This window comes from Ambystoma mexicanum, chromosome 3p (genome assembly GCF_040938575.1).
Source record: "Ambystoma mexicanum isolate Mex_15411 chromosome 3p, UKY_AmexF1_1, whole genome shotgun sequence".
Taxonomy (NCBI): Eukaryota; Metazoa; Chordata; class Amphibia; order Caudata; family Ambystomatidae; genus Ambystoma; species Ambystoma mexicanum.
In genome coordinates this window covers 816785408-817912454 of record NC_090925.1, presented here as the reverse complement: position 1 = coordinate 817912454, position 1127047 = coordinate 816785408, and the positions used below count along the sequence as shown (strand labels likewise).

General features: G+C 47.2%; 2 protein-coding genes and 2 long non-coding RNA genes across 6 annotated transcripts; 3 read left to right on the top strand and 1 right to left on the bottom strand.

Moving 5' to 3' along the window:
* Positions 1-175472: 175472 nt before the first annotated feature.
* Positions 175473-692560, bottom strand: MAPK7 (mitogen-activated protein kinase 7). Of its 3 annotated transcripts, none has more exons than XM_069651868.1 (8): positions 692481-692560; positions 576754-576814; positions 545035-545238; positions 499786-499951; positions 387793-389036; positions 348288-349564; positions 287614-287741; positions 175473-176710 (listed from the first exon to the last, which is right to left on the bottom strand). In XM_069651868.1, the coding sequence occupies exons 1-8, from the start codon at positions 692538-692540 to the stop codon at positions 176557-176559; spliced, it is 3294 nt and encodes a 1097-aa protein (XP_069507969.1). In that variant the 5' UTR covers positions 692541-692560; the 3' UTR covers positions 175473-176556. The 3 variants fall into 3 exon arrangements, with proteins under 3 accessions (XP_069507969.1, XP_069507970.1, XP_069507971.1); XM_069651869.1 differs by having other exon boundaries at positions 499786-499946; positions 692481-692499; XM_069651870.1 differs by lacking the exons at positions 499786-499951; positions 576754-576814; positions 692481-692560 and having other exon boundaries at positions 545035-545164.
* Positions 692561-692608: 48 nt separating this feature from the next.
* Positions 692609-715786, top strand: LOC138580936 (uncharacterized). Its single transcript, XR_011304378.1, has 4 exons — positions 692609-692740; positions 706813-706911; positions 713982-714164; positions 715186-715786. It is a non-coding gene; the product is annotated as an uncharacterized lncRNA (long non-coding RNA).
* A 93014-nt stretch (positions 715787-808800) lies between these two features.
* LOC138579617 (uncharacterized) lies at positions 808801-842194 on the top strand. The gene is made up of 3 exons (XR_011304097.1): positions 808801-808887; positions 822344-822435; positions 842109-842194. It is a non-coding gene; the product is annotated as an uncharacterized lncRNA (long non-coding RNA).
* A 78941-nt stretch (positions 842195-921135) lies between these two features.
* Positions 921136-1124982, top strand: LOC138580933 (zinc-binding protein A33-like). Its single transcript, XM_069651865.1, has 6 exons — positions 921136-921698; positions 1000371-1000466; positions 1001916-1002152; positions 1027106-1027128; positions 1029402-1029544; positions 1119805-1124982. The coding sequence occupies exons 1-6, from the start codon at positions 921282-921284 to the stop codon at positions 1120344-1120346; spliced, it is 1458 nt and encodes a 485-aa protein (XP_069507966.1). The 5' UTR covers positions 921136-921281; the 3' UTR covers positions 1120347-1124982.
* Positions 1124983-1127047: the final 2065 nt, after the last annotated feature.

Below are 1127047 nucleotides of genomic sequence, written 5' to 3'. Positions count from 1 at the left end.
ATTGTGAGTCCTTCATTTTTTGATAACCAACCAAGTTCTTCTATGTGGTTAAAACAACCGGGGGGTTTTCATAAATGTGGTAATTGTAACCAATGCCCTTGGGCTGTTGCTAAATGCAAAACCTTTTGTGACCATTTTGGAACTCAAATTCAAATACGTGATTTTATTAATTGCAAGACTACTCATGTGGTCTATGCTATCATTTGTACCTGTGAGAAATTGTATGTGGGTAGCACCATTCGTCAACTCCGTATCCGAATCCGGGAACACTTGTCTAGCCTTAAAATGCTTGAACCAAAGTCACCCTTGGCCGTTCATTGGCAATTGGAACATCAGCTAGATGACATTGCTGACTTGCGCTTTATTGGTCTGATGAAGGCTCATAAGGGGAAAAGGGGTGGCAACCTTGAGCTGAAATTGCGCCAAATGGAGGCGAAAATTATTTGCTTATTTCGTTGTACCACACGGGGTCTCAACACAGACCACGAGATGTCTGTATTTCTATAATAATTCTGATTAATGAATCAAAATGGATTGTATGTTTTTTTGAATAGGACATGGAGACGCACTTTGCCGGAGCCGCTACATCATGCTCGTGTGCACTGGCACCCTTAGTTTTAATAAAAAATGTTTTTCCATTTCAATTTAAATATTTGATATGCCCTACCATTGGAATAGGTTGTTTGAATATACTTACGTCATCAGGGCGACGCTAACAGCGTTCTACGCAACGGACGTCACCGCTGTGACGTCTGCTGCTTCTTTTCTACTATTTCCTTCTCTTTTTTAATTAGTATTTGGTTACCGGCCACATATTAGTAGTTTTCTCTATACTATCCCTACTTGACGGCTTAGTCCTATTTTTATTTTCACTTTTACTGTTTGTTTACATCTGACGTCACTCACGCGACGCCAGATGCATGCGACGCAACCTACGTCACCGCTGTGACGTCGGTTGCCTTTTCTTTATCTTTTTCCAATGTTTGGTACAGATGACTGCTCTGGGGAATTCCTCTGTAACTGTGACTGCTCGATCCAACGAGTGAGTTTGATCTTTTGCTGCTGAATAGTCAGTGATTTGATTCCATACTATCTGGCTGAAGTACTTAGATATTCTACTGATTGGTTTTCAGGTTATATATTGGTTACGGCCATCACGGCTTGGACTTGACACCAGCGTAATACTTATAACGCGCTGCTTCTTGTGGTATGTAGACTCGAATATTTTGGGTTATATCTTGTATTTTCTTAAAATTATCAGCAATCCTTTGTTTTGAGTTGTCCAACTGACATTCATGCTTGTTCTACACAGGGATTTCCCATTTATTGATTTCTTCGATATACTCTGTGTTCTTGTGGTAAGCTCAATTTATTACTTTGATCTTGTATCTTTTGCATTAGCTATTGGTTTCTACTCAACGTGTGTCCATTAACTTTTGGTGCCGATCAGTTCACAATTTCATTATTTGCATGGGTGAAGTGTGCACACCATGCTTGATTGAGGGCTCCGGTATTGTAGCGCATAGGTCAAGGAAATCCCCCTTTTTATGTGTTTCTTTTGTTCTTCCATTTAAGGAAGGATGTATTCCTCAAATGTTTAAGCTTGTTTCTTACTGTATATTTTCTGTTTTTGTTTCATTATTTTCAACTACCGTTTGCTTCTGTTTACTCCACCCTCCAACCATGGTTTACGGTATGCCAATGATTCTTATTCATATAATATTATGATATTTGCTATATGTCACTATCTTTTTTGCTATATGTCACTACTATTTTTTAACTTTATGTGATATGGTCTGTATTTACTTTTTTCAAATTCAATGTGATTGTTACAATTTTTTGTATCCTCTTTTCTGTCATGAATAATATGATAAATCAAATGTTGTATGTGACTACTCAGCCTTGAAAACGACCTGCGTGTCGAAACACGTGTCGGCTGTTTCTACAACAATTAAAGCATCAATTTTATAATTAGTGCTCCTTATTCATATGGTGTTCAGCGCATCTCCACCTCAACTCCCCTCTTGTACATAACATTAGTAGATGGCTGCTCATTATCAGGCCCACTGTCTATGTCTGAGCTTAGAGGCAACGTGTTAGGTGTGCGTTCTCGTGATTGTGGTTTTGGAGGGGTTATCGTATTTATGCAGGAAAGTAAAGACACAGTCGTCCCTGTAATCTCTTTCATCACAAAATAACTTTCTATCTTTTCTAAGCTTGCCCTGTTCTTGGTGATTTCTCAGAATCTCATGCATAGTACATTATTTTCTTTGGTAGTAGCTACTGCATCACATTTGTCAAATTCCTGCATAAGCGTTTCAATTTGTACAATGAGCCTCTTGTGTTCTCTATCAGCATGCTCGATCAGGAGTTGGATCATAACTTTTGATCCGGCCTTAAGATTAGCTTTGCACTGTTGTGCTAAATCAATATCCTCCAGGTTATTAAATTCGGGGAAGCTAATAATGCGCAAGCCCCTTGGTATTTTGTCTTGTTCTAAATATTTTTGCATGGTGATTTTTTCCCAAAATGTATTTATTTCTTTTATTGATAGTTTCTCTAATTTGGTACGTTATTGTCTAAGGGTTTCTGTAGAAGTGATGCTTGTTCTAAATGCATGATCTGTAGATCCTCTGGGTGCAAATAATGCCTCAAGATCTTGATCCCATGTAAGTAAAGAATCTGCCATGATAGGACGATTGCTAAGGAAGCAAGGGCTCTCTTGGAAATTTGAAGTAAAGGTTAGGGCACAAGAAAAGGGAGTCCACCTGTGCGCTGTAATTTATAATCCAAGAATTCATATAAAAAAGGGGGACCTGCAGTGAGTAGCGTGGCTGAGGGAGGCACCGCCCAATGGTGTCTCAAAAATCATAGAACACTGGAGGCCAAGACTAGCTTGCACAGTTCGCAAAAACAGTAGAATGGGGTTACAAAAGATAAGAGTTGGGGAGTACATGTGGTACTAATAAGGATGCATTAATTAAGTGTTGAGCCAACACGTGTTTCACCCCCTACGGATCTTTATCAAGGCTGAATATTTAACGTAAAACTGTAAATGACACAAAAACATGAGACAAAAATGGTACAATAAAGAAAACCAATAACACACAAAAAGAAATTGCGATAGGAGCATTAAATGGTTAAGTCAAACCGTAACATACATTTCATTGTGTGCCCAGATACCTTTTGGTTAGGAGCGCTATATAAATAAATAAATAGAATGACCTTCCAATATAGGTTGCCTTATCAGCACCATGATATGAGACATGCAGGAGGACTGGTGGAGAGGAAGAGAAAACAGAAAGGATATCATTAGATATCATTATCTTGTAAATAATATACACCCAAATGCATGGTTGCAACAGTGGCGAATGAAGATAGGTACTGCAGGGCTTACTGAGCAGTAATGATATCCAAGTGGATTATTCGTAGGGGAAACGAGGTATATGGACTGGTGTAAGTAAGTGAGTGCATGAGAATGCGGTAGCCTGGTTGGTGCCAGCAATGCAAATAAGTAAAGTCTGTCTTTGGAGAGGAAACAAGGTCACAGTCGGCCAGACAGATGAAATAAAAGGCGAGAACAATGTCCAAGGGGAAGAAAACACATACCTGTCCAAGGGACAAAGCTTTTCAGCAGCACGTACGGTGGAGACCCTCAGTGGGCTGATGGGCTCCACGTGTGTATCTTGGTTTGAAAAAGAAGGAATGGTAAGGAGGGAGCTGGAGAATATTCTGTGACGCTCATAGGTTTATGGTAATGTTTCTCCGGATGTGCACTGAGGCATGTTGGTTGTGGCCTCAGAGAATATTCTGGAAAATACCACCTAGCAGAGTCTTTCTTCAAATGATAAAACATTGTAAAAATCAGTCTATCGATGGAGTGGCAGCATTCTTGATTGGCACCCTGAGTACAACGTGGCTTATGCGACTGCCATTCAGCGTCCTTGGAATGAGGAAAATAACTCCTTTACTTGCATTTCCTAGGAAATTGTCGGCTTTTCGCACTCACCCAATACCTTTGCAAGACTCTGTCCTGTTTTAAACTCTTCCAGCCGTTTGATACTTGCTTTTTCTTCAGTGTTCATTCACCACAGAATGCATGCTTAGTTCCTGGGATGCCCCCTGGAGCTGAGATAAAGAACTGCAGCAGCAAAAGCTGAAAGAAACAATTTCCGGTTTGGCTGGGGAAACAGGATGACGTCACACTGGATTATCCAACAGAGTTTGAACATTCCAGCGCATGCTATCATTTCCTTTCCACAATGCTAGAATGATGTCCTAGAAAGATGACTGATATACATAAAAATATGAAACCATCTGAGCTAAATTTCAGGTTGATCATATAAGATTGCAACCAGATGGCTTAATGAATATGGCAGATCCATTAAAAAGCCCTCAGTATTACAGCACATGCCCTTTTTGCTGCTGATGTGATAGAGCAGACTATAGTCTTGAAAGTGAGCCCAGTCACGCTTCATGCCACCTCTCTCCCACGTCTATGAAGTCTAATAATTAAACAATAGAGTGTAGCATTTAACGAGGGCCCAGAAATCTTAACACCTGTTAAAGGCACGAGCAGGGGGGCATTATTCGTATGATTGTAATTGGGATATTCCAGCCAATGCTAACGAGGCGAGCTAAAGGAGAAACATTGGAATGTTGGATCAAATGACTGATGCCAGTAATAATTACCCTCTGCCAGCGTATTATCTGCAATAGAACTGCTAATATTTTAATAGCCTTACCACCGGAGAATAGGCGAGGGGTTTCCTGGTCATTAGCTTCCAGGAATACCCGACTTAACGTCTCGATCGAAGCAAGGACCTTAAGGAGGCCTTTCGGAACCTAATGCCTGAGAAATTCACTCCCTCCTGGGCGCTAACGTCTTTAACACCCGGGAGCGTCCTATTTTCCTCCCCTTCCCACACATCTGCTCTTGGTTGGGCTGTGGCATCTCCGCTGCATGGCGCAGCCATGGCATCATGGCCACGATGGGGGACGCCACGTTGTAAGGTCTGATCATGCAACCGTGTACAGGACTGTTGCACTCACGAAGCAGCCCAGCTGCAGAAGAGCAGCCCTCCCACTTCAGCTCTGGTGGAACAAGGTGGGCGGGAGAGCAGAGCAGAGGAGCAAGTGGACAGTAAGGCAGAGTGGGGGCGCAGGCAACAAAGACATTCTGATCAGCCCACTCGGGTGAGTTATGAGAATTTCCAAGCAAATGTGTGCCAAAAGGTGCTGCTGGGTGTTACTATCAGCCAATCTAATGGTATTTCTATTTATGTACATTTGTTATGGTGCTCAGTTTATTGGCCTGAGAAGGAAGTGAGATATTTTATTGAGAAAAGACAAAAACTCATACCCTGCTCTATGATTAAGAAGAAATTACCAGAAATCCCAGCAAACAATCTTCTGAAACAGGAAACTGCAGATGGAAGCACATTGACTGTAATAAAACGAGCATTGTTTTGACTTTTGCGGTTTATTTCTTTTTATATTCATCCAACAAAATTATCTCGCCGCCATAAAGAACGTGTCCAGCTCCAAAAACATGCAAGCCGAAGAGCTGGTCATCACATGACTATTATTATGTGAGATGGTAGCTCTGCTAGCTGATTAAAAATGTTTAATATTCATAATCTCCAGCTGAGGCACGAAGCCTGTATCTTACACAGCCTTCTACAAAGGCTTATAAAATGCTTGTGGTCTCCATACCATCTGGCAAAGCATTTTCAATAATGTTAAAAAAACACATCAAGCCCCAATTACCCAGGGCCATAAACGATGTCCAACAAGTGACACAGAAGACTTTAACAATCTCAAGAGTCCGCTACATGGTTCAAGGGTTTTTATTAGGGACACTTTAAAAGTGCCTTCACGATGCTCTTGAGACTGGAGGTATACTGGACCATGAGATGTTTCAAACTGGTTCCTGAAACCCCGGTGGGCTCCCTCAACCCTAACCCAGGCTTTCCTATCATCCAGGACTAACGTAAGTCCAAAAGATTGATGACCTCTTCTGTCTAGACTATCCTCTCTACAATGGGATTCAGCATACCAGCAAAATTCCCATAGAGCACTGCCCCCTCACAAACTCTCCATGTAGTTTGTAAGGGGTAGAATTAAAGAGAAGGACTCCGGGAGGATAGCTCAGCGGCAACGTGTTCGCCTTGGAACCAAGACGACACGAAGCAACACAGGTTCGATCCCCGGGTCCGCGTTTCGAAACCTCTGGGTATTTAAGCGCGTTATAAATACGCAACTAAGGCAAAAAAAACGAATTATGCAAGTAGAACAATGGAGGACTAGAACAAAGAAGTAGGTCTACGACTAAAATGACGGACCAGAATGAAGGAGCTGGACTAGGACAAAGCATTAGGATGAAGAAGGCCATGCAGGTAGGCGAAAGGAGGGGGACTAGAAAAAAGAAGGGTGAAGGGCTAAGACAAAGGACGTGGATGAATAAGAAGGACTAGGACTAAAGGAGGAGGAATAGGATGAAAGATAAAGACACATTCAGTAACCCTCAAGGACAAATCCTGCTTCTCTGAAGAAGACTAATACAATCTGCTTTTATTGGTGTACATCTTCCAGCAAAGGTTTCCTAGATGGATGCAGAAGATTGCACTACTGAATCAGCCATGGTTGCATGGTTACAATTAAAACTGGCTTGCAGCTCATATTTGCAGGATCACTCCTGACAAAACGGTAGGTGAAGGGAGGGAAACCCGGGACAATGCAAAGCTTTGTCCTCCTGCAGACTGCTCCCAGAGACGTCATTCCTAGCCCCACTGTGAGGAACTCATGGTGACAACAAGGAAGGCAGACACAAGTGATCACAGTTCAAGGGTGTTTATTGAACAGTGAAAGACACTAGCAGTCCTAGTGGCGTTGTGTCTAAATAAAGAAGGCCTATACTAAGAAACCTATTGTCAAACCTCACAACTAATACAGAAAAGGGTGTGGGATAGTTCTCAAGAAATAAAAAAGTGTTCTCAAATAATATGGTGCGATGCGGTAGCCTGGGTCTCCCTTCCCCACGTTTTGGACACAGGGTAAGATGGGAGCTTGGAGCACAGCACAGTCTCTGGCTTCTCCAGCACGAGATGACAGTTCCAATGGTAGTTCTCAGGACCGTTGATGGCCAAGTCTCGTAACCTAGAAAGTCTCTTGCCTTCGAGGACTTGACTTACTCCACTAAAAAAATCAAATACACAGTCTCTTTTACAGGGGCTTTGGGTGACGACTTTCACCCAGGTATTCCCCTCTTCTGGGTGCAAATCCCTAGAATGTTCTTAAATGATATCAAGACCCAGATAGCTATGTTTTCTCGCTTTCGAGGGCCTTTCTTGTTCCCAAAAATAAAGTTCCTTTAACAAATGAAAGTCTGTTCCCAATGTTCGCTGGGTGATGGGTTAACCCCTGAATTCCCCTCTGCTGGGCGCTGACCCTTCTCAATTGTTTTCACATTTCAAATAGGGTGATGGGTTCAGCCCAGGGTCCCCCTCTTCTGGGCGTTGACCCTTCACGTAGCTAATTCCTTAATTGTATATGTTAGTTCTTTTCTTGAAGTGTGGGTGATAGCTTCATCCCTGGATCTCCCGCTGCCGGGCTCGGACCTCTGCCAACTGTCAGTACTCGGGTGATGGCTTCACCCCTGGATCGCCCTCTGCCGGGCTCGGACCCCTCTTGACTGCTAGCACTTGGGTGATAGATTCATCTCTGGCATCCCTCCTTTGGGTTCACCTCTGCCAACTTCACATTTCTCATATGGCGGGATTCGTCTCCCTTGCTTTCACAGTCACTGCAGGATTCACTTCCCTTTCATTCACTTAACAGATTATAGATCAAAGTCTTTCGATTGTATGGGGATTTTGCTTGACCTCAGGTTTCACCACTTTGACCTAACTTGGCGGCCTTCCTACGGCCTTCTGACATCTGTAGTTTCCTTCATATGGGGATATCGATCAGAGTCTATTGAGTTTAGCACCCACGTGGTGCTGGTCTCCCCTTAACACTTTCCAGTTCTTTTAAAGTTTGTTGCACATGCTTCAAACTTGCCACTTCTGCGATTATCATTCAACACTGCCCAGTTCTTATCGGCTCTCCCCTCGACTCACCGGCTGTGATGAACCGCTTGGCTTTTCGGCTTCTCTGGAGTCAAGGCCAGTACCATGGGCACGGGAGCTTCCCTCGCTCCTGCTTATCGACATAGGCTTGCCCTGTGTACGTTTGACATCTGCTGCAAGACAGTTGTGCTATTGTTCACGGTCTTAGGCTCTTTCCCACGAAGATTCAGCGGGTCTGGGACAAAAAGGGCACACTCACTTCTCTCCTCACCACCCTCTTGCTTCCTGCCGCCTTTCTCCTTCTCTTGAACTGCTACGTCTAGTCGTCTCGTCGTGCTGTCTGCTGTACTCGTCATGCTTGTACTGTGCTCTCTGGCTTCACCTTTTATCCCTGTGTGTGATTCTGATCAATTGCCTGACTTTGCCTGACACTTGTATTGGGAAATGACAGGTAAACGGCTCTAGTGTTAGTCTGTTGTCCTTTGTGTTGTGCGAAAGTGTTCGTGTTAGAAAGGATGGGGGCAGTGGTTTGAAATGTCCTATGTGAGAGGATGGGGAAATGGTGTTAAAGAAAGGGGGATACCGCGTTTTACCCATCGGTATCTCGCTCCCACTCCCCGAGGAACCCCTACCAGGGGATCCTCCCTCACTGGTCCACCCCCAGGAACTGGATCCAATATCGATGGCTGTGTCCTGGCCACATGGATGACAGATCCCCAGGGACTTTGGATGGCAAAGAGACTTTGGGCAGAAGGCCCTGATATTTGTGTTTAGAACTGCATCCTCGTGGCCAAGAAGCCAGAGTGTGTGCGGACCTCAAACGGGCTGCCTTTGCCACGTCCTGAAAACGTGGGGAACGGAAGCCAACTGCTCAACTATCCACTAGGACTACGTTATTATTATTATTTGATGGTCATAGCTTGCTCCCATCTTTAGAGTTAGAATTAGATAGGTGTTTAACCAACCCATTTAAAGTTCAATAAACAACCTTGAACTGTGATCACTAGTGTCTGCCTTCACTGTGTGATACCATGCCTTCCTTACAGACCTATCAGCCCCTCCAAGAATGGAAATAAGTACATTCTAGTCGTGGTAGATGATGCCACCAGCTATCTCAATGTCTTCCCTATCAGAATCAACATAGACACATTTTTTTAAATCTAGTGCCATACATCTTACAGATGGGATTTCCTTAAGACATCTGGAATGTCTAGGGAACCACACTTACGTCGAATTTTATGGTTACCCTAAAGAGCCTCCTCCACTTAGATACCTTATGTATTGTGCCCCAACTGATGGCTTAGTGGAAAGATTAAACAAACCTTCTGCAGAGGTTCATCGAAAAATACATCCAAAACAATATAAGCTTGTACCATGGGCTCTCTTCGGAGTGGAGAAGACTTCCCATCCGTCAACTAGATTCTCCTAATTTGACCTAGTGTATGGGAGGCAGTCCTGAGACATCATGGGCATGCCAAAGAATTGGAAACAAGGTATTGAACCTCCCTATGGGAGTTCCTGTATCAACTATTCGGTACGAGTTTGGTTTAAGTTGATTGGAAATCATGGCACTTTGGAAGGTGTTGGCCTTCTGTAGCAAGGTCTGGATGGCTGACACATATATCTTCCTTGAACAACTACAAAAAGAGCTATCAGCCAAGAAGAACATCTCTATGAACATCTGGTGGACTAGATATGATAAAATGTTAGCGGAAATAAATCTAACGCTTAAAGAGCTTATTGAAAATGGTGGCAGCTGGATTGGATCACTACTATTGATGAATGTGCAAAATATAAACTTTTCCAATATGTAATCTTGGATGTTAAACCTGTGAATACAATTCCAAAATAACTTCTTAGGTTTCCTAACAGAACCATGAGAATGCAGTACTTTTGTTTGAATTTATACCCTACCGGAGAGATTGTTGGTACTCGTAATGGAGTTCTTCGTCAACTTAGAAGATGCTGCTTTTGTGAAGTGCAGGCGCAAATTGAAACCTTAAAACATGTCACAGTGGAATATGTGTCACTATTGCAACTCCAAGAGCTATTTTTTGATCGATTCTTACATAATTCTAGGGTCTTAATTGCGGACGATTGGTGGGTGGAATTACAAGTCGGAGCACAGACCTCATTGGCCTTGACAGTTGTTACATTTTTTAAATCTGTTTTTTTATCAGGAGCTTTAAGTTATATTGATGGTAATTGTATTACCTTATTTGAAATGAATTAACTGTTACACTTGTATTACTTTGATGAATAAGGACAGGGTTTTTACTATGATAATAATAGAAAATGAAATTGATGAAGTTAACTGTTATTTTTGTTTGTTTATGGGACGTAAAAGGCTCTTAGACATAACACATTAAAGAAATACAAATAATAAAGAATAGGAGAACCAAGAAGATATTGGATAGAAAGAAGCCCAATTTGTGCAAGACACTCAGGCACTAATCTATCTGGTCCATTCCCTGGTGTGCCAACATTTGCAGGAGTCACAGAAAGGGAAGAAACAACTACAACAGACAAACCCGATTACGTAAGTAGAGGATCAGATGATTGTAATTTTGCCAAGATTGCAGAACAAACTTCTGTCTAGGTGGCATGGACCATACAAAATCACAGAAATTCTGGCGGATCACAACTATGAGGTTCAAGAGGAGGATCACCTCAAGCTAACCCCAGTGTATTATGTACACTGTTTGAAGGCATGGAACGAGTCTGCTGGGAGTCCATTCGATCCATCCTGAGAAGTACTATTTACCACCAACCTTCCTAATACTCTGGGAGAAATGATACCTGAAAATCTGAAAACCTCCCAAGAATCAGACCTATGAGATTTTTGACATCACAACCATGCTATTGTCATCAGTAAACACAGCGGGCCTCATTTAGAGTTTGGCAGTACATAAAATCAGCTAGTTTCCGCTGGCAGAAACATACCTATTTAAAGATAGCATTTCACCAGCTTTACACTGGAATTCTGCTGTTGGAAAGCTGGCAGAAAATCTGCCAGTCCTCGTTGCCAAACAAGGAAACTGGCAGATTTTCCACCAGCTTTCTGCCGGCGATACACCAGAGTAGAGCTGGTTTAGTGCATACTTGAAATAAAGCATTTTCTGCAAGCAGATCTGACCTTCTACCAAATTGTAAATGAGGTCCAGTGGAGCTAAAGGCTTTGCACACTGACTAGAGACACTACCCAGCAAGACGTTAGATCTTGGCATGACCAAATCCCCACAGACCTAGTGGCTCTCACTAATTGTCCTTGTGGGGAAACCAGATGGAAACTGGAGGGTTTGCATAGACTTCAGAAAAGTAAATGAGATCTTGAAGCTTGGCACGTACTGTACCTTATGCCAAGCATTGATTACATGTTTGAACACATTAGACCCACCCAGTACATTTCCATGGTGGATCTTATTAAAGGTTATTAGCAGATCTCCTTAGCACCAGAAGACCAAGAGAAAACAGCTTTCTGAATGCTTATTGGACTGTACCAATGCACTTTATTATCTTTCAGACGTCATGGGGACCCAGCAACTTCTCAATGAGTCATGAACATGATCATGCAGCCCCATTGTGAGTATGCTGGATCCTACATAAATAGCACTACCAAAAGTGATATGCATCATCTTAACCACTTTGCCAAAGTGTGAATCAGTCAGGCCTCCAAGACCATTACCATTAAGTGTCATCTGGCCAGGAAGTGTCATCAATCCCAGAAAGATAAATTGGGTGTTGTGCAGCACATTCCACCCTCCATCACAAAAGTACATCTGCAAGCCTTGCTTGGATTAGTTGACTGTTATATGTTATGTAACGTTTACTTCTAAAGTGCAACATACACCAACAAGGAATCTTGGCACTTTGTATAAACCCATGCAGAAACCGCCGTTACAGCAGCTCCCTCAATCTAAAAAAGGTATATTTTTAAGTTACGTCTGAAGATTGAGTGGTTTTCAATAACCCGAAGTGAACGTGGAAGTTGTTACCACAAAGCGGCCCCGCTGCAACTGAAAAAGTGCATCTTTCAATCCGGAAGCCCCTAGACCAAGGAACTTGAACAAGACAAGCACCTAGAGAGCGCAGGGCTCGACAGGGGCTATAGGGACAAAACTTAGATTGAAGGTATTCAGCACCAGATCGTAAAAGCGACAGCTCAACCCACAGAGCTATGCGATAGACTGGGGGACAATTTTGCAACTGAAACACCTTGCATTCTTCCATGGCCTTGTCTCACCACCTCACAATGATACCGAACTGTACTATGCCATCTTGGTATTGCCCCCCACATGGACCACACCTCCCCCGGACCTCAACCGACATTTGCTTTATATCACTTGCACCGGACCTGGATTGCAGTGCACCACTCTGTTGCTAGCAACCGCTGCCCTACACTTTTCTAGTACTAAGCCATTACTGCACAAACTGCACAACCCATCCTTCATACTTCACCTAAATTGTAGTACACCGCTCTTATGCTAGGTAACCCTGCCCTACAAAATTCTAGTTCTAAACCATCACTTCACAAACTGTACAACACCTTCCATGTACTGCACCTGCATTGTAGTGCACCACTCCTGTGCAAACCACCTCATGTGCCACAAGTTTCTAGAACTAAACCATTGCTTCACAAATTGCACAACACCTCCCTTTACTGCAACTGCATTGTAGTACACAACTCTTGTAGTAACCACCCCTGCGATACAATTTTTAAGTACTAAACAACCACTGCACCTCGCTTGTACTGCACCACTCTTGTGCTAACCATCACTGTGCTCCACCTTTCTAGTACTAAGCCATCACTGCACAACAACTCCCTTGTACTGCATCTGCACTGCACCACTTTTGTGCTAAACGTCCCTGCATACACCTACCATGGCGTGAATCAGTCCTTCATTGCACCCCCATTCATTATCTGCACCTGCCCTGAAGTGCACCTCTCTTGTGCTAAACGTCCCTGCATAAACCTGCTGCCATGGCCTGAAACTGCCCTTCATTGTACCCCATTCTTTGTTTGCATGTGGGAAAAATGGCTCTGTTTGGAACTTTATCAACACATTTTTCGCCCGCAGTAAGTCTGCAGTGCTTCTGCAGGAACATGGTGACACTCCATACCCAGGTGTAGTAAAGTTGTCAACTGGCAGCATACAGAACCATCAGAAGCTGCAGCAAATTTATCGGAGTGCAAGAAAATGCATGTATGCTGAAAAGTCAATTCTAAGCAACGGGGTGTAACCGAACACTACAGGCGAAACGAAATACACCACTTCAGACCAGTGCAAAAATTAGCCTGAGCATTATAAACACTCATTTTAGCCTTAGCTGTAAAAAAAGAGTGTCAGTTATCTGCTGCTTCAAGCTCACAGGCATTGTGCAACATGTGTTCTTCACTGCCCTATGTGTACTATGCATTAGAGCATGCCGTCACCTTCTTGCTAATGCCACCTCACAGAATGGTCGACATACCTGTTACATTCCAATTGGCAGATGTTAGTCCCGTCATGTGTTTTCACGTGCATTCTTTGACTGATAGTCTTGGATTTCTCCATTCTAAACAAAGGCCTACAATTCCCAGAATGCACTGCAAGGAATACTAACAGGGTTATTCTACTATCTTCCAAATGGAATGGAGCATATTCTCCTGAATGAACTGCGGTACTCAATTCCACTGGGCAGAAACACACATTGGCACAAACAGTGAGACGTGACCCTCGCAATTTCTGCATTCTATGCCTTCTGATCGCATCGGATTTCCTCCTTGCCCTTTTTTTAGATTAAAGTAGCAGTCACCTCCACCATTTTGCATGGCAAGATCATCAAGAAATCTTTTTCTAGCGCATATAAGTGTTGAATTGGGAAAGTCTTTTAACTTATCCCAAGACAGACTGAGATGTTGTTGGACAACAGGAAGATTCCCTCAGACTATTTTTACTGTAGAATTATGTTAAATTACAGTAGTGCAGGAAATGGCCTCTTTTTGTTGGAGACTCCCGCAAGTTGCGGGAGACTTGGTTGGCAGGTCTGTTGCCAGCAGATGGTTAAGCCTAGCAACACGGGCGTCCTAATCTGGAATCAACTTCTGTATTCTCTTTGGGCAGAAGCTGAGTTTACAGGTTGTAAAAAGCTTTTTAAAACTGTTTTGTTCTGGGCATATATTGATCTCAGTGTTTCTCACTATATTGGTTGTTCATACACTGTTTTCCCTTCCAGCAGCAACAGTTTGTCTCCGGCAGATTGACAGTGCTTTATTGCCTTATGATTGTTGGCGCTGTACACACTGATATTAATGTTACACATGGTGATCCATTCTTGTTTGACATGTATATGTTATTACAGTGATCTCGTAACCATATTTTTCTTAATGTACTGGAACAATGCCATTTGATGTCATTTCCTGTTTTGTCAAGGGGAGAAAGGGTGTGTATCATCACTTCCTGCGATGTCACTTGGGGCGGGGCAAATTACATTACTTCCTGTGATGTCATCAGAGGCCAAGGCTCCTATGATGCCACTTCCGCTACCACTGGCATTTTGATGACATGACATCCCTGCCTGTGTCACCTACAAAGAAGTCAGAACAAAATATCATTCTACCTTGCTGAGAAACTAACCATCTCTGTATGCCAGTTTACCACCAGAAGCCACAACATTGCTAGGCAGGAAACAAAGAAGTGAAAGAGGAACAATTACAGGCAACTGGACTTTTCCTGTTACACACCATGCCTCTGGAATAAAGAACCAATGCAGAAAGGACTGCCCCTCAATTGTACCCCTCGGGAAGGATCTAAGGACCCTACTTCAAAAAACAGCTTGCTGATAGTTACACTCAACCCTATTTCTCCACTCCCCATGCTCCCACTACCCATCCCAGCTTCTCTGCTACCCCTGCACATTATATCTCACCCCCTAGTGTGTCTAGTTTGTCGGGCACTCTGTTGCTTCCCATCTAGGTCTGTGCCTTATAAATCCCATACATACATACAAAATGTAGAAAGTATCACCCACTGTCCATTCACAAATAAATAACCATACAAAATATACATACAAAGGGGAAAATGGAATTAGGAAACTATACCAGATCACCCATGCAGAAGGCCCTGTCCAACTGGGCTTGCATTTCCCAGAACTTCCCTTTTCTCTTCTTCCACAGTGCCTGTGTGGTGTGCTGGCAGCAGTGGGTCTTGCAGGTTGGTGTGGGCAGCAGGTGGGCTTTTCTTTCTCCTTCTCAGCGGGCACTGCAGGCTGCTGTCCCTTCCTGAGGTACAATTCACGCAGTCATGCAAACTTCCATAGGTGCAATGGTATCCCAGTGTTACTGGAAAATTCCAGCTCTAATATTTAGAATTTAAAGTTTAGAGTTGAGTTTTAAAACTTAAGCTAAATGAGACAAATATTTCACGATTATCTGTTCTAATTTACCAATAAATTCTGCTGCTGGTGCATGCCTGGGTATCACAGTCTCCCGTACCTGCACGCTCAGGCTCTCAATTATGTCTGGCTCATGGTGCAGCATATTGTCTCAGCGATGACCGCCCTGTTTGAGAGTGTTTCATGCCAGTCCTCTGTTCCATTTCACAAAAACACTGAAGAGCAAGGATCCCATACACCACAGACCATAGGGACATAGAAATATATGCAGAAGAGGGAGGTCTATGGCAAATGTCATTATTTTTTGTTTTAAATATGCTTTTTTATTTATGCAAAAATGGAATTTTTCTTTACATTTTTTTTAAAGAAAACATTCATGATATAGACAGCACAATAGGTATATAAACACACAAGTAGAAATACAACATTGTCACATGATTAAAGTGCAAACATTTCCCACAACTCCCTGAATACATCATTTCTTTGCCACAATACAGATAATTAGATTATGAAAACTGCAGTAAAGCCTAAAATTGAACACACATGAAATGTGTGCAGTTATTGAAGTGCAACAACAGATTTCAATTGGCTAACAGTCTGAGGTATAATACAGATGCACAAAGATGATATTCCTTAACAAATTTCAAGATGTGAAAGTGAACAAAGGAATCATTATTTCCAGTTTACAAGGCTAGGCACGGAAACCTAATTGAAGTTTGTTTCATACTTCCATTAACTAGTCAAACAATTTGTGTTCATTCACTGGTGGTGAGGAGATAATTGGTTTAGGTGAACACTTTATTCACTACTAGTGTAAATGCCTGTGTACACGGGCTAGATTCCCAAAAAGGAAGACATTTTCCAAGTGTTAACATACTATGTGGTATACTTTAATGTAATTTATGTTAGTAGAAAAATAATTTTTAAGGATGTTGCTCCTTTTACCTGGAGGAGTAGGTACCTCAAACAAAATCTCTCAGAATCCGATGAAAGATTAACATAGTACATACGGCCAATTGTTGTATCTGCTCCTCTTTGTCTTGGATTCCACTTCTGGGATTTGGAATCAAATATATAATGATGAGTAATGTCAGAGTAATACAATTCAATTGCAGCATGATTCTCTTCATTCAACTTGAATTATGCTGTTAAGGTGGTATCCCTTTCTTGGTCTTTTTCTGTATCTAATTGTATGTTATCATCATTAAAATACACATTGTGTTCGCCTGAAAGATGAATTTTAAGTCTTATTATTGTATGCGTAAGGCAACAGCTCCCTCTAGTTGTGACAACAGGTGAAGCAACTGCATCGGACAAACATACAGGGACAAACATACATCTGGCCTTTTATTATATTGTTAGATGGTTTCCCCTTCTTTTGAATTTTAGGCCACAAATAATTGATGGTGCTGTCTCACTGTGAGCAACTAAGCATATATAGGCACTAGTGGAATTTTTAAGTTTGGTATTTTTATTTTGTTCCCTTTTTGTATACCCTGATGAAGACATGCATTACTATGCAAGAAACTAGTTCATGCAAGCATTAAACAAACTTCAGTCTGGTCTTGTGTCTAGCCGTGTACATTGCAAATAATTATTTATTTGTTGTTCACTTTCATTGTTTGGAATTTGTTAACGAGTAGAGTCTGTGCGCATCTGTATTGTATCTTGGACTGTTAGCCAACTGAAATCTGTTGATGAACTTGAATAACTGTACACATTTCATGTGTGAGCATTTTCATGCTTTACTTCAATTTGCATAATCTAATTGTCTTTATTGTGGTGAGGAAATGATGTATACGGGGAACTGTGGGTATTGTTATGACTGTTTGCACTTTAATCTTGTGACAATGTTGTGTTTCTAATTGTGGCCCTCATTACGGATCTGACACAGAATCAGCAGTAATTCCTCTTCGACAGAATTAACGCTATCACTGTGGAGTGTAGCGGAATTACTGTGGTATCACAACAGGGTGGGGACGTGCAACCACCATTGGCAGTAACTGTAATTCCACCTAGTGGAATTTCTGCTGAAAGGCGAGCTTGCATCCGTAATTCTGCCAATAATCAACAGAATTACCATTACGGCCAGGTAAATCCATAGAATTTCTGCCGGTGGAAATTCGTCATTGCGTGAAAAGGAAGCACTGCAGTGGACATTTGGAAAAATGCAATCTGTTAAAAATCAGGCCGTAGGAGTGCCATCCGGACCCACAGACAAGTGCAAACATTTTAGCAGCAGGGAAGGGAAAATCCAGGGGACCAGATATGATATGAATGTGAGAAAGCCATAGTTTACATAGCAGGAACTCACCGTATTGGCTGAACAAGTGGTGGCCAACTCAGAAGAATTATATGGGGCACAACACAGGAAAACCAGTCATCAGCATAAAAATGCAATCTGGTCTGAAACCCAGGACAAGGTGGTGGCCGTAGGACATGTCCAACATGATGTGGAGGACATGAAAAAACTGAACGATTTGAAGTCCAGAGTCTATAGCCTGATTGCAAACCACTGTAGGGAGATGGCTGCCACTGGTGGAGGAAGCGTAAGACCACTCCAGCTGACCCAATGGGAGCAGATGGTCAGTGGCATCATCCACATGGTGGGCATAGAGGGTGTGGGATCGACAAAGATTAGAGCCAGCAGCCAGGGGGAATCTGGTGTGTACCTAAGGGAATGATGGGCCCATTGCAGAACAACCATGAAGGCATGAGACCCCTTACGTGACAACCAGGAAGGATGGGGAGGTCATGACATAGCTAAGTCCCATCATTGCACTGCAAGTTAGAAGGACCAATGCACATCTACCATGCACATCACAACCACCCTTTGCCACACACCAGTCACCCATGATATGCTATTTATAACGCGCCTGTACAGAAGTGTTGCTTGCACAGTCAACATGGCAAGCATTGAATGAAAGAAGGAGCGCATGTCCATCAACGAACATCAGGGGACGTGAGTGTCAGACCAACAACCATAGCAACTGAAAAGCAATTTCTCCCTTATTTAGGTTTTCATAGACACCAAAAAAAAAGGGATTCCCACTGCTTCTTTAGTAGAATCAGAATCATCCTGTATAAAATGATGGTATTTTTGTGGCGATTGGAATCATTACATGGAGTTTTGTCTCCTAAATAAAGAGGAGGAGTTAATGGAGAAATAGATAAAAAAAGAGAGTAGAAATCTTAGACTTAAGTGAATTACATGCCTGGGACATCATCTTCTAAATCTGCTTCTCTTATTGACACCGACAACAATTCTTTTGAAGAAGGACTGGAAACCTCTTTAGGATACTTTCCTTCAAAGCAGGACGAGGAAGATATATCAAGCCCAGAAAACTGTCAGCAAATGTTCTTTGGGCAGAAAGCCAGGTGTTTTGGGGAAGGGTACCTGAGGGTTTTCTAACATGTATACCGCATAAATCCCCAATTCTGGTGGCCATGGAAGGGCCTTGGGAGTGGACGAGCGAGGGAGGATCACCTGGGTAGGGGAACTTGGGTCGCGCCCATTGGAAGACCCCATGTGAGATGCAGTATCCCAATGGGACGATGGTCAAGAAGGAAGAAGTCCCTGAAGCATTCATGGGCTATTTTCATTCAAGGCCCATTTCATCCCATAACTTTTCATCGATAAAATGGAGAACTAAACTTCTAAAATACCAAGGGAAGCGAAAACTAACATCCAAGGATTACTTTTACTACAAAACATCGGATAATAGAAAGCCAAATATACGAAACCCTTTTCTTATTAAATCCCAGCAGGTCCCCACATCAAGCACTGGGGCCATGAAGAGGCAGCCAAGAGTAGTGAGGATTACCTGTGAAAACCACCTTAAGAAACGGAGGGAAGACTACTACCAACTCACACTTGGTTGTCTCACAAATAGAGTTAGGCAAGGTCAGGCATTTAACATTGACTGTTCACACCTGATTCCACTTGACTCTCCTTTCCACTGAAAAAGGTGTGGCTTGATACACAGAGGGAAGCAAGCTGGGGGTGCAGACTGGACCGGGAGAGCCAAAGAGCAAGGAGTTGCAGAGGAAGGCGCCTGGAGAGTCCGGAGGAGAGCATTGGCTCGGTACTCAGTTCAATGTCCACACAGTTCCAATCCTACCAGGCTGGTCTGGGTGGGCCAATATACAGTTCAATATCAGCTTCTCAATGTCCTCCTCTCTCAGGCTTCCCTTTGCCCGAGGCAATACTCACAACACGGTCTTCCTTCCTCCACAACTTCAACACTTGTAGTTTGACTTGTCAATGGGGTTCCCTTCCCCAACAATCCTTTTAGACTTGTCTGGCAGAGACCTTTGCAAAAGCAAAGTTCTTGCCAGCCCTGTGAGGCACGACTCCGACAGTGAGGCTAACACATCATTTAATTACGGTAACAGAGACTTTTGCAAATGCACAGTATCTTCACTGGCCCTGTGCGGGACCACTCTGTTACCAAGCCACGTTGCAGTTCACCACAGTTCACTTTGACATGCCCTTGGCACTATTTCACAACTTGAAGGGTCCTCAATCCCGTTCCTTCATTCCCAATTCTGAGTCCCAGGCTCCACTTCACAATGTTCCTTTGGCCCGACTCTCGAGACCAGCCCAGCTTTCCCTCCTCTCTGAAAATCTGCCTTCGTATTTCTTTACCAACAAGTCCTTTGATCATGTACACACACACACGACCTTGCCGCAGACCTGTTCCTTGTTACAATCTCTTCTCACTGCACAATTGCTGCTCTCATCTTTACCATGTCTCTCATCACATGTACCTTGCTGTCTGGCATCTCTGTGGTCTAGTCACGCCTTGCGCCTGTCATCAACCTGTCTCCTTTCCCTCTGGACTCACCAGTGATGTTTCAGTCTTTCTCTCACTGCGTGCCGAGGTCAGGGTTCCGCTCGCTATACCTCTAACACTACCGGGCCTTCCCATGCACCCAGGAAGGCGAACACCTGCAGCAGAGTCTCTCAGTCTGGCTTGCGGCTACCAGCTACTCTCCTCTGGCCTTCTGGAGACACGACTGCCCTCCCATGCTGTCTGCGGCCCCTCTGCTTTTTGGGCACTAAGCGTCTTGGCAGTTTTTCCTCTGGCCACACGGCTCGGCCACCCTGTCTTCTTTGTACTGTTCAGACTTCTGCTTCCTGTAGGCCTCCTACTCGCTCTGCCTCTCCAGCTCGCTCTGCCTTCTTGTGTCTTCATTTTCAATCTTCTTGGTCTTAAAACTAAAAGTCCATAATACAACATTCTTATTTTTTTCCCACTTCGCCAGCTACCCTCGGCAGAATCGTTTACCTTTTAGTGATCTTGGGAGTTTCAATTTGACACAATATTTCCCTCTCTGGCCTCTTGGCACTCTGGCAATATGCTTATCCTGCTTCAGCCAAATGCATGCCATTGGGTCTCTGACTCTTACTCTGAGCAGTGCGGCGCTGGCAGGTCCTTCACTTGGATCAGGCTGAGGTCAGGGTCTCACCACCTGCCCCTCAGCCACTTGGGTTTCAGTAACTTGCCCAGGGATACAGGCATTTGGCTGGACATAGCCAGAAGCCTGCAATCTGCCCTTCTCTCACTCTCCGGAGGCACTGCTCCCTAGCAATGCTGCACCCCCTCTTAGACACCGGGCCAGTGCTTTGCCCTGCTGCTCTCCTCTGGACTCTCCAGGCACCTTCCTCAGCAACTCCTTGCTCCTTTGCTCTCCCGGTCCAGTCGGCATCCCCAGCTTGCTTCCCTCTGTGTGTCAAACCACACCTTTTATAGCGGAAAGAAAAGTCAAGTGGAATCAGGTGTCAACAGTCAATGTTAAATGCCTGACCTTGCCTGACTCCCTCTCTCGTCCATCCCCAGGGTTGGGATCCTAAAGGACGGCCCTTCCCAGGCCACCTGAATAGGGGATTCTCGGGATCTACATAGGAGAAACCCCACAGGTTTCTCACAGGTGGGTGATGGTGTTGGAGCTGAGTGTTATTTGATCTGATAATTAAACACATATGAATCATGTATATGTGTACAGTGTTTATTCCATGTTGTTGATAAATGTGCATTCAGTGCATGTACAGTGACGTATAGCGTACATGTGTGCCAAGTCAGAAGAAACTGTCCAGGAGGTCCTGGGAGACCATTTGTCCTTCCCTCACTCCCCACGTATGTCCTGTGGTGCCCTGCATTCACCTGCAGCATCTTCCGCATCTGAGCTAGGGGGGGGGGGGAAATGGTCCTCATCTGGTGGCATTTCTATGTTCCTTCGAATGCACAAGTTGTGCACCATTGCACATATGGTAACTATTTTGCCTACTTTCTCTTGGCTGTACACGAGGGCACCGCCTGTGTGGTGAAGGCACCTGAATCATGATTTCAGCAATCTGAATGTGCGCTCAATGCATGACCTGGTCCCCCTCTGGGTCTCATTATAGGCAGCCTCCGGTGTTGTACCAAGGTTCCTGACAGGTGGCATCAGCCATGGTAGCTGTGGATAGCCTGCGTCACCAGCAAAATATGAATGGACTGTGTGAGACATGGCAGTGTGTGGGCTGGGGAAAGTGTAAATGGTCCGTATGCGATGTTGGCCAATGTGTGCACCACAGTGCATGTGGATGGTGCACCTTGGCTACATTGCGGTAGCTGGTAATAGGGCTACATGGTCATCCACAGTGTTTGATACGTCATTCATTAAGAATGTGCCTATGCAATGTCATCAACAATGCAGTTGTCGCTATTGATGTGGCTGTAGACCATGTACGGCCCATGACCATGCTTTGTCTGGGGATGTGTTTGACGGGTGCCCTGATTATGTTCTACTGCCTTGCATGCCAGGGTGTCCTGTGTAGTCACATGAGAACAGTTTGTGTACTGGGGTGGTTGAGTCATGTTTCACTTGTTTTGTGTTTTCTTGTTGATGCATCATGGGACTTGTAGTTGTGTCAAATTACTCCTCATTCCGTTCCCCATGTGCGTCACAGTGATATGTCTAATTAGAATTGTTTATTACTTACCCATAAGCCAGGTGAGCTGTCCTCTGTGTGTGTCCATGTATGCTGGTAGGGTGCTGTTCCTCACTATCATGGCATCATGCATGTGTAGCCCCACAGTATCGGGCACAGCAGTGGCTGATTGTGAGGTCTGCGTCACATGTCATTTGGACGTTGCCTGGGGGGGGCACCAATGCCACATGTGTGCAATCCAATGCTGCTATAGTGTTGGAGAAATGGGCAATGGTGTACAAACATGCCTTTGCTGCGTACACCTGCGCCTGTGTGAGGGGCATGGAGATGTGCTAGTGGGCATGCCTAATGAGTGCATCCAGGACTTGGTCCAGCACCTGTGAGAATGTGGGCTGCGACCTCCACAGCAGTGTCCAAACAGTGTGCTGGAATCCACCTGTGGCACATAAGTGTAGGGCAGACACAAGCTTCAGCAGGGTGGCAATGGCAGTTTGGATTGCAATGGCACTCTGGAGATCGGCCTGGATCAGGGTGTGCAGGTTTCTGATGGTGAGACGGTCCAAATGATAGAGGGTCACTAATTGACTGTCCATCAGTGCCCATAAGGATGGGCTGACACGTTGTATGGGTGCCCTCTGGGTGACATGTCTCCTGCGCCTTTGTGGTGCCTGTCTCCTTCCCTGCTGCGGTCTTGCATGCTGCTGTAGCTGAATGTATAGTAGGAAGTTGTGGATCCCATAATCATCGTCTTGTGGCTGTATGTTGCTTGGATGTGTGTTGGGGTTAGGTGTGGCCCTTTTGTACTCCTGAGTGGTTCTGGTGGACCTGTGCCTTGATTTCAGTCACCTGTGTGCATTTACCTCCACCGTTTTGGTGGAGGTAACTGCGCTGTGATTTTTGCTGAATTACTGCCGATTATTGGCGGTAATTCTGTTGATTTCCGTCTTATAATTTGGCGGAAATAGGTCTTTTGTTTTTGGCGGTAATTCCACGGACAGAATTTGCCCCAGTGCTAATTCCACCAATTCTTCGAGAAATTACCACTGGAGATATTTCCGCCTGAGGTCATTCCGCCGGAGAAATGAATGGCAATTTTCTGTGAGTCCGAATTTGCTGTAGTGGTAAAGTTAGCAGTAACGGATTTATGAGGCCCAGTATGTGCTGTCTATATCATGGATGTGTTTAAAAAAATATATATATCTATATATTTTTTGTATAAATAAAAAAAGAATATTTTAAAAATAATGGAATGACTTTTGCCATAGATCTCCCTCTTCTGCATTGGGGAGGGAGGATATCTCAGGGGCAACGCGTTTATCTTGGAAGCAAGACAACGCAGCGCAACACAGGTTCGAATCCCGATCCCGTGTTTAGAAACCACTCGCTGGTATTAAGCGTGTTACAAAAGAACAGGATTGCTCTTCCACCCCACTCCAGCATTTGGGGCACGTTACATGCCATGTAGCATATGGGGCAAGCCACCTCCACCTCACTAAATGTTGTGCTCTTTGCTGTGGCCATCTCCCAAAAAAATATAAAACTGCCAAGGGCAATCACTGAGAGAGCAAAAGTAACCAGACTTCTCTGTAGCCGGTGTGTGTTGTGTACATACTTGGTCTAACACTTACTCCCTTGCCATGCGCTCTAAGTATGAACTGTGCCTTTTCTTTTCACTGAGTGCTTTACAAAGTAATAAAGTTGGCAAATATCGTTATACATGTTTTATTTCCCACTCAATCTACTTTAGAAAGGAGAACACATTGCAAATGGGTTATGCTTCTCAATTCTTTAGCACATTATTGTGTGGACTATTTCATGTACATACATGGGTGCATTCAGTGGTCGAAGTGAGTCGGAGTGGTGCTCCTATACTTTTTTTTATTAGTACCCAGCGAGGGCGCAATCAAAATGAAAGAACCATTCTGATTAGCCCTCACCGAGGCATTATCTGGCCGGGAATCTCTCAGTTGGGATTCCACTGCCATTGTCCCCAGCAGGGGGCGTGGCAGCCCCTCAGCCAATGAGGAGGCTCGAAGCTGGGCCATTCCCGCTCCAAGCCTCCCGACGGCTAAGAGGCTGCCTTTGCTCCCCGCCGGGGACTCAGGTAAGGCTTTATTTTTTATCCCTTCCCCTTTCCTCCCTCCTCCCTGCCCTCCCCACCCCACTTACCTTCTTGCTCCTTTGTCCCCGGTGGGGGACGATGGCAGCCTCCAGCCGCGTGGAGACTCGGACCGGGGTTATCCATGCTCCGCACCTCCACACGGCTGGAGACGTCCATCATCCCCCGCCGAAGACCCAGGTACATTTTTTTTCCTCTCCCTCCCTTCCGCCCTCTCAACCCCACTTACCTTCTTCTCTGTCTTCTTTTGGGAACGGACATGCTGGGAACACTTCTGTTCCCAGCACGTCCTCTCCCAATGGCCGCCAGGGAAAGGGAAAACGGACTCCGTTTTCCCTTTCCCGGCGGGCCATTTTCTTGGTCGTTTCTTTTGGGACAAAGAAAATGCTTTTAGTCCCCCGGTCACGCAGATATTGCGGGCCGGGGTACTAATAGCTATATGCCCCTCACGGCGGGGCATTACCGACTCTCTTAATGCCGCTCGGGGCATATTGCTTAATTATTTCGACCATTCCTATACTTCTATTTGAAAAGGGAACTTTTCCGGAACAGTTTCTTTTTAAAAACAAAAGTATAGGAATTCTGAATGTACTTTTTAAAGAAATCTGTATCGATTGTGTGGGCACTGCAGAAGTCACTCAAGAGAAGATCTGCCACTGAAGCATTGTGCATTTTGCAGACTATGGAAAAGGCATATTTGTTTTCTATACTAAGCATGGACCCAAGCAAAGCGCTTTCCAAAAGCTACCATGTCTTCGTATCAGACCAAGAGAGAGCAGAGGACACTGTAGACTCTGCCTGCACTGAGCCATTATGATGTCATAGCGAAGCAGAGACGTCTTTATGGGAAGGCAAAATGGGCACTTGCCCCGGGTCCCCACCTTGGTGGGAGGCCCACAAGACTGGCTGATCTAAAGAAGTCAGTTTCCTTTGTTCACCAAACATAAATCACACACATGAGGATATTTTATGGCACGATGATGACGAGAAACCTATTGCCTGTCTCTTGTTGACAAGAACATTTTGCTCTGATGAATTCATCCTGCAAGCTTTCTGTGCTCACAGTGGTATGCATGGTTTGTGCATTCACTACAGCACAAGTCCTGTAGCATTCTCGCCTTTCCGCGTGGCTCATTTTATCTTGTGCAATAAGCAAAGTTGAAATGCATATTTATACATTTGAGTGCTGTGATTGTTCAGAAGATAGCTCAGTGTCTTATGAGTCTTGCAGAGATCTGTGTTCATATGCAAGATTACAAAACCAAATTCCAGTAAGGCTTACTCCGCCTTTCCTATGTCTGAAGTTAATAAACCTGCATGAATATGTACTTTGTTTTGTAGCACATCAGGTGCTATTATCAGCAATGTAGCTGCACATGATAGTGATTTCTCTAAAAACAAACATAGCATTAGTATGGTGAAGGTCTATAAATCGGTTTCTGTAGACAGGTGCTTGTAAAACCTAGGCATCCGGCCCTAGTCATGAGCATAAAGTGTTAGTCTTGAGCGGTGATATGGTAACCTAATTGAAGATTGTGAAACCAAAGCATGAATTCTCCTATCCTGAGTGATCCTGGACAAGTCATTGTATATAACTGACAGTACTGTGTTGTCTTCTGTCAGAAGGTTAGCCTTCTCCCATGCTGATGGCATGGTTTAGACCATTACATTATTTTTCTTTTTATGTAGGCCATTTGAGTGGAAGGGGCTTCTAGACAGATGAAAGCAGACCAGATATCACAGGCATCTTGCAAGCAGATTTTAAGGTCTGCTCATTTGACACAGAGCACAGTTTGCTTTTTTTTAGAATTCAAATGTTTATCTGCATGTTTATAAATAACAATTTCAAAAGCCTTTGTTTGAGCATATTTAAAGCTTTAAATCACAAAAGAGAAACCGAGATACACATTTTGTAATATCACATCGGATAGAATGCTGGTACTTTCCTTGATGATGGAGACAATGAAGCTAGACTCATTCCCATTTAACATAAGATGATTCTGTAAGAGTTTGTTAGTAAAAATGATCATGTTGGTTATGTGATTAGTGTCCTTTCCAAGTCAGTTTTGATTATTTTAGTACATTTTTCGAACTGGAAAATAAAGTGGTCAAGTCCAGAAATGTATGAGTGGGAGCAAATCCCAGTGTCACCTCCTAACCAATGTGTGATCCTCATCTCATTTAATCTCGTATTGCCTAACCTGTAAACATTACCAGTACCTGAACTTTTCAAAATTGTCATCCTTCAGAGTGTTTTCGTTCTCAGGGCATGATCGTTAAAGCAGCATCACTCATGGTTTCCCCGACTACAGTGTTGCTTCCTCTATAATAGACAAATTGCACACCAAAGCCACTTGTTTCCTTGCTCTCGAATGGCATCTCTACTGGAAAACGATAACCCTCCTCTAATCTCAGTCTGTCTGGATATGGACACCTTCCTGGTAAGTTCTAATCTTCATCCACTACATATGCTATGGTAGGTATAGCTTTCTCCTTGTTCCCAATTGCTCTACTGTATCCATGGGTTTATAGTCATAAAGTCGAATTAAATGATGTTGAAAGTCTTAAATACGAGAAAATAATGTCGAAAAAAAAAATTCGAATGCCTTTTTTACTACGTTTTTTATTCGAAATGGGGGGTTGCCTCCCAAACCCCCCCTTTTTTTTAACCTTTTTTTTTTTACATGCGGAACCCCAAAAAAAGATATAAATAAAAAAATAAAGCATTCTAATTTTTTTTTTTGACATTACGTTTTCGACTTTTTTGTAATTCGACATTATTTTTTCGACATTATGACTGCACACCGTATCCATGCGTGAACACCTTTGCATTCTATGAGGCAGCTGATCGGAGTTGTCTATCTATTCTGGATTATTATCCCCTTTTTCATACAATATGTATCCTGCATTTATACTATGGCTGGTATACCTTGTTCGTGGCTTCTATTGAGGGCAAGTGTCTTGTACCCATGCTAGAGCACCAGTACTTGGACTACTAATGTTGCCCTTGAAATGCTACTTGTTTATCATACTTATTACAGTAAGAATAAAGAGGGTAATGGGACTGAAAGGGAGGACCAATGCTTATTTTGATTGCTGTGAGGAAGCATAAAAAGCTGCGGGCGGTCATTGTGATGAGGGGGGCGGTGCAACCAGATATTTGGATTCCTTAATTCCTTCAGTTCAGTATAGGGGGACTCCAAACGTGCTTAAGATGGCCCTGTAGTGAAGCAGTGACAGTTCAAAGCAGAGGCAGGCTGCAGCCTCGTGAACTCATTTCTTCCTGACATTTTTGGTGACATGGAATGCCATGGAAGTCATGCAAGTGTTTTTAAGTTCTAAACTAACTTGCCAATGACAGAACTACTCCCGTCTGCCATCAATGTGGTAGTCCCAGCCAAGGCACACAGCTTGGCGCAATGTCTAACTTAAAAGTGGAGGTAACAGTGACTACGCAGCCTTATGCTCTATTATTTTAAGAGGATATTTTTCACGGTTCAATGTAATATTTCTGCATATTGAAGGCAGAAGACAAAAAAGACAGATTTATTTTAGCCGATTTTGTGTGGCCGCCATTTGCAGAAATAGGACACATCAGGGGGGGGGAGGATTACCCCCTCCAAGCCGTCCACGGAAGCTAACCCTCTCCTCTGCTAGCAGGACATTTTACAGCCCCTAAATCCTTTTTCCTTCCCTGTCGTCTCTCTTCCTAGCCCAATGCATTCCCTGTAATACCCACTACAGACACACAAACATTTACTCAATCCTCCAGCCCCTCTCTTCCCCACTATGCTAATAGCGCCATGGTTTAGCGCCGGTATCGTAATGAGGCCCATTGACCGAACCGCCTACTCCCAACTAAATGTCTTTGTCGAAGCCAACAATCTCCTAGACCCCGCTCAATCAGGTTTCAGAGCCTGTCACGGAACTGAAACCACCCTAACCTCAATTTGGGATGAGCTTAAAATGACAGCAGACTCCGTGGGATGCGCGGCACTAATCCTTCTTGAACTATCCGCCGCCTTTGACACAATCAATCACTCAATCCTCCTAGACCGCCTCCACTCCCTAGGAATTTGTGGAACCGCTCTTAAATGGATAGCTTCATTCCTCAAAGATCGGTACCAAATAACTATACTCTCCACCTATACCTCCCAAGCCCCACCAGTCGACACGGGAGTCCCACAAGGAGCATGCCTATCGCCTCCTGTTCAATCTCTACTTGCTCAGCCTCCCACCAATAATTCGTTCGCACAACATCCTGTGCTACAACTACGCCGACGACACTCAACTAATTCTAAAACTCCTGAACTCAAAACCCAACTGCCGACCTGACCTGGCCTCCTGCCTCCTTGACATAGAACTCTGGATGACCCAAAGCCACCTCCTGTTAAACCCCTCCAAAACAGAAATCATGGTATGTGGCAACACAGAACTTCTTCCACAACCACTACCCTGGCCATCCGCCATGGGCAACTCACTGATCCCCTCCAACTCAGTGAAACAACTTGGATGCACCCTTGACTCTGACCTAACACTCTCGCGCCAAGTCAACAACGTCTCAAAGTCCTGCCACTACCACCTTAAAACCCTTAGGCGCATCTTTCCATATCTCTCGTTTCCCAACAGACTCTTCACGTTCCAATCAATCGTTATATCGAGACTGGACTACACAAACCCCCTATACCTCGGAGTCCAGGCGTACCAACTGAATAAACTCCAAAGGACACAAAACGCGGCAGCCAAATTGCTTCTTGCGCTCGGCCCAAGAGGCCACATCTCCCCAGCCCTTAAGACGCTGCACTGGCTTCCAGTAGCCCGAAGGGTGACTTTCAAAACCTTGTGCATCTCCCATCGAGCACTGCATAAAACCGGACCTCAATATCTTCAAGACAAGCTAAAACCCTACCACCCCCCACGCACCTTAAGATCAAGCTCAGCCGGCCTCCTAGTCATACCAAATACAAACTCAATCAGGTTAGGCGGATCATCATTCTCAGCCTTGGCCCCCATGCTATGGAACTCACTCCCACCTCACATTCGCTCAAGATTTAATGTCTTTCCGCAAACTGCTGAAAACCTGGCTCTTCCCCTAAATCCAACCCGTACCAAACTAACCCAAACAGACCAACAGCAACTCAAGGACACCAATCGATCAAACAACCTGATGTGAGAAAGTGACAGCTAACAACCCCTAATATAAAATAGAAGGACAAACAGAATTAAACGAATAAAATAGATCAAAGCAGTGAAATGGTTAATAAGAGTAAATCATACGGAAACAGTAAAGAGATTGAAAACTCCTGTAATCGACAGAAAGCATGCAGAGTGGTCGAAGTGAATGGTGTGGATGAATTACTTAGAACAGATAACTATATAGTTCGAATGAATGTGGAAATCAAATTAATATGTAGATCGGATGAGTGTATGGAATGGATGAACATGTTGAGTGGATGAGTGTGTAGAACGGCTGGGTGTATAGAACGGACGAGCGTGTAGCGCGGATGAGTGTCTAAATACAGAGAAGCGAGTAGAACGCAGGAGTGCGTAAAACAGATGAATGTCCAGAACAAATGAGCGTTAACGGGATAAGTGTGTAGAACAGATGAGTATGTGGAGTAGATGAGTATGTAGAGCACATCAGTATGGATAACGGATGAATATGGAAGTGCAGAGAATGTGTAGATCGCTGGAGTAGATGAATGTACAGACATAGCGAATGTACAGAATGGATGAGTGTATAGAGCGAAGGAGTGGATAGAGCGGATGATTGGATAGAGCGGATGAGTTGATAGAGCGAATGAGTTGATAATTGTACAGAGAGAATGAGTGTACAGAACGGATGAAGATATAGAACAGATGAGTGTAGAGATGAATATATAGAACAGGATATTGCTGTTGAATGTGTGAAAAGCACGAGTGCTTAAAGCAGAAGAGCGCAGGGAGCGGATGAGCGCGGGGAGCAGATGAGTGCGTAAAGGTGATGAGTACGTAGAGGGGATGAGTGCGCAGAGGGGATGAGTGCGCAGAGGGGATGAGTGCACAGAGGGGATGAGTGCGCAGAGGGGGTGAGTGTGCAGAGGGGGTGAGTGCACAGAGGGGGTGAGTGCATAGAGGGGGTGAGTGCGTAGAGGGGATAAGTGCGTAAAACAGGTGAATGCTTAGTACATGTGAGGGCATAAAGCGGATGAATGCCGGAACGAACGAGTGCCTGGATCGAACGAGTACCCAGAGTGAACGGACATGTTGCGTAGAGCGGACGAGTACGTAGAACGAACAAGCACAGATTGCATCCAATACTGATGAGTGCTTAGAACGGATGAATACGTAGAGCTGCCGAATGCGTAGAGCATGGGGCAGACAGGAGTGCATGCGTGGGGCAGACAGGAGTGCATGCGTGAGGCAGACAGGTGTGCATGCATGGGAGCGCATAGAATTTGCGTGATGTATATAGTATGGTTTGGCATGCAGAGAACATCTGAAAGGGAATACAACCCATCATATCTCACCACCACGCTTACTCTCTCCTTACATCACCGCTCAACTAGAACACAGAGATACTATAACACCATTCGGTATAACTGTTCTCATACCAACTTCCGCCGCTCACTCCACATCACTCTAAGTAATCACTGCTGGTTACACATCCCCCAGCCAGGCGTTCTCCTCAGGCCTAACGCAGCCACATCCGGTCTGGATAAATCCTGCAAGAACGAACACATACTCCTGATCTCCCAACATTCACACCTACCGCTAGTAAGCAGCTATTACACGGATACAGCACGAGCTGCACACATACCCAGTGCTCACACGCACCTTTTGACTCTCTCTACTCTCTCTACTGATCTGAACTTCGGTTCCCAAGGGCGTTCAACCTACCAGCACCTTCAGACCATACCAATGGTATATAAGGCGCTATATAAATGCAAAAGAACAATAACAATAACAATAACTATAATCATTCCCCTTCCTCCCTCAAACAGCCACACAAACATACATGCATACATATGGACAACTTTCCTTGAGCAACAGCTACTTCCTGCTTCTGCTCTTCCGTTCCTGTCAGCCCCTGCACACACTCTTGTGCGCGCAGAGGCATGACAGTTTGATTTAGAAAGACTGCTCGGAGTGGTCTCCCAGCAGTCTTCCAAAATCAATGTTCTTTTCGTCAGAAAAAATAAATGTGAGTTTTTCCCTCCACACTTACTATGCAGCTTTGCTTTCTAAGTAGCTGCTGTGATCATCCGTCTTTTCATGGGCTCGTCCATTTAATTTCCAAAACAACAAATTAAGAAATTTCAAATCATATGTGTTCCAATTTCCCCACCAGCACATTTGAACCCCCAAAACGTTAAATTATATTGGAATAAGGATCAATGAATAGACAAGCACTGTGCTGAACTCTTCTAGGCACAATTGCTTATTTACCTTGCCCTTAAACCTGTAACAATTGCTAGTCTTTCCTTGGGCATCTGCCATTTTGTGGAAACTCCAGCCTGTGCCTTTTTTATAGGTTATTTGGGAAAAGTTTGGGAGTTGAAAATTTTATATACTCCTTTTGCATATCACTGCATTATAATATTAAGCAGGCACTGCCATGTGTAAACAACAGTTTCTTGCTTGTGCGAAGCAAGACTTTCGACTTTAGTGCACATGTCTTTGCATTGAAGGCTATTCGCTTAGTGTGTGGAGATGCTCACCTTCACATCGCTCGCTTCTGATGGATTTCCCTTTTGGCATTTGTAAGTGTGTTTTAGGCTCCCGCTTTCTTCGGAAAAGCAGTGTTAGCAGAAGGAAGTCATCATATTGGAGTCTTTTTTGACTCTCATCTCTCCTTTAAAAAACATGTTTTCCATCAGAAATCTTCATGTTTGTATTGTGTTCACTTGCCGTGGCAGATTTCTCCTTACTTATCGGAAGCTAATAGGGCTCTGATTGCAGCAGCTATAGTGAATGCAAAGTTGGACTATTGTAATAGTCTCTTGATGGGTACATCTCAAGCCAATATCAAGAAGCTTCAGGTGTCACATAACGGAGCAGTGCGTGCTGCTTGTGGACTTGACTGTCAGGAAACTGCAGTGGCTTCCAGTTGAGCAGCATATTTACCTCAAGCGTTCTGTTTTAGTGTTTAAATGTCTGGCGAGCGAAGCCCCACACTATCTTTCCTCTAGATTGGAAAGAACCCCTGTTAGCCGGACTCTCCATACTAATAATATGGTAACTTTGAATCAACTACACGTAATTTAAAAAAAGATTGGTGGGGCCATCTTTAATGCCTGGGCTCCTTTTCTGTGGAATTCGCTTCCGCCAGACATTAGAGGCTGTGCATCCATATCACACTTTAAAAAACGTCTAAAAACATTTCTTTTTGATAAGAAATCTGACTAAAATAATCATATGATCACAGGCTTCTGATAGGGGTTTCCCCTCCCCTCTTCTGCGTGTGTTAACTCACACACTTTCCTATTATGTTTTATGTCTGAATCCCGTGAGCGCCGCAAGGCCTTCGGGCGAATGGCACAATATAATTTTTTTTTAGATAGATAGATAGATAAATAGATAGATAGATATTACAAGCGTTCCAGGCCGCCTCAGAGCATGTGTGAATACTTAAGGAGTATATTCACCTTTACTACATGTATTTGCAATATGCCGTCCTTCCTGATAACACTGACTAACATGAAAGAGCATAGCTGGTTTCAAAGGCTTGTATAGTTGGCTTTGTTCCCTGATCAATTGTTTCATTATGATTCCTCGCCCTGTCTGGACACCCCTTCCATTGAAATGCATGTGTTCCTTTGGGTATAAGTGAATGGTGTGAGGAGGGAATGGTATTGCACTTGCACCAAAATCTCATGCTGTCGTTGGTTTTGTTCTTGTTATTGCTTTTTACTAATAAATTGTTCACCAATCCTCCAGGAATCGTGAGTGGTATTTCTTTCCACTCCAAGTTTGGTGTTTTAGATGTAGGATGTCCTGCTGCTTTGCGGCCAGGTCCAAGGGCTGCTGGGTGCAGTTCCTGGTGATCCCTGTGGGCATAGGAGAGACAATTTCTAGGGGCGAACTGGCCGGAGTGCCTGGAGACTCGAGGATGGCAGGCAGAGTGGATGCAGAAGAAATAGCTGACGGAAAATTGTGGGTTGGTGAACACAGATAGTTGTGTCAGTGTATTATTATGTCTTGTATTGTCTGAAACGGCTTGGGGTAAATGTGTGTCTCTGAAACGTGGAATTGAAACCTGAAGTCTGAAATCTGTTGTGATTATCCAAGGATACAGGAGGGAAAGTACCCTGTCTTTAGAACTGTTTATCTGAATAAGAAAAAGTAAAAGCGGTTGGTCACTGCAATTTAAAAGCAGCGCTTCCATGCTCACTTCTGATTTAAGACAGCATGAGACTCCTGTGTCGGTCAGGGAAGTGTAGTATTGAATAGGTATTAGGAAGAATGGGTTCTGTATGAGGGTGAAGAAAATATTTCGGATGAGAGCACCATGATTGTTTTGTCCAATCAAAACCTGTACCTCGATGCTCAAAACGCTAAATGTGCATCTTAGTTGCGGCCCTGCTTTATATTTCACACTCTACTGTATCTTAATATAAGCTGTAATATAAGCTGTAAGCCAGCAGTCATATGAATTTGACCGGGTGTTTCTGAAATTTCTCTAGTGGGGGAGGAACGGAGGCTGGGTGTTGATACCTGAACATCCAGACAGACATAGCAAAGCGGTCAGTTGAAGAGCCATACCCATGACGCCAGCCACGGGACTCAATGGTGTCCTGATGCAGACAGAGTTAGGAACAGACCTGGATCCATAATAAGTCATAACCTGTACTATCCTGTGAGAATGGGTTTAGGGTAGTATAGACAAATGCCATTTCCTTCTATCAGAAGTCCAGAACACTTAATGTTTACTTAGTTAACGCCCAAAGCATAGAAGTACCTGGATAAATGGCACGGATAAGCACAGAGTGAGTCACCTAGACACCTCTCACAGGAAAGCACATTTGAATTAGACAAAATAATGAATTTACAGAAGGCATTAAAAAAGAAAAGTGCACATGTACACCAACACCAATGGGACAGTTGTCTAGATTGGTATACCGAAGCTACTAAGAGGCAGACTGAATCCAAGACCAGGGCACTGAAAGACACTCAAGAAAAGCTCCAGGAGAAAGTAAGATCCCTGAAAATGAGTACTCTAACCTGCAGCTACCAGTTCATAAAGCTGGGTACAAACAATTATATCCTGTAATCCAAGGGGAGTCCCCCTTAAAGGAAAGTCCTGAAGATATTTTAGACATAGACAACCCTGCCATTTTAAATGTTACACCTAATTAACAACCGGCTAGCCCAGACTCTAGTCAAACTTCGAACTCATCATCAGTCTACCCCAGTAAATCTTATGGTCGGCCCTTTTATTCCTGAAATACGAACTCACATCTCTAAAAAATGTACAAAGTCTTCAGGCATGTTTGAAGTTTTCCTGAATTTGACAGCAAATACCAGTACTGATGCATTCTCGCTTAGGCAACTCCCGGGAGGAAGCAATTCCCTAGTTAAGGTACATGCCCCAAGGAGCGCTACTGATTTGTTTAGTATTGTTCAAAGATTTCCAAAAATATGAGAAAACCCATTTAAGTTACAGGAGGGACTTCAGGTCATCACAGACTGTTATCACTCCACCTTTACCTTGCTTAAAGTGTATGGCAATTGGCCAGCTGAAGAACCTGCTACTGCCAGGGATGTGAAAATATTTACTGACAGATTGTTGCAAAGTAGTATTGAAATTTGTCCTAAAAAACGGTTGGTCCAAGATAAAGGCATGTAAGCAAGTCAAGGGAGAAAATCTGATGGAATATCTTTGCTTTGAGCAACATTCTGGGATTGCTGATGCAGCACTTTTAGTGCCTCAACCAGGGGTGTCTCAGTTTGCTATGGGTTTACAACCTAAGGTATATGAAGGAATTAAGGCAGGACTGATCGGATGGGAAAGAAAGGTTTTGGTTGAGATTTTATTAGCTGCACAGCATTTCCCCGAAAAAGTTGAAAGACAAAAAGAAACTACTGAAGCAACTCATGGCTTTGCAAATAGAGTTTACAACCTCCCCAGGGGAGGGGACGGTTTTGCCCATGCACCAGGTGGGTGAGGACAGGGAAGAAGGAAAGGAGCACCCCAGTCATTTGACCCAGGATAAACAACTGAGAGGTATTACACAAATACATATAGAAAGCAATGCAACTATTGGACACTAGAAAGCAGAGTGTCCACATCGTCCTCAGTATGACGGTCGAGGTCTGACAGCCAACCGCACCAAGTGGAATGACAATGTCCTTGCCTCCACCTCCAACGCCACCGCCACTACTTCACACCGATGGGTAGGATTGCCACAGGGTCTCAGAACTTGTTGCAGCACTTATATTGATTGTACCTACTGCCCGTCTGTTGATTGTGTTGTTGTTCATCAAAAGATGTCATGTTTGGTTGACACTGGAGCATTAGGCTCCACACTAAAAGCCTCTGAGTTTTCACAAACATTGGATTCTGATGGTGTTGTAAATGCTGTAGTTAGGGGGTACTCCAATACCTCATTCTGTGTCTACTCCGCTTTTGGTCACGATAGGTCCAATTTCTGATCAACATGCATTCTTGCCGAGTCCCTGTTCTCCTGTGAATTTACATGGATTAGATTTATTGTGCAAGCTAAGCTGCTCGATTTACTGTTCCCCAATTGTATATACCGTGATATTCCCGCTCAGAGAGAGCACAAAGTGTTTGCAGTATGACAGGAAATTACCCACTCCAACCCTGGGCACTGGGTTGATAATCCCTGTTTGCGGCAGGAACTGTTGGACCAAATTCCAGTCAAATTATGTTCAACCTATGCAAATGACTCTGGTTATATGGTTAATACCGAGCCAGTCAAAATGACTCTAAATCCTGCAAAATCCCTGCCATGTGTATCTCAGTACCCTATTTCGCGACAAGCTAAAGAAGGTATCTGCCCTGTAATAGAATCCCGTCGCCAACAAGGAAATATTGTACCAATTTGCAGCCCCTGTAATACTCCTTTTTGCCCGCTAAGAAACCAGGTCAAGAGGGTTATTGGTTAATTCAGGATTTTCACACAGTCAATGCCGCAGTTTTCCCAGCTTTTATGGCTGTCCCCAATCCAGCTACAATTTTGTCATGTATTCCCTACTCAGCCCTACTGTTATAGATTTGTGTTCAGCATTTTTCTCTATACCCAGACATCCTGACAATCAGTACCTCTTGGCGTTTACGCATACATCCACTCTATAAACATTCATTAGGTGTTCAATGGGATATGTAGAAAGCCCTACCCTGTTTTCTCAAATTTTAAAGAAAGACTTTGATTCGGTTCAGTTTCCAGGAGGGTCAACACTGGTGAAGTAGGTAGATGATCTGCTCCTAGCCTCCCCTCCATGGAAGCGTGTGAGGAAAAATCACCTAATCTGTTGAAAGTGCCTGCTGAAAAGGGTTACAAGGCATCTAAAGACAAATTACAGTTGTGCCTGCCTCGTGTGCGATACCTGGGCCATGGGATTTCTGCTGGGGAAAGACATTTGTCCCAGGATCGGATTGCAGTGATCCAGAAAGTCCCTAAGCCTCAGACCAAGAAGCAGATGAGTGATTTCCTCAGGATGGTAAGTTACTCTAGGCAATGTGTCCCAGGGGTATGTATCCATATGCATAATTCGAATTCGGAGCCCCTGCCGTGGTCCCAGGAAGCAGATGATGCCTTTGTCACCATTAAGCAAGCACTCGCAATGGCTCTGGCTTTCGGTCTGCCAGATTTCAGTAACCCCTTTGTGCTGTTATGCGATGAGCACAATGGGTTTGCTAAAGGAATGTTCACTCAGTTGCACGGTGATAAGCACCAGCCTTCATATCACAAGTGTAGCTTTAGATCCAGTAGCTGCTGGACTCCCATCTTGTCTGCGAGCTGTTGCTGCTGCTTACCTGTCGATAGAAAATACAGAGTCCCTGGCACAAGGGCATCCTGTCACAATTGCAGTTCCCCATGATATATCATTATTATTGCTTAAAGGGAAGTCACAGTATGTGTCAAATTCCTGTCTCACCCGATATGAAAAGATGCTTATTTCCACTGCTAATGTAACATTGCATTGATGCTCAGCTCTGAATCCTGCCTCTTTGTTACCAACTCCTGAAGATGGGGAGCTGCATGACTGTCAGGTTGTCGTAGAGGCACTGGTCACCCCGTGTTGATTTGTCTGATGTGCCTTTGTTGACTCCTGACCCGATTATTTATTTTGACAGATCTTGTATCTCTGTACCAGAAACTGGGGAATTGGTTTCTGGGTATTCTTGATGTGCCCCCGATGCTGTTTTAGAAGCATATTGATAACCTATGGCAAAATCAGCTCAAGTCACTGAAATTGTGGCTCACCCCTGTGTGTACTCTGGCCCAAGATAGATTGGCTACGATCTATACTGACTCCAGGTATGGCCACGCAGTGGCCTACGACTTCACAATTCTCTGGAAGCAACAATAACATCTAACTTCCACGGGCACCTCAATAGTAAATGGAAAATATGTATCCGCTTTATTGAATGCATTGTTACTTCCTGCAGCTGTGGCCATAGTGAAATGCAAGGGGCATGGTCCCTCGCAGTCATTTACAGCCCAATGAAATTCTTTAGTCAATGGTGTAGCTCACTCAGCTGCCTTAAAGGAGCCCCAGGCTCCTAATTTATTTCTTGTTTGTGTTGCAGTTCCACAGTCTCCTATCCCCAACCCTCTCCAGTCTGGCAATTCTCCAAGATCCAGCACCAGAAACTGAAAAGGTGACCTGGACTCCACGTTAGTGTAAACTGGGAGTAGACTCATTCCTTAGACGTCTTCCTGGTGGCACCACAGGTACTTCTCCCCTACCTGGTCCATGAAGCTCACGGCTTGGCTCATTCAGATAAAAATGCTATGACTTCTTTGTTGCATCGAGATTAGATGGTTCCTGCTCAGCGTTTGTGAAAACTGTGTCATATGTCTAACATACACTGGGCCTCATTACGTGTTTGCCAGTATCCTGCTGGTAAATCCGATGAGATACCAGCAAACGCTAAAACCATTACCAGCACTTGGAATGCCCTAATTACCAGCATTTTCCAAGTGCTGGCAAAGGTAGTATTTCCCCATTACATGGAGTCCCATAGTACTCCATGGGTAATACCGGTGCCGGTAATATTGGCGTATTCTGGTGGTGGGGTATCAGAGTTACCGGCAGCTCAGAGCTACAAGTAAATCCAGCTACCCCACCAAGAAACATGTAGTATGGCAGTCCAGAAACACGCTGGTAAACAAAATTACGGGCAAGTTAATTCCAGACTGCCATACTTATAATGAGGCCCAATGTTAGGAGAGCGGTCCCCACGAAGCTGTCTTCACGACCAGTACCCAAAGGTCAATTTTTACACGAGCAGACAGACTTCATACAGCTCACTACCTGCATGACCTTCATTTACTGTTCGGTCCCTGTGGATGTATTTTCTGAGTGGGTGGAGGCATATCCCTGTAGAAAAGCAGATGCTGACATAGGGGCCAAGACGCTGCTAGCAGATTTGCCTCGGTTCGGATTGCTCCTCAGTATAGGCAGTGACCGAGGTATCCATTTTACTGGTCAGGTTATTAGAGAAGTGTGCAAAGCCTTAGGAATAATTCAACAGTTTCATTTCACTCATCACCTGTGCTCTAGCGTGCATGTAGAATGCCAGAATGGGGACCTTGAGTTCAGACTGTTCAAAGTGCGTAAAGTGTGATGAATCCTGAGATGTCGTGACTTCTCCCTGAAGGGAGCCCCATCCCATGAGGCCAGAGTGGTGAGGCTGCTACCCGATAGTCTCCCTGGGGGTTATACTCAGAGGAGGATCTCATTGGAAGAGACCTCCCCTCTGGGAACAAAGGAGAACATATCAGGAGAATGCGGTATACCCATCCTGCAACCATGCCTTATACACCCCTACAGTCCTTCAACACCTCTTCCAACACAGACTCCGAGAGAGAGAATAAACCCATGTACTTCTGTAACATCTGTGTGGTTAACCTAGCCAAAATTACTGGGATGAAGAACATCATTGAGAGCCCTGAGGGTTTGTCTGACCCATGTACTGGGATGAGTTGGCCCATGGGAGGAATAAAGAGTGACATAACAGCCACTCCTGCAGGTGTGTCACGACCCTCGCCCAAAACCCCCTATGGCAAACCCATTGGCCAGGTGGAGTCAGGACTCGGGCCTCTAAAGCCTGGCATCCTCTTCAAAAGCCCTCATGGGGCCAGTCCTGGCGCCTATGGCGCCAGTTCTCATACACCATGAACAACAATGTGCTTGGGAACTACTTTATTGTATTGTCAGCCAACATGGAGGCATCCACATAGCTTGGTTTCCTAAGAACCAAGCTATGCGGTCTAGTGTTTTGGGTGTGGCAGGCCTGGAACTACTTTCCCTGGTACTACTTTACCTGGGCTATATAAACCACACCCTGACTGCAGAACATGCTTCGTGTTACTTTGCAGCTTGCAACGTGACGCTCACCATGTCCAGCTATTCCCTCGAACCTCAGAGAAGCAGAACCTGCAAGGAGATAAAATGAACATCATTAGCAGCAGCATCTTACCTGCAGTCTTCATCTTTAAACACTCGCAGCTACTGAGAAGAGCTTCCTCGAATCTGCACGCCTCCCGGACAGAACGACCTGAAAGAGGAAGTTAGAGGCAACATTAAAGAAAGCTGTAGACACATTTACAAATTACAAACTGCTCAAAAGGCTTACCTGGCTGGTCGCCTCTCGGCTGGCACCACTCCGGACATTCCACTCGCGCTGAAGAACACTGCGACCTACAAGGAAGGAAAACACAGGTTAGCAAAGGCAAGTCTTCGCAGCGCTGCGCATAGCACTTACTTACCACATCATGCGCCATCATTTACCAGCGGGGCCCAACCAAGCCAGTTCGCTGCGCTGAATCGCTGCATACTTAAGGGAGAAAAAAGAGACATTTTAAACAAACAAAGGCATGCAGGATAGCAACAAAACTAAAGAACAGCAATAAGACCTACCTGAACAATATCAAACAGGCCAGCGTCAGTGAAGTAACTGGACCGCACTCGCCCATGAAAGACAACGCGCCGCTGCAAAGAAGGCAGGACGGAGAGCATGCCTAATTCTACCACAAGGTGAGGAAAGGGCGCCATAGGGACTGAAAGCATACGGGGGTGGAGGGAGGATACTTACCCCAGTCAGTCAGTCTTGAACACAGTCCTCCTGTATTTTCAGGCAGAACCTTCCCCGCAGACCACATCAGGGCAAAGCTTAGAAGCATACCAGCGAGTAACCCGGCTGGGTGGCGTCCCTGTGGATACCAGGTGAGCGTAACAGAACACGAAGCCTACCATAACAAAATCAACCTGGGCGCCATGTAGACATCAGAAATGGACCAATTAGACCAATTACTAGGAGAGCTTCGTGCTGAGGTTCATTCTGCCCGACAAGAGACTAATGCCCTCCGGAGAGACCTAATAGTGACCAAAGAACGCACTGAATACTTGCAATCACAGGCAGGACAGACACCTCTACCTGGAAGCAATCCAACAATGCAAAACCCCGCCATACCATCCACTACCTCCACTCTGGTACAGGTCACGTTACCTGGAACAGTTCCCTTGGCACCACCAGAAAGGTTCTCAGGCGACCCAGAGAAGTATGCGCCATTCATCAATCAGTGTCGCCTTCATTTTCTTTGTAGGCCTGGAGCATTTCCAAATGACCAAACGAGCTCGGGTAGCTTTTGTCTTATCATACCTGAGTGGTAGCGCAGCAGATTGGTCGGTGCCATTGGTAACCCATGACGATCCTCTATTACATGACTTTGGGGGGTTCCAGAGACAAATGGAAAAACTTTTTGCTCGCCATACCCAGGAACAAGCAGTAGACAATGAACTCTTGTCCCTCCGACAGGGGAATCAGGACTTGTTAACGTACATTGCTACCTTCAACAGACTGGTTGCCGAAGCTAGGTGGCCAGAAAACAAAAGAACCACATTATTCCATCGAGGCTTATGAGGCGAATTAAAGGACGTCTTAGCTCAGGTGGTTGATCCACCCAGAGACTGTGCAGAATTCATAAATCTGGTCATGCAGCTAGACCACCGGTGGCAGGACCGAAAGGCAGACCGGTCTAAGACGGACCCTCGGACCGTCTATGTTCGACAAAGGGGAAAACACACCCTGTGTACCTGAAAATGCTGTAGAACCCATGCAGATTGGAGGGATACGGCCTCCATTAACAAAACAAGAGCGGGACAAAAGAGGACAACAACAGCTTTGTTTTTATTGTGGGAAACCAGGACATTTCGGAATCGGGAATCAGGAAACTACCAAGCTCAACAAACGTAGAGGTCAGTTTGTCGAGTGAGAAGAAAGAGTTGCTGACCTCGCACTTTGCAATACCAGTGATCTTAATGTCATGATGCCTACCCCCGGGGACCCAGACCAAGTCCAGCAACCCCGGAAGCAGGCATAAAGTTACCCCAAGCAAGCCCAACAACCCCCGCTAGGGGCTATTTGGGTGCAGTCCTGGTGCCTATGGCGCCAGGCTTATAGATTAAAACTTACCTGATGCAGACCATGCTGTGAACCTACCTGATGCAGACTATGCTGCAAGAGCTCCAAGCCAAACGAGGCTTGGAAGGGACTATTTTACCTAGGGACTATTTTTAACTCGGGTGGGGCTGGGGAGGAATACTTACCTGGGACTACTTTGGGGCTATTTAAACCACGCCGGCTTCGCGTTATTCTGCATCCAGCAGCGTAACGCTCACCGTGCCTGCAAGTCTGCATCCAGTCTTCTGCCACGCCCGCCTCGAGTTTGGAGCTCCTAGAAAAACGGAGAAAGAAGGAGAAAAAGTTAGAACAAGAGCAATAGCTGTGATCCTTACCTGAATTCCCGATCCATCGCGCCTTCGAGCTGGAAGAAAGAAGTTATTTTATGCGCGTTGCCTTGCCTGCTGCAGCGCCACGCTGAACTCACCGGCCTTCGCAGCATCTTCACATTTCACCGCATCCTCCTGCATGTTCCCGCCGCACTCCGGCACCTAAGGAGAAGACAAGAACAGCAAGGTGAGCCAAGGGAATACACAGAGGAATACCCCCCATAGACTTACCTGATTTTACCACCGGGATACTATTCTTCTTCATGGGCCGGCACAGCTTCCACTGCATCCTAGCCGAACCCCGGCCCCTAAGGGGAAACAAAAGGACATACTTTCTCTCAGCGCCTGAATAAGGGAGAAAGCAACAGGTTACATATGGACATTATTTTATCGAACTGTGTTGGATAATAACGGAAGTCTGGGTTTGCTCTCACACTGCGCACACAAAATCAAAATAGAAGCATAATTTGCTGATTATATTGAGTGATTTTAACCAACAACGTTGCAGCCTGATACGTGTTTCGAGCTTCATGCTCTTCTACTGAGGATGTTTACAAAGTGTAGGTGAAAATAAATATTGCACATTTACAAAAACAATAGTAAAAATCAAACACAAACACCCAGAGCCAAAACACATGGAGCAAATAGGGTGTGCCAACCACAAGTAAAATAAAATGAGAGGCCGAAACAACCACAATGCCGTAGTAATTGAATAGAAAGTTAACAGATAGTACATTTGGATTAAACATGAGGTAAAAAACATATTACCAATGAAGTGCGGCATTGTTTGTCAAAGGATATCAATTTGATGAAGAGAAATGAGAAAATAAATAAAGAACATTAATTGGGGAAAAAGGGTTGCAATGGTGATCAGCCAAAAAGCACATGGGTAAAACCCAAATTAAATAGGGGCACCTTAATCTTGGTCAATCTGCAAATCTCGTGCTAATGGAAATAATTACGCAGTGAATTAAATTGAATTAAAGATGAGTCAAAGGATAACGAAATTTAAAAGTCAATAAAAATGGGCTTACCAGGTATTGAACCTTTAATAGATTTAAATAGTATTACGTGGGCTCCCTATAAGGCAAGAAGAATATATGAAAAGGTATTTTATTTTGAATAAAAAGTTGAACTAATTTTAACAAAAGCCAAATTGGCAGACATAACGAGCAAAAGTAACACATAATTAAATCTGAGAAAATATATAATGGCAACTGTGTTGGATAATACAAATCCTTACCAGAACATTACCGGTTGCCACAAGGAACTCTTCAGTAGAGTCAAGCTGCAACCTGCAAGGAATCGGACAAGAGTGAAAGTCAGGCATTTGAACTCTTACGAACTACATACTTACGGCGTCTTGCCGGGAATATCGGAGTCAAAATTGCCCTGGAACTCACCAATTCCTTCGAGCCAGTGAAGCAACTGGTTATCTACGCGCTCCTGCGCTCAATGCAGGTTGGAGAGCTCATCTTTTCAGATCATCAGGTGAGACTAGAAGAGGGGACATTCAAGGTGATCAGTGGGGAGAACAGCGGGGTGGGGGGATTTACGCTCAACTCCACGGGTGGTTAATTCCCTTTCTCCATTTGCAGAAGAATATTCCTACAGGCCAAGCAAACGAAGCTAGGTGGGCCAGTCCAGTCCGTCATCTCGGCCCTATGCGTCACATTGGTGGAGACCGCAGCAGTCCAGTCAAGATCGACGCCTCTGTGGGAGCCAGGTGAGCGTAACAGAATGCGAAGCCTACCTACAAATTCCCACCGGGGCGTTATGGATACCTCAGAGACTGACCAATTGGCCCAATTGCTAGGGGAACTTAGGGCCAAAGTGCATTCCGCCCATCAAGAAACCAATGCCCTTAGGAGGGAACTGACTTTGTCAAAGTAGCGAACTGATGACCTTGCTAGGCAACTATTGCAAAGCCAGGCTGGACAAGCACCCCTACCGGGTTCCGGGGGAAATCCAGCTCCTGTGTTATCGAGTAACCCAGTGCAAATAAACCTACCTGGAAATATTCCATTAGCTCCACCCGAACGCTTTGCTGGAGATCCCAAAAGGTTCGTCGTGTTTATGAACCAATGCGCTTGCACTTTTTATGCAGACCTGGAGCCTTCCCAAACGATCAAGCCAAGGTAGCCTTTGTATTGTCATATCTCAGCGGCAGTGCAGCTGATTGGTCAATTCCACTAGTTACTCAGGATGACCCAATTCTTCAGGATTTTCAGGGCTTTCAAACGAGCATGGGAAGACTATTTGCCCGGCACTCCCAAGAACAGGCCCTGGATAACAAACTTTTGTCCCTACGACAGGGTAACCAGGACCTTCTATCTTACATCGCAACCTTTAATAGGTTGATAGTGGAAACTGGATGGCCTGAGGTAAAACGAATCATGTTATTTCATCAAGGGCTTCGAGGAGAACTCAAGGATGTCTTGGCTCAAGTCGTGAACCCACCTCAAGACTGTGCTGAAATATAGACTTAGTGGTCCAGTTAGATCACAGACTTCAGAACAGAAAGGCTGATCGAGCCAAGTTTGAGAACAGGGTGTTGGTCAAAACCCACGCTAACCCCAAAGGAGCAGAGGCTTCAGAACCCATGCAAATCGGAGGGGTTAAAGGATCCTTAACCCAGAAGGAAAGAGAAAGAAGATGGCAAATGCAATTGTGTCTATATTGTGGAACTTCTGGGAATTTTCTACGGGATTGCCCTGTAAAACCACCAAGAAGGTGGTAGGAGCTGCTGATAAAAGCCATATGGAGTCAGACTCGGGAAACAACCACGTCCGACAAGCGTGGAGGTCCGCTTCCCGAGCTTGAAGAAAGATACTCAGACCTTGCATTTCATCATACCAATGGTCCTCGTAGATCCAGGGCAGCCATCGCGTATGCACGCAGTAAGGGCATACATTGATAGCTGGACCATAGGAAACTATGTGGGCTACGAATTGGCTTCCAGGATGAATCTGCCTCTCTGCCGAAAAACCACCTCAGATGTCATCACCACAGTTGATGGAACTGAAATTGCCTCTGGGCCTGTAACTCATTCCACCGCAGAGATGACATTATTTGGTCCGGATGGGCATCGAGAGGCTATTGTGTTTGATCTAATCAAGGCCCCACAGTTCCAAATAATACTGGGGATACCTTGGTTGGAAACACATAATCCTTGTATTGATTGGCGAGAGAAGAGAATAACCTTCCCGGATTGTGCGCAAACCTGTTACCCAAAAAGAAATCTGAGCGCAGGCCTGGCCACAGTAACCACAGCAGTCATGAAACTATCTCCTGAATACTAAGAATTCCAGGATGTCTTCCAAAAGAACAGGCAAACACCTTACCTCCTCACAGATCGTACAATTGCCAAATCGATCTCATACCCGGTGCACAACCCCCTCGTAGCAGGATCTAGGCCCTTACGGAACCTGAGAACCTTCACCTACGACAATACTTAGACAGGTACCTTGCCAATGTCTTTATTCGCCCATCTAAGTCCTCTGCATCTTCAGCTTTGTTCTTCGTGCCCAAAAAGGAAGGTGATCTCAGAACATGCATAGACTACCGCGCATTGAACCAGATAACTGTTAAGAACTGATACCCATTGCCTTTGATCCCTGAACTACTAGACCAAGTGAAGGACGCTTGCATATACACTAAATTAGATCTCCGGGGGGCATACCATCTGGTACGTGTAAAAGAGGGCGACGAATGGAAGACTGCTTTCCGCACTAAATATGGGTTATTTGAATACCAGGTGATGCCTTTCGGGTTGTGCAATGCACCTGCAGCCTTCCAATACTTCATGAACGATGTCCTTTGTGAACTCATTGACGTTTGTGTTGTTGTATATATCGATGATATTCTAGTATACTCCTCTTCAGAATCTGACCATGTGAAGCACGTTCAAGCAGTCCTTGAGAAATTGCGCCAGCACAAAGTATATGCAAAACTGGAAAAATGCGTTTTTCATGCCACAGCAGTTGAATTCCTTGGGTTTATCCTGACCCCAAAGGGAGTCCGAATGGACTCACGAAAGGTGGACGCAATCCTTAAGTGGCCATCACCAGGTTCAGTTAAAGGAGTACAAAGTATGCTCGGCTTTGCCAATTTCTACCGCAGATTCATGCCGGATTTTTCACATGTTGTACATCCCATCACAACACTCTTGCGAAACAATAAACGCTTTATGTGGACTGAAGAAGCTGAAAATGCCTTCCAAGAGCTGAAAGCGAAATTCACGTCTGCACCTGTATTAAAGCACCCGCGCCCTGAACTTCCATACATAGTGGAAACTGATGCATCCAGTCTAGCCATGGGAGCTGTCCTGTCTCAAAGGGACCCTGAAACTGGCCAGCTTTACCCAGTAACGTTTTGGTCCAGAAAGTTCTCGGCACCTGAGTTAAACTATGCGGTTACCGATAAGGAGTTATTAGCCATTAAATCCGCCTTCAAGACTTGGCGGCACTATCTTCTCGGTGCCAGGCATACCATTACTGTGATCACAGATCACCGGAACTTACAGTATTTTAAGACAGCCAAGGCCCAATCATCACGTCAAATCCGATGGGCATTGTTCTTTGCCGAGTTCGATTTCGTGATAACCTATCGACCAGGTTGTAAGAATGGTAAAGCAGACGCCTTATCCCGAATAGGGATGGAAGAGGCAGAAGTGAACCCTGAACCAGTACCTATAATTCCCGAACAAAGGATTCTTGTCATGACTGCTCTACAGACTTTAGAGGACTTTCAGGTAAAGATCGAGCAACTCTTTGATTCTACAGCCTTGCAGGACTGGGTAAAGAAAGGCCCGGACTACTCTGTCACCAATGATGTGCCTTATTACCAAGGATGGCTATTTCTGCCACACAAGGAACTACAAGAGCTAGTCATTTCCCGTTATCATGATACCCTAATGGAGGGGCACCCAGGTATTGCAAAAACTGAAGCTAAAATTAAAAGACAATTCTGGTGGCCCACCTGGCGAAAGGATATTAAATCATTTGTGATGTCTTGTGGCATTTGCACCCAAAACAAAAGTCAAAAGAAAAAACCAGCTGGACTCTTACAACCTTTAGACATTCCGCCTACACCATGGCACACCTTATCATTAGACTTTATTACTGATCTACCCCCATCCAATGGATTTAACACCATTCTAGTTATTGTGGATTTTTTTCCAAGATGGCCCACTTTATTCCTTTAAAGGGATTACCTTGTGCTTCAATCCTGGCCAAGGAGTTCCTCGAAAACATTGTTCGCATACACGGATTTCCGTCCGTATTGGTCTCTGACCGAGGCAGTCAATTCATTTCACATTTTTGGAAAAAATGCTGTCAATTGGCGTAAATCGATGTGAGGTTATCGACCAGTCACCACCCCCAGACCGATGGTCAAACGGAGAGGACCAACCAGACTCTTGGACAATACCTGCGTTGTATGTTACATCAGATGGAGAGTAATTGGATAGACATTCTTTGGATCGCCGAATATGCATACAATAATTAAGTACACTCTGGAACTGGACAAAGCCCCTTTTATACCTTATATGGGCACCATCCTCGAACCTCAGACCTTGACTCACCCCAAGACTTAGAAATGCTCGCAATGGACCATCTGCACGCTACGATTACACAAGCCTTTAAGGAAGCAACTACACATTTAAAACAGGCGAAAGAAAAATACAAGAAAGATGCTGATCGGCATAGAAGTGATTCTCCACAATACCAAATAGGGGACCAAGTATGGTTAGCCACAAAACATATACCTCTAAAGGGAACACAGACCTTTAACCCCAGATATTTGGGACCTTACTCTATTAAGGCCATTATCAACCCGGTGGCTGTCAAGTTGGACTTACCCGCTAATATGCAAATTCATCCCGTCTTTCATGTGTCACTTTTGAAGCCAGTACAACCAAGGACAAGACTAACCAAGCCACCAGACCCTATCCTTGTAGACGGAGAACCCAAATTTGAAGTTAAGAACATCCTGGACTCCGATTGGTGAAAAAATACCACCGAAATTTCCCAGACAAACCAAAACCACAGGGAAGAACAACTTTAGGAGGGGCCTTGGGGTGAGTGCTGTCATGATGCCTACCCCCGGGGACCCAGACCAAGTCCAGCAACCCCGGAAGCAGTCATCAAGTTACCCAAGCAAGCCCAACAACCCCCGCTAGGGGCTATTTGGGTGCAGTCCTGGCGCCTATGGCGCCAGGCTCATATGGAGAGTCAGTCCTGGCACCATAGGCGCCAGGCTCATAGATTAAAAGTTACCTGATGCAGACCATGCTGCAAACCTACCTGATGCAGACCATGCTGCAAGAGCTCTAAGCCAAATGAGGCTTGGATGGGACTATTTTACCTAGGGACTATTTTTTACTCGGGTGGGGCTGGGGAGGAATACTTACCTGGGACTACTTTGGAGGCTATTTAAACCACGCCTGAAGAGCAGCACACGCTTCACGTTATTCTGCATCCAGCAGCTCAACGCTCACCGTGCCTGCAAATCTGCATCCAGTCTTCTGCCACGCCCGCCTCGAGTTTGGAGCTCCTAGAAAAAGGGAGAAAGAAGGAGAAAAGGTTAGAACAAAGAGCAATACCTTTGATCCTTACCTGAATTCACGATCCATCGCGCCTTCGAGCTGGAAGAAAGAAGTTATTTTATGCGCGTCGCCTCGCCTGCTGCAGCGCCACGCTGAACTCACCGGCCTTCGCAGCATCTTCACATTTCACCGCATCCTCCTGCATGTTCCTGCCGCACTACGGCACCTAAGGAGAAGACAAGAACAGCAAAGTGAGCCAAGTGAATACACAGAGGCAATATAGTTACCCCCCATAGACTTACCTGATTTTACCACCGGGGGTATTATTCTTCTTCACAGGTCAGCGCAGCTTCCACTGCATCCTAGCCGAACCCTGGCCCCTAAGAGGAAACAAAAGGACATACTTTCTTTCAGCGCCTGAATAAGGGAGAAAGCAACAGGTTACATATGGACATTATTTTATCGAACTGTGTTGGATAATACAAATCCTTACCAGAACATTACCGGTTGCCACGAGGAACTCTTCAGTAGGGTCAAGCTGCAACCTGCAAGGAATCGGACAAGAGTGAAAGTCAGGCATTTGAACTCTTACGAACTACATACTTACGGCGTCTTGCCGGGAATATCGGAGTCAAACTCACCAATTCCTTCGAGCCAGTGAAGCAACTGGTTATCTACGTGCCCCTGTGCTCAATGCAGGATGGAGAGCTCATCTTTTCAAATCATCAGGTGAGACTATAAGAGGGGACATCCAAGGTGATCAGTGGGGAGAACAGCGGGGTGGGGGAATTTACGCTCAACTCCACGGGTGGGGGAATTTACGCTCAATTCCCTTTCTCCATTTGCAGAAGAATATTCCTACGGGCCAAGCAAACGAAGCTAGGTGGGCCAGTTTAGTCCGCCATCTCGGCCCTTCGCGTCACATTGGTGGAGACCACAGCAGTCCAGTCAAGATCGACGCCTCTGTGGGAGCCAGGTGAGCGTAACACTTAATTAACCACCAAGAGTCGTCAAGAATGCATGCCGTTGAAGCATACATCGATAGCGGAGCAGTTGGAAATTATATTGATCGAGAACTGGCAGCAGAGATGGGGTTCCTTTGTGTTCTAAGCCAACTATGGACAAGGTAACCACCATGGATGGGACAGAAATCGCTTCCGGACCAGTAACCCAGTGCACAGCCAGGGTAACCTTGCTGAGCCAGGACGGACATCGGGAGTCTATTTCATTCGATCTCATCCAGGCACCTCAGTTCAGACTAATACTTGGGATGCCATGGTTGGTTTCTCACAACCCTTTGATAGACTGGCGGGCATGAAAATTAACCTTCCCCGGTGACTGCTCCCCTGCCTGCTATTACCAAGAGGAGAAACCCGACGTCTGTATCCCCATGACTCCCGGAGTGACAGTATCAACTCTGGGAGCAACTAATACCTTGCCAAGTGAATACCATGATTTCCAGGATGTTTTCCAAAAGGACCAAGCCAATACATTGCCGGCGCACAGGCCCTATGACTGTCAGATCGACCTTGTTCCTGGTGCACAAATCCCTTGCGGCAGGATCTAAGCTCTCACAGAACCAGAAAACCTTCATTTGAAATCCTATTTAGACCAGTACCTTGCAAACAGATTTATCTGTCCTTCGAAGTCCCCCGCAGCCAGCCCTTTGTTCTTCGTACCGAAAAAGGAAGGAGACTTGAGAACCCCTGTATTGACTACCGCGCATTGAATCAGATCACTGTGAAGAACCGCTACCCCTTGCCACTTATCCCTGAGATGCTAGACCTGAGATGCTAGACCAAGTTAAAGACGCCCAGATTTGCAGATTTGTACCAAAATGGACCTTCGAGGAGCGTACCACCTGGTCCGAGTCAGAAAAGGAGATGAATGTAAAACTGCCTTCCGTACAAGTACGGCTTGTTTGAATATCAAGTCATGCCCTTCGGGCTATGCAATGCTCCTGCGGCATTCCAATATTTCATGAATGATGTCTTAAGGGAGTTAATTGATGTGTGCGCCTTAGTGTACATAGACAACATCTTAGTATACTCAGCCTCGGAACAAGATAATGTCAGGCACGTTCGTTCAGTCCTCACCAAACTCGGTCAACATCGCTTGTTTGCAAAGCTTGAAAAATGCTTTTTTCACGTCACCGAAGTAGAATTTCTTGGCTTTATCCTTACTCCTGGAGGCATCAGAATGGACGTGCACAAGGTAGATGCCATTCTGAAATGGCCTTCACCGACGTCTCTGAAAGGGGTACAAAGCATGCTCGGCTTTGCAAACTTCTACCGCTGGTTCATCCCAGACTTCTCTCAGGTTGTGCACCCAATCACAGTACTATTATGAAAAAAACAATAAAAAGTTTGCTTGGACCGAAGAAGCAGAAGAAGCCTTTCAGGAACTTAAACAAAGTTTTACCTCCGCTCCAATCCTGCGACATCCTCGTCCAGACCTCCCTTATGTCATTGAAACTGATGCGTCCAGTCTCGCAATGGGGGCTGTCCTTTCACAGAGAGACCCGAAAACCGGCCAGCTACATCCTGTGACCTTCTGGTCAAAAAAGTTCACACCTCCAGAGATGAATTATGCCATCGTGGACAAGGAACTCCTGGCTATCAAATCCGCCTTTAAAGCCTGGAGGCACTACCTTTTGGGGCCAGACACACCATTACAGTCATCACAGACCACCGAAACCTGCAATATCTCAAAACAGCCAAGGCCCAGTCCTCGCGCCAATTTACGGTGGGCCCTTTTCTTCGCCGAATATGATTATGTAATCACATTTCGACCAGGAGTCAGAAACGGAAAGGCGGATGCCTTATCTTGCATGGGCATAGATGAAATAGTATATACAACTCCAGACCCAGTACCTATTATACCTGAAGACAAACTCTTGGTATCACGACAGCCTTAACAACAAGCAGAACTACGAAAAGAAATCCAACGGACAATGAATCCTGATGCCTACCTCGCATGGCAAACTCAAGGAGAACAATATACCATCAAGGACCACCTACCCTTTTTTAGGGATCGCCTATATGTAACCAAGAAGGAATTACAACAGCATATTATTTGAAACTATCACGATTCACTGATCGAAGGGCATCCTGGAATCACCAAAACCCTAGCTAAGGTGAAAGAGACCTTTTGGTGGCCTACCTGGAATAAGGACATTATTCAGTATATTCAGTCCTGCAGAGTCTGCGCACAAAATAAATTACAGAAACAAAAACCATCTGGTCTCCTACAACCATTGGACATTCCTCCAGTTCCATGGCGCACTCTTTCCCTTGACTTCATCACTGATCTACCTCCAAGCCAAGGGTTCAACACCATCCTTGTAGTTGTGGACTTATTCTCAAAGATGGCCCATTTTATTCCTCTCAAAGGCCACCCAGAAGCAGCGACTTTAGCAAAAGTGTTCCTGGAGGGCGTGGTTAAGCTAAATGGCTTCCCTTCGGTTCTGGTCTCTGATCGAGGCAGCCAGTTTGTTTGAAACTTCTGGAAGAAATGCTGTGCAATGGCGCAGATCGACGTTCGGCTATCTACCAGTCACCATCCCCAAACGGACGGCCAAACCGAGAGAACCAATTAGACACTCGAGCAATATTTACGGTGTATGCTGCACCGCGAACAAAGGAATTGGAAAGACCTACTATGGATAGCCGAATATGTATATGACAATTCTTTGCCTTCAAGCACGGCACAAATGCCCTTCTATACCCTTCATGGCAGGCATCCACGTACCTCTGAACTAGACCTTCCAGCCAGCTTGGAAATGCCAGCGGTAAAGACTCTATACACAACCATTACTCAGGCTTTCAAAAGGGCAAAGGAACACCGTATTTCATGCCAAAGAAAAACAAAAGAGATTCGCTGGCCTACACCGGAAAAAGGCCCCTGATTATCAAGTAGGAGACAAAGTTTGATTAGCTGCTAAATTCGCACCCATCAAGGGAACCCGGACCTTTCATCCCAGATTCTTAGGACCCTATACCATTAAGGCAATTATCAACCCATCAGCCGTGAAACTGGATTTACCACCTAATCTAAACATCCACCCGGTATTTCATGTGTCCCTCCTGAAACCAATGCAACCCGGCACATGGATTGGGACACCAGCTAAGCCCATACTTGTTGACGGAGAACCAGAATTCGAAGTCAAAGATATCTTGGATTCTAAATACTCCAAGCTATATTATCTCGTCGATTGGAAAGGATTTGGACCACAAGATAGATCCTGGGAGCCCAGTGAGAATATCCACGCACCACGTCTAATCCGGAAATCCCATCGTAACTTCCCAACCAAACCTGGGCCAGACAGAAGGAACACCATGGGAGGGGCCTTAGGGAGGAGTGCTGTCCCGACCCTTGCCCAAAACCCCCTCTGGCAAACCCATTGGCCAGGTGGAGTCAGGACTCAGGCCTCTAGAGCCAGGCATCCTCTTCAAAAGCCCTCATGGGGCCAGTCCTGGCGCCTATGGCGCCAGGCTCATACACCATGAACAACAATGTGCTTGGGAACTACTTTATTGTATTGTCAGCCAACATGCAGACATCCACATAGTTTCGTTCTCTAAGAACCAAGCTATGCGGTCTAGTGTTTTGGGTGTGGCAGGCCTGGAACTACTTTCCCTGGTACTACTTTACCTTGGCTATATAAACCACACCCTGACTGCAGAACATGCTTCATGTTACTTTGCAGCTTGCAACGTGACGCTCACCGTGTCCAGCTAGTCCCTCGAACTTCGGAGAAGCAGAACCTGCAAGCAGATAAAAGGAACATCATTAGCAGCAGCATCTTACACGCAGTCTTCATCTTTAAACACTTGCAGCTACTGAGAACAGCTTCCTCGAATCTGCACGCCTCCCGGACAGAACGACCTGAAAGAGGAAGATAGAGGCAATATTAAAGAAAGCTGTAGAGACATTTACAAATTACAAACTGCTCAAAAGGCTTACCTGGCTGGTCGCCTCTCAGCTGGCATGCAGGATAGCAACAATACTAAAGAACAGCAATAAGACCTACCTGAACAATATCAAACGGGCCGGCGTCAGTGAAGTAACTTGGACCGCACTCGCCCATGAAAGACAACGCGCCCCTGCAAAGAAGGCAGGACGGAGAGCACGCCTAATTCTACCACAAGGTGAGGAGAGGGCGCCAGAGGGACTGAAAGCATACGAGGTGGAGGGCGGATACTTACCCCAGTCGGTCAGTCTTGAACACAGTCCTCCGGTATTTTCAGGCAGAAACTTCCCCGCAGACCACATCAGGGCAAAGCTGAGAAGCATACCAGCAAGTAACCCGACTGGGTGGCGTCCCTGTGGATACGATTTGAGCGTAACAGGTGTGGATGTTGCGCCAGGGCGTAGCCTGCATAACACAAGGGAAACTGAAGAAGGACTTAGTATCTTCAGACTGCGACGAACCCAGGGGTTTTGACTCGAGTCCAGAGAAGAACCAGTCAGAGCTGCGGATGCAGGGGAGCAGCCGTAGAAGTCCTGAGGAGGCCAAACAGGAACAACATCCCCACCAGTTATGAAGAACCATGTGTGGGCGAGGTTGTGAGAAGAAGACCACAGACCCAAGCAGCCAACAAGCCAAGGGATAAGGGACACTGGTGCTGCTGCAAGGATGCCTGATCCAGGAAGAACCAGAGAGCTGCCCGATCCCAACAGCAGGTATGGGGACATTCAGAGGCCCGGTAGGGACACAGGGCAGGCGGCAAAGTGGTCCTGCATCAGCGGAACACTTCCTCGGCCCATGTCAAGGAGCGAGGCATCTTCCTTGCATCTGTTCTTGGAGAGAGTGTGAGCCAAGAGAGCTGAACAGAAGAGTGAGAGAAACAAGGGTCTGAGACCCAAACCAGGAAGTGAGAGACTTTCCTCAGGGTCCTACTTGGCAGATTGTACTAAGTGGACCCAACCGAGCATAGCGAGAAGCCACGGCCAGGGGACCCTTCCAACGTTTGAGAACTGTGTATTTGAAGCTACATGAGACGCGGAGCAGAAGAAAGAAGTCATTCCCCCTGGTGATCTGGAACTGTCCTAACGAGGGAAAAGATACCAAGAGACCGCAGTCATTCTCCTGGTAAACAAAACCAGGGCAAGGAAGTCATTCCCCCAGGTTGTGTGGAACTGTCAAGCCAGAGAAAATGCTTAGGGAAGGGAGACAGTCCCCCTGGTATTGTGAACTGTGAAATAAGCCTGAGCGAAGGGCAGGGATAGGGAAACATTCACCCTGATGTTGAGAAGTGTGAGAAAGGACATGGGGAAGGGGGTCATAAACCCTGGTTGAGTGGCACTGCCAAGATACTAGGGAAAGGGAGGCATTCTCCTAGTAACCAAAGTTGTGCGAACTCTAAAGCTAATATACCAGGAGAAGGGAGTCATTCTCCTGGTAACCAAGATCAGGAGAAGGAAGTCATTCAAACTGGTGGTGTTGAACTGTTAGAAAATAGGCAGGGTTTCTGCCAAGGAGAACTGTTTTAAATCTTGGTGTGCTGACCTGGGGACGGGAGCCATTCCCCTAGGAAGGAGCCAATACTTGGTAGCAAACTTCAACTCACAGTCCAGAAGAAGGGAGTCATTCTCCTGGACCAAGAAGATCTACTTTATCTTTAGTTTAGTTTTAAGTGTAAGGGACAGCAATAGAGTTTTTGACACAGGGTAGTGGACTATTGATTTACACTGACATTCTGACAGAGCCATTAGTCTTTTAGTTGAGGTATGGGAAACCCCTCTTATTTTTATAGAAAGTTAGGTTTTTTCTTTAGTTTCTTAAGCAATAAAAGTTTATTACAACCACTATGTCACATGTGTGTCAGTATCCTTCTTCTGCACTCTTGCGTGTTAAAGAGATGAGGTTGAAATGTCCCCAAGCCTGGCTCCTGATTCTGTTAGCCATATGCAACTACTCACAGTGTAAACACAAACAGTCTGCCCATTAAATCCTTACAGGTCGCTCCATGAGAATGGGAACTGCACCATCAGCAGTTCTCCACATTCAAAGTCTGTCATTAGAGGATGATAGCCTGATTAAATAATGTTGCATGCTGATTAAAACTGTCCGATCTCTTCTTGTTCATGGCCAGATCCGTGAAGCTCTGCCGATCCAGCTACTTAACCTTGTCACCCTCTATAGCCAGGACACTGGGTCCTGGTAAAGGTCTACAAGCGGCGGTCTGTGCTCCAGCCTCTGTGGCGTGGTCCATTCCAGGTCCTTCTAACAGCAAATTCTGCCGTCAAGTGTTCGGGTATCTCAGCCTGGATCCATGTGGCGAATTGCTACAAAGTCGTAACCCCAGCTGATGACATCACCCCTGCAGCGACCAATCCTCCTCGGCATGGCTGTAGCTCCACCGCAGCCACCAACGCAACCACCAGTGATGTCTCCAATTGTTTGCCCATGTCAGACTCTTCCAGTGTTTCTGGAACAGAGCGGCAAGTACCAGAAGAAGAGTGCATGGCCCTCAATCAGTCAATATTTATTTTTATGTGCTGAACCAGGATCTGCAGCTTCTAAACCTCTGCAACACAGTGAGGTCCCTGTGGGAGCTTTTGCAAAAACGCTCCTTTGTCAGGCGGTCAAAGTCCTGGAAGAAATGCCCCAAAAAGACCTCACTGCTGGCATACCATCTTCAGTTTCTGACCCCTCAGGACCTCACAACGCAACCTGCAAATGGTAAGCTTTGTGATCCCGTGGAAGAGTACCTGAAAGTCAGTAGCTCTGAACCAAGTTGCAACTGGCCAAGTCACTCGGCCCTGGATTTGTCCCCTCAACAACGATGAATCCTCCTGAGGTGACAGTGCACTGGCAAATAGTAGAAGGCACTACTATTTATTCACCTATACATGCCAGTTATGACGCTTGCTGGAATCGTCTGTTGGTCATTCTGTTTGTTATAATGACCCTCATAGGCTCGTGGCTATGGTACCTGGGATATTTGTAGTTTGGACTTTTAGGTGGAACTCTTGATCATAAAACATTCACACTCTCTGATGCCAAACTCAACCAAAACCGAGGTGCTCTTCTTCCCTGCTAAATACTCTCTTTCATCTCTTCCCCTGCCTATCCAGTTCCCACCTGACACTCTCTGCTGCTCTTCTTCAGCTAGAAACCTCAGTGTCATCTATGACCCTTCTCCTACCTTCTCTACTTTCAGCTCCAAAACTGAAACAGTGGTGCACCTCAACCTCCTAAATATTAGGAAAACAGACACCTCCTTCCTTTCAACACCAACAAGCATATCTTAACCACTCCTGTATTCTCTAAACTGGGCTACTGCCAGCATTCCTTTTGGTCTCCAAAACTATCCTTTCTGTCATCTCAAAAAGATAATTAACTTTGCTACCAGAACTCTCTTTGAACTTCCTCACTTCACACCTACTTCCTCGTACTGTCATCAGAGGGAATGACTGATGATGAAAAACAGAGCTAGATTTAAATGTCTGCTCCTGGTTCACAAGTCTATCCATGGAAAGACATCACTGTATCTTTCCTCATCTATCCAACTCTATAACCCTTCTCGTGATTCCCGCTCTGCCTACTAGATTACCCTTGTGGCACCTCACCCTCCCTGTGCTTCCTCTCGCTTCTTCTCTTTCTCTCTTCTTGCTCCACTTGCATGGAATTCTATCCCTCGGGACATCCGAGAGACAGTCGACACCGATTTGTTCAAAACAAAACTAGAAGCCTATTTCCTCGCCTCTGAATTACCCTTGTAACCTACCTCTCATCTGCCTTCTAGCTAACATTTTTCCCACGCTTCTACCCTTCCTCTGTCACTCACATTCTACTGCCTCCACTCTAGCACGTCATCCATCCCGGTCAAATCCCTAACATAGCTAACCGTACCACCTATCTGCACTTATAAATGTCTAATGTTGGTTGTCCTTATATATGTTCACCCATGTATTGTCCCAGGTGACTGTTCCATTTACTCACTCCCACCACAGCCTGGACAGAATATCACTCAAACTCACCCCATTGTTGGAAGTTTACTGCATAAATAAAAAAAGAAAAATTAAATAAACTGTGGAGCACGGATTTCTTTGCCCAGTACACGAGTTTTGGTGGAGCATTTGAGCACTCATATGTACTTTGCTGCATCTTCACGGAGCCTTTAAACTGGAAGTTTGATTTGGCAGACATATTTTGCCCGAGTCCTGCATTCTACCTGCTTTGATTAACTAAATTAAACTTTGTCTGCAAGTTTCAAAGATATGTGCTGGTGGTAAGACCTATTTCTTTAACTTGGACTTTCAAGGAGTGCACATGATGTCTGGATATATTTCTGTTATCGTAGTGCTCATAAGGGTAGTGATATGTTGTTGCTTTACTGTGACTTTTGCCTTTCACACTACACATCATGAAGATGACTGTCCTTCTGCACATCCCTGGGTTCACAGGTAAAACACTTACTTGCACCTTTACTGATATGCCTGCATTTTTAATCTTATCGATTGCTGGGTTTCTGCCCATATACCACATTGCCTTTCCTCCAGGTTTCCTATTGTTATGTTAAGTTGACTTATACCACACACCGTTACCATTAGCATGGTTTCCAGGCACTCATGTGGCTCTCTAAGAAAGAGGACGGGTAGGTTAATGAGGGAAGTGGGATAGGATATACGTTGTGCTACTTTGTTCTCTTCTGTTGCTGCTTGCGTAAGCAGCAGAAACTGGAGTCTGTGCGTGTTGGCTTTCTAAGTGAATTTTGATTGTGTGCACTGGCCTGTTGTATCCGCAGGGCTAAGGCCCAGTGTCTGGGATTGTTTGTTGTATGTGAATGTTTATTATGTTAGATCTGTGTTTCGTGTGTAGTTAGACTGGCCCTTAGGGCATGTGTGACACTTGGTAGGCATGCGGGAGGGAGCAGGAGTAGGGGTGGTTACCCTTGAAACTATCCTCTTTAAGTGGGGGGATGTCTGTTTGGATTTCAAGTTGGTTAACCAGTCCCAAGGTCCAGGATCATATAGGGATGCTCATTCCCACTTGGGTTTTACCGGTCCTGTGAATGTTCCCACCCCAGATCTTCTTCTTAATTATCGGAAGCGTGGGCGGACCCACGCAGTATGCACTAAGCCTGCAGCATTCCACCTTTCATCCCCAGCTATTGGTCTTAAATGTTATACTAACCCAGGTCCTCTGTTCATGGGAACTAGCAATTGTAATTATTACAGATCCACCAATTCTAGTGTAGTGATCAATATTATTACATGTGCCTTTGAATGTAATTTTTTGTTCTCCCAGTACGGGTAGGCTACGTATTCCAAAACCTATGCCATCAGTGGTGACAACGCTTATCCCTGGCTACCCATCAATTGAGAAGGGAGTTGGTGCATAGGGTAGATTCTGCCCGCAATTCATTATACTTCTACTTTTCCAGCCCAGTCCCGCCTCAGAAGAAGTACTGCATGGGAAAATATTGGTGCAGGGGTGGGATATCTTATACCAGCCTTTGGGATTAAGATAAATAGAGACCGACTGCCCCAATTGCTACGGTTAATATAGGATATTTTAAATGTTTCTGCGTCCTCCTTGACTCTACTGTCCCAAGAACAAGTAGCCATCCGAACCACAATGCTTCAGAATCATTTGGCTCTAGTTATTGTTCTGGACTCCCGAGGAGGCATCTGTGCAGTCATGAAGAGCAAGTGCTGTACTTTCATACCAAGTTACTTAAGAAATATATTGACATTGTCACCCATATAAGTCACACTGTAAGCCTCCTCCACACCCGTCCAGAGGCTTCCTGGACCTTTGGGTCTTAGATTGCAGGTATTTTGGGACACAATGGTGTGTCTATTGGTCAGATTTCAGTTGCAGCACTAGTCATAATTCTAAGTCTGTCCTGTCTGTCGATGGTTTGTAAGTGCCTCTAATATCAGTTATGCAATACTTGTTCTGATGTTTCTCACACTGCCCAAGTGCTTTACTGTCATGCTACTGAAGATATAATTTGCTACGATATGCTGAGATGTGCCTTTTGTTCCCCTAAAGATGTTTGTAATGGGACTAGAGTGAAGGTCTCATAGGAGGGGACTTAGGGGAAAAGTTTGGGAATTTGAAAATGCATGTACTCCTCCTGCATAGTACTGCATTATAATATTGAGCAGGTACTGCAAACTGCCATGTTTAAACAACTGTTTCTTGCTTGTGCAAGGTGAGGCTTTAGACTTTACTCTGCATGTCTTTGCAATTAAGTCTCTTTGCTTAGTGTGTAGCGATGCTCACCTTCACATCTCTCTTCTGACGTGTTTCCCTTTTGTCATATGTAAACCTGTTTTAGGCTCTTGCTTTCCTAGGAAAAGCAGCGTTAGCAGACCGACGTCATCATATTATAAGTGTTCTTGCTTGCTTCAGAGCATGTGTGAATCTTTAAGGAGTATATTCACCTTCACTAAATGTATTACGATTGGCTGTCCTCCCTGATAACACTGACTAATATGAAAGAATGCAGATTGTATATTCGGGCTTTGATCCCTGATGGCAACATTGTTTCAGTATGATTCCTCACCTTGTTTGGATCACCCCTTCCATTGAAATGTACGTGTTCCTTTCAGTATAAGAGAACAGTGCACGGAGGGAGGGGATACACGCTTGCGCTGAATTCTCGTGCTGCCGTTAGTTTTGTTCTTGTTATTGCTTTTTACTAATAAATGTCTTCCACCACAGGCTTAATATAGCTTTATAGACATGCAGCGAGGGCGGTACCGGGCATTATGGGTCCTGAAGACTGAGTGTATGAAAGTGTTCATATGTACCACGGGTGTATATGAACAGTTTCATATACACCAAAGCAAGCAGCTTCAATGTTGCAGAACACAACGTTGAAGCTGCTTGCTTTGCGAACATCCGATTTGCGGGCTGTAGTCAATCTGCGGGCTATACCAGTTCGTATAGCCCACAGATTGGCCAATCAAGATCTCTTTTATTTTCATTACCAAAGAGTCACCTGTCCTAGTACAACTACACCAGTACTAGCCAGACCATAAAGCAACCATGACATTTCATTGCAATGTTATGTTATTGGGATTTATCTAACATAACATTCACACATTTAAGTAGTGTACCCTTGTATTGTTCATATTTTCTTTACCCCTTGCTCTCTTTTGTGGACTGTCAAAGAAAGGCCTCGATCAACATATCAATAATCCTGGTTAAGGGTGTTCCACTGAAATGGAATTCCTTGAGAGCATTCTGCAGCTGTCCAGGATTGTCTTACATACGGGACGGTGCTGACCACGGTCTTGGAGGGGCTTACTCTCTCCCCTTTAAACTTTGACAAATGGCAGAGCTGTTCAACATGTCTAAAGTGTCTCTCCTGAATTCATCAGATGGCAGCGAGGACTGTCTTTCCACATAGTCTCTATTTTAAGCAGTGTGCTATGCTAAAGGCTACTGCAGGCACTTCGATTGGTGAGGAATGAAGGTTGGGCAGGCCCCATCCTCTGACAAGTAGATGTGTCCTCACCGGTATTAGAATTTGGTAAGTACCATTGAGATGCCGTTTATGTATTCCCAAGCAGACCCGCCCAACGTCTCAATGTGTCACTACTGTAAAGTAAACTGAATCTTGATGTCATGCAAACTTTTTTCCTAAATTTGACTGGCCCGTTATTTCTAGTGGTTTAACATGTTAATTATTTTATCTGAATGGAAACTTGTATTTATTTATTTTTATTTATACTATTTATAGTCAATTAGACTTTTTATATCATAATAAAAGTGTACAAATTATACACTCAATTCATCCATATATCATTCAGTTAGAGCAGGTCAAAAGACATCAGCCCAAGTTAATTACACGTCTAATCCACCCCCACCATGTAACACATTTACATTAGCAAGATCATATAAAATATTTTTAATGACAATCTAATATTTGGTAAAAGGATGAACCAAGTTGATGTCCCTGCTATTCATGTACAGATCCCATTTTGCCCTAGTTGAGGAAGTATAGTAATAGGAATTACTGAAAGCAATATGTTTTTTTCGTAGATTCTCCAAACTATTACATTGACCCAGTAAGTGTTTGACATTTTCAAGGGCGGTGTCTCGCCATAAGCTGCAAGTACATTCATTTCTAAGCATTTTAGATCTAGCCCCACAAAACCTCATATGCATGAACAAGATTGATTTGAATTCTCAAGTAGCTGCAGAGTATATAGTTGCAGGGAAAAGAGGTTTAGGTAGGTACTAACTTCCAAGGTAGCAAGCCTAGACTGCACAAATAAAGTGCTATTGGATTTAGCTGCCAAATCAATCAAGTTTTGCTCTTTGTCAATGGGAAAGATCATACGCCCAGAGGCGTAGCTATGGGGGCAGGGGGAGGCTATAGCTCCAGGTCTTTTGGTTGTAGCCCCGGGCAGAAGCTCAGGGGCTACAACCAAAAGGCTAGCTAGCCCCCAGTCCCACCAGTCCTGACATTAGCGTAGCCCCGGATCTTTTCCAGACCTAGCAACACCCCTGCATACGTGCCAACAACCTATATTGTTTATAACAATTATCATTGGTTAATATGCAAAAGCAATTAGAGCAAGAATTATGTTGGTTATGTAAATTTCCTAGGTAGCGCCACTTAAAGAAAAAATCTTTGAGCAAGTAATCATCTAAAAATGTTGCCCAAAAATGGCTCTGGGGCACTATGGGAGTATTTCCAATAATAATTCAAGCTCCTTGCCAATAGTACAGAACTAAGTCTAGGCAAGCTAAATTCAGAGGAAAGATATTCTGATGGCGCATTAGAAGGGAGCTTCAGGAGAGCTTTCAAGCTTTTGCTCTCGGTGTCACCAAGCTGTCTGATGTATCAAGTGGCCCAAATCCCTGCACCATATGTAACGATAGGGAGGATGCTAGCGCCAAGAAACTTGTCATTGGTGCAAGCCATAAGCAGTTAACCAAGATCTCAACATTTCTCATGTCAGTCAGGTGGGAAGTAATTAGCCGGTCCTGACTTTTAGGCTTACGCCATATTGAATTGTGGTACTTGTATTTTATCACCTCACATCACTAAAATGTAAAAGGGCATGCTCTGAAAGAGCCAGAACGTGCAGGGCAATTCTTGAGAGCGCTCTTTCTGCATAGTTTTGAGAACAATATCTGATAGCTGAGATAAGTGGGTAATACTAGTGTGTGCGCTCAACACTCTAGAGCCATTTTCTTTTGAAAACATTTGCTCTGTCAATAAAATGGGTTCATATGTTAGAAGTGACACATTCATGATATGTAGCTCTCCAGAGATCAGTGGTGACCTATGTGCAACCTAGATTGTGGCAGGGCAGTCTTCATGCGTCACGCTTCCAAAGGAGCATTACGTCACACAGGAAATGGGTTACTGTTTGCTTTCAAGAAAACTGAGGAGGTGACAGAGGGCATAGCAGAACAACTTAAGGACAGTAATGAATATTTCTACCTATGCTATACATGTTAGTATGATATGATAGGTTATTTATAAATTGCTTAATACCCAGTGGTTTCTAAGCGCGGACCAGGGGATCGAACCTGTGTTGTGCCGTGTTGTCTTGCTTCCAAGGCGAGCGCATTGCCCCTGAGCTATCCTACCGAGACAAGGCGCCGCAAGCCTTCTTTACTGCAGGAAAGTTCCACCTCGTGTTGGAAGAGGTTTGCACTTTTGCTGCCCGTGTTGGACCGGCTGTAGGAGGGACTCCTATACAGCTCGGATCTCTGCTGGGCTGGTGTTTTAATGTTATGTTAAAGGTTCTTATACTGCTGCCACCTGCGTGGTTTCTTGGCGCTCTTTTGCAATGAGTCTTGTACTGATGCCTGTGCTGTAAAGTGTACCTGCGGTGTGGAAGTGATTCTTGTACTGCTGCACACCCTGCTGGACATGTTGTGCATGAAAAGCCTTACTCAATATGTTGGACATGAAAACCACGACGTTTAGGGTACCTTGCACTATTGCTCAAAATGCTGGATCTATTGCGTAGGAAAAACCTTTCTCTATAGCCTTTTTTGCATAAAAGGTCCTTCTATAAAATTCTATGCGTTATAGTCTAGTACATGTAGTTAAGTCAAAGGTCAACAGAATTACACCAGGGGCAGATTACAGAAACTTTGCACTGGTGCAAGTGCAAAGTTTGCCCGGTATTAGCACTAGGGCAAAGTTTGCCCTATATTTAAAAACACGGGGACACATTCAAAAACCATTGCACCTCGACAAGTGCAGTTTTGCATATTAGTGCTAAAATTGCCCTAATGGTAAAAAGATGCATTTTGATGCATTTTTGCACCAGGACAAAGTTTGGCCTAGTGCTAATACCAGAATCAAAAAATAGGGCTCCTGGTGTGGAACCTATTCTACCCAGGAGGGTTAACTAGGAAAACAAAAGATACAAATGAATAGGTCCAAGGGTGCTAGGCTCAGAACAACACCTCCACATGTATTATCAAACTCTGCATTGCTAAGGAAGGAATCACTCTTCAATAGTATGTTATAGAGATAAATCTCATTTTTTTTATATTAGAGTTGTGTGCAAAAAGGCATAAATCCAACATTTAGAGAAATTAAAACATCAAAATGGTTTGCTAAAACAGAACGATCAGACAAAACAATAGAAAGATATTTACAACACGCAGTGCCAAAGAAACATTTTTTGGGACAATCTCCAAATTGTGTGTGTGCAACAAACCCGACTCCTATTAGGGTTTGCCAAGAAATTCACATATTACAGTGTACATATTAAAGTCAACATTTGTGGAAAACACATAGAACAATGGTGGGTACAGAAAATTATTTTTCTTGCGTGAACAGCATTAATGTGCTGTAATTTTGGGGGGAGTAGTGCGTCTACACCAGGTGTTTCAGCCGTTTCTAGGTGGACTAGGTGTGCCTCATCTTTAACACGGCCTTCATCAGGATGGAGTTCTGTGTAGATTGATGTCTATGCTATGGGTTAATAGATTTCACAGGCGCTAAATTTGAGATCTGCTAGCCGCATGGGCTGGTCTCTGTATGATCCTCTCACTGGAGGTCGAAAAATGCTGATCCAGGGTGGTATCAGTGGGAAAACAGACCCGGCTTGCACAGCTGTGAGGGTTGCAGCATGGGCAGCCTGTCTGCAAAAAAGTACGAGCTGGAGCTCCTCAGGCTGCTGAGTCACAGATGAGACTGCAGGGGCCTGACTGCAAAGTGTGGTTACATCTGTGACTCAGCAGCCTGAGGAGCTCCAGCTCGTACTTTTTTGCAGACAGGCTGCCCATGCTGCAACCCTCACAGCTGTGCAAGCCGGGTCTGTTTTCCCACTGATACCACCCTGGATCAGCATTTTTCGACCTCCAGTGAGAGGATCATACAGAGACCAGCCCATGCGGCTAGCAGATCTCAAATTTAGCGCCTGTGAAATCTATTAACCCATAGCATAGACATCAATCTACACAGAACTCCATCCTGATGAAGGCCGTGTTAAAGATGAGGCACACCTAGTCCACCTAGAAACGGCTGAAACACCTGGTGTAGACGCACTACTCCCCCCAAAATTACAGCACATTAATGCTGTTCACGCAAGAAAAATAATTTTCTGTACCCACCATTGTTCTATGTGTTTTCCACAAATGTTGACTTGAATATGTACACTGTAATATGTGAATTTCTTGGCAAACCCTAATAGGAGTCGGGTTTGTTGCACACACACAATTTGGAGATTGTCCCAAAAAATGTTTCTTTGGCACTGCGTGTTGTAAATATCTTTCTATTGTTTTGTCTGATCGTTCTGTTTTAGCAAACCATTTTGATGTTTTAATTTCTCTAAATGTTGGATTTATGCCTTTTTGCACACAACTCTAATATAAAAAATGAGATTTATCTCTATAACATACTATTGAAGAGTGATTCCTTCCTTAGCAATGCAGAGTTTGATAATACACGTGGAGGTGTTGTTCTGAGCCTAGCACCCTTGGACCTATTCATTTGTATCTTTTTTTTTCCTAGTGCGAATACCATTCTGTATAAGCACTAGGGCAAACTTTGCCCTGGGGCAAAAATGTAGTGAAAATGCATCTTTTTTGCACTAGAGCAATTTTAGTCCTGGTGCTTTTAATTTGTCAAGCTGCACTTGTCAAGGTGCAATGGTTTTTTAAGTAAGGTAGATTGTGAAGAGCCGTGGCCGTTGGTGTTGCGGAAATCTGAGGAGCCTTTGGTGGTGTGAGGGCCCGGTGCGATGGTCGTGCGCATGCGCTGGCATCATATAAATTGCGGATGGGCACAGGCGGGCACTGGCGTCATATAAGTTGCAGATGGGCACAGGTGAGGCACAGCATTTAGTGCAAACATTGTAACAGGGGCAGTCCCCAACTAATTTCTGGTGTCATACACATCACAGATGGGCGCAACGCAAAAGTGGGGCGCAGGATTTTGTGCAAACATTTTAACAGGGGCAGTCCCCAACTCATTACCGGTGTCAAATATATCACAGAAGGGCACAAGGCATCCTAGATGCCTACTAAAAAATCTCTTTCCTTATACTGCCCCACACAAATTAGCACCTTAGGAGGCGCAAGCTTACACACATTCACTCGCTCACTCAGACATTCGCACAGCATCCCCTTGCTCATTCAAGCAGACTTTCACATTAGGATTCACTTGGCCATTCTGTGATGAATTGACTTCAGCCCTACAGGAGTACAAGGATGAGAAGAGGCTACTCAGCCCTCACACCTCTACAAACCAAGAGCCGACACAATCATAAAGGTAGAACAGCACAAGCAAGAGAGATACCTCCTTTGCCTTTTGTGGTAACTTGGGCCGAGGGAAGGCTATGCTCGAGGGGTGTGAATGTGCTTTATTAGCAACCCAAACAGCGAAGTTAACAGTCCAAAATGAGGGAATGTCCAATTAAGTGTCTATAAAAATATAGACTTTAATTAAGCCCACCATATGCAAGAATAACGAAATAGAAAACAATATACAAAACACACCCCCAAGGAAAGAACACAGAATCAGCAATGATTGCAAGATGCATCAATTTGAGTAATAAATCAGGGGTGAAAGGCAAGTAAAAGCCACAATGTTTTTTAAAAGTATATGTTCTTGGTTGCAAAAGGGATCAAAGTGACAACCAATGGGCAGTTAGGAGTCACTGCTACCTTTTTACGGTTATTGGCGTTTCAGGCACCAAGCTGTGCTGCAAGTGGTTCTAGCCAGGTTCGGGGACAGCGAGTTGTGTTGATCCAAGCGTCAAGCTGAGGTGAATCTAGGGGTACAGAGCGGTTTTGAAGGCAGCATTCAAGTGTTAAAGATTTGCACATCCACTAGGATCGATTAGGGGTCCAGCAGGTACGAGTCAAGCTGTGACCTCTGAGTAGGGCCGCCAAGTGACACTCCCGTAGTTCGAGTCGAGGGTCAGAAATGGTTCGAAGCGGTGATCCTTATTTATGCTGCGGTGTGTGGTTCAACGAAGCACAAGGTCAAACTGGGTCGAGTTACTTGTTTAACTGCTAGTTCGGAGACTGCGAGTGACACTCCAGCGGTTCAAGTCTGTGACGAACCTGAATTGATTGGAACGGAAAGAGAACCTTCTCCGGAGTCCTGAAAGTAACACACCTCCAACCCACAGGGAACAATATACATGGCTGTTATAAATCCTACCCTGTGGACCCTTCAGTATAGGTAGGAGTGCTACGTGACCCCCACTTCCCTTTAATTCAAATATACAGGAGCTGCACAGGGTGAGAATAAGGAGAACATTTAGTATATGGAACAAAATAAAGTACGCACTCTACTTATAGAAGATAGATTACCTGAGGTCTGCTCAGCAATCACCTTGTAACCTAGACAGACTGGAACAACCAGCAAGCCAAGAAAAGGATAGTCACACACCAGCTAAAAGAAGCTAAATACCTAAGAAACAAAAAGTCAAAGCAGGCTAATAAATCTTTGGAATTCGAAAAGGGCCCTTTGCAGGAAAACTACTGTTGCAAGAACGGTGTGTAGAGGGAATGATCCCTCTTTATACCTCTCTCAGGAAGTCTAGCACGGTGTGTGACCATCCGATTAGAGAAAAGGACCTTACTGCATGATTACACACCACGCAGTTTTCATCCTTCTTGATGGACGATTCAAAATCTCGGTGTCCGTGACCCCGTCAGGGTATTGCGGTCGGCCCCCAGTCTCATTGGGAGCCGGTAAGCTCTGATAAAGAGAGGTGTCCCAGAGGTGCAGCTGCGGACCGGTAATTGGGTCCGGAGGGTATGGGGCCTAACATAGCTGGGGTTCAGTTATAAACAGTTGATTCGAGCCAAGGAGGCGAAGAGCTTTGCGAGGCACAACGCAGCGTTGAGCTGGTTCGAGATGCAAGCACACTGGTTTGAAGAGTACAGATGAATTTCAAAGGCAACACTGGTGTGTCCTGTGTAACAAAATGCAGTGAACTCAGTTTAAAACAAAAGAAATAGGATCCTTGCCATTTTGGCTCCCAGGGTGCTGTGAATCCCAATCCAGGAATTCAAGGAGCAGATTGGTCCTTGTTCTTAGGGTCCCAAACATGGGGAGGGGGCTGGCACACAACGGCAGGAGTCCTTTACCACAGTGAGGTCCTGCTACCATGGTAGCTGGCAGAGGGGAAGGTCTTGTCCCAAAAGCAGTTCACCCCCACTGGTCCCCGGGAATGGTTAGGGGACAGAGCTGCCTTGGACACTCAGTCTTCACTTCACTGATGGAAAGCTTTGGAAAGATCAACTCTTCCCAACAGAGGTCCAATTAATTCTTCCATATTTTTTAAGTGAATTCAAGAAGGTTTTGGAGACACCTTGTTTTAAAGGCAAACTCCACAGGTGATTGGACTGAAGTTAGCCTGCTTTAGGGGTCCAATCCCTGTTCTTGGAACAAGTGGACTTTGCCTTCTCACAACACTCCCAAAGCCTGTTATGCCAAAGGAAGTAGAGAGGACAGGAAGGAAAGATATTGACTGAGAGAAACAATATGGTGGAACCTTCCTCTATCTGTAACGAGCTCCCCCTGTCACACCAACCCTTCCCCCTTCCCTTCTCAACAGACTCAAAGGCCTTTAGATATGCAGCACAGTGGTGGGAGGCTACTCCTGTTGTTGAATGGGTGTGCCTTTTGATTGCTGTTACCAAGACAGCTTCCTGTGGAGCGCTGTCTCTTTGGGGAGGGAGTTAGCTGCCCTCACAAAGGAACAACGAGAGGCAATCCCTAAAGCTACAGTGCAGCTAGCAGTAGCAAGGACAGCCTGTCTGGGGAGAATCCACAGAATCTTTTATTGCCTGAACTGGGCTTGCTGGGTTGATGTGTGATATTGGAACGCTGTGGCTGTAAGAAGTATGGGAAATACTATCCACCAGGGGCGTTGCTAGGGGGGGCTAAGGGGGCTATAGCCCCAGATCTTTTGGTTGTAGCCCCGGATAGAATCTCAGGAGCTACAGCCAAAAGACTAGCTAGCCCCCAGTCCCAACAGTTCCGACATCAGTTTAGCCCCGGGTCTTTTCCAGACCTAGCAACTCCTCTGCTATCCACCATACCATAAGTAAGGCATGGCTTGTATTTAACGATTTATCTGCTACCAGGACGGTAAACTCATAATTATAGAGTTTTGGTACAGGGGTTATGTAGCCTCTGTGATGCAGACACGTTGCTGTCACTGCTGCTGTAAAATGGGCCCTTGTGTCCTCTGAACCCGATTTGTGCCACTGCTAGAGCAGGCACCATATATCAGAATACTGATGCAGCAGGGCACAGATACACACTGTGCTTTTGTCACTGAGGTTATGAAAAGGGAATCTGATCACCAAATTTCTCTTTCAGGCATGGAATTAGCTGCATCAGTTTATTAATTAATTCAAATAAAGAAGCCTGGGATTCTACACCCTTGCCAGATGGCGTTTCCACAAACACAGCATTCACTTGCTAATTCACATGTGCACCTAACCACCCATCTATCATACACTCTGCCAATCACATATGCATACATAAACACATAGCATACACAATCATACATACAAAATACACTTTATTGTCTGCTGTTACCTTTAAACCCGATCAGATTCTGCTGCCCGCCACAACGCCACCCCTCTCCCCCATGATAATGGTCCTCTGGCTCCCATGCACAATAACAGGAACCAAGAAGCACAGGGTGCCTCTTGACTCCTGCACATGCAATGGCAACAGTTATCTCTCCTTTGCTGTAGGTCAGGCGGGCTCTCCTGTTTCCAAGGCTTGTGTTGCACGATGCATATAAGAAAACTATGATTTGTACATAACCCTCCGATGTTCGACATGAAAGCGCACAAATGAGGAACTGGCCCAACTCTGGCATTCACAGCAAATTAACCTTTAGGCACCATTTGCAGAGCAGCAACATGGAGCCTGTTCACACTTTCACACATGACTATCTAAACACATGAATGCAAACAGCTTCTCAGGTGTGACAAGGAGTACTTACACACTCATGTTCCACAGTCAGTACCAGCAGCTCGCCCGCCTCCTACCTCCGTGGTACTACTTGCTAGTCTGTGCAAAGCATGAGACTGAACAGATCGTGTGTTGCATATTCTGCCAACTAGTGGTTGGTGTGGCGTTTTACAAGCTGTTTGCTTCCAAAGTCAAAAGGGTGTTGATAGAGACGTCCCTGGCAGAGTGATCTACACTTCCTGCACAGGTACCCAGGATGCTCCATGTGCACTAACCTGAGCTCCCATGCCAGGAGGGTGGCCTGGCACATTTGACTCTTACAAAATAAAAGCCACAGAAAGACTTGTTTTTTAAATGTATTTTTATTTTATTAAACAATATAACTGTAAAATCATTGCATGGTCAATTAAAGGATCGCACATAACTCCCACCATCCCTCCCTCCCAACCCTCCAAGACCATTCAGTTCTGCGCTATGTTCCAGGTGTACCGATGTTTATCGCGGGCTGTTTGCGTCTTCATGGGAGGAACTGTCTTCGTTCGGGCATAACAGAGTCACTGTGAGAGCCACCCATTGCAGAAGATCATTGGAAGTGTCTAGTTTTTGCTGCCGTTGCGCGATCTCCCAAGCGCCGGTTTCAGCAGCCGACCATCTCCAGAGGTCCTCCCACCACAGTGATACGCTAGGGGCTTTGGGGCATTTCCACCCCATGGCGATGGGTCTTTTAGCTAGAATGTACATTAGGTCCTTGAGTTTGTTCAAGGGTTTGTTTTTTTTTTGCTTTTAGGGAATCTGCCCAGGATACATGCTATAGGTGTCTGCACATCCAATGTGATGCCCGCCTCGGCTACCTTAGCTTTGATTTGTGTCCAGAAGGTTTGTATTGCCGGACATCCCCAGAACATATGGGTCATCCCCACACAGGGTTCTCTGCATTTGGGGGACTCCGTGGTTCCGGTTCTGCCGACTCTAGAGATGACGTCTGGGGTGAGGTATGCTCTATTGATAATGTAGAATTGGATAAGTTGCAGGCGGGCATTTCTGGATACTTTTTTGTGGTAGTGTATTATGGCCTCCCAGTCTTTGTCTTCAAACTGCAGGCCAAGTTCCAGTTCCCATTTTTCCTTACTTTTAAGATTGTGCTGGGTGGTACAGTTGAGCAATGTTTCATAGAGTCTAGAGGTTTTGTGTCCCCCCTCTGCAGCACTCAGCAAGTTCTCTATGCCCTCGTGTCCGGTTTCAAGGTTCTCTGTTGCCGGCCATCGGCTTGCGAGTTTCCGTACTACGGCGCCGTGTAGGAGGAACTGTCCTGTTGGTATCGCCGAGGTCTCCTGCAGTTCGGCGAACGTGAGGATACCTTTATCATCCACCAGATCTCCTAGGGTAGCAACGCCGAGGGGTTCCCATGTGTCCCTTATCGCCTTCAGGCTCCCTGGTCTGGTTGTCATGATTGCCGCTATTGGGATCTTCGGGGAGTAAGGGTCAGGTAATTTAGCGGTTTTACAAGCTCTTTTCCACATCTGGGTTCCGAGGTGGATTAAGTATGTGTATCGCTGTTTTACTCCTGGTACAATCCAAAGCAGGTCTCTGAGTAGCAATTGGGGGACCCCGGGCAGTAGGAGGTGAGTGTCAGTTGAGGCGTCATCAGCCATCCATTGGATCACGTGTTTCAGTTGTCCTGCCAAATAGTATAGTTCGAAATTGGGGCCCTTAAGGCCACCTTTGTCGTACGGTCTCTCTAGTGTTTCCAAGGCGACTCTGTGTCTTCCTTCTTGCCACAGGAATTTCCTGCAGTGCTTATCTAGGTCCTTGAAGAATTGTTGCGGGATATTGTATGGGACGTTGGTGAAAAAGTATAGGAGTCTAGGTAGTGCAACCATTTTGAGAAGCCCCGCTCTGCCTGCCGCCGAGACGGTAGTTTGCTCCAAAAGTCCATTGATTTCACCAGGCCTTCCTTCGCTCTCACTGTGTTTAGCATTTATTCGGTCCTGGGGTCCCTGTGAATCGTGATGCCCAGGTATTTAAAGGAGGTGGGTTCCCATTTGAGGGCTAGAGTAGGGAGGTGTTCCGTGCTGGTTTTGCTCAGGGCTGCTAGGGGATACAGGCAAGATTTATCGTGGTTGATCTGAATACCAGTATATCTGTGAAACACCTGTAAGGTCTGAAGTATGTAAGGTAATAGGTGTTCAGGGTCTTTTAGGTATAGGAGCATGCCATCTGCATACATAGAGACCAAGTGGGTCACCCTGTTTATTACTATGCCCCCGTCTCCATACTCCTGCCTAAGGTATGCAGCCACTGGCTCGATTGCTATGATGTATAGCATGGGGGAGAGGGGCATCCTTGCCTAGTGCCCCGGGATAGGCTCCATTTGTCGGAGAAGGTGTTATTGGTGCACACTCTAGCAGTGGGGTCTGTATAGGTGAGTTTAACCCATTTAAGGAAGGCTGGCCCTATTCCCATCTTGGTCAAAGTGGCATAAAGCCATTTCCACCGGACCAAATCAAATGCCTTAGAGGCATCTAGGGACACTACTGCGCATTCTTCCGGCCTGCTGTCAGTATTGTATATGACCTGGTGCAGTTTACGTAAGTTTCCAGTGATGGATCGGCCAGGCACGTACCCTGTCTGGTCATGGTGGATTAGGAGCGGTATGGCCTTCCGCAGCCTCATCGCTAGTAGTGCTGTTAGAGTCTTGTTATCCACATTTAGAAAGGACAAGGGTCTATATGAGCCGCACTCCGTGCTGTCTTTGTTGGGTTTTAGTAATGGGATGATAACGGCTTGTCTCATGGAGTCTGGGAGGTAACCTATTTCATATGCCTCGTTGTAAACTTGGGCTAACAGTGGGGCTAGTATGTCTTCATACGTCTTATAGTACTCGCCAGGCAGTCCATCTGGTCCAGGTGCTTTCCCAGAAGGTAATGATCTAATGGTGGCCATGACCTCTTCGGGGGTGATGGGACCGTCAAGGGTCTCAGCTACTTGTGTATCAAGATGCGGTAGTCTGATGTCGTCCAGGACGTCATCAATTTCGGTGTCTGTGGGTGGTGACGGGTCAGTGTAGAGGGCCTGATAATACTCTGTGAACGCCAGGTTTATTTCAGCTTGTGTGTGTGCGTACAGGCCATCTGTACGCCAGACTTGGCAGATGGGTTTTCTTGGGCTTTCTCGTTTGTAAAGCCACACTAATAGTTTCCCAGGTTTTTCACCTATGGCATGTCTTCTTTCGTGTGTTTTGCGTAGCTAAGTTTCCCCAGTGTCTCCCAGTGAGTCAAGCAAGCCTGTTTCAGTTCTATTATTTTATTTATGTGGGCTGGGTCTGAAGAGGCTTTAGTTTCTCATTTTTTCAGCTCTTCCTCAGTGCGCACCAGCGAGGACATGACTGATCTTTGGGATCCCCCAGTGGCAGCTATCATTTCCCCTCTTATCACCACTTTGTATGCCTCCCATGCCGTGCTAATGCGTTGGACACTGTCTATATTTGTCTGCCAATAGTCTGTCGTGCCTTGTCTGATTTATTCGCAGAAGGCTTTGTCTAACAATGCCTCACTTCTGAGTCTCCATGTGGGCACAGGGGATTTAGGTGCCATTATTGTCCAGGTGGTTACCAGGGGGGAGTGGTCTGACAGCACTCTGGCTAGGTATTGTGCATCTTCAAATGAGTCTAGGTGTTCCTCACTCACAAAGATGCAATCTATTCTAGTGTGTATGGCGTGTGGGGGTGAGCAAAAGGAGTAACCTCTGTTTCCGGGGTGTTGTGTCCTCCAGAGGTCCTTCAGGGCAAATTGTTTTGTGAGAGCATTTAGTATTTTGGCGGGAGGGGACGGACGGTTATGCTTATTGTCCGATCTTTCCATACAGGGATCTAGGGTGCAATCGCCCCCCCATATTAGTATGCCGTCTCTGCATGCACTTAAATGGGTGTAAAATTAGCAGAAAAAGACTGTGGCGTCGTGGTTGGGGGAGTGATGGGGATGGATGGGGCAATCCAGATTAGAACACCCCTAGCGTAAATCGAATACGTGGAGCCTATTAAGGTTCCCCTCCAGACTTTGGCCAGTGACGATAACTTTTTTGCATTTAGGTGGGTCTCTTGCAATAGGGCGATTCCGACTTTGTGGCGTTTCATGAAAGAGTGGATTCGGTGTTGCTTGACGTAGCTGTTCAAGCCTCTAACGTTCCAGGATATATTTTGATTTTATCAGCCATGAGCTTGGTATGGTTGCAAGCTTATGAGGGGCCCACGGGGCGGCCTGGGTTTCTGGTCTAGTAGCTTACGGTGCACTGGATGGTCTTGGTTTACCCTTTGTAAAACTCTGATCAGGAACCTAACATGTGGATTCCCTTCCCCATAAACTTTGAACTTTAAACTTCCCAAAAACAAAACAAGTCTAGCGGGATAGCCCCCGATCTGAGTATCCCGTTTCTGCTCCATTCGACCTTGGGTCTCCTGGTGCCCTTCGGGCGGGTTATTTACCCAAACTAATTCCAAGGGTAGGAGAAAGGCTGCTTCAGTGGGTGTCGTTACTCAAGCAGGTCGTGTTCAGATTGGCTCCGGTTAGCTCAGTGTTGCGGTATTCCATCTGTGGTGCAGTGTCCCCCTAATACTTTTGTTGGGGGTTGTGTGGGTTGCTTACTAGGGTGCTGTTTGTCACAGCCTACGGTGCTTCACCTCAACGTCGGGGATGGTGTCCGGACATTTCGTCGAAAGACATTTGGTCAAAAGACAAATGGTCGACGGAATCTGGTCGAAAACCAAATGGTCGAATTTTTTTTTATTTATATATATATATTTTAGGGTTTCGTTTAGGGAAAAAAAGGGTTTTTTTAGAAAAAAAAGGGGTTGGGGAAACCCCCCCCCAAAAATAAAAAAAAGGTGAAAATTAAAAAAAATTAAAATTCGACCATTTGTCTTTCGACCAAATGTCCTGTCGACCATTTTTTTTCGACGAAATGTCTGGTAACCGTCGGGGATCTGTTGCCTGTTCATCCACTCGCTGACTTCGGCAGGTGTATCGAATATGTGAGCTTTGTTGTTGAGGAGGACTTTCAGCCTTGCTGGGTAGAGAAGCATGTACTGCAGGCCCGCATTTTTCAGTCTGACTTTGGTGTGGATAAACTGTGCTCTGCTTCTTTGGACCTGGAGGGTATAGTCCGGGTATATGGAGATTTTAGCAGAGTCTCTTTGTATGCAGCTGCCCGATCTTGAGTAGGGCAGAATCATCTCCCTATCTCTATAATTGAGGACTTTAGCTATTATCGGCCTGGGCGGCCTGGGCCGGTTTCCTGGGGGCGGTCTCTTGGTGAGGAATCGATGAGCCCTTTCAATGGTGAAGCCTTGCAATAGTTTCCCGGCTCCTATTTCTCACAACAAGAGGTCTTCAACATAGTTTGTGGGATTGTTTCTTTCGGTTCCCTCTGGTAAGCCTATGATTCTAATATTATTTCGGCGCGCACGCCCTTCTGCTTCGTCAGCCCTGTCTTCCAGATTTCTTACTTTCTGGGTTAAGACGTCTACTTCCTTCAGGAGTTGAGTTTTTGCTTCAGAGTTTTCTCGCACCTGGGTCTCCAGGACCTCCATTCTGCTTGCTATGGAGCGTACATCTTGCCGCAGCAAATTTAGGTGATAGCGACAGCGACTATTTTGCTTTCCATAGTCTTTTGCAGTGTCATGATTGCCTCTAAGAGCTGTGAGTTTGCTGGTTCAGGAGGCGCAGCACCAGAGTCCGTCGTGGAGGCACTGGTGGCGTCCGGCCTGGCAGCGCCCGTGGCCGCGTAGGTCTCCATGGTTGTTTGCTTAAGCCACAGAAAGACTTACCTGGTAAGTAGCATCTGTAATATGCATTAGCTGAGGGCTCTGCAACCTTTGTTTCTCCTTATGTTTTGTACAACTTCCAAATTAGCATAGTTAATGTTGAGGGATTGTGTTGAGGGATTGTGGGAGTCCTAGTCAATAACGTTCAGAGAGCCGCAGGTTGCAGACTCCTGCAGCTTGCTTAGCTGCAAGAAAAAAGACACCGATTTTTAGTTCACTTGCTGCGAGTACTCTGACATCTAGTGGCTGGTCAGGAGTATTACATGTTTTTCGGCAGCAGACTTTCCGTCTTTTTCTCCAATCATGCATACATACGGACAATGCTCCTCCAAGTCGGCTTCTTCCACCATCACTTAGGTCATGGAGTGGAGAGAAAGTGATGAGAGTACCTACATTTGGCAGGGTTGTCCAACTCCGGTCCTCGAGTGCCGGATCCATGTTTGGTTTTCAGGATATCCCTGATTAAAATTCATGATATAAGATTGCATACAATTATTTTTCATGAATATTAATGAGGGATATCCTGAAAACCTGTCACCATCCCGGCCCCTGGAGGTGAAACGTTGCATGAAAGTGAGTGAAATTTACAATTTGTTACAAATGTATGGACGGTCTCGAGTCCCAGGTGCCCACTGTCCCCAAAAAACTTCCAAATTAAATTCTGCCAAATTTAAAAAATAAACAAAATGATGTTTAAAAAAATATATATATATGTTACACGGCCACTTTAGTGGCCGTGTAGTTATGGTTAAGTTGCTGTTTCGATAGGAAGAGCACTTTTTGGGTGGCTTATAACTTCGCTCCCCCTGGTCGAATCCTCGCCAAACTTTGCAAAAAAAGTATATGGGCCACTCTGATTTTTTTTGCAAAGTTTGGAGATGTTTGGTCCAGGGGGGCAAAAGTTATAGGGGGGTCCCAAAACGTCTTTTTTTCCCACAGACTGAATGGGGGAAAAACTTTGCGCACTGCTACAGTTCAAACCGCTGGACGGATTTTCACTAAATATGCGGCAGGTACAGGGGCTTGGTCCACAAAGCGTGCTTTTGTAAATTTGGTGACCTTCCGTGCAATACTTTTCATTAAAATTATCAAAAAGTAGGTCTGAAAAACTGAGTGATATCTATGTCCACTTTGCGGTCACACTTCCCTGTTCGGTCCACGGACAATATACCGATTGGCTAAGGGGCTGGCGTCATGACCGCAGACACGCAACGTCTCTGCCCATTGGCTGCTGCGAGACGTGTTCTGCGTCAGATTGTTTGGATGCGCCCAACATCTTGGATCCGCCAAAAGCGGAGCAACAACCAGCGTACATATGCTCTGTTTATAAAACTCTTTTGCTGTGTCACAGACCGTTGGGAAAGGTTTAGACAGTAAGACATGGGTGATCAATGCATTTGTTCGGGGGGTCGGTCTTCATGATGTGCTTTCCATGGACAGCTTGCACGCACAGAAAATGAGAAAACATCATTAAAATGGTTGTGGGGAGGGCCTAGCGTTTTGGGAGCATGGCCAAAGGCCATGCCCCAAAACCAAGTTTGTACATAGTAAAATGACATGGCACAATGGTTCTGATATGCTGTGGTGTTTCTAGCCAGGACCCAGACTCTTGACTGCATGCCGAAAGGCCATGCACCCAAGACTGAAGTCATAAACAGTGGAGTTACAAGTGAATATGAGTGTGGTGTAATGTGCTAGTTGTGTGGACGCCCTAGTGACTTGCCTGCATGACTTTAGACGATGGTCCGAAAAGTAAATTTATAAGTAGCTAATTTACAAGGACCATGGTTTTGATATGCAATGATGGTTGTGGCTAGGACCTATACTCCTTGTACCTTGGTCGTAAGGCGTAGCTGGTAGGTTACACACCGAAGGTGCAAGGGCCAGCCTACAGGCACTGCAGCATATTAGTACCATAGATTAGACGTTTAGATTCGCAAGTGTAGAAAATGACTGCCAATATACTTACTCCTTACTTTGTTCCGAATCCACATACAATTTGTAAATGGTTATCGTACTTGGCGGAATTATCTCTTTTTCCATTTCTGTGATAAAAGAAACAGGTATGTTAGTCTTTGCATTTTTTGAAAATGTACTACATTGCTTAATAGACAGTTTACCTTTTATTTTACCCTCATATTTAGTTTACAAACCAGTGTACTGTGCATTGCGCTCAGTTTCTGTGTTTGCTTTTCTAATCCGTGGGTCTGGGAAAAAAAAATCCTTGTCAGATTAAAAAAAACCTTCATTTACTATGGTACTACCTACTTCCTTGTTTCCTCTGAGTGTTTCCTTCATCTTCCTGATTAATGTTATGTTTGTTGCCTTCCTGCCGATTTTTGCCAACAGTTAGATACCTGTATTCTAACTGTGCATTTGTTCCTACAGCTTTGTGATATTCATTCATTTGTATCGTTGTTATATCCTGTTTCCTTTATCTTTCCCATTAATGTTATTTTTGTTGCCTTCCTGCCACTTTTTAACAACAGTTAGATACCTGTAGGCGTATTCTACCTGTGCATTTGGTCCCAACAATCTGTGATATTCATTTATTTGTGTCATTCTTACATCCTCTTGGGTAGTTAGATACCCGTTGGTGTATTCTAACTGTTTGTAGTCTTTCACATAATTATTTTAAAAAATCTTGAAGTACACATTATTTCGTAAATTTTGGCTTTAAGAACATTAAATTCGCATTTGTAAGATTAGCTGGCAATCTCTGCTTTAGAGCAATGGTGCTATCATTACATTCGAACCATCCACAATTCTTTTTAATGTATGCAGTGTAGTGACCTGCATTGGTTGTAGCTCCTGCATGGTAGAATATACCTATTGTTGTAAAGGTTCTCTTTCCAAGTGACACTTGACTGTGTGTGAATCCAGTCAGTTTGCAGTTGTTTTTAGTGCCATTTGCATTATAATGTAGAAGCATAAGTATTATGTAGGCACTATGTGATTGTATCAGTAAGGTGGAGCGATTGTCTGAATTGCAAATAGTACATATCTGCCATGGTTTGCATTTTGTACAAGTTGCTGAAATGGAATGCTCTCACAATTTGGTATGGAAACATACACAAATCACTAATTTGGGATTTCTTCCTGTATCACTTTGTTACAGAGAGTGCATGTACTTTTCCACATGTACGAAATCTGGAAGATTTCATTTACAGGTATGCTTTTGTTTTCCAATACTAATAGTATGTACATTAGAAATTCTTGTGGATCTTCTTGTGAGTTCATAGTGAATCTCACCATTCCAGCACAGTCGTCCAATTGTTGCCTTACTCCATGAACACTGTATGTGTTGTCAGGATTAATTGTTGCATTTCTATGCAGCACTAACATTTGTAAACACAATTGGTCTATACTGTTCAGGTAAATATTGTTAACAATTGGTGGCAATTGAAATAGAATATTCATTGCTACATTTGCATAGCAACCTACCCCACTTTCATTTGCAAATTTGAATGGTCCAGCAAGTTCTGTATGCGAGTGCATTTTTCGGAATTTCTGTTGCTTCTTTGCTGACGACCCTGGTTTACATTCCCTAATAGGTTCTTCTATGTTTGCGGTAATTGATGAAACTTTACCTTCTTTTCTATTCTTTACGGCATTTTCTGTTGGATTCTGTTGCATTTCTGTTTCATTTAGTTTTCTTTTACCACGTTTTACTTTATCTGGAACAGGGTATTGTTTCAGATGAGGGGTGTACAGTGAACGCAATCTATTGTATTCTAGAATGCAAGGAATCTCAGCTTTGACATTCCTTGCATCAAAGTTCATTAGCAATAGACAGTTAAGTGTACATAAGAGTGATAATGCTATGTAGCGCATGCCTTCCTTAAAGACTGTGTTTCGTATATCTATGAATGCTTTGTCTAGAGTAAGACCTTGGGATTTATGAATGGTAACTGCATATGCAAGAGTTAGAGAAAATTTCTCTCTACGTACATACATGTCTTTGAAGAGAAGGAATCGAGCAATTGAGCGCCCTATCCTTTTCACTTCTGAAACTTTATCAAAGCGAATATTGACAAACTGAATGTTGCTATCACGTGGGTATGATTGAAAGCCAACAACTGTGCCCAGTGCTCCCTTAACTAGCCCTTGCTCTACGTCAAGGTTACGTTTAAGCATTACTCTACAATTTAAGGATAATTTCAATATTTTTTCCAACCCAGCTGTGTTGGAGATTGAATTTTCTAAACTATTTAATCTTGTTGTGGCTTGCTCACACATGGGTACTGTCATACCATGTACATCTAGTTTGTCTGTGGCGCTAATTTCCAGTATTGGTTGCATTTCTTTATTTAACATTGTTTCATTGAATTTGAAACAGCTTGCAAGAGTTGGCATTAAAGCCATACAATTGACATTTTTGTGCGCTATTTGTAACATAACATCAGTTGCACATGCATTGTCCCCATAAAGTGCATGTATGTGCCAGTTTTTCAATACAACTTGTGCTTCTTGCGATAATACACCAACTCTAATACTTTTTAAGATGTTGGCATAAGTGAGATCTGCAGATTGCTGCATGTTCTCAGTTAATTTTCTATAATGGAAATGTTGCCAAAGGTTAACATTACTTATGCTACCAACAGTTCTCCGGCAGAGTTTGTGGCCTAAGGTTTTAAAAATCGTTTCACCTTTCACTGGTGTCAATTGTAGAAGATCTCCGAAAATGATAATGTGTTTCCCTGCAAAGAGTTCTTCGTTGTTACTTTTAAGTACTTCTTGCAATCTGAGATGAATCAAAGCCAACATTAGGTTGGAGACCATGCTCACTTCATCTATTAGTAGCATTTTCATTTGTTTCAATACTCTGCGTAATTCCATTGCAGCTTCTGCAAGTTTGTGGTAGTCTAATTTATTTTGATGCTCTACTGGAAGCAGTAGTAATCGGTGTAAAGTGACACCGGCTATGTTGTAGGCAGCTAAACCTGTGGGGGCCATTACAACAGCTGACAGTTTGTTGTTTGTCAATTGTTGAAGGAACTTGCTGATGATTTTGATTAAGAATGTTTTCCCTGATCCAGCTTTACCACTGACGTATAGCAGTATAGGTTTGTAATTTTGACAGGTACATTCTTTATTTTCGTGTGGTACACCATGTACAATTTGTTTTGTTACGTCTTCAAAAATGGTGTGCTGATCGTTGTTAAGTTTTGCTTGTTGGACAGTTAACTCTTCTGTATCTTCTTGATACTGAAACATGGTGTTTTCTACTTCTGCCATAGCAACTTCAGCCTCATTTGCTATTAGTGGCTGTCCTTGATTCTTGACTTCGTGTTACAGAAGGTTGACTACTGTCAGAAGAGTCCTTATCTAGTTGGGCCTGAAGTTCTTCTTCCTGTTGCTGCTCATTGTGTAACATTGTTTTGTACTGGTTAAAGTTCACATCGGTGATAGCGCTTTCATTTGCTTTGAAATCATCTTCTTAGCAGTCATAGTTATGTAGTATGTCTTCCTCTTTTCTCCATGGTTTGAAAAGTTGTAACAGAGACATGTAATATAGTTCTTTCTGTTGAGGAGTTTTTAATGGCAATTTTACATGATTAATTAAGCTTCATATAAGTAAGTTTAACTAAGCTCCCTTCACAATCGGTCACTCTATATCTACGTTTGCTTTCATCGGGTTTTACATCATTTTTGTATGCAAAGTTTTGAGCTATGTGGTATAGACACATGCTTTCCAGAGTGCTACTCCTGTTAGGATAGTATGTGTCCAGTAAATTGTTTTTTAGAATGTCTTGGCTGTTGGGATCATTTCTGCCAATTGTTCTCAAATGATTTTAGCACTCTTTTTCTAGATTTTGCTGGACCAAGACTGAGCCATACTATGTTGTCTGATTTTCCATACAAAGGAGTATCGGTGAAAAGATCTGCTGCTTCATAGGCGCCACATTCTCTACGAGAGAGCATTTTTATGCCTAGGCTGTACAATTTCTGTGATAATGTTTTGTCTGATGCTAGGTCATCCCAGAGGTCTCGAAACTCTGTTTTTTCTGCTTTTGTTAAGTAGGCTGTAACATATCGTGCAACAGCAGTTAAATTGTCTGCAATGTACTGCACATCTATGTTTGCAATCCATAAGAGGGCAATGATTGCATTGTAATCATTGATATATTTTGATTCTTCCCTTCTTTTTATGTAATATGTGTTCTTAGGTGATTTGCCTTTAACACTATGTCGAACTGAAGACATGACGTTGTTTACTTCACCTGTTTCTGTAACTGGTCTAGGGAAACCAAAGCGGCATTTGGTGTACTATTTACCTTTGTTTGAAATTGTAAAATCTGCCCATGCAGCTCACTATGTGTCTGTTTAGAAGGGATTTCACAAGTGACATATTTTTGGATAAACTGCAAAACAGTGCTGTCACTGCCGTGACCAAATTTCAGTGCACCTTTGATCCATAACAGCATGTGAATATGTGGTGCTCCTCTCGCTTGATATTATTTTCTCCAAAAGAAGTGTTGTACTTCTCCAAGGGGAGGAACAGTTTTATTGCAAATAAAGTGTAGCATGGCAATGAAACAATGATGGAAATTTCTTGACACATTAACTGGATCTAGAGAGCAAAGTTCTCCAGGTGTTAATATATCTATGTTGTTTTTGTTGCTGTTTGCTATGCGTAGGAACTCATGTAAATCTTCCCATGCATATTCGGCACAACTTAGCTTAACAAACCAAGTCGGTGGTCCAAGGTTTCTGATCATACAACGCACGTCTCCGTGCCGTCGGAACCAGTATTTCTTTGTACCACGCATGTTTGCATACAAATTTGTTATACTGCTTGTAAAACCTCATCTTTTTCCTTTACTTTTTGTATTAACTGTGTAGCTGACATATTTTGAAAGTGAGTACCAGATTTAAGAATGTGTGCAACTCCGTAACATAGTGTTGCTAATTCACTTTCATAGAGTAGGTGGAATATGTATTCCACATTTTGTCTAAATCTGGGATCTTGCGAATACATTCGTAATGAACGGTATTCTGATGCCCCAATCTGAGTGGGTCTATCATCGTATCTTCCACCTTTGCCAGTAGGAAATAGTAGTGGAAAATCACGTGCTTCTATACTTTTTTCCCATATACCCATTGGTGACCCTTTGGCTTGTCGCATTTGGTAAGTTTATATTGCATCATCTATGCTTTCATTGGAATGCAATGGATGAATTGTGTAATGGTCTAAAAGAGTGGATACTGTAGCAGGATCCAGAAGTTCGAATCGTCCAGTTTCTGATGGATCTTGAATTATTTCAGCTGAATTATTTAATTGAATTGAATTATTTAAGCTTTCATCAATATTTATTTCCTTGTAGTACTCATTATTGTCTTTTAGATATTGCAATGCTTGTCTAACTTTGTGTAGGTCCACTAATTGTTGCCAAATTTTGTTTTCCTTTGTTGGTACTCCATTTACCAAGACTATTAAAGAATGCTCTATTGAACATTCCACTCCTAGAGTGTGTACATTTTCCATTAGATCTAATGGCAAATAAACTACTTTGCCACAAATGCCTTTCGCCAATTCAGCGGTAGGTCATTTTGCTGTTTTTGGATGAAGGCATATAATTGCTTGAAATGGGTGAACTGTTTGAATTATTATGCTCTCATACAAATTGAGCTGTTGCAGGATTTTTGGTAATGGAAACAATTCCAAATTATTTGTAATAGCACGTGAAGGAGTGTGGTTGTTGTCTAATTTTGTAGTACAGTAACTGCAACATATTAGGCGTTCAGTTAGTTCATATTTGTTTTCTGCTAGGTAGAGAGCTAATTCAAACCATTTAGAATCTTCATTGTCTTCTATTTTGTATGCTATGTCCACATTTTTTGTGTTCCTTTTGTAAAACGTTCAGCGGCAACACACACACATGGTTTGGTACTTCAGCCGATGACCTTTTAAATGTTACTATTTCTTTTCTGTATGTGTGTAATAGAAGGTTGCTATGTGCAGAATTGTTGCTACTATGTTCTAAAACTGTTGCATTTTGTAAGTGGCTCTCACTTCCAAAATACTTTCTCTGAATACGGTCAATTTCTTCTTGTAAGTATTTCGGTGTACCATGCAGAAGAGTGGTATTTAAGTTGCCTAATTCTGAAGCTGGACTTTTTGCATAGTATATTTTATACACTAGATTTCTTACATTGGAATGATGTATTGATATCCTTTTGATATCATGGAAGGTGCTTTTGCAAATAGGCCCAGAAATGCAGGCTAATGAATGTCCTTTTAGACCTGTGTATTTCCGCACTGGACAAATATCCATATTTTGCAGCACTTTCATTTTACTTTTCTCTTTACCTTTTACATATTGATTGAGGAACTGACGTAAAGATTTGAACGCTTTGTTTGGAATGGTACACATTGATTTGCACAGCCATTTGTATACTGGACGGCGTGGTTCTGCTGAATCGAGAGGTAATTCTGTGTTTTCAGGGAATACATTTGTAAGCAGTGTGTTCCATGATGGTAGCATTTATTTTCTCATACCCTCGTCCACTGCTATGGATGGCAATTGTGTTTGTTTGATTTTGTTTGTATGCTTCTTCATTAAAATATGGTTCTGTGGTTGTTGTGTGACTCCATTCACCACCACAAACATGTAAGAAATTATTTTTGTTCACATTCTGTTTATTACTGAGTTTCTTTTGTAGTTTAGTACTTAGTTTTGTTAGTGCTTTATCCTATTTAACACTATTATAAACAACTTCCTTTTGAGAAGGATTGCACTGTCCACGAGAGCTTGTAGGATTAACTTTCTACGGTAGGTTTTAAGGGGTGAGGATAATTTCAGTCCTCTTCTTAGTAGATTCTGAAGGACTCTGTGACGAAACATTTTTGATAAAATACTTTTTTTACTATGCGTTCTTGTTATACTATCAGGATTATTAGGAGCATTGTAAGCTGTACTGGTAGTCGTTTTCTTTACAACATTTTTGTGTTTTGTGACACATTTTGATGGAGGAGGTAAAGTTTCGGTAGTTGTGACTTCCTTTGATTTGCTAACCAACTGCATTAGCTGGTTTGTTCCAACATTCTCTACAAACTCTACAACAGGTGGATGCTTACATTGGGCACATTTATTTTTATTTACTCTACTTTTGCGTTCCTTTCTACGGAGTTGCTTTTTGGTAGGCATTCTTTGGTGTCTCTTGAAAAAACAGGTATACTTTGATCTGTTGTCCAATGTCTGTGTGCTGTGTGCATGTGTGCATGAGTCTGATGGGGAAGCTCTTTGTCATGGTGTGTCGATGTGCATTGGACTCTTGCAATCATTTGGTAAGGCTACTTTATTGTTTGTATACTACTACAATGTGCTTCAGATGAGAGTACAAAGTGGCCTACTTGTGACGAGAACCATTATTAATAAACGAAATGCCATAAACTTTCAACAGCAACTTCTTTTCTAAATCTAACCTTCTAAGGATTACGTATGTGATTTGAGTTCCAAACAGACAGGGATTTGTGAGCAATTCGGCCTGTTATTCTTTGTTCAATAAATGAATATTTGTAGGTAGAATGGTTTAGAAATCAATATTTGCTCTGGCACCCAAAATAAACAAATAACCCACAAAGCCTCTTTGAGGAGTAGTTACAATATAAAGGTAGTACTTTACTTACTTTTTTTTGCAAAATAACCAGGTTTCTTCGGATATGTCGTCTGCAGTGTAGATGCTGTTGATTCTCAGGGGAGTAGTCTTCACTGCGGTGCAAAAAAACAAAATCAATTACTTTTTGTGTTTACAGCAGTGATGATACTGCACACATTAATTGTGCATCTTTCGTCACAGCATTCTACTTTCATAATTCAACCCAGTGCATGCGTGCATTTCACTTCACTCTGTGCAGTCTTTGCATGATATTTGCAATATGGTACTTGAAAGTCCTTCAAAATTGCTAACAATTTTAGGTTTATGGAAATGCCTTGTTTTTTTACACGGTGTACTATGTATAGGAGAGAGGTTTATAAGCCATAGGGCACAGTAGTAGATGGGGAAACATTTTCTACTTGCAAATTAAAAGCACGATGCCAAGAAATCGGGAGACCCTCAGAGGGAGATGTCACAACAGCAATCGGGAGCGCTTACTTTTCTCATACGATTACATTGCAAGTACCATTACTGTAGCCGGTACACAGTACACAACTCCGACATTTTAACATACAAAATTGAGTTCCGCCCTAAATAGGCATGCTTGCAACGTATGTATAGGTTATGCGGAAGACAGTAAGCAGTCATGCGGTTTGTCAATGATAAATCGGACATCTTGCACTTAAAAGGGGGAGCGTTGGTATGTATTGCCTATGCACATTTAGCGGCATTATTTTTCTCTAAATTAAATTAAATTATAAGGGTTGCACATGTTCTCTGATTACAATTTACATACCTGTATTCTATACTCATGCATGTGCGCATGCATGGAGCTGTACGTAGAAATTCACAATACTTGCACAGTAGCTTGGGAAGTAGGTGCTTTGCAATGATATGCGACTTCCATTCAGATTCATCGACAGTAATTTTGAAGTGCGCAATGTTGATGACGGAGTTAGAATTAGCGATGTTCAATGTGATTGGTGGATGGTGGTGTGACTGCTTAGTTGTGTCCAATGAGGGACTCGACTTGCTACCGCTGTGGAAAGGGTGGAAGGTAAGAGTTACGTGCCGCACGTAGGCAACGCTTGTCCGCAGGTAGGGCGTGTCACATACGGGTTTCTACAGCAAATCCTGCATGGAAAGGGGACTGTAGGCATCAGCCAATCAGATGTTCATATTACTCTTTTGTGTCGAAAGACGGTGCGTACACTGAAGATGGCAGAGGTGGAGAGGGTCAGGGTTTTGGTGCTTGGAGACATTTTTGTGCATGGCTTAAACACTATGCAGAGAGTAGGCATGTGGCACACCATTTCGATGTGAGAGGAGTGGAGGTGGTGTGGAGCGCTGACACTGATGCCAATGCTGCGGCAATTCTGCAAGTTTGCAGAGACATGCGTACAATGACCACTCCTCATGTGGTAAATTTGCACTACGGTGCTTCCCATTTGGGATACGCGAGTTCACGTACTTTGTTTGCAGATTTGGCACAGTTGGTTGAAGCACTCATGACCATCTTCCCAACAACGAAAGTAATTTTTTCTGCTTTACTCCCAAGAGTAAAACGGGACAACAATTCTGTTTTCTGTCCAGATCAAAGTATTGGGAGGTGTATCATCAATCGCGGCATGCGTGCATTCATGTTACGAGCTGGTATGTTTTTCTGCAGCCACGATAACATTGCTTCAAGCAATGCGGATTATTTTGAAGCAAATGGTGTTGCTCTATCTTCTTTGGGAAATGTGATGTTCTTTTGGAACTTAAGGCTTGATTTAGAGAAGGTTCTGTAATGGTTGTAGGAGTAAAGCAAGGACAAAAAATACAAAAAAATAAATAAAATACCAGATGTCTGTACGGTATCTGGCCAAAAATAAAAAGAAACAGCACTTTTCAGAGCCCACCTTAAAGGGGAAAAAGGGGAATAACACTTTAATGTACCGTCGTCACGCTCTGATCCTATACATGTCCGCGAACATGGCGGTACTTTGCAGCCAGCGCATATCACCAACAGGGATTCAGGGGTGGAGACGCATGCAAATGAGAATGAGCGGAGCTAGGGATTGGTCCATAAAGTTCAGTAGGTGTGTTCTGAACGTCGCACTTTAGTAAGATCGTCTTCTCCCTGACAGGAGACCACACAGCCATGTCATTCCATGCTCGAAAACAGATTATCTGGATTTTGGGAGACTCATGGATACATTGGTTGAAGGTGCATGCAGAAAGCTGCAGTTTATCTGCAGATCTCGGATTTCCTCATGTGGAAGTGCACGGGCATGGCGTGCGCGGCATGAGGTGGCTGGACCTGGTACCTCTCTGTGTTACTTTACTGACAGAGCGTCCTCCAGATATACTTATCATTCATTGCGGAGGAAACCGTTTAGGCCATGTCTCTGGAATTTCTTTGCAATTTGCAATGAAGGAAGGATTCGCAAAGCTCATGGACATGTTTCCAAATTGTCAAATACTTTTTTCCTGTATTGCACAAAGACAAATATGGCTGCGTTCTTCTGCTTTTGGTCCACAAACGGAGAAAGCGAGACGCAATGTGAATCAGGCTGTTTGTGCCTTTTTAAGAGATTTTGGCGTGTCCTCCTTCCACAATGAAAACATTTTGTTTTGCAGCTCTTTCATTTTCCGCAGAGATGGAGTCCACCTCACATATGCTGGCAATCAGACTTTTCTTCGCAATGTACAAAATGCATTGCGACCTCTTTTGAATTCACACTAACCGATCTGACAATCCGTTTTCTCCAATCCACAGTTTTTAACCCACACAACACACCACCAAAAGGCTCTTTTCAGAGCCACCACTTACTCCCAGCGAACACTTCATTGTGTTTGCTCCGCTTGCACCCTCCCTTTTTTCCCCTACGACTGTCCGCAAACTGTTCCACCACTCCGCGGGGTCTACGACCGTTCCTTCATAGTTCTATCTTTAAACTGAGGAAGGCGGCTCTGAAAAGAGCCTTTTCAGTAATTTCTGTTGTTTTCACATTTATTGCTTCACAGCACACAACACACTAGGAGAAGAGGCCAAAGGAGGGTAAGGAAGGGACACCAGCCACAGGGATAAGAAAGGCCAAGTGAACAGAGAGAGATATAGGGTGAGCTTTATTTAGGTAAGGAGCAGATCTTCTGGTGCTCTGTGACCGTAGCGTCAAAAGCACTTCGAAAACTCTCCCCCCTGCAGAGTACTGCGTCACAATACTTACACACTATTGTCACCTTTGAAAGGTAAGGGTCAACAGCATTGCAAATGGCTTGTGAGGCAGCTGGAGGGAGGCACTCCCCCACAGGAGTGTCTCTTGTGGTGGGAGGATCAGACACGGAGGATGCTGTGGAGGAACTCAATCGACTACACTCTTCACATGGCACCAACTTGCGAATGTCCACAGTGTGGAACGAAGTGAGGTATTGCTTCATGGTTGTTGTACCAAAGCTGTACGAACCAAGTCTCCCACATCTCAGCACCACATCGCACTGGTTACACTTCACCAGGTTCGCACGTGCTTTTGGTATGTTCCCATAAACGGAAAACAACCGCCACACCCACGACTCCCGGCGAATGCTCCTAGTGCTGAGTTCCTCCACTTCATTATCTTCCTCCTCTTCTTCCTCGCTCTCTACATCCTTACTCATATATCTCTCTGCAGGCCCTTGGGGAAGTGGTGGTGGTGGCAGGTTTGGGGGTGGTGCAGAGGCTAATGAACCAACAACAGCCATGGAAGCCATACCGATTAGTTTCCTTTTGGTCACTACAGCATAAAGGCAGCACACCTCAATCTGCTATAGCTAGAAAGACAAGGTGTGGCTATTTTTAGGGGTGGAGGGGTGTGCCTCGTGACCGTCTTCATCACTGCAAAGCGGTATGAAAATGTTACACAACAAGTCCTCAAGTCAGCTATTGTCTGGGATATGTGAAATTATATTTTTACACTCTACAATACTTTGCCTTGTGTCTACAAGTTCTTTTGGACTGTTGCGGAAGCACACAAACTGCGCAAATTAGTCCACGCGCTCTGCGTGGGTACGGTCACATGATTACGTCCTGAACACATCCGCGCCAGAAGTGGGAGTCCGCTGGGCAGCAAATGCAGAGTACCAAACGTGTGCATGCGTGCAAGTGTCCTACGGAGAGTGTTCGGTTTTCAAACTAATTCAAAGTGCGACACAAGTGAGAAGACAGTTAGGGACAGGCGCGATGTTCGCTATACTTACGGTTGTACTGCGCATGTGCATACATGATATGTTCACTGTACGGACAGTTCCAGTGTCCTTAGGACAACTCCATTTTGTTTGCCTACGAACTTGCCGGCCACCGCGCCTGTTCTATGGACGACACCATTTTGGCTGCACCCGATACGGACAAGTATACACTCCCATTTTGCTCATTTACAGCCATCCGTGACATCTGGTGTGTTCTACGAACATGTTTCATCTCGTTTACAAGTGGTACGGCGAGGTACAATGTCCTTAGGACGCCCCTTTCTGTTTATTTACACACAACTTCAACAGATGGTGAGGTCAAAAATCAAGTCCATCTTACTTGACATTAGTAAGGGTAGGTGTACTGCCTTTACAGGACCCACATTCCATTCCTTACGGATAGGTCGAACAGGCGCGCTGTTCGCGAACATTGTACGTCTTTTTAAAAACAATTTTGTTTACTCTTACTCTTTCACTACTACTACTGTACAAAAACATACCAAACACACACACACACATACTTCAATCCAAAGACATAGCGGGGGAAGCGGACACTGACACAAATATGGGGGAATTAGGATTCAACACGGGCTGGTTATGAGGAGAAGATTTGTGAGGGAAAGAAGGGATGGATATTTCGTCAAAACATCTATTTTCCTCTTCAAGGTTTGGGGAAGGTTCACTACGGAATGGAGAAGCGGGGAAGGTACAAGTGGGGCAATGGTAACAAACTTTTCCTCTCACACAGTCATCCACAAACTCCCGTACACTTTTAAAATTCTCGTTCAATATGTCCATTTTCTGCTCAATCCTTTTTATCCTAATCTTCTTCTGTCTCGTTTGTTGCCCTTTCTTCTTTTCTTTCCTGGTCTGTTCACAAAAAATATGCATATGTTAAATGCCTATAAAATACTGGTCATTATTTTGCATATGCAGAGCAATGTGTACCATTATTGTCGCTGTCTTCAGACATTTCCCCCTGCGGAAAATACTCCTCCAGCCACTCCAAAGTACTAGCTATTTCTGAGTCAAAACAAAAGAAAGAAATTATTATTTCTGCACCACATACCAAAAAGAAAACACACATATACAAAAAAATGACCTCCACTCACTCTTTTGATGTAATCTCCCTTCTTCCTACTGCGTCCCTCCACTGTCGTTCCAGGCTGCTGAGTTTCTGTGAAGTGATTACGATAGAGGCATCCTTTTTTTTTTTAAAATGGTACCATCCATTTCATTCTACATGCTTATTAAATGTGTCCTTTTCTTTTCACATCTTCAGGTTTCCATAATTACTTATTACTACTTATAATATCTTTATGTCCTTCTTCTACGTTGCACACTTTTTGTGTAAGACAATAGTACATTTTCAGATACCCCCCCGCCTCTTTGGGTAATGTTGATCCTCTCCACCCCCGTCCGCAAACAGGCACTCAGTCCGTCCCTTTCTATTATCAATAGGGAGGGGGTTCTGTATATTCTATGTTAAATGTATATCAAGTAGGTACATTACACTATATATCTCCCAAAATCACATCATCACAGTGTATATTCCAGACAACACCTTCATTGACAAACTGTCATGATTAAGTTCCCCTTCCAAAAACCTGTACAATTCACTACAAAAAAACTTTGTTAAGGGGATGTTATGGTTAAGTTGCCCTCCCAAAAACCTGTAAAATTCACTACAAAAAAAATGTTGTTGAGGGGACATTATGGTTAAGTTGCCCTACTAAAAACCTGTGCAGTTCACTAAAAAAATAATTTCAACCTCTCCTTTATGGTTGAAATTAAAACCGAAAAATCCCTGCCAACATTAACACCCAGACCATGAAAGATGTAATCTCAAATGTCACTGATGACATCACTGACGACATCACATGTTCAGTCCCTTTGTTTTCGTTCCCTGCCACAGGTTTGGGGGCTCAGGTTACCATAACTGTCGAATTTCAGAGGTTTTTCGGTTTTAATTTCAACCATAAAGGGGAGGTTGAAGTAATTTTTTTAGTGAACTGCACAGGTTTTTGGTAGGGTATATATATATATATATATATATATATATATATTTATTCAGTGAAAAAAACTTTGTTAAAGGGACGTTATGGTTAAGTTGCGCTACTAAAAACCCATGAAATTCAGTGAAAAAACTTTGTTAAAGGGACGTTATGGTTCAAAGTAAAACCGAAAAACCCCTGAAATTCAGCAGTTATGGTAAGATAAGCAACCATAACTCGCGCCACCGTGCACTGCTAACACTAACACCCAGGACATCAAAGATGACATCACAGTGCTTATTCTCATTTGCATGACTTCTGAACCCAAAAATCCCCGGATGTAACTCCCGATGTCCTGGAACTACCGCCATGTCCGCGGACATATCGTAACATGAACAGCCTTTCTACCATTTCCACTACACTCTCTCTCTGCCATTCCCCTCATTGGATTTACCTCAAAAATCACATGACCATGCACCAATCACATTCAAGACCTCTACATTTAACTGCATCATCATAGATCAGCACTGCAAATGTACTCTGAATCTCTCTGAGTACAAGTGTCATATCATTGGCAAGCAGCATCTACCACAAATACTGTACAAGTCTTCAAGATTTCTACTTGCAGCTCCATGCATATCCATATGCATGAACACAAACTTCAGGTATGCATATTTTCTGTATAGTACATGACATAGCTCTCAACCATTTTTGTTTTACAGGCGGGTGAAATCACCCGATTTTGTTTTTAGCGGGTGAGACACCCATTGGAATGAATGGGCGTGCAGGAGGCTTGGCGGGTGAGTCTGCCCTTTACAAGACGTGTGACACCCGCCAAAAGCGTGTGAGTTGAGAGCTATGGTAGATTAACACATTTTCAAACAGACTTTTACCTTGTAAAATCTGTAAAATGAATTTACTGTACTTTTTTCAATTTCCTAAAATCAACTACCACTTATACACCTTTATACTTTATACTTTCTTTATACACACACACTCAAATCATGTTAAACTAACATTTTTTAAATGAAATATATACACTACATATATTCAAACAAAATTGCATGCAAACACAATCTATGTTTAAACCGTTATAAAAATACTTATACAATTTCATATTTTTTGTTTTTATTTATTTATTTACTTAATTACTTTAAATTAGACATGACATTGAGGCGCTATTACCTAGAACAGTTTACTTACAGAAATAGTGGTATTCACTAATATATTATAAATTTCACAAGACATAGTAAAGATATTTTATTTTTGCTACAGTAAGTCATTCAATACAATTTGTTCATTAAGAACATATCATATGCACTGAACTGATGCAATGTATCTTATGTAAATAAATTAGTTTAATGGTTTTACAGAAGGCACTGAGGATTTCAATTAAAAAAATCAATATCTAAATTAAAAACAGTGCTATATACAAACAAAGTTACTAATTTGAAGCTTTCACAGTTGCAGTGAAGACCAGTTTCCTGAAAAGAAGCAGCCGAATTCGAAGAAGAAAGAAAAACTAAGAAGTTACCTGTTAATTTAAAAAAAAAGTAAGTAAAATATCACCATATTATTTATATTATTAATCAAATATACTATAACATTAATACCAGCTATTTTGGTTTCTTAAAATAGAGATTTTGTACCATTTTGTCCAAAAATTTCCATGTCGTAAACAGCGATTTACAACCAGAATGGCCCACAAATTTCTATTTTTGGACACACAAATTAGCCAACTGAACCACTACAATTTTCATATTATAGAACAAACAACTGTTTTAATTGTATACATTACATTTACTATTTGTACTTTTCCACACCACTAGCTTACTTTTTTTTTGTCATCTGAACCCCAGTTTAGTGACACATAAATTCAAGAATACCTACCCCTACTAGTTTTAGTTCCCAATGCACAATCACACACCATTACATACATCTTTATCATCTTACTCAAACACTCATGCACACATACATTCCAGAAAACCCCAATTCATATCTTATTTATTTTTTCAACAGACCCTAAAGAATGCCTACCAAAAGAAAACTCTGTAGAAAGCAACGCAAAATTAGAGCAAATGAAAATAAAGGTGTCCAACATAAGCATCCATCTCTAGCAGAATTTGTAAAAAAAGTTGAAACAAAACAGCTTATACAATCATTTAGTGAAACACAAGATGTTTCAAGTACAACAACTTCGCTTCCGCTATCAAAATGTAAAACAAACCAAAAAACAATTAACAGAAAATCACCTATCAGTACAGATAAAACTACTTCTTCAAATTTTAATATAGTGCAAAGTAAGCATACCAAGAAAAGTATTTTAGCCAAAATATACCGTCACAAAGTCCTTCAAAATCTTATAAAAACAGGAGAGAAATCAGGTTCAAAGCTTAAAACCTATCGTAGGAAATTAATCTTAGAAGCATTGATGGACAGTGCAATTCTTCTCAAAAGAAATGTATTTATTTTATTGTTAAACAAAATGAAACCACTAACAAAACTAATAACTAAATTACAAAAAAGACTTCTCAATAAGCGAAATGTCAACAGAAAGAACTTCTAAAGTATCTGCGGAGGTGAATGGAATCACACTACGAGCACAGAACCATATTTTAATGAAGAAGCGTACAAACAAAAGCAAACAAATACAATTGCCATAAATAGCAGTGGTCGAGGTTATGAAAAAGTGAATAATACCATAATGGAACAAGAAGTACTCCTTACAAAAATATGCCCTGAAAACTTAGAATTACCCCTCCATTCAACTGAATCAGAACGTCTAGTGTACAAATGGCCATGCACGTCAATGTGTAACATTCCCAAACAATGTTTCACATCTTTACACCAATTCCTCAATAAATATGTAAAAAGCAAAGACAAAATCAAAATTAAATTAAATTACTGCAAAATATAGATACCTTTCCAGTGCGCAAGTATACAGGACTACAAGGACATTCATTGGCCTGCATTACAGGACCTACTTGTAAAACCACTTTCCATGATATCAAAAGGATATCAACACATCATTCAACTATAAGAAATCTAGTCTATAAACTGTACTATGCTAAAAGTCCTGCTTTAGCACTAGCAAAGTTAAATAACATCCTTCTACATGGTACAGCAAAAAACCTACTTGAAGAAATTCACTATATCCAGAAAAAATATTTTGGAAGTGAAAGCCATTTACAGAATGAAATAGCTTTAAACCAATTAAGCAACAATTCTACACATGGCAACCTTTTGCTAAACACATACAAAAAAGAAATACTAAAATTTAAAAGTACATCAGCTGAATACCAAACCATGTATGTGTATGTTGCCGTAGAATTTTTTATAAAAGTAACACAAAAACTGTAGACCTATCATACAAAATAGAAGACAATGAAGATTCTAAATAGTTTGAATTAGCTCTCTACCTTCTAGCAGAAAACAAATATGAAATAACTGAGCCCTTAATACTTTGCAGTTATTGCACTACAAAACTTTACAACAACCAAAATCCTTCACGTTCTATCACAAATAATTTGGAATTATACCCAGTACCAAACCCTCTACAACAACTTAATTTATATGAGAGCATCATAATTCAAACAGTACACCCATTTCAAGCAATAATATGCCTTCAACCAAAAACAGCAAAATTACCTCCCTCTGAATTGGTAAAAGGCATTCGTGGAAAAGTAGTTTATTTACCATTAAATCTAAAAGAAAATGTGCATACTCTAGGAGTGCAACGTCCAATGCAGCGATCTTTAATTATATTAGTAAATGGAGTACCTACAAAAGACAAAAAAATATGGCAACAGCTTGTAGATTTATATAAAGTTAGACAAGCCTTCCAATATCTTAAAGAGAATAATGAATATTACAAAGAAATTAATATTGAAGAAAACTTGAAAGATACAACTGAAATAATTCAAGAAACACAAGAAGCTGGTCAATTTGAGCTACTAGATCCTGCTACAATATCAAATACTTTAGACCAGTATACAATTCATCCTTTGCACTGTAATGACACTGTACAAGATGTACTGGAAACTTACCAAATGCGTCAAACAAAAGGATCGCCAATCAGTATATGGGAAAAAAGTATAGAAGCACGTGCTTTTCCTCTACTCTTTACAACTGGCAAAGGAGGAAGGTATGATGATAGACCTATTCAAATATCAGCTTCAGAATACCGCTCATTACGGATATATTCTGAAGATCCCAGATTTAGACAAAATGTGGAATACATATTCCACCTACTCTTTGAAAGTGAATTAGCAACTTTATGTTACGGAGTTGCACACATATTAAAATCAGGATCACACTTTCAAAATATGACAGCTACACAATTATTAGAGAAAGTGCAACAAAAGGATGAGGTTTTACAATCAAATATTACAAATCTATTAGCAAATATGCGTGGTACTAAAGAGTACTGGTTTCGACGTCATGGAGATGTACGTTGTATGATCAGAAACCTTGGCCCACCCACTTGGTTTGTTACATTAAGTTGTGCAGAATATGCATGGGAAGATTTACATGATTTCCTACGCATATCAAATAAAAACAAAACAAACATAGATATTCTAACACCTGGAGAACTTTGTTCTTTGGATCCTGTTAATGTTTCAAGATATTTTCACCATCGCTTCATTGCTATGCTACATTTTATTTGTAATAAAACTGTTCCCCCCCTTGGAGAAGTGCAACACTTCTTTTGGAGAAAAGAATACCAAGCCAGAGGAGCACCACATATCCACATGCTTTTATGGATTAAAGATGCTCCTAAATTTGGTCAAGACAGTGATGCCACTGTTTTACAGTTTATTGAAAAATATGTCACTTGTCAAATTCCATCAGAAGCCACAAATAGTGATCTTTGTGCACAAATTGTACAATTTCAAAGACACAAATGTGGAAAATATTGTCGTCGCAAAAACAAAAACAAAGGCAAATACTACACCAAATGCCGATTTGGTTTCCCTAGACCAGTTACAAATACAGGTTAAGTAAACAACCTCATGTCTTCAGTTAGACATACTGTTAAAGGAAAGTCACCTAAAAATACATATTACATAAAAAGAAAAGAAGAAGAAAAATATATCAATGATTATAATGCAATCATTGCCCACTTATGGAATGCAAACATAGATGTGCAGTACATTGCAGACAATTCTACTGCAGTTGCACGATATGTCACAGCATACTTAACTAAAGCAGAAAAGACAGAGCTCCAAGACCTCTGGAATGACCTGTCATCAGATAAAACAGTATCTCAGAAATTATACAGCTTGGGCATAAAAATGCTCACCCATAGAGAATGTGGATCTTATGAAGCAGCTGATCATTTAACTGGTACTTCATTGTATGGTAAATCTGAAAATATAGTATGGCTAAGTCTTGGTCCAGCTAAATCTAGAAAAAGAGTTCTAAAATCATATGAAGATATAGAAACAATAGCCAAACATGATCCCAACAGCCAGGGCATTTTAAAAAACAATTTATTGGACACATACTACCCAAACAGAAGTAATACTTTGGAAAACATGTGTCTATACCAAATAGCCCAAAACTACACATACAAAAATAATATGAAACCCGATGAAAAAAAAGGTAAATATAGAGTGACAGACTGTGAAGGCAGCTTAGTTAAACTCACTAAACCAAATTTAATTAATCATATCAAATTGTCATTGAAGACTCCTCAACATAAAGAAGTATATTACATGTCCCTGCTACAACTCTTCAAACCATGGAGAAAAGAAGAACAATTACTAGATAACGATGACTCATATGAGGATGCTTTCAAAGCAAATGAAAGCACTATAACTGATGTAAACTTTACACAGTACAAAACAATGTTGCACAATGAACAGCAACATGAAGAAGAACTCCAAGCTCAACTAGATAAGGATACTCCTGACAGTAGTCAACCTTCTGTAACAGGAAGCCAAGAACCACTGGGAGAACCACATATAACAAATGAGGCAGAATTAGCTATGATAGAAGTAGAAAACACCATGTGTCAGTATGAAGATAAGGAAGACTTAACTATACTACAATCAAAACTAAACAATGAGCAAAGTAGCATTTTTTAAGAAGTAACAAAACAAATTGCACATGGTGTAAAACATGAAAATAAAGAATGTTCCTGCCATAATTATAAACCTATACTACTGTACGTCAGTGGTGAAGCTGGTTCTGGCAAAACATTCCTAATCAAAATCATTAGTAAGTTCCTTCAACAATTGACAAACAACAAACTGTCAGCTGTTGTCACTGCCCCCACCGGTTTAGCTGCCTACAACATAGGTGGTGTTACATTACACCGATTACTACTATTACCAGTAGAACACCAGAACAAATTAGACTATTACAAACTTTCTGCAGAAGCTGCAATGGAATTACGCAGAGTATTGAAACAAATGAAAATGCTACTAATAGATGAAGTGAGCATGGTCTCCAACCTGATGTTAGCTTTGATTCACCTCAGATTACAAGAAGTACTCAAAACAAACTATGAAGAGCTCTTTGCAGGAAAACACATTATTGTTTTTGGAGATCTGCTTCAATTAACACCAGTAAAAGGTGAACCTATTTTTAAAACATTAGGGCACAAACTCTGCCGTAAAACTGTTGGCAGCATTGGAAATGTCAACCTTTGGCAACATTTCCAATACAGAGAATTAACAGAAAACATGCGCCAATCTGCAGATCTAACTTATGCCAACATTTTAAAAAGTTTGAGAGTTGGTATACTTTGTAAAGAAGCAGAAGCAACATTGAAAACCCGTCACATTAATGCACTTTATGGCGATAATGCATGTGCTACAGATGTTATGGAACAATTAGCCCACAAAAATGTCAATTGTATGGCCTTAATGCCAACTCTTGCAAGCTGTTTCAAATTCAATCAAATCATGCTAAGTAAATAAATGCAACCAATAATGGAAATTAGCGCCACAGACAAACTAGATGTACATGGTATGACACTACCCATGTTTGACCAAGCCACAACAAGACTAAATAATTTAGAAAAATCAATCTCAAACACAGCAGGCTTAGAAAAGATGTTAAAATTATCCTTAAATTGCAGAGTAATGCTTAAACGTAACCTTGACGTGGACCAAGGACTAGTTAATGGAGCACTGGGTACAGTTGTTGGCTTTCAAACATACCCACGTGACAACAAAATTCAGTTTGTCAATATACTCTTTGACAAACTTTCAGAAGTAAAACGGATAGGACGCTCAACAGCTAGATTCCTTCTCTTCAAAGATATGTATGTACGCAGAGAACAATTTTCTCTAACTCTTGCATACACAGTCACAATTCATAAATCACAAGGTTTACCCTAGACAAAGCAATGATAGATATTGGTAACACAGTCTTTAAAGAAGGCATGAGCTACGTAGCACTATCACGCTTACGTACACTTGACGGTCTATTTCTAATCAACTTTGATGCAAGTAAAGTAAACGCTGATATTCCTTGCATTTTAGAATATAATAGACTTCCCTCACTATACACTCCCCATCTAAACACATATTCTGTTCCACAAAAACTAAAACGTTGTAAAAGAAAACTAAATCAAACAGAAATGCAACAGGACGTCACTGCAAATCCTCCAAAGAGAGTAAAAGAAACTAATACTTCATCAAGTACCACAAACAAAAAAGAATCAATTAGAGAAAGTAAACCAGGAACTTCTTTAAAGAAGGAAGACAAACTCCAAAAAAAGCAGTTAGATACAGACCTACCTGCACCATTTAAATTCTCAAATATAGTTGGTGTAAGTTGCTATGCAAATGTAGCAATGAATATTCTATTTCAATTACCACCAATTGTTGACAACATTTACTCACACAGTACAGACCCATTGTGTTTGCAAATGTTAGTACTTCACAGAAATGCAGCAAACAATCCTGACAACACATATAGTGTTTTTGGAATAAGACGACAATTGGACTACTGTGCTGGAATGGTGAAATTCACTATAAACTCACAGGAAGATCCACAAGAATTTGTAATGTACTTACTACAAGTACTGGAAAACAAAAACATAACTATAAATGAAATCTTTTAGATTTCATACATGTGGAAACATACATGCACTCTCTGCAACAATGTGACACAAGAAGAAATCCCCAATGAACGCTTCATATATATATCAATACCAAATTGTGAATCCATTCCATTTCAGCAACTTGTACAAAATGCAAACCATGGTAGATTATGCTCTACCTGCAATTCAGATAATCGCTCCACGTTAGTAATACAAACACATAGTAAATATGTAATACTAATGCTTCTACGTTACAATGCAGATAGTACCAAAAACAACTGCAAGCTGACTGGATTCACACATGGTCAAATATCACTTGGTAAGAAAACCTTCACAACAATAGGTATAATCTACCACGCAGGAGCCACAACCAATTCAGGGCACTACACTGCATACATAAAAAAGAAATGTGGATGGTTTGAATGTAATGATAGTACCATTACTCTAAAGCAGAGATTACCAGCAAATCTTACAAACGCTTATTTGATGTTCTTAAAACCAAAATTTGATAAATAAACTGTATTTAAACCTTTAAGTAAATTTGTGTTACAAAAATATAAACTGTTAGAATACTCCAAAAGCTATCTAACTGCTCAAAGATTCTACAACAACAAATCAGATAAATGAATACCACTAAATTAGACAAAAAAATACACAGTTAGAATACGCCAATTGGTATCTAACTGTCCCAAAATTATAAATGTGTGTTAAAATAATATAAAGTGTTAGAATACTCCAAAAGTTATCTAACAGCTCAAAGATTCTACAACAACTAATCAGATAAATGAATACCACTAAATTAGGCCAAAAAATACACAGTTAGAATACGCCAATTGGTATCTAACTGTCCCAAAATTTAACAATATCCAAATAGGTAAATGAAAACCACTAAAATATATTTAAAAAATAGACAGTTAGAATACGCCAATTGGTATCTAACTGCTCCAAAATTTTATAATATCAAAACAAATGAAGAATCTGTTACTGTTCCAAGAAAAATACAACAAAGCAAAGTATAAAGCATTAGCCAGAAACAACAAGTGAGCACTGAAAACAAACAAACAAATAAACTGTAGCATAACAGAAAAAGGGTTTTTTTTAAATCCAACATGGATTTTTTTTTTCTCCCACAGACCCAATGATTTTAGCAACAAATACAGAAACTGAGCAAATTGCACAGTACTCTGATTTGTACTCTACTAAATATGAGGGTCGAAAAAAAATAAAAGTATATTGCTTATACAATGTAATAAGTCATTACAAAATACTAATACTAACATGCTATTTTCTTTTATCACAGAAATGAAGAAGAAAAACATGGACTCCCATTACTAGACCAAACAGTAAGTATACAATAATAAGCACAACCATAGCAGCACATCACATCCATAGTATCTAATACCTTTGTTCCTTATACATTTGTTTTTCACCCAAAGTTATAAACAAATATGAATGTGATATGCTGCGGTGGTTGTTGCCAGGGCATAGAGTCTTGGATGAATGGCCAAATGGCCATGCACCCAAGACTTTATGCCCTGGCAACAACCACCGCAGCATATCACATCCATAGAGTCAAACATTTCAACTATGATCTATGGGAAACTTTTAATGTCCGCGAACAATGTGAGTGTTCTTAGAACACTTTGAACTTGCCAGCGAACAATACGGACACCGTTTTCAGGACACCCCCTACGAACATTTCAGAACAACGCGATAGTTCTTAGAACACTTTCAACTTAACAACGAACAATACGGACAGCGTCCTAAGGACACCCTCTACGAACATTTCAGGACACCGGGAGTGTTCTCAAAAACGTCTTCAGAACACCCCCATCTTGTTTATTTGCGAACATTTCAGGACACCGCGAGTGTTCCTAGGACACATTCAACTTGACAAAGAACAATACGGACAGCGTCCTCAGGACACCCCCTACGAACACTCCCCGGACACCGGGAGTGTTCTTAGAAGCGTCTTCAGGACACCACCATCTTGTTTTTTTGCGAACATTTCAGGACACCGCGAGTGTTCTTAGGACAGACTCAACTTGACAGAGAACAATACGGACAGCGTCCTCAGGACACCCCCTACGAACACTCCCCGGACACCGCGAGTGTTCTTAGAAGCATCTTCAGAACACCTCCATTTTGTTTATTTGCGAACATTTCAGGACACCGCGCGTGTTCTTAGAACACATTCAACTTGACAGAGAACAATACGGACAGCGTCCTCAGGACACCACCTACGAACACTCCCCGGACACTGCGAGTGTTCGTAGAACAGTTTCACTTTGCTTGCGAACAAAACGGACACATATTGACTCCTTAGAACACCCCCTAGTCAGTTTATTTAGAAAATTTCAGAACACCCGTGATGTCCACAAACAAATCGAACACAAAAAGAACGTCTAACACATAAAAAACACAACTTTCATCCTATCTCACACACTCCCACCCTCCCCAAACACTCCTACACACCAACACATTCTACAAAATACACATTTTGAACTAAGTTTCACCGCGCTGTCCGGGGACGTCCGCGAATCCAATATGGCGGGCTCTACCGAAAAATCTGACGCGCTTCACGCTCCACGCCGTCCAATCAGCGAACACTTTGCATGTCCGCGAACATCACGCAAGACGATTGTCCAATCAGGACACTTTCCGCGGAGCGAACAGGGAAGTGTATCCGCAAACCGAACACAGATATCACAAATTTTTTTTTACCTACTTTTTGGTCATTTTAAAAAAAAACTACTGGACGAATTTTCACCAAATTTACAAAAGCACGCTTTCGGGACCAAGCCGCTGCTCCTGGTCCAAATTTGGTGGAAATCCGTCCAGCGGTTTGGGCTGTAGACGCGAGCAAATTTTTTTTCCCGTTCACTCTATGGAGAGTGAGTATAATGTACACAAATATGAGCATATAGAGGGAAGGTAGAGTAATAAAAATAAAACAATGACAAAGTGCTGATACCATAATGATTATCTTCATGCACAGAAAGGATTGCTCTCTTTCAAGCCTATATCTTCCGCTATGTACATGTTTCATATGATGTGACAGGACCCCAAGTCTACAAATATAGTACCTTTTCAATTTTTACTTCCTGACTGTTACTGTAGAAAACTATGTGGCTTCGATATGTCAGTAAAGGATAAAAAGGGAGAGCCAGCCATGTGATGTCATCAGTTATGTCATCAATGACATTTGTGATGTCATCTTTGATGTCCTGGGTGTTAGTGTTAGCAGTGCACGGTGGCGCGAGTTATGGTTGCTTATGTTACCATAACTGGCGAATTTCAATGGTTTTTCGGTTTTACTTGGAACCATAACGTCCCTTTAACAAAGTTTTTTCACTGAATTTCATAGGTTTTTAGTAGCACAACTTAACCATAATATCCCTGACATGTAACATAGAACATACTAACCCCCTCGTAGTGATTTTCATGTCCGCGGACTACCACCATGTCCGCGGATACATCGAAAATCTGAGCGTGGTGAATGTAAATTTAAATAGTGTGCCCCATTTCCCCTTTGAAGTTGGCTCTGAAAAGAGCCGTTTTTTTTTTTACAGATGCTTGACAGACACCTGTTATTTTATATTTTTTTTCTTGTTTTTTTTCTTACTTTACTCCTAAAATCTTCACATAACCTTCTCCAAAGCAACCCTTACATTCCAAAATAGAAAGGCATTTCCGGTAAAAGATAATGCCATCTTCTTTAAAATTAACAGCATTACTGGCATCAATATTCTCATTGTTACAGAAGAACATACCAGCTCTAAGCATGAAGGCACACATGCCTCGGTTGATGACACACCTAGCAATGTTTTGCTGAGGACAAAAAACTGAACTATTGTCCCATATTGCCCTAGGTAGTAATCCAGAAAAAATTACTTTCGCATTTGGAAGGATCTTCATTATGGCTTGAACCAAGCGTTCCAAATCAGCCAACAAAGTAGGGGCACTGACGTTGCCCAAATGGAAAGCACCATAGTGCAAAACTACCACATGCGGACTGTTCATCGTGGCCATATCCGCACAAACTTGTACAATTCCCTGTACATTGCAATCAGACACAGTGCTCCACACCACCTCCACTCCTTTCACATCAAAGTTCTTTGCAACATGCCTGCATTCAGCGTACTGCTGTAAACCATGCACAAACATATCTCCGAGCACCAACACCCTGACTTTCTCCACTTCTGCCATCTTCACCACACACAGTCTCTTTCAACACAAATCCACAACCTCGACATCTGATTGGCTGATCCGTACAGTCTTCTTTCCATGTTGGATTTCCTGGAAAAACCCGGATTTACCACGCCCTGTCCACGAACAGCCGCGGTGTCCGCGGACGGCGTCCACTTTACTCTCTGTACCATTCCCTCATGCATACAGCTAAGCAATCACACAATACGAATAACGTCCTCAGAACACCCCCATTTTGTGAATTTTCGAACATTTCAGGACAATTATCATTTCATTATTCCACATATTAACATTACAAATATACTTTTATCTTGTACTCTGCACACAATGCTATCTTTCTCCATTAGTAGCTCAGTATACTACATAGAATCCCATAATACAATGCTATTTATTGATATAAATGCATCGTTCAAAGCACTAATAATGGTATGATATTTATTGCAATATCCTTGACACTTTTTTCGGAACATTATAATAAAAATCCCTAGTACACAAATTCCATGAAAAGTACATACACATGTGATGTCATCAGTGATTTCATCAATGACATTGCGATGTCATCTTTGATGTCCTGGGTGTTAGTCTTAGTAGTGCATGGTGTTGGCGCAAGTTATTTTTCATAGCTTACCATAACTTGCTATTTTCAGGGGTCTTTCGGCTGTACTTAGAACCATAACGTCCTTTAAACAAACTTTTTTTAATATCACGCAAACAATATACAAACATGGCGTGCAAAAACCAACTTCTACAGATGGCTTTACACAGAATGTTGCAAAGTAAGAATTTATGCTCGTTCAGAGTGAAGGTCAGCTGCTTCCATTTTTTTCTCGGGCCCCGGAGAGGCTCACGAAGCAGACTATAAGGTTGTATTGTGTTTTGACCTTGACAGACAGAGATTGTGATGAAAGACTTCTCTTGAAGGAGTGTTGCTAAAACGTAAGAGAAGCTAAAGATGAAATTTCTGAAACGAAACCACTTTTACATATTATATCACTATGCGTAAGATCGTTGGCACACGCGGAGTCGTATTTTGGGACTGCACCACTCGTAGACAATGGAAATTGCAATTGTACTGTAAGTAACCCTTTAGATTACTTTATACCAAATATAATTACAATAGCGTAGCATTAAAGACCGCTGAAGTTGAACTTGTTCGTTGAAAGTGGCATAATGTTTTCTACCGCGCACTATCACCGCCGAATTGATCCCCTGTCGTTTAGAGGGCTCTGAAAAAGGCAGACGACACAGAGTGGGTTAATATAAATAATTTAACCGGTCTATAGGCGGTCAAGCGCTCTACTCGCTGTGCCACTTCACTGTAGCCTGTCAAGTGGCACAGCCAGTACAGCGCTCGCTTTGACATCCGTGCACAGCTTGCTTACGCAAGTTCGAATCCCGGCAAGGCGAAACTCAGCCTTTCATCCTTCCGTGGTCGATAAATGAGCACCACACACTGTGGTTAATAATAAGCACCGCTTACACACCTCACAGTTCTTAGCGCTATGTGAATGGGAAAATATTATTATTTTATTATTAACATACTCTGTTGCACTATCTTCGATAGCAAATAGTTTCACGCCCTAATAAATAAAATGATGATTTTTAATGAAGATCGGCTGGTGAGACTAATTTATGTTTTTTAAAATAGGTACGTGGCCCCATTTTGTCTATGTCACGATTTACAGACTCCAGCGGATGGGGTCTTCAACTGCCAGGTGCAAGTCCAAATATGCAACTTCATGACCCTCACCATTTTATGGGACAATCGCCAAGGATCAATATGCCCTTATGCAGTACTAGCGGCTACAAACAACATACCAACCAATACGGTGGTCTAATGGCTCGTTGTTGGAGCAACCTTCCGATTATCAGAGAGACCATTTACTGCTTTTATCATAAACCAACAGCCTATCTACCGCAAAGGAACAACGCGTGGCTCCAAATAAACTTTTGCTGATCGACAGCAGAGACAATAGCAAATCGCTGAATATTCACTAAACATTTCATGTGAAATAAATGTACTTTACCAAATGTACAATCCTGCTGTTTACTTTTAAACCACAGTTTCATATTCCGAATTGTGGCGCACTGAGTTGTAACCTGATCTAACACTCTCTGTACCGCAAAGGAACATCGTGTGTCTCAACATGAACTTTTGCGGATCGTCAACAAAGACAAATGCAAATTGCTGAATATTCTCTAAACATTTGATGTCAAATAAATGTACTTTACAACATTTACAATCTTGCTCTTTGCTTTTAAATCACAGTTTCATATTCTGAATTGTGGTGCGCTGTGTTGTGACATAATGTGTGTTGTCTTCCGGGTTCTGTGTAAAGTCGCGTAGTACTGGAGATGACTGGGCGCGTTTCATTACGCACCCTGTAACGTCACGGAGAAAGGCGGGGAATATGAATGCTTTGATAATATCAGGCTTAGGGGCGGGAGATATGATTTAGTGTCGCAAAAGCAAGTCAGCCAGGTCAATAGCGCCAGTCATAGGATTATCACATAATGTCGATGCACACCAGCCGGATTTATCGTTTCTTTAGTGGACAAAAATTCGGTTGACGCCCCTAGGAAATTGTACTATTAGCGAACAAAAGGAGTGCTCTTAAAACACTTTCACCCTGACAACGAACAATACAAACAACGTTCTCAGAACACCCCCATTTTGTGTAATTGCAACCATTTCGGGACACTGCGAGTGTTCTTAGAACACATTCAACTAGACAGATTACAATACGGACAGCGTCCTGAGGACACCCCCAGTTTGTGTATTTACAAACAATTAAGTACACCACAAGTGTTCATAGCTCATTTTTACCTTCCTTGCGAACAAAAATGACACATACTCCGTTAAACACCCCACCATTTAGTTTATTTACAAAATGTCAGAACAGCCGTGTTCTCCGCGGACAAATCGAACGCAACAAAAAGGTCTAGCACATAAAAAAAACAAAGCATTGAACCTATCTCATACTCCCCAACCCTCCCCAAACACTCTTACACACCAACACACGGCACTAAATACAATTTTTTATCCACGTTTCACTGCGCTGTACGCGGTCGACTGCGAATACAAGATGGCGGGCGCCACAGAAAATCTGATGCGCTCCAGGCCCCTCGCCGTCCAATCAGCGAACACGTTGCATGTCCGCGGACATGACGCAAGCCCATGGGCCAATCGGGGTGCTGTCCGCGGAGCGAACAGGGAAGTCCGTCCGCGAAGCGAACGCAGATATCACTAATTTTTTTGCCTTACATTTTGGTCATTTTTAAAAAAACTACTGGACAGATTTACACCAAATTTACAAAAGCACGCTTTTGGGACCAGGCCGCCGCTCCTGCCGCAAATTTGGTGTAAATCCGTCCAGCGGTTCGGGCTGTAGCCATGCGCAAAGTTTTTTCCCATTCAGTCTATGGGAAAAAAAAAAGTTTTGGGACCCCCCTATAACTTTTCCCCCCCTGGACGAATCCTCACCAAACTTTGCAAAGAAATTCAGAGTGACCCAACTACTTTTTTTGCAAAGTTTGGTGAGGATCCGTCCAGGGAGAGCGAAGTTATAAGCCACCCAAAAAGTGCTCTTCCTATGGAAACAGCAACTTAACCATAACTACATGGCCACTACCTTGGCCATGTAATATATATATATATATATATATATATATATATATATATATCCATCTCCACTGGGCACTGTGTGTGCAACCATTGTTTACTCAGCAGCTAAAATGAGAACATTTAGAAGGCTCGCCTACTGCAAGACCCTGAAAAGCCGAGCGCATCAGTGCTGTGCTGCTTACCTACGGCTGCAGCTAGAGCAGTTCCCTCTGATTTAGGAACTGAGGGAATCATCGGAGTAGACTCCCCATGGGTGGGGCAGGTTGGGTAGGGAGGACTCCAACATTAAAGGGAACACACAAGTCTAGACCATACTTGACGTGCCTGTGTGGGGAGATCAGGATTATTAGTTTCTCCTGAAGCAGTTCTTTTATCACCACCTGAAGGTGGGGGTGGAGTATGGCAATTTTCCTGACCAACTCATCCATTGAGCATTGACTGTTGAACAAGGTACTATGGCATTTAACATTTGTATTTCTCGCAAATAAGTATGTCTGTATGCCCCACTTGTGGAAAATCTGTGAGTGTGTCTAGTTCCAACTCGTGTTGTTGAGCCATTAACTGCTGAGGCTATCTGCTAGACAACTGTCCACCCCTGGAACATGCTGCACTTTTAACCAGATGTTCCACTGGATGCACCATGGCCAGACCTGCTGTGCAATCCTTGACAGAGTTGACGAGTGTGTTTCTCCTTGCATGTTTATGCAAAAATATGACAGTTGCACTGTCACTTTGACTAGAACATTCTTGCCTAGAATCCGTATTTGGATACTGTACAATGCTTATTGTACTGCTAGAAGCTACAGCACTTTCATGTGGAAGTGTGTCTACTGTGGTGTTCCTCTTCCATGCATTGTTAAGAAATTACTCTGAGCACCCCAACCTAATACAGAGACGGCTGGTGATGGCCTCTTTTATGGGCAGATTCACAAATAGTGACCCTGCAGCATATTTGATGGTGTCCATCATTGCAGAGCCTTTAGAACCTCTTGTTATATGACCACTAGATCTTCCCACTTGCCTGTAGTTTGGGAACATTGACCCGTGAGACATCCTTGAAATGGCTGCATGTGGGGGCGTGTACAAGTTATGGGGTAAATACACAATGGCATCATCCCCAATAACTTCATCAAAGTTGTGACTGATACCAACTGATTTGGCTGATAAAGATTAACTAGTGCCATGAATATGTGGATTCCATCATTGGATGCAAAGGCTACTGCAAGTTTTGTATCTAGGTTGGCACCTAGGATTTTTTCTGACTTGGCTGGGCACAACTCTTTATTTCTGAATGTTTTTGGAGAACACTAGTTCATGAAGGAGGGTGAGCACAGGTTACGGGTTTTGCTAATGTTGTTAGTCCCTGATCACAGTTATGAGCCAATCGTCCAGGAAGGGTTATTCCAGAACGCCTTGTCTCTATAAGTGTATGGCAACCACTGAAAGCCCAATGCATGTGGTACTGATGCCATATTAAAAAGGAAGCACTTTTAACTCGTAATGGCAAATGCCTACTCTGAAGAAAAGGTACTGGTGTTGGCCATGGAACAAGAAAATAGAAAAAGTATGAAAAAATGCCAGTGTCGCCTTGGATTCACCTTCTTTCAGTAATGGGATGACCTCTTGCAACTTCTGCAGCTTGACAAATTTGTTTGGCGGGTCACATCCAAGACCAATTTCATGGTCTTTCTTTTTTTGGGCACAAGGAAGAAGTGGATGCTCTTCCAGTGGCACTTCCTCAATAGTCCCCCTTTTTTTGTTTTAAACAAGGTTGCCCAGGGGGCACTGTTGCGCTTGACGGAACATGGTCGCCTAAAAAGGAGCTCTGTGCTGGGCGACGACATCCACACTGATATTTGCTACTGCACGTCGGATTTCGGAAAAAGACGACTGGGGGCACCTTCCATTAGACCTCCCCCGACTGCCACCTGAATATTGGCCCGGGATTCAAGCCTGTCTTGAAGATATTTTGGCGAGCCGGGAGGCTGCGTTACCCCAATCCCCTCGCTACATCCGGTGAGGCCCGCCTTCCCTGCTCGGAATTGCTGAGGCTTCGAGGCCTGTTGTGAGGGAGGGGCGTGCAACTGCAGCCATACGACCACTAGCGCCATGGAAGGCGGACATCCGGCGCCCACCCCAGGGGGCTACTGGCATCCAGCCCCCTGCCCGCCAACACTCCTGGCTGCAGTCCCCCCCCACGACTGCCACCGACGTGGTGGCTCATTTACCTTGTCCCGAGCTGGAGCCCGTGCCCCCTAGCCTGACTTGCGATCCAGTGGGGGTCTCCCCTGTTTGCATCGGGGCGAGCGAAACCCCAAAAATGGCACACTCTCCACGACGAGGGACCCAGCCCCGCGGGGCATGTGGAGGCCCTGGCTGAACCGAGCGTTGGGGGTGACAGCTCCGCGATCACACAGTTAGTGTCATCATCAGTGCTGCAGCCCTTGATGGTGGTGGTGGATCTCCCTCTGCGCTCGACTTCTCGCTGGGAGTGACTGGGGTCTCCCCGCAGCCTACTGCTCCTTGTTCCCCACGGACCTCATCCTCCTCCTTCCCTTGTCTACTGGCGCAATCGCCTGATGTCACCTTCGGGCCTCCACCCTCAGCGCCGCGGATCCTGGCTTCTCTTCCCCCCCCCCACAGTGCAACTGATTCATCCGTCCCGTGGCTACAACGGACATTTGATGTGGCACGCACCCAGTGCCTAACGTCTGACCGGTGCCGGGGGGGGTGAGAGTCCTCTGCTCTTCCCCTGATAGCTGGGGAGACACAATACACTCGATCACAGCAGGACCCGACTGAACTTACCAGTGAAGCCCATTCTGCCACCATTTACAGTACCTCTTGCTAATCAACACCTGCTCCTCAAGTGGGAACTCAGGCATACAAACTGCATCACACTACTTGCTGCATGGACTGAATCCTGTGGCCCCACTCAAGTTCATTGTGATCCCGACCTAGATGGGCGGTCTGGGGCTCCACCTGCATATCTGCAGCCCTACCACCTGCAACCCGCCCTGACTACTGCAGCTGCCACACCACCATCGCTCCTCTGCGCCTTTACATAGGCTGCTGCATACCTATCTGAATCTACAAGTGCATTGGATACACTGCCCTCCCCGGCGCTCTGGTGACTGCATATAAGCTTGATTGTCTCTACACCATCATTTGTGGAGATTAAATTTGTTTTTGGACTATCCCTTTACACGCCTAGACGTGCCGTGCACCGCAGCACCTACTACCCGGCCGGAGCCCCTGAGTCAGGCTCCTCACTTAGGATCCGTGCTCGAATCTCTCGGATTCCTCATATTACTCCCAAGAGCCTGCTCTGATGCGCACGACTGCTCCAGGTCCAGACCCGCTCCTCCAGACCATCCTGACGTTCAGCAATACACCTTGATCCTGGTGATCCTTACCCGTTAGCCCCAGATCACGAGATTGTAATTAGTTCTGCAACCTAAGAGTGAAGCGCGCTTCGTGGGGTCGCCCTAGCTATCTCAGTGCAGAACGTTCATTAACCGTGGACCCAGGCGGAACCATGACCAAGGGGGCTGGCAAAAAACAAAGTTCTACCAATATGTTTGCAAAAGCCCCAGCAAAATCGCCTGAACCCGACTTGGAGCCGGATGCTACCACATCCACACCTCTGGACCCTGCAGAATCCCAGACGATGTTTGAATTCATGTGGGGTGGGTTCACTGCTCTCCATTCTAAGCTCGACGACATGAATGAGACCATATCATCAATCAAGGCCCACATGGAAAAAACTGATGGCCGGGTTACAGAGGTCGAGTCCAGGGTGGGTACTGCAGAAGATGACATAGCGGCCCTTCGCTCTGAGGTCACCACATTATCCAGACAGGTTTTGGAGGTTGCCAAAAAAAACGAGGACCTTGAATCTCGCTCGAGGCGCAATAACCTCTTGCATTATCGGAATTCCCAAAGACAGGCCGAAGGCCCTATGAAGGACTACATTGAACACACCCTGCTCCAACTGCTGGACTCTCCCAAGCTGTCCCCACAATTTGCTATAGAGAGGGCCCATCGCACTCTTACAGCAAAACCCAAACCTGGAGCACCCCCACGCCTCATCATTGCAAGAGTTCTGAACTACCGCGATCGGGACGCACTACTTAGGGCAGCGAGAGCCAAGGGTGAACTCCTACTGGGATTTGCCAGAATCCATCTATACCCTAATTTCTCAATCTCCATCCAACAAGAACGCAAAACCTTTCTGGCGGCCAAGAGGAGACTGCGAGAATTGGGGGTTAAATACACTATGCTGTACCCAGCCAAGCTCCGGATCGAACACTCGAATCAGGTGTCTTTCTTTACTATTCCAGAAGAGGCTTCCAAATTTATACATGAGCATTTCCCTGGATGAACATATCTATCCCAGTAGCTGCGATGACACTATGATTCTCACCGCAAAATATACGTCCCGAACCGGGGCGCCCCAACCGCTCTTTAGTGGCGAATTCTCTGTTCTTATCACTACGTTGAACAAGTATCTTTGGTCATTCGTAGTTTGATCCTAATGTTGACTTTGAACCACCAGTCTTGATCACTATTTGCAGTAGTACCACGTTAATCCGCATCATGTCCCCAGCTAGGAAGCGATGCCGACCAACCGGCACAAAAGCTCCCAGGCGATGATGCCACTGTTTTTGGTTTTGTTAGATGGGTGTTGGGTTTTTACCCCTCTGATTGGGAGAGGGCTGTGGGTGGGTGTGGGTAGGTTGAGGTGTTAAAAAATGCTTGACATGTACGATTGAGGAAGAGCGTGAGCTTCAGCTATGGAGGATGCACCTCATTGATAGACACATCCACGGGTCTCTGGACTTGGTCCCCCGTATACTGCTGTATCACCTGGTCATACCCCTGTCTTTTACGCATTTCAATGGTCGATCATAACCTGGTTTGTATGAGTTGGAATGTGAGGGGACTTGGTAATTGCAGAAAGATGCGGAATATACAACTATATGCAGAGTGACATGGGGTTAAAATCCTTTTCCTACAGGAAACACATGCTTGATCTGAGGGCTGTTTGAGGTTTGCAAGGATATGGGGCCTCCAGAGGTACTAGACTGATTATTCCACTCAAAACAGAGGTGTCATGGTTCTGATCCATAAGAGTGTTAAGTTTCAGCACATTGTGTCCCACATTGACCCCCTCGGGAGGTATGTTCTACTCTATGGCAGGCTTCACAACAAAGAGATTGTACTCCTTAATGTCTACGGACCCAACGTTGACAACCCTGAGTTCTATTCACACCTCACTACTATACTGGCCGGGTTCCCCCTTGTTCCTATCCTCTGGGGTGGGGATTTCAATAAAATCCTTGACATAGATTGGGATAGATCGAGCAAAAGTAATTCTGGGGGCCCTTTCACAACTGGAAGTCTTGGACGCATGGAGACTGGTGCAACCCGGTTCCTGAATGTACTCTTTCTAATCTTCCGTACATGGCTCACATTCCAGGATAGACAGATGGCTTACGTCTGATATACTCATTAGGAGCATTACACATATGGCAATCCTCCCCAGGACATACTCGGACCACTCCCCAGTGACTATCTCCCTCAATTGGGGTACTGATCACAATAAAACGCGCTCTTGGAAACTGAAACCACAATCGCTATCGGATGTGGCCTTCAATGCCGACCTGGAATCTGCCGTTGACGATTATTTTGCACTGAACACCGGATCGCTCCGCACACAAGCCACTCTGTGGGAGACGTTTAAGGCCTCCATTAGGGGCATAGCTATTTCCAAGGAGTCTGGGATCCTCAAGGCTATTCTCAGAAACATATCGAAGAGCGAAGCAGCACTCTCCTCCCTTGAGGCCCAATATGCCCAGACCCATTCATCGGAAGTTCTCTTCAATATCGGTATCAAATTATACACATTTCGTGCCCACGCGGAAAGAGAGAGGAAGTTCATTGATAATCCCGGACTGGCCCGGCAGTACGGGGAGGGTGAGCAGCCTTGCCGTGTGTTGGCCAGACTTCTTCGCCAGGAAACGGGATCTCTGCATATTCCAGCCATAGAAAGGCCCGATGGCTCCTTGGCCCTTCTTCCACAGAAAATCAACACGTAATTCCAATCATTCTATGAATCCTTATATACTAACGTCGGCAATGTTCCTAGGTCAGAGGTTGACACGTACTTGGACAACCTACCCCCTCTGTTCTTTCTGATAAAACTAGCACTTGCCTAGACACACCTTTTACAGCCAAAGAAATATCAAAGGCCATTGATACCCTCGATTCAGGTAAAGCCTCCGGGTCCGATGGCTTTCCGATTGAATTTTATAAACAATATAAAACCCGGCTGGTCCCCCAACTCCTGGCATTATGGGAAGAATCCTGCATGGTGGACACACTCCCCCCCCTCCCTTCGTGAAGCCATTATAACTGTCCTACTCAAACCGGGCAAACCTTCCACTCAATGCAGATCATATAGTCCTCTTTCCTTCACCAACTGTGATGTTAAGATTTACGCTAAGGTTCTGGCACTGTGATTGCCTCCTTACATGCCCGACATCATTCACCCGGATCAGTCGGGGTTTATCCCAGGTAGGCCTGCATCCCTCAACCTCTGACGCCTCTTTAATATTATCAGTCGAATTGAACCTAACACCCAGGCAGTGGCGGCGGCCCTCGACACGCAGAAGGTTTTGACTCCATTTCATGGAACTACTTTTGGCGAGTGCTTGAAAAATGTAACTTTGGGCCTGCTTTCTTTTATGGGTCAAACTGTTATATTCGAATCCGGTGGCCAAGGTCCATACTGAGCACAGATGCTCGCCCCCCTTCCATATAGCCAGGGGCACGAGACAGGGCTGCCCCTTCTCTCCCCTGATTTTTGCCATAACTATTGAACCCTTGAACCCTTAGCAGATAAGATTTGGCAGGCACACAGGCACACTCAAACACAGACGATTCCTTACTCTTCATACGTTCACCAGAACGCAACCATGCTCCGATCCTAGAAGATGTCATCCACTTTGGGCTGCTATCGGGCCTCAGGGTTAACTGTTCAAAATCAACTCTCATTCCACTCACAGATGCCACCCCGCCTCCCCCCCGACCTCATGGTGTTCACTTGGTCATAGTCAGAACTTACCTACCTCGGCGCGCCAACCCGACTTAGTGTATGAGACCAATTACCGGAATTATTTAACCACGCTTACCAAGAAATGTTTGGTCTGGGCCAAGCTTCCACTATCCCTTGCTGGCAAGATTGGTATCTTGAAAATGGTTGTGCTCCACCGGCAGGGAATTTTTCCAGTCCCTAAACCACACGCTCAACACCTTTTTATGGCACTCTGGTGCAGTTCGTCTCAAATTTAACACACTGGCTGCTCCCATGGATGGCGGCGGCCTCGGAGCTCTCAACTTCGTAAAGTACTGGCTAGTTGCCCAAGCACAATTTGCATAATACGGGTTCACTGACTCGAATCCCCCCTCCGCATTTAAAACTTGAGTGTCGGCCAGTTGGTGAACGGGATATTCATTCCTTAGTTCTTTCAACTCCTACCCTTACATGTAGCCCTCTGGATCCGGTAGGCACCACATTCTTCGCTTTGACTAAGATGTGGATGTTGTCCGGGGACGTACGCCCTTTTCACAGTTGTCTATCTCTCTGGAACTTCCTCTTAGGAGACCCCTCCTTTCCCCTGATGGAGGTACGCCTCTGGGCGGAGGCGGGATTCAAAACCATTCAAGATGTCTTCGATCAAGGTAGCTTTCTAGAATGGTTAGATTACCAGAGGCCCTACGACGAAGATCACCCATTTGGCTCCAATACTCCGGCCTCTGCCGATTCCTTAAGAGAAATTATACGAGTTTCCGCAGTATGCCCCCGACTACCCTATTTTGGCTGAAATCATGAACGCCACAACCACAGGAGGGAAGGTTTCCAGGCTGTACACCTTATTACAATCCAGGGCTTTGCTGTCATTTGATAAGCTTAGACACGCTTGGGCTGGAGATCTAGGGTTCGACATAACTATCCAATGCTGGAAGCGTATGTGTGCTCGCACTCACAATGTATCATTTAACTCCTGTTTCTAACTCATTCCATTTAAAATCTTACGCAGATTCCATTACACATGGGCGTAGGACATAGAGGGGACAGGGTGGACAAATCCCCCCACAATTTTAAGTTGGGGGGATATAATGACATTTATCCCCTCCAGAATATGTAAGTGTTTGTTGTTTCCTACACAGTGCAGTGTCTCTAAAAATACATCGGCAAGCTGCAACCATCAGTGTGCAAAAGTAAAAGTTCTTCTGCAGACTGTCTGCAGGCTAAAAGTACATCTGCTCGCAGCTCGCTCATACAATAGTTGTTTCCTAACTTCCCTTTTTGAGAAGCATGTGCGTGTCACACACATGCTTCTCAAACAGGAAAGTTGGGAAATGACGGTTGTATCTGCTCAGCAGGGCCCGACACCTGTTGTGGGGCTAGGGAGGAAGATGGCACTTACTGGGTTGTTGTCAGGGGTTGAGGAGGCGGAGGGGTGAGTATAGGTTTTCTGTTTGAGGATGCAGAGGCAGACAGCAAGATTTTGCTCAATCAGTACGCATTTTGTTCTTTCTAAGCAAAGCCTCATGGCTCGGCTCTTCCAATGGAATCTGTGGCTTCCCACCTCTATTTAAAAAAGTAACATTTGTAAATAAAACATTTATGAAACTGAACAAATAGCAATAAAATAACCAGAAACATGGTTGGCATATGTTTGATATGAAATAGGTAAAGCAATACAGACAGGGGGGGAAAGGAAAAAGAGGACACTGGGGATTACGCACCCCCAGCACCCTTAAAACTTTTTTTGTATCATTGACCCATTTCAATGTAAGTGTTCACTACAAAGTGTACATTTGTTTGTCCCTTTCCTAGAAAGCAATACAGCTGTGAACAAATTATTGTGTCATGTGCTTTAAAACATTTAGCTTTTTTAGCAAAATCTTTTGACCGTTTCATCAAGATTTACATTTCATTTGGGGCCACTGCAGCCACATGCTGTTACCTCTCATTACTAATAATAACAACAGTGCTGATATATTGGCTTTGAGGACCATTGAAAAGGTCTGGCAAAGACCGAAATTATGCTATCAGAGCAGCATGTATGTTGTGCATGCCTGAATTGCAGCATTAAATGGAAAACATGCTTTTCACACATTGAGTTGATTCATAAAGTAGTGGAACTACTATGAAAACAGGGTTAGCATTTCATCACACAGACAGAAAAATAAATAATGATAGTGCTGCTGTAACACAGCTATCCATGCCACCACAGAACATAGAACCCATGTTTGGGTCCCTACAGATTCATTTGCCCAAGTGTTTATTGACCCTGATGAAGGATGCCATGATTTCTGTAGGAAGCTGAAAGAATTATTGCCATCCCTTCGCCCCTCTCAGATATAGAAACCACTGCATACACTGTGTGTGTCTCTTGTATATAATAAATTGCTGGGTACCACTGGCATCCATAGATGATAATCCTTGTCCTCGACTCGACATCACACTCACAGAGTGTGTGTGTTGTCGTGTCGGGCCCTGCTGGGCAGATACAGTTGTTTCCTGACTTTCCCGTTTGAGAAGCAGATAGGGTGACACACTCAATTTACAGCATCATAATGTTTGGGATTTCCAAGGGTCTGATACACTGACAAACAAGGAATGCATGGGTTTGTGTTTTGGCAGCTGCAGGTCCCACGCAGAACTCTCGCTGCTGCAGACAGGTCACGTGCACATGGGAGGGGAGGGCATGAGCCTGTGCAATCATCTGTTTATGACACAGGTAGTTCATGATATATTGTGTGCGGGCGGTGCCGTGCATGGGGAGGATTACCTGCCCATAGCGACAGAGCCATGCCCTCAGGGTTATGCAAGTCCATTAAAAGTGGTAAGACCCAAATCGGAGGACAACAAATCGGAGCTGCATTGTGGTATTGAAATACAGTGCCCCGATGAGGTCTAGCAGAGTTCTATCAATGTGCATATTTGCCAATTTGACCCAATCCTACCATCTCCTTTCACACCTGAGCATTTCCCTCATCCCTTCACGCATGAATACCTTACAGCGCGCCGCTGACACCCAAAATAAAAGGTAGACAGGCCCAATTATACAATTTTCTGCCCAACAAGTTATCAAGCCGGAAATCACAGCAACAAGAGTGCAGGCGAAGGGAAAATACCCCTTCCAGCCGTGAAATCCAAGAGAGCCTTGAGTCACTGGCAGGTGTTTCTTCTCCTAGGCCTAATATACATTACAAATACAGGGATTCTGACATCCCTCAGCATGTACCTCACACATGGGCAGCCACAGGCATACAAGTATGCCATGCACCTTCCAGTCTATCCTTCCCAATCAAGAACCACACAGAGAAGGGGAGTGCATCCAAGGCTCGCTCTCCTGTCCTTAACTGGCATGCTACCAAGCATAGAGAGCCCTGACCACCCAGCATGGCCGTTCTAGACAGACTATCTTACAGATTCAGTGAGTCAACGGAACAGATAGGCTATCTTTATTTATTTCATATGCATACAGCCATCATGCCTTTACATATAAACATCATTACATTATGAATATTTTCTCATAAAACAAAAAGATGTATATCAAATTAATTCAATCAGTATAAAGTACCATCAGACAGTTCTTTTAAAACAAATAAAACAACTACATGAAATGTCATCAAATGGAACATCAAGTTCAAATCATTTCCAGACAGCAATAATTTCCATGTATTAACCATGTTAACATCACTATTATCTATTGTCTATTATCATACGACTTCAGATATTTCTCTCTTAGGACACTAAGGGCCTCATTCTGAGGTGGGCGGCAAGGGATACTGAGCATCGGTAAGGAGACCGGTGCCGGTAATCCCTTACCACCCAATTCCGAGGTCCCTTAGCGGGAACCGTAAAAGACATGTGGTCTGACCACACGTCCTTAACGGGACCCGTTAACGGACCTTGGAGCTAATAACGGGCCCGCAATTAGCAGGCCCGTTATTAGCACCTTCCCATTGAGCCCTACAGGGGCTCAAATGGGAATGGGGAATGGCATTTGGAATGGGGACTTACCGGGCCCGCCTAGGGCGGAATGTCCCGGTAAGTCCCCTTTCCACCAGACCGAACCCGGACACGATTTTGGAGGCAGCCAATAGCGCCATGGCTACCTCCAAAGTCGTAATGAGGCCCTAAGACTTTTGCAATGACATAATAAGTGTTCGGCTGATTCTGTGATTAGTATCCCACACAATCTACAATATCTCAATTGCCGAACTATTTTTAATTTTGCTCCTAAAACCTCCAGCGTATCACACATTGAATTTAAATAGTATGTACTGCCGTACAGTTCTACTATCTGGATAGGCGCTAAGTATGTAGGTTTTAGTGTCTCAATAGCCCAAAATGATTTGCTTTAGTTGCCAGATTGGTCATATCATGTTCTTGCGCATAGTTAAAAATTGCTGATTTCAATAGGCATTTCGTCTTAGCATAAGTATTCTGTAACCACATATTTACATTTTCTTTGGCCCACTTATAATACACTTTATTTGCCGCTGCTATGATACCCACGTCCATCATGATAGATTTTGTTTCATAGCCATTCATTAGTTCCACAATGAACGTGTTGTTAGATGAAAGACATAATCTCCCATAAAACATAGCCATTTTATATTCTAAAATGTCTGTGGCACGCATAAAACGACACTCTAAAAACAAATATTCGTCAGGCATTGATTGAGGCATTCTAAACGAGCTTGAGCAGTTTTACTTCAAAGCGATTTATTTCACTAACAAATCCACCGCCCCATAGTTCTGCCGCATGTAGTAAGCACGATAGGACTTTTGAAGAATATAACAACAAAACCTCCTTGTCGACCAATAAAATAGTTAAGTCACATAACAATCTTCAAGCTTTTCAGTTTTAATTCTTCCCAATTTTGCTGCCAGTTGAGTTTCTGATCTACTATTACACCCAAATAGCAGTCAACTACTTCAATATATTGGTTCATAATCATCCACCTATGAGAAATGGACAGAGAGAACTTAGTTTTACCTTTGAAGGGTAACATTTTAGTTTTACTAAGATTTATACTTAATCCATTCAATCTTGCAAAGTTCTCTAAGGCTATCAATTTATTTTGAAGGTCTTTAACCTACCAGTAGCAGTGTGATGCTGGAAATGCATCGGAGGGACAGGGCCTCCGTATCCTTGTCCTTTACTGCTTTTTATTGTGTGTTCTGTCGTGTTTTCTGCACAGGAGTTAATGTGGGACTCCTGGCGGTGCAGCTCTCTCTTTTGGTTTTGGTGAACAGACCCATGAGATACCCTTATGGCACCCATGGGTGGGGGTACAGCCCTGTGCCACTAGTGTATGTTTTTGGGCACCTGTGTGTGGCCCACAGAGCAGGGTATGGGCTGATGGCAGCTCCATGCTGAATTTGGTGCTCTGAGTGTCCTCCATTTTGGGATGCCCAGGCCCTGCCATTGGAATCAGTTGATTCCTGATAGAAAACAAGATGGCCCCTGTGGCCTCTTGCTTTCTATTGTGTGTTACCTTGTTTTCCGAAAGTCCTGGGAAGTCCTGACTCTGTCCCTTCCCCATGACCGGCTGTTGGGGGGAAGTTCCATATATGGTGTTGTTGTGTTGTGAAGTCCAGGCCAGACTGGCTGGAGCCTTCCCAATAACTGTATGTTGTGGGTACGCCTGTGGGTGGGACCTGGGTGAATGGAGTGTGTGACGAATACGCATTCTGTGTTGTGGGTGTCTAGTATCTGGTGTTTGACACAATGACTGAGACAGCCATGCCTGAAACTGGTATGAATGCAGTGTGGAGTGTTGAAAGGCTGGGTACTTTTCCCAATACACATAACTTGTTGTGAGTGTCTGGAGAGGAGTGAATGGCCTGAATGCACTATGCACCTGATTGGATGCCTGCATGCATGAATGTCCTTCTGACCGATTGGTTGCCTGAGTGTGACCCAGCAGAATGAATGGGAGATCAACTAGTACATCTGGGGGCCTCTCACTGCTAGAATTCGTGTTCAGAAGCTGAAGAGTAACTGGAGTGAAACTGAAGTTTAACCTTGAAGCCCTGCTGGAAGAGAAGAATTGCTGTTGCTCTCCTTCATCAAATCTGAAAGCTGCTGTGTCTCCAAGGACTGACCCAGAGAGGTCCTGGTAAGGCGCCCTCTTCCCGAGCTACCAGGGAACATCGTGCACCAGCTGATCTTTGCCAAAGCTCCCTGGTAGACAGACCTATGACAGGCTGCCGAACGGGGACGGGGACTGCCGCGGAATCCCAAAGAGAAGCACCCGGACTATTGTCCGCCACTGACGACGACCGCCGTTTCCGACTGGAGCCGCCGTGATCCCGTTTTCCTAAGAACTTAATTTGAGCCAAGGAAGCTCTCGTCTGCATCGCTGCCCGTTTTATCCTGCTGGAGAAGGCCCGACCGTCGACGCGCCGAGGAGCATCCGCCGGTGGGTTTCCCGCCACCCAAAGTCCACAGAGACGCTGACGACCCAACGCCCTTGCTGGGCCACAGTTCTTCAAACTCTTTGCGGTCCAGAACTATCGACACTGAGGTCCCCCGCATGCCTCTTCCTTGCAGGACATTTACGCTTCCCCGTCAACTAGCACCGCTAAGAGCGAAGCTGCCACTTCACCGTCATAGCTCACCCTGTTCTCCATCGGACGTTCGACGACCCGTGACTCCTGCCTTAGAGGGAGGGCACTCAAGAAGGGCCGTCGATTCCCCGCTGAGGAACGCTACAATGCCAGGTACTTTGGGGTTGCAGAACTATTGGGAAGTCTATTGTGAACAATATATGGACTGGGCTTGTGCCTTTATTCTACAGGTTGCCCAGGTGGGGGAGATCTCCACAAAGAGCTGTGTTTAACGGTAATGACCAGTATTCTGCCAATTGTTCAACCATCTTGCTTTCCTTCTTCTCTCTACTGCTGGTTTCCTCTTTATTGATCTGTGTGACATTTTGACAGTATAGTTAATGCACTTTAATGAGATGTGGTAATATTTGTGGTACCACTGTAGAACTGTATATATTTACCATTGTTGATTCTCGGAGCACAAAGTGAGTTATTGTGATAGTGTACATAACCTTGAATATTAATTATATAAAGACTGTGTTTTAAATAATACAGTGTGTGGACATTCCTTTGTGGGTGCTTGGGGACTACACTGTACTTAAGAACCAGCCTGCATCACCTCCTGAGAAGCTAGGACTTGATTGCCTGACTACGTTACCAATAATAGAGAATCTTGGCTGGGGTCCTCTGTGCCTCTCCTCTACCATATAGAGAGCAGAAGTACAGACACCCCCTCCAGTCTTTACAAGCAGGTCGTCTGCAGAGCCCAGCCAACCCAGCCTCGTAAAACCTATTTTAATATCATCTACTATTGTTGTCTGTTATTCAACCATAAAGTCAGCCAAGTATAAATTAAATAGAGTAGCTGCAAGAATGCAGCCTTGTTTGACTCCTCGCCTGAACTTTATTGAGGTGGATAACTACCCTTCATTATCAAGGCGCATTCTTACAGTTGTATCACTATATAACAGTTGTATCATACTTAATAGAACTGCTGGAATGCCCCAATGTTTCAATTTCATCCATAATCGTTCCCTTATAACAGTATTGAAAGCTGCAGTGAAATCTATAAAAGCAGCATATACGGGAAGATTACAGACTATCTATCACCAAATTAGCTATATTATGTGTGGTAGACGATTGCTTTCTAAACCCAGATTGATTGGGAGGCAGTATGTTTGATTCTTCTATCCACTGATTTAAATCGACCTAAAGAATTTTTGCAAATATCAGATAGGCTTTCCTTGCATGTACCATGGGGCCCACTGCATCCTGATTCAAGAGTACAGAGATCTGCAAGGCTGTCCCTCCCAGGCATGCTCCTATACAGGAAAGAACACATTTTTCTTCCATTCATTCACTTGTGGAAACGTTACCTAGGTGATGTTATTCTAATTTGGACTGGTACACAAGATTTACTTTCTGAATGTGTTGTCTTCTTGAACAATAATAACTGGGGCTTACAATTTACTTCCACTGCGAGCCAAACGCATATTGATTTTTTGGATCTATCAACTGATTTAACACCTAATGGTTTAGTCACTAAAACTTATCCGAAATCTACTTCTGTCAATTCAACATTGCATGCAGAAAGTTGTCATAAAAATCATGTAAAGGCTAACATTCCGAAAGGTGAGTTCATCCGTGCTAAGAGGAATTGCTCTAATCCCAAGGATTTTGACAATCAAAGTATTGCCATTAAATCACGCTTCCTTGAGAGAGGCTACCATCATAGCTATCTCGATAAAGCATTAACTTCAGTACGCCAGCTAAAGAGAGCGGACCTGCTTGTTCCTAAAACTCATGACAAGTCACTCAGAAAATTAGGTTAATCACAAGGTTCAATTCGGACAGTCACAAGATCCATAATGTGCTGAGAAAACGCTGACACCTGTTACACCTTGATTCTGACATCGTCAACTGGTTAGATCCGACTGCTAGTATAACATTTAGCAAAGGCAAATCGCTCCAAAATAAACCTTGTCCTTCATTTATGAGTATGCCCTCTCCTAAATTGACTTGGCTGCATTCAGCTCAGGCCACTGGGTTTCATAAATGTGACTTTTGCAATATGTGTGAATTTACTTTGGAAACAACACAGGTCTCCTTTGGAACTAGAGGAGATCACACAATTGACTCTTTCATCAACTGTAATTCTAAATTTGTTGTGTATTGTATAATCTGTACCTGTGGTCTGAAATATATGGGGAGCACTATTCGCCCCTTGAAGATTCGCATCCGCGAGCACTTGGCCACAATTGGTAGTCAAGAGTCCAAATATCCTTTAGCCAACCACTGGCAAAAAACTCATCAACTAGACTGTAAGGATGACATACGTTTCGTTGGCCTGTGCAAAGTGTCCTTACCTCCGAGAGGGGGCAACCTAACCATGAAATTACGACAATTGGAAGTAAGACTAATCTGTAAATACCGTACTGTCTTTAATGGATTAAATTCGGACCATGAATTTAATACTTTCCTGTAACAGCAGGCTGTCCCTATTTTTGTCTCTGCCAATTGGTGCCACTGCCCTCACTGTATTATGGAATTTTTGTTTCTTATATGCCTAACCTCTTATTTTTTGGCACACATTTTTATTAACCTCTTTACCCATGGGGCCATTATTGTAAATTGGTCTCCTTGTGCAACCTGTACATGTTCTGGCAGCAGCGCACCCACAGACAGTATCCTGTTCCTCTCAATTCAAGATGTTCCCTCCGTGCAGTTATCCAAAATTCTCCAATTCGCTTAATGGTACTCTCGTGATTTTGTACGCACTCGCAATTAATTTAGTAATTACCCACTTTGCCCTTACTTTTGCTTTCCACCTACTATTTTCGCTTTTGTTAAAAAAATAAAATATATTTTCCTTTTCATTCTTTAGTGGCTTTCTTTTTCGCAATTTTCTCTTGTGTGTGCACTGAGCAATTTTCAGGCAATTTCATTTAATATCCTTTACTTACCCATTGAATTGCCTTGTATTTTTAGGCAGTTCAAACATGGTGCACTGTTGGTTCCTTCCTTCTGCCATGTTTTTCTGACCTGATGCATTTCTCTAGTCCTCTTTCTAGCTTCGCGACCAGTGCATTGATTTTTCAGTCCGTCTAAACAGCCGACCAGGTAAGACTGTTTCACATGGCCCCCTGTTCACTTTGGAATTGTAATCCAGTGTTATTGCTCACTCTAGATGGAAGATTTAACCTCTTTAAGCCCGCTCAGTTTAGTGCTACTAATGGGTACCTCTTTTTGATTGCGTGCGCTCTTTTTGTTGCATTAACCAGTTGCTTTTCAATACCTGGTAAATATTTACTTAAATTCGTTTCAATTAATTGATACAGTTTGTTTCTTTTCTTTCCTTTCCTTTCCTTTATTTTGCAGCTTTAACCGCAATTCAGGTACTTTTATTACCCTTTTTTTCTCAATTTGCAACAATTTGGCCATTTCTCCATAGATTGTTTGTTTCTTTCTCCTCCTTTTGGGCATTGTCCCTTCAGCTTAAATTTCAGGCTCTATCCCTATCAAGGTAATACTGCCTCAGATTAATTGGTGTCTGGTTTATAAGGTTTAAATTTACACTAGATTATTTTTTTGGCATTATAGTTTTTGATTGCGCTGCTACAGTCATTCCATTGAATAAATTGTAACCCTAGCACACATTTGTTTTTCTCTCTATTTTGAATATTCCAACATCCACCTCCTAATGGACTTACACCACTTTTGGTATGGATTTAAATTTATTACGTTTATAATTTTTTCTTTTGTCAAATAAGCTTTCGATTTTCGTTTTTTGCCTTGCATTAACCCTATTGCAAATTGCATACATTTAATTTTGGCTCATTCATCCCCTGCTTTTCCCCTGGATGATATGCCTTTATTTGTCCTGCTTATGTTACTGTATGGTGTGACTATATTATTGAATGTTGCACATCCATTTTTGTTATTGTATCCTATGTTTAATAATAGCCTCAGATGAAGAGCCGTGGAAGGCTCGAAACACGTGTTAGGCTGTTGCTTGTACTAAACCTTGGACTTTAAAGGCTGTTCTTTCATACAAATCACTTGGACTCCTGATTTTTATTTTGCTATACTTGGCGCAGTGAAACTGGGACTGGTTTGTGTTGAATATGCTCCTATACAGATTGAGGGACACCAGGGGCAAACCAGGCATCTGATAGTACAGATTTGGGGCATACAATGACCATCAAGGCTGTTCCTCCCAGGCCTGATCCCATACAGACTCTGGAAGGCCAGGGGCAAACCAATCAAGGGGTTCCAGGCATGCTCCACTACATAATTAGGGAGTCAATCCGCCTGCTAGCCTCTTCCGTCCAGGGTATGCTATTGTACAGATTCAGGGAGCCTGTGGGCCCAGCGGGCTGTCCCTCAACAGCATTCTACTAGACAGATGCAGACATTCAAGGGTCCAAGCACAACACTGTGAATCAGACAATTGATTACCCTATCCACCGGTCTGTCTCTATCATGTGTCACACAAGCAGTGCAGGTTTATCATTTCTTATTTCCTTGTGACAGTTATTGTTTTGACTTGGCCTCTTTGGGAGAGAATGTATGAAGGAATGCATGGATGAAAAAATGAATGAACGAACGAACGAACGAACGAACGAACGAACGAACGAACAAACGAAACAACTTATCAGCACCACCCTACTGCTCTTTCTGACCGGAGGGGTGGCAGGTCAGATCATGGGTAGTGTTGAGCTTGTTGTTGAAGGTAAGGAGGTTTCCTTCAGTGGGGATGCATGTGTGAAGGTACTCCTCTAGCGTCCCGAAAACCCAATAAAACTCCTCCACCACCCCACCTATCGATGTTGAGCCTATTCTAAGATTCTGGGGCAGATTTTGATGGGTTAAGGAAAGGAAGTGCCTCTAAAGGTGCCCTGTGTTTTCTTAAAGTGTTGAGTTGTTTTGAGGCTATTCTCTGTCTGCATTGGTTAACCAAGCAGATTGCCAGAGACGGATGACCTAGTTTCCCTCCAGCTTCCAGTCTGGCTGTGGCATTTTGAATGACCAAGTGATGGTAGATTTAAAATGTCCGCATCGATGGGTGGAGTGGGGCTAATGCACTGAAGTTCGGAGTTTGCGGCCCTCCCAGTGCCATCTATTATTCATGTATTTTCCATACTTTGGAAGAGGTTAAGGTATCCTTGACAGGCACTGACCATTGATCCTTACTAGGCGCTGAGGGCACGATTCAGGAATCTTTTCAATGGAGAAAATCTGAAGATGTGCTAGGCATCACAGGTGTGCTCCTGCTACCTTATAACTTATTCACAAAACCTAAAATTGGAGCCAATCGGGAGCTGCCTGGAACATCTTTGACATGCTCACATCCAAGTGAAACTTTGCTAAAAGGCATCTAAGAGGTGCTGCTGGCAGCTGGGGATTTGCTCCAGCTATAGGCGTTGTGAATCAGGTAGGAAGTAGCAGGATGAATTCAAAGATGCTCAGGGTATTTCCTAATTTGCTCGAGTGCAACGTTTTGTGAAACAGGCCCCGAGTAGCATGGCTGTATTGAACGCGGCTTGGAGTCTTTTGGCTTTGTAGATAGGCATAATAGCCCTCCTAGTCTGGTGGCCTGTTGGTGCAATAAGAGTTTTTAAAAAACAAGACTTCTATCCTATAGCCATCAAGTTCGATGAAGATTGTGGCCTCCCAGGCTTCAATAAAGGACAGTCAAAGCAGTAACATCACACACCTGGTCTCTCTACTCTCATAACAGGACTTACTCAGAAGTACAAGCAAGATTTCCTCTTTCTTTAAAAACCCCCATCATTCCATTCCAAGACACACACACACGTCTCCTTGCCCCACACAAAAAAGTAGCAACTTTCAGTTGGGAAAGTGGGACGTCACTGGGGGGGGGGGGACTTCCCTTTAGGGGACAAGCACTCCCATTCCCATGGGGCACTCCCTATATCTCAAGTATTATCTGCCTACATGGGAGTGAGAGACACTGACATCACATCTACGTGTTGGACTCAAGGTAACACCGACATTGCCTCTATGTGATTGGCACAAGGTAGTGCTGCACTTTCTATGGGCTTGACAGCCGGTGGTGAACAGTTCAACCCTTTTGAATCTCGGAGCGAGAATAAAGGGCCAACAACCCTTGAATGGAGGGAGGAAAATAAATCCTACCTCGGGGTAAGCCTCTGGCATGAGAACGTCGGCAAGGGGCAGAGCTGTGCAGAACAGCAAAGCCGGCTGTAATGTGGAAGAAAGCGGATGCCCGAGGGAGACCCCATGAGCCTAGCAAAGCAGAGCGTGTGGCCTGAGAAAGAGAGGCTGCACCAAGAGGACCGTACCTGGAGGCGCAACCACATACAAGGCGTGCAAACAGGCGCTGAATCCGGGAACGAAGGGAAGGCCGTTCCATGTGATAATGTCCCCACAAAAAGGCTGTGTGGCAAAAAAGTTGCAGCAAAAAGGCTGTGGTTTGCAGCAACATTATCACTGTGAACCTGCGGGGGACACCCCTGCAACCCCTGTTTTTAAAAACTATTTTTTTGTTTTTTCCCCCAAGGCGAGCGGGGAACAGCCCTCACAAATGGTCACCATACATAATGTTGCCAGAGCCTTTTCCCAGCGACTATATGTATGGCGACCATTTGTGTGGGGGTAATATTACCAGATACCGGGAAGACAGGGTCCTCTGCTCTCAACTTGAGAGCCAACCAGCGAGAGAATGCAGAGATGTGCAGCATGTGAAAACCTCTAATCTCCAGTGCAGAAGAGCAGCAACCCATGGAAAACGCTACCACTCCTGGGGAGGCGGTCCCTAATTGGAGGAAACAGCAGTAACGCAGGTTGCCCAGATCGGAGGGAGGAGAGGAACAAACAAGGGGGGGAGAAGGATTATCCCAACCCCCATCCATGGGTCACAGGGACCCAAGAAAGAGAGAGAACGAGATAAGGCAAAGGACTTCAGGAGCCAGAGAAACAAGAGCAAAACAAACCACCAGAAGGGTTACAGGGACTCACACGAACTAGAAGAGCTAGAGAGTGGTCTCAGATACCTCGAGAAGGGTAACAGGGGCCCAATAGAACTACAGGAGCAAGAGAGGGGCTCAGGTATCTCCATACTGGTTGCACGGGCCCACAAGAACTAAGAAAGAGAAGGAGAGAAAGGTCACAGGAAGCTCCAGAGGGATCACAGGGACCCAGAAGAACTAAGAGCCAGACAGAAAGAGGGGTCATAGAAACAAAAGAGGAAAGTGAGACATTGGAACAGGGAATCCCAAAGGAGCAATAGGGCCCAATAATCCAAGCAAAGAACAGATACTCGGCGAGCACAGAGGCTACCAACAATTGATCAAAGTGGGGAAAGATCCATCAAAGTGGTGGAGGGGGATCAGGGAAATATCCCTCCACCTAAAGAAATCTTTTTGTTTTTGTAATTTAAGACTTTTTGTAGGAACGTTGGGGAAACATTTCAGGAACCTTTATAGACTGCCTATACCTGTTTCTTTGAGAGGAACTGTTATTAACGGATGCCCATTGGATCAAGACACAGGAGGGATTCCTGGGATGCCGAGAGAGATTGTGGTGAAAAACCCAGAGTGCAGGCCACTCAACCTATTTTTCTTTTACATTTTTCTAAGTGGTAGGACCAGTTTAGTGAATAATTTTCAACCAGGGACTAGTTTTATTTTGTCTATCGACAAGCAGCCGAGTTTACTTTTGTAAGGAAGGGTACTCCATTTTAGCAATATGGCTAGTCGGGAGTTTTCTTTTTTAATTTTAAATAAAACTAAGTGTAAATCTTGTCCTCTGGTCCGCGTATTCCTCCTAGCTTGCCACAGAGACCATAGGTTATTCCTGTGATTCCTTCAGACTGTTCGTTTCCAAGGCTTAGTGTCTGTTTCAACTAAATAATTGGGTTGTGAATAGCCAACCCTTGTATTATTTGGAGGCGTCTTTCGTTCTTCGGACTCTATTATATGTAGGGCGCAAGACAGAGGCTGTTAAACCAGGTAAAAGGCAGTGAGGTGTAATGCTGGCTTAGAAACCAAATAAAACACTGTTGAGGATGCAGGTAAAGAACTCTGTACATGCAATTGAACTACCCTAGTTGTACAGATGTGGAGGCGGGGTATGTGTTTCCTGCATTGCTTGCCGGATTGCTCTGTGTTTTCCAGCACCTAAAGCCTTAGATGTTCCCTCTTGAGATACGTTTTGTCATTTTCCCCATATGGGACCTACCAGCATTTTAGTATCCTCTGGCATGCTAGACAGGGGCCAAACATGTCTAGGAGCCGGATTAGCCCCCCGTGCCATGGCAGCAAAGAACCTGTTTTTCAGTGCACTCACTGTGCCCATGTCTGGGTGGTGCTTTTGCCTCAAACAGGTTTAGAACTATGTTCCTCCTGGGCATCATGTTTGGATGGTGTCAAAACATGTGGTACCTTGTTTGGATATATACGAGGAAACATTAGACCCATGTTTTGGTTCCAAAACATGTTAGTGTCAAACGTGTCCCCTTTGTCAGACGATGTGGGGGTCTTAAGATGGGTGACATGTTTTTGCAAGGTTTTACCAATCTTTTTAGGAGCATTTTTAGGATTGCCATGGGCCAACTGTTCAGTGGTGCTGCAGAGACATGGGCCAGCTGGCAGGCAACAGTGCAGGGATACCCTCTCAATGGCTTCCTTCTGGTCCAAAGAGTCTCCTACTCTTGGCATGTCCATTTCAATAACCCCCTCCAAGGCTGTGTGACAAACAGGGTAGGTAGAGGGAGAATGGCCACGTTTATGTCCTGTGTGCAGTGACAGTCTAGCACCCTTCTTTTATGCAATGTTACTTTGCTTTGACTGTTACTATAAAGCAAAGATACTCTTTCTTGCTTGTACACCACAGTACTGCTGCCTCAAAGGACTGAGGAACAAGGCAGGGAATCCTTCAGGTTGCAAGCCAACAAGGTGAACACAATTCTGCCTAAAATTCTGCACTAAGGGGCCTCTCAGCCAGCAAGTCAAAGTGGAGTACATGGCCATAAAACAAAAGTGAATGTGCTCCAAAACGGGCTCACAGGCAGGAGAAGCAGTGATCTGACCAGCCTGTGCACCTGGAAACACTTTTAATAACATACAGGAGGAGTTGTATGTGAGAAATGTTCATCTGCAAAGCTTGCAACTCTTTGGAAAGTGAGTAACTTGTTCTACCCTGCACCCCAAATATTATGTTGCAATGTTTTTATACTGTTCCACTGTGGTAGGCTCAGAGCACCTAGGCGTGTCCTTTTGTGCAAAATGTGGACAGTGGTCATTGACTTGGCAGTGGTCAGGCTTTTAAGCCTTCCATAGTGCCAGGGTGTCATTGTGAGCTTGGACGTGTTGAAAACATGCCCAAGAAAAACAGGAGGCAATCGCTCCTCTAACTACCCTATGCCACGATCAGACATGAACAGCCCAGTTCTATGCACAGAAAAGCTGAATGGTCTATGGGCACGTTTAAATGAGCGTGGGTTTTGAAATGTGGGAGCAAAGCCCTAAACAGGATTTCCAGTAAATTCTTGAGGCCTTCTAGGAGTTTATGGGGATGTTATAGTGGTGCGTGAGGCAATACCCATAGGCTGAGGCTGGATTCTTATCGGAGTTAATCTACATAATCCAGCCTTTTAGATATCTCAACCTGGGCTGTAGTGACATTGTTCTGTCCATGAAGTTTACTGTTAATTAACGACAGCAAGCAAAATAGAGGTTTAATGTCTGCTTACCAGATTACATTTTTAGGTCTACTTTGGACATTATAGCTCTTTTCATAAAGGGTGCACTTCTCCTGTTTTTGATTTATTTATTTGGGTGTTTATGGTTGTTTCAAAGGGCCTGTTATGCGCACGCAATTAAAAAGGGAGAATTAAGGCCAAAATTCAGATGCAGCAAGGGAGGACGTGGATGTCCAAACAAGAGTGTGGGGAGTGTGATGAATCTGATGATGTCATCACTCCTTTCCCAGAGGTAGCTTCTCCCATTGTGGCCAGGTGACAGCAACCGCTACCTAATCCTGACCCTGGGGGCGGCTACATAAGGGAGGATGCATGGGGGGAGGCGACCCTTGGGGGATGACACACCATTGGAGAAAGTCACATACCCCCATTCCCTTTTAGGGGTGTTCCCTCCATTCCTCATGCCCGGATGGCATATAGTAACAAATTCCCTCAACCATTTGCCAGGTCTACTTCAAGTATTCCCCCAACATCACACAAGCAATGGTATGTCAACAACTGAGACGAGGAAGAAGCAGGGATCAGTGATGATCACTCCCAGCAGGATCCAGCATCAGCTTCCTCAACATCATACAAGAAACAGCATGACGAGAAAGAGGGGCGATGCAATGAAGATAACCAAGACCAGTACCCCCCACTAGGTCTACCCTTGGGTCCTTTCTTGGCAAGTAGATTATAAACCTTATACCCTTGGAAATCCAAGGATCTCGACGCCCAAGTTTCTTGGAAGCAGATCACTGAAGATCCTCTAATGAACTCACACAAACAAGGGACTGCCACATGTTTTTCAACCCCTGCTATGTTCCATGAAAGGGCCATACTAGATCTCTGTTGTAGGCACAGCCAAATTAGAATCAGGGACATGTCAAAACACCCCTTCCAAACCATCAACACTGGGGTCACGCCATCTCCTAAAACCATGCATCCCTTGAGCTGGATTATTGAACAGGTTACATTGCAAAGGGTGATTGGGAAGCAATGTCATTCTGGTTTCTGAGGGCAGATATGTGCGCGATTCAATGGCAAGGAGCCCATCCACTAGAAACCTGTTTTTCAAGTGAATCTCTTAGAAGTCAATACTACCTTCATACATCCTCCTTCTCTCACAGAGGGCAATATTTTCCCTTATCACAGAACGACAGCCATGCATCCAGTGTATGCATTTGTTGATCCTGGCCTCTTGATTTTCATAAATGCCGGGACCTAACCTGAAAATGTTATACATGTACACACATTGGCTATCCACCTGGGGCCAGATATTCTGGCCTCCACTATCCTGACGGGCTGGATTCACTCCAGCCAAGTGGGTATGAAAAGTGCTGCTAGAGCAGAGAGTTACCACTTTTTTACTGGTGCTACTAGTTAACCTTGGATGTCCTGGTACCCCCTGAAACCCATGTTCTTTAGATGTACCCAAGCTCGTATTTGGCCTATCCACTTGTCTTCTCCTTAGCGCATCATGGGGTCTATGAGTGGATATAAGGGGAATTTAATCCTCTGCCAACTTAGTTACAGGAGCTGACACAGGGACGTTTACAGTTGCTGTTTTGTCCATGTGGCTATACAATAAACTATTCTGCAGGGAGGCCATCCTTTCAGCTAATCCAGAAAGAGATTCTTGTACTTTCTTCAGTGCATTCAGAATTTCCAATGACCAATGCCACCCAGGCAGGAGCATTTGTCTGGAATCCATTCAACTTGCTCATTCGTTTCCCCGGAGCTATGTTGGTGGACATTAGTCACATTCATCTCAGGGCATGGGAGTTGGATAGGTTGGAGGTCTTGTGAGCCTGCTTCAATATGCAATGAACCCCCATCTACTGGTAAAAGAAAACAGTCCTCTAAGACAGCAAACCTGTTTGATAAGTGACATCAGGAGCCATTGTCAATAAAACATTTTCAATTACATTATTGGAAGTTTCATTGAGCAAAATAGGGGGGGGGGCAACTCGCTCTCTCCCTCTATTGCGCCAGGAAGGGGAGGCTCTATAGCCCTTTTACTTCCAACCTGTTCATAAACTTCTATAACATTATATATCCCAGAAGCTAAATGGCTGTCTTTCTTACAAGACCCCAAGGGGGAAGTTGGTATCCTGAAATGTCTCCCTCCCACCTGGCAACTTATTTTTTCCATTTCAAACGCTTCCGGTGGATCTTTTAGCAGCCCCAATTTTTTCAATGTACACATTCTGGGGTTACTAATTGTCCTGCCCCACCGAGAAATTGGATGATTAGCTGTCCTTTTGGGCATTTATCCTAAAATATATCAGAGTATAGAACTTTAAACACAATCTTCCAGGTGAGCAAACAAAACTTCTAAAAAACTACAAAGATTGATTGGTTATTTATAATGTGCTTATAAACAAGTGTTTCATGGCGCAACCAGGCAGGCAGGAGAAAACAGAGGAGAACAAGACAAACGATCTTACTAGGCCTAGTATCATTTAATTCGTGCAAGTGCGGAGACAAGAAGTTCAGGGGGGAGAGAAGGCGGAGAAGTGCACCCAGCGCAACAGTGCCCTGGGTTAAGTGCAAGAAAGGCAGGGCCTCCAAGGGCAACAAGCCCCGGAAGTGCAAGGAAGGCCAGGTGGCCGTGCAGGAGGGCCCGAAGGCATCTGCTAGGGACTGGACATGGGGGGTGGGGAGGCATGTGCCCTATATGAATCAGAGGAGCAGCAGGCAGCCAGACAACGTAACTGAGCAAGAGGAAGGGAAGGATAGCAGAGGGAAGGCAGAGAGAAAAGGAAGAGGTGAAGTGTTAGCAGGGGAGAGGCAGAGAGAAGGAAGAGGAGGAAAGGAAGGTCTTGAGGAGCTTCCAGAACATAAGGAGGTCCAGCTCAAGGCAGAGAGAGTGGCAGGGAGGTAATTCCAGAGGGAAGCACCTGCAGAGGAAAGAGATCTACCACCCAGTCTCTGCTTGGAGAAGCTACTTATCTGCAGAGAACTGGAAGTAGACGAGCAGAGGGCTATGGAAGTAAGGTACTTAGGAAGAGGGCATTGGAGATAGTAAGGGCCCCACCCCAGAAAGCCTTGTGGATGATGCAGAGGGTCTTGAACTTGCTCCTTGCAGCCACCGGGAGCCAGTGGAGGGATTTCAGAGCTGGAGAGATGCGGTCCCTGGGCTTGAGACCAAGGATAAGTATTGCAGTCCTGTTTTGGATGAGTTGCAGAGGGCAGAGGGTAAAGTTAGGTAGATTGAGAAAGAGGCTGTTGTAATAGTCAAGCCTAGAGAGAGCCAGGGCTCTGGGGACAGTGAGATTCTGCAAGGTGAGAAAAGATAGAGTACCTCTGAGGAGTTGGAGATGTCTGATGTGTGGAGAGAAGGAGAGAGTGGAGTCGAAAGATGACCCTGAGGTTTTTTGCCTCACAAGAGGGTGAGGGCACAGGGCTAAGAGAGGCCGGGCAGAGTGAAAGGGGAAAATCAGGACCTGGGATCGCAATGAGAAGGATCTCCGTCTTGCTGGCATTAAAGCAGAGATCATTAGAGTCGCACCATGTCTGAATCGCGGAAAGACAGTCCGGGATGAGCGAGGAGGAGGCAGAGGGTAGCCTGAAATAGAGCTGTGTGTCATCCACATAACATTGAAGATAAAATAATCAAATGCAATTGACTATCATACGAGGACGCACCTCGGCTACGTCCAGCTCTAAGCCCAGTCAATGAAAAGCCCCAGGTCCAGGAGCATAGCTTAAAGTCAAACAGAATTACAGTAACAATAACATTTGTAACAGATGAGCGGGGGCGCATGACAGCTAAGGGGGCAGCCTTCATCCATCTTCCCCCCTCCTCCATCCAAAAAAACAAAATATGCCTCAGGACATTGTCCTTATCTTCTCACTTATGCAGCTCCCAAAACAAAGTAGAAGGAATCTCTCAAAGGCTTACCACACTTCCTCACTTCCCAGGTGTGCGGTTATTCTGTTTAAACCAAGCTGTCAGTTACAAAGGGGAGTGCAGAACCGAGCGAGTTCATTTCAAATAAGCAGTTTGCTGAAAGCCCTTTGGGCTGCAACACCCACACCCATTGTTCCCCACTGCCAGTGTAAATATTGGTGTGGGGATGTGGCCTGTAACCGGTGGAGCCACGAGGTAGTGACTGTTCCCCATGTTGTGCTTACCTAATGATGATTGAAACATTGTGTAAGTGTTTAGCAATAAAAGTCAGTGGTTTTTATTGCACATCACGTAATAATAAACAACATAATAAAACATAATACACAATGTACACTTTTGGGCACGCGGTCCAGGGTTGTGCCCCTGCCCGTGTGGCCATCTTCCTCCCACGACAACGTGGGCTATGTTCGTTGCCCTGTATTTCTTTCTTCTCCCTTTTTCCCTTTTCTTGGGTGGGTGGGTTTTGGGAAAAGAAAGGTTTTCTGCGTGCGCAGAATACTTGTGGTGCTCCGTACTGAGTAACAAAGAACTGTATTCTCTTTGACCAAATGGCTCCTTATATCTTCCCAGATTCGCCTTGGGCTATGCATATGTTTTGGGGGCTTTGTTGCGCCCCCTGCCTGATGGCGCAGACAGCCGTTAGCACCTCGCAGTGCCCTATTGTTGATCCCCTGGCCTTCCTGCTCTCTTTTGGGTGCGGCACTTGCTAATGTGCCTTGTCACCCTGGTGCGAACCCCACCCCGCCTGGCTCCGCAAGGCTGGGCGAAGGGGATTGGTGCAACCTGGTATTTGTTCGGCTCCTCTGTCTCCTTTGCCCCCAGGTTACTTGTCTGCGCTTTCTAGCTGCAGCGTGCCCCCTCCGTGGCACTGCCTATAACCGGTGGAGCCAAGAGGTAGTGACTGTTCCCCATGTTGTGCTTACCCAATTATGACTGAAACATTGCATAAGCGTTTGGCCAAAAAAGGCAGTGATTTTTATTGCACATCATGTAATAATAAACATAAAACACATAACGCACAATGTACACTTTTGGGCATGAGGTCCAGGGTTGTGCCCCTGGCCCGTGCCGCCACACCTGGATTGGTTGCCGGCCTTCCAGGTTACCCCCAAATGTTACTATCTACATCCTCTTTCTGTCAGACTGTTTACCATCTCTGCGTGGAAATTGTCCATCCCGTTATCAGATAGGTGTGTTCCGTCACTGTGAAAGGAGATGGCACTGTGCCTAATGAAATTAATTCCCCTATTCATGCAGAATTTTTCTACCCCTTGAATTTCTTTCTTGCTATGTCAATTGCTTTGTATGAATTTGCCCCCCACCAAACTTTTCTGGGCAGTATTGCTGAGTAGAAAATCTCAGTCTCTTTTCAGTTATGCGCGATGCGTGCCAGGGATGAGCCTGTATCTGCTAGTAACTGTTTTCTCCCTTGCTTCACCAAGTCGGTGGCCCCTAGGTGTATGATCAAAAATGTGGGGGGCGTCTCTGAACGCAGCTAAATCTGCAAGCAGGTCATGAATGTCTGACCAGTTCATTCCCCTGTACCCCCACCATGACGTGAAGCCTGTCTTTCCTTTGTCTCCTCTGACCATCTCCCTGGTCTGAAAACGATGGTGTCCTACTATTCACGCAGATTTGAGGGGGGGGCATCACGATCTGTTTGAGAAGAAAACATATTAGTTCCAGTCTTATGCAACGTTTGTAACAGTCTGATTTTCCAGCCCCCTATAGTTTTCACTTGTTGAGGTCCTAGCCCCCCTTGCCAAGCTATTGTCGCTGCCCCTATTCTGAATGAGTGAGTACCATACTCCTTACTGTCCCACCCAGCATTACCAATGGTTTTCATTAGCACCGCTTTAAACTGAAATTGACCAGGAAACGGCCCCTCACAGGTGGGCGTTGCCTGCTGTACTGGTTGGTGGTGCACACCGGTCAGTTAGACCAGTGCTTTAAGTGGGGTAAGAAATTGAGGGGGGGGCCCTTGTTTGGGGGCGTGGCTTCCATTGTGGGCGTGGCCTAACACACACACAAATCATTGTAAGGTGTGCAAACAAATATATAAATGTATGTGAGCATTTATATATTTGTATGCGTACTACTATGGCTTGTGTACTTTTCAAGCCTTATAAACAACAATGTTACATATTTCTATGTTTAGAAAAAGGTGGCTTGAAAAGTGCACAAACCACACTAATTTACGCGCACTTGTGTGCTTACCGTACCATGGTTTGTGTACTTTTCAAGCCACCTTTTATAAGCATAGACATTTATAACATATTTCTATGTTTATAAAAGATGGCTTGAAACGTACACAATTCAAGGCATCTTTTATAAATCTTTGCCAACAGAGAAAGGTGCCTCGGGCTCAGTGATCTCTGCTCACAGAGCACAAGGCATCTTTCACCCTCTGCGAACCCGCGGGCTCCGTGATGTAATCTGCATATTAGATCATGGAGCCCGCGGGTTTGCGGAGGGCAAACAAAGGGACAGTAACTTCCTCTGATGGAGGGGTCATCAGAGGATGTTACTGTGACTGACGGAAGTGCCAGCCAGTCACAGCAACGCTGTGACTGGCTGGCACTTCTGTCAGTTCGCCTGACATTAAAATGGCGGGCGCATCTCCCATCGCGGCTGCGGCGGGAGAATGCGTCCCGCCAATGTTGTGTGGGACCGGAGGGCCCCGGCTCAGTCCCATTTTTTGGAGACTGCCAGGGCCCGGCCGCGGCAGTCCCTGGCCCACTTAAAGCACTGTTTAAATCCCTCCTCTATGCAGTATGGGATACATTACTCACCGTAATCGTATTTCTGATGCTTGTATCTGCTTAGATTCACATGCTGTGCATAGGCCGACATCTAGTGGAAGCAGCAGAGTATTACAGCTTGTTTGTCGAAACTCAAAAATGGGCGTCGACACAGGGCGTGCCAGTAATACTATCCCTAGTGTGATGTCCACTGTACCCATGATCCCTCACGCGTGTAGGACCCTCAGATTGTGTTTTTTCTGACATGAGGTAGCGTGAGGAGTAGCGTGAGTACAGATAATCCAAGCAGATAGATAGATAGATAAGACTACAAGCATCCATGCACCTTCTCTCAGAGGGGAGGAAGGGTGGGTCGCATGTAATGTGAATCTAAGCAGATACAAGCATCAGAAATACTATTACGGTGAGTAATGTATCCATTCTGAGGCTTGTGGAATCTGCTTAGATCACATGCTGTGCATAGATTAGCAAGCAGTGTTAGAAGAAGGAGGTGGGAAATGAGAAGGGTCACAAGCAAATAAATATCTTAGAACCGCTTGTCCCACTTGAGTATCTGTCTTGGAATGGGTGTCAATGCAGTAGTGCTGAGTAAAGGTGTGAATAGAGCTCCAAGTAGCTGCTTTGCAAATGGTGTCAAGGGGTACATTTGCAATGAAAGCCAGAGTGGCCCCAATGCCTCTTGTAGAGTGGGCTTTTGGCGTGAAAGGCAAAGTTTTTTCAGAAAGGGAGTAACACAGCTGGATACAGTTAATAATCCACTTAGAGATGGCGCCTTTAGAGACGCGATCCCCCTCATTGCCTGTAGCTACGGAGACAAACAGTTGGTCTGTTTTCCTTAGCGGTCTGGTTTTGTTTACATAGTATAGGACCGCCCTACGCACATCTAGGGTGTGTAGTTTCACCTCAGCTGAGCTTTGTGGGTCTTGGAAGAAAGCCAGAAGCTCGATGGACTGGTTCACATGGAATTTAGAAATAAACTTAGGTGAGAACCTAGGATGTGTACGTAAAACCAGTTTATCTTTATGAACCGTAAAGAAAGGATCCTGCACTGACAGAGCCTGAATTTCACTGACCCTTCTTATAGATGTAATTGCTACTAAGAAGGCTGTCTTATAAGTCAGGTGTTTGAGACTGCTTTTATGCATGGGCCCAAATGGGGGGCCCATGAGTAAAGAGGGAGAATCGAGATAAAACTCCTGCCCCCTCACCCCAGGGAGATGAAGAGACAGAGCAGCAGGAAGAATAAGCAGCGCACTTATCATTTGCACCAGAATAAAGCGCACCCATGGGTGACAAGTATGCTGAAATACACCCACTTCACCTACAGTGCAACTTCCATGCTACATTAGAATCAATGCAGCAATATCAGAATCTACAAACACAAGAATCCCTGTTTAAAGGCTTGGAAATGCCTATATGAATTAACATGATCTAATTGCACAGTGTAAAGCCATGTTTCAGGAAAATTACAGCCAAGTTAATTTCTCTCACTGAATACCAGCTGCAGTGGGGATTCGTGATGCCTTCAGCAATACTCCTCGCAAACCCACGAGCAGCCAAGGTCGCGCAGTAGGATAAGATTGCTTTCTTTGAACGACAGTAAACCCTGGCAGACAAACATTTTTTAATTCTCCACAAATGCGAATAAACCATGGCAGAGCATCCAAAGCCCAGTGTGTTTTTTTTTCTTTTCTTTCTCGGAACGAAAGACATTTTCGCAAGACTCGCACACCATTTGAAACATAATCGTAACAAGAATGGCTCAGCCCTGGTCAATGAACACTGAGAGCCCAGGGGCGAAAAGGCCTGTTTCAGCTAAAAACTGATGGGAACAGATTCATACTGCAACAATTTTAGAATTAGGTAATGGTGGGTGGCACAGCTAAACCAACCCACTGACGCAAAAGTCTAATGTCCAATTATCAGGCTCTCTATAAGGGCTATATAGGGAACCTATTACTTAGCAGCCAATAGCAGGATGAGATAGCTTTCTGGGAGCTGGTCCAATTCTGTGAGGTCAGCCTGCAGTGTATTACAAAGCTGGCTTGCAAGCCAGCCCCGGGGAGACGGCGCCTGGACTCGAAGTGCACGAAGCTCTGCGTGTTTTCTTTTCTTTTCTTTTTTGCTGCCCAGAAATAAACGCAGTTTGGAACATGTGGCTGACTGCTGGGGTCTCTGTTGCATTTCTGTGGGCCATATGGGAGATGTTGGGGTCTCCCATAGCTGCTGGCCCCCACAGCCCTGGTGGGGGTCCAGCTTCTCCCCAACAAGTTGGTGCCCTCTGTGAGGCTCATTGCTCATTGTAAGACATGGGTGAATGAGCACTGCCTGCACTCCCTGCCGCCGACTCAAGGAAGCTGTGGGACCCTCGCCTGCACCTGAAGACCACCGGAAAACGCGTAACCGGCTAAAGGCATCGGGGGCCACTTGGAAATACCCCGCTTGAGGGCAGGTGAGAGCCCTACAGGAGAAGGGGTCCGGTGAAGTGCCTTGAAGGGTGTCCAGTAGCAGAGCAAGTGCCAGTGCAGCATAGGAAATGTAAGTACACGTTCAAGCAACCAGCAACATGGGCTTTGAGGGGAGGGTGTGATTGTGTGGGATAACAATGAGCAAATGTTTCAAGTATTATGATGCATTGTTGATCAGTATGTTGCAGAAATGTTAAGTTGTTTTGTTTGGGTAGGAACTGGGGGAGGTATTGTAAATAGGGTGGTGGGTGATTGTACATTGTCGCGAAAATTCGGCGCATTGGTGGTGATCGGCACGTGAATTGTAGTTGGGACTGGAGCAGTTGCAGTGGTCCCTTCTTGTGTTTATGAGCATATTGGCTGGGGTAGTGACTCCCCACATATAGAACAGGAGTGCCGCGCTGGTTGGTCTGGATGGCGATTACATGTACGGGGGTATGGATTTCCTATGAATTGACGTTGTAGATCAATGAGTAGATGAGGTTCCCTGCTAATTGAGCGTTTTAGTTCAGTGAGTGGATGATGTGTCCCCGCAGGAGGTAGCTAGATTGTTCCCGAGTGCGGAAGATAATTGGCTGGTTAAGCTCCACTGGTGAGGGGCGTGTCACACGCGAGGGGACGCAGCGTGCACAGTCCGATTATAAGAGTTTTATTGTGGTTTACCTTGTTCCAGTTGAAACAGGAAGACAGCTGTGGGGATTGTGGGGTTTTATTTTTGGATTTTTGTGGGGTTGGAAGAAATGGGTTATTGTTATGTGTATGCACATTTGTTCATTTGTACTGTGTTTTTAGTTGGTGACGTCACCTTCAGATTGATGCATAGGACACAGAGTTTTGATAATGAGGAGGTGGTGGTGGTGTGGATTTGGAGAAGAGGTGACCCAGAGGCGGTGTGTGGAAGACGCATGCGCAAGATTGTGGGGGTGTGCCGGAGAAGGCAATGGTTTGGTGAAGATGGGCTGCACGTGGAGTGCACTGGCTAAGGTGCAGAGCCAAGAAGGCTCACAGAAATTGAAAAATGTTCTAACTTTTGCTCCCTGAACAGCGGACTATTGAAATTTTCAAATTGATGCGAGGTAAAATGTATCACACAATAGAGAAATGACTCCCCTTCACCTGTTGTGTAGCACACAGCTTCCATGCCAAAATAAGTTAGTAAAACATAGTGTGCAAAAATTCAAAAGTACTGAAGGTAAATAAACAAGACCATGGCTGCTCATAGGCAGCTTCTCCAGAAGCGTGCAGCAATCGCTAATGACACAAATGCATAGCACTTACACAGGAAAGAAGCACATGGCTACAGTTGAACTGTGTGCACGAAGGAAAGGGAAGATGCGAGGGGTCAGCAGATGCTGAACTAGCACGAGCAGAGGGAACTCACCCTTCTGCACCTACACACACACACACACACACACACACACACACACACACACACACACACACACACACACACACACACACACACACACACACACACACACACACACACACACAACAGTGCATGGAAGCAGATTAGAAGGCACAGGTGAAGGGGAATTACATTTAAAGGGAAGATAACAGGGGAGGTGCAAGGAGTAACACTAGCAAAAGCGAGGGGGGAGAAGGAGCACAAAAGCTTGACTGGGCAGTGCAAATGGAGGGATAAGAGAGACGGGAGAGGGACCACGAAAAGAAAGTGCAGTGCGAAGGGACAGGAAGAGAGCGGGGGAACTGGAAAGGGAAGAAAGGGAATGGAGGAGGAAGGCTGAGAGGGAGATTATGGGAAAAAAGCATGGAGAAGGGATAGATGGCAAGGGAATGGGTATTAAAGCAGGAGGATGAACGAGCCATAAAAGTGGTAAGTGAGTGGGTTGCACTGGAATGGGAAAGGAAGAGATGGGAGGAGGAGAGAAGGACTGAATAAGACTGCACAGCCAAACATGATAGAGGATCACTAGGGGGTGGTACAGCATGCATGGGGTTATGGAAGGGAGGCAGGAAGTATAGCTCACTAGAAATTGACTGTGTGCATTGTAGATTGTGGCAAGAGAAGACGGTTAAAGAAACGGCAGAGGCAGAGAAAGGCAGATGACGCCAAGTCGGCAAAAAAATAAATCATTAAAGTATGCAATGGGAGGGGCAGTTAAAACAAGCCTCAACGCACACGCACAAGCATCACAATAGCAGTATCCACAACCACCACAATATGCACAGCCCATGTGGGGAGGGTACATGGGGCAGGACGGGCTCCAGCAAGGGTTCAAAGAAGGGGGGAACTACAAGGAGGGCGCGGGTTGGGACCACAGATGCCCTACAATAAGGGAGGATTTTGGGCTATGCACAGCAGGAACCACAGAATGCGGTGAACATTAAAGGGGGTGTTTAAGGACAAGGGTGGGAGTAACTACAGTGCTGGATCTGTGGGCATGTTTCAAGAACCTGTCATTTTCGGGGAACAAAACAAAATGGGGGGAGATTAGGAACAACAATAGTATGCAGAGGCACAGGGAAATTATTATGCCCAGGGCGAGCAGCAGCACGGACAGATACAGGGATCACTTCAACAAACACCACAAGCACCAACGCAGGCACTGTCACTACTACATGTACAGACACAGACACAACAAATGACAGCACCACTACCCCAGGACGTACAAGCATCACAAACCAGGGGCGCTACACAACAGTAAGAACCCATGCAGAACACTGACACAATAGCAACAGTACCGGTTACATGACTGGGAGGGGTCATCTTGGTGGGGAAAAACCCTTCCAAAAGACATAGATTGACATTATACCCTTAATAGGACAGCCCCAGAGAAACCTGATTTGTCCCACTCTGCCACACACGCTTATGCTCCACCTCCCAAACAGACACACTCACGCACATTCAATACTGCAGAGGACAATTGCATAGGGGTGGTGATAGGTAACAAAAAAAAAGAAATTCTTTTCTGGGTGACAGTGGGGTGACTAGGACATGCATTAGGGAAGGGACATTTGTGCCATCATGAGCAGGTTGGATATGACAATTTTATTAACAGACAAGCCATAACTTTTTCAACACCAGGCATACACATGTTGAAAGTAAGGAAGATTGTTTAAGCATAGTGGGGGTGCACGGTACAGAGGGGGGTGCATAGAGGTAGCGCATCACAAGAGAGTACGTTTAGCTACATTCTGAGCACACATCTTTCAGCGAGGAGACTGGGCTCATGCATACAGGAATAACACAGAGCAATTAAATGAGACACATGGTGGAGAAAGGTGCACTTGAGGGGGAGGCGTACATTTCATTGACGATTCACCATGAGAGGAGAGAAATAGGGGTAAAGGGTGGATGATCCATGTTCCCAACAGACTCAACTTGGCGACCAAATAACACAGTGCAAGTGGTAATGCCACTAGTGCTTTTGAAAACAGCACTGGCACAAATGCATTAGCCAACACACATAGGGAAAGAGGTCATTGCTGCACGAACTGGAGAATAATGGTTGTATTAAAATTTGAGAGCAGATAGAGGGGGGGGGAGAAATATATTGTTTAAATGTAACAGTAATGAAAGTAGTGGAGTGATAAAATAACTAGAGTTAAATGAGTAATTAAAAGAGTAGGTAGGGTTTAACAAGTGGACATGGGGTGGGATAGAGAGCATGGGAGTAAATTGTGATGGTTGGGTTTGAAAGAAAAGAGGAAGTAAATAAATAAATAAATAAATACAAAGAGGGGGGAGGGACAGGTAGCAAATAATTGGTGGCGAATTTCATTAGTACCGCTTACGTGCCTGCAGTTCACTGCTGGGCACACCCTGAGAAGTTGTGAGAGGAGCCATAGAAAAGATTTAAAAACCCTGCGATTATCTTAACTAAGTAACATGATCCTCTTAATTTAGAAACACAGCCACCCTATGTGACAGAATTACCACCCTGATGCTTCCCTGTTTAGCTTGTCAGTGCCTAATGCCCCCCGGGACAAAAGGCGCACTATAAATAGCTTAAAGTAAAGTACAGTAAATACAAGACTCAAAGGCCCATTTGTACACCACCACCTGAATTATGTATATATGATCCAAGTGTGTCATGACTATACTCACCTAAATTAAATGCAGATGATCCAGATGTGTTAAGGATACAGCTACAGGATAGTGGTTGTCTACCCATTTTCCAGGTAAATTTCGAATTGTGTAACAATTTACAGTCAGACAACCATTGAACGCCACCAGGTGGTGACAGGATGGTGCATAAATGTACCATTGGCTCCTCCACTAGGACACTGAGTAGTGCAAGAGTAGTGCAGAGAGGTTAGGTCAAGAAATTAAAGAATATGTCAATTCTCAGGTCTCAAGCGCTTCTTTTTCATTTCTCGCCAGATACAAAGGACCAAGGGCAGGCCTGAAAACAACGAAGAACTAGAAATTCCAATGGATAGGGACTACAGTGGGACATTTTGCCCTCCTGACAGACGTTGTTAGATGTGCAAGGCGTCAAGCCCTACAAAGCGGTGGCCACCCTGGCAACAATCAACAGAGCCAACGCAAGAGATTTTCATGAACTACAAGACGGCACGAACACTCTCGAGTTAGGGAAATATGGCCATCCTATGGTCCAACGCACACTAGCAACTAGAATAGAGACTGACGCACCCATGTCCATTGAGTTTCATATTATATTTTGTACACTGTAACACATTTTGTTCTTTCTCTTTTCCTCGCACATGCAGGTTGTTGCGTATGTATGCTGTTAGAATTGTGTAGGAAATGTCCTTGATGTTACCTCCCATTCATCGCCCTGAGGCCTAGTAATTAAACAATCGTGAAGCATTTCCCACTTAATTGCCCACTCTATCAGAAATATCAGACCCTTAGAGCACGATTCCCTGAAGTATATTTCATTCCTTCCATTGAATACAAAGCCCAAACTTTTCCCCAACTTGAATACAGTACATATAATGTCCAACCGACATTGAGAAAACATCAACACGAAATGTCCAGGAGGAGGTTTCATTTTCGCCTTTAGTGATTGTTTAGCTCGCGGAGCTTGAGGTTACTAACAAGTACTAACGTATTAACGCCTTTCTTGCGATTTTCAGGCGGGCAACTTTATCATCTCATCAGCTGCAAGGACCCAGCAGCATAAGTGGTTATGGGCAAGCAAATAAGGACTCTTATTATCATGATGGAACTCTTAATGATGAACGAAATAATGGGGGGTGGTCATTTGAAAATTATATGTAATAGTGAGCATTACCGCTGTATCCCCTACTAACATTCCCTAACCTAAGCAAGAAGACTTACGGCGTCAGTGGGTGAGGAAAAGCTGCTGCAGAAGTAAGGAGAGGTAAGGGCACACACAAAGGGAGTAAAACATACATATAACACACATAGTAGAAGTAACCAACAACATGCACACATGTACTAAATTGGTAGGGACACCACTGGGAGAGCTGTCCTGACTACTATTTAATAACACATGCCTTGAGAGAATTGATTAGAACAAAAATTACTACAGCAGAGCACGACGCCCATGTATCTCAAAGTGTTCCAAACGTGAAGAAGATTGCAAGGGAAGACAGCAACATTGAGATTGATGAAAAAAAAGGGGGCAATCCCCTATGGAAGATGATTACATAAAGACACTACCCATGATGAACAACTTTTGGCAGCTTATTAAAGAACAACTGTATGTAGCAAGTGGCCAGAGAGAGAGGAACCAACTAGCAAATGCACCAGTGAGCAAGCTGCAAGAGAAAAAATAAATAAATAATAAAAAGAAAGAAAAAACAAAAGAGAGGAAAAAAATAAATAAAAAGACTAAAATATGATAAGTGCCTAACGGAGTGAGACAAGAGAGTGAAGATGGTGACTTGGGTGGAGAATGAAGAAGGACATATACTGTGAAGGTACCAGCCTTATGTTACCAGCACAACAGTGAAAAGAAGTGGACAATCATGCTGGATGCAAGAAGGTTGAGAGAACTAGGGAGAGCAGGAACATAACTGCTTATGGACAACTATTGAGCACATGCATCTAAAGCTCAAGAGAAACTACCAGCAAATTGGGGAGGCGACTGTTCGTTGGTGCACATGAGCATGCCCTTGTTGGTGATGCCCAGGCAAGATGTGAAGAATGACACATTCCCCAAGATGGAAAACAACGGAAGAGGAGAAACAGACAGAGGAGTGAAAAGAGGGGGGAATTACTTTGAGCGAGAAAGAAGCAACATTGGATAAAGTACCAGCATACTAAAGAATGCTCAGCGAAAAAAAAATGCATCTGAACAGAGGAAGGCAAGAACTGGCTAGTGCTTGCATGGTAATGGATGACATCATGACTGGCTGGTCGATTGAAGGTGATAACGGAAGCACTAGTACCGAGCGCAGAATCATTGTGCAAGATCAAGATACATTGCAAGATGCGAGAGAACAGCAGACGAAGACATCAGAATGCAAATAAGCGACATGGTGATAGGAAGAGAAGATAGAAGGGAGAAGATAGCGGTGTGCGACATGGTTCCAGCAGTAATAAAGGTGGACGCTCCCTGTGATCCGAGGAAGTACGAAGGAAAGTGAGTGTGGTGGAACGCAGAAGGAGAACATTCTTACATGTACTGTTCATCAACAACAATGTGAACAATTATGGACACTTCAAAGAATTGACAAAAGATATGAAGAAAGGAAGGAGGTGAATGTTGTTTAGATAGCACCACATTAAGGTCCCATCCTGGTGGTGGGTTAGAAATTGGAAGGTGAAGTCTCTTTACTCCTTCCATGAAGGCTTTAACCACTGGTACTTTCCACCACGACACCTTGTTATGGAAGGTGGTGTATGCTGACGAGCTGCCAGGTGTACCTTCAGTGAATTAAAAACCAACCCTGCGTCCAGCAGGTGGAGCATGTATGTGACAATTGTGGAAGGAGTGCAATCAATTGGGTTGATTTGCTTATTCTGGCACCAGATAACGTATCTTTTCCATTTGTCAAAGTAGCAGTGCCTCATGTTTGGCTTCCTAGATTCTCTTAGGATGTCCATACATCTTTACGGTAAATTGAGATGTCCGAACTCTATGACCTCAGGAGCCATGCTGCCAGGTTCATTGAGTTGGGTTGAGGATGCACCTTCTGACCTTGGTGCTGGGACAGGAAGTTGTGCCAGCCCGGGAGTTTGATGGGTCCGCATACCGCTAGTATGCGTAAGTGCGGGAACCATGGTTGTCTCGTCTACATGGGAGCAACTAGGACGAGCGTCATCGATTCTCTGTTCATCTTGTTGACCACCTTCCTGATGAGAGGTGTTGGTGGAAAAGCGTACGCAAACATCCCTGACCAGTTCATCCACAGGGCGTTCCCCTGGGAGTCTGGTTCGGGGAACCTGGATGCGAATCCTGGGCATTGTCTGTTTTCGTTTGTGGCGAATAGGTCTATAGTGGGGAAACCCCACTGAGAGAAGAGATCTTTTACGATTTCTCTGTGCAGATACCATTCATGTTCCTCTGGGAGGGGGTCTCTGCTCAAAGCATCCGCCAGAGAATTGAGATACCCTGGAACATGTTGAGATGACAGGAAGATGTTCTGTTTGAGTGCCCATTTCCAAATTTTCTGTGCAAGCTTGGACAGATTTGGCGAACGAGTCCCTCCTTGTTTGTTCAGGTAAAACATGGCTCTTGTGCTGTCTGTCCGGATCTGCACTGACAGGTTCAACAGGTAGGGCTTGAACGCTTGAAGCGCTCTGAACACTGCCAGAAGCTCTAACAGATTGATATGATTCTTAGATACTGAGTGAGACCAGAGACCCTGAGCTGTGCGGTGGAGATGGTGTGCTCCCCACCCTGACAGGCATGCGTCCGTTGTGACTACAGCCTTTATGTCGGCATCGTAAAAGGGTTTCCCCCTTGGACAGATTTTCTCTTGTCCACCAGTGAAGGCTTTGTACAAGTGTTGGCGAAACGACCACTAGATCGTCCCACTGACCACTTGCCTGAGACCACTGTTTCGCCAACCATTCCTGCATGGGACGAAGGTGCAGGCACGCGTGGGGGGACCAGGTAAATACATGACGCCATCATGCCCAGCAACCGCATTGCTTTGCGTACTGTTATCTGGTGACCAGGCTGATATTGCAGAATTTGCAGCAATATATTCCGAATTCTTTCCTCTGATGGAAAGGCCAACCCCACTTGTGTGTTTAGGACAACTCCTAGGAACGGTTTGGAGGTGCTTGGCAGCAGACTTGATTTTTTCTCGTTTATTGAGAAACCTAATTCGAAGAGGAGGTCGATCGTTCTTTGAATGTTTGTTCTGCAAATTACTGGGGTCTCCCCCGTGATGAGCCAGTCGTCCAGGTAAGGGTACACTGGGATTGCCTCCCTGCATAGGTGTGCCGCCGCCACCGCCAGTACTTTGGTGAATACCCTTGGAGCCGAGGCTATCCCAAAGGGCAGTACCTTGAACTGGTAGTGCTGACTGTCACCTCGAAGCGCAAATATCTTCTGTGCGCTGGGAACATGGAAATATGAAAATAGGCATCTTTCATGTCCAATGTTGCCATGTAATCCCCCTTTTTTAGGAGGGGGATTACCTCTTGGAGAGTAGTCATGCGAAATTTTTGGGGCTTGACATACTTGTTTGCAGGCCGCAAGTCCAATACTGGGCACATTGTCAATTTTCTTTTTTGGCACAAGGAAGTAAGTTGAATAAAGACCCTTGTTTACTTGGTGTCCCGGGACGAGTTCTATCGCGTCCTTTGCTAGAAGATTGGCGATTTCTTCGAGGAGGATCTTCTGGTGTTCTAATGAGTGTACTTTTTGCCGTGGAGGGTGGTTTCGGGGACGCGCTAATAGTTCTATGCAGTATCCTGCGGACACTGTGGACAGCACCCATCTGTCTGATGTGATCCCTTCCCAAGCTTGGGTGAAGTTGGAAATGCGTCCCCTTACTGGGGATGCATGAGAAGGGACCCTGAACGGAGCGTCACTGTTTTGGGGGAGGCGTACCGCCGCCTCTACTGGGGCTGCCTCTACCCTTCCCACGACCTCTTCTGTTACCCCTGCCATAACCCTGGGTAGACTGCTGGTTGTTGTTGTTCCATGGTGTACCCTGCCCCTGGGAATAATTGGAGCCTCTCTGGGAATTTTGGCCACGTGGGCGATGAAAATTCCCATTCCCCCTTTGATTCTGGGGTTTGTTGGTTAATTGGCCCAGGGATTTAAGAGTCTCATACTCGTCCTTGGCATTTTATAGCGCGTCCTCTACCGCCTTGCCAAACAGTAGATCAGGCTCCACCAGTTTATCTATTAACAATGCTTGAGTCTCGGGTTTGAACCCAGATTGCCTTAACCAAGCATGTCTTTTGATAACAGTGCTTTCTGCTATCAATCTGCCGGCGTTATCCACGGCATCAAAGATTGCTTTTAAGATGCAACCGGACACGGCTCTTCCCTCCGACGCAATCCTTGCCAACTGGCTTTTTATGGGTTCTGGGGCGGAGTGGATGAGTGCGCGACTTCTTCCCACTGGTGGCAGTTGTAACTCGTCAGTAGGGTGGTGGAGTTGGCGATCCTTGCCTGGTAGGCGGAAGTGGAGGCTACTTTCCTACCCAAACCATACATTTTTTTGCTCTCCTTGTCGGGTGGAGCTTCAGGCGATGATAGGGGCGTTCCCGCCCTCTTTCAGGTGTTTGTGACTACCAGGGAGTCTGGTTTCAGATGCCCCCTTATGTACAGCGGGTATGATTGGGCTGCCTTGAATTGTTTCTCTATCCTGGGGTTTACCGCCCTGATGAGGTTAGGATTTACAAGGGAAGGGTCTATTCTCCTTTGTATAGATTTGAGGATAGGGATGGCCTGGGCAACAGGTCTCCTCTCTCCCATTAATTCCTCGGCAAAGTCCCTCTCTTCCTGTGCTCCCTGGGTTTCAATGTGGAAGTGTTCTGCCACTCTGGACAAAACTTCATTCAGGAGAGGTTGGTTGTCGACCGGGGAGTCGGTAACCGGGGGTTCCTTGTCTACTGGGGAGTCTACCCTGTAGGTTTCTGGGTCGTCCTCATCCTCCTCTTGGTCCTCGTCATCCCCATAGGAGCCTGTCCCAGTTTGGTCTCCCAACGTGCCCAAATCTGGATCCTCACTAAAAATTGGATCCTCATATTGAGAGAAGGGCTGTACACAGAAAGGGTCCGAAGATCAACCTTGTGTTGGTGTTTCAAACCAGGACTTCTCACTTGGGGGTATCGGGTCCCTAGAGCCTGAGGGTGTAGCCCCGTCAGGGGTATAGGAGAGGAAGTGGTCGGGATTCTTGGCATAGAAGTCTGCCAAGGCTGACATCCTAGACATAACTCTGTCTATGTCGTCACTAGAGGGTTTTCATGTTTTATCTTGACTGGACCTATGGCCCTGTGCCGGGGTCTTGGGTAAAGTGCCAGAAGACTGAGACTTGTCCGTCTGTTTCTGTGGAGTAGAAGACTGTGACCTGTCTGACTGCTTCTGAGGTTTAGAAGAAGGTTGGGAATGCTTCTTTTGTTGTTTTCCCCCCTCCCCGTGGGTGGAAGAATGTTTCCCCGGTGTTTTGGCCCCTTCGGAGCTTGTCGACGTCTGGCGGCGAGGTTCGGGGGTAGTGTCCTTATCTCTAGAGCGGGACTTGGGAACAGCTGTCACGCGGTCTGCCGACGCAGTCTCCTGGAGTGCGGCCTGGGCATAGAGGTCAGCTTCGTCTTCCGCCGATCGAACCTCCATTACTTTAGGGCGTGAGACACCTTTGGCAACAGTGGATGGCTGCCTAGAGTCATGCGGCGATCTAGATCGAGAACGCCCAGAGGATACCGATTCGGTGGACCATTCTCTGCGTGCCTCTTTCCGAGAACTCGACGTGCGCGTCGAGTCTCGGTGGGACCTCGTGTGTTTGGTGGAGGTGCTGTGGGTAGCGCTCGTGTCACCGGGGGTTTTCCCCATAGCTGCCCTGCCGTACAACCTTCCGAGGTCGGGGACTTGCGCTTGGCTGTCTCTCGAGGCCATGTTGCCCTTGCCGTCCGAAAGCACAGCGTCGCTGCCATCGCTGAAGGTGCCCTCCGCTGCCATGGCCTCTTGTTGCCTTGCTTGGTGGGCCCAACGTTTGGTCGAACGGTCCTTAAGGGTTTTCGGTTTAAACAGACTACACGCTCTGCAGTTGGCCTCGGGGTGGTCCCTTGGCAAGCAGAGGTTACACGTGGCGTGTCTGTCAACCCAAGGGTACTTGCGGTTGCACTTGGGGCAGAATTGGAAAGGGGTACCCTCCATACGCACCCTGTGGCAGTGGGCTAGTGTGTGTAGGAATATATAAGAAATGCCTATATATATTTACAGTGTAGAGTATGTACCACCCCCCCACTCTCCCTACTTGCAGGGCTGAGGCCAGAGGCCTTCCAAGGCCCGGGCCGAGGCCTTCCGAGGCCCAATTCCGTCGTGCAGCTGTCGACGGTTGTTTTTCTTCTCCGTCGGCGTCGAGTGTCGAAGGTCGGTGACTCGACGTTGGTGTGGAGAAAATAGTGAAATATTACAATATGTAGCAAAATTATGGCTAAGGCCAGGGAACTCTGCGTGATGCTTCCGACTAGTATGGCGGAAAAAAACAATCTGAGGGTCCTACACACGTGAGGGTTCATGGGTACAGTGGATGTCACACTAGGGATAGTATTACTGGCACACCTGTGTCGACGCCCATTTTCGAGTTTCGAAAAACAAACTAATACTCCGCAGCTTCCACTAGATGTCAGCCGATGCACAGCATGTGATCTAAGCAGATTCCACAAGCCTCAGAAATATTGATATCGCTTTTGCAACCAGTCTTGGATGCTTGCACTTCAATAGTGATACTATCTAATCTTACCCGTACATCCAATAGGCCCAAGCCATAGCTGGCTTTTGTGCTTGATGCTATCAATTTTCTTAACATGAAAACCCCAAAATATGCCAATACGCTGTTTTAAATAGCAATGCCTCATATGGAGGAGAGCATACCGTGTCCAATAGCCCCATCAAAACGATTAGTTTTCGGAAATCCAACATCGCCTTTTATCCTTCTGCGATACCTCCATCTTTCCTCACCCTTTTAACGCATAGGATATTAATGGCTGAGGCTTAGGTCTGGCCCTCCATGGATCTTGGCAAAATATGCCACTTTTTTTTTTTTAATTAAAATGATTTCGTTTATACATGAAATTTTCATTTCATATTTACAAGACCTAATCACTTCATCTCCTATTCAGTGTGTATTCTTTCATAGTCAATTAATTTCTTTACACATGTGGCCGGTCAAGCGGTGAATAAATTGTCATTCACTTGGCAGTATGGACATTGTTTTTTACCAGAATTTTATAATGATGTAAATACGTTTTTTCTATTTCCCCGGCATTATTTTGGCCCATATTGCTTCCGGGGTGAGGGTTTCATTGAGAATACTAAAGTATGTCCTACATAACATTCTTTCAGCCTGCAGTACTGGACATATCATGATGATGTGATTTAGTGTTTCTATCGTTTCTTTATTTTTGCAGAACCTGCAGTGTTGGTTTCCCTTAATTTCCTGCTTAGTTATAAGCAATCTTGCTCTCGTTGGCAGGGTTTTTATTCAAAATTTCATGAATAATGTTCTTATTCTGTTATCTGGAAATAAAATGAGATATGGAGGTAGTTGATTGAGTGCTCTTATTTCTGTGTTACATATCAGGTTTTCTTTGACGTGGACCCCTTGCTCACTGTTCTTAGAGAGGCACAGTTTCACCTCACTGATGATGCCCAACAAGGCTGAAACACGTGTATGGGGTTACTGTTGGTACTCTTGTTCAGAGGAGAATTGCCTAGCATTTTGGCGCTGGACTGCCCCTGGGCAGGACAAAGGCTGATATGCGGGGACATTTATTCTCTGTAAAAGGGACAGTGAGCTAAGACTTGGTAGAGTCTCTCCCAGGGGTTATTCACCCAAGGACAGGTCATTGGGCTGTGTTCGTGCTGGTAGAGAGATTCCCAGGCCCCCTTTGTTTTGCATACATTAACTTTAGGTTTTCTTTGTAGGTTGCTTTTTCTTTGCATGTTTTTATCCAGTCAATTTGCCTTTTCGTTTTCGCATATTGTGGTTGGTTGAGTAGATTTTCTGTTGCGATTTCTTCTTGTGTCATTATCTGTGTCATCTGGTGTTTCCATTCAGTTAAAATGTTCACGTTTATTGAGTTTTGATTAACTCAATGGGCCTCATTACGACCCTGGCGGAAATCGCGGTGCAAAATGCACCATGGAGCACGGCGGAAAGCTGCCGATAGCGCCATGGGGGTTGGCGGATTTTCCGCCCCATTCCGACCTTGGCGGGGCGGTAAATCCCCATCCCCCATTTTACCCTTCCCCATTCCCATTCTTGCCCCATAGGGTATAATGGGAGTGGGGAAGGCGTTAATTAGGCCACCGTAAAATACGGTGGCGTAATTAACATCAAGGTCCCGTAGCGCCATGGATTTCTCCGCCCGGAAAAACCAGGCGGAAAACGGCTCCATGGCGCTACGGGAACTCGTAGTAGGGCGGACGGGTCCGCCGCGAATAACGCTGGCGTAAAACCACTCCGCCAGGGTCGTAATGAGGCCCAATATATCAATTGCTGGAATGTTTCTGTTGGTGATGATCTTTCGGTAGAGTTGTAGTTTCTTCCATGACACGATTGATCTCAGGGATTGTATTGCCACTTCAAAGCGTATCCTTGCAATCGGGAATATGCCACTGCCGTTAAATGCCTTTTCGCCCACTCTTACAGTTTCTACATGGGCTAAACCCGTGACATTCTGTACCATTTTCAGACACTTCCTATATTGTGCAGTGTTGTTGGTAGCCAGTGCCTTCTTGCCAAGGCCTAATAACAACCCTGTTGCAGGGTCTGTGTTTCTTGCAGGAGGCGAGCCCCTGCTGACACCCGTCTTTGAGGTGTGTGACGCTGTTGGTATAGCATCCCGGCCCCGGCCGTTCGGCGTTGATGCTGTCCTTATTTTTCCATCAGAATTTCCCAGCAATCTCTCTGAACTTCCGTCATGCATTTCTGGACATTTGGGGCCATTTGCAGAAATTTGCTGCACTGAATATAATGCATTTGCAATGTTATTATCTGTTCCAGGGATGTGTTTTGCCCTTAATACAATGTTTTTGTTCAAGGTAATGCTGGCCATGGCCCTTAGAATCCTCAACACCAGTTGGCAGTTGGTTGATCTTCTTTATGATTCCTACTAGTGACATACTAGCAACATGTTATCAGACCCTGCAATGAACTCTGTTTGCCACCTGGTTGCGCCAAATGTGTAGTGCCAGTCAGATGGGTATAATCTGTAATATTTCTGGTCCAACCTGCAGCATGCCATGTCTCCGGCCATTCCCCAGCACACCATGCTGTGCCCAGTATTGCGCCAAAACCTTTGATCCCAGCAGCATCTGTGAATAGAACCCTCTTATGGACTGTATTCAATGGTGTGCGCCATATTGCTGTTCCGCTGAATTTTGCCAGAAATTCTTCTCACATCACCAAATCTTTCTTAACCTCTTCCCCCAACCTTGTGTGTAAGTTGTCATGACCCACAGAACGCGCCCCTTCTGGACTTCCTGGTCATTATCGCAACGGGGCTTGTATTCATTGTTTCTTCCAACATGGCCGTATCACATGACACGCCTTGCACCAGCCTTCACGGCGGACGTTGTACGTCCCATAAATGTGCCACGCCCCCGTGGCCCAGCGCGTCTCAATGCTATTGCGAAGTAGCGACCAGACGTGTGCTCCGTAGCTCGCGGTATTGTATCCTTTGCTTCTTCCAGCTTACCCCATCCTAGTCCCTTTCCTTCCTTTCTTGGTTCCTGGACTCGTGTGCTTGTTGCGCACCCTGTTACTTTCCCAGACTCCTGGATCCCTGCATCCCGGAACCTTGAACGCACGCTGGAGTCGGAAGAGACTCGTGCAGCTTTATTCAAGACTTGATCAGTTCGCAAGAAGGCATCCACCAAGAAATCCAACAAAGATCGGACTCAGGTGAGAAGGGGTGAACTCCTTGACAGTTTGAGACGCCACCCGACCAAACTTGATATGGACATGGAAGCGGCTGTCCAGGATTTGATGCATGGCATGCAAGAGCCATCAACCGAAGTGCAGAATCTAAAGGTGGAAAACGCCGCTCTCAGACAATTAGTTCTATCCCGTGATTCTGCCACAAAAGAAAGTGTATTGCTGGGCGGCATAGTGGACAAATACGATGGCTCAGCAAACACCCTCCGTGGATTCCTGGATTCATGTTTGGTCCACTTTACTTTTAAGCCCTATTACTTTTCAACTCCCAGGGCTAAGGTGGGGTTCATAATTTCCCACCTTTCAGGAAATGCCTTGACCTGGGCTATGCCCCTCATTAATTCTGGCGATACTTTTCTGGATGACTATGATGGCTTCATACAAGCCCTTAAGACCATGTTTGACCATCCAGAGCAGGTCTATAGTGCCCAGGAACGCCTGTTAGACTTCCAGCAAGGATCCCAGGATATGCTCACCTATGTTACCCGATTCAAGCAATTAGTCAAGGAAGCTGATTGGTCCCCGGAGGCTAGTTTTACCCTTTTCAGGAGAGGACTGAATGAGGAGATTAAGGATGAGTTGGCCAGAGTGGCTCGCCCAAACTCATTTCAGGCACTAATGGACCTTGCCTTGCAAATAGATTTCCGTATCCAGGAAAGGAAGGCAGAGAAGAAGAAATCCAGAGCTAATCCTCCAAAGCTGTCTTTCGAGAATACCACCGAGACGGACACAAACCCAGGCTCAGTCTCTGAACCTGAACCCATGCAGATAGGAGTCTTCCGTGGACCTATATTCCCGCAAGAAAGAATGAGAAGGATTCATACGGGGTTGTGCATGTATTGTGCCTCAGACAAACACTTGGTTAGGAAGTGTCCTCTAGCACCTCCTCGGCGTTCCGGAAACGCCAGCTCCTGATCCTAGATGGAGCAGAGCTTCGGGAGAGAGATGTTTGCTCCACATCAATTCCATCCTTGAACTCTCCTGGACAAAAGTTGGTGATACTACAGGCCTTCCTGTCGCCCTCCAAGAATAAGACCTATCCCATTCTGGCCTTGGTGGACTGCGGAGCTATGGGAATCTTCATTGATTAAGACTGGATTGTTAGTCATATTCCGTACAAGACATGAAGCACCATGCAGCCGGTGGAAGCAATCGACGGAAGACCCCTCTCTTCAGGACCCATAAGCCTGCAGACAAAAGAGATCCAACTTTCCATAAACCATCATCAAGAGCGGATTACATTCGACATCATTAAGTCAGCCCATTACCCCATGGTATTGGGTATGCCCTGGTTACAAAAGCACAATCCGTATATCAATTGGACAGCAGGATCACTATTTCTGAGCTCAGAGTTTTGTATGTCCCACTGTTTATCCCTGGATCCCTCCCCCACACCTCCTAAAGAACCACTAAGAGAACAGAAAACACCACTCATTGTTTCCAATATCATACAAGTCCCAGAGACCTATCAGGGATATGCTGATGTATTTTCAACTGCCATAGTCCAGGCCTTACCCCCTCACAGACCTGAAGACTGTGCCATAGATACAGATCCCTCAGCAGTGATTCCCTTCGGCAGAATGTTCATTCTTTCTGAACCTGAGAAAAAGGCCCTCCGAGAATACCTGGACACCAATCTTGAAAACGGCACCATAAGACCCTCAAAATCTCCAGCGGTTCCTTCGTTGTTCTTCGTTCCCAAGAAGGACACCAAGGAACTCAGACCTTGCCTCGACTATCGTGGCTTAAATCAATGCACCCTCAAAGATCGGTACCCACTGCCCCCGATCTCAGATATCCTGGAAGCTGTGAGAGGCGCCGTAATATTCACAAAGTTGGATCTCCGGGGTGCCTACCATTTAATCCGTGTCCGGGAAGGAGACGAATGGAAAACAGCCTTTAGAACACCCTTTGGTCACTATGAATATCTAGTCATGCCCTTTGGACTAGCTAATGCTCCCGCAGTTTTTCAACGTTTTATGGATAGGGTGTTTTCTGACATGTTATTCCTCTTCGTCTTTGTCTATCTGGATGACATATTGATCTTTTCAAAGGATCCTCTAAAGCATGAAGAACATGTAAAGGCAGTATTACAACGACTCCGTGAACACAAACCTTTAGCCAAACGAAAAATGCTTGTTTCACGTTACTTCTGTTCACTACCTAGGATTCATCCTTAGCCCAGAAGGAATTGGTATGGACGCTTCAAAAGGTAAAAGCCATACTGGCTTGGCCCGCTCCCACATCTGTGAAACAAGTTCAATCCTTCCTGGGGCTTGCCAACTTCTACCGGAAGTTCATTTCTACCTTTTCCGAGATCGTTCAGCCGATCGTTGCTCTCTTGAAGAAAGACACCCCCTTTATCTAGTCTACACCGCAAGATAAAGCATTCCAACGATTGAAGACAGAGTTCACGCAAGCCCCCATCCTGGCCCAGCCCGACATAAATCGCCCATTCTTAGTGGAAACGGATGCCTCCAACTACGCCATAGGAGCGGTCTTGAAACAGGTACTTGAGGATAAACTGGAACACCCCATTGCTTACCTCTCACGAACCCTGACTCCTAGTGAGACACACTATTCCGTCCTGGAAAAGGAACTGTTAGCCATCCACCAAGCCTTCACTGAATGGCGACATCTACTTCTGGGTGCTAGATATCCAGTTCAGGTCTGCACGGACCATCGGAATCTTCAAATTCTACAGTCGTTGGAGTGCAGGAACAGTCGTCAGGCATGTTGGGCCTACTTCTTTGCCCAGTACCAATTCCAAATCACTCATGTTCCCGGATCACAAAACATGATTGCTGACACCTTATCTCGACGTCCTGACTATGTAACCACTGAAGACAAGGCCTATCCTAAGATGTTTCCCCACACGATCTTTGTAGCTCAAGCAGTCAACCTCCTGGAAGAAATCCGAGTGCAAACCCAGCCCTCTGACCTCTGGAAGGATATTTCAAGGAAGAATCCATGGAACCTAAGAGTTAAGGAAGGATATTTATTCAAGGACAATGCACTGGTCATTCCTACACAGAAATTACAACAAAGAATGATAAACCTCTGCCATGATACCCTTCACTCTGGACATCGCGGCATAACTAACACCCTCCGTCTTATACGAAGACAGTTTTGGTGGCCTGGAATGAAGACCGACGTACAACAGTACATCAAAGCTTCTGCTGTCTGCAGTCAAAACAAACATGATAACAAGAGACCGGCGGGTCTTCTACTGCAACCATCGCTGCCAACAAGACCATGGGAATTCATTGCTACAGACTTCATTGTGGAATTACCACCTTCCCAAGGATACACGACCATCATGGTAACCATAGACTTGTTCACTCATATGGCTCATTTTACACCCCTGTGTAAACTGCCATCCTCGTCCGAGCTTGCTGGAATCTTCCTGGAACACATATTTCGTTTACATGGACTTCCTTCCAAGATCATATCTGATCGAGGACCTCAATACGTCTCTCAATTCTGGAAACATCTCTGTCGCATTTTGGGAATCCAACGCACCCTTTCGCCTGGTTATCATCCCCAAACCAATGGGGCCACAGAACGTGCTAATCAGATCCTGGAACAGTATCTTTGATGTTTCGCCACCAAGGTTCAAGATGACTGGTCGCTCCCGATACCCGTGGCTGAATTCGCCTACAACAATTCTGACCATTCAGCACTTAAGACCAGTCCTTTTTTTTGTAGCCAAGGTTTCCATCCATCGGTTCTACGCTCTGTTCTCCCTCATCCTACACCAATACCTACTGTCGACTCCTGGATAGAAACCCTCATCAACGTTCACCAGGAGGCCAAAGAAAACTTAGACAGGGCCAGAACACAGACTAAGAGGTATGCGGATTTAAAAAGGAGACCAGGTCCTTCTTATGCTATCGGTGATCAAGTCTGGTTGTCTTCGGAATTACTACCCGGCATCTACGGCCAAACAAGTTGGCCCCTCGGTACTATGGTCCATTTCCCATCAAGGAAATTATCAATCCAGTAGTCCACACATCCTTATTAAAACCCTACAACCAATCCTCCCGGAAATCCTGCCGACCTCCTCCTCTACTGGCCGACAAGCAATTGGAGTATGAAGTATCCCGAATATGTGATTCCAGGTATAAACAGGGTCAGCTTCAATACCTGGTTGAATGGAAAGGATATCCTCCTAGTGAAAGAACCTGGGAGCCAATTCTAATCTCAAGGCCCCTCGACTAATAAGATTTCACCTTATACACCCAGGCAAACCTGGAGGAACAGGTTTTCGGAGGAGGCATGCTGTCATGACCCACTGAACGGTCCCCTTCTGGACTTCCTGGTCCTTATCGCGACGCAGCTTCTATTTATTGTTTCTTCCAACATGGCCGTATCACATGACACGCCTTGCACCAGCCTTCACGTTGTACATCCCATAAATGTGCCACGCCCCCGCGCGTCTCAATGCTATTGCGAAGTAGCGACCAGACGTGTGCTCCGTAGCTCGCGGTATTGTATTCTTTGCTTCTTCCAGCTAACCCCATCCTAGTCCCTTTCCTTCCTTTCTTGGTTCCCGGACTCGTGTGCTTGTTGCGCACCCTGTTACTTTCCCGGACTCCTGGATCCCTGCATCCCGGAACCTTGAACGCACGCTGGAGTCGGAAGAGACTTGTGCAGCTTTATTCAAGACCCGATCAGTTCGCAAGAAGACATCAACCAAGAAATCCAACAAAGATCGGACTCAGGTGAGAAGGGAGGAACTCCTTGACATAAGTGGGGTTTCTTTCATCCTTTGCTCCTTAATTCCAAACTCCTTGAAAACACTTTTCCTCGTGGGAATTCTGCAGCTGCAAAATTGATACTTCCCGCTAATGACTGTTTCTTTCACTGTTCCCTTGTCTTTGCCCCTTAACGCTCTGATTTTGTACAGCAATTCTTCTACCTTCTTAGATGGTATCCTACACACCCCAGCATCTGAATCTATTTCTATGCCCAGGAAAGCTATGTTTGTAGCTGGGACGGTAGTTTTTTTTGTTGCCAGTGGTATGCCCCACTGTGCTGCCATGTTCACCAATTCTGACAGTGCGTCCTGACATTCCACAGAACCTGGTCGGCCTATCAGCAGAAAATCATCGAAATAGTGCACTACGTGCGCTACTGGTTGTTTTCTCAAATATGCCCATTGGAAAAAAGAACTGAATTGCAGAAATAATTCACATGATATTGCACAGCCCATTGGTAGGCATTTGTCCACGTAAAATGTATTTCATCCAACGTGCCACTATAGTAAGCCAAGGGTTTGTGTCCTAGGGAAGTCTTTTGTGTCAGTACAGCTGTCATAAGTGTTCCCTTACAATGTGAGAATAGGTAAAATTTGCATTCATAATCAGGGTTGGCGAGTACTGGAGCACTCGAAATCAATTCTTTTAGTGACTTAAATGAGTCGCTCATCTCTTCTGACCATTCTATTTTCCTGTTGTCTTGTTGGGCCTCCTTGAGTGCTTGCAGTAATGGTCTGGTGTAGGCTGCATAATCTAATATCCATGCTCTACAATAGTTGCACATTCCCAAGAATGTCTGCATCTCCTTCACTGTTGTGGGTTCTCTCACTGACCTTATAGCTTCCACTCTGTCAGGGATTATTCTTTTTCCGTCTCTTGATATCAGCTGCCCCAGGTACAGTACCTCTTTCTGACAGTATTGTAGCTTTTCCTTGTCCACTTTGTACCCTTTATTTGCCAGCAGCGTCAGGAGCGTTACTGTGTCTTTTCTGCACATCTCTTCATTCTGCGTGCAGACGAGCAAATCGTCTACGTACTGAATGATCGTGCTTTCAACTGATAAATTACCCAGGTCTTCGTGTAGTATGCGGTTGAATATGCTTGGGCTTTCACAGTATCCCTGTGGTAATCTGCAATATTCGTATCTCTTTCCCCCCAAGGTGAATGCCGTCGGGTATCTGCTTTCTTCTGCCAAGGGGATGGAGAAGAATGCGTTTTTCAAATCGACCACTGTGAAATGTGATGCCGTTTTTGGGATACTGCATAATATTGAAGCAGGGTTCGGGACAAAAGGGAACTCTTTCTGTATGACGTCATTTAGGGGGCATAAATCCTGGATCATCCTCCAAGCCCCTCCCTTTGCATTTTTGATCGGGTAGGTACAGGTGTTGCATGGGGAGTTTGAAGGCACTATTATCCCCTGTGCTAATAATGCATCGTCTCTTTTATCCCTTCCTCAGCTTCACGGGACAATGGATATTGCTTTACTCGGGGAAGGATTGCCCCTTGTTTGAGTTTTATGACCACTGGCGTCACTCCATGCAACAACCCCACATCATGGGGGCCTGTTGTCCACAAATTGTTTGGCACCAGTCGCATGTCATCGTCAAAAAACGACGGTGGTGGGGATTCCAAGATGGCCGCCGGAGCGAGAAGACGCGAGTGAGTCTCGCTCCCGCCGGGCCACACATTAGCACCGTAGAAGCTGCGAGCCGGAGGGCGGCTGTACCCCACAAATAGCCCCGGGTACGGCCCCTGTCACGGGCACCAGGAGGCGGTCACATCGGCCCCCTCCAGCGCCGAGGAACGGCGCTCCCCCCTCCCCCATCGGGACAAGGAGCGGCCCGCGCTCCACGAACCACCATCACAGGCCCCCCAGAAGACGTGAGGAGGAGGCCATCGGCGGGGGGAGCGAGGAGCGGGGAGCCCCCCTCGGAACGGAGCCCCAGCATTGCGGCGCCCGGGGGTCGGGCAAACTTCCGGCAGCCCCGAGGAACACGGGCTCGGCGACCCTCGGCAGCAGCGGACCCCGCGGGAAGAGCGGGACGCCGGAATCCAGCGGCGGTCCCCAGTCCGGTGGACCACAAGGTGAGGCCCCCCCCCGGGTGCACCCCACGCCCCCCTGGAGCCACGTGAATCTGGAGGGCCGGCGGCGAAACCGCACGAAGGCCCACCAGGCCGAAGCGGGGAGGGATCATCCCCCCCCCACCCCACAGCTGAGAGATAAGTGGAGGTGGCCACAAACCAGAGCACCGTAGATAGATCCACCCAGGGTAACAGAGTGCGGCGCAATCTCCGAGGGCCGCACTAACCGGAGCCCCAACTTTGCAGCACACGTGGGGTCTCTACAACAGGCGCCATACCGGGGTGGACTATACGCCCCCCTTCCCCCCGAGTAGTTACCCCCTACAACGACAAACAACGACAAACAACCAAAGAAGGGACACGAAATCAGCAGGACGCGCCAAGGCACACCTAACAAGAGGCTTCCCCCCGGCCAGAGAAATAGGAGAGGGGACGGGTCCGTCCGGAGGGACTCCAAGACAAGATCATTTAAAGGAAGACATGTCTAAAGCGAAGGGGAGAGGGGGGGGATCCCTACAGACACAGCAGCCCCCCAAACAAGACTCCAACCTGATACAAATGTGGGCAGGGGACACCCCAGTGTCGACCAGGAGCAGGATACAGGAGGACTCTTCTCAACAGGCCGCGAACTCGTCCGAGACGAGGGACATGGCCCCCGGCGCCCAACCTCCGACAAAAGACGATATGCACTCCTGGTTTAAAGAACTACAAGATAAATTAATGTCAACGGTCCAAGACCAGTTTGCAGCTATTAAACAGGATATGCAACAGGCAATTCAAGGAGTTCAACATGACATTGCCAACCTGGAGGAAAGGACTGACACCCTAGAGAAGATTGTGCAAAACGCAGAAGAGGAGGCCCTTCAGCGCGCCGAAACACAAGAACACCTGGTGCGCCTGACACATAACCTAGAAATTCAGTGCGAAGACCTCGAGAATAGGTCCCGCAGATCGAATATACGCATCAAAAATATGCCAGAATCGGTCCTGGACGGGGACCTAAAGAAAGCTGTTCAGGAGGTTTTCGGGGATATCATCGAAGCTCAGGACCCGGAGACTGTGGGGATCGATCGCATACATCGAGTAGGCCCGAGACGCACGGGGGCACCGGGAGAGAGACCCAGAGACGTCTTGGCGGCTTTGTCCTCCTATCCACAAAAAGAGCTTATTCTACGAAGAGCAAGGCAGCTGGATCAAATCAGGATGAATGGGGCAGACATTCAGCTGTTCCAGGACTTATCAGCCGTTACACTCCTAAAAAGAAGAGAGATGGCCCCTCTCACGAGGGAACTGGTCACAAGAGAGATAAAATATAAATGGACATTCCCTTTCGGTCTGCTGTTCGACTGGGAAGGGAAACAAAGGAGGGTGACTACCATGGAAGAGGGGCTATCCATTCTGGACATCCAGCCGAGGGAATCCTCAGCCAGAAAAGACAGGAAAATGGGGGAACCACACAACAGGCCGGGGGGATGGGAACGGGTCCGACAGAAAAGAAAACGTCGTGGAGGGGGTAGAGATGGGACTACCGTAACAAATTAGAGGATGCAAAGATGAAACCACAAAGACCCGGGGCCCAATAACTGAAGACAGCACAGGGAACGGCCCCCAATGATGGAAGTTGCAAACGATAGTCTTAGTTGGCCCGGCTCAGAGCTGGAACAACCCACATAAAGATCAAGGAACAATGAGGGGTTTAGGACTCCCCAATAAGTTAACCTCGAGCCTACAGAGGGCAGGGAGCGACAGGCGGAACGCCAGAGCTACCTTAGGTACCCGTGCCCTCCTCGGGTGTAAAGTTGCAACAAAGTTTATGGTTGGGGAAATTGTTTATTGTTGGGGAGGGGAGGGCAGATCTTCCGGAAGCGAGAAGGGGAAACGCATCTCGAGCTCTACACTGGTACAATCAGACTATTTGAAATGGGGAAGATTCGACTTGTAACATTAAATGTAAGGGGCCTGAACTCCCCGGTGAAGCGGAAAAAAGTAGAGATCATGTTAAGAAGAGAAAAGGCGGATGTGCTAATGTTCCAGGAGACCCACATTAAAGCTCAAGATAGGGGGAAAATCCGCCTGAGAGGATACGAGATAATTGCACAATCCAACGCAGCCGAAAAAAAGGCGGGAGTGCTGATCGCCGTGAAAGGAAATATAGAAGTAAAGGTGATCGACAAAACCTCAGATAAGGACGGGAGGTATGTCTTTGCCAATATCAAACTACACAACGCCCTTATGACACTGGCATCCATTTACGCTCCAAACTCGGGCCAGGATGGCTTTCTGAGGGACACAATGGGGAGGCTGGAGGGGTTCGCGAAGGGGGAAATGATAATAGGTGGAGATCTAAATATGGCCTGGCACCCCCAATCAGACCGAAGTGCGAGCGGACCCCTCCACCAGAGCGCCCCCTCTCAGCGTCTGAGGAAACAGATGGAAGGCATGGCCCTGTGGGACGCTTGGAGGGAACATAAAGGCCAAACCAAGGGATTCACCTACTTTTCACACGTTCACAACACAATGTCTAGAATAGACTACTTCTGGGTGTCAGTGGGGATCCTGGGAAAAATACAGGATTTGGAGCTGGGCCCCATTTCACTGTCGGATCATGCACCTATCTGGCTGGAACTGTCGACTCCGGGGAACGAAAGGAGATTATGGAGATGGACACTCCCACAAGAAATACTATCCGACCCAGTGATGGGAGAATCCATAAGGGAAAAAATGGAAGAATTCTTTGAGCATAACGACACGGGGGAGGTCCCCTTGAGCACAGTATGGGAGGCGTCCAAAGCAGTAATCAGAGGCCATCTAATAGCCCTCAAAGCGACCAGGGATAAACAAATACGGCAGTGGGAATCAGAACTGGAAAAGAAGCTGTCGGATATCCGGGAAGAATTAATGTCAAGCCCCACTAGAGACCTAAAACGGACACTCAAACACACAGAGGGTCAACTCGAACAGCTCCGAAGCAAACAAGCCCAGAGATCTCTCCTATACCTCAAACAGAAATACTACATCAAAGCCAACAAGGCAGACCGACTTCTCGCCCGACTGCTCTCGTCGAAGCGGAACGCAACGACCATCAAGAAAGTCAAAAATGCAAACGGGGAAACGCTAACGAGCTCCGAGGACATAGGGAACACATTCAGGGAATTCTATCAGAACCTGTACTCCACAGAGAACCCAAAGGAAGCTGACCAAAACAGTTTCCTGGCATCGATCCCCTTTCAGAAAATTTCAGAAGAAACCAGAGCAGACCTAGAGGCCCAGATAACCGAAACCGAAGTGAAGAAGGCGATAATGAGCCTCCCGCTAAACAAAGCACCCGGCCCGGATGGTTTCACAGCCACATTCTATAAAAAATACGTAGACATCCTCGCCCCATTCCTCACTAGACTTCTAAACACCTTCAAAGATAGTGGGAATGTCACTCCATCTATGAACGAGGCAAAAATTCTGGTCTTCTATAAACAAGGGAAGGATCCCTCCCTCCCGGGCTCATACAGACCCATAGCCCTAATTAACCTAGATGCAAAAATCTACACCAAAATCCTAGCGGCTAGGCTCTCCCCACTGCTTCCCTCCTTAATCAACCTAGATCAATCGGGTTTCATCCCGGGAAGACAGACACATGACAACACCAGAAGACTAGTCCACCTTATAGAGAAAATAAAATTCTCCCGCACCCCAGCAGTACTACTTTCTCTAGATGCAGAAAAGGCGTTCGACCGTGTAGAATGGTCAATGCTCTTTAAAACTCTGGCGCACATGGGATTTGGGAATCAATATATTAACATGATCAAAGCCAATTACTCCTCCCCCTCAGCCAGGATAGCGGTAAACGGAGAAATTACAGAGAGGGTGGAAATATCCAGGGGAACGAAACAGGGCTGCCCACTTTCGCCACTCTTGTATGCGCTGTTCCTAGAACCCCTACTCATTAAAATTAGGGAAACAGATCAAATCAGAGGGATTGAGATGGCGGGGAAACAACACAAGGTTATAGCCTATGCGGATGACATGCTTTTGGCACTGGAGGACCCCACCCACTCAGCCCTAGCGGCGCTCCACCTGCTGGAGCTATTTGGGAGCATTTCTGGCTTAAGAATAAATAAAAAAAAATCAGAAATGCTTATATTGGCAGGGTGCAGCGTAACACTGGGTAGAGAGGCAGACCACATGGACATAAAGGTCGCGGAAGAGGGCATAAAATACTTGGGGATAACACTGACTCACAAGGTAGAGACGATGTACACCAAGAACTATCCCCCACTCCTAGCCAAGATTCAAAGAGATCTAGAGAGCTGGAATCCCCTAAATATTTCCTGGTGGGGGAGAATACAGTCGATAAAAATGAACATTCTCCCTAAAGCACTGTACCACTTCCAGTCCCTACCGGTTGGGGTCCCAGACTCCTTTTTCAGAGCCCTAGCCAAGTCGGTCTCATCCTTCATCTGGAATAGGAAACCCCCCAGAGTATCCAGAACAATCCTCACATCCAACATCAGGGAAGGTGGCCTAGCACTCCCACACTTTAAGAACTACTACCAAGCGGCCCAGCTCAGGATTCTGAGAGAATGGCTAGGAGATAATCAACGAACGATATGGGTGACACAGGACCGGGCGGTCGCCAGAACCCCACTAGAAGACTTATTATGGACACCTAAGCAGCACAGGCACCCGAATCTTCGCATTAGTGAGATCATGAAGACCACGCTGAATGCCTGGGATGAGCAGACACGGAGAGAGAATATTACCACGACTACGGCCCCGTTCACCCCAATCTGTAGAAACCGGCAGTTCCCCCCGGGGACTGAGCAAGGGGCATATGGGAACTGGGAGGAAGCTGGATGCAGAAAAATAGGGGAGATGTTCGTGGACGGGGAGCTGAGATCCTTTGCCAACTGCAAATCAACTTGGAACCTCACTAATGCGGACAGGTACAAATATGAGCAGCTTAGACACTGGCTGATCACGCCTGAGATCACCCATGCGGCGACAAGAGAACTTACCGCCTTTGAAAAGTTTCTCCTCACAAACTCAGGAGACAGAAAACTAGTCTCCAACCTCTACAGGTTCATGAATACCCAGGGAGAAGACATCAAGTGGGCATACATGAAAAGATGGGAAAAAACGCTGGGGACAGCCATCACCGCACAGCAGTGGCAGTCGCTGTGGTCAGATATCCACAAACTGACCAGAGCAGTTCAAACCAAAGAAATGTGGATTAAGGTCGTCACGCAATGGCACTACACCCCGGAGAGGCTAAATAGTATGTTCCCACTTACACCTAACCGCTGCTGGAGAGGCTGTACAGATGCAGGCTCGTGGAGACACATTTGGTGGGACTGCCCCAAGGTTAAACTCTTCTGGACAGGAGTAATAGCCGAACTGAAGAAGATCTTCCCAGAAGTGGACCGGTATACAGAGAAAACCTGGCTCTGTGGATTCACGGACCACAAAGTCAACACACTCACCAAGGCGCAGCGAAAATGCTTCATGAGCCTACTCATCGCGGCCTGGGCAACCATCGCACAGGGATGGAAAAATAGAGACTCACCGATGCTGTTCACCTGGCTACACAAGGTCTGGTCCCAAATGACCATGGAAAAAATCACACACAATCTCCATGGAACACATGGCTCCTTCATAAAAGAATGGGGTGGAGTGCTAGAATATCTCCAGTCAGACTACATGGCACAGTGGTGCCCGCACTCTATAAAAATCTCTGACTTTTTCACCTAGTGACTAGCTGCGAGATCTTTGGTTCAATGACTATGCTTCCGGAAGAGGGAGGGCGGGGGAGGCGGGATGGGGAGTTGAGGGACTGTTTACCTTTTGTATCACTTACAAAATAATAAAAACATGTTTTAAAAAAAAAAAAAAAAACGACGGTGGTGTTCCCACCACTGCCATCAACTGGACGGGAATTTGTCTAGTCTGAATCAAAATGTCACAGGGCATTGCTATTTCCATTATTATTTCGCCATCATTGTCTGAATCAGAGAAGAGATCTTCATCGGATAAGTCCCGTAGGGCGATATTGGCGTTGATGCACAGTACAGTGCGCCATTCACATCCATCTATGTCCATCCCAATCACTGCAATCCTTTTTGCTGATACCTGTACAGCATGCAAGTCTAAGGATACCACTTACCCTGGTGCTATGTCTGGGCGCACTATTGGGGGGAAGATGAATTCTGCGGGTATTCTCCACTCCAGCTTTTTTAGCTCAGGAACTACATGGGCCATTGTTTTTAAACCTTCAATGAACATTCTTTCGTCCACTGGCAGGCCACGTATTTCCGGAGCAGTCGTTTGAGCCTGTACTACCAGCATTACACGTAATGGGCATATTCCTGGTGTCGAGCACACTATTCCTCTTTCTGTGAATGATATTGTCATGTTAAGCTTGCTAAGAAGGTCCCTTCCTAGCAAGTTTATTGGCGATTGTTCATAATACAGTAAGGGTGTTTTTACCGTTTTACCCCCCACTGTCACATCCAAAGCTTCTGTGTAAGGAACTTCAATTACAGCCCCAGAGAACACCTGCGTCTCTAACTTCCGGTTAGATAACGGAAACCGGCCCTCCCTAATGCATGATTTCTCCGCTCCCGAAACCACCATGAATATGAACTGCTTGTCTCCTATCTGCGCCCCTACCAATGGTTCCTCTGCTGCATCATAGGTTGTAGATAGAACAGGACACGCAAGTGTTCTCTGTGGGCAGTCCTATGCGGGGTGTCTCATTGCCCCCCCCCGGTTGAACACACTCCCTGAAACTACTGCTACACCACTATAGGGGGCTGGTGCTGGGGCTCCATTTGCTGTCGTTGCGAAAGGCTTGCCTGGGGCGTAGTGCATAGTGTCGTTCTGTGGGTGGTTCTGTGTTCTGTAGTGGTGTCCCTGCCTTTGCTCAGGGTACCCCTGCCCTGGGTCCCTTTGTTGTTGTCCCATTGGGAGACCATATGGGCTCCCCGGATGAGGATGGCCATAGAGTTCTACCTCTGGAAACCCGTTGTTTGTTCTACTCCTGCACTCTCTGGAAAAGTGGCCCCACCTCCCGCAGTTCCAACAACTTCCTTGCGCACCTCTGGGACCCTGCCATCCGTTTCCTCCCATTCCCCCGTACCCTTGTCCACCCCCTCTTCGACCCCTGTACCCACCTCGTCCCCCTCGAGGGGCCCACACTTGCCACCGCGGGCCTCCACTCTGCTCCTGCTCGTTCCACTGCCCTGCTCCTGCCCAACTCATTGTCATCCTCCCTTGTATTGCTACCAGCCCCTCCTCCTGCTCATCTCCCTCCCTGCTGTGTGGGAGTGCGGCTACTGCTGCGGCGACCTTCACCAGCTTTCTTTGTACTAGTTTTGCCTCGTCTGCCAATCTTCTCTGCGCTACCTCCTTTTCCCTCTCTTTTATTCGTTTACAGTGGTGAACTATTATGCTCTGTATTTCGGGCCATCCCTTTGCTTCAATACCTGCTGTTTTGTCAAGTGCATTTTGCACCTCTTTTGGGAGCCCCCTCTTTATTATGAAGTAGAATAATGATGTTGATTGATACCAGGGCGTGCCAGTTTCTGCTCTCCACATCTCTTGGACCCGAAAAATGTAATCCATAGCATCTTCCCCGTCATTCATTGTACATTGCATTACTGACTGCAAATCTGGGGTATCTGGAAACGTCTCCCGTAAGGCATCCCACACCCTGGCACGTACTGTGTTAAAAGAGGCACCATCATGGCGATCGCAGTCTAACGTTACTCCCGGGAAGCCAGCTTTTACCCATACTCTGTCAGCTTGATCCACAACTGCTGATACTAGCAAACTCTTCACGTCGCCTATTGCTAGAGGTACCCCGGCTGTGTGTTTCTCAAAGGCATATTTCCCCTTGCTTGCCCCTCCTGATAGCGGGGGCAATAACTTTAACAAATTGGCCTTGTCCATCTGAGCCCAGGGTATGTAATTTGGCCTCCCTCCTCCCCTGTGTATTAGTGGGAGTTGTAGCCCCCCCTTTGTCGTTGTATCTGCACTCACCTTCGTTCCCTTTTTTCCTAATGGTGCCATTTTCCCCAACCTGTTCCTCAGTCGTCCTGTCCACTCTTCGTCCATGGTTCTCCCTGAACATGCGCCATCCAACCCCTCGCTTTCCCCTCCCATCGCCATACTTAGCCTTTCACTTTCTTCTAAATCTTCTCCTATATCACACAGTAGCTCCTCTTTGCCTCCTGTGGTCCTTATCTCATCATCAGTGCACCCCTCTCTTCCCTCTAGTTAAATTATTTGTGTCGGTTCTTCTTGTATCCTAAACAGTATCTCTCCTTTTTTCCACCCTTCTTCAAATGTTTTATTCTCACTCTGCGCTCTTGATGCAGGCTCTGATCTAGCGGTATTGATTGCAGTCCGCTCACATATGCTTTTTATTCTCGAGAGCTCGTCTTTGTATATAGAGAGCCTGGATTCTAGGTCTCCGGTTAATTTCTCTATGTCCACCCTATGTGTACTTACCTGCTCTCGCTCCCTATGACTCTCATATGGTGGGGGTGCTGTTGGCCCTTGAGTGGTAGTGGTTGTCGTTGAGGGTACATAAGTTGGGTCACTGTATCCCTCTGCGGGCACTGGCTTATTTAGTATTGGGTACAACCTAGTTACCTCTATCGGTGGCTCCCCTTCTGGCAATACCTTGTCATCTTTTGGTATCAGTAATGAATTGTCAGTGGTAGATGGCAGATCAGTATCTAATTCCCTTTTCTTAGGCGGGGGTATTTCTTCAAACAGTCTCCATAGGTCTAATATTTCTCTCCTATTGTGTAGCTGCTTCCCCTTGTATTTCAAACAAATGCATGTAGCTACCATATCTAAGACACTTGTCAAACGATCCCCCTTCGGGCCATATCTGAGGTAATCCTTCTCCCTTCAACTCTGTGATCCACTGGTCATGATATTTCTTAATCCGTTCTGCATACCCAGGTAGACTCTTACAAATATGTGATAAGGGTGTTTCTGCTCCCATACTTTGTACTTGCTCGATACTTATGTATCTCTATATATGTCTATATCTTAATATAGACGTACCACTATATGAGTTCACGTATTTATGTCTTACTGAGCGTGGGGACCTGCGTGTTTTCCCGCCACCTGTACAGTACGAGAATGGCTGCACACAGCCTCTATTCTATACACTTTAGGGGGCACGTACAAGAGCAAACCATCAATAACTTCGACAATTTTACCCAACAAATCAAAGAAATAAACACTTACTTTACCACTTTACACTCTTCTTTGTGATATTTCTTCTGGTCACACTTACCATAACCATACCATAATTATGCATTTCTGACCACCTTTACACACTCATTATAACAAATATGTTCTGACACATACGATGCTTACACACCCATAGGCAGCACTCTATTCACAGCCCAGTTTGTCCTCCCTTTCCTCCCTTGCCAGCTGTCCCCTTCCGTCGTACTCTGATATGTATTTGTCTCCTAGTTTTGATGTAAAATTGTCTTTCTACTTAGATTATATCTTTGTTTGTACTAACCCAGTTTATTTTCCTGTAAACCCAAAGAGAAGAATAGAAAAAATAGCAGTCACTAATGTATTCTCTGTGTCTTCCTTTACCAGACACCTTTATCTCATTTTCCACTTCTTCATATAGTCCCAGTACTAGTCAAGATAGCACTATGCGGCGCCGCCTTCCACCCCCTCGCGCAGCTAGGTTCCCATCTCTTTATCTCTGTTCACCTCTTAATCCTAATGGCGATATGCGAAGAAAAAGCGAAGAAAGTTTAGGGTGGTCCTTAGTAGACCCAAAGTGTCCCCTTTCAACCAGCCTCGTTCCCTGTCCTATATTTCCTCCCCTACTCCCTTTATGGTCGCTCACACTCAATACTCACGTGCCCGTCTTGAACCGAGAGTCTCCGAAACTGGGTCCGTCCATGCAGTGTTGCCGTACGCTCAACGGTCAGCCCCGGAAGGGGATTTTTCAACCGGGATCCCGTACCCTCTCTCTGTTGAGTGCGCACTTCTGAGCGTACCGGTCGCCGTTGGCGGGCAGCCTTCCGGAGCCGGCGCACCGTGCGTATCCCTTTTCGACCGGAGATTTTCATGCCAAAGGGGACAGTAGGGATATATATATATATATATATATATATGTTAGGAGAAAAATAAAAATCACGCTTTCGGGGTCACCACTGAAGGCAAGCGTCCCCAGATAGCACGATCCTCCCCACAATGAGAGACAATAATGGACTCTCCCAGGATGGGAATAAGGCCAGGACAAAGTGCGGGTGAGCTTAAATGGGAGTTTATCAATCAGAATAGGGCATGCAAAGAACTCTGCAAACTCAGAGAGCGCTCTGTCTGACAATAGCGAAGACAGGCGTATATATTTACAAAAAGCGTCATAAGAACCTACATGCTATAGGGGGCACAAGTTCGTAGGGATTGGGTGGCAACGACTAGCTATAGGTGCTGCTGCGATGTGGTTTGCCGTGGCTGGAGGACGTCACTGGTTACCCTCGTGGGTTGGGCTGGGCCTGGAAGGTCAGCTGGGCTCATCCGGACGGTGTTGTTGTGCCAACCGTGACCAGTGTCAGAGATGAATGTCCTTCCTGACTTTCTGCCCTAGGGCCACGCACGCCGCAGTCATTCAACATTGCAATATTATCTTCCCTGGTAAATCTTCAAATAGGTTATTCTACAGGTTAATGCAACACAGGAGGAATGCACCTAGAGGGGGGGGGGTCTTGTGGCGATACATCAATACATGGTTACCATCGTCCTGTTGACCGGGTATCATAGGTCGCGGGGTTGGGTCTCAGGGCATGGGACAGGCGGTCCGCGTTATCATGTCTTGTTAGAAGTCATTATGGATGTGTTCCTGTAGTGTTGCCATAATATTGGGTGTCCTAATTTTACAGGGGCCATTAACCTAAGGTGAGCCGGTGGGTCGTGGAGCCTAAGAAAGGGCGCCTTTGGATCTGTGTTTTAAGGCCGGGGTTTACTGCTGGGTTGTAAATAATTCAGGTGGGAGGCCGTGGCCTTGGGTGCTGCGGGGGAATGTGAATGTTTGAAGCGGCTCCAGCCGAATTGGGGGAGGTGGAGCAGGGCAGCACAGGCCTCTGCTTTTCCGTCTGGCAGGCTTCACTGGGGGGAAGGGGGAATGGCCTTGCATGTGATCACAAAGGTATTTTCCTCGTGTGTTGCAGATTTAGATGGAAGAGACATAAACATTCATATAATATATAATACTCATTGAGTCTTTTCAAAGTTCACGTTCTTGACATTGCTAGTACCGGTCATATGGCCAATTTGAACATATTGCTTATACACTAAGTATTTAACAACCACAACATTTTGTTACATGTCTATACGTGTGCGGTAAGCGAGGTAGTAGTAAGGTTGGTGGAGCGCGCAGGAACACCCCGCCAATAACCCTGACGGCAGTGGCAGTGGCACATGGTGAGCTTGGACATACATATGGTGCATTTTCGTGCACCCCTTATGTGAGCTCCCAATATGGTTGCATTTGTCTTCCTTTGCACTCTAGCAGCATTAGTTAATTTATGGCGTGGGACCGTGGGGTGCAGTCTTCTTGATGAAACACATAACACGAAAAACCCCCGGGACACTTTTACCATTTGCACATAGCTACAGGGATGTGGGTGCTTCATCCCTAATGTCATATAAGCACACATTCTGCCATTTTTATGGAGTTTACAGGTTTTTAGTGAGAGGGGCCGTGGAGAGAAAAGTTTCATCACAGGTGGTTTGCTCATTAGTATTTGGGGACTCTGCTTTTGTCAGGGGACCTTTTTACAGTTCTTTTCCACCCAGGCCCTGCTGACCGGGTCATGCTGAAAACAGCGATACACTGCGGAAGGTGAAATGTTACAGTGTTAGTATCTAACACTAGCTCATGTCCGTCTGTTCGTGGGAACGGGCTCTCAGCGGATCTGCCAGAGAGCTGCGGCCACAGGGATAATTGAAACTCTCCAAGGGTGGGGGCCGCGCTGCAGTGCACAGGGCTCAAACCATCTTTATTTCACAAAATGGTTTCCAGGGCCTAGCTAAATTCAGCAGGTTTGGTCAATGTCTTCAGCCAGTGGCCCACCCACCACCTGGGCCCTGGTGGCAGGGAGGACCCCTGATGAGCCATGGACTTCACCGGGGGAGAGGATGCAGGGGAGGGGGGTCTCTTGGACCAATCCTCCCATACAGTGTGTTGCCATGGCCCTCCTAAATTGATAGTCATAAGTGAGCCATGCTCCCCCCCACCCCCAAAAAAACTTCCCTTACTTCCTGGATTTTGTCTACATATGCGAATATTTTTCCCCTTCATGTAGGGAGTAAGATTACTGTCGCCATTATACAAAAAGACTTCAACCAATTGTCCCAACTGTGCTCAACCATTGATTTTCTTGACAATATTTTTTCTTGAATCTTGTTGGGATGCCTAAAAACGTTGTACCCTTTTTGTTGGGCTTCAAGTAATGAGAACATTTCTATGTAACCTCTCTTCCAAGTTGTTTCTTTGGTCACTTGCTCGATATTCCATGCTAGCGATCTCTTGAACCTGCATGAAATATTTGATGGAAAATTATCCATCATTTCATTCATGAGTGCTTGCTTTTTACCTTTGTTTGGTGTTGGACTGCAGGTTGGACTCTATCCTAAATCAAAGTCTTTTTGACCAAAAACAGTCATTTAAAAAAAAAAGAATTAACACTTTCCCCCAATCACTGGTTTTTAAAGCCACCATGGTCTCCGAAACGTGATGAGGAAATTCACAATTGGTATGAAGTCTTCCTGTACTTTTGTAGTATCTAAATTCTCTAGGAAATGTGCGGTCTTTACCGAACACATCAACGGAAAACAAAATCTAAAGAGGGTCCCAGGTCAGGAAAACTGAAGTCACAAAACTATCAGATTACAGTTCTGCTTTGGAGTCCACATAGAACTGGCAAATGATTTTTAGAAAACGTTTGCAAATTATTCCTGCTCGTAGAAATAAATTGTACAATTATTCAAAACATTTGATAATATAACTAATACATGCTACAAAATCTAGTAGAGTTGTGCAAATCAAACATGAATTTCAAAGTAAAAGACACATACAACATGCTAGCATTGGCACACTGAGGCTTCCAAACAGGAGACACTAGTTTCTTACAAAATTCCTTTATTTTGACTTTAAAAAAGGTTTACTTTGTAAAGGATAAAGGGAACAGACAGCATGCTTGGATTTCTCAAATTTATTTTGCAAGCAGTCACTCAACTTAATGTCTAGAAATAGCTGGTCTGAAGTTTTGATCCAAGATTTAGCAATCGAGAATGTTTAGGGCCAACATTTTTCCTTTCACCCCAAAAATCAAATAATGGGGATTGTCATGGATTTTTGGGAATATAAATAATCAGTTTTATGATCGATCTTTTGATATTGATGATTCGTTTAACACTAATGCTATTGGCAGACAGAGTCGAGGTACAGCGTAATGTATCAATGGTTCTACTCTTCTCACAACTGCATGTGAAACCCTCTGCGGTGCATTCCACAATACTTCAACCACAAAAGCAACAGATGGGTTGTAATCTCTTGGCGTAGGGCGTGAGAAGAATTTGTGGGACGTATAGCTCAAGTGGAGTAAATGCTCCAGTTGGTGGGGTTTGTTCAGGGAATTCCTGAGGGCATGGCGAGGTGAGTTTATTTATTTATTGGGTATTTATAATGCACCTATACACAATGTGTGAGTGGTTTATTCTGCATTTCACTGTTGTCTTAAAAATATAATTACAAAACGCATACAAATGTTTTACATGCAGGCAAGAGCCCTTTGTGGTTTGTTCAAACAATTGAGGTGTTTATGAAAATAGAGTAGTTGCAGAAGGAATGATAGTCACCAAAGAGCCATTTCCCATCAGGACCATATCTTCGAGATTGACGCAGGTCACTGTGGTACCAGAGTGAGGTTTTTCCTTAGGATTGCATCTTAGAGATCAGAGCAGGATGTGACGGAGGTGCCAGAGCTAGATTTCAGCCCCGGGTTTTGGTGTCTCGAAGCAAGGTGAAAATGTCAATCACAAGTAGAATCTCTATCCTCCAGAATCTTCAAGATCACAGTGGCACAACTGAGAATGAGGACACTCATTGTCCAGAGTCCTTGTTTGGCACCGAGCTACATCACCGAAAGTCAGGATTCATGTGGCAGAGAACAATGAAGCCACTCAAAACTGTTCTGTCTCTTGTAATCAGGCATCTTGCAGATCGGCGATGTCTGAGAGGATCATGGGTGAGCCCAATTGCAGCTCTTCCTGAAGCGATTCCATGTCGGCTGGGTTCATTCTGTGCACCTCCAGCCAGTCAGCAAGCAGAGATGCCGAGAGAGGAGCAGAGTCCACTTGGCTAATGGGAACAGAGAAGACCAAAAAGAAGAAAAAATGTTATTTCACACAGACCAAAATTATAAGGTGCACATTGTTCTAAAAAAAATAGGACCTTGGTTCAATAGCATGCAGCACACAGTATCCACCTGCCCATTCCTTTTAATGTTTTCATCTTATTTACGTGGGTGCCGCATCTAATGGAAAAACGCTCAGATCTAAAAAATAAACAGTCACAGGGCTCCTGAGAAAATGGAAAGCTACTTACCATATTAACTATGATACTCCTATATAGGTTTCTTCAGATAACCAGCATTGGGACTACTGCTACCTAGCGGTGCGGCATAACAAGTGGTCCTAGAGCTTTCAAAATCGTTGCCAGGAGGCTGCAGTCCTAGACAAGACGCTTGATCAACATTTATGCTAATATATCTGTAGACCTAATCAGTGACTGAAGCAGAGCCTGGGATGCAATGGGGACTAATGTGGATGGGCCTATCACGTAAGTATTGGAGTTACTAGGGTGAAAAACTTTTATTTCATCTTGTTGCTTCACATACACTGCTATTGGGAACTCCTAACCAACCACAAACAAGTAGGAGGTGGCAACAGATTAGTCCAACAGTGAAAATGTGAAGGCATCATGAAGCAAGACGCAGACAACAGATTAATTTTTCTTAACAAAGTATTTTATTTTAAATGTCAGGATGGAGTAAGGCATAACTTGCCCTATACTAAGGTGGGATTATCTGTGTCCATGAGTTCAACTTAAAAGTCTGTCTGTGTCCAAAACCTATAGTTGCCCTCACAACTAAATATATACAATGTGAAGGGATGTCAGCACCAAAAGAAACAGTGTTCAAAAATAAAGTTCTGCGCTTCTTCCAGCTCTGGTTCGCTTCAACTTCCTGTTCCCCCAGTTCAAATAGTTCCACAAAAGGACAAAGGGTTCCTTTCCCCAAGTGCAACACAGTTCCACAAAAGAAGGGTTGGGGTTCCCTTACCCCCCGTCCCCCAAAGTACAAAACAATTTCAGGATATCTCGGGGTTCCCTTCCCCAAGTGCAATAGTTTCACAGAAAGGGCTTGGGGTTCCTTTCCCCAAGTGCAACACAATTCCAAGATATCTGAGGGTTTCCTTCCCCCAAGTTCAACAAAGTTCAATTCTCTTAACTTTCAACAATACTTCCAGGTTCACTCGATAATCCTTTAGACTCTACAATAGTTGAAACAAGTCCTTTCTTTTACTTCAACACTTATACCACATAGCCTTTGTCTCTTGGCTTCTCTAGGCTCTTTCCCAAGGCGGGCTATTCGGTCTTGGCGCAGTTGTCGGACCACACGGTCCACCCATTACAGGTCACGCAACCGATAACCCTTGACACTTTGTAATGCTTTTGGTTTACCTTGGGTTTGTTCTAAAGTCTGTGAGCGAGTCACTCGATCTAGGCGCAGCGGTTGAACCACACGGTTCACCCATTACAGGTCACGCAACCGATGACCCATGATACTTGGTTTTCCTTGACTAATACAGGTTTTCCACCTTGCAGCTGTGTCAGTAACAAACATTATGCGTTTTCTCCTTGGCAGTATGTTGGCTTTCCACAACTTCACAAGGCGAACCAAGGTGTGGCACAGGATGAATCAGAGTGGACACTGGTGGCCATGCAAGAGCTTCCTTTTGTAGTTCATGTCCCTGGAAATCTAAAGGGGCTGCCTGGTGGAGCAAGCATGGACAGCCTCAGGACAAGTTAACAGGGGTCCATGCAGTGACAAAAGCAACAGAAGCCTGTCTTTGCTGGGACTTTCCTCTCCATAAACAAGAAGACGGAGTGGGTATGAACTTTCTAGACTAGCCAATACAAAGTGAGCTCTTCTCCTTATGCGATGGGGCAAACTGTGCACCTTACATATAAATAGGTCTTGGAATGAAAGGCATAAGAACAATCTTCTGGCTAATAGGTCAACATTCTAGCTTAGAAACCTCCCACAGGATAAAGTTCTTCAGGTCAGTTTTTATAGTAAGGGCACGGCATTGAGACATTGTTTGGTTAGTAAAGCTGATTTAGTGCTGTGTTTAAAAACATCACAGAGGTCCACTCAGTCTAGGATGGAGGCCCGGTATTAGGGGTGTCTTGACTAAACATCTGCTGTTTGAGTGAAGTGAGGCACTGTTTATGGGTATATAGTGAGAATCCATTAAAAGTGGTGCATGGCCCTATCAGGAAATTGAATGCTTTGTTTTTTTGTGCTACACATACGCAAGGAATGGTGACATCCTTTAAAGTGTTCCTCAAGTGAAGACTATGAAGGTCCAGCTATGGATAGAACATCGATCGATGGTGACAGAAATAAATAAATTAGAGAGGGATAGTTCAGAAGGGAACAGTGAACAAGCTGACAAACAGGGTAGAAATGAGGGTACGGGATGGTGATGCGCTCAGCACCAGTGGTACAGGAGAATTGATCACAATCACTAAATTGTGAAACGTAAGTCATTTCTTTAATTCAAGTTGCGAACAGCCGACACGTGTTTCGACACGCTGGTCGTTTTCAAGGCAGAGAATTAGGTGATTGTTCCAGAATATATGGTCCTGAAAATCAGTAAAAATCTGAGTAGATAACCCTGTACATTAAGGGTGTACGTAGCACAAGCTTCTAATTACCAAGTACGCCGAAATGGCAAATCACAGTATATAGCCCGTTCACTCGAGCAAGGAACAGAATCCCAGGGACGAATCCCAGGGACAAATCCCAGGTCCAAATCAAGCCGGCTTAAGGTAGTAGGAATTTATCGTTTAAGGGGTAAAAAAGGGTTTGGGGAGCAGTGCTCCAGATAAGATTTTGAGGTGGGAATATTTTACGCATGCTTTTTCAAATTAGAGTAAATGCAATATCAAGAGAGTAAAAATTTGTTTTCTCCTCTGCAAGAGAGTAAAATGTATCCAACACATTATCGAATAGTATATTTTAAAGCGCAATATGCAGAGGTGATGGAAGTCTTTCTTGAAAGTAACAGCTTTAAAGTTTCACTGCGTTTGTAGTACATTTTTCAGAACAAATACAGTAAAACTTAAACACTGCCAGTTTCGGGGAAAGGCTTCCCTTGCCTCTCTGCTTAACAAAATGCAAGTGTGCACATCCAGGGGTGCACCTAGGCTAAAATTTAGGCAGGGGCTAACCCTTCAAATGTTGGGAGGGGCACTAACTTCAGAGACGGTGGAGGAGTGGCAAACTTACTTGTGTAGGGGCATCTAACTTCATTACTCATTGTAATGAGACTATTCCACTGCAGCTTCAATGTCACAATCAGTTAACTCTCTCAATTTAAGTCTGAAACACCCACTTCTTGCAGATCCTGAAGGTCCTAGAAAGTGTGAAAATGGCAGATGGAGTGCAATGAAAGATTCAATTTCATAGCATAACAGGACATTGCAGAGTGTGGGGCAGTTCTCTGGACGGCCCAAGCAACTTCAGTGGCTGGGAGCAACAGGGGAGAAAATGTAATGTTGGTTCTACCACAGTCCGCTATACTAGAATCTCTGGTGCACTGACTGGCTGGTGAGACTGTCTGCCTGTCAAATCCAGTGTTACGAGACTGGGGGAGGGCCAGTGCAGCAATAATACAATGCTATACGGCCTGTATAGAATTGCATTATTGCTGCACTGTGATGTGCCTGTGTTTAACAGTTAACTGCTCACACACGTTTACTGGAAGATTGGCTCTTCCCATAGGAAGGAGGGGCTCAGGGAGAAACTGTCACACAGTGGCTGAATCCACCTATTATTGATGTTGCAGCATCTGCATCGCCTGGACGATTTGCAGATTCCACTTGTGAGGCTGCTAGGTCTGACTCTTTGTAATTGCCCAACCTTTGAAGAGATTTACTACACTGTTAAAGTCAGCTGTAAATGCACAGGATTGTGTGACTAATTGTGCAGCTCGGTGTTGCAGAGCTATGAATGGTTTGCTAGGGTCACACTTAGCGGTCTGGTTAAAGGCCCTGCTTCTATCACTGAAGATGGATAAATCATATTCAACTCAATGTTAATGTTAAAGGCTATTTATACTGTGCACTATCACCACTGGAGTGTTCCCCTGGTGCTCTGGCGGATCTCAATGGAAAAAGGGTAGGATGGGCGAGTAGGCTTGAGCGTGAAAAGTGCAAGAGAGCTCTGATGTGCTGTTGGTAGCTTCAGTTCTGTTAATACCATTGGCTGTGCTTAGGTGTGCTTTTCATTTGGTAGTCGTCCTGTGCTGTTGTGCGAAGACTATGTGTGGTCTGTTTTGTTGTTGCAGAGTAGTGATATGCGTGCGGTTTGTTGTGCTTCGAGTTATGATTGTGTTTAGTCAGAGTTTGAGAGATGTATGCAGAGGGGCAAGTGAGTTTTTTTTAGTAGGTTTGGTCAGCGGTATCACTATCTAGATGTGACACATGCTGATATTCATAATGCGGTCTAGATGTGATGCATGCTAATCCTCACAGTTCTATTTAGATGTGACGCAAGGCTAATCCTCACAGTTCTATTTAGATGTGATGCAAGGCTAATTTTCACAGTTCTATCTAGATGTGACGCACAACTAATTTTCACAGTTCTATCTAGATGCGACGCATGCTAATCTCCACAATTCTGACTAGATGTGATGCAAGCTAATCATCACAGTTCTATTTAGATGTGACGCAAGGCTAATCCTCACAGTTCTATTTAGATGTGATGCAAGGCTAATTTTCACAGTTCTATCTAGATGTGACGCACAACTAATTTTCACAGTTCTATCTAGATGCGACGCATGCTAATCTCCACAATTCTGACTAGATGTGATGCAAGCTAATCATCACAGTTCTGTCTAGATGTGACGCAAGCTAATCTTCACAATTCTATCTATATGTGATGCATGCTTGATTGACAGTAAGAATTTATTTACAGCTACGAAACTGCATACATTCTGGGAGTCAACAAGGTATGAAGGCAAGTTATTGACAGCGTTACAGTTATACTTGCAATATTTTGTTGCTAGTAATCTCCCTAAATTACACCTGCACCTCTTCCTCATCCCAGTACTTTGGAATTAATCCATATTAACATTGTCTTACATTAAGGGAGGGTGGTACATAGCATTCATGTTTTTGATGTCAATTATGTCATACACATTTTGAACTTCTGGGCTCTGTATGAGTTTTGTTTTTTCTGATAGTTTAAATCTCATAGGCTAGCAGGATTATCTCATTGCAGTAATCCGGTGGGTGGCGGATGCTTTTCCAGGTCAATGGGCCCTTCAGCGGAGATACTTATACTGCTTTTATTGGTAGAATGGTCCAAATGCCATTTACAAAAGGAAATATGAAGTCATAGTAAAAAACAATGACACAAACTGTCAACAAACGTGTGTACTACACAATGTGTATTGCTAATCAACTGCTTTGCGAGTCACATACGAATGGCTGCATTTGACATGCGGTTGTATTGAACACGAAATTGCATTGAACACGATTTCAGTCATTTAACACATTGTGCTGTAGACATCACACAGGTCCCACCACCCAGAAGCTGTATTTCCACAGTCTGCTAGATACAGCACTAATATGTGAGGGACATGGACAATTGTGCAGGCTACATTAGCCGTTGCAGAGTCCTGTCATGTATTCCATAGCTCTAAACATGCTTAGTGTTCTCCCTAAACAGAAGATAGTCCACGAAGAACACTTTTTAGAGAGTTATGTCTGCTTGGGGGATGATCCCCTTAAAGAGTACCTGAAAGATTGGGCTTTTGTCGAGGCAAAATTAACGTACCACATCCAAAATAAAACATCTTATGTCCCTTCTCCATGGATCAAACACGAGTGGTAGCAAATAACCCTGTTCAGATTCAGCCAAATAAATCAAGGGCCATGCATGACATTGTTGGTACTTCCATTTCAGGCCCGTCTCCGTCCCGAACAAAATCACCAGACAGAACCTGTGCGTTTTGAAGAATTGATTAAAAAAAGCAAATCATGCCCTTTCCCCACAAGGCATAAAATAAGCGGTATTGCATCGCAAATTGCGATATAATTAAGCCGTTTTGCTGTTTATGTTCATAATCATGTTGCAGTTACTGCGATATGATTTTCTAAAAAAAATGGTTCCTTTTAATGCCTGCCTCTGTGCACAGTGTGCACTGCAGAGGAGGCAAGCAGAAGCACCCGGGCTGGGCTCAAAACATTGTATCAATGTGAGCCCAGCCCGGGTACGGCGTCACGTGAGAGGAGGATCTCCGCCCCCCCTCTCTCCCTCGACTCCGGCTTCCACCGTAAGGAGGTTTTGGTGACAATATTATTCCCGCCCGTTCAGGCGGGAGAAATATTCTCAGCCACTTACACCCAGCACCCGCTGTAATAACGCAGCCTTGTAGTCGTAGAAGACCTCTTCTACGAGCACAAGGCTGCGTTATTAAGGTGGGGGCTGGGTGTTAAGAGAGCATGCACTCTCTAACACCCAGCACCTATACCTGCCTACGTTTGAAAATAAAAATTCCTGAGATGTATGCTCTGCCCACAGTGAGTCACACAAAACCGCGCTCTGCCCACATGTCAAAAAGGTAAACTCTGTTCCGACTGATTTTTCTACACGCACACACGTTACTTTCCTTAACCTGCATGCACGTCACCTTTCTCTATAGTGTCTCTTCTCTTTTTCTTTTCTCCTCCTTCTCCTCTCAGAACTAGAGCCCTGGAGCACTGATCTCCAGAGTTTGGCCACCTTAAGGAATGGTATCCTTAGAGCCCCAATGCCATGGGGATTGGTTGATCTATAAAGAACGGTACTCCTCGGTTTCCCCACCATCTCTAAAGTTGGGCCATCTATAAACCACAACCCTTGCGGTCTCAATGTCTACAGACTCGGCCACCGGGGGTGGTACAATATCTTTTCAAGTGACTCTTCCATAAATCTCTGCGACCCCTGGCAAGTGAGTGCCTGCAAGGATGCATCGCCCATAAGCAATTTAACCCCTTGAGACCTTTCTCTATCGGGTTTAGGGCTGCCCCCGCAGGACTATTTTCCTGTCTGCTACAAAGAAAATGCACAGAACCCTAATACCTCTGTGAGGTTGGTGCTCCATCCTATGCAGAACTACCCATCTCCAGTATCACTGTGGTTGGATCCACTGTGTAGAAACACACTGGCACACTCCATTTAACCTCAATATCAGTCTGATAAATTTGTCAACATGTCCGATTACCGATGGGAGGTGCTAATCTAGTCCTACTTTAAACTTTGCATTGTAGGACTTGAACACCTGGGTTTATAATGTGGGCACCTTGAACTGCAAGTCCCAGAATGCAATGTTGAAACCAGGACTGGATTAGCATGTTCTGTCTGGAACAGGGCATGTGGCATGTATCGGCTGACGGCATAGTTCTCCTTTCCCCACATCTGACGGCGCACACACTGTTCCAGATTGGTCTCACGTTCGCGGACTCTGGGTGCAAGCCTTGTGCAGAAGCTGCAAATAACTGTTCCCTGCGTCCCAAAGCGGCACATTAGCAACTTTGATCTTATCGGAAGATGCGGAGTCACGAGTTATTTTGTCCGTTTACCTTTGTTTACATGAAAAGGATGTTAACCTTTCCTTTGAGGGCATGATTCTGCGGTCTGGGGAAAAGTACTGTGGGATGCCGGAATTGCCACCTCCAGTTTCCAAAACCACAACTGTTGTGCTTTCCAGCTGCACAATCTGAACAAATCTATTGTTGTGGGTGCAGCTTGTGCACTAGTGTCTGACTGGCAGTGCGAGCATTTAAAAAAATTGCAACTTTTCAGATTTCTTTGAGCCTCGAGTACATCGGCAAATTGGTGCCGCTGCCGCATCCAGGAAATTCTTCTCTTATGCCGGAAAGACTTGTGTAGTAGATGTTAATGACACCCTATCAGGTACCACAATATAACGCATGTCCTCGCAGTGTCCGACTCTCAATAGAGACGGTCACTTGGGCTGTTGTCCGCATCTGACATCTTTCACAGAATATGGCGTTGTTAAGAAAAGTGCTGTTCCTCCACACCACACTTGTCGTTTTGCACAGACCTCTGAAGTGAGCCCTCAAACTTTCAGACCTTTCAAATCACTTGTTGCTGCAGGGCCACCAACAATCACCTGCTATCTTAGATTGAGATAGGTTTCATTTTTTTTATTTCTTGTTTTTCTGGGAGCAGTGAACCAAAAGTGATCGAGACCCACAGTCGGTCAACAAACTTTACACCGATCTTGTGGCCCTTGTTGTGCTCTGGTTGGGAACTTGTATTCACTTTACTTGTGGCTGCCATCCAGCTTCAGGGCTGGAGACCATTCTCCATTTCAGACAACGGTCAAAAGCAACTTCATGTACCATAATGCAATGTAAATCCTTCACTGCCTGACTTGTCCGCTATGCGCTACCATTGAAAGACCATGGCGGGACTCGATGCCGATTCCATTGCAAGGCTGAAAGTCTCGTACTTATGTACACCATTGCCAGTGAGAGTACTGCTATCACATAACTGTTTTCCCTTAAAAAGTAGGCATAACATAGCATTCTAAAAACACAGAAAAGTCCCAAGCCCAAAACATTTCTAGGCGTGTGGATGTTTCCTATTACTGCAATGAGATGCCCCTTCAACCCTTCAAAGCCTTAAATCTGGGCTGACAATGTTAAGTCCTAGTCTTCTGATTTTACTTTGTAACATTTGCTGAAAAGTAGCACACATTCATTCTCGGACACCCCACAAGAGACAATATGAGGGCTCATTTAGGGTGAGAATGTTCATATTTACTTTGGGATGGTATTCTTCAGGGCCATTGATTTTCACACAAAGAAAAAGTTGTGCAGCACACTACTTTGTTTTTGTAAAAGTGCAGACTTCAGTTGGGGCCTCTTTCAACTTGTGTGGCTTAAAAACATCAAGCCAAGATGGAGGTGGCATTTACACTAGTAATGTGATGTGACGTCAGACATTTGCGGTTCAAATTGAAATATGCATATTTCATTACATTGCCTTTTCACAACCACCCAAATTGCATTAGACACAAGGCATTCCCCCTTCCATAAAATCAACACTTTAAAATGTGCACATGTAAACTCCAAGAACCAATACAAAGGTTTTCCCTGAATTTTGCAGTACCGAAACTGGACATTTCACCTTAGTTATTTTTCTTCAGGTTAGGTAGAGGGGCACAAGGGACACTGCCCCCTCCTAGCTACGCCACTGGTCATACAGTGAAGGTAATTAAATAAGAGCACATTATAGACGCCACGGTGCAGGACCAGATATCGAACCGTGGAGGGGACTCTGATGTGTGCCCACCAGCCTCCCCACTGCTGATGGTGGAAACAGTGGGGCAGGGTCGGACTGGGGCATACAATTGTCTGAGGCACCAACCGAAAAAGTGCTCCACAGTGAATTAATTCCTTTTGTGACCTTGTTTGAATAACCCAAGCGGGCGGTGAGGCAAATTGTGCATTTTAATTCAGCAACACTAGTCAAAACTATTGGGCCAGTTTGAGGAGTTACGGGACTCAAGTAACTCATCAAACTGGCCCACATTGGCCAAATGGTGGCTCACTTTGACCCAATAAATATGGGCCCACACAAGCATTTTGCGTTCTTGGTTAAGCCATGGGCCTATTGCCCTATATAGTCCAGTTCGAGGCAAGCAGCCAGAGCCAGTAGGAAGCTTTACACTGGCCAGTTTGCGGACTGGAACCATGGGGTGAGTTGCTGGCCCTTCTCCCCCACAAGAGGCTCGAGGCCTCACTTGTTTGTAAAGGCGAAAGGCCCCAAAGCTGTCCCCGATTGCTGGGCTGGGTGTTGGCAAGTGGCTGCGCTGGCATTTGTTCGGCTGTCGATTCTCGAGAACCCCGCCCTCTCCAGAGTGAGTGTGCATTGTTGTGGGTAGCTGGTAAATGAGTTGCTTTTCGCCGATTTTGTATGAATTGGTCTGCAGTGTAGAGGAAGATTAGGCAGAGAGGACCTTCCCACTTGATAACAACGCCCCTGACAGGTAAGCCTAGCCCAACGTTTTATTCTAAAAATATCTTACAGCGAACCTTTACATTTTATAGACATTGCACTGATGTTATACTTCAGGAGGTACATATAAATAATTTCTGCATTCTTGTTAATTCTATATCTTGGGGTACAACTAATTCTGGTGACATTCAATATTAGTACAAAATTGCTAATCATATTAGTTCATTTGCTATTCAAAAAAAATGTAATTAGCAAAATCTGCTAATCACTATTTGAAAACTAATTTATGTCTTGCACCGAGCCCAAAAGTGTGCGCCCTACTCCTATTACAGTAATATATCACAGCAGTTCACACAAAGCTAGCATTTGCTAAATATGTGTTCCAGCGTCATCTACTGGTAAGAAAGAATAGGGGAATTCACAAAAAAGTACTGTCGCCAGCCTGCGTAAATAGTACGAAAATAAAAATAAAATGTGGCATATTTACATTATTTTACTGCATAAAAAGCCCCCATTCACACCTTATCTGGAGGGCTGGTGGGGAGGGTTTTGGTTAGGTGGAGTAATGAAGGGGACTCTGGGATATGGGAGGACCCCCCAAAATAATAAATACAAATGTGAAGTACAATTTCGAAGTAATTACTTTGTAGTAAATTACCACAAAGTAATTACTGTCGATGAAATGACATGGAACCGGTTTGTCAAGGACTGCTAATCGCTGCGCAACAAACTGAGTAAAATCTCTGAACAAAACTGGCGGTACACCCTGGAAAGTAGGCATTAAGAAAAATGACCAGCACAATACTCTAAAACGAATCAAGGCACTGCAAGGAAAAAAAAAAAAAAAAAAAAAGGCGTCCTACAAATGCTCCTCAATATTGAGAAAGCCTTCTGTCCAATACCTTGTTGGCAGAAGAACAAGTTACTTACAAACTGGTAACGTTCTTTCGCCTGGATGTTCCTCCAACGCATTACTCATCTTTGATATTCTCTTTCAGCTTTGGCTGCATCTGAAAAGATTTTCTCGGCAGAGGGCGCCGTGCATCGGTGGCGTCGAGTCGATGTCCCTTGAAGGTCTACGTCGAGGGTGACCTCATCAGGTGTAAAAGTAGCACGCACGGCGCACGTTGGCCTCAGTTGTTTTTCCCTCCCTGTTCGTGTTGGTTGTTAATGTAGGCAGACGTAGGTAGCCCTGCGAGAGCTGAAGTAGTAACAACATAGGAAATTCTACAGAGGGGTAGGATGGGAGGGCGATGAGGAATACGTTGGAGGAACATCCAGTCAAAAGAACGTTACCAGTTGCTAAGTAACTTCGAATGGATTGTGTCCTTCAACATATTCTTCATCTTTGATAGACTCCCAAAGCAGTAAAAGGAATTTGGAGGAGGGAGTAGAATGCTGAGATTGATAGTATCTTACAATGCTGTACATAGTATAGCTTTACCAAAGACGACTCCCTGGGAGTGGGAAGCGTCTAAACTATAATACTTTGTGAAAGTATGCATTGAAGACCAAGTTGCTGCATTACAAATCGATTTAATAGGGATGACCCCTTTAAAGGGCTAAGAGGCTATGCCCCTGGTTGAGTGGGATCTAAAGCCTTCCGGTGGGCCCTTAACAGGCAATCTGTAGCATTCTGAAATGCAAAGTACAATCCATCTTGACAAGGTATGCTTTGAAACCACTTGACCCAATTTCCTTCCGGCATATCCAATAAAGAGTTGATCATCAACTCTGAGCTTGGGGAGCCTAGAAATATAAAAGCTTAAAGCCCTTCTAGGGTCCAGGCTGTGGAGTCTTTCCTCCTCTTTACCGGGATGCGGCGGAGGATAGAACGCCGGCAGAATGATTTTCTGTTTCAAATGAAAATCAGACACGACTTAAGGTAAGAAGGAGGGTTTAACTCTCAATACAAACCAATCCTTGTGGAACACAGTATAGGGTGGCCTGGAAGATAGTGCATGCAACTCGCTAACTCTACATGCAGATGTTAAAGCGACCAATAAAATGGTCTCGAAGGTTAGCAACCTCAATGGGCATGTGTGCAAAGGTTCAAATGGGGAACACATCAAAAACTTTAGAACCAGATTAAGGTCCCAAACTGGGACTTGAAAAGAAGAAGGTGGGAACACATTAGTGAGCCCTTTTAGGAATTGAATCACCAAGGGAATTTGAAAGTAGGAACACTGTTCCGAAGAGCGCTTGAAGATGGAAAGCGCTGCTAGGTAACCCTTATGGTCCCAATGTTGAGACCTTTGTGTGCCAATGATAAGAGGAAAGATAACACCTATGAAATTGAACATTGCAAAGGATCAACATTCTTTTCCCTGCACCAGTCGCAAAACTTGTTCCAACGGCAACGGTACAGAGATTTTGTTGCTGGTCTTCTTGCCGAAAGCAACACCTCCATGACGTCATCCGGGAGGTCCCAATCCTTGTATCTCAGTCTTTCAGAAACCAACCGTGAAGGTTGAGAGTGTTGACCTCTGGATGGCGAACCTGTTCCTCCCTTTGTGAGAGAATATTCTCTATCTGCGGAAGACGAATTGGAGGACAGATGGACATATCTAGAAGGTCCGGGTATCATGTTATAGAAATAAAACAAACAAATGTTCTCCTGTCCCAATCCAGGGCAATTAGGATCATGCGGCTTCCAAACCGTCTCAACCTCCTGACGACTTGAGGAATGACGGGGATCGGAGGGAGTGCGTATAGTAGTGGGAAAACCCAATCCACTACAAATGCATCTCCAGAGAGCACCTTTTCGGAGGCAATTCCCTTGAGAAATAACTTTCGCACTTCCGGTTGATCCCGGTCGCAAACAGGTCTACTTGAGAGGTTCCCCAAAGGGCGATGATCTCTTGATGGAATTACTGGGCTAGTTCCCCACTCGTGGGATACTGCCCTCTGCCTGCTCAGAGTGCCCGCTGTCGTGCTTTCCTCCCCGGCCAGTTGAACTGCCGATAAGGAGATTCCTTCTTGAACTGCCCAATACCAAAGCTGCATTGCCTGTCTGCACAGAGGTAGTGCCCCTACACCTCCTCTCTTGTTGAGGTAATGCATGGCCACTGTGTTGTCCGTCATTATCAGAACATTCTTTCCTCTGACTGAGGGCAGGAAGGCCTTCAGCGCTAGGCTGATTGTCCTCAGCTCCAAAAGGTTGATGTGTAGTTTGGACTCCGATGGAGACCAACGACCACAGACTCTATGATCGTTGGCATGGGCCGCGAGTGAGGCGTCAGTCACTACTGTAATCTCTGGCCATGGCTGCCAAAAATGTTCTCCCTTCAGAATATTGGCCTCGCAGGTCGACTACAGAAGATCCTGTGCGACCCTGCTTGGAACCTGACGTAGGTCCGTCATCTTTCCTGAGAACTGGGCCCATTGATTTTATAGAGCCCATTGAAGGGATCTCATCCTCAGGCGTGCCTCTGGCACCAGAAAAATGAAGGATGCCATGAGTTTGAGCAACCTCAAGAAATCGTAGGCCGGAAGATTCTGGGCATTCTGAAATTTCAAGATCTGAAGAATGTCTTGAGCCTTCGTCTTGGGTGGCGAGGTCTTTCCCAAGGATGTGTCTAATACAGCTCTGATGTACTGGAGCTGCTGGCAAAGTGTCATCTGTGACTTCTTGAAATTGAGGGAGAAGCCCAGTCTGTAAAGGGATTGGCAGGTGACTTTCATATGATCCAGGGCTTGCTTGGCAGAAAGAGTGACCATCTTGAACTTGTCGTTCCTGAGGAACTTGATCAAGTATCCCAAGTCCAAGATGGGTCTCAGTCCTCCGTCCTTTTTGGGGATAAAAAAATATTGGGAATACCAACCCTTGTTCCTCTCCGCTACAGGTACTGGTTCTATAGCACCCTTCTCTAGCAGGGTTAATATCTCCTGCTGTAGGAGCGGATCTGGAATCGTCAAAGATTGTTTCCCTGGTGGTTTGTTGTGAGGCTGCCTTAAGAATGGAAGGCAGTAATCTTGGGCTATTGTTTCCAGAGCCTAGGCAACTGAAGTAATGTCTCGCCATTCTTGCAGATGCTGAGACAGTTTACCCCCAACAGGTGTTACGTGACGCAAGCTCTCAAAGCAGTTTTGGGGAGGATATTGCAGCTGCTGATGGTAAGGAAGCTGCAGCTGGAGCTGATTTAGCACTCTTACCTCGTCCACCACAAGCAATTTCTCTTTGGCCTCTTTGACTGGCCATTCCTCTCACCTTTCCAAATGAGGAGTAGTAATGATAGGATTGTCCCCTCCAAGACTGTCCAGATGAACGAAAAGGCTGAGGTTGGCCAACAGCGGCCCCTAAAGATTTGGCAGCCACTTTTGAGGTCTGCAACCTCTCAAGGCTCTGGTCAGCCTTGCTGCCAAAAAGGTGAGACCCGTCAAATGGCATGCTCAGGAGACGGGACTGCATATCTGGTGCGAAACCAGCCTCCGGCAACCACGCAAACCTGCACATAACTGTGCTTGTAGCCATGGACCTGCTGACGCTGTCTACAGTGTCCAAACCAGTCTGAAGGGATTCACTCATGGCCTCCTTGACATCTCTAACGATAGCTAGGAATCCCTCCTTTTTCTCCCCTTCTGGTATGTGCTCCGCCACCATGGAAATGCACTCGCACAGAGAGTATGAAAATTTGGCTAAGGCACATGTGGAGTTGGCCGATTTTAGGGCCATACTCCCCGCTGAAAAAACCTTGCGTGCCCATCCATCCACACGCTTGTCGTCCCTACCCGGAGGGATGGTAGGGTACGCAACTTTGTTAGCTGTGGCTGCCTGAACCACCAAACTCTCGGGAGTGGAGTGTTTGGACAGATAGCCGGGGTCGCTACTGGAAGGGCGGTATTTTGGAGTAAGCGACTGACCCGCAGCTGGGATGGAATCCGAGGATTCTCAATTCTTGGCCACCCTATTTTGTAAGGTCACATGAAACGGTAAAATTGGGCCAGTTGGCGGACCTTGATCTAGAATGTCTGTCAGATCATCCTGAATAAATTGAGCTGTTGGTCTAGCCCATCCTAAATACTCTACTACCTTTGACATCAGCTGCCAGTAAGAGGAATCAGCATGTTCTCCCAGCTCTGGATTGCCAAATTCAGTCTCTGGTGATGAATCTACACCACTCGGGTTATGTAGTGTTTCAATGAGGTCCTTCATTTTACTCTCTTCAGAGATCAAACACTCTGGCACATTATGTAACGCTCACCTGACTCCCGCAGAGGCGCCGGTCTTGACTGGGTGAATGCCGTATTTTCAAAGGTGATGTGTAACACACGGTTGGCTCTTTGGGCTGGACCTCTGTGCACTGTATGTCTGACTCGAAGAGTAAGATGTCTGCAGATAGAAAATATGGGATTAATGAACTGGGGTTATTGGGTGCCTCTCTCCTCTTCCCTTTCTCTTCTCCTGTAGAACCCCAAAGGTTAACACCCTCACCTTAGGTAAGTGAACGCCGAGCTCTCCATCTGCCTCGGGGCAGGGTGCCGTAACCAGTTTCTTCACTGGATAAGGGTGCAGGCCTCTTGACCTCAGAGGACTGCTGTCCGTCGTTAACTGCACGAACTGTAAGTTCTGGGCACTTCAAATGTCTTAAAAGTCTTTTGTAATGATATCTCTTGTTTTGCAGGGTTCCGGCGATGGCGGATGGCGGGCTGATGAGAGTTGAGGATCGAACCCGCGTGAGGAATAGAAGCGCCTGGAAGCACGTAAGTAAGCGCTTGTAGCCTGCTTCACGATGCGCACTAACTTCCCTTTTATCTTGCAGGTACAAGTTCGGAGCTTTAGAGAAGCTGAAGGGTGCTGGAATACCCACTGGATTCGGCGTGGGAAGGAGTAATGGCACGTGAGTAATAAAGTTGCCCAATGTCTTTAAACGCACCTTCTTTTGTCTTTCAGATGCGGGATGCAGCGCCGAAGGCCTCCGGAGCGTGCGAAGAGCTGGTAAGCTTTTGTCTTTCAGATGCCGGAATGCAGTGCGAAGACCTCCGGAGCATGCGAAGAGTAGGTAAGCCTTTGTCTTTCAGATGCCGGAATGCAGCGCGAGGCGTTGGTGACAGCCGATGGACCAGGTAAGAGATGCGCTGCCACTGAAGACCGTAGTGCTAACCTGTTCTTTCTTTGTCTTTACAGGTGCTGCTGAAGACTGGATTCCAGGATGGTAAGCCTTTGTTCCCTTAGGCCCAGGATCAGAAGCAGAAGACACGATGAGCGTTCTGCTGCAGAGAATGCAGAATAACGCAAAGCAAGATTCATCCATCGGGTGTGGTTTAAATAGCCTCCTGTAGTGCTTAGGTGTCTCCTTCCACAGCCACGCCTAGGTAAGAAAAGAGTTCCTGCTTTCCAGAAGAGTTCCAGTGTTCTGAACCTAGGGAGTGGCTCCTGCCCCACCCAACAGGAAAAGTAGTCCCAAACAGAAGAGGATCAGGGGTTCAACTGGCAGGTAAGTAAGCAGCATGGTCTGCTGCAGGTAAGTCCACCCAAGCATTATGAGCCCGGCGCTTCCAGCGCTGGGACTGGGCATCTTTATGAGCCTGGTGCCACTGGCGCCAGGACAGGGTCCAAAAGGTCCCAATTGGGACTGGCTGGCACTCGGAACCGGGGTTATGTGTCTGCTTCCAAGGGAGTCGGGCAAGTCCTGATCTTTTGGAAGCAGAGATCATGACAGCACCCCCCCCTCAAGGCCCCTCCCAAACCGGGCTTCTCCGGGGGTTTGGGCTTGTTAGGAAATGCTCGATGAAATCTTTTGATTAGACGAGGCGCGTGGACATATTCTGCAGGTTCCCAGGATCTTTCTGGGGACCGTAACCTTTCCAGTCAATCAGGTAAAATAGTTTAGATTTGGAGATCTTGGAATCCAGGATGCTTTTGACTTCAAACTCGAGTTCTCCATCAACTAGAATAGGTTTTGGAGATGTAGTTAGTCGGGTTTGAGGTTGCACGGGTTTTAATAGAGAGACGTGGAAGACCGGATGTATCTTCATGTGAGGGGGCAAGTCCAACTTGACCGCTACTGGATTTACTATGGTAGTGATGGAATAGGGACCAAGGTATCTTGGGTTGAATGTGCGTGGTCCTTTTAGAGGTAGATATTTGGTGGATAACCAGACTTGATCTCCTACTTGATATTGGGGGGCTTCCTTCTGATGTTGGTCTGCTCCTTTCTTGTATTGTTCTTTAGCCCTTTGAAGGTGAGAAACGGCTTCCTTAAAGGCTTGGGTGATTGTAGAATGCAGGTGGTCTACTGCTGGTGTTCCAAGATCTTGGAGTGGATCCAACTCCGAGGTTCGAGGGTGACTACCGTATAAAAGAAAAAACGGGGTCTTCCCAGAGTTATTGTAGGCATATTCGGCTATCCAAAGGATATCTTTCCAAGTTTTTTCAGTTTGTTGTAGCATGCAACGCAAATACTGTTCCAGAGTTTGATTGGTCCTCTCGGTTTGTCCGTCGGTTTGAGGGTGGTGGCTGGTCGAAAGTCTCACATCAATTTGAGCCGACCGACAGCAACTTCGCCAAAAATGAGAAATAAATTGACTACCTCGATCCGAAATTAGAACTGAAGGAAAACCGTGCAGTCGGACGATGTTTTCGAGAAATTCTCGGGCCAGAGTTGCTGCTGTTGGTAAGCCTTTGAGTGGAATGAAATGCGCCATCTTGGAGAATAGGTCCACGATTACTAGGATCGTATTGTATCCGGAGCATGGAGGTAGATCGGTGATGAAGTCCATAGAAAGCGTATGCCAAGGGCGAGGCGGGATGTCAATAGGGCGTAAGAGGCCGGCTGGTTTTTCCTTTTGACTCTTGTTTTGGGCGCATACTCCACAGGACATTATAAAGTCTCCGATATCTTTTTTCCAAGACGGCCACCAGAAGTAGCGCTTGATCTTTTCCGAGGTCTTGGTCATACCGGGATGTCCTTCCATTAAAGAATCGTGATAACAAGAGATTACCTTTTTCTGTAAATCTGTGCTGGGCAGGTATAACCGTTCTTGGAAATATAATAGGTTGTCCTTCACCGTAAAGTCCTTTCCCTGCAGATGCCAATTCTGTATGTCTGCTGGAGTTACCAGTAGCCTGGCTTTATCCTTAACTTCCTCTATGGATTGTGTGGCGATTACACCTAGAATTCTTTGTTCGGGAATGATAGGTACAGGATTAGGATTGATCAAATGCTCTTCCACTCCCATCCGAGAAAGGGCATCAGCTTTACCATTTTTTGTACCAGGTCGATAGGTAATTATGAAGTCAAACTCGGCAAAGAATAGTGCCCAACGGAGTTGCCTAGAGGATTGAGCTTTTGCGGTTTTCAAATATTGCAGGTTTCGGTGATCTGTAATCACAGTAACGGTGTGTCGGGCCCCCAGAAGATAATGCCGCCAAGCCTTAAAGGCGGACTTGATAGCTAGAAGTTCCTTATCAGTAATAGTGTAATTGATTTCAGGAGGCGAGAATTTGCGGGACCAAAATGCCACGGGATGCAACTGATTGGTTACTGGGTCCTTTTGTGATAGAACTGCCCCCATGGCAAGGCTCGAAGCATCAGTTTCAACGATGTAGGGGAGTTCTGGGCGAGGATGTTTTAAGATCGGTGCAGAGATAAATCTAGTCTTCAAATTCTGGAAAGCTTGTTCCGCCTCGGTAGACCATTCAAAACGTTTGTTTTTCTTTAACAAGGCGATGATGTGCTGTACTATTCGAGAGAATTCGGGGATAAACCTGCGGTAAAAGTTAGCGAAGCCTAACATGCTTTGAACACCTTTTACGGAGGATGGCGATGGCCATTTGAGAATTGCATCGACCTTCTTTGAATCCATACGCACTCCGCTAGGTGATAATATGAATCCCAAGAATTCAACTTCAGTCACGTTGAAAACACATTTTTCCAATTTAGCGAAAAGTTTGTGTTGACGCAATCTCTCGAGGACCATTTTCACGTGTTTCCGATGTTCAGTTTCCGATGAAGAATAAACGAGGATGTCGTCAATGTAAACAACAACACACACATCTATGAGCTCTCTGAGGACATCGTTCATAAAATATTGAAAGGCGGCCGGGGCATTGCAAAGTCCGAAGGGCATGACCTGATATTCAAATAGCCCATACTTGGTGCGGAAGGCCGTCTTCCATTCATCGCCCTCTTTTACTCGTACCAAGTGGTAGGCTCCTCTAAGATCCAGCTTTGTATATATGCATGCTTTTCTGACTTGGTCCAGGAGTTCAGGGATCAAAGGTAACGGATATCTATTCTTAACGGTGATCTGGTTCAGGGCGCGATAATCTATACAAGTTCTAAGGTCCCCTTCTTTTTTTGGAACGAAGAACAAAGCTGAGGAAGCAGGGGACTTGGAAGGACGAATAAACCCATTCGCTAGGTATTGATCCAGGTATTGTCGGAGGTGAAGATTCTCAGGCTCGGTGAGGGCATAAATTCTACTACAAGGAGGAGTAGATCCAGGTATCAGGTCTATCTGGCAGTCATAAGACCTATGAGGAGGTAGAGAGTTAGCCTGATCCTTCCGGAAAACATCTTGGAATTCTAGGTATTCAGGAGGTAACTGAGGAGCCTCCGAGGAAATTGCTGCCAGTGCAACACCAGGTCGAGGGTGACAAGTAGAGACACATTCTGGAAACTGAACCGTTCTTGCTCGCCAATCGATCTGAGGATTGTGCTTCTCTAACCAAGGAATTCCTAGAATAATCTGGAACTGAGGGGCCTTGATCACATCGAACACGATCTTCTCATGGTGTCCATCTTGACTTACTAGCGTCACTTCTTGGGTGGTATGCGTTACTGGTCCGGAGGCTATCTCCGTACCATCCACCGTAGTAATGACGTCCTTTACAGCCTTTGGAGAAAGAGTCAGATTCATCCTCAAAACCATTTCATGATCCACATAATTGCCGATGGCACCGCTGTCGACGTAAGCTTCAATCGCATGTAATCGATCCGGATGTTCAGGGCTAATGAGGACCATAGGTATCACGAAATGCGAGGTCACGGAACTGGTTTTAACGCTTGGCAAGAGGACCTCTATTCTTGTCGGGCGAGGTGGTTTCCCTGCTCAGAGTTTGTGACCCTGGTAACTGCAGCTCCTACTGCCTTCTTGGCTGGTTTCACCGGACAGTCTCGAGGAAAGTGCCCCGAGTTTCCGCAATAGAGGCATAATTGCAGCTGTTTTCTCCTTTCCCGCTCCTTTTGTGTTAGTGGTCCTTTCAGGCCCCCTATTTGCATGGGTTCCCCGGAGTCTACTCCTTTGGTAGGAGTAGGTGGTTTGGAAAATACTCGAGCATCAAACTTGGAACGATCGGCCTTCCTGTTCTGCAGTCAATTTGAACGACTAAGTCAATATAGTCCGAACAGTCTTGCGGGGGATTCACTACTTGGGCTAACACATCTTTGAGCTCTCCACGTAGACCTCTATAAAACAGCGTAATCCTTTTGTCCTCAGGCCATCGAGTTTCCACTATCAGTCTGTTGAAAGACGCAATATAAGCCAAAAGGTCTTGATTACCCTGTCCCAATGAAAGGAGCTCATTGTCCAAGGCCTGCCCCTGTGAATGTCTTGCAAACAGTTTTTCCATACTGAGCTGAAAAGCTTGAAAATCTTGGAGAACCGGATCATCTTGATTAACTAGAGGGATCGACCAGTCTGCCGCATTGCCACTAAGGTACGAAAGCACGAAAGCTACCTTAGCTTGATCAGTTGGAAAGGCTGCTGGCCGGCATAAGAAGTGCAACCGGCACTGATTAATAAATACTGCAAACCTCTTTGGGTCACCAGAAAATCGTTCGGGCGGAGCCAGAGGTACATTCCCAGGTAGGTTGATCTGCACTGGGTTCGTAGAGGATGTTGAAGGAAGATTTGCCCCTGATGCGGGTAACGGAGTTTGTCCGGCTTGTGACTGTAGCAATTGTCTAGCGAGATCGTCTGTTCGCTCCTTGGAAATAATCAGTTCCCTTCTTAGAGCATTCGTTTCCCGACGGGCTGCATGCACTTCTGCTCTTAGTTCCCCAAGTAACTGGGCTAGCTGGTCGGTATCCGAGGTTTCCATAGCGCCTGGGTGGGAGTTTTGCGATAGGCTTTGCGTTCTGTAACGCTCACCTGATTCCCGCAGAGGCGCCGGTCTTGACTGGGTGAATGCCGTATCTTCAAAGGTGATGTGTAACACACGGTTGGCTCTTTGGGCTGGACCTCTGTGCACTGTATGTCTGACTCGAAGAGTAAGATGTCTGCAGATAGAAAATATGGGATTAATGAACTGGGGTTATTGGGTGCCTCTCTCCTCTTCCCTTTCTCTTCTCCTGTAGAACCCCAAAGGTTAACACCCTCACCTTAGGTAAGTGAACGCCGAGCTCTCCATCTGCCTCGGGGCAGGGTGCCGTAACCAGTTTCTTCACTGGATAAGGGTGCAGGCCTCTTGACCTCAGAGGACTGCTGTCCGTCGTTAACTGCACGAACGGTAAGTTCTGGGCACTTCAAATGTCTTAAAAGTCTTTTGTAATGATATCTCTTGTTTTGCAGGGTTACGGCGATGGCGGATGGCGGGCTGATGAGAGTTGAGGATCGAACCCGCGTGAGGAATAGAAGCGCCTGGAAGCACGTAAGTAAGCGCTTGTAGCCTGCTTCACGATGCGCACTAACTGTCCCTTTTATCTTGCAGGTACAAGTTTGGAGCTTTAGAGAAGCTGAAGGGTGCTGGAATACCCACTGGATTCGGCGTGGGAAGGAGTAATGGCACGTGAGTAATAAAGTTGCCCAATGTCTTTAAACGCACCTTCTTTTGTCTTTCAGATGCGGGATGCAGCGCCGAAGGCCTCCGGAGCGTGCGAAGAGCTGGTAAGCTTTTGTCTTTCAGATGCCGGAATGCAGTGCGAAGACCTCCGGAGCATGCGAAGAGTAGGTAAGCCTTTGTCTTTCAGATGCCGGAATGCAGCGCGAGGCGTTGGTGACAGCCGATGGACCAGGTAAGAGATGCGCTGCCACTGAAGACCGTAGTGCTAACCTGTTCTTTCTTTGTCTTTACAGGTGCTGCTGAAGACTGGATTCCAGGATGGTAAGCCTTTGTTCCCTTAGGCCCAGGATCAGAAGTAGAAGACACGATGAGCGTTCTGCTGCAGAGAATGCAGAATAACGCAAAGCAAGATTCATCCATCGGGTGTGGTTTAAATAGCCTCCTGTAGTGCTTAGGTGTCTCCTTCCACAGCCACGCCTAGGTAAGAAAAGAGTTCCTGCTTTCCAGAAGAGTTCCAGTGTTCTGAACCTAGGGAGTGGCTCCTGCCCCACCCAACAGGAAAAGTAGTCCCAAACAGAAGAGGATCAGGGGTACAACTGGCAGGTAAGTAAGCAGCATGGTCTGCTGCAGGTAAGTCCACCCAAGCATTATGAGCCCGGCGCTTCCAGCGCTGGGACTGGGCATCTTTATGAGCCTGGTGCCACTGGCGCCAGGACAGGGTCCAAAAGGTCCCAATTGGGACTGGCTGGCACTCGGAACCGGGGTTATGGGTCTGCTTCCAAGGGAGTCGGGCAAGTCCTGATCTTTTGGAAGCAGAGATCATGACACATTAGGAGTACCAAACTCCAGACCAAAAGGAACCTCCTCATCCTGAGATCTTTCCTGTTCTTCAAAAATGTAAGATAAAGGTTTAAAGAATTCCTTTCTGGGAAAAACAGTGAAAGATCTTTCAGGAGGAACTGGTTTTGTGGAGGCTTTAGTTTTAGCAGCTTTTTCTTTTGCTGCAACATGCTCAGAGGACTGATCTGTAACCTTAGGAATCTTCAGCGCTGATAGCTTCAGTGTCGAAGTCGACAATGGCGTCGATAGCGTTGATGACAATGTCACCGAAGGTGGAAAAGGCATAGAGGTTTTGATGACGACCTTCGAGGATTTCGCCTTAAGAGTGTGTAAAGCCTTGGATAGTGTCAAAGACCTTGAGCGCGCGTCTCAGCTCAGATGACTCTTCTTAATCGGAGACCTTGAGGTCTCGCGATCGGTTATTCTTCAAACACCCGGGCTCGAGGGCGTGTGAGTGTCGGTACAGGAACGTTCTTGGCCGGCTTCCAAGGAAGGCGCGGACCGAGGCTTGGCCTTCTCAAACACTTCCACCATTTTTAAACAAAATGCTTCCCACTCTTTGGAAGAAGAATGTTTAGTGGGGCATCTAAACTTACTTCGGGATTCGTCTGACGATGAACATGGTCGAAGATGACGAATGGAAGGATCCACTTTAGGATCTCGACCTTTCTTCCTTCCTTTCACGTCGAGGGCAATGAACTCTCGCCTCGCCGGTGGAGGCTCGGTCAGATTTAGATTTATGACCTACCTGCAATTTCCCCTTCCTCTCTCGCAGGGCTTTACCTGCCATCGCCTGACATTTCGAGCAGGCCTCTGTGTCGTGATCTTCTCCCAGGCACCACAGGCATGATTGATGTAGGTTTATGATCGACATCTTATAACTGCATTCTTTGCACTTTTTGAAACCTGAACGAGGGTTAGTTGGGGTTCGATGAAGAGGACATCTTCAATGAAGAATGGAACTGTGTAGCAGAAAATACAACAAGGTGCGCAGAGTCTCCGAAGCAACACGTTCTGCAGAAAAAAAACGGAACTGAATCCAATGGGTGCCACGTGTGCTACTTGTACACCCAATGACGTCACCCTCGACGGAGGCCTTCGAGGGACATCGACTCGACCGACGCACTGCGCCCTCTGGCGCGAATCTTTTTTCTGATAGAGCCGAAGCTGGACGAGAATATCAAAGATGAGGAATAAGTTGGAGGACACAATCCATTCTAAATGGAAAATTATGCATGCAAGTGAGGGAACAACAGGATTGGGTCTTGTGGAAGGACATTTATTAAAGTACCATTTCTCATACTTCTACAAAGCCAGATAACAGAAATAACACCCGCCCCCATCCTGAGCTAATGACTTCATTAACAGTCTGCGGTCTAGAAAGTGTGATAAGAACTCTTAAAACCCTTTAATCATACTGGTAGGAATAACAAAGCTGCAAGAACAACTCAACTGTTCAATTTGGCCCTCACCTCAGACAATACTCCAAAATACGAGCAGGAATAACCACCCCATGTATAAAGAAAGTGTGGCCAACTAGACTCAAATAATAGTCGCCTTTAAAGAGGCAAAGTGGCAGCGGGTGAAAAAAGTACAATGTGATCAGAAAAACGTACTTCCAGACTGATAGATTAATTGCAGTGTAAAAACAGTGTGGTGTAGGATCAGTACAGCATGCACATATCACTAGGACCGCAGGGGTGGGGTTGAGTAATGTATATTAGTACCCGGTGAGGGACAATCAGATTGTTACAATCAATCTGAGGCCCTCACCAGGGCTTTACCCGACCCGCAATCCCTCTCCCCGACGTTCCTTTCCTTTGTGTCCTCAGCAGGGGGTGTGGCAGCCCCTTCGCCAATGAGGAGGCTTGGAATGGGGTAATCCCCGCTTTGAGCAACCACATGGCTGGAGGCTGCCATCCTCCACTTCCAGGGAGTGAGGTAAGTGTTCCCCCACCCCTCAATCCTAACAATCCCCTCCCTGTCCTCCCAACTCCACGTACCTTTTTTTCGTCCATTTCGGGGTAGCAAACGCACTGGGAACACTTCTGTCTCCAGCGTGTCCGCTCCCGATCCGCGAATGGCCGCCATGGAAGGGGAGAAGGGACTAGTTGTAGTCCTTTCTCCCCTTCCATGGCGGCAATTCTATTTGTTTACCTTTTTCTTTTCATTTTGATTGGCCACCATGGAAAGGGAAGTTACAATTTACTTACCTGTAACTGTTGTTCTCCAGCATGGGTCTGGCATGGATTCACATGCTCATGAATATTCCCCGTCGTCAAGCTGGGAATCCTTGGTAAAGAAAAAAAGAAAAAATCAGTATCAGTTTCGTTTCTGATCTGTCTTTCATAGTAGTAACCAAGCACTGGTCTCTGGGTCATACTGCCCCCAGCCAATGACTCCCCTCTCCCTAAGCCCCGCCCCTGGCAGCCATCCTCAGATTTGGTAGCACGTAAAGTGGCAGTATGGGTTTGCATGTGAATCCATGCCAGACCCATGCTGGAGAACAACAGTTACAGGTAAGTAACTTGTTCCTTCTCCAGCATGGGGTCTGGCATGGATTCACATGCTTATGAATATAAGAATACATAGCAGTACACACATGCACAACCACTGGAGGTGGCAAGGCTCCGCATTAAGCATTACATAAAACTCAACATTAAGCATCTCTTACCTCCTCACCAGGCTCACCTTAAGCAAACAGGTTGCGCAGCACTGCCTGGCCGACTCTGGACTCCTCCCTGGAATCCCGGTCGACGCAGTAGAATCTCGTGAAGGTGTGCGTCGACCTCCATGTAGGAGCCCTACAGATGTCCAGCAGGGGCACAGCAGACAAGAACGCTGTGGTAGCAGTGATCGCTCTGGTCGAATGGGCTCTCGGACGGCCGGGCAACGGTCAGTTTGGCAACCGGTGACAGCGCATGATGCAGCCGGAGAGTCATCTGGAAATGGAAGCCTTCGAGAAAGCCTTCCCTTGGTTCACAGGTCCAAAGTTCACAAACAGCTGTGATGTCTTCCGAAAACTCTTTGTTCGGTCCACATAGAACTTCAGCGCTCTAGCTACACCCAGCGAGTGCAAAGTCCTCTCGGCCGGCGACAGGAAGAAAACAGGCAACACCAAGGGCTCGTTGAGGTGGACTTCTGACGGCACCTTGGGCATGAAGGAGGGGTGCGTCCTCAGCACCACCCTCGTATCGTGAAGTCAAGTATGGAGGCTTGCAGGATAGGGCCTGAATCTCTCCCACACGACTTGCGGAGGTGATGGCCACAAGGAACGCTGTCTTCCACGACAGGAACTTTAATGGCGCCGAATGCAAAGGCTCAAATGGCGGTCCCATGAGCCTGGTCAACACCACGTTGAGCTCCCACGCCGGGGCTGGAGCCTTCACCGGCAGGAACGATCGGAACAGTCCCTTCATAAATTCCTTCACCAGTCGATAAGACCACAAGGACGGTCGTCCTGTAGTTCTGGTGTATCGGGAGACCGCTGCCAGATGTATCTTGATGGAAGCGTGAGCTAGTCCAGCTTTGGCCATGCGACAATAGGTATGGTAGCACCTGCAGGGCTGTAATCCATAGAGGGTTAATCTTCTGTGCACGACACCAGACAGAGAACCTCTTTCACTTATGTCCGTAGCACTTGAGAGTTGAGGACGCCCTGGCCTTTGCAAGAACCTCTCTGCAGTCAGTCGGGATATCGTACCCTCCGAACTCTAGCGCTGCAGGAGCCAAGCCTGCAAGTTCAGCGACTCCGGGTCGTGATGCAGGATGGCGCCTCAGTCGACAGCTTGACTGGTGGGGACGGTGTTAAGTCCAGAAGGTCTGGGAACCAGATCTGTCTCGGCCACGCCGGTGCGACGAGGATCATCTTGCACCGGGACCTCTTGAGCTGGCTGATGAGTCGAAGCAGCAACGGCAACGGAGGGAACGCATACAGGAACAGGCCGTCCCAGGGGAACGAGAAAGCATCGCCCATGCTTCTCAGCTGGGGAAACCTGTTGGCGAACCTCTAGCACTTGAATTTCGTCGCCATTGTGAACAGGTCTATCTGGGGTTTGCCCCATCGTAGGAAGAGTCGATCCACTTGATCCTGGCGTAGTTCCCACTGGTGACACGAGCGCAGCTCCCTGCTGAGTGTGTCGGCGATGGTGTTTTTTATTCCTGTCAGATGGAAAGGAACCAGGAACATCCCCTGGGCGACGGCCCAGTGCCACATATCCTGGGCCTCCTTGGATAGGGCTGGGGATCTGGTGCCTCCCTGCTTCCGGATGTAGAACATCGTGGTGGTGTTGTCGGTGAAGATCCTGACGACCTTACCCTTGAAGGACGGGAGGAATGACTTGAGCACCCACAACACGGCTCGGAGCTCCAGAATGTTGATGTGGAGACCTCTCATCTGGGAGCCACAGACCTCTTGCAGGGAGACCTCCTGTGTCGCACCCCATCCCTCCAGGGAGGCGTCCGTCATCACCGTCTCCTGATGCGCCGGGGTCTGAAAGTCTGTGCCCGCCGTGAGGTGCGCACAGGTGCCCCACCACTGAATCGCCCGACGGAAAACCTCGTTGAGCGGGATCTTGTCTTCGAAGCTGCCCGCTGCTTGCATCCGGCGGGCGTCGAGGAACTCTTGTAGGGGACGCATCCGTAGCCTGCACAGGCGCATTAGGTAGATGCATGAGGACATCATTCCGAGGAGGGACTTAATGGATCTCACCCTGGCCACTTCTGTGGCTACCAGGCGCTGCACCTTGCCCAAGATGGCCTTGGTCCTTTCCTCCGAAGGGGACGCCAATCGCTCCACTGTATCGAGCTTCGCTCCCAGAAACAGTGCCACCTGCGACGGGACCAAATGGGATTCCGGGTAGTTGATGGAGAATCCCAGCTCTGTGAGCAGGTTGACGGTCCTCCCCGTGTACTCGACGGCGAGTTCTTTTGTCCTTGCACGGATGAGCCAGTCGTCCAGGTAGGGGTAGACGTAGATCCCCTGTAGGCGCAGCCGCGCCGCCACTGGTGCTAGGCACTTGGTGTACACACTCTGGGTGCCGACTTCAATTCGAATGGCAGAGCTCTGAATTAGTAGTGACGTCCTTGAACTACGAATCTGAGGAACTTTCGGTGCCCCTTTCGGATGGGGATGTGGAAGTAAGCATCATCCAAGTCCAACGACGATAGAAGTCGCCCTCCTCCAGCTGTCCCAGCACGTGCTGGAGGGTGACCATCCTGAACTTCTGTGCCTTGATATATGTGTTTAACCGACTTAGGTCCAGGATGGGGCGCCAACCGCCTGTCTTCTTTCTGACGAGGAAGTATCTTCAGTATACTCCGGAGCCCCGGAGCCTCTTGGGGACGAGCTCGATGGAACCTTTCTTGAGCATCGCTTTTACCTCCAACAGCAGTTGAAGGATGTGATATTCCTTCCTGGCCACGGGAGGAATGCAGGGACACTTCTTTTGGAATTTGAGTGTGTGCCCGTGGGCCAGGGCATCCAGCACCCAACGGTCGGTGGAGATGGACTCCCACACGCTGATGAACTTCGTCAGCCCGCCTCCCACCGGGGTGCTTCGGTGGGGGCCCGACGCTACGGCCAGTTCAGTCCTGCTTGGAAGAGGCCTTGCCGCCTTGGCCTCCTTGACGATGACGATGAGACCCTCCTTTCTTGCTACGACCTCTGTAGGCTTCCTGGGACGAAGAGCGGGCCGCCTGGCGGTAAGTAGAGGAGCCACCGCCGGATCCCTTGGAGACCCCCTGTCTGCCTCCAGCGCTCTGAGGGCCATCGTTGCTGAAGGACTCCCAGGGCTCGGGCCGTCTGTGTCAGCCTTGATGGCCTGCAGCAACTCGTCCACCGTTTTCCCAAAAAGGTTGTTGCCGTCGAACGGTATGTCCAGCACCCTGGTCTGAACGTCCTGACGGAAATCCGTCACCTTGAGCCAGCCTCGTCGTCGAAGGCAAACACCGTTGCCTAACTGGCAAAATCAGGTATCGGCAATGCCCGTTGCCACTGTTATGGCGTGGTCCGACGCCACCTGACCTTCCTGCAGAATCTCAAGGGCCTCCGCCCTCTTGTCGTCTGGTAAGAAGTCCAGCAGGGGAGCTATCTTGTACCATAGCTCCCTGTCGTAACAGGCCACAATAGCCAAGGCGTTGGCCACCTTAATCGTTGTCGCTGCCGACGAGATGACCCGTCTCCCATGGAGTCCAATTTCTTTCCCTCGCCGTCCGGTGGGTAAGTAGAGGTTGAAGCCGTCGCCCCCGCCGCTTTCTTCTTCGCTGCTGCTGAGACGACTGAATCCGGTGTCGGCTGGGCCCTGAGGCACAGGGGGGCGGCGTCCGGGACCTGGTACTTCTTCTCATACCGGTCCCTCTTGGCAGGCGTCGTGGACGGGTTCTTCAGGATCGCAAGTCCCTCGTCCCAGATATCGTCGAGTAATGGTACCGCAAGGACCGTCTTTCTCTTGGCCTCCCGCCGTTGATAAAGGAAACCTTCCTTCTTCTGTTCCTTGGGGCAGAGCTGGAAAAGCTCGGATGCCCTGGCGATCATGACGTGGAAAGAGCAAATTACGTCGGGTGGGGAGGCCCAAGGGGGTGGGGATGAAAGGTCCATCCCGTCGTCACCACCGTCGTCATCCGTCCCCGTCGCCGTATCCGTCGCCATGTCATCTCTGGGATCTGGCGAGGGTGATGAAGGCTCCACGGGCCGTGAGGGCATGAAGGGCGGGGGTGGATGAACTCTCCTCCGCTTGTTTGGAGGGCTTCCCGACAGGCCTGGTTCTGGATCGTCCGCCGGGGCTCGTGGTAATCTCATCCTTATCTCCGTGCATAAGGATTGGATTGCCATCAAAATGGCCGCCGAGTTGTCCTGAGGCTCGGGCAATGGCTGCGACGGGTGGACTGGTTGCTCCTCCACTGGGGCCTCGTCGGCGCCACCGTCGTTTTCTTCGAACACCTCTTCGGGATCTCCCCCGTGGGATCATACCTTTTTGAACCTCTTGTTGAGGCTCTTCACGGTTTGCACCAGCTCCTCCTCAGAGGTTGAATCCGTGTCCGAAATGGCCACAGCCCCCCCCTTCTTTTTCCACCGGGGGCTTCACGGGCGTCTTGTCGATAAGCTGGAAAGAGGATTCCATCCGCGGTGGCAGGGAAACTCTGGGCCCCGAGGTCACCTCCACTGGAGTAGCCTCCACAGGCTTCGCCAGGGTCGCTGCGACTCCCTCGATAGAGGCCTTCGCCGGGTGAATCAGGGCCCTCACCACCTTGGGGGCGCTTGAGGCCTTCACACCTTGGGGGTTGGGTCACTGCCTCGCTCCCCATCTGCTGATCCTTTCGAGATCGACCGGGTTCTCTCCAGGAGCTTACCCGGGTTCTCGGATTTCCTCTTCCCTGAACCAGAGCGCTGGCTCGTGGTTAATGGTGCTGGGGAAGGTGCGCTCTGCCTGGCAGCCGAAAAGCCTGACCTTTCGACGCTCCCGGTGCCCACGGACTTGCGGTGCTTAGCCTTCTGTTGGGCCCCCGTCGCCGGGGTGCCCTCACAGGACTTAGAAGACCGCTCAGACCTTTTCTTCTTCTCACCCGCTGAGCCCTTCTCCAGCCAGCTGGCGAGGCGGGAACGACGATCCTCCATGGTCCGTTCCGAAAGGTTCCTGCAGAACGCACAGTCCTTCTCCACGTGCGTCTTATCCTCATGAAGGCAGTAGAGGCATCTAGAATACTCGTACTCCTTGAAAACATTCTATAATCCGCATCCAGGGCAGTTCCTGAACAGCTTGGATCCGGGTGTCGAGCTTCCCTTTTCCTGGGCCATACCATTGGTAGGCCTCAGATCTTCTGGAATCCTCCAAGAAGCGTAACTCGACGGAAACTTCACCCTTGAGGGGTGAAGAAAATTCCAAAACGGGTCCTCGTTGATCGGAAGTAGAAACGGTGGAGCTTGAGGCTTGATTTAACCGAAAAATGAGAAAATCTCTATGAAAAAGCGTGAAAAACGCAGTAAAAGCTCGAGAGCTATAGCAAGATGTTAAGACGGATTTCTGAACTCTGTCCTGGAGGGGCAGAGGTTCAGAAGGCCAGCCTAGTTTCTTGGAACAGGGTAACCTCTGGACAAGCCAGACCAATCAGGGTAGCGATGGCGGAGGTCAAGACTAAGTCTCAAGAGGGGTGAGGGTGACTGAAGGCCCGCAATGAGCACACACAACAAGGACACTTACAAATTACTCCAAGCAGGTGTTATATTAAAAATATAGACACATTTCAGGCCTGTGGCCGGAATGTAAATGAAATGTAAGATGAACATGTAATCGCTAACATAACGTTGTGTTGCTGAATTCTGGACCTTATGTACTTTTGTGATGTTTTTTGTTGCTGGACCCCTTCAGGGTCATTGTTTTTATTTTTTTGTGTATTATGCAATAAAACCAATAAAAGTGTTTAATCAAAAAAAAAATAGACACATTTATTACAAGGCCTCTGTAACATTGACCATAGTAAAGAATCACGGTAAAACTCAAGTAAACCAACACATCACACTCAATACAATATATATACAAGACCAAAGGGTCTAAAGCATTAGAAGCACAAAATATGTAGAACACCTAGATGGGGAGGAAAACAGGCAGTGCAAATAATCATTAGACCCAGTTCGCCATCCGAGGCCACCTAACTAGAAGGAAGTCCGAGCCCTACGAAGAGTGGAGCCTTGTGCTCCAAAGTACCTGCACACGCTGGTGCCAACGGGCCAAGGGGAGTCTCTTAAGGGAAATCAGGCAGTTCAGAGAGGTTAACAAACTAGGGTGAACAGATCCCCACTACTCAAGCGCAGCCTCCACTTGCGAGCAGAAGCAGGGCACGAGTGTGAGAAAGGCGTGCTGTTTGACACAGCGAGGAAAAGCTACAGGCTACTGCAGGAGGGCGACCGGTTCCTAGCGTTGCTACTGACCGGTCCCCGATGCAGACAGACCCATGCTTCTCCGCGTCAGTTTCAGTGCTGGCAGGTTCAGATACGAGCAGGGGACGTCTCGGCGTCGTGTAGATTCCGCGGCAGCAGAAGTTAGAGTTGAGGATGTCCCAAACGCAGTGAACCCGCACAGATTGTTACCACAGCAGGATAACGCGGTGGCAGTGTGTATTTCAGCCCAATGTACACTCCTCACTTCAGACCTGGGAATGCCAAGTGTACGAATCGTGTGAGAGTGGCGGGGACTCGGAATACAACACAACGGCGGTGACAGAGCAAGACTCCTGTGTAGGCTGGTCAGTCCACTGGATGGCCCAGGGACGCTTCCGAAGGCTTACGTGCAGGAGATGATGAAGATGCCGAGAATAGTTGTTCCCACTATTCCAAGGGGTCGAAGTGCCAGTACAGGCCTTCTCGTTCGATCAGAGGCAGAATGGTCTTACAGGGCGACAGCAGTGCAGAGGAGCAGTCCTTCAGCGGGTCACCAGCGATTCCTCGGATCAGCCTCTTAGTTGCAGGATATTTGGCTCCTTATCCTTTGTTCGTCAGAACTCAGGAGATGGAGCTGGTAGTGGGGTTTTCAGCCTCCTTTTATCCAGAGTTCCCTTCGCACCAAAACGAAGAAGACCCTATAGGAGATCTGCTCTTAAAACACACACACCAGACGTGGACCTATCACGGACCACTGTGGTCCGAGGCATTCAAGACACACTAGACTCTCTGGCACCCAGGATGTGTATTGGGAACAGACATCACAGCCCACAACCTGGAGGATCACACCAGGCCTGTAGAAGCCTGCGAAAGCATCTGCGTTTCGCGGGAAAGTACATGCCCAAATAAGGAAGGCCCCAGGTCGGCTCGACCTGGGGAAGGTGAAGGGGGCAAGACGGTCAGCGGGCAGGACAAAGAACCTCGTGGTCTGGCCATTTGAGAAGCTAGGCCACCGTTTTGGGCTAAGTGCGAGAAACGCGCTTAAACAGCCAAAAGGAGCTCAAAACACAAAGAAACGATCGCTGCCACCAGTCCCGTCCGTGATTCACTTGCACCGTTCGTTAACAATCCAATGAGAGTTTCTAGGGCCTGTAGAGTGACTAGAGACCCAAGAGAGCAGTAACTTAGCTTACAGTGCCCTCTCGTTTCATGTTGCGCGAAAGCTGCAACATGAGAAAAGAACTACGGAAAATGACGTTTCCCGGCAGAAGTGAGCGAAAAGCCCAGAGGAGTGCGGCAGAAGGCTGCGCTTCTCTGGCAAAGTCTAGATCAGGGTGTAAAATGACAGAAAAAAGTTTAGGGGTTGCCACATGGAAGGAAAATTACCTACAATTAAGAAATCTTTCCTAACACACGAAGACTCCCAACACTTGAACGTGCGTTAAAAATCTGAGGATGGCTGCAAGGGGCGGGGCTTAGGGAGAGGGCAGTCATTGGCTGGGGCCAGTATGACCCAGAGACCAGTGATAGACAGATCAGAAACGAAACTGATACTGATTTTTCCTTTACAGAGGATTCCCAGCCTGACGACGGGGAATATTCATGAGCACGTGAATCCATGCCAGACCCCATGCTGGAGAAAACCGACTCCCTTTTCCCTTCCCCGGCAGCCATTTTTGTTGACTTTTTTTTTCTGTTCCGAAACTATTTCGGAATAGAAAAACAATGCTATTAGTACCCCGGTGTTGCGGGCTGGGGTACTAATAGCAATAAGCCCCTCGATGCGGGGGCATTACCGAATCTGGTAAAGCCCCGGGGTCATAGTTACAGCCCCGAATGCCACAGGCTTTACCTGACTCTGTAATACCCCCGCATCTCGGGGCTTATTGCTTAATTGGTTCCAAGGGAATCAAAAGTAGACACGTTAAGGGTCACAATGACAGTCCGACCTACAACCTGCTTATCTGGCAATATAAAATCCTAGCTATATAGTACCCTTCTTACTTCTGGACTGGAAATTTCAAAATCGAGGGTACATTGCACAATGTTTGAAAGTAATCATCTCCCCTTGCTTGAGTGCTTGTCAGGCCTACATACGCTCACCCTTTGGCCGGATGCCACCGCCTTGGTCCACTGTAGATACCTTACAAAGTTATCCAGCCAGCAAGTATATCAACCACATCACTTAAGGTTCCTGACAGGGTGAGCTATTAACCTCCAGCTGCTAGTCCCCGAATGGATCTAAAGAGCGGGAGCAAGGTGTATCCATTACATCTACTACCAGATCTTGGTTAAAGTATTAGCAGCCTGCATTGCAGTTGGCAAACAGTTTGGTTTTGGATTTTGCCAACAGCTCTCCCAGTTAGTGTTTTCTCCTCGTTGTTCATGCACCTTCTTTCCCTACTCTGTGACCACTACTGAAGACCATGAAAACCCATATTTTTGATTATGACAGATCTTAAATCTTCCCATGCCACGTGCAAAAAGTCATTCCGGGGAGTCTAGTCCTAAATTTAAAAAAGAGACCAAATTACTACAATTCACAGAATTCCAAGATGAAAAAAAACAGGACTGCATGACTCATGCATGGCATGAGAAAACTTAAAGGCTGTGCTATGGTGGTCAAGCAATAAAGCTTTGATTTGTCATTCTATAACCTCATTATTCCCTCACAGTGTCATTGGTCATTATTCACCCATGTGTTTTTTTTTTTGGAAAATCAGATTTTATTGGCATTTAGGTTATAACATCACACCATATTAGTCAACTCTCTTCTCTGAAATACAATTATAACAACGTCCCCCCTCCTTCCCCCTTCCCTCAGCCACGGATCAAGCATGTATGTCTGCCGCATCGATAGAGCTCACAAATACAGTCAGGACTATGTACATTTCAACACTGGAGCCTTGGGCTTTACTCTGCCCACTTCACGGCACATATCTCATGTAACACACCGTCCGTTCAATATGCAATTCCTGGTGGTCCATCATGCCCAAATCTCCCCATCAAGCATAGTTTTACTGTCTTCAATGTCCGATTTGGACTCATTCATGAGATGCATTAAGAACTCGATATCATAGATAGCTCAGACTTTGGTAACCCATTCCTTTTCCCCTGGCATGTGTGGGCTTTTCCACTTCTGGGCCAGCCAACACCTGGCCACCACCAACGTGACCTGCAACATGTGACCTTGTGTCTCTTTGTGGTCTTCACCCACATCAATCTCAAAAAGGAGGAGCCATGGGCAGAGGGTCCTCCCCACTCTGTCCACCCCCTTGATCCAAGACAGCACTTCTCCCCAGTATGTCTGTACTGTTGGGCATTTCCACTACATGGGTATATAGTCTCCTTTGTCTACCAGACATTTCCAACAATGTGGATCGTATGTCACTTTCATCCGGGCTATCCTCTGAGAGGGGTAGTGCCACCTGTGTAACACCATCAGAGCCTGATGTCAGAAATGGAGCGAGGCCGTTGAGAGGTTGGCTCGTCTACACATTTTGGACCATCGCCTATCATTGATTTCTCCCCCTAAGTCTTTCTCCCACTGTGTCCGTGCTGGTGGGGGATCCCTTGGGGCCGGAAGCAGGAGGAGTTTGTAACAGTGAGATATCACTCCCCTGGATCCCCTCCCTGAAATAAGGAGTTTTTCAAAGTCTCTTAGGTCCCTTCTCAAAGTGTCCCGCACCAGGATGGTTCAGTAAGCACCACCTTAATCTGAAAATAACGAAACAGAGAAAGGTTGCTTAGTCCCAGGGCCTCCTCCATTTCCCGCAGAGGCATAAAGGAACCCCACCCACAATTGGCCTGCCCTACTAAAACCAGCCTCATACCATTGCTGAAACGCACTCGGGTCAGCAATCTTATCCCTGATCGGGGGGGCCCAAATGCAGCTCAGTGGGGAGGGCCATGTTGTAAGTCACCTATAGTATCCCCCTTCCCTCCACACTGACCATAAGACCCCTAGCACAGGGTGATGAAAGACCCTTCTCGGAATGCACGCCTTGGGGACCCATAACCATTCACTCAGTGTAACCGGGGCAAGAACCCTGTTGTCCATCGCCACCCATTGTTTCTACATCCCCGGGGTGAAGTGGTCCACCAATATCCTCAGTTGGGAAGCCTTATAATACATCTCTAGATCCGGGAACCCCACTCCTCCATCTTCCTTGGGCCTAGTCAGTACCTCATTAGAGATTCTGTGTTTGTTACTCACCCAAAGGAATCGTAGGAGGGTTTGTTTTACCTCTGCTAAGAATGTCTTGGGCACCTGCACCAGAAGCATCTGAAACAAGAATAGAAACTTGCAGAGAATCACCATCTTCACTGATCTGAGGCGTGCCATCCATGAGAGTCTCGATCCCACCCACCTTTCAATACCCCTCTTGACTGCTGACCAAAGAGGGAGAAAATTGTTAGAAAATAGGTCGTCAGGGTTGTGCGTCACCTGAGTACCCAAGTAACAAAATCCATCCCTCTGAATTTGGAAGGGGAGCCCTCCCACATATTCCACCTCTGTGTCCGGCAGGTTACCCGCTAAGAATGCCACTGACTTCCCAAAGTTAACCTTGAACCCAGAAAGGTTTCCATACTGTGCCAGATTTTGCAGCACCCGAGGCACCGTCTGGGACGGTCTAGTGATGTAAAGCAGTGTGTCATCGGCAAACAGGACAATCTTACAGTGTGCATCCCCTAATCTTACTCCATTAATCGCCCCATCATTACGAACGGAAATCGCCCAGGTTTACACAACTAATGCATATATAAGGGGGATAGAGGACAGCCCTGCCTTGTGCCCCTACCCAAAAGGAACGACCCTGATTCAATCCCGTTTGCCACCACCATGGCTGAGGGTGTAGAGTACAAAGCTGACATCCAGAATAGCCACCTTGGCCCCATCCCCAGAGTCGAGAAGATCTCCCCCATAAAGGCCCAGGTGACCCTGTCGAAGGCCTTTTCGGCATCCAGAGCTAATAGGATGGTCCCCTCTTCCCGGACCACCCTTGAGTTCAGCACATGAAAGGTCTTTCACATGTTATCAGAATCTTGTCTATCCAGCACAAATCCCACCTGATCCGGGTGAATCAAACGGGGAAGGCATCTCTCCAAATGGGTCGCCAGGATCCTGGCGAAGATCTTAGCATCTAGGTTTAGGAGGGATATGGGCCTGTATGAGCCACAATCCATCAGGTCCTTCCCCTGCTTGGGTATCACAGCAATTAAAGCCTGTAAGAACGTGGGCGGGATGGTGTCCTGATCGCTAATTTGATTGAACAGCTTGGCCAATGGCTTCACCAAGACAGATTGATACTGTTTATAGAAGTCAGCTGTATACCCATCACCTCCTGGAGCTTTCCCCGTCTTCAACCTCTGAATGGCTCCCTTTGCCTCTTCCTCTGATATTTCCCCCTCCAGGCCCACACGCTCTGAATCCGTCAATCAGGGCAGAGGATGTTTAGCCAAGCACGCCCAAATATCTTCCATCGACTCATCCCCCTGTTTGGTGTATAGCTCTCCATATAAATCTGCAAACATTCCACTATTTACTCCCCTCCCCTACACATGTTGCCCCCTGTCCCTGACGAGTCCCACCTTCATTTAATTTCTACAGCCCCTCGTTCTATGTGCTAGACGGGTCCCCACCCTGTCCCCCCGTTCATAGTACCTTTGTCGTGTGTACCTTATTTTCTTGACCATTTCCCCTAGAAGGACCGTGTGTAGTGCCTGTCTCTTCTCCATAATTTCTCCTAGGAGGGTTTCTCGATCTTCCACCTCGTAGATGAGCCGGGCCCGCAGAGCCCTTAGTTCATCGCAGAGCTGCTTTCAGTAAGTTCCCTTTCCTGCTTAGATCGGGACCCCTCAGCAATAAGGAGGCCCCGAAAGGTGGCCTTTGCCACCTCCCACACCATCACCCTTCGTGTCCCTGTTGTTGTTTATCTTGAAGTAGGCTTCCATTTCCTCCCTTAGGAAGTCTCTAAAGACCGGGTCCCTTAAGAGCGTGTCATTGCAACGCCATCGAAAGGCCCTCAGGGTCGCGGGCAGCGACCAACTTACTACCAGAAGCTTGTGATCAGACCAGGTAATTGCCTCCACCCTCGGTACACCAATCATCCCTCCTCCCTCCCTCAGAGATCAACAAGAGGTCTATTCTCGTATACGTGTGGTGTGGGGGAGAGAAGAAGGTATATCCCCCTCGGGCCTGGCCACAACCTGCACCATACATCTATCCAGTAGTGTTCCCACAGAAGAGCCCGCAGGGCGATGTTCTCCCTGGCCCCACTAGTCCCCACACCCTTTGCTGACCACCAGTCAAATTGGGGGTCCATTATGAGATTGAAATCTCCACCCAGTATCATGGATTACTCTCCCACTCATCCAGTACTCTGAATATCTGGCTCAGAAATTGGATCTGTCCTACGTTGAGTGCATATAGGGTGGCCAATGTGACCTGTTCACCCTCGCAGGTTCCCTTAACTCCAAGAAACCGCCCCCAAAACCCCTCTTGATTTCCACGTCAATAAGGTGAAGTGATTTACTCAAAAGTATGCCTACACCCTCCTTAGTGTTCTTATGAGAAGCCCAAAAATTCCTCCCGATTTCCTTCCCCTTTATCGACGATTCACTCCCTTGTTTGTAGTGGGTTTCCTGTAAGAAGAGGACCATTAATTGTTGCTTGCGGAACATGTTACTAGTTAGAGATCTCTTGTTCTGAGAGTTCAGGCCCTTGACATTCAGTATGCCCACCCTGCCTTCAACCATTGTTGTCCGTAATCCTGTTTTCTAGAACCTCCTCTCCACGTTCCCCATCCGCAGCTCATTGTGAAGCATAAAGCCATGTCTTGATCCAGCTGATCCCCATCCAATGTCTCCCTCATTCCCCCCCCTTCCATCCCCGCCCCCACCCCACTCCCTCTTCCCTCCCATACCCCTATCCAAGGCATTCGTCTCCCTCTCCCAAAACTTGTTGGGTTCAGTTAACAAACCACCAGGAGCTCGTCCCCCGCCCCGAGTCATTCGGTTAGCAGGTTTCTCACCCCAAGCTTCATTTCTGTACAATCACAATTCGTATATCTAATGAACCTAAATCGGTGTCCCTCAATTCCCCTTCCCCCCTCCCCCCAACTCAATACAATCCCAACCAGGCCGTAAGCCCATCAACACCCGGGCAATCAATAGAAACCAGGAAATGATGCCCCAATTACAGGAGTGACCTCAATCTCGTCACAACTTGGGGAGCAGGCTCGTCCCAACAGGGTTCTCAGGTCAATCAGCCCCCTTCAGTTTCAATGCCCTCACGGGAGCCACAAAAATCAACAACATATGAAACACTTGGAGATCAGACTCAGAGTCACTTTAAGTGTCCTTCAGAGGCAGCGGAGGGGTGTCTGGTTTTTTGGAACTTCCGAGTCCCTTTCACCTTAGTCTTCCCTTTAAACATATCCAGACCCCTGGGACCCCGAACGGGATCCTGGTCCCCTCCACTCCGACCCCCCGAGGGACCGACCAGACCACTCACAAGGTCCTCTGTGACCCTCTGAATGTCTTCCTCAGACACAAGATGATGCTTCTCCCCCTTCCGCTCAAAGGCCAGATAGAAGGGATAGCCCCATCGGTATCTGACCCCTTTCTCCTGCTGCCATCTGGTGAGAGTTCCACACTTTTTCCTCATCAACAGTGTGAGGGCCGAAAAGGTCCTGAAAAATTGCCACCGTGGATTCTCCGTACTGTATGCTCCGCAGATTCTTGGCCTTATCCAAGATCCTAGCTTTGTCTCTATAATAGTGCAGTCGAGCCAGCACCAAGCGAGGCCCCCCCCCCAGCATGGTGAACTCTGTCCAGTATGATCTCCTCACCAGCGTCTTCCCCCAAAACTATCCGTATTATGTCCTTCACCTTGCCCTCCAGGCCAAGCGGGCTTTCGCCCTCAGATTCCGCCAGGCCGATGATGCGCTAGTTGTTCCTTCTCTCCCAGTTTTCCATGTCATCAACCTTAAAACGTAGTTCCTCCTTAATCTTACCTCCATCTGAGTTTCCCAGGAGCGCCGTGGAGAGCTGGTTGTTTTCGAAACCCTCCATGCGATCTTCCAATGTGGATACTTTTGTTGTGAGATCTGCCAGTTTGGCCCCCATATCCGTCCTTATCCCCCGAATCTCTTCCAGGATCGTCTGGATGTTGTTTTGCATGGCACCCAGATCGGGGGTAGGGGTGGGGGGACTCCCGGATGCCATCTCGTCACTGCAGGTTTGAAACTGGTATTTAAATAGGGCTTCCTTCCAGCTCATGGGATTTATGCTGTGACGTTACCAGGGCAGTCAAATGTGACCACGATCCCGGATTCTCTGCACGTTAATGGGAGTGGGTCCTTTGGGGTCGCAGCTGTCGCCCCTGCGTTGTTTTAGCGACCCTGGTCACTAGGGTGTCACAGTCTCAGGTGCCGCCACGGGTGGACGGTTGGGTCTGGTGGGTATCTCGGCCTCTGTCCAGGTCACCCAGCCCCTAACCACTATGTAGCGCCCCAAGTCGCTTGTCGGATTCGAAGTGGTGTTTCCCTTTTAGTCAGATAAGGGGGCGGGGTGATGCAAGGCTATGTGGGCTCCTATGCAAAGGTGTCCGGGCCCAACTTCAGGCTGGGGTCAGCGGCACACACCTAGAGTCTTGATGCAGAACCCCCTCAGCCATAGCGGCGCCTTGTCAAGAAATTGCCCACGGGGGCAGCCTTGCCAACTGGCAACCTACTGTGCCCGCGTTGCCCAGCTCTTTCCTGGTTGATTAGTAGGAGATGATCTCAGATGCCGCGGTGGTGAGGCCAACACTGGGTAGGTGCCTCATGATTTTGGTTAGGAGGCAAGGGCCTCAATCACAATGCAGCGACAGGATGATGATTCCCAGGACACTGCAAGGTCACCTGGCTGTTTGCCAGCATTATATGGGTGTTCCTGTGAGAGGCCAGGCCCCCGTTTCCCAGAGGTGTTCTTCAGTTGCAGCCAGCATGCACTTTGCCACCCCGCCTTTACTGCGCCTCGATCTGCTGTTCAGTACCTCCGCTGCGTGGAATGACATAGGTGTGCATAGACCAAGCCTAGTAAAAGTGGGGGGGGGGGCCCTTCAGCCTGATCCCCACCTCCCGTGTGCTAACAAAGTCACCCACCTCTTTACTCGCGAGTGTGTCCCTGGAGCGTCCAGCATGGGGGCAGGGGAACCTCAGCACGTCTCCTGGGCCCGCCGGTGCTACAATTTCGGCTCTCACTGCCCCCAGGAGTCGTCAATTCTCCTTGGCCTCCATGCCTCCCTTGGGAGTGTCCAGGGGGGCACCCCAGTGCGGGTCTCGGGCAAGCCCCGGGGAGCCCGCGATAGCAACAGAAGGGGGAGGGGAAGCCCTGCTCTCCGAGTCGCTGCCGCGGCGATGCTCCTCCATCTCCCCAGCGGCTGGTGCTGCGGGGGCCTCCTCTCATCTCCCAGGTCTAAGGGAGGCGTCAGCTCCGTGCTGAGCCTCCAGGAAGGCCCCGCGTTGTCACAGCAGCACACGCAGCCCACAGGGATGGGCGTCCCGGAACGCCGCCAGCAAGTCCACCTCTAGGGTTGGGCAGGCAATGCAGCAGCGTCCCTCAGGTGGTTCCGGCGTGTGCAGGGGCTGGTCTTCAGCTGCACCGCCGCCCCACGGCTCTCCCATGCACCGGTCTTGCACCTTGTTTCCTCCACTGTGTCCGCGTATGATGTAGGCATGGGGGAGGGGCTGAGCCAGTCCTCGGTAGGGTTATCTCATCGCAGGAGGTCCCTCCAGACTCGGGAATCATCCCCTTAGACAGGCATTGGGTTCCGCCACGGGTTTCTGAAGCTTTTGCAGGGTTTGGATCCCCTTCTCCACATGAACTCCACTAAATATTCGGGGCCACGGACAGAGCTACAAGCTCAGGCGGCCATCTTGCCTGCACCCCCTGGTGGCATCCTTTCAGATGTTTTTGATATTCTATTAGCATCTGTCAATTGTCCAGGTGATTATGATCAGTATGGCTCAGAGATCTCTGGTTACCACTTGTGGAGGGTCCAGACTTTGTTGCAAGCTTGTTCTTCTGTCTTGGTTCCTGTCTCGGGGGCAGTCTAGACTTCTAGACAGAAGAGATACTTTGTTTTGAGGGATTTTTTTTTGTGTGGTTGCTTCTCTTAAGCGTCGGTTCCAGACAGCTTTCAGTAGATGACCCACACGAAGACAGGTGAAGACTTCTGCAGGATAGATGGCCATAAGGCACCTCAGGGACATTCTGACAAAATTCATCAAAGGTCATCATGTTCAGGTGCCGACAGGCAATCGTCCAAAGATGAACACAGGAGCAGGCCCAGCACAGATTCCCTTGGTGTGAGACGGTTGAAATTGTAGGAGCAGATGACTTGTGGCACAAGCTGAAGATCTGCAAAATTCCAAGACTTTGCTCAGAATGGTGACGGCTGTAGTGAGGTAGCCCAAGAGAGAGCTGGTCAGTCCATTGGTTGGTCCAGAGATACTTCCGAAGGCTCAGCAGGCATGAATCATCAAGCAAGGGTCAAGACTGGTTGTTCCCACCAGTTCCGTGGTGGAAGCACCAACAAAGGCCTTCTTGAGATTATGACAGTAGTAGGGGTTCACTGGGACAACACTTGAGTGGACGTTGGTCCGCTGCAGGAGTCTTGTGGACATCAGTGGGGTGCTCATCTTCTTAGAAGCCTTGGCTCAAAAGGTGATCTGATGACCAGTAGCAGGAGCCCTCCATTTACACAAGATTCAGGCTGGGAGCAAGTCCGCCAATGTGTAAGGATCTGCACCATCCAAACATTCAATCGTTATCCAATCATGGCCAACCACTGGTCACCACATATGCCCAGCAACAGACATTCTGGCACCAGATATGTGGCTTGGGACTCGGACACGACAAACACAGACACACACAAAAAGCCACTTAGTCTGCGAAAGCCACAGACTTCCCCAGGAATGGGATATCCATATAAGGCATTTCCTGACCTGAGCTGGCAGGAAGAAGGCTATAGAACAATATGGCCAAAGAACCAGTGAAAAACTGTCTCCCCAAAAGAGTGAGCAAAACACACAATGGAAGTAAAACAGAAAGCTTTACTTACCTTCAACAAGTCAGAACGGGGTTCAAAACAAGCAAAAAGAAAGGATGTCCCATAGAAATCTATGCAAGGAAAGTTGTCAAATGAAAATCTTTCCTAGCACAGACAGAACAATCTCAGGAAGCAGCAATGTGGCTCCCAGATGGGTACATGAAGATGTGCATTCTTCCGATCACCTGCACAGAACCAGTCCCACTGACAAAGGGCAGGCTGTATCTGTGCCGGAGACCGGAATGATCGTCTGACATTTTTCTATTGGAAGGAAAAGATTAAATGAGGACGGGACCAGAAAAGTTGCAAGCCAGCTTGGTTATTTTGGGAACCATGAACAGTCTGGAAAAACATCCTGGGGTTCTCTAGAAAGGAGAGACCATGTCTGCTAATTGGGAATTCGGCAGCTTTTGCACCTCAAAAGGTAAAGGGAGAGTCCCTAGCTGCTGCAGTGCTGGTATGCAGTAATAAAATTGCGGCAAAAATGTTGCCTTTACAAAAAATAAATAATAATAAAATTGCGGCAAAAAGGCTGTGGTTTTGCCACAATCCATGTAAAGGATGCAGGGGTGTCGCCCGCTCCCCTTATATGGTATAATGGGTCTGGGGTTGCGGGGGTGTACCCCGCATCCTTTACATGGATTGCGGCAAAACCACAGCGATTTTTTGTGTAAACGGTCATTTTTGCCACGATTCTAACACATGGAACCAAAACGCCATTGGGCTTACTGAAGATTTTGCCCTCCCATTTCTCCAGATGGAAAAAAAGAGAACAGACCCAAGACTAATGAAGACAAACTAGCCAGTCACTGCACATCAGCTTGGCATCAGAGGCGGAATGCCCCTGAAAGAACCCTGTAGGACTATTGGACCCATTAGCTGCCTCTGGCAATGCATCCTTGCTACTCTTATTGGACCCATCAGCTGCCTTTGATGTAGTAGATCACCATATCCTACAAAAGCCCTTGCAGGACAAGGCCGCAGTGTTGAGCAATGCAGGTTCGCAGGATACGCTGCCAGATGACACGTAACAGGTTTGTTACGTCTACGCTACCGAGCCTATAAAATCTGAGGTTCAGACCCTCTGTGGCACAGCCTTAGCAGGACAAGGCCGCGGTCTTGAGCAACGCAGGTGTTTGGCCATGAAGGGGTCTGCGGCGCAGTCAGTGAAAGCGGATGATTCATCCTCCTGTCTGCGGCCGCCAGGTAAGGAGTTGGGGAGTTAGCTTGCATTGCGCTTCTTAGCTCTTCTCCTGAGCCTTTCCCCTATCGCGTCCCCTGCAACCTTCGCCTCTGCCCGTGCCCTTGCTGTCTGCGCCCCTTCCATGTTGCCCCCTACCTGTGCTGTCCATTCTCACTCCTTGAGTTCCCCGCTCACCTCTTCCTGCCTGTCCCCCCCCCTCCTTTCTCCCAGTCTTAATCCTGCGTGGTCCCTCGCATTCCCTTTACGCGTGGGCATCCGGGCCACTTCCATCCCCGTTTGTTTGCTCTGCGCATCCTCTGCCTGTGTGGCCCCTCACATTCCCATGAGCGTGTGTGCATCCGCCCCACTCAGTCCTTGGTGCGCCCCCGCCTTTGTGTGGCCCCTCGCAATCCTTGATTGAATGTGCCTCTGAGTCCTTTCGCTACCTGCCCGCACTACGCATCCTCGGCCTGCGTTGTTCGTCGCATTCCCGTGATCGCTTGTGTTCCAGCGCCTCCCTCCTCCTTGGCCAGGTTTTGCACCTGCGCGTCCTAGCCCGCGGGGTCCCCTGCGATCCTTGATGGCATTGGTTCCTCACACCCCACATCCTAGGTTTCTCGTGCTGCGCGTCCTTTGCCCGCACGTCCCCTCACAATCCCTTGATCGCGTTTGCCTCGCGCACTTCTCTCTCCAGCTCGCCAATACCCACGTGCCCTTCCCCTCCTCCCCTGCTGGCCCTTATTCCCGTCCTCCGCCTGCCACTTCTCTGTCCTTGGTGTTTTGCTCTGTGTCTGCTGTGTTCTCCCCCCCCCCCTCTGTGGTTCTTCATCGACTGCTCTGTTTTGCTCATAATGCTCTGTTTCTGCTGCTCTCTTCCTTCTTCTAGGTTCCCTCGTTAACTGTTTTTGCTGTGTATTGCTGTGTTCTGCTTTGTTTTTTCCCCCGTCTAGGTCTTCTTCCGCCGTCTGTTCTGTTTTTTGCTGTTAATTGTCTTTTGTACTGTTGGGCTCTTCCTTCCTCCAGGTTCTCTTTGATTGACTGTTCTGGTTTCTTGTTGCCCTTCTAACTTGGTTGTTGTTCATCATACTGCCCTGTGTTCTTTTGTGCTCTCTCCCCAACTCTCCATCTGGTTCAGTTTAGTTTAGTTTATCTATTTACGGCTTAATCTTGTATTGTGTTGTGTTGTCTCTTCTGCTTGCACCCCCCCACCTGTGTTCTCTCACAGTATCTCGCCCTCCAACCCTTCCTTTCTTCTCTCACTGCCCAGCCACACCCCTCATCTTTCCTCTTCCCCCTCTCCTCCACATCATCTATGGTGCTCTCTGTTTCTCCAATCTTCTCCAACTGCTTTTCTATTGATTATCCTACCCTTCTCACCAAGTCTGGTAGGAAGAAGTTCAAAAACGATATCCTGGTCGGAGGGGTGCTGTTGCGCACAGAGAAAATGGCCGCCTAGACCCGGTGCTCCTGCATCGCCACGAGATCCTGTGCTTAGAGATCCGCTCATAGGCCGTCTCAAAAACTAAAAACCTACTGGAGCGACTGCCGGTGAACTCAACCACAACGACGTGCGGCACCAGGAGAATTCACTCGGGAGCCGCGGTTGCTGTGCTCTGCGGGCCGCGGAAGGGCAGAGCCTAAGCTGGTGGTTCGCACCCGGCCCTGCTACACAGCCCGTGCTCTTGCAAGGTGGTGTCTGGAGGTGCCTGGCTTCTTCGTTGGACGGCTTGGCTCAGCCCGAGCGCTCGGCGCAGACCTGCTTGACACTCGATAGTCTCCTTCCCCCGATCGCTGAGTTGCAGAGCTCCCACCCACGCACACAGCCCGCGCTCTTGCAAGGTGGTGTCTGGAGGTGTCTGGCTTCTTCGTTGGACGGCTTGGCTCAGCCCGAGCGCTCGGCACAGACCTGCTTGACACTCGATAGTCTCCTTCCCCTGATCACTGAGTTGCAGAGCTCCCGCCCACGCATTGGCCTGAAGACATCGCAACTGGAAACTCAAGTAAGCAGCCACCAAGAGTGGGGACAGGGGAGGCGGAGGCGGTGTACCGGTCCCGCCGCGGAGCCTGCTCCCGACAGCTCCTGGCCGTGTTTCGTTATATGAAGCGCTCTACGCGCTAGAGTCACCCAGCGGACATTTCACCCTCTCATTGTATGGATATGTGGTCCTGATTCCCCGGCAACTTCTACGCCTCCTGGCGCGCCTGCAGGACATTTCCGTGAGATCGGGTCGATACAGGCAGTAACCCGACAGATTATACTCCGCGGCAACGTGTGGATGTTACGCGGTTGACACACGGCTGCTACGCCCCGCAGACTTGTACACACCCGGCACACTGCAGACCAGGCGAGGCGCCTGGGGGTGTTGTGGGCTCGTTGAATATTTTTATTTTTTTTATTTTTTAATTTTATTTCGTTTTCAAAACCAAACAAAACATCACACAATGCAAATGTTTCAGCCCATATAAACATCTTCGAACCATCACAATTCACAATATAATTCCCCAACTTCCCCCCACTCTCCCCTTAAACTAGAGCCGGCTCGCTCGGGTCCTCTGCAGGAGCATTATCAGGTAGTGCAGGGTTTATGCGCTCATCTTCTGAGTCCTCCGATCCACTATTACCCTGGTAAGGGTGTGCCATAGAGGCCACCATTTGCCCCCAGGCCAGCAGGGGCCCTACTCCCTCCTCACCACCCCTAGTAACTGCTTCAAACCATGTATTGATTCCGCTTCCGCCCATCTCAGGAGGTCCGCCCACCATAATTCCACCCTGGGTCTGTGAGCCGCCTTCCAGCCCATGGCAATCCTGCGCTTAGCCAGGACATAAGCTAAGTCCTTCATCTTGCTTATATGCTTCAGGTCCCGGGGCCTGGGGAAAATCCCAAGCATGCATGACCAAGCCGATCCCACGTCCAACACCACTCCCCCTCCAGCCAGTTTAGTTTTCACCTCATCCCAGAATCTGTGCACCTCCGGACAAGCCCAAAACATATGCAGCAGCCCCGCTTCCACTTCCCCGCATCTAGGGCATGTCTGAGTAACCGAGCCTCCAAACCTTGCAATCTTCCGGGGAGTCAGATAAGCCCTATGCGTGACATACAGTTGGAGCTGTTGGAGTCTCGCGTTCCGGGACACCTTTTTGTGGTACCTCTGGGCTCTCTCCCATTGCCCATCTGTCAGGGGCCCACCCAACTCTTCCTCCCAATCCTGTCTTAATTGGAGTAGCTCCTTCCCAACCCTCACACTCAGGAGCTCGTATATCCTCGATATTTCGTGCCCGCCCTCTGAATCATCGTACATAGTTTCCAGGGAAACATCAGGGTCATCAGCTAGCACCGTCTCGGGCCATCGCTCTCTGACCCGTTTCACAAGCCTAGCGTGGGTTATATATTGGCCTCTGTGCACCCCTGTCTCATCTTGCAACCTCTGAAAGTTCCATGCCTCCCCTTCCTGCCATATGTCTCCGAGGGTGGCCAGGCCCGCCGGCTCCCAGTATCTACGGACCGACTCAAATAATTGTGAGTCGCTCTCGCACAGCGCCACCAGTGGGGCCTGCTGGGAGAGCGGCTCCGAATCACCCATCATTCTCCATGTTCTGTGCCAAACTTCCCAGCCCAGCCTCAATAGCCGCCCCCTACCCACCAGTCTATCCTTTCACAACCACACCACTTCCCTCAAAAAGTATGGGGCTGAGTCTATTCGCAGAAGCCTAGCTTCCGCTGAATCTTCATCTGACAGCCACCTGGCCACATACAGTAGTTGCCCCGCCAGATAATAGAGCTCAAAGTTTGGCAGGCCTATGCCCCCCTTGTCACACGGGTTATGGAGTTTCCACAGTGCCACCCTGTTCCTGGAGTTGCCCCACATGAAACCCCTGCACACACTATGGAGTCTCACAAATAGGCTCCTGACAATCAAAAACGGGACATTCACGAAAAAATGCAAGAGTCTAGGCAGGACCACCATCTTGAGCAAGGCCGCCCTCCCCATCATAATCAGGGGCAGTCTAGACCAAAACACCATGCTGTTCTTGACCCCCTCTATGGCTTTCTCTGTGTTATGTTTATGCTCCACCTATATCTTGTGATAAATGTTCACACCCAAATACCTGAACGTCTCTACCTGCCATGGTATTGGCAAGATAGGCAGTCTCTGCATCGGGACATCTCTGTACCTACCCAAGGGAAACAGACCAGACTTTCCAGGATTGACCGATATGCCCGAGAGGGTGGAGTAACGGTCCATCACCTCCAGCACATACTGCAAGTTCTCCTCCGGGTAGAGGAGCATGTCATCCGCGTACAGTGACACCAGGTGTCTCCCACCCGCCGTACTAATGCCCACCTCTCCATATTGCTGCCGCAGGCATATCGCCAATGGTTCCAGTGCAAGTATGTACAGCATGGGTGACCAAGGGCATCCCTGCCTGGTCCCCCTACTGAGTTGCCAAATATCTGAGACTATGGATCCTGTCTTGACCTTCGCCATTAGGGTGCTATACAACAACTGGACCCACCTGATGTATCCAGGTCCCATACCGTATCTTCTCAGGGTCGCTTTCAGCCAAGGCCACCGTACCGAATCAAAGGCCTTGACCGCATCTAACGACACGACGGCCAGCTCGCCCGTATCCCCCTCAGTTTGGTCAATAATGTGGTGTAGCCTCCTATGGTTATCTGTGATATTCCTACCTGGGACGTAGCCCGTCTGATCTGGATGTATCAGTTTACCGATCACCTTCTTGAGCCTATTCGCCAGCACTGCCGTAAGTATCTTGCTGTCCTGATTGAGCATGGACAAGGGTCTGTAGGACCCACACTCTACGGCCGGCTAACCTTGTTTCAGGAGCGGGATGATCACAGCCTCGCCAAGGGACAACGGGAGATCCCCCTTCTCATAAGCCTCGTTAAACATGGCAAGCAGTGGCTGGAGCAGCTCCTGCTTGTATGTCTTGTAAAACTCACTAGGCAGCCCATCCGACCCGGGCGCCTTGCACGTGGGCAGGTTCTGAATCACCACCTCCAGCTCTTCCGAGGTGACCGGAGCATCTAGCTCTGCACTTTCTAGGTCATTCAGGGTGGGTAGTTCTATGTCCTCTAATGTGTCCAGTATGCCTTGAGACACATCCTCCCCTGTGTCCTCATACAAATGTCTATAAAACTTGAGGAACTCCTCGTTCACCCCCTCTTGGGTATTGCAAATGCGACCTCCCTCACCCCTAATCTCACTGATCACTACACGGGGGTCTCGCTCTTATACAGCCAGGCCAGCAATCTACCTGGTTTGTCACCCCCTGCGTGTAGCCTCGCCGTGTATTTCTTGTAGTTTAGTCTACAAAGTCTATCCCAGAGTGCACAGCAGGTTAACTGTAGATCCTTAATCTTTGTCCTATTATCACGAACAGTGTCCTCCTGTCTCGTCAGGCTCTCCAGCTCCCTTTCCGTTTCCTGCAGCTCCCTTTCAATACCCCCCTGGAGCCCTTTAGACTTGGAAATGGCTACACCCCGCACCACCACCTTAAACGCCTCCCATAACGTTCCCACAGAGCGTACACTGCCCGTGTTTATTTCGAAGTATTCTTCGATGGCATCTCTCAAGTCCTCTCGGAACCCCTCATCCTGCAGTGCCTCTGTCCTGAGTCTCCATGTTGGGATCCGTGACCTGGGGGGCCGGTGTAGCCACTCCACCACCAGAGGCGAGTGGTCAGATAATACCCGGGCCTTGTATTCCGCTCCCACTATTTCTGTCGCTATCTCAGCCGCTACGAACACATAATCCAACCTCGTGTGCAAGTCCTGTGGCGCCGCATAGTGCGAGTACTGCCTGTCCGTAGGATGCAGCCTTCTCCACGCGTCCTGCAGGCCCAGGTCTTCCAATAATGTCCCAAGCGCTTTAGCCGCCGGCGCCATTTTCCCCACCTTATCTACTGACCTGTCTAGTTTGGGATTCAGGGTACAATTAAAGTCCCCTCCCCATACCACCGTACCACCAGCCAGGGGGCCAAGTTTGCCATAAAGGGACCTAAAATAGGCCGCAGTGTCGTGGTTGGGGGCGTAAAGATTAACAATGTGCACCTCTCTTTTTTCCAGGAGCCCTATCACGACCACCATTATGCCATCCGGGTCTATCGTCGTGCCAAGCACCTGAAACGGCACATGCGGTGCCACCCAGGTGATAACCCCTCTAGCGTAAGCTCAGTACGTAGCCCCCACCACACTCCCCCTCCATTTTTGCCTGACTACCTCTAACCTCTCCCTGGTGAGATGAGTCTCCTGCAACAGAGCTATGTCTATGCGCATCCTCTTTAAGTACAGCATCACTTTATTACGTTTCAGGTAACTATTTAGGCCCTGTACATTCCAGGTCACCATCCGGAGATTACCCAATGCCATCTACTTGGTCTGTTCCCGGCCCACCGCTCCCTTCAATGCTCCCCTTGATGGTTCGTTTTCCGACTCTCCCCCTACCCACTATCAACAGTTCCCCCCCCTCCCAGTACCCCAACTACACACCACAACACACAATCCCACCCCTCCCCCCACCCTACCCTACCCCAACAAATGCCCAGCTCCATCCCTGGATCTCAGGCCCACCCGCGTCTGGTCCTGTCCCGTGTCCGAGGACTAGGACCCCACGGGTCATCACCGATCTAACAGTGACCTAACTAAGTATACACCTATTGGGGTCAAGAGGTGCCTCTCGGAAGCTCCCTATCATCTATTTTAGGAGAAGTGCGCCCAGCGGGTCCAGCCAGCCGGTGCCACGATTCACTCCCCACAAGCATAATACAAAACTATATTCAAGTCCCAATGTCTCAGCTATGTCACCCTGGGTGCCATAGCAGCATGCTACTTATCTTCCGCAGCTTCCTTCTGGGCATCCGATTCCTGAGGTTGGCCCTGCATGTCCAGCCAGTCCATCGCTTCGGCTGGTGTCTCGAAGAAAAGAGATCTGTTCCTGTAAAACACCTTCAGCTTGGATGGATAAAGCAACATGTAGCGGTGGCCTGCTTCCCTTAGCCTTCTTTTCACCGACCCAAAGTTCATTCTGCTACGCTGTACGAGCAGCGTACAGTCCGGGTACGCTGTGATCTTTGCGGACCCCCTCTCCATCGTTCCTCCCTTCCGGAAAAATTCAAGAATCTTCTCCCGATCCCGTTAATTCAAGATCTTTGCGATCATCGGCCGCGGGGGGGGGGGCTCCAGGGGCCGGTCTCCTTGTTAGGGCCCTGTGCGTCCGTTCCACCGCGAACCCCTGGGACAACACCCCGCCAGTTATCTCCTGTAACAGCAAGGTCTCCACGTATTCTGTGGGGTTTGGCCACTCCATCCCTTCCGGTAGGCCCACTATACGGATGTTGTTGCGCCTGGCGCGCCCTTCGGCCTGCTCAGCTCTGTCCTCCAGATTGCCCACCCGTTGCACGAGGGCATGGAGCTCCTTGGCATGCGCGGCACACGCCTCCGTGGTCGGGGCCATCTCATTCTCCAAGGCCCCTGTGCGCTCTGCAATCGTCCGCACATCCTGTCTCAGCAGGTTCACCTCCTCCTGGACCGCTCCGAGAGGTCCAGGCCCTCCTGCAGCTCTTTCATGGCCAGGCCCAACTTTTGTGTCCCAGGCCACTTTTAAGTCGGCGATCGCCGCCAGCACCTCCTGGATCGTGCCCGGTGTTTCCGCCGCTACCGCAGGGGTCTCCTTACTTTTGCCCCCCTCCGCGCCCGGGGGGTGACTTAGTATAGGCCTCCATCGTGGGCTGTTTGTTCCTGGGCCGAACAATCTTGGAGGACATCGTGCACTTGTGTCCTGGTAGAAGCCAGCTGCGTCACCCCACCCACAGCCGTCCGCGTGTCGTCCGGCCGCTGTTTGCGGGACTATTGCAATCGTGTATAGATGTGCCTTTGTTACTCTTCCCCACCAGGCGTGGGTCGCGTTCTTTTCTAAAATCAGTGCTCCCGCAGTCTCGTGTCTCCGGGCTCTCCGTATTCATTCAGTGTCTCATGCGCATTGTCCACACTTGCTCTTCACTTCCCCACCACAGTTTTCCGCAGGAAGCGAGGCCAACTAACTCACTATGTGGCCCAGGATATTATGTACTCACTCCCAATGCGAAGGGGGCCGCTCCGTCCACCAGCCAGGGGCCGACAGTTGCCACAAGTCAGTTCCTCCTTTCCTCTAATTGCTTCCTTAGTTTTATTTTATTATATTATTTTTTTCTCCTTTTTTTTTTTCACCCAATGTTAATATTTATTATGGGGGTGGGGGGCGCAGAGTCATGCCCCCACAACCCCCAGTGCCGTGTGGAGGCAGAAAGTTAAAACAGGCTTATTACCGGGCTTATTGTCAAAGATTCAGCACTGGCCACCTCTTCCTTCCCTGGCAGCCCAGCTGGCAGTGTTATTATTCGTACTTGGCTGCTGTCTGAGCCGCCGTCCGTACCCCTCCACCGGGATACTTTGTATCCGCTCGCTGTTAGATATACGAGCGGAGCGCTCGTCTGTGTCCCCGCCGGTGCAGAATATCCCTCCACCGTGCGGTCGCGCTGCAACGCTATGCCAGCATCCGCCGGCTGTCGGCTCGTTCTCAGCGGGTCCCGTCAGGCACCCATCCTAGGCGCCCGCTTCGTCTGGGCTCTTCTGTTTGCGAGTCCGACTCGCGGCCCGGGCTGCCTACCTCCTTTCACCACTCCGCAGCACATCCACTGCTGCTCAGCCGTTGCCTGGAGCAGGATGCAGAAATGGGATTGGGGTCCCACCGGGCCCTATTTTCGTCGCCGCTGCGGTGCACCTCTGCTATTCCTTTGTTCTCCCCGCCATCTTGTATCCGTTCCGCGTCAGAACTCTCAATCTTCAAGGAGCTGCAACTTTGTTTCTGGGCATCCGCCATGCATCAGAAGTTCAGCGAGTGTGCTCGCAATGTTCATAGTTAGGTACGTTTAATATAAGCGCTGACAGGATTCCATGCACACACTTTGCCACAGGATCATAGACGGATCGAGGGAGCCTCTCCGGAGTGCTTCCTCTTACATGGCCGTCCTAGCCCGCCCCGGGCTCGTTGAATATTGTGCACTTGGGGGGGGGAACACCACCACTACGCTGCGGAGGCGCACTCGAGACCTGCTACACTGGGACTGCAGACTTCCTAATCCCTAACCGCCTCCTGATGCCACACTACGACCGCGGCCTCTCTTTAAGCGCCTGGCAGGCTCTGATGAACCCTTTAGTGCTACTATACTAAACGGGGCGCCTGGGAGTGCTGTGGGGTTCGCTTGGTATTATACGCGTGGAGGACACAGTCCATTCGTGTATCACGGCCCTACATTAGTGACCTGCTGCTCTGGGCTGCGGATTCCCTGTGCCCTTGCCCACGTGCTGTGGTTTAAACCTTGCGGAGCCTCTAAGACAAACCCAATTTACACACGCGACTCAGTGACACCATGGGGGAGCCAAGCAAGACAAACAGGACACCCAAAACTCCCGGAGGCAAGAAAAGGGGCCCTATGGACACGTTTACGAACACGGCGAACCACGATGTGACGGTGGACACACACCCAGATGTAGGTGCGCCAGCGTAACAGGAAGGGACGGATACAGAAGATAAACTGACCACACTAGTTCAAAATGGATTCCTGGCAGTAAACACCAAGCTGGACTATATAGTGGCCACCATCAGCTCCATGAGAGCCAGAATAGACAAGGAGAGTGTACGTGTCACAGAAACTGATAACAGGATAAGCGCAAACGGAGATACTATTGCCCACCATAGTCGTGACATCTCCTATATTTAAGACACGATGAACAAACTGCAGAGCAAGTGTGAGGACCTTGAATCCAGGTCGAGAAGAAACAATGTCCGTGTTGTCGGAGTGGCGGAGTCCTTTGGCAAAGGCCAAATGGAGAAACATGTGGAAGAACTGTTCAGATCCTTATTCGGGACGGAATCACTTTCCTGGTGGAGAGAGCGCACCGTACTCTAGCACCAGTGCCCAAGCCAGGAGCCCCGCCACGAACAATAATTGCTCGCCTCCTGAACAATAGAGACAGAGACACAATCCTTCGTTTGGCAAGGGAGGCCGGTACACTGCAATATGAAGGTAACCGAATACATATATATCCGGATTTCTCCGCCTCTGTCCAGGAAAGCAGACGCTCTTACGAACCGGTTAAGAAACTCCTTAGAGCACGACGGATCACGTACGCATTGATGTTCCCGGCCAAAATGAGGATTCAGCATGCAGGGAGGGCACACTTTTTTGAAAATCCGTCTGAAGCCTTATCTTATATTGAGTGCTCTATACCCCTCTCCCCCAGAGGGGACCGGCCGACACTGAACAACAGACCACGTCCGGCAGACTAAGATATATGTACTTTAAGAACTTGGTTGTGGCGATTGAGGGCCTTACCTCAGGGTCCCTGGAAAACGGACACTTCAGACGGCCATTAACTGTGATTTGGTGATGGTTAGGAACCGGGGATAGCAGTCATGTGAGGCAACACGACTACCCCTGGAATGCTCCACAAGTTGAGGGACAGGCATCGTCAAGTTGGGCGTGAGGGTGGGGGGCGGGATAGGGGATCTGGAATGGGTTGTTGCCATTACGATATCCCATGGTTTGAAGTGGGAAAGGGCCCCCACATTATTGCACTCTGCCCTGAGGAGGTTACCGGGGGAATGAGTTATTGGTTACTGGTTAAACAAATGGTCTCTGAGATGCTGACACGATCCATGCTATGTGAAAACTGTATCCAAGAGGTTGGGCATGATATTCGACCATTTCTATGTAAGACTTGGAACACGCATTGAGGGTTAAACTATTATCGTGGAATGTAAGGGGATTGAATAATTGGTTGAAAACGAAGAAGGTGGGAAACTACATTGTCAGACATGGTGCTCAGATTGTTATGTTACAAGAAACACATACTGTTGACACTAGCAACGAGTGCATATTGCCTAGTTGGGGCAAATCCAGGTTCTACACAAACTATTCTTCTCAGTCCAGCGGGGTCGCCACGCTCATACACCCAAATCTGAGATTCCAGCCCGAGGGCCACAAATCGGACCCCCTTGGTAGGTATGTTCTGGTGTGGGGCTCGCTTGCAGGACAGCGGATGCTACTGGTCAATACATATGGCACGAATATCGATGACCCTGCCTTTTATACAAATGTATACCAATTAATCTCTACCATTGATATACCTACTGTGTTGTGGGGTGGGGACTTCAACATTGCTATGGACCCCAGAATGGATAGATCCAAAATCGTTACAGCACCGAGTAGGGCTGTTCTTACTCTGAAACACATCCTATCCCAACTCTCCCTCGAAGATGCCTGGCGAGTGCTACACCTGAATGGAAAGGGCTACACATACTATTCCTCTGTTCACGATTCGGAGTCCAGAATTGATTATTGGTTTATATCCCCTGCTATGATTACTGCAATGAAGGCGTGTGAGATACTATCCCGTGCACTGTCAGACCACTCCCCGGTAACACTTGAGATTACATTTCACAACTGCCCTAGATCACCCAGAAGATGGAGAATGCCTGGGGGATTGCTAAGCGATGCTGGAGTGGTGGAAGGGCTACACATCGAAATCATGGAGTTCATTGAGAACAACACGGGCTCCGTTGATAGATGTTCCACAGTATGGGAAACCTTTAAGGTCTGGGCTAGGGGGACTTTGCTATCCAAATCCGTGGGTCTTCTGAAGGGGGTCCGAGCTGAACTAACCCAAACTGAAAATGAACTTCGGAAACTGGAGGACGCTTATACTCGTACACAGGATAAGGCCACACTAGCTGGGATACAGATACATCTCCAGAAATTTAGCAGACTAGGTGCTAGGGAAATTCAGTATATGGCGGCCCCGGTCCGTGCTGGTAGATATGGCGGGGGTAACAAGCGGGAAGGACACTGTCCAATTTATTGAAGCAAGACAGGCACCCCAACCGAATTACTAGCATACAAACAACGTGTGGTGAGATTTTGCTGAATGAGCGAGAGATCAATGGTGAGTTTGCTAGGTTCTACCAACGGCTGTATAGCAACAAAGACACTAAGTCAGTCACTGAAATCAAGGCATACCTAGAGACACTGACGATGCCAAAACTCTATGAAGAGACCCGCTTGGCAATGGAGCAGCCTCTCACTGCTGAGGAACTTGCTGAGGCGATTAAGGACTTGGCATCCAATAAAACCCCAGGGTCAGACGGCTTGGGTGCAGAGTTTTATTCCGTGAGGAACTCGTTCCACTGTTGTTACAGGTCTGGGAGGAATCCCTCCAGTGTAAAATACTGCCTCCGTCTTTGAGAGAGGCCTTGATAACTGTTCTCCCTGAACCGCGCCGCCCGCCCCAGGACATGTCGTCCTATAGGCCACTCTCTCTTATTAACATGGATGCTAAGATATTTGCCTTAGTGCTGGCCAATAGGCTTCTACCGGCAGTCCCCACACTTGTTCACCCTGACCAGAATGGGTTTATCCCCGCTAGATCCACGGCCCTAAACCTTCGCAGACTCTTTGGTATCATGGCCCAAATAGACCCGGGTAGGAACGCAGTTGCCATATCATTAGACGCGGAGAAAGCCTTTGATTCTGTGTCGTGGGCCTACTTGCTAGCAGTGCTGGAGGCATTTGGCGTTGGCCCTAATTTCATTAGATACGTGGAACTATTGTACACAGAACCCGGGGCTCGAGTATTGACCAATCAGTCAATATCGGATCTGTTCCTGTTGGGAAGGGGCACCAGGCAGGGCTGCCCATTCTCGCCCATACTGTTTGCCTTGACAATAGAACCTATGGCGATAGCAGTCATGCTTCGACACTCCAACAGGGGCATCAATCTGAAGGGTGCTACTCAGCTAATTTCCCTGTATGCGGACGACACGCTTTTATATATACGTGAACCAGAAAACAACTTAGCACTTGTTATGGTGGAAATCCGGGAATTTACTGCACACTCAGGGTATTCCATAAATACAGACAAGTCAGAGGTTTTCCCTCTCACACCGGCAACCAACTGCCCCGGCTCCCTGTGTGGTCTGAAGTGGTCGGAGGAGTCAATCCGATATCTGGGGATACTTGTCTCACGAGGAAAACACACGCTGTACACAGACAATCACGATAACACACGTCAGCCCTTAAATACTAAATTGCGACTATGGGACCGCCTGCCGATATCATTACATGGTAGGACAGCGGTCCTTAAAATGATAGTCCTGCCCAAACTATTGTACCTATTCATGAACATCCCGATATGGCTGGGACGACCCTTCTTTAATAAACTTAGGTCAATGGCAACGACCTTTCTCTGGAATGGTAAGACTCCGAGAATAGGGTGGGAAAAAATGATTGAACCATACTCCTCAGGCGGCATAGCAGCACCTGACTTTGAACTATACTATCATACTGCCCAAGCCCAATTCTCGAAATACTGGTATTCCAAAGACGAGGGCCCCCCCCATGTGGCGATAGAGGGGCTCACCACTTCCCCCACAGACATACAGTCCGTAATCTTTGATGCACACTACAGGGACACATGTGACTTCAACCCGGTGAGCTACACGGTTGGTGCATGAAGAGCTATATTTAAAATACTGGGAGTGTTGGCCCCTTATAATCCCGAGATTTCCCTCTGGAATTACCCTAACATGCCACCGACGCACGATGGGAAGTTCGCAGCCCTTCAGGCGATCACTGGGGTGCTTGGTAGGGGTCCACTTGGGGCACTACAATACTATCGCATGAGATCTGCCTTCCAGAGGCGCTGGGCATCTTTCCCAGATAAACCCCCTACACACCCTTGTGTCCAGATGATAACCTCTGGAGACCGTTTGAGGATTTCCAGTCTGTACGCGGCAATACAAGCACACTCCCCCACGACTAACCTAGTCAAAGACAAATGGGAAAGTGATCTTCACACTCCCATAGATGACAAGACCTGGGAAAGGTACTGCTCCCTCACCAAAAGGGTTTCCCTCAACGCTAGATTGCGACTGACTGGCTTCCTTCCACTCCACGATGGTGATCATTAACGTTTACCTGAATGGCACCGTCTTGGTCCAAGGCCCTCAAGTCAACCTCCTCTTTGATAGATGCTTGCCATGCCTCATCAATTTCCTTTCCTCTCTCGCTGTCCCTCCTCTCCCTTCTACGGCTTCCTTGCCTCCCCCCTCTGCCACTTCTCTGGAGCTCTCTTCCATCTCCTTGGCTACCTTGCCCTCTCCTCCTACCTCCTCTGCCCACCCTCGGGCTCATTCAATACTTCCGCAGGGAGTACCTTCGATTTGTACCCCTCCCTGGAAGTCTTTCAAGGATGGCCACCTTCTCTGCCTAGCCACTCTTAACTGTCTCTCAGCTGTCAAACATTCCTCTGACATCTGCCGTCTCCTGGAAGAACTTGACCTTGATCTCCCGAGACATGGTTCACGGTCAGCTCTGTCGCATGCTTTGACACTCTCCTCCTTAATGGCTACAAGATCCTCTAGCCGCCCAGATGCAACTGTTCCGGTGGGGGTGTAGCCTTGATCTTCCTGCAGTGGATTTCTGCGCAAGCCTAGTCCTCCTTTGAATCTCTGGGTCTCTCTCTCTCTCCGTCCCTCTCTCCGTCCCTTTCTCCCTCCCTTTCTCCCACTGTCCCTCTCTCCCTCTCTTCCTCTCTCCCACTGTCCCTCTCTCCCACTGTCCCTCTCTCCCACTGTCCCTCTCTCCCACTGTCCCTCTCTCCCACTCTCTCACCATCTACCGGCCACCTTGTCAGATCACGTCCTTCCTCTCCAAGTGGGCAGAGCTCTCTACCTCCCTCCTGGCCTCGACCACTCAACACCTCCTTGGAGATTGCAACATCCACCTGGATGCTTCCTGTCCTGCCACAGGACTCTTGTGACCATATATCTGCCGCCTCTTCTCTTCTCATCCCGGATTGTCTGTCTGGAATCCAGGAGTGGTGTGCCACAAATTATCTCTGCCTGAGTGCCAGTAAGACAGAGATCCTCCACATCGGCACACCTGCACCTTCTTTCCCTGCCACTCTCTGGCTGGCCTCCCTTGGCCCTCTTCCTGCTCCCACCTGTGAGGCTAAGAACCTCAGGGTCATCTTTGACTCCACACTCTCCTTCTTTCCTCACATGTCTGATTTGTCTAAGAAGTCAAACTACCAACTGCACCCCCTCAGAGGTAATTCTTCCTTTCCTCTCTTTGCCCCAGAAGCTCTGTCTCCAGAGCTCCGATTCTATCTACGCTTGACTACTGCAACAAATTGTTTAAATCTGCCTGCCTCTACTCTCCATCCTCTACAACTCATCCAGAACAAGTCCTTGGCCTCAAGCCCAGAGATGGTATCTCTCCGGCCCTGAAATCTCTCCATTGGCTCCCAGTGACTGCATGGATCAAGTTCAAGACCCTTTGCATTGTCCACAAGACCTTGTGGGGCCTGAGACCGCAATACCTCCAAACCTCTCTTCGTAAATATCGTCCTACTCTAGCTCTTCTCTCCTCCACCTCGAACTCCTTGAGGGTCAGGCGCTTCTCCAAGCAACGAGCCGGGGGCAGATCACTCTTCTGCTGGCGCCTTCCTCCGGAACAGCCTCCCTGACTCTCTGAAACTTGGGCAGAACCATCTCTGATTCCGGAAGCATCTCAAGACTTTCTCTTTGCTTCTGCCTTCTCTCTTCCTCTTCCCTGCTGATCTCCTGTCTGATAGTGCACTGGTCACCTGGCTACCCTCTGAGCTTTGGGCCCAGGTCCCTGCCCGCGCAGTTGCATACCTGCACTGCCTCATGGCAACCCTTGCACTTGGGTCTGTATCTGCCATCCTACAGTCCCTTCACCTGCACTTATCAGAGACTTGTTGTCTGTACTTAACCCTTGCAATGACTCCTGCTAGCCGCACTACTTGTTTTTGATTCTGTGTCCTGCACTTGCCCTTCCTCAGATTCCCCTGGCACTTTTCCCCTCCCCTCTCCCTTGCACTTGCGCGATCTCAATGCCACTAGGCCTAGTAAGATTGTTGTCTTTGTCCTCTCTTTGTTTCCCCTCTCTTGCCTCGCCGCGCCTTGAAACACTTGTGTACAGGCGCGTTATAAATATCATATCAGATCATAGGTCAGCAGCTGGACTCAGCAGAACACTTTGAGGACATGCCTTTGCTTGGATTGCCTCATTCCTATCCAAGAGATCATTCAGGGCCTTCCCGGACTCAGCTTCAGCTCCACCACCATCTCCTGAAGAGTGCCCCTAGGCTCCTGTGTCTCACCTACGCTATGTAATATCTATACTAAACCCTTTTTTGACATTTTAGATGACATGGGTATCTCCTATACAAACTACGTGGACGATATGCAAATACTCATGCCTATCACAGGCGACTATACGGTTGATACCAATGCCATGAACTCTAGAAATTCTTCTGACAAGATCCCAGACCACCCTCAACAAACTCAGCCCCAAATAAAAAGACTTCACCATTGACGGAAACGTTATCCCAGTATCCAGCGTGGTGAAAATGCTATGCATGTACCTAGACGCTACCCTATCAAACAGGCAGGAGTGCCATTGCCTCATCTGCAGCTCAGATGACAAAACTGATTCATGCCTGCAAGCCATTCTTGTCGTCTGACAGTTGCCTCACGATTGCGAAGGGCTTTGATAGGGTTGAGACTGGACTATTGCAATGCCCTATTCACAGGCACTTCAGTTCCAAATCTCAACAAAGTGCAGATCATTCAAAATAATGCTTTCAGGGCTGCTCTGAATATCCGTAGGCGAGAGCATATAACAGAAGCTAGACAAAATGCTCACTGGCTACCCGTTCGACAGAGGCTTATGGTAAAAACTTTGGCCATCACACACAAATGCATACCCAACTCCGCACCCAGATATCTTTTGCAAAAACGACAAAAAGCCAAATCCTCAAAACTGAGCCGGTCACGCTACACCAACCGACTGATTTCCTTGAGGTACAGACTGAGGTTAAAGCTTCCCTGCTATTGCAACCAAAAACTGGAACTCCCTCCCTCATGAACTCAGAGCTAAACAATCTTACTGAGTCTTCCGTAGACATCTTAAAACATTTAACCAGGATGCCTTACCCAAAGAAATTCTACTATAAGACACCTGCATCGCCCGTCAGCGGGTACTGCCGCTTTTTGTATATATGATGCACCGCTTGCTTGTGACCAGCGCCCTCATGCCCAAGGGTTTGGCGGGCTTTATAAATGTTAAAATAAATAAATAAAAATGAATACATCTTTGGGATGAAGATGGGTCATCCTGTCTTTCATGTCTCTCCTGGACCACTTTGCAGCCTACAAAGACATGTAAGCAGGAATAGGAGGAGAAATTGGTTTCTGGGCAAACTGCCCATCCTTCCCAAAGACTGATGCTGCCGAACTCCCCGCTGCTGACTTGGGATGTAGGGTAGCTGCTGCCACCCTAGAGGATTGAAGCAGAGAGTGAGAGGCTATTGTGACTTTTTGCAAGGTATTGTCCCTTCTCCACAGGGGTGGAGAGGCACTTTCGCATGAGGCTAGGTAGGTGCGGCGCTACCCATTAGTCCCCCTAGGGGTGCTTTAATGCACAAGGACCTCGTGGGGAGGGACTCTCCCTCTGGGGACAAGGACAATCACCTAGGGTACAGCTCGTTACACCACGTCACTCCAACATTCCCTAGCCCCCCTTTCCATACCGAGCCATTTCATAGAGGTAAGCATACTAAGACGAGGAAGAACAAAGCAACCATGAAGAGTAACCAACTCAGTACTGCCACAAGGTGGCTCACAGGAGGTATGAGGCATGCCAAAGAAAAATTATCTGCAGGTGTTGATGCTCCTCCGGGGTGGAGTCCCGGAGATAGAAATGAAAGAGAAGAGGCACTAAAGAGTCAGATCGTGGGGAAGCCAGGAGCCTGCTGGAGCGCACGAGTTTCCAACTTTGAGTGACGGCTGTGCCGGTGGCCCCAGCGGCAGGCTGCGAGAGTCCATTGTGAGTCTGAAGGATGCAGACCCAACTCCGAGGCTATAGGAAAGAAGCGGAAAGTGAACGCAACGAGGCGGACAGTCGGGTCCAAGAGTGAAGCCAAGACCGTAAAAAGCGGACGACCACAAAGGTGCACCAGGACCGTCGAAGCAGACAAGAGAAGGCCGCCGACAAGGAGCCCCATCCCAGGAAGGACGGTTGACATGTCTCATCCGCGAGAAGGTAAAGGTCGGTACAAGAGACCTGGTAGGGATATGGTGGAGAGACGGACGCAACTTAATGTTCCTCTCCCAAATAGTAGCTATTTATTTATTTATTGTGCATTTGTATGTACTTATAGATTAAGTCAATTCTGTCTCGAAGCACCCACAGGGCAACAGAGAGGGAACATGGGATTGAAAACAATGAATACAGTGGACGATAAAGACAAACCTACTATGCCTTGTGAGTATTTAGAATGTGCAAGTGCAGCGAGAAGAGAGGTGGGGGGGTAAGTGCTGGAATGTCCGTGATTGTGGGTGAGCAGGAGGTGAAGTGCATAGTATGGCGAGTGCTATGCGGCCTGGAGCCGCATTGGGTAGAAAAAGTAAGCCTACAGGATCTAGGCCGGTGGATGCTGAGGTAGGTAGAGGCTGGTGCGATTGGGTATGGGAGGCCAGGTCCCCAAGGGATACATAAAGGCTCTGGCCACCAATCAAAGTGACTGAGATTAGCAGAGGAGGGATGAAGGGAAGGCGGAGGTGAAGAGGAAAGTATTGAGGAGGTTCAGGAATTTGAGTAAGTCCTGCTCAAGAAGAAGAGGAAGGGGGAGGCTGTTCCATAAGAGGGTGCCAGCTGAAATGATCGGCCTCCAGCTCTCTTTTTAGCGAAACACTTTACACACAGAGAGCTGGTGCCAGGGGACCACAGAGGTCTAGAGGGAGAGTATTTAGTAAGAGAAAGTTGCAGATAGTGTGGTCCCAGGCCCCAGACAGCCTTGTGGATGATGCAGAGGGATTTGAATGTAATCCATGCCACAACCGGGAGCCAGTGAAGAGTTTTTGGAGCAGGAGAGATGCAGTCCCTGTGCTTAAGGCCAAGGATGAGTCTTGTTGCCCATTCTGGGTTAGCTGGAGGGGTCGTAAAGTGGAAGAAGGTAGATTCAGGAGAAGGCTATTGCAGTAGTCAAGCCTAGAGAGGGCTCAGATGACATAGGGCTATTGAGGAACAGAACGGTATAGAGTGCATCAGTGAGGATCTCCCTAGTCCCAGTAGTAACAAGGTAGCTTCTGGTCACTGGAAAAGTATACCAAGCATTCAAGGAGAATATCCTGGTTGCAGTGGCAGCAAAAAGCTCACTGACCACCAGAGAAGCATAGGGGGCCCTACCAAGAGTAAACTAAGCATCCAAGAACTTCCTCATCACAGTGGCAACCAGACCAAAAGCCCACTGACCACCAGAGAAGGGTCTGGGACACCAATATAAGATCTGAAGAAACAGAATTCCCGACCTAGCCTTTTCCCTTCGAAATGACCCTATACTGTCAGAAGTATTCTTAAAGGTAATTCTAGAGGAAGAAGGAAGGTCTAAAGATGGCCCATTTTTTCTTCTGAACCAAGACCTTCTCTATCTGAGAGACTTCACACCATAAGAGCTAACTAAGTCCCAGATTGTAGTCCCTAGGAGCCCTAGGAGGGTCGTCCTGGAGATGCTTCATGCCCACTTGACTTTGGGACACTTAAGAACAGCAAAAACACAAGGGTAAAGGTTACCCCGGTGCAAGCGCTATGGAGGAACAGCAACCTGCCTGAATTAGACAAATTGCTGGTTGACCAGGGTGGATATCAGCCGGAATAATTTAAGTCGGTGATGTATTAATAGATGGTAAAATAATCTCCTTTGAGGACCTTTCTGAATGATTTGGTCTCCCCACTACGCAACGCTATCACTATCTCCAACTGACGCATGCAATATACACACACACCTCCCCAAACTATCGAACATGCCAGACGGCACACCACTGGAAAGGAACATAGTAATAGAACACATGTCTAATAAGATCACCTCTGCCATGTACAATGTCATATCTACTCCTGAACAGTGTAACCGGAAACTCAAATGGGAAGGGGAGGTTGAATCTATACAACCTGAGGACTGGTTAACAGCTTTGATGTACCCTTGGGAAACCTCGATCTCTGCTAGACTCCGGCTGATACAGCTTAAAATCTTACATAAGGTATACTACCCGCGAGTAGCACTGCATCAGTGGAATCATGAGACAGATCCGAACTGCTTGCGCTGTCTGCAGGAAGAAGGCACCTTCTTCCATATCTTGTGGGAATGCCCTGAATCGAAGAGTACTGGCAACAATGTTGTAACAAACTGACTGCGGTCTTGGGCCACACATCCCTAGAGACCCTAAACTGATGCTACTAGGCATTGAGGAGGAGGGAGAAACAACACACTTTGAGAAACTACTTCTCTCAACGACCACAGGACTGATTAAGCGCAATACAGAGAAACTTTGGGGATCTGGTGTTCCGCTTTTCGCACAGTGGGTAGCGGATAGCGGATGTGAACATCTGTATGTTGATGGAACAACGCATATATACAGCTACAGTGTGCCCTGGGAATGCAAAAAAGATATGGCGGAAGTGGGCGGATGCAAACTGAACTCATTCTTTGAGAGTACACTGTACGATGATTTGGTTGATGTTGAGGTTGAATTGTACTCTATTAATGGAGGGATTGGACTGGGTTTTTGTTTTACTTATGTGGTTACCATGTAATGTTTAATGTGTAACCTCCACTACCTATGTTTAAAACTAAGATCATGTTTTATAAAAAAAAGAAAAGAAAACACAGGGGCAGATTATCAGAAGGTTTTATTTGCCTGAGGTTTACGCTGATGTCAAGAACTTCATAGCCTCATGCCCCCTATGCCAGAAAACAGCTCCACACTCCTCTCCACCACCCACGTTACAACCTCTTCCCATAATAGAAGTACCCTTCTCTAGAATCAGTATGGACATATGGGGGACCATTACAACCAATCCAAACTAGGGAATAATTATATTCTAGTAATTCTAGATTATGCAACCTTGTATCCGGGGGCCATCCCGATGAAAAATAATGCATCACAACACATTCTTAAATACCTAATCTCTTTTCTGACAACAGTGAATTTTCTAAGACATTGACAGATTAAAGGAGTCCCTTTATGTCAAATTTGATTGCGGAAGTAAAGGAGATTTTACAGATAAAATCCTTATGCACATCTGTTTACCACCCTGAGACAAACGGCCTAGTAGAGTGTTATAATAAAACACTAAAGAATGTTGTAAAAGAATTAGTGGAAGTAGATGGACGCAACTGGGGCACAATAATCCATTGGGCCCTTTTACCATCAGAAAAGCCACCCCAGGGTTTTCTGCTTTTGAGCTCCTTTACGGATGTGACCCTTAAGACATACTGGACATGCTCAGGGAGACCTAGGAAGAAAGGGAAGAGGCAGTGTTACCTATGTCCCAAACAGCCCAAAGGCTTAAAGAGCACCTGACTATCGTGCAGGATTTAGTGCAAAAACATCTGCGGTAGGGCCAAGAAAGCGAAAAGACCCATTATGATAAAAAGGCAGTACCACAGTCCTTTTCCATCGGATAAAATGTTTTAGTCCTCTTACCTACCTCACAGCACAAAATGCTTTCACGATGGTATGGACCTTAGGAATGTTAGAGAGGACAGGTCCCTATAACAGTAAGGTCGATCAGATGACTTCCTTCTGCATGAGGATTCCTGATCTCTCCAGGCTTTGCAAGCTCTGCAGGAGGGACCCTCAGCCACCAAAATCAGAAAAATGTCAAGCAATCCAGAAACCATCTCATGATATGTAATCACAGACAAGGGAAGTTCCTCCTCTGGCTCATCCATGGGGATTGCAACTACTGGTGAGTATACCAGTGCAGGTGCATTGAGGGAAGCGGTCTAGATGGGAGAATGTGCTGCACAGGATCTATGGGACCGTGAACCAAACCAAAGGGGGAGCCTTCACCCAAAGTAATGGGGGGAGACCTGTAGGCTTGCTAGCAGAGCTAAGGCACTACAAAACAGGTGTGGGGAGGATCCATGGGTGCCTGGAGAGGGGCCAGAGGACCCATAGGGACAGCTAGTTAAGCAGGCAACATTTCTCGAATGATATGTTGTGGGCTGCATAAGCCCCTGGAACTTTGCAACAAACCTCTCCTCTGAGAATGGCTATAGTAGAAGTGATTGCCCTGGCCTGTAAGGATGGAATCCAATAAGATCCCTTGCTCCCATGGAGCAATGGGTTAAAAAAAAAAAAAGACTATGCATATGAAGAACCACCACCATGAAGGGCAAGGACATCCGTGTAGGAGTAGAGCACTGCAACCTGGGGATGAAGGGATCAAAACCCTAATTAGTAGTAATCATGTTTTCTTTAGCTGGTGGCTGTTCCTGTACAAATGACAAGCCCGGTGGCTTTGAAAGCTCTTGCGTTACAGGAGCACAATGGTGCTGAATTTTGTGACCTTTAGTCGAGCTGTCATTAACCTTGCTGAGCTGCTTGAAACGGCTGCGAAGAAAACTAACCACCAAAGTCATCGCTGGTAGAATCCGGGGAACCTTGATGCAGGAAAACTTCACTGGAACAAGCCCCTTGGAGGAGCCAACCAACTTGTCCCCTTTGGTTTTTCTCTCCTGGAGGGATCCTCAGGCACCTGCCTCATTTCAGGCTCTGTGCCAGGGCCGATTGGGCCAGAGTCTGGTCTTAACTCCTTAATGGTAGTGGTGGCTCGTCCATAATGCATGACAGGATGTCCACCCGCCACACAATATTGATGAGCCAAGCCAGCACAGTGAAAACACTGAGCGCTTCCTCAGCTGCACTAAGCAGCTGTTGGAGTGATCCGGGGTTGGCTTGAACTGTCAAAGGGAAATATGGTTTGCCTTTGGAAGTTCAGTGGTACCTCAGTGTACATGCCCAAGGCCAGAGGCAATCTGCTTTTGCAGCCTTGCATGACACAACCGCAGGCCTAAATGTGTACAGTGGGCACTCCTGCACTTCTGTGTCTATTTATATATCCTTGGGCAGTGTGATGATGGCACTCTGAATCCACTGGGCGTTTACAGGAACCAGGAAGCTCTACCCTGCTTCCTACTGTGTGGGGGAGGCTGAGGGCCTTCATTGCAGTTACTGTCTGGTGTCGGGACCTGGAAATTGATGCTGCATGAATGCTATATTGGTGTGTTGGTGAATGAAAGTGTGCATGAATACGGTATGAGTGCATGTGTGCTGGGGAGCGTGTCTCCGATTGTTGAACGGAGGGCAGATCCATTTGAGTAATAGCAGCCAGGACAGGTTTTCTAACTGTGGCATGGCATGTTCTTACTGGGCATTAAGGGTAAAGTCAGCATGATGAGTACTCTTAGGTGGTGTAGTGAACCAGAAGAAGGACTCAGACTACAGTGGGTCATGATTCAAGGGTGTTTATTAGAAATGAAGGAAAAATGCCTAACTAGCTCTGCCGCTAGGTGGGAAGTTCCTTGCCTAATAAACTAAAACAAATGATGCTCGTCAAAGTCCAAAAGTAAAATAGTATAGAGTGCCAATCCAAACAGCTAACTGGTCCTACCATTTAAGAAAACTGAACACAAATAAGGAGCCCATAGCAATGATCTCCATCGTTGACTTCAGCCTGGCCCAACCCTTAGATGACTTATTTTCAGTCTCAAAATATAATGACAGTTCACAGTCTTCTTGTATATTTTGTTGATTAAAAAGACGAACAAGTTACTTACCAACTGGTAACGTTCTTTCGATTGGATGTTCCCCCAACGTATTCCTCATCTTAGATGTATTCCATCCAGCTTTAGCTGCTTCAGAATTTTTTTTTCGGCAGAGGGCACCATGCGTCGATTTCGTCGAGTCCATGGTCCCTCGAAGGCCTCCGTCGAGGGTGACGTCATCGGGTATACAAGTAGCACGCGCAGCACCCGTTGGCCTCAGTTCTGTTTTTCCCCCCACTCTTGTTCTATTGTGTAGATTGTGCCGGTAGTCAGGTATTGCCTTGTGAGAGTTGAAGTGGCAATAACCCGGAAAATCTACAGGGGGGGTAGGATGGGAGGGCGATCCAATCAAAAGAACGTTACCAGTTGTAAGTAACTTGTTCTTCGAGTGGATTGTGTCCTCCAACGTATTCCTCATCTTAGACAGACTCCCAAAGCAGTATGGACAATTCTCTGGAGGAGGGAGTCGATTTTTGATACCCTTAAATGGCTGAATATAGTACTGCTTTACCAAAATTCAGCTCCTTAGACTGGGAAGCATTTAGACTATAGAATTTTGAAAAAGTATGCAGCGATGACCAAGTTGCTGGGGAAGACGACGGGGAATATTCATGAGCATGTGAATACATGCCAGACCCATGCTGGAGAACAACAGTTACAGGTAAGTAACTTGTTCCTTCTCCAGCATGGGGTCTGGCATGGATTCACATGCTCATGAATAAGAGAATACATAGCAGTACACACATGCACAACCACGGGAGGTGGCAACAGGCTCAACATTAAGCAATACAACAACTCAACATTAAGCATCTCTTACCTCCTCACCAGGCTCACCTTAGGCGAACAGGTTGCGCAGCACTGCTTGGCCGACCCTGGACTCCTCCCTGGAGTCCCGATCGACGCAGTAGAATCTTGTGAAGGTGTGCGTCGACCTCCACGTCGCAGCCCTGCAGATGTCTAGCAGGGGCACACCAGACAGGAACGCCGTGGTAGCAGCGATCGCTCTGATCGAATGGGCTCTCGGACGGCCGGGCAGCGGTCGGTTCGCCAACCGGTGACAGTGCATGATGCAGCCGGAGAGCCATCTGGAAATGGAAGTCTTCGAGAGAGCCTTCCCTTGATTCACAGTCCCAAAGTTCACAAACAGCTGTGACGTCTTCCGAAAACTCTTTGTGCGGTCCACGTAGAACTTTAGCGCTCTAGCTACATCCAGCGAGTGGAAAGTCCTCTCGGCCGGCGACAAAGGCGACGTGAAGGATACTGGCAACACCAAGGGCTCGTTGAGGTGGAAGTCCGACGGCACCTTGGGCATAAAGGAGGGGTGCGTCCTCAGCACCACCCTCGTGTCATGAAAAGTCAAGTATGGAGGCTTGCAAGATAGGGCCTGGGTCTCTCCCACTCGTCGTGCGGAGGTGATGGCCACGAGGAAAGCTGTCTTCCATGACAGGAACTTCAGAGGCGCCGAATGCATAGACTCGAATGGGGCCCCCATGAGCCTGGTCAGCACCACATTAAGCTCCCACGCCGGGGCAGGAGCCTTCACCGGCGGAAATGATCGGAATAGTCCCTTCATGAATTCTTTCACCAGGCGATGAGACCACAAGGACGCCCGTCCCGCAGTCCTTGTATATCGGGAGATTGCAGCCAGATGTATTTTGATGGAGGCGTGAGCCAGTCCAGCTTTGACCAGCGACAGTAGGTACGGCAGTACTTGAGGGGCCGTAATCCGCAGAGGGTTAATCTTCTGTGCACGGCACCAGACAGAGAACCTCTTCCATTTATGTCTGTAGCACTTGAGAGTTGAGGCCCCCCTTTCCTTTGCAAGAACCTCTCTGCAGTCGGCCGGGATGTCGTACCCGCCAAACTCTAGTGCTGCAGGAGCTAGGCCTGAAAGTTCAGCGACTCCGGTTTGTGGTGAAGAATGGCGCCTCCTTCTCTGGAGAGAAGGTCTGCGTCCGTCGGCAGCTTGACTGGTGTGGACGTTGACAAGTCCAGAAGGTCCGGGAACCAGATCTGTCTCGGCCACGCCGGCGCGACAAGGATCATCCTGCACTGGGCCCTTTTGAGCTGGTTGATGAGCCGGAGCAGCAACGGCAGCGGAGGGAATGCATAAAGAAATAGGCCGTCCCAGGGGAACGAGAAAGCATCGCCCATGCTCCTCGGCTGGGGGAACCTGCTGGCCAACCTCCGGCACTTGGAATTCGTCGCCGTCGCGAAGAGATCGATTTGGGGTTCGCCCAATCATCGGAAGAGTCGATCCACTTGATCCTGGCGTAGTTCCCATTCGTGGCACAAGCGCAGCTCTCTGCTGAGTGAGTCGGCGATCGTGTTTTTTATTCCTGCCAGATGAAGAGGCACCAGAAACATCCATTGGGCGACGGCCCAATGCCACAGATCCTGCGCTTCCTTGAATAGGGCCGGGGACCTGGTTCCGCCCTGCTTCCGGATGTAGAACATCGTGGTGGTGTTGTCAGTGAAGATCCTCACCACCTTGCCCTTGAGGGACGGGAGAAAGGACCTGACGGCCCAGAACACTGCACGGAGCACCACAATGTTGATGTGGAGTGACTTCTCCTCCGGGAGCCAAAGGCCTCTCGCGTGAAGATCTCCGGAGGGCGCACCCCAACCTTCCAGGGAGGCGTCCGTCGTCACCGTCACCTGGTGAGCTGGGATCTGAAAGTCCGTGCCCGCCAACAGATGGGAGCGGGTACCCCACCACCGGATCGCCCGACTGAACGTCTCGTTGAGAGGGATCCTGTCCTCGAAGCTGCCCGTCGACTGGACCCAGCGGGCGTCGAGGAACTCTTGTAAGGGGCGCATCCGAAGCCTGCAAAGGCGCACCAGATAAATGCAGGAGGACATCATCCCGAGGAGGGACTTGATAGATCTTACCCTGGCCATGTCCGTGGCCAGCAGACGCTGCACCTTGCCCAGAATGGTCCTGGTCCTTTCCTCCGACGGCGAGGCCAGCCGCGCCACTGTGTCGAGCTTGGCTCCCAGAAACAGGGCGACTTGCGACGGAACCAGGTGGGATTTTGGAAAGTTGATGGAGAATCCCAGGGCCGTGAGCAGCTGGACGGTCTTCGCAGTGTGCTCCACGGCGGGCTCCCTCGTCCTTGCCCGGATGAGCCAGTCGTCCAGGTAGGGGTAGATGTGGATCCCCTGTAGGCGCAGCCGCGCTGCCACCGGTGCGAGGCACTTGGTGAACACCCTGGGTGCCGACTTCAATCCGAACGGGAGGGCCTTGAACTGGTAGTGCCGCCGTTGGACCACGAACCTGAGGAACTTTCGGTGTCTTTTTAGAATGGGGATGTGGAAGTACACATCCTCCAAGTCCAAAGACGACAGGAAATCGCCCTCCTCCAGCTGTCCCAGCACATGCTGGAGGGTGACCATACGGAACTTCTGCGCCTTGATGTACTTGTTCAGTTGTCGTAGGTCCAGGATGGGGCGCCATCCTCCTGTCTTCTTTTTTACAAGGAAGTACCTTGAGTAAACTCCGGAGCCCTCTTTGGGACGAGCTCGATGGCACCCTTCTTGAGCATCGCCCTTACTTCCAACAGTAGTTGAGGGACGTGATTTTCCTTCCTGGCCACGGGTGGAACGAGAGGGCACTTCTTCTGAAACTCGAGGGCGTGCCCTTGGGCCAGGGCGTCCAGCAGCCAACGGTCGGTGGAGATGGACTCCCACACGCTGATGAACCTCGCCAGCCGGCCTCCCACTGGGGTGCTTCGGCGGGGGCCCGACCCCACGGTCGGTTCAATCTTGTTTGGAGGCCGCCTTGCCTCCTTCACCTCCCTGTCGACGACGACGGGCACCACCTGGCTTGCCGCGTCCCCTGTAGGCTTCCTGGGATGAAGATCTTGCCGCTTGGCGGTACGTGGAGGAGCCACTGCCGGATCCCTTGGAGGCACCTTGTCTGCCTCCGGAGCTCCGAAAGGACGGCTGTCGTCGTTGGAGCACTCCCAGTGCCCGGGCAGTCTCTGTGTCTGTCTTGATGGCTGTACGTCCTGGCGGAAATCCGTGGCCTCGAGCCATCCTCGTCGTCTCAAGCAAACGCCGTTGCCCAACTAACGGAAACCGGTGTCGGCGATGTCCGTTGCCACCGTGATGGCGTGGTCCGAAGCAATCTCACCCTCCTGTAGGATTTCAAGGGCCTCAGCCCTTCTGGCGTCCGGAAGGAAGTCTAACAGAGGGGCGATTTTGAACCACAACTCCCTGTCGTAGCGGGCTACGATAGCCAGGGCGTTGGCCGCCTTGATAGTCGTCGCTGCGGGTGAGATGATCCGTCGTCCCATCGTGTCCAACTTCCTGCCCTCGCCGTCCGGCGGGGAAGTTGATGTGGAGTCCGATGCCCCCCAGCTTTCTTCTTTGCCGCCGCTGAGACGACCGAATCCGGAGTAGGTTGTGCCCGAAGGCACAAGGGGGCAGCGTCGGGGACCCGGTACTTCTTTTCGTACCGGTCCATCTTTGCCGGCGCCACGGCAGGGTTCTTGAGGAGGGCGAGCCCCTCATCCCAGATGTCATCAAGAAGCCGTACTGCGAGGACCGTCTTCCTTTTAGCCTCGCGCCGTTGGTAAAGGAACCCTTCTTTCTTCTTCTCTTCTGGGCAGAGCTGGAAAAGCTCAGATGCCCTGGAAATCATGGCATGAAAGGATCCAATCTTCTCGGGCGGGGACGCCCGAGCAGGAGGCGACGGGGGACACGTCCCGTCGTCGCATCCGTCGTCATCTGTACCTGTCGTAGCCGTGTCCGTGCCTGTATCGTCCCTGTGGGTAGTAGACCGGGGGGAAGGCAGAGCAGGCCGCAGAGGTGGGAGAGGTGGCGTAGGATGCGTCCTCCTCCTCTTATGCGGTCCTGCTTCCGATTCCCCCGTCGGGTCCGGCTTAGGTACCTCCATCGGGGGAAGGGGCAACCTTGTCCTTATCTCTGAGCATAAGGACTTCGCTGACAAAATGGCCGCCGAAGTGTCCTGCGGCGCCGGAAACGACGGGCGCGAGGGCTCTTGAGGTGCCTTGTCGGTGACACCGTCGCTCTCGTCGTCGCCCCTCCCGATGGGCTGGGCCTCTTCCACGACTTCGATGAGCTCTTCTTCAGAGGTCTTGTCCGTATCCACGATGGCCACCAGCCCCTCCCCCACCTTTTCCAACAAGGACTTCGTGGGGGTCTTCTCAATGGGGCTGAAAGACGACTCCCTCTGCGGTGGCAGGGAGACTCTGGGTCCTGAGGGCGCCTCCACTAGTATAGCCTCCACAGGCTGAGCCAGGGCCGCGGCGACATCTTCAATCGAGGTCTTAGCAGGATGAATTAAGGCAAGGCCATCGTCACCTTCTGGACGCCTGGGGCCTTCACCTTGGGGGGAGGGTCCGAGCCTCGCTCCCCCTCTGCCGGAATCTTCGAGATCGACCGGGGCCTCTTCAGAAGCTTCGCCGGGTTCTCGGACTTCCTCTTACCCGAGCCAGAGCATTGGCTCGTGGTTGATGGTGCCGGGGAGGATGCGCCCTGCCTGGCAGCCAAGGAGCCCGACCGTTCGGCGCTCCCGGTGCCCGATGACTCGCGGTGCTTAGCCTTTTGTTGGGCCCCCGTCGCCGGGGCGCCCTCACAGGACTTAGAAGACCGCTCCGTGTGCGTCTTGTCTTCATGGAGACAGTAGAGGCATAACGAATGCTCGTCCTCCTTGAAAACATTCTGAAGCTGGCATCCAGGGCAGGTCGAACAGCTTCCCGGGCGTCGAGCTTCCTTTCTCCTGGGCCATGTCCGGGGTAGGCCTTGGAACTTCTGGAATCCTCCAAAAGCGTAACTCGACGAAAACTTCACCCTTGAGGGGCGTAGAAAACTCCGAAACGGATCCCCGTTGATCGGATGTAGAAACGGTGGAGCTTGAGGCTCTATTTGACCGAAAAATGAGAAAAAACTCCCGAAAAAGCGCAAAGACGCAGCAAAAGCTCGAGAGCTACAGCACGAGGACTCCCAACACTTGAACGTGCGGTATGAATCTGAGGATGGCTGCCAGCGGCGGGGCTTAGGTAGAGGGCAGTCATTGGCTGGGGGCAGTATGACCCAGAGACCAGTGATTGGTTACTACTAAGAAAGACAGATCAGAAACGAAACTGATACTGATTTTTTTCTATACCGAGGATTCCCGGCCTGACGACGGGGAATATTCATGAGCATGTGAATCCATGGCAGACCCCATGCTGGAGAAACCCGATGACGTCACCCTCGACAGAGGCCTTCGAGACACCATCGACTCGACGACATCGACGCACAGCGCCCTCTGCTGAAATTTTTGTTCCAAAGCAGCTAAAGCTGGATGGAATACATCTAAGATGAGCAATACGTTGGAGGACACAACACACTCAAAAAATATCTTCTGTATTGTTTTATCTTCTCCCTTGGAAAAGAAGGGCTCTCTTTAGATTACTTTTCTCATATTTGTGTCAAGTGTTCAAATCCATCCAGGATCACTTAACTCAATTCTTGGACTCCTCAAAGTCCTGCGACTCCTTGGTATCATATGATAAGGCATTTTTAACGCGCCTATACACAAGGGTTTCAAGGCGCAATGAGGCAAGGAAGGGGGAACAGAGGGAGGACAGCGTCAATGATCTTACTAGGCCAAGTGACATTGAGATTGTGCAAACACAGGGGATGGGGAAAAGTGCCAGGAGAAAGGGAAAGGGGCAGTGCTCTACATGGGATCAAAGCAATAACAAGAAGTGCGGCAGTGGCAGGTGCAATGGTAATGCAGACAGCAGGTGTCCAAAAGTGCAGGTAGGGGGACAGTAGGGTTACAGATACAGACCCAAGCGCAAGGGTTGCTGGAAGGCAGTGCGGGTGTGCAACTGGGCGGGCAGGGACCTGGGCCCGAAATCAGAGGGTAGCCAGATGACCAGTGCAGTATCAGACAGGAAATCAGCAGGGGAGAGGAGGAGAGACGGCAGAAGCAAAGAGGAAGGTCTTGAGGTGCTTCCGGAACTGGAGATGGTTCTCATCAAGTTTCAGAGAGGCAGGGAGGCTGTTCCAGAGGTAGGCCCCAGCTGAAGAAAGAGATCTACCACCAACTCGTTGCTTGGAGAAGCGACTGATCCTGAGGGAGTTGGAGGTGGAGGAGCGAAGAGCTCGAATAGGAAGGTATTTACAAAGAGATTTGGAGGTATTGAGGGCCCAGGCACCAGAAGGCATTGTGGACAATGCAGAGGGTCTTGAACTTAGTCCTTGCAGCCACTGGGAGCCATTGCAGCGATTTCAGTGCTGGGGAGATACAATCCCTGGGCTTGAGGCCAATGACAAGTCTTACAGTCCTGTTCTGGATGAGTTGCAGAGGGCATAGGGAAGAAGCAGACAGATTTACAAAGAGGCTCTTGTAGTAGTCCAGCCTAGAGAGAACCAGAGCTCTGGAGACGGTGAGCTTCTGGGGGAAGGAGAGGAAAGGAAGAATACCTCTGAGGAGGTGCAGTTGGTAGTATGGACTTCTTAGAGGCCTCAAAAGAGTGAGGATATCAACAGATTTATCACATACCCTTCCCCTTATGCTGATAGTTCTCTAAGCATCTACAGGAAAGGAAGTCTACATTTCCCAGATCTCTTCCTTTTCTGTGTTCTATCGCAAAGGGCTGCATATCTAAAAAACAGCGCATTGGTGTCTTTGCAGAGGGTCATCCATGTCAATGGAGAATGATCTGTAACCAGTCTAAACTTCGGCAAGCAAGATAGTGTTTTTATGTATGGAACCGCCAACTTTATAGATAGGGCCTCAAGCTCAATTGTGGCATTGTTCTTTTCCCTGGGATTTAACTTCCGACTGTTATTAAGAATCGGGTGTTCGATGCCATTGTGATCTTGGGAAAGAACGGCCCCCAACCCGACATGTGAAGCATCCGTTTGTAAGAGGAACTCTTTGTTAAAATCAGCCACTTAAAACACTGCTCACTACACAGAATATCCTTGAGTTTATCAAAACTGTTTTGGTCTTTGTAAAGACTGGTAGGGGTTGTCCGTACTTCCGCTCTCTGTATGGTAGAGGAGAGGCACAGCGGACCCCAGCCAAGATTCTCTATAAGGTAGCAATGGACGAGCAATCAAGGCCTAGCTTCTCAGGAGGTGATGCAGGCTGGTTCTTAAGTACAGTGTAGTCCCCAAACCCCCACAAAGGAATGTCCACACACTGTATTACTGAAAACACAGTCTTTATATAATTAATATTCAAAGGTATGTACACGATCACAATAACGCACTTTGTACTCGGAAGTCAATAATGATAAATATATAGTCTAAAGTGGTACCACTAATGTTATCAAATCTCATTAAAGTGCATCAACTGTACGGTTAAAATGTCACACAGATTAATAACGAGGAAACCAGCAATAGAGATGGGCAGGAACGTAAGATGGTTGGAACAATAGGCAGAACACTCACCCCTACCGCTAGGCGCAGTTCTGAGTGGAGATCCCCCCCCACCTGGGCAACCTGTAAATTAATATATATAGCACAAGCCCAGTCCATATAATGTTCGAGAGTCTTACTTCTTCCAATTTAGGTTTTACCCCCCCAATGTACCTGGTGGAGTAGAGTTCTCCGATGATGCGCCGACCGATCCTTCTTGAGTGCCTCCCTTTCAGGCGGGAGCCACGGATTGTCGAGAGGTGTCGGGGAACTTGGCGTTCGGTGTCGGGGAATCGACGGCCCTTCTTGAGTGCCCTCCCTTTAAGGCAGGAGTCACGGGTCGTCGAACGTCCGACGGTGAACAGGGTGAACTACGTCAGGGAAGTGGCAGCTTCGTTCCTAGCGGTGCTCGTCGACGACAGAGTGTTGGCATCCTGCAAGGAAGAGGCATGCGGGGCACCTCAGTGACGATTGTTCTGGACCGCAAAGAGATGATGAAGAACTGTGGCCCAGCAAGGGCGTCGAGTCATTGGCGTCGCTGTGGTCTTTAGGTGGCGGGAAACCCACCGGTGGATGCTCCTCGGCGCGTCGACGGTCGGGCCTTCTCCAGCGGGAAAGAAGAGGATGACGATGCAGGCGAGAGCGTCCGATGATCAATTGAAGTTCTTAGGTAAACGGGAGCACGGCGGCCCCGGTCGGCGACGGCGGTCGTCGACAGTGGCGGACAACAGTCTGGGTACTTCTCCCTGGAATTCCGCAGCAGTCCCCGTATTGGGTCGGCAGTCTGTCGAAGGTCTGTCTACCAGGGAGCGTTGGCAAAGGTCAGCTGTGCACGATGGTCCCTCGTAGCTCGGGAAGAGGGCGCCTTACCAGGTCCTCTCTGGGTCATTCCTTGGAAACACACAGCCTTCAGATTGCGAGGGAGAGCCACAGCACTCCTTCTCGTCCAGCGGGTGTTTCAAGATCAAGCGTCAGTTACTCTAGTTACTCGTCGTAGTGGACTTCAGCTTCTGAACACGATTCCTAGCAGTGAAAGGTCCCCAGATATACTGTTGATCTCCCATTCATTCCGCTGGGTCACACTCAAGCATCCAATCACGACTACGGGCATTCATGCAGGCAGGCAGCCAATCAGGCACACGAGGTATTCAGGCCATTCACTTCTCTCCAGACACTCACAACAAGTTATGTGTATTGGGACAAGTACCGAGCCATTCAACACTCCAAGCTGCATTCATACCAGATTCGGGCAGGGTTGTCTCAGTCATTTTGTCAACCACCAGATACTAGACACCCACAACACAGAATGCATATTCGTCACACACTCTATTCACCCAGGTCCCACCCACAGGAGGTACCCACAACATACATCACCGGGAAGGCTCCAGCTAGTCTGGCCGGGCCTTCACAACACCATATATGGCATTTCCACCCAACAGCCAGTCAGGGGGAAGGGACAGAGTCAGGGCTCTGCAGGACTTTGGGAAAACAAGGTAATGGGGAATAGAAAGCAAGAGGCCACAGGGGCCATCTTGTTTTCCATCAGGAATCAACGGATCCCAATGGCAGGGCCGGGGTATGCCAAAATGGAGGATACTCCGCGCACCTGTCAATTTCAGCATGGAACTGCCACCAGCCCATACCCTGCTCTGCGGGCCACCCACAGGTGCCCAAAAACATACACTAGGGGCACAGGGTTGTACCCCCACCCATGGGTGCCATAAGGGTATCCCACAGGTCCGTTCACCAAACCAAAAGAGAGCTGCACCGCAGAAGTCCCACATGAACTCCTGTGCGGAAAACACGACAGAACACACGATAAAAAGCAGTAAAGGACAAGGATACGGAGGCCCTGTCCCTCCGATGCATTTCCAGCATCACAGTCACCCCCCCCAGACTGAGGTGAAGGGTGCCTAATCTCCCACGGGATAGACACCCTCATCCAGACAGTCAACATACCTTCTGGAAAGGCCATCTGCATTATCGTGACTCTTCCCTGGTCTGTGCTCTATGGTGAAGTCTAGCCCTTGCAGGCTAATGGACCACCTGAGCAGTTTCGGGTTCTCACCCTTCATCTGCATAAGCCACTTCAGGGGCTTATGATCTGTTTGGACCTTGAAGGTTGACCCCATAAGGTAGGGCCTAAATCGCCTAAGGCTCCAAACGATACTAAAACATTCCTTTTCAACAGTAGCCCACCTAAGTTATCTACCCTTGAGTTGTCTACTGATGAATATGATAGGATGTTCTCTCCCTTTGTCATCTAACTGGGACAAGACAGCTCCAATTCCGGTGTCGCAGGCATCCGTCTGGACGATAAAGGGTCGGCTGTAGTCAGGCGTACACAACACGGGTGCCCGACACAGACTTTCTTTCAAGCCCTCGAAGGCCCTCTGACAGTCTTCAGTCCAATTGACCTTCCTAGGCTGTTTGGGTGAAGTCAGACCTGTCAGCAGTGCAGCTATGGTTTTGCAGCTATGAAATTGCGATAATACCCGGTGAGGCCAAAAAAGGCTCTCACCTGAGTTTGAGTAGTGGGAGTCTCCCAGTCCTGTACATCCCCTGAGCTATCTGGCACTTGGTGGCCTTGATAGTGAGGTTAGCCCTCTTTAAGGCCTGCAACACTCTACCCAGATGTGTCAAGTGTTCTTCCCAAGTGGAACTGCAGACGGCAATGTCGTCTAAATAAGCCACACAAAAGGCTTCCAGCCCACTGAGAGCATGATTGACCAATCTCTGGAATGTGGCAGGGGCATTCTTCAACCCAAAAGGCATGACCCTAAACTGGTAGAGTCCCTCTGGTGTTGAGAACACCGTCTTTTCCTTGGCATGGTCCATCAGAGCTATTTGCCAATAGCCTGAGGTGAGGTCATAAGGTGCTCACAAATTTGGCAGCACCTATGGTGTTCACGAGCTCATCAGCCCTGGGCAATGGGTGCGCGTCAGTTTTGGTGACGGCATTGACTCCTCGGTAGTCCACACAGAACCTCCAATCCTTGGTACCTGCCTGGGAACTTGCCTTGGGGACAAGGACCACGGGACTGGACCAGGGACTGGTGGAGGGTTCAATAACACCCAGATCCAACATCTTGGCGACCTCAGCCTGGATGTGGTTCTTAACCGTATCTGACATTCGGTAGCTCCTGCTCTTGACAGGCACGCTGTCACCAGTGTCAATCTCGTGCTTACACCACGGTGTAAGGCCTGGCGTCAGTGAAAACAGAGAGGCATACTGCTGGAGCAAAGTCCTGCAGGCCCTCTGCTGCTCGGCTGTCAAATCTGGAGAGAGCTGCACTCCCTCCACTGAGCCATCCTGAGGGTTGCTATTCAGCAAATCAGGAAGGGGCTCACTCTCATCCTCTTCTTGCTCGGAAGCCAGCAAGATACATGAGACTTCTGCTCGCCTGTGGAAAGGCTTGAGCCTATTGACATGGAATACCTGAGGGGCTACCCCTGGGATTCCCATTTCAACCAGATAGTTGACCTCGCCCATCTTGGAGATTATCCTGAAGGGTCGAGTCCATTTATCTGCCAATGCCCGAGGCTTGGTAGGCTCCATCACGAGGACCTCCTGTCCCGGAGTCCAATCCACTTGCGATGCTTTAAGGTCATGCCAGTATTTGTTCAATTCCTGGCTGGCCTTGAGATTCGCTGTTGCTTGGCCCATCATTAGTGTCACCCTCCGCCTGAGGCCTAACACATAGTCCCCCACTTGCTTGGAGGGACCGGGAGGGTGGCTTCCAAACCTTCTCTGATCAAGGCAAGGGGCCCCCTCAAGGGATGTCCAAAGAGTAGCTCAAAGGGGCTGAAACCAACACCCTCTTGAGGTACCTCTCTGTAAGCAAACAGCAGGCATGGCAGGAGGGGATCCCATTTCCTCCTTAGGGGCTCTTCCAAAGCACCTAGCATGCCCTTGAGAGTTTTATTAAAGCTCTCAACCAGACCATTGGTCTGGGGGTGGTAAGAAGTGGAGAACTTGTAGGTTACCCCGCACACTTTCCACATGGTTTTCATGTAACTAGACATGAAGTTGGATCCTCGGTCAGAGACAACCTCCTTGGGGAATCCAACACGGGTGAAAATGCCCAGGAGAGCCCGGGCAACCACCTTGGCCGTAACAGTCCGAAGGGGTATAGCCTCAGGGTATCTGGTGGCATGATCTACCAAAACCAGGATGAACCGATGTCCACCTGACGTGGGAGGGTCAAAGGGACCGACGATGTCGATGCCCACCCTCTCAAACGGTGTGCCAACCACTGGCAATGGCTGCAGTGGGTCGATGACACTGCCTCCAGTTTTGCCAGACAACTGACAAGTTGGGCAGGTCCTGCAGTGGGACTCCACTTCTACTCCCATCCGAGGCCAGTAGAAATGGGCAGAGAGCCTCTGCTTAGTCTTCTTGGTACCAAGATGACCAACCAACGGCACCTCATGCGCCAACTGCAGTAGGAAGGGCCTGTAAACCTGGGGTACCACCAACCTCTTGAGGGCACCAGGTTCAGGCTTAGTGGGCTCACTAACAAGGAGCTCACCCTTCCAATAAATTCGGAAAGTCCTAGGCACCTCTCCTTGTGCCTGGGACAGAACCTCGAGAAAGGGACACTCTCTCTGTCCTTTACAGAAGTCTGCCAGGGAGGGTCCCCCTTCAGCTAGCAAGCATTGAAGATCGGGATGATCCTCCGAGTTGAGAACCTCTCCCACAGGAGAGTCTTCTGGCTCTTCTCCCACAGGAGTTGAGACAGGGTTTACCACTGGACCCAGCCCGTCCGGAGCATGAATCCCAATGGGTGCTGTAGGAACAGCAGGAAGAGAAGGAGCTCCCTCCACAGAGGTGGCCTTCTTGCTCTTCCTTCGTCGTGCCTTAGGCCGCGCCTTCGGCTCGGGTACCTGACTCACAGCCAGACACAGTGCCACCTGTGACCTAGTGACCGCAGCAGCAGTCATGGGAAGACCATCCGCGATCAATCCCAACTCGACTAGATCATTACCTAACAGAATGTTAGCAGGGACATTGTCCTGAACCAGGACAGGAAGCTTTGCTGTCTTGTCTCCAATTACGAGTGTGACTCGGGCTACAGGTGATAATTTGGGAGGCCCACCAGTTAACCTGGTGGTTCTCAGAGGAGCATCTACATAGTCCTCTGGCTTGAGCAGGGTCCTGTCCACCACTGTCATGCTTGCCCCAGTGTCTCTCAAACCAGTAGAAGGCTGGCCATTCAGGAGGACACTTCTCAAAAATCTACGGGTGTTCTGTGGGATAGTCGCCAGTACTTCCGCGTACTGGTCCCAGGCCCCAAGGGACACTAAGGAAATCTCTACGGGAGCACCAAAGGTGATCCCTGTAGAGGAGGGGAGGACAGTGGCCTCCACCTCAGACATGGGGTAAGAGTAGGTCAGGCTGACAGCCTGTACTCCGAGTGCCTTACCTTTACAGTTAGAGTCACCCCTTTTGTGATCCAGAGCCCCACAGTCCCAACAAGTGCCGGGAGTGCGGGGTACGGTACTGGAACCACCGGGAGCCTGCTTTGCAGCAGGTGGATCACTACTCTTATTCCCGCCCACAGATGACTTATCCCCACTAGATTTTTGGGTCTTAGGAGAGGAGGATTTAGGTTTACTCGACTGTGACTGCTTTTGGGACTCCTCAGCTTTCTGAGAGGCCCCCTTTTCTTTGTCCTTGTCCTTCCCACTAGAGTCCTTAGGGGACAGCCGGTGGGAGACCCACTTGTCAGCCAACCTAGCCAGCTTAAAGGGATCCAAAATGTTCTGGTCAGTAACATACTGACGCAGCAGGCTTCAGAAAGATGCTCAAAAAACAATAGGTGGGACAATTCAACGAAAGTTTTCACCTTGTAACCATCAATCCACCCCATCATATTCATGTGCGCAGCACTCACCCAGTCAACTCAAGACACATTCTCTCTTTTCTTAAAATCCCTGAACCTTTTAAGGTATTGGGTAGGCGTTTTGCCAAACTTGGCAATCAAATCAGATTTCATACACTCATACTGACCCCTTTCTTCCACACTCAGCTTCAGAATACAGTCATACCCAGTTTGAGGCACTCTGCTTAGCAAACACTTAGTCCAAACTCTTTTGTCAACATCATGAATTGCACACGCCATTTCAAACACTTCATCCATTGGAGGATATCAGAACCCTCCGAAAACACACCAACCAAATCCTTCATAAATTTAGTTGCTGGGGACCTGACACTCTCACTGGGTTTCGCTGAAGTCTCCACTCAAGCTTTCTCTAGCTGGATTCTCTGACATTCAGTGTCCTTGTCTTTGAGTTCAAGATCCCTATTCTTGAGTTCAACTTGTTGCGCCAGCTCCTCTTAAGTTCAGCATCTATTTCCAACTTGCGATATTCAAAGGCCAATTTCATCCTTAATAACTCAAGCTCCAATGTATTGCTGGGGTTCGGAACAGAGGCAGCAGGAATGGCGGCATTCCCAGAAACAGATTCAGTAGAAACCCCAGGGGCAGAGTCCTCCTTGGTTGCATTCCCCCCTTCATCAAGAGTTTCACCATCGGTCTGGTAGTCCACCAGGGCAGCTATCAGCTCAGCCCTAGACTTATCCACAAAGTCTAACTCCCTGGCTTCACAAGCACTCTGGAGAGCCTCTAAGCTCATCCGAGTCAATTTACCATTCGCAATAGACTCCATTGCTTGTAATGCAGTTATTTTGTACACACCCAAACCTTAATCTAATAAAGTGTGGATATTTTGTAAGTGGCACAGTTATACACGGATTCTTAAAACCATAAGCATCCCACAGCTGGCACCAGTGTAAAGACTGGTACGGGGTGTCTGTACTTCCGCTCTCTATATGGTAGAGGAGAGGCACAGCGGACCCCAGCCAAGATTCTCTATAAGGTAGCAATGGACGAGCAATCAAGGCCTAGCTTCTCAGGAGGTGATGCAGGCTGGTTCTTAAGTACAGTGTAGTCCCCAGACCCCCACAAAGGAATGTCCACACACTGTATTACTGAAAACACTGTCTTTATATAATTAATATTCAAAGGTATGTACACGATCACAATAACGCACTTTGTACTCGGAAGTCAATAATGATAAATATATACAAGTCTAAAGTGGTACCACTAATGTTATCAAATCTCATTAAAGTGCATCAACTGTACGGTTCAAATGTCACACAGATTAATAACGAGGAAACCAGCAATAGAGATAGGCAGGAACGTAAGATGGTTGGAACAATAGGCAGAACACTGACCCCTACCGCTAGGTGCAGTTCTGAGTGGAGATCCCCCCACCTGGGCAACCTGTAAATAAAGATATATAGCACAAGCCCAGTCCATATAATGTTCGAGAGTCTTACTTCTTCCTATTAAGGTTTTACCCCCCCAATGTACCTGGTGGAGTAGAGTTCTCCGACAATGCGGCAACCGATCCTTCTTGAGTGCCTCCCTTTCAGGCGAGAGCCACGGATCGTCGAGAGGTGTCAGGGAACTTGGCGTTCGGTGTCGGGGAATCGACGGTCCTTCTTGAGTGCCCTCCTTTTAAGGCAGGAGTCACGGGTCGTCGAACGTCCGACGGTGAACAGGGTGAACTACGGCAGGGAAGTGGCAGCTTCGTTCCTAGCGGTGCTCGTCGACGACAAATCGTTGGCGTCCTGCAAGGAAGAGGCGTGCGGGCACCTCGGTGACGATAGTTCTGGACCGTAAAGAGATGATGAAGAACTGTGGCCCAGCAAGGGCGTAGAGTCGTCGGCGTCTCTGTGGTCTTTAGGTGACGGGAAACCCACCGGTGGATGCTCCTCGGCTATTTGCAGCATGGCTGCCTCCAAACTCAGGTCCGGGTTCCTTGAATGAATAATTACCGGGCCATTCCAACCTAGGAGGACCCGGTAATTCCTCATTAAATTTACCCATCCCCATTCCCATTCGAGCCCCATAGTCTTGGCTGTTCCTAAGTGACCACCAGTTAAATGAGAGTGAGCAATCTCCAATACCATCCTCTTGTGACTTTTAGGCACCATAATGTGAGAGCTAGGAGTACCATCAGTGCTAAGATCACCTCTATATAGTAGACCATGGCTTAAAAATAGAATGGTCCCCCTTACAGAATGCCCTCTTAAATGCTAATTCAGGAATGAGTTTAGTTTCCATGCCCAGGGCTTTATCAGATGTTGTCTGGGAATCTTCATCTGCATCCACAAAGCCTTTTCTCCACCCCTCACTTTTATCAGCTTTTCTGATTTCTTCAGTTTTTGGGAACAAACCCACTCCAGGATTCCCTGAGCTATTTGTTCTCCCACTTTCATCTGATATGTTTCTTTCCCACTGCTCTGAATCAAGATCTTTACATCACTCTGTAGTCGGGGTCTATGGCAGGCCTTGCAAATTAAATTCTTAAAAATCCCACTAGACCTGCAGGGCAAGTGCCTTAGTCTACATACTCGCCCCAAGAGAAATGCACTTGCCCCAAAGTGACTGGTGACAAAATGTTTACTAGTGCTTTTTGTAAAATGGTGCATATCGCCATAAGCAGACTTCATATTGGCTGCAATGCAGTCAAGCATGCACAATGAAACCCGCATTTGCCATTTACTGTATTTGCAGTAAATTAAAAATAGGTTTCTAACATCCCACATGCTCGCCAGCAAAGTCGAGTATCATGCAAATAGTTTTGCGAGCCCTGTATTTGTGAGGGGCAGAAATGTGAGGCAGACAACTTTGTAGAGGTCTTTCCTAAAATGCCATTTTATTAACTCAAAAGTGGTTTGACCAATGCTTCACTATCCTTACCCTGATGAAAATCTCCCTGCCTATCAAAATAAACAAAATAAAACACTAACAAAAGGGATCTGTCCCTCACACTTATTCATACAACAAACTTAACAAGGAAATGCATGGCAATTCAAATAACAGAAATAACTTATGTTCCATATAAACCTAACTGTTTCTCCTTGTAACGTGGGTGAGATCCCCTTCGCCAGATTCAAACAGGATTTAAATCAACAGTTCAAAATAGGAAAGTTCTGTCTCACAACAAAGTTAAAATAATAAAGTTCTTCTTGCTCCAAAAAGTCTCTCCCTTGAACTTGACCAACAGTTCAAAATATTCAACACGTCTTTATCTCTCCAGTTGAAGCAGAGAGTCCAACACAACTTCTACTGGGAATATAATACATCCACAGTTTGTCTGTATCAACATAAATGCTCTCGTCAGGATGGTTCCCAAACAATCCCCAAAATACTTGCTTCAGCAATAATGATTTGCCAGGATGATTCCACATCAGTTCACAAGTTGTCTTGCCACTTCTTCTTCTTCAGTCTTTAAACACAACACAGCGCTTCAATTACTTCTACCTGGTCCACTCACCTGCCAGGTCTACCACTACAAAGTCCCTGCCCTGGTCTACTCGCCTGCCCGGACCAATGAAAAGACTACTATAAGTACTTCTGTGGTAAGGTTTATTTTAAAAGAACGTAGCAAAGTCTTTTGATTTTTCCACAACATCACGTTTCACCACTTCTGGGAAGACATGAAACACATTGGTGCTGTTTTTTCCACACTTGTGATTGCCACATGCAATGCAGGGTATGCTCCTCTCTTCCTGAACACTTTCTATCAGGAAGGCATCTGTCCTGCCACTCTGGTTTTCCCACTTTTATATTACCCAAATGCTGATAATGGCTTTTACTCCAACTCACTCTTCTTTGACTTATGCAATGCGTGTTTAGGTTATTTACAACAATTGCTTCTTTCTCACTCTGGCAATAGGGTTTACAAACAACTTGTTTCTTAATTGCCCTTTCTTGGCTTTGGCAATGTTGGTGTTTATAAACTTGCCTTAATTTTACCCTCTTTTTGCTTTGGTAATAATGGTTCTTATTAGCTTCTTGTAATATTGCCCTCTCTTTACTTTGTCAATTACTCTGACCTTTACAAGGTATATCGATACCTTTCTTGTTCCCAAAATTCTTATTCTGACACTTTAGCTTCATAGTACCAGTTCAGTATTCAAAAGCATTATTATTCTGCCACTTCAAGTTCTTTACATCAGTTTGGTATTCAGAAATATTAGATTTGGCCAGAGCACGATCAGAGGGCATTCAGTGGTGTCACATTTACGGTTCTCAGGGGGAACGCTTTCTCACAAAACACTTCCCGCTGCGCAACCTGTGCATACAAGGTCTTTTAAGGTAGAGCCCCTCTCGGAACCGGCATCCGATCTGCAAATCACAGCAGCTCTGGCGCCTCTGCTTCCCTTCAATATCTGTTGCAACTGCAACATGGAGTTATGACAATCACTGCACCCCAGACTACTGCTCCTTCTCCTCCTTATGGCCTGCACCTGAGGGTGTTTTTATACTTCCCAAGCTCCCTCGATGTGGGTCATTAGCACGATTAGCCTACAACTTGCAGTCCAGTGGCTCTGCATCCCTCTTTGTCCCAGTCATTTGAGCATTGTGGGACTTTAGGTCCCTAATCTTCAAGTTACCTTTTCTATTCTGAATGTTATTTCCAAATATATCAATTTAATTGCTATGCTTATATACATCTTCTAAAAGAATGTTGTAAGGACCTAATGAGTGGTTCCGATTTACTGGGCGATTAGAGTGTTCAGAATTTAAGATGTTAATGGTTTGAGATTTGCATTTAACATTCTTCTGTGGATCACAGTGACTTTCACCCCCATAAATATGGGAGACTTTATGAGGGGACGGGGGGGGGGGGGTTTACTCCAAATAAATGATTGAGTCTGACCCTTTTCACCACCATCAAGACAATAAGCTTTGGGAAAGATAATCTCCCTTCAACAACAAGTCATTACATATTCCGGCATCACTGACATTTCTTCCTCCGAGGAAGACAAATACTGCATATCTCCCAACAAAGTCCTCCTGTTCTCCTGGGGCCCTTCTCCTACCAGGCGATCCACCTGGCTAATACCACCCCCAGGGTTATGATCAGGTAGCAGCTACCTTCCCCTGGCCACCTGGGAGGAGATTTGAAGTAGGGTTTTTGCGAAGACTTTGCAGGATTCGTCATAAACGCCTGCTAAGATGTCCAGACTATATTTGTCACGACTCGCTCCCTTCGCTCCCGTTCCCACCACTTGGGGGCATGATTTGGGGTTTATTCCCTACTGGATTTTTCCTCCGAACCTTATGCTACAGTGCTGTGATGAATTGGGAGCGCTAAAACCTTATTTTCCAAGTTACTTCCCTTCCGGATCCATTCCAGGTTTTTGGCAGCCAGCATGCTACTTTGATCAAATGACTATGCTTCCCAGAATGCCTTGCTCACTGCTTCACCTCCTCCCTTGCAGGACAAGGTTGGGTGGAGGATAGGCAACACCTGTGGCTGCAGGTGCAGCAGGCGGCACACCTGATGGGTGTGCTCGTTAAGCAGCTTTAAAAGCCTCAGTTTACTTCAGTCCAGCGCTGGTCATCGTTGCAGTGTTCCTGTTGTGACTAGTCCCTTGTTCCTAGCTTTTGTGCCTAGTTCCTAGTTCCTGTTTCTTGTTCCTCCGCCCTGGATTTCGGATTCATGTGCTAAATTGATTTCTGCTCCCTAGATTCCCTTTCTGTCTTCCTCTGTTTGCAGGCAGCATTTCTCAGTGCTTTCCCCTTTTAGAAGCAGCCCAGTTTGTCTGTGTTCTATATTTCTTTGACTTTGTCCTTTGCTGCTGTAAACCTTTATGCCTTAGCCTTCCTCTTAGATTAGCTTTCTGTCTTTTACTTGGATAAGTGGGGGAAGTTTGCCTTGGTAATTTCGTTTTTCCCTGCTCCTGATCCTTACTTTCTATTGGGATCCATTCCATGTTTTCCATTGCACTTCTGCATTTATTTCCCATTTGATTATTAGGTGTGGTGTCCTGTTGTAGCTAGCTCCTGTGTGAATGCCTATGTTTTCCTCACTATTCTGTAATCACTATTCCAACTTAGGTATTTAGTTATCTTCCCATTGCTGTTATAGCCTTTCTGGGTCCCAGTTTGATCAACAGGGTTCGTGGGCTTCTGTAATCACTATTCCAACTTAGGTATTTAGTTATCCTCCCGTTGCTGTTATAGCCTTTCTGGGTCCCAGTTTGATCAACAGGGTTCGTGGGCTTGCTGACATTCAAGAGGGTTTTCTCGTCCTCGTGAGTACTGTTTTTTAGTTTCCTTATTTAATATCATCAAGAGTGTTAGTTCACAGATCCTGTCATTGCTTGCCCTCTACGTGGGTTTAGCGCTGTCAGTACCTGTAACAGCAATTGGGGGTAAAGCACTTGCCGACTTTCCTCGCGGTCAGGTGCTTACCCCACATCCCTTTTCATATATTGGTTTTTGTTGTCACACTCTATTTGCACTCCTGGGGTTTAGCATACATGAGTCTTGGTTCCTGTGTGCACGTAGTTTAATTCAAGGCTAGTCACTGTGTGATTTAGTGCACATTTCCCTTGCCATATTCGCTGCCTTTGTACTCGCCTGACTAATCCTGATAGAATGACCAGCCAAAAATTCCCATTGAATATGGCAAGTTTAAGAAAGAAAGGCAGCAAGGCCTCTAACAAGCTTGTACAGAAAGCTTCCCCTACATTTACCTGTGACAATCAAATCACTAGTCCTGACTTAAATGAACTCCTTGTCACGAATGGGCATTTACGTGCAAAGCATTTTTCCCACAGTATTTCTCCTTTGTACTCGCCTGACTAATCCTGATAATATTGCCAGGCCCGATTTAGAGGTAAGCCTAATATAGGTACCTGGGAGGGGGGGGGGGCGTGTATCAATTCTGTCTCCAGGTTGTACCAACTCGCCCCTACTACTACATACGTCAAATCCAATAGAATTTTCTGTAGCTACTGATGGATCGGAGGCTCTATTGCTATGTTTTTCAAATCTGAGGGTTCCCCCAGTTTGTATCAACTGAGCTGGATCCCACTCCTACCGCCATATAGAAGGAGCCAGGAATGAGACGTGGACACAGACAGGTCATAGTTTTGGCTATACACTTTTATTCAAAATAAATGGGGGTTGGACAGTGCCTCGCTATCCTTATTCTAGGTGGTGTTGCTCTACATTAACCCAAAACTAAGGGTCTGTCAGTTCTCAAGGTGTCCAAAGCAAAAATGTCCTGTGTCCGTAATACTATTCTGGTCCTTACATTCTAAAATAACTTTAAGGTGAAAAAGGTAATGTCTTTGGCCTTGGAAGTGCACACAATGTGCAAGTTCAAAGGGAAAGGCATAACTCCAGCACTAACGTTCCCAATGGATACAGTTTGCAGTTCTAGGGGATTGCTCTCTTCCCCAGGTTTTCGCTTCACAATACTTTACACTCCTAAGGGTACGAGTCTTCCTTGAAAATCTCTGAACAAAAACAAACTTCTATATTAAAGAACTTGGCTGTTAGTTTAAATTTCATAGGATACCTGGTGTACTCCCCTGCCAGGTTTATTTTCCACTTTAATGTAAAATGTTCTCACAGTTTTGGCTTGCCTGGTGTCTTCTTCGACCAGGACTTTTTATATGACTTGCTTTACACACTTGCAAACTTGTTTGTTCCTTGCATTCATTCTCCCCCGTGTCCCAGGTCCGCACTGTAGGACTCACCTGCTTCTCATGCGTTCTTCGGTTCCTCTGTGGTAAACAGGAAGAGGCTTGGTGTTCCGTCTCCACCTCGCAGGTTTGCCAGCTTCGTCCCAGTCCGGCGGCTTCCTTGTCCTTCGCAACACCAGCTTGCCACCTGAGCCTCTATCTGCGGGCGGCTTCGAGGCTGCTCCCAGGTTTCTGTGGCCACAAGGAAGTCTCTGCTCTCCTTCCTCCTGCAGTCTCCACGCAGTGAACTGACTCTTTCAGTCCTCCGTCTTCTGCCTTCTCCCAGAGTTGGTCGGCTCCACAGACTTCTTGGCTCTGCGGTCAGTACCGAGAGGGCAAAACTTCCCCAGGCGTCTCTCCCCCATCAGCTGATTAGGGTTTTTAAATGTCCTGGCACCTATCATGCACTCACAACCACTAGAGTGCATATTGTGCTTCTCGCCTTTACTGATTCTCAGTACTTCATTCAGCTTTCTCGTCACAGTACTTTTTCATGTATTTGAATGATAGTCAGCTCTTGGTAACTTATGCATAGAACATTGGAAGGCATTCTCAGTAGCTTCCAGGTGTGGTTGAAGGGAGCTATGACAATATGCCATTACGGCACGGGAAATGGAAAAGGTATCGCTAAAAGGATAAGGGGGATACCATGTCTCATCCAATGATGTATCACCCCTCTGGGGGTGACCTGCCCCCATGTAATACTCTCTCATTTAGCCACCCCCAGGGTCAGGATCAGGTAGAACCTGCCGTCACCTGGCCACATGGGGAGAGGTTACTGCTGCGAAAGGAGTGATGACATCATCAGATTCATCACAGTGTGTACCTGTATCGTTCTCTCAAGTTCTCATACCTTCGTCGGATATCCAGCCTTGGTTCTCTCTGTTCATGCTACCAGTTGAGCAACTGAGAGCTTGCATGGCCTCAATCAGTTTGGAAGCAATGGCAAAACCCAAGTTCCCTGGAGAAGTGAGGAGGAAAAAGGAGTGGTCGACAGTGTCGAAAGTGGCAGAAAGATCCAAAAGGATGTGTATATAAGAGAGTTTGGAGTGGTGAGCATTAGAAAGGTGTAACCATGCACAAGTGCATTGTCGGTGGAGTGTTTACTATGGAAGCCAGAGTGAAGTGGATCCCCTAAGCCATTATCCTCAAGGTACTTCGTGATCTGATCGAAGACCACCCGCTCAAAGACTTTGGAATAACAGGGAAGGAAACAAACAGAGCAATCATTTGCTGGGATGTTTGGGTCAGCAGAAGGTTTCTTCATTCGGGGTAAGACAGTTGCAGATTTGAAGGCGGCTGGGAAGTGTCCAGAGGAGAAAGAGATTAAAGAGCTCCAAGAGATGAGGGCTAGTGATTGAGACAAAGTCCACAACCAGTTGGAGAGCAAAAGGGCTGATAGGGGCGCAAGGTGGGTTGGCATTGTGAATGTTGGGGGCTAATTTGAAAAGAGAAGTGGAGGCGAAGTAGTCTACAATAGAAGAGGTAGGTGGTGGACAGAAGAGGGGTTAGGGACAGAGAGAGAGGGGGACTGTGAGGGTAACACAACAGATTTTAGAGGTAAGCAGTGAGAAAAGTCATTAACAGAAAGGGAGGACGTGATGGATATTGGCTTGGGAGGTGTGAGCAAAGATTGGAGGGTAGGTGAAAGTTTGCGTGGCTGATTGGGAAAGGAGGAGATTAGGTTTGTGAAGGAGGAGGATTTGGCAGAGTCCAGTGCAAAGGTTAGGGCAGCAAGGGAATTTTTGTCATCTAGGAGTAAGACAGGTGTCCATAATTTGTGCCAGCATCTTGGGTAACTGCAAATGTTTGACTTGAGGGTCTGCATTTCGGAGGTGATCCAAGGCTGAGGACAGTGACGGGAAAGTATGAGCAGGATAGACTGTGTCAAATGGAGTCGTATGTGCATAGTGAAAGTTAGAGAAAGCACAGTCACCTTAGGGGCATGATTAGGGGAAAGAGACATGTCCTCACATCATCAAGTAAGGGACAAGAGTCCTGCCTAAAACTCCTACTAGTCATTTAAGAGGGGAGATGAGTAGAAGGTGGAGGGACGAAGATGTTAAAGTGAACAACAGACCAGAGTGATCAAAGGGAGATGAGTAAATTACGACAGTGAATTCAAGAGAAAGACAAGGTCAAGAGAGTTCCCACCAAAGTGGGTAGGCTGGTGACAGAACGAGTGGTCAGAGGGTGGGAGTTAGGTTCAGTTCAAGTGTTTGCAGGGGGCTTGGGTAAGTTAAAGACCCCAAGCATGACAATGGGGTTGTTGGTATGAAGTGCTTCAAGGAGAAGGGTCAGATCAGGGAAGGAGAGGACTGGGGGGCTGGGGGTTAGGTGGGGTTCGATAGAGAGGAGTAAGAGGGAGGAGTAGAATAGTGACATATTCAGAAGAGTGGATGTCAGATGAGGTGGAGGGGCAGTGTGGAGGACCTTATGGATAAGAAACCCCACGCAGCCGCCCTTCCCAACAGGTAGGGAGGAGTGGGAGTAGGTAGCAGTCCATGTCGGGAGCTGCTAGTGTCGCAGTCATAAGTGGAAATCCAGCAAGAAGTGAAGGGTGATACGAGTCAAAGTGGTTAGGGATGAAAGAAGACTTGTTGTAGAGGGACTGTGCAATCCGGAGGCCAAGTGAAAGAGTAATAGGAGGTGGGGGGTGGGGAAGGGCTAGAGCAGGTGTTCAGTGGTAGGCAAGTGGGATAGACGAGGTTGGAGATCCTGGGAGCATAGGAATGCCTTATTTCAGGGGTGCGGGTGCAGGGTGGAAGGAAGAAGATGGAGAGGCCACAGAGTGATACAAATCTTGTACCACGTTGAGGATGAAGGCTATGTGAGAAAGGAAGGAGAAGAGTGAGTAGAAGGAGGAATTAAGAAAAGTCAAGATGAACGAAGGGCAGAAGAAATAGGCAAGTGAAGAACATGAAGAAAGGGGGCAGCCCAAGAGAAAAAGAGGGTAGAAAGGTGAGCAGGAAGCGTGGAGGGTTGGCTGAGAAAAAATCAGGGGTTATTTCGAGTTGTGCTTGAATGGGGCTATAGGTAAACGAAATACAGTTAACAGGCCCAAAACAGCAATGTTTCTATGCGGTAACAGAGGCTCTGCAGTGAATGGATAGTCAATGCAGGGTGGGGGTGGGGGGAAATCGCTATGCGTGGAAGCAACTGTCAGGCAAATAGTGAGTTAGCGAAGTCTTGGCATGAGCAGGTGTTCTGCCCATACCAGCCCAAACAGGCCCAAACCAAGAGCTGCCCGTTGCTGCTTTTGGTTCTTGACTGCAGACACCGGGGCTGGATGCTCAGGGAAGACTGAATAAGGGAGGCATTGAGTCACATATTCCTCTGGGTGCCAATCACAGTGCTCTAGATGGCTTCAACACTTGCAGAAAGAGGCCTGTGTGTTGTAGGTCCAGGAAGATTTGTTTTGCAGGCAGGACCCAAAAATAGTCCCCAGGGTCCACTGGCAAAGTAGGATTTGGCCAAGGAAAAAAATACATACTTTGAAAATGAACTTCCAGACAGTCACTTGTTGGTCTGGAAGCCAGGCACTGTGCTCGAGTTGCAGGAAGAGGGCAGGGTATTGTAGGCCCAGAGAGGTTTGTTTTGCAGGCAGGACCTTCAGATGCTGCACAGGGGAGAAGGAACACAACCCTGATGTACGTCCAATCGTTAGTGGGAACGGTTGGATAGCTGAAAATATGTCCAGTTTGTAGATATTATGTTGAGACCTGAAGTTTTGAAATTGGACTCATATGTAAGATAGACAATGCAGGTTTTAGATATCCTAAAGGGCATTGAATTGAACGAACAACTGATTCTGGTTACAATGGATGTAAAGAAGCTCAATACATCATCATCAGTTAGCTTTGAAAACAATTGATTATTTTTATAATAAATCTGCTTCTTTTTTAAACATGCAACAATGGTGAAAGAATTTGTGGCATTTACCTTGGAACATAATATTTATCTTTTTGACCATACACTTTATATACATATCAATGGGGCGGCGATGGGAGCATGTTAAGCACCTTCCCTAGCCAAACTCTTTATGGGGGAATTTGAATACACTACCATGTTGAAATACCCAGAAGTGACAAATAAAGCACTTATTTGGGCAGGATATATTGAAAGATATTTTGCTAATATGGAAGGGTACTGAGGATGAGTTAATAATATTCAACAGATATCTCAATACCAATCAATTTGGTATAGAATTGACTTTGGAAATGAGCACCAATATCATCTTTTTGGATGCACATATCAACATTGAGGATGGTGAGCTATGTACATGGAACTTTAGGAAAGAAACTGAAGTGAACTCAATCTTATACTCTACGAGGTGTCACAAGAAAAGTGTCAAATATAATATACAGATAGGTGAGTTTTTACGTGCCAAACGAAATTGTAGCAGAATGAACGACTATAACACTGAAAAAATCTTGATTGAAAAGAGATTTTTGGAAAGGGGGTACTCTACGAAAATCATTGATGAGGCTAAGAAAAGAGCCGATAACGTGGATAGAGATATGCTGTTAATCCCTAGAGCAAGATCGGAGAAAGAAGATAATAGGACAAGGTTGATTACACAATTCTCAAGGGGTAACAAGTCAATACAAAACGTTCTCAAGAAACATTGGCCTAGTCTGCAATAAGAAGGCAATTGTAGAAATTATATTGCAGGCAAACCAGACTTTGTATATACCAGGGCTCTTACGTTGAAAACTATTTTGAGTCCTAGTTTTATGACCAGCAATGTGACTTTTCACAAAGAGGCGCTATGGGAAGCCGGTTAATGGCTTCTTCAAGTGTATGAACTGCCCTATGTGCAAACATGCTTTGAATAACGTACAAACATATATTACTGGAGGCAATCAAAGGGTACAAATACAGGATTTAATCAATTGCAGAACTAAATATCTGATATACATTGTGATTTATGTCTGTAACAAATTACACGTGGGGTCTACCATCAGAGAATTCAGATTTTGCATCTGAGAACACTTTTTAAACAGGACCATCAACCCTGAGAGAAAATTGCAACTGCAGGAATATTGGGCTTTGGAACATCAGATGGACAATAAGGATCAGGGGAAATGTATTGGAGTGAAACACATACACTCAAGCAACAGATGGGGTGACCACAAACTAATCCTGAGACAGGAGGAGGTCAAAACTCATTTACAAATTATGAAGTACAATACACAGGCTAAACAGGCTAAACAAGGGTAAACAAGGGTAATGAGTTAGACTTTTTTTTATAAGTAAGGACGAATCCTATGGATAAGATTGTTTTTACAAACCATTGTATATTAGAAATCGATAATAAGATCATCAAGTCACTGGTTTGAAGCCATGGTTGGATGTTTAATTCAGAATCGGTAATAATATAAAAGAATGAAAGGAGTTATACAAACCAGTAAGAATACATAATAACATAGATTTGCATTGCTTAAGATTGTGCAATTGCACTCTATATTATGATCTGAGGAACCGATCCAGACACTGGACGGAGAGCACCTCCCAATGGAAACTAGTACTATTAGGTTGTCACTTTCTATAATATTATGCAGAGTGGAATCACAATTTAATGCTCTGTTAGTAATATGAAATGAAGAAATCCTTTTATGGTCAGATGAACCATGCAGGATGGACATATCCCGTTGCCATATTGTCAATTCAATTAACGTATTATAAATGTAATATACTGTTGGATAGTAACTGCAGAACTCAGATAATGTGAACTGTATGGATAATAAAATGTACACTCAGGAATAGTCAAGGTGATACCACCATATATGGCACTATATCCAATAATGTTTTGTCTTTAATTATGGTTGGGTTCTCCCACAACATATTATAACATACTTATAGATTGAGTCACCTTTCTTTAATAATCATTTTTAATTGGAACAAGGCTATCCAGCGCTAGATGGATACAATATCCTGCAGGAATATGGGATTGGGTTCATTAAGGTAAATATGTCCGGCAAACGTAATAGTGTGATGACGTCACAATGCATATGACATCACTGCGTCATGAAACGTCATGAAAAGTGATGGTATAAACACTGTACACAAGATGGCGGAGGCGATCCTACACGCGGGACGCTGTTGTCACTTGTGAAATATTGAGCAGACCAAACTGGTAAGTGGATTATCCAGGACTGAAAAGCTTTTTGGACATTTAAGTTTTGGTATACAGATAATTATAATGCACTTTTTTGGAAGGGCACTTGGCTTTGATGGTTTAGCTGGCAAAATTGGCACAGCTGGCATTGACGGCTTCAGCGCCGATGTCGACTGCTGTCGATGGCATGGAGGGTTTAGTGGGGGTCGATGGCCTGATGGGCATCAACGGCACGAAGATGTTGAAGGCAACGACGATCTCGACCTCGCCCATGTCTCGAATGATCCTTAGATTTTTCTGATCAAGGCCTAGAGGGCCCTCGATGCAGATAATGCCTTTTACCCGGGCTCGAGGGTGCGCGAGTTTTAGACCAAGATCTCTCCTTCCCGGCTTCCTTAGAAGGCTTGGTAGGAGCAGGATTTGTTTGTCAAATATTTTTCGCATTTCGATCGGAAAGCTTCCCATTCAGCTTGGTGTTGACTTTTTCGAAGGGCATGCAAACCTTTTGGGCGAACCGTCAGACGAAGAAGTCGGCGAAGGCGACCTGCAGTGACTCCTCTTCGACTTCTTCGAGTATGAGTGGCGGGAACCACTCCTTGACCTAGAATGCTTAGCCTTCTTCCTAAGAGGAGAGTCGCCTCTCGACTCATCGGTCGAAGGCTTAGCAGGTCGGGGCTTAGGGGACTTGGGTATTTTTCCTACCTTAAGTTTCCCCTTCCATTCCCTCAAGGCTTTTCCCGTCATGGACCGACACTTGGAACAAACAGAAGTATCGCAATCCTCCCCGAGGCACCACAGGCAGATTCGATTTTTAAACCCGGACTTAGGTGTCGACTGTGTAGACGAAGATAACATTTTCGAAACAGTCTCTCGAGTAACAACGATGAGACGCCAAATTTCACACAAAGCAAACGCTGTTTGTGGAAAAACAGAAAGGAGGCCAACGGGTGCGCGCGTGCTACATATACACTCCGATGAGATCACCCCCTACGGAGGCCTTTGAGGGACATCGACTCAATGCCATCGACACACAGCTCCCTCTGCCAATTTCTTTTTCCGAAGCAGCTGAAGCTGGACGATACATGTCAAAGATGAGGAATACGTTGGAGGACAAAATCCATTAGAAGAGAAGACACCTGGAGGAGCAGCAAAGGACTGTTGAGTGCATCAGAGGGAACACTTGTACAGCGGCGCTCCTGGGGCTACTACAGGGCAAATGTAATTGCTGGATGAACGAAAAAAGATGTGCAAGTAAAAGAGAACCTAAAGTGAGGGGTTGTATTGAACAATTCAAGCAAGTTGAACTATAAGTAAAAATTGAATACCAAATTGTATTGAATACCAAACTAAAGGAAAGCTTTGATGAGCTGAAGAATGGAATGCAAGCATGTGTGAAGCACACGTGGTAAATACTTAAGGACAAAGAACAAATCTTAAGGCATAAAGTGGAGAGCAAATAATGGACATTACTGAAGAGCATGAAGGTAATGTGGTAAAGGAAAGTGAGCACCACGGGCTGAATTGTATGAAAGAACACACTGTGGCAAAGCCAAGAGACTGGCAAGGAGAAAACACATTGTGGCAAAGCCTAGAGACTGGCAAGGAGAAACCAAAGTGAATGTGAACCAGAATACAGGAGCAGTGACATAAGAACCTGTGAGGGCAAGAACGCCTAGGATAATCGGTTGCGTGACCTGTAATGGGTGGACCGGGTGGTCCGACAACCGTGTCTAGACCGATGATACCATGTCTGTGAAAGACAAGGAACAATACAGATAACAATTCTTTGCGTATGAAAGAGATCGCTGAAGTGAAGGCAGACGAGAGCAATCTGTGTTAACTATTAAGGAAACAGAAAGAGTATAAAGTTGACCTGGAACCGGTGTTGAGTATTAAGAGACTGAAACTTAGTGTGAATTGAAAAGCTGGACAAGCTAATGGTTTGGGGAGGGAAACCCAAGACCAAGTGAACTTTGTTGTCACCTTAAGAAAAGGGAATCCCGAGGTTTTTACAGAAAGATATTGGCACCTTGGGGAAGGGAACCCCAAGGCCCCTTTTGTTTTGAACTAAGTTTTCTTCTTGGGAACGCCAAGCCCAACACCGTTTTGAGATTGCATTGGACTTGCAAAGGAGAACTTTGAGACCTATGAACCTGTGTTGTCGGCTTGGGGACAGGACCCTTGATGCCATTTCAGAACTGTGTTGTTTTCCTGGGGAAAGGAACCCTGAGTTTCTTGTTGAACTCTGTTGTCTTCTTGGGAAAGGGAACCCTGAGACTTTGTGGAACTGCCTTGCAATGCGGGCAATGCGGTTATATTATCCTTGCACCACTGCCACATAATGCCATTAAATGTCGGGTCCTCACAAATTCCAGGCATTGCCTACTGCCAAGTATGGTAATCATGCTGGGCAGTGATGCATGAGCATAATAATGTTGCACTCTTCTCCTGTGGCCTTGCTCCCATAGTTCCATACATGGTAGAGGACGGAGCAGCAATGCTGCATTCCTCTTGCTTGCAAGGGCAAACTAGGAGGCGACCCTGAGAGAGGAATGTAGATTCCCATGTTCCTTTTGGCATCTACAGTGTGACTATAGAGGCAGGTGCAGGAAGGGGAGGGATGATGGCATAGGATGCTCCCAATGCTGCATTTCTCTCGCTTGCAAGGGCAAACTAGGAGGCGACCCTGAGGAATGTAGATTCCCATGTTCCTTTTGGCATCTACAGTGTGACTATAGAGGCAGGTGCAGGAAGGGGAGGGATGCTGGCATAGGATGGCTCCTGTGTTCACGACCATTAAATGGAGTCTTATGGGAAAATGGAAAAATGCAGAGGCAGATAAAGTGGGTGGGGAGAGCAGGTCTCTATGCCCCCTCTGTAGCTGCTCTATGTGTAAAGTGGGCTCAGTTTATCTGCTCATCTTGTGTTGCTATGTCTTGAAACATACTGATCCATGGAGGCATATTTTCGCTGAGCGGAGGTGCTGTATTTTTCTGAATCATGAAATGTGAAAATACAACAAAAAGAACCTCATTTATTGCAGGCGAGCTAAAGATCAAAAGGATGGAGAATCCCAAGTTTTAAACACTGTAATATGCATTTAAGGTGAGGAAGGATAGCCCAGGGGCAACGTGTTTGTCTTGGAAGCAAGACAACGCAGCGCCACACAGGTTCGAATCCCGATCCTGCGCTTAGAAACCACAACGCTGGGGGAAGCTGTTGAGCAGCAACAGGAACAGCAGTTTAGTTGTGCGCTCTGGCCTTGCAATTATCCTTAACAACCAGGATTGGAGTAGCTGGTTCCTGGTGCATCTTGTGCACTATCTTGCTCAGGAGTGTGGGGCCTGAGGGGGTGCACCATAAGCAAATTTCCCTAACCAGTTCATCCACAGGGCTTTCCCTTTGGATGGTGGTTGGTGAATCTTGGACGTGAAGTATGGGCATTGCGCGTTTAGGCTTGTGGTGAACTAGTCTAATGGGGAATGACCCCATTGAGAGAAGATTGCATCTAGAATATCTCTGTTGAGTTGCCACTCATGTTGTTCTGGGTGAGGGTATCTGCTTAGAGTATCTGTCAGAGCATGGAGTTCCCCTGGAAGGTGTTGTGAGGTTAGGAACATGTTCCGCTTGAGTGCCCACTCCATATTGTTTGGGATAGTCTGAACAGACTTGGAGAGTGTGTGCCCCCTGGCTTGTCCATATAGAACATAGCAGTGGTGCTGTTTGTGAGGACTTGCGCTGTTTGATCTGTAAGATGTTGCTGAAAATCTTGTAAAGCTTTGAGAACTGCCAGAAGTTCCAGGAAATTGAGGTGATTTTTGGCTGTGTTGCGTGTCCACTGGCCGTGGGCTGTGTGGTAGAGGAAGTGAGCTCCCCATCTGGCGAGTGAGGCATCTGTAGTTAGGATCGCTTGGGTTAGTGGAATGCGAAAGGGTTTTCCTTTTAGCAGGTTGTCCTTGGCCCACCAGCGAAGAGCTTGTACCAGGGTTAGTGAAACAATCACTCGATCGCCCCACAGACCGTTTGCTTACATTGGGTGCATGCCGAGGCGTGCGTGCAGAACCAAGTGCATGCATGAGGCCATCATCCCAAGCAATCGCATTGCTTTGCGTACAGTTATCTGGTGACCGGCTTTGTAATGAGGTACTTGCTACAGTATGCTTTGTATCCTCTTGTTTGATGGGAAAGCCAGCTCCTCATCTGTCTTTATGATGGCACCCAGAAATTGTTTAATTTTGATGGGAACGAGACTTGATTTTTCTCACTGATGGAGAATCCCAATTGGAAAAGAAGGTTGATAGTGGGTGTTGTGTCCGCAGATTTGAGGAGACTCCCCGGTTATTAGCCAGTCATCTTGATAAGTGTACACAGGGATTGACTCTCTGCGGAAGTGCGCTGCCACAACTGCGAGCACCTGCACCTGCAGGAACACATTTGGAGCTCAGACGATTCCGATCGGGTGCACATTGAACTGGTAGTGTACTCCCGCTATCTGGAATACAAATATTTTCTGTGTGTCGGCAACATTGAAATATGAAAGTATGCATCTTTCATATGCAATGTTGCCATGTAAGACCCCTGTTTTAAGAGGTGTATTACCTCTTGGATTGTGGGCATGCAAAACTTTTGAGGTTTGATATATGCGTTCGGTGGTCGCAGATCTAGCACTAGACGCATGGATAGGTATTTCTTTGGCACAAGGAAGTAGGTTGAATAAATACCCTTGTTTACCTGATTTGCTGGGACAATATCTATGGTGTATTTTTCAAGCAGGGCGTTTACTTCTTCTAGTGGTATGCGCCGCTCTTCTAGCGTCCTCTTTCTGTGTCTTGGCGGGTGGCTAGGTGTTTTTTTTGCAAGAGTTCTCTGCAATTCCCACTCGCTACGGTGGACAGAACCCACTTGCCCGACGTAATCCCCGCCCATGTGTGAACGAAATGTAAGATGCGACCCCCTACCGGGGTGCCATGGGAGACTTGGAGCAGTGTGTCATTGCTTGGGTGGGGGGAGTCTCTGGCCGGGGAGCCTCTACCTTTTCCTCTGGATCTTTTATGACCTCTTTGAAAATTAGAAGAGGAGGCCTATCCCTGTGAGTAGCCCCAGATTGAACCAGGAGGAAAGTTGCATGCCCTGTCTCCAAAACCTCCTGGTGTTGAGAGGAACGCTGTTGGACGAAGGGTTTGTTGGTTAATTAGCTGAGGGACTAGTATTGTACTCTTCCTTCGCACGGTTAAGGGCATCTTCGACTGCCTTGCCAAAAGGGCATTAGGTTCCACTGGCATGTTCAGCAGGGTGGCCTGTGTTTGCAATTTAAAACTGGACTGTCTAAGCCAAGCATGGGTAAAGGTGCCCTCTGCAATGATGCAACCACATTATTTGCGGCATTGTGTTAAGAACGCAGCTAGATATCCGTCTGCCTTCTGGAATGGTGCTTAGTAGCTGAGACTTTAATGGTTCTGGAACCGCCTTAACCTGGTGTTCTAACTCGTCCCACTTAAGACAGCTATAACTAGCTAGGAGAGTGGTGTTATTAGCAGTTCTTGCCTGTTAGGCTGCTGAAGGTGTATCTCTTTCTCTCTATCTGGCAGGTCTTCAGCCGATGCCAGAGGAGTGCCAGCCCTCTTTCTAGTAGTTGTGAGGACAAGTGAGTCAGGTTTGAGCTGCCCCTAATGTACAGGGGGGTTTGTAGTCATTGGCTTGTATAATTTTTAAATGCAATGGTTGACCATGTTGTGAGGTTAGGTATAAGCAAGGGAAGGCTGGATACGCCTCAGGATGGACTATACAAGGGGAACGTGACCAATTACTGACTGTTGGACGTTACTAGCAAGATCTTCATGACACTTGTACTGAGGGAGTTGGAAAACTGGGCTGCAAATAAACAGGTGCTCAATTTTGCTCAAACAGGTTTCAGACCTGGTTCGGGCACCATGCAAAATCTGAGAGTGCTGATCAGTTGATAACATCACATGCAGCAGGAAGGATACTACTTTGTATATCGCCTTCATCGATTTCCACAGTGCCTTCGATCAGGTGAATAGGGAGACGCTGTGGGCCAAACCTAGAGCTTTGAACTGTCCCAGCTGGTTTTTGCATATTTTTAACCCGATGCACAGCAACACTTCGGCCAGAGTCAGACTAAATAATGAGGGGGAGGTATCTGACCCAATTTATATAAATCTGGGGGTGAAGCAGGGGTGTGTGGCAGGGGTGTGTGGCAGCCCCCATGCTTTACAATATTTATATCGCAGATCTCCTCCCTCGCATGGTCTCCAAGTCTAATTGCCTCCCTAAAATAGGAAATTATCCGATCGTGGGCATGCTAAATGCCGATGACCTGATCCTGTTTGACAGGACCATGTCAGGGATAAAAAGTATGCTTAATGAGTTGGCCCGCTATGCGACACAGCTGGGCCTGTCCATTAACTCGGGGAAAACTAAGATCTTGGTGATTGCTGGAAATAAGATAGACCGAACTGGAATTGACACCTCGCTGGGCACTATAGAATAAACCCAATCTCATCCATATCTGGGCTTGGAGTTTGAGGCATGGCCTAACTATGACCGGATAATCAGCAATAAAAAAAGCCGAGCTAAAACACTCATGCTACAAGCCTGCAAGTTTGCCAGAGGCTCGGCGGGGTACAGTATTGCCTGAATTGTTAAGCTTTACCAACTACGCTTTGTCCCGGCCATCCTCTACGGCCTCGAAGCACTTGCTATTCAGGACCTGTCATGGCTGAATAAACTGGAGGGCCATTATTGGCAAACTGTGCTGAGGCTAAGCCCGCCAAGCCCCATGGAATATCTTCGGCTAGAATTAGGTCTAACATCTTTAAGAGGTATGGCTCTTCGTGCCAGGGGGTCTTTTTACCTAAAACCCTGTGGAGAGCCAACCTATAAGTTATTGGCAATGGTTGGGCACAGTTACGATTCTGAAAGGATCCTGCAGGGTTTTCATTTGAAGACCCTGAATGAAACCCTATTTATGAAGATTGACTGGCCATTTGCCAAAAAGGGAGGCCATCACTTTTTTCATTTAAAGAAATCTTTTGAACACAAACTCAACAGGTGGGACTGGTGTAAGAATTATACACATCTGGCAAAGTTAAAATGATACAAGGCGGTATCACATGTTGTGCACCGCTACCGTAATATTCAACCTTACCTACAGCTTTGCCTGGCCCCTGAAGTTAGACAGTTCATTTTAAAGTTACACATAAATCAACTACCAGTAATGGCGGTGTCGTGCCCTCGCTTGATGGTACCCTTGGAACTTAGGTTCTGTCGAATATGCTGTAAAACTGATCAGGTGGAGTAAGCAAGACATATCCTTACTCAATGTATGGAATTGGGGGCTCTATATACACTGGGCAACCTGGTTCATTCCTATGAGGTAATCACTACTGACTCTTTTTGGGACTACTGTTTGAATTTGCATTCTCAGTCCAGTTTGCCTTATTTAGAGTCTGGCAGCAGATCATTGCATGAATGCCTGATTAATGAAATATTTGACTGTGGTGTTTGAGATATCACCCCACCCCCCCCCCTTCTCTCCCGACCCTCCTTTGTCTTTTCTCCATGAATCTGATCCATGATTTGAATTGAATTGCCTGATGTGTTTGGCAGCACTTGTAAGTGGAATGTGTCTGGCAGTCCAATTGAAGAGCCCAGATGTGCATCGCACATTATAATAATATACAGAAAATGGTACCAGGAAGTGAGGAAAACACTATAGAAAGAGGGTAAATGGATGCATGAATCAATTTATCATTTTCATTTTACTTAGAATTATGTAAAATACGATATTACAAATACATTTAGATCATTATAAAAACTTTTGCTACTAAGCCATTCAAAAACATTCATTCGGGTAATTTGCACATCTAAAAATTTTTGTATAAATATACTAAAGTGCCCTAAGAAATGTCATTTATTTCATTGGTACATTTCTGATGAAGACATACACTATCCGTCAAGTCGAAACTATTTTACCAACTGGGAAGCTTTTTCGTAAAGAAGAACGATTTGTTAAGGCACCAATAGTCGATATATTTTTTGGATTGAACTACAATTTTGTTATTTGCGTTTTTTGTAAATCTTTTTGAATTATTATATCCACTATGAAAAGAAATGTACCAATGAAATAAATGACATTTCTTAGGGCACTTTAGTATATTTATACAAAAATTTTTAGATGTGCAAATTACCCGAATGAATGTTTTTGAATGGCTTAGTAGCAAAAGTTTTTATAATGATCTAAATGTATTTGTAATATCGTATTTTACATAATTCTAAGTAAAATTAAAATGATAAATTGATTCATGCATCCATTTACCCTCTTTCCATAGTGTTTTCCTCACTTCCTGGTACCATTTTCTGTATATTATTATATGTTTCTACCTCAAGGTACCAGTGATTGTTGAGGTTCCCACCTCTTTTGGGTTGGTGTGCATCGCACATTAGCCATACTTTAGTCATATTTGAATGATTCTATATTTTCATTTTTTATTGCTGCACTGGTTTGCTGAATTAAACACACACTAAGTGCCTGTAAGAGCTTAGCACCACAGAACTATACGATATAGTGCAATACATTTTTGTGCTGCCCTGTACTGTACTTTTACTTTTATTCTTTTATCAGTATTCTTCTTTTTCTGTATATACATTGTATAAATCCAAATGTTGGATTATATCACAAACTTTTATTATTATTAAAGGGGAATGAACTGAGTGGCGGACCTCTTGTCACCAAGAACGTCCTCCAAAAAGTCCTTGTCCACCTGGGTCTCCTGGGTGTCAATATTGAAGTGATGGGCTGCTTTTAGCAGCAGCTCGTTATACTGTAGTTGATCGTCTACTGGAGAGTCTTCCACTGGCTGATCCTGGTGGTCAGGCGACTGACTGACATAAATGTTGTTATCGTCATCATAGTACTGATCTTGGCAGTATTGGCCTGCCTGGTCTCCGTAAGAGCCGGGGTCCTGAGACCCTGAGGGGTTGATAGCGTACATGTCCTGAGAGGAGTCTTGCTAAAGGGAGGCTGGCGAGCCCTGGACTTAAGTGCTGGGCTGCGAGATGTCAAGACGTGGCTTCTTGGCAGGGGGTTGTTGTTTTGTAGGCCCCGTTTGAGAGGAGTCCCTAAGAGACCAAGTTCTTCAGGGTGCCGGTCCATGAACTCTACAAAGCAGGACATCCTCGTCATTATTCTGTTAACATGTTCAGGGGTCCACTCAGTGGGGATTTGAAAACCTGAGGGGGTAGATGTGTGTTGAGAGGGTGTCTGATCCTTGTGCTGCATTGCACCTGTGATTATCTACAGGGGAGGAGGAACCAGCATCCTATGATACAGTGGGCTGGAGTGGCAAAGGCGTCGAGGATTTACTTCATTTCGACAGCTTTGTGTTCATAAGGGTAGCAGGGACACAACTTCTTGCATCTTAGGCGTAGACTTGGGGGACGCCGATACGCGTTTAGCTGCATGTTTTTTTTTCGGGCCAAAACAGGTTTCGATGCCAGTTGGGCAGGCCTGTCATGTTACGAAAGCGTAATCGATGGCCCAGACGACAGGGGAGGTTTAGAGGCTTTCTCCACAGACACTGCGTGAGCTTCGACGGTCGATGACTTCGCTAACAGTCGGCCATGGGTTGTGTGTTTGGTTCTACGTGATTTCATCGCCGTACTTTTCATCGCAGGGTTTTTTGCCGCAGTTTTTTTTTTACGAAAAAAACACTTTTTTTTTGTTGGGGGGTTACACCCACAAACCCCCCTTTTTTTTTTAAATCCCTAACACCCACACCCATTTTAAAAATGTTTTATCCCCCAAAAATTCAATGTTTTTTTTTCGAAAAAGAAACCACAGCAAAAAACCCAGCGATGAAAAGTGCGGCGATGAAATGACCGTATACCGTGTGTTTAGCGTGTTTGGAAGTGTTTGTGCTTGGTCCGCCAGGTGTAATCTCAGTCACAGAGCCGCGTGCCTGCTTAGTTGAGTTGAGGGCCCGCACATGGGTCCCGATGAACCTCAGTTGCCTTCAGTGTCACTCTGGATGCCGATACTGCCCTCACTCGATTCCCCCGTCACGTCGATGGAGGCTTCGGCGGTGTGGACAGCCCAGAGCTTGGTTGGGCAGTCTTTTAGTGTTTTAGAGTGGAAAGGTTTGCAGGACTTGCAGACTTTTTCTGGGTGGTCCCTGGGAAGACAGTAGTTGCACACTCGGTGCGTATCCTTCCAAGGGAATTTCCTATTGCAAGTAGGACAAAATTTGAAGGGGGTAATTTTCCATAGTAAATGGAAAGGGCAGGTTGGCGACAAAAGGAAAAATAGGGAGGCAGAACAGATATTCTGTAAAGAGATGCAACTATATGAAACCTCCCTCGCTCTCCTTACTGTAATGGCTGAGGCCCGAAAATGCCCGTGAAGGCCGCAGTGTCTGGACGTCGAGTCAGTCAGGCGTTGACGACAATGGAATTGTCCGCCGAGGGTCATCGAGCTGTAATGATGCAGCGGCAATGGGCGGACGGTAAATGATAGAAAGAGAAAGTCTCTGATTAAACTTTAGTTAGTCAAAGACATCAGCTTGAAAGGAATTCCGCGCAACCTGCGACAGACCACGATGGCGGAAAGAAACATTCTGAGGGACATTGACACGTGAAGGACCATGGGTACAGTAGACGTCACACTAGGGATATTATTACTAGCACACCCAGTCAATGTCTGTTTTTGAGTTTCGAAAACAAATCTTGTAATACTTTGCGACTACCACTAGATGTCAGACTATGCAGAGCATGTGATCTCAGCAGATCCACAAGCCTCAGATATATATATATATAGGTAGGGCTGTGCAGGGTGGTTTGGGATGGTAGTGTAGGGAGGAGGAGGAGGAGGAGGAAGGGGGGGACCACCCCATAACAGAAAAAAAGATCTACAATAGGTCAATCAAAATGAGTCAACCAAACCTGCCACCTGCAAAATTCAAACAATTTACCCATATAGAACACTCTGAATAGGACACCAGCTGGTGGGACACTACAACATGGTAGCCATGTCAGAGAGGGTCTTATTACAGAGCTGCCATTGTCCACAATTACGCTTTTTTCAAATGTAGCAGACAACCAAAATACATTTTCAGAAACTACCACTAGTTGGGAGGACGTGATGGTCATAGAAATTGTAACAATGATTACCTCCAGTACTTCAGGTGGGTTCTTAGTCTCTTTATTGTCCTTGTCCTGTACTCCTCCGCAAGACACAGGGATGGTAGGGGACACAGCTGACAAGGGAAACACTGGGCTCACCCCCACACTCATCTTCTCCGCTCACAACTTTCTCTCTGACCAACCGTCGCCCAGCAGAACACTTCCACCCAAACATTCCACCAGCAGATGACCACACACACACTGCTACAGAGAGCTACTCTGCAAGCCAGATTACTACACTTCTCCTCCCCTAGGAAACAGGTAGGCCATATTAACACATAAGCCATATTACTACACCCCTTCCTTCCTGGCAAAACACGAAGAATGATTAAGGTAATCAGACCAGCACGAAACCTTAACATCCAAACACAACACAGTACCAGAAATTCTGCAACACAGCGGCAGCCTATGCACAGATTCCCTGGTAACTCAAATAATGGGAACCACACAAAAGGAAACCATTTGCAGGACAGACCCGGACCAAGTAGAAAATGCCAACGACACGCAACCGCAAAACACAACTCACCAATCCCTCGGTCAACACCTTGAGGCCTCAAAAATAATAAACAGAGCACTTACGCCTGTCCCGAGCTGCCCCTCAGGACCTAGGGCTGCCACCCATAGCCAAACTATTGTTAGCAACACTTACACAACTACCTAACCAACTTACCCTCCTTCGCACAAAACACCTTCCACTCCGGTCTGCCACCCCAAAGTCTCAGAGCTGCCCCTCTAAGCACAAACCAACCGCCCCCAAAGGAAGCAACAACAAATGCCCTACAACAACCGAGGGACCCACGCAGCACAACCCTGACCGCAGTATAAAGAAGAACCACATCCACAATTCTGCTATACTAACACAACCGTTGGCCATTTCATCTTCCTAACATAACACCAATTCAAGACACACCAGTAAGACAACCTAAATTACCGAAACACGAAATCAGGAAATAAACTGGCAAAGCTAAATCCAAAACCATAGTAACCCATGTCTCGGCCAAAAGGCCAAACACTATGGACGATCAGAAAAACTTAACAACCCAGGCATAGCGACAGACTGAAGTCAAAACACGCTATGAAAACACTACAGCAAAACAAATGCCCTGAGAACAACGCCCACGCCAAAAGTGACCAACCCTGATAACCCTCAGGCACTAATGACCACACACCTACGCCAAAGGTGACCAGCCCTGCTAACCTTCAGGCACTAATAACCACAACACTCGGGCCAATAGCGACCTACCCATATAACCTTCAGGCACTTAGGACCATAACACACAAAATACCATAGTGACCTATCCAGGGACCAAACCAGGCACTATGAAACCTGCAGATCAAGAGATCAACATTGCCCTGAAATACACCAAAAACATAGTGACCTACCCTGGCCTAAACCAGGCACTACATAATAGACAACAGTCCAATAAGGACAGGCACACCTAGTACCCTAAACACGATACATGGGCACAACCTCTCAACCCATGACCATACACACCGCGACCACTACGCCACACATACAAGGCGCTAAAATGCTAATGCAGTAACAACAATGTGACTGCAGGTGCGCCAAACTACTTGCATGCACCCGTACACCGGACACACCCCAAAAACTGATATCAAGCATGCACAAAATTACATTTTGATATCATTGCATAATAAACATGAACGTTGAATGCAGACATCATGAAAAGCACATGTTCAAAGCTAAAAACTTTGCATAATACATGTGAAGAAATTGGATGATGACCCCCAGCACAGCCCACAATTTCAACCGGCTTGAACTCCTGGGCACCAAACAATGTCAAATGTGAATGGAAGGCAGTGCTCAGGTGACGAAGGTCACAGAGATGCATGTTCCTGCATAAGTAAGTTCACACCCCAATACACACTCCTAGGGGTTAAAATTACTCTGAATAACGTTCCATCCCCCAGAAGAAACACATCAATGGCATTGAACAATAGCACTTGCAATATAAATTACATTACAAACCCCCTCCCCCTCACCTGGGAGTTGCAAAGCAAAACCTAAACCCACATACAGAGGGTCTAATTCCCACGAAAGGCCACGACACAAAGACACCACAGGGGATTGACAACGGCCTTCAGTAACACCCCTATCCTACTCAGGAAGCTAAAATGGGAACACCCAACAACTTACCCTCTAATATGGGCCACAACATGTATACACTCATGCTCGCGCACACAGCCCAAAACACTAACCTGACAAGAAAATGCCCCATGGCTAGGCTGTAAAAAGAAAATGCTCCACTACTCCAGCACCAACGGAAAGGCAAACACGTAATGACAGCCAGCGTATGCTCCACCTGCGCAAAACTCTTGGGCCAGGCCTGCGATCAGCAACTGTAACGAGAAACTCCTTTCCCGTCTGTACAAAGCCACGGACACGAGCATCAGCACGTTCCCAAGTCAAATTCCCAAGTCATGACACGCGTCCCCCGACGCACTCATGTTTACATTCAACAGGAAGAGAGGGTGGAACCCTCGCACGTGACTGACTGGAAACGCCTCCACCAGCCCATATGTCATCATTTCACAGTAAACTGCAGTCCCAACAACTTCCTTCGGGACAACTTGCGGCAGCCTCCACAAACACCTCGACAAAGTCAGAGACCAGTCGCAGCGTTGCCTTCAGTGCCACAAACAAATGTCCCTGATGGTAGATCGGATTACTTTCACCGCGGCTTCTCCCTCGTAGTCAGCGGCGGCCGCGCACAGACCCCTGGCTGTCTGGGACACCGCAGCGCAGGTCAGCGCCCCACTTGACAGGACCTGCCGCGACACAGCAGAGAAATGTGAGGACCTCTCTTGAAGGGCGGCGCCGCATACAGACCCTTGCTGAGAGGGAAAAACAGCGCAGGCCCGCTAACCGTTGCAACAGCTCAGGACCTCTTTCATCCGAGACACGTGGCGCCACACTGGGCTGGAGTGCGGAAACAGCGCTCAACCACCCGCCAGGCCATGGGAGCGCCAGCAAGGTTGACGGCTAATTACCCGCCGCCGCTACACATACGGCAGAGCTGCCCCTCCCGGCTCCATGGCAGCGCTGACTATCGCGCCCTATGAAGGGCTCCAGGCACGGACCACATCAGGAGAACCTAAACAGGATCTCGAACTGCACACGGCGGATCATCCGGACCGTGGGCTGGTCCTCCGAGCTCCTACTGACAAAGGTCCAACGCTGCCCCTCAGGCACTGCAAGACAATCAAATCACAGGCCTCGCAGGGGCAACGCTTCCTGCGGTGGGCCAACCCAAAACAGACCCGGCTGGGTGTGGGGGGACATCATGGGGGCGGTGTTCCAGGAGTGCTGCACCCCCCCGCAGCGCCATCAGAAGGGCAATCCACCTACCATCCCATCCTCGTCGCCAGCGTAACAATGATGACCTCCAGTACTTCAGGTGGGTTCTTAGTCTCTTTATTGTCCTTGTCCTGTACTCCTCCGCAAGACACAGGGATGGTAGGGGACACAAGATGACAAGGGAAACACCGGGCTCACCCCCACACCCATGTTCTCCGCTCACAGCTTTCTCTCTCTCTGACCAACCGTAGCCCAGCAGAACACTTCCACCCAAACATTCCACTAGCAGATGACCTCACACACATTGCTACAGACAGCTACTCTGTAAACCAGATTACTACACTTCTCCTCCCCTAGGAAACACATAAGCCATATTAACACATAAGCCATATTACTACAGAAATCAATAACAAATGTTTCAAAACCCCCAAGTGCCTTTCTCTCCCCAGTTTGGGGTGTACCCATCAATACATTTGCTTGAGTGCTGTGCTGTCTGCTGTCCTGATGACCAATCTCGCCTTTCGCATGCACAGTCGCTGCTCCCAACTCTCAGTTAGGACCTGCATGTTGTATGGGTTCCATGTGAAAATGACCCAGAAGAAAAGGCAGTCATGACAAAATGTCGCCGGGAAAAGGCTGTGGTACAGATGCAGTTATTTTGTATTTTCCCCCAACCCCATTATACGTTCATAGGGAGCGGAGGACACTTGTTCCGTATAATGGGACTCAGCGGCTTTATGTACGACCACAGACTTTTCCAAGCAGGTTTTTGTCATGACTGCCTTTTTTCAGGGACATTTTCACTGGATACGGTTTTATGCCCATTACCTATTCCAATCCCCCTAACCCCCAGGCGTCAGTCACCCAGGCCTACCTCTCACGGCTCTCCCCAACCATCTCAAACGATTGATTCAGGAACTCCTCCAGGTCAAATCCCACTCCGTAGCCAGCACCACTGCCTTTTGGGGTGACCGAAAAGACAGGTGGGAGGATATCTTCCACCTACAGAAAGAGCAAGAACAGGCACCAACAGTTAACTACACATATGCTGTAGTAAAAAGAAGTCCGAAAAGAGCACACAATGAAAACAATCTAAAAAACATACGCGGGAACAGTTAGGATGGCTTATGATCACACCTGCAACATCATTCTATTCGAGGTATGCTCTCCTGAATGTTCTTGTTAAATTGTAGACACAGAGTAAAGGTGGATTCTTCAGGAAAATATGCCTTGCCAAACATACGCACTTTCCATGTATGCCAAGTAATTTAAAAAGTAAAGTTAGTTGCACCTGGATGGCGTCTTGTCCAATACTTGTAAAAGTATGTTGTGAAATGTTAATCTTCCATAAACAAAGTTGTATGTAGTCTAAAATATACTCATAGGAAACTGTGCAGCAGCTTCTCATGATATCTTCCTTTAGTATTAGACAGTGGTTTATTGGCACTATAGCCCAATCAATACCAAAATATTCTGGTCAGAGAAAGTATGATATTTATCAAGAAGATTGCTTTGCCCAACACCATACATGGCCACAATTAAGTATCATTCCAAATAGCAACCATGTTAATGCTACTATGTATTTCCAATCTTCTATCATACCTGGTGATATGATATGATAGCTTATTTATATAGCGCCTTTACACAATGTGCTTCAAAGCGCTTCAAGGCAAGGGAGGGAACAAGGGAAAATACAATGACATTCTTACAGGCCATGAACATTAAGGGTGTGAAATTAACGCTCATACTCAGCCTGATGACATTTCAGATAGTGCAAGAGCGAAGACATAGATAAGGAATGGAGGGGGAGAGTGGGAAGGAAATGGAAACAGACAGCTGACTACCGTACTAGGCCTGACAACATTTCTGGTAGAGCCCGAGAAAAACAAAAGGTGAGGGAGAGGGGTGCAGAAAGGGAGGGGGGGGAACAAAACAAGTGACTATCGTACTAGGTGTGACGACATTTCAAATAGTGCTGGAAGTGGGGGGGGGAGAAACAAGCAAGGGCTGGGGGGAGGAGACAGACGAGGTTGCTATCCTACTAGGTCCAGGGACAATTCTGATAGAGTAAGTGCATAGAAGAAAGTAAGGGGAGGCAATAGGAAAAGGGAGAGGAGAGAACAGAGAGTAAGCAGTCAAAAAATGCATTACCAAACTACAATATAATAATACAGGGCAAAAATATTCAAGTGGCTAGCTACTAGCCAGCAATAAAAGTCACTCACCACCACAATTATACACATATGCACAGCTCACCTTTTCTTACTCGCCAAGAGTCAAATATCATTGCTAAATTAACATGATGAGGTATGACATGGATGTGTTAACTTGACATTCACGGATGGTCGCGTGATAAGCGTGCCAAGCATGGAAAGCTGCGTTGCCTTATTAATAGACAATCACATTTCATCTATGTTTGAAGGAGCGAACTTCCATAGGTTGGGCTGAAGGCACTATATAGAGACTTGAAGCCTATAATGCAGGGTTAGCTTAAAGAGATGGTATTCAATTTCCATCATCAAATGATTTCACATACAAAAAGTAAATGGCAAAACGTTTAAAACTAGCTCCAGTACGAACCGTGGGGCCTGTCTACAGGGGCTGGGATGTTCTGTACAATCCAACAATTGCCCCCATGCCACCTTGTCATTCGTGTCATCTACACAAAAAGTGCATCACGGCAGCTTAAAAAGAAATGTGAACATGTGGATTCCTAAAATACATTTCATAAGAGTACTTGATATAAAAAAAATTAAACAACACAGCAAACCACTACAACATTTGATGTGAAAGTACAGAACAACAATATTGTGTGACCGATGTATGTGTAGAAAAACAAGTTTAATAAATAGTAGTGCAAAATTAATTAACAACAAAGCGAACCACTAAAAATTAGACAGAAAAAAATGTTCATGCATACATCTGCATTTATTCAAGAGACAAATCAACCATAACCTCCAACAATTAAGAAATTAAACCAAAAATGTGAATATGCCAAAAGTAATAAAGTAGTTCAGAACAGACAATGAGCTTCATTACAAGGTCGGCGGTAACCTGCCAGTATAAGAACAGACAAGGGGCTTCATTACGAGTTTGGCAGTAGCCGTGCAGCTAAGTCGTGAAAATACCACCAATGGGCAATTAACAGGGTATTCCGACCCCGGCGGACCCGGTAATCGCCCATTGCCGGGTGCCGGTATTCATTACTCCCCATTCCCATTTGAGCCCCATAGGGCTCAATTGGAACGGGGAGGTCGGATGCACCTGCACCATTCATGAATGGTGCCGGGCAACAGACATGGTCTGCTCGCGGGTGCTGTTCCGCCTTCCAGGTCAGACCTGGCGGGCTGACAGGCACCCGCGAGCAGACTCTTAGTTTGCCGGTCTGGTAACAGCGGTGCCGGTAGCTTACCGGCACCGTTGTTACCTGACCAACAAACTTGTAACGAGACCCAATAAGCCTCATTACAAGGTCAGCGGTAAATCATCGGTTGCCGCCAACCTCGTAACACTGTTTGCCGTCTGTGATCCCGGTGCCACCTTGAAATTACAAGGCCCAGCGGCACGGGATGGCAGGTGTCAGAAACTAAGTTTTAGGACTCCATGGGAATGGGGACACGGAAGCACTGGCACCGTTGCAAACAATGCTGGTGCTTCCATGAAAACTATGCCTGCAGAGGGCCGGTGCCCCCGGCAGGTCAGACATGCCGGAAGCACCGGTCCCCTGCAGGCATTCTCGTAGTCTGGCGGTCCGGAAAGAGTGCTGGTACGTTGCTACCGGCACCCTTATTTCCAGACCGTCAGACTTGAAATGAGGCCCAATGTGCAACTATTAAGAGTTAAATCTCCAGAGTGTCTAAAGTAAGACAATTTTCATGTCTAATTTTAAGGTACAAAAAAACTGTCCAACATGGCATCTTTCGACCACCGGGTGCACCAGATTTCTTTCCACACCTGGTCTTCATCAGGTACTCAAAATGAGAACACAACGGTATCACACCTATTCCTGATGGCATCTGTGGGGTTTTAAAATTGTGCATGTGTGAAGCAACCAACATGTGGCTGTTGCACCCAATGTGTTGGGGATAACAGGATGTTAAAACATCTGGTTAGGAGCAGGAAGGGCTCCTTTAAAGATATGATTTGTAAACCTGAATTGAAGAGAGACTATGCCCACACGTTGTGTGGCTAGATCAGCTCACGTACACAATGAATACAAGTTCAGTTTCTTATTGTGACCTTCGAGCAATAGTCTACATATGCTGATTATGACAGAGAAATACCAAGTCCGTTTTGTCAAGCATCTTGACATCGAGATATTCAGGTCTATGGTCTCCCACTTTATTGTTCCCCCCTGTATTATGACCTCTCTTCACACATTTTGAATCACCCCCAACTCGTATTCAATATACAATCTGTGACTATGTCACCTGTGAATCTTTGGGCACTGTCAAGAGAGTGTTCTAATGAAGCCGGGAACTGTAACAAGCAAGCGGATGCTTCGCCCACAGAAGATGGGGGCGGGTAGGAATGCCAAAACTAACATCACTGAATACCTCTTACAGACACACCCTGTAAAAATCCTGGCCCAGTTTTCCCTAATAGACAGATCTTGAGAGCTAATTCAAAATAACCAGATCCAAAACCACCAGCATGGAAATAGACATTTTCCTTTAAGTAAAATCATTTCCAAACACTCAGCAAAGGAAGTGAGGGATCCGATACAGTTACACATTCACAATTGAAGAAGAAAAACTTTCCCATGAATACAACCATACAACAAGAACGCGGGAGCTCCGCAGATACAATGTTTCAGATGTGTGGCTCCCGTGTGGCTCCCAAAACGAAGACATAGGAAACAAAGCTATTGCATTATTGATCCCCGGCGCAGAAGTTATATGCCAGAGATGCAAAGTTTTATTTTCCTCACTCGGAGAGGCTTTTCAAAGGCAGAGTTATTCAAATTACCAAAACTTTCCATGACTTACAGTTCACATGCTGGGGGTAACGGGAACAAGTTACTTATCAACTGGCAACGTTCTTTCGACTGGATGTTCCTCCAAATTATTCCTCATCTTTGGCATGTAATATCCAGCTTCTGAACTTTTTTTGGCAGAGGGCGCCCTGCGTCGATGGCATCAAGTCGATGTCCCTCGGAGGCCTCCGTTGAGGGTGACGTCTATGGAGTTATAAGTAGCATGCACAGCGCCCATGGCCTCATATCGGTCCCCCCCCCTTCGTGTTAGCAAGAAAGCCCATAAACACGGGCAGGACAGTAGTGAACCTTGTTGGAATGAAAGCTATAATAAAACACAAAATTCTACAGAGGGGTAGGATGGGAGGGCGATGAGGAAAACGGTGGAGGAACATCCAGTCGAAAGAACATTACCAGTTGGTAAGTAACTTGTTCTTCGAATGGATTGTGTCCTCCAACGTATTCCTCATCTTTCACAGACTCCCAAAGCAGTATCCATGTTCGGAGGAGGGTGAAGAATTTAGACATGCACAGTAAAGGGCAGAGTACTGCCTTACCAAAAGCGACATCCTGAGCACGGGCAGTATCCAGAGAATAATGCTTACTAACCGTGTGTATGATGACCACGTTGCAGCATCACAGATGTTTTTAATAGGGACACCTCTTTGCAGGTGGAATGTGCACGTAAACCCTCAGGAAGGTCCTTGCCTGCCATTCTGTAGCATTCAAAAATAGTGTGGATGATCGAACTAGACATGGTCTGTTTGCAAACAGCCTGGCCTAATTTACGTCCAGTATACCAAACAAAGAGCTGGTCGTTCACTCTCAACTTGGGCATCCTGGAAATATAAAGACGTAATGCTCTCCTGGGGTCCAACCTATGGAGCTTTTCCTCTTCCTTACTAGGATGTGGAGGAGTATAAAAGGCCGGCAGCACAATTTTCTGACTTAAGTGAAAGTCTGAAACTACCTTAGGTAGGAAGGAGGGTCGCTCACTCTACGTGCAGATGTAAGAGCAACCAATAGTTTTTTCTTAAAGGTCAACAACCTCAACGGACATGTGTGCAAGAGTACAAATGGTACACACTTTAGGAATTTCAACACCAAGTTGAGTTCCCAAGCCGGAAACCTGAAAAGCAGAAGGTGGGAACACATTTGTGAGCCCTTTTAGAAATTGAGTTACCAGTGGGATTTTGAAATAAGAGCATTCCTCAGATGAGCGCTTGGAGATGGAGAGCGCTGCCAGGTAACCCTTAATGGTTCCAACCTGAAGACCTTTGTGTGCTAATGAAAGCAGAAAGGATAGAACATCTGGAGTCCTACATTGAAAAGGATCAACATTCTTTTCCCTGCACCAGTCAGAAAACTTATTCCAACGGCAACAGTACAGAGACTTTGTCGCTGGCCTTCTGGCCGAAAGCAACACCTCCATCATGCCATCCTCGAGGTCCCAATCCTGGTATCTTAACCTTTCAGAAACCAAGCGTGAAATTTGAGAGTGGTGACCTCTGAATGGAAAACCCAACCATCCTCTTGCAAGAGAAGATCCTCTCTTTGTGGAAGACGTATCGTAGGATAGATGGACATGTCCAGAAGGTCCGGATACCATGTTCCGCTAGCCCAATAGGGGTCAATGAGGATCATGTGGCTCCTGAACCGTCTCAACCTCCCGATTACTTGAGGAATGACGGGGAATGGAGGAAACGCGTACAGCAGTGGGAATTCCCTATCCACCACGAACGCGTCTCCTAGAGCTCCTCTCGGGGGAAATTCCCTTGAGCAGTACTGCTCGCACTTCTGGTTTACCCCGGTCGTGAACAGATTGACTTGAGGGGTTCCCCAAAGGGTGAAGATCTCTTGAAGGACTTCCTGAGCTAACTCCCACTCTTGAGAGACCGTGCTCTGCCTGCTCAGAGTGTCCGCTGCCGTGTTCTCCTCCCCGGCTAGGTGAACTGCCGACAGGGAGATTCCTTCTTGAATAGCCCAATGCCAGAGCTGCATTGGCTGTCTGCACAGTGGTAGTGACCCTACACCTCCTCTCATGTTGATGTAGTGCATGGCCACCGTATTGTCGGTCATGATCAGGACATGCCTTCCCCGCACAGACGGCAGAAAAGCCTTAAGCGCTAGTCCGATTGCTCTCAGCTCCAAAAGATTGATGTGTAGTTTGGACTCTGATGGAGACCAACGACCGCTGACAGTCAAATCGTTGACGTGGGCTCCCCACCGTCACTCTAAGGGATCCGTCACTACAGTAATCTCCGGCCATGGTTGCCAAAAAGGTTCTCCCTTCAGAATATTTTCCCCGCAGGCCCACCAAAGAAGATCCTGTGAGACTCTGGTCGGGATCTGACGTTGTCCCACATCCGTCCAGAGAACTGGGACCATTGCGTTCTGAGAGCCCACTGAAAGGACCTCATCCGCAGGCGGGCGCTCTGGCACCAGAAAAATGCAGGATGCCATGAGGCCTAGCAACCTCAAGAATTTGAAAGCCGCGAGACTTGGCATTCTGGAATTTCGCTACCATCTGGAGAATGTCTTGAGCCCTCACCTTGGGTGGTGTGCACTTTTCCAAAGACGTGTCTAAGACAGCCCCTGTGTACTGGCGCTGTTGGGAAAGTGTAATCTGTGACTTCTTGAAATTGAGGAAGAAGGCCACTCTGTGAATGGAGTTGCAGGTAACATTGAGATGGTCCACAGCTTGTTTGGGAGAACGTGCCCTGATCAGCCAATAGTCCAGGTAGGGCTAAACATGAATCCGCCCTCTCCTGAGATGCGCTGCCACTACCACCATCAGTTTGGTGAACACCCTCAGGGCGGAGGTCAACCCGAATGGCAGGACTCGAAACTGATAGTGCGAGCCCTCAACGGTGAACCTCAGGTATTTCCTGTGCTTGAGATGGATCAGCACATGAAAATAAGCATCCTAAAGTTCCAATGACACCAACCAATACTGCAATTGGAGGGCCTGAAGGATCAGAGAAAACGTGACCATCTTGAACTTGTCGTTCCTGAGGAACTTGTTCAAGTATCTCAAGTCCAAGATGGGTCTCAGTCCTCCTTTTTTCTTGGGGATCAAAAAATATGGAGAATACCAACCCTTGTTCCTCTCTGCTACAGGCACTGGTTCTATAGCACCTTTCTCCAGCAGTGTCAAGATTTCCTGCACAAGGAGCAGATCTTGAATCCTCAAAGAGTGTCTCCCCGGTGGATTGGTCTGAGGCTTTTTTATAAAAAGGAAGGCAGTAACCGTGGGATATTGTTTCCGGAGCCCAAGCATCTGAAGTAATGGCTCGCCATTCATCGAGATGCTGAGAAAGTCTGTCCCCCCACTGGTGAATCGTGACGCAAGACTTCAGAGCGTTTTTGAAGTGGCTGCTGTAGATGCCGATGGCAAGGAGTCTGCATCTTGAACTGGCTTGGCACCTCTACCTCGTCCACCAAGAGGACATTTTCGTTGGCCCCTTTGACTGGCCATTGCTCTCTCACTTCCAACTGAGGAGTAGTAACGAAAAGATCGACCCTCCAACGAAAAGGCTGAGGTTGCCTAACAGCAGCACCTAAAGACTTGGCTGCCGCCTTTGAGGTCTGCAACTTCTCAAGGCTCTCGTCAGCCTTGCTTCCAAAAAGATGACAGCCATCAAAATGGCATGTTGAGAAAACGAGCCTGCACATCCAGTGCAAAACCTGACTCGCAACCACGCAAACCTGCACATCACAGTGCTCGTAGCCATGGACCTGCTCTTGCTATCTGCAGTATCCAACCCAAACTGAAGGGACTCACATGTCCACCGCCGGATTAGTCTCTGGGGACTCCCAATTCCTGGCCACCCTTTTTTTTGAAGAGCCACATGGAAAGATAACACAGGATCCGTGGGCGGACCCTGGTCCAAAATATCAGTGAGATCATCCTGATCAAAATGCACTGGAGGTCTGGACCAGCTCAAATATTCCACAACTCGATACATAAGGTGCCGATAGGAGGTGTTGGCATGCTCCAATGGCTCTGGCTTGCTGAAATCCAGCTCAGGAGAGGTGTCAATGCCACTAGCATTATGCAAAGTGTCACAAAGATCTTGCATCCTGCTCTCCTCCGAAATGAGATAGTCAGGCACATTAGGGGTCCCATACTGGAGACCAAACGGGGCATCTTCCTCCTCCGAATACTCCTCCTCAAAAATGGAAGTGAGGGACTTTAAAAAATCCTTTTTCGGTAGAGGAGTAAAATGTTTTTCAGCTGTAGAACCCAAAGGCATTGACCTCGACTAAGCCATAGCCTTTTTCAGAGGCTCCACAGGCCCCGGGGCTGAACTGACAAAATCGGCCTCGACATCGACAATGGGTGCCGAAGGCATGACAGGAGTCAAGGACCCGATGGGTTCCGTCGACGGCTTTGGCGCTGAGGGCTTCAAAGGCGACGAGGACCTGGACCGGTCACAACGCCTTGAGTGATCCTTGATCCTTGGACACCTTGTCTCGATGGGGATCCCGCCGTTAACTCTGGCTCAAGAGCGTGCAAGTTTCCAGTCGAGACCGCTCCTTGCTGGCTTCCACTCTGCCCTGTTTCTCAAAGATCTTAAGCATCTCCACATGGAAAGCTTCCCAATCGTCCGGTGTCAACATTCTTGGATGGGCAAGTCAACCTCTCATGAGTGTCGCCTGAAAAAGACGAGGAAGGTGACCGGCGGTGCATTCTTCTTGAGCGCTTCGACGAGGACAAAGAATGGCGGCAAGCACTACAAGACCATGAACGCTTGGCCTTCTTCGATGTCGAGAGGCGACTCTCCTTGGCGGGTCGAAGGCCCAGCAGGTCGGGACTTATGGGGTTTGGAACCTTGCCTACCTGAAGCTTCCCCTTTCATTTCTGTAAGGCCTTTCCTGTAATGGATTGACACTTGGAGCACGCATCCGTCTCGTGGCCCTCGCCCAGGCACAACAGACAGAATCGGGTCCGTAATGGACAATTTGGAACCGCAGTCCCTGCATTTCTTGAACCCGGGTCGAGGGGTTGTCAGAGTGGAAGATGAAGACATCGCAACAGCAAATACTTGAAAAGTACAAGGCGCGCTGAGTTTCACGAATCAAAACGTTTGCGGAAAAACGGAGCTGAGGCCAAGGGGTGCCGCCGTGCATGCTACTTATAACATCTGATGACGTCACCCTCGACGGAGGCCTCCGAGGCACATCGACTCGACGCCATCAACGCAGGGCACTCTCTGCCGAAAATGTTTCCAAAGCAGCCGAAGCTGGACATCACATGTCAAAGATGAGGAATACGTTGGAAGACACAATCCATTTGAATGTTCCCTTTTTGTTTAACATAAAAAACGAATGTCTGTTTTATTTTAATAGGACTTGCACCCAGGTGAAAAAAAGTCTTACACAGCTGAAGAGCATTCACAGTGAAACAATGTAATTAAGTTTCAATGTGCTCCTTTACTTTAAGGAACGTGCAGTGCTGCTGCTATTAACCTGCAGACTGATGTGAGCACCAAACTCATTGGAAAAAAATAAAAACCTGCAAATAGTATCACAGGCGCCGAAACAGAACTTAATGATGCCTCAGAGGATAACCTTGTGAACGTTGGCAGCGCACCACACAGAGCACTAAAAATACTTTCCCTTGGGTGAAACGCCGCCGATCATATCGAACGCTTCTGCTATAACTGGCTACTATTCCATGCGCACCTCGCGTGGACTAAGTACAGATTAAGTGTCCTTGATTTTCTGTATACTGGAGACTAGGCGAACAACACATGACCTGGTCTTCAGATTTCCAGTATTTGTTTAACCTTGTGCAGCAAAAAAGTGTCTCCCATAAGCAGACTGAAGCATACATTTTGATTTGTAAACAATGGTGGTTTACTGTGATCCTCTTGCTTTTCTCCACAGGTGCGAGTAGTTGAAGACAGGCTCTGCAGGCATGGCAACTAATCTTCAGGAAACACGGTAAGCGTTGAGGCAAGTATTGAAACTGACTTGCCAAAAACTAACCCCCTATTGTTTAGAGTTTTTAAAGACTGGGGTTGTGCAATACTGCACTGCTGATGGTACATTGCATGTCATGGCACCATCCATTGCCATCTTGGTAATTTTCTTACTGGTACTGTCGTGCCCACCTTCAAATATCTTTCATGAACTATACTGTGCATGACAACAGTGTGTGTGGTAATGAGTTCCTGTTAAAGGGAGGAAGGTCGAAGAGAGACAATTCACCACAAGGGAACGTAATATAAGAAGAGTAGGGTAGGAGAGAGCAGGAAAGTGACAAAGAGCTAAAGAGTAATTTTGGGAAAAGAAAATGGGGGGAGGTGGGCAGCAGAGAGATACTGGGCCTAAGAAGGGAGTGGAAGGTGGCTGGCCTAAGAAGAGAAGATGATTGCCAAACTACACAGAGTGCGAAAACACAATACTAGTAAAGCAGGTGATCCTGAATCAAGGAGAGTATATGATAAAAGAACCAGAAAAAGAAAGGTGAACCTCTCCCAAGAAAAGGGTAAAGCTGGAATAGGAAGTAAAAGGGAAGAGAACTAAAAATAAAAAGTTAATTTCTCCGAAGGTGGAATGAAGGATGGAACCAGAACCCGAAAAAGAGGAGAGCTCTGTAAACCCAACAGTAAAAAGGGAAGCTTCTTATAAAAGCTAAAAGAAGACGGAAAGTGCAATGTTACTAATCGCCTGATAGAGCAGAGTCCATGTACCCACTCGGGCTTTGGACCAATATAGGCCTTCTGATACTGTAGTGCCGAGTGCTCAACCAACTGCTCAAGTCTAAAAAACAGCTTACATGTCCTGATGAGATGAATTGTGGAGAGATTAGCACCAAAGAAAAGTTAGCCCTGATAAGAATAAAGGATGTTTTCAAGAGCTCTGGAGAAAATTCAACATCTCCTGGCCGGGAGAGGCCACAGGTTGGCAGATCCCAGAGGGCAAATGTGTTGGAGGCTCAAAAGACCTAGGAACAAAGGACATCATGACACTAAAGGTGAGTGGTTGTTTGCCAAACCACTAATGAGACTTACAAGGTACTCTGGCTGAACCAAGTAACAGCGGCTGCATCGCAAAACAGAAACGTTGATTCTTTAAAGCAACAACCTCCACTTGCCCCACTAATCAATAAATACAGAGGACATTTTCCCAAACTACCTTAAAACAGGCCGGGCCTTGGGCCCTTGGTTCAGAGATGGTGATCCCCAAGAGAAGCCATTCTTACTAAATGTTTCCAAAACATCCATCAGTAAATAACTAGCAAACAGTTTTGTCAGAAGAAGTTTATTGGGAAACCTCCAGAAACAGTGGTAGGGCTTTTCAGCATGTTTAGTAAAAATAGCTCAGCATATTTGGTAAAAATAGCTCTATTTAATTTCCTAATATAAACTTGCATGGCCATTCCTGTCATCTTAGTACTTCATGCAACGGGATTGTTAGGTTGCTTTATCGCCTCGTACAGTACAAGTTTAGGCATCCGTCTATACCAAGTCAGAAACGACTGTACTGGATTAAGCCCCTCCCAACCATTCTGTCACCAGCTCCAAGCACGAAAGCTGAGATCATTACTTTTGAAAATCCCCCCAAGCCTTCTGAAAATTACGTGAAACCACTTGACATAGCAAGGAGAATCATCATCCTGGACACTTCAAAATAGAATTCTGAGAATGAACATTAATATCTAAATAGCGATTTCTACTGCTCCAAGACAAAAGACACAAAAGAGGAATTAATAGGATTGCTGGGAAAGTGGCCACAGGGGTGGAGTATGGATGGATTAGCCCTAAAGAGGTTGATTTTCTAACTAACACAGAACCAAAAATCCCAGCCATTTACATTCTCCCAAAATCCACAAAGGCAGTGAACATCAACTCAAAATGAATTTAAGTATTCATAAAATTGGTTATGGATGATATTCCATACTATGTCCAAGGGGAGTGTGGAGAGGGGGGACACGTTTACGATCGGGGAGGGGGGAGAATACATGTCCAGGGGTGGGGTGGGGCCAAGGAGAAGACTGGCCAAGGTGTTGGGAACTGGGAGAAGACTGCGGCCAAGGGTTGGGTGTGGGGGCTGGGTGGAGGAGAAGACTGTGGCTGAGGGGTGGGTGGCGGGGTGGAGAAGACTGCGGTCAACGAGTAAGGGAAGTGGGGAGAAGACTGCAGCCAAGAGGAGAGAGGGGAAGACTGCGGGAATGGTGGTGGGATAAGTCTATAGCCAATGGGGGGCTGCTGCCAAAGGAGAGTGCAGGGGGTGGGGAGGGAGTGAAGTAAACTGCAGCCAACATGCGGCTACAATGAGCAAGATCTGGTGACCAAACACAAGGATTAGGACCAAGGTCTCGAAGTAAGAGTGGCTTTCCAAGTAAGGGCTTAGATGGGAAGGAGAGGGATTCGAGTTACAAGAGTACTCATCCAATAAGGATGTGCCCGACACCATCTTGGAGTGTCAGTCACAAATCGGATTTGACAAATGCTTTACAGGAAGGAAACAAAAAAAGCCAATCATTGTATGGTGTCACACATCTGTATAGTCCATATTGGCTCAGGGACCTGACCCAGTCAAGGGGGGGTTGGAGGCCCACCTCTCAACTTGGGGCAAAAGGCCTACAAAGGTGTTTGCCAGCGGCAGGGTGAGCGAGGTGGGAAGTCCCTGGTCTCAGTTTCCCCCCCTTATGTGCCTGAATGCAAGTGAAATGTGCCACTTTCAATCATCCCATACATGATGTACAACATGCTGGCCAATGTTTTCTCTTGTCTATTACAGAACTCCCAAGACCAGGGAATCTTGTGGTAGCGGTTGGAGCATACAGTTCTCCAGGGAGAAACATGGCGGCAAGCACAGAGACAGCAGAACGATACTAGCTGCGTACTGGCAATCAAGACAGTCATTCACTGCCAATTATGAACTCAGACATTGACAATGGCGGCCCAGTACAGCAAATGTCAAACAGTGGAAGAACCTCATTCGAAAAGGGGGTGGGTCTTAAAGGGTTCTTCGTGGCTTCACACCTGTGTAACCCAGCCCCTAGGAGAGAGCAAGGCAGAAAAACCCAGGAAATTAGGTGAGCCCAAGAGCCAATGGAAGGCGGAGAAGGAGGATAAAAGGGACCGACCATTAGAGTGTGTGTTGCTTGGGTGAGGTCAAGGGGCAAAGAGCAGGCCAAGCGACTAGGCAGAGGAAGGACAGTGGAACAGAGCATGGAGGCAACAAGCAGAGAGAGTGTTGCAGGTGAGCTATCGGTTGGTGAGAGAAAGAGGTAATTGGGCATGAGAGACTTTGGGGGAGAGCAGAGGAGTAAGGTGACTGCATTTGAAAGGAGGATGAGTGTGCAGGAGCAAGGTGTGTAATGCAATGTACAGGGGAGAACAGGAGAAAATGGTGGGAGCAGAGGAGTGGGAGAGTAGTAGAGAGTGGGATGGCTCTTGGGTAAACCCCCTTTCATTTGATGATAAACATCCTTGAACCTTTTCTGAGAATTGGTGTATTCTTGATGACATCAGTGACAATATAAGTAGTAATACTTTGGCCTATGCCAATTTGCCAACTTTCAGCCATATTTAAAAAGCACACAATAAGTGTTTATCATATTACATTTTCAAAAGAAAAACAGTCAGAAATGTGAGAGCCTGGATGCTATTTTGGTGTGCCGCTCCGTCGCTGGTGAGTGAGCAGTAGTGTTGACAATAAGCGGGGGTGTGGTAGGCTGAGGTCAGACAGGTGGACGCAAGGGCACAAACTAAAGCAAAAATAATTTTAAGCAATATTCAACAACTTTGTCCACATCTTATAAAGTTGCATGTCCACTAAACAATCTAGCAGTTGCTGTGATGGACTCTTACTACAACAATGAGTTGCCTATGGAAACCCTTAATATGCATCGTCATCAAGAGCTCTGGCAGAGCGCTGAAGATTTCCCTATGCAGTTCAAAAAAACAAATACAAGATACTGGACCCTGGGTCCAGGAAGCTACTTTACAGAGGGCAATACAAAACATGGATTTAGATTTGTGCATATCCTAACTATTGCTGTGCAGGTGGTTTGAAACGAGAGAGTACAAGTGGGTTAATATTTCATATATCTATGCTTCAAAGAAACTCACTTCAGATAGCTCTGTATGCAATACAAAGCATTCTATACTGAAGGCACTATTTTACAGGCAGCTTCTGAAGTTGTCAGGGAACCTCTTCAATGCGTCTGTTAAATCCTGGCCTCAGATTTGCAAACTAGCTTCCCCCAACTCGATACCTTCTTAGGGTAGGCTGTGAGGCAGAGTTGCAGTTCTCAACCTTCAGGAGCATGAAGGCTGATGAGGGAATATCTTATTGGGTCGGCAGATGGGGGTGCAAAACTCCGATCTTTGAGGGTTGCAATCAGGTTAGAGTTGCAGAATATCTGTGACAAAGTCACTTTGAGCAACATTGCTCTATTAGAACCTAGAGGGACTCTGGGGAACAATGGAATCCAACCAATAAACAATGAGACCCCTGGAGGTGGTATATGTGGGAATCCACAGAGCTCCTCCACTGGGTCCATTTCATCATACCTCATGGTCAGTAGCCCCACCAGTAGGGAGTTGGGTGATAAGTTGTAACTCACCTATAGGACATAAAAGGGATTTTCTTTCACATGGCCCACTTACCAGCGAGAGAACCCGAGACTGCTACAACTCCAATATCATGTGGGAAGCAGTGCTGCTTCTGTAGGTGGAACCAGCAGCTCCATTCCTTGGAGACCACACAACAGACAGCATCTCTGATTCAGCCAATACAGCACAATGGAAAACTTGCCACTGCACCAATTCAGCAACGTTGCACACGCATTGAAAAGATATATAACCTTTAAAGCACATCAGAAGTCCAATGCAAAAGGAAAAGGAAACCAAGGTGAAAGGGAAACAAACTACAAAAGTGCATGAGATCAATTGTAAATGGGTAAATCAGTTGACTGCTTGCCAAAAGGAACTGCTCCAACATTTGGGACTATGAAAGACAATCAGGCCAACGTGCCAGAAAAATACAGAATCAGGGGTACCCCAAACGGACCATTAAGCAGGCCACGAAGAGAGCAAAGAATATCCTGAGAGAAACCACACTCAAACAGCACGGGAAATGGAACAACCAAGATGACAAAATTACGGCAGTAGTCAGCTTCTCTGCCTTGACTAATTAGATCAAGAAGGAAGTGCTCAGACTTTGGCCCATCCTAAACGTAGGACAAATGTGTCTGCAGACACCAAGAAATGGAAGAACCTACGGAACTCATTGATCCACACTTACAAGGAACCAAGTAGCCCCAACCCAAACACCTTGTGGAACCAGACAAAGCCAACAAGGCATGCCCCATGTGGAGCATGCAGCGCCTGTGCCGGCACAACAAGAACAAAAACGGTCGACATCGGATGGCACTACGCCTGGATCCAAAAAGATTGGACCAATTGCAACAGCAAGAACATTATTTACCTCATCACCTGCCCATGTGGGCTGCGATATGTGGGGATGACCACCCGTTCAATCAAAACCAGACTTGCCGAACATCGCTCATGCATTCGCACAAAAAAAACTTTCTGCTCCAATGGTGGAACACTTTGTGGACAAACAATACGGCCCAACCAAGTTTCACTAGACCATCATCGAGAAGCTTGCCATCCGCACAAGGGGAGGCAACCTCCATAATCTACTGTACAGAAGGGAACAACTCTGGATCTTCAGGCTCCAATCCGATATCATCGGATTGAATGAACCAACATGTGGCAAACACTGGTAACACTGTAAACGTACAGCCAGCCATTTATCTTGATGGACATTTTCTTTCCCCTTTTGAAAAACCTTTGAAAAACTCAGAAAATCTCTGAAGCACTTTGATAATAGTGAACCATAGTGATGAACCTGTGCTTATTAACTTTGTTTTTTTGGACAACTTGGACACAAGTCTTGCATGCCTGCATTTACATACTTGATCTGACATGTTTGTGTTTTTTGTTTTGAAGCTACAAACTTGTGATGCTTCATTATTTCCTCTGCATGTTCTTGTGCGGAATTAGACACAATAGGTATAAAACATGGAACTATGTAATAGTTTGGTCTGGGAGTATGCGATATTGTCCAGACATACTCATCATATCTGCCATATCAACCCTAACATGGCGCTGCAGCATCTTGCCCTGGCTATGGTCCGTTTTCAGTGTTTTTGAAACCTACCATGTGACACGTGCTCTTTGACGTGTTTTTTGATGTTACAAGTTTCCCGTTTGAATAACTAAGCCGTTATGCCGCTCGTGCTGAATACGCGTTACAGCTCGGCGTTACGATACCAGGAGGTACTGCACGGAAACGCAATGTTAGTACACACACAAGTCGCTTACCACATACTGTACCAAGCAACAGCTTTTTCTGCCATAATCCCTTACTGCCATTGTCCATCAGAGGCACTTTTGTTTGAATAATACTTATTTCTGAATAATGTTTCTTTTAAATAATGGTTTGTAGTACCTGGTTGTTGATATGTCTAGGGTTCATTCGAATCTGAGATGACCCAGACAAATGGACAATAGCTAGTGATATAAAAATATGTGCGAGCAACATGCCAACATTTTGCCCCGTGACCTAGAGACCTATGTACTGTGTTCACCTCTCTAGGTTCCCTGGCACGCACTATTGAGAGCGCCCGCTTGGAAGCAATAAGATAATCTTCCTGCCCAGACGGACTGAAATTTGTGGGGAAGTAGAACATGAGGGTAAGGCACATGTTACAGATCTGGTTTGACTGTACCCCACCCATTTTGTAACTAGGGGAATATAAACTCCAACCATAACACATATGTATCTTGTCCCCTCACCCCCCTTCCCTTTCTCCAACTACAGGTGGGGCCTCCTGTAAACAGCAAACAGAGATGCTGCAATTTAGCAAGAAGACAGCACATAAGCAAGTGCTAGTCCAAGATAGCCCTGATGAAAGTGGTCTAATGAGAACTTACCACTGAAACCGGTAGGCTTTTTTGTGTCCTGGAAATACAAGCGACAAATCAGGAACTTGATGATCGGCCACATATTGATCCTCTCATAAATCAAGATAGAGGATCACGATACACTCTACACTGTGAATGGAGCCCAAAAAACTCAAACTCTTTTTCAAGTGCACAGGAAAATATTCCGAGCAACCTCGGTTTGTTTTTCCTGGCCAAGAACTATTTTAAGCACTACTATCCATAGAAATCAAATAAAATTGGAAAATATTTCATTTGGAAAGCAGTCAACACGTAGGGGAAAGGGGCAAGAGAAACGGAACCCATAGAATTGTGAAACTTAAAAATAACTGAAAATCGATTTACCTGATATCATAATGTGGGACCATGATGACTAGGGAATACTCAGGTGCAATACCCCCTTTTGGTTCAACACGTGTATGGTTTATCAATTGTAGATGGCCAACTGCATTTTTAAAACTGTCCCCTGCGAGTTCTGAACTACTAAGCCTCACTCCAAATCACATTGCATGCCTGACATATTAAACAGTAATGACAGATTTTGCGGTGAACAATCAACAAAACACACACATGTATGAAGCATCAAAAAACATAAAAAGGGCAAGTTAATTCAAAATTAACAATTGTAACATCTATCTAAAATAGACAAATATAAAATAACAAATGCTCACAGTACAGAAGGAAGTATGCTGTACACCAAGGTACTTTACAAAGAGCAGGAGAGATCGAAAGCCTGGCATTCATTACAAGCGCCACATGCAGACGTTTATTTCCATCATTCAAATGGTGGCATCCTGCATGCTCAGGAGCACTCCAAACTCAGCATGAAGACGCATACAACATTACACTTGAGGGCAGGTAACCATTAATGAATGACATGCATTACTCACTGTAGTAGCATTTCTGATGATTGTATCAGCTTAGATTCACATGCTGTGCATATAGTCTGACATCTGGTGGAAATCACAGAGTATTGCATCTTTCTTTCGAAGATCTGTTAGGCAGAATCCAGTGCAGTTCCGTTAGGGAGCACTACACCAGATTAGGACTACAGGTGAGAGCAATAAATCCCCTTTGGTATCAGTCTGTACCACAAAGATTTAGTTGGTAGCTGTGGCTAAGCAGTCAGACTTATCTCAAGAGGGAGATGAGCAGTATTCAGGGTTTACACAATAGGTAGTTTACCACTATGAATCAAGGAAACACTGACCAAAGCTGTGTATCAAAAAGAGAATATATATTTATTTTATACACTTCTAAGTCAACACATTATCACAATTGGTAAAGTAAGTCAAAATTCAGTCAAGGAAAATTAATTACAACTCCCTATTCAAGGTTAGACAAGTTTGCGTTAGAGTGAAAACTGAGCAAAACGGCACAGTGAAAACCAACTACAAATGGCACTCTAACAATGTAACGAAAGGGAGGGAAAGCACAAGTTAAAACGAAATATCTTCAGACACCCCCTAGCAACACTTCCCTGAAGTTTTGTGAACAAGTAATGCACAGTAACACTTTAGCAGAAAGATAAGTGAATGAAAACTGAGCAAAATGGCCCTCCACAAGTTAAAACAGTAGGAAGGAAGAGGGGTTTAGAAGATTTAGGTGCATCAACACATTTCTCATTGAAAACCAATCTAGTGAGAGCAGATCTAACAAATCAGCCAGAGTCAATAGGCCTGAGCCAGAGTCAGTGGTACAGGACCAAGAGCTTAGGAGCAAAAATGTTCTTGTAGCTGCAGTCAAGTCTTTAGTAGATAACTATTGAAGAGGTAGATGCGAGGCGAAAGACAATATTAAGAGAGAGGGCGGCCAACCCCACAAGTAGATAAAGGATTTAAAACACCTTTAGGGCTACCACGGAGAAAGGGTGGCCTGGTGGAACAATGTACCTTAAACGTGAAGAAGTGGCTCCTGCGGTGGCGGTTGTTCCTGGAAGTTCTTGCAGGTCGAGGGGTCCAGCAGAGGAAGAGAGGCTCTCGTCGTGGAGGAAGGTTCGAGTCGCTGCCCTACCCAGGGATGAAACCAGCCGCGGTGCTGCCAAACGGAGTTTAAAAGGTACGCTCCTTTTAATCATGGTCCGGGTCGATAGCTGCCTGGCTATTTGGTCTCCAAGTGCTGTGCACTGTCGATTCGACCAAGGCAGGTCTGAGGAAGCGCTAGGTGAACTGGTTGACCCCACCAGCTCAAGGGACGCAGGCTCTTTCGCTGAAGATCTCCTCTCGTCGTGTGGAAGAAAAGTGGCGAGACGATCCGGCAGGGCTTCACCGGTGGTGTAGATGCTGAAGATGTCTGTGGCTTCTCTCCCCTTCGGTTCTATAGTTCCAGTGGCGACGTCTTGCTCTTCCAGTCCTCAGGACTCTGCTTTTATGCAGAAAGAGACCCATTCATACAGCCTAGCTGTCACTCACACAGTGGAGTGGTCTTCTTGGCGGGAAACCCTCCAGCCTATCATGTTACAGTGCGACCAGAGTTGCTGCGGCAACTCTGTCCAGGGGTTCGACTCCCCCTCCCAAACAACAGACCCACCCCAGACTCAGAGGCGCCGAAAGGAGGGCTTCTTGGCAGAAGCCCCCTAAAAGAGCGAACAAAGGATCCCCGACCTGGGTTAGGAGTTTAGAGTAAGACACGAGAAAGAATTTATATCAAAGTTCTGGCAAATAAAACTTACTAGAGTAAAGTTAAAAATAAAATAAACCGGCGGTATGTTAGGGGCTGTCAGTAAAAGTGGTAGCCTCGAACAATGGGAAAATCCCATAGGAAAATATTTGCGGTCGAATGTAAAAGGTCGTAACCACTGCCACCAGCCAGAAACTTTGCAGAGAGGGACTTTAAGGGACCCCCTCGAAAATGAACATAGGGGGAAAACTATTAACCCCTTCCAGTACCTCCATATTAAGATGGGTTGTACTGGATAAGTTCATAAAAATTGACTAGTAAAGTCAATGGGGACTTTACATGCCCTGGGAGACAGTAGTCGGTCCCAGGGTATGGAGTCTATGTTTGGGGGTCGCTACGACACCCATGTGTCACTGCACTGAGGGTGCTGTGTAACACATGTGCATAAAGATGGTTCCTATGGGTGAGAGAAAAGATCCCATAGGCATTAAACACAAAAATAGCCTAGAACACACATAGCAAAGATGCCTAAGAGCGGGAAAAAGAGTCTCACTCTTAGCAGGTAAAAAGAATCAAACCCTTCAAATCCAGCAAAGCTGCTGGGGGACTCTATAGGTAAGGGAAATTAGCCATAAAGTGAGAATTCTCCCTAACAAGATCAAAAGGGGACGTTGACGTGGGCGTGACTGTACCACTATCCCTAATGTGACGTTTAGTGTACCCAAAATCCCTTACGCGTCGAGGTCCCTCTGGTTGTGTTTTTTCTGCCGTGAGGAAGCCCTATAGTCAAAGTGAGCGTGTACAGAAGAGAGAAGGTGTAAGAGGTCTATGTTCCTTCTACTCCACAAGGGGAGGAAGGGTGGCTGCATGTTAATCTAAGCAGATCCAATCATCAGAAATGCTATTGCAGTGAGTAATGCATGTCTTCTGATGCTTGTGGACCTGATTAGAATCACATGCTGTGCAAAGACTAGCAATCAGTACCCAGAGATGGTGGTGGGATGTGTGAAAGAACAGTAGCAAAGAGATCTCTTAGCATCGATTGTCCCATCTGAGAATCAGACTTAGAGTGTGTATCTAGGCAGCAGTGCTGTGTAAAGGTGTGTGCAGAACTCTAGGTTGCTGCCTTGCAAATGGAATCTGAGGGAACATTTGCAATGAATGCTGTGGTTGCCCCGTGCCCAGAGTCGAGTGAGCTCAAGGCGTGAAGGGTAGATCTCTCTTGGCAAGAGTTTAAACACAAAGTGATGCAGTATACGATCCACTTGGAAATTGCGGATTTTGAGACCGGGTCCCCTTCTCTACCAGCTGTCAATGATATTAAGAACTGGTTTGTTTTCCTTAGTGGCTTTGTCTTTTCCTGATAGTAAATTAACGCTCTCCTCACATCTGGTGTGTGGAGGCTTCTTTCCGCCACATTAGTGGGATTTGGGAAAAAGATGGGTAGTTCTATGGATTGGTTTACATGGAACTTTGAGATAAATGTAGGCGCGAAGGGAGGGTGTGTGTGCAAAACCACCTCATCTTTGTGAATCGTGATGTAGGGGTGCTGTACTGAAAGGGCCTGCAGTTCACTAACTCTCCTTATAGAGGTGATCGCCACCAGACCAGGAAGGCAGTCTTGTAGGGGAGTGCTTTAAGGCTAGCCTTGTGCATGGGTTAAAAGGGAGTTTCCATTAGTCTGGTCAGAATAACATTGATGTCCCATCGGGAGCTGGGTTGGAGATAGGGGGATGAAGTCTCTTTACCCCTTCCATAAAGGCCTTAATTACAGGAAGTTTCCACCACGAAACCTTGCTCCGGGGCGGTGTGTACACCGAAAGTGCAGCTAAGTGGACTTTAAGAGACTTCAAAACCAATCCTGAATCTAACAGGCGAGTTAGGTAAAGGACGATATCTTTAGGTGAGCATTCAATAGGATTGATACCCTTGCCATTATACCAGATGATGAAGCGCTTCCATTTTCTGGAGTAGCAATGCCTGGTGGTAGATTTCCGTGCCTCTCTACGTATGTCCATGCATCTTTGAGGGAGCTGGATGTGCCCGAACTCTACGATCTAAGGAGCCAGGCTGCTAAGTTGAGAGTTTGAAGGCATGGATGTAGTGTTTCCCCCTGGTCTTGAGACAGCATGTTGTACGGGCACGGCAGCTTGCTGGGAGGGGAGACTGACATTGCCATGAGATGGGAGAACCAAGGTTGGCGGGCCCACATAGGGGCAACCAGGATCATCGTGACTGGAACTTGGTGCATCTTGTGCACTATTCTGTTGAGCAGGGAAATCGGGGGAGGAAAAGCGCAGACAAATTTCCCGGACCAGGTTATCCAAAGACCGTTCCCCTTGGAGCTGTTCTGAGGGTAGCTGGAGGGATAATCTGGCATAGGGCGTTCTCCAGAGTGGCGAATAAATCTGGTAAGCCCCATTCTGCGAAGATGTGGAGTACAATGTCCTCCTGTAGTCGCCACTTGTCCTCTACGGGTAGGGGGAAGTCTCTGCTGAGTACGTCTGTTGAAGATTGAGTTCCCCTGGAACATGTTGTGAAAGGAGGATCATATGTTTGAGAGCCCACTTCCATACGTTCTGGGACAGTTTGGACAGCCCTGGAGAGCCTCCTTGTTTGTTTAAGTAGTACATGGCTGTAGTACTGTCTGTGAGGACTAGAACTGTTTTCCCTTGGAGGTGTGCCTGGAAGGCCTTCAGAGCCTTGAACACTGCTAGCAGTACCAACAGGTTGATGTGATTGGATGCTACTGCTGGAGACCACACACCGTGCACCGTCTGTTGAAGGAGGTGAGTCGCCCACCCAGTCAGAGATGAGTCTGTGCTGAGAGTGGCCTCTACTGCGGGGGTGGTGAAGGTTTTCCCCTGCAGAAGGTTTTCCCTTCACCACCACTGCAGAGACTGAACGAGGGCTGCGGAGGCAACCACTAGATCGTCCCACTGGCCTGACACCATTGGTTCGACCTGGTTTTGCATTCAAAAGAAGACACAATTTGAAGGACCTACTTGTTAAGACTCAACCTAACAAATTGAGGAAACAGAAAACCATTCATCCCGGCACCTACACATGTGTTTCAGGCAACAGCTGTAACAACGTGACTAAAGGGGACACAATCACCCATTTCAGAATGGGAGAGAACGTGATACTTAAAGACCATGCGACTTGTGAAACTCAGAATGTGATCCAAGCAATTAAATGCCCTTGTGGCTTGACGTATGTTGGACAAACTAGTCGCAAAGTGCACATAAGCTGGAATAAGCATAAGTCGAACGTTAGGACGAATAATCGACACGCACCTGTTTCAAGACACTTCCATCAACAAAAACACCAACTTACGCAAATCAGATTTCAGATACTGGAAGTGATTGATACTAAAGGTCTAAAAATAAACTTAGCCAAAAGACTTGAGCAAAGAGAGGCCTTCTGGATTGATAGACTAGATACAGTCTTTCCAGCTGGCCTCAATGAAGAGCTGGACCTACATTCTTATTTGTGATCATATGGGCCAGTAACTATACCCACAGTATTATCTGAGAATGTCCTGCAGGTCAAGATGGTACTAATTCTGTAGTCTCCCTGTTGAAAGTCAGGTGCATATGGCCTAATGGTGAATTACTGAAATAGATCACAAAAGCACTTTGGTATAAGATGAACAACTATACCCATTGGCCTGATAAGATCAGAATATTCCCATACGTCTATATGTCTATTAGCAATATTAGAACATCAGTCAGTATGTTTTAACTACCGGCTCCTCACTTGTGTTGGCTAAGTATAGCTATATGACATAAGGGATATCCCTCCATTGTTATGAAGTAGGTTGTGAGCAAAGAAGCAAATAAGTATGTGCTTTAATCAGCCCATAACCAACAAAGTGTAGTGATTGATGTAGTGGTAGCCTAATCATTTGTCTGTGTTAGATCCACATACAATAGGTTAGTGTTAAGCATTTGACACACATCAACAAGCCCTGTATCTTAACTCAGTAGCAGCAGTTATACTGCTCACATTTCCTTATTTTCCCCTGTATATATGTTCTAATTTTGAGATACCAGTACCTTGATGGTGTCCTTATAGCTTGCATACACAGGAAATGGAAATATTTATTGATACACATGCACATCAACTGACGGCACACTCTGGCAGAAATCACTTTTCCAGCAGATGTTAGCTAGTAGATAGTTTTACACTCCATGTGCCGTACAACTTATGAACTCCAAAGCTCATCATTGTACTGTATTGTATTTCTTTATTTATATAGCGCACCTGGCCCATGGGCATCTGGGCACGTATCTTAGGTTACACACAAAAATCACACATACACAGATAAGACAGAATATTTCACGCCAAATATTTACAAGCAAATCTGCAGTACAATTTATAGTATTTACAAGCAGGCAAGGCAATTGCAGTGAATGTGTAAATCCAAGATTTAGTGGAGATGCAGGAGGTAAATTGTGAGTCTTGGTCCATTAGCCATGCTTTGGCTTTGCACTTGAAGGCGAAGAAGGAAGGTTCTTGTCTGAGTTCCAGAGATTCGAGGCAAGTACCGAGAAGCTAGCCCCTCCAGATTTCTGAAGTTTAAATCTGGGTATAGATAGGCAGTCAGTTTGAGCTTTTCTTTGTGGTTGGCTTGAGGTTTGCCTTGAGAACCAGATGGCTAGGTAGGGACGTGCATTGTCAGTCATACATTTATGAATTAGTGCCAAGGATTTGAGGGCAACTCTTTGTGAAACAGAGAGCCAGCGCAAGTTGCGTTGTGTGTCCGATATATGTTGGTTCCTGGGGAAGTTCAGAGTGGCCCTGATGGCGTTGTTTTGGGTGACCTGAAGCTTACTGAGGTTACTGTGACTGGTTCCAAGATAGAGGGAATTGTAATGGTCTAACTTAGACATGATTAAGACTCTGTCGAGAATAATGCAGTTTGCTGTGTTGATGAAAAGGCGGCAGACAGTGATAAGTTTGCATGTGTAAGCAGATGCTAAAACCACAGCATTAGTTTGTCTTGGGAGAGATAAGGCAGAGTCGAGGTAAATACCTAAGGTTTTGGTGTCATTCGTAACATTGATGAGGTTGCCGTCAATGACAAAGGATTTGAATGAGTGATCTAATCTGCTAAATCGGTTAGTGGAGCCCAAGATGAGGAGCTCTGTCTTGTCATCATTGAGACAGAGCTTGTGTTGGACCATCCAAGCCTGGATGACCAGGTACACATTGTTAAGCGCTTTAGTGTCCGCTGCGTGTTTGCCCGAGATAGGGATGAGTATCTAATGTCATCCGCATAGTTAGTGTAGATGACCCCCAGATAGTCAAGGATATCAAAGAGCGGTTTTGTGAACACATTATAGAGCGTGGGTGTGACCCAGGATCCTTGGGGGACACCACACAGGACTGGTGAGGGTACGGCTTAGGCAGAGGGGGGAAAAGATCCTGATGGATTGATTGGCCAAGAAGGATCTGATCCAAGTTATCTGAGAAGTGGGTTGCCACTTCGAGATGTCGACACAGATTTGGTGGTTCACCAGGTCGAAGGTGGCCGAAAGATCTAATAGCAAGAGGATGGCGATCTTGCCAGTATCTTTCAGGTTGTCGATTTGAGTTTTTAAGTCTAACAGGGCTGTTTCCGTTCCATGCTTGGGGCGGAAGCCCAATTGTCTAAGGCCGAGGAGATTATTACGTTCCAGACAGTCCTGAATCTGTAAGTAGGCAGTACGGTCTAGGATTTTTAGCAGGAACGGCACCGTTGTGACAGGCCTGTAATTAGTAGGTATGTTTGGGTCAAGAGTAGGTTTTTTGAGGAGGGGGGATGACCCAGGTGTCCTTCAGGTTGTCTGGCACAGTGCCCGTGCTAAATGAGGTGTTTATCAGTGTTATGATGAAGGGAGCTAGTTCATGGAATGACTCCTTTATGATGGGAGTAGGGAAAATGTCACCCTGGCAATTTGAGGGTTTGAGATTGTTGATGATGTTCTCTACCTCTGGGATAGTTAGGGGTGAGAAGCTGAACGGTTCATAGGTATGTGGAGTATAATTAGTTTTGTCAAGGAGGGAGTTGAGCTGAGAATTGGACTGGAGGCTACTTTTTGCTACATTAATTTTGGCCTGCAGTGTTGATATTTTATCAAGGAGTGATTTTTGTATGTTTGAGCACCATGTGTTGTCTTTGCTGCAATTGTCAGGGGGAGTACAGGGGGATTCAAGTACTTTGAGGATCTTGAAAAGCTCCTTTGTGTTGGATTTGGCTTGCAGGATACATTTGTCATAAGTCTCCTTTTTAGCTGTGAAAATAGCCTCTTATATTTGAGTGACGCTATGAAAAGGCTATCCTTGTTGGCATCGGAAAGGTGATTTTTCCAGCGGGCTTCAGAGTTTTTTTTCTTTGCGTAGGACCCTCAAACGTGGTGTGAACCACGAGTTGAGGTGAGCAAGTGGTTTGGCTTTCCTGGTTTTGATAGGGGCAATGGCATCCATTACTTTGAGGATGGTGTTGTTATAGGTATCGATAAGGACTGTAGGGTCTTTGCAGGATAGTAATACCTTGTTCAGAGAGGGTAGGACGTGAGGGAGGAGGTTGTCTCTGGCTATGTCTCTTTTGTTTCTAGTACAGGTTGGTGGTGCGATATTAGGACTGGAGCGTTGGTAATTGGCTAGGATGTTGAAGGTGATGGTGTGATGATCGACCAAGCGCAAGGTGAGTTTACTTCTGAGGTAACTGCGCAGTTTAGATTAGCTAACCAATCGAGAGTTCTTCCCTTTTCGTGGGTGGGTTCGAGGATGCGATGGGTGAAGCCTGAGTTTGTGAGTGAGTTAGCAATTTCTAGGGCGTTCGTGTCAATAGGGTCTAGTAGGCCCAAGTTGAAGTCACCTAGTAGAATAATTTGCGAGTTGCTCTTAGTTTTATCTGCTAGTAATGATGTGATATTGTCTGCAAAGGTGGAGACAGGCTCTGGTGGCCTGTAGATGAGGTGCAGGGTGACGGTTTGATTATGTGAGATGGAGAGTTTGACCGACAGGAGTTCTGCCGATGGAATTTGTTGATTAGGTATGATTGTCATGCCTAAGGATTTTTTGTGGATGAAAGCGACACCGCCGCCTTTGGACTGGTTAGAGATGCGGTCGCATCTAATGATGGAGTAGTCATTCTGGATGGCAAGTGAGAGGAGGGGTCCTGATGCGGCATGCAGCCAGGTCTCCGTAATAGCAAGGAAGTCTAGGTCTTGAATAGATATGAGGTCCGCAATATCAAGTGCGTGGGCGGTAAGGGACCTGGCTTTGATAAGAGCGCCCTTAATGGTGGAATCTTTAGGAACGTGCCGTATGCTTGTGGGTGAGAGCTCTTGAGTGGTAGTGTGCAGAGCGGCAGAGGTGGTGCTGCGGTAAGTGGTCGTAGATGTAGATGGCGATTTAGGTATGGTAGTGCGATTAAGAGATTGCTGAGTGTGACAGGCAAATCTGGAGCCCAGTCTCGAATTTCGGATGTGTAGGACGCAAGGTTGATTAGGTGTTGGTTTGGCTGCGAAGTGCTCCAGCCAGGGGTGGACTGGCCTATAGGGAACTCTGGAGATTTCCCGGTGGGCCTCTGCACACTGGGCCTCTTTTCTGTGGTATTTCCACATTTTCTCATAGGAAAAGCATTGGGCTTGCTGAAAATGTGTCATATGGGGCCACTCTTAACATTATTTCCAGGGCCTCTTTTGGTCCCCAGTTATTTTTTCCAGGGCCTCTTTTAGTTCCCAGTCCACCCCTGGCTCCAGCCAAAGAGCATGTGCGTTCAGGTAAGGATTGATATGTGATATAGGACGCAAGAGTATGGAGTTGTTACTATGCTGTAGTCTGGAGACAGGCAGGAGGAAGGCTGGGGTGGACGCAGTGTGGAACTGAGGTGCTGAGCGGAGTCTAACATGGTCAGGTTAAAATACTTTGTGGAGAGAGGCTGTGGTGACGTGGAGCAGCTGAGGAAGGTATGTGCCACGAACAGTAAAACTATAATGCAGTGTGTATGCACGTAGACTAGAGTAGAAGGTCAGCTGGCTGGGTGGTCGATTTCTCTAGCTGCTTAAGGGGATGTTTCTCTGTCTACTAAGGTAGCTCAGTTAAACGCAGTCACAATATGTCATTTTACGCATATCATTCGCATTCGGTATACATAGTGAAAGAAGGTACTTTTGGTGTTTCGCCACTACTAGGGAGGACTGAAGCAATATATATATAATTACAGTACAAATCAGTGCTGTCTGAGGGATAGGTACCGTGCGTGCTGAGGCAAAGTGTTCAATGCAGCCTGTGACTATGAGATGCAGTCAGGAGCACGGGGTCATATACAGTTGTAAACAAAGGTACAGGAAGTAAGTATTGGCAATACAGTTTTACACGATGCAGGTATTGGCAGTGCAATTTAACAATGATTGCTCAGTGACACTCATTAGCATGCGAGGGGCTGGAGTGATAATTACAAAGGCTAGCATAGAATATAAACGCTTTGCAGAATGCGCTAAATTCAGCGGTATAGCAAAGTCCTAGGTTCAGCCAACTGGCCAGAGTAGCATGCATTCGGTAGTGTACAGCATTCAGTGCTGATCGTGCAGGGCGAAGTGGTGAATACAGTGGCTAGCATATACGGTTAACATTTTACGAAGATCTGTTAAGTTCAGCAGTCGGCAGACTAGCTGGAGGTCCGACCGATAGTGCAAACAATAGAAAATATTCATGGGCTAGAGCTACATGATGGTCGTCGTCGATAGTTCGCCAGTGAGAATTAATGTTTAAGATGAGCCTGAGGCGTAAGCTACTATGCGCTGCGAGGCTCGGCGGGTAGGCATATTGACATTGGTGCAGAGCTACCTGTTGTGGAGCATACAGGTTATTGGAGAGAAGTCAATCGTTATCATAGCTTACCGCACTGTACTTGAGTGTGGTGAAACTGCATCCAGCGCAGGTGTAGCTCTAGACGTTAAGTGAGAAGCAAGGATTGCAGTTTATAGTTTGGCCAAAGGCAATGGGCAGAGTGTTGTGGCGACGGTCCGTCACAGGACAGGCACAGGACAGATGCCTTAATAGTGTGCCTTTGTGGGGGGCCGGCTTACGCCTGCCGGTGCCCCACGATAGGATATGTAGGCAGGAAGGACCAATGGACGTAAAATCCGCTGAGATTTCCGGTCTGATGGTGTTGTTTTCAAATCAGGCCACCATCTTAGCGTGGTGAGGGTCTCGTGGTTTGTAGCACGGTGAAATTCAAATGTAGGCGATTTTTTGCAGCTGGCGCATTTACACAGAGAGCACCAGTATAATAGTGAATTATGGGCTCCGCTCTGGAAACGGGGGGGGAGAGGGGAGGGTCGTAAGTTGCACTGCGGATGTTTGCACCATATATCAGTAACAGCCTGCAGGCTTACCTGTGTGCAGATGCACTGCTAGTATTGGTAGCTGGGCTGCTCCTGCAGCACCAGGACGGGGGAGCTCCTGCTCCAAGATTCACGGCAGCACCGTTTAGAATATCTTTTTGTATATAGGACGTATATGATACACAAATGTCTATAATGAGACAATCGGTGTGTACTTTTTCGCGGCAGGTTACACCATTTCCGAACTGTGTACAGAATCACTGTAACTGCCCTTTGTCCATAGGAAGAACATGCCCACGAACATTCCTAAGCCAGATATCCACGTATGGCTGCACACTACGTCATGACACAAATATGCTCAAATGCCTTAGGTATCTTTTCTTTATGTTGCACCATTATAGGGACCAGAAACACAGGCAGACTGCCTAATGAAATACTAACTTGGCCCTAGCAGGTTTCCATTTACAACAGGACGATTGGATTCAAGTAAAGGTAACCCATTTTTTTGACACAGGGTAGAAATGATAGTCTCTGCAGGCACTACGCTATGACCACACACAGTAACATGGAATGTGGTCTCATACGCAGAACTGTGGCATGTTCTATCTTTAATAGGAAATCTGTACTGATGAATTTTAGACAATCCAGTGTGAAAATAGATCAAAGAAAGGCAGACACTGCAGTTTTCACGCTAATTTCGTTTTTGACAGGTATTTTCTACTAACTTATGTGTACGTTTCTATTTACGAATCAATGTACTGTGAAATAAGTGGTTACTAGAGTATGTCTCTACCAGACCGTATCTGTTATTTCTTTTAGAGTCCTGAAGAAGGACATAGAGTCTGAAATGCATCAGCCAGGGCTTCTGCAAACTACCTTTTGAATAAATAAAACACGAGTATCTATGATCTCAGACAATTAGAAGACTTTTGCAGTTTCATTTTAGAAACAAAGGATACAATTCTAAACTATTGACTATTTTTTTAAGTAGGGTTCACTGCACATCAGGCGTCTCCAGGATCAGTGAGACTTTCACTGAGCAACTTTTGCCTTGTAGCATTGGCTCGAGAGCCACTCTTGCATGGGGCGCATGCGCAGACTAGCGCGAGGAACTAGGTAGACGCAGGAAGCCATCATACCCAACAGTCGCATGGCTTTGCGTACGGTCACCCGGTGACTGTCTACATAGTGAGGGATCTGGAACAGCATGCTTAGAACCCGCTCGCTGGAGGGAAAGAAGAGGCTGTCTTTGGTCCGGCTTAGAGCCCCCAGAAACGGTTTGACCTGATTGGGGTCAAGACTGGATTTTTTCTCATTGATAGAGAATCCAAGGTTGAAGAGGAGATCTACTGTCTTCTGGATATTTGTCTGGCATGTTCCATACAAATCCTCTGTTCTGAGCTAGTCGTCGAGGTAAGGATAGACTGGGATGGACTGCCTGCGCAGCAGCTACTACTACTAGTACCTTTGTGAATATCCTTGGTGCTGAGGCAATGCCGAAGGGCAGAACCTTGAAGTGATAGTGGGTCTCCTCCATCATGAAAATGAGATACTGTCCGCTGGCAACATTGAAATATGAAAGTATGCATCTTGCATGTTCAATGTGGCCATGCAATCCCCCTGCTGCAGCAGTGGGATTACCATCTACAGTGTTGTCATCCTGACCTTTTGACATATTTGTTTGCTGGGCACAGGTCTAGAACAGGGCGCACGGCGAGATCCTTCTTGGGTACAAGGATGTACACTGAATAAATACCCTTGTTTACCTGGAGAAGGGGGACGACTTCTATGGCGCCCTTTTCCAGTAAAACCTGAACTACTTCTAGCAGAATACACAGGTGTGCTGGTGACAAGCACCTGCTTCTCAGTGGGTGGCATCGAGGTGGCTGGAGAAACTCCATGCAGTACCTGTGGGCAACGGTCTTTAGTACCCACTGGTCTGACGTGATCCCCTCCCAGGCGTGGATGAATGATAAGCTACCCCCGACCTGGGAAGCATGGGAGGGGACCTGAACCGGCGAGTCACTTTGAGGTGGAGGCCGGGGAGCCTCTAGGAGTAGAGGTCCTGCCTCTATCCTTGCCCCTACGAGGGCCTCTTTGTTGGTATTGGTTGCTACTAGATGAGCCTTGGCTGGAGGACCAGGGGGTATTCTCTGAGCCATACTGTCCGGGAAAAGGATTGGTCATGAAAGGACTGGCGTGAGTTAGAGCCTCCATGCTGATGGAAGGGTTTAGCCATGATCTGGCTAAGCGACTTTAGTGTTTCGTGTTCTTTCTTTGCCGTCTCCAAGGCGTCATCAACAGCCTTCACAAAAAGGTTGCAGTCCTCTACTGGCTTGTTGATCAGAGAGGCCCGAGTTCCGGGATTAAACCCATAGTTCTTTAACCAGGCATGTCTTTTAAGTAAGGTCCCCTGGGCTAGGGTGCGTCCAGCTGTCTCAGCAGAGTCCAGAGTGTTCTTCAATAAGTTATGGGTGACTTGCCTGCCTTCAGCCACGACCACCAGCAGACACGATTGGGTGGGCTCTTGAACATCTTGCAGACCATCCTGAACTAGGCCCCATTGGACATCACTGTAACTTGCCAGAGTGGTATTATTTGCGATCCTTGTGGAGTAGGCCACAGAGGCGGTGACCCATTTACCCAGGGCATAAAGCTTCTTACAGTCTTTGTCTGGAGTGGCTTTCGCCAAAGACAGTGGAACCCTCGCCCTCTTCCGAGTGGTAGTGACCATCAAGGAATTTGGTGTAGCCTGACCCTTTATGTAGAGTGGGTTGGAAGGTGATGGGCGTGCGTGAGACCGGGAAAGCAAGCAAGGGGCCAGGCACCTCTTTATAGAGTTTAGTAGGGGGATGGCTTAACTAGTTGGAGCCTTCTCCTTGAGGAGATCCTCTATGAAGTCTGAGTCTAGAGCTGCCGCATGTGTTGCAATTTGGAAACGATCGGCTGCTATCTTTAAAATAGCATTAAACATCTAATCGTCAACAGGCGACAACACCCTCTGTGGAGGGGAAGAAGGGGGATCTAGGCAGATGAGGTCCGGGTCAGGGGTATGCGTTGGTGATCGCCAAGGGCCCTAATTCTCCTCCTGATCCCAGTCTGGGTCTTGATCAGCCGTGTCTTGTGCAAAAGGATTAAGGTCTTCATAAATATCCCCCTGTGTTGGGTCCTCTGGGACATCCAAGATATGTTCCCGGTGTCCCTGTGCAGAGATGGGTAATTTCTGCAGTTTGTAAGGAATGGGGCAGGAGTACTCTTCCATGGGTCTTTTTGGTGTAATGTACCTGTTCGAAAAAAGTCAATAAACGGGCCATTTTGTCCATGTATTGCTCAAACCGCTCCCTAGTGCATAGGGAAGAGGCAGAAGGGTCTGGAGGTGGAAAAGGTTGCCCAGGAAGGGGGGGCTTTCCCAATAAGGCCTTAGAGAGACGCTGGGGGGCTTCAGAATACTCCTCTCAACGAGAGGGGGTGCCCTTGTGCTCGGTGGCCAGCGAAATGATAGCTGCAAGGGTTTGGCAAATTTTTGGCAGTTGTATCAAAGGTCTTGATGCGCCTGAAGGCGCAGTCAGTGACTCCACCGAGCCCTTAGGTGCTTGTGCAATGTTTTTTAGGGTCAATGCCCGTTCCGAGGGATGTTCAGTCGCATGCCGCGATAGCGGATGCGTGGATGGTGCCGTCTAAATTTTCAGCGGCCCTGTTGGCGCTGTGCGCTTATTCGACGATTCCGAAGAGGGGTTGTGTGCTTTTGTACCCATGGTACGTGAGTGCCCTTATCGCCGGGGTGTGATCTCCTCATAACAGAGTCGGTGGCCTGTCTATCGGGACAGGGACGGGCATCAGGGAGCCTGCAGGCTCCGCTGAATGGTCGACGGCTTCCAATTCGGAGCCATGGCTACCGACAAATTCCTTGTCACCAGAATGAACGGTGCCAATGGGGGAAAGGCTTTCGGCCTGCATAGCATGGGCCGCCCACCGTTTAGTCTGCCTGTCTTTCACCGTTTTCGGTCAAAAGAGCTTACAGGCCTTGCATTAGCGCTCGTTGTTGTCTCGAGGAAGACACTGATAGCATCAGTGATGGGTGTCCTTCCAAAGAAACTTGCTGGTACACGAGGGGCAAAATTTAAAGGGCGCCCTCTCCATAGCAGAGGGTAGCAGCAGCCAGAACAAGAAGAGAAAGAGAAGGGTAAAGGAAATACATTCTTAGAGATGAATAAACCCAGGGCCGCACACTTCCTACTGTAACGGCCTTGCCGGAGGGCCGAGGCCACGTGGTTGACAGCCACTGAGCAGTTGTAGATGTTGTCGGCGGCAGGAAACCCATGAGGCATTCGTCGATAAGATTATTCGGGAGACTAGACGACCGTAAGTCATCGGGACAAAGTTAGCAATATAAAACTCTTGCGAGCTCCGTATAGGTGACCAAATAGGTTGGCGGAAAAAAGCAATCGGAGGGACCTCGATGAGCGAGGGATTTTGGGTACACTACACGTCATGTTAGGGATAGTGTTACAGTCACGCCCATGTCGACGTCCCCTTCGAAAGAACGATGCAATACTCTGATTTCCACTAGATGTCAGACTATATGCACAGCATGTGATTCTAAGCAGATCCACAAGCATCAGAAGAACTAGTTACTCTTACCTTGTAACGTTCTTTCGATGGGATGTTCCTCCGACGTATTCCTTATCTTAGATAGAAATCCTTCAGCTTTGCTGGCCTCGGAAAAATTTTTCGCCAGAGGGCGCTGCGCGTCGATGATCGCCGAGTCGATGACCCTCGACGGCCTCCGTGCCGACGTCGACGTCATCCTGCCTATAAAGGCCGCGCGCAGCGTCCGTTGCTCAGTTCCGTTTTGTAGTCCCCAGTAATGTTTTTGGATTAGACTAATCACCTTGAAGGAGCATAGGCTGCAAACCCACAGGAAGTCATACTGCGGGGATGGATGGGAGGGTCGATAAGGAATACGTCGGAGGAACATCCCATCGAAAGAACGTTACAAGGTAAGAGTAACTAGTTCTTCGAAGGGATTGTGTCCTCCGACGTATTCCTTATCTTAGATAGACTCCCATAGCAGTGGTATTGTGACTGGAGGCGGGAGTAATAAAAGTTATGTTACCCTTCCAGAATGGACAGAGTGTAACACAGCCTTGCCGAATCTAGTTTCTTGACTAGAGGAGGAATCCAGGCTATAGAATTTGGTAAATGTATGTGCGGACGACCATGTGGCAGCCGCACATATATCTCGAATTGGCACCCCTCTTTGAAGGGCTGAGGATGTTGCGATACCCCTGGTAGAATGAGCCCTTAGATTTTGAGGAGGCTCCTTTCCTGCCAATTTGTAGCACTCCAGAATGGCTAAAATAATCCATCTGGAGATGGTTTGTTTTGTTATTGGAAGGCCCAACTTATGTCCTGCATAACCTACAAAGAGTTGGTCTGCTTGTCTGATCTTAGCCAATCTGCTGATATAGAAGCTCAAGGCTCGCTTAGGGTCCAGCCTGTGCAGTCTCTCTTCCTCCTTCCCCGGATGAGGAGGAGGGTAGAAAGAAGGTAATATAATCTTCTGAGTGATGTGAAACTCCGAGACTACCTTCGGGAGGAAGTTAGGCTTCACCTGAAGAACAACTTTGTCCTTGTAAAAGATTGTATGTGGAGGTTTACACGATAAGGCTTGCAACTCGCTAACCCTTCTAGCAGATGTCAATGCTATTAGCAAAACAGTTTTGAGGGTGAGAAGCTTCAATGAACAAGAGTGTAGTGGTTCAAAAGGGGCACCCTTTAGGAAGTTTAAAATTAGGTTTAAATCCCATAAGGGAACTTGAAAAGGTTTCGGGGGATAAACATTAGTTAATCCTTTTAGGTATTGTATTACCAATGGAATTTTGAAGTATGAAGGCTCCTCTGCAGTGCGCTTAAAGATTGATAGCGCTGCGAGATAGCCCTTAATTGTGCCAACCTGTAGGCCTGAATTAGCCAGGTAAAGTAAGAATGACAACACCATAGGTGTACCACAAGAAAAGGGTTCAATATTCTTTTCTCTGCACCAGCTGCAAAATTTGTTCCAACGGCAGCGGTATAGAGTTTTAGTTGCCGGCCTTCTGGCCGAAAGCAACACCTCCATAACATCATCCGGAAGGTCCCAATCCTTGTACCTCAACCTTTCAGACACCAAGCGTGAAGGTTGAGGGTCTTGATGGCTGGATGGAGAACCTGACCTTCCTTCTGCGAGAGAAGATCCTCTCTGTATGGCAGTCGAATTGGAGGGCAGATGGACATGTCTAGAAGGTCCGGGTACCACGTTCTCCTGGCCCAATCCGGGGCAATTAGGATCATGGTCTTCCGAAACCTTCTCAACCTCCTGATCATTTGAGGAATGACAGGGACCGGAGGGAACGCGTACAGAAGTGGGAACTCCCAGTCCACTACGAACGCATCTCCTAGAGCTCCTCTCGGGGGAAATTCCCTTGAGCAAAATCTGTCGCACTTCCTGTTGATACTGGTGGCGAACAGATCCACTTGAGGGGTTCCCCAAAGGGCGAAGATCTCTTGAAGGACTTCCTGAGCTATCTCCCACTCGTGAGAGACTGTGCTCTGCCTGCTCAGAGCGTCCGCTGTCAAGTTCTTCTCTCCGGCTAGGTGAATTGCCGATAGAGAGATTCCTTCCTGAATTGCCCAAAACCAGAGCTGCATCGCCTCTCTGCACAGTGGTAGTGAGCCTACGCCTCCTCTTTTGTTGAGGTAGTGCATGGCCACTGTATTGTCCGTCATTATTAGGACGTTTCTTCCCCGTACAGACGGCAGAAAAGCCTTCAGCGCTAGTCTGATGGCTCTCAGCTCCAACAGGTTGATATGTAGTCTGGACTCCGATGGAGACCAACGACCGCTGATGGTCAAGTCGTTGGCGTGAGCTCCCCACCCCGTGAGTGAGGCATCCGTGACTACTGTTATCTCCGGCCATGGTTGCCAAAACATTTCTCCTTTCAGGATGTTCTCCCGACAGGCCCACCACTGAAGGTCTCGGGCTACTTTGACCGGGATCCGAAGGAGATCTGTCATCCTTCCTGAGAACTGTGACCACTGAGTTCTCAGTGCCCACTGGAGGGATCTCATTCTCAGGCGAGCCTCCGGCACGAGGAATATGCAGGATGCCATGAGGCCTAGCAACCTCAGAAAGTCGTAGGCTGGGAGATATTGGGCATTCTGAAATCTGATGACCATCTGCAGAATATCTCGAGCCCTCACCTCTGGTGGCAAGGCTTTTCCCAGGGAAGTGTCCAGGACTGCTCCAATGAATTGGAGTCTCTGTGATGGTATCATCTGTGACTTCTTTAAATTGAGGGAGAAGCCCAGCTTGTGAAGGAAGTGGCAAACATAATCTAGTTGTCTCTGAGCCTGTTCCGAAGATACAGCTCTGATCAACCAATCGTCTAGGTAAGGGTAGACATGAATCCCTTCCCTCCTTAGACTTGCAGCCACAACCGACATTAGCTTGGTAAAGACCCTCGGGGCGGAGGTTAGCCCAAATGGCAGAACTCGAAATTGATAATGAGAGTTGCCAATTGCGAACCTCAGGTATCTCCTGTGCCTGGGATGGATCGGCACATGGAAATAAGCGTCCTGGAGGTCTAGAGATACCAACCAGTCCTGAAGCTGGAGGGCCTGAAGGATCTGAGAGAGAGTCACCATCTTGAACTTGTCCTTTCGGAGGAATTTGTTCAATTCCCGTAAGTCTAAGATGGGTCTCAGTCCTCCGTCCTTCTTCGGTATTATGAAGTAGGGGGAGTACCAACCCTTGTTCCTTTCCGCTACAGGTACCAGTTCTATGGCACCTTTCTCTAGCAGGTCTAAAACCTCCTGCAAGAGGAGCGGATCTGGAAGCTTCAAAGGGTTGTTCCCCGGTGGATGACTCTGAGGGATATGTAGGAAGGGCAGGCAGTAACCTTGGGCTACTGTCTCCAGAGCCCAAGCATCTGACGTAATAGCCTGCCATTCCGTCAGATGGTGAGTTAACCTGCCCCCTACTGGTGTTCTGTGAGGGGAGACCTCAGAGTGGTTTTGAAGCGGCTGATGCAGTTGCCGAAGGTAAAGTGGCTCCTGCTCCTGCGGGTGCGGCTTTCTTTCCCCTACCCCGTCCACCACGGGTAAATCTTCCTTGGCCTCTTTGAGCCGGTCGTCCCCTGCCCCTTCCATATGAGGAATAGTAACGAAAGGACCGTCCTCTCCACGATGATCCCGAAGGACGAAAGGTATTCTGACGGATAGCAGCTCCCAATGACTTGGCTGCTGCCTTGGACGTTTGCAGTTTCTCCAAACTGTCATCCGCCTTCTTTCCAAAGAGGGTAGAACCGTCAAAGGGCATATTCAAAAGCCTGGTCTGCACGTCAGAGGCAAAACCAGACTTCCTCAACCACGCATGCCTGCGGATTGTGGTACTTGCCGCCATGGCCCTGCTGATACTGTCAGCAGAATCTAGGCCAGTTTGTAGGGTCTCGCACATCGCATCTTTACCATCCCTGATGATGTTTAAAAATGCGTCCCTTTCCTCTCCTTCTTGGAGGCAGTCAGCCGCTGATGAAGCGCACTCCCAAAGGGTGTGGCTGAACCTAGCGAGCGTACAGGTCGCGTTAATAGACTTTAACGCCATGCTACAGGCAGAAAAAACCTTCTTAGCCATGGCATCATATTTTTTGTCATCCCTATCCTGCGGAGCAGTGGGGTATGCAGATGTGCTGCCTGATGAGGTTGCAGCCTGTACAACCAAGCTCTCAGGAGTAGGGTGTTTTGACAAATATTCAGGGTCAGAACTAGCCACCCTGTATTTTGTTGACAGTTTTTTATTTACTGCCGGGATAATTTCTGGCGTTTCCCAGTTTGTCAAAATCCTTCTCTGTAGAGCAGAGTGAAATGGAACCACAGGATCCTCCTGTGGGCCCTTGTCCAGTATGTCAGTGAGGTCATCCTGCTGAAAGGCAGGAGAAGGTGCAGACCAACCCATAAATTCTATGATTCTAGACATCAGAGCTCTATATGGAGTCTCCGCATGTTCTCCTGGGTCTGGTTTGATAAATTCTGCTTCAGGAGAAGTGTCCAAGCCACTAGCTTCCTGAAGTGCATCCTGAAGATTTTTTAATCTTCCTTCCTCAGAGGCGAAAGTCTCTGGCTCTGGTGATGTGGTCCTCTGTAAATCAATATCTTGGTCTGAATCCTCCCTTTCCTCAAAAATCGAGGTTAAAGGGGGATACATTGGTTTTTGGAATGGTATAAACCCCATTTCCAATGCAGAAGGAGCCATCATCACAGGCCTTGAAAACGTCGATGTCGTCGACACCGACGTGAAAGTACTCGAAGGCGCCGTGAAAAGCGTCGAGAAATGTGTACTAGGCCTCGAAGAACTCGAAAGGATCGGAGTCTTGCTCGAGAACGACGTCGACGTTCTCGGCGTCGAGTCGGAGGTCTTTTGTCTAACCGTTGGCTGTGGAGTAGCCGTGGTTCTTTCCTTCACCGGCGTCGATATCGGCGTCGACGTCGGCGTCGACTCGATCGACTGATGCGCCGATGAATCCTTCGACAACGGCGTCGATGGCGCCGACCTCTGTTTCGAAGGAGTTTTCGACGATGGCGTCGATGATGCTTTATCTCCCGATGGCTCGAGGCGCTTTCGGGTTGACTTTTCCGCCGGGTACTGCGACTCGCGGCGTTTAGATTTTTTGGGTTTTTTACCCGGGGTATCACCCTCAGCTGTCTTCGAGGGGGACGAGGCCGCTTTCTCGAAGACGCTTAGCATCTTTTTCCTGAATTCCTCCCACTCAGCTTGCGAGCTGCGTTTTGTGGGGCAATGAACTCTCTCAGGAGAACTCGACGAAGATGACGAAGGGGATCTCCTACGTCTCTTCTTCGAGTGTCTCGATGTCGACGAGTGGTGGGAGCCACTTCGTGATCTAGATCGAGAGTGTTTTTTATGGTGAGGAGACGAACGTCTCGACTCTACCGAAGAAGCTTTCGAGGAAGTTAAAGTTGACCTACCTCTCTCGAGCTTCCCCCTACGCTCCTTCAAGGCTTTCGCCGTCATGGAAAGGCATTCCTCACACTCCGAACTCTGGTGCGTGATTCCCAGACACCACAAACAGACCCTGTGAGGGTCCGTCAACGACATTTTCTTCCCGCAGTCTCGGCACTTTTTGAAACCGGACCGAGGGGTCGTCGGGTCGGAGGAGGATGCCATCGATATCGAGGTAAATAGTAGTTATTATATACGTTATCTTGACGAGAACTGAGCAACGGTGTTCCGAGGCACAACGAAGCGCGGAAAAACGGAACTGAGCAACGGACGCTGCGCGCGGCCTTTATAGGCAGGATGACGTCGACGTCGGCACGGAGGCCGTCGAGGGTCATCGACTCGGCGATCATCGACGCGCAGCGCCCTCTGGCGAAAAAATTTTCCGAGGCCAGCAAAGCTGAAGGATTTCTATCTAAGATAAGGAATACGTCGGAGGACACAATCCCTTCGAAATGTAGGTTATAATGGTCTTCAAGATGGTGGAAAACCGTTCACTTTTCAAGGGCATGGAACTTACTTTTGGGTGGCAAAGAGATAGCTTTGGTTGCTGCCATAGACATCCAATTTCTTAGCACAGCTTAACTTTAAAGGGGCAAGGTGCTGCACCCTGCATAGAAGTTTGAAAAAGAACGCTGAGCACCTTTCGAGCTACACTTCAGTCAGAATAAATAACAATAAGTAAAGGTACGGGCAGCTGGTGGCAGTGCAAGGGTAAGTGCAGACATCTTGTGCTGGTAGTGGGACTATAGGGATACAGAAAACAGTCCCCAAGTGCAGGGGTTGCCAGGAAGGCAGTGCAGGTGTTCGACTGGAGGAGAGGGGACCTGGGCTCGAGATCAGAGAGTGGCCAAGTAACCAGTGCAGTTTCAATTTCAGCCAGGAAAGTCAGCAGGGGAGAGGAGGAGAGAAAGCAGAAGCAAAGAGAAAGGTTTTGAGCTGCTTCCGGAACCGGAGATGATTCTCCTCAAGTTTCAGGGAGGCTGTTCCAGAGAGAGAACCCAGCCGAAGAAAAATTTACCACCAACTTGTTGCTTGAAGAAGTGACTGACCCTGAGGGAATTGGAGGCGGATGAGCGAAGAGCTCGAGAAGGAAGATATTTAGGAAGAGAGAGTTGAAGGTGTTGAGGCCCCAGGCCCCAGAGGGCCTTGTGGACAATGCAGAGGGTTTTGAACTTAATCCTCGCAGCCACTGGGAGCCAGTGCAGAGATTTCAGTCCTGGAGAGATACAATCCCTGGGCTTGAGGCCAATGAAAAATCTCGCAGTCCTGTTCTGGATGAGTTGCAGATGGCGGAGAGTAGAAGCAGGCAGATTTAGAAAAAGGCTGTTGCAATAGTCCACCCTAGAGAGAACCAGAGCTCTGGAGACAGTGAGCTTTTTGGGGAAGGAGAGGAAAGAAAGAATACCTCTGAGGAGGTGCAGCTCTTCCTAGAGACGTCAGAGATGTGAGGAGAGAAGGAGAGTGTGGAGTCGAAGATGACCACAAGGTTTTTAGCCTCACAGGTGGGAGTAGGACGAGGGCCAAGAGAGGCCGGCCAGAGAGTAACAGGAAAGGAGGGAGCGGGTGTGCCGATGAGGAGAATCTCAGTCTTACTGGCATTAAGGCAGAGATCATTGGCGGCACACCACTCATGGATAGCGGACAGACAATCAGAGATGGGAGAGGGAGAAGAGGTGGCTGAAGGTAGCCTGAAAATGAGTTGAGTGTCATCTACATAGAACTGGAAGTTGGGTCAGAGCGCAGCAATGTGGTGGGCAATAAGTGCCAGGTATTGGTTGAACAGCCAGGGAGAGAAGTTAGACCCATGGGGAACAACACAGGTAGAGATAGAGATAAAGGAGAGGAAGGACCCAAGTTGAACCTGGGAGGGTCGATCAGAGAGGAAAGAAGTGAGCCACGCCAGGGCCTGACCGGTGATACCCAGGTTATCACGGAGACGGTTGAGCAGGGTGGCATGGTCAAAGGCAGAAGAGAGATCAAGTAATATGCGGACACAGGGGTTTTGGAATCAAGGTTGGAGAGCAGGTCTTCACGGATGTTCAGGAGAGCAGTTTCCGTGCTTCTGGAAATTCTGAAGCCAGAATGATGATCATGGAGACAACCAACAGATTCAGTGTGAAGATTGAGCTGGTAGAGTGCCAGCTTTTCCAGGAGTGTGGCCAGGAAAGGAGTGATGGCGATTGGGTGATAGCCGGGCAGGACGGGTCAGCAGAAGGTTTCTTACGAAGAGGATGCACAAGGGAGTGCTTCGGGGGTGGGGGGAAGACGCCAGTGGCGAAGAAGTTGACCAGGGCAGGAGCCAGGGAGTCAAAGTGGTCTTTGATGGTTTTGGAGGAACAGAGATGAATCTGTTTTGTTCATAGCCATAATCACATACAACATCTGTATACCAATCACTCACCCGTAGGACCAATGTCTAGTTGGACTATGTGCAGTATTTGCACAGGGGTTCCCTAAAGGCTAGCTTTAGACACTAGAATCAAATTAAGTCTGATACCACCAAATCGAGGAAAAGCAAAACATCCCCAAGGCCCTGTGCCAGAGGTTTAGAACAGAGGTCTTCAAACTGTGGGGCGCGCCAAGCATGAAATGTAAAAAAAAAAAAACAAACAATATTTATTTTTTTATTTTTTTTCTAGATTGGAGGAAATGGGAAGGGGCATCTCACATGGTCAGACTGGACCATAAAACGCTCTTAGGCACCAATGAAAAAATGGCCAGCAGTTGCAAATGAATATTCAGTCCTTTAGTCACAGACTGTTTGAATAGTACCCAAGGGGTTGTTTTTTGTTCAAATGTAAACAAATTGTGATATTTAAAGAATATTTATTCAGCAACACTGGTCAAAACTACTAGCTGCATAGTGAATTAACTCCTCAAACTGTCCCACATTGGCCAAAAAAGTGGCCTATTTTGACTGGCCTACACTAGCATTTTGCATTTTTGGTACGGCCATCACCCTATTGCCGTATAGGCCAGTGCAAGCCTGCCGGCTCATCCATAATGGGTGAGGGGGCATCCACCCACTGGCCACCTCACCCATTATGGACGAGCCGAGGAGCCAGCCCAGTGAAACACAGAGCACTCCCTCAGCTGCTTTTTCCAGCTGAGGGAGTGCTCCTGGGCTGGCAGAACTGTCAAAGGGAAACACTGTTTGCCTGTGACAGTTAATTTCCCCAGCCGCACATGATCACTGAGCCATGCAACGCTGGGGGTGTTTTGCTTCGCCAGCCTTGCATAGCTCATTGGAAATGCTGGTTGGGGCACTGCATGCATGTATGTGCAAGGGGTGCTCCTGCGCCTCCTCGCACATACGGGCAGAGCAAACTGGAGCGGGACATTTTAGAAACTACGCGCAGGCCCCTGCAGAAGGTACGTTTATGGCGATTTATTTTTGATTTAAATGTGTATGGATGTGTGTATGCTTGTGTTATGGGACTGTGGTGCGAGCAGGATGGGCGGCAGCACTGGGATAGTGGTGGGAGTAGGGTGGGAGAGCCCAGGGTCTGTACTGGGAGTAGGGTGCGGTGACGGTACGCAAAAGTTCATAGCGATTTCTACATACTGTCCATCTGCCACTTTTGGGGGGCCCGGCCTGCCCAAACTTTGCTCAGGGGGGGGCCCAGGCCAAAAAAGTTTGAAGACCACTGCCTTACACTTAAACTAGATCGCTGCACCTGGTAGAATGAAGGGCGCTTTTGTTTAGCAGCAGAAACACTGTTCTAGCAATGGATTGGTCTGCATCTTTTTCCTGTTGCTCTGTGGGTGCTATCCAGAACAGAGTGGGCCTCATTACACGGTAGGCGGTAACCATGGTGCTATTAGCGCCATGGTTGCCGCCAGTATTTTACCGTGTCCGCCTTGGTGGATGGCGGAATTACCGCCCTACTCCAAGGTGAGCGGGGCGGTAATTCCCCATTCACCAAGGCACTTCCCCATTACCATTTTTGCCCCCATAGGGCATAATGGGAATGGGGAAGGCGCTAATTATGGTACCGCAAATTGCAGTACCGTAATTAGCACCAAGGTCCCTTTGCGGCACCCTACTTTAACGGCTGATAAAACCAGCCGTTAAGGTCGGGTCCCGCAAAGGGAACTCGTAGTAAGGCGGTAAGGGTTTACCGGTACCGGTGCCCTTACCGGTAAACCCTTACCACCTACCGTGTAATGAGGCCCAGTGTCTTTTGTATTCGGTGATGAGTGCACAGGACTATCTAAAAATGAGAGGGAAACTGGGAACCACAATCTAAAATCACTCTGGTAGTCAATGTAAACTGTAGACCTTACGGAAAAAAAAGATTGCCATTCTACTGGCAGCTAGTAAGGCAGAGAAAAAGACAGTGCCATCTTGGACTCACAATGTAATCAGTGGCTATTGTGCACCAAGTACATGGAGGTACTTTTACTGGTTGTAGTAATCCTACTGGTTTTCCTACTCTGTGCAAATGTGATGCCCAGCATACGGTGGCACATTTGTATGAAGCAAAAATGGTTGCCCTAATGGCCCTATTTATATATGCGTTATGGTGACTTAACCAAGAAAGACCCAGAACAGGGTAAGATTGAGCGTGAATGACAGCAAATGCAATGGATTCAATATCTTCATTTAAGCCAACAGCAGCGGAACTGTCTGTTGAATTATGGACCCAGAGGCAAATGGGTATCTTTTACAGGCTCAACGTGCCACCGTTTGGTTTCTCACATACTGGCATGGAATTTCACTCTGAAAAGGATTTGTCGAATTAATAGAGGCACAGGAATCCAGGAGGGACATGGTGTTTATATTCTCTTTGTTCTGGCTGCCCCGTCTCAAAGTAACTTCCAGAGCAAAAACAATGGATGGGGGCATTGGCTGTTCTACAGTATGATTTTCAGACTCTTTAATGCTGGTTTTCATCCCTCCTAATAGCAGGTTCATTATTCTTGTGACAGCTGAGGGTTGAAATGGTCAAGTACTCGATACGGGCCTGTTCTGGCAAAATACAGGCAAAGTCAGTTCAATCACGGTTCACAACATTCACCATCAGACAAAGACCCCCTTCTACCCCCAAATGCACCGGTTCAGTTGAAGCCTCAATAGTTACCTGGAGAAGTGATGGAGGGGTTGCGAAACACCTGATGTGTCGTTTGTCTCTTGGGTTCTCCTTGTCTTGCCTACAAGTGATGGTCAATTCAGGAGTACTTGATCCATCAACGCTTGTAGAATTTTTGCCTCTGGTATGTCTACCAACTCATCCTTGTATTCCGCACAAAGGCCTCTTCGGAAGAGATTGCCCTACATGATCTGTGGCCATTGGTAATCTGCTGCAAACTGTTCTGATTTTGGGATTTGAACACTTCCAAATGCAACATTATCCAACAACAGGTTTCTTGTGGATATATGCAAAGCTGACCAGGTCAGAGCACTGCTGGTGAGGTTGTTCAGGAAATCCCTGATTCAGACCTTATCACTACGGAGGTGAGTTGGTCTGAAAAGAAAGTCTATTGTTCATGATTACAGAACTCTGTCAGCGTTTGTGGATCCGTGTCACACTTCATAATTTCTGAAAAATGGCTATGGTGCTTTTAGTGAGAGGGGCAGAGCAATTCTGTGTTAACATTTCCTTCTGCATGGTGGTTTCCTGTTAAACGCATCTGCTCCCCTACAAAGCGCTTTTAATTTATCAGTGTGCCAGGAGGGCCTCCATGTTATCTGCAGGTCTGGGAGTAAGACTGGTACTAAGTGTAGCATCATAAGACTATGGGTTAGGTCTCACTCCAGTTGTGCAGGTCCATGTTGATTCCTGCTTTTCAGTCGGCATTAGAAATTGAATAAAATCCTCTCCAGCCCTGCTGGTCCTTAAAGGATAACCAAAGGCACTAATGGTGCAGACTCCTCACACCACGAGACCCATTACTCATGATTAACATGGTGTGGAGAAGTGAACACACTGGTATGTAGGTGATCAGGGTTGTTAACAAGGATGTATTAGTAGGCCACATGATAAACCTTAAAAAGATTTCAAAGTTTTTTGACAAAACCCCTGTGGCAAAACACCCATCGGAAAAAAAGAGGGTCGGCAAAATTACATGGTTCTAATGTATATTTTTAAATCCTACACCTGGCAATTTGGGCAATTCCTTTGTTTGAAGAAACCACGAAGCACACCGGAAATGGCTGTTGTATGCAAATATTGGCCCATTTGAGCCCACCCCTGCACTCACTGTAGTTGTTAGGACAGATTACCTTGTCCATAGGCAGGCCAATATACAAACTGTGAGCGAGGACCTGAGATTTTGGCAGTTTTCAGGGCCAATCTGATTGGCTGCCCGACTAAAAAATTTTTGGGTCTGCCTTTTATGCGACTGAAGTGCTTGCTTAGGCCAGTTTATGAGTGAATGGTCATATCTAGAGGAGAACTTGACCGTTCCTCAACTGTGGTGGGATTTTATGCTGCTGTACTTACCCGTATTGCAGATGGATTTCGCAACGAAGCTCAACTGCTCTAATCTTAGAACACAGTTTGGCCACACTTTCGGAACCCTGTGAACTATCCCTTAGCTAGAGATTCCTCTCTTGGCTGCTAGACATCCTGCCAGAGCGGTCTTTCATATTACCTGACCAGGTGTATGTCCTGTGCTGCGATTATTTCTGGGCTATGTTATTAACCGACTTCCCGTAGTACCGTCCTGGTAGTTGAGCTTTGAAGTAGGGAACATCTGTCATTCATAAGGGTGGTGGGACAGCACTACCCTGCTACTGCTTTTCGCCTAGTCCACCTTGGGTCACCGCCAAGGTTGCCCCCATCGCAAGACCGTTTTGTACTGTCTGGCTGCACCATTTTGCCTCTCAAGCCATCTAAATGAGCTTCATCCTGCTCCTCGGTCTTCCTAGTGCCTTTCAAGTCATTGCTTGTACTGCTTTTGGTGGGCCTCCTTCCTTGGATGATGATTGTTGTTTGGGTCATCTTTGGATCTGGGGTTCAAGTCCCTGGGTGACCATATCCTGAAGGTCTGTGTACTTACCAGGTTTTTCTCTGTTCCGGAGCCAAGTTCACTGAAAATGACAGGCTGGTGGAATGGTCATCGGATTTACCCTCAAGGGTGCCTTGGATCATTTTGTTACAAAATGACTACTACTTGGCAAGAGTACAGGGATGAGCAGTGGCTAAAATGCCTACTGCGCCCCACACTACTGCTAAACCAGAAGTGACTCCAATCATAAAACGTAAATCGGGCACAGCCAGAAAGGTATACCTGCTTCGCCTCTTTTGTAGCGCAGGCCGAGGGCAGGCTATATCTTCAGGAGGGATATGAGGTGATGGCAGTAGTAACCCAAAGTACAATGGTTCCAAAATAAAACAAGATCCCATAAAAAGGTTGGCTTTTGATCAAACCATATGCAATTGACTAAATAAAAACATCAACAAGAACCCATCCATGTAACAAAAGCACGGAAAGTGCCAACTGGTTAACTGGTATGGGATAGTTCTTTGGGAATAGCAATGTTCAAGGAAGTCTTCGACAACAAAAGGGAGAAAAGGGGGTCTTAAATGTCACTAAATTCCCAAACGCCAACCGGAGGACAGGGCATTTTCACAGTACCTATTTCTAGCCTTTCGGGAATCAAAAGCATTGGGCTGGGCTTCCATTAGCAACATGAGGCAGTGATTTGGCATCCGGCTGGTGAGTTGGTCAACTGGGTCCAACATGTGGTGCAGAGCAAGCAGCTACTGTGCCTGGCATGAAGAAGATGGAGACAGACAGGCAATGTCCAGGTCGGTATAGCTCACAAGCGGTTCAATATGGGAATCAGGGCCCAGAGCTGTACATTGACTTCAGGGTTGCTAGAGGCCAATCCAGGTACTCCAAGACAAGGTAAGTCATTTGGTTGCACTGCCATGCCATGGAGCTTGTTTGGCACCTTCAGCAGATCCTTCACTTCGTGAGCAGAAGCCTAGTTCCAATGCAGCCAGCAGAGTGAAGCACTGGTCAAGCAGCAGTCATCCCTCACTGTTACCTGTGGATGGATAGCAGACTGAACTGTGCTCAACCTGGGATGCATTCTATCCTCACCTTTATGGCAGAGAACTTTGTAATGGACTGCACTCCAACAGACATCCAAAAGTATCCTTTGCTTGATGGTCCAAAGATTTATCTAAGAAAGAAAGGGATGCCCCTCTCCTTTTACAGGCAAATTTCCACAGGCGATTGAACAAAGCAAGCCTGCATTAATGGGTTCTGACGAATCCATCAAATTCGTCCCATCTCCCCAAGGGAAAACCGGGCAAACAGGATCTCACTGGGAGTGACCCCTCTGCCCCTCCCCCTTTGGGGACAAGGAACCCCCGGAGAGGTCTAATCCTGCAGGCAGGGTCATGCAGTCTGTGTGCTGGGTTGGAGGAAACCCAGAGACTGTGGAATGCTGCCGAACCCAGTAAAGCAGAGACCCAGCCAAGCTCAGGACCGCCAAGCAAGGAGGAGACCAAACCGCTGCAAACGCAGCATACCAGCGTTTAGCAGCTCCAAGGCCAATGTCCTGCCGGTTGCAGACAGGTGGAACTGAAGTAGAAGACCCGAGCATGAAGACGTCGGCGCTGCGGTTCCACGGCAACTAGAAAAGCTGCCTCCCCCAACGAGCAATACAACCAAGAATCAGGTGCGCGGCTGAGCGAGAGGAGGGCCATGAGGCATCTAAACACCCCATGAAGGGTTGAAAGCAATACAAGGTCCATATGGTTCGAGAGGCCGATTAGCCCATGCCAGGCTGAGCCAGCAGATAGCCCACTAAGGGGTGACAGCAATATGAGGTCTAGACAGCCTGATAGGCCGGATAGCCAACGAAGAGCGGAGCCACAATATACCCCAGGAGGGGTTGAGAGCAATTTCAAAGTACAATAGCCCTAGGGGCCATATAACCCATGAGGGGCTGAAACACACCCCTGGAGCGGTGTGAAGGCAACAAGAAAGACAGATAGCCTGATAGGCCAGATACAGCACAAGGGAGTGAAAGCAACAAGACATTCAAATGGTCAGAGAAGCTGATAACCCACACAGGGCTGAGAACCAGATACCCCACGGAGGGTTGAGAACATTGTCAAACTGAGACAGATTGAAGAGCCAGAATGCCCATGCTGGGCTAAGAGATACAATAACCCAGGAGAAAGAAACACAGGGGTGAACAAGAAACTGATTCTAAACATAATTCCAGCGCCTATTATAAGAAACAAGTAGATGGTTTACAGGACCAGCTACTCCAATTGAGGAACCAACGCTTTGAACAGACAAGGACGTGTGTAGGGGTCTGGAATCCGTTATTCAAGAACAACAGAAAGGATAAAGGACTAATTATGACCTGTACAAGCAGGCAGAGGCCTGAAAGAGAAAGCGAGAACCAAAGACACAAATGTGTGGTGGTCAGGAACCAGCCACCACAGGCCAAGAGAAGGGGGAAGTAATGTTTTCTTTGTTATTAGTGGTAGGGTTCGATACTAGGGTAGATTAGGGTTTGACGGAGGAACGAGTTTCTGTAAGGCATCCTGACGACCACCAATTTATTTTTCAAGCTTAGGGAAACCCATCATCAGAGCTCAAGGGTGAGGGGAGGCATTCCTCCTTTAATAAAACTTCTGAGTTTAAACACTGTCTTCTTGTCCGTCTCCTATATTTGACCTGCCAAAGGGTCCCTTCCCCGTTGATGTAATAATTTCCGTCTGCTTTACCACATCACACCCAAAGTACCTTGCTTGCAGGAAATGGAAGGGCGAGGAAAAGGAACAGAGCCCCTAAAGGAAAGCAAGATGGAGGGACCCATCTTCACACATACCTTCCGTCTCAGACTATTCTAACCCCCCCAACTTCCTATGCATCCTTCAGCACTGGCTTTGTTATGTCAGTGTTGGCTCTTAAACACTGTTCCCAGGAGACCACATGGTGGAGGATTCTATGCATTGCAGGAAGGTGTTTCCTTTCCTGCTCGAGAATTTATTATTATTTTTTTTCATTTGTAAAACACCTAAACCCTCAGGCATCAGGGCACGGTTGCAAACTGGTTACATGATACAAAGGCTCACTTTCTCAAGTAAAGGGGAGATTAGACAAATAACCACGTTTTCAGGGCTTTACGGAAGGCTCAGTAGGAGTCCTCTGCTCTTAGTTCTGGGGGGAGGGTTTTCCAGTAGTCTACTGCGACTGCTGGGAAGCTAACTTACTGGTCTGTTAGACTTCGATCTCTCGATTGTGGGGCGGTCTTGCGCAAGCATTTTTGACTAATAGAAAGTCTCGAAGATAATCCTTTCCCCGATAGGGAGCCAATGAGCCTTTTTCCTGGCAGCTGTGAGGAGGTCCTTTTTTGGGATGTTCACTGCTGCTCGGAGGGCGTTAATCTGTATTACCTGTAATTTGTTTATTGTTCGTTTGGAGGTTCCCGCAAATATGACGTTATAGTAATCCAGTCTTGCACCCTTGATTGCTCTGGCAATAGTCATGCAACTTTCTGTGGTGAGGAATTGTCCTGCTGCATTGATGAGTTTAGCGGTGTAAGTGGAGTATACTTTGTTGAGCATAAGAGAGTCTTTATCATAAGAGCCTGACAGGGGTAGGAAGACTTGGGTGTCGTCGGCATAGTTGGTATAAGATATGCCAACGTCATCCAGAAGATCAAATAAGGGTTTAGTGAAGATGTTCTATAGGGAGGGGAAACCACAGGAATCTCGGGGGATGCCGAAAGGAATAGGGATAGGCGAGGAACTTGTGTCTGAGAAAACTCTCATGGATCTGCCTTCTAGGAAGGAGGCAATCCTTAGCGAGGCTTCCTTGCAGAAGTTAGCAGCAAAGGTGAGGTGATGGCATAAAGTTTTGTGGTCTACTAAGTTGAACACAGCTGAAAGATCCAGCCAGAGGAGGAGCGCAGGTTTGCCCTTGTCCCTGAAAGAATCCATTTGAATTTTCAGGACTGTGCCATGGCCAGGTCGGAACCCTGATTGAGGCATCCCTAGGATGCGATTCAATTCTAGATAATGTTGGATCTGGTTGTAGGCAGCTCGGTCTAGGATCTTAAGCAAGAAGGGTAATGTGGTGATCAGGCGATAATTGTTGGGCACCGAAGGGTCAAGTCATGTTTTTTTCAACAATGAGAAGACCCAAGATTCTTTAAGGCATGTTGGTACCAGATTCGTGGAGAACGAGGCATTAATGAATTTCGTGATGAAAGGGACTAGGGTTACTGGCAGACTTAAGATTGCTGCTGGGCATATGTCTCCTTTGCATCTAGATGGTTTTTGGTTTCTGAGAATATTGGCTGTTTCGGGTTCTGAGACTTCTCTAAAGTGGAAGGTGGGTGCAACGTGTGAATTGGTGGGGGCTGCTCTGGGCTTGTTATTTTTCCAATTGTTTGCTGTTATATGCATATTTTTGCCCGCATGGTATGCTGGATCTTGGTACACCATGTTTTGTCTTTATTGATAGTGGAGGGTGGTATGACGGGGGGTCTCAAGCTCTCTAAGTATTCTGAATTATTCTTGCGAGTTAGAATTAGCTTCCATGATGTCCTCTTTCGCAATCTTGTTGAAGGTTAATTTGGGGAACTCCAAGGTTTTTTTTCTCCAGATGGCTTCCGCCTGTCTTTTCTTAGAGCGCAGTGCTTAGAGGTCTGTGGTAAACAAAAGGGTACAGTGGTCTGTGGGTTTCAACTTTCTAGGGAGGAGTGGGGCCACTACAGTCACTGTTTTATTCAAGGTGCTTATATAGATATCTGCTAAATTTTGAGGGTATGACGAGGGTAGGTTTTCCAAGGCCAGGAGCGCGAGATGGGGAGAGGTTGATTCTTTAGTGATTTTTTTTAGAGCTGCAGGCCCATGTGGGTGGCAGCGTTGGGGGTGGGGGTGGTGCTTGTTTCAGCGAAGGGAAGGTAAAGCCAAGGGCATGAAGGTCCGATGAAGGGCAAGGATTGTTGGAAGTGATAGTAATCTGGCTGTTCAGGTCAGCTATCCAATCCAGGGTTCTACCTTTGATGTGCATGGGGGAGGAGACACAAAGTTTGAAGCCTAGGTCCGATGGGGCATTAGCGAAGCATGTCGCGGTGGGGTCTAATTGGGCATTGACGCATTAGATTGCAGTCTCCTAAGAGTATCACTCTTGATGTTGGTTTTATGTTCTCACCTATGGTGTGGATGAGGTCTTCCTCGAAAGCAGCTGACAGAGCTGGCAGGCTGGCAAATGAAAGGGACAGCATCTTGGCTATTGTTCCACACGGCAGCTGTGGAGACAAGAAAGGCTAGATGCCAATATACCAGAGTCCTGCCACAATTAGCTCTGCTCCCAGAGCAGACAATGGTCAGATATCAAGTTGCTGTGGTTTTATATTTGTGTGATTCTAGCAGTCACCATGCTAGACCAGGCATGGCTTATATTTATAGAATTGCATGTCACTAGACTGTCCAATTCCACAATCATTTGAATATAGGTGAGAGGTGCAGACAGTTAAAAAGCAAACTCAGTCTGCAAGAGCTTTGTGTCCCAGAAGCTGTCACGATGCACAGGTGACCTCTGAGCCTGCTCTGTGCCTCTGCAGACCCTTCACTGTAGATATTTATAGGCTGCTTATACGAAGGCATATGTGTGAAGACATGCATTACTCACCGTAATAGCATTTCGGATTATTGTATCTGCTTAGATTCACATGCTGTGTATATGGTCCGACATCCAGTGATAACTGCAGAGTATTGCATCTTGTCTTTCGATGATCGGAAGGGGACGTCGGCATAGGCGTGTCTATAACACTATCCCTATAGTGACGTGTAGTGTACCCAAAATCCCTCACGCATCGAGGTCCCTTTTTTCTGCCATGAGGGAGCCCAATGACTATCGTGAGAGAGTACATAAAAGAGAGAAAGTAGTAAGACGTCTATGTTCTTTCCATCCGAGCGGGGAGGAAGGGTGGGCGCATGTGATTCTAAGCAGATACAATCATCAGAAATGCTATTACGGTGAGTAATGCATGGCTTCCGATGCTTGTTAATCTGCTTAGAATCTCATGTTGTGCATAGACTAGCGAGCAGTACCCGGAGTAGGTGGTGGGTTGTGAGAAGGAACAGTAGTGAAAAGATGTCTTAATACTGCTTGTCCCACCTGGGAATCAGACCTAGAATGGGTGTCTAGGCAAAAGTGGTTTGTAAAGGTGTGTACAGAACTCCATGTTGCCGCCTTGCAAATGGATTCTAGGGGAACATTTGCAATGAATGCTATGGAAGCCCCCAGAGCCTCGAGTAGAATATGCTCTAGGCTTGAAAGGCAGTCCTCTCTTAGAAAGAGTGTGATGCATTTGACGATCCACCTCGAGACCGCTGATTCGAGACAGGATCCCGTTCTCTACCAGCTGCCACTGAAACGAAAAATTGGTTTGTCTTTCTCAGTGGTTTAGTTCTTTCCAGGTAAAACATGACTGCCCTGCGCACATCTAATGTGTGTAGGCTCCTTTCAGCCACGTTAGTGGGGTCCTGAAAGAAAGTAGGCAGTTCTATTGATTGGTTCACATGGTACTTAGAAATATATTTGGGGCGCAAAGTGAGGGTGAGTGCACAGAACCACCTTATCTCTGTGATCTGTAATGAAAGGGTCTAGAACTGAAAGGGCCTGTAGTTCACTAACCGTTCTTATAGAAGTGATAGCCACTAGGAAGGCTGTCTTATAGGTAAGGTCTTTCAGACTTGCTTTATGCATAGGTTCAAAGGAAGACCCCATGAGTCTAGTCAAAACCACATTTAGGTCGCATACCGGAGCTGGGTTCGAAATGGGGGGATGAATCCTCTTAACCCCTTCCATGAAAGCCTTGATAACTGGTATTCTCCACCACAACACCCCTTGTTGTGACGTAGTGTAGGCTGAGAGAGCAGCTAAGTGAACCTTCAGGTAATTAAAAACCAGGCCCGAGTCTAGTAAGTGAGTCAGGTACAATACAATGTGAGTAGGAGAGCAGGCAATGGGATTGACGCCCTTGGTATTACACCAGATAAAGTGTTTCCATTTACTGGAATAGCAATATCGGGTGTTGGGTTTCCTCGCTTCCCTGAGTATGTCCATGCATCTCTGAGGAAGTTGAAGGTGTCCGAACTCTATGACCGCAGGAGCCAGGCTGCTAAGTTCAGAGTTTGCGGGCATGGGTGAAGTGTTTCTCCCAGTCTTGAGATAAGATGTTGTACGGGCTGGGCAGTTTCATAGGAGGAGCGGGGGAAATCTCCATCAGATGAGAGAACTAGGGTTGGCGGTCCACATGGGGGCCATCAATATCATGGTGACTGGTTCCTGGTGCATCTTGTGCACAATCTCGCTGAGCAGGGGAGTCGGGGGGTGGGGGGAGCGTAAACAAATTTCCCTCACCATGCTACCAGAGACCGTTCCCCTTGGAGAGGTTCTGGGGGTACCTGGAGGCATTGAGCATTCTCCAGAGTTGCGAACAAGTTGATCTCTGGAAAGCCCCATAGTGCGAAGACATTGGAGACGTTGTCTTTGTGTGGCCGTCATGCGTACACTACGGGCAGTGGGAATTCTCTGCATAGCACGTCCGCAAAAAGATTTAGTTCCCCTGGCACGTGTTGTGACAACAGGAACATCTTGTGTTTGAGAGCCCATATCCAAATGTTTTGAGACAGCTTGGATAGCCCTGGAGAGTGTGTACCCCCCTGTTTGTTTAGGTAGTACATGGCTGTGGTGCTGTCTGCAAGATCAGGACTGTCTTCCCCTGTAACTGTGTCTGAAAGGCTTTCAGTGCTTCAGTGCTTTGAATAACACTAATAGCTCTAACAGATTTATGTAGTTGGATGCTACTTGTGGGGACCACACGCTGTGTGTTGTCTGCTGAAGCAGATGACCCCCCCCAACCCCCTGAGAGATGCATCTGTCGTGAGAGTGGCTTCTACTGCGGGGGTGGTGAAGGTCTTCCCCCTTCAAGAGGTTTTCCCTCGACCACCACTGCAGAGAGAGAACGAGGGAGGCGATACAACTACCAGATCTTCCTATTGTCCGCTGGCCTGACACCATTAGCTGTTGAGCCACTCTTGCGTGGGAGGCATGTGCAGACGCACGTGAGGAACTAAGTAAATACAGGACGCCATCATTCCTAACAGTCGCAGGCCTTGCGTACCATCACTTCCCGACTGGCTACATACTGAGGGATCTGAAACAGCATGTTCTGAACCCTCTCGTTGGAGGCGAAGACGAGGCCGTCTTTTGCCCGAATTAGAGCCCCGAGGAATTGTTTGACTTGACTGGGTCTAAGCTGAATTTCTTCTCATTGATGGAGAATCCCAGACTGAATAAGAGGTCTATTTTCTTCTGAGTGTTCAATAGGCATGCTCCGTAGGACTCCCCTGTTATGATCCAGTCGTCGAGGTAAGGGTAAACCAGGACGGATAGTCTGCGCAGGTGCGCTGCTGCTACTGCCAGGGCCTTCGTAAACACCCTTGGCGCCGAGGCAACGCTGAAGGGGAGTACTTTGAACTGATAGTGTTTGTCCTCTATCGTGAACATTAGGTATTTTCTGTGTGCTGGCAACATTGAAATATCAAAGTATGCATCTTTCATGTCCAGTGTTGCCATGTAATCACCTTGTCTCAACAGCAGGATTACTTCCTGTAAAGGGACCATACAAAAGTTTGGGGTTTGACAAACTTGTTCGCTCTGCGCAAGTCTAGCACAGGGGGCATGGTTGAGTACAAGGAAGTACAAGGAAGTACACTGAATAAATACCCTTGTTTACCTGTAGAATGGGGACGACTTCTATGGCGCCCTTTCCTAGAAGGATCTCCACCTCTTGCAGTAGGATACGTAGGTGTTCCGGAGCCAGGCGTCTTGATTTTAGCGGTCTGAAATGAGGTGGTCGGCAAAATTCTATGCGGTATCCATGGGCGTCCGTCTCGAGTACCCACTGGTCTGTAGTTATTGTTGGGGAGAATTCTCATAAATGTGCTAATTCCCTTCACCTTAGATACCCCCAGCAACTTTGCTGGATTTTGAGGACTTGATTTTTTTACCTGGAAAGAGTGTGAGCCTATTTTCCCACTCTTTCATGTATTTTGATGTACGTTTTACTCTTCTGTTCTTCGATTATGTAGTTTTAAGATAACTCCATAGGCATCTTTTCATGTGTGTTATACACAGCACCCTCAGTGCAGTGACACAGGGATGTCTTTTAGACTTCCCAAAGGTTTAAATACCTTCTCTGGGATAAACTACTGTTTCCCAGAGAATGTAAAGTGAAATTGACTTTAATTGGTTACATAGTATCCCCTGTGTCTAAATACTCATGTAGCAGTCAAATGCTACCCTTTCCTATTGAAAAGGCTGGTGGCAGTGGTTTTACAACGAACTACCATGATTTTTCCCGACAGCGAACACTGGTAGCTAAAAATCACAGGAGCCATATTTTTCAAGATGGCACCTTAAGCCCCTTTGTTTAAACAGGACCCGTCTTCTTTTTTTGCCGTTTCTTTTTGGAAAGGTCCTTCTAGTGTTTTCTCTGCGCGTCAAACCAGGTTTGGTCCCTTTGTTCGTGTCGCTTTGGCGGGCTTCAGGACTGAAGACCGCCTCTGGCGTTGGAGTGTCTGGGGTGGGCAGAAGTGAGGGAGGTGCCCGAAACTCCCTGTGCTTAGTCTCCTAGGAGACCCAAATGCATTCTGGCGTGATCGGCTGGCTGACTGTCTGGCAAGGACAGCCACCCTGCTGGGTGAGTGACAGCTAGGCTGGAATGAAAGGGAGAGAACTGTTTAAAAGGCGAGTCTCTTGGACTGGAAAGCAGAGTCGACCACTGGAACAAAAGAACAAAAGAAGAGCTGGAAGAGGACGGCTGCTGCAACTGCTGGACCGTTGGTTTGCCCGGTGAAGCCCTGCTGCAGGTTCGAATTGCGAAGTTCATCTCGACAGAGGAACCCCTTCAAGGATGACTTCTCCCTTTGAGTTGGTAGGACCTATCAACTCGTAAGCCACCTGGATACCATTCTCAAGGCTGGTTAGGATTAACCAGGGAGAGGAACACCAGCTTATGCGCTTGAAGCTACAGCTACTGGAACTGAAGTGACTCCATCTTGTTTGCTTTTTCGACGGTCCCGTGCAGTGCAGGAGTCCCCCGATGTCCTCCCTCTTGTCCCCACGACTGAGGCTCAGGAACAGTGAGATCTGCAGGAACTGCCAGGAACCAATGTCTTCAGCTGCATTTTGTTCTTCATACTAAGGTACTGTGCCAACCCGATTGAGAGAACGCCACTCTTGCGGTGAAAGTTCGTGAAACTTTCCCAACTTGCAGGCCTAATCAGCTTGTGACCCGACATATGATTCTTTTTCGCCTAAACTACTTCTGAGAACTTTTGCAAAGACTTTACCGTTTGATACCAGAACTGCTCTTTCCTATCCAGCACACTAGCCCATTGACTTTGGCCTGGCCTATTGACTTGAATTGAACTCTTCTGGTGAACTGAAATGATTTTGACTGTCTAACAAGTATATGGGACCTATTCGACTTACCTTGTCGCTTTTGCTCACTTCTAAGTAACTGAACTGCCATTTTGCTCCTATTTCAGGGGCGCTCAAACTGTCTCAAAATCTTAGAGTTTTGTGTTGAAGTGTATTTGTATAGAATATTAAGTTGCCTCCTTCTAGTGAAATGTTTTCTAAATGATTGTGTAATAAATTAATAAGTGTTTTACCAAGAAACCTGGAGTAGAAGTGTCTACTTGAATCACTGTGATTGAAAGTCCTCTGTGTAATTACTTGTACTGCTCACATTCACTCTTGAGATAAGCCTGGCTGTTCAGCTCGCTACCAAAAACTGTGTGTTACAGACTTATACCAAAGGTTGGTTTGGCTAACACCTGTAGTCCTAATTGTGTGTAATGGTCCTAGAGGGTACTGCATGCAATTCTGCCTAACAGTTATCCCCTCCTATACCATAAGGAAAGATGGTATACGCCCCTCCGACCGGGGTGGCATGGGAGGGGACGTGGAGCTGAAGGTCATTTCTCACCAGAGGCCGGGGCGCCTCTGGGGGTGGAACCTCAGCCTCTACCCTTTCCACGTCGCTGTCCTCTGGGAAGATAGGAGGTGGAGGAATGAGGCACATGTTCTGAATTCCAGTTGTTCCCTGCACCATACTGGGGAAAACGAGATTGCCCTCGAAAGGACCGGCGAAAGCGGCTCCCTCTCTGTGGAGAGGGTTTCTGGGTAATCTGTTGAGGGGACTTGCGTGTCTCATGCTCTTTCTTGGCCATTTCAAGTGCTTCGTCCACTGCCTTGCCAAACAAGCTGGTTTCCTCAACGGGTTTGTTTATTAAGGCTGCCTGTGTCTCTGGCTTGTACCTGGAGTTCCTCAGCCAAGCATGTTGCTAGAGCAGGGTACCCTGTGCCAAGGATCTTCCCGCTGTCTCTGCAGCGTCTAGTGTGTTCTTAAGCACATTCTGATTGACTTGCTTGCCCTCTGATACAATGGCGAGCCATTTAGCCTGCATAGGTTCTGGTACTTCCTTAAGACCTTCTTGCAGCAGGTTCCACTGGACGTCTACATAGCTGGCCAATAGCGTGGTGTTATTGGCTATTCTTGTGCAGAACGCTGCATCACTTGTGATCCTCTTCCCCAGTGCATACAGTCTTTTGGACTCTTTATCGGGTGCTGCCTCTCATGTAGACAGGGGGACACCAGCTGTTTCCTAGTAGTGGTAACTACTAAAGAATCTGGTGTGGCATGGCTCTTGATGTAGGCAGGGTCGGTCAGAGGACGAAACAGCTTCTCCACCCTAGGGCTCACCGCCCTGGTTTGAGCTGGCATCAACAAAGAAGGTGCCAATCTTCTCTTGATCGAGCTCAACAAAGGGATGGTCTGGCTGGCCAGAGGTTTTTCCTTGAGGATGTCCTCCACAAAATCAGAATCCAGCAAGGCCTCTTGTGTGGCGATCTGAAAATGGTCAGCTGCCTTTCTGATCGTCCACAGGGAAGGCTTGGCGGACTGGAGTGGAGTGGAGGGGAGGAATCCATGCACAGGGCATCGGGTTCTGGGGTGGGCATGGGGGACGCCCAAGGTTGAGCATCAACCTGGCGGCTGTCTTCCCAATTGTCAATAGGATCTGTCTGGTCAAGTGCCTGGTCATCAACTGTGTAATTGTCCCCAAAGGGGTCATCCTAATCCTGCACATATGAGTCTATAAGGACATCATCATCCGTGAGGTCATAGGTATATTCTTTATGTTGATCCTCCAAGGTCCTTTGAAACTTGGATACAGGTGTAAAAGGAAGGTCTTCCCGAGGTCTCTTGGGAGCAAACTTTTCAGAATAAGAGACACATTTCTCTAATCTGTCCATACACCCCTCAAATTTCTCCCTGGTCCATGAGGATGAACCAGAGAGGTCCATGGGAGGAAAGGGCTCATCTCTCACTGGGACGTCGAGATTTGTCCTTCATCGTGCTAGATGAAGGCACGGGACTATCAATATAGTTCTTGCGGGGTATGGGGTGTTGTGGCACATCCTTCTGCATGTCTCTAGGCTGCTCCTTGTGTTTTGCAGCCTCTTTCAACCGTTCCTTCAGTCTAACTGCTGAGGCAATCCTAGCAATGCTCTCGAGCAAAGAGGGTGAAAGAGGAAAGGCATACTTGTAAAGAATATGTCCACCCCGACCACACTCTCCCTACTGTTCAGGCCGGCAGCAGTCTTCGGCGCTGCACAGGAATCAAACGTCGAAGTGACTTAAGGGGAATAATGACCAATGTTGATAATTATGACACTAACACTATCTCTAAGAGCTCCGCATTAGGGTGACCAGTAATCTGGGCGGAAAAGAACAATCTGAGGGACGACGACGCGTGAGGGATTTTGGGTACACTACACGTCACTAAAGGGACAGTGTTCGGACACGCCTATGCCAACATCCCCTTTCGATTCTCGAAAGACAAGATGCAATACTCAGCGGTTACCACTGGATGTCGAGCCATATGCACAGCAGGTGATTCTAAGCAGATTACCAAGCATCAGAAGTATAGTTTTGCATGAAACATTTCGAAAGCGGGGTCTGATTAGCAGAATTACCGCCATCATTTTATGTTGATGAGCATCTCAAAAGCTCGGAATATCCTGCCCATTGCAATCCATCACACAATAGGACCTAAACTGGCCGCCACAGGTGCTCCTGTCAAAGACATTGACCCAAACTGCAGTGGCATTCCGTTTCATAACTGCTGCTATCACTAAGAGATGATTGGGGGCAAAAGAACAAACACAGGTTGTCACAATTCCTGGATTTTTGCAATCAAAAAGAAGGCTTGGTGTAAAATGGAATGACAAAGCTCTCGTCAGAACTAGGAAAATCACTTTTAGATGACTAGACCTCCAGAGCACCAGACAATTGAGAGATCAGCATTGGAGTTCGCTGCAGAGAGATTGAATTCTGTTGTAGCTCTCTACATGATTATAATTAATTATAATTGCTCTTTTATAACGTGCTTAATACTAGAAATTGGTTTCTAACCGCGGGATCGTGATTCAAACCTGTGTTGCGCTACACTGTCTAGTTTCCAAGACGAACACGCTGCCCCTGAGCTATCCTCCCTCCCATGATGTAAGCAAAAGAGGCAAAGTGCCAGGAAGTGACAGCTAGATGAAAATGAAAAGTCAGGAGAGAGTGCCCTGATGTTTTCCCAGTCATGACCTATTATCCTCAGCAGGATCTATGAGCATGGGTCCTTGGATTCAAATCATCATCCACATCATCCTCTTTTGCGCCTTTTATTTCCATAATTTACAGGCAATGGTTGCCTTGATATCGATGCAAAGTCTTTAAGTGGCATGATAAATGGCACAGTGCTCACTTAGCTGATAGATAGTTGATGGCGCATGTGTTCTCTCAGCAGGAGACAATCAACAACAAGAACCTCGATGTCAAGTGGGAACCGCAAGCACAGGGACTAAAGAGACCAGCTGGATTAAGCCCGGTCAGTTACTATGAATAGTTGTACAAGAAAGGGTTTTTTCAGCCATCTTTCAGGCTGTGCAATCCCTTCAAGGCCTAAAATAATTTCTGAAAAGCATGTCAACAACTGAGGGTGCATAACTCAGCTAAAAGGTATGGAGACTGCTTCTTAGATTCTCACCAACAACTACATCCTCAGTTTATGGAGTGCTTGAGCCTTTCGCTCCCTTCAATGCTTCGAAATAATAATGGTATTCTCAAATGGCAGTTGAAATATACATAGGCTTCAGAAATATAAAAAGGCCTGGAAAACACCCAAAAAAAACATCCTCATTGAAACACTGGAAAAAAATGGGAGCAACAAAAATGGCAACAACTGCCTAATGCAACAGAAAAGATGTTTTTTCTTTGAAAACAAATCATGGGGAAAGAAGCGTTCATAGGTCGTAGCTCTGTTGAGACAATACATGAAGTGAGCTGGCTGCCTTATTAGAGGGACTTCTGTCAAAACTGAAATCTAGCTAGAAAGCCTTGCTGGGGAATTATGTAAAAGATAAAAGTAAAAACAAAGTTGTTAAACAAATAGAGCGATAGGAAACAGAGGTATGGGCCTCTGGTGCTCACAACACACATGCTATTCAGGACCAAGGAACTCTTACCTGAGACTTCGATAGCTGCTGTGTAACCAAGTGGATGTCTGGGCTGCCGACGCTGGGGGTGATCTGGGAGGAAATAGATGGGTTCTGGATAAGACCTTGAAAGTTGGACGAAATCTCAGTGTGAAGATTGCGTCCGGGCCGACCTGCTGAAGTGACGCTCAGACCTGTTGATGGCTCCAAACTGGGTTTCTGTATTTCTGGATTCTGAAGGAGGGTCGATTTCCTTGGAGTCACAGGGTCCCTGTCACTCGTACCAGATGCCTTTGGGCTGTAGCTGGCAAGATCAAAGACTCCTGCTGCCTGCAATGAGGCAACTGGGATGGTAACAGCCGAGGTGCCAACACCCTCTATTCCCACAAAACAGTTTTTAGCAGGGTGTGTACTCTCCCTGGCATTAGTCATTGGCTGCGGGAGTCGGAATGTGAGAGGCCGTTTCACAGGCCAGTCTTTGGGGCACAAATTGGCTGGCCTTAGCTGGGGTACATTAGTCCAGGAACCTACTGGAGTGACTCTAAAATCAGTTGAGAATCCCTGCCCAGAGTTATATTTCGCCCCAGAGTCAGCACAGACCTGGGTGGATGGTGGTAGGCAGAGCGGTTTGGAAGAGGGAGTCTTGTGGCACGTGGTGGGAGCAGCCACCAGTACCGGGGCAGAGCCTGTCAGAGGGAAGGCCACAGGCTGCCCGGGAAAATAATGGACCATGTTGGCACCAGGGTTAGGGACAGCTTGCACCAAGGCTGCTGGTACAGTCCCCAAAACTGCAGGACGAGCAACTTCCTGCTCTGGCAAAACAGAGACTAGGGAAATGCCCTGAGTGCAAGGGACAATCTTCTCTGCAAAGCCCACAAAGCGCACCGGTGGTTCCTGGATTTTTCCTGCAGGTTGCAGGCCATTGGCCATATTGCTCAAGCGCATAATTTCTTTCAGACATGAGCTAGTGTTTGCGGTGGGGGCTGGCTGAGCTTGGCATGCGGATGTGTCCCCATTTGCTGGGGCCCCATTGGCTGCAGCAGGTTTTCGGCAAGAAGCAGCTGGCTGGGCCGGATCAATCATCTTGCTCCAGCGCTCTAGCAGATTTTTGTCATTCTCACTCAGCATCAGGCCCCCGAAGCCAGCTGCTGTGCGCAACTCCTTCCGCTCCTTTTCCTTCCGCTTTTTCTCACGCTCTTTGGCTCGTTCGTGACGCCGTTTCCTCTTCTCCTCACGCTCCCGCTGGCGCTCTTGAGCAGTAACTGGCTTTTTCAGGTCCTGGGTCTCGGGATAGACACTGACAGCATCTGTGCAGCATAAATAAACAGGAGGTTAGTGGGATTCAGAACTGCCAAGGCAAGCTGGCATGATGCAGAAAAGTGTTAAGATGGCCAAAGGGTAACAGGCTAAACATCTCACACAACAAATACGTGGCTTCTCTCAAGTACCATTATGTTGTATGATATGCAAAAAAAACAAATGAAGTAAAATGTACAACTAAGTATCGGGATGCAGGAACATTTTAATAGTATCATTTGTGTTGCCTATGGTCAGCTGTAAAGCCTTTTGGGATGAGGGTCAAAGGAATGTTACAGTCTACCAAGCAGACAAGCATCATAAGGTGCACGTCTGTTAGTTACAGGTTGGAGCTTGTGCTAATAGCAATGCTTGTAATCCTTTCCTGTAGCTTTGGGTGATTCACAAGAAAGCCTTGTGTGTGGAAGAATCTACAGCCAGTATTTTTCTATGTCACTAGGTTGAAAGATTTTATTCAGAAAGCTGCCCTGGGACCTACGCTGAGGTAACCAGTGAAAACATGACATTTATAAAAATCTCAACAGTTTGTAAACCCTTATAAAAAATAGTTTACTCTGTCGTCCACCGGATATCCATCCTCCTTAGTCTAGTTTTGTTAAACAATGGGCACCTCCCCGTTGGAGGTTACGATCACCCAGCATGAGCACTTTTTCCAAAGGGAAGCCAAGTGTTCACGCATGTCCAGTCTCTGCCACCCTCGTGGGCCCATCTCTAATGTGGACTGTCTGTCTCTCATTCTAGACCTGAGGGAAACAGACAAGGGAAATGGACAATCTGGAGTAAGCAAGACTAAGGATTGGGCTAAAAAAGAGTGACTACATTGTACCCAATTAAGCTTTTTCGTGCTCCTACACCCAGTCACCTTTTCTGGAAGGCTCTGAAGATTACTCAGCATTATAGTTTGTTAGAGTAGAAAGCAGGCAAAGATATCAATATTCAGATGAAGATGCTGCTTGGGCAAATGTATCTGTCCTGGAGAATGCAAGGATGCAGTCCAGGTGGCTACTATTACTGTCCTCTCATTTATAAAGCACCCATCTGCTATTAATATGGTGATGCAATTTTAGTGTGCAGTTGCATGGCTGTGGCCATGTCGGAGGTGCGAGTGGATGATCGGTGGGGACAACGTGTCTAATTGCCAGGACCTGCATTTGTGAGGAGGAGGTAGGCAAAGTGTAGGGAAGAACGTGGGATCAGAGGGGGAAAGCTGATAGAGTGAGGTGAGACTTTAGTGGGTAGGTAGGAAAGTCAGGGGAGAATGAAAGGATAGAATGTACACCATTATAACATAACATTGCAGTAGAACATGACTTGGAAAAGCAGTGCATCGAAATGTCCTAAGGTCTCAGAGCATACAATGAACTTGCAACAAATCAATGTCAAAAGTGTATTTATTTATATTTATTTATTGTGCATTTGTAAGGTGCCGATACATCAAGTACATTGTGTTTCAAAGTGCCCAAAGGGCAACAGGGAGGGAACATAGGAGTGAAAGGCAAACGCAACAAAGAAAGATAGAGGCGGACCTACTAGGCCTTGTAAGCATTCAGAAAGTGCAAGTGCAAGGAGAGAGAAGGGATGAGGGAGTGGGGGGTAAGTGCTAGGTGTACCAAAGATGGAAGTGCTAGGGAGTAAGCAGCTGTTAAGTGACTTGGTGAGAGTGGTCAGCTGCCAATAAATAAGTTCAGGCCTGTGGTGGCATAGGCCAGTGGGTGCCAAGGCAAGTGCTGGGAGCGTGCGGAGACTGAAGGTGATTGGGTGTGGGAGGCTAGGACAAAGGAGGACAAATAAAGGCCCTGGTCACCAATCTCAGCAACTGTGGGGTTTTAGCAGAGGAGGGAGGAGGTGAAAAGGAAGGTCTTGAGGAGCTTCCGGAATCTGAGGAGATCGGCTTAAGACAAAGGAGGCTGTTCCATAGAAGGGAGCCTGCCAAGGAAAGATCGGCCACCAGCTTGCTGTTTAGCGAAGCACTTGAAACACAGAGTTGGTGCTGGAGGAACGTAAAGATCTGGAAGGAGAGTAAATAGTAAGAGCCAGTTGTAGATAGCCTGGTCAAAGGCCCCAGACAGCTTTATGAATGATGCAAAGGGATTTGAATTTGATCCTTGCAGCAACCGGGAGCCAGTGGAGAGATTTTAGAACTGGAGAGATGCGGTCCCTGGGCTTGAGGCCAAGGATAATCCTGCAGCCCTATTCTGGATTAGCTGGAGGGGTCATAGAGAAGAAGAGAGTAGATTAAGGAAAAGGCTATTGCAGTAGTCAAGCCTAGAGAGAATGAGAGCTCTAGCGACATTGAGCTTCTGGGGGGAAGTGAGGAAAGGAAGAATTCCTTTGAGGAAGTGGAGTTGAAATGGGCCTTCTTGGCGAGGTCCTGAATGTGAGGGAGGTTGGAAAGCGAGAAGTCGAAGAAGACACCAAGGTTTCTGGCTTCAGATGAAGGAGAAGGGGGACAGCACATAGAAGATGGCCAGAGTGAGGGGAAAAAGTGGGAGCAGGAAACTCAATAGAATGATCTCAATCTTGCTGGCGTTGAGGCAGAGATCATTGGAAGTACACCAGGACTGGGTGACAGATAGGCAGTCAGGAATGATGGAGGAAGTAAGGAGAGGATCAGAGGGAAGTTTGAAGAAGTGTTGTGTGTCATCTGCAGAACTGGAAGTTGGGGGATGGGGGGGATGTAAAATGGGTGTGCACGCGGAGCAATATAGGTGTTAAAGACCCAGGGAGAAAGGTTGGAGCCCTGGGTTACGCCGCAGGTGGAGATAGAGGTGGGTGAGGAGAAAGAGCCCAGAATAACCTGGGACTGACGGTCAATGAGGTAGGAGGTCAGCCAGTCCAGTTCCCGCTCCTAGATACCTAGGATATTGTGGAGCCGTTTTATGAGGATGGAGTGGTTGACCATATCAAATGCAGAAGAGAGATCAAGTAGAATGATAACAGCTGGAGATTTGACGCCAAGAGATGCAAGCAGTTCCTCACGGGTGTTCAGAAGAGCAGTTTCCGTGCCTCTGGATGCTTGGAATCCAGACTGATGGTTGTGTAGGCAACCAACAAGTTCAATGTGCTGGGTTAGTTGGAGGAAGACCAACTTCTCCAAGACTTTCCAAAGGAAGGGGTTGATAGATATGGGGCAGTAGTTGGCTGGACAAGACAGGTCTGCAGAAATTTTGCAAAAATAGTCTAGCTGGCATAGCAATGAGTTTAACAGTTTGTCCACCACCCCACTACTTGCTCAAAGAGGCAATACAGTAGAATGGAGGAAGCCCCTTGGCCTTATCTAATGATCTTTAACCAAGTTCACATCCCTTAGCGGTGTCATGGATGCTGAACTGCTCTCCATGCAGCAGGTTATAGCCATGTCTGACCCAGATGGGAGCAGATCCCCCAAAGCCAGACACCAATGTTGAGAAGTCTATCCAATGGCAGAGCAGAATGCCAGGTGCAGTGATCGCAAACAAAATCACACCTTTTCAGGTCCCTAGATTACAGCATGTATCCTAAACCTGGTGGGGCTTTAGGACAGGAAGGAACAAATTAGAAGTTCACCAAATCCTGTTTACCCATACCTTATCAGAATGTGTTAAGGACCATTTGTTTCCAAAATATATCTCATGGCTCCACCAGGATTGATGTGTGTGTGTGTGTGTGTGTGTGTGTTCTCTCTCGTTCTCTCCTTCTCTCTCTCCTTCTCTCTTCCCCTCCCACCAGACACCCACAAGCCCCCACCCCCCTCGACACCAACCCCCCTGCACCCTCCGGCTAGCATATACAATAGACACCACCCTACTATCTAGGCACAGACAGGAAAAGGGGCACAGAATCGTAAAGAAAGAAAAGTGTGAAAGTTAAAAGTGATACCAAAGCGAAAAGGCTGAAAGCAAAGCGTAGAGACAGAAAGCAAAAGAAAAGCAGTGAGAAAAGCAGATTGGGGCGAAAAAGCAATTAAAAGCCAGATCGAAGCTGAAAGCGAGAAAAAGTGGGAAAGAAGCAGTGAGTGGCCCGCAGTGAGAGAGGGGAACCAGAAAGGCAAAGAAGATTGACTGGGGCACGCAAAGGAAGGTGCAAGTGTGCACGGAACAAAAGAGGGTGCAATTGTGCACGGAACGGACAGCAGATCAGTAAAGTCCCAGGGGCACGTTAAAGAGGGTGCAAGTGTACACGGAACGGAAGGCAGAGAGTGCAAGTGTGCAAGGAGACGAAAGTATAACAAAAAGGGATGCAGAAAGCATCTGAAGGAAACAAAAGGGCAACAGAAGAACGAGAGATCAAAAAGAGGGTCAGAGTGGTCGCAACTAGGAAAAGCAAAGAGTCTGGTGTTTTTGAAAGCCTCCGATTCTACCCCATGAAAGAATGGTTTATGAATTCAAGACAGAACTGTAATAAATCATGCGTTGTGTTTGGAACCTGGAAGAGGCCTTAAGCTTGGGGGAGAGAGACCCTGAGAGGCCTATTTAAGAAATCAAAGTACATCCCGATAAATAACTGATTTTGTTTTTAAAAGTTGAAAGGGGTCTGAGCTTGGAGAAGGGAACGCCAAGAGGATAACCAAGTTAGAGATTTGTTGAACTGATAAGAGGATTGAAGCGTAGGGAAGGGAACCCTGGGAAGCTTACAAAAGGAACTGTGCTACTATGGTGTTTTGAAACTTGATGAAGCTAAAGTTTGGGGAAGGCAACCCCAAGGGACTTGGTTGGAATAACTACAACAGACCTGTGGAAAAGGTCTTACGAATAACTCTGTGGATTGAACTTATGTGTGTGACATTGACCCAACAGGAGCTGGTGAAAAGACCACCTGAAAACAATCCTGGTTTCCATTTTGTTGAATCACTATTTTTCTTATTTTTGAAAAGACTTCCTATCACATTTTTGTACGAAGTGAGGGCAATCGTACGTTTAGACACAGACTTATTTTGGACTCCTGAACAATGGCCATTAGAAACATCAGTTGAAGGAATTATCCCTTTACAGTTAGGGCCAGTCAGGCATTACACCAACCCAGGGACCTTAGTAAATAAAGGTTTTAAAACAAACCCACTGTGTCTCTCTTGATACCATGCCTGTCTCACAACAGTTGAAAGAGTAAGTATATTCAACCTTTGGGCTTCCCGATTCTGCTGTTTCTACCGCTGTTCACTTCTCATCCTGGGTCCTTTGGAAGAGATCATCCTTCATACTGGGTCCTGTGGTTCTGGCCTTGGCTCCTCCTGGGATTCTGAAGCAACCCGAAGACTTGAACTACTATCTAGTCATACCCAATCACTTCAAGATTTAACATGGTGAGAGTTGCAAGTGGTGGCAGCATGTGGGAATGTAGCATACCTTTGGAAGATAAATCCCTTCCCCTTCTGCTAGCCGGTTCTGCCTAACTTCCAGGCTCAGCTACACAGAGCCAGTCGGACGTGAAGTGCCTTAGAAAAATACAGACACGTCTAACTTTGATTTCTTGTAAATATCACTGTCAAATATTCTGTATAATTTTCCTTCAACCTCCCTCCTCTACCATTTTCACTGAAACTCAGGTTGAAGCCTGACAATGGCATTGCAGCACACAAACCAGACACCTGTGCCTATTCAACCCTATTGGGAGGTCAAACTCTTTCTCACTGCCTCAACTGCTACCTCTTCACTCATCGCTCAGATGCGGATAAGCACTGGGGTGTCAGTATCGTGGCAGCACAGTCGCTCAACCCCTTAGTGGAGGACCAATGACCTTCATGGCGCTTCTGCTACTCCTAGTCACTGCTTTCTCTCCTTCACAGCTGGTTGCGATCGACTCCACTGCAGGCTGGAAAGGAAAATGCTTTTCCAAAAGAGGATGCGGTTACTTTAAGGCTTTTAGAATGGGGCACAACACATGCAAGCATCCTTTTGCACGTCCAGCGCCGCCTCCACCCATGCGTCACCAACCGACATCTCCCAGTTCAACTGTTTTCTGCATTGGTGGTTGTTATACAGCATCTGTTTATAGGATGACAGCTGAGTGGGCATTTTGAAGGGAGAACAAGAACTGGGCATACTGGAATCACCATAAAGGTTAATTATTGGTACTCCAGTGATCTGCTCTTCCTCCTTCCCAATTGATTGGGAAACCAGACTCTGCAGATCCATGAAACAAGTGGAGGAGACAGCATATGCCCAGCCAGGGCTCAGGCAAAAAGGCTGAGCAGTGACTTGCTGGCCTAAGAGAGAACCCCCCCTGAAGGAAGCAGCTAATGAATAGGGCCTCACAAAGGCACAGGGAGTAGCCCAGGTAGCAGCCCTACAGTCCTCAATGGTGACATCTTTTTGAAAGGCCACCAATGCTGCCCTAGCTCTTTTGGAATGCACACGTAAAAACCTTCTGTGGTCACACCACCAATTTCGGGTTCTTTCTCCTTCTTTGCTCGGGTATGCCACGTGTCTGGCTTCAGTTCGTCTAGCTCTCTTGCTACCAACGGTAGTACGCCTGTCACCTCTCGGTCTCTCCCAACTGCAGGACGCTGCACGTCTCTACCTCTGCTGCTCCCTGGGGTCAGCGTGTCTCCTTTTGAAACCTGCGGGCTCCCTCATTTTCCCAGGCTTACCACTTTTTAGATTGACGTAGCCATGGGGCTTCCGCTGTGCAATCTGATCCTTTTTCTCTTTCAGTTGTGGATTCTCTTCTCATCCACGCATCCTCTTCTTCGTCCCAGTAGAACGGGAGCTTAAAAGGAGGTTTTCCATTTCATGTTGGCAATAATACATATTGGCCTTCTCTTCACAGATATTGTTATCAGGAAGCTTCAAAGATGTTATTTTGGCAGGTCCTCTAGGGAGCTCCTCCTGGGAAGGGGAGTCCTTGTCCCTAAAGGGAATGTCTTACCTGGTGAGGTCCCACTTGCCTTTGACCCTAGGGAGGGTATTGCAGAGCGGGCTCCCCTCCCTAGCCTCATAGTAGTCAATGGGAAGTATCGTCCTGTGGGTCGACTGTCGCAGGCAGTGGACGCCTCCGCACCCCGACCAGTGCACCAGGAAGGCAGCAAGCCATTCCCTGAGGTGGCCAGGGGGCCCCAGTGCATGTGGGGCCCAAAGGGCCTGAGCGCAGGGCGAGGCTTAAGCGAACCAGGACATGTGGTCCAGCAGGAGTCTCTGGAAAGCTATGAGGGCCCCAAACAGTCCAGGACCTCCTGGGTTTGCATCCTAGAGCACAGGGCCTACATCGACTGGCCTCAGAGGGCCATAGCGGAATTAGTGTACCACCAAGCACAGCAGCGAGACAGCCAGGTGTGAGGAAGGCAGTCAGGGCGATCCTTGGGACCTGGCCAGGGCTCCTTGAGGCAGCATCGGGCATTCTGAGTCTGCAAACTGCAAGAACTGAGCCAGAGCGCTCACCCACATCCGGTCATGGCAGTGGTCCCGGTGCGCCCTGGCCCTCTCTAGAGGGAAAAGCTCTAAGACACCCGGGCCAGAGCCACGGACAGCCAGAGGTTGCTGCCACCGCCCTCAGGCGCATGCCCCCGATACTGGTTATCCGCCGACCTGCTCAGCGGCAGTCAAAGCGCGCCCCTGCAGGGGCCCCACACTTCTCGCAAGGACTAAGCTCTAATGCCTAAAAGCCAGATCTCAGGGGGGCGGCGGGAGGATCCCGTCTGTTGTAACCCACTTCCCACGTCCACGGGCGCCAAGCAGTCGATATGGGTGCGAAGGCCACCCGGTCCTACATGACAAGTTTCCCAGTTCCATGCATGACACATCGAGACAGTCTTTGTTTTGGCTTTCAATTGTATGCTGGAACTTGTAGTTTTGCTTTTCCCATGGTACAGATGGGCGTACAAGTCCCAGCATGCAGTGCGAAAGAAAACAAAAGGACGGGCAGCTATGGACGGCTTGTTAAATAGTATGGTTCCTAGGAAAACATGCTGCCTCAAAACAAAACTACAGAGGTCCTTAGCAGGTTCGCTCGTATAATCGGTACATGGATCAATGAGCTAGCTGACTTTAAAGTCCGGAAACTAAGGCGTCAATAGCTTGTCAATGATGTCTGCATTTCTTAATATTTCTTCGTAGACTTCAGGACCACCCGAGGAGAGTTTCCACTCTTGGGTTCATAAGGCATCTTGCACAATACCTAGTGTTTAACAACAGAGGAAACTCAGGAAAATTACAAGTGTTAAGCCTTGAAAGGGAATAGAGGACAGAAGTGAAGGTATTGGGCATCATCCAAAGAAGAGCAATCACAAGAAAAGTCTACCTGGTGGGTGAGCGAGGGGACAACTGCAAAAAAAAAAGAAAAAAAAAAAACACACACTTCAATTTGTAGAGAGAAGGCTGAAAGCAAAATCACAGCACGAGTGTGAATGGAAAGGCGAGGACCCCAAAATCACAAGCATGCAGAACGGTCAGCTACTGCACCAAAGCCATAAACTGGAACCAGTGATATGTAATAAGGGACCACAGGGGTTAGAACAAATTCTAGGCATAAAAAGGCACAAACATGTCTGAGAAAAGCAACCCTGACATTAGGTGTATGGAAGCAATATATAGCAAAAAGATTGGGGACGAGGGGACAGCATATAGTCATGGGAAGATGTGTGTGGGAGTAAAGATAAGTCACATGAGATTTGGTTGTAGAACAACCCCAGTTGAAGAATTCAGAATATGAAGCCAGGCATGAACAGTCCTGAGTTTCGAAACAAGAACTGTGTACGACTAAGTTGTTGGAAACAAATCTTCCAGTTTAGAAGGATGTTATCTCTGGATGAAGTAAAGTATACAACCCTGCAGATAGGAACAGTACAATCTAAATCAACATATTTTCTGGGGTTTTTGTGGCATCTCTCCAATGGAAGATATTACAATTAGTGAGGGGAGCAAAAAAAAAAAACAAGAAAACCAAATTAAAATTGCTGTGTAAAACTGAGCACAAATGAGACTACAGACAACAGATTGTCTTGTAAGCATTCCATAAGTGGGTGCACGATTTAAATAAGCTGGCTAGTCACCCTAGATGTCGCTGCATAAGCTATGGTCTTTTGGGTGAGAAGGCTTAGACTTCATTTTACCCAAATTGTCAACATAGCGATAGAATTATCCCCTTGAACTGGATCGACTTGGAAAAACAATTTGTGCAGTGACCCAATAATACAGAATTCCCTGTACAGAATTTTCCATGCTGGCTGCTGTAAGCAACTCATGGTGGCAACAGTAAAGAAAGACACAAGTGATTTCAGTTGAAGGGTGTTTAAACTGTAAATGCAGGGTGGAAAAATGCCTAAACTACATCTAAACCTAAGATGGGAGCAAGCTCCTACCATCAAATGAAAAATAAGGCAGTCCTTGTGGCGTTGTGTCAAAATAAAAAGGCCTATACTAAAAAAAAAAAAAAAACTATTGCCAAATCCTTACAACTAATTACAATAAGAGTGTGGGATAGGGTTTTCAATAAAGAAAGAAGTGTTCCCAGCATGAGGCAACAGTTCTGTATCAGCTATCAGGTTCTCTGATGTCCAAGTCTCTTTTCAATAAAAAAGTCTCTTGCTTTCGAGGCTTGATGTATCCAACAAACAAACACAAAGTTCTGCTTCACGTTTAATTTGTTTGATGGCTACACCCCTGGGTCCTCCTCTTGCTGGTGTAGACCCTTCACAAAATCGTATTCAACAAATTGGCTAAAAAGTTCCCTTTTCAATGAACTTTGGGTGATCACTTTCCACCCTGGATCTCCCTTTTTCAGGCTTGGACCCCTTTCAGATGTTAGCCTCCCTCCTTTGGGTTGACTCTGGCTTTTCTTACTTTCTTTTTTTTTTTTTTTGGAACTTTACTCAGTAAAAACTGAGTTTTGTCAAAACCTTCCAGATCTAGCGCAAAGTAAAAGAAGAAGAACGGAGGGTCGCACAAAATACCTCCCCTATGGGGGCTGGCCAGGCCTCCGTCATTATCAGGACCACTTTCCTGATGGATTTAGATCATCTTTAAGCTGAATCAGAACCCAGAACCAAGCCACCCTCGGGCCGAAGACTGTTTATCTGTTCAAATACTAGCTCGATCAGTTTGGCCAGGGCATGGGTCCATCTTGTATTCTCGCCCGAGATTAGCCTGTTCCACAGTTCATCCGTTTGGAAGATCCACATGTTTTCAGCCAACGAGGGGAGGTATAGCTTTCTGCTTTCAATCGTGTAGGGGCACTCTACCACGAGGTGCTTTAAGGTCTCGATAGCAAGATCATTTTTACATAATCGGCAGCGCTTCTCGACTCCAGCACCTCTAGTTGTTATGATCTCTCTTGTAGGGAGCAGGTTGACTCTGGCTCTCATGACCGAGTTTCTCAGCTTCTTATTAGGGAACTTAGCACAATATTGCAGGGGTTTTTCCCCTTGTTGAAAGTGGGAGGTAGATGTTTCAGAAGTTTGTTCCCCACCGCTTTCTCTGTTGTCAAGATCCAGTCCATGTCTTCCGTTTTTTTTTTATTCGTTCTGGATTTTCTTTCAGCTCTTTCTCAGTACATTCAATTATGCTCAGGTCGTTTTTTCTGGCTTCAACCCATTTGTTCAAGGCAACACACTTGCCTAATTCAATCTCTTCCCGTATGATGTTATAAATGGGTAGGGTGTCTGACATGATGATGCATCTGTAGAGGCGCATGGCGCTTTGATCAACCGTTGATGCTAATGATATGAGCCCCAACTCTCTCCTTATTGCTGGCATAGCAGTTGATTTAGGTAGGCCTACGACCGTCTTCCAGAGATGGCCTTCAATTTTGCTCCAGGTATTTCGCCTGAAGTATAACGCGCACTCAGTTCCATAGGTCAAAGCTGGGACAACTTTTGCGTTATAGAATGTTATTGCCGGAATCAGGGAGAATTTTCCATATTTGCGATCCACTGCTCTTGTTTGGGTCGTTAGCCTTTTCACTTTTTCCCAAAGTTGATTAAGGAGACTCTTTTCCAGTCCCGAACTGTCCAATTGTATCCCCAGATATTTAAAGCTGGTTACAATTTCGATTTTGGACTCATCCAGGAAGATCTTTACATTTTTCGTATTTTTACTGGGGACTTTCTCAAACACCATTACCTTTGTCTTTGCTTTGTTGAGTTCAAGATTATTTTCCAAAATGTAAGACTCCAGATTACAAAGTTTTCTTTGTAGGCCCACCTTCGTCTGATCAATCACAATGATATCGTCTGCATAAAGTAGCCGCGGGATCTCTATTTTCCCGATTTTGGGGGGAAAAGATCGAATTTTTTCTTCGGAGAGTTGGTAGTCGCCTAAGAAAGCTGTGAACAGTACCGGCGCCAACGGGCACCCCTGCTTTACTCCTCGTTTTACATTAATCTCCTCTGAGAGCATGCCCTGATTGTTAAGTTTAACTCTGATTTTGGTGTTCGAGGAGTGCTTTTATGGGCTCCAATATTTCGTAGGACAGTTCCAACCTTGTAGCTTTGCCCAAAGACTTTGTCTGTCAATCTTGTCAAACGCCTTAGAAAGGTCCACGAAAGCTAGGTACACTTTAGGCGCCCCCTCTTTGACTTTTGCTTTCAAGATGTTAAGTATTAAAAGATTGATAGAAGTGCAACCATTTTTTTGAAAGCCAGTTTGGAGCTGATCTTTGGCCTGGCTGTCTTTTTCCCATGCTCGAAAATGGACGAGGAGGCGGGTAGCGTAAAGTTTGCCTAAAATGTCCAGTAGGGCGATAGGTCTATAACTCGTCAGCCCCTTTTTGTATATCGGGACGATCACCGCTTTCTGCCACGATTCCGGCACCATATTCGTTCTGCCGCATTCCGAAAAGATTTTGCTAATCATTTCTGCCCATTTTTTGGGGAACATTTTTAGGTCTGTATTCGTGAGTCCATCAAGACCCGGGGCTCTAGATGTTTTCAAATTCCGTATAGATGTTTCGATATCTGCAGTATTCGACAGGTCAACTCACGTTGTCACCTGGTTTTGCTTTGTCCCTTGAGTGTAGATGGTGGGGCCGTCAAATTCTGCAGTAAAGTATTGGATCCAGTTTTCTTTGGTTACTGCATTAGACATAGAGGCAGACTGGGAACCGTTCATCTCTTTTATCAACCCCCAAAATTCGCTTGATTTTTTAGTTTGTAGTTTTTGCATCATTGCTTCGGCGTCATTTTGATATTGTGTGGCTCTGTGTTGTTTGCGCCAATTTTTATAGCCTTTAATTTCCATACGCCAATTTTTCCAATGAAGCTTGTCGTTCGATTTCTTTGCTATTCTTCACAAACGACGACCAATTTTTCTTTTTTCCACCACCGTCTTATCGTACGTATGCTTGTTTTCTAGAGGGTTCTTCGGTTTCCCTGAGCCCTTGACCTGGAATGCTAGAAGTAACGGCAGGTAGTTCGGTCTTTCTTTCCTGTCATTCCATGCCTGGTCACTTACTCTCTTCTCCCAGGTATATTTAATTTTCTCAATGTCTTGTTCAGTTAACCGTAGACGGGTCTGTTGAATGTTTAGCTCCATTGTCCAGTCGTACGTTTTCGATATTGTTGTGGTACGCCATGTGCAGCGGAGTAGATTGTGGTCACTATGGATGGTTTTTTGGACCTTAAAGCCAGTCAGCCCGTGCATGAGACCATTGGAGATGAAGATGTAGTCCAACGTTGCTTTGGATCCGTTGCGTTCCCATGTCGGGCTATTCATTTGGTTTGGGAACAAAGACACAACATTTTGCACATTTCTTTGGCTGATAACTTAATTCCAGGCTTTGCCTCTTTCAATGGTGGGATCCAGGCCTCCCCGCTGCACGCTAGAGCAGTAATTGTCGCCCAAAGCCTCAGTACATTTACCGTTCAGATCGCCGCATATGATGAGCTCGATTTTATCGAATTCTGCAAACAGCTGGTCGATCGTTTCAGAGATGTTATTACAGAATGTTTTTGTAGACATTCGCTGGGGATTCCAGTAACAGTTTATTATGGCCACCGTTTTATGAAAGCCATTTTCCATTTTGGCCTTTCCCTGGAGTTGCGAGGTCAAGGTGACTAACATTTCGTAGGACTGTTTCCACTTTTTAGGTTCACTCAGTCCCGTATCTGTTTTTATAGCGGTTAGTAGACCCGATGACGGTCTATCTAGCAGGCCTTTAACTGCAGGGGAGATCAACACAGAGAACCCGTCGAGAACTGGTTGGTAAACGAGCCAGGTTTCTTGTAGGCAAAGAATATCATAGGAACCCAGATTGCCATCTCCGGGTGTCGTGAGGTGCATGTGGCCTCTCCTATTCCATGAGCCCAAGTTGTAGGATTCCTTTACGGGTTGCTCGTTGCTTTTGTCGTTGAAATTTTTGTTGGAATCGATGCGGCAAGCTAACCCTGGTCATTGCTATTTACCATTCTTTTTCGACCAATTTGTCATTAGCCACTTCCATGGGCCTTTCGGTTGTCTTTCATCTTCCATTTTTTCCTGGTGCGTGTCATATCTATTTATTAAATCCTCTGGGTGTTCACAATCCGACCTGGTACGGTATCCGGTGTATCGCTGATCTTCTTTGTTGTTTCTTGTGGGGTTCTCCATCCAGTCAGCCTGTTTCTTAGTGTGTTGATAATGACTTTGGTTTGTGTGATCTCTCTCCGTCCTGTCTGAGGGGCCTTTTACACCACTGCCTTGGTAGTATGGGCGTCTATATGTCTCCTGCCTTTCCTGAGTCTTATACCCTCGGGTTTGCTGGTATAAGTCTTCCGTTTTGGATCTGTAGTGATTTTGATGTTTAGGCTTCAGTCTTTTCCTCTTCGGGGGCTTGGCTCTCCGTATTTCTTTTGTGTTCCATCAGGGAAAAGCCTAGTTGGTCAAATTCTTCATAGACTGACTCATCAATATATTTGATGGCTACTGCTTTCAGATGTATAAATGCTTTCGCCTTCTTTTCCCTATGATAGGGTTCGACAAGCACAAGGTCCTCTGTCCTAATCTTTTTCAAGGTTTTCCTTCTCTTGGTTATCTTGAGTATTGTTGGTCTATTTAGAATGCGGAAATTTTTCTCCACTTCCCTTTGCTCCAGCTTGAAAACTTGTATCTCTTCTTTGGAAGCCTTTCTACTTCCCAATTCACTTCTTTCTAATCAATACTTCCGCAGACTTCTTAGGACGTCTTCTCTTTCACGCGGTGGTCGCTGTTTGGGAGGGCTTCTTCTTGTTCTAGACACCTCTGTCTGAAGCTTCTCATTATCCGGCGTTAGTTTGGCGACAGCTCCCTGTACGACTGACAGACTTGATACACTCTTTTCACTCTGGCTTGGTCCATCCCTGTCCCTTATGGGTTTTGCTGTGTGAGTTTCAGCTTGATCGGTGTGCTTTTTCACCCCCACTTCTGTGGCGGCTTCCCTTGGTTCTAGTGGCCCTTTTTCTGAGTGAGTAGAGATATTCATTAAGTCGGTACATCCTAGGAATTCCTCTATTGTTCTTGGATATCTCAAAGGGCCGGTCACCTCTGGTTTAGTTGTTATTACTATTAGGGAACTGTGTAAATCTGAGTAAGCTGTTGTAGAATAAAATCAAGTAATAGCTCACAAACAGCTCACCTTGGCAATCGATGACTCCAACTGGAGAGAAGATAAGTAGATGCCAGGTTTTCACAAAAATTCTTATTACGAGCGGTGGCTGTTCGTACCTCTTGCAGGAAATCAGTGAGTACAGCAATAAACCGAGCATTGGGGAACATCTTTTCTGGGCAAAACAAGGAAGTTGGAGAATCCTTACGGGATAAAGCATCTGCTCTTAAATTCTGTCTGCCAGGCCAGTATATAAATTCTATCCGAAAAGGTAAGAAGAAGTAAGCCCAACGTGCTTGTCTGCTGTTAGTGGGACAAGCATTTTGGAGAACCTTGAGATTTTGGTGATCAGTACGCACCAAGACAGGGAAGGGTGAGCCCAAAAGCAAATGTCTCCATTCCTCGAAGGCGCGTTTGATAGCCATCAGTTCCTTCTCAAGTACTGAATAATTTATCTCAGCAGAATTAAAGGTCTTGGATAAGTATGCCACCGGTCTTTCTTCACCTTGTTCTGATGACTGTAACAACACAGCTCCTAACGCATTCTGAGAAGCGTCTGTCTCGACAATGAATTGTTTGGATTGGTCAGGGTTGATCAAAATTGTTGAGGAAGTAAACATTTCCTTCAAAATATCGAATGCTTTCTGAGCTGATTCATTCCAAACAAATGATACCCCTTTCTTAAGAAGTCGAGTCAAGGGGAGTATGATTTCTGAGAAGGAAGGAATAAATTTACGATAAAAATTTGCGAACCCCAAAAACCTCTGTATGTCCTTTATTCCTGTTGGAATAGGCCAATCCACAACTGCGGATATCTTCTTGGGGTCCATGGAAATGCCCCGGGAGGATAGGACAAATCCTAGGTAGGTAACTTGTCTCTGATGGAATTCACATTTGGATGCTTTGCAGTAGAGATGGTTGGATTGCAGACGTTCTAGTACGGTGTTAACATGATGAATATGTTCCTCTTGGTTGTTGGAGTAAACAAGGATATCGTCGAGATAGATGATGACGAACCGGAAAAATATGTCGGCAAATAGATGGTCCATGAATCTCTGAAATATCGCAGGAGCATTAACTAAGCCGAATGGCATAACGTGATATTCATAATGTCCAAAAGGAGTCCGAAATGCAGTCTTCCATTCGTCTCCGGGTGCAATACGAATAAGATGGTATGCACCACGAAGGTCCAACTTGGTATACCAAGACGCCCCTTGAACCGCTTCAACAATGTCCGTGATGAGAGGCATGGGATATTTGTCAGTAGTGGTTATCTTGTTGAGACCCCGATAATCAATACAGGGACGGAGCTCATCAGAGTCCTTTTTGGGGATAAAGAATAATGATGCTCCTGCAGGAGACACCGACTTAGAAATGAGACCATTCCGTAAATGGGTTTGAAGGTATTCTTTTAATGCCGATTTTTCTATTTGCGAAAGAACGTACATGCGGCCAAAGGGAATGGGCTGATCGGGAAGCAGGTCTATGTGACAGTCATCTCTTCGATGAGGAGGGAGATTAGGAAATTCAGGGTTTTCAAACACTGATCGGTAAGGCTCATGACAGTCAGGAATCTCAAGTTGACTGATGGAAGATACAGTCGGTTTGAATGTCTCATCTGAAGGTATACGGATCCCCACTGATTCTTGAGAAAGACAATGACGGACACAATATTCTGACCCTAGAAAAAGGGTTCCAGCAGCCCAGTTTATGAATGGGTTATGTAATCTCAGCCAAGGGAGTCCTAGGATAATTGGATAATGGGCAGTTCTGATTACATCAAAAACCAGGGTTTCTTTATGGCTAGATATTTTACAAGTGAGCGGAATGGTTTGCTCTTTAATGGGGCCCGAACTCAGAGGTGTACCATCTACTCCCTGAATAGGAGTAACCAAAGTCTTTGGTACCTGAGAGATACCGTGTAATTTTGCCCACTCCACATCCACAAAGTTACCAGCCGCTCCACAGTCTATTAAGGCCGGAATACCTGGGATGACATTTTCTGGTAGCAGGATGGAAAGAGAAACTACCACCATGGCCTGGTTGCTGAGAGAGTTGTCAAGTGACATACTGGTCTGATACGGGGAAGAATGGTGCTGGGCACTTACCGGTCTTCCCCCAACGGTAAGGCTTTGAGGTTTCCCGACTTGGGAATAGGAGACCGACGAGGAGGAACTAAGTGACAGTCTTTCAAAACATGAGTAGAGGACCCACAGTACATACATAGTTTCAAAGATCTTCTCCTATCCCTTTCAGTAGCTAATGGTCCCAACTTGCATGGGTTCTTCAGTAGGAGACAGAGGTTTCTGAGGGGTTGAGGAATGATCCCACTGTGGTCGTGTTCCTTTCCCCTTTTTCTTTTCGCATGTCCTTTCATGCATTCGGTAATCAATCTGCATGGTTAAAGTGATCATATCAGCTAGATTAGCGGGACGAGGGACTTTAGAGACCTCGTCTTTTAGTTCATCTGTGAGACCTCTCCGAAAAAGAGTGAGGAGACCTTCATCTGGCCAGCCTAGTTCAGAGGATAGTTGTTTAAACTGAGTGATATACCAAAGTAATTCCTCGTTTCCTTGTTTTAAATCGAGAAGTCTCTCGTGTGTGGCAACCGAAATCTCCTTTCTTCCAAACATGGTTTTTAGGCTGTTAGTGAAGGCGGTGTAAGAATCGAGAATAACATTGTTGGAGGTTACTCCAACAACGCAGGCCCAGAAAGGTGGGAAATAATATAGCCTACCTTATCTTTATCGGTAGGGAAGAAGCGAAGTTTAAATGTAAATTGGACGGTACAACTGTCAAGGAATTCTTTTAATCTGTAGGGATCACCGTCGTACATAATGGAATGTAAGGACGACGGGGGAGAGTCTGAAAAAGCTCTAGCTACCTGATGTCGTAGTTGAGCATTATTCTGTTTCAAGGACTGTACCTCTAATGACATGGCCTGCATGGCCGTCATTAGCTGCTGCATTTGCTGTTCCATTTGGAATTACGATTGCCAATATTCTTTCAGGCGTCGCTTACTGTTATTACTATTAGGGAACTGTGTAAATCTGAGTAAGCTGTTGTAGAATAAAATCAAGTAATAGCTCACAAACAGCTCACCTTGGCAATCGATGACTCCAACTGGGAGGGTTTAAGCAGCTGTGAAGATTTCCCAGTGACAGCCCTGGCCCCTCAGCCCAGGGTAATGTAACCCAGGAGAGCGGGCAGGACTCCCAGGGAAACCCTCAATGGGAAGAAAACCCTGGACGAAATCCCAGCTCGTGTAGATCAGGTTTTATGATGGAAGGTTGGACGTCTCTGACAGGAACCCCCGGGAATCACACAAGACACCGTGTCTGCAGGAATGAGAAGTGAAGAAATAGGGAGCAGGTTAGAGGAGGGTTCATAGAAGGGAAAGGAAAGAAATACCAATGGGAACACTCTCACCCAAAAAGGACTGGGGGAAAATTCGGATCTGGAACCTGGCTGAAAAGGACAGCTCCGGGCGAGTCGGGAGAGTCTGGAAGGATAACAGGAGATGAGGACCTGGTAGAATATTCAAGGGAATCCTAGAGAAAGGGAACTTACTCAGATGGGGATCTGACCGGAATGGGAGACAAATAAGATGGATTCGCGAAGCCGGTGGAGAAGGAAACCAGCAAAGGCTGAGAGGAGGATCTGACAAGAGAAATTAACACAGGGTAAGTAGGAGCCGCAATCAACAGAGAGAAATGAGAGCATGAAGAGAAAGGTTTCAGAAGCGAACTCACGGAGCGTCAAAGGCAGAAGCGACGCGAAGCACTGGTCGCTTCGTTTCCGGATAAAGGATCACGTGATCGGTCGTCCGCACGTCAAGGGAGCGTGCAACCACTAGACCGCTGCCAGCAGGTCGGGAAAATTCACCAGCTTCCATCTTAGAAATGTTAGGAATCAGGACGCCGCACAAGCGGGTCCGTGCCCATAAAGACCACTTGCCGCGATGTGTAACATTAGTGCTTGGAGCTTGTCGATTTTTGCTCACCAGCGGTTCGCTGAGACCCAGCCCCCTCCGGTCTTCTTTAACAAATGTTTTGACGTCCTTCTTTGAGTTTGATTTCCTTTCAATCAGATCAATTTTTACGGGCTGCGTCTTTTGTGCTTTGGCCTGTGGCCTCCCTTCTGATTTATCTTGCGCCAAAATCAACACAGTTTTCTTTTTTCCAATTGCCTGTGTCACTGACTCGTCTACACCATCCTCTGAGGTCATAGAAATAGTTGGGAACCTTTTATTCAAAATTTCCAAACTTTCGATCTTCTTTTCTAGTGCTTCAATTTTGGTTTCCCACATTGTTTTCTGATTTGGCAATATCTGGGATCTGTCTATCGCTCTTTCCACTTGGATCCCAGTCGAATTTTTCATGTTCGCGATCTTTTTTTCCAGTGCTTCTAGTTTCCTTTCGTACTGAAGATTCTGGTTGAGCATAATATCAGCGTTTGGTGGTAAAACAGGAATCCATCTGGGCTAATTTCGCCATGATGTTGGAGAGGATTGCTGTATTGTCTTGTACGTTTTCTTTAATTGTTTCGTACATCTTACAGAAGGGCGCAAAGACAATGGTCATAGCCGACATGATGGCAATCATTTCTGGTTTCTTATTTGGCGATTCGTTTTGTAGGGCCACAGCAATTTCACTGAGTCGTCTCTTTTTCGGTGAGGCTTGAGTTTTGTCCGGTCTTCTCAAAGGTGCTGAGGAGTTTAAGTCTGGGCATTCCCCTATTGATCTTAAATTTCTGTCGCTGTTAAAGGGGTTTCTTGGTGATCCAAATTTCGTCGATAAGGGGGGTGAAGCAGAAGATACCCTCCTGGACAGATGAGGCTTTGTCCAAGCCAAACGCTCCTCTCTGTCCTGCTGTGTCTGGTTCGTTCGATTGGATTCCCAATCGAAATGCGCCCCCTTTGAATCCTCTTCTTCGTGGTCGTTATCTGAAACGAGGATCTCCTCTATAGTTTGAGGAACCCCATTAGGAGCGGTTAGGGTCTGGGGAATCTCGATCCCACCTCTTGGGAGATCATATGTGCCCGAAAGGATCGATTCCTGAGTCTCAGGTCCTTTTGCTTTTTCAATGTCAATATTTAAGTCTTTTATAGGTGCCATGGCTTTTTCCTGCAAAAGGCCGTTTGGTCGGACTTGTTTGTCTCTTGCCACTGTAGGCGGCTCAGTTCTTCTCTGTTTTTGTGCGGGCTGGGTTTGAATTACTATTTCCAGCATCTCTGCGTCTGATACTTCCGTATCAATGCTCTGTTTTCTTTTATGTTGCAGTGTGAAAAAAGCTTTTAACAGGCGTGATAACAGAGGGTTTGGCAGCCCTTTTTTGTTTACTTTTCTTGCTTTTTGATCTCCCAGCATGGTATTTTTTGCGCTCTTGTTTTCGCCGTTTTTTTTGCTCCTTGCGGCCTTGTTTTTGCTGGTGTATTTGGTTTACCTCTTTTTTTTCTTTTAGGACCAGAACCAGTTTTCAGTTGTTCACCGTCCGTTTCTTTATTAGAGTCTTCTGGCTCTCCCTCTGAATGGTTTTCACTCTCCGAATCTTCTTCATCCGATTCCGTGTCTTTGTCCGGATCGGCAATTATCACAATGTCTCTGGCTTCTCTCAAATACTTAGCGCTCTTTGCCGGATTTTTACCCAGGCCTAGCACAGTTTGCTCGCTGTCCTGATCAAGCTTGAATGGATATCGCATTTGGCACAGAGTTTTTCTTTGCTGTTCCAATGGGCGGTTTTGTCGCCATTTTTCCTTCCACCATGGGACTTATTCCCCCCCCTCAGTAGTTTTTCGCTGAGGTGGTGTTTCAATTTTTTCAAGATCATCCGTTATTGTTTCTTCATTCCCTGTCACCTTTACCCCACATGAGCCTCTGTTGACATTAATGGCATTAATTGCTCCGATCCACATCACCTCTGGAGATGTATCTGGTTTGGTGGTGAAAAGCAATCCAGGGCACTCCCTTTTTTCCTTCAGGTTTCAGGTCTTTCTCGCCACCGCGGCTCATACGCCGGTAGGAGTCAGGCTGGAGTCCTTCTCCAGCCGCGCCCGGCCACTCTCCGAGCCTAAGGACCGGACTCGGTTCGAGACCCTGCGAGACGGGGACAGACACAGGCACAGGTGCGTCCTCCGTCAGCGGAGCAGGCGCGTTCGAGAGCTGCTCATCTGCTCCTGTCTCCCTGTCCATCCCGGATAGCGGAACCGACTGGGAGACCGCCGCCATGACTGACTCCGCCGCTTGCCCTCGCGGGTTAGGTAAGTTCGAATTTCCTGTTTTGATGTTCTTAGCCGACTCATACGCCGGGGGTTGAATGTTCGTCAGCGCCGAGGTTACGGGGTTTTTAGAAGTTAGCTGAGCCGTATGTAACAGCTCTATGATAGATGGCGACGCCATTGAAGTGGCCCTCGGTCTGGGGGCCGAGTCGGACTTGCTCCTCCTCCTCTTATCCGGGCTCAGTTTCCCTTCCGAGTGAGATGGTTTTTTCAACTGAGAGTCTTTCGGGAGTGTTTTGGGACTTTTCAAAGCTTTTGAAGCTTTCAGGGGACGTACCTCTGGCTCCATTTGGCTTTGGCTTCGCGTCCGCAGCGGACTGCAGCAGACTGGCTCACAGCTCCGCTCACCGCTCCGCGGTGTTTCACGTCAGAAATAGACACTTCCTGCAGCTTCCGCACAACGATGTGGACTGGTGCAGCAGACTGGCTCACACCTCAGGCTCACAGCTCCGCTCACCGCTCCACGGTGTTTCACGTCAGAAATAGACACTTCCTGCAGCTTCCGCACAACGATGTGGACTGGTGCAGCAGACTGGCTCAGACCTCCGGCTCACACTTACTTTCATGAATCTCTATGTCTTTTTAAACAGTTATCCGTGCTTCAACCCTTTTGTCAGCTTCCCTCTTGCAGTTTCACTCTCGCTAACTTTTACAGCACACTGTTCATATGCTCATTTCACCAAGCGGGACTCATTTCCCTTCGCTTCGCAATCATCTGTCGGTCAAAGACTTTCAACGGTACAGAGGATTTTACAAGACCTTTGTATGACCACTTTGACCTCTTCCTCGTCTTTCCCCAAGGCCTTCTGGTTATGGTAGTTTCTACCATCGGGTAATTGCCCAGTTTCCTGCGTGAGCACCCCCGCGGTGCCATACTCCTCTTCTGCTGGTTTCCCCCCTCTTTAGCTTTTCAAAGTTCAATTTAGCCGTTGGCTATTTATCGTTCAACACAGTTTGGTTTCTTATCGGCTCTTCCCTCGACTGACCGGCTGTGATGAATTGCTTGGCTTTCTTCTCCTTTGAGTCAAGGTTGGTACCACAGAGACCCGCGTCTCTTCCCGGCTTGGGTATCAGCGGGAGACGGTCTCATGAACCATAGACATCTGGTGCAACACATTCTGGCTATTGTTCGCAGACTTATAATTCCTTCTGCTGAGGTATCACAGGTTTTGGTCGGAAAGGGCAAGTTCGCTTCTCTCCTGGTCACCTCGGTCTGCGCCGCATTTCTCCTCCTCTTGAACTGCCGTGCTGAGTTAGCTCCCATGTCGTGCGGTCTGCCTTGCTTGTCTTGTGCTCTTGTGTTCCACCTTTTATCCAAGTGGGAAGGGAAAGGGCCATCAGGTGTGTGTGATTCTGGTCAATTGCCTGACCCTTGTATTGGAAAATGTCGGGTAAACGTCTCTGGAGTTAGTCCGTTGTCTTCCGTGTTGTGCGAAAGTGTTCATGACGGGAAAGGGGGGGGGCAGCGTTTTGGAATATCCTACGTGGTAGGATGGGGAAAAGGTGTCAAAAGAAGGGGGGAAACCGCGTCTCGCCTGTCAGTGTCCCACTCCCACACCCACTCCCCAAGAACCCCCCATCCAGGTGATCCTCCCTCACTGGTTCACCCCCAGGAACTGGGTCCAATAGCGATGGCCGTGTCCTGGCCACCTGGATGACAGATCCCCGGGGACTAGCTAGGGAGAAACCTTCAGGTTTCTCACACTGCATACTTATCCTTGTGGAAGTTTGCTGTTCTGTTTTTGTCAGGTAATTTACAAGACTGCTTGGTCAGTGTGATGACCTCTTGACACATAACTGGAATAGACGCTGCACTAGAATTCAGAGATCTTGACGACACCTCCAGGAAAGACCCTGTAAGAGCCCACTGTGGAACATCTGAACACGTTCAAAGGTTATTTGCATAAGAGTTGCGTCCACTGGTGTCTACGTCTGGACAGATAGTCTACTCAGACCTTTTGTGGAACTAGCTCTGGGAGACTAATTCCTTTCCCTAGCAACAAGGTAGAATTTGTACCGGTTTCCTAATCTTCATATGAATGGGAACATCATAAGAATGATGTGGTGTTCACCTGCTGACAAAATTCTTAGGATTTGAACATATGAGCCAGAAGTAGTCCCATTGAGAAGGTCAAAACACAACATGCAATCAGTTGTAGAGTGAGCTGGACCCAAGCAGAGAAGCCACCGTCTGTGTGTCAGAGATTTTACTCAATTTGAGTTTGTCCGATGTAAGGTTTAAAATAATCTTTACAAAACAAATACATTACATAATAATTCAAAACATTATACTGATAGCACAAAACAGAAAACATCTTGCTAAAATAGAAGGAACCTTAGCTGCTAATCCAAATGCTAAACGCTGCTACGCCTATAACAAACCACATATATGGGTGAAAAAGTGTAAAATGCCAGGGTAGTTTCCAGTAATAAAAAGTCACTCGCCCCCTCAATTATCTACATACATACAGTACAAAATGTCTTACTCGCCAAGTGTTCATTATCACTAACCAATGCCTAGCAGTGAGTACAAAATTAGGCCTTCAAATACATTAGTTAGGCAGGATACATCTTGCAATGGTTGGGCTAACCATGGATATAGTGCAAATTCTAACTCCTCACAAAGATTAAACCAACACTTCACAGAAAGTACAAAATGCAATAATTAATATTATTAAAAGTGCATCAGCTAACTCACGGAAATAAACCATAACCCTAACACTTCAGCAAGGGTACATTGATGTCAGTGAAATATTTTTCTATCAGTGAAGCTGAAAACCAAAGTGAGCTGGACTGTCATATTTCTCCCTCGTTGAGCTAAATTATTATTTATGCACTTTACAAGCCAATACCTCATATTGCCACTTTTTGAAGACATGCATACAGCGTATTGACAACTGCAACGCATAATCGATTATCTAGTCCAATGCACAGTATTAGATTTCTCTTGTGGGTGGGACCAGACTGATATGCAAATAGATTTGTTCTATGTGAAGGGTGCAGTGATCCAAAACATGGTTATACACATTGAGTGAAAGAAATTCCATAAAACAGGGTATTTGACACATGTTCGTTCTCAATAGAGGGTCTCCCGCATCCATGATTAATCTGTAAAACCTAGGGTTTCACCCTAAGTAACCCAGGGCAAACCAGACGTGGACCCCTTGCTCACTGTGCCTGAGAGAGGCACAGCTTCACCTCACTAGGGAGGCCCAACACGGCCGAAGCACGTGTCTAGGTTGATGATGGTACACTTGTTCAGAGGAGAAATATCCATGCTGGACTGCCCTTGTGGGTGTAACCAGAATGATAAACAAATGGATATTTCTCCTCTGTGAGGGGTGCAGTGAAATAAAATGCGGTTGTAGATCCTCCTGAGTGGAAGAAATTTCATAGAACAGGGTATTTGACCCATGTTCGTTCTCAGTAGAAGGGCTCCCACACGCTTGCTTTATTTGAACAGTGGTTTACATTATCTATACTGTTGCTTTCATTAAAAGATGTAATAATAAAACAAAAAAAAAGTTTTAAAATAAAATAAATGATCCAAAATTGAATTAAACGTAATGCTAAATCTAGCAAAATTGCAATTTTGGCAGGGAAATCTCCTACATCGCTGCAATTTGTGTGTCTCAACAATTAGGAATCTGGAAACATATCCATAACACTTAACTCCCATTATTTGGACAACTGTAGCTAATAACAGGAGATGTATTTGAACAACTGTAGCTAATAACAGGATATGTATTATCAATGGATATACAAAGTTTGTTGAGATAGAGGGCTGCAGGAACATGGAATGAAAATGTCCTTCCATTATTATACAGGCACCAGGATAATACATTGACTAGTGAGAAAGTGCTTTGCAGAAGTCAACCATATGCTTCTCATAATTAATATTAGGAGTTTCTTTTTGGGGTATTATCAAGACAAAACTTTCATAAATGTTTATCTTTTTTAAATGATATGAATAGAATTTAAATATACAGCAAGTAAACAATTTTAATACGGATCTGTACAAATTAGCTATTTTCCTTTATAGTATTTTAGAAATGGTCTTAAATATTTGACTTTTATTGTGTTGTATGTATTTTTTCATTATATCGGAATGGATTTTGCCCTAAAAGATGTAAAGCTTGATCTAAACCAGATCACCCGAGTACAAATAATTAATCAATATTACTAGAAGGCCGTGTGTACATGTCAAACATTCAGCAACTGGTGGAACGGGACAAAAATGTGCTAAAAGCACACCATTCCCAATAATAAATGTAATCTGTAGCAAGTCAAAGAGGAAAGAATAGAAAGCCACCAAAAGTGAGGAACAACAAACAGAAACTTAATCAATAAAAGCATGTGCTTCACTGTTAATCCACAGCTCAGGAAAAACGCGTCCAGTTCTGATGAATAGAGAACATGGCTCTCCTGCAATAATTTCATTTTGAGGTACTGAAGGATGGAGGTATGATAGGGGTTGAGGCCGGCCTGCAAAAAGCTGGAGCAGAGTCGTAGCATGGTAAGCAGGGTTTACCTTTCCCAGAAAACATTTGATAGACTCGATGAAGACCAATTCCAACTACAAATAGGGTCAAGGGAGGGTCGAACTGAGCTGCATAGGAGAGATTAAATTAAGGGACAAGGAATTTTGAAAAAGCTTCAATTTACCAAATCAGCATGTCATTATTCCATTTACCTGAGCCCAAACCTTTGCATTTATATTTTAATTCTATGTTCATTTCCACAGCCAAAGCCCTCACCCATACAGACTTTCTATGATTTTTAGGTGCTTGCACTCACAGCTTTGAATCTTGTGTTCAAGTGGTATGTTTTGTGTAGTGTGACAACCTCACCAATGGCCAAGTAGTATTGGATGTCTCACCAGAAAGCATTGATCAACTCCCTCATGAAGACAATTTTCTTTGCATGCCATCACAAAAATGGCCTCCACCCTGTATACTACAATGATTCTCACTTGTGAGGCAAAGACAATGGGTTAGTATTAATTAAAAGAAACATGACAATAGGTGGAGCAAAGCAGTCATGGTGAAGCAATGCGCATTATGCTGCTCAGTCTGTTAGACTCCTTTTTGGGCCGTGAGAAGCACTTGAAGTGTCAGAGTAACACAAGGCACACCCAATGGGGAAAAAGGATTCCCAAAAGTATATTTCAGAGGGCAGTATAACACCACTGTGTTTGCCCCACAGCCCCTGGACAAGTAGCAGACGTTCAAGAAGGTAAAGCGAAGACCAGTGCATGAGAGTCATCTACAGGACTGACAAGCTGAGGGGTCTGGATTGCATTACAATTATTTAGAAGGGAAAAGATGGAAAATATAGTGGATAGTGCTGGTAAACAGTACCCATACATACTGGGAGTTCCTGAGCAGAGGAGGAAGTGGAGGCAGGGTGGTCATGCCAAAGATGATCATCTAGGGTGGTGCTCCACAATCTAAGAGGGGGGCACATTGTGCTGTCCTAAGAAGATTGCAGCCGGAAATATAGGAACATTATGCAGTAGATTCAATAAGACACTCTCTCACCAACACACACAAAACAAATTGCACTTCTGCATGAAAGTCATCCATTATTGCTGCATTACCATCATTACTTCACCTGAACAGCTACTGCTGGGAAAGATAAAGAATAAAACCATCGTCAGTGCTGAAACAGTGTTCACGTAGAGATCGATTCCCTTGAGGATCGCAAGAGAAGAGAGCTTTTGGTGCAAGCCAGAGTTGAACATTGCATGAGAGAAGTTGGGGAAGTTAAGAAAGACGTGAAGTAAATGCACAAAAAAAGTGGTGAAGTAGCTCATTAAAGGAATGGTTCGGTCAACATTTTGTATTGCCCCTACGGGTCGGCCATGTGTTTTTAAGCCTAAGTCGCTCGATTTTAGAAAAATATCCTATGGACCTTACCCGAGTTTTCGTCCATTAAACGCACGCGAAAACAGGCATCAGGGAGCCGCCATTTTGTGATAATCCTATAATTTCCCCCATTGCCCTGGCTGACCTGCTTTTGCGGCACTAAATCATATCCCCCGCCCCTGAGCCTGACATTAGCAAAACATTCATATTCCCCGCCTCTCTCCGTGACGTTTCTGTGCTGCGTAGGCAAACGCCCCCAGTCGTCTTCTACGCGACTTCACACAGAACCCGGAAACCAACACAGATCAACTCAAAACACAGCGCGCCACAATTCGGAATATGAAACTGTACTTTAAAATCAAACAGCAACACGGTACATTTGGTAAAGTACATTTATTCGACATTAAATGTTTATAGAATATTCAGCAATTGCCATATGAACTTCGAATGCCATTTATTTTCTTTTATCTCTATCCGCAAATCCGTAAAAGTTTATCGTGAGTCACGCGCTGTTCCTTTATGGTACACAGGGTGTTGGTTTTCGTTAAAAGAAGCACTTTGGTCGCACGTTGAACAGCAAGGCTGTTCCATCAAGTAGGCACTAGGCAAGCGTAAAGGTTGATATGTTGCTTCTAGCCGCTAGTACCGCGTAAGGGCATATGGGCCCTTGGTGATCGTCCCATAAAATCATCAAAGTGGTGCAGTTGTTTACAAGAAGCTGGAGGTTGAAAAAACCATCTGCCGGGGTCTGAAACTGGTGGCAGTAGCAGTAGGGAAGGATATACCGGTTTTGAAAACATAAAATTTATAATTAGTCTCGTCAGCCGATCTTTATTAATATTATTCATTTTATTTATTACGGCCGAGCTGAAACTATTTGCTTTCAAGGATAGTGCAATGGAGTATGTTCGGATCTAAAATCAATGCGAAAAGTAACGAAATAAATCGAGGTTTGTACACAATGAGGAACGACTTTTTGTCTACATGCGTGTGGAATGTGGACCTGCATGCCCATGTGCCCGCTACAAGGACGATCCCACAAACGTTTTCCTAGCTCTTCATTCATTCATTCATTTATTCATGCATCCATTCATTAATTCTTCATTCCGGTATAAAAGCGTCTAAAGAGTTACTTACATTATATTTGCAATTTCCATTATGTCTCTGCGTAATGCAGTCCGTAAATCCCACTGTGCTCTTGACAATGATTTTTCGTATATTGAACTAACATGAAACTCTGTCTAGTTTCAGAATTTTCTGCCTTATCGTCTCTTACGTTATTGCACCCCCCCCCTTCAAATGAAGTTCTTTCGGCATGGTCCCTGTCTATCAAGGTCAAAAAACAATAGAACCTTATACTACCAGTGCGAGTTGTGGGCCTCTTCAGGGCGCGAGCTGAAAATCAAAGCTGCTGACCTTCACTAGAAATGAGCATACATTCTTTCTTTGCAACATCCCGTAGTAAAGCCATCTGTGAGAACTTGAAGCTTCGAATCCATCTATGTACTGCGCCTCAATGTGCAAATGCGAACTGGCTTCTCTCCCATCTGCAACGGCTCGCTTGGCGTGTTCTAAGGCCCCCAATTTTGTCCTCGTTGTCTGCGATCTTTGAAGCCCCAAAGAACCATAACTTTTGCGACTTAATTTTTTGGGGAAGGTCAGGGAAAGTATAAAGTACCTGAGGAGTTGAGTTGAAAGTGAGATTTATTGTTTTCTTTTTTTTTTTTATTATTTGCAATACGCAAGCCTCCCCTCGGTTAACAGTGCGCAGCATTTACATGAGATTGCGAAAATTAGTTACATCAACAAAAATATATACATACACTTATAGACAAGGTCAGCAATATGAGGTGAATAGAGAGAATTCAAAGATGACACCCAGGTTGTTGGCCACCCAGGATGGTGAAGGTAGGAGTTAGGGTTAGCGTACTTTGTATGTACACTGTACAATAACATTTATTTACAAAAAGACAATCGTATTACAATTATTTAAACCAGGATTTGTACTTCACAACCAGCTCTCCTTTGGGTGGACATGGCACAGTGGAAATGTTGGGTGGCAATGGATCAGTGCTCTGGACAGAAACGTTCATAATTTCATATCTGTTCTTCTCTAATACAGCAACAATAAGGCTTTTGACAAAGTCGAACTCCATTTCCTCATATACTGGTTTGATCACCCATTGCTTACTTCTTTTTGAAAAGGCCTTAGTGTAGCAAGGCATCCTTACATTACCCGTAGTCCTAGATTGTTCACGGCCGAGATTCTTGTTATGGGCCAAGACGGTAAGTAGAGTCCTATGTCTCATGCCCTGTATGCTGAAATGCAAGCGCCTTGGCCTGTACTTTTGGCACATATCGTGGAACACCTCCAAACCTCCTGTGTGACAGAATTCTGTCAGTCCCCTCAAATCTCTTGATAGAGTTTTATCGAAAACAATCTTCTCAATGGCTTTGTGTGTCGGTGAAGATGGATTCAACCACTTCTTCCGTGCCTCCACTGGGGACAAAGGGCCACGTTCACATTGGTGGAAATGTAGGTTTTCTGACCAGCGGCGCACGTTGGTGCAGTGGTGCATCAGTGACCACCATTTTTTAAGTAGTATTTCCATTGACCCGTCAAAAGTTTTGGAGCTCCACCAAAGATGGTTGCTGATAGACTGGGGCCACTCTGAAATACTTTCCAAACCTTTTGTTTTCCCTGCAGCTGAGATTTTCTTATTGATTGATTTAGCAAGATGCCATACGTCAAATTGATGTTTAATATGTGGGGACTGCTCTCTCATTGTCTTGGCAATTGAAACGTGTCTGTCCGTGGCTATGAGGTCGATGTGCATTCCCCTCGATTGTAGATATTCCACTGATTTTATAAATCCTAGTTTCTCCATGGCCACTGAGGATGTACATTGTGTTACCTGCACGACCACCGAACTCACAATTTTCTTACTATCCATGTCCTGAAAGTGGTAGGTGCAGTACTTGGCATAAAATCCAGGGCTGTCGCACTGTCCATCGCCGGCTAGCCTGAATCGTTTGCCTTCGGATGTACTTGCTAGAGACAATTGTTCAATTTTCCAAGCATCACTACTGGCCGGAAACAGATAATCATGTTGGCAGTTGTAGTACTGCATTTTTTAAATGAAATGGAGTCCCACAAACTGAAAGAAAGACTAACTTTCTAAAACTGGAGCCACTAAAAAGTGATGCAGCTGCACACAGTAGATTGCCTGCTGGCAGTTTCCCCAGCATCTGTTGTGCAGACCACGAGAACGTATGATGTAATCTACAGGCGGCATGTATTGTGATGTTACTGCCTTGTTTTTGACGAGTCACATGAATCAATGGCTTCCCACATACTTTCCCTCTGACGGAATGCCCACATTTCAGCATACTTATAATATCCATCAAACAACTGTCGAATACTATGTATTTGCCCTCTTTCATTAGACTGTCATCCTGCGTCAAAGTTGTTTCGGCCTGTGACATTGAGGACATATCACCACATTTGAAAGAAATATTGCTGCTATCAAGTTCTGATGCTTCGGTGAATGCTGCTGATGGTTCATTCTCTGTCATTTCAACATCTGCTACTTCCACATTGATGGGAGAACAAAACAATGTCGACAGCTTTTTTTTTGGCAATTTTTTGGCGGGTGTAGATTGTGTGAATTGATCTGCGACTACTTCAGAGCTATCTTCAATGCATCCAGTATCATGTTGTTGTGGTGGTGCAGTCGCACTGCAGCAATGGTTCTTTACAACTTTACTGGATTCTCCGGACACATTCATTTCATGTTCTGGCCATTGGACATGAGCATCTCTAGTCTCAACACCCGGCGTCTGAATTAATAGTTCCTCCATAGTGTAAATGGTCTGGCAAGCAACATCTCTCATTCGCTTCACTGTCTGTGTATGTATAGTTCGGACACCCACGGGTAAATAGTGGACAGATTCAAAAAGGGATGTTCAGTTTAAACACAAGATAAATTATAGTACAATTGACTGGAAAAAAACATAATATAGTCCCCAGCACAAAAACATTTCTAAAGTTATGAACTGTTTCTAACTAACCTTTTTTTTTATTTTTATTTTTTATTAAAAATGTTTCAGTTTACAGTAAACTTTTCATTTTATCTTATCAAGCTTATTGCATTTTATTAATTCATTTCAATCAGTTCTCATTTTCGATTCTTTCCATAATCTTATTCCAAAAATGAAAAATTATGTATATCATTTGTTTCTCAATCCCTGAGAGTATCCACGTCCATCTTTGGTCAGAGCTCATTGTTTTTTGTGTAGACTCAAAGTAAGATCGATATACACTTCTTTCTTTAACAAGGTCAGGGCATAACATCGTCAGGTGATACAGACTTTCAATTTCGTCTTGATTTTTGCATATCCGACAAAAGATTTTTGTTATCTTGCTGTTTAGTTCTTACAAGTCTTTCGCTAGTGGGTAATATGTTCAACCGAAATTTCATAAAAAACATTCTTATTTCTTTATCAGGGAATATAAACAGGTACGGTGGCAATTCGTTGATAGCTCCGGTTTCTGTTTTACTTGCTATGTTATCTTTGTATCAGCTTATGGATTCATTCGTATTTATCCAATCTTGATACATTAATCGTTTCTTGGCATGTTGGGGTCTCATTTGTAGCATTTCTTCTGTTATATCTTGGTTTCTTAGAGATATTAGTATTTGTTGTTTCCATTTTAACAGGGCCCTTGCATTTATCGGATCAGTATTCGGTAGGAAGATTTCTAGCGCTGGTACTGTTTGTTCCCATGTCATTTTTCGGAAAAGGTCAAATTTTTTCCAGCGTACCACAGATGCAAGCGATTGAATTGCAATTTCGGCTCGGATACGACTTGTAGGGAAGGATGTGGGCAACCTTATTTTCCGCCAAAAGGGGGCTTCCAGAATTGGCCATACCTTTTCTGACAGATTAATTAATGTTTCGCTTCCGTATGTCAGGATAGGAATGACCTTACTCCTATAGAATGTAATGATTGGTCGATAAGAAAATTTGCATTATTTTTCATGGAGTACATATTCTTGCCTCGCCAAAACCATGACGTTTTTTTTTAGATGCATCTCCCATTCTTTTTCGACCATTGTTTGACTGATCACAATACCCAAATACTTGTACGATGATACAATGTTGATAATGGAGTTGTTGATGAGTATCATCAGTGTTTTTTCATTTTGTTTCGGTTTCATAATCGCCATGACTTTTGTTTTTGCTACATTTATTTTCAACTAATTTCTTTCCATGTAGTCTGCCAACATTCGAAGACTCTCTTGTAAGCCTTTCGGTGTTTTATCAAGTAAAACGATGTCATCAGCATACATCATTATCGGTATTTTTACTGAGTTTATTTTCAGAGGGTATATTCTGTCCGACTTCATTTCATATGGAAGATCTGAAGTAAAGAAATTGAAAAGGGTGGCTGCAAGTGGGCACCCCTGTTTCAGTCCATTCCAGGTCTCGATATAGGCGCTCATTTGCCCATCTTTGGTTAGCCTTACTCGTATTTCTGTTGAGGAGTAGAGTAGCTTTATTGGTTGGAGAATATGAGGGGGGCAGTCCCACTTTTCCAATTTGTTCCATAGCAATTGTCGGTTCATACAATCGAAAGCAAAGTGTAAATCCACTAGAGCTATCCAGACCTGTTGCTTTGAACACTTTGCTTCATGTTTTACAAGATTCAGCAGAAATAGGTTATTTGTCCCTACTCCGCAAACAAAACCAGTTTGGCGAGTCGCAATCCGTTTATTATCTGTTGCCCATGCCGTTAGTGACCTCAATAGTATGGTTGCAAATATTTTGCCCAAAGGATCTAATAATGCAATGGGCCTATAGTTTGTTGGGCTCTCTTTGTCTCCTTGTTTGAAGATTGGGATCAGGACCGCTAGTTTCCAAGTTGAAGGTATTTGGTCCAGTTGATTAATCAATGTAATGATTTGTAATAACCTTATTTTTGTTTCTTTTGTTTACAACTTTTTTGACTCGACCTTCAACATCTGCACGCTGTTGCTCCGATTCGTATCCGCATGTCTCCCCTTCCTCTTGCACTGCAACGACTATATTTTCTGTATCCGCATAGGCAGCATGGAATGAGGCTCCATCGACTCCCTGAAACAAAGTATTTTCATTACTGTGTATCAAAATATTGTTAGCATAAAACACACGGGAGGACGAACACACAGGTACATATCAATAGCCAAACACGATTTAAACATTGTGTTTAAATGACAAGTATTCAAGTGGTCAAACAAGTATTCTTTGACAACTTAAGTTGTCAAACGACAAGTATTCAAGCTCTGATGACCTAGTTCGATGGAGCTGTCAGTATCCATACCTCTGGCTCTGCATGGACTGCCACAAATGATTGTATTGAAGAGGAGGCATCAGCAACTCCCTGAAACGCAATACTTGCGTTAGTATGGTTTTCAATATTGTAAATATAACACACACTTGGTGTCGACGGCACAGGTACATATAAAGAGATAACCACAAATGTTGCATTGTCTAAAACAATCAAGGAATATTTAAATATGGTCAGATTTAATCGACTTATTTCTCCGATTTCTTTACATCTGCATCATCTAAATGGGATCTTGTGATTGTAGTGGAAGTTCCATCGTCTTCCTGAAACACAGTACTTGCGTTAATAGGGAAGAAAGTATAGCAAATGGAATCACGTTATATGATCACGCTCGATGGAGCTGTCAGTATCCATATCTCGTGCTGCTGAAGAATATCTATGGATGTTGTAAATGTGGTGCGCACTTCCGAAAGCTGTTGCCCCGATTCGTATCCGCATGGTCCCGCTTCCCCTGGAATTACTTGAATGTCAGGCTCTGCATCAAGTGCGTGGGTTGACGCTTCAACAACTGCCTGAAACATAGTATTTGCATTAGTAAGGATTACAATATTGAAAAACACAACACACACTTGGGGTCGACAGCACAGGTACATATCAATGGCTAACCACGAATGAAACATGGTGTAGAACAATCAAACAACCAGTGTTCCAGTCCTGATGATCACGGTCGATGGAGCTGTCAGTATCCATACCTCGTGCTGCTGAAGAACATCTAGGGCTGTGTCAATGTGGTGGACGCTTCAGCATCTCCCTGAAAGACAGTACTTGCATTAGTATGGATAACACTAATTATAACTGAAAACAAACACCAGGGGACGACAACTAAGGTGTATATCAATTGGAAAGCACTAAACAATTGGTAATATAAGCACACGATACATAAAAACGATTGCTTGACATGCATAAAACAAGTCTGTAGCGGAATAGCCAAGTATGATTACCTGATACGCGCTAGAAGTGGTTGATAACTGCGGGCACGTCACGGATGTAGAATGTTCTTGCTTCAGATTCAGTGGCTAGTCAAGCAGTTGTAAAGGTAAATTATTGTTTGATGATGAAATGCAAATATTAAAAAATGGCCAGGTAAACCGACAGAATACTTGAGAATAATGCTATTGAAAATGCGCAATATAGTACAGTTCCCTGTGCCCATAAATAGATTTCCTTTGGGGGTTATAAAATCGAAAAAATAATTTATTGATAAATTTCATTATTCAAAAAGCTATACACTCATATCAATATCGAAAGTATTACAAGGGAGTATTACAAGGGAGACAACACCTAAAATATCAATTGACCCATTTGGCTACCTACACACTACCGCAAGGCCTAAAGCTAAATCCGGACACTTGACTCACCAGTGGCGGAATGTGGACGAATAGAGTTGGAATAGCGTTTGCGAGCAATTTTCGTGTCGTTCGCCGTTTATTCTTCTTTGTTACCCAAGATGTGGCGTACATGTTCGAGGAAAAGTGCCGATCACCCCTCTTGTCCTCTAAGACTTGTTGGACTCTACTTTCCAGCTCATCCAGTGGATATCCGCAATGTCTGACCCATTCTCTTATTGGATCAACAGTTTTCGGGAATACATGCATTGTAGTGCCTTCAGATTTAGCATGGGTCTTCGAAGGGCAACCGCTAATCGAACAGGCAGGCATTGTTGAAAATTCTGAAAAGTAAATATCAAGATTATTATAAAACCTTGATGAATAAAAATGTCATAAAGTAAATGAACCATACCATGCTCAATGCAAGGTTTGTTTTGGTTACCAGTTCATCATGTGTGGCTTAGTATTTGCATAAATTACAGATATTTTTTTAATTATGTGACTAAACTCTGAACATGTGACTCGTCCCTTGGATGTTCTGTCTTGCACGAAAAGGAAACATGCTTACATTATAGACTGGACCCCCGAAGGATGCAATTCGATGACAATTGACACAGATGAAAATAAATAGATCTATTGATAGCATAACAATTGAAACTCAAGTCAATAACAATGAGACCAATGACCATAGCTCTATTGGGTACTGTAATCGAAAATAGATAGAAATGTAAAAATGACCGAAATATGACTAGGATACATGGCCTTACCTTGACCAACAAACAGTTGGATTCAGCAGGCCGAGCAGTATGTTGCACAAGAACAGGTAGATGGCCACAGGTAGCACACTGACGAGTTTGCTCAAAGCGGTCACAGATAGCACGATGACGAGCACATTAGCATAGATCTCAGTGCTTCTCAGGTAGAAGGTTCAGGAGTTGACTTGCAAAGCACAAAGATGTTCTCATGAGGCATATCAAGTGGTTTATAAAGTATTAGAAACAGGGGTGTGTTTGTGAATGAATGACGTCTGTATGTCGTGGTATTATGTGGATTGCAGGGGGGCGGCCTGTCTCAGGGGAGGCCTGCCTGGAGACACAGGGTCTGAGGAGGCCATGTGAGCGATGGCCCCTGGGCGTGGGATACCCTTTGAAGTGTACATGCTGTTTGGCACCTTGGCCATTTGCGCCCATGACAGCCCCCCATTCCCAGCGCTCATCCCCGGGTGCGAACCGACCGCCTTTGATAGAGGGGGTGGGATGGATGAGCCTGGGGCATGCAGATAAGGCACAGGAAGACTGCTGAATAGAGACACACTTATGTGGATTGCAGGGGAGCGGCCTGCCTCAGGGGAGGCCAGCCTGGACACACGGGGTCTGAGGAGGCCATGTGAGCGATGGCCCCTGGGCGTGGGATACCTTTTGAAGTGTACATGCTGTTTGGCACCTTGGCCGTTTGCGCCCGTGAAGGCCCCCCATGCCAGCGCTCATCCCCGGGTGCGAACCAACCGCCTTTGATAGAGGGGGTGGGATGGATGGGCCGGTGGGCATGCAGGCAAGTGTGTGGGAGCGAGGGGCCATCAGGCCCCTCTTATCCTTTACTTCTCAGTAGAAACTCGGACCAAGTACCTCCAGTAGTAGGTTCGCCCCTTGCCCTTATGTGATGTTAACTTTGGTTGACATTCGCGTAGATGGGACCACTGAGCAGGACAGGGGCATCCATTTTTGTACCCCCTTTCCAATCCATCTTGGTGACCAGGCCTCACTGCGCACAGCACATGGCCCCCACCCTCGTTCCCACTCTGACTGGAAAACTCCAGAGGTATTTGCAACAGCTAATAAATGTAACACATCACTCTTCCTCTTCGATCACTGTCCTGCATGTGAACCAGCCTGAACTAAGCACATAGCTCGTTCATCTCCACAAACGTGTCCTCAATACCTGCATGCATTATTGAGAATATATTATATTAGCATCGAAACAACCGTTGTTAAAATATATGTGGTGTTTTATTTTGTATCTTATTTTGATGACACAAAAATACAAGACTTTACACATTGTACAGATCAGGTTGCAGCACAGTGAGAGAAAATCCCCTGTACTGACCGCTGTCACTCGGGAACGTTTCTCTTATGTCACGAACGGCACAGGCGGGTATTACTCTTCGAACGCGGTGTCCAAGCCTCCCATGAAGCCACCATGTAAAGGAACGATAGGCCACCAGCCTGTACCACCTGTGAAAAGGAATGAAACAAACTGTTTTTAAATGACCAAGATAAGTTTAATAAACGTTTGTGGTCAATGACAATTCTTGTAACAAATGGCATTCTGCTCGGACAAATGCTATCTAGACACTGCACACTATTGAACGACTTTCATGCGTTACAATGATATGTATATGTAATTTTGGATATAGTAGAAGACCATGAAATAGGAGTGGCATGACAAGAAGAGTATACTTACTCGTTACTCGGATTACGAGGACGAACAGTTGCGCGAAGTTCGTGCATAAGCACCATCATTATCCTCAACACGGACCGTGTGAGGCAGGCTGCCCTGAAGTCTGGCAGCTCTGTGATGCATTGCGGTCGTGGCTCGCTTTCCGAAATGTAGGCCACGCATCCCGAGTTTTCACAGCAGCAACAGTTCTCGTCCTCGGTTGGCATTAGCTCGCACCGATTGCATGTGCACCAGGTGGAAACACCGTCCATGCGACTAGGTCCAGGCTCTTCAGCTGTTGAATCGTCCTCCCAACTGCCGTCCGAAGACCCATCGTTTTCGCGTGTTTCCCTTTCCAGTAGTTCCTCCTCCGTATACTCGGGCTCGTACATGTAGGGCATTATTGTATCCATTGTGTGTTAAACAAACTAAAATATTTTATAGCGGTGGTACTGGTATCTGTTCACACGGGCTACAAGCAACGAAGGTAGCTGACCAGAGCACAGAAACGAGTCACAGAATACTCAAAGTAACACAGAGAGAGGAATGGAATCGAAAATCTGCTGCTGTGTGTTGTGAAACCGTCTGTTTATACTTATTGAGGAAAGAGGCGTCCTGCCATTTCCATGGCGACACGTCATTAGCTGAAGCGCAGCGAATGTTGACACGAGACGTGCTTTGGCGTTGTGAAATGGGCGGTACGCGTCTGCTGATGACAGGCTCAGGGGCGGGGGATATGATTTAGTGCTGCAAAAGCAGGTCAGCCAGGGCGATGGGGGAAATGATTGGATTATCACAAAATGGCGGCTCCCTGATGCCTGTTTTCGCATGCGTTTAATGGACGAAAACTCGGGTAAGGTCCATAGGAAATTTTTCTAAAATTTAGCGACTTAGGCTTAAAAACACATAGCCGACCCGTAGGGGCAATAAAAAATGTTGACTGAACCATTCCTTTAAGGCGCTGGAGTAGAGGTAATACCGAAGGGTCTGAATAGCAGAAATGTGGTGCTATGGGGAAATATGAGTTGGAAGGAAAGGATGGCTTATTGAGGGACATACGATGAGCAGTGGGGGGATTCATTGGCTGATAAACTAAGATCCCCACCTCCACTATATACAACACTGAGGGAAAGGGTTGACACCTAGAAAATCTTGAAGAGAAGCAAGCACCAGTCTTGTGTGCACTGAAAGGCAGTTTAGATCTTCAAATCATATTCAAGAAAGCGAAAACATGACCTTGTTTAGGATGCATACAGACTGATAAACCTGTAACTGGGGTTGTTTGTCGCACCGTCAAGCATGATCATCACCATGTGCAAAAGGAGACTTCTAGGATTTCCTCTATACACCAGTGATCGTAATGTCAATTGACCCCAATGACAAGTTGTTTGTTGAAAAGAGAAACAATGTCACAGCACACAGTGGAATATAGATCTACATTTCACGGTCTCACCTTTGTTCTTGTTCCTCAGTGCCGACTTCCGCAAGAGATCGATGAGTGCTTCTTTTGTGTCATTTGAGATAGCCCCTTCCCTCTTGGGAGGGACATCCAGCTCAGCTTTAATCAACACATCAGCATGCTTCTTTAAAGAATTATCTTTTGGTTGGCATGGTTCACTGTCTGCCAATGAGGTCAGATCAATTATCTCCTGCGGAGGATAGCCGGTTGGTGAATTCAAGGCAAAATCCATCCGATCACTCAAGGAATTGGCACTGGGCATATCCTCGTCACAGCATGACACAGAGGCTAACCCAGCTGCTAAGAGGGTAGTTGGATCCCTGGATGCAGCAACTCCATCCCCTCGGCCATAGTGTTCCAACATGTCCTGAAAGTCCCTCTGGACAGCAGGCTCCTCACTGGCATCGGTGCCAGCTGGTCGCAGGGCTGGTTTAAAGTTAATCTGCCGGCGGATGCCTTCCCGCTTGTCATGGAAGTCATTTATCTCACTGACAATAGCCTCCTTGATCTGTTCCTTGGTCAGCACCCGCTTGTCAAAGTCAAAATCAAAGGCTGGCACACAGTTGGGCTCATCATCTGGGTCATGGTACTTGGACAGAAATGGGTGACGGAGGGCCTCAAGCACCGAGATTCGCTCCCGTGGATCAAAGCGCAGCATCTTCTGCATCAGGCTTAGTGCCTTGCGGTCGCACCCAGGGTAGAGACTCTCTAGGGGCACTGGCTGCCGCGCAGGCAAGCTCTGGATGTATGCCCGCACCCTATCTGCACCGATGGCACAGATGACCTGGTTGGATGGCGTACCGAGTACTGTCATGATTAGCTGCAGCTGGTGGATGTAATTCTTACCAGGAAAGAGCTGCTTGCGGCCCAGCATCTCAGCAAAGATGCAGCCCACCGACCACATGTCAATGGCTTGGGTGTATTCATGCAGAGACAGCATCAGCTCAGGGGCTCGGTACCAGCGTGTGGCCACATACTCAGTCATGAAGTACTTGTACTCATCAGGCTTGGTACACAAACCCCGGGCCATGCCAAAGTCACCCACCTTCAGCTCGCAGTTCTCATTGATGAGCAGGTTGCTTGGCTTCAGGTCCCGATGTATGACATTGGCAGAGTGGATGTATTTGAGGCCCCGAAGTAACTGGTACAGGAAGTAACGCACATGCTCCAAAGTTAGGGGCTGCGAGGAGTGGATGATTTGGTGCAGGTCACTCTCCATGAGGTCCAGGACAACATAGCTAAATAAAGACAACAGAAACGTGGTCAGGACCATGATCGAAAACAACTTCAATTCCATAGCTGCAAGCTACTTTAGAACCCTTAAGCTGGGGCCTTTGTTATCTTTATAGTCTTCTTTCACCGGTTGATTAAAGAAGTGATTAGTTCACCACTGAAAAACTCACAAATCGTCTCCCAATCATACACTCAGTCAAAGCCAAGGTATAAGGTTCAAGAGTAACACAAAACTAAGGGTTGGGGGATATCTGGGATTGCTGGAAAGGAACTCAACATAACAATGAATCAATACATTCTGTAGGATCATGGTCCTCAGTCTTTTCCCTCCTTCCTATCGGGAAGAACAAGTTACTTTCTTACCTGGTAACGTTCTTTCGATGGGATGGTCCGACGACGTATTCCATATCTATGACATGTAATCACCACAGCTGTGCTGCTTCGTAAACTTTTTTCGGCGTCTGCGTTCTGCGTCGATGACGTTGATGCGCCGTCGTCGAGGACCTCCTCCGACGTCCGACGTCATCCGATGTGATAAATAGGACGCACGACGCCCGTAGCCTCAGTTGTAGTTTTTTCCCCCAGAACGTGTGACATTAGTCAACTGCCAGTCAGACACAAAGCCTTGCGGAACGTAAGCTGCAATCGCAAAAGAAATTCTGCAGCGGGGAAGGCAGGGCGGGAGCGATATGGAATACGTCGTCGGACCATCCCATCGAAAGAACGTTACCAGGTAAGAAAGTAACTTGTTCTTCGAGGGGATTGGGTCCTCCGACGTATTCCATATCTATGACAGACTCCCAAAGCAGTACCAGAGCAAGGAGGAGGGAAAGAATTTAGAATCAAAATTTAGAATAGCCAATCAAATAGCAGAGCAAAGGACCGCCTTGCCAAAGGCCAGATCCTGTGCTCGGATGGAATCAAGGGAATAGTGACGTACAAATGTATGTACTGAAGCCCAGGTGGCTGCATCACAGATGTTGCGAATAGGAACACCCCTCTGCAGGGCAGTAGATGCAGCCATACCCCTGGTAGAATGGGCCCGGAAGCCAGCCGGTGGGTCCTTACCCCGCCAAGCGGTAGCACTCCGAGATGGCCAAAATAATCCAGCGAGACAAAGTCTGTTTCGTCACAGCTTGCCCTAAACGCTTTCCAGCGTAACCAATAAAGAGTTGATCGTCCACTCTGACCCGGGACATGCGTGAAACATAAAAGCTTAAAGCTCTCCTAGGATCAAGCCTATGGAGCCTCTCCTCTTCCTTACCAGGATGCGGAGGAGGATAGAATGCCGGAAGAACAACCTTCTGGGCCAAATGAAATTCCGTAACTACCTTCGGAAGAAAAGAAGGACGAACTCTAAGGACAACCCTGTCCTTGTGAAATACAGTGAAGGGTGGCTTAACTGAAAGTGCCTGTAACTCACTCACTCTGCGAGCGGAAGTAACCGCAACTAAAAACACAGTTTTCAGAGTTAACAGCCTCAAAGGGCAAGAATGTAAAGGCTCAAACGGAGCACCCATAAGAAACTTAAGAACAAGGTTTAAATCCCAACCGGGCACCAGGAAAGGTGACGGAGGGAACACATTAGTGAGTCCTTTCAGAAACTGTGAAATTAAAGGGATTTTAAAGTAAGAACACTCTTCAGACGTGCGCTTAAAGATGGACAGCGCCGCCAGGTAACCTTTAATGGTGCCCACTTGCAAGCCCCTGTGGGCCAAAGAAAGTAAAAAGGACAGAACCATGGGGATGTCACATGCAAAAGGATCCACATTCTGAACTCGGCACCAGTCGCAGAACTTACGCCAACGGCAACGGTACAGAGACTTTGTTGCTGGCCTTCGGGCCGAAAGCAACACCTCCATCACGTCTTCAGGGAGGTCCCAATCCATATACCTCAACCTTTCAGAAGCCAAGCGTGAAGGTTGAGGGATCTGACCTCTGGATGGAGAACCTGACCCACCTCCCGTGAGAGCAGATCGTCTCGGTAGGGAAGACGATGCGGAGGGCAGATGGACAAGTCGAGAAGGTCCGGGTACCACGTCCTCCGAGCCCACGCCGGAGCAATGAGGATCATCCGGGAACCGAACTTCCGTAACCTCCGCAGCACTTGCGGGATGACGGGGACTGGAGGAAACGCGTACAGCAGCGGGAACGACCACTCCACCACGAACGCGTCTCCCAAGGCTCCTTTTGGAGGAAATTCCCGCGAGCAAAACCTTTCGCACTTCCGGTTGACACTGGAGGCGAAGAGATCCACTTGAGGGGTCCCCCAAAGGGCGAAGATCTCCAGGAGAATCTCCTGAGCCAACTCCCACTCGTGAGAGATCGTGCTCTGCCTGCTCAGAGCGTCCGCTGTCACGTTTTCGTCTCCGGCCAGATGAACTGCCGAGAACGAAACTTCCTGCTGGATGGCCCAGAACTCGAGCTGCATCGCCTCCCTGCACAGAGGAAGTGACCCTGCCCCCCCCTTTTTGTTGAGGTAGTGCATGGCCACTGTGTTGTCCGTCAGGATCAGGACACTCTTTCCTCGCACAGTCGGCAGAAAAGCCTTCAGGGCTAGCCTGACGGCCCTCAGCGCCAACAGATTGATATGGAGTCTGGACTCCGACGGAGACCAACGACCGCTGACTGTCAGCCCGTTGGCATAAGCTCCCCAACCCGTGAGGGATGCATCCGTCACGATCGTCGCCTCCGGCCAGGGAAGCCAAAAAGGAGCCCCCTTCATCAAGTTGCCTTCGACGGCCCACCACAGAAGGTCCCGGGCGACCGAGGGCGGCACCTGAACCGGGTCCGACATCCTGCCGGAGGACTGCGACCATTGCGTCTTGAGCGCCCACTGCAAAGATCGCATCCGCAGGCGAGCCTCTGGCACCAGAGGAATGCAGGATGCCATGAGGCCTAGCAGCCTCAAGAACTCGAACGCTGGGAGCGTCTGGGCATGCTGAAACTTGTGCACCATCTGCTGAATGTGAAGAGCCCTCACCTGGGGAGGAAAACACTGCCCCAGGGAAGTGTCGAGCACTGCTCCGATGTACTGGAGCCGCTGTGTCGGCGTCAAATGGGACTTCTTTAAATTGAGGGAGAAGCCCAGCCTGTGAAGGGAGTGGCAGGTGACGGACAGATGATCCAGGACTTGCTCGGGAGAGCTCCCCCTGATCAACCAATCGTCCAGGTAGGGGTAGACGTGAATCCCCCCTTGCCTGAGATGCGCTGCCACCACCAACATGAGCTTGGTGAAAACCCTCGGGGCGGAGGTCAATCCGAACGGCAGGACCCGAAACTGAAAGTGCGAGTCGCCAACCGCGAACCTCAGGTACTTCTTGTGCTTGGGATGGATCGGCACATGGAAGTAAGCATCCTTGAGGTCGAGTGACACCAACCAGTCCTGAAGCTGAAGGGCCTGGAGGACTTGAGAGAGAGTAACCATCTTGAACTTGTCCTTCCTGAGGAGTTTGTTCAAACCGCGCAAGTCCATGATGGGTCTCAATCCCCCGTCTTTCTTCGAAATCAAAAAATAAGGGGAATACCATCCCATGTTCCTCTCCGCTACAGGCACCAGTTCTATGGCGCCTTTCTCCAGCAGGGCTTGAATTTCCTGCGCAAGGAGCGGATCCGGACTCTGCAAAGAGAGGTTCCCCGGTGGATTGTCGCGAGGCCTGTGCCGAAAGGGAAGACAGTAGCCGTGGGTTATGATCTCCAGAACCCACACATCTGAAGTAATGGCTTGCCACTCTACAAGATGCTGCGCCAGCCTTCCCCCAACCGGCGAACCATGGGACATGGCCTCATGACTGAGTGGGAGCGGCCGCGGCGTTACCTGAGGGCAAAGAGGCAACTGCCCGAGCGCCCTTGGCACCACGGGTACCCGGTCGTCCACCTCTGGTACCCCTGCGTTGGCCTCTTTGACTGCCAGCTCCTCTCGCATTACTGAAGGACGAGTAATAGCGAAAGGAACCACCCCTCCACTGCTGTCCCCTAGGACGAAAAGGCGGAGGCTGGCGAACTGCAGCGCCCAACGACTTTGCTGCAGCTTTCGAGGTCTGCAACCTCTCAAGGCTCTCGTCAGCCTTGTTGCCAAAAAGGTGTTCACCGTCAAAGGGCATGTTGAGGAGCCGAGACTGCACATCAGGAGCAAACCCCGACTTCCGCAACCACGCAAACCTGCGTATCACGGTGCTCGCCGCCATGGACCTACTGACGCATTCAGCTAAGTCCAAACCCGACTGAACGGACTCACACATGGCATCCTTACCATCCTGGACCATAGCAAGGAAACCATCCTGTTCGTCCCCTTCGGGAATATGTTCAGCCGCTAACGCAACACAGTTCCACAGAGTGTGTGTGAAACGAGACAAGGCACAAATGGAGTTGGCCGCCTGAAGCGCCATACCACCAGAAGAAAACACTTTCTTCGCCCAGCCATCAAAACGTTTGTCGTCCCTATCAGGAGGGATGGTAGGGTACGACGCCTGCTTTGCCGGGGCTGTGGCCGCCTGCACCACCAAACTCTCCGGAGTAGGGTGCCTGGTCAAGTAGCAGGGGTTGCTACTGGCTGGACGGTATTTTCGCGACAAGGATCTGCCCACCGCCGGGAGACTCTCCGGAGCAGTCCAAGCCGCCGCCACCCTTCTCTGTAAAGCCATATGGAACGGCAGTACCGGATCAGTTGGGGGACCAACATCAAGGATGTCCGTCAGATCATCCTGCACAAACTCCCCTGGGGGAGCAGACCATCCCAAGTACTCAGAAACCCTAGCCATAAGGCGCCAGTACGAGGAATCGGCATGAGAGCCAGGCTCAGGCCTACAAAACTCCACCTCCGGAGAGGTGTCCAGTCCACTGGCATCATGCAGTGACTGTCTCAAATCGTCAAACTGACTATGGCCCGAGACAATTTCATCTGGAACCTGACTAGGAACCAGGCCATCAGAATCCTCATCCGCCTCTGAAGTATAGTCCAGGTGGCGAAAAGAAGGCACCCGAAAGTGCTTGCTCTTAACCAGAGCCTTCCTAGGGGGTTCTCCCGTGCCACGGGGTACCTCCGACACGAAAGGTGTCGATGGCGTCGAGCGAATCGGCGCCGGCGTCGAGAGAACCGGCATCGGTGCCGAGAGGATCGGCGTCGAGGAAATCGGCGTCGACGTCAGATGCAGCGCCTCCAGCAATGGCGGCGTCGACACAGCCCTCGAAGCCGGAGCCCCGAGCGTGTCCCTCGACGACCTGAGCGTCGACGGCTTCGACTACTTCCTCGGAGCCGGAGCCTCGAGAAAGCCTGTCGACGCCCTCGACGCCTCAGACGTCGATGTCTTCCTCGAAGACCTCACAGGTGCATGCGGTCTGGAACGCGTCGAGGACCGGGACCTCGAACGGGTACGTCGAGAACGAGTCTCCTTGTCCGAACGGGACCTCATCCGTGACTCGTGCCGACCACTCTTGCGAGCGGTGTCTCTCGACCTCTCACGACCAACCCCACTCGGGGGCGCGGACGGCATAGTACCCTGCGACTCAAGAATCGCCAGCATTTTCTTCCCGAAGGAAGCCCATTCCTCCGGCGTCGCACGGCTGGTGGGGTAAGCGACGTGCCGGGCAGAGTCCTCCGAAGAGGACCTGGAAGACGACCGGTGTCGGCGCTTCCGATAATGCCTCGAAGAGGCTGAGGAGTGGCGAGACCGACTCCTAGAAGGAGACCCACAAGACTTCCGATGATGACGCGGAGAGTCACCCCTCCAATCATCCGTCGAAAGCCCCGCAGACTTCGACTTCCTGGGCTTGGACACCCGACCTACCGACAACTTCTTCTTACGTTCGCGTAAGGCTTTGGACGTGAGCGACTGGCAGTCGATACAGTCATCCGTGTCGTGGGCCTCCCCGAGGCACCAGAGGCAGGCGTCGTGCGAGTCCGTCACCGACATCTTGGACCCACACTCCCCGCACTTCTTGAAACCCGGACACGGGGTCGAAGACGAAGTAGAAGACATCTTCACACGAAGGATTTTCACAAAACGAACAGGTTCGAAGAACCGAGAAGAACAGAACTCTAAAGAGTCGAGGCGTGAACCGAGAATCACGAAGCAACACGTTCGCGGAAAAAACGGAACTGAGGCTACGGGCGTCGTGCGTTCTACTTATCACATCGGATGACGTCGGAGGAGGTCCTAGACGACGGCCCATCGACGTCATCTACGCAGGACGCAGACGCCGAAAAAAGTTTCCCAAGCAGCACAGCTGTGGTGATTACATGTCATAGATATGGAATACGTCGGAGGACCCAATCCCCTCGAAACAAGGTTATTTGTCATCAAACAAAAGTAAGGTCACTATCTATAAGTAACACACATATGTAACCCTACTCATACCGAAGGACTCTTGCCATCTACCTATTAACAAATACAAGGAGATAGCACTTAGATCAAAAAATGAAGTCCTTTATATAAAACACATGTTAATTTTATTAATACATCAGAGCGCAAGTCTAACCACCGGCTAAATCATATCAAAAACATATCAAAAACCTATGCACAAAACATTGTAATTGAATACATCAATCTCGATACACAAGTACAAATACACAGTCCAGTCACAATGACTCGACCCAACGCAGTGATGGTAAATTCCACCCAACTTCCCACTATGTCCATATTAGGAGGGAAACAAGGTTACACAGTCTCTGGGGTTTTAAGTTACCAGCATTTCTTTCTCGGCCATATAAATATTTGCTCATCTTTCACAATGTCACTAGAAACCTTTAAGAAATGTTGACACCACCAGACTTGGTCTCTAGAGTCATGAAGACGTGGGATGGACACTAGACTCTTTCAGATCTTTTGCATGATTGCGATGGTCCCTAGAGCTTTTTTGTGCAACTCTAAATCAGGCTGTCGAAGACATCTCTGGGCTGTATCTGCTAACTCCTCTCTACTCATGAAGGGTTGCGGGAACTTCCCCAGGCCTGATCCATCCTCAGAGGGGATACCACTGCCACCAGGACACAGTCGCCTAGAGGCATCAGACCCTGGAAATACATTCCTTATGGGAATTGAAGCTGGTCACCTGCTTCTGGTTAACAATACACCACGTTCACTCGGTCCCTTGCTTCCCCAAGTCCATATCTGGTTGAACCTTACTGCATGAGATTAATCGCCATTAGATTCTCATATACTACACCACATTGTATAAAAAAATAGTTATTTATTTTCCATATTTCAACAGTAAAAAAACTTTTTTTCTCTTTTTTCACAGTTCCAATTTTTTAGAGAGTTATTAAGATAGTATACCAAATCACAATATCTGCAACATTGCCATACATTATCACTGTGTACATTCAATCTCGTGTTATATTTTAACCATTTAGCACTTTACAAAATTCATCTCTTAACCTGGATCTGCAAAATGCTCACCTCTATCATAGAGACAAGCAACTCGGTCCATACAAACCTTTCACTTTGTCTTCATAAAACACATGCTTACTTTCATACTACATTCATACCATACCCGACATGTTTCATTCCTTACACACTAACACACTATTAACAAGGAAATTCTTCAGGGGTAAAAAATATTTACACAACATTCAATTAAATGTACAATCGTATTAGTCTTCTCGTAGACTTAATCTCTTGTGGGGATCAGCTTTCAATGGGATCCCATCACACCTTTCTTTAAGGTCCAACCTTCAAAACGGCTACACTGTGGGAAGCAAGTGTGGGGTAATAGAAATTGAGTATTCGAAATATCATCCCGGTCGACATTTCTGTTATGCACAACCTGCTATATATCAATTTTCAGAAGAAGGTTATCATTACTCTGACTATCACCTTCTTTACATCTATTATAACATCAAATCTCTGCCCCTATCAGCAACCAGGTTTTCCAAGAACAGTTCAAACAGGGTAAATCTTTGTGTCTCCCAGCATTAGAGAACAACATAACCAATACCATACTGTTGTCACTTATGGTCTAATCTTTAGCTCTTATACTGAGTATATCACACATTTATAGTCAGTTACTCAAGTTACAAGGTACATTATTGGATGACGAAGTATATCTTAATATTTTTACCTTCAACAGGCTGACTTCTTCTTATACATCGTCTTTAGAGGGTCCTTCTAAGTTTATGTTCAACTTCCAAGCCCCTCTGAAATTAGAGTTGCGTGGCTCTCAACCGGGTGCAAAGATCTAGGATCACTAGGACGCGTTCCTATTTACAAAGAGATCACGAGTGAGCCAACACGCATTTCCTAACCCAATCATTGTTATATTGTCAGTTCATCGTGCTTTATAGCACCATGCAATCCTTTAAACTGACCTAATGATGTATCTTTATGGGTTCCTGTTCTCTCTGATAGTTAACTTCTCACATGTAGCACCTCTTTCGAGTCAATCTTCTGATCTTGTCACAGGGGTAGAAACATCTCTGTATAGCGTTTTCTGAAGCAAAGAAAAACACATCGGGTACTCTGTCATAATCCTTTGTACCACCGTGCATTTACATTGGGATTTAATTTTCACCTATGGTCTTCCACTCTTACCTTTGATTCAGCTGTCCTTGCCGCCCTGTCTGGGATTTAGAAGGCTGCTCTCACTGCCCTCATGTAGCTGTCCTCCTTTCCCTACCGGGTCACACTCCTTTCTCTGTCCGTTACCCGTTTCTATCCATTTCCATTGAGCCTCATCGCTTTTTATTAGATTAGGCCCCCCACGTGACTAACCAATCACCTGGTCGGGAGGCGGTGCTTTGATAGTCTCTTTGTCTTTAAAGCGATGTCGTCACGTATCCTGCCTCCGGCCCCCGTCTAACCCAGTCGAGTGTGGTCGCTGCATGGCCCCACCACCGCGGTGAAACCTCGCGATTCCCATTGGATTCGGCGAAGCACTCTTCAACGGCGTTCGCTAAACATAGTTCCCGCTAAGTGAGTATCGTTAGTTTTGTTTTCATTTTCGAACCTCCTACGCCGCTCACTTGTCACCGGCGTTCACTTCACAGGTTTCCTGCTCGGTAATTAACATTGATTATAATTCGATTTCCGAGCCTCCAGCACGGCTCAGCCTTCCACCTCTCAAGACCAATAGTTGCCGTTCTACGGCTCTAACTCACTTGGATGTACTCCTGCTAAGCAGGTAATGTTGATCTGTGTCTCATAAGCCTGCGAGGGGATCACGGCATCTCTGAGCCTGGGAATCTCTTTTCCGTGGTTTGTGCGTCCCCATTAGAATACATGCACTTGGCTCTCACTAGGTTGATAATAATGTCGTGCATATTGTTACCCGAAAAGGGGGGGGGGAATAACGGCATATTTAGACAATAGCGCCATACTTCAAGGATCTTTATGAGGATGCATGCACGGAAACAGCCAATACTGGTATACCTTATTAAGTAATCTTAAAATGGACAAGAGCCCATGTGGGTAGATGCTTTTGGTTTCCATTTTGAAGAGGGTCTGCTTGGAGCCTGCGTTCAACCCTTGTTAGGAAAGATTCTTCCTTATGCAACTTTGCTTCAATTGACATCAATGGAAGCCCCAGATATTTGCTATAGCTTGAATCCTGTACAGACTTTTGCAGTAAAGTATAGTCTTTTTAGTTTACTTCCCTTACTCGACTCACTTATTTTGTAGGCACTAGTCAGAACTCATGGTTACTAATAAATATCCTCCTGTGCAAGAATCTTGTATTGTTGTACCGTAGCACTGATCACCTTACAGCTGTGGTGGTACTATGCATCACTTTATCCTGTAGTAAAAATGTTGTTACATTTGTGATGTGCCTAGGACTGGCTGGTGACAGACGATTAAGTTCTATTATTTCCATGTACTCCCGTGCGTGTTAATTTGACTGCATGCCATTTTGAGCATCATATATATCTATGGCATTCCTCCTGTCTTCAGGCCAGGAAGTGACCTATAAAAGGCATGCACTTTTGCATGATCCAGCATAGACTGTTGGGCAAAGTGGATGTGCGAGTGACCTGTCCGGAAATGGAGATGCGACTTGTCCCAATCCATATTCCAGCTAGGGAATGTCTGTTGCTGGGCAATTGTGGCGTTTGAGGTTGTTCATGACCCGACAGTCCTTGCTTGTTTGAATAGTGCAGATACATGCCATTGGTGAGTTGGGGCAAGCCATAGCCACATTTGGCATAAGAGAGGAGCCTTGCAACCATTTCTCAGATCGATCACCAGAGCCAAGACCCCGAAGAAGAGGTGCCCAAACTGAATACCCAGAAGACTACTGTAGAGGACAATCAGCACTGCCAAAGCCAAATTTCAGGGAGGGCCTGCATCTCTTGCTGCAATCCTAGAAGCCCTTCATCGGTGCTTAGACCCTTGGACTGGTGGGATCAACCAGTCTAGACCCCTGCTCGAGAAGCCTGCCCGTGAAGTGTCCCAGGACCCTCCTGTGGACTCTCCAGTCTGTCAAGGCCTCTCCTCTCCACTGGTCACCATCCTGAGCAGGCACTTGAGATTCTGTATAGTAGCTGAAGACCTCCCCTCCTGCAGCCCTCCAGAATGAAGAGGGGCCTTTCTGGAACAGAGTCTTCCTTCTTAGCATGTGTCTCACCTACATATCCGTGAGCAGGGCAAACTTTGCTGCTGCTTATCTCTGCGTCCTTGGGGTCTCCTGTTGTGGGACCTGCTGTGGCAGATGTCCTGAAGTGCATGGGCCAGCCGGCTAGAAAACCTGCTCTATTATAACACAATGCAGGTGGTATAGGATGCAATTGCATTGTATGTTCTCTTTACTGATCCCAGTTTCTACTGTTTCACTAATCTGAACTGCTTTTATGGTTTTAGTGTAAAGTGAGGGTGATCTCACATTGAGATTACCAACTATGTGTGTGTAGAAGTGTTTTAGTGATAGCTGCTGGACGTTTACATTACCTGCTTATAGTTTAAGTATAGTTAGTAAATGTTTGTGCTTCTGTGTTTGATTTATTGGAGTGCACTGTGTGTTGCTAAGTGCAATATTATTTCACCCCCCTATATCTCCTGAATTCTGCCTTAATGCTCAATGACTCAGTTTTGCTAGCTAGACCCAAGTGTCAATAACCCTGTTCACGAACTAGGGTGGCCTCTAAGAACCCCGCTACAGGGCTGGTTCTGAAAATCCATCTTAACAAAATCGCCTGTGACCTGGAGGCTGCTTCACTCTGTGTGGGATCACTGAAACAACTCGCCACACCTGAAGCATTCTGGGGGTCCTGCAATGTTTTGCAAGTGCAAGTGGTCACCATTAACCATTCTTAGTCTGACCGACCGGAATTGCTGCTAGCCTGAACCAAACCTAACCGAAAGACCATAGCATCCTTGGACATTCTGCAACCGTACCGAAGGTGAGAGTAGTTGCCCCCAAGGGTTCCTACTTTCCTGGAGGTTTTTTTCCAATCCAGAGTTCAGGGGCAGAGATAGTACACAACTCTGGATGCTCCCATGTTCCCATAAGGATTCCAATGGCATACAGGTTCTGTAGCTAAACCTACCTATCCTTGCTGTCCTTGTGCTGAGGGTCCCAGAGACAGACGGTAGATTTCTTCCCGGAAAATCAGCTAGACTATCGCAAGGCTTTAGTTTCCATGCCACCTTATGTGGGAATAAAGTGGTCAAATTACTAGAACAAGAAACCTACGAGGACAGGAAAACCGGGGAATGTCGCAGAACCACAGGGATTGCAAGATGGCAATGCAGGAGCTTCTAAAACATTACAGTTCCAATGTAACTCTAGTGGCATGGTAGAAATCATTACTCCATGAACCAAACACTGATCTCAACTAATAATTATATAAAGTGGAGATGCAAGATCCCAGACAGTAATACAAGCGGACAGGGGCCCCAGAAAATACCCCACTGCCTCTTGGGTATAAAAGGGAATAGAAAAGTTAATTCAGTGTCTAAGACCGTGAGGAAGCAGACGTGCCTGCTGAAGCTCCTGTGATACAAGGGAAGGCCACTGGAGAGAAGTCTGGAAGGACTGGTGCCTGTATTTCTATTTGTATTTTGTATTTGTAATGCGCAGACAGCCCGCGGGCATCAGGGCGCAGAGAGACAAAGCCAAAATTCGAGTAGACCGTCAGGTGTGGAAAAGAATGCCATTACGTAGTGAGGTTACTTAAAAAGGTGTGTCTTCAGGTTTTTCCTGAAGATCTTGCCATTAGATTCTACTCACAGTGTCACTGGGAGGTTATTCCATTGCCGGGCTGCCTGGACAGGAAAGGATTTCCCGGCACCCTGGGGTCGGTTGGCCGATGGTACCAGTATCTTGCATAGTGCTTGTGATCTCAGGACCCTATTAGGAGTGTAACGGATGAACTTGGATCTGAGGTACGATGGTGATGCTCCATAAAGGCATCTATGCACCAGCGCCCTAGATTTAAAGAGGATTCTTTCCTTGACCCTGAGCCAGTGCAGAGCTCTTCTGCTCTCCGTCACATGGTCTCTTCTGTTCATTCCTTTTACGACACGGACAGTGTTATTTTCCATTATCTGGCATTTCTGTATGCAATTTTTAGATGCTCCCAGCAATAATGCATTGCCGCAATCAAGGCGTGCCAGTATAATGGCCCTGTCTATCGTGGCCGCGTTGTTCTCATTGAGGAGCGGGCGAATAGCTCTCAAGAGCCTTATATAGTAGGCGTTGTTGTTATAGAGGTAGTTTGTCTGAGCCTCAGAGCTCAGGGTGGATTCCATCATCATCCCAAGCGTTTTTACGTGGGAGACTACCTTGATACATGAATCTTTAACCACAAACTCCTCATATTCTGTTCCGAGCTTGTCGCTTGCTTGGCTGGATCCAAAAATCATTAACTCCGTTTTTTTACTATTTAAACACATCCAATTTTTTTCCATCCATTTGTCGATCAGATCGTATAATGTCATGATATTATTCTTATCTGTTTGGTAATCCCCCTCCAGTTTCAGCACTGTGTGTCATCGGCGTAGTTGGTAAATGTACACCGATGAGTTCTAAGAGGACACACAGATATTTCATAAAAAGGTTGAAGAGAAGGGGGATATACTAGCTCCTTGAGGGACCCCTGCACTAATGGGGGTTGGGGTTGAGAACTTCTCTTCCCAATGTACTCTGGCTACTCGATCTGTGAGGAAAGATGCCAGCCATTAGAGCACCCTGCTGTTTTCTCCAGTACCTGCTGTAGTAAAGGGTGATCCACCAGATCAAAAGCGCCACTTAAAGGGATGGTCTAGTAAAAAATGTTATTTAAAAAATAGATAGGCAATATAAAAAAAAAAAAATACTAGCATTCTCCGTTTTAAAACTTCCTATGTAAAAGTTTGAGCTATTCAAGCTCAAAATTCGCAAAAGCAAGCACATGGACGCATCAATTTTGTGAAATGGAGGCCCTCCTGTGCTGGCTTTTGCGGCACTAATGAAAGAAAAGCCAGCCAGCTGTAGTAAACAAAGGCTACCGCTGGGTGGCTTTCCCTTTATTAGTGCTGTAGGCGGAGGACGGGGACCGGAGACCAGAGCAGGAAAGCTGCAGCTGAATCTCGGTAAGTGCTATTTTTTTTTTTTTTAAATAAGTACTAGCTGTGGTTTTTTTTCTAAGTTTTCCGGGCTGGAGGAGCCCGGAAAACTTAGAAATAAAAGCACAGCTTTAAAAACGTTCTATTTATGTTTGCGGTCACTTTTGAAGCGACCGCAAACATAAATACAACGTTATTGTGTTGGAAAACGCTGCGGTTTTTCTTTCCAAGTTTCTCAGGCTCCTCCGGCTCAGAGGAGCAACATGTGTTTCTGCCTGCTGTGGCTATCACTTTGGGTCTCCGGTGCTCCCGGTTCTTTGCAAGACTTTCTCTGTTGAACTATAGTTGTCTGAATGTAGGAGTGGAATGAGGGGTTCAAGGCTATTGAAGGACTGGGGAGGGGGGATACTCTGTGCACCACCCACTCCTTAATGTAGGGCTTGGTTGAGGTAATCACCCCAGTCCCATCATCTAGCCTATGACATGAGACTTTATTACAATGCACAGGGCGAAAGTAATATTGTCAAAAGTATTTCAACCATGTCAGTTCCTACAAAAACATTTACAGACCGTGAAATAGGAGATGTGCTATATGCTAACTTACATTATTGGAGTTTGCCTATTGCACAATTTTGCACTTTTCATGGTCCTTTGTCGCATTGGGAGCTGCAGGAAAAGGGGTTGGGTTTGGGTAGAGGGAGCTGTGCAAGACCGTTTTGCTGTTTTGTTGATGCATGGAGATAGGAAAGTAACAGGTCTCTGTGTGCAGAGTAAGCTCGTTAGTTTTAGTGCATGGTCTGTTGCAATATGGCCTGGGTGTACCTAGACAAGGATATGCATGTTTGTATCTTATCACCGTTGCTTATGGTACATTTCAACATGCATAGGTTATGTTGCTGAATGATACCAGAGACATTAGGTTTTAGTCCTGTAGTCCCAAACTGACCAAAAAAGTAGGATCCTTGTAAAATCATTATCTTCCTGTATTTCAGTTTCCTTACTTTAAAAAAAAAAGACATCTTTATAAAAGCTACTTATTAGATGAAATTGTGACTGATTTTTCTAGCTGCTCAGCTACCACCAAGCATTCCCCCAAGGATTCCCCTTCTCATTAGAAGAAAAAACACAGAGCTCCCAATTCGGACCGATAATGGGCTTGCAGAACACACCACCTTCCCCCTACATGTTGAGTGGCGGAGTGGTAAGCCACTAAGTATCACTCTCACTCCGGACCATCTCTTGAGCGACACCTTACGACCAAAGATTACATTGGCAAGAAAGCTTGCAACTCAACATCAGGTACTTTGCGGGTATCAAATACAGCAGATGTTTTAGGTTAGTTCCATAGGCTCCATTGGGATAAAATGTCAAAATTGAGTTTCATCGCAGTGAGCAGTACAGGTTTACTATCATTTCAGGACACCCACTTTTGTGGCTCAGTTGGCAGCAAGTGAATCTCATTTAAAATGGCAAGCTCCTCGTCATACCTGAAACCTAAAAAAGGGTTCTGGTTTTACCTTTCACTGGAAAAAAGCCAGTATTGTCCCCATAGGTAGATAACATTCAGAGGATGGGAGAAAGTGTAAACCCTTATCTTGCAAAGGTAGGAGAAGGTATCTCAAGCACATTTGCATTCATTTTGCAAAAAAGGTAGCAGTCTCCAAAGCATTATCGCAATCATGAAAAGTGACCACTAACTTTCAGTTTGGTTAGGCTATGCTGCAAATTAAAAGGACCAGAAGAAACAACATTGATGAAGCAGAAGGGTGATGAAGTGAGTTGCTTTTTATTCCACCTGAGAGTCAGGGTGCATATTATCTGGATTTCCTTTGTAAAGGCTGGATTCAGGTGAAGGTGTGAGGTTCTGTAGTAAAGAGTCCCAGAGGTTTGAAACTTGCTCCACAGACATCTTGCAATGGCCTGCAACTTAAGCTTTGTAGTAGCCTCGGCTAACATTTCCTGAAAGGCCTTGAAGCACTGGTTTCTTGCTCAAACGGCAGACAGCAAATTATGACTGTTACAATGGATTCCAAGGTTAGCTTAGAACAGGGTTTCCCCAACTACCCCCTGTCACACCTACGGACAGTGGAGGTCTAGCAATCAAGGCCAAGGTCCAAGATGGAAATGAGGAAGACAGAATACACAGTAACAATTATCACTTAAAAATAAAGGACTCTTTACAAAGAGTTATAGCTTATATGCTTAATAGCTCTCACAAGTAGGTACATCTTAAAAGCAAGTAAATGTAAGAATATTCAAAGAAAGTCTAACACTTAACCTGGAAGCATTTGTTTTCTCCTAACAGTTAAGGGTCCCCACTAGGGCCAACACCAAGGTCTGGGCATCATTCTAGGGCATACCTAGAGTCAGTATAAACCACGTTTGATGATGGGGGTAACCAGAGGATGTTGGACCAATCTCCACTGCACCACAGTATTTGGCTACTTCAGGATGTATATCCTAGGCAATCGGTCATTGATTTGGCTGCAGATGGTCCTGATGCTGACCCCTTAGCATAGGGGACTAGGACCTTACAACCGGAATATGAATGCTACATTCAGAATGGTCAACCACCGGGTCCCTGTGAGGACCAATCTTCTTGAGTTTTTTACGGGGAGGTTCGAAACTAGGTATTTTGCGGTTGGGGTATTTAAGGTGTATTAGAGGAGACAAGATACTCTAATCTGGTTAGTGCCACCTTATTTAGAGTGTTTAGGTCCAATGATTCTAGTGGACTAGGTACCAATTGGTTGTGGTTTCTTCACACCATGGGAACTTGCTGAAGGCAACAGAAAGTCAACTGAAGCTGTGATAACTTACAGCCCACTGAGCTCTGGTTGATGCAACCCATTCAGGGGGCAAAGGGGACCCCTACCAACCTAGGGTAAGCGGGTGACCATGGCGTTTATGTTTCAGGGGGGGGGGGTTACAGTTGGAGGGGGGGTGGAGTCAGTCCATGAACATGCCTGGCATGCCTGTGCACTTGGAACCACTGTCGCGTCATGCTTTCCAGCCCCAGGTCTTTTCAGAGTTCTTATTTCTTGCAGAACCACCGGCTCCAGAATGCAGTTCAACAAAGGCAGAGAGCACCACGAGTGGAATCACTGATGCTGAATGCAGGTCTTGCCCCTCTAACCCCATCAAGACTTCCTGCAAGAAAACAAACTGCAGAAACCACACAAATGCTCACAAGAGGAAAAGTGGGCAGGCCATGTGAGGTTTTGAAAGTATGGGCCAAAGTAACGCGATCCCCAGTGGGAAACAAAGGAAGAGATTGGGTGAAGATGTCAGGCGCTAGCAGGAACCAATGGGAAGAGGAAGGAAGCAGTCCAGAAGGAAAGCCTGGGTATAAAAGACCAGTATTCACAAGCATAAATAAGGGGTGTTCGGGTGAGGTCGGGTAGAGAGTCGTGTGGTGAACCAGACAAAGGAGTCAGACTAAGTAGTGCCATGTTCAAGGGTTTTTATTCAAACTTAAAATATAACATCTATCTACCCCTACCGCTATGAGGGAAGTTCCCTACCTAACAAACTAAAACTAATGGTGCTTGTCAAATGTCCCACAAGAAATAGTCTTTAGTTCCAATTCTAATAGTTAACTGGCCCTACCAATTAGGACAAATATAACAAAAAGAAGGAGGCCGGAATAATGGCCTCGGTCTTTGGCTTCTGCCTGGCCCAAGACTTGGATCCCTTTTCCAAGAATAAGAATTAAAAAAAGGTCACCAGGTTCTGGATCTCTTTACACAAAGTTAACCAATTTCTTGCAGTACGGTCCTTGGGTTCTCTGCAGGTTCCGTATTCCATGTTTTTAAGTCTTTACATATACTTCATACAGTTTTCTTTTCCTCAAGAAAGACAAGGCTCACATAATACAACTCCACCATTTGCCGTTTGGTGCTTCACAGTGTCCTTGTCTTGTTTTTACAAACTGGAACCCTCCAGGTTCTCTCTCCTTCCAGTTCGCTAGGTTTCGTGTTTCCAGGACTCCTCAAAGTCCTATGGCCCTCTGACAGGTTTTCTTTAGCAGGTTCTTGGTAGGGTGTCTGCCTGTTTGGGTTTTCCAGCCTCCCGCAGCCCGTGTAGCTTCTCCAGCATTGAGTGTCAATGTCTTTCGGTTTTCCAAGGCTCCCCAAATCTTTCTGACCCTCAGATAGGCTTGTGTTATGAGGGCCATTGTAGGGCATTTGCCCCTTCAGGTTTTCTTGGCTCCCGTAACCCTTGTGGCTTTCCTAGACTGTTGCATCACTGTTCGCCCCTCTCAACAGCATTACATCCTCAGGAGTGTTGGCTTCCCTTCTGCTGCTCGGCAGCTAATGCACTTCTCATGCGGATATCCCTCAGCTGCAGTCCGGTCAGTTAACGGGTCCCAGGTTCACCATGGCATCTATGTGGTCACGCCACGAGGCGAGACAGTCGCCTTACCATCTGTCTCTCTCCCGACGTTGGCTTCTTGGTCGGTCAAAACGCCAGCCTTCCAGCATCTTGCTAGCCATCAGCTCGCTTTCCACAGTACCACCGACTGCGCGGCCTAGCGTGGCTCCGCCCCTCCAGGACATCTTTCCATCAGACTTGTCTCTGCATGGGATACTCCATTCAAGGTTCCTTGTCCATTTATGTACGGCATTACAAACAAAAAAAAGGGGTGTGCCGTTTCTCTTTCATTGTGTAGGTCAGGTGGGATCCAGCATTACCTGAAGCCAAAGAGATTGAAGAAATGTCACTATTTGGTGAATCCAAAACAGGGTTAACATTCTTTCCGATTCCCCCATAGGCAGACAATGTCCTCTGGAGTGCAAATTCCTTGCTGGAATGGGAGTCCTTGTGCCCGAAAGCGGAGTCACTCCGAGTGAGGTTCCACTTGCCCAGACCCCTAGGAAGGGTCTTTCTGAGCGGGCTCACCTCCCTAACCTCAAAAGGAGTGGCTCCCTTCTGGCGACAAAACTTTAGCCATCATGGATTTTGTTATTTCATTAGTTATTGGAAGCCGTCACATGACGTTACTACATCTTGGAGCTAGAATGTCGATAAAACACTGGTTTCTGGGTTTCGTCAGGAGTTATGAGTGCTTTTCCACAGAAGGAATTAATTTGTCATCAGGTATGTAAGTCACATAATTGAAGACATCCACTGCTCCCCCCATTTTGCAAAGTATCATACTTGTTGAGAATTAGTGATACTGGAGTTGGCATTTGGAAAGGCATTTTTTTATATACTTTTGGGACCATATTATAATTGCCCAGGCCGTGAACGGGTTTAGTGATAAGCATTCTGGTCCATCACATGTGTAACAAGGTTGTTTCCATATACGAGATCAGCAATCGCCTCTTCCATGTAAACCATGGGACAGTCGGTTTTCAAACTGTGCCTAATGCACCATCATCCTCAGTTTACTAGCTCTAAAAAATACAATAAACGAGGACATCATAAACCCCTTTACATTTTCACCTATAGTTTTTTCTCCTTTCAACCCATGCTCTATTTCCATTGAAAATATGAAAGCCTAGACCATGTAAAGGACAATTCATCTTAACTAACTATTTTCCCTATCAACAAGACATACACATTCTTTCATTTGTTCTTGTCCCTTCTTCGAGGAAAAAAAGAGAAAGCAAAGGTTTCTAGTATAAGCCTCCTGAAGATGCCATAATGTTAACCTGCAGGTTTTTCATAGTACATTTTATGATGGTTACTTTTTCAGGAATTCTAAAAACAGCCTTGGCGAGCGATGAGCATTTTCAATTTGACACCTTCTCTTTGAATTCTTCACGCTCACTTGATACAGGTACCCATCAGATCCTTGTTGCGCTTATTTTTCATCAAATGGCTATTCATGTGCATGCTACGTACTAGAAAGATATATATGCAATGGACTGCACCAGGTACGTCTGGCACTAAACCTGTAAGTGCCTTCAATGAACTACACAAAGTCAAACAGTTTCATGTAATTTGCACAAAATAAATTACTTAATGGTAATTTACTTTGTGGAATATTTACTTTGATTTATTTATTTGAAATGGGTGGGGACTTCCCCTTCACTACCACCACTACCACTACCCTCAAACCCCTCCCCACCGCCTTTAACCCTTTAACGCACATGGGATACATTACTCAACGTAATCATATTTCTGATGCATGTATCTGCTTAGATTCACATGCTATGCATAGGCCGACATCTAGTGGTAGCCGCAGAGTATTACATTTTTTGTTTTCGAAACTCGAAAAGGAACGTCGACGGATGTGCCAGTAACACTATCCCTAGTGTGATGTCCACTGTACCCATGGGCTTTCACGCATCTAGGTCCCTCAGATTGTTTTTTTCCGTCATCATAGTCGGACGCAGAGTTCCATCTTCTAGCTGACGCCATTACTTTATAAAAAGTTTAAAGATAAGACTTTCTTCCTGTCCTTTTGACGACCGTACACCGTAAGATCTCCCGCAACAGCATTCGAACTTTGTCTGCTGCCTACCTAGGCCCCAACGGGCCTCGGCCATATACAGTAGGGAGAGTGGGGGGTGGTCATAATCCATCTCACTTAGAGAATTCATATTCCACACTATGGAAAATACACCTTTTAAATTCGGTCGTTCCTGTAACAGGAAGTTACTCTGGAAGGATTCAAGCCGAGTGTAACCTTTGCCTCCCTAGGGACCACGCGCCAAACAACAGTAAGTCCTGCAAACTGTTTATGGCAAAAATGTTAAAGACCGCAAAACTAAACGCTGGGCCCACCACGCCATGCATGACGAGGCCGCCATGGACGTCGAGGGAGTCTCCAGCAATGGCAGCATCAGAGTCCTAAGTAACGGCGAAGGCGATCGGGACCCGATGGATTCTCGCATGCAAGCCCGACTCCAACAGGGAGGCCGTCGGTTCGCAATGCAGAAAACACCAGGTGACTCAAGCACTTCTACTGCACTGCACGCCACACTAAACACACCTCCCATGGCCGACAGTGGGCCACATCGTCGACCGATAATCCACATGCAGTGTGGAAGGGAAGATCCGAAAAATCCCTGTGCTCTGGGCCCTCGTGTTCGTGATCACCACACAACAGGCCCCCAAAACACACCAAAGTCTGTTTCCGACACCGCAAGCAAATCAGGAAAGTCCTTGGGTTCCGGTGAACATGTGTCGAATGGCACGTCGACGGCTCCCGCTAAGACACCCTCCTCAAGTCAAAGACGTTGAAAAACTCCAAATTCTTGACGCCCCTACCCTAAAATCACATGGATCAAAGGATAGGGAATACTCTGTCCCTAGGGACACCCTTTCAGGGGCAATGCACCACAAACAGCACCCTGCTCCAGAGCCTTTGTCTGCACCTGCTCCCATAGTGTTACCTTCCTCACAATGGACCCCGGAACAGTTTGATAGGGTTATGAAAAGAATGTCTAGTTTCATTGGCTTTCTGGATCAACACGAAGAACAAATTACCAACTTCCAGGGGCCACCTCAAGGCAGAGCAGCTAGCAAGCAGCCCAACGCCAAAAAAAGCCCACCTGGATTTAATACAACCTACTACATCTACCTATCAAACAGTATCGGATGACCTATACTATTACGACAATCAAGGTTCCCAAGAACTTGGCTCATTAGCAGACCAAGGGGACATAGAGGATACAGATCAATACCAAGGCAGTACCGTCTCTCCATCTGCTCCAAGAAGAGGACCCATATCCAAGCTTGCATCTCTGGGACCACCAACAATACGGCTGAACTGTTCAAAATCTGTAAAGAACATGCCAATCCTACTGCAGTTTCCACATCTCCTCTTCCATCCCAGGTCCTTTGAACTGCCTTTGTTTTAAGAACCTGAGCCAGAGTGTGTCATCCTGTCTACGGGGGCCGCCTTTCTCCGTGCTGTCCAACGTGGGGAGGAGAGCTGACTCAGCCACATTGATTCTTTATATTCCAACACTGATTCCTTTGCATTCATATTCCCCTTTACACACATTTTGTTTAAGAGATAGGGCAGGCATTAGGTTGTGTTAGTATTGGCCATCTTTGATTTGACAGACTGACCAGGACTGTGTTTTCTTTATTATTTGATGGTGAAGACTACTCCCATCAAAGTTATAGGGCAAAGTAGGAGTTTTTCCAAACCCAGAAAACTGAATAAAGGTTTTACAAATTGTACCTCTTGTGTCAGTGTCATACTTTTTTCCTTTTACACTCTCCACTCAACGACACCCACCTACTCAGCCACCTTGTAGAGCGGAGCATGGCAGAGTGTGATTAGGTGTCTGTTGTCTCTGTCCCAGGCATGGGTCAGGCCAGACACGACAGAAGGAGAGTAAGGAGCAAGGAAAAAAGTCCTGTGTGTGCACGGCTAGTAGCTGAACTTACTCACATCGACTGTAGCTGTGAGAAGATGAATGCACTCCCGTACGAATAGGTAAGATCGACCGTCCTTTTTCATAAATATATTAAGGCGGAAACCTGCCAGCTTTGTTTTTGCCACGAGGCTGGTCCACCACACGTATACAAGCATATCATGTGTTTGGACTTTGTTTTCGGACTGCCACACGCTACAAATACAGGAGCGTTGCGCAACCCGTGTCCATTATTTGAATTACCGCGCAACTTTGAGCATGTATGTCCATTCATTAAACAGTTTGTTGACGTAGAGGTAATTTCCTCACCTAAGTTCCCCTTCTTTATGTCCACAGGCGTAGATAGAGGTTTTTTGACTAACATCCAATCTGCTCACCTTTGGGAACAGCACTGGATACCAGTCGTGGACTGTCATCGTTCCACCACTATTCTCAGATGGCAACTGATACACCTGTACCGCGGCTTGAGGTAGGAACATATTTATTTAATCATCTGAAGTAATAGATGTGATGGCAACACAGACTATGCACACATCTGTACCATTTGGTGCCACCATTAAACCGCACCTTCCTGTGATTTATAACTACAGGCATCGATACAGAACGCATATTATTGACGCATCAAATGTGGTTACCTGTCCCTGTCCAGTTCATTGAATTAGGTCAGTGATCCTATATCCACAGCAGTACCCATAATCTATTGTTTTAGAGCATACAGACCCATTTTTACATTGTTTGCCTTTATTTTTTAAATTGTAGATAGTGAAGTATGGGGTTAGAAGATTAAAGAACTACACCAAACACCACATTTACTGTCCTGACGAAGGCCTGGTAAAATCAAAAGAGAAGACCACCGTAAGGATGTGGCCTATCTCATCTTTAGAGGCCGAAATGCAGTGCGTCGGCAACACTTGTTTATCCTTTCTCTTATTAAAACCCCCCAAAAAAAGGTGGCAACAAATGAGTACCTTCAAGAGATGGTGCTGGGGTTCTAAAGGAAAGGACTGTTGAGGAACACAGAGACAAGATAGAACTCTCAAAAAGAAAGCACAAAAACACAAACGTGGAGTGTTTGTTTTACCATCAAAAGCAGTTCTGCTCTCTCAGATTCAGCCAATAGGACTATATGTGATTCCTTTTTCTTTTCCCTTTTAAACCCTAATTAAGACACCGCTCTGAACAAGAAGTTCAAACACTCATTCAAACTTTTATCAAAATGGACACAAGAGCATGAAAAAAACTCTATGGCACAATATTGTAGCCCAAACATAAAGCAACCCAGAATGAATGCAATTGTGTGAAATGTAACTTTTGCGTTTCTATGTACTATGTAATTTAGATATTTTTAGGAAACATTGTGTACAGGCAACCACAGGATCCATGATGCATTAAATAAAACATGTTTTTCCTGTAAGAAACACCTTTGTTTCTTTTGTAAAGTGGTCTGGTTGAGTTGAAGGAGTCAGCAACTCTCCGGGTACGTGTCTGCTTGGGTCTGGCGATTATTAGAGTGGTTCCAACTTTTTTTCTTATAGCAGAAGTACCTTATACACCACAGGTCCCTCAAAAACAAAAAAAATATTATTAGCTAAGACCTATTCTCACATATCTCAGGAGGCAATCCACAAATTGGGCTACGATTGTTCCATTATACCTACGGCGGGTACATTGTGCTCAAAATATCGCAAGGCTGTGATTGTGAATGTGCATTTTCCATCTCAGCGGGATCAGGGAAGAGTGGGTGACAAATCTCACTGGGCATGGCTGGAGACTTTGGTAAAATCAAGGGGGATGCCATACTCCTAGCCAGGGCTTTGGACCCATCCACCTGATGAGGAGTTGGAACACTATGGGTGTTAGGGAGAATGCTCTCTTTAGGCTGAATTTCCTAACCTAGTGAGTCCCCCAGCAGCTTTGCTGGATTTCTGGAGTTTGTTTTTTTACTCCTGCCTAGAGTGAGACTCTTTTCCTCCCACTCTTGGACATGATTAATGGTATTCCTTTGACTGGTAATGTGTTTTATGGGCTATGGGGTCCTTTACTCCATAGGGTCTCATGTGTTTTTCCTATGTGTGTTACACAGCACCCTCCGTGCAGTAACACAGGGGTGTCATAGTGACCCCCCACCATAGACTCCATACCCTGGGACTGACTACTGTCTCCCAGGGCATGTAAAGTCACCATTGGCTTTACTAGTCCCAAATTATTAACAGAAACCAGTACAAACCATCATATTGTGGACGTACTGGTCGGGGCAATTCGACTGCCCCGGGGTCTGTTAGTCGAGGGGGCACGTCTCTGTCCCCCCTGATCGAGTTTTGGCTGGTGGCAGTGGAAACTACTTTTTATATTCGACCGCAAATATTTTCCTATGGGATTTTCCCATTGTTCGAGGCTACCAACTTTAATTATTTAATTCTCATAGCCTCGAACAGAACGCCGGTTTATTTAATTAATATTAATTCCCCGGTTGGTATTTTTTGCCATGACTCGATTCTAAAATGGCGTTTGTGTTCTCTTCTGTGACTCCAACCCAAGTCGAGCCCTTTGTTCCACTTTTTTGGCGGGCTTCTCCACAGAAGCCTCCAAAAGTGGTGCCACTCTGTCTGGGTACCACAGGGGATGTGGGAGGGGGTTTAGGCACCCTGGACCGAGTTACCTTGGTAACTCGGGTCGCACTCCTGTGTGATTGGCCCAAGTGGTGAGCCGGCCGGCTCACCACTTAGCATGTTTGAGTGACAGCTAGGCTGAGTGAATGGGGGTTTTCTGCATAAAAGCAGGGCTTTGGGGACTGGAACTTCAGAAGTCGCCACAGGACCTGAGAATCCGACGAGGGAGAAGCTGAGCCGACCTACCACGACGACACCACCGGTGGAGCCCTGCAGAACCGACTCACCACTTCCCGACGACAGAGAAGATCTCCCGGCTGGAGAGGCTTCTTCCCCTGACTGGTGGGCACAACCAGTTTTCCTTTCTTTCTTCGCACCCCAGGCCGGTTTGTGGTCGAACTGCCCGTGCCAAGCACCCTGGCAGCCAGATAGCCACTCACCACTGAACCACGAATCCCCGGACCGCTCCTTGTACCTGAGAAACTCTGCGGCTGGTTTCTTCCCTGGCAGTGCAACTGACTCCTGTCTTCCTCCACGACGAGATCCTCTCTTCCCTCGGACGAAGCACCGACTTGCATCCGCTGCCAGGAACAACTGCCCCCGCTGGAGCGTTCTCACCACTTTAAGGTACCGTGTCCGCCAGGCCTCCCTTTCTAAAGATTGCTACAAGGTAATAATAACTCCTTAACCTTCTGGACTGGGCTGGCTGCCTTGACCCTCTAACTGGTCCCTTTCTGTGGTCCAACTCCTTTTTGAACCTTTACAAGACCTTTGTGCACTGCAACCGTGTGACCTTGGACACATTTCGTTTGGATCCTCAGAGTGGATCCGGCCTTTTGAACTCTAACTTCACGGTTTTACTTTGCCTTCCTCCCTTGTTGTGTTCTTGAAAAAGTGTTGGGATCTGTTTCAATTTGTTCTCTGCTTTTCTCTCCCTTTTTAAAAACGAACTATTAGAGTGCCATCTACGTTAAGCGTTCACCGCTGTCTGGAAATAAGTGGGGCTTTACCTAAGACTTGTCTAATATTCTTTTAAGGGAGTGTATATCTTTTAGTGACTGTGTTTTTGAATCGCTTATTATTAGTGCCTGTGTGTTTTTCTAGATGTGGTTTTAAATAAATAATTATATCTCTTTTACACCAAGCCCTGGTCAGTGTTTACTTGTTCTATTGTGTGCTCTTGACCTATTGTGAATACTCTGTATACTGCCTAACTCTTCTTGAGGGAAGTCTGACTGCTCAGCCACATCTACTAAGTGAATCTGTGTGGTACAGACTGCTACCAAGAGGGTTTACTGCCAAACACCTGTAGTCCTAAATCTTTTGCAGTGGTCCCAGAGGGAACTGCACAGGTTTCTGTCTAACACTGGTGTACAGCGATGGGATTTGTATTGAGTATACACTTTTGAGTGCTTGTTGAACACTTTAGGACAACTAACCACAGAGTTTAGCACTAAAAAGCTGATTTTCCAACTAAGTCTGCTATGGAGAGTTATACCCTAGAGTCATTGTCTGCCAAAACTGCTGATTGCTTAAAAGTATTGTGTAGACATAAGAACCTCTCTGAGAAGGGCAAGAAAATGGAACTTATAGAAAGATTTTTAGAAAACCAAAGTCTGGGTGGTACAGAGGAATCTACCCCCCCAGCAAATGTAGAAAACCGTGATGGTATTGATCTGAATCAAAGTCTTGAGAATGAGTCAGAAGAGGGAAGTGAACCTAATGAAGTTAGCCACTCTGAGCCTCTATCTGCCTTACCTACTGCACCTACTGGGCCCATACCAGGTCCCACATGTAACACTGCTTATTTTGAACTTGAAAAAATGAAGCCTGAATTAGAGTACAAACGTTTTTTAACTCAATCTGAAAGAAACCAAGAGCTAGAGTTCAGAAGAATGAATGCCCAGGCTGAGCAGAAGCAAGCTGAGTAAATACTCAGAGAAATAGAGCTTAATCATGAATTAGAAATGAAAAAGTTGTCTGTGGAAAATGCTTCTCTCTCCTCTGGTTCTTCTAGGAGTTCCAGTCCCAAAAGACCCCGGATGCCTAAGGAATTAGTGGGTATGTATGAACCTAGATTGGATGTGTTGGATTGGTTGAAAATGTTTGAGTATAATCATGGGCTCCAGGACATCACCGGGAATGAGTTACTTCCCTGGTTGTTCTCTAGGCTTCCCCCTGTTACAACTGATGTGGTAATGGAGTTGGGGGAGGTGGATAAGAAGGATTATGAATGTGTGAAGCTAGCTTTGATAGCTAGATTTGGGAAGACCCCTTCCCAGTACCTTAAGAGGTTTAGGACCCTCAAAAAGCATGATGGTACCCCTTGGGCTACCTGGGTGAGTGAACGTTTGAAAAACTTAGAGGGATGGATTAAGGGTTACAGAGTAAACACTTATGAAGGGATGAAGAATCTTGTAATGTTGGAGTCAATTTATGATGCCTGCTCTCCTGAGCTCAGACAGCACTTGGCTGATTCAAAGGAATTAGATTGCAGGAAGTTAGCTAAGGCTGCTGACTTGTGGGTTGCCAACAGGGCCACTCACAAGGATTCTGGGGCCACTCAGAAAAAGGATGAGGGAAAACAGCCAAAAAAGGACTCCAAAGAGAATTCTAATAATTCCAATTCCAAAGAGGGCCCCAAACAGAACCAAAAGGGTAAGCCACCAGGGAAACCAAATCAGGCTAGTGTACCTCCTGGTGCCAAACCAGAAGGAGGTCAGAACAAGCCACCATTCCAGAAAGCATTTGGTAAATGCTTTGTTTGTGGCTCTACTGACCATGTGAAAGGAGATCCCAGATGTAAGGGTAAACCTTCAGGGGTCCAGCTTGTCTCCTTAGCCTTCGCTCCAGAGGAGGAAGTACAAATGGCAAGTGGAAACTTTCTATTACTGGCTGATGAACCCATTGGAGTCTCAGCTAGTGTTTTAGTGTCTCTGGGTCTGTGGGAACAACAGAACTTAGATGTCTATAATTCTATCCCAGATAATACTAAAGAGTATTATAAGGACAGTGTCCAGGTGAATGGTCAGGAGACTCCTGCCATTAGGGACACTGGGGCTAGCATAACTGTGGTGGACAAATCGTTTTTTCAGGCTGAGGATGTTGCTAAGGCACCCAAACGCCTCACCAAGTTAGCTGGAGGGCATGTGCAGATGCTTCCCCAATTACCAGTTCTCATCCAGTGTAATGACATGACTGTGAAGATACCTGTCAGCATACAAAGTGAGGTGCCAGGAAGGGTTCTGCTGGGTAATGATTTGAAAACTCTTGGAGTAGTGTCACATACCGCCAGACCTCCTAGTAAAAGGTTACAGGAGCTCACCAGACCTGCAAGGGAGAGAACCATGAGAGGTACTCTCCAGGAGATGATGAAGAAAGAGATCACTCCTGCTCCCCTAGAGATGTCAGCTGCTGTCTCTAAGAAACCAGAAGCAAAGGGGAAACCTAAGACTTCTAACAAGAAACAAGCAGTCAGCACTCCAGTGCAGCCAACAAGGACTTCCCCTAGGTTGTCCCAAGTTACACCCGTAACTCCCCCTCCAGCTGAGCAGCTGAGGCTGAGAGGGAGGTACAACCCTGTGTGGTTGAACTAGACTCTGAAGAAGAGCTAGTGGAAGGCCAGGAACTCATTGGAGATCTGGATCCTGTTGACCATCCTGAGCTGCAGTCTTTACGGCAGAAGGTGGACCCAACAGGGCAGACTTCAGTAAGGGACAGAGAGAATGTCCAACTCTGGAAGGTCTTCGCCACCAGGCAGGTGCTCAGGCTGAAGGACAAGAGCCTGGGAAATATAGGTTACACTGGGAAGATGGCCTCTTCTACAGTGAACCAACTGAGTCTGCACCTGGGGACCACAAACGACTTGTAGTACCCCAAGAGAACAGACCACAGTTCTTGCAGTTAGCCCATGAGATTCCTTTGGCTGGTCACTTGAGTTTCAAGAAGACCAAGGAAAGGCTCTCACTCTACTTCTATTGGCCAAAGATGGGGCCAAAGTAGATAAATACTGCAGGAGCTGCCACACCTGCCAGACTTCTGGTAAGGTTGGCTCCAAGAATGTGGCACCTTTAGTGCCTCTCCCAGTTGTGGGAGTCCCATTTGAGACAGTAGGGATTGACATTGTTGGTCCCCTTGATCCTCCAACTTCCTCAGGCAACAGGTTTATACTTGTTGTAGTAGACCATGCTACTAGATACCCTGAGGCAATTCCTATGAGGACTGTTACAGCTCCGGCTGTGGCTAAGGCCCTCCTTGGTATTTTTACCAGGGTTGGGTTTCCTAAGGAAGAAATCTCTGACAGGGGGTCAAATTTGATGTCCCACTACATGAAAGCCATGTGGAAAACCTGCAGAGTTACTTACAAGTTCTCAACCGCATACCACCCTCAGACCAATGGGCTGGTTGAAAGGTTCAACAGAATCATGAAGAGCATGATAGGTGCTTTAGAGGACCCCCTTAAAAGAAAGTAGGACCTTCTACTGCCATGCCTTCTCTTTGCTTATAGAGAAGTCCCTCAGGAGGGAGTAGGTTATTCTCCCTTTGAACTTCTCTATGGTCATCCGGTCAGAGGTCCATTGGCCCTGATCAAGGAGGGGCTGGAGAGTGCTCCTTCCCCCAAGCCAGTCAGAGTGACTGACTATGTGATAGGTCTCCGCAGGAGAATGTTACAAATGATGGCAGAAGCAAGTGATAACTTGAAAGCTGGACAAGCATTGGTCAAGCACTGGCATGACCAAAAGGCTAACATGTTTGAGTTTACTCAAGACCAGCTAGTTCTCGTTATGATTCCAACAAGGCAGAGGGCCTTGCAAGACAAATGGATGGGACCCTTCAAAGTTGTGGGTAAACTTGGAGAGGTCAACTATCTGGTGGACTTGGGCAACCCCAAGGAGGCTCCAACAGTCTTCCACACCAACAGACTAAAAGCGTATGTCTCCAGACCTGATGTAGGAGCTTTGCTTCTAGCATCATCAGAGGAAGAAGAAGAGAGTGAAGCTCTTCCTGATCTCCTCAGAGGCTTACCTTTGGACGAAAAGATTGAAGGAGTAAATCTCTCTTCAAATCTGACACCTGAGCAACAGGAAGAGTGCAAATCTATGTTGAATCAGTTTGCCTCTCTGTTCTCACTTTCACCAGGCTTGACCCCTTGGGGACAGCATGACATACTCACTGGTGACTGTCTGCCAGTCAAAAGCAGAGGATATCGAATGTCAGAAAATGTAAGAACCCACATCAAAGGTGAGGTCAACAAGGTGCTTGATCTCGGGGTAATAGCGCCCTCTACTAGTCCATGGTCTAGCCCAGTTGTGTTAGTACCAAAGGCAGGATCTAAAGAACTTAGATTCTGTGTGGACTACAGAGCCCTTAATGCAGTCACCAAGACTGATGCCCACCCTTTGCCAAGGACAGATGAGTTGGTGGATAGACTTGGTGCAGCCAAGTTCCTCAGCACATTTGACTTGACGTCAGGCTATTGGCAAATAGCCCTGACAGACCATGCCAAGGAGAAAACTGCATTTTTTACCCCAGTTGGCTTAAACCAGTTTAAGGTTATGCCTTTTGGATTGAAAAATGCACCTGCTACGTTTCAAAGGATGGTAAACCAGGTTCTGAATGGGATGGAGGACTTCTGCATGGCATACTTGGATGACATAGCAGTGTTCAGCAATTCCTGGGAGGAACATGTGGACCACCTGAGATATGTTTTGCAGGCTCTTGGAAAGGCCAATCTGACCATAAAGGCAAGTAAATGCCAAATTGGACAGAGTAAAGTGGTCTACCTTGGGCATGAGGTAGGAGGTGGAGAAATAAGGCCTTTGCCCAGTAAGATTGAAGCTGTGCAAAATATGACAACACCTACTACTCAGACCCAGGTGAGAGCCTTCTTAGGCCTCACTGGGTACTACAGGAATTTCATAGAGAACTATGGGTCCATAGCTTCTCCACTGAATGTCATCTCCTCTCCTAAATTCCCTAAAAAGTTTAGATGGAATGAGGAATGCAATCAGGCCTTTGAAACCCTGAAAAAGGCTCTTTGCCAAGCCCCAGTACTCAGAGCTCCTGACTACCACCAAACTTTCATTGTGCAAACAGATGCTTCCAATTTAGGAATAGGTGCAGTCCTCAGTCAACTGGATGGGAAAGGTAGGGAGCACCCCATTTGCTTCATCAGCCGAAAGCTGAAGGATCCTGAGACAAGGTGGGTGTTCTGACTTGAGTGTCGTGTAGACCGTTGATACCTCCGTCCCCAAGTGACGCACAGGGGAACCTAAAAGAACCCCGCTGTGCCACCTTTGGAGCCACAGGTGGGAGATGTTGCTTCCCGGATCCACGGAACCTCAGGAACACCGATGCTGCTGCAGAAAGAACGGGGTTAAGTACCAGGCAAATACAATATAAAACTAGAATCACAGGGTCTGAATAAGCTTACCTATCCGGTGGTTGGAAAACCCGGGAGACCTAGTGGAGGAGGTTCGGGACTCAGATGAGAGGTAGTCCCCAGAACAACAGGGACCGGAGTCACACGTGGGTACAGGACAGCCCACCTGAGCCAAGGGCTGGAGTAGTAGAGTGAGCCCCCAAGGGGCAAGGACGTAGCAGAGACAAACAAAGTTCAAAGGGATGATCCGAATGCAAGTGAGGGACGGGCCGAGGTTCAGCGATGAGTCAACAGTTCCAAGCAAAGGTACCAAGGGAAAATCCGAAGGAGTCCAGGTGAGTGATCCAGAGTCAAGGTAAACCAGCAAAACAAAGTCCAGACGTAGCGCCAAACAGAGTCGAAAGACAGCTGAGAAGCGGTGAATGCTCCGTGAATCAAGCGTTATGTACTGGGCGCTTCCGGATCACGTGACGCCCTCCATCGTCATGTGGGAAACGCCGCCCTGAGTCACGTGAGCGGACGACTGTCCGATGCGAAAGCGTTCTGCCGCCCCTTCTGACGTGTGCTCTCCATGGCAACTGCCAGTGCAGGAAGGGCTGCAACCGGGCACGTACATTGTACCCGGTACGGAGCTTTCGGTCCTGTGGGGCAACCAAATAACGTGAGTCTCGGAACCTGGGGGGGAGTAGTGTGGGAGACCGGTGAAGGTGTTGTGGGGATGCTAGCAGTGTCCTGATGTATGGAGGAGTGTCTAACAGTGGGCAACAATCGAAAGAGAATGCTTTGCTATTGTGTGGGCACTGAAGAAGTTTAGACCATACTTGTATGGATCTACTTTTGTTATTCAGACTGACCACCAACCCTTGAGATGGTTAATGCAAATGAAAGGGGAAAATCCAAAACTATTGAGATGGTCAATCTGCCTTCAAGGGTTTGATTTCACCATTGAGCACAGGTCAGGGTGTCACCATCAAAATGCTGATGGACTCTCTAGGATGTATGTCATCGACTAGAGGTATGAGGTTCATCCAGGAGTGGATTAAATCCTCCTGTCCCTTAGTTTGGGGTGGGGGGCGAGTGTTAGGGAGAATTCTCTCTTTAGGCTGAATTTCCTAACCTAGTGAGTCCCCCAGCAGCTTTGCTGGATTTCTGGAGTTTGTTGTTTTCCTCCTGCCAAGAGTGAGACTCTTTTCCTCCCACTCTTGGACATGATTAATGGTATTCCTTTGACTGGTAATGTGTTTTATGGGCTATGGGGTCCTTTACTCCATAGGGTCTCATGTGTTTTTCCTATGTGTGTTACACAGCACCCTCCGTGCAGTAACACAGGGGTGTCATAGTGACCCCCCACCATAGACTCCATACGCTGGGACTGACTACTGTCTCCCAGGGCATGTAAAGTCACCATTGGCTTTACTAGTCCCAAATTATTAACAGAAACCAGTACAAACCATCATATTGTGGACGTACTGGTCGGGGCAATTCGATTGCCCCGGGGTCTGTTAGTCGAGGGGGCACATCTCCGTCCCCCCTGATCGAGTTTTGGCTGGTGGCAGTGGAAACTACTTTTTATATTTGACCGCAAATATTTTCCTATGGGATTTTCCCATTGTTCGAGGCTACCAACTTTAATTATTTAATTCTCATAGCCTCGAACATACCGCCGGTTTATTTAATTAATATGAATTCTCTGGTTGGTATTTTTTGTCAAGACTCGATTCTAAAATGGCGTTTGTGTTCTCTTCTGTGACTCCAACCCAAGTCGAGCCCTTTGTTCCACTTTTTTGGCAGGCTTCTCCACAGAAGCCTCCAAAAGTGGTGCCACTCTGTCTGGGTACCACAGGGGGTGTGGGAGGGGGTTCAGGCACCCTGGACCGAGTTACCTTGGTAACTCGAGTCGCACTCTTGTGCGATTGGCCCAAGTGGTGAGCCCGCTGGCTCACCACTTAGCATGTTTGAGTGACAGCTAGGCTGAGTGAATGGGGGTTTTCTGCATAAAAGCAGGGCTTTGGGGACTGGAACTTCAGAAGTCACCACAGGACCTGAGAATCCGACGAGGGAGAAGCTGAGCCGACCTACCCGATGACACCACCGGTGGAGCCCTGCAGAACCGACACACCACTTCCCGACGACAGAGAAGATCTCCCGGCTGGAGAGGCTTCTTCCCCTGACTGGTGGGCACAACCAGTTTTCCTTTCTTTCTTCGCACCCCAGCCCGGTTTGTGGTCAAACTGCCCGTGCCAAGCACCCCGGCAGCCGGAGAGCCACTCACCACTGAACCGCGAATCCCCGGACCGCTCCTTGTACCTGAGAAACTCTGCGGCTGGTTTCTTCCCTGGCAGTGCAACGGACTCCTGTCTTCCTCCACGATGAGATCCTCTCTTCCCCCGGACGAAGCACCGACTTGCATCCGCTGCCAGGAACAACTGCCCCCGCTGGAGCGTTTTCACCACTTTAAGGTACGGTGTCCGCCAGGCCTCCCTTTCTAAAGATTGCTAGAAGGTAATAATAACTCCTTAACCTTCTGGACTGGGCTGGCCGCCTTGACCCTCTAACTGGTCCCTTTCTGTGGTCCAACTCCTTTTTGAACCTTTACAAGACCTTTGTGCACTGCAACCGTGTGACCTTGGACACATTTCGTTTGGATCCTCTGAAAGTGGATCCGGCCTCTTAAACTCTAACTTCACGGTTTTACTTTGCCTTCCTCCCTTGTTGTGTTCTTGAAAAAGTGTTGGGATCTGTTTCAATTTGTTCTCTGCTTTTCTCTCCCTTTTTAAAAACGAACTATTTGAGTGCCATCTACGTTAAGCGCTCACCGCTGTCTGGAAATAAGAGGGGCTTTACTTAAGACTTGTCTAATATTCTTTTAAGGGAGTGTATATCTTTTAGTGACCGTGTTTTTGAATCGCTTATTATTAGTGCCTGTGTGTTTTTCTAGATGTGGTTTTAAATAAATAATTATATCTCTTTTACACCAAGCCCTGGTCAGTGTTTACTTGTTCTATTGTGTGCTCTTGACCTATTGTGAATACTCTGTATACTGCCTAACTCTTCTTGAGGGAAGTCTGACTGCTCAGCCACAGCTACCAAGTGAATCTGTGTGGTGCAGACTGCTACCAAGTGGGTTTACTGCCGAACACCTGTTGTCCTAAATCTTTTGCAGTGGTCCCAGAGGGAACTTCACAGGTTTCTGCCTAACAATCGACCATAACCATTTGTTTCAGGAAGTACTTTTTAGAAATCGAGACGGTCTTAATGTGGTACTACTCCAGGAAACTTGGTTAATGGACCCGCTGGTGGTAGATGGTTGAAACTTCATTACAAGACCCACGATTAAGGGTTTGCGTGGGGGTCTGAAAGGAGGCCTGGCATTGGGAGGGAAGCATCCGTTGGGGACTGTGGAAATACCTGTACCAACCCCTAACATTCTTGCAGAGAGGGTGACCTTCATGCCAAGCATAGACATGTCTGACATACATGAGGTGTCTTGGGTAAAGGTCTATGTACCTCCCTATGTAAAGGAAGTTGCAGCCACTATGCGTGAAATGGATGCTTTCTTGTGTAGATTGGATCGGGTGGGACCGGTAATACTATGTGGAGATTTCAACGCCAGGATTCCCTTGCCATTAAGACAGGTTATGGATGACGCAGATCCCACTATTCCGTTGGGGTGGGTGGGAAGCCCTGACATGGCCACTCAATGGGGGATGGGTTGGGCCTGTCTATTCTCCTCCTTTGGGTCTAGCGCCATTAATGGTGCGTATCCATCCAACGACCCACCCAATTTCACCAGTTGTGGGTAAAGGGGTAGCAGTACATTGGACTACATGTTTGTTGCCAACCTCCCCACTATTGTGGAGAATTTGCGTTTATATCAGTGCGTGGAGAGCAATCACTATCCAATTCTGGCACACTTTAGACTGCAGGCAGTGTTCAGAGATAAGAGTCTGGGCGACTCAGCATTGATCCTGGACTAAGCCGCATCACATGGATCGACTAACCTGGATTGTGCAGTGAGGCTAGCAAGCCTGATCCTGGACACATTCCGTGTAGAGGCCGTCAGACCCGGGGGGCTGAGTCCAGGACAGGCTTTATCCCAGTTTGAGGCTAACATGCATGAGATATATAGTTGTGCTGTAAGGCCGGCTAATGTTGCAAGCAGGACTGCCTTGGGGTCTAAGTATCAACATCGCCGTCATTATGACCACATAATCAGGGATGGTTAAAGAAAACTGAGGGGGGAATAACGTATGATGGCAGCAACTGAACATGTGCTACTAGTTTATAGTGAGAAGGTCAGGAAGGCCAAAGCAACTTATTGCAAATGGCTAAAGCGACACAAATAATAATGGAATGTCGTAAATGACGGGGGTTGGTGTTAATGACACAGAATAAGATAGCTCTGCCTTCTGGAAAATTGGCAATTGCCGGGACTCCAATACCAGAAATGTAAAGGGAGCCACCGAGGCAGAATGGGTAAGACATATTGCACTGATATTGGGGGGAGATATGCCGACTCATATCAGGGGGCAGTTGGTGGAGAATAACTGGGCATATGAGCCGACCCAGGAAGGCATTGAGGGGGGTTATTAGATCTTGTAAGGCTTCCAGGGCCCTGGGCCTTGATGGAATATGTAGCAGTGTTATCAAGGCGGACTATTCGATCGGGGCCATTGCACTGCATACTGTCTCTAAGAGCATTGAGGCTCTCCAGTGCATACCGGAATCATGGCAAGACAGCATTACCGTACCTGTACTAAAAAAAAACAGGCACGATGATCCTAAGAATTATCGAATGATGGCTATGCTGGATTTTCCTGCAACATTTTTTGCTAGAATACTCTTGGATGAGCTGACGCAATGGGAAGAACGCCTTGATAATATCCCGCTGTTTCGGAAGAAAACTAGCATAAGCATCAAAAAGCTGGCCTTAACCACAGTAATACAACAATCGTGGATGGTGAGGAATGTCCCAGTCTTTGTAGCATGTATTGATCTAAGCGCAGCATTTGACACTGTTGATCTTAACAGGCTGTGGATGAAGCTGCAAAGGCTGGGCATTCCTCCAGGCCTACATAAGACGTTGGTGCTTTTGTACTCCCAGACGAGGGTCAAAGTAAGGGTGGACCAACATGGAGGTTGTACTGCCTGGATACCAACACAGAAGGGTCTGAAAACAGGGCTGTACCCTGGCTCCAATATTGTGTAATCTTTACACAGCAGACATGGGTGCGGCCCTGCGCCATTCTACTGCGATTCCACCTAAGCTTGGCACTAAACAACTTCAATGGCTAGGCTACGCAGATGATTTGGCCATTCTGGACTTTTATTGTCCCTATGGGTCCGCCATGTGTTTTTAAGCCTAAGTCGCTTGATTTTAGAAAAATGTCCTATGGACCTTACCTGAGTTTTTGTCCATTAAATGCACACAAAAACAGGCATTAGGGAGCTGCCATTTTGTGATAATCCTATCACTTGCCCCATCGCCCTGGCTGACCTGCTTTTGCGGCACTAAATCATATCCCCCGCCGCTGAGCCTGTCATCAGCAGACGCGTACCGCCTATTTCCCAACGCCAAAGCACGTCTGGTGTCAACAATCTCTGCGCTTCAGCCAATGACGTGTCGCCATGGAAATGGCAGGACGCCTCTTTCCTCAATAAGTATAAACAGACCGTTTCACAACACACAGCAGCAGATTTTCGATTCCATTCCTCTCACTGTATTTCTTTGAGTATTCTGTGACTCGTTTCTGTGCTCTGGTCAGCTACCTTCGTTGTTTATAGCCCGTGTGAACACCTGTACCATCGCTATAAATTATTTTAGTTTGTTTACCACACAATGGCTACAATAATGCCCTACATGTACGAGCCAGAGTATACCGAAGAGGAACTACTGGAAAGGCAAACATGCGAAAACGATGGGGCTTCGGACGGCAGTTGGCAGGACGAATCAACGGATGAAGACACTGGACCTAGTCGCATGGACGGTGTTTCCACCTGGTGCACATGCAATCGGTGCGAGCTAATGCCAACCGAGGACGAGAACTGCTGCTGCTGTGAAAACTCGGGATGTGTGGCCTACATTTCGGAAGGCGATCCACGGCCGCAATGCATCACCGAGCTGCCAGACTTCAGGGCAGCCTGCCTCACACGGTCCGTGTTGAGGATAATAATGGTGCTTATGCACGAACTTCGTGCAACTGTTCATCCTCGTAATCCGAGTAAGTATACTCCGCTTGTGATGCCACTACTATTTCATGGTCTTCTACTATATCCAAAATTACATATACATATCATTGTAACGCATGAAAGTCGTTCAATAGTGTGCAGTGTCTAGATAGCATTTGTCTGAGCAGAATGCCATTAGTTACAAGAATTGTCATTGACAACAAACGTTTATTAAACTTATCTTGGTCATTTAAAAACAGTTTGTTTCATTCCTTTTCACATGTGGTACATTCTGGTACCCTATCGTTCCATTACATGGTGGCTTCACGGGAGGCTTGGACACCGCGTTCGAAGAGTAATACCCGCCTGTGCCGTTCGTGCCATAAGACAAACTTTCCCCAGTGACAGCGGTCAGTACAGGGGATTTTCCCTCGCTGTGCTGCAACCTGACCTGTACAATGTGTAAAGTCTGGTATTTTTGTGCCATCAAAATAAGATACAAAATAAAACACCACATATATTTTAACAATGGTTGTTTCGATTTTTTAAATTAATCAAGTGTCTCTCCATTCAAGGATGGACGTCAGACATCTGTGCTCCGAATGGGTGAAGGTCAGGTTGCTGTGAAGCAGGGTGGTCACTATCTAAGCTAACATAATATATTCTCAATAATGCACGCACTAAATAACACTTGTTCAAAGTCTTTCAGTAGGTTATGTCTCTATAAAAGTCACACATATATCTATATTATCAACTAACATTGGATTATACAGGCTTTAGGTTAAGGGTCTTGACCACTATAATACGCTGGTTGAAGTGTGGGTCTGTGCTCACAATAATCTCCGGTAATTGGCATTTGCTATTGATAGGCAACGATATACTGCAGTAGGGGGTCTAATGTTAGTTGGGGATCTGCTAGGTGGGCATCATGGCGTGGTCAGTGGTCTAGCATATGAAGAGAATACCTTGCAGGGACACAGGGTCAGAATGGCAGTAAGTTTCCACTGGCGAGGGTGCGTGGGCAAGGACGTGTTTGTGGAGATGAACGAGCTATGTGCTTAGTTCAGCCTGGTTCACATGCAGGACAGTGATCTCAGAGGAAGAGTGATGTATTACATTTATTAGCTGTTGCAAATACCTCCAGAGTTTTCCAGTCAGAGTGGGAACGAGGGTGGGGGCCATGTGCTCTGCGCGCTGTACTATGGCAGTGAGGCCTGGTCACCAAGATGGAGCCCCGTGTCCTGCTCAGTGGTCCCATCTACGCGAATGTCAACCAAAGTTAACATCACATAAGGGCAAGGGGCGAACCCACTACTGGAAGCACTTGGTCCGAGTTTCTACTGAGAAGTAAAGGATGAGAGGGGCCTGCTGGCCCCTCGCTCCCACACACTTGCCTGCACGCCCACCGGCCCATCCACCACCCACTATCAAAGGCAGTTCGCACCCGGGGATGAGCGCTGGCATGGGGGCTGTCAGGGGCGCAAACGGCCAAGGTGCCAAACAGCATGTACACTTCAAAAGATATCCCACACCAAAAGGGCAATCGCTCACATGGCCTCCTCAGACCCCATGTCTCCAGGCAGGCCTCCCCTGAGGCAGGCAGCCACCCTGCAAACCATATAATACCATGACTTACACACGTCATTCATTCACAAACACATCCCTGTTTCTAATACTTTATAAACCACTTGATATGTCTCATGAGAACATCTTTGTGCTTTGCAAGTCAACTCCTGAATGTTCTACCTGAGAAGCACTGAGATGTATGCTAATCTGTTCGTCGTCGTGCTATCTGTGACCGCTTCGAGCAAACTCGTCAGTGTTCTACCTGTGGCCATCTACCTGTTCTCCTGCAACATACTGCTCGGCCTGCTGAATCCAACTGTTTGTTGGTCAAGGTAAGGCCATGTATCCTAGTCATATTTCGGTCATTTTTACATTTCTATCTATTTGCGATTAGAGTACCCAATAGTGCTATGGTCATTGGTCTCATTGCTATTGACTTGAGTTTCAATTGTTATGCTATCAATAGATCTATTTATTTTCATCTGTGTCAATTGTCATCGAATTGCATCCTTCAGGGGTCCAGTCTATATGTAAGCATGTTTCCTTCTTGTGTAAGACAGAACATCCAAGGGACGAGTCACATGTTCAGAGTTTAGTCACATCATTTACACATTTCTGCAATTCATGCAAATACTAAGCCACACATGATGAACTGGTATAGTTCCGGCGAGTAAAACAAACTTTGCATTGAACATTGTATGGTTCATTTACTTTTGTATCACATTTTTACTCATCAAGATTGTTTAATAATGTCGATATTTACTTTTCAGAATTTTCAACAATGCCTGCCTGTTCGATTAGCGGTTGCCCTTCGAAGACCCATGCTAAATCTGAAGTTCCCGAAAACTGTTGATCGAGTTAGAGAATGGGTCAGACATTGTGGATATCCACTGGATGAGCTTGAAAGTAGAGTCCAACAAGTCTTAGAAGACAAGAGGGGTGATCGATACCGCATCTGCAGCCGGCACTTTTCCTTGAACATGTACGCCACATCTTGGGTAACAAAGAATAATAAACGGCGAACGACATGAAAATTGCTCGCAAACGCTATTCCCACTCTATTCGTCCACATTCCGCCACTGGTGAGTCAAGTGTCTGTTTTTAGCTTTAGGCCTTGCGGTAGTGTGTAGGTAGCCGAATGGATTAATTGATATTTTAGGTGTTGTTTCCAATTTCTAATACTTTCAACATTGATATGTGTATAGCTTTTTGAATAATGACATTTATCAATATATTCTTTTTAGATTTCATAACCCACAAACAAAATCTATATATGGGCACAGGGAACTGTGCTATATGCGCATTTTCAATAGCATTACTCTCAAGTATTCTGTCTCCTTACATGGCAATTTTAAATATTGGCATTTCATTATCAAACAATAATTTACCTTTACAACTGCTTGACTATCCCTTGAATCTGAAGCAAGAACATTCTACTTCCTGACGTGCTCACAGTTATCAACCACTTCTAGCGCGTATCAGGTAATCTTACTTGGCTATTCCGCTACAGACTTGTTTTATGCATTTAGAGCAAACAAAGCTGCTAAATTACCCCTCTCCTAGTCTACCTTTAGAAGAAGTCAGAAGAAACAAAAGCAACTGGATATATTATCTAATTTATCTGTCCAGGTAATTATGCCAAACAGATAGTCATTTAAAAAAACATTTTAATCTACATTCATTTCAATACAAAATCGTGCTGTGTGCTGTCCAAAAGGCATCACAAACATTTAAGAAGAATTTTATAAAAAACAATTTAAGAAAAACAGTCCAAAATTACCACATTTTTATACCAATGTTAACTTGTGTTGGTGGGTGACATTCATAATTTATCACATTGACAACAAAATTTATAACCAAACAATAATGGCAGGGGAAAACTCTTGATGTACAGCGTTAGCTGAAAGTTCGTTTGAGAAAAGACAACTTAGTTTGGATGTCTGTGGGATGTCTACATATGTTTCAGCTGAACAGATGTCGTCAACACCTTCCCTGGTGTTCCGCTGTTTTTATTATAGCCCTCTTCAGGACGGTGTGTAGTTATTGGTGAGTTGACAGAAAAGTGTCAAATAATTGTTGGAAACTAAAAAATGAAAATAATTCATAGGGTTGTTTTAGATCGATCAATACATATTTAAAAAAACTGAATGGCAATTTTCATTTAGTGTAGAGATTTTTCTTCTACGAAAGTTGTTCTACTGCCCTTATTTAATCATAAAGTGGTTAGAGTAGAGCGTTTGTCATTTTTCACCAGGATGCCACTTCCTTGTTGGTGATTGCATTTTGTGCGTAGATGAATTTCCTGTTTTCATTGCTTATTCAGGTTAGTAATTACTCGAAAGTTCTTCAAAAAAGGTTACGCGGGACCTGTTGCAAGATAAGGCCACCATTTTATGTTACTGTGCATCTTTTATTACAAATTTCAGTTGCCTGAAGAATAATTTTTCCGCGTTACCTACTGACCTGCATAGATCCGGCAGACTTTTTCAAAATGATTGCCGCGCCGTTATTTGGGTGGAGATAGGGCTGGAAAAAGTCCACATTTGAGCGGGTTTAGAGTTCGCAAAACGCCCTCGTCTAGCCTAGCTGCTTTCTCTGTTTTGGAGACATAGAAGGACGATGTTTCAGGTATGTTAAACAATCGCCTCCCGAGTGGATCAACACTCGGACACTTGCGGGCATAAAATACCTCATTTAGAAAATCGTTGCCCCAATCTCAGTTTTTACCGCTCACTTTGAACTCGATCTGTGATGGAGAGGTCTTCCGAGATCCTCATTCTCGAAATGCCGGCGTTCCCTCTGAAAGTCCTGCGTTGTTGTTATATATTGCAGTCGGTCATTGATGACGTGGGCATGTGTTGATGTGCTAGGTTCACTGAAAAAGGACTATTTTGTCCTCCATCCGCCATATTGAATGAGTGAAAAAGCATAGATTTTTCCACGTTTGGCTCCAAGGCCGTTATTTTTAGTGGAGATCTTTTGAAAGAGTTCTTCAGAAACAGGTTATTTTAAAAGAAAATACCCCATTCCACTGCGGAGTTCAAACCATTCTTTACAGTGTCAAGGTCATATATCCACTTCTGTTCACATTTGCGCGCTCACCCTCTCTCTTTGATATTTGTACTACTTGGATGATGAACCAGAACATTTCACATGGTTTATGTTTGAGGCGTATGTAGTGAGCCACCAGTGGTTTGTTTGGAGTTTGATTCCTGATATTACATCTGTGTTCTCCAATGCGAGTTTTAATTTGTCTTTTGGTTTTTCCAATATATAACAGATGGCAAGGGCACTGGATGGCATACACAACCCATTGTGAAGCACAGTTGGTAAACGTTTTCAAATGCCAGGGTTTCCCTTTTAGCGTAATGTATTTTAAATTCTTGGTTAGGGAACACACTGAGCAGTTGCCACATTTAAAATGCCCAGTGACAGGGGGCAGGTCCCAAAGTGTTTGTTGTTTTTCCGTGTTGGTATTTATCTTAGGGTATGTATGGACTAGATTGTCTCGTAAGTTGTATTGTCTTTTGAAAGCAAATCTGGGTGGTGCTGGAGCAAAATCTTCTGTTTTGATGATGTGCCAATTTTTCAACACTGCTTTTCATAGGTTGCGACTGATGGGGCTGAAGGTGGTGACACATGTGATTTTATCCACTTTGGTTCTCTCCACCGGATGTAGACAAAGGTCACGAGTTCTGTTTTTGGCTCTTTTGTATGCCATGCTTATTTGTTTTTTGGGATATCCTCTTTGTTTTAGCCGTTTGTTTCAATTGTTTTCCATGGATTTTGTAGTCCTCCAGACTGGTACAATTTCGCCGGACTCTTAAGAATTGCCCTATTGGTAGGTTCGCCTTCAGGCTCGCCGGATGGTAGCTTTGAAACTGTAAAAGAGTGTTTTTATCTGTCTCTTTTCTGAAGAGATTGGTGGTTAATGTCATTTTGTGTTCTAGTTTCTAAATCCAGAAAGGGGATCTTGATGGTATCATATAATATGGTGAAACTGATGTTACTGTTGCACTGGTTAAGCCATTGGTGAAATTCTTCTAGGCGAGTGGATGAGCCTCTCCATACCATAAAGCAGTCATCTATGTACCTGTGCCAAGCTTTTATGTTCTGTTTATACGGATTATTCAAGTTGTAAATCAAATTTGTTTCCATTGTGTCCATATACAGGTTTGCAATATCTGGTGCGAAAGTAGCCCCCATACTGGTACCGGGCCTTTGATTGTAAAACACTTCTTCATAAAGGAAATATAATTTTCCATTAAAGCCAATCTTGCGCATTCGAGAATGAAAGCAGTGGGGACAGTTTTGCTGTTCATAGTCCGTTGGTTAAGATACTGTTCGAGAACTTGCAGGCATTCTATTTGAGGAATACTAGTATAAAGGGCCACTACATCCAAGGTGACTGGGACGTCGGCTTTTTAGATCTGGATGTTGTCCAAAATGTTAATCATACTAGTAGTGTCCTTTATGTATGATTTCATTTTCAACACGTAAGGTCTTAAGAACCAATCAACATATATGGATAGAGGTTCCAGGATGGAATCTATGGTGGAGACTATGGGTCTTCCTGGTGGTTTTACACTATTCTTATGAACTTTTGGCAACAGGTAAAAGGCCGGAATAGTCGGGTTGCTTTTGATAAGGAACATTTTTTCGTCATGGTCTATCCACCCTTCTTCTTGGGCATGTGACATCAGACTTGATATTTCTTCTTTCAGTCTTTGTGTCGGATCTCCTTGTAGTTGTTTGTAGAATTTCTGATTTGATAGTTGAAGCCGAGCTTCCTCATCGTATGCATCTTTGTTTTATGCATGTCAAGTAATAGTTTTTATGTATCGTGTGATTATTTTACCGAATGTTTGGTTAGTGCTTTCCAATTGATATACACCTTAGTTATCCTGCACTGGTGTTTGTTTTCAGTTATAATTAGTGTTATCCATACTAATGCAAGTACTGTCCTTCAGGGAGATGCTGAAGCGTCCACCACATTGACAACATCCCTAGATGTTCTTCACCACCACGAGGTATGGATACTGACAGCTCCATCGACCGTGATCATCAGGACTGGAATACCTGTCGTTTGATTGTTCTACACCATGTTTCATTCGTGGTTAGCCATTGATATGTACCTGAGCGGTCAACCCCAAGTGTGTGTTATGTTTTCAATATTGTAATCCTTACTAATGCAAATACTATTTTTCAGGCAGTTGTTGAAGCGTCAACCCCCACACTTGATGCGGAGCCTGACATTCAAGTAATTCCAGGGGAAGTGGAAGTGGGACCATGCATATACGAATCGGCGCAACAGCTTTCGGAAGTGCGCACCACATTTACAACATCCATAAATATTCTTCAGCAGCATGAGGAATGGTTCCTGACAGCTCCATCGAGCGTGATCATATAACGTGATTCCATTTGCTATACTTTCTTCCCTATTAACGCAAGTACTGTGTTTCAGGGAGATGACGGAGCTTCCACTACAATCACAACATCCCATTTAGATGCAGATGTAAAGAAATCGGAGAAATAAGTCGATTAAATCTGATCATATTTAAATATTCCTTGATTCTTTTAGACAATGCATCATTTGTGGTTATCTCTTTATATGTACCTGTGCCGTCGACCCCAAGTGTGTGATGTTTACAATATTGAAAACCATACTAACGCAAGTACTGTGTTTCAGGGAGTTGCTGATGCCTCCTCTCCAATAGAATCATTCATGGGAGTCCATGTGGAGCCAGAGGTATGGATACTGACAGTTCCATCGAACTAGGTCATCAGAGCTCGAATACTTGTCGTTTGATTGTTCTATACAATGTTTAATTCGTGTTTAGCTATTGAGATGTACCTGTGTGTTCGTCCTCACGTGTGTTTTATGTTATCAATATTGTGATACATAATAATGAAAGTACTATGTTTCAGGGAGTCGATAGAGCGTCATTCCGTGCTGTCTATGCGGTTACAGAAAATATAGTCGTTGCAGCGCAAGAGGAAGGGAAGAGATGCGGAAACGAATCGGAGCTACAGCGTGCAGATGCTGAAGGTCGAGTCAAGAAAGTTGCAAAGAAAAGAAATAAAAATAAGGTTAGTTACAAACAGTTCCTAACGTTAGAAAAATAATTTGTGCTGGGGGCTATTTTATGTTTTTTTCCAGTCAATTGTACTATACTTTATCTTGTGTTTAAACTGAACATCCCTTTTCCAATCTGCCCTGTAGTTACCCGTGGGTCTACGAACTATACATACACAGACAGTGAAGCGAATGAGAGATGTTGCTTGCCAGACCATTTACACAATGGAGGAACTATTAATTCAGACGCGGCGTGTTGAGACTCGAGATGCTCATGTCCAATGGCCAGAACATGAAATTAATGTGTCCGGAGAATCCAGTAAAGTTTATTGGACCATTGCTACAGTGCGACTGCAACACCACAAGAAGATGATACTGAATGTATTGAAGATAGCTCTGAAGTAGCCGCAGATCAATTCACGCAATCTACACCCGCCAAAAAATTGCCACCGAAAAAGCTGTCAACATTGGTGTGTTCTTCCATCAATGTTGAAGTAACAGATGTTGAAATGACAGAGAATGAACCAGCAGCAGCATTCACCGACGCATCAGAACTTGATATCAGCGATATTTCTTTCAGTTGTGGTGATATGTCCTCATCGATACAGTCCGAAACAACTTTGACACCGGATGACAGCCTAATGAAAGAGGGCAAATACATAGTATTCGACAGTTGTTTGATGGATATTATAAGTATGCTGAAATGTGGGCATTCCGTCAGAGGGAAAGTATGTGGGAAGCCATTGATTCATCTGACTCGTCAAAAACAAGGCAGTAACGTCACAATACATGCCGCCTGTAGATTAAATCATACGTTCTCATGGTCTGCACAACCGATGCTGGGGAAACTGCCAGCAGGCAATCTACTGTGTGCAGCTGCATCACTTTTTAGTGGCTCCAGTTTTAGAAAGTTAGAGTCTTTCTTTCAGTTTGTGGGACTCCATTTCATTTCTAAAACGCAGTACTACAAATTCCAACATGAATTATCTATTTCCGGCCATTAGTGATGCTTGGAAAATTAAACAATTGTCTCTAGCAAGTACATTCGAAGGCAAACGATTCAGGCTAGCCGGCGATGGACAGTGCGACAGCCCTGGATTTTCTGCCAAGTAGTGCACCTACCACTTTCAGGACATGGATAGTAAGAACATTGTGAGCTTGGTGGTTGTGCAGGTGTCACAATGTACATCCTCAGTGGCCATGGAGAAACTAGGATTTATAAAATCAGTGGGATATCTACAATCGAGGGGAATGCACATCACCCTCATAGCCACGGACAGACACGTTTCAATTGCCAAGACAATGAGAGAGCAGTTCCCACATATTAAACATCAATTTGACGTATGGCATCTTGCTAAATCAATCAATAAGAAAATCTCAGCTGCAGGGAAAAAAAAGGTTTGGAAAGTATTTCACAGTGGTCCCAGTCTATCAGCAACCATCTTTGGTGGAGCTCCAAAACTTGTGAACGGTCAGTGGAAATACTACTTGAAAAATGGCGGTCACTGATGTACCACTGTATCAACGTGCACCGCTGGACAGAAAACCTACATTTCCACCAATGGGAACATGGCCCTTTGTCCACAGAGGAGGCACAGAAGAAGAAGTGGTTGATTCCATCTTCACCTACACACAAAGACATTGAGAAGATTGTTTTCGATTAAACTCTATCAAGAGATTTGAGGGGACTGACAGAATTCTGTCACACAGGAGGTTTGGAGGTGTTCCACAATATGTGCCTAAAGTACAGGCCAAAGCGATTGCATTTCGGCATACAGGGCATGGAACATAGGACTCTACTTGCGGTCTTGGCCCATAACGAGAATGTGTGCCGTGAACAATCTAGGACTACGGGAAATGTAGGTATGCCTCGCTACACTACGGCCTTTGCAAAAAGAAGTAAACAATGGGTGGTGAAACCAGTATATGAGGAAATGGAGTTTGACTTTGTTAAAGGCCTTTTTGTTGCTGTACTCGAGAAGCACAGATATGGAATTTTGAGCATTTCTGTGCAGAGCACTGATGCATTGCCAACGAACATTGCCTCTGTGCCATGTCCACCCAAAGCAGAGCTCGTTGAGAAGTACAAATCCCGGTTTAAATGATTGTAATCTGATTGTCTTTTTGAAAATCATGTTATTGTACAGTGTGCATACAAAGTATGCTAACCCTAACCCCTACCTTTACCATCCTGGGTGGCCAACATCATGGGTATCATCTTTAACTTCTCTCTTTATTCACCTCATATCGCTGACCCTGTGAATATGTGTATGTATATATTTTTGTTGCTGTAACTAAGTTTCGCAATCTCATGTAAATGCTGCGCACTGTTAACCGAGGGGAGGCTTGCGTATTGCAAATAATAAAACAAACAAACAATAAATCTCACTTTCAACTCAACTCCTCGGGTACTTTATACTTTCCCTGACCTTACCCCAAAAAGTCAATGTCTCCATAGTTATGGTTCTCTAGGGCTGCAAAGCTCGCGGACAACGAGGACAAAATTGGGGGCCTTAGAACGCGCCAAGCGAGCCGCTGCAGATGGGAGAGAAGCCAGTTCGCATTTGCACATTGAGGCCTAGTACATAGATGGATTCGAAAATTCAAGTTCTCACAGATGGCTTTACTACGGGATGTTGCAAAGTAAGAATGTATGCTCATTTCGAGTGAAGGTCAGCGGCTTTGATTTTCAGCTCGCGGCCTGAAGAGGCCCACAACTCGCACTGGCAGTATAATTTTCTATTGTTTTTTGACCTTGAGAGACAGGGACCATGCCGAAAGGACTTCATTTGAAGGAGGGGTACAATAACGTAAGACGATAAGACAGAAAATTCTGAAACTAGACCGAGTTTCATGTTAGTTCAGTATATGAAAAATCATTGGCACGAGCACAGTGGGATTTACGGACTGCATTACGCAGAGAGACAATGGAAATGGCAAATATAATGCAAGTAACTCTTTAGACACTTTTATACCGGAATTGATGAATGGATGAATTAATGAATGAATAGCAAGTAAAACGTTTGTGGGATCATCTTTGTACCGGGCACATGGGCATGCAGGTCCACATTCCACACGCATGTAGACAAACAGTCATTTCTCAGTGGTTCAACGCTTTAAAATTCATTACATTGTGTGTTAACCTCAATTTATTTTGTTAGTTTTCGCATTGATTTTAGAGCCGAACATACTCCAATGAACTATCCTTTCAAGCAAATAGTTTCAGATCGGCCGCAATAAATAAATAAAATGAATAATATTTATAAAGAACGGCTGACAAGACTAATTATAATTTTTATGTTTTCAAAACAGGTACATCCTACCGTACTGCTACTGCCACCAATTTCAGACCCCGGCCGATGGATTTTTCAATCGCCAGCTGCAGCTTCTTGTAAACAACTGCACTAAATCGACGATCTTATGGGACGATAGCCAAGGGCCCATTGCCCTTACGCTGTACTAGCGGCTAGAAGCAACATATTAACCTTTACGGTGGCCTAGTGCCTAGTTGATGGAACAGCCTTACGGTTCACCGTGCGACCAAAGGGCTTCTTTTAACGAAAAGCAACACCCTGTGTACCATAAAGGAACAGCGTGTGACTCACGACAAATTGCACAGGAGTTGCGGAAAGAGAGAAAAGAAAACAGAAAAAAATCACATTCCGATTTAATATGCCAATTGCTGAATATTGTATAAACATTTAATGTCAAATAAATGTACTTTACCAAATGTACCGTGTTGCTGTTTGATTTTAAAGTACAGTTTCATATTCCTAATTGTGGCGCGCTGTGTTGTGAGTTGATCGGTGTTGGTTTCCGGGTTCTGTGTGAAGTCGCGTAGAAGACGACTGGGCGCGTTTGCCTACGCAGCACAGTAACGTCACAGAGAGAGGCGGGGAATATGAATGTTTTGATAATGTCAGACTCAGGGGCGGGGGATATGATTTAGTGCCGCAAAAGCAGGTCAGCCAGGGCGATGGGGCAAGTGATAGGATTATCACAAAATGGCAGCTCCCTGATGCCTGTTTTCGCGTGTGTTTAATGGACGCAAACTCGGGTAAGGTCCATAGGAAATTTTTCTAAAATCGAGCGACTTAGGCTTAAAAACACATGGCTGACCCGTAGGGACAATAAAAAGTTTTGACCGAACCATTCCTTTAACCCGGGGAGGGCTACAAACTGAATAAACTAAAGAGTTATGCGGATGAGAATTCACTGATTATTATTAACATCTCTAAGAAGCAAAAGCTTAAAGAGGCTTGGGAATTGGCAGGTGGGAAATTGGAGGTGGTAAAGCTATACAAATACCTGGGAATCCATCTGGAGTCTAGGCTGAATGGTATGGCCCAGATGGATCATGTGAAAATACTCTGGGGGGATTTGGTCCCTTGTACAGAAGGGGGAGGCGATTCAGCAGGCTCTGTTCTCCATTTGTATCAAGCCCAGGTGGTTCCGAAGATGACATATGGAATGGAATCATGGGCATTATCTAAGACCGGAGAACTGGCTTAAGTGGAACAAGGGCTAGTCAAGAGCTTGTTACAACTACCAACTCGTACTGCTTTTGAAATGATGCTGTTGAAATTCAATCTCCTGTCTGTTGACCAGAAAATGGCCTTGGGATGCCTAACTTTCTATTGAAAAATGGCTAATGCACCTGTGGGTACACTACTAAAAGATATCCTGAAGGCATATATACAGTGGGCCAAATACATGTTAGATAGCAATCTGGCCAGAATATGTGAAGTAGCAGGGAAATGGCTAAGGATTTATCTCTGCAGCACTATAAATCAAGACTGAAAGCTATTGTTGTTGGGCAAGGGGTGGAGCAGGCACTGGTGAACCTTGGAACAATGAATAGTGCTGCAGCGTTTGTGCACTATGTCCAACAAAGGAGTCATCCTCCAACATACATACAAACATTTCTGGGAAACTATCTGATCTGGGACTATTTGAAGATTAAGTGTAATGTGGTAAGAACAAGGGAAACTGAGGGAGCCTGGCACATGATCCATAGATCAGAGAGGGAATGTAGATTGTGTGGGGATGGTGTACTGGAGTCAGCTAGACATTTGTTGTGCCAATGTGAAGCACTGGGGGCCTTAAGAATGGAGGCCGGTCTAGCCATTGGATGGAGTATATCAAAACTACCCGAGGTAAGGCAGTGGGATAGAGGCACGAGTGGAAATGATCACGCCTGTATTGTGTTTTTCAGTCTGTTTTGGAGGAAAATCAAAAAAATCATGGAAGTTTTATCTTTATGGGGGAGCAGGATGGTGCGGCACCACACGTTTCAGTTGGGATTTTAGGATAATTAATGTTTTTAATTTTACCTGTGACGTTTTGAATGTAATTTGTGAAAAGTTGAATAAACTAAAGTGCAATTAAAAAATAATTTAATCCAATGACAAAAAAAATAAAGATGTCCCCCAGACAATATGCTATGAAGGCTTTTTTTCAGGAAACCCCAATCCACCCAAACACATATTGGCAACTAATGTTAGAAGGACCAAGTGAACGGATGACTTTGTGGCCTTGCCCTTGATATGGGTTATCGGTCTGTATTATCAAATGTACTTCTTCCCATAATTAATCTTGAGTGGTCTGAATTGACCATATCCTGTAGAAATTGTTCAAACTTGTTTGTTAGGACTATGGTGTAAGGCTATACATCCAAATTAATTAGATCATTTGGCCTATTATGAGGTTTGGTGCAAGTGATTATAATAAGGGTTCACACCGACTTTGATGGTAGCACCCTCCATGGAGGTCATTATGTATTTTTCATATGGGAACGCATTAAAGAGCTCAACAACTTTGTGGTATAGAATGGATGTAAAGGTCCTATAGAAGGAGGCTGCAAAGCAGTCCGGTCCCAGACTAAAGGCTCGTGAGCAGTTTAATGACCTGGGACAACTCTTCAGAGGTTAAAGGTTGGTCCAGGAGCAGGCACTTCAAATCTGGGCTCTGAGGAAGGGAGGGCTCTTCGAGATATTGCTTTTGTAGAGAAGGGTTGCATTCATCTGGAGCATTCTAGATGGAGAGGAACTGTTTAATGCCAAGATCTTTTGCTGTTAATCTCCAACTTAATCAATGTATTGAAAGTGCCTTCCATTTTATCTTCTTTTGGCGGCTAGCAATTGCCCCAGTTTTATTAACCTGTTCAAAGCACCTTTGTCTGCTATGCACAAATTTACTATCTAGGTCGTTCATCAGAAGCCTATTTTGTTCATCCCAACTATTATTAGTTTCCTAGTGAACTCCTAGAAGTGTAGGACTTGCTTCCAATTAGCTGGGTTGCACGGCCAATGACTGCTCCACTTCTTTTGTTCCAGAGGGCTAATTTAAAAAACATACCCCTAATAATGGCTTTCATGGTATCACAGAACATTACAAGATGAAATGTGTGCCCCCAGTATACTTAAAGCAATTTGTTTGTAATTGTGTTCTCCATCATGTGCCTCGCTGCCAGATCACACTGTATCTAATCTTCTAATCCCAAATCCTCCAGTCTGTTACCTTGTATCCCTTTATGTAAACCTCCTTGAAGTGGGCACATGAGTTGAAATTATGTATCAAGACACGAAGAGAGTGTAAAGCTTCATTTTTTTTACGTCAAACATTCACCAGCATAAGCAAAAACATGTAAACTCCATATCCCAACAAATCTGGAACATTCTGCATGTGGTATCAACTGACCACCACCTGCACCATGACCCAACATCCTGCCTTTTGTCTTTCTTGGCTACCCTTTCAGGAAGAAAGTCATTGTTACGGTTTATTGTTTAACTGCAGGATTGCAAAGTTTTTTATTAACAAATATAACTAGAATGCTGTTATTACACTTACTTGTGCTATGGGTATTGTCCAATTAAGAATGCAATGTATTTATTTGCACATGTCTTTCAGGGTATGCAGCCACACTGTGATTACATCAGCTGTGAACTACTCTGGACAGCTGACAGGAGTACAAGAAGTGCATTCCGTTTCCGCAGAACCACTAGTGAAGAGGGATGGATAGGCGTGTGCCCAGGGAACCTCTTAGTAAGGCTCCCGAAGATCAAGAGGGGGTTTCAGAGATGTTCATCCAGAAAGTAGGTCACTTAAGAGTCTCAGAGTGGACTCCTATGCAAATTGTAGAGTATATGACAGTAAACTCATGGTAGCCATTTGAGAAAAAACATGCAGTTCAAGCAGAGGGCTGCGAACCGTAGGCTGGGTCGGGAAGGTAAGGTTTCCGAGACGTTGGATCCACACAGGTTTATTTTCATACCCATTAGCCACAAAGACACAAAGAAGAGTATTACAGTCTGTGGTGGTCTTGTTTGGACAAATGTTTAGGTTTCTCTGGACACCTCACCAAGTTCTTTTACCTGGCCTTAAAGGAACAAATAGACCCGGTGGCATTGACTGGTTGGGCATAGAAGATGGACAACTACTGGGCAATACCATGCTTGCCATCTCTACTGGCACACAGAAGATTGCCTAAGCTGGGCAGACTAGCTTTATATGAGGGTTGGCGGAGGAAGGAACCACTCGTGAGGACATCAAAGGCTCCAGGATGGAAAGGTGCATCCAAATACAGGGACAATCATAAGCAGGACACCTTCCCATCCAGAAGATGCTGAGGCGGCAAACCAACCAATTCCTCAGGTGAACACTCAGAATCCATTTTCCCTCCCATGGGGGCAGGACTGCTTTGGTTTTAGTTAATGTGTGGGTAGCGTCAGGGGATGCCAGTGTCTTTAAAAAGTCAGGATTTCAACTTACGTTTCTAAAGACCCCCTTTCAGGTAACCATGCTCCACCTCCTATAACTCTCTGAGCAGTTGTGCTATACAAGGAGTGGACCCCCCCCGCCACTCCCCAGAGGATCCTGAGCACCATCGGAGTGTCCTACCTCAAAACAAAGATCCCTGGTCCTACAGCACCCAGGACCCTACCTGCATCCTGCCAGGAAGAGAGGAAGCCATCTCTAGCATTCATGCGACACACTGCCTTCCTAGTTGTTGAGATTCCGCTGGGCGTCCAGCAAAAGGCAACCTCCCATTTGGTCCTGGAAATGGCCTAGGTCCAAAGCCCCTGCACACGCCAGGACTTCACTGTGCTTCACCAGACTCCTGCTTCCATGCAAAGGGATCCTTCAACCCAGTGGCTTTCCATTTCACTGTGGAGCTACCGTTATATGAAACAACAAAGGCACATCATTGTTTTGCCTGGTTCATTGTCTTTCAGTTATGTCTAGCCCCACTGTAGCCTGAACATTCTCCTTGCCTCACGTCCCACTAACATTCCAAATTGTCATACTCGGGGACTTTAACCTTCCCAAGCCCTCCGCAGCAACCTGCCTTGAGGAGATCTTCCTATCTGACACGCCTACCCACTCTGGTGAGAACTCTTGGCCAGGTCTTTCTCTATACTTTGCTCTCCTCCTCAGACCTCTCAATTACCCAGTCTCCCTCTGATCAGCCCATAGTTTACTTTAACATCTCGGTCCCTCCTCCCCCTACTCCTCCTTTTCCTGTATTTAATGAATAAGAAGAAATTCAAACAGGACTTTCTTGCCCCTTACCTTGATGCGAGTCTCTCTCTCCCCTGTTCATGCCTTACCCATTGACCTGGCTTTCTATGACTCACTATGCACTTATAACTCCCTTTGACCAACACTATCCAAGCATGGATCATGGCCTGGCACAAACCACGGACACCAACACTACTCCTTTCCTATACATATTCCCTTGCTGCATTCACTTCTGCACTTGGCTCTGCCAAATACTCCTACTTCATAAACCTATCCTCCCTCTTCCCTTCCATCGCAATCACTGTAGCAAACCTTCATCTACTCCCCTAGCTTTGCACACATCTCCCAAGCCAATATCCATCCTCTCCCAAACTCTGCCAATGAGTTTGCTCTCTACTTTTCCCCTAGAATTTCTAATAAGCGCTTAGGTGTTAAGCGCTCTATAAATTAAATACAAAAAAAATAATATTCATGACTTACAGCCCTCCTCTCACCACCTCCCACACCATCCTTCTGTCCACTACCTCTCTCCCTACCTTCTCTACTCTCTGCTACTTCTCCCTTACCTCTCCTACCAAATTAGCATACCTTCACAGAGTCAACCCATCTTGTACTCCGGTCGACCTGCCTGCTCCTGAAACAGTCAAAATCAATGTTCCTCCTCTCTCTGAGCTTTTTAACCTCTCTCTCTTCCTACTGGATTCTTGCCTACCTCCTTCAAATCTACAACTACTCTATTCCCTTTTAAAGAAACCCTCTGCTGACCCAAAATCCTACAGACTATTGCCCAGTTTTCCACCTTGCCCATTATTCAAAGGTCCTTCAGAAGGTAGTCTTCAACCTGGTTAATAAGGACCTTAAGGGAAATGGCCTTGGAGATGCACTTCAATCTGGCTTCTGTAGTTAACACTCCGAGCATGCACTCATGCAAGTCACCAACTTTTTCTCAGATGCTCACCAATCCACTCTTCATTTTGAGCCTCTCTGCCACTTTTGACACTGTCAACCAGTCCTCTCTCCTCCTCACTCACCAAGGCCACAGGTTCACGAATCTTCAACTAGATTGCCTGGAAGGTAGCAGTAATAAAATCTGCAGGAACGCGCAAACCTCTGACCCCAGCCAGATTTTTCTATTTTTCTCCTCCAAGCATCAGAACTTGGAACGCTTCTCACCACCTTCTCTGCTTATGCCCGAAGAAGACTTCTCTCATTCTTAGGCTTTGAACATCACCTCTTTGCTGAGGATATTCATATCTTTTTCTCCTTTACCTCTTTCACCCCAACCATAAAGGAACAGGTTATGAACTGTCACATTGCAATCGAGCACTGGATGGCTCTCCACTTTTTCATGCTGAACTCTTCAACCATGGAAGTTCTTTTTCTCCCAGCTTGCAACGCCATTCCTTCCCATCCCATTCATACCGCCTAGCTGTATTGCTTCGCTCAAGGCTCACAGCCTGGACGTCCGCATTGACAGCAACCTCAGACTGCAAAAATTAATTATTAGCAACACCTCTGCTGCACATAATAAAATTCTCAACAATCTGAAGATGCATACATGTTTTACTCAACTGTTCAAAAACTTGAATCGCCACACTCATGCTTGTACCTAATCCTGGACACTACTCTCTCGAGACAGACCACAACTGCGCTAACCGCAATTTCTACAACCCAGCTAGATCTTCCCCCATTTCTACCTACCAACACCATGCTGGTTATGGCTCCATGCACAACTGCTACCTTTTCAAGTTTCTTCTCCAAACTTTTAAAGATATCAATGGGCTTGCTCCTAGTAACTGTGACTGTATCTCGGTCTACTCACCATCTTGTTCCTTCCACTCCTGCTTTGCTCATCCTTAATGGCACATGCCACTCCCATGACTCCTCTCACTTCCATTTCTGCTTCTTATCCCTACATGATCCACTTAATTGAACCCTCCTGCCCATTACAATCAAAGCCAGCCTAGATTTGTTCAGAACTCCTCTTAAACTACTCTTATTTGCCAAAGAGGGAGCTCCCTCACCCTCTTCCCTCATCATCCATACCTTACCCTGCCACTCTGCCCAGTACTGAATAATGTAATTTTGTATATTTGTACAGTACGCCTCTGGTTTGAAGCAAATGCTTCCTAGCTTAATGTTACGTTTATTAGTGAACTGTTTGTTACATTCTTTTTGTTTGTCTTGTGCCTGATCTCTATCCCACTTTGTTCCCAATCTCAAACTGGCTAACTATTTTCTCTTGTTTTTGTACTATTATACAGGCACCCTTCCGGGGAATGCCTCCACCCTTTGTAAATGTGTTATTCTAGGTCATTTCTGATGAAATTGACATCCCTATTCTTCAAGCAAATACGCACAAAGAAGCCTGCTTTCTTGCCCTCACCTCAGCATCCTCAGGGATTCATCAGCAATATTTTCTTAGTGAACAGGAAGGGAAAGTGTACTTGGTTAAAAGCCTCAGGTGATTAAAAAAGGGTGATCTACTGCAATTTCAAGATGAAAGGGAGATCCTCCGAGACCTTCTGAGGGACGAAGATTGGTTATTGTGCCTTGACACCCACTCGACTGCAACAATGCACAAGCCCCATTGTCAGTTCATCAAGTTCATGTGGAGGGGTCAGATTTGGGAATTCTGAGCCTTCCCTTCAGGCTTGCATCTGCTTCTTGGTGTCTCACCAAACTACTGAAAAAAGTAAAACAAGGGGGGGGCTCTGGGAATCTCTCTACCAGCACAAACACAGCCCAATGACCTGGTGAATAACCCCTGGAAGAGACTCTACCAAGTCTTTAGCTCATTGTCCCTTTCACAGAGAAGACATTCCCCTGCATATCAGTCTTTGTCCTGCCCAGGGGCAGTCCAGCACCGAAATACTAGGCAATTCTCCTCTGAACAAGAGTACCAACAGCAACCCCATACACATGTTTCAGCCTTGTTGGGCATCATCAGTGAGGTGAAGCTGTGCCTCTCTAAGAACAGTGAGCAAGGGGTCCACGTCTGGATCGCCCTGGTAATTTAGGGTGTGACCCAAAGCTAATTTATGCAAAACAAGGGGACTCCAGACAAGCACTTCCTGAGTTCAAAGGATATTTCACCCCAGCAGGATACAGATTTGTTGTGTGCCTGGAAAGATTGAATTATTAGAAGTCCCCTACACAGATCACATCTCCTTTTCTGAAGATGTCCATGTTGGAGAGAATTTGGGTAGAAAACAAAGGGGGAAAAAAAGAGTGCGCAGGTTTCGGTTGGGGACATATACTAACACAACCGCCTGTACAGGACCATACATTTTTCCCTCTATCATAAGGTACCTCCTGCCTATGTTTCAATGTTTGATTGTTAATGAAAGGAAAGCAGAGAAACACTATAGCCATGCTTGCTCTCCTCATCCTGCAGCCAACATGTATCCATGATGAGTATTGCTTATTTAGTCAAATGTGCTAATCTATGCTCTTCAGGTTTGTTTTATTAAGGCAAACTAGGAAGGGACGGATTTCCATAGTTCATGTATTACTTTAGATCACTTAACCAGTGAGGTGGCTTCAAAACAAGATTTTTCTACATTAAGGCCCACGCATGCTTACTAATAAAAATGGTGTCATAAACCTAGCCCATGTTCATGAACTATACACATGCACCTCAAATCTGGCCAATGCAACCGAAGCAATATTATTTCAGCAGTGTCCCTCTTCCCACCTAGCCACTCCCTTTTAGGGCGAGCTGTACGAACCTGCATCCTTTCATGTGGGGTAAGCAAGCCACCAAGGAATGCGCTGGTCCGGTTGCAACCCAATATGCCTACCAGAGGGTGGATGAGGTGAGATCCTGCCGGCTCACTGTCTCCCAGAGATGAGGTAATATCTCAGCGGGTATCCCATTGCAGAGTACAAGCCCGCAAACGTACATCTCCCAGTGTGCCATGCAAAATACTGTAAAAAAAATAAAACCTAGAGAAGCTTGAATGCCTGGGTACAGAAGTTTTATGAGGCCGTGAAGGCAGTAACCAAGAAGCTTATCAGGCGAGCGGTTGAACACCACCTCAGTGACTGACGAGGGCATTGTCACGGTGGAGCGGAGGAGCTGTGCAGAGCCACTCTGTCAGGGATAAATCCAAGATGGCACTGCAGGAACATTTTAAACTTTGCAGGCCCACACTAACAGCCCCAACGATCCTGAAGCAGGGAACCATTAAAGAGAACCCACAAATAATTGCTTAACAATTCTTAACAGAGCCTATCCTGCAATTGTCCAATTGGCTCCAAGAATTAAAATATCAATGACTCAACAGTGTGTAAAAGTGTGTCAAGGGTATAATTTTACTCAGCATCACCACCCTGCATGTACTAAACAAACAGCACTGCAATTTTCAACGCACTTCCAAAGAGGACAGAATCCAAGTTCCACCTTATCCTCTTGTCTATCAGCTCACCTCATCTCATCTCATCTCACTACATTTCTCAGTATTAACCTACTGATGACGAAGTGTCAATCATTCTGTTCCCCGCATCAATAGATAGTTCTGGAAAGAATCGCAATTGCACAATAAGAATATTTCTCTACTTTGAGTGGAGGTCTACGGTGGCTATTTTTTATACTGCAGCTTGAGATGAATAGGATCTATAAACATAGAAACTGGAGACATACACTAGTATTGGTTCCACTCCACACAAGAACAATGCACTTTACAAATCTGCTCTTTGGAGTGTTTCAGTGTTGGTACTATGTCCAATATCATGGTGAGGTGCTTACAGTTTCCTCAACGGAGCTTGCATCTTGCATTAGGCTGCCACATTCCTATTTTCTCTCAATTTGAGGTTTTCTCCTGGTTTGATAAAATGAACAATTCCCCAGCAGAAATGTCTGCATGAATCCCTTCAAATGTAGCCAGACCACCATCATTGTTATAATTGTTCATTTATAATGCGCTTAATCCCTACGAGTGGTGTCAAAGCGCGGGATCAGGATTCAAACCTGCACTGCGCTGCGCTGTCTTGCTTCCAAGACAAACGCGTTGCCCCTGAGCTATCCTTCCTTCCCTGGAGGATCATTTTGTAATATGGATCCTTTTGTCCTGGTGGTGAAATTGAAGACTCACTAGAAAGGTCATAACGATATTATTTTATGTTGAAGTAGGTGGTACGTCAAATTATTAAATTACCTTTGTTTGAACGGAAATGTGCTGTCGAGTACTGATTATTGGGTTCTTACTGCAACTGTTCCCACATGGTGAATCTTTAAAATGTAACGAGATGATCCAAGGTAGGTGCTTCAGGATTTCTACACAGCTGGTCTACTCTGTGAGCCCCGATTTCAATTGCGAGGGGTCAGCATCAAGAATCTGTGTAAACAGTCCCTACACACACTTTATAATACCAGCTTGTTCCGAGGTCTCGGAGGAACTGGATTTGGACATTCACTCTTTGGAACCATTTTCGAAATCTTCATATTTATCTTGCGCTGTTTTAATTTATTCTCAGAGCTCAGCCAGAAACCTCTACAATGTTGGAAGAGTTGCGCAGGGCACTGAAGTCTCGGTCATTTGTCTTAGTTCCCACTCCCAGTGCATCACCTCAGTTTTTGCGGATTGCTGATGATCGGTCTTCAATCATTTGAGGAATTTCTTTGCTGCACAACAGTGAGCTTGAAAATATGAAAGCTAAGTATTCCATACAGAACATAAGCGCAGCTGGAAAATGCACAAAAACCACTAATAAGCAATGTAAGACACAGGCTAGTAATTGAAAGCTACTGCAAATGTCAAGAACACAAAGAAGGATGGGGCAATCATAAAGTGAGGACCAATGCAGAGCTGTCTGCAGGGTTGCTGTAGAGGTAGTCTACAGTGCAACAGTAAGCATGGGGATGAATACTAGACTGGTCTGGCTATTTGCATTTGCTGTTTGTCTCTAAGCATTGTTGATACTGGTGAGACGCATGAAACAATGCTTACTTACTCCTTCAACTACAGCTGAAGTTCTTGCATAGCAATGCAAGCTAAGGACGTGGGAGATTGGGCCGACACTCTACACATACGTGGGTTTACATTTAAATCAACGTTTGTGGGTTTGACAAGCTTCTAAACCCAGAGTTGCTCTTTGTTGAGATCTGGAGCCAGCGTGCCCAGTGCTGTGACTCTGGCTTGCAAATTAACGTATCCTCTTGCTCACGGAATAGGAAGTCTCTGATGCCCAGCTTCCTGAACAAAAAGTTCCTGTTTTCTCTCTTTGTCACGTGTTTCACTCTCCATTGCCTGTTTGTGTGTAGACTGTAGATGAACAAGTTACTTACCAACTGTAACGTTCTTTCGATTGGATGTTCCTCCCACGTATTCCTCATCTTAGATATATCCTCACCTTCAGCTTTGCTGCTTCGGAAATATTTTCTCTCTCCACCAGAGGGCGCTCCACTCAAGGTGACGGCGTCGATGTCCCTCGGCGGCATCCGTCGACGTCATCCGTAGTATAAATGCCATGAGCGCGCCCGTTGGCCTCAGTTCTGTTTTTTCGTATCAGAGCCTATGTATTATAAACAAAGGCGTGCCTCTTATTGACCCAAGCCTTGAAAGAATTTAGAGTGTAAACCACGTAAACTGTACTGTGGGGTAGGATGGGAGGGTCGATGAGGAATACGTGGGAGGAACATCCAATCGAAAGAACGTTACACTTGGTAAGTAACTTGTTCTTCGAATGGATTGTGTCCTCCCACGTATACCTCATCTTAGATAGACTCCCAAAGCAGTTTTGTATTGGAGGCGGGAGTACAGATGCCTTTTAGTCATGTAACGAATGTAGTACAGATTTGGCAAATAAACCTCCTTGAGATGTAGTTGAGTCCAAAGCATAATGTTTGATGAAAGTATGCATGGATGACCATGTGGCTGCTGCACAAATATCTTGAACAGGGACACCCCTCTTAAGTGCTGTTGAAGTTGCTATGCCCCTAGTTGAATGGGCTCTTAAGCCCTCAGGGGGATCTTTTCCGGCTAGCCTATAACACTCTGTTATGGCTAAAATTATCAATCTTGATAATGTTTGTTTGGTTACGGCTAGTCCCAATTTACGGCCAGTGTATCCCACAAAAAGCTGATCACACTGACGTATCTTTGACAATCTTGAGATGTAAAAGCTTAGAGCCCTTCTGGGATCTAGCCTATGCAGTCTTTCCGCTTCCTTACATGTGTGAGGAGGAGGGTAGAACGCAGGTAGAATTTATTTCTGTGACAGATGAAAGTCTGAAATTATTTTTGGCAGAAAAGATGGTTTAACTCGAAGGACAACTTTATCTTTATGAAAGATGGTGTGAGGAGGACCACTCGAAAGTGCCTGCAACTCACTTATTCTGCGGGCTGATGTCAATGCAATTAAAAGTATAGTTTTTAATGTAAGAAGCCTTAACGGACACGAATGTAAAGGCTCAAAGGGTGCACATGTCAGAAATTTAAGTACCAAATTTAAATCCCACACAGGAACTTGAAAAGGTACTTGTGGAAAAACATTGTTTAAACCTTTTAGAAATTGTATTATTAAGGGTATCTTAAAATAAGATCTTTCTTCTGATGAGCGCTTGAAGATAGATAGCGCTGCTACATATCCTTTTATTGTCTTAACCTGGAACCCCAGATTAGCTAAATGTAATAGAAAAGATAATACCATTGGAATGTCACATTCAAAAGGATCCACATTCTTATCCCTGCACCAGTTACTGAATTTATTCCAACGACACCGGTACAAAGATTTTGTTGCTGGCCTTCTGGCCGAAAGCAACACCTCCATAACATCATCCGGAAGGTCCCAATCCTTGTATCTCAACCTCTCAGAAGCCATGCGTGAAGGTTGAGTATGTTGACCTCTGGATGGAGAACGTGACCTCCCTCTTGCAAGAGAAGATCCTCTCTTTTTGGAAGACGTATTGGAGGGCAGATGGACATGTCGAGAAGGTCCGGGTACCACGTTCTCCTGGCCCAATCCGGGGCAATTAGGATCATGGTTTTCCTGAACTTTCTCAACCTCCTGATTACCTGAGGGATCACAGGGACTGGAGGGAACGCATATAGAAGAGGAAATTCCCACTCTACTACAAATGCGTCTCCTAGAGCTCCTCTCGGGGGAAATTCCCTTGAGCAGTACAGTTCGCACTTCCTGTTGACAATGGTCGCGAACAGATCCACTTCAGGGGTTCCCCAAAGGGCGAAGATCTCCATAAGGACTTCCTGAGCTATCTCCCACTTGTGAGAGACTGTGCTCTGCCTGCTCAGAGCGTCCGCCGCTGTGTTTTGCTCTCCTGCTAGGTGAATGGCAGATAGAGATCCCTTCTTGTATTGCCCAGAACCAGATCTGCATTGCCTCTCTGCACAGTGGCAGTGACCCTACTCCTCTCTTGTTGAGGTAGTACATAGCCACTGTTTTGTCCGTCATGATCAGGACATTCTTTCCCCGTACAGAGGGCAGGAAGGCCTTCAGCGCTAGTCTGATCGTCCTCAGCTCCAAAAGGTTGATGTGTAGTCTGGACTCCGATGGAGACCAACGATCGCTGATTGTCAGATCGTTGGTGTGGGCTGCCTACCCCGTGAGTGAGGCGTCCGTCACTGCAGTGATCTCCGGCCATGGCTGCCAAAAAGATTGTCCCTTGAGGATGTGTTCTTTGCAAACCCACCATTGTAGGTCCTGAGCTACTCTGGTTGGAACTTGTAAGAGATCTGTCACTTCCCCTGAAAATTGGGACCATTGAGTCCTGAGGGCCCATTGAAGAGATCTCATCCTCAATCTGGCCTCTGGCACCAGAAAAATCCAGGATGCCATGAGGCCGAGCAACCTGAGAAAATCAAAGGCCGGTAGATACTGGGCATTCTGGAATTTTGTCACCATCTGAAGAATGTGGTGAGCTCTCTCTTCGGGAGGACGAGTATCCAAGACTGCTCCTATAAACTGGAGCTTCTGTGATGGTATCATGTTTGACTTTTTTAAATTCAGAGAAAACCCTAGTTTGTGAAGGAAGTGGTAAGTCTTGGATAGATGATCCTGGACTTGTTCTGGAGAACGTGCCCTGATCATCCAAATAGGGGTAGACATGAATCCCCCCTCTTCTGATACTCGCTGCCACTACCGCCATCAACTTGGTGAAAAATCTTGGGGCGGAGGTCAACCCGAAAGGCAGAACTCGAAACTGATAGCGAGAGTTGCCAATCGCGAACCTCAGGTACTTTCTGTGCTTGAGATGGATTGGCACATGAAAGTAAGCATCCTGAAGGTCCAATGATACCAACCAGTCTTGATGTTGGAGAGCCTGAAGGATCTGAGAAAGAGTGACCATCTTGAACTTGTCCTTCCTGAGGAACTTGTTCAAGTTTCTCAAGTCCAAGATGGGTCTCAGTCCTCCGTCCTTCTTTGGAATGAGGAAGTATGGGGAATACCAACCCTTGTTCCTCTCCGCTATAGGTACATGTTCTATTGCACCTTTCTGTAGCAGGGTTAAAACTTCCTGCAACAGGAGCGGGTCTGGATTTTTGGTAGAGTTGTATTCCGGTGGGTGATTCTGAGGTTTCTTTAGAAAAGGAAGGCAGTAACCGTGGGATACTGTTTTCAGTGCCCAAAGATCTGAAGTAATGCCCCGTCATTCTTTCAGATGCTGTGAGATCCTGCCTCCCACTGGGGTCTTGTGAGTCAAAACCTCAGAGTGGTTTTGCGGCAGCTCCAGCAGCGGCTGAAGGGACAGATGCTGCTGCAGATCTAGCGCCTCTTCCTCGCCCCCGAGGAAATTTTCTTTGCCCCCTTTGATTGGCCTGCCCCTTTCCTCTCCCAAATGAGGAGTAAAAATGAAAGGGACGACCCCTCCAGGAAGATGAGCCTGTATAGGGGCGTTGCTGAGGTTGTCGTATAGCGGCACTAAATGACTTTGCCGCTGCCTTGGAGGTCTGCAGCTTCTCCAAACTTTCATCCGCCTTGCTGCCAAACAACCTCGAGCCATCGATAGGCATGTTAAGGAGTCTAGATTGAACATCTGGTGCAAAACCTGACTTCCTTAGCCACGCAAATCTGCGTAGCACTGTGCTAGACGCCATGGACCTGCTGATACTGTCAGCAGTGTCCAAACCTGCTTGAAGGCATTCTCCCGAAGCCTCCTTACCATCCTTAATTATGGATAGGAAACCCTCACGTTCCTCTCCTTCCGGGATGTGTTGAGCTGCCACTGACATGCAGTCCCACAGAGTATAATTAAATCTAGCCAATGTACAAGATACATTGGTTGACTTCAGAGCCATGCTCCCTGATGTAAAGATCTTTTTTCGACCAAGTATATTTTGTTGTCATCCTTATCAGGGGGAATAGTGGGATATGCAGCATTTTTTGTTGATGTGGCTGCCTGAACTACCAGACTCTCAGGAGAAGGATGTTTACTCAAATACTCTGGGTCAGAGTTACAAGGTCTGTATTTTGCCACATATTTTTTTATTTACTGCTGGACTAGATTCCGGTCTTTCCCAGGCAGCATTTACTCTCCTTTGCACGGCAATATGAAAAGGAAGTATGGGGTCTGGTCGAGGACCTCCTGACAAAATATCTGTCATGTCATCATCCTGGTATACAGGTGCATTATTACCCCACCCCATAAACTCTGTTACTCTATTCATGAGTTTTCTGTAACCCAGATCAGCATGTTCTGCTGGATCTGGTCTCTCAAATTCATATTCAGGAGATGTGTCTATTCCACTTGCAGACTGTAAACATTCATACAAATCCTGCATTTTTGATTGAGGATTTATTAATTCCTCTGAAACATCTCTTGTCCCATATTTTACCCCTGCTGATGTAACCTCAGGTTCATCTTGTTCTTCATATTCTTCATTTTCTGATGACATTTCTCCATATACAGATGACATAGTATGGAAAAAATCATGTCTGTTTTCAGGGTGAAATATTTTTTCAGGAATATGTTTCAACCCTGGTGTCGATGTCGACAGAAGCGTCAAAGTCGTGGCCGTTACCTTCGATGTTGTCGAGGTATTCTTCGATGTTTTCGAAGGCACTACAAATGGCGTCGAAGGACTCTTCGAGGCAGTCGATGTTGTCGAAGTAGTCTTCGAAACACTCGACGCCGTCGATCAAATATTCGCCGTGACTTTTTTCTGTTGGGTCGTCGACCCTTTCTACTCGACAGCCTTCGACAGAGGCTTCGAAGATGTTTTCGTCGAAGTCTTTAATGACTTATCGACATCGAAAGTCTTTTTCGTAGAGTCTGTCTTTTTAGGTGTCTGGGAAGAGTCCCTAGAAGACACCCTCGACAATTTCTTGTCGGACTTCTTAGTTTTAGACCTTCCTCTGTCACTTTAGTGACTAGAGGCATGAACTTCAACAGACATTTTTGAGGGGGTCTGGGCCGCGTTCTCAAAACTTTTCATCATGGACTCTCTAAATGCTTCCCACTTTTTAGGGGAGTCGTGTTTAGTTGGACAAGTAATAACTTCCTCCGAAGTCGAGGAAGAAGAAGAAGAGGGAGATCGGTGTCGTCTCTTTTTCGCCTTTTTGGACGAAGAAGAAGAGGACTTCCTTGATCTACTCTTCGATCGTGATTTTTTATGGTGTTTTGCCGAAGACTCAGCCGAGTCTTTCTTCCCTCTCGAAGAAAACTTCGAGGATTCCTCCCCCACCGCCAGTTTACCTCGTCTTTCTTTCAAGGCCTTGTGGGTCATGGATTGGCACGAACCGCAGTCATCGATCCGATGTTCGGACCCGAAACACTAGAGGCAGTTAGGGTGAGGGTCGGTCAGCGACATTTTTCTGCCGCACCTTAGACACTTCTTAAACCCCGTTTTCGGCGTAGATGGGTTCGAGGAAGACGACATAATCGCTTAAGACTGAAGCGCCGTTTTATTTCGATCCGAAGCGAAGCTAACGTAAAAACGGAACTGAGGCCAACGGGCGCGCTGAAGGCATTTATACTACGGATGTCGTCGACACTCGACGGATGCCGCCGAGGGACATCGACGCTGTTGTCTCAAGTGGAGCGCCCTCTGGTACAGAGAGAAAAAATTTCCGAAGCAGCAAAACTGAAGATAAGGATATATCTAAGATGAGGAATACGTGGGAGGACACAATCCATTCGAATCACTCATTTTAAAAGCATAGACCGTGAATGGCGATTCTCAGCTGAAAGCGGACCCAGTTAACATGGATATTTTTGTGCACATTCTAGCATCTCGCTCAACCACCAAGTCACCAAGGCAGTTGACACCCTGCCTAATGCGGATGCATTGAGCTGTGCCAGCATCTGTCCATGAAAAGGGCAACACCACCTTTCTATGGCCATGGAAGAGATGATCCAGAGATGGGATGCAGCCACAGCCAGCTGTGACTACATCCCCATCCCTTCATTCCGTTCAGACCATGTTCAATGTTCTGGCAAGCAGCTATAGTACATGATAGAGGGCTACCCCAGGCATTCCCCTAAACTAGTACAGGAGGGGTGTTCATACCCTGGAACAGGTGAAGTTAACAGGATTAAGGGGAGCCTGTGCCCAAGATCGTTATTCCAGTGCCAAGAGCCATTCTTACAAGGGACGGACTGTGTGCTCTTTAAAACAAACTGTAAGAGTTACTAAGTCCTCAAGCTACTTATGTGTCATTAGCAATGGAGAGAGAGAGAGAGAGAGAGAGAGATAGAGAGAGAGAGAGAGAGGTGTGTGTGCGTGTGTGTGTGTATAGAAAAGTAACAAGCTGGCTGTTCATAGGAGACAGCAGTCACTGGGAAAGAGGACCGGCAGATACATACAATGTCAGTGAGTCAGGCTCACGGACGCTCACTGGGACCGGAGGAAATTAAAAACACAAATACATGCTCTCGGCGGTAAAGCCACAGTGGGGTTAGTGATTTCAAACTGCTCTTTGGCAGATGGGCCTGAGAAGAAGGCTGCGGGATGAGGGGACGAGACGGGAGGGACCCAATCTGCAGGAGATTTTTGGTGCCCCTGAGACTCAACGTTTTTCCTCCTCGTGGATGTCTGCAAAGCACCTCATTGGTTGGATGCTGTGTGAATGTCTCCTTTCCCTCAAGCTCATGGTGTCTCTTGTTTCTCATGTGTGCCGACCAACGGCAGGTTAATAAAGTTCCGTAGGTCAGCACGATTACTTATTGCGAATATAAAGTCATTTCTCGGGCGGAGCAGGGAGCCATGCAATGTCACATGGGTGGTAATGAACAGAGGGGTCAAGCTCGTTTGCTCCAATCATTTTCAATTAACCCATGTTTAACCATAGGGGATTGATATAGTCCCACTCATGGGCGTAATTATAGGGGGGGGGACAGGGGGTTTTGTCCCCCCCAGCCCCCAACTTCTGTGGCATGCCTTTCTGTCCCCCCCATCTTTTGGAGGGAGGGCAGAGGAGCTGCAATCATCAATTATGTAATTGGACAGCGCAAGCCTGGCTGGGGTGCCCAGCAAGGCTTGCGCGGTCTCATTACATAATGCTGAGATGCCTGGAAGCCACACTGCAACACATTCAGGGCGCGTGCCACATTTGGACAATGTGAGCAGAGCTTACAGTACACATGAAGACACTAGCAATAACAAATGGTGCATTCTCTGCGGCAAGCCACGCCTCTACAACGCCTCTAAAATTAGTCTTGCCACTTTTCAGATGCTACTAAAGCACCACCATCCTAATTTCAAAATGAAGTTGGCAGAAGGTGTGCCCGTGGAAAGAGTCAAGCTGAGAAAACCTGTGACCCACAACTGTTGTACTCTGCAAATTCTGTGAAATGAAGCCGAGTGCTATACGCCTTCCAAAAATGGTGAACCTTTGTTAAGCAGTTTTTGCTCTAGGTGCGCAGAAGGAATCGTATGGGATTTTGTGTTAAAAGCATACTTTGGAGGCCACCAGGGGGCGCACAGGCAATGGCAGCCTGAACACGCCGCTCCCGCCGTAACTGGGACACGCAGAGGGATTGAGCCCCCCCCCCGCGAACCCCCCACGGGAGATCCACGGCCCACGGAACCCGTGAACCTCGGGTGCCCCCCGAGGCGAAAGAGCGGCATCTGGGGACCCCCGGGGGCCCGAGAACGAGCTCCGCGGCCCGAAGGGAGGAGCCCCGGAGAGCCCCAGGCAGCGTCTCAACCTTCGAGAGGGGAAGTGGCGGCCTGTATTCAGAAGACCCGCCGGCGACACCCCTGCAGCACCCTACCGAGGAGCCGTCGCGGAGGGGAAGTCCCCCGCTGAGGAGCTGGGAGAAACGCGGGCCGCGACCCGCGTAGGGAGAGGCGGCTTGCCCGCGCTCCTGAACTCGGTGCCGAGGTAGGTGGGGGGGAGTCCACCCCAGCCCCCACGCAACCCTCAAGGACCCCGGGGGAACAGCCGCGGGACGCATCGGTGGGCTCGGAGGGGCGAGTCGGCCCCGCCCCCCCCCCTGTCGAGCCCCCACCCCCCCCCAAAAAAAAAAAAAAAAAAAAAAGAAGAAGAAGTGAAATAAAGTCGGGAAGACGCGGGGGGAAACGCCCCCAGCCCTGGAGGGGTCACAAATCTTTTGGAGGAGAGTATCCTCGAGCCCATCACTTTCCTAGGTGGAGGCCCCTGGGCTCTATCCCAGGGCGAGTGCCCGCCTGGGGGCTCTCGCTGGAGGAATCGCGCCTGAGAGCCCCCCAACAAACCGCTATTGGACAGCCATGGCCGCTCCCCCCCCACCCTAAGAACTGCTACCAAAGACAGAGGACACAAGGGGGGGAGGGGGTGTGAGGCCCCCACCAGAGGTCGGTGGGGCGAGTGCCCGCCCACGAGAGGCCCCCCACAGAGGGCCACACCGGAAGGAGAGAGAGCGCGTCCCCCGAGTGGGCTCTGTCCCTTGCCCCCAGGGGCGCACCAGCGGAGGGGAGAAGCAGGAGGACCGAATGAGTTGGCGCCGTACCCTCCAGGAGTACCGCTACCAAGACACCAGCAGGGAGAACAGCGACCCAGACCGACGGGCCGGCATGTCATCATTCCGAGACCCCACCCCTGCCCACCCTCACCATGGAAAAGGGCTTTGCCTCGGTCTTGCAGGAGATTAGGGACATGCGGGCAGACATCGCCCAAAAAATGGAAAACATGGACCGCAGAGTGGACAAAGTCGAGGATAGACTGTCACAACTAGAGTCCAACCAATCCTCAGCAGCGACCCAGGAGCTGGACACGGCCCTGAGACTAACGGCCCTGGAAAAGAGAGATGAGGAGAGGGCAAGACAAATGGACGACTTTGAAAATAGAGAGCGGAGGAACAACCTCAGAATTTTCGGGGTGCCGGAGTCGGAGGGGGAGACGGAAAGAGACTTGACCAGGGTAGTGAGGGACATCATTACCCTCCTCTTCTCGGATGAGATGACAACCGAACCGACGTTTGATCGGATCCATAGAGCGGGGGGGAAGAGCTGGGGGCCCCCGGTCAATTCTGGTCCGCTTCCACTACTACACTGAAAAAGCAAAGGTCCTAGAGGAGGCCAGGAAATCCCGGGAGATAACCTATAACAACGCTCAGGTGGCCATTTTCCAGGACCTCTCATCATACACGCTGGCCAAACGGAGGATGTGCCGCCCGCTGACCCAGATGCTGAAAACAAAGGGGGTGCGCTACAGATGGGGGTTCCCCTTCTCCCTCATGTTTGAATACGAAGGCCAACGAGTGAACCTGATTACAGAGGAAGATATAAGGGGAGCAATACAGGAATACGCAACGGACCCGACCCCGCGGAGGGAACCCTCCGGGTTCGCCGCGGATGAAGCCAGAGCGCGCCGGTCACGAGGAGAGAGGAGAAAAAAGACTGGCCCACGGAAATTTAAAAAATTGAACCCTCCGTCCCCATCAATGGACAGGAATGACACGGAACCCGGCCAGGGTGGAGCGGGACTGTCGGACCCGGGCGAGGAAGGGAGCTGAGGCATCTCCGGCAGGCGTCATCAGCCTCGGGGGAACCGTGTAAAGAATTCATCACGGGGACTCACCATCTGTTCCGGCCCGCAGACAGGCCGTGCTCCAGGACCATGGGGTCCGAACTTGTGTGGACCCTCCCGGAACAGCAAGTATGAGAGTTACATTGAGGGGGGGGAGAGGGGGTAGGGGGGGCTCATGGAGGCTCTAATTTGGATATTCACCCAGCAGGAGGCGGTAGGCTGGTGGTCCGGCCAGTTACCAACAATGGTAGAACTATTTGGCTGGACGCCGGGGTGGGGGCAGGGGGGTAGGGGGTTTGTTGATGTTGTTACGTTCACAGGGGGGACCAGGGGTCAGTTGGGGAAAGGTTACAGGACCACCTGGGGGGGAGGGGAGGGAAGGGAAATGGGAGATCAGAGGATAACACGAAATGAGCCGGACAAGGAAAGTGCCACGAGTCAGCTATCCAGTAGCTGGTTATTCTTAGACAATGGCTGAGGATCTGCCTACCCTGGGCGTGGGCTCCCTTAACGTGAGGGGACTGAACACCCCCACCAAAAGATCCCTGGTCTGCAGGGAATTCAGGAGGGCTAAACTAGACGTGCTTTTCCTTCAGGAGACGCACTGGGCGAAGGGGAAAGAACCAAAGCTACGGGGGGGGGGGGGATTGGGGAAGTCCTCAGCGCCTCCCACAAGACCAAGAAAAGGGGGGTGGCCATAGTGCTAGCGAGGGACATTGGCTTTGAAGTAGAAGCCTCACTGAAAGACCCAGAGGGACGATTCCTGCTGACGAGGGGCTCCCTGCGGGGCTCCCCTTTAACACTTGCAGTTGTGTACAGCCCCAATGAAGGCCAGGCGCAATTTTGGGAGGGAGTGAAGGACAGATTGAAATTATTCGTACGCGGGCTAATGGTGGTGGGGGGGGGACTTTAACATGGTCCTGGACCCGAAAGTTGATAGGAAACGCTTGGAATCCCAACCCACCAGGGCTGCAGACGAAATGATGGCCCGCTCCTTCCAAAGGGTGAACACGGAGCTGGGCCTAGTGGACACCATCCCGACCCCTAGGGCAGAACACCCCTCCTTCACGTACTATTCTGCAATCCACACATCATACTCCCGAATAGACTACATCCTGGTAGACGAGTCCCTGCGCCCATATGTCTCTGGCTATGAGGTTGACCCGGTCCCCTGGTCCGACCATGACCTGGTCCGTACCACCATTATAGGGGAATGGCGAGGTGGCAGAAAAGGGCGATGGAAGTGCAACGACTCCCTGCTGAAGGACGACGTCCTGGCGCAGGAAGTGCAGGACGCCATTATGGAATACTTCAAGCTGAACGACAATGGCGAGGTGGGTGCGCACGTGCTGTGGGACGCCTTCAAGGCGACCTTACGCGGGGTTCTTATAAGAATGGGGGCTCAGAAAAAAAGGGAAAGGGAGGCCCAAGAAAAATCCCTTAGGGAAAAGATCGCACAGCTCCAGCCGGGAGGCCCCCCGGAGGCACCCTTGGCTATGGAACAGATCACTGCCTTAGAAAATTACAAACTTCAATTGAAAGATCTCTTGTTGCATAAAACTGAGCGCAACCTCCAGCTAGTGAAACGAAAATACTATGAGAAGGGGGATAGAGCCGATAAAATCCTGGCCTGGAAACTCAGAGAGGTCCAGAGAAGCAGAATGGTGAGGGCGATCAGAAACGAACAGGGCTCACTAGACCATAGCACCCCAGTCATAGGAGCGGCCTTCCGACGCTACTATGAACAACTATATTCGTCAGAATATGCCGGGGAAGACACTCAGATTGAGGAGTTTCTGGACTCCATCCAGATCCCGTCCCTGACAGGCGAAATGGCAGAAGGTCTAGAGGGAGGGGTCACAGAGGAGGAGGTGGAGAATGCAATCGGTGGGATGAAGGCGGGAACGTCCCCGGGGGAAGATGGGTTCTCAGTACTCTTCTATAAGAGGTTCCGGTCCATTTTGGCCACACACCTGGCGAGGGTGTTCAATGCAGTACTGGAGGGGGGCACCCTGCCGGAAACGATGATGAGAGCCATCATAGTGGTACTGCCCAAGGAAGGAAAGGACCCCACTGACTGCTCCTCCTACCGCCCGATCTCCCTCTTAAATATAGATGTTAAGATCTTAGCCAAGGTGATGGGTAAACGGTTAGAGGGGATAATGCCCAAATTAGTACACGGGGATCAAGTGGGGTTCGTGAAGGGCAGGCAGGGCTCAGATAATATCAGGAAGACTATTGACCTAATCCACTATGCCCAGGAATCAGACCTAGAGGCTAGTTTGCTTTCCTTGGACTCCGAGAAGGCATTCGACAGGGTCGAGTGGAGGTACATGCAACTCCTCCTCCGTCGAATGGGCTTCGGGCCTCACGTCAGGACCTGGGTTTCCGCCCTCTATGGAGCCCCAACAGCGAGAGTGCAGGTGAACGGGGAACTCACCGACTCATTCCCCCTCACGAGGGGAACACGACAGGGGTGCCCACTCTCTCCGTTAATATACGTCCTGACGATGGAACCTCTGGCCATAGCGGTCCGGGCCCACCCCGACATCAAAGGGATCAAAAGGGGAGAAGTAGAGTTCAAGCTCTCCCTGTTTGCTGACGACATCCTAGCGTACTTGGTGGAGCCCAGCTCCTCGCTCCCCCCTTATTGCGTCTGATGACAGCCTTCGGGCAGTTCTCGGGACTAAAAATAAATGCAGCAAAATCAAAGCTCCTACCCATGAGGGTCCAGGACCCGAGGTTGGACCCCCGGGACAGGTGTGCGGGGATTGCGGTGGGGAAGGATTCCATCAGGTACTTGGGGGTAACCCTGACTAGAGATCTCTCGAGACTGGCCCCGGTGAACTATGGGCCTACCTTGGCGGGGGTTACGTCAGATCTGAGGAGATGGGATGGTATGATTCTGTCCTGGTATGGGCGCATGACAGCGATAAAGATGAACGTTCTGCCGAGATTACTATATTTATTCACCGCGCTCCCAACGGAGGTCCCCACCCAGTTGCTCCGCGATCTACAAAAAGCAATCCGCGAGTTTATATGGCAAGGGCGGGCCCCGAGGATAGGAAAGGCCACCCTAACACTACCCAGAGAGGAGGGCGGGTTCGGACTACCGGACTTTCTCCTTTACTACCGGGCCGCCCAGCTGCGGGTCTTGCTGGAGCACATGAAGGAGGGGATGGGCACCTACTGGTCATACCTTGAGGATATGGATGCCCACCCTCTGAAAGTGCGCGACCTCCTGTGGCTGCCGCGCAGACTCATCCCTAGCAAACTGAAAGCCCACCCAACCCTGGGAATACTTTGGACCTTATGGAAAGAGGGACCCACAACCTCATACCTCACGACATGGCCCTCTCCAATGTCTTCGCTTTGGGGCCACCCGCTCAAACTAGGTAGCAGGGGTTTCAGGAGTGCCCAGTCCTGGTCGGACGGGGGTCTGGAATGGGCGGGACAACTGTTCAAAGAGGGCGAGTTCCTCGAATACGAGGCCCTGCGAGACGCACTGGGGCGGGAGTCCCTCTCAATCTTTGAATATCTGCGCCTGAAAGGCATCCTTTGCGACCAATCATGGGGCCAGAACCTACGGAGACAGCTGACCCCCTTCGAAAAATTTCTGGACACGGCCACATCAAGGAAGGGGGCGGTCTCCAAAATGTACCGAATACTGAACACCGTTAACTTGGAGGGGAGAAGAGGGTTTCGAGGGTTTTGGGACGACCTGGCGGGAGAACCACTTACAGAGGAGGCGTGGTCCAAAGTCTTTAAGATAGCATTCCATGGGAACCTATTTACATCGGACATGGAGCACAACTTCAAGATCTTACAGGGCTGGCACAGGGACCCGTTGAAACTGTCCAAGATGTTTTCGGGAGTGTCCCCCAGGTGTCCAAGGGGCTGTGGCCAAGTGGGGTCGAGGGGGCATATGTGGTGGTCCTGCCCCAAGGTGCAGGAGTTCTGGGAGAAGGTACGGGGGTGGATGGCCGAGGTCACCGAGGAACTAATCCCACTCAACCCCCTAACAATGTTGCTGGGCCTCCCCCCGGAGGACACTGAACTGTATAGGTACCCAAGAATGTGGGAGACGATGTTACGAGCGGGTAGAGTGGCCCTTGCACAAAGGTGGAAGAGCCCAGAGACCCCATCCAAAGGAGATTGGCTTAAGAAACTCAAAAACATGTTCTTAATGGACAAATTGACGGCCATGGTAAATAATGAACTGGGCTCCTTTCAGGTTAACTGGTATGGGGTCTATGGGGCATGGGGTTGGGACCCCCACTGACAACATGAGAACACTCTGGCGAGTTGGCGGGGGGTAGGTTTGGAATGCATCAATCAAGGATGTAGGAGTAGCCCAGGACCCGGGAGACAGCGGATCTCATCCAGCCAATTTAGACGTGAGAGTATAGCATACCTCTGTGGCAACGTACAACGAGCTACGATGACGGCTCCAGCTGTCCGACTTTTGAAGTGACTCTGATCTGGGGGGAGGGGAGGAGTTGGGGTGGGGGGGGAGGGGGGGAGGGAACCTGGGGGTCTTATGACAATGTTAAAAGTGATGATTACAACGCTCCCAGCGTTGCCGTTTGTTTTTTCCTTCTAAAAACTACTAATAAAACCAAAGTTTAAAAAAAAAAAAGCATACTTTTAGGAGCCCTGTATAACTTTCCCCCTGCCGCCAAAAATAATCTTCACCAAACTGGCAGAAAGTATTTCCATTTTTGCAGACACTTTTTCAGGACAGTTTGGTGTAAATTAGTAAATGGGTGTCATGGTTCAGGTTACAGGCCAGCAAAAACTGATTCACTTACCAAACTAAGCATTCCACTAATGTTACCAAAAAAGTAGAGTGGGGCGGGGGGGGGGGGCGGGAGGGGTGAGCAACAAAATGCAGTGTGTGGAATTCCACATGGTCTCATTGGCGCCCCCAAACCGCCCATCCCTGCCCCAATCCACCCACCCCTGCCCCAATCTACTTTTTTGGTAACATTAGTGGAAGATGCCATTCGAACACACAACAAAAAGAAAAAAACTGCAGGATCATTCCAGATGCAGGAAACTCATCTATTAGAGCTCTTTCCAAGCCCTATGAGGCAAAATACATGCATACTTGCTAATTATTATATGGATTGCACCAACAGAAGTGACTTCACAGAAAAGGACATTGCAAGGCACATCATCAGTCTTTGATACTTGGACGCACCATGGAAGTGACTTTAGAATAAGTTGCCATAAATAAGCCAAGTGCCAACGTTGTGGTGCAAAATACCTAAATTGCACTATTGCTATATGTGGAGCAACTCTATAGTCATTAGGCTTTTCCATTATAATACCATGATACATAAACATATGCTTTGAAGTGAATCAGTCACTTGCAGAGCTGCAGATAAGGCACAATGTGATAAAATGATTTGCGCAAGGATATGATATGATATTGCATTTGTAATTCGCCTATACACACTTTGTTAAATGGTGAAAGTGGGATGTGGACAATTTAAGCAACCGCACACATCTTTCCAGGTTTAGTTGATAAAGATATTTATTAAGGTTTTGCTTTACATTTCATGTGCTTAAATAATTATTTATAGCAATGCCTTGGAAGTAAACCACATTACATAATAAACTAGCCTTTCATAGTAAACTAACCAAACACTATATACATTGTCATTGAAATACGTTGAGCAATGGGAGTATGGCTTTAGTTTTATTCTCCCAATTCTGCATGCAAAGTCAAAATAGCATCATGTAGATTAATGTGAGCCTAACAAATCCCCCTTGGGTTTTAAAGCCATAGTCATTACTTCATAAAGCATGGAACATTATGCACCCTTCTCACTTCTGATCACTCCATCCCATTCGCATTTCTAAAGGGACAAAAGTCCCAGCTAGTAGTAGCCCCCTCCCTCCCGTCAGTGCCTAATGGCTCACATTGTAATGCTCTGTTGATACAGAACAACTTGAGGACCCTCTGCTGCCCTGAGCTCCTTGGGACATTGTCCTAGCAGCGGGACACCTCTACCATTCGGAACAGGTAAGGTGTTGTGCTGCAAGGACAATGTGCATGCTGAGCAGCAATTGCTCAACACACATTGTCCAGCGGGACACCTTTGCCGTTGGGTGCCCTCTTTGATGTGCTGAACGGGAGAGGAGTCCCAATGACAAATGCCTCTCCCGGCTTGGTACTCCATACCTTAATTTTAATCAGTCAGAATCTTGTAGAAAAAAATCTATCAGCACATACACATAATAAGGTGCTGTGCAGAACCCAAGTTTGGAGATATATGGCATTTAAAAATTGATACCAAGTATACTTGGTCACCCAATGCACTGCATTAACCAATGGCTTCTGCCTTTGGATGAAAGGAAAAATCAGGGGAATTGCTGCCATTCCAGTGAATATGTTCCTTTTTGGCCATGGCTTTATAGTTCAGCTAGGTCAAGTCAACTTAGCCCAAAATGTCAGGGATCAGGGGGTGATAAAGTCTGGTCTGCTCAATGGATGCTGTGCCACTGTTTCCATGTGTTATTATATATGTACATATAAATGTTGTGTGCACACAGTGTATGTCAATGGAGGTGCTGGGTGCATTTGTGTGAGAGTGTATGCAAGCATATGTGTGTTGACTTTTGTGTCTGAATGAATGATAAATAATGCATTGTTTGTATGTTCTATTGGAATTAACTTTGTGAATGTTATGTTGTGTCCCTGGGTGCATGGCAGGCCGGCTGAATGTGCGTGGGGGCCCAATTTAATTTTAAAGATAGGCCACCAGTCTTATGAAAGTTATAACAGAGCGTCAGCAATGGACTCTTGTGGTGACGTAGTCTAGTGTTATCCCTCAGGGATTTAGGTTGTTTCACTGAGGTACAAAATCACGGCGCAATTGACCATAGTAATTTTCGCTGTAAATACGTTTTTATCTCGGTACAAAAAAACCAAACCTATGTCCCCCCCAAACCGCCAGTACACCATAAACAACCCCCCCACCCCCAATTTACCTTTTCTCCATCAGTCGCCTCTCCTGTACCCTGCAGCATCAGATCCATCCATCTAACGTGGGTCGGATCTGACGCTGCAGGGTCCCTTTTTCTTCTTTTTTTGTTGGGTCTCCTGCCACCAATGCTGAGGAAGCGGGGGACACACCTGCTACCGTCAAAGCCAAAAATACCGAACATGGGGAGCTCGGGACACCCCGGCAACCCCAGCACTTCATATTCGGTATCTTCGAACTAATGGTGGTGACCGAATACAGTCAAATCTACCATTCGACCACAAGTTGGGCGAAACGATCCCTAAGAGCCACGATACACCCTCCCTCCACCCCATCCCTGTCCCCCCCAACATTTTCAGCAAAGTTACTCCACTGGTCCCACCAATCAGCTTTGTTGGATGTCCAATATTTTGTGACAATGTTTGCAACTGTTTCGGACTATGCAAATAACGTTTAACAGTATGACAATGCATTACTTACCGTAAAAGCATTTCTGATGGTTGTATCTGCTTAGATTCACATGCTGTGCATAGGTCCGACATCCAGTGGTCACTGCAGAGTATTGCATTTTGTTTTTCGTAGTCGAAAAGGGGACGTCGACAAGGCGTGTCTGTAACACTATCCCTATAGTGACGTGCGTTGTACCCACAATCCCTCACGCGTCGAGGTCCCTCTGTTTGTATTTTTCTGCCCTGAGGGAGCCTTCTAGACGTGAGTGAGTACAGAAAAGAGAGAAATATAGTAGAGGATGTCTATGTTCCTTCCATCCGAGCGGGGAGGAAGGGCGGGCGCATGTGAATCTAAGCAGATACAACCATCAGAAATGCTTTTACGGTAAGTAATGCATTGTCTTCTGATGTTTGTTAATCTGCTTAGAATCACATGCTGTGCATAGACTAGCGAGCAGTACCCGGAGTTGGCGGTGGGTTATGAGAAGGAACAGTAGAGAAAAGATGTCTTAATACTGCCTGTCCCACCTGGGAGTCAGATCTAGAGTGTGCATCTAGACAGTAGTGTTTTGTAAAGGTGTGCACAGAACTCCAGGTAGCCGCTTTGCAGATGGACTCAAGGGGAACATTTGCAATGAATGCTATGGAAGCCCCAGTGCCTCGAGTGGAATGTGCTCTTGGCTTGAAGGGTAGTTCTCTCTTAGCAAGAGTGTAACAGAGAGTGATGCATTGTACAATCCATCTAGATATAGTGGACTTAGAGACTGCATCTCCTTCTCTTCCTGCTGCCACCGAGACAAAGAACTGATTAGTCTTTCTCAGTGATCTGGTTCTTTCCATGTAGAACATGACAGCTCTGCGTACATCTAGTGTATGCAGACTTTTTTCTCCCAAGCTGGAAGGGTTTTGAAAGAACGTTGGTAGTTCTATAGATTGGTTTACATGAAATTTCGAGATGAATTTTGGTGCAAACCTTGGGTGTGTGCGAAGAACCACCTTATCCTTGTGAACTGATACGAAGGGGTCTAGTACAGAAAGAGCCTGTAGTTCACTTACTCTCCTAATGGAGGTGATAGCTATTAGGAAAGCAGTCTTAAGAGTGAGGTATTTAAGAGTTGTCTTGTGCATGGGTTCGAAAGGAGTGCCCATGAGTCTAGAAAGTACCACCTTTAAGTCCCATCCGGGAGCTGGGTTAGCTATCGGTGGGTGTATTCTCTTTACCCCTTCCATAAAGGCCTTGATAACTGGTATCTTCCACCACGACACTTTAAGTTGGGAAGTGGTGTATGCAGAAAGTGCCGCTAGGTGGACTTTAATGGAATTCAACACTAGACCTGAATCCAGTAAATGGGTCAAGTACAGAATAATGTTAGTGGCAGAGCAGTCAACCGGGTTGATGTTCTTACTTCTACACCAGATGACAAATCGTTTCCACTTGCTAGAATAGCAGTGGCGAGTATTAGGTTTTCTGGCTTCCCTGAGGATGTCCATACATCTCTGAGGGAGATGTAAATGTCCAAATTCTATGATTTCAGGAGCCAGGCTGCTAAGTTCATTGTCTGAGGGCATGGATGCAGTGTCCTGCCCTTGTCTTGTGACAGCATGTTGTACGGGCAGGGAAGTTTCATTGGGGGAGATAGGGACATCTCCATCAAGTGAGCGAACCATGGCTGCCGGGCCCACATTGGGGCTACTAGTATCATGGTAACCTGCTCTTGGTGCATCTTGTGCACCACTTTGTTGAGGAGGGGAGTCGGGGGAAAGGCGTAAACAAATTTCCCTGACCATTGAATCAACAGACCGTTCCCCTTGGACTGGTTTTGGGGGTACTTGGAGGCGTAACTTTGGCATTGCGAGTTCTCCAGGGTTGGGAACAGGTCTATTTCCGGGAAACCCCATTGCGTGAAGACGTCTAAGACGATGTTTTCGTGTAATTGCCATTCGTACTCTTTGGGTAGGGGGAAGACTCTGCTGAGTTTGTCTGCTAGCAGATTGAGTTCCCCTGGTACATGTTGTGATAGTAGGAACATGTTGTGTTTGAGAGCCCACTTCCATATATTCTGGGACAGCTTGGACAGTCCTGGAGAGTGAGTGCCCCCTTGCTTGTTGAGATAGTGCATGGCTGTGGTGCTGTCTGTGAGGACCATCACTGTCTTTCCTTGTAAGTGTTCCTGAAAGGCTTTCAGTGCTTTGAACACTGCTAATAGTTCCAGCAGGTTTATATGCTTGGATGCTAAGCTCGGAGTCCACACTCCGTGAGCAGTCTGATGGGATAGGTTAGCCCCCCATCCTGTAAGGGATGCGTCTGTGGTTAGAGTGGCTTCCACTGCGGGTGTGGCAAAAGTTTTCCCTAATAACAGGTTTTCCTTTGTCCACCACCGTAGCGAGAGAACCAAGGCCTGCGAGACCACCACCAGATCGTCCCATTGTCCGCTGGCCTGACACCACTGGCTGTAGAGCCACTCTTGCATTGGGCGCATGCGCAGGCGCGCGTGAGGTACCAAATAAATACATGACGCCATCATCCCTAGCAAGCGCATTGCTTTGCGTACCGTCACCTCTCGACCTGCCACATATTGGGGGATCTGAAACAGCATGTTTTGGACCCTCTCGTTGGAGGGGAAGACAAGGCCGTCCTTTGTTCGAATTAGAGCCCCTAGGAATTGTTTGATTTGGCTGGGGTCTAAGCTGGACTTCTTTTCGTTGATGGAGAAGCCCAGTTGGGACAAAAGGTCTACGGTCCTTTGGGTATTGGAGAAGCATGTTTCGTAAGAATCTCCTGTTATGAGCCAGTCGTCGAGGTACGGGTAAACCGGGATGGATAATCTGCGCAGGTGGGCCGCTGCCACTGCCAGTACTTTCGTAAATACCCTTGGTGCAGATGCTATCCCGAAGGGTAGTACTCTGAACTGATAGTGTTTGTTCTCTATCTTGAACCGGAGGTATTTTCTGTGCGCTGGCAACATTAAAATATGAAAGTATGCATCTTTCATGTCTAGTGTTGTCATGTAATCCCCCTGTGATAACAGTGGGATTACTTCCTGCAAGGTCACCATACGAAACTTTTGGGGTTTGACAAAGTTGTTTGCTGGGCGCAGATCTAATACAGGGCGCATGGTTAAGTCCTTTTTGGGTACAAGGAAGTATACTGAATAAATACCTTCTGTTACCTGAGATAGGGGGACAGCCTCTATAGCTTCTTTTTTCAGTAGCTCTTCTACTTCTTGAAGAAGAATAGTGAGGTGTTCCGGTGTCATGCGTCGGTTTCGTGGGGGTCTGTATTTCGGGGAACCGTTGAATTCGATGCAGTATCCGTGGGCTATGGTGGATAATACCCAGCAGTCTGACGTTATTCCCTCCCATGCTGAAAGGAACGATGTTAGCCGGCCCCCGACCGGTGATGCATGGGAGGGGACCCGAATCTTTGGGTCATTTGTTGGTATTGGGCGTGGGGCCTTTTGGACTGGAGCCGCACCCTCTTCCTTTGCCACGACGTTGGCCTCTTTGACTGAACTGGGTGCTTTGGTTAGAGGGCCAGTTGGTAGCAGAGTAAAATTGTTGTTGGCTTTGCTGCTGTCGTTGGCCACGAAAGGAGCGTCTATTGCCATAGCTGCGTCTGTTAGGTGGCCTCGAAATTTGGTCAAGAGTCTTGATGGTATCAAACTCCTTCTTCGCATGTTCTAGGGCCTCATCAACTGCTTTCCCAAACAGATGTGTTTGCTCTATGGGCTTATTTATTAGGGAAGCCTGGGTTTCTGGCTTAAATCCCAAATTGCGCAGCCAGACATGGCGTTTGAGAAGTATTCCCTGAACCAGGGAGCGGCCAGCTGTCTCTGCGGCATCTAAGGAGTTATTTACGATGCCCTGGTTTACAAGAGTTCCCTCTGATATAGTAGCCAACAGGCGTGAACGCAGGGGTTCTGGTGCGTCCTCTGCTTCGCTGCGCAGCTTGCTCAACTGTGCATCTGCGTAGCTAGCTAGTAGGGAATTGTTATTCGCGATCCTGGTTGAGAAGGCGGCGGATGTCGTGATTCTCTTCCCAAGTGCATAGAGCTTCTTGCCCTCTTTGTCAGGTGGTGCCTCACTAGTAGATAGTGGTACCCCCGCTCTCTTTCTTGTGTTAGTCACTACCAGAGAGTCCGGAATAGAATGTCCCCTGATGTACAAAGGGTCAGAAGACGAAGGGCTGAAGAGCTTTTCTATCCGAGGGTTGACCCCTCTGACTAAGGCCGGATTGGAGAGGGAAGGAGTTATTCTTCTCTTTATAGAAGCCAGGAGCGGAATGGACTGGCTGACTGGGGCTTTTTCTTTAATAACCTTTTCTACAAAGTCTATGTCCGGAAGGGTCTCCCCTGTGTCTATTTCAAAATGCGCTGCTGCCTTGCGCAATAGTGCATTAAGTGAAGGCTGGTCATCTATGGGGGAGGTGTTCCCAATAGGTGAGTCCTTGGGAGGAGAAGGATGAAAGACATCAGGGTCTGAGTGCACTGATGGGGATTGCCAAGGCTGCACTGATGGGGAGTGCCAGGGCTGTGAGGTAGCTGTATCTTCTTCAAAAGCTCCTGCGCTAGTGTAAGGGTCTTCCTCAAACCTCTCCTCCTCAAGTTCTTCCTCTCCACCTAAACACTCCTCATCCTCCTGGAGGTATTGCTCCTCTTCAGTGAGGTCATATGCATCTGAAGAAGGGGTAAACAGCCTAGGAATCTTGACCCTAGGGTCATCCTGGGTCCATTCTCTTGGTCTTTTGGGTGTGGGTGGGTTTTGGCTACCCAAAAACCTCTCCATCTTTTCCATTCAAGAATGGAGTCTTTCCAGGGTCTCATGGGGAACCCCTGAATAGTCTAGAGGGGGGGAAATCAGTGTTTCCACCTTCAAAACGCTTCGAACGCTCCCACAACGTCGACGAAAGGTTTCCGTCGCCCTCAGAAAAGCCCTCCGGTAGTTCAGAAGTGCCTTTAGATGGATGGGGCAGTTCCTGGCTACTCTTGTGCTTTTTCGGCGTTTCTATATCCTTGGGTGCGGTATTCGACGTCTGTTTCGTCGTCCGCTTACGTTTGTCCTCGGAAACAATTCTCGCCAGACTCGTCAGTCGAGGGTTCTGGAGTCGGCGTTGCCTGCGTTGCGCGTTGTTTTTCGACGGCCGCTCTATGGAGCGTTACGTCGGATGTTTTTGGGGTAGCGCCCGTATTAGATAAAAGCCCAATCGCTGGTCGCGGCTGCGTTTGCGGGTGGGGCTTGAGACCCTTGCGGTCTGAGGTCGACGCCGGAGTGCCCTGCGTCCCCTTCGGCGCTGGTGGATCCTTCGTCCTGGACGAAGAAGAGCCGTGGGTTGTGTGCTTAGGCCTATGGGGTCTGTGTGCGTCCTTGTCGCCGGGGTGTTCATCCCCATAAGCAGGGCGTGAGCCGAGCCCGTCGTGGCCGGGGACGGACGTCGAGGAGCGCGACCGCTCCTTCTGGGGGTTAATGACTTCCGTAACGGACGTCGAGTTATCACCCTCCTCGTCACTTTCTGTAACAGCGGCGGCGGGTGAGGAAACTGACTTCGACATCGCGTAGTCCGCCCACCTCTTAACTTTCCGTTCTTTAAGAGTTCTTGGTTTCAAGAGCTTACAGGCCGCACAGCTGTCCTCTTTATGATCGAGGGGCAAGCAACGATTACAGAGCTTGTGTTTGTCCTTCCAAGTGTATTTGCCCCTACAGCGCGGGCAAAACTTAAAAGGTGTCCTCTCCATAGCTGAGGCGATAAAAGCTGGTGATAACAACCCCAAGGGAAAGATAGGGGAGAAAGAAAGACATTCTCGACGAGAAGGTAAAAGTTCGAAACCCCCACTCTCCCTACCGTATGTTGGCCGGCGAGGCCTGGCCACGTGTTCGGCAGCGCCGAAGGATCTCCTCCGTCTCTTTTCCTCCGTCGAAAACTTGCTCGGCGGAGAAACAGCTTCACAGCTAACTTCGAGGGGAGGGATCTTTAACAATAAGTATATATTAAGGACCGAGGTCCGTAGTAATTGTTTAGCAATGTCTCTCTAGGAGCTCCGCGTAAGGCGACCATAAGCTGGGCGGAAAAAAACAATCTGAGGGACCTCGACGCGTGAGGGATTGTGGGTACAACGCACGTCACTATAGGGATAGTGTTACAGACACGCCTTGTCGACGTCCCCTTTTCGACTACGAAAAACAAAATGCAATACTCCGCAGTGACCACTGGATGTCGGACCTATGCACAGCATGTGATTCTAAGCAGATTAACAAACATCAGAAAAATAATTATACCGCAGGGAGCGGTTTTGTCAGCTCCTATCAACCAGTTCTGTTTCACTGTGCGGTTTGATTTGTGCTTGCACAGCTATAATAAACAGCTTTACTTATTGCTTGGTGTACACTCCTTTCTGGATTACTTCTGGTATCCCAGTGATTACTCTCCTTCGGAGGATCCCCCATACTGTTACCAAGCCTTAATGCTACTTATGTGCATTAGCAATGCTCAGAGAGAGAGATTGCGAGTGAGAGTGTGTGTGTGTGTGTTCCTTTGCTCACTTCATCTGTTCAGCAACTGCTGTGGCAAGTGCTTTACTTCTCAGTAACTATAGAGCTGTGGTGGCAGAAAAAAGGATTGGACCATCCAGATTGTGGATGGGCATCTTAGGTGGGTACCTACAACAATTCAAGATAGCGTCCTGACAACACATCACTACTTTTTTATATCATCTAGTCACTCCCAGCCATGCACTTTAAAACCAGTCCCTCTCTCATCCTTCCACACCATTAGCTCTCAGTTACCTGCAGCACACCACAATGAACAGTCCATTACACCTCATTAAACCATATTCTTCCCCCATCATTCCCTCGTATCATAGCACTACTCACCATTCCCTTCTAACCAGTGTCTGTTACCTCACAGCCATATTTCTTCCTACCATTCCACTGCAGTTTGTTTCTCCCTCACTACCCCATCTAACAGATAGTACAGCATAAACAAAATTGTCTTTTCACACTTCCCTTGCAGACATTTCTATCAGTGTTTCCCTCACAGTCAATCTCTACTCACTGACCCTTCAGTCTTGCCTGTCTTCTCTCACCAAACCATCATAGTTCTAGAGGAGTGTTTTGTGGAGTGTTTTGTGAAGATGCAACACAAGCTACATATCTAGCCCCTTCATTAATAATTAAAACACAAATATATAGAACATGTATTTATAGAGTGTAATTTCACCCTAGAGAGGCTTCCTGCTGCATATAGCAGATCTTTATCGTTACTCAACTTGTTTATTCTTAGTTCTTATTTAACCAACCTTGGAAGGATGAAGGGTCAAGTGGACCTGCTGAGAATTAAACCAGTGACCAGGAGATCCCTGCAGTGGGTGTATTAGTCCAGCGAACCACAGTGTCAAGGGGGGTCTCCTCCTCCCCACACTCCTACTCACCTGTTTGGTCAGGTTCTTCCTCCACCCTGACTGAGCTTTTCTTCTTGATCTTCTCTGGCTTCTTCTTCTCCTTTTTTTGTCGTAAATAGGGCCGCGCTCCCTCGGCCGCCTCTGTGGTCTGAATGTAATACAGAACCGGAGGTTACCAGAGGAGCACGCCCTAAAAGGGGAAAAAGCTGTATAGGCAAAAAACCCAGATGGAATCAAGACCGTAGTGATGAGAAGATCTGAGGTCTTGCCGAAGACTTGCTGAAGCGGGTACGTTGGTCTGACAAATCCAGCTATGGAACACTCCGGTATGGAATAAGGAGCAGGTTGCTGGACTCAGCATGCGGGGATACCGCAGGTCTCTTCGGTTTCACTGGCCTCCGTGAATAAACCGGCAAAGAGTGTAACAAGCCGAATTATACGGAGTAGTAGAGGGAAGGAATAGAGGAAACACAGATAGGGAATAGATCAGAAAAGGTACAGAATTACCCCAACCGAGATAGCGGTTGTACACGGCGGGGGCAGGACGAAATGCAAAAGTAAACACTGATAAGGAATACGCGTGTAATGAAGTAAACGCGTAGTGAAAGCTAAGACAGCTTGGATAGATTCCGATCACCTTACCTGAAGACCTGAAAACACCACGAGTGGAAAGGCACAGAAAAAAGGCTAGGAACTAAGCTGAATAGAGAAAGCGAGTCACTGAAAGGGACTGGCAGCGCTGGTAGCAATTTGATACAACGTGCCGAGCGCTAGTCTGATCCGCAGGTTATAGAAGTGGGCGGCCATATTGGAATAGACTAGACCGTAAGGCTTGCTTCTGTCATCCATGTTAGTAGTACCTCCAGCGATGGACAAGCTTCCAGGGCTGGTGCATGACAGTATGCCCCCTCCTATATCTACTCCCTCCTGGTTTCCCCGGATACAGTCTGTGGAATCGCTGTACCAGTCTGGGGGCATGTACATGCGTTCTTGGTTCCCATGTTCTTTCAGCTGAAGGATAGCCCTTCCAGTGGATCAAATACTGTAAGGTTCCCTTTCTGTAGCGGGAATCCACAATCCTGTCCACCTCATATTCCTCTGGTTCCCCCTGGGGTGTTACCACAGTTCTCCTAGATCTCTTGAATGGATACTCTTGATATGTCTTGAGTAGAGAGGAGTGAAAAACAGGATGTATTCGCCGCAATGCATGAGGTAGCTGTAGCCGGAAGGCAATCGGATTAATTTGAGATTTAATCCGATAGGGGCCTATGTATCTGGCAGCAAACTTTCCCCTATGTGTCCACCGGTGAAGATATCTCGTGGACAACCAGACTAGGTCTCCCGGTTTCCAAAGAGGCACTGCACTGCGTTTGGTATCGGCATAAATCTTGTATGTCTTGCAGCTGTCTTCTAATGTTCGTAGGGCTTCCGTGTGGGTTCTGCGAAGATCAGTAAGCATCCTTTCCAAGGCTGGAGTGGTAGTTTGACCCTTGAGAATGGAAATACCTGGTAGATGGTGAGGATGGTACCCATACGTACACTTGAAGGGGCTCATCCGGATTGCTGTGTGATAGGTGTTGTTATAAGCGAATTCCGCCATAGGTTGTAGGACTGCCCAATCATCCTGTTCCTTGTTACAAAAACAGCGAAGATAGTGTTCTAGGTTGGCGTTTAACCTCTCTGTTTGGCCGTTCGTTTGCGGGTGAAACCCAGACGATAAGGCCCTTTGGATATCTAGTTGGGTGCACGAGTCCCAAAACTTTGAAGTGAATTGTGTTCCCCTGTCAGAGATAATGGAACGAGGTAAACCATGTAATCTAACCACTTCGCGAAGAAAAACCGTAGCAGTCTCTGATGCTGACGGAATCCCAGAAAGGGATATGAAATGTGCCAACTTGGAGAACGAATCCACTACAACGAAGACTGTGGTCTTCTCTTTAGAGGTAGGAAGTTCTACGATGAAATCCAGTGAGAGGTCTTCCCAGGGACGTGTTGGTGCTTTAGCTTGGTGTAGAAGGCCATGTGGTTTATGACGGGGTGTCTTATTGATGGCACAAGTGGCACACTAACATAAGATGCTATGTCGCTTCGCATGGACGGCCACCAAAGGTTCCTGGAGACAAGCTCAAAAGTTGCCTTCTCTCCCTTGTGTCCTGCTAAAGGAAGGTCATGACAAAATCTTATCGGTGGTGTTCTCAAACTAGGTGTAGGAAGAAACAAAGCTGATAGACGGAACCACAATCCCTCGCATTCCTGCAACTGACAGGAGTCCTTCTCCGCCTGCGTGCTATGAAGTAGTTCCTCTCTAACTTCCTGAGGAAAAAGGTTTGCTATCGTGCGAAAATGGTGTCCTGGTAGGATCTTCTCCGTCTTTACCTCAGATAGCTCTTCTACGCTCCAGCTTCGGGACAGAGTGTCAGCGACGCTGTTTTGGGATCCTGGTATGTGGGTGATCCGGAAGTCAAAGTTAGAGAAGTAATATGCCCACCGGGCATGCCTTGAGTTTCTGCACTCCATTTGTTGAAGAACCTTCAAATTTTGATGGTCCGTGCGGATGATAAATGGGTGTAAGGCTCCCTGCAGAAGATGTCTCCATTCTTGGCATGCACTACGTATAGCCAACAGTTCTCTCTCAAGTACTTTGTAGTTCCTCTCACTTCCTGTCAATGTACAGGAGTAATAAGCTATGGGGTGTTCCAGCTCATCGGTTCCTTTCTGTAACAAAACAGCTCCCAATGCACCTCCGGAAGCATCTGTCTCAAGAACAAAAGGTTTACTCTGGTCAGGTTGGACCAAAACAGGGGCAGAGGTGAAGGCTTCCTTTAGACTCCAGAAGGCTTCCCTAGCGGAAGCTCCCCAGTGGAATGTAACTCCTTTTTTGAGAAGACTAGTAATGGGTAATACTAGATCCGAGAATCTTGGTATGAACCTGCGATAGAAGTTCGCCAGACCCAGGAATCGTTGAATATCCTTAACTGAGGTGGGTTCTGGCCATCTATCTATTGCTTGAACCTTGGATGGGTCCATACGGATTCCCTTGATGGATAAGATGAACCCCAGGTATGGCACCTCTGAGGCCTCGAAAGTACACTTCTCTGGTTTAGCAAACAGATTGTTCTCTGACAGTCTACGGAGGACTTCACTCACATGGATGCGGTGTTCAGCTAATGAAGAGGAAAATATCAGTATATCGTCGAGGTATACAACCACTGACAAGTATAACAGGTCTGCGAAAATCCTGTCGACAAAACGTTGGAACACAGCTGGAGCATTCACCAAGCCGAACACAGTATTCAAACAACCCCAGCGGTGTTCTAAACGCTGTCTTCCACTCGTCCCCCTTCTTGATCCTTAACAGATGATAAGCCCCTCGAAGGTCGAGCTTGGTGAATACCCTGGAATTTCGAACTACCTCAAGTATGTCTCTGATTAACGGCATCGGGTATCTGTCTCGAACGGTTATGCTGTTTAGAACCCTGTATTCTATACAGGGGTGTAGTTCCTTGGAGTCCTTCTTTGAAATAAAAAACAATGATGCTCCTCCTGAAGATTTCTAGGGTCTGATAAGACCGTTTGCCAAATTGGCTGCTAGATACTCCTTCAAGGCCTCCTTTTCGGTTAAGGATAGAGGATACATGCGTCCGAATGGAAGTGAGGTTTCTTCCTTGAGGTCTATGCTGCAGTCCTCATTACAATGAGGTGGGAGGAGTCTTGGGTTATGATCCTCAAACACTCTTGCAAATGGTTGGTATTGTCTAGGTAAAGAAGATATCAGAAGACGGTCTTGAATACTCGCCAGACTGGATCGGACTTCAGTCGAAGCTTCTCTCGGTTCCATGCAATGCTCTTGACAAAATTCTGAATCTAAATTGATCCGATTCCTTGTCCAGTCTATTCTGGGGTTATGTCTTCTTAGCCATGGGATTCCCAGGATCAATGGAAAATGAGCTGCTCTGATAACATCAAAGCGCAGGGTCTCAACATGGTATTCCATGCCTATTGTGATGGGAATGGTCTCCATCGTGATGGGTCCGGAAGTTAGAGGGCTTCCGTCCACCCCTTCCACCGGTACTGGCTTGTCCCTTTCCTTCAGTGGCATTTGGTTCTCCTCAGACCAGGTTACATCGATAAAGTTTCCTGCAGCTCCGCAGTCAAACATGGCCAGTACTGAAAGTTTCTGTCCTGATCTGCAAGTAAACGTAACCTCGAACACCATCAAAAGATTATCTTCTATTCCTTCTGAAGTGGTTCTGGTAGAACTGCAAGGGTTTGGGCGGTCTTCCCCATGGTCTCCCTTGCAAATACCTGGGGCTTGGCGTTTCCCTGTCGCTTTGAGGGTAAGTCTGGACAGTCCTTTAACATGTGTTTAGCTGACCCACAATACATACAGAGATTCAGGTCCTGTCTCCGCCTTCTTTCCGTCTTGGTAAGAGGTCCTCTGGTTGACCCTATTTGCATGGGTTCCTACGGAGTAGGACGTTCTCTTCTTCCCTGTGGAGGGCTATGCTGGGAGGTCGGTCCTCTTCCTCTTCTTCGCTCGGTTCCTCTCTCCTGAAGACGGAAATCAATCTGGAGTACTAGGGTCACCAGTTCCTGGAAAGTGTTAGGCCTGACTACTCGGACCAGCTCGTCCTTAAGGTCTTCATTCAAGCCTCATCGGAATAGAGCTTGTTGTGCTGAGTCTGGCCATTCGGTAGATACTGCTAAGGCCTGGAAGTGGGCAATATAGCTCTGAAGATCCGGATTCCCCTGTTTAACCTCGAGGAAGGCATCAAACTTGGAATATTGCACGTCAGAGCGTTCAAATCTGTTCTTGAATCCCTGTACAAACTGAGCAAAATCACTTACCAAAGGGTCTTGGCTGGTAACCAGAGGGGTTGCCCAAGCAAGGGCACTTCCAGCCAAAATTGGAAATGAGAAATCCTACTCGAGCTCTTCCAGACTCAAATGCTCGAGGTCTAAAAGAGAAGTAGACTGAGCAGGCATCGAGAAATTCCTTAATATACTTGGGATTTCCGTCATATTTCCCATAAGTAAAGGGCATCAGAGGTAAGTCATCTCTGCTGGCTTACCGGGCCGCGGCTTGCTGTCGGAGAAGAAGGTTCTCAGCATGTAGTGATTGCATGTCCACTCTGAGGCTTTGTATGGCATTACACATCTCTTTGAGCTGCTCAGGCGAAGCCATTTCCTTCTCTTGGCATTGTATACTGTCAAGCGGGGTCTCCACCTCCCCAGACTCCTCCTCACCTGTTTGGTCAGGTTCTTCCTCCTCCCTGACTGAGCTTTTCTTCTTGATCTTCTTCTCTGGCTTCTTCTTCTCCTTTTTTTGTCGTAAATAGGGCCGCGCTCCCTCGGCCGCCTCCGTGGTCTGAATGTAATGCAGAACCGGAGGTTACCAGAGGAGCACGCCCTAAACGGGGAAAAAGCCGTATAGGCAAAAAACCCCGATGGAATCAAGACCGTAGTGATGAGAAGATCTGAGGTCTTGCCGAAGACTTGCTGAAGCGGGTACGTTGGTCTGCCAAATCAAGCTATGAACAATCCGGTATGGAATAAGGAGCAGGTTGCTGGACTCAGCGTGCGGGGATACCGCAGGTCTCTTCGGTTTCACTGGCTTCCGTGAATAAACCGGCAAAGAGTGTAACACATGCGTCTTAATGATCATACACAGTTTGACAATAAAGGAATAAGTTAGAGTAAAAAAGGTGAAATTCAAAATATTGCTCGTCTCTATTATGAGAGTACTCTACTGGAACGTAATTAAAGTTTAATTCTCTCAAAAATTGTACAATGTCAATGATAAGTGAAATCTTGGAGGCATTAAATATTGCAAACCATAAGTCATCATTGGTTAGTAATGTGAGATGACGAAAATTTTTATGGAGGTAACGAGTTCTCATGTCCACTAAATCTAAACAATCCATCATGAGGTGTCTCGTGGTTTCAATAGAATCAACAAGTTTGCAATAACCACAAGACCTAGATGAATTCGGGAGATTGTTGTATGATGCGAGTTTGTCCTTTGTGGGGAGTCGATTGAAGTGAAAGCGTAGAAAGGCATCTGCATATTTTCGACATGGGAACTTCATTAGGTATTGCAGTAATAGGTTAACAGCACGTAATTGAAATGAGCCTTTTTTAACAGCTTGATATGAGTTAATTTTGTCATAGGTACTAATCCAATCATGTCTCCAAAGTTTAGTCTTTGCTTTGTCAGGAGACTCAAGTAATAAAGATACAGAGATGTCCGCCTCTTGGAGGATTAGAAGACACAACTTTTTCCATTCATGCGACGGTTTGAAATTTGGTGTCTGTATGGTATTTTTCAAGATAGGAAACAAGTTTGCTGATGAATCAGAGGAGATGAGGCATTTTCTATATGTTGCTAGCATTAGCCAAGAAACCGATGCATTGAGAGAGACAAGACCAAGCTCATATCTAATAAGTGCGATAGGGGTGCATGTAGGAACCGGAAGAATGTGCTTCCAGTAGATACCCTCTAGGATGGCCCACCTCCCAGATTTTGGGATTGCCTTGGTTTGGCTTCCATAAGTAATTATTGGAATAACTTTTTGTGTATAGAATATTCTAGCAGGTAGGATGGAACATTTCCCATAGTTTAACTGAAGCGCTTTGCCTTGTATTGCTAATAGTCTCATTCTGGAGGTAAGTTCACGCTTATAAGGTTGGTCCGAGGGGTGTATATTTATATTTACGCCAAGATATTTGAATTCCTGTATTTGAGATAATGAACACTTGCCCAATTTCCGATTGAATTTGTAGTTTGACAAGGGTTGCTGGTGCTGGAAAATGAGGATGTTGGATTTACATGTATTAAAAACTAGATCATTCTTTTGAGCGTAATCAAACAAGGCATTATGTTTCCTCTGTAGGCCAATACGGGTCCTGTCCAGTAACATAAGATCATCAGTATATAGCAAATAAGATATTTCATGTTCACCCAATTTAGGCGAGAACAAACGTACAGAGTTAAAAGCAAGGTGTAGGTCATTGATATAAAAGTTTAAAAGGATAGAGGAAAACGGACAACCTTGTTTTAGGCCAGAGTCGGTTTCAATTGGCTGGGATAAAAACCATTGGTTGTCAGTTTGACTCTTATTGAATTGTTGGAGTAAAATTGGTAAATTAAAAACCTAACATACAAAGGACAATTTGCATTTAAAAGTTTGCACCATAGTATCTGCCTCGAAGCCGAATCGAAAGCTTGCTTAAAATCTATAAAAGCTACAAAAACAGGTTGCTTGGATAAGATGGCTTGCTGTTTTATAATGGACAACATTAAAAGATGTAATGATGTACCAATACCAGATACAAAGCCAGATTGGTTTATGTCCATAAATTGATTTTCTACAAGTCATTTTGTAAAATCATATAAAACAAGTCTCGCAAAGATTTTACCAGGAACATCTAGTAAAGCTATAGGTCTATAGTTATTTGGATTAGACCGGTCTCCTTTTTTGAAAATGGGAATGATGATAGCCTGTTGCCAAGACGGGGAAATTTGAGATGTTCTATCACTCTCATAAATATAGTTTCCAAGAGCGCAGTCCATTTCTCTGGATTGGTTTTTAGTATTGCATTTGTTAATTGGTCAGGACCCGGAGTTCTTGATGAGCTTAATTTTATTATAATGAGGATGTCTAGGTTGTCATATTTAAGTTCAGCTAAAACAGGATGATATATGAAATGTTCACTTTTTTGCAGATGGGAATTTAACAGAAGTGCTTGGTAGTGTGAAGTCCACGTTGTCTCCGAGATAGGGTTCAAAAGAACAGATCTATGAGCATTAGAGGGCACGTTGTTAATTACTTTCCATATTTCTCCAGATGACTTAGAGACAAGGGCTTTCAGCATGAGTTCAGCTTTCTCTTGTTTGTGAAGGAGTAAAAGTTGTTTTATTCAGTTTTTGTACTATGTTTATTTGAGTTCTTACATTTTTACACAATTTAGCGGCAGATGTTCCGAGATCACGCTTCATTTCTTTTTTAAGGATAGAAATGGTTGTTATTTGAGGGTATTTATGAACGAATGTTGGTCGAGTTGAACCACAAGTCTCTTGTTTTAGCATCATGATGCAATCATTACAAAAATTTTCTGCAGAAGATGGTAACTTTGAATCAGTTTCTATGATCCTCTGGTGGAGTTTAAATATTTGACCAGGGAACCAGTTGAAACGATTTCTGGCATTGTTTACATCGACACGTGAATTTTGCACGTTGTGAGGAACCCAGCAGACTTTAAGGATATTATGGTCGCTGGATGTGGTGGGTAGAACCTGGAATGATGCTATCAATTTGTTCGAATCAGCAGAGATGTACACGTAGTCTAGAATGGATTTGCTCAGATTTCTAGTCCATGTGGGATTCAGAGGAGAGTCTTCAGGAGTGGAACCATTTAACGTGAAGAACTTTCTTGCATTCATTAAATTCAACCATTTTGAAGCTCTTAAATTAAGACCAGTATTGGGGGGTGGAGAGGCAATTGAGATTAACATCACCTGCAATTATTGTAGTCTTAATGTCAGGTTCAAGTAAAGTTTGATTTAAGATGTTTTCAATTTTGTCAATGAACTGGGGTTCAGTAGGGGAAGTCGGGTTCCAATAAATATTTATTATTAGACAACTTGGGAACAAAGGGTGGTATGTATTAGTGGTAGACAGTTTCACAATTTGGATACCTGGATCAGGAGATGGCCATGCCACAAGAGATAGCCGAGAGTCGTTACGAGTTGCAACTAATAGCCCTGCAGCCGAGCGCCCTCTAGCAGGTTTTGAAGCTGGTACAATTTTAATTTTGATGGTGTTCCCATATTGGGGCTGTCCGCATCCAGGTTTCTTGTAAAGCTACTATGTCGAAACTATTTAGGTCAGAGGTTTCAGTAAAAAGTAAATAGGAGAAACCCCTGGTATTCCAGGATGCTAAGGAGCAAATGTGGTTAGAGTCCAAGAGGTTATCCTAGCGGGCTGTCATGTGTAAATTGTCTTTCATCTCATTTCTGATCCAATCCCATTTGGATGGAAGAGGTTTGTTTGGTCGAATGTCGGTCATACATCTACAACAAGACGCTTTATTATTGCCATAGAAGGCTATGGTTTTTGAATTTGGGATTGATTGAATCGAACTTGAAGGAAGAGTCTCTTTGCTCGAAGGAGGAGGTGTGAAAGCTTTGAGACGCATTCCTTTGGAGAATAAATGCTGTCTTTCGCTCCTCACTAGATTTTTGACAATTTGTGAGCGAATGGTAATCACAATAATGGCTTGCTGGGCCGGAATTGGGTATCTCACCGATTCGATGTCACTGGAATTTATGTGTTTCAGTGAGGTAATGGAGTTGAACACCATAAGGATTGTTGTACGATTTGGGAATGGATCAGAATATAACCTGTCGAGCATTGTGATACGAATGCTCTCATCTTTCAAGACTGAGGGATTCGGATAATAAACGGAAGGTCTGGGATCGTCGTGAATTATATATCCAAGGGCATTTGAGGAGAGAATCTAAGCGAAGGACCCGACTTTGAGGAAGAAGTTGAATCTGTGCCATCAATTGTCGGCATATGGTGTAGCAGATGATTTTGGGCCGACTTCAGAGGAAGGCTAGGCAAACTTGAGGATGGTGGAATTGATAAAGGAACTCTGTTTGGTTGATTATGCTCAGAGGCAATTCATTGCGCCTTCGATCTAAAGTTTTAAAAAGGAACTGAAATCCATATCAAAGTTTACATGGGAAGTTGGTAGCAACTGGCGTTTATTACACGAGGAATCATGTAAACCGCGGTGAACATCCTCCACAATGGAGTTATTGTTATTCGGGTACACTGATAAATTAATAAGTTGCGTGTTATTCAAATTGCATTGATTAAGATCCTCGCAGTCGGTCGGAGATGCATTAGATACAGGATTTACAATATCAAGATCTTACCTTTGGAGATACCAGAAACTGAATCGGGAGGCTTGGTTGGAGCAGTAGATGCCGCTGGCAAGTTAAGCAAATGATCGAAGTGCTGCTCATCAGTCTCATTAGGCGCATACTGAGGGGCTGAAATATTTGCAACACATTTTTTAGTTTTTGATTTAGAATTTTTATTTTTTGTTCGCGAAGTAATGTTTAGATTTTTTGTTTTTTCTTTGATCAATTTTCTGATTATGGTTAGAATCATCGAAGCTTTGAGAAGTGCGTTTTCTGTTTCTTTTCTCCTCTGCCTTCTATTGTATGATGGTCTAGTGAAAACGTCAAAGTGGTTTTTCTAGAATTTGGATGTCAGGCGACCCGCATTCAATATCATCAGTATGAGGCGACATGGAGGAGTGAGATTGGAGTTGAATTTCAACACCTACCACATCAATCCATGGTATTTCCAGAGGTATTGCAATCTGATGTTCTGGAGTCGGACGAAAAGCACTTGATGAGTTCAACTCAGGAATAAGGCGGTTTGATCTATTTGCAGCAATCCAGTCAAATTTGTTATGAAGGAGAACCAACGACTCATTTTGCGTGGCTGATCTAAGGTCTAACACTTTGAACAATTTGGTTAGAGTGAAGATGCTTGTATTGATAGCTGTTAATGCAGCTTCCAGAGCAGGACTAGAGACCGAGGGAAATCCAAAAGATGGGCGTGGAAGAGGCTTAGAAAATGAGGCTACTAACGACGATTCCGAGTCACCAGATGAAATTATGTCTTTGGGAGTGTCGGTGGGGTATAACTCAGGAGATTTGGAAAGAGCCGAGTTGTTCGCATCATTTTGGTAAGAGGTTTGTAGAGAAACTGGGCCTGAAGCTACAGGATCTGTCGTTTGGGTGGAATAGGAGACTAGTAATTAAAGAGGAAGAGTTAGGTTATGGTGGTTAGATAAAGGGTGGGCAGAATTATTGGGAGTTTCATTTTTATCATATCTGGGTCTCGCAACCTGCGAATATAAAGTGATCGGGGCGAGAGTTTGAGGAGGTTGTGTGGGGTTGATGACTTGAGGTTCCATTGAAAACTCATGAAGGTAACTTGGGGTATCAGTACTTGAAGGGCTAGATGAAGCTGAGGTGCAACGTTGTATTGTTGCATCGGAGAGGAGGGATGCTAAGGTTGCCGCAGTTGAACCAGGTTGAACAGAGGCACGTTGAGTTGGAATATTGGAGGCAGTGTTCAACGTCTGTGTATTTGAAGGTGCAATACCAGCAGTCTCCACATTCAAAAGAAAATTTCGAATGTCGGGAGAGAACCCAATGTTGTTCTTGGATGCAAACCCAGGCTTAGACGCGCACAAGTTTATTGGAGATTTTACCAAAAGTTAGCGTTGCATTAAATGGCTCGGAATACGGGGCAATCCGGCGGTGAGCCGATTCATTTTGATGAAGGTTTGGCAGTGCGTAAGGAAAAATAACAGAAAATGACAGGGCCAACAAGAGGTCAGCTTCAAAAGCTTACGTCAACAGACAAGTCAAGGTCCACTATACAGGAAGAGTTAAGGCTCACCACAAGCCAAAAGGAGTCAAATGGCAAGCATGGAAAGTTTGTTGCCCAGTCGAGAGATTAACACGCTGACTTGCTGCACCGCGGCTCAACGTTCAGCAGTCAGTACTCTGCGGGTACTCGGCAGGGTGCGTGTGCTGGTGCGCGCAGGAGCTGGATAAATAGTTGAAGAGGGCGTGGTTACAAATCTAAATGCAATAAAGAAATTATTATTATTTTTATTTACTTGTATTTAATCATAAAAAGATTTTTACAAGAGCGCATTCCAATCTGAATGAAGTACTTTCATATTTTGTTTGATAAGTGATGCGAGCCTTGCAATTGGATTCGTTGATGGTGCGATCAGACCCCCAACTTCCGGTGTCGCTTTTATTCTTTCCAAGGCCAGGTTCAGAAGTTTTGCGGCAGCCGTGTGCCATCGAGTCTTTTCTCCTGTTATCAGGCGCTTTCACCAGATATCTTCGTTCCCCGCGAATAAATTATTTAAATGACTTGAAGAACACAAGTAATGTTAAGTGACAATTTAGATGAAGTAAAAGTCCAGTAAGTACCCAGCAGGTCCAAAAGTCAAGTTTGGTTGAAGTTAAAGCATGAATCCACAAAAGGAAATCGAGCGCAGACGTGCAGTCAGTACTCTGCGGGTACTCCCTCACAGCTCATCTCTCACCAATGGTCTTTCACACCCAATCTCACCTCATTATTCCACCAAAGGTAGTGCCTACTCACAGTCGAGTAACTTTGCTGAAAATGTTGCGGGGGACAAGATATTTCAAGGAAAGGGGCCCCTGCAAACACCATTGCACCCCCCCTACCCCCCTATAATGACACCCATGCCTCTGCACTGGCTGTTAAGCCTCACTACTCCCTCACATCCAGTTCCCTCCCCCTCTCACTGCCAGTCCCTCCACACTACTCCCTCACAGGCAGTCCCTCCCCTCCACTATTCCCTCACAGCTAGTCCCTCCCCTCCACTATTCCCTCACAGCTAGTCCCTCCCCCAAATACTCCCTCACAGCTAGATCCTCCCCAAAATACTCCCTCACAGCTAGATCCTCCCCAAAATACTCCCTCACAGCTAGTCCCTCCCCCAAATACTCCCTCACAGCTAGTCCCTCCCCCAAATACTCCCTCACAGCTAGTCCCTCCCCCAAATACTCCCTCACAGCTAGTCCCTCCCCCAAATACTCCCTCACAGCTAGTCCCTCCCCCAAATACTCCCTCACAGCCAGTCCGTCCCCCCCCCCCCCCCCCCACTAATCCTCACAGCCAGTCCGCCCCCCCAGTCAACCTTTCACAGCCAGTCCCTCCCCCACTACTTCCTCACAGCCGGTCTCTCCCTGCACTACCTCAAAGCTTGTATGTGCCCAAATACTTCATCACAGCCAGTCCCTTCCCCCACTACACCCTCACAACCAGTCTGCAGCCCCCCTCTCCTCCCTCCCAGCCAGTCCACTTCCCACTCCCAGCCTGTCTCCTCCCCCCCCTTCTCCCTCCCAGCCAGTCCCTCCCCCACGACACCCTCACAGCCAGAGCATCCTCCTCCACGACACCCTCACAGCCAGTCCATCCCCCCCCCACTACTCCCTCACAGCCAGTCCCTCTGGTTCCACTATTGCCTCATAGGTAGTCCCTCCCCCCACTTATGTTGGCTACCTGGAAGGACAGGGCTTACCTCTTCCTAGCAAAGGAGTCCAGAAGTAAGGAGGTAAGGACTGAGCCTGACAGTCAGTCCCTCATCCCACTACTCCCTCACAACCACTCCTTCCCCCCACTACTCCCTCACAGCCAGTCCCTGCCCCGACTACTCCCTCACAGCCAGTCCCACCTCCCCACTAGTCCCTCAAAGCCAGCCTCTCTCCTCCACACTAGTCCCTCACAGCCAGTCCCTCCTCCCCACTAGTCCCTCACAGCCAGTCACTCCTCCCCACTAGTCCCTCGCAGCCAGTCCCTCTCCCCACTACACCCTTACAGCCAGTTCTTCCCCACTACACCCTCACAGCCAGTTCCCTCTTCCACTACTCCCACACAAAAAGTTCATCCGGTCACAAATCTTTGGGCGTCGTACCTTCTCTCCTATGGGGGAGCCCCTTCCCCATGAGGCCAGGGAGGTGAGACCACTACCCGATAGTCCCCCTGAGGGTTGTACTCAGCGGGAGGATCTCATGGGGAGGGATCCCCCCCCATGGCACTAGGGACAGCTCTTCGGGGAGAACGCGGTATGGCTAAACTATATCCCTACCTCCCTCCACTCCTGGTGGCAGTACACTACTCCCCTACACTTCCATGTACTTGTGAAGAGTAGATAGTCCAACACTTCAAAGAACCACTGAGATGAGGAAGAGTAGGAACTTCCTGTCTGAGGTATACTGGAAAACCTGAGAAAAGGAGGAGTCCAGCAGACCCAGTAAGGAGTGATGATACTTGTACTGCGACAAAGAAGATGTGCAGAGCCATGAAGAGCTTCCCAGGGAACCACACCAAGCATTCCAGTCTATTTAGACATTGTGCAAGTATAAAAATGGAGCACAGATTCATAACAAATTCGAGCCCTCCATGGAGGAACTGAGAGAGCCAGCATGGCGGAGGAAAGTGGAAGAAGTCAGACCAGGACACTGAGGTGAGAGCAAGAAGGTCTGGGGACTGGTCCAAAGTAGAAAGACCGCTCTGGGAAGCGCAGGAAGGAAGAGCCGCAATACCCAAAGGAATTTGCTGAGGAGCCGCTGCAGATCGAAGAACGACCACGAGGGTCAGGGAAGCCTTGCAGCTAACCGCAGGCACCAAGGGAGACCCAGAACCATCGCGGACCACGAGAAAAGGTACGTAGGTTGCCGGGAAAGTGCTGGGGCCCGGAGGAGGTGGTGGAAAGCACAGAGGGAAGAGAGAGAAGCCGAGAATATCCCTGCAGCTGACCGCAGGTACCAAGGAAGACGCAGAACCACTGCAGACCATTAGAAAAGGCATGCAGGTTGCCAAGAATGTGCTGGGGCTCCAAGGAGGTGGCTGAAGGGCCCAGAGGGCGGGGGGGAAGAGAGAAGCAGCAGAGGATATAGGATCTGGGACCCTGACAGAGGAAAAAGAACTCTTACATTTTTGAGTCGCAAGATAGTACTTGGCAGGAGAGTGAACCAAGTCTATTAGCAAAACCAAGCAAGAAGGGCAGGTCTGGGACCCGAACCTATAAGAGAAAGTATTTAAGAGTAAGTGGAGAAACATTAGGTGGGGGTTGAGACCCTGAGAGAGAAGATAAGAATCTTTTGGGACACTACTAAGAGCATCTGGGATAAGAGAAGAAAGAAGAAGAAGAAGTGGGGAAAAGCCTATACTTGGCAGGATAGCGAACCTGGTAAAGGAGAAGCCCAGATAAAGGAAAGAGACTTCCTACAAGGTGTATCTTGCGTGTGGCAGTTGTAAGGAAGACATGGTATCAAACATTGAAGACAGACACAAGTGATCACAGATTAAGGGTGATTATTGAACTTCAATGGGTTGGTTGAACGCCTATCTAACCATAAATCTAAGGATGGGAGTAAGCTACAACCATCAAATAATAATAACGCAGTCCTAGTGGAGTCTGTCAAAATAAAAGGGCCTATACTAATACTTCTAAATACAAATGGTGTGGGAAAATGATGTATGTAAAAGAAAGAGTTCAAGAAACATTGTGTCAGTACAGCTGGATAATTAGCCCAAATTTTCAGCACGGGGCAAGGTGACACGCTCCAGCTTAGCACATACTCCGGCTTCTCCAGCACGAGGATGCAGTTCAGGATACCAATAACCGGGCCTGCTTCTTTTCTTTAGGTTTTTAAAATTCACAAATTTAAGGGTTCACATTTTCTAATGGGTATCCCTCAGCCAGGGTCGGACCCTCTCAAACGCAATTTCCCAATAGGTCTCCCTCAGCCGGACACTGACCTTTCAATCACCAGTTTATACAATTCAACAGATCTCCCTCAACTGGGCCTCGGACCTGTCGTTCACACTCCTCCGTAGTTAATCGAAGACTTTCGACAGTGCAAGGCTTTTGCTTGAACTCTGCATGACCACTTCGATGTATTTCACATTAATTCCTTTTCTGAAACAATGCACCAAAAACAGAGACCTTTGACTGGGCACACACGCGGTGCCGGACCACTCTGTTATTTTATCCCTCCTTTCACACTTACACGCACCGGGTTTCTTTCGTTCTCGGAAACTCACTGGTTGCCATGTTCACAGTTCTCCTGTATTTCACCTTCATTCAGGACACTGCCAGCAGCTTGCAGCCTCCCTACTCCCGGCTTCCTGGACATACGTCTCCTGAGTCACGCCACAGCCTCTCTCCAGCACTGAGTCAGCGTCTCAGCTCCATGTTCCCCTCCGGTCTCTCAAGGCTTCTTTCTGCACTCTGGCTTTCTGGGTCCTCCCTGTGCTCTCGACTTCTCCCCAAAAGCTCTTAGGGTTCTCAGACCACTCATTAATGTTCACACAAGGGTCTCCCTCAGCCGGGCTCGGACCCCTCTCAGTTTTCAAAAAGAAAAGGTTTTGGACAAGTCCCAGAATGCACTTCCTTGTATTTTGCTCCCACTTCACCAGCTCCCCGAAAACAGCATTCTCGCAGTTTGGGGGCAACAGGAGCATAAGGGGGTGTTTGACGGAGGTCAGGGTCCTACCGCCTTCCCCTCAAAGGCCTGGGCTCTCCTGTTTCACCCAGGGGAGGAGCTCTGATGTGGGTGCCACCAGGCAACGCCAGCTGCCCCTGGTTTGGCTCCACACTGCAGCCTACCCTGCACTCACAGGTCCAGTGTCTGGGCAGTTCTTCCTCCTCCAGGCCTTCCAAGTCTTCTCCGGCTCGCTTGGTCTCCCTCTGGCTTCTCTGCACCCCCCAGCATCCGCAGCCTGCTCAGGGTGTGCCTGTTTGTTCCACCTTTTATACTTCCTGGGAGAGTCAACCAGGATCAGGTGTGAATGGTTATAGAGGGAGGCCTGACCTTGCTGGTCCTTGTTAAGGGGACAGTCTGTTAAAAGGGAAGAGTCTGTCCTCTGTGTCGGAGTGTGTTTCTTCTCAGTGATGTTCATCCTCTCAATCCCTCTCTTCGTCTCAGTGTTTGTATAAAAAAACAGGGGGGCGGGGGGTTGGGATGTCGTGGTGTTTTCTGTTAATCATGGGAAAATGGAGTAGGGTATTGTCGGATTGGGGAAGGTGGATGTAGAGTTGCGGGTACAGGGGTTCTGGTTTCCCCAGGAGGCTCGCCCTCCTTTAATTTAGAAAAAGTGCTGGGGTAGCATGGGCCTTGGTTTAACATATACAATGTAGACTGAGGAGGTATTGGAAAAGGCGGTGTCAGCAACAGGGGGAATACTGCGCCCCTCCCGAGGGCATTCCTCCCGCAGTCCCCAAGGACCCCCTGTCAAGGTCCTCCCACACTGGTCCACCCCCAGGGTCTGGTTCCAAAGGCGATGGACGTGCCATGGCCATCTGAACAAAAGATCCTCTGGTCTATCCGTGAGAAGACCCTTGGGTTTCTCACACAGTGCCTGGCATGGAAGTACACCAGGTCTCCCCAATACATGTCAGTGGATCAGACTTGACACACAAAGCCTGGGAAAGGCCAGGGGAAGCAAGTAATTCCCCTGAGGTTGATGGACATTGTGAAAGAAACCACAAGAAGGGAGTCATAATCTTGGCATAGAGAAAAGCCGGAGAAAGGCCATGGAAAGGGAGTCATTCCCACTGGTGTTGATGAATATTGTGAAAGAAGCCATTGAAAATCATGTTTCAATCCAAGGGAAGGGAGTGATTTCCATGGCATTTTGAGAAGCCCAAGACAGACCCTGGCATTGGGAGCTGCATGGTAAAAAGCCAGGAGAAGGAAGTTGTCCTTCCTGGTACTGTGAAAAGTGTTGAGAAACCTGAGAAGTATAGGGGGGGGGGGGGGAGACCACCCGCTCCCCCATCCCCTAAATCTGTTAAAATACACGGCTTTCACTACTCCCTCAGAGCCACCCCTCCTCCCCCACTACTCCCTCACAGCCAGTCCCTCCCACCACAGGCAGTCCTTCCCCCACTGCTCTCTCACAACCAGTCCCTCCCCACACTACTCCCTCATGGCCAGTGCCCCCCCAACTACTCCCTCACGGCCAGTACTTCCCCCCCTCATTACTCCCTCATACTATCTGTACTTACTGCACAGCTTGCGTTACCCGTGATCTCCTCACATCCGTGTGTCATAGCCTTCTGGTAAGAGTCATATAACATACAGGTTCCTGCACAGGAGCCCTGAGCTGTGCAGTATCTGCACTGACAAAAGATTATCAGAATATCAAACAATAACTGCCTCAGTGTGAGTGCCAGGTGTGCAACATATAATTTACCTTTACGTCTAGGGGGCAGGAATCAGCCCTACAGATAAGGGGCGTATCGGTCACTTTTACGCTCTAAAAATAGGCAAATACTCCCCAAAAATAAACGGGAAAAAGACACATACAAGCTTGTGCCCTTGCTTTTACTCACGCAGCTAGCTCGATTGGAATGTTTGGACCAGTATTACACCTAATGGCAGAGAAAGAAACTGCCTGATCTGAAGAGGTAAAAATCCATCTATTAAAGTGCATGAATAACTAGGTGCAAAGAAATACTTAGTGCAAAAACCTTTCTGATTTACAGCTAAAACAGGTTTACTCGCTGTCACGACTGTGCCACTGGCGCACCAATTGGCACCCATTGTGGACTATTTGGGACTCATTCGTCTCCATAATACTCCCTGGACAATACCTATTCATATGTTTCTTTACTTTCCGTTTGCAAGACTTTGGAACTTTCTTATTGAATTTCACAAACTGCATGTCCCATAATGCACCTTGTGGCAGTTCCCATTCCCTGGCTATTCCTATGCAGCAGTCTTAGAACTACAATCCCCAGAAGCCTTAGAGATCAGTGCTACTTTCACTTTCCCAGGACCAGAGAGGGAGGAGGCCAATTATCTTCAGGTGTGCTGCGCCAGGTGCTAATTAACCTGCTTCACCAGAGGGTGGATCCGTATTTAAGCAGCTGCCTGCAAGAGCACAGTTCTCTTGCACTGAGCTCACTTCTGGCACTTTGTTGCCTTGATCCTTGGATTTCTGCTGTGTCCTGTTGTTTCCAGAACTTGCTCCTGTTACAGAGCCCTGTGCTCCCTGCCTTGCAGCCCTGCTATTCTGCCTTCACACCCCTGCCTTTTGCCCTGCACCTCGGTGCTTCCTATACTGCAGCCCTGCTCCCCTCTTGCAGTCCTGTGTTCCCTGTCTACAGCCCCTTGCTCTCTAACACAAATGATCTTGTTCCGTACCTGCAGTTACTTGTTCTGTGCCCATTGCCTGAGCTATCTGTCTTCAGTCCTGCCCTTGTTACCCCACTTCAGAGCTACAGTGTCCTTGCTTTCAGTCTTCAGTCCTGCCCTTGTTATCCCACTTCAGAGCTACAGCTCCCTTGTCATCAGTCTTCCGTCCTGCCCATGTTATCCCACTTCAGAGCTACAGATTCCTTGTTTTCTCTCTGCAGTCCTACTCTTGTTATTCCAGTCCAACGTTACTGTTCCTTGTTACCAGTCTGCAGTTTCCAGTTTCCTTACCCCTGCACTTAGATTCTACTTTTCTTGCTTTTCTTCTTTCTTCCGGTTCTCTGTCCTGAACCTTGCTCTCTTTAACTTCTTTTTCCCCAGGATAGCATTGTGTAATTCCTTTGTTCAGAGTTTGGGTGCTGGGTTTCTAGTAGGCAATCTCTGCCCCTTTCCTTTGTTGCGTTTCAGTATTGTACCTTGTGTCATTGTTAACGGTGTGCTGGTTCCCGTTTCAGGAGGCAGTCATTGTTCAGTTCCTGCTGGACCCGTACTGGGAGGTTCAAGGCACTGTTCCTTATGTTATCCTCGATCCTAACCCAATTCACTGCCGGTGAGTACTTCCACTTCAACATCTCATCTGGAGCACTGGCAGGAATGATCGCATTTTACTTTAATAATTCTATCCCCACTTACCAGTCTTTTTTTTACCAACAACATTCACCTTTTCACATGTCCGAATAGTGAACTAGGCCACCTTGTGGAGTTGTGTTCTGAGCCTCCATATCTGCTATGATTGCCCTAGCATGCTCCCGAGCCCATCACTACTTCACACTATAATTCTTCGAAAAAAGCCTTGGAATTCCAGAGCGTATATTAATTAAACATGTACTTTTCTAGGTCTTCTCTCTTAAGAAGCTAGGCCACATATAATACACTAAAACGCATCTGCACTAATACTATGTATTTCCCTCGCCTGACGCACTCCCAGTGTTTGCAACCGCCTTCTAGGTTTTCTCGCTCTCTTATTCCACTCTTGTTCTCTTTCCCAGGAAAGCTATGGTCTGGCTTCCACGGGCTGGGACGGACTACGCCTCTGAAAGGTTTCCATGCAACTAGTGTAGAAGGTATTTTGCCCACCTTCACAGTAATTGGAGGTTTGACATTCGACTAGCTAACTCCAAAGCAGGTCTCCCACCAAAAGCAGATGAAATAACTCTGCTCCAAAAGGAAAAACGTGCTCCATTTAATTAAGCAAGCATAATTGCATACATTGAAGGAACAAAATGTCAGCATCTGCAAGTTCAATTCAAAAGAGAAAACAAAATTGCTCTAAAAGATAAACATGCTGGAAAAATAAAGGGTGCTTCCCAAAAAGTAAATAAACCCCATTCTCGCATGTTTTCTGTATCTGGGATGATCCATAGTCAACAAAAACAAGAAACCCACTCAGGGACCCTTTCACACCATAATTAATAGCAGCCCTTTGAAAATCCTAAAGTGCAAAATATTCAAGATGGTGCTTGTGACAAAGACTTTTCAGTTCCGGAAATGCCAGGGAAAAACTAAGTAAGAGAATTATATCGGAATCTGTGTTTGGGAGAACACCTGCACATCCATCTGTAACATCTGGCGGGGAAGCAAAATTCTTCCATCATGCACCACCCAAAGTAGCCACATCCTGTAGCAATTCCTGCACACTGCTGGTTGATGTGGTGTGAACATTTGGACATTCTGCTTCCAACCTGTAGTTTTTGGTGCAGAAAACCTCTCATGTACAAAAGTGGTCACAAGATGTTCACTTTTCCTTCCTGTATCATCTACTAAAAGGCCCCCACATCCACAGGGGACAGAATGACAAGCTCCACCACAGGCAAATATGCAATTGTGCTCTTCGGGCAGTCTTTTAGAACAAACTTTAAGGCAGCTCCAAGACAGCCCAGTATACAATAGCACTCAAAGCATTTGCTTCTGCCGCTTTAACCTAGAGTCACAGTCCGGACAAAGCAGAATTTCTGGGTTGGAGGATTGTGGGGCTATTATATTGGCAGAATGACTGCAGACCCTGATGTCCAGTGGAGCAACAGGCAGGATGCTTCCACATCTCCTGGGATACCTTGGGGACACGCCTCCAGTTCTTCATGGGGCCTCTCCTTCTTGCTTCCTGCACAGCTCTGCGGCAGGTTGGTAGTCTCTACGTTGTTTCTGGGCCCAACGTGCCACCCCTCTGCAGTCGCGCCACCACCAAATGAGTCTGCTCCATGCCAGCTCCCAGGACGATTCAGCAGCGTCCTGTCCTTGTCCCCCCTCCTGGAGAGACGCCACTTCTTTAGCTGCAGCATTCCGAGCTTGAACTTCCCAGGTCTCATTCGCGTACTCCTGGCTTCCACAGTCGGATCTCTTTAGTCCATTCTTGCCTTCTACTTTATACTGTTGACTCTGGCCTGGCGTAACATCAACACCATCTTGGAAAGTATCTTTGGCACTCTTCATGCCTCCAGTGAGCCACCTCGTTACAGTACTATGCTGGCTTTGCATATGGTTATTTCATATGCTTCTCACGTTCTTCTTCGTCCCAGTATGTTTTCCATTTGTCACAGTCATGGCTTTACAATAGTACATGGTTCACTATCAATGGAGGGAGAAAAGGGTGACCATAAGGCTATGGGGTCATGTGACAGGGTTTTAGGAAGGCTTTTCCCAAGGTGGATGTCCTTATCCCCAGGAGCGGTGTTCCTCCCTATGAGGTCCTGCCGCATATCGGTTAGTGACCATACCTCCGTAGCCTCATAGGAAAGGGCTCCCACCTGGGGAGAAGTGACGAGACCAGGCGAATCATCACAGCATGCACCACTGCCCAGCACCAACACCTGTGGCACACTGAGAGCTGCACCAGACCAAACAGAACCAGCAGAACACAGACTTGCCGCACAGTGGCTTCTGCTTACAGCTGCCCTAATACAAACTGAAACACTTTGCAACACAGGCCACCATTGTTGCAGCTCAGCACACGCAGAGAAAAAGGCTGAGGCCTAACCCACTTTTTGAAAAAGTCAGGAATCGTAACACCTCCAGGGTGGGAAAGGTAGGACCAGACTGGGCAGGGCCAATAATCCAATGAGGGGGAAGAGCTGGATAAGCGGGGTAGCAGGAAACAGGAAGGTGTGGGTTGTTTGGGTGAGGTCAGAGGTGGAGGAGATGGTAGATCAAGAGACCACCAGGAGGAAGGATGGTGGACTGGAGCGTGGAGGCCATTTAGAGCACAGTTGAAGTACTAGAAGGAGGGAAGGTAGTACTGATTAGTGAGTGTGCATGCAAGGTGAGTGGATGAGAGTATTAGGAGTGTAACAGGTGAATGGAAGGTGTACGTCAGAGTGAAAGGATTGTGACACAATAGAAGTGTGCATGGGGAGTAGTAGTGTGGACGGTAGAGCAGTAAGAAGGGGATAGAGTAGCATGGAAGAGTGGAGGTAGGCAGTAGAAGGAGAGCGATACATTGGGGGGACATAGGAGGAATAAGTCAGGAGAAGAGATGGTGCATGAAGTATTCATTAAAGATTAGTCGGAGGAGCACATTAGTAAAAGACAGGGAGGGGATCTTCAGGGTGTGAGAGGAAGGAGACAGTCAGGTTTCACCAATGAAAGACACACTCCCACAAACTCTTCAGCTCTAACCTCAAGGATGATCTAGGGCTAGCTTGGGAAGTCCTGGAGTGTGTTGGATAGATAAGGCAACTGCCTTTAGGCCATCACTAACAGCCAGCTAGATTTTAGATAGTATGGAGAAGTAATCACTATATAATAAACTGGGGATTGGAGACGCCTGGGTTAAGGAGAGTCTGGTACATTCTAGGCAAGAGAGAAAGCGGGATGGGCCTTCGTGCCTGTGAAAGAAAATGTACTACCAACCTTGAACCGCATTTGGAAGTTGGCGTATTCTGTGGCCATCTGTGACAAAGTAGCTTACATCAGAATGCTGGAAGCCACACACTACAGAACACCGCTACTCTGGGGGCGGGTGAGGTTAGGATCCGTGGAGGGGTCAGGCTGTTTTTAGCACTTTCATTGTGTGTCCGATGTCACTTCTTTGTCTCCAACAATAAGTGCTCCCCTGTTACACAAACGCAGAACAAAAACACTGCTCCTTCGGATAAACCATTTCCCACTGCATTCCAGGGCAGCTGAGCAATGAACTGAGGCCTAATGTGGCAGTCCATGGTCAAAGGGTAAGGACAGGACAGGTTAAGCCCTTTTCACCTGATCAACAGCTGCCTTTTCTTTTTAGTCTCTTAAATACAACATGGCAGATGGTGGCTGGTCCCGAATGACATGGAGGAGAGTGGATGGGGCCCCATCACAACTAGTGCCTAGTTTGGGACACCAACTTGCTTCTTTTTACCAAGAGAGAAGCAATATGGCATTGGAAGCGTAGGGTTGGGCAATAAGGGGAATGTCCATTCTCTTTACAGGGTAATTTGGCCTAATATGTTAAGGACGGCACAAAAGATTATCTCACAGTCAGTAAAGATTGTCGATCCATGACTAGCATGAACAATTAGAGACCACCAGAAATAGGTAAAAGGGTGTTTTGAGTACAAGTGGTTATACTGAATATTATCTCACAGCCAGTCCCCATCATCTAACTGCACCAGTCTATAGGGACTGTGGGCACAAAAAGAATATTTGGTGAAATCTCTTCCCATCAGTACCAGATGACCTCCTTCCCTTGCAGATACAATATCCAAATTGGTCTTATGCCAGAATGGCTAGTCTAAAATGGAGGATTATCTGGAGGTTTTGACTGAGAATGAGGGCCCCACAGCGTGGTGGAGCCTCAAAGGTATAGCAGTGCATGGTTTTGTTAAATGGGGGCTCGCGAGATGCATCTTGGCAAAAGAGAAAGCTTGCACAGGAACAAGTTGGATCAACAAACATGGGACTTTCCAGAGAGTGGAACAAAGCTGCAATTTTTGATGTCAGGGTCCCAGGCATGGTTTACCTTCAGCTATCTGCCACATTCTCCGACAATGGCAATTGAAAATGGAACCCTCAGAAATCAGGATAAACTGAAGCATGGAAGTAAAACGGTTCTAGGAGATCTACACCATTTCAGGTTATCAAGCACACAAACAGCCTGAAGAAAACAATCATTCCAGGCTCTCCTTTTAGGCAACCCCGCACTCCCCCCCCCCTCCCCCGTCCCCCAATTCAGCCCTCCACCTAACAGCCCAAGAACCCACGCTAGCGCCCACACAAATCATCTCTTCTATGCAGGCCATTCTGACCGCACATACCCCATCTCCCCAGTCGCGCACACAGCACAAGTCTTACCACCAGTGTCTCACAACCCGCCCCTGCCCACCACCAGTCAACAACCCACCTCTCCCCTAGTTGTTCCTTCACAGCTGTGATGAATCCTGTGGAGTCATCAACAATCCCAGCCTACTATCGCCTCCCTTGTGGCCAGGGGAAGGCAGGCGCTTCCTGATCCTGACCCTGGGGGTGGTATTATGAGGGAGGATCACATGGGAGGAGATGGCTATTGGGAAGATGTGGTGACCCCATAAGGAGAGACGCAATATTCTTCCCTTCCTAATAAAGAAGACCCTATAAGTCCTGATGGCTTGTTGTCACTTTAAAACTCCTTCTCATTGTAAACCCCCAAAACCCTTTCTTGCACGACAATCCAAGCAGAATACCATTTATACTACCTGTACACAAAATACTCACTTAAACCATCTCCTGTCTCTGATGTTTTTGATTTAAACAAAAACCTAAAACAATGTAACTTTAATAGATCAAAAGTTCCTATGGACTCCTCCCCATAAAGCCTCAAGTGCTAAAACGAGGCAGAGGAAGAAGGAGTCAATGTGGATTGAAGGAAACGTCAAGCTAAACGTTCGGACTAGCCGTTAGGATGGAAACTGGCTGCGCAGGACATTTAAACACTGAACACCTGCAAAAGGGGAGTGAAGGTGAAGGAGAGAGATGCAGAGCGGGTGAAGCGGGAAGCAGAACCGGAGGCAGAAGCAGGTGCTGGGAAACGGAAAGCGCTGAGAAAGGCAAGCGCTTCCAAGAAACCGCTTGGAAGCATAACTTACCAGAGGGGTGAGACCGGGAGAGGCACTGCAGACACCTTGGAGCGACGGCTGGAAGACCGGCAGCAACAGCAGGGCTGTTGGAGATGCAGTCTTGGTGAGCAGCAGCAGTTCTTCAGATAGAGGAACGCTGAGCCGGCAAGAGAATTGAATGAGGGTCTGCAATGCAGGAGAAGCTTTTCAAAAGTATAAACTTTGCCGAATTCGTGCTGCAATTCGGAAACGCCATCAAACACCAGTGAGTATGCCCATTGTTAGGGACTCCGGCGAAAAGCATATGAACAATTGAACACTTATTTTGAATACCGACCAAGTAACTTAGAAAGCCAAAATGTACACAAATCCTCACATAAGAGAAGGCAATATGGGGAAAGCTGGAGAAAATGTTATCAACAGAAAATGAACATTAACAAAGAAGGTGAAAGGCAAAATTTGTACAAGTCCGTATATATGAGATATCAATTTGGGGAAAATTGGAACAAGCATTGCCACAAGCAAATGAATACCGGTGAAGAAGCTAACAGACAGAACTTAAACAAGTCTCCATATATGAGACATCAATATGGGGAAAGTTGGAACAAGTAATCTATGAAGTATAAACAGCGAAGGAGTACAACTGTGTTATACTAAAGAGAACATTGTAGGAAGTCCTGCTGAAAGAAGCACATCAGGCAGTGAGCCTTTTGGGTGAATGATACCTGGCAGGGGAGTATACAAGGGGATCTGAAAAACCCAGGATTCCTGGCAAGGGAGTAAACCAGTAACTATCCTCAAGAAAGTGTTGGGTCAAAGAGAAATTTCTGCTAATCTTGTGGAGTCATTGTTTAAAAAGACACGTTCGCCATTCTTGCCATGCATTAAACATTTTCGTGAAAAGGAAACACATTTGCTATTCTTCAAAAGACATTTTGCCATCCTGAAGAAAGTTTTGTGTAAAATAGAAGCTTTTGCTAAAGCCCTTTTGCCATCCTGATTGACCGTAAAATAGAGTTGAACTCTCAGAAAAAGCGATAAATGCAGCAGAAGCTCGAAGAGCAAAGCACGAGGACTCCCAACACTTGAACATGCGGTACAAATCTGAAGATGACTGCCTGGGAGGGGCTTAGGTAGAGGGCAGTCACTGGCTGGGGGCACTATGACCCAGAGCTCAGTGAATGGTTTATGGGAAAAGGACAGTTCAGAAACAAAACTGAAACAGTTTTTTCTTTTACCGAGGATTCCCAGCCTGACGACAGGGAATATTCATGAGCATGTGAATCCATGCCAGACCCCATGCTGGAGAATAGACGATTTTGCCAAAGACCTTTTGCCATCCTGAAGAAAGTGTTAGGTGAAAGACATTTCAGCTGCTCTTAAGGAGTCTTGGTTGAAAGGACACTTTTGCTATTCTACCTAAAACAATCCAGTGGAAGGGAACCACCTCCTGGATTCAAGGATGAATTTCACGTTTGAGTTTTACACACTTTTTGCTAAATCAAAACAGACATTTACCTTACACCTTTGATTGATTGTTTTAGTGTGAGGGACAGATACGTTTTGGACACAAGGACAGTTTGCATAATTTTGACGTCGAAACAATAGTTTTAGTTTCTTAGAAAGGGAAACACTTTAGGATAGGGATAGCACTGCCTTTATCCAACCCCTTTTCTTTAAGATGTCTGTTGAAAATATTGCAACTTTGTGTCCGTCTCTCATTTCGGACCCCTCACACAGCCCATCTCTCGTCGTTAGTTTACAGCCCACCTCCCTCTGTTCTACTTTCATTGCCCACCACTCCTTGTTGTTCATTCAAGGCCCACCGCTCCCTCACAGCCCTCTATGAAAAGCACTTCTAGTCTCAATTTCCCTCAAATTATCCTCCTTTAACTGCTTTCCTCAGTGCAATGTCTCCCCTAGCTCCTTTCCTCATTACAAATTACTGCACACAAACCACCATTGGAACTTCCTGCCCCACCGCCCCCTCCCATCTGAATTGCCAACTATGGAAACTCACACAGATTTGAAGTCTGCATAGGGCACTGAGGGCTTCAAGATGTCTTTGATTGCGATGATATTGTCATGCTTGAAATGCTTGAGGATCTTCAGCTCTCGCAGAGTGCGCTTGGCATTCGTCACCACGTCAAAAGCATTTGGGATCTTCTTTATAGCAACTTGCTGGCCTTGGGATGATGGGGAGACAAACACAAAGAGACAACATTTCTTTGGTGAAAATATCTCAAATGAGAGAAAAATGTGTGTTGTACCGCCCCCGACCAGTGGCTCTGAAATCTCGTTAACCATGGAGGTCCTTTGCTGTCCAACGCCTAAAGTTGATCAAAATGCAGAGGGGCACAGGGGTATACTAGCTAAAGTTGGAGCATGCAAGATCGTTGTAACCTAAAGTTGAAATGCCTGTCAAGGCCCAAATCCATCGGATTAATGTAACTTTCAAGAAAACTCTGTTGCTGACACCCGTGTGATCTGCTGTATGATTGATATTAGTCTATCACAAGGGATAAATGATTAATCCAAGAGTAAGACAAGTAGTAAGGATGCTGTACAATTACTTTCTACCTTTTCCCAAAAGCATACCACTTGTTTTTTCAAGAGCCCTGTTGACCTCGCCCCTTTAGTAGCATTTACAGTCACAACATCCCAAGACTTGAAACAAAGAAAAACTAGAGGACAAACAATTAAGAAATCAGTATTTTCTTACTGTGTAACGTGTCTCTGGAACAAGTTAACAATGAAGATCAGTATCAGTCTGGCCCGAAGCATACTACGCTTCAAGGAGGTACTAAAGGCAGTACTACAATAACATCTTGCCAATCACACCATTAGCACTGCTTCCCTTCTACTGCATCAGGCTCACCACCCATCCACCTACCTACCTATCCCAGCACTGCTGCTACCCCCACAGCCTACATGAAATCCAATTGCCCCCCCCCCTCCACATCCAACGTGCTGTTGCTTCCCAGGTTTAATTGCACTTTATAAATACCATTGAAGGCTACCTGTCTCTGCACCCTTTACTTTACCCTTCATGCAATAATGGGGTTATGCTATTTTTATCCTGCTGCATAAAGACACATAGGGAATACGCTTTGACATTTATTTTTGCTGCAAGTTCTGCAAAATGAATGGAACAGAAATCGCTGTAATGACTAGTCTGGAGTCCACGTCCCACCATACATTTGGCAATTCTGTCCAATGGGACTGTAACAGAGCACTTTTTTGCAGCACCAAAAACTCTAGCACTTTTATTTTTACACAGGGGCCAGCACATGCATGGCCTTGCCCCACCTTCATTTGCACAGCCCAGAAACTCACCCTTCAGTCCTTTTCCAATCAATGAGGTCGGTGACTGACTGATAAAAAAAAAAATTAAGAAGGGAAGTGGGACTGACGTATGGAGGAAAGGGGATTCTGGACTAGGAGTACATTAGCCACTAAGGTGAGTAACTTTCTTACTGCTATATTCCATCACCCTTTCCTCCATACTTTAGGGATGAAGGTGAATGGTCTTATGTTCAAACTATTTACACTGTTTTTTGAGAACTGCCTGGCCGACATGAACATCAGTCTCCTGGAGCTCATGTGTAGACAATAACGTTTGGAAACACATATGGGGTAGCCCATTTAGCTGCCCTAGCAATGGACTGTGGCGGCTGACTCTGGACCAAACAAAGGTATATAATCCACAGCAACTGACAAGGGGTTCTTTCTTTTGCCTATTCACCATTGACAACACCTGAGCCACTTGCTTTTGTATTGAGCCCTTGTATGGGGTTTCCTAGCCGCTTGGGTGATTCATACATTTTCTGACAATAAGTCTAGACGCCCTAAGGATCTGACTAAGGAGCCACAACCCCAAGCTCAGCCATCATGGGGAGGAGTGTAGCAGCCTCACCACATTGACCTATCATGGTAAGGGGCTCCCCCTCGGGCAGAAGTGAAGACATCTCAGGATTCGTCACAAACCTCAGAAGTGCGATTAATCCTACACAGTGCTCACAAAGACCCAACAGAAAGTCTCCTCCCAGGTGGCCAGGGAAAGGCAGACACTTCCTGACCCTTGGGGTGGTAGTAGCCAGGAGGAACAACTGGGGGAAGGGCCCCAGGGGAACAGGAGGACTCCGCTGGGTGAGATGCAGTATTGGTCTTCCCCAAGGAAGGAAATATCATTGATACTGGAATATGTAATGGCTTGCTGCCAGAGAGAGCGGTTATTTTCCCAAGCTAACTATCTGAATGTGGGTGAAAGGAATCATAACCAGTTCTGTATTGGGAGTAAGAAAACTCCTTTTAAAGTCACTGACATTAATAGAGATGAAATTAAAGCTCCAATGACTCCAAGGGGAATAATGAAGGGGAGTCTTTAAATATTACCAATTTAGACCCTGAAAACCCTGATTCGTCTATAAAGCCAAATCCTTCATTGAATCCTCATAGCACTCCTTTAGGGACTAGAACGAAGGAGAGAAATGAACTTGGTATTGATATTTCCATTAGAAAAGCAGATTTTTACATTGTGGTCTCCAAGTCCCACAATTGCCAAAGTACTGGACGAAGAAGAGGGCTGCAGAGGCACAAGACTGAAAGTTTCAGCCTATTAGTGGTAATGACCCACACCTGAGGGAGACTGGGAAGCATAAAAGGCCCCCTTAGGTGCAGGCCATGAAGAAGAGCAGGAGGTGGAGTAGTTGCAGCACCTCCACATGGCAGCAGAAGCAGAAGTTAGAGGAGAGCAGAGACGCTGGGACCACCGTCGTGTTCCGAACGAATGCCGGTCCTGGGAGGGTCTCTTCTGTCCGAGACCTTGATTGCAGAGGTTGCACAGCGGGAAGCGTTGGGAATGACTGCTTTCCCCCCAACCCCAGAGGACCTCAGCTGCAGAGGTTGCTCAGTGAGAAGCACGCAATTGGAAAGCTTTACCAATTGTCAGTCTGGCTCAGGTGGCAGGTGAGCACCGTAGAGCCGTGGAAGTGAGGAGACCTTCTTTATTGACTGGCACAGGCTGCGGAAAGCCGAGAAGGAGGCTCCCATGCCGCGCAGGAAAGCAGAATCAGAAGACCTGGAGGCAGCAAGGCAAACAGACGTGCATGCCGGACCCGCTGAGTTCACTAGTAGATTGTGACACCGGAGTGCTCTGTAACTGCCCGCTGGCCAAGTCCAGGGGCCTTAAGCACAGAAATAATATAAACTGAGTAAAAGTAAAAGAAACTTTTTTTGAATACCAAACTGATGAAGCAGATTAATTATTCTTTTGCAAACCAAGCTGACTCAAAACTGTGCAGGTGGCTGAACAAGAACTTAACCATCAGACCAGAAGGGTGTGATTGTACCTAGTGGGTCGGATTAAAGGCCAGCAACAAGAGAGGGCAGTAAGGGTGCTGCTGTTTGTGGCTGCCCCGGGACCCGGCAAGTGGAGAGCAGTTAGCCCTGCCCCCCCACGAGCAGGAGGAAGGAAGCGCTGAGGGATAAAATCCCAGCATTCACACCCTTGTGGCGTAAGCCCGCTGCGGATGGTGGCTGGAAATGGCGAGGAGGAAAGGGGGCGAGCCAGTGGTGCCTAGAAGGTGCCAATAACAAGCCCCAGACGGGAGCAATCAACCAGGCAAGTACGACTCCTTTGGCTACGAGCTGTGCACTATTAACTGCCCAGTGCTGCTCCCCTGCTGGGACCTGGAGGATTAGAGGACCAGCGGGCGTTTATCTTGCGTTCATTTTCACTATTTACTTTTGGAAAATTTGGTTTTAGAGTGTCGTGTCCTGCGCAGGCAACTGTAGTTTGGTTTGCCACAGTGTGTTTCTTGGACTGACTAACCAAAGGATCCTGCACAGACACTGCCCGCTTTTAACTTTACTTATTTATTTGCACACTTTGCACTACCTGCATTATTTGCACTATTTGCACAACTTGCATAATCTGTTGAAGAGTCATCACAGCTGGCCCTGGAAGTGTTTGTACAGTCCACTTGAACAATGGGGAAAAGGAAAGCTGCAAACACAATCTGCGCAGCAGATGGCCACCAACATTAAACCCATAGACGATGTAAATGTGCTGATAACGGAGATAAAAGATCTGCTGGCCGATATTGAGGCCATTGACAGGATCGATGCAAGGAAGGGAGGTGCTGCGATATCTGTGCCTTTTGTAGTGATACCAGATGAGCGTCCTCTGATCACTAACTGTAGGGTGAATTTTAATGCATCCCATCTATCAGCTATATCCTCTGATTCTCTAGATAGTGGGCCAGGAGTACCACCTGTTCCAGAAGCTCAACGCAATAGGCTGTGTCCTACTAAAGGGAGAAAAATAGTTGACCCGTTGGATGCATTTAAGGTAAACAACACCTCTTATTAGAGTTAAGCTTAACAACTATATCATTCCAGTCTCAGTCCAAGATATTTGCGCAGGCAGGGGTCCCATCGAATGCCACCCACTCCCCTTACCCTTGTTCACCATTGCATTGGACGCCGAGTCAGACAAAGACCAGGCAGGAGGCATAGCCTCCCAAATGAGGGAGAAGGAGGTGGTACCAAGGCACGCACTGATTGTGACTCACTCCACAACTGAGGAAACCACGCAGTCAGCTTTTCGGCAGGCCCAAGCTACAAGTGACCAGCTACCTTGTTTGGCCCTCTTTGATACCTCTATGGCGGGCCACGCTACAATAAACTGTAACAAATCTTTTGTGTGTGCTGTACCCCTGTCTAACAGCTTTGAAGTACTAAGTGCAGAGGCACAGGATAAGGTGTCAGAATGGGGTGTGGGCGGCCAGAAAGAAGGGAAGGAAGGGAGGGGGAAAGTTGTCTGTCCGATCAGGATGCATAAAACCTGCCCAACCAAAGGGAGGAAAGATGCCACAGCTAAGCCTAAACCCTCGAGCCTATTATGCAGCAGCAAGGATATGGGAAAGAATTGTATATGTAACGGCTGGAACCCCCATCAAATAATGGCTGGCTCGAGTAGCATTACAGAAGAAGTAACCAAATTAAAGAATTAAGTGGCTTAACTGGTTAAGGTCTCTGAGGCTTGGATGAAGCAGTCAGTGGTTTCTGGTCGTGCCTGGGGCACTTTGATCTCAACTAGTGAACCAGTAAAAACAGGACGGGAGAAGGAATGCTCCCAGGCACCCATATCACCCAAACTGCCCTGTCTGGGGTTGCTACGGAGAAAGGCCAGTTGCACTATGAGAAAATACCCATGGGTATAGGTCCCCGCAAAGACAGAATAGCAGGCTCTATTAATAACTGTGTTCCTGGGGGTGTTCCACCACTGGTGTTGGCCATTCCGCCCGATCATGTTTATAGGAATAAAGGCATTGGTCATACTAGCAGTCAAGGGGATGCTCATAGGTTCATGCAATGTATGCAAGGAAACAATGGCAACATAGAAGCTATAGGGGGTAACTCACCTCATGGAGATGGTAGAAATGGGTATTTGTAGGACGTCCCAAAACTGGGCACCGGGTGTGCTGAAGTACAATCATCACTGATGAATAAAATCATCCATTGGTTGCGTAATGTAAGAGGGTGCAAGTCTGTAAATAGGGAGAACATCCTGCGTTGTGCAAGGGGCATGATGCCTAATGGAGAAGTTTCTCTTAACAAGCCAAATATAGTTGAGGGACTCCTGTTAATTGAACTGCGGTTTTATCCCCTGCATGCACAAACATTTCAATTCGATCTAGAGCACCCTCCCCAGCCCATAATACAAGAAGCTCTTTTGGGATGAGTGTGCCACCTGAGCCTGTAGTAGAGAGGGTGGAGGGATTGGAGGGTGTGGATTGACTGCCAAGTGCAGGTAATATGAACCCTCCCTTGCCCCCTCCCCCCCCGGGAGCATCAGTGGCAGTAGAGGACCCTGCTAAAATAGATTTAAAGATATTGTCTTGGAATGTGGCAGGGGTTAAACTACCAGATTCCGACTGGGACAGATTTATTCATCAATTAGATCTGATTTGTCTTCAGGAAACATGGGCATTCCACCCCTTTGAGTTACAGGGGTTCACTTCCTTTTGCATGAATGCTATTAAAAGGCACTAGAGGAAGACCAAAGGGAGGCTTGGCTATATTGATCAGTCCTGCTGTTCAGTTAAAGTGATTACCTCAGCCTCTGATGATCTTCTGTGCCTAGAACAGAACAGAAGAAATGGGAGGCATTTGCTGATATTTAAAATCTAACATACTTAGTGGGAATGTCCCTCTGGAAAGCCTCATGGTAATGTGTCAACTGATTAAGGATCTCCAGACACCAGTCAGTGGTTTTGACAATGAGGGATTTTAATGTTCAATACGAACCTGTGAAAACACTAGATGGTCTGTGGGATGATCAGGGTGCAGCGCTCGGGATACCCATATTAGAAACAGCTAAACTTGACAGGATACATCCCAGCACTTTAGACGTAGCAAGGTAAATGTACGAGGTGGGCCTGCGCTCATGTAACAGGAGGGTTTTGCCAGATAAGCCCACAGGCGTCAGGGTGACAACAAGAACCTGGGAAATTACAGACCCATCTCGCTTTTGGACGCAGTGGCCAAGGGGTATGCTAAAGTGCTGCTGAATTGCCTACAACACTGGGCTTTAGAGAGCAAAGTTATCAACTGCCTTCAAAGCGGGTATTCGCCCGTTATAAGTACGGTGGACCAATGTTTTAGGTTGAACGCAATATTGGCCAAATAGGTCTCCTTGCAGCATGTCAGAATCTACGCAATATTTGTAGACCTTCGCACAGCTTTTGACAGTGTCTCTTGCTGCAAGCTGTTGTCTGTGTTGAGCAAGAAGGGCATTTCTGGTTAAAAAAAAAAAAAAATCATAATAACTAATAAGAACAAAATATAGCGTTAATCTAGTAAACACGCACATAGTCAAAGTCAAAACATATTAAATAATTCATCACAAACTAGTTCTAAATATCAAATACAGGAGAAAGAATAGAGGTGTATGAAGGGGAGAAAAGAAGAAAAAAGGAAGAAAGGAAAAAGAAAGAAAACAATGAAGCCAAGGACTGAAAATTACAATTGAAATACACTATGCAACAGACACAAGTATATTACAACCATTGCATAAAACTATAAATAATTATACACAACAGTAATATTCAAAGCTAGGGACGTATTGTTCTCGAATTAAAGTCCAGTTTCATCCATACACATCAAGAAAACAGCTCCAAATGTCCCAAAACGTGTCAATTTCATCTGTGTTTTTGTAAATGGCTTTTTCATACGTTGAAACAGTAAGAAGCTCCTCCACCCAATCATCAATATTAAAAGAATTACTTGATTTCCAGGACCTCAATATAATTTTTTTAGCAACCATGCATGCGCGTAGTAACCATATTTTCCTGCCAAAGTCAATTTCATCCAGCAAAGAAACATTGCCTAGAATTAATAAAGAAGCATTCATGGGACTCGCAATGTTTAAGACTAAGCTTAATCTTTCACAAACCCTTTCCCAGAACTTCATTGTTTTGGGACAAGACCAAATCAAGTGACTGAGGGAACCTCTTGAGCACTTAGACTTCCAACAGAGATCGCTGTCCAAAAGTTGCCTTTTGAACAACTTCTCTGTTGTCCAATAGGCCCTAAATAGTAATTTCGTTTGAGAAGCTCTGAGGCCCCAATCCAAACTCACCAGACGAGTGTTTTCACAGCACCTCCGCCAACATCTCAAGTCAATGTCTTCCCCCAACTCCTCTGCCCAAATTGCTGGTAACCTCGGATCTCCTTTCCGATGAGCTTTTACGATTCCGTACATGGTAGATGCAGGGTGTGACGCACTCGAGCATATCTCTAGAGCCGCCCAGGCGGTACTCTGAATATTCAACTGTGGCACCTCAACACAAGCCAAAATAATAATCTTAGGTTTCCTATATTCAGCAAACGGGCATTCTGCCATCTCATATATCTGGCCAAGTTGAGTGTACGGTATCCAACTGCCTCCTTCAAACAAATCTTTAAAGTATTTTATACCAGCCACAAACTATTCTGTCCAAAAGAGGGTCTTACTCTGGTATTTCAATGCTGGGTAATTCCATATGGAGGCATATGGGTGCAAGTAGGGATCAGCACTCATACGACTTGAGAGTTCACACCAGCAGTCTTGCAAGAATGAAGTGAGTGTGCTTGACGTTTTTGATTGACATCTCTTAGTAGTTAGCAGGGCTTTAGGGTCCAGTTGGGAAACCGCACCACACTCCCATGATAAGAATTCAGATTGATCAGACTGTTCATTGTTTGAGTCAGCAACCGTGCACAAGTGGCGAGTGGAGAATGATAAAAATGGTAGTCTAGGAAGTTAGGCAAGTTAATTTCCCCCAAGTTTTAATGGTAGTTGAAGTTTCCAAATTGCGATCCTTGGAGGTTTCCCATTCCAAATAAAGTTTTGCATAATTCTATTGAGCTCTTTGAAAATGCTTCTTGGTATCTTAATAGGGAGCATGGATAAGATGTAATTTATCTGAGGTGCCAGATTCATTTTTATACAGTTTATTCTGTCCCAGGTTGACAACTTCAAAAGACCCCACCTTTCCAAATCTGACTTGAGTCTTGGGAGGATCCATGCAAAATGTATGGTTGGTAACTTCACTATATCCGCTCCAATCCAGATGCCTAGATATTTCATCTTTTCTGCACACCACCTAAATTGAAATTGAGCACATGCATGCCGTTGACAAAGATTATTGATTGGGAGGATTTCGGATTTACTCCAATTAATCTTATAGCCTGATATCGTGGAGAAATAATGAATATCTTGCATCAAGTAGGAAACACCAATAGCAGGGTCCTGAAGGGCGATCAATAAATTGTCTTCGTACAGCCAAATCAAGTTATTCCGGCCATTTCCAATTATAGGTTGAAGGTTTATATCTGCTCGTAAGCATACCGCAAGTGGCTACATAGACAAAATGGACAGGAGAAGCGAGAGCGGGCAGCCCGGTCTTGTACCTCGATGAAGTCCAAATGTATCAGAAATAAGTCCATTCGTCAGCACACTTGCAGAAGGATTGTTGTATAATAGCTTAACCCAGCGATGGAAATCTTGCCCAAAGTTCATTTTTTCCAGGCAAAACAAAAATTCCCACTCCACACGATTAAATGCCTTTTCAGCGTCTAGCGAGATGACCGCATTGGCAACAGGCTGATTGCGTCCCTTCTCAATGGTCAATAGCAGGCGTCTCATGTCGTCCGCCACTGCTCTGCCAGAGACAAAACCTACTTGGTTTTCATGTATCAGAATTGAAATGACCTTTTCCAATCGACCAGCCAGGATTTTAGCCAATATTTTGCAGTCGCAATTTATCAGAATGATCGTCCGATAATTTTCGCATCTGATAGCAGATCAGTCCTTTTTTTTTCAGTACCGTAATTAATGCATGTCTCATTGTATCTGGTAGTGAACCAGACTCAAAAGCATCATTAAAAACTTCACACAAAAGCTGTAGTGCAGAATCGGGGAGGGCTTTATAGAATTCATTACGTAGTCCATCTACGCCAGGCGACTTACCTACAGTCAACTTCAAAATTGCCTGTTGAATATCAATCACTTCCACCCTTCCCTCAAGGCTTGCCGCCTCATCAGTGGTCATACGAGATAAATTATGCGAGTCAAAGAAACTCAATTTCTACCTTTTCACAGGCTAATTCAGAGTCAGAGTTTTTCATAGAAGCCATGGAATAAATTGTTAATACCTTCTTGCTGCTTCTCCAATGTGTTATTCAAATCTCTGATTGTAGTAATAAAGTGATCGCTTTCAGCTATCTTCAGCCTATTTGCTAGTAATTTCCCTGCTTTCTCACCATTCTCAAAGTAATTAATCTTTTGCCTGAATAGGGCATGGTCGACCTGGTTGGAAATGAGTTTGTTCCACTCATATTTAGCTTTCTCAGTTCAGATTTTGTTATTTCATCTTTGCTTGCCGCAAATAGAATATCTAGGCGCTTTGCTTCAGAAGAGAGTCTTTGGATTTCTTTTGTTCTCAGCTTTCTCTCTTTTCCAGTTTTTGAAATCAGCACTCCACGAACAAAGCATTTCAGGGCCTCCCAGACTGTCAAGATTTTGACGTCGGCAGTTTTATTGATCTGGATGAAGCTATCAATTTCCTCTACCACCTCCTTCCTGATTTGGTCATTCTTTAGAGTATTAGAGTTCATTCTCTACCTTGAGGATTTAACCAGAGAGTGCTGCAAAGATAATCGAAATGAAACACGGTGTCACAGTTTAGACAAACTTTATAAAAGGATACAGCCGTGTAAAGGATACAGTCAGCATCCACTTTCGGGGAGCCCTTCCGCTCTGGGGTATCTTGAACGTGCAGCGAACCAGATTCTTCCAGGACACCTTGCGCGTGATGCTAAACAAGACTCCCCCCCCCCCCCCCCCCCAAAGAGCATAGCCTGTAGGAATTTAACTATAACTAACAGGCCAGGGGCTTGAGCGAAAAGGCAGGAGCAGCGACAACAGAGCTAAGGGAGCAAACAAAACAATGATTCAAAAGAGTAACTAAGGTTACCCAAAATGCAGCGACCAGCCACCCACAATTACCCTCTCTTACCTGCTTAGCCAGAGAAAAATCCCACAACCTTATGTAAGTCCAAACACACCACGGCAACCAGGTGATGCAGGAAGAAAGTCCCAGTTGGTAGAAGTTAGTGCAAAGATTCACCTAACCCGAACGGCACGAGGGCGCAGTTAGTGTCCAAAAAGCAATCCCTTATTCCATTCAGCAAAGCTTCCCTGAAGTGAAGGTAAGCAATCCAGGTAGTGACCAGTAGAATCAGGAGAGCGTGCATATAGTCACGTTGATGCGTGGAGTGATGTGTTTTGTGACAAAATGAAAAGTACCATTAAACAATCCAGAATGCGTAGATAATGAAGGGGAATTAGGAAGTCCGTGAAGATAGCAGCCAGAGGGGACAAACGGAGCTTAATTGGAAGTTCAGTGATGGGGAAGCAAATCCGAAAGCGTCACAACAAACAGGAGCAGGAGAGAGCAATCCGTATACAAAGCCAGGAGTTCAATTACCAAAGGGAAAACAGTCGAGGGTTTTGGCGCCAGAAATGGTAAGGGAGGAGACGTACGGAATAGTCCTTAAAGCATGAGCCGGGTCCAGGAGATTTCAGAAAACAGGATAACGAGAATCGGGCACTTAAACTAACTGCTTAGTTTTAGGAGCACCCGTTGCATGGACAAGCTGAGTTAAGTACGATTATCTTTCCCAGGACGTGAGACTCGTTGCCGGCGTGTCACGTGATCGCAAAAAGGGGAAATGCTGGGAAATGTAGTGCGGCGTGTCCCGCGACTTGGAAATAGTCACCAAGGCAACTTCCACATGGAAACGGATGACCCTAGTCGTCCGTGTGCAGGAACGCGGGGCATGACACACGGTTGCGTGATCGGACAGGGCAATGAGCCCAATTGCTGTATCATAGCAACTTGACGTCACCCGTCCAGAGGTCAAGAAGAAATCAATCCGAGAATACGTATCATGACACTGAGAATGAAAACTATAATCCCTGTCCGACGGGTGCTGCAGTCTCCAGATGTCAGCCAGGTTGAATTCCCTTATTAAACTCTCCAAGGATCGTTTGCATTTGTTTGGAGTTCTGGCGTAATCCCCATTTGATTGGTCCAAAGCTGAGTTCATCACCTGATTGAAATCACCTCCTATTACAATGGAGTCCATGTTGAAACTTTGAATCAACTGAGCCACCTCGTGAAAGAATATAGGATCATCTAAATTTGGTGCATATATATTGCATAGGAGAATATCCACATCTTGAATTCTTACCAATACACAAATAACTCTTCCCTCATTATCTCCTTTGCTTGTTATGATTGATATAGGCAGATTTTTTTTATAAGTATCGAAACGCCTCTTTTGCTGGATGAGTGAGTAGAGAAGAAAGTATCCCCTACCCATCCAAGTTTCAGTTTTTCAGCCTCAGGATCTTCCAAATGCGTCTCTTGGAGAAAAGCAATGTTGCATGAGTTTGAACGTGGACGAGACAATATTTTGGTCCTTTTCACCACATTGAGTCCATTAACATTCCTTGAGATGATATTTAGATGGTTCACAATTTTAGTGCCCATGCTACAGTTCTTATTTTGATTCATTAAGAATCAAAGAATAGGATGGGGAGAAAGAACAGAAGAAAGAAAAGATAGAAGATAGAGCACATGCCCCAGTAGGGCATTAGACTACTAGGATATACTAGTAACGGTTACAAGTAGATGGCTCACTGTACAGACACAGCAGCAAGGCAACAAGTAAGTATAATGTCACAAAAAACACCAATCCCAAATCTCCCATCCCCAACCTAAATTTTCTTACAAAGCCTATCCTAAGACACAACTCTATAACGTCCGCATGCAATAAGGCCAACCTATTCACATTTATAAACAATTAACCTGGATCAATAATCATTGGACACTACTTCCTCCTAAAATATCATTTTTGTCCCCCATGCCAAAGTTCCTGGAGGAAAAACTAATAGGTTTGCCCAGAAACAATCTCTTAAGATCATGGTCATTTAAACTCAGTAGCCCATATATGTCATCTTTGACATGTATGTGAGAGTGTCCACCTATTCTGTAATAAGGATGATCAGACATACTATATTTTGCCTACGGTAATTCCGAATAATAACTCCCATAAGAATATACATCCCCTAGAAAGCCCAACCACCTCCCACCAATGAGCATATGGTACAGTACATAACCCATGCCTGTTGCAGGAACATAACTCTTCTGTCCACACAGATTCTTAAAAACCATATTAATCGGAAGCATAGTATATTTTGTCTCCATCTCTTATCACAAGCATCAGTTTGCACTTACAAGTTATAACATACCCATCTCCCTACAGGGTGCCAATATAATAAACGAAGCAAACTCAGAATGAACACATTGCTGTGCAATAATTCTGCACACTGGGTCCTGCCGACACACCTATTCCTCTGACAAAACTGCAGAGTTAGGCCTAAAGTCCCAGCACACAAAATAATACCTAGAACTAGTGACCAGTCCACTGCCCATTGTGGATTAAGAGCACATTAACAGCAATAACAGTTCTGGATTCTAAGCTTCACATGCATCATTGTGATACTCAAAAGTGGTGAGGGGCGAGCCTAGAACCTAGATCCTAGGGATAATTTGTTGCTGCAGTCAAAGCCACAACGAGTCCATCTGCACTAAAAAACACCTTTTAGGCACTTTATGTTTCCAGGAAGCACCCACACACATTGGCACAGAGTATTAAACAGAGGCATTTCCAGGATGCCAGTGCCATTGATTGCACAAGAGCGCTGTTGCCTGCGCCGTTGTACATCTGATGTCATCCACAGGTAATCGTAGAAATGCGCAGTGAGGAAGCCCTCTCTGGAAGGAGGGAAACATGGGGGCGACACAAAAAACTAAAAACTAAAAACAAGCATCAAATAAAATAGGGCCAGGCAATTGCATCTTGGCTCCATCAGTGATTTGTGTGACATCACCATGGGCCTGGAGGTCAGCTCTCTATTAGAAAATGGAGGAAATTATTAGTTATTTGTGATCGGTATTGTGGGTATTTACCCATGTACAGCGGTAGTTTTCAAGGTGTTGCATCCTAACTCCGTCTTCATGTGTTCAAGCCAGAGGGTATAGGAAAGGAGAGAGAAATTGTTCTTCTTCCACTATCTTTGAAAGCCGGCAGTGTGCAAGAATTGTAATGTGTTGCAAAACGTCCTGGTCCAAGGTTTGTGCATGTTGTTGACTGAGGACAAAGCAGACGGCTGAGTTTGGAGGCACAATACAGAGCTCAACACTGTGCGAGAAGGGCGTTTCTGGGCATTTACTGGCTACCATCCAGTCCCTCTATACGGAAAATAGGAGGTCCGTGAGATGGGGTTGGATGGTGAGATCACAGATTCTTTTGCTTTAGAGGGGGGGTGCACAGGGGTGCGTGCTGGCCTCCCACCTATTTTGTCTGTATATTAATGTTATAATAGAGGAAGTGTTGGTATCCAGTGTAGATCCCCCTAAGGTGTGCAAGGACAAATTCAGGGCACGGTTCTACACAGGTGACACTGTTTTATTATCCACCACCCCTATGGGTTTGAGGCATAATTTGAAAACATTTATTAAATGCGAAGAGCTTTCAATGATGCTCAACCTAGCAAAAAACAAGGTGATGGTATTCGGTCGAAAAGGCTGCAAGAAGAAGATTAAACTAAGGGTCGGGGTTGACGATTATGTTCTGGAGCAGGTATGTAATTAGGACTACTTAGGGATTAGGTTCTCAGATGACCTCACGTGGATGGCCCATCTTACAAAAGCCACAGCAACCCTGGAAAAATATAGCGGTAGAGTCTGGTGCTTTTATAACGGGCATGTCAGGGGTGCCATTTCCCCAGCCCTAAAACTGCATATAGCCCTGGGTTGGGCAGCATCTTCATGTGGGCCCGAGCTGGGGGGCCACTGAAAAACTGTGGAGCTAAATGTGAGTGACAATTTAAGGAACTTACTCGTGAAATCTAAGGGCGCCCCCATGGCTAGTTTGCGTTGGGAATGTCACCGTAAACCCATCAGTGAAGTATTAGCAAATAAATCATTGTTATACTGGATTAGATTGTGGAGCATGCCAGCCTACAGAATGTACCTGGATCTGGTTCACTTACATGGCTCAGGTTCAATAAAGGGTTTGAGGGCCTGGAACTGTTTAGCCTATGGGCTACTTAACAAGGGGGTCCTGGGAGTCCCTCTGCCAGACATTAGTCCTGGTTACGAGAGACTTACCCAGAGTCTTTAGCTCACTATCTTTCACAGAGAAGAAATATCCCAAACATATCAGTCTTTGTCCTGCCCTGGGGCAGTCCAGCACCGAAATGCCAGGCAATTCTCCTCTGAACAAGAGTACCAACAGAATCCCCAGACACATGTTTCTGTCTGGTTGGACCTCATCAGTAGGGAGGAGCTGTGCCTCTCTAAGAGTAGTGAGCAAGGGGTCCACGTCTGGATTCCCTAGTAACTTAGGGTGAGACCCCAAAGTTACTTAAGTATGTAAATTAACAAGGGGGGGTCCTGGGAGTCCCTCTGCCAGACATTAGTCCTGGTTACGAGAGACTTATGAGAGACTTACCCAGTGGGGTTATTGCCCAGCTCCAAGGTGATGTTTAAGCTATAGTGTCATGAGGCCACTATTAGGGAGATGAAGAGGGTGTGTTCTGTATTGAGGATGGGTGCCCAATACATATTAAGCAATTAGAGGGTTTTGAGCCCTACTTGGATTGTGTGGCGTTGCATACGCTTGTGCTTATTTGTCCAATTGCACATCAATACCCTCAAGGTGGCCGCTTTTACTGCAAGGTGGTCAAGTGCAACGGATGCACAATGTAAAATCTGTGGGAACCCAGAAGAAACAATGAAACACCTCCTGTTCATCTGTCCAGGAAACACTGGGCTGAGTAGACGCTATTTGGTGCCACTTTTTCGCCCAAAGGACATCAGATCGACTGAAATAGCAGTCACATTTTGTAAAAGTACTGCAGATGTACACTAGGTTAATTTTATCTCCAAGTAGCTTCACAGAGCCTGGCTCCAAAGAGCAAAAGTGAAAAGCAAAAGCATGTCTATAATTATGCCATTGTTAATTAATTATAGTGTGTATTAATAATGTATTCAAATTTTAAAAAATGTTTCATATTTAATTTTTGTATAGGAAAGTGTTGGGTGGTATTGTATTTGCAATTGTATTCTATGGACTATTGATATCAACATGTTTTCAATTTACTGTGATGACAGGATGCTTTTATGGTTTTAAACCGAATAAAGTTATGTGTTAACAACAACAACAGTAACCCGAGAAACCAATACAAACAACAATTTCCAAAGCCAAAAGAGAATCACACCATGGCAAGTTGTAAAGAACCAACATTGCCAAAGCCAAGAGAGGGCAATTAAGATTTCAAGCGTTTGTAAAACATACTGCCCATATGAAAAGGAGGTCATAAGAGGAACTGGCTTAAACCCACATTGTCAAAACCAAAGAAGTGTAAGAATGAGAACCATTGTCAGCATTTGGTTAATTCGGAAGTGGGGAAACAAGAGTGGCAGGAAGGCTGTCGTTCTGACAGAAGGTATTCAGGAGGAGTGGAGCATAACCTGCATTGCATGTGGCAATCACAAGTGTGTAACAAACAGCACCAATGTGCTTCTTGTTTTCTCAGAAGACACACTTAAACTTGATGTAGTGAAGCAAAACACACTGCTAACTTGTTGGAAGCTAACCTTTAGCACAGAAGTACTTGTAGTTAGCAGTTTTAGTCTGTCCTTTTATTCTATCCTGACAGGAGAGTACACCAGGGCAGAGGACCTTATAGTAGTAGGCCTGGCAGGTGAGTGGACCAGGTGGAATTCATAGAAGTACTGTGGTTTGGTTAAAGGTCTTGAAGAAGAAGTGGCAGAACCACTAAGGTGTTTTTGGGAACTGCTACAGAATCAGCCTGACAAATTAATATCACTGAAGCAAGTGTTTAGTGAACTGTTGCAGAATTATCCTGACCAAGACATTTTTGTTGATCCTAATGAACTATGGAAGTATTCTTTGTTTATGAGAAGAAGCTGTTTCGAGTTCTTCGTCACAAGTGGAAAGAGGAAAACTTTGAACATTTTTGTACTGTTGGTTGAATTCAAGTTGGAACTTTTGTTGACAAGTTGGAACCAAAAGTACTGAATTGGAACTTTGTTACAAGAGAGGATTTCCATATCCTTTTGAAACTGTTGAATAGAATCCTGCTTGCATCTGGGGAAGGGGAATTCGCCCAGATTATAAGGAGAGATAGTTATCAGGTTGTGAACATAACTTTGAGTTGTATGTAGAAGTGTGAGGGACAGAAAACGTTTGTTGGATTGTTTCCTTCTGTTTATTTTAGGCAGGGAAATCCTCGTTAGGGTGGGGATAATGAGGCGTTTATCCAACATTTTGAGTTAACAAAATGGCATCGTTTGAAAAATCTTCAGACAGTTGTCCGCCTCACATTTCTGCCCCCTCACATAAGCCAGTCGTCCAGGTATTGGTAAATATGAAGGCCCTGGAAGGATGTGACTGCCACTATCATTTTTGTGAGGGCTCTTGGAGCAGAGTTGAAACCATAAGACAGGACTCGCTACGGTCACAGATGGCCTTAAGAATTTGCAGAATCTCCAATAGAGTTCAATGGTCTTTTATTACTTTCCGCTATTAGGCAGCGCTTGCGCCACCTTTAAACAAAACTATTCCATTATAGTACAGATAGGGAGAAATGGCATATGAGGCAGGAGAAAGAGCTTGTAGGTGATGTTTGGTTATTTGCCCACCCACTGACTGGGCATTATGGCCATGCTAATTCATATGGCCATTCCCACACATTTCTTCCCCCTCCCCGCCCAAAACACCTCCTCATGGGAACTCTTTGAGCTCACTTCAAACATGTCTCATCATCAAACTTTGCACTCAAACTGCCTGAAAGTGTATTTTCAAAGCAGTCTTCCAAGAGTGAATGACTTAATTTGAGCTGTAAACAGGATACTGATGTAATACAAATGTCTTAACCAGGTCTGCCTTCAGCCACTATATTTAGAACCACTTTGCATGTCCTTCACTGAAGTCTTGTTAAAAACAAGCATTGACAAAGCCAACTGTTGGGGATTGTGCATACGTATTACACATTTGCCAGGCACGATCATTAGATGGCCTGGTACTCACACCATTTTGCACCTGCTACCATCAATGGCCAGATAGTACCACTACGGCGGTGCCTGGTAAGTACCTTTCGCATGTCTACGCAAAAGTCCAAACTGTTGGCACTGCCAATGCTGGTTTTTGTCTTGCAACCTAAGCAGTGCAGATTGTTCAATTGAAATATGAGCAGTCTGTTTAATGCTATTATGTGTAGATTATTCAGTGTTATGCTCCAGAGCTAGGGAGGTTGTGGGTACACTATGGGGCTCATCCTCCCGTGGGCATCCCCACCTCCCTAGCCAAGACTTCCCTGTTCCCCATGTATGCAACTAGAGATAGCTAACACCTACTATGTAGTGCTAGCTGTTATATAAGGCTGTTTCCTTTAGGACCTCACTATCTAGTTCCCCTCTTTCGGATTTTCTAAAGATGCCCTGGCCTTACACTCCCCAGTGTTGTCAATATGGCTTACTGGAAAATGTGCCATTATCATATGCTCATGTTCAGTCTCACCCACAGTCGCCCCCGCCACTCCTCTCCCCAATTGTACTACTCCCTCTGGTTGTCTTCCTACTTTCACCTCTGTACCTCGGATGTTCACACACTCTCCATTCCACTCTCCTTTCCTCTCGTCACCCTTTTCCGATCTATACACTTATCCCCTCAACTCTCCTCCCCATACCACTCTCCTCACCTCTCCTACCCACAATCCCCAGTCTACACCCCTGTGCCCTAACCGTCCCACAATCTTCGACTAACTCTTTCAACTACCTTCACTCGCCTCCTACTTCCCTCTTACTACCACTCCTATTACTGCCTTACACACCCCACACCCTCGTACCACCCCAACTCTTACTTTCACTCTACAATCCCTCTACACTTCTCTCCCTCGTCCCCCTTTTATCACACTGCACTACATACAACTGATACTTCTCTCTCGCTCTCTCTCTGAAACAGGTCACATGCACTCTGCAACCAACTCTTCAGCACTGTGCGCCATCGCCTAGTCTCAGAGTCCACCTCTACACCTCCAGATCACACCCCTGCAACTCACACTCTGCCTTTTATTCACTCCTCTTATATACTGCGTTTCCTGTCTCAAATCTCCCCCTCTCCTAACCCCACCCCCACCACTTCCATTGGCTCCAGCGTTCACTTGAATGTAGGGGCCAATCTTGACCTGTTATTTCCACCTAGGGGCTGGGTTACACAGATGAAAAGCTTTTAAAAAAAAAAAAAGAAAAAAAACAGTAACTCGAAGCCCTCCCCTTTTCCAGCACAGTTTTGTTTACAGTCTTGAATGTCGTCATTGAGGAAGCTAGGTGCTCAGCCTGCTAGTTTTCCTGGCAATGTATTTCCGGAGCTTGTGAGTATTGTTTAAAATACGGTTTTGTTTGGGTGGAGTGGGGGGTCTCTCCTGTTCCACTGCCATCTCTACTCACTCCCAGTTCGTTTTCTAGTGCCCCATCATTAGAGGGGAGAGCGGGGGGGGGGGAGAAAGATAGGGAGGGGAGGGGGAGAAAGATAGGGAGGGGAGAGGGAGAGATGGAGGGGGCAGAACAGACACAGATTTGGCAGTTAAGATGCTAGCTTTCTTCTCGTTTAACTATCAGTGGAGTGGTGGGAAAGGTATTTCTTCCTCAATAGAAAGACTGTCCTGCACTTCATTTGTGACATGGTGCCATAAATCTGCGCCTACTGCTACACTTCTGAGCCAGGGAAGCATCTTGTGGTCTGTGAATTTGAAATGTGTCGCCACCTGATCAGGTTGGCAGCAAAAGTCGACCGCCTGGTCCAAGGCCTTCACCTGAGGTTTTTTGGCAGGATTCAGTTTACTGACAGAATCCTTGGCCGATTAATGAATTTTAGCCATCCTCCAAGAATCCTCGGCATAGCTGGTGCTCTCAAGGTTGGGGTAAGCTACCATGTAATTAGCCCCTGATAGGGGAACTTCGGTGCAGCCAGTAGATTTGTTAGCCCCGGACAGGGAAACCTCTGGTAGTTTTGTCTGCCAATGGGGATCCTCAGTTTTACCGGAAGTCTGCTTAGTGGGTTAGCCCAGGAAAAGGTAGCCCCATTACCGGGAACCTCGGAGGTCACTGCGCTCTCCAGTTTTTGTGGGGTACCTCAGGACAAGTCCGGGGGTGCTAGGGTCAAGCCGACCCCTCCCTGAACCAAAGACCCGTGGGAAGAGGATACCTGGGCAAGGTGCTCTGTTAGGCGATCCTCTGCACACCAGTCCACTACACACCAGAACACTGCTCACATTTCCCCAACATCTCCTTCCACGATTCGAGGCTCACGTGATTCGGTGAACCCAAAGGACCGAAAACTCCGTACCAGCTATGGTGTACGGGCTCGATTGCAACCCTTTCTGCATTGGCAATTGCCTTGGAGAACATATAGCAGAAGGGGCGGTGTTACGTCTCCACGTCGATCACGTGATCCAGAGTGTCGTTCCTCACGTGACCTTGGTGGACGTCACATGACCCAGAGACGCACAGTATAAAGGTCTGAGAGACAGAACACTCATTGCTTCTCAGCTGTCTTCAGACCCTGTTTGGCGTTACGTCTTGCTCCTCTGTTACCTTTGATCACGGAACTCTACCTCGGACTCCTTCGGATACCCCTTTGTACCTTTGCTTGGAACTGTTTACCTGTTGGCGGATTTTTGGACTTTACTCTGACTTCTTTGGATCATCCCTTGGTACCTCGCTGAACTCCTACGCCATTTCCCTTCTTGGGATTCAAGTCACGCCTTCACTCCTACAGGTGGCTGATCCTACTTCCACGCTAACCTACGGTTCTACTATTCCAGGGACCGCCGCATCATCTGAGTCTCGAACCTCTCTACTAGGTTTCCTGGGTTTTCCTGAACACCAGATAGGTAAGGCCTTTTAGATCCTTTGGTTTACTTGATATGTATTGTGATTGCCTGGTACTTAACCTCGTTCCTTTTTGACAGCAGCATCGGTGTTCCAGAGGTTCCGTGGATCAGGGAAGTCATCTCCCACCTGTGGCCTCAAAGGTCGCACAGCGGGTTTCTTTTTAGTTCCCCTGTGCGTCACTTGGGGACGGAGGTCTCATCGGTCTACACGACACTCAAGTCAGAACATCTGTAAAGGAAAGTACTCAACGGTCTGTATATTTTCTCCCAGAGAAAACTCTCAGGTGGCTCAGTGGAAGACACTGAAACACCTCTTCCCGCTATCAGTCTTCTTTCGAGTGCGCACATTGACAAAGAATCACAGAAGAAGCAAGAGCTCTAGGGCGATGCATTCTGCGAGGAACCCGAGGGCGTCCTCACTTCTTTTTCCCAGGAATCCTCCACCCAGGTGGCCATGGAAAGACAATCTCTTGGATCCGGACCCTAGGGGAGGATATGCAAGGGAGGATCATTTGGGAGGGGGAGACTTGGGGAGCGAAGAGGAGGCACCCCAAGGATGAGATATGGAATCCCCTTTTGTAAGGAACCCTCCATCACTCAAGCCTCTATATGCTATTGTCAGCCCTTTACCCATTCTTCTTATTACCAACACCACTCTAGTACTTAGACGAGGAAGAAGCAACAAAAACGGACAACACACTATGGAACCAGTAAGGTGCGGTCCAGCCCTTGAATAACCAATAAAACCAGCGGGATGTTTAAATGCCCGAAATTCAGAAAGGCAAAAAGCAGCTGTGGACACAGGTACGGGACTTGTCCAGTGAAAGATTACTGTTGTGAGGCGGAGTGGCGGGAGTTTCGCCCGAGGTATGGAGCCGATAGCCAAGTGAGCGCAGCAGGAAGGAGCCGGCGGAGATTGAAAGCCGGCGGTGGACTGCCGAGAGAAAGCATTTGTGACTCAAGGAGGCTCCGGTAAGCAGCTCGAGCTGTGAGAGGAAAGTCTGTGTCGGGAGTACGCCACAGGCAGCCGGGCGCAATAGTAGAGCGAAGCGCTGCACACAAGAAAGCAGAGACGTGTCATCAGGCTGCTTCGCGAGAACGCCGTATGCACAGTTGGTGAGTCAGCCTTGGAAGAGGGCCCCAGGCACGGTGACAGGGTAATGCAACCCACAAAGAACATTCACTATATCTAAAGCATATGTTTGCCGAAAGTAATTGAAATAGGAGATCGAATAAATTTGAATGGCGACCTGAATGAAAGATTGTGAAAGTATAAATGGAGAAACCAGCGAAAAGCTCTTGTGAACCAGAGAGGGGGAGTAACAAGGGAAAAGTTAGAATACCCAAACCTATGAAAGAAATCACAGACTGTGAAAACATATATGCCAGAGTTCAGGATACTGAAGGAGTTACATGCTACGACTGATACAAGTATTATTGAGAGACATTACTGGAAGAAACAAACAGAAACCAGAGACCAGTTTCCTAGCTTGAGAGTATATTGGGAAAAACAATGAAGGAATAATTAATCATGAAAACGTATTTTGGAAAACGCAACGTAATATATTGAATACTGAACTAAAGAGAAGATAAGGAAATCCTGTGAAATTATGACACAAGTGGACATGTGCTATTGTAAAGGGAGTGAAACTTGCTAAGAAGCATTGAGAAACAAAGTGAAAGCGTTCATGAATATTTATGAACTAAATGAAAAGCAAGTGTGAAAGACAAGTTGTTGCAACTAGGAGTGGCAAGGTGAAAGCAAGATGGTGGAAGAAGATATACACCACAGAATAAGGTGAATGCAAGTTGTGGCAAAACCAAAAAACTGCCAATATACAAGTGGTAGCCAAGCCCTAAAGACTGCTAAAGAGAAACCACAGCACGTGTAAGTACTGACACTGGTGCTAGGTGGAAAACCAGTGTTAATCAAGGACTAAGAGAATCGCAAAGTACCAAGGGTTATTGATTGTGTGACCTTTAATGGGTGGACCGTGTGGTCCGACAACTGTGCCTACACCTAGTAGCCCAAGAGCCAAGAGAAGCCCAAAGATAAAGGCTGTGTGATACACGTGCTGAAGTGAAAGAAAGCCTCTGTTTGAATTGATACGAGTCAAAAAGGAGTAGAAAGTGAAGCTGACAATATTGGTGAAAATCACCTTGAACTGTGTGAACTGTTTTGAACTTGGGGAAGGCACTCTGAGATATCCTGGAACTGTGTTGAACTTGGGAAGAGATCATCAAGATATCCTAGAATTGTGTTGCACTTCGGGAAGGGCACTGGAGTCCTTTTTGTGGAACTATTTTGAACTTGGGAAATGGGAAGCTGAACCAAGCCTGAGTTGGAAGAAGCTCAGAACTTCATTTTGAACACGGTTTCTTTTGGTGCTGCCATCCCTACACATTGTGTATCTTTAGTTGTAAGGGCAAGTATAGGTTTTGGACACAGACAGACTTTTGTTGACCTTACTGACAGCCTCATTCAGAGTATGGTGGTAGTCATGGCGCTATTTGCGCCATGACTACCTCCCATACCGGTACCGATTCTGACCTGGTTCAATGGGGACTTACCGGTGTAGTCCGACCTTTGCAGGACCGGTAAGTCCCCATTGAAAAAGGCAATCCCCATTCCCATTTGAGCCCCCATAGGGCTCAATGGGAATGGGCAGGGAGCTAATAACGGTACCGCATTTTGCGGTACCGTTATTTGCTCCCTGGTCCCTTTGCGGCTCCCACTAAGAGCGCCTGGTAAAACCAGGCGCCCATAGCGGGATCCGCTAAGGGAACTCGTAGTAGGGCGGTAAGGGATTACCGGCACCGGTCTCCTTAACGGTGCCCGGTATCCCTTACCGCCCTACTCGGAACGAGGCCCAGAATATCCATTTCTTTAGGTAAGGAAATCCCACCTTAGCATAGGTCAAGTTAGGCCTTAATCCATCCTGACCTCAAATAAAGTCCTTTTTGTTACGAAAGTGAATCTGTTGTCGGTCTCTTGCTTCATGATGCCTTCACAGTTCCTAAAATTGTGACGCCCACGTGATAAACCGGACACAAACTTTTATTTCATTTTTTAGGTGTGGTAGAGATAGGTGATCACCCGCCCGATGTGGTGGACCAATGGACCAAAGCGTAGAAAAGCCTGCGGACATCCGACTTCCCTGTCGAGACACGTACTGGAAAAGCCCAGTCGCAGAGGGTTTCCAGCAATGGGGAACGCCCGAGCAGCAACGCAACGTTGCCACAACGAGCCGATGCCGAAGCCACACAGGAACGAAGCGGGAAGAGAACGCCAGCTCCAACACACGCGGAACCGCCAGAAGAAGCCAAAATCCAAGGAGCACTGCGTGGAAACAGAAGGAACGCAATCGCTCCTAAGATCCAGGAGAATGACAGACAGGTCAAAACAACCCCAAGGCGGGGTAACAAATCAGACCCCAATGTGGGATAAAAGAAACTAGGCCCCATGGTGGGCTGAGAGAAACCAAACCCCAAGGTGGGGTAAAGAGACAGTAAACCAAAGTCCTTAGCCATCCAGGGAGAAAGAGATTGACCAAGGTCTGATAAGTAATTCCTGCAGGGGAAGCTGGGAGGGACATTTGCTGGTGCCTTTACTGGAACTGTGTCTCAGGCGAGAAGGGACATTTGCTGGTGCCTTTACTGGAACTGTGTCTCAGGCGAGAAGCCCTTTTCCGATACAAAGCCATTACAATGGGGTCAGAAACCATCTACCATTCTATCATTTGGTTGGAAGACCCTTACAGTACTTGTCATTCAGCTAGGATCTTTTTAGTTATTAGCGGTACGGTAGGTTTTCTGGACTGCGGACTGGGTCATTTTGCAAGACATCCTGATGAGCACCCTTTTAGACTCCTTTTCATTAAGAATAAGGCTGAGAGATCTAGGGATAGTGTAGGCTTGTGTGTTTAAATAAAGAACTACGTTATCCAAAGTGCCATGTTATTCGTCTCACAATTTTGACTTACCACAGGTTTTACAAAAAAGTGCTCTGGTCCCATCCCATGAGATGGAATGTCCAAAAGTATGGAGGAAAGGGGGTCGGGACGTAGGAGTAACTAGATTATGTGACTAATCCAGCAAATTCATCCTTTCTCCCCAAGGGGGAGCTACCCTGTTGAGGACTAGGGAGGTGAGCCGGCTATGCAATACCATCCCTAGGGGACAGGGCCAGCAGAATCCCACTGGGGGTGACCCCCTCTTCTCCCCCGGGGACAAGGAATGCCCAAGTAAAGATGTTATTTCTCCTCTCCTCACTGCAAAGTCCCAAGTATGTTTTGGTTATATGAGAACTGAACAAGGCAATCTGACCTGTATTTGTTGACGCCTCTGTAAAAACCAGGACCCATGGAATCTTCTCTTACATTCCATGGAGGAATCTAAATTCATCTGTATGTGAACAGAATGGGGGAGAATCAGCTGGAGATCGAGAAACGCCAGCTGGCACAGCCGCACAGCAGACTGAGTTCCTCCCTCGCAGGAGGAGCAGAACTGGAAAGCCAGGCAATCTGCATGGTGGGTGGAGAGCAAAGGCAGCCCGCGGAATGCTGCTGCTTCGACGAAGGCGGAAACCCGGAAGAGTCCCGGACCGCTGAGAGAGGAAGCAAAAATGAACAAAGAAAGGCATAATGGCACAGTGCTTCTCCAATGCCGAAGGGAAGAACCGACATGAGGCAGTCAACCGGGCAGTTCAGAGATCGCCTCCACTATGTAGCACCCTTGCTGGAAAAAAGGTATGCAGCATCACACGAGCAGTAGACGGTGAGGCCACACAGGGGTGAAAATCCAAACACTCTACAAGATGGTGCTAGGACTGAAAAACAAACCAGGGTTAGAGAAACCCATAGCCCATGGCGGGCTCATACTCCCAAGACCCCAGAAGGGGGTGAGAGGAACCATAACCAAAACAGGGCTTGACAGGCCCATAGCCCACATCGGGCTTATAATCCGGAAAACCAAGGAGGGGTTGAGATAGCAACATTCGAGTTGGCCCAAGCAGGCCCGTAGCCTACCCGAGACGGAAAGTAGAGATATTTGAAGGATAAAGAGAAAGTTGTGCTTTGTAAACATCGACCTTTACAAATCAGAGGAAACTTCTACTTAATACAGCCCTGAAGAGGGGATAAACAAAAACATTTTTGGACTGCCTGTGAAGGCCGTTGTTTGACAAAAGAGATCAGAGAGAGATTTATTTGGTTGTTTACTGTAGCTATAAGGTCAAGAATTGGCAAAGACTGACAACTCTTTGGTGGGGGGAGTGGGAGTTATCAGAAAACCAACTAGCACTGATCCTACTTAAGGGAGAAGAGCAATTCTATTCGAAGATAAAGATTAAATTGACAAGAGGACAATCTTTATTTGTAGGACATATGATGATGATGATATGAATATGCCCTTTATAACTGTTAAGATGGATTTCTGAACTCTGTCCTGGAGGGGCAGAGGTTCAGAAGGCCAGCCTAGTTTCTTAGAACAGGGTAACCTCTGGACAAGCCAGACCAATCAGGGTAGCGATCGCGGCGGTCAAGACTAGGTCTCAAGAGGGGTGAGGGTGACTGAAAGCCCGCAATGAGCACACAAAGCAAGGACACTTACAAATTACTCCAAGCAGGTGTTATATTAAAAATATATACAAATTTATTACAAGGCCTTTGTAACATTGACCGTAGCGAGAAATCACAATAAAACTCAAGTAAACCAACACATACCAATCCAATACAATATATATACAAATACAAACGAGTCTAATGAGTTAGACGCACAAAATGTGTAGACCACCTAGATGGGGAGGAAAACAGGCAGTGCGAATAATAATTAGACTCAGTCCGCCTTCAGAGGCACCTAACTAAAAGGAAGTCCAAGCCCTACGAAGAGTGGAGCCTTGTGCTCAAAAGTACCTGCACACGCTGGTGCCAACGGGCAAAAGGGGAGTCTCTTCGAGGGAATCGGGCAGTTTAGTTCGATGAACAAATGAAGATGAACAGAGCTCCGCGACTCAAGCGCAGCCTCCACTGAGGGCAGAAGCAGAGCGCGAGTACAGAAAGGCGTGCTGTTAGACACAGTGGGGAAAAGCGATGGGCTACTGCAGGAGGGCGACCAGTTCCAAGCGATGCTACTCACCGGTCCCCGATGCAGGCAGACCCAGGCTTCTCCGCATCCGTTTCAGTGCTGGCAGGTTCAAATACGAGCAGGGGACGTCTCTGCGTCGTGTAGATTCCGCAGCAGCAGAAGTTGAGTTAAGGATGTCCTAAACGCAGTGAACCCGCACAGTTTGTTACCACAGCAGGGCAACGGAGCGGCCGTGTGTATTTCCGCCAAATGTACACTACTCACTTCAGACCTGGGAATGTCAAGTGTACGAATCTTGTGAGAGTGACAAGGACGCGTAATACAACACAACCCGACGGCGGTTACAGAGCAAGACTCCTGGGTAGGCTGGTCAGTCTGCTGGATGGCCCAGAGACACTTCCGAAGGCTTACGTGCAGGAGATGGTGAAGATGCCGAGAATAGTTGTTCCCACTATTCCAAGGGTCGAAGTACCAGTACAGGCCTTCTCGTTCGATCCGAGGTAGAAAGGTTTTCACAAGGCGACAGCAGTGCAGAGGAGCAGACCTTCAGCGGGTCACCAGCGATTCCTCGGTTCAGCCTCGTGGTTGCAGGATACTTGGCTCCTGTATACCTTTGTTCGTGAGAACTCAGGAGATCGACCTGGTAGTGGTGTTTCCAGCCCCCCCCCTTATCCACGGTTCCCTTCTCGCCGAAACGGAGGGGACCCAATGGGAGATCCGCTCATAAAACACTCACACCATATGTGGACCTATCACGGACCACGGGGGTCCCAGACATTCACACCACCCTAGACTCTCTGAGGCCCAGGATGTGTATTGGGACCAGACATCCCAGCCCCCATCCTGGAGGCACACACAAGGCCTGTAGAAGCCTGCGAAAGCATCTGTGTTTCACGGGAAAGTACATGCCCAAATAAGGAAGGCCCCGGGTCGGCTCGACCTGGGGGAGGTGAAGGGGCAAGACGGTCAGCGGACAGGACAAAGAGCCTCGTGGTCTGGCCATTTTGGAAGCCAGGCCACCATTTTGGGCTAAGTGCGAGAAACGCGCTTAAACGCCAAAAGGAGCTCAAAAACACAAGAAACGATCGCTGCCACCAGTCCTGTCCGTGATTCACTTGCACCGTTCATTTACAATCCAAAGAGAGTATCTAGGGCCTGTAGAAGACTAGAGACCCAAGAGAGCAGTAACTTAGCTAACAGTAGCGAAAGCTGCAACATGATAAAAGAACTACAGAAAACAACGTATCCCGGTACTGACTGTCTTAAGGGCATGTCAGTTTCCCAGTAAGAATGGCGCGAAAGCCCAGAGGAGTGCGGCAGAAGACTGCACTTCGCTGGCAAAGTCTAGATCATGATGAAAACAACAGCAAAAAGTTTAGGGGTTGCCACATGGAAGGAAAATTACCCACAATTAAGAAATCTTTCCTAACAATAACGCGCCTATACACAAGTGTTTCAAGGCGCGACGAGGCAAGGTAGGGGAAGACAGACAACCATCCTACTAGGCCAGGTGTCATTCAGATCGCGCAAGTGCATGGGAAAGGTAAGGGGGAGAGTGCAGGGGGGGAGGGGAGCGGAGGAGACAGTGCAGTAGATGTGGTAAAAGAATAAATAACAATAGTAGAAGTGCGGCCAGCAGGTGGCAAGGGTTACTGCAGACAACATGTATCAAGTGCTGAAAGTGGGACTGAAGTGGGACTGAAGGGATACAGAAACAGTCCCCAGGTTGCCAGGAAAGCAGTGCAGGTGTGTGACTGGCAGGGAAGGGGACCTGGGCCCGAGATCAGAGGGTGGCCAGGTAACCACTGCAGGCTAGGTTTCAACCAGAAAGTCAGAAGGGGATAGGAGGAGAAAAGCTGAAGCGGATAGAAAGGTTTTGAGATGCTTCTGGAACCGGATATGGTTCTCCTCAAGTTTCAGGGAGGCAGGGAGGCCGTTCTAGAAAGAGATTTACCACCAACTCGTTGCTTGGGGAAGCGACTGACCCTGAGAGAGTTGGAAGCGGATGAGCGAAGAGCTCGAAAAGGAAGATATTTAGGAAGAGAGAGTTGAAGGTATTGCGGCCCCAGGCCCCAGAAGGCCTTGTGGACAATGCAGAGTGTTTTGAACTTAATCCTTGCAGCCACAGGGAGCCAGTGCAGAGATTATCGCAACAAGCATCCTTCTCTTTTTCTTTTTTTTACAATAGGGCATCCATTGTAGACGTAGGGATTAGCAGAGGTTTTCTTTACTTTCCAAAATAAACCATGCTGTTCAAACATGTCCTCTTGTCCGTCTCCTATGTCAGGCCTATCATAATTATTACAATTACAGGTTGTACTTGCTAACATGCACAGTATGTTGTGTCACTACCATGTAGAACTATGCTTGGTGCTGAAGTGTGGATTTTATGTGCCTAAATATTTGATCACCATCAACTGTAAAACAAATGAGAGAAACTAGCTGGTCTGGCAAAACAACTGTTCCGCTGGAGTACTGGGATGAGTAGTGAATACAATTCTTACTGGGCTCCACGCTACTACTAAATCAGTAGTGATCACAATTATAAAAGTGGAACAGGCACAACCCCACGGGTATACCGCCTTTTCCTCTTGTAGTAACGTGGGCCAAGGGCAGCCGATATTCTTCAGGAGGGATGCAAGCTAGTAAAGAAGCATCCAAGCTATAGTACTGTGGCACCAAAAGAAGAAAGCGTAATCAAGGGTTCATAAAAAACGGGTCTTTAATTAAACAAAAAATAAAATAAACATGCTAATAAAAACAAAAAAAAGTGACTAACCCCTGTAAATGAAGGCACAGAATATGCAGACCTTGGGATGAGAAAGGGTACTCTTGGTATGAAGACAAGGGTCAACTGGCAATAGTTTCTGCAGCAATTGTTCAAGTGCTAAAGTATATGCTCAAAAAGTAAGGCATGGATTGTAATCAACAGTACAGAATTGCGAGGTAAAATGAGACATCAAAACAGAAACAAAAGAAGTTAAGTATTGGAGAAAAGTGACCAAAGGTGTTCCATCAAGCAGGTCTGAAAAATATGAAGGGATGCAAAGGAGTGAATATGAAGGGATGCAAAGGAGTGAATATGAAGGGATGCAAAGGAGTGAATATGAAGGGGTAAAGCGTTCCAGCGTTTGGGGGCCAGTATGGAGAAAGAATGAAAATGGGAAGGGGGTTCAGGGACAGTGAGAAGAAAGAGGGATTGCGAGCAAAGGGGAGTGGGAGTGTCGAAGAACACCAAAGAGGAGAGATAAAAAGGGGCAAGGCTATGAAGACACTTGAAAAACAATACATACAAAGTGGGGAAGAAAAGAGCTAAAATTCAAAAGAATATAGGATGTAGAGAGAAGAGAAGGGGTAATAGAGGACCGAGGGGGGAGTTGGAAAAGGAGACCAATAGAGGAGATGAAGACAGAAAGTAGGGGAGTCACATGGGAGGGAGACCAAACCATAAGGAAGAGCAGTAGTTTCTGGCTTTTGTGGGTGTTACCAGCTTTCTCTCTAGTCAAAAACAATTGGATATAGTCACGTTCCCTACTCACCAGACTGGGCTCCGTTCCTTCTGAACCGTGGCTCCCAAATGTCCCAGTTTCATGATGCAATTGTGTAAAATAATCAATCCATGCTGACTCAGATACACAGCACTGAATGGAGTTATAGTCAGCCGGGCATCCGGTACTCATTACCCACAATTCCAAATAAAACATGCATTACTCACTGTAATAGCATTTCTGATGATTGTATCTGCTTAGATTCACATGCTGTGCATATGGTCCGACATCCAGTGGTAACAGCAGAGTATTGCATCTTGTCTTAGGCGTGTCTAACACTATCCCCATCATGACGTGTAGTACCAAAAATACCTCACGCTCTGAGGTCCCTCTGATTGTATTTTTTCTACCATGAGGAAGCCCAAGGCTATTGTGAGTGAGTACATGAAGAGAGAAAGTAGTAAGATGACTATGTTCCTTCCACCGCGAGCGGGTAGGCAGGGAGGGCGCCTGTGAATCGAAGCAGATGCAATCATCAGAAATGCTATTACGGTGAGTAATGCATGTCTTCTGATGCTTGTTAATCTGCTTAGAATCACATGCTGTGCATGGACTAGCGAGCAGTACCCTAAGTTGGAGGTGGGTTATGAGAAGGAACAGTAGAGAAAAGAGGTCTTAATACTGCTTGTCCCACCCGAGAGTCTGATCTAGAATGAGTGTCTAGGCAAGAGAGTTTTGTAAAGGTGCGTACAGAACTCCAGGTTGCCTCTTTGCAGATGGACTCTAGGGGAACATTTGCAATGAATGCTATGGAAGCCCCAGTGCCCAGAGTAGAGTGTGCTCTAGGCTTGAAGGGCAGTTCTCTATTAGCAAGAGTGTAACAGAGTGTGATGCAATTGACAATCCACCTTGAGATAGCGGATTTAGAGACGGGATCCCCTTCTCTGCCAGCTGCCACTGAAAAGAAAAATTGGTTTGTTTTCCTCAGTGGTTTCGTTCTTTGCAGGTAGAACATGACCGCCCTGCGCACATCTAGTGTATGTAGGCTTCTTTCGGCCATGCAAGTGGGATTCTGGAAGAAAGTGGGTAGTTCGATAGATTGGTTCACATGGAACTTCAAGATTAATTTAGGCGCAAATCTGGGACGAGTGCGCAGAACTACCTTATCCCGGTGGACTAACAAAAGGATCAAGAACAGATAGAAGTGATAGCCACTAAGAAGGCTGTCTTATAAGTAAGGTCTTTTAGACTTCCTTTATGCATTGGCTCAAAGTGCATTGGCTCAAAGGGAGATCCCATGAGTCTGGTTAAAACCACATTTAGATCCCATCCAGGAGCTGGGTGAGAAATGGGGGGATGGATTATCTTAACTCCTTCCATAAAGGCCTTAATAACTGGTATTTTCCACCATGACAGTTTCTATTGTGACGTGGTGTATGCTGAGAGAGCAGCAAGATTAACCTTTAGGGAATTGAATACCAGTCCTGCGCCTAACAAATGGGTTAGGTATAGCACAATGTGTGTGGGGGGGCAATCGATGGGATTGACGCCCTTTGTATTACACCAGATGACAAAGCGTCTCCACTTACTAGAATAGCAATAGCAGGTGTTAGGTGTCCTTCTGTCAAGCTGAGATGTTCGTGATGATTGTGTACCTGTTTTCCTTGATGTGGATCTTGTTGAGGCCGCCAGACTGCAGTCTTCTGAACGATGAGTGTGTGACTCGGGGAACCCGCCTCTCCACCACCCAAATGGCACAGGGTGGAGGATGGGCAGACTCCCAGCGCCACGGAAAGCACTCTCCCGATTAACGTGACGATGGGACTGTGCAAGCACAGACAGGAGAGGCTACGATCAGTCTGAAGTGTCGTAACAAGGCGAGGTCCAAGTTTAAGGTCGATGCACCAAGCTGCAGGCTGACTTCGGATAGCTGGTAAGAAGATGGAGCACCAAGCACCAGGCTGAGACAGACTGGAAAAGGGGAACCAGATTGGGAACGAGCTAAAGGTCCCAGGGGAATCAGGGGGGACCCTTGAACCCGCAAGACGCAGGGCAGAACAAGGAACCGAGGTACAGAAATAGGGACCAGAGAGACCCAAAAGACCTAGAGCTAACTGGACCCCTCAAGCAGACAAAAGGGTAAGTAAGCAACAGGGCCCTAAGTGGAACAGGGTACCCAGCAGGACAAGTAGGACAGGATACCCAGGAAGGCTGTAGGCAGGGCAAGTAAGACAGGCAGGGCAAGTAGTCCAGGCAGGGCAAGTAGGACAGGCAGGGCAAGTAGGACAGGGTACCCAGGCTGGCAGTAGGTAGTAGGCTGGGCAAGTAGTCAGGCAGGGCAAGTAGGTCCAGGCAGGGCAAGTAGGTCAGGATTCCCAGACAGGCTGTAGGCAGGGCAGGATAGCGGGAAGCTGGTTTCACAGGAAAACCAGGAGCGAACAACACGAACGAAGCTTCCGCGTTGAGACGCGATTGGCTTCTGTTGCCGCTTCCTTTTATGGGCCGCCGGCGCCCGCGAGGCCTGAAACGCAAGCCGTTTCACCCCCGAGCGCCGGCGGACCCAAAACGAGGCTTGGAAGGCGAGCCCTTCCCGATGTACACGCCTGATCTACGGCGCATGCGCGGGACTGAGACAGTGGTCTCCCGCGCATGCGCCGTAGCCCACTAACAGCGGTTCCTGAAGCTCTCCTCCTGGCGGCTCCCCAGACGCGAAAGCGCGGGTAGATCCGCCAGGAAGGAGAAGGGAGAGCGATCGCCCTGGACCTCGGTCTCCCCCGAAGTGGCGTGACACTTAGCTTCCCTGAGAATGTCCATGCATCTCTGAGGGAGCTGAAGGTGTCCAAACTCTATGACCTCAGGAGCCAGGCTGCTAAATTCAGTGTTTGTGGGCATGGGTGTAGGATCTCCCCCCTGTCCTGAGACAACATGTTGCACGGGCAGGGTAGTTTTACTGGTGGGGAGATGGACATTTCCATCAGATGAGCGAACCAGGGTTGGCGGGCCCACATGGGGGCAACCAATATCATGGCGACTGGTTCTTGGTGCATCTTGTGCACTATCTTGTTGAGTAACGGAGTCCGGGGGGAGGGGGAAAAGCGTAGACAAGTTTTCCTGACCAGGTTATCCAGAGTCCGTTCCCCTTGGAGCGGTTCTGGGGGTATCTGGAGGCGTTGTCTTGGCATTGGGCGTTCTCCTGAGTTGCTAACAGGGCGATCTCCGGGAAGCCCCATTCTGCGAAGACGTTTGAGACGACGTCTTCGGGTAGACGCCATTCGTATTCTACGGGCAGTGGGAAATCTCTGCTGAGCACGTCTGCCAGAAGATCGAGTTCCCCTGGAACGTGTTGGGACAACAGAAACATCTTGTGTTTGAGAGCCCACATCCAAATGTTTTGGGACAGCTTGGATAGCCCTAGAGAGTGTGTGCCCCCTTGTTTGTTTAGGTAATACATGGCTGTGGTGCTGTCTGTCAAAACCAGAACTGTTTTCCCTTGTAGTTGAGTCTGAAAGGCTTTTAGTGCTTTGAACACTGCAAATAGCTCTAGCAGATTTATATGGTTGGATGCTACTTGTGGGGACCACACTCCATGCGCTGTCTGCTGAAGTAGGGGAGCCCCCCACCTTGTGAGAGATGCGTCTGTCGTGAGAGTGGCTTCCACTGCGGGGTTGGCGAAGGACTTCCCCTTCAAGAGGTTTTTCCTCGACCACTAGTGCAGAGAGAGAACGAGGGCTGGCGAAACAACTACCAGATCTTCCCATTGTCCGCTGGCCTGACACCACTGGCTGATGAGCCACTCTTGCACGGGACGCATGCGCAGGCGCGCGTGGCGAACAAGTATATGCATGTCATCATACCTAGCAGCCGCATGACCTTGCGTACCGTCACTTCCCGACTGGCTACATATTGAGGGATCTGAAAAAGCATGTTCTAAACCCTCTCGTTGGAGGGGAAGACAAGGCCGTCCTTCATCTGGATTAGAGCCCCCGGAAATTGTTTTACTTGACTGGGGACTAGACTGGACTTCTCGTTGATAGAGAATCCCAGACTGAACAGAAGGTCTACGGTCTTCTGGGTGTTCAAAAAGCATGTGTTGCAAGAGTCCTCTCTTACGAGCCAGTCGTCGAGTTAAGGGTAAACAGGGACGGATAGTCGGCGCAGGTGTGCTGCCACTACTTCCAGGACCTTTGTAAACACCCTTGGCGCTGAGGGGAGCTCCTTGAATTGGTAATGCCTGTCCTCTATTATGAACCTTAGATATTTCCTGTGTGCTGGCAACATTGAAATATGTAAGTATGCATCTTTCATGTCCAATGTTGCCATGAGGTCCCCCTGTTTCAACAGTGGGATCACTTCCTGTAGCGTAACCGTACAAAAAACCTTTGAGGTTTTATAAATTTGTTCACTGGGCGCAGGTCTAGAACAGGGCGCATGGTGAGGTCCTTTTTGGGTACAAGGAAGTACACTGAATAAATACCCTTGTTTACCTGAAGAATAGGGACGGCTTCTATGGCGTCCTTTCCCAGAAGCGCTTCCACCTCTTGATTCAGGATCTGCAGATGGTCCGGGGAGAGATGTCGTGAACGTGGCAGTCTGAACAGTGGTGGTCGGGCAAATTCCATGCAGTACCCGTGGGCGACCGTCTTTATGACCCACTGGTCTGAAGTTATCCCCTACCATGCCGCGAGGAAAGATGTTAAACGCCCTCCCGACCGGGGTGACATGGGAGGGGACCTGGATCCGTTGGTCATTTCTGACCAGAGGCTGCAGCTCCTCTGGGGTTGGGGCCTCTGCCTTTGCCGCATCGTTGACCCCTAGGTGGGTAGTTGGCAGGGCTTCCAGATGTTTGTCCAGAGTTCCAGTTTCCTGTATTGTAGTTGTTTTGACCTGCACACGATTGGCCTCGAAAGGACCAACGAGAACCGCCTCCCCTCTGGGGGGAAGGCTTCTGAGTCATTTGTTTTAAGGATTTAAGAGTCTCATGCTCTTTCTTGGCCGTCTCCAGAGCATCGTCAACCGCTTTACCGAAGAGATTGGTCTCTTCTATGGGCTTGTTAATAAGAGCGGCCTGTGTTTCAGGCTTGAACCCCGCTTTGAGGAGCCAAGCGTGCCGCTTGAGTAGTGTGCCCTGGGCCAGGGACCTGCCTGCCGTCACAGCCGTGTCCAGAGTGTTTTTAATTATATTTTGATTTACCTGCCTGCCCTCGGCCACGATGGTGAGAAGTCTGGACCTAGCAGGTTTCGGAACCTCCTGGAGACCTTCTTGTACAAGGTTCCATTGTGCATCTGCATAAATGGCAAGCAGCGTAGTGTTATTCGCTATGTGTGTGGTGTATCCAGCTGCCGAGGTAACACATTTACCTAAGGCTTACAACCTTTTAGATTCCTTATTCGGAGGTGCCTCCCTGTACCACTGCCCGTTTCCGGGTGGTAGTGACTACCAAGGAGTCGGGGGTGGCGTGGCCTTTAATATATTGAGGGTCCGTAGGAGATGGCTGAAATAGTTTATCCACTCTTGGATTCACTGCCTGTGTCTGAGCTGGCGTGAGCAGGAAGGGGGGCCAACCTTCTTTTAACAGAGTTCAGGAGAGGAATGGCTTAGCTAGAGGGGGGATTTCTCTTTGAGAACGTCCTCCACAAAATCTTGTTCGGGTACCGCCTCCTGGGTGGCGATCTGAAAGTGCTCTGCTGCCTTCCTCAAGATGGCATTGAAAGCCATTTGATCGTCTACAGGTGAGGCCTGGCGGGCCGGAGTGGTGGGAGGGGAATCCAGGCATAGGACATCAGTGTCATGATTTTGCATAGGGAGCGTCCATGGCTCCGTCTCCACTTGCTGCGTTTTCTCCCAGGCATCAGCCTGGTCATCAGGGTAGTCTTGCAGGAAGGAAGGGTCTTCCTCCTCATCATAGATGTCTTGGTAAGTGTCCATCTGGACCACATCTTCATGGTGGACAGAAGCCGAAGGTTGAGAGTCAAAATTTTCCTGGAAACGTGAAGCTGACACCAAAAGAGGGTCTTCACGAGATCTCTTAGCGGAAGGATGCTCTGAACGCATGACAATCCTTTGTAGACGGTCCAGGCATCCTTCAAACTTTTCCCTGGTTCACTTAGATGAACCAGAAGGGGCAAAAGGTGGGAAAACGTCGTTTTCCTCTCGTTGGCGTCGGAATTTGTCCCCAAGAGTGTTGGACAGAGGCTCCTGACTGTCCTCATAGGTTTCGCGAGTAATGGGCCGCCATGGCGTGTCTTTAGACCTGTCCGCAGCACGCTCCATGCCTTTCAACAGTGTTTTAGGCATCAGCCCAACCGCCGAAGTAATCCTTGCGATACTGTCTCAATCTCTGCCGAATCAGCGTGGGTCAGCCGCCTACCGTGGCGTCAAAGGGCCTAGCAGTACATTTTTCGCCTGTGGAAAGCTAGGAGGCCTAGGAGGTGGTTTCGGGCCTACCGGGGCCTTAGGGGTCGCCAGATGAACGCGCTTCGGCGTGTAAACCCAATTTAGTTTACAAAGGTAGCGGGCGCCCTTCTCTCGACAGAACAAGGCCTGATAACCTGTTCAGTGGTTATTAACCACTTGAGAGTTCACAGCCACTGCTTTTACTCACTGTGCCTTTCACAGATGGGAAATATCCATTCGCATATCAGTCTTTGTCCTGCCCAGGGGCATACCAGCACCGAAATGCAATGGCAATTCCAACCTGAACGAGAGTACCACCAGCAACCCAATACACGTGTTTCACCCTTGTTGGGGATCATCAGTGAGGTGAAGCTGATGCCTCTCTAAGCACAGTGAGAGGGAGACCACGTCTGGTTGCCCCCAGGAGGCCTAGGGTTACCAATCCCAGGTTCCTTAAAATTTAGTTTGCAAAGGTAGCGGGCGCCCCTCTCTCGACAGAACAAGGCCTGATAACCTGTTCAGTGGTTATTAACCACTTGAGAGTTCGCAGCCACTGCTTTTACTCACAATTTAGAGATAGATCCCTTATTTTTGGAGTGCCCAGTCGCAAGACGCTGCTGCGGATGTGGGGAATGCTGTTGATCTACCAGATCAAAGGATTCCGTCCAGATTTTTGGTGGTCCTGTTGGCGCTTTCACCTTTTTTGTCAGAACCGTCGAAATCAGTGATGGGGTTGTGTGCTTAGTGTGTGGTTTCTGTACGCCCTTGTCGCCGGGTGTTGTCCCCGAAGCGAGACTTACGTCAGGCCTAGAACGGTCGGGGACGGGCGTGGCAGACCTAGAAGCGTCCGCCTCAAGGTCGATGACATCTGACACGGATGTCTGGTCATCATCAGGGCCCCTATCACTTTCGGCGGGTGTGGCGGTGGGGGGGAAGAGGGTTCAGCCCGCAAAATACCATACGCGGCCCACTGCTTTACAAGGCGCTCCTTAAGGGTCTTAGGCCGAAGGAGCTTACAAGAAGCACACCGCTTTTCGTCGTGATCTAGGGGTAGACAAGAATTACACATTCTGTGCTAGTCTTTCCACAGGTACCTGACCCTACACTTAGGGCAGAACCTAAATGGTGTCCTTTCCATAGCGAAAGGTATAGAAAAAGATGACCAGACCTAGAGGGCAAAGAGGGGGAAAGAGGAGAGACATAACAAAAGATATGGCCACCCCGACCCCACTCTCCCTACTGTGTAGGCCAGCCAGAGGGCCCAGCCACGTGAATGGCTCAGCCGCCGGATCCTAGGTGCCGAAATCCACTGCAGTCGAAACTTCCTGCAGTCTTCGCCGAAGTTGCTTGAATCGTTGTCTAAGTGTCTTAAGGGTAAATAACCGGCAAAGTCGGTATAAAGATAAACAATGTCTCTTATGAAGAGCTCCGCTATAGGGCGACAAGTTATCTGGGTGGAAAAAAACAATCAGAGGGACCTCGGCACGTGAGGGATTTTGGGTACACTACACGTCACGATAGGGATAGTGTTACAGACACACCTATGCCGACATCCCCTTTCGATCCCCGAAATACAAGATGCAATAATCTGCGGTTACCACTGGATGTCGGACCATATGCACATCATGCGATTCTAAGCACATAAACGAGCATCAGAATCTCTATTATCAAATGCAGCTAACAGGGAGTTCCAAACCATCTCTACCCAAACTGCTTTCTTACTTTTCAGAAGCGAACAGTAGTTCTTCCTGGCCTCGCTAAGTAGCATAATGCTAGAACTCCCAATGACTCACAAGGGAGTCCTAAGATCAGTACTGTGATGAGGGAGAAGTGTGAAGGCAAGAGGATTGCCTATAGGAACCAGGTTGAGCGTTCTAGTGTCTTCTCAAGTCCTATCGGCCAGAGCCAGTATAACAGGGAAGACAGACGCAGGCAGTATGAGAGAAGCCCTCCCTGGAGAAGCAAGAAGCAGGAATGCTGTGCTGAAGCAGAAGAAGCTGTGGACCAGAGGCTCTGTCAAAAGGAATGGGAACCTTTGCACGCCGACGAAGTGCTGAGGACTGGGGCGAGCCCAGGAGAACCCCTTTTCAAAAGGACCTGACAGAAAGCCTCCCTGGGGGAACCAGGGGACCCACATGCTGTGGAATTACCAAAGCACATTGGAGGGGGGGGCAGACTGCAGAAGCCCAAAACCGAAGCAGGAAGACTGGCAAAAGACTACATGGAGAAACCCTAAAAGTTACTGGGGTGACTGGGGCAGTTGGTAGGGGCAGAAAGGAGCAGCAAGATACCCTGACACAGCCAAACAGGGGAAGAAAAGAAACTCAGGGAAGCAAAGTAACCTTCACAGACCCCAAGAAAGAAACCAAGGAAGACGGGTCTGGGCCTCGCCTGCCAATGAAGATTTCCATCGCCAGTCATCTTCATAGTCGCAGTACTTGGCTGCATAATGAACCAGGTCTGCCTCACTATCGGGAAAGAAACAGTTGCAGTACTTGGCAGGCTAGTGAACCAGGAATGCCACACTATCACGAGAGAACCTTACGGGTTTGGGACCTGTACCCAAGAGACTTGAAAGCAAGGTGAGAGAAGAAGAGACCAGGGAAAGGGAAGCATCCTCCCTTGAGCTGTGAAGAAGTGGCCAGCTAATGGAAGCATCCCCCCTGGTGTTGTGAGAACTGCATGAGAGAAGTCAAGATAAGGAAGGCACTCTTGACATTGCAAGAAGCATAAAGAAAGCCAGGGAAAGGAAGACATCCCTGGTGTCTGTAATCACAGTGAGAAGCCTGAGTGAGACCAAGCGAAGGGAACCATTCTTTTGACGTGGACATTTTTAAGTTGGACTTTGCTTTCTTTTGAAACAGAGAGCTTTGCTACTTTGTTTTTGTACACGTTGGAACTTTGTTTCAGTACGCTTTGGAACTTTGGGTTTCCTCAAATTGGAACTCTAATTTATTCTTCTGGATCAAGAAGACCCACATCCTTCCGAGTTTAGTTGAGAAGGCAAGGGACGGAAATAGTTTTTCGAGACAGGACGGTGGGTTATATACTTTTATCAGACATCCTGCCAGAGTCCTTAATATTTTTTTATCAGACATGCTTTCAGAGTCCTTAATATTTGGCATGGGGCAGGGAAACCACTCTTAGTAATAGGGCTAGGTAGGTTTTTTTAAATATTTTTTTCAATAAAAGTTTATGCCAACAAATATGCCACCACTGTGTCCAAGCCTTACTCCTGCACCCTTACAATAGGCAGACGGTATTAACAAATACAGGTCCACACATGACCACAGCACATCTTGCATGGCCAGTTACTGATAGAGCAACATTCGAACTGCCTGCCTATATCAGAACCACTCTGAGAAAGGCATCACCAGCTACCAGAGACAATCAATGATGGTCAATCTATTCTCTGGACTATAAAAGTCCCTGATTAATACCCATGCTTCCATCCTGCGTGTACCACTATCAAAGGTTATCCCTGCAAGCTTTCCATTGCAGGTCCTAAGGTTGAATGTCATGATAAAGCTAGCCACCTCTGCTGCATTCTTAGAATGACTTATGGGTTTACTGGTGTCAAGCTCATGTATACCTCACACAGAATCCTATCACGGATTCCCACCAGGGGTTCAAATTGGAGAATGAAGTCTCCCATTACCACTATCCTCAGGGGGGCCAATACAATTTTCCTTCCAGCTGTTAATTCTCTCCTGAAGGACGACACACCTACTTGACTGCATGTTGTAGAAGTTTATAGAAAGGGCCTCTTCCCCACCACAAAGCTTAACCTGGAGCTCCAAAAAAATCTTTGGACCCATTGTCTACAGCTCTAACAGATAAAATGAGGGTGACATTAAACCACATTAAAACCCCCCCGATGGATCTACCCCCTCACACCTTGTGTAGCCAGAATAGCAAAGGTGAAATATCCCTGCAAATGGGGGGCTTCCAAAGCCAAGACTGTTGAAGGCTGATTACCCCATAAGTACGGATGAAATCCAGCCAATCATTGTCAGTTAGAGAATGATTAACCCCTGCTATGTTGCACAATGGAACACGCACCACAGAACCCCCCAAGGGGGATTAGCATCGGGAACTTGTAAAATGGTACGGTCCTCTACACACTTCCCGTGGGTCAGGGAAGAAATATCCGGCTGGGATGTGAAACAAATCATTTGAGTTCACCCGGAGCAAGACCGGGCCTGCGCCCTCCAAAATACATGGTATGCATAACATAAGTCCTGTGGATGGATTTTGATTATCTAAACCGGGATTACCCACTTGTTTGTTCAAAATATCTCCTTTTAACATGACTTCATATGAGTCAAAGCATTACAGGGTGAATTATTTCCTGGGGAAGGGGTTAGGATTTGGACAAACGGTCCTCGAGGGGGCTGATCTAGGTGGCGAATACAACTGCCTCTCTATCACTGTATTTATAAAATCAGATGGATGTTTAGGGACTGACATTTGTATTGCAATGTCCAATCCCATAGGTCGGAGAGCCATCTTCTCCATGTGGAATATACCTTCAACTAACTGTTCCCCCGCCATCTGTGCTCTAACAACAATCCCTTTGTATGGGGCCTGGAGGATTTATCCAAGACAGGGATGATGGCAGCATGTGTGAAAAAAAGAGGGTAAAGTAGAAGATGTAATAGAGAGGTGAACAAAAGGAGTAAGGTAGGGGGAGGAAAAGTGGATAGATAGAGGGAATTGGTACAGAAGGGATGGGGTGGCAGTTGGGTGAGCATGAGATAGACATTTGGCAGTTTCAAGAGTCAGCTAGAAGAGAGAAGGAGGAAATAGAAGGGGAGGGAGAGATTGAGAGAAGCTGTGCCAGGGTGAGAAGGAAAGGAAGAGTGAAGGAGAGAGTGAGAGTGAAGGAGTGAAGGAGTGAGAGTGAAGGAGTGAGTGAAAAAAAGGTTTTTTTTCTGCAGAAAGAGGGCGTCATAATAAGAATCGAGTGTAGTGTAGTGATAGAGTATGAAGATCGTTGGGTAAAGAAGACTTCAATAAAGAGAGGATCGAAGGGATGAAAGAACAGAGCCAAGGTTGGGGAGGATTCTTAGCAGGAGAGAAGGGATGAGCAGGGTAAGATTGATCAAGAGTGGATAGAGGAGTGGAATGAAAATGGAAAGAGGCTGCATCAACAGAGAGGGAGATGTTTTCAATGTGGGCAAGGGAAGTAGAAAGTGAGGAAAAAGAAGATGAGGAATTAAACAAGCAAAGACCATGAGATGAAAAAGAGACATGGGATGAAAGAGGGAGAGGGAAGAAAAGGGGAGGGGAGAAGAGAAGAAATTGATCAGAGGAATAGATTGGATAGACCACAACCGGAGTGTCGAGGAGAAACATGTGAAAAAGAGGTTGAAAGAGGAACCAGGAGTGAGAGGGGGGGGGAGTAAGGCGTTGAGTCAGATGAAAGGACATAAGATGTAAAAGCAGAAAAGAGGAGTGAATAGGAGAGAGACTAAACTCCCCAAGAAGAATAAAACAAGTGGAAGAAGAAGGGACAGGAGCATGTTAAGGTAATTGAGAAACGTAGTACGAGGGCCGGTAGTGAACGAGAAAAGGTTGAGAAAAATTAGAAAAGTGATATTCAAGTGGAAGGAAAGACAGGAAAGCCTGAAGGAGAAGCAGTGAGGCTGGCAAGTTGGCAAAGTTGGTAAGGGCGTAAAGAAACAAAGCAGGAGTAGCAGTGTTCGATGGGGATATCCAGTTTTCCATTAGACAAAGAAAATGAAGATTAGAGCAAAGAAAAAGATAAAGGATGGAGTAAGATGTATTGCAAGCGGTTTAGACATTCCAGAGGCCTATACAGATGGAGAGGGGGGAGGTGGAGATATGGGGGATAGAGAAGATTGGATAAGTTGCGAGAGGGAAGGAATGTGGGGTAGATTTGTTGAGATGAAAAATTGACTAGGATAGAGGAAGGCCTAGTGGTGAGGAAAAAGAGCAAAAAGAAAGAAGAGGGGAAAGGGTGAGATAGCAAGAAAGAAGGCCATGTCAAATGTAAGGAGAGAGTGAAGGAAAGGTGCAAAATGAAACAGGTGCTGGCAGAGAAAACCTTGGCAAAGAGGGAGTTTGAAGCGCCCTTAGCTGAGTCACCCCGAGATGAGGATGCACATGTCAACAAAAGGATAAGGCCAGAACAAGGAACGTGATCCATCAAATGATCTTGCCGGATGGCGAACCTATTAGTGGATGCCGTCAATTGCAGCCAAGGCCAGAAGGAAGCATGGGAATCACTAGGATCCTTACAATTAGGCCAGGGGCATATATCCACTATCAGTAATGCTATATTGTTTTTGGTGTCTCAACAGCATCGAGCCGGGCTCTTGGAATGTTGTAATGGATCAAATCAGCTACGAAATGGTAGTGTTGAGTGCTCCCAATGGATCCATTTGGCGTCCAGAGGGTAGAGTCTGTTGACACTGATGTGGTGCAGTCCTGTAGCAGTGATGTGCTTCAAGACAACTGTAGGGCAGGAAGGCACTGGTCAAGGAGTCAGTGACTCAAAGAAGTGGTTAGTATAAAAGGCAGCTCTGGGGGTCCTGAAGTTGCTCGAAAACTATTTCAAAGCGATTGAGTTGGCTCGAGAACAGTCCGAGGCAGGAGACAGTGCCCAGAGCCACTGTTCTTGGTTGCAAAGGGAGCCCATTCATGGCCTCGAGTGACACGTCCTTTTCCTGCGCTTTCAAGCCAGGAACGTTGCCAGGGAGGGTTGTAGCTCATAGGATCGACAACAAAAGGATCGACGGGTCAAAGGATCGAATTTCTTTTTTCACATTTATTTTTTGGGGGGGCCCCCCCCCGCTCCCGTTTTTGTGGTAAAAACCACTTTTTTTCCCTAAATGAAAACCCCTAATAAAATATACAATTAAAAAAAAAATTAGATCCTTTGACCCGTCGATCCTTTGAATTCGATCCTTTGACCAGACACCGCCAGGGAGTACTAGCAGGAAGCAGCAGGCCTGGTCTAAACAGTTCACCCCAAATGGTCCACCTGGATGGGTGAGGGAGGGTTGTGGTGCCTCCTTCGAATCTTTATCTTCACCTGTATGGTATAAAACTTTGGGGTGACTGTACTCCTATAAAGGTTCTGGGTAAACCCTCTTCTGATGGGCAAATATTATTTCACTATGGGCAAATATGATTTAACTAAAGTGAGGCCCGCCCCAGTGGCTTGGTCCATATCAAGCCTTCTTTAAGGGTCCAATCTTGGCTGCTGTTGACAAGAGTCTTTTCTTGATGCAAGACCCAGTGTGCACAGGAAGTGGGCACAAGAAATAGGTGTAGCCTAAGAAATCCCAAGATGGTCGAACTCCTCTCTCTGCGACAACTACTCCCCAATCAACTGTACCTTCTGCATCTACCCGGTCTTCCCAGTAAAAGAAACAGGGCTGACTTTGAAGCACCAGTTCCTAGCTAACACCCGAGGGATATGATATGATTTGATAGGTTATTTATAACGCGCTTAATACCAAGAGGTTTCTAAGCGCGGACCCAGGGATCGAACCTGTGTTGCTCCGTGTCATCTTGTTTACAAGTCGAGCACGCTGCCGCTGAGCTATCCTCCTGGGACTGTCAGTCCTCTTGGAAAGGTGACAAGACTTCCCAGAGAGAGCAAATGCCAGTTTCTAGCGCTGGACTAAAATGTTTTACTTTTAATAAAATCAAGCCCGGTGAGCTAATACTGCTATGGCCCTAACAGTTGAATGAGTCACTGAAAACCAAGCTGACAATAAGATGACACTAAAGGGTTTGGGCCTTTATCACTGTATATTCCTAGAGACGACCATATCAAATCAGATATGGTTTATATTTATTAATCTAACACCAGGCCTTGGAAGGCACACACAAATGGAATTGGCATCAGCGTTGCCCACAGTTAAAGGAAGCCCCTGGCTGTTTAAATGTTTGGATTCCAGCAGTCTGTTTGCCGGTATGCGCAGTTGGTAAACTACAAGGCAGTGGCTGTGGGTGTCGGACAGTGCAGCCATTGATACATGTATTCACTATGCTTTTCAGCAAGGAGCATTATGAAAGTGAAGTTTGATTAGCAAATCTACCTTTCCGGGAATTACCAGCATCATTGTGTATGGGGGGGAAAAAAACTCAAGCTTGTCCACCCTCACAGATGGCAATCTGCTACAGTCTTGAAGTCTACATATCAAGACACTAAACATCCTCCTTATCACATTGCCTGGCCCCCAGAGGTAAGTACAAAAACCCTACACCGCCCCCTTATAGGAATAACACATGTTTGAGAGGTGTAAGATTACTTTAGTGGAATTATATACATGCATATCCATCCATGTGAAAAGAGGTGGAAAGAAACCATTTATCTGTTTTGGCCGATAAGGCCTGCTAACAAAAAGAACAATTGGATATTGTCTAGCCCTCCACTGGACCTGCCACTCCTAGCCAAAGAGAGTGTACTGCTAGTCTTTTTTTTCTTTTTTCTTTTACTTCAACTTGGAACTGCAGATGAAGGGGAGAGGAGAGAGGGTGTAGTCTGCTGTCCGAGTACTGCACCATGAAGAACATACACTCAGGAACAGCTCTGATGTCAAAGGTCGGAGTCTATAGGACCTAACAGAAGAGTGGACTTTCTGAGGCAACAGTCAGTAAAACATATGAGACATAAGAGTCCGCTATGATTTTAAAATTCTTTTGAAAACAGTCACAGATCCTTACCAGTTGCTCTTCGCCGGGCAGATGATACTACCCCATAGGCCCCAGTGCCGATTGTCTCGATGATGTCATATTCATCCCCGACGTCAAAGGTGATGTCGAAGGAGCGAGCCTTCAAAAGTGCCAGATTATTTTCCACAGTTGTAGAGTGGTGGATGGGCTCCCCACCACCCTCCTCGTCGTCCTTCCTCAGTTCTGTCATTGCACCTAGGATAAAATGAGAATGTAGACATATGCAAATGGTGGGTGCTCTGTGAAGTGGTTGGGTTCATTTATAAAATGCAGTAAAATACATTACCTACTTGTATTACATCATTTTATAGGCTCACAAGCGACCGTCAGGTGCGCCAGAAAATCCAAGTTATTTTCACCATTTCGCAACTTTCAACACTTACAAATCTGCTTTTTCAAGTCTGGCTTTCATTAGAATGTTGTTTGTTTCAATTATTTGATACTTTCTCTTGCAGTCTTAGCTCTAGCAGAAGCAATGCTGACACACGCCTGATTAAAGCAGATTATAAACATATAGTTGCTTGCCCTAGAGATGTCCAAAATTGCCCACACTGCGCACAAGCATTTTCCACAGTCCTCTTTTTGTAGGCACATAGACCCATCTAACAAAAACAAGACAGGGTTTTTACTCAAAAGCCCAAACTCTATACTGCTAGCGGTGCCAGAGGGGTCGGGTTTAACTCAAGGGAGGTGGTAGACTGGGTGGTGAAGTAAAGGGCTGAAATTGAGCACCACTGCCCGTGAGGAGTTATTAGAAATCAGAGAGCGAGTGAAATGCCGAAAAGGGGTGAACTTGACAATCACAACTCACGAGGGGTTATTTACAAATAAAAAGGGGAATTAAATACCCAAAGGGGTTGAAGCTATGAACCACCACCAACAAAAGTTATCAGAAGTCAGAAAGTGACAAATGCCAAAGGCGGCAGTGGCTGTGCACTACCACCCACGAAGGATCATTAGACACCTGAAACTGAACACAATACCCTAAAGGGGTAAAGCTAAAAGCCACAACCTGCGAGGGGTAACGAGAAGTCAGAAAGCAAGAACAAGACCCAATCCGGGTGAACTTGAACAGTGCAAGCCACAAGAAGTTACTCATATCCAGAGAGAGAAATAAATACCAAAAGGATTTGCTTATGCTACTGATTAGCACGGCAAGTGTTTTCGTCCATATGGACCTTGACCTAAAACGCATTGTTGACGTGATTAAGATCATACCAGGGTTATACTGGATACAACTTTGGAAAAATAAAAAACTGTGTTGTTACAGGGAAGCCATTAGGGACTTAATGTGCTGCGAGGTTGCGGCAAGCATTCCCTGGATAAGTTACGTGAAGGCAATGCTGCAGGTCATGACCTCCGAGCAAATACGGTCAGAGCCATGGAATATATCCAGTGATTTCCCCAGAGCTCATTAAAAAGATATATTGGGGCGTGGGGTCTTCCAAACAGCTGGACGATTGTCTGACAAAGGCTGCGTGTGGACATGTGAAAATGAGATTATGGAAATCGAGCCGCCATTTGCTCGTTCGTTATATATGAAGTGGAGATTTTATACTTTGACACTAGCCTCTTTTACTTCGCTTGTGACATAAGACTGGAAATACTTTGTGTCCGTTTTGCCCAAATAGCATTGAATCCTCATTGCATTGTATGTTCAGCTGTGCAGGTAATTCCCAAATTCTAATTAGGAATCTTAGAACGTGCCCTAAGAAGTGTGTAATTCAGCTGCTGCCGAGAACCTATGTAACAACTCATCTCGTCCGAGGTTGTTTATGTGATCTCCAATTACTTGACCAGGGCATGAAAGAGATGACGCAGTAATTTAGGCTCTCTGGGATGAAATAGTTTGCATATTCCATGTTTCTTAATGCTGTAAATTAAGTAGTGAACTATTTTAGGATGTGATGTTCAAACTTTGGATGATTTGTATTTAAGATCAGGCAAATGATATTGAATTATGTATATGTTTTATATCTGTATTGTCTTTACATATTGCTTTTATGGTGCCAAGCCGAAATAAAGTATACATTGATTGACCAAAAGGGGGTGAAGTTGAAAGCCATAAACTGCACGGGGTTATTAGAAAGTAGAAATACAGCAAAATGCCCAAACAGGGGGAAGCTGAAAGCCACAACTCTCTAGTAATTTCGAGAAGCCATTAAGCAAAGCCAATATCAAAAAGGGAATGAACTTGAAAGGCATAACCCAGAGGGGGGCTCAGAGGAAAGACAGATTAGGGGAAATACCAGAGAAGGGTTCATAGAAACGAAGCAACCAAACAGAACGGAAACCTGGTTACGATGCCAGAAGTCCAGGCAAAAAATCCCAGCCGCTCGCAGGGGGCTGTGATGAAGCAGGAATGATACTCGGACACAAGGGGTTCATGGTGTTGGTCAAATACTTATACTAAAATAAAAAGGGGGTTGGGAAATGCCTCTCTGTCACTGCACTAGAGGTGTTTCCCTAACTAAAACCAAAACGCTCTGTCAAGGTCAGAATGTCCAAAGTGAAACCAACCTGTGTCCAAATTACTATTCTGGCCCTCACACTCTAAGAAAATAAACTCCAAGGTGAAAGGGGTAATGTCTTTGGCCTTGCGTGATGAATACATGTTCAAAAAGGAAAAGATATAACTCCAACACAAAAGTTCCAGAAGGATAGGGTTCCTTATCCAATGCAGTGGTTTTTTCCCCTGGATTTCTCTTTCTTCTGTTGTAGATTTAAAAGATATTGGTTTCTTGGGTTTTTCTTGTTCCACAGCACAGTTGAGATACAAAACAATGTGGCCCTTTGGTTTTTCATTGTCAGAATACCTGGTGTACTCTCCTGCCAGGATTTACTAGTCTTCTTTTTGGTTTCCTAGCGTCTCTTTACTAGTCCTGATTTTATCCTTCTCAGGACTCCTTTTGATAGGGTGCTTCCTATTCAATTTTTCCTTGCCTGGTTTACTCGCCTGCTAGGACTTTCTCAAATGCGTTTACTTGCAACTTTCACTTGCCTGGAGCACTCTCCTTCCAGGGCTTTTCTCGTGTGGGCTCTGCACACACTCCCAAAGGTAAAATGTCTTTATGTTTGCTTTATCTGACACTGCGTTTGCCCGATATCCTATCTTGCCTAGGCTTCTCTCACATGTGCATTGCATACACTTATCACCTTGAAAATTCCTGGTTTTTGCTTCGTTTTCCCCTTTCAGGAAATGCTTATAGCTTCTTTCCTTCTCATATGGTTCATATGCTTTCCTTGCAGTCATTCGCATTTGGCAATATTGCGAATAAGCCACAGTGTCACAGGCTCTTGCTGGCGTTCTCCTGGTCTCTCACGGGAAAAACCGATGGTGGGCATTCGGTGCCTCTTCCCTTTCTTGCCGCCTGCATCCTGCTTCTTCGCCTCTTGCGGTTGGTGCTGGCCTCCTCTGCTCAGTGCTGAATATCACTGAACGCGAACACGGTGTCATAACACCTGCAAACACCCAGGAACCCTGTGCTGGCTTCTGACGTTTTTCAGCTCGGTCAGCCTTCTTCCTCTTGAGTCATGAGCTGGTTGGCTCTGTGACACCATCTCCAGCCCTTTGGTTTCTCAGTCCATCCCGAGAGCAGCTTTCTCCCTCCAGCAGCAGCGTGCTGCAGTCAGCTATGGCTGAGGTTTAAATCTCCCAGTTACAGGTACATGCTCAAAACAACTAGAGCACAGCCTGTACTCTTGGTCTTTTCCTCTCTGCATTACTCAGCCCCTCTTCCTCGTCCCAGTATTCCCATGGTTATGGGAATGGCAGTCCATCTTTGTGTAAGATTTCTCAGAAGTCTTTAAAGGGTAGTTGTTTCTGAATAACTTTTAATAAGAATCTGAGAAGATACTTTCATGAATCTCAGGGGACAGGTCACAGATAGATCTTGAGTGTCTTCAGTATCTTTCCTAGGGAAATGAGGGGCGGTGTAACAAGCCATAAGGCCATTGGACATGGATGGGGTATCCTCAAAAGAGGAATGTTAGGCAGAAACCGGTGCAGTTCCCTTAGGGACCACTGCTAAAGATTTAGGACCACAGGTGGTTGGCAGTAAACCCAATTGGTAGCAGTCTGTACCACCCAGATTTACCTGGTAGCTGTGGCTGAGCAGTCAGACTTCTCTCAAGATGCCTTAGGCAGTATATAGAGTATACACAATAGGTACAGAGATACAGTAGCACAAGCCCACACTGACCAGTGCTTTGGTGTAAAAGTATATAATTATTTAAAGACACACTTGTAATTTACACTAGCACAAAGAGAGGTAAATAAATTCAACACAGTCACGATTATATATATACATACAACCCTGATTACTTATTAGATAAGTCTTAGTGAGAAACACCACTTATTTTCAGACAGAGGTGAGCGCTTAACATAAGATGGCACTCATTAAAAAGGGAGGGAAAAGGCAGAGTTATGAAAGCACACAAATTCCAATACTTTTCAAAGAACTACAGTGAGGCAGGTTAGGCAAAGTCTACTGGAGAGCAAGGAAGTTCAAATGCCAGGCCCACTCAGAGAGAGCAAGCAAAATGTGTCCAGGATCACACAGTGGGGTTATGCCCAAAGAGTCTTCGTAAATAGTTCACCAAAAGATTGAGATCAAGTCAGGAAAAGTTAGTTAACAGGTCCCAGGCTAACCCAGGTTAGAAAGTCGAGGATTTACTGTCACCCCGAACGATCTGTCGCAAGGGAAGCCAGGCGGGACACAGTACCTGAAAATGGGAAGAACGCTCCAGCGGGGGCAGTTGTTCCTGGCAGCGGTTGCAAGTTGGTGTTTCGTCCAGAGGACGAGGAGGCCTCAACGTGGAGGAAAGCTGGAGGTCGTTGCGCTACCAGGGAAGAAACCAGCCGCGGAGATTCCCGGTTACAAGGTACCACCCTTTTCTTCGCGGTAGTGGTAAAATGTGGTGTTCCGGTTGCCGGGGTGCTTGGCACGGGCAAGGCGGCCACGAGATGGTGCAGGAAGGCGAAAAGACGAGCAAACTGGTTATCCCCACCAGTCAAAGGAAGAAGACTCTCCGGGCTGGAGATCTCCTCTGTCGTCGGGAAAAGTGGTGAGATGGTTCAGCAGGGCTCCACCGGTGGTGGCGTCGTTGCAAGTCGGCTCGGCTTCTCCCTCCTCGGATTCTTTAGGTCCTGTGGCGACTTCTGAAGTTCCCGTCCCCAAAGCCCTGCTTTTATGCAGAAACCCCCATTCATTCAGCCTAGCTGTCACTTAAACATGCTAAGTGGTGAGCCGGGCCAATCACACAAGATTTCGACTTGATTTGCTGAGCAAACTCAGTCCAGGGTGCCTAAACCCCCTCCCACACCCCATGTGGTACCCACACAGAGTGGCACCACTTTTGGAGGCTTCTGTGGAGAAGCCCGCCAAAAAGCGGAACAAAGGGCTCGACTTGGGTTGGAGTCACAGAAGCGAACACAAACGCCATTTTGGAACCAAGTTTCGGCAAAAATACCAACCAGTGAATTTGTATTAATTTAACAAACCGGCGGTATGTTCGAGGCTATTTTAAAAAGTGGTAGCCTCGAACAATGGGAAAATCCCATAGGAATATATTTGCGGTCTAATATAAAAAGTAGTATCCACTGCCACCAACCAAAAACTCGGTCGGGGGGGACTGGACAGTGCCCCCTCGAAAAACAGACCCCGGGGCAATCGAATTGCCCCGACCAGTACGTCCACCTCCACAATATGATGGTTTGTACTGGTTCTGTTCACAATTTGAGACTAGTAAAGCCAATGGTGACTTTACATGCCCTGGGAGACAGTAGTCAGTGCCAGGGTATGGAGTCTATGTTTGGGGTCGCTACAACACCCCTGGGTTACGGCACGGAGGGTGCTGTGTAACCCACATATCAAAAACACATGAAACCCTATGGGGAAAAGGACCCCATAGCCCATAGAACACATACAAAGTCAAAGGAACACCTCAAATCATGTCTAAGAGCGGGAGGAAAAGAGTCTCACTCTTAGCAGGAGAAAAAAAAAAAAAGAAAATCCAGCAAAGCTGCTGGGGGACTCACTAGGTTTGGGAAATTAGCCTTTACAGGGAATTCTCCCCAACAAGGAAGGCTAATACATTGCTTGTTTGATGGTGTCTCACTACTCCCCAGAGGTCGTCTCCCCCATGTGATCCTCCCTCATATAGCCACGTCCAGGGTCAGGATCAGGATCAGGATCAGGTACTGGCTGCCATCCCCTGGCCATATGGGGAGAGGTCACCGCCAGGAAAGGAGTGAGGTCACCGACGGGAAAGGAGTGATGACACCATCCAATTCATCACCGGGTGGAAACCTATAGCATATCCAACCCTCAAAGTTAGAGGCAGAAGGTTCCCGTAGGGCCACAAGAACTTACTATTGGCACAAATCTGAGACACCCTGGAAAGGCGAGTGAGAGACAGCAGCTAAACAATTAAAAATCCACAAATCCAAGAGATGAGTTGTTTCACAGAGCTGTGTGTAAAGATCAGAACTAAAACTAGGTGGAGGGGCCGAATCCAAAATGTGCGTTTACTTGAACTGTACGGGAAACCTTGGGAAGTCAAGAAGACTACATTCCAGAGACATTGTTGGGAGAGGATCATGCACCAGCCAGCATAAGCTAAGGAAGGGGGGGGGAGCAGGAAAACTTCTCTGGGCTAAGTTTGTGTTTCTTTTGTTAGTGGTAGTATCAGTTAGAAATATAGCCTAGGTTTGGATGAAGGACAAACTAGAGTTCTGTATGACATCCTGACAAGCACCCTTTTATTATTTTCTTAGAATAGGGGACATGCACCATAGAAATAGGGCAAGGTGAGGACTTTTTATTTTACTTTACTAAAACTCTAAAGGTTGAAAACATATCCTTTTTGTCTGCGTTCTCTCTCTGACCTACCACAGACGGTAAGTTCCTGATAGTGAGATAACTCTGTTCCGATTATAAAATATTGATGCATTCTAAAAAAAAAAAAAAATGAGAAACTCCGGATGGGGACTACTGAAGTCTGCAGCCGACGACTGGAACCAATCTACATTTAGGAAAACAATAACACAAGGATACCTAGCTGACTCTTTTGGCCCTTGAAGCGACAATCACTGAACAAGTATGTTAAATTATTTTAAAGCCATGTATAGGTGAACAGACTTCCTTCATTCTTAAATACATAGCCTATGATAAGGTGGCACCTATAGAATGTTTGATTTTTACTTCCTTTGAAGTGGACAAATGCTCTATGTAACCAGAAAAAGGGGCATGGCTTTGATTTGTGTCTTTGTTCCAGTATACTTATTTATCTATCAACCACAAGTTTGGATTCCTGCGTTGACAGTTATTTAATCATATACATGTAGCTAAAGCTCCACCTAATTCATGGTGGTTTGCAGAGTTTGTTCCCCACTTGTAAAAAAAAAAAACAAAAAGGGGGGAACTCAATGATCCAGCAAATTATCACCCAATCTGCTTACTTGATAGCTTGTGCAAAGTATATGGGAAGGTTCTGGAAAGGAAAACGACAGAAAAATTCAGTCAGAAGTTACAGAGAGGGGAACATGGTTGCATGTACAAGGAGGTTTCCGCAAAGATTTGGGCACTGTCAAACCAACATCTCAATTACTTTTAAACATGTAAATATATGTAGTATTAAAGTGGCTTGCACTTGATATTTTCTTACTTCAAGGTTATGCTGCCAACTTTAAATCTTTACTTTTTATGGTACAGGCTAAAATCACTCGATATCCAGCCCCCTCAGACTCCCTTATTGGATGCCAGAATGTCTCTTTATATTACTTACTATGCACTTGTTAGATGAGGACAAAGGCCTAAAAGAACACAACCGTTTCTGTAAATAAAGGCGTACACCAAGGTTGCGTTGTAGTCCCCCTCACTCCCAGTTGTTCTTGTTATTCATCAATTACATTGCCATCAAAAGACAATCGTCGTCTCTGGATGCGCCAGTTCTAAATATTATACAAACAAGTATTTTATTATTTGATGACAATGTTGCACTTTTGTCAACGTCCCCCATGAGCATAAAGAAAAGTGTCTAAGGATTTGTTAAGCTATTGGAGGAACTAGTTATTAACGTATCCAACACAAATTACGATTGGTCATTTGAAGAAACATCCTACTCTATACAGTGATCGTAACAGTGACAGAATAGAAGGCATCAACCATTTTCATTTTTTAGGTATGTGTTTCAATAACAAAGGGAACTGGCCATCATCGACTCAAACCTGAATTGATTATGAAAAGGCAGGCTTGTACTAAATTACTCAAGCTTATGCAGCAGTAATCCTTAGCCCCAGGGGTGTACAGGGCTCACGCCAAGGCTATTGTCCTGTCTGAAGGCAGAACTATGGGGCCACAAAAACACTGCTGGTCTTACCGTTGGGAGAGTATTTTTCTCCAGAAACAACTAAATCTCCCGCTAGGGATCCCTAACATACATTGAAGTTGGAGCAAGGTTTGATGGGGATTAAAAATGCTGCCCAGTTAAAACCAGTTTAACTGTGGTTAAGCATTTAATTGTAGCACAGAAGGGTGCTATGCTAGATCTATTCAGATCCATGGGTGGAAAATCCTGGGTATGGTTTATTTAGCTTCAGGAAAGTACTCAAAATAACAAAAAGGCAGATAAAAAGGGTATTCTGGGAGTAGGAGTTGACAGATTTCTTCTATCTGAAAACTACATTTTTAACAAAAACTGGTTCTAAAACTACGCCTAGGAATCTTACCCATAAGGGACTTTTCTCATCATGGGGCACAGCTAGCTCAAACATATTTAGTGTATGTTAGTATCAGAAAGAAAACTATTGCAATTTGCTGTTTTTATGTTCCCCCACAATCAATACAATTCCCTTCTAAATCACCATAAAGGTAGAACAACGAAGGCAGCATTAATGTGTAAATCAAATAACACCGATTATTCTTACTGGATCTAGTTCAAGAAATTTTAACTTTTTCGTGTGCGCCCTAGGTTAAGAGCCAGAGAATGTTTCATTTAATCATCATTTTGTTGTGCCATTACTGTCGGAGAGGGCCGTCGTAGGCCGCTGTTTCAGCAGTGCGGTCTGACGGTGGGAGGTACTTTCCTCTGAGCTGGCGGAGTGTGCGCAGCTGCCTCCGGTACGTGAGCTCGAGCAAACTTCAGCGTTCGCTGTGTCGTGCCATTTTCCGCATGCCGTCTATATGCCTTTGTTTCTACCTTCTTGTCTGTGGCTCCCATTTGTGTGCCTTTTGTCCTTCATTTCCTGGAGTTAAGGGTGAGAGGAGAACAGTCTCTGGGTTCTATTGGGCTCGGATGGAGGCGGAAAGGGACTGCAGTAATATGCACGTTTTTGATTAAATCCATGTGCAATAGTTGGGTGATTTTAGTTTTTGCTTTATTTTTAATTTGTTTTAAGTTGATGTTTTATCTGGCTCTGGGGCCTTAACGCTGTTACAATGCCTAATACCAGATCCCATGCACCTAAAGTTATGGTGGTGCTGGCAGTAGTGGTTGAGACTTCTTTTTCTCCCAGTGCTGCTGTGTCTGTAGTTTCTCCAACACACACTACCTATGGTAGTAAATGCATTTTAGAGGTTTTAGGGCTAAGGGCTCGTGGGAGGCAACGTCTTCCCCGATCAGAGGGATCTGGTTAGTTCAGTAGATGAAGCATCGGCTGAACATCAACTGGCAGTAGATGCTCGAATTACCCATGCTGTAAGCTCTGCACTTCAGTTTGGAAAATGTGATTGCAGAAGCTGTCTCTCAGTCTGGCCTTGGAAAGAAGTGCCAGAATAAGGGCTTGAATGATGACCAGCATGGGCATGTAAACTGACAATATATTAAAAGGTAAGGTTGTATTTGATCTTACTTAATCAACGCAAAACGCTTCTGACTTTACTGCATGGCCTGATTCCTTGGATGAGACGATTTTACACTTGCCTCCTGATAAGGTTAATAAACCTTCCCAAACTGCCCCACTGGAGATTCAGGAGCCTATTGCCATGCTTGATGTAGCTTGTAAAACTACCTTGTCTGAAAAATAATTCCAACTGTTCATCAGGAAACCAGTGCACATCAGCATGCCTCTAGCTCCACCTCGGGCTTGATCTTCCTAGCCTCAGCAGGAGGATCTTTGCCATCTTCCCAAATGACGGTGAATACCAATAAATCTACTTTCAATCAAGTTACCTCTCCGGTTAGGGCGAATATTTGCTCGAAAAAGGCCAGTATGCCTGATGTTAATGACTCCACCCAAAGAAGTTTTGTGATGGATCAAACAAACATTGTCATCACCAATGTAAAAAAATCTGAGCGGTCTGAAACTAAGGAAGCGCTCAGAAACCATGTCCTCCTTTGGCTTTGTTCTAAAATGGGCCATTGCTATATTCGATCTAGAGATCTCTGATTCCTACGAAGGTAGCATATTGAAGATCGGTGCTCTGGGAATGATACAGAGTGCATCATTATTGGCTGTGGCCAAAATAACCTGCCCGTTTCTGAGACGGTATAATAATATGAACAATTTGTCATCGGCCTCCAATTTAAGAAGCATATTGTACCGATTTTTTTGTTTTTTCTAGTTTAGAGTGTGTTTTTTGTGTTATTGTATTTGTCTTTGTTAGCGCCTCTATGACTATGGGCCTGTGTCTTGGCGCTTTATAAATAACAAAATAAAAAATCATAAAATTACCCCTTCTTAATCTATAGTATTTGTGACAAATTCAGTAACCTGACCTTGTCACCTTGTCATGAGGGGATGAGAACTCATCTCAGCCTGGGGTTGGAGGCCTACCGGTTCTATGCGATATTTTCGATTTTTTTATAGGTCACTTTACTAAAAGACCAATTTTTTCCGGCCCAGTTTAGGCGGCCTTTAAAAAAACGAAAAAAAGCACATTTCCATACCACCCATCAATCCCACCCCCAGTGGGATTAACCCGAAACCGGGAGGTTTCACCACCCGACCTTGCCTGCCCTCACCCTCTGGAAACCCCACTCCAAAGACTCCCCCTGTCCCAATCCAACACAAACACCTGAAACATACACACAAACACACACACGCATGCACGCATAAACTTACCTTCGCTCCCTCACCCGTGTGCGGCAGGGGCGTGACAGTTTGTTATAGAAGGACTGCTTGGGGCGGTCACGGAGCGGTCTTTCTAAATCAATTTGTTTTTGTTGTTTTATTTAAAACAACTTCACTTAAGACCGTCCTACCAGGTTGGAAACCAGAGCAAGCCCTACGCCAGCGGGGAATGGTGGCAGTTGAGAGAGCCTCATTTCATGTCTCCTCCCCAAGTGCCAGGCTTTACATGTGTAGTACCAACTTGCTTCACACACACCTCGCAACAAAAATGCTGGCCAAGTTCCCTTTCTTTTTTAGAACGGTCAGAAGCAACAACCAGGTGAAGAGACCATGTGCAGAACAGTAATATATCAGCGCCCCATTCTATTCAAGTCAGAGTGAGAGAACCAACAAAAAGGGAGCCAGAGCCATTACGCAGCTACGCCAGTTGCCCTGCACCGCTCACCATACTTGGCATGGACAGAAGAAAAATTGCTGAATTCACACCAGACCACCAGTAACTTAAAGTAGTGGGCAACCACTCCACAGAACTAAAATTACCTTGAAGGGAACTGCAGCACGGTCCCCTAGCAAACTCTAACTCTTCGGGCATGGGCCATCATTGTTGCAGCATGGTGGCACCATGTGGGGGAAAAGGGCAGGGCATGACCTGCTCTTTGTAACGTCCTGTGATTATGATCCCTCCCAGGCAAGGAAGACATTGCCAGATGTAAAGAAAACAATCACTCAGATGATGGGAAGGTGGATAAGAGGAAACAGGAAGTTGGGGGTACCTCAGGTGAGGTCAGAGGAAGAGGGGGTAGTGGACCAAAAGGCCAACAGGAGGAAGGCTGGTGGATTGGAGTGTGGAGGTAATTTTTGGAAAAAGTGAGGTATTGGTTGGTGAGAGCAAGTGTTACTGATTAGCGAGCGTGCGTGCATTATTAGTGAGAAAGATTGTTAGATGGAGCGGGAAGTTGTTGTAAGAGTGGAAAGAGTTAAGCATGAGGGAGAATAGAAGAGGAGGGGGAATAGGATAATGTTTGATAGTTACAAACTCATGACGAAACGGCAAGAAGGAGAGAGTGATTGGTTTGGTGGGCTGTTGAACCAGGACACATAGGGTGGGGGATTTTAAGAGATGTGGTTCAAGGCCTAGTCAGAATCCGTAGATACTCTAGGGTGGCCTTTGACGCTGAACACAGAACCAGCAAATTATTCGACTCCACCGACTTGATAACCAGAAGGTCTCCCCATTGTACTCCAGCTACACACAACAAAATCGACAAGCAAACTTCGAATACCAGAGACTGACATTACGGACAGGAAGGGGCCATGAAAAAAAGCCAAAAGAGTTGCGAAAGACATGTTACCTCGAATTATAGGTTTTATTTCCATCAATCTGGATATAAGCCCGCAACCGTTTTGTTGTGTTATGCCACGGGGAGATACTAGGACCTGGCTCATCGAGATCTGAAAGGCCATCTGGTTTGAACACTTTTGGTAGGCACACTGATCCTTGAATTGATTAGTTGTGTGCATATTCTTAGGCATGAGGGAATATTTTGGGCCTTGTAAAGGCCCAAATAAAGAGGTTTTGGGCACCGTGTTTCACATTTGACCTGAATATGATCCTTTTGATCTTGAGGGCACATCCACTAATGGAGACAAGGGGTCTTGTGGGTTCACCCACTGCATGATGCAATCCCACGAGGAAATACGAGTGTTCCCAGTCTTCTATCAAGTGCTCCTAAAGTACTTCGGTCAAAAGGTGTTCGACAGATGAGATTATGTATATACTGAAGATACCAAGAGGGTGATCTGAGAGACCAGGAGTGTATGCAATCTACTAGAGGAAAATTCATTTACAGAGAATGGTTTGTGGTTGTATGCGGTTTCCGAATGATTTTTTTTTAGATCTAATAAAAAAAAAATGCATGCTTTCTACTTTGGGATAACCCAGTTCGTGGCGCCATGTCCAGAGCACTACTCAGCAATGGACATACAATGAGTGTGAGAAGCTCTGCATGGATCGCTACCCGTAGAAAGGCAACATTTGCCATACAGCAGTGAGAAACAAAAGAATCACATGCCCATGCTTAGCACATGCTTCAGAAGATACCGACTTACTAGTGATCAGAACAACAAATGTGATAGATAAGCGCACCCCTATGAGACTGATGCTGGATCCCAAAATGGTGGGCAGGGCTTTTATTAGCTCAAAAGGGAGGACCTTGCACAAAGACATATTTTGATTACTTAAATACCTTCCCCATCTGATACAAAGTAAAATAAAAGATCAAATGCATGGGAAGGAGATGAACTATTAAGGAAGGGAAAATACCAAATTACAAACCTAATGAGAAAGTTGACCCATTAAGTGTAAAAACAGATTGGAACAAATCGGCCTCAGTTTAAGGTATCAAAAGAGGCACAAGTCTGATGTTGAAGGTGTTAGAACAGCATTTCAGAGAGAGAGAAGTGTGATGCATAGGAGGGAAAATAGAATGAAACAGTGAGCTTGAACCTACTTCGGCAAAGACAACTAGTTGAACTTGTCAGTAAGATGAAGAAATAGTGGTATCTAAGCCAAGTAGGCAACCATCTAGAGCATAATCTGAGTACAAAGGTTGGCAGGAACCAACTCTATACAGAGAAGCCAGAGAACTACAAGCTGGGGGCAGCAACCAAATTCCAAACTGGACTGCCCCTGGGCAGGACAAAGACTGATATGCAAATGGATATTTCCCATCTGTGAAAGGCACAGTGAGTATAAGCAGTGGCTGCGAGCTCTCAAGTGGTTAATAACCACTGAACAGGTTATCACGTCTGTTCTTTCGAGAGAGGGGCACCCGCTACCTTTGCAAAACCAAATTCCAAACTGGAGCTTCAGGACAACCAGTCCACCTAAAAAGATTGTATGTTGTGAAAACCCCAGAGCGGTAAAGAGGGGTTGGGGGTTTCTTATAATAAGCCAGAGGCAAACCGCTAGGGCAAGTGCCGTTTGAAATAGGGCTTTCCCTGGTAGCTTATTTCATGCCACAACTCTTCTAGGAGCATACTGTCAGAGTATGCTGAAGTTCCTTCCCCCTGAGACTCCTCACCTGGGTCTTCAGTGGGGTTTGATGGCCTCGGTCTCCTTCTTCTTTCCGCCTGGGGACTCTCTCTCTCGTCACTAGACTTGATAGTCCTTCTTCCCTTCTTGCGTTCGAAGAGATAGGGACGTTCTCCCCCCGAGGCCACCTTGCCCGCCTATGGATCTGGCAGTCAGGTGAACCCAGGGGAGTCCGTTCCTCAAACAGGGAAAAAGCCTGATGGCAGAAAAAACCCTGTGTGTTAATCGATGGGATTGGCCGATCCGATGGGAAGACTGGAGAGGCTGGTGTAGTCCCGTATCAGGTGACAGCAAGTTATACGAAGGCCTGATCCTCCTGGATAAGGGTTCGCTCCAAGCGATGCTCTGTGAGAGAATGGGGTTTGACAGCTCGCTGGAAGCAAGGAACTATTCCAAACAGGAGGTAAATGGAAAAGGATACAGGAGGCTAAAGAGGTAAGGATAGCCCCAATAGGAATCTGGAGAAAACAAGAAGAGATGAAGATAACAAGCAGGTGAGAGTACCCGAGAAATCCAGGGAGAAAGAGAGCGAGAGAAAGAGATAGCGAGAAAGAGAGAGAGAGAGAGAGAGCGAGAAAGAGAGAGAGAGAGAGAGAGCGAGAGAGAGAGAGAGAGCGAGAGAGAGAGCAAGAGAGAGAGCGAGAGAGAGAGAGCAAGAGAAAAATAGAAGGAAGGTGAAACACAGAAAGGAATGTGACTGCTCCGAGAAACACAGCGGATGGTAAACAGAGCCCACTAGACCCCGAGGTAGTAATTTAAAGGAACAGAAACAGGAAGGCGCACTTGAAAAGTGAGCCTTAGTCGGGAAACAAACAGCCGCGGAAAGGCAGACCGAGGTACAAGAGACTCGTGAAAGCGGCTGGACAGGAGAAAAAGGGGTCTGAACGAGAAGGGAAGACCAGGGAAGACACAGGCAAATTCAAGAGAAAATACTCGAAAGAGAGGCACTGCAATCAAGCGAAAGTCAAAAGACCGACGAATGCGAGTTGCAACGCGAGTTGCAGGGGGCGTGGTCTCCTATTATACCTGCCGGTCCAAGACGACTAGAGCGTCAAACGGACCGGTAGAGAGACTCAATATCGCCTCCATCTTGCCCAGAGTTTCCACGGCCGCGGTGTGACAGTATGCCCTCTCTTCATCGGCTCTCCCCCGGGTTTTCCCGGATGTAGGCGATGGAACTGTCTTAGAAGTCGTGGGGCGTGGATATGACATCTGGGCTCCCAAGACCGTTCTGCTACAGAATATCCCTTCCACTGGACCAGATATTGTACAGTTCCATGCTTGTAACGTGAATCAACCAGCCTCTCCACTTCATATTCTTCCGGTTCGGGATCTTGATATAGAGGAGGGTATACGACGGCCCATGGGATCTGGATGATAAGCCTTCAGGAGGGAGATATGAAAAACAGGGTGTATCCTTTTCAGACTGGATGGCAGACGTAATCGAAAGGCCACTGGGTTTACTTGAGATAAAATGGGAAATGGGCCTATAAAGCGGGCTGAGAACTTACCAGGATGAACCCAACGTGGGAGATATTTGGTTGACAACCAGACCTTAGTGCCCACTTCCCATTTGGGGTTAGGAGATCTCTTTTTATCAGCATACTTCTTGTATCGAATCCTACTTGCCTCCAGCTTCAGAGCCGCTTCCTTCTGGATGGATCGAAGATCAAACAGGCGTTGGTCTACCGAAGGGACTGAAGTTGGAGGAACCCCAAAGAGAGGTATGTGCCTCGGATGATATCTGTAGGTAAAGTAGAAAGGGCTGAAGCCAGTTGCCGGATGTTTGGTGTTGTTGTAAGTAAATTCTGCTAAAGTTAGAAAGGACTTCCACTTATCTTGTTCCTGATGACAAAAGCAACGGAGATATTGTTCGAGAGTGGAATTTAGGCGTTCTGTTTGTCCGTTGCTTTGGGGATGATAACCAGAGGATAAGGCTCTCTTTATACCCAAAGCACTACATAAAGCTGACCAGAATCGGGATGTAAATTGGGACCCCCTATCGGAAACTATGGTCCGAGGTAGACCATGCAATCTTACTATTTCTCTCAGGAACACCTCGGCGGTTTCGGATGCAGAAGGTAAGCCAGGCAAGGGAGAGAAGTGAGCCATCTTGCTCAATGTATCCACCGTAACCATGATTGCTGTGGATCCCATAGAGAGAGGGAGATCCTCGATGAAATCAGTGGAAACGTGTTCCCAGGGTTGTGATGGTAGAGGTTCTTGTTGGAGCAACCCCATGGGCCGATGAGTAATGGGTTTATTAGCCGCACATACCGGACAAGCCATCACATATGTTCTGACGTCCTGGTCCATAGTCGGCCACCAAAAATATCTGGATATGAGATGTAGTGTTGCCCCATGGCCCTTATGTCCTGCCGAAGGAAGGTCATGGCACCAGAATAAGGCTTGCGTCTGGAGTTTCTCCGATGGTAAATACAGTGATCCTCGATGAAAGTATAGCTTCCCTCTTCTTTCCATGAGGGTCATATGGTCGGGAGAGACTTCAGAGAGACTGGTCGAGCACTCTACTTCTTGTATAAAGGAGTTGACCATTCCTAGGATTCTCTTACCAGAGAGCATTTCACCCAGGCCCTGATCTTCTTTGGGCTCCAGACTGCGGGACAGAGCGTCCGCTAGGGCATTCTCCTTTCCTGGAAGGTAGGTTATCTCAAAGTCGAACTGGGAAAAAAAATACGCCCATCGGGCGTGACGAGAATTGCGGCATTCCATCTGTTGCAAAACCTTAAGATTCCGGTGGTCAGTGCGAACCAGAAATGGATGGGCAGCCCCCTGAAGTAAATGCCTCCATTCAATGCATGCCTGACGAATCGCCAGTAATTCTCGTTCCAACACAGAGTAGTTACTCTCACTAGGTGTAAGAGTTCTGGAATAATATGCTACCGGATGTTCTGCTCCGTCTTTGCCTGATTGTAGGAGAGCAGCTCCAATGGCACCTCCGGAAGCATCCGTCTCCACCACAAAAGGAAGTGACTGATTTGGTTGTACTAGGATAGGAGCGGTGTTGAATGTCCTCTTAAGTAATAGAAAGGCCTGATCCGCCTCCTTATCCCATTCGAACTTCTGACCCTTCTTAAACAAACGGGTGATTGGTAGAACAATATCCGAGAAGCTAGGAATAAATCTTCTGTAAAAGTTAGATAGTCCCAGAAATCTCTGTATATCCTTAGGATTCCTTGGAGTAGGCCATTGAAGAACTGCCTTAACCTTCTCCGAATCCATCTGTACCCCTTCCTTAGAAATAATGAACCCTAAATAGGATACTGAGGAGACTTCAAAAACACATTTCTCGGGTTTAACCAGTAGTTGATGTTCTCTCAACCTTTGAAGAACTTGCGTGACGTGCCTTTGATGTTCAGAGGGGGAGGAAGAGAAGATCAAAATATCGTCTAGATAGACCACCACTGAGATGTATAGCATATCTGAGAAGATCTTATCTACAAAACGTTGGAACACGGCAGGAGCATTCACTAGTCCGAAGGGCATTACCCTATACTCAAAGTGTCCCAAGGGAGTTCTAAAAGCCGTTTTCCATTCATCTCCCTCCCTTATTCTCAACAAATGATAGGCTCCTCGAAGGTCTAGCTTTGTAAAGATTGAGGCTCCTTCCACTGCTTCAAGTACCTCCTTTATGAGGAGCATAGGGTACCTGTCCCTGATAGTCAGGCTGTTCAGCCCACGGTAGTCTATACACGGTCTTAATTCCGTAGTACCCTTCTTAGGAATGAAGAACATTGAGGCCCCTGCCGGGGAATGGGATTCTTGTATTAAACCATTTTGCAGATTGGCATCCAAATACTCCTTCAATGCTCTTCTTTCCGGAAGTGACATAGGGTACATATGACCAAAAGGAACAGATGCCTCAGGCCTTAGATCGATACAGCAGTCCTCGGCTCGATGTGGGGGTAGAGTACGAGGTAGTCTGTCTTCGAAGATTTCAGCATACTCCTGATAACGCGGTGGAATCGTTTGGACCACTGTCGTGAAAGACGAGAGTGCTATCCCCTTCCTTATCAAAGGAGGGGGTTGTGGTAGACATTCCTTCGAGCAGTACTGTGACAAAAAACAGATGGTATTCGCAGACCAATCAATCCTGGGATTATGTTTACGTAGCCAGGATATGCCCAGGATGATTGGGAAATGAGCTGCTCTTATAACATCAAAGACGATCTGTTCTTGGTGCTGAGACAAGAACATGTTAGCCGGAACTGTCTCCTTAATGATGGGACCGGAGGAAAGGGGAGCTCCATCTACCCCTTCTACAGGCAAAGGGCAGACCTTCCGACGCAGGGATATGCCTTGTTCTTGAGCCCACTGGATATCAATAAAGTTCCCGGCCGCACCACAATCCAGCATGGCCAAGACTTCTACAGAGGGAGAGGAATCAAAGGTAAGGCTCACAGAAAACACCATAAGGCTGTTATTATCCGCAGAAAGATCGTGGTGGGTGGAATTGCAGGGATTCTTCCATTCTGCCCGGTTCTTTTCCCTGCTCAAGACCGGGGAAGCGCGTTTCCCGGGCGTCTCGGGGGTACCTCTGGACAATTCCGGAGCAAATGTTTCGGAGGCCCACAGTACATGCAGAGACCCAGGTCTCTGCGTCTCTTGCGTTCCTCGGGGGTCAAAGGGCCTCGGGTTGTCCCTATCTGCATAGGCTCTTCCTGTTGGGGTCGGTTAGAAGAACTAGCAGTGGGAATCCCTCCTGAGGGATGAGGTCTGAATCTCCTTCTTTCTAACCTCCGTTCCTGCAGTCTGTACTCCAATTGCAGGGATAACGTAACCAATTCTTGAAAGGAGGTAGGACGCGCCATCCTGGCTAGCTCATCCTTGAGCTCATCATGTAAGCCTCGACGAAAAAGGGTCTGCTGGGCCGAATCTGGCCATCCTGAGTCTGTGGCCAATTTGGTAAAAGTAGAGGCATAAGTCTGTACATCTTGATTGCCTTGACGGAGATCCAGAAGGGCTTCATAGGAAGAATACTGAACCTCTGGTCTCTCAAATCTGGAACGCAGCAGTTGAGTGAACTGAGAGTAATCCGCTATGGCAGGATCTGCGAGTGCTATCAGTGGAGTTGCCCAAGCCAATGCGTTGCCAGCAAGGTTGGAAACAAGAAACCCCACCTTAGCTCTATCCAGTTCATATGCCCTTGGTCGAAACGTGAAATAAATCATACAAGCGTTCAGGAATTCCTTTAGGAGTTTCGGATTGCCATCATACTTCCCAAAAGAAAAAGTCAGGGGAGGCGGATCGCCTCGGGTTTCTTCTCGTGCCGCTACTTGTTGGCGTAGGTTAGCGTTCTCGGTTCGGAGATTCTGAACCTCGGCCTGAAGGCCCTGAATAGCAGTCACCATCTCCTGGTATTGTTCCAAGGAGGCCATGCCGGTTGTGGGGCGTTGCAATCTGTCAGAGTATGCTGAAGTTCCTTCCCCCTGAGACTCCTCACCTGGGTCTTCAGTGGGGTTTGATGGCCTCGGTCTCCTTCTTCTTTCCGCCTGGGGACTCTCTCTCTCGTCACTAGACTTGATAGTCCTTCTTCCCTTCTTGCGTTCGAAGAGATAGGGACGTTCTCCCCCCGAGGCCACCTTGCCCGCCTATGGATCTGGCAGTCAGGTGAACCCAGGGGAGTCTGTTCCTCAAACAGGGAAAAAGCCTGATGGCAGAAAAAACCCTGTGTGTTAATCGATGGGATTGGCCGATCCGATGGGAAGACTGGAGAGGCTGGTGTAGTCCCGTATCAGGTGACAGCAAGTTATACGAAGGCCTGATCCTCCTGGATAAGGGTTCGCTCCAAGCGATGCTCTGTGAGAGAATGGGGTTTGACAGCTCGCTGGAAGCAAGGAACTATTCCAAACAGGAGGTAAATAGAAAAGGATACAGGAGACTAAAGAGGTAAGGATAGCCCCAATAGGAATCTGGAGAAAACAAGAAGAGATGAAGATAACAAGCAGGTGAGAGTACCCGAGAAATCCAGTGAGAGAGAGAGCGAGAGAAAGAGATAGCGAGAAAGAGAGAGAGAGAGTGCGAGAGAGAGAGAGAGAGAGAGAGAGTGCGAGAGAGAGCGAGAGAGAGAGCGAGAGAGAGAGCGAGAGAGAGAGCGAGAGAGAGAGCGAGAGAGAGAGCGAGAGAGAGAGCGAGAGCGAGAGAAAAATAGAAGGAAGGTAAAACACAGAAAGGAATGTGACTGCTCCGAGAAACACAGCGGATGGTAAACAGAGCCCACTAGACCCCGAGGTAGTAATTTAAAGGAACAGAAACAGGAAGGCGCACTTGAAAAGTGAGCCTTAGTCGGGAAACAAACAGCCGCGGAAAGGCAGACCGAGGTATGAGAGACTCGTGAAAGCGGCTGGACAGGAGAAAAAGGGGTCTGAACGAGAAGGGAAGACCAGGGAAGGCACAGGCAAATTCAAGAGAAAATACTCGAAAGAGAGGCACTGCAGTCAAGCGAAAGTCAAAAGACCGACGAATGCGAGTTGCAACGCGAGTTGCAGGGGGCGTGGTCTCCTATTATACCTGCCGGTCCAAGACGACTAGAGCGTCAAACGGACCGGTAGAGAGACTCAATATCGCCTCCATCTTGCCCAGAGTTTCCACGGCCGCGGTGTGACACATACACAAGGTAAGATTTGATCGGACAAAACAAAAGGTAAAGCCAAAGGCAGAGACATAGGCAAAGAGAAAGTGCAAGGCCAGGACCACGACCATGACCCCAGCAATGGCAAATTAGTATGCTAGGGCACTACAACCTCCCTGTGAATGAGTGCGATTTGGTGAACAATGTCCTGGGGAGATGCTCAGGCGATCGATACTTAGATTAGGGAACAGACTCCGAACATTAGGTCCTTTGATTGGAGACCCTTCAAGGTGGATCATTTACTTAAATCTGTTCTCGCTTATCTTAAAATCTCCCCCTTGTGTTTCGTTCTCTAGCCAAAAAGGCGTTCAACCAATCTTGTACGTAACAAATCTTCTCATCACACTGATAACACTGAAGCTCAGGGTAAAGATATAAAGTTTACATATTTAATAAGCGAACAGTTAAATAGATTCTGGAACTATAAATAAAAGCTTTTTTTTCATGGGAAATGGGAATTCCAAATCACAAACATAACTCTGATATTCTTTAAAGAAATTGTACAACAAAATTGTGCTGAAAACGCTGCATTATGGGACCATAAGCAACCTTTCCTTGGTGCATTTCCCCAATAGAACTTGAATGGACAAGTATTTGATGGAGGATCATTAGAATACAAGGTGGCATTTGATCAATGAGTCTATTCAGACCTTCACTGAATTTGTATTTATTTTGATTTTTAAAAAGCTTTTGCAAAACCGCTGAACATACAGAAGCAGTAAAATTAAATGAAGAAATCTAGGGTTACATAATGAAGACCATGAGCTAAAGAGGAGGAAAGAGATACAAGATAGGAGGAACAGACAAAAAGAAGAGAGTGACTGCCCAGCTGAAAACTATTCCAGTGCTAGCAAGGAGAAAGTGCAAAAACATGATTCAGCCTGGGGGCATAGAAACAATAGCAGGAACTGGGATTGAAATATGAAGGTATGTGGAGGGGAGCAGAAGGAGATCAAGGCGGAGCGAGACCATGAAAACACTTGAAAACATAACGAAAGTAGAAAAAGCAGCCAGCTTTTTAAGTTTCTTGAAGGTAAGGCAACTAAGAGATCGTAATGCAGAATGAAAAGTCATGAAAGGAGAGGGAAAAAAAAGCAGATGAATAGAGGAGTTCTATATGGAACTGAATATAGTCAAGGAGAGAATAAATGGATGAAATTAAGAGTTTGGATGCATGAAACGAAAGAAAAAGGGCGAGACTAGCCCATCTTAAAAACATGAAAATGACAGGAAAACCAAAGTGATATCATCTGAAAAAGAAATAAAAAGGAAATGCCAAGATTACGGGCAGAGGTTGAATGAGAAAGTGAAGAGAGAAAGCAGATAGATCGAGGTACAGAAGGTATATTAGTTAACGCAGGGAAAAAAGAATCTCAGTCTTAGACGGACAGAGTTGCAAAAAGCTGTCATCTAAGACTGGATGGCGAGCAGACAGGCAGAGAGAGTAACATTAAAAGAATAGGGAAAGAGACGGAAGTGAAGAATTTGGAATAGTCGTCAATGAAATGGTGCGAAAGACCAAAGGAAGAGATAATGGAGGCTAATGGCAAAGCAGAGAGAAAAGAGAACAGACTAGGACACATCCTTTGGAAACTCCATATTGGAGCGAGTTGGGAAAGATTTACCATCCCATATGACAGAATTACTGCCATCAGAGAGATGAAAACAAAACCAGTCAATAACCAACCACTGAAAACTGAAAGTAGGAGTGAGAGAAGAGTGGGATGCACTTGAATGTTCTGAATGCTCACAAGGCCAAGTAGGACTGCCTCTTTCTTTATCTTCATTGTTATTATATTTGCCTTTCAATCTCATGTTCCCTCCCTGTTGCTCTGTGGGCACTTTGAAACACAACTTAATTGATGTATAAGCGTCTCACAAACGCACAATAAATAAATAAATAAATAAATAAATAAATAAATAAATAGCAGTATAAAAAGCAGGGAAAAGATCCAAGAGGACAAGAAGAGAGGAGAGTTTATTTTAACAAGGAGAAAGAATAGAGTTTATGACAGAGTAACAGTGTCTGTGGTGAGAAAGGCCCGAAACTAGACTGGCAGGGAGTGGAGAGAAATTATCAAGGTAAGAATTTGAAAAAGTAGATGTTTTTCAGGCCTCTAGCTTTGGGAATTCAATAATGAACTCCAAATTGCTACTTTTTAAAATACATGCTCCATAAAATAAATTATTAAAAGGGATCATATCATGTGGCCTATTTGTGTTTGGATCATATTGAGGTACAAACATGTCTGAAAGTGTCCACAATATGGAATCACTAACCTCGCTTTTCATTTTCAATTTAATTCAGGGATCCATGTGTAACAAATTCAGTGCTGCCATCTAATGGACATTTTCATATAAGCCTGTAGAACAGAACATTATTTCCAGGGTGGGGGCAGAAATCAGATTAAATTGGATTTTATTGAAATCCAAATAGGCAACTTATAAGTATCGGAGTCACGCACACACAGGAAACACCTATCTGTTAGTTAACTTTACTTATCAGAAGAATATAAAGGCAATCACATTTTTGTAGATTGAACAGGATTGCCCTTGATCTAGTGTTTATTGAAAATGGCTACCCCAAGATAGAGGACTAACTGGGCCCTGCCCCAAACACTTGTAGCATTGAAGGACCCTTAGTTTTGATTTCCTTAAGTTAGAGCATCAAATGGGGCTTGAGCCAAAAAGAACCTCGATTTTTGCAATGCTAATTTCCAGTCCATTTTTTGAAAATACTAAATATACAGTTAATATTAAATTCAGGATCAATTTGGTTAAATTCCATGAGCACTGCATCATCAGCATGCAACAGGGGGCCATTTATGAATATGGGCCATAACACAGTCTTGTGTGAGTTTTCCAAAGTCTTCCCAGATATGCAAACTCAAACTCTTTCTAACCCTATTATACCCCATCTTCTAACCGTATTTAAATGCATTTCATAACATTCAATCAAATGTCCTTTTAATTGTACCCATTCTTCTCCACTGTTTTCAGACCCAGGTTTCACAACCCCATGCAGGGGTCACAATACACTATATAGTCAGACAAGGATGGGCCCTGCCAGCCTAATATGGTAATAACGGCAGCAGTACAAATTTTAATTGACAACATAACATCTGATCTTTCAAAATGTCGGTTGGAACTCCATCGTAAATGGGAGTTTGATTCAGCATATGAGTGGCCACAGTCTTCCTTTTTTTCTGCTGCAAGGTGGTTAGGGCTCCAAATTATCAGGTATTTAGTACTGCCCTTTTATAATGTTTAATCAAGGATCACCCAATTACATTTTTTCCTGTTACCACATGGTTTAAAACAGATTCTATTTTGGATTAGGGTATGAGGTTTCCACATGTAATGAATTACAGCAGGCCTACATTAACGTTGAAAGTCTAGAAAACCCCAAAACTTTCTCAAACAAACTACAACAATGGAGAGCCGACCTTTCATGTAAATGAGGCCATACTGCTACTGCAATTTTGAAGGACAAAAATACCACATTTAATGGTACCATTTACAATCAAAATAGAACTACAACTACATTATTTTTATTAGATTAGCTCTACTCATACACCATAATGGCAGACAATCTTCTATTATTCTCTTCACAAAGCTAATTGATAATTCAATGCATTCCCTGCAAGAGGAAACAAGCATTGGCAATGCCAACAGTTTGGGCTTTTGTCTAGGCACGGGAAAGGCATTTTCCAGGTACTGCCACAGTGGTATGAATTGTCCATCGATGGTAGCAGCTGTAAAATGGTGCAAGCACCTGGCAATATTATAGCAGTGCCTGGTAAATGCCCAATACATACACATGTCAAAACTGTTGGCTTTGCCAATGTTGGTTTTCAACAGGACTTCAGTGATGGACACGGATAGTGCTTATAAATCGAGTGGCTGAAGGCAGACATTACACCAGTTGCACATTTACAGCTCCAATTAAGTCATTAACTCTCAAAAGACTGCTTTGAAAAAACATTGGTAGGCACTTTGATGGTAAAGCTTGATAAAGCTAGCTTAAACAGATCCCCTTAGGATGTGCGTTGGACAGGGAGCGGCAGGAATTGGATGGCATTGGCCATAGGGATTAGCATGGCCATGGGCAGTCAATGTGTGGGTACATAACTACAAGCATTGTGTACCTTCTAATATGCCATTTCTCCCTAGCTGTACTCTAATGCAATAGACAGCTTACAGGTGGCACCTTAGTGCCTCCTAAAAGTCAAAACTAAAAATCAGGAATAAGGACTTTTCATGCTACAAATTACCAACGCAGATAAGACTGCCCCCACCCACATCTTACACTTCAAAAAGGAACTTAAGACCTTACTCTTCAATGAACATCTTACCAATTGCTGATCGCTCCACCCAACCCTTCTCTCTACCTTGCCCTTCCCCTCCTTATTACATCTCTTCTAATTCCCCAGTAACCTACTTCTGGCCCTCATGGTGTATCTCCCCCATTTACAGGGCTCCGTTTCACAGCTAGTCCCATAAATACACAAAGCATAATGGTAATCTCTAGATATTTGTAAGGGGTTTCAAAATTAAGATTTCTGCATGTGATGGTGCAGAGGGGTGGAAGCCCTCCTGGTGAGGCCTTAAATAAAATAACCACAGTTTCAGCCATTTTACTAAAATATGTGGCTACTTCAGAAAACTATCACATCCAATGCAATCCTGATTCCTGATCCCCCTCCATCTTTGGCCAAAAGATAAAGAGCCAGATTATCAACAACATTTGATACAGGAGACTCCTATGTCATCAAGAATCCCCTGTTCCTCTAACTTTGCCAAGGGTTCAATGTACAATGCACATACAATTTCTGAGACAGGGTCCCCTAATAGAGTCCCCTTTGCTCTTCATCCTTTATAAGGGCCCCACAAAAAAGCCATGAAATGAATTCTAGGAATTCATGAGGAAACCTCAATGTTTCCCATAACCTGCCAAATAAATCTTTACGCAACTAAATTAGAAGCGGTCTAGCAGTCCACTGATATTGCCTCAAGCAGGATTTCTTGCTGTGTGGCTTATTTTATGGCCTCCGATTTAAAAGAGTGTTATTAAATAAATTGCAGTCCTGGATGACACCATACTGACCTCAATATGTTAATGTCTTAATTATGTGTGTTAATCTGTTTGCAAATACGTTTACAATTCTCTTGTAGTCCGCATTTAAGAGCATTATTGGACAAGAACATCCCAAACTAATCAGATCTTTGTTTAGTTTTGGTTCAGAAAAATGACTAACAGGCCAGGCAAAAAAGAATCAAGAGGCCCCTTTGCCCTTCCACCTTGTGGTAGAATTAGCTAGTTGAACAAGGCATGGGCTTTAATATATTCCACTTGCACCTTGCCAGGCATCCATTTATGTGGTGCTTGGTCAGATTTAGAATTCGAATTTAACCGAAAACGCATTTATATCACTACTGGTGGACCAAGCTACAATTTTACAGATACTGTGACGAATCTGGACAATGTGTCCCTCCTCCCCAGTGGGGAGCCACCCCCTTTGAGGCTAGGCAGGTGAGCCCGCTCAGCAAGACACTCCGTAGGAGTCTGGGAAGTGGGACCTCAACGTGAGTGACTCCCCTTTTGGGGACAAGGACTCCCTTTCTGTTAAAAACTCCCAGTCCAAACCACCCTTTCTGCCTATATGGGTGCTGCAAAGACTTTGGTATCGCCAGTTATACCTTATACTCTATAGGCTTCAGGTAATTCTGAACCTCATCTGAATGCCATAATCAACAAAGACGGACACAATGATGTTTGTTCTAGTGAAGTGCATAAGAGCAGCACAGGCTGCAAATGGAGAAGAGACTCTGGAGACTACGTACTGGAGGGGGGGAGCCATGCGGAGCCAGCGGTGGCGTGGTTGCAGCGAAAACCGCTACCTGGAGGCTGAGAGGTGGGCAAGCTGACCGAGCAAGCGGTTCCAGTTATAAGAGGTTTAGAGACAGAAAGAGAACAGTTTTCCCTGACGGCGTGACCACTAGCGAACAGCGGTGGGCTTGGCGTGCAGCAACCAACGCCGATACCAGGAGAAGAAGTGGGGCCCGGATCCCCGAGATCCTAACGGCTAAAGAGTGTTTGCAGACGAGCCGTAAATCTAGAGGGAAGCAAACGCTCCCAATGCGAGGATGCATGGGAGCGCTACGAACCTCAGAGGCCAAGAGTGCAGGGGTCGAGAACAGCACAAGAGCCTGAGGGAACGGGATGGATACCTGACCCAGGCAAAACAGAGTGAAAGAGATAAGAACACTGTAAATCAATGCCAGAGAAGCCGCTGAGATTACGAGAATCGAACGGGCACACGCTCTGCGTAAAGAGGAGTAAAATAAATATTTCTGCTTTACATGAAGGCTAGGAAATGCGATAACCCTTGGAGAATCCTCACAGAATCCCTGCCAAACGTTTCCTCACAGGTGGTCAGGGGAAGGCAGCCGCTAGCTGATCCTAACCCTATGGGTGGTATTAGCTGCGTGGATCACCTGGAAGGAGAAGGGCCCCAAGGGAAAAAGATGACTCTATGACTCTGTTAGGAGAGAAACGGTACTCATCTTCTTCAGAGGGTGCGATTTCCATGATGGCAGAATACTAAATGGCTTGTTGTCAGCGTGGAGCTTCCCTTCCCAAAACTACCCAAGTTGTCAGAAGTTATTTATAATCAACAGGGGAATGATACATGTGGGAGTCAGAGAATGCATATTACTACTTTTGATGGTCACGATTCTCCCTTGGGCGTGCACAATCAAGCACAGTATCCGCTATCATTTCCTTTTCAAACATCCCCTAAAAATGTATTTCAAAAGTAATTCAAACTGTGTAAGGCTTTTTAGGAAGAAAAGAACAAGAACATTAGGTACTTCAAGTCCCATAATGCTCCAGGTACTGGGACGAGGAAGAGGAGCACAGAGGTGCAGAACTGTGAGGTGCAGACAAGTGGTTTTAATGACCCACACCGGAGTGGGACCTTTGAATATATAAGACCCCATCAGGTACAGGCCATTAGAAGAAGTAGTGAACAGCAGCAGTGGAAGAAGCAGAAAGAAAACGACTGGACCACGCTGTGATTTCAGCAAAGTGGAGTGCTGAAAGAGTCTTAGAAGCTGGGAGTTTACCTTGCAGAGGACACGCGACAGGAAGTGGTGCAGATGCTGGCTGTTCTGTGGGAGAGGGGAGCACTCCCTGCCCATCGTCTTACTCCGGTGGTCAGCATTCACCTGAGCACACAAGGAAAGTGGCAAGCTCCTAGTGCAGTGCGAGTATGATCGGAGCTGTCAAACACCCAACGAGAGAAGAGAAGTCTGAAGCAGCAGCGGGTCGAGCAGTTGCGCAAGAGAAGACCAGTGAGTTGGCCTTCATTAGGTGACCCTGGGGTGCTCTGCATAAGACCGTTGGCTGCTAACGGTCATTTTGAATTTCAAACAAATGAATTAAAGGGTTGGTTGCTCAATATACACACTGAAGGAAAGTGAAAGGGGAGGAATTGTAACAACCATTGCCAAACTAAAGAGGGGGCGATACCTGAACAAAATTATAACCATCATTACCAAAGTAAAGATGAAACAATAGTTGAACAAGATAACTTTCAGTATTGCCTCAACCAAAGAAAGGCAATTGTAAATAAGCAAGGATACCGTTTCCCCGACAGTACACAAAGAGGAAGATTATCTGAAAGGGAGAATGACAACTCGCACTGCCTAATCCAAAAGAAGGCAATTATAAAAAGCAGTGGAAATCGTTTTCCTAAGGAGAGAAATGTGAATAAGAGACATTACCAACAGTTAACAGCATCAATGTGTATTGTGTCCTTATGAAAGAAGTTGTGAATTTCAATGTTGGTGAAAGTCAAAGACTTTCTTTAAAGTTTGAAGAGAGCCACACCGCAGAGTACTTTGTAGTAGTGGTAGGAGTGCTGTCATGTCAGGGGAGTATACCAGGAAAGGGACTGTTAGTGGTTAGTCCTGGCAGGTTATTGGACCAGAAGGACACTGAAGTACTGCATTGTGGTTGAAGGTGGTTGTGAAAAGTAACTGGAAAGTCCACTGTTATGTTTGATGAACTGTGGTAAAAACATTCTGACAAAAACACTCTTGTTCATGAAAGAGAAAGGTGACAACAGTTGTTGTTTCAAAACACAGGGATTATAGTGAAATATTGACTGGCAGTGTGAAGAAAAGGTTGATTGATTTATCAAGCAAGAGTTTGTGGAAAGTTCACAATTGTTTTGAAGAGCGACGAACCTTGTCTGACAGAGGGACAAACCAAGTGCCAAGTGGAAAACTCATGGACTGAAGACACTATGTGTTGGGAGAAAAACTTGGCTATTGAGAGGAACTTTGTATTGCCTTTGAAACATATATATGGATTACTAAAACAAACTTTATTGACTGAAACTGAGTTTGAAAATCCTGCTTTAATCCTAGGGAAGGGGAACCGACCCTGGTTACAAGGATGTATGGATACAAAGTTAATGTGTGAATCCAACTATTGTTTTGTGGCGTTTGAACGGCCATATGATACCTGTATGATTTGTTTTATGTATAAGTGTGAGGGACAGATACCTTTTGATGTTAAGAGTGTTTTTCCTTAGGTAGGGAAATCCTCATTAGGTTAGGGAAAGCGGGGCGTTTATCAATCCCATAATAAGTTAATGAAATGGCTACTTGTGAAAAACCTATATGCAGTTGTTCGCCTCACATTTCTGACCCCTCAGAAAGCCAACAGTAAAACAGAGTGAAAGAGATACGGATAATATTTATTAAGGCTGGGGAAGCCGCAACGGTACAAGAACCTAAAAGAACTGAACCGGCACACACCCGATGTGCATTAATTGGACTAAGACCCAATAAATCTACCAAAGAGCGTCAGGGCTTTGGGGGAGTCCTTGTGCCACGAAAGTAGGATACAGAGAAGTGTGTTTGAAAACAATCCTGGAGGGATTTGACCACTGGTAAACTCTGAGAAAAAAGTACAAAAAATTATTTCCAAGGGGCGTGAGTGGGGAGAGAAAACACCACCAAGGATATTTTTGGAATTGTAACCAACAAACCCTATAAGAAAATTGTGAACACTGACAATACATTTCTAAAGAACTTTGAGACTGAAAAGAAGTCAATTAGGAGTTGGGCCAGGCAGCAGCCCATTCCAAGGCTGCTGTACAATCCTCCCTTTTTCCTTTTAGTTAGATTTTCTAAGGTCGTTGGGCCAGTTTTTTACCTAGGATTTGGACTTTGGACTATTTGATTTGGGCATTCGACAAGCACCATTAGCTTTCGTTTTAGAAGGCAGGGAACTTCCCTCATAGCAATAGAGCCAGCTAGGCATTTTCATTTTATTTTGAATAAATAGCCTCGAGTCATGACCAAATGTAGTCCGAGTGCTTCTTCGGGTTCGCCACAATAAGTTTCATACAGATATGAAAATCAAATCAGCAATGCCACTGCAAGGCACCAAATATTTCCACGTGTTTTATAATGACCATATTCTGTCTGATTTATTTTTGACTTAAACTGGCAAAAACCATTTGATTTTCAAATGGGATATGGATAGTAACTCGTACTCACTATTTAGTCGTCTTGGTAACAGTGAGTAATTACACTTATCTGGTTTAGATCTATTTAGTTTTTTTTTTTTTTTTTAAATGAGTCAACAGTAAGTCAGACTTAATACTGTATATTAGCTTGGGACTACAGTTTTTCAATCCATGCTTTCAACTTTCAGGTGCCAAAAACAAGCAGTGAGCATTCTGTTGTCCAAGGCATACACGGAGATCCCAGAAGCATTTATTGATTCGCCTGTATTTATTGTGTGTGGTCTAAAAAATGCGCTAAAGCTTGTTTTGGGCACCTGTACACCTCTTTGCTAATGGTAGCCTTATGTTATGGGTGTGCACACTTTGTATTCCATGGGTGTAGAAGAGTAATCTGCTATTGGATTTAATGGCAAGTGAGAAAGGAGGGAGAAGGATGCATCGGTGGATGGATTGGATCACAATCCACCTACATATTTCGAATTTTAAATGTTCACACTGTCAGATAAATCTTTACATCAGAAAAACTATCTTTTAAAGTGAGCGGCCACGTTTTTAAATGGATGAATTGGTGAATGCGAAGGTGATGGACGTATGAACGAATGGTCTTTTAAGCGAGAGGGTGAGTGTTGGACCCACGGATTGGTGAGGGTGTGTGTGAGAGCTGGATGCATGTATGGACTGGTAAGTGAGTCACATGAGGGTGTTGGACGAGTTGGTGACACAGTGAGTGTCTGCTGCATGATGGATGTTAGATGAAGCTGTAAACAGATCTTTACTCCTAGGTGTTTACCAAACATAGTTGATTCGTTCCAACAAAGAGTTGGATGCCATAAAAATCGAATAGTGAAATCTCTTCACCAGTGTATGCTTTAAACACGAAAAACAGCCTGAAAAAAATATATTTTGGTTCACAATGTTACACTTCTGTCAATTATTAAACTCTCTCACGCAAATGTATGCTTTAAATCTACATTTATTGATTCATATTTTCACTGGAGTTTTAGGTTTCAGATGCGGGTGAGGCCAATGAGTGGCGGGGTGTACATAAGGAAAGATGGAAAGGGCGGGGTATGTAAACGGGTGCATGTAACCCAAACATTGTTAAAATGCTGACTTTTCTGGTATTAACAGATTTCCTGGCTAGAAGAACAAGGGTAATAATGACAAGCATTGTCAGTTGTGTTATTGCAACATTATCTGAATCTACCTGTAGGAGCAGTGGGATACATAGTAAAAAATACAATGTGGAGTACCCAGTGTGGGCAAAGACCTTTAATTTTAAAGAAATCAGACTTTTAGCCTGCCTGCAGAAAGTAATTATTTTAAATGTTGCAGCAATCCTCACCAAGTAAGTTGTGGCTTTCTCTGATGCCAAAGCCAGAAACAAGTCTCCCAGCATGGTGAATCTGAAAAACAAACAGATGAACATATATAAATGTGCCTTTCATAACTTTTCTTAGGTTGTAGACATCTTCACTGGCTCTGTGTAAAAGGAGAAGTGGGTATTACATACACTGTGTCTTTTATTTGTGCACACAAACAGGCTGTCGTTAACGTACATTAGAGGCACAGACTTGTCATTTAGCTTAAATGAGCGGACATCGTCCATGCATATGTAGGCACCAAAACACCAGGGAGCAGAAAAAGAAACTACCGTCAGTAAGCACTTACCTGACTGCAGTGCTTTAAGTGGGATGTGAAATCAAAGGGGGCAAGGACTAAAGAAGGCTAGGTGTGATCTAAAGGGGGGGCCAGGGGGTCTGCCCCTAACAACACCTCAAACGACCCTGCAACAATGTATTTTGGTGAGTCAGCATGGTCTTGGTTGGTCTGGTTTGCATCGTATGCATATTTGAAATCCATGACTAACGCAATTTGTAACAAAAACACTCTCACTCAGTATGTATACTAAAATGTAATCAGTGAGTTAATCACCCTCATTCTGTAAATAAATCACAAAAAGGCAAGGAGAACAAATAGCACCAAAGTGGGTTCTTGGCTGCTTTGCAAAAGAAATTAAAGAGCATTTTGGGAACAAGAAAGACCACAGATTTGTATATGACAAATAGGCCACATATTAATTCAAGCATGAAACCCTTCTACGAACGTAATGCACATTAAGCTTGGTGCTCATTTCATTTGTCACATCGTCACCAGGATGCAAAATTTGCTATCGCCGCTAGCCATTGGCTAGTTTTAAACCACAAACCATAAACACTCTTTTAGACATGAAAAAGAAGACAGCCTCACATCTGGGCGCAAGACCTGGGCTGCCCCGTTTAAGCAAGAGCTGACTTCTCCCTTCTATAAATGCATTCCTTTACAAGCTTGTCAATGGGCCGCTGATCCCTGAAATTCTCAACTACTGCGCCTGACAGACTTCTGGCAAACGCACAGAAAAAAAAGAAGATGAAAAACAAATTACAACATGTGCTAATAAGTGGAGACGGAGAGTCCTGGCACCTTCACTACGCAGGTGCAGTTTCTGGAGACTGTCCAGACGCCATTGCAGCTACCCCGGTCCACTTAAAGCCCTGTCTGGCTGTGCACCGGGGTCAGTAAGGTGCTATGCATTGGGTCTGGGTGTGCAGTGCAGGAGGGGGGATCTCTAGCTGCAGATGTAACAGAGAAAGTGCTGCAGAAGGAGGAGCCTCTGTGCAGTAGGAGCATGGAGTGGGAAGTGATGGCAAAGAATAAAAGGACAGAGGGAAAGGATCAATGTGTGCCAGACAGGAACAGTACCTGTACAATGTCTCCAACGTCTATGTACTCTCTATGCATGTCACGGGAACACAGCAGTCCATACTAGGTCTACGCAGCTTGTAAAAGCTTCCTTACAGATGTCACCCTTCCACCCATGGTACTGAAGAGCACCTCTTTTTCCCAGTGAAGCCTTTTCCACATCATGAAAAGGCTTTGCTGTGAATACCTAAAACATAAAATATTTTAGCAAAATTTGGAAAATCTATCACTACACGCATTCGAGCCGAATTAGCAGTTCAACAGCTCCTCAACTAGGTACCAAGGTTTCATTGCTTCTACTACTCCTACGGATGCATATTGAGAGCGTACATACTCTAAGCCAGAGGTCTTCAAACTGTGGGGCGCGCCCCCAGGGGGACGCGGCCGCGTCCTAGGGGGGGGGCGCTAGAGCCCAGAATGAAATGTAAAAAAAAAATATATATTTTTTTTTTTTTAAAAGATTGGAGGAAATGGGAGTGGGCAGCTCACATGGTCAGACTGGACCATAAAACGGTCTTGGGCACCAATGAAAAAATGGCCAGCAGTTGCAAATGGATATTCAGTCCTTTAGTCACAGACTGTTTGAATAGTACCCAAGGGGTTGTTTTTGTTGAAATGTAAACAAATTGTGATATTTAAAGAATATTTATTCAGCAACAATGGTCAAAACTACTAGCTGCATAGTGAAGTAACTCCTCAAACTGGCCCACATTGTCCAAAAAAGTGGCCCATTTTGGACTGGCCTACACTAGCATTTTGCATTTTGGTACGGTCATCGCCCAATTGCCCTATAGGCCAGTCCAAGCCTGTCGGCTCCTCCATAATGGGTGAGAGGGCGTCCACCCACTGGCCCCCTAACCCATTATGGAGGAGCCGAGGAGCCAGCCCAGTGAAACACTGAGCACTCCCTGAGCTGCTTTTTCCAGCTGAGGTGTCAATCTGGAAAAATGAATACCCTTCATTTGAATGATAGACGTAACTTGATGGCCGTGGGACAACCATTTTATGCACCGAATTGGAGAAATATGAACTGCTATGCTTGACCGACGAGCGGCCATTTTAAATGTATTAAGAATCGCCATTTTGCTTGTTAACCATTGCTCATTGCTTTCTGTCTAAAAACTGCTTTGCAGGTTGCAATTCTTGCGGATTCTGCTTACTCCGCTCAACTGTTAACATGAATATGAAAGGACAAGGTCGCGGGACTGAAGAGTTTGCTGAAACTCCTCATGAGTAGCCCAGAGAGGAATGCCCACGCTCCCTCTCTGCAGCCTTGGGAGGAAGCTGCAGGGCATTTAATCACTTCACAGCTGCCAGCCAGTCTCGTACGATGGTAGAATATATTAGAATAATTCAGTTAAAGGCTTGAATTATGCTTCTCTTACGGCCCCCCCTTCGCAAAACCCTTTAGAACGTGTCGGCTCCCAGGACACGAATAGTACCTCATAGATAGCAAAGCTTGGAATGTGGCTCATCCCCCGTGTACAGATTGCTTCCAAGAACAGAACCACTGTGTACTAAAAGATGCCTCCGCACTTTCTAAATTGCACATTGTTACTAGAATAGACATTTTAAGCATTATAATCGTCATACTTGTCGGATATGTCCATCGTCATCCCGAGTTCAAAGGAACTTAATACAGAGGGGTGTTGAACATGACTTTGCTGATTGTATGATATGCATTTTGTAAATCTGTAACTGATGTACGCAATTCGCTCTCTTGCGTCCCTCGAGGTCTAGGAAACTCACGTCGCGGGGCGTGAGATCAGAATTGGCCAATTGATACTATCTTTTGCTTGCAATAAACCCTAGCATTGGGAATTTGAAACCTCGTGTCTGGCGCATCTTTTCGTGTATGGTTATTGCCTTGTTTCCATTGCACGAAGGACCCTTAGGGGCCCCTTTCAAGATGGCGCCCGAATAGGGACCCTCCCCCACTTGCCCCATCGTATACGTTGTAACGGAGTAAAGGCGGAAGAACGGCGAGGACGGGACGGTCGAGCCGGGATCAAGAAGTGTACGGGGCGCCCTGTAGAAGAGAGGAGAGATTCCTTCCGCAGATCTGCACACATCTGATCCCTGATCGACGTACCGGGCCAGAGGGCAAAGGAGGCGAGGGTCCCGAGACAAGGCAGAAGCCAGAGAAGCGCAGACACGACGTGGGGAGAGGTTGCGTTAGAACAGGCGACTTGTTTTATCAGGTGAGTCATTCCCCGATTCAAAGAGAAACCTGATGTTTGGTAGAGTGTTGATTTTGCAAACTCAAACGTCCAGGTAAAAGTGGCTAACCAAAGGGGAAGGTTAAAGAAACATGCCTGGAGTAATGTCCACTTTAGCAGGGCTTTTCAGCTGCGGTAGACAGTCCTTGGAGTATGGCCAAAGTGCACCGCCTGGGGGAACGCTGGCTTATGATATGTATGCGAAAGATGGTGTGGGTGCGATAATGTTTTGTGAGATTTGGCATAGGCAAACTAGAAAGCAACCCGACCATCAGTGGCCGATTAATGGTAGTTTTGAGATGGGGAGGATAGAGAACCTAGAGAGGGTGCTGATTAGAAAGAAAGCGCGACCTGCAGCTTTTGAGACCGTCAAAGATTGGAGGAGGGAAGCGGTGCTCCGACTAAGGAGTAGAGAGAAGCATGCGCGTAAGCATAAAACGAAGCTTGAGATAGCAGAAGAGAAGGAAGAGGAGTGGACTGAGAGTCTAAGACGGGAAGGGAGACGGGACCACATGAACATAGACAGAATATACCCGCAACGGGAACTACACATAGCAGATGAATTAATGGAACATTTGTTAACTAACACGGGTCGAGGCCCAAAACCAGAATCGAAACCAAACACGCCAGCAGTGACTGCACGGGCCCAACCAATAGCTCTCATACCCCCTCCCGCAGCCCGAGCACTTCCCCTCACGCAAACGTTAACCCAAGCCCCGCCCACAGCACGAGCACTCCCACAAGCGCGGACCGCGGACACACAATTTCCCAGCACCCAGCAAGGCCCTTCACAGATGCCACCTGTATCACTTGTCCCATCCGCACCTCCCGCTCTAGAGACAGATTCAGCACCATCCGCCCCTCCCGAAGTCGAGATTGAGACTGGGGAGGCGAGAGGCGGGGCTGAAGGAACAGGATTTGGACGGTTAACTCTAAGCGCAATCAGCAAAGAGAGAAAGATTGAATTACGGCAAGAGGCAGAAATGTACATAGAAGGAAATGATGAGACAGCAGCATTGGCCTCATTGTATGGGTACCGAAGAAGAGACGAGAGACAGGTAGTGTTGGAATGCATGGGGGAAATTCTGGTGGGAGAACGGAAAAAGATACTTGGGAATTTACCGCCACAGCGGTTGTTAGATTTGAATAAGTTAGCACGCAGTGAGCAAAAAGATGTGGATGTAAGAAAACATGTGCACAAACTGACTGAAGTAAAAAATGAAATGGAAGACAGATAGGTGAGGCGTCAAGGTTGAGTATAAAAAAATCATGGCCGAGAGTTTTTCCAGGTGGTACAAAGCATTTGCCGGTACCGGGACAGATAGGCGATAAACAAAGATTGTAGGTATGGGTAGGGGAAACAATGCGATGGATGTTGAACAAAAGAACGTCAGTAAAAGAAGTAAGTGAGATATGTTATGGGTACCCATTGGAGATGAGAAAGGAAGCGATGCAAAGGATAGTAGGGGTGTTACTGCAGCAGGTCATTGGATACAATAGAGGTAGAGGTAATGCACAAGGCCGGGGAAATTTGAATAATATGCATGGGGTGTCATTGGGATTAAATCAATGTGCGTACTGTAAGGAGGAAGGACACTGGCGAGCGCAATGCCCGCACCTACAGAATAGAGGTGGTTTGGTCAGAGAAGGCCTCATAGAGGACATCAGGGGTCGAACGGCCCAAGAAGAAGTAACATGCAGCAGCAGCAGGGATATACCAATGGAGGTACTCAAACCCAATCATATGGCCAAAACCAAGCACAACAGAACCAGACATTGAACCAAAGTGTTTCGAACCAAAATCAGGGCGGGCAGGGCCAACAGAGAAATGATCAGAGTGGAGGACATCGAGGGGGAAATGGGAATATTTTTGATACACAACCAAACACGCATTATAGCAGTAGCGGTGACTACACATCGGACGATGTGTTATTTTCGCGATAGGACAGCCCACGACAGGGGTCGGAACCAGTGTCTATTCACGTGAATCAGAGAGGACCCTTCCTTCTCAGAGAGCACCGTTTCCTTGTAGATACAGGGGCACAGAAGTGTTCGATAGACCACCACTTGGTTCCGGAGATACCACTGTCGGGGCAGAAGAATGTTTCTGTAGGGTTCGCAGGTACACCAGTAATTAACCCCATGTCCGAAGCTGTCCCAATTACAATAGGACCATTTATGGAGCAGTGTCCATTTCATTTGACAGAGAATTGTGGAGAGAACTTGCTAGGATTAAATTTGTTGAGAAAATTGGGGGCAGTCATACGTTGTACGGCAGACGGGGTGTTCCTCACGATGTGGCCTCACGATGCACCGGTGACGGAATTCATGTCAAACGAGTTGCCAGAAGAGTACCAACCTGTCTGTGGGCAATGCATGATAATGATGTAGGATGCTTGAAAATAGAGCCAGCAAAAATAACTTTGAAAGAAGGTGTAACACTACCACGAATTCCCCAGTATAACATTTCTGTTGAAGGTGAGAAGGGATTGAAAAGCTTTGTTACTGACCTGGTGAGATTGGGGGTGGTTGAGGAAATTGCAGGAAGCACGTGCAACAGCCCGATTCTTCCAGTTTACAAGAAAGGAGGCAATGAAGTACCCTATCGTTTCATTATTGATCTGCGCGCATTAAACAAAGTGGTAGAGCCACAATTCCCCTTGGTCCCAGATGTCACAATAATACTGACAATGATACCGGTCACTGCAGAATACTTTAGTGTAGTTGATTTGAAGAACGCATTCTTTAGCATCCCAGTGGATAAAAGCAGTAGATATCTGTTCGCGTTCACTCTATGAGGTTGATCATTCACATTCACACGCATTCCACAAGGATATACAGAAAGCCCGAGCATTTACAGCACAGCGCTAAAAGAGCAGCTAGACATGCTAGAACTACCCGAAGGTTGCGTACTCTTGCAGTACATAGATGACTTGTTATTAGCTGCTGACACGAAAGAGATCTGCAAAGAAAGTACTGTATTACTCTTGACACATTTAGCGACCCATGGTCATAAGGCAAGTTTGAAGAAATTCCTGTATAATCAAAAGGAGGTGTCTTATTTGGGATACTTACTTTCGAAAGAAGGGAGAAGATTAACACCAGAACGCATAAAAAGTATTTCTAGTATGCCTATTCCAAAAACTCAAAAAGGAGTGAGAGCTGTAATAGGCATGGCCTCTTATTGTCGGCAGTGGATCAGTAATTTTGCGTTGATTGTGAAGCCGATGATAAAATTGACTAAAAAGGATGCAGAGATGCCTTTGAGTGGGATGAGGAATGTCAAAAAGCATTTGAGCAATTGAAAGTTGCATTGTGTGTTGCGCCAGTTTTAGGCACTCCCAACTATAAAAAGATCTTCAGACTATTTGTGAGTGAGAGTGAAGGATGTGCATTGGCGGTTTTGACACAGGAACAAGGTGGAAGAAATAGGCCGTGCGGCTATTTTTCTTGCGCGTTGGACCCTGTAGCGCGCGCACTACCACGATGTTTGCAATCCGTCGCAGCGGCTGCTGCGTCAGTGAAACAAACGGAAGGAATGGTACTGGGGCACACTTTAATTCTGATGGTGCCACATGCTATAGACGTTCTATTAAATAGGACGAAGACCAAAACCTCACCTCAGCTAGACTGACAAGATATGAGCTCATCTTGTTTGCACCCCACATCCAAATTATGAGGTGTAGCGCATTGAATCCTGCAGAATTAATGCCACTGCCCATAGCAGAAATTGGTGACAACGAATCACCACCTCATGATTGTTTAATGATCACTAAAGAAGAAACAAAGGGAAGAATTGATTTGAGCGATATCCCACAAAAAGAGCCAGATGGGGAGTTATTTTGCGATGGCTCTTATTTTAAATTACCTGGTGGCACATCAACGGCTGCATATGCAATTACTACCCTAAAGAGAGTTGTAGAGAGCAGAAGGATCCCCTACAATTCGGCACAAGCCGCAGAAATAATAGCACTGACCCGAGCCTGTGAACTCTCTGAGAATCTGAATGTAAATATTTATACTGACAGCCAGTACGCCTTTGGCGTGGTTCACAATTTTGGCCGACTTTGGGCTGAGAGGGGTTTCTTGACATCACATGGAGCCAGGATTCAGCATGGCCCTTTGATTGTGCGATTGTTGTCTGCGCTCACGTTTCCAAAACGCCTAGCTATAGTAAAGTGCGAGGCGCATAAGAAAGTAACATGCAGAGTGGGAGAGGGAAACGCGTTTGTAGACAGGATTGCGAAGCAAACAGCCACAGATTTGGGGAATAAAATGATGACAGTACAGACTGAGGAAGTACCTTGTATGAAAGAGAATGGAGTTGCAACAGTCAAAGAAATGCAGGCTGAGGCCACGACCGAAGAGATGCAGGGGTGGGCTAAGGGCTCTGCTGAGTTAGATTTGGAAGGATGTTGGGTGGACAAGGAAACAAAGAACTGGATGTTGCCAAATTGTTACGTAACTGCAATGGTTACAATGGCGCATAGCCCTACCCACATTTGCGCAAAGAAAATGGTACAGCATTTATCCACAGTATGGAAGAATGAGCACATAAAAAATAATGCAGAAAGGCTAGTGCAGAATTGTATCACATGCCTGCAACACAATGTAGGAAAGGGAACCGTGACTCCAGCAGGTAGTTTCGGCCCAACCTCTATGCCATTTGAGGTGGTCCATTTTGATTTCATAGAAATGGAAAGGTGCCAGAACTACAAGTACGTGTTAGTGGTAATCTGTGCATTCAGCAAGTGGGTGGAGGCATATCCTTTAAAAGACTGTACTGCCATGTCCACAGCAAAAGTAATGCTGAAGGAGTACTTCTCCCGGTTTGGGTTGCCTCGTGTCCTGTGGTCAGACAACGGCCCCCACTTTGTTGGCGCAGTAGTGCTACAGATATGTGCAGGTCTGCAAATAGAAAAGCAATTCCACAGTTCCAGGCATCCCAGTTCTGCCGGGCTTGTGGAGAGACACAACGGAATCCTGAAGTCAAAGATAGCGAAATTTGCGCTGGGAGCAAGTTGAGTTGGGTGGATGCATTACCTCTAGCGCTGTTGTGTATGCGCACGTCTGTGCAGGCTAAGACTGGGCTCTCCCCTTATGATATTATAATGGGGAGACCAGCAAATGTATAGTGCGCACCGCAGCCCAGAAAATGATGCGAGGTCGAGCATCCTATGTTAAGCACTTACTGTGGACTTTTAATACAAAAGTTGCGTTTGATTGATCAGCAGGTGCAGGAGGCGTTGCCGATGCGATATACAGGACCGGGGCACTCACTGGAGCCTGGGAGCTGGGTGCTAATTAGAAACTTTGAACGGAAGACAGCATTAGCACCCAGGGGGCGTGGCCCCTATCAAGTAACGTCACTGAAAACTTTGCTTGATCCAGACGACGAGAAAAAGACAACGATCTCAGAAACGAAAGAAACTGTTGCCAGTCCAGTGCCACAGCATCAGCCTGAGCGAGAAGTGAAAGTTGAAACAAAGCGCAAACGAGAAGTGAAACTCGAAACACAGCCTGAGGAGGCTGCCAGTAAGGGGGAAGGGCGAAAAGTGCCCCAACGTTGCTCAGCAGAAACAACATCACTGCCGAACGACACAAACCCTGCATTGCAAACCAGAGCAGAAACAACGCGTGCACCCCTTTGGCGCCCACCAGTTCTCGCGAATGCACCAAAGCCAGAGAAAGAAACTACATCATTGCCACGACGCCCATCGCTGCCCATCATTGTGCCACAGGCTGACACTGAGCCTGATACTGGAAATGCAAGGGCACTATTCACGGATCATACAATAGCAGGAGTGAATCGATATAATCTGCGGCCTCGACAGGCAAAGTGATCCACAGATCTTTGGTGCTTTTCTTTTTGGCCTTTGGTTCTACTCACGGACGGAGTAGGAACCAGGGGCGTAGAGGAGAGAAGTGTGAGAATTGTGCAAGTCGGACAATTCAAAACTCACGGCTCCTCGGTGCGCTTATAAAGTACATGTGTCCTAAGCCAGAGCGGGACAAGCTGGATGCACATGGTACTCTATCAATAAAGAACTGTTCAGAAATCGTCTGAGCAGTGGGAGAAAGAACAACTAATCTTGCTCGGGAGTGGATAAATGATCCAGGCTGTGAAAAGGCTGGGAGAATTGAACTGTGACATTTTTCGTTGAACTTTTCTGGCATCAAGAACGAGAGACATTCACGACGAACTTCGCCAGCAAGAAGAAGGACGATGAAGAACAAGTCAAGACCGGTTTCAGCCTCCTCCTGCACCCCTGCTAAAAAAATAATAGATTTAGAGACTGTAAATTTAGGGAAAACGCATGGTAAAAGGAATAAGGTACTGATTTGGACATTGGTCCTGTTTCTTAAGTATGATAGTACCAACAATAACAGCTATTACACTATGGTTCCTGGAGTGCGTACACCCATTAGAAACACTTTTGCCAAAAACAGCTACTGAAAGCCCGGTTCATGTAATCACTGGTACTTTGCCCCCAATGGAAGAAAGACAGAGAAGGTTATGGCAACAATACATTGTTGCTCATCATGAACATGACCCATGGAATGTTAAAGAAAAAAGATTGCTGGGTTTGCGCCCATTTACCACAGCACGGTGGGAAAGGGATAGGCTGGTATGCACAACCATTGCCATTGATTTATTCCTGTGAAGTAACGTTAAGTGCAATGTTCTTTGGGAAATGGAACAAGAGTAATACGGGTCAGCTAGATGAGACCAATATGAATGAATTAGAGGAAGTAATCATGAGACCTGTGGGTTGTTCCATATTCCAAAAAGCTCACGTATTTGCACTAGAACCCAGAGAAAGAAGACACGAAAAATAACAAAACTAGATAGATTACATAGGCAGAATAGACCAACCCCGCCAGCAGAAAGAACATCAATAATGACATTTCGGATGAGGGATGAATGGAACAAAGATGCTTTTCCCCCTGCCTATGCAGTGGATCACAGCCCCAAAACTGCTCCCCTATGTCTACAGAAAAAGGGTTCCTATAAAGTAGGAACATTTAGCAACTGCCTGAACATAGAGGTTTTAAAACCTGAAATAGAACCCGTGTACGTGGGAGATCCTGTTTATTTTATATGTGGAGAAAAAGCATATCCATGGTTACCTAGGAACTGGGGAGGTACATGCTACCTAGGTCTACTGTTTCCAGGAGTGTTCCTCTTGGAGACAGCAGAAGTAGCCAGACGAACAAAAGGTAGAACTCAAAGGAGTAGTGAGGATGGAATGATAGCAATGGATATAGCCAAATCATTGATACCGTTCTTGTCCCAAATAGAAAACTCTTACAATATAAGAAAACTGTCTGGAATATTACAAAAAACAATAGATTCCACAACAGATATTTTATTGAATATGACGTTAGAAGAAAAAGGAATAAGACTGATGGCACTCCAAAACAGGCTGCCTCTCGATATAATATTAGTTGATCGTGGGGGAATTTGCAAGCTCGTAAAAACTGCATGCTGTGTGTATATAGAGGACTACTCCCCTACGATATTTAAAGCGATCCGGAAATTACATGTCATAAGTTCCACACACTCTACTGAAGCAGGGGGTTGGGGGGATAGAATACTGGTTATGGGGATTATTGCGGTCTTGGGGATGGAAGTTAATTTCGATACTAATGATGGTACTCGGGATATTCATAACATGCTGCTGTTGCATACAATGCTTACCAATAATATGCACTGAAATAACTGATGGATGTACTAAGGGATGTATGCACATGGTGTTGAGAGGAAAACAAACGCATGGCCGGAATAACAGAGACACTGAGGAAACAAAAATAGTAAAACAATTCATGGCGATAGACATTAAGGATGGAAATGATTCAGATGCAGATACCCCAGACTCCTCCTCAAAAGAGGAGGATACAATGAATAAATAAGATGTTTGACACACGGCCAAAAGGAGGGTTTGTCAATCTGGAAAAATGAATACCCTTCATTTGAATGATAGACGTAACTTGATGGCCATGGGCCAACCGTCTTATGCACCGAATTGGAGAAATATGAACTGCTATGCTTGACCGACGAGTGGCCATTTTAAATGTAGTAAGAATCGCCATTTTGCTTGTTAACCATTGCTCATTGCTTTCTGTCTAAAAACTGCTTTGCAGCTTGCAATTCTTGCGGATTCTGCTTACTCTGCTCAACTGTTAACATTGTTGTCTGAATATGAAAGGACAAGGTCCCTGGACTGAAGAGTTTGCTGAAACTCCTCATGAATAGCCCAGAGAGGAATGCCCACGCTCCCTCTCTGTAGCCTTGGGAGGAAGCTGCAGGGCATTTAATCACTTCACAGCTGCCAGCCAGTCTCGTACGATGGTAGAATATGTTAGAATAATACAGTTAAAGGCTTGAATTATGCTTCTCTTATGCCCCCCCCTTTGCAAAACCCTTTAGAACGTGTCGGCTCCCAGGACACGAATAGTACCTCATAGATAGCAAAGCTTGGAATGTGGCTCTTCCCCAGTGTACCGATTGCTTCCAAGAACAGAACCACTGTGTTCTAAAAGATACCTCCGCACTTTCTAAATTGCACATTGTTACTAGAATAGACATCGAAAGCATTATAATCGTCATACTCGTCGGATATGTCCATCGTCATCCCGAGTTCAAAGGAACTTAATACAGAGGGGTGTTGAACATGACTTTGCAGATTGTATGATATGCATTTTGTATATATGTAACTGATGTCCGTAATTCGCTCTCTTGCATCCCTCGAGGTCTAGGAAACTCACGTTGCGAGGCGTGAGATCAGAATTGGCCAATTGATACTATATTTTGCTTCCAATAAACCCCAGCATTGGGAATTTGAAACCTCATGTCTGGCGCATCTTTTCGTGTATGGTCACTGCCTTGTTTCCATAGCACGAGGGACCCTTAGGGGCCCCTTTCAGAGGGAGTGCTCCTAGGCTGGCTGAACTGTCAAAGGGCAACACTGGGCCTCATTACGAGTTTGGAGGTAACCATGCCGCTATTTGCGGCATGGCTGCCTCCAAACTCGGTCCAACTCCGGCATGGTTAATGGAGCCATTACCGGTCCATTCCAAGGTCGGAGGGACCGGTAATTCCCCATTCACCAGGGCCATTCCCCATTCCCATTTGAGCCCCCATAGGGCTCAATGGGAAGGGGGAAGGCGGCAATAACGGTACCGCAAACTGCGGTACCGTTATTGACCCTGGTATCCCTTTGTGGGTCCCTCCTTAACTCCTGCAAAAACCAGGCGTTACGGAAGGACTCGCAAAGGGAACTCTTAGTAGGGCGGTAAGGGATTACCGGCACCGGTGCCCTTACCGGTGCCAGTAATCCCTTACCGCCCACCTCGTAATGAGGCCCACTGTTTGCCTTTGACAGTTCAGTTCCCCAGCCGCACATTATCACTGAGCCATGCAACGCTGGTGGAGTTTTGCTTCGCCAGCCTTGCATAGCTCATTGGAAATGCTGACTCGGGCACTGCATGTATGTATGTATGTATGTATGTGCGAGGGGGTGCTCCTGTGCCTCCTTGCACATACGGGCAGAGCAACCTGGAGCGGGGCATTTTAGCAACCACACGCAGGCCCCTACAGAAGGTACGTTTATGGCGATTTATTTTTTATTTAAATTTGTGGATGTGTGTATGCTTGTGTTTTGGGACTGTGGTGGGAGCAGGATGGGCGGCAGGACTGGGATAGTGGTGGGAGTAGGGTGGGGAGAGCCCAGGGTCTGTGCTGGGAATAGGGTGCGGTGACGACACGCAAAAGTTCATAGTGATTTCTACATACTGTCCATCTGGCACTTTTGGGGGGGCCAGGCCTGCCCAAACTTTGCTCAGGGGGGGCCCAGGACAAAAAAGTTTGAAGACCACTGCTCTAAGCTATGCTGATATTATCAAAGTGTCTGCTCTTTCTCATTCAGTTCTTTTGCAGATCACAATAAGCATTCTAAGAAATTTGCCACCTTATGAGAACTTTAAAAGAATCAGAAATCATGTTATAATCTATGGAAACGTAATTTGTCAGATAATAGTCAGCAATATATTGATCCATTTAAAGTGCTCTCAATCAGCCAGGGTAGATTTTAGGGTTGTTTAACTTTGAGTGCCTGCTACTGCTGGGTTCCTGAGGGCTGGAAAAAAAAAACAAAGAAACTTCCAACCAAGACTTTGAGGGCGAAGGGGGGCAGGACCTACTATGGGCAGCCAATGCATTAAGTTACTATTTTTGATTTCACATTTAAGAGTGAACGAGCTGGGCCTCAATCAATACAAAGTCATATTTGAGACCCTTGGGTAACAAAATATCATTTATTTTGAAGCTGAGGTTTGAGTTGAATAATATGAATGTTGGGTCACTGCCGGTGAATAAACAGACACCTCGAAGCCACGGTTAGAGATTCAAGGGGCTTAATTAAACAAACAGAAAAGTGAAGGAATTAGGTTTAACTGAAGTCCGATCATGAAAATGAAGAAACAAGTCAAGCTTTCGCTCTGAGGATGGTGAGTCCTTGCCTCTCTCCCTTAGACTAGGCCATCCGGTGGGAAGGATGCTGGTCTTTTTTAGAGGTTAAGCTGTTGCTCTTCCGTTGAGGCCCCACCAACCACAGTGCCAGGTTAATATTTGATTAAAATCGCTATCTCCTACCGGTAGGAGGCGCAGCTGTATTAAAAAAAAAAAAACTTGTATCCTGAGTTATTGTTTCTATTTTGGCAAGATACATTTCTTAAAGTAGCCTACTTTTGGTGTTGCAACTACTTTATAACTAGAGATATTGTTCGTCAATTATTCAAACCACAAATGCTTCAATAGGTACTTCTAGGTATGACTAATAGGACATTTTTTCCTCCTGGTTTTTGCAGAAAAATGTAGGTCTTTCAACAGAGCTGAGCATTTACAAAGTTCAATTTCTTCTCTAGCTTATCTTTTTCTCCTATTTCCACCCACTATCAGCCAACGTTGACCTCACCTGCTCGCACGGTCCCCTTTAAGGTGGCTGGATTCTCCTGCTCAATTTCCACTTCCCTGGCACATATTATTTAGTACCTTTGAAACCTTGGCCCAGACACATGCCTTCAATATCAAACCTTGACAAATGAAAGATTATACCTTTGTATGTGCAGTCTATGATGGCCAAAAATACCCCAAATGAGTGGGTAAACCTACTATACCTGTGAATGTGGCTAATCAACGTCAACCCAGCTATAACCGGCACATGAAACACAGTAGTCATCCTCATGCATAAAACACACTGCACACACAAATAAATCAATCTGGAAGATTGGGAATGAGATACTCTGGCGCAGCCTCTAGTACTGAAAATGCTATATCGCTACAATACAAGGACTAGTTGACAAGGTTCCTAGCCGCAAAGGTAATTTCAGGGCATGTAGGCACAAACACATTTGCAGCCTCATCTCAAGGCAAAGCTGAATCTGAATACAAAAACGCCTTCGTTAGTATTAGAAACACAGAAAAAACAAACCCAAAAAACTAAGAACAAGACACATATTTCAAGGGCTTTATTATGGCTCAAGTCTCTCACAAATCTTCAGTTCCAACATTAGAGATTCTAGTGCGGGATAAGAGATTCACAGAGAGTGCTGTGGAGCGCTGGTAGCTTGCCACCACTGGTTGGGCACCTCCCTGGACAAGAGCACAGGGCAAACCCCTCTGAAATCCTGGGAGAGTACATACAAGATGCACATTAAGGGGCCCTGGCAGCAATACCCCCCTTACACTATACCTCATTGTCTAAGTCGGATCTGCATGGGACTTGCAGCAAATTCGGCCATTCTCCTCTTCAACTTAAATGTCCCTGCCCCAATTCGTTCCATGGCACCTTCTGTATCCAGCCCCATTAAAACTAGAATGCCAATTGAAACTATTAAGAATACTGAACAAGCCAAGGACCAGAAAGGATATACTGTGAATCCTAAGAAAGCCCAGGTTCAGGAGCGGCAAGTTACAAATCCTGAGAAAGCCATGGTCCACGCGGAACCTATTGTGAATCCTCAGATAGCCATGGCGCACGCAGAAACTGCTGAGAATCCTAAGAAAGTAGCTGTTCACATAGGACATGTTGTGAATCCTGAGAAGGACAATGTCTATGAGAAACCTCTTGTGATGCATAAGAAGGTGAAACGTCTAGCAGGGAACAGAGGTGAGGCCTAAAGAAATTGAAGATCAAAGAAGGAAATAGTGAGAAATTGTCAAGTTGCAAGCTACTAGCTAGCCATAAAAAGTCACTTGCCACCTATTCTATACAAACAGCACACCATTTCTTTCTCACCAAGAGTCAATGGCTAAAAGCCTAAGAATTATGCAGTATACGGAAGACCAAGTGCTCCCTGTGTACAAATCCATATACTGAGAATCTGTTTGTCGATCCAGAAAAACAGACACCCCTCGATCATGGGGAAATGTACTATGTTGGCCGAAGACCAACCGTCTCATGCTCTTATAGTTAGAGATACATAATCATAAACTTGACCAGAGTGCGGCCATTTTAAGGTGACTGAAACCGCCATCTTGTTTTCTCTAACGTTTGCTTCTTGCTTTCTGTTCAAATTGCTTTGCTGAAATGATATTCTGCTTTACGAGTGTGCAATGCAAGGCCAACGGAAAATATGTTGAAACATATCGTAGCAACCCTGATAGAAATACCCGGTCCCCTCCCGCGCGCTATCCTTGAAAGAGGGCAGCGAGGCATCTTAATCAGCCCGCAGGTGCCAGCATGTCTCGAAAACACAGTAGAAATGCTGAGAACGAACATTAAATGACTTGAATTATGTTCTCCTTTATAGCCCCCCTTCTCTAGCCCTGTAGAGTCCTGGAGAGCGAGTTGACCCTCTGGACCTAAATAGAAACTAGGAGATAGGAAGGCCTGGAATGTGGCTCTCCCCCCACACGCAGCTAGCTGGCGAGAACAAACGCACTGTGTTCTTTTCAATAAAGACTCATGTCTGCAACCTTACAAAATTGCAAACTGTTGCTAAAACAAATGTTTAAGGTGTCATACTGGTGTCGTACCCATCACAATTGTCAATCATCATGCTCACTTCAAAGGAGATGTGCAAGGGGCGGGTTGTGATGTGACACTACTGATTGCAAGATGTTTGTTTTGTATATATGTAACTGATGTACGTTTCCCGCGCTCTTGCGTCTTCCGAGGTCTGTTAGACACACGTCGCGGGGCTTGAGACCGAGTTGGCCAACTGAGACTATTTACTTTGCAATAAACCCTAGCTTTTGGGAATACTACCTCGTGTCTGGCGTATCAGTTTGTGTGTGGTGATTGTGCCTTGTTTCTGCAAGCGACGGTCCCTCAGGGGCCCCTTCAAGATGGCGCCCGAAGAGGGACCCTCCCCCACTTGTTCCATTGTGTACGTTGTAAGATAAGGAAGGCGGAGAGAACGGCGAGGACGGGACGATGGAGCCGGGATCAAGAGGTGTTCGGGGCGCCCCTGCGTAAGCAAAGAGACTCCTATGCAGATCTGCACACATCTGATCCCTGATCGACGTGCACGGCCAGAGAACAAGGAGGCGAGGGTCCCGAAACGAGGCAGAGTGAGCCAAGATACGCAGACACGTCATTATTGGTTGCGTCAGTATATGGACGAATTGCGTCTTGGAAGACAATTTGACTAATCAGGTGAGTTGTACCCCGATTCGAAGTAGTCCTGATATTGGTTGAGAGTTGACTTTGCAAAATCAAACACCCAGTGTAAGGTTGATTAGCCAAGGAGAAGGTTAAAACATGCCTGGGGTATTGTCCACCCTAGCAGGGTTTTTCCGCTGCAGCGGACAATCTTTGGAAACTGGCCAGGTCGCGCCACCGGTGGGAACGCCGGCGTACGAGATGTATGTGAAGTTTGGTGTCGGAGCGATAATGTTTTGTGAGATTTGGCATAAGTAAACCAGAAAACAGGAAGCTCTTCAGTGGCCGACGCATGGGAGTTTTGAGATGGCGAGGATAGATAATTTGGAAAAGGTGTTAATGAAGAATAGAATGCGCCCGGCGGCGTTTGATATCCTGAGGGATTGGAGGGAGTAGAGAGAAACATGCGCGCAGGCATAAATCGAGATCAGAAAAAGCAGAGGAGAAAGAGGAGGAGGAGGAGGAGTGGAGTAATAGTATAAGAACAAATAGACTCAATGAGTTGATGATAGAAAAAATATATCCACAACGAGAGTTGCATTCATCAGATGAATTGATAGAAAAAATATTGACAGACACGAAACAAGGCCCAAGGCGGGAGACTCAGAAGACCGTGTCAGTGGCTATTGCTCAGCCCCCTCCTGTTGTTCAGCCCCTCCCATCTGTTCAGATCCTAGCACAACCACAGATTGCACAAACAGCGCCTCAGGTTAGCCATCAGTACCGCAACAGATACAGCCCGCTCTCATGGTCCCATCTGCCCCTCCTGAAATTGAACTTGAACGTGTTGAAACAGAAGAAGGGGCTGGACAGAGTGGATGTGCGAGAGTGACTCGTAGTGTGATTAGTAAGGAAAGGAAGCAGGAGTTGCAAGAACAGGCCGAGATGTACATAGACGGGAATGATGAAACGTCAGCGATGGCCTCAATATTCGACTTCAGGAGTAGCAATGAGAGACAGGTAGTGTTGGAATGCATGGGGGAATATTTAGTGGTGAGATGGAGACAGTTGACTAGGAAATTTCCTCCGCAACGATTGTTGGATTTGAATGCACTGGCACGTTGTAGGGGGAAGGATGAAGAGAGGAGGGAGCATGTGGATCGGCTTTTTGAACTAAAGAATGAGCTTGATGATGAATATGCTGAAATGTAACACCTGGGTATAGGAGTAGAGATATTAGGAGATATAGAACTGAAGCAGTAGAGCCATATACCCAGCGGCGGTATTTATCATCGTCGAGACAAACAGGAGACAAACTGAAAGTGTGTATACGAGAGGCGTTAAGATGGATGGCAGATCCTAGTATGCCCGCAATGGAAATACATGAGATATTTGATGAATACACCTTACCCATGATGAGAAAAGCATTGCAGGCGATGGCTGAACATTTGATAGATAAAGATATAAATGAAATGAAAGCCAGCCCCCCTGAGATAATGACAATATATAAAAGGGCATTTGAACGTGGAACAGGAGAATCAGCCTTATCACTTGACTTGGGAATTTAATTACACATGAGAGAGGGGGGAGGAACGGTGAGTGCTGTATTTCCCATGAGAGAAGTACCACCTACCTTTGTGCCTAAAGTAGAGATTCCTGCAGCAGGCAACGTGGCGGCACAGGTAACGCCAGCCCATTATACCGCCCAATATGTACATGTTCCCTTTTCCAGACAGGAAGTGAACAACATAAAACAGACGATTCCTGATAAGAAAGAATCCCGCAGGATTCTATAAAGAAATAGGGTCCTGTTTGCAGTCATCAGTACTTACTATGGGTGATATAGATTTAATATTTCCAGTAATACTACCAGCAGATATATGGAAGCAGATAAGAAAAGTGGACGATGCAATGGGCTATGGTGCCACATGGGTGGATTTGGTAACAAAAGATAGGAATAAAGAAGTGGGAGGAAAACCGGGGGCAAATATGGTGGTCTTACCAGCACGAATAATACAGAAATTGAAAGGTATTGTTCCAGAGAAGAGAATTCAATGGGACAAATTGACGGCATGCGTTCAGGGCAAGGAAGAACTAGCTACGGATTATTTCAATAGATTCGAGGAAGTGTTCACCGATTTCAGTGGACAGGATGTTAGTACAGAAGCGGGAAAAAGGTTATTTGTTGACAAGTACGTGAGAGGTTTAATACTTCCCATCCAAACATTAATAATGACATCGGAAAGTGCATGACAGGCAAAAACGTTGAGCGAGGTATTACATATGGCTCAATATTATGAGAACAGAGTGAATGCTGAGAAAGAGAAAGAGGCGAAAGATAGAACGAATTTAAAGACGAGGGTGCTACTCCAGCAGGTAGCGGGACACAATAGAGGGAGAGGAAATGCACAAGGCAGAGGTAATTCGAACATGCATGTGGGGTCTCTGGGGATAATGTGCATATTGCAGAGAGGAAGGACACTGGCGAGCACAATGTCCACATCTGCAAAACGGGAATGGGAATGGCCAGAGAAGGCAGCATAGGGGACACCCAGGAGCGAATGGGATGAATAGAAATAATATGCAGCAGCACCAGAATAGTCAAGGGAATGGAGCTCAGCATCAGACGGTCGTTCCTGTTCCAACCTTTAATCAGAATCAAGGCCAGCAGAATGTGAAAAATGGGAATAGGGGAGGGGGTGGGAACATTTTTGATACGCATGCAAATGCATACTATAACAGCAGTGATTACACATCGGATGATGTGTCGTTTACCCAATAGGACAGCTCACGACAGGGGTTGGAACCGGTGTCTATTCCCGTGAATCAGAAAGGACCCTATGTAGAAATGAAGGTCGGGGATAGAGAGCACAGATTCCTCGTGGATACGGAGGCGCGAATGTGTTCGCTAGACCATCACTTGGTTCCAGAGATACCACTGTCGGGGCATAAGAATATTTCAGTAGGGTTCGCAGGTACCTCAGTGATTAATCCAGTGTCCCAACCAGTAGCCGTGTCATTAGGCCCATTCACCGAGTACTGCCCATTCCTGTTAAAAGGGAACTGTGGGGAGAATCTTTTGGGATTTAATTTATTGAAGAAATTGAGTGCAGTTATTAATTGTACACCGGATGGAGTATTTTTAACTATTTTACCACATAATGTACCAGTGTCAGAATTTTTATTGAAACCTTTGCCAGGAGAATTGAGTGAAGTACCAACTTGTATATGGGCGGTGGATGATAATGATGTGGGATGCTTGAAGATAGAGCCAGTGAAAATTACACTGAAAGAGGGGGTAACGTTACCGCGTATTCCACAGTATAAAATTTCAGCAGAAGGAGAGAAAGAATTGAAAAGTATTGGGTCTCATTTGGTAAAGTTGGGAGTGATTGAAGAGATTACAGGCAGTATATGTAACAGCCCCATTCTTCCAGTGTATAAGAAAGGAGATAATGAGGTACCATATCGTTTTATAATTGATTTGCGTGCACTAAACAAAGTAGTAGATCCCCAATTCCCATTGGTTCCGGATGTTACCACAATTTTGACAATGACCCCAGCTTCAGCAGAATACTTTAGTGTTATTGATTTGAAAAATGCTTTCTTCAGTATACCAGTACACCAAGACAGTAGATATCTGTTTGCTTTCACACTAGGAGGGCGATCATTTATGTTCACGCGCATTCCTCAAGGCTACACAGAAAGCCCAAGCATCTATAGCAGAGCATTGGAAGAACAACTAGATATGCTAGAGCTACCAACAGGTTGTGTATTGCTGCAATATATTAACGACTTGTTGATCGCTGCGGATACAGAGGAGATTTGTAAAGAAAGTACCATTTTACTATTGACACACTTAGCGGAGCATGGCCACAAAGCCAGCTTAAAAAAGTTAGTTTTGTCGAAAGGAAGTGGCTTATTTGGGTTACTTACCTTCGAAAGAAGGGAGAAGATTGACGCCAGAGCGAATAGAGTGTATTTCTGGTATGCCTATTCCAAAAACACAGAAGGGAGTCCGAGCCATAATAGGTATGGCTTCCTATTGTCGGCAATGGATCGTGAACTTTGCCTTAATTGTGAAACCCATGGTGGAGTTGACAAAGAAAGATGTTGTGATGCCTTTGCAGTGGAATGAAGAACGTCAGAGAGCATTTGACTTGCTCAAAACTGCATTGTGTTCTGCTCATTTTGGGGACCCCAAATTATGAAAAGATTTTTAGATTGTTTGTGCATGAGAATGGCGGTTGCGCGTTGGCAGTTCTAACACAGGAACAAGGTGGAAGAAATAGACCGTGTGGCTATTTTTCTTCTGCGCTGGACCCTGTGGCGCGCGCGTTACCACAATGTTTGCGAGCTGTTGCAGCGTCTGCTGTGTCAGTGAAACAAACGGAAGGGATGGTATTGGGGCACACCTTAATTTTGATGGTGCCGCATGCCATAGATGTTCTATTAAACAGAACACAGACGCAACACCTCACATCTGCTAGATGGACTAGATACGAAATTGTCCTGTTTGCGCCACACATTCAAATCATGAGGTGTAGCGCTTTGAATCCTGCAGAATTGATGCCACTACCCATGGAAGAACTCGGTGACAACGAATCACCTCCCCATGATTGTTTAATGGTTACTGAGGAAGAGACGAAGGGAAGGGTTGATTTGAAAGACACCCCACAGAAAGAGCCAGACGGAGAGTTATTCTGTGACGGCTCCTGCTTTAAACTACCCGATGGCACATTAACTGCTGCCTATGCCATTACCACATTAGAAAGTATTGTGGAGAGCCACATTAGAAAGTATTGTGGAGAGCAAAAGAATCCCTTACAACTCTGCACAAGCGGCAGGGATAATAGCGTTAACCGGAGCTTGCGAGATATCCGAGAATCTGAGCGTGAATATATATACTGCCAGTCAGTACACCTTTGGCGTGGTTCATAACTTTGGCGGACTTTGGGCTGAGAGAGGTTTACTAACATCACATGGGGCCAGGATCCAACATGGCCCTCTGATTGTACGATTGCTGTCTGCACTCACGTGTCCAAAGCACCTAGCAATAATGAAATGCGAGGCGCACAAGAAGGTAACATGTAAAGTGGGAGAGGGAAACGCGTTTGCAGACGGAATTGCGAAGCAAACGGCCAATGATTTGAGTACAAAAATGTTAATAGTACAGTCCGAGGAGGTACCCTGCATGATAGAAAATGGGATTGCGACTGTCAAAGAGATGCAGGCAGAAGCCACGGCTGATGAGATTCAAGGGTGGGCTGAGGGCTCTGCAGAATTAGATCTGGAAGGTTGTTGGGTGGACAAGAAAACTAGAAACTGGATGCTGCCCAACTCCTACGTAGCTGCAATGGTCACGATGGCCCACAGCCCTACCCATATTTGTGCGAAGAAGATAGTGCAGCATCTAGCCACAGTATGGGAAAATGCACACATAAAAAATAATGCAGAGAGGCTGGTCCAGAACTGCATCACGTGTCTACAACACAATGTGAGGAAGGGAACGGTGACTCCAACAGGCAGTTTTGGCCCTGCCTCTATGCCTTTTGAGGTAATCCATTTTGATTTCATAGAGATGGAGAGATGCCAAAACTTGAAGTATGTCCTAGTGGTTATATGTGCATTCAGCAAATGGGTGGAAGCATATCCAATGAAAGACTGCACTGCCATGAGCACGGCGAAAGAGATGTTAAAGTAATATTTCTCCTGTTTTGGCCTACCCCGTGTCATATGGTCGGACAATGGTCCGCATTTTGTAGGCGCAGTAGTACTACAGATTTGTGCAGGTCTTCAGATCGATAAGCAATTCCATTGTTCGAGACATCCGATGTCAGCCGGTCTTATTGAACGCCACAACGGAATCCTGAAATCTAAAATTAGCAAGATATGCGCAGGAAGCAAGTTAAGTTGAGTAGATGCGTTACCAGTAGCACTATTATGCATGCGAACATCTGTACAGGCAAGAACTGGGCTCTCCCCATATGAAATAGTCATGGGTAGACCAGTGAATGTTTGGTGTGCACCTCAGCCGAAGAAACTAAATGTAACGCTCACCTGATTCTCGCAGAGGCGCCGGTCTTGACTGGGCGACTACCGTATCTCCAAAGGTGATGTGTAGCACCCGGTTGGCTCTTGGGCTGGACCTCTGTGCACTGTATGCCTGACGTGTAGAGTAAGATGTCTGCAGATAGAAAATATGGGGTTAATGAACTGGGGTTATTGGGGTGTCCCTATCTCTTTCCTCTTCTCCTCTCCTGTAGACCCCCAAAGGTTAACGCTCTCACCTTAGGTAAGTGAATGCCGAGCTCTCCATCTGCCTCGGGGCAGGGTGCTGTAACCAGTTTCTTCACTGGATAGGTAGCGCAGGCCTCTTGACTTCAGAGGACTGCTGTCCGTCGTTTACTGCACGAACGGTAAGTTTTGAGTCATTCAAATGTCTTTAAAGTCTTTAGTAATGATGTCTCTTGTTTTGCAGGGTTCCGACGATGGCGGATGACGGGCTGAAGTGAGTTGAAGATGGAGCCCGTGTGATGAATAGAAGCGCCTGGAAGCACGTAAGTAAGCGCTTGTTGCCTGCTTCACGATGCGCTCTGTCTTTTTATTTTGCAGGTACGAGTTCGGAGCGGCTGCAGGGTGCCGGAATACCCACTGGATTAGATGTGGAAAGGAGTAATGGCACGTGAGTATTAAAGTTCCCCAATGTCTTTAAACGCACCTTGTTTTGTCTTTCAGATGCGGGATGCAGCGCCGAAGGCCTCCGGAGCGCACGAAGAGTAGGTAAGCCTTTGCCTTTCAGATGCCGGGATGCAGTGTGAAGACCTCCGGAGCGCACGAAGAGTTGGTAAGCTTTTGTCTTTCAGATGCCGGAATGCAGTGTGAAGACCTCCGGAGCGCACGAAGAGTAGGTAAGCCTTTGCCTTTCAGATGCCGGAATGCTAACCTGTTCTTTCTTGTCTTTATAGGTGTTGCTGAAGACTGGATTCAGGATGGTAAGCCTTTGCCTTTCAGATGCCGGAATGCTAACCTGTTCTTTCTTGTCTTTATAGGTGTTGCTGAAGACTGGATTCAGGATGGTAAGCCTTTTTCCTTAGGCCCAGGACCGGATGCAGAAGACACGATGAGCGTTCTGCTGCAGAGGTTGCAGAATAACGCAAAGCAAGATTCATCCACCGGGTGTGGTTTAAATAGCCTCCTGTAGTGCTTCGGTGTCTCCTTCCACAGCCACGCCTAGGTAAGAAAAGAGTTCCTGCATTCCAGAAGAGTTCCAGTGTTCTGAATCTAGGGAGTGGCTCCAGCCCCACCCAACAGGAAAAGTAGTTCCAAACAGAAGGGGATCAGAGGCTCAACTGGCAGGCAAGTAAGCAGCATGGTCTGCTGCAGGTAAGTCCACCCAAGCATTATGAGCCCAGCGCTTCCAGCGCTGGGACTGGGCATATTTATGAGCCTGGTGCCACTGGCGCCAGGACTGGGTCCAAAAGGTCCCAATTGGGACTGGTTGGCACTCGGAACCTGGGTTATGGATCTGCTTCCAAGGGAGTTGGGAAAACCCTGACCTTTTGGAAGCAGAGATCATGACACTAAATGAAGTAGAATACCCAGTGCTCAGCATTTATTGTAATATCCTGATTCAAAAATTGCGTTTGATTCATCAGCAGGTGCAGGAGGTGCTACTGATCCGATATACTGGCACGGGACACACACTGGAGCCAGGGGACTGGGTGATACTTAAATTTTTGAGCGAAAGACATTGTTGGCACCCAGATGGCATAGTCCCTATATGATACTCCTGACAACGCAGACGGCCATATGGGTGGATGGGCGTAAAGTGTGGATCCACACCACCCATGCAAAGAAGGTGCCGTCACCATCTGAAAAACTGACTGATCGAGGTGACCAGAAAGGAACAGCGGTCCCAGACACAAAAGACACGGTTGCCAATACAGTACTACGCAATCTGCCAGATTTTGAAAGAAAGCCTGAAAAAATAGCTGTAAAAGAGGAAGGGCAAAGAGTGCCCCAACGCAGTCCAGCAGAAGATGCATCACTGCTAACCGACACGAAACGCGTACCACTTTGGCGGCCAGCAGCATCCGCCATTGTGCCACAGCCTGAAACGAAATTTGCATCATCACTAAGGCGCCCACCATCAGCTGCTGCTGAGCAGCAGGCTGACTCAGAGGTTGAGTCCGGAAGTGCATCAGCACTGTTCATTGATCACGCAGTACCAGGAGCAAGGCGGTACAATCTGCGAAGTCAAAAGAAGGAGTGATCAAATCTTTATTTCGTCAATCCTTTTGTTGCCTCTGTTGCCTATTCTCGGATGAAGTGGGAACCGGAGGCCTAGAGGAGAGCAACGTGAGGGTTGTGCAAATAGGACAGCCCAACAGCGAGACTCCTCGGTGCTAACATAAAAATCCATGTGTCAGGAACCCGAGCGGACAAGCGGGTTGCACATGGTACGAAGGCAATTGATAACTGCTCTGGAGTTCTTTGAGCAAAGTGCAAAGGCATAGAGATCTTGCCCAACGTATAAGTGATCCAGGCTGCTGAGAACTGGCAGAATAGACTTGACATTTATCGAACTTATTGATGTATTGGACGAGTGCCGAAAGAAGGGATATTCACGATGAACATCGCTGAGGAAGAGGGATCGTGAGAGAAACTGAAAGATTACATAAAAGAAATGATCGGAAAAATTGCATGCTGACTTTAACAATAATCATGTGCATAATGAGTATAGTATCCCCAGTAAGGACAGCATTGATATTGTGGTACTTAGAGGAAATGCACCCTTTAGAAATTCTCTTGCCAATTAGAATCATCCCCACCACTGAAAGCCCTGTTCATGTAATAACTTACACTCTATCCCCAATGGAAGAAAGACAGAGAAGGCTATGGAAATAACATATTATTGCAAATAATGAACATGACACATTCAATCTTAAAAAAAAAATAACTGCTGGGTGTGTGCTCATTTGCCACAGCATGGTGGCAAAGGAATAGGTTGGTACGTACAGCCACTAAAACGGAGTTCTGCATGAAGTGCATCTCTGAGTACATTATATTATGGAAAATGGAATAAAAGCGAAACGGGTCAATTAGATAGCACAAACATGAATGAATTTGAGGAACTTATCATGAAACCGATAGTTTGCTCTATATTTCATAGAGCACGAATGATAATACCAAAAGCCACGCCCAAAACAATTCCACAGGATAGATTGTCCGTGCCAGAAAAATCATCTGTAATTATATTTCGAATAAGATCAGAAGGGAATAAAGATGCAGCGCCCCCCTCCTACACGGTAAACTACAGCCCACGTTCTGTTCCTTTTTGCTTAAAAAAGAAGGGCTATTCAGTAGGGACATTCACTAGATGTATGAATATAGCGATCCTAAACAGGGAAATAGAACCAGTGTATGTAGGTGACCCTGTGTATTTTATATGTGGAGATAAAGCGTATCGTTGGTTACCCAGAAACTGGGAGGTACATGCGATTTAGGACTATTGTTCCCAGGAGTGTTTTTCTTAAAAACAGCAGAGATAGCCAAGCTATCTAGATCTAGTCCACGGAGAAGTGATGAAGACAGGTTGATGGCAGCAGACGTAGCTAAATCATTCATACCATTCCTAGCCCAAGCATTAAACTCCTATAATATAAGACGACTATCCAGAGTCTTAGAGAAAACAATAAATGGAACAGACATATTATACAACATGACATTAGAGGAGAAAGGGATTAGATTAATGACACTTCAGAATAGAATGGCTCTTGATGTAATCCTGGTTGATCGTGGTGGTGTTTCCAAAATCGTGGGATCAGCGTGCTGTGTATTTGTAAACGACTCCTCTCCCACGATTTTCGAGGCGATAAGAAAATTACATGTATTAAGTTCTGAACTCCATACCCAAGACGGAGGTTGGGATATACATTTCTGGTTCTGGGAATTATTACATTCATGGGGATGGAAACTATTTGCACTTCTGATAGCAATGCTAGGGATATTCATGACATGTTGTTGTTGCATACACTGTTTACCTGTAATATGCACCGAAATTAGTGACGAGTGAGTACAGATGATAGTGAAAAAGTACTACCAGATCAAGTATCCTTGGTAATGAGGAAACAAAGACAGTCGAAGAATTCATGTCCATTGATATAGGTGACAATGAGGAGGAAACTAAAAATGTACAAAATTCAGAGTCTGATTCAGAATCAGACTCTTGGCCGGAAGAGGATGCAATGTACGGATGAGACGTTTGGCATACAGCCAAAAGGAGGGTTTGTCGATCCAGAAAAACAGACACCCCTCGACCATGGGGAAATGTACTATGTCGGCCGAAGACCAACCGTCTCATGCTCTTATAGTTAGAGATACATAATCATAAACTTGACCAGAGCGCAGCCATTTTAAAGGTGACTGAAACCGCCATCTTGTTTTCTCTAACGTTTGCTTCTTGCTTTCTGTTCAAATTGCTTCACTGAAATGATATTCTGCTTTACGAGTGTGCAATGCAAGGCCAAGGGAAAATATGTTGAAACATATCGTAGCAACCCTGATAGAAATACCCGGTCCTCTCCCGCGCGCTAAGATGCCTCGCTGCCCTCTTCAAAGAGGGCAGCGAGGCATCTTAATCAGCCCGCAGGTGCCAGTATGTCTCAAAAACACAGTAGAAATGCTGAGAACAAACATTAAATTACTTGAATTGTGTCTCCTTTACGGCCCCCTTCTCTAGCCCTGTAGAGTCCTGGAGAGTGAGTTGACCCTCCGGACCTAAATAGAAACTAGGAGATAGGAAGGCCTGGAATGTGGCTCTCCCCCCACATGCAGCTAGCTGGCGAGAATAGAAGCACTGTGTTCTTTTCAATAAAGACTCATGTCTGCAACCTTACAAAATTGCAAACTGTTGCTAAAGCAAACGCTTAAGGTGTCATACTCGTGTCGTACCCATCACAATTGTCAATCATCGTGCTCACTTCAAAGGAGATGTGCAAGGGGCGGGTTGTGATGTGACACTACTGATTGCAAGATGTTTGTTTTGTATATATGTAACTGATGTACGTTTCTCACGCTCTTGCGTCTCCCGAGGTCTTGAAACCGAGTTGGCCAACTGAGACTATTTACTTTGCAATAAACCCTAGCTTTTTGGAATACTACCTCGTGTTTTGCGAACTTCAGAAGCATGAAGAAAAAACAGGAATCTATCAACTGAAAGTTGCCAGGCTGGGGACAGCCTACGGACAGCATTGGTTTAACAACCCTCCCGGGATAGATCCTGGAGTCCAGAGGCAAAAGCAGAGAGGATTACGCAACAGTACTGATTGTGAGCGGCTCCTGAGGTAGCCTCCACAGGAACTGTTAGGTATTTTGTTCTTTTGGATTATTTTATGAATGCTTAAGAATAGGTTTTGAGAACTCCTTGTGTCAGACAGTATTGGAACATTTGTTATTAGCAAAGGATAACCGGGAGCCTAAGAACTTCCAAAGATTAGGTTGAACAATTCTGTTGGTCATTCTGCATTGCGTTGTAAACTAAGGTGTGGTATGGTGGCAAGAATTTCTAGGATTAGGATTTTGGAACTTTAGGAATTAGATCAAACAGGATGTAGACTGCATAATCAAAAGACAAAATAAAGACTTTGGGGGTCACTTTTGACCAATCCCTTTCCAAGAATGCCCAAGTAAGCAGTCTTGTATCCTCTTCGGCCTACTACATCAGACCACTGAGCCACATTCGCCCCTACCTTTCCCAAAGAAATGGTGAAACCGTGACGAGAGCCATTATTGTCTCCAAGATTGATTATTGTGGAAGTCTCTTGGTAGGTATTGGAAGTAAAGTACTATCAGAATAGCAGAGTTAGGGCAATTCTGGGCCTCAAAAAATGTGATCATGTTTCCGATGCGAGGAGAAGTCTGCATCGGTTACCAATAGAAGCAAGAATTTGATTTTGCCTGCTCACAATCACTTTTAAATGCTTAGTTGGACAATTCCCTGCCTAAGTGGCAAATAAACTGAATAAAAAGAGAATAACCAGGAAACTGAGATCTAATGACCTCAAATCTAGTCTTCGTCAGTAGATGTGCCTTTTGGGTAGCTGCACCAAAAAGTTGTAATGCTACGACCTTGGAAGTTGCGAGTCACTTGACATTTTTAAGAAAAAAAATTAAAACTCACCTATTTGGGTAGAATGCTTCCGAATTTAATTGATACCCTTAGGGCTGGCTGTCTTTGGGCCTCATTACGACCCTGGCGGAAAGTGACTGACCGGACCGCAACAGCGTAAATAGCGTTTCCGCCATTGCACGAAGGAGCAAAGTGCGGCTAATCACGACCCATCGGGCACGAGCATTACGCCATGGCGGAATCCGAAAGGCTGCGATGGCGGAAATGACCCCAAAACGGCCCTTACCGCCGCCGTACGCTGCACCAGGTGCAATACCGCCACCCATCTTAGCGGTCACCGTAATGAGCGGTCACCGTAACGAGCGGGCACCGCAAATTACGGCCACCGTAAATATACGGAAACGGAAGTAAAAGCATGTGGCCGGAACGGGAAACAGCACGCCGCACAACTATAAAAACCGAATCCCAACACAACCATTAAAAATCCGACCCTGACACACATCCCAACCCGTTAGCAACCCCAGTTAAAAAAATAAATATGGGAAAGGTAGCCAAGAAAGCGTGTGACCGCAAGCGGCAGGTACACTTCTCCCGAGAGGAACTGACCGTGCTCACCGAGACCCTCCAGGAAAATGCCGCCGTCGTCTTCTCCAGTCAAATGACCAGGACGGCCCTTGCCAACAAGAAGGCCATATGGGCCCTGGTGGCACAGCGCGTAAGTGCGGTGGGGACAACACCCCGCACGCCACAGCAATGTCGCAAGCGGTTGGACGACCTGCGGATCCGCGTACGCAGCATACTTTCTGCGAACAGGAACATCGCCACAGCTACCGGGGGGGGTTCAGAGTCGCCCATCAAGTTGACCCCCTGGGAGGATATCTGCGCCTCCACCATAGGAATGGAGAGCATAGAGGGAGTCGGAGGGATGGAGAAAGGAGTGCCGACATCCGGAGAATCAGGTAGGTTGGCCAAGAGAAACAATGCGAAATCCACAAACCACGAACATGTGCAGTACCATGTGACCCCATAGTGCAATACATACTTTGCCCTGACAGCGCCCTCTAAAAGTCAGAATGAATAAACAAATCAATCAAGATGCCATAAACAACCCCTACATGTGCAGCATGCACCCCCTAACTGCAGGCAGCCAAATGAATGCATCCTCAATCCACACGAAAATGAGACCACCTCCAAGGCCCAGTCCCAAATCAGCCTCATGTACCACCCCAATGCATTTGATACGTTGCCATTCCAAATCCGACAGACCCATAACTAACGCTCGCCCCTCTTTACTCCACCACAGGGTCCGATACCAACGACGAGCTGCAGGACACCCCTACCAGCACGCCTGCAAAGAGGGCCAGGACCAACGTCCCAAGAGCCTCCACCTCAGGTGCAAGGATCAAGACACGGCAGCAGCAGGAATCAAGTGGCAGCACACTGGAGGGGACTGCAACAGGCACCCCAGCAGCCAGCAAGTCCACAACCCCAGCACCACATGTCCCCCCAAAGAACGTATCTGATGGCACTGCCTCTGGTGGTAGCAGCACCATAGGTGACACAGCTGTCATGCCAGCATGCTCCGACACGGAAAACAGTGCTGGCGACGTAGGTACCATCCATGACCTTTCCCAATCCCCCTGCATGTCCCATCCCCTACACCATGACGAAACCACGCAGGGGCACCCTGAAGACGACGACTGGCCAACCCCCACAAGTCCTGTGCCAAGGCAACATGTGTTGAGCAGCCCCCCTGTCACACCACCGCAAATGTCCATGGCCCAGCAGAGGCAACAGTCCCTCGACCTGCTGATCGAGCAACAGCAGGAAGTGTCCACGCTACTCAAGGACCATGCAAATGAATGCGGGGGTTCCAGGGCAGCCATGGAAACATCCACCGAGACACTCAGGGCACAAATAGAGAAAAGTAGTGAGAGCCTCAGGGGAGAAATGGAGAGAAGCACCGAGAGCCTGAGAGCACAAATGGAGAAAAGCACCGAGAGCCTGAGGGGGGAACTGCATGCGACGTCCAAAGACGTTTGTGCTGAACTTGCTGCTGTGCGCCGTGTGCTCTCGGAGCTCTCACAAACCCTCAGAGACATGCATGGACGCGAGCAGGCAGAGACATCATCCGTGGCAAGTTCCGTCCAGGGCAGCCCCCAACGCAGATCTGGCAGGAACCTGCGCTCCACGGGCAGGGGTGCCCCTGATACCCGTAGAGGGGGCTTGCAATAGCGTCCAACCACGGACAGCATGCATATTTGGACACTGGTGTTGGGGGGGGAGGTAGTAGGGTGGAGGGGGTGTGTTGGGCTTCACTGGGTGGCGGGTCCATAGGGTGTATAAATCAAATCACATTAACAATACAGCATCTCATAATCATCCAATGACATGTGTGGACATTGATATTTGCGTACGAGGCCTTCATAGGCGTACAGTCCACAATGTGCCTGTACTACACACACACAGTGCCACAGGTCCCCTTTCCGTGTAATAGGCACCATGCGTGGTTGCTAGAAGCATGCATCTATGATGCTCTGTCGGATTGCACGTGCATCCTGTGCCTCATGGACTCCTTGAGGTGCCTCCACATCCCCACCCTCATCATCATCATCATCTTCAGGTGCATGCAGTACAGCGTCAGGGGGCATGGGCACATTCCTACGTATGCACATGTTGTGCAGCATGACACATGCCATGACCATCTTAGAAACCTTCTCATGGCTGTACATGAGTGCCCCGCCAGACCTGCTGAGGCTGCGGAAACGAGCCTTCAGTAGGCCGAATGCCTGTTCAATGACCACACGGGTACGTGAGTGGGCATGGTTGTAGTCCTCCTCATGCTCGTTCTGTGGGTTCCGGATTGGTGTAAGGAGCCATCTCTTCAGTGGATACCCGGCATCACCTGTATGAGACGAATAAAGGGTGTCAGTGGAATGATAGTGCTAAGTAGCCCCCCCCCCCTCCTGCAAGGTCATTGACGCATCAAATGGGCCACGATGTCATGCATGGAATGAGACTCACCGAGTAGCCAGGATCTGTGCCCTGCGTGTCGCTCCATGTAGCGTGGTATTCTTGTGTTCCTCAGGACCATAGAATCATGGGTAGATCCTGGAAATCTGGCACAACAATGCGTAAATATCTTGTTGGAGTCACACACCATTTGCACATTGATTGAATGAAATTGTTTCCGGTTGCGGTACTGGACCTCCATGGCATGTGGGACAACCAATTCAACATGGGTGCAGTCGATGGCACCAATGCAACCCGGGATGCCGCCAAGTGCATGGAATCCCACTTTTGCGTTGGTAATCTCCTGGTACGTGCGTGGTAGTGTGATGTGGTCGTCGGCGTGCTTCAGGAGGGCATCGTGCACTTGGAAGAGTGTCCGTGAGAACAGTGGCTGTGAAATGCCATGCAACTGTCCCACTGTGTGCTGGTAGGTGCCTGTGGCCAGGAAGTGGAGTGCAGACACCACCTTCAGTAGGGGTGGGATGGCGGTTGGGCTATCTATCATGCTCACGAGGTCAGCATGTGTCATGTCCACAATGGCGATTATGGTGTCCCGGTCCAAACGGTAGAGGGTGTGGATCTGCTCAGCAGTGAGGTTGAACGGATCGGCTCGGAGGCGTGGGATTGCGGGCCGCCTGCGTGGTGGTAGTGGCAGTGCTTGTGGGGCTTGCTGACCCTGCCTTGCCCTCCTCCTCCTCCTTCTCCTCCGTCTCCCCTGTGCGCCCGGTTGTTGTACCTGTTGTTGTTCGTCGTCTTCTTGTAGTTGTAGCACTTGCAGTGCTATCTGGTCCCCCAGGCCCAACATCGCTAGTCCTGCCGGTAGCATTTTGGAGTGGGAGTGGTTGTGGGAGGGGTTTGGGTCTGCTATATATGTGCTGTCGGCCTGTATGGCCTCCACCTGTGCTGATTGAATGATTCTGTGGCAGATGCTATCCCTTCTGGCCGAGCACGTCCCGCACGTAAGGCTGCATTTGGCCGCATGGCATCTTGGGATTGGAATCATGTATCAAATCCCGATGGCAGTGTGATGTACTTTGACTGATTTTCATGGTATGCTCCCATTGTTACACATGCTATGATTGCAGCCGCTTACATACCTGTGAAGAGTCAGTGGTATGTAGGGCTCGATCGATGGCCGACCCTCATGCAGCACAGTAACGTACTTCACCGACGGGCGTGGCGTCCCATTTGTGATTGCAGCCAGTTAGCATTATGACACACAGCCGCACTACATTGATGTAATTGTGAATGCAAGCGTTCACAGAAGCCTTTTCGACGTAATGTTGCAAGTGAGGAATTCGAAGGCCAGCATTTTTGGTTTTGAAGTAGCGGCGAGGATACGCCCACAGGTCTGGCTGGAAATGTAACGTTCTATTGTAGAATGTCCTTGGGACATGGCCCATAACGAGCAGGCAATGAATGATATGAATTGAATGGGATGCGCAATAGCGTAGTGGACGATAAGGCAGGACGTTCCCAAATCCATCTTGCTTCACAACACTACAGATCCGGCCAGGGGCACAGTGGTTTTTGCGGACTGCATTACGCACAGACGCGATGGAAGTTTCACATATAATGTGAGTGAATATTCATGCGTTTTCATTGCGGGATGAGGGAATGATGAATGGATGCATGGACTGATGATTCCGTTTAGGGTCTGCCATGTACATGGGTTTTTTGAATCACTCCCCTTCCCCTGCGCTATGTGATGCAAGGCTGCCATAGTGGGACATACGTCTATCTGCCCTTGTCGGATCCTCCCTGTCTCGACGCGCCTTCATACACTTGTGTCTAGGCACGTTACTAATCCCATGTCATGGGTTCTATCTTGACGGACGCATGCACAGTAACCGACGTTGCCAATGGTGTATTTAGCTCGATTGATTTCGTTATGATTCGATACTGATTTAGGGGTGTGTATATTCCTTTGGAGTGGGCTAGCATGCATATGGGTGTGGATTTGGTGTGTTGAATGAAGATTGTAATGCATCATGAGTCCCGTAATGCAATCGGTTAATTTGTGTTTCTTTTGGGTGACAGGTATCTCCTGCCCTATTGCAGATGCCATCTCTACGCCACTCCTCCAGATGGTTTTTACTCTCGACTCCTGCAGCTTCGGGTGAATCAGTGGAGCACCATTTCGATCTTATGGGACGATCGCCAATGGGCCACATGCCCTTACGCTGTACTGGTGGCTAGGTGCAACATTTCGGCCTTTCAGCTCGACTAGTGCCTGCCTCATGGGACGGACCTGCGGTTCTTGCCGCTTCCATGTTGCCTTTTGGAACGTTGATGTAGGCCCTGTGTGCCATGATGGTACAGGGCGTCACACAAGTGGAAGCTGGTCAATTATTGCAGATGCAGCCCTCGGTGATGATGGTTGTTTTGGTGTTATTTTGCAAATTGCTGTGGGGCCTTTGTCATTTGGATGTGCATTTAAATTGTATTCCGATATTTGTCGTGTTGCGTTGTTCTTTGCAGGTGATGTGGCGATTTTCGCTTTGTGGCGGTATGTATTGCGAGATGATCTGCATTGTGTTCCGCCTTCTGAGTTGAGTTGTGTGGTACAGTACTGGCCGCGTTTGCCTACGTAGCACAGTATGGTCACGGATAGGGGCTGCCATTGTGACTGTTTACATGATGTGCTGTTCAGGGGCGGGGGATTGGCTTTTGGCCGACTGGTGCCTGTCAGCCAGGTCGATTGGTGGAATGATGGGATGTTCAGAATGTGGCTGGTCACAGGTGACTGTGTTTGCGTGCGTTTGTTGGAGGGGGACTGGGGTCATGTCCATTGGAATAGCTTCTGTATTGATGCCATCTGTGCCCTGCAGCTCCCATCGGCCCCTCTTGGGATGAGCCTGGCTGCTCAGTCACTCTGCCAACTTGTGTGGTACATGCTTCTGCTGATGGTTGGTTTGTTTACTGGCAAGAGTACAGGGCTGGTGCAATCCCCCTCAGGATGCTGTTTTGGATGTTGCCTTGCGCTGGTGGCAAGCGATGGGGGACTACTGTTGTTTTGTGTCATGTGTTCTTGATTTTCATTTTGATGTATTGTACCTTCACATGCCTGTGCTGCGTCAGTACGGCTATGGTGACATGCCGTACATGGATGCCCACTCACGGGGCGCTTTGAGCCCCTGCATGCTTTTCTACGTTGGCATGCATGGGTGAATTGTAGATTTCACTGGTTGCATAGTGTGAGTACATTGCGCCTGCCAGGAGTTGTGCAATGTGGCCAGGGAGTGGAGTACAGGCACTCAGTGGGCCATTTACGGTTGGTTCACGATGCCGTATTTCTCGCCATGGCGGAATGGTACTTTACGACGTGCTTGATGGCGTTCAGTACATGTCCGCTAGGGTCAGAATTCGCGTACCGTTGCGCCATGGCGGTGATTCCGGTTTTGCAAGGCGCGCGTGCGCGTACTTGGTGCAGTTAGCGTTGCCGTTCACTGCGGTGTCGCTAATGGCATCGTACTTTACGGTGACGGGTCATGATCGCAACGAGCGGTGTTCGATGGCGGTATTGCATTTCCGCCATCATTTTTCCATTTCCGCAAGGGTCGTAATGAGGCCCTTTGTCTTTACCATCTGTGTTTGGGACCCTTGTTCCTGGCGCCCGTATGCCCCCTGGGCCTTTTTGGTTGCGCCAAATAAATGAATTAAAGTAAAGTAAAAGTAGAATACCAATTTACTTTAATCCATTCTCGACACCTCTTTACTAGAAAACCCTTTATCATTTAATAGAATTTCTCCAAGCCCAATGAAGCCATTTGTCTAACCACAACCTTGACTGTTCCAACATAAAAAAAATGAAGTGGTAAACTTTGGTGTGACATGCATCTTTGCCTCAGCTAACCCTCAGAATCTAGAGACATGGGAGAGATGGAAAGCAGGACGACTAATGGAGACAAGACAGAGTAACACCTAAGGACCCTTCCCATGGGGGTATGTTTTTAGACTAGGGCTGGGCATTTCAGAATAGTATTTGTGAAGGCTTTTGTTGGTCAAGACTTGTATTTTAGCTTAGGGTGCACCAGGGGGTTAAGGCCCTCTGAAATATAGGGTTTGGATCTTTTTGTTAGCCACATGTTTGCCCATTAATTTGTAGAATTGGATGCCCCTGGAGGTACACAGACTCAAAAGACTAGGGTATGATTTTAGGTTATTATTTGAAGAAACACTGGAGGTGTTGAACATGCCCAGAATATCCCACTTTGTTTTGTTCCATTCCTGACACTGCTTTCAATAAGAATGTACTTATTGTTATTACTCCTCTAGCACCTTTAGGAGTTTGTTGGTCTAACTGCGTTCCTGATATACTACAACATATTTTGTTGAAGCACAATCATCTTGTGTCAACCTTGATAGATGGATTTCCAGAATCAGCCCTGGGTTGAATTGGGGGTCGGGGGGGAGAAGGGGGGAATAGCAACCTAGTATGGTGAATAGGGAGACAGTGAGATTTAGCCAAACCCAATCAAGGTAAGGTAGCAGAGCGGCAAGGGTTTGCCTCGGAAGAGCTGTGAGAGTGGTCTAGGGTACAATGAGGCCACACAGAACACTGCCAATAATGTCAGTTAGATAGGCAAGTACAAAAACATACAATTATTTATTAGGCTTTAAAATACACACTAAGCAACTAAAACCTCCAGGCAAATATTGTCACACACTTACTATAAAAACAAATATGACAATGCATTACTTACCGTAAAAGCATTTCTGATGGTTGTATCTGCTTAGATTCACATGCTGTGCATAGGTCCGACATCCAGTGGTCACTGCGGAGTATTGCATTTTGTTTTTCGTAGTCGAAAAGGGGACGTCGACAAGGCGTGTCTGTAACACTATCCCTATAGTGACGTGCGTTGTACCCACAATCCCTCACGCGTCGAGGTCCCTCTGTTTGTATTTTTCTGCCCTGAGGGAGCCTTATAGACGTGAGTGAGTACAGAAAAGAGAGATATAAAGGAAGTCTATGTTCCTTCCATCCGAGCGGGGAGGAAGGGTGGGCGCATGTGAATCTAAGCAGATACAACCATCAGAAATGCTTTTACGGTAAGTAATGCATTGTCTTCTGATGTTTGTTAATCTGCTTAGAATCACATGCTGTGCATAGACTAGCGAGCAGTACCCGGAGTTGGCGGTGGGTTATGAGAAGGAACAGTAGAGAAAAGATGTCTTAATACTGCCTGTCCCACCTGGGAGTCAGATCTAGAGTGTGCATCTAGACAGTAGTGTTTTGTAAAGGTGTGCACAGAACTCCAGGTAGCCGCTTTGCAGATGGACTCAAGGGGAACATTTGCAATGAATGCTATGGAAGCCCCAGTGCCTCGAGTGGAATGTGCTCTTGGCTTGAAGGGTAGTTCTCTCTTAGCAAGAGTGTAACAGAGAGTGATGCATTGAACAATCCATCTAGATATAGTGGATTTTGAGACCGCATCTCCTTCTCTTCCTGCTGCCACCGAGACAAAGAACTGATTAGTCTTTCTCAGTGGTCTGGTTCTTTCCATGTAGAACATGACAGCTCTGCGTACATCTAGTGTATGCAGACTTTTTTCTCCCGAGCTGGAAGGGTTTTGAAAGAACGTTGGTAGTTCTATAGTTTGGTTTACATGAAATTTCGAGATGAATTTAGGTGCAAACCTTGGGTGTGTGCGTAGAACCACTTTATTTTTGTGAACTGTTACAAAGGGGTCTAGTACAGAAAGAGCCTGTAGTTCACTTACTCTCCTAATGGAGGTGATAGCTATTAGGAAAGCAGTCTTAAGGGTGATATCTTTAAGAGTTGCCTTGTGCATGGGTTCGAAGGGAGGGCCCATGAGTCTGGAAAGTACCACATTTAAGTCCCATCCGGGAGCTGGGTTAGCTATCGGAGGGTGTATCCTTTTTACCCCCTCCATGAAGGCTTTGATAACTGGTATCTTCCACCACGACACTTTAAGTTGGGAAGTGGTGTATGCAGAAAGTGCCGCTAGGTGGACTTTAATGGAATTGAATACTAAACCTGAATCCAGTAAATGGGTCAAGTATAGAATAATGTCAGTAGGAGAGCAGTCAACTGGGTTGATGCTAGTACCTCTACACCAGATAACGAATCTTTTCCATTTGCTAGAATAGCAGTGTCGAGTATTAGGTTTTCTGGCTTCCCTGAGGATGTCCATACATCTCTGTGGGAGTTGTAAATGTCCAAATTCTATGATCTCAGGAGCCAGGCTGCTAAGTTCATGGTCTGAGGGCATGGATGCAGTGTCCTGCCCTTGTCTTGTGACAGCATGTTGTACGGGCAGGGAAGTTTCACTGGGGGAGATAGGGACATCTCCATCAAGTGAGCGAACCAAGGTTGCCGTGCCCACATTGGGGCCACTAGTATCATGGTAACCTGCTCCTGGTGCATCTTGTGCACCACTTTGTTGAGAAGGGGAGTCGGGGGAAAGGCGTAAACAAATTTCCCTGACCATTGAATCAACAGACCGTTCCCCTTGGACTGGTTCTGGGGGTACCTGGAGGCGTAACTTTGGCATTGTGAGTTCTCCAGGGTTGCGAACAGGTCTATTTCCGGGAATCCCCATTGCGTGAAGATGTCTAAGACGATGTCTTCGTGCAATTGCCATTCGTACTCTTCGGGCAGGGGGAAGTCTCTGCTGAGTTTGTCTGCTAGCAGATTGAGTTCCCCTGGTACATGTTGTGCTAGTAGGAACATGTTGTGTTTGAGAGCCCACTTCCATATATTCTGGGACAGCTTGGACAGTCCTGGAGAGTGAGTGCCCCCTTGCTTGTTGAGGTAGTACATGGCTGTGGTGCTGTCTGTGAGGACCATCACTGTCTTTCCTTGTAAGTGTTCCTAAAAGGCTTTCAGTGCTTTGAACACCGCTAGTAGTTCCAGCAGGTTTATATGCTTGGATGCTAAACTCGGAGTCCACACTCCGTGTGCCGTTTGATGGGATAGGTGAGCCCCCCATCCTGTAAGGGATGCGTCTGTGGTTAGAGTGGCTTCCACTGCGGGTGTGGCAAAAGTTTTCCCTAATAACAGGTTTTCTTTTGTCCACCACCGTAGCGAGAGAACCAAGGCCTGCGAGACCACCACTAGATCGTCCCATTGTCCGCTGGCCTGACACCACTGGCTGTAGAGCCACTCTTGCATTGGGCGCATGCGCAGGCGCGCGTGAGGTACCAAATAAATACATGACGCCATCATCCCTAGCAAGCGCATTGCTTTGCGTACCGTCACCTCTCGGCCTGCTACATAATGGGGAATTTGAAACAGCATGTTTTGGACCCTCTCGTTGGAGGGGAATACGAGGCCGTCCCTTGTTCGAATTAGAGCCCCTAGGAATTGTTTGGTTTGGCTGGGGTCTAAGCTGGACTTCTTTTCGTTGATGGAGAAGCCCAGTTGGGACAAAAGGTCTACGGTCTTTTGGGTATTGGAGAAGCATGTTTCGTAAGAATCCCCTGTTATGAGCCAGTCGTCGAGGTAAGGGTATACCGGGATGGATAATCTGCGCAGGTGGGCCGCTGCCACTGCCAGTACTTTCGTGAATACCCTTGGTGCAGATGCTATCCCGAAGGGTAGTACTCTGAACTGGTAGTGTTTGTCCTCTATTTTGAACCTGAGGTATTTTCTGTGCGATGGCAACATTAAAATATGAAAGTATGCATCTTTCATGTCCAGTGTTGTCATGTAATCCCCTTGTGATAACAGTGGGATTACCTCCTGTAAGGTCACCATACGAAACTTTTGGGGTTTGACAAATATGTTCGCTGGGCGCAGATCTAATACAGGGCGCATGGTTAAGTCCTTTTTGGGTACAAGGAAGTACACTGAATAAATACCTTCTGTTACCTGTGATAGGGGGACGGGCTCTATAGCTTCTTTCTTCAGTAGTTCTTCCACTTCTTGAAGAAGAATGGAGAGGTGTTGCGGTGTCATGCGCCGGTTCCGTGGGGGTTTGTACTTCGGGGAACCGTTGAACTCGATGCAGTATCCGTGGGCTATGGTGGATAATACCCAACGGTCTGACGTGATTCCCTCCCATGCTGAAAGGAACGATGTTAGCCGGCCCCCGACCGGTGATGCATGGGAGGGGACCCGAATTTTCGGGTCATTTGCTGGTATTGGGCGTGGAACCTCTGGGGCTGGAGCCACGACCTCTTCCTTTGCCACGGCGTTGGCCTCTTTGACTGAACTGGGTGTTACCCTGGTTGGTGGGCCAGTTGGAGCCAGAGTAATATTGTTGTTGTTGGTTCTGCTGCTGTCTTTGGCCACGAAAGGAGCGTTTATTACTATAGCCTCGCCTGTTAGGGGGCCTAGAAATTTGATCAAGAGTTTTGATGGTATCAAACTCTTTTTTAGCATGTTCTAGGGCCTCATCTACTGCTTTCCCAAACAGATGCGTCTGTTCAATGGGTTTATTTATGAGGGAGGCTTGGGTTTCGGGCTTGAAACCTGAATTGCGTAGCCAAACGTGGCGCTTGAGAAGTATTCCCTGAACTAGGGAGCGGCCAGCCGTCTCAGCGGCATCTAGGGAGTTTTTAACGATGCCCTGGTTTACCAGTGTGCCCTCTGATATTATAGCTAGCAGGCGAGAACGCAGAGGTTCAGGTGCTTCCTCTGCTTCGCTGCGCAGCTTGTTCCACTGTGCATCTGCGTAGCTAGCTAAAAGTGAGTTGTTATTAGCAATTCTAGTGGAGAAGGCGGCGGAGGTCGTGATTCTCTTCCCCAGTGCGTAGAGTTTTTTGCCTTCTTTGTCTGGAGGTGCTTCACTAGTGGATAGTGGCACCCCTGCTCTTTTTCTTGTGTTGGTAACCACAAGGGAGTCTGGAATAGAGTGTCCTCTGATGTATAAAGGGTCAGAGGATGAAGGGCTGAAGAGCTTTTCTATTCTAGGGTTGACCCCTCTTACTAGAGCTGGGTTAGTAAGGGAAGGAGAAATTCTTCTTTTAATAGAAGCCAGGAGAGGAATAGATTGGCTAACAGGGGCTTTTTCTTTGATGACTTTTTCTACAAAGTCGATGTCTGGAAGAGTTTCCCCTGTATCAATCTCAAAATGCGCTGCTGCCTTGCGCAATAGTGCATTGAGGGAAGGTTGGTCATCTATGGGAGAGGAGTTCCCGTGTGAATCCTTGAGAGGAGAAGGGAGAAAGGCATCAGGGTCTGAATGTACTGATGGGGATTGCCAAGGCTGCACTGACGGTGAATGCCAGGGCTGCGAGGTAGCTGTATCCTCTTCAAACCCTGTAGGAGTGGTGTAAGGATCTTCTTCGAAGCCCTCTTCCTCAAGTTCTACCTCTTCTTCTCCACCCAAACACTCCTCATCTTCTTGGAGGTATTGCTCCTCCTCAGTGAGGTCAACCAGCCTAGGAATCTTGACTCTAGGGTCATCCTGTGGCCATTCTCTTTGTCTTTTGTGAGTGGGTGGGTCTTGGTTTCCTAGAAACCTTTCCATTTTCTCCATGCAAGAATGGAGTCTTTCAAGGGTCTCATGGGGTACCCCTGAATAGTCTAGAGGGGGAAAATTAGTGTTTTCGCCTTCGAATCGTTTCGAACGCTCCCACAGCGTCGACGAGAGGTTCCCGTCTCCTTCTGAAAAGCCTTCAGGTAGTTCGGAAGCGTCCTTTGGAGAAAGGGGCAGTTCCTGGCTACTTTTGTGTTTTTTCGACGCGGTATTCGACGTTTGTTTCGTCGTCCGCGTACGTTCGTCTTCGGCGACAATTCTCGCTAGGCTCTCGGCCACGATTTTGTCCGTCGAGGGCTTTGGTGTCGACGTTGTGTGCGTTGCGCGTTGTACCTCGACGGTCGCTCTATGGAGCGTTGCGTCGGATGTTTTTGGGGTAGCGCCCGTGTTAGATGGAAGCCCAATCGCTGGTCGCGGCTGCGTTTGCGGGTGGGGCTTGTGACCTTTACGGTCTGCGGTAGACGCCGGAGTGCCCTGCGTCCCCTTCGGCGCTGATGGATCCTTCGTTCTCGACGAAGAAGAGCCGTGGGTAGTGTGTTTAGCCTTATGGGGTTTGTGTGCGTCCTTGTCGCCGGGGTGTTCATCCCCATAAGCAGGGCGTGAGCCGAGCCCGTCGGGGCCGGGGACGGACGACGAGGAGCGTGAGCGCTCCTTCTGGGGGTTCATGACTTCCGTAACGGACGTCGAGTTATCGCACTCCTCGTCACTTTCAGTAACAGCGGCAGCGGGTGAGGAAACTGACTTCGACATCGCGTAGTCTGCCCACCTCTTAACCCTACGTTCTTTAAGAGTCCTGGGTTTTAAGAGCTTGCAGGCTGCGCAGCTGTTCTCTATGTGATCGAGGGGTAAGCAACGATTACAGAGCTTGTGCTTATCTTTCCAAGTATATTTGCCCCTGCAGCGTGGGCAAAACTTAAATGGTGTCCTCTCCATAGCTGAGGCAATAATAGCTGGCGATAACAACCCCAAGGGAAAGAAAAGGGAGAAAGAAAGACATTCTCAAAGAGAAGAGACAAAGTTCTAACCCCCACTCTCCCTACTGTAAGTTGGCCGTCGAGGCCAGGCCACGTGTTCGGCAGCGCCGAAGGATCTCCTCCGCTCTTCCTCTCCGTCGAAAATAGTTCGGCGGAGAAACAGCTTCACAGCTAACGTCGAGGGGGAGGGATCGTTACCAGTATATTAAGTTATGACAAAAGGACCGAGGTCCGTGGTAAGTATAGCAATGTCTCTCTAGGAGCTCCGCGAAAGGCGACCAGAAACTGGGCGGAAAAAAACAATCTGAGGGACCTCGACGCGTGAGGGATTGTGGGTACAACGCACGTCACTATAGGGATAGTGTTACAGACACGCCTTGTCGACGTCCCCTTTTCGACTACGAAAAACAAAATGCAATACTCCGCAGTGACCACTGGATGTCGGACCTATGCACAGCATGTGATTCTAAGCAGATTAACAAACATCAGAAATACATTTATCCTTAGGAGAAGAAATAAATCATGTGATTCAACAACCAGTGTAACACGGGTAAGTAATACGATGCATATAATTCAGTAAAAGACACTTTAGAATGACCACAGAACAGTTTCCCTAATACTTTGTACGTCCAACCCTAAAATGGTTTGGACTGTGCCCTGCAGTCATCAGTTCCAAACCTATACTTTTCAGATAGGTTTACTAAGAGATTGGACGATACCAGTGGTTATGATTCAAAAGTCAAAAAGGTAAGTAAAGTTCAGGTTTGTAAGCACACTCAATCCCAGACGTGGGCAAGGCCTAGGAAGGGATCCTTGACCAGGACTCTGATGACCAAAGTCAGAAAAGTGTGTCGGGTCAGGACTTTATGCCCATGTCACCCTATGGACGAGAGAGGGGAAGGGGAAGGAACAGGTATGTTGACTTACACCCCGACTCCGTTTTGTCTAGAGACAGTGCTGAGGTTCTCGAATCCATGGAGGACAAAAACATCTGTGCTTGGGGGCGTGGCTTGGACGGCCATGTAAAGGGACGTGCTCTCGTGGAGCTCTGCTGATCCTTCAATGATCCTGGAGGGGAAGTGCGTGCACGGGAACCGGCCGGCACCGAAAAATAATGTCCGTGCGTGTGAAGATGACGGCTACACTCGCTGAAACTTTAATGCGAGTGGAGGGTGAGGACACTGAGTTATACTCGTCTGCTCGCCACGGGCCCCGAATCGGCGAGTGGAACAAAATGGCGGCAGAGACAAAGAGGACAACCGGGGTCACGAGATGTAGGTCTTGTAAAGCCCCTGCATCGAACTCCAAGACCAGCGATTAGAAGCAGACCGCAGAGTTTGCCCGGAACGCGCTGTTTCTTCACTGAGGCAGCGCACATCTGAAGGCACACGCACCCGGAGCTGGTACAACCTACGGACTGTACATTGCCGAGACTCGTCGAGCAAACTGGTAGCCGACGCTGGGCCCGCAGCGTAATCGGATCGAACGCCGGCGGAACCCAGGAAGATTCATTGTGGCAGCGCACCAATAAGGTGGCCGCGGATCCTGGGGCCAACGCGAACGAGCGGGCGGTGGTGGGTGCAGTTTTCACAGCGCAGCGGATTAACTCTGTATACACAGGGAGATGGGAGAAATCCCATAGGGACAGACAAAACATCGGCGCAGGCCAGTTGTGGAGGCCGATGCGAGACAATTGCTGATCCCCTCTGGGCCTGGGCATTGTGGGCCGGATGGCCTTGTGATCGCGGAAGAGGGGGAACAAAGGGAGTGCAACGAATAGGTGAGCGCACTCGAGCACTGGCCACGGAAGGAACACGACAGAGACCGGGCCACGACACCGAGAGGGTACGAGCACGCGGGAGGACACGGCCCACTCTGGGAGCGAGGGAAGCGACAAGTACATACTTGGCCTGCTGAGAGTGGTCCGTGACCACGCGGACCTTTGTGCGGAGGGAGGCACGGCAGGCCCTCGCCAAGTTAACATAGCAGGATGTCCTCTAAAGTGGTTAGACCCAGGATCCGACAGCCCACGATGGAGGCTTACGCCAGGTCGCCCCCAGAAGCGGAGGGGGGCAAGAGCAAGAAGACCCCCATGGCAACTGCGGAAACACCGGGCACGATCCAGGAGGTGCTGGCAGCGATCGCAGTCTTAAAGGTGGCCTGGGAGACTAAGTTGGGCCAGGCAATGAAAGAGCTGCAGTAGGGCCTGGACCTCAAGATCGGAGCGGTCCAGGAGGAGGTGAACCTGCTGAGACAGGACGTGCGAACGATTGCAGAGCGCACTGGGGCCTTGGAGAAGGAGATGGCCCCGAACAAGGAGGCGTGCGCCGTACATGGAAAGGAGCTCCATGCCCTCGTGCAACGGGCGGGCAATCTGGAGGACAGAGCTGAGCAAGCAGAGGGGCGCGCCAGACGCAATAACATCCGTATAGTGGGCCTGCCGGAAGATACGGAAGGGTCAAACCCCACAGAATACGTGGAATCCATGCTTTTACAGTAGATAACAGGCAGGGTGCTGACCCAGGGGTTCGCGGGTGAAAGGGCGCACAGGGCGCTGACAAGGAGACCGCCCCCTGGAGCCCCGCCGCGACCGCTGATCGCAAAGATCCTGAACTATCGGGTTCGGGAGAAGATCCTCAAATTTTTCCGGAGGGGAGGAACGATTGAAAGGGGTTCAGTAAAAATCACGGCCTACCCGGACTATACGCTGCTTGTACAGCGTAGTAGGATGAACTTTGGATCGGTGAAAAGGAGGCTGAAGGACACAGGCCATCGCTACATGTTGCTCTACCCAGCCAAGTTGAAAGTGTTTTATAAGAACAGATCCCTTTTTTTCGAGACGCCAACCGAGGCAATGGATTGGCTGGATATGCAGGGCCGACCTCAAGAACCGGATGTCCAGATGGGAGCTGCAGGAGATAAGTAGCAGATGGCTGTGGCACCTAGGGTGACACGTGGGACTTGAATATAGAGTTGTATTAAGTTTGTGGGGAGTGTGTTGTAATATCAACTGGCTGGACCCGCTGGACGCACCAATCCTAAAATAGACGACTGGGAGCTCCTAGGAGGCATCCCTTGTACCCAATAGTAATATACTTAGTTAGGTCACTGTTAGATCAGTGACGCCCCACGGGGTCCTAGTCCTCGGCGATGGGACAGGACCAGACGCGGGTGGGCCTGAGATCCAGGGATGGAGCTGGGCATTTGTTGGGGTAGGGCAGGGTGGGGGGAGGGGCTGGGTGTGCAGTGGATGGGAGTTGGGGAACAGGGAGGGGGGAAAACTGTTGAGGGGGGGAAGGGGGAGAGTCGGAAAACAAACCATCAAGGGAAGCATTGAAGGGAGAGGTGGGTTGGGAACAAACCGAGTAGGGATGGCATTGGGTAATCTCAGAATTGTGACCTGGAATGTACGGGGCCTTAATAGCTACCTGAAACGTAATAAAGGGATGCTGTATTTAAAAAGGATGTACATTGATATAGCCCTGCTGCAGGAGACTCATCTCACAAGGGAGAAGTTGGAGGTTGTCAGGCGAAAATGGAGGGGACATGTTGTGGGGGCTACGTATTCTGCGTACGCTAGAAGGGTTGTCACTTGGGTGGCGCTGCATGTGCCGCTCCAGGTGCTTAGCTCAACGGTAGACCCAGAGGGCAGAATGGTGGCGGTGACAGGACTCCTGGAGAACAGGGAAGTGCACATTATAAATCTGTACGCCTCTAACCATGATACAGTGGCTTATTTCAAGTCCCTTTACAGCAAAATGAGCCCCCTGGCTGGGGGTGCGGTGGTGTGGGGAGGGGACTTTAATTGCACCCTGAATCCCAAAATGGATAGGTCAGTCGACAAAGCGGGGAAGCCGGCGCCGGCGGCCAAAGCACTGGGGACATTGTTAAAAGATCTAGGCCTAGAAGACGTGTGGAGAAGGTTGCATCCAATGGATAGGCAATACTCGCACTATGCAGCGCCACATGACCTGCACACAAGGCTAGATTATGTGTTCGTAGCGGCTGAGATAGCAGGAGAAATAGTGGGAGCGGAATACAAGGCCCGGGTACTATCCGACCACTCGCCTTTGGTGGTAGAGTGGCGACACCAACCCCCCAGAGCGCGGATCCCGACATGGAGACTTAGGATTGAGGCATTACAAGATGAGGGGTTCCGGGAGGATTTGAGGAGGGAGGCCATCGAGGAATATTTTGATATAAACACGGGCAGTGTGCGCTCGGTTGGAACAGTATGGGAGGCATTCAAGGTGGTGGTGCGTGGAGTAGCCATTTTGAAATCTAAAGGGCTCCAGGGGGGCATCGAAAGGGAACTTCAGGAAACGGAAAGGGAGCTGGAGGGTCTCACACGACATGAGGATACCGCCCGGGAGAATAGCGATAAGATAAAAGACCTACAGTTAACCTGCAGTGGACTCTGGGATAGGCTATGTAGACTAAATTACAAGAAATACACGGCGAGGCTACACGCAGGGGGCGATAAGCCGGGCAGATTGCTGGCCTGGATGTATAAGAGTGAGACCCTCCGCACAGTGATCAGTGAGATTAGGGATGAGGAAGGTCGCATCTGTAATACCCAGAAGGGGGTGAACGAGGAGTTCCTCAAGTTTTACAGACACTTATATGAGGACGCAGGGGAGGATAGGGGTCAAGACATACTGGACACGTTAGAGGACATAGAGCTGCCCATCCTGGACGACCTAGAACACGTGGAATTGGACGCACCCTATCACCTCGGAAGAGCTGGAGGTGGTGATCCAACATTTGCCCACGTGTAAGGCGCCCGGGACGGATGGGTTGCCTATTGAGTTTAAGACATACAAACAGGAACTGCTTCAGCCACTGCTTGCCATGTTCAACGAGGCCTATGAGCAGGGGGAACTGCCATTGTCCCTTCGCGAGGCGATGATCATCCCACTCCTGAAACCAGGCAAGCCGGCCGTGGAGTGTGGGTCTTACAGACCCTTGTCCATGCTGAAGCAGGACAGCAAAATACTTACGGCAGTGCTGGCCAATAGGCTGAAGAGGGTGATCGGTAAGCCGATACACCCAGACCAGACGGGATATGTCCCCGGCAGGAACATTACAGATAACCATAGGAGGCTACACCACATCATTGACCACACTGAGGAAGATACGGGTGAGCTGGCTATCGTGTCGCTAGACGCGGTCAAAGCCTTTGACTCGGTGCGATGGCCTTGGTTGAAAGCGGCCCTGAGGGGATACGGAATGGGACCTGGATATATCAGGTGGGTCCAGTTGTTATACAGCACCCCGGTGGCGAGAGTTAAAACAGGATCCATAATCTCAGATACTTGGCAACTTAGCAGGGGGACCAGACAGGGATGCCCCTGGTCACCCATGCTATACATTCTGGCATTAGAGCCGTTGACAATATGTCTGAGGCAACAATACGGGGAGGTGGGGATTAGTACAGTAAGTGGTAGACACCTGGTATCGCTGTATGCAGATGACATGCTCCTTTATCTGCGCTATCCGGAGGAGAACCTGCAGTATGTGCTAGAGGTGATGAACCGATATGCCACCCTCTCGGGCATATCAGTGAACCCTAGGAAGTTTAGTCTGTTCCCCTTGGGTAGATATAAGAATGCCCCGTTACAGAGGCTGCCTATCCTGCCGATACCATGGCAGACTGAGACATTTAGGTATTTGGGAGTAAATATTTACCACAAGATCGAGGCGGAGCACGAACACAATACGGAGAAAGCATTAGAGGGAGTTAAGAACAGCATGGTGTTTTGGTCTAGATTGCCCCTGACTATGATGGGGAGAGCGGCCTTGCTTAAGATGGTGGTCCTGCCTAGACTCCTGCATTTCTTTGTGAATGTCCCGTTTTTGATTCCCAGGAGCCTATTTGTGAGACTTCATAGCTTGTGCAGGGGCTTCATATGGGGTAACTCCAGGAACAGAGTGGCCCTGTGGAAACTCCAGAACCCATGTGACAAGGGGGGCATAGGCCTGCCAAATTTTGAGCTTTATTACCTGGCGGGGCAGCTGCTGTACGTGGCCAGGTGGCTGTCGACTGAAGACTCGGCGGAAGCCAGGCTTCTGCGGGAAGACTCAGCCCCATACTTTTTGAATGAAGTGGTCTGGTTACAAAAGAACAAACTGGTGGGAAGAGGGCGGCTATTGAGGCTGGGCTGGGAGGTTTGGTGCAGAATGTGGAGAATGATGGGTGACATAGAGCCGTTCTCTCAGCAGGCTCCGCTGGTGGCACTATGCGGGAACGACTCAACTGTTCGAAGCGGTCCGTAGATATTGGGAACCAGTAGGCCTGGCCATCCTTGGGGACATATGGCAGGAAGGGGGGGGCATTGGAATTTCAGAGGTTGCAAGAAGAGACAGGGGTGCATAAAGGCCAGTATATAACCTATGCTAGGCTCATGAAACGGGTTAGGGAGAGATGGCCGGAGACAGTGCTAGCGGATGACCCTGATGCCTCCCTGGAAACGATGTATGATGTTTCGGAGGGCGGGCACGAAATATCTAGAATATACGAGCTTCTAAGAGCAAAGGCAGGGAAGGAGATGCTTCAATTGAGGCAGGACTGGGAGGAGGAAGTAGGAGGACCCATGACAGATGGGCAATGGGAGAGAGCCCAAAGGTACCATAAAAAGGTATCCCGGAATGCGAGACTCCAACAACTCCAATTGTATGTCACTCACAGGGCTTATCTGACTCCCGGGAAAATTGCAAGGTTTGGAGGCTCGGCTACGCAGAAATGTCCCAGGTGTAGGGAGATGGAAGCGGGGCTGCTACACATGTCTTGCCCGGAGGTGCACAGATTTTGGGATGAGATTAAAACTAAACTGGCTGGTGGGTGAGTGGAGCTGGACGTGGGATCAGCTTGGCCATGCATGCTCGGGATTTTTCCCAGGCCACGGGATTTAAAGCACATAAGCAAAATGAAGGACTTAGCCTACATCCTGGCCAAGCGCAGGATCGCAATGGGCTGGAAGGCGGCCCACAGACCCAAGGTGGAGCTATGGTGGGCGGACCTCCTCAGATGGGCGGAGGCGGAATCCGTAGTTTGGTTTGAAGCGGTTACTAAGGGGGGGGGGGGGGAAGAGGAGGAAGTAGGGCCCTTGTTGGCCTGGCGGCAATTGGTGACCTCTATGGCAAACCCTCACCAGAACAAAAACGAATTAGAGGACTCGGATGAGTGCACAAGCACTGCGATACCTGAGAATTACACTGTATAATGTGATGGTTTGATGCCGATTATGTACGTCCTAAACAGTTGTAATGTGTGTTTTGTTTGGTTGTATTGAAAATAAAAATAAATTTAAAAAAAAAAAAAAAAACATCTGTGCTTGTTCCAGTCGAGGAAGACTCAGGGGTTGTGGGTGGAGAGGTCACTTTTGGATGCAGGATTTGGTTTCAGTCAGTCACAGTGGTGCTTAGGTATCAGTTCCGGGCACCTTCCAGCTAAACACCCAAACAAAGAAAAGATTACCACTTCTGCAGTGCAGTCGACAACAGGATACCTCTAGGATGCAAAGAAGACAGATTGCAATGGGAGTCACCACTATCAGGTGACGACAGGTGATCTTCCAGGAATTAACAAGGGAGCAGGGAGTATTTGCAGTACAAGTTGCTCCAACTTCCAAGGATGCATTTGGAACGGCGACTGCTGCAGCGAGGTAGGCCAGGAGAGTACTGGTCAGTCCACCGATTGGTCCTGGGACACTGCTAAATGTTCAGAAAGCACGGATCCTTGAGCGGGGCAGGGGTGGGGGTCTAGAGCCTGGTGGTTTCCACCAGTCCAAAGGACAAAGCACTGGTGAGGGTCTTCTTGAGATGAGGCAGAGGAACAGAGCTTCATCAGGAATGGGACTGAGTTGGTGCTTGTCAGCTGCAAAGGTCGCCATTGGGTGGTCAGCAGACTGCCCTACATAGAGAACTTGGCTCCAACGAGGATTTGAAGAATGGTTGCAGGAGTCCTCTCTCTATTCAAGATCAGGACTGGACGCTTGCCCAGGTTCACCAAGGGTAAAGATCAGTGCCATTCACTGGCAGTGGCTATTCAATCATGGCTACCCACTGTCCACATCTGTCCAGCAACAGGCATTCAGGCACCAGGATGTGATCTGGGACCAGACGATGCCAGTCGCCAAATCCAGGCTTGCACACAACCCACCTCTTTGCCCGGTAAAAGCAGCAGCTGCTGGAAAGGAGATATATCAAAAGGAGTCTAGACAGTAAAGTTTTATAAAAGGTATGGCTGGTAGACCAAGTAGCTGCCGCAAAGATGTCCCTTATCGGCACCCCTCTTTGTAGGGCAGATGTTTCCATGCCCCTCGTAGAATGGGCCCTTAGGCCTTCCGAAGGGTCTTTCCCAGGCAATCTATAGCATTCTCTAATGCTCGGAATAATCCACCTAGACAGGGTGGTTTCGTTACTGCTAGTCCTCATTTATGACCCATGTATCCAATGAAGAGCTGATCGTCTTGGCAAATCTTCGCCATTCGCGAAATATGGAAACTCAGAGCTCTTCTTGGGTCAAGTCTATGTAGCCTCTCCTCTTCCTTTCTAGGAGGGGGCGGGTAAAAAGTTTGTAAAACTATTTTTCAGATACATGGAATTCAGAGACCATTTCAGGTAGCAACAAAGGTTTTACCTTAACAACCTTGTCACTATAAAAAGTATTAAAAGGGGTTTGCAAGATAACGCCTGCAACTCACTCACCCTGCGGGCTGATGTTAGAGCTACTAGTAAAATGGTTTTAGATGTCAGAAGTTTTAATGGACATGAATGAATAGGCTCAAAAAGGAGCACACAAGACATTTTAGAACAAGATACAAATCCCAAACAGGGAATTGAGAAGAAGTTGGGGGAAAACACGTTGGTGAGCCCCTTGAGAAAATGCATGATTAAAAGGAATTTTTTAAAGTATGACACTTGAGTGCTTAAAAATTGAAAGCGCTGCCAAATAATCTTCAATGGTTCCAGTCTGGAGCCCCAAATTTGCCAAATGTAGCACGAAAGACAACACCAATAATCTATTACATTGAAATGGGTCCACATTCTTTTCTCAGCACCAGTTGCAAAACCTATTCCAATGGCAGCGGTATAAAGATTTTGTTGCTGGTCTTCTGGCCGAAAGCAAAATCTCCATTACATCATCCGGCAGGTCCCAATGCTTATATCTCAACCTCTCATAAACCATGCGTGAAGGTTGCGCGTCTTCACCTCTGGATGGAGAACCCAACCCTCCACTCGTGAGAGAAGATCCTCTCTTTGTGGAAGACGCATTGGAGGGCAGATGGATATGTCCAGAAGGTCCGGATACCAAGTCCTGCTGGCCCAATCCGGAGCAAGAGGCATCATGGATTTATCGAACTTTCTCAACCACCTGATTATGTGAAGAATGACGGGGACTGGACAAAACGCGTACAGGAGTAGAAACCCCCAGTCCTCTTTGAATGCATCCCCTAGAGCACCTCTCGGGGGAAATTCCCTGGAGCAGAACAGCTCGCACTTCCTGTTGACACTGGTCACAAACAGATCCGCTTGAAGGGTTCCCCAAAGGGTGAAGTTCTCTTGAGGGACTTCCTGAGCTAGTTCCCATTCGTTAGAGACTGCTCGGCCTGCTCAGAGCGTCCGCTGCCGTGTTCTCCTCTCCGGCTAGATGAATCCCCGATAGGGAGATTCCTTCTTGAATTGCCCAGAACCAGAGCTGCATTGCTTTTCTGCACAGTGATAGTGACCCTGCGCCTCCTCTTTTGATGAGGTAGTGCATGGCCACTGTGTTGCCAGTCATTAACGACAGCTGACTGTCAGATCTTTGGTTTGTTATAATATAATATGCATCTTTCTTAGCTCTAAACGAATCCCTTTTTAGCAATTAAAATCCCGTTCTTGTAGTAATATTTAAAATGGGGCTTGCATTTGTTAGTCAATGAGTAGAAACAAAATAGAAATGTGTTCATGGCTTCCTCCGTCAGTCATTACAAGAAAAGGCTGGGTCCGTGGAGAGGGCATGTATTAGTCACCTGGCCTTCACCGATAAACCTAGGTTAAATAACATTTAAGGACAGGTCCTCCCATTCAGCGAAGTAGGTTAGGCTGTTCCAATATGGCCCTATTCTCTTCTCTAAATGCTATCTAAAAGCTGACTGCGCCAAACAGAGGTTAGTTACACATGGAGTCATAGTGTTCAGCCCTTCCACTTTGTTAAACGCACAAAAGTTATCTTTTTAAGGTTGTGCAAATAGGGTGACCATTGTTGGCATGGAGGGCAAGTGGATTCTGTATTTAAGGCCTCAAACATAAGTCACCGTCCGTGAACTGGCAGAAAGTGTCGAGACTTGCCGCGTAGTGAAGAGTATTGAGCCTCTATCCACAAATCACCCACAGGGAGAGAAAAGATAAACACTCCCTGTGCGAGCTTTGAGGCCACAGGTGGTTGTTGGTTGTAGAATCAGGTGGCGCCGAGGACTCCAGAGGCTGTTGGAAGGAAGTCGGGATTAATACAGGCAAAGACAGTGCTTTTAGTTAAGAGTGAATAAAGGATACTTTCCTACCTATGTTCAGTGGAAGGGAGCCTGAGGAATTGGTGCAAGGGAGCGCCGATGATTCAAACAGTCAAGTACCTGGAGGTAGGTACGAGCTGACCACCAGTAACCCGTAATGATTTCCAAGAATGAACAGAAGGAAGGTCGTAAACAATCCAAGGGTCAAAATCCAGGTTGTAGCAAGTGAACAGATAGGGAAAATCCAAAGCAGTCCGTATGCGCAAACCAAAGGTCCAAAGTACCAGTATCCGTGCAGCGTATCGTCAACCGTATCCAAGGAGCGAGAGTTAATCAAATCCGTGAGAGTAAGCCAGAGGTCGGAATCCGATGAGGTCAAAAAACAAGAGTCAAGAACGCCGAACAGTGTTAGAGAACAGCTGTGAAGCGGCGAGTGATTCAAAGCTCCCGGCATTTATGCGAGCCGCCTCCCGATCACGTGAGTGGGGCTCCGTGCACGTGATCGGGAAGTTGATGTGAAACCAGGAAGCAATCGCGATCGGCTGTTCCAGTCCGATCGCAATCTCCATGGCAGTTGCCATTGGAGACGAGGAAACAAACCACACCGTCCTCTGCGTGTGGTCCGCAACCATCGGTGATGGCGACTCCCCTGCACCCTAGGTGATGGGACATGAGGAGGGTTGGGCTGAGAACCGGGGAGTCTGACAGTACTTTGTATCGGAGTGTTATGCAAGGTGTTGTGTGGGTGTGTAACTGACCTATTGAGCATAACAGAGCCCCCCCTCAATGGCCCACGACCATGTGGGCAGGTGGGATGGTCCAAATGAAAACGGGAGACAAGCCTCGGAGCATGGACGTCACACGCAGGGACCCAACACCGCTCCTCCGGACCATAACCCGCCCAGTCCACCAGATACTGGAGACAACCACGAACCATACGAGAACCCAGTATACCCGATACTTCATATTCCACAGAGCTACCCACAGACACAGGGCTAGGCGTAGACCTCAGGTGAGTAGGGGCAGGACAAGGCTTTAGCAAAGATGTATGGAATACAGGGTGAAGGCGCCAGGAGGCGGGAACTGAAAGGCAATAAGCCACAGGGTTGATCACAGCAGATATCCTGTATGGACCCACAAAACGGGGTAGCAATTTGCGACAACCGGGCAGCCGGAGGTGACGAGAGGAAAGCCACACTCTGTCCCCCACAACATAGGAAGGTGCCACGGCCCTCCGCCGGTCAGCCGCAGATTTAGCAGAGACTTGGGACTCACGAAGGTGAGCGAGAGTCCGGGCATGAACGGCCGATAGGTCACGTGCACAGGAAACAGCAGCAGGGTTAGCGGAATGTGTAAGGTCTGGAACAGGTAAGGTGCGGGGGTGTTGGCCATACAAGACAAAAAAGGGAGAAAAGCCAGTAGAAGAATGCAGAGCATTATTATACGAGAATTCAGCGAGATGCAGTACACTCAGCCAGGACTGTTGGTGCTGTAGAATGAGGCAACGTAAATATTGCTCCATGGCCTGGTTCACCCTCTCCGTCTGGCCGTCTGTCTCCGGGTGATATGCGGAGGAAAAACGGGAATCAATGCCCAAGAGGCCTGTGAGCGCCCGCCAGAACCGAGAAGTGAACTGGGGTCCCCTGTCCGAGATTATGATAGTGGGTAACCCGAAAAGACAGAAGATTGATCTAAAGAAAAGGTCGGCCAGAGCCGGTGCTGATGGGATGCCAGAACAGGGAACAAAACGGGCCATTTTAGAGAAAGAATCGACCACCACCCAAATGGTGTCAAAGCCCTTGGTTCGAGGTAGATCTGTCACGAAATCCATCGACACTGTATGCCAGGGCCTAGGAGGTATAGGTAAGGGAAGTAAGAGCCCCACCGGACGTCCCCGGCGATGTTTGCATTGGGCACATACGGCGCACGTGTTGACATACCCTTCAACATTGCGTTTCATGGAGGGCCACCAACACCATCGCCTGAGGAGGTCCAGCCTGCGCTTCTGTCCAGGATGACCATTAATGGCACTATTGTGGGACCATTCCAGTGCAAGATTACGAGTGTCGGCTGTTGGTAACCATAATTTGTTCTGTATGAATGGCAGCCCATCATGCAACACCAGATCCCACTCAGAGGTCTGTTCGGGATGTAACAAAACCCATGCGCGAATGGACTCTAGAAGCGGTAAAGGAGGAGCACAGAGGCAAATGACATGCTGATCTAGTAGTTTTCCAGGGAAAACAGGCAAGGATACCCCACCAGGAGAACGAGATAAAGCGTCCGCCTTCCCGTGGGACAGACCTGACCGGTGTTTTATCTGGAAGTCAAAGGCTGCAAAGAATAAATGCCACCGCACCTGCCGACTATTGCTGCACTTGAGTGAGGCTAAATCTTGGATGTTACGATGGTCTGTGTATACTGTGACTGCATGTTTTGCTCCCAACAAGTGATGCCGCCAGACCTGAAAGGCGTCTTTGATGGCCAACAATTCCTTCTCCGTGACCGTATAGTGCGTTTCTGTAGGAGTAAACTTTCGAGAATGAAACGCCGCCGGGTGTAGCCGACCTGAACAAGGACAATGTTGGGATAATACCGCTCCAAGAGCAAAGGAGGATGCATCCGCCTCTACAATGAAGGGGAGTTCTGGGTTGGGATGCTTCAGTACAGGAGCGGTAGTAAATGCGGCTTTTAGCGCATCAAAAGCCTGTTGGTGTTGTTCCAACCAGATAAAAGGTAAATTGGGGCTGGTCAAGGCAGTAAGAGGTGTTACAAGAGATGAGAAATCCTGGATAAAGCGCCTGTAAAAATTTGAAAACCCAAGGAATGATTGTAATGCCTTAATATCACAGGGCTTTGGCCAGTCCAAAACTGCACGAACCTTGGATTGGTTCATTGCTAAACCCCCAGGGGTAATGTGGAATCCCAAGAATTCCACACTTCCAGTATGGAACTGACATTTTTCTGGCTTAGCATAGAGTGAAAAACAGCGAAGTCGAGACAATACCTCGCGGACATGTAGTACATGTTCCTTCAGGTCCTGCGAAAATATTAGGATGTCATCGAGATATACCGCTACACAGATGTCTAACAAATAATGAAAAATCTCATTCATGAAACGCTGAAACGTAGCAGGGGCGTTACAAAGCCCGAAGGGCATGACTACGTACTCAAACAGTCCGTAACGAGTGCAAAAAGCCGTTTTCCACTCGTCTCCGGGGCGAATTCTGATTAAATTATAGGCTCCGCGGAGATCGAGTTTCGTGAAGATGTTGGCGTGACTCAATCTGTCCAACAATGGTGTAATCAGGGGAATCGGATACCGGTTCTTTATGGTGATAGCATTCAAGCGTCGGTAGTCCACACAAGGACGTAAGTCGCCCTCCTTTTTGGGGACAAAAAAAATAGGGCTAGCTGCCGGAGAGGTGGAAGGACGTATATGGCCAACCTTCAGAGCCGCTTGAATGTATTTTTTCAATGCCTGTTCCTCTGAGGGGGACAGGGAGTAAATACGACCTGAAGGAATGCTGGAATCAGGGATGAAGTCAATAGGGCAATCGTAAGCGATGTGGTGGTAGTACCTCCGAAGAACCCTTGTCAAAGACCTCATGAAAGTCCTTATATTCCATAGGGATACTTGTCGCCACCACCCCCACCATGTGAGACTCCAAGGACGTGGTCGCTTCCTCGTGTAGGGTAAGTTGTGCGACGGCCCCCAAGGCACGTGAAGGAGATTCGGTGTCGTCGGGTGCGGTGAGGCAAAAATTCTGGCAGATTTCCGATTCAAAGTGAACCTGCCCAGACCTCCAGTCAAACAAAGGGTTGTGTTGATGTAACCATGGGAGCCCTAGTATAATCCCGAATTGGGGCATCGTAATTAAATCAAAGGACAAGACTTCCTGATGTGTTTTCTGTATAGTGAGGGTGATCGGGGCAGTTTGTTGTCGAATTGGGCCAGAAATCAGTGCTGTGCCATCCACCGCCTGTACTGGTTCGGGATGCTGTTTGGTAATCAGGGGCAGATTCAATGACCCGGCCAGGCTTATATCGACATAATTGCCAGTGGCACCAGAATCGATATAGATCGAAACAGCATGAACGATGTCGGGTGTGGGTTTTAACGTAGCCTTTACCATCACCGGCCTGATCCTGCCAAATGTGGGGAACTTGTCCGAGGGAGTTGAAGGATTGCTCGATCCGGCCCCCGGATCTAGGGTCGAGCATTCCGAAAAACCGGATTTTTTAACTTGGGGCGTCTGGGACAGGACTTTACAAAATGCCCACTCAGGCCACAGTAGAAGCAGGCATGGTCGGTTCTTCTGCGGTCCCTCTCTAGTTGTGTGATCGGGCTACGAATACCGCCTATTTGCATAGGTTCACCACCGGTATCAGAGGAGGGGGAGGATAAACTAGGAGTAGGGAACCCTGTCTCGAACTTGCGTTCGGAACGCCTTGCATCGATCTGTAGGGCGAGATCCACTAAGTCAGTATGAGATGTGGGCAAAGAAGGAACGACGGCCATAGCATCCTTCATGGTACTATTGAGCCCTCTGTAAAACACAACTGCCCTTTTGGGTTCAGGCCAAGATGTTTCAGCAGCCAGTTGGTTAAATCGGGCAATGTACTCTATGAGTGACCCCTTTCCTTAAGTTAGATCTAGCAATTCAAGATCCCGGATTGGGCTTTATGATGTGTGTCGAATACATGAGACATTTCTGTGACCAATAATCATATAGGACAGGGCTGTTGTTTTCCAGTAGGGGACTGGCCCATGCTGCCGCAGTGCCGGCCAGATGGGACAAGGTGAAAGCCGCCTTTGTGGTGGAGTCGGGAAAGGCCTGAGGTCTACAGAGAAAATGTAGCTTGCATTGATTCACAAAAGTGCGAAACTTTCTGGGGTCTCCGTGGAATCTTTCTGGAGCGGCCAAGGGAAAAGGCGTAGGCATGAGTACAGGAATTTGTGGCGCTACAGGGGGAGCAATAGGTTGGACAACTGGGGGTTGGGCAGCGGCTTCCCCGAACTCTACATCAGCGGGTAACGGGTGTTGTACACTTTGGATCAAATCTAACCTCTGATGTATAGCCGCGTTGGCGGCTGTCATGTCTGCCCTCAAAACTGTGAGTGCCTGTACCAATGCAGCCACGGGGTCCTCGGCTACAGGCTCCATACTCAACACAACGCAAAGGCTTCACAGTTTGTCGAGACCTGCCGCGTTGTGAAGAGTATTGAGCCTCTGTCCACAAATCACCCACAGGGAGAGAAAAGATAAACACTCCCTGTGCGAGCTTTGAGGCCACAGGTGGTTGTTGGTTGTAGAATCAGGTGGCGCCGAGGACTCCAGAGGCTGTTGGAAGGAAGTCGGGATTAATACAGGCAAAGACAGTGCTTTTAGTTAAGAGTGAATAAAGGATACTTTCTTACCTATGTTCAGTGGAAGGGAGCCTGAGGAATTGGTGCAAGGGAGTGCCGATGATTCAAACAGTCAAGTACCTGGAGGTAGGTACGAGCTGACCACCAGTAACCCGTAATGATTTCCAAGAATGAACAGAAGGAAGGTCGTAAACAATCCAAGGGTCAAAATCCAGGTTGTAGCAAGTGAACAGATAGGGAAAATCCAAAGCAGTCCGTATGCGCAAACCAAAGGTCCAAAGTACCAGTATCCGTGCAGCGTATCGTCAACCGTATCCAAGGTGCGAGAGTTAATCAAATCCGTGAGAGTAAGCCAGAGGTCGGAATCCGATGAGGTCAAAAAACAAGAGTCAAGAACGCCGAACAGTGTTAGAGAACAGCTGTGAAGCGGCGAGTGATTCAAAGCTCCCGGCATTTATGCGAGCCGCCTCCCGATCACGTGAGTGGGGCTCCGTGCACGTGATCGGGAAGTTGATGTGAAACCAGGAAGCAATCACGATCGGCTGTTCCAGCCCGATCGCAATCTCCATGGCAGTTGCCATTGGAGACGAGGCAACAAACCACACCGTCCTCTGCGTGTGGTCCGCAACCATCGGTGATGGCGACTCCCCTGCACCCTAGGTGATGGGACATGAGGAGGGTTGGGCTGAGAACCGGGGAGTCTGACAGTACTTTGTATCGGAGTGTTATGCAAGGTGTTGTGTGGGTGTGTAACTGACCTATTGTGCATAACAGAAAGAGTTTGTCATCAAAGCCATAAGTAAAGTGGAAACCCACAACATAACAATAACACCTGTTGAATATGCAATATGTTCTGCGTTCTGGGCATTAGGGCATTATTATATATGTAGTCTGAACATATTTGTGTTATCTCTTGCAAATGAATAACAAAATGACTTCTGCTGATGCAGGCTTAATTGTTTGTATAAAATGAAAAGTTATGTACTATTCAGGCACTTCACTTCTCCACTCTCTCCACACTCTTCACTCTTGATGAAATACTGGTCATGGATGAACCTGAAGTCCGCTCGAGTGTATGATATGCGCAAAATAAAGCTTATCTTGTGATATGGAAACTGACTCAGATACTGTACTTTGTTTGAATTATAGCGCTTAGAAGTCTCAGGCTCCTCACCCAGTGAGTGAGGCATCCGTCACTACTGTGGTCTCCGGTCATGGCTGCCAAAAAGCTTCTCTTTTCAGAATGTCACCACAGGAGATCCTGTGCGGCTCTGCTCGGAACCTGAAGAAGGTCCACCATCTTGCCTGAGCATTGAGACCACTGAGTCCTGAGAACCCATTGGATGGATCTCATTCTCAGGCGAGCCTCTGGCACCAGGAAAATGCAGGATGCCATGAGGTCGAGCAACCGTAGAAAGTCGAAGGCCGGACACGTTAGGCACTCGGGAATTTGGGAACCATCTGCAGAATGTGTTCAGCCCTCATATTGGGTGGCGAGGCTTTCTCAGAGGATGCATCCAGGAACGCTGCAATGAATCATAGTCTCTGAGATGGTATCATGTGGGACTTCTTGTAATTGAGGGAGAAGCCCAGCCGATCGTGTCGATGAAGCCTTTTTTGCGGACAACGCCCTCGAAAGTTGTTAGGCAGAAGCACATGCAGTATCCTTTGGTAACACTAATGCAATTAAGACTACAAGTATCAGTACAATTTCACCTTTGGTACAAGCCTGTACTACACAGGTATGTGGTAGCAGTGGCTGAGCAGCCAGACTTCTCTCAAGAGTTTAGTGAGCAGTACAACAAGTTACACAAAGGACCAACAAATACAGTGATTCAAATATACACTTATTCAAGGTTTCTTGGTAAAAGAATATACATTTGTTTACTCTGTCAGTTTGAAAACATTACACTAGCAAGAGCAGCTAAATATCACACACTAATAAATCACAAATACACAACTGGTAAGTAAATGAACAAGCTGAGCTCCCCTGAAGTGGGAGCAAAATGGCACTTCAGATACTTAAAGGGGTAAAAAGACAAGGTTATAAGAATAGACAGTCCAAATACATTCATAGGCAGGGCAAAGGGTTTCAGTTAACTACAACCAGCAATTCTTCTCAATACCCCTGGGCCAAAGTCAATGGTTCAGAGACTTTGTATAGGATAGCACAGTTCTGGGAGAAAACGGTTAAGTCTTTGCCACGGTGTTTAGAAGAATTTGGCTGGGCGAAAAGTTTGGAATTTTTAGGGAAGGGCAAGCCTTCGAAGTTGAGAAAGCTTCCACGAACTTTCGCAATGTCCGAAATGATTTCCGGACCTCGTTTGCACCGTTCCTTGTTAGTGGAGAAGAGCTGTAGCTGAGGCAGTTGTTCCTGGCAGTTTGAGCAGATCTCGCTGTTCCTGAGCTTCAGTCGTGGGGACAAGCTGGAGGACGTCGGGAGGTTCCTGGCACTGCCCAGGGATGAGGCAAAAAGCTTAGCAAGACGTTGGTTTAAGGTGTGAGTGACTTAAAGTCCACGAGCTGGTTTCCTTCCCTCTGGCTATCCGGTTTTCAACAGCACTCTGATGAAAATTCGACCTGATGGGGACGGTGTCCAGGTGGCTTACGAGTTGGATGTTCCCACCAAGCTCAAGGGAAGAAGTTAACCTTGAAGGGCTTCTCTGTCGATGGAGTTTCAGGCAATTCGGACCTGCAGCAGGGATTCCCCAGTCATCCAGGAGTTGCAGCAGTCCTCTTCCTTCAGCTAGTCTTTGGTTCTTTTGTTCCAGTGGTCGGCTCTGCTTTCCAAGTCCCAGAGACCTGCTTTTAAACAGTTTCCCCCCCCCCCATTTATTCCAACCTGGCTGTCACTCACAGCAGGGTGGCTGTCCTTGCCGGACAGCCAGCCGGCCAATCACTCCAGAGTGCATTCAGGTCTCCTAGGAGACTAAGCACAGGGAGTTTCGGGCACCTACCTCACATCCTGTCCACCCCAGACACCCTGGCGCCAGAGGAGGGCTTCAGCACTGAAGCCCGCCAAAGGCAAACAAACTTAGGGACCAAACCTGGTTTGGCGCGCAGAGACAAACACAAGAAGGACCTTTCCTAAAAGAAATGACGAAAAAAGTCGACGGAGTCTGTTTTTACAGATTGTAAAACATGGCTGACCCAATTTAGCTACCGTTGTTAGCAGTCAGGAAAAATCATGGTAGTTTGATCTAAACCACTGCCACCAGCCATTTAAAATAGGAAATGGTAACATTTGACCGTTACATGAGTGTTCTGAGGGAAGCTAGGCAACCCCTCCAGAAAGGGTGCGTTGGCTCTGTAAATTTAAAGAGGCTAGTAAAGTCAATTTAACTTTACATGCTCTGGGAGACAGTAGTCAGTCCCAGAGAAGGTATTTAGACCATGGGAAGTCTGAAAGACATCCCTGTGCCACTGCACTGAAGGTGCTGTGACACACAGAAGAAGATGATGCCTGTGGAGTGGTTTTAAAACTCCATAACCAAAGAACACAAAAGTAAAAAAAACATTGAAAATGAAAAGTTCAAAGTCCCAAAATATAGCAAAAGAGCTGGATGGCTCTAAGGTAGAGGGAATTTAGCACTTGTGTGAGAAATCTCACTAACAAAGGGCTAGACCCTCGACTCGAAGGAGTCTTGACGAAATTTCATCGGATCGAGGCCTTGATGGCTCTCGTCCGGTCGACGACTTACGTCCCGGGCTCGAGGGTGCACAGGATTTTGCCTTTGCCTTTACTTTGTCGCCTTTATGCAGCGAGACTGGAGCATGGCTTCTGTCCTTGTCCTTTGAGGGGGTCAGGGCCTCCTTCTCAAATATCCTTAACATCTCTCTCCGAAGCTCTTCCCACTTGGCTGGAGAAGAGGATTTGGTCGGACATGAAATTCTCACAGGAGAGAAATCACTAGGTGACGATGGAGATCTGTAACGCCTCTTTCGACTTCTTAGTTGAAAAATGGTGAGACATTCCTGGAAGGAGATTGTTTTTTGGATGATTTTCTTTGAGGAGACTCTCCTCTCGACTCGTCAGAAGATCGGATTTTAGATTGGGATGAAGGGGATTTCGAGGGGGGGGGGGGGGGTCATACCCGCCACTAGTTTCCCTTTATGCTCTTTTAGAGCCTTACCTATCATTGCCTGACAGGAGTCGCAATCAGGCGTTCGATGCTCTGTGCCCAGATACCACAGACACACTCGATGAGGGTCAGTGATGGACATTTCAGCAACGCAACGCAATCGTGGCATTTCTTGAATCCTGAAATACTACTATTTGTTTCCTGCGTCGATGGAGCGGACGATGAAGACGTTTTCACTCGAGTGTCATAGCTTTTATTAAAAAACCAAAGCGCGCTGTAATTATTTCGAAGCGATAGCTCGTAAAAACGGAACTGAAGCCAACAGGTGCTGCGCGTGATATATATACTGGTGATGATGTTGACCTCCAGACGGAGGCCCTCGAGGGATATCGAATCGACGCACAGTGTCCTCTGCCGAAAAAGGTTTTCCAAAGCAGCTGAAGCTAGAAAGGAGATATATCAAAAGATGAGGAATATGTGGGAGGCCACAGAAGCAGAGACGATGGGGAATCAGATTAAAGTGTTGACGATCAATCACCAGAGCCGGAACCCAGCTTCATGGAAGACGTTTCCACCTGGTTAACCTGCCAACGTTGTGAGGTTATGCCAACTGTGTTGGAAAACTACTGTTGCAGAAAAAACTCTGGCTGCTTGGCCTACATTGCCAAACAAGACACACCACTGATGGCTGTGCATTACCCAGCTGCAAGACTACAGGGCAGCCTGCATTACAAGATCTGTGTTGCGAATGATGACAGTTTGCCCTTGTAATCCAAGTAACGAGTGTGTGTACTCTATATATGTTGTGTGTTTGTCAACCGAGATGGCTAACATATGTTGTTCGCCTACATCATTATAACTTTGATGGATCACTGGAGGTGTCACCTTAGGTCTGGCTCAAACTATTCACTGTTAGTTTTCTCCTTCGTTTACCAAGTGTAACCTTGTAAAGGAAAACTATCACCAACTCAATACTAAAGTGGGATGTCTGGGGTTTCACCCAGAATTCTTGCCCACTGACTGGCTGAATCTGCAAAGGTTCTGCCAACAGAACAAGTGTGAAAGGTAGATGGAACTAATGTCCTGCTTGGGCAAATAGCCTGTTCCGCACATAGGCCAAAACGCAATTGTTTTTATTGGCATGAGCATCGCCAAAGGAGCCAATCACCTACATAGTCTTTTAATCTCAATGTATAAACAAACAACTTCACAAAGCCTTTCGAACATCATACCAGGCCCATGCAAACTTTTGTTTTGGTAACAATCAGTGAAATTAGAAGGACATATTGAGGCAACTAGTAAGCCTAGTATATCCATAAATGCAGCACATATTCAACCAGAAGGCACTTTCTTTTTTTGTTCACACAACCCAGAAAACCCTCGGTCACTTGGAAGACCATTAAGCCTACAGAGTCCAGTATTGACCAGATCACTGCCTAGTACCTGCAGGTTTGTGCACATTTAATCTGCTCATTTGTCACAAGTCTACCTAATCTCTCATTTATCTGAGGGAATAGTGTCGCCCAGATTCAAGAGGGGGTTACTTCCTAAAGAAGCTATCCCTGGACCCCACAGAATTGGCAAATTACCACCCTATAAACATTCTGCCTCCTATCACCCTATAAAAATTCTGCCTCCGCTGACAAAAGTATTCAAGAGCAAGGTTGTTATTCAGCTTCAGAATCATTTGGAGTCATAAGGTCTTCTTGCAGACCCCTTGCATGCTACCGAGATGACTTATACAAAGGAGTGAGAACATTTTGACTAGGGTATATAGCAGAGAACTTACCCTGTTGGATCTTTTCATGGACTTCGACAGCATTGACTTTAACATCTTGTCGTCATGGTTGAAGGTTGTGGCAGTGCCTTCAGAGGCGCTTCAGTAATTTAACTCCTTTATTTACGGCCAACTGTCAGCGGTTACCCTTAAGATAAGATGTGTATGCACGTTGGCCGACTAGTTAGCATCTATTCTCTCCAGTGCAATGTAACATTTATATTCCCTCATTGTTCCACGCAGATTGACTCCTTTGATCTGAGTCGCTATCCTTCCGCAGAAATTATCCAGCTATGCATCAGTGTCTGAGATGCGAATAACCATGTGCAGTTGTTGGGAGACTACCTGGGGGCAATAGAGCAGTGGATAAGTGCAAAGTGGAAATGATTGAAGCCAGAGGTTTGGGCGACTGCAGGGCAGAACTTCATGCAATGCTCCCTCCCTCAGAGTGAATAATCGAAGGTTCAATCTTTCTCAGTCTTCTTAAGTCCAGGATGAAGAGATCCTAGCTTACTTTCAATTCTGACATTAAAGACAGTGGTGCCCAGGGAGTTGGCACACTTATTAAATCCCGTTGACACTACTGGCCGGGACCCCAGATAAATTGATCCACCTCTTGTAACTGGTACAAAAAGGATGCAGTCTGGAGGATCTATGGAGCTCTGAGACAATATCACACCATGTCTTAATAGTTGTGGTTACCTATTAAAGCCAGAATAGATTTTAAAATTGCTTACATAGCTTTCATGGCTAATCCCCAACCTATGTATCCAGTAAGATGAGTAACTACTATACACTAGGACCCCATTATGCTGGCCTGCAAGTAGGGTCCTCGTCAAAAAAGGTCTCACTGGGTCATGTGGGCATCAGAGTCCAAGGCTCCATCTGGAGGACTCCCACACCTCTCTTGGGCAGCACAGAGACTGGCGGCTTTGAGGAGGGAACTACAAAAACTCTGGTTTATCTAGTTCAACAATAGACGGTGTGCAGTATGATTTAAGTGAATCTCCGCACCTTGTGACAGTCCAGTCCATTGTTGTGCGCCTTAGATATGTCACCAATAAAAGGTGTCCTGGCTCCAATGTCTTTGATCAATGGCTGTTGTAATCTAGAGTGGGCCCATGGAAAGTTCAACATGGCGAGGTTTTAATTTAAAAATGCCCCGCTCTAATCAAAGAAGAATCTAGCAGCAGGGATTCTGAATGCACTGACTCAAAGCATCCTCATGTCACTCAAAAGGAAGCAGTCAGCTTCCAGCCAAGAGCAACATGGGATAAGTCACATGCACAGGATAGACCATCTTTGAAATTTTGAGAAGAAATAAAAGTCTGAAAGTACCTTTCATTTCAATAGTTTAAGCACTGCAAACTGGGCAAGGACAAAAAAAAAAAAAGTCCTGCCTCTTTCTAAAGTGAAATGAAGGGAGTGAACATAATAAAGGAAAGACAGTCCTGTGAGAAATAAAGGTGGGCAGAAACAGGATAAGAAGAGAACGGGTGTGAAGTCTCCTGTGAGAGAAAGCAGTAAGATAGTAGGAAGCAGACATGTCAGACATTCTGGTCTGAGGCTATGACGAGCCCAACAAACTGGTGGGGATAAAAGTGAAACACACAAGCCTCGTCCATACAGTACCCAAGAGAACAGCGGAGAGGGAAGGCCCGACCCAGAGGAGTAGGACATGCTGCAGTGGATCAGGGCGTGACACAGCAAACTGCACAGATTGGGGGAGAACCGAGAGTGGTGCTGCAAGTTCAACACACTGCTGTTAACAAGACAGAGACTGAGAGCCAAAGGGCACGGAGAGACTGGAAAAACGCAAACAGAATCAGTGGGTTAGAGGGAAAGAGCATCAGGAATTCAAAAGAATGGAGAGGTTGACCCACAGGTGAAAAGGTATGAGGAAACATGCAAATTATGAAATCACTGAATCATGGTGAAAGATTGAATACTATAAAAAAAGTCCCAACTTGTTTTTGCAAATGAGACTGTATATAAATGTACACATTTTTTTTTTCTTGAAAGTGAAAAAAGGGCTTCTCTAGAATTCAGTCAGTAACAAAGAATGCAGAGAAGGTAACGTTGCATTTTGGGAAATGGGGTAGCAATCGCAAAGATATAAAAGAACAGAACTCTAGCATGCAAACAGTTGGGTAATCTTACAGAAATGTTTGAAAGGATACCAGACACTGCCCTTACCAAAGAAAGAGCTTTCAAGTCTAGAAATTACCCCCCTCCACCCACATGTACTAGGGGGCGCATGTGTTGCAGCTGGTTAATGTATACACAGGTCTGGATGTGCTCCCACTGGGCAACACATAAATTAATCCAGAGAGTGAACCTCTAACCCCCAATGGTTCCTGTGGCGCAGGGGAAGAGGAGATTACGTCACCTGCTGGCATCACACATACAAAATGGGACCACAACTATTTTTTCTGTTGAAGTGCTATGCAGGATGGCCAATGCAGGCCTAAAGTGTGGACTGGGACTTGGGTGCCGAGTACTGTTAGAGGTCAGAAATGTGAGGCAGACAACTTTGTGAAGGCATTTCAAGAGACACCATTTATTTAACTTAGAAGGTTGGATAAACGCCTCACTATCCCTAACCTGATGAGGATTTCCCTGCCCAAAATAAACTAAGGAAAACACTCTAACAAAAGGTTTATGTCCAACACACCTATACATACATAAATACAACAATGTAATATATATGGCAATTCTAAAGAAACAAATCTAACAATTAGATTCACCATATGACCTGTGTCTCTTTAAAATCTAGGTGCATTCCCCTTCATCAGATTCAAGCAGGATTCGGTTTAACAGTGCCAAAAGAATAAGAAAATCCGGTCTTGTTTTAAAGTTTCAATGCAGTTATTTTGCAACAAAAAGTTCCAAGAGTTCAGGATCGTTCAACAAGGTTTCGTCCTCTTCCACTTGAAATATTATGTAGAACAATCTTATTTGCATAAACCCATAACAATTCCCGAATTCAGTAGAATGAACATAAATTGTCTTTGTCAAAATGATTCTTCAACCACATATTTGTTTAGGACCAATCATACACTTCTGCCGCAGTTTATATAACACTTTCTTCATCAATGAAAGTTTGTCAGGATGATTCGTGAGCGCCACTTCATACACTTCTGCAGCTTCCACCTGGCCTACTTCCATGCCAGGCCTACTACTTCAAAGTTCTCTTTTTGGATATACTCCCCTGTCTGAACAGGATACAGTATTCAACTTCAACCTCTGACCTGGTATACTCCCCCTGCCAAGTCCGGCAATTATAAACAACAATTGCTTCGGTGGTTAAGGTCAGCTTACAACAACTCCAAAATGTCTCTGTTTCACAGCACCACGTATGAGAATTTCTCAGAGAAGACAAGAGTCACATTGGTGCTCGTTATTACACCTCTTTGATTTTCCAAGACCTTTGCAAGTTATGCTCCACTCCTTCTGAATCTCCTCCTTTACCAGGAGGACAGCCTTCTCGCCACTCGTTTCCCCACTTCTTGATTAAACGAATACTGACAATAATATTGTCTCTGGCAATGTGTAAACATGAGCAACAAACTTTAGGATTCCTATTGCCCCATCTTGACTTTGGCAATGAGGTTTAATTCTGAATTGCCTTGTTTTAACTTTCTTTTGGCTTGGGCAACGATTGTTTGTATTGGGCTCTAGGAGTATTGTCACCTCCTGCTGCTGGCTCTCACACAACCCCTCATGCTTAAAGACAGTCAGTTTGCTTCAGAAAATCATGCTTTCTCTGCTTTTTGTCAGTTCAGGATTCAAAATTGCCTTCTTTCAGGATTTTCTCTCTAGGCGGTTGCTTTTTATTATTCAAGTACCTGTTCTGAGCATGAAGTGGTTACGGGGTGCTACGGATCACATTTGCCTAGTGAACTCACCAGGTATGGCGTGCAGCTCCCAGGCCTTCCTCCTTAGCAGATTCTTATGGTCCGGCATTCTGCAAACGTCCAGACTGCCACTACACACGCCGCTCACACCACACACAGCTTCCTTCGCTCCACAAGCTCTCCGGTGCTCGCCTGCCACCGGAGATAGCCTCACCAAAAGCGCTTCAAACTAACGCTTCCCGCTCTGCAGTCTTTGCACTTCAGGTCCCTAGTGGGCAAGCTTCCCTCTCCGACGCTTCCCGCTGCGCAAAATCTACACTTCAGGAGGGGGAAGACCCACAGAGGACTGGCTACTGCTCGGCACTAAACAGTGGTCCCGGTGTCTTCCTTCTCCAGTCTCTGCCTCTGCTGCAACGTGGAGAGTTCACAACTCCCCCACCTACGACTACTGCTCTGCTTCTTCTTCTTCTTTCCTATGGCCTGCACCTGAGGGGGCTTTTTAAGCCTCCCAGTCTCCCTCAGTTGTGGGTCATATATCTTAACAAGCTGGATTTTGAAGTTGTGTTCCTCTTTGAAGTCCATAATGCAATAATCAGTTTTTCTAAGGGAAATGTTTTCATGCTAATTTATTTTCCTACTTATATTCCTTAAAGGAATATCACAAGGATAATTTAACAGACTTGACTTTACAAAGGAAAATCTAAATTGGTATTGTTTTCAGACTTATCCTTACTATTTCTTTGGGGTGTAGGGGAGCATTTAATTTGATGACACTCCCTGTTTTTAAAAGGGTTTTCATTTCTTCCAATGGCTAAGGGTCAATGAATGTTTTCACCCACATTACGATGTTCAATTGGGGAAGTTTAAAGCTCTCTCTGGCAACAAGCCAATTCAGACGTTGGCATCATTGACATATCTTCCTTCGAAGAAAATAAATACTGCGTCTCATCCAGGGGAGTCCTCTTATTCTCCCAGGCCCCTTCTTCCCTCGGGTGATCCTCCCGCAGAACACCATCCACAGGACAGGATCAGAAACATCTGCCTTTCGCCAGCCACCTGGGAGGAACTAGGTTGGGTTTTAGTGAGGAATCTGCAGGATTCCACACAGAGCCCCCAAATCAGGGTGGTCAGACCAGCGGAGGAGATTTTAAAGTGGTAGAACATTGGTACTCCCTCGTGGGCAGAGTCCAGTCAAACGTGAAGCATTGGGGGGTGGGCACTGGATGCCACGCCTTGCTGCGGTGGGGGAAGATTGCTAGTGTGGCCCGGCTGCAGGCTGCATTACCCCCTGGAAACCTTCACTGCCCCATCTGCCAGCGTTTGAGCATAGGCAGCTGATGCCGAACCAAAGGAGGAAACCTTAAAAACATGTGCTACATAGACGGTTTGGAATGTCGGGAATCTTACTTTCAGAAATAATTCAAATGGCCCCATGAAGCTCTGGCCTACACAGTGACTGAATTTTTCCTTAACAGACAGGGAGGCATCATGCTCCCTCAGCTGGAGTTCAGGCCAATAATGTACCCATACGACGAGAGCAATGTGGACATCTGCATCTGGACCACAAAGTGGGCATCGGAAGTGCCATTAGCCAGTTCCAAGATATCCTTGCTTTCTTTCTCCCCTATCCTGTACCTAGGTCAGGGAAGATTCTTGTTCACTCTTTCAGCTGCACAAGTCTAAAAATAGAGTAAGAAACATTTTTTTGAGTGTAATTAATTTAATAATCAAGATGTGACTGAAAGTCACCCAATACTGGGTCCTACCCTAGCTCAGTGGCATAAAATGCGAACCCTTATGAGAACAAATGTTCATGTGACCCCCACATAGATATCTCTTAGAGTCCTCTTAGACTATGGTGCACACAAGCCCGTCCACTCCCACCAGCGCACAGAATAGCAGGCTGGTCAGGTTAATGACTTATCAGACGTTACCCGACTCACCTCATTCTCTGCCGCCAAGGAGCGGCTAGGCTTAGCCGACAGGGAATGGCTTCAATATCACAATACAAGCCATCATTGGGTCACACACAACTGCCACCTCACGCGCCGTAGAGCTGTCGAAACTGAGTTCCTCAACGACCCGACTGACTTCCCAAAGGTTAGGGTATTTTACACCCACAGCATCCCCAACAGTCTGCAATGCAACACAACCTTGGCAGCCATGTGGTCGCATGACTTGGAGATCCCAATAGACGCAGGGGACATTTAGAACTATTTCGCTAACATTAACACACTTTATTCAACCTGCACAACAGGCAAATGCAATTAAAAATAATACAGAGGGCATACTTTACCCCGTCAAAACTCTATGCTATTGGGCCGTCCCCTACGTCAATCTGAGAGGATGGGCACTATTGGTCCCGTTTTGTGGTCTTGCCCAAGCATCAAACCCTTTTAGACTATTTATTGTATGTGTAAAGCGCTAAAACAAAGGCCCTTAAGGATAATAGCACCAACATAAGACAGACAACAGAAAGGAAGCAACAAACGGGGACAGGAGGGGTCAGTGCCTAAAACAATGGTCTCTCGCAAGCTGACACATTAAAGGTATTCCATTTACCCTATCCCTCGCTTCAATGATGTTTGGCACTGATGTGGATGAATGGCATGGGGGACCTTGACTCGGAAACGTATAATGCTTTTCACAGCACAGAAGACCATACTCCTAGATTGGAAAAGCACAACCAACTGCACCCACCCAACCAAAAAGAAAGGTCTTGCCCTGTTGGCTAAATCATGTTTGGCTGAACACGCAAGATAGTGTATCACAGGCAGAGAGATTTTGGGAATTGACTGACTCAGTACTCTAGGCAGGGCTTCTACCAGGCAACATGCCAATCGTCAACAAGGGCCTCTGGGTGCGTGCTCACTGGGCTCCACTGTTAGATACATTGCTCACAAACCCTCCTCAGAACTGTGCTAATGACATTTTACACTATAAAGGGGGCATTCTTTTGTGGACAGTCTACAATGGGCGAGATGTCAGATGTCGTTTTATCTTGGAAATGTCATGCCTCTTGATTCCTTGACGGCACATTCGCTGACCTCAGGCTTACACCTGGCAAATGTGCTATCTTACTGACAGAATGGTTTCCCATTTACTCGTTTTATGTTATGCTTTGTTTCTCCTTAGTTTGTTTTCTCTCTCTCAAGATTATATTTCTGCTTTGATGATCATTATTATGTTGCATGTACTCTGGTTGTTTTATCGCTCTGCGATGTGTTTTGAATATTTCTTCCATAAAAAGATATAATCAAAAAAGATGCTTCTGACAGTGATCATAGAGTCATTGAGCACCATTGTAACACAAGTTTTAGGAACACCATGAGATGTGCAGAAATTCTTGCATCATCCGGGGGAATCTGTCATCACCCCCACCCAACATCCCCTCCACCCCCACCACACCGGAGCCACAATGAATTGGGTTAAAGCATCAAAATCATACTAAGCCAAACAGACGAATACACCACTGGGGTGCAGGACATCGAGTGGTAGAGGGCTCCAGCAGTCCAATCGCAGGAGGCAGATGACAGAACCTTACAACATGGCCACTTAGAAGAACCCACCATGGCCACGGTCCTAAAGTCAGTTAAGAATAGAGGTCGATTTTAGTCAATGCTACATTAATAAGAGCTGACCCGAGTGCGGTCGCTACCAGAGTCTTGAAGTTGAGGCTCACATTGGAGGAAAGTGCAACATCACTAAAAGAGACGAATTGACCAAGTGCCGGAAGCCCGAAGAATTTCAGATTACAGAGCCAAGGATGCAGAGGGAAGATCCAGGAGGTGCGACAACAGAATCATATGCCCAAAGAGGGCACAGCTGGACTCTTCCTTAGGAAAAGATCACAGAGGTCCTTCAACCACATGGCTTTCCAGAGTTTTTCTCAACTGAAAGGGCAAATCAAGTACAAGCTACATCTCCACCGCCCAGAGCACCAGCCAGAGTTTGTGGTGAAGCTCTTCAACTTTAGCAAGAGTACATTCTTCAAGCAAAGCAAGCAGGTAATATTAAACATTGCAGTGCAAAAAAATTTCCCCAGGCTATCCACTGCAGGTACAATGTACAAAGAGGTCATCTGAGAAAGTAAAGCGTCCAGTGATGCTTCTAAACATAAAATCCATGCTTTTCTTCCCTGCAAAATTGAAGATAATAAATGATGGAAAATGTTGCCTCTTCTTGGAATCAGAGAAATTATAGGACTTAATTGAGGGGAGAAACCAGCAGCATGCCTGCCTTGCCAGAAATACTTAAAGCAATACATTGAAATGGTAAAAGAGGGGGAACCACAAAAACGGAAGGAATCAACCACACACAAATGATGAAACGGGAACCGATAGTACTAGAATTGTGGTTAATGACTTACCAGCATGCTTGACACGCCATCACTAGGTAATAAGCCAACATGAAAAAAAAAACAATGGATGATACTCCTAAAGAAGTAGAGGCAATGAACAAAGGTACAGAGATCCCTGGGAAGCTGAAATGTGACAGTCCCAGCTGACTGTTGAAATAAAAGGGCTACATAATATCGATGATCAGAGGACTAGGTAGTGCCATGTGGTCAGGAAGTTTAGGTGAATAGTTTATTGGCAAAGGTTCTCTCAATCTACATTATTCAACTGATCCAAATGTTGGATGAACATTTTAAGATGAGATACTGTTTAATAGAATAACAATATTAGATTTTTGTATGGGTAAATTTATAGAATGTAAAAATGATTGTCTTAGTGAGATGTGGTTTGATTCCTCAGTGGGAGGAGTGAGGGACTTATTCTGGAGTTTTGGGGTGTGCAGGGGGGGATGCTATCTGATGAGTGGAATGGAGCAGAGTTCTCACCGAAGTTTGGTCAGAGTTAACAGTTACTTTCAGATCTGGGTAAAGTTTTTGAGCAGGCTGCAAACATTTCTATATTGTATGGTCCAAAGATCATTTTTTTCAGTTTTCTGGGTTTTGAAATCCACATAAAAAGCTACTGGTAAGAAGAAAACTGTGAAGACCTCTGTTGGTAACTAGGACAACGAGAAACTAAATCAAGAGATACTGGAAGAAAAAGCAACACATATAATCCTAACCGGAGAAGAGTTGAGGCAAAGAGAAATTCTGGGACACAGTTGTTAAAAGTAACTGGAGTACTAATAAAAAAGTAATTTTACTTAAAACTATTTCAGTTCAATTATCACCACTCCACCACAAACAACTTCTAAAGTGCTCCCTTTGCTTCCATCATATTTAAATTCCTTTTGTACTTGTTAAACATGTGTAAATGCTTCTACAGCGCACTTAAATCTATGTTATGCCATAAACCGAATTGTTACCAAAAATAAATTAGACTGAAAAACAACCTTACAGATTTTGGTTATTCTGTTATGTGTCAGCCCTCTGCATTTCAGCCAGTGCATGGATGGTCAGAAAGGCTCAAGACCCCAACTCTGACCCTAGGTAATTTGTATATATTGATCAAGTCGTCCACACTAAATAGGGACACCTGCATGTATCCTAGTTTTCTGGAGCAATGTGTACCTCCCTAAATAAAAAGTTATCCATCTGGCCTCATGTCAATAAAGATATGTTGACCCCGTTCTGGCCCGTCTTCATCATGGCAAGGAATGCTAAGGGTTGCAGGAGGCATTTGTGGTCAACGCGATAATGCCATCAAACTGCCATTTTGACACAAATAGTGCTGTACTCTATTAAATCGTACTCCGCAATACTGGGGGAAGTTATTTCAGTTATGATGCAACCACTCCACCAGCGCACAGAGAACAGGATGCATCTTGATAGTCCCGAACACCCACTCTACAATGCAGTAAAAACAGGACTCACCCGAGTTTCTTTCAAACTACCCTAAAAGATACGTAGCAGGAATTGACAACCCTATGCCGAATAACATGGTAGATTTACTCCTGTTCCCTCTGCAGCACTCAAAGTATAGAACTCTATGAATTGTCATCCATGAGAATAAAGACATAGCCCTAGCAAGTACTATACTTTGTGGGTAATGTGTGTTTCCATGTGACTGAGAGAATGTCATCACCAGTATATCATGACAGAGAGGAAAATCAAAGCAGGAAGAAAAATTGACCAATGAGAGAAAGTGTACTAGAAAGCACGGTTTTAATCTCTGTGTAAGGCACTGGACTCAATGTGGATCCCACAGCATAATGGCTGTGCAATGTCATTCAATCCGTCATTCTGCAAGGTAGTAACATGGTGTGACACAAAACAATGCAGGTGTTGTAAGATCTATCCCAACAAGTAAACAGCCTCTTTTTACCTACCTGATTGAATGATTGTGAGAGCAAATTAAGTTCCCTCATACCACGTGTGGAATAAATGTCAGTAGTAATTATGGTACAATTTAAGGCGCTCTTTTGATATTTCACTGTGGAAAATCAGATACAACAGATGATTTTCATAGGATCACATCATTTGTTCACGTTAGTGAGCCTGAGCCAAACAAGTCTGGTTTCACAACAGTTTAGCGACTAGACTGAAATATGCTTGGTGGTTAGAAGCCCGTTGATGGCATACAAAAAAACGCCCTGAATTAAATATATCAAATGAAAATAAATATCCTAAAAACTGTTTTGCGGAGCTGAAGAGGCTGAGATGGGAGATTGGGCATTTCTAAAAAGGGGAAAACAATACCTCTTGCAAAACAAACTAAATCTCAACCTTGGCAGCGAAAGGCTGACTTCTCAAATCGCCAAAGTTTAGGCGAGAGAATCCAAATGCAAATCTTCAATTATTAGGTTTTAATACTGCACCACAGTTCACACAAAAAAAGTGCACTCGTCACTAGCTATTTCCTAGCGATAATTGCCTCTTGGAGGCTAGTAGAATGAAACTTGAAATGTTTACCCCTGCTGTGCCAGCTCACTACTTTAGTAGACCCAAAGTGTGCAAACATTGTCCAAGTTAAGGACGTTGGTCTGCTTAAGAGAGATTTGTCAAAGTTAAATCTGGTGCAGAGCATAAGAAGATGTGTAAGCGGATGATCTAGATGGATATTGATGTACTATATATGTCAAGACTGTGTGGGTTGCTCAAGATGTTCTAGAGCTATTCCAAGTATAGTATGGGCGTGGTTGACCAGGGTCACCCGAAGGGATGTCTTTTAAAAGGAGTAGATAAATAGGGCGCTGAAGGTCGAGGACGCAAGTTCTGCCAGGTTGTACTATAGGTAGGGACTTCAAGTAGTGATCAAGGGTGTTTTCCGAGGAGAGAAATTAGAATATGTGAAGAGAATATGCAGAGAGAGAGAGAGAGAGAGAGAGAGAGAGAGAGAGAGAGAGAGAGAGAGAGAGAGAGAGAGAGAGAGAGAGAGAGAGAGAGAGAGAGAGAGAGAGAGAGAGAGAGAGAGAGAGAGAGAGAGAGAGAGAGAGAGAGAGAGAGAGAGAGAGAGAGAGAGAGAGAGAGAGAGAGAGAGAGAGAGAGAGAGAGAGAGAGAGAGAGAGAGAGAGAGAGAGAGAGAGAGAGAGAGAGAGAGAGAGAGAGAGAGAGAGAGAGAGAGTTGTCGACCTGATTGAGACCAACCGTCTGAGGCCACGTAAGGATGCCGAGAGGCGATGGCCAAGCGAAGCCCCCACACCTCCAATGTGGCAGAAGTGCCTATTTGGAGACTCTGATGGTATCCCTGGGTGCCTGGCGGTCGAACCGATCCCACAGGTGTAGGTGAGCTCCGACAATTGGGCGTGTCTTGGTGGTGCAGGGCTCGTAGGTGGGCGAGGCAGTGGAGTGCAACCTTGCATGGCACCACAGATGGCGGTATGGATAGGGATAGCCCTTCTATGTCATTTGAGTGGGAAGGCATGAAGTGTCAATTGGTCACAGAGGATGACATTCAGAGAGTCACTGAGGAAATGTAGGGAGATCACTGCACATAAGGAGAAAGGTGTATGTATTCCTGCAGGGAGTCGGGGGTGGGCGGCTATGGAAGGAGAAAGGTGCAAGGGTCCAGAAAATGTAAGAAATGTAATTCACACATGCCAATCAAATAACTGTGGGGGGGGGGGGGGGGTGCAAGCTTGACCTTAAAAAGAATACTGAAAAATGTGTATGAAATCTAGGATGATGATCATGCAGACTGGGTCTGGTTTTATCTGGAATACAAAGAGGAGGATTCCAGTGACTGGAATACACAGAGGAGGATATATTAATGATGAACATCATGTATAGGTGGGGGAGGGTGCTCCCGTTTACTTATTGCACGCCCTGGCTATGCAACAGTGGAAGGGACCAGAAATGAGGAAATAGCCTTGTTCTTTAAGAGATGTCCCAAGAAATGGCTTACCCCTTGTTGTAGGGTTGGAAGTGGTAAAGGGTCAGGAAGGCTGTTTACCTTCTTTTGGCGTCTTACTGGCCTCTAAATGCTAGGAGACTTCCCCACAAAGAGATCCCTGGTGAAAAGAGAATTCAAGAAGGTGGGGCTGGATATTTTTATGTATACAAGAAACTAATTTCATAAGAGTTAAAGAGCCGCCCTGGAGAGAGGATGCTACACCTTGGTGCAAACCTCCCCTTGCACAGGCCCGGATCTCCCTTCCTGGTTCTTCTGCGAACCCCTGCTCCCAGCCTGCCCAGCCACCATCCGATTGGGCCTCTGAACCCCATTTAAGACATTATCCCAGGGCAGCTCCTGGCTAATGGCCCCCAAGGCAAAGGGCCCCAAGGCAAAGGGCCCCAAGGCAAAGGGCAGCTCCTGAAGAAGCAACTCCAGTGCACGTTTGCATGTAAAGCCAGCTGCCGTCAACCAGCAGCGACTGACATGGTAAGGGTTGTCTAGGTGAGGAGTGCAGCAATTACTGTGTTCCAGCAGAGCCCTTCCACTCTTATTACCTTAAGCACACCAATTTTAGTCACTAATATATTAGTTTTTCAATCACGACTGTATGGCAAAGTAAAATGTCGCTCCATAGACTATTGACTCTCAAATGTAGGCTTCCTCCCAAGCTGCCCAATTATCTCAAATCAAGCAGCTTGTTCATTTGCTGCCGTGTTTCAAATCTAGGTGTCTCGCCAAAATTTGGGACTCAACAGTAAATGCAGTGACACCTAGATTTGAAACACAGGAGTCAGTAAGGAACCGTTCACTATTGGGGTACCTGGATAAGTGGAGGAATGCCTACATTTGGGACTCAAACAGTAAATGTGAACGTTTCACCACCAACTGCTATGTTTCAAAACTAGGAGTCAGTGCTTTTACTGTCCAGTCCCAAATTTGGGTGTTTCTCCATTTATCCAGTTACCCCATATTTTCCCTGGTTAACTCCGTATTTGACGCCTTGTATGCAGGATTACCGGGTCAACTGACGAGCCACATTTTAAATGTTTAACTTGGCTTTTAAATGTGTCCACAGATTGGCACCCAAGAATCTTTGTGCAAAAATTAAACCCCAATGTGGTCTTCCAATAAATATCTGCTGCATGTTCAATCAATATAATGTATCGCCAGAGGAGATTCATGGTTTTCAGTCCTGGTCCCAGTCTCTGGAACAACCTCCCTCTACAGTTTCACTCCTTGAATTTGCTGATGATTTTTGAGAAAAAGTTAAAAACCAAACCTTTCATTTAATTGGTTGGATGCTCTTGGTTCAGCACATTCAAATAGTTTATTCGATTTCTCTGACTCATATGTTCCGTCAGGGACCCAGATGCAGGCTGTCTGCCTGGTACCACAGGGTTAAGCACCTTATAAATACAAATAATCAAATGGGGGAGAGGTCCCACTGAACTTTATGGAGCCTTATGGGATGAACATGGAAAAGCATTAAATAAAATACTTGGACATTTAATACCTTATACACACTAAACAATTTCACAATTTTAAATTCACCAAAATCAATTCTAAAAAGATGAGCTATCAAAATGAAAATTCTTTGGAGACTTTTTTTCTTTTTACAACAATCACTACTGTGGTGCCAGAGACATTTCTCAAGGATATTGACCTTCCTGTATCCATCCTTTCCCAGCCTCCACTGAGACAGATGATACGATTGCCTCCTATGAGGTCACTTGAGGTGGGACCATTTCTGGGCCTTTTGGTCACGCCTCCTTCGTGCAATCCTCCACTGAGAAATCTGGAGCCAAGACAGAGCAACTCCAGGAGTCGCTGCTCCACTTGCACTTTACGCTTTTGTTCGGTAAGAAAATCTTGCATTCTGGAATATTTCACCATCCTCCTCCATGGCAGTAGCTTCTCTTCTCAATTATTTCACAGCATCTGAGTTCTGGCTCCAATTGGCCCCTGAGAGCCAGGCCTCGCCACTCTAAAGTAGTTGCCTTGTTTGGACAGCCAGCAAAGGGCAAAGGCAACTGGCCATGCCTGTTCGCCCAAACCCTGCTACCCCCTCCCCTTGCCCCAGGCCCAGTGTTCTATTATCAAGTAAGGAATGATGACCCTTAGTGATTTCACTCTCTGTTGTCCTACTATCATACACGTGCCACTGTTATTTTCCTCCCTTGTGTTCCATTGTAATTTGTGCCCAAGTGTAATTCTGCTCCCTGATGTCCTACTGTTCTTTGTGCCACACTGATTTTTGCTCCATGATGTTCCACTGTAATTGATCCCGGATGCCCCATTGTAATTGTGCTCCTATAGGGCCCACTGTCACTTGTGCCCCACTGACATGTTGTCCCCGGAGTACTGTATTTTGCTTTAAGATGATCACCCCACCTGTGTGATAAAAAGACTACTGCTCTGCTATAGCTACAGCAATGAGTAGTGGTAAACTGCATACTCAGCACCACACTACTTCCAAACCTCCATTGAACCCAATTATAAAGACGAACAGTCACAGCCCATCAGGCATACCTCCTTTGCTTCTTTGTAAGAGGGTTGAGGGCAAGCTAGAACTTGAAGAGGGTTCTGAGGTAATACAGTTGTAACGCAAAACAATAGTACAGTGGTACCAAAGTAAAAGAGTGTCCAATCAAGGTTCTATAAAACTAGTGACTTTAACAAAAACAATCAATACAATCAACTGAAACCAAAGCACTAAAGATCCATCTCTCTAAGACAAAAGACAGAATGCGGTTGTTTGCAAGAAAGGGCACTTTGGATTGATATGCAGGGGTGTTGAGGAAAAAAGGATTTTAGCAACCATGTCAGTGTTCAAGTATGTTAATTTAAAAAGGCTGAGACAGGGGCTTACAGGTCACACTGGTCACTCAAAGGGAACCAGGAGAATGGGGCCTCTTCAAAATATCTTTAGTCCTTGTCTTGGATGATCAACAGCATCCAGCCAGATTCTAGGCCCTTTTACTATAATTTAGAAGTGTTGAGACATATACATCATGCAGTACCACTGGTGAGTCGGCTTTGAGTCTATTTGATGTACGTGCTTCCATTGAGCCGAATCAGCATTCAAAATGGTGGAGTCGGTGGCTTCCAACCATTCAAGTCACCAGCAAAACGATGAGACAAGGGTGTTGATGGCTTCCAGTAGGTCAGCGTTCAAATCAGTTCCACAGAGTGAAGACGATGTTTGGGTAAAGACGGGGCATTTGTTTCAATAGGTTCAGCCGGCGTCTGGATGGCTTGAAAGGCAGGTAAGCGGTTCAAGGATGCGTAGAGTACCAAAAGAAGCACGGCATGTCCTGAAGTGGCAGGAAGTGCGTTGACCACAGTCAATCTGGCTCAAAGGTGTCTCAAGGCAATGAAACTGGTTACCAGCTGCGTCTTGTGTCCAGGGAGATGGTAGGTTCTTGGTTCTGCACTTCCAGTCCGGGACGTTATCTGGCGCCTACAGGGGTCCTTCACCTCCAATGAGCAGGATCTTGGTTTCAGTGCACAACTAGCAGAGACTCCTTGCTTCAACAGCAGTGTCACCCCCCACTGTTGGCTGTGGATAGTTAGGGAGAAGAGCTTGCACCTGCCTTTTGTCTTCACCTCTATGGCACAGGACTGGAATACATTGTATTCTCAACAGATGTCTAGTGAATACTTTTATGAGCATCCAAAGATGAATGAACTAAGGAGAGGGTTTCCTCTCTCCATATATAAAGGCAAAATGTTGCAGGGGATTGGTCGAAAGCAAGACTGCTTTAAGAGGTACAATCCAGGCTGCGGTAACACATGTCATTCACAGGTCGAAATTTCCATTTGTTGACCAGGAGCAAAGATCAGCTCCTGGGTATCTGGCAACACTTGTTAGGCAGGATATACGTCTGGAGAACCAGGAGCTAGCACAGCAAATCTTAATTGTGTGCAAGATGCAAACAATCATTTTGCTCACTATCCAATATCCCTTAGGTGTGTACTTTATTCTCTTTTATATACATTCTCAAACCTACACAGTTGATATTTCATAGCTATGTTTCTATGGCACCACTTACCTGCAGAGTCAAATGTAGCACCTGGTAGCTGTTGGTTTCAAGCTAACCAGGCTCCCGTTGGCTATCACCAGGAGCTAAATGGCTCCAAGCTCCTGGCAATTTCGAACCCTGCCACATGGCTGTTGGAGACAAGCAGGCCAGACAGCTAATACACATCCCTATTCTAGCAGAGCACTGCTCACCAACTCTAGACTACCATGTCAGATTGATGGGATTTAATAATCCTGTTACCCCAGTACAACATGTCATGACCAAACAGTTACTGAACATGCCACCAGGCTGACTAGGGTACACTTTTAAGGTGCAGCCCTTTGTAACAGCTACAGGAACGTACATGTGACTTTGAACCTGCCCTGCTGCCACTGCAGCACAGTTGCTGTAGCAGGCCTAAAAGAATATTTAAAACACCACTAGAGCTGCAGGTTGAGTAACTTAGTTTACCTACTCGATTCATTCAAACCATGGCGATGGGAGACTGTGCTTTCTGTAAAATGGTAAATATCATAAGCCCACTTCATGTTTGGTACACTGCTTTCACCCATAGGCCAGCCATGCACAGTAAACCTTTGTCATTTACTGCAAAGGTGGTCTGCAGTAAATATCAAATAAAAGTTTCAAACATTCCAGAATTGTGCTGTACTCTCCAGCAAGGTAGAGTACCCTACACATTGTTCTCAACCTTCAATTAAATGACTGTACTATGCAAGTGGTGAATTAGATTTTGCAAGTCCTTTGTAGATGTCAGGAGACCAGCACAGTAAAAGGTAAATGAATGCACTATGCTTTTGGCATGCTTTATTAAATGGGCACCTTATTAGCAGACCTCCCTTTCAGACACAGAATTAACAACACCACTTTATTTACTCAAAATAAAGAAATGCTTGGGCTATTCCTCACTCACCATATGGCACTCTGTCACAACCTGGAATCCACTGTATTTAGATTCCAGGTAAATACTAACTGTACTTACATTTAGATGTATTGTGTTTCAAGGCAACACCTTCTATATCTGGCATTCACTGTTTTGCTTCTAGGTCATTTCTAACTATAGCCGGCATCCACCATATTTTTCTGCTTAATTATCCCCCACTTTACCTGGCACCAACTGTATTCTGGTTCTTGCTAATCATACTCTCTTTAATTTGCATCTAGATGTACCATGCTTTTAGCGGACATCCTATGTATGTCGCTCCTACTTGACCTCCCTCCACATACTATATTTGGATCTATGTGATCAGTGCGACCCCCCATAAATGCGACGGCCGAAAATGCCTTTTTTTTCTTTTTTAATTAAACCCCCTTTACGCCACATAGATATGCAGGGGGAGACCCCCCGCACCCTCTCCCATTTTACTATAATATCCCATACCCATATATATATATATATATATATATATATATATATATATATATATATATATATATATATATATATATATATATATGGTGTAAAGGGGGTGTTAAAAAAAAAAAGGTCGGGCATTTCGCCTGTCGCAATTATGAGGGCGACATTTTGGGCTATTACCTGATATTTGGCATGCATTGTATTGGTTTCTAGGCTGTCCCCCTCTGCACCTAGCAGAGTTGTATTTTGCGACTAAGTAATGCCACACTGTATTTTGCTTTCATGGTAATGTATTCTAAGTTTTCCTCCATGGCAGTTCACTTCGACGTATGCCCCTTCTGTACTTTGCACCTACTTTTCTTCTCCTCAGCGTGTCCAACTGTATCCGACTTTCTAGGTACACCACCATATCAACTTAGAGAAGTTTGTCCCTACACCCCCCAGTATTTCACTTCCAGATGCGCCCCCCCCCTGTACTTTCAAACTACTGTTATCTTACCTTGGGTGTGCTATGTATCTAGCTTTTAAAGTCAACCCCACTACAACTTAGGTAATTTCTTGATCAATGCTAGACAGGGTTCGAAATTGAGATTCAATGAGTGGAAGCTACAATCAGCTCGTAGGTGTCATGCGTCAACCAGTAGGTAGGAGCTACCGCTGGGGGAAAGAAAATGAGCGAGTACCCAGTGTATCACAAATCACAAATCTAACTTTCACACTTTAACTCTTTGCCCCCTATGTTTGATCCATTATGATTAAATGGGTACTAGATTTGTCCCAATTCTTTCTTATTAACATTCTCAAATACTCAAAGTTAATGTCACACGAGTGAAAAGTACGTCCTGGTACCCTATAGGCTAGAAGCAGTACCTAAATAGCTCCCAGCTATTTCAAACCCTTCTAGATCCTCTCCCAGATTACACTTTTTCTAGGTGCACCCAACTGTGGTTAGAGCCTAGGTGTTCAATAGTGCTCTACTCTATTGCTCGGCTTTGGTAACTCTTACTTAGGTGCCCTCACGCCTGGCTGTGAGAACCCCTTATGGGGTTACTCAGTAGCTAGGTGTACTCAGTAGCCAGTTGCTTCCTGACAGAGTATGATGGGCACGGATGAGGATCCCATGGTCACCCTCCCTTGGTCCATCAAGGCACAGTCACAGAAACCCTTGAGGTGGACCCTGCCCCCAAGTAAGGGAACCTGAAGCTCTCAATAAGAAGACTCCTAGAGAGGAATATAAAATGCTTTGCTCCAACCAGACTCAATTTCAATCTATGCTATTAGAATGGCCAGTCAACTCCAGGTTCACCACTGCAAAATGTATTATACGGGTAACAACAAGAGTCATTTGCACAGACAATGACAGGCTAAGCTGTACGGTAAAAATAAATAAATAAAAAGAAACTTCATTCACGGAAATGACCATAAAAAGGATCATTCTGAATTGAACAGGGTGGGTGGGGGTTGCTTTTGTTTTTAGTTGTAGGATATTTTAATAATTTAATTCTTATTACAAATAATCCTATACTATTAGATGGCAGCAACACATTTGACTGTAATAATTTAGGATGTATTAGAGGGACATGTTTTCCTGTATCAATTGGCAAAAGTGTTTTGTTGAATGTTTGAGATTTTAGCTTCGAAAAACAATTGTTGAACCATATTCATGCCATTAAATGTAAACTGCCCATTTTTGTTGGATTAACTTCAGATTGTATAAGGTGAAAAAATATTCACCTATTTATCCTACCCAGAGTGGCTAAGGGCCCAGCCACAACCTCATCAAAATCACATAAGTCGCATCACTTCCACATCAATTACATCACAGCAACATGCACAAGCGCAATGCACAACAATATCCACATCACAACTACACACAAAATCTGCGAGATCACTTCACATCCCAAAATGACAACTTTGTTTTACTCTATTTCACTGCATATATATGCAGGGGAGACCCACCACAGCTTCATCCCTGTAGCCCCCACATTTATTAACTTCAACCAGCCCCCCACATATATATGCAGTGAAAGTGGGCTTTCATTTTGGGATGCGCAGTGATGGGATGCACAATGTTGTAGTAATACCCTATAAACATATCACAGCAATAAGCACATCACCATAACCACATAAAAAAAAACTCCTCCCAACTGCAACACCACAAGAGCAATCGCTTCATAACCCCCACATCTCATCATAAACTCATGCAAACCGCATGTGCATCCTCAACACAACCACATCATACCATTCACATCACAGCCATCGCCACCCGACAACCACAACCACATACACAAATGTAACCACTACATCAATAGCTCATCTCAACCACCTTAAGACATCCTAATTATCTCCATATCCCTTCCACATGTCAAATACAGAAGTAGATGCTGTGTACTAGATGAGACCAATTACATTGCATCTACATCAGCACCACATGCCACGACTATCACATCTTCATCCATTACTGTGTCATATTACAACACCCACGATTCCGCACCGTTGGCTGGCAGAGATGGCAGCTGTAGTGCAAAACATCTGGAGAGACAAGGTTTGCAATGCCATATATACCGTTTTGCGATGGTACTGACATCCAAACACATGGTCACGGCACCATAATTACTTTCATTGACCCTCCTTCTTAGCAATTACTTCTAAAGTAAACAGAGCTACAGTACTGCTGCAACATCTTTCCAGGTTATAAGAAGAGTATTCTTCTATAGCAAGACACCCAGAATGATGGCTATAGTTGATGGGGTTTCTGAAATATTTATCATTTTAGAGATATTGTCATATTCCTCAAAGTGTGATAGGCAAGTACTTCTTGCGAGATTCAGAACACTGATTAACCCTTTATTACACCTACTCAAAAGTGGGTTCAACTAGAGACATATCAAATACTCTATGGGTTGAAGAGAAGCGCAATGCTTCATTCTTATCAAGCCTAATTCAAAGTGAATGAAGTCATTCAGGGCACGTTTTGGGAGTTCCCTTCTCCTTTTCGAAAAACAGTTAACCATTATAACGTATATAATAACGTATATACATACAATAACATAATTGTGCTCCACATAACATAGCAGACATTGCTTGCTTCTTATACGTTTTAAATTATCGTGTAAGGATTTCAATCTCCTTTGGTAATAAATGTGACAGAGCTGCTGCGGGCCAAAATCGGGTTACCAACGTGGTCCCTATAGCTGCCGTCCCAACTAAGTCGCAGGCCTAAATAATAAAATATTGTTTAAAAAAATGTCCTCTTATCTGCTCAGCATTTAGCTTTAGCATCAATTCCCAACGCCTCATTCTTCTTAGGGCGCAGATTTCGTTTATCTGCACTTAATTTCTAAAATCTCCTTCTGCATAAACAGAATTTACATAGTCAACCCCCAAGGCATACAGGGTTATTGAGATGAGTTGCATCATCTGCATAAACGGTCCCATCTGCATTTAGGCTTGGTGCATCTGCTGGTAGGGCTCCGGCCTGCTTAACCGAATCGCTGATAAACAGAACAAAGAAGATTTAAGGACACGGTCCTGTACAGTGCTTTTTCCACTAGAAGAAAATGTTCCCTGACCCAAGGCCCCACATTACAAAACAGAAGTGCCACAATAAACATCAGTCAACACTAACTTATAGCATTGGAATATTGTAAGCAGTCAGAGATTTCTAAAGTTCATTTCTCAGGACGCAATCAAATGCAGTCTTCAAAAATCGATGAAAGTACATAGAAGCATTCTTTCTTCAGTAAGACATATTCTTGGAAAAGTAATGAGAGCCTGCACCCTATATTCAGCATGTGAACTCCATTTAAGAAGTTTGCATGTAGATGGCTAAATACTTTGGTTTACTCCATCTTAAAGATGATTCAAAATCGGTTTGCTACAGATATTTTATCAGCACTGTCAGTCAATCAAGGAAACTGGACTGACTTTCGTTACTGCATTTATTTTTTTATAGCAGAAATGCTACCATGGTAAACCAAAATCGTGGTGCCTTCCGTAACTCACTCACATTAAACAATTGGGAAAAGGAAGGAAAACAAACAGACAGCTCTTGAAATAAATCCATGGGCAAGGTTGGGAGCAAAAATTCAAGTTGCAAGCTATTGAGTAAGCATGTGGCAGGGAAACTGAAGCCTATTGTTTCTAATAGATCCTCCCACATAATCAAACAGCATCCCTTAAAATGTCCCAAGAAGTGGATGGCATCATCCTTTTATACACTTCCGTTTCTTCGGTTCGATACATTGATCGTAGAATAACACTTTTCCCCAAGTAAATGTAAATGTAATTGGTTATTTATAACGCACTTAATACCCAGAGGTTTCTAAGCACGGACCCAGGGAATCGAACCTGTGTTGCACCGCTGTGTTGAACCTGCTCCCCTCAAATCTGTGTTTCTCCCTGCAGATTCCAGATTGGCTACTTGTGAAATGATTGTTGGCCTGGTGTTACTTAATGGGTTCTATCTAACTTGTGGGGGGAGGGTACACATGTATGTGTACAAACTGTTATATTTAACGTAAGAGAACACCCCTCTTCTTTAATATGAAAAGGAGGACGCAGGGCATGCTACAACCACAAAGAAGCTCAACGCAACCAACAGAGATGCCATGCACGTGCACCCTATAAAGAAAACCTGGAGGACCAACCCCTAACATTATCGACTAACCCTCAATTTCTCCACCTTACCACACACAAACCCAAACTAGCCACCCGTGCAGACCTTTTAGAAGACTGTCTCCCTAGACTCCAAACACAACTCTACACGTCTAACAATTGACACACCCAGACCCAGTATGCATACACAAACACAATGCAAGCATGGAGTTTCCTATAAGCCGACAAAGCCAGCTTAAGTCCATGAAAGATGGCAGAATTTCTTTTTCCCTCTCCAAACTTTGGCATGCACCCAAAAATGTACACAACATAAATTATTTTTTCTATTGCCATTTGCTCTGTTGCCGACTGCAGCTTCCTCTCACTCATCTTGCTTAACATTTCTTTCACTACTTCCTCATTACATCCTTTTTATAGATTTTTTCCAGTCTGTTTTTCTGTTCGACTGCTTCCTCTCATTTAGTCGATACCTATCTTTGCCACTAAACCCAAAACTATCACTACACCCGTTTCTGTAACAGCATCCATCTCTGTTGCTGTCTCTTTAAAGCCACATTTTCTCTATGCTTCTACCTCTTTTTTCTTTTGATGCATCCCTCTTTTCTGCTGCTGCAGAATAAGGATCTAATATATAGTGCACCACAAATCTAACTTCCACACGAGACGCAAACTATCATTTTCTGTACAGTGACATATGATCCATCATGCTTTAAAAGTCTTGTAGAGGTTTCCTTAGACATATCTCACGCACATTTCCATTAATGTCACAGAGTTACGTTTGTAGACACCAGTTGGCTCAGTGAGCCAAAAGTAGCACCTGGTAGCTGTTGTCAAGTTAACCAGGATAACTCTAGGCTATACCCAGGAACAGAATAGTTTTCAGAAATTGTGAACATCCCCCTGTCCATTTCATGGTACTTCAGTACCTTTTGTAACTGAATGATCTCATGTCCACATCACCCACATCTTGCTCTACTGTGCCCGACCCCAAGCTAGAAGTCAGTGAGCAAATGTATTATACACTGCAAAATCTAAGATATTGGGGCCACTTATTTCCCAAACTCATTGTTAGGAAAGATTTCCATTTATGTGTAACTTTCCCTGCAGTTGTGTACCCCCCAACTTTTTTTGCTGCTGTTTAACACCATAGTCTGACTTTAACAGGAGAGCCCCTTTATGGGGAAACTGACATGCCCTTAAAGGCATGGTCTAGTAAAAATGTTTATTGTCCCAACGGGTCGGCCATGTTTTTTTAAGCCTAAATGGCTCGATTTTAGAAAACTTTCCTATGGACCTTACCCGAGTTTTCGTCAATTATACGCACGCGAAAACAAGCACCAGGGAGCTGCCATTTTCTGATAATCCTATATTTTCCCCGATGGCCCTGGCGGACCTGCTTTTGCGGCACTAAATCAATTCCCCCGCCCCTGAGCCTGTCATCAGCAGACTCGTACCGCCCATTTCCCAACGCCAAAGCACGTCTTGTGTCAACATTCGCTGCGCGTCAGCTAATGACGTGTCGCCATGGAAATGGCAGGACGCCTCTCTCCTCAATCAGTATAAACAGACCGTTTCACAACACACAGCAGCAGATTTTCGATTCCATTCCTCTCTCTGTGTTACTTTGAGTATTCTGTGACTCGTTTCAGTGCTCTGGTCAGCTACCTTCGCCGCTTGTAGCCCGTGTGAACAGATATCAGTACCACCGCTATAAATTATTTTAGTTTGTTTAACACACAATGGCTACAATAATGCCCTACATGTACGAGCCCGAGTATACCGAGGAGGAACTACTGGAAAGGGAAGCACGCGAAAACGATGGGGATTCGGACGGCAGTTGGCAGGACGAATCAACAGATGAAGAGCCTGGGCCTAGTCGAATGGACGGCGTCTCCACCTGGTGCACATGCAATCGGTGCAAGCTAATGCCAACTGAGGACGAGAACTGCTGCTGCCGAGAAAACTCGGGATGCCTGGCCTACATTTCGGAAGGCGAGCCATGACCGCAATGCATCACCGAGCTGCCAGACTTCAGGGCAGCCTGCCTCACACGGGCCGTGTTGAGAATAATGATGGTGCTAATGCACGAACTTCGAGCAACTGTTCGTCCTCGTAATCCGAGTAACGAGTAAGTATACTCTGCTTGTCATGCCACTCCTATTTCATGTTCTTCTACTATATCCAAAATTACATCTACATATCATTGTAACGCATGTAAGTCATTCAATAGTGTGCATTGTCTAGATAGCATTTGTCCGTGTAAAATGCCATTAGTTACAAGAATTGTCATTGACAACAAACGTTTATTAAACTTATCTGGGTCATTTAAAAACAGTTTGTTTCATTCCTTTTCACAGGTGGTATAGGCTGGTGGCCTATCGTTCCTTTACATGGTGGCTTCACGGGAGGCTTGGACACCGCGTTCGAAGAGTGATACCCGCCTGTGCCGTTCGTGCCATTAGAGAAACGTTCCCGAGTGACAGCGGTCAGTACAGGGGATTTTCTCTCGCTGTGCTGCAACCTGACCTGTATAATCTTTAAAGTCTTGTATTTTTGTGTCATGCAAATAAGATACAAAATAAAACACCACATATATTTTAACAACGTTTGTCTCGATTTTTTAAATGAATCAAGTGTGTCTCCATTCAAGGATGGACGTCAGACACCTGTGCAGGTTGGTCACTATCTATCTAAGCTAACATAACATATTCTCGATAATGCATGCACTAAATAACACTTGTTCAAAGTCTTTCAGTAGGTTATGTCTCTATAAAAGTCACACATATATCTATACTAACAATTACCATTGGATTATACAGGCCCTAGGGTCTTGGCCACTATAATACACCGGTTGAAGTGTGGGTCTGTGCTCATAAGAATCTCCGGTATGTGGCATTTGTTATTGATAAGCAACGATATACTATCATTGATATAAAGGCGATATACTGTATATTGATATAAAGGCGGTTCGCGCCGGTGGATGCGCGCTGGCATGGGGGGCTGTGACGAGCGTGAAAGGCCAAGGTGCCAAACGACATGTACACTTCAAAAGGTGTCCCACGCCAAGGGGCCATCGGTCACATGGCCTCCTCAGACCCCGTGTCTCCAGGCAGGCCTCCCCTGAGGCAGGCCGCCCCCCTGCAATCCACATAAGTGTGTCTCCATTCAGCAGTCTTCCTGTGCCTTATCTGCACGCCCCAGGGCCATCCATCCCACCCCCCTCTATCAAAGGCGGTTCACACCCGGGGATGAGCGCTGGTATGGGGGGCTGTCCGGGGCGTGAAAGGCCAAGGTGCCAAACTACATGTACACTTCAAAAGGTGTCCCACGCCAAGGGACCATCGGTCACATGGCCTCCTCAGACCCCGTGTCTCCAGGCAGGCCTCCCCTGAGGCAGGCCGCCCCCTAATACCACGACATACATACGTCATTCATTCACAAACACACCCCAGTTTCTAATACTTTAAAAACCACTCGATATGTCTCATGAGAACATCTTTGTGCTTTGCAAGTCAACTCTTGAACGTGCTACCTGGGAACCACTGAGATCTATGCTAATCTGCTTGTCGTCGTGCTATCCGTGAACTCTGTGATCGACCGCTTCGAGCATAAACATCAGTGCGCTACCTGTGGCCATCCACCTATTCTCCCGCAACATACTGCTCTGCTTGCTGAACCCAACTGTTTGTTGGTCAAGGTAAGGCCATGTATCCTGGTTATATTTCGCAGATTTTTAAATTTCTATCTATTTTCCAGTAGAGTACAAAATAGTGCTATGTTCATTGGTCTCATTGGTATTGACTTCAGTTTCCATTGCTATGCTATCAATAGATCTATTTATTTTCATCTGTGACTATTGTGATTGAATTGCATCCTTCGGGGGTCCAGTCAATAATGTTAGCATGTTTCCTTCTCGTGCAAGACAGAACATCCAATGGACGAGTCACATGTTCAGATTTCAGTCACATCAATTATACATTTCTGCAACTTATGCAAATACTAAGCAGCACATAATGAACTGGTATAGTTCCTGCGACCAAAACAAACCTTGCATTGATCATTGTACGATTCATTTACTTTTGTATCAAATCTTTACTCTTGAAGATTGTATAATAATTTCGATATTTACTTTTCAGATTCATCAACAATGCCTGCCTGTTCGATTAGCGGTTGCCCTTCGAAGACCCATGCGAAATCTGAAGGAACTACAATGCATGTATTCCCGAAAACTGTTGATCGAATAAGAGAATGGGTCAGACATTGCGGATATCTACTGGATGAGCTGGAAAGTAGAGTCCAACAAGTCTTAGAGGACAAGAGGGGTGATCGATACCGCATCTGCAGCCGGCACTTTTCCTTGGACATGTACACAACTTCTTGGGTAACAAAGAAGAATAAACGGCGAACGACACGGAAATTGCGCGAAAACGCTATTCCCACTCTATTTGTCCACATTCCGCCACCGGTGAGTCAAGTGTCCGGATTTAGCTTTAGGCCTTGCGGTAGTGTGTAGCCGAATGGATTAATAGATATTGTAGGTGTTCTATCCCTTGTAATAATTTCGATATTGATATGAGTGTATACTTTTTTGAATAATGACATCAATATATTCTTTTTCGATTTCATAACCCACAAACGCAATGTATATATATATGGGGACAGGGAACTGTGCTGTATTGAGCATTTTTCAAGTATTCTGTCGGCTTACATGGCTATTTTTAATATTGGCATTTCATTATCAATCATTAATTGACCTTTACAACTTCTGGACTATCCCTTGAATCTGAAGCAAGAACATTCTACATCCTTGACGTGGTCGCAGTTATCAACCACTTCTAGCGCGTATCAGGTAATCTTACTAGGCTAATCCGCTACAGACTTGTTTTATGCATGTCAAGTAATAGTTTTATTCTATCGTGTAATTATTTTACAGAATGTTTGGTTACTGCTTTCCAATTAATATACACCTTAGTTATCGTCCACTGGTGTTTGTTTTCAGTTATAATTAGTGTTATCCATACTAATGCAAGTACTGTCTTTCAGGGAGATGCTGAAGCGTCCGCCACATCTACAACGTTTCTAGATGTTCCTCACCAGCAGGAGGTATGGATACTGACAGCTCCATCGAGCGTCATCATCGGAGCTGGAATTCTTGTCGTTTGATTGTTCTACACAATGTTTCATTCGTGGTTAGCCGTTGATATGTACCTGTGCTGTCGACCCCAGGTGTATTTTATGTTTTCGCAATTGTAATCCTCACTAATGCAAGTACTATGTTTCAGGCAGTTGGAGCGTCAACCCCTGCACTTCATGCAGAGCCTGACATTCAAGTATACGAATCGGCACAATAGCTTTCGAAAGTGCGCACTACATTTGCAACATCCATAGATATTCTTCAGCAGCACGAGGTATGGATAATGACAGCTCCATCATGCGTGATCGTATAACGTGATTCCATTTGCTATACTTTCTTCCCTATTAACGCAAGTGCTGTGTTTCAGGGAGACGACGGAGCTTCCACCACAATCACAACATCTCATTTAGATGATGCAGATGTAAAGGAATCGTTGAAATAAGTCGATGAAATGTGATCATATTTGGATTTTCCTTCATTCTTTTGGACAATGCATCATTTGCGGTTATCTCTTTATATGTACCTGTGCCGTCGACCCCAAGTGTGTGTTGTGTTTCCAATATTGAAAAGCATACTAATGCAAGTACTGTGTTTCAGGGAGATGCGGATGCCTCCTCTCCAATACAATCATTCATGGCAGTCCATGCAGAGCCAGAGGTATGGATACTGACAGTTCCATCGAAATAGATCATCACTGGTCGAATACTTGTCCTTTGATTGTTGCACACAATGTTTAAATCGTATTTGGCTATTGAGATGTACCTGTGTGTTCGTCCTCACGTGTGTTTTATGCTAACAATATTTTGATACATAGTAATGAAAGTACTATGTTTTAGGGAGACGATGGAGCCTCATTCCGTGCTGTCTATGCGGATACAGAAAATATAGTCGTTGCAGCGCAAGAGGAAGGGAGGACATGCGGAAACGAATCGGAGCTACAGCGTGCAGATGTTGAAGGTCGAGTCAAAAAAGTTGCAAAGAAAAAAAAAACAAAAAAAAAAAAAAGGTTAGTTACAAACAGTTCATAACTTTAAAAAAATGTTTGTGGTGGGGACTATTTTATGTTTTTTTCCAGTCAATTCTACTACTCTCCATCTTGTGTTTAAACTGAACATCCCTTTTCCAATATCTCCTCCAGTTACCCGTGGGTGTCAGAACTATACACACACAGACAGTGAAGCGAATGAGAGATGTGGCTTGCCAGACCGTGTACACTATGGAGGAACTATTAATTGAGGCGAGGCGTGTTCAGGCTCGAGATGCTCATGTCCAATGGCCAGAACATGAATTAACTGTGTTTGGAGACTACAGCAAAGTTGCATTGGACCATAGCTACAGTGCGACCGGACCACCACAAGATGATGTTATTGAATGTATTGAAGATAGCTCTGAAGTAGTTGCAGATCAATTTACAGAATCTACACCCGCCAAAAATTTACCACCAAAAGACCTGTCGACATTGTTGTGTTCTCCCATCAATGTTGAAGTAATAGATGTTGAAATGACAGAGAATGAACCAGCCGCAGCATCCATAGACGCATCAGAACTTGATATCAGCGATATTACTTTCCAATGTGTTGAAATCTCCACAACGTCAAAGGCCGAAACAACGTTGACGCAGGATAACAGTCTAATGAAAGAGAGCAAATACATTGTATTCGACAGTTGTTTGATGGAAATTATAAGTATGCTGAAATGTGTGCGTTCCATTAGAGGGAATGTATGTGGGAAGCCATTGATTAATGTGACTCGTCAAATAAAAGGCAGCAACGTCAAAATAAATGCCGCCTGTAGATTAAATCATAGGTTCTCATGGTCTGCAGAACCAATGTTGGGGAAAATGCCAGCAGGCAATCTACTGTGTGCAGCTGCATCACTTTTTAGTGGCTCCAATTTTAGAAAGTTAGAGGCTTTCTTTCAGTTTGTGGGACTCCATTTCATTTCTAAAGCGCTGTACTACACATACCAACGTGATTATCTGTTTCCGGCCATTAGTGATGCTTGGAAAATTGAACAATTGTCTCTAGCAAGTACATTCGAAGGCAAACGATTCAGGCTAGCCGGCGATGGACAGTGCGATAGCCCTGGATTTTCTGCCAAGTACTGCACCTACCACTTTCAGGACATGGATAGTAAGAAAATTGTGAGTTCAGAGGTCGTGCAGGTAACACAATGTACATCGTCAGTGGCCATGGAGAAACTAGGATTTATAAAATCAGTGGAATACACAAAAGGTAGCAGGCGCCCCTCTCTCGAAAGAACAAGGCATGATAACCTGTTCAGTGGTTATTAACCACATCGAGAGTTCGCAGCCATTGCTTTTTGCTCACTGTACCTTCACAGATGGGAAATATCCATTTTCATATCAGTCTTTGTCCCGCCCACAAGGGCAGTCCAGCACCGAAATGCTATATTGAAGTAGAGTACCATCAGCAACCCCATACCGTGTTTCAGCCTTGTTGGGCATCATCAGTGAGGTGAAGCTAAAATCAGTGGAACATCTACAATCAAGGGGGATGCACATCGACCTCATAGCCACGGATAGACACGTTTCAATTGCCAAGACAATGAGAGAGCAGTTCCCACATATTAAACATCAATTTGACGTATGGCATCTTGCTAAATCAATCAATAAGAAAATCTCGGCTGCAGGAAAAAAAAAGGTTTTGAAAGTATTTTGCAGAGGTCACATTCTATCACCAACCATCTTTGGTGGAGCTCAAAAACTTGTGAGGGGTCAGTGGAAATACTACTTGAAAAATGGCGGTCACTGATGCACCACTGTACCAACGTTCACCGCTGGACAGCAAATGAACATTTCCACCAATGTGAACATGGCCCTTTGTCCCCAGAGGAGGCTCGGAAGAAGAAGTGGTTGATTCCATCTTCACCGACACACAAAGCCATTGAGAAGATTGTTTGACAAAACTCTATCAAGAGATTTGAGAGGACTGACAGAATTCTGTCACACAGGAGATTTGGAGGTGTTCCACAATATGTGCCTAAAGTACAGGCCAAAGCGCTTGCATTTTAGCTTTCGGGGCATGAAACATCGCACTCTACTAGCGGTCTTGGCCCATAACAGCAATGTCGGACGTGAACAATCTAGGACAAGGGGTAAAGTAAGGATGCCTCGCTACACTAAGGTGTTTTCAAAACGAAGTAAGCAATGTGTGATCAAACCAGTCTATGATGAAATGCAGTTCGACTTTGTGAAAGGCCTTATTGTTGCTGTGTTAGAGAAGCACAGATATGGAATTTTGGACGTTTCTGTACAGAGCAGTGATCCATTGCCACCAAACATTGCGACTGTGCCATGCCGACCCGATGCACAGCTGATTGTGAAGTACAAATCCCGGTTTAAATAATTGCAATACGATTGTCTTTTTGTAAATAAATGTTATTGTACAGTGTACCTGTAAACCTAACCCCTAACTTCACCATCATGGTGGCGAACAAGCTGGGCGTCATCTTTGAATTCTCTCTATTCACCTCACATATGTGTATGTATGTATTTTTCTCATGTCTCATCTCATGTAAATGTAAATGCTGCGCACTGTTAACGGAGGGGAGGCTTGCGTATTGCAAATAATAAAACAAACAAACAAACAAACAATAAATCTCACTTTTAACTCAACTCCTGTGGTACTTTATACTTTCCCTGACCTTCCGCCAATAATTAAATGTCTCAATTTGGGCTGCAAAGCTCGCAGACAACGGTGACAAAATTGGGGCACTTAGAACGCGCCAGCCAAGCGGGCCGTGGCATTTGGGAGAGAAGTCAGTTCCCATTTGCAAATTGAGGCGCACTACATAGACGGATTCTAAACTTCAAGTTCTCATAGATGCTTATACTACGTGATGTTGCAAATAAAGAATGCGACGGACAGAGCCCAGATGAGGCCGACAAGTCGCAGTGGAAGTATAAGGGTCTATTGTTTTTTGACCTTGAGACAGGGTCCATGCCGAAAGAACTACATTTGAAGGGAGTGCGCAATAACGTAAGAGACGATAAGGCAGAAAATTCAGAAACTAGACCGAGTTTCAGTTTTAGGTCAGTATACGAAAAATCATTGTTAAGAGCACGGTCCGTTTTACAGACTGCATTACGAAGAGACACAATGGAAATTTCAAATATAATGTAAGTAAATCTTTACACGCTTTTATACCGGAATGAAGATTTAATGAATGGATGCATGAATAAATGAATGAATGAAGAGCTAGGAAAAGCAAGTAAAACTGTTCGTAGTGGGCACATGGGCATGCAGGTCCACTGGTCTCACCGATCTCGCTCCATGGCTCAGCCACTTTTCCCTGCACTACGGGACTGCCTCTGTATCCTTCAGCCCCTTCTCCCGGCATTTACCTTGCACTTGCCACCAGCTGGCCCTATTATTTAATTTGTATTCAACTAACCTTGTACAGCCCATCCCCATGCGCGATCAGAAAGACACCTGGCCTAGTAGGATCGTTGTCTGTCTGCCCTTGTTCCCCACCTGCCTCGTCACGCCTAGTAATACTTGAGTATAGGCGCGTTACAAATGCCATATCATATATCATATCATTCCTCACTCATGTACACTGTCCTTTATCATTGTGTGTTGGCCTCGATTTATCTCGTTACTTTTCGCATTGATTTTAGAGACGAACATACTCCATTGAACTACCCTTGCAAGCAAATAGTTTCTGATCGGCCGTAATAAATAAAATGAGTAATATTAATGAAGTTCGGCTAGCGAGACTAATTATCATTTTTTTGTTTTCATAACAGGTATTTGATCCCTTACTGCCACTGCCATCTGTTTGAGACACCGGCGGATGGATTCTTCAGCAGACACCTGCAGCTTCGTGTCAACAACTGGAGCACGATCACCATATTATGGGACGATCGCCAAGGGCCCACATGCCCTTACGCTGTACTAGTGGCTAGAAGCAACATAACAACATTTAGGCTGGACTAGTGCCCAGTTGATGGAACAGCCTTGCGGTTCACCGCGCTTCCAAAGTGATTCTTTTTACGAAAATGAACACCCTGTGTACCATAAAGGAACACTGCGTGACTCAAGATGAAACGGAACAGTTATTGCGGATACAGATAAAAGAAAATAAATGGCTTCCGGAGTTCATATGGCAATTGCTGAATATTCTCTAAACATTTAATGTCAAATAAATGTACTTTACCAAATGTATCGTGTTGCTGTTTCATTGTAAAGTACAGTTTCATATTCCGAATTGTGGCGCGCTGTGTTGTGAGTTGATCTGTGTTGGTTTCCGGGGTTCTGTGTGGAGTCGCGCAGAAGACGACTGGGCGCGTTTGCCTACGCAGCACAGTAACGTCACGGGGAGAGGCGGGTAATATGAATGTTTTGATAATGTCAGGCTCAGGGGCGGGGGAAATTGATTTAGTGCCGCAAAAGCAGGTCAGCCAGGGCGATCGGGGAAAAGATAGGATTATCAGAAAATGGCGGCTCCCTGGTGCTTGTTTTCGCGTGCGTTTAATGGACGAAAACTCGGGTAAGGTCCATAGGAAAGTTTTCTAAAATCGAGCCACTTAGGCTTAAAAAAACATGGCCGACCCGTTGGGACAATAACATTTTTTACTAGACCATGCCTTTAAGACAGTCAGTACTGGGAGACTTTGTTTCCCTTAGTCCTTTCCAATGTTGCAACTTTTCTGCAACATGTAACAAGTGTACAATGTACCTTCCAGTACAGTACACTTGGGTCTCTTAGTCATTTCCAAAGGCCCTAGATACTCTCAAAGGATTTTTTAGGAGATGCGCTGATGTGTAACGGACAGGGCTAGAGGCAGCTTATCTTTTCATGTATTTGTAACCCTTTCCTGCCAGGTAAACCGCGATTACCGCTGTTGGCACGAATAGGTGGCCTGGCTCCAAAATGGCCATCCCACGAGGTACTTTGCCCTGTCCTTTGGCCATCTTGCCCCTTTGACTTCCCCAGGTCAAGCCGACCCGGGTCAGTCCTTATTTGGGCATGCATTTTCCCGCAAAACACCAAGCTTTCGCGGGCTACTGCATGCCTTGGGCTGGGGTGTCTGTCCCCAATACACATCCTGGGTGCCAGAGAGTCTGGAGTGCTGTGAATGCCTGGGACCACTGTGGTCCGCGATTGGTCCACATATGGTATGCCTGTATATGAGCAGATCTCCCATTGGGTCCTCTTCGTTTTGGCGCCAAGCAGATTCTGGATAAGGGACGCCCCCAAACACCCATGCCATGTCGATCTCTCACTGACGAAGGATAGGATCCAAGTATCCTGAAGCTAAGATGCTGAGTCGAGTAACCACTGGTGACCCGCTGGAAGGTTTGACACCCTGAGCCCGCTGTCGTCCCGTGGGACCCCCTCTGCATCTGGTCGTCCTAGAAGGTCTGCGAAGATGCTTTGACCCATTGGAATAGTGGGACCAAATATTCTCGGCACCTTCATCAAACCCTGCAAGTAAGCCTTCTCGAAAGTGTCCCTGGGCCAACCAGTGGGCTGACCAGCTTACGCAGGACCTGTCTCTGCTGCCGTTTCGAGGAGGCCCTTTAAACTTGGTATATCGTTAGCTCTGTGTTCATGGCACCCTCACACCGAATTTAGTACAGTTGCCGTTCCCAGGTCTGAAGTGAGACGAGTGCGCCCGAACCAGAGCATACGCGGTTATTGTGTCGCCCAGCTGTGGTGACGACTTTGAAACTGGCCTGATTCATCCACCTGGAGCGGAGAAATCGCCACTGTCCCATTTGGGAATCATCGATGTATCTACACTGCTGAAAGCCGCAGAGCCGCCAAATTGCCGCACTTGAACCTACAACCGAAGTGGACTCGACTGCCGAAGTTTGGTCCAGAGTGCGCCGGGGGTCGGTGAGTAATCGCAACACTAGCCGGTGGCCCTTAGGGCCTCCATCCATTTTTATGCACGAGTGGCCCCTGAGGGCCCCTCTCATTTCCACTGCTAGTGCGAACTAGCAAACTATTACCAACTCTTGGAATCGACTCTGCCCTCAAGTGGAGACTGTCCTCGAATAGTGGGAACCTATTCTTCATCGCCTCACCAACCTTCCTGAGTTGCTACAGACCCTTGAAGAGACCCATTTGAACTACTGCGTGTGCTTGCATTGCATGTACATTTGAGCATTAGACTCCACTCTTCTTAGGGATTGGACTGCCCCTTAGTTAGGAGTGTGTTGGATGCAGAAGGGACTAAAGACTATTTGCACTGCCCGTTTCCTTCCCCTTTTAGGTTGTGGACCCATTTTGTGCATTAGCCCTTTAGACCCCATTGGTCTTGCATATATGTATTTAGATAGGATTGTGTTGCCTTAATAGGTATTACTGCGATTTGATTTGTGTGTTGAAACTCAAAGACCTCAAAATAAATGTATATGTATTTTTAATATATCTACACCTGACTGGGAGTGATTTGTAAGTGTCCTTTACTCTATGTGCTCATTGAGGTCTTTCAGTCACCCTCACCCATCCTGAGACCTAGTCTTGACCGCCGCCAAGCTACCTTGATTGGTCTGGCTTGTCCAGAAGGTTATCCTGTTCCAAGAAACTAGGCTAGCCTTCTGAACCTCTGCCCACCAGGTTAGAGTTCAGAAACCCATCTTAACACTCATCCTCTGGTTTCTGCTGAGGTTTTGGTTGCCCTAAATCTACCACCAATTTCAAAGCATGAACTTCAAACGAAATAAAAAAGAAAAATTACGGTTGGCGTATTCCTGTGCCTCTAAAGAAATGCTATACTAGGATAAATTATCTTTCCTGAAAGTGACTGAACTACAGGCCCTAGTGTTATTGAACACAGACCTGTGCATTGTGCCCATTTTACTGAACACCTTTCCCACACAATTCAAGAAAAATTGCCGTTCCCTTGTGGGGCGGACTGACAAATGTGCATTATAAATCACAGTAATCAAGATATTGTCCTCCTATCTGGGGGTCATTAAAGATAGTACAAAATGTTCATAGCTTTTGATGAGATGCACACTTGCTTTGAGTTTTGCCATTTGGTTAGAAAAAATAAAAACAATATGAAACGCTGCTAAACGTTACTAAAAACACCAGTATCTTAGCCCAAGCATTAAACATCACAAATGATCAAAATGTTCCAAAAAAGAAAATAACTTTACAGAAACAGAAGTATATAAGCATAGTGGGTTTAACGCTCCTTAAGTGAAATGGCATGGGTTCCAAGCCGATGAAAGGGGCCCTCAGTTCAAGAGTATGCAAGCATACGCTTGCATATGTAAATCCCACTTACAGCTCATAAGTCTGTCCAGCTCGTTGTCCTTCAGAATGAACATAGCGCAGGTTGCAAACAGGTTGAATAGGCCCCATGTCACCTGCTCCTTCAATGGCTAAAGCCTATGTCAGTTCCATATCCAATTCATAATATTAAAAAGAGATCATAAAACTGATAATTCTCCAGAAAGTGATGCGGGTGTGGGTTCCAAGACAAATAGAGGCCATTGATTCCCCATGCTTTATGTAACTAAAGTCTAGATAAGCCCCGTTTGAAAAAGAGTCCCCAAAAGCCGGGAACATTAATGCTGCATCGGCTTGGACAGGACCCTTCAATAAACATTCAATATCACCATTCCAGTATAATACAGCACTTCTAATATCCTCTGTTAACCTCAAATGTTTACTCGGCTGAGGCACAGACCAGAAGCATGAAAAAGAGGGCCGTCAGCAGAGCGTATTTCGACACCATGCAGTATAGGGTAAAGCCAACTGCAGCACAGTGTAATGCCTTTCACCAGTCAGGAGTCGCAGTAAATGTGGTTCGGAGTGTTTTCGCAGCACCTATATTTCTGCCTTCGCTGTACAGCCTCTCTGCTGATTGCCACCAGGCTGCCCGACCTCTCCTCATTAGATTTAGGAGCTTAATGTTACATCCAGGGTAGTGTTCGCAATGTGATGAACGGGTCTCCATTATGAATAATACAGGGTGCTCCTAGTGCTGACGCCAAGTAATGTGTTGCTGGCAGACTGCCCCACTTAAGAACTGAGGAAAACGGGTGTATTCACCCCCATTCAACCACATTCCCCCTCTTCAATTGAGCCTTTATTCACCCATACAATCATAGTAACCCAAGTTCTCCATTGGATATTTTCCCACTCATTCATCCATATGTCCACTCGCCCAACCACATTCATCCACCCAGATAAACATATTCAACAACTCATCCATCCAACCATAGAACTATACTTGCCTACTCGTATATCCACCAACACAACCATGTTAAACCACTCACACTTTTATTTAAAAAAAAGCCAGACCTAGTCTACTGACTTTGCAGATTTTGGTTTGAAGTCTGGTTGTGTTGTGGAGATGGAAGTACACCAAAAGATAAACATCTAGGTAGCAGCAGGAGCCCAGAGTGATAGATGAAAGGCGTGCACCTAATTAGCACTGATATTTCCGCGTTGCATGCTGTGCAGACTTAGCATAATGTGAGACAGAAGGTTTCAGTTTAATACATAAAATGGAGAAGACCTAAATTTAATTTCTGACGGTAATGCGTCCAAATATGTGTGTGATTTTTTTTTTTTTAAGCATGTGACGAAATACTGGGACAAGGTAACTGTGATTGGGTGCTTTACGAGAAAATCCAGAACTTGTTAAAAAGAAAGTGAAGTTACAAGTAGGTTATTTATCAAGCGTAAAAGCAATAAAGTAAAACCAGTTTCAAGATGCCAAATTAAAACAAAATACTAACAATATTAACAACATAAAATTGCACCAAAGAATACATTAACTAACAGGATTCAATGTTTATGGTACTTTAAGAGACCTGAAATATTGTGTCAGGCGATGTTTCAAGCCATTTTGTGTAGTGCTGTTCCTAATATCAATTGGTAGGTTATTTCACAAGCTACAGCCGAGAAGACTGCAAAACACTTGTCCACCCAAGGATGTTTTGTGGAGTTTTCCCACCACAAGCAGATTTTTAGCACTAGATCTGAGCGAACGAGTTGGCTGATAGGCTTATAGGATAATCAGGTGTGATTCGATCTCTATTTTCCAGATTTGAGTGAGGGCCAGTCCCTTGATCATATCCTCAATCTGCAGCCAGCCAAGCTCTTGAGGCGTTGGGAGATGTGGTCATTATTTTCCATGCCAAAACTGGTGCCAAAATAGTGGGACTTGCTCTAGAAGATAGGTGCTACCAAAAATCCAACATTATGAAAAAAGTATTATATACAAAATATTCTAAGTTGGAAAAATATCATGAAATCTTACCATTGTGTCTCCTAAACGTTTCATCTGTTTTTTTGAGATTTCGGTTTAGTTTGGTTTGCACTTTAGACAAACTGGGGTCATATTGAGGAATACATAAGGACATGAGAACATGTAGAAATGGACCAGTCACAGAAACACTAAACATGTATTCATAGAATCCGACTAGGTTTCTTTTAAGACTACAATACTTGGGCAAATTCGTTCATAATCATTACTCACTAAATTCAGAAGGTTTTTGGTTAAGTTTATTATAAGGTTCACAGATCTCCCTGATAGTTGCTTGATAAAAGTTATTGTTATAATGCATGAGGAAAACAAAAAAAATAAATTTAAAAAAAAAAAATCGAACTAATTCTTATGAGATGTTTAAGGAATAGCAGTTTTGAATGATTAATTTAAGTGCGGACTCATTTTTAATATTTTCAATGCGATTGTATTATGGATTTGAATGACATTGTTTAATTATTAAAATTGTTTGTAATAACACTATATAACACACAAAAAAGAAGTGTGAGCTCTCGTTGCAACAATAAAGATTACTTGATGGGATAACTAAATATAGACACCTTACATGAGCAATTACATTATGGAAAGACGTGTTCTGCTTTATAGGACCATATAATAAACGTTGCTTGTGGCCCTGCGTACATAACATCCAATTGTCACAGCTTTGGTCAGGAGAAGAGGGGTTCAACATTTCAAGGCAGATCAAAAATATTTTTTCATCGAAAAATGTACTGGAACACACCAATGTTTTGAATAGTCAAAATACAAAACTGAAACGAAACTTGAAGGTAAAGAGGTATTTTCACTTCCACTCATGACAGTTGAATTGCTGAATGATGTTTCAGTCTCACTGTAATTTTCAAAGAATCTGCAGCAATGGGACATAATAAAAATAAAATGCATTCTAGGACTTGTAGTCTTGGATCACTAACTGGAGGGATTGGATTCAAGTATCTGTCACCGTAATCTAAGGCCCTTGACCAGTAAGCAGAAAGTGCACATTATTGCTTCACAGAAAGGGTCTAGACCCACTGGTCTAAAAGGATGACTTTAGAGACCATCCTGGGGTCATCTGATGATCATCAAACTACACTTGAAGTCATTCCCACATCATCAGACGTCATCACGCTGTTAAAGTCATCAGCAAATATCTCAGAATGGTGGGTGATTATTTGGGGATGAGCTTAGGATGATTTAATGAATATGCTAACATCATCCCCATTTTAGAAAACTCTTTGTTCCTAATGCTTTTAGGATGACCTACTGATCACTTCAAGAGATTGCACGTTTGTACCTGTTGATTTGGGGATGATTCTGGGATGACCTGCTGATTACTTCAAGAGCATTGCCATGAAACAGGTTTGTTCTTGATGATTTGGGGATGACTTACTGATTACTTCAGAACAGTAAGTTTGTAGGATGATATGCAGACCAATACAGATTGTCAGTCTGCTTTTGCTTAGTTGCACTTATGCTGAATGATCCCCCACCATGGCAAGGGTACAGCTTGAGTCTATGTTGGGCCAAAGTGGAAGCCAGAGGCCTAAACATAGCATACACCCGTGAGAATCCTTTGCCATCCCAGTCAAAAGCAGGCACCCATCACCCTCACAAGCCCCAATGTGGCATGGATAAAGCCTGAGACTATGTTGGGCCAAAGTGGAAGAAAGAGGCCTAAACATAGCATGCACCCACTGGGTGAGAATCCTTTGCCATCCCAGTCAAAAGCAGGAACCCAGCACACTCACAATGAATACATTTCCATGCTGACGTGCTAGGTACGAATTGGTGTAGTCCCACTGTGTGAGAGTACACAACACTTATCTGCTTGGTATTAGGTAAGCCCACCTTTTGGTATAGGTCTGAACTACACAGGTTGGCCGTGTGACTGAGAAGCCAGGCCTATCTCAAGAGGGATAACTGTGAGCTGTAGAGCTGTACAAATGAAATCTGTAAATACAAGTAGCCAAGTAACACTTACACTAAAGGTTTCAGGTATAAATAGTTGTTTATTTAATTAACATACATTTTTAAATAAGCGTTCTTTAGAAAGGCAATTCATGTAACAATGTAAATATACTTTAAAATTACTTTTCAGAATCAGAGCAAGTTAGTGGATAATCTTTGAATATGCTTCATACACAATTGCTACACCGTGGCGTGACTTCAATCACAAGGACAGTAATGGCATTTATGTATCACACTAGGTTGCAGAAAGGAAAGGTTTAAGGAAGGAAAAAGGTTAAACAGGTTCTATACACGTCGATATATCAAAACACGGAAAGCATTTCAATCACTTCTGGGAAAGCACGGGGTTATGAGTTCGTCGCTGGCGAGTGATCGTACAAAGTTGCCAGTGCCGCTTCCACCAGCTCTTCTCCATTGCTATTGTTTGTGGGAGGACCCACAAAACACTTGAACTTTCCGTGGAGCGGGACGCGGATTAGGAAGCCGAGTAGAGCAGTCCTGCAGTCAGCAGGTGGCTGAGGTGGCAAGGGCGCCATGGACGAGGCGCAGCCTTCGAGCCCTGTATCCCCATTCTCTCCTGACAGTGAGCTGAAACGCTGCCTACGGAGCAACGTTATCCCTCCAACACGTCCTGAGAAAACAGCTTTAGCCTCTCCGGTGAAGAGAGGTAAGAACAAGAACAACGTACCTGCTGGAGGAGCGTATTCGGCTCGTCTGAGGAATACGAGCTCCCAACACACTCCGCTCCCGTCGTTGCACCCTTCTTTTTTCAACCCGGAAGTATCCTCGTCTGCGAGGAGCTCGAAAAACACATGCATCCCGGCAACTTTTTCTCCAGGAAGGATTTGGCCACATCCAAATGTCTACGGCAGCTGGAGACTGTCCCGGTTCAACCGGGGAGCCAGCCAAACATCTAGGGAACTTACCGCAAGTTGGTGAACTCTCGTGCACGCTATCCGTCTCTGCAGCAGCCGCGTTCATTGCAGCGACTGCGTCTGTGTGTAGCCAGGGCCGGAGTCCCGCTTCGGCGAGAGGAATTAACGCTGAGGCCGTCGGAGGATGACCTGGGGGGGCCTTTCTCTGGCCCAGCTTGACACCACAGGCTGCACAGACACAGTCGGGTCGCCAATGCTCAAACCCACTGCAAATGGAAACATAAATGACAGCCGACACGATCCTGGCCACAGTTCTGACAGTTCAGAACGGCCCGGCACTGCCCAACAATAATCCAGGCAAAGGCTATGATACACGCCGAACCTCTACCTGTTGGCGGCCTGCCCGCCTTGGACGGAATCACCAGCGCACGGGGGGGTCCATGGCCTCCTATCAATGACTTGGAAAGCGCTGGCCCTACATTGGCCACCCCGCCTCCTCAAGCTACCCTAAAGAACGCTGTCATCACGGAATCTGGTGACCCTTCAAGTCCGGCTCAAGAGACCTTCCCACAAAATGGACACATTTCCTCCCTTCCATAATTTATATTAATTATTAAATATTAATAATATAAACAAAACCGGAAAAACAAAAAGGGGGAAAGGCCAGTGATAACCAACTATTAAGAGCCGACACAGGCAGTAAAGCCAAAGGAAAAAAACTCTATACCAGTAGATGGCAGAAAACACAATCAGAATTCAGGCAAGAAAAACGACACAGGGAAACAAGCCCTCTCAAACCCATCGATTTCGAGTGCTCTCTTCAACCTCTTTAAAAAACAACAATGTAAACATAAACTAAACGTTGAGTCTTAACTCTCAGACGCAGACATTTTGGAGGTGCTGGAAAAAACATTCCCAGCACCAAAGCTAAGAAAAACAGACAATTCAAACATTACGCCTCCCACACCAGTTCCTATCCAAACATCCAACACAACGCCATGCGTCTTGCCAGCAAGTGTCTCGCCAGGTCCTGAACAGATACCCAAGCTCATACAACCAAAAACTCAAGATCAGTTATCGAGCCAAAAATGTCAACATTGTCTTCTGATACCACAAATGTTGAAGCTATCGAAGAAGCAACACGGTCTCTCAGAGAGCAAATCAACAAACCAATGGCCACTCCAATACAACAAATTGTGGAACAGCAACGTCAAGAGATCATTGCGGGGCATTTAATGATCCCCCAACCGTGGGCAAACATCCATTTACAAAGACCACCGAGGCAGCAAATCATTGACACTCCATCCAGCCAGTGTGAGCTCAAGCTCAAGCAGCAACGAACAGCCCTTGACGCCAACAAGGTTAAAGGCAGTTCAACAGAAGGCACTCCCAGTGGAAACTTGATCCATCTTTCCCGATTCAACAATGGACCTAAGAGATGCTCCAGTGAAAAACAGACGATATAGGGACCTTTCAGGTGATCCTCATAAAGGGTCGCCCAAAAAGAAGCCTCACATGACAACAAACATGACAACCATCACCATAGCTGTGACACCATTCTGTAAATTATATGAAGCTATTAACGATGCCACAAAAGACAACACCTCGATCCTAGCAACAATCCAGTCTAAACTCATCTTTATGGAGGGGTACATGACAGCTGCAGAAGCAAAACAGGGCATCGTCCAGGCCAATTGAGAAGCAAAGCTGGCTTGCTTAGAACTAAAACAGAGCAACGACATCCAAACTATTCAAGTACAAACAATGAAATCAGAGAAGGCTTCCCAGACTGATGAGGCAGCGTGGCTCCAATCCTTAACAAATTAGTCACCAACAGCGCGAGGTCATTACAACATCCACTAGCCCCACGAAAAAGAATGCAGGGTCTAGTCACGTAAAGAAACAAAACCTAGTCTTACAGCTGGCAGGCGCAAAGCAAACAGCCACCGCTAAAGTAAAGCCTGCAGGTCCAAACAAACAGGATGACAAAGAGGAATCAATATTGCCCAAAAAAAAACTGCAAGTAAACAAACCAGAAGAGGCACCAGTGTTTTTTTACCTCAGTAAATCACCTCGATCACTGGCTGAATTTCAGGCATCAAGTAGCCTGATGGATTTATTGCAACATTTACACTCAGATGAATCTTCTACCAGCTCCCAGGCTCAGAGTAGCCCGAAGACAACCATGGCCGTCAGCAACAACACTCACACAGAGACTCAGGTGTCCCCAGCTGTGAACAAAACTCAGCTGCTTGTCGGGTCACCCACCAAAAAGTGACAGAAAATCAGCAAGAAAAAAAACACGCCCAGAGGACATTGATCCATGAAGAAGAATCGCCATGTATAGGCAGTCCCTCCACTTACGACAAAGTGCCATCCAAAAGGCCGCGGCATAACCTGCCACATGAAAAACTAACGGACAAACAGCATACAGACCACTCTATTAGCACTGAAAAAACCCCTAGGGGAGACAAGTCTTCAAACTGGAACAAGTATCAAGCAGATCTGCCTACATGATACTAAACAGAAAAACGGTGCTGAAAACTCTGAACAAAAACCGAGTCTTTGAGATCACTAAAAAGAAGACTTTCGCTTGATTGAGCACTAACATAGGGATTAAAAAGCTAAGGCATTTCTCCACATACAGTCTCGGGCCCTGCAAGTAATCCCTGTGGAAGCCTACAACGATCTTAAGCAAGCTGGCTTTTTATTAACGGAACTTGGAAACCCTCAGACCGAATCACGAAAAGGACGTCATGAAGAAGGGTGGGCCCATAAAACCCATTACATCTCCAAAACCCAAGACCTCTAAAATAATAGACATGGCAGAAAGGATTCCGTCAGAGAACCCCATCACCCAAGACCTTACATGGTTCATTCAGAAAGGCGCTTCTCTTCCAACAGCAACGACACTCGGGGGAAGGCTTCATCAAGGCTTGTCACACAAGGATACGACAAAACAGACCATCATTCTAGTTCACTAGACGATGTACCATCAATAGGAAAGTCAAATGGTCACATCTCCCGAACCAGGGCAAAACCCCATGAGCAAAGAGAAACCAGATCTCCGAAAGGACCATGGCAATGGCTAAAGGCAGTGGCAAAAGGGACGTCTCGCAGACAGCAACCACAATTGGTGTCGAACTGGACTTTGGCCCCACTACCACCAGACCAAGAAGAAACTGTGACAAATACTCTGTCAATGGCCTCATGGAATACTCTAGGCCACACGCCCCTTACCAACCCAAGCAACGAGGACCTGGGGGGGAGGGGGGCACGATATCTTATGCCTCCAGGAAACCTGGGTAACAGAGAAACCCACCTTGGATGGATACGCGATCGAACTTTCTGCGGCCACACGGGGCATATTCAGATGCCCGTCCTCAAGCCTCCTTCTCGCAACATGACTTGGCTCTGGTATAAGGGTTTCTAAAAAACTAATAGAGTCATATGGGATGCTTGCGGTCCTAACCACATGGACGCACCAGGACACAAGGACTAGAACATCGCGTACGTCCCAATTAGCCATCATAAATCTCTATTGCAATCCCCAGAAAACTTCAACTACAATCTTCTGCAACCAAGAAGCAGACGCCATTGATAATATACGAGTGGATCAAAACACAACTCATAATCATATGTGGAGATCTGAATGCAAAATGTGATCCTGGAAACACTGATCTGCCTAAATCTAATCATAAATTCTCGACGGAAGAAAGAGGAACCGCATGGATGTCCTTGATGAACTCACAGAACTTCCACAACGTGGCATGGCTGAAGCCCTGGGAAAAGATCGTCCCAACGTGGGAGCGCGAAAACTCCAAGGCAACTCTTGACTATTTTTTTGTATCACATAGCCTACTGTCACTTATTGAATCTTTTGAAGTAACCCGGACCACAGAAAGCGATCATAACCTGCTCTCTATGACGTGGACGTCGGCACATCCAGAGGGCAAACTATTTCTTCCATCATTGGAGTCAAACAACCAGCAAACCAGACTCCGGCTGACCACTGCCAACATCAGGACCATCACAGACAAATATGAAAGAAACTTCATAAACAAAAAGAACAACCAGACTACCTCACTTTTCTATTAAAATACAAGGTGGAACCAAAGGGAAGCAAAGCAACAAGTAGAAAGCATAATCATGAGTATGATCGAACTCTGGTGGAAAGAAGAAAGCGCCTGAAGCAAGCGAAAAGAAAAGCAAAAATCGAGAATTCTGAACACTCTTGGCTAAAATGGCAACTTGAAGTAAACAGCTACAAATCATGGTTACACAACCATAGATGTTCAATGTATCAAAATGACGCAGAGATCATGTTGAGAACACTAAGCACCAAAAAGTCTAGTGACTTTTGGGCACTCATCAAGAATACAGGCAAGATGCAAGAAAACCAATTGGCCAACTCAGTCACTGAAGAAAACTGGATTAACTTTTTTGAAAAGTTATTCACAGCCCCCCAGGCTCAGACTCCACCACCAACACACAAGAGCAGCAGCCCGTGGATCAACTTAGCCGCAGAGGACGACATCAGGGACGTTATTAAATGTCTAAAATCCTCCAGAGCCCCAGGTCCAGATGGTCTTTCCAACATTGACCTCAAGCAAAACCTGGACGAATGGACAATATTTATCAGTATCTTATTCCAGCACTGCAGTTCATCAAAAGCAATCCCGATTTCTTGGTCCCATTCAGCAATAGTCCCACTGTTCAAACATGGCAACAGAGAAGAGCCAATGAACTATCGGCCAATAGCATTATTGGAAAAATCTTTGCAACACTACTACTCACGCATTTCCAATCCTGGGTAAAATCATCGTCAGTAAATTATACATTCCAGTTGGGCTTCTGAAAAAACGGTGGAACATCTGTAAACATCCTGATGTTGAATCTAATCAAATCTAAAGTCAAGCAGGGGGTCCCAACAGTGTTTCTGGCCTTCGTAGACCTTTCACAGGCCTTTGACAGAGTGGACAGGCGTATTCTTTGGTCTAAACTGAAAAACTGGAAGTGCCCGAGCGAAATATTAGACCCAATTATGGCACTTTATACCGCAACCAAACTTCGGGTGCGACTGAACAACCAAGGCCTGTTGTTAAAAGAGATTCCTTCAGAGCGCGGGGTTAAACAGGGCTGCCCGTTAGCCCCGGCCCTCTTCATTAGCTTCTTGGGCGACTTCAAGGATACAGAACCATCAATTCGAGCTTTCCCTCCAAAAATAGGAAACACCAATGTGTCCCGTTTACTTTACGCTGATGATCTAATCTTGTTAGACCAGACTGAAGTTGGCTTACAGCGACAACTCACAAGCCTGGTGCAGTACATGGGTACAAACAACCTAGAAATTAAACTAAAAACCAAAATCACGATCCCCGAAAAAGGTCATTCGAACAGTAGACGCAACAGAGGATGGTATCTGGAAAACACCAAGATCGAAGTGGTCACACATTTCAAATACCTGGGCGTGACAATCGATAGCTCAGCGCATTAGTCAACAATGCAGAAGTCTTTGTGGGGAAAAACTAGGAACCTTGCGGCTCGGATGAAAGCAATTGACAAACAATATGGGAAATTCTCATTTGTTCCCGTTATTCAATTCTACGAAGGCAAAGTCGTTCCAGCCATAACTTATGGGATGGGAGCAACACTTACCATGCCAGACACAATCTGGTCTAAATTGGAAGGGCTGCTGTGGAGATCAGTCCTTGGTCTTCCAAACTCAGTCTCAATCTCAAGCATCAGGCGTGACCTGGGTCTGTTGTCCTTACTATCAACAATTGAACAGAGTGCTATGCAACTCTTTAGAAAAACTCTTCTTCCGGACACACTCTCAATCTGCAAGATCATTGCAACAGAGCTTACCATCGGGCACACCAATATTCTAAACACCTGGGCCAAGAAACAGCAAGCAAAATTAGAAGAATTGGCATGCACCGAAGATGACCTTGTAAGGAACCCCCAGAGAAAAAATATAAAATGGAACTACAGGACTGGATCAACACAGTTGATAAAGCCCAGGCGAACAAATTAACAAAGCATCTGCCGTCCAGCTTCAACAAGCTCAATGTTCCATTGCCATACTGTATCAAATTCCCAGACAAAGGCCTCATGAAGATCTTTTTAAGAGCATGCTTGAATATACTTCCTACGTGCGAAATTCTCTCCATCAGACTTCAGTCTAGGTCTAAGGAATGCAGATTATGTGCTACACCAGACAAGTCTGAAAATCTAAGACACTTGCTGATGCACTGCCCAGCACTGAATCTGGAAAGGGCAGCCTACTTGTCACCCCTTGGGATGGACTCCTCGATCTTGGAAGGTGATGTCTGGTGGAACAGATTACTGTCTGGAGAAAACATCAAATGGACCAATACTGCAGCAAAACTATTTGACATCACTTTAAAAAAAAATCAACTCTCACGCTGAATATGTGACCTGATGATCGTCAAGCGCATGCAACTCTCTGTCTATACAGAATCATAACGAATAGTTCTTCCTTGTAAAAATCAATGTGATTATACACAAGTAATTAAAAAAAATAAAAAATAAAAATAAACAGGTTCTCAGTATATGTGAGGACAACTAAATCTTCCAATGAAATCTAGACAAGCCTTTCCCAGCAGTAACAGTCTAAAACAAGTTACTACATATGAGGGACAAACCATATCAAAATCAGTGGGCTAGAAGAGTCTGCAGGGAGCCAGGACAGCCAAAACCAATTTGAAACAGTCTTTGGAGCGGAGGTACTTCTTAGAATCAAAAGGCTTGCACAAAGTTAGAGAGTTTGTTAGAAAATCACTTGTAGGGTCACAAGCTGTGAAAACAGAGTTGGAATCAACTCTAAAAGTAAGCCACTGCAATTCCCAACTGAGAAAAGCAAGGCTACAAGACTGTGCGGTAAGTACCCTAAGTCTAAACAGTACCACTGGTTTGAAGAAGAGTGGTCCAGCTGGCTTCTGTCCTGCTACAGCGTTACAGACCCTGTGTTCCTGAGCCTCAGTTGTGGGGACAAGAGGGAGGACATCCGTAGGGCTCCAGCGGTGGTACTTCGGAGGAGGTCATTGGCAGCTACGGGCTCTTTACGGTTTCAGCGCTTAGTAAACAGCACTGTTGCTGATCTGTGGTACCGGTTGGGCTTCCTTCACTCCTTGGGTCTGGTGAGGGGACTCTAGCTATGGTCGTCCCGCTTCTGTAGGGTCCTTAGGAGACTCCTGGAGCTTCTAGCCAGATTTCAGACGTTTCACTTGACTACGGATTACTCGACCCAAGGCACTTGGTTCTTGCGGCAATGAAGAAGTACAGCCAGACAGGGAAGATGGTCCAGTGGAGTTCATCTCTGCGTTAGTTGGTCCCACTAACCCAGGGGGAGAAGTCGTCCATTCCGAAGCTTCTCTGTCTGAAAAGGGAGTTTCAGCACAGCAGCAGGGCTTCACCAGGCAACTCAAAGGTCCAGGAGGATGCAGCAAGCTTCGTTCACGGTTTCTTCGTCGGGCGTTTCTCCCAGTGGTCGACTCTGCCTCTAGTCCCAAAACCCTCTCTTTTTAAGCAGATTTCTCCCATTCATGCACAGCCTAGGCTGTCAATGACACATCAGGGTCACTGTCCTGAAAGGACAGCCAGCCAGCCAGCCATTCAGGACTGGTTGCATTTAGGCATTCCTAGAGACAAAAGGACAGGGGAGTTTCAGGACCCTCACTCACATCCTGTCCTTCCAGACACACTGGAAACAGAGGCGGGCCTTAGGGCTGAAGTGCGCTAAAGGCAAGACAAACAAAGTGCTCCAATCTGCTCGACTCGCAGAGTAAAACCCAAGAAAGACCTCACAAACAGAAAATTGCAAAAAAAGAAGACAGGGGCCGTTTTTATAAAATGGTCACCCCTGGGTGCTATACTGCAGCTGAGGGTTCAGCCTGCTGTAGAAAACCACAATGGTAGGAAAAATTAAACCACTGCCACTAGCCATTTAAAAGTAGGGAGGGCAACATACAAATGTTAGATGAGAATGTAGGATAAGGAGCTACTAGGCAACCCCCCAGCACTCCACTTAAGATGATGTGTGCTGGACCCACAAAGAGAAAAGGTAAGCAAAGTCAATTTCACTTTACTATTCTTGGGAACAGTAGTTTACACAAGAAAAAGGTATTTTAAACCTTATGAGAAATCTAAAGGATTTCTCAGTGACACTGCACTGAAGGTGCTGTGTGTCCCCATACAAAAAGTAAATGCATATGGAGTTTGTCAGACTCCCAAAACAGTGAAAACACATAATCCAAAGGTCAAAACACATGAGGCAGTGGGAAAAGGGTCTCACTCACTCCAGGGTTAAAATTAAAAAGTCCTACAGTCCAGCAAAAGAGCTGGGGGTCTCTAAGGTTGAAGGGAATTGGCACAGAAATGAGAATTCTCCCCAACATCACTGCACCAATATATGGCAGTATTCACATACACCCCTTAACACATTATTCATGTTTGCTTTGGGCAAATTCCAATAATCAACAACCATAACGAAAAGTACCTCCAGGATAAAAAAAAAAATAAAAAAAAAATTTAAAAAAGAAAAAGGATCCAAAAAGGAATGAAGCAATAAACAAACGGAACCACAAAGTCCCATCAACTGAGGTCTCAGCTACCCACAACCTAGCAAATACAAGCAACAAGAAACCACAAACAGCAAAGACTAAACCCAAAAGACCATGAAAAACACCAATCGAAAGAGGACGTCCTCTAAGGAACACAACCCATGCATCATGCCTCGTCACAAGAAAGACAAAGTCAGAAAAGACAACTGAAATAATAAGAAATCCCAAACCACTTGGGAAGGCACGGACCAGCATGATCCCACAACCCAAAAAAAAAACTCGACAAACATCTGAGATGGCCCAAGGAGACATACAAATAACAGAGCAAAGAGACTACAATGCTCGCTACCTGTCCACATACGACAACGTGGTAAACAAAAACAGCACAGCAACAACGAACCGACAGCCAACAAGCTTCACGAATACAGACCCAACCAGGACACAAACGGATGACAACTAATAAACCATCACAACCCAGTCTCCACCATGGACAATACCCCAACCAGAACAAACCAATTGGAAACCATCACAGTCACTCTACACCCCCTATATCACCAAGGCTGGAACAACAGAGGGGTAGCTACCCTATTTACCACCCCGAAACAAACCAACCCCACCATAAACCTTATCGGTCTACTCGACTAAGAGACTGACCAACAAAGAACCCCCCACCAAAACACTCAACCGGGAAAAACCCACCTGGAACGGAAACCTAACCAACAACACACTGGTCGGAACAAACAATACTAACAACACAAAAGGTAAATCCAGCAAACTACACTGCAGCCTCCTCAACATTAGATCCATGGCAAACCACTCAACATGACCTCCTAAGCGAAGGAGGCACAGACGTGCTCTTCCTTACTGAAACCTGGCTATCAGATAACTATAAAGCCATCGCGAACAATTATAAATTAATCCACTCCAACAGAGAAAACCGAAGAGGAGGTAGAATCGCAATTATACACAAAAAAACACACCTGAACATCTCGAATCATCACAACCAACGCCGAAGACTAGGAATCCCTCCAAATCAAGATAGAACTCAACGACCAATCCAACATAGTATTCCTACTGATCTACAAACCATTTTCTTACAACAAAACTAGCGGACGAGGCCACCATGCTATCAAGCCACCACGACAACCTAGGTGAAAGAGATCCCACTGATACAAACATAGATACAACAGAAGACACACTCAACAATTGGATCACCAAGGCCATTAACCAATTAGCACCAGCTAAAACATTCAAAGCAACACCAAAAAAAACTGGCAGCAAAATGGTTCACAGAAGAACTGAAAAAACGCCCCAAAAAAAAAAACTGCTAAATGGAAACAAAATGGAGAGAACAATACACCAGACAAGACTGAATAAAATACCAAAGACAACTCAAACTGTACAAAGCAACAGTTCTCAAAGCAAAAAAAACACTACTATGCCACAGAATCGGAAAACAATTCACAGAAAGAACTCCCTACACACAGACACTTACACCAGAGCAGGGTGTGTGCAGTAGCTGCACAGCAGTTACTGCCTCTGCAGGCTTATATAGCCGGTCAAGTGGCACAGCGAGTAGAGCGCTCGCTTTGACATCGGTGCAGAGTCTGCTAACGCAGGTTCGAATCCGGCGGGGCCAAACTCAGCCTTTCATCCTTCCGAGGTTGATAAATGAGCACCACACACCGTGGGTAATAATAAGCAGCACTCAGATACCGGAGGGTTCGTAGCGCTATATAAATGCCAAATTATTATTATTATTATTATAAGTAGACACACCAGAGCAGGGTCTGTGTAGCAGCTGTACAGCAGTTACTGTCTCTGCAAGCTTTAGCCGGCGCATAATATATATATATAGTCACTTACACCAGAGCAGGGTCTGTGTAGCAGCTGTACAGCAGTTACTGCGTCTGCGAGCATTGCAGAGCCTGAACCCTAGCGTAAATGAGCTTCGGAGCAGCTATTGTGTCTATAATACCAACAACAGGCTGCCCCGTGTAATTTCAAAACCAGATGTTTAGAAAATCACGTACTTACAATATTTAATTTCAACAAGTGATAAGTACAATACAAGGAATTACAGCTTCAACGTGCATTCCTAGAGGTTGCAAAAGGGCTCCTCTTCACAATATAACAACAAAGGAGTGAAAATGTCTAAGTTGATGGATGCTAAAAGAAATGCATATAAAATTCACTAAAAGAGCTGGATCGCATGCACTCACCTGATGCTGCCTGGAAACTGGACATGCGCGTTTCGTAAAGGGTAGTTTTCTAGTTCCCATTTGAGAAACGGACCCTAGCAACGCTCGCCTCAACTTTATCACGTGGGCTGCTCTGCATCACGTGGGTGTGAACGTCCGCTTCATCACGGGGGTTTAAGCTTCACTTCATCATCTGTTTTGCAGGAGAGGGAAGGCAATGCGTTGTGGAGCGATTCCTCCGTTGCAAAGAACACTTCGTGTAGTTGGTTATTTGGTTTCTGGTAAGTCTTAAAGTTATCTCTTGTTGATTGTTACTTTAATGCAGAGTGGCAATATTGGGAAGTGGGTATTTCTGTTTATTTTGGTGGTTTGTAATGTGCATCGGTTGAGATTTACTTAAAGTACAGGTGGATTCAGTTTTGATTTTTTTTCGTTATATCAGTGTTTTTTGAGGATATGTAATGTGCATCAAAAGGGTGAGGCAATATTGGGGAGTGGGTATTTCTGTTTATTTTGGGGTTTGTAACGTGCATCGGTTGAGATTTACTTAAGGTACAGGTGATTCAGTTCGTTTTGGGCTTTTCTCATGCAGATGTGCGATTTGCCCGTGGGAGAGGTGTTTTATGGAGTGGGGCTGGGCACAGTGCGTTCCTCCCGTCCCAATGGGACTTCCAATGTACCAGTGAACAGTACAGCGAACGGTTAGTTATCCTCACCGCTGGAGGGTGGAGGGGGTTGGAGGATTTGGTATGTGCAGCAGATGGGGATATGTGTCTTATGCAGACAGACGCATATGGGTACGAATTACCAGCATAACAGTTCTTTATTTCTCCTGCATGGGCGGTGATTTGGCATTCCCCGAGGAGGGATTGTTCATTTACCTCTTTGCAATGTGTGGAAGAGGAGGCTAAACGGAGGTCTTGTATTGCTTTCATTATCAATCACACATTTAAAGTCCCTATGAGACCCGCTAGCATTGTGTTTGTTTTAAAGTTTGCCGATTGTTTCTGAAAGGCCTTAAGGCATAATGACTTGTTACGTCGTCGTGACGTTTTCACGTGGGACGTCTATGTGCTTAGGAAGGAGGAAGAGGGGATGGGGCGTTGCTAAGGTCCGTTTCTCGTATGGGAACTACACACTGGGGAACTAGACACTGGAGAACAGTGGGCGGACTCAGGCAGGGCGGAGCGGTGACTGGGTGCTGGGCTCGAGGAGGTGGAGCGGATTCTCAAGGCTGGGGCTGGGGGTGAATGAGCTCTAAGGAGGAAGTTAGTATGGGTAAGGAGAAAGGAAAGAAAAAGGGGGAGGACAGTGACTATAAAATCTACATCTGTGGAAAGAGGGATGGAGGAGAGCGGGGGACAGGATCACAGCAGATCCCAGAGGGATGACGAAGAGGGGCTGGCCCGGAACAACACTGGGTCGGTAAACCAGGAAAAGCAAGTTTTGAAAGGGCTGGAGAGCAGTGGGACTGGGGAGGAGAAGATGCAGGGTGACAGTGTGTGGAAGGTGGTGTTGAAGCCTGAGAGTCGAGAGAAGACGTTTCTGGGGGTGAATCCGTTGGAAATTGCTAGATGGGTGGAGGCGGCTGTGGGGGATGTTACTCGGATGTTAGTGGTGGCTGGGTGCCGGTTGTTGGTGGAGGGGACGGATGCTGGTAGCAAGGCTAAGATTCTGGAGGTGCGTTGTCTGGGTAGGCATGCGGTGCGAGTGATTGATCAAAGTGGTGTGTCGTGTAAGGGGGTGCTTTATGGAGTGCCAGTGTCTGAGGTGGAAAAGGAGTTGGTGGAGGTGGGGGTGGTGGAAGCATGAAGGTTGGGGAGGAGAGATGCACTTGGGGATTTGGTATCTACGACTGTGGCAGTGAGGTTTGCGAGGACGGAGTGTCCGGAAGTGGTGGAGTTGGGATATCAGAGGTTCCGTGTGAAAGTTTATGTAGCATTGCCCTTGAGATGTTATAAATGTCCACAGTATGGACATGTGGCGAGAGTATGCAGGAATGAGACACACTGTGGGAGGTGTGGTGGAGATCATGATATTAAGGAATGCAAGGTGGAGACCCCGGAGAAGTGTGTGAATTGTGGGGGGGGGCATTCTACCGCGTATAGGGGGTGTAAGAGTCACAGGGTGGCGAGAGGTAGTGCAGGTGAGGGTGGCGGAAGGTTTGTCTTATGCGGAGGCTGTAGCAAGGGTGACACCGGCACGGGTAGTGAGTGAGGTGAGTGCAAAAGAGCCGGTGGTGGATGAGGCTGTGGGAAGGAAGAAAGTGGCGGGTGAGGTGAAAGGCGTAGAAATGGTGATTGTCCCGAAAACGAGTTTATGTGCTTCATAGTGTGTGCTGGAGCTGGTCCAGGGGAATGTGTCTATCAGTGTGTCGGCTCTTACGAAAGGAGTGGTGGAAGCGGGGAGGAGGTTTTTGAATTGTGAATGGGGCGGAAAAGGATGTGTTTAGGATGGTTGCTAAAGTGCGGAAGCAGAGCGGGGTACCGGCATGAGGATTTTACAGTGGAATGCGAGGAGTTTGTTGAGGAATGGTCAGGAGTTGAAAGCCGTGTTGTGTGGAGAATTGAGTGTTGATGTGGTTTGTATTCAGGAGACATGGCTGAGGGATGATCTGAGGTTTTTGATTCCGGGTTTTGAGTTCCGTAAGGATAGGCTGGTGGGGAGAGGGGGGTGGGGGGTGTGGCTTTGTCAGTTCGGAAGGGGTTGATTGCGAGGGAGATTGTGGTGGATGGAGAAGTAGAAGCAATCGGGGCGGGGATTCCAGTAGGAGGGTCGGAAGTGTTGATATTGAATTATTATAATTCGTGTGAGGTGGTGGAAGTGGGCGTGTTGTCTGGAGTAATTAGGGGACATGTGGGACCTTGTGTTTTGTGTGGCGATTTTAAGAGTGCCAATACGTTGTGGGGTAGTGACCGGACAGATGCGAATGGAGAACTGTTGGAGGACATGGCGGATGAATTGAGTCTGTTTTTGCTGAATGATGGTTCAGGTATGTGAGGACTGGGAAGTTGTCGTGTTTGGATTTAACCTGGGTGTCTGCTACGATTGCGGGTGAATGTGATTGGGAGATGTGTGAGGATGGGGATATGGGGAGCGACCACTCTGGTATTTTGGTGACTGTGAGGGGAGAGGTAGGGATCAGGCCATGGATGTCTGGGAGTCGGTTGAATTTTAGGAAGGCTGATTGGGAGGTGTATAAGGGAGTGTGTCAGGAATCGATTGTTCCTCGGGGTAGGGATGGGGGGTGGTGAATGAATGGAATGAGCATCTGGTGCAGGGAATGAGAGCAGCGTCTGTGGCGGCAGTTCCGGAGATTGAGATTGAGAAGGGGAAGGGTGGGAAGGTCGAGGTTCCTTGGTGGTCGGTGGAATGTTCGAGGGCTGTGGCGGCACGTAAGAAGGCTAGGGCCAGGGCGGTGAGATCGGGAATGTTGGTGGATTTGGTGGCATATAAGAAGGCTAAGGCGGTGGTGCAGAGGGTGATTAGGGAACGGAAGCGTGGGTATTGGAGGGGCTACTGTGGGTCCCTGAGGAGTGATTCTGATGTGGGTGAGGTTTGGAAACAGTTAAAGCGGATGTCCGGATTGATGAGGCCGCAGGGTAGTATGTCAGTGTTGTTGAAAGGGGAAGAGGTGCTCAGTGAGGATGGGGAGAAGGCGAATTTGTTGCGGGAGTGCACAGTTCAGGGAACTTCCCAGAAGCGGTGAGGCTAGGTATGGGTGTGGTTGAGGAGGAGATGCGGATGTTGGGCCTTGGGAGGAGCGGTATGAGGTTCCGTTTTCTATGGTAGAGTTGGATGGGGCGATTCGAAAGGGGAAGTGGTCTAGCCCAGGGGTGGCTGGGGTCATGTATGTATTTTTGGAGAAGATGCCAGTGGAATGTAAGTTGGAGGTATTGGCACTGTTTAATGAGATCTGGAAGAGTGGAGTTTTGCCGAAGTTTTGGAAGATAGCGATTGTGGTGGCAATTTTGAAGGATGGCAAGGTTCCTACGGAGTGTAAGTCGTATAGGCCGATTGCGTTGACTGTTGTGCTGTGTAAGGTTATGGAACGGATGGTGGTTGAGCGATTGGGGTTTGATTTGGAGTCGAATGGGTGTTTGAGTGATTTTCAGAGTGGGTTCAGGAGGAATCGGTCGGTGGCTGACCCGTTGGTGACTGGTGTGGAGGAGGCGTTGTGTGATGGGGAGTTGGTGGGAGCGTTCTTTTGGGATTTGGAGAAGGCGTATGATATGGTGTGGAAGAATTGGCTGTTGGTGAGACTGTTGGAGATGGTTGTGAAAGGGAGGATGTTTCGGTGGATTAGGGCGTTTTTGGCTGATAGGACCTTTCAGGTGAGAGTGAGGGGGGGGTGCTGTCTGAGGTTTGGAAGATGGAGAATGGGACGCCGCAGGGGAGTGTGATTAGTGCAATGCTGTTTAATGTGATGGCGGATGGGTTGATTCGGGCTTTGGCAAAAATCGGATATCAGGTGGATTTCTTCGCAGATGATGGTGTATGGGTAAGAGGGCAGAGTTTGTTGTTGGTGCAGAGTCGGCTGCAAGCTGCAATTGGGCGTATGGAGGAATGGTGTGGGAAATGGGGCTTTTCGGTGTCTGTGGATAAAAGTGTGAGTATGGTTTTCTCGAGGAAAAGGGTGCAGCAGGAGTTGGAATTGGTTTTGAAAGGTGTGAGGGTGAAGAGCGTAGAAGAGTTTCGGTACTTGGGGGTGATTTTTGGATAGGAAGTTGAACTGGAATTTGCTGGTGGATAAGTGTAAACGTAGGTTGAATTTGTTGCGGGCGGTGTCTGGGAAAGAATGGGGTGCGCAACAGAAGTGTTACTAATGTTGTATAAGGGGTTGATTTTGAGTGTGATGGATTTTGGATGTTAGGTGGCAGTGGGTTTCACAGCGAGTCAGAAGTTGCGGTTGGATAGGGTGCAGGCGAGGTCATTGAGGGTGTGTTCGGGTGCGATGAGTTCCTCTCCAGTGAATGCGGTACAGGTGCTTGTGGGGGAGATGCCGTTGAGGTTGAGGAGGGATGCGTTGAATATGAGGTGGTGGGTGAAGTGCAGTGGGAAGAGTGTGGCTCATCCGGTGCGTGAATGTTTGAAGTATAATTGGAGGTTTGACTACTACAGGGACCGGTGGAGGAGGAGGGGGGGCACTTTGGGGTTTCACATGTGGGAGAAGGGGGTGCAGTGGGGTGTGGGTGAGTTGTTGGCTGTGACGGACACGGATTTGATGAGATGGCCGAAGTGGATGATGGGGTCTCCAAAGGTGTGTTTGGAGTTGGCGAATGTGGTGTCGAAGAAGCGGGGTTTGCGGGGTGAGATCAAGATTTTGGGTCAGGCATATGTGGCAGGGAAAGAAGGAGGTAAGGTGTTCACGGATGGTTCGAAAGATCCTGTGTCTGGGAGAGTGGGTATGGCATATTATCTGGAAAGCACTGGGGAGTATAAAGTGGGACGACTGACGAATGATGTGTCTATTTGTACGGCTGAGTTGGTGGCGATTGCATTGGCGATTGATAGGGTGTGAAAGTGATGGTGGTCTCAGATTCATTGAGTGGGTTGCAGGCGATTGTGGCAGGGGATGGTGATAGGAAGGATGTGATTTTGGACATCAGGAGGAAGATTGATCGGTGTGTGCGTGGGGGAATGGATTTGGAGTTGGCGTGGGTCCCCAGTCACAGTGGCATTTTGGGTAATGAGTTGGTGGATCTGGCGGCGGGTGAAGGTATGAGGAGGGGAGCACTTGATGTGAGGTTGCCTTTGAGTGTGGATGAGGTGAAGGCTGTGCTGGTGAGACGGGTCATGGATGAGTGGCAGGAGAGGTGGGAGAGTGGGGTGAAGGGCAGGTGGATGTTTGGTGTCCGTGGGAAAGTGTCGGTGAAGGTTCATCATAAACATATGTTTTTAAGCAGGTGGCCTAACCATGTGGTGGCCTAACCATGTGGATCTTTCTTTTGAGAGGCCTATACAGGATAGGAGATGCCTTCTTGTCTCGATTTGATTATCTTGGGTGCAGAAGCAGCATTTGTTTGAGTCCGCCTGATCGCTAAGATCTCGTTTGTGCTGATAAAGTTCAGGTGAATTCTCATGAAACTTGCTCTTAGAGCTTTTCTGTGATTTTCACGAGATATGGTATAATCTTGGTTACTTTCTTTGGATTATAGGGCAGATCCTTTGTCAGGCTGCATTCAGAGTCTCTATCCAATCCATTTCTAGGATCTTTCTATTGACTTTCCCAGGATTGGCGAGGAGGTCCTCTTCTGAACTTCCAATTATTTTTATTCAATAAGCTCCTGTTCTTTGATCTCCATTTTGTGAGCATTTGGTTTTCATCGTTCAACATTGCTCTGTTGATTATCTCCAGAATTGATTTCGCAGCCAGTTGAATGATCTTCCTGTATAGCATCAGACCGCTTCTTTCGACGGTTGCTCTCAGGGAGGACAAACCCAGTTCACGTCGAATCAACACCATAGGAGTCGACTGTGGCAATGACAGTACTTGGCACCAAACGAGTCCCTCCAGCTTAATCCATATGGAGTCTGGAAGTGATGGCATCGCTTGAGCTCCAAAAACTATACTTGGGATCACCTTTTGATCTAAAGAATTTCAGGATTGGCATTGAGAAACGTCTAAACTTTCTGTTCATGATTTTTGTTTGGACTATTAAGGTTCTCATCTTTGCTCGTAGATGGTCTTGCATTGGTGTTTCAGCTCTACTGTTCAGTATTATCCCCAAGTATTTGAACTGGTGACGTTTTCGAGCCTGTTACACCTGTGAACAGTTTGAGACTGTGGTGTGTGTGTGTGGTTTTTATTTTTTTTTATTTATTTTTTTTCCCTAAACATTACCTTCTTTTTTTGTTTCGCTGAGTTCCAAGTTGTTGAATCTCAGGTAGACCTTCTAGTTATCCATCTGTCTTTGTAACCCAACAGGGGTTTGGTCAAGCAGTATTATGTCATCCGCATAGAGGATTTTTGTATTTTCCAATGACGGCGGGAAAGCTCAAATTAATTCCTGGGAGTCCCTATAGTTGGCGATGTAAGAGTTGCATAAAGCTGGCGCTAGAGGGCATCCATGCTTCACCCCACGCGCTTTTACGATCTTATCTAACAGGCCAGCTTTGTTTAGCGTTACTCTCATTGAGGTCTGTGAGTACAAGCCTGGATAGGCTGTAAAATTGAGCTCGGGCACCTTCGATGGATCAGTTTTTGCCACAAGATTTCTCTATTCACCCTGTCGAAAACTTGCACCAAGTCCACGAAGATTAGACCTAATCGTGTTTTGGCTTGAAGTGCTTTTGCCTTCAGAATACTTATTGGAAGAATGTTTGCTGTAGTTCCCAGTCCACGAACGAAGCAAGCACGCCTGTGTGGATCATAATTATTGGAGGCAAAGGTCCACTCTGGGAAGCCCTCCAGAGCTAAGCAACCAAACATTTTGCTGATGGTATCCAGTAGAGCGACTGGGCGATATTGCCTTGGATCGTTCTGGTTTCCTTTTTTTTTTTTTTTTTTTTTTTTTTTTTTTTTAAAAAGATTGGCACTACAATGGCATTTTTCCATGTTGAGGGAATAGCACTGCAGTCTACGCAGTGCTGGAATATCTCGCTTATCAGGGATGCCAAGGCTTCCGGGTGCTGTTTCAGGTTATAATTAGTTAACCCATCTGGGCCCGCTGCTCGAGACTATTAATTTTCTGATCTTGTCGTCTTGTCAATGGCGATGTTCCTGCGCAGTTTAACAGATGGCGTGTCTAGGGGGCATTTGTTTCCCAATGATTTGTATAATTCCTTGTGTGAAATCCACGTTGTTATCAAGTGTTGTTGATTCATTTGCGCCTGGCTCAATCAGGGTCCAGAAGACCCTTGAGTTTTTGCCACTCGGAATGCACAGCATTGCTTCTGAGTCTGCTTGGTATAAATGTACTCTTTGCTGCCGTATCCAGGCCCTTTTTTCCCCTCCTCTTTTGCTTTAGTTATTAATAATGGATTCACCAAGCGTTTGCTTTGTCTTACCATTCGCCTTTTAGGTACTAAGTTTGTTGTACACGTGGAGCTTTGGTTTTAAGGTGTCAGAGCTCTGCAGTTTGTTAACTTTGTGTACTTTGAGGAAGGGCTGATAGGAAAGAACTTCTAGGCCTCTTTTTCCCCACTGTTCCTTTGCTTGGCAATAGTCGGATGTCAAGGACAATTTCTTTTAGTCTAAGGCGTGTATTCCCCTTACAAGGTTCCAGGTTATTAAACATGCTTTCCCTGTTCGGGTGTGTGACTTTCCAGTGGGTTGCTGGGTTATGGTCGCTGTTTAAGGTTCTCAAGACCTTCAAAGTCTTCAATTTGTTCCAGCAATTTTCTTGAGACACATGTGTGATCTATCATGAGACCCACTCCTTTTCCTTCCCATGTCGGTACTGATGGTATTTGGTTGTTTTTTATTTTGTGGAGGTTATGCAGATCGTATTCATCCATTAGCAGATTCCATTTTCTGCCCTTTAGATATAAATGCACTCTCAAATGAAGGTGTGCCTCCTTTGCCCCCTCTGTTACGCACACTCCATTTAAGTCACCCGAAATTATTGTGTGATCAATTTTTGTGGGTGGCGTTGGCTTCTTCAAGGGTGTCTTTTATGGCGTGTAAGTATTTGTCGGCATCAGTTCTGGCCGGGTTCCAGTAAGTGTTTATTAGGAGAATCTTTCAAATTTAGCTGGATCTTCTTGGGGCTCTTGTCTATTCCACAAAACTAAGACTGCTTGAATTAGTTCTGTGGCTTGAAGGGTAGAATCTAGCGTTAACCCGCTTCCTGCTCTTATGGCGGTTAAGAGCCTGGAAATGGGCCTACCAACCTCCCCCTTAATTGCTGGGGTGAGTTCCAGGTCATATCCATAGAGGGAAGGCTTTGTAGTTAACCATGTCTCTTGGAGACAGACCATATCAGTTGCCCAAGTTAACATCCAAGATCGTAGTTAGATGTCCGAAACCTCGGGTATTCCAGGAGCTCATTGAGTTTTTCCTTGGTGCAACTCTTATGACTTCCCCTAGGTCAAGCCCCAAAACCTCCCTGCATTCCGATGTTGGTGGCTAGAAGAATTTATAGTTTTTCTGGACTCTTGATGTCCAAATGCTCTGCTTTGGGGGCGGTTGTTGCTCATTTTTCCTCTCTACGCCTGTGCTAGTGGTTTCTCGGAATCCCATGCTCTTTGTTTGCCACTTTCTTGTCTTTGTTTCTCCTGAAGGTAGGGCCTCGTGGGAATCACTTTTTAGCTTTTTCGGAGAGTCTGCTGTCTCGCCTTGTTTGGATGAAGTTGTTGATATGATTGTTCATATGATGGACGGCGTTCACAATTTCGAAGATACCCCCTCCGACTGTGGTTAGGCGTCCTTATGAAGGTTCTTGTGCATCTATAGTCTATGTCCTTCAAATATGTATTACTTGGGCTTTCTTGGTGAGCTTTTCTGCCCATGTATCTTTCTCTCTTGATTCATATCAAACTTTTGTCTCTTTGGTTCGCGAATCGCCTTAATTTCATAATCCATCCTTTTGAGGTCCCCTATAGAGTTTCTGAAGAGGCTCCTTATGTTAGTTGCTTCAATATGGAGATGGGAGCACTCTTACCATCCTCCCTTGGTTCAACAATCAGGATGTCCCCTGAGTGCAGTCTTTTCAGGCTTGCAGTTTGTTCGCAAAGTTGTATAACCTTCCTTCGGTTGAGTACTACATTATTTGTTCTGTTGGAGATCCATTCATGTCTAAAGACATGAGGGTCGGCTTTAGTTTTCACAACGTCCTGAGCCACAACCCTTAACCTGTTCCCTTTGTGCTTTCTTTATTCCCTCTAAATACCATTACACCCTTCGCTATTCCTAGCCCATTTTTGTCCAAAGATCCTGTAGGATGCCTTAGGCCCTACGTTTGAATCCCGCAATGGTTTTCGCAAAGGCTTTTGCCGGGGTAGTGGTTTTGAATGCATGGATGACATTGCCGAGTTGTCTTTTAAGGGCTTCATTCATAGCCTCGTATAGTTTACAAAAAGGGGCTAGCGCAATTGTGACCATTGACATAATGGACATCAAGTCGACATTTTTGGAAGGGGTATCTCGCGAAACTGGAGTTGTAATTTCACTGAGCCGTCTCCTCGGGGGAGTCATCTCCAAGGTCAACATATATTTTTTTTTTTTTTTATGGGGATTTAGCTTTCTGTGATTCTTCTTTTTCAGCCACGTGTGGAGATGCCATCCTGTTTTGAGTACCCTCATTTATCGGTGTCATTCCAAGCTCTTGCCTTGGAAGGCTACTTTCGTTAGACTATGCAGGTATTGTCTGGTTAACTTTTTCTCTAAGCCAACCTCGGTTCGCTAGTCCGGATTTTTAGGCCTGGGGCAGGCGGCCGTTTTGACGATGGGGGGGAGGGTGTGGGGCAGGGGGAGCAATCCGTTGTTGCGGCTGTTTCGTTTGTCATCTCTGGAATACGATTCTGTAGAATGTCCTCACTTAATTGGCCATCGGACCGTCCTTTTTTCTTGCCTGATATGCCATTTTATCAATGTTGGTGTTTTGGGTAGGTCCTCCCCGGCCCATAGCGCTTGTTTTCTGTCGTTGCAACGGGCCTGTAGGGGAAACTTGTCTGCTGAGCTTACTTGTAATGTGGCCCGGGCACTGACACCTGCTGACGTGACAGGCTCCCGACCCTGCCAGCATTTCGGCGTCTTGCCAGTTGTTGCAAAAAAATGTTTCAATGTGCTAGATAGCACTGATTCTTGCTGTAGAAAGAGAAGACGAGGTTCGGTTAACGCTTTTGGGCGCAAACACGTGTACTCAAGGTCTCTGAGTCTTTTCTTCTGATTTGTAGCCCTTGTAGCCTGCTGTAAGAATTTGCCCCCACCCTTTTTGTTTTGTTTATGTTTTCAGCACTTTGGCCGGGCTGGGCTTTATCCCTCAGGGGCCCGTCTCCTCTCGGCAAGCGTCTTCAGTAGGGAGGGTTGAGGTAGTGGCTTGCGTAGATCTTACATTGTTTGGCTTTTTGCCGCCTTAGGCGTTCGCGAGATCTCCAAGCCTACTTCCTGGGATTGTGTGGTCCTTTGTCTTCAGATGTTAATTGGGCTAATGAGATTCCTTCTTCCACGTTCTCTGCACAATACCCCCATGCATTATTCCTTGTCAGCGTATCTGGAGGAGTTGTTAAATCCTCAGACCACAATATCGTGGACTTCGATATTTACTTTCATGTTCGTTTTCTTAACCGCAAGCGAGCAGCAGGTAGGAGGGGCTGGGGGGAGAGCTGCCTCCTGACCTTAGAGCGTCGGCCGTGGGCTTACCCCGGGGGTGACAGTGTTTATAGCAATGGAAACAATATCTCCAGCTTCAGATAGTCTTCAAATTGCTTTCTTTGTATTCATGTGGGCACGCTGGCTGCGTTGCCTCCAGCGGTCGGTCTTTATCGCCCCCAGGCCACCTCCAGTGTGTCACACACTAGGTTCTCCCGGGAGATGCAGTTCTTACCTTCAATCTTCTTGCTGCCCACCATCCTGATAGGAGTTGCCGTTTGCTGCTTGAAGTTGGCGGGGCACGATTCTTCCTCCATAATCCTATGGCGCCCACTGCGCAGACTTCTGTTTTCGTCCATTGGCGCCCGACACCCACGGACTGCAACAGACTTTGTCCGTCTCACCGTCCACAACACTGTTTAATGCGCTTCCTTTGGATGAATGGAGCATATAAAGACTGCAAACCAAAGGGAATGTCTGACTGCAACAGACTGCGTCCCACTCAACTTCCACACTACGCCATAAGCAACGTTTTCTTTTACTTGAACCACACCCGGCACAGCTCCTGCAGCTCACCTCTGAAAGCAGTTGGGTGGCTGCATCGTGTGGGATAGTTTAATTGATAATGGGGGTATTTATTCATGCAATGTTTGTCGGATACAAGTATCCGAACATTGCATGAATAAACCGGGTCGTGGCTGAGGACTTTAACTTCCTCTGGTGACCCCCTGTGCACCCTGCACAGGGTCACCAGAGGAAGTTATAGTATGATACAGTCACAGCTGCAGGAAAAGCAAAGTCCTGCTGTGTACACGTAGGGGGCGGAGCCATCATAGTGCTCATGGTGTCAATGAGCTGCTCCGCCCCCTACTCTGTGCCACCTCCTTTCTTTTCTTTCTTTTTTTTTCAAAGTAACCAGCGCAGAGCATGGGTTTGGGGTTTGCGGCGGCTGACTCTGGCCAGGTCCGGCTACACACCTGGTGCGGGATCTCGGATCCGGCGAGAGCCAGCCCAATGACTAGCTCTGCCGTTATCTGCTCAACACTGCTTTCACTGTTAAAACGGCAATGGGCGCACTACGACGGCATACAGTTCCCTTTGTATGATTTCTGTAACTTTACTGCCTTTACGAGGTGAGGGGTTCTGAACATTGCAGGGAGATGTGCCTGACTTTACCGCTCAGTGCTGCCAGGCAGTGCATTGACCCCCGCCCCCCAAATCAATCTCTCTCTAATTCTGAAAATGCAAACGCCTATGTATTCTTGCGAGCAAGATAACAATGAGTATTTGGCCCTAAAAAAATGTCCACGCTGTGTTGCTCGTGCCGCCAGCGTCTTATTGCCTGGTAAGGGATGCCGCTTCTCAGCTCAGACCATCGCACCACAGTTGGAGGGAGTGCCGGGAAGCAAGCGTTTCAGGCCTTTGTCGGTCCCTCTGCTTCCTCTCTCCGTTTGGACCCACGAAGACTAACGCGTGGGGAAAGGTGAGCAGGGGGGGCCGGATCAATGCAATGCTGGTTCCCCCAGCACTCCTCTCCCTCTGTGCCCCCCCCCCCCCCCCCACCTTGCTTGGCCATGGGGGAAGAGGCGAGCAGCGACGGAAGCACGCATTTCCAGTGTTGTATGATATCCAGCTCCCCCACAGCAGATTGCTGGGCTCTCCAGCAATCTGCTGTGGGGGAGCCAGATATCATGGCTGTCCCTCTGCCTCATCAACCCTCTGGCCCGTGGGACGGCGCTGGCCGGGTCCGAGATCCGGCATCAGATGTCTGGCCAGATCTCAGGACCAGGCCTACCTCAGCCATGACCAGGCTTTACCAAGCCCCCAGCTTTGCAGAGGGAAGCTGGGGGCTCGGTGACCTAATCTAAACAGTGCTCCTTTCCCCAGCCGTCACTCGCGCATTTCCTGGCTCTGTTTGCTCATCCAGTTTGTTTTTTTCTGTCCTGAAAGGGACACCACAGAAATCGATGGGCCATGAACATCACTGTGGTGGGGAGGGGGGTGAACAATGTTTAAAGCGGGCATTCTACATGGTTGACACATTATTGTTCAAATGTGCGTTTTACACATTCAAAGGAAAAAAGTAATTTCCAAACGCAAACGCTGCTGAAACTTACTAGTTTTCTTTGAGATGTGTGTATTTTTTATTTTCCTTGAGCACCACACCAATACAAATTTTGTGTGCCCCTTGCTTTGTGTTTTATCACAGGTTATATTTATGAAGGTGTTATGTTTACAAATAAATGCTTCCGTTGTGCTGACAGCAGTTATTAGGAAATTAAACTGGGTTCATGGGTGCCAGCGGAGGCAGAAATACCCCAACCCATCCCTTGGCCAAACACATTTTATAGCACTTCCTTTTTTATAAGTAATTGCAAAAAGTCATTTGATTAACAAGTTTTGCATATTTTTATTGTTTTGGTTAAATTCAACCTTAAACACAGTCTCCGCAATGGTCTGTCAAACTGCTGAGCTACCCCGGGAGCCATCTACCATAGAGCAAGTCTATGCATCCCTTGATGTACTAAACTCGCTGCATTACCAACAGTGCTTTGGGTGCACCGCTGCCATAGAAGGGATTAAAGTGGAATTCATGCATATCATCCGGCTGTGGGTGCCAGGCCTTTGCCTGCATGTGGCACTATATGTTGCGGAGGAGCCAGGGGCCCTCGTGTCTGGCTGTCACCTAACCGCAGTATAAACTACATGGCTATGTCGTATTCTATGTAAGTTATGTAGATGAATGATTGGAATGCCAGCAGGCCGGACCTCTCAACTGTTAAGGGTAAAATATAACAAGCTGATGCTCTTTCTCTCGCTCGCTCGCTCTATTATTATTTTTTTTTCTCTGTGACTGAGTACGAGTCACGTTTTCAGGTATGTGTTCTGACTGCTCTCTCTGCCAGCTGGGGTGGGCTGGCCTATAGCGAACTTTGGAGATTTCCTGGTTGGACCCTGCACTCTAGTCCCTTTTGTGTGCGGGGGAGGATGTGTGCCAACTGGCAGAATGTAGTGCGCAAATATTGGTATGGTCAATCTGGTACATCTATCTTTTTTTTTTTATTATTATTTTTTTTTATTGTACTTTTTCAATTGCAGGAACACAAATTGGCTCAACCATCCCATCTTGGACAGCAAAGTCCCCAGGAGCAATGGCACCATGAAAAATCCTGACATCTGTATTCGGGCTTGCCGACAGTAAGAATGTATTTTTTTTTTTTTAAAACTACTGTATTTTGCTGTGGGTGATGGTGGGATAGTAGGAGTCACAATCGGGGATTTCAAACCTATTTTCGAGGCTGTTACTTATGTTCAGTTTGGGGGTGGTACTGAAAGTTCATGTTTCATGTGGGAGTTGCATTTACAGTGCACTGTGTACTCTCTCCTGGTTTCCAGCGTTACATCCTGCTTACTAGTTAATGCCTAACACCCAAGAGCTGGTTTTAAGTGTTAGGCAGAATCATATGCAGTACCCTTTGGGAACACCTCACACAATTAAGACTACGTGTAAGTACAATTTCACCTTTGGTACAAGACTGTACTAGACAGTACAGTGGTAGCGATGGCTGAGCAGCCAGACTTATCTCAAGAGTAAAGTGAGCAATGTCCGAAGTTACACGAAGGACAGCAATTACTATGGTGAAAATCAGCACTGATTCAAGGTTTCTGAGTAAAAGAATATACATTGATTTACACCATCAGGTATAAAACAGTTCATAGCTTTTGATGAGATGCATACTTGCTTTGCATTTTGCCATTTGGTTAGAAAAAATAAAAACAATATGAAACGCTGCTAAAACACCAGTATCATAGCCCAAGCATTAAACATCACAAATGTTCCAAAAAAGAAAATAACTTTGCAGAAACAGAAGTATATAAGCATAGTGGGTTTAACGCTCCTTAAGTGAAATGGCATGGGTTCCAAGCCGATGAAAGGGGCCCTCAGTTCAAGAGTATGCAAGCTTACGCTTGCATATGTAAATCCCACTTACAGCTCATAAGTCTGTCCAGCTCACTGTCCTTCAAAATGAACATAGCGCAGGTTGCAAACAGGTGGAATAGGCCCCATGTCACCTGCTCCTTCAATGGCTAAAGCCTATGTCAGTTCCATATCCAATTCATAATATTAAAGAGATCATAAAACTGATAATCCTCCAGAAAGTGATGCGGGTGGGGGTCCAAGACAAATAGAGGCCACTGATTCCCCATGCTTTATGTAACTAAAGTCTAGATAAGCCCCGTTTGAAAAGAGTCCCCAAAAGCCGGGAACATTAATGCTGCATCAGCTTTGGACAGGACCCTTCAATAAACATTCAATATCACCATTCCCTTATAATACAGCACTTCTAATATCCTCTGTTAACCTCAAATGTTTACTCGGCTGAGGCACAGACCAGAAGCATGAAAAAGAGGGCCGTCAGCAGAGCGTATTTCGGCACCATGCAGTATAGGGTAAAGCCAACTGCAGCACAGTGTAATGCCTTTCACCAGTCAGGAGTCGCAGTAAATGTGGTTCGGAGTGTTTTCGCAGCACCTATATTTCTGCCTTCGCTGTACAGCCTCTCTGCTGATTGCCACCAGGCTGCCCGACCTCTCTTCATTAGATTTAGGAGCTTAATGTTACATCCAGGGTAGTGTTTGCAATGTGATCAACGGGTCTCCATTATGAATAATACAGGGTGCTCCTAGTGCTGACGCCAAGTAATGTGTTGCTGGCAGACTGCCCCACTTAAGAACTGAGGAAAACGGGTGTATTCACCCCCATTCAACCACATTCCCCCTCTTCAATTGAGCCTTTATTCACCCATACAATCATAGTAACCCAAGTTCTCCATTGGATATTTTCCCACTCATTCATCCATATGTCCACTCGCCCAACCACATTCATCCACCCAGATAAACATATTCAACAACTCATCCATCCAACCATAGAACTATACTTGCCTACTCGTATATCCACCAACACAACTATGTTAAACCACTCACAATTTTATTTAAAAAAAGCCAGACCTAGTCTACTGACTTTGCAGATTTTGGTTTGAAGTCTGGTTGTGTTGTGGAATGACACTTGATGAAATCATGGATCCAGAAGTAGGCGGATCATCCAACAAAAGGCAGAAGACGTATCATTTTCAAGAGTGGGAGACTGATTTCTTTTTCGCAAGCGTAAAAGGGAAGTGTGTGTTTAATTTGCAGTGGGTAATGTTGAGAGGCTCTTTGGGACAATGCATACAAATTATGAAAAGAACTTTCATAAAAGAAGCCGTCTGCGATCCCAAAAAGTAGCTGAACTAAAAGCTGCCCTGCAGATGCAACAATCATTTTTTACCCAACCAGCAAAGGAAGCAAATGCTGCAACAGAGGCATCTTTCGAAGTTGCACATTATTTGGCAAAACACAAATGCACTTTTACAGATGGTGCAGCTGTGAAAGGTGTGATGGCTCTTGTGTTTAAAAACTGCCCTGAAATTGTGCATGCCATTTCAAATGTGCAGTTAGGTGCAAACACAATTGCAAGGAGGGTATATGCACTGAGGGTATCTGCACTATCAGCCAATGTCATGGGACAATTGGAAAAAGATTTGAGCATATGCATTTTTTTTTAATTTTTTTTTTTATTATTATTTTTTTCCATTCAGTGTGATGAATCAGTTGATGCAAGTGATACTGCTCAGCTGGCACTGTTTGCTCGAATGGTGTTTGAAGACTTGACCAACAACGAGGAATTCTTGACCTTGTTGCCTCTGAAATCCACATGTGTTGATATCTACAATGAGGTCAATAATTATTTTGTCAAAACAAAAATTCCATCGAACAAGTTGGTGGCAATAACAACTGATGCTGCACCAGGGTGTCATTCTGTTTTTATTGCGTGCTGTAAAGCAGACCCTGATTTCCCTCCATTATTGCACTACCACTGCATCGTCCACGAGCAGGCAATTTGTGCCAAAGTGATGGGGTTTGATCACGTAATGGCCCCTGTTGTGCGAATTATGAATTCAATTTATGCAAAAGCCAAATCTGCCACACTTGGTGATCTGTTGCTACACAAGGAAATCTGATGGCTTAGCAGGGGGGAAAAATACTACGTCACTTTCTTTGACTTTTGCCAGAAGATCAGCCTTCTTGAGGTCAAGAAATGAAGACATCGGCCAATTATGCAGCATTTCTTGGCTACTTGATTTGGCATTTCTGGCAGATGTCACTGAGAAATGAAATGCCCTGAACTGTGAATGTCAAGGCACTCTGGTCCCAGGCACAGGAGCGACGCAATACCAACCACCCCCACTATGGTCGTGGAGCCTGCAAGTCGAATCTTACGCAGGCTACCCGGACCAGAGCAGGGAAGGAGGGTTAGGGTCTCGCTGGTTGGATAGGTTGGGGGGTTTTAGGAAAACCGGATTGAGGATTGGGTAGTGGTTGTGGATAGGACGGGGAATTTTTAGGGAAAGGGTTGATTGTTGCACACTTTAGATGTACTTGGTACCAAGTAGCTATCCGCACCCCTGTTCCACATAGTCAGACTTAGGCCCCCTCACTTGTTAATCAACGTACAAGTCTAACCCATGCACCTAGTTCAGTCCATAACTAAATAGCATTATTTTCCAGCATGCACACTTAGCTCTGGTTTTCAGTGTTCTGTCCGTGGTGGAGCCGTCAAGTCTTGTGGCAGGTCCGTAGAGTTCTGTGCTGGTCCAAGCTAAAAGAAATAACACGAGTTAAGTTTTTGCCTCTGAATTCTGGTAACCTTCACAATCATTCCTCATACGCATTCAAACCACACAACATTCGTTGCTGGCACCCAAGCTCTAATCTCAGGCTTTTGAGTGTGCCAAAGTTCGCCACTTCTCCGGGGCCTTTCCACTAGTTCCTGATGTGGAAAATTGCCGGTGTTAACCTCCACAGGGGTCTTCCTTCAGACCGCCGCGGAAAGTTGCCTCACGTGTTTTCGCCTCCCGTGCGCCTTGTTCTCCCTGGTCCCAGGAGGCGAGAACACACGTACACGTTGGGTACGGATATTTCCGTACACTTCACTTCCCCACAACAATACAAGCGCGGATTGGCGACTCGCCAAGAATACACGGCCACTTATCTTTTCGGTAGGCGCAGGGGCTAGGAATGGGCGGGCTAAAGCCCCCCTGCGCTTCTCCCCCGATCCCTCTGATTCCCAAGATGGGTAGATGGACTTATCTTGTGGGAGCGAGGGGCCGGACTGCTTCTCCGGTGTGTCGGGGCCCCTCGCGAGTGATTCTGGTGGAGCTGAGCTCTGCACGTCCTCTCCTTCCGAAGTCTCAAGCGCAAGCCCCATGCCTCGGGGCTTGCGCATGCGCGTTGACGAGCCATACCCTGCTGGGCTCCTGATTGGCCTGCAGCGGCCCCGGGCATGCTGGGAGTTGTAGGCAGGAGACTGCTTCTGCTGGGAGATGTAGTCTTTCAGGGCTGCTTTTCTGCAGAAGGGGCACAGCAACCTTTTAAATGGATACAACTTTCTAGACGCAGCTTGTACGCCCTGTCTAAGCATCACAGCCCCCACCATGCCCCTCTGTACCCCTTGTCTTGGTCTGGTCTTAGCTTTAGCCCTGACAGTGAACTACAAGGAAAGGGTAAAACCATTGCTGACATAAGTGCAGTAAAGACATTTCAGTCCAAACTTAACCTTTTCAGTGAACAAGTGGAGAAAAGGAAAATGCATCATTTCCCTTCTGTAATGCAAATGCTGACCGAGCATACAGCTAGTCCTGAACATAGACAAATACATCAGTCTCCTGAGCAGGCTTAAGGAAGAGTTCAGTGACCGGTTCAGGGATTTTGAAAGGATTGAACCGTGTGTGATGATCATCGCAAACCCCTTCATGGAAGTCAATGTTTGAAATTACAGAACAAATGAGTGAGCTGTTTTACTCTGAACAGTTTTGCTATGGAACTGGAGATTGTCAGCCTGCAAGGGGACATTCAGTTGAAAAACAGACAATCTCACATCAATTTCTGAGGCTTGTTGATTACAAGGAGTACAGTAACATTTCCACAGCAGCATTAAAAGTGACTTCTCTGTTTGGTTCCACCTATCTCTGTGAATCTGCATTTTCAGATATGAACCTCATCAAAATGAAATTTGGAACACACCTGACCGATGAGCATCTGAGTGACTCCATTCGAGTTTCTGTATCAAGTTATACACCACTACAGAGCACTGGTGGATGGCATGCAGTGTCAACCTTCACACTGAATGTCCTAATCAGTTTCCTACATTGTCTTTTTATGATAACTTCTAATAAATAAGAATGCAATAAAGAGATTTTTAAACTTCTGAACATAATCGTGAGGGGATATGTTATTCCTTATATTTATAAAGGGAAAATTACAGCTAAAAAAAAGTACAAGTTGCAATATTTATGAACAACCCAACCCCTGATATAGCCTGCAAGTAGCTCTTGCTGTTGGCCCCCTACTGAAAGTAGCTCACGCCAACATAAAGGTTGGAGACCGCTGGTCTATTGTATATAGAGGGCACAATGCTTGTAAGTTTCAATACGTTGCCCAGACAGCTGCATACCAGTGCACAGATACCCGCTGGCATAGATATCCCTTGTGTGGGGACTGTTGATGTGGGGCTTGTGGGCAGCGTGTGTGACTTTCGCAGCATTTTTAATATTGCTTAATTCTGAAGTAGTATGCCAAGTGGCAAAGTTTTGTTGGGCTAGCATGAAGGCTGGCTAAGTTTTGAAGTGTGTGGCAGACTGTTTGAGCCGCTGTGTGGTACGGGGTGTGCTGCACACACTGCCAGGTGTAGTTTCACCCTGGGGATGGTTGTAACGCCCTGATGAATGAGTTCTTCGATTCCTCCTTCTGGTGGCACAGGGTGCTTTGGGCTTAGATTTGTTGTTGTGATTCTACGCACAGAGAATGGTTGCAAATATTGGCCATCCAAACTCTCATGAAGAAGGGAGAGAAAAGACTCCTCTAACCAACAGTGGACAGATGCCCCCTCCACCCCCATCTATTTATTTCTCTTAACAATGCTTGCAACCTGATCATTGCTTTCACTGAAGCCATTTAACACCAGCCAACAAAAAAAAAAAGTGGCATGGCCAGCAACTGAACTTGCATTAAAGGAGAGTCTCAACGCCCCTCCACCCCCTTTCAAGCACGGGAATATTGTTTAGATTTGTGTAATGTGAAGTTTACAGGGTTTGTACTCTGTGAAGTTCAAGGTCAAAGCACCCCTAAAGAGGTTCTGTAACGCTACCCCCATAAAAAAGCGAACTGTCCGGCATTCAAAGACTCATTTTGTATTGTAATGCTTTTGAATATTTTTTTCACTGCTGGAAGTTACGGATGCTATACCCATGAGGCAAAGCTTTTTTTATTTTAAAGAACACACCGGTGGCTTGTTTACCCCCGTTTTCCATTGCCTTTTTGGTTCACAGTAGGGCTAGTTGTGCCAGCCTTTATGTGCAGGGGACGATTTTCTAATCCCCCACATGACTCCTGCTCTACTCAATCTACGTTTAGTTTGTTTGGGGATTGGGGAAATCGCTACATGATTTAATATATACAAATGTAAGTTTCAGGGACTCGGGATTACTGCATGTTCTAGTTATACTTGTGTCACATTCTCTATATAGGTTGATGAGGTTCCCGGAGCGTTTCTTTATTTTTTTTATTTTTTTTTCTTTCTTTCTCTCCAACCACTTGACCCCGAGGGGCCGGCGGGTGGGGGGGGGGGTGAGTTAGGGGGGAGGGATAGGTGGGAGGAGAAATCTGACTCTTTTGGAGGATAGTGCCTGGCTCATATTAGCAAAAGCCTTCCTGCTAAGGTGTAATATTGACTTTTTGTTCCCCCAGTAAAGATCACTTTGGTAATGGGTTCTGTCGCTGCATACCCTCCTATTTCCTGTACATGTTGCTGGCTGCAAGCTGGTGCTCTCTATGGTTGATATGTACGTTTAAGAAACTGAAACGGGTGCTTGTCTTTTAAAGGACACACACAATGACTGCAGCATTCTAGGTACAAGAGCTCTGCAGTTAAGAACGTTTTGCCTCTCCGGAACACCCACCTCTAATTTGCAAACAGACGCAACTAGACAAAAGCCACAATGGGTGGAAGTCTTGGAGGAAGTTAACAAAGCACCAGTCACTCATAAATCTGGACACATCAGGCAGGAACATCCATAGCAAGCCCACTATAAATTAATGGTTTTGGGTACAGACCTGGTTCACAAATACTTAGCGCATACTAAATTTACTTTTTTTATTTCTTCTTTTAGATAACTCAAATCATGGCACTCTTTTTGATTCCAACAATTCTCTGCATTTGAAAGGATGGGGAATTTGAGCCTCTGCAATTCCTGGTGAAGTTAATTGTAAATTGCTGATAGAGGGTATTGATGAAAGTAGAAGAGAAATACGTGAAGAAAAGGATTTCAAGGCATTCGTGCTTTTGTAGATGGGTAAGCAATTTTTTTTTTGGTTCAATTAGTTGATGTTTGGGGTAGGAGGGTACATCTGACGTCCCTATGCAGAGTCGTTCCCTTTTTTCACACATACAGATGAATGCTGCACAATGCCCACCTCGTTTACAGCATCTCTTTCCTCTAGAATAACTCTCTAAAGTATAGAGGGCTATGGGTTGAATGCCTTTGGGGACCGTAGTTCAGCCAGAGTATGTGTGCAGCTAGGACAGACAATGGATTGGTATTGGCAAATTGCACTCTACCCCCTTAAAGTTAGGTATGCAGTCTTTTAGAATGAAAGTAAAACAATATCTGATTTATTCCCGTAAGGTCAGCTGACACGTGTTTCGACCTTAGCCGTCTTCAAGGCCTTGAAATTGAAAACTTGGGATGGTGACCAGGTTTGGAAGTTGATTGTGAAAATATCTTGAAACAATTTTCTGATGTTACTTGATGATAAAGGGATGAGTCGCGAAAGACCTGTCTATGGCTGGCTCGTTGTGCTAAAAGTCTTTAGTGGTTTTTGGACATCCTGGATTGGTTCCCCCCAATCGAAATTCCTAAACTATCTTTTGTTTTTTTTATTTTGTTTTTTTTTTTTTTTACCTTAGATGCAATCCTGAAAGTTTAGTCCACAGGTTGGGGAACCAATCTAGGATGTCCAAGGTAGAGTGCGATTCGCAAATATCTGTTTTCTGTCCTATTCATTCAAGTATACCATGCGGAATTGGTGACGTAGCTCGCCACTATTTATTTTTTTTATAAATTATAGTGGTCACAGCACTCTCTCAAGGGTATGTACCCATACACACTTTTATGTGTGCAGCTGCACTGAATTGTGGGTAGCTGCATGGGGAGGGAGGGAAAGCGCCAAGGAGAGCAAGAATAAGCAAAACCCCAAGGGGGGCACATAGGATTGCGCTTAAGGGGAGTCGCCCCAGTGTACAGCTCAGGCAAAATGCTTGTTGTATTGGTAGTCAGATTATGAAGTTTCAACTTGCCTTTTTCATACCCGCAGCCGAGAAACCGTATTAAGACACAGGAAACATTTGATGAAATAACGAAAAGCTATAATTGAGGCTTTAAAAAGAAAGGAAGAGGAGAAAAAGCAGCTACTGGTGGAATCTGGAAAAAGAAGATGCAGTGAAAGAAAGAATTATATTGTAAAAGCTGATGGCTGAAAACAGACTATTCCAAAATGTATTCATGGCTGTTCACAAAAGCTGGAAAACCGAAGTCTTTTGGCAGGGATGGCTAGTGTTCTTCCTTCCTCAGAACCTGCCTCTTACTTCACCTGGACAATTGATGGACCCAGCATTAAATCTGCAAATGTCTGTGTAATGTTGCAGTTCCTGGTGATGTAGCTGTACAACAACTGCAAAATATTGGACTATAAAGCAAGCAGTCAATTGTCTGCTACAAATGTTTTGTCGGACAGATTAATTTGACAAGCTGAACTCTATCACAACGTCTCCTTAACAGTGTGTTCTTGTTACAGTATGACATTCATGCCTGTTTGGACAATGAAGTGACACCTACATGTTACCACACAGACCTGTGCAATCTTTCAGATTACGTTTTTTTTTAATTAAAACAATGGAATTGTAACATCCCCACAACTGAGTTTGGTTGCTGTGTCAGCCCCTGCTATTAATCTACAATGTAATTGTAGAGCACATGCTGCTCTGTGAACTGAAGATGCAAGTGCTCTTGTTTGTATTATAGTTGATCTGGTGAATTTGTAGGTTGGTGCCAACTTGTAAATGGTACATGTTTTTGTGCTATTGGATTTCTGGGGAGGGAGGGGTCGGCTAATGTTTTCTTGGGTGTGGTGAATGGTCGAACTAATTGCTAGCTGCTCATAGTGATATTGGGTGAAGTGATCAGCAATCTTGTCATGCGGGTAGACCTTTAACGGATTCTGTTTAGGTCACAAAGTGTTTATTTTAGTGCAGTGATTTGTAATTGTGGGAGTTTATTGGGTGTGATGCCGTGTTAGCTATAGGTGAGATATGAAATGCGGGAGTTTAGAGGTTGGTTCATGACATTGTGGGGTGGATTTGTAGTTTTGTATACTAAATCGGCAAACCTTAGTTAATGACATTTGAGTGCTCTAGCAAAGAAGGCAAGTAACAGCTGCAAATTCCATGTTTTCCAGTGCACTGTTCATAAGTCTAACCTTATAGTAATACCACCCATCTTGCACACAAGTAATCAAAACCCTTTCCCTAAATTGTTTGAAAACGACATCCTCCTGAAATTGTCTGCAATAATCGTTCACAATTTCAAACCCATCCTGAAGTTGTCATGCAGTCATCCTGGAGTAATACAAGATCATCACAAAGTAATCAGAACTCCCTTGGAGTAGTTTCTGTCATAACTCTAGAGTCATCTCATTTGAATATTTCAGCCTATACACATCAGGATGGTTTTGGATGATCTCCCTGAACTAGCCACGGATGACTCTAGGATGGAGTCACCTGATGACTTAATAATGATTCCAGGAAGATCTTCCTTTTTGACTTGGGCCACCTCCCCCCAAAATATCTATGCTGTTCATTGAAATCAGACAACACAAACACTTTGATCGTGTCAATTGCAATTAAAGTGACGTACCATGTATGTTTAGTTGCACCTGTAGACCCGTTAACCCTTAAACTCTGCGGAATCAACGGTGAAACAGCCAGTGCCTATGTATCTCGGGATGAAATTGTCATCCCAGCTGAGAAACAAACACTGGCGAAGATCCCTCCCTCCCCTCCTCCTCATCACGTGATTAGCACGTTGTGCACAGGCAATGAACGTCTGCGGTCTCTACGCAAATACGTGGATCTCTGCTTACGCTACGTCCTTCAGCAGCTCCTGCTGCGATCACTCACCAGCGGGAAGGCAGAAACTGGAGCTAGTATAAGGTAACGCCACAGCATTTTGGAAAAGAAAGTCAAATAAAATGGCCGCAGGGAAAGGGAAAACTGAGTCTGTTTTCCCTTTCCATGGCGGCAATCGGGATCAGACGTGCTGGGGACAAAAGTGTTCCCAGCGTGTTCGCTCCCAAAAAAGAAGGTAAGTGAGGTAGGGAGGGCGGGGAGAGGATAGTTTACAGTGGAGGCGGTGGGGGAAAGAAAAAACATACCTGAATCCCCGGTGGGGGACGATGGTAGCCTCCAGCCATGTGGAGGCTTGGAGCGGGGATTGCCTCGAAGAAATGCAACGTGCGTGCATCCGTCCACGGGATTACACTGGTATGGCTCGGAAATGAGCCAATCCACGTTCATGCCATGGATGCACAGTGCCGGATACTAATAAGTGTAGTGCCTTGACATCCACTTTCAAATAATCGACTACAAAGGATTGAATGGTCAAAGGATCGACGCAAAAGGACCGAAGACATTTTTCATTTTTTCCCTAAACGAAAACCCCAAAAAAATTATGTAAGTAAAAAAAATAAAATGTGATCCTTTTTGTTTTTGGCCCTATTGCGTCGATCCTTTGACCGACACCATTTCAAGAGTTAGTCCTACTTTTGTTAATTGCCCTGTCCCGGTTTTTTACTTTTTTTGAATCTGGTCACCCTAAGTAGTAACTTAGTGACTGAAGTCTGTAGGACACCATTCGTCTCACATGAAGAATTAGTTGCTAATAAAGATAACATGGTCCTGTGTAGAGCAGCCGAATACTCATTTTCAAGGGGTGATGTTTGGGGAGTTGTCCCGTGATGCAGTTCTGAAGGGGGGGGGAGGAGGAGCGTGTGTGCCATACCTGCCTAACCTCTGGGTTATGCCGGACAATCGGGGTTTTTAATCTCTTCTCCAGGTCCCTGGGGAAGAGTGTGGATTCTCTGGGTTTTCCCAGAGGCTGGCAGAGAGTTGCTGTGTCTCAGTTGCGGCGCAGTGAAGTTTGTCACTTTACCCCAGCGGCGTTTGTTGAAAGGCAGGGCGGAGAGCCTGGGTGAGTTTTAATATACAAGAGGCACACGCGGGCAGATGGCTCATCAAGTCTGTAATGATCTTTGGGGGGCAATGGCATGGGCGAGTGCTATGCCCTTGCCATCTGCATACTCTGCCTGAGTTTAAAGGCACAGCTCCTACTGACGTGTCATTTGGAAATGGCTGCACTTGCAGGTTACGTACTAAACAGCAACCCTCTGGCTCTGCTGCACTTACGAAATGTGAAGAACAAAAAACAAATCAAATGCGAATGCAGAAACCATCCTGGGTGCGTTGTGTGAGCAGGAACCCTGTCTATTAATATTGCTATTATTACAAATTCAATGAAATTACAGCGCATTGGTAACTTGAACTTATTACTCAGGGGGAGGGGGTGGCCGGGGGGTGGGGGCTTTTCCCCCACAGATGCTGAATTTGTAGAGATTTTCTGATTTAATAGCAATAAGATATGGTGTGTGTGTGTATATGTTTGGAGATCAGATGACAAATACAATTCATTAATCATAGCATGGTCTAGCCAATATACAGTCCCCATTTATAGACTTTCTTCTCCTCAAAACCTATTAAAGTCATGGTTGTTTTTTTCCCCTAACCACTTCCAACCACATTTGCACGAGGGCAGAGGAAAGGCATTAACTTTGCTAATAGGTGCAAATGTGTATTTAGAATCTGCCAACGGTTCAAGGAAATGGTTGCATATGTTATTAGCAGAGAGATTTGTCCACTAGCGACGCTCTTAATGTTAGATTATTTTAGTATTCAAATAATTGTTGTATATAATGTAGTTTTGTTTATTTATTTAATTCGCACATATATTCAACATTTTATTTTACTTTCTGTTAACATGTTGGCGGAGCATGTGGACGGAGTCTTGTATGGCTATGGGCGGGGCATACATCTCGGTTTTTGATTTTCAAACGCAGGCAGGTATAGTGTGTGTGTCCTGGTCTAAAAGAATGACTTTAGAGACCATCCTGGAGTCATCTGATGATCATAGAACTACACTCGGTGGCGTTACCAGGAATCAACTTTAGGGAGTAGGGGGCCACAGACAAAAGTAGGGGCGCCGCCTATAAAAAGGGCAATGTGTGATGTCGCAAGCACTCCTGCAGAGAAGCTTCTGTGCACACCAACTACCACACCACACTGAACCTCCCCTGGTTTGGTTTGGGCTCACTTACCATTCCCAACAATCCCTTAGCCTAATTCCAGGGAAATCTTTATGCCGCGCCAGCAGCCTCTGCAATGCACCGCACCGCATACTTATCCAGTCTACCCCAGACTCACCTGTTTGCGATTAAAAAGACACAGGAACAGTTCATCCCAACAACCTACACCAGCCGTAATTGGCGGTATATTCTCCAGGTACACTCCAATGAAGGCTAGATGGTGCATATACCCAGTGCTATCCTGCATTCTTGTACTTATATTTCATGCTTTTATCTCCACCTAATTTTGCTAGGTGGCTGTTGCATGTAGTCACTAATCTCCCTTTTGCTGGTACCGTCATGTTGAAACCTTTAACCAGCCCAGTATTGTATTCCAATTTGCATTCTACCATTTGTAGTTTTACCTTTCACTTAGTAACGTGAGCACCTAAATTCCTGTTATGCAAACTGCAATTGGCTAAAAAGCACCTTAGATCGACCGTGTCTCACACACTATGGTGCCACTGGACAGTTGCAGCTTTCATTGAGAATTTTTTTTTTTATCCTACTCTGCACTCTCGCAACCTCCAATGCCCTCTCACCAAACAATGCTTACTTCACGCAAATATGAGCAGTGACGCACAGTGTTTACACTTTTTAGCCATTCGAATGGCTCGCTCACATACTTTCATGCTTATTTTCCACCAGTGAATAAATGTTTACATTCTTGACTATCTTCTCGTGCTACTTCTGAATTTAACCAGTCGCGGTTTAAGCCGCCAGTGTGGTGGAGTTTTTTTTTTTTAGCACTAACAAATTGTGCAAATGTGTATTTAAAAATATTAATCTGATTAAAATGGGATCCGATCCCCAGGCTGATATTGCTTAGATTGACATCACGCTAGAGAGCATACATGAGATCCCTGAGCGGACACAGCACTGCAGACAGTGCTGAGAGAGTAGCCCAGCTGATGTGGGGGGGTGAGGGGTAAGCGGTGGCCCAGGATTTCAGAGGAGGGCTCGTGCCCCACCCTGGCAACACCACTGACTACACTAGAAGTCATTCCCACATCATCAAGTCATCAGCAAGTGTCTCAGAATGGTGGGTGATGATTTGGGGATGAGCTTAGGATGACTTAATGATTATGCCAACATCATCTCTATTTTAGAAAAGTCTTTGTTCCTGATGATTTTAGGATGACTTGCTGTACCTGATGATGTGGGTACGATTCTAGAATGACCTGCCGATTACTTCAAGAGCATCGCCATGAAACCTTTGTTTTTGATGATTTGGGGATGACTTACAGATTACTTCAGAACATTAGAGTTTGTAGGATGATTTGCGGACTAATACCGATGTCATTCAGCTTTTTCTTAGTTGATCTTGTGCTGGATGACCCCCAATGTGGCAAGGGTAAAGCTTGAGACTATGTTGGGCCAAAGCGGAAGCCAGAGGCCTAAACATAGCTTGTACCCCCTGGGTGAGAATCCTTTGCCATCCCATTCAAAAGCAGGAACCCAACACCCTCACAATCCCCAATGTGGCAAGGGTAAAGCTTGAAACTATGTTGGGCCAAAGTGGAAGCCTGAGGCCTAAACATAGCATGCACCCCTTGGGTGGTAATCATTTGCCATCCCAGTCAAAATCAGGAAGCCAGCACCCTCACAATCAATACATTTCCATGCTGACTGCACCAATATATGCCAGTATTCACATATATTCAGTCGCACAGTATTCATGTTTGCTTTGTGCATAATCCCATTAATGATACTATAAGAAAACATGGCCACCATGGCTCTGCCACACCCACTCCTGTTGGCTTTGCCTTTAAAAATGTCTTGTCACAACAAGAAAACAAAAAATCAGGAAGAAGAGATCCGACAGAAAACAGAGAGCTTCTGTGTGTGTGTATTTATGTTGCATCAACACAAAGTTTCGGGTGCCTAGACAATTTATTTTACAGTTCTTTCGATAAGCACGAAAGATAAGTGAAATATAAACGGACAAGGTTGGTTATGGATAGTGGTAACACAGATAGGTGTCGACCTCAGGATTATTGAGGTCAAAACTTCATTCGGATGCACATTTCCCACAGATGGAGGGGGTATGACAACCCTATAAAGCAGGGAAACATGCGCCTGAGACTTGCATTGGTCCAAGGCATAGTTTACACATGGTGCACACAACAATATTTACATATAACATACACGAGGGGGGTTGGTATAGTTGTGTCACAGGGATCGACACAGGGTGTGTTTCGGCCAAAAAAGGGGCTTAATTAACGCCTGTCTTTGTGCTGGCCTTCGTCAGGAGAGGCACCTGTTGCGGTGCTGTCCGTTGAATCTACTACTGTGGTAGCAGAAGGTTGCTGTTTTGGTAATCCTTGGAAAATGCAGGATTGCCGGTGCATAAATGGCACTTGGTGAGTCGGCTGTCGTTTTCTACGGGGCGACGTCTCTCACGGTCCCGCGGGACTGGATTAGGGCAGGAATGGTCCCATATCCCAATGGTTGCAGTGCAACCACGGCGTTCAGATGTCCCCATCCAGCATAGCACCTGCGAGACAACTGCGATATGGGACCATTCCTGGCCTAATCCAGTCCCGCGGGACCCTGAGAGACGTCGGCCCGTAGAAAATGACAGCCGACTCACCAAGTGCCATTTATGCACCGGCAATCCTGCATTTTCCAAGGATTACCAAAACAGCAACCTTAAACGGACAGCACCGCCACAGGTGCCTCTCCTGACGAAGGCCAGCACAAAGACGGGTGTTAATTAAGCCCCTTTTTTTTTGGCCGAAACACACCCTATGTCGATCCCTGTAACACAACTATACCATCCCCCCTTGTGTATGTTATATGTAAATATTGTTGTGTGCACCATGTGCAAACTATGCCTTCGACCAATGCAAGTCTCGGGCGCATGTTTCCCTGCTTTATAGGGTTGTTATACCCCCTCCATCTGTGGGAAATGTGCATCCAAATGAAGTTTTGATCTCAATAAACCTGAGGTGGACACCTATCTGTGTTACCACTATCCATAACCAACCTTGTCCGTTTATATTTCACTTACCTTTTGTGCTTATCGAAAGAAGTGTAAAATAAATTGTCTAGTCATCCGAAACTTTCTGTGTTGATGCAAAATAAATACACACACACAGAAGCTCTCTGTTTTCTGTCGGATCTCTTCATCCTGATTTTTTGTTTATTATACGTGTACCCATCTGGGTAAATCAGGACCCCGCCAGGTGCCCTATAGCATATACCTACAACAAGAAAACATGCCCAAACTGACTGGCTGCACAATGCAGGCGAGTCTAGATGTGTAATAATGCTTATCATGTTTGCTTTATCCTTGATGCCAAGTGAAAAAAGCCATGCCACAGTACGAAATGGCTTGACTGGCTGCCCTAAATGCCAGTCTAGACACATAACACTTATCATGCTTGCTTTGTCATAGAATCCCAGTAAAAAAAAAAAAATGTCATGCCACAGCAAAGAATGGCTAGACTGGGTGCCCCAAAATGCCAGTGCAGCCACATAAAAGCACATATACTTTCTAAAGAAAATCAGCATTTTGTACTGGCATCTATGATGGATACCCATTAAAAAAAGTGCATTGTAATTGGGATTCCAAGATGGCCGTAGAGGGGAGAGCAGCGTGATCGTGAAGCTCTTAACGCCCAGGGGCCAAAGACAATAAAGATGGATTAAAAGTCCCATCCCCAGGCAGGGATTTATCGATGTAGGCTGCAGTGGTGTAGTGCAGCAGCCCGGATCGCTGGCATACTTCGGGAAAGGCGGGTGTGCAGCCTTCGTCTCTGTAGTGTCTGAGGTGCGGACGCGCCGTGGCCTTTGCAGGCCAAGCTGGGAGACACGTTCGCAGACCGCAAACAAGAAGAACCACTCGGAGAGACCTGGGGCGGCTGAGGACCCAGTGTGGCTGTGAGGTGATGTGGCGGAGAGCAGCCGCTGCCGGACGGCAGAGGAGCCAGTCCGGAAGGAGTTGCCTGTATATTTTGGAAGGTCCACCATCGCTGGATTTGTGGTTCAGGGGCTCCCGTGCCCGTGTGAAGATCGAGGCGGGCCGAGTTGCCGCCGTGCCGGAGAAGCAGCATCTCAACAGATAGATCAGGAGGGGCCATACCCGTAGCCCACTGCTGAGGGCTGCGCAGTGAAGAGCAGCCAAGAGGCCCGGGAGGGGCTGCACAGCGAAGACCAAGAGGCAGGAAGGTAGCGACTGTGAGAAACCTGAAGGTGTCTCACCCGCTAGTCCCCAGTGATCTGTCGTCCAGGTGGCCAGGACACAGCCATCGCTATTGGATCCAGTCGTGGGGGTGGACCAGTGGGGGAGTATCACCTGGGCGAGGGGTCTTCTGGGAGTGGAAGTGGGACACAGAGGGTTGAGACGCGGTATCCACCTCCCTGTAACACCCTTTCCCCATCCTACATTGTAGGATATTTAGAAGCTCTAACTTGCCCCACCCCTTTTCCTACACAAACACTTTCTTACACGGAAACAGACAACAGACTAACACCAGAGCCGTTTACTTGACGAGTCCCAATACACGGGTCAGGCAGAGTCAGGCAATTGACAATAACCATGCACACCTGACGGCCCTTTACCTTCCCCACATGGATAAAAGGCAGAGCACGTAAGCACACTTCGAGCAAGGCCGAACGCACGAGTAGACAGCTACACCACACCAGCAGTTCAAACAGAGAAGGAAGGCGGTGAGACCTGGAAGTTCGATGAAGGGGGAGTTGCCCTTGCCATTTTCAACTCAGACCTGTGAAGCTTCCGAAAAGAAAATCATAAGACCAGGAGCTACGGCTGGCGTGCGAAGCAGCAGCCGTCAATGGTACACAGGGGCCTCCAGCTTTGATAATGCAGGTGGAGAGGCAAGCTGGCTACCGTGGTACTATCCTTGACTCCAGAGAACGAAGAAGCGAACAGGTTCAGCACAGGCGGTGAGTCGCAAGAAGCTGATAGTAAACCGAAATGAGCTGAACCCAAGGTTGCAAGTGGCAAAAAATGTGAACGCAAGTAATTCGAAAGACAAAGAACTTGTGTATATGTTTGAACTTTAAAGAAAGCCCAGTAGAGGTCCAGGTTCAGAGGGGTCCGGTGCCACGTGGGCGCTCATTCGAAAGACTCTGACTGGGACGTGTTCTTTGAAACTACAAGAAGCCCTAGGAAAGGGTGGCGTGAGACGTCCGAGTGGTCCTACAAGGGTTACGTCAAATCCCTTGTACAATCGAAAGTGTCTGACCTGTTGCCAGAAGAACGCTAGTGCAAGGGAAGCCGGCTTTCCGATAAGATTGTGAACTGTGGAATAAGGCAAGTGTGAACCCGACAGAGGGATGCCGTAAGAAAGCAAGGAAAAGGAAAACCCTGCTTTCTGATGAAAATGAGCAATGCATGAACTGTGTTAAGAATACATGAACTGTATTATAGAAAGGCCATAGTGAACCCGACGAAGGGAGGGCCAAATTGTAAAGAGGATCTGAGCCTGGCGGAGGGAGATCCTAGAGGCGAAGAGCAATCGCCCAAGGTACGAGAGTACCGAAGGAACTTTTTGTTTATCTGTTTGTTTCTTTGAATCAGCCAGCCTTCTAAGGCAAGAGACTTTTGCAAGAAGGAGACTTGGGGCCTCATCACGAGTTGGGCGGTATTAGGGTGCATATACCGCTGAGCCATATTTGCGTTAACACCGTGAGTTGTGGCGCAAACAACGCCCCATCATGAGTTGGCGGGTAGGCGCACACGGCCCAGGCGTCAACGTAAATAGCATTCAGCTGTAATATTGGCTGAAAACCCCCAAAATCAGCAAACATTGCGTTACCGCTGGCGTCTCCTGCTACTGGCGCCGCAGGAAATGCGTCACTGCTGGAACGGGAAACAAATCGGCAGCCATTTTAAAAATCACAATCCACCTAAAATCGGAGCCCCTGGAAGCCATACACTCCAACAAACCTCCAAAAATGTCTCGGGAGCGTGTGAGGGGCAAGGCTGCCCTGGACAGGGTACGCAAACCTAAGTTCTCTGACTCAAACTCACAATACTGGTGGAGGAGGTTATTTCCCACCTGGTTGAACTCTATGGTTCCCAACAAAAGATGGGCTCACAGCGGCATAACCACATCTGGGCAGACATCAGCTAGAAGGTCACTGTGGCGGGCCTTGTCCCCAGGGATGGAGGGGACTGCTGCAAGTGATTTTAACGACCTGCAGGTCCTTGTCCGGGGCCTCCTGGCACAGGAGTGAGACCATGGTGACTGGTGGAGGGCCGCCACCACCGGAGCTAGCACCATGGGAGGAGCAGTGCAACACCCTCATTGACATGGCATCCATTGAGGGAGTGGGAGGAGCGGAGGCAGGCACCAGAAGGCTGGGGGTGAGTCACTCCCCCTGCCAAATGCATTTTAAATAGGCCACCACCCAATCCCCAGTGTGAATGCCCGACAGCCAGGCACTATGATTGGGTGCTGTGCGTGTGATTGACCACAGCCACCCACAACTGAAACCTTGTACCAGTGCACCTAGGTGACCCCCGGGATCCAGAGTTGTGAGTAGGGCAGCCAATTGACATATGCAAGAACCATGGCGCACACATCCATGGTGGGGGCACAGCAACGTCAGGGGAGCATGTGTAGTTCGAACCCCCCTCACTGACTGTGGCATGCCAGTTGTGCATTTGCATCATATGCATGAAAAGGCTATGATAACAATTCCAATCTGTGTCCCCCCCTCACGTAGTATTCCCCAGTAATACCAACATCGTGAATACTAAACGGGTCAGGCCCAAGCATGATTGAAACTGTCCTGTACAACACCTCCCGCCCCTGTAATCCTTGAAATGCACGAAAATAATTTGAGGTCACCTGTCCTCATGCCATACCCTATGTCCCCTACAGGCATCATCTGAGTGCAATGTGGATGATGAGGAAGCAGGCCCATCCCAACGTCTGCCCAGACGCGCCTCCATCAGCACCACCAATCTGCCAAGGGCCCGGCAGGACACGCCAAGTCAGAGGACCCACCCCACCGGTGGTTCATGACCTCGGCACACAAAAGCCACTAGGGCCTCACCACCTCAGTGCACAAAAGCCACCAGGGGCCCACCACCTCGATGCACACAAGCCACAAGGGACGTCTCACCAAGCCCATCCCAAGCCACTGGTGGCTCACAAGAGGTTGCAGTTGCCACGAGTGCAACCACCCCAGATGAGGGTGCCTCATCCGGTGACGAGCAGCATGCTGTACCTCTCATAACGTCAATACACACAGTCCAGTGCAGGACACACCCGAAGGGACCCCTGAGCATGTGGAGACTCCCAGCCACCGTCCACATATCTGTGCATGCCACCGCCGCCGCACACACACACACACCTGTGGCGGATGAGGAAATGCCCTCATATGGGTCATCTCCTGGCAGCCGTGCCATCCACGGTAGCACCACCAGACAGCCCAGCACCACAAGCAACAGCAGCCCAACATCCCTGCCAGGCACAGCAGCCCCACTACCCCGCATAGACCTGCCAGGCAGAGCAGCCCCACTACCCCGTGTAGACTTGCCCAACACAGATGCCCCATTACCCTGTGTAGACCTGCCAGGCGCAGCAGCTCCACTAACCCGTGTAGATCTGCCAGGCACATCAGCCCCGCACAGGAGACAGGAACAGGTCTGGACAATGCAGTCATGGCATGCCTGGATGTGATGGAGTCACGCCAGATGAGGATAAAGTGCATGGCCAGCGAACACAACCGCCACATCAAGACCCTTAGCAGTGCAATTAGGGGGGCTGCCAAAACCATGGCGCGCGACAATGCACTGCGGCACTCACAGGGTTTAACCAGTGAGTATGTGAATTGTGCAATCTGTGCATGCTGAACAGATGCGTGAGGCAAATAAACTCCTCCGCCAACAGCTGCAGTTGGCTGCATCGGTGCCATCCACCTCAACCACCCCCCACAGAGGGCTCCCTGCAGGGGTCACCCAGGCGTAGGTCACTGCGTCATATACAATGGTGCTCACCTGAAGACAGAGTACGTGGGAAGCGAGAACGTCCATGTTAGATAGACAATGCACTGAGGGCCGGAAACATGGACCCATATGCACTGCAAGGAATAAAATAAGCGGTATTGCATCGCAATTTGCGATACAATACCAACAAGTTGCGTTTTATCTGATCAATCATGTCGCACAAACTGCGATATGATTTTTAGAGCGGAGGCAGCGCCTGCTTGTAGGGCTGCAGTATTGTTTTCACTGTGCTCTGAGCTTTCCCATTGGAGGCAGAGGCTCTCGGGCTGAAACATTGAATCGGTTCATGTGCCCAGCCCGAGCCTTGCATACACGTGTCTGCCAGTGGAGAGCATTTGTAGAGGTGATAGCAGACTGAGTTTGTGCATCGGCTGCTGTGTCGTAATGGAACTAGTACGTAAGAGGGCAGAGGCAAGCAAATTGTATTACAGGGGCACTGGTGCTGTCTTTCTCTGTCTAGCGCCTGCTGATGAACGGGAACAGCCACTCATCCGTGATATTTGTGCATACATTTCATTGCTTTAGTGAAGGGACATACGTATTCCGAGATCAAACCCCCATTTCTTAAGGGCTTAAACTCGAGGGCTGGCATTTGCAGGTGTGACTGCGTGAACATTCCACCTGAGGCTGAAAATTCTACAGGGCACCAACAAGATTAAAACACAGTTTGAGTTCAGGGCATTGATGTGTTTTGCAACAAAAGCACCTGAACGTTTTTTAAACTCTTCAAAGCACTTCCACTCTGCTCAAAGTAAGCAGTATGCAGCGAAATGTAGTGAGCCTCGGGCAAATGGCCTGAAGTAAAGAGGGTGAGAGACTAGAGACCCAAAGCACCATAAAGTAGCACTTTCTAGTCAGGACTCTGGGGCTGTCTGGACACAAGATTCAAGAACAGTGACACTCCATGGGTGGTGTTCATGGACAGGAAATGGTGTGCGAGGCCTGCAGGCACTGCACACAGAGACTGCAGTGGTTGTGCTAAGGCGTCTGAACTCTGTTCCCACATACTACTCGACCACGATGTGTACAATACACTTTGGGTAGCCGGCTATCATTAAATACATGACTGCAGTTCTTGTGTGAACCATCGCTCAGCAATCTTTTGCCATTTGCGTTGTATTAGAGTGTGAACGCTCCAATAAACAATTCTGCACGTCCCTGTCCATTGGACTCGAGCAGTTTGCACGGACCACTCAGACCAAGAATCCTGGCATTGAAGAGTTATAGCACTGCTTGCTGTTTTAGGAAGGCCAAAGTGGCTGTATAACCAGATAGGGCTGTGAAAGCCAGATCCATCCTAGAGTAGGCAAAACTATGAGCACTTCAAAAATGAATTACTTTCAATACATGCATGATGGAAAATCAAGTGATGAGAACGGCTCCAAGCTGCAGCCAGAAAGCGAAATGTAATTGCATCAACAGCTATGGTCATATATATATATATATATATATATATATATAGGAAACAAAGTGACTCCGAAAGCACAGACATCAAATGGAAGAACTGCTGTGGAACACAAATGAGAGCCCACAATCAGTATTCCCAAAACAAGTACGAGCACCAGGAGGTTCCCTATCGAGACACAGTCATGAACCAAATGCCCATTTTTAAATGGGTGTGTGTTACGGATAAACGTGGGACCTAGTATATTTCACAAATACTAAGAATATCCCAATTTTACATTCTGTGCAGAGAGAAAAGAATACCAACTTCTTGCACAATTATATATCAACTACGAGAGCTGTACATCACAGAACTGCTGCTTCATACGCGAATGACAAGTGCCCATTGCCTAGAGGTGAACAATATTTTGGCTTTAATGCAACATCCAAAATGTGGCAATCAAAAAACCGCCTAGGCCTGAGAGCATTCTAATTAAATGCAGAGCCAGTTACTAGCTTTCAAGACCAAAGAGCGGGTATCCTGAAATAAGTTGTCCCAAACATAGAAGCAATTTATAAAAGACTGCATGTTTTATATATACAAACATTAATAATACACAGTGACAGTTCCTTCCTTACAAACCATACCCATCCCATATCCATCCCTCCCCGACCTCTCATTTCTAACAAACTGTCATACCCCATTTGTTCCACATGCACCCTGTCCACTCTCACTTGCTATTTGATTAGTGTTTTTTTTTTTTTATATTAAATGTTTTAAATGCCTGATTTCCCACAAGCAATTAGCAGTCGACAGTCAGAATCCGAGTGATCCGACCGCGGCTGATTTGGCCGCGGTCGGAACGTTCGCATGAGAAAGGTGCGAACTACCAAAAGTTTGCACCTTTCTCATGCGAACATACGTACTACGGGGGCTGCAGCCCCCGTTTTTTTCATTTTTAATTTTTTTTTTTATGGATGTGCTCCGGGGATGTCCTTCGCAACACCCCGCTCACTATACCACACAGTTGACCATGCAAACTTTTGCATGCGGTCAAAACGTCCTAAAACGACAGTCACACTGGTTGGCTTTTTGCATCATGCAGTGTGTCGGTATGTACCCCAGAGTGGTTCAAGCAGATATCGTAAAGGAGTTCATGTTTTCCTTCTGTTGTTCTTAGTCTCCTGATAAAGAGAGCAAGAGAAAGCCAGGCTCACTCAAACGAATGGGGGTGTGGGGGGGCCGATAGTGCTGACCCTCTATCTTACCTCGCAAGGGGCATCTGTCCCAAGAAAGTAAAAATGATGCAAGGGACTGTTGGTGGATAACTGGTTCCCCCAAGACACAGGATTACAATTTGTGGCTATTATTGATAACCTTTTGCTCCAAGGTGACCTTATTGAGATGGAAATCGGGTTACCGTTTGGTTAGCAGGATTACAAAGACTTCCTGCAGGAAATTCGGAATGCCTCGTAGTGCTAGTGACCATGAAAACCAAAGCATTACAGAGGAAGTTCTGCTGCGGTTCAGGGGGCTAACTTTACTGGTGTTCACCCTCCACAGTCTGTACTAGAGTTTCTTCTGCTTTGCTGTACCAGGATTGTCTATCTCATCTGACATGATCAACCACTGGCAGCCCTCAGTGGTCTCAGTGATAGGCTCGCTCTGGAAATAATGGCGATTCCTCCACCTCGGGTTCCATCTCTGTCTTGCCTGGATATCGTGTATCCATCTGGGCTGGCTAGCATAAGCGAGGCACCTGCAGCATTATGTAGCCAGGACTCTGTTATAGCAAGGAAGTCCAAGTTACCTTCTATTATTAGGTTGGCGATGTCCATAGCATAGGCAATGAGAGATCTTGCATATAGGAGTGCTCCTTTAAGGGAGTGTGCCTCTGTTTTAGCTATGACCTGGAGAGGAGTAGGTAAATTGGGGACCATTGGCTTAGGATTGTGGGTCGTAATCTGAATGGCATTGGCGCAAAAAGCAGATGAGGAAGTAGGCCGGTATGTATTATGGTGTTTTGAGAAGTGTGTGGCCATCACCTTTTGTGGATCCAGGTGTGGTGGCCGTGTGCAGGTGTCCTTGTGTGACACACACATATGGGACTGGTGCTATGATGGTGCTGGCTGTGGCTCCTGGTGGCATGCAAGGCTTCCTGTGGCTCTGCCCCCCCTTACATTTGTTGTACTTTGGCATGCATTTCAGGCAGGGTTTGTACTCGGCCACTATCCATGTGCGTTGGGCTCTGTGTCTCTCCATGTAGGCTGGCAGTGTGCTGTTGTGCAGCACCATGGAGTCGTGGGTGTATCCAGGGTAGCGAGCGCAGCAGTGGCTGATAGTCAGGTCTGGGCTACAGGTCATCTGCACTTTCAATTAATGGAAATGCTTCCGATTCCTGTATGCTTCCTCATGGTCCCGGGGTTCAACCAGTGCAACATGTGTGCAGTCTAGGGCTGCTATCACGTTCGGCACTTGGGCAATCGCATATAACTGTGTCTTAGGTTCATTCACATGTGCCTGGGTGGTGAGCAATGTAATGTGTTTGTTCACATGGCACAGCAGTGCATCCAGCACCTGGCCCAGGACTGCAGTAAATGTGGACTGGGCCATGCTCATCATGGCAACTGTGTGCTGAAAGGTGCCCGTCCCAAGGTATTGTAGGGCTGACACCAACTTCACGAGTGGGGGCACAGTGGTGCTGATGCCAATCCTGCTACCAATGTCACCTTGGATTGTGTCCAGCAACTGGGTGATGGTAGCCCTGTCCAGCCTGTACTCGGCTACCAACTGACCATCAATCAGGGCCCAGAGTGTTGGCCTAACCCTTGGTATGGCTGGCTGCCTTGCTGGGGCTGGTCTCCTCCGCCTCCTCACCCTCCCCCCTGTGCTCCCTGTGCCCTGGGCTGGATGTCAGGCCTCTGTAGCTCCTGGCGCAGCATGTAGAGGTCCATGTCAAGGCTCCCGGCACCAAATGGCAACATGGTGTTGGGAAGTACATTTTGGGCCTGGGTGGGTCCTTTGTAGGCCTCTTGTGTGCATTGTTTTTACCTGTGCCTTTATTTCTCACCTCCCTGCTCCTAATGGCAACATGGTGTTGGGAAGGGTGTTTGGGGTCATGGGTGGGTCTTTGGAAGGCCTCTTGTGTGCATTGTTTCCACCTGTGGCTTTGTTAATCTCACCTGTGTTCTTTTACCTCCAGCATTTGTCCGGGGGTATATTCAGCGCTATAAGCGCCAATACTCTACTTGTGATGGGTGTGTGATAGCGCATTGTGTTGTCGGCGCAATTACAGCCGGCGCTCTTACAGCTGTAATAGCGCCAGGCTGGAATAGCGCCAGCTGGATTGCAGTTGTGATCTGACGGAGCGCTATTGGCGGCGCTAATACTGTTACCGCCATATTTAAAGGCTACCACCCAACTCGTGATGAGGCACTTAGCCTCTGAAGGTTTTTGATATTGTTGAACTGAACTGTGAACCTCATGCTGACGAGGCCAAGGAGTGTGCTGTGCTCAAGAGTCCCGCCTTGTCCCGTGCTTCAAACGTGGGGAAGAGAGACCCAGCCATACCATCCTGACTTTCATTTTGTGAACACTTCTTTCTTTTCTGGTGAACATTATCCCACACTCTTTTTTGTAATCTAATAGTAAGTATTAGCAATCGTTTTTTTTTAGTATAGGACCTTTTTACTTGACAAGACGCCACTAGGACTGCCTAATTATTATTTGAAGGTCGTAGCTTGCTCCCATCTTAGATTTAGGTTTAGATTAGGCATTTATCTCGCCCATTATACAGTTCAATAAACACCCTTGAACTGTGATCACTTGTTTATGTTTTTATTGTTGCCACCATGAGTTCCTTATATATGGTGGTAGAAGTGGGATGTGACTCAATAGAAGCAAATTGGGGAACCCTACAATTTCAAAAACGTAGTCATCGAGCTTCTAGCCCTTCTGTTGCCACGAAAGAATGAATAGGTTTCAATATTTGTAGCAGTGGGGAAGCTATCATTCCCCCTGGGAAAAGAGGAATGATTCCTACCAATTTGGTTCTGATACCCCTCCGTGGTGTTAAATCAGGTTAGCCCCAAAATCTGGCCTAGCATGGAAGTTCGGTATAGATGATTTAGCAGGCGTCATCGACCCTGACTTCCGAAGAGACGTAAAGGTTCTCTTACAGAGTCATGGCTAAGTCCCATTTGAGGTACATCGTGGGGATCAAATTGCTCAAGGAATTTTTGGAAAAGGCACTATTTCCTCACTTTCAAGAAAGCGAACCAGATAAAACAAAAAGGGGTGCATTAGGCTATGGATAATGCTGATAAACCTTCTGACAATGAAGGCACCAAGGGGGAGAAGCCCACTATCTATACCATCTAGCCTTCGCCCAGCAAAACAATGCAGCTCTCACTGAGGCCTTCCTACAGGCTATTCCAGAAGGAGAAGGTATAGGAAAAGGGAGCCTCTTTTTCTTCTTAAAGCAGGGTTTGCTGTATAGGAGGGAAATGTTGACCAAAGGGTTGATAAAGACGTAGTTGGTGATTCCCCAGGGCCCACCGAAAGGTTGTACTGGAAATCGCACACTCACATCTTACCGGGGGTCACTTTGAACAAACGAAAACCCAAGCACACATCAGTGGGAAGTTTTACTGACCAGGTATCCACACCGATATAAATATAAAGACCTTTATCCAGACATGTGAAATATGTAAAAAAAAAATAGCACACACGTCCCCTGGCCTGCCCCTTTGAATCCCCTGCCAATCATAGAAGACCCTTTTTCATGAATCGGAGTGGACATTATTGGGCCTCTAGAAAGATCCAGATTAGGCAACAAGTATGTCCTAGTAATTGTTGATCATGAGAAGAGAAGAGGCAAGAAGTCCAATGAGTCCACTGCGCTTGCAAAGAAAAGTAACGTAACAAAGGCTGCAGGTGGCTTGAAGTTGTGGGTACGTTGCCCAAGTACAGCACAGAAATAGAAAATTGTAAACATGAGTTCCAGTCACACTGCGCCAAAAGTAAATTGCCAGCCTCAGAGGAAGAGCATGGATACGCTCGAAACACGTGTCAGGCTGCATTTGTCTAATTAAATACTCCTGCAATTTAAGCAGTTACCAATAATTGTTGATTATGCCACTAGATACCCCGAAGCATTCCTAATGTGAACTAATACCACACAGCAAATCCGTAAACACCTCCTACCGTATTTTTCCAGAGTTGGCTTTCCCAAGGAAATATTGACTGATCAAGGTTCAAATTTTATGAGTATGCTCATGGCAGAGGTCAAAGAGCTACTCCATATTACCACCCCAAAACGATGGCTTGGTAGAAAGATTCAATAAAACTTTAACATTAATCCTGCAGAAAATAGTAGATAAAGACGGGAAGGACTGGGACCGAATTATCCCATGGGCACTATTTGCAGTGTGAAAAACCCCACAGGCCTCTACAGGATTTTCCCCTTTTGAATTACTTTATGGCAGAGAGCCCAAAGGTGTCCTGAACATGCTCTGGAAAAACCTGGGAGGAACGTGAAGAGGCACCCATCCCATCTCGCAAACCGCTACCCGAATGCGAGAACATATGAGACTTGTCTTAGATATAGTCAGCACTCGTATGGAAAAGGCCCAAAGTCAACAGAAATCCAAGTACGATAATAATGTAAGCTTAAGATCGTTTTCTATAGGATAAAAAGTATTGGTCCTATTACCCACCTCAGAAAACAAAATGTTTCTAAGTGTCATGGGCCCTATGAAATAGCAGAACGAACAGGAACCTGCACTTATAAAGTACACCAACCGGACCAAAAACAGAATGTCCATTTATATCATGTGAATCTCCTAAAGGAGTGGAAGGAGAACCCATCAGCCACCCATACCAAAGTACTATCTTGTTTGGTTCCAGAAGATATAGTCAACTTTGAACTAATTCCTCGTGAGTTGCCACCCAAAAACAGACAAACTAGGAAGAATCAAAGGTACTTACCACTATATTAGAACAACTATGGGAAAAGTGAGCCATTTAAAACAGTATAGACTCAGAGAGGCCTGTAAACAGATAGTGGTTGAGGAAGTAAACAAAATGCTACAAGCTAATATCATCGAGCCTTCATCGAGCCCGTGGTCCTCCCCTATCGTCTTGGTCAATACACCTGACCGTTCCTGGAGGTTCTGTATAGACTTCTGTCAAGTCAACACAATATCCGATTTCGATGCCTATCCCATCCATCCCACGCATCAATTACCTAATTGATTAACTCAGAGCAGCCACCTTTCTATCCACCCTAGACGTAACAAAAGGGTACTGGCAGGTACCAGTATATGGGCCAGATAAAGAAAAGACAGCATTTTCAACACCCTTAGGACTGTTTCAATTCAAAGTCCTCCCTTTTGGCTTACACAGCGCACCAGCCACTTTTCAACGGCTAATGGATAAAATCTTACGCCCCTATTCCGACTTCTGTGGAGTTTACATTGATGATATCGTCATTTATAGTAAAACCTGGGAAGACCACCTTTTCCACCTTCATACTATTATGAGAGTCCTCAGACAAGCCGGCCTAACTGCTAATCCATCTAAATGCAGATTTGCACAATCAGCTGTAAAATATCTGTTTTTTTTTTTTGTAGGGAACGGGAACGTACAGCCCCAACATGAGAAAGTGAGAGCCATCCTAGATACACATACACCCAAAACTAAAAGGGATTTGAGAGCCTTTCTAGGGTTAATAGTATATTACCATAGGTTTATCCCTAATTTTCCGGACAGAACAGTGAGGCTGACCGATAAACTTAAGAACGCTGAACCCCAGAAACTTCATTGGTCTGTAGAGGATGATATGTTATAACACCTTAAAGCAAACTCTGTGCCAAAACCCAATCCTGAAGGTAGTAGACTCCTCCAAAGACGTTATATTGCAGACGGACGCCTCCCTTACTGGGTTAGGAGCAGTCCTATCGCAAGTCTGCGATGGATTAGAACATCCCATTCTCTTTACGAGCCGCAAACTCTTCCCACGTGAAATAAATTACTCTGTGCTGGAATTAGTGGCCCTGGCCATCAAGTGGGCCATTAGCCACCTGAGATACGACCTCTTAGGAAAGAAGTTTACATTAGTCACCAATCATTCTCCCCTAGTTTGGATTAGCCAATGCAAAGACTCAAACCCACATGTCATGCAATGGTTTCTAGACCTGCAGCCCTACTGCTTCATGGTGGAACACTGGAAAGGAAAAGACCAGGGGAATGTAGATTTCCTGTCCCGGTTCCCCTGTGAAGCAGATGCAGCTACATCGCATGGAGGAAGGGTATGTGAGAAACCTGAAGGTGTCTCACCTGCCAGTCCCCGGAGATCTGTCGTCCATATGGCCAGGACACAGCCATTGCTACTGGATCCAGGTCCTGGGGGTGGACCAGTGGGGGAGGATCACCTGGGTGAAGGGTCTTCGGGGAGTGGAAGTGGGACACCGAGAGTTGAGAGGCAGTAGCCCCTTCCCTGTAACACCTTTTCCCCATCTTACCCTGTAGGATATTTAGGAACTCTAACCACTCCCTTTTCCCACACGAACACTTTCTTACACAGTAACGGACAACGGACTAACACCAGAGCCGTTTACCTGACATGTCCCAGTACACGGTTCAGGCAGAGTCAGGCAATTGACAATAATCACGCACACCTGACGCCCCTTAAACTTCCCCACAGGGATAAAAGGCAGAGCGCGAAAGCGCACTTCGAGCAAAACCAACCGTACAGGGAGACAGCTACACCAAACCGGCAGTTCAAGCAGAGAAGAAAGGTGGTGAGACCTGGAAGGTCGATGAAGGGGGAGTTGCCCTTGCCCTTTTCAACTCAGACCCACGAAGCCTCCAAAAGGGAAATCATAAGACCGGGAGCTAGAGCTGGCGTGCAAAGCAGCAGACGTCAATGGTACACAGGGGCCTCACGCTTTGATAACGCAGGTGGAGAGGCAAGCTGGCTACTGTGGTACTATCCTTGACTCCAGAGAACAAAGAAGCGAACGAGTTCAGCACAGGCGGTGCATCGCAGGAAGCTGATAGTAAACCGAAATGAGCTGAGCCCAAGGTTGCAAGTGGCAACATTTTTGAACGCAAGGAATCCAAAAGACAAAGAACTTGTGTATGTGTTTGAACTTTAAAGAAAGCCCAGTAGAGGTCCAGGTGCAGAGGGGTCTGGCGCCACGTGGGCTCTCATTCAAAAGACTCTGACCGGGACGTGTTCTTTGAAACTCCAAGAACCAGAAGCCCTAGGAAAGGGTGGCGTGAGACGTCAGAGTGGTCCTACAAGGGTTACGTCAAATCCCTTGTATAATCGAAAGTCTCTGACCCATTGCCAGAAGAAAGCTAGGGGAAGGGAACCCCGCTTTCTGATAAGATTGTGAACTGTGGAATAAAGCAAGTGTGAACCCGACAGAGGGATGCCGCGAGAAAGCTAGGAGAAGGAAAACCCTGCTTTCTGATGAAAATGAGCATTGCATGAACTGTGTTAAGAATACATGAACTGTATTATAGCAAGGCCGTAGTGAACCCGACGAAGGGAGGCCCAAATTGCAAAGAGGATCCGAGCCTGGCAGAGGGAGATCCTAGAGGCGAAGAGCAATCGCCCAATGTACGAGAGTACCGAAGGAACTTTTTGTTTATCTGTCTGTTTCTTTGAATCAGCCAGCCTTCTAAGGCAAAAGACTTTTGCAAGGTGACTTAGCCTCTGAAGATTTTTGATATCGTTGAACTGAACTGTGAACTTCGTGCTGACGAGGCCAAGGAGTGTGCTGTGCTCGAAAGTCCCGCCTTGCCCCGTGCTTCAAACGTGGGGAAGGGATACCCAGCCATACCATCCTGAATTTCATTTTGTGAACACCTCTTTCTTTTCTGGTGAACATTATCCCACACCATTTTTTTTAAACTAGTATCAAGGATTGGCAATAGATTTTTTAGTATAGGCCCTTTTTATTTGAAAAGACGCCACTAGGACTGCCATGTTATTATTTGATGGTTTTAGCTTGCTCCCATCTTAAATTGAGGTTTAGATTAGGCGTTTATCTCACCCATTATAAAGATCAATACACACTCTTGAACTGTGATCACTTGTGTCTGTCTTTACTGTTGCCACCATGAGTTCCTTACACGACCCTGAGGAGATCAACTCCCCCCTTGAGGGAGAACCATCACAGGTCAGCATGCGCCCCGGCCCAAGGAAAGGGTGCAAACAGGCAGAAGCTGGCCAATGCATGCAGTGATCAGCAGACAGTGATCACCAGCTTTGAGCAGAGTGGTGGTGTGGAGTGGGGGAGCGGGCAGGGATGGGAGGCCCCCTGCCCAAGCTTTGAAGCCAGCACTTTTTTCAGAGAAGACCAGGGGAGGCACTGCAATATTATAGCCGGGGCAGCTGGAGGCCCATTTCAGGTACATTTTGGATTTTGTAACTGCATATAGTGCCTCAGCCAGCGCACCCCCATCCAGAAGCACAGAAAGGGAGACAAGGGAGCAAGAGGTGCACCACGCATAGGAGACATTGACCGGTGGGGCTCTGGCCTCCCCGGGCCGATCTTGAGCAAAGCAGAGGCCGAATAGAGTGCTAAAGATTCCATCTACATCCGTGGTGGGCAAGGAAGAATAAGGGAGAGGCCATTTGGATGGGCTCAGGGCAGAGTGATCCTGGCACCAAGGCCAGGAGGAGGGTCATTTGAAACCCGAGGAGGAGGACAAACAGTGGCTCACCTGCGCACAGTTAGAGGGGAGTTCCAACCTCCCTGCACGGTCAAGGGCAGACCCACAAAGCAGCGGAGGGAGGAGGTTCCTACACCTGGAAAAAGTGGGCAGAAGAGGTCCGAAAGGTGCAACACTATATCAGGGAGAATAGGAGGGGGCAGGGCTCCCGCATCAGACATGCCTACGCACTATGTCCAAAAACAAAGGGAAGGACATACAAGCTGCCCCCAAGTCGGGGAAGAAACCACAGGAGGGCAATCCGCAGAGATTCTGGCGCAGAGACAGTGAGGTACAAGCTGGGGGAGATCAGGGGCCCGGGGTAAGAGGATTTTGGGGCGCTGACAGGCACTGTAAAGGATTACGTGGTCACCCAGGAGGTCCTTCACCAATTCTTTCAGGATTTTGGGGACAAGATAGCGAACACCATTCAATCGCAGTTGAGCATGATGCGAGTGGAAGTGTCCCAATCATTGCAAGAGGTGAAGGGGGACATAACGAAAGTAGGGGACCGATGCAGCGGAGAGCGCCATACAAAAGGTCACAGAGGACACAAAGAAGATCTACGAGCTGGTAGAGCAATTAGCAAGGGTCACGCAGATCCTCAAGACCGAGAGCAAAGTTCTTGAAACCGCTCAAGAAGATCTAACATCAGAATAAAAGGCCTCGCTGAGGCGGTGGCAGACAAGGATCTACGCACATTGGTGCAGCAAGTGTTCACGGACATGCTGGAGGTGGAAGACTGGTCAGGGATAGAGCTGTACCGCATACACAGAGTGGGGCCAAAGAGGGGAGAGCCAGGTGCCAGACCCAGAGATATAGTGGTGGCCTTACACAAGTACGGACAGAAGGAGAAGGTGCTGGCGGCTGCCAGGAAGGCCGGATCAGCTACAATGGCTCCGAACTTCAGCTGTTCCAGGACCTAGCCCAGACCACCCTGGTGAAACATCGGATGATGGGTGCGGTGGTGCGGGCGGACATACGCTATGAATGGACCTTTCCCTTTGGACTACCGTTCGAATTGGAAGGGAAACAGCATCGGTTCACCACCTGCGAGGAAGGTACGGGGCGCCTGAAGATTGAGGACAAAGGGTCACCAAGACGAGAACAAAGACCGGCAATAGAACCACTGAAGAGGAAAATGTGGGAGTGGACAAATTTTTCAACAAGGGCTAAAAAAACTGGGTCTAAGGGGCCCATTTAAACCCCCCAATGAGGGGGCAGGAGTGGAAGGTGCCCATAGACACAGGAGCGCCAACCTGAGGGAAAGTGGGGGATTACAGGAAGGAATGCTGTAGCCCGCCTGGGGGAGGTGGTTAGGTGAAAGATACCGGGGGAGGTGGGTGGTACAAGAGGAATTATACCATTACTGCGCCCCCATCACTGTGAACTCCGAAAATGTTGACGCTCTTTTTTTATTTTGACCCCCTTTACTCCACATTTTGATGTGTGGGGGGTAATGGTATATAATGTTAGTAGAGGGGGTTTCAGGGGGTCTCCCCCGGATATATATATGGTGATAAGCGAGTCGAAATATAAAAGGAAAGTCAGTAATTTCAGGGGTGGCAGTAATCGTATACATTTGTACAGGATGCTTGGTTGATCTACATGGGTTTAGGGGTACCTACACTGGTTTACTCTGCGTTGTTACTAGGGCTCAATTCCAGAGATGGAGTGTCGGGGGGAGCTAGAGGCTCGTTGAGCCCGCCCAGAGAGGGGGGTAGGGTGGTTGGGGAGGGCTGGAGGATGAAGGGAGAGGGGGATTCGGGGGGAGGGGCGGATCCCAACGGCAGCCACTCATCATTCGTGCAAACTACACAGTAAGACGACCATGGGAAACAGGGAAGTGTTTCGGGTGACCGCCCTAAACGTCAGGGGGCTTAATTACCCAATTAAGAGAAGGAAGGCGGAACAGTTCTTGGGGCGGGGGAAGCTGGAAATTGTAGCCCTCCAAGAGACGCATGGTCGGATTCGAGACAGGCATATGCTGAAAATCAAGGGGTACCGCCATCTGTTCCAATCCAATGCCCCAGGGAAGACGGGGAGGGGGTTATAAATCGCTATTCGGCACCTGCCAGGCTTCCAGGTCATAGCTACAGAGGAGGACACAGAGGGTAGGTATCTGGCGGTCTCTTTCCAGTGGGGGAGGGATGCATATACAGTGGCAGCAATCTATGCCCCCAATACGGGCGACACTGACCAAATTGGAGACTTTTGGCAAAGGGCAGATATTATTGGTAGGTGACTTTAATCTGGCGTGGGACCCAAGAGAAGATAGGAGCGCAAGGATGTTCCACAACCAAGGGGCGCCGTCTACCTGCTTGAAGGAACACATGGCCCAATTGGTGTTGGTAGATGGCTGGAGGGAACTGAGGGGGGGGGGCATACATTTTATTCCCACGTTCATAGACCCTTCTCAAGGATAGATTACACCTGGATTTCAAGGTCACTATTGGGTAGAGTCGCAGGGATACAGGTAAGAGTGATCGCCCTGTCAGACCATGCACCCATAACGATTACCTTAAATATGGGGCAGAATGAACCAGGCCTATGGCAGTGGAAGTTCCCTAGCCACATCATTAAGGATGGAGTCCTATGTGAGGACATAAAGAATACAAACTTGGATTACTTTGCACTTAATGCAACAGAGGGTGTACACAACCAGGTGGTGTGGGATGCGTTTAAGGCTACATTGAGGGGGGAGCTCATCTCGATGAAGTGCCAGAGGGTCAAACAACTAGGTCTCTTACAGGAGGAATTGGAAGCTAAACTTAAACAAATAATGGCTCAAATGGCAAATAACGTGGGGAGCACCCTGCAAAGGGAATATTGTTTGATTAGGGGGAAATTAGATGTTTTGCAGACTGGAGCTGCAGAGCATTTATTGCAGTACCTCCAACAGAGGAATTATGTGAAAGCCAATAAGGCGGATCGCTGGTTAGCCAGGTTGATTTGGAAAAAAGAATCGTCAAGGACAATCCTTAAAATAAAGACTGGGGGGGCAATAAAGCACTGCTCTACCTAACATAATTTCGGTGTTCACAGAATATTATTCATCCCTGTACACATCACATTCCCCTGAGGGGGGAGCCCAAAGGTAATACCTCTCCCGGTGCCCCTCTCCCTAAGATCACGCCTCAAGAATGGGAAGAACTTGAGGGAGACATTACTCCCGAACAAATAAGGGCGGCTATAGCTGCCTTGCCATCAGGAAAGGCCCCGGGCCCGTACGGCTTCCCAGCGTGTTTCTATAAAACCTTTAGAGAGGCACTGATACTGCACTTAGTCCAGCTCTTCAACTCTTTTGGGGTGGCAGGGTGTATCACCCCGACAATGGAAGAAGCCAAGGTTGTGCTGCTCCCAAAGCCGGGTAAGGATGTCACTCTATGTGGTTCGTACCGTCCAATTGACCTTATTAATCTAGACACAAAGATCTACACCAAGGTTCTGGCGTAACGCCTAGATAATCTCCTCTCCAAATTGATTGATCCTCACCAGTCAGGATTTATTAGGCATAGGCAGACCTCGGATACAATTCTTCGGGTCTGTCATCTGATTGAAAAAGTAAATAAATCTAGAACCTCTGCACTTATACTAGCGTTGGATGCAGAGAAGGCATTCGACCGGGTCGAATGGCCATTCCTCTTCCATACCATGGAGGTTATGGGATTCGGTTCTAATTATCTTTCAATGGTAAGAGCTAACTACCGAACTCCCTCCTTGCGCCTGGCAATCAACAGGCAACTTTCAGAGAGGATCAAGGTCTCACGAGGCACAGAGCAGGGTTGCCCGCTCTCCCCACTCTTATACGCCATCCACCTGGAACCACTCTTGGCCAGCATTAGGGCCTCCCCGGATATTAGGGGGATTCCCTTTGGGGGTGAGGAGCATAGAGTTGCAGCGTTTTCTGATGATATATTCCTGCCCAGGGATCTTGCGGGAACTTCTTCTCTTTGGGGAGGTGGCAGAGTTAAAAAATAAATGCCCACAAGTTAGAGTTATTAAACTTGACCGTACCCTCAGAAAAGGCTCAGGAATTGCAGGGTATAGTACCCTATAGATGGGCGGAAACCGGCATTAGATATTTGGGTGTCCAGATTACTGGTTCTCTAGGTGTTCTTTACCATGCTAACTACCCACCTTTAGCAGAAAAGCTGCACCGGCTGCTAGCGGAATGGGGGCTGTGAGAAACCGGAAGGTGTCTCGCCCGCTAGTCCCTGGGGATCTGTCATCCAGGTGGCCAGGACACAGCCATCGCTTTTGGATTCAGTTCCTGGGGGTGGACCAGTGCGGGAAGAACACCTGGATGGGGGGGGGGTCTTCATGGTCGTGGAGTGGAAGTTGGACACACACCTGACTGCCCTTTCCCTTCCCCACTGGGATAAAAGGCAGAGCATAAGAGCACAGTCTGAGCAAGATCGAACACGCGAGGAAGCAACTATTCCAGGACGGCAGTTCAAACGGAGGAGAAATGCGGCGAGATCTGAAAGGACATCAAGGAGAAAATCGCCCTTGTCCTTTTCAACCCAGACCCACTAATCCTCTGAAAAAAGGAAACATAAGACCGGGAATCGCAGGTGGCGAATGGTGTGACAGATGTCAGCGGTACATGGAACCCTCCCGCACTGACAGCCAGGGCAGGGAGACGCGGTTGCCATCGTGGTACCGTCCTTGACTCCTGCAGCAATAGAAACGCCAATGAGTTCAGCACAGCCGGTGGGTCGGAAGAACCTGATAGTGGGCCGGACTGTGTTAGGCTCATGGTTGCAGTACCAATATTAACAAGATTAAGATACAGATTTCTTTTGTGAACCAACTTGGTACCAGAGATAGAGTGGTCCGGCGCTACGTGTGACGGGGCCCCTAGGGGACCCTTGCAAATGGAAACAAGGCAGAATCACCACTCACAAACTGATACTCCAGACACGAGGTTGTATTCCCAAAATCTAGGGTTTATTGCAAAGCAAATAGTCTCAGTTGGCCAACTCAATCTCACGCCCCGCGACGTGTGTCTCCGGACCTCGAGGGACACAAAAGAGCGAAAAACATACATCAGTTACATATATACAAAACGGACATCTTACAATCAGCTATGACACGTTCAATACCGCCCTTTGTATAGTTCCTTTGAACTGGGTTTGATGATTGACAATTTTGACGAATATGACACCTTCAAACATTTATTTAGCAACAGTTTGCACTATGTGCAAGCCTGCAGACACAATTCTTTGTTTAACAGAACACAGTGCTTTCCGTTCTTGCGAGCAAGCTACTTGCAGGGGAGAGACGCATTCCAGGCCTCACTATCTCCTAGTTCCTATTTGTGTACTAGGGGTCAGCCCGCTCTTCGGGGCTCAGGAAAGGGGGGCCATATAGGAGAGCATAATTCAAGCTTTTAACTGCTCGTTTCTAACATTTCTACTGCATGAGCGAGACTAGCTGGCACCTGCGAGGATGATTAAATGTCTTGTTGCTTACTTCCAAGGATTTGTGAGGGAGGAGACCAGTCCTTTCTGTCTCAGTTGCCACGGTTATGTTTTAACCAGTATCTCGCGGCCTTGCGTTCTGCTTAAACAATAATGTAACAGTGCGGCAGAATAAGCAGAATAGGCAGAATAAACTTTCAGCTAAGCAGTTTTAACAGAAAACAAAGAGTGAATGTTAGAAAACAAAATGGCGATTTCTGTTACGTCAAAATGGCCGCACATTGGTCAAGCTTAGCGGTCTGTATTTCAATTCCCAAACACATGAGGTGGTTGGTCTTCGGCCAACTTAATATATTGCCTTTCTTATTGAGGCGTACCTGTTTTTCTGGACTGACAAACCCTCCTTTTGGCGATATGCCAAACGCCTCATCCATACATAACATCCTCTTCTGATGACGTATCTGAAATATCTGAGTCTGAACTCTGCAGGCAATTCTATACATCATTATTGTCGTTGATATTTATGGCCATTAATTCTTTTACGGTTTTCATCTCATGCGTATCTTTATCACCTAGGTCATGAGTTTGTTTTTGGGTTACCATATGCATACACTCCTCACTTATCTCGGTGCAAACTAGTGGCAGACAGTCTATGCAACAGCAGCAAGTCATAAATATTCCAAGCACTATTACTAAGATCGCAATTAATTTCCATCCCCATGAACGTAATATTTCCCAGAACCAAGAGCCTATTTCCCAGTTCCCTTCTTGGGTATGGAGTTCAGAGCTCAACACATGCAACTTTCTTATTGCTTCAAAAATCGCAGGGGAGGAGTCATTTACAAATACGCAACACGCTGATCCTACAATTTTGCAAAATCCCCCACGATCAACCAAAATTACATCAAGAGCCATTCTATTTTGAAGTGTCATTAACCTAATTCCTTTTTCTTCCAACGTCATGTTGTACAGTATATCTGTTGTTATGTTTATTGTATTCTCTAATATCCTGGGGTGTTGCCTTATGTTATAAGAATTTATTGCTTGGGCCAAAAATGGTACAAATGATTTTGCTAGGTCCTCTGTACGCAATCCATCTTCTGTATTTCTACATGGCCTAGATCTAGATAGCTTGGCTACATCTGATGTTTTCATCGGGAACACTCCTGGGAATATTAGACCCAAATAACATGTACCTCCCCAGTTGCTGGGCAACCAGGGATATGCTTTTTTTCCACATATAAAGTATACAGGATCACCCACATACACTGGTTCCACTTCCTTTTTGAGAACCGCCATATTCATACATTTAGTGAATGTTCCTACTGTGTAGGAACCCTTCTTCTTTAGGCAAAAGGAAACTGAACGTGGGCTGTAATTTACTGTATAGGAGGGAGGCACTGTATCCTTATTCCCTTCTGCGAAACGTGATTACAGATGCTTTATCTGGCACAAACAATCTATCCTGCCGCATAGTTTTAGACATAGTTTGTGGAGTTACCATACGTGCCCTATGAAAAATAGAGCAACCTATAGGTTTCATAATTATCTCCTCAAATTCATTCATGTTTGTGTTATCCAATTGACCTGTTTCACTTTTATTCCATTTTCCATAATATAGTGCACTCAGAGATGCACTGCATGCAGAACTCAATGATAATGGCTGCACATACCAGCCTATCCCTTTGCCGCCATGCTGTGGGAAGTGGGCACACACCCAACAATCATTCTTCTTCAAGATTGCATGTGTCATGTTTATTATCAACAGTAATGTATTGTTCCCATATCCTTCTCTGTGTCTCTCTTCCATTGGGGACAAGGTGTAAGTAATCAAGTGAACCGGGCTTTCAGTAGTGGAGATATTAATTATTGGCAAGAGCACTTCAAATGGGTGCATTTCTTCAATATACCATAATATTAATGCAGTCATTATTGGTCCTAATGTACTCATAATACACATGACTATTGTTATGGTCAGCATACAATTTTTCCGGCCATGTTTTTTCTGTAACCTTCCAGTCTCTATACCTAGCTCATTATCAGCAGCAGTGCAGGAGGGGGCAAAAACTGGTTCCGGCATTTTTCTCTCAGCAGTGTTCGTTGTAAATCTCTCTCTGCGTTGCACTCGTTCGAATGTTAATAATGTTCAATAAATGTCAATAGTCTGTTCTGCCAGTTCTCAGCAGCCTGGATTGCTATTTCTTGGGGCAAGATCTCTGTGCATCTGCACATTGCTCAAAGAACTCCAGAGCAGTTATCAAATGCCTCTGTACCATGTGCGCCCCGTTCATTCGTACGGGTTCAGGACACGTGGATTTTATGTTAGCAACGAGGAGATGCGAGTCCTGAGCTGCCCGATTTACACAACTCTCATGCCACTCTCCTCTAGACCTCCAGTTCCTTTTCCATCCGTGATAGGAACCAGAGGCAACAAAGATGTACAAAGATAGGTAGATTTGATCACTCCTCCTTTCGAAGCCGTAAGTTGTACCGCCTCGCTCCTGGTATCGTGTGATCAATGAACAGTGCGGGTGCACTTCCGGACTCAAACTCGACGTCAGCCTGCGACGCAATAACAGGTGGTGGTGGGTGCCATACTGGTGATGCAGATTTTGTTTCAGACTGCGGCACAATAGCAGATGCTTGTGGGCGCCAAAGTGGTACACGTTTTGTGTCAGCCAGCAGTGATGCAGGTTCTGCTGGACAACGTTGGGGCACTCTTTGCCCTTTCTCCTTTATAGCAATCTTTCCAGGCTTCGCTTCACGTTTTATTTCAGGATCAGACAGATCTTGTGGCAAAGGACTGGCAACAATTTCTTTCGTGTCTGGGGCCGCTGTCTCTTTTCCCTCGTCTTGATCAGGCAGTTCTTTCAGCGGTGATGGGATCTTTTTAGCGTGCATCGCGTGAATCCATGCCTTCCTTCTGTCTACGCTGATTGCCGTTTGCGTTGCCAAAAGTACTTGGTAGGGTCCGCACCATCTGGGTGCAAGCGATGTCTTCCGCTCAAAATTCTTGATAAGCAACCAATGTCCTGGCTCCAGTGCGTGCCCCGGGCCAGTGTATCTTATCCGTAATGCCTCCTGCACCTGCTGATGAATCAAACGCAATTTTTGTATTAAAAGGCCACAATAAGTACTAAGCACAGGATGCTCAATCTCACATAGCCGCTTCGGCTGCGGCGCACACCAAACATTCGCTGGCCTCCCCATGACTATTTCATACGGGGAGAGCCCAGTTCTTGCCTGCACAGATGTGCGCATGCACAGTAACGCTATTGGCAATGCGTCTACCCAACTCAACTTGTTTCCTGCGCATATTTTGCTTATTTTTGCCTTCAAAATACCGTTGTGGCGTTCAATAAGACCGCCACTCATGGGATGCCTGGAACAATGAAATCTCTTGTCAATCTGTAGACCTGCGCAAATTTGTAGTATTACAGCGCCCACAAAATGCGGCCCGTTGTCTGACCATATGAAACAGGGCAGACCAAAACGGGAGAAGTATTCCTTTAACATTACTTTTGCAGTGCTCATCGCAGTGCAGTCTTTTAAGGATATGCTTCTACCCACTTACTGAATGCACATATGACTACTAGGACATACTTCAAATTTTGGCATCTCTCCATCTCTATGAAATCAAAATGTATTACTTCAAAAGGCATAGAGGGAGGGCCAAAACTGCCAGTTGGAGTCATTGTTCCTTTCCCCACGTTGTGTTGTAAACACGTACTACAGTTCTGGACCAACCTCTCAGCATTCTTCTTTATGTGTGCATTCTCCCATACTGTGGCTAGATGCTGCACTATTTTTTGGCACAAATATGAGTAGGGCTGTGGGCCATCGTAACCATTGCAGTTACATAGGAGTTGGGCAGCATCCAGTTTTTGCTCTTCCTGTCTACCCAACAACCTTCCCGATCTAATTCTGCAGAGCCCTCAGCCCACCCTTGTATTTCATCAGCAGTGGCTTCTTCCTGCATCTCTTTGACAGTAGCAATTCCATCTTCTATCATGCAGGGCACTTCTACAGACTGTACTGTCAGCATTTTGGTATTCAAATCAGTGGCAGTTTGTTTTGCAATTCTGTCTGCAAATGCGTTTCCCTCTCCCACTTTACTTGTTACCTTTTTATGCGCCTCACATTTCACTATGGCTAGGTGCTTCGGATACTTAAGTGCAGACAGTAATCGTACAATCAAAGGCCCATGCTGAATCCTGGCCCCATGTGATGTCAAGAAACCCCTCTCAGCCCAGAGTTGGCCAAAATTATGAACCACACCAAAGGCGTACTGGCTATCAGTATATATGTTTACACTCATATTTTCAGAAATCTCACAGGCTCTGGTTAAGGCTATTATCTCTGCTGCTTGCGCAGAGTTGTAGGGGATTCTTTTACTCTCCACAATACTCTTTAACGTGGTGATAGCATAGGCAGCAGTTGATGTGCTATCAGGTAGTTTAAAACAAGAGCCGTCACAAAACAACTCTGGCTCTTTTTGTGGGGTGTCTGTTAAATCAATTCTTCCTTTCGTTTCTTCCTCAGTAACCATTAAACAATCATGGGGAGGTGACTCATTCTCACAAATTTCTTCCGTGGGTAGTGGCATTAATTCGGCAGGATTCAAAGCGCTACACCTCATAATTTGGATGTGGGGTGCATACAGGGTAAGTTCATATCTTGTCAATCTAGCAGAAGTGAGGTGTTGCGTCTGCGTTCTGTTTAACAGAACGTCTATGGCATGTGGCACCATCAAAATTAAAGTGTGCCCCAATACCATTCCTTCAGTTATGCATCAGCCGCTGCAACAGCTCGCAAACAATGTGGTAGTGTGCACGCCACAGGGTCCAGCGCGGAAGAAAAATAGCTGCATGGCCTATTCTTTCCACCTTGTTCCTGTGTCAAAACAGCCAATGCACATCCTTCCCTTTCACATATAAACAGTCTAAACATTTTTTCATAATTTGGTGTCTCCAAAACTGGGGCAGAACAAAATGCAGTTTTGAGCAGATCAAATGCTGTCTTACATTCTTCATTCCACTGCAAAGGCATCACAACATCTTTTTTCGTCAATTCCACCGTCGGTTTCACAATTAGGGCGAAATTCTTTAATCCCCTGCCGACAATAAAAAGCCATGCCTATTAGAGCTCTGTCTCCCTTTTGTGTTTTTGGAATAGGCATACCGGAAATACTCTCTATTCGCTCTGGCGTTAGTCTTCTCCCTTCTTTCGAAAGTAGGTAGCCCAAATAAGCCACCTCCTTTTGACAATATTGGAATTTCTTCAAACTTGCTTTATGGCCATGTGCTGCTAGATGTGTCAACAATAAAACAGTGCTCTTTTTACAAATCTCCTCTGTATCAGCAGCTATCAATAGATCGTCTATGTACTTCAACAGTACCCAACCTGCTTGTAACTCTAGCATATCTAGCTGTTCTTTCAATGCTCTGCTGTAAATGCTCGGACTCTGTGTATCCTTGTGGAATGCGCGTGAATGTGAATGATCGTCCTCCTAATGTGAAAGCGAACAGATATCTACTGTCCTTGTGCACTGGAATACTGAAGAATGCATTCTTCAGATCAATAACACTAAAGTATTCTGCCGAGGCAGGTATCATTGTTAAAATCGTGGTGACATCTGGGACCAATGGGAATTGAGGGTTAACAACTTTATTTAATGCACACAGATCAATTATGAAACTATATGGTACTTCATTACCTCCTTTTTTATACACCGGAAGAATGAGGCTATTACATGTACTGCCTGTTATCTTTTCAATCACCCCTAATTTTACCAAATCAGAAACTATACTTTTCAATCCTTTCTCGCCTTCTGCTGCAATTATACACTGTGGAATACGTGGTAACGTCACTCCTTCTTTTAAAATGATTTTTACTGGCTCTATTTTCAAACATCCCACATCATTTTCGTTCATGGCCCATATACAAGTCGGCACTTTACTCAGTTCTCCTGGCAAAGGTTTGGATATAAATTCAAACACTGGTGCATTCTGTGGCCAAATTGTCCAAAACACTTCGTCCAGAATGCAGTGGATAACTGCACCCAGTTTTTTCAGTAAATTCAATCCCAAAAGATTTTCCCCACAATTTTCTGTTAAGAGAAATGGACAATGTTCAGTGAATGGACCTATTGTTACTGGTACTGATTGGGACACTGGATTGATTACTGGTGTACCTGCGAACCCTACTGAAATGTTCCTTTGCCCTGACAGTGGTATATCTCGAACCAAGTGATGGTCTATCGAGCACTTTTGTGCTCCTGTATCTACAAGAAAGCTATGCTCCTTATTCCTGACTCTCGTTTCTATGTAGGGTCCTTTTTGATTCACGGGAATAGACACTGGTTCCGACCCCTGTCCTGGGCTGTCCTATTGAGGAAATAACACATCATCCGATGTGTAATCACTGCTATTACTATAATACGCATTTGGTTGTATATCAAAAATATTACCACTTTTTCCTCTATTTCCCCCACCCCGATTTCCATTCTGCGGGTTTTGCTGGCTCTGATTTTGGTTGGAAAAATTCTGGTGCGCAGCTTGGTTTTGATTCTGAACACCATTCACTTGACTATTTTGGTGCTGCTGCATATTATTTCTATTTGGTCCATTTGCTCCTGGATGCCCTCTATGCTGTCTTTCTGACCATACCCATTTCTATTTTGCAAATGCGAGCATTGCGCTCGCCAGTGCCCTTCCTCTCTGTAATAAGCACACTGATTTAGTCCCAGAGGCCCTCCATGCATATTCAAATAACCTCTGCCTTGTGCATTTCCTCTCCCTTTATTATATCCCGCCACTTGCTGGAGTAGCACCCTCATTTTCAGATTCACTCTATCCTTTATCTCTTTCTCTTTTTCTGCATTTACTCTGTTCTCATAATATTGGGCCATATGTAATACCTCGCTCAACGTTTTTGCTTACCATGCATTTTCTGATATACATACATTCAAATTTTCACTCGCCTGCTTTAACAATAATAGTTCATCACATATTGCCAGTTTTCTCCTATCTCTCCTAATATCTTTACTTCTATAACTAGGCATAGCAAACATTTCAGCATATTCATCATCAAGTTCATTCTTAAAGTCAAAAAGCCTATCCACATGTTCTTTTATTTCCTCATCTCTCTCTACAACGTGCTTGCTACACATGCAAATCCAACAATTGCTGTGGCGGTAATCTCCCAATTAACTGTTTCCATCTTCCCACTAAATATTCCCCCATACATTCCAATACTACCTGTCTTTCATTGCTCCTCCTGAAATCATACATTGAAGCCAACGCTGACGTTTCATCGTTCCCATTTATATACATTTCTGCCTGCTCCTGCAACTCTCGTCTTCTCTCCTTGCTAATCGCACTCCGGGTCACTCTCGCGCATCCACTTTGTCCAGCTTCTTCCCTCGTTTCAATGAGTTCACGTTCAATTACTGAAGGGGCTGTTGGGGCAATAACAATCTCTAGGGATGGAGGTGCCGATGGAACAACAAGAACGGGAAGTGACTGTTGTGGCGCTGACTGGCTAATAGGAGGCATTGAGTGCGCGGTCTGTGGCTGTGCTAAGATTTGAACAGTAGGGAGGGGCTGAACAACGGGAGGGGGCTGGGCAGTAGTTACTGTCGCTGTCTTTTTAGTTTCTGGTCTTGGACCTCGCTTTGTATCAGTCAATATTTTTTCTATCAATTCATCTGATGCATGCAATTCTCGTTGTGGGTATATTTTCTCTATACTTAACTGTCCGCGTCTATTTGACTTTCTCAAACTATCATTCCACTCCTCCTCCTCCTCCTTTTCTTTTGCTCTCTCTGCTTTCGATTTATGCATGTTTCTCTCTACTTCTCCAACAAAGCATAGCTTTCCTTCTCCAGTTCCTAAGGATATCAAAGGCTGCACAGCGTGTTTTCTTTTTCATCAACACCTTCTCCAAATTATCTATTCTCGTCATCTCAAAACTCCCATGACTCGGCCACTGAAAATCTTCCTGTTTTCTGGTTTGCCTATGCCAAGTCTCACAAAACATTATCGCTCCCACACCATATTTCACATAAATCTCATACGCCGGCGTTCCCACAGGTGGCGCGACTTGGCCAGTTTCCAAAGATTTTCCACTGCAGCAGAAAAACCCCGCTAGGGTGGACAATACCTCAGGCATGTTTTAACCTTACCCTTGGCTAATCAACCTTACACTGGGTGTTTGATTTTGCAAAGACAACTCTCAACCAATATCACGAATACTTTGAATCTGGGCACGACTCACCTGATAAATCAAGTCATCTTTTTCAAGACGCAATTTGTCCATATACTGACGCAACCAATAATCGTTGTGTCTGCGTATCTTGGCTCTCCGCCTCGTTTTGGTACCCTCGCCTCCTTGTTCTCTGGCCGGACACGTCGATCAGGGATCAGTTGTGTACAGATCTGCAACGGAGTCTCTCATCACTTCTACAGGGGCGCCCCGAACACCTCTTGATCCCAGCTTGACCGTCTCGTCCTCGCCGTTTCCTCCGACTTTATTCTATCACACCGTACGCGATGGAACAAGTGGGGGAGGGTCCCTATTCGGGCACCATTTTGACGGGGCCCCTAGGGGCCCCCTGCAAATGGAAACAAGGCAAAATCACCACTCACAAACTGATACTCCAGGCACAAGGTTGTATTCCCAAAATCTAGGGTTTATTGCAAAGCAAATAATCTCAGTTGGCCAACTCAGTCTCATGCCCCGCAACGTGTGTCTCCAGACCTCGAGGGACACAAGAGAGCGAAAAACATACATCAGTTACATATATACAAAACAGACATCTTACAATCAGCTATGACACGTTCAATACCGCCCTTTGTATAGTTCCTTTGAACTGGGTTTGATGATTGACAATTTCGACGAATATGACACCTTCAAAGATTTATTTAGCAACAGTTTGCACTATGTGCGAGCCTACAGACACAATTCTTTGTTTAACAGAACACAGTGCTTCTGTTCTTGCGAGCAAGCTACGTGCAGGGGAGAGACGCAGGGGAGAGACGCATTCCAAGCCTCACTATCTCCTAGTTCCTTTTCATGGACTAGGGGTCAGCCCGCTCTTCGGGGCTCAGGAAAGGGGGGCTGTATAGGAGAACATAATTCAAGCCTTTAACTGCTTGTTTCTAACATTTCTACCGCATGAGTGAGACTAGCTGGCACCTGCAAGGATAATTAAATGTCTTGTTGCTTACCTCCAAGGATTTGTGAGGGAGGAAACCGGGCCTTTCTGTCTCAGTTGCCACGGTTATGTTTCAACCAGTATCTCGCGGCCTTGCGTTCTGCTTAAACAATAATGTAACAGTGCGGCAGAATAAGCAGAATAGGCGGAATAAACTTTCAGCTAAGCAGTTTTAACAGAAAGCAAAGAGCGAACGTTAGAAAACAAAATGGCCATTTTTGTTACGTCAAAATGGCCACATATTGGTCAAGTTTAGCGGTCTGTATTTCAATTCTCAAACACATGAGGCGGTTGGTCTTCGGCCAACTTAATATATTGCCTTTCTTATTGAGGCGTACCTGCTTTTCTGGACTGACACGTGGGTGCTCATTCGAAGGTCTATGGCTAGTACCCCTCTCCTGAACAAAGAAAGCATTGAGCAAAAAGCTATTAAAACTACAAGTACCAAGAGGGCATAGAGAAGGCCGGCGTGAGGTGTCAAGGTGGTCATACAAGGGTCAAGCACAACCCCTTGTACAATAGAAAGCCCTTGGCACGTTATAGGAATTGTGAACTGTGGAAAGTGTGAACCCAACTGAGGGAATAGTGAAATTTGCATTTGCGCCCGGCTGAGGTGAACACCGTGCAAACTGTGATATTGTGACACACACACTTGCCATATAATAACAGAGTGACCCAGCGAGACGTTATCACCCTTTGGAAGCCTCTGTTTAAATTGGCAAGTTCTTTGAGAGGCTGACACTGAAAGAAGGATCGGAGCCCTGCTGAGGGGGATCCTAGGGTGAAGAGTAATCACCCGACGTGAAGGTTACCAGAAGGAACTTTTGTTTTGGCATATCAGGCACTTTGATCAAGAGACTTGGGCACAGAAGGCCGTGATATAGAGATCGAAGAAGCCCAGGAGTGTGCTGTGCTCAAGAGCCCCGCCTTGTCCCGTGCTAAAAATGTGTGGAAGGGAGACCCCGGCCATAACATCCTGACTTATAATTTTGTGAACACTTCGTTCTTTTCTTGTGAAACATTATCCCACACTATTTTGCAGCATAGCGGTAAGGATTAGCAATAGGTTTTTTAGTATAGGCCTTTTTTATTTGACTAGACGCCACTAGGACTGTATTATTATTATTTGATGGTCGTACCTTGCTCCCATCTTACATTTAGGTTTAGATTAGGCATTTATCTCACCAATTTTACAGTTTAATAAACACCCTTGAACTGTGATTACTTGTCTGTCTTGCTTTGATACCATGCCTTCCTTACAGTGCCTTTATCAATATCCTGATAAATATAAATGCTCTTAAAATGGTGATTTTGCCAAACATCCGGTACTATTTTACTGCCCTGCCAGTGGCGGTTCTCCAAGGTTTTTTCAGGACCCTTCAAAAACGTGGGGTCATTCATTTGGAACTGCAAGAGGCCCAGGGTAGCTATGCAGATGCTAATGTCTCCCAGAAGCAAAGGAGGGCTAGGAGCACCAAACTTCCGCCTCCATTTCCTTGCAGCTCAAATCAAAATAATCTGGGATTTGTTCAGGGGCGATCGCGCAAAGGCCTGGTGTCGAATGGACAAGGCAGCGGTGGGCTTGCCGCTGGACGAGGTGTTGTGGCAAACCAAGGGGGATAGACGTGTAAACATGTACCGTAGCAGGATAGGGGCACTGGTGGGGGAATCTGTGGGATGAGCTGGTGCGGAGGATGAACTTGACCACCTTCTGCTGCCCGCTGAGGTAGCTGTTTAGGAATCCACAGTTCACGCCGGGTATGGAAAGGGGTGTCTTCAATGGGTGGTAGGCGGCAGAGTGCCAGAAAATATGTGACATCTTCTGGGGTCAGGACATTAACATTAAATCCTTTGCACAGTCCAAGCAGGCCTTTGGGCTAGATGAGGGGGAGAGGTATTGCTACTTTCAACTGAGGTACTGGCTTACAAATCTAATGGTCAGGTCAGTGGCCACCAGGGAACTCACTCCCTTTGAATGGTTCATAACAACGTACACAGGGGACAGGCATTTGGTAGGAGCGTTATATGGGATTATAGCAGAAGGGGCAAGAAGCCAGGCATGGTACTATATGGAGCAGTGGGAAACTGCAGTGCGGCAGCCACTTTGGATTCAGTTATTGGAAGATATCCCCAAGCTTACGCGGGCCATCCAGATTCAGGGGATGTGGGTTAAGATAATGATCCAATGGCATCTCACCCCAGAGAAACTACATAAATTCTACCCAACTGTGTCAGCGCTCTGCTGGAGGGGATGTGGGGAACTCGGATTGTGGAAGCATATCTGGTGGGAATGCCCAGTCATACAGCCTTATTGGGACATGGTCCTTGCAGCAATGAATAGTATTTTTGGGAGTTAGATGCTGGACAACATGGCCATCCTAGGAATGGGTGGGGTTCTGGAAAATCTACCCTCGAAAGCTCAAAGAAAGACATACGTCATCCTGATAGTGGCGGCAACGCTTGTGGTGCACACATGGAAACACAAAGCTGAAATGGGTTAGTAAAATCTAGAACTTTGTGGCACTGGAGTGGGTGACCTTTTTGATTCAAAGGGATCAGCAAAGTTTTCTCTCAGACTGGGTCACTGTCCTCCATCACGTGCAGCGGGACTCGAAAATGAGATTGCTGGGGCTGGTGTGAGTACTCGCTCCACTTGGGGAGGACGCCTTCACAGGAAGCTGGGAAGAGATGGCTGAAGTTTCTAGGGGAGGCGAGGACTATGGGGGGTTCTCAAACGGTGCAAGGGCCTGTACACTGGCTGGCAAGAGAGCTGGCCGCTCACAGAAACATGGGACCAGGAGCCATCTAGAGAGTTTATGGACTTCGGGGGGATTGGAGGGGGGTTTACTTGAAAATGCCCAGAACACTCTTTTCCACCCTCTGCATTGCGCAGTTGTGCATTTGGTAGGAAAAGAGCACCTCAATGTGCACAACTGTGATGCACACATTTAAATGTCCTTTGTGCACGGTTCACCACCTTTTTGGCGCAAGTGAAGTGAATGAGCATCCCATCAGTTGCACCAAACACGTTTTGAAAATTGTTTCAGAGAGTGTGGTTCGAGGTGTCAGAGGGGAATTAGGAATGGGAAAAGACACATGGGAAGGAAAGGGTGCATAGGGTTTTACTGTTTCTGCAGTCATTACCCCAGAATTGCTCATGAGCAGGTATTGTGTTAAATACCATTAGCTCCAGAGTAGATACTGTGACTGGAATCGCTAGCCCCAGAATACGTTCGTACTGTGCATGCCATCATTGTTGCAGAGCAGGTATTGTGTCTGTAGTTATAAGCCCCAGGGCAGGTAGTCTGTCAAATGCAATGGATTAGAAGGTACTTCATCAAACGGGGGCCATCATAGTATGGCTCTAAACTGAGAGATGGGGCATCTTGGTGTGCATCTAGAGGGAGGAATGCAGCATCTTGGTGCGGTCTGGCTTGGAGGGTTGGTGGGCTCTGGTATGGAGGTATACAGGCATCTTGGTCTTGGTCTAGAGGCTTAGTGGCATCTTGGTGTGGCTCTGAGAGCGAGGGATGGGGCACATTGGTGTTGGTCTGAAGGGAGGGATGGGGCACATTGGTGTGGGTCTGGAGGGGGTATGGGGGCTCATTGGTAGGGGTTAGGGATGGGGCATCTTGCTGTGTGGTAGAAGGATAGGGCATCATGGTTTGGGTCTAGAGGGAAGGGTGGGCATATTGGTGTGGGTCTTAGAGGGAGGGATGCAGCATATTGGTGTGGGTGTGGAGGGAGGGATGGGGCACATTGGTGTGGGTCTGGAGGGAGGGATGGGGGCTCATTAGTCAGGGTAGGGATGCTGTGTGTAGGGAGGATGGGGCATCATGGTTTGGGTCTAGCGGGAGGGATGAGGGCATCTTGGGTTCTGGCTGGAACGGAGGGATGGGGCATTTTAGTGGGGTCTGGAATGTAGGTATGGGGGCATCTTGATGTGTGTCTGGAGGGAGGGATAGAGGCACATTGGTACTATTGGGACTATGGGGAGTTTGGGGGCATCTTTTTGGAGTCTGGATCAGAGGGAGGGGGCCATCCTGGTGGGTTCTGGAATGGAGTGATGAGGCCATCTGTGTGTTGGTCTGGAGGCTGACATGGGGCAGGTCTGGAGGGTGGGATGGGTCATCTGGGGGTGGGATGGGGCATCTTGGTGTGGGTGGATTGGGGGTTTCTGAGTGTGAGTCGGAGAGTGGGATGGGGCATCGGCATGTGGGTCTAGAGGGTGGGATGGGGAATCTGTGTGTGGGATGGGGGCATCTTGGTATGCCAGAGGGAGGATGGGGCATCATGGTATGGATCGAGAGGGAGGGATGTGGGCATCTTGGTGGGCTCTGGTTTGGAGGACTGGTGGCATCTTTGTGTCTGGAATGGAGGGATGGGGCATCTTGGTGGGCTCTGGAGAGAGGGATGAGGGTATCTCGTGTGAGTCTGGAGGGAGGGATAGGGGCACATTGGTGTGGATCTGGAGGAAGGGATGGGGGCACAACATTATGTTAGTTTAGAATTAATGAGTGTTGGATCAACTTAGTTAAACCTCAAGCAGATTAGCTTTTATTTACAACCACAAGTGTACTAGGCTCACACTCATACATTTTCCTCGTAGGCTACATATGATATGATATGATGTGTTACCAGGAGTTCACCTCAAAGAGAAGTTAAAGGATTAGAGATTTCTCCAAATCTTCCAATAGAGACCAGGTATTATGGCGTCATCCTGTCTATCACGATTTAGATTAAATATTATTTTTGAGAATTCTTTAATATTCAGTGGATCATGTACTAAAATTAATGTATCATATTGCTCTTGTAAAAATCGCCCTGATGAAGTACTGAGGTTCGAAATGCATCGGCGGTGTTGGCCTCTGTACAACAAACTAAGCAAATGAAGATTAAAAGGAAGATTTCCACATAAAATATGTTTTTTTGAATATCATTGTTCTACACTGAATATGTACCAAATTAGATATGATATAAGTTACCTAGTAGTGTTTACTACCACCACTGGCGTCAACAGGTCTGGTGAGATTTTCACCAGACCTTATTTTTTTCAGGTTTTTGTATCAATGAAGTGTACATCGAGATTCTGATTGACGCCTTTAAGATTTTGACAAATTGTTATTTCTATCATTGTAACAACTCAATCGACCTATGTGGTGCCCACCCTCCATAACTATTTCTACCCGTATTTCTTTACACTAAGGGTGGAGGCACACATATAGTATTGTTTTATGAAGATATTTCGAAATATTATTAATAAACACGCACACACATCCGTGTATTGTCCCGATGAAGCAGAGGTAATTCTTTATTTAATTAAAGATACAGGTACTAGCATTAATGTGACAGACCCAGCTAGAAAGCTCAAACAACTAGAATACTTCATTAGGAAAAAAATAAACAGAAAACTTCATGCAACAACGTTAACAAAGTACTATCGTGCTCAGAGAATTCCAAGAGGACTCTGTATCCCCCTACGTCCCACTTTATGCAAAGCTAATAAGGAGTTTGTGGAAAAATGGGAAAGTATCTTGAACACCTGTTCCTTGGATTTAATTCTATTAACCATCCAGGACTTATCGAATGAACTAAATCTGATCAGCAAAGAGATAGATGAGATCACAGCTGGACTATTATCATCCTTAGGTGCTGACAAAATAACCAAGACCCTAGAAGAAATTAACACCAAACTGTAAGCATATAAATCAGAATTGGAAAATAAGAACATTTTCAAATTCAAACTAGATACGTATGACTATCTCAACAACATGGATGGATAAATACAGGAATCAGGGAACACCTTTTCAATGTAGAAACTCAACAAACCAGTCGAGCTCAGACTCAGACACCCAAACTAGGCCTTCTTCATCTCGGGTACCAACGGCCAACACAGAAGAGGAACAATCATCGAGTATAGGAACTGATCCCACAAGTAGACCAAACACACACTCAACTACTCCACTGCAACAACCTTTTTTAGAAACCAATGCAAGAAGAAAAGAACCAGGAGGGGCCACAGGAAAAGGAGAAATACAGAAACCAGAGGCGAGATACCCGAGCAAGGAAACCTAGTTATCAACAAATCTAGACGTATCCTTAGTCTGCCAGAAACTGAGATCTTACAGAAGGGACTTAGTTTTGCACCCACATATGGTAACAGCTCTTTTAATACAAAGATTGAGCTATTTAAATTGATTTGTAAAATGAAACTAAAAGCATACTTTGGTCAGACCATCATGGAGACAGATGAACCAATAACAGAATACCTTGAACTTGTACCTAAAAGTAATTTTTTTCCTCCACTGCTGCATGACACGATTGATGTGTTGCACGCAACACTCCCGCGAGACTTAAAGAAGATATCATATAAAACACCTAAATACAAGAACCTGAACGCAAGAGAGGTAGGAATTATCAGCAATCTTTATGAAGATGAAAATATAGTAATTAAACCAGCAGGTAAGGGAGGTGCACTGGTGATTCTCAATGTGGAGGGCTATGAAAGAAGAATGCTTGAGACAACTTAACGATACTAGCATATACCAACCATTACCCGTCAATCCAACACGTGAAATCACCGACAATTTGAAGATCATTCGAGACATGGCACTAGAGAATGAATGGATCAACACAAAGACACGCACGTTTCTTTTACAATATTATCCCAAACTTTCTCACTTCTATCTCCTTCCCAAAATACATAAATCAATGGATAAACCACCAGGATGCCCCATTGTGGCAGCCACCAACAGCGACTTGCAACCTTTAGGAATTTATGTAGATACCATCTTACAACCTATCATACAGAAGTACCCTACATATATCAAGGACACCACCAATTTTCTAAACAGGTTCAAAAATACCAAGATTCAAGAAAACAATATCTTGGTCACCATTGACATCTGTAGCTTGTACACATCTATTCCACACAACTTGGGACATCAAGCAGTCGAATGGCTGCTACTGAATGAAGAAGAATTTGGAACATCCAAAGAGTGGATAATAATTCTCCTAGAGTTTCTCTCAGAATGTGTACTTTGAACATGACAGTAAATATTATTTACAAACCAGTGGAAACGTAATGGTGGCCACCATTGCCCCAGCATATGCAAATGCATTCATGCTCAAATTTGAGGATGCGCACATCATTAAACCTCCTGTTTGGAATAAGTACATAAACCATTGGGGTTGTTATATAGACAACATTTTCATGGTATGTAATGATACATTGGAGACATTGGAAGCATTCTTGTGATACCTTAATCTCATAGACAAAAGGATACAGTTCACACATGAAATTGGCAGCCCCGGCATCCACTTTTTGGATGTACAAATAATCCCGAACGCCCCTGGGTTCGATACCACACTGTATCTCAAACCCACAGATCGCAATAACCTTCACAGATTGAGTTTCCATCCTCCATCCACAATCAGAAGTTTACCATACAGTCAACTCCCATGGGTTAAACATATAGTACATTTGGAGACTGAATATAATCGAGAACAAGAAGAAATTATTCGGAAATTCAAGGAAAGGGGATGCACAGAAGAAGAACTAACAGCTGCCAAAGACAGTCGCACTTCCCTACTGTCACCTAAAACCAAAACCATCTCAGATGACAAACAACTCGTTTTTGTGAGCAAATACAGTACACAGACTCCTACAATAAAAAAAATCATATTGAAACATTAGGATATCTTACAGTGCAATAACAAACTACAGGACCTATTTAAGGACAAGCCCATTTTTGCCTTCCAAGGGGGTGATAATCTCAGAGATTTGTTGGTTAGAACTCATCCTAAGGAGACAAACATACAGCAAACCAGTAAGAAACAAACGTTCCCATGAATGACTTGTAATAATTGCAACAACATCACCAAAGAAGACACAGTCATGCACCCTAGAACAGGTGCTAAAATTAAACTCCATAACTATGCAACATGCACTACTGAATGTGTCATATATTCCATCAATTGCCCCTGCGGCAAATGTATATAGGCCAAACCAGCCATAAAACTAGAATTAGGTGTAATGAACACAAGTCCAACATAAGGACCAACAACCAACAATCTCCAGTTGCTAGACGCTTCCAACAAGAGAGACATCAACTGTCACAAATTAAATTTCAAATCTTGGAAGTTATCAGCACAAAAAGTCATAATATGAGCAGTGCTAAAAGACTTCAACAAAGAGAGGCTTTTTGGATTGGCAAACTCGACACGGTCTGAATGAAGAGTTGGATCTATTCTGCTTTCTATAAGGGTAGTCCTTCCACACTAGCCAAAAAAAGAATAATGTCCAAACACACATGCACTAATATCCAAATGTGCTTTACACTATCACAAGTGTTAGAAATTGCAACTGACACATATATCTTGTTCTGCTCTGGATTGGCTACTCATCAAAGATTAGTTAACTATACAGAGTTTTATTAAAACAGCAGACTCATTATCACACTGTAACATAGAGGTGTCGATACTCCCCCATCTCTTAGACATGTCTTCTGTCCTAATTCATGATGCTTTGTCTGCTTAAGATATACCCATCTGGTTGTAATCAGTATATTATCCTTTGAATCATTCGGGACATTGTGTGTGAGATTCTGTAGATATATCAATTGCACACTGTTTAGAAATGTACCTTTATGTCCCCTTGGTTTTGCAGCCACCATCTCAACCTAACAGTGAGCCTCATTACGAGTCCGGCGGTAACCGAGGCAGTAAAACCGCCTGGTTACCGCCAGACTCGTATTACTATTCCGCCTCCGTGATTCCCGGAATTATCGGGGCATTACAACCCCGGTTTCCTGGGAATCACGGAGGCGGAATGGTGTTAATCGCTAATCGTCCTGTGGGACTCAATGGTAATGGGGATCATGGAAACACCGGCAGCATCTCGTGATGCTGCCGATGTTTCTTCGTCCGCCTGCAGGCGGGCGGTGTTAACCCCGCCAGGTCAAACCTGGCGGGAACATCACCTCCCGCCTGCAGGAGTCGGGATCAGGCGGTCCGCAAACAACGGTGGCGGCAGGTTTACCGCCAAAGTTATTTCCGGACCGCCTGATTTGTAATGAGGCCCATTGTTATTAATACATGCTGTTTACATCATGCACTGTCTGTCATATGCAGCCTTCTTTTGTAATTATCGGCATATCACTTTCTTGATTTCAAGCTGTATGATCTGTGAGTCTTCGCAGACACATCAACTGCATTCTAGATGGAAATTAGCTTCACTGGTTGACTGTTCACTTGTGCCACATTGGTAGTTTTTGCATATGATCACTAATTCGCAAAAGCATCACCGCATTTAAACAAACATACCCTGTATTATTATGGTAACTCTCCCAGGAATCGTACACATATAGGGCCTGATTCATGGAATAAATCTGCACCGAAAACGGGGCACATGCTTGCAAAATGCGTGCAAGCGCCCGTTTTCCGATTCATTGAACATATTGCGCGTGGCTTACCTGAGACCTGCGTTGAATCCGCGCGGGTCCAACATGTCACTGCGACACCACGAATGCCTTGCGTGAGACGGCCAGTGAAAGCGCACACTGTCCAGCGCACACACCTAAAAAGGGGACGGAACACGTGGAATGGGGAACAACAAGAGTAAATGTGGGCGTTACGTGGGAAGTACCACAGTAAAATACCCGCAACGCCCACACGCTTGCTAACAACACGTATTCATGGAATTGAACATGGCTCTCCTGTGCGTGGTAAAAGACGCGCTAATCTGGAAACACGTCCGCCAAGCGAAAGCAGACATAAGCGTCACCGCGCACCTAAAACAATGCATAAAAAGCGCGCGCGAACACAAACGCGCGTATACAGCTATGATGAATGTACCATTCCTCGCAGCAGTGATCGTGAGACACCGCAATAGGAGGAGGAGGATAGCCAGGCCCTGCATTTTTTTACCCAGGACCAGCCTTTTTGGGATGCCTGATGACCAGGGCTATAGCAGGTATAGGTTTCCACCTCATATCCTAGACCTGGTCACTGAGTGGGAAGATGACCTCACATCACCCACCCTGTGCTCCCAAGCACTGAGCCCCTTGGAAAAGGTGCTCAATGTACTGCATTTTTTGGCCACTGGGTCATTTCAGCGGACAACTGCCATAGTTTTCATGTTTCACAGCCCACGCAGTCACGCTGCCTATACCAGGTGTTGGCAATCATGACTGCACGCCCCTCAGTCCGCAGGCACATATACATGCCCAGAACACCCGCAGAAAGGCAGGCCGTGGTCCAGGACTTTTATGGGGTGGCACATTTCCCCAAAGTGCTTGCTGCCATTGATTGCACCCATGTGGCCCTACGTCCACCTAGGGCCACAGAGCACATCTATTGCAATCGCAAGCACTGGTATTCCATCAACGTGCAGGTTGTATGTGATGCCAAGGGAATCGTTACCTCTGTATATGCCAACTATCCAGGGTCCAACCATGAGAGTTTCATATTCAGAATGGAAACTGGGAGGCAGGGCAACACATGTCTCATTGGTGAGTATAAATGCCTGTGCACATGCATGCATGTTAGACACAGACAAAAAGACAAAGCCAACTAATGGCAACTATTCTCACCTCCTCAGGGGACAGTGCCTACCCTCTGAGCAGCTACATGATGACGCCAATACGGAGCCCCACCACACCACCCCAAGCAAGATACAACGCAGCCCATATTGCAACTAGGGCCGTAGTGGAGCGCACATTCGGTGTGCTAAAGTCACGCTTACGCTCCCTTGACCACTCCAGTGGACAGCTATTATATGCACCGCCAGTAGTGTGCAGGTTCATTGTGGCAGCATGTGCACAACGTTGCAACACGGCGTGGCGTATTGGTAGACATGGGGGTGCCCCCACGTCCCCAACCACATACACAACAACTGCGCTTGGGAGGGTAAAGGACACGTGGCGAGGCAGCCGTACCCAACTTGTGGTGCAATTTTTCACCTAAAACTCCACCCCTGTGGCGTGCACACAGGCCTGGCACATTCCAGGTGACAATCGATGATGACAAAGGGACAATCAACTGGCCCAACCTTACCACCCTGAGAATGTGTCCTTGGAAGTACTACATTGTTTGCATCCATAGCTACTTAAACTAACCCAATCCCGTGTGAACAAAAGGCAACATTGAAGATGCAGTATGCAACTAACCCTATGGAAAACAGCACATCGAAATCCTGGTATGTCACCTAAACCCTCCCAAACTTCATGTCACCCAGTTGCCACACCATGCCATGGCATGCAATGTCAAAAGTGACAAATAAATGGCCAACACATAACGCCACTGTCACAAAGTGCACTTCGAGGAATGGAACTAGGTCAGAAACCCTGACACATCAAAATGAAATCGTACACAGGAACATCCATCTTCCAGCATAACATATCATAAACACAGGACCCAACAGTGACAATGTCAGACAGTGACCAATCACAATAGCAAAAGTGCCTCAATTGACAAAGCTAGCACATGGACCCCTTATATCTTGAGTGTGTCTCTACTAGCTAAAGGGGGCTGGGTAACGCATACAGCAGGAAGGGCATCAATAATGGAGACAGTCAAGGTAATACATGAAGATGTAAGATGAAAAAATGCACATTAACCAATGTCCAAACAAAAAGGTATGCTAACCATGCAGTGGACAAACAATCATGAATCCCCACTAGGGCTGTATACACAGGTCTGACTTCAGGCTCACCACAGAACTGATGGAAGGTCAATGCATCTGTGTAAGTTACTCTCACACGCTGCCCTCCTTGCAAGCCCATGGAAAGGGGAAGCAGTAGTGGCATATGTGTCTGGACCCTAAGGCACAAACGAGGAGTGTACCAGCATGAGACAAGCCTGTATGAGCCCAGCCAGAACACACAGTGGATGCCTTTTGGATGCCACACAAAGCAACACACTGTCCCATGAATGCACAATAGACACAAAATAAAGTTTAAAAAAAATCAAAAATGGCCATGGTGGACCGGGTGTGCAGGGGAGGCACCCAGGAGGGAGGAGGTGCAGGGTGCACCTCAACACCCACATGTGTGGATGTTGATAAAAAAAACCTCCATGGGTTCATGGCCTGCACGGCTATCATAGAGTGGGAGAGCTGTCAATGTTGTCGTCACCCTCTGGTGTAGCATTAGGGGGTGTGCGTGGTAAGGAAGGCTGACCACATATAGCCTTGGTCTGCTCCTCAATGGCACCAAGCATGCGGGCCTGAAAGGATTGATTCTGCATCATGATGGCCCGGAGGTCCGCATGCAGCACCTCACGTGATGCACGTAGTTCTGCCTGCAAGATATCACGGGATGCACGGATCTCCGCTTGCAAGACCTCATGGGTTGTACAGAGTTCGACAAAGACGTTGTGCATCACCTGCTCCATCTGCTGTTCTGCCAGTCTACTGCTGGCCAACTCAAGTGCAACCAGAGTAGATCTGAGGGAGGTATTCTCTTCCCTCAGGGCAGCCCTGTGGGCCACAGTCTCAGCAGCTATGGCTGTGCGCAGAGCCCCCAGTTCAGCCTGTCGGTCCCTGTTGCTGACCGACATGTCCAGCCTGTGCGGGCGGCATGTGTACTGCAATGCCTGCTGCTGGAGCTCCATCTGTCTTTCAGGGGGGAGCATGGAATTGGCCTCCCTATCCATGCCCTGTGCCAACATCTCACATGATGCCCCTTGTTGCTGTGCAATAGTATACATGGATTGCTCCCACACAGTATTTACAGGTGCACACGCCCACCGCATTGCCGGACCACACACCCGCCGACCCTAGGATACCTGGCCCCTGCTGCGCTGGTGCTGCCTGTGGCTGCAGGATTGCATTCCTCCCTTAATCAGCTGCCCCAGGAACAGCAGCCAATACTGTGGAACGTGACCCTGCAGCCATAACCACCAGAGATGGACATACCAACACTGACTGGCCCCATGAGGGGTCTACCCCCACTGCAGGTGTTTGGGACAGAACAGCATCCACAGTAGAATCACTCACCTGCGACAGCAATGAGGGTTCCATGTCCGATTCAGCACCAGAGGCATAGGCGCTTTCAGAGGTGTACTCAGAGACAGCCCTGGCCAGGATGGTCTGTAGCACCAATGGATTCTCATGGGCTACCATACCACGAACTCCACTGGCGCCTGTTTGGGGCTCAGAATGCATTTCCTCCTCAACCAACTCCTCCACGTCCTCCTCCACTGCATCCAGTGCCTCATCACCTGCACAAATGCAATAAAGAGACATGAATACACATGTTAATAGCATAGGCTACACACATAGGCATTACAATGTTTTCAGCCAACACATGAACCTACCATGTCACACATGACACAAACTCAGGCACGCACGCAATGTCAATGAAATGGAAGGGGAGCCTGAAAGCAGACATGGATGCGTGTCTAAGGGCAAAAGATACACATGTACTGCATGGTGCATAGCACACGCATTACACACAAGCATGTCACTGGCATAGTCCTTCCACAACGATGACAGATGCCCATACACAGATGGCACATAGCATAGCCATGCCAGAACTGTCAACTAGTCTCAGATGGAAGTTGAAAACTACTGTCCATGAGCCATGTACAATGCATGTCAGACCGTGTTGTAGCAGACAGTGTGGTCAGGTGGCAAGTGCATTCTGTCAGTCATCTGGGACTACAGTAGGGGAGAGGAGGACAGAAAGCACAACACATGAGGAAGCATCAGAAGTGCCTCCAGACCCGGAGAAGCTACATCTCCAGTTACATAGAGACAGGGAGGCTGTACCAGAAGGAGGCCCCAGCTCAACACAGATGAGAACCACAAACTAATTTCCATGAGGAGCAACTGACCCTGAAGGAGCATGAAAGGGATGATGAAAGACCATGAGAAGGAAGTAAATACCGGAGATGGAGATGAAGCACTTGCTGGCCCAGGACCTATAGGGATTTGCTGAGAATGCACAGGGTTCAGGAATGAACACTCATAGCCACTGTGAGCCTGTGCCATCATCACAGTCCTAGGCAGATACCTTGCACCAAGCCTAAAGGACTTTCCACACAGTCCAGATCTGGCAGAGTTGCAGAGGGAACATTGTAGAATCCCAGAAATTGTCATGACCCCTGCCCCTGGCCTTGTCAGACAGGCTATCTGGGCTGCACCACGGTCTTCCATCATGGCCTCAAGGGCCCCATCATGTTCCCCAAGACTCTCTTGGAGTCAGTCCTGGTGCCTTTGGTGCCAGGCTCATATGGGAAGTCAGAGAACTGGGACTTACAATCGCCTTTACACAACATGGATGCCCCTGCATAGCTCAGTTCCAGAACTGAGCTATGCGGTTTAGCATTTTATGTGTGGTCAGGCCTGGGGGCTCCTGGGGTACCTGCAGGCTATATAAGCCACGCCCAAGCTGGGGAACACGCTTCGCGTTACTCTGCTGGTTGCAGCGTGACGCTCACACCGGTCTGTTGGAATCCTCATCTGCATTCCTGGCCCGACTACCTGCAAGAACAAGAACGCTGTTAGTATTCACTTATCTGCAAGCGAACTAAAGAGTTTCTTATATAGCGCAATCACTCACCCAAAGGTCTCAGGGCGCTTACATAACATAACAAACAAATAACATAAATTGAAAAAGAAGGGGAAGAGAAATAGCCACGATGGCGACTAACACGTCCTGAGAGATAGCCAGAGATCTTGGGGCATAAGATGGCGATTAGACATCAAAAAGGTCTTAAGACGTTTTCTGAATTGTTGCAGTGTGGTGGACTGTTTGAGGTGGAGAGGGATTATGTTCCAGTTCTTAGGGCCCCAGGCCCCAAAGCTTGCTTCACCCACTTTCTTCAGAAGGGTACGTGGTTGTGCCAATAACAAGAGAATGTTTGAGCATAGCGTACGCTTTGGAATCGCTGTCTGTAGCCTAGTTTTGAGATATTCCGGGGCTTTGCCTGAAAAACATTTAAAAACTATAACTAGTCCTTTGAATTTAAGCCGCTGCTCAATAGAGAGCCAGTGTAACTTTCTTCGATGTTCTGAGATGTGAGTTTGGCGACTTAGGCCACATACAGCTGTATAGTTTGGAGACTCCTAATGTTTCTTTTTGAGGTGCCTATCAGGAGGCTGTTGCAGTAGTCCAGCTTGGTGTTAACTATGGCTGTTGCAATGGATGCTCTATTAGCTTCGGACAGATATGGTCTTATTTGCCATAAGAGATGTGTGAAAAAACTGCAAGATGACTTGAGGTAGGATACGTGCTTCTGAAATGTAAGATAAGTATCAAAATATACTCCCAATGTTTTTACAGAATCTGATACATGAATGTTGTTACCGCCAACTACGAAGGCTGTATAGTCTGTGTCCATGTTTTTATGCCTAAAAGGTGTACTGATAACCAGCAACTCTGTTTTTTTATCGTTGAGTGCGAGAGAGTTAAGAGCCATCCATTTTTGAATGGTATCATAAATTTCATTTACAGTAGCCAAATCATCCCTGTAGACACCAGATAGTTTAATCACTATCTGCGTGTCGTCGGCGTAGTTAGCAAATTGTATGCCCATTGATTTCAGCAAATCACATAGGCATTTGATGTAAATATTAAAAAGTAGTGGGGATAAGCAGGATCCCTGGGGGACACCACAGGTCACAGGAATTTTTTGAGATTTAAAAGATCCCTTCGCGACACATGCATTCCTAGGACCCAGGAAAGATTTTAGCCACCATACCGCTTCAGGAGAGCATAGGCCGTTTTTTTGGAGTCTATCAGCAAGTAATTCATGGTCGACCAAGTCGAACGCAGAGAGGAGAGATCCAGCAGGAGCAGTAAAGCAGAATTACCCTCCTCAAGTATCTCTGTTATATTGGCCTTAAGATCTAATAACGCCGTCTCAGTTCCATGGTTGGCTCTGAAACCGGACTGTTCCCTGGCAAGAATGTTATTATTTTCGACAAATTTCCAGCTGGATATAGGCTATTTTGTCCAGTATTTTAAGTATAAAGGGAACATTTGTGATGGGACGATAGTTCTCAGGTAGCAAAGGATCGAGATTGTCCTTCTTAAGTAGACGGGTTATCCATGCCTCCTTTATGCCAACAGGAACAGCAGCTTCCTGAATGGAGCGATTGACAAGTTCTGTTACCCATGGGTTAAGGGAGCTGGCGAATTCCTTGAAAAGTGAAGTGGGAAAGATGTCTCCTTTGCATGATGTAGGCTTTAGGCCCTCAATAATCGCTAGGACCTCTGATTCTGTCATGCTAGTAAAGGAAAAAGGTGTTATACCGTGATGCGGAGATTCTGGCAGAGATGGTAATGATGTTTCAGTTAAACACTGAGACTCAATTTTATCCCTAATGCGTCCTTGATGGAGTTCAATTTTCTGAGTAAAACTATCAAGTATGTTTTGACACCATTTATTGTTTATAGTGATCCTATGATCAGTATTGGGATTTTTGAGTTCGTTAAGAACTGTAAAAAGTTCTTTAGATTTTATTGCGGCTTTTTCAATTCTGTTGTTAAGAGACAGTTGTTTAGCCTCAAGCACAAGACTTTTGTATTCTCTAGTTGAGACTTGATAGGTCAGTAGGGCGAGGGGGGATGAGTGGTTGCGCCACTGGCGTTCACATTTCCGTTTGTTTTTCAAAGCAGTGATTATATTGGGGGTAAGTTGAAGTTTGAAGCCTTGCATCTTCTTCCTTTTTTCCTGTCGGAGGGGGGCAAGAATATCAAACGCCTTGTTAGTTGCGTTTCTAAAGGCAGTAGTAAAGTCTTCCAAAGATAGGATACCTCCTAGGGGTGGTAGCATGGGCTGTATGATAGATTTAAATGTATCAGCTGTAATATTTTTTATATTACGTGATTCACTTATACTACTAGTTTTTTCCGGGATAGGATTACATTTTAATGCTAATGCAAAATGTACCAAAAGGTGGTCGGACCAAGGGCACGGATCTATATTAGTTATAGTAGGTATAATAATCCTAGTAAGAATCCAATCAAGGGTGTTACCAGCTTTGTGGGTTGGCTTATCCACTGACTGTACAAACCCTATAGAGGAGAGTGTCTGAAGAAGGGATTGAACTTCTGTATCTTGAAGATTATTTGCCCATAGGTTGAAATCTCCTAAGATAAAAGCCGCAGTATTAGTTTTACATATACTTCCTATGAGAGCTAGCAATTGTTCCTCAAAGAGGGGAGTTTCTCTTGGGGGTCTGTAAATAATTATTAGACTTAAAGAGTGAGTTGTATCTGTGTTAAGTTTGAGTTAAATAGATTCGCATAATTCAAGTTGAGGAGAAGACGATATGTAGAAATCTAAAGAAGATTTAAAGATAATTGCAACCCTACCTCCACGTCCGGATTTACGGTCAGCATGTAAGCACTTGTATCCTACTGGAGTGGCAAGAGCTATAGCATGCAAAGCTGTATCATGAAGCCATGTCTCGGTTAGGACAAAAAGGTCATAATTATTAGCCATGATATTATCAGCGATCTCAGTTGCGTGTAACACCATGGAGCGTGTGTTCAAAAGGCCGCACTTGAGAGTGTTGTCATTAATATGAAGTGAGGAGTGTTGTTTGTTTACACTAGTTAAAGTAGGTTCCTCTTGTAGTGTGACTGTGTTAGCACAGTCAGCTGAAGCAGTGGTATGGTGCTCATATGTTGGGCAAGAAAGAGCATGATAGCTTACTCTACAAGGTATGGTGTGCAAGGAGCTTTCTTTTTTGAAAGGGCAGTTGGCTTCCGCCTGAATCCGTAATCTACCATTTCTTTGAATCATAGATACGAGTTCTATTTGTGTGTATTCTTTTATAGGCATGACTGGTACCTGGTCTAAGTACAAGTGACTATAGGTGCAAATAAGATAAAAGAAAAGAAAAAGGGATGTTGCAATGTTATGCACTCACCTGTAGCGAACCGGAGCAAACCGGCCCCTACGCGAACCCTGCTTCTGTCCTCCGCTCCTGAATCCCGAACATCCAGCATCTCGGCGAACGCTCTCTTTATATTGAAAGCCGCAACCTGGAATAAAGAGAACGAAAAACAGTATTAGTAAGCGTTTACTCTTCGGCATTGAAAACAACCAAAAAGGTGCACACTTACCTGGATTTGACGTGCCCTTGGCCCACATCCATCCCGGGCCATTTAACGACTTGCAAGAAGAAGGAAAAGGCTGATTAACACGCAGAGGTTCTAGAAGGCGTCACGTGCAACGCTTTACTCACCGCTCTCCATCTTCTCGGCAGCATACATTCCGGAACATCGCGGCGGCCTGCAATTAAGGGAAAACAAACAGGTCAGCACAAGAAAGGCACATAGTGCCGCGATTCGCGCTTTCGCTTACCATCTCGTGCACAGCCCCAGGCAGCACGGCATCACCAGAACTCCTTTCGCACCTAAGAAAGAAGGGAAGACATTAATAGGGGCAATTGTAAAATAAGGACAAACTGCCAAAACAGCAGACCTACCTGACGAACAGAGTCACAGCAGGCCTGGACTCTGAGGGGCCCGCACCAGTGAAGCAACTAGGTTGCGACGGCCCCATCCACAACACGCCCCTGCACAGAACAGCAGGACGGAGAGCGCACCATACCAAAAAGCAAGGTGAGGAGAGCACTAAGGGGGTCGTTGGGTCCACAAGGGAGGTGGGCTCCGGGCTAGAAGAGACAATAAAGCTAAACCCAAACTCCTGTGTTTTCAGACCTGGTCCTCAGCCAAGGGAGTGGGTCCAAGGTCGGAAGCAGTCCAGCCAGACTGGGTGGCGTCCCCGTGGATATCAGGTGAGCGTTACAGAAATCCTGGTAAAGGCTGTTGCAGTAGCCCACCATAGGAATTACCAGTCCTCTGGAGACAGTGTGCTGCTGGGGGATGGAGAGGAAAGGAAGAATGCCTCTGAGAAGGAGCAGCTTGCAGGGTGACCTCACAGAGACGTCAGTCATGTGACGATAGAAGGCGAGTGTTGAGTGGAATATCATCACAGGCTATCTGCGACCACAGGTTGGAGCAAGAATAGGGCCAAGAGAGGCTGGACAGAGAGTGTCATGGAAGGAGGGAGCAGGTGTGGTGATGAGGATTGGCTCTGTGTGCAGCACATGGTTTGTATGCAGTCTGCATGACAACAAGCATGTGTCAGTTGAACATCACATGGGTCACACGTGGCAGTCATGTTAATGTACCCTAAACTGGCAGACAATCATAACACATCACCCAAGCAACATACACATGGGCTGGACAAACATGCATCACCACTCACCGTACATTGCCTCATACATTGGCAGGTCTCCCACGCCTTGGACCTGCTCCAATGCAATGAAATCACTAGCGATCTCCTCATGTCCAGTGAGTTCATCGTCCTCTGGTGCTGACCCACCACCAGTCATCAAAGTAGAGGCAAACTTGGCAGCCAGCTTGTCTTTTGCTCAGTACCGGAGGTCATTCCAGTGCTTCACGACATCACCAGCTGTGCGCCTCTCATGGCCCAAGACGCTAATACGGTCCGCGAGGCACTACCAGTGGGCCATACGCTGAGCAGGCGTATGTGTGCTCCCTGCCTGCACCAGCATGTCACGGCCGTGATCCAACACGTAGTCCATGAGCGTGTCCAGTTCCTCATCACAGAAACTCCTCTTTCTCGATGTGTGGGATTGCTGTGCCGTGTCTGGGGTCCCAGCCTGTACCGCTGGAGCACACTTCTGCCTCTTGCGAGGGTGTGCAGACCATGAGTGGCTTCTACCGCTCTGGTCAGTAGGGGCTGGAGTACAGGTGGACTGGCCTATGGAATCAGCCACTGATGTTACTACAGAAGGTTGTCTTGCAGGTATCAGAAGCTGGGTGCTGTCGCCAGGATCCTGCACCACACGTGACTTGGCCTTCGGGACATGGAAATCGGCCATTGAGTCACCCTGTTCCTGGGCTGGGACCACTACAGTCTCTGGGCTGGCTGACCCTGAGCCTGGGTGGTGGTAGCCGCAGTTGTCCCTGCAGCTTCCACACTCTGGCTGCTCTGGACAGCAGATGGCACTGCTTGTCCAGGACCACGGGTGGTGGGGATGTCAGCAGAAGCTGCATCTCCCTGCCCGGTTGGGTGGGGGGCATAGCTATCCCTGCATGGGCCTGGACACCTTGCCCATGTGGACCACCTTGGCCAGCTTGACCACACTGGCCATGTCGCCCACCTTGGCCAGCTTGACCACCCTGGCCACATCGCCAACCTTGTCAGCTTGACCACCCTGGCCATGTCGCCCACCATGGCCAACTTGGCCCCCCTGGCCACGTCGCCCACCTTGGCCACCTCTGGCAGGTTGCCCAACTTTGCCTCCCTTCCCACTTGTTGCCCTCCCAGCCATGGCACTGATGGACTAGCGCAATGTGAGGTGCAGCCAACAATTGTCCTGGGAAATTGGAGTGAGGGGGCAGGGTACGTGATAGAAAAGGTACCACTGTGCTCCAGCAAGGCTCTATGTGACCCCTGGTGAAAAGATAATGGGTCGCGCAATGCTCAAGCACCCAAAAACAGACATCAACGTGTACGCGACCCCTCGGTAGCCCACGTGTGAGTAAAAAATGTCCCACAGTAAGCTGTGGCACCCAGCAACACAAAAAATGCATATGCGAGGAACACATATGCTACTATGACCTCGAAAATGGGGTACGCGACACACAGGGGCAACCACAGTGGGAAAAATGCGTGTACGACTCACTGTCTGCCTCATAGAAATAAATAAACCACACGCGCGTTTGCGCGTCGGCAACTCCCCCGCCAAAACAAGAAGTACGCACTGCCACAGTAGTGAACTAATCGCGCGTGAACCCACAAAAATATGAAAATCATGCGTTCGTCCCCACGAAAAGCATGTACATTGCACTGTCGTACTACGTACACCTTTATCCCATACTGAACGGCAATGCCCAACGTACAGCGCGTGTCACATAACTTACGCGCTTAGGGCCTTTCCTCTGATTACAAGCTAACATGCTGTTTCCGCGTGTGCAGAGTCACTCTGTTTCCGGCTGGCCACGCGAAAGAACACGGAAGACCCACGTTCCTGCCTACAAGGCCATTTACCGGCCTCCAACTGCCCCGAGCTGCCTCCTAGAGCCATCTGCTGCTGCCAGCCCACTCTGTGTGCCTGCTGCCCATGTGCCCTGCATTTTGGTGCCTGCTCTGAAGCCATTGCCAGTGTTCCTGTTGTTGTGACCACCTCTGCTGATCCTGAAGACTCCCGACTGCCATACCAGCGCTCCACAGCCCAGCTCCAGGACCACCTTGCCCACCCACACCTGCCTCAGGGGTTGCCATGTCCGACCCAACACCATCTGAGGCAAGTGGCAACCTGCCAGCAGAGAGGCAGAGGGCTGTCAGCTTCTCATCCAGGGAAGTTGGCATCCTGGTGGAGCAAGTCCTGGGGCATTATGATGCCCTCTTCTAACGCCCATTGCAAGTTGGCAATGAAGGACGGAAGATCTGGGAGGACATTGTGTGTGCCATCAACGCGGAGGGGGTGGCACCCCGAGACTACCAACATGTCCACAAGCGCTGGGAAGACTTCAAGTCCAGGACCCACAACAAGGCCCCGCGCCTCCTCAAGGCTGTTGATGATCGAGTGAGGCGCCATTGCCGGTTGACCACCGATGAGATGAGGGTCCTGGAGCGCTTCTACCCAGCGTTGTACCCCCAGGTCTTGGAGTTGGTGCTCCGTCCGGAGTCGACTGTTCATGTGTTCTTGTCCACCATAGTGCATGTGCATGTTGATGTGTGGCTGGAGTGTGCACCTTGGCCTTATGTCTGGCATGCCTCCTGTACAGATGTCTGTGTGCATGTCCCTGCCAGTGCTGCATGTTCGTCCATTCAAGCGTGTCCCACATTAATGGTGTCTGTGTTGCAATGCGTGATGCGCACCGGCATGTAACGACGCGCACGTTTGTATACCTGTGACTGGACTGGGGCACGCGAGAGGTGTGACACATGGGTGCTTTGTCACCATCATGGACATTAAACAATTGGGTACTCCCCTATTTTTGTTGACGGGGGGTCGAATCTGTGCATTGGGGAGAGTTATACGTGAAAAATAGAAAGAGTGACAGACCGACTACCCCTCTCTAGAAGTCTAATTTACACAACAGGCAGAAGGATCAAAAGCTACTTTATCATTTAGTAGATTAACCACCTATTGCCACTTAGCATTTCTCTATGTCACAACATTTTGCTTCAAAACTATTTTCTTTATTTTCTTTTTTTTTTTAAACAGTATAAAATACATTTCAACTGGAATTTACTACACAACATTTACCACTTTCATACAGCAATTTGCTTCACATAAGGGGTAACTTAATTTTGCTTTTCTTTGGTGACATAACAATTATTTGGTTATGCACAAGAGATAGGGAAAAACATCTCGGGTTCCCTAATCGGTCGACATATGTTTCGGCTCTTCTAGTGTGTACTACACCCTCTCAAAGGCTGTCACTCAGTATAGTCATTGGGCCATCTTCAGGACAAAGCAATATGATCCAAAAGTTAATTCCATTCCCCAGTGGTAGATCTTCTGATCTGTTGTCCATACATTGATTTTCGGGCTGTCTGAGCCAAACTCTGACAAGTGTTGTTCTTGTCTTCCAGAGCTCTTAGTGACGTGTTTGAAATCTATGCAACTGCTAATTTACAAATTGGCTCGCAACCTTCTTTCAAACTTGGCACGTCTACTTGATTTGCATGCTGATTTCGTCCCATCTATGTTTTGATGATGTGGGCGTAATGTATATCGAGGGGAGGCCCTCCTTGTTTAAGATGCCATCCGGTTTATCTCTAAAGGAAAACCATGGTCTGTGGCTACGCCGTCTGTCCCGTTGTTAGCAGATCATGCATGGTGTACATGTGCGTGAGTCTGAGTAGTGAGTGTGTGACTGCACAACACTTCAGGATGTATGTTACTTGAGTTCTTGATTTGTGATTGCCTCACACTGCCAATTTGCCCTTCAGTGCACTGTGACGTGATATCTCCATGGCCTGCCTCATGACTGTCAGGTGATGTGTGTGAATGATATGTGTATGTCCCATTATTTGTGTGAGCTGAATACACAATTGTGATCTTGTGTCAGTGCCTCGTCCAAGGATATGAATGTGTGTTTTGAATGACAGACATGTGTGTGAAGTGGAGTGTGATGATGGTCGTGACCTTTGACAGTGCCACTGATGTACATTTGCATTGTGACAAACACACATACACACATATGTTCAGTAGCCTGATGTTTGTGTTCTATGTTTCCCTATCCACAGCGACGATGGGAAGAGGGCGGAGAAGGTGCCGTAGAGCACCGCAGCAGGGATACCTCCACCAGGCACAGACGCAGGGCCCAGTCATCCTCCCAGGGACCGTCATCTTCCGGGAGTGAGGAGACTGGTGCCACATCCGCGACAACGGCCGCAGCTGCTGAGGGCAAAGTTCAGCAGTGGGAGGGACAGGTGAGCCCACACAGGGGCAATCCGATGCGGAAGACAGTGGGGAGTCATCCAGGTTGGTGGTGGTGTAGGAGGAGGAGGCCACATCATCCCAGCCCATGGGGCACAGTGGGGTGATGACGTAGGTGTTTCTGCTGCAGTCCAGGGCCAGGGGCCGGAGGCAGTGAAGGTCGCCGTGGAGGTGCCTGTGCCTAATCCGGTCCCTGGTACTGCGACTGCAGCAGTATGCACCTGCGGGCATGCATGCTGTACCTGTCCGCAGGTGGCGGATGTATCCACGGAAATGGATCTTCCACTACCTGCAGATGAAGCAATTTGTGACCGGGTGGAACCGGTGCTAGCCGGTATTGCGAGGTGTACAGGCAGCATTCGTGATGATGTGCAGGCTTCCAATCGGGGGCTTGCACATCATCACAATGAAGTCTGTCGCCTCATTAACTGGCTAGCACAGTTCATGGTCACGAATGTGCTACGTGTGCTGGCGACTGCTGCAACCCCATCCTCCTTGTCCTCCTCTGAGCGCCAGTTGTCCTCCCTGCCGTCTTCCGGCCCAGATACCACCAGGGCCCCCTGTGTACCTGTCCCAACCCCGGCAGCCAGTCTGGTGGAGACCACATCCCCGCCACAGTCGGGAGTCGACAGAGGATCAGCAGAGGTGGTCACCGCAGCAACAAGACCAATGGCCAGTGCGGAGAACACCCTGCATCGAGCGGAGAGGCGGGCCGAGTTCCTCGAGGAGACTCGCAGAGAGTTTCAGAGGTGCGCCATGGAGTCCGTGCAGGCACTCGATGGGAGGGCACAGGCCCGCCTCAGGGAGATGGACGCAGAGTTCGATGATGCCCTGGAAAAAATCTTGGGGGAAATGGTGAGTCATAGGACTAGCCCACTGCTTTTGTATATAGTTTTTAAGAGTAGGTTTCATTTGTTTTTATTTTCTTTTGGAGTTGCTGGACTTTGCTCCACATCTTGTATATAGTTATTTTTTAATTGGATTTTCATGATGTTTCAACATTTGTTGGGATCATGGACTCTGGATCATTGTAAATAGTTTGGATTTCATTTGAACTACTTTTTTCACCATGAAGGAATGGTTTTCTTATGATTTGTGTTTTCTTTTGGACATACATTGATGGAGATGGACCATATTTTGAATTTTTTTGCATCCCATTGGTTTTCATTTTCACTTTCTTTTGTTTTTTGATTTGGTTCATGCATGTTTTGTTTGATGTTTCCACTGTGTGTGACTTTGATACGTGTTTTTCATTATATTGTTGGCCATTGAAATCTAAGTGGTGTCTGGTCTCAATGGTGTATTGCATGTTTCACTCCTCCTTGGCTCATTTGTGTGTCCTGCTATTCACCAATGTGGTTCATGTGTGTGCACACATGCATGCATGTGTGATATCAGGATTCACATGCCATGGGGCATGTGCTGGGGGGAATGACCAATGGATGGGGGTTGAGGTGCACCGGGGACGTGCAGCGTGAGGTGGCACTTTTTGTTGGCATGTGCTGCATGATTGTATGTTGGTCCAATGTGTTTTGGGGTGTGTGGTGTCACATGAGCCGGGGCCTACTTGCAGGTTGCCATCACTGGTGGTGGGGGGGACATGAGTCAGCGAGTCAGGGCCTGCCTGCGGGGGTATGGTCCCATGTGGTGATGGGGGTCCCATGTGGTGTGGGATTCCTGCGGGGTATGTTCTCGGGTGATTGGGGGGGGGCCCTTGTGGTGTGGGCTGCCTGCGGGATATGGTCACGGTGATGGTGGGGCCCTTGTGGTGTGGGCTGCCTGCGGTGTATGGTCCCATGTGAGCTGCCTGCGGGGTATGGTCACAGGTGATGGGGGGGCCTTGTGGTGTGGGCTGCCTGCAGGGTATGGTCACGGATGATGGGGGAGCCCTTGTGGTGTGGGCTGCCTGCGGAGTATGGTCTCAAGTGGGCTGCCTGCGGGGTATAGTCACAGGTGATGGGGGAGTCCCATGTGGTGTCGGCTGCCTGCAGGGTATGGTCCCATGTGGGCTGCCTGCGGGGTGTGGTCACAGGTGATGGGGGGCCCTTGTGGTGTGGGCTGCCTGCAGGGTATGGTCCCATGTGGGCTGCCTGCGGGGTATGGTCACAGGTAATGGGGGGGCCTTGTGGTGTGGGCTGCCTGCGGGGTATGGTCCCATGTGGGCTGCCTGTGGAGTGTGGTCAGGGGTGATGGGGCGCCCGTGTGGTGTGGGCTGTGTGTGGGGTATGGTCACAAGTGATGGGGGGGCCCTTGTGGTGTGGGCTGCCTGCGGGGTATAGTCACGGGTGATGGGGGGTCCTTGTGGTGTGGGCTGCCTGCGGGGTATGGTCCCATGTGGGCTGCCTGCAGGGTATGGTCACAGGTGATGGGGGGCCCTTGTGGTGTGTGCTGCCTGCGGGGTGTGGTCGTGGCTGATGGCAGCGCGCGCAGGCCTTTCCACATGATTTGGCTGGTACGAGCGTGGTACGCGATTTCGCTGGGGTGTGGCAGGTGTATGTGCGGGCCTTTCCACGTGATTTGGCTGGCACGAGCCGGGTACGCGATTTCGCTGGGGTGCATAATGGGGCATGCACAGGCCTTTCCACGTGATTTGGCTGGTGCGAGCACGGTACACGATTTCGCTGGGGTCCGACAGGTGTACACGCGGGCCTTTCCACACGGCTGGTGCGAGCGGGGGATGCGATTTTGCTGGAGTGCGGACGGGGTACACGCAGGCCTTTCCACGCGATTTGGCAGGTGCGAGCGGGGCATGCGATTTCACTGGGGTGGAGACAGGGAACGTGCTGCCTTTTCCACGCGATTTGGCTGCCGCAAGCGGGCTATGCGATTTCGCTGGGGTGTGGACGGGATACGCGCGTCCCTTAACACGTGATTTGGCTGGCGCGTGCAGGGTACGCGATTTCGCTTGGGTGCAGACGGGGTGCGCACGGCCCTTTCCACGCGATTTGGCTGGTGCGAGCGGGGTACGCGATTTCACTGGGGTGCGGACAGGGTACATGCAGGCTTTTCCACGTGATTTGGCTGGTGCAAGCAGGGCACGCGATTTGGCTGGGGTGCAGACGGGGTACGCGTGGGCCTTTCCACGTGATTTGGCTGGTGCACGCGGGGTATGCTCTGATTTTTTATGCGATTATGTTTGCTAAGGCATACCTGCCTAACCGCCTGATTTTTCCCAGAGACTCAGGAACTTTAACTATTTCTGCGGGTCTCCGGGGAAGACCCTGGAATCTTAGGAATGTTTGTGTTCTTTCCGGGTCCTGTCAGATCCTCCACCCGATTGGCTGCCAAAGACTGCTGCCGGTAGCCAATCGGGTGGAGGTTTGCGTGGACCCGGAAACGCGCAACTGTGCCTCCTATGAGCCCGTTGTTGGGGTGGGGGGCAGCTTTCACTGATTGCTGTTTTTTAAATCCTTGCAGGACTTCGCCACTGCGGCTGCATGCCCGAGTGTGGCTTTGTCTCTGCAGCAATGACTGTAACGCTTCCAGCACATTGGCAAAAAGCATGCAGGTGAAGCAAAATAACGTGCGTTTATTTTGCTTTTGTTCTTTTTCCCAGGTTAGGGTGGACTCCCATTGCGCGGCGCTTGCGCTGCTTCTGCGCTGGATTCTATGAATTGGGCCCTTAATTAGGCTGGTTGAGAACACTGTTATTCCCCCTTTATGTTAAATACCTTCTCCACATTATGGCAGGCACATTCGCTCTTTTAATCGAGCTGTCTCCTTGACAACGGCAAGCTTTGGGTCATAACTTTTTTTTTTTATCGCTTTTGTGTGCGTGTGCTTCAACATTATTTTAGTTTAGAATTAATGAGTGTTGGATCATCTTAGTTAAAACTCAAGCAGATTAGCTTTTATTTACAGCAACAAGTGTACTAGGCTCACACACATACTTTTTCCTTGTAGGCGACATATGATATGATATGATATGACATGGCATTTGTAACTCGCCTACACACAAGTGGCAGGAGTTCACCTCACAGGGAAGTTAAAGGATCAGAGATTTCTCCAGATCTTCCAATAGAGACCAGGTATTAGGGCATCATCCTGTCTATCACGATTTAGATTAAATATTCTTTTTGAGAATTCTTTATTATTGAGTGGATCATGTGCTAAAATGAATGTATCATATTGCTCTTGTAGAGATCGCCCTGATGAAGGACTGAGGTCCGAAATGCATCAGCGACGTTGGCCTCTGTACAACAAACTAAGCAAATGAAGATTTCCACACAAAATATGTTTTTTTGAATATCATTGTTCTACACAGAATATGTACCAAACTAGATATGATATAAGTTACCTATAGTAGTGTTTAATACCACCACTGGCATCAACAGGTCTGCTGACCTTTACACCAGACAATTGTTTTGTTTCAGGTACATTGGTGTGGGTCATCTAGGTGTGAGTGGAAGGCAGGATGGGGAATCATGGTATGGGTCTGGAGGGTGGCATGGGGGCATATTTGTGGGATCTGGAATGGGGGCATCATTGTTTGGGTATGAAGGGTGGCATGGGGCTTCTTGATATGTGGAGAGGGGTGGGGGAATCTTGGTGGGGTCTGGATCGAAAGGAACAGGACATCTTGGTGGGCTCTGGAATGGATGTGCGTCTTGCCGGCAGGATGTGGGCATCTGGGTGTGTGGAGGGAGGGGGCATCATAGTATGGGTCTAGACCGGTATGGGTATGAAGGGTGGCATGGGGCTTGGTGTGTGGAGAGTATTGGGGCATATATGGGTGAGTGGAGGGCAGGATGGGGTGTGGAGGGAGGGGGGAAGGGGAATCGTGGTATGGGTGGTCTAGAAAGTGGTATGGGGCATGTTGGTGGGGTTTGGATTGGAGGGATGGGGCATCTTGGTGATATCTGTGATGGTGGGGCATCTTGGTGAGGTATGGAATGGAGGGACGGGGGCACATTGATGTGGGTCTCAAGGGAAGGGGACATCATGTTATGGGTCTAGAGCAGTGGTCTTCAAACTTTTTGGCCCGTTCCCCCTTGAGCAAAATGTGGACAGGCCGGGCCCCCCCAAAAATGCCAAATGGACATATGTGCAAATGGCTATGAACTATCGCATGCCATCACCGCACCCTACTCCCAGTAGTCCCTGGGCTCCCCTGCCTGCTCCCATCACAGTCTCTGGGCTCCCTCATCCCACTCCTACCTGATCCATGGGCTCTCCTCACCCCACCCAGACCCTGGGCTCTCCCCACCCTGCTCCCACAGCGTTCCCTCATCCTGCTCGCACCACAGTCCCTGGGCTCCCACCACCCCGTTCCCAGCACAGTCCCAGGGCCAGTGGCAGCCGGTGAATTTGTTAAGTGGAGGGACATAAATATTTCCTTCAGATATGCCATAGCGACCAAGCGTAGCAATGGAGCCTGAACCAATTGAGGGGGGGGGGTTCTCCCCCGGAAATGTTTTTAAATAATTGGTTCAAATGTTGCATTTTGGAGCATACTTTTTTTTTTAAATGAGTAAAATGTCAAACAGTTTGCAATTGGCGCTGGGGGGGGGCCCAGGGAGGAGGCATGGTATTTTTGACTGGACATCTATGATAGATGTCCAGCAAAAAAATACCATCCCAATCCCCTGGGCTCCACAGCGCCTCGAAGGAGAGCTGATTTTTGCAGGTGGGTCGGGGGACTGTGCAACAAAGGCATTTTTAATCAGGAACAAGGAGTTTCCTGGTTCCTGCACATGCGTGGAAGGGCCTGCATGAGGTTGCTGAAATGCCCTGCCCCAGCCTGCTCTGTCTGTATGTGCGAGGAGGCGCAGGAGCTCCCCTTCGCACATACAGACATGCAGTTCCCCAGCCAGCATTCCAATGAGCTATGCATAGCTGGCGAAGCAAAATGACCCCAGCCTTCCATGGCTCATTGATTGGCTGGGGAACTAAACTTTGTTTCCCTTTGACAGTTCAGCCAGCCCCGGAGCCCAGGAGCGCTCCCTCAGCTGGAAAAATTAGCTGAGGGAGCACTCAGTGTTTCACTGGGCTGGCTCCTCATAATTGGCAAGGGTGCCACTGGGTCGACGGCCCCCCTCCCTCATTATGGACGAGCCGTCACTGCCCAGGGCTCCCCTGCCCTGCTTTCCTCCATTTAAAAAAAAAAATAATGACCTAAGAGGAAGGGTGTGGGGGGGCACCCAACAGTTTGAATACCTCTGGTATAGAGGGAGAGATGGGGCATCTTGGTGTCTGGTATGGAGGGAGGGGCCTCTTAGTGGGGTCTCTAATGGAGGGACTAAGGCATCGTGAGGTCTGGGATGGGGCATCTTGGTGCAGGTCTGGGGTGAGGGATGGGGACACCATGTTATGGGTCTAGAGGAAGGATAGGGGCATCTTGGTGGGGTCTGGATTGGAGGGATAGTGCCATCTTGCTGGGTTCTGGAGAGTGGCATGGGGGCATCTGGATGTGTGGAGGGAGGCATCATAGTATGGGTCTGGAGGGATGGGGCATCTAGGGGTCTGGATCAGAGGGAGCCGGGCATAATGGTGTGGGTCTGGAGGGAGGGCTGGGGCAATTTGGTCTGTCTGGATGGAGGGATAGGGGCATATTGGTGTGGGTCTGGAGGGAGGGGGGACATCTTGCTGTGTGGAGGGAGGATGGGGCATCATGGTATGGGTCTGGAGGGAGGGATGGGGCATCTTGGTGGGGTCCGGATAGGAGTGGGGCATCGTGGATCTGGAATGGAGGGACATGGCATATAATGGGGACATGTCGGGGAATAATGGAGCATGTGGGCCTGAGTGAGGGATGGAGCATTCTGGTGGGAAGGATGGGAGCATCTTGGTGTGAATGGAGGGATGGGGTATGTATGCTTGGAGAGAAGGATGTTGGTCTACGGGAGGGGTGGAAGCATGTTGGTGTCGAGGAAGGGATGGGGTAATATGAGTGTGGGTCTAGAGACAGGGAGGATGGAGCCATCTGTGTGTGATTCTGGAGGTAGAGGTGAAGCATCTGGGTGTGACTCTGGAGAGAGGGATGAAGCATCTTGGTATAGTTATGGAGGGACGGATGCTGGCGTCTTTGTGTGCGTTCGGAGGGAGGGATGGTGGCATGTGGTTCTGGAGGGGGATGGTGGCATTTGAATCTGGAACGTGTGTTGGGAAGGAGAGATTGGGCATCTGAGTGTGAATGGGGACATGTAGGGCTGGGGTATCTGCTTGTGAGTGGGGGCATGGAGGGGTGGGGCATGCAAGTCTGGAGGAAGGGATGGTGGTGGTTGGGCTTGGAGGGACGGATTTGGCACTTGGGCCTGGTGGGATGATTGGTGGCATGTGAATGTGCAGAATGTGTTTAAAGGGAAAGGAGGGATGGGCATCTGGGTTTGAATTAAGGGATGTGGCAGAAACCTGATGGTGTCTCACCCGCTAATCCCCACGGATCTGTCATTCAGGTGGCCAGGACATGGCCATCGCTTAGGGATCCAGTTCCTGGGGGTGGACAAGTGCGGGAGGATCACTTGGATGAGGGGTCTTTGCAGAGGGAAGTGGGATACTGGAACACAAGACGCGGTATCCCCTTCCCTGTAAGACCCTTTCCCCATCCTACCAGGAAGGATACCTGGAAACTCATCCCACCCCCCCACCCCCTTCCCAACACAAACACTTTCTCACGGACAGCTCACCGTGAGCAAAAACAGACACCAGAGCTGTATACCTGACATGTCCCAATAAATAGTTTAGGCAACATCAGGCAATTACTGATCATTACACACACCTGACTTCCATCACACTTGCCCCTCACAGGTAAAAGGCAGAGCACGAAACAACACTGTGAGCGAGGCAAAACACACGAGGAAACAGCGGTTCCAAGATGGCAGTTTAATACGAGGAGAAAGACGGCAAGACTAGAGAGGGTTACAAGGAGGGGTGTGCCCTTGATCTTTTCAGACTGTGACTTTCGCAAATCTTGGAAAGTAAGAAACCTAAGACCAGGAACTAAAGCTGAACAAACCTGCATTGTGTGTCAGAGGTACCCGGGGATCTTCCGCGTCATTAACCAAGGTGGGGAGAAGCGGCTGCCGCTGTGGTCCTGTCCTTGGCTCCTACAACAAATCAGGGCCAGTAAAGACAGCGCAGCTGGTGGGTCGGAGAGAGTGATACCTAACCAACCTATGTTAGAACCAAGGTTGCAAGCAGCAACATTGTATGAAGATATCTAAAGACAATAGCGTGTGAAACGTATGTGACGAACAACGCAAATATAATTGAAAACCAGAGGAGTGATTGAACTTTGGGATGCCAAATAAGATACCATAGACAGAGTGGTCCAGCGCCACGTGGGTGCTCACTCGAAGGTCTCTGTCAGGTATCCAATTAATTGGCAACTATTGAAAGGGGAAATTTGAGATCGAAATGGTCCTGCAACGGGTCAAGCTAAATCCTATGCACATTCGAAAGTCTTCGATAATTGAATGCGTGTTACAATTGGTCCGAGCCCAGCTGAGGGAGACAAATTGTGATGAAGAAAGGATCTGAGCACGGCTGAAGGGGATCCCGGGTGAACCGTGAGTCAATCAAGAAAGAGTATTCTCTAAACAGTGGAAAATGTGGATCTCAGCCTGGAAGAGGCGGATCCACGATATTGACTGTGATATAGAACAGGGATCTGAGCCCGGCTGAGGGGGATCCAGGGTGAGACACCCAAATTGAACACTCGAAAGAGGAGAGGAACTTTGTGTTTATTTGTTTCTTGTACATCAGGCCCTCTGAGTCAAGAGACTTTGGAAAAGCAAAGAGACTTGCATCACAGAAGGCTCTGATGCTGGTAATGGAACTGTGTCCTTGTGCCGAAGAAGCCAGAGTGTGTGCTTTGCTCGAGTGAACTGCCTTGTCCCGTGCTGAAAACATGAGGAAGGGAGGCCAATGACCTGAACATCCTGACATATCATGTTGTGAACACTTCTTTGTTTTTTCGTGACCACTACCCCTCACTATGTATGTTTGGCACTAAGGATTGGCAATCGTTTTTTTTTTTAGTATAGGCCCTTTTATTTTGATGAGACTCTACTAAGACTGCATTATTATTATTTGATGGTCGTAGCTTGTAATTCTGTAGATTTAGGTTTAGATAGGCGTTTATCACACCCTTGTTAAAATTCAATAAACACCCTTGAACTGTGGTCACTTGTGTCTGTCTTACTGTTGATACCATGCCTTCCTTACAGTATGGATGGACAAGGTGGGGAAGTATGCGGCATGCAAGTCTGAATGTGGGATGGGGCATCTGTGTGTGAATGTGGGGTAGGGCATGTGGGTGTAGATGGTACCGTGTAGTGCTGGGGGCATCTGCGTGAATGGAGGGATGGGCATGTAGGCCTGGAGAGAGGGATTGGGACATCTGTATGTGAATCGAGGGGAAATGAATATCTGTAGGGATGGGGAACGTGAATCTGGAGCACCTCTCTGAAGTGAGGGATGGGGGAATTTGCATGTAAATCGAGGGAGGAAGATATCTGTGTTAATAGAAGCATGGTGGCATGTAGGTCTGGAGGAAAGGAGGCAGCATCTGGGTGTGAATGGAGGGATTGGGCATGTAGGGCTGGGATCATCTGCATGTGGAGGGAGAGCTGGGGACTTGGGGTCTGAAGGGAGGGCTGCAGCACCTGTACATTGGTCTGTAGGGAAGGGTGGGGCACCTAGGTGTGAATGGAGGGATGGGGCATGTAGGTCTGGAGGGAGCAATGGGGGCATCTAGGTGTGAATGGAATGGTGGGGCATGTGAGCCTAGAGGGAAGGTTGGGTGTATGTGGGTCTGAAAGGAAGGATGGGGCATGCATGTGTATAGAGGGCGAGTCTGTCTGGAGGTATGGTGCTGTGGGTCTAGAGGGACGGATCAGAGCTTCTGAGTGTGGGGAACCAAAATAGTTGAAGTTCTCCCCCTTCTACTCCACTCATGGATGGCCCTTAAACAAACTATTCCTTTCTCTGCACTTTTGATGCCAGGTCTAAGCCCCATGCAGCCGCCTGCCATCACTCAGCGTGCGTGCCTGCTGGCACAATGAGGTGTAAGGCTCAGGCTCCTGATACATAGGAACGAACTGCACTTAATTGTGCACTTTCTCATTGCTGGCATAGGAGACATCTGTGGGATGAAGCCCTAAGTATTGTCACTTCTGCCCCGAGGGGGAGACCTTTCCCGTAAGGCCACTACCCGATACTCCACCTGGGGTGGTATAAAGCGGGAGGATCTCATGGGGAGGCACTCCTTCTTCTGTGGATAAGGACGACCATCTAGGGTACAGCCCTTATGAACACATCTCACCCCCACATACTCCAGCTCCTCTTTCCTCTTCTACTTTCTATATAGACAGTAGACCTATGTACTGTGGTAAGGCTGAATATCTTGAGATCCTTGAAAGTACTGGGACAAAGAAGAATCACATGAGCCCATGTAATCTAAATGCTGGGATGAATGGGCCCCGTGGAGTGATGAAGATTACCGCAAAAGAAACAAGGAACTAATGAGCCTAGGGAGAGCGGGTAACATTGTATAAAGATCGACAATGGACTAAACACAGGGAGACGGGGTTGCAGGTGTGCTGATCAGCGAACGCAGGAGATTCAAACCGATACGGAGGGAGAGCGCTCCAAGGATGCTGGCGATCGGTCACGTCTTATAGTTGGAGGGTTTGCAGAAGCAGACCTCTGGTCGGCGCTGCCGAAAGAAGGCAGGAACACAGACGACCACCGCAAACGCCGCCGCCACTGAGCCGCAGAGGTAATGAGATGCTGCAGAAGCAGAATTGAATGCCCACCTGCCCAGAAAGCCCTGGTGATGTGCCGAGACCCCAGACATAGTATGGGGAGGGTGCAGGAGATCTGGAGGGAACGCTGGGTGGCTCAATAAGAGGGTGCAAGCAGTTATCCCACAGCCTCTGGGCAAGCACTAAGATTCGGTGGCACGACAGGGGCAGGAGGCATACAAATCCCCTCTTCATCGTCACAGTGGCAGAATAAATCCCGCTGACCTCCAGAGAAGGGGCGAAGAAGGCATATTAAAGAGACCCAGGGAGGGAGAATCCCTCACAACATTGGCGGAGAGGAGCCAACTGATAACCAAATGAGGGCTAGATACTCTCACCAAGGGAAAGAGAGAATCTGAGGGGGAGAGTCCCTCACAAAACGGGTAGGAGGGATTGAAATTGAGATTGAATAAGCAGGAGCTAAAGGCAGCTCCTAGGTATCTAGCATTAACCAGCATCCAGGAGCTACCTCTGGGGAACAAGGAGTTAGTACATAGTTTCAAAGAAAATGTGTGTCATAAGACTGGAACCCAAAGCGCTTATCAGTACTGTGACCTTTACTTGGGCGGAAGGTAATGGTTTAATTGTGGAGCAACAATTGATTGCTAGGGTTGGTGTAAATGCAGCGGGTGGTTGTGACAAATTGGACCCTGTGCCCAGGGTAAGGTCTTCTTCCATGCTGGTATCCACATACCAAGTAACACAATAATAGAAAGTATATCACACATACTTAAAATCAAAGAAACAGTGTGGTTAAATGCACCAAAAGACACAAATCGGGGCATGAGATCGAAATAAACAAAGCATGATGGACCAATCAATGTGCTTCAAGGAAAACGAATGAACCGATCGCAAAGGATACTGGTATAGCATGTAATAATCCATGGCGGGAGACAGAAAAGAAGGGGAAAAAGCCACATAAACACATAATGAGAAAACCCATGAACACATAATGAGATAGACATGTAGTCAACAGTACATTATATAACTAACATTACAAATTAGACTTCACCATTGAAAACCACCTGTAGGTGATAAACACATATAGTTCTACCCCAATGGGTGACACTAAAGCCAAGTGCACCATAAAGCATGCTTATTCATGCAGTGAATAACCCTTATCTGTGCTAGTGCACCTAACTATGGGCCTCATTACGACTCAGGCGGTAAGGGGTTTACGGCGGCGTAAACAGCGCCGACCCTTACCGCCTGATTCCGAGGTCCCTTAGCGCCATGGAGGTTTTAACACCTGCTTTTAGCAGGTGTTAAAATCCATGGCGCTAAGGGACCTTGATGTTAATTACGCCACCGTAATTTACGGTGGCGTAATTAACGCCTTCCCCACTCGCATTATGCCCTATGGGGCAAAAATGGGAATGGGGAAGGGTAAATGGGGATTGGGGACTTACCGCCCCGCCAACCTCGGAATGGGGCGGTAAGTCCGCCAACCACCATGGCGTAAACGTAGTTTACGCCATGGTGGTAAAGGTACGACCCAGGCGGTAACTTACCGCCTGGGTCGTAATGAGGCCCAATATTGGAAAAGATACGCTTAATTAAGACAAATAGAGGCCAAAGTGACTTGATATGTGTGGCTTAGGAAAACAAGGTGACCTTTTAACCATAGTCTGCCTACCTTTACTGTGTTTCATAACCCCAACATTTGGGAGTTTAAAGTAAACTGTAATTCGAAACACAAAAACATTTGCTTAATTTAATGCCACCATCACCATCCTTTTGTTTTTTCTGGTGAATGCCACCACAAACACTCAATAGAACTAAACATACCTGGTTTAAATGCAATAATTATGCTGCAAGTGCAGGCGCACAACCTCTAGTCCGTTACAGGTAAGGAAGGAGACAAGAATAGAAGGGAGAAATGTGTTACAGTCCCCCTTCGCTTGTAAAAATAAAAATATAGTAAACCGAATCCTTAACGCATCCAAAACTCACCTCTCGTCACTGGCGGCTCGCCCGAACAACAACTCTCTATGGTGTCTGGCCTGAAACTGTATTTCTAAGACATCCGCTTGAAAAGTCGGAAGTAATGTGTTTAACCCCACATGTCCGCTATCTTGGAATAGGTTGACCTAAGTCAGTAAAATAGGTCAGACCGCTGCCTCGGCATCCATTTTCCCCAGAAATCATTGGGAGAAACAGGAAATGTATTATTTCTCATCCCATTGGTATATAGAGCTGAACATTAATCTAATCAGCCCCTTTGGCTATGCTGCATTAATATGCATAGAAATCTTAGTGGCAGACCGCTGCCTTGGCTGTGTTCCCTACATGTAATTATGGCAGATAAGAAATATGGTATTTCATAAACCATTATATATAGAAATTCACAAGCTAACACAATCGAACATGATAACCAGAACACATAAATATGCCTGGAGTTCTTAGTATAAGCCTAAATGCAAAAGATGTGTTATATAGATACATCCAATAGATCGTACAGGTTTACACAGAATACAGAGCAGACAATTATATATGAAAGTCTGAATATCGTACTTGAATACCTATGATGTGAACATTGCTCATTGTCAATTTCAGTTGCACACTTTGCTTATTGTCCTATTCAATAATGGACAGCCAAAGCATCAATGGATGAGCATCAATTAGACAGTTCTTCAATCTCTAAGTATATCAAATACGTTGCATGTTTACAGAAAAACAGAAAACTCATGGTCTGTGTTTAGACCACAGTGTACAGTCCTATATTTACAGTTGAGGCGAGATTCTAATTGCCTGAACATAAGTTCTCGATTCCCACCACTGGGCGATAAGGATACTTGTGTCATTCTTACAAACTTCAGATCTTTGGTATTGTCCATTTGATGCATAGCCAATGGGTTTTTAGGATCTTGACTGGAAATAGTACTAATGTGTTCACGAATCCTAACTTTTAAAGCACAGATTGTGCTAACTATATAATGTGAGCCGCAAATACAAATGATGCAATAAAGTACAAATTTGGAATTACAATCAATAAATGTGTCCACTTTCTGAGTCCCAATATTTCCAAAATTGATCTCATTGGTTTGAAAGGCAAATCGACACATTGAGCAACTTTCACATTTATGGAAGCCTCCTTTGCGCATTTTCTGCAACCAATCCCCAGTCTACCGGGTGTCTCTGATTTATGAAGGGCATAGTCAATTCCTCAATGTGGGAGCCTTGCTGTATGTTATAAGTGGTTTCATGTCAAAATGCTCCACCAAATCTTTATCGAGTCTCAAAAGATGCCAAATTTGTTGTAAAATATGAAACAAAGTCTTGTTGTCTGAGTTGTACCTGTTAATGAACCTGAGTGTTTTGGGACCCATGGCATGATCTTTTGACTTGGGTGTCAACAATGAATTTCTCTCCATCTGATTCACTTCATGATAGGCTGCATCAAATACTGCAGATGAATAACCTCTGGACAGAATTGTATTTCTAATGTTTTGACATTCCTCCCGATAATCACATTCCCGACTACAATTCCGTTTGGCCCATATGTGTTCACCTTTTGGTATATTTATAATAAGATTTTTCCTCTGGCAGCTCGTAGCATGTAACAGTGAATTTACTGATGTGGTTTTTCTGAAGTTGTGGGTCATGTAACCAGTCTGAGTAATTGTAATTCGTAATCCAGAAAGTCTATGCTAGAGGTACTGGATATGTAAGTGAAGGACAAACCGCAGTTATTTGAATTGAGATATGTAAAAAAATGAGATAGATACACTTGCTGGGCCTGTCCAAACCATAATAACATCATCAATATATTGCTTCCATAGGCGTATGTATGGCTGAAATAAGGGATTAACCAGTGCATACAGTTGTTCGAATTGATGCATAAATATGTCGCCCAAAGCTGGTGCAAAACTAGCTCCCATGGCGATACCCACCTTGTGTTTGTAAAAGGACCGATTGAACAAAAACACATGGGGCCTCATTATAATCCTGGCGCTCCCGTAATGAAGGGTGCCGGTACGGGACCGGCACCATTCATTACGGGAGCGCCGATTACCAGGTTCCCTTTGCGGGACCCGCCAAGGATGCCTGGTAAAACCAGGCGTCCTTAGCGGGTCCCGCAAGGAGAAGAGGGAGATAATAACGGGCCGTTATTGACGGCGCCGTTATTAGCTCCCTCCCCATTCCCATTGAGCCCTATGGGGGCTCAAATGGGAATGGGGATGGGTTCCTGCAAGGAGGAATTACCGGGTCCTCCAATGTCGGAATGACCCGGTAATACCTCGTTGCAGGAACCCGGTATTGGAGCCCGGTATGGAGGCAGCCATGGCGCTAATAGCACCATGGCTACCTCCATACTCGTAATGAGGCCCATGGTTGTCTAATGCAAATATTAACAGTTCTTTCGCCATCTCTATGTGCTCATAAAATGAAGCAGACTTGCCGCTGAATATATAATTCACACTCTCAATTGCTAGATCATGTTAAATGGAAATGTATAGGGATTTCACGTCCAAAGTCACCAAAGTATGGTTATTTCCCATTTGCAATTCATTAAATATCTGTAGAACATGCATGGTGTCTCAAATATATGTCGGTAATTGTAATTGGTTATTTATAACGCACTTAATACCCAGTGGGTTCTAAGCGTGGACTAGGGATCGAACCTGTGTTGCTCTGCGTCTTTTTGCTTCCAAGGTGAGCACGTTGCCCCTGAGCTATCCTCCCGAGATATTAAACTTCTAATATCAAACATTCATTAATGTACTGTGACATAGGCTCAGTGACCCAGCCCTTTCCACTCATGATTGGCCTACCTTCATGGATTCAATCGTATTGTTTGTGGATTTTTGGAAGGAAGTAGATGGTTGGGATGGTTGGCTGTAACACCACCAAGAATTGCTTTTCAAGATCAGTCATTAACTCCTTATTGTCCCATTTTAGAATCAGCGGACTCGTCGTAGGATTAGATGGTAAAACGGTGTAGCAGCCTGGTGTGTGCAGATGATCAAGCGCCATTTGGATGCAATCAATGACTACATTGCTGCCTTTGTCGGCTTCCTTAATAATGAGTGAAGTGTTTCTTAACAGTTGTTTAATGGCTTTAGATTCAGAAACCGGTAAGTTGAAGTATTTTTTGGAGGAGCTTCTTCTATCTGCAATTGCATGAATATCTCTGGTGATAGCTTTATGGAATGTATCAATCACATTTTCTACAGAGAACATGGGGGTAAAGCATGATTTGCTCATTAACTCTTTAATAGCCATGTTCTGTTGTTCTATGTTCAATTCATTTAACACATCATGAACAGTCGATTCTGGTTTGCATGCCATGTCTTCCAGTGAAGCCAATACATGAGTAGATAACATTGTTTGCATAGATATGCTAGATGTTGGTGAGTTTCTGATGGAACATATTGTTTCACTTGAGTTGCAAATCATACAACAGTGGTCCCCCTGCTTTGGCTGCCCCTCTGCCTTGTCACCCCTCTGGTCCATGGGCCGGCTCTTGCCAGGTCCGAGATCTGGCATTGGATGTCTGGCCGGATCTCGGGACCCGGCCTGCCTTAGCCCTGACCAGGATTTACAAAGCCCACAGCTTCACTGAGGGCAGCTGGGAGCCCGGTGACCTAATCCTCGCGGTGCTCCCTTCCCCAGCCGTCACTCGTGCTTTTCCTGGCTTTATTTGCTCATCCCGTTTTCTTTCTTCTGTCCCGAAAGGGACACCACAGGAATCAATGGGCCATGAACATAACTGGGGTCGGCAGGGGGGTATCACTGTTGAAAGCAGGCATTGTACATGCTGAGCCCGGTATTGTTGTCCAAATGTGCATTTTACACGTTCATAGGAAAAAAGTCATTTCCAAACTCAAAAATACTGCTGAAACTTGCATCCACTAGTTCACTAGTTTTCTTTGAAATATATATATATATATATATATATATATATATATATATATATATATATATATATATATATATATATATATATATATATATATATATATATTTTGTCGGAGCACCACACAAATACTCTGTAATTTGTGTAGCCCTTGCTTTGTGTTTTATCACAGGTTATATTTATAAAGATGTTATATGTTTGTCAAACTGGTTAATCACAAATAAATGCTTCCGTTGTGCTGACAGCAGTTATTAGGAAATTAAACTGTGGGTTCATGGGTGCCAACCTTTGATTTTCACTACAGTGGCAGAGGCAAAAATACCCCCGCCTCCGCCCTGAATATAAGCAACCCATCCCCATCCCAACCCATTGCCCAGCCCAACCCATCTCCTTGCCAAACACATTTTATAGCACTTCCTTTTTATAAGGAATTGCAAAAAGTCATACGATTAACAAGTTTCACATACATAACATCTCAGCAACGGTCTGTCAACCTGCTGAGCTACCCCGTAAACCATCTACGATAGAGCGAGTCTATGCACCCCTTGATGTACTAAAAATCACTGCATTACCAACAGTACTTTGGTCCGAGCGGAGGGGGGCAGAGTCCAGATTGACTCTATCAGGGATACACATGGCACTCAACAGTGGTCAGATCAGCAAATACTAGACACTTTCTTACATTTTTACTGCAACCTATACACACCGCCGCATGAGCACAGCACACGAGACATCTGCAAGCTCCTTGATCAAATCCCCATGATGTCTATATCCCAATCCACTGGGGAACAACTTGACGAGCCGATCACACTAGACAAAATAGTCAAAGCCATTACGGATCTCCCGAAGGGTAAGGCCCCAGGTCCTGACGGACTCACTTCTGAATTCTATCTGGAACACGTGCTGTTGCTGGCACCAAGGCTACTTGAGGTCTGGTTCGAGTCGCTTCGTGTGTCCACTCTTCCTCCATCACTGCGCGAGGCGATTATAACTGTCTTACTCAAGCCCGGCAAGCCCAGCGATGAATGTGGGTCCTATAGGCCTCTGTCACTTATGAACATAGACACCAAGATATTCGCCAAGACCATCGCGAACAGATTTCTTCCGATCATGTCACATCTCGTACATGAAGACCAGAGCAGATTTGTTCCCGGGCAATCGACAGCTCTCATTATTAGACGGCTCTTTAATGTCAAGTCCAGGATAGATCAAGGGACTTCAGCCGTCGCGGTCACACTCAATGCCCAAAAGGCCTTTGACATGGTCTCATGGCAGTACATGTGGCAGGCTCTGGAGGGAATGGGGGTGGGCCCGTCCATGATCAAATACATTAAGCTACTGTACACTTGCCCCATGGCTAGAATACTGGTCAACTCGCTGACCTCGGCCTCCATCACACTTCTCAGAGGTACCCGACAGGGCTGCCCCTTCTCCCCCATCCTCTTGGCACTGGTCATTGAGCCAATGGCTGATCATGTCAGGGTGAGACACTGCCGTAAAGGTATACGTTTGATGGATGCCCCCGAAATAATATCATTGTACGCAGACGATGTGCTGCTATATGTTAGGGACCCGGCCGCACATCTGGGCCCTATCCTTCGGGATATAACTAAAATTGGTACCTACTGTGGCTTTACCATTAACTACTCTAAATCTGAGATATTTCCGCTCAGCAGCTCAACTCAGCAACCGTCATGTGAATATCCTCTCCGTTGGTCCCCGGGTGGTTTCAAGTATTTGGGAGTTCAAGTATCACTATCCAAGTCGACCCGGCTGACAGATAATTATACTGCATCCGCAGTGTACTTTGATTCAAAAATAATGAGATGGTGATCTCTCCCCTTATCATTGGCTGGGAAACTATCCCTGGTCAAAATGATCTTGGTCCCTAAACTTCTGTACATCTTCGTTAATGTCCCGATATGGCCGCGAAAAACAATACTTTGATAACTTACACAAAATTAGTGCACAATTCCTATGGCACGCAGGCACGGTCCAGAAAAAGTGGGAACACATGACTTTACCATATGAGAGCGGGTCTTTACCGCCCCTGACTTGACTCGATATTGGGTGGCGGCGCAAGCCCTGCATGCCACATACTGGTACAAACACCCAATAGCTCCACCTCATGTCAAACTGGAAAAGCTGGCGACGGCCGGAGTACACACCATGTCACTTGTCCTTCATCGTAAGTACAAAACTAATGCGGCAGCAGACCCCATTGCATCCACATTAATAGCGTGCCACTGGCTTCTCAATCTGTCATCAGACCCACGCCCCTACTACAAATGGCTCCCCATCTGGGAGTTTCCCAGGCTTGAACCAACACACGATAAGCTCCTCTATCAACGATGGCGAGAACTAGGATACCAAGCTTGGTCTTATCTATTCCCATAAGGTAAGTTTATCACTCCACAAACGTGGCGCCCTGGTCACTCCAGATCAACGCTGGAAATGCTGCAATATTACAGGCTACGGGCAGCAGTCCGCGCCATGTGGCCAGCAGTCCGCGCCATGTGGCCATCCTACCCGGACGAACCCCCAGAAACAGCCGAATTGCACTATATAGCCAATTCTAATAATAGCCGGGGGTAGTTTCCTCTATATATAAAATGTTGATGGTAAAGTCTCCAGACCTACCTGCTTGGGCGCACAGCGAATGGGCCAGCGAACTTCCAGTGCCTCAAAATCACGGATGGATTGTGGAGGAGGATGTGCCTACACACGCGTAGAGTCTCACTAACCTTTAGATTCCGATGCATGCAGAATAAACTGCTGAACAGGGTATATTACACCCCGTGTAGACTGAATACCTTCGCCAAGGCCCAGACACATGCCTGCCCAAGATGCTACCTTGAAGGGGCAGGTCACACACATATGTTCTGGTCATGTCCCACGCTTAATGTGTATTGGACAGAGATCTTGGGCGCTCTCTCTGAGATTGTGGAAATGGTAGTGGATCCAGATCCGATGTGAGTGGTATTCGGGGTATGGGATAATGATGATGTCAAGAAAGTGTCCAAGTTTCTTAATGTATGAAATATGGCGGCCAAGAAATGTATACTGCAGTTCTGGAAACGCTCATCTCCACCTACCTTTAAAATGTGGCTGAGGAACACCAGGGAGCGCGGAGCATGCCAGACGTGTAGCTCTCGCGCTCCTCCAGCACCGCAGGGCCTAGTAGGCTATTCGGATCCCCGGCCGGGATTAGAATGTGGCGCAGGGAAAGACCCGAGCCCCGTAGGGGCTGGCAAGCTGTTCGAGGGCCCCCAGGGACCTGACAGGGACCGATTACACAGGAGAACATCACAGGGAGCACGTTGGATGCCGGACTCCCTGCGGGACGGAGCACAGAGCGAGTGACCGCCTCGCGTACCCACCAACCTCGGAGGGGGCCACGACGGGGCCCCAAATTGCCAGAGCCGGAGGAATGTTGGCGGCGGGTCTCCTTGCGAGACAGAGCGCAGGGTGAAGAACTGCCCCACGGAGCCACCGGCCCCTGAGGGGACTGCATTGGGGTCCGTATTGACGGGGCTCGCCCCACCCTCCCACCCCAGCACCCGCAGAAACAGGCACCCGAACACCTACGCAAGAGGTTGCCGAGGCGCACCCTCCGTTGCAGCTGAAACAACGCAGGCCCCAAGGCAACCCAAAAAAAAAAAAAAACCCGAACTAGGCCCGGGCCCCCGGCAACCAGAGAGACCGCGGGTATGGGAGGACACCGCTGGGCCCGGGGGGAAGTCGGGCCGGGAGAGCGTCTGCCCCAGGGCCCCCTCCAAAGACAAGGCAATAGCTTCCCATACGGAGCCACTGATCCCCGCGGGGACCGCCGCAGAGCCGGGGCTTGCTCCCCCCTCCCACGCGCCACAGAACGTAACTAAGGGGTAGAGCTCCCCCACTCGCCGCGGTCTCCAGGGTCTTGAGTGGGGGGCGCCGGTACACACTCCCCGCTGAAGCTGCATACCCCACGGGCCCGGTGGAGGTGAGGAGTCCGGCCCGGGCTTGTGGCGCCTGGAGGCCGCCCGGAGCTGCATACAGCAGGGGAACTCCCCATGGGCCCCCAAGGACTGGTGATTGGGCGAGTGCCTGCACGCGCTGGACCGTGGGCCGGTGCTCCCTGGAGCTGACAGCGTGGAGGCCCGGGCCCGGGGCACCCTAACAGGAGGCGGGAGGAGAAGGTGAGGAGGGGTTGAGAGGCTCCTGTGGATATAGTAATCCGGAAAAAGGGAGAGACTGTGGCCAATAGGTAGAATTGCAGGACCAAGCAAGGCAGGGGCATATCACACCCCCACGCCAAGGTACATTGAAAAGACAGAGCCCTGGAGCGGACTCTGGCCGCCAGCGCAATCATCTCCCAACGGTTTCGCAGGTCACTTACTGCCCCGAGCGAGGCGCACAGTGTCACCATGCCCACAACCACCGACCCCCCCTCGGCAGTGCTAATGAAGGATGATCTCAAGGACATCCTACAAGAAATTAAAGCAATCCAAATGGACATTCAAGCCTCAATAGTGGACATCAGGGGTAGAGTGGACACGCTGGAGGAAAAAATGGAAGGGATGGAAAACAACCACCTCCAGACAGACTTGCTGGACATGAAGTACGAAGCAAGGCTGACGGACTTAGAAATAAGAGAGGAGGACATGACCCTGAAGATCGATGACTTGGAAAATAGGGAACGCCGAAATAACCTGCGTATCATGGGCGTGACACAGCAGAGAGGGGAGACAGCCGCAGACATGGGAAGGAAATTCCAGGGACTCATAAACCAACTCTTTGCACTGGAAGTGGGTAAGGAGGTCCAACTGGAAAGAGCACATCGAGGAGGATGGGGCAGAGGGGAAGGCCCAAGGTTCATCTTTGTACGCTTCCTCTGCTATAGAGAGAAAATGTAGGTGCTAGAGAAGGGGAAAAGACTGGAGAGCTTCATTTTCGAAGGTGACACAATCTGGATATACCAAGACCTCTCGACCCTCACACTCACCCGCAGAAGAGAGTGCCGGCCACTCACCCAATGGCTCACGGGCCAGGACATAAGATACAGGTGGTCCTTTCCATTTGCCCTATCCTTTGAACGCGCCAGTGTAGACTACAGAGTTACTAGTGGCAAAGAAGCCACACAGGTGCTGCAGGTACTTAAGGGCGACATCCCGGAGGAAACAATCGAGGTGGATATACAGGCAACGCCGGGTGCCAGGAGAGAACCCGAAGGCCCTTGGTCCACAAAGAAGAAAATGAAGGGCAGGAGGAAATTTAAGAAACCTAACACCCCCACGGTGGAGGCTGGAGAGGACTAGGGGGACAAAAACCCTCCAATAGAGAATCCAGGGCTTAAACTAGCTACCCCCGGCCGGGGACATGGAGCTCATCAAGAGGACTACGGCCGATGGATAGGGAATCACCCTGGTGGCTTGCCCGTTGGCAGGCGTCCAGAACAGGGGGGGAGGGGGGGAAGGAATAAGGGAGGGAGATGGGGAAAGGGTCTCTCGGACTCAACACCGACTCAACCACGGATGCGAATGGAGCAGCCCACACGGAACCGGGAAGAAGATACACACAAGACAAAGAATCGATGACAGGCAATAAGAGAAAGGGCCGGGTCGAGACACTAAGGATAGGCTCGCTTAATGCTAAGGGGCTAAACTCACCAGCTAACCGCTCCCTCCTGGGAAGGGAAATGAAGAATGCCAATGTGGACGTTCTCTTCGTCCAGGAAACCAGAACGGTGAAGGGGGAGGAGAGGGCCATCCCGGGAGCGCAGGTGGGCCAGACCTTCTGGGCTTCCGCGCACATAAAGAAAGGCGGAGTTGGGATCCTTCTACACAAGAACCAGAGGCTCACTGAGGTAAATAGGCGGGGAAGGGAGGGTGGGAGATCCCTGGTGGTATCGGGTAACTTACACAACTCCAGAGTCACTCTAGCAGTCATATACTGCCCCAATGTGGGCCAGATCGAATTCATCCAAGAGGCAATGGGGGAGATATTGAGCAAGGCTGAAGGTCTACTGTTTCTGTGGGGGGGGACTTTAACACCTGGGCCAACCGAGAACTGGATCATAGTGGAGAACCCACTCAGCTGGGTGGCAGAGGGGGGCGGCCACTCGGGAAATTCCGGGACCTAATGTGGGACCACGGGTTGGTAGACATCTGGAGGGAACTACATCCGACCACAAAGGGATACACTTTCTACTCTGCAGTCCACGGCACTTGGACTAGAATAGATTACCTCTTCATAGAATACCAGAACGTGAGCCGAGTAGAGTCCTGTGATATCCGCCCGGTTAGCTGGTCGGATCACGATCTGGTCTGGTCAGACTTTAGTATCTCAGGCTTGAAACCCAAGGAATCCTTTTGGAAATGTAATGACTCCCTACTCCGGGACTCGGTCTTTAAGGAGGAGATGGGTACAGCAATTACAGAATATTTTGAATTGAACGACACAGGTGAGGTCAACATAGAGACGGTATGGGAGGCGGCAAAGGCAACCTGGAGGGGCAGACTGATCGGAGAAGGGGCTTAAAAAAAACGGATAAGGACCCTCTTGACCCACAGACTGCGGTCAAAGATAATAGCACTGGAGAGGACCGAAGGAAAGGGGGAGGAGGAGAGGGACCTTGGTGAGGCAAGGGGGAAAAGACAAGAGCTGAGAGAACTAGAGGTGGGCAGAATCGTAGCGAGCCTCCAACACCTGCGGCAAAGGTATTACGAAAAAGGAGATAAGGCTGACGCTATGCTGGCATCCAAGCTCCGAAGACAGAGGGCAGAGAGGTGGGTGGCAGGAATAGTAAGCGGGGAAGAGGGGGAAGAAACTGTTCCGGCAGGCATAGCGGAGAACTTCGCTGGGTTCTATGAGACCCTCTACAGAAGGGAAAGGGAAGTAGATGAGGCTGCACTAAAGACATATCTTGATGGGGTCTCCCTTCCTGCCCTTGGTTCCCCGGAGGCGTTGGCCCTGGACTCCACAATAACAGAAGAGGAGGTCCTAAAAGCAATATCGGGACTAAAGCTTGGGCGTGCCCCAGGGGAGGACGGGTTCACCGCAGGCTTTTACAAGGCCTTTGGGGGCAAACTGGCGGGATTCTTGGCGGGCTTGTTCTCTAGCATCATGACAACGGGGAGGGCACCTCCGTCCTTTGGTAAGGCACTAATCACAGTGATCCCCAAGGAGGGTAAGGATCCGGCCGACTGCCGATCCTACAGACCAATCTCTCTCCTGAATGTGGATGCAAAACTATTCACTAGGATAATTGCCACGAGACTCGACGGTCACATGCCGGGCCTGATTCACTCCGATCAGGTAGGCTTCATACAGGGAAGACAGGGGGCGGACACCCTCCGCAAAACCCTGCATATTATGAGAGAGGCAGCTCCTAAGGAGGACAACCCGGTTCTGGTGGCCATCGACGCCGAAAAGGCGTTCGACCGAGTGGACTGGGGATTTTTGCATGGAGTCCTTGGGAAAATGGGGTTCGGATTGGGAATTAGGTGAGCTATCAAGGCCCTATACTCAGATCCTTCAGGGAGGGTCACGGTTAATGGCGTCTGTCACGAGCCTTCAAAGAGGGACTAGGCAGGTATGCCCCCTCTCCCCGCTCCTGTTTGCCATGACCATGGAAATACTTGCTAAATATCTCAGGGATTCCCCGTTAGTTTGTGGCATAGATGTAGGAGACCGGACCTTTAAACTGGGCCTTTATGCGGATGATATCCTGTTACACTTAAAGGAACCAGCCAGATCAGTTCCAGCCGCCCTACAGGTTATAGAACGTTTTGGTCAGTTCTCAGGTTTCAGGGTAAACATAGGCAAGTCTATGATCTTCCCATTCGCGCAAGATACAGAAAGGAATTTGGGCGAACTGGCCCCCCTGGGCCTTCAAGTCTGCACAGAGGGGATAAACTACTTGGGGATTAACATTGTTAGACCACATGAGGACCTAAACCAGGCAAATTATCCCCCGCTGTTTGACAAGCTATACAGAGAAATGGAGGGATGGGGTAAGGGGCAAATCTCGTGGATGGGAAGAATAAACGCCATTAAGATGAACCTCCTCCCCAGGGTCCTGTACCTTTTCCAAATGCTCCCGTTGGAAGCCCCGGAAGCCCACCTCAAAGAAGCCCAAAGACGCATAATGAAATTCATATGGCAGGGCCGGAGACCTAGAATAGGATACGAGACACTTACTCTTCCCAAAGAAAAAGGGGGGTCTCCCTGCCAGACCTGCGCATATATCATAGAGCAGCCCAACTCAGGGCCCTGGCCCCACATCTTAGAGAGGACCCGGACAAACAATGGGTCTACCTCGAGAACTCCCTTCTGAGCCCAGTCACAATTGGAGAATGGCTATGGGTCCCAATGAAAAAACTCCCAAGAAGAATCCGGGAACACCCAATATTAGGCACAATGTGGAAGGCTTTGGAAGGGAAGGGACACGGAAAGAAGGTGACCACATGGCCCTCCCCCCTAAGCCATATTTGGTCCACGCCAGTGCTGGAGGAAATCCCAGGCCATGAACATTACCAGTCCTGGTTTGAGGCAGGTCTCTGTAGAGTCGGCTAGCTGGTGAGGGAGGACTCTTTTATAAGTATTCAAGAGCTCGAGGAGGCTCTGGGAATTGGCAGGCTCTATATTTACGGCTTAAGGGTATCTTAATGCAACAGAAACATAAGCCCCATATTCAAAGAAAACTCACCCCAGTAGAGAAAATCCTAGACACCCACGTAGATATGAAAGGGCTCATCTCTCTTCTCTATGCTGCCCTCTTGGCCCCCAGGGAGGGATCAACCAAAAGCCTCAGGAGAAAATGGGAGAAGGACCTGGGCTGCGGAATCGGGAATGGTCTCTGGGGGCGACTCTGCAGCAGAGCGTTTAAAACATCAATCTCCTGCCAATATAAGACACATGCCATCAAACTGCTCCACAGGTGGCAGTACGACCCGATCACCCTCTCAAGGATGTTCCCAGACGTAGTTCCATTGTGCTGGCGTGGATGTGGAGAAAGAGCCAACTATTGGCATATGTGGTGGTCATGCGGGAAGGTCCAAGCGTACTGGTCTGAGGTGCTCAGCTGGCTCAGGGAAGTGGGGGAGGGGACGTTTCCACAGGATCCCATTCTGATACTGTTTGGTCTGCAGCAGAACGAGAACCACTGGGAAAAGTTACCTGACCTCGCACACTCGTTATTGCTCGCAGCCAGAGCTGTTAGGGCAAGAACCTGGAAGCGGCCCGCCCTCCCGACGAGAAAAGAATGGGTGGCAGTGGCCAAAGACATATATTTTATGGAAAAACTTACTGCAGCAAAACATGGCTCAAGTGCCCAGATTGAGACAGATTGGCTGCAATTCAACAAGATGTTTTTTAACAGAGGGGATCCACCTAAAGGACCTCAGGGGCACTTGACCCGGCCCAGAACACGCCCTGGTAGTGATCAATCTGATTTTGAACTAGAAGAGCCGATTAATCACTGATAGCCTAATATCCGGTCGGAGCTGCCCCAAATAAATCAGCATGGACAAGCGGACTGAGTCCCCGAGAAATTTGGTTAGGAAGGGTGGGGCGGAGGTTGGGAAAACGTTTTAAGGAACAATGGCATTTCCTTTTTTCTGGTTATGGGCTCGTGCCCAGAAGTTGTGTTTGAATAAATTTGCTGTTAACCTGAAAATCCAATAAAAATTGAATTAAAAAAGAAAAATGTGGCTGAATGCACTTACCTTGATGCAAACTTGCAAGGAAGAATACCTCACGTCTCTGCCTGCGCATTCACAGCCAAAAAATGTATGGACAGCATTCTGTAGCTACCTTAACAAACGGACCGAAGAGACACCCGACTCCCCCATCTCTCTGGCCACATTAGGCTGAATCGAACTATGTACCTGCTAAAGTCACCCTGTACTGAACGAACAATCCGATATGTACCGCCCGTTGTTGTGCATTAGACTGTACCTTGTAGATTTTGTAAAGTATGTTCAATATGTGCAACTGCTGCTAACTTTCGCAAGCAGAAAAAAAACAGTTACAAAAAAAAGAATTTCCTGGGAATCAAGGGGCTGTCCACGTTTTTTACAGTGGAACAGGCACACAGGGTGCCGGGTAGACCACCGACGCCAGGTGCCCCATTGAGAGTACTAGTGGCCAAAATTATGAACTTTCAGGACCGAGACGCCATTCTGCAAGAGGCCCGCAGAGTGGGTTTCTATGAAATTGGAAATACGAAGCTGCGCATCTTTCCGGACTTTACATTGGAGGTACAACGTCAGCGGAGAACATATAACGCAGTGAGGCGTCGGCTTTGCAAGCTTAACCTAAAATACATGAGGTTTTTTCCGGCCAAGCTGAAGGTTCTCTCAGTGGGAAAGTCATGGCTCTTCACGTCCCCGAAAGAAGTGTGGGATTGGTTGGATGCCTCACCACACAATGGGGATCCCCAAAATGGAGGGGGGATGGGGGGGACACAATCCGGCACAGGAGAGTGACAATGAGGAAGGTGAAGGAGGTAACTCTGTGAGGGGTTATTGAGAACTAGTCACCTGGGATTAGAGAGGATGGGAATATGAGGGGGAAGTCGCACTAGAGGGGTGGTAACATGATTCCTTGCCCCCACACTTACAAAACATCATCGGCGGCTACCCTCGAGTTGAGGGGAAAAGGTGGGATAGGCAAGTCATGAGGTCCACAAATCAGAAGAGGTGGGATAGAACCCAGAGTTACCCACAGATCAACAGTTGGGGAGTTTGAAATGGGGAGGGTGTCAGGGGAGGGGGAGAGGAGAGGGAAGAGGGAGTTGGGGTTGATGATACCAAGTTGGGGTTGGGTATCACTTGGGGGCTAGTTGTAAGTATGGGTCAGAATACTATGGCCGGTGTAGCAACCAAACACAAGAAGACACGGTTCCGGGAGAGGGATAGGGAGAGGGGACGGCGGCAGCGGTCGGAAGGGATAGGGGGTTTGGATGGGAGGAAGGGACAAGACCACTGCTTGTTAAAATGAGGGAATGGGGAGGTTTGAGAATTGGTACCTGGAACGTCTGGGGTCTAGGATCTAGACAAAAGAAACGAAGGGTGGGGGAATTCTTGAAACGGCATGCAATACAACTAGCTCTGCTACAGGAGACGCACATGGGGAAGGAGGACTTAATGACCCTGGGTAAACTATGGGGGGGACAATGGTTTGGTACTACTTACTTGACCCAAGCGAGAGGAGTCCTGATTTGGATGGCGAGAGGAGTGCCATTACGGGTGGAGAAGGTATTGAAAGACGAAGTGGGACGCATAGTGATGGTGGTGGGTACATGGGAAGGATGCCCAATATGCTTAGTGAATTCTTATGTGCCAAACGTGGATGATAAGGAACACTTCCTATCGGTCCTACACATGGTTGGGGCTTGCAGAGGGGAAATTATATTTTGGGGCGGGGACTTCAACTGCCAACTAGACACACACCTAGATGGAACAGGAGGGAGGGGTCCTAGTAAAACACAGATGACGGCGTCCCTCCACAAGGTAATGGAGGACCTTGATCGCGTGGACATTTGGAGGTAGAAACATGGTGAGGAGAAAGGGTTCTCATACTATTCAGGGGTACAAGGGTCGTACTCGCATTTGGACTACCTCCAGACAGGGAGGGAACACTTCTGGCGATTTGAAGACCCGGAATATTTAGGACGGTCCCTCTCGGATCATTCACCCCTGGTGGTCAGACTAGTGGGGGGAGGGGAGAGGCCTTCGCAGCCATTGTGGCGAAGGCAGAAGGACGCACTACAGGATGGGGCATTCACCAGCGAGCTATGCAAGGGGATTGAAACCTACTTTGAACTGAACAAGGGGTCGGTGGACTCAATGGGAATGCTCTGGGAGGCATTTAAAGCAAACATAAGTGAGCTGTGCCTATCCACTACAGTGGGGATGAGGAAAAGGTGGCACGACACATTGCGCCAATTGGAAGGACAAGTGGCAGATCTAGATAAGGAGGCATGGGAGGGCACACCGGTAGGGGACAGATTGGCATCTTGCCTGGAGCTTCACCAAAAGACACTAACGGATCTGGCACACTTTGACAGTAGTAAACGGCACACCCGACTACATGGAGAGGGGGACAAGGCAGGGAAACCTCTGGCCTGTCTGATTAGTAGGGAGGGTCCAACTTGGGGAATAACCCAAATCAGAATTGAAATGGGGGTGCACGGTAGGTACCCAGGAACGAATTAACAGGGCGTTTAGGGAGTTCTATGAGGCCTTATGTACAAGCAAAAATGGCTATGTGGATATGAATGTGGAAGACTTGATGGACATGATCCGGTTGCCAAAATTAGAGGGGGGAAATTAAGGAGGAACTAGAGGCCCCAAAAGAGGAGAACGATATTAAATGGGCAGTACACATGATGAGGAAGGGCATGTCCCCTGGCAGTGATGTTTTCCCCATTGAATTCTACTCAGTATTTACAGACCTCCTAGCCCCACAACTCAAAAAAGTATACAATGAGGAATTTGAAAAGGGGATCCTCCCGGAGTCTATGAGGGAGGCAATAATAACAGTAATTTTGAAAGAAGGGAAGAACCCACTGGACTGCATGTCATACCGCCCTATTTCTTTATTAAACATGGATGGGAAAATCCTGGGTAAGGTTCTGGCAGCCAGATTAGCAAGAGTGGCTCCTACGCTGGTCCACCCGGATCAATGTGGGTTTATTGGGGGTAGAAATACGACCGCTAAGCTGACCCGTCTTCATCACATTATGGACCAGGTCAAAACCCATGATCAGCCCTTAGCGATAGCCTCCTTTGACGCCATGAAATTGTTTGACTCGCTGGAATGGAGATGGTTATTTTAAGTGTTGAGGGAATTTGGGTTCGGGGAAAACGTGTAAATGGCTGGCCCTACTGTACAACAAGCCGATGGCAATGGTGAGAACGAATGATTGGGTATCTGGGAAGTGGGAACTAGGCAGTGGGATTTGGCAGGGTTGGGCGGCATCTCCAATACTTTTTGGCCTTCCTTTGGAACCCTTAGCACAGTTTTTACGACAGGAGATGGTGGAGGCGGGGATCGGGGTCGAAGGGGTCCAACACATAGCGGGTCATTACGAGGTAGGAGGTAACCATGCTGCTATTAGAAGCATGGCTACCCCCTTACCGGGTACCGGGTCCGGGTTCCTTGAATGAGGAATTACCGGGCCATTCCGACCTTGGAGGGCCCGGTAATTCCTCATTCAAGGAACCCAGACCCGGTACATCCTTATTCCCATTCGAGCCCCAATAGGGCTCAATGGGAATGGAGATGATGCTAACAACGGCCCGTTAATAACGGGCCCGTTAGCATCCTCGTCTGCTAGCGGGACCCGCTGGTTTTACCAGGCGTCCTTAGCTGGTCCCGCTAGCAGACTCGCAATGGGGTGGTAAGGGGTTGAAGGCTCCGGCACCTTTACCAGCACCGTTAACCCCTTACCGCCTACCTCGTAATGACACCCATACTGTCATTATATGCGGATGACCTCCTACTTTGTTTCCAACCCGCAGGAGAACTTACCAGCATTACTGGAGATTCTAAAGAACTTTCGACACATGTCTGGCTTCCTTATCAATGAGGGGAAATCAGTCTTGCTCCCCCTGGGAGGGCTTCGGAAATCCAACACACAAGATCTCCCGACGGTAGGGATAAAATGGGAGACTGAGTCATTCAAATATCTCGGTATACAGATCTTTTATGACATGGAGGACACCTTCATGTACAACAGCGGCAGGGTACTCTCAAAAATAGGAGACTCAATGCAATTTTGGAAAAATCTACCCATATCCCTAATGGGTAGAGTGGCGTTATGCAAAATGGTGATCCTGCCAAGATTACTATACTACTTTACCAATATACCATGTGTGGTCAAAAAGATATTCTTTAAAATGCTAGACGTTAGAGTGGGGGTACTATTATGGAACAGAGGGAGGAGGAGGGTGTCCCTATCTACACTACGTAGACCTAGAACAGAAGGCGGGTTATGCCTACCAGACTATGAAAAATACTTGTTGACAGAGCAACTACAGGCGGTGTTGGATTGGGGACAGCCAGAGGGGGAAACCTCGAGGGGTCTAGTGGGGAAACCGCTGCCACATAGGAAAGGAAGTGAACTGCTGTGGAATCCATTGGGGAATCAGTTGTGTTCGAGGCGGTCATGGAAACGTGGAAGAAATACGTTTGGAAGAAAGGGCCGGGAGGGCTCTATGATGTACATCTGCCCTGGGGGATAGATCAAAAACTGCAACTGGCAATATGAAGGGCAGGAACACAGAGACTTCAAGAGAAGGGATGTGAGAAGATAGGGGACCTCTTCGAAGGGGGCAAGCTATTAACCTTTGTGGAGTGGTCAACAAAATGTGATCTCCCGAAGGGCATGTTTTTGGCATATGGGGTAATAGTCCGGAGAGTAGCGGAACTATGGAATGGGATCCCGGACAAACCGGAAACAAGCCCACTACTACGGGTACTGTTGGAACAACCGGGGGGGACAGCTAGGATCTCACGCATTTATAAAACTCTATGGGAAGGGGAACCCATGACAAAGTTGAAGGTAAAGGAGAAATGGGAGAGCGATATGGGGTACCAGATTCCGGATAAGGAATGGGAGGCAGTACGGGAATCTGTCCGTAGGGTCTTGCAGAACGTCGATTCCAGCTGATCCAGTTTAATATAATGCACGGGACATATATCACCCCGACCACATTGAAGGCAATGAACAACACCCTAGCAGATGTATGCCCCAGATGTGGTGAGGGCCCAGCTGGATTTTGGCACATGATGTGGGATTGTGGGGTCATTACAGCCTACTGGGATAAGGTTATGGAAGAGGATAACAGGCTAATGGGGCCAAAACTGGACTGCAAACTGAAAATATGTATCTGGGGCTCCTCCCAGGGGGGAAGAAACACAAAACACATAACAAAACGATAAGGTTCCTACTACTGCTGGCAAAATGTCGAGTGGCTATTGCATGGAAACACCCAAAGGGCCCCACAATACCCAACTGGCTAACGGACATCCGCAGATGGGGGAGCCGAATTGATGATACTACAGGGGATGGATACTGATACGGGGGGGGGTCGGAGGTCACTATACACTGTAGTCAATTATTGAACGATCTATCAAAAGCTAACGATCTGAAACCACCATGAACTACTCGCAACTGGAGGAGCTGGGGAGGATAGACAGGGGAAGGGATGGGGAGTCACGACTCTGTTGATGAGATGCCCTGAAGGGGAGGGAAGATCAGAATCGCTGTTCAACACTGAACAGAGAAGAAGCTCAAGGTCACACTGGTCTGTACTAAATATTAAGGAAGGGGGCAGGGGCCGGGGGGAGGGAAATGTTGGTCACTGGTTATCAGTTGTTGTTCTTATGAAAATGCAAATAAAAAGCAATTTTAAAGGTATAGTTAGTAGTCACAATCAGGGATTTCAAACCTATTTTTGAGGCTGTTCCTTTCTCATGTGCAGTTTGGGGGGGTACTGAAAGTTCACATCTCATGTGGGAATTTCATTTACAGTGCATTGTGTACTTTTTCCTGGTTTCTCAGTGTACGGTCCTGCTTACTAGCTGCTGCCTAACACCCAAGAGCTGCTTTTAGCTCCTGCTCACCCAAACTTCATTTTAAAGTCTCAGGTAGAACGATGTTTCCTTGACTAACTGTTCGTTTTCATTGCAGCAGCATCACTCCAAGCGTCAATGTATCAAGCTATCCACCTGTGTCCCAACCTGAAAAACCCAGTAACGCACTTGACCCAGTCACACAGGCAGGTAAGGAATAATTTTCCCTATGCACCATTGGTTCAGTAGAAGTGCTGAAGGTTTATATCGGCCCTGTGCAATGTGCATCCAAGTGTGGTTTTCGCCACCAATCTGTGGCATAGTGCGGGACCACAGTTCAAAAAGAAATTTGAGCTAGGACTTCACGATCTGAACAGGGAGTCTTCTGAGACTTGTATCAATGTGTTATTTTTTTTTTTATCCAACCAGTATTTCTGACCCATTTTTGCAAGGGTTTTTTTTCCCCAAGCTTTTCTCATGGTTCCTTTTGAATCTTAGCTTGTGGAATTTGACATTTTTTAAATCTTTTGGGCCTTTTTTAAATTTTTTTCCATCCAATATTTCTGACCCAAGGTTTTTCCCCCAACCTTTTCATATGGTTCGTTTTAATCTTTGCATTTGTTGTTTGCCATTTTAACTCTTTTTTTTTTAGGCATTTTTAATTTTTGAAAACTTGAAATGGTTTTTTAAAACTAACGTGATATTCACTAAAGTGGGGGTTTGCAATGTTTTCACAGATTCAGGCTCCTTTTTGAGATGGATCGTTTCCTAGTGCCCAAAGATAGTGGGAATCCGAAACGAAAAGCAGAAAGAGAGGTGGAAACAGACAAAAGAAATGCAAAAACACAGAAATATGATGACTCTTATTTGGACTTTGGGTTCACATGCATCGCAGTTGTTGGAGAAGTTAAGCCACAGTGTGTGGTTTGTGGCGCTACATTAGCAAATGACAGCCAGAAGCCAACACAATTAAGGCGGCATTTGGAAACAAAACATGATGATTTTGAAAAAAAGACCAGGGATTTCTTTGTACAACAGCTGCAAGGCATAAAAAAAGCCAAACGACACTGTTAAATGTGGCCTCAATACCTGCAAATGCTTTGAAAACTTCTTACCACATCCACATTGCGTACTATCTGGGCAAAAACAAAAAGCCTTTTTACAGATGCTGAGAAAGGGATTCTGCCAACAATTCTCGCAGTCAACTGGGTAATGCTTGGTAACGGTGCAGCAGAGAAATGCAAAAGTATCTCTATGTCTGACACCACAATTTGCTGCTGCATCACTGACCTGTCCTCTGATGTCAGTACAGAATTGATATCAGGCTTGAAACACAGTCAGTTTGCTCTAAGGTTGGATGAGGCCACTGACGTTTCAAAAGAAGCTCATTTGATTGCTTCTGTGAGGTACTGCCATTGAAAATAAATATTGGAGGATTTGTTATTTTGTAGACCAATTCAGGGCAGAGCAACTGCACCTGAACTCTTTGACATTGTTAACAACTTCCTCCTACATTGCTACGGCCTAAAGTGGGAGGCGTGTGTTGGTATTTGTACGGATGGTGCTCCTTCAATGTGTGGTGCTAGAGCTGGGTTGAAAGCAAAAGTGTTGGCAGTAGCTCCACATACTGTGTGGACACACTGCATGATAAACCGGGAAGTTTTTGCTGTGCGCAATATGGGGAATGAACTCACAGAGGTGCTGACTTCTGTTGTAAAGATTGTACATTTAATTGAGATGCACCCCAAAGGAGCCCGCCTGTTTCCCATATTATGTGCTGAAATGGGAGCTGAACATGATGCTTTGTTGTTTCACACGGAGGTCAGGTGGCTATCCAGGAGAAAGGTTTTAAATCGCATTTATGAACTCTGGAACAAAGTGAGACACTTTCTCCTGCGTTTAGACCAGACAAAAGCAGAGCCTCTGTGTGATTCACGCTGGTGTGTACTGTTAGCTTGCCTTGACGACATCTTTGAAAAGCTACATTTTCTAAAAATCTCCCTACAAGGCACAGTAACCACATAATTTGCTATGAACACAAAAATATCAGCATTTAAGAAGGAGCTGGAGCTTTGGAGGAGAAGGGTTGATGTTGGCATTACCAATGCGTTTCCATTATTAGCAGATGCATAGAGGAGACGGAGTATGATCTTTCATGTGTTGCTGAACTAGTAGGAAACCATTTAAATGCTCTCAGAACCAGTCTCGAAAAGTACTTTCCAGAGCACAATTGTAACGTCAATGACTGGGTGGTTCAGCCTTTCCTAGCAGACCTAGGGGCCCACCTCCCAATACACCTCCAGGAGGAACTAATGGAGCTTCAAAGTGACTGCCTACTGGAGAGCCAATTCAAACAAATTGTCTTTGGGTGGATTTTGGCAAAATGTGTCTGCAGAGTTTCCAACTTTATCCAAATGTGCAGTCAATGTACTGTTACCTTTCAGCTCCTCGTACCTTTACGAGATTGGATTCTCAGCCCTAGCAGCCCTAAAGACTAAATATCGGTCAAAGCTGGAAGAAAACCTGTGGTTGGCTATTGCAAAAATGGAACAGGGACAGGAGTTCCCCATTACGGAACTTTATTCTATTCTATTGCAAACATTGAACCCAATATTGGCAGGCTGGCTGCTTAAAGACAGGCCCACCCTTCACACTAGTTCTCCAATATACCCTTCACACTAGTTCTCCAATATGCCACTTTCCAACTTGCAAGTGACAGCATTGATAGTAATCTCAAAGTTGTTGTACTTAAAAGCACATTCTTACATCAGTTGCATGTCAAACGTTACTGTAGGACAGAAATATTGGCTGTTTTCTTTTGTCGAATTAAATATCCAACACTACTTTTAGTCAAGTCCTCTGTATTGTAGCAAACAATTCTTAATGCTGTGTTCACAAATATTTGTCCTCTAATTTAGTGTTTGGCACCCACACTTCCATTTGGGGCACCATTCTACGCCAGCGCGCGATAACCGTTTGCAACCGATTAACATTTTGGAGTCCATATGTATGGGGGGGGGTGCCCAAGGAAGATACATTTCTCTTAGGGGGGTGCTCGGGGTCAAAAGGTTTGAAGACCACTGCCGTAGAATGATTATCCGGTTATAAAGAACATGTTTTTTAAAAAAAAAGGCATAAAACCTAATTGCTATCTTACTGGCACCGTTATATGTTAACATATATTTTGATTGCTAGTTTGGAAGAGCACTTAGACCCTCCCTGGTACCTAGGAGACAGGGCACGTGTGAGCTTGAATGGCGGAAGCTTAATTTACTAAACAAACCTTCAATCCCTGCTTGCCTTTTTACTTTTTAAAGTGGTCCAATATCCATGTTCTTGCGGTGCCCTTGTGTGTACGCTGCTATGTGTACGGTACGGTGCATATACAACTCGTACACATGGCTGCAACTTTAGTGGGTACGAGCAAATCATTCCTGTGCTTTACTGTGAAGGAACGAGTCACATGTGCCCAGCGATACTCAAGATTTTACTTGGTCGTCTGCCTAAGAACATTGCAGTTTCGGGTAGCCCCTGTGAGAATGTGTCTATCGTATATAAAGGGCACAGTGGCGCTATGCTTGTAATTTTCAATAAGTTGCCCAGACAACGGCATGCCAGTGCAACGACACCCACTGGCATAGATTTCCCTTGTGTGAGGATTGTTGATGTGTGGCATGTGGGCGGCGTGTGAGTCTTTCGCAGCATCTTCGATATTGCTTAAGTTTTGTTTGGCTGGCATGAAGGCTGGCCAAGTTTTGAAGTGTGTGGCAGACTGTTTGAGCCGCTGAGTGGTACAGCGTGCGCCGTACACACCATCAGGTGTATTCTCAGGCCGGGAATGATTGAAATGCCCTGATGAATGCGCTCTTTGATTCCTGCCTTCCTGCTTCTGGTGGCACAGGGTGCTTTGGGCTTGGATGAACAATCACAATGAATTTGCTTTTACTTTACAAAAGCTCCAAATTAGATGTGCTGTTGTGTTTCTGCGCACAGAGAAGGGTTGCAGATATTAGCCATCCAAGCTCTCATTAAGAAGGGAGGAAAAAAGGCTTCTCTAACCAACAGTGGACAGATGCCCTCCCCCCATCTATTTATTTCTCTTAAATATTGCTCGCGGTCTGATCATTCCTTTCACTTAAGTCATTGAACCCCAGTCAACAAAAAAAAGTAAACACATTCTCCAAAAAAAAACACTCTCCAAGTGACATCCATCAATTTTCCAGCAACTGAAAGAGATTTGCATTAAAGGAGAGCCTCCCCTCCATTCCTATTTTCCACCTTGTTCAAGCTGGGGAAGTTTGTTTAAAGTATATGCATCCTTTTGAGATTTGTGTAATGTGAAAAGTGTACAGGACAGGTACTCTGTTCTCAAGTTAGGTTTGTGATGCTGGAAATGCATTGGAGGGACATGGCCTCCATGTCCTTGTCATCTACTCCCTTACCATGTGTGTTCTATGTTGTTTTCTGTAGAGGAGACCAGTTGGGACTCTTGGCCGTGCAGCTCTTCCTCCTTTTGGTTGTGGTGAACAGAGACCCTTGGGATACCCCTCTGGCACCCATGGGTGGGGGTACAGACAACCCTGTACCCGTAGTGTATGTTCTTGGGCACCTGTGTGTGGCCCACAGAGCAGGGTATGGGCTGGTGGCAGTTCCATGCTGAATTTGACAGGTGCTCTGAGTATCCTCCATTTTGGGATACCCAGGCCCTGCCATAGGAATTAGTGGATTCCTGATAGAAGGCATGATGACTCCTGTGGCCTCTTGTCTTCTATTACCTGTTATCTTGTTTTCCCAAAGTCCTGGGAAACCCTGACTTTGTCCCTTCCCCTGACTGGCTGTTGGGTTGAAGAACCATATATGGTATTTTGGGGGAAGTCCTGGCCAGGCTGGATGGGTCTCCCTTCCTGCCCTTGGTTCCCCGGAGGCGTTGGCCCTGGACTCCACAATAACAGAAAAGGAGCTCCTAAAAGCAATATCGGGACTAAAGCTTGGGCGTGCCCCAGGGGAGGACGGGTTCACCGCAGGCTTTTACAAGGCCTTTGGGGGCAAACTGGCGGGATTCTTGGCGGGCTTGTTCTCTAGCATCATGACAACGGGGAGGGCACCTCCGTCCTTTGGTAAGGCACTAATCACAGTGATCCCCAAGGAGGGTAAGGATCCGGCCGACTGCCGATCCTACAGACCAATCTCTCTCCTAAATGTGGATGCAAAACTATTCACTAGGATAATTGCCACGAGACTCGACGGTCACATGCCGGGCCTGATTCACTCCGATCAGGTAGGCTTCATACAGGGAAGACAGGGCGCGGACACCATCCGCAAAACCCTGCATATTATGAGAGAGGCAGCTCCTAAGGAGGACAACCCGGTTCTGGTGGCCATCGACGCCGAAAAGGCGTTCGACCGAGTGGACTGGGGATTTTTGCATGCAGTCCTTGGGAAAATGGGGTTCGGATTGGGAATTAGGTGAGCTATCAAGGCCCTATACTCAGATCCTTCAGGGAGGGTCACGGTTAATGGGCGTCTGTCACGAGCCTTCAAAGAGGGACTAGGCAGGGATGCCCCCTCTCCCCGCTCCTGTTTGCCATGACCATGGAAATACTTGCTAAATATCTCAGGGATTCCCCGTTAGTTTGCGGCATAGATGTAGGAGACCGGACCTTTAAACTGGGCCTTTATGCGGATGATATCCTGTTACACTTAAAGGAACCAGCCAGATCAGTTCCAGCCGCCCTACAGGTTATAGAACGTTTTGGTCAGTTCTCAGCTTTCAGGGTAAACATAGGCAAGTCTATGATCTTCCCATTCGCGCAAGATATAGAAAGGAATTTGGGCGAACTGGCCCCCCTGGGCCTTCAAGTCTGCACAGAGGGGATAAAATACTTGGGGATTAACATTGTTAGACCACATGAGGACCTAAACCAGGCAAATTATCCCCCGCTGTTTGACAAGCTATACAGAGAAATGGAGGGATGGGGTAAAGGGCAAATCTCGTGGATGGGAAGAATAAACGCCATTAAAATGAACCTCCTCCCCAGGGTCCTGTACCTTTTCCAAATGCTCCCGTTGGGAGCCCCGGAAGCCCACCTCAAAGAAGCCCAAAGACGCATAATGAAATTCATATGGCAGGGACGGAGACCTAGAATAGGATACGAGACACTTACTCTTCCCAAAGAAAAAGGGGGGGTCCCCCTCCCAGACCTGCGCATATATCATAGAGCAGCCCAACTTAGGGCCCTGGCCCCACATCTTAGAGAGGACCCGGACAAACAATGGGTCTACCTCGAGAACTCCCTTCTGAACCCAGTCACAGTTGGAGAATGGCTATGGGTCCCAATGAAAAAACTCCCAAGAAGAATCCGGGAACACCCAATATTAGGCACAATGTGGAAGGCTTTGGAAGGGAAGGGACACAGAAAGAAGGTGACCACATGGATCTCTCCCCTAAGCCATATTTGGTCCACGCCAGTGCTGGAGGAAATCCCAGGCCATGAACATTACCAGTCCTGGTTTGAGGCAGGTCTCTGTAGAGTCGGCCAGCTGGTGAGGGAGGACTCTTTTATAAGTATTCAAGAGCTCGAGGAGGCTCTGGGAATTGGCAGGCTCTTTTTTTATGGCTTAAGGGTATCTTAATGCAACAGAAACATAAGCCCCATATTCAAAGAAAACTCACCCCAGTAGAGAAAATCCTAGAGACCCACGTAGATATGAAAGGGCTCATCTCTCTTCTCTATGCTGCCCTCTTGGCCCCCAGGGAGGGATCAACCAAAAGCCTCAGGAGAAAATGGGAGAAGGACCTGGGCTGCGGAATCGGGGATGGTCTCTGGGGGCGACTCTGCAGCAGAGCGTTTAAAACATCAATCTCCTGCCAATATAAGACACATGCCATCAAACTGCTCCACAGGTGGCAGTACGACCCGATCACCCTCTCAAGGATGTTCCCAGACGTAGTTCCATTGTGCTGGCATGGATGTGGAGAAAGAGCCAACTATTGGCACATGTGGTGGTCATGCGGGAAGGTCGAAGCGTACTGGTCTGAGGTGCTCAGCTGGCTCAGGGAAGTGGGGGAGGGGACGTTTCCACAGGATCCCATTCTGATACTGTTTGGTCTGCAGCAGAACGAGGACCACTGGGAAAAGTTACCTGACCTCGCACACTCGTTATTGCTCGCAGCCAGAGCTGTTAGGGCAAGAACCTGGAAGTGGCCCGCCCTCCCGACGAGAAAAGAATGGGTGGCAGTGGCCAAAGACATATATTTTATGGAAAAACTTACTGCAGCAAAACATGGCTCAAGTGCCCAGATCGAGACGGATTGGCTGCAATTCAACAAGATGTTTTTTAACAGAGGGGATCCACCTGAAGGACCTCAGGGGCACTTGACCCAGCCCAGAACACGCCCTGGTAGTGATCAATCTGATTTTGAACTAGAAGAGCCGATTAATCACTGATAGCCTAATATCCGGTCGGAGCTGCCCCAAATAAATCAACATGGACAAGCGGACTGAGTCCCCGAGAAATTTGGTTAGGAAGGGTGGGGCGGAGGTTGGGAAAACTTTTTAAGGAACAATGGCATTTCCTTTTTTCTGGTTATGGGCTCGTGCCCAGAAGTTGTGTTTGAATAAATTTGCTGTTAACCTGAAAATCCAATAAAAATTTAATTAAAAAAGAAAAATGTGGCTGAATGCACTTACCTTGATGCAAACTTGCAAGGAAGAATACCTCACGTCTCTGCCTGCGCATTCACAGCCAAAAAATGTATGGACAGCATTCTGTAGCTACCTTAACAAACGGACCGAAGAGACACCCGACTCCCCCATCTCTCTGGCCACATTAGGCTGAATCGAACTATGTACCTGCTAAAGTCGCCCTGTACTGAACGAACAATCCGATATGTACCGCCCGTTGTTGTGCATTAGACTGTACCTTGTAGATTTTGTAAAGTATGTTCAATATGTGCAACTGCTGCTAACTTTCGCAAGCAGAAAAAAAACAGTTAGAAAAAAAAGAATGTCCTTGGGATCAAGGGGCTGTCCACGTTTTTTACAGTGGAACAGGCACACAGGGTGCCGGGTAGACCACCGACGCCAGGTGCCCCATTGAGAGTACTAGTGGCCAAAATTATGAACTTTCAGGACCGAGACGCCATTCTGCAAGAGGCCCGCAGAGTGGGCTTCTATGAAATTGGAAATACGAAGCTGCGCATCTTTCCGGACTTTACATTGGAGGTACAACGTCAGCGGAGAACATATAACGCAGTGAGGCGTCGGCTTTGCAAGCTTAACCTAAAATACATGAGGTTTTTTCCAGCCAAGCTGAAGGTTCTCTCAGTGGGAAAGTCATGGCTCTTCACGTCCCCGAAAGAAGTGTGGGATTGGTTGGATGCCTCACCACACAATGGGGATCCCCAAAATGGAGGGGGAATGGGGGGGACACAATCCGGCACAGGAGAGTGACAACGAGGAAGGTGAAGGAGGTAACTCTGTGAGGGGTTATTGAGAACTAGTCACCTGGGATTAGAGAGGATGGGAATATGAGGGGGAAGTCGCACTAGAGGGGTGGTAACACGATTCCTTGCCCCCACACTTACAAAACATCATCGACGGCTACCCACGAGTTGAGGGGAAAAGGTGGGATAGGCAAGTCATGAGGTCCACAAATCAGAAGAGGTGGGATAGAACCCAGAGTTACCCACAGATCCACAGTTGGGGAGTTTGAAATGGGGAGGGTGTCAGGGGAGGGGGAGAGGAGAGGGAAGAGGGAGTTGGGGTTGATGATACCAAGTTGGGGTTGGGTATCACTTGGGGGCTAGTTGTAAGTATGGGTCAGAATACTATGGCCGGTGTAGCGACCAAACACAAGAAGACACGGTTCTGGGAGAGGGATAGGGAGAGGGGACGGCGGCGGCGGTCGGAAGGGATAGGGGGTTTGGATGGGAGGAAGGGACAAGACCACTGCTTGTTAAAATGAGGGAATGGGGAGGTTTGAGAATTGGTACCTGGAACGTCTGGGGTCTAGGATCTAGACAAAAGAAACAAAGGGTGGGGGAATTCTTGAAACGGCATGCAATACAACTAGCTCTGCTACAGGAGACGCACATGGGGAAGGAGGACTTAATGACCCTGGGTAAATTATGGGGGGGACAATGGTTTGGTACTACTTACTTGACCCAAGCGAGAGGAGTCCTGATTTGGGTGGCGAGAGGAGTGCCATTACGGGTGGAGAAGGTATTGAAAGACGAAGTGGGACGCATAGTGATGGTGGTGGGTACATGGGAAGGATGCCCGATATGCTTAGTGAATTCTTATGTGCCAAACGTGGATGATAAGGAACACTTCCTATCGGTCCTACACATGGTTGGGGCTTGCAGAGGGGAAATTATATTTTGGGGCGGGGACTTCAACTGCCAACTAGACACACACCTAGATGGAACAGGAGGGAGGGGTCCTAGTAAAACACAGATGACGGCGTCCCTCCACAAGGTAATGGAGGACCTTGATCGCGTGGACATTTGGAGGTAGAAACATGGTGAGGAGAAAGGGTTCTCATACTATTCAGGGGTACAAGGGTCGTTCTCCCATTTGGACTACCTCCAGACAGGGAGGGAACACTTCTGGCGATTTGAAGACCCGGAATATTTAGGACGGACCCTCTCGGATCATTCACCCCTGGTGGTCAGACTAGTGGGGGGAGGGGAGAGGCCTTCGCAGCCATTGTGGCGAAGGCAGAAGGACGCACTACAGGATGAGGCATTCACCAGCGAGCTATGCAAGGGGATTGAAACCTACTTTGAACTGAACAAGGGGTCGGTGGACTCAATGGGAATGCTCTGGGAGGCATTTAAAGCAAACATAAGTGAGCTGTGCCTATCCACTACAGTGGGGATGAGGAAAAGGTGGCAGGACACATTGCGCCAATTGGAAGGACAAGTGGCAGATCTAGATAAGGAGGCATGGGAGGGCACACCGGTAGGGGACAGATTGGCATCTTGCCTGGAGCTTCACCAAAAGACACTAACGGATCTGGCACACTTTGACAGTAGTAAACGGCACACCCGACTACATGGAGAGGGGGACAAGGCAGGGAAACCTCTGGCCTGTCTGATTAGTAGGGAGGGTCCAACTTGGGGAATAACCCAAATCAGAATTGAAATGGGGGTGCACGGTAGGCACCCAGGAATGAATTAACAGGGCGTTTAGGGAGTTCTATGAGGCCTTATATACAAGCAAAAATGGCTATGTGGATATGAATGTGGAAGAGTTGATGGACATGATCCGGTAGCCAAAATTAGAGGGGGGAAATTAAGGAGGAACTAGAGGCCCCAAAAGAGGAGAACGATATTAAATGGGCAGTACACATGATGAGGAAGGGCACGTCCCCTGGCAGTGATGTTTTCCCCATTGAATTCTACTCAGTATTTACAGACCTCCTAGCCCCACAACTCAAAAAAGTATACAATGAGGCATTTGAAAAGGGGATCCTCCCGGAGTCTATGAGGGAGGCAATAATAACAGTAATTTTGAAAGAAGGGAAGAACCCACTGGACTGCATGTCATACCGCCCTATTTCTTTATTAAACATGGATGGGAAAATCCTGGGTAAGGTTCTGGCAGCCAGATTAGCAAGAGTGGCTCCTACGCTGGTCCACCCGGATCAATGTGGGTTTATTGGGGGTAGAAATACGACCGCTAAGCTGACCCGTCTTCATCACATTATGGACCAGGTCAAAACCCATGATCAGCCCTTAGCGATAGCCTCCTTTGACGCCATGAAATTGTTTGACTCGCTGGAATGGAGATGGTTATTTTGAGTGTTGAGGGAATTTGGGTTCGGGGAAAACGTGTAAATGGCTGGCCCTACTGTACAACAAGCCGATGGCAATGGTGAGAACGAATGATTGGGTATCTGGGAAGTGGGAACTAGGCAGTGGGATTTGGCAGGGTTGCGCGGCATCTCCAATACTTTTTGGCCTCCCTTTGGAACCCTTAGCACAGTTTTTACGACAGGAGATGGTGGAGGCGGGGATAGGGGTCGAAGGGGTCCAACACATAGGGGGTCATTACGAGGTAGGAGGTAACCATGCTGCTATTAGCAGCATGGCTACCCCCTTACCGGGTACCGGGTCCGGCTTCCTTGAATGAGGAATTACCGGGCCATTCCGACCTTGGAGGGCCCGGTAATTCCTCATTCAAGGAACCTAGACCCGGTACATCCTTATTCCCATTCGAGCCCCAATAGGGCTCAATGGGAATGGAGATGATGCTAACAACGGCCCGTTAATAACGGGCCCGTTAGCATCCTCGTCTGATAGCGGGACCCGCTGGTTTTACCAGGCGTCCTTAGCGGGTCCCGCTAGCAGACTCGCAATGGGGCGGTAAGGGGTTGACGGCTCCGGCACATTTACCAGCACCGTTAACCCCTTACCGCCTACCTCGTAATGACACCCATACTGTCATTATATGCGGATGACCTTCTACTTTGTTTCCAACCCGCAGGAGAACTTACCAGCATTACTGGAGATTCTAAAGAACTTTCGACACATGTCTGGCTTCCTTATCAATGAGGGGAAATCAGTCTTGCTCCCCCTGGGAGGGCTTCGGAAAATCCAACACACAAGATCTCCCGACGGTAGGGATAAAATGGGAGACTGAGTCATTCAAATATCTCGGTATACAGATCTTTTATGACATGGAGGACACCTTCATGTACAACAGCGGCAGGGTACTCTCAAAAATAGGAGACTCAATGCAATTTTGGAAAAATCTACCCATATCCCTAATGGGTAGAGTGGCGTTATGCAAAATGGTGATCCTGCCAAGATTACTATACTACTTTACCAATATACCATGTGTGGTCAAAAAGATATTCTTTAAAATGCTAGACGTTAGAGTGGGGGTACTATTATGGAACAGAGGGAGGAGGAGGGTGTCCCTATCTACACTACGTAGACCTAGAACAGAAGGCGGGTTATGCCTACCAGACTATGAAAAATACTTGTTGACAGAGCAACTACAGGCGGTGTTGGATTGGGGACAGCCAGTGGGGGAAACCTCAAGGGGTCTAGTGGGGAAACTGCCGCCACATAGGAAAGGAAGTGAACTGCTGTGGAATCCATTGGGGAATCAGTTGTGTTCGAGGCGGTCATGGAAACGTGGAAGAAATACGTTTGAAAGAAAGGGCCGGGAGGCCTCTATGATGTACATCTGCCCTGGGGGATAGATCAAAAACTGCAACTGGCAATATGAAGGGCAGGAACACAGAGACTTCAAGAGAAGGGATGTGAGAAGATAGGGGACCTCTTCGAAGGGGGCAAGCTATTAACCTTTGTGGAGTGGTCAACAAAATGTGATCTCCCGAAGGGCATGTTTTTGGCATATGGGGTAATAGTCCGGAGAGTAGCGGAACTATGGAATGGGATCCCGGACAAACCGGAAACAAGCCCACTATTACGGGTACTGTTGGAACAACCGGGGGGGACAGCTAGGATCTCACGCATTTATAAAACTCTATGGGAATGGGAACCCACGACAAAGTTGAAGGTAAAGGAGAAATGGGAGAGCGATATGGGGTACCAGATTCCGGATAAGAAATGGGAGGCAGTACGGGAATCTGTCCGTAGGGTCTTGCAGAACGTCGATTCCAGCTGATCCAGTTTAATATAATGCACGGGACATATATCACCCCGACCACATTGAAGGCAATGAACAACACCCTAGCAGATGTATGCCCCAGATGTGGTGAGGGCCCAGCTGGATTTTGGCACATGATGTGGGATTGTGGGGTCATTACAGCCTACTGGGATAAGGTTATGGAAGATGAGAACAGGCTAATGGGGCCAAAACTGGACTGCAAACTGAAAATATGTATCTGGGGCTCCTCCCAGGGGGGAAGAAACACAAAACACATAACAAAACGATAAGGTTCCTACTACTGCTGGCAAAATGTCGAGTGGCTATTGCATGGAAACACCCAAAGGGCCCCACAATACCCAACTGGCTAACGGACATCCGCAGATGGGGAGCCGAATTGATGATACTACAGGGGATGGATACTGATACGGGGGGGTCGGAGGTCACTATACACTGTAGTCAATTATTGAACGATCTATCAAAAGCTAACGATCTGAAACCACCATGAACTACTCGCAACTGGAGGAGCTGGGGAGGATAGACAGGGGAAGGGATGGGGAGTCACGACTCTGTTGAGGAGATGCCCTGAAGGGGAGGGAAGATCAAAATCGCTGTTCAACACTGAACAGAGAAGAAGCTCAAGGTCACATTGGTCTATACTAAATATTAAGGAAGGGGGCAGGGGGCCGGGGGGAGGGAAATGTTGGTCACTGGTTATCAGTTGTTGTTCTTATGAAAATGCAAATAAAAAGCAATTTTAAAGGTATAGTTAGTAGTCACAATCAGGGATTTCAAACCTATTTTTGAGGCAGTTACTTTCTCATGTGCAGTTTGGGGGGGGTACTGAAAGTTCACATCTCATGTGGGAATTTCATTTACAGTGCATTGTGTACTTTCTCCTGGTTTCTCAGTGTACGGTCCTGCTTACTAGCTGCTGCCTAACACCCAAGAGCTGCTTTTAGCTCCTGCTCACCCAATCTTCAATTTAAAGTCTCAGGTAGAACGATGTTTCCTTGACTAACTGTTCGTTTTCATTGCAGCAGCATCGCTCCAAGCGTCAATGTATCAAGCTATCCACCTGTGTCCCAACCTGATAAACCCAGTAACGCACTTGACCCAGTCACACAGGCAGGTAAGGAATCATTTTCCCTATGCACCATTGGTTCAGTAGAAGTGCTGAAGGTTTATATCGGCCCTGTGCAATGTGCATCCAAGTGTGGTTTTCGCCACCAATCTGTGGCATAGTGCGGGACCACAATTCAAAAAGAAATTTGAGCTAGGACTTCACGATCTGAACAGGGAGTCTTCTGAGACTTGTATCAATGTGTTATTTTTTTTTTTATCCAACCAGTATTTCTGACCCATTTTTGCAAGGGTTTTTTTTCCCCAAGCTTTTCTCATGGTTCCTTTTGAATCTTAGCTTGTGGAATTTGCCATTTTTTAAATCTTTTGGGCCTTTTTTAAATTTTTTTCCATCCAATATTTCTGACCCAAGGTTTTTCCCCCAACTTTTTCATATGGTTCGTTTTAATCTTTGCATTTGTTGTTTGCCATTTTAACTCTTTTTTTTTAGGCATTTTTAATTTTTGAAAACTTGAAATGGTTTTTAAAACTAACGTGATATTCACTAAAGTGGGGGTTTGCAATGTTTTCACAGATTCAGGCTCCTTTTTGAGATGGATCGTTTCCTAGTGCCCAAAGATAGTGGGAATCCGAAACGAAAAGCAGAAGGAGAGGTGGAAACAGACAAAAGAAATGCAAAAACACGGAAATATGATGACTCTTATTTGGACTTTGGGTTCACATGGATCGCAGTTGTTGGAGAAGTTAAGCCACAGTGTGTGGTTTGTGGCGCTACATTAGCAAATGACAGCCAGAAGCCAACACAATTAAGGCGGCATTTGGAAACAAAACATGATGATTTTGAAAAAAAGACCAGGGATTTCTTTGTACAACAGCTGCAAGGCATAAAAAAAGCCAAACGACACTGTTAAAAATGTGGCCTCAATACCTGCAAATGCTTTGAAAACTTCTTACCACATCCACATTGCGTACTATCTGGGCAAAAACAAAAAGCCTTTTTACAGATGCTGAGAAAGGGATTCTGCCAACAATTCTCACAGTCAACTGGGTAATGCTTGGTAACGGTGCAGCAGAGAAATGCAAAAGTATCTCTATGTCTGACACCACAATTTGCTGCTGCATCACTGACCTGTTCTCTGATGTCAGTACAGAATTGATATCAGGCTTGAAACACAGTCAGTTTGCTCTAAGGTTGGATGAGGCCACTGACGTTTCAAAAGAAGCTCATTTGATTGCTTCTGTGAGGTACTGCCATTGAAAATAAATATTGGAGGATTTGTTATTTTGTAGACCAATTCAGGGCAGAGCAACTGCACCTGAACTCTTTGACATTGTTAACAACCTCCTCCTACATTGCTTCAGCCTAAAGTGGGAGGCGTGTGTTGGTATTTGCACAGATGGTGCTCCTTCAATGTGTGGTGCTAGAGCTGGGTTGAAAGCAAAAGTGTTGGCAGTAGCTCCACATACTGTGTGGACACACTGCATGATAAACCGGGAAGTTTTTGCTGTGCGCAATATGGGGAATGAACTCACAGAGGTGCTGACTTCTGTTGTAAAGATTGCACATTTAATTGAGATGCACCCCAAAGGAGCCCGCCTGTTTGCCATATTATGTGCTCAAATGGGAGCTGAACATGATGCTTTGTTGTTTCACACGGAGGTCAGGTGGCTATCCAGGGGAAAGGTTTTAAATCGCATTTATGAACTCTGGAACAAAGTGAGACACTTTCTCCTGCGTTTAGACCAGACAAAAGCAGAGCCTCTGTGTGATTCACGCTGGTGTGTACTGTTAGCTTGCCTTGACGACATCTTTGAAAAGCTACATTTTCTAAAAATCTCCCTACAAGGCACAGTAACCACATAATTTGCTATGAACACAAAAATATCAGCATTTAAGAAGGAGCTGGAGCTTTGGAGGAGAAGGGTTGATGTTGGCATTACCAATGCGTTTCCATTATAAGCAGATGCATAGAGGAGATGGAGTATGATCTTTCATGTGTTGCTGAACTAGTAGGAAACCATTTAAATGCTCTCAGAACCAGTCTCGAAAAGTACTTTCCAGAGCACAATTGTAACGTCAATGACTGGGTGGTTCAGCTTTTCCTAGCAGACCTAGGGGCCCACCTCCCAATACACCTCCAGGAGGAACTAATGGAGCTTCAAAGTGACTGCCTACTGGAGAGCCAATTCAAACAAATTGTCTTTGGGTGGATTTTGGCAAAATGTGTCTGCAGAGTTTCCAACTTTATCCAAATGTGCAGTCAATGTACTGTTACCTTTCAGCTCCTCGTACCTTTACGAGATTGGATTCTCAGCCCTAGCAGCCCTAAAGACTAAATATCGGTCAAAGCTGGAAGAAAACCTGTGGTTGGCTATTGCAAAAATGGAACAGGGACAGGAGTTCCCCATTACGGAACTTTATTCTATTCTATTGCAAACATTGAACCCAATATTGGCAGGCTGGCTGCTTAAAGACAGGCCCACCCTTCACACTAGTTCTCCAATATGCCACTTTCCAACTTGCAAGTGACAGCATTGATAGTAATCTCAAAGTTGTTGTACTTAAAAGCACATTCTTACATCAGTTGCATGTCATACGTTACTGAAGGACAGAAATATTGGCTGTTTTCTTTTGTCGAATTAAATATCCAACACTACTTTTAGTCAAGTCCTCTGTATTGTAGCAAACAATTCTTAATGCTGTGTTCACAAATATTTGTCCTCTAATTTAGTGTTTGGCACCCACACTTCCATTTGGGGCACCATTCTACGCCAGCGCGCGATAACCGTTTGCAACCGATTAACATTTTGGAGTCCATGTGTATGGGGGGGGGGTGCCCAAGGAAGATACATTTCTCTTAGGGGGTGCTCGGGGTCAAAAGGTTTGAAGACCACTGCCGTAGAATGACTATCCGGTTATAAAGAACATGTTTTTTTTAAAAAAAAGGCATAAAACCTAATTGCTATCTTGCTGGCACCGTTATATGTTAACATATATTTTGATTGCTAGTTTGGAAGAGCACTTAGACCCTCCCTGGTACCTAGGGGGCACGTGTGAGCTTGAATGGCGGAAGCTTAATTTACTAAACAAACCTTCAATCCCTGCTTGCCTTTTTACTTTTTAAAGTGGTCAATATCCATGTTCTTGCGGTGCCCTTGTGTGTACGCTGCTATGTGTAATGTACGGTGCATATACAACTCGTACACATGGCTGCAACTTTAGTGGGTACGAGCAAATCATTCCAGTGCTTTACTGTGAAGGAACGAGTCACATGTGCCCAGCGATACTCAAGATTTTACTTGGTCGTCTGCCTAAGAACATTGCAGTTTCGGGTAGCCCCTGTGAGAATGTGTCTATCGTATATAAAGGGCACAGTGGCGCTATGCTTGTAATTTTCAATAAGTTGCCCAGACAGCAGCATGCCAGTGCACAGACACCCACTGGCATAGATTTCCCTTGTGTGAGGTTTGTTGATGTGTGGCATGTGGGCGGCGTGTGAGTCTTTCGCAGCGTCTTCGATATTGCTTAAGTTTTGTTTGGCTGGCATGAAGGCTGGCCAAGTTTTGAAGTGTGTGGCAGACTGTTTGAGCCGCTGAGTGGTACAGCGTGCGCCGTACACACCATCAGGTGTATTCTCAGGCCGGGAATGATTGAAATGCCCTGATGAATGCGCTCTTTGATTCCTGCCTTCCTGCTTCTGGTGGCACAGGGTGCTTTGGGCTTGGATGAACAATCACAATGAATTTGCTTTTACTTTACAAAAGCTCCAAATTAGATGTGCTGTTGTGTTTCTGCGCACAGAGAAGGGTTGCAGATATTAGCCATCCAAGCTCTCATTAAGAAGGGAGGAAAAAAGGCTTCTCTAACCAACAGTGGACAGATGCCCCCCCATCTATTTATTTCTCTTAAATATTGCTCGCGGTCTGATCATTCCTTTCACTTAAGTCATTGAACCCCAGTCAACAAAAAAAGTAAACACATTCTCCCAAAAAAAAACACTCCAAGTGACTTCCATCAATTTTCCAGCAACTGAAAGAGATTTGCATTAAAGGAGAGCCTCCCCTCCATTCCTATTTTCCACCTTGTTCAAGCTGGGGAAGTTTGTTTAAAGTATATGCATCCGTTTGAGATTTGTGTAATGTGAAAAGTGTACAGGACAGGTACTCTGTTCTCAAGTTAGGTTTGTGATGCTGGAAATGCATTGGAGGGACATGGCCTCCATGTCCTTGTCATCTACTCCCTTACCATGTGTGTTCTATGTTGTTTTCTGTAGAGGAGACCAGTTGGGACTCTTGGCCATGCAGCTCTTCCTCCTTTTGGTTGTGGTGAACAGAGACCCTTGGGATATCCCTCTGGCACCCATGGGTGGGGGTACAGACAACCCTGTACCCGTAGTGTATGTTCTTGGGCACCTGTGTGTGGCCCACAGAGCAGGGTATGGGCTGGTGGCAGTTCCATGCTGAATTTGACAGGTGCTCTGAGTATCCTCCATTTTGGGATACCCAGGCCCTGCCATAGGAATTAGTGGATTCCTGATAGAAGGCATGATGACTCCTGTGGCCTCTTGTCTTCTATTACCTGTTATCTTGTTTTCCCAAAGTCCTAGGAAACCCTGACTTTGTCCCTTCCCCTGACTGGCTGTTGGGTTGAAGAACCATATATGGTATTTTGGGGGAAGTCCTGGCCAGGCTGGATGGGTCTCCCTTCCTGCCTTTGGTTCCCCGGAGGCGTTGGCCCTGGACTCCACAATAACAGAAGAGGAGGTCCTAAAAGCAATATCAGGACTAAAGCTTGGGCGTGCCCCAGGGGAGGACGGGTTCACCGCAGGCTTTTACAAGGCCTTTGGGGGCAAACTGGCGGGATTCTTGGCGGGCTTGTTCTCTAGCATCATGACAACAGGGAGGGCACCGCCGTCCTTTGGTAAGGCACTAATCACAGTGATCCCCAAGGAGGGTAAGGATCCGGCCGACTGCCGATCCTACAGACCAATCTCTCTCCTAAATGTGGATGCAAAACTATTCACTAGGATAATTGCCACGAGACTCGACGGTCACATGCCGGGCCTGATTCACTCCGATCAGGTAGGCTTCATACAGGGAAGACAGGGGGCGGACACCCTCCGCAAAACCCTGCATATTATGAGAGAGGCAGCTCCTAAGGAGGACAACCTGGTTCTGGTGGCCATCGACGCCGAAAAGGCGTTTGACCGAGTGGACTGGGGATTTTTGCATGCAGTCCTTGGGAAAATGGGGTTCGGATTGGGAATTAGGTGAGCTATCAAGGCCCTATACTCAGATCCTTCAGGGAGGGTCACGGTTAATGGGCGTCTGTTACGAGCCTTCAAAGAGGGACTAGGCAGGGATGCCCCCTCTCCCCGCGCCTGTTTGCCATGACCATGGAAATACTTGCTAAATATCTCAGGGATTCCCTGTTAGTTTGTGGCATAGATGTAGGAGACCGGACCTTTAAACTGGGCCTTTATGCGGATGATATCCTGTTACACTTAAAGGAACCAGCCAGATCAGTTCCAGCCGCCCTACAGGTTATAGAACATTTTGGTCAGTTCTCAGGTTTCAGGGTAAACATAGGCAAGTCTATGATCTTCCCATTCGCGCAAGATACAGAAAGGAATTTGGGCGAACTGGCCCCCCTGGGCCTTCAAGTCTGCACAGAGGGGATAAAATACTTGGGGATTAACATTGTTAGACCACATGAGGACCTAAACCAGGCAAATTATCCCCCGCTGTTTGACAAGCTATACAGAGAAATGGAGGGATGGGGTAAGGGGCAAATCTCGTGGATGGGAAGAATAAACGCCATTAAAATGAACCTCCTCCCCACGGTCCTGTACCTTTTCCAAATGCTCCCGTTGGAAGCCCCGGAAGCCCACCTCAAAGAAGCCCAAAGACGCATAATGAAATTCATATGGCAGGGCCGGAGACCTAGAATAGGATACGAGACACTTACTCTTCCCAAAGAAAAAGGGGGGGTCTCCCTCCCAGACCTGCGCATATATCATAGAGCAGCCCAACTCAGGGCCCTGGCCCCACATCTTAGAGAGGACCCAGACAAACAATGGGTCTACCTCGAGAACTCCCTTCTGAGCCCAGTCACAGTTGGAGAATGGCTATGGGTCCCAATGAAAAAACTCACAAGAATAATCCGGGAACACCCAATATTAGGCACAATGTGGAAGGCTTTGGAAGGGAAGGGACACGGAAAGAAGGTGACCACATGGCCCTCCCCCCTAAGCCATATTTGGTCCACGCCAGTGCTGGAGGAAATCCCAGGCCATGAACATTACCAGTCCTGGTTTGAGGCAGGTCTCTGTAGAGTCGGCCAGCTGGTGAGGGAGGACTCTTTTATAAGTATTCAAGAGCTCGAGGAGGCTCTGGGAATTGGCAGGCTCTATATTTACGGCTTAAGGGTATCTTAATGCAACAGAAACATAAGCCCCATATTCAAAGAAAACTCACCCCAGTAGAGAAAATCCTAGACACCCACGTAGATATGAAAGGGCTCATCTCTCTTCTCTATGCTGCCCTCTTGGCCCCCAGGGAGGGATCAACCAAAAGCCTCAGGAGAAAATGGGAGAAGGACCTGGGCTGCGGAATCGGGGATGGTCCCTGGGGGCGACTCTGCAGCAGAGCGTTTAAAACATCAATCTCCTGCCAATATAAGACACATGCCATCAAACTGCTCCACAGGTGGCAGTACGACCCGATCACCCTCTCAAGGATGTTCCCAGACGTAGTTCCATTGTGCTGGCATGGATGTGGAGAAAGAACCAACTATTGGCACATGTGGTGGTCATGCGGGAAGGTCCAAGCGTACTGGTCTGAGGTGCTCAGCTGGCTCAGGGAAGTGGGGGAGGGGATGTTTCCACAGGATCCCATTCTGATACTGTTTGGTCTGCAGCAGAACGAGGACCACTGGGAAAAGTTACCTGACCTCGCACACTCGTTATTGCTCGCAGCCAGAGCTGTTAGGGCAAGAACCTGGAAGCGGCCCGCCCTCCCGATGAGAAAAGAATGGGTGGCAGTGGCCACAGACATATATTTTATGGAAAAACTTACTGCAGCAAAACATGGCTCAAGTGCCCAGATCGAGACGGATTGGCTGCAATTCAACAAGATGTTTTTTAACAGAGGGGATCCACCTGAAGGACCTCAGGGGCACTTGACCCGGCCCAGAACACGCCCTGGTAGTGATCAATCTGATTTTGAACTAGAAGAGCCGATTAATCACTGATAGCCTAATATCCGGTCGGAGCTGCCCCAAATAAATCAACATGGACAAGCGGACTGAGTCCCCGAGAAATTTGGTTAGGAAGGGTGGGGCGGAGGTTGGGAAAACGTTTTAAGGAACAATGGTATTTCCTTTTTTCTGGTTATGGGCTCGTGCCCAGAAGTTGTGTTTGAATAAATTTGCTGTTAACCTGAAAATCCAATAAAAATTTAATTAAAAAAGAAAAATGAGGCTGAATGCACTTACCTTGATGCAAACTTGCAAGGAAGAATACCTCACGTCTCTGCCTGCGCATTCACTGCCAAAAAATGTATGGACAGCATTCTGTAGCTACCTTAACAAACGGACCGAAGAGACACCCGACTCCCCCCATCTCTCTGGCCACATTAGGCTGAAACGAACTATGTACCTGCTAAAGTCGCCCTGTACTGAACGAACAATCCGATATGTACCTGTTCTGACTTGAGTGTCGTGTAGACCGATGAGACCTCCGTCCCCAAGTGACGCACAGGGGAACGAAATAGAAACCCGCTGTGCGACCCTTGAGGCCACAGGTGAGAGATGTCTTCCCAGATCCACGGAGCCTCTGGAACACCGATGCTGCTGTCAAGAAGGAAGGAGGTTAAGCACCAGGCAATCACAATACAGGCAGGTAAACAAAAGAATCTAAAGTGTCTTACCTATCTGGTGTAAGGGAGACCCAGGTAACCTAGTAGGGAGGTTCGAGGCTCATTAGATGCGGCGGTCCCTGGAATAGTAGAACCGCAGGTTAGCGTGGATGAAGGGTAGCCACCTGTGAGAGTCAGGGCTTGACTTGAATCCCCAGTAGGGAAAAGGCGTAGAAGATCAGCAAGGTACCAAGGGATGATCCAAAGACAAGTCGAGGTGCAGTCCAAATATCCGGCAACAGGTAAACAGTTCCAAGCAAAAGTACCAAGGGGTGTCCAAGGGAGTCCGAGATAGAGTTCCGTGATCAAGGTAACAAGGAGCAAGATGTAACGCCAAACAGTGTCCGAAGCCAGCTGAGAAGCAATGAGCGTTCTGTCTCTCAGACCTTTATACTGATCGCCCCTGGGTCACGTGACTTCTCTGGATCATGTGACGTCCACCAAGATCACATGGGGAACGCCATAGCGTATCACGTGACCGGCGTGGAGACGTAAGGCCGCCCTTTCTGCTATACGTTCTCCAAGGCAGTTGCCAATGCAGAAAGGGTTGCAATCGAGCCCGTACAACGGTACGGAGCTTTCGGTTCTGTGGCTTCACCGAATCACTTGAGCCTCGAAGCTTGGGAGGAGATGTTGGGGGAATGTGAGCAGTGTTCTGATGTGTCGTGGCCTGGTGTGCAGAGGATCGCCTAACATAGCCCCCCCCCAACGGCCCACGACCCCGTGGGCAGGAAGGATGATCCCTATGGAAGCGGGCTACCAACCGCGGGGCGTTCACATCAGATGCGGAAACCCACGAACGCTCCTCCGGGCCGTAACCCGTCCAATCCACCAGATACTGGAGCCTACCCCTAAACCATCTAGAACCCAAAATGGCCGATACCTCAAAAACATCAGGAGAGGTCAAGGACACCGGCGCAACAGGGGTACGAAGACGGACTGAGTCAGGACAGGGTTTGAGGAGGGAGACATGAAACACAGGATGGATACGCCAAGAGCTGGGGAGGACTAGACGGAAAGCCACCGGATTAACAACCTGTGAGATCACATACGGCCCGACAAAGCGAGGCAGCAATTTCCGGCAACCCACTAGGCGAAGATGTCGGGAAGATAACCAGACCCTAGAACCCACCACCAGAGGGGGAGCAGCACGACGTTTGCCATCCACACGGGCCTTCATAGAGGCCTTTGCTTCAGTGAGATGAACCACTGTACTCGCATGAACAGCAGAAAGATCCCTAAGACATGTCGTGGCCGCAGGATTCGAAGAACCAGAGGCATCAGGGACCGGCAAAACCTTGGGATGTTGACCATAGAGGGCGTAAAAAGGAGAATAACCAGTAGCTGAATGAGCCGCATTGTTATACGCAAACTCCGCAAGCCGCAAAACGGCCAACCAAGAGGACTGGTGTTGCAATATGAGGCAACGAAGGTACTGTTCCATCGATTGATTCGTCCTTTCGGTCTGACCATCGGTCTCCGGATGATAGGCCGAAGAATACCTCGTATCAATGCCCAATAGTTTCGTCAAGGATCTCCAAAACCGAGAGGTGAACTGTGAACCTCGATCGGAAACAATGACCGAAGGGAGGCCGAATAGCATAAACACATGTTCAAAAAACAAGTCCGCCAAGACAGGGGCCGAAGGGACACCTTTGCAAGGGACAAAACGGGCCATTTTTGTGAACGTGTCCACCACTACCCAGATGGTATCAAAGCCTTTCGACTTGGGGAGATCGGTAACGAAATCCATCGTCAATGTATGCCAGGGCCTGGGAGGTACCGGAAGCGGAAGCAACAACCCAATCGGTCGACCCCTTTGATGTTTAGCCTGAGCACATACCGCACAAGACCTGACGTAACACTCCACATCGCGCTTCATAGAAGGCCACCAACACCAACGCTTGAGAAGGTCTAAAGTGCGCTCTTGTCCGGGATGGGCATTAAAGGGGGCGTCATGAGACCACTCAAGGGCAAGATTACGTGTATCAGGTGTAGGAAGGAACAGGCGTTCATGTACGAAAGGTAAACCATCAGAATATACCGGATCCCAATCTCGTAACTGGTCAGAATGATCGCTAGTCCAGGATCGAACCGAGTCTATCAGTGACAATGAGGGAGTACAGAGACAAATCACATGACTCTTTTCGAGAACAGTGTCGGGGAAAATAGGCAATTGGACCCCCCCCGGGGAACGTGACAAGGCATCCGCCTTCCCATGCGCCTTTCCAGGACGGTGCATAATACGGAAGTCGAAGGAGGAAAAGAAAAGATGCCATCGGACCTGTCTGCTATTAATGCATTTCAGGGAGGCCAAATCCTGTAGGTTCCGATGATCGGGGTATACTGTGACAGGATACTTAGCCCCCAGAAGATGATGACGCCAAACACGGAACGCGTCCATGACCGCCAAGAGTTCTTTTTCCGTAACGGTATAGTGAGACTCAGTACTGGAAAACTTACGGGAGTGGAATGCCACTGGATGTAATTTGCCGGTATTAGGACACGTTTGTGACAGCACCGCCCCGAGGGCAAAGGAAGAGGCATCTGCCTCGACTATGAACGGAAGATCCGGATTGGGATGTTGGAGTACCGGTGCGGTAGTAAAGGCGGTTTTCAGAGTCTCAAAAGCCTCCTGCTGTTCTCTCTGCCACTGATATGGCACCCGAGGACTAGTCAGGGCCGTGAGTGGGGCTACAATCGTGGAAAAGGAAGAGATGAAACGCCTATAGAAGTTGGCGAATCCTAAAAAGGCCTGCAAGGACTTGAGTGTTTGAGGTACTGGCCAATCTAAGACTGCTTTGACCTTAGACTCGTTCATGGATACCGCCCCAGGGGTGATGTGGAAACCCAAAAACTCAACCGAGGTCTTATGGAACTGACATTTCTCAGGTTTGGCAAATAAGGAATGTTTGCTTAAACGGGTTAATACTTCTCGGACGTGTTTTACATGATCATCCAGGTCACGAGAGAAGATCAGGATGTCGTCCAAATATACAACCATGTACACATCCAGAATATCCCTGAAAATGTCATTCATGAACCGTTGGAACGTGGCCGGGGCGTTACATAAGCCAAAGGGCATGACAAGATATTCGTACAATCCGTAACGTGTACAGAAAGCAGTTTTCCACTCGTCTCCCTCGCGAACGCGTACCAAATTGTATGCGCCGCGTAGATCAAGTTTGGTAAAAACGGTAGCATGTGTTAAATGATCTAAAAGTGGAGTGATTAACGGGATGGGATATCTATCCTTCTTGGTGATCGCGTTAAGACGCCGATAATCCACACAAGGACGTAAATCCCCCTCCTTCTTAGGTACAAAGAAGATAGGACTTGCCGCTGGTGAAGTGGAGGGGCGGATGTGTCCTAAACGCAGGGCATTCTGTACATATTCTTTTAACACCAGTTCCTCCGAAGGAGACAGAGAGTAGATCCTGCCCGAAGGAACGGTGGAATCAGGAAGCAATTCGATTGGGCAGTCATAAGGTCTATGTGGAGGAAGTACCTCAGACGAGCCTCGATCGAAAACTGATTCGAAAGCCAGATATTCTGGCGGGATCCCAGACACCAACCCCCCAACAGTATGGGACTGTATGACTTCTGGATCGTCAACCGTCAGTGTGAGTTGTGCTAGGGCTCCCAAGACCCGAGAGGGTGTGTCAGGGGCTTGATGGATCGGGAGACAATAATTCTGACAAATATCGGACTCAAAGAGTACAGTGCCTGCTTGCCAATTGATCAATGGATTATGTTCACGTAACCAAGGTATCCCTAGTATGATACCGAATTGAGGTGCGGTGATCAAATCAAAACTCAAGGTTTCTGTGTGTATGTCCTGTATGTTCAACAAGAGGGGTGCGGTTTGATGTCTAACAGGACCAGAAATCAATGCGGAGCCGTCTACGGCTTGGACAGGTTCCGGTCGTGTTTTTACCACTAAAGGTAGATTGAGGGAATGGGCCAAATCAATATCTATGTAATTACCAGTGGCACCAGAATCAATAATGATATTGACTGCATGCAGAAGGCCAGTAGAGGGACATAGAGTAGCCTTTACGGAGATAGGTTGAACACGAGCAAAGGTAAGAGGGGTTCCCGGAGAAGAAGATGGGACACTCGACCTGGTCTCCGGTTCTAAGGTCGAGCCCTCCGAAAAACCTGACTCTTCTTGGGACGTCGAGGACACTCTTTCACGAAATGTCCAGTGGTGCCACAGTAAAAGCACGCATTATCAACCCTTCTTCGTTCCCTCTCAGATGTTGTAATAGGACTGCGTACCCCTCCCACTTGCATAGGTTCTTCAGTAACGGAAACGGGAGTATTAACAAGAGGAGGAGAGGAGGAGGCCCCCAATTCAGCTCTACGCTCCGCTCGGCGTGCATCTACCTGCAGGACGAGATCAACCAATTCCTGGTACTGAGTAGGCATAGAAGGGATTACTGCTAAAGCGTCTTTCATGGTGTTACTCAACCCCCTGTAAAAGACCACCGCCCGCCTATTTTCAGGCCATGATGTTTCCGCAACTAGCTGATTAAACCTGGTGATGTAATCTATCAGCGTTCTTTTGCCCTGAGTCAATTCCAACAACTCCAAATCCCTAGACTGTGCCTTGTGCCGAGTATCGAATACTCGGGACATTTCTAGGACCAACAAATCAAAGTCATAAAGAACCGGGCTATTGTTTTCTAACAGGGGATTAGCCCAAGCGGCAGCTGTTCCAGCTAAATGGGAAAGGGCGAAGGCGGCTTTAGCAGTGGACGTGGGAAAAGCCAAAGGCCTGCATAAGAAATGTAACTTGCACTGGTTAACAAAGGTTCTGAATGTCTTGGGATCACCCTGGTAACGTTCAGGAGCAGCCAGGGGGGAAGGAGTTGGGAGGACTATTGGAGTCGGTACTGGCGGTGTAGGGGAGGAGCTGCCCTCTCCAAACTCCGGGTCTGCAGGAAGGGGATGCTGAACGCTCTGTATGGTATCCAGCCTTTGGTGGATCACTGTGTTCGCGGCGGCCATATCTGCCCTTAGTATTGTAATTGCCTGAACTAAAGCAGTTATGGGTTCGTCCGTGGATCCCTGCATCGTCTAACACGACTATAAGGCTTCTCAGTCTGTTCTGACTTGAGTGTCGTGTAGACCGATGAGACCTCCGTCCCCAAGTGACGCACAGGGGAACGAAATAGAAACCCGCTGTGCGACCCTTGAGGCCACAGGTGAGAGATGTCTTCCCAGATCCACGGAGCCTCTGGAACACCGATGCTGCTGTCAAGAAGGAAGGAGGTTAAGCACCAGGCAATCACAATACAGGCAGGTAAACAAAAGAATCTAAAGTGTCTTACCTATCTGGTGTAAGGGAGACCCAGGTAACCTAGTAGGGAGGTTCGAGGCTCATTAGATGCGGCGGTCCCTGGAATAGTAGAACCGCAGGTTAGCGTGGATGAAGGGTAGCCACCTGTGAGAGTCAGGGCTTGACTTGAATCCCCAGTAGGGAAAAGGCGTAGAAGATCAGCAAGGTACCAAGGGATGATCCAAAGACAAGTCGAGGTGCAGTCCAAATATCCGGCAACAGGTAAACAGTTCCAAGCAAAAGTACCAAGGGGTGTCCAAGGGAGTCCGAGATAGAGTTCCGTGATCAAGGTAACAAGGAGCAAGATGTAACGCCAAACAGTGTCCGAAGCCAGCTGAGAAGCAATGAGCGTTCTGTCTCTCAGACCTTTATACTGATCGCCCCTGGGTCACGTGACTTCTCTGGATCATGTGACGTCCACCAAGATCACATGGGGAACGCCATAGCGTATCACGTGACCGGCGTGGAGACGTAAGGCCGCCCTTTCTGCTATACGTTCTCCAAGGCAGTTGCCAATGCAGAAAGGGTTGCAATCGAGCCCGTACAACGGTACGGAGCTTTCGGTTCTGTGGCTTCACCGAATCACTTGAGCCTCGAAGCTTGGGAGGAGATGTTGGGGGAATGTGAGCAGTGTTCTGATGTGTCGTGGCCTGGTGTGCAGAGGATCGCCTAACAGTACCGCCCGTTGTTGTGCATTAGACTGTACCTTGTAGATTTTGTAAAGTATATTCAATATGTGCAACTGCTGCTAACTTTCGCAAGCAGAAAAAAAACAGTTAGAAAAAAAAAGAATGTCCTGGGAATCAAGGGGCTATCCACGTTTTTTACAGTGGAACAGGCACACAGGGTGCCGGGTAGACCACCGCCGCCAGGTGCCCCATTGAGAGTACTAGTGGCCAAAATTATGAACTTTCAGGACCGGGACGCCATTCTGCAAGAGGCCCGCAGAGTGGGCTTCTATGAAATTGGAAATACGAAGCTGCGCATCTTTCCGGACTTTACATTGGAGGTACAACGTCAGCGGAGAACATATAACGCAGTGAGGCGTCGGCTTTGCAAGCTTAACCTAAAATACATGAGGTTTTTTCCGGCCAAGCTGAAGGTTCTCTCAGTGGGAAAGTCATGGCTCTTCACGTCCCCGAAAGAAGTGTGGGATTGGTTGGATGCCTCACCACACAATGGGGATCCCCAAAATGGAGGGGGAATGGGGGGGACACAATCCGGCACAGGAGAGTGACAATGAGGAAGGTGAAGGAGGTAACGCTGTGAGGGGTTATTGAGAACTAGTCACCTGGGACTAGAGAGGATGGGAATATGAGGGGGAAGTCGCACTAGAGGGGTGGTAACACGATTCCTTGCCCCCACACTTACAAAACATCATCGGCGGCTACCCACGAGTTGAGGGGAAAAGGTGGGATAGGCAAGTCATGAGGTCCACAAATCAGAAGAGGTGGGATAGAACCCAGAGTTACCCACAGATCCACAGTTGGGGAGTTTGAAATGGGGAGGGTGTCAGGGGAGGGGGAGAGGAGAGGGTAGAGGGAGTTGGGGTTGATGATACCAAGTTGGGGTTGGGTATCACTTGGGGGCTAGTTGTAAGTATGGGTCAGAATACTATGGCCGGTGTAGCGACCAAACACAAGAAGACACGGTTCCGGGAGAGGGATAGGGAAAGGGGACGGCGACGGCGGTCGGAAGTGATAGAGGGTTGGGATGGGAGGAAGGGACAAGACCACTGCTTGTTAAAATGAGGGAATGGGGAGGTTTGAGAATTGGTACCTGGAACGTCTGGGGTCTAGGATCTAGACAAAAGAAACGAAGGGTGGGGGAATTCTTGAAACGGCATGCAATACAACTAGCTCTGCTACAGGAGACGCACATGGGGAAGGAGGACTTAATGACCCTGGGTAAACTATGGGGGGACAATGGTTTGGTACCACTTACTTGACCCAAGCGAGAGGAGTCCTGATTTGGGTGGCGAGAGGAGTGCCATTACGGGTGGAGAAGGTATTGAAAGACGAAGTGGGACGCATAGTGATGGTGGTGGGTACATGGGAAGGATGCCCGATATGCTTAGTGAATTCTTATGTGCCAAACGTGGATGATAAGGAATACTTCCTATCGGTCCTACACATGGTTGGGGCTTGCAGAAGGGAAATTATATTTTGGGGCGGGGACTTCAACTGCCAACTAGACACACACCTAGATGGAACAGGAGGGAGGGGTCCTAGTAAAAAACAGATGACGGCGTCCCTCCACAAGGTAATGGAGGACCTTGATCGCGTGGACATTTGGAGGTAGAAACATGGTGAGGAGAAAGGGTTCTCATACTATTCAGGGGTACAAGGGTCGTACTCGCATTTGGACTACCTCCAGACAGGGAGGGAACACTTCTGGCGATTTGAAGACCCGGAATATTTAGGATGGACCCTCTCGGATCATTCACCCCTGGTGGTCAGACTAGTGGGGGGAGGGGAGAGGCCTTCGCAGCCATTGTGGCGAAGGCAGAAGGACGCACTACAGGATGGGGCATTCACCAGCGAGCTATGCAAGGGGATTGAAACCTACTTTGAACTGAACAAGGGGTCGGTGGACTCAATGGGAATGCTCTGGGAGGCATTTAAAGCAAACATAAGTGAGCTGTGCCTATCCACTACAGTGGGGATGAGGAAAAGGTGGCAGGACACATTGCGCCAATTGGAAGGACAAGTGGCAGATCTAGATAAGGAGGCAGGGGAGGGCACTCCGGTAGGGGACAGATTGGCATCTTGCCTGGAGCTTCACCAAAAGACACTAACGGATCTGGCACACTTTGACAGTAGTAAATGGCACACCCGACTACATGGAGAGGGGGATAAGGCAGGGAAACCTCTGGCCTGTCTGATTAGTAGTGAGGGTCCAACTTGGGGAATAACCCAAATCAGAATTGAAATGGGGGTGCACTGTAGGTACCCAGGAACGAATTAACAGGGCGTTTAGGGAGTTTATATATATATATGTATATATATACAAGCAAAAATGGCTATGTGGATATGAATGTGGAAGACTTGATGGACATGATCCGGTTGCCAAAATTAGAGGGGGGAAATTAAGGAAGAACTAGAGGCCCCAAAAGAGGAGAACGATATTAAATGGGCAGTACACATGATGAGGAAGGGCACGTCCCCTAGCAGTGATGTTTTCCCCATTGAATTCTACTCAGTATTTACAGACCTCCTAGCCCCACAACTCAAAAAAGTATACAATGAGGCATTTGAAAAGGGGATCCTCCCGGAGTCTATGAGGGAGGCAATAATAACAGTAATTTTGAAAGAAGGGAAGAACCCACTGGACTGCATGTCATACCGCCCTATTTCTTTATTAAACATGGATGGGAAAATCCTGGGTAAGGTTCTGGCAGCCAGATTAGCAAGAGTGGCTCCTACGCTGGTCCACCCGGATCAATGTGGGTTTATTGGGGGTAGAAATACGACCGCTAAGCTGACCCGTCTTCATCACATTATGGACCAGGTCAAAACCCATGAACACCCATTAGCAATAGCCTCCTTTGACGCCATGAAATTGTTTGACTCGCTGGAATGGAGATGGTTATTTTGAGTGTTGAGGGAATTTGGGTTCGGTGGGAAAAAATGTGTAAATGGCTGGCCCTACTGTACAACAAGCCGATGGCAATGGTGAGAACAAATGATTGGGTATCTGGGAAGTGGGAACTAGGCAGTGGGATTTGGCAGGGTTGCGCTGCATCTCCAATACTTTTTGGCCTTGCTTTGGAACCCTTAGCACAGTTTTTACGACAGGAGATGGCGGAGGCGGGGATAGGGGTCGAAGGGGTCCAACACATAGGGGGTCATTACGAGGTAGGAGGTAACCATGCTGCTATTAGCGGCATGGCTACCCCCTTACCGGGTACCGGGTCCGGGTTGCTTGAATGAGGAATTACCGGGCCATTCCGACCTTGGAGGGCCCGGTAATTCCTCATTCAAGGAACCCAGACCCGGTACATCCTTATTCCCATTCGAGCCCCCATAGGGCTCAATGGGAATGGAGATGATGCTAACAACGGCCCGTTAATAACGGGCCCGTTGTTAGCATCCTCGTCTGCTAGCCGGACCCGCTGGTTTTACCAGGCGTCCTTAGCGGGTCCCGCTAGCAGACTAGCAATGGGGCGGTAAGGGGTTGACGGCTCCGGCACCTTTACCAGCACCGTTAACCCCTTACCGCCTACCTCGTAATGACACCCATAGTGTCATTATATGCGGATGACCTCCTACTTTGTTTCCAACCCGCAGGAGAACTTACCAGCATTACTGGAGATTCTAAAGAACTTTCGACACATGTCTGGCTTCCTTATCAATGAGGGGAAATCAGTCTTGCTCCCCCTGGGAGGGCTTCGGAAATCCAGCACACAAGATCTCCCGACGGTAGGGATAAAATGGGAGACTGAGTCATTCAAATATCTCGGTATACAGATCTTTCATGACATGGAGGACACCTTCATGTACAACAGCGGCAGGGTACTCTCAAAAATAGGAGACTCAATGCAATTTTGGAAAAATCTACCCATATCCCTAATGGGTAGAGTGGCGTTATGCAAAATGGTGATCCTGCCAAGATTACTATACTACTTTACCAATATACCATGTGTGGTCAAAAAGATATTCTTTAAAATGCTAGATGTTGGAGTGGGGGTACTACTATGGAACAGAGGGAGGAAGCGGGTGTCCCTATCTACACTACGTAGACCTAGAACAGAAGGCGGGTTATGCCTACCAGACTATGAAAAATACTTGTTGACAGAGCAACTACAGGCGGTGTTGGATTGGGGACAGCCAGAGGGGGAAACCTCGAGGGGTCTAGTGAGGAAACTGCCGCCACATAGGAAAGGAAGTGAACTGCTGTGGAATCCATTGGGGAATCAGTTGTGTTCGAGGCGGTCATGGAAACGTGGAAGAAATACGTTTGGAAGAAAGGCCCGGGAGGGCTCTATGATGTACATCTGCCCTGGGGGATAGATCAAAAACTGCAACTGGCAATATGAAGGGCAGGAACACAGAGACTTCAAGAGAAGGGATGTGAGAAGATAGGGGACCTCTTCGAAGGGAGCAAGCTAGTAACCTTTGTGGAGTGGTCAACAAAATGTGATCTCCCGAAGGGCATGTTTTTGGCATATGGGGTAATAGTCCGGAGAGTAGCGGAACTATGGAATGGGATCCCGGACAAACCGGAAACAAGCCCACTACTACGGGTACTGTTGGAACAACCGGGGGGGACAGCTAGGATCTCACGCATTTATAAAACTCTATGGGAAGGGGAACCCACGACAAAGTTGAAGGTAAAGGAGAAATGGGAGAGCGATATGGGGTACCAGATTCCGGATGAGGAATGGGAGGCAGTACGGGAATCTGTCCGTAGGGTCTCGCAGAACGTCGATTCCAGTTGATCCAGTTTAATATAATGCACGGGACATATATCACCCCGACCACATTGAAGGCAATGAACAACACCCTAGCAGATGTATGCCCCAGATGTGGTGAGGGCCCAGCTGGATTTTGGCACATGATGTGGGATTGTGGGGTCATTACAGCCTACTGGGATAAGGTTATGGAAGAGGAGAACAGGCTAATGGGGCCAAAACTGGACTGCAAACTGAAAATATGTATCTGGGGCTCCTCCCAGGGGGGAAGAAACACAAAACACATAACAAAACGATACGGTTCCTACTACTGCTGGCAAAATGTCGAGTGGCTATTGCATGGAAACACCCAAAGGGCCCCACAATACCCAACTGGCTAACGGACATCCGCAGATGGGGGAGCCGAATTGATGATACTACAGGGGATGGATACTGATACGGGGGGGTCGGAGGTCACTATACACTGTAGTCAATTATTGAACGATCTATCAAAAGCTAACGATCTGAAACCACCATGAACTACTCGCAACTGGAGGAGCTGGGGAGGATAGACAGGGGAAGGGATGGGGAGTCACGACTCTGTTGATGAGATGCCCTGAAGGGGAGGGAAGATCAGAATCGCTGTTCAACACTGAACAGAGAAGAAGCTCAAGGTCACACTGGTCTATACTAAATATTAAGGAAGGGGTCAGGGGCCGGGGGGAGGGAAATGTTGGTCACTGGTTATCAGTTGTTGTTCTTATGAAAATGCAAATAAAAAGCAATTTTAAAGGTATAGTTAGTAGTCACAATCAGGGATTTCAAACCTATTTTTGAGGCTGTTCCTTTCTCATGTGCAGTTTGGGGGGGTACTGAAAGTTCACATCTCATGTGGGAATTTCATTTACAGTGCATTGTGTACTTTCTCCTGGTTTCTCAGTGTACGGTCCTGCTTACTAGCTGCTGCCTAACACCCAAGAGCTGCTTTTAGCTCCTGCTCACCCAATCTTAATTTTAAAGTCTCAGGTAGAACAATGTTTCCTTGACTAACTGTTCGTTTTCATTGCAGCAGCATCGCTCCAAGCGTCAATGTATCAAGCTATCCACCTGTGTCCCAACCTGATAAACCCAGTAACGCACTTGACCCAGTCACACAGGCAGGTAAGGAATCATTTTCCCTATGCACCATTGGTTCAGTAGAAGTGCTGAAGGTTTATATCGGCCCTGTGCATTGTGCATCCAAGTGTGGTTTTCGCCACCAATCTGTGGCATAGTGCGGGACCACAATTCAAAAAGAAATTTTAGCTAGGACTTCACGATCTGAACAGGGAGTCTTCTGAGACTTGTATCAATGTGTTATTTTTTTTTTATCCAACCAGTATTTCTGACCCATTTTTGCAAGGGTTTATTTTCCCCAAGCTTTTCTCATGGTTCCTTTTGAATCTTAGCTTGTGGAATTTGCCATTTTTTAAATCTTTTGGGCCTTTTTAAAAATTTTTCCCATCCAATATTTCTGACCCAAGGTTTTTCCCCCAACCTTTTCATATGGTTCGTTTTAATCTTTGCATTTGTTGTTTGCCATGTTAACTCTTTTTTTTAGGCATTTTTAATTTTTGAAAACTTGAAATGGTTTTTTAAAACTAACGTGATATTCACTAAAGTGGGGGTTTGCAATGTTTTCACAGATTCAGGCTCCTTTTTGAGATGGATCGTTTCCTAGTGCCCAAAGATAGTGGGAATCCGAAACGAAAAGCAGAAGGAGAGGTGGAAACAGACAAAAGAAATGCAAAAACACAGAAATATGATGACTCTTATTTGGTGTTTGGATTCACATGGATCGCAGTTGTTGGAGAAGTTAAGCCACAGTGTGTGGTTTGTGGCGCTACATTAGCAAATGACAGCCAGAAGCCAACACAATTAAGGCGGCATTTGGAAACAAAACATGATGATTTTGAAAAAAAGACCAGGGATTTCTTTGTACAACAGCTGCAAGGCATAAAAAAAGCCAAACGACACTGTTAAAAATGTGGCCTCAATACCTGCAAATGCTTTGAAAACTTCTTACCACATCCACATTGCGTACTATCTGGGCAAAAACAAAAAGCCTTTTTACAGATGCTGAGAAAGGGATTCTGCCAACAATTCTCACAGTCAACTGGGTAATGCTTGGTAACGGTGCAGCAGAGAAATGCAAAAGTATCTCTATGTCTGACACCACAATTTGCTGCTGCATCACTGACCTGTCCTCTGATGTCAGTACAGAATTGATATCAGGCTTGAAACACAGTCAGTTTGCTCTAAGGTTGGATGAGGCCACTGACGTTTCAAAAGAAGCTCATTTGATTGCTTCTGTGAGGTACTGCCATTGAAAATAAATATTGGAGGATTTCTTATTTTGTAGACCAATTCAGGGCAGAGCAACTGCACCTGAACTCTTTGACATTGTTAACAACTTCCTCCTACATTGCTACGGCCTAAAGTGGGAGGCGTGTGTTGGTATTTGCACAGATGGTGCTCCTTCAATGTGTGGTGCTAGAGCTGGGTTGAAAGCAAAAGTGTTGGCAGTAGCTCCACATACTGTGTGGACACACTGCATGATAAACCGGGAAGTTTTTGCTGTGCGCAATATGGGGAATGAACTCACAGAGGTGCTGACTTCTGTTGTAAAGATTGTACATTTAATTGAGATGCACCCCAAAGGAGCCCGCCTGGTTGCCATATTATGTGCTGAAATGGGAGCTGAACATGATGCTTTGTTGTTTCACACGGAGGTCAGGTGGCTATCCAGGGGAAAGGTTTTAAATCACATTTATGAACTCTGGAACAAAGTGAGACACTTTCTCCTGCGTTTAGACCAGACAAAAGCAGAGCCTCTGTGTGATTCACGCTGGTGTGTACTGTTTGCTTGCCTTGACAACATCTTTGAAAAGCTACATTTTCTAAAAATCTCCCTACAAGGCACAGTAACCACATAATTTGCTATGAACACAAAAATATCAGCATTTAAGAAGGAGCTGGAGCTTTGGAGGAGAAGGGTTGATGTTGGCATTACCAATGCATTTCCATTATTAGCAGATGCATAGAGGAGATGGAGTATGATCTTTCATGTGTTGCTGAACTAGTAGGAAACCATTTAAATGCTCTCAGAACCAGTCTCGAAAAGTACTTTCCAGAGCACAATTGTAACGTCAATGACTGGGTGGTTCAGCCTTTCCTAGCAGACCTAGGGGCCCACCTCCCAATACACCTCCAGGAGGAACTAATGGAGCTTCAAAGTGACTGCCTACTGGAGAGCCAATTCAAACAAATTGTCTTTGGGTGGATTTTGGCAAAATATGTCTGCAGAGTTTCCAACTTTATCCAAATGTGCAGTCAATGTACTGTTACCTTTCAGCTCCTCGTACCTTTACGAGATTGGATTCTCAGCCCTAGCAGCCCTAAAGACTAAATATCGGTCAAAGCTGGAAGAAAACCTGTGGTTGGCTATTGCAAAAATGGAACAGGGACAGGAGTTCCCCATTACGGAACTTTATTCTATTCTATTGCAAACATTGAACCCAATATTGGCAGGCTGGCTGCTTAAAGACAGGCCCACCCTTCACACTAGTTCTCCAATATACCCTTCACACTAGTTCTCCAATATGCCACTTTCCAACTTGCAAGTGACAGCATTGATAGTAATCTCAAAGTTGTTGTACTTAAAAGCACATTCTTACATCAGTTGCATGTCAAACGTTACTGTAGGACAGAAATATTGGCTGTTTTCTTTTGTCGAATTAAATATCCAACACTACTTTTAGTCAAGTCCTCTGTATTCTAGCAAACAATTCTTAATGCTGTGTTCACAAATATTTGTCCTCTAATTTAGTGTTTGGCACCCACACTTCCATTTGGGGCACCATTCTACGCCAGCGCGCGATAACCGTTTGCAACCGATTAACATTTTGGAGTCCATGTGTATGGGGGGGTGCCCAAGGAAGATACATTTCTCTTAGGGGGATGCTCGGGGTCAAAAGGTTTGAAGACCACTGCCGTAGAATGACTATCCGGTTATAAAGAACATGTTTTTTTAAAAAAAAGGCATAAAACCTAATTGCTATCTTGCTGGCACCGTTATATGTTAACATATATTTTGATTGCTAGTTTGGAAGAGCACTTAGACCCTCCCTGGTACCTAGGAGACGGGGCACGTGTGAGCTTGAATGGCGGAAGCTTAATTTACTAAACAAACCTTCAATCCCTGCTTGCCTTTTTACTTTTTAAAGTGGTCCAATATCCATGTTCTTGCGGTGCCCTTGTGTGTATGCTGCTATGTGTACGGTACGGTGCATATACAACTCGTACACATGGCTGCAACTTTAGTGGGTACGAGCAAATCATTCCAGTGCTTTACTGTGAAGGAACGAGTCACATGTGCCCAGCGATACTCAAGATTTTACTTGGTCGTCTGCCTAAGAACATTGCAGTTTCGGGTAGCCCCTGTGAGAATGTGTCTATCGTATATAAAGGGCACAGTGGCGCTATGCTTGTAATTTTCAATATGTTGCCCAGACAGCGGCATGCCAGTGCACAGACACCCACTGGCATAGCTTTCCCTTGTGTGAGGATTGTTGATGTGTGGCATGTGGGCGGCGTGTGAGTCTTTCGCAGCATCTTCGATATTGCTTAAGTTTTGTTTGGCTGGCATGAAGGCTGGCCAAGTTTTGAAGTGTGTGGCAGACTGTTTGAGCCGCTGAGTGGTACAGCGTGCGCCGTACACACCATCAGGTGTATTCTCAGGCCGGGAATGATTGAAATGCCCTGATGAATGCGCTCTTTGATTCCTGCCTTCCTGCTTCTGGTGGCACAGGGTGCTTTGGGCTTGGATGAACAATCACAATGAATTTGCTTTTACTTTACAAAAGCTCCAAATTAGATGTGCTGTTGTGTTTCTGCGCACAGAGAAGGGTTGCAGATATTAGCCATCCAAGCTCTCATTAAGAAGGGAGGAAAAAAGGCTTCTCTAACCAACAGTGGACAGATGCCCCTCCATCTATTTATTTCTCTTAAATATTGCTCGCGGTCTGATCATTCCTTTCACTTAAGTCATTGAACCCCAGTCAACAAAAAAAAGTAAACACATTCTCCAAAAAAAACACTCTCCAAGTGACATCCATCAATTTTCCAGCAACTGAAAGAGATTTGCATTAAAGGAGAGCCTCCCCTCCATTCCTATTTTCCACCTTGTTCAAGCTGGGGAAGTTTGTTTAAAGTATATGCATCCGTTTGAGATTTGTGTAAGGTGAAAAGTGTACAGGACAGGTACTCTGTTCTCAAGTTAGGTTTGTGATGCTGGAAATGCATTGTAGGGACATGGCCTCCATGTCCTTGTCATCTACTCCCTTACCATGTGTGTTCTATGTTGTTTTCTGTAGAGGAGACCAGTTGGGACTCTTGGCCGTGCAGCTCTTCCTCCTTTTGGTTGTGGTGAACAGAGACCCTTGGGATACCCCTCTGGCACCCATGGGTGGGGGTACAGACAACCCTGTACCCGTAGTGTATGTTCTTGGGCACCTGTGTGTGGCCCACAGCGCAGGGTATGGGCTGGTGGCAGTTCCATGCTGAATTTGACAGGTGCTCTGAGTATCCTCCATTTTGGGATACCCAGGCACTGCCATAGGAATTAGTGGATTCCTGATAGAAGGCATGATGACCCCTGTGGCCTCTTGTCTTCTATTACCTGTTACCTTGTTTTCCCTGGGAAACCCTGACTTTGTCCCTTCCCCTGACTGGCTGTTGGGTTGAAGAACCATATATGGTATTTTGGGGGAAGTCCTGGCCAGGCTGGATAGAGACTTCCCAGTGACTGTATGTTGTGGGTACACCCTTGGGGTGGGACCTGTGTGAATAGAATGTGTGACCAATATATAAGACAGCCCTGCCTGAAACTCACATGAATGCGGTGTGGTGTGCTGAAAGGGTGCTTGCCCCACTCCACATTCCTTGTTATGGGTGTCTGGGTGGAAGTGAATAGCCTGAATGCCTGTGAGTCTGATTGGCTGCCTGCCTGCATGAATGCCCTTCTGTCTGTATGCGTTCCAAGCGAACAATTCGCTCCAATAGTATACATTGTGGCATGCCAAACAGTGCAGGAAGGTGCCTATGCAGTGCATGGGTGATTTGCAGATAGTGGTACTGTTCTGTGTTAGGGTGTCCAAATCTGCATCTTAACTCCTCAAAAGAGATGATTTTTCCTTCAGTGAGTATGTCCCCCACCACCCTAACCCAGGCCTCCACCCATTCCGACCAGACCGGTAGTTTGTCTACTTTTGTCAAGTTGCAATTATTCCATAAGGGTTGTGCTCGGGTCACCTTGTTGTCCCAGCCTATATACTTGTGTGCCTCCCTGCATATAATATAAGCCCTCAGGTGAAAGGGCGAGGTGATTCTGTTTGGCTGTGGCGAGTGGACCTGCAGAGAGAAGCCCAGGCTGCCATTTTCTACCTTCAATCACTCCAAGGTGCGTGTGCCTGTAAGGATCAGCAGCCAGCTGACTACAAAAGGCCGCCTTGAACGCCCTTGTGGCGTAAGCCCTCAGGCGAAAGGGCGAGGTGATTCTGTTTGGCTGTGGCGAGTGGACCTGCAGAGAGAAGCCCAGGCTGCCATTTTCTACCTTCAATCACTCCAAGGTGCGTGTGCCTGTAAGGATCAGCAGCCAGCTGACTACAAAAGGCCGCCTTGAACGCCCTTGTGGCGTAAGCCCTCAGGCGAAAGGGCGAGGTGATTCTGTTTGGCTGTTTGGCGAGTGGCGGGGGCGAGGCAAAGTGTACGACATCTGCCTGACCTGCAAATCCATACAATGATTACTGCTACCACACTCCTTTCCCCGCAGACTCGAGCGCAAACAAAGCGCTGCGCCAGGAATGAGGATGTTATGGCAGAGCGATCTAGACAATCCCAAGCTAGTCGCTATTACTCCTGTGCTTCGGACTCAGAAGAACTGTTTATACAGGTACATCAGCCTAATATTTCCGTTTCTAATTTGAAACATATCACTGCTCTGGATACTGACACTGATTTACATGTCTTTCATGAGACGAGCATGGATACAACATGTATTGAAAATACTGGACTTACCATGCAAATTGATGTGGTGCCTAATTTGAGTGTGTCGCGGCCGCCGTTGGAGTTTGATCTTGGGCTCTTGGAAGGGCCGGGTGTCTCCACGGCCCAGAACGATGTCTCATGCGGTGGTGGAATGGCGCCGGACTGCCTGCGGGTCCAGGTCGCGCTGACTTTGATAGCGTGCGCGGCGGGCCCCCGGTGGCCAGCCTGGGAGGGGCGAGCCCTGCATCGGCCTTGTTTGCTGGGTCTGGCCGTGGATCGGCTGTGCGGCCTGCAGCGTCTGGTGACGTGTGCTAGATGCACTGTCCGAATTCGGGCTGCGTCCTGCCTCGGGGCAGTGGCAGTGTCGGGGCGCCGCGATCGGCAGGTGAAGTGGTCGCACTCTCTGCTTGCGGGGAAGGGGACGCCCCTTTGGATTCCGGATGTTCGAATATGGCTGTGAGCGTGGCTTCATCGCTGCGGCTTCAGGTGCTTGCTAACCATAATCCCAAGGAGTTTCAAGAGGAAGCTTTTGGTAAGGCTTCCATGCAGGATTACCGTATTCCATCGTGCAATAACGCACAGAGAGCTTCTAATGGTGCCTCTACAGTCTTTAGCTCTGCGGCGCAGCAGGGCACCTCATTCTCAGTTGAAGCAAGTTCAGAGCAGAGAAATTCTTTAGAAGTGGTAAATAAGGTATTACAGAACCTGCTTCTAATAAACAAAGCCCGTACACCGAAACAACTTCACAACCCAATTCCAGAAAATGAGTCTGGTGTTAGACTTTCCTCTGCACACCAGAACACTGCTAAGATCTCCACAACACCTACCTCGGGTTCCCACACTACTCCCTCCAGGGTTCGAGACTCACGACGTGATGTGGTTGCCCCAAAAGACCTGTACCAGGTACAATGTACGTGCTCGTTTGCAGCCCTTCCTGCATTGGCAGTTGCCATGGAGAACATACAGCAGAAGGGGCGGCGTAACACCTCCGCATAGATCATTCATTTGCTCACGTGATTCAGAGCGGCGTTTCCCACGTGATCATGGTGGATGTCACATGACTCAGAAGCGCACAGTATATAAAGCTTGATGCACGGAGCACTCATCGCTTCTCAGCTGTCTTCGACTCTGTTTGGCGCTACGTTTGATATACTCTGTTGGTTTACCTTGATCTTGGATATTTCACTTGGACTCCTTCGGATTACCCTTTTGTACCTTTGCTTGGAACTGTTTTCCCATTGCTGAACTTCGACCCGTCATTCACCTGTTTTCGGATCATCCCTTTGTACTTTGTTGGACTTCTACGCCATTGCCCTTTGGCAACTCAAACTACGTCTTCAGCTCTACAGGTGGACTATCCTGTATCCACACCTGACTTCGTTCCCTATTGTTCTGGGGACCGCCTCTCATCTGAGTCTCGAACCTCCTTCACTAGGTTTCCCGGGCTTTCCAATCACCGGATAGGTAAGATTACTCAGATCCTTTGATTACTGTGTTATATTGTATTTGCCTGGTACTTAACCTCGTTCTTTCTGCAGCAGCATCGGTGTTCCAGAGGTTCCGTGGATCCGGGAAGTAACATCTCACACCTGTGGCTCCAAAGGTCGCACAGCGGGTTTCTTTTGGTTCCCCTGTACGTCACTTGGGGACGGAGGTCTCAACGATCTACACGACACTCAAGTCGGAACATCTGGTACCAGAACGTCTCTAAGGAGAAATAGCAACAAACTCTCAAATTTTAATGAGGATATCTGGGCGAGGGTTACATACAAACGCCCGAGATTAAGTGAAGGGCAGTGTAACCACGAGTCAGCTCAGACCTCTCCATCGACAGTGCGTGACTCACAAAAAAGATCTAACAGCAATCTGAGTACTCATGTTCCAAATCAACATCGGGCCTCATTAGGAGTTGCCCGGTAAAACCGGGTTCATTACCGGCATGCCGGAATGAGTGGGTCCATGCTCGTATGAACCCACTAATAGCGGATGATTACGAGTGCGCGAGCACGCGCGTCCACCCATGCCGGTAGTGGCAATACCGCCATGCCGCTAAAGGGCCTCCAACTCCCCTATACCGTCATCGCGGGACCCGCCCATAGCGGTACCGCCTCATACCCACCCCTAAATACCGGCATGGTAATACCGGCATACCGTGTTCGTCAAAAAACGGACCCGGAAATTACGTCATCGCGCAGGAACGGGAAATGGGCCAGCGGCCATCTTTAAAAACACAATCCATTGCCATCCTCCATAACCACCAGCCGATACTCGGAGAGCACAGTGGAAATCCATAGAGGATGTCAAAGGCTACCAGGAAGACCACGCCCCGGCTGCGTGAACAGCGTTCCTCAGACGCAGAGCTCACCATATTAGCGGTGACTCTAGCTGCACATGCAGACACAATACAATCCCACGACAAGAAGAAGGGAGGTGCAGCAACGAAACAGGCAAATCTGGCAGGAGGTAGCCCGCAGGGTATCAGCCGTAGGTCCCACCCCGCGCAGTGTGAGGGACTGCAGGAAGCGGTGGGATGACCTCCGGTTGAGGGTACGCAATATCATGGCCACCTATAGAAAGGAAGGCCATGGTCACAGGCGGGGATGCCCACCCCCCTGCCAAATTGATGCCCTGGGAGGAGACGGCCAGCAGATTCATCAGTCCTGAGTCCATCGAGGGATTATGCGAGATGGAGACGGGTGCGGCATCAACCGCGGAAGGAGGTGAGTGACCCTGCAGATCCCTGTAGGGGAAACCATGAAGTAGCACAAGTGAAGTGGTAGAGAGTCTAGGCAAGACAAAGCATGTCCCAACACCCTCATGACCATACCCAAATACAGATGGCGGGCCAAACGCTGCCACACTGAAATGCATGCTGAGTGCCCATCCCTTAACCAACACACAGCCAACACACCTGGAGCTTGCCCATTTGATACTTCACACAAACCCAAAATCAACGGCATGCCACCTGCCATGCAGTGAATGCTTACATGCCCCCTCTGAATACCCTGCGTGACACACCTGTAAGACATGAAAGAATGATCAAATGAATAATGAACAGCTCCGCCACTGCCATGTCACACCATCACTGATGCCCTGCATCTCTTCTACCCCCCCAGGCACTGATGAGGAAGAAGCAACCCAGGAGACAACTGCGAGGGCATCCACCTCACACCGTAAGAAGAGGGCAACCACCACCTCCGCTGGAGACAAGCAGGCCACACCCACACCTGTCCAAGGGGAGTCCCTGGAAGCACCCGCCTCCACTGGGGAAGAACTTGATGCCAGTGTGGAGCCTGAGGGAGACACCGAGGTGACATGCCCGGCCACCGCGAGCCCTGTGCCCAACCCCTCGCCCCAACACCTGCAGTCACCCACCTGCAGTGAAGTTGATCCCTGCCTCCGTGACTGTGACCTACCCACCTCTGAGGAGTCCAGTCCCGAAAATGCCATCCACGTGACTGCACAATCCACCACTCCAGCCCCCTCCAGAACCCTGGAGACACGATTGTCAATGGTGGAGGCCCAACAGGAGGCCATGTTAGACCTACTCCGCCAGTACATAGCGGACGGGGAGGAAACCAGGCGGGGTATTGCCACAGCAATTGCAGGGACCACAGCGGCCATCGAAGCAAGCACAGCCGCTGTCAATGCATCGGCTCGGCTAATGAGGGACTGCCTGGGGGCGGTGACATAGGTGCTGACCTCAATGCTGCTTCATATGAAGCGGCCAAGGCTTGCAGGAGGTGTGGAACCTGCCAGCGAATCACCTACTACCTCCACACCAGCTTCATCTGTCCCCACCAGCCCAGTGCACCACACACGTAGTAGTGCAAGGCACACTGACATGGCGCCTCTGGACAGGAAGAAGTCCCGGAAGTAGTGTGGGGGGACAATGGTAATGGGACACAAGGTTGGGGGTGAAGGGGTGCATCTTGTGGAGTCTGTTGGGGGTGTTGGTGTTTGTTGGGGAGGGTCAGGGAGTTTGTTGGGGGGGACTGGGAGTTTGTTGGGTGGGTCAGGGAGTTTGTTGGGGGAGTCTTGGAGGGGGGAGTGGGCACATTTTTGCTGTTGTAAATAATACACACGTTGTGATAAGAAAAATCCACGGCTGGACATTGTTATTTTTGTGTGCATCCATTTAATGTGGTACGGTGTTCAGTGCCCAACTCCCAACATTCCCTGTGTGCATGTCCACATTGGCCCAGTGTCTGACTGGCACAAGTCTTTCATAGTCCCTGTGTTTCAGAAGTATTTGTGAATTAGTGCTTGGCATACAGCATGGCCGTCCCGTGCATCACGTACTGGCAGGGGGGCTACTTCACCTCCGTCTCCATCCTCATCATCCTCACCCGGCCCATGCATGTCAATGTCAGGTGGCAGTGGTACATTTCTCTGGACGCACATGTTGTGCAGCATGACACAGGCCATGGTGATCTTTGCCACCTTCTCAGGCCTATATAGGAGTGCCCCACCAGACCTGCTGAGGCAGCGGAACCGCCCCTTCAACAGGCCAAAGGTCTGCTCAATCACAACACGGGTACGGGTGTGCACACGATTGTACTCCTCCTCATGGCTGTTCTGCGGGTTACGCACAGGGGTGAGTAGCCACGGCCTCAAGGGATATCCTCCATCACCTGCAAGCAGATTCAAATAGGTGTGTGTCACTCTGAACTGCCACATTCAGGGAGCACAGTCATGGCGGCAGCTATTTGGTGTGGCCATGCACATGTCCCTGTAAGCATGAAAAAATGTTATCTAGGTGCAATCTATACTGTCATGAGGTGTGGTAGTCTGGATGGCGTTCAATAGATGATGCAGGGTGTAATCATGCATGCTGAGGCAGATATGCTGTGGTAGTGCAACAATGTTTTGACTCCAATTCATGCTGTTCATTATTTACTATGCATGGTCACACTGCCCACATTGTCACACTTGCCATCCTGTTCATTCATGCATTGCTTGCCATCACCATGGTGGCCTGGTTGTGCCTCTTACTTGTTCTCATCGATATGCATTATTTGTGATATGTGGCCCTGTGAAGTGTCATGTACCGTTTGACTGGTTCAGGTTAGGAGTGTTTGGCTCTGCATGCATTCTCCAATCACCAGCTATTCCCACCCAGGTGCAGTATTTCCCCCCCCCTTATGCATCCCCACACATCAGTACCCCAAAGCACTGCCATGGGATGGTTGTGCAACTCACCAAGCAACCAGGCACGTGGTCCGGCATGTCACTCCATGTGATGGGGTAGCGTGGAATTACCCAGTAACATGGAACATGGCATCATGTGTTGATCCAGGAAATCGGGTGCAGCAATGGGTGATGATCTTCCTGGAGTCACATACCATTTGCACATTGATGGAGTGGTATTGCTTGCGATTGCGGTACAAGTCCTCTATGGCATGGGGGACTACCAATTCCACATGGGTGCAGTCGGTGGCACTGACACAATTGGGCATGCCTGCCAGTGCGTGGAAGCCTACTTTGGTTTCGGCTATCTCCTGGGCAGTCCGTGGTAGGGATATGTGGGTGCTTGCGTGCTTCAGGAGGGCATCCAGCACTTGGTTCAGCATGCGTGAAAATAGTGGTTGTGAAATGCCATGCAGCTGGCCCACTGTGTGTTGGTAGGTGTCTGTGGCCAGGAAGTGTAGCACAGACACCACCTTTAGTAGTGGGGGGATGGCAGTGCGTATTCCTATGTGGCTGGCAATGTTGTTCTGTATCATGTCCACTATGGTGGTGATGGTGTCACGGTCCAACCGGTACAGGGTGTGGATCTGCTCAGGGGTTAGGTTGAATGAGCTGGGTCTGGTGCGAGGGATTGGTGGCTGCCTACGAGGCACTGGTGACTGCGCTGGTGGTAATTGCTGGGCCTGTCTCACCCTCCTTCTCCTCCTGCGTCTCCTCTGTGCTGCCTGTTGTTGCTTCTGTAGTTGTTGTTGCTGCTGCTGTAGTTGATGTTGTTGTTGATGTTGTTGCTGTAGTTGTAGCAGTATAGGCATGTCCTCCAGTGCCATGATTACAACTGCTAGTGTTAGCATTTTGGTGTAGGAAGGGGTGTGGTGTGTAGGCGTGCTCCTTTTGTACTGGGCCACTCTACATTGCCTATACCTGTGGGGGGGGGTTGTGGTGTGTGGGGGTGCTCAGTTTATACTGGCACAGCCTCCATTGACTCCACCTGTGGGGATTGTGTGCACCTGTGGCAGCTGCCTTGTATCCTTCTTGCTGTTTGCGGGTGGTCTGAGATGCCTGTATGGCCGGCATCGTGCAGGCCGTGATTACCGGCTTCGCGATGCCGGTATTTGCATGTATGCATGGGTTGGAATTACCCCCTATTACCGGCATGCCGGTATTTGCTCCCTGAAGGGGCAAGTGTACGCGGCTATGCCACTATTAGCGGCACCGTTGTTTAGTGTGCCGCTAATACCGGGTTTGAGGGTCGGAATGCAACGGGACGGTAAACGATGCCGGTATTATCACATCAGCATCGTTTTTGCCTTACCGGCATACCTTGTAATGAGGCCCATAGTGTATTAAGTACATCATATCTGAGACCTAGTGCTGATTTGACCTCAGATGAAACTTCAACATCAGATTCGTCATTTGTGGATCGTCCATTTCCGAAAATGAGGAGGTCAAACATGGCCATTTTTCAGCAAAAACAACCCAGCAAAGACTCAACGCACAGTTTAGGGGTTCCATTGTCTTCATGCAACCATGTGCCATTCAACGAACTGCAAGCACTGCTAACCTCTTCAATGGCTTTTTCAATGGTGCTGTTTACAAAATTATATGAGTCCATTAATGACAGCACTAAGGACTTAACGACCTTGGTAGCACTAATGAACTCCAAACTGATACACCTGGAAGAGTTGCAGTCAAGACAAACCAACAAACAGGATGAGGTTACTCACAAGTTGACGACACTACTTTCATCTGTGAACGACCAAAAACGAAATGACGCCCTTGACAAAAAGCTACTGGCAGAAGTTGCAAAAGAGGCTCTGGCGTTATTCTGAAACAACCACAGGGATGCACCTCCGACATTACATCCTCCTTGTCCAATTGCTCCAGATACTAACCTGTACGTGCACAATCGGTAGTCATTGATCTGGGCTCGGTCTCTGATGTTTCGAATCTTAACCCTGTTTTGCCTGCAGTTAGGCAGGTATCAAATGATGTTAACAGACCGGTGCAAATGTCTGAGGAAGTAATAACCCCAACCTTGGGGAGCAATACGGAAAAGAGGAAACCACCTGTTGATTGCTCCTCGCCCAGGAGTAATGGCTGTATTGCCCTTGACACTGTAGGCGGAATCGTCTCGCCGGGAAACTTGGCTAAGACTTCTTTCAATAGTGCCTTTCTTCAGGCAAGAAGTACCGCCAATTTGGCACAACTCAGCGATCAAGTAGCGGGATCTTCATTACTTCACAATGTTGTGCCAACACTTATTACTGAGGAAGTGGCTGGTGTGTCTGCCAATCCCAAGACCGCTGGAGTGTTTGCCATCTTTAATGGTGGAACTCAAACTCCTCAGAAAACAACGAAACAGATACGGCAGCCCAAACTACAAACAAAGAAACCCAAAAATCTTCCAGGGAGGAAGACGACTCGAGCATTTGGGCTCGAAAATTCTTAAGAAACATTAAAGTGATTCAGTTTGTAGAGAAGGTGAATACGAGCCACATATGCCCTTTAATAAAGGCGCTTGAGAACAAGACAACAACGAATGTTCCACCAATTAAATTACCTGAGAAGGAAGTTATTCAGATCAATGACGCCATGCAGGATACTTCGGACGCACTCTTGGACCTGTCTGTGTACAATGATTTAGAATGCGACGACAGCGACCGCCATGTCCGCTGAGAATACCATACCAGACGGGTCTAAACCTCCTAAAATTCTGAGAAAGGTCCTTCTTACAACGTCATCTGACAATATTGTTGAGCGACCTATGAGAAGTTTGCTTCCTTCTTCTGAAGGGCTGAGGAATGACAGAGCTGTATGCAACAGCGATAGAACTTGCTCAATCATTGTTGAGAATCCTGCCGATTCGGCAATTGACTCAGCGCCTTTGAGCCCTGTGTTTCTCACCTTACAATAAAAAAGGGACTTATTAGGAGTCAATCCACAAAGAACTTCCTCGTCTATTATGAAGACTAATCATCTGTCATCCGTGGTTGTACGTGCCGGGCATGAGAAGATCCATGTCAATGATTCAATATCATCATCAAAGCACTTATTACAACGGAATAAGGATAAACACTTTACGGAGTCAGTTGATAACTCTAATGAAACAATAAAGACTCATAAAGACAAAACTCATGAAGATAACAATTTTGTATCAAAGATCTTGCTAGAGAGAATCGACTCCTGCGATAATCTGATCCTGAATCGCACCAATGCGATAAAACTATTACACCACATTCCTCAATTACGAGCATTGGGTTCTCAGGACGTAAAAATCGTTGAGTTCCCCGACGAAATGCGGAACGACAAGGTGATTCTGCATTTAGCCTCAAACATAATCGCAAGAGCTATCTTAGAGGCATCAGACGCCTTATTGTGATTGGGATTCAAAATCTACAGGATCAATGAGACACCTCTCAAACATTCTACCGAGATTATGACACCTGATCGATCCGCTCACACGAGTGAAGCTCCCTCTCCCTCTCTCTTCTCGCAAGAGCATTCTGATTGCTTAATTAACATCAAGAAGGAAGCTCACATGCAGAATTCTGTCTCTCAGAAACCACATGGAATCTTAAAACCTGGTTGGCTGAAAGTCTCGTTTGCTGACATCCAACCTGAGGCTATGATCAGCAAGATGGATAACATCAGAATTACCATAAATGGTGGAAATAATCGTGATACTGCTGTGAACATACCTTCAAGCAGCCCCATCATTAAGGATCAAACGGGTAACTGGAACTAGCTCGCAAAATGCCTGAATAACAACAGACTAAGCTAATGCCAGACTGAGGATAGTAATCTGTCATGTACATTTATATCATGGAATACGAGAGGTTTTGTACATTTGCTCAACTCGAATTGGCTGCTGGGCATCCACGTAGCTTGCTTGCAAGAAACCTGGATGAGTAACCTACCGGTGGTCTCAGAATTCGAATGTGCTCTGAATCCTGACATCACATTGGAGAAAGGTCGCCCTATGGCGGGTTTGGTAACGCTTATTAGGCGATCCTCGGGCTACTGCCTTTTAAAGTCGACAAATTATTCACCCTATATTCAGGTGTCTGAGATTGGGAAACTTGACACCTCAAAGGATTGTTCGGACTTATACATATTCTAAATATATATTGGAACCACGAGAGGGCAGGAACGTTTACCTTCATAGACCAAATTTCCACAATTATTGATGACCTGATGGAATCTACACGACCACTAAACATAATAATTTGTGGCGATATCAACATAGACTACTTTAAGCCATTAAAATCACAAAAAGCAAGATTTGCAAAAGAATGGCTGGAAGAATTAAAAGCTTGGGACCTCATGATGTTAAATGGATGCATCGCAGGAGATATTCCACCTGGTCCAACGTGGCAACGCAGCGAGCTTTCATCAACCATTGATTATATCTTCACATCGGACGCCCTCCATTCACGAGTTAAATCTCTAAAGTTCATTCAAATGCACAATGCAAGCCTGGTCTAAAGTGGTCAACGCAGGTCATGGTGGAAGCTAGTAGAATCAGATTGCGGTTGGATACAAATGAGGTTGCGTATCTATCTGAACAATTTTATGTGGGAGGTTCGACAGTTGAATATGCACCGCTGTTGTCTGAGTTCAAAGCAAAAAATATAGGGCTTAAAAATCAGTCATTCAAAAAGACCCATTGCTTTGACTTAGAAGTGCTGAAGAGGAAGCGTCTGATGCGTACAACGATCCGTAAAAACAAAATGCTCCCTAGCCAAGTGAGAAAAGCGAGAAATCGGCGGGTGCAACAAAACTACAAAAATTGGCTCAAAGGACATAAACATCTTCTGCTAAAGCACGACGCAGAGGAGATGTTGATGTGCTTAAAAAACAAAAACAGTGGAACATTTTGGCGTACTATTAACAACCTTGAAGCACCTCAAATGGCACTCCAAGCCTGTATGGTGACGGAAGCAGAATGGCAGACACATTTTGAGAACCTTTACAGCAAACCTAGTGCCACCCCAATTCCATCTGCCCTAATTGAATTACGTTGGGACACATTTTCTTCAAAAGAAGACATCATGGCGATAATAAAAAAATCAAACAATTCCAGGGCACCCGGACCAGACAGTCTAACGAACTTCACAATCAAACAACATCCTGATATCTGGGCAGAGGTGTGTGTGGAATTGTTTGAAAGGATAAGAGTACAACATCAGACTCCTATGTCCCGGAAATCGGCTATAATTGTACCTATTTTCAAGAAGGGAAATAGAGCCTGTCCCAAAAGTTATCGTCCAGTGGCACTGCTGGATGTTCTTGGCAAAATGTATGCAACAGTGCTACAAAGAAAACTGATCGAATGGTCCATAAAGGCTAATCGGGTAGACTTAAGACAAGCTGGGTTTGTTAAATATGTTGGATGCTCGCTGAATCTACTCATTCTAAACTTGCTGAAGATGGAGGCCATACATACCAACACAAAAGTTTACCTTGCTTTTATTGACTTCTCCCATGCGTTTGATACTATCAATCGCGAAATTCTTTGGAACAAGCTGCGATTATGGGGTTGCCCAGCTGGTCTGTTAAATGCAATTAAAGATCTACACACGGAAACATCTATTCGCATTCGATTAGACCAAGCGGGAATGCTCTCCAAAGAGATTAAGACGCACAAGGGAGTGAAGCAGGGATGCCCATTGGCCGCGGCTATCTTTAACATTTTCATATCAGACATTGGGGATGCCATATACTCTGTGCGATCATTCCCGCCTAAGCTCCACACGTCCCACATTAGTTGGCTGCTATACGCGGATTACTTGATTGTACTAGATGTAACATCTATTGGCCTTCAGAGAAAGTTAGACGCAGTGCAAAAATACGTGACCACGAACCAATTGGAGATCAATACCTCCAAATGTGAAATCATGGTGCTTAACAACTTGAGAACAGTGCGAAATAAAAACAAAAGTAAAGTTACATGGAAGTTGGGCCAAGAATCCTTAGGCTTGTCAAGCAATGTAAAATACCTAGGTATGCGGATAAGTTCTAGCATAAACGACGGCCCATGGAACATTGAAATCAAGAGGAAATGTCATCAATTTGCCAATCAAGCACTCCTTTTGAATACAAGATTTGGAAGGTTCTCTCTAATCCCAGTTCGAAACTTTTACCAACAAAATGTTTCTCCAATTCTAACGTACGGAGCCGAAAACGCGCTGGGATGTCCTTATTCCTTGTTGTCCACATTGGAGAATACGTTTTGGTCCAAAGCGTTGATCCTACCAAAGGGATTGTCTATTGCCTGTATAAGGTACGAACTGGCTCTAACCTCCTTGCATGCTAGAATTTGTTGGAACCTTCTATCTTTATATCGTAAAACACAAACACGTGAGAACATTCAGCAATTTCAAATCTTACATGACGTATCCTCCGACGGAAATAACATGGTCTCAATGTGGGCTAAACGATGTGAAGACCTTCTCGTGGAATTCGACACTGGTCCCTGTTTTCCTGCTGAACTATATGTTACCTGCACCATCTCCTATGCAATTCGCTGACTTTTACGACACCGGTCTTGTATAATTTGTATATTATTACTGTATCTTGCATAATTTGTATAGTATTATTGCATCTTGTATAATTTGTAACTTTGTGGGCTTCGCATTATCCTACCTGTTGCGCCCTTCTACCCACGGGTCTGGAGCGCATTAGAAATAAAACAAACAAACAAACAAACATTAATTTGGAAACATTGCACGACAATGCTAATGCTGCAAAGCTAAAAATCTGGCGTGCTGACTGGGAGGCGACCTGTGCACAAAGAACTGCCAATACCCTGATGGCTGCTGTATTGAGCGAAGCAAGGGTGTTTCATGAACTTCAAAGGTACATAGGTCTTTTTCCGAGTGCGAATGCAAGTAGAGTGTTCATGCTGTTTAGATTGAACCCCTTCAAAAATAAAGAGCAGCTTAGAGTATGGGATGGTGGGAGAAAATGTTTAATGGGATTGATACAAAGCTGATACTCCCATTAACGTCTTTTTTAATAGAGATTGAAAGCTTGCTGAAAGCAGAATTAACTCAACCTTAATGATTGGCTGATGGAAAGATGTAAGAGTAAATTACGGATTGGCAGGAATGAGAGGACTTAATGAGTTACAATGCCACGGGATTGATGTTTGTAAAAAATCTTTTTAAAGGTTTGCTTTTAAACCAACAAAAATATTTTTAAAAAATAATAATAATTGCAGTATGTGCCGCCATTGTCCGGGGGGGATCTGCTGGGTGGTTGGTACAGTTCATGAGGGGTGACATGTCCTGCAATCCCGTGACCTCCGCACGAACATGTGGTAGTTCCTGGTCTCCATGAATCACATCATTGACGACCAGTAGTATGCTTTGAGGTGTGGTAGCCTTATACCTCCCTCCCAAATCCAACCCTGTAGTGTGCAGATAGCAATTCGTGGGTGTCCCCCTCCTCACAGGAGGCTCCTAAGGATACCATCCATCCTATGAAACTCCAAATTGGGGATTAGCAAAGGGGCGTTTTGCATGACGTATAGAAAGCGTGGCAGCACCAACATCTTAAAAAGGGCCGCTCTACCCAACAAGGTCAATGGAAGCAGTGTCCAATGCTGGACGCCAGTAGAGAATCGTTCAATGATCGGGTGTAGGTTGCGGGTGAGATATTCTGTGAGATCCACTGTAATTTGAATCCCCAAATAGCGAAAATTACTGTGTTCGATACGGTATGGGCAGCATGATGGATGTGTGTGGTCCGCTCCTTTGATTGGGAAGAAAACAGAATTACTCCGGTTGACTCGCAATCCACTAAATGTGCCATACTGCTCTAGAATTCATGTGACAATTGGACAGGAGATGATCGGGTCACTAAGATATATCAGGAGGTCATCAGCGTATAGGGAGACTTTGGGCTTATATTACAAGTGTGCCGGTCCGGTAACAACGGTGCCGGTAAGTCTACCGGCACCGTTGTTACCGGACCGGCACACTACAGGTCTGCTTGCCGCAGTTGTTGTGCCTGGCAGGTCGGAACCTGCCGGACACAGCGACCACGGTAAGCAGACCATGACGGAAGCACTGGCAACGTTACTAACAGTGCCAGTGCTTCCATGTTCTCCATTCCAATTGAGTCCTGACGGACTCAATGGGAATGGGGAATTAATATTTACCGGCGCCTGACTTTCTGGACCGACGGGGCTGTAATGCCCCGGTGATTCCGGCAAGCCAGGCGCCGGTAAAATTCACAAGCTGGTTTTACCGGCACGGCTACCGCTGGACTTGTAATGAGGCCATTTGTCTTCCCCACCTCCTGGCCACCTAAATCCCGTCCATGATGCAGTCTGGCGGAGTAGTGCTGCAAGGGGTTCAATGGCGATTGCAAATAATAATGGGGACAGGGGGCACCCTTGACGCATCCATCTACCCAGCGAGAGTTTTGGAGGGCCAGCCATTGACCCTGACTTCCGCCAGTGGGGCTTTGTATAATAACCGGGCACAGCCTAGAAAGGTCTCCCCAAATCCCATCTTCTGCATGATTCCCCAAAGACTCTCCCATAATACTGAATCAAAAGCTTTCTCAAAGTCAATAGCTAGTAGTGCAAGAGGTTCTCGAAGGACAGGTGCCCGCTCAGGTGTAGCCAACGAATGTTCATGCGTGTCGATTTGTCTGGCATAAAACCACATTGGTCCGGGTGAATTAGGGAAGAGATTACTACTTGCAGTCTAGTTGCAAGAGCTTTTGCAAGGATTTTAGTTTCACTATTAATCAGTGAGATTTGTCTATAGTAGGTACATAGTTCTGAAGGTTTCCCTGGTTCATGGATGACCATGATATTAGCTTTGCGCATGGGCGTAGGACATGGGGGGGAACAGGGGGGACAAATCCCCCCCACAATTTTAAGTGGGGGGATGTATTGGCATTTAACCCCCCCAGAATATGTGGTTGGTGTGCCTCTGCACAGTGCAATGCACTGTGTCTCTGCACAACACTGTGTGTGTGTGTGATGTCGTGTCTAGCCCTGGTCACTGGCGTAATGGGGGCCCCTGCACTCTCTGCGGTGCAAGGGGCCCCGCTAGCACATGTCCTGGGGGGAGCCCCGCTTGGACAAAAACATTTTATTTTTAAATCTTTCTTTTTGAATTCACTCTGTATTCATAAAGAATTTATTTCTGTAACAGAAATAATTTCTTTATGAAGGCAGAGTGACTACAAAAAGAAACTTTCCTTTTGAAGTCTGAGGGCTTCCCCACCCAATGACATGGAAGACCCCAGGCTGGAGGCCTCCTTGTCACATGTCATGGGGTGGGGGAGCCCTATAACTTCAAAAAGAAATAGTTTATTTTTGAAGTCACTCTGCCTTCATAAAGAAATTATTTCCATTATGGTTCAGTCCTTAACGGAAATAATTTCCTTATGAAGCCAGAGTGACTTCAAAAAGAAACAATTTCTTTTTGAACTAATAGGGCTCCGCTCAACCCCAGGGCGTGTGCATGTGTGAGTGTATTTTGAAAGGTGTACACTTAAATGTGTAGGTGGCTGCCTGTGTGAGTGTATGATGAAAGGATGCACACTTCAATGTACGGGTGGCTGCTTGGGTGTGACTGTATGGTCAAAGGGTGCAACACTAACATGTATGGGTGGCTGCCTGTGTGAGTGTATGATGAAAGGGTGCACACTTAAATGTATGAGTGGGTGCCTGGGTGTGTGTGCCTCTATGGTGAAACGGTGCACACTTAAATGTAAGGGTGGCTGCTTGGGTGTGCCTGTATGGTGAAAGGTTGCACACTTAAATGTATAGATGGCTGCATGGGTGTGCCTGTATGGTGAAAGAGTGCACACTTAAATGTATGGATGGCTGGGTGTGCGTTTGTGTATATGGTGAATGGTGTGTGCTTGTGTTCAGGGGTGCAACAAAACTTACATTTCGGGCCCTGTATTGGGATAACATTCTATCCACTTTTGTATTTTAGGTGCAGTGGTGCCCCACTGCTGATCTTAGAAAAGACCCTCTCAACACAGTGTTGAAGAAATCTACACTTTTTTTTTTTTAAATGTGTTTATTTTTGAACACAAGGCAGGAAAACAATACATTCACTTAATGTCTACATTTAGTATGCGTTATTATACGAGTGTGTTACTCCCTTCCCCCCCACCTTCCCTGTGTTTGTCCCGTATTCAGGTCCCCTCTCCTCATTCCTGTTCCTGTAGGGCAGGCCAGCTCTCTAGAACCCTCCTGGCCAGCTGGGGTTTGTATGATAGTGCTGGTCTCGATCGAACTCAAAGACCGGGTTCCAAATGTTCTGGAAGCGGTGGAGGAGACCCGATCTAGCCGCTGTCACCTTTTCTGCGATGAGCACATCCCATAGCTTCACCCACCAGAGAGGCAGGAGTGGGCCCTCCTCCGATTTCCATGTGCGGGCCACCACGATTCTACCCGCAAACAGCCATTGGGATAACAGTTTGGCTTTAGGGCCTGTGCGTGGATTGTACCACGGACCGAGATTTGGAGGTGAGAAAGCCTTTTTGGAGAAGCTTGTATAGTACAGAAATCTTACCTCGGATTGGTAGGTCTTTGAGGGTTAGTTCTGTGGGGGTGGGAGGGTGGGTTGCTGCTTGGTGTGTCTGTGGGTGGGTGCACCAATGGCGCAGTTGGAGGTATGTAACCTGTCCTTTTCTTGAAGGTGGGAGGTTTCTTTACATCGTTCGAAAGAAAGTGGTTGTCCTCCTTCGAAGAGTTCTCCATAGTCTCCAATCCTCCCGCAATCCAGTTTTTGAAATTTTGGGGAGCTGCTCCCGGTGAAAAGGCTGGGTTCAGAAAGACCAGTGATGAGGGGTTGAGTCCCCTTGGGATCTTCTTTTGCTTCATCATTTTTTCCCATATGGCGACAGTATGCCTGGTGGCTAGTAGTAGGTCTTGCTATTGCCGTCTCGTCGCCGGTGGGATGTGGGGGAGGAATTGTAGGGGAAGAGCCAAGCGCGATTGTTCCATGTCCACCCATCTGGGGCGATTAGTGATTGTTTGCCATGCTTGGTTGCACGCGAGTTGGGGTGCTATCTGGTATTTCTGTAGGTCTGGGACCCCCAGGCCGCCAAGTTTTGCATTCCCCATCATCGTGTCTCTCGGGATTCTGGCTTTTTTCCCCCTCCAGATAAATTGCAGCATTTTCCTCTGTAGATTCTGAAGTGCTGGGGTCGGGATAACCACCGGGAGGGCAGAGCATGTGTACAAGAGTCTTGGAAGTAGGTTCATTTTACATGCTGTGATCCTGCCCATCAGGGAAATCTCTCGGGACGCCCAGCGTTTCAGGTCGGTTTCCAGTTCTTGGAAGAGCGGAGGGAAGTTCATGCGGTAGAAGTCTGTTGGTTTGGCTGGAATCTGGACCCCTAGGTAATTGATGGTCTTCGTTTTCCATTGGATCGGGCACATTGGGATCAGGTCTCTCGATGAGATCCCTATTCCCAGCGCCGCTGATTTGTTGAAGTTAATGGTGAATCCTGTGACCCTTCCATAGCTGTTTAGTTCTGCCAAGGCGTGTGTCAAGGAGCTGCGGGGGTCGGTGATGGTTAGGAGGACATCGTCCGCGTAGATGGCCAGTTTATGGTGTGAGGGGCCTACTTGGAGACCCTTAATTAGGTGGTTCAGCCTAATCCGTTGAGCGAAGGGCTCCATGATCAAGGCGAACAATAGCGGGGACAGCGGGCATCCCTGTCTAGTTCCACAGGTCAGTGTAATGGGGGCCGAGAGATTGCCATTGATTCTGAGTAGGGTTTTGGGCGCTTTATAGTTGGCTAGGATCATAGTGCGGAATTCCGGCCCAAATACAAATGTCTCCAGGGTAAGCTTCATAAATGTCCAATCCACCTTGTCAAACGCCTTGGTTGCGTCTAGTGCCATGAGGACAATCCCTTGTGCGTCACGGGAAGCCATGTCCACCAGGTTCAGGGCTCTGCGAATGTTATCAGCCGTAGATCGGTTCTTCAGAAAACCGCTTTGGTCAGGTTGGATTATGTCTGGGAGGATGTGAGCTAGACGAGTTGCCAGAATCTTAGAGTAGATATTGGCGTCAATGTTGAGAAGAGTGATGGGTCTGTATGAGGCTGGGCATCTCGGATCCCCCCCAGGTTTGGGGAGAAGGATAGTGATTGACTCTTTGATGGAGGGGGTTATAACGCCAGTCTCTCTAAAGAAGTTAAACTGTTGTGCCAGTGAGGCGAGTAGCTGGTGCTTGAAAACCCTGTAGAACCTGGTTGTGTAGCCATCTGGGCCTAGCGCCCAGGATTTAAGTGATTTTATGGCTTCATCTACCTCTTCACTCGAGTTTGGTGCATCCAGGAGGTCTCGGGCAGAATCCGGGATTCGGGCGAGTGCTGCTTTGCGTAGGTATTCCCTTTGTTCGCTCACGTCCCCTGGTGGGGCGGTCATTACCTGTTTCAGATGCTCCGCTGCCAGGCGTTGTTTGTCCTGCTCTGCGTATTGGGTTCGACCTTGTGTGTCCCGGAGTCCAATGATCATGTTGTTACGGTTTGCTTTGGCCAGTTTGGCTACCAATAATTTGTTTGCTTTATTATTTTTGGCGTAGTAGAATTGCTTGGCCTTTGCCATTTGGTGTGCTGTGTGTTCGGCATAGTGGGCCTCAATCTTTTTCTCTGCTGTGCGAATGGTTCGTTGGGTTCTCGGGGACCATCCTTTTTCTTTATGAGTTTGCTCCGCTTTCCGGAGGTCGTCTTCGAGGGCTAGGCGAGTTTGACGTCTGGCTTTGTGGAAGGCTACTCCTTGTGCTATTAATTCCCCACGTACGACTGCTTTCATGGCATCCCAGGTGTTGGCGGGCGAGGTGTCTGCTGTAGGGTTTTCCTGGAAGAAGTTCTTGATCGTAGTTGCGATCGAGTCCCTAAGTAGCATTTCGTTAAGGATTGGATCATAAAGCATCCATCTACATTGGGCCTGGTGGGGGGGGTTCCTGAATCCGGATTTCCAAGGACACTGGGCCATGGTCCGATAGAATCCGTGAGCCTATGGTAACGTCATTAGTGAACAAAAGGATCTGGGGGGAGACCAGAAGAATGTCAATCCTAGAGAATGTTTTATGGACGTTGGAGTCGAATGAAAAGTCTTTTTCCGAGGGGTGGAGAACCCTCCATGTGTCTACCACTTCCAGCGTTCTGAATAACTGTAGGAGTGCTAAAGCTGAGGTGAAGTCTCCGGATGATGGAGGGTGGGATTTATCTTTTGCGGGGTCAGGAAGTCCGTTGAAGTCGCCGCTGATGATAACTTGGCCCTCCTAGAAGGAGGGGAGGGTAGCCCATAGGGCATCGTAGAAGGCGGCTTGAGCAGAGTTAGGGGTGTATATTGACACAATGGAGTATAGCTCCCAGAGTAGCAGGCATTTCACAGCAACAAATCGGCCCTCCGGGCAGAGTTTCATGTCCAGAATCTGGGCGTCCAACCCTTTCCTAAAGAGAATAGCTGTGCCCCCTTTCTTGGAGTTTCCAGATGCGCCAAATTGTTTCGGGAAGAGGCGGGAGCGTAAGCGCCCAAAATCAGCTGGTAATAGGTGCGTTTCCTGCAGCATGGCCACTGCGGCATTTTCGTCTTGGAGTTTTTGCAATATTGACTTGCGTTTGGCTGGGGAGTTTAGTCCTCTAACATTCAGTGAGACGAATTTCAGGGTGGAGTGATCTGGGATACGAGGCGAGGGTATCGCTATGTCTGGGGGGGAGCAGGAGGCGAAGCGGTGTCAGCCGGCATCTCGTAGGTACTGTGGTTGCGTACCTTCCTGCCATTGAAGTTTTTGCTCTGGCCTCCAACAGGGTGGCGGAGATTTAACTGGGGGGTGGGGGGCAGGTTTGTCGGTCCAGCACCCCCCTTGGCCAACATGGCCAAGTAACTGTTCGTAGCCAACATATCTAGACCCCGTTATTATTTATTTATTACTCGGGGGACTCCGATAAACCCCGGTAAATCATATGCAGGGAGCGGGATTTGAAGCTGTGATGTCTTGTACTCAAGACAGCTCTATGAAAGACTTGGATTTAGTGCCTTAAATGATTATGCACCATTGCCACCTTGTGGCTGAATGGTGAATTGCATTTTGCAACCTGCCTTCAGTATCTGAGGTAAGCCACGCCCTTGGCTCCCAAGTAGCTCCCCCACGAGCAGAGGAGCCAGACGTGGGGACGGTGGTTACTGCCTCTGCCAGAGGCAGCTCCAGGCCTCAGCCACGGCTTTGTTTTTTAAATTTATTTGGACAATGTTTTTCGGGTCCGTGTACCCGATTAATATATTTATTTCCATTGCATAAATAAATAAATTAATCGGGTCCACGGACCCGAAGAACGTTTTCCAAATAAATAAATAAACATGGCCGTGGCCGAGAAGCAGGGCGGGGGCAGGACTGTTACTGCCTCAGCAGTTACAGGCCTTCGCCACGGCCGTGTTTTTTTTATTTATTTGGACAGTGTTCTTCGGGTCCGTGGACCCGATTAATTAATTTATTTCTGCAATGTGGTGGGGACCAACACTGCAGAAATAAATAAATTAATCAGGTCCACGGACCCGAAGAACATTGTCCAAATAAATAAATAAACACGGCCGTGGCCGAGAAGCAGGACGGGGGCAGGACTGTTACTGCCTCTGGTGCCCCTGCAAGGGGGCACCAGAGGCAGTTACAGGCCTTCGCCACGGCCGTGTTTTTTTATTTATTTGGACAATGTTCTTCGGGTCCGTGGACCCGATTAATTAATTTATTTCTGCAATGTTGGTGGAACCAACTTTGCGGAAATAAATAAATTTATCGGGTCCACAGACCCGAAAAACGTTGTCCAAATAAATAAAAAAACAAGGCCATGGCAGAGGAGCAGAATGGGGCAGGACCTTAGAACATCTCACATTGAGAGATTACCCTACATTTGCATGCAATGAAGCAATAAAATAAAATTTCTGTGTTTACACCTGTAAAAACAGTTGTCCGCGATTTTTTGAAAGGCGCAAATGGGAAAACACTGATAAACACAGATCCCAAATTTTTGGGAAAACACTGGAAAAACACCCCCGGAAGTAAAAAAATATAAACCCCTAAAACAGGAAACCCTACTTATAGGTATCGCCTTCCAAGGACTTAGATGGATTGTTCCTCGGAAGCGGGCATAGGCCTTGGGGTAGGGCCCGTCGCCCCGACCGTCAGGGCATTCTTTCGCCTATCGTGGATGATGGGGTTCCCTCGGGTGAGGCCATTTCTTTCTTCTGAACCTCGGGACTCTGGAACAGGAGTTTGGCTTAGCGATGGGTGACTTTGGGAGGTCCTAGTCGGTAGCCTTCTCAGGGTTCATGGGTGACCGAGCTTCAGGGGGGGTCGAATTCATGATCTTCTCGGCGACTTCCAGATGGCTGATCCTTCTCTGGGTGCCTTTGTAGGAGAATTGTAGGGCTGTGGGGAAGAGCCATCAATAGCAGATTTGTTGGTCTTGTAGAAAGACAGCCAGGGGTCGGAGAGCTAGTCTTTTCTGGAGGGTGAGGATGGATAGATCTTGGTAAATTTGGAAGGGGGTGCCCTGAAAGGTTATTTCATCACGAACGCGGCTGATTGCAGAAATGGCTTCTTCTGTCGTGAAGAAATGTACTCTGGTGATGACGTCTGGTGGAGCGTCCGAATCCACTCCGCGGCGTGGGCGCATCCTGTGTGTACGGTCCAGGAGGAGTTGTGACTTTTCTAGGTCCAGGAGAAGGGCTTGGAATAGGTCTCCGACATATTTTGACAGGTTTTTATCTGGGACTGAGGTCGGGACCCCGCGGATGCGTAAGTTGTTGCGTCGGGACCTATTTTCCAAATCTTTTTGTTTAAACTCTAATATCTCACATTTATCCTGGAGGAGTTTGATTGAGCGCTGGACCTCCACCAGGGTGGTCGCTTGGTCCTGGGTTCGGTCTTCGACTTCCCCTAGTCTCTGTTCGGCGTCTGTTACCCTCTGGTCAGTGTTTTCCAGTTTGGTGGATAGTTCCAACATGCATGATCTGAATTCGGATTTAATGTCAGCCATGAAAGCCCTAATGTCACTTTTCGTTGCGAGGGTACTCTTGTCTTCAGGGGCTTCCTGAGGGGTGGAACCAGGAGGTTCTTGTTTTTTAGACTTGTCTGTTGACATCATCATTGCTGCGATGTCTGCGTTCTTGCAGACTTTGGCTTGTTTAGTCATCTCATTTCCCTGGTTGAATCAGGGGGGCCTGTGGTCCCTGGTGGTCGGGGGGTGATTTCAGCGGTCTGGGGGGTATAGGATCACAGGAGGTAGCTAAGAGGTCGCAGAAGGTGGGCTGGGGCACCCCAGGAGGTCTTCTCGTGTGTCCTAATGGTGGATAGTAGTTGGTATCTGGCTTCCCCTTCTTAGTTGCCACGGGGGGTACACCAGGCCTGCCCGTCTCCCACCGTACTGTTTATAGCCTGCCCCCGGCACAGTGTGGCCTGTCTCCCCGGTGGCTTGGATAGCTGACCAGAACTGCGGTGGGGGGAGACCGGGAGTGCTTGCCTTCTGTTGAGCCTGGGTGTAGGGTGGGGGTCCCGGCGGCGCGGTATGGGCCACCCTGCTGCTGGTGGTCCCCTACGCCAGTGGGGGTTGCAGTGGACCGCAGGGTCATATTTGATGAAAAATATCTTTTTGAATATTTGCATACAATCAATTTTTTCAGGACCTAGTGTGCCGGATCATCAGCGTGTCATTGGTTCTGGGTGATGAGGTGATTGTGTAGAAAAATCATCTAGCTCCTTCTTTATATATATCTGTTTTGTCCGGCAACTGCTCTGAAGATCAGCCAGGTTGAGTAGCCCAAAATTTCAGGGGGGAGTGCTGAAGCCCAGTCAACTTACCGGTGTTATGCCACTACTTGTGTTTAATGCCTTGATTACTTACTGGTAATCGTCATTACTCCTAGCCCTATTCTTCCTCGTCCCTGTACTTGTGTATGAGGCAGTACTTGTGTATGAAGCAATCTGCCTCATACACAAGTACTGGGATGCGGTAGAGGTACATGGAGGTAATGCCTGACTTAGCTACCTGTAATCTTTATTACTCCTAGTCCCACTCGTCCTCATCTCAGTACTTATCTATGAGGCAAGGAGTCTCATACATAAGCTCTGGGACAAGCAAGAGGGACGTGAAGGTAATTCTGGGCCAAGGAGCTGATTTTGGAGGTTGGGGTAGGGTGTGGGAGGCAGAGAGGATGTGTGGGGGGGCAGGATTGTGCGATGAATCATAATGGTTGTCTATGTCCAGACTAAGCATGCATGATATATGGTATTAGTGGCTAGAGAGGCATTTTGGTGCAGCCAGCCTGGTAATTCCTCAGTTTGGTATGACTGTTTTTTAACTGCACATTTCTGATAAAGCAGTCCTGCTAAGTGTAATTACCTGGCTAGACTGGCATTTGGGTGCTGCCAGTCTAGCCGTTTCTTAATGCAGCATTGTATATTTTTCTGGGCATCTGTGACAAAATGATTTATAGCACGCCTGTACACAATTGTTTCTAGGCGTGACAAGACAAGGGAGGGAAGTCAGAGGGGGGACAAGACAAACAATCTTACTAGGCCTTGTGTCATTCAGATTGTGCAAGTGCGGGAATGAGAAATGCAAGGTGAAAGGGAGCGGGGAAGTGCAAGGAAGAGGGGAGGGGAAATCAGGACTGTAATGCTCTGAGTAAGTGCAGCCAGGGCAGCGCGGCTCTGGGTAGAGCAAGGAGAACAAGGGACTGTAGGGTTACAGTTACAGCCCTAAGTGCATTGTAGGCCCGGAGGCAGTGTAAGGGTGACTCATCAAGAAAAATCCTGGACTCGGTTGGACTCTGAGCATAGCCAAGCAACCAGTCGGTACAGCAGGCAGGTAGTTCAGCAGGGGAGGGAGAGAGAGAAAGCAGAGGAGAAGAGGAAAGTTTTGAGCTGCTTCTGGAAATTCAGGTGGTCCGCTCAAGTTTGAGAGGGGCAGGGAGGCCATTCGGTAGGGAGGCACCTGCAGAGGAGAGATCTACCCCCCACTCTCTGCCTGGAGAAGCGTCTAACCCTTAGAGAGTTGGAGGTAGCATGGGGAAGGGCTCGAGAAGGAAGGTATTTTGGAAGAGAGCGTTGGATGTAGTGTGGGCCCTGACCCTAGAAAGCCTTGTGAACAATGCAAAGGGTCTTGAACTTGATCCTTGCAGCCACCGGGAGCCAGTGGATAGATTTCAGGGCTGGAGTGATACGATCCCTGATCTTGAGGCCAAGGATAAGTCTCCAGTCCTGTTCTGGCTTAGTTGCAGAGGGCGGAGAGTAGAGGAAGGCAGTTTGAGAAAGAGGCTGTTGCAGTAGTCCAGCCTAGAGAGAAACAGGGCTCTGGAGACAGTGAGCTTCTGGGGGAAAGTGAGAAAGGAAAGAGTCCCTTTGAGGAGGTGCATCTGATAGTGGGAATTCTTGGCGACGTCTGAAATGTGAGGAGAGAAAGAGAGAGTGGAGTCAAAGATGACACCAAGGCTTTTTGCCTCGCGGGAAGGCGAAGGAAGGGGGCCCAAGGTGGGTGGTCAGAGTGAGAGAGGGAAAGCAGGGCCAGGGGTCCTAATCAGAAGGATCTCTGTCTTATTGGCATTAAGGCAGATATCGTTGGAGGCGCACCGATCCTGAATCGCGGATAGTCAGGAATGAGCGAGAGAGGGAGGTGCCTGAAGGAAAGCTAAGTGTCATCCACATAACACTGAAAGTTAGAGGAGAAGGTAGAGATCAGGTGGGCCAAAGGGGCCAAGTAGAGGTTGAAAACCCCAGGTGAGAGGATAGAGCACTGGGGAACACCACAGGTAGAGAGAGAGGTGGCAGAGAAAAAGGGACCAAGTTGGACCTGGGAGGGGCAGTCCAAGAGGAAGGAGATCAGCCATTCCGGGGCCTGATCCATGATGCCCAGGTTCCCACATATTCAATTGATCAGGATGGCATGGTTGACTGTGTCGAAAGAAGAGGAAAGATCAAGGAGGATTAGGACAGAAGGAATGCTGGAATCAAGGTTAGAGAGCAGATATTCACGGGTGTTCAGGAATGCAGTTTCCATGCCTCTGGCAGCTCTGAAGCCAGACTGATGGTCATGGAGACAACAGATTCAGTGTGGAGAGTAAGCTGGGCGATGGCCAGCTTTTCCAAGAGTTTGCCCACGAAAGGGGTGATGGAGATTGGGCGATAGTTTGCCAGGCAGGTAGGATCGCCACACGGCTTCTTGAGGAGTGGGTGCACAAGGGAGTGCTTAAGGGAAGAGGGGGACGTTCCAGTGGTGAAAGAGTGATTACAGAAATCGGCCAAGGCTGAAGCAAGGGTGTCAATATGGTCCTTGATGGTTCTGGAGGAACAGGGAGCACCTGTTTGGACGACAATTTCATAGATCGGACTTCTCTAGAAACCTCGTCAGGTGTTGGCAGAGAGAAAGAGGAGAAAGGAGGAGGAGAGGTAGAGATGGCCAAAGGGGGGCCAAGAGAGGAAGAGGCAGAGGAAGAGGAGATAGAGGACAGGATGTCCTGAGTTTTAGCAGAGAAGTGAGAGGCCAGAGCCATACTGAGAGCCTGGGAGGGAACAGGAGAGGTAGAGACTGCAACAGGATTGACCAGTTCCTTGCAGATTTTAAAGAGTTTCGTCCGTGTTGTTAGAAGCCGCAGAGACCCGTGCTTGAATGTGTGCTCTCTTCTTGATGAGTGTTATTGCTTCGACTGGCATTTTGGTGCAACCAGTCTAGGTATCTCTAAATCTGGCCTGGCATGCTTTACTGTAATGTTATTACGTGTCTACACTGGTCTACATTGTGCAGCCAGTGGGACATGTTTTCAATGTGGCATGGCATTTTTAATAGCACAGCATTCATGTTCCTGTGCACTGTTAGCGACTTGCATGTATTGAATTGGTGTTACCCTACAAAACAATCGCAAACACTCTGGCTTTTTAGACAATTTTTCTCAGAAACTGTGCTGTATATTGCATTAAAACATATATTTATATCTTTCTCCTAGTACAGTGTGCGGCATACCCCTTCAGCAGCACATTCATGGGTATTGTGCAAGCATTATAATCTAGGCCGGCCCAGAGTGTGGCACGACCCGTGATTTGTTGCCGAGTTGGGGGTGAGGGGCCTTCAGCATGGCTCGCAGGGGGGTCCCCATATTTTGGGTTACGCCACTGGCCCTGGTCACCCCATGTTGGTCTGTGACACTTGGCAGGGGAAAATCAGTGGCCTATCCTAGGCTTTTCTAGTAGTATAAATAGCGAGGTCAATCCCTGAAACCTCCCACGCTATTTATAGTGTACATCTATTTTTTTGCACACGACTGATAGTGGTTTGTCATTGAACTGTAAAATAAAGAGAGCTCTGAAAGAGTTACCCAGCAAAACTAAATATCACATGTACCCACCAGTATGTCACTCGTCCTTAAGACAGTAAAGCCCCAGAAGAGAGATAATTTGTAAGGTAGCTCAGTTAGGTAATGCTCCAAATGCAGATTGTGCACAGGTATATGTAACACCTGTGTTCAGCACCTGGATTAATCTTCCGGTGGGATAATAGGAGGAGTGAATGCATTCAGCTTCTGATGCAACACAGCATTTTCCAGGTCAATTGGTTCAGAAAAAGTGGTGGAAAACACCAATACTGTTGCTTTTTCTAATTGGCCGGATTTTCGTGCATTTTCTAGGTGGAGTTCGGGAGCCAAGTGGACACACCAGGACCCCCTGTATTTCCCGCTCCACCAGACAAATGCAGCCTTATTGCCAGCATGGATTCTCATGCTGGAAATAAGACAAGGGTTTCCTCTGGGATCTGCTTGGAAATGAAACCTGGTAAATGCGGGCGGAGTCCAGAGGAAGCCATTGTCAATTCCATCAGCAATTGCTAATTGCGTGAGTTATTTACACTCTTCCAGAGTGGAAAAGCAAGGTTATTTCACCCGCCTTTTACCCTAAAATCTTCCATTGTGTGGCAGAAAAGTAAAAAATGTTGCCAATGGAAGTGGTCCACTCTATGCAGTTTACTTTGTGCCTTGATGCTTGTGGGTTTTGCATGATGCTACACATGTAATAAATAAATAAATACATTTAACATGGCCCCAGATAAATGGCAATTCATTATCAGAATGAGTGAGCATGGCATGTCGCTGGTAAGAGGGTGTCCTGTGCTTCTTGAGTGCGTTGGCAAATGCCCTTAATTACCATCTCACGTTAAACAGGTGCTTAAACCCATCAGTGTGGATTGCTCATTAATAAGTCGGCAAAGGTATTTGAAATGGCCAATTTTGCTCTTTGGGTGACATTGTCAAAGTGGGAGAATGTTGCCCAGAATGTGCCACTTTCTCTGCGGGGTGAATTGTGCCCACCCAACGGAAGAAGTGGTAAAAACCCACAAGGACACCGTGCCCTGCTCTTTCTGTGTGTGTCTTCCCCAGAGGGCGACAGATGCTGACTCAGACATGGGTAAGTCTCAGGTGGCAAGCCTGTATCCTAGTTGATGTGCCAAAGGATTCCAGACTTCTGAGGCTGATAACATTAGTATCATTGAGTTGCATGCCACCTGGCAGGTATGTGTGATAAAGTTGCAAAGCAGAGCTTTTAGTGGGCTAAAGCAGAAGGCAATGTCTCCCTACCCTCAAAGGGTACGTACAACCTAAAGTAATAGCCCCCCCATCATGGCTGTAGGGGCCAGGCTCCAAACCAGGGCAAGAATGCCCTCCAATCATCCATGCCCACAAGTAGGATATGCCTTGTGCTCCAGGAACCCTGTTGAGCAACCTCTATGCTTTCCAGGGGATACTAACGTTATTTAAAGCCAGAAGTCTAAAAGGTAATCGCTTAATTGCAGCTGGAAATTAGCTTCTGGCGTGATCAAAATGTCTTAACCAAGTGTAACATCATCACCTTCATTTATAAGCAATATGTGTGTTCTCGCGTTTCTTAATCCATTGAATTACTGTTAGAAACAAAGGCAAGTGTTGTGTCTCTTGTGTAGGCATTAGGAAGGCAGTTGCCAGCCTCTGGCATAATATGCCCATGTTCTTCCAATATTGGCTAGCTGTTGCCCTATTATGGGCAGGTAGAACCAGTATGGCAGTGACTGGCAAATGCCTTTCCCCTGCAGACAGAAAAGCGGAAATAAGAGGCCAATTCAAGACACGGAACAAATAGAAGTTAAGACAGACTGCAGCTGCCTTTGCTGTGTTAGGGAGAATATGTTGAGTGTTCAAGCAAGGAGGTATGTATTAAGCAAGCAAGCAGTGAGACAAGGGAGAGGCAAAGAAAGGCCAGAGAGGCTCTTTGAGTAGCGTAACAGGGCAGAGGACCCATGCTCTGCCGTCTTAGTAACATATGAGTGAAGCAAATAGATCAGGCTTTGCAGCAAATATTAAACGAAAAAGGAACAGAGTCCAGCTCTGCATTCTGAATAACAAAGGCAAAGAAAGGCTAGGCTCTAAAGCCAGCATGTGTAACACTCACCTGACTCCCACGGAGGCGCTGGCCTGGTTCGCGCTGCTGTGACCTCTTCTAAGGTGATGCGCAGGGTTCGGAAGACGGACTGGACCAGGCCCCCAAATCTGGCTTGTCTGGCTCGCAGAAGTATCCTTCTGTAGGCGAAAATAGGGGATTAACTGTCTGCGGGGTAATGCAATCAGCCTCCCACTTTCCCCTCTCACCCTCCTCGAAACCCTTCTGTTATTCCTCGTAGCGTCTCACCTTAGGGTCTGGAAGGACGAGCTCTCCATCCTGCTTCTGATGCAGGGGCGCGTTGGTTGGTATCCAGTTACTTCACTGGATTTTAGGATTGGTGAGAACCAAACTTTCTTGGCTTCCAGGTAAGTTTTTTGATAAGAGGTTCCCCTTGTGTCCATGCATTAATGTACTAATGCTAGTGTCTTTTTCCCCATAGGGGCCGGGGTATGGAATGCCGGGGAACAGGCACCGACCAGAGATGAGAGGTGAAATCCTTGTAGAAATCAGGTAAGTCTTTAATGAGCGTTTTTTTGGTAATGTCTTTTCATTCGCTCATTAACACTGACGTCTCCTTTTCCCCTTAGGGGCCGGGGTCCGGAAATGCCAGGATGCGGCGCGGACCCGAAATGAAGAGGGAATGAATCAACAGGTAAGTCTTAACATGGAGATTTAGCTTTCCTTATTCCCTTCTCTCTCTCACCTTTTGTTCTGGTCTTTTTCTCCCTAGGCGTTGGGGCGTGACTGCGAATCCGGATGATCGCTGCTAAACATGGAGGCGCCCTGTAAAGGTGAGTGGAATGCAGCGCTGCAGCGATCGACGCGATGAGCTTTTAAATAAAAGTCTTCCTTTTCAGGATTGTCGGCGAGATGTCTCCGGGATGCGGATTTAGCAGGTAAAGACTTTTCCTTCTTCTGTTCTCTTCTTCTCTTCCTTTGCAGGTGATCCAGGATGCTGGCAGGCGTGGCAGAAGTCAGGATGCAGGAGCAGACACGGTGAGCGTCCAGCTGCTAGATGCAGAACAATGCAAAGCACGTGTGGCTGTTCGGGTGGGGTTTAAATAGCCTTGGAAGAAGTTCCAGGTATGTATCATTCCTCCAATCAGGTATGTATCCTTCCCCAACCACGCCCGGATGGTAAATTAGTCCCACAGGTAAAGTAGTTCCTTTCAGGCCTCAAGGATGCCGGGATCCTGCAGCATGGTCTGCATCAGGTAAGTGCACCCAAGCACTTCCATAATGAGCCTGGCGCCTATGGCGCCAGGACTGATGTCTTTTATGAGCCTGGCGCCATAGGCGCCAGGACACTGTCCAAAGGGCCCCTATATGGGGTTGCTGGGTCCTTCCTTGGGGACTGGATCTCCGCTTTCGGGGACGCAGGGCTTGAACCGGCTCCCCGGGAGCGGGCATCATGACAGCACTCCCCCCCAAGGCCCCTCCCAAGGTTGTTCCCTCCGGGGGTTTTGGTTTGTCTGGGAAGAGTCGGTGGAATTTCCTGACTAATCGAGGTGCATGCACATGGTCGCTGGGTTCCCACAACCTCTCCTGAGGTCCGTACCCCTTCCAATCAATTAGGTAGAACAGTTTTGACCTAAACATTTTTGAGTCTAAAATGTTCTGCACTTCGAATTCGGGCTCCCCATCTATTAGAATAGGTTCTGGAGGTTTGAGTAGTCGGGTTCCGGGTACCACTGGTTTCAGAAGTGACACATGAAAAACAGGGTGAATTCGCATACTAGCTGCTAAATCAAGTTTAACAGCCACTGGGTTAATTATTGCCGTAATAGAATAAGGTCCCAGATATTTTGGGTTAAAAGTTCGAGGCCCTTTGAGTGGTAAATGTCTGGTAGCTAACCACACTTGATCCCCAATCTGATACGGAGGTGCTTCACTCCGATGTAGATCAGCATTCTCCTTGTATTTTCTCTTGGCTTGTTGTAAATGCGTAGTTGCCTCTTTGAAGGCTTGGGTAATTGTAGAATGCAGATGTTCTACTGCAGGCATTCCGAGGTTCTGAGGTGAGTCAAGGTTTGAAGTTCGAGGGTGATGCCCAAACAAAGTATAAAAAGGACTGTGGCCAGTTCCAGAGTGTACCAAATTATTATATGCGTATTTGGCTATCCAAAGAATGTCTTTCCAGTTGCTTTCAGATTGCTGTGACATACACCGTAAGTATTGCTCAAGGGTCTGATTTGTCCTCTCGGTCTGACCATCGGTCTGAGGGTGGTGACTGGTCGATAATTTTACGTCGATCTGCGCCATTTGACAACATTTGCGCCAGAAGTGGGAAATGAATTGGCTTCCCCGGTCAGAGATTAGTATAGATGGGAATCCATGTAGCTGAACAATATTTTCGAGGAATTCTTTGGCTAGGACAGAAGCTGAAGGTAAACCTTTTAAAGGAATAAAGTGGGCCATTTTGGAAAACAAATCCACAATTACCAGAATAGTATTGTACCCCGAACAAGGAGGCAGGTCCGTAATAAAATCCATTGATAGGGTGTGCCAGGGTGCTGGCGGTATGTCTAGAGGTTGAAGGAGACCGGCTGGTCTTTTCTTTTGACTTTTATTTTGGGCACAAACACCACAGGACATCACAAAAGATTTAACATCTTTTCGCCAAGAGGGCCACCAAAATTGTCGTTTCACCTTTTCCTCTGTCTTGGCAATACTGGGGTGTCCCTCTATTAATGCATCATGATAACTGGAAATAACTAGTTTGTGTAATTCCTTATGTGGCAGGAATAAGCGTCCTTGGAAATAAGGTAAACCATTATCTACGGTAAAGTCTGATCCCTTTTGTATCCAATCCTGTAAGGTTGTAGGGTCCAGGAGTTGTTTCACTCTGGCTTGAATGTCTTCAAGCGTCTGTAACGAAGTCATGCCTTGAAACCTCTGTTCGGGAATTATTGGTACTGGTTCTGAGTTTGTATCAGATTCTCCCATTCCAATTCGGGATAAGGCGTCTGCTTTGCCATTCTTGCAGCCAGGTCGATAGGTAATCACGAAATCAAATTCAGCGAAAAACAAAGCCCATCGGAGCTGCCGTGATGACTGAGCCTTGGCGGTTTTCAAATACTGTAAATTCCGGTGATCAGGGATCACTGTGATGGTATGTCGAGCGCCAAGCAGATAATGCCGCCAGGCTTTAAAAGCGGACTTAATGGCTAACAGTTCTTTGTCCGTGATTGCATAATTAACCTCGGGTGCCGAGAATTTTCTGGACCAAAATGCTACGGGATGCAGTTGGTTGGTTTTGGGATCTCTTTGGGACAGGACAGCTCCCATGGCTAGGCTGGATGCGTCAGTCTCGACAACATAAGGGAGATCAGAACACGGGTGTTTCAATATAGATGCGGAGGTAAACTTAGCTTTTAAATCCTGAAAGGCCTGCTCAGCTTCTTCAGACCATTCAAAACGTTTATTTTTCCTCAAGAGTGCAGTAATGGGTTGTACCACGCGTGAAAATTCCGGGATAAACCTGCGATAGAAATTGGCAAAGCCGAGCATGCTTTGAACCCCTTTTACAGAGCTAGGTGATGGCCATTTGAGGATGGCATCCACTTTTCTTGAGTCCATTCGGACTCCTTTGGGTGTCAGGATGAAACCTAGAAACTCGACTTCTGTGGTATGGAAAACACATTTCTCCAATTTAGCAAATAGTTTGTGTTGGCGCAGTTTTTCAAGTACTGCCCTGACGTGTTTTCTGTAATCAGATTCCGAAGAGGAGTACACCAGAATGTCATCGATATATACGACAACACAAACATCGATGAGTTCCCGAAGGACATCATTCATGAAGTATTGGAAGGCAGCCGGCGCGTTACACAATCCGAAAGGCATCACCTGGTACTCGAATAATCCGTATTTAGTACGGAAGGCAGTTTTCCATTCGTCGCCTTCTTTAACTCGTACCAGATGATAAGCCCCCCGGAGATCTAACTTGGTGTATATGCAAGCGTCCTTCACCTGGTCAAGGAGTTCAGGGATCAGAGGCAGAGGATAACGGTTTTTAACCGTTATCTGGTTCAATGCGCGGTAATCGATACAAGTTCTAAGGTCGCCTTCTTTTTTGGGCACGAAGAACAAAGCCGAGGATGCCGGGGACTTTGACGGGCGAATAAAACCATTAGCTAGGTATTGATCCAAATATTGTCTCAAATGCAGATTCTCAGGTTCGGTAAGGGCATAAATCCTGCTACAAGGGGGTTGTGCACCGGGCACCAGATTGATTTGGCAATCGTACGATTTGTGAGGAGGTAACGTGTTGGCCTGTTCTTTTTGGAAGACGTCCTGAAAGTCTTGGTATTCCGGAGGTAGTTGCATGGAGGCAGGGGTTACAGATGCTAGATTAATCTTCAGGTTTTTTGGGTAGCAGGTTTGTGTACAATCCGGGAAGGTTATTCTCTTAGCTCGCCAATCAATTCGAGGATTATGTGTCTCTAACCAAGGGATTCCAAGAATAACCTGAAACTGTGGAGCCTTGATTACATCAAACACAACAACCTCCCAATGGCCGTCTGGACCAATAAGAGTCACCTCAGTAGTGGAATGTGTTACCGGTCCAGAGGCAATTTCAGTTCCATCGACTGTGGTGATGACATCTTTGCTGGTTTTAGGACGGAGAGGGAGGTTAATCCTAGAGACCAATTCACGATCCTAAAAATCCTTGATAGAGTTGCCTACCTGCAAATTCAGGACTACTTAGAATCTAATCAACTGCTTGGGTTGCGTCAATCTGGCTTTCGACCACAACACGGAACAGAAACTGCCCTTGTTGACCTCAAGAGTCAGATTGATGACATCAAAGACAAAGGAAAAGTGGCCATCCTACTCCTCTTACACCTCTCAGCAGCCTTTGACCTGGTCGATCATAAAATACTCTGCAACCACCTCTTATCTGCTGCCCACTTCTCCCCTTCGGCCGTCATGTGGATACAATCCTTCTTAGCCAATAGAACTATGAGAGTCTTCTCACTCACGGCTGCAGCAGACCCCATCCCCATCACTTGTGGTGTCCCACAAGGATCTTGCGTCTCCCCCACCCTTTATAACATCTTCCCAAAACCTCTTTTTGATAAACTGGACCATCTGGGTGTCACCTACACAAATTACACAGACGATACCCAGATCCTCCTGACCATCTCTGGCAACTACCAGGTGGACGCCACTAGGATTAACAATATTTTCTCCATTATTCAGGCATGGATGGCCACACATGGCCTCTGCCTGAATGATGAGAAGACGGAACTCCTCCTGGTCGACTCCCCCAATAACTTACACAAACTCAGCCTAGACTATTCCAACTTCACCATTGATGGCAACATGATCCCCGTCGCTAATAACGTGAAAACCTTAGGCTTCTATCTTGACGCCAACACCAACCTCTCAAAACAAGTCAGCATGACTGCCTCTACCACCGCCTACACCGGGAAACTTATCAGAACCTGCAAGCCGTTTCTGTCCACTAATAGCTGCCTTACCCTGGCTAGGGCGCTCATACAATCTAAGTTGGACTATTGCAACAACCTCTACCTAGGAGCCAACCAAGGGATAATTAACAAACTCCAGGTCCTCCAAAACAACGCGCTGCGAGCAGCTTTAAATATCCCAAGGAGAGAGCACATCTCCCCCATCAGAATTTCTTGCAAATGGCTCTCCATTCAACAAAAAATTGAGCTAAAAACACTTTGCCTTACTTACAAAGCCCTAAACCACCTTGCCCCCCAATATCTCAACAACAAACTGGCTTTGAAGCCAAACACTAGAATCACCAGATCTTCTAACACTCTCTGCCTCACTGTGCCTAGAGTCACCTCTAAAAGAGCTGGCGGCGCAAGCTTCACGGTCCTCGCCCCTCAACTTTGGAACTCCCTGCCATTGAATATCAAATCGGCCGCCTCATTCCCTCTGTTCAGGAAGTTTGTCATTGGGTGGCTACTAGACAAAACTAAATCCAATCCAATACCCAACTAAGACCTCAACCATTGTATACTTTGTACATACTATCCTAATGTCCTAACTGCATGATCTAATTTTCGTTGTTTGCATAGTTTGCACACCTTCTCTGCATAATGTATAGCTGCTTCTTCTTTATATTTTGTACCTCTGTAACCTGTCTTTAAGCGCCCTTATACTCCAGGGTCTGGTGCGCTATATAAATAAAATAAACAAAACAAACAAACAAACAAACACATAGTTTCCAATAGCCCCACTATCGATGTATGCCTTTATTGCATGCAACCGCTTAGGCTGTTCTGGATCTATGAGAACCATTGGCACAATGAAATGCGAGGTCTGAGAGTTAGTTTTCAAGCTCGGCAAGCGGACCCCTACACTTGTCGGGCGGAGACGTTTCCCGAAACAGAGTCTTCATGGTTTTTATCAGCGGCTCCTACTGCCTTTCGGGGCGGTTTTGCCGGGCAATCTCGTAGAAAGTGTCCAGAATTCCTACAATAAAGACATAATTTTAACTGCTGCCTCCTTTCACGTTCCTTTTGAGTTAAGGGTCCTTTAACCCCTCCAATTTTCATAGGCTCAGAGACATCAACTCCCTTGGGATTAGCATGGGTCTTGACCAACACCCGGGTCTCAAACCTGGACCGATCTGCTTTTCTGTTTTGAAGTCTGTGATCCAATTGGACCACTAAGTCTATATACTCTGTGCATTCTTGGGGCGGATTTACAACTTGGGCCAAGACATCTTTAAGTTCTCCGCGTAGGTCTCGATAAAACAACATGACTCTTTTATCCTCTGGCCATCCCGTTTCCACAATTAGTCTATTAAAGGTTGCAATATAGGATAGGAGGTCCTGATTGCCCCGTCGCAGGGATAGAAGTTCGTCATCCAGAGCCTGCCCCTGAGAGTGTCGAGCAAATAATCTTTCCATGCTTGCTTGAAACCTTTGAAAATCACGGAGAATCGGGTCATCTTGAGTAACCAGTGGAACTGACCAATCGGCAGCGCAGCCGCTGAGATATGACAATACAAAGGCTACCTTGGTCTGATCATTAGGGAAGGCCCCAGGTCTGCATAGGAAGTGCAAACGACACTGATTCATGAATACGGCGAATCGTTTGGGGTCCCCAGCAAAGCGTTCGGGTGGGGCCAGCGGCATGTTTCCAGGTAGATTAATCTGCACAGGGTTGCTGGAAACCACAGGAGCGGGGTTCCCTCCGGAACCGGGTAGAGGAGTTTGCCCAGCTCGACCTTGCAAAAGCTGTCTGGCCAGGTCATCAGTTCTTTCTTTTGATATTATTAATTCCCTCCTGAGGGCATTAGTCTCTTGACGAGCGGCATGTACTTCGGCCCGTAATTCCCCCAGTAATTGGGCCAACTGATCAGTCTCAGAACTTTCCATAGCGCCTGGGTGGGAATTTGTAGGAAGGCTTTGCGTTCTGTAACGCTCACCTGACTCCCACGGAGGCGCTGGCCTGGTTCGCGCTGCTGTGACCTCTTCCAAGGTGATGCGCAGGGTTCGGAAGACGGACTGGACCGGGCCCTCAAATCTGGCTTGTCTGGCTCGCAGAAGTATCCTTCTGTAGGCGAAAATAGGGGATTAACTCTCTCCGGGGTAATGCAATCAGCCTCGCACTTTCCCCTCTCACCCTCCTCGAAACCCTTCTGTGATTCCTCATAGCGTCTTACCTTAGGGTCTGGAAGGACAAGCTCTCCATCCTGCTTCTGATGCAGGGGCGCGTTGGTATCAGTTACTTCACTGGATTTTGGATTGGTGAGAACCAAACTTGCTTGGCTTCCAGGTAAGTTTTTTGATAAGAGGTTCCCCTTGTGTCCATGCATTAATGTACTAATGCTAGTGTCTTTTTCCCCATAGGGGCCGGGGTACGGACGCCGGGGAACAGGCACCGACCCGAGATGAGAGGTGAAATCCTTGAAGAAATCAGGTAAGTCTTTAATGAGTGTTTTTTTGGTAATGTCTTTTCATTCGCTCATTAACGCTGATGTCTCCTTTTCCCCTTAGGGGCCGGGGTCTGGAAATGCCAGGATGCGGCGCGGACCCGAAATGAAGAGGGAATGAATCAACAGGTAAGTCTTAACATGGAGATTTAGCTTTCCTTATTCCCTTCTTTCTCTCACCTTTTGTTCTGGTCTTTTTCTCCCTAGGCGCTGGGGCGTGACTGTGAATCCGGATGATCGCTGCTGAACATGGAGGCGCCCTGTAAAGATGAGTGGAATGCGGCGCTGCAGCGATCGACGCGATGAGCTTTTAAATAAAAGTCTTCCTTTTCAGGATTGTCGGCGAGATGTCTCCGGGATGCGGATTTAGCAGGTAAGGACTTTTCCTTCTTCTGTTCTCTTCTTCTCTTCCTTTGCAGGTTATCCAGGATGCTGGCAGGCGTGGCAGAAGTCAGGATGCAGGAGCAGACACGGTGAGCGTCCAGCTGCTAGATGCAGAACAACGCGAAGCACGTGTGGCTGTTCGGGTGGGGTTTAAATAGCCTTGAAAGAAGTTCCAGGTATGTATCCTTCCTCCAATCAGGTATGTATCCTTCCCCGACCACGCCCGGATGGTAAATTAGTCCCACAGGTAAAGTAGTTCCTTTCAGGCCTCAAGGAGGCCGGGATCCTGCAGCATGGTCTGCATCAGGTAAATGCACCCAAGCACTTCCATAATGAGCCTGGCGCCTATGGCGCCAGGACTGATGTCTTTTATGAGCCTGGCGCCATAGGCGCCAGGACACTGTCCAAAGGGCCCCTATATGGGGTTGCTGGGTCCTTCCTTGGGGACTGGATGTCCGCTTTCGGGGACGCAGGGCTTGAACCGGCTCCCCGGGAGCGGGCATCATGACAGCATGTGATGGAATAAGAGGGACCAGACTCATCGTGAGAGGCTGGCCAGCCCTCGCAGGGGTGCTAGAGGGGCATACCACATAGCGTGCTGACCCTCTGGCCACCCTCCTGGGTCCACATACACCCCACCTACTAGGCATCCCAGGGGTCCGACACATCCGGCTGCAGACCTGGGGAGCTCTTATAAGGGGGTGGGCTTGCGATCGCTCATCCTCCTTGTTTGCTGCATCCCCCCTGGAGGACAGTCAAAGCAGCAACATCACACACCTGGTCCCTCTACTCACATAACAGGGCTCACCCAGAGGTACAAGCAAGATTTCCTCTTTCTTTGAAACCCCCATCCTTCCATTCCAAGAGACACACACGTCTCCTTGCCCCACACAAAAAAGTAGAAACTTACAGTTGGTAGAAAAGGCTGCACTCTTTTATTTGGCAGGAATCCACTTACAGGTGATCTGCCTCTTAACGAGCTGGCATCCTAATTGTGGCCCACTAAAAGTAATTGTTATTTCCTCTCGCTTACCATGAGCTCATAATCGGATGAAAAATCCATGTATGCAGCATATGAAGGCATGTTCTTTGTCATGCATCCTTTAATTTTCTTCTGTTTTCTTCTTTTCTCTTGTTTTATACAGTGATGATATTTGTAATTGAATACGTACTGCTATTTTAATTTTAATTTTGGGAAGTCGAGTTCTTGGAATAAAACTAAATAAATAAAAAAGCAAAGTCCCCAATGTGTCCCCTGACCCACACAGATTTTATGTGTCTCCTACGCCCCTGGCTTTGCGTCAGTGGTCGCAATGTACGAAAAGAAGTAGTGGAACTATGTTCCCTGCTGGCCTGCCCCCACTCTCCACAAACCCCATCGCCACACCCCCTCCGACACACAATCCAAACCCCCAAACAAACATACCTGTTCTTTATGGGAAGTGCAAGCTTCAACTTCTTCCTATACTTTTATTTTAAAACTAAACCATTCCAGAATTGTTTCTTTTTAAAATAAAAGTATAGGAATAGTGAAACTTAAAAATAAAAAGTATAGGAGCACAGCTCCCGACTGCTCCCGCCCACTTCGACCTCTGCTTTGCGTAGATCAGGCGAGAGGATTCCCTGATCCTTACAATAAAAGGACATTTTACATAGGGGGTTGCAATTTTTCCCCTCATGGTTTCTTCCATGTTTCAACGGGAAAACCGTTGGGACCCAGTGTTTTACCAGAGTGTAATTGGGCGAAGGCCTCTGCAATTTCAGACTCAGTAACATCTCGGTCTAGTTGCATTCGCAGACCTCGGACAGACAGGGGAGTGTGATGTCCTCGAGTATAGTATCATTTATCGGAAGGGTCGGGCTCTTATATAGTGCGGCATAGTAGTCCACAAAGGTTTTTGCGATTTTGCGGTCTGTTTGAGCCATCCCATTTTGTGCCGTCCTTATTTCCCTAACATGGCGGTGCCCTTCATCCCACCTTTCAAGCCAGGCCAGTATCTGGCCAGCCTTATCGCCGGTTTCATAAATGTGCGTCCGCATTTCCCAGTGAGCGTGTTTGCCATTATCTAGGACAATATTCCAGAGGTGTTCCCTGGCCGTTAGGAGGGATTGCTGTGTTTCGGCCGACCAAGTGAGTATATATTTTGCCTCCCATTCAGTCGATTCTTTTTCTGCGTTCAGTACATTTTGGAGATGCATTTTCTTTTTTGAGGCTATCCAGGAGAACATTTCTCCCCGGAGCACCGTCTTATAGGCCTCCCACATAATTTCTGGGCTGTCCACGGTGCCGTCGTTGATTTCAAAGTAGTTAGTAGTCTTACCTTGGATATGGTCTACGAACTCCGGAAAGCCGAGGTAGTAGTTATTCAGTCACCACAAGAAGGGTGAAGTTGGTCTATTCGTGCTTATCTCCACTATCAAGGGTGAATGATAATCGATTCCCTGAGGAGGTAGGGTTATGGTAGTCGTCCTGTGTGCATCTAGTGTTGGGAGAAATAAATAGTCCAGCCTTGACAAAGAGGCATGGACTCCAAAGTGATAGGAGTAGCCACGGTCCTGTGTGTGAAGCTCTCACCACACATCACCTAAACCAAGTGCAGAAGCAAAGGCTGCTAGTTTTGTGGGTATGGTGGGGTTCCGTCCACGCATATGTGCACGATCTAGTGTCATATCCATGACATTGTTAAAGTCACCACCAAGGATCCATAAGTCAGGTCGATGGCTCGTGATTATAGCTATGATGTCATTGAGTAGTTCTGCAGTGAGTGGAGGCGGGGCATACACTGCCAGTATACCTATGGTTTCTCCCCACACATTGCTTTGTAGCATTACAAATCTACCTCTCGGTGTTGTTCCACCGATGCTAGTGTAAAGGGAAGGCATTTGTGTAGTAAAACCAAGACCCCCCTGGAGCCCATAGAGAAGCCTGCATGTATTGCTGTGCGATAATGTGTCCTACGAAAGAGGGTACACGTTGTACCAGCCAGGTGAGTCTCCGTGAGGAGGGCGATATCAGGGGAGTGTCTATTAAGAAATTGGGTAACAAGACATCTTTCATCCCTGAGTCCAGGCCATTGACATTCCACGTGAGGAATCTGAGAGATTTGTTATTGTCTCCAGCCATTCCGAGCATGTAAGTCAAGGGTCTGCCTGATTGTCAAGTATTGTGTGGGTAGTGTCGTTTTTGTGTGCATCGTGATTCAGGTAAGTGAATGTGTGACTGTTCCGGTCAAGTTAACAATCAAACAAGAACAGTAAACCTCCCCCTCTGCCTCCCCATACTCCGCCCCAACCCGAAGCATCTGTGGCCCAACCTTTGCTGGTAGCTATGGTAACCTGCCACCAGCACTAGAACAAGAACATATTACGCCCCAGAAAATAACCTGTGGCGTAATTTATAACAAACTGTTAAACAGTGTTGACACAACCAATCAAACATGGGGGGTGCGCTGAACTGAGCAACAGTCGCCAAAGCCGCGGCAGCCCCATGGCCATCTGTTGCAGAGCACCAGGAACTGCCTGCCCAGCAGTGGGGCACGTTTTAGGTTGCTAGTGACTTTGCTGTCTCCATATACCTCTGACTTGCTTCGCTCAGGTGTTTTCTACAGCTGTAGCCAGATCTGGTTCCTGCGTATCCAGTAGTTGTCCCAGGGGAGGTCGTTTAGGGGGCGAGACCAGGATTTATTGCTCGCACCATTCCTTTTTTAGGTCCCCAGTTGCCCTCCAAGTGTTGTTCGGCCTATCTCCATGCCTCACGGGGGTCGGTGAAGTGCACTATTGTACCTTTATGATAGATCTTTAGTTGTGCTGGGAACAGTAGACCATATTTGATGTTCATGGAGTATAAGCGTTGCTTCAACTGGTCAAAGGATTGTCTGGCACGCTGCACTTCTCTGGTATAATCCGGGAAGAAAGCAATCCGAGATTATATGTAATGGATCCTTTCGCACGGGCCATTTGAAGCAGTGCGTCTCGATCCCTATAATTCAACAGTTTGGCAATGATCGTGCATGGTGGTGCACCCGGGGTAGGTCTCCCTGATGGCATGCAGTGAGCTCTCTCAACGGAAAAGAATTTTGAGAAAGTTTTGGGTGCAAATATATCCACCAACCATTGTTCAAGGAAGAGCTCCATACTAGGCACCTCCACTTTCTCAGGGAGCCCCAGGAGGCTCACGTTGTTGCACCGTGATCTGCCCTCTCCATCATTGATGCAGTCTTCCATTGTCTTGAGCCATGTCATCACTTTTGACATTTGCTGTTGCGCAGTTTTGAGCCTGTCCTTAGCCTCAGAGATATGATGCTCCGCCTCTCCCGTGCGGAAGAACAGTTTTTGTAGATCGTGCCTTAGGAACGAGACCTCTGCACTAATGCCATCCATTTTCTTTTCCATGGAGGAACGTGAGTTAGCTATAGCGGCCATCACCTCCTTTAGGGAGAGGGTCTCTTCTGTTACAGAGGTGTTGCATTGTGTTGCCTGATCAGCGGGAGCATTGGTGACTTTTGTCGCATATTGGTCCATTTTGCTCTGGGTGGAGGTCTTTTTAAATTTGTCCTTGACCATGGTCTGTGTATTGTCAGATAAGAGTAGTATCCAAGTGTACTTTGCAATATAAATATGAGCACGCCAGCGGTCATATCGACAGATAATTATTAGTAGATCATCGGGTAGCTATCTGAGAAAGTCCTGCAGTCCTAGTCTGAGTAACCGTGACTTGGGATACTCTCTGTGTTCATAGGTGCCCTTGATAGAGGGCCGCACTTTGAGTATCGTGATCACAGGGCAAGTCAAGGCAGGAGCTCCACTGCATTGTCAGGCGGAGGCAGATGTGTCGCTGCACAGACATCTAGTAGGTGTTTCAGGGCCCAGATCATGCTATTCTTTAGAGCTGCGTGGTGTCACAGTGCTCAAGCGTTCCGTGCCTGCGTTGCAGGGCGCTTGTTGTAATGAGGCCTCTCAGTTGCAGTGCTGCATATCATCCACACTGTTCACTCCTCAGGTCCTGCCTCCCTCCCAGCGAGTTGGAGAATCCAGGTTTAAGGGAATCCCACGCTGCAGTGCAACCCAAGGTCTTAGCGGGTCCACGCAGTTCTGTTCTCACGTGACCCATGCCTGCGTTGCAGATCGCGGGCTGTAATGAGGCCTCTCAGTTGTAATGTTGCATATCTTCAATAGTGTTCATTCCCTGGGTCTTTCCTCCCTCCCAGTGAAATAGAATGTTCAGGTTAGGGGGAATCCTATGCCGCAGCATAGCCCAAGGACTCAACGGGTCCACGCAGGTCTCTTCTCATCAGGCCAGTGCATCTGTTTTCTCCGGAAGTAATTTGGTGGTTTCCATGGTAAACGGATCAGCATCACGCATTGCTGCAGCACCCTTGGCAATTGTACAGGGGGCCTGGCCCGCGTTGTGAACCGGCCCCGACACGCAGATGCAGGATGCTATGCTCCCCCCAGTCCGTGGCAAGAGGCTGTTCCCAATGTCTGGCGACCAGTTCCTCAAGACATCTTGGAGGTTAAAAGCAAGATGGTGGCCACGACCGGTCGGCCGCCAATTTCCACAAAAGGGAGATTGTCATCGCCGATTCGCACAGGAGTCCCACTGCTTCAACTGCTGTCAGGTGTTCCCTTGCGGATAGTGAAGTTGCGCCCCGACCACCGGGCAGAAATACAGGATTCTAAGCAGGATATTCACGCCTCCTACGGTGCTGCCAGCAAGCACGTCCTCGCCCGTTCATCTCGGAACAGCACCCCACCATAATCCTGTTTTAAAGAGCTTTGCACCCCCCAAACTCCTCCTCTGAGGCATACTTCGGGCCCCCCCGTTTGAAGACCACTGCCTTATCGCACCCTAGCCGTTCAGCATGCAGAGGCCCCCTTTTCGTGGTATGGGTGATTCCTTCCCTTCCCCTTTCTGGGTCCACACAATGACGGTTCTACTGATTGGTCTGATCGCTATCAAACCGTCGCCAAGTAGGGGATACATGCTCCTACTGGCTGCCCCTCTCTGGCTTAAATGAAGCTGCTGCTCCAATGCCTTCAGAATGTTATAGTTCCATGCCTTCCTCAGATAGGTGCACCCGACCCTGTAAGTAATAATTTGGCTTATCCACGTGTATCAGGCTGTGGAGCATGTGTGAGAAACCATGCCTCTGCAAAATGTACCCATGGCTTGCTTTACTTTGTTGCAGGACTTTTCCACTGCTCATGAGTGCTGCACTATTTCAGCTTTAGTGCGTAATTTATTGCACAGTAGCAATGCTTATGGGGTGTGGGGGGCTTCTGTTGACCCTTCTGAAGGATAGTGCCTGGCTCATATTAACAAAGGCCTGCCTGCTAAGGTTTAATATTTACTTTTTGTTCCCCCAATAAAGATCACTTTGGTTATGGCTTCTGTCCCTGCATACCCTCCTATTTCCGGTACCTATAGTTTCCAGTAAATGTTGCTCCTGCAAGTTGGGACTCTCTAAGGTCGATATTTAGATTTAAGAAACAGAAACAGGTGCTTGTCTCTTAAAGGACACACACAAAATGACTGCAGCATTTTAGGTACAAAAGCTCTGCAGTTAAGAACATATTGCCTCTCCGGAACACCCACCTCTTATTTTATTAGCGATTAGATGGAACTAGTTGAAGCCACAATGGGTGAAAGTGTTGGAGGAAGTTACCAAGCACCAAGAGACGTTTCACTCACAAATAGGGACACTTCAGGCAGGAACATCCATAGCAAGCCCACTAAAAATTAATGGTTTTGGGTACAGACAAGTTTCACAAATACTTGGAGCATACTAAATTTACTTTTTATTTTCTTCTTTTAGGCAATAATTCAAATCGTGGCACTTTTTAATGTGCTTTTCTTTGATTCAGACAATTCTCTGCGTATTTGAAAGGATGGGGGATTTGAGCCTTTGGCAATTCCTGGTGAAGTTAATTGTAAATGGCTGATAGAGGGTCTTGATGAAAGTAGAAGATAAGTACGTGAAGAAAAGGATTTCGAAGCAGTAGTGCTTTTCCAGTCAGCAGGTAAGCAATGTATTTTTTTTTTGTTCATCTATTTAATGTTTGGGGGAGGAGGGTACATCTGACGTCCCTACGTGAAGGCATTCCCTTTTTTCACACACATAGATGAGTGCTGCAAAATGTCCACCACTCTTGTACAGCTTCTCTATATCCTCTAGAGTAACTCTTTAAAGTATAGATGGCCTACATGATTTATCTTATGTTAGTGGGCATATTTGTAGAGCGCCTTTTACTATTGGTTTGATCTCAAAGCCCTATGGGTTGTAAACCCTCGGGGACCATGGTCCAGGTCAGAGTATGTGTGTCGCTAGGCCGAGTTGTGGGTAGCTGCATGGGGAGGGAAGTAAAGTGTCAAGGAGCGCAAGAATAAATAAAAAATGAAATCACATGCGCGGGGAGGAAGAGAAAGTGCCAAGGAGCGCAAGAATAAGTAAAAATGAAACCAAGGGGATGGATGCGATCACGCTTAAGGGGAGTCACTTACCCCAGTGTACAGCTCAAGCAAAAAGTCTGTTGTATTGATAGTCACATTTTGAAGTTTTAACTTGCCTTTTTCATACCCGCAGCCAATAAATAGTGTATTAAGACACAGAAAAAATTTGAAGAAATAATTAAAACCTATTGAGGTGATGCAGAGGGACTAATTCAGGCTTTTAAAAGAAAGGCAGAGGAAGAAAAGCAGCTACTGGTGGAAGCTGGCAATCGGGGAAGCGCTGGAGGAGTGTTGCATGAACTACAAGAAGAAGATGCTGTGAAAATAACAAAAGAAAACAAACAGAATGATATTGTAAAAGCTGATGGTTGGAAACCGAATATTCCGAAACTTAGTAATGGCTGTTCACAGTTAGGGTCACAAAAGCTGGAAAACCTAAGTCTTTTGGCAGGGATGGCTAGTGTTCTTCATTACCCCTACATTCCTTCCTCAGGACCTGCCTCTGTTACTTCACCTGGACAATTGAAAGACACAGCAATACATCGGCAGATGTCTCTGTGTAATGTTGCAGTTCCCAAAGATGCGATCATAGTCCTTCCCATCCTTGTCTATCAACTTTCTTAGGATCATCTTAAGTGTTTTGTTAAATCTTTCTACCAATCCGTCCGTTTGGGGGTGGTAAAATGAGGTTCTTAAGGTGGAAATATGGAGCAATTCCTTGACAATATGTTTGCTCATAAAATTAGATCCCTGATCCGTTAGAATTTCCTTGGGAAAACCAACCCTGGAAAAATATGACAAAATATGTTTTAAAATCTGCTGCGTTGTGTTGTTCCACATGGGGAATGCCTGTGGGTATCTGATATCGTAATCAACGATTACGAGGACATATTTTTTACCCAGTCTAGAGGTTTCCAACGGTCCAATGATATCCATCCCAATCCTGGGTAAAGGGACTTCTATTATTGGTAAAGGGTTGAGAAGGGCAGGCAAGGGAACATGCGTACTGGTTTTCTGACATATTTCACTTGTCTGAATGAAGTTCTTTATATGGATACCTGGCCAGTAAAACTTCCCACTGATGTGCGCCTGAGTCTTAGATTGTCCTAAGTGTCCCCCTGTCAAATGAGAATGTGCAATTTCTAGCACGATCTTCCGATGGGTTTTGGGGATGACTGAGTTTTAATTAGGTCTTCTGTGGATGTTTCCTTTCTTTTTTGAAAAATTATTTAATGTGTTATAGTTCGTAAGGAACTTTTCACATAAATACTGTGTAAAACACATGATTAAGACAATATAAACACAAAGTAAAATTAGCTATAGCAAGGAACAAGCCGAACATATTAAAACAGCAATTTGCCTACAACACAACCTTCACATACATCACATTGTAAAACTGCTTTACATACAATTTGATTTAGATATCACACATCATAAAACTCATATACCAATTTCATAACATTTTTGAATTGGTGCACTTTATGCACCAATTAAAACTGGGTTTCCCCCTGACTGGGAACTCAGTGTCTAACCCTTATTTGGCAAACTCTCCAAGGGTGGAAAGACATCTTTTAAAAATCGTAAAGCAGCCAATGGCCATTTGAACGATTTGTCTGTGAGGATACGTTGCCATAGCCACCCGGGGTGTACCACTTTATAGTCCTTTACAAGATGCGAGAAGTGGGTCTGGAATTGAGTACTTAAGTCGGGGCAGAAACCCATCAGATGCTGTATGGTTTCTATTGAGGAATCCACTTTACAAAATCTACAACTCGTCAGTTCACATTGTACTCTACCTCGGGCTCCCAAAATGTGGTTAGTGGGGAACAGATTAAAACGGAGTTGTAAACATTGGGCCCGCCAGTATTGCCCTGGGCATTTCCTCATGTAATACGGTAAAGTGTTGTATGATATGTTGTAGTATCATCTGTTCAAGGGTATCCAGAAAGATACCCTTGATCAGATGATACTTCCTAACACAATCAATCGTAAGGATCCAGTCACTCTCCCAAACTCTCTTTTTCACTTTGGAAGGATTCGCTAATAAATACTCCACCGAGGAATCCATGGCACTTAATATTTCTAAACACTTACAGTGCCATTCGGTGAGATCGGCCGGAAACTTACTTTCTAACCCATACTTTAAGAGGGCCCAACTTGATCGTCCTTCCGGCAGGTATATTTTGCGAAGGATGTTTAGATTTTTCCATTTGACCACAGCTTCCAGGGAGACTTGACCCATTTCATACTTTATTACCGGTGCCGCCACACCCGTAGGTAGCATTAAGATTTTTCTACAGAACGCACCTTCAAGCTTAGCCCATTGCCCCGCCATGGAGAAAAGAGTCAATTCTGCCCCATAAATCACCACAGGAACCACCTTTTTACGGTAATACTCCCTGACGGGGATTATCGAAAAGTGCCCAAATTTCTTATTTAGGGCAACAGCCTGTGCGTTTCTTTATTACTAGGTGCTGTGCTCTATTTTCTGTCGGGAAAATTGAGAAACCCAGATAAACACAGTAATCCACTTAATCTAAGGGTTGTTCACTGATAGCCCACTTAAAATGTCCTCCTGTCTTATCCCGGCCCCTTTGTATTACCAGGATTTTTGGATTTTGGAACACTGATTGTTAAGTTGTTCTTTGTTGAATAGACATCCAAAGCCTTTAGCTGATGCTGCAACCCAATAGGCGTACAATCCATTAGGATCAGGTCGTCGGCGTATAACAAGTAATTAATTCTAGTAGAGACTAATTTTGGAGGCAATATTATTGTGTCACTGAAAGCTTCACCCAAATCAGACAGAAAAAGAATTAATAAAATCGGGGCCAATAGGCATCCCTGTTTAAGGCCTCTCGCCAGGTTGATCGGGCCGATAGTCTGCCCTCTCTATCCAGCCGCACACGCATGGATGTATCTGTATGCAATGCAATCAGGATATCGGGCAACGCAGGAGGAGAACCCCACTTCTCCAATTTGGCCCAACGCTTGTTCCTTGGGACAGTGTCAAAAGCCATGGAGAAGTTTATGAAACCGACATACAAGGGTTTGTTTTTCTTAATTGCCCCCTTCAATAACTCCAACACAAAGCTGTTCATCTCTGTCCTGACTCCTTGACAAAACCCTGTCTGGAAGACATCCATCATTCCATTCTGTTTCGCCCAGTTTCGCAGGTCTCTTAAGACAAGACCTGTGAAAATCTTAGCAGGGCAGTCCAGAAGGGAGATCGGCCTGTAGTTGGACGTAGATAGCCGTGGCCCCTTTTTAAATATCGGAACTACAATAGCAGTTAACCAGGACACTCAGAGAACCTTCTCCCTATGTATTGTCCTGAACAAAGTGTCTAGAATTCCAACCCAGACTTCTGGATTATTTTTGAGGACACACATCGCCATGCCGTCGGGTCTGGGCACCATAGACTTCTTACTCCTAGAAATGAGATGGAACAGATATTCCAAATCCCAGACCAACTCCCAGTCTGTTTTGCTTATCATGACCTCAAGCCAATCCTGATTAATATCCCCCTCAGATTTATAAATCTTTGTCAAATGGGCCTTCCACGTCATTTCAGAGATTAGATTTATTTGGAAACCTCTTTGAGCCTTCTCACTGTCTTTAATTAGGTTCCAGAAGACATGCATGTTTTTACTTGTTGTGGCCTCAAGCATTTTCTGCGAGTCCCTCAACATCAACTGATGGCGGTAATAGTGTAGCCATGCCTTATAAGTAGCCCACCGGCGCTTCCTACCCCACATGTCTTCTTCAGAAAACCCCTTGTGGGAGACCCGTAGCTTTCTCTTTTTAAGCACTATGGCTTTGTCGAATTTGTGTCTATGTAGCGTTTTTCACCTTTTCCTTTTGGGTAAGCGGTTATAAATCTGGTCGCAGATTTCTCACGTGTCCTTACTGGTGAACCCTTCTTCAAATTGAATATCAAACTCCCTGGAAGCCAAAATAATATTGAAGGCCTTCATCTTATGCTCGTTCCAACTAATTTTATTCCCCTCTCCATTTAATCTAGATCAAAGATGTAGCCACTCGAGTTCAACTGTCTCTGATTTTGGGTCAATGCAATTCTAAGTGGGAGATGATCACTCACCACAGTGGCCTTCATAGAGAGTGACTCTATCTCTGAATAAATGTCCCATATCACGTAGACATAATCCAGAATATTTCTTTGGGCCCCCTCTCCCAGGTGTGATGGGAAAATGTGTCCCCCTTGATGTTCTCATTGAGGATTAACAACCCCCATTCCTCCATCAGTTCCCCCCATGCCCAATACCTTCTCTGGCTATGTTTCCTTTCTGTACAGTAATCCCTGCCTTAGGAAGAAAAAGGGACTTCTCTTCTCTAATCCTTCCTCCTCAGGAATCACCTGCAAGAAATCCTCTGTGAGTGCTGGATCCTTTCGCTGGGCGAAGGCTAAGTCGGGAAGGATGGTAGGTTCTTCTTCCCTTTTTGCCTCCGTGGTAGATGGTTCATCAGCATCCTCAAAGCCTAAAGTACCTCACTCAGTATCTCCTGGTTCACTCTCTATATAACAGGGAAATAGAGCCCTTTCAAGAATTCCCTGTGCAATTTTATCCCCACAATGTACTTCAAATGGAATTTCGCCATGGTTCTGTAGGAGAACCTTTATGTCTCCCCGGAAGTCGGGGTCTATGACACCCGCTAGGACATCCAGAATTAACTTCCAGGCCAGATTTTAGAACCAATCTTAAACACCCAGGAGGAGGTATCAAGACTAAGTCTATGGGAATCATTCCTCTTTTCCCTGGAGGGATACTAGTGTCTCTGCTGCTACAGATATCAAAGCCTATTGATTTTTTGTGGCAATAGAGGGTCTGAGGCTCTATGACTAAGCTTCTGGAATTTTAGGGTTACCCAAGGTGTCTCAATTGAGTTGCATCCCACTCTGACACCATATTTAAGGAAGGCATGATATCAAACAGTAAGACAGACACAAGTGACCACAGCTCAAGGCTGTTTATTGAACTTCCATTGGGTTTGAAAAACACCTATCTAATCCTAAATCTAAAGATGGGAGCAATCTACGACCATCAAATAATAATAACACAGTCCTAGTGGTGTCTTTTCAAAATAAAAGGGCCTATACTAATAAACCTATTGCCAATCATTGCTTCTAAATACAAAAAGTGTGGGAAACAATGTTATGCAAAAGAAAAGTGTTCAAAAAATGATATGTCAGGATATTTATATGCTGCTGTGTGAAACTGAAGATGCAAGTGCTCTTGCGTGTAGCTATATAGTTGATCTGGTGAATTTGTAGGTTGGTGCCAACTTGTAAATGGTACATGTTTTTGTGCTATTGGGTATTGTCTATGATTTCTGGTGGGCTCAGTGAGTGTTTTCTTGGGTGTGGTGAATGGTAAAACTAATTGTTAGCTGCTCATAGTGATATTGGGTGAAGTGACTGTTGGCAGTCTGTCATGCAGGTGGACTTTTAACAGATTCTGTTTAGGTCACTGAAAGTGTGTATTTTAGAGCAGTGTTTTGTAATTGTGGGAGTTTATTGGGTGTGATGCATGTTAGCAAGAGGTGAGAACTGAAATGAGGGAGTTTACAGGTTGGTTTGTGACATTGTGGGGTGGATTTGTAGTTTTGTACACTAAATCTACAAACTTAGTTTATGACATTTGAGTGCTCTAGCATAGAAGGCAAAAGATGGAAAGTGACGGCTGCAAATTCCCTTTAGGATTTCCAGTACATTATCCATAAGTCTAAAGAATCTAACTAGACTCACCCGATAGTATGTGAGAAACCTGAGGGATTTTCGCAGTTAAACCTCAGGAGTCCCTTATACAGGTATCCAGGACACTGCCATCACTGTTGGATCCAGTACCTGGGGGTGGACCAGTGAGGGAGGATCACCTGAGTAGGAGAACCCGGGGTTGTGCTCGGAGGAATGTCGCAGTTGAGATGTGTTAATTGTGCAGAGGAAGGAGAGGCGTATGAGATCTCCAAGGCTTGTGTAGGCACTACATCTGCCTCACCTCCTCCCAGTAAATCTCTCGTACCCAAATCCACTAAACCCTCCACGCAAAACCAATCCCCTAGGTTCTCAAACCCCATTTGGTTCAGAAACTGTTTCTCCTAAAAACCCTGTCATCCGGTTCACTATCCCAACACTCCCAAGCATTCTTCTTCCTATCCCTTTGATTATTCTTTCCCGCAATCCCCACCTGCTCAGGTAACATACTACAGTTCCCGTAATCCTCCTGGTCTATCTTACGATCTCAGTTACTCCCGTCTGTGTCAAGAGACCCGTCCCTCTGATTATCATTTTCCGAAATCCCAACCTTTTTTGACAGAATACTCTTATTCCTACAATCCCGTGTTCTGTTCTACACCCCGGTCATTCTCGTCCATTTCACAAACCTTACCCCTTACGTTCTTTTCAGCCTACCAATCAACCCCCTTTTTACAATAGCACCGTTTCCCAATCCTATCCCATAGGACATTCCAACAGGCATACTGTTTTTGTCATGGCCATGGGGCAAGGGCCCAGGCCTTCATCACCCCCAAGGACCACTTTGACCCAGTCCTGGCACCTTTGGCGCCAGGCTCATAGAAATATGTGCTTGGAACATTCTGTGGCTACGGCACGTGCATTCGGGCCGGGCATGGCCATAGGATCGCATTGGGAGGCACGTGCTGGAATCCTTGGGCGAGGCAAGGTGGAGCCACAGGGCGTGGTTTAAGGGAGGGGCCAGAGCCAGCCTATATAAGGCCAGCCCAGCCGCATGCCCTCGCTTCGCGTTACTCTGCTTAGCAGCGTGACGCTTACCGCCGTACCTTACCTTGAATCCGGTACCTCCATCGCTGAAGGCGTGCTTACCTGACTCCAGCCGCTCCATCGCTGAAGGTCTGCTTACCTGACTCCAGCCGCTCCATCGCTGAAGGTCTGCTTACCTGACTCCAGCCGCTCCATCGCTGAAGGCGTGCTTACCTGACTCCAGCTGCTCCATCGCTGAAGGCGTGCTTACCTGACTCCAGCCGCTCCATCGCTGAAGGCGTGCTTACCTGACTCCAGCCGCTCCATCGCTGATAATCATTCACAATTCTAAGCCCATCCTAAAGTTGTCATGGAACCATCCTGTAGTAATCTCCACCCATCCTGAAGTTGTCATAGGGTCATCCCGGAGTAATCCCCCACCCATCCTGGCATATAAGCACCCGAAAGTATAGGGGTGCGTGGTGTATTCGACAATTCAGTTGCTACAGTCACCCTAGTAGCAGGTTTTAAATGCAGGGTAGACAATCAATAGGTATGTGATTTATTGCACACCTCCAAGAAACAAAGATTAGTGGTTGTTTGGAGTTGCTACCTACCAAAACGTTACTATACACTAGGGATACATTTTGTTGTGTTTTGCTCCATTTAGATTTGTATAGGCAGGAGCTTTTTTTGAGTGTATAAGTGACACTTAGGCAGGTTGTTGTTGTTTTTTATCAGTTTTTTGTTTTAAAACTGGTTTGAGTATGTATTGTGTTTTTGTACTTGGAGTTTTAGTAAAAGTGCACTATGTTTTACACTTTTTTACAATGTTGTTTTGATTTCATTTTATTGTATATTGTATTTGAATAAAATAGTATTTTGTTATATTTATCGTTTAAAAAAAACCTCAGACTCTGTCCTTATTTGGTCCATGGACCGGGAGTGGGCGGATAGCTTGAGCTGTATGAGGAGAGAGATGGCTGGTTCCTTTTTTGTTTAATATTGTCCACAAGGCTTCCCTAGGAGTGCGGAACATGCGTCTTTAAACCACTGCGCTAGTCTCTTGTTGTTAGTTGTCTTACTTGTGTCACCATGAGTTTCTCACAAGTAATACCACCCGTCTTACTCACAAGGGATACATCCTGGGGTAATCAAAATCCTTTTCCTAAACCTTTTGGAAGCATCATCATAAAATAACTCCTCCTGGAGTTGTCTGCAATAATCATTCACAATTCTAAGCCAATCCTAAAGTTGTCATGGAACCATCCTGTAGTAATCCCCACCCATCCTGAAGTTATCATAGGGCCATCCCGGAGTAATCCCCCACCTATCCTGAAGTTGTCATGGGGTCGTCCCGGAGTAATCCCCCACCCATCCTGAAGTTGTCATGGGGTCGTCCTGGAGTAATCCCCACCCATACTGAAGTTGTAATTAAGTCTTCCTGGAGTAATCCCCACCCCATCCTGAAGTTGTCATGGGGTCATCCTGGAGTAATACAAGATCATCACTGGAAGTAATCAGAACTCATCCTGGAGTAGTTTCTGTGATAACTCTAGAGTCATCTCATTTAAATATTTTGGCATATACACATACTTCAGGATGGTTTCGGATGATCTCCCTGAACTAGACATTGATGACTCTTGGATGGAGTCACAGGATGACTCCAGAATGATTCCAGGAAGATCTTCCTTTTTGACTTGGGTGAACTTGCACTGTTCAGAGCAGCAGATTATTGTTTTTTGGGACTTTTTGTCCTTTGCAGAAGGGTGGAATACTTATGGTTTAATGTAAGAGGTGCAAGTAGACACATTTTGGTGGGACCGTGGCTAACACTTCAAATGTTGGGAGAGGTAATTTCAGAGACTGCGGTAAAGGGTATGTTGCACACTGCCCATCCTAGGACAGGACCAGTGCGCAGGGAAGGTGTCACATGAGGAAAATGGGAGAGGAGAAGCAAGAGGCGTGAGGTCTGAAAATAAAAGTGAATGTTCCCTCCATACCTATTTCGTGTCATTGTTCGAGTCCGTAGTCCCACTAACACCTGGCGATGAGTTAAGGAGACCCACGACTTTACCACATTCTGCGACTGTTGTCCTGAGTCCAGACACCCAGCAACGTTAAAAAGGGGACCTCATCGCCGGCATCACAGTGACTTGCTCCCAGCGGTATCATCCAGGCCTGAGCAAAGCAACTCCATGACAAGGAGCAGTAACCAGCTGCCCAACTCAACCTGTTGTCCCAATGGGCTCTGCATTCAAAGAGCGGTGACTAGCCACCTCCCCCGCCACCTGTGCGCACAAGATGCTGCAACCTTTAATCCTGTGCTGGTAAGGCTAGATGAACACAAGCGATGAAAGGAGGCACCTGTAGAGGAAGAACACGAAAAAGAAGATAAATTAAAACTGAACACGAAACTGACATTGCGCTAATACACATCCTTCTGTGCAATCCTGCCGATTCCTGCCTGCATGGAAAGAAATATATATGATTAAATTTGAATGTGCAACAGACAGTGCACAAATAAGCACACCTCTTAAAGTGCAATCCTGGCAAATCCTACCTATGTGGATTACAGTGAAATAAGGGGACACCTCCATCAGCACAACACTCCTGCAGTACAAATAAGCACACCTCATGCAGGGCAGTCCTGGCAAATCCTGCCTACACCTCCATGTTACTGCGCTATATGCACCCGGGGTCATGCTGCCTCCAACATCCATCCAATAACCACCGACACGTGGTAAGCATGGGGTTCACCATACCTCATGTGGAAATCCTTGAGGCGTACAAGGGAAGACCCGTCCAGGGAACACTGAGCTGCCCGTTTCGCAGCCAGTAACCGACGATTCCACAAAGAACGACCATAATGCTGAACAACATGCTCCAGAGGGCCCAGGAACAAGAGCTGCATTTGTCATGAAACCCCTGACCTTCCAATTACAGATGCAACATGATAAAGGGCACTGATGGGTGGAGTGGCTAGAGGTCTTTAATGATTTCATATGGGCCGTTGGTGACAACAAGACACCGGCCATAACTGACATCTTTACAAATTTAGCAGGCAAGGAGATTAAAGGCATCATAAAAACCATTCCAGAAGAAGAAAAGACATCAAATGAGACCCTCATAGAAGCACTTAACAGAAAATGTATAATACAACCAAACAGAGACTATGAGAGACACGTATTTAATCAATGCTCCAAACAGTTGCATGAAACTATGGACGAATATATCACAATAATCTGACAAAAACTGGTCCACTGCCAATTTGCGAACTTCTCAGACGAAGAAGGCTCCCGTCTCAGGGTCATAGAGGGATGCACCTCGTCCACATTCCAAAAACAGCAGCTGAACAGACTGTTACTCATAGATGACATTGAATTAGCAAGAGTACATGAACAAGTGGATATACTGGCTGCGTCAATGGAAGCTCTCTGAAGAAGAAGGTATAGAACGAAGAGACAGTGGTAGCCTTCATGTCCTCCAGACACTCATACACACCCCCTACAATGGGCGCAAACACACTGATAGGACCTACTCATTCACATATTCAACAGTCCCGGCAAACCGCTGGATCAACAAAGATGTGCTACAGATGCGGTTTCACGTTCCTGCATTTGGGGACCTGCCCAGCGATCAACCAGGTGTGTGGCAACTGTGGCAGGGAGTGACACTTCCAGACGGTCTGTAGAGAAGGCAGGCCATTTCCAATTATGAGACCCACCCAGACAGCCATGTGGAGGCATCCAATCAGGACACCCCAGCACATCTCATGGAGCGCCCAGCAGCCACAATCACAGACTCTGCTCTGATTTATAAGGACATGGAAGTAGTCTCAGACTATGGAGACGGTCAATATGAAGGGTCACATGTCTCTTACATGGGATACATGGATCAGTATGATGGACAACAAGGCACATATCTAGAATACGTGGAGGCGCAACAAGAGACATAGCAGGCATACACTCACGAGTATGTCAACCTGATGCATGGTGACCAAGAAGCTGAGGAAGCTGAAAGCGTGATGATTGGCATGGGTGAACAAGAGTTTCTCCAGATGGCAAAAAAGAGTATGCTGTCAATGTCCACGGCAAGAATATTTCAATGGGGTGCCAGCACACCACCGCCATCCATAGGACAATTCCAGCGCACACTGACACACAGAGGACAGTCAACTACTGCCATCATCCATGTGCTAAAAAGCCCCATGAGAGGACAATGCTTACTCAGCTACAGAACAGCAAAAGAGCTGGGGCTCATAGATGTCCATTATCAAGGAACTGAGTAAGAAGCATTGCAGGGACAGCAAGTGGGACCCAGTTGGTTTCCTGAATGGCAAGTAAGCCCATGTCAAAGGACTCCATTCATCAGACGTTCCACGTTCCAAGTCCACTTTCACAGACTAGGGAAACTGAAAGGAACTGTTGTGAAGCTACACATTGACAAATCAGTGCAACCAGTACCACAACACCCCAGGAGAGTCCAATTCCACCTCCAGCAGACCATATCTCAGGAGCTATGAAAGTTATTACACAATGGAATCATCGAGAAAGCTGTGGGCCCTACACCATGGATATCTCAGCTGGTGGTGGTACCAAAGGAATGTGGGTTTATACGTTTGTGTATTGATATGAGAGTTGCCAACACTGCAATTCAACAGAGCGACACGCAGGACCAAATATAGAGGATATGATTGTTCAGTTCAAAAGGGCCACAAGGTTTTCCAAGCTCGATTTAAACCAGGGCTATCATCAGTTGGAACTTCACCCAGCGTCAATGACCATAACAACGTTCTCCATGCATGATGGCCTGTTAAGATACAATCGCCTAAACTATGGCATTTCTTCGACAGCAGAGATCTTTCAGGAGGCTATCGGACAGGGACTAATACCCATCAAGTCGGCCTTTAATTATAGTGACAACATCCTGCTCTACGGCACATCACAGGAAGAACGTGACCAGTCGCTGAGGGATGTCTGTGAGGCGCTTAAGGCTGCAGGGTTAACCTTAAACTTCGACAAGAGGAAACTCCGATTCTATGGACACATCTTTTTGGATGAAGGAATGAGGCCTGACCCTGAGAAGGTATGCACCATCAAGGACCTGGCCGCGCCCACCCAAGTGTCGGAGGTGAGGTCATTCCTCGGCATGGCAGGGTACTGCGCTAGATATCTACCCAACTACACCACGATGATGGAGCTGCTGCAACGGCTTCTTAAGAAAGAAGCAGGTTTGCAGTGGTTGGCGGAGTGCCAACAGGCTTTCGACTGCATATAAGAAGAACTGGCTACGGCCAAACAACTGGCATACTTTAACCCACTGTGGCATACTGAAATAATTGTCAATGCCAGTGCGGTGGGCCTAGCGGCCATCCTAGCCCAGAGTACCACAGAAGAATCTTTGCCAAGACACAATCGCCTACGCCAGCAGAGCCCTGTCACATAGAGTGTGTATTCTCAAGTGGAGAAAGAAAGTCTAGCAGCAGTGTGGGCTTGTGAGCATTTCCACCACTTTGTAATTGGCAAAATGTTCACGTTAGTAACGGACCACCAGGCCCTACTGTTCCTATTTAGAAATCCGCGGACAAAGATGCCGCCAGGCATCAAAAGGTGGGGCCTTCGGCCGCAAGAATATGATTATGACATCTTACACCGACCTGAGGGACATTAAAACTCGGCTGATTACTTCTCATGCCATCCAGGACAGAAGTTGCAGGAACCTAGAGAATACAAATTATTAGTAGCACATATATTAACCACTGCGCCAAGAAACAGGCCTCTGAATGTTGCCCATTTTGTTTAAGTGTTTCTGCCATGTTGAATTAAAGTTTCAGTTCTGCATTCAGGGAGCCCTGCCTGCATGTCACAGCAGAGCAATTTGTAGGCTTTTATGCTAAGAATTAGGCTTCCTCACTTCTTTAACCCCTGTATTCTCCTCTCGGGTGGCCATGGAAAGGTCATCCCTCTTGGATCCTGATCCTTGATGTGGATATGCGACGGAGGATCACCTGGAGAGGACGTCCTTAGGTGAGACATGGTATCCCCCATTTCCCTTTCATAATGAACCATCCATTCCACATGCCTTCATAGGCTATTGTCAGGCCTTTCCCTATTCTTCCCTTAAAATATCCCACAAGAAACATCTCGATACTCGGACGTGGAAGCGGCCAAATAGGAAAACACATACCAGCCTAATTTTGTTAATACAGACACATATCGCCATCAACAGTGTACTGGGACGAGGAGGAGGACAGCACAAGTGGGGCAGGACTACCCGACATCCTTTGGTAAAGAGAGGCAGCTATGTAGAGACAGAGTGAACTGTTAAGGCAGAGCCAGCTGTGCAGCGGTGTGCCAAGAGGAACACTTGAGACCCGGAAAAGAATGCAGAGTGTATGAAGTGGGAAGCGGAGCTGAACGACACTAGAGATCGATGGCAGAACGAAGGAAAGAGACGGGTGTGACCGAGCGAAGTGGTCAAGCAAGTTCCGAGCTGTAGGAGGAGTATCGCCTGGTGCGCAAGGCCACAGAGAGCCGCGGGGACCAGAGACGAGGTAACACACAGGAAGGAGAAAACCTGTGGAGGTGAGGACCTTGCAACAAAGCCGTAAGTTCTGACCAGTGAGTGAATCCAGACGGGGGAACACCGGGGTTGGTAGGCGAATATGTAACGCAAGCAACAAACATTGATTTAAGTGGAATCAAGTATTTCTATGAATGCCGAGTGAAATTAAACTAAATATAAGCATTTGTGAATGCAGAACAAAGTGAAAGCCAAGTACTTTTTGAATGCTGAACAAAGTGAAAACCAAGTACTTTTTGAATGCCAAACCAAGTGCAAGCAATTTAAAATACCGAACCGGGCGAAAGCAAGTGTTGAGCAATCTTGAACATTAAACTGAGTGAAAGAAAGCTTGGGAATCTGCCTATATACAGTGAACTGCAATATAGGAGAACAGAGGCATGGGCAAAAGCCAAAAGGAGAATTAAAGGAACCGCATGTTGAGAATAATATAATATATTATTGTTCTTTTATAAAGCACTTAATACCAGCGAGCGGTTTCTAAGCGCGGGAACGGGATTTGAACCTGTGTTGCACTGCGTTGTCTTGCTTCCAAGACAAACGCGTTGCCCCTGAGCTATCCTTCCTCCCTGCATTGGCAAGAGCCAAGCGAATGTAAGAAAGTGTAACAGGAGCATTTTGATTAAGCAAACCCTGTAAGAGTGTGACACAAGTGACGAAATCACAGAGCACCGTCAAGCTGCCACAATGCCCTAAATGTTGATGGAAAGCAGCAAGGAAGGGGGACCAGTTGCGTGACCTGTAGTGGGTGGACCATATAGTCCCACAACTGCGCCTAGACCGAGTTCACCCCTGTGTAGAAAGGCCACTGAAAACACCCACGAAGAAGATTGTGTTTATATTACAACAAACTCTGTTTTAACTTTTGAAGTTAAGAAACTGAACTGCCTATGTGAACAGGTGAAAAACACCAATAGTATAAGAGCTAGGAGGTGTCCCATGGGATTGTGCTGTTTTGAAAAGCTGGAAGAATAGAACTCTTGGGGAAGGGAACCCCTATACCTTGTGACCTGTTTTGAACTTTGGGAAGGGGGAGATGATTACAAGCCAAGAGCTGGAAGAAGCTCTGAACTTTACTTTGAACACTATTCATTTTGATGCTGACATCCCAACACATTGTATAGAGTTAGACATGAGGGCAAGTATAGGTTTTGGACACAGACAGACATTTGCTTTGGACTTCCTGACACAGACTATCCTTAGTTTTCTTTAGGTAGGGAAATCCAACTTTAGCATAGGGCATGTAAGGCCTTACTCCATCCTACATTTTAAGTTAATAAAACTTTTGGAGACAAAACTTGAACCTGTTGTCTGTGTCGGCTTCATAATGCCCTCACAGCTCCTGGTACACTATCTCATGAGAACCTCCAAAGCTTCATACTTGGCACAGCCAGAGTATGAAGCAGAGAAGATGATATTTGTAAGCTGCAGATGCAGGGAGTTGCCCGGGAGGCCCAGTATCTGATCTCATGGGGAAGGGTAGCCTTGATGTTATTTAATTGGCAAGAATGTAAGGTTTCACTCTCCTTGCTAACTGTACATAATTAGGTCATATGCAGGGGGCATGCACACTGGAATTAAACTTGTATTCTATTAACAAATGGGGAGCTGGGAAAAGTACTAACCTATCACCTATCAGAGCAGGGTTAGACACTAACAAATCAGTGTAGAGGAATGTATATGGACTGACATTTTCTACAGGCGAGAGGCAATGAAATGCTTAGAATACAGTTACAAAATATATTACGATTGCATATTCAATTAACCTAATTTTGTGTTTTTTGTCTTTAAATATTACTGACTGATGTGAGTGTAGGGAGTTCTCAGCTTTTCATTCTCAATGGGCTGTCTGACCTCTCCCGGACGTGATACTTTGTAATAAACCTGTGCTTTCTTACAACTTGTGTGTCTCATAATTGTTTCCTGGAGAATCACTTAAAGGGACTTCATATTCACCACTATGGTCGCTTCCCGCAGGTCCGGCGGTAAAAGTCCCTTCTTTTTTCTGTCTAGTAGCATAACTCTAATTGGTCTCACAGTCTCCTCTTTAAGTTTTAACCATAGTTCCAAGGGCAAACCGGTCCTGCTGACTTCCCTTTCCCGAGCTGCGACATTGCGGACTCTGAGAGGCATGCCATCCTGAATTTGCCATACCGACTCCCCCAATTGTGTTACGTACAACTGCCAATAGCATGCCGTGAAGGCCTGTCCCATTTCCTGCGAGTCCCGTGTGATGGTCCCATGTTCCCCATCCCTATTTCATATATCCATCTACTTTTCTCTTCTATTTGCGCTAACTATGCCAGCAGTTTCCCGTTTTGTCACTCCCCTCATATATCCACACCCCCTTGTACCACCATCCCAAGGAGGCCCTTTCCAGTGCCCCAATTTTAACCCCCTCTTTTGCTCTCTTGAGCTCCCGCCATGCCTCCTTGGACTGTTTTTCTCTCCATTATCCCTCTAGGTCTATCACCATCTCTTCCTTCTCTGCATATTGCCTCTGTCTCCATTTAACTTTTGCAGAGACCACTTGCTTCCCCCTCAACAATGTATCTTCGCTTCCCACAGTGTTTGTGTTGTTTCAACAAAATCTGATTTAGTCTGGAAGAATTGCACTGTTTCCTCCTTAAGGTTCGCCACAATCCCTTTGTCCAGTAGGTGGTAATTTCCCAACCTCCAAATTACCCCCAGAGAGTTGAGCCTGCGCTCTCACTCACCATGTGAGAGGTGCGTGGTCTGAGATGCCCCTGGGTAGATACCCCATCCCCTCCACCCTGTCACTGTCCGCCCATGGCGAGAACACATGATCTCTGCTGGAGAAGGACTGGAGTGCTGCTGAAAAAGAATGAGAACTCCCTCCCATTCTACACAGCCTTGTGTCTCTATTGCCCCCACCCGAGCAGTCCAGGTCAGGCATAATCACTGCATTGAAGTCCTCCGCATTTATCATTATTCCTGACTGCCTGCTAAGAATTCCCTGCTTAACTTCTTCTAGTATGTCTGTCAGCAGCGTAGGGGGTGCATACCCATTTATGAAGGTGATATTTTCCCTACCCATGTTCCCGGAAAGCCCCACCACCCGTCCTCCTCTGTCCTGGAACGTTTTTTCGATTTGCAAACTGGGGATTTTTTCACTAGAATCCCCACCCCTCTGGATCCTCTAGTGAACACTGCATGGACCACACTCCAATATGTACATCTTCCAGTATGCCACATTTGTTCCTTAGCAGGTGTCCTAAAGAAACACCACAACCGGTTTATATCTATTCAGATATTGAAACACTGCACTCCTCTTGATCTTGTCATTCAGCCCGTTTACGTTTCACGACATGCATTGTCCTGTGTCTATGTTAGCCATGCCGATAATTCCCTAGAGTGTGGCCCTTTCCATGTCTGTACCTATTGTGATGAATCTGATGGAGTCATCACTGATTTCCTGGCAGTGACCTCCTCCTTTGTGGCTGGGGGACAGCAGCCGCCACCTGATCCTGATCCTGGGGCTGGCTGTATGAGGGAGGATCACATGAGGGAGACAGCTATCGGATAGGAAGCGGCATTCTGCCGTTTCCTTTGAGGAAGACCCAATAATACCTGAGTTCTTAATATCTTGTTGTCACCTAACTGTTCTCTCTTATAGGTAAAGTCAGAAAACCTTTCCTCTAAATTACTCTAAGCAAGTCCCCATTTATTACTCAAACACTCACAACTCATACATGACACCATCCAAGAAATCCAGTAACATCTGTGCACTTCAACCCCCATAAATCCTTAGGTACTGAGACGAGGAAGAGGAGGAAGGAGTTTATGCAAACCAAGAGAAGCCCGAAGCCTAACGTGCAGGCTTGTTGTTTTGTTGGACCTAAAGTGCGTGGGACATATAAAGATTGCATCCGCTTTAATGAAAAGGACAGTGCGGGAGAAACCAGTGCAGGAAAAAGCATTTCCTGAGAATACAAGCAAGTTTCGACGGCAGCTCACAAACGCGAGACATACATACCGGTGTGGCGAGAAGTGAGGAGAGGCGCAGCAGGCACCCTCGAAGGACTGTGGAAGCACTAGGAGGCACAGAGGAACTCCTGGAGGTTCGGTCGTGCAGAGAAGCAGTGCTCTCCAGTCCAGGCCACGGAAGAAAGCCGGCGCGTGACCGCAGAGCTGCAGGAAATGCTTGAAAAAGGTCTGCACAGTGCGAGAAGTGGCACCTGTGAGAGAGCTTCATCACAAAGGCACTCCAAGATTCGGAGACGCTGGGAACAACCAGTGAGTCAACCCGAGACGGTTGGTGACCCCGGGGTGTACAGACATCCATGCAACTGAGTGATTGAACAATATGAGATTGCTAATACGGACAATACTAAAAATTGGTTTCAATGCAGGCGAAACCCAATGCCAGTTCAATGCCGTATGAGAAGAATATTTGAATACAGACAAGACATAGTACAGCAACAAACCCCAAGCAAGTGCAGATGCATAAGATGCCAACTTGGGGGAAAGCTGAAGCAAGTGTTACCATAAGCAAATATACTGAGCACCTTAGGGTATATACTACTGTGGTATAGTGAAAAGAACAGTAAAATAAATAAGTAGTCCTGGCAGGTGAGTACACCAGGCAGCTGACATTGTGGGAAGATACCTAGATGGAGAGTATACCAGGGGATCTGAAAAAAACCCATGGACGGATTCCTGGCAGGGAAGTATACCAGATAATCCGCAAAAGTTATACAAGAGGTTCTGACATTGTGTGGAGACACCTGGCATAGGAGTATACCAGGGGATCTGAGAAGACCATGAAAAAAGTCCTGCCAGATAAGTACACCAGACATTTGAAGTTGTATAAAGATTCTGACATTGTGGGGAGATACCTGGAAGAGGAGTATACCAGGGGATCTGAAAAACCCATGAAAGAGGTCCTGGCAGACAAGTACACCAGGCATGTGTAGTTGCATAAAGATTCTGACATTGTGGGACAATACCTGACAGGGGAGTTTACCAGGGCATCTCAAAAGCCCATAGAAGGATTCCTGGAAGTGGAGTTTCCCAGGAAATCCGTAAAAGTTACAAGAGGAGCTAAAGAAAGACTGTTATGGAATGTTTTGTTTGAAAAAGAACTTTGTAAATCCAGTGAAGACACACAGGAACTGTGAGAAAAAGATACACTCTTGCCATCCTACCTAAAAATCCAGGGGACAAGGGAACCACCCTCTGGATACAAGGGTCTGTCCTTGGAGAAAGTTTTTGTTGGAGTTATTCTTATATTTTTGAGTTGTGAACACTTTCTGCTAACATCAAGTCAAGACATTTCTTTATACTCTTTGTTGTTTTGTTTTTGGTGTGAGGGTCATTTCAGAGCGTTTTGCACACAAGGACGGTTTTTAGCTTACTGACTACCTGACACAGACAGATATTTTGTTTGAGTTTTCTAGGTAGGGAAGTTCCTATTTAGAACAGGGCTAGAGAGGCGTTTTCCCAACCCATTCTTGTTTAATAAAATGTCTGACTTTGAGAATACCACAACTTTGTGTCTGGCTCTCATTTCTGACCCACCACACTATTTTTTACCATGCTTCCCTCTTCCCCTTCTGCCTGAGACCTGCCTCTGGCAACATAAACTCCCCCGCCCATCCAACCTATACTCAGATTTCTTCCTCCTCCCTTCTCTCCCCCACCCCATACTTGCACCCCAAATTCAAGTATCTGTCGCCCCTTTGAAACAAATCCCCAACTGTGTCCCCTGCCCTCTGGCTAGACCAACCCTGACACATGACTGCCTGTCCACCCTTTAACCCCCCCCCCCATTAATTAATTGGTCCCTTTCAGGTGCAGCTCACAGTTCTTTGCCTCCAATCCCTGGTTCTCCCGTCAATTACCCCAGGCTCCTGTTTGAACCATCTGCTCCCACCCTTTCACTCAGTCCACTTTTCTGCTTCCCAACCCCAGTCTCTAGAGGGTCTCCTGCACCTCATTCTTTTCTGCCAGCTCCAACTCAAGCCTGATAATAGTGCCGTCCGATCCCACCTGAAACATGTAGTGTTTGGGGTCACCTCCTTTCGGCTCCTGTCAAAGCAAATGTTTCCTTCTTCCCCTGTCTGCATCTCACCTTTTGATGGGTCCTATGGTGCCCGTTCTTTTTGCTCTCCCAGAGGACCCTGCCAGTTGCAATCCTCGGCGCTCTCCAGCCATTCCCATGCCTCTCCAGGATCATGAAATATCCACGGTTTTTCCCCCATAATCCAGAGCTTTGCTGGCAAAACTAACATATACTTGACATGGTTGGTGCAAAGCTGTCTTTTCACCTCCTCAAATGACCTGGTTGGTCCATCAGCAGTGTGACCCCCACTGAATTAGCTGCATTATTTTATTACTAAAAATCAAAATGAATGTTCATCTTCAGTCCCTGTAGGAATATGACCCACTGCAGCAACTTGGGATTCTCTCCATGTGCGGCTAATAACTACCCGATAAGCCTGTGGTCAGTCCAGATAGAAATATGAGGCCCACAAATGCCTTGGTGGTACAGGCTCTTATATAAAAGAAAATACAAAAGATACAGGCAAATCATTAATAATTTGTTTCACTTATGGTAAGAAAATTGAAAACTTTAAGTGGAGACTCAATGATAGAGATTTGCAGATAGTTCAAATTGTTGGGGCTAATTAAGAGTCTGGGCCAAATTCGGCGTTAACTCCACTCAGCGGAATTAGCGTTACCGCCGTGTTGAACAGCGGAATTACCGCAGTATTTTAACTTGGTTGGCACGCACATCCAACAACAGTGGTAACGGTAATTCTGCCAAAAACCAAGTACATGAGGGAATTTCCACCAATAATCAGTGGAATTACCGTTACCAGCATGTCAGACAGCAGAATTTCCGCTGGCCTAATTTTCGCAGGTGGAAATTTGTCATTGCGCCAAAAGGAAGTACAGCAGTGGCCATTTTGGAAATCACAATCCGTAAAATATCTGAACAGAGGTGTGCCATCCGAACCTGCAGACAATTGCAAGAATGTCAGGAGGAAAGGGCAAAGCCACAGTGCCCGATATGAGGCTGCGGAAGCCAAAATTCACGAGCAGGAGCTGATGGTATTTGCATACCAGGTAGTGGCCCACTCAGAGGAACTATATGGGGCCCAAAACCGCAAGCCGAGTCAACAGCAGAAAAATACAATATGGGCAGAGATCAGAAACAAGGTGGTGGCCATAGGCCACGTCCAATGTGATGTAGAGGATATGAAGAAGCAATGGAATTACTTTAAGGCCAGGGCCCTGAGCCTAATATCCCTCCACCGCCGGGAGACAGCTGGCACTGTAGGTGGCACAGTTGGTTAGTGGCACATGGTTAGTGGCATCCTCCACATGGTTAGGATCGAGGGCATGGGCACGGCTGAGATTGGAGCCAGCAGCCAGGGGAATCTGGTGAGTACCTGAGTGAAATATGGTCTCAGACATGGTCAATCATGCAGGCATTAATGAACACACAGACTCAGACTGCCATGCAACGTAAACCCAAGCAAGCATGCACGATACATGTGAGGCAGCAGGCCACAACGACATGAGTCAGTGAAACCATGACACCCCTTACATGACACCCAGGCAGGAAGGGGAGGGGATGATATAGCCAAGTATCACCATTGCAACGCAAGTTAGAAGGTACAATGCACAGCCACGTTGCACATCACAACCAACCCTTTCCCGCACACTGGTCACCCATGCACAGGCAACACAGCCATCATGTAATCATTTGCCAAGCGAATGTCCATGAATGCACATCAGTGGATGTGTGTGTTAGACCCACGAGCCCATCAACTGCAATGCTCCACGTAGACGCACATTGTCAAATACATGCCCGACACAATGTCCACCTGACTCACACAAAACTAAATGCACAGCAATCACCTGACCGCACTCCCAGAAACCAAACATCAACCATTCCAACACACATGTGGACAGGACACCCTGTAGGACAACCTGTCCCAGGGTTGCACATCTGAACCAAGCAGGGCATCCCACATCTGCCACATGGTTGCCCGATGCAATGCATGCCATTTACACACTGCCCGACACATGATGCTTGCCCCCCCAGGAGCCCCAACACACTGTGATGACATAATACAAGTGACTCTGAAGTTGAATCCCCATGCACGTCAGCACCAAAGTGCTAACTCACATTTCAATGGCCCCCAACAGGCACTCAAGACACCCAGGAAACAAATGAGGTGCCCGGAACCCTCCACGACACCAGCATCAAACAGTGTCAGGAAGTAGACAGGCCAAGGCAGTTCGGGGAGCAGGAGTCTGCCACTGAAGAAAAGGCACCATGCAAGTGTGCCGTCTAGAGGCACATCCACTGTCGAGAAAGACACATCCATGGGGCCTCCACAGGACCCAATCGTGGAAGCTGCACCACCAGCAACAGGGCCAAACACCACTACAGCTTGGGCAACTATGGACTCACACGTGAGCCAGAGTGGGGACGACAGCCTACAAAGCCAGTTTCGGGCCCCACACTGCAGGCCATCTGGGATCTGCTATACAGGATGGAGCAGAGGCAGGCTGAGATGCGTTCTATAGCGCAAGAACAATTGGGCCATTTCCAGGCTATGCAGGATTGCTTACATGGGGTATCAAGATGGTTGTCCGGTTGTCCAGGTCAAAAGATTGTCTGTGCAGGAGCACGGTGCACAGCAATGCCAGCCAGTGTCTCATGAGCCAAAGGGTGAGGGAGCTGGCAGAACAGTTATCGCCCTGCCATGAAGCCATGGCCAGGGCCATTCACCTCACCTTGGACCATCTCTGGGGAAGCGTGCAGGGGAGTTTGCAGTCGCTACTCCTACTGAGGGGTCTTTGACAAGCACCCCACCAAGGCGCTCCAAGCGCCATACATCACATGCTGCAATGCCTGCAGACAAAGGGGAAAATAGGAGGTGCTAGTGGGAGAAAATAGGAAGTGCTAGTGGGAGATGTTGTTGGGGCTATGGTGCGGGGTGGGAAATGGTGTTGGGGCTGTAGTGTGGGGTGCGAGGTGGAGTTGGGGCTAGGGTGTGGGGTGGGAGATGGTGTTGGGGCTTACTTGTTTTGATTTTAAAACACTATTGAATCATGATAATTCAAACAGTTTTTATTCCATGGTGTCGATACATGTGCATTCAGTGCACGGATGGGGTGCATGTCTGCCAAGTCCGAAGAAATTGTCCATGAGGTACTGGCGGACCATTCGTCCTTCCCTCATATCCCCACGTATGTCCTGTTGTGCCCTGTTTAGACCCTCAACGTCCTCCTCATCTGAGCTAGGGGGGGAGGGTTGGTCCTCATCTGGTGGCATTTCTATGTTCCTTCGTATGCACAAGTTGTGCACCATTGTGCATATGCCCGCTATTTTGCCTACTTTTTCAGGCCTGTACATGAGGGCACTGCCTGTGTGGTGAAGGCACCGGAATCTGACTTTCAGCAATCCAAATGTGCGCTCAATGCATGACCTGGTCCTCCTCTGGGCCTCATTGTAGGCTCTCCTGTGGTGAACCAGGGTTCCTCACAGGTGTCATCAGCCATGGTAACTGCGGATAGCCAGCGTCATCTGCAAGACATGAATGGACTGTGTGAGACATTGCGGTGTGTGGATCGGGGATCATCTATATGGTCCTGATGTGTTTACCCCTATGTGCGCAACTCAGTACATGTGTAGGGTGCACCTTGTGTGCATTGAGGTTGATGGGAATTGGCAGATATGGTACACTTGCAGTCATTCACATTGTGGAAGTCAGCAGTCATCAAGTATTTGTCAATGCAATGTCATCACCAATGCACTTGTCACTTATGATGTGGCAGTAGGCCATGTATGGACCTTGACCAAGCTTTCATGGGTTTGACGGGTGCCCTGATTGTGTTCTGCTACCTTGCATGGCAGGATGTCCTGTGTCGTCACATGAGTTCAGTCTATGTATCAGGGTGGGACAGTCAGGGTTCTATGCATTTCTGTTGTTGCTTAATGGGACTTGTAGTTGTTTCACATTGCTACTTATTACGTACCCATGTGTCTAACAGCGATTTATGTAATCAGGTTTGACTACTCCTTACCCACAAGCCAAGTAAGCTGTCTTCTGTGTGTGTCCATGTGCGCTGGTAGGCTGCTGTTCCTCAGTATCATAGCATCATGTGTGGCACTAAGGTATCGGGTCCAGCAGTGGCTGATTGTAATGTCCACATCACATGTCATTTGTACATTGATGGAATGGTACTGTTTCCTGTTCCTGTATGCCTGCTCCATTGCCTAGGGGGGAACCAATGCCACATGTGTGCAATCCAATGCCGCTATGGTATTGGGGAAATAGGCAATGGTGTAGAAAAGTGCCTTTGTTGCATGCTCCTGTGCCGGGGTGATGGGCATGGAGATGTGCTGATGGGAATGCTGCATGAGAGCATCCAGGACTTGGTCCAGCACCTTGGAGAAAATGGACTGTGACATCCCATGCAGTGTCCCAACTGTGTGCTGGAATCTGCCTGTACCACAGAAGTATAAGACTGACACAAGCTTCAACAGGGGGGAGAGGGGATGTTTGCAATTGTTGCACTCTGGAGTTCAGCCTGGATGAGTGTGAGCAGTTCTGTGATGGTGGGACAGTTCAATTGATTTAGGGTCACTAATTGGCTGTCCGTCAGTGTCCCTGTGGATGGCCGGGTATGTGGTATGGGTGCCCTCCGCAGCACATGTCTCCTGTGCCTTTGTGGTGCCTGTCTCCTTCCCTGCTGGGCTCTTGTGTGCTGCTGTAGCTGGTTGTATAGTAGGAGGTTGTGGATCCCATAATCAAAGTCTGCTTGTGGCTGCATGTTTCTTGGATGTGTGTTTGGGGAAGTTGTGGCCCTTTGATGCTCCTCCCGAGTGGTTCTGGTGCACCTGTGCCTTTATTTCTGACACCTGTTTGCATTTACCTACACCTTTTTGGTGGAGGTAACTGTGCCATGTTATTTGCTGAATGACTAATATGATAAACACAATCCGATTGAACAGTCCTTGTATGTTGACTTACATCAAATCCTAGAGCAAAAAAACAACAACAGTTTTACTGAAATTTGCAGATGATTGTGAGGTGATATTGCCTTTGATAGGCTGCAATAAAGAGAAATTATTAAATGGTCCGGTTGCAGCTAGGAATTTTTTTTATGAATATGGTTAGCTCTTGACAAAGATAAAAATTGAAATGTATGAATTATATGAAAATTATGCTAGATTTAATTTAAGAGGGTTCTTTACATAGATATTTGCACATCTTTCCTAAATGTAAACAAATATATATTTATTCAGGGGTCAAAATTTCAAGTTGCATGCTACTAGCCACCCATAAAGTCACTTGCCACCTCAATTGTACACAAGGCACACAAATTCTTTCTTGCAAAGAGTCAATTATTGCTTGCCACTGGCAAGTGGACATTTTGCATCCTATTTATATGATTTTTCGATATCACTTATGCTCCTTAGTACTAATGGGCCCTAGAAGAGGAATAATCTGTGAGTTTAGAACACGTCTGCCAATACGTGAATCAATTGGAGACATTAAAGCGTTTGATCTTAGGGTGTGAGTCAATGAAAGAAATGAGAGTTAACATGTTTTCAAGATTTGTTCATGATCTATTGTACATAGGAACCGACTTGTTTTTAAATCATTTAATGAATGGGGAGCAGACTTATTTAGTAATCACACAGATTACTTTTATTGGTCAATTATATTAACTATTAGGGGATGGCTTAGCTAATGTATTTGTATAAAGTGTCTATATATGTAATTGAATATATATGATTGTTTTTTATTTTGTATATATTTGAAAGGTTTTGTATCAAAATCATAGCAAATTAGATAAATGTAGGGTTTCAGCTTGCATACCGCTCAAACTACTACAAATACCTCTGGTTCAATTGTGGTCCAGTTGTGCTCTCTTAGTCAGTCGTCTGCTATTGCAGGCACTTGGCTGTTCAACCCATTCTGATTTTAGCTGTGTTAAAAATGCTCCATTTCCAAATTGACAAGTGTCTGTCTGGATAAATAATTCCTCACAATAATCTGGCATCTTTAGAAATGGGTCCCTGAAGAAGTCACCTTTTAAGCTCTGAAAAGCGATTTGGCAGGCAGGTGTCAAGTTAATTTCTTTGGCACCTTATTATACATCAAGTAATTCAAGAGAAAGTCAATGGTCCAAACCCGCTTGCTAAAGGATCTGTAATACCCTGTGAGCCCCAGGAAGGCTCTCTTAAGTCTGTGCGGTAGGTACGTTCAAATCCTGAACCACTTGCAACTTGGCCTGGAGAGGCTGTTTCTTACTGCTTGTGCATGCAGCTGTCCTAATACTTTGAGCTATCTGGCACCTTGAAGCTTTGATAACTAAGCCATCGTTCTGCATGGCTTTAAACATCTTTTTCTCCCAAGTGTGGCTAAAAACCAAAACATCATTAAGATAGGCAATGCTGAGGTTCTCTAGGCTAATGAGTAACTAGTTTACCATCCTCTTTTAAAAAAAAGATGGCAGGGCCATTTTCTAATCCGAAAGGTCTATCTCTGTACTGGCCTTCTGGTGTTGAAAATGCTGACCTCTTTTTTTGCCTAATCCGTCAGGCCAAACTGCCAGTACCAGTCTTTGAGTTCAAAGGTACTTATGTGCTTGGCATGGCCAATAAGCTTGTCTGCTTAAAGTGTGGGGGTAAGCATATGTCTTGGTCACAGAGTTGAGCCCCCTGAGTCTGCATAAAAGTACACTTACATTTTCCCATTGCTGCACTTTTTAGGTAACAGCATCACAGGACTAGCCCACAGGCTACCGGATGGCTCAATATCCCCATGGTCCAACACATTGGAAAATTCATCCCTGATGTGTCCCTCATCTTGTCAGATATCAAGTGAATTTGGCTCTTCACCAGATTACTGTCTCCCAAATCTGTAAGTGGTGCAGTGGATTTGGAAAAACGTCTGCCTGTTGGAATCTTGATTTCCAGCAGCTGTTTGGGGTGCGCATTTGACCTTTGAACCGACCTGACTACCACTGCAAAGTGTTTTTGGAGATTTCAGAAGACTGGTCACAGCATACGTACATAGGGCACTATGTTTTTGACCCGGGCCATTATAAAAGGGGGCTCTGATTAACAGGCCTCCCTTTCCGAATTTATTATTAAAATTCAAAAAAGTTAAGGCTATCCTGTACGAACCAGATAGACCAGCTTGTCCGAGACTAATATCTGAATCAACAAGAAGAAATTGAACATTCATCTATGCAAGCCAAGCAACAGGTATCATGCCTACAACTACTGTTCATGCCTGCTATTTATATTGACTTACATTTACCCTGTGTGATGTTATCATCTCTGTGGAGACCAAGGAGGGATCACTGGGTGCCAGAGGAGGCCACAAAATAATGTGATTCAACTCAGGGAGATGGTACATGGAATGTCCTCATCTCCCCCCCACAGCCATCCGTCGGGCACCTGAACTCTCACCTTTCAGCCCCCCTTCAGTGGGATTTCCCTAGTATGACCCACCAACAATGTATTCTTGAAACGTTATGGAAAGTGTTCTGTAGTTGTACGTTCAGAAGGGAGTAGCACTATGGGGAAGAAACCATGACAAAATTGGCCTCAGAAAAGGTTTGCCGAGAGTACAGTATATAAATGGGTGATCAGCTACTTGCTCTGGGCTCGTTCTGCGAGTCGACTCGCAGAGCTGGACTCTTCTTTGGGCTTCTAATCCCCCCCCTGGATCATGGAGCAGAGCCCGAAGAAAGATGACCCGCAAAAAAAGGAATCCAGATAGGGCAATAGATTTCAGGGAACAAGTCCGTCACTGAAGACACGAGAAGCCGGAATGCAAGGCAGTCTTGATGCCTGAGCCAAACCCCAAGATGGCAGACATCCTATTTCAGACCTCAGTTAGTGGGGGCAGATACCTTGGCCTACTTAAGCTAATGAGACATTAAAACATTAAACCAATGCTATAATCAAGGTATAAATCCTTTTCAGGCATTTCTAGTGAGTTTGGTCTGATTACGCATGAGTTTTGAAGATACTTGCAGCTAAGACACTGCATTCGTATGGGCTAGGGTGGGGTATCAAAGGCTGCTCCCCAGGTACCTCTGCAGTTGAAAACTTCATGCATGAAAAATATTATATAGTGGTGCTACACGCTACTGTGCGGGGCAGGTGATCAGCCCATGTCTGCCTCTCAGGGCTGCTGGGGAACCAGAACTGGGCATATTACTTACTGATGCTCTGTGGGAAGAGGTTTTAGGGAGCTGGTCCTACGGCCCCGGGGACACTAACACCCAAATGATTTCTTAAAGGATTATACAAAGTGGTATCCATAGCAATCACATAAAATGCTTCTAGATGTGAGGCAGGAGGCTAGTTTATCCACATGAGCTAGTCCTGCTTAACAGCGAAGAAACCCTGGGCTAACATTCTGAATAGCCTTGATAGAGTGCTGGGTCTAATGCTGGATAATGTTGAAGGTCCAGGCTTTACTGAGGGTCACAGAGGCAGTGTAGCCCCATCACTCTAATGCACGAGCTTGATGGGTTCTCCGTCTATGGCAAATGCAAGACGAGTACTCTTGCGACATTGGACAAGTAATATGCTGGCTTTATACAAGGAATGGTTTGACCTATTGACACAAATAGCAGGATATCAATGGGTTGTATTGAGGGCTAGGGCATGTTGTGGGGCAGTGCGAGGCCACTCAAGCTGGCCCCATCGGTGCTAGAGAGGCAGCATCTCTGACCCAGGCCCCGGGCCGCATGACATGCGGGACAATAGAGGGTCTGGGAGTTTAGGCGCGGGGTTTGGGAAAACGGCGCAAAAGCGTAGGGAGGGGTGTCCGAACAGCGCCACAAGAAACAAAAGCCCAGGAAGGGCAGGAAACAGCACCTGGGAAGGTGCGAAATGTAACAGCAAGGGTACAGGCAGGATCGGGTACGCCGAGTACTCTCTCGGTACACGCTCCAAGAAAGAAGGAGCAAGCAGAAGTAAGAACGCCGAGTACTCTTTCGGTACACGGTCCAAGAAAAGGAGCAGGCAGAAGAAGGAACGCCGAGTACTCTTTCAGTACACAGTCAAAGACATGTCATAGGCGGCATGTGCCCAGGAACGAAGGCCCAGGGATAACAAGGACTCAGGAGGAGCCTTGGGCAACTTCGGGACTGGACACAATGTGCCCAAAAGCATATGGCAATGTAATTATTTTGTTGTGTTGTATTTTCTGTAAGAAAATAAAATGCCTACGGCCTACAACTTTTCCATACACATAAGTTGTCTGTGATTTATTACTTAGGTAGGGATCTGGTAAGAGAAGCAAAGTGAACCCACACTACTCAGCCTATGTTGGTTGCCCGAATCACCCGGTTTTATTATGGTACAGGGCGGACCCTGATAAACTGTGTGGACACGGCCTGGGGTGTTGGTGCACCCATGGATACCTGGAGCATGGTAGATCGGTCTGTGCGGATCCCGGCCACCATGCTGGCATGAGGGTCCCACAGCAACAAGGCCTGCAGGGCCGTGGTAACATGGTGCAGTCCTGGAGACACAGAATGAGACATGGACGCAGTAAATCCATTCTTGGCGTCTGCCATCGTTCTAACGCACGTGCGTGCACGAGCTCCCTTTTATGTGCATGGTGTCATGACGTAATGACAGCTCTTAAAGGGGCAAAACACTGCGGAGAGGGTCCCACATAATAGGGCACATGTTCATGAAGTAGTTTGAGACGGTTTCATAGCAATGTTCTGATGACACCAATGTGCAAAAGTTCGATTTCGTTCATGACGTAATGACAGCTCTTAAGGGGGCAAAACACTGCGGAGAGGGTCCCACATAATAGGGCACATGTTCATGAAGTCGTTTGAGACGGTTTCATAGCAATGTTCTGATGACACCAATGTGCAAAAGTTCGATTTCGTTCAACTTGTGGTATGTTTTCTTTTAAAAGTACGGCACTCATTTCATAATAAAAGTTTCTTCAAATGATCTCATGGTAACGAACATTTGCATTTGAGCGATATTCCATGACAAAAGCTGTGAAATGGTTAATACCAGAGGAGACGACTCTTTGGGTTGTCTGGAAAGAAATCTGTCTGCCGGTAATACCTGCACAATCTGTGCTCATGTCATGAATGCAGTTCATGCCACTGGACTGCGTGTCTTAGTTCTATTTTTTATGTAAGATTTATAAAAAATAGAAATCCTCCCACTGAGTCAGCGCTCCTGTATGCCCACTTAGGTTCCCGCGCAATTGTGCAGTGCCTGTTGGGAGTTGGCAAGCTCCGACTTGCATCACTTTCGTTTTTCTGTTTCAGCTTAAATTTGGCGGATAGAGTAGGCGTCTTCCCCTCACTGTCCCGGGTGCACGTCGCACTCAGTACTAAGCAGAGGCGCCCCGCTAGCCACAACTGGGCCCCTTAAACAGCCACCCATGTCCGGCATCGAGCCTTCTTCGCTGGACATCTCCGAGGAGCTCCTGTGCCCCATCTGCCTGGAGCTCTTCAGCGATGCCGTGGGCTTGCCCTGCGAGCACTATTTCTGCCAGAAGTGCATCAGCGAAACATGGGCTGGGCGGGAAACGTACTCATGCCCGCAGTGCCGCCTGCTCTTCCCCGAACCCACCTACAAACCCAGCCGCCTTCTGAGGAACCTGGTGCAGCGCGCGAAGGAGAGCCTGGGCAAAAAGGACATGGGGTTGGGAGCTGCCGCCTGGTGCGACGGGCACGACGAGCCGCTCAAGCTCTTCTGCGTAGACGAGGGGCTCCCTGTGTGCCTCGTCTGTCGCGACGCACCCAAACACGCCGGGCACAGTTTCCTGCCCGTGCAGGACGCTGCCCGGGCTAGCACGGTGAGCGCGTTATGTTACCTCGTGTGTAATGGTTCTCGCGTGAGTGTGCTGTGTTATTTCGTTTGTAACGGGTCCACTGCTGCAAGGAGTACCTCCGTGTCGCCTCACACATCCTAAATTATCAAATAGATTATGTTGAAGAAATAAGGGTGTGTTTGGACTTCGAAATGAAGCCACGTGCAGGGGTTTAGCCAGTCTCTAATTTGTGGGGGTCTGGTGTACACAGACTTTGCCCGTTCTCAATTGCATACATACCAACATTTTGAAGCATGTGGGAGGGATATTTCTTCACAAAAGGCGGTAGAATTGTATGTTCCCATTGGATTACATTATATTTATTTTAAGCGGGAGAACGTCAAAAATATCAACATTTTTATGTTGCGAGATTTTCGTTTTTCGGGTGTTTTGTCTTGTTACCCCTCCTATGCACCCGGGACTTTCATCTCATCGCTAAAAAATGATAAAAATAAATACATTTTTAAAAAGTGGGAGTCTCCCACCTAAATCTGCAGGGGTTGGTATGTAATTGTGACTTTGCTTTATGCATTTGTACCCATGTCATCCATCACATACATAAGCTGCCACTCTACTCCCAACTGCCCTGAAAACATTGAAGAAAAGTAGTGACGCATATGGGTCAATTTTGATAAGTTACTTATGCTGTGAATGAACAGGGCTTCTTCTAGAGGTGATGTGGCATGGCTATAGCTCCCAACATAGCAATCACACATCGATCAGTATTTCTCCAGAAATTGGATATCATACCTGCATGGATCACTGCAGTAGGTGCATTAACCCACCGCGCTGTCTACCTTTCCCCTCCTCCCAGACCAAAAGGCTATCTGTTACGCCTCCCTTTGGCGCATTAGAACCATATTTCACACCTTTTCAGAGGATATTTAGTTTTGCAGAGTGATGATAATGTAAGCGGGAGATGTTAGCTATCTAGAAAATAAGCCGGAAGTGAAGTCTTGGCTTCTTCTTGGGGGTGTGCGGGTGGGATTTATATGAATGTGGGCAGGCGCCTGTTCCCCTGCCATCTGTTGCTGCTGCCTGTTGGGGTTGGTTAAACGAAAACACTCTTCTTTTTGGCTTACTGCACAAAAACCCAGACTCATTTAAAAGTGGAAAAGGTCGCTTTAATGTGACAGGCCAAAGCTTACAATCAAACACTTAACTGGCTCCATGGCCTAACAAACTAAAGAAATATTTTAACAACCAATTAAATAAATTAAACATTTTCATTTTCCCCCAACAATTAAATAATTAAATAACCCAATTCCTCCCTAATTATCCGTTGGATCCTACCGTCTCCTTGCCCCTTTTCCAGGCGTTCCGCTTTCTCCCAGGGGCCATGCCCCTCCAGGCTCAATACCTGTTCCCCCGGGGTGACCTGCTTGTGCAAACAGCGCCACCCCATCCTTTCCCCTGTCATTCCCCCATTGTGCTTCCCTCCCCCCACATCAAAAGGGGCCATGCCCCCGGCACCAGAAAAACCCTCCCCCGAGGAGTTTTTTCTGCCCCCCCCCAAACTTTTCTACCTCAAACTAGTCTCCCAGCCCCGAACCTACGAACAGCCACACCCGTATCCCTTACCAGATCATTTTCCCCAGCAAGACTAATCCCCCCCATCTGGAGGCCCATAGCTTTCCCTCACCCAAGCCAACATAGGAAACCACTAATCACATCCCAGCCCCCCAAACCCGGACATCTTACCACAAGATCTTTATAGTTGCACCCCAGTTGCCTGCCAACAACCCTTTTCCCAACTTCTTTCGCCGCCCACTTAACCCTAGAATGTCCCAAAAACCAGATTTTTGACATCTGACCGGACCTCCTAGCAGCATCTGAAAAAGAAATTACAAAATCACTTACAAATCACCAACATCCTAATAAATGCAACACTCCTGCTACCTACTGAAAAAATTCTATAAAGACATTCCGTTTGCCCCGGTCCCTGACATACCCTTTGTATCTCCCTTACTCCCAGCGTCCCAACCTTTTCACCTACTCCTCTTAATAGCCCAGCCTGCTACTTTCAGATGCTGCACCCCTCCTAAATGAATGAGTTCCAAACCTCCTAACCTTTCCCACACCCCTAGTAACACCTCCTCAGTACCCTATCCTTTCTGGCCATCTCCTTAACCCTCTCCGGAAACACCTCAGGTCTTCTCCTACCGTCCCCCTATATTTCGCCCCTTTCACCTAACCTTTAAACAATACACCTAAACCCACTTAGACCCCCTTTTTCCTCTAAACTGTTACCCCCCTGCTCCCCCTTGCCCCCCCCACCTTCCATCACCTTATTAATATTGGCCCTGCGTTGCCCCCTCCTGCACCGGGGGCCCACGTGCACCCCCGTCCATGCAGGCCCTTTACTTTATTGCTCATCTCGCCACTGCCCCAGGGGCCACACCTGCACCCCCGTCCATGCAGTCCCCTCCTTATAACTAATTTTCAAGATCCTTGCGTCCATTACCACCTGTTTCCCACCTGCACCAGGGGCCCTAGTGCACCCCCGTCCATACAGGCCCCTTTTCTGCCTTACTCCTCTCCACCGCTGCACCAGGGGCCAAACCTGTGCCCCCGTCCATGCAGTCCATTCCACATAAATTCCTCTTCCAGCACCTTGCTTCGTTGCTCCACTTCTTTCCCCCAGCTGCACCAGGGGCCCTAGTGCACCCCCGTCCATGCAGACCCAGCTCAATACTTCCCCTTGCTGCACCAGAGGCGCTCCCGCACCTCCGTGCACCTCCGTCCATTCAGCCTGAAGCTTACTCACCTTGTCGTGCGGCAAGAGTGAGGGCTTCGCCACCGTCGTCCATGCCCCCCAAACGACGGCCACCACCCCTTAACAATTTCCACAGTTACATCCCCCCTGCGGCCCTCCCCTACCTACGCTTCTTCCTTCTCACCCTTCTCCTACCCCCTTTAAGTCGCCCCCAAAAACCTTTCATCAAACCTTGTGCCCCCCCTCCTTTTACGTTAAACTGAGCCCGACCTACCAGCACACCCCAATTTACCTGGCATGCGGTCCTTCCCCCCCACTTCCTTGCCCTGACCCACTGTCCCCTGCCTGAAAACAATCTGTAACCGGATGCCGACCCGCACACCTGCTGCACTCGTGTTTAAATTTGCACATCCACCTCGTGCAGCCTTCTTTATTGAACGCCCAACATGCTGTCGAGGGCTGTCCTCCGCCTCCTCCCCCCGCCCCCTCATGGGCGGGGCGACCAAGAAAGGGCCGGTAAGGCACAGGCAGCCCACTTGGTGTGTGCAATGTCGGGGCAGGCCTCGTTGGAGCCATCCATTGCAGCCAAAGATCCATGTCTATCTCCCCCCAGACCGCCTGACTGTCCTCCGCCATTCTCGCTCTGAATTCCTCATTATAGCGTACCCAGGCAAAACCCCCAAAACTCGTGAAAGCCTTCCTAATTACGTCCATATATTTAAGCAGGGCCACGCAACGCTCCGGGAATTTTTCACAGTACACACTAGCATAAATGATAAACGCCGACGTCCAATTCTCAATAGTCACCGGGACCCTTGGGCGTGAAGCCAGTTCCCTCTCTTCCTCCTTAGACCCCTCCTTTGCTCTCACTTCCCTATGGAGCAATTTAAAGACATCCACAAATTCCCCTGCCTGAATCTTCTCCCTGGTCGCTGCCATCAAGTGCGCCCCCAATGGTTTTGTTATCCCCATGTATGGCCATTTTTTCTCCTTTCTTTTCACTTCACACTCCTTATCTTTTCCGGCTTGCACTTCGAGCACCAATGGCTCCACCACCTTGTCCGTTTGGACCTTCACCGAGCAAATGCTCTTTTCAACCCCCTCGGCTCCAATGGCCTGCACACCAACTTCCTTCCTTACACCTTGAAAACCAGCCCGTTCCTCCCCTGTCCACCTATTTGTAACCCCTCTGCCATGCAGATGACCATTCCCTTTCCCGCTCGCCTCTTTCCACACCTGCCACCTGCGGCCTGGCGTCCACACCGGTGCTCCTCCTCTCCATTCTTAGAGGGCTCCTACTGCGGGGACAAAACATGTCAGCACACTCACCCAGCCAATAGTTCCCATGACCCCTTTCACCCCGACCACCCTGCACTTCCCTTTCCCTATCCCACCTTGAACTTTCTCTCTCCTCCCCCCTTTCCCTTTCCGCCCTGTAATCTTCCAATTCCCATTGCCCCACATATTCCTCCCAACCAACTTCATCACCCCTTAAATACCATTGTGGATGCGAGCTCATGCCCGAGATGAGTTGATGATCTTCTTGCGAGCCGGGGGCGTCCGCCCCGCCACTCCTTTGACGTCTTCTCGGCGGGGTTGTGGGAACCCCTGCCTGGTCCTCTTCTCTCGGGTGAGGCGTTCCGACCTCCACCCTGTAATCCTCCTTGCTAGGGACTGTGCTGCGCCCTCTAGGCTCTCCTCGCGTTGACCGAGGAGGGGCCGTACTGAAACCCTCAATCTCCACCTGAACAGCGGGGGCTGCGCAGCGCCCTCCGCCCTCACTCCTCCTACCCGGGGGGGGCGTTCCGCGCCCCACCCTACCCTCCTCAATTGAAGGGGACCTCTCCCTCCTCCCCCCTGCACTCTTCTGCAGGTATTTACCCCCTCTTCCCCTCTGCCCTGACACCCCCTTTTGTGCCCCATCCCTGCCCCCCCTGTCGTTCCCTTGAGCCCCTCCCTCTTGAGCATTCCCCTCTTACCTCGGGCTTCCCTTCCTCCCTCCCTGGCTGCCCACCCGACATCCTTACTCCCCCGTCCGCCCTTCTGTCTATCTCCCTCCTCATTTTCCTGCCCCTGGATTCCCAAACCTCCCCCCTCCCCGTAGGGGTGCAAGCCAACACTGCCGCAAGCGCCCCATCAGCTGCCGCTCTACGCTGCGGTCTACCGCCCCTTATCTCCCCCTCACCCGTGACCTCCCCCACCGCCCCCTCCAACTGGGCCTTCGATGCCCTGCTGATGATTTCCAGGGCCTCCCTAAGAGCCCTAGCATCAACCAGCCCCTTCTTGCTAACCCCTTGGCCCACCATCGTGCACTACTACACAGAGAGCGCACTCAAACTTCACCCTGACGCTCACTAGCTCAATATGCCCCCGAGCCGTTACCTACCTGTGGAAAATTACTACTAGCCGAGGGAAAAAACCAGCAGAAAATGCCCTATAACCCTAATAACACAAAGGGGTTAAATAACCCCAAAATAGAAATTTCTCTTTTTTTTTTTAGAAAAACAAAATTTTTTTTTTTATATTTGCCCCCCACCTAAAAAATACCCCTCTCCCAAAGAAAAACCTACCTCTCCCTCTTCCCCTGCTAAATGCACGCCACCCAGGAGCCCCCTGCTACTGCTGCTGATAATCACACCTAATTCCCTGACACTTATACCCTTTTTTTTTTTTTAAAACAAAACCCTCCAAAACAGGTAACAGCCCACTATAGCACCGCCCTCCCTGCCCCCTGGTGGCCCACTAGCTGCACCGCACTACTGGCAGCCCAGCAAAAACTGCGCGGCCCCTTTAAGGCGCCTGCCCTGCCCCCTCTGACAGGAGGCTGTCACCGCGCCGTATATTCCCCACAAGACAGGGCCGCCTGGGCTCTGCTAAACACACCCCCGCAACCAAGAGGATCCGTGCAGGGAAAACCCGCCGCCGTGGGGAGAGCGAAATGGAAAGTGTCTGCGGCTCCCCAACAGAAACACCTGATGTGCAGCCCCCGCCAGGCCTGCACTCCTCCCCCACCCGCGCGACAGAGGAAGAAGCCCTAAATGGGCCTGAAGAGGAGAAAATCCCCTCTCCCTCAACAAGACCCCGTTCCCCAGAAGACCGACGACTGCGCAACTGAAAACAAACCCGCCCCCACGATCCCGCCGCCCCACCGTGCACGGACTCCAACGGTAGCTCAGGTAAGGAGGGGGGGGTAGCTTATTTACGCTACTCCCCACTGGGCGAAATTCGCCAAAACAAAGTTTTTTTAAAAAATTTTTTATTTAACTTCTAACTAACTCCTAACTGCCTGCGCCACCCCCAAAATACTAACTAACCCTCCTCACCTACTCTATTCCGCACCAAAGGCCCAGCTAGCTTCAGGGAAGGCTCGGGAGCGGGCGACAGGACTGATACAATCATCAAGTCCTAACCGTCGCCACAATCATCAAGTCCTAACCGTCGCCTGCCTCCCGAACCTTCCCTGAGCCCTTAAATACCCCCCGGGAGGCGCTCTGCCCCCACGGCCACTCGCTGGCCGTGTGCAGCGCCAAAAACTCCCCGGGGGGAAACGCTTCGCGTTCCCCCCGGGTCCCCCCTTCCCAGGTAAGAAATTTGACAGGCTCTGGCGCCCATTTTGCAACCGTCCCCAGGCTGGTCTTCACAGCGCAGTGCTGCCTTCTAGTTCCTCAATTTGGGAGGGCTTCAGGCTGGCCGCGTGATTTCTCCCGGACTTGTGTCATATACATGCCTGAGACGAGGGAAGATGCAAGGAGACTCCTTGCTGAGTGAGTTTCGCGAGCCCCGAATGGATTATTGTTACACGGTCTTGTTGATTTTACATTGTGCCTGGAGCCATAAACATAGTGATTATGAGCCGTGGAATAATTCCTCTGGCGTAATTTTTAACTAGAGCACAATTCTTAGTGGTAAATAGATTTGATCACTGATGGTCCAAAAAAAATTACAATGCGCTAAACACACAATCAAGAAACAATTTTGCTTCTTTTGACAAAACGCAATTAAAGCAAGACCACGACATACAGATTGTAAGATTCAGTTTGGGCTAACATGCTTTTGTACTGTGTTTCTTTTTAGTTTCGGCTATTAGGTGACGCATCAGCGATTGCTTTGGAGAACAGCTGGTAGAGAGATGGCATGTGAGATGGGGCACACAGCTTGTAGGCAGGGGTGTAGGAGACATCAAAATCTGTGTGGGGCGGTGGACACCTTGGGGTCTTTGCTACAGACGCAATCGATACTGCCATAGGGCTAGCTGCTGAAGCGCTAAAACCCCTATACACATATGCGTTGTTAGATTTAAGAAAGAACAGCAAATAATGGCTGTTTTAAAAAACACAGGTACACTTCAAATAAGATGTAGATTTCTCATCTATGGCACAACATGTAAAGATGATTGTAATTTTTAGCAAAACAGAAATAAAGTATCTGTGCACTGCTAAAACAAATGTTCAAACATTTGAAATCTAACAGGGAGCTTAAGGATACACAATTCTCTAAATGTCTTTGAAAATCTCAATGTAGTTGTAGTGAGGGGTATTTGATATGTTTATATTGTCCAACAGATGTTTTGGACTTGAAGAATGTTTTATAGAGGGTCACAATAATTTTTTGTCTTTTATGCAAAAAAAGGTAAACACCAATATTTGAATGAGGTTCCTCCAAATGAGGAAATAAAGTTCAGAGATATGTTTCTGCACTGCTGGACTGCTGTAACATTGGGCACAGGAGGGAGAAGCTTACGGTTGTCTTAAAAAAGAATTTTAGATTCAACAATCAAATAATCCAGATGCGTTTTTTAAATGTACCTTTGGAGCTATTGCTACACCCACCAACTACGTTGGAGCCTTAGATCACTGACAATACATTGGTGGAGAAAGCTGCACTTCCTGTGTTCTATAATACTAAGGTGGCATAGTTGGAAGGAACCGACATAGTGTGATTTCTGTTGCATGGTGTGCCACTTCTATGGGAAGTTCAGAGTCCTAGGAGTCCCAGGGCACTAACAGGACACCACTGATGGAAGCTCACTCAGAATGTTTGCGATAACACATAGTGAGTGAGAGGAGATCAAGGCAGATCCATCCTCTCACCACTCACATGTATACACTGTTGACGTTGTCAACAACATTCACAGGCAGCATTAAAAGTATGGTGTGTGCTGATCTGCTTATTGATAAAATATCTCACCTATCCATACAAATAACCTGAACCACAAGATAGGTTGCATTTCACAATATATATTTTGTTTTCATTCATATGTACTGCATAACACATACTGGTTCATTTGCAAGGGTATAAAGAAACAAGTCAGAAATACAATTATATAAAAATACATTCAATATGACAAATAGGATAAACATGAAATTCTATCTAGACCGATCAGCCCCATCTCCTTGATTGCTGTTTGCCTTCTCCTTCACCATCTCTCTTTGGAAGAATATCCACATAGTGAACAGGGCCAATTATTTCACAGTCAGTGAGGATCATGAACACGTTTTTTGTGGCATCCAGTATGCATGACAAATTATTTTGCTACTGCTTATTTTTCTTCCAGATCCATGTTATATTTATGCATATTGCACACAGCAACATGAATCAGTCTTTTCTGGGACATTGTTCAATGTAGCAAGGGTTTCAGTCGTTACAAAGCACTGAAGCGTCTATTGGCCTCCCAGGACAGGAAGGAAGACAACATTTTGAAAGGAAGACAATGCTGAGCAGCACAGTCTGAAAACCCAGTCCCATGCTTAGAGGCTGGACTCTGACATGAAGTGCAATATAAGAACCCAATTTGTAATAATGAGCACGATAAAGGTTGCCAGATCCAATTACTCATGTGCCTGTTAGCGTGTGTGCTGTAACACTTTAGACACCGCTTAGAACAAGTAATTACCAGCTGTTTCCATCATGAGCCCAGAGAGTACCACAATGTGTCAGGTATTGTCATGACATGCACTAGTACTCACATCATGTACCTCTTCTGGCTACCCTATACCAGGTAATGACATCAAAAGCCCTGTCACTCACCATTTGAAGGTTTTCTAATCGAAATTTTGGTAAGATAGCTCAGTCGGTTGAGCGTTGGCTGCTGCGATCTGTGTGAGATCTGCAGGTTGCAGGTTCAAATCCAGGTAAGGCCAACTCAGCCTTTCATTCTTCCGAGGTCGATAAATGAGTACCACCTTCGGTTGGGTGATATTGTATGTAAATATGTTTGCTGTAAAGTTGCTTTGGTGTAAGCGCTATATAAATAAACACCTACAAATTCAGGTTTCCATACCATTACCAGCTACTGCCTTCAATAAACCAGGTTCTTGCACCGTTACCATTCAATATCCAGGTACCCACACCACTGCCAAGGCAATGCACAATTAGTATAACAGTGCCAATCTCCATGATTCCAATTAGGAGGTAGCGCCAGGTTCCCTGATGTCTACATAGCAAAGCAGTGAAAGATTCCATTACACCCAACTTGGACATCAATGGCAGCTTCCATTATGCCCACTTTGCACAGAAAGGCCAGATACCACTATGCTAAGTTATCCAAAGCCATGGCGGTTTCAAATGTAGCAGGTTAGAACAGTGAGGCCAAGTTCCATTCTTTGCATTTATCATAGTAGAGCAAGATACCATTATGACCACCAGCACAGTAAGCCCACACCTCATTTTCTCCGTTAGCCCTCAAAAACATATCCTGAAGGTGTGTATGTGTGGTGCAGTGGGATGAATATGTGTTGTGCTGGGCAGAGGGAGCTGCAGGGAGCTGTGTGGAGTGCACTGCTGGAACGCTGTGTGTGTGCACAGTGCAGTTCTGAGGGTGTGTGCACAGAGCCTTGGGTGGGGGTGGTGAGTGGTGTTTGTGCAGTACTCTGACAATGTGTGTGTATGCAGCGCTGGGCTGTTGGTGTGTGCATGCCGGTTAGTGCTGAGGCCATGTTGAAGCAGATTCCATGTCTTTACATCGAAAAAAAATTCATCAAAGACATGTTTTATTGAATTTTTTCACCGAAATCTGTTTCACCTAATTTACATACATAAAGTGAAAAGAGTTTATATATCGAAACACTTTTACCGAAAACAGTTTCGATATATAAACACTTTTTATTTTATGAATGTAAAATTGGTAACTGCACTTTATGTAAAAACAAAATTAAGCAAAACATGCATAAAGTCACAGGGAGCTGTCCAGTGCTGAAGTGGATAGTAACAATCTGGTTCAGCACTGGACTGCTGCCTCTAACTTGTGTAGTGTCAGCGAGTAATTTCAGAACTGGAGACTTGTATTTTATTTTTTAATTGGGGGGCTCCCAAACCCACAATAAAATAAAAGTCTCCATTTCTGAAATTACTCGCTGACACTACACAAGTCAGAGGGAGCTGTCCAGTGCCGAACTAGATTAAATACAGTAACAATCTACTTCAGCACTGAGCTCCCTCTAACTTGTGTAGTGTCAGCGAGTATTTTCATTCGAGAGCTTTTTCGTCTAAAATGATTTACTTCATCGAAAAATTCAGTGAAAGATATTTTCGATGTAAAAGTCGTTCAGTAAATATGTTTAGATTAAAAATCTCTGGATTAAAATTATTTCGCTGAAAAGACTGTCAGGCCGATTCATGGAATCAACGTGCGCCGAAAAAACGGCGCACGCGTGCGAAAACGTGCGATTCGCAGAGAAACAGCGAAAATCGCAGTGCAAGTGCGATTATCGCACAGAAAACATCGCACATCAATTCATGGAAGCCCGTGCACGCGCAAAATGTGGGATGTGCGCTGAGAAAGTGCGCGGCGCACGCTGGCGCGCGCCTCATCGAACGCCGTGCGATAAGGCCACAGCAAATTCGCACATAGCGCGGCGCACATAACAAAAGTAGGCTAACACGGGGCGTCACACGCAGAATGGGGAACAACTCGTGAAAATGTGGGCGTCACGGGGGAAGTACAGGAGGCAAGTGCGCAGAACGCCCACACGCTCGCCTACAACACGTATTCATGGAATCGAATAGGGAAAAACAGCGCACGGCCAAAGACGCGCACAGGCCCATACATGTCCGCCACACGAAAGCAGGCGGTAGGGTCCCTGCGCAGGAAATAAATGTGCGCCAAAGTCCTACACGCGCGAGAAGGCCCACACGTGATCGGGCCTGGGGGAGCGTGTGCGTGTATTACAGGGGTGCATGTGAAGTACCACACCCGATTGGCCTGGGCGCGTGTATTTCAGGGGTGCGCGAGAAGTAACTCAAACGCGATTGGCCTGTGCGCGTGTATTTCAGGGGTGCGCGTGAAGTTTTACACGCGATCTGGCCTGGGGGAGCGTGTGCGTGTATTACAGGGGTGCGGGTGAAGTTCCACACGCGATTGGCCTGGGCGCGTGTATTTCAGGGGTGCGCGAGAAGTTACTCACACGCGATTGGCCTGTGCGCGTGTATTTCATGGGGTGCGCGCGAAGTTTTACACGCGATCTGGCCTGGGGGAGCGTGTGCGTGTATTACAGGGGTGCACGTGAAGTTCCACACGCGATTGGCTTGTGCGCGTGTATTGCAGGGGCTCGCGGGTGGTTTCACACGCGATCGGGCCTGGGGGAGCGTGTGCGTGTATTTCAGGGGTGCGCGAGAAGTTCCACACGAGATTGGCCTGGGCGCGTGTATTGCAGGGGCTCACGGGTGGTTTCACACGCGATCGGGCCTGGGGGAGCGTGTGCGTGTATTTCGGGGGTGCGCGAGAAGTTCCACACGCGATTGGCCTGTGCGCGTGTATTGCAGGGGCTCGCGGGTGGTTTCACACGCGATCGGGCCTGGGGGAGCGTGTGCGTGTATTTCAGGGGCTCGCAAGCGTTTTCACACGCGATCGGGCCTGGGGGAGCGGGGTACGTGTATTCCAGGGGCTCGCGGGTGTTTTCACACGCGATCGGGCCTGGGGGAGCAGGGTACCACTCACCGTCTGCCTTGCGTGTAGAAGAACGCGTAGCCAACACCCACCCGCTGTGAAGTAATAGCGTGTGAACCCCAACGCCTGCAAGACACACGCACCACACCCCACGAAAAGCAACGCCCGTGCGCGATACGTCACAGACACGCATACGGGCTAAGGGCCTCTGGTCCAATGGAATCGCGTATGCGTGCTGACGCGCTTACGCGCTAAGGGCCTTTCCTCGATTCACACGCTGACGTGCAGAATTTTCACGTGCCAAATCACTCCGTATCAAGCTGGCCACGCGTAAGCACACGGAAGACCACGCTCCTGCCCAGAAGGCCGAACTACTGCCCCCCAAAGCCCCGAGCACGCTGCCATCTGCTGCTGCCTGACTGCCTGCTGCCCACGTGCCCTGCCATTTGCTGCCTGCACATCAACCAGGGGTGCTGTTGCTGTGACCACCCCTGCTGGAACCGAAGACTCCCGACTGGGATTCCATCGCTCCACAGCCCAACCCCAGGACCCAGTTGCCCACCCACTCCTGCCTCTGGGGTTGTCATGTCGGGGCAAACACCATCTGAGACCACTGACAACCCCCGGCCAGAGAGGCAGAGGGGCCCCAGCTTCAGTGCCACCGAAGTTGGTGTCCTGGTGGAGCAAGTCCTGGGGCAGTATGATGCCCTCTTCGGAAGTTCCCGCGCCGACAAGGAAGGACGGACTCGGATCTGGACTGACATCGTGACTGCCATCAACGCGGAGGGGATGGCAGTCCGCGACTTACAACATGTCAAGAAGCGCTGGGAGGACTTCAGGTCCAGGACCCTGAACAAGGCCCGGCGCCTCTTGAAGGCAGCGGATGCCAAGGGGTGCCGGGGCCACTTGTCGGAAGAACAGATGAGGGTCCTGGAACGCATATCCCCAGCGCTCCACGTCCAGGTCCTTGAGAGGCAGACCCGTCTGGAGTCGAGCGGTGAGTGTACATGCATCCTGATTGTGAGCAGTGCGTGTGGTGATTATTCAGTAGTGTGCAGGTTGCACATCTGTTTGTATGGGGTCGAGTATGGGTGGGGGTGTACAGGGCCGTGGGGCTGACACATGCGAGGGCTGGAATGTGTGAGACATGGATGGTGCTTGTGTGTGTAGGCTTGCATGCCAAATGCAGTTGTGTGGGCACACATGTTTGGATGAATGTGTATGTAAGTAGACATGTCCGTGATGCCACGCATGTATGTTGTTTTTGGCTGCATGTATCAGCACTGTGTACATGTGCATGTGTGTGTATTTGACACGGGTGCAACAGTGATGCAACATGGATGCATGTGACAGCGGTATGTGGAAGCCTGATTGGCAGATGTGACATGGATGCCCGTCTGAACACTGCAACACTTGGCAGAGGTGTACACATGCATGCAAGTGTGGTGGTGTGTGTACATGTGTGGTGCACTTCCTGTGTTGCATGTGATGTCTGGCTCACCTTTGGCTGATCATGCTGTTGTATGTGTATGGATGGTGGTGGCAGTTGCGATATGGCTGTGGTATGGCTCATGTGTGCGAGTTGTAATGACATGTGTGTTGGGGATTGTGATGACATGTCTGAGGTTTGCCAATGCCACTCATGTACAACTGTCATGTGTGTATGTGTCCATTGTACAGTGCCCTGATGCCTGTGTTATGTTTCTCCCTGTCTGCAGCGTCAACTGATGAAGAGGGCGAAGAAGGTGCTGTGGAGCACAGCGGCGGGGATCCCACCGCCAGTCAGAGACGCAAGGCCCGGCTTCCCTCCCATGTTGTGATCTCGTCGGGGAGTGAGGAGTCCGGTGCCGCGTGCAGGCCGCAGCTGCCGGGGGGAGGTCCAAGAGGCGGAGGTTGGAGTTGGACTCCTCGGCAGCAGAAGGGGCAGCTGGGACCCCACAGGGCCCAACAGGGGAAGATGGCACGGAGTCATCCAGGTTGGTGGGGGGTTTGGTGGAGGAGGAGGCCGTGCAAGCACCAGAGACGGGGTCTTTAGGTGGGGATCCCACTGGTGCTAGTGGTGCAGTGCAGAACCAGGGACAGGAGGCAGCACAGGCTGCCGCAGAGGTGCCTGTGTGCAATCCTGTCCCTGATCCTGTCCCTGCATCATCTTGTACCAGCATGGATGCCTACGTCCAGACCCGTTTTCAGGCAGGGGATGAGCTCACGTCAACTGGCCTTCCTCTGCCTGCGGACGTGGCTATCCGGGTCCGGGTTGAGCCTGTCCTGGCTGGTGTGGCGTTGCGTCAACGGGCCATGCGAGGTGACATGCAGTCTTTTCATGAAGAGACTGCATGTCATCTCGAATGGCTCGTTGACCACGTCAGCCTGCTGGGACAGGTCACCCAGGCCGGATTCCCCCGTCTGATGGGGCTTGCTACGAGCCCCTCCTCAACTGGACCCCCTACGCGCCAGTCGTCCTCTGTGCCATCTTCCCACCCATCAGTCACCTGGGTGCCCTGTGGAGCTGCCTCTGACGGTGCGGCCAGGCTGGTGGAGAAGGCATCCCTGCCACAGTCGGGAGTCGGACGTCCAGCAGGGGTGGCCACATCTACGACTGCACCCCAGCCGGCAGAGGATGTGCAGGCAGCAGGAGGCAGTGCACGGGCAGAGGCACAGCAGCAGCAGCAACGTGGTGGGAGCCATGAAGGCTCGGGGCCTTCAACATCGGAGGGGCAGGCATCGGCCAGAGGGCAGGAGGACCCAGGACAGAGAGTGTCTTCCGTGTGGCAGCGGTTGGCCCACGCCATAGATGCGGAGCGGCAACGGGCGGAAGAGGCACGGCTCACAATGGTCAGGGCGGAGAACTCCATGCGGAGGGCCCTGAGGCGGGCCGAGTGCCTCGAGGCAATCCGCAGGGGTTTGGAGGTGGAGATGTCGACGGCCCTGCGGACCCTCGGGGACATGGAGGACCGCCTCCGGGACATTGAGGAGGAGTTTGATGATGCCCTGGCCCGGGACATCCACAAGTGAGCCGTGAAACTAGCCCGCTGCCCTTGTACATAGTTATGTAGGTAGTGTTAGGTTTCATTTTTGTTTTGATTTTATTTGGACCTTTCGGACATTGGCCCCATTTTTGTATATAGTTTATTTTATTAGTTAGTGTAGTTAGAGAGGTTTCCTTTCTTTTGTTGGGATAATGGACCCTGGCTTGTTCCCATGTACATAGTTCACTGTTGGATTGTATTTTTTTTTCACTTTTTAACCATGGAGCAATGGCTTTCTTTTTTATTTCCCATTGGATTTTGTTTTGTGGACATTGACTTTGGTCAACATTACTTTGGAATTTTATTTTTGGTTTTGCTTTTTTTCACGGACATGCTCCTTTTAATTTTTGTACATTCACATTTCTGTTTCTTCATTTTTTATTCTATTTATGTTTCCTTTAATACATATTTTTTTTGGTGAACTTCAATGTGTGGTATCTCATTGGTTTCATGCATTTCATGATATGTGTTTTGAGATTCACTGACACCCATTGGGTGTATGTGAGGGAGATGTGTTTGTTTTGGAACTTGCAATTGGTGTTCTGTGATGTAATTGCAAATTATGAGTGGGTGGATGCAATACTCGGGTGGGTGTTTTGCATTTGGAGGCTGACCATAGGGACCAGGGATCTAGTTGTGATGACATGTTGGCTGGGGAACATGAGTTGCACATAGGTGAGGGCCTGCTGGCAGGTGCCCCACAGTGCTGGGGGGTGGGGGTGGTGGGGAACATGAGTTGGACATGGGTGGGGGCCTGCTGGCAGGTGCCCTACAGTGCTGGGGGGTGGGGGTGGTGGGGAACATGAGTTGGACATGGGTGGGGGCCTGCTGGCAGGTGCCCCACAGTGCTGGGGGGTGGGGGTGCTGGGGAACATGAGTTGGACATGGGTGGGGGCCTGGTGGTGGGTGCCCCACAGTGCTGGGGGGTGGGGGTGGTGGGAGACATGGGTGGTGGCCTGGTGGAGGGTGCCCCTGCACTGCTGGGGGGTGGGGGTGGTGGGGAACATGAGTTGGACATGGGTGGGGGCCTCCTGGCAAGTGCCCCGCAATTCTGGGGGTGGGGGTGCAAGGGGACATGAGTTGGTGATCATTAGTGCAAGGAGACATGTGCCTTTGCTGGGGGGCATGCCCATGTTGGGTGGGCTGCCTGCGGGACATGACCAGGGAGGCAGGGTAGTCCCCTGTGGTGTGGGCTGCCTGCAGGGGCCGTGGAGGGTGTACAGGGAACACCTGGGAGGACCCACACTGGCAAATCACATGTAGGACTCCCCGGCACCCCTGAAATACACGTACCCTGCTGAAATCGCGTGTGAAACTTTCCGCGCACCCCTGGTATACACGCTCCCCAAGGCCAGATCGCGTGTAAAACCACCCGCGAGCCCCTGTAATACACGCGCCCAGGCCAATCGCGTGTGGAACTTCTCGCGCACCCCTGAAATACACGCACACGCTCCCCCAGGCCCGATCGCGCGTAAAACCACCCAACGAGCCCCTGAAATACACGCACGCAGCCCAATCGCGTGTGGAACTTCCCGCGCACCCCTGAAATACACGCGCCCAGGCCAATCGCGTGTGGAACTTCCTGCGCACCCCTGAAATACACGCGCCCAGGGCAATCGCGTGTGGAACTTCCCGCGCACCCCTGGAATACACGCACCCAGGCCATTCGCGTGTGAAACTTCCCGCGCACCCCTGAAATACACGCACGCAGCCCAATCGCGTGTGGAACTTCCCACGTACCCCTGAAATACACGCGCCCAGGCCAATCGCGTGTGGAACTTCCTGCGCACCCCTGAAATACACGCGCCCAGGGCAATCGCGTGTGGAACTTCCCGCGCACCCCTGGAATACACGCACCCAGGCCATTCGCGTGTAGAAGTTCCCGCGCACCCCTGAAATACACGCACGCAGCCCAATCGCGTGTGGAACGTCCCCCGCACCCCTGAAATACACGCGCCCAGGGCAATCGCGTGTGGAACTTCCCGCGCACCCCTGAAATACACGCGCCCAGGCCAATCGCGTGTGGAACTTCCCGCGCACCCCTGAAATACACGCGCCCAGGGCAATCGCGTGTGGAACTTCCCGCGCACCCCTGAAATACACGCACCCAGGCCATTCGCGTGTAGAACTTCTCGCGCACCCCTGGAATACACGCACCCAGGCCATTCGCGTGTAGAACTTCTCGCGCACCCCTGGAATACACGCACCCAGGCCATTCGCGTGTAGGACTTCTCGCGCACCCCTGGAATACACGCACCCAGGCCATTCGCGTGTAGGACTTCTCGCGCACCCCTGAAATACACGCACACGCTCCCCCTGGCCCGATCGCATGTGAATCTTCTCGCGCACGCGTGTTCCCGACACCCGTAATACGCGTTCCCCGCTTTTGCCAGTCCGGTAAACTGGTGCAGTGTTGGTGCAGCCCTTTGCGATGGTTTTGCGATCTTGATGGCTTTTCCTTGCGCAAGGGCGTTCTTGGGGGCGTAACTGGCGCTGCTGCAGGGTCGCTGCGCCACGTCTGCTTTTGGAGGCGAGAATCCATGAATACGCTGTGCGCGGGAATTGGTTTTATCGCATGCGGCTGGCGCAGACATTCGCACGGGCACGCTGTGCGCCAGCCGCTTGCGACACTTTTGAGGGGAATTACATGATTCGGCCTGTGTATGTCGTTGAAGCAGTGGTGTGTATGCAATCAATGCTGGGGAAGTTTGTGTATGCGGTGTTGGGGCAGTATGTGTGTGCATTCTGGGGAAGTTTGTGCACAGTGCTGGGGTTTGTGTGTCTTTGTACACTACAATGAAGTGCTTGGGACAATGTCTGTGGTGGTTAGGTTGATTTGTGTGTGTAGTACAATACTGTGGGCAGTGTGTGATCGTGTGTGCAGTCAAATAGCCTGCATGTGAGTGCTGGAGACAGCATGTCACTGTGTGCACAGCGGTTTTGGGACTTTAGGACTGCATGCAGTTTTGGGATGGCATGAGTGCCAGGCTAGAGGAAGTGTGTGAAGAGCATGGTTGGGGCAGTGTACATTCATTAATTGTGTGGATGATGCGAATGTAGAGCAGTGTTGGGGCTGTGTGCAGTGCAGTGGATGATATGAGTGTAGAGCAGTGTGAGTGTGCAGTGCATTGGAGTGGTGTGTATGAACTCTGCTTGGCAGTGGAGTCCGCAGTGCAGTGGGGAGGTGTGCCATGGAGTAGGGTGTATGTGCAGTGCGGGATGATGTGGGTGTGCTGCAGTGGGTTGGTGTATGCACAATGCTGGGGAGGTTTTAAGTGTGTATGTGGCTAGGGGCTTGTGTTAGCTGGTCTTGGTGTTTGCAAATGTGCAGTGCTATTATCTCCCTGGTCAGTTCTGGCATGTTTAATGCCAAAGCACATTTGCGCAAATGTTGTACCTGCTTCATGCTTCATATTTAAAGGAGGTCCATAATGGTGAACACATCTCAGAACAAATTCCTTTTTAATTTACCTAATAAATCCAAAAGAAAATACGTTCTCAAACTTTTTGAAGAAGTTTCGCTTTGCCAACTTTTAGCCAAAATTTAAAATAAAACTATGTATATTCAAAATATTACATTGTTTTTATCACTTCCTGACACAATCATGCAGCGTCTTAGCACTCTTGTAATCAACAAAGGTTTCTAAGACCCCCTCAATGGCACTCATGTTCAGTAGAATGAAAGTCTGAGTTGGCTCTGATGGGATGCAGCTCGCGCACCAACCCACTAAGCTATTATGCCACCTACATCATGTCAATGTATTAAATGTCCAGCAAAATTGCACAAGCACACATTTACTGAGCCTATTTACATGTGTTTCTGAGCAAAGTAGCAAATCTGGATTCTGTAGATTTTGAGTCAGTCTGGCAGGTGGCTTTGGGGCAGTGCCAGCTGAAGATGTATAAAGGCAGGTGGGGTTTTTCAGCATGATGTTTGGGATCCCCCCTTGTCTTACAACTGATAAAAACTGCCAGAGGTGCATGTGGGGTGTTTAAATCATAATAAAGTTAAAGTAATGCAGTGAGGTGGTTAATAGCTGCATATTATCACGGGAAAGGCAGCCAGAAGGGGGTTGAAACATTAAATGTCCCCTGAAAAGCTATTAATTCCTCTTTGGAATTAGGATGCTAATGATGGGACATTGTGAATAAAAAGGCAACGGGGTGCTAAGAATATTCCTACAGACTGCCAGAAGGAGGTGGTGGTCTGCAATGCCTGCAGTGCACACATTCAATGCCCCAAATTAAAGGGTTTTGTTTCTGTTTCATAAGACTTCCAACTTGGGACACCCGCTCCCTGCCCCCAAAGCTCCATGGCACATTTCAACTGAAACGATTTAAAGGCTCTGACGCCATCCCTGCTCTGGGGTGAGTGGCGAAGTCAGCAGGCAACAACTCTCCTCCAGAGGCAAGCAAGTGGGTCCAGTAGGAAATGGGATCAAGAAGTAGTGTTTACAAGGCTGTGGTGGGTGGGTGAATGATGTTTTACTTAAGCATCTTTCTTTTATTTCTTCTTCCATTCTGTACCTGGGTTGTGCTTTGCAGAGGAAATGTTGCCCTCCCAACTAAAATGGTTAGGCAAAGTGCCCTCTTGTAAAACAAGGGTCTTCCGGTAATAACTGTCACACTTTCTCTCTGTGGAAAACTGAAATATCAGTTTTGCAACATATTTCTGTTCAGGCCCTCAGCATGTGCTACTAAAGCATCCTCTTTCTTAAAGTGTGACATTTTAGTATCCTGCTGGTACAAAAGCACAGGGCTCCTCTCCAACCCATCACATACAAAAAAGAACCTGCATGTTTTTAACAAGAAAGTAATTCTCACCTTGCTAAATCTAAATAAAGCAATTTAATGGTAAATGGGGGCAGGCCAATCTGAAACCATTTGCCTAAAATGCCCCCACATGTGCTTTTGTCAGAGATCAGTGGATGTGGTAGGGGCGAGGAGGGGTTAAATGGCTTGTATTTGTTTTTAATACATTCAAAAATTACAGCCATTCTATTTGACTATTAATATCTTTTAAACTCTGAATCATACAAAAAAAATACTTAGTGCTTGTGCGGGCTTAACATTAATATCTTGTCACTGGGCCTCATTAGGACCCAGGCGGTAAGGGGTTTACGGCGGCGTAAACAGCGCCGACCCTTACCGCCTGATTCCGAGGTCCCTTAGCGCCATGGAGGAATTAACACCTGCTTTTAGCAGGTGTTAAAATCCATGGCGCTAAGGGACCATGTTGTTAATTACGCCACCGTAATTTACGGTGGCGTAATTAACGCCTTCCCCACTCCCATTATGCCCTATGGGGCAAAAATGGGAATGGGGAAGGGTAAATGGGGATTGGGGATTTACCGCCCCGCCAACCTCGGAATGGGGCGGTAAGTCCGCCAACCACCATGGCGTAAACGTAGTTTACGCCATGGTGGTAAAGGTACGACCCAGGCGGTAACTTACCGCCTGGGTCGTAATGAGGCCCACTATCTCTGAAAAGATGCTCTGAAGAATGCCTTTGATTTCTCAGATTTGCCCTCCAGCCTTCAGATATGCACCCACCCACGCCCTACTTCACAGAATAGTAACCATAATTGGCAATTCAAAGGAAGGAAAGCACAGTCCGTTTACATTTCAAGCACTTGGGAAAAGAAAGGCAGCTTTTTAAACAGAAGGTCATGCTTCCCAATTGGAAAAATAAACAGCCTTTCTTTTCACTTGCTTCAGATTTTGGGGGGATTGCATTGTATCCCCCCTGCTCAAAATTGTGGGGGGATTTATCCCCCCAGCCCCCTCTTTTCCTACGCCCATGTTTGGAAGCCTACAAATTGCAGGCCAAACAAGCTGCTTTATATTGGGCCGAGATTTTGGGGACACAAGAACTGCACAAACATTTGTGTTGTCGAGAATAGTTTCCTAAAAACAATCTGGGAGTACCTAGCTGTGTGTCTACAGGATTATTTACTGAAGAGCTGGGCTTACTCCATCTCAATCATATTGTAACACTTAGACCACTTTTGTATTGGAACAGATTGTGGAGGGTGTCAGAATAGAGCAAATTCAGGGACGCCCTACCAGATGTTCTTGGGCAGGGAGGGTGCATCATCTTTGCCATGGTGCACACATGTTAAGAATACTTTGCATCCAATTGGGCGAATAGATTTCTGGGCCAATCCATCAAGTATAAATGTCAATATGAAAATGATAGTCAGCAAGGAGTTTAATGTAAAATGGACTTGCTAGACAGGATCTCTAGCTCAGCACAGTTGAATGCAAACTGGGAAAACACAATCTCACAAGGCTATTGGACTTACCTGGACATATTGAAACTGAGATTAATGTGCACTGTGGTGAATCTGGCAGTGTCATCACTACTTCCATGGGCGTACCTTCCCTAATAATTCTTTTATTTTTTATTTTTAATGTTTATTGGTTGAACTTAACAAAGACAATTAAGTAAATTAACCATTTACATTTAAGATAGAGAAAGACTTCAATTTCTCACACATCATAAAAACAAAATCCAATTCATCAAAAGAAAATACATTTTTTTTAGGCCGTCTTACATCGATAGACTACACATTACTACAGATTGGGCCTCATTATGACCCTGCCGGTCCAGAAACAACGGTGGCGGTAAAACCGCTGCCACGTTATTTCCGGACCGGCTGATTCAGAGTCCTGCAGGCGGGAGGTGTCACTCCCGCCAGATCTGACCTGGTGGGATTAACACCACCCGCCTGCAAGCGGACATGGAAACACCGGCTCTGTCATAGCCATCTACGCAATATAACATTCTGGATGGTGCAGTGCAGCAGGTATTGGCCTGGGTGCATGCCCGTAGTATCTAGTAGCTCCTGCAAGGGTACGAACGAGGTGCCATCAAGCAGGTCCTCTATACTGGCAATGCTGTGTGTTTTCCAATGTATGTGAATACCCAGCTGTGCTTGAGATGCATTTGGGACAAGTGAGGCTAGGGGGATTTGTACAGAGAATGGATCTGTCAGTCCTATCGATGTGAGCACCCTATCCCATAGTTGGGTGCCTAGTGATACCAGGTGTGAGATCTGAGTGACCCGGGGCTTTTTGTGCCACAGTAGTTCTTTGAGGAAGGAGCTTTGTACTGAAGGCTGGAGTAAGTCGGTGTCTGAACTTGGCTCATCTGCTAGCCAGCCCACCACAAATTGCAGCTGCCCTGCAATGTAATATGACTAAAAGTGTGGAGCTTTGATGCTGTTCCTTTCATAAGGCTTCTGTAGGAAGGATAACGTTATTCTACACCTTCCGTTGCGCCATAGGTATTCCCTGCTTAGGGAATCGAAAGTTTTAAAGAAAGTCATATGTATATTATATGGGACGTTTAAAAAATGATGTAGTAGCCTGGGAAGTGCCACCATCTTCACCAACACGACTGCCCATTAGTGAAAGGGGTAGCTTAGCCCAGAACTTCATTGAGCTTTTGATTCCGTCAAGGGCTTTCTGAGTGTTGTTGGCGTGTTCAAGCACAGGGTTGTGCTATATGTTAATTCCGAGGTATCTGAAGGTGTTAGTGCTCAATTTTAAAGCAAGGACAGGTAGTCTATCGTGACGTACCTTGGTTAAGCCTGGCAGTGGAAACAGAGACGACTTCTCTTTACTAATAGTGATTCCTGAGAGGCGTGCAAAAAGATATAGGACCTCCATTATGAGTTCCAAGTTGTCTTCTGGGTTTTGTACATATAGCAGTGTGTTGTCGGGGAACACAGATATTAAATGGCGTGTCACATTGATCAGTATACCTGCATCTATGTATTCTGTTCTTAGATATATTGCTATCGGCTCCATTGCCAGAATATAGAGCAGCATGGATAATGGGCAACCTTGTCTAGTACCTCTTTCTCCAGGGTGCTGAGAAGTGTTTACCTGTCATGACTCTTGCCACTGGTTTTGTATATATTAGCTTCACCCAGTTAATAAATGTCTGTCCAAAACCATACCGACTGTTAAGACTTGATGGCCGTGAAGATTATGGGGCCTCTGTCCCCAAGTACTGCACAGGGAGATACACAATAACTCCCTGAGCGATCCTTGAGGCCACAGGTATTTGAGTGCCGGAAATGCCAGGAACACCGGAGGCCCCCCGACCGCTGTAAGGCAAGCAATGGGTAAGTACAATGACAAGGAAAACTGGCGAGGAACAGAATGTACCTTAATACCAAAGGGCTTACCAAGGTGAAGGAGCCTGAGTCCTAAGTAGTACAGACAGGATGGAAGGTGTTCTGTGCAGCGACAGAGTGCGACTGGCAGCGGCAGGAGAAGTATCACACTGGATGGCAATTCGGATGGACTTGCACCACAATACCTGCGTGGGCGGGAATGACAAGTTCGGGTGTAGCAGTGGGGGAATATCCGTAAACAATCCGCTAGGAGATCCGAGGTCGAGACCAGCCGTGTACGCCAAATCCAAGGGGTAATCCGAAGGAATCCAAAAACAGTCCAAAAGTCCAGTGAATAGCAGAGCAGAACGATAACCAAGGGTTTAGCAAGAAGGAGTCCAAGAAAACAGTCTGTAGTTCAATACCGTGATCGTAATACCAGAATGCCAAACAGTGCCAAAGTGAGTCAGCTGTGAAGCACTGAACGAGTGTTCCTTCACAGTTTTTGAATGGGTAGAGGATGGTCAAGTGACAGCGTCACATGACGCGCGGTCCCTCATGCTTCCTTGTCACGTGATCCGAAGTAACAACATACTGCTGGGCCTTCCAGGTCACGTGATGATGCAGCGAGAGGGGCCGGCGGCTCCACCGACCAGCTGCGAGACGCCAGGGTAGCTGCCACTGGCGAAACGGATGCAACAGGTTAGCGCGCCCATAACCAACAAGCTGCCTCCATGTGCCCTGCCTGTGCATGACAACCTGCTGCCGCTGTCGCTCTGCGTGAGTGAGTGGGGATTTGTGGGTGGAGGGTGGAGGTGGACCGGGACCAGAAAGGGGAGTGATGGTAGACCTGTGGGTGCCCGTCTGCGGGGTATGTAGGACGGACGGCATAACACCGACGTAGCGCGACGTTCAGCCAGTCCCATTTCATGGAGTCGAATGCTTTTATAGCATCCAACGCAGCTATCGCGCAGGGAGTGTCCTATGATGTGGTACTGTCAATAACGTGGTACAAGCGCCTTAGGTTCCGAGCCATATGTCTGCCTGGCACATATCCTGCTTGATCGGAGTGCACTAGGGTATGAATCACTTTTTTCAAACTATTGGCCAGCAGTGCTGTCAGGATTTTACTGTCCTGATTTAGCATGGACAGGGGCCTGTACGAGCTACATTCTAGCGGTGATTTATGTGGCTTGAGGAGGGGTATGATTATTGATTCCCTCAAGCTGCGAGGAATGATGCCTATGTCATACGCTTCCGTTAGTGTATTGAGGAGGTGAGGGGCCAGATCTGCTACAAATTCTTTATAGCACTCGCTGGGCAGGCCGTCTGATCCCGGGGTCTTCCCTGGTGGCAATGAGCTTATTATGCCTATTAGTTCTTCCAACGTGATGGGTGCGTCTAGACTGTTGACGGCCGCCTCCTCGAGTTGAGGGAGTTGTATCTCGCTTAGCTCCTCCTCTACATATGCGCGTGGGACCATAGGCTCTTCGCGGTATAAGTTTCGATAGTACTCTAGGAAAACCGCATTAATCCCCTCTTGTGTGGTGCATGTAGTGCCTTGCTGGGTGTGTATCGAGTAAATGGACAGCTCTTCCTTTTTGTATAGCCAAGGAAGCAGTCGACCCGGTTTGCCGCCTTCCGCATGTTGTCTTTCAATATATTTAGAATATCTGTACCAGCCTAATCTTTCCCAGCATCCTATACATTTTTGTTGTAATACTGCTTCGTCTGTGTCCCCCTCTTGTTGGCCCGAGTTTGACTGTGCAAGCTTTTGTAGTGCCTTCCCTGCGCACCAAGGCTTGTTTGCCTCCCGCCTTGGCAATTGCAGTGCCCCTAATTACCACTTTCAGAGCCTCCAAAAGAGTGCCAGCGCCGGGGACACTACCAGAGTTTTGTGTAAAGTATTCTTTGATGCTATCTTGGACATGGTCTCGAAAAAGGGGGTCTTGTAGCACCTCACTCCTGAGTATCCATGTAGGAATGGAGGGTTTAGGGGGTACGTATTGCCATTTCAACAAGAGGAGGGCATGGTCCGATAAGACCGCGCTCTTATATTCAGCAACTACAAGTTCAGCAGCCAGGTCATTTCCAACAAAAAAATTGTCGAGTCTGGTGTGGTGCAGAAAAGTGCGAATAATGTCTGGAATTTGGGTGCAGCGTTCTCCATATATCTATCAGCTGGAAGCGTGTCAGGAGTGTTATCAAGGACCAAACTGGTGGGGCCGGTCTTTGGAGTTTGGTATTCAACCTATCCAATTGCGGATTTATAGCATGGTTAAAGTCCCCTCCCCATATAATCTTGCCCTCCCCGTATGGCCCAAGGCGCGGATATAGTGTCTGGAAAAAGGCTGCTGTGTCATGGTTAGGAGAATATGTGTTAACTAGGCAGATATCTACATTCTCTAGAAGCCCCTGTATCAGCACCATTCTGCCTTCATTATCAGTTTTAAACTGGCTCACTTTAAAGGGCACAGCGGGGGCTATCCAAATTAACACTCAGGCGGGCGTACGCTGAGTATGGGGAGCCAATGGTTCGGCCGCCCCATTTGCTAGCGATCAGCGCTTGTTTATCTGCTGTGAGGTGGGTCTCCTGTAGTAGGGCAATGCCCATTTTATGGCTGCAGAGGTATGCATAGACACGGTTCCTTTTCACATAACTGTTCAAACCTCGGGCATTCCAGGTGAGCAGTTTTAAGTCGGTAGCCATGATAGCCTATTCATTTTGGCAAGGGTTTGTTGTAACCGGGTCCAATGTTTCAGTCTAACAGGCAACTTTCCTACATTATTCCCTAATGGAAGAGTCAGGAATCTTGGACAGTGTTGTAATACGGTCCTTTGTGCAGGCAAAACACAATACCCAATAACTTCCCCAACTTCCTTAACTAACAACAGTCACCCAGCAATGTTCCCCATGCTCGGGCGCGTTCGCTTTTCGCGGCTGCCTCCAGTGTCTGGTCCGGAGACTTGCGCGCAGCAGTTGGATGCAGAAACAAGCGTCCCGAGAACAAACACTCTGAGGGCGGGTTGGCAGTAGCCCGGGATTGGGTCGCCTTCTTCGGGGGCCATGCTTATGTACTGAAAGTGGGTCCTGCCGTATACATAAGCGAAGTAGCGTCTGCGAACTTGAGAGGTGGTCTGCCTAGTTGGTAACCCGCTTGTCCAGGGGTTCCCAGTTGCCGCTGGGTCAGTACTGTTCGATCAGGAGAAAGCATAGTTGGTGACCTCTGGTCCCCGTTTGGTACTCTTGCAGAAATATTGCTTTTTTACGGCGGGGTGATGCTGCTGTCTGTGAAGGGGATAATTTTTTCTCTGTCCATCCACGTGTGTGCGTCTTCAGGGAGGTCAAAGAACAGGGTTCGATTTTTGTGGAGAGCCTTTAGTCGAGTTGGGTACATCAACATGTATTTCAGGCCTGCTTTACGAAGCCTGGCTTTGGAGAAGTGAGCCCTGCTTTTCTGGACTTCAAAGGTATAATTCGGGTATATCGCCAGGCTTGCTGCTGCTCTCCGTATCATGTTGCTGTTCCTTGAATAGGATAAGCTCTTCTCCCTATCCTTGTAATTGAGGACTTTTGCTATGATTGGTGGAGCCCTGCGGGAGGTTCCCAGGACCTATCTCTTGTAAGAACATATTTTCCACGTAAAATGTGGGGTCTGTTCCTTCTCCTTCTGGCAGGCCGATGATGCAGACGTTATTTCTTCGGGCTCTCCCCTCTCCGTCCTCTGCCCTTTTTCCGGTAGTCTAACGTTTTGTTGTAGAATGTGAACCTCAGAGTGTATTTAATGGATCTTTGCAGTATTGTTTATCAGTTGTTTTTCTAAGTCCGTAGTCCTATCTGATAATTTCCTGACATCTTGACGTAGTAATCCCACATCCACTCTAACCACGTCTATTTTTGAGCACAGCAAGGTTTTCAGTTCTGCAATGGCCAGCAGGGTTTGGTTGTCTGGTTCTCCAGCTTCTTTAGCTGTGTTTTTTGTCGGCGCTATCCAGACAGTGGGCGTCTGCGATTGGGTTTTGGCGTAGCTATCTATGGTTGTTTGGCTGCCCTTAGGTTTGGTTCCCTTAGGAGGCATTCAGCTCTGTGTGGTGCGCTAAAAGCGCAGAACGTAAGTATTTCCACCACGTTATTGGAGAGTAGCTGGCTGGGTTCAATGTGTGACTGTGCTGTATTTATTGCTCCTTGGCCCTGCTTGCTTTACTTGTGATTGGAGTAGTTGAGGGGAGAGGATCCTCATTCATGGTCTCAACAGTGGACTGTGCTTCATTTGCTTTGCAGGGACATTAGAGCCGGTCTCAGGCGTCTATCGGGTGGCGCTGTGGCAGAGCATGTGTGATCTTCAGTGTGTTTCTGGGGGGGCCCACCACACCGAAGTATTGTTTTGGGGTGCCCTGTCATCAGGAATTCAGTGTGCTCTCCAATACTAACAGGGTGACCTGTCACGACCACTAGTTCTATGGTAAACTCCTACACCAACCCCTGTATAAGTTCACACATATCTAAAAACCCCATTGGGACACACAGACCTTATAGGTGTTATTTGGGGGTTCGTGCTACTTCATGTGGAGTCATAGGGAAGCACAGTTGGGTGTAGGCTTGGCGCGCCTGGCACGGCATCCATTGTCCCATAGATGAGGGGTAAGAAGCTAACCACTTCCTGTTTCCCCAACATGGAGGAGGACTAAACCAAGCAGCACTGGGTGCTGCAGACCAGCCTTTGGGTGTTTCTGGGAGGCTGTGGGCGTGGTTGGGTGTGGGTAGCTATATAAGCAACACCCAGACCAGCTATCCTCGCTTCGCGTTACTCTGCTTTGCAGCGTGACGCTCACCGGCACCAGCTCCTGCAAGAAAGAAGAAGAAGAAGCGTTACTTAAAGGACTCGATCATCTCTGCATACTTACCTGTGAATCCTGCAAACGATTCTGGATGTTCCAAATACTGCAACTCTTCCAATGAGGTTCCGGTCTGGGAAAATCCATTGCGATCGTATGAACCTGCAGAATAAGAAAGAAAAGAACAGTAAGTGCAGTGCACACGAAAAGCAGCGCCCAATAAGCCTACAATATCACGCGCATACAGATCTGCACCTGGAAAGACAAGGAAGCCACTAATAACAGGAAAACATCAGAAAAGGCACAGAAGCTGCGCGCAAGGAAAGAAAGACATTAGCAATCCACATGCAAGAAGAAGAAAAAGCGCAGTAGCCACGCGCAAACTATACAAAGGAAAAAAGCACTCGCAAAGAAGGAGAAAGACACAGAAAGGAAAAACACAGTCAAGGAAGCAACGTGCACAACACAGAAGCACATATTAAGACATTGGCATATCAATCCGCATCAACAACAACTGGGCATGAAAGAAAGCAACGTGCACAGCACAGAAGCACGTATTAAGACATTGGCAAGAACCAGGTGGAACTACATTGCCAAGAAACAGCAATCCACGCCGCAGCAGGTCTGGGCTGGAGTTAAGTCTGCAACCAGTGACGTAACTAGTTCTCAACATGAGACCCTGCTTGGAGAAGAGGCAGGATGGAGAGCTTCCTTATCATATAAAGAAGGTGAGTGCAGTCCCTACGGTCTTGGGTCCCAGGGAGGGTGTGGGGACAATCTGTTACACTCTTTCCTAACTCTAGTGTTGTTATAACAGAGGCAGCTCCAGTGCACCCAACACAGTCCCAGGAGGTCCCAGGACAGAGTCCGGAGGGAGGAGGTTCCTGGGGCTCCTGCAGAGCTAAGGTGAGCGTAACAGACCTGTGTCCCTCACCAGCTGGAGCTTGGTCGCGCTGCTAGGGTCGCTGATTGCGCTTGGTGGAGTGCACCTCTCGCGGGTTTGCAAACTTCACGTTATCTAAATAAGGTTGGATATAAATGAAATGCTGCTTTTAGGCAAGAAGTGCCTGCGCTGCTCGCTATGGCCCCACGCTTTACTGCTCATTGGTCTGTGGGTGCCGGGAGAGTCACTGGCTAACTTCGCATGAAGAGTATCAAGCGCAAGCGTGCGCTCAAAGTCCTCCATGCTATTTGAGGCTCTGTACTTCTGTGGCTCACCTCTATGCACTCTTGCGTGTCCGGGTCGGCAACTGCAGGGCTGTCGCCTCCCTTGCGTCGCCCTGCTGTTGTCGATGTCTCGCTCGCCTCAGCTCTTACCTGGTCACAGCCGTAGGCGCCATCTTGTTTCGGCTCCGGCAGGCCGCCGGCAAAACTTACCAGGAGCCGTTCTCTCGATCTGCAGGGTCGGATTATTGCACAGGTGGTGAGCGCCTTCCTCAAATGCTTAGGCAGGTTTCCTTCCATTTTAAAGTTGAATTAACTTCGCAGATTTAAGTTATTACGGCGGGTCATGTCGGATCAGGCAGGAGCACACTGGGAAGCCCCCTCACACCATGGCTGCTAGCCACGCCCCTCCTGAAGCCAGAAACCTTGACTCCTCTCTTTCCTTCCTCCCTCACATCTAGGACCTTGCCAAGAGGGCCCACTTTCAACTCTACCTGCTCAAAGGAATCCTTCCTTTCTTCACTTTCCCCCAGAAGCTCAATGTCTCTAGGGCTCTGGTATTCTCTAGGCTGGACTACTGCAACAGTCTCTTCCTTAATCTACCCTCTTCTTCCTTATGTCCCCTCCAGCTTATCCAGAATAGGGCTGCAAGACTTATCCTTGGCGTCAAGCCCAGGGACCGCATCTCTCCAGCCTTAAAATCTCTCCACTGGCTCCCAATTGCTGCAAGGATACAATTCAAATCCTCTGCATCATCCATAAGGCTGTCTGGAGCTGGGGACGAAGCTTTCTACAACTGGCTCTCACCTCTGCGCTCCTCCGGCGCCAACTCTCTGAATGTCAAGTGCTTCTCTAAACAGCAAGCTGGTGGCCTATCTCTTTCCTCAGCTGGTTCCCTCCTCTGGAATAGCCCCCCCTTCCTCTCCGTCTAGAGCCGGATCTCAAATTCTGAAAGCTCCTCAAGACTTTCCTATTCACCTCCTCCTTAGCTCTCTGCCTCTCTTGCTAAACCCCCCAGCCGCTGAGATTGGTGTCTAGGGCCCTTATGCGTCCTTCTGGGTCCTGGCCTGCCGCCCCCCCTCCAATCGCCTTTAGCCTCCACCCACTCCCAGCACTTGCCTTTGGGCTCCCACCGGCCTGTGCTTTCTTACAGGCCTGCACTTATTGTACTGGCAGTTGACCACTCTTACCAAGTGATCTCTGCCAGGCACTTAACAGCTGCTTGCAACTCTCTCCCTAGAACGCCTCTCTGTGGAACTCCTAGCATTTACCCCCCTCCCTTCTCTTTCTCTGCACTTGCACGTTCTGAAGTCTCACACGGCCTAGTAGGACTGCCTCTTTCTTTCTCTTCATTGTTATTATACTTGGCTTTCATTTCCATGTTCCCTCCCTGTTGCCCTGTGGGCACTTTGAAACACAGTTTACTTGATGTATAAGTGCCTTACAAATACACAATAAAATAAAATGAACCCAGTGATGTCATCACTCCTTTCCCAGCGGTAGCCTCTCCTCGTGTGGCCAGGGGACGGCAGTCGCTACCTGAACCTGACCCTGGGGCGGCTATTTGAGGGAGCACCACATGGGGGTAGGCGACCCTCAGGGGGGTGAAGTGAATTCATTGAATGAGACATGGTATCACCCCTTCCCTGTTAGGGACAACCCGTCAGTACCCCAGGCCCTCCTGGCCTATTGTGGCACTAATCCTCCAAATTCTCCAACACTTAGTCATATAACTTTTAAACATCACATAATTACATCAGTAACAAAGACTGACACGAGAAAGAGAGCAACTGGAATGAAGATCGCTCAGCTAGTCTAAAGTGAATGGCCTAGCTGGTGGAGAAATCTGATTGGCTCCAAACAGCTACCTTCAGTACCGCAGGAGTTTAAAGATGGTGCCGTGGAGAGCTGCAAAGAGAATCAACCGGCTTCTCACTGCCGGGAAGGCCACGCTGGGAAGTCCACACCCGAGCGAGGAGTCGGTGAGAGAGGAAGAACTGCAGGAGCTGTTACGTCGTGCAGGGATGGCAGCAGGAAGAGAGGAGAACCTTTCCTGGTGACTGCAGTAACCGAGAAGCAGTGGCAATGCCGCCCGAACACGGAGAAGGGCTCAGTAGCAACGGCTGTGGAAGCTGCCATGCGAAGTCGGTAAGCCTGTGAAGTGGAGGCAGGATGCTTCTGTTTGTTTGTTGCAAGAGGTCCGGAGAACGCCAAAGAAAGCCGGTGAGCCCTGACAAGGGAAGCTGGGTCACCGGGGCTCTTCAGCAGCTCCATCAAGTACCGATAAGTGCCAGGTACAAGAGTCAGGGACCCCGAGCAAGTGGTTTGGATCTCTGGGACATTTGAGAAAGAAAGTGTATGAAAGTGGGTTTGAGACCAGGTACATACAATAATACAGTATATTGGAACTGTGTGAATACAAGAAATACCAGAACACAGAGAACCTGGCAGGGCAGTATACCAGGTGTCTGGACATTTGATAAAGGAAGTAAATGAAAGTGAGTTTGAGACCCAGTATTTTGAGAAGGAGCGTATGCTAGGTGTCTGCTAGTCTGGGACCTGCACCTAAATTGTGGTAGAGAGAATCCTAAGTAAGAATCATTCCTAAGGGATTAGGATTGTGGAAAAGACTTGGGGGGGGGGGGGGTTATTTCCCCTGGTGTGGATTTTACTCCAAGAGGAGGGGGCCATCCTCATGGGCTTTAAAGAACTTGGTTATTCTTTGGAACTTTTGTTTTGGTGGAGAGAAACCTGGGGAAGGGGGCCATTGCCAGGAACTGTGAACATGAACTATTTGGAACTTGTGTTGGATTATACCTTGTTGTTGAACTTGAACATTTATGCACTATTCAAGCCACAGACAATGCCCTTAACACCTTTGAGTTACTTTTAGAATGAGAGGGCTAGGATACGATTTCGGACAACGGGACATTGTGCTTTGGACATCTTGACACAGGACAGACCCTTAGTTTTGGTTGAGATAGGGAAAAATCCTCCTAGGTTAGGGACAGTGAGGCATTTTCCAACCCTTTATTAGTTAAAAGGGTTTATGCCAACTACCATAAGTCCTCTTTGTGTCTCATTCCTGGTTCCTCACAGCATATAATCTTAAAGTGCACCACTCAAGAAATCACATTAAAGTTGTAACAAGGCCAGTAATCTGGCCTTGTCAAGAGGGCATTGAGCTGTGGGTGTGAAGTCTACCAGGGAGAAATCCAGAGCCGGTCCTACTCTCTGGGGAAAGGCAAAGCCGCACAAGGAAGCCACCCAGGGTTTGAAATTATGATTTGAGGAGCAGGAGCTAAAACAAGCTCCTGGGTGTCAGGCATCCCCCAGTAGGCAGGAGCTACCTCTGGAGAACCAGGGGAGAGTACACAGTGCACCACAAATCCAAATTCTATGTGAGATGCGCATTTTAGCTTTTTGCCCATTATATATGATCCAATGTGTTAAATGTGTTCAAGATGTCTCCTGTTTCTTCTTTATTAACATTCTAAAATACTCAAAGTTAATGTCACATTTGCATGTTTCCATTGCACCACTTGTCCTGGGGAGCCAAATGTAGCTCCGGGTAGATCTTAATTTCAGGCTAACGAGGCTAAAAGCAGGAGCTAAGTAGCTCCCAGCTACTGGCAATTTCGAACCCTGCCGCCCCGGTAAGCGACGGAACAGAGGACATTGCTGAACTGTCCCGGCAAGCCCGTACAACAGCCCAGCCCTTTTGCCACCTTGCCATATATCTCTTCATAAAAACTAGCTTCTGGTGCTACCTTCTACTAGTATACCATGTGAACAGATGGGTACTAAATATTTGGCAGACAACACTGCAATGTGTGATTTATCCACTATGTCTACTTTGCCGGTCGATGCAGTGCCTGACCACTTAGGAACTCTGCTTGCTTCAAATCCTCACACACTGCATGACAACTTGGATGAGTCCTTTGTGCACACTAATCCTGATCTGGGTATGCCCAGCTGTGGGATGACTGTATCCCCCCTTACAGATATCCTTAGATTGTTGCAGTAGGGCAGATGTGCTCACAGTTAATTGTAGCGTGGCAATTATTCAAGAGGAAGCTCCTAGTCGACACACCATTTTGGTTTCTGACTACACCACGGCTTCCCTCTTATCTGCCTCCAACACTACTACACACTTCAATGATTTGGCTTGCCTACCATCTTCTAATAACATCAAATCTACCTCAGTAGGACTTAACAAAAAACTCAAATGCATGTAATTAAACACAAGGGGCCTCATTACGAGATTTGCGGTAATGAATGGAAAAACGATGATGGTAAGGGAATACCGGCACTGCATACCGCTCCGGCCCATTACGAGTAGACAACCCGGTATCAGCACCACTGCTGAGACCGTGCTCCTCCATACCGGCATGCGCGCGGGCACGCAGCCTTTCAGGGTGGCAATACTGGAATGCCGCTGACAGGAGGACATCACAAGTCACGCAGACATGCACCTACTGGCATCTCGAAGGTGGTAATAAGGGATGCCGCGATGCTGGCATCACCAGCATCGCGGATCACCCGCTAATAGCAATGTGCTGTGTTCCCAACTGCCACAGGTGCACACAATCAGCACAGGTGGGGGCAATGGAGTCTGGCCCCACACAAAAGGAGCACATCCACACACCACACCCCTTCCCACCCCAAAATGATCCCAATTGCAGTTGCGATATTGGGGCTGGAGGACATGCTTGCATTGCTACTCCATGAGCAACAACTACAACAGGCACTACAGAGGAGACGCAGGAGGAGAAGGAGGGTGAGACAGGCCCAGCAAGTCCCACCAGTGCAGCCAGCGGTACCACGCAGGCAGCCTCCAATCCCTTCCATCAGAGCCAGTCCTTTCAACCTAACTCCTGAGCAGATCCACACCCTGTACCGCCTGGACTGGGACACCATCACCACCATTGTGGACATGATACACGAGGACATTGTCAGCCTGATTGAAATCCACACCGCCATCCCCCCTCTACTGAGGGTAGTGTCTGTGCTCCACTTCCTGGCCACAGGCACCTATCAGCACACAGTGGGGCAGATGCATGGCATATCACGACCTTTTTTTTCACGCATGCTGAACCAAGTGCTGGATGCCCTCCTGAAGCACTCAAGCAACTACATATCCCTAGCACGGACTGCCCAGGAGATCTTTGACACTAAAATTGGCTTCCATGCACTGGCAGGCATGCCAAATTGTATCCGTACCCTCGACATCACCCATGTGGAATTGGTGGTCCCACATGCCATGGAGATGGCGTACCGCTATCGTAAGCTATACCACTCCGTCAATGTGCAGATGGTATGTGACTCCAGCAATTTCATCACACATTGTTGTGCCCGATATCCCGGATCAACTCATGATTCAATGGTCCTGCGGAACTCTACGCTACATGGAGTGACATGCTGGACGACGGGCTTGGCTGCTTGGTAAGTTGCATGACAGGCACATGGCAGTGTAATGAGGGGGAGAGATGCACACACCACCCAGGTGAGATTGGGGTGGTGACTGGACAATGCCCATACTGCAAAACACTGTGCCCCAAAACATCCCAAACTGAACATGACACCTAAACGTCATAGAAATGATGGAAGCTGCACACCAATGCCAATATGCCAGACTTGCAACCAGCCCACATCCCTCAACACGTCCACTGCACATCATCAGACCATACCCTCTGTAAAACAATGCAGCAACATGCTGTGAGTATGCACAATGTAAATGACCTCAGCAAAACACAACACAGGACATGCATCCATGAGTGCGCACAAATCAATCCCACCAAGGGAATACACTGATTGTCACTGGCCCACCACCACAGTAGCGCTGCATGTCACCATGGGAATATTAACTGATGAATGACAAATCATGATGAAACTTGTGCCAATGCTGCTAGTAAAAATACATACAAATCACTCCACATAACATATATGATTGCAAATACAGCGGTAGGCATCCACAGTGCATGAACACCAGCAAGAAAGTGGACACCCTGCATCATCTGGACGACGCAACCCACACCTGTAGACCATGGAACAGCACACATTGTGGCAAATTAAAATGTGTGCAGACATCCAGGGACATGTGCATGTGAACAACAAATATCTGCAGGCATGAGAGTGATAAGTACAGGTGTCATGGTAAGAATTGACTCACATACATCATTTTGATGCTGGCTATCCCTTGAAGCCGTGGCTCCTCATCCCTGTTCGGAACCCACAGTACAGGCACGAAGAGGACTACAATCGGGCCCGTACCCGTGCGGTGATCGAGCAGACCTTTGGCCTGTTGAAGGCATGGTTTTGCTGCCTCAGCAGGTCGGGTGGTGCACTCCTGTACGGGCATGCGAAGGTGGCCAAGATCATCATGGCATGTGCCATGCTGCACAACATGTGCATCCGACGGAACGTGCCTCTGCCCCCTGACATTCACCAACAACCACCAGGTGAGGATGAAGATGATGAAGAAGAAGGGGTTGCACATCAGCCAGGTGGCGATGCACAGGAGGGACGTGCTGTGCACCAGTTTGTGATAGGCCAATATTTCTAAGACACATGGATGCAGAGGGTGCCATGGATGCGAGGCTCTGGGTGTAGGGGTACATGGACACTGTGCACTGTAAACCAATAAAGCACACATACACAATAAGCAATGTCGAGTCCTGTGATTTTTTTTTTTGTACACAACTGGTGTATTAAACATGTGATATATACAAAGTACATTTTCCCTCCAACTCCCCCACACACCCACTCCCCCCTCACCCCACAAATACCCACACACCCCCTCTCCCCACAACTCCCCCACACACCACCTCCCTCTCCCCCACAACACCCCCACAAACCCCATACCCCCTGCCCCTCCCCCCACAACTCCCCCACACATGGTGTGCAATAGTCATTGTATGCAACTTGAGTCTAAATTAGTCCGCACATGCAGGCTGCCCCTGCTACTGGCAGCCTCTGTCGGCCTCCGAGGGCTGCATGTCAGAGCGCCGCGTGGTGCGTGAAAACCTACGCAGGGGGCTCGTCTGGGTGGAGCTGGCTGATGACGCCGTGCCCGCATGCTCCACTGTCGGGGCAGGACGCTGAGCCTCCAAGGCCTGGGCAATCCTGGCCAGGACCTGCATCACGGCTGACAGCTCCTCACAAATGCGCTTGTTGTTTGACTCAATGGCCCCTGTCATGGCCGCAGTGTTTTCACGGGCCTCCTGCCTTGTCAGGGCACCATCAGAAACATACTGCTTCACGAGCCATGTGAGCTCCGTTGCCGCCCCTCCATTTGTGCCATGCACCATTCTCCATCCCCGATGCCTGTTGAGGTGGATGGGACATCTGCCGAGGGGCCCAATGCAGGTGTGTCCTCTGTGGGGCTCCAGGCCTCTTGTATTGCCTCTCCTCCTGACTGGTCAAGTGGGGTGCTATTGGGGGTGCTCAGTGGGCTGTGCTGGGGTGTTTGCCCGGGGCCGGGTGTGCGTGCCACATCCATAGACAGGTTGTCGTCCTCAGGGAGACATACCTCAGCCTGGCACTGTCCTTCATCACCACTCTGGAGCGCTGTGGCAGCTGCCTCCCCTACGGAGCTGTTTACGGCAGACAGGGTCCCATCTGCCACTGCCTCAGGATCATTGGATTCCACCAGTTTAGCTTCTGTTGGTTTTGCAGCAGTTCTTTGCCGCCCCAGTCCCTTGGCATCCTGTGTTGGCATTGGCTTGGGTGGCTGTTTTTGCTTGCCAGTGCCCTTAGATGTGGATGGCCTGGTGCTGTCATCCCTCCCCCTGGCCTTTTTGGATGGTGTCCTGGCATGTGCAGCTGTGTCCTCAGCATCGATGTCGGAATGTGTGCCTGTGGGGGACCGAGAGAGGCACGGCATCAGTGATGGGTGTATATGCATCATGCATACATTGGTATTAGTGCAGTTGTACACATGTGATGATTTGCTGTCTTGGAGTTGTGACATACAGGTTGCATGCTATATGGGGGTGTTATTCAGGCATACGTCAGGTTCACACGTGTAAGGTGGTGAATGCCGTGTGACATGCCTTTGTGTTGTGGACTGCGTGCAGTGTGACACATGCTGTTTAGCTGTTTGTGGGGTGTGTCTCAGGTATGGCATTGGCATGCTGCATGCATGTTGATGTGACGGTGCTGGGGACAGCATCTAGGCAGGGATGTGTCCATGTGTGTGTGATGGCCCATGCATTGGCTTATGTCATTGTCAGATTTGTGGCCCATCATCATGCTTTGGATTCCAGTGGTTTGTGTGGACACTCACCTCCATCTGCCGATGACGGAACTCCATGCTCCATGTCTCCCACTCCCTCAATGGCCTCCATGCCAATCGTACTGGCACATGTTTCCTCCCATCTGGTGAGCTTTATGGGGAGTTCGACCCGCCGCCTGTAGCCAGATCCTGGCTCCGATTGGCCGATAGAATATTGCGCACACGGAGGCGCAGGTCATCCCACCTCTTTTTAACGTCTTTGATGGTGTGGGGGGTGGTGCCGACCGCACTGACCTTTCGGGCCACTACCTCCCATATTTCTTTTTTTTTTTATCTGGGCAGGTCGCCTGAGGTCTGCTGCGAAGACCACATCCCCATTCTGGGCCAGAGTGTCTGCCAGCATATTCAACTCATCCTCCAAGAAGTGCACCTTTCGCTGACGGGAGGCACCATTTTTGATGGCCTTAGGCATTGTGCTGGAGATGTAGCTGGTGGTGTGTGGATCCAGGAACTGTGTCCGGAGGATTGCAATGTATTGTGTTTTTCAAGATGGCCGCCGTTGCATTTCCCGTTCATGCGCAATTACATTACTTCCGGTTCTGGTATTGCCGGGCCCGGTATTGGCGGACCCGTTATTTCCGGTGCCCATTATTGCCGGTGCTCGTTATTTAGGGGTGGATGAAGGTGGAGGAGGTGTCAGCGCTTTGCATGATGCCGCTAACGGGGGTTTTAGGGTCGTTAACGGCATGGTGGTACAGACAATAACGGCATGCCGCTGTGCGCGTGCACGCATTCTTGTAATCGGCCGCTGTTAGCGGCATCAGTGCTACCTGGACGCGGTATTGCCTCAATGCCGGTAAGGTTTGGTTTTTACCACAAATCTTGTAATGAGGCCCAATGTCTCTTATTAGACACTCTACAGAGGTAGCTGATCATATTATTACTCACAAAATTCAAATATGCACCATTACAGAATCTTGGCTGCACGATGCCGCAGGGCCAGCTCTCTCACTTGCAGTTCCCACAGGCTTCAATATACTGAGAGCCGACCGCATGAAAACCAAAGGCGGTGGAGTGGCGCTGATTTATATGTCCTTACAAATTCGTATGGTGGAGAATATTATCTTTTCAGAATGTGAAGTGATATGGGCCAAGCTGGAAATCGACCCCAATTCAACAGTTAACATCTTTTGTATTTATAGACCCCCACATAGCATGTCAGACTTTCTGTTACATCTCAGCGACCTGATGTCACCCAGTCTTAAACCCAGAGCAAGTGGCTGAAGCACCAACGATAATATCCGTAGAATTCTGAATGTCATGGAAATGGGATCGCACTTGGTTACACCACTTCCTTTGTTAACATCAGATGTGCATACATATGTTGACAGTGCCAGTTACGAGGGTTTGTGACTGGTACTCCTGGCATGCGTTTTGGTCCCATATACCCAAGAATAGTTATGACTAACTACGAAAATCCCAGAATTAAGATTAAGGTTGATTGCATCTACACGAATCAGATGAAACTAGATAGGTGTATGAGACAAAGTTGCCCATTGTTTCAACTTCCCTTTACCTTGCTAATGGAGCCATTTGCCCAGTGGGTCCAGAGCAGGAATGATACCTAGGAGCTCAATATAGAGAACTCCACATAGGCTATCGGTGTATGTCAATGACGTCCTGCTTTATGTGATAGTGATAGATGCAAGGGCTTCCCTCCTTAATCTCTTTGAGGCCATGGAGCATTCTGTTTAATTTCTGACTTTATCAGTAGCTTATCTTAAATCAAAAAGTCTAAACATAACTAAACCCCAAGAGATAATGTTGACTTGTAATGGACAATATGGTTTTAAATGGCGAATGAATTGTTTAGAGTGCTTGGGAATTGGGTTGGTCACAATGCATAAGTTTTTATATAAATTCAGAAACAATTCTCCAAGACCACAGGAGTTGTTCAAAGGCAGACGTCTCTTGGCTAGGTAGACTATACTCGATAGAGATGAATGCCTCACATAGATTACTCAACATGTTTTGGCTATTAAGGTACTTATTATCAGGGTAGAATTAATGAAGTTATAGGAAGTGTTCTTCAGCTTTATTTGGGCAGTTAAGGGATCCCCTATAAATTGCTAAAGAATTCTTGTGTGGGCGGGTCTGAATGCTGCTGATGTCACAAGGTGCTATAAAGTCTGCCACCTTGATCCATTAGTGGACTGGATTTGGAACGGACAGCAGCAAACACTTTCTCAAAACGCCTCTCTTCCTTCGTGCCTTTGGATACACGCAGATGCGTATTGTGTTCCTCAGAAGCAGGGTTGAGACACTGGAAACCTTTCACAACTCCTTGCAAGTTCAACCTAGCCAGGAACTTTTGTCTCCCATTTTGGGTAATTGTGATTTCAACTCAGGATTAACAAGAGTGCTCATGGGTAAGCAGCTTTTTGAAAACCTTACAGCAGTTACATAAAGATGGGACTCCACTTGTTTTCAAAGGTTATCAATGTAAGTTTGGTGTCTAGGAAACAGATTGGTATACATATGTATGTGTATGATATTTATGTATTACTGCATCGTATTTCTCATTCTATAACTAAATAGGCAACAAAGATTTCTCAATTGGAACACTTTTTAGATAATAAATGGGGTGAGAAATACATTTCCTGAATATACAGGGTATTGGACCAGGATGACCCATATGGAAGGATAAAATATATGATGGAGTGAAAACATGATTTCAAAGAGTTTGTTGCAAGTGAGTAAGGCTACTCAATGCACAATTAAAAGGACAGCATAGAAATATTTCCCCAGCGCCCCCTCAACTGATTTACCCTTATGCTGGAGGGGATGCAGAGAAGTGTGTACCTCTATGTACATGAGGTGGCTGTTTCATAGCGCTCACTCCTATTGAAAATAAGTCTTAGCTAAATTTGAAGATATCACAGGCTTTCTCCTCCCAGTGAACATACTGGTTTTTCTGTCTAGAGATCGGAATGAGCAGGGATTGTATCCTTTCTTTGGGTGACACCTAGCTCTCCAAACCCGCTTTCTAAATGCAGCAAGATCAGCTTTGGTGCAGTGTTCAGAAACTAAGGAGGGCCCATGGAGCCCCATGTAGTTGGGTAAGGTTTTGTAGACTGCTGTTATAGAACAAATAATTTCATCTGTGTATGGGCAAGAAGGTAAGTATGCAATGTTCTTCGCCTCATTAATTGATTATGTTCAGGATGATGCAATAGTATACTCACTCTCACAATGCTGTGTAATTATCGTCTTCTTTGATCGATTGGGTCAGTGAAAGGTATATGAGCTTCGGAATGTAGAGAGATATTTTAGGACTGTTTTATGTAGTGTGACGCTCTGTTGGATGGCGTCACTTATCCCCAGAGGGGAGCCCCTTTCCATGAGGCTAGGGTAGTGAGTCCGCTACCCGATAGTCTACCCAGAGGTGGTTTAATGCGGGAGGACCTCATGGGGAAGGACTTCCCTATTGGGGACAAGGGCAACCACCTAGGGTGCAGGCCTGGTAGTTACAATCACAACACTGGCCACACCACCACACAACCCCTTCTGTATCACAAGACCATCTATTACAGTACTTCCCCAGGGATAGACCCTTTAGAAGGTACTGGGAAGAAGATCACATGAAGCATAAAATGTGCATATCTTCCAAGTACTGATCCAATGTGGTCCCGAGGACACATGAAGATTGTGCCATCAATACCAACAAAGGACTTCTTGTTTCCCGGAGGGCGGGACAAGAAACTCCATACAAAAAGGGAAGAAGGACTTACTTCAGAGAGTGACCGGCTGGTGAGCCACAGAGAGCAGAGAAACTGTGAGACGCAGGGAGTTGGAATCCTGAAAACGCAAGAAGCTGGCGGGAAACCGAAGGATGCCCCGTCTGGTGTTGGAAGAGAGAAAGCAGCTGCAGCCGCCGAGAGGAACAGTGGCACTGCCTCGATGAGGTAGACTGGCGCGTCTCTGAAGAGTGTTGAGACCGTAGGTAGCGGGAGTCCGCAGAACTGGCGGAAGAACTGGAGGGAGCAGGGAAGGCAAGTAAAGCCGACAAGACACCCAACCCAGTCCCAGTAAGGTTCGGAGACGTGGCAGGAGTCTTAACAAGGTAACGTGGTGCAAGGGTATCCCACTGGGGACACAGGGGGTGAGAGGGTCTCGGATTGGCCCCTGGCTCGATCCCAGTGATATGAACATTATAATTAGGGTCGAGGACCCCAGCTGTCAAGAGGACAATTTGTGCATCCAAGGAAATCTTCCTTGTGTCAGTGATAAGCTCATATACACTGACCACCAGAGAAGGGTCGAGGACCCCAACAGTAGAACAAGGACAGTGTGCATCCACGGAAATCTTCCTCGTGTCAGTGGTTGGCTAATAACCACTGACCACCAGTGAAGGGTCTGGAACCCGAACAAAGAAATAGGACCGAAAGACGCCCAGAGAAGGGTCTGTGACCCCAACAAGGAGAAAGCAAGTACCAGAGACAATAAGGAGACAGGTTTGCCAGAACCTGGAGAGAGTGGCAGATCTTAACAAATTACTTTGTTGTTAAGTCAGAGGTCGATACTTAAAGAATAACAGATCTGGGGAAGGGAGTCATTCCCCCTAGACCAAATACCAAGGGACTACTAGCAACCTCAGAAATACCAGGAGAAGGGAGTAATTCTTCTAGTGGATGAACTGGGCTTTTCCTAAATCAAGTATACTAGGAGAAGGGAGTCATTCTCCTGGTAAAAGAAGTTTACGTTGGATTATAATTTTTTTTGTAGTGTAAAGGTTAGAGTATTATTGGACACAGGACAGTGAAATTTATTTTGACAGGGCATTCTGACAGCCCCTTAAGTGTTTTAGTTTAGACAGGGAAACCCCTCTTAGAGATAGGGAAAGTTAGGTTTTCTCGAGTTGACTTTCCCTGAAACCTTTACTGTTGTATAATGTTTTGTTCTGGCAGACATATATAAATAAAGCTTAAAAGAAGTGAGTTTTTGCTTCTACCATCTCCGAAGAGGAGGGTGGATTATTAGAGGGTCTTAATCTCTGGTGGAAAGGGGGTTGCTGTTTCCAGTCAATAACTATGTGAGGGGGCTGGTCAGAGCAGGTATCAGCTATTAGCTTCTTCCTAATTTCGAGGGAAGTCATAGACCTTGCTGATTTCTACGTCTCGCTGGGACACAAAGGAAGAAAAACAAAGATGTTCCCAGTCTCACTGCGCCAAGAAATTATAATGAGTTGTTTGTGCAAAGAGAAGCCTTTATTGTTTGTGGGAAGAGAAGCCTGACACGTGTTTCAAGCTGTGTACAGCTTTTCATCAGAGGCTTAAATTGCATAGTATATCATTTCCATACAAATTGGGTAAAGTTAAAAATAAAACATACACATGATTGTTTTGTGCAAAGAATTGTTACATAAAGAACATAGGCACAAGTTGTGAGCAAGCAGTCCAGGGCGCGATGCAACCACAAAAAATAAAACACATGTACATCCCATGTAGGAAAAGTAAAAAAGTAGAAATTAAGTTACCACAAATTAACCAATTTCATTCGTAGTAGTCCGTTGACAGACAAACAAAAAGAGAAAAAGAAACATAATTTTAGAAACAAAAGTTGGCCATAACAGCGCAATCACGTTCCACTTAGTAAGCTAAGTCTTAAATCAAAGACTGTAATGTATTCCAAAAATAAGTACCTTAGGTTGCAGCAATAAGAACTCCACATTTAAAGTAGGACAATGCCAGATACAGTTCTGTAGGCAGATAGATTAAGTAATTACTGGAAAGCCAATTGCAGAAAAATATTACGTAAGTTACCAAAACAAACCGTAATGCTGTCAATAAAATCAATGAAAACATACCTCAAAATGCCTCGCATTTGCGGAAAGCTAATTTAGCCAAAGAAACCCGAAAGAGAAAATAAATCTCAAATTAGTATTAAAAAAACCACCAAAGTACCCATTAGATTAACTCCAATTAACTTGTGATTCAAAAGGACTGTGGACAATTCCTAACTGGTTAACCAAAAAAGCCAATTAAAAGTTAAAACTACAAAATGGGGAGAGGAAAATAAACAGACCTACCTCAATGACCGTGTGTTTCAGTCTACTCGTGTTACCATTGCACAATGCACGAAAGAAAGGTAGGACTAAATATACTGGAATGCAGTATAGCACAATGCATGGCCTTCCAAGTAAGACAAACAGAAAGGGGCAAAAAGGATTGCCATGTTGGGTGAACTAAACACACCTTTAGAAAAGCCTAACTTAGTGAAACCGGTCCATAAACCCAAATTAGCCAAAAAATAAAAAGGAGAATTTAGCAAACAATTATTACTCATGTTTTGCTGAGGAAATTTATTTTTTGTTTTTATTTATTTATATATATACACATTTTTTTAATTTTTTTTTAAAGACAAAATTAATTTAAAAGTAACAAGCCTCAGCTTGTCATTAATAATTGAAGTGATATTTAAATAAACCAACAATTCCAATGCACTAAAAAAAGTGTGGGGCCTGAGTGCGCTGCTACTGAACAGCATTACAAATAAAGGCACATTGCACAGTAATAATACACGTGGAACAAGAATATAATTACAGGAGGGGATCCCCCGAAGAGAATAATTAAAGGCACTTGTCAACCCCAACAGAGGAAATATGAATTATAAAAATATGGCAAACTCATGATCCGAATTAAGTCCTTCAGAAACAGTGCGATATTTACAAATTAATTTGGCCTCCAATTGTCGTAATTTTAATGGAAGGTTACCACCCCGTGGGGGCAATGACACTTTGCACAGCCCCACAAAACGAATGTCATTTTTGCAGTCCATTTTTGAGATTTTTGCCAATGATAGGCAAGGGGATATTTGGCATCTTGGCTCCCAATGGAAGCCAGATGTTCACGAATTCTAATTTTAAGTGGGCGAATAGTGCTCCCTATATATTTCAGGCCACAGGTGCATATAATGCAATACACTACAAACTTAGAATTGCAATTGATGAAAGACTTGATTTCATGATTACCTCGTAGCCCAAAAGAGACTGCGGATGTTTCAAATGTAAAGTTGCACATATTACAAACACCACATTTATGAAAACCAAGGACTCTGGCGGAATTGAGCCAAGTCTTGGGTATAGATAAGAGGCTCATAAATGATGGACTCAATACATTTTTAAGGGATGTACCTTTGCTGTAAATCACACTGACATTAGTGTCCAACCAATTTGAGATGTCTTTGTCGAGATGTAACAAGTGCCAATGTTTACTTAAAATAGCATGTATTTTGTGACTATCAGAGTTATATCTTGTGATAAACCTGATATTTTCAGAGTTTAATGATTTAGACCGGGTTTTCGGCACCAATAGGTCCGCTCTCTTAACCTGACGTACTGTGTCTGATGCTTGTTCGACACACTTCTTATGGTAACCTCTATTCAAAAACCGGGATTTGATAAGAGCACATTCTTGATCATAATCCACTGATTGGGAGCAATTTCTCTTAGCACGAATGAATTCCCCTTTGGGAATATTGGCAATGACATGTTTTTTATGTCATGATTCTGCATGTAACGTGGGATTCATTGAGGTCGATTTGCGAAAGGTTTTGGTAATTAGGCCGTCAGGGGTTAGTTCTATGGAAAGGTCCAAAAAGTCAATGTGAGATTGACTAAAGGTTGAGGTAAATTGTAATCCCCAATCATTCTCATTTAAACAGGATACACATTCAACAAGAAGATCTTTTGTACCAGTCCACACTAAAATAACATCAACGATGTAACGTTTCCACAAATAAATAAAAGGTGAATACATGGATTTAGAAAACACACATGTTTGCTCGAAACAATGCATAAAAGCATTCGCCAGTGCAGGTGCAAAGCTTGCACCCATGGCTATACCAATCAATTGCTTAAAGTACATCTGATTGAAAACAAAAACATTGTTTTGCAAAGTAAATAATAATAATTCCTTGACCATTTCTAGATGCTCAAAATAAGAAGCAGAACATTCTCGAAACAAAAAAAACAACACTTTGTAATGCTTTGTGGTGAGCTATTGACGTGTACAGAGCTTTGACGTCTAAGGTAACCAACCAACAGTCTTGGTTAAATTTGAGGTGATCCAACATTTCCAAAATGTGCATGGTATCTCTAATAAATGTTGGGGTCCGCAATACCTCTGGTAGTAAAAATTCATTAATGTAGATGGATATTGGCTCAAGTACCCCACCGCCTCCACTAACTATCGGTCTCCCCTCAGGTATATCTGAGAAAGCCTTATGGATTTTCGGAAGAAAATATACAGTGGGCATGATGGGCCCCACAACTGTGAGGAAATTCCTTTCAACATCTGTTAAACAACCTAATTTATGCCATTTCAAAATAAGTGCATTAGCCATTTCATGAATAGAATGTAGAGGATTGTGCGGAATGATTAAGTAACAACCTGGTGAATCTAAGTGATGCATACCCATGGCAATGTAGTCACACCTATTCATTATGACCACATTGCCACCTTTGTCAGCCTCTTTAATAATCAAATCTTCGTTACGAGACAAATGATAGATTGCAACTTTTTCAAGTTTATTGAAATTACAATTCACTTTAAATGTGCGTCCAGAAATAGAGTCTTCCAAATGATGAATATCCTTTAACACCGCCTGATAAAATGTATCAATAATATTATCAGGCGGAAGTGTTGGTGAAAATTTAGATTTCCTGGACAGTTTTTACCTTAATACACACATTTTGCTGTACAATATCAAGTTCTTTAAGAACATCTGTAACACTAGTAGAGGTATTGGATATTGCATCATCCAAAGTCATGAGTACATGGGTGGTAAATAGAGTTTGAAGAGAAATGGGAGACGGGATAGGTGTCGGTGGCGTAGGTTTATAAGTCTGTACTTGTGTAGCAAAACATTTCTTCAGTTTAAGTTTCCGAATAAACTTGAACAAATCAATTTGGATGTCTACGAAGTTATTCATAACTGTGGGGACAAAAGAGAGTCCCTTGTTCAACACAGATATTTCAGCTGAAGAGAGCTGATATGTACTTAAATTGGTAATAAGATTTACAGATTCTGGTTGGGAAATTGTTGCTGTGACATGGCCCTGGTTAGTCTTCGGGACGGTGGTACGGGTCCGCTGCCTGGGCCTGCCGCCCCTTGTGCCCCGTGTGGTATGCCTAGGGTTGCAATATTTGTGGATAGTGGGGTCTGGAAACAAACTTTTTTTGCTGCGGCTATTCTGTTGCCTTTTTTGTAGCGCCTGAGTTGTTCCAAAAAAGGCGATGGACCTGATGGCACAATTTCTGGCTCTACTGAATCCTCTTCAGAATTATCGAGTGTAACAGATGAGGTAGGGTCAGTAAGTGAAACATTAAGTGTGCGAGGAGGGAGTGTTTCAGAATAACTATCAATCTCAGAACTGGCTGGAGTAGACGCCAGACTGCTAGAGCGAGATCTCGAGACCTCATCATATTTGGCTTGATATGTGTAAATTCTATTGTCTCTGTAATCTTTATCATCCCTGGAAAATTTCCTAGATTTGCGGAGTTTGACCTCATCTTGATGCTTCCGCAAAATTTCATAGACTGCCCTAAAGTTTTTGTTAATAGTTGAGCTGGGGGCCTCAAATGAGTTGATCTGTTCCTTAATTCTGTCAATTTCAATAACGATGCGGGAATGTACCCGGACACAAAGAAAACCCAGGCAAATGTGCATAGCAGGTTCCTTTTGCCGAGGCGCATCAGAACTCCCAAAATATTGCCTTGACTTCTCTGCATGGCAGAAAACCTACAGGGCTGATGTGGGGTGGGCCCCCTTCCAACCACTGGCCATTATCGAATAACTCTTTCCCTCATTAGTATGGATGTCCTGGGACCTCTAAGCTCCTCCAAAGCAGGGAGCCGTACATCCTACCTATTAGATTAAATCATTCTATACTCAGAAGCACGCCTCATTAAGATTAACCCCACCCAGTGTATGATAAAACACCAGCTCACATACTCCTCCTGGGATGGGTTCCCAACAGAGAATCTCATGGAGCAGCAAACTTCCTTTATGTCACGAGTCAAAAGCGAGCTAAAATGAATCTTAAAAATCACATTCCGAGACCGCCAGGGAGCGCGGAGCATGACAGTCCTGTAAGCTCACGCTCCGTTGGCACCGTAGGGCCTAGTGTGCACTCAAGATCCCCGGCCGGGATTTCACAGTAGACCCGAAGGAGAGTGGAGCCCGTGGGGATGCCGAGAGACCAGTACCCCCCCTCCCTGCGCAGTCTCGGAGAAAGCCGCTAAGGGAGACCAGAGTGCAATACGCAGTCGTACGAGCATAATATGTGCACTCTGCTGGGCAGGCACCCATGGGCCCCGTGGGCTGCGGCGAAGAACACAGGAGCCATCAGCGCTATGGAGGCCATCCCCCGCACCCCTTAACGCAGCGCGGGAGTGGCGGGGCGGGAGAGGTGCCCCAGCGGCCACGGCCTTAGGTGGGGGGCCACAGCGGGCAGAGCCGACCGGCACCCGGAGCCCCACAGCACGCCGAGGATAGGAGATATGAGCCGGGGCCCGCAACGAGGATTGGCCCCTCCGAACAGGAGAGAGGAGGAAACGGCCCGTATAATTCAAGAGGCCCTCATCCGGGTCTTGCGGTTGGACTCCAGAGCCTCTCCACCGGGAGTCGGGAGCACAAAAGACCCATAGAGAGCGGGGCCCGGACCCAGAGTGCCCCCGCCACGTGCAAACGTGGAACCATTCCGGGCTATACCGGCCTCGCAGGGAGGCCCGACCAGGTGGAGGAGGCCAAATACAGGTGAGGAGTCTGGGCGGGGGGGAAGTGAGCCGGCAGAGACGTGAAGGAGAGCCTGCCCCCGGCCCTGCCTCGGCGGGCAGCGGGCTAACTCAGGGCCCACAATCAGGAACGGGACACCCCCAGAGGGGGGGGAGAAGAAGTGCCGGAACCACACGGGACAGCATAGGGCCCGGGCCAGGCGAGTCCAGATAGTAATACCTGTCGAGGCCCCCCGGGCGGTGGCGCCTATACGGCGAGGCCCTGTGGAGTGATGGTGCTGCGGTGAGGTTGCGGGGGGGAGAAGGCGCCGGGGGAGAAGCTGAACACAGGTGGTCCCCGGACCGATCCCAGCTGAGTGATCTGGGGGCTGGTCGCATGCCCCTGGGGCCCCCCATATCGGTGACACCGGGGGCCCACCCTGGGCTCGGACCTCCCGTAGTGCCCCAGAGATAAACTTTACCAAAACGAAGGGAAGTGTGCTACCACTACAAATAAATAGGTAAGGGCCCAGAGTTGAACATCAAGGATTTCACAAGGAGTTTCTATATAAGAGGCACCATCCCGTAGGTGCCCCACCTTTACCTGAACCTGGAGCAAACTCCACCCGCCGAAGTGATCAGTTCCCTGCAACGTTTTCGATGACAGACCCCGGCCCAGATCGAGGCCCTCGGGGCCATCATGCCCGCGATAGGGGATCCCCCCCCTGCCGCACTCACCAAGGACGACCTCAGGGACATCCTTCAGGAAATTAAGGCAATTCGCACGGACATCCAGGCCTCCATCGTAGACTTAAGGGGCGAGTGGATACCCTAGAGAACAAAATGGAGGGGATGGAGAATAACCACCTCCAAGCAGACCTTCTAGATATGAAATATGAAGCAAGGATAACAGACTTGGAAATGAGAGAGGAGGGCATGATTCTCAAGATGGACGATTTAGAAAATAGAGAACGCTGAAACAACTTGCGCATCATGGGTGTGACTCAGGAGAGGGGGGAGACGGCGGCTGACATGAGGAGGAAAGTCCAGGGCTTGATCAATCAACTTTTCCCACTTGAAGGGGGTAAGGAGGTCCAGCTGGAGAGTGCGCATCGAGGTGGTGGATGCGCGGGAGGTGGCCCAAGGACGATTGTTGTGAGGTTTCTCCGCTATAGGGAGAAAATGGAAGTCCTGGAGAAGGCAAAAAGGCTGGGGAGCTTCATCTTCGAAGGAGATACAATTAAGATCTATCAAGACCTTTCGACCCTCACCCGCAGAAGAGAATGCTGCCCGCTTACGCAGTGGCTAACAAGTCAGGACATAAGATATAGATGGTCCTTCCCGTTTGCATTATCCTTCGAACGAGCAGGTGTGGATTACAGAGTAATCAGTGGTAAAGAGGCCACGCAGGTGCTGCAGGCGCTCAAGGGAGACCCTCGGGAGGAGCAGGAACCCAGGAAGGGGCAGGAGCCGAGAGGGAACCGGTGGGCCCCTGGTCGACAAAGAAAAAAGCAAAGGGCAGGAGAAAATTCAAAAAACCTAACACCCCACCATCAGAAGTGTGAGGAGACTAACGGAATGAAGATGATTTGATGGGGGTGCGAGGACAGCAGTGGGTCAACCCCGGCCGGGGACATGATCTTTGAACCTGAGAACTGCGGTGCACGAACATGCCTTCGCCTTGGTGGCTTGCCCGTTGGCAGGCGTCACAATTAGGGGAGGGAAGGGGGAGGAGGGAGGAAGGCAGGGGGGGGGAAGGGATTTTTGGGCACAACTCAGATCCAGCTCAACAGGGGGACAGGGCAGCTCCTACCGGACTATGAAGTCGATGAACACTTTGCAACCACGCAATGGCAGACAATGAAAGAAAGGGCCGGGTCGAGATGATCAGAATAGGATCCTTCAATGTAAAGGGGCTTAATTCTCCGACTAAGCGCTCCCTTTTGGGGCGAGAAATGAAGAACTCGGGGGTGGACGTCCTCTTTCTACAAGAAACTAGAGTGGTGAGGGGCGAGGAGAGGGGCCATCCCCGGTTCATACGTGGGCCAGATATTCTGGGCTTCCGGCACCTCCAAGAAAGCAGGTGTCTGGATCCTACTTCATAGGCACCATAAGCTAACGGAGGTGTCCTATTGTGAGAGTGAGGATGGGAGGGCCTTGGTGGTTTCCGGTAACCTCCACAACTCTAGGGTCACCCTGGTATCCATCTACTGCCCCAACATTGGTCAGAAGATATTTATCCCAGAGGTTATGAGAGAGGTGATGCTTAGGGCGGAGGGCCTCCTGCTGCTGGGTGGGGATTTTAACATGTGGGCGGACCGGGATCTGGACCATAGTGGGAGGATCGCTCAGTCAGGCAGTTCGGCAGGACATCCTGAATGGGGCCTCAGGGACCTTATGTGGGAAAAGGGGCTGGTAGATATTTGGAGGGAGCAGCCCATGGAACCAGGACGAGAATTGATTATTTGTTCACAAGACACCAGTGCATGAGTAGGATAGATGCATGTGAGATCCGCCCAGTCAGCTGCTCAGACCACGATATGGTCTGGTCAGACGTCAGCATCTCCAGTCTAAGAGCTAGGGAATCCCTGTGGAAATGTAATGACTTTCTATTGAGAGATACAGTCTTTAGAGAAGAAATGTCCTCAGCGATCAAATAATTTTTTGAGCTAAATGACACAGGTGAAGTGGACAGGGAATTGGTATGGGAGGCGGCGAAGGCAACCTGGAGGGGCAAGCTGATAAGTGAAGGGGCTTCCAAGAAGAGGGTGAGGACCCTCCTATCACACAGGTTAAGGTCAGAGATAATCTCTCTGGAAAGAGCAGAGGGAAAGGAAGAAGTGGATATGGAGAGAGATCTGGACCTGGCGAGAGAGAAGAGACAGGAACTCAGGGAACTAGAATTGGGCAAAATTGCAGCGGGACTCCAACACCTCCGTCAGAGGTATTATGAAAAAGGTGACAAGGCTGACGCTATGCTGGCTGCCAAACTCCGAGGCCAAAGGGCGGAAAGGTGGATCCAAAGGATTGAGGATGAGGCAGAGGAGGGGAGTACAGACCCGGGAGGCTTTGCAGAGAAATTCGCTAGTTTCTATGAGAGTCTATACGGGAGAGAGAGGGAAGTGGATACGGAAGCGCGCGAGGCATATCTAAAAGGGGTCTCCCTCCCGACTCTTGGAACACCCGAGTCAGAAGCCCTGGATGCTCCGATAACGGAGGAGGAGGTGCTGAAGGCAATATCTGGGCTCAAGCTGGGCAGGGCCCTGGGGGAGGATGGGTTCACCGCAGGCTTCTACAAGGCCTTCTCGGGACTACTGTGGGCTTTTTGGCAGGCTTATACTCAAATATAATAAAGGCAGGGAGGGCACCCCCGTCATTCGGCAAAGCATTGATTACGGTGATCCCTAAAGAGGGGAAAGATCCAGCAGACTGCCGCTCCTACAGGCCAATCTCCCTCCTCAATGTGGATGCCAAGCTGTTTACAAGGATCATCGCAACGAGGTTGGACGGCCATATGCCTAACCTAATCCACTCTGATCAGGTGGGGTTCATACAGGGGAGACAGGGGGCTGATACCTTATGTAAAACCCTCGATATCATGCGTATCGCAGCCTCGAAGGGTGAAAACCCAGTCCTGGTGTCCATAGACATTGAAAAGGCTTTTGATCGTGTTGACTGGGGGTTCCTACACGAAGTACTCAAGAAGCTGGGATTTGGTACCGGTATCAGGCGGGCCGTCAAAGCCCTGTACGAGTCACCATCAGCTAGAGTGACAGTCAACGGACGCCTGTCACGTATTTTCAGCCTACAAAGAGAGGCGAGGCAGGGAGGCCCACTGTCTCCCCTCCTCTTCGCCATGACCATGGAGATACTTGCAGAATACCTCAGAGGTTCCTCTAGGGTGCGGGGCATAGTGGTGGGAGACCGTACCTTCAAACTTGGCCTTTACGCAGACGATATTCTGCTCCATCTGAATGATCCCACGCAGTCCGTCCCGTCTGCCCTACAGATGATTGAAGTGTTTGGCCGTTACTCAGGCTTCAAGGTCAATGTAGGCAAGTCAATGATCTTCCCTTTTGCCTCAGATGCCGATAGGTGTATAGCCGAATTGTCCCCTTTGGGCCTTCAGATTTGTGTGGATGGGATAAAATACCTGGGGATTAATATTGTAAGACCTAGCGAGGACTTGAGCCTGGCAAACTACCCCCCACTTTTTGAGAAACTGTTTAGGGAGATGGAGGGCTGGGGAAAGGGGCAAATCTTGTGAATGGGCAGAATAAATGCAATAAAGATGAACCTGCTCCCTAGAGTACTGTACCTCTTTCAGATGCTCCCCCTGGAAGCCCCGGCAGCGTACCTTGTTGAGGCCAAGAGACGAATACTGAAGTTTATATGGCAGGGCCAGAAGCCCAGAATAGGCTATGAGACCCTCACCCTTCCCAAAGAGAGAGGGGACGTAGCCCTCCCAGACCTCGAGACATACCATAGGGCCGCCCAGCTCAGAGTCCTGGCCCCCCACCTTAGAGAAGACTTCAGCAAGCAATGGGTCTACATCGAGAATTCCTTCTTAAGCCCTGTTACGGTGGGCGAATGGTTGTGGGTCCCGTTAAAAAAGCTTCCGAAAAGGATTAGGGACCACCCTATCTTAGGAACCATGTGGAAGGCATTAGCAGGGAAGGGACGTAGGGAAATATTCACTACCTGGCCCTCCCCATTAAGTCATATATGGTCCACACCAGTACTGGAGGAGATCCCGGGCCATGAGCATTACCAGTCCTGGTTCGAGGCGGGGCTTTGTAGGGTCGGCCAGTTGGTGAAGGAGGAATCGTTCATATCCATCCATGAACTCGAGGAGGCACTAGGAATTGGCAGACTCTCCCCACTCCTATACCTTAGATTTAAGGGAATCCTAATGAAGCCGAAACTTAAGGAATGTATACAGAGGAAACTCACTCCTGTCGAAAAAGTCCTGGATTCCCATACAGATATGAAGGGCCTCATCTCCCTCCTGTATGCTGCCCTTTTGGCTCCACGGGAGGGTACGACCAGGAGCCTTAGAAGGAGATGGGAAAGGGGTCTAGGTCGTGCCATTGGGGATGGTTTCTGGGGTAAACTCTGTAAAAGGGCTTTCAAGACGTCGATCTCATGCCAGTATAAGTCTCATGCCGTCAAGCTCCTCCACAGATGGCAGTACGACCCGATCACTCTTTCTAGGATGTTCCCGGACACTGTCACAGTGTGTTGGCATGGGTGTGGGGAGAAAGCCGACTACTGGCATATGTGGTGGACATGTCAAAAAGTCCAGTCCTACTGGTCGGAGGTGCTTAGTTGGATCAGAGAGGCGGGGGAGGGGGACTACCCGTTAGACCCCACCTTGGTGATATTTGGCCTACAACAGAGGGACGAACACTGGGAGAAGCTTCCGGACTTGACACACTCACTATTGCTGGCAGCAAGAGCGGCACGAGCCAGGTCCTGGAAAAGAGCCGTCCTTCCAACAAAGAGAGAGTGGGTGATAGTGGCCAAGGACATATACTTTATGGAGAGGTTAACGGCCGCAATACAGGGCTCAAGCACGCAGATAGAAACAGACTGGCAGCAATTCATGGAATCATTTGTCAACACGGAGGACTAGTCCGGAGAGTGACTGAAACTCTCCACTCGGCCCAAAACCAATTTTTCTAGAATATCCATTGCACAGGACTCTTCAGAGTCGATTATGCATCGACTGACATGGGCCCGGTTTGTGCTGCCCAACGAAAAGTAATATGAAAAAGCGGACACTGAATCCCGAAAATGGGGTATGGGGGGAGGAGGGGGCGAAAGTTTCAGAGACTTGTGACTCTGTTATGTTTTGAACCTGTTATGGGCATGTGCCCAAAGGCACACCTTATTTAGAAGCTCATTTGTTTTCTGTTAAAAACCAATAAAAATTGAATTTAAAAAAAGAATCACATTCCTCTGCAGCTCCATTTATCATCCACAGACTGACGGGCTAGTGAAGCGCTTTAAAGTCTGTTTAAAGTACTTTCTAAGTGAAATTGGTATCAGCTGACACCAGAAACTGGCATAAACTGATACCCTGTTCCTTGTTTGCCACCAGGAAAACACCACAAGCATCCAGTAGTTATTTTTACTTCCAGCTGGTGCAGGGAAGGGAACCCCTTAATTTGCTACATCTTCTAAAGGAAGAATGAAAAGGAGGCAAGAGTAAGATGGGGACCGGGAATTAGTCCAGGCTACCCAAGATCATCTCAGAATCATCACACACCTTGCCCAACAATTGCAGGCCAGCCAAGAGAAAAAAAGAGGTTATACACAGAACAAACCCTACTGAGAAAGATCAAGGTGAGAGACATGGTACTCGTCTTCTTGCAGATGTCCGGAAATATGCTAATTGCCCAGTTGGATAGACCCTATAAAATCAGAACGGTGCTCAGTGACCACAACTACCCTTTGTACAGAATGTTATTTCTTTCCATCTAGATCTGTGCTTCATAAATACCATACATACATAGATCATTTTGGGTTCAACAGGATGACCGATTAACTCATCAATTGGCTGAAGATTAGCGCCATCCCGAATAGCCCTCTCAGATGTGCCTGTTAGCACACAGGCATTGGCAGAATGATTCCCACTGAGCTCCTGGCTAACCCAAAAAGACCTATGAATCTGGCGCCAGCATTTTCTATGAGCGGTCATGACTGCCCCATGGCTTTGTCTACTGAATTGAGATGCTGCCTGGAAAGTCACTTTGACTTACCCTAGAGTTTTCCAGAAGAACACTGCTTCAAAAGAATGTTGTATGTGGTGCCCCTGCCCTATCAGGACTTCTAGATGGCTTATTTATTTACATGTCATCTACATCTCCCGCTGTGCCCCATCACCACTCCACAGATCAATTATCCCCAAAAAAACAGTAACTCCCCAAAGTATCCAATGTCATTATGTTACTGTAACCAATGTGCAGGACCTGAGAGTAAAAACCAAAGACACACATTGTTATCACAGCCAGCCTCAGCCATTGTTCTCTACCTCTGTGCGTCCACTGTCTCCACTTTTCTCATTTCCAGTGCCACATCGTCCGTCACACACACACTCTCCCTTCATTGGTGCCCAGTGGCAGACTCCCTGTCCGGCAGGACACAGCATCCCTTCTGGGCCTTGTATCAGAGCTCCCCCACAGGGGGAGCGGTCGAGCCATGTCACCGTACCTCGAGTCCAACCATTCCCAGACCTCCACTATGTCCTGGAAGAAGTGCGATTGCCTGTCATTGGCCACTCTCAATTTGGCCAGGAACAACATTGTGTATTTCAGTCCCAAGTCCCAGAGTCGTATGTTTTGTGCTGATTCTGTCCTCCTTGGGTGAAGTTGGGAAAACCAGAGTACACATGCCCCCTACCTTGTAGACTAAGTTGTGCCATGCATTTGAAGGATTGCGTTGCGGTCTCTGTGGTTTAGCAACTTAACCACAGCAGCTTGCGGTGGGGTCCCTACCGGATGGTGTGCTTCCGGTATCTTATGCGCTCTGTTGAACGTGAACCTCATCGAGAGACCCCTAACCTTCCGGACATCCAAAAGAGCCGCTCTAGATGCAGTCCCATGCTGGAGCCTTCCTCCCCCTCCACGTTCCCCAGGATCCTGATGTTACTCTGCCGGTAGTGCCGCTCGGCGTCCTCTGCCTTAGTTTCAAGTGCTCTTGTGGCAGCTGATAGTGCATCGAGCTGAGCCCGCAGCATCGCTACCACTGGCCTCCACATCTCCCACTGTCCGGTCTGTTTTTTTTTTTAAACTTTGGTTTTATTCACATTTTCTTAGTGTTACAAACAGGCTCATTGTAAATACAGGAAATATGCATTCGACTGGCCCTTGAACCCATCCCCTATCTCCCCTCAACCCCCCACCCCAACACAGTACCTGCCCCCAATTGAAATATCCAAACAAGAACTTTAACCATGGGAGCATCCATAAGACCTCATTGTTTCCAGTACTTGAGAGCTGACGTGTTTGTTGACTTCTTCGATGGCTTAATTGCGTCCGCTGTCCCCCGGGCCGTGGGCACCAGGATTGCATTCGACACCTCACAGTCCCCTTCCCCCCCCGTACTCCTGCCGGGGCCTCTCCTTGGTGTTAATGAACCTCCCATCCCCAGGACTGTTGCACCCCATAACAATTCACTTGGAATGAACCAGAGTCATTGTTAATCATGGCAGTCAGTTTGTCCATTAGAAACATCTTCTTCCATTTTTTACAACCAATCTTCTTTGGAGGGGGTCTCCGGGCTCTTCCATTTCTACGCCAGGGCCACCCTGCCCGCCCTCAACATTGTTTCTCACATTCTTGGGTACCTGTGTATTTCCGCTTCCTCCGGGGGGGAGGCCCAGCAGCATCGTCAGTGGATTTTGTGGGAGTAGTTCATCTGAGACCTCCGCAATCCAGCCCCTTACCTTCCCCCAAAACTCCTGGACTTTTGGGCAGTGCCACCACATGTGGCCCCTTGTTCCCACCTGGCCGCATCCCCTTGGACATCTGGGTGACACCCCTGGGAACATCTTCGACAGTTTCTCTGGGTCGCTATGCCACCCTGCAGGATCTTGAAATTGTGTTCCATATCTGAAGTGAACAAGTTCCCATGGAATGCTATTTTAAATATCCTTGACCAAGCGTCCTCCGAGATGTCCTCCCCTGTTAAGTCATTCCAGAACGAACGGAATCCCCTCCTTTCCGCTAAGTTATTAGTGTTCAATATTTTGTACATCTTGGACACTGTCCCCTTCCTTGAAGTCGCCATGTCCAGTAGTTTTTCAAAGGGGGTCAACTGTCTCCTCAAGTTTTGACCCCATGACTGGTCACAGAGGATGCCCTTCAGGCGAAGGTATTCAAAAATGGAGAGAGACCCCTGCCCAAGAGCTTTCCTCATACGCTAGGAACTCGCCCTCTCCTAACATCTGCCCCGCCGATTCCATTCCGATGTCAGACCAGGCCTGGGCGTTCAGGAACCCCCTACTACCCAGTTTGAGAGGGTGCCCCCAGAGTGAGGTCATCGGGGACAGCCATGAAGTGAGATGAGCAGTTTGGGGTCCCTCTTTCCAAATTGCCCAGAGAACTCCCATGGTTGGAAGAGATTTCAGTCTTCACGGGATGAACTTGCATGGGGCCCACAGGAGGTCACGAACCTTAAGAGGGTGGGCATCCATGTCTTCTAAGTAGGACCAATAGGTTCCCATCCCCTCTTTCATGTGTTCCTGGAGGACGCGCAACTGGGTGGCGCTGTAATAAAGGCGAAAATCCGGCAACCCAAAGCCTCCCTCTTCCCTCAGTAATGTTAGGATGGCCCTCCCAGTCCTTGGGGTTTTCCCCTGCCATATAAACTCTTGCACTGCATTCTGTAGCTCCGTGAAGGTTTGGTCGGGGACACTGGTTGGGAGTGCCGTAAAGAGGTACAGTAGCCTTGGCAGGACATTCATCTTTACCGTCGACATACGGCCATACCAGGACAGTATCATCGTGCCTCAGATCCGAGGTAATCCCTACCATTGTGGAGTCATAGTTGGTAGGGGCAAGTTTTGATAGGTCCCTGGTGAGGAGAACTCCCAGATATCGGATAGAGTCCTTCCTCACTACAATCCCATTGAACCTGTCCAAGGGATCCAGCCTCGGGTCCCGAACTCTCATGGGGAGTAATACTGACTTTGATGTGTTCATTTTTAACCCCGAGAAATGCCCAATCGTGGTCATCAAGGACAGGAGGGGGGGAAGCGAGGAGCTGGGCTCCACCAGGTAGGCCAGGATGTCATCCACAAACAGGGAAAGCTTGAATTCCACTTCTCCTCTTCTGATCCCTTTGATATCCGGATGTGCTCTCACTGCTATAGCTAGGGGTTCCATCATGAGGACATATATCAACGGGGAAAGTGGGCATCCCTGCCTTGTCCCCCGCGAAAGGGGGAATGATTCCTATAACTTCCCATTCACTTGTACCCTTGCCGTTGGGGCTCTGTATAATGCGGACACCCAATCCCTGATGTGTACCCCAAACCAATTTTTTGGAGGAGTTCCATATATCTTCATTCGACCCTGTCAAAAGCTTTTTCCGAGTCTAAGGAGAGCATGCTCGCTTCAAGCTCTGATTCTTGGGCATAATGGATCAGGTCTATTGTTTTGCGAATGTTGTCTGAGCCTTGTCTTCCCCTTATGAATCCCACCTGACCCCCGTGAAGCAGCCTCGGCATTATCTCTTCCATCCGCCTCCCCACCACTTTGGCCAGGATCTTTACATCTATATTTAAAAGTGATATTGGGCGATAGGAGGAGCATTCCGTAGGATCTTTACCTTCCTTGGGCAGCACTACTATTATGGCCCCCATCATGGATTCTGGGAGGATTCCCCCCTCCAGGACCGCATTAAACACCCTCACTCAGTGCGAGGCTAGGGTGGAGCGAAACCTTTTATAAAAGTACCCTCTGAAGCCAACCTCACCAGGGGACGTTCCCACTTTCATCCCGCTAATCACATGCTCTACCTTGTCTTTGGTCACCGGTCCCTCCAACCTCTCCGCCATCTCCTTTGTCAAGGCCTGAATCTGGGCATCGTCCCCCTCGTATTCTGACGAATATAGTTTTTCATAATATTGACGGAAGGCCCCTCCTATGTGAGGAGTATCATAACCTATTGACCCCCGCTCATTTCTCACTGCCTTCACCATTCTGCTTCTCTGGACCTCCCTCAGCTTCCAGGCTAAAATCCTATCCGCTCTATCCCCCTTATCGTAATATTTTTGCTTAACCAGCTGAAGACTCCTCTCTGTTTTATGTAGAAGGAGGTCTTTGAACTGGAGCCTATAGTCTTCCAGGGTGGCCACCCGCTCACGCTCAGGGGCTCATCTGGGGGACCTCCCGGCTGGAGTTGGGCTATTTTTTTCTCTCAGAGACCTCTCCTGGGCTTCCCTTTCCCTTTTGTTCTGGGCTCCCATTTTAATGAGGACTCCACGTAAGGTTGTTTTAAAGGTGTCCCACAATGTGTGCGTGCCAACCTCCCCATTGTCGTTTAGTTAAAAAAATTACGTTATGGCATCTAGCACCTCCTGCGCATGGACCTCATCCTTCAACAGGGCGTCATTGCATTTCCAGCGTCCTCTACGGTCACTTCGCCATCCCTCTGCTATGGTGACGCGGACCATGTCGTGGTCTGACCAGGGGACAGGGTCGACCCTGTGGCCAGAGACATATGGGCGCAGGAGCTCATCCACTAGGAAGTAATCTATTCTAGAGTATGATGTATGGATTGCGGAATAGTATGTGAATGAGGGATCACCCGTCCTGGGGGTCGGGATTGTGTCTACCAGGCCCAGTTCGTGTTAACCTCCTGGAAGTTTCGTGCCATGGTTTCGTCTGCAGCCCTAGTTATTTGAGGTCCCACACGTTTCCTGTCAGTGGCTGGGTCCAGAACCATGTTAAAGTCCCCCTCACTACCACCGTGCCTTGAACAAATAGCTTTAGCCTGTCCCTCACTTCTTCCCAGAATTGAGCTTGGCCTTTCTTTGGGCTGTGTACTACAGCAAGAGTTAGTGGGGCGCCCTGTAGGGAGCCCCTTACCAGCATATAACGTCATTCAGTGTGGCCTCCTTGTCAAAGCCCATGTCCCTTGCTATTAAAATGGCCACCCCCCTTTTCTTTGTCTTGTGGGATGCACTAAAAACCTCTCTAATTCCACCCCCCTCCCGCATTTTGGGTTCCTTCCCCCGTGCCCAGTGTGTCTCTTGCAAAAAAAAGTAGGTCAAGTTTCGCCCTTCTGAATTCTCTACAGACCAAGGACCTCTTGGTAGGGGTGTTCAGACCCTGCACGTTAAGGGAACCCACTCCCAGGGACGGCAGACTTTCAGCCATTATCTAGGTTTCCTTCTCTCGCGGTCAACATCTTCACAACGCCACTCCCTTCCCGCTCCCTTTGTCTTTTATTTTGCTCCCTCTCACCCCCCTTGCCTCCCCCCAGGATGGGCCTCGAACTTTTCCCCAACTGCCCCCGTTCCCAACCCCTAAATTAACAACCCCAACTTTCATATCCCCCCCCCCCCAGGCGTCCAGCCAGATAGTTCCGCCATTGCTGGCACTTGGCCGGACCACCAGCCTGCCCTCCTCGGCCAGGCAATCATTGAAGTGATCTCCTCTTTGAGCCCCTCCCCATTGAGTCGTCCCCTCAGTAGCCCCCTTATACTTGCTGTTCCAGGGGACCATATCTGTGGTGGAATCTCTGGGTCTTCAACTACCGCTCCACTGCAGGTCGGGTTGCCCCGATCCTCAACCTTCAGGATCGTTCAGCTCTCCTTCCTTCGTCGGCGGCGGTGTGTTCAATTTTTTAAATTTCCTTGAGCTAGTCTTCCTTCTCCTGTCTCCCGACGGCCCAAGACCACTTGCTCCTCCCACCGCCAACCCAGTAGATCCCCTCTGGGGGATCAGTTCAGTCACATAGGGCCTCATTACGACCCTGGCGGAAATCGAAAAACGATGGCGGAAATGCAATACCGCCATCGAATAGCGCTCGGTGCGACTATGACCCGTCACCGCAAAGTACGAAGCCATTAGCGACACCGTAGTGAACGCCAACGCTAACTGCACCAAGTACGCGCGCGCGCGCCATGCCAAACCGTAAATACCACCATGGCGCAAGGGTACGCGAATTCCGACCCTAGCGGACATGTACCTAACGCCATCAAGCACGGCGGAAAGTACCATTCCGCCATGGTGAGAAGTACGGCATCGCGAATCAACCGTAAACGGCCCCACTGAGTGCCTGTACACCGCTCCCTGCCCACAAAGTACAACTCCCCGTAGGTGCAATGAAGTCACAATGCAACCAGTGAAATGTACAAGTCACCCATGCATGCCAACGAACAAAAGAATCACAAGAGGGGCCAATGGGAGCTGCAGGGCACAGATGGCACGAATACAGAAGCCATTCCAATGGACATGACCACAGTCCCCCACCAAGAAACGCACGCAAACACAGGCACCTGTGACCAGCAATATTCCGAAAATCACATCATTCCACCAGTCCACCTGGCTGACCGGCATCTGTTACACAAAACCCAATCCCCCGCCCCTGAGCATGACAACATTCAAACAGTCATATTGGCAGCCCCCATCCCTGACCTCACTGGGCTTCGTAGGCAAACGCGCCCAGCACAGTACCACGCAACTAAACTCCGAAGCTGGAACCCAATGCAGATCTCCTCACAATACATCGCTCCCCAAATAGGAATATGCCACATCACTCGCAAAGAAGAACGCTACACGGCCCATATCAGAATAGAAATTTAATGCACAACAAAATCACCAAGCCCATACAGCCATTAGGCCATGAACTCCAAAACACATTTCACCATTGTGGGCTGCATCCGCAAGAAATGACCAGCTACTACTTGTGTGACGCCCTGTTCCATCATGGTACACAGAGCCACATTCACGTACGAAAAGGCAACATGGAAGCGCACAGAACCGCAGGGCCGTCCCAATGGGGAGGCACTAGTCCAGCTGAAAGGCCGAAATGTTGCTCCGAGCCACTAGTACTGCGTAAGGGCATGTGGCCCATTGGCGATCGTCCCATAAGATCGTAATGCTGCTCCACTGATTAACACGAAGCAGCAGGTGTCGGGAGTAAAAGCCATCTGCAGGAGTGGCATACAGATGGCAGTGGCAAAAGGGGAGGAGATACCTGTCAACCAAAAGAAAAAGAACAGAATGGCCATCAGAACTACATTCGAACAACTCACTTCAATGATCACACTAAATCCACAGCCATATGCATGCTAGCCCACTCCAAAGGATCATCACCACCCCAAAACCACTTGCGACTCATAACCATCTATATCGAGGTGTAAACACCATCACAAACGAGTGTACCTGTGCATGCGTCTGTGAAAACAGAATCCATCAGATGGGAATGTTAACGTGCATGGACACAAGTGTCTGAAGGCGCGTCGAGACAGGGAGGGCTCAACAAGGCCAGATAGACGATGGTCCCACTATGGCAGCCCTGCATCACATAGCGCAGGGGAGGCGGACAGATTCCAAGAAGCCCTGTACATGGCAAACTCTGTATCAAATCATCTGCCCATGCATCCATTCATCATTCCCTCATCCCGGTATAAAAACGCCTGAATATTTACTCACATAACATTAGAAATATCCATTGAGTCTGTGCGTTATGCAGCTTGCAAAATCCACAGTGCCCCAGCCCGTAATTCCAGTGTTGTGAAGTAACATGTATTTGGGAACGTCCGGCCTCATCGCCCACGTCGCTATTGCGCATCCCAAACTATTCATATCAATCATTGCATCCTCGCCATGGCCCCTGTCTCAAGGACATTGAACAATAGAACGTTATATTTGCAGTCAGACCTGTGGGCATCTCCTCGCCGCTAGCTGAAAACCGAAAGCGCCGCCCTTCGAATTCCTCATTTGCAACATCACGTCGAAAAGGCATCTGTGGCCGTTTGAAATCACAAATTAATCCATCTAGTGCGGCTGTGTGTGAAAATGGCAACTGCCTTCACCCACAAATGGGACGCCCCGCCCGTCGGTGCAACTCGGTACAGTGATGCATGAGGGCCCACCGTTACTCGAGTACTACGTTCCACTGACCCTTCACAAGTCTGTTCGCGACTGCAAAGATTGTATGTGAAACAATGGGACCATAGCCGAATGTACATATCAACAAATGTTACACGGCCATCGGGTACAAATACATGATTGCAATAGCAAGATGCCATTACTCGAATTGCAGCGTTGTGTGCGGGACGTGCTCGGCCAAAGGGGAGAGCAGCTTGCACAGGTGGAATGAATCACCACAGGTGGAGGCCATACAGCCTGAAAACACATAAATTGCACACCCAGTCTCCTCCCACAACCACACCCACTCCGAAATGCTACCGGCAGACTCGCGATGTTGGCCCTGGGGGACCTGATAGCACTGCAAGTACTCCAACTCCAGGAAGAAGACGAACACCAACTACAACCGGCCGCACGGAGGAGACGCAGGAGGAGGAGGAGGCCAAGGCAGGGCCAGCAAGGGCCGCCAGCACAGCCACTACCACCACGCAGGCAGCCCGCAATCCCACGCCTCCGAGCACATCCGTTCAACCTCACTGATGAGCAGATCCACACCCTCTACCGTTTGGACCGGGACACCATAGCCGCCATTGTGGACATGACACAGGCTGACCTTGTCAGCATGATAGATAGCCCAACCGCCATCCCACCCCTACTGAAGGTGGTGTCTGTACTACACTTCCTGGCCACAGGCACCTACCAGCACACAGTCGGACAGTTGCATGGCATTTCTCAGCCACTGTTCTCACGGACACTATTGCAAGTGCTCGATGCCCTCCTGCAGCACGCAGACGACTACATCTCCCTACCACGCTCGGAGCAGGAAATTACCAACACAAAAGTGGGATTCCATGCACTTGCCGGCATACCGGGTTGCATTGGTGCCATCGACTGCACCCATGTGGAATTGGTCGTACCACATGCCATGGAGGCCCAGTACCGCAACCGAAAACAATTTCATTCCCTGAATGTACAAATGGTGTGTGACTCCAACAGGATCATTACACATTGTTGTGCCCGATTCCCTGGATCAATCCATGATTCTATGGTCTTGAGGAACTCTACAATACCACGCTACATGGAGCGACACGCAGGGAACAGATCCTGGCTACTCGGTGAGTCTCATTTCATGCATGATAATGTGGGGTATGTGATTCGGCAATGACCTGGCAGGAAGGATGGGGGGGGTGTGCGTACGTAGCAATGGCATTCCACATCATACGTTTATCGTCCACATACAGGTGATGCTGGATATCCACTGAAGAGATGGCTCCTCACACCAGTCCGGAACCCACGGGACCAGCATGAGGAGGACTACAACCATGCCCACTCACGTACCCGTGTAGTCATTGAACAGGCATTCGGCCTACTGAAGACTCGTTTCCGCTGCCTCAGCAGGTCTGGCGGGGCACTCCTGTACCGCCATGAGAAGGTTGCAAAGATGGTCATGGTATGTGTCATGCTCCACAACATGTGCGTACGTAGAAATGTGCCCATGCCCCCTGACGCAGAACTGCAAGCACCAGAAGATGGTCATGATGAGGGTGGGGATGTGGCAGCACCTCAAGGAGTCTGCGAGGCACCGGAGGGCCGTGACATTCGTCAGCATCTCATTGATGCATGCTTCTAGCACTCACGCCTGGTGGCTGATACATGGACACGGTACTCGTGGCACTGTGTGTGTCTGGTACATGCACAATATGGACTGTACGCCTATGATGGCCTAGTACACAAAGATCATTGTCCACACATCTCATTGGTTGATCGTGCACTGTTTATGGCATATGTGATATCATGTTGAACACCCTATCGACCCGCCACCCAAGTGAGCCCAAAACACCCCCTCCACCCTCCTACCTCCCCCCCCGAACACCAGTGTCCAAAGATGCTCATTGTCAGTGGGCAGTCGCTATTGCAAGCCCCCTTTGCGGGTATCAGGGGCACCCCTGCCTGTGGAGCGCAGGTTCCTCCCAGATCTACGTTGGGGGCTGCCCTGGACGGAACTTGCAACGGATGATGTCTCTGCCTGCTCACGTCCATGCATGTCCCTAAGGCTTTGTGAGAGCTCAGTGAGCACACGGCGCACTGCGGCAAGTTCGGCACATACGTCTTTGGACGTCGCATGCAGTTCCCCCCTCAGGCTCTCGGTGCTTCTCTCCATTTGGACTCTCAGGCTCTCGGTGCTACTCTCCATTTGGACTCTCAGGCTCTCGGTGCTACTCTCCATTTGGACTCTCAGGCTCTCGGTGCTACTCTCCATTTGGACTCTCAGGCTCTCGGTGCTACTCTCCATTTGTGCCCTTAGTGTCTCTGTACTTCTCTCCATTTCTGCCCTAAGTGTCTCAGTTGATGTTTCTATGTCTGCCTTAGTGCCCCCACATTCATCGGCATGGTCCTTGAGGAGCGTGGCCAGTTGCTGCTGTTGCACGATTAACTGGTCGAGGGACTGTTGCCTCTGCTGGGCCATGGCCATTTGCGGTGGTGTCACAGAGGTGCTGGTGACCTCATGTTGCCTTGCCACAGGGCTTGTGGGGGATGGCCAGTCGTCATCTTGTGGGTGCCCCTGCGTGGTATCCTCATGTTGTACGGGATGGGACAGACAGGGGGATTGGGACAGGTCATGGATGGATCTGACTTCGACATCCCCGTCTTCTGTGTCGGAGCATGCTGCCATCAATGGGGTGTCACCTATGGTGCTGCTGCCACCAGAGGCAGTGCCTTCTGTGGCATCCATTGGGGGGACCTGTGGTGGTGGTGTTGTGGGCATGCTGGCTGCTGGGGTGCCTGTTGATGTTCCCTCCTCTGTGCTGCCACCTGATTTGTGCTGCTGCCGTGTCTTGATGCGTGCAGCTGAGGTGGAGGGTCTTTGGCCGTTGGTCTTGGCCCTCTTTGCAGGTGTGCTGGTAGGGGTGTCCTGATGCTCGTCGTTTGGATCGGACCCTGTGGTGGAGTAAAGGAGGGCGAGGGTTATTAATGGGTCTGTGGGAATTGGAATGGCAATGTATCACATGCATTGGGGTGGTACCTGAGGGTGATTTGGGTCGGGGCCTTGGAGGTGCTTTCATTTGTGTGTGGAGTGAGGGTGCAGTTGTTTGGCAGCCTGCAGTTAGGGTGTGCCTGCTGCACGTGTAGTGGGTGTTTTAGGGGTTTTTAATTATTTATGTATTTATTGTGAGTTTTAAAGTGCGCTATCAGGCCAATGTGTGTGGACGTTCTCCTGGACATGTGTTTCTGTTGCACTATGTGGACACATGGTACTTCACATGATTGGACATTGTGGATGTAGCTTTGTTTCATTTGGGCCACCTACCAGATTCTTCGGATGTCTGCACTCCTTTCTCCATCCCTCCGACTCCCTCTATGCTCTCCATTCCAATGGTGGAGGCACAGATTTCTTCCCAGGGGGTCAACTTGATGGGTGATTCCGATCCTCCCCCGGTGGCTGTGGCAATGTTGCGGTTGGCAGAAAGTATGCTACGGACGCGTATCCGCAGGTCGTCCCATCGCTTTCTGCATTGCTGTGGGTTGCGGGGTGCGGTCCCCACCGCACTTACCCGCTGTGCCACCAGAGCCCATATGGCCTTCTTGTTCGCAAGTGCCATCCTGGTCATTTGCGTGGAGAAGACGACGGCAGCATTCTCCTGGAGGGTCTCTGTTAGCACGGTGAGTTCCTCACGGGAGAAGTGGACCTGCCGCTTGCGGTCGCACGCTTTCTTCGCTACTTTTCCCATTTTTCTTGGTTTCGCTAGGGTGGATGACGGGTTGGGGTGTGTTTCAGGGTAGTGTTTTTAGTGGTTGTGTGGATTTTGTGGTTTTATAGGTGTACGGCGGGATGTTTCCCGTTCCGGGCCCATGTTTTTACTTCCGTTTCCGTATATTTACGGTCACCGTACTTTCCGGTTGGCGCTCACTGCGGTGTCCGCTGTGATGGGTGGCGGTATTGCACCTAGGGCGCCGTACGGCGGCGGTGTGGGCCGTTTTGGGGTCATTTCCGCCATCGCGGACTTTGCACTTCCGCCATGCCGTGGTGCTCGTGCCCGATGGGTCGGAATGGGCCGCACTTTGCTCCATCGTGCAATGGCGGAAACGCTATTTACGCTGTGGCGGTCCGGTCAGTCACTTTCCGCCAGGGTCGTAATGAGGGCCATAGTCTTGGATGGCTCCCCTTATGTCCTCCTCCGTGACCAGCGTCGTCCGTTGACCCATATATTCGAAGGCCAGGGAAAAGGGGTAGCCCCATCTGTAGCACACTCCCTTCTCCTTTAGCAGCTGCGTTAGGGGGCGGCACATTCTGCGTTTGGCCAGTGTATACGAAGAGAGAGCTTGGAAAATGGAAACCTGGGCGTTATGTGTGATCCTCCTGCGCCTTCCTGGCTTCCTCCAGCACCTTTGCCTTTTCCGTGTAGTAATGGAACGGACCAGAATCGACCGTGGGCCCCCCGCTCTGTGCACCCGTTCGAACGTGAGCTGTCGTCATCTCTTCTGCAAACAGGAGGGTGATAATTTCTCTCACCATTCAGGCCATATCTCTCTTTGTTTCTCCTTCCGTTTCAGGGACCCCAAAAAATCTGAGGTTGTTCCTTCTTTCCCTGTTTTCAAAGTCATCCATCTGCCTGGCCCTTTCCTCCTCCCTCTTCTCCAGGGCTGCTAACCTCATGCCTATTTGTACCTCTTGGGTTGATGATGTCGATTAGTTGGTCTCCACCTGTAACAACCTGTCCTCGACCTTATCCACAATTACCGTCCTGATGAAGGCTGCTACATTTGAATCTATATAAATGCAATAGGCCGAAACACTATTGTGTCAAGTTTTTTCTTTGTTTCAGTATGCCAATGAGGCAAAAAACATTATGTTTCACTGTATATTGTTCCACTGTAACTCCTTGACAATACAAGGTTTTTGTATGTTGAAAGCCACCAGACGATTGAAGAATGTACTAAATGTTTTAGCATTTCATTTTATGAGGAATGTGTTAGGTTCACTATGTCTCTATGGCATGTCATGTGATTTACATCTGTCTGTATAAATAAACAGCGATGATTGTTTGAAAAATGGACTCAATAGAAGGTCTTTTTTTGCTTAACAGTGGTTCTGTCCGGGTTCGCCCTGACCAATTGCTTTACACATACCTCAGACTGTCAGTACCGGGAAACTATGTTTCCCTTGGTCTTTTAATGTATTGCCATTTCTTGGTGACTTTTTATCAGTGCGCAAAGTACATTACTGTACGGTGCACTGGGCTCCTTTTGTTGTATGGCCTTAGACACCCTCTAAGGAATATTTGGTCTATACCTGTAACAACCTGTCCTCGACCTTATCCACAATTCCCGTCCTGATGAAGGCTGCTATACTTGAAGCTGTCTAAATGCAATAGGCCGAAACACTATTGTGTTGAGTTTTTTCTTTGTTTCAGTATGTCAATGAGGCAAAAAACATTATGTTTCACTGTATATTGTTCCACTGTAACCCCTTGACAATACAAGGTTTTTGTATGTTGAAAGCCACCAGACGATTGAAGAATGTACTAAATGGACCCTTTGGTCCATTTTTTCAAATTTCTGGGCAATGTCAGATCGCATGTCCCTAATTTCTTGCAGGATTGAGGCGAAGCCCCTTTCCATTGCCGTTGTGGACTGCGACGTGGTCTCTGAATGGGCCATTCCCCTATCACGGGCCAAGCCGCTGTTATTGCTTCCTGTCTCCTGATAGCAGTATTCTTGCAGAGTCTCCTGCCAGTTCATCTGGTCGCCCCGTGGGCCCCGCCGTAGGGTCTACTGCCATCCAGGGGGGTCGAGGGAGCCCCTCCAGGCCCCGCTTTGTGCTCTCTAGACAGGAATGGCCAGAGGAGAACGGGGGGGACAGGCCGGGGCTGCCCCCCCTCTTATTTTTTTTCTTCACTGCTGCGGATGGGTCACTTCTGGGCGGGCACACGCCCCAGCGACACCAGGCGGGGGCCTCACACCCTGTCCCTTCTCCCTGAGGCTGTCTTGGCCCTCTTTGCACACCTGGGGGGGGGGTGGTTTGTTCAACGGGGTCCGCGGGAACTGCCCCGTGGGGTCTCTCTATCGGGGGGGACCGACGGTCATGCCCCCAGCCCTCACCAGATGCTGCCTCTCCCCGCTTGGCTGCTGCTAGGCGGGCACACACCCTGGGATTGAGTCCAGGGGCCACCACCTACTTGAAATCTGGGCACCGGGTCCCTGCCCCTCTGCTTTTCCACCCAGCGATTACGGTCCTTTTGCTCTCAGGAACCCCACGGGGGAGGGCGGACTGCGCTCCTATCCTCTGGGTTGCCGTGTTGTAGGCCTGTCTGCTCTGCGCAGGCCTCTCGGTAGTCCGTGCGTCCTCTGGTGGAGACGCACAAGAGTTGGAGCGAAGCTGTAGGGGTGATGGATGTGTCCCTCCTCGATCCGGGCCGAGGTGCGTCCAGAAGGGCTTGCGCACTTAGGCCCACAGTACCTGGGCCCCGGCGCTTCCGCTCCACATTCATGGGTCCCGGCACAGGGTCTGCGCGTCCTCGCCGTCGTCAGGCCCAGGCCTCTGGAGCGGTTTCTCCTGCACGGGGGGCGGGGGAGCTCTCACCTCACGCCGAGGTTGCGCTCCCGCTTTGTGGGCGCTGGTGTCTTGTCTCCGTGTACCCCTCCGGCGAGTGCAGGGTGAGGGCTGGGGAGGGGGCTTGGCCTCTCTGGCGGGATCTCCCGGCTCTGTTGGGCTATGGCTCCTCCCCTGGTGCTGCAGCCGTTCCAGCGGGGGAAGCCCTGGGGGATCACCGCCCAGTCCGGCCCGTTAAATCCACCTCAGGGGTCTCGGGGGGGGGCTCAATCCCCTATTTCGGCCTGGGTTCGGTGGGAGCTCGGTACTAAGACAGCCATTGCCTGTGCGCCCCCTGGTGGCCTCCTCCAGTCTGTTTTTGATACCATCTCCCCCAACTTCTGCAGAGCTGCACACACCAGGGAGAGCTCCGCCGACACTATCTGCCCCCTCAATTCCAGCAATGCTCTACATTCCTGGACAACCATTAGGAGTTGTCCCATGGTCACCAACTCCTGATGGGGATCCACTTCCAGGCCCCCTGAGACCGGCTGTGTGCTCACCTTCAAGTGTTTACTCTTTCCTCCCATAAATGTTCCAATTTCTGTTGGCCTTTCACCATTGCTGTGTCTGCCCCACTGGGCCAAGATATCTGGAACCAGTGCGCACCAGCTGTCCAGTAGCCACCTACTCTGCCCCACAGGTAGCAAGTTCAAGAAATGTTTGCTGTGATATGCCGGGGATCAGGCCAAATGCACAGCACAGTTGGAGACTGAGTGTCCCTGTGAGCAGCGGCACCATACAACGCGGGGAAGCCCTGTATCGGTCCACTCCATGGTGCTCCCCACCGGTCACCGGCTTCAGGGATCCTCAGGGATCCTCTCTGGGCCCAATATGCTACCCCTGCAGGCAAGTCAAACCCAACAGCGCTGCACCCAGGCCAGGGGCAATGCTAATTCTGCCAGGTTCTTCCCACACTGTCCACTGTTGATCAGAGGCGGCAGAGACCTGCACTCAGGACGCTGTGTGCCCCTCTCCCTCGGTGCCTCTACCTACCTCAGTGCACCAGGCGTCCTTGCCTCCAGGCCCGGCACCTCTGCTCTGATCAGGCAGGTCCCCCAGGACGAGTCTTCACCACACTCCTTTTCGCCCAGTAAGCCGCCTGCTCTCCAATGGGGACTGGCCCCCGCTGCTTCACAACTGCAGGATGAATCTCTGCGGCAGTCACCTTCAAGGTTGCCCCCTGACCCCCGCCCCCCCAAGACACTGACCCCCCTTTTTTGGCTGAGAGGTTTCAACAACCAGGAATTATCTGCTCCAAGTGGTTGTTGCAACGGCTCCAACCGCGTCCCCACAGGTCACCCCAGGCAATCATCGATCACACTGGAGCATGCCATTCCCAGCGCCGCTGCCTCCACCAGCAGGCCGCCGCAACCTTCTTCAAGCAGGAGTTTGTTAGAGGATACAGGGGACCCGCCGATCAGCAATCTTCCCCAGCGTTCTCACTGCAAGTTCACAGGACCAAACCAGCGGTCAGCACCCACTAACCATTAGGATTGCTCAGAATCTCAGGGATGAACATCCCTGGTCCTGCAGAGCTTACAGAGATGCGGCCATCTTGGTCGGCTCTCTAGTGCCACCCCCAGAATTGATTTAATCTTTACAAGTAATCTGAATGGTTTAATGTGATAAATAAATTAACTCGGATATTGTATGTTTTAGTGAAGTTCTCCCTAAGCAGACCCACAGCTCTGGGAGAGGAAAACAAAGACAGCCTTGTTCAGAGCAAGTTGCTGTTAGAATGGATTTCTAAACTCTGGCCTGATGGACAGAAGTTTAGGAGGCCACCCTAGTTTAGTGAAACAGGGAACCTTCTGGACAAGCCAGACAAATCATGGTAGCTTGCCAAGTGCTGAAGACTAAGGAGGTCATTACGACCTTGGCAGTAAGGGGTTAACGGCGCCGGTAATGGTGCCGGAGCCGTCAACCCCTTACCGCCCCATTACGAGTCTGCAAACCAGGTGCCCTTAGCGGGTCCCGCTAGCAGACCAGGAGCTAACAACGGGCCCGTTTCTAACGGACCCGTTGTTAGCTCCCTCCCCATTCCCATTGAGCCCTATGGGGGCTCGAATGGGAATGGGGATGTACCGGGTCCGGGTTTGCTGAATGAGGAATTACCGGGTCCTCCAAGGTTGGAATGGCCCGGTAATTCCTCATTCAAAGAACCCGGTACCCGGTAAGGGGGTAACCATGCCGCAAATTGCGGCATGGTTACCTCCAAGGTCGTAATGACCCCCTAAGTCTCAAGAAAGGTGAGAGTGATCAGAAGCTCACAATGAGCACACAGAGTAAAGATAACACAGAATATTCTTAGGTGTGTATCAAAAATACATATACATTTATTTTAGGCCCAATAATCAACACGAATAACCAAACTATTAATGCAACAGTTACCACACAAGCATATCACTATGTAACATATATACAACTGCCGTAGACTAATGCGATAAAGGAAGTAAAACATTCACAACCTGTAACAGATGCGGGGGTTAACACAAATTGTGCATTAGGCAGTCTTCAGGATGGAAGCCCTGACTTATTCAGTGCAGCCCTACGAAGTGGGGAGTCTTGTGCTCAATGTACAGCAGTGCGTAAAAACATGCGGTTGTGCGTAAAGCGAAGACACTTTCAAGATGCTGAGAGAGCAAGGTAAGGGTCCTGAAGGGGGTAGAAGAAGTTCCAATCTTCAGGGAAGGGACTGCCCTCGCAAACAGCAATTTCTGACTTTCGAAATAGGCCAGGGAGTGCAGACTGTCCCAGCCAAAGAGAGGATCCCAAGGAACTCTTGTGTGTAAAAACAAATGGATGAGCCAGGGGCCACTGGTAAGTTATGCAAGTACTCTCCGCCCCTTGTCCCAGTCTAGACCAAACTATGCCAGTTTAGTCAAGGTTGTCTGAGGTCATATATTCTGCCTTTGCTCTCTGATCTGGCTCTCAGGTGCTGCGGGACAGGACAGTAGTTCATGACGGGACAGTAGCCACAACTCTGCTCACAAAGGGAGGAGGAAGAACATTCTGGTGCAGCAAGACTGAGGGCACAGCAGAGAAAGTGGGAAAGTCACCAACAGTGACTGTCACCACAACGTAGTGATGCAGGGACTGCAAAGGCTTGCAGCGTGAAGCGACCAAGAGGTGCTAGGTCTATGAAATTCTGCAGGAGTGTCGAGAACCACAAGCTAGGGATTCCCAAAGTTTCAAGCCCCAACTCGAAACAGCGACACTCCTATGCAATATCCTGGGACAGAGCTGGTCAGTTCACTGGACGGCCCGGGAAGACTTCCAAGAAGGCTGTTTTGGCGGGAAATCAGGAGATGCCGAGAGTAGTTGTTCCCACTACTCAAATGGATCAAAGTGCCCTTGCAGGCCTTCTAAGGTCAAGAAAAACGCAGAGTTCTAACGGGACAACAGCGGGCTCAGGTTGCCAAACCCTCCAGCTCATCTCCGGCAGGACTTCGGGTCTGCTTCAGCTCACAGGATTCTTGAATATTCTGTAATTCTAGATGAACCACTGTAGATCGAACTGGAATGGATGCAGTGCCCCTTCTCTTATCTACAGTTTGATGCGTTATCGGATCTGGATAACCAATAGAATATCTGCTCCCTTGCATGCACACCAGCCATGGTCAAATCATAGCCCACGGTGGTCCTCATGTTTTCATGCACACCAGGCATCCTGGCACCAGTAGTGTGGACTGGGACCAGACCAGGCAGTCCCATCCCTCTTACTGGACTCTAGCACACGTGACATGCAGGAGCCTGTGGTTTTACCAGGAGGCTGCATGCCCAAATAAGGAAGTCTAAGGGACAAGATGGCCAAAGGACAGAACAAAAGACTTTGTGGCACGGCCATTTTCGGCACCAGCCACAGTAATGAGCCATTTGTAGTAAACGTGGTATGGTTCGCTAAAAGTAGTAAAAATGCCATTACAATAAACTGCTGCCCCCAGATCGTCCCAGTCTCACTTGTACATTCACCAAATATTCCTTAGAGGGTGTCTAAGGCCATAAAACAAAAGGAGCCCAGTGCACGGTACAGTAATGTACTTTGCGCACTGATAAAAAGTCACCAAGAAATGGCAATACATTAAAAGACCAAGGGAAACATAGTTTCCCGGTACTGACATTCTGAGGTATGTGTAAAGCAATTGGTCAGGGCGAACCCGGACAGAACCACTGTTGAGCAAAAAAAGACCTTCTATTGAGTCAATTTTTCAAACAATCATTGCTGTTTATTTATATATTAGTGTTTCGGCCTATTGCATTTAGACAGCTTCAAGTGTAGCAGCCTTCATCAGGACAGGAATTGTGAAAGAGATCCCTCACAGCCTGTGGGTATGTATCTACAAAGGTTGAAAATGAATAAAAATGAGTGTTCAACTTGTATCAAATGGATCGGCTCACCGCAGGCGTCACAGAGATCAGAGCTCTGTTGAAATGGCATGGGATGATTTTCGTACAAAATACATTCCTTAAAACAAAGCTACGAATTGATCTCAGAGACAGGGATCATGCTTATGTCTGTTACAGTTTCATGAAAAGGTATATTTATGAGATGACGTGTAACCAACCGATGTGATGTGGAAATCCCTTTGATGGTGTTAACGAATATAATGTTGAATAACTGACCCGTGGTGAAACGGAAAAGCGGGGAGGGGGGGATAACAGGGAAAGAAGGGAGAACAAAGTGTCACAACCCCTATCCTTGACCCCCTCAGATGCAACAGCCCCCTGACAGCAGTGAGGCTACAGCCCCCCACAATGGGTCCAAGGGCCTTAAAAGCCCATCAACAGAAGACAGTGCTCCGCAACCTGCAAAATAAAAGGACAGCATTAATAATAATCCACACTCGGTAAGCAGCGGATTTGACATCGCGCGACGCTATCGCAAAGGTGACAAGCTAAAACACCAAAAACCACTCACCTGAATAACCGGTCGTCGTATTGAACTTCTTTCTGGATCATCAGCGCACTGAACCCTGTAAGAAGGCGAGAAAGAAATACTCACGTTGAGCAGCGCCACGCTTCACGCTAAACTACTTACCTCAGCCTTATCCATCCGGCGCTGGAGCTCCGCAACCACAACAACCCCTGTGGAAGACAGAAAGAGACATTAAGAGCACAAAAGAGAAAAGGGACATCAAAAAGGCACAGGGGACGAAAAGAAGAGCGGAGAAGGAACAGAAACTGAAAGATTTACCTGAACTCCAAAAACAGAGTCGGTGTCACAGCCGGTCTGGACCCAACACAAGGGCACAGGACCAGTGAAGCAACTAGGCCCTCTGAACACCCACAACTAACACGCGCCCCTGCACAGAGACGCAGGACGGAGAGCTCAATGCACAAGAAACTAAGGTGAGGCATAACCTCCAAGGGAAGGGACTCGGTCAGTGGGAGGTGGGAGCCCCCATCAGAGGCTCGGTACCTAACCCTCCATTCTCCTGTCACAGCATCTGTCCATCAGCCAATATACAAACAAGCAGAAGGGGTCCAGGACAGCGCAAAGTCTCCCATCCGGTGTCGTGTGGCGCCCTCGTGGATACCAGGTGAGCGTAACACAAAGAGGAATGCACCAGCAATCTGTTCATTAAATATGATGATATGTTTTCCTTTAATGCAATGTTGACCCATGTTACAAAAAACCTGATGCTTGTATTTGTTGCGATTGCTTAAAACTCAATAAAATCAAATTTAAAAATAAAATAAAAATAAGTGTTCTGCATCCGGGACACATATTTACAAAGGTCTACAAGTAGCTAAGAATCTGGTCCCCCTTGGGACAGATGAGACTTACCGTGTTGCATAGGAGTTGCACGGGAAGTTTGAAATGCTGACATGATGATCGCCATGTGTGCGTTGTACTGTGGCAAGGGGGCAAGTTTTCACCTGTGAGAAATATACACACGATGGTCACTGCCGGAATCTTTTATGTGTCTCATTTAGCATAAAAACATATGTTGGTATTCCAAACGTTTCTTACCCTGTGTTCATCGAGGACGAATGCTTTTAATATCTGTTTCCGTGAAATTCGAGGGTGGCTTGATGCACCCGCTTCCCTGTAGAGAGAAAGGACGGAATCACTGTGCTGGATTGGCATCTGATGCCATCATCACGTGCACGCATAGTGTCTTACCTATAAAATCTCGTGCTGGTGGGCAGCGTGGGTCCTCTTAATGGGATGTATCCCCGAGTGTGTGCTGGTCTGATGTAAATGGCAGCGCATTAGTTGTCATGGCAACCGCTTCTGATATTGGTGCGCTCGCCCGAACAAAGGTGAACCGAGTCAGTGCTAGGTTTCACTACTGTGACAAGACCACACAGACCAAGAAGAATACAAACCCACGACTACACACTCAACCCGAGAAGATGGAGTAATGAGGCTCAAGCCTCGGTATCCAAAAAATCACTGCTGATGGATAAAAATCTATCAGCAAGAAGAAGAACAAGCGCCGCTAGGTTTCACTGCAATGCCGAAGAAATTGAATGCCGGATCTTTTCCATGTAAATCATTTCAAATCAGCTGGTCCTGGCTCTCTAATCATACCTCTGTGTTCACTCGAATGCGCTGTGTGGCTGCGCGGAGCAAGTCGGGCAGTGTCTTTTGCGTTGTTTCTGTGTTACCAAGGCGTATGTGTCATGTCTACCAAATGAAGGGCACACATGCCCATTCGCCCCCATATAAGGGGCTCCTTGAAGGGATCCAGGACCATTCATGGAGCCCGGTGGGTGCTGTCCTGGCGCCTCTGGGGCGGCAGGCTCATGAGAAGGGTCCAACCATGTGGAGTAGCATGTCTGGCCTGTTATCAGGCCAGACCTGCACATGCCTTGTACATTAGGTGTGGCAGAACCTGCCCAGCACCTTCTATCGGGTGTGGCAGGGCGTGTCCAATGTGCGGGGCTAAACAGCCCAAAGCTATTCAAACCTCACCCATACACGGATCGGGGCTTCATGTTACTTTGCTTTACAGCAACGTGACGCTCACCGTGATCCTCGCCCACTAGAGAACCTGATGAGCAGCAACTTACCTTCTGACACGGAGCCAAACTCTTCTGCAAGAACAAAGAACCTGGAAAGCAGCAAATACTCACCATTGGAATAGACATCTCGCCGCGACCGCTACGCTGCAAAGAGAAGAAGGGAGAAAAGTTAGCACATCGAAGACATGGGCTGCGCGCAAACCACTTGCGCACTCGCGTGCAGCTCTACATACCTGTACTCGTGTCTTCTGCATATCGTGACGCCATCATCTGCCTACTGTGGTGTCACTCCTCTTCACTGGGCCGTCCCCCTGCATACTGCACAGTGATTTTGAAGTCGCAGCAACACCTGGGGAAGGAAAGAAAGACAAAATTAACCTACGGACAATAGTCAATCACAACGAACAACACGAAGGAAGGTTAGGAGGATAAAAGTACAAGGACAATCACCGAAACTGCTAAAGGAGAGAAGCAGAAACCGACAGGACTAAGCCACAGCTGACCTGGGCAGTCATCATCAATGACCAGTGAGGTAACGGGTCCAACGAAGAATTGCGCCCCTGCATGAACAGCAGGACGGACAGTTCATCTTTACGAAATATCAGGGAGCCATCCGGCCCAACCATCCATAAAGGGATATGAACTGGTGGGGGCAGGAGAGGGCGTCACATGCCTAGATTTACCTACAACTCATCATCCTTTCCCTATTTAATAGGAACAGTCCCCGGGAGGTTATCCAGAGCTACCGGGGCAGAGAAACAGGGAATCTGAAGAAGACCGTCCATCTGAGCGAAGAGGCCCAGCGCCCAACGCCCCCGCAGAGATAAGGTGAGTGTAACAGTATGTTGCCATGGCAACCCACTGTGTGACCTCGATTGTCACAGAAAAACGGGTCCGCCATCTTGAAAAGGCACCGCTGAATGCTATGACTGATGGAATTTCTCAAAAAGGCTGTGCCTCATGGCTTGCATCAGTTGCATACTCCAGTATTAAATATTGGAAAAATATGCCAATGAATGAACTCTGTGACATAGTTAATTGTGCCACACTGATCGGGCGGCGTCTTTTTCCTTTTGTTTGTGTGTTGTCAATGCAACCCACTGTGCGGCCTCGATCGACAAGGAAAAAACTGGTCCGCCATCTTGGAAAAGCATCACTTAGATGCTATGACCGATGACTGATGAAGATTCCCAAATGTACTATAGATGGGTCGTGCCTCATGGCTTGTATCGGTTACATATTACAGAACTATTTATATTGGAAAAATTCCCAAAAAGAATGTCAATAAATGAACAGTTAAATATGCCGCACTCACATTAATGCTTTGTACCGGATGGTTCACGGATGGAGGACCGGCCAATGAAACAGTGGGGGGGTGTATGATGTATGTATATTCAATGTGAGCATTCTAGAAGACACTAGACTTCTAGAACTCTATATGACAATGCATAACACATATATACCACCAGTGAGAAGGAGGTTTGGGCCAGTGTTTCAAAGAACCCCCATACTGGTAGATGATGGTGGCTATGTATAGTAAGGCCTACTAAAATGTGTATATGGATGTTGTGATTAACAACCTTGGAGATCTTAAAGGGCCACCCAAAATGGCACCCAGTGGCACCACTAACACAGGTGTTATAGTTCATATGTTCAACAAGCCATTCCACTCAATGGCTACACTGAGGCCATGGCGTACGCTATCCAGTCTATAAAGCCTTCTCTGTTCAAGACACCTCAGCGTTTCTCCGGAAGACCTCCTCTTAAGTTTTGACTAACCATTTGTAACACAAACCAAACAATGTCCTTATCTGTGTGTTTCAAACGTTTGTAGTGATCTACCAATGGTTTGTCAGGACCGGTGTTCTAAAATCCTTTGTTTGCCCGGCCTGATGGTTTTTCCAATGTAAAGGAGATTGCATTGACATTGGGTTATGCACACCATTTTACTGTTACTGTTTGTATGTTCCAATGGATATTTCCATGATCAAATGCAAGTTTTTTGTCCGTGAATTGACATGCAAAACATTTGCTACATTTGTGATGTCCCTTCACTGGTGGGAGGTTCCATGTTCTCTCCAAAGTGGGTTGTGGTCTGGTTTCCCTATATGTGTGCACCAGATGTTCTCTCAAGTTCCTGTTTTTTTTTTATGAAAACAACGTTTTTTTCCCTGAGGGACATGTCAGTTTCCCCGTAACAAATGAGCAAAAGCCCACTGGAAAAAGTCAGGATAGGATAGCCAAATAAAAGCAAAAAGTTTGGGGGGGCCATAATATGGAGGGGAAAATTGCATTCCGATAAATCCTTCCACTTGCAACTTAGTGATATAGTGTGCTATGGGTGTATGGTGAACTGAGGGGGCGTGTGACCTTTTATGTCTGGCTATTAGCTTGACATTTTTATCCCTGTATATTGTGACGAGGTTACCTGCAGTTATGCAACCATGCCGAGGGACCCAAAAGCTCTGCGGGCTAGGAGGAGCCACCAACGTAGTGATGTAAACCCTGGAGGTGGCTACAATTTACAAACGAGGATGATTAGTTTGCATAAACTCTTCTGGAATCTGTAGGCAAAGTGGGATATCGTGATGAGAGAAGACGTCCCTGCCAGGATCAGTATCTTATGCAATCTTTGCTCAAGCACTAGTGTAGCACTTTATGAATCAATCGCAATCTATTTTAATTTTCTTCAATATAAAAGTTATCTTTTCATTGCAGGCTCGGATTCAGAAGGGACTGGGAGCCCTTCGTCAGAAATTGCAGGAGTTGCAGAAGTGCCGGAGGGACCAGGAGGGGGAAATGGAGAATGTGGAGGTAAAACCTGTAACTAAGACCTGCATGGCAACGGTTCAAGGTCATTTGGTCGAATATAAATGGTCGACAGGACAAATGGTCGACACCAAAATGTCGACAGGTCAAATGGTCGAATTTTTTTTTTTTTGTTCTTTCACATTTTTTTTTTTTTTTTGGGGGGGTCCCCTCCAACCCCCTTTTCTTTGCTAAAAAACCCTTTTTTTTCCCTAAACGAAAACCTAAAAAATATATATATAAATAAAAAAAATCGACCATTTGACCTGTCGACCACATTGTGTCGACCATTTGTCTGTCGACCATTTGACTAGACACCCATGGCAACGCTAGGCGGTGCAACCTGTTATTGAGGGAGGAGCTTCTGCCACTAATCTCAACATTTGGGAACTCATGACGGCAATTACGCAATGGAAAGGGGGAGAATTTGTATTTGTTCATGGTGGTGAATGGAATGAGAATGCCGGAGATTGAAAAACGAAGTAGAGAAATCTCAATGTTTTTGGCTAAAGTAATTGTGAGTCATCCACCTAAGTAGGGATGGTGAGATAGCTCAATGGGCCTGCTTGCCTGAGTAACTGTAGAATTGAGGCATTTATGCATTGTTTCCCCCAAGACCTTTGTAGCATGAACATTGGGCATCAAACCATTTGTACCCCTGGAGCTGTAGCGAGCATGTTCTGTTTTGTGGCACTTGCCTCTGGATTGTGGAAGCGTGGTTATTATGCCATGTATTCCTTATTACCCAAAAAGGAGCATCATTGTGCCTTATCTACAACTGGAGCTTCAGAAGAGAGGAGTATGCTGGTCTTTCTTATAAAAGGAACAGTTAGGAAGCATTAAGGTATAGCTTGCCTCAAGTGGTATGGCAGACATGTATTAAGAATCACTGCATTGATGCTAAGTGTTTAGGCTATGCTTACCGCTGGAGATGCTGTGGATGAGCCTCATGAGCTGTATATAAAGGATACCTATTTTCTTTTCTTCCACGTCTACAAGCAGATGAGCATGTTGTGCCTAATCCTGCTAAGCCCGATGGCATGGAATGTGAAGGAACTGACAGATCCATGGACCTTGGATCACATATGTCCTGTAGGCACTGGCCGTTCCACCGTTGACCAGTCCAGACCCTTGTACTGGCACAGTGGTAGCCAGGTTGATTAATATATCGGCTGCATAGTTATGTGTGCAGACTGAAAGTGATTGGTTCAAAGCCTGGTAAGATAGCTTTGTGGGTTAATGTGCCTGATACAGGAAGTTGTGTGTTAACATGGGTGACTCAACTCTTCATTAGTGTCAGGTTGATTAAATTAGAGCTATACTGTTGGGACAGTGATACCCTTACTAACATCTAAAAATGCTTCAGTTCTTTTGTGTGTACTAAATAAATAGTGTTTGATGTTACAGATGAACTCCATTCTCAAATGTTTTTTTGACTCCAACATGTTTTTTAAGGGTATTGCATCCCTCTATTACCACTACATCTCGTCTGAGTTCACCCACATGCGGCAGCTCCTGGAAGAGAAGGAAAAGAAACTCAAGAATAAACTGAAGGAGGAGCAGGACGCTGCACTAGCCGATATGGAAGCCAACCGCAACCGACTAACAGAGGAGCTGCAGGCCAGCCAGGCAACCATTGCTGAATTAGAGAGCCAGATGTTGTTGCAGGTTGATCCAGTTGCCTTCCTACAGGTCAGTGGGCTCTGCCTTCAACATTATCTCAAACTCCATTTGGATTATCGAAATTATTTGAGAGGAGGTAAATGAAATGAATATTACTACAGTGATGAGCAAACTCCCATCGTACTTCCTCTGCACTCTTTGCTACCGTAGGATGGACTATTTTCATGTGGGGCGTTTAATGCAAATTCATTCCCCATTCTATTATGGGCGTTCTCTCTGCAATGTAGAGGAATTGCTTTTTCCTTCTAGCTTTGTTGCAATATATCATCCAGGGAACCCTCTTCCACCTTGTGCACCCATTGTTCTTAACAGAGTTAGTTCTCCCAAAGTATATTGCAAGACGGGTTTTGATTAAATGTTCCCAGTGGTAGTAGCTGCCAACCAATACCCAAGAGGACACCAGATAGTGTGACAGTCAGGGGACTGACTCTGCCCGAGGGCACAGAGGAGTCTCTGCAACCCGGGAAAGCCAGCAGTCTTTCTATTCTAGAGGCGACTAAGGGGGAAATTGCAAAGCCCCCATCCACATCAAATACCTCTTTCCAGGATTGACCAGTCATCCTCTACAGATGAGAACACGTAACCCTACTCCCAAGGTCCTGCACACCAACTTCATATGAGGCCAAAAAGGGAATTTCACACGAAGAGGGGAAGACATGGGCCTCCAAGAGACATTAGGTTCAGGCGCTATTTCAGAATTCCAGTATCAGGCACACAGGTCACATACAGAATGCCACAACTGAGGTGCCACTATATTGTTCACCAGTTTTTATGGCAAAAAGAAAATAAGAGTTTAGGTTTAAGTGGGCTACTTGGTGGGGTTCTTGCAACAAAATACAAACTAGTCACATTTCTCTTGGACAGTGGTCCTCAGTCTTTCACTCTCTCTCTCTGAAGCTCTGCCTTCCTGGTGGGAAAAGAGTCACACATAGACTTTTGCCTGACACCTCTTTCTTGGCCTAATGTGATGACTTTCTCGAAGCTTGTGAATTTTGGCAGGATGCTGCACTTGCCTTCTTCAGCTCTACCAAAACCTTGCAACCCTTTTGCTTTGGGTCCTTTGAATGTAGGCAGACGCCAGACTCTTTAGATTGTTTGGGTTGTTAAGCTTAACACCTTGTTGATGACCGTGGATTCCCCACTTTAGAACTCACTCCTTTAGATAAGAGTGGTAGATGGGAGAGGGGTTCCACAGATCTATTCTGTTCTATTTCCTTCCACCTGTTTCAACCTGGATCATTTGGCCGCTCCATTATATGGCTAATATGGGATGCAAGCAAGTATCGTTGTAAGCTTAGAACTCACAGACCCTCATGTAAAGTAGAATGCTGGAGGATTTTACAGGGAACTCCTAAGTAGTTTCCTTGCCCATATGAATTTGTAGATTCCTCTACATAGTTGTTTAATGACTTTGGTTGGAATACGTATTGGCTGGGCCGGAACACACAATTATTTTAGCAAAAGGGTCATTTTAATTACAGCTATGTGCCCTAACCATGATATTTCTCGGTCACACAGAGCTCAGAGAGAGCACATTCACTCACTCTGCCGATCAGCCATGCTCCCACCGTCCCCTTCCCATTCACTCTCATTCACCTCCTACTCTCCATCTTCCCACCTTCCACATAAATTAGCACACCCAAGTACCACTTTATCCCAGCAAATAATACCTCACCTTTCAGACGCCTTCACAATCCTCCTTCAGGCTCCTCTGCACAGTCCTCCCTCTTCTTGATGTTTTTTTCCCCTTCTCTTCCATTGAACTCACCATAAATAACCCACACGTTTCCTGTTGGCTATGCCTCTTTTTATCCTCTCTTTCCCCCTCCATTGTTTCTCTGCCTCAGCTGGTTCCCGGGACCAACCGCTGGCTTCTACAAGCACATATAACATGCGTTCAGCCCTACACCCTCTTCATATGCAGGTCCACCGGCATTTGGAAATAGCGTCCTGCTCAATGATGACTATTTCTAGAGTTCATGCCATGTTTGAACTGAGTGTCCAGATTGCCGGTTTGATACACAACCCATTCTGCGGTCCTGCTGAAAATATAATCATGGTTGCAGTCCATGTCAGGCGGGTCATCTGGATTGCCGGTTGGGCGTGCAGACTGTTCCATGGTCCCATATTTATTATGGTCAAAGGTGGAGAGAATTATTCCAAGAATAGGATTTGGTACTAGCTAATGGGAACATCCACGCAGGGCAAACATGGAAGAATAGCACAAGTGCGTCAACAATAGATTATGTGTTGGGGTGCTATTGTGCGCCGTGGAAAATGGCCGCCTGACCTGTGAGCTCTGTAGCCTACAAACTCCTGCCTGAATAATCCTGCGGACCTCCTCTGCAGTGAGCGACTTCGCCCACAGATAAATGGACCGGAGAGATCCGTGAACAGCTGAAGCGACTTTAAGCCCGAAACGCGTTTTAGAGCCAGTAAAAATTGCTTCTGGATAAACCGGCTGGCGTACTGCGCGCCAAATCCTGTTTCTCCACGAACGGCCCAGAGCTCCGCCTTCTGCGATCTCTCCAAAGCCTCTCACACCTTTCGGAGCTGGCTGTGACTCCCGCAGGGGGAGACATCCGCACAAGTGACCAACTCCGCATGGATGGCCAGCGACCTCCGCCACAGGTTGCAGCGGGCATCGGTGAACCGTTTTTGCGGACCGCGCACATACTGGCCCGCTCCCCGGCAACAACCTGACTCCCTCACGGCAGACCGCGGAGGGCCCTCCGGCACTGCTTCCTGCCTGGCCCCACACCGGACAATCCAATCGGCTGTAAACACGGGGCTGCAACGAACATGAGGTACATGGGTAGGGGGGCCAAACCGGGGTGTGCCTGAGCGGATTCACATGGCCAGTAGCTACTTCTAAGACCGCTCGACCCCCGTCTCTCGGATCCCCACCCGGGAACGGCCATAAACCCCCCACCTCTACCGTACAGAACACCACAGCAGACCCCTCCTTCCCCCTGGGGGCTACTCCTCACACAGAGCAACAGCGTGTGGACCCCCCCGGCATCGATACATCAGTAATATAACGTGCTGGCCGTGCAAGACACAAATCAAAATGCACATCTAAGCGCAATACCGCCTGAGATATGTATATGAGCGCCACTATACCCGAAGGGGCAGACTAGGCCCCCTGGCCCATCATTAAACAGCGCGCAGCTGCAACAGCCTTATAGGTGGACAACAGCAGAGGGACACGGCCACTCGAGACTCCAAGTACCACCTATATCACAGCTTCCCCCAGCTAATGCGACTCCTACCCACGTGCCAAGCCACTTTCCCCTTGAACTACAGGGAGGTGCACGCTTCCACTCATCACACCCCACGACACACACCTTTCACAGGTGCACGGCCCCAACACATCAGGGCACCTGATATCCAAGCAACGCTGTGCACCCAGGCCCTGATATCCCACGACGACTGGGGGAACAAAGAACAAGAAAAAGGGCCGGATGTACGCATTTGCTAACACCACCAATACGGAACATGATGTAGCCCAACCACTTCCCCCAGTGGGCCCCAGAGCAGAACCACCTGAGCAATGCATGGCTCCCTATATGGCGGCAATGGAAAAGGGGTTCACCGCCATCAATAATAAGCTTGATGATATAGTAGATAGCATAGCGTCCATACGAGCCGACATACGGAAGGTAAACACCAGAGTCTCTGAGGCAGAGGAAAGGGTGAGCACCCTGGAAGACACAACCACTTCACAAGGCAAAGCTATCGAGGACATACACAAAGACGTCAGAGCCCTTCGGGCCAAATGCGAGGACCTTGAATCCTGATCACGGCACAACAACATACGGGTGGTCGGGATTGCAGAAGCCAAACTCAACGTTTCAATGGAACAATTCCTTGAAGGAGTCCTCTGCACGCTATTCCCAGACACCAAATTCTCAAGCCAATTCCTTGTTGAAAGATCCCACAGAGCACTGGCTCCCCCTCCGAAACCTGGCGCCCCAGCCCGAACTATCATAGCACGCTTGCTTAACTATCGAGACCGAGACATAATCCCGAGACTGGCACGAGAAAAGGCTTCCCTGACACAAGATTCCAAGCAAATTTGCATATATCCGGACTTCTCAACAGGGGTACAGTCAGCTAGACGCTCCTTTGACCATGTGAAGAGATTACCAAGGGAAAGAAAGATTGTCTATGCCATGCTGTTTCCTGCTAAACTTCGCATCCAACACTCTGACAGAACCCAGTTCTTTGAAACCCCTGGAAGACGCTCTGGCATACATCGAAACGAATATTCCCCCCACCACTGGAGATACTTGAACAAGTCCATTCACAACCAACACTCAGATGGTCAGACAAGCTCCCACATTTAGTCCCAGTACAGAGATGGCACCGTATGGGCCCAAACATCCTTAGAGGCTACTACACCAGGCGCAGAAACGGACCGCACTGCCTCCATTTTTGCAAAATTGCAGTTGATAAGTTGGGATACATCGCCCGATTGGGGGGATGGCGAGGGTGGGGGGAGAACTCACAGCAGGCCTGTTGCCTGTGAAGGGGAAGACTTACTACGGCAAAAGGCCTGTTGCCTTACACCAGAAACGGGAAAACCACAAAAAGGAAAAGAACCACGTTGGGGAAAAGGTTTTACAGTTAATGGTTGCTGTTGTTATAATAAGAAAAACCTGGCATCTACACAGAATGAGGAAGAACATTACAACACCAAAGACGCAATGTCCTTGCTAAATAGTTCCATAAATGGCATCAAAGCAAGTAACTAAAAGTACTAGACTCCTCTCCTGGAATGTCAGGGGGTTACTCCACCCAATCAAGGCCATAAAAATCCTAGCATACGCACAAGACTTACACCACTGAACAATCGCTGACTCATTTGGCCGCCCCTGGGGTTCACAAGTATTCACTACTAACTACTTGTCTCAGTCGAGGGGGGTACTGACGCTGGTCCATCGCAGACTTGGGTTCCTGGTGACTAAAACCAAAGTGGACACAGATGGCAGATTTGTAATATAATGGTGCACGCTACAAGCACAAGACATAATTATAGTCAATACATACAGACCTAATATTGACACACCAGAATTCTATCACCGGATCATTACACTAATAACACCAACAGGGGAGGCGAAAGTGATATGGGGGGAGATTTTAACACCATCCTAGACCCTTCACTTGACAGAACATCCACAGCTCAACGGACGGAAGCCAAGGCAGCACTCACCATTAAACAAGCCATGATCTTACTCCCACTCGCCGATGCATGGAGGGAACTACACCCCTTACCAGAGACTGCACATTTCACTCATATGTCCATGGGTCGAGCTCCAGAATCGACTACTGGCTCTGCTCCACCGACTGTATCCCAGACTTGAGTGAATGCACTATACTACCCAGAACCCTTTCAGACCTCTCCCCGGTAGTATTGGATATCCAGATAGGGACACCCGTGCCGGACCACCGCCTATGGAGAATGCCACGGATCTCCTGCGAGATGATTCGCTTCTGGAACCACTCCGGATTGAGGTCTCTGAATTCTTTGAATGCAACCAAGACTCAGTGAACTCACACAACACGGTTTGGGAATCCTTCAAAGTGTGGCTGAGAGAACACCTGATATCCAAGGTCCACGGTACAATGCGAGGAATACGTACCCAATTAACCATGGCCGAGGATCATATTAAAGAGGCAGAAGAAGCATACACGAAATCACCAGGGCCAAGAACTCTGACCCCGCTACACAACACCCTGGCCGAATTTACGACACTGGCAGAACGGGAGGTCTGGTACGTGACACAACCAATCAAAGCTAGAAAATATGGAGAAGGCAATAAATCCGGCAAGATGCTGACCAATCTAATCAAGTCATAACAGGGCCACCGACAGATTACCAGTATCACTGATGAGCAGGGCAGAACACACGTAGACCACCTGAAGGTGAATGAGGTTTTCCTGAGCTTCTACTCCAAGCTCTACACGAATACGAACCAGGTGACAACAGAAGAGTTACAAGAATATCTGGACTCCTTTCCACTCCCCTCACTTACCCCAGAGGAAAAAATTGCCATATACCTTCCCCTGAGCCTAGAAGACTTGAAACAAGCAATCAAAGACCTCAAGGTGGGCAGGGCACTAGGTTCGGATGGTCTACCTGCAGACCTCTACAAAATCCTCATCGAAGAACTTGCCCCACGGCTTCTGGAAGTATGGGAAGAATCCCTGGAGAGGGGAATACTGCCATCATCAATGAGAGAAGCTATTATCGCAGTCTTTTTGAAACCGCTCAAACCCCCTCACTCTCCCTCCTCGTATAGACCGTCGACACGAAAATCTTCGCAAAAGCCATAGCCAATAAATTGAACCCGTATATGCCCAAACTTGTGCACCCGGATCAATCGGGCTTTATACCAGGCCGCACCACCGCCCTGGACCTCAGACGCTTCTTCGACCATTACCTCCCAGTTGGATCATCGGGCAAAGACGGTAGCAATCACTTTAGACGCAGAGAAAGCGTTTGACTCCATCTCATGGAAGTTCATGTATGCAATACTAGAAAAGATGGGATTCGCCCCAGGATTCCTCCAACTCATAAGACTGCTGTACCGTAATCCTGTTGCCAGAGTACAGACCAATAAGACACTGTCATCCAGCTTCGATTTACAGAGAGGCACCAGGCAAGGCTGCCCACTCTCTCCTCAAATTTTTGCACTAACAATAGAAGGAATGGCAGCATACCTACGATGCAGACACGCCTGGAGAGGGCTTCGTATCATGGGATCCCCTCAGTTCATCTCTCTCTACGCGGATGATACGATGCTATACATCAAAGACCCAGATGCTCACTTACCACCTGTGCTGCGGGACATAGCTGAATTCACAAAACGCTCAGGATACAAAATCAACCAGGTCAAGTGTGAAATAATAACTCTGACCAACTCCACAATCCAAACTGCAGCCAAGAATGGCCTTGGTTGGTCCCCCACCACAGCACGATACCTAGACATAATGGCACCAGACAAGCAAACTTTGTACGGAAATAATTATGCTCCATACTTGACACAACTGGAATACAAACTCAACGCATGGGTTAAGTTTCCACTATCCTTGTACGGGCGTATATCCCTATTGAAAATGCTGGTGGTACCTAAAATACTATACCTCTTCAGCGGCATCCCGATCTGGCCAGGTGGAAAATTCTTCGACACACTACAGAAGCTGTCCTCTGGATTTGTCTGGGGAGGGCGCACAGCTGGCCAAACTATGCAAAAGCTATGATACCGGTGGTCTAGCAGCCCCAGGCTTTCTTCTATACTACTACTCTGCGCAGGCACACTTTGCTAAATACTGGAACAATACTGCAGAACAATTTGCACAAATACACGCGGAAGAGTTTGCAGCATCTGCCCTGAACCTTAAGTGCATGACATTCGCCAAGGTAGCAGAGGAAAGGATTCTGGCGGATCCGATTTCATCGACAGTGCAGGCATGGACACAGATCCTCAAGAGAATGGGATGTGACATGCCATACTGGCGACACCTAACCCTATGGCACTATCCTGAACTTGAACCTACCATGGACCGAACAATACAAATGAAATGGGATCCGGAAAAACAGGCCAGGGTCGGGGACCTCTTCCCTGAGGGTCGATTTCTTACGCTATACAGAACAGTACAGAGCAACACCCCATCCAAGAATGAGATGAAAACCAAATGGGAGAGAGATCTGAACATCGAGATCGACGAGCAACACTGGACGAACTACTGTAGATATACTAAATCTATCTTCCAATGCGCCAACTTCAGACTTACAGTTCAAAATTTGAAACCACCTACATATCACCCCTAGCCAAATCTCCAAGTTTGATCCCTCTAAGCAAATGACATGCCCCAAATGCAGTACAACGACCTCAAACGCGATCCATATGTACTGAGAGTGCCCACCAATTAAGCAATTCTGGGAAGAAGTAGCAGAAACTATGAACGATATATTAAATACAAATATCCCGGCCACGCCGCTGAAATACTTACTGGGGGACATTGGGAAAGCATCTGTCAAGACCCGTAGACTAATTGCAGTGAGGGGAGCGGTGGCTAAGCGGAACATTCTCAGGAGATGGAAATCCAAAACCCCTCCCACACACGAAGGCTCGCTCCGAGACCTGATAAACACACATGAATGTGAATAGACCTATATAAGAGGTATCCAAACCACTTCTAGACCCAAGGACATATGGGGCCCCATCAGGACATACCTACAGAACGCGGAAGAGATATAAGAAGAAAGAAGAAACCGAGTCAATGTCTAATTAACCCTTAATGTCCTGTCTCACTCCTCCCCTTGCGCCCCCCATACCCTATGCCTAACTAACCATAATCAAACCTATACCCACACCATTCCCAATAGACGTACGTTCTTGGTGATAATGTGATGATCTCTGTGATGTAACTTGCTATGCCAGTATTAAATAAAGTTTAAAAGAAAGAAAATTATGTGGATCTCTCCCGTGCCATGTGGAAGGTGTGCACATTCTTTAGGGTAGTAGAGACACAGCTAAGTGACCATAATATGCTAATTGCGACATTGGCACTGGGATCTAAATTACATCAATCAATAAAACATTCAGATATGGCAGTAAACCCACGCGGAAATCCTATAATGAAGTTTAGAGGTGATAGTTGCAGACTTAGTAGCAAATTGAAAAACCTTATATCCACTGCCTCCAATGGTCAATCGGAGAGAATCTGTAATGCTCAAACATTTAGGGAGTTTTTATGGGGTAGTGTCAATAATCACATTAAGACCTGGAAATTATGGCACAAGTGTTAGTACAAAGCCATCCACGCCTGTCAGGAAGACCCCCAAGATGGCTGCCATGAATGGACAAATAGATAAGTGCAAGATGCACTTCAGTGCGACGCAAAGTGACGTTGCCGCCTTTACTTCAACGCCGGATTCCAGCAGGGGCTGCGTCGCTACTCAGCATTGGTGCTTCTTAGTTCGCCTACCCGTTCCCTGAATTGCTGTGAACCCAGATTGCTGTGCGGTCTAAGATCACAGAGACTTCTTCTTCCCGTTCCTGGTAACTTTCCCTGCATCCCCCGCTCTATCTCCTTGCCTGCTGGTCCTCTTATGGCTCCCTTCTTTACTTGCACCCCTCGCGATCTTCCCAGCTATTCTCTCATTTGCCTTGCTCCGCTCTTGATTCTTTCCCTTCTGGCCTCTGAGACATTCTGCTTTCCCCCTTGTGCGCCTTGCTTCTTTGCCAGAAGCATTTTGTGCCTTTCATTGTGCGGCCCTTGCCTCAAAGCTTTCTTGCAGCCTGCTCCACTGGAAATTCATTCCCACATGATGAACTCCTCGTGTTCTGCTTCCTTCTGCTGCTACTTTCTACTTGCTACCCACCTTCTGTCAAGCCTGCACATTGGTCTCTGTTGTAAATCCCCACGCTCCTCGCACTTACCCCGGCATCCTGGACATCCACTTACAATGACCAAACGTTTTTCTCTTTGCCTTTGTTCCACTCCTTATTCTGCTTCTTGCTTGGCCTTGCGCTCTTCGACACTTTTTTCCTCGCCCGCCTGGACCCTAATTCCTCCAGTTCTTTGTGCACCTCGCTCCTCGCTTTGACCTAGTACTTATTCTGGGTTACTCACGGATTACTCAACTCCACTCATCCATCACAGGTATTCCAGTACTGCTGTTATTATCGGAAAAATCTACCCTTCTTGTTCTACAAGGACTCCACTACTTTCGGGCAGACATATGGTCGGAAGATCTTCAGGGTTTTTTCCCCTTCTTATAGGGTTTTTCTCGATTCTGCATGACCTTCTGTCAACATCCAGGGGTCTGACAGAGCCGAGAATAACCCTACCTACATCTGCAGTACGTCCAACATCAGGTCAGTGCATCTCCTCAGCATATTTGTGACAGATATCTATGCCCACCAATCATAGATCAATGACAGCATTTGGCAAATGCTGTCTAAATACTGACTGCACATGTGCAAACCTTAAAGGGCGAAAATATCACCTTACGTCAAGTGATAGCTCTGCCTCAGGCACAACCAGGGCTTTTGCCGGGAGGCCAACACAGCAACCCTAAGAAGCTTAAAGAATATCTTGACGCATATACAGTGCAATTCACATTGAAAGACAGAGCCAAAGTTGGCTTTATGATTTCTAATCTGGCTGGAAGTGCACTAGCCTGGGCAACACCACTGTTCACTTCCAATAACCCTTTTATGGACTGCTAGGCTGGCTTCATAGATAGTATCAGAGCTATCTTTGGCAGGCAGGAGATTGTAGTCTCTGCTCAAGAGCAACTTCTGGATTTATGCCACGATCACTGGACATCCTCACATACATTACCCAGTTTAAACAGTACCGCCTGCCCAGACAATGCACTGCTAAGCTAAACAATTTTTCAGCGAGGACTCCATGAAGACCTCAAGGATGAAGTAGCCTGAGTAGCTTGTCCAACGTAGCATACATGATCACTCTGGTCATGCAAGTCGATTATCGACTACAGGAAAGGCTAGCGGAAAGAGGAAAAAAACAAAAACCCTCAAGCCTTTTTGGAACCCTCCAAAGCCAAACCAAACCGCACTATAGAAGAAGAGCCCATGCAGATTGCAGCCGCTCGTGGTTCCTTAACCCCCATGGAACGTAATCGCAGTCGGACTCTAGGATTGCGCATGCACTGTGGTGCAAAGGAACACATGGTTCGCGAATGCCCTCTTGCCCACCTACACCTCTGCAGCATCAGGAAACGTGACCTCCCGGTCATAGAAGGAACCTTGATACGGGAACGAAAAAGGAGTTCCCAATTTCATACTAGTCTCACTCAGGGCACCTTCATGGTGGTCATTAGAGTGACCTTATGCATTGAGGATCGTCTGATTGAAAAGGTACCAGCATTAGCAGACGGTGGAGCAGCAGGGAATTTTCTGGACGACCAATGGGCTCAAACCCATCTTATACCCAGGGAGCTGAAGCCCTTTTGTGTCCCAGAGGAAGGCATCGCCGGCTCCCTGTTGACTTCTGGACCCATCACGGAACAGACCCATTATTTTGTGATGACAATTGATTCCCACCAAGAACTGGTTAAGTCCGATTTGATCTGAGCAGCCCATTACCCCATCATTCTGGGCTTATCCTGGCTGAGACGTCATAACCCGTATATAAACTGGTCGGAGGGTTCTCCTCATTGGGTTCACAGCATTGCATTGCTAATTGTCTCACCCAAGTTTCAGTGGGACCCAGAATCGAATAAACATCCAACTCAAGCACTGTCAGTGGATTTAGCCTTGCCAGAACAGTACGCGTCCTTCCAAGATATTTTTGAAGGTACAGAATACAAGACTTTACCTCCCCACAAGTGTGACGATTGCTGCATTTAAATGCAGACAGACAAACTGCTACCGTTTGGAAGAATGTACACTCTAACCCACACTCTAACCCAGAAAAGGAAGCTCTTCGGGAGTACCTACGGATGAATCTCCACCACGGGCTCATCACAAAGTCAAAGTCTTTGGCCGGAGCTTCTCTTTTCTTTAAACCTAAAAAAACACAAAACAACTGCAGCCACTTATTGACTACAGGGGGTTGAACCAGATCATGGTTCCCATAAATACCCCATGCCCCTTATCTCAGACATTTTGGAAGCTGTGAAAGCGTCTGTCTATTTTACCAAACTTGACCTCAGAGGGGCTTATCACCTCATCCGGGTACGGAAAGGTGATGAGTGGAAGACCACGTTCCGTACACCCTTCAGACACAAAGACTACCGGGTGATGCCCTTTGGCCTTTCCAATGCCCCAGCATTTTATGGACCATATCTTTTTTGATCTGATGTTACACTCAGTGATAGTCTACCTCGATGATATACTTGTATTTTCTAGGACCTTGTCGGATCACATAAACCATGTCCAGGAAGTTCTTTACTGGCTATGCAAAAATCACTTGTACGCTAAGATAAACAAACGTGCCATCCACAAAAAGGGAAAGAGATTCATCTGGGATGAGAAATCCCAAACTGCGTTCCAGGATTTAAAAAAAAACCTTTAGCACTGCACCCATCCTAAGGCTCTCAGACCGAAGGCAGCCTTTTTTTTACTAGAAACCAATTACTCAAATTCTGCCATAGGAGCAGTGCTCAACCAAGTATATAAACAGGGATTGAGCATCCCATATCCTAGTCCAAGACACTGTCTCCATCAGATTTAAACTACAGTGTTGGGGAAAGAGCTTCTTGCCATAAAGAGGGCATGTAAAGAGTGGCATCATCTGCTGTTAGGTTCACTCTTTCCGTTCACAGTGCGCACATACCACCGCAATCTCAAAGTGTTACAAACGGCGGAAACCCAAAACAGTCTTCTGCCCGAAAGGATCATCTTTTTTTAGATGCTCTTTCCAGAACCTAGGAGGATTGAAAATATTTGTTTCAATCGGAACCGTTACTTCCCAAAGCTCTATTTCTGTTCTATGTGGCAGACTTTGTACAAACACTCTCTCAAAAAAGAAAGAAAATATACTCAAGCCTTCAAGAGACGATCCAATCCTTCCAGCTTACTCAAGACGATTTCCTCTTCTACAGTAAACAAGTCTTTGTTCCCACTACATCCCTACGCAAGGTATCTTACACATCTGTCATGACTCTGTCATGGTGGGACATCAAGGCATTTCGGTGACACTAGATGCCATACGCAGACACTTACAGGATGGCATTGCAGCTTGTACCATTTGTATACAAACTAAAGTCTCAAACCAAAAACCTGCAGGCTATTTGACGCAATCCCCTGATACACACACGTCCCTCGCAAAACATATCTACAGACTTCATCGTAGAGTTGCCTGCATCCGCAAGTAAACACCCATCATGCTTACGATCGACACTATGACGAAAATGACACTCTTCCTAGCCTTACCTCAGGTACTATCAGCTATACAATTGGCACATCACTTCTTGGGAAGCATATTTTGCCTACACGGATTACCAGATACCATAGTGTGATACAGAGGGTCACAATTCATTCCCCACTTCTGGAAAGAACTGTCGCATTTTAGGAATCTATTGCGCTCTTTCTTCTGGATACCACCCGCAGACGAATGGCCAAACAGCACCTTAGCCAGACTCTAGAACAGTATCTCAGATGCTTTGTTTCATCCATGCAAGACAATTAGACTCTCTTATTGCCCTTAGCAGAATACGTATATAACAACTTCCTTCATACTACTATAGACATGAGCCCTTTTCTTTGCTCCTATGATAAAGTCATTTATAGCACGCCTGTACACAGGTGTTTCTAGGCGCAACAAGACAAGAAAGGGAAGACAGAAGGGGGACAAACAACAATCTTACTAGGCCTTGTGTCATTCAGATTGCGCAAGTGTGGAGGGGGAGAATATGCCGGGGAGGTGGTGGAGGGGAGAGTGCAAAGCAATTCATAAATGCTGCCAGGGAGTGGTTCATAAGTGCAGAGAGTCAGGGGACTGTAGGGTTGCAGCTACAGTACCTAACTGGTTGGGAGGCCCAGAGGCAGTGCAAGGGCAACTGGTCATGCAGGAGCCTGGTCCTGTAAGTTCAGTGAGTGGCCAGGTAACCAGTGTGCCCAGCAGACAGGGACATTAGCAAGGGAGAGGGACATCCGTCAAGTAAACCCGTCCTTACCACCACATCCGGCACGTTCCCTTCAGTTTCAGCTTTGTGTTCAGACATTGTAACTGGACATACCAAGGCCTTATCAGCACTTCACACAACTCGATCACTAGTCAAGAAATATGCAGACTTAAAGAGAAGAAGGGAGCCACATCTACGCATAGTAGATGAAGTCTGGCTGGCCTCTGGGTTCTTACCCAGAAGACTAGTACTCTTGAAACTCTCACTGCTTCTTTGGCGCTTTTACAATCCTAGTCAAGGCGGGACCTGTTGCTTATCGCCTATCCTTACAAGCCTCATGGTCCGGGATCCATCCTGTTTTCCATGTCTCCCAACTAAAATCCCACGGACCGTTTTCATAGACAACAGCAAAACAAACCCCCACCAATCGACACCGAAGATGGACCAGAGTATGACATTTCTGGGATTTGTGATTCTAGGTATTATCGGGGCAGATTGCAGTACCTTATTGATTGGAAAGGATATGGTCCAGCAGAACGGACCTGGGAACCATTTTCTCCCGTTCATGCCCCAGCATTACTCAGATGATACTATCGGACACATCCCAGGAAACCCGGCCCTTTTCCGGCACGAGGGGGAGCATACTGTTAAGAATCGCATTGAGCCCTGGAATTTGTGGGACAGATGGTAGTACAAAGCCACCCAGGCCTGTCAGGACCCCCAAGATGGCTGCCATAAATTGACAAATACAGAAGTGCAAGATGCGCTTCAGTGCGGCGCAAGATGACATTGCTGCCTCTACTTCAACGCTGGATTCCAACAGGACGCTGCATCGCTACTCAGCATTGGTGCTTCGTAGTTCACCTACTCATTCCCTGAATTGCCGTGAACGCAGATTGCTGTGCAGTCCCGGATCTCCGAGACATCTTCTACATGGTCGTGGTAACTTTCCCTGCTTACCCCGCTCTAGCTCCTTGCCTGCTGGTCCGATTACGTCTCCCCTGGTTACTTGTGCCCCTGGCGATCTTCCCAGCTATTCTTCCATTTGCTATATTTACTATGTTGAACTTTCAACAGATTCTGTGAGATTTTGTTTGAGGTTACTACTCCTCCATGTAAAAGGAGCAAGATCATTTCCAATAGTTTTTTCGAAGGGATTGTGTCCTCCGACGTATTCCTTATCTTAGATATAAATCCTTCAGCTTTGCTGGCCTCGGAAAATTTTTTCGCCAGAGGGCGCTGCGCGTCGATGATCGCCGAGTCGATGACCCTCGACGGCCTCCGTGCCGACGTCGACGTCATCCTGCCTATAAAGGCCGCGCGCAGCGTCCGTTGCTCAGTTCCGTTTTTCCGCGCTTCGTTGTGCCTCGGAACACCGTTGCTCAGTTCTCGTCAAGATAACGTATATAATAACTACTATTTACCTCGATATCGATGGCATCCTCCTCCGACCCGACGACCCCTCGGTCCGGTTTCAAAAAGTGCCGAGACTGCGGGAAGAAAATGTCGTTGACGGACCCTCACAGGGTCTGTTTGTGGTGTCTGGGAATCACGCACCAGAGTTCGGAGTGTGAGGAATGCCTTTCCATGACGGCGAAAGCCTTGAAGGAGCGTAGGGGGAAGCTCGAGAGAGGTAGGTCAACTTTAACTTCCTCGAAAGCTTCTTCGGTAGAGTCGAGACGTTCGTCTCCTCACCATAAAAAACACTCTCGATCTAGATCACGAAGTGGCTCCCACCACTCGTCGACATCGAGACACTCGAAGAAGAGACGTAGGAGATCCCCTTCGTCATCTTCGTCGAGTTCTCCTGAGAGAGTTCATTGCCCCACAAAACGCAGCTCGCAAGCTGAGTGGGAGGAATTCAGGAAAAAGATGCTAAGCGTCTTCGAGAAAGCGGCCTCGTCCCCCTCGAAGACAGCTGAGGGTGATACCCCGGGTAAAAAACCCAAAAAATCTAAACGCCGCGAGTCGCAGTACCCGGCGGAAAAGTCAACCCGAAAGCGCCTCGAGCCATCGGGAGATAAAGCATCATCGACGCCATCGTCGAAAACTCCTTCGAAACAGAGGTCGGCGCCATCGACGCCGTTGTCGAAGGATCCATCGGCGCATCAGTCGATCGAGTCGACGCCGACGTCGACGCCGATATCGACGCCGGTGAAGGAAAGAACCACGGCTACTCCACAGCCAACGGTTAGACAAAAGACCTCCGACTCGACGCCGAGAACGTCGACGTCGTTCTCGAGCAGGACTCCGATCCTTTCGAGTTCTTCGAGGCCTAGTACACATTTCTCGACGCTTTTCACGGCGCCTTCGAGTACTTTCACGTCGGTGTCGACGACATCGACGTTTTCAAGGCCTGTGATGATGGCTCCTTCTGCATTGGAAATGGGGTTTATACCATTCCAAAAACCAATGTATCCCCCTTTAACCTCGATTTTTGAGGAAAGGGAGGATTCAGACCAAGATATTGATTTACAGAGGACCACATCACCAGAGCCAGAGACTTTCGCCTCTGAGGAAGGAAGATTAAAAAATCTTCAGGATGCACTTCAGGAAGCTAGTGGCTTGGACACTTCTCCTGAAGCAGAATTTATCAAACCAGACCCAGGAGAACATGCGGAGACTCCATATAGAGCTCTGATGTCTAGAATCATAGAATTTATGGGTTGGTCTGCACCTTCTCCTGCCTTTCAGCAGGATGACCTCACTGACATACTGGACAAGGGCCCACAGGAGGATCCTGTGGTTCCATTTCACTCTGCTCTACAGAGAAGGATTTTGACAAACTGGGAAACGCCAGAAATTATCCCGGCAGTAAATAAAAAACTGTCAACAAAATACAGGGTGGCTAGTTCTGACCCTGAATATTTGTCAAAACACCCTACTCCTGAGAGCTTGGTTGTACAGGCTGCAACCTCATCAGGCAGCACATCTGCATACCCCACTGCTCCGCAGGATAGGGATGACAAAAAGTATGATGCCATGGCTAAGAAGGTTTTTTCTGCCTGTAGCATGGCGTTAAAGTCTATTAACGCGACCTGTACGCTCGCTAGGTTCAGCCACACCCTTTGGGAGTGCGCTTCATCAGCGGCTGACTGCCTCCAAGAAGGAGAGGAAAGGGACGCATTTTTAAACATCATCAGGGATGGTAAAGATGCGATGTGCGAGACCCTACAAACTGGCCTAGATTCTGCTGACAGTATCAGCAGGGCCATGGCGGCAAGTACCACAATCCGCAGGCATGCGTGGTTGAGGAAGTCTGGTTTTGCCTCTGACGTGCAGACCAGGCTTTTGAATATGCCCTTTGACGGTTCTACCCTCTTTGGAAAGAAGGCGGATGACAGTTTGGAGAAACTGCAAACGTCCAAGGCAGCAGCCAAGTCATTGGGAGCTGCTATCCGTCAGAATACCTTTCGTCCTTCGGGATCATCGTGGAGAGGACGGTCCTTTCGTTACTATTCCTCATATGGAAGGGGCAGGGGACGACCGGCTCAAAGAGGCCAAGGAAGATTTACCCGTGGTGGACGGGGTAGGGGAAAGAAAGCCGCACCCGCAGGAGCAGGAGCCACTTTACCTTCGGCAACTGCATCAGCCGCTTCAAAACCACTCTGAGGTCTCCCCTCACAGAACACCAGTAGGGGGCAGGTTAACTCACCATCTGACGGAATGGCAGGCTATTACGTCAGATGCTTGGGCTCTGGAGACAGTGGCCCAAGGTTACTGCCTGCCCTTCCTACATATCCCTCAGAGTCATCCACCGGGGAACAACCCTTTGAAGCTTCCAGATCCGCTCCTCTTGCAGGAGGTTTTAGACCTGCTAGAGAAAGGTGCCATAGAACTGGTACCTGTAGCGGAAAGGAACAAGGGTTGGTACTCCCCCTACTTCATAATACCGAAGAAGGACGGAGGACTGAGACCCATCTTAGACTTACGGGAATTGAACAAATTCCTCCGAAAGGACAAGTTCAAGATGGTGACTCTCTCTCAGATCCTTCAGGCCCTCCAGCTTCAGGACTGGTTGGTATCTCTAGACCTCCAGGACGCTTATTTCCATGTGCCGATCCATCCCAGGCACAGGAGATACCTGAGGTTCGCAATTGGCAGCTCTCATTATCAATTTCGAGTTCTGCCATTTGGGCTAACCTCCGCCCCGAGGGTCTTTACCAAGCTAATGTCGGTTGTGGCTGCAAGTCTAAGGAGGGAAGGGATTCATGTCTACCCTTACCTAGACGATTGGTTGATCAGAGCTGTATCTTCGGAACAGGCTCAGAGACAACTGGATTATGTTTGCCACTTCCTTCACAAGCTGGGCTTCTCCCTCAATTTAAAGAAGTCACAGATGATACCATCACAGAGACTCCAATTCATTGGAGCAGTCCTGGACACTTCCCTGGGAAAAGCCTTGCCACCAGAGGTGAGGGCTCGAGATATTCTGCAGATGGTCATCAGATTTCAGAATGCCCAATATCTCCCAGCCTACGACTTTCTGAGGTTGCTAGGCCTCATGGCATCCTGCATATTCCTCGTGCCGGAGGCTCGCCTGAGAATGAGATCCCTCCAGTGGGCACTGAGAACTCAGTGGTCACAGTTCTCAGGAAGGATGACAGATCTCCTTCGGATCCCGGTCAAAGTAGCCCGAGACCTTCAGTGGTGGGCCTGTCGGGAGAACATCCTGAAAGGAGAAATGTTTTGGCAACCATGGCCGGAGATAACAGTAGTCACGGATGCCTCACTCACGGGGTGGGGAGCTCACGCCAACGACTTGACCATCAGCGGTCGTTGGTCTCCATCGGAGTCCAGACTACATATCAACCTGTTGGAGCTGAGAGCCATCAGACTAGCGCTGAAGGCTTTTCTGCCGTCTGTACGGGGAAGAAACGTCCTAATAATGACGGACAATACAGTGGCCATGCACTACCTCATCAAAAGAGGAGGCGTAGGCTCACTACCACTGTGCAGAGAGGCGATGCAGCTCTGGTTTTGGGCAATTCAGGAAGGAATCTCTCTATCGGCAATTCACCTAGCCGGAGAGAAGAACTTGACAGCGGACGCTCTGAGCAGGCAGAGCACAGTCTCTCACGAGTGGGAGATAGCTCAGGAAGTCCTTCAAGAGATCTTCGCCCTTTGGGGAACCCCTCAAGTGGATCTGTTCGCCACCAGTATCAACAGGAAGTGCGACAGATTTTGCTCAAGGGAATTTCCCCCGAGAGGAGCTCTAGGAGATGCGTTCGTAGTGGACTGGGAGTTCCCACTTCTGTACGCGTTCCCTCCGGTCCCTGTCATTCCTCAAATGATCAGGAGGTTGAGAAGGTTTCGGAAGACCATGATCCTAATTGCCCCGGATTGGGCCAGGAGAACGTGGTACCCGGACCTTCTAGACATGTCCATCTGCCCTCCAATTCGACTGCCATACAGAGAGGATCTTCTCTCGCAGAAGGAAGGTCAGGTTCTCCATCCAGCCATCAAGACCCTCAACCTTCACGCTTGGTGTCTGAAAGGTTGAGGTACAAGGATTGGGACCTTCCGGATGATGTTATGGAGGTGTTGCTTTCGGCCAGAAGGCCGGCAACTAAAACTCTATACCGCTGCCGTTGGAACAAATTTTGCAGCTGGTGCAGAGAAAAGAATATTGAACCCTTTTCTTGTGGTACACCTATGGTGTTGTCATTCTTACTTTACCTGGCTAATTCAGGCCTACAGGTTGGCACAATTAAGGGCTATCTCGCAGCGCTATCAATCTTTAAGCGCACTGCAGAGGAGCCTTCATACTTCAAAATTCCATTGGTAATACAATACCTAAAAGGATTAACTAATGTTTATCCCCCGAAACCTTTTCAAGTTCCCTTATGGGATTTAAACCTAATTTTAAACTTCCTAAAGGGTGCCCCTTTTGAACCACTACACTCTTGTTCATTGAAGCTTCTCACCCTCAAAACTGTTTTGCTAATAGCATTGACATCTGCTAGAAGGGTTAGCGAGTTGCAAGCCTTATCGTGTAAACCTCCACATACAATCTTTTACAAGGACAAAGTTGTTCTTCAGGTGAAGCCTAACTTCCTCCCGAAGGTAGTCTCGGAGTTTCACATCACTCAGAAGATTATATTACCTTCTTTCTACCCTCCTCCTCATCCGGGGAAGGAGGAAGAGAGACTGCACAGGCTGGACCCTAAGCGAGCCTTGAGCTTCTATATCAGCAGATTGGCTAAGATCAGACAAGCAGACCAACTCTTTGTAGGTTATGCAGGACATAAGTTGGGCCTTCCAATAACAAAACAAACCATCTCCAGATGGATTATTTTAGCCATTCTGGAGTGCTACAAATTGGCAGGAAAGGAGCCTCCTCAAAATCTAAGGGCTCATTCTACCAGGGGTATCGCAACATCCTCAGCCCTTCAAAGAGGGGTGCCAATTCGAGATATATGTGCGGCTGCCACATGGTCGTCCGCACATACATTTACCAAATTCTATAGCCTGGATTCCTCCTCTAGTCAAGAAACTAGATTCGGCAAGGCTGTGTTACACTCTGTCCATTCTGGAAGGGTAACATAACTTTTATTACTCCCGCCTCCAGTCACAATACCACTGCTATGGGAGTCTATCTAAGATAAGGAATACGTCGGAGGACACAATCCCTTCGAAGAACTAGTTACTCTTACCTTGTAACGTTCTTTCGATGGGATGTTCCTCCGACGTATTCCTTATCGACCCTCCCATCCATCCCCGCAGTATGACTTCCTGTGGGTTTGCAGCCTATGCTCCTTCAAGGTGATTAGTCTAATCCAAAAACATTACTGGGGACTACAAAACGGAACTGAGCAACGGACGCTGCGCGCGGCCTTTATAGGCAGGATGACGTCGACGTCGGCACGGAGGCCGTCGAGGGTCATCGACTCGGCGATCATCGACGCGCAGCGCCCTCTGGCGAAAAAATTTTCCGAGGCCAGCAAAGCTGAAGGATTTATATCTAAGATAAGGAATACGTCGGAGGAACATCCCATCGAAAGAACGTTACAAGGTAAGAGTAACTAGTTCTTCTATCAACATAAATTACGTTAAAAGACACCACGTAATATATTTACACTATAATTGAATATATGCATGAGGATACACAGGTTTTGATCAAACTAGATGAAGCAGGAAGCTTGTCTAGTCCCGTGAATACTGCAAGAGGATTAAAGCAGGGGTGCATCTTGGACCCCAGCCTTTTTAATCTATATCTGGGTTATCTGGCAGATATATTGCACGAAGTTGCATTTATAAGTCCAAAAGTTGGAGGACAGAGGATCTGCTGGATGGCCTATGCAGACGACATTGTCTTATTAGACACTATACAAATAGGCCTCCAGCGGCTCCTAACTGCCCTCGATAACTATGCTTCGACTAATGATTTGAAGACAAATACAACAAATGACTTAGTATTAGTTTAGCAAAAATGCAAAGAAATGTGTGGGTTTTACATGCTTTGTCAATAAGAAAGAAATTGCTTTGGTGAAAGAAGTAACCTGTTTGGGTTTTAATATCACAGCAGAACCGAATGTAGCAATTACTCAAGTAATATTAGAGAGGAAATCAGACCAATTGGTAATTCAAATGAGAAGAATCTATCGAAAGTATTGCAAATTCTCAGTTAAACTATCAATCAATTTCTACAAAGGAAAGGTTATTCCGTCCATCCTATGCGGTATGGAAATTGAGCCTCATCGATGGGACTGATTAGTGGCAGAGTCTGGAAAAAGGCTTTAAATCCTCTGCCCCCCCTCTTCCCATTCTGTCAATGCGCTTTGAGTTAGGCTTACTGTCACTCAAGGCCTGGTTTCAGTGGCGGGTAGTTTCATTATATAGAAGGTTAGTATTCCCCTTAATACTATGCTTGTATGAAGAGTTAAAGGTTGCAATGATTTTGGAGCCAGAACCTTCATTATTCAAGTGAAAAAACAGTGTCCGAATTGACACTGGAAAAATGTGGTAGATCAAAATGTGGCTTATTGGAAAATCCTGGTTGGGTGAAAAAAAATGTATAATGAGAGCAGACTGGATTGAATGGATTGATAGGATGCAAAGCTATTGCTTGCATTCCAGCTTCCCTAAATTAGATCAACCATTGGGAATGCTTCCTAAGTATCTTGACAAATTTCCTAATGCTTTTCTGCTTCAGCAATTTCTGAGATTTCGTCTAAACCTATAGCCTACAGAAGAGATTCTTGAAGCTCGCCAAAATGTACAAGGGCATAATGGCATATGTCAAATATGTTTAAACCAAGATACACAACAAACTTTAAAAAACATCATGGTTGATTGCCAGGGCCTGCAAAATCTTCATCAGAAGTGTTTGTTCATAAGACTGAAGGGCTGAATTTGGATGAATTTTGAGATGGTGCAGGAAATGAAACCTTTATAACAATAGAAGCCATAGGCATGTTAAAGGAAATAGGACTGGTGAAGTCTGAGTAACCCTGGGGAGAGTGTTTTATGCTGTTTAAAATATTTGAAAGAAATTAGATTTTAAGTGGTTTTAGTGATGAATAGTAATTGTTGTGTATATTTTGCATTAATTGTGTTTTAAAATTATACCCCTGCATTTTGTAAAATTGGTGCTGCAGAACCTGTTTCTATGACAGTGGCTGATTTACCATAGCAGACCCTTGCTGAAGGATTGGTCAAGCGAACGACTCGCCTCAACTGGCAGGTTTTCATCTCGACTTGTTCGCGATCCCTGGGCCTACTTCGGCTCGCCACATCTAAAATAACATGGCGGACAACCGTCTACTGTACCTGTTACTTTCGAATAAGTTCTGATTGTCTCAAAAGTAAAGAGGGGTCGGGTACAAGACTGTACTTCCTTTCTTTTGTCTCTTCTTCTTGTAAAAATCATTTTTCTGTGATTATGTACAAGTAATAAAAAAAAAATTTAAAAAAAATATATTTGAATTATGTGAAGAAAGGGAGGGAGGTGCAGATGAAGACTATGGTATCATTCCCTGCCCCCAAAGTATATCCAAACTAGGAGAGGCAGTAGCAGGCAAAAAGAACAGATTTGGTAGGACTAGAGACTGTATTCAATCTCTCGTCCAGAATGCTTTCAACTCATGAAATCAATCTCTTTAAAGAAAGGGTTATCCTTTGGACCAATTTATCGAACAGATTTTGCACAGATGAGAATAGAGATATCCCAATTCTTGTGCAAGGTAAGGTTAGAGTATTTTTTCAAACATCAATAGAATGTAGCTGAGAATATAAATACTGGCTTCAGACCATTATCCTCATTTTATCCCCCCCCCCCCCTCCTCGGAAACTATCCTGAAATGATCACCTTCAAGAACTGAGTGTTGGCTGAGATTTATGAGCTGGAAAGATGTAAGATCAGGAGCTTTCCCAACATCACCAAAGAGGAAAGGCAGGCTACTAGAATTCTAGCCAATGACCCCTCTATCACCATCAAGTCAGCTGAAAAAGGGGGTGTCATTGTAGTCATGGACACTATGAAATATGAAGAAGAGATTATGAGACAGGTCCTCAACTTGTATAAACCTTTACACAGAGACCATACCCCCGATATCCAGGTGGATAGTTTGTTCTTGGTTTCCAGGGCCAGAGTAGAGGATAACAGAAAAAGAGTTCCAATACCTCTTCTCTGAACCAATGACACCTGCAATGTATATTCTGCCTAAAATACACAAGGATTCCGTCAACCCACCAGGAAGATCCATAATCTCATATATAGGCTGCATTTCTGAGCCATTGTCCAACTTTGTGGATTTTTTCCTACGCCCATTCGTACAACTGATCCCTTCATATGTCAAAGTCACTACACACATTATCAATTTAATAGAAGGGATGCCATTCCAGCCAAACCAGCAACAACTGGTAACGTTGGACGTGGAGAGCATGTATACCAACATTACACATTTTGATATGATATGATATAGCATTTATTTTGGTGAGGGACAGACAATCTTGAAGCAACATATAGCAAATCAGAACATGGTATAGCAAGGTATAAAAAATTATGAACGACATGACAACGCATTAGAAATCACAGCAAAGCTCACAAAGGCCCAACAAGTCAAAACACCTAGTTTCTTCCATGCACTGCCATCTGCAGACTGCTCAAATGTTAATCTCTCTCCCTCTCTCTCCCCCTGCCCCTCCAACCCCCCAAATACATACTTTGCACATATGCAAGAAGGATCTGAGAATTGGCAGATAAGGAGAGGGGACAGTCTGGAGACCCCACTCATTAACCTAAAGAAAGTGCTAAGGCTCAGAGACAGGAGGGTTGAATGATATATCAAAACCACAGCCGCTCATTTCATCTTCCTTGAGATGTCTCAGCCTTCACTCTAGCTTGCTCAGGTACTGTTTTCAGTGGGCCTGCTGGGAACTCTGGCAGGTGCAGCACCACCCATCGGGGAAACTAACTGTGTTTTTCAGGCTTGAGGGGGAGGGCCAACACCAGTACTGCCAACAAACCTCAAATCCCTCTCATACACACAAATAGATAGTGGCCAAAATTAATGTCTTCCCGCCTCCATTACCTGGTGTCGAGGTAGCTCTATTCCTTCGTTTTCAGAATGATGTTGACACCTTTCACTGAAAGGTCGATGAGAAGAGGAGCAGCAATCATAAAAGATGGAGTGTAGATTATTCGAAGCTGGGTGCATCAGCCCAGTTCCCTGCCTACAAGAATGTAAAGAAGAGCGTGCTGACATTGAATGTAGGAGGGTTGCGTATGGTGGGCAGCCCCTCAACACTCTAATCTCGAATTTACAGTATCCCCTGCCCCTCACTTGGTACCAATATGTGCCAGAGTACATGGGAAAGCTCTGTGCAAGAGCTAACGAATGAACCATGGGAGAAACAGATATGCAATGTTCGCCCAAAGTTCTAAATTTGTTAAAACCATGGAACTACACGAAAATATTTTCTAATGCAAAGGTGTTCAAATTAGGCCGGCCAACCTTTTCTACCCCTCCTTAGGAAGCTCTTCCTCACTACTGGTGGCATTCTCTGGAACACAAACATGCCCTTAACATCCCTCATTAAAATAAAATACCTGATGCTGATCAAGACCTGCTGGTAAAGTAGATACCCATCTTGCATGGTGAAAGTCCTCAAAACACTTTGCTTCTCATCTTTCCTGCCATGTGCACCTAAATGGCTTTCTATGTGGCTATCACTCCAGGATCTCTGATGAATAGCGCAATGTGAGGCACCATTTACCTGCATTTCAGCAGTGAAGCAGGGATGAAGATATCTTTATTTCCTTTGAGTCACAGAAGTCTGAGAAGAAAAGATGCAATTCCTGCCGCGCCGCTGCAAAGCACACTCACTGTTTCCTTTCTTTCCTTTGCAGGGAATGAAGATCCTCTCACCACGGTATGTACTCTCCTAATGGAAGGTGCTCATATGTTCTATGATGGTTGCAGTACTAATAAGAAAACTCAGTGGATCGAGGGCCCGCTGAAGAGATCCTCTAAGCTGCCTGCAGGTCATAGATGTAAATCTTGGGGGGGGACACGCAGGCTTTTATGCTCAAATACTTGATAAAATGAGTATCATAGAGCTGCATGAAAATAAGAACAGTTTTTCAGTGCTTAATTTATAAATAAATAAGTGCCAGCATCCAAATATTTCCTAGCATGCCTGTGCTATGTCGGAGTGGCAGCTGGCTTCCCACTTCCACCCCCACAGTCTCAACATATTTGGTGTTGCAGTTGCAACTCCTGCCGGCTCTTTGCGGGTGATGTGTGCACCACTGATGTCAGATATGCGATTTACAAATACCAATCAAGAGTAATATAACGTAGTGTTTGTTTCTTGAAATGAGACACAAAATGTGTAACTGTTTCTTTAAAGGCGTCATCTCCATCCCTCTCTCTCTCCACACATCATGGACCTTGCCAAGAGGTCCAATTTGCAGCTGCACCTCCTTAGGGGCATTCTAGCTTTCCTCACCTTCGCCCAGAAGCTCAACGTCTCCAGAGCACTGGTTCTATCTAGGCTTGACTACTGCAACAGCCTCTTCCTCAACCTGCCTCTTTCCTCCCTTCTCCCCCTTCAACTAATCCAGAATAGTACTGCGAGACTTATCCTTGGCCTCAAGCCCATGGACCACATCTCTCCAGCCCTAAATTCTCTCCACTGGCTCCCGGTGAGCACAAGGGTCAAATTCAAGACCCTGTGCATCATCCACAAGGCTGTCTGGGTCTGGGACCTCTTTACATCCAGCTCTCCCTCCCTAAATACCTGCCGTCCAGAGTCCTTCAGTCTTCTGGCTCCAACTCTCTACTGGTCAAACACTTCCCCAAGCAGAGAGTGGGAGGTAGATCACTTTCCTCGGCTGGCTCCTCCCTCTGGAACGCTGCCCCCCCCCCCCAGACTTGAGCCGGATCTTCTTAAATTCTGGAAACTTCTCAAGACTTTCCTTTTCACCTCTTCCTTCCCTCTCCTCCTCCCTTGCTGACTCCATCTGCTGCTGCGATTGAGGCCTGGTCCCTTCAGAGTCATACAGGACCAGTCCACCCCTTACCAATCCCCCCAGCATTCTTTGCCAGCACTTGCCCTCGGACTCCCTTCCCAAACTTGCTCAACCTGGTCCTCCCTGTCCACCGTATTCATCCCCCCTTTCCCTAGCACTTGCCGCCTTGGCCCGCATAGCACTTGCACGCCCCCACCCTTGGGGTTACCTCACTCCTGCACTTCTCTCTTTCCCCCTGCCCCCTGCACTTACCACCTTGTCATGCACTTGCACGGTAGGATTGTCACAAGGCCAATATAACCGTCTTTCTTTGTTGCTCTACTATTTGGCTCCCATGTCTCCCTGCTGACCCCCCTTGTCTTGTGGCACCTAGAAACACTTGTGTATAGGTGCCATACAAATGTCCAATAAATACATACATTATCATTTTCCTCAGACGCTTCTGGTGGCAAGTGGAACATTTTGACCATTTATCTACAGAAAGATGCTGTCTTCCCCTAGTAAAGGGATGGGCGAATGCAGACAGAATCGACACTGAACTGATGAAATTGGCTGCCAAACACCTGAGCAAGATCTATCTTTTTAAGTCAGCACTCAACACAGGCACTGTGCCCAGTTTACCAAGGCCATGTATGCACTCACCGAGTGCACCTGTCTGCAGATGCAAAACAAGTATCATACTGACACAGGCGCCCATATGTGTGCATGCCCGCCTGCCCACTGACCTATCTGGCTTCCCCTGGTACTGCGGGTACTACCTGCATCACATGAAGGCCCCACGTACCCTGCTGGAGCAGTTCTGCCAGTAATTACAGTAGCAGAGTGACACCAATGTTGTGAAGGCTGATTAGAGCAATGCTCCGGCAGGACCAGAATGAGCACCCAGCGCTGTCCCCTCCCTTCTCATTGTTATCAATGAAACTTTGTAAGTGGCATCACAGTACCTAAGTCTTGCTTGTTGTATGACTAAATTTGACTGGCAGATAAATTACTGCAATGCAACTGAACTGACTCTCAGAGAATAAATGGCATGCTCAGAAATAAGACCCAGCACTAAGCTCTGATAAGCACCTCCACAAAATAGGAACTGCAGTTATGTATACCTCATCAAAGATGAAAGATATTGGGAGCAGGCTCTGTATTAGAAACTTTGCATTGTATTTCATATTAGGGCTCAGCAGGAGACAGCAGCCGAGGTCCTGCAGCGGGAAGAAGGTGTGCCTACTGTGGTCTCTCGGGCACTGTGCCCAGGGCGCTTCTCTGGTCCGATCCAGTACAAGGTGTGGAAGGAGATGAGCTCCTGCATTCAGCCAGGTAACTTGGCCTCAACTTTACTTTTCCTGGTGGGGTTCTCACTGGGTGTGTCCCTTTTACTAGACCACACATGCAATGATCTAGCAAAGGTTTTGCTTGCCATATAAATTGTTCACTAAGTGTGCATTACTGACCACAAGTTTACAGTATTAACAATGAAAGGTTCGGAAATGAGTCTTTTGCTACTAATCCAATTACTTTGAGTGCAGTCATTAGCTCACAATATAGGACCACATTCTATACGGCTGGGACCTTCTGGTAAGGAGGGAGTTAGGGTGAAAGCTGTGCCACTCTGATTTCAAATATGTACTGTTCAAATTGCATGCTATATAATCCAAGATGGTTATGAAAATAAGTATTCTTCAAATAGTAGAAGTATCCATCCACTGGTGTAACTATATTAATTTCCAAAGCTAGTATGATTCAAAAAGGTTTTCATGAATATAAGTGGGTGCTGCTTTGTGGCGGCTGTTTTCTTTTCAAGAAACATAGCCGACACATGTGTTGTACCTTTGGCACTTCTGGATTAAATACTCGTGGAGAGTGCTTGTTTTTCAAGGTGTCTTAGAGTTCAGATGCTGGAAGTTGGCGTTCCACCAAAGAGAGGATACAAGCAGGCAGGGGAGCTGCTGAGACCACCTGCTGCTACATCTTGACCTGTAAACTGCCTATCTAGTAAAGAGGTGGCGACAAGAGGGGTGCTGTGTTGCGCTTGTTTCTTTTGAAGGATCAGGTGGCCTGCATGGTCCTGCTCTCTTTGAAATGTCCATATCTTTGACAGAAAGGCCACCACGGATGCCATTGTAGTTGTTGATGAAGCAGTTTACTGCTGCTAGAACAAGGGCAATTTGGGGTGGAAGCAGCAGCAATGGCAGGATCCCATGAGGGAAACAAAGACGCCAGAAGGCAAGCGTGATCATGATCTTTGCATGAGAGATCATTTACAGTTCTTCATGGAAAGAGACGACAGGGCGGCTCACGATGGAAGGCTTGTCAAATGGTAGCTGGGGAGAACACCCTCTATTTTCAAGGTGCTGCACAACATAAATTATTTGACGTGGATGCAAAAACAAGTGGATATTATCATGCATATGGTGGTAGTAGTGAAAATGTTGTATTTAAATTAACCTGCACAGCAAGGCGGTCAGGGTAGCAACAAAACAGAGGCTTTTGCACAATTCTGGAATCCTGGAGAGAGTATAGAACTCCCTGATGTGTGGGAGGTGGTTGACAGGCACCACCAACCTCTGCCACATCCATCTCCATTGTCATGTCCTTTTTATTGTGTATGATCAAAGTAGAAATCATTTACATATGCTTGCTCCGAGTTGCATTGCAGTAATCCAGTTAGTTTTGCTGAGCTCAACATCTTATAGTCTGCACTATGTAGATACTCAAGGTTGTAACACTTGTTGATGTGCTTCATTGATAATTTGGTATTAATTGCCATGCCCGCGCCGCTGGCGCACGCATTGGCAACCATCATGGACTACTTGGTACTCATTTATACTCCTAATACTCCTTGAACAACTCCTTTTCACGCCTTGGTCTTTTATTTCCATTTGCTCAACTTTGGTTCTTTCTTATTTTATTCAATTAACTACCTTTACCATAATGCACCTGGCTGCAGTCCTCAATTCCTGGCTATTCTCATTCATTGTTATTGGGACCACAATCCCCAGAAGCCCTAGCGGCCAGTGCTGCTTCCACCTGCTCAGGACCAGAGAGGGAGGAGGCAGATTGTCTTCAGGTGTGCTGCTACAGGTGCTGTCAATTAGCCTGCCTCAGTACAGGGCAGAGCTGTATATAAGCAGCTGCCTGCAGGAGCACAGTGTCTTGCATCTTGAGATCTCCCCGCTCCTGTTTGCCTTGACCCGCTACTTTGTATGCTGTTCCTGTTGCTGCATTATCCTGTTTTGATCCAGTGCCCTTTCCGGGCTCCCTGCCTTGCAGCCGATCTCGCTCCGCTGCCTTCTACCTACAGCCCTTGTCCTCTGGGCTCCCTGCCCTGCAGCCTGCCTCACTCCGGCTGCCTACGGTCCTTGTCCTCTGGGCTCCCTGCCCTGCAGCCTGCCTCACTCCGGCTGCCTACGGTCCTTGTCCTCTGGGCTCCCTGCCCTGCAGCCTGCCTCACTCCGGCTGCCTACAGTCCTTGTCCTCTGGGCTCCCTGCCTACAGCCTGTCTTACTCCGGCTGCCTACAGCCCTTGTCCTCTGGGCTCCCTGCCTTGCAGCCTGCACCTCTTCGCTGCCTACAGTCCTTGTCCTCTGGGCTCCTTTCTTGCAGCCTGTTCCGTCCGCTGCCTACAGCCCGTGTCCTCTGGGCCCCTGCCTTGCAGCCTGTCTCCCTCCGCTGCCTACAGCCCTTGTCCTCTGGGCTCCCTGCCTTGCGGCTTGCTACACTCCTCTGCCTTACAGCCTGTATTACACTTAGCTACCTACGGCCCTGCTCCTCTGGGCTCCCTACCGCGCGGCCCTATTCTTTTGGGCTCTCTGTCTGTCGCCTACTACTAATCTCTCTCTGTCCTGTTCTTCTGGACTCCCTGCCTTGCCCTTCCCTTGTCCCGTTTTCAGTGTTACAGACACCCACTGCTGTTGTTCCCAGCCATGAGCATACAGTGTGGGCCTCTGTTATAGCAATCTGTGCAGAAGGCTGGAGTTTCCTAAGGTTTGTGGAACACTCTTTCCCATTTCAGCATACACCCCAAGAGGGAATCCAGTTTGTTTGTACCTTTGTATCTTTTGCCCCTTTTGGCTCACAGCTACAGTTTCCTACTCCTTTTTCTTGTTGAACTTCCTGCTGTGTGTGCTTATCTGCTACCTTACTTCAGCACAGCCACCCAAAACCTACCTGGGTACCCTGTGCCATTCTTGACATTAATAGACTGCTACAACAATTTAATATTGTTGAAAATATATTTGCCATATTCTGATCAATGATAGATTTAAAAAAATCTATTATATTCACTATTGAATTTTCTACTTAATATTATCTTTCAATATAAAATTGATATGATGTTGACTGAGGCTAAATATACAATGGGCCTTATTACAAGTGTGGCGGTCCAGAAACCCTTGTTTCTGGACCGCCACACTACGAGCCGCTGCACCCGATAGGTCTGCCACTGCCGTGCGCAGTGGCCCTGGTAGGCAGATTCTTCACAGAAGCGCCGGCACCGCTAGTAACCTTGCTGGTGCTTCTCTCTCCCTGCTCCCATAGAGTCCTACAGGACTCTATGGGAATGGGGAATTACAAAATCCGGAGCCTGCCTTCCCGCACCGCTGGGTTACCGCCAACCTTGTAATGAGGCCCAATGTTTTGCTTGCCATTATCAATACATTTCATGTGAGATTACATAGCCATTTACTTGTGATGAGTCCATAGAGACAATGGGGGATTCTGGGTAATCATATAAGAGCAGAATATTTTAGTAATCTCACACCACACATTGATGGATGACATTCTTAATAACAGTCTTAAAGGGTTATGTTGATCGCCTATATATATGCAAAAACTAATCTGTATTAATTGAAAAACATTGGAGCAAAAGTCGTTAATACTAATAACAATGAAACTGTCATGAAACATAACAAAAAAACAGATTCAAGGTCCATGTTCAGAACCTCCTGGACTGTTTGAAACTGAAAAATGTATTAGCTTTCTCGTCTTAGGTGAAGGTAATGATATTAGGTCTTCTGGTGAAAGCATTTTTTTCTGAGAGATATTTAGAATACCTCATGAGAAAAACAAGGGTATGTTTTTCCAATGGGTCAGATTCTGTCAATCCCACTTCTCACACCTTGATGTGGTGGACGAACAAAAGAAATGGCACAAAATATAGGTTTTTAAGTTTACTTGTCAGTTTCAGGTTGGCATGAGCATCTACCTGTGGGGTGTAGGAGTTGTCACAGATGCTCTCAAGTACATACCGACTCTCAAAGATGGTTCAAGGGGTTTTTATTAGAATGCTTTCAAATGGGTCTACTAACAGCCATTCCAGTCTCTCTTGTCTGGGGGCGGCTATATGAGGGAGGATCTCATGGGGAAGACAACCTGCGGGGAGATGTCATGGCTTCATCAAGTGAGACATGGTATCCCCCATTTTCTCTTGAAAATAATCCTCCCATATTGAATATCCTCATGGCCTATTGTTGTACATCCACTCCTTCTCCCAAGTAGAATAGGGAAATCCCTCCCCCTCCAGATCCACCTGTCAGTCTTCCAGGGCTCATTTGCCATTTACGACTACTGGAAATGTTTATTCAAGCTTTTTGAATCAATTCTCAAAACTGGACTTCCTTTTCCAGAATGGCCAAAATACTGGGACGAGGAAGTGGAATCGAGCAATGCAGAGTGAAGGAGGTCACAAGCCCTCTAGTGGTTGCTCGCATACACCTGTGTCCGGCAAGTTTAAAAGGCAAGTGAAGTAGTGAATCGATGTCTGCTGCTGGCGGGAGAGAGCTGCGTTTCTCTGTGAGGTTGAAGAAACCGAAAGGCAATTACCGGCGTGGTAGAGCCAGACGGCTCACCAACAAAGAAGAAAGAGACTGCTGTGCAAGAAGGACACGCTGCAGGAATGCCAGGAGCCGGAAGACACTTCTGGGCGTTCGCAGGTGACAGAGAGCAGAGCTTTCCTTAGCATAGCCCAGAACGAAGCAGGCGTGTGAAGTGGAAGCCACGAGAGACGTACAAACCAAGAGGAAGCGGTTGCGAGAAGGAAGCAGATGGAAGCACTTCTCCGGTCGAACACGGATGAATCCAGGTATGCCAGCAAGAACCGGTGAGTACATCCAGAGGCAACAGGGGTGGGGGAGCGTATCAACGGCCACGCCGAATGCAAGTAATGAAACCACAACCAAGTGAGAGTGAAAGAATGATTGAACTTAATATTGAAAGGGGAAATAAGCTACAAACAAAACACTTGCAAGCAAATGAATATATATTGTGCAAGTATAGGGGAAACCCGGACCGGATAATATTTCCGGAGCACATATTGACAAACAAAGTATATGTGCAACATTGGGGAAGGGCAGAGACCCCATGTGAATACAAGAAGCTGCGATGAATCTTGAGGAATTCTCACAAAATCCCTGCCTAAAGTCTCCTCCCAGGTGGCCTGGGGAAGGCAGCTGCTACCTGAGCCTAACCCTGGTGGAGGGAGATCTGTATGGTGCCAGAATATTTAATGGCTTGTTGTCAGAGTAAGGTGTACCTTTACAAAACTACCCATATTAATGGTAGGGAAAACTCTTGGAATCAACAGGGAAGCAATACATGTGGGAATCAGATTCTTAACACCCTGGCTTCTGATGAATATAACTCTCCCTTAAATATAAACCAACCATTGACGCCCCGACCCCCAAAACACCTTCCCTTGAGATCTATTCAATAATCAGAGTAAATCCAATAAAGTTAAAGTATGTATTCATGAAGGAAATGGTAATCAGAACATTGGGGACGTCAAGTCCCACAATGCCCTGAGTATTGAGACTAGGAAGAGGGACACAGAGGCACTAATCTGTAGTTTGCAGTCTAGTGGTTCTAATGATACACACCTGAGCGAAACTGTTGATTATATCCCCTCAGGTGCAGGCCATTAGAAGTACGATGTGGAGTAGTTGCAGAGACTCCAAGTTGCAGTTGCAGCAGAAGTAGAAAGGAAACAGAGCCGCTGGAGCCATCCCTGTCTTTGCGCAGCGGGAAGCGTTGTTGTAAAAAGCTTTCCCCATGAAGAGAGAGGCTCTCCTTATTGCGTGCTGTGCTCTGGTGGCTGGAGTGCACCAGAGTGTTTCAGGAGCAAGGAATGCTCCTTTGCCGACCGGCACTGGAAGCAAACCGAAGCAGTCAGCTGTGCAGAAGGTGGCAGAAGAAGCTGAATGAACAGTGGCGTGAATCGAGCGGACGCGTATGCAAAAACCAGTGAGTTCACCTATGTCGGGTAAACCCGGTACGCTCCGTAATCGACCGCTGGCCACTAATAATGATTTTGAATACAGAACTAATATAAAGAAGTTTAATTGTCATAATAAGAACTTTGTGAACACACAGGAAAGGTTATAATTGTTACTATAAAGACCAACGTTATTGCCAAAGCAAAGAGAGGGTAATATTAGTCAGGCCTCATCAGTGAGGTGGAGCTGTGCCTCTCTAAGAACAGTGAGCAAGGGGTCCACGTCTGGATTCCTCTGGTAACTTAGGGTGAGACCCAAAGTTACTTAATATGCAAAACAAAGGGAGGACGAAACACGTGTCTGGGGTTGCTGTTGTTCAGAGGAGAATTGCCTAACATTTCGGTGCTGGACTGCCACTGGGCAGGACAAAGACTGATATGCAGGGACATTTCACCTCTGTGAAAGGGACAGTGAGCTAAAGACTTGGTAGAGTCTCTCCCAGGGGCCATCCAGCCAAGAACAGGTCAATGGGCTGTGTTTGTGCTGGTCGAGGCACTCCAAGAACCCCCTTGTTGCATATTTAGTAACTTTGGGTCTCACCCGAAGTTACCAGGGAATCCAGACATGGACCCCTTGCTCACTGTTCTTAGAGAGGCACAGCTCCACCTCACTGATTAGGCCCGACTAGACCGAAACACATGTCTGAGGTTGCTGTTGGTACTCTTGTTCAGAGGAGAATTACCTAGAATTTCGGTGCTGGACTGCCCCTGAGCAGGACAAAGACTGATATGCAGGAACATTTCACCTCTGTGAAAGGGGCAGTGTGCTAAAGACTTGGTAGAGTCTCTCCCAGGATTCATCCACCCAGGAACAGGTCAATGGGCTGTGTTCGTGCTGGTAGAGGGACTCCCAGAACCCCCTTGTGTTGAATACTGTAACAAGCTAACAATAATCAACATTGTCAAAGTTTGGCAATTGGCGGAGTGGACGGAGAGTGGCAGTCCTGCAGGAGAGTCTGGAGAGTCTGTCACCCATTTCTACTGTTCTGCTGTGGGGGAGGACCCTTACATAAACCCTATACATCCGCGAATCGGAAGCGGAGTGGACGGAGAGTGGCAGTCCTGCAGGAGAGTCTGGAGAGTGTGTCACCCATTTCTACTCTTCTGCTGTGGGGGAGGACCGTTACATAAACCCCATACATCTGCGAAGCGGACGCGGAGTGGACAGAGAGTGGCAGTCCTGCAGGAGAGTCTGGAGAGTCTGTCACCCATTTCTACTGTTCTGCTGTGGGGGAGGACCCTTACATAAACCCCATACATCCGCGAATCGGAAGCGGAGTGGACGGAGAGTGGCAGTCCTGCAGGAGAGTCTGGAGAGTGTGTCACCCATTTCTACTGTTCTGCTGTGGGGGAGGACCCTTACATAAACCCCATACATCCGCGAAGCCGACGCGGAGTGGACGGAGAGTGGCAGTCCTGCAGTCATGACTGTCAGGGCTGCAAGCGCAAACCGAGAAATGCGAGAAATTTTGACATTGATCAAAACGACTCCTCGAGAGAGGAAGAGATGGAAGAAGAAGGTAGACGCCTGAGAAGCGCCAAACATAGCCAGAAACAGCTGGGCCAGAAACATCAAGCGACAACCTGCAATGAACACCTCGTGGCAAACACAGGATTGCCTCAAGGGGGCACCCTTAAGCAGTCGATGCGGCAAGATCAAGCGGCCATCACAAAGATAAAACCCACCAAAAGAAAAAACTACCAGCCGCAAGAGGCCCAGGAAGACTACAACACAGTCCAACTCGTCCCCCAGCGACGACCATCCTTACCTGGAGGAGCGGCCGAAGTGCTGCGGGGGAAGAACCTGGAGGCCAGTCCAGCCGAGGCCCCAGCCTGCCTGAAATCTGCCCTGTCGACACTCCGAGCCGCTGCGGCAGCGCAGGACCCCGCGGAGACGGCCCTCGAAGGGGGGCCGCGCCCCGCTTGGGACGGCGAGGATGGGCTGACGGGGCAGGAGGGCATAGCTGAGGAGGTTGGAGCCTTCGGCGGAAGAGCCGACGAGAGTGCGAGCCCCAGAGCAGGAGACAGACTCACCGGCCCGGCTCAGTCCTCCGTTCTTAACTCCCCCCTCGGAGCGCCGCAGGGAGTTCCCAGCCCCACAACGGCAGCTCCCGGAGGAGAGCTTCCGGGTGTGGATGATGCCGAGGGTGGGAGGGGAAAGGAGGAGGATGCAACAACGGCCTCTGGAGAGGCAGAGTTAGGGGAGGCGGCGGGCCCCCCACCTGAGGAGAGCGGGCAGGGGGAGCCCGATAGAGAGTTGTATACTCCTGTACCACCACCACCGGCTCTGTGAGCTTGGGTGAAAACGACGGCACTCATTCACAGAGAGGTGGAGGAAATGGCGGAGGAAGCTGCAGAGATCAGCCCGGTTTCAGAAACAAACGATGAACAATTGAAATTAAACTTCAACAAAAAGAAAAGACAGAGAACAAGATCATTGACTTTTAGGAAACACAAGAGCTGCAAAACAGCGAAAAATAAGATTAGCCTCAGAACAAAAACGAAAAAATTTCCCAGAAGCCCGAACAACCACAAAAAACGCCACGGCTAACGATGGACAAAACAAATGAAAACGGGCCACAGAGAGGGGAAGGAGGGTCATTTAAAAATTCCATAAAAGACTACTTCCAGGAAAATAGAAGGAAAAAGTAGCAAATGAGCCCTATCATGAGGAACTTACAGACTTAGAAATACTGGAAGCTTTAAATGATTGCTTACCGGTAGCCAACCTACGCAGAGTTGAGCACTATGTAAGCGAAAATTTGACACTTAGCAAAAGACCAGTGCTAGAAGGCAGGAAGAAGGCACAAGGAAAATCAAGTGATCAAGAGAGGGTGGAGGGGGAGACACCGACTTCGACGCCTCCCCAAAAGAGTACTACGAACTTACTAAGAGGTCAGTTAAATCTCGACCCGCTAAATGACTCCGATAATGGGGAAGACAAGAGAAACTCGGACAAAGAGCCTGAAACGGTGGCTGTTACGCCTGAGTGCCAAAGAAAGTCTCACACCCCTCAAACGAGATTCTTATAATAGTCGAAAACGATGGCTCCAATGGCTCAACAACAGAAAACAACGAGGGCTCTTGTAAGTCAAACTTTGCAACACCTCCACCCCCAGAGGTTCCAGCCCTGAATCTAGAAACCGCCAAAGGAACAAACACAGATAAAGTTCACAAAACTCCAAACAAAACGCTATTGCCTAAAAAACTTAACCAAACAGGGCTCAATAAACCCTGAAGAGAGAGCACGATAACAGAAAGGCCATCTATAGAAGGCACAGACGAACTAAACTGAGACAAATCATCGAGATCTCAAATTAATCTAAACCTGAACATGGGGGGAAATGACAACCACAGCCCCCAAACTGATAGAAACAGAAAAGGAAGAGACTCATCAGAATCAGCAAAATCACCCCGAGCCCACTGGGCAAATCAGACTACAACGTCAACTGACTCACCCACAAGAAGAGCTTCTGCACACCAACTGACTAGCCCGACGGACCCCCCAAACAAAAAAAAAACGGACTTATTGTCAATCATGTCATCAGTGAACATTGCATTGGCAACATTCATGAAGCTTTACGAAACCATTGCTGATTCTTTGAAAGATCATACAAGCATTCAAGGGATGATTTACAGCAAAGTCATCTTTCTAGAAGCATATGTCATGGCTTTGGAAGCCAGAAAAACAAACACAGCTAAAGCAAACGATGATGGCTCATCCTCTCGACAAAAAGAGCATCATGGAGAAAAAGAACAAAGAGTTGCGGGAAAAACAACGGGGACCCAAACTATTGCTACAATTGATCTCACAACAAACAATTTACCAAAAGAGTATGCAAATAAAGGGGTGGAATCAACATCAACTGTAAGCCAAGTAACTACAAACTCAAAGTCAAAAAAGAGACTATCGCCTAGACAACCCACAATTGGAAACCAAACTGCAGAAGGAATCTTCCAATTTTTCACACGCCCAATAAATCAAAAGGAAACACCACAAAGGAAAGTCAGAAAACCAGATTTGTGGCAAACAAAAAACCTAGAATCTTCAGAAAAAAGAAACTCCAGTCTATCTCCATCAACAATTGATCGCATTGACAAGGAAGAACTGATGAACCTGAGCCAATATCCGCCAGAAAACTCTCCTACGAGCCCAAAGGCATACAGCCCCAGTGAAGCTCCAACCTCACAATTACATACAGAAAAACAAAAAACAGTAACCGTAGGAAGATATGAAGAAGTAACTGGAGAAAAAGCAGTAAAAGATTCCAGGGAAAATGAGAAAAGTATAAAGAACAAGGGTGTCAGATTAACTGATACAGAAAGACAGATAAATTCAAAAAGGATGATGAAAGAAACAAAAAAAGGAAAAGAAAGGTCAAAGTCCAGAACTAGAGACAACCAGACCCCCAGACATCGGAAAAAAGAACAAAGACATAATTCCTTCAAACAGAAAGACAGTGAATGCGGTAAATCAAGAAGAAGATCAGAAGACAGACGGGATGAGCAAAAACACAAAAGAAAAGCTCACAGGAGTGCATCACCAAGGAGACCTCGTACTCAATCCAGGAACAACTACAACAAAAACAACGCTGAAAAGCGACTCAGTTCACCACAGGACAAAGGGGAAACGATTTTTCGTTACAGATCCAGAACGCAGAAATACAACCAAAAACCGAGAAAAGTGGATAAAACAAAATGGCGCATAGAGCTGACACAAGTGAAAGAAAACAGAGATGAGATAACACTGAACCGAAACTCGGTGTTAAAACTTTTTAAATACATTCAAAAGTTGAAACATATAAAATCAGAAGACTTGCTTTTGGTAGAGCCCAGCCACGTAAACTCAAAAGCAAAAACGGTCCTCCACTTAACATCAACAACGTTAAAAAACTTGATCTTTGACTGCAGTGAAGAGCTGGATGAAATGGGCTACGAGGTTAAAGTGCAATCAGCAACAAGCACAGAAGACAACAAAAAGGAGGCGGAAAACAAAGGGCGCAATACGCACAGGGAAAAACAAATAGTTAAACAACTAAAAAGCGCCACAACAACAACAGGTTGAGGGAAATCTCCCGTAAACAATAAGGAAAGAGCAAGACACCTGGAACCTGAAAATAAACTGGGGGAAAATCAATCAGCCCCCAAAGAAAACAAAAACCACGAAAATTCCATAAAGACAAAAGAAACAAAAAAACCTAACAGTGCCAGAATAACCCCGGAAAAAGCCAAAGAACTCTCAACAATAAGAGTTCCACAAAAAAAATGTGAACCCATGAAAGGTATATGGTCCTGGTTGCCCAAAACTCTGAGGGAAAAAAAGCAAAAATAGCAACCCGTGAGGGACGAGCACATTTTTCAAGCCAGACATTGTTCGACCCTCCAAAAGCAGGATTTAAAAATGTGCTTGTGGAATACAAGAGGACATATCCACCTACTGTCTCCTAGTGACATGGACCTGGGGTCATACGATCTAATATGCCTCCAAGAGACCTGGCTGACCGAATCCCCCGTAATAACGGGGTTTGAAGTCATCCTTGCACCAGCTAAACAAGGGTGTCGAGGAAGACCCTCATCGGGTTTACTGATTGTATCTAAAAAAGGCTGCGGGATCAAACTGGAAGAAACATTGATCAGTAACCAATCGATTCTGATGGTCAAGGCGTCGTGGACCCGACAGAAAACCGACAAAAAAGCCTACGAAAAAGACACCCTAATCGTTGCAAACACCTACTGGAACCCAGCAAGCACAGAGCCTACCACCTATATAGGAAAAATCGAGGCCGCAATAGACGAGGCGCTAGCTGACCACTTGGTAAAATACTTCCTCATTTGTGGTGACTTGAACGTCACATGCATGGGCTTGGATGAAAGGGAGTTGGATCAAGGTCAAAACTCAACAAGCAAACAACGTGGCAAACTATGGGTCAAATTGATGAATTCAAGAAACCTTCACAATTTGCATGAAGCGTTCCCAGATTCGAAGCGCCCGCCATTGTGGGAAAGAAATGAATCGAAGGCTACCATAGATTACATCTTCGTCACCAAACCAATACTGGCAATAACGAAAGCCTTTGAAATCACACGAGTAACAGCAAGTGACCATATTCCCCTGTCAACAACCTGGATGTCAACAAGCCCCCGGAATGACTACGATGAGCACCACGTTGTTACTAACACGAAGGGAAATCGCCTACACCTTTCAAGCGACTCCATCGCGGAAATAGAAAATGGATTCTGCTCAATGCCAAACCACTTGGGCATAAACAAAACGGACTATACACCACTTTTGATGAAGTTCAAGAAGAGTCGCACAACAAAAACGAAGAGGGGAAACCCCCCAAGACATGTGTACGATGTAATACTGGTGGAGAAACATCGGGTGCTGCGTAAAACACAACGCAAAGCAAAATTTTCAGGATCTCCAGCGGCTGCGAGAGCAGCGGAATCAGAAACTAAACTCTACAAAGCCTGGGTAAAAGGCTACAGACTGTCCCTCTATCAACAAGACGCTGAAAACATCCTAAAACTGATAAGCGGCAAAAATACAAAAGAATTCTGGAGAACTTTAAGAGCTGTTAACGAAACGCAAGAAAACACCATCATAAGCGAGATTGGAGAAACAACGTGGACAAAATATTACACTTCCATGTACCTGGCACCAACTATCCACTCAAAGCCACAAGGCGAAAAGTATTCAGAGCCATGAGTAAACATAGACGACCCAGAGGAAATCCGACTAAAGATCATAGGCTTAAAAAATTCTCGTGCCCCAGGACCCGATGGGATTACGAACGTTGATTTAAAAACGAATCAAAATGAGTGGGCCAGCCTGCTAAGTAAAATCTTCGGCAGATGCTCCAACTTGAAAACGATACCACCCTCATGGAAATCAGCAACAATGGTACCTATATTCAAGAAAGGAGACAAAAAGGATCCGGCAAACTACAGACCTATTGCTCTCCTGGATGTTATAGGTAAAGTGTTTGGCTCAATGCTCCTCGACCGCTTCAAGATCTGGGCAGAAGAATCACCTTGCAATGACCCATTCCAAACGGGATTTTTAAAAAACTTGGGCACGACAGCTAATATTCTAATGCTAAACGTGCTGAAAAACAGAGTATTGGAAGGGGGAAGGAGAATCTTTGTTGCGTTCATCGATCTGACCCAAGCGTTTGATCGAATAGACAGGGTCAGTCTATGGTCCAAACTTGAAGCCTGGGATTGCCCACCTTCCATACTAAACCCGATCAAGGCACTGTATACTGACACCTCTATACGTATTCGACTTGACCAAAATGGCCTTTTGTCATCACCCATTCCAACAGCGCGGGGAGTGAAGCAGGGGTGCCCACTGGCTCCGGCCTTATTTCTGGCATTTATCAGCGACATCCAAGATGAGGACACAGAAATTCGAGCATTTCCTCCAAAAATCTGCAAAACCCCTATAACGCGACTTCTTTACGCAGACGACCTGGTCCTATTGGACCATACACCAATAGGCCTGCAGCGCCAATTGACAAAACTTCAAGGGTACATGCAAGAAAACAAACTGGAAATAAATGTAAAGAAAACAAAATTCCTAGTACTAGAAAAATCGACCAGGAAAACAGAAAAATTGAGACTAAAACTGGAAGGATCATTGATTGAGAGAGTGTTCGATTTTAAATACTTAGGAGTAATTCTGGACTCCTCTTCACAAGACAAAGCTATGCAACTGGCCCTGTTGACCAAAGTCAACAACCTGGCAGCCCAAGCTAGAGCCATAGATAAAAGGTTCGGGAGATTTTCGCTGATCCCAGTGTTAGAACACTAAAAGAAAAAGGTGATGCCGACACTAACATATGGGGTAGATGCAATGATGAACCTACCACCACCCATTTGGACAAAAATTGAGGCAAAGTTTTGGCGTCAAGTTCTTACACTCCCTAACTCGACCCCAATTGCCTCAATCCGACGAGAGCTCAACCTACCATCTCTTAGAAGTTCAGTTTCACAATCGTCTTTAAGGCTGTTCAGGAAATGCCGGACGGCCGAGCCACCGTCAATATACTACCTCATCAACCTGGAAATAGAAAGGAACACAAGTAAAACTCTCAACAAATGGAAAGAAGATAACATCAGTTTGCTGGAACAGGTACAGGCGGACGAAGAACAACTAATAAAGAACCCAAAGATAATCTTTACTAAAATTAAAGAACTTGACTGGATAAATACTTTGGAGACAGCAGGAAAGAACAAATTAACCCTACACCTGCCACCAAACACGAAAAAACTCAATGAACTACATGAGTACATAAAGAAGTTCCCATCCAGGAAGGGGAGAGATATGTTGATGAGGGCCCGTCTGAACTTATTGCCGACAAACGAGATTTTGTCAATAAGAGGCAAATCAGAGAACAACCTTTGCCGATTCTGTGCAACAAAAGAAAAGGAAACAATCCGCCATTTGCTCCTAAAATGTGCCTCAAACCAACATATAAGAAACCGATACTTAATACCAACCTTCACAGACTTCACCATCGCGGACGAAGAAATATGTTGGTTGCGTCTGATTGGCGGCAACAAAATGCAATGGCAAATAGCCACCTACAAAATCTTGGAAACTATAAACTGGCCAATGAAGGCACATTTTCAGTGTTCCAGAAGCAACCGCCATTGTGCACGCATATTCAGAGCTCTTGCTAAAAATTAAAGGCGAAAGCACTTTTAATACTTGCTTACAATCTCACCGCTGGCTGCATCAGCAGCACCCCATCCGTGACACAACTACGGCTAGAATCGAGTCTGCCCACTGACTTGGCCAGTGATTGTTTTCGTGGATCTTCCAATTCCTAATCTTTCTTATTATAACTCAGAACAAATCAAGCATAATCACTAAAAGTGAATGTTACAAGAAACATATTACAGGTCTAGTTTGAAATGTATTTGCATGCCCTGAAGAGGCATCGCATGGCATAATGGAACTTCTTTAGTATTGATGTTTATTTTATTTTGATCAAATTTCGAGGCATATGCATGGTATAATGAGTGTGCACCATATGGCATCATGGAATCCCTTTAGATATCGTGATCATTTTGCTCTGTTTGATTTTTGAACATATGTACTTTTTCAAAAATGTGTGTCTTTCTCTTGTGAATCTACTTCATTTGAATTAAACAACAGAATATTAGATGCGCATATTTGTGATTACTTCTCCATCTACTTTTGCTTAAACAAATTTTTTGCCACAGCAAGCTTTTTCTTAATTGGTTTACTCAGCGCAGCCTGTGTAGATGGAAACTTTCAAGCATTTGTAATACTTTAAGGTGATAGTGGTAGATCACCTTACCACCTACACGACAGCAGCTAAACAAATATTTTTCTCACAGCCATTTAAATTATCAGGCGTGCGCATTCCTGAATAGGGCGCTACTCCCACAACCTCACCATTTACAGTTTTAGAGAGCCGTTTTCTTTTTTTCATTTTTTCACAACAGACCAAAAGACAGAAACTTTATGAGGCCGATTCATGGAATAATTAGCGCGGCGCAAGTGGGCAAAAACGTGCGAATCGCAGTGGAATAGCGAAAATCGCAGTGCAAGTGCGAAAATCGCACGAAAAGCAGCGCACATCGATTCATGGAAGGCCGTGCGCGAGAAAACCATCGGATGTGCGATAAAAAAGTGCGCGGCGCACGTTGGCGCACAGGCCATCTAACTGCGTGCGCCAGGTCACAGCGAAAATCGCACAGGCCACAGCGAAAATCGCACATAGCGCGGCGCACGCAACAAAAGTAGGCGGAACACGGGGCGCAACACTCGGAATGGGGAACAACTTGACAAAATGTGGGCGTCACGGGGGAAGTACAGGGTACAAGTGCGCGGAACGCCCACACGCTCGCCTACAAAACGTATTCATGGAATAGAATAGGGCAAAAAAGTGCACGCTCAAACCAGCGCACAGGCACAAACACGACCGCCACAAGAAAGCAGGCGGTAGCGTCTCTGCGCCTGGAAGAAATGTGCGCCAAAAGGTGCGCCAACAAATAGCACCTATATACAGCCATGATGAATGCCCTATACTGTGGCCCTCCAGGACAAATGACGTGCAAAGGGGTACCCACAAACACGGACACCCGCTGACAAAAAATACGTGTGCGTGTATACCGGGGTGCGCGGGAAGTCTCACACGCGATTTGGCAGGGTACATGGATTTCAGGGGTGCGCGGGAAGTTGCACACGCGATTTGGCAGGGTACGTGCGCAGGAATTTCCACACGCGATTTGGCTGGGTACGTGGATCTCAGGGGTGCGCGGGAAGTCTCACACGCGATTTGGCAGGGTACGTGGATTTCAGGGGTGCGCGGGAAGTTGCACACGCGATTTGGCAGGGTACGTGCGCGGGAATTTCCACACGCGATTTGGCTGGGTACGTGGATCTCAGGGGTGCGCGGGAAGTCTCACACGCGATTTGGAAGGGTACATGGATTTCAGGGGTGCGCGGGAAGTTCCACACGCGATTTGGCCGGGTACGTGCGCGGGAATTTGCACACGCGACTTGGCTGGGTACGTGGATCTCAGGGGTGCGCGGGAAGTCCCACACGCGATTTGGCCGGGTACGTGCGCGGGAATTTCCACACACGATTTGGCTGGGGACGTGTATTTCAGGGGTACGCGGGAAATTCTACACACGATTTGGCTGTGTGCTCCCAGGTATTCCCTGTACACCTCTCCACGGCCCCTGCAGGCAGCCGACACCACAGGGGACTACCCTGCACACCTGCTCATGTCACCCAGCACCCCCACCCAGCAGTGTGGGGCACCCTCCACCAGGCCCCCACTCATGGCCCCTATCACCCGAACCCCCCAGCAGTGCAGGGGCAGCACCACCAGGCCCCCACTCATGTCCCCCTGCACCCCCACCCCCCAGCATCCAGGGGCACCCTCTACCAGGCCCCCACTCATGGCCCCTATCACCCCCACCCCCCAGCATCCAGGGGCAGCCTCCACCAGGCCCCCACTCATGTCTCCCACCGCCCCCACCCCCCAGCAGTGTGGGGCACCCTCCACCAGGCCCCCACCCATGTCTCCCACCACCCCCAGCCACCATGGGTAGCCCCCACTCATGTCTCCCACCCACCCCCACCCCCCAGCCACCATGGGCACCCTCCACCAGGCCTCCACTCATGTCTCCCACCCACCCCCCAGCCACCATGGGCAGCCCCCACCAGGCCCCCACTCATGTCTCCCACCCACCCCCACCCCCCAGCCACCATGGGCAGCCACCACCAGGCCCCCACTCATATCTCCCATCACCCCCACCCCCCAGCAGTGTGGGGCACCCTCCACCAGGCCCCCACTCATGTCTCCCACCACCCCCATCCCCCAGCCACCATGGGCACCCTCCACCAGGCCCCCACTCATGTCTCCCACCACCCCGACCCCCCAGCAGTGCAGGGGCACCCTCCACCAGGCCCCCACTCATGGTCCCTATCACCCCCACCCCCCAGCATCCAGGGGCACCCTCCACCAGGCCCCCACTCATGTCTCCCACCACCCCCACCCCCCAGCAGTGTGGGGCACCCTCCACCAGGCCCCCACTCATGTCTCCCACCCACCCCCCAGCCACCATGGGCACCCTCCGCCAGGCCCCCACTCATGTCTCCCAGCACCCCCACCCCCCAGCAGTGCAGGGGAACCCTCCACCAGGCCCCCACCCATGTCTCCCAGCACCCCCACCCCCCAGCAGTGCAGGGGCAGCACCACCAGGCCCCCACTCATGTCCCCCTGCACCCCCACCCCCCAGCATCCAGGGGCACCCTCCACCAGGCCCCCACTCATGTCTCCCACCACCCCCATCCCCCAGCAGTGTGGGGCACCCGCCACCAGGTCCCCACTCATGTCTCCCACCACCCCCACCCCCCAGCAGTGCAGGGGCACCCTCCACCAGGCCCCCACTCATGTCTCCCACCCACCCCCACCCCCAGTAGTGTGGGGCACCCTCCACCAGGCCCCCACTCATGTCTCCCACCACCCCCACCCCCCAGCAGTGTGGGGCACCCTCCACCAGGCCCCCACTCATGGCCCCTATCCCCCCACCCCCCAGCAGCCAGGGGCACCCTCCACCAGGCCCCCACTCATGTCTCCCACCACCCCACCCCCCAGCAGTGTGGGGCACCCTCCACCAGGCCCCCACCCATGTCTCCCACCACCCCCACCCCCAGCCACCATGGGCACCCTCCACCAGGCCCCCACTCATGTCTCCCACCACCCCCACCCCCCAGCAGTGCAGGGGCACCCTCCACCAGGCCCCCACCCATGTCTCCCAGCACCCCCAGCAGTGCAGGGGCAGCACCACCAGGCCCCCACTCATGTCCCCCTGCACCCCCACCCCCCAGCATCCAGGGGCACCCTCCACCAGGCCCCCACTCATGTCTCCCACCACCCCCACCCCCCAGCAGTGTGGGGCACCCTCCACCAGGCCCCCACTCATGTCTCCCACCACCTCCACCCCCCAGCAGTGCAGGGGCAGCCTCCACCAGGCCCCCACCCATGTCTCCCACCACCCCCACCCCCCAGCAGTGCAGGGGCACCCTCCACCAGGCCCCCACCCATGTCTCCCACCACCCCCACCCCCCAGCAGTGTGGGGCACCCTCCACCAGGCCCCCACCCATGTCTCCCACCACCCCCACCCCCCAGCAGTGTGGGGCACCCTCCACCAGGCCCCCACTCATGTCTCCCACCCACCCCCCAGCCACCATGGGCACCCTCCGCCAGGCCCCCACTCATGTCTCCCAGCACCCCCACCCCCCAGCAGTGCAGGGGAACCCTCCACCAGGCCCCCACCCATGTCTCCCAGCACCCCCACCCCCCAGCAGTGCAGGGGCAGCACCACCAGGCCCCCACTCATGTCCCCCTGCACCCCCACCCCCCAGCATCCAGGGGCACCCTCCACCAGGCCCCCACTCATGTCTCCCACCACCCCCATCCCCCAGCAGTGTGGGGCACCCGCCACCAGGCCCCCACTCATGTCTCCCACCACCCCCACCCCCCAGCAGTGCAGGGGCACCCTCCACCAGGCCCCCACTCATGTCTCCCACCCACCCCCACCCCCAGTAGTGTGGGGCACCCTCCACCAGGCCCCCACTCATGTCTCCCACCACCCCCACCCCCCAGCAGTGTGGGGCACCCTCCACCAGGCCCCCACTCATGGCCCCTATCCCCCCACCCCCCAGCATCCAGGGGCACCCTCCACCAGGCCCCCACTCATGTCTCCCACCACCCCACCCCCCAGCAGTGTGGGGCACCCTCCACCAGGCCCCCACCCATGTCTCCCACCACCCCCAGCCACCATGGGCACCCTCCACCAGGCCCCCACTCATGTCTCCCACCACCCCCACCCCCCAGCAGTGCAGGGGCACCCTCCACCAGGCCCCCACCCATGTCTCCCAGCACCCCCAGCAGTGCAGGGGCAGCACCACCAGGCCCCCACTCATGTCCCCCTGCACCCCCACCCCCCAGCATCCAGGGGCACCCTCCACCAGGCCCCCACTCATGTCTCCCACCACCCCCACCCCCCAGCAGTGTGGGGCACCCTCCACCAGGCCCCCACTCATGTCTCCCACCACCTCCACCCCCCAGCAGTGCAGGGGCAGCCTCCACCAGGCCCCCACCCATGTCTCCCACCACCCCCACCCCCCAGCAGTGCAGGGGCACCCTCCACCAGGCCCCCACCCATGTCTCCCACCACCCCCACCCCCCAGCAGTGTGGGGCACCCTCCACCAGGCCCCCACCCATGTCTCCCACCACCCCCACCCCCCAGCAGTGTGGGGCACCCTCCACCAGGCCCCCACTCATGTCTCCCACCACCCCCACCCCCCAGCCACCATGGGCATCCCCCACCAGGCCCCCACTCATGTCTCCCACCCACCCCCCAGCCACCATGGGCAGCCCCCACCAGGCCCCCACTCATGTCTCCCACCACCCCCATCCCCCAGCCACCATGGGCACCCTCCACCAGGCCTCCACTCATGTCTCCCACCACCCCCTCCCCCCAGCCACCATGGGCATCCCCCACCAGGCCCCCACTCATGTCTCCCACCACCCCCACCCCCCCCAGCAGTGTGGGGCACCCTTAACCAGGCCCCCACCCATGTCTCCCACCACCCCCACCCCCCAGCAGTGTGGGGCACCCTCCACCAGGCCCCCACCCATGTCTCCCACCATCCCCACCCCCCAGCAGTGTGAGGCACCCTCCACCAGGCCCCCACTCATGTCTCCCACCACCCCCACCCCCCAGCAGTGCAGGGGCACCCTCCACCAGGCCCCCACCCATGTCTCCCACCACCCCCAGCCACCATGGGCACCCTCCACCAAGCCCCCACTCATGTCTCCCACCACCCCCACCCCCCAGCAGTGCAGGAGCACCCTCCACCAGGCCCCCACTCATGTCCAACTCATGTCTCCCAACACCCTCACCCCCCAGCAGTGTGGGGCACCCTCCACCAGGCCCCCACTCATGTCTCCCACCACCCCCACCCCCCAGCAGTGTGGGGCACCCTCCACCAGGCCCCCACTCATGTCTCCCACCCACCCCCACCCCCCAGCCACCATGGGCAGCCCCCACCAGGCCCCCACTCATGTCTCCCATCACCCCCACCCCCCAGCAGTGTGGGGCACCCTCCACCAGGCCCCCACTCATGTCTCCCACCACCCCCACCCCCCAGCAGTGCAGGGGCAGCCTCCACCAGGCCCCCACCCATGTCTCCCACCACCCCCAGCCACCATGGGCACCCTCCACCAGGCCCCCACTCATGTCCCACGCATGTCTCCCATCACCCCCACCCCCCAGCAGTGTGGGGCACCCTCCACCAGGCCCCCACTCATGTCTCCCACCACCCCCACCCGCCAGCAGTGCAGGGGCAGCCTCCACCAGGCCCCCACCCATGTCTCCCACCACCCCCCAGCCACCATGGGCATCCCCCACCAGGCCCCCACTCATGTCTCCCACCACCCCCACCCCCCAGCATCCAGGGGCACCCTCCACCAGGCCCCCACTCATGTCTCCCACCACCCCACCCCCCAGCAGTGTGGGGCACCCTCCACCAGGCCCCCACCCATGTCTCCCACCACCCCCAGCCACCATGGGCACCCTCCACCAGGCCCCCACTCATGTCTCCCACCACCCCCACCCCCCAGCAGTGCAGGGGCACCCTCCACCAGGCCCCCACCCATGTCTCCCAGCACCCCCAGCAGTGCAGGGGCAGCACCACCAGGCCCCCACTCATGTCCCCCTGCACCCCCACCCCCCAGCATCCAGGGGCACCCTCCACCAGGCCCCCACTCATGTCTCCCACCACCCCCACCCCCCAGCAGTGTGGGGCACCCTCCACCAGGCCCCCACTCATGTCTCCCACCACCTCCACCCCCCAGCAGTGCAGGGGCAGCCTCCACCAGGCCCCCACCCATGTCTCCCACCACCCCCACCCCCCAGCAGTGCAGGGGCACCCTCCACCAGGCCCCCACCCATGTCTCCCACCACCCCCACCCCCCAGCAGTGTGGGGCACCCTCCACCAGGCCCCCACCCATGTCTCCCACCACCCCCACCCCCCAGCAGTGTGGGGCACCCTCCACCAGGCCCCCACTCATGTCTCCCACCACCCCCACCCCCCAGCCACCATGGGCATCCCCCACCAGGCCCCCACTCATGTCTCCCACCCACCCCCCAGCCACCATGGGCAGCCCCCACCAGGCCCCCACTCATGTCTCCCACCACCCCCATCCCCCAGCCACCATGGGCACCCTCCACCAGGCCTCCACTCATGTCTCCCACCACCCCCTCCCCCCAGCCACCATGGGCATCCCCCACCAGGCCCCCACTCATGTCTCCCACCACCCCCACCCCCCCCAGCAGTGTGGGGCACCCTTAACCAGGCCCCCACCCATGTCTCCCACCACCCCCACCCCCCAGCAGTGTGGGGCACCCTCCACCAGGCCCCCACCCATGTCTCCCACCATCCCCACCCCCCAGCAGTGTGAGGCACCCTCCACCAGGCCCCCACTCATGTCTCCCACCACCCCCACCCCCCAGCAGTGCAGGGGCACCCTCCACCAGGCCCCCACCCATGTCTCCCACCACCCCCAGCCACCATGGGCACCCTCCACCAAGCCCCCACTCATGTCTCCCACCACCCCCACCCCCCAGCAGTGCAGGAGCACCCTCCACCAGGCCCCCACTCATGTCCAACTCATGTCTCCCAACACCCTCACCCCCCAGCAGTGTGGGGCACCCTCCACCAGGCCCCCACTCATGTCTCCCACCACCCCCACCCCCCAGCAGTGTGGGGCACCCTCCACCAGGCCCCCACTCATGTCTCCCACCCACCCCCACCCCCCAGCCACCATGGGCAGCCCCCACCAGGCCCCCACTCATGTCTCCCATCACCCCCACCCCCCAGCAGTGTGGGGCACCCTCCACCAGGCCCCCACTCATGTCTCCCACCACCCCCACCCCCCAGCAGTGCAGGGGCAGCCTCCACCAGGCCCCCACCCATGTCTCCCACCACCCCCAGCCACCATGGGCACCCTCCACCAGGCCCCCACTCATGTCCCACGCATGTCTCCCATCACCCCCACCCCCCAGCAGTGTGGGGCACCCTCCACCAGGCCCCCACTCATGTCTCCCACCACCCCCACCCGCCAGCAGTGCAGGGGCAGCCTCCACCAGGCCCCCACCCATGTCTCCCACCACCCCCCAGCCACCATGGGCATCCCCCACCAGGCCCCCACTCATGTCTCCCACCACCCCCACCCCCCAGCAGTGTGGGGCACCCTCCACCAGGCCCCCACCCATGTCTCCCACCACCCCCACCCCCAGCAGTGTGGGGCACCCTCCACCAGGCCCCCACCCATGTCTCCCACCACCCCCACCCCCCAGCAGTGTGGGGCACCCTCCACCAGGCCCCCACTCATGTCTCCCACCACCCCCACCCCCCAGCAGTGCAGGGGCACCCTCCACCAGGCCCCCACCCATGTCTCCCAGCACCCCCACCCCCCAGCAGTGCAGGGGCAGCACCACCAGGCCCCCACTCATGTCCCCCTGCACCCCCCCCAGCATCCAGGGGCACCCTCCACCAGGCCCCCACTCATGTCTCCCACCACCCCCACCCCCCAGCAGTGTGGGGCACCCTCCACCAGGCCCCCACTCATGTCTCCCACCACCCCCACCCCCCAGCAGTGCAGGGGCACCCTCCACCAGGCCCCCACTCATGTCTCCCACCCACCCCCACCCCACAGCCACCATGGGCAGCCCCCACCAGGCCCCCACTCATGTCTCCCATCACCCCCACCCCCCAGCAGTGTGGGGCACCCTCCACCAGGCCCCCACTCATGTCTCCCACCACCCCCACCCCCCAGCAGTGTGGGGCACCCTCCACCAGGCCCCCACTCATGGCCCCTATCACCCCCACCCCCCAGCATCCAGGGGCACCCTCCACCAGGCCCCCACTCATGTCTCCCACCACCCCCACCGCCCAGCAGTGTGGGGCACCCTCCACCAGGCCCCCACTCATGTCTCCCACCACCCCCACACCCCAGCAGTGTGGGGCACCCTCCACCAGGCCCCCACTCATGTCTCCCACCACCCCCAGCCACCATGGGCATCCCCCGCCAGGCCCCCACTCATGTCCCCCTGCACCCCCCCCAGCATCCAGGGGCACCCTCCACCAGGCCCCCACTCATGTCTCCCACCACCCCCACCCCCCAGCAGTGTGGGGCACCCTCCACCAGGCCCCCACCATGTCTCCCACCACCCCCACCCCCCAGCAGTGCAGGGGCACCCTCCACCAGGCCCCCACTCATGTCTCCCACCCACCCCCACCCCACAGCCACCATGGGCAGCCCCCACCAGGCCCCCACTCATGTCTCCCATCACCCCCACCCCCCAGCAGTGTGGGGCACCCTTCACCAGGCCCCCACTCATGTCTCCCACCACCCCCACCCCCCAGCAGTGTGGGGCACCCTCCACCAGGCCCCCACTCATGGCCCCTATCACCCCCACCCCCCAGCATCCAGGGGCACCCTCCACCAGGCCCCCACTCATGTCTCCCACCACCCCCACCCCCCAGCAGTGTGGGGCACCCTCCACCAGGGCCCCACTCATGTCTCCCACCACCCCCACACCCCAGCAGTGTGGGGCACCCTCCACCAGGCCCCCACTCATGTCTCCCACCACCCCCAGCCACCATGGGCATCCCCCGCCAGGCCCCCACTCATGTCTCCCACCCACCCCCACCCCCCAGCCACCATGGGCAGCCCCCACCAGGCCCCCACTCATGTCTCCCACCACCCCCATCCCCAGCCACCATGGGCACCCTCCACCAGGCCTCCACTCATGTCTCCCACCACCCCCCAGCCACCATGGGCAGCCCCCACCAGGCCCCCACTCATGTCTAAAACCACCCCCACCCCCCAGCAGTGCAGGGGCACCCTCCACCAGGCCCCCACTCATGTCCAACTCATGTCTCCCACCACCCCCACTCCCCAGCAGTGTGGGGCACCCTCCACCAGGCCCCCACTCATGTCTCCCACCACCCCCACCCCAAAGCAGTGTGGGGCACCCTCCACCAGGCCCCCACTCATGGCCCCTATCACCCCCACCCCCCAGCAGTGTGGGGCACCCTCCACCAGGCCCCCACCCATGTCTCCCACCACCCCCACCCCCCAGCAGTGTGGGGCACCCTCCACCAGGCCCCCACCCATGTCTCCCACCACCCCCACCCCCAGCAGTGTGGGGCACCCTCCACCAGGCCCCCACTCATGGCCCCTATCACCCCCACCCCCCAACATCCAGGGGCACCCTCCACCAGGCCCCCACTCATGTCTCCCACCACCCCCACCCCCCAGCAGTGTGGGGCACCCTCCACCAGGCCCCCACTCATGTCTCCCACCACCCCCACCCCCCAGCAGTGTGGGGCACCCTCCACCAGGCCCCCACTCATGTCTCCCACCACCCCCACCCCCCAGCCACCATGGGCATCCCCCACCAGGCCCCCACTCATGTCTCCCACCACCCCCACCCCCCAGCCACCATGGGCAGCCCCCACCAGGCCCCCACTCATGTCTCCCACCCACCCCCCAGCCACCATGGGCACCCTCCACCAGGCCCCCACTCATGTCTCCCACCACCCACACCCCCCAGCAGTGCAGGGGCACCCTCCACCAGGCCCCCACCCATGTCTCCCAGCACCCCCACCCCCCAGCAGTGCAGGGGCAGCACCACCAGGCCCCCACTCATGTCCCCCTGCACCCCCACCCCCCAGCATCCATGGGCACCCTCCACCAGGCCCCCACTCATGTCCCCCACCACCCCCACCCCCCAGCAGTGTGGGGCACCCTCCACCAGGCCCCCACTCATGTCTCCCACCACCCCCAGCCACCATGGGCATCCCCCACCAGGCCCCCACTCATGTCTCCCACCCACCCCCACCCCCAGCCACCATGGGCAGCCCCCACCTGGCCCCCACTCATGTCTCCCACCCACCCTCACCCCCCAGCCACCATGGGCACCCTCCACCAGGCCCCCACTCATGTCTCCCACCACCCCCCAGCAGTGCACGGGCACCCTCCACCAGGCCCCCACCCATGTCTCCCAGCACCCCCACCCCCCAGCAGTGCAGGGGCAGCACCACCAGGCCCCCCACTCATGTCCCCCTGCACCCCCACCCCCCAGCATCCATGGGCACCCCCCACCAGGCCCCCACTCATGTCTCCCAGCACCCCCACCCCCAGCAGTGCAGGGGCAGCACCACCAGGCCCCCACTCATGTCCCCCTGCACCCCCACCCCCCAGCATCCAGGGGCACCCTCCACCAGGCCCCCACTCATGTCTCCCACCACCCCCACCCCCCAGCAGTGCAGGGGCACCCTCCACCAGGCCCCCACTCATGTCTCCCACCACCCCCACCCCCCAGCAGTGTGGGGCACCCTCCACCAGGCCCCCACTCATGTCTCCCACCACCCCCACCCCCCAGCCACCATGGGCATCCCCCACCAGGCCCCCACTCATGTCTCCCACCCACCCCCACCCCCCAGCCACCATGGGCAGCCCCCACCAGGCCCCCACTCATGTCTCCCAGCACCCCCACCCCCCAGCAGTGCAGGGGCAGCACCACCAGGCCCCCACTCATGTCCCCCTGCACCCCCAGCACCCAGGGGCACCCTCCACCAGGCCCCCACTCATGTCTCCCACCACCCCCACCCCCCAGCAGTGTGGGGCACCCTCCACCAGGCCCCCACTCATGTCCAACTCATGTCTCCCACCACCCCCACCCCCCAGCCACCATGGGCAGCCTCCACCAGGTCCTCACAATCCCCAATGTGCGTTATGGTCAGCCTCCACAGCCAAAAAGCCCTACCAAGTAACCCATTCACCCACATGGAAATGGAAATTACATGTTACACCCCCAATGTTCATGAAGCTAATGAACCCATGTCCGTCACACACAATGGTTGCAATTGAATGGGAAAACACCCAACATGACATGCATGAAACCAATGAGATGATACCACACAGTGAAGTATGAAAACAAAATTGTATTAAAAAAAAGAAAGAATGCTAAAGAAATGAAACAAACTACAATGGGAATGAAAAAAAGATAAGCTGCATGTCCGTATTAAAAAATAAAAACACCAAATCCTAATCCAAAAAAATGTCGTCCAAAGTCAAATGAAAAAAAATATCTATCCAATTAAGAACTATGTAAAAAACTTCCAAGGGTCCATGAGCCCAACTGAACAAAGGAAACCTACAAAAAACCCTAACTAAAATGCAACTATATACAAAAAGTGGAGCAGTGTCCGTCGACTCCAAATCATAAGAACAAACAAAGGAAACCTAAAACTAAAGAACTATATACAAAGGCGGCGGTGGTGTTCCGGGCCAGGGCATCATCGAACTCCTGTTCAATGTCCCGGAGGCGGTCCAGTTCCTTGGCCCGAGGGTCCGCAGGGACGACGCCGTGTCCTCCTCCAACCCCCTGCGTATTGCCTCGAGGCACTCGGCCCGCCTCAGGGCCCTCCGCATGGAGTTCTCCGCCCTGACCATTGTGAGCCGCGCCTCTTCCGCCCGCCGCCGCTCCGCACCTATGGCGTGGCCCAACCGCTGCCACACGGAAGACACTCTCTGTCCTGGGTCCTCCTGCCCTCCGGCCGATGCCTGCCCCTCCGATGTCGAAGGCCCCGAGCCTTCATGGCTCCCACCATGTTGCTGCTGCTGCTCTGCCTCTGCCTGTGCACTGCCTCCTGCTGCCTGCACATCCTCCGCCGGCTGGGGTGCAGTTGTTGATGTGGCCACCCCTGCTGGACGTCCGACTCCCGACTGTGGCAGGGATGCCTCCTCCACCAGCCTGGCCGCACCGTCAGAGGCAGCTCCACAGGGCACCCAGGTGACTGATGGGTGGGAAGATGGCACAGAGGACGACTGGCGCGTAGGGGGTCCAGTTGAGGAGGGGGTCGGAGCAAGCCCCATCAGACAGAGGAATCCGGCCTGGGTGACCTGTCCCAGCAGGCTGACGTGGTCAACGAGCCATTCGAGATGACGTGCAGTCTCTCCATGAAAAGACTGCAGGTCACCTCGCATGGCCCGTTGACGCAACACCACACCAGCCAGGACAGGCTCAACCCGGACCTGGATAGCCACGTCCGCAGGCAGAGGAAGGCCAGTTGACGTCAGCTCATCCCCTGCCTGAAAACGGGTCTGGACGTAGGCATCCCTGCTGGTGCAAGATGATGCAGGGACAGGATCGGGGACAGGATTGCACACAGGCACCTCCGCGGCGGCCTGTGCTGCCTCCTGTCCCTGGTCCTGCACTGCACCACTAGCACCAGTGGGATCCCCACCTCCAGACCCCGTCTCTGGTGCTTGCACGGCCTCCTCCTCCACCAAACCCCCCACCAACCTGGATGACTCCGTGCCATCTTCCCCTGTTGGGCCCTGTGGGGTCCCAGCTGCCCCTTCTGCTGCTGAGGAGTCCAACTCCAACCTCCGCCTCTTGGACCTCCCCCCGGCAGCTGTGGCCTGGGACGCGGCACCAGACTCCTCACTCCCCGACGAGATGACAACACGGGAGGGGAGCCGGGCCTTGCGTCTCCGGCTGGCGGTGGGATCCCCGCCGCTGTGCTCCACAGCACCTTCTCCGCCCTCTTCATCAGTTGACGCTGCAGACAGGGAGAAACAAAACACAGGCATCAGGGCACTGTACAATGGACACATACACACATGACAGTTGCACATGAGTGGCATTGGCAAACCTCAGACATGTCATCACAATCCCCAACACACATGTCATTGCAACTCGCACACATGAGCCATACCACAGCCATATCGCAACTGCCACCACCATCCCTACACATACAACAGCATGAGCAGCCAAAGGTGAGCCAGACATCACATGCAACACAGGAAGTGCACCACACATGTACACACACCACCACACTTGCATGCATGTGTACACCTCTGACAAGTGTCGCACTGTTCAGACGGGCATCCATGTCACATCTGCCAATCAGGCTTCCACATAACGCTGTCACATGCATCCATGTTGCATCACTGTTGCACCCTTGTCAAATACACACACATGCACATGTACACAGTGCTCATACATGCAGCCGAAAACAACATACATGCGTGACATCACGGACATGTCTACTTACATACACATTCATCCAAACATGTGTGCCCACACAACTGCATTTGGCATGCAAGCCTACACACAAGCACCATCCATGTCTCACACATTACAGCCCTCGCATGTTTCAGCCCCACGGCCCTGTACACCCCCACCCATACTCGACCCCATACAAACAGATGTGCAACCTGCACACTACCGAATAATCACCACACGCACTGCTCACAATCAGGATACATGTACACTCACTGCTCGACTCCAGACGGGTCTGCTTCTCTAGGACCTGGACGTGGAGCGCTGGGGATATGCGTTCCAGGACCCTCATCTGTTCTTTCGACAAGTGGCCCCGGCGCCCCTTGGCATCCGCTGCCTTCAAGAGGCGCCGGGCCTTGTTCAGGGTCCTGGACCTGAAGTCCTCCCAGCGCTTCCTGACATGTTGTAAGTCGCGGACTGCCACCCCCTCCGCGTTGATGGCAGTCACGATGTCAGTCCAGATCCGAGTCCGTCCTTCCTTGTCGGCGCGGGAACTTCCGAAGAGGGCATCATACTGCCCCAGGACTTGCTCCACCAGGACACCAACTTCGGTGGCACTGAAGCTGGTGCCCCTCTGCCTCTCTGGCCGGGGGTTGTCAGTGGTCACAGATGGTGTTTGCCCCGACATGACAACCCCAGAGGCAGGAGTGGGTGGGCAACTGGGTCCTGGGGCTGGGCTGTGGAGCGATGGAATCCCAGTCGGGAGTCTTCGGTTCCAGCAGGGTGGTCACAGCAACAGCACCCCTGGCTGATGTGCAGGCAGCAAATGGCAGTGCACGTGGGCAGCAGGCAGTCAGGCAGCAGCAGATGGCAGGTGGGAGCGTGCTCGGGGCTCTTGGGGGCAGTAGTTCAGCCTTCTGGGCAGGAGCGTGGTCTTCCGTGTGCATACGCGTGGCCAGCTTGATACGGAGTGATTTGGCACGTGAAAAGTCTGCACATCAGCGTGAAATTCGAGGAAAGGCCCTTAGCGCGTAAGCGCGTCAGCACGCATACGCGATTCTATTGGACCAAAGGCCCTCAGCGCGTAAGCGCGTCTGTGACGTGACCCGCACGGGTGTTTCCCACACAGCACGTGATGACAGAGCACAAGTGGAAAGACTGCACGTCAGAGTGTCATCGCGTGTAATTGGACAGCACGTCAGAGTGTCATTGCGTGTAATTGGACAAAAGTGCGCGTACACGCGATTGCCCTATGTACGTGTATATCAGGGGTGCGCGGGCACTTACACACGCAAGTACGTCAGCGCACCTGTATCCCGGGGTGCGCGGGAATTTCCACACGCTATTGGACTGGGTACTGGATTTCAGGGGTGCGCGGGTCACACTCTCGCCTACAACACGCGCAACGCATCAATTTGCGCGCTAACAAAATAACAAGCTCAGACCCAGGATGAACATACCGTTCCTAGCAGCAGTGGGCGTGGGCTACCAAAGGAGGAGGAGGAGGATAGTCAGGGCCAGAATATTCACACCCAGAACCAGCCTTTTCGGGATGCCTGATGACCAGGTGTATGGGAGGTACAGGTTTCCACCACACATTGGCCCTCATTACGACCCTGGCGGAAAGTGACTGACCGGACCGCCACAGCGTAAATAGCGTTTCCGCCATTGCACGAAGGAGCAAAGTGCGGCCCATTCCGACCCATTGGGCACGAGCACCACGGCATGGCGGAAGTGCAAAGTCCGCGATGGCGGAAATGACCCCAAAACGGCCCACACCGCCGCCGTACGGCGCCCTAGGTGCAATACCGCCACCCATCACAGCGGACACCGCAGTGTGCGCCTACCGGAAAGTACGGTGACCGGAAATATACGGAAACGGAAGTAAAAACATGGGCCCGGAACGAGAAACATCCCGCCGTACACCTATAAAACCACTAAAACCACACAACCACCAAAAACACTACCCTGAGACACACCCCAACCCGTCATCCACCCTAGCGAAACCAAGAAAAATGGGAAAAGTAGCGAAGAAAGCGTGCGACCGCAAGCGGCAGGTCCACTTCTCCCGTGAGGAACTCACCGTGCTAACAGAGACCCTCCAGGAGAATGCAGCCGTCGTCTTCTCCACGCAAATGACCAGGACGGCACTTGCGAACAAGAAGGCCATATGGGCTCTGGTGGCACAGCGGGTAAGTGCGGTGGGGACCGCACCCCGCAACCCACAGCAATGCAGAAAGCGATGGGACGACCTGCGGATACGCGTCCGCAGCATACTCTCTGCCAACCGCAACATTGCCACAGCCACCGGGGGAGGTCCTGAATCACCCATCAAGTTGACCCCCTGGGAAGAAATCTGTGCCTCCACCATCGGAATGGAGAGCATAGAGGGAGTCGGAGGGATGGAGAAAGGAGTGCAGACATCCGAAGATTCAGGTAGGTGGGCCAGATAAAACAATGCTAAATCCACAATGTCCAATCATGCGAAGTACCATGTGTCCACATAGTGCAACAGAAACACATGGCCAGGAGAACGTCCACATACATCGGCCTGATAGCGCACGTTAAAACCCACAATAAATACATAATTAATTAAAAACCCCTAAAACACCCACTACACGTGCAGCAGGCACACCCTAACTGCAGGCTGCCAAACAACTGCACCCTCACGCCACACACAAATGAAAGCACCTCCAAGGCCCCGACCCAAATCACCCTCAGGTACCACCCCAATGCATGTGATACAATGCCATTCCAATTCCCACAGACCCATTAATAACCCTCGCCCTCCTTTACTCCACCACAGGGTCCGATCCAAACGACGAGCATCAGGACACCCCTACCAGCACACCTGCAAAGAGGGCCAAGACCAACGGCCAAAGACCCTCCACCTCAGCTGCACGGATCAAGACACGGCAGCAGCACAAATCAGGTGGCAGCACAGAGGAGGGAACATCAACAGGCACCCCAGCAACCAGCATGCCCACACCACCACCACCACAGGGCCCCCCAACGGATGCCACAGAAGGCACTGCCTCTGGTGGCAGCAGCACCATAGGTGACACCCCATTGATGGCAGCATGCTCCGACACAGAAGACGGGGATGTCGAAGTCAGATCCATCCATGACCTGTCCCAATCCCCCTGTCTGTCCCATCCCGTACAACATGAGGATACCACGCAGGGGCACCCACAAGACGACGACTGGCCATCCCCCACAAGCCCTGTGGCAAGGCAACATGAGGTCAACAGCCCCTCTGTGACACCCCCGCAAATGGCCATGGCCCAGCAGAGGCAACAGTCCCTCGACCAGTTAATCGTGCAACAGCAGCAACTGGCCACGCTCCTCAAGGACCATGCCGATGAATGTGGGGGCACTAAGGCAGACATAGAAACATCAACTGAGACACTTAGGGCAGAAATGGAGAGAGGTACAGAGACACTAAGGGCACAAATGGAGAGTAGCACCGAGAGCCTGAGAGTCCAAATGGAGAGAAGCACCGAGAGCCTGAGAGTCCAAATGGAGAGAAGCACCGAGAGCCTGAGGGGGGAACTGCATGCGACGTCCAAAGACGTATGTGCCGAACTTGCCGCAGTGCGCCGTGTGCTCACTGAGCTCTCGCAAACCCTTAGGGACATGCATGGACGTGAGCAGGCAGAGACATCATCCGTTGCAAGTTCCGTCCAGGGCAGCCCCCAACGTAGATCTGGGAGGAACCTGCGCTCCACAGGCAGGGGTGCCCCTGATACCCGCAGAGGGGGCTTGCAATAGCGACAGCCCACTGACAATGAGCATCTTTGGACACTGGTGTTCGGGGGGGAGGTAGGAGGGTGGAGGGGGTGTGTTGGGCTCACTTGGGTGGCGGGTCGATAGGGTGTTCAACATGATCTCACATATGCCATAAACAGTGCACGATCAACCAATGAGATGTGTGGACATTGATCTTTGTGTACTAGGCCATCATAGGCGTACAGTCCATATTGTGCATGTCCCAGACACACACAGTGCCACGAGTCCCGTGTCCATGTATCAGCCACCAGGCGTGAGTGCTAGAAGCATGCATCAATGAGATGCTGACGAATGTCACGGCCCTCCGGTGCCTCGCAGACTCCTTGAGGTGCTGCCACATCCCCACCCTCATCATGACCATCATCAGGTGCTTGCAGTTCTGCGTCAGGGGGCATGGGCACATTTCTACGTACGCACATGTTGTGGAGCATGACACATGCCATGACCATCTTTGCAACCTTCTCATGGCGGTACAGGAGTGCCCCGCCAGACCTGCTGAGGCAGCGGAAACGAGTCTTCAGTAGGCCGAATGCCTGTTCAATGACTACACGGGTACGTGAGTGGGCATGGTTGTAGTCCTCCTCATGCTGGTCCCGTGGGTTCCGGACTGGTGTGAGGAGCCATCTCTTCAGTGGATACCCAGCATCACCTGTATGTGGACGAGAAACGTATGATGTGGAATGCCATTGCTACGTACGCACACCCCCCCCCCCCTTCCTGCCAGGTCATTGCCGCATCACATACCCCACATCATCATGCATGAAATGAGACTCACCGAGTAGCCAGGATCTGTTCCCTGCGTGTCGCTCCATGTAGCGTGGTATAGTAGAGTTCCTCAAGACCATAGAATCATGGGTTGATCCAGGGAATCTGGCACAACAATGTGTAATGATCCTGTTGGAGTCACACACCATTTGTACATTCAGGGAATGAAATTGTTTACGGTTGCGGTACTGGGCCTCCATGGCATGTGGGACGACCAATTCCACATGGGTGCAGTCGATGGCACCAATGCAACCCGGTATGCCGGCAAGTGCATGGAATCCCACTTTTGTGTTTGTAATTTCCTGCTCCGAGCGTGGTAGAGAGATGTAGTCGTCTGCGTGCTGCAGGAGGGCATCGAGCACTTGCAATAGTGTCCGTGAGAACAGTGGCTGAGAAATGCCATGCAACTGTCCGACTGTGTGCTGGTAGGTGCCTGTGGCCAGGAAGTGGAGTACAGACACCACCTTCAGTAGGGGTGGGATGGCGGTTGGGCTATCTATCATGCTGACAAGGTCAGCCTGTGTCATGTCCACAATGGCGGCTATGGTGTCCCGGTCCAGACGGTAGAGGGTGTGGATCTGCTCATCAGTGAGGTTGAACGGATGTGCTCGGAGGCGTGGGATTGCGGGCTGCCTGCGTGGTGGTAGTGGCTGTGCTGGCGGCCCTTGCTGGCCCTGCCTTGCCCTCCTCCTCCTCCTGCGTCTCCTCCGTGCGGCCGGTTGTAGTTGGTGTTCGTCTTCTTCTTGGAGTTGGAGTACTTGCAGTGCTATCAGGTCCCCCAGGGCCAACATCGCGAGTCCTGCCGGTAGCATTTCGGAGTGGGTGTGGTTGTGGGAGGAGACTGGGTGTGCAATTTATGTGTTTTCAGGCTGTATGGCCTCCACCTGTGGTGATTCATTCCACCTGTGCAAACTGCTCTCCCCTTTGGCCGAGCACGTCCCGCACACAACGCTGCACTTCGACGCATGGCATCTTGCTATTGCAATCATGTATTTGTACCCGATGGCCGTGTAACATTGGTTGATATGTTCATTCTGCTGTGGTCCCATTGTTTCACATACTATCTGTGCAGTCGCGAACAGACTTGTGAAGGGTCAGTGGAACGTAGTACTCGAGTAACGGTGGGCCTTCATGCATCACTGTACCGAGTTGCAACGACGGGCGGGGCGTCCCATTTGTGGGTGAAGGCAGTTGCCATTTTCACACACAGCCGCACTAGATGGATTAATTAGTGATTTCAAACGGCCACAGATGCCTCTTCGGCGTGATGTTGCAAATGAGGAATTCGAAGGGCGGCGCTTTCGGTTTTCAGCTAGCGGCGAGGAAATGCCCGCAGGTCTGACTGCAAATATAACGTTCTATTGTTCAATGTCCTTGAGACAGGGGCCATGGCGAGGATGCAATGATTGATATGAATGGTTTGGGATGCGCAATAGCGACGTGGGCGATGAGGCCGGACGTTCCCAAATACATGTTACTTCACTGCACTGGAATTACGGGCTGGGGCACTGTGGATTTTGCAGGCTGCATAACGCACAGACTCAATGGATATTTCTAATGTTATGTGAGTAAATATTCAGGCGTTTTAATCCCGGGATGAGGGAATGATGAATGGATGCATGGGCAGGTGATTTGATACAGAGTTTGCCATGTACAGGGCTTCTTGGAATCTATCCGCCTCCCCTGCGCTATGTGATGCAGGGCTGCCATAGTGGGACCATCGTCTATCTGGCCTTGTTGAGCCCTCCCTGTCTCGACGCGCCCTCAGACACTTGTGTCCATGCACGTTACTAATCCCATCTGATGGATTCTGTTTTGACAGACGCATGCACAGGTACACTCGTTTGTGATGGTGTTTACACCTCGATATAGATGGTTATGAGTCGCAAGTGGTTTTGGGGTGGTGATGATCCTTTGGAGTGGGCTAGCATGCATATGGCTGTGGATTTAGTGTGATCATTGAAGTGAGTTGTTCGGATGTAGTTCTGATTGCCATTCTGTTCTTTTTCTTTTCTTTTGGTTGACAGGTATCTCCTCCCCTTTTGCCACTGCCATCTGTATGCCACTCCTGCAGATGGCTTTTACTCCCGACACCTGCTGCTTCGTGTTAATCAGTGGAGCAGCATTACGATCTTATGGGACGATCGCCAATGGGCCACATGCCCTTACGCAGTACTGGTGGCTCGGAGCAACATTTCGGCCTTTCAGCTGGACTAGTGCCTCCCCATTGGGACGGCCCTGCGGTTCTGTGCGCTTCCATGTTGCCTTTTCGTACGTGAATGTGGCTCTGTGTACCATGATGGAACAGGGCGTCACACAAGTAGTGGCTGGTCATTTCTTGCGGATGCAGCCCACAATGGTGAAATGTGTTTTGGAGTTCATGGCCTAATGGCTGTATGGGCTTGGTGATTTTGTTGTGCATTAAATTTCTATTCTGATTTGGCCCGTGTAGCGTTCTTCTTTGCAAGTGATGTGGCATATTCCTATTTGGGGAGCGATGTATTGGGAGGAGATCTGCATTGGGTTCCAGCTTCGGAGTTTAGTTGCGTGGTACTGTACTGGGCGCGTTTGCCTACGAAGCCCAGTGAGGTCAGGGATGGGGGCTGCCAATATGACTGTTTGAATGTTGTCATGCTCAGGGGCGGGGGATTGGGTTTTGTGTAACAGATGCCGGTCAGCCAGGTGGACTGGTGGAATGATGTGATTTTCGGAATATTGCTGGTCACAGGTGCCTGTGTTTGCGTGCGTTTCGGGGGGGGGGGGGGGACTGTGGTCATGTCCATTGGATTGGCTTCTGTATTCGTGCCATCTGTGCCCTGCAGCTCCCATTGGCCCCTCTTGTGTTTCTTTTGTTCGTTGGCATGCATGGGTGACTTGTACATTTCACTGGTTGCATTGTGACTTCATTGCACCTACGGGGAGTTGTACTTTGTGGGCAGGGAGCGGTGTACAGGCACTCAGTGGGGCCGTTTACGGTTGATTCGCGATGCCGTACTTCTCACCATGGCGGAATGGTACATTCCGCCATGCTTGATGGCGTTAGGTACATGTCCGCTAGGGTCGGAATTAGCGTACCCTTGCGCCATGGTGGTATTTACGGTTTGGCATGGCGCGCGCGCGCGTGCTTGGTGCAGTTAGCGTTGGCGTTCACTACGGTGTCGCTAATGGCTTCGTACTTTGCGGTGACGGGTCATAGTCGCACCGAGCGCTATTCGATGGCGGTATTGCATTTCCGCCATCGTTTTCCGAATTCCGCCAGGGTCGTAATGAGGGCCATTATACTGGACCTGGTGAGTGAGTGGGAGGATGACCTCACATCACCCACCCTGTGCTCCCAAGCACTCAGCCCCCTGGAGAAGGTCCTCAATGTACTGCACTTCTTAGCCACTGGATCATTTCAGCGGACAAGTGCCATAGTGGGTGGGGTATCACAGGCCACCCAGTCACGCTGCCTACACCAGGTCTTGAACATCATCACTGCACGCCCATCAGTCCGCAGGCACATATACCTGCCCAGAACACCTGCAGAAAGGCATGCTGCCGCCCTGGATTTTTACGGTGTGGCACGATTCCCCAAAGTGCTAGGTGCCATCGACTGCACCCATGTGGCTCTACGTCCCCCCAGGGCATCAGAGCACATCTATAGGAACCGCAAGCACTGGCATTCCATCAACGTGCAGGTAGTATGTAATGCCAAGGGAATCATCACCTCAGTATATGCCAACTATCCCGGGTCCACCCACGACAGCTTCATTTACCGAATGTCCACCCTAAGCCGGGACCTAGAAGCTGGGCGGCATGGCGATACATGGCTGCTTGGTGAGTATGAATGCCACTGCACATGCATGCATGTCAGATACTGAGCAAGGTCACAACCCCACCAATGATACCAATCACCACCTCCACAGGGGACAGTGCCTACCCTCTTAGCCCCCACATGATGACGCCAATTCGGAACCCCACCACGCCACCCCAGGTAAGATATAACACAGCCCACATTACAACCCGGGGCATAGTGGAGCGCACATTCGGAGTGCTAAAATCACGCTTTCGCGTGCAGGATCATAGTGGCAGCATGTGTCCTGCACAACGTTGCAACACGCCGGGGCCTGGCCGTGGACATGGTGGTGGCCCCACATCCCCAACCACATGCACAGCCGCTGCGCATGGGAGGGGAAAGGGCACGGGGGGAGGCAGCCCGTACACAGCTAGTGGCTAATTACTTCACATAGAAATCACACCCCTGTGGAGTGCACACTGCCCTGGCACATTCCATCTGACAATCAATGATGACTCAACCTGACACTGATCCTGAATGTCTGGAGAATCAACCGTGAAAACCATATCAGCCTGAGATTGTTCACCTGGAAGTGTTACAATGTGTGCATCCCTACCCACACAGACACCACCAATGCAGTTTTGTGAAGAAACACATTCAAGCAGCTAAAATGAATACCCACTTGCAAAATGCAACAAGAGGACAGTGCCATGTCAGCCAACCCATCCCCAGCACCGCCACAGGACACACCGTGCCATGTCATGCTATTTGCAGGTAAACAAAGTAATCCCCACAACATGACACTAGTGTCACAATGTACAGTGTCCCTAATTGAAACTTGCAACACCTGTAATGCTCACAGTAATGCAGGACCAACAACAAACTTCAGCAGGTACTACCATTAACATGACATCACAAATGTTATGAATTAGTAGTCTCACCACCTGGAAATGCCTGCACTCCCACCACTACCAACTGTGCAGTGTTGGCGCCATGTAGAGTTGTAGGTGCACTGCTGCCAACATGGACCCCATCTCCAAACTAGAGGGCCTTGTGTAGACATGAGGAAGGGACCTGCAAATTGGGAGGTAGACACAGATGATGAGTTACACATCAATGCAACATGCAGTGTACAACACAACAGCAATATGCACTAGGAATGTATACACAGTATTGACTAGACTACCCACACATGTAGTGGGAGTCCAATGTCACCATGTACGTCAATGTCACTTGGGCACACCCTTTGCAAGCCCATGGAAACGGGAAGCAGGAGGGGCGTGTGTGACTCAAACCCAAGCATCTGAACCAAATACATGACAAGCCTGCATGTGCCCAGCCACAATGCAGCGTATGCCCACAGGAACCACGGAAGGCAACAAATTGTCCCAAAAAAATTGGGAAAAAAATAATTAAAAATAAAAAAAAAAAAATAAAAAAATAAAAAAATGGCCATTGATGGGCCCGGGGGGGTTTGGGAGGCCACCCAGGAGGTCCGAGGACAGGGTGCACACCAAAACCCACCTGTGTGGATCCTGGGGAAAAAAACACCTCCATGGGCTCATGGCCCACACGGCTACCCTATTGTGGGAGTATCACTGCTGTCGCTATTATCACCCTGTGCAGCTGCATCCGGAGGTGGTTGCACTATGGGAGGCAGCCCACGCAAGGCCCTAGTCTGCTCCTCCATGGCTGCAAGCATGCGGGTGTGGTAGGTCTGGTTCTGGAGGATGATTGTGCGGAGGTCCCATGCAACAACTCACGGGATGCCCGGACCTCCGCCCTCGTTGCCTGCATCTCAGCTGAGAGCGTACGGGTGAGACTCTCCAGCTGCTGTTCTGTCCTTTGGTGTGTTGAAGCCTCAAGCTCAACAAGAGTCGTCCTGAGGTGAAGGAGCTCCTGCCTCAGGGCTTCCCTGTGGCCCTGGGACTCTATGGAGATGGCCTCCTGCAGAGTCGCCAGTGCCGCCCGCCTGTCCCTGTTGGACGCCAACATGTCCTCCCTGTGTGACTGGCAGATGGAGTCGGTTGCCTGCTGTAGTCGCTCCATCAGCCTTTCAGGGGGGACAATGGAAGTGGCCACCCTATCCATGGCCTGAGCCATCATCTCGGATGATGCTGCCTGTTGGGTTGCCATACCGTAAATGGATTGCTCCCATGCGGTATTGCCAGGTGGCGTACGGCCACCACGTCTGCGGGCACCACACCTGTCTGGGGCAAGGCGAACTGCGCCTTGCTGTGCCGGCACTGCCTGAGGCTGCAGGACTGCATTCCCCCTCTGATCTGCTGGCCCAGGAACAGGATCAGATGTCGCGGAGTGTGACCCTGCATCATTAACCACCAAAGGCGTAGCTGCCAACACTGACATCCCCATTGAGGGTTCTGACCCTGGTGCAGGTGGGTGGGACAGAACAGAATCCCTCCCTGGAACACTCACCTGCGACGGCACGTAGGTCTCATCATCCGAATCAACACCTGAGTACAGCTCGGGGGAGGTGCAGCCAGAGACACCCCTTGAGAGCACGACCTGCAGCACTTGTGGGTTCTCACCCACCAGCACACCACGTCCCTCACTGGTGGTTGGTCGGCCCTCGGACCCCTCCTGGGTCTGCACCATCTCCACAACCCCAGCAGTATCAGGTGCGTCTTCCCCTGCAAAGACATAAAAACAAAGAAATGGAATCAGGCATTAGCACCATGGCACACAATGAGGGCTGAGAAGCAACAGAACCAGTACTTGATTGACACATGTCCCACATGACTAAAACCCTCCCATGCATGCACCCTCACTGCATATGAAGGGCAGGCAAATGGCACACACTGATGACACCAAGATGGAAGATGAACACATTTTCTGCATGCTGCCTGGCAGTGGCATCACACATTGGCCTGTGATTGCCAGGTGAAACACACATGCCATCACACAGATGGCATGTACGATTGCTATTGAGTGAAGATGGAGAGGAGGGCAGCACCTATTCATTCAGTCCAGTTCCCGCATGTAATAGCTTTTCTAATTCAAACAGGTCAGATTTTTCACCTGGAGCTGCCAGTCCAAAATGGTCCAATTGCACAGGGACATGTGTGAACAAATGATATCCAGGTAACAAAGTCACTCCACTTTACCATAGCCATGTCAGACATGTGACTAGAGGACTGCGAAATGCCTAGTAAAAGTGGTGGAATGCAAACAATCTGACTGAATGAACAGTGAAAAATGAGCAACAATGTTGTGCCAAGGTGACACTTCAAGGGGAACTGGCGTGCAGTTGGGCTAGATGTCTACTGTTGGCAGAAGGGATACTGCTATGGCCAAATGCAGCTGCGCAGGATGTATTGCATGAAGCACATGGCTGACCCATACGACTCAGGCGCACACACTCTCACCTGGCACACAAAAAGAAGCCCTCACACACACCATGCACATGGATGACACACACATGCAAGTGCACTCACCGGACAATGCCTCGTAATCAGGCAGTTCTCCCACGCCTTGGATCTGTTCCTCCGTGACGTAGGTCCCAGCAACTGACTCATGTGGAGTGAGTTCCATGTCTACTACTGGAGACCCACCTCCAGTCACTAGAGTTGCGGCATGACTTGAGGCCAGCTTACTCTTTGCCCTGCGCTTTAGGTCATTCCAGCGCTTATAGCAATCATTGGCTGTGCGCCTCACGATTCCAAGGGCACTTACGATGTCCGCAACGGTCTGCCAGTGTGCCTGGCGTTGTGCAGGTGTGGTCTTGGATACTGCAACAATGACCATCTCGTTATCATGTGCGGACACATACTCGACAAGTGCATTCAGTTCGTCATCCGTGAAGCTGGGCTTCCTCGACGGGCCGGACTGTGTAGCCGTGTCTGGGGCATCAGCCTGTGCCGGACGAGCACTCTTCCTCTTCCGCTTGGAAGGTGGTGGTGATCCTGAGTGTCCTGCGCCGCTCTGGACACTAGGGGCAGGAGCCCTGGTGGACTCTGTATCAGGAGTGTGGGATTGCACACTCAGCATGGGAGTTGGTGCAGGCATTGGCTCAAGTGTAATGGTGTCAGGGGGAATGTCAGCAGGATGGACTAGGACCGACACTGTCCTGGCTGGGTGTGTGAGAGCTGGGGTGGATGGAGCCGCAGCTGCCCCTGCAGCCTCTCCGCCCTGCCTACTTGGGGCAGCAGATGACCTTGCTGCCCCAGATGCACGTGGCATGATGACATCAACGTGCACCACCGCACGTGTCATAGGCCTGCTGACCTGGAAGTCAGCCATGGAGTCAGCCAGGTCTGGTGCCACAATGGGCTGGTCCAACAAGGGCTGAGCATGGATGGTGTCAGCCACATCAGCCTCAACGGGAGGGGGGGGATTATGGGTGCCCTTGACTGGTCCTCCACACATGGGGGGACAGGCTCACCCTGCAAGTAACAACCACGTCCCCTACCGGATCCACCACGGCCACCACTTGTGGCTCTTCCACCTTTGCCACCCTTACGGAATCCTCGCCATGGCACTGATGTTAATGTGCGTATGGGAGTGGCTGTAAACTATTGTCCTGGGCAATTGGGGGTCAAAGGGGTTGGGTACCAGATGGTAATTGTACCCTAGTGCTCTTGCAAGGCTGAATGTAACCCCTGGGGAAAGATGACGGGTCACGCTACGCACAGGAGCCCCAAAAAAGGGAGATGACGTGCACGAAACCCCTCCTAGACCACGTGTGCAGAAAGTAAAACCTGCACTACGCTGTGGCACCCAGTAACACAAGAATGAACGTATGCGTGTCACACGCAGCCTAGAATGACCTCTGAAGGGGTAGGCTACACACGGGGCAAGCACAGATGTTAGATACGTGCGTGACTCACCGTCTGCCAGGTAAAAGAGCGTGAAAAAGGAGCGCGTTGGTTGGCAACACCCCCGCCAAAAGAAGATTTGTACGCTGTCTGAGGAGACAGGACAACAGTAGAAGGGAACACTGTTTGAGGGAACAGGCCCAGGTAAACCAGTAAAAGAGAAAAAAGAGAAAAAGCTGTCAGAGGTAACAGGGAATACGAACTTGAAACGCCGTGAAGTAAATCGCGCGTGAAACGACAAGAAGTACAGAATTCACCCACTCGCTCTCCACGAAAAGCACGTACAAGGAAATGGTGTTCTACACGTACCTTTTATACAGGCCCACACGTCCAGCGTCACTTACGCGGCGTGTACGCGCTAGGGCCATTTCCACCAATTACACGCTTTGTCACTTCTGCGTGTAGGGCCATTTCCACCAATTACACGCTTTGTCACTTCTGCGTGTAGGGCCATTTCCACCAATTACACGCTTTGTCACTTCTGCGTGTAGGGCCATTTCCACCAATTACACGCTTTGTCACTGCCGCGTGTACGCGCTAGGCCCATTCCCACCAATTACACGCTTTGACACTCGGACCTGTCTTTCATTTTTTTCACACGCAACATTTTCATACGTGTGCCCAATTCAACGTGCACGTGACTTCATAGACGCGCATACGCTGGCGACGCGTTTACGCGCTAAGGGCCTTTCCTCGAATTACACGCAGACGTGTTGGATTTTTCACGTGCCAAATCACTCCGTATCAAGCTGGCCACGCGTAAGCACACGGAAGACCACGCTCCTGCCCAGAAGGCCGAACTACTGCCCCCCAGAGCCCCGAGCACGCTCCCACCTGCCATCTGCTGCTGCCTGACTGCCTGCTGCCCACGTGCACTGCCATTTGCTGCCTGCACATCAGCCAGGGGTGCTGTTGCTGTGACCACCCCTGCTGGAACCGAAGACTCCCGACTGGGATTCCATCGCTCCACAGCCCAGCCCCAGGACCCAGTTGCCCACCCACTCCTGCCTCTGGGGTTGTCATGTCGGGGCAAACACCATCTGTGACCACTGACAACCCCCGGCCAGAGAGGCAGAGGGGCACCAGCTTCAGTGCCACCGAAGTTGGTGTCCTGGTGGAGCAAGTCCTGGGGCAGTATGATGCCCTCTTCGGAAGTTCCCGCGCCGACAAGGAAGGACGGACTCGGATCTGGACTGACATCGTGACTGCCATCAACGCGGAGGGGGTGGCAGTCCGCGACTTACAACATGTCAGGAAGCGCTGGGAGGACTTCAGGTCCAGGACCCTGAACAAGGCCCGGCGCCTCTTGAAGGCAGCGGATGCCAAGGGGCGCCGGGGCCACTTGTCGGAAGAACAGATGAGGGTCCTGGAACGCATATCCCCAGCGCTCCACGTCCAGGTCCTAGAGAAGCAGACCCGTCTGGAGTCGAGCGGCGAGTGTACATGCATCCTGATTGTGAGCAGTGCGTGTGGTGATTATTCGGTAGTGTGCAGGTTGCACATCTGTTTGTATGGGGTCGAGTATGGGTGGGGGTGTACAGGGCAGTGGGGCTGACACATGCGAGGGCTGTAATGTGTGAGACATGGATGGTGCTTGTGTGTGTAGGCTTGCATGCCAAATGCAGTTGTGTGGGCACACATGTTTGGATGAATGTGTATGTAAGTAGACATGTCCGTGATGTCACACATGTATGTTGTTTTCGGCTGCATGTATGAGCCCTGTGTACATGTGCATGTGTGTGTATTTGACAAGGGTGCAGAAGTGATGCAACATGGATGCATGTGACAGCGGTATGTGGAAGCCTGATTGGCAGATGTGACATTGATGCCCGTCTGAACAGTGCGACACTTGTCAGAGGTGTACACATGCATGCAAGTGTGGTTGTGTGTGTACATGTGTGGTGCACTTCCTGTGTTGCATGTGATGTCTGGCTCACCTTTGGCTGCTCATGCTGTTGTATGTGTAGGGATGGTGGTGGCAGTTGCGATATGGCTGTGGTATGGCTCATGTGTGCGAGTTGCAATGACATGTGTGTTGGGGATTGTGATGACATGTCTGAGGTTTGCCAATGCCACTCATGTGCAACTGTCATGTGTGTATGTGTCCATTGTACAGTGCCCTGATGCCTGTGTTTTGTTTCTCCCTGTCTGCAGCGTCAACTGATGAAGAGGGCGGAGAAGGTGCTGTGGAGCACAGCGGCGGGGATCCCACCGCCAGCCGGAGACGCAAGGCCCGGCTCCCCTCCCGTGTTGTCATCTCGTCGGGGAGTGAGGAGTCCGGTGCCGCGTCCCAGGCCGCAGCTGCCGGGGGGAGGTCCAAGAGGCGGAGGTTGGAGTACTCCTCGGCAGCAGAAGGGCCAGCTGGGACCCCACAGGGCCCAACAGGGGAAGATGGCACGGAGTCATCCAGGTTGGTGGGGGGTTTGGCGGAGGAGGAGGCCGTGCAAGCACCAGAGACGGGATCTGGAGGTGGGGATCCCACTGGTGCTAGTGGTGCAGTGCAGGACCAGGGACAGGAGGCAGCACAGGCCGCCGCGGAGGTGCCTGTGTGCAATCCTGTCCCCGATCCTGTCCCTGCATCATCTTGCACCAGCAGGGATGCCTACGTCCAGACCCGTTTTCAGGCAGGGGATGAGCTGACATCAACTGGCCTTCCTCTGCCTGCGGACGTGGCTATCCAGGTCCGGGTTGAGCCTGTCCTGGCTGGTGTGGCGTTGCGTCAACGGGCCATGCGAGGTGACCTGCAGTCTTTTCATGGAGAGACTGCACGTCATCTCGAATGGCTCGTTGACCACGTCAGCCTGCTGGGACAGGTCACCCAGGCCGGATTCCTCCGTCTGATGGGGCTTGCTCCGACCCCCTCCTCAACTGGACCCCCTACGCGCCAGTCGTCCTCTGTGCCATCTTCCCACCCATCAGTCACCTGGGTGCCCTGTGGAGCTGCCTCTGACGGTGCGGCCAGGCTGGTGGAGGAGGCATCCCTGCCACAGTCGGGAGTCGGACGTCCAGCAGGGGTGGCCACATCAACAACTGCACCCCAGCCGGCGGAGGATGTGCAGGCAGCAGGAGGCAGTGCACGGGCAGAGGCAGAGCAGCAGCAGCAACATGGTGGGAGCCATGAAGGCTCGGGGCCTTCGACATCGGAGGGGCAGGCATCGGCCGGAGGGCAGGAGGACCCAGGACAGAGAGTGTCTTCCGTGTGGCAGCGGTTGGGCCACGCCATAGGTGTGGAGCGGCGGCGGGCGGAAGAGGCGCGGCTCACAATGGTCAGGGCGGAGAACTCCATGCGGAGGGCCCTGAGGCGGGCCGAGTGCCTCGAGGCAATCCTCAGGGGGTTGGAGGAGGACACGGCGTCGTCCCTGCGGACCCTCGGGGCCATGGAACTGGACCGCCTCCGGGACATCGAACAGGAGTTCGATGATGCCCTGGCCCGGAACACCACGGAGTGAGCTGCTGGACTTGCCCGTCGCCTTTGTATATAGTTCTTTAGTTTTAGGTTTCCTTTGTTTGTTCTTATGATTTGGAGTCAACGGACACTGCTCCACTTTTTGTATATAGTTGCATTTTAGTTAGGGTTTTTTGTAGGTTTCCTTTGTTCAGTTGGGCTCATGGACCCTTGGAAGTTTTTTACATAGTTCTTAATTGGATAGATATTTTTTTTCATTTGACTTTGGACGACATTTTTTTGGATTAGGATTTGGTGTTTTTATTTTTTAATACGGACATGCAGCTTATCTTTTTTTCATTCCCATTGTAGTTTGTTTCATTTCTTTAGCATTCTTTCTTTTTTTTAATACAATTTTGTTTTCATACTTCACTGTGTGGTATCATCTCATTGGTTTCATGCATGTCATGTTGGGTGTTTTCCCATTCAATTGCAACCATTGTGTGTGACGGACATGGGTTCATTAGCTTCATGAACATTGGGGGTGTAACATGTAATTTCCATTTCCATGTGGGTGAATGGGTTACTTGGTAGGGCTTTTTGGCTGTGGAGGCTGACCATAACGCACATGATTGGGGATTGTGAGGACCTGGTGGAGGCTGCCCATGGCGGCTGGGGGGTGGGGGTGGGGGGAGACATGAGTTGGACATGAGTGGGGGCCTGGTGGAGGGTGCCCCACACTGCTGGGGGGATGGGGGTGGTGGGAGACATGAGTGGGGGCCTGCTGGAGGGTGCCCCACACTGCTGGGGGGTGGGGGTGGTGGGAGACATGAGTGGGGGCCTGGTGGGGGATGCCCATGGTGGCTGGGGGGTGGGGGTGGGTGGTCGACATGAGTGGAGGCCTGGTGGAGGGTGCCCATGGTGGCTGGGGGATGGGGGTGGTGGGAGACATGAGTTGAACATGAGTGGGGGCCTGGTGGAGGGTGCCCCACACTGCTGGGGGGGGTGGGGGTGGTGGGAGACATGAGTGGGGGCCTGGTGGGGGATGCCCATGGTGGCTGGGGGGTGGGGGTGGTGGGAGACATGAGTGGGGGCCTGGTGGAGGCTGCCCCTGCACTGCTGGGGGGTGGGGGTGGTGGGAGACATGCATTGTTGATCAGTAGTGCAAGGTGACATGTGGGTTGGCTGGGGGGCATGCCCATGGTGGATGGGCTGCCTGCGGGACATGAGCAGGGGTGCAGGGTAGTCCCCCGTGGTGTGGGCTGCCTGCAGGGGCCGTGGAGGTTGTCGAGCGTACACCTGGGAGGACCCACACGGCCAATTCACGTGTAGTACTCCCCAGAACCCCTGGAATTCACATACCCTGCTGAAATTGCGTGTGGAACTTCCCGCGCACCCCTGGAATACACGTACCCTGCTCGCACGGGGCCAATCGCGTGTGGAACTTCCCGCGCACCCCTGAAATACACGTACGCTGCTCGCACTGGGCCAATCGCGTGTGGAACTTCCCGCGCACCCCTGAAATACACGTACCCTGATGAAATCGCGTGTGGAACTTCCCGCGCACCCCTGGAATACACGTACCCTGCTCGCACGGGCCCAATCGCGTGTGGAACTTCCAGCGCACCCCTGAAATACACGTACCCTGATGAAATCGCGTGTGGAACTTCCCGCGCACCCCTGTAATACACGTACCCTGCTGATTTTGGTGTGGAACTTCCCGCGCACCCCTGATGCACACGTACACAGGACAATCGCGTGTGGAACTTCCCGCGAACCACTGAAATACACGTTCCCCGCTTGGCGTTTGCTGTTTGCCAGCCCGGTGAACTGGTCCAGGGTTAGCGCAGCCCTTTGCGATTATTTGGCGATTTTGAAGGCTTTTCCTTGCGCGAGGGCGTTCTTGGGGGCGTAACTGGCGCTGCTGCAGGGTCGCTGCGCCACGGCTGGTTTTGGATGTGAAAATCCATGAATGCGCTGTGCGCGGAAATCGATTTTCGCGCACGCGGCTGGCGCAGACAATCGCACGCGGACACTCTGCGCCAGCCGCTTGCGACACTTTTCTGCGAAATTCTATGAATTACCCTGTAAATTTTGTAAAAATCTTTTGATTAAACAAAAAAAAAAAAAACATTGTCAAAACCAAGAAAGGGCAATACTGAAACAAGTTAACAATAGCCACCATTGCAAAAAACCAAGAGAGGGCAATACTGAAACAAGCTAACAATAACCATAATTTCCAAAGCCAAGAGAGGGCAATACTGAAGCAAGCTAATTATAAGTAGTATTGCCAGAGTAAGGAAGAGCGAATAGTTGAAAAATACATCAACACGCATTGTCTAAGCCAAAGAAGAGCAAATGTAATAAAGAGGCATTATCAGGATTTGTTTGATGTTAAAATGGGAAAACAAGAGTGGCAGAATAGAAGCCCTCCTGATAGAAAGTATTCAGGAGTAGAGGAGCACAACCTGAATTGCATGTGACAATTACAAGAGTGTTACGGACAGCACCAATGTGTATCATTTCTTCCCAGAAGAAGTAGTAGATTTTGGTGTTGTTGAAAGTGAAAGACTTTCCCAACCGGTTTGAAGTAAACCTCACCACAGATGTTCTTGTAGTGTTAAGAGCTTTTGTCCTGGCAGGCGAGTATACCAGGATAGGAATCCTTTAGTGGTATTCCTGGTAGGTTAGTGGACCAGGAAGAAATCATTACGGTACTGTTTTGTGGTTGAAAGGTGTGGAGAAGAAGAAGTGGCAAGCGAACTAAAGTTTTTGATAAGTTGTGGTGGAATCATCCTGACAAAACATTGTTGTTGATGCAGAAGAACTGTGAAAGTATTTTTGTTTCCTTTAAAAAGAGGCTATGTTGAACCTTTGTCTATACTTGGAGAGATGAAGACCTTTCATTTGGTTGAACATTTGTTAAAAGTCCAAGTGAAAGACTTTTGGAGTAAGAGGAACTTTATGATCCAAATTTGGCTACAGAAAGGAACTTTCTTATTTGAACCTTTGAATGAAAATCATTTTTGAATCTGGGGAAGGGGATCCAACCCAGGTTACAAGGATACACCGTTAATAAGTTTATGTTGAATATAACTGTTATTCTGTTACATTTGAATTGCCATATATTACCTTTATGAGTTTGATGTATGTACAAGTGTGGGGGCCAGATTCCTTTATTAGAGTGTTTTCCTTTAGTTCATTTTGGTAGGCACCAACATCCTCTTTAGGTTAGGGATAGTGAGGTGTTTGTCAAAGCCCTTTGAGTTAGTAAAATGGATACATGTGAAATACCTTTACCAAGTTGTCGGCCTCACATTTCTGACCCCTCACAAAGCCCTAGCAGGACAATATACCAGGCAATTGCAAGTGTGTGAATACAAGAAGCCCTGGTAGGAGAGTATACCATGCAACTACAATTGTATATATACAAGAAGCTCTGGCAGGAGACTATATCATGCAATCACAAGTGTGTGAATACAAAAAGCCCTGGCACCATAGTATACCAGGCAATTATAACTGTGAAATAAAGGGATCCTGAGAGGGACCATCAGGACTAGAAAAGGAATTGTGTAAACCAGGAAAGAAGAAGCAAAACCCTGGCAGAAAAGCATAGGTGTTCTGAAAGAGACAAAATTGCAAAGTCAGGCAAGTTTGCATGCCAGTATTGTTGTGGGCCAAGAAAGGTGCAAGGAACTGTTGTATGTGAAACTTCAGAGAGTGAGGAGGAATCCAGAGGAAGAGGTCCACCCTCTAGAGCAAGGACCTTTATCCTTGAAGAAGTTTTGTGTTGGAGCTATTTATTCTTCTTTTGTGAACACTTTCCTAAACATACCAAGGTAAAAGACATTTCCCGTTTCACCTTAGAGTTTAGTTTTAATATGAGGGTCATAATAGAACTTTGGATACGGGGCAGTTTAGTTTTGGACATTCTGAAACAGACAGATCCTTGGTTTTGGTTTAGGTAGGGGAATTCCTCTTAGAACAGGGTCAGAGAGCATTTTTCCAACCCCTTTTATTTTCAATAAAATTAACCAAAATCATGGCTAACCTGTGTCCGAGTTTCATTTCCGAGTCCTCACAGATCAGTAACTGCTACTATTGAAAAGGTTACCTGACTAGTGAAGATTACCTAAAAGCAACCACCTTTTCTTCCTAACTTCCCCCGGTATCAATCTAGGTGGAACCTAACCTGGGGTCCCACAATTAGAATAGTATCAAGAAGTGGTGCCTTCCAATCCCCAAGGTCTCACTAGATGTGCCTCTTCCCCTCTCTTCTATTCTTTTCCCTGATGTTCTATCCTTTCTTTCCCTTGTTCTACTCTCCTGCCTTGCCATTTCTCTTCCTCCCACTTTGCCTTTCTCTCCCTCCATCCCTTCCGATCTCCATCTTGCGCCTACAAACACTTGTGTACAGCCGCGTTATAAATGACATATATCATATCCCTCTGATATTCTTCCATTAACTACTACTCAACCCCTACTACTCCCTCTTCTCCCTTCTCTCCCCTGTCTTCTACATTATTCTTCCCTCTGCACTCTACTACTCTCCCCGCCTCTTTACTCTCTACTACTCTCCCCATTCTGCTATACTGTTTTCCCCTCTCCCACTATACTATGCTCCATCCACACATTCTCCCGCGGCGCTCTTATACCACTTTCCCAGCCAATCTCACACCCCTATCCACTCACCTAGTCTCACTCACTCACCTTACACGCACTCTCACACCCAAGTGCCACTTTCTCTCACCAGCCAGTACCTCACATTGAACATGCTTTCAGAAATCCTCCTCCATGCTCCACTGCACCGCCTCTTTCCCTCTTGACCTCAAGCGAACAACCCACACTGCCATGTTCTCTCTGTCCCTTTTTATCCTCCCCTTATGCCTTGATTGGTCCTACTCGTCTGCTATTCCCCAGTCCAATTGCTGCGTTTGCTTCCCTGTGGGCTGGGTTAATGGCATCAAACAACATAACATTTTCTTTAAGCTCCACCCCCTTTTTGTATGTGGGTTGATCGGATTTCCGAAATCGCGGCCCTCTGCAGTGGGAGTCAGTTTCAACATTCTTGTCGGCTTTGAACGAAGCATCAGGATTGCTGGTTGTCGTGCCCCCGCTTCAAGGAATTCTGGTATCTTCAGTCCTAAGGGACAAAAAGAGAAACACTGGCCAGCATGTGGTACAGAAGGTATGGGACTAGAAGAAGTGGCACTTCCTTCTTTTAATCTTTTAACCAAACACAGGTAGAGGGGACTGAGACTGGGGCCCCCCAATTCTATCGCCCGCTTCTGAAATAGGACTGGCATGTACCCGAGTAGGCCTCCTGCCCAGATTGAGATGGATCCCTATCCCCCCTTGACAGGGCAGGTCTCTGAACTTGCCAAGCGGGAATGATGGTTTTCTCTCTAATAGGTATACTAGTATATCTCTGGATTCCTACTGGTTGATTTTTATTTTTTTCAAAAAACATTTATTTAATATACTGTGGGAAATGTCATGGACGCAGAAATCACACTTCATATGAGCATAATGGCAGGATTTAGAGATACCATATTCCGTACAAAGTATACAAAACCTTCCAGCCCGTGGCCCTCCAGCATCAGAAATACAATCAAAACTTGCCCCTCACAGCCATTATTACAACAGTGAGAAATGCTGAATGAGTGGAGTTTTTGCCAAAATGGCTGGGTAATTCTCCACAAAGTCAATGAAAGTCCTTCAGGTAGCAACATATTTTCCATATCTCCCCTCACATAATGCAGTAATTTTGTCTGCCACCAGAATATCCCACACTTTCATCCACCACATCTGGACTACTGTACCCTCCATAGATTTCCATTTTCGGGAAATGGCACTTTGGCCGCCAGCTGAAAGTGGCCAATAAGCGTGGCCATGGGATCTGACAAAGGAAATGCCCCGTCTCCGGTGTTCCCCAGCAATACCACACTGGGATCCATTGGCAGTGACAGACTGTGATAGCTTTGATTTTAGACTGCACCTCCTTCCAGAAGAGACCCATCTTCCCACATGTCCAAACCATGTGATAGAGAGGGCGCCCTACGGCGCATCCACGCCAGCAGTTTGCTGAGTAGTCAGGTGACATGTAATGTAGTTCTCTGGTTTTACGTACCACCTAAAGCAACATTTATAAGAGCGTTATCCGTCCATCACACATCTAGAGGATGTGTGCATCCATCCCCATATTCTCAACCACGCCTCATCCTCAATTGCCCCTAACAGGTCCTCCTCCCATTTACACATGATTGGCTGGTGCACCACTGTGTCCGCTGTGTCCAATAGCTTATATATATGAGAGAAGTGATTACTAGAGAACCCCCCCTGGATCGACAATACAAGTGCATTCAACAGCCTAGTGACCCTCCCAAGTTTTGTGGGAGGGCGAGGAGCCAAATGTCACAGCTGGGCATAGCAAAACCATTCATTCTCAGGCCCAGCAAACGTCTCCTTACATTCATTAAAGGTCAGCGGGCGTCCATCCTTATATAGTTGCTGCAGACTCTCCAGCCACCCATGCCCCAACCCTCACCATATCACTCCCTGGTTGAACGCCTGGTTGTTCCAGATGGGTGCAAGTGTCCCTACTCCCAGCTTTATGTCCCATCTGCGAAACGCCCTACCCATGAAATAAGACATGCTCCTGGTCGCGGTTAGCAAAGAGAATTCAGATGTTTCCACAGGACCGCATTATGCAATCGCAACCCATACGCACACCCATCAGTAACGGAGCTCTGCCTTATCCCCTTTTTGTTCCAATTTTCTTAACTCACTACTTCTCTGTACACTTCCCACTTTATGTCTCTTAGCATTTGACATACAGCACATACACATCCCACCTCTTTCCGGACTATATGTATACCTACAGTGCAGATGTGTGCAACTGATTGGGATCTACAGACTCGAAAACCCGCTTTAGAACCAGGACAGTTTAAACTTATAACCTGTCCCTTATGTTTATGTTGTGCATATATTTATGTAATTCCCCAGAGGTACACTTACCTGTTGATGCCAATTAGAAGAGGCGACTGTCCTTATAACTAGGACACAGATGTCAAACGTTGATGCCATTGCCAGAAAATTGACAATCATTTCTGCTCTGAGCACTGTCATTAAGGACTGTAAGTGACTTCAATCCAGCAATCCAACTAAGTCAATGCCTAGTCTGGGATGCCCAATGGAAGCCCTTATTAATATATTTTTATGTCAAAGTTCTTAAATATGGATGATGAACACTTATATAATGCCCCTCTCGTTGAATCCCCCTGACCTCACTGAGCCAAGAAGTAGGTTTGTTTTGCAAATTAAAAGATTTATTTGAAGAATTAAACAATATATATATATATATATATATCACACTTTTATGAATAAATTAATATTTGATAGCACACTTATGAATATAATAGTGATCAACAATGGGTCATATTACAATATTACAATAGCACACTCTCTTTAATCAATGAGGCGTTGGTATAAAAAGGATAAGGTAGCAGAGAATACTTTTATGGTTCAAGGAAAGGCAATAGTGGGAAAGAATGCACACAGAAATAAACTCGATATGGTTTCAACAAGAGATAATATGATCACTGTTTCCCGTGTGACAGAAATAAAGTCAAGATTTCAGAATGTCAGATGGAGCTTTACAGATTTGAAATCACAGGATGGACACAAATTCTAAATGCAGTTCTGGACAGGTTGAAATGAATGGAATAGGATTACTTTAAACTAAGAGATTGGTTCCATACAGTTCTAGGCTAGATACTCACTCCTAGTTTTGGAATGGAATGGAAATGGGCCTCGTCACCAATCTGGTCAAAGGGTTCACTTCACTCGCCACCGGACAGGTCTCAGGCCCTCTAGGCTCTGTGTTCAGCACTGCACGGCAGTCTGCGGCCTCTGGATCTGACGGGTTCTGGATCAGCTCTGCTTTCTGGGTCTGGACCTCGGTTCTAGCTCAGGGTTCTGGGCTAGAAGCAAACAGCACGGCAAGGCTGTTGAATAGTTTGGGTAGGTTGCCAGATTCTGAAGCCTGCTGAGAAGTGTTCAGCTTGTGGATTAGGCTTCTACTTCTCCAAGGTTCTAGAGTTTGGGTTCTAGAGTTTGGTTCTGGAGTCTGGAGTTTTCCAGCAGAGCGCTTCGCAAATAAATCGGTGAGTAGTGGAAAGAAGTGTGTTCCTGCCTGTCCAAAGCGGTCTCTTTTTATGTGTTTTCAAAGTGGGTGTGGAGGCTGACTCTACATGCCCAACCCATTAAGGATTTGATAGGTTAAAGGACTTGCTGTCCCCTGACTGGAGAATGTAGTAGTGAGTCATCCTATGTCATCAGGTGTCATGTTTATGGCTTGCGGAAAGAACACTCCCCTTTACCTTTACTTAGAAAAACAATTTTTCATAACAAACATGTTTCCCAGATAGACAAGTTGTTGAGAATACATGTACACATCACAGATTAATTAAGGTACATTCTGTTCCAACTCTGATTTGCCTAAGAGCTTTAGTTCAGAAATGACAGCTTATTTGCGATTTTAGTGGGTTTCGCATAATATTGGTTTTGCACCAAATCTTACACAGACATACACACCCTCTCTGAGCATATTACTGTAAGTTGTTATGTTTCTAGCATACCCACAATATTAATAAATCCCGGGGTTTGGTCTCAGAACATCGTACGGATTTCAGCTTAGTCTCAAACTGTGGGTGCAATTTTCATATTAAGACTCCCCAAGTTGTACATTTTTGTCAGCTTGGAACACTTTTTAAATTGCAACTTTATAAAAGATATATATGGTGCAATGTTAAGTCCACAATGGTTTGTCTCCGCCCCTAGAAGCTTGGCTCTCACTCAGAGGTCACATGTCTTGTTTCTCCCAGATCAGCTGTTGACAAGTCACACCAAAATCAGCATATTCTATTCAGTCCCAAAGCCCCCATTGTTCCTTCCTCCAGTCTGCAGGGAAAATCTCCCTTTTGATTAACATGACCCTGCGATATCCTGCCTTCTGGTGTGGAGTCCCAACGTGTGAAGGATTCTCATGAAAAGCGAGCCTTTTGAAGTCTGAACTGCATCAGGTTACTTCCTGATCAATTGCAACTTAGTTCCTTGTAAAAAAATATAACATTATAAACTGAAAATAAGCAACATATCTTTAAATCAAGTCTTTTTCAGCATGAAATCACGGTGTAGCACTTTATATGGCATTTTAATGGAATTCTCTTCTTTGGCAAAGTTTAGTTTCTGAAATACAGCTCTCCTGTCAAATTAGAGATTGCCAGCACCTGTCAGAGGCGAGTCACGGCACTGCACCCATTTTTGACAGCTGTCTTTTCCTCTGTATCTTTAAAAAGGGGATTTTACTTGATAGCATATGATTCTTGCTGACATTGTATTTGTGTGGATTCTTGCAGTAAATGATGTGTAACATCCAACAAGAAGTTGTATCCTTTTGGTGGTTTTGTGGGCCATGATTTTTGACAATCCAGAAAACGGATTTTTGAACAGCTCTGTATTCCTTTGCACTGATTTTGCTCTGTGTGCAGCCAAAGGATGGGGTCTGGCAATGGTCTCCTGTATTAACACTGACAGAGGCAAAAGTGGATGGTGGCCTATCTGTCAGGTTTTCACTGCGCATTTCTGGATGATTCCTGGCAAGCAGCATGCTTTCCGGCGGCCATTATGATGTTTCTTCTGCCAGCAATGCCTAGTGATGTGGCAGGGCTTGGATGAGTGGGTTAAAACATCCCACAAGCCCCCCTCTTGCAATGGCGTTGATTGTCAATCAATGGAACTCGCAAGACTGGGATGTCGGCCTCATCTCTCCGGATTCCAACATGGAACTGATCGATCGGTTCTCCTCGCCAGTCCTGATGGGAGTATTGAGCGATACCCCGGGCCCCTCGGATCTTTTCTGCCGGTCCCCGGGTCGTCCTCCTTGGTCAGCCTCCATGGTTTATCTCTCCTAGGATGACAAAGCAAAGCAGCAGAAACATATTCGTAGACATTTCCCCACCACTATTAATGTAGTGGGGCGGGCATATACATTTTATACATCAGGAGACATTTGCATTTGTATTATTATATTTTATAGCCTATATGTGGAATATTTTAGGGTTGGAATTTTATTGATCTGGAGCGGCCCCCTCTGGGGTTCCAGGGGACTGCTCCAGTTGCTGCAGATTGTGCCTGGGATGGCAACACTTTAGCTCATTAATGTGGACCCACTTATCTTCCCCCTCTGCCAAACTGCCTTTGGGGATGCAGATCTTGTAGGCGACTGGTGAGATCTTGTCCACAATTTCAAAAGGTCCCTTCCAAATAGGCAGACATTTCCACTGTTTGGCCTGGTTCCTTTGGAAATTGTGTAGATAAATCTGGTCTCCTATATTGTATTCTTTCCTGGTAGTCTTCAGCTCATAGTGGGTCTTCATGCTATCGGCTGATCCCTCTAGATTTCGCTGGGCATAGGCAAAAGCATGTTGAAGGTGTTTTCTTAAATGTTCAACATACTCATGAGTTGTGGAGGCATTGATCAATGTCTGCTCTTGGGTCCTGTAGAGCAGATGCTGGGGAAGCACCATCCTGCGTCCAGTCATCAGCTCAAACGGTGACATTTTAGTTGCAGACGAAGGGGTAGATCTGATGGCCATTAGGACAAGAGGTAAACGAATATCCCAACTTGGCCCAGAATCTGCCACAAACTTTTTTAAGATGCTCACAATGGTTTTGTTGTAACGTTCTACTGCACTAGAAGAGGCTGACCGGTAAGCAATGTGTAGCTTCCTTTAAACCCCCAGTATCTCCCACATCTTTGTCATGACTTGGCTGGTGAAATGGCTACCTCTGTCTGACTCAATCCTTTGGGGTAGACCAAAACGTGAAAAGATGTGGTTGATCATCAGGGCAGCTGCTGTTTCTGCCTTGCAGTTTGGGGCCGGGAGACATTCCAGCCATTTAGTAAACAAGCATGTCACTGTCAACATGTACTTATTTCCCCTAGAGGAGCGAATCACGGGCCCTATGAAGTCGACTTGCAAATCTGACCATGGCAGTGTCATCCCCCTCTTTTGGAGAGGCGCACAGTGTGTAAGGGATGTCGGCTGAAATTGTGCACACACAAGACACCCCTTCAAGTATTGGTCGAGGTCCTGCCCCATGTGTGGCCAGTATGCAACCTCTCTTAAGGTTTCAAGTGTTGTATGAAACCCCCTATGACCGGCTGTGGCCACATCATGGGCGTGACTTAACATCAGGCTTTGGAATGAGGTAGGAACCACCCACTGATCATGGCCAGCTTGGGATTTCCTTAGCAACAACCTGTCTTGGATTCAAACATTTTTGGACATTTCATCAACACTCTGAGGTCCTCTTTCCCTTTCACAGGGACTCGATCTCTATTAGATCCCCTTGGATGGCCCCGGTTTTGGCCAGCTGATCAGCTAAGTAATTTCCAGTTTTGTCTGGTCCCTCTACTTTGGAATGACCCTTGATCTTCTTCCAGTAGATGGTCATCCCATTCACGGTGACCAGATCATCAATGTTTTGAATTAACTTCTCATGTTTCAAGGGCTTGTTATTAGCACATAGCATGCCTCTGGTTTTCCAATTAACCAGGTGCTACACGAACCTGTTCCGTACATAATCCGAATCTGTGATTATGACCAGTTCGTGGAGTTGATGTTGGACAGCAGTGAGGATGGCTTGATGCACAGCCATCAACTCTGCCACTTGACTACTTCAGGACCAATCTTGTACCCAGCGGAGGGTTCTGGGGACTCATTCACCCATGCATTCCCTACGCCGGCCACAAGTTCTTTTTCCCTGTTGTTGTCAACATGGTAAGAGCATCCATCCACATAGACAATGGGCATTCTCTCACACTTGTCTTCTTCAAAGACTTTGTGTGGGGAATTGAAGTATGCCTTCATGTTGTCCTTGATTTTTAGACTTTCGTCCTCGAGACAGTTTTCTCTGGCACAATCATGCAATTCAGCCAGGACTTGCGCAAGGCGACTCTTCTTGTTTTGGCCATATCTGACCTCCACAGGAAAGCCTTGCATTGACAGAATCCAGGAACTAATTCGGGAATTATTCACATTTCCAGCCCGGATTCTGTCACTTAGGAGATATTGCAGAGGCTGGTGTGGCGTCTCAACTATGATGTGTTGCCCCTGGATGAACGGGCGGTAATTCTTCAATGCCCACACCGTTGCCAGGAGTGCTTTCTCACAGTCGTTGAATTTTTCCTCCACAGAGGATAAGGTTTTACTCGCATAGGAGATTACTTTAGTGACCTTGTCATGCTCTTGATATAATACTGCAGTCAAGCATGTATTAGAGAACCCTGTTTCCAAGAGAAACTCCTTGTTTCTGACAGGGTAATCTAGGCAAGGCCCTTGTGAGAGGCTTCTTTTGAGCTGTCTTACTGCCTCAGATTGTTCTGGACCCCATTCCCACTTGCCCCCCCCCACTTCAAGAGATGAATCAGGGGTCTGGTGATCTCTGCGTAGCCCTCAATGAACTTTCTGCTGTAATTAGTCAGTCCAAGGAGGCTCCTTAGTTGTGGGGTCTTTCAGTTTCTGAAGTGCTTCCACTTTCTTTTCCTGGGGACAGAGACCCTGAGGAGTAATCTCATGCCCCAAGAAATTAACACGGGTTCTACACCACTGTGCTTTCTGAAAGGAAAGTTTTTCTCCAGCGGCCCTCAACTGTGTCAGAACATAACGGATCTCTGCTATGTGTTCCTCCACAGTGAACGTTTGATGAGGACATCATCTACATAGGCCAGGTTACCCCTCTCACCCAGATCGGGCATGGCCTTATGTAGGAAAATGTTGAATTCATAACCAGAGTTGAGGTATCCGAAGGGAGTCCGGGTCCATGTATACTGCTGGCCCCCAAAGGTAAAAGCCAGCTTGTATTGGTCCTCCCTACTGACAGGCACAGTCCAGTATCCATTGGTCAGGTCTATTGCAGTGAATACTTGTGACCCTTGGATCTGGGCCAGTCCTTGTTCAATGTAGGGAAGAGGCCATCGGGCGGTATGGACCCGTTTGTTGAGATCCCTAAGGTCGGCGCAGAGTCTCCACTGGCCGTTTGGCTTCAATATCCCCAGCACCGGATTATTGAAGGTGCTGTGGACTGGATGGATTATCCCCCGGGACTCAAGGTTCTTAATTATTTCAGTAAGGGACTCCAAGGATGCGAGAGGCAAGCGATATTGCTTCACAAACACCGGAGTCATGTCAGGGTCCGTGGGAATTGTTGTTGTGTGGATGTCGGTGCGACCACAGTCATATGAGTCCACCGCAAAGAGATCTTGGAAATCCAAGAAAACTTGTTTCAACTTTTGCTTCTGTTCCAGTGTCACACAGGCATCAGCTAGGTTGACTCTCTCTTCCACCATCTGCCTGAAGCCTGGAAAGACTTCTGGTTTCGCTATCTCAGCAGCCTCCTCCAGCTGGGTGGAGAAGTCCCTGGTCAGAGTGCTGATTTGGACTGGAGGCTTCAGGTGGGAAAGGCAGCCCTCATGGACCTGGAAAATCACCTCATCCCTCCTGAAGTCACAAGTCACATCTTCCTTACCATAAGGGCAGGAAGTATACACCAGGAAGTTCCCCCCATGCCGGGTGAAGATCCTGTCTGGTGTTGTGATGTCATCACTGTCACTGTCAAAACAGTCCTTGGGGATTGGTCCTAACAGTTAATTCCCTAAATCAATGGAAAAATGTCGGTCATCAACCACCATTCCAGTAATGGTGCCCGCAGCTAGAGTAATACTCTTTAAGTCGCTGTTATCCACCTCTATAGGAATGGTGTCATGTTCTATGTTGACTGATGGTGTTGGGTTTACCCCCAACCCTTGCTGTTGGAGAGAAGCATTTAGATGAATATAAGCATCACGGTTTTTCAATTTTTGTCCTCTTTTAACTTTCACTTCCAGGGAGAATTGTTGGGTCCTTTCTGGGATGGTGACTTCCTCACCAATCTGAATTTCAACTGCATAAGGCAGCAGTTGAGCGGACCTAAATGCTTTCTCTTGGTCATCAAATCCCATGGGATTATCCGCTAATCGGGACCAAGCCTTGAAGTTTATTAGGTCCAAACTAATGGCAAATCGATTGAGAATGTCACTGCCTAAGTAAAAGGCGGCAGTGACGTCTCGCACGACCCAACAATTATGGACTATGCTCTTGTTGCCAATGGAGATTTTGAGCATACACCTGCTTGGCAGGGGATGTTTGAAATTGGGTGCTTCCAGGTCCATTTCCCATTTGTCTATCAGTTTGAATGTGGGAATGGCTGGATCTTTTGGAAGTTGGCGGAACATGGCTTTGCTGATGAAGCTCTTACCGTTGTTCACACACACTCAGGCGAGAACAGAGTCCTTCCTTTAATTTAACTGAACATGGATGAACAACTGCTCTCCAATTTGCTGAATATCAGCCAGGCTCTGAGCTGATTTCACATCTTTCTGGACTATAGGAGTGGGGATGTCTGATTGTGGATTGGTAAAGAATTTCAGAGTGTTTCCTTCCAGTGTGGAATACCACCTTAAACTGGAAGGAAGGTTGATTTGCAGAAATAGAGAGGACCCCCCATCAACACGCTGTTGTCCTACTGCTATTACTGTCACGTCTGGAATTTGGTTGTTCTGGAAGTGAAATTCTACTTGCTCAGATTTGTGTTCAACCATGTGGCATGTGCCGTTTAAACTAACATGGTTGACACTCTGTTTTAACTTTATTGGTCGGCTAGTCTGGGTCCAGAGGACCTTGTTTACGCAATCTATTAGGGGTGACAACCTTCTTAGGAGGTCATTCCCTAGTAAACAAGGGGTGCCCTCTGGAGTCACTACTATGACCGGGTGTTTCACCTTGTGTCGCCCAATTTTAATGTCCAAATCCGCAGTCCCCTTGACGGGAATTTCCTTCCCGTCAAAGTTCTGAAGTTGTCCAGGAAGAGGGGTGAGAGGAATCTGGTAATTCTCCCCCCTTCCTGAATTTAGTTCATCAAAGGCCTTTTTGGACAGAAGGGTAGCTTGGGATCCAGTGTCCACCAGTGCCAAAATTGTCCCCTCCCCCTGTACTTGATACATAGTATCTTCCCTCCTTCTCCGCAAGGGGGCATAGATAATGCACATTTTTGGACATTGAGAGAGAAGAGATTTGGGCAGAATTCTGTGGAGAGTCATGGGAATCTGCAAGAAAAAGTTGGCAACTAGAGATAGGAGAAGTTTTGAGTTCCCCTGGTTCCGGTTCTGCCCCCCCCCCCCTTTTTGGAGGCAGTCCCCAGGATGGGTTTGAACCAGGGGATTTTCTGGCTGTCGGTTCTGGGATGGTATGATGGACGGCGCTAGCTCAGTCCCCGCATCTACCCAGTCTGGATGTGACTCCCTTGGGTCCCATTTTTCTTTGGGTGGAGTTCCCCCATCTTTGAAGGAGAAGATCCTTTTCCCAGGATCCTCTGAGGATCCCTCTCCCTCAAATTGGAAGATCTGTACCTCCTCCACAAAATGGGTCTGTTTGGGTCCTTTGTTTCTCCTACCCTCCCTCTGCTCTTTGGGTGGCAGACTTTCAAGGGCGGGAGAATTTGTTTCCGGTTCCTGGGTTTCCAGGGGGTGTTTACAAGTGGGGAATGAAGCTTCCTCCAAGGCTTTACACCCCCCTTCCCCTTGTGCCTCCTCCCTGGGAACCGGTGAGTTATCAGGGTGCTGCCCCCGTCATTGTTCTGGAGCACCAGGTCCAGAGTTTGGGGCATTCTGCACCAGCATGTTCATCTGAGGGTTCTGTTGAGCCCTCATCATGCGACCCAGCTTGTGTGCCATATTTTGGACCTGGCGCTCCAGCTGTGAAACCTGCTCAGGCTGATACGGGGTTCTGTTTTCTCCCCTGAGCTGATCCCGGGAAGGTTAGCTATCCCTTCTCTGATAGTACCCCGGGTTGGGAAGATTTGGGTACCCCTCCACCCATAGCCTCCCCTCTCCCGGATTAGGTGGTCTGAGCTCAGGGAAGTGGGGAAAGAAGGATGAATGATTTTGGGTTTGGAAGTTGGGTGGATACCTGGGGAAAAAGTTCTGCCCAGGATTTGGTGAATTTCTGCCCTCCTGTGGGAAGTTAGGAGGGAAGTTCCCTGGGTTAGGTGCTTGGCTGGATCCCCCCCCCCCTTGGGCTGGAGGAGTCCACACATAACCCAGGATGGGTCGGTTTCCCTTGTAGCGGGGACTTACATAGTCGGGGGAGTGAGGGACCCCATTTGTGGGACTACCTCCTTGACTCCCTGTCTGTGACTGGCCCGAGGGCCTTCTGGGCTTAGAATTATTCTCTGCAGGCAGGTTTTTAGGCCCCCACATCTCCAAATCTAAAATGGGGGCAACCTTTACCTCTGCCACCTGGGCAGCAGCAGGGGTGCTGGTTGGTTTGGGGGTTTTCTGAGCATTATTTTTATTTTCTATGGGCTTCTGCACCTCATAGATTCGGGTGGCCTGTTCAATGACCCAATCTAGTGACCTTTTCTCATGAAAATCTCTCACTAGCTGGGTCATGATGTATTTGTGTAAGGCATGGTTAAAAATGTTTACAAACTCTTTACTGTCCGTGCGCACCCTTTTGGTAGTCTGCGCAAAGGCACGCTTCAACTCCTGCACAAATTCTTGTGGGTCCTGATCCTCCCCACATTGCAAATTATAGGCTGCCTTGCGAGCCTCTCGGGGATTCCTATGAACAGAAAAGTGCTTTAAGATGGCTGCCCTATATGTGGACCATCTTGAATGGTTTTGGTCCTCCAGCCCCGCAAAGAAACTGGAGTATTCTGGGGAGAATGTCCATTTGATGTACTGCATGCAGCTACTGCTGTCTTTCAAATGGAAAGTCTCCATCATTTGCTCAAAGAGCTCCAAGTGTTCCCACACAGAATACTTGCCATTCTTGTGATAAGGCGTGATGACACTCCTTATTGCCTTAATCTGCTTTAAAGGGTCCTTAAGCAAGGCCCTTTTTTTGCCTTATTGGCCTTCTTGGTCCGGGTAACCCTGGTCCATTCATCCTCTGACTCAGAAGCATTGCTCCCAGAGGTGCCCGTCTGATCTTCCAGGTTCTCCCAGATTCTGCAAGCCTGGGAATGGCTGGCAGAATGTGGGGACCTGGTCTCCTTTGTCCTGTGACGCTCAGAGGAGTCTTCAGATTCCTCCTTGCTGCCAGGATTTGATGAGTACCCCCCCCCCCCCACTGAACTAACTGGGCAGAGGTTTTTAGGATGCCCTTAGTGGGCCTACTCTCCTGGTGTTCCCCACTAAATTGCACTGTACGTGGGTGCCCATACCTGGATGCCTGCCTATCCATTCCTGGGAGGTACTGGCCCATGAGCCCCATACTTCTGGCAGGATTGTAATCTGCCATCCCCATCGCCCTGGGCTCATGTACGCCAGGCGACATGGGGGTGGCAGCGTCCAGGGACTGGGAGAGGTGAAGGCCTCCTGTACTAGGGCTCCTGAGGTTATTCTCTGGTGTTTCCCTTTCCCAGCGAACCTCATCTCTATTAGCCCCTGCTCCCTGTTGCCATGCAAGAGCCTGTGCTTTCAGTTCCTCAATCAATGCCTTACTAGACTCTATCAGGTCAGTCTGCATGGCTACCTGTCGCTGGAGCCTATCATTGTGCTGACAGAGAGCCTAATTTTCCCTCTGTGCTTCCTGGTTGGTCCTGGAGTACTGGGTCAGTCTTTGCTGCAGGAGGGTTACCTCCTGGGTACCGTCCCTACTGGTCTGCTCCTTTCTTGACAGAGCATCTTCCACCCTCCTGGTGTGCTCTAACAAGTTCTGATGCTCTTTTTGGAGGTCACCCAGTCCCTGGAGGGCCAGGTGATTTTCTTCCATTTTCCTTTTTAAGTGGCAGACTTCCTGGCCTAAGGTATCCCTTTCCTGAGTAAGAGCCTGCATCTGTGCTGCCAGGTCGTCCCTCTGCCTTTGAAGGGCACCAGCTTTCTGGCGCTCTTCCTCAAATTCTGCCTGGGTGTCCAGGTCTTTCAGAAATAATGTGTTGCTCTCTGCCTTCTCCCTATCTAGGTGGCTTTGCAGGATGACTACCTGCTCTGCGCATGCCCTATTGAAATCTAGTTGTTGCTCCAGCTTTTTCTCGTTCTGCAGTAGGGAGTCCAAACCTTCTTGGTACTCCTTCTACAAGGCCAGAATTCTGGTATCCTGGTCTGCCCTTTCCTGTTGCAGGATACCTATGTCCTCATTTATTTTAATGATATACTGTCTACTATCATTTTCTGACTCCAGGCTCCTGTGCAGCCTCTGCTCAGAAGAGTCCAGGTCAGATTGGGCCTTCTCTAATGCCATCAGTTGCCTACTTGCCAGATCTTGGCCTTCAGCACATTTGTCCTGTATGGCTGCCATATATAAATATAAATATGCCGCAATCCTGACAATCTTGTCGTGCTCATCTTTGGCCTTAGGGGCCATGTATAGTTCACTCAGAGCCACGTGTAAGGGGCCTTGATCTCTCCAGATATCTAACCCAGTTGCAGTGACCTGGTGTGTGATTGCCTGCAACCATACATTCTGGTCCTGCTCAGTCCATTCACCTCTCACAAACAACTTATGCAAAAAGTGCTCTCTAGCTATCTTGATATCTACCAATATCGTCATTCTGGAAATTGATTTCCTTCCTGACTTACAGAAGTTTGTTATTTTATTTTTTGCAAAACAGACCGTTTCCTGAGAGCGTTCCTTTTTGAGGGGTGCTTTCACAGCGTAACACAGCGTAGTAGCCCAACAGGATTTATGTATCCTATTAGTTAGCACACTGTATTAAGCTGCACAAGTGGTAGATCTAATCCAGAATCCCCGGCTATGAGCCCCCACTCTGTAAGTGACTTCAATCCAGCAATCCAACTAAGTCAATGCCTACTCTGGGTTGCCCAATGGAAGCCCTTATTAATATATTTGTATGTCAAAGTTCTTAAATCTGGATGATGAGCCCTTATATAACACCCCTCTCTTTGAATCCCCCTGACCTCACTGAGCCAAGAAGTAGGTTTCTTTTGCAAATTAAAAGATTTATTTGAAGAATTAAACAATATATATATATATATCACTTTTATGAATAAATTAATATTTGATAGCACACTTATGAATATAATAGTGATCAACAATGGGTAATATTACAATAGCACACTCTCTTTAATCAATGAGGAGTTGGTATAAAAAGGATAAGGTAGCAGAGAATACTTTTATGGTTCAAGTAAAGGCAATAGTGGGAAAGAATGCACACAGAAATAAACTCGATATGGTTTCAAAAAGAGATAACATGATCACGTTTTCCCGTGTGACAACTCACTCCCCCCCCTATGCAGTATGAAGAGATGGAAATGAGGGTACACAGGTTTCAGGAATACAATCACGAATGCAGTTCAATTCCAGTTCCCCCCAGCAAGCTTAGAGAAACCGGTATGATTTGAAACAGGCAAAAATACTTTTGAAGGTGGTTGCAGGGAATGTGAAAAATATGCTAAAGTGATTTTAATTCACTAAAGAAGATTCAGGATGAGTGATAGTTACTTTGGATTAGTTCAGATCAACACTAGCAATGATTCATGAATGATTATCAGATGGAAAACGAAATTCAGCAGTGGTAAGCAAGAGCCAGCTATTTTGACAGAAAATGAAATGGAGCTAAATTGCAATTCGCAGCACTTTTTCTGGGGGCACAAATCACGATTACGGAAAAACTATAAGGAATTGGAATGTCGTTTTGGGTTTGTTGGAAAGCTTAGGATCTTCCTAGCTTTAAAATGACAGTTAAATTTCGCTTCTAGGACATGCGGTGCAAAGGTTACGGACGTTTTTGTGAAGGTAGATTTTCAGAAATAAAGTAAAGATTTCAGAATGTCAGATGGCGCTTTACAGATTTGAAATCACATGATGGACACAAATTCTAAATGCAGTTCTGGACAGGTTGAAATGAATGGAATAGGATTACTTTAAACTAAGAGATTGGTTCCGTACAGTTCTAGGCTAGATACTCACTCCTAGTTTTGGAATGGAATGGAAATGGGCCTCGTCACCGAACTGGTCAAAGGGTTCACTTCACTCGCCACCGGACAGGTCTCAGGCCCTCTAGGTTCTGCGTTCAGCACTGCACGGCGGTCTGCGGCCTCTGGAACTGGATCTGACGGGTTCTGGATCAGCTCTGCTTTCTGGGTCTGGACCTCAGTTCTAGCTCAGGGTTCTGGGCCAGAAGCAAACAGCACGGCAAGGCTGTTGAATAGTTTGGGTAGGTTGCTAGATTCTGAAGCCTGCTGAGAAGAGTTCAGCTTGTGGATTAGGCTTCTGCTTCTCCAAGGTTCTAGAGTTTGGGTTCTAGAGTTTGGTTCTGGAGTCTGTCTGGAGTTTTCCGGCAGAGCGCTTCGCAAGAAATCAGTGAGTAGTGGAAAGAAGTGTGTTCCTGCCTATCCAAAGCAGTCTCTTTTTATGTGTTTTCAAAGTGGGTGTGGAGGCTGACTCTACATGCCCAACCCACTAAGGATTTGATAGGTTAAAGGACTTGCTCTCCCCTGACTGGAGAATGGAGTAGTGAGTCATCCTATGTCATCAGGTGTCATATTTATGGCTTGCGGAAAGAACACTCCCCTTTGCATTTACTTAGAAAAGTTTTTTTTCATAACAAACATGTTTCCCAGATACACAAGTTGTTGAGAATACATGTACACATCACCGATTAAGTAAGGTACATTCTGTTCCAACTCTGATTTTCCTAAGAGCTTTAGTTCAGAAATGACAACTTATTCGCAAATCTTACACAGACATACACACCCTCTCTGAGCATATTAATGTAAGTTGTTATGTTTCTAGCATAAACACTGTACCCACAATATTAATAAATCCCGGGGTTTGGTCTCAGAACATTGTACAGATTTCAGCTTAGTCTCAAACTGTGGGTGCATTTTCATATTAAGACTCCCCAAGTTGTACATTTTTGTCAGCTTGGAACACTTTGTAAATTGCAATTTTATAAAACATATATTTGGTGCAATGTTAAGTCCGCAATGGTTTGTCTGCGCCCCTAGAAGCTTGGCTCTGACTCAGAGGTCACATGTTTTGTTTCTCCCAAAGCAGCTGTTGACAAGTCACCCCAAAATCAGCATATTCTATTCAGTCCCAAAGCCCCCATTGTTCCTTCCTCCAGGCTGCAGGGAAAATCTCCGCCCTTTTGATTAACATGACCCTGCGATATCCTGCCTTCTGGTGTGGAGTCCCTAGGTGTGAAGGATTCTCATGAAAAGCAAGCCTTTTGAAGTCTGAACTGCATCGGGTTACTTCCTGATCAATTGCAACTTAGTTCCTTGTAAAAAATATAACATTATAAACTGAAAATAAGCAACATATCTTTAAATCAAGTCTTTTCCAACATGAAATCATTGTGTAGCACTTTATATGGCATTTTAATGGAATTCTCTTCTTTGGCAAAGTTTAGTTTCTGAAATACAGCTCTCCTGTCAAATTAGAGATCGCCAGCACCTGTCAGAGGCGAGTCACGGTACTGCACCGATTTTTGACAGCTGTCTTTTCCTCTGTATCTTTAAAAAGGGGATTTTACTTGATAGCATATGAATTCTTGCTGACATTGTATCTGTGTGGATTCTTTCAGTAAATGATGGTGAACATCCAACAAGAAGTTGTATCCTTTTGGTGTTTTTTGGGGGCATGATTTTAGCAATTTTTGACAATTCAGAAAACGGATTTTTGAACAGCTCTGTATTCCTTTGCACTGATTTTGCTCTGTGTGCAGCCAAAGGATGGGGTCTGGCAATGGTCTCCTGTATTAACATTGACAGAGGCAAAAGTGGATGGTGGCCTATCTGTCAGGTTTTCACTGCGCATTTCTGGATGATTTCTGGCGAGCAGCATGCTTTCAGGCGGCCATTATGATGTTTCTGCTGCCAGCAATGCCTAGTGATGTGGCAGGGCTTGGATGAGTGGGTTAAAACATCCCACAGGACCTCATGTGTGGCTTGAGCTGGAATGTCACCATGGCTAGCCAAGGAATGGAATGGGACGTTGTCTGTTCAAAAGTCCAAGACATTCTCAGGAGTAGCTTTTGAGAATCCCCAAAGATCTGCAACACCAAGTCTGGCTGAAAGCACTCAGGGAAGAGTCCAGTATAGTTCTGGAACTCTGGAAATGGCAGTTATTCTGGCAGTACAGTGGGTGGAATTGTGAACAATCAAAATACTTGTTACAAGCTTTTGGGCCTGCTAAAGGGGGATGGCCCCTACCGGTCGGATGCTGCCTGGTCCACGGGCAGAATGTGTAGAACCGGATTATCCACAAGGTTGTGTGGTAAATTTAGATTGCCAAACCGCCCACCAGATTTTTGCTTAGTGCCCCAGAAATAATACCAGATGTCTATCAAGGCCCTGGAATACATTGGCAGTTGTGGCCCCTAGAACTACCCCAGCTGCATTGCACCAAAAGTTTAAAGCCGGGTCAGATGGTAATAGTATGAGACTGAATATGTTGACAGGAGTGGTCCATGAATTTTCATTAGAGACAATGCCACTTTTTAGCGCCAACACTAGTTGTGTTTTGTTTAGTGGTTCTCCCCCCCCCCAAGATATACACTTTACACTGAAGACATGTACAAGGACCTATATAATATTTACTGGCCAGCTGAAAAGAATAGATTGGTAAGTCCGACTATGAAATCGCATTTACTCGGGCCGCCCTTCTGCCCCATTTTAGATATTATACTCCTGGTCCAGCAGATCTGCAAAATAAGTAGACAGAAGACATACCTTAATGAAACAACCTTCTCTCTCCACTCCATGCTCCCCTACTCCCTTGTGAATTGAGATTGCAAGAGGTCTGGCCATTTTGACCCAGTTCCCATGAAACCAACTCTTATGGAGCAGGGCATGAATGTGATTTTTGACAAACGTGAGTAGATGCGCATGAAAAAGGGATTGTGGGAGCGTAAAATATATTTCTTTGTTTTAGGTTTATTTTCCTTTTACAGTTTTTACTTGGACATTTTATTAACCTTGGTGAAATAAACATTGACAATCAGTATTATGAGACCACATCAGAGCACCTAGAGATGTTGGTACGGTGTTATGTGGCCTTACACCATTAGGGATGGTCGCTCAATATTACGCACTTCCAAGCTCTCATGACTGAGAGTCAATTCTCCTTCTTGAGGTGTATTGAATCTCCTGGCATCCAGTCATCCTCCATCCTGAAAGGTTCTTCTCAATGCAAACTCTACACCCTCCAGCCCCCCTGCACCACCCGGTGTTCCCTCGGGTGCCCACAATGGCAGAATGAGTCAGAAGCATGCTTCTTCAATCAAAAGCCCATTTGAACTATTAAAATATACATTTGGAACACAAAGTGTATTCTATACTGAGCATGATGCTGCTCGTGTTTTTACGCCTGCCCCAACGGTCAACATGAGAATGCAAAGAAATCCCAAAAGGTGCCTTTACAGCAGATAATGAGTTAAGTTTATCTGCAGTTCTTGCCCTTCTAGCCGACAATATATTTGGTCAGAAGGGCAGATCCAATACCAATTTTGATATTTGACAAGATCAGCATCCTTAGTCCTAGCCTTTGCACTATTTACCACTTTTCAAGCTTTCCAACTACTGCTCCCTCGCTCCATCCGAGTGGAACTTCGCAGTCCCAAGCCCTCCACCCTGTGAATACAGCATTGGTCAAGAACGATGGGTGGTGAAGGTCCCTCTGAATGGTCACATTTTGCGGTAACTACACTTTGCCAATTGCTACTATTAAAGAGCAGACAAACCCATTGTGGGGACGAGCGATCGGCGAGGGGCAACAGCAGTGATTATAACGAATTGAAAATAACGAACACCATTCTTACTATGTGCACTTAGCTGAGCTAATTTGGTCCTAGTTATGAGCCCATGCTTTTTCCATGGCCATCATTTTAATACGAGAGCAGTAAAAGAGCATCCTCCAAAAGTTCTTACTAGTGATGGCAAACCTTTCAAGGGCTAGATTGCAGGGGAACCCGGAGTAGTAGTGTCTAGAATTACAGGGAACAAAGCATGTGTGTTCCATTTGATTCAGGGATTCATGCATGGAGAAGGCACATTTGGATTCTATATGCAACTGGACTGACTGAAGTGTCTGAGAGAAACCAGGGTTTTCCCAGGGCTTACAAGTATGTATTGCATTCAGAGTTTTAGATCGTAGTAATGTTTTCCAGTGGAAAGTAAGGAAACCTTGCACCCCGTGCACATCACATTAGAACCCGATGGCCACAAGCACCACAGTGAAAGTTAAAAAGGCTCACTCCAACCCCTGAATCTTCTTCTCTTTGTGTAGGAACTGATGAGTCTCCATGGGAGTTTGTTAGGGCACCCGTGTAGGAAATCAGTGAGATTCCTTGGCAGTGTATGCGACCATGCAATAAAAGAGTGAGTCCTTATCTATGTGTATGAGGCCTCAGGCCACCTGTGCAGGAAAGAGTGACACTTCATGCATGTGCATGCAGCCACTTGCTTGCGAAAGAGTCAAACTCCATGGAAGTGTGCACGGCAACCCGTGTAGGAAAGAGGGAGTCCCCGTGGAAGTGTATGAGGCCACTTTCTCAGGAGTGAGGGTGTCTCCATGGAAGTGTCACTTGTGTAAGAAAGAGTGAGACTGTGGAAATGTATGAGGTCAATACTGACATGAAGTGTAGGAAAAGCAAACCTTTCCTTGTTGGCAGTGCTTTGTCCCCTAACCAGCGTGTGATGTGCTGACTATCAGAAAGTGAGAAAGTTGAGGTGTTGTTGTCATAGCCTGTGTTTTCCCCTGGTCAACTGTACCCTGACAAAGTGTTAGACAGAAACAGAGAACTCACACAAGGCAAACTACCGCCCCATAGTCTTTTGTTTGACTTTTGCTTGATAAAACCCTTTAAGCTTATTCCGGGTGTCAGCAGTTTATGTGTTTCTTCGACCATGTGACACACACCCTGCTGTCCACAACCATGGAGGAAACACCCTGGTTTAACCCTTTCCTCCCCTCATGAGTTCAAATAGAAAGATGACAGATGTTGCACATTCACTCTCTCCAAGATCGTCTTGCTTTTTCATTCCACATGCATCCACCGTCTGTATGGCATGATATACAACGGTTTTCTTGCGTTGCACACTACACTGTATCCAATACTCCTCCATCGCCCTTCCCACAAACTGGGACCCATTATCTGTCAACTCATTTACCTGAAACCGTCACTTGCAAACACTCCATCTAGGAACTCGATGAGAGTGTGGAAGCATGTTTCATGAACTATCTTCACCTCGACTGACCAGGAGAGTAGGCCCACCAGCACAATAATAAACATGCCCTCCCCACCGCCAATTTTTACCGTACCCAAGATGTCAATTGCCAATTCTTCCCACACCTCGGGGACCACCATTGGTCGCTAACACACGGTCAAGCAGTTAAGGGAATTCTCACACTCAAGGCACTCATGCAGCTCCCTTACAATGGTCAAGTCAAGCCATGGCCAGCAATAGTGTGGCCTCAGTGCAGCTGTTGTCCTTGAAATCCATATGTGCCCCGTGTGGGCTATAGTACTCAGCTTTTCTCTGAGACAGCAGGGAACCACACACTTCCCTGATCTATATAGCAGACCTTCCTCTACACTTAAGTCCTCCCTTACCTCCCAGTAGTTCCTTTCCTACTTGGAGATGAGAGTTTTGGTAGACCATTGATTCTTCTCATAATCCATACCAATATGCAACAGTGTCATCCACCATTCCCACCACCTATTCATCACCCCATCATCGGTCAGGAATAGCTGATCCATACATGAACCCTCACTTATCCCCACTCTCGAGGAAAGCTTTGACAAGTGGTTGACAAAGCTATTCTCGTGGCCTGCTCTTCAGTTCACAGAAAAACAGTGTCACTGCATTCTTGCAATCCACCCTATCATTCACCTGGATACCTTATCAAGCCCTTTAGATTTGAAGATTGGCCTTCAGTGATTTGTGTTCAGGCGGTTATATGAAATTAAAGCCCCACACAAATGTGCATAATTTCTCCTTGGCCCAGTGACAACCCAAGCTTTTTTCACAATAACTGATTATCTTTTTTCTTGGTACTTGAGCAATCAAGATGCATTAGATATTAAAATCTTCTCTCGCTGTTCTACCCTCTGAGACAACACAATATCTAATCCTACTTCACTCGCATCCACCACGATGGTCGTCTTGCATGTGGTGTCAAACTGTCCTAATGGAATTGATAGGTCCATCTCCTTTTTTATCCCTTCAAGCTCACTTGTGCATACCTCACTCCATTCAAATTTGACCCCATTCTTCAACAGTCTCTTCATAGTGTACCTTTTTAGCAAGTTGCTGATGAACGTCTGATAAAATGGTATTGTCCCTAAATATTATCTCAGTGAGACTTGGGAACAGGGTCCCAATCTCTCGTATTGTATTCACATGGTCCATTTCTGTCAGCACCTCCTTTTCAGAGATCTCATGACCTTGTTACTGGACTGTACTTTCCTTAAAAGAACATTTCTCCCTCTTCAGCGTTAGGCCTCTCAACACCTTAAGCACACTATCTGATGCCTCATTGTGCTGTCCTTTGGTCTTCCCACACACAGCAATATCCTACAGGAAGCAATGCACATTCTTCATCCCCAGAAATAATTTGAACAAAGCTTTCTGGGATACTGAGGAGGCTGACATCAAACAGAGTAGCATCCTTTGAAACTGGAACACTCCTTTGTGAATTATGAAGGCCACTGTGGGGGCGTGATTCAGAGTGCAAATCCGAGGGTAAGCAGATGTTAGGTCAAGTTTAGTAAATATCTTGCAATTCCCAATGGAGCATAGCATTTCCCCCATCTTAGGTAAGGGGTGTCTCTCCATCTTTACAAACTTATTGAGCTGTCTTAAGTCAATGTATAACCTTATGTCATCATTCGGTTTATGGGCTTGAACTAAAGGTGACAACCACACCACTGTGTGCATCCTCTCTTAAGATTCTTCGTTCACTCAACTTCTCTTGTTGTCTTTTGACTGTCGCCCCTGGGACCATTGGCACTGGTCGAATTTTGGACACAATTGAGACAGTGCTATTCCTTAACACAATGCGTTGGACAAATCGCTTATGTTTCCTGATGTACTTGGTGAAGAGAGGGAAAGATAAGCATCTCATGCACACTGAGGTGCAATCTGCAAAACCTGTTCAGCCATAGGGTCTAACTGAATGTTGAGTGTCTTCTGTTCTCTCTACCCCAATAGCAATGCACCCTTTTTTTTATAACATACGCTTTCTCTGTTGCCTCCCTACTCTGTGCTAGACATGCAGTAAATTACACCACCAACTACATTTTATACATATTGTAGGCTCTGAGATGAACATCAGAAGGAATCAGGTTCTTCATGTCTCTATGAAAGATTTCTTGCACACCCTAGTAGAAATCAAGGTTATTTTAGCTCCAGAATCTGCTATTAATTGTTTCCATGTCCCATTGATTAGCACACACACCATTGGACCGTCACAAACATCTCCATCACCCTCTCCAATTACATTTATTAGCAACACCTCTGCGTTGGATTAACGCTCATCTTATGAGGATACTACTCCACTGCCTCATGAACCACCTTCACTCCTTTGAAAGTGTCTCCACCTTTTATACCTCTTACAAGTGACTCTCCTTCTTAGACACCCATTGAAACTCGCTAAATGGGGTTTGCTCCCACATCTTTACCTCAACATTTCAGCCATGGTGGATTGGGGTGGGTGATACTTGGGTTTCTCACACCACACAAGCTTCCTTTAGGCTCCCTAGTTCTTGGCCCTCCCCCTTTGGTCTCATCTTGACTGTTTCTGCTGCGCTCATCCTCTGCCTTCAGTACCTCGTTCATCATCCCTTTATCGTGGTTTTTACTGAAGCGGTTGACACAGGCAACATTGTGTTCCACCCTCTTAGCAATTCAAATGAGTTCTTCGAGTCTTTTGTCATTATTTAGCCACATTTCCTTCCTGTTTTTGTCATTTGAGTAATGTACCATGAACTGTTCTCTGATGTGTTCATCCAACTGATCACGAATGTTGCAGGAGAGAGCCAAGTGTCTTCAGTGCAGCAATGTAGACTTCTACCAATTCTCCTTGTTCCTGCTTGTACGTGGTAACAATATATCTCTTCAGAATTGTGCTAGTTTTGGGGTTGACATGTAAATCCAGTTTCTTGATGGCTATCCCTAGTTCATTGACTGCTTCTGTTCCCAGTTCCTCTTCTGTGTTTTATTTTGGGAAGCGCTTCACAAATGTGCTATCCCTCATATCACAGGCAATGAATTAATAAGAGGCCTTGCTATCGACATCAAAACTGCCACCACATGATGTCATGTGATAATGTAGAATACCCTTCTTCCACCGGGTCCTTTTCACGTTGGTAGAGTCTGTGGAGGTATGATGACCATAGGTCCTAGTACATTCTGCATGGTTTGTGTGTGGCCAGGGAGGCTACTTTGGCAGTGTCTGAAACGCTGTTTAGACTTGCACTATAATTGTAATGCAACCCATGTGTTACATACATTAACAGCTAAATCTGAAAATGAATCCTTCATTTACACTTATTCACGTACTGTGTTTTCTTCAGCAATGTGCCTCCAAGCACATTGGAAAGTTACCCTTTACAAAAAATCACATTTAGATCATGTAACCCTTATGTAATGGCCAGCTGAAAAGACTTGGTTACCTCCCATTATCCAGTACACCACGGAAATAACAACCAGGATGCACTTGTGAAAGACTCAATCTAATTCATTGTGTACCAATTCACCTTCTAATTGTTGTGTTATTACATAAGGGTTACATGATCTAAATGTGATTTTTTGTAAAGGGTAACCCTGGCAATGCCTCACATCTTTGTTTGTGTATGGGCACACCCATGTTCATCTATAAGGAATCTGAATCAACCGCTATGTCTGTTTTTCCTGTTCTTTCTGTTCCCTTGTCTCCACCTTAGGTCTGCCAATTATTAGGCAGGTGTTTTTAAAAAAAAACTTTAAAAAAATACTATGGGAAATTATACCCAAGTTGACTGGTAATTAACTAAATAAATATGTTAACAGTCACTGTATATGTACTCTCTTGCTCTCATTTTCATTAAGCATGAATATACAGCTCTATTGAGACTTGGCATGTTAAATGGTACAATCTTTGCAGTAAAAATGAAGTCCTCCCACACCTTTTGAGCAGTCCCTTTTGTTACTCAATAATAATGCAGTAAACAGTGACTGGTACATATTCAGTGAAAACACCTAAAACCAATATTTTTTCGAAGGAGTATGAAATATAGTTTGCAAAATGAAGAGACAAACAGAATTGAATCAACATAAAGTATTGAATACAATTTGCAAAGGAAAAATTAATTTAGGAACAGAAAAAACACATGAACTTAAATCGGACAATCATAAATGCTCCTATACAGTAAACTTTTTGTTACTTTAAAGAGGGACCAGGGTACCTATTTGTATACTCCTGTTTAGTTTTGTTTTTCTGTGTTCTGAAGTCACGATCAATAAATGATCATGTCTGTAGTCTGCCTACGTGTGTGTGTGACCAATGTAAACATTTCTGGACAGTGCTCATTCATATTTCTTTAAACACAACGGGCACTAGTACACGTTTCGGCCTGCCAGTATTTGCTGCATCAATCATGAGCCTTCCTCAGGGCGGACCAATCTCGTGATCCTAGGGGGGAGGGAGGCAGAAAAAGAGATACATATATGTATAAGAATTTCATACATAACATAGAAGGACATTATTTTTACAAAAAAGTATATATCACTGCTGCCAATTTGGGAGGCAAGTACCCAAGCAATACTCACCCTGTACCTCACACAGGGGTATGCAGAATGTGTGGCCTTGTTTCCAGACACGGAGAAGCCCTATGAAAAGGGTGGACTGACTCTGGCTGTCAATAAATGGTTTGTTTTGTGAAGGACCTAGCCACTGTAAAGACAAATGAGAAAATATACCCTGTCTTGGTCAGTTGTTTAGCAAATATTATTTACAATGGAACATACTTAGTACACTATTGGCACGAGATGGATAAATCAATGTATACATAATGACAACAAATTGAGTTGTTCTCAGTGTGGATAACCTTTCTTTTGTTTAACACTGTTTACTGCCCCGAATCCACACCTGCACTAAAGGGGCAACCCTATTTTGTGTAACAGCCCAAGCACGTCTGAGCAGGTGAATAAATGTTTTCACCGTCCAGGTTGCAATATTGGGTTAGTGAGGTTATCCTGCGGACCTTTGTGTCATTCAGCGTCCTTTCATACACATCCTTCTGGCATTCGATGCACGCAACGCAGGGATAGGTAAGTCCTTCCAAGAGACCCGCTGGTGGTGGTTGCTTTATTTAATCCTGTTTCGATGCTGAGGACCCGTTTATGGCATCCACTCGCCTTACTGCTATCTTTCACAAGGCCTCTTCAACCGGTTTGTCGAGACTGACGTGGAGATCAATGCAGTATCCTTACTCCCGAACAGGAATCTAATATGCTTGACTGACTCTGACAACCACCGGTGTCACTACACCAGCAGGGCCTCGAGCATCAGGCTACGTGGGCTCGATAATCGGCAACATTGCAGAAAAAGGCAGACCAGCTCAAGTAAGCACCTTGGTCTTGTCCTGCACAGAAGTCCCCTGGTAGCTTGCAAAGCCCTGTACCACCATTAACGTCCACTCCTAGAACGTCTAGCCCCCCCTCCTTCCAGCTGACCCCAGAATGTAGCAGCAGGCAGTGATGCAAGAGCACTCACACTTCTTCACATTAGGAAAGATCCCTACTTGAAGAGGAATCCCATCACTAACATTGCTGGTTTGGTGGTTGTGAAGATCAGGGGTTTATGGCTCTTGGCCAATGATGTTTTCCTTGCCATTTGTATAAACGTGACTGTCTACTTTCATACTCTGCAGTATTGTAGGAATGCTATTATGCAGTATGTTGTGCAATAGTGAGCAATGCTCTGATTACTTAGTGGGCATCTTTATTACTGTTAGTCCTACTCTTCCTAGTCGCAGTACTTACTTTTGAAGGTGACACAGAGCACACCCCCTCGTATCTGGCCCTTACCCAGGCTCCTCCTTTTATGCCAAAGGATTTTGGACAATCTGCCCAGAAGGCCAGGAGAGACGGGGTGCAAGTACTGTGATGAGGAAAGTAGGATGAGGAGTAATGAAGGGTACCAGTAGGTATTCATAGCTTTACCTCCACTTCCCAGTACTTCCTTAAGCCTTAGGAGAGAGGAGACCCTGGTGGAGGGCTTGGATACCTTCTGAAGAGGAGCTACAGCATAGAGTATCCATGGCCCACTGGCACAGTCCCATATGGTGCGTTAGGAAGACCATCCCAGGTACAACACACCTCTGTATATCCCTAGGCAGGAGAAACTCTTGCATGTTATCAGAGTGGTCTCCTCAACTCACAAGTTGAGATCAGTATAAATAAGGCTTAAATCCGACCAGGATCAGCTGCTAGTGAGAGACCTGACCTCAGAGGAAGGTGCAGGGTCGCCAGATATGGAAACACAGTTATGGTCCAACAGCACCGAAGCCTTCTGACCAATTGATTACAATGTTGCTGGTGTGTCAGAACGAGTATCTGTGGTTGCATGTCCTCAGTTCTTGAAAGTACGGCTTGCGCTGCTCTTGTGATTATTACAGTTTATCACGCCAAATGTGGGAATAGAGAAACCCTCATAGCCTCTTAGTTTGACATACTGCTTTAAGGTTGAATACATCTGGCAGGTACGATTACTATGATTTGTACCCTTCCCAAGTTATCAAGGAAAACCCAACATTGATACATATCTCTGTCAAGTTGCCCTGAGAGATTTTTAGGCCAAGTGACTTGTAGACTGGTCTTAAATCCTGGCTTCACCACTCCATGAAAATGCGTGATCCAGGGCAATCCGTTGTATCGCTCAATAAAACAATGGAAGCCCTCAGGACATTTGTTCATAATCAAGATCCATATACTTAGAACAGAAGGCTGTGCACCCCACGTCCGACCAACCGGAAATGCAGGTGCTCTAGTCATTCAGATCCTTACTGCGGTCGTGCCCCTGGCCGAGAGACCCTGATGAGTAATGAGCCTGATAAATACCCCCTGATCAATACTTCCCAGCAGCCAACTACAGGAGAAGGGAGAAGTCCCTCAATAGCATGGCCAGATGACAAAAGATCAGGGGTTAGGGGTCGGGCTTGAAGACAGTTGCAGTTTACCCGATTGCACGGGTAATCTGCCAGTGAAGTAGCCTGATCGAACCACAGAGCAGAAAGTACAAAGGTCAACGAAACTAGCACTGCTGACAATCCACTTATCTCACCCAAACTAGGGCGAGGAAATGATGGCGACAAAGCTCGCAGAAAGTGTACTGTAGTAACCGGCCGTCGAAGATTCTTGTAGCAGACACACCTCCTCCTTGCACAGTGAGTGCAGGTACTTATGTAGCATTATTGTTGAGTCATATATACGGTATTAGCATCATTGACCTAAAAACATTTGACCTTAAACATTTTATCAAATTTGTTTGACCTTTTTTTCAATCAAATGTGATTAAATATATATATGGGGTGGGTAAGGGTATAGATTAGGTTGAGGGGAAGTGGGGGGTTGCCGGGGGTCTACCCTGCATTTTAGACTGAAAAAAGGTCAAATAAATGTTGTCAAATGTGATTAGGTCAAATGTTTTAGGTCAAATAGACCCAAACCATATATACGTTTCAAGCTCAGCTTTACCAGTTCCCTCCTGACCCTCTTATAGACACTTTCCCACTCTCTAGCCTCTTGATGTGTTAACCAGGTAGCATTGCTGCCTGGAAGGTGTCTTTTGGAAACAGGTTCTTAGCTGCCAAACTGTGCCCTCATATTTGAGTTGGGTCTCACCCCTCTGGAGCGAAGGTCTGGTGGAAAAGGCTAAACTTCCTTTGTATATTTGTCAACGCCCGTCCTCATTCACTGTGGAATTCTTTAAATAGGTTGAGAATTGATAAATCATGCTTTTAATAATTGGTTTACAGAATGTGTAAGGGCTGCATAAAATTGGAGGAACGTTTGAGTTGATTACGTATTCCCTGATGGGTGTTAAAAAGAAATTCTCCAGCATGGGGTCTGGCATGGATTCACATGCTCATGTATATTCCCCGTCGTCAGGCCGGGAATCCTCGGTAAAGAAAAAATCAGTATCAGTTTCGTTTCTGATCTGTCTTTCTCAGTAGTAACCAATCACTGGTCTCTGGGTCATACTGCCCCCAGCCAATGACTGCCCTCTCCCTAAGCCCCGCCTCTGGCAGCCATACTCAGATTTTTACCACACGCTCAAGTGTTGGGAGTCCTTGTGTTTAGCTCTCGAGCTTTTGCTGCGTTTTTGCGCTTTTTCAAAGAGAATTTCTCATTTTTCAGTCAAATAGAGCCTCAAGCTCCACCGTCTCTACATCCGATTAACGGGTATCCGTGTCAGATTCTTTTCTACGCCCCTCAAGGGTGAACATTTCGTCGAGTTACGCTTCTTGGGGGATTCCAGAAGTATCTGTGGCCTACCCAAACATGGCCCAGGAGAATGGAAGCTCGACGCCCGGAAAGCTGTTCAGGGTTTGCCCTGGATGCCAGCTACAGAATGTGTTCAAGGAGGACGAGCATTCCAAATGTCTGTACTGCCTTCATGAGGACAAAACGCACGTGGAGAAGGACTGTGCATTTTGCAGGAACATGTCAGAACGGACCATCAGGGACCGACACCTTCGTCTCTCCAACTGGCTGGAAGGAAGGAGTCCGTCAGGTGAGAAGAAGAAGAAGAAGTCAGAGCGGTCTTCTAAATCCTGTGAGGGCGCCCCAGCGACGGGGGCCCAACAGAAGGCAAAGCACCGCGGGCACCGGGAGCGCCGAACGGTCGGGCTCTTCGGCTGCCAGGCAGGGCGCGCCTTCCCCGGCACCATCAACCACGAGCCAACGCTCTGGTTCGAGGAAGAGGAAATCCGAGAACCCGGGTAAGCTTCTGGAGAGGCCCCGGTCGATCTCGAAGGATTCGGCCGAGGGGGAGCGAGGCGGTGACCCTCCCCCCAAGGTGAAGGCCTCAAGCACGCCTAGGGCGGTGAAGGCCTTGATTCACCCGGCCAAGGCCTCTATCGAGGGAGTCACGGCGGCCCTGACGCAGCCTGTGGAGGCTACACCAGGGGAGGTGACCTCGGGGCCCAGAGTCTTCCTGCCTCCGCGGAGGGAAGCCTCTTTCAGACCCATCGAAAAGACCCCTGTGAAGACGCCGGCGGAAAAAGAGGGGGGAGGGCGGTGGCCATTGTGGACACGGACACAACATCTGAGGAGGAGCTGGTAGAAGTCTTAGAGGGCACCGACGAGGGCGTCAAAGAGGCCCGTCCCCACGGGAGGGATCCCGACGAGGGTGATGACGAGAGTGACGGCGGCACCGGCGAGGGTCCTAGTCACCCGTTGCACCCATCGCTTCCGGAGCCGCAGGATAACCCCGGCGGCCATTTTGTTGGCAATACAATCCTTATGTTCGGAGATAAGGACGAGATTGCCCTTACCACTGACGGAGGATCCAGAACCAGGCTCGACGGAGGAACCAGAGCTGGGTCCCGGTGGGAAGCCCCCCGAACAAGAGAAGACGGATCCACCCAGCCCCGCCTTCTCAACCCTCGCGGCCTGCTCAGCCTTTACCCGCGTCCCCCGTCCGTGGGGATGACACGGGAACGGACATGGCCACGACGGGTACCGACGACAACGGCGGTGACGATGGGACGGAGCTCCCATCGCCAGCCCGGGCCTCCACGTCCGACGAGATCGGATCTTTCCATGCAATGATCGCCACGGCATCCGAGCTTTTTCAGCTCTGCCCCGAAGAGAAGAAGAAAGAAGGTTTCCTTTACCAACGGCGCGAGGCCAAGAGGAAGGCAGTCCTCGCTGTGCCTCTGCTGGATGACATCTGGGACGAGGGTCTCACCCTTCTCAAGAACCCGTCTACGCCGCCTGCCAAGAAGGATCGGTACGAGAAGAAGTACCGGGTCCCTGACGCGGCCCCTTTGTGCCTTAGGGCACAACCAACCCCTGACTAGGTCGTCTCAGCGGCGGCCAAGAAGAAAGCGGGGGGGGCGTCGGCCTCAACGTCAACTTCCCCGCCTGACGGCGAAGGGAAGAAGCTGGACGCAATGGGACGACGAGTTATCTTGTTGGCGGCAACAACGATTAAGGTGGCCAATGCCCTCGCGATCGTGGCCCGCTACGACAGGGAGTTATGATACAAGATCGCCCCCCTGTTGGACTTCCTACCGGATGACAAGAGGGCCGAGGCCCTGGAGATCTTGCAAGAAGGCAAAGTGGCGTCTGACCACGCCATTACGGTGGCAACAGACATTGCCGACACCGGTTTCTGCCAGCTAGGCAACAGCGTTTGCCTTAGACGACGAGGTTGGCTCAAGGTGACGGATTTCCGCCAGGATGTACAAGCCAAGGTGTTGGACATGCCGTTCGATGGGAACAACCTGTTTGGGAAAACGGTGGATGAGTCCCTCCAAGCCATCAAGGCGGACACGGAGACAGCTAGGGCCCTAGGCGTTCTCTGGCAACAAAGGCCGTCCTTTCGGAGCACCGGAGGCAAGCAGGGTGCCTCCAAGGGATTCGGCGGTGGCTCCTCTATGTACCGCCAAGCGGCCCGTTCCTCATCGCAGGAAGCCTATAGAGGACGAGGCAAGGCGGGTGGGCCCCGCAGTCGTCGCCAGGGAGGCCAAGGCGGCAAGGCGTCCTCCAAGCAAGATTGAACCGACAGCGGGGTCGGGCCCCCACCGAAGCACCCCGGTGGGAGGCTGGCTGGCAAAGTTCGTGAGCGTGTGGGAGTCCACCTCCACCGACCGTTGGGTGCTGGACGCCCTGGCCCAGGGGCATGCCCTCGAATTTCTAAAAAAGTGCCCCCGCATTCCACCCGTGGTCAGGAAGGAAAATCACATCCCTCAACTGCTATTGGAGGTAAGGGCGTTGCTCAAAAAAGGTGCCATCGAGCTCGTCCCGAAGAGGCTCCGGGGCTCCGGAGTATACTCAAGGTACTTCCTAGTGAAAAAGAAGACAGGAGGATGGCGCCCCATCCTGGACCTGCGACGACTGAACAAGTACATCAAGGCACAGAAGTTCCGGATGGTCACCCTCCAGCACGTGCTGGGACAGCTGGAGGAGGGCGATTTCCTGTCGTCATTGGATTTGGAGGATGCGTACTTCCACATCCCCATTCTGAAAGGACACCGAAAGTTCCTCAGGTTCGTGGTACAAGAATGGCACTACCAGTTTAAGGCCCTCCCGTTCGGATTGAAGTCGGCACCCAGGGTGTTCACCAAGTGCCTCACACCGGTGGCGGCGCGGCTGCGCCTGCAGTGGATCCACGTCTACCCCTACCTGGACGACTGGCTCATCCGAGCAAGGACAAGGGAGCTCGCCGTGGATCACACAGCAAAGACCGTCCAGCTGCTCACGGACCTGGGATTCTCCATCAACTTTCCCAAATCCAACACAGTGGCACGTCTGGCCTCGCCGTCGGAGGAAAGGACGAAGGCCATCCTGGGCAAGGTGCAGCGTCTGCTGGCCACAGACGTGGCCAGGGTGAGGTCCATCAAGTCCCTCCTCGGGATGATGTCCTCCTGCGTATATCTTGTGCGCCTGTGCAGGCTTCGGATGCGCCCTCTGCAAGAGTTCCTCGACTCCCGCTGGATCCAAGTGACAGGCAGCTTCGAGGACAGGATCCCGCTCGACGAGACCTTCTGACGAGCGATCCGGTGGTGGGGCACCCGCGCTCATCTGACGGCGGACACAGACTTTCAGAACCCCATCCCACCAGGTAACGGTGATGACGGATGCCTCCCTGGAAGCGTGGGGAGCGCACACCGGAGAACTTCAAGAGAGAGGCCTTTGGCTCCCGGAGGAGAAGACACTCCACATCAACATCCTGGAGATCCGTGCAATGTTCTGGGCCCTCAGGTCCTTTCTCCCGTCCCTCAAGGGCAAGGTGGTGAGAATCTTCACCGACAACACCACCACGATGTTCTACATCCGGAAGCAGGGAGGAACCAGATCCCCAGCCCTCTCCAAGGAAGCGCAGGATCTGTGACATTGGGCCATCGCCCAAGGGATGTTTCTGGTGCCCTTTCATCTGGCAGGGATAAAGAACACCATCGCCGACTCACTCAGCAGGGAGCTGCGCTCGTGCCACGAGTGGAAACTAGGTCAGGATCAAGTGGATCGACTCTTCCGACGATGGGGAAAACCGCAGATCGACCTGTTCGCGACAGCGACTAACTCCAAGTGCCAGAGGTTCGCCAGCAGGTTTCCCCAGCCGAGGAGCATGGGCGATGTTTTCTCGTACCCCTGGGACGGCCTGTTCCTATACGCGTTCCCTCCGTTGCCGTTGCTGCTCCGACTCATCAAGCAGCTCAAGAGGTCCCGGTGCAGGATGATCCTAGTCACACCGGCGTGGCCGAGGCAGATCTGGTTCCCTGACCTTCAGGACTTGTCAGCGTCCCCACCAGTCAAGCTGCTGACGGATGCGGATCTTCTCTCCAGAAAAGGAGGCGCCATTCTTCATCACGACCCGGAGTCGCTGAACTTGCAGGCCTGGCTCCTTGCAGCACTAGAGTTTGGAGGGTACGATATCCCGGCTGACTGCAGAGAGGTCCTTGCAAAAGCCAGGGCGTCCTCAACTCTCATGTGCTACGGACATAAGTGGAAGAGGTTCTCTGTCTGGTGCCGTGCACAGAAGATTAACCCTCTACGGTTCACGGCCCCTCAAGTGCTGCCGTACCTACTGTCGCTGGCCAAGGCTGGACTGGCTAACGCCTCCATCAAGATACATCTGGCTGCGATCTCCCGATACACCAGAACCACAGGACGGGCGTCCTTGTGGTCCCATCGCCTGGTGAAGGAATTTATGAAGGGACTGTTCCGATCGTTCCCGCCGGTGAAGGCCCCTGCCCCGGCGTGGGAGCTCAACGTGGTGCTGACCAGGCTCATGGGGGCGCCTTTCGAGCCCCTGCATTCGGCACAGTTGAAGTTCCTGTGGAAGACTGCGTTTCTTGTGGCCATCACCTCCGCACGACGAGTGGGAGAGATCCAGGCCCTATCCTGCAAGCCTCCATACTTGACTTTTCACGACACGAGGGTGGTGCTGAGGACGCACCCCTCCTTTATGCCCAAGGTGCCGTCGGACTTCCACCTCAACGAGCCCTTGGTGTTACCTGTTTTCTTCCCGTCGCCTTCGTCGCCGGCCGAGAGGGCTTTGCACTCGCTGGATGTGGCTATAGCGCTGAAGTTCTACGTGGACCGCACAAAGTGTTTTCGGAAGACATCACAGCTATTTGTGAACTTTGGACCTGTGAACCAAGGGAAGGCTCTCTCGAAGGCTTCCATTTCCAGATGGCTCTCCGGTTGCATCATGCACTGTAATCGGTTGGCAAACCGGCCGTTGCCTGGCCGTCCGAGAGCCCATTCGACCAGAGCTATCGCTGCTACCACGGCGTTCTTGTCTGGTGTGCCCCTGCTGGACATCTGCAGGGCTGCTACGTGGAGGTCGACGCACACCTTCACGAGATTCTACTGCGTCAACGGGGATTCCAGGGAGGAGTCCAGGGTCGGCCAAGCAGTGCTGCGCAACCTGTTCGCCTAAGGTGAGCCTGGTGAGGAGGTAAGAATTGCTTAATGTTGAGTTGTTGATGTAATGCTTAATGTTGAGCCTTTGCCACCTCTCGTTGGTTGTGCATGTGGGTACTGCTATGTGTTCTTATATTCATGAGCATGTGAATCCATGCCAGACCCCATGCTGGAGAAGGAACAAGTTACTTACCTGTAACTGTTGTTCTCCAGCATGGGTCTGGCATGGATTCACATGCGAACCCTCCCTCCTACCCCTCTGCGGTTCTTCACTTGGTCATACTGCCACTTTTCGTGCTACCAAATCTGAGGATGGCTGCCAGAGGCGGGCCTTAGGGAGAGGGCAGTCATTGGCTGGGGGCAGTATGACCCAGAGACCAGTGATTGGTTACTACTGAGAAAGACAGATCATAAACGAAACTGATACTGATTTTTTCTTTACCGAGGATTCCCGGCCTGACGACGGGGAATATTCATGAGCCTGTGAATCCATGCCAGACCCATGCTGGAGAACAACAGTTACAGGTAAGTTGTTCCTTATACCAATAAGATTGCATTTGCACAGTTGATCAGTGTAAACAGCTTAAGTTCCTTTCTCATCCATCTGACAGTGCCAGAAAAGTCTGTAAAATACCATCCCAGCATACCTGAGGAAATTTCCTAGTGCTCAATGGAAACAAACATTTTGGAGGCTTCGATTACATCTTTACCCCACAATCGAATGATATTCCCAGGTCTAAACTAATTTGTCGATTTTTGCTCCTTATTGAGGAAGGTCAAGATCCTTTGTCATTTGATTTTAGAATGTACAGCCCTTAGGGATTCTCGTACAACTCCTTGGTCCTCTTTTAAAAGGTTACAGAACTTTATCCATTGAAGACGTCTGGGAGAAGACGTCTGGGAGAACATACTGGGAGATCATCCAAGGGCATGGGTGTTGGCAGCTTTACGTTTTATAACACTCATTTTCCCATAACTGGTGATTTTTCGGGTTAGTGATAAATATCAGGACATCCATGACCACTCCCATGCATAGAGTACATGCTATCTCTTGAAGGATGTTTCCTCACCCTTGAGGATGTCGTAATGGATTTTTGTGTATATTTTATATGATCTTTTAAACAGTGTGTGTCTGTTTTATTATTACTGTGTGCAGGGATTGTGTAATTCGATGTGTAATTTTATTTATATTGCCTGAATTTTTTTACAAAAAGGATTTTTTATTAAGAAGTTCATAATTGAACTAATGTACTTAAAATAAAAATGAGCATTACTGCTACTAGGAACAGTAGAGGGACAAGGAACAGTCAGATGGGAACGTGACTTTTCTGTGCTTTATCGCTTACCAGTTATCTCTGATACTTCTGTTTTTTAATGCTCCCAAACACGCTCATCCATGTTGTCTTTACTACAAAATGTATACACTGCTCTACATATTAAGTAAAAGGCTGCCTGTTTTCACATTCAGGGCTTGCCTCAGCTGCTTTGATTGAGGCATCTCACTATTTTGGTCCACATGTCTCTGTTGGAAGTAACTATGGCTCAGTTAAAGGCCCCGGTTCCGTAGTGAGGACAGGCCTTATTCGATGGTCTGTAACTGGACTGCCCGCCGGCAGTCTCCTTTAATTTGCTTAGCGTGATGTTGTGAATTGCTTCATCATGGAGTAACGTCACAAGGAATCCCACGTCGTCACCTAATGTAACAGCATAACATCCCTTCCCATCAAACTAGGTGCAGCGCACCTAACATCTCTGGTTAACACCCTAAGATGCACTATAATAAAATATTCACTTTTTCCTGCTCCTGTCATTTCTGTTCATACTTAAGTCATTGAATGGGTATGGTGTACTTCTGCCTGCTTTTCTTGGAAATCTCGGCTCTTGTGGCGAGTCCTGCCATCTGCCCACTCGACGGGGCTTCCTGTGCACCTCTGTCTGCTGTGGCAGGACAGTTTTATTTGCTGTTTCATCCATTTGACCGTCTTGCTCACCACTGGTCAACCCTCCTGCCTCTGCTTCGCTGTCAGCATCGCTCACTGTCCAACTTGGTTCAGGTGTGTTGGACATGCTTTCCACCATTAACGTCTCGAAAAAACAGCAATTTCTGGTCCTTGTCCGAACTCCTCTGGTCGCCATGATCATTGACACTTTTACCTCAGTCACTGTCCATTGCTGAGTCTCAAAAAGAAAACCTAGCTGGTTTGTGGGAGATCTCCTCTTCAACAATTATATATCCCTAAGTCACAACTCTGTTCACTTTGTGTATCGGCCTTTGCTCTCTTTAGTGTTATCCACTTCTTGTTTATGTGGTGTATATGCTGTTTATCTTTGCTAAGCACTTCTCTTGATGAATGACTGGGTATAGTATGCCTCCACTCACAGGCCTGTTCATTATTGCTTCTGCTGTAACATCCCCTGTTGATCAGTGTGTCATTGTCCTGTATTCCCATAGGAATTGAATAGTAGTCTTTCCATCCCCAGCTTCTGGCTTTGAGCAATGCAACTGGTTCTATATAAAGTCCTTATGAAGTGTCCTGCACCGCCGTTTGCCTGTGGCCATGCTGGGGGGATCCTCCTATGGGTTATCGGTCATCCCTCCAGAAACTGCTGAAATTCATGTCCTTCCTTCTGATTCTGTTGTGAACATCCGTGAAGACCTGCTATCCAACCTTGTCTCCAACATTCCCTCTGTCCTTATCCTACTTGATCTCTCTTCTGCTTTCGACACAGTGAACCATACCACCCTGCTCAACTGTCTCTGTGACAACCTGGGTATCACCGATCAGGCTCTGGCCTGGTTGACCTCTCTCCCCTCTGATTGACCTTCCCAGGTACAACTTGGGTCCTTCCTATCTTCCATCTCCCTTTCTACCTGTGCTGTTCCCCAGGGGTCTAACCTCTCACCCTGGCTTTTCAACCAATACCTGGCAACTCTCGCCTACAGCATTTCCATTTTCTGCTCAAATGTCCAGTGCTATGCCGATGACACCCAACTCATTTTCAGGCTTCCTTCTGCCACCTCCTCTCCTTCCCTCATCTCTGACTGCCTAATCGCCGTTCAAAATTGGTGTGCCGCCAATGATCTTTGTCTAAATGCCAACAAGACTGAGATCCTCCTCATTGGTACACCCTTACCACCCTTTCCCCTCACACTCTGCCCGGCCTCCCTTGGCCCCCCTCCTACCTTCACTTGCGAGGCTAAGATCCTCAGGGTCATCTTTGACTCTACACTCCTTCTCCTCACACATCTCTGACATCTCTAAAAAATCAAACTTCTTAATTCACCTCCTCAGAAGTACTCTGCCTTTCCTATCTTTCCCTCAGAAGCTTACTGTCTCCCAATCTCTGGTTCTCTCCAGATTGGACTACTGTAACAGCCTCTTTCTAAATCTACCTGCCTCCACTCTCCGCCCTTTACAACTAATCCAGAACAGGACTGTGGGGCTTGTCCTTGGCCTCCAGCCCTGGGATCGTATCTCTCCAGCTCTGAAATCCCTCCATTGGCTCCCTGTGGATGCAAGGATTACATTTAAAACCCACTACATTGTCCTGGGGCCTGGGTCCAAAATACCTTCAACTATCCCTCTGTAAATACCTCCCCTCTCGAGCCCTTCCCCCCTCTACTTCTAACTCCCTCAGGGTCAGTCGTTTTTCAAAGAAACGTGCTGGGGGTAGATCTCTGTCTTTGGCTGGTGCCTCCATTTGGAACAGCTTCCCTGCCACCTTGAAACTTGAGGAGAACCATCTCCGGTTGCGGAAGCACCTCAGGACCTTCCTCTTTGGCTCTGCCTTTTCCCCTCTTCTCCCCTGCTGATCTGTTTCTCTCTCTTGGCACTGTGCACCTGGCCACCCTCGGGCACTGTCTCCGGGCCACCACAAGTACTGGGTCCTGTATCTGTAACCATACAGTCCCCCATCCACTTGCTTTTCTGAACTTATTCAGATATACCCTATCTGACTAACCTAGCACTTGCCACTTGCTGGCTGAACTACCACTGTTTACCGTCTTTATCTATTTATTTATTTTACTTATTAATATTTATTCTGTTCCGCACTTTCCACTCCTCCACCCCCTTCCATGCACTTTCACCCTTTTCCCTTTCCCATGCACATGCGCGTTCTTAATGTCACTGGCCCTAATAAGATCGCTTTTTTTTTGTTCTCCCCTGTTCCCTTCCCTTTGCCTGGTCGCGCTCTGAAACACTTGTGTACGAGCGCGATAGAAGTAAAATATAATTTCATTTCAATATCATTTCCTTTCGTTTGAAAGGATGGACCATTGTCCATTTTGATTCTTTGCAATTATTGTGATCACAGCAGCTGCCGTTGGGAAAGAGTGTACATTTTACTGCCGGATATCTGCACCATTGGTCTAGTGCCACCAGGAAATGTCTGGCCATCTGAATGGCACACATGTCCATGCTGGTTCACTGTCATGCCATCAAACCCCTCTGAGCGAATGGGCGGCAGTCGAGTTTGTGCACTTGTGGCCTGACAGATCTATGTTACATTGTCGCCTGCTAAATAGCAATGTTGCGGATGGCTACCCGCTAAAGGTAGCTCCCCACCTGGTTGCTTTCAGCTATTCCCCTTTCTACTTGCCATTTTGTTGGATGAGCCCATCCCAAACCCCTGTTCCGGCTGCAGGCCCCCTGCTCTGTCATGATTCCCTTTAACCGTGTCCCCCTCCCACCCTCTCGCCCTACTTACTTGTCTACCCTCTCGCAGCGACAACATCCAGGGAGCAGTACAACACTCTTTAGTGCTTTGACCCACATACAACACGCTTTTTGCATGTTACACTTCTCCCTGATGGCTTCCAAACTGCAACAGCCCTAACACTAGACACACTGTCCTGCAATCTTCTCAACCTTGGCCTCCAGGTCCAGGAACTATACTTCCTTAGCAAGCCGTGCCTTCATTTTTGTGACCCCTTGATGCCCTCAATGTGCCAAGTCAATAAACGTGTCTATTAGTTTCAACCTCATTAAAAAATTCTGGTGTCCCTCAACAGCAAGCTTTTCATGGATACCATGAGCTGGGCCCTTATTGTCCACAAACCTTTGTAAGATCACCCTGCCTGCAGCTGCATGATGCTCCTGCAGCTTTAGTTATTCCTTCCACTGCCCCAGCTGGACCACACTCATAATCAGACGAATGGATTCATCTTCCTTACATCATGATATCGTTGCTGATGTTCAATTCTAAGGGAAGGTGTACCAACACACCCCAAATGGTGTCAGCGGATAATACACCAAAGCAGAGTCTTTTGTACCTAAAGAATCCACTGTATGTTAAATAAAATGCGGTAATCTGTTGCTGGTCATGTAGTAACAGTAGCTGATGATACCCAGTGCTTAAATCTAATTTGGAGAACCGAGATCTAATTTAGATATCTTGTGATGTTATGTTATGTTATGTTACTTGGCATTTATATAGCGCTTTAAATATCATTGGTATGACCTGAAAGTGCTGGTAGGTTGAGCGCCCTCAGGAACCGTAGTTCAGATCAGTAGCGAGAGATAGTGTCGTATGGTGCGCGGGTGCACCGGAAATGTGTGCAGCTGGTGTAGTTGTTGGATGGTAGCTGCTTCCTAGCGATAAGTGTGGTGCTAAAGATATCGGTTGGATGTGTGCAGTCTGGTGGGTGGACACCCAGGTTGGGTTCTGGCTGCGTTAGGCCGGAGGAATGCCTGTGTGAGCAGCTAGGCCGGAATGTGCTCAGCGAGCTGCGTTTTATTAGAGAGCGGGGAAATCCAGATAGATCTGTGTAGAATCATTCTAATATATATCCTCTTTGATCACAACTCTGGTTACATTTTCTGTGACAGATGCCTTTTTATATATTGTATTATCCTTATCTGCCATCTCTGAATGAAACCAGTTGCAGGAAAAACAATATGAAGATGGTGTTGATGCGTGGTCCATGTCCTTCGAGTCAAGATCATAAGGAGTCATTTGTAATGGTTTTATTGTTTAAAGTGCGGACTGAGCTTGAGAGCAGTGGAACACTACACAGGACATGGGTAGCCAACCTTTGGGCTGACGTAGCACAGTACTGTGTTATGGCCTGTGCTTCAGTCTGACCGTTCATCAGGATTAGTCCGTGGTCACTTATGGTTGAAAAAGTCAAGTTATGAGAGTTCCGGATATGCTCATGGTCAATCTCCACCTTTGCAACTTTTAATAAGTATAAGATGCCAATTTGGGACCAACCCACTACATAGCAGGAGTGCAGAGTGTGTGTAACTAAAATAGATATGAAGATCTGGGGTTATTGTTACAGGCAAGTAGTGTTTCCTTACCAGTTTACACATAAGTAACTTTGCCTGTTATTGCAGTCTCTCTCACAGAATTATCTGTGTGCAATGGCTCATGTTATTTGAATCTTTTTCTCTTTTAGCTATATCTCCTCTCACTGTGGACCCCAAAACTGCCCATCCAAAGCTGATCGTTTCCGAAGACTGCACCAGTGTGATGTACACTGCCAACAAACAACAGGTCCCTGACAGCCCTAGAAGATTCGACACCTACCTGGGGACCCTGGCTTCGCAGGGCTTCACCACCGGCCGGCATTACTGGGAGGTGGACGTGACTGGGAAGCCGGACTGGGATGTGGGCCTTGCAGCGGCATCAGCCAAGAAGAAGGGGAAGGTGACGGCTGCAGTGCAGAACGGCTACTGGGCCATCTGGCTGAGGAACGGGGTGCAGCTCACTGCACAGGACTCTTCTCCAAAAATGTTGCTGGGTCCAAGGGTGCCCCAGAGGCTAGGGATGTTCCTGGACTATTGTAAAGGGCAGATGTCATTTTATGATGCTAAGGACATGTCACACATTTACACCTTCATTAGCCGCTTCACTGAAAAGGTGTATCCCTTCTTCTGCACATGCTCCAGTGCCTACGGAGATCACAAGCCTGTCACATACTTTCACCCTAACTACTAGTATGTACAACTATCACGCAGTGTAAGATTTAGAAAAAAGCCTGACTTTTGTTTCGTATCTCTTGATACTGTTTTAATAGCAAACGCTTGTGCGGGTCATCTTTGAGGATCCTTCAGCAGGACTATATATTCAATACAGAGCCAACCCGCACTATACTTGTCATCTATTGTTGAAAGACCAAGAACCAATAGCCAGTGACCACCAAATGCTAAACAAGCATTACAGAATGTGACTCTATTTAAAGAATCCGATTCAGCACATGGGCAATGTCCTGCAGACAACATCGCCTTGATAAAGACCCTGTGTCGAAACACGTGTTGGCTGTTTGATAAAGAGGACTAGGACCACAATAAATCCAAACAATGGGATATATCAGCTATGGACAAGAAATGTGTATACTGTCTACTTGTTAATTTAAGGGCGAGCGCGAGTAACAAGTATAATTGGTTAGATTGTATGAGGGTAAGGGTAGGACCTTACTATACTAGCGATGCAGCAAGCCAAATTACAAGCAGCAACGACCAGAGCACACTGAAAGGCCGTCATACCCATCCCAGTTACATGCTATGGCAAACTGTGGTTCTTCTTGGGACCGCGTAACTTTACTGTAGAGATGCTACGGCACTACATTATTTTGCGGCACCTGAAAAAAAAGGTGGAGTCCTTCATGTAATGGGGGCAAGACTGGCAAGTGGAGTAAAGGGGAGGAGCGGCAAAAACATAGTCACGGAATTATGATTTGCGAAATAGTGACCCCAATCCGTTCTTCTCACAAGCACAGCAATTTGTCACCATACTATTGTTACTGGATGAGACCACTTGGCTAAATGCAAGGAAGACTTGGGTCAAAGTACAGGTGGTTAAACATGCATAGACAAAGACACTTTAACATGGTTTATGTTTTCTTTTTGATGTATAGATACAAAGTAAGGCATGATTAAATGCAGAACTGTTGACAATACATCATTTAAAAACAAAACACTAAGCACTGAATCCACACTTGATTCTTACTTGGGGATCCAAGCATGTTGCCCATCGGCATGCTTTGGCATTGTCACCCGTAAACAGTCAGGGACTTTGTATAGTCAAAGTTTTAACTGCAATGTGGGTCTTGCTTCCAGTCTTCCATTATGATTTTATTTCGGGAAGGGGTTTTTCCTTTACTTTCCAATCCATTTCCTAATCTCATTAATTTGTAGTATCGTTAACGTTGATACGTAATTAATGGTGACATTCTGGTTTGTCAGAATAATGTTGACTCCAGTTAAGAGACGAAGCCAGCAATTTGTTTCCATCTTTCTTTCAATGGCGTGCATTTAATTAGCCTGAAAAAATAGTCTACATTGGCTTTACCACATCACTTGCATCATCTGTGTCCTCTATGTACATATAAGGAGTGTAAAAGTAAGGTGTACAAGCAAGGAGTAAGACAGCTGTTTACTCCTTGGTTTGACACTCCAGCTGATTTTGTATGCACTTGTAGCAGGGGCACAAAACAGATTTAGCATTTCTGCTGTGAATTCCTCCTCTTTCAAATGCCTTTTGGTTCTCTGCCTGCATGGCATGTTCACACAGGTGTAAAATAAATGGAATCCACCTGCATTTAAAAGCAGACAGATTCCATAGAAATCCATTGTAAATGTGAAATAATTGAATGTCTGCGGCTCATGTGGGTAGAAACAGGTTCCTTTATTCCGGTCTTAGTCACACAGGTTACAGGTAAAGGGGAAGGAGAAGACCCACCGGTCCCCACCACCTAGGTAGCTCTTCTAACTGTAACTCCTGGAACCTCTTGGCGGGATACTTCCATACTATGCATGCATTCCAGCACTCACTCTGACATCACAACTACAGGCTCGCCAACACAGAGGGAAGGGAATACAAAGCACTACACACCTCCCTTTCTTCCACAACAAAAACATACAGAAGCATAAGATACAGGGATGCGAGCAGGATACCACACACCTCCCTATCAACCAAACACAGACCCACGAGTAATCATACCAAAGTCGAAGAGAGATAGAGAACAAAAGCGCAGCACACACTGCTATCTGGAAAGAGGTGAGGGACAGATAGAACTAAAAGATCAAACGTCTCAACCGGATACAGAGTACAAGGACAACATAGTCAGTTGACCCACACAGACTCACGGACCAGGTGAGGAAGCACCCACTATCAAGACCAACTCTCTCATACAGGAGGACACACAACATAAAACACCACTCTCTTTCAACATGCACACAACCTGATGAGACAAAATGGAAGTCAAGCTAAGTAGATACGCCATATCACAGCAGCATACACCTTATAAATGTGTGTATGCACTCAATCATGCTATTTTCAAACACCTTTCACTTATAACATTAAGTGTAGGGTACCAACATCGCAGCAGCATAACCCATATCGATTTCTTTTTAAATGTGACCTGTGTCACTATTACTCATCTTTCAAACATTATCACTGTGACTTAAATGGTAACCTCTGTTGCTGCAGTGACCTGTTGATCTTAGTAACCATTGTTTGCAAAGCTTTTCCCATGAGAACAACTTTTGTCACTTTAACATACATATAGATCAGTTCAAGGAGTAAGGACATCCTTAAACCTTCTCCTTCTATCACTATAAAAAAAACAAGCTCTTAGTACAAATCAGCTGATTTATATAGCCTTCATAGATTTTAAACAGGCTTTCAACTCAGTGCCCTGCAAATTATTGTGGCTGAAGTTATTTCAAGCAGGCTGCGATGTTGGTACCCTACACTTAATGTTATAAGTGAAAGGTGTTTGAAAATGTCATGATTCAGTGCATACACACATTTATAAGGTGTATGCTGCTGTGATATGACGTTAAGGAATGCATTTTCTGCTTCAATTCTTCTTTATAAGGCCCAACGAAATGTGCACTTTGGTTTCTTCGCAGGCTGCCCACTTTACATTTTAAATTTAATTTATCAATTTTACTCAGATACGTCTGTCAAAGTGAAACTCTCAGGGATGGCCTCTTATCATCAGCAATTCTAACTACCTCTGGTCTTAAACAAGAATGTATTTTATCCTCTATTCTTTTTAACTTTTATATTAATGATATTAACCTTGTTTTAAACCAGACACAGTCTTTTCCGCCAAAGATTGCTAATGAGCAAGTATCCTGGCTTTTATTTGCGGATGATTTGGTTTTAATAGATCAAACATCAGTGGGTCTCCAAAGAAAACTAACTGCCTTGGGTCACAATGCACTTGAGAAAGGATTAACAATCGACACACAAAAATCCAACATCGCAGCAGCATAACCCATATCGATTTCTTTTTAAATGTGACCTGTGTCACTATTACTCATCTTAAATCACAACTTTTCATACTCAATTTACAATCGTAAACCAATATAAATACTTGGGGTCGAATATAAACAACAGCATCACAGACCTGCCTTATAAAGAAGAATTGAAGCAGAAAATGCATTCCTTAACGTCTCAAGCAAGACTGATTCAAAAGAAGTACGGAAGGTTTTCACACACACCCGTAATTACCTTTTATAAGCAGAAAGTAGTGCCAATAATCATTTACGGAGCCCAGTGTAAACTACCGGGTAAACCACCCTAATTGGGAATATATTGAAGGTTTATACTGGCAAAAAATCAGTCCCAAAAAGCTTACCAATAGCAATATTGCGCTTTGAGCTCGGTCTAGTCTCCCTGGGCGCCTTTGTGGCATGGCAAGGGCTATACTTACATAGGAAATGTATGGAGAAAGCTATCAAAACAAAGAATCTATTAACTCTATTATCAAAGACCCTTAATGAAAAGATCTCAAGCCCTCCATGCGATTGGAAAATATACTGTGAACAACTCCTAAGAGAAGCTAACATCTCTCCCCGGACCTTGATTGAGAACCCAAATAAAGCCAAGAATAAACTATGGGCATAAGACTGGTGCGTAACTTGGAACACGTGTGCCACTTACTTCACTTTTTGAGCTGGACAGTTTGTTGCAAAATCTTTACATACAATACCTCCGTATTTAGCTACATTTCCTGACAAAAGATATGCTGCAGTTGTACTAAGATTACGTTTGAATGTATGGCCAACTAAAGTTCAGTCGGTCGAACGCTTCAAAACTTCAATGATGGATGCTGCCGCTTTTGTAAAGATAAAGACCAGCCTGAAACAATAAAACATTTGATTGTTTCCTGCTCATCCCTGGCACGACATATTAAAAAAACATTTTAAAGTACTTCAGTCAATATAGGATTTTATGTCAAGAAGTTTTATGGTTAAAGAGTTTTAATGCTGAATCAGTTTTGTTAAATATTGCAATAGTCAAATTCTTACTTGGTCTGGACATTCATGTTGATGCATTTTTAAACATTTATTTATAATGTAAATTTTGTGATGAATTTTATCTCAATTCTGTATAATGATCTTGCTCTTCCTTTTTTTTTATCTCTGGTTTTGTATGATGTAATACACTGGTTGACCTAACTTGTTATTATGACCCTTTTTTCATTCTTTTTATTTTTGTTAATGGCAGCTAATGTTTGTCATGTGATTTTAAATCTTGTGTAATGTAAACATGTATTCAATACTAGTAGTAATTTGCAACTAAACAAATAAACAATAAAAAAAAGCGTTTGTCACTTTAACATACATATAAATCAGTTATTCTTGTTGTATCATATATTTCAACCTCTTAACGAGTGACCCGCTGATCTTTGTCACCACTGTATGCGGTAGTGGTGATAAGGCACTAACTTCCAAGAGATACATTTGATACACCAAAGGCTTCTAACAATTTAACCCAACTGGCGAAAAGATCAATTTTCCGCATTTGCACACCGCACTTAACATCTCATTAGAAGACAATAGATGTATTGCCCAAAGACCAACTCATCACATTAGCATCAATACCCTAAAACATCTTACGCTATTTCTTATATCCACGATGTGTTCTACGCGCACATTCTTATGAACTTGAATGAACATTTCTCCTCCACTGCAGTGTGTAAAATATTACATGCGTAATAGGAACCATGTTTTTAAATTACATTCAGAATGTGTTCATGGAACCCATAACATTTTACCATCCTTGTCCACTCTTGGAGCATTTGAACATCACATTCACCATAAATTAAATTCCAAAACATAATTTTTAAAATGTATGCTACTGACCTACATCATCCACTGCACGCATAGTCATTTCACACACTCTTATTATATCACAACAACTCACCTAGACAACGCAGCAATTATGTACTTATGTAGTTATAACCACATCATTTAAACCTCAAACCCCTCTTTTACAGTTCCACTGATGCTGGAACGCGGTGCAACAATGTCAAGCTGCATGCGGCAGTAACAATGTGCAACCTTAAATCACAAGGGATTATGCAGTAGTGAAATGCAGTTGTGATAACTTATTTGTCAGTCAATCAAATGATTTATGTCTGATTCTAGTTCTGTCCTGTGAGTTATGTTTGCGTTGATCTCCTTAGCAAATTGCCATCCTTTATTTTTTCAAGATTTGAGATACTTCGATGGGCTTTCTACTTAAGTGAAATGAAATGTTACGCTTTCAGATGTACCACTGTTTACCATTTGCATTAGCGTTGTTAAGATTTTGCTCACTTTAAATGTTTTCATAACTGTCATCTTTGCATGGAAAGGCCTCTAAAACCCTATGGTGAGCCTTTCTCAGTTCATCAATTGAGTGGCCTAATCATAGGCCTCACAGAAATGTAGGGCAGCTTGCTGGAGAAAGGATTTGTGATGAGCACCCTGTAGATGGCTACGATCATGCCACTGGTAAAAAACAAGATAAGTCAATGTTGGCATAGCAGAAGGCAGTACTACAAACGTACCACTCAAGGACAAGTTAATTGAAGGGTCAGTCACTAAGCGACTCTAGGAATTCATGGAAAGTAGCCTCCTGTTACATGAAGGGTAATCCTACATTAGTCCATCCAGAAACACAGAATTAATATTGTGAGATTTTGGGGAAGAAATCCTTGTGGCCTTATAAAACAAGCAACCAATCGCACTGATACTGCTGGATCTCTCTGCGGCATACAACACTGCAGAATCCACAATTCTTCTGTTCCGCCTTCAGCAGAGAATGGGAACTGAGGGAACTGCCCTGAAATGGATAACCTTATTCCTGCAAGACAGTATCTGGACTTTCCATCTAATGCCATTCCATCTAATTTTTTCCAACAAAAACTTTGCATCTAATGCATTTTTTGTGGGGGTAAAGGGTTAATATTTGTTTAGGTGCATTACAAACGGTAAAAAATGGGGGTTGTGGGGGACCCCTCACCCCAAAAAATGCATTAGATGCAAAGTTTTTAGATGGAAAAAATTAGATGGAATGGCATTAGATGCAATAGCATTAGATGGAAAGACCATAAACCCTGCTAGACCACTTTTCTCGGGCAAAGCTATGCATTTCCCACTTGTTCAGTTTAGCAGGGTCCCACAAGGCTCATGGCTATTATTATTACTTTTCAATGGATTCCTAAGGGCCCTACTGGAGGACCTCAACCTCCGATTCCATCTGAATACCGATGACTCACAGTGTATGTTCTGACTGGGAGAGAATGGGATCAACCAAACAAAACTGATAAGCCGCCTTAAAATGATCTAGGACTAGATGAATGCCAGCTTCCTCTGCCTCATTAAGTCCAAGACAGATGTTCTACACTGTAGTACAAC

Coding starts and splice junctions, on each gene's coding strand:
- MAPK7 (XM_069651868.1), bottom strand. CDS start 692,540: ATGGGAACTAGAAAACTACCCTTTACGAAACGCGCATGTCCAGTTTCC. Junction 499,952..545,034: donor TGCCCGGCGAAGAGCAACTG/GTAAGGATCTGT, acceptor CATCATCCCAAG/GCCAGCAAGTTGCTATAAAG. Junction 176,711..287,613: donor GTTGGGGAGAGCCGTGAGAG/GTAGGCCTGGGT, acceptor TGTTCCCATTAG/CCAAGTGGACTCTGCTCCTC.
- LOC138580933 (XM_069651865.1), top strand. CDS start 921,282: ATGTCCGGCATCGAGCCTTCTTCGCTGGACATCTCCGAGGAGCTCCTG. Junction 1,000,467..1,001,915: donor GGGAAATGGAGAATGTGGAG/GTAAAACCTGTA, acceptor ATGTTTTTTAAG/GGTATTGCATCCCTCTATTA. Junction 1,029,545..1,119,804: donor GAGCTCCTGCATTCAGCCAG/GTAACTTGGCCT, acceptor TTTCTCTTTTAG/CTATATCTCCTCTCACTGTG.